This window comes from Gorilla gorilla, chromosome 16 (assembly GCF_029281585.2).
Source record: "Gorilla gorilla gorilla isolate KB3781 chromosome 16, NHGRI_mGorGor1-v2.1_pri, whole genome shotgun sequence".
Lineage (NCBI taxonomy): Eukaryota > Metazoa > Chordata > Mammalia > Primates > Hominidae > Gorilla > Gorilla gorilla.
Window position 1 is genome coordinate 34,082,909 of NC_073240.2, and position 1,134,019 is coordinate 35,216,927.

Genomic DNA, 1,134,019 nt, shown 5'->3' on the forward strand with positions numbered 1-1,134,019 from the left:
GGATGGGTTATGCTAATTAAAAATGGAAAGTTTGCACTCTGGATAGGGATAAATGAATTCACATATTTGTACTAGGTAGATTAAGGCAAATGTCTTTGTTCACTGGCCAAGAAAGAGTTTTCAGTTTGATCCAGTAGGGGTCTGGCATACTGGGATCTCTTAAAGGTCTTAGTCATTTGTCATCTTTGTAGAGTGAATTGCTCAAAGATGATAGTCTCCCTCTCTTTCTCTTTTAAACTTTTTATTTAGACATGTTTATAGGAAAACATAGCACCAAGGGGCCCCATGTACTCATTACACAGTTTTCCTCAAATACCTTTCATTTCCATAGTACAATATCAAAACCAGGAAACTGAGATTGGTGCAATGTGTGTAGATACCTCTATGACATTTTATCACAAGCGTAGATTGTGCAACCACCACTATGAAGATTCAGAACTCTTTCACCACCACAAAGATCATCCTCATACTACCTCCTTATAGACACATTCACTTTCTTCTCCTCCACTATCCTTAAACCCTAGCAGCCACTAATGTATTTCCCATATCTATAATTTTATTACTTATAGAATGTTCTATAAATGGAATCACATGGTGTGTGATCTTTTGAGATTGGCTTTTTGTTCCACTATTTTTATCCCTGAAATCCATCCAAGTTGTTTCATGTATCAATAGTTTATTCCTTTTTATTGCTGAGTAACATTCTATGGTATGGATATAACACAGTTTGTTTATTCACCTGTTGAAGGATATTTTGCTAGCTTCTAGGTTTGGCTATTACAAATAAACCCGCTGTGAATATTGTGTACAAGTTTTTGTGTGGATGTAAATTTTCACGTCTCTGGGATAAATGCCCAGGAGTGTGATTACTGGGTTGTATCATAAATATATGTTTAATTGTTTACAAAACTGCCAAACTACTTTCTGGAGTGGCTGTAGCATCTTACATACCCACAGATAAATGTACAAGGGATCCAATTTCTTTGCATCCTTACTAGCGTTTGGTTTCATCATTTTTTTATTTTAGCTATTCTAGTAGGTTTGCAGTAATAGCAGATCATGGTCTTAATTTGCATTTCCCTAAAATCTAATGAATTTAATCTTTTCATGTACTTATTTGCCATCTGTGTATCCTTTTTGGTGAAAGTTTCCTCATGTATCTTGCCCATTTTCTAATTGTATTGTTTGCTTTTATACTATTGAGTTTGGGGAATTATTTATGCATTCTATCTATGAATACTTTATCATGTGTACGACTTGTAAATATTTTCTTCCAGTCTGTAGCTTGTCTTTTCAGTGCCAAAGAGAGTTTTCACAAAGCAAATTTAAAAAATAATTCATGCCCAATTTATAGATTTTTTTTTCTTTTATGGATTTGGTGTCATATCTAGGTCTCTTCACAAAGCTCTGGGTCCCTAGGATTTTCTCCTATGTTTTATTCTAAAAGTTTTATAGTTTTCTGTTTCACATTTAAATCTATGATCCATTTTGAGTTCATTTTTCTGGAAGGTTTGAGGTTTATGTAGAGTTTTTTTTTTTTTTCCTGTGGTTGTCCAATTGCTGCAGGACCAGTTGTTGAAAAGGCTATCCTTCTTTCACTGAATTGGTTTGCACTTTTGTCAAAAGCCAGTTAGCCAAATGATTCTCTTTTAACAGTTTCAGCTGATTAGATCCAGTTGTGGTGATACAGCATTTTGTTTTCATATTCATAGGCAAATGCTGTCATAACTGGATTTTTTTCCTTTTCCATGGCATAGGCAGAATATAAATGTGTGATTAATTATACTTGAATTCCTAAGTAACTTTAGTAGCCCTCAAGCTAGGACAGATGCATGACTAGTTAGTAAACTCTGGATCTTTCTATGCCATATAACATATTTTGAAGCCTGGGTCTACATACATAAAAGCTTTTAAGAGTATGGACAATATGTCCTTTTTCCTTAGTTCATTTCTATACAGTATAAAATCCATGAATATGAACCACTTGCTGGTGAATACAAACACAGATGCTCACCTGCCTTCTTGATAAATAGTTTCATTCATGCCATCCTAGCAAATAGAAAGAATGGTATCGGCAGAGTGCGATGGCTCATGCCTGTAATCCCAGCAATTTGGGAGGCCGAGGTGGGCAGATCACCTGAGGTCAGGAGTTCAAGACAAGCTTGGCCAACATGGTGAAACCCTGTGTCTACTAAAATTAAAAAAAAAAAAATTAGCTGGGCTTCATAGTGCACACCTGTGATCCCAGCTACTCAGGAGACTGAGGCAGGATAATTGCTTGAACCTGGGAGGTGGAGGTTGCGGTGAACCAAGATCATACCACTGCACTCCAGCTTTGGTGACAGAGCAAGACTCTGTCTCAAAAAAAAAAAAAAAAAAGTAAACAACAACAAAAAAATTAGCCAGGCATGGTGGTGTGCTCCTGTAGTCCCAGCTACTTGGGAGGCTGAGGCAAGAGAATCACTTGAACCTGGGAGGCGGGTGTTGCAGTGAGCCAAGACAGTGCCACTGCACTCCAGCCTGGGCTACAAGAGTGAAACTCTGTCTCAAAAAAAAAAAAGAAGAAAAATATTATCTGTATCAAAGACCTTTTAGATGAGTCTAAAAATGATCAGACCAGCCAGGTGCAGTGGCTCACACCTGTAATCCCAGCCCTTTGGGAGGCTGAGGAGGGTGAATTGCCTGAGCTCAGGAGTTCCAGAACAGCCTGGCCAGCATGGTGAAACCCCCGTCTCTACTGAAAATACAAAAAATTAGCTGGGCATGGTGGCGGGTGCCTGTAATCCCAGCTACTCAGGAGGATGAGGCACAAGAATTGCTTGAACCCCAAAGGAGGAGGTTGCAGTGAGCCAAGATCATGCCACTGTACTCCAGCCTTGGCGACAGAGAGAGACTCTGTCTCCAAAAAAAAAAAAAAAAAAAAAAGGATAAAAAAAAAGAAAAAAAATCAATCAATAAATACATAAACAAATACATAAAAATAATCAGCCCTTTGGACTTCCTATAGCTTTTCCTTCACCTAGCAGTTTGTCTTTGTAATAATGCAGCAGGGAGCTGTAAGCTTCAGCAGCTTAAGAAACAGAATTGAAGACTCCTACTTACTGTTTCAAGTTCTTTTTTATTCTCAACAGCTTAATTTTATTGAGAACTGCTCCAGTTTTGTTCCAGTACCTGAGGCTGTAGTGAAGGTCTATGCTAATTTGTATAGCTGCAGAATGCAATTTTAACCTTTTTGTTTGAAATCCCACAAGTCAGAAGGGTTTTTGTTGTCATGCTATTCTAGTTCTCTGCAAATATCACATCTTGACAAGACAAGTTGTTGCAGTGTCAGGAATTAACTGTCTTCTGACTAAGGTGAATTAATTTTCAATCACTGGATTGCATACCTGGAAGAAGATAAAAATGTAGATTGAATATGTGTTTCAAAAGATCTTGCATTCCTTATTTTATATGCAAATATGTGAAAAATTAAATCTTTTGAGATTTAAAAGAGATCCAGTTATTTTGTATGTTGTATAACTTTTCACAACATTAAGACTAAGTTGTCAATCAAAACTAATGGAATAAAATTATATGATAATAAAATATCATTAAGAGAGCATTGTTCACAAGGTAATAGTTGAATTGTAAAATTTGTGATGAAAGATCAAAATATAATGAATGGTTTCATACCAAGAAAGAAAAATATCCTTCTAACCCATCATGACAAACAATTTTTCTCATGGTAGTCTTAATATCTGGGAGGGATCTATAAGAATTCTAGAATTATTATTAGGACTATGGGATCGTTTGAGATCAAAATAATGATAACACAGAATTTTTGAAAACTTTGAAATCTGATTTTTCCTCTGTAATGCTACCTATAATGGAGTGTGTTAATGAAAACTTAGCTGTGTCCTGCCTTTTATATCTGTTGGGCTCATTTGAAAAAATGAAAATTTCAGTGGACAATGTTAGGTCATAATTCCTGTGAAGCTACAGGAAATCTTAATACACTATCTATGGGATGTAAATTGGCATGATAACCAAGGAAAACGATTTGGAGAAAACAAGCACTTTGCAAAAGCACTTTTGTAAATTTGTAAATGGCAAAATAGAACTTGTACCTGTCCTACAAGACATCAATCTCTCTATACAAAGTACCCTGAAAATACTCTTGCACTTATACCCCAGAAGAGAGTGTACAATAATTTTTACTCTGCATTGTTAATAATAGCAAAACACGGGAAGCAACCCAAATGTCCATAAACAGTAGAATGGAGAAATAACAGATACACAATAGAAGAAATAATTTATAATCGTACTCAATAACATACAGGAATCTCTAATCATAATGTTGATCAAAAGAGGTAGATCACAGAAGAATCTACATATTCTAATTCAAGACATACAAAGTACAAAATAGAGTAAACAAAATGTTTTAGTGCAGTGGTCCCCAACCTTTTTGGCACCAGGGACCGGTTTCATGGAAGACAATTTTTCCATGGGGTGCAAGGGTGGGGGAATGGTTTCAGGATGAAACTGCTCTACCTCAGATCATCATGCATTAGATTCTAATAAGGAGGGTGCAACCTAGATCCCTCGCATGCGCAGTTCACAGTAGGGTTTGCACTCTTATGAGAATCTAATGCCACCGCTGATCTGACAGGAGCAGGAGCTCAAGCGGTAAAGCTCGCTTAAGCGGTAAAGCTCGCTCCAGCCGCTCACCTCCTGCTGTGCAGCCTGGTTCCTAACAGGCTATGGACCTGCACTGGTCTGCAGCCAGGGGCTAGGAACCCTTGTTTTAGGGTAGTTTTGTAGGTGATAAACTTACAAAAAAAAAAAAGAAAGGGCATAATTATCACAAAATTCATAATGGTTAGCATTCTGGAGAAGAGAGGGCTTTGTAGATTCTGTGAGTGGCACAAAATGTGGCCCTTTTGCTTCCAGTGTCCAGATACAAGGAGGCCTGGTTCTCTTGGAACTCATGCTTTAAGGAATCAAGAGTTGGGTCTGAAAAAGCATTCTGGCAATAGCCAGTACCAACTTCCCAGCTATGTGAGTGAGAAATCTTGAAGGTAGGTCCTCCAGTCTAAGAGCTCCAGCTAATACTTTATAAGCAAAATAGTAGTTGTTCCCACAAAGCCATCCCAAATTGTAGGTTTGTGGGGAGAAAAAGTTTGTACTTGGTTTAAGCCTCTAAGTTTTGTGTGTGGTTTGTTGTTATATAGCTTGCAGATAAGCAGCAGGCTGCCTAACCCTTGTCACATGAGGAAGAGGCAAGGAACCAGGAGCAAAGTGTTCACAATTCTTTCAGATTTTTTTTTCTTTTAAAAAGAGTTCCCAGGCTGGGTGTGGTGGCTCACGCCTGTAATCCTAGCACTTTGGGAGGCCAAGGTGGGCGGATCACAAAGTCAGGAGATCAAGACCATCCTGGCTAACATGGTGAAACCCCGTCTCTACTAAAAATACAAAAATTAGCCAGGCATGGTGGCGGGCGCCTGTAGTCCCAGCTGCTGGGGAGGCTGAGGCACGAGAATGGCATGAACCCGGGAGGCGGAGCTTGCAGTGAGCCGAGATGGCGCCACTGCACTCCAGCCTGGACGACAGAGCAAGACTCCGTCTCAAAAAAAAAAAGAGTTTCCAGTTTGAAGTTACTACAACTGTACAGTGAAGGAACCTGACCAGAATAAGTTAGACAGGACTCTTTACATCTCCTGGACCTCATAAGCAAGAAACAGCAGCCATGCCTAAAAGGTCCTATCTTAAAAAGCCTGACTGTCATCCCAGGCCCAAAGCACTGGCTAGAGAGCTTTGCTGGACAAGTCCTTCAACCTCCTGCCCTCCATGCTAGTCCTTCACACTGAAAGTGATATCTCGTCTTGGTCCTGCTTCTCTCACTTGTAGTGACAGTCTTCCAGCCCTGCTGTGCTCTCAACCTGAGTGCCTAACTCTAGCTAGTTGAAACTGGGGCTTGAAAATGCGAAACATTCAGCAGGAACTTCTCTGATACAGACCTAAAATCAACAAAAGCAGTCACAGCCATCATGCCCAAGATCAATCCAACTCCACAAGAGACAGTACACAAAAAACCTAAGTCCAGAAACTGTCCCAGGAAAATAAAAGCTACCATATGAGAAATTTCCCAAATGTAGGTTAGGGTTTTCTCCCATAGGTCCACAGTGGCCCCCTGACAGCCATAGAAAGAGCTGTCAATCTTTTCTAAAATTTATTAGCGACTCTTTCATTTTCTCAGGTACACCTCGGGAATAATTTGAAGAGTTAATTGAAACTGATATGTTGTAATTAGGGACCTATGGTTTCCCTAGAGTTTAGGGCCAATAGCTACAGAATCTTATTAGAGAATTTAATGAATGTATTTCCTCTACATTTCTACTGACTAGGAGGGAAACCAGAACAGTGATGAAAGACTTTTCATAAAAATAAAAGAAGTTTGGTAAACTACCATTTCTAAGCCTCAGTATAAAAGAAAAATACTCTTTTAATGCAATCTTGTTAACCTAAATAGGTTAAAATGCTTCTCTATGCTTTTTTTAAAAAAATTGCCATTTCTATTTTAAGATAAATTAAGACTCAAAAGGATATTCCAGCTTTTGGTGAAATTAGTTTGTCAAGGATTTGGGAAAAATATAATCTTGATTATAAGGGGCAAATGGAATGAAGACTATCTCAGCTAAGAGACAACTTGAGAAAAAACTACATTAGTGTGAGATTACTCAAAGAGGGCATAATATTTCACAAAGTTCTCTTCATTCTGTGATAATAAACATTAAAGTTAATGTGCCAAAATACATCCCCATCAATCTACAAAATGTCCCCAAATAGAGATGCATTAATTAGCAGTAAATACTTTTGCATTTAGGATCAACCTGTTGAAATATTAGTATTCATGGAAACAGTACTGTATCAGTTATTACAGTTTTATCTTGGATCTTTGGAAATACTACTTGGATCTTTTGAAATACTACTTATAACTACTTAAAGATAACTTCTGAATAAAATTTAATGACAGTTTATTCCTCCTTATCAAGATTTAGCGTATATCTCACCTCTTCTATGAAGACTTCCATGAACTCCCAGCCCCAAGCAATTAATTACTCCATCTTCTTTAATCTCACAGCATTTTAGGCTTGCCTCCATTATAAATTTATAACCACTCGCTAAGACATAAACTCCTAGAATTTTGATGGTGCCAAAACAAGTGAGCTTAAAGGTTAACGAGTCATAAAAGAATTGTGACACCTGTAAATTTTGTGCAATAGGAAAATTCTTTTTCAGTTCAGACGCAGCCCATATGTTATTCTTGCTACAGAGGCTTCAGGAACATTCAGAATAGAGACAGATAGAAAGCATTAGCAATATGTATATCAAGAAAATATTCCCAGTTAACGAGTATATGTTGGCAAGTATTTCACCGCACTTACTTAGCAATTCTTCTAAGAAATAAAGTTGATGGGGGCCCTGTTATATAACACCCGAATCTGTAAATTTGCAAAGGAAAAAAAAAACAGAATTCTCTGAATTCAGCAACAGGTGCCTTGTTACAAGAAAGTAGCTATTTAAGAACAGACCAGTATGGAGGAGGAGTAACAGGGAAGGCTTAGTAGAACCTGAGAGAGAATAAATGAGTCTAGAGCAGAAGAGAAACAATGCATGAATTAAGAGTAAGAAGGATTGGAAGTTAATCTCCAAACACCATGATATAGCATTTTTACTTATTCTACTTCCATCTACCTCTACCAATATATCATTTAGCTATACTTAAGTTAATTGAATGGTAAACTACTGTTATTGTTCTTGTTATCAGTGTGAGCCCAGGCATTCTCAATCCTTTAATTAACTTTACAAAATTTAGAAATAACCTCTCAAGTATTATCACAGACAGCTATCAGAATCAATTCAACCTGTCCAAAAATTGCAAATGCAATAAAAATTCTGGCGTTCAGAATGAGTCTACCAGGTAAGCATTTTTTTCTTACAGAATTTCTTACAGACATTTCTTACCGAATTTTCCCCAAACACAGCATATTTCTCTAAGTGCACTATATATTCCCCAAACATGCATTCTCCCTAATTTTGAGTTCTCAGTTATTTCTACAGTGACTGACACATAGTAGGCATTCAATAAATATTTGTGAAAAAAGGATGGTCAGAGTTCCCTTTAGCTAAACCTCTAAAGTAAAGTAATTGAGTGTTTTAATTGTGGGTACTTAATCTATCTTGCTGTTCATGATAAGTGTCATATAATAAGACTACTGGTATAACAATTTTTTTTGGTTGTATCTTCACATCATTATATAGATCAACTGATTTGAATGTGGCCTTTTAAAAAAATCAGTAACTGGGATTTCTATAATTTGAAAAATGTGTTCTTTCAGAGCAGTTATGTCTAAATAGGGTGAGGTAAAACTCTGAGATATTATTTCCTTATTTTCAGTTTAGCTTGGGATCCAGAAAATAGACAGTAATTAGGAGAAATGATGTGGGTTTTCAGTTCATGCAAAAGAACATTCTTCTCCAAGGGAATATCAGTGCAAGTCTGCATGCTGATATGGTTTGGATCTGAGTGTCTGCCCAAATCTCAGCTCAAATTATAATCCCTAATGTTGGAGGTGGAGCCTGGTGGGAGGTGACTGGATCATGGCAGTGGATTTCTCCCTTTGGTGCTGTTCTTGTGATGGAGTTCTCACGATATCTGGTTGTTTAAAGGTGTGTGGCACCTCCCCCCCTCTCTCTTGCTCTTGTTTCAGCTATGTAAGACGAGCCTGCTTCCCCTTTGCCTTCCGTCATGATTGTAAGTTTTCCTGAGGCCTTCCCAGAAGCTGAGCAGCTGCCAGCATCATGCTTCCTATACAGCCTGTGGAACCATGAACGAATTAAACCTCTAACCTCTTTTCTTTATCAATTACCCAGTCTCAGGTACTTCTTTACAGCATTGTGAGAATGGACTAATACACACGTCTTATTTATAAAACTTCTGATTTTGTATCTCTAGTCAAAAGTGAGACAGAAAAAGCTTTTCCAACCAAATTCAGATTGACTTGAGTCAACCTCTCAAAACTAGAATCGGAATAGGGCTCTTACTATCAATTTTTAATTAGGCTAAGCCATAAACTACCATCTTTCCTCATATATTCCTCTAAAAACAGAAAACTAGACATTTCCTTTTCTGATAGGGACTTATGCCAGAGTCATAATTGCTGATTGAAATGGGGAAGGTGGTGGAAAGATTATCTTAATAAATGCTTGGTGGCTGGGCACAGTGGCTCACACCTGTAATCCCAACACTTTGGGAGGCTGAGGTGGGTGGATTGCCTGAGGTCAGGAATTCGAGCCCAGCCTGAACAACATGGTGAAACCCTGTCTCTACTAAAAATACAAAAATTAGCTGGCCGTGGTGGCAGGCGCCTGTAATCCCAGCTACTCAGGAGGCTGAGGCAGGAGAATCACTTGAACCCGGGAGATGGAGGTTGCAGTGAGCTGAGATCGTGCCATTCCACTCCAGCCTGGGAAACAGAGCAAGACTCTGTCTCAAAAAGAAAAATAAATAAGTAAATAAGTAAATAAATAAATAAGTACATAAAATAAATACTTAGCAGATGTGCACTGTTATACATATTTTTGATTAAAGTATTTGGAACCAGACTGAATGTCAACACTAATTGTCACCATTTATATTAACACACTAAGGTAAAATGGTAATTCTGGCACCAAGGAAAATAATAAGTAGTAGCAATAAAGAAAATACTTTTATCAATTATCAAATTTAGTTATACATAGAAACCGTCTCCCAAATTAAGAGTCAGAAAAGTGGTTCATGCAAACCTGATCACTTTGAAGAACCAACAAGCTAAATATCCCAGTTTGCTTTACTTTGACTAAAATAGCCATTTTCATTCCTTAGGAAAGGTCTCAGTCTTTAAGAAATCATACTTGTCATTCTTATGCAACGTTTTTGTGCCATGATGCTAAGGAATACAACAGTTCTAGAGCTAGAACCAGAAGTATGTCAGCTTGTGGGAAATCTAACTGGATTCAGACCAAGAGGCAGACAGGCTCAGAAGTGATCTGTTAGTTGCAGATGGAACTCCTGCCTCTTGCCACCTCCTCTGAACAGCAGAGGAAGGGCTGGGCCAATTTTCAAATTTTATTTATGAGGCAGCATTAGTTAGACTCTTTTTATTACATAGGATGGAGATGCAGTCAACGAGTTAAGAAAAATAAAGCAAATTATAGGGATAAATAAGAGCCAGCTCTTGAAGGTCTTCAGGATTCGAGACAAGTCTATAGACCATGCAGTCTTTGCTTTCCCTCTTGGTTGATGGAACCTACCTCTCCCCAGGTCTTGCTTTACTAGGCATCCTTATTTCATCTGCTTGTTTCCTTGTTTGTACATTGGGAGAGTAGTTTCTACGGCACAGGGGTGTCATAAGGATTAGTGAATTAATTAGTGTAAAGCACTTAGAGCAAGGCTGGATTTCTTTACCCCATTCATCTTCCTTTCTCCTCCAAGTGCTTCTCTTTCTTTAAACCTCCCACCCCTCCTGCCCCATCCTCACTCTCAGATGATGATTTGCTTCATATTTCACTGAGAACACAAAGAGATTTCCACAAATTCCCACCACCACCTCAACTCAATGATGAGTGTCTGTGCCCGTGTACTCTGCTCCCCCTCCTGCCACCATGAATGTCCATGTGTCCGCCTAAGGCCCACCTCTCCACTCCTGCACTAGGCCCCTTACCCTTTCTTCTACATGAGCACCCCTCACCAGGAGTGTTTCTCTCTTTCCTGTTTCATCATTTTCCCCTTTCGAAAGGATCATTCCGATTAGCATATAAACTCCAATTCTTCCTATTAGGAAAAAATGAAAACAAAAATGCCCTCTCTTGACTCTCATTCCACCTCTGGCTACCACTCCATTTATCTCTTTCCCTTTAAGAGAATAACTTGCAGAAAGAATTGTCTGTTCTATTTCCAACTTCTCTTCTTCTTCCCTCACGATCTTGAAACCATTCCCATCAAGCTTTCATCCCCGTCACTCCACCAACACTGCCACTCTTGAGGCCATTAATAATTTCCATAATACCAAACGCATCTGCTCACCCTTGGCCTATCTGCAGCATTTGACACGGTTGACCATTCTCTTCTCCTTCACTTTGACTTCCCACTCCTAGTTTTCCTTTCACCTTACTGAGTTCTCATGTTCAGTTTCATATCCTGGCTTTTCTTCTTCTTTCATATCTCTAAATAATAGAGTGGCCCAGGGATAATCTTTAGATCTCTTTTCGTGTCTGCCTACTCTCTCCCTGGGTGATCTTCTTCCACTTCACATGCTGGCAATTTTCCTTCTTTCTTTTTTTTTTGAGACGGAGTCTCGCTCTGTCACCCAGGCTGGGGTGCAGTGGCGTGATCTCGGCTCACTGCAAGCTCCACCTCACGGGTTCACGCCATTCTCCTGCCTCAGCCTCCTGAGTAGCTGGAACTACAGGCGCCTGCCACCACGCCCGGCTAATTTTTTTGTATTTGTAGTAGAGACGGGGTTTCACTGTGTTAGCCAGGATGGTCTCGATCTCCTGACCTTGTGATCCACCCGCCTCGGACTCCCAAAGTGCTGGGATTACAGGCGTGAGCCACCGTGCCCACCTGCAATTTTCAAACACATGCCTGTCCAACAGTTATCTCCACTTTTCTATCAAACAGGCATCTCAAACTTATAATGTCCAAACTGGACACCTGATCTTCTTCCCATAACCTGCTTCTCCCTGAAGTTTTCCTCAACGTGGGAAATGGTAACTGTATCCTTTAGTTGTTTGGCCAGCCATGACGCCTCTCTTAACTGTGAACATCACTTCCAATCTGTTAGCAGTCCTGAGAGCTTTACTTTCAAAACAGATTCAAACTTGCCAGTCACTTCTCATGACTTCCATCACTACTGCCTTGGTTCAAGCCACCATCACGTTTCACCTGGAGTGTCACAAGAGGATTCCATCTACCTTAGGCCCCCAGTCTGCACTCAACCCGGTAGCCAGAGGGATCTTATTGAAAAGAAATAGGAATATGTCACGCTTCTACTTCCCACAGCCAGGGGTTTCCCATTTGACTTTAGAATAAAAGCTTAAGTTGTTTGAGTTGAGCTTGTTTATAAACCAGGACGGACACAAACTGGTCCTTCCCTTCACCCATTAACTTCTGACCTCATCTCCTCTATTCTCTTCCTTACTCATAGCCACACTCCAATCCAGCCATTCTGGCTGCTCAGAGCCTTGACACTGGCTGCTTTCTCTGCCCAGATTGCCCCTTTTCCAGATTGCCGTGTGGCTCATGCCCTGATTGCCTATGGTGCTTATTAAATGTCATTCAGTCCCATAAGGCCTTTCTAACCGTGGTGTTTAAAACCCTACTCTCTAGCTGGTTCCCCTTTCCTACCTCATATTCTCCATAGCATTTATCACCATCTAATAGACTATTAATTTTACGTGTTTAAAAACTGCCCCCACATGAGAATGGAAGTTTCATGAAATCGAGTATTTTTTAAAATTATTGTTATTTATATATTTATTTGTTCTTGCAGAGACACAGTTTCGCCATGTTGCAGAAGCTGGTCTCAAGCTCCTGGACTCAAGTGATGGATCCGCCCACCTCGGCATCCCAAAGTTCTGGGACTACAGGCGTGAGCCACCTTGTCTGGTCAGTGTTTTTTTGTTTTTTTTTTTTGTTTTTTTTAACCTCTATATCTTCTGTGTGTAGAAGAGTACTTGGAACAAAATAGGCACTATTGCAACAGTGATTGGCACAGGGTCAATGCTCTATAAGTACTAGCAATAATTTTTATCTTTCTCTCATCTGACTGGGGGCAATTCATGGGGAAATTTATTTCCTTTTAAAACCCACTTTATTGAGGTATGATTGACATACAAAAAGTTGTGCATATTTAATATATACAACTTGATAAATTTAGAGATGATAAATATACACTGTGAAATCATCACTGCAATCTATGCCATAAACATATCCATTATCTCCAAAAGTTTCCTCCCACCCTCTTTATTCATTGTTATGATGATCCTCATTGTATGTGTATGTGTGTTTGTGTGTGACAACAATACTTAGCATAAGATCTACTCTCTTAGTGAATTTTTAAGTGTACAACACAGGATTGTTATTTATGGTTACAATGCATGCAGTAGAACTATAGGACTTATTTCATCTTGCATAATTGAAACCTTGTACTCTTTGACTTATACCTTCCTATATTCCCTGCCCCCACAGCCGCTGGTAACCACCATTCTGTTCTCTGCTTCTATGATTCTCTGCTTCTATGAGTCTATTTTAGATTCCTCATAAAAATGGTTTTGTGTAGCATTTGTCCTTCTCTGTCTGGATTATTTTAATTAACATAATGTCCTCTAGGTATCCATGTTGTTGCAAACAGCAGAATTTCTTCATTTTTATAAGGCTGAATAATATTCCACTGTGGCCGGACGTGGTGGCTCAAGCCTGTAATCCCAGCACTTTGGGAGGCCGAGGAGGGCTGATCATCTGAGGTCAGGAGTTCGAGACCAGCCTGGCCAACACAGTGAAACCCCGTCTCTACTGAAAATACAAAAATTAGCTGGGTGTGGTGGTGCATGCCTGTAATCGCAGCTACTTGGGAGGCTGAAGCAAGAGAATCACTTGAACCCAGGGGGCGGAGGTTGCAGTGAGCTGAGATTGCACTACTGTACTCCAGCCTGGGTGACAGAGTGAGACTCCATCTCAAAAACAAAACAAAACAAAACAAAAACAAAAATCCCATTGTATGTTTATACCACATTTTCTTTATCCATTCATGTTGATTGACATTTAGGTTACTTCCAAGTCTTGGCTATTGTGAATAATGCTGAAGTGAACATAGGAGTGCAGGTATCTCTTCTAGATCTTGATTTTAATTCCTTTGGATATACAACCAGAAGTAGGATTGCAGGATCATATGGTAGTTCAATTTTTAATTTTTTGAGGAACCTCCATACTGTTTTTCATAGAGGCTGCACCAATTTATGTTCCTACCAACAGTGTACAAAGGTTTCTATTTCTCCACTTCCTCACCAGCATTTGTTATCTTTTATTTCTTTTGTTTTTGTTTTTATAATAGCTATCCTAACTAGGGTGAGATGATACCTCATTGTGGTTTTGTATTTTCTTGATGATTAGTGATTTTGAGCACCTTTCTGTATACCTATTAGCCACTGGTATGTCTTCTTTGGAGAAATTTCTATTCAGTTCCTTTGTCCATTTTTTAGTCATGTTGTTTTTTATTTTGTATTGTTTTTACTATTGAGTGGTAGCAGTTCCTTATCTATACTGTATATTAACCCTTTATCATATATATGGTTTGTAAATATTTTCTCCAATTCTTTTGGTTGCCTTTTTAGTTTGTTCATTGTTTTTAGTTTGATGCAATTCTATTGTCTGTTCTGGCTTTTGTTGTCTGTGCTTTTGGTATCATTTCCAAGAAATCATTGCCAAAGCCAATATCGTGGAGTTTTTCCCTGTGTTTTCTTCTAGGAGTTGTATGGTTTTAGGTCTAATGCTTAAGTCCTTAATGAATTTTGAATTAATTTTTCTGTAGAGTGTAAGATAAGGATCAAATTTCATTCTTTTTAATTTTTTAATTTTTAATTTTTGTAGGTACATAGTAAGTATATATATTTATGGGGTATATGAGATGTTTTGATACAGGCATGCAATGTGAAATAAGCACATCATGGAGATTGGGGTATGCATTTATCCTTTATGTTACAAAGAATTTATCCTCCCCTCAAGCATTTATCCTTTATGTTACAAAGAATCCAATTACATCCTTCAAGTTATTTTAAAATGTGCAATTAAGTTATTATTGGCTATAGTCACCCTATTGTGCTATGAAATGGTAGGTCTTATTCATTCTTTCTAACTATTTTTTTTTTGGTACCCATTAACCATCCCCACCTCCCTGCCAGGCCCGCACTACCATTCTTAGCCTCTTTTAACCATCCTTCTACTCTCTATGTCCATGAGTTCAATTGTTTTGATTTTTAGATCCCACAAATAAGTGAGAACACACGATGTTTGCCTTTCTGTGCCTGGCTTATTTCACTTAACATAATGATCTCCAGTTCCATCCATGTTGTTGCAAATGACTGGATCTCATTCTTTTATTTTTTTATTATTTTTTTTGAGACGGATTCTCACTCTGTTGCCCAGGCTGGAGTGCAATGGCGTGATCTCCGCTCACTACAAACCTCCTTCTCCCAGGCTCAAGCGATTCTCCTGCCTTAGCCTCCTGAATAACTGGGATTACAGGCACCCGCCACCACATCCAGCTAATTTTTGTATTTTTAGTAGAGACAGGGTTTCACCATGTTGGCCAGGCTGATCTTGGATTCCTGACCTCAGGTGATCCACCTGCCTCAGCCTTTCAAAGTGCTGGGATTACAGGCATGATCCACTGCACCCAGCAAGGATCTCGTTCTTTTTTATGGCTGTGTGTAAGTATCACATTTTATTTATTCATTTATCTGTTGATGGATACTTAGGCTGCTCCCAAATCTTAGCTATTGTATACAGTGTTGTAACAAACAGAAGTGCAGATATCTCTTCAATATACTGAGTCGCTTTCTTTTGGGGCTGTACCCAGCGGTGGGATTGCTGGATCATATGGTAGCTCAATTTTTAGTTTTTTGAGGAAACTCCAAACTGTTCTCCAAAGTGGTTGTACTAATAATTTATATTCCCAGCAACAATTTACAAGGGTTCCCTTTTCTCCACATCCTTGCCAGCATTTGTTATTGCCTGTGTTTTGGATATAAGCCATTTTAACTAGAGTGAGATGATATTCATTGTAGTTTTGATTTGCGTTTCTCTGATGATCAGTGATGTTGAGCACTTTTTCATACCCCTGTTTGCAATTCGTATATCTTTTTTTTTTTTTTTTTTTTTTTTTGAGATGGAGTTTTGCTCTGTCACCCAGGCTGGAGTGCAGTGTTGTGATCTCGGCTCACTGCAACCTCTGCCTCCCAGGTTCAAGCGATTCTCCTGCCTCAGCCTCCCAAGTAGCTGGGATTACAGGTGAGCGCCACCACACCCGGCTAATTTTTAGGTTTTTAGTGGAGACAGGGTTTCACCATGTTGGCCAGGCTGGTTTTGAACTACTGATCTCAAGTAATTTACCCACCCTGGCCTCCCAAAGTGTATATGTCTTCTTTTGAGAAATGTCTATTCAAATCTTTGCCCATCTTTTGATAGAATTATTAGATTTGTTTTCCTATAGAGTCGAGCTCCTTATGTATTCTGGTTATTAATCCCTTGTCGGATGGGTAGTTTGCAAATATTTTCTCCCATCCTGTGGGTTATCTCTTCACTTTGTTGATTATATCATTTGCTGTGCAGAAGCTTTTTAACTTGATGTGATTGCATTTGTCCATTTTTGCTTTGGTTGCCTGTGTTTGTGGGCTATTGGTCAATAAATGTTTGCCCAGATCAATGTCCTGGAGATTTTCCCAAAAGTTTTCTTGTAGTAGTTTCATAGTTTGAGGTCTTATATTTAAGTCATTAATCCATTTGATTTGATTCTATTTTTATATATAGAGAGAGATAGAGGTCTAGTTTCATTTTTCTGCATAGAGATATCCAGTTTTTCCAGCACCATTTATTGAAGAAATTGTCTTTTCCCCAGTGTATGTTCTTGGCACTTTTGTTGAAAATGAATTCATTGTAGGAATGTAGATTAGCTTCTGGGTTCTCTATGCTGTTCTTTTTTTTTTTTTTTTTTTTGATGGAATCTCGCTCTGTTCCCCGGGCTGGAGTACGGTGGTATGATCTCAGCTCACTGCAACCTCTGCCTCCCGGGTTCAAGTGATCCTCCTGCCCCAGCCTCCCAAGTAGCTGGGACTACAGGAATGTACCACCATGCCTGGCTAATTTTTTTATTTTTGGTAGAGATAGGGTTTTACCATGTTGGGCAGTCTGGTCTCGAACTACTAATCTCAAGTGATCTGCCCATCTCAGCTTCCCAAAGTGCTGGGATTACAGGCATGAGCCACTGTTCCCGGCTTCATTTCTGTTTTTACACTAATACAATGCTGTTTTGATAACTATAGCTCTTTAGTATCATTTGAAGTCAGGTAATGTGATTCCTCCAGTTTGTTCTTTTGACTTAGGATAGCTTTGGCTATTCTGAGTCTTTCGAGGTTCCATATAAATTTTAGGATTCTTTTTTTATTTCTGTGAAGAATGTTATTGGTATTTTGATAGGCATTGCATTGAATCTGTAGGTTGCTTTGGGTAGTATAGGCATTTTAACAACACTGATTCTTCCAATCCATGAATATGGAATATTTTTCCTTTTTTTTTTTGGTATTCTTTTCAGTATTTTATAGTTTTCTTTATAGAGATCTTTTACTAATTAACTTAATAATTCTTTGGTTAATTGCTAGGTATTTAGTTTTATGTGTGGCTACTGTAAATGGGATTACTTTTTAAACTTTTTTCACAGAAAAACTTTCTACTGTTGGCCTGTAGAAATGCTACTGATTTTTGTATGTTGATTTTATATCCTGGGACTTTACTGAATTTGTTTATCAGTTCTAATAGTTTTCTTGTGGAATCTTTAGGTTTTTCCAAATAAAAGATCATATCATCTTCAAACCAGGATAATTTGACTTCTTCCTTTCCAATTTGGATGCCCTTTATATCTTTCTTTTGTCTGATTGCTCTAGCTAGAACTTTCAGTATTATGTTGAATAATAGCGGTGACAGTGTGCATCCTTGGTGTGTACAAGATCTTAGAGGAATGGTTTTCCATTTTTCCCCATTCAGTATGATACTAGCTGTGGGTCTGTCATATTAAGCCATATATGACAGACCCACAGCTAGTATCATACTGAATGGGGGAATTTGTTCATTTCTTTTAGATTTTCCAATCTATAGATATATAATTTCCCATAATAGCCACATATGTCATATATGGCTTTTGAGGTATGTTTTTTCTATCTGCAGTTTTTTGAGGGGTTTTATCATGAAAAGATTTTGAATTTTATCAAATGCTTTTTCAGCATCAATTGAAATGATCATATGGTTTTTATCCTTCATTCTGTTGATATGATGTATCACACTGATTGATCTGTGTATGTTGACCATCCTTGCATCCTTGCATCCCAGGGATAAATCCCACTTCGTCATGATAAAATGATCTTTTTAATGTATTGTCGAATTCAGTTTGCTAGTAATTTTTTTGAGGATTTTTGTATCAATATTCATCAGAAATCTTGGCCTTTAGTTTTATTTATTTATTTTTAATGTGTCTTCGATTTTGGTATCAGGGTAACTCTGGTCTCACAGAATGAGTTTGGAAGTATTTCCCTCTCCTCTATTTTTTGAAACAGTTTGAATAGGATTGGTATTAGTTCTTCTTTAAATGCTTGGTAGGATTCAGCAGTGAAGCTGTCAGGTCCCAGGCTTTTCTTTACTGGGAGACTTTTTATTAAAGCCTCAATCTTGTTACTGTTATTGATCTCATTAGGCTTGAATTTCTTCCTGGTTAAATCTCGGTTAGGTTGTATGTATCTAGGAATTTGTTCATTTCTTTCAGATTTTCCAATTTATAGGCATATAGTTGCTCATAATAGCCACTAATAATCATTTGAATTTCTGCAATATCAGTGTAATGTCTCCTTTTTCATTTCTGATTTTATTTATTTGGATCTTCTCTCTTTTATTCTTAGTCTGGCTAAAGGTTTGTCAATTTTGTTTTTGTCAACTTTTCAAGAAACCAACTTTTTGTTTCATTGATTTTTGTATTGTTTTTTCATTTTAATTTCATTTACTTCTGCTCTGATCTTTATTATTTCTTTTCTTCTAACTCTGGGTTTAGTTTGCTCTTGATTTTCTTGTTCTTTAATATGCATTGTTAGGTTGTTTGTTTGAAGTTTTCTCTTTTTGGATGTAGGCACTTATAACGATAAAATTCCCTCTTAGAACTGCTGTATCCCGTAAGTTTTGGTATGTTGTGCTTCCATTATCATTTGTTTCATGAAATTTTTAAATTTCTTTCTTGATTTCTTTATTGACTGGTCATTTAGGAGCATATTGCTTAATTTCCATGTTTTTTTAAATAGTTCCCAAGATTCCTCTAGTCATTGATTTCTAGTTTTTCTAGAGAAGAAGCTTGATATTATTTCAATTTTTTGAATGTTTTAAGACTGTCTTGTGACCTCGCAAATGGTCTATACTTGAGAATGATCCATGTGTTGAGGAAAAAAATATGTATTCTGCAGCTCTTACACGAAATGCTCTGTAAATATCTACTAGATCCATTTAGTCTATAGTGCAGATTAAGTCTGATGTTTCTTTGTTGATTTTCTGTCTGGAAAATCCATCCAATGCTGAAAGGGGGGTGTTGAAGTATCCAGCTATTATTGTATTGACACCTGTCTCTCTTTTTGGCTCTGATAATAGTTCCTTTACATATCCAGGTGCTCCAGTATTGGGTGTGTGTGTGTATGTGTGTGTGTATATATATATATATTTTTTTTTTGAGTTGGAGTCTTGCTCTGTCACCTAGGCTAGAGTGCAGTGGTGCAATCTTGGCTCACTGCAACCTCCACCTCCTGGGTTCAAGTGATTCTCCTTTCTCAGCCTCCCAAGTAGCTGGGATTACAGGCACATGACACCACACCCAGCTAATTTTTGTATTTTTGGTAGAGAGCGGTTTTCATCATGTTGGCCAGGCTGGTCTCAATGTCCTGACCTCAGGTGATTTGCCCACCTCAGCCTCCCAAAGTATGTGCCTCACAAAGGTATGAGCCACTGTGCCTGGCTGGGAGCATATGTATTTAAAATTATTATACCCTCTTGCTGAATTGACTCCCTTATCATTATAGAGTGACTTTTGTCTTTTCTTGTTGTTTTTATCTTGAAATCTATTTTGTCTGATATAAGTATAGTGACTCCTGCTCTTTTTTGGTTGCCATTGGCATGGAATATCTTTTTCCATCCCTTTCTTTTCAGTCTATGTGTGTCTTCATAGGTGAAGTGTGTGTCTTGCAGGCAACAAATCAATGGGTCTTGTTTTTTCATCCATTCAGTTGGTCTACGTGTTTTGATTGGAGAGTTTGGTCCATTTGCATTCAATGTTATTATTGATAAGTAAGGACTTACTCCTGTCATTTTATTCTTTGTTTTCTAGTTGTTTTGTGGTCTTTTCTTCCTTTTTTCTTTCCCTCCTGTCTTCCTCTAGTGAAGGTGATTTTCTCTGGTGATGTGATTTAGTTTCTTGCTTTTTATTTTTTGTGCATCCCTTGTATGCTTTTTGCTTTGATGTTACCATGAGGCTTGCAAAGATTATCTTATAACCTATTGTCTTAATGTGATAACAACTTAGCATTATTTGCATAAGCACACAAACAAGCAAAAAGAAAACTAATAACTATATGCCTTAACTTCATCCTCCCACTTTTTAACTTTTGTTGTTTCTATTTACATCTTATTGTACTGATTATGTCTTGAAAAGTTGTTGTAGTCATTATTTTTGACTGGTTCATTATTTTTAGTCTTTCTACTTAGGGTAAGAATAGTTCATACACCACAGTTACAGTGTTATAATACTCTGTGTTTTTCTGTGTATTTACTATTGCCAGTGTGTTTTGTACCTTCCAGTGATTTTTTATTGCTCGGTAATGTCCTTTTCTTGCTGACTGAAGTATTCCCTTTAGCATTTCTTGTAGGACAGGTATGGTACTGATGAAATCCCTCAGCCTTTGTTCATTTGGGAAAGTCTTTATTCTCCTTCATGTTTGAAAGATATTTTCACTGAACATACTATTCTAGATTAAAAGTGTTTTTTCTCCTTCAGCATATTAAATATGTCATACCACTCTTTCCAGGCCCATAAGGTTTCCACTGAAAACTCTGCTGCCAGATGTATTGGAGCTCCATTGTATGCTATTTGTTTCTTTTCTCTTGCTACTTTTAGGCTCATTTCTTTATCTTTGACCTTTGGGAGTTTACTAATTAAATTCCTTGAAGTAGTCTTTTTTGGGTTAAATCTTCTTGGTTTAAGATGTGTTCCATAACCTTCCTGTACTTGGATATTGATATGTTTCTCTAGGTTTATCTAGGTATATTCTCTGTTATTTTCCCTTTGTTTTGTTTGTTTGTTTATTTGTTTTGATGGAGTCTTGCTCTGTTGCCCAGGCTGGAGTGCAGTGGTGCAATCTCAGCTCTCTGCAAGTTCCTCCTCCTGGGGTCAAGCGATTCTCATTCCTCACCCTCCCAAGTAGCTGGGATTACGGAAACACACCACCACGCTAAGCTAATTTTTGTATTTTTAGTAGAGATGGGGTTTCACCATGTTGGCCAGGCTGGTCTTGAACTCCTGACCTCAAGTGATCCAAATGCCTTGGCCTCCCAAAGTGCTAGGATTGCAGGCGTGAGCCACCATGCCTGGCCAGTTATTTTCCCTTTGAAGAAACTTTCTAATCCTACCTCTTTATCTACCTCCTCTTTAAGGCCAATAACTCTTAGATTTGCCTTTTGAGGCTATTTTCTAGATACTGTAGGTGTGATTCATGGTTTTTTATTCTTTCTTATGTCTCCTCTGACTGTATTTTCAAATAGGCTGCCTTCAAGCTCACTACTTCTTTCTTCTGCTTGATCAATTCTGCCACTAAAGGACTCTGATGCGTTCTTCAGTATGCCAATTGAGTTTTTCAGCTCCAGATTTTCCCCTTGATTCTTTTTAATTATTTTAATCTCCTTGTTAAATTTATCTTCTGAATTCCTTCTTTGTGTTATCTTGAATTTCTTTGAGTTTCCTCAATACAGCTATTTTGAATTATCTTTCTGAAAGATCACACATCTCTGTTTCTCCAGGATTGGTCCCTGGTGCCTTATTTAGTTCATTTGGTGAGGTCATGTTTTCCTGGATTGTGTTGATACTTGTAGATGTTCTTCAGCATCTGGACATTGAAGAATTAGTTATTTATTTTGGTCTTCACAGTCTGGGTGTTGTGCCCGTCCTTCTTGGAAAGGTCTTCCAGGTGTTTGAAGGGACTTGACTGTTGTGTTCTAAGCTGTAGCTGTTTTAGGGGGAACCCCAAGCTCACTAGTGTTGTGATTCTTCCAGACTCATAGAGGTACCACCTTGATGGTCTTGGACAAGATCCAGGAGAATTCTCTGGATTACCAGGCAGAGGCTCTTGCTCTCTTCCCTTACTTTCTTCCAAACAAAGTCTCCCTCTGTGTCCTGAGCCACCCGAAGCTAGGGATGAAGTGACACAAGCACCCCTGTGGCCACCACTACTCTGACTGTGCTGCATCATACTGGAAGGCAGCACAGCACTGGGTCTTGCCCAAGTCCTGCTGTAACCACTCCCTGGCTACTGCTTATGTTCATTCAAGGCCCTGGGGTTTTATGATCGACAGGTAGCAAAGCCAGCCAGACCCGTGTCTTTCCCTTCAGGGTGGTGAGTTCCCCTAGGCCCTGGGTAGGTCAGTAGATGCTGTCCAGCAGCCAGGGACTACAGTCAAAACCACTAGAAGTCCACCTGGTGTTCTACTGTACTGTGGCTGAGTTGGCACTCAAACCACAAGACACAATCCACTCTTTCTTCCACTTTCCAAATGTAGAGGAGCCTTACCCATGGCCACTGTCACCACAGGCCCACAGGAAATACTGTGAGATTACTGCTGATGTTCTCTTAAGGCCCAAGGACTTTTCAGTCAGCTTGTGGTGAATGCTGCCTGACCTGGGACTCACCCTTCCGAGCAGCAGGCTCCCCTCTGACTCAGGGCAGGTCCAAGAATGCTGTCCAAGAGCCAAGTCCTAGAATTGAGGATGCCAAGAGCCCATTTTGTGCTCTACATTCCTATGGCTGAGCTGGTACTTAAGATGCAAGACAAAGTCCCCTTTACTTTTCCCTCTGCTTTTCTCAAATGGAAGGAGCCTTGACCAAAGCCACCACATCTGGGAATGTGCTGAGTCTCACCTGAAGCCAGCAAGGCTCAGTATCTTGCCCAAGGTCCTTGACTTATTAGTTAGGTATTGCTGCTGGTTATACAGAACCTAAGAGCTCTTTGGTTAAAAGGTGATGAATGCCGTCAGGATGGGGTTCTTCCCTTCAAGGGAGCAGGTTCCCTTTTGGCCTAGGATGTGCCTAGAACAGTCCATGAACTAGGACTGAAAAGGGGGCCTTAAGCTTCTCACCCATGCCCTATCCTGCTGTGGCTGAACTGATATCTGAGATGCAAGACAAAGTCCTTTCCACTCTTCCTTCTCCTCTCCTCTCCCCAGGTGGATGGAAGGGTAGCAGTTACCCTCTGACTTAGGGTGTGTCTAGAAATGTCATCTGGAAGCTAGGGCCTGGAATGGGGGCCTCATGACTCTGGCCAGTGTTTTATTCTGCTGTAGTTAAGCTGGTATCCAAGATGCAAGACAAAGTCCTTGCCACTCTTCCCTCTCCTCTCTTCAAGTGGAAGAAGGAGGTCTCTTTTGGAGCCAGAAGCTGTGCAGCTTGGAGTTAAGGGAGGGATGATGCCAGCACACCCTTAGCCGCCCTGGCTGGTGTCTCAGTATGATACATGTCGCCTCCCAGGCCACTGTTTCTGTGCCTAGTTCAGCACTAGGATTCACCTAAGAGTTGCAGTCGTTATGGCTTAGACTGCGTTTCAAGTTCATTTAGCGATACAGAGCTCTGTAGCACACAGTGGCGAGGTTTGCAGGAACTCAAGTTCAGACTGCTGGGATTGGCGATTTCCCCTGGCTAGAGCTGGTGTAAATGCTCCTTTGGTGGGCAGGCATCAGCTGAGTTCGGTCCAGTTTTCCTTTCTGCTCTAACAGGACAGTACTGAGTTCAATGCCTCACAATTACTGTGTTCTCCCTCCCCCAGTGCCCAGACATTCTCTGTTCTTCACACCATTCTGCCACTGCAGGGGGTGGGGAGGAGTTTTGTTGCCAATTCAGGACTGTTTTTTTCTATCTTTTCAGTGCGTCTTTCAGCAATATGAAGTTAAAACCAGGTACTATGAGTGTTCACTGATTTTTCATTCTTATACAGGTGTTTTTTTTCTATATAGTTGTTAAATTGGTGTCCTTGAGGGGGCAATAATCGGTGGAACCTTCTATTCTGCCATCTTGCTCCACCTCTCTCTCAAATTTTGTTCTTTTGCTTTGGGATATCCAGTTTTCCAGTACCATTTATTGAAGAGACTATCCTTTACTCATTGGGTATTCTTAACACCCATGTCAAAGATTAGCTAACTACATATATGTGAGTTTATTTCTGGGCTTTCTATTCTGTTCCATTGGTCTATATGTCTGCTTTCACATCAGTACTATACTGTTTTGATTACTGTAGCTTTGTAAGATATTTTGAAATTAGGATGTGTGACACTTCTAGCTTTGCTTTTCTTGCTCATAATTGCATTGGTTTTGGTGTCTTTTGTGATTCTATACAAATTTTAGGGTTTCTTGTATTTTCTGAAAAATGTTGAAATTTTACTACAAATTGCATTGAATCTGTAGATCACCTTGGGTAGTATGGGCATTTTAACAATATTGATTCTTCTGTCCATGAATATGGGATGGAAATTTCATTTATGAGGGAACATGGGCAAAGCAAACTCCCAGGGTGTTTGTCGTGTTCTGGTGGAGCACTCTGCTGGCTGCTCAAACTGCTGCCATGGTCTTTAGCACATGTGAATTATACCTCTGAGAAGGTGCTGAACTGTGTGCTCTGAGTGCCTCCTCTACCCTTTCCCCAGGCCCTCACCCAGGGCTGGGACCCACACTTGACTGGGGATGGAGATTGGGATGACTGAGCGCAGAAAAAGTCAGAACGACAATTGATGAAAACAGAAGTCTGAAAGAATGTCCAGGATCTTAATAGTGGTTGTCTCTGGGAGAGTATTATTTATTTTGTTGTATTTTGCTTGTCTAAGTTTTCTAAAATAAACAAATAGGAGGAAAAGGTTGGAAATGTTTGTTTTAATGTATACAGGAAAGAAAAGTTAGATTCAGAGACTCTTATGACAGCAGTGTATCTCCAAAATGTCCAGGAGGGAAAGTAGCCCACCCCAGGGGTAGCTGTGTCCCTAGAGGGGCTGCAGTGGATCAACCCCAACGTCAATGTGCATTAGAATTTACCCAACTAGTTCTACTTGCTGTAATGCCATGCTCACCAAACAACATTCTGATAATAATTTAGTATCCCAGGAAAATTGTCTTCAGGGAGAAGCTGCACTCACTGAACACAAGCATCCATCCTCCTGTTAGTTACATTTTCTTCATTAAAAATTAATACATTCACTTTCTGTATTTGGTTTTTGAGATGATGGATTTTTTTTTCAGATCCCAGCTGAGAACAACAATCCTCTCTCTGTCTAGCTAATGTGTTTGCCCTGGTGTGTCCTGGGGCAGATGCAGGCTCTGCTTCTCCTCTGATAGTGGGAAGGGAATTTGAATTTCAGTGAACAACTGTAACCAATTATTGGAGTCATTGCAGAAGATCAGATATTTTATTGAAACGATGTCAGAGAATAGAAAGGTTTAATTAGACAGGGTTATGGACCCCTTTTCATTGAAATCATATTTATTCAAAGATTATCTGTAGCATTTTGAATTTAATTCCTTAGCATAACAGTGGAGAGAAATAGAAACCTGCAAAACCAATTATAACAGTTCATCAAAGCATTCAAGAAGGATATATAGCTGATCAAAAAGCTCATGTAACCTATATTTCCTATCCTGGCAATAGGGCTGCAGAGGAGAAGACAGAACAGGCACTGTACCCTGTCTAACTCGGTAGGTGGTGGGATAACTCCATGTGTCTCCATTCATTCCCCATCATTAATTATGACCATTGCTCTAACCCCATTTTTCTGTAGTGTGACTAATCAAATAGATTTTTATATATACATAAAATTGTATATTATATTGTTATATATATATATTAGATATAGATAGATGGAGTTGATTTGTTGTCACTTTTTCCTATAGTCTGATACTCAGTTTTATGTTCCTATGTTCCCATTAGCTCAAGGCTTGGGCTTCAGAAGGGAAGAAAATGAAGATCTTAGCTTCTAGAACTTACCTTTGGTTCTCTTGTCCTTTTCACAAACTTGACAGTGTTGAAAATGAGGTTCACTGTACCACACAAGAAAAAGGGAGTCCTGCCTTAAAAAGTCATTTAAATTTCTATTCTTAAGGGTTTTTACTTAACCAGTTTTGTAAGTTTAAAAGCTTTTAAAGGCAAACTTTATGGAGATAGAGGTGGTATTTCTAAATTCTAAAGCTCTTTTCTTTAACAGATTAATGCTTGATGGTACTGACCTTAGAGTCTTAGGAGGGAGGAGGCCTGTGAAAAAAGATGGGAAAATGAGAAGCCTAAAATTTTCAACACTTTCAAGTTTATGAAAAGGACAAGGGAACCAAAGGTAAGTTCTAGAGTCTAAGGTCTTCATTTTCTTCCCTTCTGAAGCCCAAGCCTTGAGCTAATGGGAACATAGGAACATAAAAGTGAGTCACCACTGAGTCATCCACAACCCTCAGGCTCAGGGCTGCTTTCCCAAGAGAAGCCGGAGGAGGCAGAAACCCCCTGGCGAGTGTGGCACTCTGCTTGGCTCCATGTCCAACATGGCATCAGAGTCATGGAGCAGGGGGAGCTGACAGGACAGGTGAGGCTAGGGCAGCGCTCCTGGCTCCCCCAAAGCCTCAGCCTGCCTGCAAGGATGCCTGTGTGCCCTGTTCAAGTGATGGGAAGTGCTGGGAGAGCCAGAGCACCAGCAGGATGAAGAGGCTCCCATGAGAGGGGTCTTTATAAAGGTGCAGGTAGCTGGGACCCAGACTCCAGAGATGAGTACCAGTGCAAGACCTGAGAAGGTTATAGGGGATGGGCCATAACACAGTGGTTACCAGTTAAGTGTATAGATCAGATAAGCCGTCCTATAGCAGCAAGCCCCCAAAGGATACCCACCGCAGGAACACTGTAAGGTGCCTGATCCATCTCTTAGGAAGGAGAAAGATAGTAAAGCAGCACTCTTGAAGGCTGAGGATTTACCCAGAGACTGTGTCATCCAAAATGTATGAATCATGCCAGGCCCCGTAGGAAATTGAACTTTGAATAATATGATTACTTAACCAAAAGGAGACTGTTTAAACCCTAAGAGACAGAAACTCTAATTAGCAAGTTACTTAGCAAGTACCTAGAGGGGGTGGAGGCTTATAGGAAATTAACTACAACTTCTTTGTACATATGAGTATATAGTCTGAGTTATTTGTAACCCTGCTACATTGGCTAAGTAAAACACATGAAACCCCAAGGAAAGTTTTTTCTCTTAGCTTTGCTTTGATTGCAAAGTGTGCTTGCTTAGTAAGGGAGACAAACGGCTGGGTGGACCCAGTCTACCTAACTTACCCTACCCCATGTCCATGACCTCCGTCACTGTCCACCCTTTTAGGTTGTGCCTGTGAACATTCCCCTCACCCCACAGTGAATCATTCCCCTAGACCTTTTCCTTTTCCCCAACTCACAGTGGCTAAAACAATCAGGAAATGTATTACCTTCCCTAACTGAAAGTCCAGAGGCTTCAGGCTAAATTGATTCAGTGGCTCAGCAATGCTACCAAGGCCCTGATTTTGTTCCATCTCTCGAGTCTGTTATTATTAGTGCTGTCTCAGCTCTCAGCCTGGTGGAAGTTGGCTGCAGCCGTTCTAAGAGTCGCATGCAGACACCGTCTTTTTTTAAAAAATTTTTTTTTATTATACTTTAAGTCCTAGGGTACATGTGCACAACATGCAGGTTGGTTACATATGTATGCATGTGCCATGTTGGTGTGCTGCACCCATTAACTCGTCATTTACACTAGGTATATCTCCTAATGCTATCCCTCCCCTCTCCCCCCACCCCACAACAGGCCCCGGTGTGTGATGTTCCCCTTCCTGTGTCCAAGTGTTCTCATTGTTTAATTCCCACCTATGAGTGATAACATGCAGTGGTTGGTTTTTTGTCCTTGTGATAGTTTGCTGAGAATGATGGTCTCCAGCTTCATCCATGTCCCTACAAACGACATGAACTCATCATTTTTTATGGCTGCATAGTAGTCCATGGTGTATATGTGCCACATTTTCTTAATCCAGTCTATCATTGATGGACATTTGGGTTGGTTCCAAGTCTTTGCTATTGTGAATAGTGCCGCAATAAACATACGTGTGCATGTGTCTTTATAGCAGCATGACTTATAATCCTTTGGGTATATACCCAGGAAAGGGATGGCTGGGTCAAATGGTATTTCTAGTTCTAGATCCCTGAGGAATTGCCACACTGTCTTCCACAATGGTTGAACTAGTTTACAGTCCCACCAACAGTGTAAAAGTGTTTCTATTTCTCCACATCCTCTCCAGCACCTGTTTCCTGACTTTTTAATGATTGTCATTCTCATTCTAACTGGTGTGAGATGGTATCTTATTGTGGTTTTGATTTGCATTTCTCTGATGGCCAGTGATGATGAGCATTTTTTCATGCAGACACTGTCTTAAGGAAGCTAGACCATTTCTCCTCTGTGTCCCCAAAGCTCTCATCAGACTTCTTCCGAGTCTCATCAGCAGAATTTTGTCACTAGCCTTTTCTAAGCCAAATGCCAGCAAGGGTAATAGGATTACAAAGATAAAATTAAACTATCTTCAATAAAACTGGTATTACGACATCAACAAGAAATATCCGTTGCCCCTTCCCCATATTCCTGCTCCAGTAATGGGTGATTAATTTATTCCTCCCCCTTGAAGTCTTGGGTTATTCTTGCGGCAGCAGGGGGCAGTGTGTGTGGCATGTTCTTCAACCTCTTTCAAAACCTTTGAGCTGTTAGCATCCTATTCATTCCCTGTGTTGAAGTGACCAGTGCTGAGTGGGGAAGATGGAGGCACTTTAGATACTGTTGAGGGTAGAGCCAGGTAAAAACTCATGAGTAGGTCTGAATTGCAGACTACTGTGAGAATATGTCTCACCATATTTCTCTTTTTCTCTTAATGTCACTTTTTAAAACTTTTTAATTTTTATTTATTTATTTGAGACAGGGTCTCGCTCTGTGGCCAAGGCTGGAGTGCAGTCGTGCACTCTTGGCTCACTTCAACTCTGTCCTCCTAGGTTCAAGTGATTCTCCCACCTCAGCCTCCTCGGTAGCTGGGACTACAGGGGCACGCCACCATGCCAGGCTAATTTTTGTATTTTTTTTTTTGTTAGAGGTGGGGTTTCACCATGTTGGCCAGGCTGGTCTTGAATGCCAGACCTCAAATGATCTGCCTGCCTTGGCCTCCCAAAGTGCTGGGATTGCAGTCGTGAGCCACCATGCCTGGCCTCCCTTTTTTATTTTTTAAGTGAAAAAAGAAACATCTCTCAGTGTAAGAGCTAATCTTTCACCTAGCTTTTGAAGCTTATTGTGCCAAAAAGTTATCTGCCTCCTTATCTGGATTGACAGTACCAAGTTGTCTCCTATGAGCTGCAGTTGCCCTTGCTCAATGTAGTTGTAGGTTTCAATTTTCCCTTACCAGCTTGACTGAAGCTGGCTGATGATAGAATGAAACTGTCCCACTACTTGTTAAATATTTACAGGAGTGAAAGATGCAAAGGCTGCAACAATGGGCAGGGAAAAGGCAGGATCTGTGTTTAAATGAGGACCGCAGAGATGAGCTCTCAGAAGGAGGAAGGAGAACAATCCCCTGGCAGCAGCTTGCGCAGTTTCATAGTGCCAGACTCAGTGGGGCTTGCCTCTAATTATCACTGGAAGCGGAACTCCAACAACTTGGAATAAAATAGGAAATGACTTGCACTTTATTTGCACGGAGTATAGCTCGTTTGATAGCCACCAAGTTTCAATATAGTCCTGAATGGTCAACTATCATTTTAATTCCAATTATGTAGGTATGAAATATTAGCCCTATTAGAATATATGTATATTCATTTAATGATCAGAAGAAAACATTAACAAGATTATTTTTCCAGTTAAAAATATAAAATCTGTACTTTACTAAAAACTTGTAAGAATAAAATAGTAGTAATTCCAACACCACCATTGTGAATAATTGCTTTGTCTTAGTGTGGTAATTTTTCCATATGTATGAAATGTGTCTATAACACATACACACACAAACATAGATATACTTTGATTGCAAAATGTGCTTAGTCAGGGAGGCAAAGGGCCTTCCATATGTTTATGTGCAATTGGTAATACATGGCATACAATTTGTAAATTGCTTTTTTTCATTTAAAAGTATATCATGAGCACTTTCTCATGCCCATGCATACTCAGAGCCTAGTTCCTGTCATTAAGTATTTCTCTATTGACATGTGTTTTAGTTTTTTTTCTTAACAACTCTTAATCATCCTTGTGAACATAGCATGTTGGAGGGATCTGGAAGGAGAGCTGGAGGGACGATTAGAGACCCTCTTACTCACCTCTCTTGCTTGCAGGTGAGAAAACAGCGACCCAGGCAGATTATATGACTTGTAGTCTGCCAAATAATTAGTGAAAAAACCAGACTAGAACCCAGATCTGTAGGCTCCTAGTTCCCAGTCTAACAGACAGTTATACCAGATACTTCTCATCTCAAATTTTCCGACCTTTTATATGAAATTGGAGCCACTGACCTGTCATTAACAATGGTTATAAGCTCAGTGGTTGTATAGAGCAATGGTTCATTTTGATTGCTCAAAAAATGTCTTTTGATCACAGTCTGAAAGAGAATTCCTCTTCACAAGGCTTTCTTTGAAGGAGCATTTTTTTTAATCCCTCTAGGGTTGTAAATTCTGTGGGCCCACAGACCCCTTTCTGCCCAGTCTCACCCTGTTGCCTCTAGCACTAGATGGGAAGCACAAGTATATGTGAAGAGTCCTCCTGTGACCAGTGACATGAGTGAGAAGGATGCCTTTGTTAAGCCTGCAGTGAAATCTGTGGCCTTGGAATAGAATAGAGCTGCACACTGGAATTTGGACAAAAACTTGAATTTCACCCTCAAAAGCTACCAACCCTCTGGCCTAGTGTAGCTCAGTGTTCCTTCTGTTAGAGTATTTTCTTCTTGCTGCCACAGTTGTAATGCAGATTCCCTCATGTGGAAAGCTACCTGGATGGGAACATTATCCACTTAACGAATGTATACTGGGAGTTGGCTAGTTACCAGGAACGAAGGGACCAATGATGCATTCAACTGACGTGCTACCTGCCTTTGGGGAGTTAGAGGGCAGTGAGGGTGCCCACCCCTGGACAGGTGAGTGTAGCAGGCCATGTGGTAGGCAGCAGAGAGAGGAAGAGGACACTGTGGCAGTACTAGGGGATACATAACTCCAGCTAGGAGGGGGAAGTCGTTGGGAAGAGCTTCCCAGAGGATGTGAATGGAAGGATGAGAAGCAGTTGGCCCGTGAAGACCGCAGGGTTTGGAGGTGTGAGGAGATTTATTACAAAAGAGGGAATGGCACATGGAAAGTCATGGAAGTTGGTAATAACCCAGGGTTTCTTTTTTCTTTCTTTCTTTTTTTTTTTTTTGAGACGGAGTTTCACTTTTTTGCCCAGGCTGGAGTGAAGCCGTGCGATTTCGGCTCACCGCAACCTCCACCCCCCGGGTTCAAGTGATTCTCCTAACTCATTCTCCCAAGTAGCTGGGAATATAGGCGCCCGCCACCACCACGCCCGGCTAATTTTTGTATTTTTAGTGGAGATGGGGTTTCACCATGTTGGCCAGGCTGGCCTCAAACTCCTGACCTCAAGTGATCTGCCTGCCTCCACCTCCTAAGGTGCTGGGATTACAGGCGTGAGCCACCGCGCCCGGCCCAGAGTTTCTTTTACTTAATGAAACCACAGAGTATTGCTTGTTTTTTTACAACTGTTTACAGAGGTACACTGCAGCCTATCCTGATCCCCACAACTGAAACCCACAAATAAAATATGTAGCATTTGTCACTTCGTGGGCATGCAATTAAACAGAATTTCATTTCTGATGTTACTAATAGCATTTCTAATAAGCTCAGCTGTACATCGACTTTTAGATATTACTAACTTGAGAGCTTTTCTACGCATAAGACAATTATATTCAAATTGCTAAGTGCTGATTTAAAAAGAAAGTCGCAGCAATTACTTTGATCTATTATACTACAGAGAGGTCCTATTGTATAGGGATATTTACCACTGGGCTTTTTGTTTTCATTGTGTGCCATTATAATAGACTTTTGTCTCCCCTCTTCCTGTCAGAAAGTCAGCTTTCCCATCTGACTGATATTGGTGTTCCTGACCATAGCACTCCATCTCTTCTCCTCCAATCAGATGTGGGCTTTGCAAACCATATTATCATGTGTGTTAGAAGTGCATATGATATAAAATCACATTGATTTTGAGTGAGGAGCTCTTCTCTGAGTAATACATTTCTGTTCATGGGCATCAACGTTGGGGGCCTTCATGATTTTCACTATTCTCAATCATTTCCCCTTCTTTCTTTTCAGTTGTGTTCTAAAGAGGAAAGCTTTCTGAATAACTGAATTTCATGTAGATGAGGACCTTTATGCTCTGAATACAGAACATAAAATCTCATGTCTATTTCCTGTTTTGCAGGCCTGTAAACGTTAGTGGGGATGTAAGCAGCAGGTTATACCCATGATGGGTCATAGTTGTAGGCAAGGTGGCCAGAAACCATATTATTCTCAGAATAAGAGTAGCTTACAAGGGAGGCCTTAGAGGCCAGAAAAGCCAAAGTTCAGTTCCAAAGAAGGCTTTATAAGCCTCAGACTCAAGGGGTGAATAAAAACCTGAAAACTAAAACCAAATAGGCAAGAGATTGGTGAACTGTCTTTTTTTTTTTTTTTTAGTTGTTATAATATTGTGTAACAAACCACTCCCACACTCAGTGGTTACAACAATAAACATTTATTTTGTCATCATATACCTATTAGGTCAGTTTTGGCTTGGCTTGGCTGAGATTGGCTGGGTTTGTCTAGACTGGCTCTAGGGGTTGGAGCCACATGGACCAGGCAGAAGGAACAGCCATCACCTAGGACATGTGGCTCTCCTGGCAGAGGACAGGAGGGACAATAGTGGAACAAGCAAGTGATGCCTCTGCTCAGAACTTGCACCTGCCATTTCCTCTACATGGCCCAGTCTATAGTCAATGGGGTGGGGAAGTATTGGTGAACAAGGGCAGGGAGGAAAAATTGTGAATAAATAATACATTCCACCCCAATAGTTGATAAGAGAATAGTTTGTTGGAAAAAGCAAAGAGGGTGGAAGGTTAACATTTCAGGATACCAGAATGCAAACAAGAGGGCACCAGAAAGCTCTGGTTGACAGAGACCTCTTTTATTGGGCCCAGGTCACATGAGTGGTCTGAGAAAGACAGAGCTGGGATGGACAGCAGGCTGTAATGAGAGGGGCTGTGTATCTGAGAGTGATGGTCAGTCAGGCCCAGCATCTGCACTCTTTGGAAGGCTTACCTTATAGTGATGTTTTTAATTTTAGATTCAGGGGGTACATGTGCTTGCTTGTTACATAGGTATTACATGCTCAGTGGTGGAAGTCGGGCTTCTAGTGTACCCATCACCTAAGTATTGAATATTGGGCTTGTTTGTTTCCTGTTTTTGTTTTTGTTTTTTTAATTTACCTTTTAGCATTCAGCACTCTTTTCCTCTTTTTTTTTTATTTTTATTTTTTTGAGACAGAGTCTCGCTGTGTCGCCCAGGCTGGAGTGTAATGGCACGATCTTGGCTCATGGCAAGCTCCGCCTCCCGGGTTCACGCCATTCTCCTGCCTCAGCCTTGTGAGTAGCTGGGACTACAGGCTCCCGCCACCACGCCCGGCTAATTTTTTGTATTTTTAGTAGAGACAAGGTTTCACCGTGTTAGCCAGGATTGTCTCGATCTCCTGACCTCATGATCCGCCCGCCTCAGCCTCCCAAAGTGCTGGGATTACAGGTGTGAGCCACCGTGGCCGGCCCTAGCACTGTTTTCATCTTATTGAAGATTGATGTAATTCTTTTCTGGCTGGCTGCACAAATAAAAATTTACCAGCTAGACCACAATTATGTTTAATTGAATAACAACAACAAAATATTCAACTTACCTTTTGAGTGTTCAGTAATTCTAGCCTTGGCCCGTGTTATTTTGTCACTCCTCTTTCCTAAAATTATAGTTTTTATTTTGAAATCTCATCAGGAATGCTTTAGCATGATCATTAAATAAATGTTCCCAGCTGTGAAGGTGATGCCATTCTCTTGGACACCTTGACTTAAAAACTCCAAGTCATCCAATTCCTGTATCATATCTTTTAAGTTGACAAGTATAGGTGGCTTTATTTGTGGAATGTCCCTCACTTCCTTCTCCTGTCTATTCCTCTGCCACAACCTGGCAGTAATTACCTCTCACCTGGATAATTGCATTAGCCTCTTGGGAGCCTCTTAATCAGTCACTACATCATGTTCAACCACCATATTATGTATTTTTTCTCTTAATTTTTATTTTGACATAATTTTAGATGTACAGAAGTTTTGAGAAAAGTATAAAGAATTCCAGAATACCCTACATCTAGATTCCCCATATATTAACACTTTATAACATTTGCTTTTTTCATTCTCTGTCTCTCACTTTTATACACATACATATATGTGTGTGTGTACATATATATATATATATATATATCTTTATTTCTGAACAATTTGATAGTTGCAGACATTATGTTTCTTTACCCATAAATGCTTCGGTGTACATTTCCCCAAAACAAGAACATAAGCTCAATACAGTTATCAAATCAGGAATTACACTGACACAATACTATTTTCTAATCTACAGACCATATTCAGATTTTGCTGATTATGCCAATAATACCCTTAGCTTGAAAAAAAAATTCCAACAACAGATGCTGGTGAGCTTGCGGAGAAATAGGAACGCTTTTACAATGTTGGTGGGAATTTAAATTAGTTTAATGATTGTGGAAGACAGTGTGATGATTTCTCAAAGATCTAGAACCAGAAATACCATTTAACCCAGCAATCCCATTACTGGGTATATACCCAAAGGAACAGAAATCATTCTATTACAAATACACATGTACGCATATGTTCATTGCAGCATGTTCACAATAGCAAGGACATAGAATCAACTCAAATGCCCATCAACAATAGACTGGATAAAGAAGATGTGGTACATATACACCATGGAATACTATGCAGTCATAAAAAAATAAAAATAAAAAAACGAGATCATGTCTTTTGCAGAGACATGGATGGAGCTGGAAATCATTATCCTCAGCAAACTAATGCAGGAACAGAAAACCAAACACTGCATGTTCTCACTTGTCAGTGGGAGCTGAACAATGGGAACATGTGAACACAGGGAGGGAAACAATACACTTTGAGGCCTGTTGGGGGTTCGAGTTGGGGGAGGAAGAACAATAGGAAAAGTAGCTAATGTATGCTGGGCTTATTATTTAGGGGGTGGATTCACAGGTTCAGCAAACCACCATGGCACACATCTACCAGTGTAACAAACCTGCACATCCTGCGCATGTATCCCAGAACTTAAAATAAAAATAAAAATTAAAAAAAACCCAGATGACACGTTGCATTCAGTTGTCATGTGTGTTGAGTTTACTTCGAAAGAATTTCTCAGTTTTTCTTTATCCTTCGCGGCACTGATAACTTTAAAGAGTACAAGCCAGTTGTTTTATAGAGTAGTGCTCATTTGGAGTTTGTATGATTTTTCTTTTTGCGCGATCTCAGCTTACTACAACCTCCGACTCCCTGGTTCAAACGATTCTCCTGCCTCGGCTTCCCGAGTAGCTGGGATTACAGGCACGTCCCACCACGTCCAGCTAATTTTTGTATTTTTAGTAGAGACGGGCTTTCACCATGTTGGCCAGAATGGTCACCATCTCCTGACCTCATGATCCTCCCGCCTCGGCCTCCCAAAGTGCTGGGATTACAAGCGTGAGCCACTGCGCTGGGCCTGTCTGATGGTTTTTTATGATAACATCACTTTTTTAAAAGTTCTACTCTGGCCAGAGAAATAGCTTCAGTTACTGCCTAATATATCCCCAGCAAAGTTCCTTTGTTCTGGCCTTAAGAATCTGACCTTACTACTCTTTCCAGCCTAAGTTTTTATACCCCAGCCAGACTGGACTACACAGTTGACAGTTATCTCTGACTGTTCTTAAGATGTGCCTTCACCCTGGATCATTTTCCTCATTCTCATTCCACCGATTGACCTCTACTCTTCGTCTTTTAAAGACAAATGCAAATGCCGCCTGATACGATTTGGCTGTGTCTCTACCCAGATCTCATCTTGATCTGTAGTTCCCATAATCCCCGTGTGTCATGGGAGGGACCCAGTGGGAGGTAACTGAATCATGGAGGCAGTTACCTTCATCCTGTTCTTGTGATAGTGAGTTCTCACGAGATTTGATGGTTTTTATAAAGGACTTTCCCCTGCTTTCCTATGCACTTCTCCTTGCTGCTGCCATGTGAAAAAAGGACTTGTTTGTTTCCCTTTCTGCCATGATTGTAAGTTTCCTGAGGTCTTCCCAGCCCTACAGAACTGTGAGTCAATTAAGCCTCTTTCCTTTATAAATTACCCAGTATTGAATATTTCTTCATAGCAGCGTGAGAATGGACTAATACCCCATCTGAAAATATCCATATTTTCTCCCCAGTCATGGAATCATCCTTTCACTTTACTGATCCTCTCTTGCCTTTATTTAGAGTTTTATATTGATCACCATCAGAATTAAAATGGAATTATGAAATATAGGCCTATGAGCACTTAAAAAAAGGAAGCAGTAATTGTTAGTAGCCAGCATCCTACAGTCAGGGCCAGGTACACCAGCATAATGTCATTTCCTTTTGTGATAAGATTGTGACACTGAAGGCTCAGGAAAAGAACAGAGGCATCTCCATCTGAGCAAGGCATGTCACCAAATCCTGAAGTGTGGACCAGGTACAGAAATGGTGAGCTGCACAGATTCCTAGCCCCTGGAACCCTCCTCTCCCAACATTGGGGCCCCCGATCCCCAACCTGAGGCTCAGCCTCGCCCCCGTCTCAAGGAAAGAGGCTATTAGGTGGTGTAGCCCAGGTCACAACAGTGGCCAGTCTAACTTAGAGTCTGTGTGGTATTTTTAGTCGGCTTTCTTGCTCCTGAAACCAAGTCCCCACTTGGTGTCCAAGTTCTAGTGACTACGTGTAGTTCTTATTTGTCTTCTATGCCTCAGTGTTCATCTGTTACCTCCAGCCCCATGTTTTGATCTTAATTATAGCTTCTCCTAGAAACTGAAGTCCTGCCCTTGACTCATAGCTGGGGCTTTAGATTCTAGATTGTTTTTCTGATGCTAAATGTTTCTTGGATTTCTAAATATCTGCCTCTGTAATCCCTATCACTCTGCTCCCTTCACTTTTTAGAATAAGCCCATTACGGTGTGGGATCCTCATTCTCTGCCTTGCCCAGTTGACTACTTGCTTGTTGTCTGTTCCCATAATTTCTAGATATTGCTGCTGCCTGTATCTAGAACTGAGTTCTCTTCAGCTCCAACATGTGGATTGGTCTTCTGACGCCTGACCTCTCCTTTGGCAGGTATCCTTTTATGTAGGATCCTTTCTAAGTTGTCCTAACCTGCCATTCCTGACCATAGGTAGCCAAACTGTCTCTCATTACTGCAGAGTGTCAGCTAATTAAACACCCATGTATGTGGGCAGTTGACTGTGGGGTCAATGTCAGTTTTGCAGAATATCTTTAGAGGATACTGAAGGGCTCTGGATTTGGTGCTGCTGTGCTGTTCAACTTTTTTGTTTCAAGGGCTAGAAGAAAGCTAGAGAAAGAATGTTCATCAGGTTTTCAGATGATCTGTAGCTCTTGGGAAGTAGTAAATATAATCCTTTAACACTTTGAGAATATTCTAAGACTACTATGAAAGGGCAAGACAAGTAATATACATATTAAAATCAATAAATGTAAAGACCTTTACTTAGTTTCTAAAGGTAACTTCTCAAGTACAGGAAAAGAAAAAATATATTACCATAGTGATCAACACTTGGCAATCCAGCAGCACTGAACTATAAGTAACTCCTTTTTACATCATGCTGCTTCTCATTCTCTGGCTTTGACTTGACTTTTCTCTTCCACGAAGAAATTCCTTCCCCACTGCTTTCATCTGCCTAACTCCTCCCCATGCTGTAAGACTCAGTCTCCTCTCCAGAGCCTAATTTGACAACCCAGCCTGTGCTATTTGCTTTTCTTCTGTAGCTCATTGTGTTCCTCCTCCTTGTAGTGAACACATTACGGAATAGGTATATGGCCTGTATCCGTCTCCCAGAGGAGGCTGTGAGATCTCTAACAACTGGGGCCAGTTCTTCATCTTTTATATCCAGTGCTTAGCCAGGCTGTGGCACATAGCGAATGTTGATTAAGTGTCTGAAGATGCTGGAACAGGCTTGGTCCTCCTCTAGGAGTGAGCCCATACAAGATCTAAAATTGCTTCAAGTTACTTTTCTGAATTCCACCTCTGAAACCTGCTTTTTTATCCTTGTCTGTCCCTTATTGAAGCCATTTCGCTTTGGCTGTTAATATTTATCTTGACTTGCTCCTCAGATAATAAGTTTTTAGTTCTCCGTTGCTTTTGGGCCTACCCTCAACTTGGAGTTCCTTCTTTATTTTCTCCTTAGCCTGGGCCCCCAAACCCAGGACAAGGACTGGCCTGTTTACTCCTCTGCCCACATGCCCAGCTTCTGTTCCTGAGACCCAGCAAGGACGAAAGGCATTTCTTCGACTAGCCCTGTCATGCCCCCTCTCTCCTCCCACCACACACCATGCTCTCTTTGGCTAGGATGATGGCTGCAGCAGCAGGGCCTGAGGCTTTAGTTGACTTCAAGTATAAGACAAGCTATCAGCGTGTTATAGCTGCAAGAAAAGCACATGCTTTTGCATAATTCACGAGTAGAGTATAATAAATATCATGAGAGGAAGCGACTCCATTATACTCTAAATAGATAGATCCAATTCAGGCATCACATTTAAGAATCATACAAATTTAGTTCCTCTACAGAAAGCAAACCAGAATGCAGAAAGATTTTCAGGCCCTCTTCTGGAAAATGGATAACCCAGGGGTACATGAGTTCAATATGGGAATACCTGTTATAGAAAAAAATGTTAGAAATAGCATAGCTTTCTAAGTAGAGATTAAATTAAGTAAAGATTTTTGCTTAGTATAAGAGAAATTTCCTCTCAATAAGAACTATTCAAATGCAAATGACTGTTTTTATAGACTATAGTCCATCATTTTATATGTATATTTAAAAAATATAATATGTAATTATATATAATTTATAATATATACTTTTATATTTATATCATACAGATTATATATATGCTATATTTTTTAAGAGTGTTAGGAACAATTCTTGGATACTAGATATTCTACAGAATATTTATGTACTCTTGAGATAAATTGGACTACATAATCTCTAAGATCCCTTTGGCTTCTGAAATTCCAATCCTGTTAATGTATAAAGCACCCATGTCAGCCTATTTTCTAAACTTATACATGTCTTATTGGTCCTACTATATTGCAAGCTCCTTGAATACAGGGATATTATATCTAATTCACCTTTGCTACCCTTGTAACAGTACATACATATTATACAGACTTGCTCAACAGGCATCTTATGAATAAATGTATGAATGTATGGATGGATGGATGAATGGATGGATGGATAGATGAATAGATGGATCAAACAAAAACCATGTGGACTTCTCTAAGAGATTTTATGTGATCTTGAGAAATCCCTCAATTTCTTTCTCCAATTAATGAAATGAACATTAACTAAGGATCCGACTACCTGCAGTGTTAGAGGAAATAGTAAATGTGTAATTTAAAGATGCTGGAAACGTACAAATGTTAGGCAAAAACAGTAAAACAGTATTTTGTTAATGATATTTGTTCCTGTCTCAAATCCTTCTATTAAAATTTAACTTTTTTTCAAATTATGGAATTTTATAGCTGACATCGAAGGCTCAGATGCATTTTTATCTGAGATTAATTTTTTTTACTATGCCATATTCTTTGTAAGAAATCTTTACAGAGCCATAAAATCTTTTTGTGGCATGGGTTAGAATACATTAACTCAATAATTTGGCTTTAGTTATACTGCCTAATTTCAACGTGAGAAAAAATACCAACTTCACTATTAATTATTAACAGTAGCAGAAGTAGCATAAACACATGTTTGTCAGGGCTTAAAGGAAGATACTATTCCTTTGTTCCCCCTAGGATTGATAGGAATTTGTCCTTGCAGTTCACATCTGTTGGGTTACGTGCTGCAGCCCCAAATCCCACCTGATTTATCCTATTCACAGCTACAGTAATAGCAGGGTGAGCTCCTGACCAAAGCCAGATCCATCACAGCCCTTTTCCTCAAAATCTGAGCTTGAGATTAAATATCAGCCTCTCTCCTCATAGCTGTGCCTATTACATGTTAAATCTGATGCTCACTTCTGCCATGTTTCCCAATGTATTCCGAATAATTGAGGAAGTCTTCCTGGATATTTGTTGTTTAAATTGTCTTTATAATGTATATGTATATATTATTGGGTCTCTACTGATTGTAGTCTTCTGGAGAGCATTTATTAATTGAGATTCTTTGGGTTACAAGTAACATTGTAGGTAGTTTAAGAAAAAATCGTAAATCTAGCTTAAGGCTATTGGTGCATCTAATGGAATCCAAGACCACAGAGCTAGATAGACGGTATCAGCACTAGCACCCTGTCTGCTGATTAAGCCTGTTGCTTGGACAATTTTCAAAATTCAATTATTCACTTATTAAAATTTTTTCTCACCTCCTGTATATTTGCAGTGATTATTGGCCCTTTTTATTTTTCAAGTCCATTTCAAGTAGGTTTATGAAGATTGTCCTGGCTGAGGTCATCTTTTTATAAGCCAGAGTGTTTTATTTGCCATTAACAGTGAAAGCGTATTTATCAAACATGCTATCAATCTCAGTAACACAGAATCCCTATTAATGACATATTTCTGATAGAACAGTACAGTGAATATTACTTAGGTTCTTCAAGATCCCAAATTGCTTCCTGAAGTCTTTACAAGAAATGAAACAGAAACTGTAATTAGGTCTTTAGTGTTTCTTCATTCCATTAAAAAGTATCAGTTTGTATTTGCTACATATGATAGCGCCAACAGAATATTTAATTAGCTTGAATCTAAGGCATTGCAGAGGATACACAGGCTTCATCAGAAGCTAGATTAGCTCTGTGCCACCAGAGGGCGACCTAACCTAATTATGTGGAAGTGTGAGACTCCGGAGGGGTTAAAATCTAGAGTGAGCCCTAAATGGTTGAGGGGCGGGAAAGGAATTACAAACAAGAACATATACAATGGAAAATTAGAATAAGCACACATAAGCCTACAATTTTCCAAGTCTTCCTAGTCATAGTTTCTTGCTTCCAAAAAACTTGTTTCATTCATTAAGGACACATATTAACTGTTTGCTACCTGATATTTTAATGGCTTGCCTTGGCTATTTTTAATCCTCGCTATTGCCTCATTGCAGGCAGTGGTCATCATTTAAATGTTTCTTTAGGTTAAATAATTATGTAGAAGGTAACGCACTGCAATATTTGCAACTCACTGCCTAAGATGGAAAGGAGGCCCTGAGCCACTCCAAACACACAGGGACCCTCATGAGGCATCGTCCCATTACCATCCCTGTTCGCTTCCCCACTGTTATTATAGCAACTGTGCTCTCATGGTCTAACCCAAATTCCTAGCAATATAGTACAAACCCACTTTCTCTTCTTTTGTCTTCAGTAGTGATGGGAGCAGCTTGTGACACATACAAAAAGTTTTATTACATACTTTCCTTGGACTTTTATTCTTCCACTGAAATAATGTGCGTTCTTTTTAGCTTATTTTCAGACATTATATGACATTGCTACTTTCTTTCCAATTTTCCTGTTATTTTGATGCTCTCTTTTAAAACAATAGAATTGCTTGTTTTAAAATCATTATAACTAATAACAAAAATAGTTATTCTGGCTGATTTCATTTTTAGTTTTCCTCTCGTGGTGTCAAGCAGGAGTCCATCTGTGTGCCATTGGTGAAATGGTGGTGTTTACTTTGGTTTTCATTCAAACACATATCAGAGCCAGCCATTCAGTCTGAGTTCATCCTGCCTTCTATTCCTTCAGCAGGAGGACATGAAAGCAGTCTCCACGCCCGTCTCCAGACAAACAGCCTATCGCTGCCTGAAATCTTTGCTTTGATTCTCAAATGCAGCTACTGGGCAACTCACAGTCCCCTGCGTACTGAAGGCAGTTTCCTAGGCAGACCACCGGCACAGCCCAGACTGCAGGGGCCTGTGAGAGGACGAACCTCTGAAGTTATGTGGCTGCTGTCCCGAGTGGTGTACACGTTTCTCACCGCATTCATCCCTAAGAATATCTCATGGAGACAATCTTTCCTGGGAGACAAGTCACGCAGCGGTTGCAATAGGTGTGACAAGCTTCCAAGCTATGTGTCGCACTGCAAATATGTGGGCATTAAGGAGTGTGTTTTCCTGGCTCCAGACCCGAAAACTAACTCTGCCCAAGATAACTAGCTGCCCCAGGACTCAGGGCAAACAAACAAACATGCTGCCCGGCCAATGCTGTGTCCTTTCTGCTCTAGCGAGAGAAGCTCCTGTTAAAACACAAACACAATCTTGTTGGATAGAAGGGGATTGTCGCAAACTCACACACAGCAGACGGTCAAAGTGGAGGCATATTTTCTTTAGTGAATGAGAGATTCTTTTCCTCCTTCTATTTTCATTCTTTGGGCTTTCGATGAGGATAAAAAAGAAGCAAGACATGATCTGCTTTTTCCATTCCCATTCTTAGCAAGGGCAGTGGCAAATAATTGGTCTCTCTAGAGCATAGCATATTAAATATTAACTACCAAATAAGAACAGAAAGTCTCTTTCCAGCCCTATGATTCTGCCTAACATAAAAAAGTAGTTAACATTTTTTCAGATCTTTTGCTGTGTCAGGCACCCATGCTAAATAAGTACTTGGTATATATTATATCATTTAATTTTCACCACAACCTTTTCAGGTAGTATTACTGTTATTCCCATTTTGCAGATAGGGAAGTTGAGGCCGGTCGAGTATAGGAAATTTGCTCAAGTTCTCACAGCTGGTAAGCTATAGAGATGAGCTTTGAATCAGCATTTGTAACCATACTCTAGTCAGGACTTGAACAGTGTACTAGAATAGAGCATGTACACAGATAGGACACATTGGGTTCTATTCACCAGTCATAAATCTTCACTGAAGAACTTATGCTGTAAGAATAGGTGTCATATCCTGCCAGTTTCTCTAACTGAAGGAAAATTCCAGAATTTGATGGGCTTTGTGGTTCTATGGACCAAAGAAAGGCACCAGGCTGCAGAGAACAGGTTCCAGCTTGAATGGTGCATGGACCTTTCTCCTGTCTCTATCCCTCACCCACTGAACTCACATGACAGCTGCAATGGCTGTGGGAGGGTGGGTATCCCAAACTGCTCAGGTTTTAGCCTTGAGCTGGACATTAATCTTCTTGAGCTGTAAGACAGATGCCCCCTTATTCTAAATTAATACATTTTATACAATTGAAGATTAATAGATATCAATCAATCCATACCTACAGAGTATGTATCCGGCATTCAAAGTCTTGCCGGATTCTGTAGAAGATAAAAAAATATATACACAACATGGCTTCTGGTGTGAATTTAGCCATTAGCAAGAAGGAGAGGACTCGAGGTTCCATGGCCACTCTAAGCTGTTCCCAATTCCTGGGCCAGTCACCCACAAAGGCACATTTTGCTTTGTGTTTCAGCAAGACCATAATCAATGGTATACAACAGTGGTTACTCAACACGCTTTTTGCTCTTAGGATTCCTTGGACTCTTAAAAATTGTTGAGAACCCAAAGAGCTTTTGTTTATGTGGATTATATCTAATAATATTTACCACATTAAAGATTAAAACAGGCCGGGCGCAGTGGCTCATGCCTGTAATCCCAACACTTTGGGAGGCCAAGGCGGGTGGATCATGAGGTCAGGAGATCGAGACCATCCTGGCCAACACGGTGAAACCCATCTGTACTAAAAATACGAAGAATTAGCCGGGCGTGGTGGCGGGCACCTGTAGTCCCAGCTACTTGGGAGGCTGAGGCAGAAGAATGGCATGAACCCAGGAGGTGGAGCTTGCAGTGAGCCGAGATCACACCACTGCACTCCAGCCTGGGTGACAGGGCGAGACTCCATCTCAAAAAAAAAAAAAAGATTAAAACAGATCACTTAAAATATTTACTTATAAGCTATTTTAAAATGATGATAATACATCCACATGTATTTTATGAAAAATGACTGCATTGTTCCCCCAGATTAGTGAGAAAAATGTCATTGTTTTAGATTTTTAAAAAATATTGTATTGAATGGCCTAATAAAAGACAGCACAACTCTATCTTCTTCAATTATAATCTGTTGTGACATGTTGTTTTGATTCAAGTATATAAAGAAAATATGCTTCGCCTGGGTATGTAGTTGGAAAAGGAGGATCTAGCCAACTTCCTGGAAGTGTCACAGAGACCCCTAGAGGTCCTCAGGCCACACTTTGAGACCAGTTATCATTATGTAGGGTGTGGGCACAGGCAGCTTGCATGGCTTAACATCAGCCTATGACCATGTATTGGTAAAAATATAGAGATGTGGTATGACTCTGGGTGTCCTACAAGGCAGCTACCTGAATGGCAGGATTTGAGAAGCATGATGAGGTCCTCCTGCCCCAAATTATCTCCCTTTCACTGGCTCCTCACGGTGCAAGAGCCTGATGATTAGTTTAATCTTTGGATGAAGACACTGAATGCTCCAATTTAAATTCAGATTTATCGATCATCCTTTAAATAAACTTGTATTAAGTGACATCAATGTGCAAGACTTGGAGCTAGGAACATAACTGTGAATAAGAGAGAATAATAGAACAATTGATTAGTCAGTAGTTTCCTGAGAGAATGGAAAATAGGATAAGCAAGTGTTGATTGTATGGAGTGGCAGAAAAAGTCTGAAGAGGATATTATCAAGGCCTAATTCAGGCCAAACTAGAGGTGGCCAGCATGGAATGACTTGAGGGATATCTGGAATTCTCATCTGGGGAAAAATAGTATCTTTGAAAACTCAAATGAGAAAATTCACTTCTTCTAGTTATTCAATTCTCTTAAAATGAAAATATGCCTCCCTCTCCCTATCAGTATAAAGACCACTATCAGAACTATTGGATATTCCTGCCTGCTGTGTCATTCAGGACTCATCAGAATACACACACACACACACACACGCACACCCCACACATACCGATTTACTGCAAGAAATTATGCAACAGGGAGGCTAGGCATGTACAAATCTGTAGGGCCAGCTAGCTGTCAAGAAGGGCAAGCTGGAAACTCCTGGGCAGGAGACGATGTTGCAGCCTTCAGGCAAAATATCCACTTCTGCAGAGAAACCTCAGTTTCAACTAATTAGATCAGGCCCACCCAGATTATCCAGGGTAATCTCCTTTACCTTAAATTGACTGATAGTAGATATTAATCACATCTACAAGATGCTTTCACGACATGCCTGGATTAGTGCTTGGTTGAATAACTGGGAATCATAGCTTAGCCAAGTTGAGACATAAAACTGACCAGTGCATTACTTTATTGTAAATTTGTCAACTTCTCCCTCCCTAAAAAGTTTTATAAATTAAAAAAATTCAACACCTAGGGACTAAAAAATGAAAAGAAAAATACAGAGCAGTAAGATAGAAAGAGAAAGCTGGCCAAGAGGTGGGGAATGGAAGGAAGAGAGACAAGGAAAGCCTGGAAACTGCCACAGAGAGACATGCAAAATTAGAGAGGGGTGAGGCCAAGGGACAGGAACAGAGAGGAAAGGGTGACTGTTCCGGAGTCTAACTGCTCTTATCACTAACTTTAAATTAGGAATTCGAGAAATAATCATTATTCATAACTCTTCATTTTCCTTATTCTTGGTGCTGAATGGAATCGCTGTCTGAGTTTGCCAGGTAGGAAAATATAACTCTTGGAGCTCAAGTGACTGGAAACTTACTAACTTTAAATCCTAGCTGGAGCTGGCCTCTGGGATACAGCTTCCCCATTCCTGCACTCTCTGTTGAGGCAGGTTTGGTTCTTGCAAGTTTGCCTAGGGAAAATGTGACCTGTCTCTTCTTTTGGTCAAGGTCTCGGGCTCTGTCGTCAGACCGTGCGGAAGGAATCCTTTAGGATGGTCCCAGTGAACTCCACCTCTTGATATTCATGCCCTTTGTGTTATCTCCTCACTGTTAGTGTGGGCTGAGGCTAATGATTTGCTTCTTATGAATACAACACGGCAGAGTGATGTGATATCACTTCTGCAATTAGGTTTGCATCTTGCTTTCACTCTCTGTCTGTCTGAATCTTCCCACGTACTTGTTTTAGTGAAGCAAGCTGCTATGTTGTAAGTCACCTTATGGAGAGGCCCATGTGATAAGGAACCAAGGATGGCAAATGACTTGAGTTCTGTGCCTCAGTTAACTCATTTGTAAAACGTGGACAGTAATAATCATACTGACGGCATAGGGCTATTGTTGGACTAAATGACTTAATACATGTAACCAGAATAGTGCCTGGCACACAGGAAATGTTAACTTAATACTACTACTACTACAGATACTGCTCTACTATTATCATTCAAAGTTCAGAGAAAGATCACCGTGTATATCCTTCTAGAGAAAAGCGCAATGTTACTGCTGGGCAATTAAGAATAAATGCTGCCTCTTAGGGATTTAGTCTTAAATTTTCAACATCAGCTTCCCAAGCTTCTACTAGCTTCATGCAATTCTAATCTTGGAATGGCAATGTTCTCGTACATAGATGGCCCCTGAGAGCCCAGTGCCTTGCTGAGCCCAGAATATTCAAAAAGATTTCCAAAGTATTTGGAAAATATCTTCCACAGATATCTTTTCCCATTTGTTCTTTTTATCACTTTGTGATTTTTACCCAAGGATTTTCAGTGCCTGGTCAGGGAGTTACCTACTAAAAAAAATAGACAGGACGTCTGGCCTCAGAGACTGGCGAGGAATCACTTAAATGGAATGCTGAGCAGAGACTGCACCTGCCCTGTCATTGATCTACTCCGGAATCTTGCAGTGCTTTTGCCTCAAGGGATTCTGACTGGGCTGCAGGGAGTGGAGGTGTCAGACCAAACTGAAGGGTCATTATTGGTCATGTCTCTTCCCTTAACTGTACATCAAGGCTAATATTTCACCCTCTCTACTTTTCTTTCCTTCTTTTTTTTTTTGAGACGGAGTCTCGCTCTGTCGCCCAGGCAGGAGTGCAGTGGCGCGATCTCGGCTCACTGCAAGCTCCGCCTCCGGGGTTCACGCCATTCTCCTGCCTCAGCATCCCGAGTAGCTGGGACTACAGGCGCCCGCCACCACACCTGGCTAATTTTTTGTATTTTTAGTAGAGACGGGGTTTCACCATGTTAGCCAGGATGGTCTCGATCTCTTGACCTCGTGATCCGCCCGCCTCTGCCTCCCAAAGTGCTGGGATTACAGGCGTGAGCCACCGCACCCGGCTTACCCTCTCTACTTTCTAAGCTGTCTTTTTAGGAATGAATGAATGAATGAATGCCTCAATGATATCTTTAACACATCTGTTATGGCGAAAGGAAGCTTCAGGTAATGAGTATATTTGATTTTTTAAAAACCTGCCAAAAGGTAACAGATGGAATGTTAAGTAATAGCTAAATAAGCCTTGCAATTTGGCAGAAATGGGCTGAACTCAGAGTTCAAGGAATTCTTCTACTTCTAGAGATCCAAGAATGCCATAAATGTACCGTCTGTTGACCAAGGCAGGGAAGCCGTCACTCAAGTGGATTTCAATCTATTCTCTTTTGTCCCTTCCCAAACTGCTCTCCATAAGCTTGCAGCAGTTGCTGTGTAGCCTTAGAAGTAGTATCTATAGCTGTGTTGATAATGAGGAAGAATAAACAACCTCTAAATACAAGTGCTTTGGATCAATCTGTAGGATCTAATTTGACTATCTCAAATCTAAAGTAATTAAAAGAGTGTTTTTTTTCTTCTCTGCTTGAACTGGAGGCATTAAAGCATAGTGATTTGGTTTGCCTTTAAAATTAGATAGACTAGGGTTTAAATCCCAGTTTAGCTGAGAACCCTTAGGGAGATTTCTTTTTTGTTTGTTTGTTTTTTGAGACGGAGTCTCACTCTGTTGCCCAGGCTGGAGTGCAGTGGTGCAACCTCGGCCCACTGCAAGCTCCGCCTCCTGGGTTCACACCATTCTCCTGCCTTAGCCTCCCAAGTAGCTGGGACTACAGGTGCCTGCCACCACGCCCGGCTAATTTTTTGTAGTTTTAGTAGAGATGGGGTTTCACCGTGTTAGCCAGGATGGTCTCGATCTCCTGACCTCGTGATCCACCCGCCTCAGCCTCCCAAAGTGCTGGGATTACAGGCGTGAGCCACCGTGCCTGGCTGAGAACCCTTAGGGAGATTTCTTAACCCTTACTCTCAGTCTCCTCATCTGTAAAATGGCAGTAAAAATGCCTACTTCACAGGGTTGTTGATAGCTATTATCATGACATGAGAGAGAATATTTAAGATGGAAGGGCAGGGCAGGGGTAGAGAGAGGCTGAAAGCTGGATCTACCTCTGGGAGTGATGATTTTTGAAGAATGGCATTGCCACTCAGTAAAGCACTTTGTCTAGTCCAGCATAACTGAGGGGTTGCATGAAGCAGCAGTCCGGGCCCCAGGCCTTCCACATGACAACCAGCATCTCACTCAGGGGAGCTCTTGGGCCCAATCATTGTATCTTTGCCTCTGTTCTGCGAGTCTAAAAAGAAATCATCCCATAGGGCTAAGCTTAATCTTGTTTACTCATGGGAGCTCCTTCTGACCACCCCAGCCAGTGGCAGTCTCCCTGGACACTCAACTTCTACTCCACTCCGTGGACACTAAACTTGCATTGCTGCTTACTTTACTGTACTACGTTCATATTTTGTCTTTGAAACTAAGCTGCAGTTCCTTGAGGGAGAGAGGTAGATTTTTATCTTATTTGAATCACTCCCAGTGATAGTATACTTATTACCTGAAGCTTCCTTTCCTTATAACAGGTGTGTTAAATACACCATTTTTATGTTCTTTGAATCACTCCCAGTATTCACAAATGCTAAGAACTGTGCTCCCCAAATTGGTCTGCAAATCCCTAAGGTTCTGTAGAGCTGACTCAGGTACCTCACCTACGATGAGATCACTGGGCACCCAGTGCCAAATCCTGGGACCCCCATCCACATCTCTCCCTGCAGCTTCAGCCGGAATAGCCTGTTTTCATAGGTTTTGCCTTTGGTTGTCAGTGGTGATGATGACGATGGCATATTTATTGAACATTGGGTTTCCTCCCATTGTTGGGTATTTGGCATCCCAATTTCCAACTGCCCAAGGGCTTTCTCTGGCAGCTGGAGCAGGCTGAAAGTGCCAGAGAATTAACACCCTGGGAGCAGCCTTCACCCAGGGACTGACCGGAGTTAGCATGTAAATACCCCAGCTTCCTTGTTTTTCTGAGGGTGACTCTGAAGTGCATGTTCCTCACTAGTTCCCAGAGTTCCCCAGTGAGACTGGGCTCCTCATGCATAGTGATAACCTGCTTGATAACTTGCTCCTTACTGGCTTCCTTCCCTTTCCTGTCTCACTTTCTCACTCTTACTGGTACTTTCTGGGATCATCTCCCAAATCAGGGTCTGCTTTTGGAGAAACCAGACAGTAAATCAGCATCTGCTCATTGCCAGTCACTGTTCTAAAAACTTTATAGATGGCCGAGTGTGGTGGCTCACGCCTGTAATCCCCGCACATTGTGAGGGTGAGGCCGACGGATCACGAGGTCAGGAGATAGAGACCATCCTGGCCAACATGGTGAAAGCCTGTCTCTACTAAAATACAAAAAATTAGCTGGGTGTGGTGGTGCATGTCTGTAGTCCCAGCTATTTGGGAGGCTGATGCAGGGGAGTCGCTTGAACCTGGGAGGCGGAGATTGCAGTGAGCTGAGATCACACCACTGCACTCCAGCCTGGCAACAGAGCGAGACTCCGTCAAAAAAAAAAAAAAAAAAAACAAACACACACAAAACCCAAAACTTTATAGAGATACTGACTTTTTAATTCTTCAATCACCCTCTTAAATTTGTTTTTAAATTTTACTTTCCTTTTTTAAATAAGAAAATTGAGACAAGGCAAGGTTAGGTATCTTACTCAGGTTCACAAAGCTAAACAGTGTTGGTGCCAGGATTCAAAGCAAAGGGTTCCAAATTGAAGAGACTCTGAAATGTGCTGATCCAGGTAGGTACTCTACCCATTGGATGAGAATCTTAGCTTCCTTGCAGAAGTCCTTGGCAAAGCTCAATTTCTCTCATTAACTCCTGAATCCTGTCTTTTGTGTTGAAGTGTTTTAGGTCTAGATAACCTTTGTCTGTTGTTTGAAGGCATCTCTTTATCAGAAGTGTTAGTTTTTTTGTTTTGTTTTGTTTTGTTTTTCACACACCAAACTCAGTTGTGGAAGCCAGTAGAGGGGCAATGCAGCAGGGAGAAGTGTGTGTCCTGATGTCTTGACTGAGTGACTCATTATTTCTGCTGGTTCCCTTGCCAGTGTCAGTCATTGTTCCTCCAAGGATGGTGGTAGCAATAATAGAGATAGAAAGGCTGGGAGGAAGGAGAAGCCAGTAGGTCTGGAAAAGGGGAGCTCATGGGGAGGGTACTTACTTACAGGATAAATTCTGTTTTAGTCATGTTGCATTTGAAGAAATGGTGATACACACAGTTGGAAGTCTCTAACGTACAATTAGAAAAGTAAATCTGTAACTTGGAAGACCTGGCAATAAAGATCTGAGCATAGAGACTGTGGTGGCTAAAGTCATGAAAGAGGATAAGATGAGTTTGCAGAAAATGAAGGAGGTTCAAATTTGGAATCTTAGGGAATGTCCATTTCTGATGTCAGGATGAGAAAGAGAGTTCATCAAATGAAATCAAGAAGGAAGGGTCAGAGAGGTAGAAGAGTCTGGATAGTGCTAGGACCTGGACCCCAAGGATGGGGAGTAGTTTCAATAAATAGTAATGAACCAACAGGGCCAAATACTGAAAGGGTTGAGAAGAACAAGAATCACAATTAAAGGGTGCTTAAGGTGTCTCAGCGTTTGAGGCCATAGACTATAATGTTGTGGTAGAAACTAAGAAGTGGAAGGATATGAAAAATGTGAAGTAATGTGTAAGTCATTGAAATGGTTTGGCTGCGTCCTCACCTAAATCTCATCTTGAATTGCAACTCCCACAATCCCCACGTGTCATGGGAGGAACCTGGTGGGAGAGGATTGAATTGTGGGGGCAGGTCTTTCCTGTGCTGTTCTCATGATAGTGAATGAGTCTCACGAGATCTGATGGTTTTAAAAACGAGAATTTCCCTGCACAACTCTCTCTCTTTGCCTGCTGCCATCCATGTAAGACGTGACTTGCTTCTCCTTGCCTTCTGTTATGATTGTGAGGCCTCCCCAGCCACCTGGAACTGTAAGTCCATTAAACCTTTTTTTTCCTTTTTTTTGTAAATTGCCCAGTCTCAGGTATGTCTTTATCAGCAGTGTGAAAATGGACTAGTACAGTCATGCAATTTAGTAAATTAATATTTTATGTTTGTAAAGGGCTATTCTAAAACCACCTCAACTTGAGATTCACCAATCCCAAAACCTCCTCAACACACTGCTTTTACGTGTAATAAGTACTTAAGTGAGTGAAGTGATTAAGCTCAACCTTAATTTTATTTTCCTTTTTGTTGTTGTTGTTGTCTGTTGCTATAGTTTTAAAGAATAGTCAATAATCCCTTAGGGAACAAGCACTCTAGGTGGTCACTAGCGAATTCTCACACTTGTTAGCCATTTTTAAAAGAATTAGACTACAGCAAATTCACTAAACATTATAACTTTATAGAGGACAATATTTGATGATTAAGAAGACACTCCAGGATCTTGCTCTACGTCTGGGTCATTACACTGAATTTAATTATGAAGAAAGCAGGGAAGATAAATACCAGACAAGGAGCCCAGAGATCTGGGCTTTGATCCCAGCTTTCATCAATTCAGTTCACAGTTCACCTTAGGGGGCCTTAGTTTCCTCATCTTAGAGTGAGGGGTTGACTCTATTTTGATTCCCAAATCCGTGCTGGTCTTGATGAGGTTTTCATCTCCTTTGCGGGAAAAGGAGAGAGAGTGAGTGATAAAGAGAGAGAGGCAGAGAAAGAAAGAGATTATGTAGTGAGTTATTCATAAAGTCAAATTTATTCTTAATTCTAAGATTTGTCCTTTTTACTGTCTTATGTTAAAAAGTCCTTTCTTTTATACAATGGTAATAGCCATTAATTAGCAGTTTGATTATCAATGTGCTTAATAGCAACATAAAAACATGGCAACCCCATGATACAGCTGAAAATTGTACATTTTTACTGGTCTATGCACTCATTGAACTTAGACTCTACATTCTCAATTCTAGATTGTATGATAAGGTACAAATGTGGTAGTTTAAGGTCTCTGACTTCTGTTTGGACCTCAGATGAGAGCAACGGGAGCCACCCAGCAGCACTGCAGGCCTCCTGAACTCTTAGAGTCCACAGCATTCTGCCATGCATGTTGGCGACAACAGCAACATTCTGACAATGAATTGCAAGGCAGAGCTAACATCCTAGGACACTGGAGCTCTGAATACTAAGAGAACTTGTGTGTCCCTTAGTGCAGAGAGAACAAGGATTTGCTTTGTTAGATTCCCTGAATTATTTTAAAGGAAATTTCACTAGCTCAAAGATACTGGAAATGAAATCTGCTCAGAACAGGCTGTAGGGACAAGTTGAACCTGGGAGTTGGCCATATAGTTACATATAGTTACCCTAGAACCAGCATAAAAGTCATTTACCTACATTTTTGCCTACTGAAATGTGGGTCTTACCCTGGCACCTGAAATAAATGACAAACAACTGTGTTCATCTCCTTTCCCACTGTGTGCCCACCTATTTCAGCAGGAACTATTAAAACTGCAGCGAATCAGAGCAAATTGTTGCTGGCAGCAGCTTCAATAAATCTGTGCCACTGAATTACAGGAAGAATTAAAATGCAGAAAGTAGAAGTCAAAGGCATTGAGTTTAGTGTGAGACTTATCTGATTAAGTATAGTTTCATAAGCCACTAGATCTCAATCTCATAAAGCCCAAGGGAAAACCTGAGGGGGGTGGAAGGTGACAATTCCACCTTCCAGAGGAAGTCACAAATTTCAATATGCCATAGCAACAGAATACATCTCTCATTAAAGATGCAAACACAATACAGCTCAGAACAAACTCCCTAGGAAACAAACACAGAAAAGCAGTGTTGGTGTTCACCATTAACTTGCAACACATGAGATCTGCCCGGAATGTTTTGCTTATTGGGGCAGGAAATAGTTTGCTGAAATCAGAAACATTGTGTCTTTTTTTGTGTGAGTAAAGGCCTCATAAAAGTCGAATAAGAATAGAACTTTAAGAGAGGCAAGAATACAAATAGACCGGAAAGGCAGGCGTTGGAAACCAACACAAAGGAGGACAGGGACTGATCTGCAAGGAATATCTAGGTGTTTTGTGCTGAGCAGTTTTACAAGACATTCTGCTAAACATTCTAATCACCCAGTCATTTAATCTTTAAAATACACACAAAAGTGGGTATTTTCATAAAATGAAAACAGGCTTTGAGAGTTTAAATTATTTGCTCAGAATCATACAAATGGTAGAGTTTTGCCCAGGACTCAAACTCTTGTGTTTCTAATGTCAAATGTCTAATTTCTAATGTCTAATACACAATGATTACAGTATAAATTTACTGTTAAAACAGAGGCTGACCTGCAGGGAAATGCAAATAAACTACTATAATGCTGGTGGCTTAATCTATTGCTTTAACAACCCTTTCCAACTGGAGACTCCTTGAAGATGAATCAGCTCAATGGACGGCACCTTGCAAAAGATCTGCCTCCTAGGCTTCTGCAGGTGTGCTCAGCTTGCCTCTATCTCTGCTGTGCCTCAGAGGCTGCCCCAGCCCCGCTGGGAGAAAGCCCCTTCTTTGGGTGATTTAGTTTCCGGAGCCTTTCACCAGAATGGCATATTAACTTTTGCCTTATAATGTAATCCTCCAATCTTAAAATATCAAAAAGAAAAAGAAGGAGAAGGTGAAAAAGAAGGAGTAGAGGAAGGAGAAAAAGAGGAAGAAGAAAGGAGGAAGAGGAAGAACAGGAAGAGGCGGAGAAGGAGGAGGTGGTGGCAACGACGACATTTCCATGTGTTCAGCTTCAGGAAGGTATCAGTAAGTGGATCCTTGCCTGTGTTAAGCAGTTGCGATGTCCGTGGCTTTTATAAACAAGATAATGCACATATCATCAGAAAAAGAAAGATTTCTTTTTGTACCTGTCCCCTGTCTATTTTAGAAAGGAATCTGAATCAAGGATTTTTGGTATGGCTTCCAAGTTTTAGGACAAAGGAATATTAGTATACCAATTTAGTAGCTTATTATAAAGATCTTGGAAACAATTGATAATTTTTTCTTAACATTAAAAAATGACTTTTGTAAAATGTGTATACCATCGTTCCTACTGACACCAAATTAAAAGCAGGTGTAGTCTCAGGAGCTCTTTCTGTTCACAGGCTTCCCTGATGACAATACCTTCTTGCCTTGGAACACCTGAACAAAAAGCAGAGAAAAGTGTTTTTTTTTCTTTTTGCTAATGAAAAACATAAATAAATCTTCAGTCAGTATATAATAGTACTTGTGTATATGGTGAGATATTTTAAAAGATGGTAGCTAGCAGAGTCAGCTCCCTCAACTCTACAGTTCTTTCCATCATTCCCTTTTATACGTTCCTTAGGCAAATCCTGAGTCAATGCAGACTGAAGCCATGAGTGCAATTAATGGAAGAAATGCATTTTCAGCAAATGGATGACTCCTATAGTTAGGAAGTGAGGCTGAAATGGATATTGGAGGAAGATTTAGTGTTGTGTAGAGTTTAATATATCGCTAATAACATGGGTGAAGGCTATCTTTATCAAGTGTGACCTCTTAGCTTCTGTGTCTCCAAGCGTGGGAAGTCCTAGCTTGTTAAAGCTTAAGCCTGCCTCCCCTATGGCTAAATGAACAAAGATTTATGAGACTTTTAACCAGAATGAAGGGGCCAGGGTCTTTGGACAGCAAATGGAGTGAAGCTAACTGGCCCTCCTAGAACTGAATCCATATCCTTGGCCTCATTGAGACCACTTGGGCAACTGGCTACCATGAATAATACAACATAGCAAATGAGATACTGACTTATATGAGTGTGGACATTTTCATTAGCATTTTAAAACTATAGCAATATTACTGTTAAAACACAAATAAGAGGCCCTCTTATGTGAGAAAATCCTCAGGACCAATACTTTGAGAACCTGCCAGAGGAGAAAATAAATACATGAATTTTATTTCAATAATCAATATTGAATAACAATATTTCAATGTCAGGCCTTTAAAATTGTATATGTAAAAGGTATAAAAGTGCTATAATGATAAAAATGAAAAATTTCTGATTTGGCCCCCACTACAGGCTCTCCACCTGCTGTTAATATTGGCTGCAGAGTGCCCCAACATTCAAATACAGCAGGCTTTGAGGTCTGACTTTGAACGATGCCAGTATCCCAAAGGCATTTCATTTCCCTGTCGTGTGCACCTAATTGAAGTCATAATAATGGCTGATAGCTTTCTCCAGAGGCTTAGAAACCTTGGAGGCTTTGGGTTTTTCTTTCAAAATGTAGTAGCTACAGTACCCTCTGAGACCTAAGGTCCAAGTCCTCTGGCTCTCTACTAAGAGTAACTGGTCTTGAGAGAGACTCAGTTTAAAATATAGGCTGTGTGGAAGCAAACCCAATGTGTATGGGGTATGGGGGCATGGAGGTGGTGTATGAACCTGAGGTTTTCCACTTTGCTGTTCTAGAAGCAAGGCAGTATAGTGGAGAAAGTACTGAAAAGTATTGAGATTGTTTTACTTCAAGTAAGAGGAGACTGTGTGACTCCTTTTACTAGATGTATGAATTTAGACAAGTAACTTACTATTAGTTTATTCTCTCCCGGTCTTAATGGGTGAACTAATAGCAAAACAAGTATCAAAGCACAGTGTCTGAACTACTATTTATCTATACCTGTATGACTACAGCATCATTATTGGTGCATCTTTGGGAAATCTTAGAGAATGGAAGAAGTACCAATAGATTTCAAATAGAAGTAAATGTCCACCTTCCCCAGTTTACAGTCTGAAACAACAGCCTGAGACTCTTTTATAAGCTGAGCTCCAGAACAATCTTAGATTTTGATAATTAAACAGCTTACTTTTGGGAACTCTAAAGGAACACAAAGACCATCAGGAATCCAAGTGGATGCACCAATGGTGTTACAGAACTCCATTCTTACTTCTTTTGTGGTAGGGTTATTTGACTGATGCGGGAGCTGGTGTCCCAGGTTACATATCTGTATTTCAGTAAAGTATGTAAGAAAGGCATTTATAGTAGCCCTATGAACAAGAAGAAATTTGGGCTGCAAAATAATATATTTATGTAGGTTATTTTTTAATTATAACTTTTATTTTAGGTTCAAGGGTACATATGTAGGTTTGTTACATAAGTAAACTGCATGTCATGGAGGTTTGGTGTACAGATTATTTTGTCACGCAGGTAATAAGCATAGTACTCAATAGGTATTATTTTTCTGACTTAGGTAAGTTCTTGATCATTAAATAAGCATAATCAAAAGTAGAAAGGTTAATCCAACAGGGCCTCTATTAGTATTCTGAAGGTATGCCATATCACAGGTTAGTAATAATTAGCACCTTGCCTGGCATACTCTAGCTTTAAAAATACCTTAAAGGTTCACATATAGAGACATCAATACATGATTGGGTATTACAATTGGAAGGAATACACACACACACACACACATATATTTTTGAGACAGAGTCTCGCTCTTGTTGCCCAGGCTGGAGTGCAATGGCACGATCTTGGCTCACGGCAATCTCCACCTCCCGGGTTCAAGCGATTCTCCTGCCTCAGCCTCCCAAGTAGCTGGGATTACAGGCATGCACCACCACGACCGGCTAATTTTGTATTTTTTTTTTTTTTTAAGTAGAAATGGGGTTTCTCCATGTTGGTCAGGCTGGTCTCGAACTCCCGACCTCAGGTGAGCCACCCGCCTCGGCCTCCCAAAGTGTTGAGATTATAGGCATGAGCCACCGTGCCCACAGGTACTCAAGCACTTGCATGTGATCAAGATGGAGAAGAGCTGACTTTTGCAGTTCACATGGGAGGAAAAAAGTAAATCTAGAAATTCTACTTAACTCCAAACACAGTGTCATTAGTGTTTCTCCAAAAGCCAATCCAATATTAGGCTGCACATAAAGACTGTCCAAAACAAGGACGGAGAGCACAACAATTCAGGAAGAAGACAACCTGGAATGCTTATATGGCCATCAAAGATGACATAGGCTCTGGAAACTATACTACAGGGAAAGTTGGGGCTAAGAAGAACCTTGAGCCAGGAGAAGAAAAGAGTGGATGGTGGGCCATAGAGGCAAGCATGGCAGATGCCTTCTAAGAGGTGAAGGGCCACAATGTACAGATGGTTTGACTTGTTCTAGGCGGGTTTCAGAAGAGGCACAAGACCCAAGCTGCAGCCTAGAAGGTAGCAGTTTGAGTACAATACAAGAAAAAAACATTTTTCTTTGCATTTCTGATGTTCATCAGAACATATGGGACGGAAGCTCAGGAAAGAGATCTTAAGGTAGCATCAAGAGATAGATGTCGTCCACAAGGAGGCGGTATATGAAGCTGTGAAATGGCTTGGGGTTTCCAGTGTCTTCCACCATCATCAGCCCAGAATTACCACCTTCCCAGTTGCACTTCCTCCTAAATCTACATCTCTGGTGCCTTTTGCCTTGAACAGCCTCTTGCCTTGGAGCTTCTCGGCCATCAAACAGAAGGGGGCACCCTGCACCGTCAGTCAAGGCAAGGACCAATCTGGCAATCCCCAACCATGGAAAAGGACCTACGGCTGGGTAGGATGTAGGAGCCTTCCAGGACCTGGAAGGGAACCTCCTGTAACTACTCTCTACTCCCTTTAGAGTCCACAGGGCTGGAACTCTAAATGCAGAATAAGGTTAGGGGTGGGCAGAGAGGAAGGGTTGTGATGTCACCTGACTTCCAAATTGAGGATGGCACAGGATCCCCCAGAAGCTCCCTGGGGTACAGAAGTCACAGCAACCCTGGACAATCCAGGGATTTGGTAAAGTGTACTTACCAATTTTGAAGAGGGGAAGGGGTTCTCTTAAGGTGTAGAAAGGACTATCCAGGGAGTTGCAAACTTTGTTGTAAGTGGACAATCACCCTCGCTCCTCACTGCACCGTCTTCTCCTTGTCCAACAAGGCACGCGGGTCCTAGCAAGGTATTCGAGTCCAGATCTCTCTCTCTCTCTGTCTCTGTCTCTCTCTCTTTCCTCTCTCTCTCTCACACACACACACACACACACACACACACACACACACACACACACACACACACACACACAGGCAAAGTGGGCAAAGCGGGGAAAGCGAGCAAAGCGAGAGGTCTGGTACCCAGTCTGGGCGCGCTGGAGCTAAGCAACTGGCCTTTGTTTGTGAATTGGAGCAGTTTAGGGGACATCCTCCGGTCGCCGCGGGGCGCGCGCCTCCGCTGAGTGTGCGGTGCGGTACCCAGCGGTGCGGGGGAGGCTCCACCGCGCCAGCCCAGGGCCCCCGCACCGCCCCCGCCAGCTCGACGCGCCCAGCGTTGCGCTCTCCACGGAGCGGGCGGCCGCAGCGCACTTGGCTGGGGCGAGAGGCGAGAGGGGTGGGCGGACTGCTTGGTTGGCGTTGGCGCTCTGCAGTGCAGTGGAGTGTTAGCCCAGCTCCCTATATGGTCGGGGATTAGCTTGGCGCTGCTGAGGCTGAGGCTGAGCCAGGAGCCGGAGGAGGAGGTGGAGGACGAGGACGAAAAGGAGGAGGAGGAGAAAGAGCGCAGCAGCAGTCAGCGCACGCCGAGCGGCTGCCGGGGGAAGCAGAGGCGCCGGAGGCTGGGGCACCGCCGACGCCTCGGGAGCCATGGCCGAAGGGGGAGAAGGAGGCGAGGACGAGATCCAGTTTCTGAGGACTGTGAGTCTCCGCGGTGGGGGCGAGGCCGTGGGCAGGTGGGGAGGAGCGCGGAGCGCGGCGAGGAGGGGCTGGTTGCGCTGCGCCGCGGTGCCGGGTGCCCGGTGCCGGGCGCTTTCTCCGCACCCGCGGGCTGCAGAGGCGGACCGGTCACCTACCCGCGGGGCCGCGAGGGGCTGCGTGGGAAGGGGCACCATCTCCTGCCTCTCCCTTGTTCCCCTACCGCCACCCCTGCCCCAGGCCCTCCACCTAGGACCGCTCGCTCTCCAGGCAACTTGCTACTTGGTCTGAAACCCTTGATGCCCAAACTTCAGCCGGGGTTTGTTCGCGGTTGTCCTGACCCGGAAGATCGGCGTTGGAAGCCCTCGCCCCGGGGTCGGCCCTCTGACACCTCCATACTCCACGCCAGCCCCATTCTTCTTCCAAGGCGCCCCCACACACAGGGGAACCTCCGGGAAGGAGTCAGCGGGGCAGGGGGGAGCATGGGGAGCCGGGTCGGAGAAGCGGGCGCAGGTGCTTGGTCCTAGCCCTGGGATCGCTCGGAGGGGAATTCACCCAGCGCTGCCCCTCTCGTGTTAAGCCCCACGTCGGCAACTGCTGCTGGAGCCTGAATTGACTGACTGCCTGTCGTGTGTTCGAGAGCTGTGGCTTCTGCTCCTGGCTCCCGCGAGCCCCGCAGGACAGGGAAACCCCAGTCAGTGGCTCCGCGTCACTCAGGTCCCCTCCTTGGCACCTGAGGGCGCTGCTCCGTCCCAGATTTGGGGGTGAGGGGGCGAAGTCTGTTGCAGCCACACCAGCCTTGCCCTGTAGGAGATAATACAAAGACTTTCAAGGTGGACGGCCACCCGGAGGGGTGGGGGCATTGGGGATGCATCCTAGCGCTGATTTCAGCCAAGTGACCTTGAGCAAGTCGCATAATCCGCCCTACTCAGCCTCAGTTTCCTCATGTGTAAAATAAAATGTAACCAGCGTTTCAGGGTGATAAGGATTAAATGACATAGTGAATGTCATAATGTTTTGTAAACGGCAAATTGCTCTGTAAATCTTAGGTAATTTTATATGCGCTGCCTTGCTCTCAGGAATTAGAATGAAATTCTTTCTTTCCCTCTCTCACTCCCCTTTAAGGGTGCCCCCTTCCCCACGACCTGGTCTTCGAAGATCACAACTTACCTCTTGTCCATCTTTTGAACCACTTTCCTCCTGTTGAAGTGCTTACTTCCAATTTACTTAAGTTTCTCTTCCAAACATGGTGCTTTTGTCAAAGCTGGGACTTGGGTCTTATTTGGGGGGTTATGGAAGTACCTATCGCCCTGCTGGTACTACTGAGAGGCTAGAGTATTCATCTCTTCATCCTTCGTCTGACCTGCAGACCCAGACTCCATTCTCATCTCTCACACTGCACACAAGATGGCCCCACAGTTGCAACTCATGACAACCCTATTGTTATAAAGCTGCCTGCTCCCCTCAAAGCTCCATCAAATCCTTTGGTTGTCCCTCTGACAGGTGTCTTTAGTAGTGGATGGGTGGCAGCTCAGGTTTTTTCTGCCTTGTGTCCCCCATGATCAGTCATTTCTTCTCCTTATTATTAATGATCTTCTAGGCGTTATTGCTTGAAAAAATTATCTTCAGACAGGGTCAGTGTTGAATAGATGTCCCAGGGAGTTGAGGCTTAGGAAGGTGGTAGTTTTTGTGAGATCCTTATGCTTTTCTCTTGGCTTCTGAGCCATCTTCCCTGACTTTTCCTCTCCATCTGGCATTGTTTTTTGTTTTTGTTTGTTTTTGGTACACCTGTAGCCAAGGTTTATTATAGTAGTGGTTCTTAAATTTTGTGTCCTGGGCTTCCTGCCCTAGAGATCAGAGCTGGTGGACCTCTTTTAAAGTACACCCATGACAGCCTGTGGGGTTCAAGGACCCAGGTTCAGAAACCCTGTTGCAGAGAACTGCATACCGGTTATGGCTTAGAGCGCGTGATGGTGGTAACCATGGGGGCGGTGACTCCGAATGTGGCATTATTGGTTCTTTTCCTTCTAGTTATCACCTTATGTATTTTTTAAGGTGTGTTCCTCATTTCTTCACCCTATGAGGCACCTTAACATCTTTGTTTTTAGCTCACTGGGAAGGAAATAGGTGATGACACTGAAGCACAGGAAATCGAGTGACTTGAACATAGCTGTTGACAAGTTATTGGTAATTTTCATTATACAATGTTAAATTACATTCCCGCTAGAGCCTGGCATTGAGCGTTACGCCAGATGTTATATATAGGCTTAAGAATATACTTAAGAACATAAGAGGAGTACTGCAGCTTTCTGAGCTTGGCATCCTCCTTCTTCATCTGTGAATTCGACAAAATGATTTTTTGGAATCCAATAGCCATAAGCTTTTGATCTCTGCACAAAATTTTGACTTTAGGGTAGTTGGGAACACCAGGCTTGTGCTAGCAGTGGGATTTTTCTCTCCTCTGGGTATGTCTGGGTTAGGGAAGCTATTTCACTTTGAACTCACTCAGTTACCTTTGCCTTAGGCTTTCTTTCTCCTCCCCAGACAACACCTTTAAAAGCATTTTGGCAGTGTATTAGTCATATATAATGCTTCCTCACATCGACATGGTCCTGGATGAGAAGGTGACTGATACTGGACCATGGAATAGAATCATATCTTTGTAACCATGAACTTTAAAGGATTGCCATCCCAGACAGCAGAAGCTTTTAACCTACTTACAGAAAAAGACCATACAATAGCATTATGCCAAGGCTCCTAATCAAATTGTTAGTGGTTGTAGTGTCAGGTTTGTTACAATAGTGCCAAAAATGAAAGCAGCTAGAACTATCGATAGCGTGAAATGAGCCAGAATTACTGCAGTAACCACTGTAGGTGTGTGTGGTGTGGCTTTAGACACTTATTTGTGGTAGTGTTTATTTTGGTTATGTCCTCTGATACATTTGGAAGCCCACCCTCTCCTAAGTAGGGAACAAGACCTAAACAAGGGTTTTGGAAGCTTGAACATGTGTTTAACTAAATGCTACTGTACCCCAAGCCTTAAGGAGGCAGTCTAAAACTATATACCCTCTTCTGGCCTTCTGAAATCACTGACAGTCATGTATGCCAGTTAGAATCAGGCAGATAGACAGAATCTTTAAGGCTAAAATTTTCCCTCCCACTGCTGTTGGCAGTGGCATCCTCCTCTCTTCCGATTGCTCTTGCTGACGTAGCCAGTGTCATTGACGTGGCTCTGAAGCTGCTCAGAAGCAGATAAACCTGCCAGCCGCTGATCTGAAAGCAAGAAGTTATGGTGAGAAGAGTGGCAATTACCCCATCTTCAGACAGTCGGTGGAGCAGCTGGCACCACATTCTGCTTTGAGAGTGCTAGGAGAAAACTTTTCTCTCCTACTTTTTCCTTTAGACTACAGTATCCATTTAAAAAACACAAAACGAAACAAAACTCTAATCCTTAGCTTATTGTTTTTAAAATATCACAGTCTTCTCCTTGCCAACTGCCTTTCCACCACAATGTTAATTGAAACAGAACTCGGAGCCAGGCGCAGTGGCTCACGCCTGTAATCCCAGCACTTTGGGAGGCCGAGGCGGGTGGATCATGAGGTCAGGAGATCGAGACCATCCTGGCTAACACGGTGAAACCCCGTCTCTACTAAAAATACAAAAAATTAGCCGGGCGTGGTGGTGGGCGCCTGTAGTCCCAGCTGCTCGGGAGGCTGAGGCGGGAGAACGGCGTGAGCCCGGGAGGCGGAGCTTGCAGTGAGCCAAGATCACACCACTGGACTCTAGCCTGGGCGGCAGAGCAAGACTCAGTCTCAAAGAAAACAAACAAAACAAAGCAAAGCAAAACAAAACAAAACAAAAAAAAAACAGAACTCAGAGTGAGATAGACATTTGTTTGCATTAGTTGCAATTAAAGGTTGGTCATAGACAGCCTAATTTAGCCCTCCCCATAGAAAGTTGTCCTCCTTCATCTAAATTTGCAGCTCTCGAGGGATGAGAAAAGGCACTTGGGCTGAAAATCAAGGATTGGTCCCTTGTCTTGGGTTCCTGCCTACAGGGTGCCCAGGACAAATTCCTGAATTTGAGCTGCAGCGCTCACGTGAGCTCATGTCTCTCGTCCCTCCCCAGAGCGCGCTGTCTTGGGTTGGAATGACAGTGAACTTGTACCTGGTGGTTTATGGATGCCTGCTTTCTTCTCTCTACGGCAGGGTCCATTTACATAACAGCTGCATGAAGCCTGTGTTTTGGTAGATTTTCTTTAAGGAGATAAGGGAAAGGAGGTGGACACCTTCCTCCAGGCTCTGGGTGCTAGTGAGTAGCAATGGAGGTAGTGCTAAAATTCAGACCTCAGATACCCAGACATGCAGTGTGAGTTGCTGCAGAGCTGAACTGTAAGCTCTCCTGCTGAGTTATGTTTGAGGATTAAAATGACAAAACTCGGAATATTCCCACACTCTGGGCCTCCCAAGGTCACTTCAGGGCTTCCCATCTTCTCAGTCTCTCCTTCCTTCGCTTCTCAGAGCTGATCTGATTAAAGACCCATATCAGCTGAGCTGGACACACAATATCCCCTCCTTTCCAGGGAAACGTTCCCGGTGAGGTGAGAAGGAGGCTGGATCCTTTTTTCCAAAGCGATTAACTTGAATCAGGCCGCATCAGCAGTAGGGGGGTAGTGGCACATACCTTCTCTGCCAAGGCAAGATTGCCATGTCCGGGGTTTGTCCTAAGGATTTTAAGCTGCTGAGCTCCTGGGAAGGAGGTGGTGATGACTGCAAACTTGGAAATATTTGGAATGCAATGTGGCCCACTGTATAAGGACTGAGGTCAAGGGATAGGTCTGCAGTTGAAGAATGTGTGTCTGACATCTGTGCATGTTTTTTTTCTTATGCTACTATGATTATTAAGCAAGGAATAATTATTAAATATGTTAAATAACATATTTCACAAGTGAAATTTTTGATTTCTAATATTGGTTTCTCCAGCTCCTTAGGGTTGATCTGAGGGCAAAAAAAAAAATGGTGAAAAAGAAAAGAGTGGGAGGAATTTATCTGGAGAGAAAAATACTCTGATAATTATTTTTGAAGGATTTGTATTTAAATAAGGCATAGCTATCTGTGCTTATTTGCCTCTTTGCTTTGTGTTATTTTTACACCTTCATAGAAAGGAATCTTTATTTTATAATTCGACTTTTTCTTTACCTTACCGCTTAAAGAATTTTTAACTTAGAAGCCATCAACTCCGTCATCTTCTAATTGACTTGGCATTATTCTGAATGATCTTTACCAATCTCAAGTGCAGACCCAGGCGGTCCTAGGTCTTAAGAACCCAATACTTTAGCTAATTTCCCACAAGTTCATATCAGTATAAACCTTTCTAAATTAGATATGTTCTTTAAGCTACCCTTAATACAAGATTTATCCAGTAGGAGTGGGATGCTGTAATAATAATAAAAAAAAATGAGCTTAGAGGCAAGAATTCCTATTTTTAGGTCTAGATCACTATCACCTTCAAGGAGTCACATAAGAAAATTGAGGTTTCATTTTTCCCACTGTATGGAGATAGAACCTGCATTAACAGAAGTGTTGAGAGAGGCAATAGTCATTCCAAATGAGAGACATATTATCCCAAATGAGTGAATAAGTTGTGTTTCATAGGATATTATCATTGTGTCTCTCCTGCACTAGGAAGTCGACCTTGCTTATCATCAGATCTTGTTGGAAAACCAGCCCAGTTGCCCCCATCTCTAACATGGTCTTTGTTGCGGGTCCTTCCCTCCATCCCAGAGCTGTTGGACAGCCTGCAGTGTTGGGCTCACCCCAGGATCTCTGGGCAATTACTTCACTAAAGCCAACTGCAACTATTCTTAAGCTATTTGATTAAAAGACTTGAGAAGTCAAGGCAGTGGGTGTGATAATCTTCAAAAGGCCAGGTAGGCTCCTCCCAGGATCCCAGCCACCAAACAGAACATTCAGAGTTATTTGTTGTCATCTCAGAAAATTGCCAAAGCTACCGTTTCCCATAGGACCGCCTTTTCTTATTGAATCCCGTAGCTCTTCCTTTCATAGCTATCCTTCCTATTCCGCTTCCTGTTTCTTTTATGAGCCCATTTTTTCTTTCGCTCAAAGCACTGGGGACCTGCTTTCCTGTAAAACCAGAGCGGCTTTTCCTCCCAGGGATTCTGCTGCTTTAGTCATGTCTGCTCAGGGTGTTGGGGCCTTTGAAGAGTTCCTTTTGGCTGCATCCGGATGAAGCAGATGCTTCTAGGGTGGAGAGCCCAGCCAGTGGTGAGGCTGTAGGGCCACAGTTCTCCTTGGGGAGCCACACTGGGTCCTCCAGGCCCCAGGCTGGTGTCCTCTCAGCCATCTTCTTGTTTGGAAGCCAGTGGGGGTGTTTTAGGGGCAAAGACGTTTCCAGTCACTGCAGTTTCCTTTGGTTCAGTGAATTTTGCCATCATAGCACCTCTTCAATTCAGAGAGAGGGAAGAAAAAGTGCTGGCACCTCAGCCCTGATCCTGCTACAGGGATGAGCCTCTTGAGATGCCAAGATTATTTTTTTTCTCTTTATGTCATTTCTGATTCCCGGTTGTTAGAAAACAAAGTTCAGATCATCTCTGAGACTGATGATGCAGTATTCCAGAATAAAAGAGCTATACCTCCTCTCCTCACACGCACTTTTCCCCTCCTCTGGCTTAGAGTACATTGCTGACTCTACAGTCATACGCTGGGCTATTGTCCTTTGAGGCGGGACATAGCTTTACAAGGAGGAGGCATGGAGACACCAGGGCCTTCTTTTTTCACCTTCCACCTCCCTATACAGTGGACTCCTCATTGATTTCAGGTCTCTCTGCTCCTGCGCAGGCTTGTCAATACTTGAGGAATCTTACTATTATTGGATTCAATGCCCAAGAAGAAGGAAAGCAAACACTCTATCCTAAAGTCAGATTACAAAGAGATTCAGAAATTACACTCAACATGAGCTCTTCCCTCTGGGGTGACAGCTGCTTGCTGCTGCTTATTTCAGAGTGCAAAGGAGGCAGAGAGAACTCTGGAGACAGAGCTGCTGCTGCCTGTGCAGAATTGTACAGGCCATCAACAGTTTTTCTACTGAGTTCAGTTTGTAAGTGGTTTTATGCTATAGGAACCAGCCAGTATTATGAGCAAGGCAGCACACCTGTTATAAAAGTGTAGCGATGAAAGTCTGGGTTGGTGTCAGTGTCACTGTGATCCTTGCAGATACCCAGAAGGATATCTTTCTCCTTAGTCTGTCTTTGGGATAAAGCACTGTCTCAAGAAATTCCCCCTATTAAAATGCTGAAATGCAAAGTTGTTAGCTCAGCAGGTACCATTAATGATTAACATCATTAACAGCTGAGCAGAGCCTATTCCTGAAGGAACAGGAATTGGATTGGAGAAAGGTGAGAGCACATGAGGGCGTTGCTGAGAGGGGCAAGCCTGAGTAGGGCACTGCATTGGTGCTTGGGGAACCTTGAGTAGGAAATATACATCAAAGCACAGGAATCTGGGTTCTGGAGATGGTGGTTCAGACTCCATCTTTATTTAGACCTTTGAGCAGAGGAGAAGAAGGCTTGAGTTACCTGGGAGAAAGTGGCCAACCTTCAGGCATTCAGAAGAGCATTATTCACCATCAGGACTGGTGCTAATACATACTTTGTTTTAAATAATTCATAATCAGAGAAAACAGTAAGATAAGGTGACTCTACATCAAAACGAGAACTAAGGTGCCTCCTTCCTGAAGTAGAAAAGTGTTTGAGAGACAAAACCTCATTATCAGTTATTGTATTCATTGACGCATCACTCATACTAATCCCAAGCAAATGCTCCAGAGCCCCTGAAACCATTTCAAAGCAATTCCTATAGCAAAAAAGGGAAAGTGCTAAGGGGAGCTGCTTATCCCCTAACAGAGCAAATAGAAAAAGCTCTTACTGGAAGGTACAGGCATTGCACCCGATCAGTGACAGGTACTGGCATCAACTCTGAAAATTTCACAGTTGAGTTCTCTAATGGGGCTAGGCAGAGAGAGCTAGTCAGCGGGACTACAGGAAGGAATGGAAAGTTCTCCATCAATGGCACATAAATGTCCACAGTGTGAGAAGTATTGATTTGAATCATGGTGCTCTATACCATGGACCAGATCCAGACTGTAAATAATACTAGGGCAGAAGGAGAGATCCCGTTGGCTACCACATCATATTGAACCAGAAGCCGAATCCAAGAGATCAGATCAAAATAGGGCAGCTGGTCTTGGAGTAGCATAAGCCCCTCCTAAGTCCCTTCTCAGTCACCCAGGACACTTGGCTATTGTTCCAATTTAGGACAGTGGTTCTCCTCCAAGTAATCCTCTCTTTTGTCCAGGCTGGCTAGAAGAGAACAGTTCAAGAATAAACTATAGTGAGGTCTTGAACAGATCTCATCTCTTTGCAAGAGGCATTTTAGGAGAAAAATATAGCAAAGAACATACTAGTCAAATGATGGGTAAAGTCAGAGGTAAAGCGTTTGCTATATTTGGCAGCATTTCTATTGCCAGATGCCTGTGAGATTGCCTGCCCTTCCCAGGTCCTAGTTCAACCATTTGTAAAGGCATGATAATAATTAATGATTACATCTCAGAGATGTCCTGAAGAAACTCCACATTTCCTCCAGGAGAACTAGATATGTAAATCTGGAGAGAGTAGCTTGAAATAATAGTTGCCCTATTCCCTGAAAATGTTTCCGTCAGCCTAAAGTATGAGCCATACATTATGAACTCCAGGAACACAGGGGTCTTAAATTTGGTTTACGCCAAGTTCTCAGGTACCTACAGATTGGAAAGTTCAAAAATCTAAATACTTTGGGGTCAAGCAGGTAGCTAAATGTGTAAATCAGGCTTTATTTGCAAATAGAGGCGGGCCTGATCTGTACGTTCAAATAAAAAAATTCTCAACACTGCCAGTCAAGCAAAACACATCTGCAGCAAGATTCTGAGCTGCCTACCAGTGTGCAGCTGCAAATGAGCACTCCGAATCTGTTTGAATGAAGGCACTCCCTAGAATGCATGAATATTTTCATGATAGGATCAGGCTCACAATACACATCATGGTCCTTGGATAAAAATGTCAACCTTAAAGACAGTGTATCATTTATCACAGGGTATAAAAGAGAGATTGGCAGGCAGACAGATTAATGGGCTTAATAAATGATAGGCTTTATCATCAACATGAATTCGGATCTTGCTAGTCTTTAAAACACCCTTTAAAATCGTCATATGGATGTAGACATCATGAAATTTAAAGAAAGCAGGGTGTGCATTCAACATGTATTGACCAATTACTCTCCGCCCAGCCTTAAACAAGTTACTGGAAGTTACATAGATGAAAAAGACATCTTAATGTTTGTTGTTTTTGACAGCTCAGGGTCAAGAGGGAGCTCAGACTTACTTTGAGGTAGCAAGGATATCAGTCACTTCAGATGACTTTATAACAATTAATTTAACTTTTCCATGTTTCTATGGTACAAAAATTTTCCTGTTGAAAGGTATGACCTTGGGGAAGTTTCCTTACTTCTGTTCTTGTTTTCTTATGTTAAATGAGGGTCATAATAGTGCCTATCTGAGAGGATTCTTGCAAGGATTAAATGAGTTGATCCATGTGAGGTACTTGGAACAGTGCTCAACATATAGTAAATCCTCAATAAATATTATTTATTATTGTCTCAACAAAACAGTGTAAACATTGACATTAGTCACACTAGCTATTCCAAATGTCATTGCACAGTCATTTTATTATTGGAAAGTACAAAGGGACAATCCCCTGGGATTATTCCATAGTCTTGATTCCTGGCATTCTGCTTCACTCTAAATATGAGCAGGCTTTGTGAATGGAAATGAGCCTGCAATGTTCATGGCCTTGGGAGTACAGATTGGCAGGTCAGTTCTCTGAGCGTCTACTTTGCAAAGCCTCTTGATGCAAATGCTGATTGACTTCTCTCTGGGCAATTTTAAATTCCTCACGTCAATAGATGGGCAACATGATTTGGAGAATCCTCAGCTACACAAAAATTCATCATCTTTGGTTTGGGGAGACATTTTTTACAACTTATGTCTTAAGTGTAGAAATTAACCTCTCTGGGAATTTACTGTATTTCTAATAACACAAGGTCATCCTGCTGTAAGGATCTGGCTTTTCATATCCGAGGATGCAAAGCATGGACCTAAAGTAAAGCTTGATCCTTGCTACATACTTCACTGCCCTCTCCCCTGAGAGGTCCTGCTGGGGCAGTTGTCCAAGCCTCTGATTCTTACTCCCTCCTCTCTATCAAACCTTATTCCCATCCTTTTTCCTTCTGCTTTCCATGGAATTAAACTGGATCATATTGGTTATTTAACCCTATTAAGAATTGTCCTTCCCTGGTTGAGAGTAGGTGTGTGTGAAGCTAAAATGCTCTGCTCCTTAAGTGACAGGTGTGTAGAAGGGCCCATGGACAGGCTGATGGCACCTTGTTTTTGATTAGTTTGGATCACCCTAATTGGTTCTTCATTTCACTCAGAAATCTGGTCCCAATGACTGAAAGCTTAATTGGACTTAATAGATGGGAAATTTAATAATAATACAAAAAACTAAAGCAAGATTTCTTCAAATAATAGAGAATGGGTGGGCTTTTGGTCTCCTTAAAGAAAGGAGAGTTCCAGTGCTGAATCTGAGTGTTTCACTAACTAGCAATACATTTAACATTTTAAGTTGTAAATAGAAAAGTGAACTCTATGGATGAATTATTTCATTAATGCCAGCCTCAGTTTCCTAATCTATAGAAAGGTGAAAATTATAACTAATTCACAGAGAAGTGGTCAGGGTGAAATGATCAGACCTGAGATTCTCCAGAGCAAGGCTCTATTTTATCACCATTTGCTGCTTCCTTCTCCCCAACGTTTAACTATGCCCAGCACTTGAGACTGCCCTCAGAAAGTACACTTTATAGAGTATAAAATGCTGTGAAGATGTCACATATGCATCTTAGAACTTGGACAACATTGGCATCTGATTACATTTTATGTTAGGCCATTCTTGGGTTGCCATAAAGAAAGCTATGTCTGAGACTGGGCAATTTATAAAGGAAAGGGTTTAATCGGCACATGGCTCTGCGGGCTGCCCAAGCATGACACTGGCATCTGCTCGGCTTCTGGGGAGGCCTCCAGGAGCTTTTCGGCGTAGTGAAAAGCAAAGCAAGAGCAAGCATGTCACATGGCCAGAGAAGGAGCAAGACAGGGAGCGGCAGGGGGAGGTGCCACACACTTTTAAACAACTAGATTTCATAAGAACCCCCTTTATCATGAGGACAGCACCAAGACATGAGAAATCCACACCCATGACCCAAACACCTCCCACAAGGGCCCACCTCCAACACTGGGGATTACAATTCAACAAGAGATTTGGTGGGGACATATAATCAAATTATGTCCCATATATAGAGAGCCCACTATTCTAATTAAATACATTTTAGATCAAAGTTGCTCTGACTTATTTATTTTTGTACATACATTTTATTATATTGGCTCATAATTAGGCATGATGGTACACAATTCACATAAATGACTACAATCTATGTAAGTTTTGTCTATCCAGAACAACTTTTTTTCCACTGAATGTCCTAGTTCTCTCTTATCATCGATCTTAAAGTCGATGGTTTCTCTGGAACCACATCATTTTCAGGTCACCATTGTCACTGTGTTTATTGCAGCTCTATAAACATAAATGACAAATTCAGAATTCACACTCTTGTCTACCTTACTGTAAGCTCTTAACCGCTCTGTTGTTGAACAATGTATCATCTGTTATCAGCACCACTATCAGGTACAGTCTCTGACAAGAGAGTGGTTAAGAGCTTACAGTAAGGTAGACAAGAGTGTGAATTCTGAATTTGTCATTTATGTTTGTAGAACTGCAATAAGCACAATGCCTGGCTTGTACCAGGCATATTTTCTCTTCTGTGCTATAATATATGATATGATATTTAATACATATATATTTTTTTCTTTGAGACAGAGTCTCACTCTGTCTCCCAGGCTAGAGTGCAGTGGCGCGATCTCTGCTCACTGCAAGCTCTGCCTCCCAGGTTCACGCCATCCTCCTGCCTCAGCCTCCCGAGTAGCTGGGACTACAGGCACCCGCCACCATGCCCGGCTTTTTTGTATTTTTAGTAGAGACGGGGTTTCACCATGTTGGCCAGGATGGTCTCGATCTCCTGACCTCATGATCCGCCTGCCCCGGCCTCCCAAAGTGCTGGGATTACAGGCGTGAGCCACCGCGCCTTGCCTTAATACATATTTTAATGGCAGAGCCTACTACCCAGTGGCTGAGGATTCTTTCTGCCAGAGCCCCAGCACCCATGCTCAGACTATACTTTGATGAGCCACCTGGGATCCTGAAGCAGCTGCTCTTCAATGATATGGGGAGGGGGTGGAAGATGTACTTAAACTGTTTATTTACTACAATTTCTAAGTCAATTAATTGAGAAAAAAAATCTAAATAGCTCTCCCACCTGCGCCCTGGAAGCCTTAGCCAAGTGAAAACCTGTGGGTGTGCATGCATTTGTACTTGATTTTCTAAATATGTGAAGGTTGCAGTCCAAGTCATGCTTTTAACTCAACCACAGCCTGTGCTTGACTCCCAGCCGTTTGGGAGGTGATAACTTTGACTGTCCCCTGGGCTTTGCTCTGGTCTCTGGCTGTGCTAAGTGCATGCCACTTGTTCATATCCTGGTGAGGCCTGTGGAATACACATAAGAGGGCAAATAACTCACAAAGCTGGAAGAGGCTCCCGGATCTAGTCTGAACTGCCCAATTAAATGCAGATTAAAAGGCAGGTTTATTGAGGTTTTGAAGTAAAGGAGAGTTAGGGTTAACCTTTTTCTAGCCCACAGGTTAGGTATAATATGTCACTGGGCAGGATATGACCCTTTGCTCAGACTTCTTTATCACCATATGACATGGTAGATGGAATCCTGACATTCAAGATACTCTTTTGGATTAAGGTTTTATCTCCAAGGCAAATATATTGTCTGGGGGTGGGAGGAGTGAATTTAGATGTTACTATACATCCTCTTGGATTATGACATAATCTATGGATGAAACTTTGGTCTGGTAATATGGCATTTGGGATATAAAGAATTACCACTAAGGCACTGGCAGATTCCACTCACAGTAGGTTACCCTGTATCTTCTGGGGAAATGGGGGAAGGAAGGGTACTCTAAAAAAGTGGCATCTTAAGGATAAGGAGTAGGAGCACAGAGTCCAAACATCACTAATGTCACCACTTTTATCCCAATCTTATTTTGTAGATGCTAGTATCTTAGATAAAACTCAGTGCTTTCTATCAATAGAGGAGGGGTTCTAATATTAAATGTTTCTTTCTTTACCACCTACCTTTCTTCATCCTTGGTGCTTGTCAACATCTAGCAAGCTATGTATGATACTGATTTATCCTGTTTGTCTCTCTCCTACTTTGCAAGCGTTCAGGGGCCAGAATTTTTGTTTTTTTCTTTGCTGTGTTCTTAGTACTAAGGATGGTCCTTAGCATATAGTAGGTCTCTGTAAAGAGTTGTTGAAAGAATTAGTAAATCCTCATCTGCTGCCCCTCCAGCCCAGGTGCTCACCTCACTCAACTCTCTGCTAAGTTCCCCTCTCTGTGCACTCATGGTTGGTGAGACTGAAGTATGTGTTGACACAAAGTTAAAAACCCAACCACATTTTGGAATGATCATTGGGGATCTGGAGACTAATGTCTCAGTTTCTGATCTCAGTGGCTTATAGGATGCCAGCTTGTGAAGACTGAGAAATCAGGATGGCATGGACATCACATATGCATTTGCCTGATTCTCAGGACTAAACACACATATGGAATATTTCTAGATTCTTCTAAAAATGGAAAATAGATATAGGACAATTCTATATTTATGGGACATACGTCTGCTCTACATATTATTGATACCAGTTTGATGACTGTTCATATTTTTGTATTTCTTTGTGCTTGCAAACTGATGCTTGTTTGAGAAACTGAAGGTTATTTGATGTCAGTGTACCTTGGACAACATTTCTGTGTGCTTTTAAATCCTACAGTCTGTACCAGATACAAACCAGTAACCACTCTATAGGACCCCTTTACTCCCATGAGATTCTTGAGCACCATCAACAGCAGATACCAGCCCCCTCCACTGGCATGTGTACTTGCCAATTAGGAGCATAAACCCAGCCATCACTCATATCTAAAGATGAAGGGAAGACATTTTATTGACAGTTGAAGTTATTGAATGGTCCAAGATTAATTTTTGTTTGGCTTTGAGATGTACTTTACTACTTTCGTGTTGCTTAGCTTGTTTCTACTTTTATATTATTCCTGTTTCCTTCTAGTCCTCATCTTCCTTTATAATCTACAGCTTCTTCTGAGCCTTCTGATATTTCTCCTTTAGGGTCCTGAATTCCCATAGAATTATGGGAATTATGGGTTTCTTTTCTTTTCCTTTCTTTTCTTTTTTCTTTTCTTTTCTTTTTTTTCTTTTCTTTTCCTTTCCTGCCCCTTTCCACCTTCCCCCTTCCCCCTTTCCCCCTCTGCCTTCCCCCTCCCCCTCTTCCTTCCTTCCTTCCTTCCTTCCTTCATTCCTTCCTTCTTTTGTTTTCTTTTCTCTTTTCTTTTCTTTTCTTCCTGTTGTTGAGACAGGGTCTCACTCTGTTACCCAGGCTGGAGTGCAGTGGCACAATCATGCCTCACTGCAGCCTCCATCTCTCGATCTCAAGCAATCCTCCCACCTCAGCCTCCCAAGTAGCTAGGACTACAGGCATGTGCCACCATGCCTCGCTAATTTTTGTAGTTTTTGTAGAGATGGGGTTTTGCCATTTTGCCCAAGCTGTTTTCTTGAACTCCTAAGCTCAAGCAACCTGCTCACCTCAGCCTCCCAAAGTGCTGGGATCACAGGTGTGAGCAACCATGCCCGGCCTATTTCTTTCTTACACGAGTCTGTTGAGGTTCTTTGTTTTTTGTTTTTTCCCCAGTGTCTACTGAACTAAATCAAAGCTACTATCTTCTAAAAGAACCATAGGGCATTATAGATAGGAAAAGACCCCTGGCAATCATCTGTTAACTATTGTGTTAGGGAACTGAGATGCTATCCCCTTATTCATCCGTCCATCCACCAAGCATTTGTGGAGTACTTACTATGTGAAAGGCATGTGCTAGGGATTGGAGAAGATTTAAAGGTGATCAAAACACATAATCCCATTTTCAAGGATCTTAAAGTGTGGTCAGAGAGTCAGATATCTAAGGAACTAACAAGAAAGCAGAACAAAAATGTGTTAAATAAAGGTAAAAGTTATACATCCTAGAAGGAATACTTTTGACTAGGGAGTCAGGGAAGATTTGAAAAGAGGGGGAACATTTGAACTGGGGGTTTCTATAGGTTGTTGATAGGTTGCAAATTGAGTGAAAGAGGCACTTGAGACAGAAGGATGATCATAAAGCAATACTCAGCAGTATAAAAGTATGTGACATGTTCAGGGAACTATAAAGACTGGAGCGTAGGGAGGTACATGGAAGACTGACTGCGTTGGGAGATAAGGCTGGAAAACTGGGGAGCAAATCAAGACAATCTGGCCTTAATTCTTTAGGTAATGGAGAACTAGCTAACATAAGTACAATTAAGTCTAAAAATTTTGAACATACTTATGATAATTTACTACAGCATGGTTTTGATAAGGTAGACTATATAGTCATAGATTATGAAGGGTGCTTTTTATATTAATTTCTTCAACTTATTGTTATATGTCTGATGCTAGATCATTTGTGCAATTGCAACTGTAAATACTGTACTTGATAAGCCTTAGGGTGTAGCTAAAAAAAAAAAAAACTCCACTGAGAGAGAACTGGCATTGCCCCTTGCATGGAAGTGAAAGACGAGACGCATGTTACATCTATAATTTTCTTCATGGAATGAGAGCTGTTACACAGCTATAGAAGATGATTCACCTTCTCAGGCCAAAGGATTAAAGGTGACAGAAAAAAAAGTAGGTACTTTGAGAACATGTAGAAAACAGAAGCTGATGAGCATTGGAGGGCTACAGTCTTATTAAAGGCATTGCTGAGGACTCTGGTTGTTGAAAGTTGAGTATCAGCAGCATCCCTCATACCTCACACTGTTAAGTGCGTATGGATCCTCCACTTCTGGCAGAAAGCCACGAATCCATGGGACACAGGGGCTGTCTTAAAGCCACTGGTGATAGTGTGGTACAACCATTGTTTGAATACACATTTATAGACCTTGCTACCCTCGCTCTGGCCCTTTGAACCTACCATTTGGTTACATCTAATAGTGAAGAAAAATTGGAGAATTCAAATCAACACAATCAGATGGTTTAAAATTTTGCTAAAGGTTTAGTAAGGACTATAACTGGAAAGTGATTGTTAATTACTGTTTTCTGAACTAAACAATCAGGTGCTTGATCATATTGTGCAAATTTTACTTCATGTTATGAAAATCTCCTTTTCTCCACTAGACTGAATAGCTCCCTGGAGGGGAAGTTGCCTGCCTGCCTGCCTGCCTGCCTGCCTGCCTGCCTTCCTTCCTTCCTTCCTTCCTTCCTTCCTTCCTTCCTTCCTTCCTTCCTTCCTTCTTTCCTTCCTCCCCATCTCTATCTCTCTCTCTTCCTTTCTTTTCCTTTATCAGTGCTTATATTTGGGTATACAGTGACTCAGTGATTACTCGAATGATTTTTCATTCATCATTTCTGCATGGTCTCATTGATTAGACTAGATATTCTGCAAGTATTACTTCAGATCCCCCCAAGTGGTGTTTTCTTACCTAGTTACTTATGAAAATCCACATTCAGAAATTGCAGGTTATATTCTGAGTTAGACAATGTGAACCTCTAATGGGAATGACTTGTTTTCAATAAAATTTTAAAAGGGGGTTGTGTCTGTGTGTGTGCCTGAGATTAAGTCCAAGACTGGGTTTTTGTTGCTGTGTTTTCTGATATAGCCCTAATGGCCAACACAGCATTTCACCTATAGCATGTGCCAAATAAACATATGCAGAACAACCTAATAAAATGAAATGGAGAAAATGGGAAGAAACATAAGTTTATTTGAAATCTGACATCTCATGTTCCAACTAAACTCTACATCCATCCTATTTCCACCTATGTAGTATCATGAGTTCCCTGTGTGGGCTGTTACGGCAGCTCTGCCCACACTGTCCTTATCTTTCTGGAGTGCTTCGTCTGTTCCTTTTCAAGCTTCCTATTGTTCCTTTTAAGTGTGCTTAACTAAGTGGGCCACCCATCATAGCTCCTTTCTTTCACCTAATCTTCAGTTATTCCTTCTCAGGTTCCTTTCTTCAGGTCTAATGTCCGTCCCCTGCTACATTTTCAGATGGGTTCCTTCTCTATCACTAATCTACATGGGGTCATTAAAGTGAGTGCCCCAGATAATATTCTCTTTGCTTCCATCAAGAGCTTCATTATGCTTTTGGGAACATTACATATAAGCAATTATAAGTGCATATATTTCCTGTGCTTTAGTTAAGACTGATTTGTAACCTTCCTTTCCAGATGTTACAGAGGTGTAATTGTTATCTTAGACTTTGGTTTGTAGATCTAATATGGTCATTTGAATGCCTGAATCATTTTGTAACCTTTTAATAAACCCAGACCTAGCATTTATTCAAATATGTCTAAACTTGTAAAAGTGCTTTCTCCTCTTCCTTCTTATGCTTATTGATTCTTACTTCCGTCATCCTTTGCTTACTTTTTCTAGCTTGTGGTTTTATTTTCCTCTTTCTCCCCCTTTTCCCTTGTTTTCAGATGTATCTCTCCTTCCTCATTTCTTGCTTTCCTTTTTCAGTCTTTCTCTGGAAATATCAGTAAGTACAAGTAAAGTTTAGCTATGGAATACTAATGTAGGCTGAAGTACTCCAGTTAAAGGAAATTTATGGTTAGAGTAACGGCAGTTACTCCCTGCTTAGTGAACTTCTGTAGTTGTCTATCAAGTCTGGTCTGCAAGCCGAGGGACAGTTTCCTGCTTCCTCTTCTTCTCCCATCCCCATTTCTTCCCCTGGCTTACAGAAGGTTTCTGGAGGATGCCTCAGGCACATGGGCTGGTGATTCTTTCTTCTCTATTTTACATATGGGTAAGAACTCGTATGTAATGCTAAGCTGAGTTTCTATGAGTGGTCAGCAGGAAATATTTAATTTTGTCATCTAAGATATGAAAATTTTCATGTCCCCAGAGAAGTCACTTACCAAGGAACATGAATACTGCTAATAAAAGTTACAAAAGATGAATATAAAAACTAGAACTCAGGCTTCAAATTTACCAGAATATACTTGGCTCAAACCGATGATCTATGTAGGGTTTTAAAGTTCATTAAGTTGTTTGATGAGTGTGGAACTGATGGAGACAAAAAGAAATTGATGTTCCTGAAAGGAGCATCAGGCTCACTCGTTTCAGTGTGTAGAGCGATTCCACTTTTGAGCATCTTTGTCGAAAGAACTGGAACACCATATGTACCGGAAGCTGGAGCTATGTTGGTAAAAATGCTCACTCACCAGTTCTCAATGTTCTCAATACTCCTTAACATCAAAATCTTTGGCCATCACAACATTATCTGTTCTTACAATTTGACAAAGGATAGTCTATTTTTCATTTGATGCTTGTACATAGGACTGGTCTATGCCCAAATAAGCAGCCTACAGGTAGTACCCAAATATAGGAGACTCCAGACTTTGTGCGAAGGGGAGATGGTTACTGTTGTATTTGTCTGTGGCAATGTAATGCCAAGGAGATAGTCATCAAAATACAGGAAATGGAGGCAAAAGTTGGGAGTCGGGAAGGAAATATTTGGTAAATCAAGAGGACAGTATGAATGGGTGAAAGGGAGTGGTCTTGTGTATAAGTGCACAAACCCTGAGGTCCTTCAGGGCAGTCTTCTTACCCAGGCCTAGGGCATTCTGGGCCAAGAACAGTCATAAGTCAGACTGGACAGTTTTTCCTTGGGTTACATTCTATGGAGGCACCATCCTAACCAATGAATCTCATGAGTAACTTAGCTCAAAGTGGCGGTGCTTGTTGGCTTCAATTTTAGCGTACATTTTCTTTGTCCCAAAATCATCAGGCTACACCTCTTTATGTGCTTCACTGTCTTCTATTCAGCAACCACCTGTATTCCTTCTTCATGTCTTCTGTTTATTCCCAGAACTTATACTAAGTAAAACAAACAGAGGAGTTTCTTTGTTTTCTCTGTCTTTGTATCCCCCTGTCTGAAGTAGTCTCTTCATTGGAGCAGTTGCCATCATGCCATTTTTTGCCTCCCAACTTTCCCCACCTGGAGCAGTTGCCATCATGCCATTTTTTGCCTCCCAACTTTCCCCACGTGGAGCAGTTGCCATCATGCCATTTTTTGCCTCCCAACTTTCCCCAATCAACCATAGCTTTCTACACATATGCCTGGAGGCACTGTCCACAGGCTGGTTAACCCAGGAGGCTCTCTCTCCTGTGCTCTAACCCTCCCTACTCTTCCTCTCCCCCAAAGTTTACCTGACTAGTGTTCCTTCATGTCGTGATTCTGTTTGGTATCTCTACTGCTTTTATGAGTTGATTTGAATTAGAGTATTAAAGATTGACTAATACTATGTTCCCAGATAGTTCTATTTTAAAATCAGTCTTCAATGTCCTAATTCATGTAAGTGAACAATAACTGGAATTCTAGGCATGCTGGGAGCAGGATGCCATAGGTTGTAGCTGCTACTCAGAGCTACTCTAGTCCCAGGGTTATCAATCCCCTTCATCAGTCTTATAGATAGAGTGTATAGCATTAAACTTAGAACTTAAAAGCTGTGAAATGTTAGTTTTCACAGGATTCTCTTAAGCCACCCATTTAGCATTTGTGTTTTAGTATTAGCTCTGCTACTAGCTCTGCAAACTTGATCTATTACTCATTCATCTCTAAAATGAATGCTCTGTAAATGCAGAGGACCTCCCCCTGTAGCTCCTTTCCCCAGGAGCAGTGTGCTCCAGTGACAGAACTTTGTTTGTTTGTTTGTTTGGTTGGTTGGTTGGTTTTTGTTGTGCAATTTTATGAACAGAGTTGAGAGAATATATTTTAAAGGCTGGTTTTCAGAACGGAGCCTCCTCATCCTACTATATATTTTTAAACATACTAAAGTTAACTTTTTTCTCGACAAATATACTTTGGACATTTTGAAAGACTAATCTTTTAAAACGAGTTCATTCTCTTCCAAATATTAATTCTATAATGTTCTTGATGTCTTAGTACTTTAGAGTGTAGTCACATAGTTAAGAAGGCAAAAAAATGTGTTCTTAAATCCATTCCACCTATTATCTTATAGCTGTTTAATTCACTAATGTTCTTATAAGGTAGATCACTAGCTAATTCCACATTTTATAAGGATGCACTGAAGCATAGTTTGGTTTAATTAAGTAATTTTTGGTAGCGAATTAATTGTTTTACTAGAAATAGACCCTTAGTTTTTCTTGCTTCACTTGGTAATGACAATGGCTCTTCTGTGATTAAAAAATGTATACATGAAATACATATTTATACATTAAGTGCTGAGAGAAAATAAGATATTCAGTGAAATTATCTTTCAAGAATAAAGACTTAAGACATTTTTCAGAAAAAAAACAAACCTAAGAAGGATTACCACAGACAGAACTTAGCTAAAGGATGTATTTCAGGAAGAATAAAAATGATCATAAAAAGAGGGTTTAAGAAGAAAGAAGAAATGGTAAGAAAAACAAAATTAAATTAAAATAAAGTGATAAATATGTCTACTGGAAACAGTAACAATATGTGTAAGTTGTGGGGTTAATAAAACCAGTATGTATCCAAAATTTTGGATAATAATTGCATGTAAATAGCATGAAAAGTGGAAGGTAATTGATGATAAAGAATTCTGGCCGGGCGCGGTGGCTCACGCCTGTAATCCCAGCACTTTGGGAGGCCGAGGCGGGCGGATCACGAGGTCAGGAGATCGAGACCATCCTGGCTAACACGGTGAAACCCCGTCTCTACTAAAAATACAAAAAATTAGCCGGGCGTGGTAGTGGGCGCCTGTAGTCCCAGCTACTCGGGAGGCTGAGGCAGGAGAATGGCGTGAACCCGGGAGGTGGAGCTTGCAGTGAGCCGAGATCGCGCCACTGCACTCCAGCCTGGGCGACAAAGCAAGACTCCGTCTCAAAAAAAAAAAAAAAAAAAAAAAAGTACTCTTAGATCCTTTTATCATTGTAGGAGGGTAAAGACAGTGATTTTAGACTCTAAGTATAATATGCAAATTAAAATTTCTAGACTATCCAGGAAGAAAGGAAGGAAGGAAATAGTACATAACTTTAAAGCAAGTACAGGAGTTAAAGTAAGGGAAATTTTAATCAATCTGAAAGAAAACAAAATTGGAAGTACAAAATCAATGAGTTAAATATCCAGATATAGCAATAATGACAACTTAATGGGCTTATCCTCCACTTAAAGCTAAAGATTCTCAGAATGGATACATAAACAAATTAATAAATATTAATTAGAAATGAATAGGGACAGTGCTTATCTTTGTAAGTAGTCCAGTTCATCAGGAAGTTATAAAATGTTTAATTGGCATGCATCTGAACATATAGAGCAAAAATGGTCAGTGCTGCAAGAAGAAATTGTTAAATCCACTGTTTAATGGGAAATGTTAACACTTATCTCAATAATTGATCTGTTAAGCAATCAACAAGGATATAAAAGAGCTGAAAGATACAATTAATAAGACACTGCATTCAACAGTTATAGAATACATACTATTTTTAAGCACACACACAAAAATTATAAAAAGTGATCATGTACCAGGCCAAGAATAACATTTCTAAAAATTTTAGGCAATCAGTATCATATAAATCTTATTCTCTCATTACAGAACAATTTAGATTAGAAATCAGTTACAACAAAGATACCTTGAAAAAAACCTGCGTTTGGAAATTTAAAAATTACACTTTCTAAATGACCCACATAACTTCCTTAAGTCAAATAAATTATACCTGATGGTAGAAATAACTAAGTTCAGAAGAGTTATGAAAATACCATATAGCAAAATATATGTGTTGTAGCTCAAGCAATACTTAGAAAAAAATCTGTATTCTTAAAGCAGGGTGGGCAAAATTTTCTGTAGCAGAACAGATAATAAATCTTACTATTTACTGTCAGAACTCTGTTGCAACTACTCAACTTTGTTTTTGTAGCATGAAATCAATCATATCCAATAAATATGAAAGTAAATGGGTCTGTCTGTGTTCTGTTAAAACTTTATTTAAGAAAACAGTCAGTGCCAATAACGATTTCTGAAACTGAGGCAATAATAAATAGCCTACCAACCAAAAAAAAAAAAAAAAAAAAAAAAAAGCCCAGGACAAGATGGATTCACAGCTGAATTCTGCCAGATGTACAAAGAAGAGATGGTACCATTCCTACTGAAACTATTCTGAAAAATGGAAAAGGAGGGACTCTTCCTTAACTCATTCTATGAGGCCAGCATCATCTTGATATCAAAACCTGGCAGAGATACAATAAAAAAGGAGAATTTCAGGCCAATATCCTTGATGAACATCAATGTAAAAATCCTCAACAGTATACTGGCAAACCAAATCTAGCAGCACATCAAAAATCAGGTAGGCGTCATCTCCAGAATACAAGGTTGGTTTAACAATGCAAATCAATAAATGTGATTCATCACATAAACAGCACTAAAGACAAAAACCACATGATTATCTCAATAGACGCAGAAAAGGCTTTCAGTAAAATTCAATATCCTTTCATGTTAAAAGCTCTCAATAAACTAGGTATTGAAGGAACATACCTCAAAATAATAAGAGCCACATATGACAAACCCACAGCCAACATCATACTGAATGGGCAAAAGCTCAAGCATATCCCTTGGAAACCAGCACAAGACAAGGATGCCCTCTCTCACCACTCCTATTCAGCGTAGTATTGGAAGTTCTGGCTGGGACAATCAGGCAAGAGAAAGAAATAAAGGCATTCACATAGGAAGAAAGGAAGTTAAACTATCCTTGTTTGCAGACAACTTGTTCCTATATCTAGAAAACCCCATAATTTCAGCCTAAAAGTTTCTTAAGCTGATAAGCAGCTTCAGTAAAGTCTCAGGATACAAAAATCAATGTGCAAAAATTGCTAATATTCTTCTACAATAACAACAGTCTAGCCAAAAGCCAAATCAATTCACAATTGCCACAAGAAGAATAAAATACCTAGGAATGTAGCTAACAAGGGAAGTGAAAGATCTCTGCAAGGAACACTACAACCACTGCTCAAGTAAATCAGAGATGTCACAAACAAATGGAAAAACATTCCATGCTCATGGATAGGAAGAATCAATGTTGTTAAAATGGCCATACTGCCCAAAGCAATTTATAGATTCAATGCTAGCCTCATTAAACTACCATTGACATTCTTCACGGAACTAGACAAAACTATTTTAAAATTCATATGGAGCCAAAAAAGAGCCTGAATAGCCAAGGCAATCCTAAGCAAAAGGAACAAAGCTGAAGGCATCATGCTGCTCAACTTCAAACTATACTAAAAGGCTGCAGTAACCAAAACAACATGATACTGGTACAAGAACAGACACATAGACCAATGGAACAGAATAGAGAACCCAGAAATAAGACCACACACCTACAACTATTGGATCTTCCACAAACCTGACAAAAATAAGCAATGGGGAAGGGATTCCCTATCCAATAAATGATGCTGGGATAACTAGCTAGTCATATGCAGAAAATTGAACCTGGACTCCTTCCTTACACCTTATACAAAAATTAACTCAAGATGGATTAAATACTTAAATGTAAAACCCAAAAACTATAAAAACCCAGAAGACAACCTAGGCAATACGATTCAGGAAATAGGCATAGGCAAAGATTTCATAATGAAGATGCCAAAAGCAATTGCAACAAAAGCAAAAATTGACAAATGGGATCTAATTAAACTAAAGAGCTTCTGCACAGCAAAAGAAAACTATCAACAGAGTAAACAGACAACCTACAGAATGGGAGAAAATTTTTGCAAAATATGCTTCTGACAAAGGTCTAATATCCAGCCTCTGTAAGGAACTTAAACAAATTGACAAGAAAAAAAACAACCCCATTAAACAGTGGGCAAAGCACATGAACAGACGCTTCTCCAAAAGAAGACATACATGCAGTCAACAAACATGAAAAAATGCTCAACATTACTGATCATTAGAGAAAAATGCAAATCAAAACCACAATGAGATACCATCTCACACCAGTCAGAATGGTTATTATTAAAAAGCCAAAAAATAACACATGTCAGTGAGGTTGTGAAGAAAAGGGAACAGTTTTACATTGCTGTTGGGAGTGTAAATTAGTTCAACCATTGTGGAAGACAGTGTGGCAATTCCTTAGAGACCTAAAGACAGAAATACCATTCAACTCAGCAATCCCATTACTGGGCATATACCCAAAGGAATATAAATCATTTTATTATAAAGACACATGTATGTGTATGCTCATTGCAGCACTATTCACAATAGCAAAGACATGGAATCAACCTAAATGCCCATCAATGATAGACTGGATAAAGAAAATGCAGTACATATACACCATGGAATACTATGCAGCCATAAAAAAGAATGAGCTCATGTTCTTTGCAGGGACATGGATGGAGCTGGAGGCCATTGTCCTTAGCAAACTAACACAGGAACAGAAAATCAAATACTGCATGTTCTCACTTATAAGTGGAAGCTATATGATGAGAACACATGGACACATAGAGGGGAACAACATACATTGGGGCCTATCAGAGAGTGGAGGGTGGGAAGAAGGAAAAATAACTAATGGATACTAGGCTTAATACCTAGGTGATGAAATCATCTGTACAGCATGAAATAATCTGTACTGCAAACCCCCATGACACATGTTACATATGTACCAAACTTGCACTTCCTGCACCTGTACACCTGAGCTTAAAATAAAAGTGAAAAAATAAAGAATAATTTAAAAAAAAAAGATCAGTGGATCAGTTTTGGCCCAAGCTTCTTGGTTTGCCAACCCCTACCTGCTATTTATTTATTTGTGTATTTATTTCATTTAATCATCCTTCATAGAACAAAACTCTTGCCTTTTAAAGGCTGGTACTAGAAGAAGAGAAAGGTTGGAATAAATTAACTAACCATCTAACATAAGATCTTAATTTAAAACCTAAAGAATAAACCTAAAGAAAGGAACAGAAAGGAAATAAATGATAAAGACAAGAACAGCAATAAATAAAAGAAAAGATTTCATAAAACAAAGCCAAATTCTGGTTATTTTAAAAGACTTTTTATCCTGGGTCCTCCAAAAAGTAGAAACTTAGGTACAGATTAAAGTTTCTAATACTTTTACTTAAGAGACACAAGTCCAAGTCTATGAAAGTGAGATAAAAGGATCAGCAAAAAGCACCATGAGCCTGTAGTCTCAGCACTTTGGGAGGTTGAGGCAGGCAGATCACTTGAGGTCAGGAGTTTGAGACCAGCCTGGCCAACATGGTGAAACCCTGTCTCTACTAAAAATACAAAAATTAGCCGCCCGTGGTGGCACATGCTTGTAATCCCAGTTACTCGGGAGGCTGAGGCAGGAGAATCACTTCAACCCGGGAGGCTGCAGTGAGCTGAGATGGTGCCACTGCACTCCAGCCTGGGCGCCAGAGCAAGACTCTGTCTCACAAAGAAAGAAAGAAAGAAAAAAGCACCATGAACTGTCAAGGGCACAACATGTTGCCCAGCAGGCACATTGGCTCAGCAGCATGATCTTTCATCCACGTTTGAAAGTAGAGGTATGATCCAGCACAGGTGAGCTCCGTGCAAAGGGAAAAGAAGAAGCTGTGCAGGGGAACCTAAGAATGCCTGTGAGGTTTGTGTTGCAATACAAAGACTATAAAGTTTCTAAAACTCTGGTCAGGCGTGGTGGCTCACGCCTGTAATCCCAGCACTTTGGGAGGCCGAGGCGGGCAGATCACGAGGTCAGGAGATCGAGACCATCCTGGCTAACACGATGAAACCCTGTCTCTGCTAAAAATACAAAAAAAATTAGCCCGGCGTGGTGGCGGGCGCCTGTAGTCCCAGCTACTCCGGAGGCTGAGGCAGGAGAATGGCGTGAACCCGGGAGGCGGAGCTTGCAGTGAGCCGAGATCGCGCCACTGCACTCCAGCCTGGGCTACAGAGCAGGACTCCGTCTCAAAAAAAAAAAAAAAAAAAAAAAAAAAAAAGTTTATAAAACTCTGAGGAGACTGATAAAAAAAGAGAAGGCATGAGTAATCAATATTAGGAACAAAAAGAGTACATTACTGATGCAGCAGAGATTTAAAAGATAAGAGAATATTTTGAACTACTTTATGCCAATAATTTTGAAAACTTAGATGTTAGGTCAGATTCCTAGAGGAATGTAAATTATCAAAACTGACTCACAAAGAAGAAGAAAATTAGAATGCTCCTATAAATTATTAAATAAAATGAAAAATATATTACCAAGAAAGTTTTCTCCAGAAACACAGAGCCTAGGTAATGTTACAGGCAAATTCTACAGCAACAACAAAAATCAAGCAACTGATAATTCCAATCTTGCAAAAACCTTCTAAAACAGTGGATATAGAAGAAACACTCCCAAATTAATGTATGAGGCCAGTACAAACTTTAAGCCAAAATCAAAGATTATTTCAGAAAGGAAAATTACAATCCAAGTGCCATTTTTTTTTGCATGTGTTCACTTTTGAACATAGATGCTAAAGTCCTAAACAAAATAACATCAGTTGGAATTTATGAATAGATGAAGAAAAACTATTTCATCATGACTGTCAACTGGTACAGTCACTTTGGAAAATAACCTGATAACATGGTGAAGTTGAATATACACATTTCCTGTGACCCAGCAATTCCTCCCAGTGGAGCCTCTAAACTCATGCACATGTGCATCAGGTATGTGTTCAAGTTATGTTCATAGTACTGAACAACTGGGAACAACACACATGCCCATCAGCAATAGAATGGAGAAGGTGTGTACATTATACATATGTCAATAGAGGAAAATGATGAGACAAGTCTCAATCATTTTAGGAGATTTTTTTTTTTTTTTTTTGAGACTGAGTCTCACTCTGTCGCCCAGGCTAGAGTGCAGTGGCACGATCTTGGCTCACCGAAAGCTCCGCCTCCTGGGTTCACGCCATTCTCTTGCCTCAGCCTCCTGAGTAGCTGGGACTGCAGGCGCCCGCCACCACGCCCGGCTAAGTTTTTTGTATTTTTAGTAGAGTCGGGGTTTCACTGTGTTAGCCGGGGTGGTCTCGATCTTCTGACCTTGTGATCTGCCCGTCTCGGCCTCCCAAAGTGCTGGGATTACAGGCGTGAGCCACCGCACTTGGCCCATTTTAGGAGATTTATTTAAGGATGCACCTGGGAGACAGGTCTATGGCTTTCCTCAAAGATGATTTTCAGGGCTCCAAATTTAAAGGGGAAACGGCGGGATATTGAGAAGTACATAGTTTTCATGTAAGTGAATCTGCAGTTTTACATAAGATGACATAAACAAAAGGGGCAGAGGAAAAATGCGGGGAATCTGCATTTTACATAAGAGAACACAGACAAAACGGGGTAGGGGAACAGTCAGATGTGCGTTTGTGTCTGGTGGGCTGGGGTGACTGCACCTGTAAAGACAAGTTATCAATTTCCATTGCCGTGGTGAAATTTTAACAGCTCACTAGGAATTTCCTTGTGGGCAAAATATGGGGGAGGCATGTAGCTTTTCATCTTGTAGCCATCTTATTTAGGAACCGAAAGGGGGAGGCCAGTTTTCGTGACCCAGTTCCCAGCTTGACTTTTCCCTTTGGCTAAATGCGTTTAGGGTCCCCAAATTTAATTTCCTTTCACATACATATATTCATATATATTTATAGAAGGAGCAGTGAAATGAAATAGCTAGTTACCTGCAACAATGTGGGCAAATTTCATGAACATAATGGTGAAAAAAAAAAAGTCCTTGAAAAATACAGACATTCGTTTCCTCTTAAAAACAAGCAAAACTAAACAATACGTTATTTATGTGTACATACACACTGTAAAACTATAAAGGAAAGCAAGAGACTGACAAAACTGCACATTAAGGATATCTGCAGCTTCTGGCAGATGGAAGGGAGGCAGGGAGTCGGCTTCCGAAGATTGGTCATATTCTCTTTCTTATATTGGTGGTTGGAACATGAGGGCTGTTAATATATCATGTATGACATTTCACACACAAAGGAAAAAGCGGGCATTTTTCCAGTAGACATTAGGACTACTGCACACTCGGACCCACAGGACCGAAGGCACTTACGTGCTGGGCCGTGGGACTGGAGAGGTGTGGCTGCTACTGCAGCCTGCTGAGGTGGCAGGGCTGTGGCCCCAGGTCAGACTGGAAGGGCTGATGGGCTCACGGAGAGCTCTTTCTGAGATTTACGTTTTAGAGGGAAGACTTCTGCCCATGTTTTGGAGAGGATGAAAGACTAAGGCCAGTGACCAGGGAACGAGTTACAAGACTTTAAGTTTAGTCCAGGCAAGAGATGACAGAAGTGTCTTCCAAGGTTATGGTAGCCAGGATGAAGAAGAGGGGAAGGATTTGAAAGATATTTCACATGAACGGGATTGGGTGTTGCCTAGTGGATATGGAAGATGAGGGAATCACAAAAAGTCAAAGATAGCCTCAGAAGGCAAGGATTTCAGCTGGCATAACTAGAAGGTTAAAATTGCCATACCGGCCGGGCGCGCTGGCTCACGCCTGTAATCCCAGCACTTTGGGAGGCCGAGGCGGGCGGATCATGAGGTCAGGAGATCCAGACCATCCTGGCTAACACGGTGAAACCCCGTCTCTACTAAAAACAAAAAAATTAGTCGGGTGTAGTGGCGGGCGCCTGTAGTCCCAGCTACTCGGGAGGCTGAGGCAAGAGAATGGCGTGAACCTGGGAGGCGGAGCTTGCAGTGAGCCGAGATAGCACCACTGCACTCCAGCCTAGGCGACAGAGCAAGACTCCGTCTCAGAAAAAAAAAAAAAAAGAAATTGCCATTACCTTAGTCGTGGAACACCAAAGGAGGAATGTTTTTGTGGCTTAAAAGAGAAGAAAGGAAGATGACAGATTGAGCTTGAGGTGTATATGAGACACTTTTGTCCAGGGGTGGCCTGTCCAAAGGGCGTTTGGCCACTGCCCTTCCTACAGACCCATCCTGATCCTACTGCCTGCTTCTCCTCCAAGGACAAACGCCATGTACTTTGTGTTATTCCATCTTCCTTAGCTTCTTCCAACTTAGTGGTTCCCTTTGAACGCTTTAAGGAAGGACCACAGCTCTCACATCACCATGACACAACCATTGCACACGTTGCAGGTTAGCAGAACTTACCTTTTGAGCAGTGCCAGACCTGTGCAGAGGGTCAGGGGCTCCAGGATGTGCTCTTCTTACTGTCTGTCATGCTGACAGTGCAGCCTTCCTAGAGTTGCATTTGTTTCTTTTGATGTTGGAGGCTTGATCCAGAATTCCAAAATCATTTAATTAAAATGTAAAGATTCCTATCCAGAGAATCAGAAGACATGGCGTGTTACTCTGCTAGGGATGCCATAGTAAAATACCATAGACTGGCTGGCTTAAACAGCAGAAATTTATTTTTCACAGTTCTGGAGACTGCGTGTCCAAGATCAAGGTGTCGGCAGGTTTAGTTTCTCCTGAGGCCTCTCTTTGGCTTGCGGATGGTCCCCTTCTCACTGTGTCCTCATGTGGCCTTTTCTCTTGCACACAGGTCCTTGGTGTCCCTTCCTCTTCTTACAAGGACACTAGTAAGTGTCCTTGGATTACGGCTCCACCCTTATGACTATGACCTTATTTAACCTTAATTATCTCTTTAAAGGCCCTATCTCCAAATAGAGTCACATTTTGGGTTAGGGCTTTATGAATTTTGTCAGGAGACACAATTCAGTCCGTAACACTTGGAATCTAATCGTGGCCCACCTATACCCTAGAGGTATAGTCTTGGGCAAGTGACTTTTCCTGTACTCCTGTGTTTCTCATCTGAAAATAAAGATCTAGAGACTAGAATGGTGGTTCTCAAATGTTAGAGTGCATTGGAATCACCTGTACCTGTAGGGCTTGTTGAACCACACACTGCCAAGCCCCATCCCCAGAGTTTCTGATTCAGTGGACTTTGTTTTGTTTTGTTTTGAGACAGAGTCTCACTCTGTCACTCAGGGTGGAGTGAAATGGTGTGATCTCAGCTCACTGCAACCTCCTCCTCCTGGGTTCAAGTGATTCTCCTGCCTCAGCCTCCCGAGTAGCTGGGACTACAGGTGCGCCCCACTGCACCCAGCTAATTTTTGTATTTTTAGTAGAGACAGGGCTTCACCATGTTAGCCAGGCTGATCTCGAACCTCTGACCTCAAGTGATCCGCCCGCCTCAGCCTCCCAAAGTGCTGGGATTACAGGCATGAGCCACTGCGCCCGGTCTGATTCAGTGGACTTTGCATTTGAACATGTTTTCAGATGCTGCTGCTGCTGCTGCTGCTCTGGAAACACCACACTTTGAGAACCACTGGAATAGAATGATCTATGTAGTTCTTTTAAGCCTTATCATTCTAATATTACATTTATTGGAAAGTAACATCTTGCATCCTTTCTCAACTGGAGTTCCTCATCTGAACCACAACCTGGAAATAGATCTGAGTGGCTGTTTTCTGAATTCTCCCAAAAATGGAGTATATATTGCACCATCTACCATCTAGAAGCAGGAGGGGAGGGGTTGTTCATTCATCATAGAGAGTGGGTGTTGTAGGGTGTTAAAGGCTAATTCTCTCATGGAACCCTTGTTGAAAAAGGCTGATATTAGAGGCTCAGTCAGGCTGAAAGGACTCCAGTTATGAACTTTACTTCCCTCAAGGTGATGTCCACAGCTTGCAGGAGAGCAGAACCCCTCTCTTAGATGTCCCTTCTTTCTGTCCAAAAAGGTAGAAAAAATTAAAAAAAAAAATTAGAGCTCAAAGAGATTGTAAGTCATTTATAGACCAGAAGTATAAACTTTCAGAGGAGGAAACTGAGGCTTGAGGGTGACCTATGCAAAGCCACACAGCAAATTAGTGTCAGGACCTGAACTGGAATTTAGGGTTAGTGATTCACCTGTCCAGACCAGTGCTTCATACCTACTTAGCGTGAGAAACGAATGATTCAGCAAGGGAAGTAAGAGAAGCAACATGGAAGTGGGTGGGCAGGATTTCTGCTTTCTACTAGGAGCGGTGAGTCCTGCCCCCACAGCTGTAGTGGGCGTATTACCTCGGCACTTGGGAAGGTGGCAGATGTCACATGAGCACTCCTGCTGGGATCCTTTGCTGACTTCTGGCCCCTGCCATCTGCAAATTTCCATAGTGTGGGGCTTAGAAAACTGAAAATTTGTTGCATTGGCTTAGTGCTCAATTTTTACAAATTAGGAATAAAATACAAGATGACAGAAGTTGTACTCATAAAAGAAATTTATGTCCATTGAAAGTTAAGCCATGTTCATTCTTCTCAGATGAATTGGGATTTAGCATTATGTTAGTTTCCTGATCACAGCCCTTGATGCCAGTTTTCCTGTATGTACCTGTTTGATGCATTGATATCTATTGACTAAGTATTGAAAATATATTAATAGGTAGGGTTTCCATAACCTGCAGTAGTTTTAAAAATCATTTTCAAGGCAAATGGGTCTCTAGTTTCACGTATATAATATTATCCAATAATCAATCTTGTGTGTTATAATTAAAGCCAATTTGTATTATTCAGTTTTCTACCTCAAAATCCTCCCTTCTCCTAAATTCAAAAACAGAAGCAAGATGCTTCTCTTCAAAATGGCATGAGTTCTGGGCCCCACTGCTCTTGCCGTTAGACTGTAAATTTCCCTGCTGTACTCAGAGAATCAATCTCAAAACCATTTCCAAAAGAAAAAGACATTTCTTATTAACTCACAGCCCAGAAGTTTTATTCGAACTGTGTCCCCTAGATCCTTCCCAGTGTTGGAGGACAAACAGCGACATATGACATATGAGGTATCTAGATACCATGGGGGTCTACAGGGCAGAAGTACAGAGCTTTGAAAAAACTCGATTGTTTTAAATGTTCTGTCTCATTGCAGTTAATTAAGACAGAAATGAACATCCTTAAAAATGCTATTTTTGATAGTGGAAATGAGAAAGTGGAATTAGGGAGTACCATTTTCATACCTTCTTACCTCCCCACCGTAAAAAAGGAAAAGCAACCGTTGAGCAAATGCACAGAGCTCTCTCTACTAGGAGTACAGTACTTTACAGCATCGTCATGGAATAAGTAAAAGAATCTGTTTCTGCCAGTCCTCTGGAAGTTCTGAGTTCTTTAAAAGCTGAGTGTAGCTCTTTGCCCTTACACAATCACCCACTTTCCCTAAGCGGGCCTTCATTGTCAAATGCAAAGTTAAAAAAATAAATAAATTAAAAAAAACCCCTTCATCTTCTATTCCCTATCTCTTTTACAGTCTAATGAACACCTCCCTTTGTGTTTTCCTCTGAACTGTCTTCTTTGTGGCACCTCCTGCTGAATCACACAAGAGAATCTATTTTGGGTTATTTTGTCACTATTTTATGCCTCCTCCCATCCCCCGCAGTTTGATTTCCCAGATGCTCTCACTTTACTGTCTTTTGAATTTTCCTGCGCTTTCCATCTTCAGAGTGATTTATGATCATCCTTGCCTATTTTTTACTGTGTCATGAAAAGAGATTGTTGTTATCAGTGGAAAAACACTTCTTTTCCTTCAGCATTATTTCTTGTCTACACATCTTGATCTTTTTCAAAATACTTTGCCAATTATTCTTATTTTCAGTTCCTATTGTTTGGTTCAATTTTTCTGATGAGTCAAGATCAAAGTGGGAGGTGTCCCATCCCAGGAACGGAAGCAGACTTTTGCTTATTTGGCCTATTTATTTGGCCCAGTTGCTGAGTTGCTGCTAGCTTGAGAAAGATGTCTTGGGCATTTGCATTTTTCCTATACAGTAGTAATTCTTGATGTCTTCTGGCTTTGGAGCAGTGATCAGTGGAATGGAGAAAGGTTAAGAAGATTTTGAAAGATGGCAGCTTCTAGCAATCTTATTTCAAGATTAAGAAAAAAATCTCTGCCAAAGAAATAGTCCCGAAATGCTGTCGCAAGCTTAAATTCAAAAACGTACATTCACTTGCTGGAATTGTTGTTGTTGCTTTTTACAAAGCAGTGTTAATGCAGAGTAATGAGATGCAATCTGTCTGTACTAGCCAAAGCAAATGAAAAGTCATTGCCCTGGTTGAAGGTGAGGTTTCAATTCATCCATGTAAACCTGCACCAACAATGGAAACTCTCTTGCTGACTTCATTAAAGAGCTTGCACCTTGTACTGAAATCTGCCTCATGGTTGAACAAATGTGTTTTGCTGACATTGGGTTGAGTCATGAAAACTAATTTCTTCCTAGACAATATTTGCTAGTACTGTCTATTTGACAATGTAAAACTAAATTTGGAAAATTAGACCCTGCCATGGGTATATATACACATTGACAAGTGGTTTTCTGATACAGTTTTCGGTTCCCCATTTGCTTGTTTTTGTACATTCATTTTTAGTGGACAATATATATATATTTTTCCAGAAGACGTTTTGGAATCATCTAGTTCATAGAGAAAAAATGTGTTAATTTTCCCAGGTGGAGTGTTTTTTTTCTGGGTGGTTCTTAAGACTACCATGTTCAAAACATCTCTCAAGTGTTTCCACTCGACTTTAATTTCAGAGGCTGGTTCTGGGCATAAAACCCCTGATGAGTATAATAACAGAACCATTGAGAGGATGGTTTCTTAAAACAAACAAGGCCTACTTTCTGGTCATGTAAAAATGAGTTATCACTGCTTCAGCCACTACAAAGCTCAAAGTAGGGGAGGTGACTTAACATAAAAATTAAGAGGCCAAGACAAAAAAGATTATATTTAATAAGTATAATTGAAAAGTCTTGAGCTTAAGCATGACAGAGGGTTAGCAGAAGTTCTGATGCTATAGCTGATGTTCGGAATTTTGTTGCTGAAATCCACTTTCCCAGTTCTCCCACATTTTGCAGGTAGGAAGGAGGCTTGCACAGATGTGAACTGACTTCCCCAAGTTTGCACAGCCGATAAATAACATAACCAGCATGAGAACTCAGGTTGTCTCGTTTCTAGTCCACTGCTTTTTTTCTTTTCTTTTCTTTTTCTTTTTTTTGCAAGTTCAGTATGAAGTAACTGAGATAGAGTTGCCAAAATCTATATTACAAACTCAGGAAAAAAGAATAGAACAGAGTATAAGCCTACCTACTCTTCAGCAATCAACTTATGCACTAAATAAATATTTATTGAGTAGCCACTATGTGCCAGGCGTGGAGCTCCTAGCTCACAGCATTACAAAGGACTATATAAGATATCATCGAGCAGCTATTTTGTAATTTTCAGCAGCTATTATTTTATTATTATTTTGAAACAGGTTCTCCCTTTGTCACTCTGGTTAGAGTGCAGTGGTGCAATCACAGCTCACTGCAGCCTTGACCTCCCAGGCTCTTAGGTGGCCTCTTAGGTTCCTTACCGCTCTAAAGGCCCATGGTTCCTGGAAAAGCTTCTATAAATGTTTTCACGATGGAGTTTTATATATAAATTCTGCACAGGAGTAACAGTGTTCATTCTAGACCAGCCATAAGACTAAGGAGAGGGTCTCAGACTTTGTACTCTGCCATGCATGGGTCCGGCCTGGGTCCCAGCAGAGCAGAAGGAGAAGAGTGTGACGCTCTCCACTGAATTGCCAGCACCTCATTGCATCAGGCTACACAGTGTTCAAGAGAAAATACGTAGTTTTTAATATGGAAAATTTTCCAAACTACAAAAAGAATATGCTCTGTTTACAAAAGTTTAACCATTACTGAAATCCCTACATGAAAGTGAAAATCCTTAATCATTCCATCCACCCAGTAAAGCGGTTTGGCATACATTTCTCTAAATGCTTTTTTGAATATTAACATGTGCCATTTCTTAATAAAAATCTAGTTATGTTCTATTTAGTAACTTTGTGTTTTTACTTAATTATCTTAGATATGCTAGATGTTACTGTATTTATTTGAAAAAGGCTTATACAGCATTTCATTGAATGGAAGTATCATTTTAAACCATCATTGTATATATTTTTTCCTATTTTTAAAAGAATAATACTATCCCAACTTCCAAAGGATATTGACCTTTGTGGTTGCAAAATGGAGGTGACAGGTGATTCTTGGAAATTAGAGAAATACAACACTAGATTTTTAGATAGCTGTGTGCGTGTCTGTGTTGGAGTGAGAAGGACATAACTGAGAGGGAGTTGGTCACAAAAATGTATTGAACGAAAATAGATTGTAATTTCTCTAAAGAGAACATTGTGACATTTTATTGTGTCTACATACTGACCTCAGTGGTTTCAAAACAGTGCTACTGAAATTAATGGAGGAAAATTCTCTTCTCCTTGTTATTTACCTGAATCCTCCAATACAATTTGCACCCAAAGTGTGGCAGTAACCCATGCAGCTGCAAGAGCAGGAACCCTGGAACCATTTGGAAGGAGAGCACAGTGGTTTATGTATGGCTTCATCTTTTATTCTGGGAATTATCCAGAGAAATAGTTCAAATATTGATATCCAAATGTAAGAACTGGTATTCTGTATCTACTGTTGGAGTTCAAAATTCTTCAAAATGCCCTGTTGTGCGGGGGGCACCTTGCAGTAATTAGAAATCCTCTTGATATCAGAAAACATGGTAGGCAAGGTTTTCCCCTGAACTTTGCTTTATAAGTAAGTACACCAGAAAAGGGGGCCTCCAGCATAATCGTGCTTGCTTTATTTGTAAAGGCCCTAAAAGCACGTTAGAATCCAAACCAGTGTTATTGATTTTTAAAATTACTAGGCTTTATTTTAGATTAAAATAAAAATTGAAGGCTTAGGTGGGAGGGTTGCTTGAGGCCAGGAGTTCGAGACCAGCCTGGGCAACATAGCAAGACCCTGTATCCACAAAAATTTTAAAAAAATAGCTGGGCATGGTGGTGGACAGACATGCATCTGGTGTTTTTCTCATGATTAGGCTGGGAGTATGTGTTTTGGGGAGGAAGATCACAGATGCAAAATGCCATTTTCATCATGTCATATGGGTCCATATTATCAATATGTTGACTGTTGGTGCTGACCTTGATCACCTGGCTGACATAGTACTTGTTGGCTTTCTCCACAGTAAAGTTACCCCCATAATGTCCCCTTCAGAGGGAAGTCACCATGCACAGCCTACACTTAAAGAGTGAAGAGGTATGTTCCACCTGTTTAAGGGCAGAGAATCCGCATAAATGATTTGGAAGTCTCCTGCATGGAGGATGTCTTTTCTCCTGTTCTATTAATTTATTCAATCGTTGATTTATATCGTGGATGTAAATAAATGGAATCATGGATATTTATTCTGTATCTTGAGTTATAGTCCAATATCACTTCATCTTGTTGCTCATGTTGTGTCAGATTTGGACATTGGGAGCTCTTTTTTTTTTTTTTTTTTTGAGACGGAGTCTTGCTCTGTCACCCAGGCTGGAGTGCAGTGGTGCTATCTCGGCTCACTGCAGGCTCCGCCTCCTGGGGTCGTGCCATTCTCCTGCCTCAGCCTCCTGAGTAGCTGGGACCACAGGCACCCGCCACCATGCCTGGCTAATTTTTTGTGTTTTTCAGTAGAGACGGGGTTTCACCGTGTTATCCAGGATGGTCTTGATCTCCTGACCTCGTGATCCACCCGCCTCAGCCTCCCAAAGTGTGGGAGCTCTTTCAATTGGCTCCTGTGCCCCTTTGTCATAGCCCGTCAATTAAAAAAATTTGCTTTTGGGGCTTCCTTATTTTCTGACACTAGAAGGTATTCCAGGCTCATCTCGTATATTTTCTGCCCCAGTCCTAGAATCAGCCATTTCTTCCAGGAACCCTAGTTCCTTTCACTGGAGAGTGATATCAGAAACCAACTTCCAGGTACTATGTACCCTTGTTGCTACTGGCATATTTTTTTTTTTTTGGCACTTTTAACTGACAGAGCAAAGAAAGATATGTATGTATATTAAGAGTAGTATATACGTACATCTATAAACATTCCTATATGTAACAATCTGTGTCTCTGGTAAGCTAAACGTGAGTGCTGATTGATATCTTCAACTCTATACATTATCACATGGATTATTCTGGCCTTCTCCCCTCGCTTATCTATAAATTCTACTCCCACAGTGAGAAACCTGTCTCACACCATCTGCCCTGCATTTACTTAGTTGTTCAGTTCTAGTATACATAGATAGCTATATCAAAATTGTTAGCCCATAGCCCCTGTGGGAAACAACTTCACTGCAGTAGAGTGTTTACATGCAGTTCCTATAGCCTGTAGTCTTACAGACTTCATTCATTTCCAGAGTTACTTAGGTTGGCATCTTTTCCTCTCTCACTTCAGTGAGGTTGTTTCGTACATGGTAATACAGTTAGATTCTCCTGTCATTGTCTTCATTCTTTCCTGAGGTCTCCTGACCTAAGTGATTTTATTTTATTTATTTATTTATTTTTGAGATGGAGTTTCACTCTTTTTGCCCAGGCTGGAGTGCAATGGCATGATCTTGGCTCACTGCAACCTTTGCCTCCCGGGTTCAAGCTATTCTCCTGCCTCAGCCTCCTGAGTAGCTGGGACTACAGGCGTGCGCCACCATGCCCGGGCTAATTTTGTATTTTTAGTAGAGACAAGGTTTCACCATGTTAGCCAGGCTGGTCTTGAACTCCTGACCAGAAATGATCTGCCCACCTTGGCCTCCCAAAGTGCTGGGAATACAGGCGTGAGCCACTGCGCCTGGCCTAATTTAAAAAAAAAAATTGCATGCATTAAGTTTCACTCTGTGCTGTGAAGTTTGGCGAGTTTTGCCAGATGTGTAGTGTCATGTATCCACTATTGCAGCATAATACAGAATAGTTTATCACCCTAAAAATCCCCTGTGTTTTATTTTTTTCTCCTCCCCCTGACACCCTGGCAGCCACTGATATTTTCATTGTCTCTATAGTTTGCCATTTCTGAAAGGTCATGTAATTGGAATCATACAGTAGGTAGCTTTTTCAGATGGGTTTCTTTTGCTTAGCAATATGCACTTAAGGTTCCTCTATATCTTTATGTGGCTTGATAGCTTGTGCCTTTTTTTTTTTTTGCTAGATAATATTCTACAGGGTGGATGTACCACAGTTTGTTTATCTGTTTACCTATAGAAGTACATTTTAATTGCTTCCAGTTTTGGGGAATTATGACTAAAGCTACTAGTAATGATTCACATACACGTTTTGTGTAGACGTAAGGTTTCAGCCTAATTGGGTAAATTCCTAGGAGCGTGAATGCTAGATGTATGGTAAGAGCAGGTTTAGTTTATAAGAAACTGCCAAACTGTCTTCCAAAGTGGCTGCACCATTTTGAGTTCCCACCAGCAATGAATGAGAGTTCCTGTTGCTTGCCATCCTTACCAGCATTTAATATGTCAGTTTTCTGAATTTATCTATTCTAATAGATGTTTAGTGGTATCTCATTGTTTTAATTTGCAATTCCCTGATGACGAATGACGCCAAGCATCTTTTCATATGCTTTTTTCCTCCCATTTGTGTACCTTCTTTTTTTTCTTCTTCAGATTTTTTTTATTATACTTTAAGTTTTAGGGTACATGTGCACATTGTGCAGGTTAGTTACATATGTATACATGTGCCATGCTGGTGCGCTGCACCCACTAACTCGTCATCTAGCATTAGGTATATCTCCCAATGCTATCCCTCCCCCCTCCCCCCACCCCACAACAGTCCCCAGAGTGTGATGTTCCCCTTCCTGTGTCCATGTGTTCTCATTGTTCAATTCCCACCTATGAGTGAGAATATGCGGTGTTTGGTTTTTTGTTCTTGCGATAGTTTACTGAGAATGATGATTTCCAATTTCATCCATGTCCCTACAAAGGACATGAACTTATCATTTTTTATGGCTGCATAGTATTCCATGGTGTATATGTGCCACATTTTCTTAATCCAGTCTATCATTGTTGGACATTTGGGTTGGTTCCAAGTCTTTGCTATTGTGAATAGTGCTGCAATAAACATACGTGTGCATGTGTCTTTATAGCGGCATGATTTATAGTCCTTTGGGTATATACCCAGTGATGGGATGGCTGGGTCAAATGGTATTTCTAGTTCTAGATCCCTGAGGAATCGCCACTACATAATGGTAAAGGGATCAATTCAACAAGAAGAGCTAACTATCCTAAATATATATGCACCCAATACAGGAGCACCCAGATTCATAAAGCAAGTCCTGAGTGACCTACAAAGAGACTTAGACTCCCACACATTAATAATGGGAGGCTTTAACACCCCACTGTCAACATTAGACAGATCAATGAGACAGAAAGTCAACAAGGATACCCAGGAATTGAACTCAGCTCTGCACCAAGTGGACCTAATAGACATCTGCAGAACTCTCCACCCCAAATCAACAGAATATACATTTTTTTCAGCACCACACCACACCTATTCCAAAATTGACCACATAGTTGGAAGTAAAGCTCTCCTCAGCAAATGTAAAAGAGCAGACATTATAACAAACTATCTCTCAGACCACAGTGCAATCAAACTAGAACTCAGGATTAAGAAACTCACTCAAAACCGCTCAACTACATGGAAACTGAACAACCTGCTCCTGAATGACTACTGGGTACATAACGAAATGAAGGCAGAAATAAAGATGTTCTTTGAAACCAACGAGAACAAAGACACAACATACCAGAGTCTCTGGGACACATTCAAAGCAGTGTGTAGAGGGAAATTTATAGCACTAAATGCCCACAAGAGAAAGCAGGAAAGATCCAAAATTGACACCCTAACATCACCATTAAAAGAACTAGAAAAGCAAGAGCAAACACATTCAAAAGCTAGCAGAAGGCAAGAAATAACTAAAATCAGAGCAGAACTGAAGGAAATAGAGACACAAAAAACCCTTCAAAAATTAATGAATCCAGGGGCTGGTTTTTTGAAAGGATCAACAAAATTGATAGACTGCTAGCAAGACTAATAAAGAAAAAAAGAGAAGAATCAAATAGACACAATAAAAAATAATAAAGGGGATATCACCACCGATCCCACAGAAATACAAACTACCATCAGAGAATACTACAAACACCTCTATGCAAATAAACTAGAAAATCTAGAAGAAATGGATAAATTCCTCGACGCATACACTCTCCCAAGACTAAACCAGGAAGAAGTTGAATCTCTGAATAGACCAATAACGGGAGCTGAAATTGTGGCAATAATCAATAGCTTACCAACCAAAAAGAGTCCAGGACCAGATGGATTCACAGCCGAATTCTACCAGAGGTACAAGGAGGAGCTGGTACCATTCCTTCTGAAACTATTCCAATCAATAGAAAAAGAGGGAATCCTCCCTAACTCATTTTATGAGGCCAGCATCATTCTGATACCAAAGCCAGGCAGAGACACAACCAAAAAAGAGAACTTTAGACCAATATCCTTGATGAACATTGATGCAAAAATCCTCAATAAAATACTGGCAAACGGAATCCAGCAGCACATCAAAAAGCTTATCCGCCATGATCAAGTGGGCTTCATCCCTGGGATGCAAGGCTGGTTCAATATACGCAAATCAATAAATGTAATCCATCATATTAAGAACCAAAGACAAAAACCACATGATTATCTCAATAGATGCAGAAAAGGCCTTTGACAAAATTCAACAACCCTTCATGCTAAAAACTCTCAATAAATTAGGTATTGATGGGATGTATCTCAAAATAATAACAGCTATCTGTGACAAACCCACAGCCAATATCATACTGAATGGGCAAAAACTGGAAGCATTCCCTTTGAAAACTGGCACAAGACAGGGATGCCCTCTCTCACCATTCCTATTCAACACAGTGTTGGAAGTTCTGGCCAGGGCAATTAGGCAGGAGAAGGAAATAAAGGGTATTCAATTAGGAAAAAGAAGTCAAATTGTCCCTGTTTGCAGACGACATGATTGTATATCTAGAAAACCCCATTGTCTCAGCCCAAAATCTCCTTAAGCTAATAAGCAACTTCAGCAAAGTCTCAGGATACAAAATCAATGCACAAAAATCACAAGCATTCTTGTGTACCTTCTTTAGTGAAGTGACTGTTCAGATCTTTTGCCCATTTTTAAATCAATTTTTTTAAATTGTTGAGTTTTAGGAGTTTTAAAAAAATATTTTCAGTCTTTATCAGATCCTTACATAGATGGGCCTTAGTTACAGTTCCTTTATCAGATATGTGTTTTGCAAATATTTTCCCCTTTCTGTGGCTTATCTTGTCATCCTCTTACCAGTGTCTTTCATGTGTTTTTAAATTTTATGGCCATTTTCTTTACTTTCAGAGAGTAGCTCTGAGAATTAGGGTTGAATTCTTCTGGTGCTAGGCAAGATCAATTATTTTGATACAGTCAGTGCTTTCTTCTTCCCCTTTCTATATTGATAACCACTTGTCTAGATTCCCACTGCTGAGCCAAGCCCACCACACTCTGGAGTCTGCCCTTGTTGACTTAACTAGATAGAAGCAATGAGGAGGTGCACAAAATCCTGGGAGACTTGGTGCTTCGTTTTGTCTCTGCTCATTATCAGCTGCGTGGCTTTAAAGAGACAGTGGTATTTCTCTGTGCTGCAGTTACTTTGGATCTGATACTCTTTAAGCTAGCAATGCATGGAATATTATTCACAAGCAAAAGTTTTACTGGGAAAGTATTTGATTACTCTTACTGAGTTTCAAGGTTGACTACTACAAATAGCTTTTAAAACAGATGCCTATGCCCACTTCTGTTTACTCATGGTGGTCATTTAGAGAGCTAAGGTTAAAGCTGTAACTGGATGATTTCTAGGAAATAGGTTCAAGCAGTTCCAAATATTTCACTTAACACACGAGGACGCTGGGGACCTGTTTGCTCTTCTTTTAATATATTATATTTACTATGCACTTGGAAATCTACCCCGGACCTAACATGAGCTCTCCTTTTGAAAGTGCCCCCCAAAATGGAGCACCTAGTCTATGAAACCTTCTTCTGACATTTATTAGATAAAGTAGAAAGGTTTAGAGCAGCAGTTCTAGTGTTGTTTCATCTTCTTCATTCCTCTTCTCTAAGGTATATGAGTGCATTTTTTATATTTAGCTTGAATTTAAATTAGAACAGCCTAAGTCAACTGTGGGGAAGATAGTAATATACAGCCAAGTCCGATTTTTGCCTTGGTAAGATATTTCTGTTATTCTATATGCCAAGGAAAGTAACTGAAGAATTTTAAGGAGAATACTGATGTGACTTGATAACTTTTTTGCTTTTTGTGGAGAGGTCACCCTTGAAGGTGCACATAAAAGGGATTTTAGTTGGGCAGGAGCAAAAGCAGAGAAACATGTTAGGGAGTGATCACAATAGGCAAAGCTACAAAATATCTTGGACCATCTGGTGGCAGTGGAGTTGGGGAGAAGGCATCAGATTTGAAGCTTATTTGGGAGGTAAAGCTAACCAGATTTGCTGTTAGATTGAATCTGAGTGGAAAATATGACAACTAACCATACTGGTTTGCCCAAGACTGTCTTGATTTTACCACTGAAAGTCCCACATCCTAGAAACCCCATCTGGAATGGATGGTTGCCCTAGTGGAGGAACACCTACACTTTAAAATCAGGGGTTGAATCCACAGATCATGAAGTTTCTTTTCCCTACCTCTAAAGTTCTTTGTTGCTGTGATTCTGTGAAATACTCCTGCAGAGCAGTTTTCCCTCAATTAACAGACAGTCTAATGGTGATTTTTTTTTCCGGTAGGTCTAGGGCAGATATTGCAGAAGAAGGCATCCTATATAAGAATAACACATCCCATCCTTTGTAACACCTATGTGAAAGAAAATTCTTTATGGTAGGAGAAATTTAGTTTCCATAAAAGAAATAATGTTTTAACTCTGGGGAATGGAAAACTGTGACTCCAGCCTTTTGAAAGATCCTTGAAGAGCAGATTGGACATTCATTTATCTGACGGCTGCCCAGGATCAAAGGAAAGCTTGACATGACCTCTTAGGGTCACTCTTTTGATTCTTTGACAAGTGGTTTGGGTTCTACAGCAAAAGAAGTTGGAAAGTGCAAAATTTAGTGAGTACTTATTGTTACTGCCCAACATAAATGTTTAACATCCCATTTTCTCAGATACAGGTGGCATCCATGAGAATTCCTTTGAGAGGCAGTCAACCTACAGCTGTTAAATTCAGCCTCTCTGCAGCATCTACCAAGAAACCACTGTTAAAGAACCATGTAGTAAGATGCCCATTTCTTAGTGTTCCTATCCACCCAGCTTTATTTCTCACATTGGAATCTGGTCTGCCCTCCCTCACTTCTGGTAGAGCATTGCCTCTTGTTTGCTTTCTTTCTGCAAACTGCACACACAAGTGCAAACATTTTGACTAATGTCACCTATGAAGCCTTGAACCTACCCATGGGGAAATGCTCAAAGTCATTTCAAAATCCTGTAAATGAGAGCATCTTTACAAAAAAGAAAAACTGCTAAGTGTCAAGTATCACTTCATAATGCAGCTCTTGACTTGTTATTATTCAAGAATGCCAAGCCTTTCATCGTCTTTGCAAGCCTGCCCTGGAATTGATTTAATCAGCTTTCTGTGCTTGGTGGGAAGTTGTGGTGTGGGAGTAGTTTCTCACTAACTCTCACATATACTCTTTATAAAATAAGTACATCTTTCTTTCAGGAGGTGGTTTATCAAGGTTGATCTGGAAGCTTACTATTTTCCGTGATGCTCAATTTCCTTAGCAATTCACAAGTAAAGTAGTTGGACTTTATTGGCCTGTCTCTGACAGGATCAGTTGAAAACCACCTTTCGGCAGCATTCATCATGTATTATTCCTACAACCAAAATCATGTATTAGTTGGGGCCGGGTGCAGTGGCCTCATGCCTGTAATGCTAGCCCTTTGGGAGGCCGAGGCGGGCAGATCACTTGAGGTCAGGAGATTGAGACCAGCCTGGCCAACATGGTGAAACCCTGTCTCTACTAAAAATACAAAAATTAGCCAGGCGTGGTGGTGCACGCCTATAATCCCTGCTACTCAGGAGGCTGAGACAGGAGAATCGCTTGAACCTGGGAGGCGGAGGTTGCAGTGAGCTGAGATCGTGCCATTGCACTCCAGCCTGGGGGAGAAGAGTGAAACTCCCTCAAAAAAAAAAAAAATCATGTATTAGTTGGCTTGGCCAGACTTGTCATCTTTATATTTTCCAAAACACAAAGCATGAGATCAGGCAAAATTATGATTTCACTATTTAAACGTGAAGGTTTCTAACTTGCAGTCATTATTTAATGGCCAGGAGAATAAGACTTGTGCTTATGGTAATTAATATTTATTTAGCATCATATGGTACCTATAGCATCACATAGCAGCCTTCCCAGCAACCCTATGAGATGTATGTTATTTTTCCTACTGTACATGTGAGGAAACTGAGGTTGAAAAACTTTAAGGTGTTTGTGAAAGCTGACATCGCTAATAAGCATCAGAGATAGGTTCGCAACTGCTGTGGAAGCCATAAGACAATCAAAGCCACGATTTTATCTTTAGGCTTCTCTTCTGCCATATTTTCTCAGGTAATTTTAAAGAGCCTTTAATCTAGTCATCAAGAGTGTCTAAAACCTTCCAGGCTGGTGTTGCTTCCATTGTAGCTGACTATATGGAGGCCCTTTGTCACTTGGGCCACCAGAAGAAGATGGCTGCTTCTCATCCCTGATCCCCTAGCTAGGTATAACTGGTGCCAGTGATATTCGTCTTGGGTGGAGAGGATGAGAACTTAGTATCTGTCTGGTCCCTATACTCCCTAGGTTCCCGCCACACAATTCAGCTCAGTTATTGGCTTCTTTCTTCTTTTTCCTTTGAAATATGTCATTTGTCTATTCAACACTTGTTAAGTGCCTGCTTCATATAGAACCCTGTAGTAGATACTGTGAGAGAAACAGAAGAGTAAGACCTTCAGCTGTAGGACATTCAGGTGGAGGTTTCCTGCAGATGGATGGCGGGGCGTTCTCAGTTTCAGAGATAGATAAGAACTGTGAGTATAGATTTGTGAATCATGCATACGATGAGGTTCCATGAATCTAAGTGAAGGAGCAGCATGGTTATTTGGAAAGGAATTTTGGAGTGAGAAGGTCCGTGTTAGTCTCGTGTCTGACTCTTACTAGATACCTCTGGCAATCTTTATAACCTCAACTGAACCTAAGATCCCTTTTCTCTTAAAGCAGAATAACTGTCATTTCTACCTCACAGCATTGTCACAAGGCTGCAATGAAGTATGCTGGTGTGCTTTGTGATATGCTGTGTCTAAATTTCAGTCGTTAGTGTTATTTTTGTTTCCATCATAAACAAGTGAGAAAAATAAGAGTAGGTGAGGGTGATCCACATGGAAGTGGCCCTCTGGTTACAGTCTGCCACTTTGCAGGTAGGCTTAGAAGTCTGAATTTGAATTTGTGGACTTTTCTCTATGGATATAGTGGCACAGATCTAAGAAATAATGATAATTAAGAACATATCAAAATAAACAAAATTATGTATAATCTCTCTGAATTTTACTTTCTCAGTAAAGTGAGAATGATTATAGACACGTAATATGTTTATTTTGAGGATTAAATGAGAGAGGTAAGTAGTAAGGAGTAAGTATAAGTAGATACTTGCGAATTATAAGTAGATACTCTCTGTTCCCTCATCTGTAGATTTTTTGTGTGTGTGTGCCATTTAGGAAGGTAAGATTGAGATTTGCTCTCTGAGAACTAATGTAGCATTTAACTCTCCTCTAACGTGGCATATAGTAAGAATCCAGTAAATCACAGGTAGTAATAGTTATAACATGGAGAAATAGGCCTTTGGGGGCCATAGTTGAGCAATACCATTTATTACTAGGTAATGTATCCTGGATGCTTCTTTGGAAAGGAGTGATTCCTTATGGCTGGTGACTCATGCTCTGTTCTCTTGGAAGGGTCTTTAGGAAGTGGAAGATGTCGTGTCCCATCCTTCACTTGTCTATCTCACCTGCTTTCCCTGCCTGTATGCCACCTCTGACTTTGCTTTCCTACCACATGGCCTGGTCCTGGACATATGTGGTGTTTGCAGCAAACAGAAGTCTAAAAATTTTGAAGGTGGGCCCAGCCCTACTTCTGCCACTTATCAGACCTGAATTATGTGGACACTGCTGGGTTTCTTTAAAATAACTTCAGGTCTGGTCTTGAATGGATCAAGAAAGATTTTCTTAATAAAACAAACAAAAACAGCAATCCTGTCCTTTATGAATTTACTTGTTTTGGAAAACTTAATTTCCACATTGGACAAGAGAAAAGGTGAGTCCCGGTAGGTGAGGGCACAACCTGGGTATCACTCTCCTCTCTAGTGACACAAGGGTCACCCTATGTCACCCTCATCTGTCAATACCCTTCTACATTTTAGAATTTTTCTGGCATTCAAAACCTTCAAATTTTAAAATCAGAACCCTGTTCTCCAGCTAACCCATCCAGATTTTCCAACTTCCTGCATTTTTGTCTTGCAGGTTATTTTATAGTGCCTGCTTAAAACAGGCAATAATCTATAGATATCATAGAAAATTTAGAGTTTGATTGCTCTGCCTATGGAGTAGCCATTCTTTATTCCTTTACTTTCTTAATAAACTTGCTTTCACTTAAAAAAAGAAAACTCCACCTTCATTTATAAGTATTTTAAGAAACAACCTGTTCCTTCATTAATTGGACATTATTGACTATTTTAAAACAAACATACAGGGTAATCTTCCCCCAACACCGCCCCCAGCAATCACCAGCGAGCCTAATCATGTTTTGGTTCTTTTACACAGAAGTATTTTATATGAATGGCAAACTTACGTTGGATAAGATGGAAAAACTTTACTAGAAGGAGGGCTGTGTCCAAACTCTTACAGCAGTATAGCCAGTAAGTGATCCTGTCCTTGCATTTGCCAGGGGCAAAAGCATACATCAGTGCCTTTTACCTGAGCAGCATGTGTCAGGGCACGCTCTTAACCCCTAATTACTTTCTTCTAAGCTGGTAGAGTAGAGTCATGGGAAGAGTATGGAGTCAGGTTGGGTCCAATCCTGGCTGAGTGACCACTGACAAGTTGTATATCTCCTCTGAGCCTTGCTTTCCTCCTTGGTAAAGTGAGGATAATAATGCCGACTTCATGGACTTATTGTCCAGGTTAAGAACAAGCTGCCAGGCCCCCAGAAAGTGCTTAGTGGGGTGCAGGGTCTGCCCCTTTGCTGGGTACTCTACCTACTGGGGCACTGCTGCCCATCTGGAACTCAGTCTATCAACAATAAGTGAAACTTGCCTTTCTCCCCTGACAAATTCTCTCAGCCTCTGTTTGGCTTACTTGGAACTTGTTTGACAGTATATCTGTCTGACCCATAAAGAGGGGAATTTAGACAGGGTTGAAATGCATCAAATTAAGTCCTGTCTCCACAAAGAAAACACTTTTGTACTTCTGTGAAAAGGCTGCAGAGACGTGGTGACTGGCCATGAGTCAGCCCAGGACTGTGATGCAGCTGTGGTCCTTAATCCCTGCCCCACAAAAGATTTGATTTAAATGCCTTGTCACACTTGTTGAAATCTGGAAAGTGGTATTGTGAAAAAAAAAAAAAAAAAAACAGGACTTGGTTTAAACTTAATTTTAATACTCTGTTAGATTTTGCTTCTTTTGCAGTACCTAGCGCCTTAGTGGTAGTTAAATTTATAAAAATGAGACTTACAATCTTTTGGCCAAAATAATGAGGCACTTTCTTCTCCTGAGGGACAATGAGTGCTCTTTTACCAAAGAAGAGTGGCAATCCTAGGTCACATGGCTGAGGGCTTAACTAGGTGCTAGGCACTATTCTAAGCTCATTTTCTTTCGAACATTCTAAGTACTTTTCTAAGCACTATTTCATGTGCTTTGAGTATTTTAAGTATTTTTCAGGTGCTTAGAGCATTCCAAATACTTTTCAGTGTTTCTTCAGAGCCGACCTATGAAGTAGGAACTCTACTCTCCAAATTTACCCTGAACACATTCTCCGCTGTTACACCCTAGCTCAGGTCCCTGTCACCTCTTGCTCCAATGCTGTGATAGTCTCATAACTATTGCTTCCATCTTTACCCACTTCCACCTCTTCTCTTCACAGCAACCAACATGATACTCTTAAAACACAGATAATATCAAAGCATTTTTCTTCTCTTTCAGAAAAAATACAACAATAACAACACAACAAACAAAGACCTCTACTCACTTTCCAGCATACTTAAATTCCAAATTCCTCACCTACAGTCTTCCTACAGTCTTTAAAGCCCCTGTGTGTCTTTATTTTCCCGACTCTTCACCTTCCTCCCTTGGCTTCAGCCTCAGCAGCTTCCCTGCTGTTTCTCAACTACACCAGACACCACTCTGCCCCAGGGCCTTTGCATGTCCTGTTGTCAGTACTTGGGATACTCTTTCCCCAGATAGCCCCATGGCTCACATCCTCTCTCAGCCTTTCACTTCACTGAGGTTTCTGCTCAAACACAGTCTTTTTAGAGAGGCCTTCCCTGACCCCTTATTTATTTATTTATTTATTTTTATTTTCAGACGGAGTCGCACTCTGTCACCCAGGCTGGAGTGCAGTGGCGCGATCTCGGCTCACTGCAAGCTCCGCCTCCTGGGTTCACGCCATTCTCCTGCCTCAGCCTCCGAAGTAGCTGGGACTACAGGCGCCCACCACCACGCCTGGCTAATTTTTTTTGTATTTTTTAGTGGAGATGGGGTTTCACTGTGTTAGCCAGGATGGTCTCGATCTCCTGACCTCGTGATCCGTCCGCCTCGGTCTCCCAAAGTGCTGGGATTATAGGCGTGAGCCACCGTGCCCGGCCCCCTGACCCCTTATTTAAATAGTGCCTATGATACTCTCCATACCCTTACCCTGCTTTATTTTTTTAATGGCATTTATCATTATGAATTGAATCTATTTTTATGCATTGATTATCTGTCTCTCCTCTTTAGACTGTAAGTTTCACAAGTTCCGGGATTTTGTTTGGTTCATATCATATTCCAGCACTTAGTACTTGACTCGTGGCAGTGCTCCATATAAATAAATTTTGAGATATCACTTGAATGCAAAAATAGTGCCCATTCAAATGAATCATTTGACAAGTAGACCGGTATAATCACTTTTACAGTCGTGAGATAGGACAGTTTCCCCCACCCCTCCACAGTCAGTCCCTGCCCATCTCCCACTCCCAGCCCCAGGCCGTCACTGACCTGCTTTCTATCACTATAGATTAGGTTTGTCTTTTCTAGAATTTTGTGTACATGGAATCCTACAGTATATGCTCTTTTGTGCCTGATTTCTTTTTCTCAGCGTAATGTTTTTGAGATTGATCTATGTTATGGTATGTACCAGAAGTTTATTCCTTTTCATTACTGAGTACCATGACTTTGTATGGATATATCACAGTTTACCAGTTCACCTGCTGATATGAATATTTGGGTTGATTCTGCTCTTTGGATGTGATAAATAAAGCTGTTCTGAATGTTTATACATAGGTCTTCCTGAAGACACACATTTTCATTTCTCTCTACTAAATACCTAGATATGGCTTAAAATATATTTTGAATGAATTTCGGAAGTGAAGAATTGGAGCCTTAGAGAGGGTCAGTGACATTCCCAAGAACACACAGCCAGTGTGTTGGAGTGGGGTTTGCACCTGGGTGGCTTAACTCCAAAGTGCCTGAGTTTTGCATCTTTCATTGAAGGTAAATTATTTTTTATAGCCCAAGGCAGCCAAGGAGTCTGGCCTATGCTTTAGTGTGGCCAGCCCTCTGCTCCTGGAGACAGGACAGTAGACAGACCTGAGCAGAGGTTGCACACCCACTTCCCCATTGATTCCCTTCTCTCTGCCCCAATCCCACTGCTATTCCCTAGCTTTCTCCTCTCAGCACAGAGCAGTAATGGCTGTATTGAGGGAAAAGCAGATGTTGCAGCTCCTATTCTGATTGGAGCACATGGTGTGTTCCCCTCTAGCTGGAGGCTTCTCAGCCTGCATACAGCTGGGGCCCACATTTCTCATGGCCTGGATCCAGGTCAGCAGCTGGTCTGGGGTAGGTTTTCTGTTGCAGCTTCCATGTAGATAGTGAGAAATGGATACTGGATCTCAGTTCTCCTCTTTGGTAAAGACACCCCTTTCTTTCACATCTGGGACTCTCCATTGGACACTTGCTAAACACATGATGCAGAATTATTACAAAGGATAGAATCCCTCAGCAGATTACAGCTTAATTGAAAGGATGGCAAGCAAATATACATGAATACAGTTTTTATAAAAGGTTGCAGAAATAAAACTACCTAACCATGCATGGGCCGTCTCCATTTAGCAATGTAGAAAGTGCATGGCAGCAGTAAATACTTTATACCAATAGGATAAAGGAAGAGAATGAGGAAGAGTGAATTTCAGGGGTGTTTAGCATTGCACCTTTCAAAGAGTAGTCAGAGCAGAATAAGGTAAAAGAGATTGCAAGGATTGCAGGTACCTGGGCCTCAGGCAGCATCACGAGTGTAAAATAGGGGCTAAATAAGCAGCAGAAAGGACTTCCTTCTCTGTGACTTCCTTTACAAGTTCCCCAGCCTTGAAGACACTCTATTTTATATTGTTCCCTTCTGCACTGGGAGCATCCTGGCTAACAAATGAGCCAGTGATACCCAAAACCTAGTGTGTGAGGAGTAGCTGGTGGTGTGTTGAAAACATAGATTCCCACAACCTACTCCCAGTGACTTGAAGCTAATTGATCCGGGATGGGGCTTAGGAATCTGCATTTTTAGCAATTCTTGGATGACTGTGATGCTTGTTGTCAGGAAACCATACTTAGGAGAAAGAGTGATCCAAGCCCAGCATCTTCCTCGGTGAGCAAGGTTCAGTGGGAGCCCAGGAAGGTAACTGACTGGAGGCCGGCTAAGTTGCCGCATTCCCAAGGCTGAGCCTCCTGACCAGTGGCCACTCACCCATTGCCAGGCCTGATCTTCATGGAATCCCACAAGAGGTGAATGCAAAAGATTAATATGTAAATAACACAGCACCCTTGCCCCCTGCAGTGTGTTGCCTCTTACTTTTTGTGCTGAATGCTCTATAGCACTTGTAAATAGAATTCCCCATTGGTTTGCGTTATTGCGTTATTTGCTTGGTATTTTTGCCTTCTATTGTCTTTTCCCTCCCTGTGATCCAAAATGAACAGCCTGATGTTAACCTGTCTTCTCTACATCATAGGGTTGTGGGGAGAATTAAATGAACTAATGTGTGTAAAGCATGTAGAATAGGGCCTGGCACACAGCAACCACTTGGTAAATGTCTGTCGTCGTCATCATCATCATCATCATCATCACCATCATCAGCATCAGCATCATCATCTCATCACCACCATTTCATGGGTATAAACCTGCACATTTGTATTAATATAAATCCACACATATGATTAAATCTTCTGTTCAAATGCTTTTATTGGTTCCCAGTGTCCTACTTAGGAGGACCCAACTCCTAGCCTGGAAGCCAAGGTTGGCCTCAGCCTTCCTTGTCAGTCTCAGCTTTTCCTTTCACCTATACAGTGTTTGAATCGAGCTGGATCGCTCTCTGTTCCCTCCCATGCTTTTCCACATATTTTCTTCTACTAGACTTCATGCTTGGAGAGCCCTTCCTTGAAATATCCTACACCATGACTGTCCTTCAGTACCAGAGCAAAACACAAGAGTCATCCTCTCCCTTAAGGTTTCTCCAACCCTCCCAGATAGTATTAACATCTTCTTTCTGTGAAATCTCAGGGGGTTACCTGTATCATTTATCTGCACTTCCCTTATAACACCTGACACGTTGTTCTACCATGTGATGGCAGCAGTTGAGCTTGGGTCTGTACTCTCCTATTAGAGAACAACAGGGCAGTGACTTTTGGACATGGCTGTGTGTTATATACTTCTTCATATCCTCACCCTGTCCTGACTGCTCCTTCCCCAACACAGCAACCTTCATCTGGCATCTCCATTGGTTGATGAATAAATAAAATATAATGAACACTGCAAGGGTGCCATGTGTACCAGTCAGTCTTGGGTAGAGGAGAGAAAGCAGAGAACTTATGTAGGTAGGGTGCTCTTTTTCTCTCTCTTTTCATCTTTTTGCAGAGGCTCACTTAGCTGGTGTAACCTGTGCTCCAAAATTTCCCTCTTAGCCTCTCCCTCCCTCACTCCAACTAAAACATCTTGGTTCTGCATGGAATTGTTGGCTTGCTAACATTTGTTAACTAATTTTTGTGAGTATGCTAAAGGTTGATAATGGCTTAAGAGCCTTCTCTTCTGTTTTAACCAGTACTGATTTCTCATGCTCAGTTTTGGGACACAGGGGATCCTTTGGCCAGCAGATTCTAACTAGTGGCATGGAAGCTCCTAGGATATGGCAGACGTTAATACAGTGGTCTTTCAAATCCACATATGTGGATATTTTTAAAAACCCTATTTTTAGATATTTGTATCTGTATTTTTTTCAAATATATGTAGATGCTGTAATGAGTATGCTGAAATTATTTAAAGGAATTACTGAGTACAAGCTTTTTGTCAATTTGCAGGTTGTCAATCATGAGATGTTAACATAGAATGACTATTATGTGTTGAGCTCAAGAAATTTTTGTTAACAGATGGGTTCTCACACTCAGAACTTTCTGTGTCTCTAGATTATGCTGTTCAGTGTGATAGCCACCAGCTGCATGTGGGTCCTGAGCATTTGAAATGTGGCTGATGCAATGGAGGAATGGAATTTAAAATTTTATTTAATTTTAATTAATTTAAATTTAAAAACTGATACTGGATCCAGTTACTGGAAAACTTTTTAAGTATGTTTGAAACTACTTGGATATATGAATCTACTTTTTCCACTGTAAATTTTATGAACTCTAAATACAGATCAAGTATTTCCAATGAAAATTTAGCTTCTGAATTGAGGTGTGCAGTGAGTGTGAAAGATAGACCAGGTTTCAAAAACTTATAATATCTCATTAGTAACTTTTTATATTGAATACATTGAAATGACAAATATCTTGGATATATTGTGCTAAGTAAAATGTTATTAAAATTTACCTCACCTGTTTCTTTTTTGTTTTTAAAATGTGGCTAATAGAAAATTTATATTACATAGGTGCCTCATTGTATTTCTGTTGGAACAGGCTGCACTAAACCATTTCTCTCAGTGGTTGACATTGCTTGCATCACAAACCTGTTCACTCTCCTTTTTCTCTGAGTTTCATATGGAACAAAAGGCTTCTATAGTTACTTTAAAATAAGTGATTATATTTTCCTGAGGCAGCATGCACACCTCATGAGAAGCCCTTTGCAGGGTCCTTCTGTTCCCCGTCTATCCCTTTCCTCTACATCTTCATTTTATCCAGATCATGGTATTTGCTAGCAGCTTGCAAAACCACAGGCACAAGGCAGGGAGAAATACAAGATAGAGTAATGGTGGGAGACTTCAAATATTTGGGCCTGTAGAGGCAGATGCATTCAATTAAAAAGCAGAGTACCAGACAATGCATTGTCAGGCCTTGCTGAAAAAGTCATCTCCTAAGATATAGAAGTGACAAGGTAGACAGAATTGTGTCCAACAAGGAAGACCCAGGTTGATGTGCTGGAGAAGAAAGAGATCTGAGAAGAAATGGATTCTATCTAACGTTCATCAAAGCAAAAGTAAAGATGACAAGGCAGAAGAACCTTAGATTTGGGCAAGGCAGGCTTCAGAAACTTTAGAAAAGAGCAGTAGATGTAATTCCACGGTATGCAATTCTAACAGGAAAGAGGGCTCATTAATGGAAGGAGGTCTCAAAAAGTAACTCTGCCACTTGCAAACGATCTCAGAAAGGAAGACAAGAAGGTATATAAGAACAGCTTTCTCAGGAGCTGAGAGGCAAAAAGGACACATACCGAAGATGGACAGAGGGACATGTAACTAACAGGAGTATGACAGGGTAGCAGCAGCATGTAGGAGCATTACCCAGAGGGCTGAGGGCTCAGATCAGCTGATGCCTGTGAAAAATAATGGCCACACTAAGAGCTATTTTAGTTCAGCTGGTGCAGAAAGAGTCACAGCATAGGACAGACTGGATAACCCTCCTCCTTGGGGGCCACAGTGTTTATCCAAGTCCTGAGATTGGGAGGATAAACATTTATTAATTATGTGGAATTGAGAGCTCATGACTCCTGGACTGGATGAATTCCATTCCATGGGACCAAAAGGCAGTCAGTGAAATCACTGAACTTTCTGATAGAATCTTTGAAAGAGTGGAAGGACAAGAAAGGTGCTCAGCACTGCGAGGGGCAGAGGGCGGGAGGAGAAGTCATTTCCAGATTTAAAAGTGAAGTCAGTGGATGGTAAAGACTCCAGGATAGTGAGTTGCACAATTCCAGACAAGATACTAGGATAGATCATGAAAAGTGTAGTTTGGGGACATTAGAAAAAACTCAAAAAAGCCATCAGTGATTGGCAGGACCCAGCTTAAGTTCAGCAAAAATAAGTCATTTCATCTACTATACAGCACAGCACCAATAGCTAACGATGCTGTATTGTACACTTAGAATTTTCTAAAAGGATAGAGCTCATGTTAAATGTTCTTACTATGCAAATAAATAAGTAGTAACAATAATAAAGGGGATAGGAGGAAACTTTGGGAGATGATGGATATGTCTGTGGCCTTGGTGGTGGTGATGGTTTCACTGATGTACACTTAGACCCAAGTCATTGAATTGCATTTATTATATATATACAGCCTTTTACATATCAGTCATGCCTCAGTAAAGTGGTTTTTAAAAAAGTTATCTCAGAGTAGTTTATTTTTCTTAATTTATTAGCTTATTGGACTAGAAGATTAGTGTTTCACATGTATATCACCAGTTCATAAGGCACCTAATAAGGTCTTTCCTAAAAGTGTTGTAAACCAAATTGAGAAATGTAAACTGAATGATATGAGAATTGTGCTTGGAAACTAATGCCCTAATTAAAGAACACTGATCATTTCTTACTAGAATGCAAATTCTGAGTGAGCAGTCTTGGTTCTGTTTTCTCCTGTTTCTGCAGCACCTGTTTGCTTCACATATAGTAGGTAATGGGCAAATGTGTTTTATGAATTAATTAACTTGAAAAATATGGGTTGATTATTTACTATTGATTGTCATAGATTATCCATTTTCTGGTCCTGTGTCATTTATTCTCTTCTTGGTCTTGTCTGTTCAACGGTTTCGTCAGTGAATTAGGTAAAGTTCAAAAAGACATGCTTATCAAGCTGCAGATGGCATAAAGCTTTCAACAGTAGTTAATATATTGAATGGCATAATAAAAAAAGATCTGGATAGTTAGAAATAATGGGGCTCATCTAAGAAGATAAATTTAAAGAAAAGTGTATGTGAGGCCCTGCACTTAATTTCAAAAAGCCAAGAGAACCAGCAGCAGTGGTACACCTGAACAAGAATTAAGAGTTTTAAATGGACAGTCTACTCAATCTGAGGCAACAGGGTGCTGTGCCTATTGAAGAACTAATGTGAATGAACTTGGGAAACATTGAGATGGACAAAGATAAATCAGAGGAGGGGTTTGCTAGGAAAATGATGGATGTTGAGGAGCGTCAGTGTGCTAGGAGGAACCACTGGGCCCATGGGAGCATGGAGCCTGGAGACACAGTAGATGGCTTTACTCAAAATGCAGGAGAATTCTACTACTTACAAGACACTTGTTATACATAGTCCAAATGGAGAACAATGAGACCGGTCAATAGAAAATTAGAGGGATGAATTTGAGCCCAACAAAAGGAAGGATTTTCTAACAGCTAAGATGGAATACCACACAGGAGGAAAAGAGCTACTCCATCTCTAGGGGAAAACAGGGATGTCTGGATGACATTGGGTGTATCTGATATTAGCGTGGCCAATTTAGCACTGGGATTGTAACATTTTGTTCATCCATTTATTTCAGTGCTGCTAAAGGCATTGCCAATGATTGAAGAACTATGAAAAACAAATTACAAAGCCTATTTTTATTACTATAAGTAAATTATTTTCAGTAGCCAGAGGCTGTGATACCTCCTAGTGGCTATGTCATCAAATCAGAAAACATGTAGTTTATTACCAGATGTTAAATTCTTTCGCATTGCATTTCTGAAAAAAAGTTCAGAAAGTATGAAGAAAATAAGTAACCAAGAAAAGACTATAGTGACCTCAATCTTTATTTCCTCTGAATTCTCCCTTTTGTCACTTTCTTCCTTTTTTTCCTTTCTGCCTCCCTGCTCTTGCCCATTTTCTCCTGGATAATCTTCGACTCTGCTGTAGTGTTCAGAGTTTTAAAAATACAGTTGGTTTAGTTTAGGCGATGGAGAAGTCAGACTGAATTAATGAAAACAGGTGAACAACGGGGCATTCTATCTAACCTTCACACAGTTTGTCCAGTCATAAGAATATAAGAGTGCCCTGTGGTGAGAAGAAAGAGAAAACAGGGCTCTAGAATCCTGCCCAGGCTTTGGCTAGATGAGAACCATTTCTGAGGAGCACAATTATTGGTTGTATACCAGATGTGCTGGTGAAGAAGTTCATTCTTAAGAAGTTACACTACGATTTCAAAACAAAGCAGCCAGACCCATTTTTATAGTACAGTGTGACTACAAATTTCTGAACTGTTCGCATATCCCTGAAACTAATCCTGGTAGCAGTGCTGGTTGATCTAGTGATAACATATGCCCCTAAATTCACAAGGATTGTCAAGAATCCCAAGAGATTTTCAGTCCAGCCTTACTATTTTGCAGATATGAAAATTAAGTTATTGCAGAGATAACTTACTTACATAAAGTTGTGGGGCTTCTCTGCAATGAATAATCCTTTATATTAATCTTCATCTTGCTTCTCTGATAAATATTTTCCATATCTGATGAAGTATTGTTAGCACTGTAGATGGGAAGGAAGGGGGGAAGCTGGAAGTGAACTCTAGTTTTATTCATATTTTGTTATCCTGTCAATAAATTGCAAAAGCTCTTTAACTTTCCTCACACAATTTAATCATTCCTTTTTGAAAAACCAGCCTAGTTTTCAATTCACAAAGGTAAATCACAAAAAGACGTAAGGACTCAGTATAAAGAACAACAACAACAAAAACATCCCCACTGAGTTTGACTTGCCTCAACTCATCCAAATATATAACATCGGAGTAGACTCTGGGTCATTGCCTAGTTTTGCAGCTTCAAAACAGGACTTTTGTTTCTTCATTGTAGCCTTCCTGTCTTTTTTTTACCATGGTGGCTCCTTATTACAAGGTCTGGATAACTAGTCTGCTTCTCTTCTCTTAGAGTCAGCAGGGCTTTGTGGCTTGGGGAGACACAGGGTTCAGCAGCCCCCACATTAGTCTGTGTGGCCCTCATCTGACATTGGCTTTGCCTTTGTGATCTTCCCAAGGCTGTTGAAGCTGAGATTTCTGGAAAGTGGTGACATGGATGGATGAGCCTCCTGGTCCTGTGTAAGTGGTGTTCAATTCAGTGATAATGTTCAATATAAAATGCTTGCACCTTTCCGGGTGAGGCAGCTGGCTCCCAGAAAAAGTGCTGTGAGCAGTGTCCTTCCCATGCACCTTGTTGGAGTGCCCCGGAACCTCCTCGCCTGCAGTCTCGGCAGCGTTCCACCCAGTCAGCAGGGAGGGTGATGGAGAAGGCCTCTTTCATCAGGTGGGCTCTAGTGTCTTGAGATTGGAGAAATAGCCTCCTAAACTTAGAGCAAGGTCCAGAAGAGAGGGTTTCAATCCGAAACGTGACAGTGTCCTGAAAACTTTACCTGCCTCAATCCACCTCAAAATAGTAGGGTTTTTTAGTCGTCATTAGGGATGTTTCCCAAGATTAGGGAGGGCCTCAGGGAGCTCTTGCTGTGCACCAGCACTGACAGACAGACTTTTCCTGGACCAGTTACTCTCTGCTCAATCGTGACATATATGACTATATGCCGGATACAGCTTAAACATTTGTATTTTATAACATCACTTTTTGAAACAACTCTGTAATCCCCAGTTTGCAGAGAAGGAAACTGAATCATCAAAAAGTGGTCATTTGCCAAAGGCCACACACCTAGAAAGTGGCAGAACCAGGCAGCCTGGCTCCAGGACCAAACCCTAGCCACTGCACTCTGTTGTCCTAACATAGACCTTGTTCTTCTCTTCTTCAAGCCCTCTCCCTATAGCCTACCCAAACCCAGCCATTCAGCTGTCCACAAATGCCATTGGCACTCCTCCACCAAAGTGCCTTTGTTCAGTCTCTGGTCCTTTGATGCCCTTGGTCCTCTCCCTTTTGTTAAAAGCCTACTCATCATCTATGGCCGAGCTCACATGCTGCCTCCTCCATGAAGGCTACGCTTCTCCTTCCATCTATAGTTTCTGTCTCTGTTTGAGGAGCTCCTTTACCATAGGATTCTCTCTGTTACCTTCATGGCAGGTGTCAGTTTGTAATTCCTTCATCTGTCTGTCTGTCTGTCTGTCTGTCTGTCTGTCTGTCCGTCTGTCTGTCCGTCCATCCATCCATCCATCCATCCATCTTCATCATTTATCTATCTAATTTATTATATATTGCTCAGATCCTTCTCTGCTCTAGACTTTAAAGGAAGATACCATGTCCATTTTTTTCTGAATATGAGACACCCAGCACCTATAACAGAACAAGGGCTGAAATATTTTCTGAGTGAATGAGGAAGTAAGTTAATAGATGTGTGTACCTTTCCTATAGTAGCTGTCACATTCTGCCTTATGTGTTGGTTCTCTTTGTGAAATGTCTCTCTTCCAGACTTGATTATAATCCCCATGGACTTTAAGGCTTAGATCATGGACAGTATCTTATTCATCCAAACATTCATCCGATACCTAATATAATGTGCTAATGCCTAGCACATGGAAAATGCTCATCAATGTATATTTGTTCACTTGAATTTAAGGGACACTTTCAGCCATCATACTACCGCTTATTTAAATGTTTCTGTGCTATTAACAAGTGTTTGAAAATGCATCTTTTTCCCCCTGTAGGAGTCTTGATACCATGGCAACCACATTGGTTTGACTTGGAAGTATGTCTTAGGAACTGAAGGCTTTTCCTTCTACCTGCTGCTATACAACCATGCACTGAGACGCTTTCCAAAAAAGGCTATTATTTCCATCTGAGGAGATTTGAGTAGGTAGAGCCCTTTCCTCTACGCACTCTGACACGGTTTCCACATGGTCTGCCCCACCTCTACCTCTCAACCTGTTACTGATGAGTTATTTTGAGGTCTGTAATCATCATGTCAGAAAATCAACAGCAGTCATTCCCTTGATAGTCTTACTGGCACGGAACACTAAAGTTCAGAGCTCTACAGCCAGATGTGCTAAGAAGAGCAGCTGGCAAGCTATGCTGCTTACAGATAGGACACAGCTGGCCATAAAGAATGCTGACTCCCAGTTCTTGGCTGTGATTCTTGTCTTTCATGTAGGTAATCACTTTTGTGGCCCAGATACAAAGTAAACGTATTGGACATATTATAGGTGCCCAGGTTTTCATTTTATAGCTAGGCATTTTAAGAAGATTGTCATGCCAAGATGTTGGCAGCTTTGGTGCAAGACAAGCAAGGCTGTGAGCCAGGATGGAGAAAGTCAAGTAAAGCATCCAGATGAACCAGGAAGAAACTGGAACCAGGGCAGGGCTCAAGGCAAAGTCAGCTTCAGAGCAATTTTAGGCAAGCAGGGAAGACAGACATAAGGAACTGGAAATAAAGATGACTCATATCTAGAGCAGTAGCATTTAGAGATGGGTGCTTCGCCATACTGTCTACTGCCTACCTCCTAAGGAGATATAGACACAAGAATGGAAATACCACAAAGTAGGGATTTCAGTCTGTTTTGTCCCTCACTTGATCCTTCGCTCCAAGAACAACAGTTTCTGGCACAAAGAAGATGCTCAGTAAACATTTAGTGACTGAATGAATGGGCCCAAGACAAATCATTATTTTTTATTTCATATTTATTTTGTAACATATTTAGCAAAAGCGTTCACACACAATCTCATGTAAACCTGGTAACAGCTCTTTGAGAGAGCATATTATCCTGTTTTATGAATGAGAGAACAGGTAAGGAGGTAAAGTGGCTGAGAAACAGAGGGTTGCTCAGCTGGAAACTGGCATCGCAGGGCTTCAGCCTCAAGTGTGGAGCTCCTGCTGCTATTTGGAGCAGGTAGAAGGGAAAGCCTTCAGCTCCAAAGCATACTTCCAAGTCAAACCAATGCGGTTGCCATGGTATCAAGGCTCCTGCAGGAGGGAAAAAGATGCATTTTCAAACACTTGTTAGTAGCACAGAAACATTTAAATAAGTGACAGTATGATGGCTGAAAGTGTCATGAGGCCCCTTAAATTCAAGTGAACAAACATACATTGATAAGCACTTTCTATGTGCTAGGCGCCAGCACATGATGCTAGGTATGGATGAATGTTTAGATAAATAAGATACTGTCCATGATCTAAGCTTTATTGTCCATGGGTTTATAATCAAGTCAGGCAGTAGACATTTTACTAGTCTACTCTCAGCAGACAAGACAGCAGAGAAAAGTTGGAGCTAGGGATAGACAGACACCTAGCGGGAGGATCATATTCATTTTCTGGGAACCAATGACTGATTCTCCAACTGGGGCAGCACAAGGCTGGAGATTCAGCAACTCCTGATGTCTTGCTGGCTACAACAAGCACATCCTGTATCCTAGATAGCTGCCTACAAGTCCAAGCCCAGGGCCTGCTGTCAGATGGGAGTTTGCAGAGGAGGGTGGGCTAAGGCAGCAGTGATGGCTGGTTCTGCGGGAACCCTTATGAGCACCAGCCAACTTGTTTATCTGGCATTTCAGCCAAGATGCTAAGACCTGAAAGGCCTCAACTGAAGATTACTCACTCCAGCCAAGTAGGCATTTGCCTTCATGAAACTGCTTTGCAAATAACAGCTTCCACTTGTTGATGCTCTGTGTGCTAGGTATTGTGCTGACTACTCTATATGAATTATTCCATTCAGTCTTCACAGCACTGCTGTGAAGGAGATAGGATTGCTATTCCCAATTTATAGATGAAGAAACAGGTTTTGATATTGTTACTGCCTGGCTCAGAAAGCATTTTGAGACAGGGCCTTGCTCTGTTGCCCAGGCTGGAGTGCAATGGCATGATCTCGGCTAACTGCAACCTCCGTCTCCCAGATTTAAGCAATTCTCCTGCCTCAGCCTTCTGAGTAGCTGGGACTCAAGATGCACTCTGCCATGCCCGGCTAATTTTTTTTTTTTTTTTTTTTTTTTTTTTTTGGAGATGGAGTCTCACTGTCTCCCAGGCTGGAGTGCAGTGATGCGATCTCGGCTCACTGCAAGCTCCACCTCCTGGGTTCACACCATTCTCCTGCCTCAGCCTCCCGAGTAGCTGGGACTACAGGCGCCTGCCACCACGCCCAGCTAATTTTTTTGTATTTTTAGTAGAGACGAGGATTCACTGTGTTAGCCAGGATGGTCTCGGGCTCCTGACCTCGTGATCCACCTACCTCGGCCTCCCAAAGTGCTGGGATTACAGGCGTGAGCCACCACGCCCGGCCCCAGCTAATTTTTTGTATTTTAGTGGAGATGGGGTTTCACCATGTTGCCCAGGCTGGTCTCGAACTCCCGAGCTCAGGCAATCCACCCACCTTGGCCTCCCAAAGTGCTAGGATTACAGGCATCAGCCATAGCGCCCTGCCCATAAAGCTTTGACTCTTTAGGGCTTCACTCAAGTTTCAGCTGCTCACCACCCTTCCTGACTATTTCAGTGTGTGTCAAATTTTGCTTTCTCCAAAGTCATAAGAATTGTAATATAGTGCCCAACAATAGATAACCTGGTAGATAGCCTGGCAGTGCTGATTGTCTTGGTGTTTAGATTGGCACCCAATTTAGATTATGCACCTTGGCAGGCAGGGACACCATCTCATACTTCTCACGTGTCTCTTGCCCATTTCTCCTATCAGTGAATTTGTTGAGTGATCAATTTACTTTGAGTTAGGTTTTCAGGAATGGTGGATTCATGCTGATCAAGTCTTCTCCTTCCTATTCTCGTTTGAATTTACCAACAAGCATCTGCCACTGGCTGACCCTGACCAGGGAATCCTAATTCATCAACTTCTATTTTAGGAATACATCTCCATATGGTGTTACAGTCCTTACATCTTTCCTCTTCCCTTTTCTACTATCTCTATATAAACGCCAGAAAAGATCCAGATGATGTGATGTATTTATTCCTAATTCACCTACCAGATGACAGACTTTCCACAAGTTACATAACTTATTTAAATCATATTTCTGTATCAGTAAAATGGGTTAATGCCAATTTCGTAAAGTTGTTACAAGGTCTAAATGAAATTATGTATGCAAAGGGTCTGGCACAGTAGGTGATCAACCTATGTTTAGAAAAAATAACTGTTGTTATTAGAATACACCACAGAGTGGAACCTCAGTATATATTTCTAGGCATTTTTCTGATATTGATACAATAGCTACTTCGTATTTTGGAGATTTTAAAAATTGTTTGTTTGTTTGTTTTGTCCAGGATACATTTCCAGGAGATAACTTGATTTTTATGTTCTGATGTGTTTTAAATTGTATGTAATCTTAGTAAAAGGCATCACAATGCTTAGTTCTGCTGCAGACGTACAACAATTAAATTATGCCTTCAAATAGCTCCAAAATGATTAAATGAGGGCTATTGGAAGTAACAGGTATGAATGAGAAAAAAGGCAGTCATTTTATAAAAGTATAGGATAGATAAAATGAAAGGTAAATACATTTTTTTAAATATGTTGTGGTAGGAATAGAGAAAAAGAGGCCAGGAGCTATAAAGAGTAATTGAAATGTACAGATAATTAAGAAAAAGAAATCTTATTTTAGGTGATGGTTTAAAATCCCTTCCTCACAGTGCCTGGAATCAGGGATGCTGTCAGAAAACAAAATTGGCTGGTTTTAATTTGGCATATTTTTATTTTCCCTGTTAAATCTCTAACAAAGCAGCTAAAAAGCAGTGAATTGCTAAAAAGATAGGCAATTAAGAGGGAGGAAGATGAATAACAAAACAATGTTTTTAAAGAAAAAAAAGCCAACTTCAGACTCTCCATCTTCAGCCTCTGAGTAATGGAGTATCAACTGTGCCTGCCTCCTCAGGTTGACTGAGATGCGACTGACTCTAAGCTCATCTCTCATTTAGCCTGTAGCCTCCATAGTATCCTTGTCTCCTTGCTCTGTGTGTCTCTGGCTTTCTTCCTGTACGAGTGTATGTGTGTGTGTGTGTGTGTATATATATATCTCCACCCCCACCCACACACACCCACACGCATAGATGTACACGTCAGCCAGATCTCATTTTTCCTCAATTATGGTCAGTGCCAACTATGCCTTCTTTGCTTTGAACAGTCTGTAGCAAAAGGAAGTGAAAAATATCCAGAGCTTAATTGCACCAAGAAAATTTCCTCAGCACACCAGATCACACTTGACCCTTTGGGACAGTTTGAAGTTGTATCTGGAAGCCTGAATTTAATCTCATTGGGGTTTAAAAAAATGACAACACATTTGTGCTCTGAATGGTAATGAAATGGTAATGTTATAATTGAGAGCAGATGAATTACATTGCACTAAACATTCAACGAACAGAAATGTAATTGTGAGAGCATGTGTTTGGAGCATTCTGGAAATCTTCTGGAGCCCTCCAGGACACTCAGCAGCTGTATTCAGCTGCTCCATGGCTGTGGCTCTGGCTGGGCTTTACCCAGGGCAAATCAGAGCTTGCAAATTGGTGCTCCTTGCTTCTAAATTTAAAAGTGCTGTTATTTACTTTAAAGAACTATCTTGAATATTTATTATAATCACTGCATTATTAATAGTATAGCTATTTTTAAATTCAAGCAAGCGATATTTTATTAAACATACATTGAAAGCAAATAGTGTCTAGTGGAGAGTATCCAGCCTTTGAGACCAGATGGAGTTCAGTTTGAATCCTGAGTTTTTAAATTATTGCTCTATAACTAAGGATAAATTGCAAAATTTCTGTGAATCTCTGTTTCTTTCTCTGTAAAATGAGAGTAGTAATACTTACCTTAAGGGTTTGCCCCACGTTTTTAAGTGAAATAATACAAAGCGCTTAGGACACTGTTTGATGCATGGTAAGCACTCAGAAATAGCAATTATTGTTATTGCTGTTGTTATTGTTAAGTCCCCAGTGGTCTGCTGCCAGAGAGATGTTGATTGTTTAGATGGCAAAATAGCGAGCCTAGTCCGCTGCTATCAGTGGATTGGATTGAGAGGGGGAGAGATATGGGGAGGAAGTTGTCACTTCCTTCAAAGATCTTTAAAGCTCCTAAAAGAAGGGTAATCCAGATAAAATAGAGAAGCTGAGTTCTGGATAAAGCCAGACAGGCATATTTCAAGGCTCCAGACTCAAACATGGGAGTTGTGTTATGAACCACTCTTAAAGTTCACTGCAGTGGGATTGACGGTGATAGAGATCTCTATCCACATGTAGGGGTGATCAGAGCAAGCCCAGATTCAAGGCAAACATTATTTTTTATTGAAGTATAATTTTTACACAGTAAAATGCACAGATCTCAAATCTACAATTTGCTGAATTTTGACAATTGCATACGTCTGTGTAACCACCAATGAAATTAAGATATAGAACATTTCTGGCCAGGCACGGTGGCTCACGCCTGTAATCCCAGCACTCTGGGAGGCCGAGGCGGGCGGATCATGAGGCCAGGAGATTGAGACCATCCTGGCTAACACGGTGAAACCCCGTCTCTACTAAAAATACAAAAAATTAGCTGGGCGTGGTGGCGGGCGCCGGTAGTCCCAGCTACTCGGGAGGCTGAGGCAGGAGAATGGCGTGAACCCGAGAGGCGGAGCTTACAGTGAGCCGAGATCGCGCCACTGCACTCCAGCCTGGGGGAGAGAGTGAGACTCCATCTCAAAAAACAAAAGATATAGAACATTTCTGTAAACCCAAGTTTCTTCTTGTCCCTTTTCAGGCAACGTTCTTCTCTCCGCCCCAGGACGACCACATTCTAATTTCTAGCACCATAGTTTTATTTGATCTGGCATTTCATATAGATGGATTAGTACCATATATAGTTTTTTGTGTCTGGCTTCTTTCCCTCAACCTAATGATTTTAAGATCACTCATGATATTGAGTGTATCAGTAGTTTGTTCCTTTTTATTGTTGAGTAATATTCCTTTGTATGAATATCCAACAACTTGCTTATCCATTCCCCTCTGATGGGCATTTGGATTTCCTGTTTATTGCTGTCATGACTAAGTCTACTCCAGACATTCAGAAATAAGTCCTTGTGGACATATGTTTCATTTCTCATGGGATAATTTTCAAATTTGTCTCAAATTGAGGCAAGGGAACAGGGCTATGTGTATACAGTTTGACTAGTCATTGGATGAGGGCTACCGCCTGGGTGAGGCAGATCCCTTTTGCTGAGGGAAATGTATGAAGAGACACAGTTGTGACCGTAACAGCCAGCACTTGCAGCGGCGGGAATGGGGTCTTGGTCTGAAGGGGGGAACCCGGGTAGTACTCCACAACATCCACTTCATCTGTCTAAGGTCACGTTTTTCCCTGTGTTCTCTTCTAGAAGTTTTATGGTCTGAACTTTCACATCCATGTCTGTGAGCCATTTCAAATTTATTTTCGTATATGGAATGAGTTAGGTGTTGAATTATTTTTGTTTTTGCATACAGATATCTAATTGTTCTAGCACCAGTTGTTGAAAATTTTTCCTATCTTTATTGAATTCCTTGGTGCCTTTATCAAAAATCAATTGACCACATATGTGTGGGCCTGTTTTTGGACTCTCTGTTCTGTTTCGTTGATCTATTGATCTATCCTTACATGAGGCAAAGTTTTGAAAGAAATCTGGTAGAAATGATGTAACCCTTTGTGTTCTGGAAGGTAATTTAGTAGCTTAGGGAAGCAAGGCAGGCAGCATGTACCACCATTTAGACAGATGTAGACAATGGGTCCTAACAAGTTAATACCTGAAGTCAATTGGGTATTATAGGCTCTGAATTGGCTAGGCTGTGCCATGGTTACAAACCAACCCTGAAATCTCAGTGTCTTAACCCAGTAAAAGTTTGTTTCTTGCTCACGTCACATGAGTTGGGTGGCTCTTCTGGGCAGCTCTTCTCTAAACAATGACGCAGACACCCTGGCTGCTTCCATCTGATATCTGTGCCATCTGGAACTTGTGCCTTCCAAGACCACATGGATGGGGAAGAGGACACTGAAGGATGTTTTAAGTGTCTGGCCTAGATATTCTCACATTATGACCACTCATATCTAACTGTCCAGTACTCAGTTATATGACTCACCCTAACAGCAAAGAAGGCTGGGAAATGTAGTCTTTGATAAGCATGAGCATTCTCCACAGGTGGGATTGGAGCAAGTTAGAGTCCGATAACTTTCATATGCAAGGGATTATAGCAGAAATGTTAAACGCATGAGCTCTAGAGCCTAATTTCTCCAGGTTCAAATCCATCTCTGCCACTTACTGAATACATAGGTGACCTTAAGCAAGTCACATACATCTTCTCATATCTCAGATTCCTCACCTGGAAAATGCAATGGTTAATAATAGTTATTTCAAGGTGTTGCCGTGAGAATTTTTTTAAAAACGTAAGTTCTAGAAATCTTTTCTTCCCCCCTTTGGATATAGGGTCTCGTTATATCACCCAGGCTGGAGTGCAGTGGTGCCGTCATGGCTCACTGCAGCCTTGACCTCCCAGGCCCAGGCAATCCTCCTGCCTCAGCCTCCCCAGTAGCTGGGACTACAGGTGCACACAACTAAACTCAGCTAATTTTTGTATTTTTTTTGTAGAGATGGGGTCTCACCATATGGCCCAGGCTGGTCTTGAACTCCTAGACTCAAGTGATCCTCCTGCCTTGGCCTCCCAAAGTGCTAGGATTACGGGTGCAAGCCACTGTGCCTGGCCTGCTGTAAGAATTTAAAGAATACAGTATATATATGGTCCTTAGCATAATGCTTGGCATAGAATAGCATTTAATAAATAGTAGTTATTATTACACCTATACAGGCCCATAGGCATTACTTTGAATTTGGATCTGGGGGAGCCAGTCCAGCCCACCTTCTTCCCATTCTATTCAGCACTTTCTTCCACAGATCTTGGGGACTCTTGATGAGACCAGAACATCCAAACTGAAACAGCTCCATGTCCCCTCTGCCTGTCCCAGCCTCCTATCATTTTAAACTTAACAGTGTTGCTTCCTGGGAGAAGTGTCAAGTGGTCAGAGACTGTACACAGCAGAAACTTAAAAGGGTTCCTCATCCCAGGCATCTGGCATTGTAGGTATTTTGAGGCTTCTTATTCATCTTTGTTGAGGCTAATGTGGTTGGTAATAAGCTGTTTGCAATGACGGCCAACGAAACCCAAGTTGTTTAAATAAGAAGCAAATAAGGAGAAGGGATCTAGTGTTTCTTTATGGAATAACCAGAAAAGTGTTTGTGCCTGAGTATTTGTTTCAGTCATCAGAAGTTATTATTAGGACAGAAAGCAGATTGAAAATATGTTTTAAGGCCATGTGCAGTGGCTCACGCCTGTAATCCCAACATTTTGGGAAGTCAAGGCAGGAGGCCTGCTTGAGGCCAGGAGTTCAAGACCAGCCTGGGCAATATAGCAAGAACCCCATCTCTATAAAAAAATAAGAAGATTAGCCAGGCATAGCGGTGTGTGCCTGTAGTCCTAGCTACTCAGGAGGCTGAGGCAGGAGGATTGCTTAAGCCCAGAAGTTCAACGTTAAAATGAGCTATGATTGTGCTACTGCTCTCCAGCCTGGGCAATAAAGTGAGACCTCATCTCAAAAAAAAAAGTATGTTTTAATATTACACTTAGTCCAGGTGAAAATCTTATCTATGTTACCACAAAGGTTCTCTTTTTCTCCTTCTAAGGAACTGTGGATAAACTACTTCCCCCTCTGAGTTTTGGTCTTTCCACACCCACATAAAATGGATAAAAGACAGAAAATTCTGATAGTCTTCTCATCAGGAAAAAAATGAGTACAAGCAGTTCTGGCTACTGGTTTGTAATCACATAAAACTGATTGCCTGTGATACTGTAACACACTATGGTTTTCAGGAATTTGAGAGATTGCTGATGTAATATTCATAAAAAAGAATAGAAGCAACACTTGACTATTAGTGACTGGTCATGTGGCTATTTCTCATTATGCTCTAGAGGGAGTGGAAGTGAAGGGCCATGCTGGGGATTGGAACAAAATGGACATTGGAACTGGGCATTTGGTTACAGTTTAATGCCTGTGAAAAAAATACTTTTTGTCATTGTTCTGTTTGCAAAGTTCAGCTGACTTTGACTTGAACTGTCCTGCTACCCTCGATTTCATTACTCTTCAGTGTGTCTGTTTTTCACTCAACTGGAAGCAAATAATGGAATTAATAAGTCAAGAAGAATGGAACTGAGATTGAATCTGTATTAGGGTTCTCCATAGGGACAGAACCAATGGGATATATTTATGTGTATGTGTGTGTGTGTGTGTGTGTGTGTCTATATATATATATATGAATTTGTTAGAGAGAATTGGCTCACACGATTACAAGGTTGTCCTACAATAGGCAGTCTGCAAAATGGGGAAGAGAGAAGCCAGTAGTGGCTCAGTCCATGTTCGAAAGCCTCAAAACCAGGGAAGCCGAAAGTGCAACCTTCAGTCTGTGAATGAAGGCCCCAGAGCCCCTGGCAAGCCCCCGGTGCAATTCCTGGAGTCCAAAGGCTGAAGAACCTGGAGTCTGATGTCCAAGGGCAGGAGGAGCTGAAGGAAGCAGCCAGCATTAGAGAAAGAAGGAAACCAGAAGACTCAGCAAGCAAGGTTATCCTACCTGCTTTGTTCTAGCCTCACTGGCAGCCGATTGGGTGATGCCCACCCACATTGAGAGTGGGTCTTCCTCTCCCAGTTCACTGACTCAAATGTCAGTCTCCTCTGGCAACATCCTCACAAACACACCCAGAAACACTATTTTACCAGCCATCTAGGCCTCCTTTAATCCAATCAAGTTGACACCTAATATTAACCATCACAGAATCCTTGAACTCTGTCCGATTTCTAAATTGGTAACTCTAAGGTCCTTTATAAAGGGGCTCCCAGTGCCTCAGGCTTAGCAAAGGGGACTGACCAGAGGTCTATTCTTGGAGGCAGGAGGTGGGACTGGGGATGGGGGATAGTTAGGTAAATGCCTATTACCCACTGCGAGGAAACCCTCACAGCATTCTATTTTAAGACATTTTCTGGCAGGGGACATTTATCTTTGAGTGACTTCTGAAGTTCTTTTAGCCATGGGAAGGCTGAACTAGAGATGGCTGAGCGATTAGCTACTAGGGTGATAAGCACTCTAGAATTTTCAAGGGAGAGGGCTAAATATAGCAAATTCCACATGCTGCACTTAGTATCAATGCCAAGGGAGACAACTCATGTTACTTGGGCTTCATGCATCTTCCAAAGTACAGCCAGTCGCATTTGCACACGGTGCTAAGCCATGCCCTGGGTAGTGCTTTTCAGCTGGTGTGGGCTGTATGGTATTCCTCTGACAGACAGGACATTCGTTCAGAGCCCACGAAGCAGCACACGTACGTACACTTCAGCCAAGCCCTACACGGAGACCCAGAAATGTCTTTAGCTTGCAAAGCTCTCCTCGGTTCTTCTGATTTTGGTCAGTATCATGGCAATCAAGCCTTTATAGCCAACTATTTAATAAAACAAATATTTTAAAGAAGGACCTTATTCTTGGTTTATCGCATCTGTGCTGTTCACTCATGATTTTGGTCTTAGGATGTATGTCCAAGCCTTCATCACCTCGAAGGATCAATAATCTCCTAAATTGTTTCTAATTTCCAGTCTTCTGTCTTCTATCTTTAGTCTATTAGATCAATTTTCCTAAACCTCTACTTTGAAAGCGTTCCCTGTTAACAGATCCACATAGGCTTGTTACTGCCGAGATGAAGGAGTCCAGGTTCCTCAGTTTGCTATCATCTGGTTCCGCCAATGTTTCCAGCGCCTTCCTGCTCATCTTAGAACATTGGAGAGAAAAGTGATCTTAGAAATGCCCGAGACCCGTATGTTACAGATAAAGAGGCAGATCCAGAGCAGTGAGGTGATTTGCCCGAAGTGACACCAGGAATTAGCAGCCGAACCCCTGGAAAGGAAGTGCTATGAGGTCAGGGATTTTTATTTTGCTTACTGCTGTGTCACCAGTGCCCCAAACAGCAGGTGCTCAATAAACATATATTGAATTAATTCATGAACCTTGAGCATCTCAGTTCAGCCTTCTTTCCATCTCCCTGCTGTCTGTCCTCCACTATCCTCTGCTGCCCCAGCCTGATGGCTCAGCATCCCTTCCTCCAGGTGTTTTTTCATAGCCTTCTTACTGCCCTGACCACTCTTCTCAGTTTAATTTTTCCTTCAGGGCTCAATTCAGTCCTACCACTCCTTGAAATCATTTCTGACAGCCCCAAATCTCAGCTTCCTCTCCTTTCATCGGCCTCTTATGGTTCTGCAAGACGCATGGCTGACTTGCCCTACGCTGCCTTGTATTGATGTTTTACTCCAGGAGCACAGTCTGTTGCTCACCCACTTCAGCCTCCTCTGTCCTGCAGGTGCTCTGTTCATTAGTATGAGCACAACAGTGCTATGGAGCATGATGTTGATTTTCGTTCAGACTCACCCCATCTTCTTTTCAGTCCTGTAAGTCTCTATTATTTCACTTAGTTATATGCCTCCATCTCCTGTCTTGAGTGCAGGGGCAGTGGTAGGTATAACAGTTATTTCCAGAGCCCATAGAGCATAGTGTAGCACAGGAATCAAGGGAGTTCAGAAGAGGGGTGTCAAAATTAGACTAGAATTTTAGTACTTTAAAAAGATGATAATTGGCCAAAGAAAGGCCAAAGAGGGCACTGCAAGCAGATGTAACCTAGAAGGATGGTGTTTTGGGGAACTGCAAGAAGCTTGGTGGGGCTGGAAGGAAAACTGGATATGGGGAAGTAAAGGAAAATGAAGCAAAGTGTGTAGGCAGCAGCCAGATCAGAAGGGACTCGTCTGCTGAATTTAGGTATTAAAACTTGGTTGTGCATTAGTATAGGTACCAACATAAATATCCACAGGAACTGCTAATTTTAAAAGTGGCTTTTTTTTTTTTTTTTGAGACAGAGTCTCGCTTTGTCGCCCAGGCTGAAGTACAGTGGCACAGTCTTGGCTCACTGCAACCTCCCCCTCCTGGGTTCAAGCAATTCTTCTGTCTCAGCCTCTTGAGTAGCTGGGACTTCAGGTGCAAGCCACCAGCCCGGCTAATTTTCGTATTTTTAGTAAAGACAGGGTTTCACCATATTGGTCAGGCTGCTCTCAAACTCCTGACCTTAGGTGATCCACACGCTTAGCCTCCTAAAGTGCTGGGATTACAGACATCAGCCACTGTGCCCACCCCAAAAAATGACATTTTATACTTTCAGTATTGTGCAAAAGAATGAAGTAGATCTGTGTGCATTCATATGACATAATCTTCAATATAAATTACATAAAATGCATTTGTGTAAAATGTTATATATGACATATCTGTTAATATAACACATATATATGCATAGAAAAATTTTGTGGTACTGTTAATAGTAGGAGCCCTGGGGGCATGGGGTGAGTGAACAACTTACATTTCATGAAAATGATCCTTACATTTTAATGACAAGAGTCGTTTCGTACCCTTTGGTAATATTTGAAATTTTAAACCCGTAGCTGTATTACCATGACTAAAAAAAAATTCTTCAGTTAAAAAATGAACAAATTCTTCATACCTAGAATGACTTAGCACCTCTGACAGATTTGAAATAAGAAAACAATGTAATCATATTTCAAAAAGACTGTTAGGCCATAGTGAGGAAACAGAGATTGAAGAAGTGCCTCATGGAGGCAGGGAGACTAGGTGAGTGTTGGAGACTGTTACAGGGATCCCAGACAGTAAGTGACGGGGGTAACAGTGAAGATCAAGACCAAGAGAGGATGGAAAAGTGAACGATGAGCATGTCAGAGCTCCAGGATATGCATGTGAGAAAGGAGGGAGGAGTGTGGCATGACTGCCAGCTTTGTATTGTTGTGGCAACTGGCTATCTAGTGTTGCCGTCATGAGAGAGGAAAAAATAGAAAAAGGCCAGAAAAATGAATGCAGTTTTGAGATATGCCACACTTCGGGGATATGTCACATTTGTTGTACCTCTGACTGGTGATCCCTCTTGGCATCTTCCGGAAATTGCCTTCTGGATTTCATAATAACATGAGTTAATGTCTGGCATTTTCATGGGGTCCACAATACCTGAGTTTTATCTTTCAAACTACGAGAGTCCACCTTAGTCTCTAATTGGTGTGACCATTTTGTTTTTAATTGGGTGTACATTTGCAGGGTTGTTGCATGGATATATTGCGTGACGCTGATGTTTGGCATACAGATGGTACCAACACCCAGGTGGTGAGCATAGTACCCAATAGGTAGTATTTTTGGCCCATGCCCCTCTTCCACCCTCCCCCATCTAGCAGTCCCCAGGGGCTACCATTTGACCCAGCAATCCCATTGCTAGGTATATACCCAAAGGAAAATTATTCATTCTGTCAAAGAGATACATACAGTCGTATGTTCACTGCAGCACTATTCAGTTGTAAACCCATGGAGTCAACTTAGGTGCCCATCAACAGTGGACTGGATAAAGAAAATTGGGTACATATATACCATGGAAGGCTATGCAGCCATAAAAAAGCACGAAATTATGTCCTTTGTAGCAACATGGGTGCAGATGGAGGCCATTATCTTATGTCAATTAACACAAGAACAGAAAACTAAATACCACATGTTGTCACTTGTAAGTGAGAGCTAAACAAAACAATGGCTTTTGTCCTGTGCACTCTGCCCCCCTTTGATAGGCAGGCAAGTCCTGTCTCCTAGGTTTAAAGCTAGGTCTCCCTTTGAGAATCTTGCCATTACAAATATGTAAGATACAGCTTTTGGACCCAGACCGAGGAAAGATGCCTTGACTGTTTATCTTTTTTAAGCTTTCAGAGAGGATAGCAGCCTAAATCTTCTGCCTTCCTCAAGGCACACCAAAAGGTAAAGTGGATGAAGAGTCTACTAAATAATGCAGGCCAGAGGCATCCGGGTTTTGTCTGAATTATCTGAAAAATTCCTTGGCTCCTCTGATTATAATTGAGTTTTGTCAACACAAATTGGGTACTTTGTACTTGTTTTTTTGGTCATTATTATTTTAATAATATAATTATAATATTATATTATAATATTATATTTTATATTATTACATTATATTATAATTATATTATATTATAATAATAATTATACTATTATTTTAATTGATAATATAATAATATTAATTTAATTAATATTATTTAAATTAATATATATTTATGGTGTACAACATTATATATACATATCTATATATGCACACACACACACGCACACATTGTGGAATAACTAAATAAATTTAATTAACCTATCCCTTACTTCACATGCTTACCATTTTTTTGTGATGAAAATATCTAAACTCTACTCTCTTAGCAATTTTCAATAATGCAATGTATTGTTAACTATAATCACCATATTGTATAATGGATCCCCTGAACTTATTCTCCTGTCTGCCTGAAATTTTGCATCCTTTGACCAACACCTCCTTAACATGCCCCCCACCTGAAATTGACTGCATTTGTTTTGACTAACGATTTTCTAAGGGTTGATTGGAGGTAGTGTGGAATTTCCAAGACTATAGCAGAAGCATTTAAAGGATAACTATGAAAGAAAAAGTAAAATATGACCATAATATTTAAGCCTTGATGTTTTTCCCCTCCACCCTTTGATGTGCCAGCAAGGTATACGAAAAAGAAAGCTAAACAGTTTCCTGCGAAATTTGACGTAAAATCAAATTTTTTATGTCACTTACCACAGCTTTTTCCTTATTCCTCTACTTTTTCATCTACATTAAAGCGTTATTTTCTGGATGTATACAACATTCACCATTTCACTCACAGAAACGAGATGCTGCGTGATTAGTTAGTAAGTGTTTATTGATTACTTCTGGGCCTCTTGGCAGAATTGAATTAGAGCCAGATACTATCCCCTTGTGCTTAATAGTACTTTTTTTTCCCCTTGTAGAGGGTGGAGAAATATGTTCTCTTTGCTAACAACAGTGAAAATGGAATTTATCTTTTTTATCCTTGAAAATGCCAGGATACTTCAGTTCGACTGATTATTTTTAGCTGAGTAATGGGCATTATGATTCAAGTCATTCTTAGTCCGTAGCTACTTCTACCACGTTATGAGACTCCAAAGTTAAAAAGTACTTACCTATTGTCCTACATTAAAAACAAACAAAAACCTCATAGTTTAAAATCTGAATGGTAAAGCTAAATACTCATCCTCTATGTTAATACTGACTTTGGACAGTAATGAGTTGGCTCTATATTGAGTATTTTCAAGAAATATGCTGACACTTCTGCCCCCTTTTTCTTTTCTTTTTTTTTCTTTTTCTTTTCTTTTTTTTTGAGACAGGGTCTCACTCTGTAGCCCAGGCTGGAGTGCAGTGGCATTATTATGGCTCACTGCAACCTCCAACTTCCGGGCTCAAGCAGTCCTCCCACCTCAGCCTCCCAAGTAGCTGGGATTACAGGTGTGCACCACCAAGCCTGGGTAATTTTTTTAAGTGTTGGTAGAAATGAGGTCTCACTGTGTTACCTAGGCTGGTCACAAACTCCTGTGTTCAAGTGATCCTCCCGCCCTGGCCTCCTGCCTTGACTGGGATAACAGATGTGAGCCACTGTGCCCAGCCTCTTTTCTTTTTTTTAAAACATGTTACTGTTATAAAATAAAAACAATCCTTCTTCAAGAAAATAGAATTTATGGATTTAAAAGGCTAAAAAGAAAATCTTTTAACTTTCTATATCAATTTGTCTTAAGGTGGTGGCATTTCATTTGATTCATACAGCCTGAAATTCTTTTCTTTCCAACACCACCCCTCTTGCTTGCTTTGTATATTCCTAGAAAATTTGTACTAAATATCAGAACTCCTGTGTTCTGAGCAGTTTCTTTAACTCATTGGCGTTTCATTCCTTGCTGTATCATAATTAAGACCATTTCCAAATACAGAACAACTCATAAGATGTCACTGAGCCCATATCTTGGAGAAGAGTGTTAATATAAAAATGTGTGTTGCTAATATTGATTACTTTCGCATCAAAAATTTAAAACATTGCCATGAGCTGGTGCACTCAAATCAAACTGGAGTCATGCCAGCATGAGCTGAAATTGTAATTGCTGAGAAGACAATGGATAATGCCCCAATACTTCTGCTACAGCTCCTTGTCCTCTTTTTAAAAAATCATCGTAACCATTTTCAGGTGTACAGTTCAGTATTGCTAAGTATATTCATATCATTGTGCAACCAATCTCCACAACTTTTTCATCTTGCAAATCTGAAACTCTCTATCCATTAAATAACAATTCCCATTCCCCCTTCCCTCAGCTTCTGGCAACCACCATTCAATTTTCTGTTTCTATGCATTTGATTACTCTCTAGATGTGTTATAGAAGCGGAATTGTACAGTGTTGGTGGCTTATTTCACTTAGTGCAATGCCTTAACATTCATGTTGTATCATGTGTCAGATTTTTTTTCCTTTTTTTTTATTTTTTAATTTTTTTGAGACAGAGTCTTGCTCTGTCGCCCGGGCTGGAGTGCAGTGGCACAATCTCAGCTCACTGCAAGCTCTGCCTCCCGGGTTCATGCCATTCTCCTACCTCAGCCTCCCGAGTAGCTGGGGCTATAGGCGCCCACCACCATGCCCGGCTAATTTTTTGTATTTTTAGTAGAGACGGGGTTTCACCACGTTAGCCAGGATGGTCTCGATCTCCTGACCTCGTGATCCACCTGCCTCGGCCTCCCAAAGTGCTGGGATTACAGTCGTGAGCCACCACGCCCAGCAATATTTTTTCCTTTTTAAGGCTGAGTAATACTCCCTTGTATGTATATACCATGTTTTGTTTATTCACTAATCCATTGATGGACAATTGGGTTGCTTCCACCTTTTGGTTATTGTGGATAGTGCTGCTGTGAACATAGGTGTACAAATATTTCTTAGAGACTCTGCTTTCAATTCTTTTGGGTAGATACCCAGAAGTGGACTTGCTGGATCATATAGCAATTCTATTTTTCATTTTTTTGAGAAAATGCCACTCTTCCATAGCAGCAGCATCATTTTACATTCCCAGCAACAGGGCACAGGGGTTCCAATTTCTGCACATCCTCACCAATACTTGTTATTTTCTATTTTTTTGAGAATAGCCATTTTGATGGGGATAAGGTACCTGTCAGTTTTTTGTTGCTTGATCCTTAAATATGTGCAACTAAGGATCACCAGATGTTTGAAGAAAATCTGAAAAATGAAGAAAAGAACACAAGATGAATAGGCAGGAAAAATGACCTCACAGAAAAAAACAGAAATAGAGAAGAGATTGGATTTTTTTTCTTATGATTCTCAGAAAAATGTAAGCAGACACTGCATCCATAGAACAAAATGCTCTAAAAAAGAGGAACAAAGAACAAAATGTTTAATGTATGATTGTATAATGTTTTTTAAAGTACGGAAAGGGTAGATGATTTTGAGGCAGGTATAATAGAGAAAAACAATGATGGAGAATGTGAGAGAAAAGATAAGTTATAGAGAATAAGTCTAGGTGGACTAGAAAGAAAGAACAGGGAAAAGAGTGAGGAGGAAATTATAAAAAAAAATTTAATTTCACAACACTAAAAAACAAGAATGAAGAGAGCCACTTAATGTCTAGCACAAATAAATAAAACATGATCTACAGAGAAAACAGTTTCTGAATGTTCTGAACACCTGGGACAAAGAGGAACATTTATGAGTTTTTTGAGGAAGAAAACAACAAAACAAAACAAGAAAACATAAAAACAGGCCACCTGCAAAAGATCAGGAACCATAGCAACAAAGGATGTGATAGCTGATAAAGTAAAACTTTAAGTTTTTGAGTGAAAATTATCTCAATTTAGATTTCTCTTCCCAGCAAAACTATCAGGCAAGTGTAAGAATAGAACACAGATCTTTCAGATATGTTCTAAGTGGGAGAAAAAAGTAAAAGGGAAGATGGAATAGTGGAAATTATAATTTCAACCCAATAGAGTAAGGAAGGAGAATCCCAGGTTGACAGCTGAATTTTACTGACAATTAGTTATGATGGGAGCAGGAGAAATGATTGCTTTGGGAGGAGGTATCAGAGAGTAGGGATTAGTGAGGAAAAGCGATTCTATAGGTACATTGCTACCTTTAATTTCCTAGATCATATAAGGAAGCAATACAAACATTGCAAGAATGAAGACAAGGACAAGTGTAAATCCCAGGATAAATAAAATGCTATACAATAAAGGAAATAGAGCTACGCTATACCATTGGCTTCCGAGAGTGAACAGTAGTTATGGAGTCATCATTATATAGACACTGTTCATTGATTTCAACTTTTAGAATTCACCTATAGACAAAGCATGGAAGACAGACATGGCTACAGAACAGCATGTAAGTATTATCAACCTCCATGCTATAAAAGTGTAAACATGAACAACAGAGAGCTTCAGAGTGAAGCTGGGGAGGAAACCTGAAGGGGAAGATGAGGGCACTCATCCCTCTTTATTCCTATAGAATGGAGAATTAAGAAAATTCTACCCATCATATGAGTTCATGTCGTTTGTAGGGACATGGATGAAGCTGGAAATCATCATTCTCAGCAAACTATCGCAAGGACAAAAAACCAAACACCGCATGTTCTCACTCATAGGTGGGAATTGAACAATGAGAACACTTGGACACAGGAAGGGGAACATCACACACCGGCACCTGTTGTGGGGTTGGGGGAGTGGGGAGGGATTGCATTAGGAGATATACCCAATATTAAATGACGAGTTAATGGGTGCAGCACACCAACATGGCACATGTATACATATGTAACAAACCTGCACGTTGTGCACATGTACACTAAAACTTAAAAGTATAATAAAAAAAATTCTACTCATCATAGATGGAATAAGAAATGAAGGGATAAGTAATTACAAAGGAAACCAATACAGAAACCAAAAGTAGCAATCAATAGATCATATCTAAAATCAATACATTAAGAAATAATAGTGTAAGTATGTTTTTTAGTGATATGGAGATGATCAGTAGAAAATTAAAAACAGGGACATTTAAATAAAAGTGGTTGCTACTGGGGAATAACAGCAGCTGGCATGTGATAAGGCAGGAGACTGTGACTTTTCATTTAAAATAATTTCTTGAGTATTTTGTAACAATGGGTATCGATGACTTGGATTAAAAATTAAGAATTTAATACACAAATTAAAAGTAAAACTGTCTCCTACTGCAGCAAGTAATGTAATGGAGTGATGATTATGACATCTATGGAAAAACATGAAAAATATTTGTCCTGTGTTTAAAATCTGAACCTTGATGCACAATGTGATCATAACCTTATAAAATATATATGATCTGGACAGAGTCTGAAAGGTAACAAGCAAAACAGGCATTATGTGTGAAATCATGAATAATTTTCTCTTTGCAAACTTTTATTTAATATCTTTTCACTGCTTTTTCAAGGATGCAGTTTAGTATTTATGGGTTATTATTACATGCAGCTATTTCACCTTTCAGTAATATTTATGAAAATGTAATGTGACAGTGAATTACATGAGAAAACAGCATCCTATAAATATGCTATCTTGCCACTAAGAAAGGTCACTTTGGCTATAAAAAGTTACAATGAAGAGGGCCATGTATTTAGGCTATGCTGATTAGTTTCCAATTTCTATCATTTCAGGTATGTAAATTATTGCTGAAAACATGGTTTATGTTTGTGGTAAATGAGATTTATGTCGCCGGATGAATTGGCTTCACTGCTGGAAATCTGTACTGTTATTCCAAGCAGAGTCTTGCTGCTGGGAGACAAGAAATGAAATCTCAGTTTTCAATATGCTTTTCAAATGAAGGCAATCATTAAATATAGCCCATTGGTATTGTATATTTAAAGCCAACAAAATAAGAGTTTTTTTTGTTTGTTTTTTTTGTTTAGTTTGTTCTTTTACCTGGGCCCACATGGGCCTCAGTACCAGTATACCTGGGGGTCTCTAAATTTCACCTGACCTATTGAACACTGATATTTCCAAACACTGATATTTCCAAACTGATATTTGCAGGACCAAGCCACTGCAAAAGAGAATTCCTATAAAACCTCCTGTGAAGTTGCTTCTCTTTATCTGTTGATCTTATGATGCTGAAAATAGGGGAAAGTTCGACGCATTTGTTTTCACGACTTCTTCTTCATGCGGTGATAGGTGTGGAGAGAAGAGTTAACAAAGCAGGCATGAGGTTGCTATGTTTAGAAGGGTCTGTCTGCAAGGGTGGGGGTCTTGGCTGACACCTGGGAACTTGGTACTTGTCCCATTCTCTAAGAAATCAGAGTGGTTCACTCTGCGTAGATTGTTTGCACAAACAATGTGATTTATGCCGAACACCTGCTTAGTTCTGGGAATCTAGAAGAGCGGTACTTGCTAGTCAGAGGGTGCTTCTGTGACCATACCCCAATAAAAACCTTGGATGCTGACTCCATAATGGGATCCCCGGGCAGAAACATTGCACACAGTACTGTACTTTTAGTTGCTGGAGAAAGGAACATGCTCAGTTGTGCCCCATCACAGGAGGGAATGGGTATAAGGAAGCCTGGCATTGATTTCTCTGCCTGTGTCTTTCCCTTATGATCCAGCTGTGTAGTCTTACTATGTGGCTATAATAAACTCCAGCTTTGAGTACAACTGTTTGCAGAGTCCCGTGAATCCCTCTAGCAAATCTCCGAAGGTGAGAGTAATCTTTGGGATCCCTGAAACAGTAAGAAATACGTTAGTCCTGCCTCTTTCCCCTCATCCCTCCAGCCCCACCACTCTGCTTATAGTCAAAGATTTGGGAGTAATTCTCAAACACAGACATGGTTTTCTAAGAAAGGCCTGAGATTCCAACCGTTTTGAACTGGTGTGCCTCCACTGAGGCTTCACTCTCATGCAGCCAAGTAATTTTACTTTTGAACAAGTGCAAGATTGCATGTTTTTAAATGGAGTTTAAAAGTAGTTAAAATTTGGGCCAGGTGCGGTGGCTCACACCTGTAATCCCAGCACTTTGGGAGGCCGAGGCGGGTGGATCACAAGGTCAGGAGATCGAGACCATCCTGGCTAACACGGTGAAACCCCATCTCTACTAAAATAAAAAAAAATTAGCCGGGTGTGGTGGCGGGCGCCTGTAGTCCCAGCTGTTCAGGAGGCTGAGGCAGGAGAATGACGTGAACCTGGGAGGCAGAACTTGCAGTGAGCCGAGATTGTGCCACTGCACTCCAGCCTGGGCGACAGAGCGAGACTCTGTCTCAAAAAAAATAAATAAATAAATAAATAAATAAATAAATAAAATTTGAAGGGCTGGACCAAATAGGCAGAATAAATAAATCATTAGATGAGTAAAGTAATAGTGTTGAGTTTTTGTTTTGACTCCCAAAAGAAATTGCAAAGTCCTTTCCATTTCTTTAGGGTTCTTTGCCCAATTTGATAATTTAGGAGGGACTGGAAGAGGGTGTAGGACTCTTCCACAATGCTTCAGCCATGCTTTTCTTCTCTCTGCAACACTGTATCCTTATGCCTCAGGGCTTTTAAACATGCTGTTTCCTCTGCCTGGGACAATATTCCACCCACTCTACTTGCTTAATCCTACCCATCCTTCAGCCTTTTACTAAAAGCTGCTTCTTAAGGGAAAGCTTTCCTGCAAATGTGGCTAGATATCCTTATTTTAGATTCTGCTTTTATTCTGCACTTTGTTTTCAGAGCACCCATCAATTAGATGCTTACTTGCTTGATGTCCGTTTCCCCCATTTGATCGTAAATTTGCTGAGAAAAGGGTAGTGTCCATCTTAATTGTTGCATCCCTAGAACCTAGCACAGAGCCAGGCACATGGTAAGCCCTCAAAAAAAAAATCGAAGTCAAATAAAGGAATGAAGAGACTCTGTCCGGGTCTCGTTGCATGCGTCAGTGTCTTAGGGTGAACCTTTCCAAATAAACGACTTGTGCTCCAATCTTATTTCAAGGAACCTATGATTATACCTTGAAATAAGGCTGGAGCACAAGTCGTTTATTTGGAAGGATTCCAGGAAGCACCGTAGGGAAGTGGGGAAGTGAGGAAGAGAAGGGAAGGAAGCCAACCTTGGGAGGGTGAGTGGCAGGTCACTCTGTGGGCAGCTGGGACTTGATCCTTCTTCAGGCCTCTGAGAGACAGTGGAGAACATGCCTCAGAGTTGTTCTAACTGAGGGGTGAGGAATTGGGTATTTATTCACTAAACCTCTTTTATTTTAGTTGAAGGCTACTCCCTGCATCGTTAACTCTCTGCCACTTCCAGCCTATGCCACTTGGAGGCCTAACAGGCTCCTGTGGGTAGAGAAGCCCCTTACACAGAGAGTAGAAAATGCTTGTAATAGCAGGAGATCAGACACTACTGGAATGGCATTGAGGGGTTATGAGTGGGTCATCCACAGTATCTACTATGGTCAGAAACCCAACTGGATGAAATCGAAGCAAGTAGAGTATAGTGTAATGCCAGTATAATTATATCACATGTTGAAAAGACAGGAAGAAAATAAAACCTATGCATATATGCAGTTGTAATTATTGTTCAAGTATGTTTTAGGAAGCCTACAAGGGCATGGGATTGCATAAGAAGCTAGCACACTACAGATACATAGCTGTGGCAGGAAGAAAGCTCATGTTGGCCATAGATTTGGAAATTCTGAAAACAGGCTCCTCTTAAGAGCCCTGAATGAATGGCTGCTACCACCTCATCTCTGTCACATGGAACCAGCTCTATCAAGAGACATACTGCCAACAGCATTTGTCTTTGACTCAGTTTTTGTGTAACTGCTTAAACATTTTTCAGGGAACAGTTCTGCAAGGCAGATGTGAACAGGTAGAATCTATATAACAGCTGACTTGAGTTAAATGAGGAACTGAAACTTCCCAGGACTGAAAGAAACCTGCTGTTTATTGTCACATAACCGGGATTTGCTTTCAGAACTTCAGCATAAAAATCAAGTGAACTTCTTCCATACCTATTGACCCTCCTCCCCTCAGTGTAGTGGTTATATTTCTATAGAAAGGTTGTTAGAAAGACCACAGGAACCATGCTGAGAACCTACATAACATGTATGAAAATGCAACATGCTTTAAGCCAATTCTGGGAAGAAAGGGAGAAAGACTCATATTAAAAAATAGGGGGAGGAAATAGGAAGAGCTTCTTATTTATAGGGAGGGAAGCAGGGTTCTGCAAACTTTGAGAATGAGCCCACTTGAGCCCATTGTGGTTGAGAAGGAGCAACTCAAGGAAAATTCGACAACAAAGGGTGATTGGTAGGACTCAGGACTGGGAACTCCACTGTGTATTTTAGGCTTTGCATGCTGCCAGTTTGGTAAATTCTCAGAGCCGCTATTGGATGCTGGCGCAGGATGACAAGCTTGAATTCTAAGCCAGGCAAATTCACAATCTTGGACCCTTGGACTGCAACATGGCATTTCCTGTTGGTTTTTCTGATCTACTTCAGGGACAGAAAACAAGCAGCTACTGAGCAAGGACTGTGTGCCAGATACAATGCGAGGCATTCTATGATACGATATCTCAATTAGTACATCTAGCAGCCCTATGAGATAGATGTTGACATCCCCTTTTCAAATGAGGACACAGAGACACAGAGACACAGGATCAAACAATTTTCCTATGGTCATCCACCTGCTAAATAACAGAGCCAGGCTCAGTTATGTCAGGCTCCAAAGTTTCTGTTCTCTGCACCATCTTGTGTGCCACAGGTTACCACTCCATTCTCTTGTGACCCTGGGAAGTTAGTTCAAGTGTTACTGTCCTCATTTTCCATGTTGGGAAATGTGGAAAGTAAGATATTCAACACTGCTTGGCAGTAACTCCCACGCGGAGTAAAATGGTCCTTTGTAGTGGCATGGTGCCAACCCTATGATGAGCTGAGACAGTAGGGAAGAAAGGAAGTTATTACAGGGTACACAAGCTTTTCGATAGAATTCAACATTGTTTAAAATATTTTCAGTACAGCCAAAAAGAGAGATGGGAGAATCAGAAAAATCAGAGTATGTAGTAATCTGAGTCCAGTGATCTGAAAGAGAGAGACAATTTACATGTTATGTTCCAGCTTTCCATGTGGTTTAGATTGGCCCAGACTGTCTACCTTTGGTGTTTAGGTGTGGGAGCAAGGGGTATGGAACACCCTCTTTTCCATCAGGTTGAGTCACAAGTTGTCACTTTGGCTGCTGAGCTGATTTTCTCCTTGGTATCTCTTTGAAGTGTTATCCTGTGAAAAGAACTGTAATTTCAGGGGAAGAATTCTTTCCTCCATTCTATGAGATTCTTGGCTGAAGCCACAAACTAATTTGATTCTGAAATGATGCTGTATAGGAGAGCTCATCTCTTAATCTCTGGGGCTTTCACCAACCAAACATGTGCTGATTCTGTTTTTCACAAGTCAAGCTAATTTCTAAATAATGTAGCAACCAGTTAGGACAATCACAGGAGGGAGAGAAATTGATTTTGAAAGCCAGTTCTGAGAGATGAATGGAAATAAATTTGGAATGTGAAAGGTAAGGAGAGCCAGATGGACATACAGTATAGTGCCAGACATGAGGAGTTTTAAAAAATGCTGATGCAAAAAAAACACATACTGATATCTGGGTCCCAATCTTAGAGGGTCTGACTTAACTGGTATGGTATGGGGTGCAATCTCGGCATTGAGGTTTTTATAAGCTCGTTGAAGTTTGAGAACCTCTGGGCTAGAAAATACCGTGTGTTATTCCAAGGACTGTGAACTTTAGAGGAAAATCAAGAAAATGTGCTCAGTTACACAAAGATGGTGTGCGATTTTAAAATTTGATTGTGAAAAACTAGTGCCCGTGCTTATAGCTGTGTACACATCAAGGTGTGACTTTTCATATCAGTCACAAACATGGGGACGTAGCTGGAGCCTTTTCCTTCAGCAGTAGCCTGATTATGGGAAGACATTTCTAATGCACAGATGATGCTTTATGTTTTATTCTTTCTAACCCACAGTCCCTGGAGCACTGCTATGTTTGTGATAGTTTCTTAAAAACTGAAACTTAAAATGGAACCACTTAGGGGTCTTTTATTTTTATCATCTGCTACATAACGCAAGGCACATACGTACTTCAACACTGGGCATTTCTGAAATGTCAGCCTGGGCTTTAGGATGACTGACAGGCAATCCAGAGAGACAGAGCCTAAAATTTGAGCTGGTAATGAATCTGGGCCAGACCCAGTGACTGACAGCCTTCCCGTGACACAGGCAGGCACTCTGCTAAGTAAGTCCTTCCACTGTGCCTGGAGCCCCATGTTTGTCAGCCATTCTAGAAATCATATCTGGGTGCTCTGTGCAATGATGAACATGGACGTGGTTCACTCTGGGGCTTCTCCCTGTTAAATCCTCTCTGATTAGCTGAGTGATTTATCTTAGGGACTGCTTGCCTTGAAAGTGACTTCACTTAGCCCTCTGTAGTTGCGGAGCATTGGTTCTAGGACCTCCCACAGATTCCAAGATCCATGGATGCTCAAGTCCTTTACATAAAATGGCATAGCATAGTTGACCCTCAGTATCCATGCGTTCTGCCTCTGCAGATTCAACCAACTGCAGATGGAAACCCACGCATACAGAGGGCCGACTGTTTTTATCTGTGCTGCTGTGCCTGCCCACTTTGGATATCTGGCCTGAGTGAGTGGGTGAGACTTCATCCACCTGTGCTGTCATTCAGGGACACAGACACTTTGGATTCATGCTGGTGACTTTTCCGTAGTGGCTGAAGAGAAGCAGGTGTTGTCTGAAGGATCTTACATTCAGGGGCCGGCCCACTTGAGTGATTATGAAAGCTGGACCTATTCTGGCCCAGAATAGTATACTTCATTGAGAGAGAGCCCTGCACAGGCCTTCTTGACAACTGCCAAATTTAGATTAAGAGCCACAAAATATATCCCGTCTGTGTGAGTGAAGTGAAGCACCTTCCAAACCCGTCAGTGTTTTGTGGTTGACACCCTGCATGTCATCTCCCACCTGTGCCCAACAGTGACAATTGTGGTTGTCACCTGAATGGTCTTCTGGCCTCTGCCTGCCCACCCGAGGGACACTTCCTCTGCTCTTGAGTGAAGTAATGAGACTTATCCCAAGTTCTCCAACTTCTAATCTTCTCAACTTTTCTGTCTTTAGATGAGAGATCTCAAGCCCTGGGGATCCCCTGGTCAGACAGATACTAGGTTGGTGCAAAGGTAACTGGGGTTTTGCCATTGCTTTCAATGGCAAAAACTGCAGCTGCCTGTGTACAAATCTAATGCATGAGTGAAACAGGCTGGCCTCGGAGATAGTGGGAGTGCTGAAGACTGTGACAAACTGGAGGGCTGGTGACCCATCTGCAGAGGATACCTGCCACTCAGCTCCAGCCAGTTGGTGGTTACCGTCAGTGAGATAACAAGAGACCCAGGTCTAGGGAGATTTTTACCTCTCACTCATAGATATCCTGGGCTACAGGAAAGGAGATTTAGAGAGGGCCTTTTCTCCTTCAACCCTCCTTTATAGACTGAAACCCAGAAGAGTAATGCTTACATGACCAAATAACACAAGCCAACCTCTTTATTTTTCTGGTAATGAAACAAAGCCAGTCATATTTTATTAATACTACTGTAATAAAGGCAAAAAATAACGTCTGCAGAAAAATTGGAGCTTCTGTATGCCAGAGAAGGCAACAATACATTTGATTTTTGTTATATATTGTTAACTGAAAAAATTACAATGTATAAATTTAGAAAAGGAGAAGAAAGAAAATTTATTTCTTATAAAGGGTTACAACCTGTAAGGTGCCCATCCCCCAGGCTGGGAAAACATACCTCCAGCCAAGACCAGAGACAGGAACTTTGAAGGAGGGGTAGGGATAGGACTTTATGCTGAACAGGTTGGCTAAATGTACATATTCAGCAGGTTACAAAAGGAGCTATGAATATTCATAAAGGTGATACTGACACAAGCATATTAAACAAACATGCATGTTAACATATGACCCACGTTCACTTTGGAGCGGAGCCTTAACATTTAAATATCTTACAACTAGGCCCTATGCATCAAAAGGTCTTTTCAGGACACAAAGACACACAGGTACAGAATCTCTCTACACTGGCCTAGACCAGTGCATGGTCAGTGGTCTCTTTTCAGGAGAAAGTTACTGAAAGCAGTCTCTTGTCCAATCAGAGCTGTAGTCATGGCTGGTGGAACAGGGGCATCGTCTGTGATTTAGGCAGCATCTGTGAGCTGGATGAGCTGTAATTGTTCTAATATTGCTTATCTGGAGAACAGTTCTTGTTTTGCTGCCAGAGAAAAAGAAAAACCTTTTGGCAGTGAGAATCATAGTTTATTCTTTAGGTGTGGGGGTGTGTGACTTAACCCTTGCCTGGCCTTAGGTCTTGTTTATAATTTGGTATCTTATTGCCACTGAGAGGCTATTCTGTCAGTCTTACGATCTCTATTTTAATATTAATTCTGGCCAGTTGTTGTGTCTAAACCACAGAAGAGGGGGGTGTAATGAGGCCTATTTGATCTCCCATCCCATCATGGCCAGAAATTCAGTTTTTTTCTGGGCTCCCTTTGTCCACAAGGGGGTCTGTGGCCCATCAGTTGTTTGGAGCTTAGGATTTTATTTTCAGTTTACAAATATCACAAGCCTGGTATGCCAAATATAAAATCTATGTAATAATATATTTCAGTTATTTTCTACAGTCCCAGCGAGATAAAATACTCAACTTGGGGCTTCTTTGAAGAATGATCTGATATAAATTTAAAGTAGCTTTAAATAAAATGGATGATGAACACACAACATTGACAGAAATGAACTATCTTTTTCCAAGGATTTTTTCAGAGTTGCAAAGATCATGTAAGGTCAATGGTCAAAGCAAAGTTGCTAAGTTTTTATTAGAAACCGTCAGGGTGGCCATCCATCCACAATGCTGTGTGTATCAGGCGCACCATTCTTAGTGTAGTAAGCAGTGCGAGGAACTCCTGACTTTGTCGCATCTTTACTCTAAAGAACATAAACAGTGAATTCTGAGTGGGGAAAGTGAATGGTGTTCGGCAACTTCACAGTCAGAAATAGGAGGTCTGAGACAGATGGGTTAAATGATTAGGTCACAGTGAATTTTGGCAGTATTAAAATGTGCTAGTCTGACAGAATGTCTTCAATTAGTCAGTGTATCTATACTTATTTTACTGTGTGTAAAACAAGAAATTTCTCCACGCATGGGATTTCAGGGAGTTTTGTTTTGGAGAGGAATTTTTCCCACTCTCTTCTCTCCCAGGCGGGTGGAGGGTGGAGCTTTTGTCTCCTCTTGTGAGTGGTGTCATGTGGTTAGGCACACAGCAAAGCAGCGGAGGTGGGAAGGGACCAGGAGGTTGGGGGGTGATGGGTGTTGCAGACCCACAGTGCAGAGCCGAGCTGCGTTCCTGGCTCTGAGGAGAGCGAGGCCCTGGCCTGGAGGGACTCATTCACATGGCGAGCTGAGCATGTCTCTGGCAGCCTGGGTACCTGGGTGCGGGGTGCACCTGCCAGCTGTCATCTCACAGGGCGTGCCGAGAATGGGCCTCTCAGATTGTGGGGGCATTGCCTGGTTCTCTAGGTTGAATGTTTTGTTTCCTCAAACTGTACCATTAGATGTTAATCCAGAATCCTGGATTTATACAAGGGCCAGGATTTAGATAGAGAACCAAGACTCCTAATAGCAGAGACACCATGGTAAAGAGCACAGGCTTAAGAATCCATCACACCTAGGGCCAAATCCTGGCATTACCTTTGACAAATGACCCTTTTTTTTTTTTTTAAGTCTCTGCCTCTTCATTTGTGAAATGGAGCTAAACCATTGTAAGACTCATATGACATCATTTGTATTTGCTTGCTAGCCAATTTAAAGGACAGCATTTATAGCGCTATTAAGTTCTGCATTGTTACATTTCAATAGACTCGCTGAGCCAGAACCAAGCTCTCTTCTCCTAAATTAAAAAAGTGAACCCTGAGGCCAGGCGCAGTGGCTTGTGCCTGTACAATCCCAGAACTTTGGGAGGCTGAGGTGGGAGGATCTCGAGGTCAGGAGTTCGAGACCAGCCTGGCCAAATGTGGTGAAAACCTGTCTCTATTAAAATACAAAAAATTAGCTGGATGTGGTGGCCGGCGCCTGTATTCCCAGCTACTCGCGAGGCTGAGGCAGGAGAATCACTTGAACCCGAGAAGCGGAGGTAGCAGTGAGCCGAGATAGCGCCACTGCACTCCAGCCTGGGCGACAGAGTGAGACTCCGTTTCAAAAATAAAAAAGGAACCCTGAAATTGCTGAAATTGTTCATGGGCGACAGCTGCTTTACCTGTACCTCCTCAACACCCCCAGGCAAGAACAATGACGTGGTAGCTAATACTAAAATAAGCCTGAAAGAAAGATAGATCTATATCTATAGTTATAGCTGTAGCTATAAATAAATATATGGAAATATGTGTGTATACATATATGTATATGTATATACATACAATCAAATCCTAAGTCTTCCTTTTTAATAACTTCTAAAATCTAGGTAAGACAGACATAGAAGTGTACATACCACAACAGAGCACCTCAATGAATTACCACACAGTCCAGACTCCACTCAGCTCAAGAAATGGAATGTTACTGCAATCACCAAGCCCTTCTCATGCCCCTCCCCTCTTCTTCTGACTCCTTTCTCGCAAGGAAAACACTAAGCTGACTTCTTATCTCATGGATAAATTTTGCATGTATTGAAATTTATTTAAGTGTAAAATCATGTATATATCCTTTTGTGTCTGGCTTCTTTCACTCAGCCTTATATTTGTCAGAGTCAAGCACATTAATGCATATCCTAACACCATGGTCACCATATGTAAACTGGAACCATCCCGGTTTATGCTACCGTTTTGGCATAATTACTAATAGCACACTTTTCACTGTTGAAAGTGTCCCGATTTGGGAAATAAATGGAATGATCAACCCTACCTACCACCAACGAAAAGAGATGGACTCCTTCCCCCCGCCACACACACACTATAGGCTGCTCTTTTGTAACTTTTCCTTTAAAGCCTGTTCCTGCTGATGAAGCTAATTGATGACATCTGAGTCTTTTTGCATTCACGTGCTGGGGGAAAAGCAGGTGAGCTCCTGGGTGATTTCCCTATTTAGAGGTCTGTGAAAGCTGCAGAGGGCTGAGTTCTATCACTGATTTGAACTTTCTTCGTGAAGACTTTCTTCCTTCGTGGAGACTTTCTTCCTTCGTGGTGAGTTGTATGGAACAAGATAAAGCAACACGGCAATTTTGTAAGGTAGTAGAGTAGGGGTGCTTGCTTTTTATAGAGTCTTAAAAAAAAAACTGGCTTCTGTAGCAAGATGTCTGAGTTGGCTTCCAGTGGGGAGTGGTATTATTAATGATATTATCATGCTTTCCCTTTCTTCCACCAACGCATAATCCAACACATTAAAACTATGACTTGAACAAGAAAAACACTCTGAACCTTCTTTTATAAGTATTGTAGTACCCTTTTCTTACCTCTGCTCTTTGAGCCACAGTTTGGGTCAATCATACTGACCTAAAGTCAAGACAGCATGGACGGGTAAATTTGCAATACAACAGCTTGCCTTAACCACGCACTGTGGTCTGGTCACCCTGAAATAACTGTTGGTTCTGTAACATATTTTCTGGTTACTGGAACATGTGAAAGGCATTAGTAGCCCAGAGCCAAATATGAGCGAATGCCTTTCTTTAGCTGCAGCATGGGAAGTGTCCCCCTTGAGAGTGTTATTTAGCGGTCTCTTCTGCTCGGCTATTATGAGGTCTTAAAAACAGTACTGCTTTGTTGGGGCTATCATCCTGAAGGGCAAGTGAGCTAAGAAATCCTTGAATGTATCATCTCCTGATGATAGGAGCACTGTTTACACTCATAGAGCACTTTTAACTTCTCACAGCTCATTTAAAAAATTATTTTATCCTTGCAATAGCCCTGGTCAGGCTGGGTGGTAACCTCTAAATAGGGAAATCACCCAGGAGCTCACCTGCTTTTCCCCCAGCACGTGAATGCAAAAAGACTCAGGTGTCATCAATTAGCCTTATCAGTAGGAACAGGCTTTAAAGGAAAAGTTACAAAAGAGCAGCCTATAGTGTGTGTGTGGCGGGGGGAAGGAGTCCATCTCTTTTCGTTGGTGGTAGGTAGGGTTGATCATTCCATTTATTTTCCAAATCGGGACACTTTCAACAGTGAAAAGGTGTGCTATCAGTAATTATGCCAAAACAGTAGGATAAACTGGGATGGTCCCAGGCGTTGTCTCAGGCGTCTGATTTCACAAGTACACTGTATAGTGCATGAATTTAAGTCACCTGGTAAAATCCTCGGACAAGTCTTCCAAATCTTAAATTCAGCATTCAGCACTATTCAGCGCCTATCACTGCCAGCTGAAAACTGTATAGCCATTAAGATGATGCTGTAGAAATTCGAGAATTTCTGGCCTGTAGAATAATTTTTTACATGGAAAAACATTTGTAAAATTTTGCTTGAGGAAACAGATTACAAAACAGTATGTGAACATGACAGTGTGATGTCATATGGAAAAAGGATATGTCACCTTTAAGACATGGACCACCATTTAACAGTTTTGAAATAAGGATACATCTCAAAATGTGAGTGCTCAACCCCTACAAATGTTGTTATATGGATGACAAATCCTATATTTGACAGCATCTTAGGATAAATACAATCTCTCTTTTTCTCAAATCTGTACCTATATAAGTAATTTAAAGAATGTCTACCAAAATGTTAACAGTGATTATCTCTGGGTGGGGGCAATGAGTGATTTTGTGTTTTCCAAATCTTTTGTGTTTTCCAAATTTGAGTACATATTAACTTCAACAATGGCTTTTTGAAAAGATAATATACAAGGCCAAGGACCACAAAGTAGTAGACTGAGAAAGATGAGGTTCTTCCCATGATTATTATAAAATAATAGATGGAGAAGCCAAACAGCTAAAATCTTCTGCAAGAATGGTTAAAAGCATCTACAGGTTGATTTGGGGGAAAGGAAATAGAAATTTTAATTTAAATGTTGCATTTCAACATTTAAATTGATCATAGATATTTTGTACAATTTTTGTACAAGACTATCCGGTAGGAAAGAAATGATAAGACACTAATACATTCATACCTGCATCTGTGGTTGATTCATTTACAAGAGTGTTCCTGATAGAATTGGGAGACTAACAATTTACAGGTTACAGATGAAGAAGAGCCATGAATAACACAGCTGAAGCGGCATGGTTAGTAAATGGCAATGGAATTTGAGTCTCCCAATTTGATTCTCTCCCCAAATACTTGAGGCACACAGGAGGCTTTCATAAACCAGTTGTATCAAATATGGGAAAAGCATGAACCAGGTGGTTGTTGTTTCTGTCACACTTCTCATGTAAATTCACAGTCTGCCTTGGATAAATATTCTTTATTCATCAGCTTAACCTGGAGCACTATTTAGAGCTGATTTATGATGAAAATGTAGACAGGCTGGTTTTGTTAATACTAGGCTGAACTTTACATATTAAACAGCTTGGCTAGATTTAAGCACCAGCTTTGAAGATGATCCGTTCAGCATAAATCCTGCACAGACTAAGAGCATGTCAGTGAGAACTGCCCTAGGCAGAGGGGCCCCGGGACGACGATGACTCAAGGACTCAGAAGACTCTGCTGGGATATCAAATTTGTGTTTTGTCACGTCTTAGCAGGACTTGGTGCTATTTGTTGTTATGAAATCAAATGCCTTATGGGGCCAGGACTAATTAGGTTGACCATGGTGTCAGCTGCAGGGATGCAGGCTGTTGGGAATCTGACCACAGCTGGATGTGGATGGGCAGTGCCTGCCTCACTGCGTCAGCCACAACCCTGCTATGAGCAACCAAGTCCACCATCAAATGGCTAGAGACAGAGTTATTTAAGTGAGCATTTAATGGACTTTACTTTGATATTTTATTTTAGTTTGTATCTTTAATATGAGGCAGTAGAGAAATGAATGGTCAAGAGAGCTGCTATTGGACATGAGGAATCTTAAAGACTTCATTTCTGAACCAGGACTCTATAAAGAGGTATGAAACTCAGTAACTGATGAAAGATCTCTTTTGCATGTTTTAATTATTTTCTTTTCAACCATGTATAGGTAGAAAATTAAGGCAATGTGCAATGATACTGTTATTCTTTTTAAACTCTGGGCCAATACCTTTAGTGAAATTAACAAAATAATTGGGCTTTGTGAAGCGGAGCAAATCTAGACTCCAAATGATAAGATACATGTTTAAAGCTATGAAACTAACTTCATAGTATACAGAGAAGTGCTGACTTTGTGTGTGGGTGTGGATGTCTGATGTTTTGAGTAATCGGAGATGAATTGAAATACTTTTGAAGTGTCAATAGTACATTTTTCCAGTAATGTGTATGCCCAATACAGACTAAATATAAATATCCTTAATAGGTAAATATATCAGAATCTAAAAATTATTTTCAAATTGTAAATTTCACTACAGAATAATAATTCTTTGACAACTTTTCAGTAAACATGTATGATTCATTAATCTAAATGTAATTTTAGAAAACATAAAATGAATCAGATTTTTTTCAGTGAAATAGTCATAATTTTGTCTCCCATTTGCTTCATAGCTAATAATTCAAGTATTTCTAAAAACACTGATCTTAAATGGTTAATAAGTAGACTCTGTGCATAATCACATACATTGGTTCCTCCAGTGCCTTTGAAATATCTTTCCTCTTAGTTGGGTTTGGCTGAGTTTATCCTTTAACTAAATCTTGGATGGTTTTCAAATGGAAGCCAAAAGAGAGATTCTTAGCCATTTTAGAGGAGTGGTAAAAAAAATGCAATAGCCAAAAAGCATATGGAATATCTTGTCAATTGAAAGATAAACAGTTGTTTTGTATGGGTACATCTTGCTTATAATAGCAAGCCACATGTTACTGTTCTTTCAGAAGTGTTTTTGCCTCTCCCTTTGAGGGATGAATTTGGTTGTAAAATAACAGTTAGCTTACATCTGGAGTGGTGCCTTTTATTAGCAGAAATGATGACAGGATGTAAAATCAAAATATTGCTTGTGCTGTTGCTTTTTAGCTTACCCTGATGACTATAAATGATGAAACATCTTGGTGATGTTTAGAGGGAGAAAAAATTCACTTTTATTGAACGTGTATGTGTTCATGTGCTCGTTTAATCTTAACAGTGATTCTAAACAATAAACATTCATCCCTTCTTACCAACTAAAAAATGGGCTTCAGAGCTGTTAAGTAACTTGGCCAACGTCACACAGACTGGGGTGGCTGTGACCGTGAGACCAAGCTTGTCTGCTCTCAAAGCTCAGGTTCTTCTATACGGTTCTCTTTAGCCAACCGGTTGTTTATGGCAGAACTACTATCATTGAAATAGCTAATCCAACTAGCATATCAATAAACTTAGGGACCTGTTTATAATTTTAAATGAGGAATTACTATTTACTACTGTGTTTTTTTTTTTTTTACTTTTAACTGTTGAAAACACTAGGCTTCAGTCAGTTTTCAAAGTATACAAGTCGAGAAGCTGAGAAGCATTAACCACGACAACAAAGTCTTAATACAAATGAGAATGGATAAAGTTCATAATAAAAGTATAAACTGGACTGAAATGATTTAATTTGTTTTTGAAGACTATAAGATAATTTTTCTTTCCAGACAGAATGTATTCCTTTCATTTGTATACATAACTTTTATTTTAAAAATTTGTCTTTTTGGTATCAGGTGTCAAGTATTTTAGGGGCTGTCTGCTGGAGAAACTTGGAAATATAATGAAAAGAGCATGTATCCTCCAGTCAGATGACCTGAGGTTAAGTCCTGGCTTTGCCACCAACTAGCTGTGTGACCTCGGGAAACTGGTAACCTTGGAAAGCCGTGATTGTCTCATTTGGTAAATTGAACTAATACTTACCTCCCAGGTGCTGTGAAATCCCCCATGAGATAATGTTTATGGAAACATTAGAAATACGTGAAGTATTATTTGAATCAAAGGTGATGGTAATTTTTGTCAAACATATAAAACTTGGGTTTTCTTGCAAGAGTATTTTTAATGCAGAAGTTGGCTTAGTGATCTGATCCAGCAACCATGAGTGGTTTTCATTCCTTGAGGCCATGGTTCTGGCATTGGAGACTGACGTTATAAACCACTCTCCTGATTCACTTCATTAAGAATGTGTCTTGGAGTTTAACTGGGGTGAGATGTGACCTTATAAAGTGTCCTGTGTCCCCTCTCTAGGGATTTTCCCTGTGCCTTTTCACTGAGTATACGGCCAAGATTCTAGGCTGCTAGCACCTGGGACTATGGGAGGTTTTGTCTTGCTTTGATAGTAGAAAGAAAGAGTTGAACAATTCTGGAGACCCATGAAACCTCCTTGGCATGCTGATGTATTTTTTTAACCCACCTGTAGTATCATGTTCAATAAATACTTTTTTAAAAATATAAAGCATCGTAGTTTAGTCACTTGACTAGCTGATGCTTCACTGATACTTACAAGCAAGTAAGGCACGTTGATAGTAATGATGTATATTAACCAAGGCTTATTCAGTTGCAAGTGTCAGAAACCCAACTCAAATGAGGTTGCAAAGGGGGAAACTTACTTGTTAATGTAACTGGGTAGTCCAACTGGTGGTGCTGGCTTCAGACCCAGTTAATCTAACGATTTAGACAATGTCATTAGGACTCTGCTCTGCTTCCCTTGCTTGGCTCTGCTGTCCTCTGCTTCATTCTCAGGCAGCTTCTCTCTGGGGGTGGGGCAAAGAGGCCCACAGTGGCTATAGGCCCATAGCATCCTCACAGGTGTATATCATGGAGAAAAGAATGTGTCACCCGCTTCTCTATAATCCATATTGATTCCTGAAAAGGACTCTCAGTGGCTCTGCTTAGTTTATGCGCCTACCTTTGAACCAAGCAGTGTACCCAGGAGGACATGTTATTCTGGAGATCCAGTCTGAGTTACCTGCTAACTGCTATGGCTGGAAAGAGTGTCTAATGGCAGTAGGGAGGTGGGAGGGAAGGGATATCACAGTAGTTCCATAGAATACCTTCTGTGCTTTGTCATGGATACATGGAAATAGGAATCCCATTGGATACCAAGGAAATGCCTTCTTTTTTTACCACCTTCTCTGATTAGACAGGTGATCAGGGGAGAAGAAGTCCCAAGGAGTGGATCTATTGATAACAGGTGGCTAGCTCCCTTGGACCAAATGTTTGACCCTCACAGTTTTCATTTCCCCTCTCAGGAATCTTTCAGCTATCTCTTCCACACCTCTGGCCTCACTCCACTTCCATAAAATGTCTGTGATCTATCCCCGTCAGCATGACAGTGAAAGTATTGACCCATGATATTTAGTTGCCTCTCAAGAACATTTACTCTGGAGAATATTTCAAAGATAACCTTTCAAGAGCTGAGGAATAAAGAATTGCCATGAAACAATGGTCTCTATTTGGGGGTCAGGTTGCCTGCCCTACAAATCCTCAAATAGTACAGCAGAGGAAGCCACTTAGTTGGTTTTGGGATACAGGCTGAAGCTTTGTGTTCTGTATGATCAGTTTGAACATAGCTGAAAGTTAACCGTCAGACAACGGCTTGTTAGTCGAAGAGGAAATAACTATCCCAGGCCATTTCATTGGTTCTTTTAACAAAAGTTTGTTGAATTCTAAATACATGCCAGATCCTAGTCTAGATTCTGAGGATAAAGCAAAGTTCCTACCTGAATTGTTTATTCAGATATATACAAGAAAGGGGATATCTTATTGAATTTGTGCTTCTATAACAAAATAACACAAACTATGCAATTTATAAACAATAGAAATTTATCTCTTATGGTTTTGGAGGCTGGCAAGTCCAGAATCAAGGCATTGGCAGGAATGGTATCTGGTGAAGATTGCTCTCTGCTTCCAAGATGACAGCTTGCTGTTGGATTCTTTGAAGGGGAGGAACACTGTGTCTACACGTGGTGGAAGGGACAGAAGGTCAAGAGGGGTCTAAGCTAGTTTCCCTCAGCCCTTTTATAAAGCACTAATCCATTCATGAGGGCTTTGCCCTCATGGCTTAATCACTATCTTAAAGGCCCCACCTCTTAATACCACCACCGTGGGGATCAAGTGTCAACATGAATTTGGAGAGGACATAATTGTTCCAACTATAGTAGAGGGTGACGAAGAAGAAAATACATAATGTGACAGAAGAGAAGTAAAACAGGGTAAGAAGGATAGGGTATAAATGGGGAGCAGAGTAGCCTTACTGGAAGAGACCCGATGGAGACGAGAGTAAACCATAGATCTGTGGACAGAGTTGCAGGCAGCAGGAACAGGAAGTCCATGTTCCTGTGGTGGGTCATGCTTGGTGTGACAGAACAGCAGATGAGGCCATGGGAGCTGCCAGATCACCTGGGGCCTTGGAAGTCACTGTGAGGATGTTGACTTGTACTCTAAGGGAGATGGAAGGGGACTGCAGGGGTGACATGCCATTTCATCCAGATACCAAAACCTGAGAGTTGGATAGCTTTGATTTTGTGTCATTGGATGGAGTTAATTGCGATTCATATAGCTTCAAAGTACTGCAGTAGAAACTTTGACCTATGGTAGTGGAAGAAAGTGAGTAAAGAGAAAATAGAGGCATCTCTAGAAAACAGGAGCATAAAATCTGGAGAAAGGCATTTATTCCCGGCATGGACAGTGGATTCCTGGCTAACCATAGGTTATTAAGGTTAGTTAACATGTGAGCATTTCCTGTGGCGTGTATATATTACTTGTTTCCCCTCTACTCTCATTCAAAAGAGTTAAACCTGATAGTGTTCCTTTGTACAGCATTGCTTGAGGGTAGGGTTGCCTTATTTGGAAAAGGAAAAAAAATGATATCCTAGTTAAACTTGAATTTTTTTTTCCAGTTTTCATTTTTAGATTCTGGGGGTATGTATGCTGGTTTGTTACCTGGTATATTGCATGATGCTGAGGTTGGGGCATGAATGATCCCATCATTCAGGTAATGAGCATAGTACCCAATAGATTTTAAGCTCTTCCCGCACCCCCTTTGCTGTCCCCAGTTGCTACTGTGGGCATCTTTATGTCCATGAGTACCTAATGCTTAGCTGACACTTATAAGTGAGAACATGTATTCAGTTTTCTCTTTCTGTGTTAATTTGCTTAGGATAATGGCCTCCAGATGGCATCCATGTTGTGGTAAAGGACACGGTTTTGTTCTTTATTATGGTTGTGTAGTAGTCCGTGATATGTGTGTTCCACGTCATCTTTATCCAGTCCACTATTGATGGGCACCTAGGTTGATTCCATGCCCTTGCTATTGTGAATAGTGCTGTGATAAATATGAGTGATTGTGTCTTTTTATTAGAACAATTTTCTTTTGGATATATACCCAGTAATGAGATTGCTGGGTCAAATGGTAGTTCTGTTTTAAGTTCTTTGAGAAATCGTTAAACTGCTTTCCACAGTGGCTGAACTAAGTTACTTTCTCACTAATGGTGTATAAGCATTCCCTTTTCTCCTCAGCCTCACTAGCATCGATTTTTTGACTTTTTAATAATAGCAATTCTGACTAGTGTGATATGGTATCTCATTGCGATTTTGATTCAGATACACAAATATTTTTAAAGTATAAATATGTCCCAAATATTGCATGCCATCCTGTATTTTATCTGGCAATCCTAGTAGGCAGCAGAGGACACAAAATTGTAATATTTTGGGTCTCAACTTCAGTTGCTTCTCCTATAGAATAGAAAAAAAATGGATCTTTAAGATTTATAGTCATCTACTTAGAGTGATCTATGACTAGAAAACTGCTCCTCACAAATCTGTCAGAGGGGAAGTAACATGAAATTCACTCTCTGTGTATGTGTATTCAGATGAGGAAAAACACCCTCCAAATCCTAAATACCACTTTCTCATAATGCATTAGGGGTTTGCTTTTTGATTGCTAATCAGTGGCCATTCTGCCAGAGAGTGCTGACAGGCAGAGGATTTCTATAAACTTTCACTATCTAGTTGGCTTGGCCAATGGCCTAGGTAATTACAACCTATGTACTCGGAGATAAGAAATAGGCCTTCTTTAAGTTTTAACGTACATGTGCACAATGTGCAGGTTAGTTACATATGTATACATGTGCCATGTTGGTGTGCTGCGTATAATAAAATAAATAAATAAGTAAAAAACAAATCACTGATCCAAATAAACTTGACTTTCAAAAAATCTAAAAAAAAAAAAAAGGCCTTCTTGTTCCCAGAGACACTACCTAGATTCCGCTCTCTCTGCAGCTCTCTACTCTGATACTCTTCCCGTGAACTCTGGCTGTCTTGGGCTCCCCAGGTGCTCAGCTCTATCTCTTCACCTCAGGCTCCACCTGGGTTTCTCCTCCCTGTGCCACAGCCTGGCTCTCACAGACAGGAAGTGGGACAGTGGTTGGGCCCACTGTTCTCCAGTTTCTGGTGTCCAGTGTCTTGAAAAACCATTGTTCCATATCCAGTATTTTGTCGTTTTAAAATTTTCCCTATTGTTTGGAGTGGGAGGGTCAATCTGATCCTTCTGTTTCATCTTGGCCAGAGGTGGGTGTACGAGAGAGAGTATCTTAGGAGTTGCCCACTTTTGGAGTTCTAGCTATGTCTGAAAAATAGCTGAATTAAAACTTATCTCTTAGAGGGAATCAAGAACTTGTCTTGTAGACTAAAAAGGCACAAGGTTGTCTAAGGAGTCAGAAAATGCTAGTTCCTGTTCTCTTTCTCCTTTAGACCTGGATTAAAGAAGGATTGTAATCTGAGAAACTCCTGAAAACACCAGGGCCTGTGATCCAGTGATCCTGGAATTTATTTCCCTTACTTCGAGCAGCTCAAAGCAGGCATAAACCCCAAAGAACATAGAAGTCAATTTGAAGGAGACTATTTATATTCCCTTATTGTTTTTTTCTGAACATAGAAAAACCATATATCCCACTGTGTAAACATGGTCTGGGGCTGTGTGCACAGTGATAAATGATAGTGGGAAGAACAGTATAACTGGCCCATCTAATGCCGCCGCCTGGGGAATCTATGCCACAGCACTGATTAAGCAAATCCTTGGGGCTGATCTGCTAGCTCATCACCCTCAGTGGCATTATTGCTCCTCATGTATTTTTAAATAACTGAACATGAGCCTTTGATTCTTGAGAACACTTGGTTTGACAGGCCCAAGGCTCCTTAATTTGGAATCATTTGAGTTGAATTGGAATGAACAGGCAGGTAGCCTCCATAGTGGAAACCAATTATTCACTACGTGTCAAGATGTTGAAAATGATTTGTTACAAGTTTAGACAAACTTTTTGTCACTAAAGGTTCATCCTCATTATTCAAACTCAGGACCAGCCATCCGTAATAGATTTGAGAAGAGAATTTGTCAGGTGAAGAAAGCCGATGTCTCAGAAAGCAATGAGAAGTCTGTGTGTACTTGATTGCCTTATTTTAATCTAATTGTTGGGGAGAGTTGGAATTGAGGCATAAATGTCTTTCAGAGGATTTTATTCCCCACTGTAAATTCTTTCAGTCTCCAAGTGATATGAGTGGCATGGGCCCCGCACAGCATGGCAGTGGGTGGAAGGCCACGAGAGGTACCATGGACACTGTATTAGTCTGTTCTCATGCTCCTAATAAAGACATACCCAAGATTGGGTAATTTATAAAGGAAAGAGGTTTAATGGACTCACAGTTCCACATGGCTGGGGAGGCCTCACAATCATGGCAGAAGGCAAAGGAGAAGCAAAGGCACATCTTACATGGCGGCAGGCAACAGAGCTTGTGCAAAGGAACTCACATTTATAAAACCAGAAGATCTCGTGAGGCTTATTCACTGCCATGAGAACAGTATAGAGGAAACTGCCCCATGATTCAATTATCTCCACCTGGCTTTCCTTTTGACACATGGGTATTATTACAATTCAAGGTGAGATTTGGGTGGGGACACAGACCAACCCTATCAGTCACCCTCCCTCCCTGGCTGAGAAGCTGGCTTCTTGCTGGTGCCTACTTCTAAGTGCCCCCTACCTGGATTTGTCTTGCTCTGGCTGTTTGAAAGTCTGCTTACCTAGGGCTGAAGTTGTCTTGCTGAGCCCCTGAGAAAAGTTAGGAGTATTCACACTAAATTTAAATAATGTATTTTCCTTGTCTCTACACAACCCTCAGCCATCACTGACATCTTTAGGGCATTAAGTAACACAGGCAGCTGTGCAGCCTGCCTTTAAGAAGTCTGATGACAGACATCTGTCACTGAAAATATTGAAGCAAACAAATCTATACGTTCTTTTCATATTTACATGGAGGAATTTCTGTGGCCACATGGATGTGAGACAGAATGAGATATGAGGATGGTTCAGATGAGATGCACACGGTGAAGAAATTGTGCCACCTGTTCCTTGGGCATGTGCTATCTTCCCAGTCAACCCACTGACTCTGCTGAAGATTATTATTTCTAGTTATTTACTAATTTGACAAAGCTGCCAAAATCTGAATCACAAACTTACCACCACTTCCACTTCCCCTTAGGAGTTCATTTTCCTGACTGCCCACACACAAAAATTTATGAGGGTATCTGAGGTTTGGAGCTTTCTGAGAGGCTGTGTCTTCATATGAAAATCATGGTCCTGTGCTGGTCTCCTCCCTCTGGTTGCACGGTAATGGCTTTTCACATACCACACTGATGACCATGCCTCAACTGCAAGCCTCAAGAAAATAGGGACAAGACTGTCAGACACTTGGCAAGGGTCTAGCCTATCTTTCCTGTGTTTTGGATGTTTTCTGTAGTAATAATCAGCTCCATGAAGACATTTTAGGACCAAGTTAACCCCCAAGAAAGAATTTGTCACAGTTGTCTGTCAAGAAATCTCATATTACTGTGAAGGTAATATCCAACTTAGGTTCCCAGTGTGTCAGCCACACCTGCTGCTGCCATTCAGTAGGCTACTTTGTGTATAGTTTCTTAGTTACTTAGAATAACTACTTAGGCGAGTAAGAGATTATAAATATTATCATTGAAATGAGGTAAGCTTATTTTCTTCTTGGATATAGTTGTGGGCTTGTGGATTCAGTCATTTCTGGTGAAGCCATGCAGCTTTTCAATTTAGTAACCCCTTTGGCTTGAGGCTGGGAAGGCCATGGGTTGTTCTTGGCACGGACTTGCCAGTGACCTCTTCCAAGTGCCAAAGGTATGTTCTCAAGCTGAATTTGGGCTTTAATGCCACTCTTCTCAGTGGGAGACAAACTGACTTCGGAAACCCTGGCTCTATTTAAGGCTTCTGGAGAGAGAGCAGGTGGTGATATGTGGATTTCCATCAAATAATTTGGTTGTCACCAGTAGGATCACTTTGAAGCCACCCTGGCCATGTGCGTTGGCAGAAGTCTCCCTGCCCTCTGGAGAAAGGAGAGGAGAGCCCCACGGTTTCTCTTCTGGGTCTAGGGTTTGTCACCAGGCCCAGAAATAGGGGACTCAGGCCTTTTTCTGCAGCAATGGAGACCAGGCCCAGTATTGGAGATGGGCTGGTTTGGTTGTAACTCTCTGAAGCTGAGTACTGTGGCTAAATCAAGCTCCCATTCCACTGCTGCATTTTCAGAACTGTCCTCCGGTTTGCCTGTTTCACACCCTCCCACTTCTACAGCTTCCTGTTTGCAAACAGATTTGCTTGTTAAATGGAGAAAACCAAGTTTGTATGCATTTGTGTCATGCAAAGGAGGAGGAAAACCAGTCTTCCTGGGGGAAGGCAGCTGGGGTTGAGTGTTGATGATGATAAAAAAATTCTGTTCAAGAAACTAGCCTATGTACTCCATCTTTCTCTTTCTGTGCTCTTTGAGAATGAAAAATGGTCTACCCATCTCTGAGTCTGAAAGACAACTGTACCATCCTGATAATTAGGATGATGTAATTCCAAGGATATTATTTCATGGATAAAATGGCTCTCTTCTTTTGAAGAAATAAAAATGAGATGTTCTTCCAACCTCTTGAATTCTGGCATGTATGCTTCTAGGAGACGCCTTGTTATGCCGTTTGAGAAAAGGGAGGGAGCTTGCATTTCCTAGAAAACCTAGTAAAAAACACATTTGTATTGGCCAGTAAGTCCTCTCACTGACTTGGATTCTCAAAAGATTTGTCTTGGGCAAGAGTTTGTCATATTTTAGAAGCTTCTCAAAGACTGAACATTAGAAAGATATGCTATAACAAGTGTGACTTCCAAAAAGGTGTGAAGAACTCTTAAACCAAAGCAAGAGAAAACAGTCCAATTCCTAGTGGAAGCATCATGTGATGAAAGGTGGGGAGAGCAAACAAGACAGTCCTGTCATTGCCACTGAGAGCTCTCTGTGTGCTTCCTCAGAGCTTTCTTAGCAGGTCAAGGAGATATCACTGTTCTGATTTAGGGACAGGAGTGTGACCAGCAGGGGCTGTCATCTTCATGAAAAGAGATATGTGGTCTGCAGACTGACTTCTGATCTAGGACTGGTCAAAATTGCAAAGTGGGTCAAATGTGTTTAAAGGGCCTCTGCATTGAGGCCCTTACCCAGTGCCTGGTGCCCCCATGCTGTGCAGCAGCCCTGTGGTCCTGTTCCCCACTCAGCTCTGCACTGTTTCTGGGCCCCTGAGTCATTCTTTGCCACCTTTCCCATCAAAGTTTACCGGTCTTGTTCCCCATGTATTTGGGATTCATTATCCTATTAGCTTTTTTTACCATGATTGGTAATAGTCTTAATAACTTAGAGTATTGTCATATTTATATTTGAAAAAGCTCTTAGTGGCTATTTTTGCAAAGTAAGGAGAGGGAATTCCAAGTACGATGGCAGGCCATCAAGGAAGTTTCTCAGGATTAATGTCATTTAAACATCTCTCAGATACATTTAGAATGAATGCTACTATACTAATAAAACATTAAAATGTATATCAAATTACCTAATGAATCTGTTTCTACTTGTTATATATTCATACCTTCAGGAGTCCCAGATTCTACTTCACCCCCTTGTTAAACAACAGAAATTAATTAGTCATACTATAAAATTATAAAAATTTCATTGACTTAAAGTATTACATGATAAAGTTACAAAAATATTAGAGAGAAGAGAATGTGATTAAAAAGAGGCAAACAACTAGAGACTTCCTGGAAAATAAGGACTTCGAGCTGAGATTTTTAAATGGTTTGGAGAATGGTATTGTAAGCTAGTGGTAGAAAGTTGTGTTGTGTGCTGGGTCTGTATAGCTAAAGTTCTGGAGACCAAAGAGAAAAAAAAGACTGTGCTGACCCACAGTATGTAAGATATGGAGGTCTCCATGGTTATCTTGCTTATAGTTCTAAATATGTAACAAAACAACTCTGGCTCCCAGACCAAGAAAGACAGCTTCCTCAACATTTTGGGTATGAGTGAAGCCAGACAATATTTGAATCTTGACTCAGAAGCAGTGACAGGATGTGTCATGTCTGAGAGGCACCTTGAAATTTGAATAAGTAATTTTTATTTTTTTTGGATGGAGTCTCGCTCTGTCGCCCAGGCTGGAGTGCAGTGGCGTGATCTCAGCTCACTGCAAGCTCCGCCTCCTGGGTTCACGCCATTCCCGTGCCTCAGCCTCCCAAGTAGCTGGGACTATAGGCACCCACTAATTTTTTTGTATTTTTAGTAGAGACAGGGTTTCACCGTGTTAGCCAGGATGGTCTTGATCTCCTGGCCTCGTGATCCACCCACCTAGGGCCTCCCAAAGTGCTGGGATTACAGGCGTGAGCCACCGCGCCGGCCTTAATAAGTACTTTGTGTGGTTTATCAATAACCTGCCAATCATCTTTGTGCCTGATAACTTCTGGGTTATATATAGGCACCCCCTCAAATATGTCAATGCATTTGGATTAATAAGACACTCTGTCCAGTATGGTAGCCACTGGCCACATGTGGCTGTTGAGCACCTGGAGTGTGGCCAGTCCAAACTGAGATGTGTTAAGTATAAGAGGCATGTTGTGGATTTCAGAGATTTAGTATGAAAAAAGAATGCAAAGTATCTCAAGAATGACAACTTTTTATTGATTATAACTTGAAATGATGGTATTTTAGATATATTGGGTTGAGTAAATACGATTGAACTACCAGTCCTTTTTACTTTTACGTGTCTAGCAGTGTATTTCTATAGGACAGCATGGGCATGGATATTCATGTGTGTATACAGCTGTAAAAATTTTTCAGATATTTCCATATTTTCCCTTTTCTCTTTCATTTAATAATTTGCATGACTGTAAGGGACCTGAATTACAAAGGTGAATAAAGATTCCATATGTTCCACATACTCAGCAGCTTACCATTTGGTGAAAGAGATACTCTTTTTTAAAAAAAAAAAATTACAGTACAGTATGTAAGGGCTGTAATAGAGAAGTGTACCAGTGCTATAGGAGAACAGAGGAGAAAGACCGTGAGACCACTGCAAGCAAAGACCATGAGACCACTGAGTGGGCAAAGGCTTCAGAGAGGAGTTCACATTTGAACTAGACTCAATTTTATTTAGTTTTTTACAAGACATAATTTATTTCCTTTTTTAAAAAAAATTTAGATTTGAGGGTACATGTGCAGCTTTGTTACTTGGGTATATTGTGTGATGCTGAGATTTGGGTCTCGAATGACCCCATCACCCACATAGTGAACATAGTGCCCAATAGGTAGTTTTTCAACCCTTCTCCCCACCTTCATTCCTCTCTCCCTCTTTTTGGATTCCCCAGTGTTCATTGTTCTCATCTTTGCGTGTAGCCAATGTTTAGCTCCTACTTGTAAGTGAGAACATCTGGGTTTCTGTCTCTGTGTTAATTCACTTAGGATAATGGCCTCCAGCTGCATCCATGTTGCTATAAAGGTCATGATTTCATTCTTTTTTATGGCTATGTAGCATTCCATAGTATATATATCCCACATTTTCTTTATCTAATCCACCATTGATGGGCGCCCAGGCTGACTTTATGTCTTTGCTCTTGTAAATAGTGCTGCAGTGAACATAATGAGTGCATGTGTCTTTTTGGTAGAACGATTTAATTTCCTTTGGATATATATCCAGCAATTGGATTGCTGGGTCAAATGGTAATTCTGTTTATAGTTATTTAAGAAATCTCCAAGCTGCTTTCCACAGGGGCTGAGCTAATTTGCATTGCTACCAATAGCGATAAGCATTCTCTTTTCTCTACAACCTTGCCAGTATCTGTTGTTTTTTGACTTTTTAATAGTAGCCATTCTGACTGGTGTGAGATGGTATCTCATTGTGGTTTTGATTTGCATTTCTCTAATAATTAGTAATTATTCATTTTTCATATATTTGGCTATTTGTATGTCTTTTGAGAAATGTCTGTCCTTTGCTTACTTTTTAATGGGTTATTTGTTTTCTTCTTCTGATTTTAAGCTCCTTTTAGATTCTGGATATTAGTCCTTTGTCAGATGCATAGTTTGCAAATATATTTTCTCCTATTCTGTAGGTTCGTTGTTTACTCTGTTGATAGTTTCTTTTGCTGGGCAGAAGCTCTTTAGCTTACTTAGGTCCCAATTGTCAATTTTTGTTTCTGTTACATTTGCTTTTGAGGACTTAGTCATAACTTTTTTGCCGAGGCCAATGTCTGGAACAGTATTTCCTACATCTTCTTGTAGGATTTTTATGGTGTGAGGTTGTACATTTAAGTCTTTAATCCATCTTGTGTTAATTTTCATATATGGTGAGAGGTAGGAATCCAGTTTCATTTTTCTGCATATGGTTAGACAGTTTTCCCAGCACCGTTTATTAAATAGAGTGTCCTTTCCCCATTGTTTATTTTTGTTGACTTTGTTGAAGATTGGTTGGTTTAAAGTGTGTGGCTTTATTTCAGTAGTCCCTATTCAGTTCTATTCATGTATGTGTCTATTTTTGTACCAGTACCATGCTATTTTGGTTACTGTCGCCTTGTAGTATAGTTTGAAGTCAGATAATGTGATGTCTTCAGCTTTTTTCTTTTTGCTTAGGCTTGCCTTGGCTATTTGGGGCTTTTTTGGTTTCATATGAATTTTAGGATAGTTTTTTCTAATTCTGTAAAAAATAATATTGGTAATTTGATAGGAATAGCATTGAATTTGTAGATTGCTCTGGAAGTATGGACATTTTAATGATATTGATTCTTCCTATTCATGAGTATGGAATGTCTTTCCATTTGTTTGTGTTGCTTTTGGTCCCTTTCAGCTGTGTTTTGTAGTTCTCCTGTAAAGATCTTTCACCTCCTTGATAAGATGTATTCCTAGGTATTTTATGTTTTTGTGGCCATCATAAGTGAGATTGTGTCATCTATTTGGTTTTCAGCTTGACCATTATTGGTGTGTAGAAATACTACTGATTTTTGTACATTGATTTTTGTATCCTGAGACTTTGCTAAAGTTATCAGGTCTAGGAGTCATTTGGTGGAATCTTTAGGATTTTCTAGGTATAGAATCATGTCCTCAGTGAAGAGAGATAATTTGACTTCCTCTTTTCCTATTCGTATGCCTTTTATTTATTTCTCTTGACTGATTGCTCTGGCTAGGACTTCCAGTACTATGTTGAATAAGAGCAGTGGGAATGGACATCCTTGTCTTGTTCCGGTTCACAGTGGGGTTGCTTTCAGTTTTTGCCCTTTCAGTATGATATTGGCTGTGAGTTCATCATAGATGGCTTTTATCATTTCGAGGTATGTTCCTTTGATGCCTAGTTTGTTGAGGGTTTTTATCATGATTTTGGATTTTATTGAACGTTTTTTCTTCATCTATTGAGATGATCATATGGTTTTTGTTTTTAATTCTACTTATGTGGTGAATCACATCAATTTGCGTACATTGAACCATCTTTGCATCACAGATATAATGCTCACTTGATCATGGTGAATTTTCAGTGTGCTGCTGGATTCAGTTTGCTAGTATTTTGTTAATGATTTTTGTGTCTACATTCATTGGGGATATTGGACTACATTCATTAGGGATAGTTTTGTTATTGTTTCTTTGCCAGATTTGGGTATCAGAATGACACTAGTTTTATAGAATGAGTTAGAGAGGAGTCCCTCTTCCTCGATTTTTTGGAATAGTTTCAGTAGGATTGGTACTAGCTCTTCTTTGTAAATCTGATAGAATTCGGCTGCAAATCCATCTGGTCCAGGGCTTTTTCTCGTTGGCTGGTTTTTTTTTTTGTTATTATTGATTCGTCTTTTATTACTGATTTACTCATTATTGGTCTTGAACTGGACTTTAAACGAGAGTAGAAATAGACCAGGTAGAGAAAATGGCAAGAGCATTTTTCAGGTAGAGAAAAAAGTACAAGGGAAGATGGTGAGAAATGGAAGAGCTGGACAGAGTGGGTTTCAGCAAGAGTTGAGGGTGGCCAGACAGGTAGCAAGAGGAGGAAAGATGACCCTGGAAGGGTTGTTGGAGAAACTGGACTTTATCTTATAGAATGAGGCTAACCTATAGTGATATGTCAGTAAGGTTTTTCAACAAGCAGTGACATCAAATTTGTGTTTTAAGACAACTACCCCCTGGAAACAGTGTAACTAAGGAACTGGGGAAGGCAAAGATAGACATCCCAGAAAAACCAAGCCCTAACTTTACACACTGGGAGTAGAGATAAAGCCAAGGGGACACATTCACAAAATACTTAGGTGGTATAGAAGACAGGATCTGGAAGTTGAATTGCTTTGGAGAATCAAGGCAATAAGCTAGCATGAGGACAGGAGAAACCAGAACACAATGAGTTAAGGAATTAGTGGAAGCAAAGAAGAGGTAATATAAGGATAGATGGCTTTATTTCCAGAAGCTCCAAGGTGCAGGCAAACACAGAAAGGTGAGCAGCTTTTGATGGGAGGACAAAGAGGTGTGGTATGGTGTACAGCCATCCTGCTTATGTGTTTTATATGTGCTTTATATGCATTTAAGCCTTTGGGCCGGGGAGCAGGACCAAGTAGAAAGAAAGAGATTAGAGATATAAAAGCAAGGGAGTAATGAATGGGAAAAGCTTCCTGAGGAAGCCTGGGCAGGCACTGAGAAGCAAGAATTATTAGGCAAAGGAGAATCAGGTAAATTTGAAAAAGCCACTGTGAGAAACTGAGATTGCTGAAATCCTCAGTTCTGCCTCTTTTAGTAATAGAGGCCAAGCACATTGAAATTCTTCAACCAAATCATTTTAGAGGTGTCAGTCCAGTTCCTACTTGCAGTTGACTTTCGGGAAGGGATGGGAAATCCATTTCAGGTGGAAAAGTTGGCTTTTGGAGGTGCATTGTGTGCCAGGAAGTAATCAGTCAGACGTTAGACTCTATTGCCTCTAATCATAAACTTTTGGCTCCTGTCGTTCCTTCCTTCCATCTATCATTCATTTATTTTTAATCTGTATGCTTTCATTTGGAACTCAGTTTGAAAAGATGTAAGGAAAGTACCTTTCTGCTGACAGGCTCTGTAAAACCTAAGGCACAAATAGTACCTTTATTAGACAGTGTGAGCACATAAAATTCTCACGTTTTAGGGGCTTCATTTTCTTTATCTCTAAAACTTTGCATTCGTTTGGATTATTGCTGAGGCTCCTTTTAATTTTAAAATTCCATGGTAGTATGGTACCAAGTTGAATTTGTGCCCACTTACAAGACGTGAAACAGAAGGAAAAAGTGATGCAGTGTGTACTCATCAGTGAGGGCGCTGGTGTTGATGTACTACATATGTATAAAATCCCCATGTAACTTTACCAGGCATCTGCAGTACAAGGACATTTTGCCTGCATAAGCAGCGTATGCTTCAGCTCAATATATGCCAAGCACACTTGAGAACTTTCGTATTTTGCAGCTGAAGTACAACACAGCTGGCCTCCTAAATGATTTAAAGTCTTCCTCTCCACCAGCAGAATTAAAAACTAAGACTGTTATGATGCCTCTAAGAGAACGGAGATGCAACCTATAATTATGAATTTATCAGACAATAGGTGACTTTCCACAGCAATTCTTAATGTGTTACCATAATCACACTTTCTCCTTTGGAGAATCAAGCCTTGTTTTAAGAATTTGCATTGCATAGAGAGTGGGAGAGGGGAAATGGATGTGTTGGGCATCCAGCAAAGCTTAAAAAGAAAATATAATTGGGTTCCTCCTTATCTGCAGCAAAGCAACCAACAGAAGAATCAGAATGTCAGGGGTTTGAGTGTTTAACAGGTGACCATGGGGTCTCAAGCCCAGGGCCTGTTTATAAGTCCCACAAAACATAATACGTTTGTTTGTGATGTTACTTGTAAGTTGATTAATATTTTTATATTGACATAGAAGAGCAAGGTGAATCTGCTGGATTTCTTGTAGACCATTCCATTCAGAGTGGAGGTACCTTCATGTCATGTCTTATTTGTTCTTGCAACATCCTGATGAGGTAGAAATCCATCCTTATTTTGCAGTCGAAGTTAAGGCACAAGAAGTCAGTTTCAGCAAAGCAAGTCAGGGACAGATGGAGCACTAGAATCAGATCTCTAAATTTGCAGCATGTTCTTTTCCTTCGATTTTTTTTAAAACAATCTCACAAATTTTAAAAACTGAGCTGCTGTTTATTTGTCTAGTTCTTTGCCTACCTTATAAGAAAGGAAGCTGTTGCTTCTGATAAGGCCCCTTGATGAAATATGCCGATATAGAAGTAGGAAAGCAAAAATAATCTAGATCAGAACCTACTGTTGGTAAAATGAAATCCCACCATGTCCATTACCTACCTGCTGTGATGGTAAGCAGTCATTCTGCAGGCATTTTTGAGTACCTGCCCTGTACCATGCAGTGTGCTGGAGACTGAGGAGGTGCGCCTAAATTTTTCTTGGGGGTCTTGCTTCTTTAGGGAAAATTACCTTACAAAGATGACTGAGTCCTGAATGGGTTATCCAGGCCAAAAAGGTCAATTTGGGGAGCCACGAGAGGAGGGATTTCACTTACTATTCATTCATTCTTTCTGTAGTAAAGGCCTGGAACTAAGAAAGATCCTGGTGAATTGGAGGAGAAACGGAATGAAGCTGAATTTTAGATTTAAAAGGGGTGCATAAGGAGACCAGAGAAAGAGGCAGAGGACAGATATTAGAAGATGTCATTGATTGTGTAAGGTATTTAGAAGAACCTCATGCAAGGGATTTATCTAATTAGAGCTGCTTTTGCAATCAGTCTGAGCCTAGAGGTAGGTTGAAAGGAGACAAGACTAAAGGCACAGAGACCAGTTTGGAGTTGTTGCATGAATCCAGGTGAAAAACCAAGGCCTGGACTAGGATAACGACATTGAAGATGGAAGTAATCTAATCTGTATGGTTTGGGAAAGGTTATAGGGGCTTGATCATAATTGGATGTGGATAATAAAAAGGTGAAGGAAGCCTCTAGGATGATGTCTAGGTTTCTGGTTCCCAAACAAAGGTAGATGGTGTGAAATAAGGAATGCTGGCAGAGGAGGGGGTTTTGAAAGATCAGTAGGAGACAATGAGCTTACTTTTAGACCTCTAACTTTATGAGAAATTCAAAGAAAGATGCCCAAGAGGCAGTGCCTGTTGAGAGATCTAGGCTGGAGATAAAGATCAGAGACTTCAGCAGAGGAATGAAAGCCTTTGGAGGGGAGAGATTACCAAGGCAAGAAGTAAAGAGTGGAATGAGCAGAGGACCTGGAAAAGAACCCTAAGGCATGTACCATATTATAAGGGAAGGATAGAGGAACAAAAGCATATGGAGAGGATTGGAAAAGAACTTCAACAGCCAGTCACTAAAGGACAAATATTGTGTGTTTCTTTTTATAAAATGGCCAGAATAGGCAAATCCATAGAGACAAAGTAGATTAGTGGTTGCCAGGGGCTGGTGGTAAGGAGGAATGGGGAATGACTGCTAATGCATATGGTGGTTCTTTTGGGAGTGGTGGTGTTTAAAAATCAGGTGGTAATGAAAGGTGCATAACTCTGAACATGTTGAAAACCCCTGACTTGTACTCTTTGAAAGAATGGCTTATACGAAATGTGAACTCTATCTCAGTCTATACTATAAGAAGAGATTCGACCGAGTGGGCTGGCTCACGCCTGTAATCCCAGCACTTTGGGAGGCCGAGGCGGATGGATCATGAGGTCAGGAGATCAAGACCATCCTGGCCAACATGGTGAAACCCCATCTCTACTAGAATACAAAAAATTAGCCATGCATGGTGGCATGCGCCTGTAGTCCCAGCTACTCGGGAGGCTGAGGCAGGGGAATCGCTTGAACCCGGGAGGTGGAGGTTGTAGTGAGCCAAGATCACGCCACTGCACTGCAGCCTGGAGACAAAGCAAGACTCAGTCTCTTAAAAAAAAAAAAAAAGATTCAATAATCAAATACCCTAATGGGGCAGGATGAGAGGCTAATGTGAAATGGGGGTGAGGGAGTGGCAGGGATGTTGTAGAGTGGCTTCAGCTTTCACCTGATTTTTCTCTAGGTCCTTCAGGAGTCAGGCTGGGCCATCCTTTCTCTCAGAGTTGCTAGTGCCTAGAGGTTTATGTTTACAATTCAACAAATTAAATTAAAAACAACAGACCAATATGAGAGGGACATCTCATTTCCAAGCCACAGGACTGTGAAAAGTGTTTTTCTTGGTACAATGAGCACAAAGCAGCCACAATGTAAAAGGACTCAGAGGCATCCAAGGCTTTGAATTACCATCATTTCTCACCACCCCTGAATGAACAGTGTTATCTTTTTTACTTTTTATTTAACTGCCAAATAAACAGAGCCTATTTTTGCAAAAATGGCAACTTAAAATCTTTTGACTTTAAGCCAAGAGTGTTTTTTTCCATTGTAGCTTCTGTGGGCTTGGCCTCAGCCCTCAATCTTTCTAGGACCCCGCTGAGCTGCTGCCTCTTTACCGCTTCAGTTCCCCAGAGCTTTCAGAGGGAGTTAAAATGGTTAAATTAAAATGGAAGACGCAAGGAGAAGCCAGCCCAGTCAGTAGAGAGAACAGGTATGTGGGCAGCATATTAGAGGGAGCCAGGCTCATGAATCAGTCTCAGTAATTAGTAGAGAACAAGTTTCTGTCCCTAATGCTTGTAATGATCAGTTCTTAGCAGTACTGTCTTTTGGCCAGCTTTTCAAACCTGCAGGATTTATATGTGATGCATTCATTAAAGCTGCGAACACAGAGACTCAAAGGGAATGAGTAACAATCCCAGGTTTGTGCATGGGGCTAAGTCAGGGAACAGGAGTTGAGATCCAGGCCTAGGCCCTGCTGCTCACCACTCTAGCTGTAGCATCAGCTGCAACATAGGTTCAGCCCTTGGGTATGAGAGATGAGGAGCATGAGTGAGGACTTACAAATTGGACTTGTTGAAGGGCATGTGTGAGCTTTCTCTGTCCCTGAACACTTAGGACGAGGCCAAGCCACGTCCTTCTGAAATGAGCATGTTAAAGCTTCTGTGAGGTTCTGATGACGTGTGTCGTGAACTTTAGGTAAATTACTTGGCTAGGCCATTGGGGACTGAATCACAGCAGAGTTCAGCTTGTTTCTTTTTGGAATGCCTTGAAGACCAGCAAGACGCCTGCTGTGGTGTCAGGTGGTACCTCCATGAGGTCAGATCCAGAACCTCCAGACGGTCATCTCCAAGTGTTGGGCAGGGCTCCAGCCTGCCACAGCAGAGCGATGGCTCAGGCTTCCCCTTGGTTTCTTGATAAGCTACCAAAAAGCAGAAGGATGGGGTATTGATATGTGTGTCTAATTCTGTAAGGATCCAGCATGCTGGTAAAAAAGGGTCTTGTTGGCAGTAGCACAGAAATTCAATGGACACATCATCAGGAGTGACTCCCGTCCAATCTGGCCAAAGGCAATACATAGACTCCAACTTAAAAGTGGTCAAAAAGTTTGTTTTCAAGCTGGCTGTTGGGGATGTGCAATGAGTTTTCCAAAAGAAACTATAGTATAAATGGGAGTTGTATATAATAAAAACGGAGTGGAGCTCAAAGTAGCTAATGATGAAAGGAGAAATCTAGGGAGTATAGCAGCCCTCCAGCCTGTTACAGGGGAGGAAGAAAGGTGACCAGGACAGTCTTGCTTCACGTAACCCTCATGTTAGCCACAAGGAAGAGCCGTAAGCCCTGAAAGACATCATTACACAGGATGTGATTCTCAGTGCCAAACGACCAAATGCCCTACTTTTAATTATGTTTGTGTCATGCTGATGAGGCCCTAATTCATAGTGACCAAACTCACAGGAGTTTATAAATCTGAGTATTAGTTTGTTAATTATTATTTAGAAGCATTTATTTCTGATGGCTGGAAAATCCCCTATTTATATCAGTTCCATCTGTTAGGTAGAACTTCAGAGTAACCCAATTGTCAGATGTAGAAGCAGAACAAAGAAAAATGGATGAATTTTAAAGGAGGTTTAATTTAGTCCCATACAATGTGGAAGACCTGCTTGGAAACAGACATATTTAGATAAGAATCATCAAATTACTCATTTGAGGTTGGTAGTATTGGGTGATTACTAACATTTTTACTCTTCACCTTAAGATTTTGCTTCCTTCACTGCAGTGCTACTTCAGTTCATTATTATAATTGAACACTTCTGTTTCACATGGAGCACATTTTCAATAAACTCCTTCCCACTCGCCCTCTCAGAACTTCCTCAGGTTCCAGTTTGTGTGGATAGTCTCACTGTGCGGGTGATCCTTTGAGGCTTTTCTGACTTTGATGGTTTTTTTGTTTTTGTTTTATTACTCGACACCTGGTATTCATACTTAAACTTGGTGTCCACTGAAGGACAATGAGGCAGCAGCAGTGAGTGACTTCGTCTTAGAATACAGGTGATCAGAATCTTTACTCCCCAGCTGAGTGCTGGGCTTAGTCTCTTGCTCATTTATTTAAAAACCATTTATGGAATACTAGTCCTTGTAGAGAAATATGGAATGGCATATTTCATGTTCTTAATAAAGTAACAGTGTAGTAGAATACAGACACGCAAATGAGGAATTGGAATATTATGATTGCCATTGCAGAGGGATAAATCAAGGTAATGGGCCATGGGTAAAGGAGCTTCAGAAGTGTGGGGGAGGCTTGATCATGGATTCATTAGGCTAGATGATAAGAGTTGGGGTAGGGGTGGTATGTGAACCCTTTCTAAGTACACAGAACTGCGTGGGCAAGCAGAGAGAGAGAGGAGAGAACCTGGCACATCCTGGGACTCTTCTGTATTGTGGGGCCATGAATTTATAGATAGCAGAGGTAGTATGGCAGATGAACTTGGGTTTGGACAGGTAAGTAGGAACCAGATCAGCAGAGGCCTTGTATCCCCTGTAAAATAGTTTAAATATTAGCCTGCAGAAAGCCATTGAATTGGTTTGAATAATATATTTTAAAGGCATCTAGTTCTAAGCATATTTGCATTTGACATAGACCTAAAGACAAGACAAGGTTGCATTTATTCCCTCTTGTAGTAGTTGAGACAACTTTGCATATTAGTGTTTTTATTTTGCTTCAAGGGAGTTTAAATTGTAACATATATATAACATTGAGTTTGCCATTTTAACAAGTTTTAATTTTAATGGTTAAAATTCAGTGGTAATAAGTACTTACACAATGTTTTACAACCATCAGCACTATTCCCAAAACATCTCCATTACCACAAATAGAGACTTTGCAACCATTAAGCAATAACTCTCCATCCCTGCCTCCAGCCCCTGGTAATCTCAAATCTACCTTCTGTGTCTATGGATTTGCCTATTCTAGAAATTTCATATAATTGAAATTATATAATATTTGTCTTTTTGTGTCTGACTTATTTCACTTAGCAAAATGTTTCCAGAGTTTATCCATGTTGTAGTATGTATCAGAACTTCATTCCTTTTTTATAGCTGAATAAAATTCAATTATATGTATAGGCTGTATTTTGTTTATCCATTTATCTGTTGACAGACACTTTGATTGTTTCCACCTTAGGTTATTGTGAATTGGCCTGTAAGCATCTGTTTGAGTCCCTGCTTTCAGTTCCTTTGGATATATACCTAGAAGTGGAGTTTCTGGGTCACAGGGTAATTCTACATTTAACTTTCTGAGGACCCACCAAACTGTTTTCCGCAGAGGCTGTACCATTTTACACTTCCACCAGCAATGTACGAGGATTCTGATTTCTCCACATCTTTATCAACATTTATTATTTTCCAGTTGTTTTTTTTTGTTTAATGTTGTCATAGCCATCCTAGTGGGTGTGAAGTAGAATCTCATTGTGCTCTTATGCACCCTGGATTTGGAATATGCAAAAATATTTTGTAGTGAGTAATAAGCTTTGAACACATTTTTGTTCATGAGGTTTCTTAAGTGTTCCTATTTTTGCCATAGAAAATAATTGATTATAAACTTTTATTTCCAAGTTAAGGCTTGTCAGTTGAAGCACTCTTCTAAAAATTTTAAAGTAAGAAAACCCGTTGCTCTGAACTATCCTCCAATGCACCCAGGATCAGTTTGCTAAACGGCAGCTCTTGGCCATGTCAGTATGCCTTGCTAGTACTCTTGCTGAACTCTCCTTGCCCTGGTTCAGATGTCCCTAGTCTCTGGGCTAGACTAGTACAGGGGCTTGCAAACTGTTCCCTCATTTCCTGATCTCCTCTTTTTCTCATTCCTCCTAAATACTGCGGGCAGTACAGCATAGTGCTTAAGCGCACAGGCATCAGAATGAGAACCTGGTCTGAGTCCCAGCTCTTCCACTACTAGCCATGACACTTCAGACAAGTCAGTTAATCTCAATGAACACCTGTTTCTTTACCTATAAAAGAGGACAACATTGCCTACCCAACAGGGCTATTGTGAAGACAAGACAGGTCAAGCCCTTAGTACATTGCTTGGCACATAGACAAATGGGGTTAGTTGGGGTGCTATTAATACTGCCTGCAGAGTTATTTTTCTAAAAACCTGATTATGGAACTTCTCTGCTTGAGCCACTTCAAATTTCTGTTTTCTCAAAACAAACTTCAAACTGTTTGGTACTTTGTAAGAGGCCCTTTGCAGCGCAGGTCGCTAGCCTTGTCTGCTGCCCTCCTAAGCCACTGGCCAGTGTAGACCAGATAAGCATGTGACTGATAGCTCAGTGCATGCTCTCCCATCTGCCTGATTGAGCCACATATAAGGAAATTATCCTTTCTCTGAAGCCTATAAAAAGATTCCTCTCTCTGAAGCCCCACCTGGCATATATTGGACTGGGTCTAGGCTCACCTATCTCTGTTAGAGTGATTATCTGTCATCACATGGGGGTTTTTGTGAACTCTTCTGTGTCTTATTTATCTTATTTATCATATCTTATTTATATGATGAGCACTATAGGGCCTCTGTCAAGATGCAAAGATGAGAAGCTGGGCATGGTGGTGTGTGCCTGTAGCCCCAGCTACTTGGAAGGCTAAGGCAAGAAAATCACTTGAGCCCATGAGTTTGAGTCCAGCCTGGCAACATTTTGAAAAACAAGAAGAAGAAAATGGGAATATGGGAATAACTTTACCTACAGCAATCAGCCCCGTTCCCTTGTTTTCTAACTTGGCATGGTTAGGATTGTGGGAAGAGTTTCCACATCTTAAAACTTACCTGTCCTTTCATGTGGCCATACAGTCAACAGACTCCTTAAAAGTGCACCATGGATGAATCCTGTGTGCTAGTGTTGATCTCGACCGCGTTTTATTTATTCAGCAACTCTGTTGAATACCCAGTTGGTGTAAGTCACTTTAATAGCCCCCTAAAGGAGATAAAGAATTGCATAAGATGTTTCTGTTAATGAGGCTTTTCAAGATAAATGTTCTTGCTTGTCCTGTGGCTTTGAGGAATGTAAAATCTAGTTGGAGCAATTGTAGTCTGTCTGTTTGCTGGAGAGGCTGTGGGAAATTCTGACTCCTCCTGTCGTCATTGTATTTCCAAAACAGTTCAGCCTTCTTGCTTGGCAGATGGGGCCACATGTAGTCCTGACTCAGCTTCTGAATTTCTGGTGAAATCTAAAACTACAGAGAGAAGAGAAATCCTGCTGTTTGCAAAGGATTCAAGAGGGAGACCACAATAGGTAGCAATTCAGAAGTAAACACCACCAAAATAACCCTGTGTTGTCTGCTATAGTCTACAGTCTGTTTTCTGACACCATTTGGTCTGAAGCTTCTACTAGGTTGAGACTCACAATTTTTTTTTTTTTTTTTTTTGAGATGGAGTCTCGCTCTGTGGCCCAGGCTGGAGTGAATTGGCGTGATCTTGGCTCACTGCAAGCTCCGCCTCCCGGGTTCATGCCATTCTCCTGCCTCAGCCTCCCGAGTAGCTGGGACTACAGGCGCCCGCCACCACACCTGGCTAATTTTTTTGTATTTTTAGTAGAGACTGGGTTTCACCGTGTTAGCCAGGATGGTCTCGATCTCCTGACCTCGTGATCCGCCCGCCTTGGCCTCCCAAAGTGCTGGGATTACAGGCATAAGCCAACGCGCCTGGACTGTTTTTTTATTCTTTAAATATTTAAAGAAAATATACTGATATGTTCCTACATTGTTTGTAACTGAGCTCCCTGACCCTCTGATGTTATGTAAAGATGAAAAATCTTAATTAAAGCTACAAATCAGTAGCATTATTTTGAAGAGGTATTTAATGTGAGAAGAAGGCAGTGTGAGTCAGGAGAAAAGTTACAGCAAAAGTATATGTTAAGCATTCTTTGTAAAGTAGACGTAAAACTTACGAGCTTCTTGACAGGTGATGCAAAATAGAAAAATATCAGGAATTGAATTAATACTTTAAAATACTTTGATTTCAATACTTTGAAATTACTGAGTTGAAAAATGTTAATTTTTTTTTTAAGAAAACGTGGCAAATGTGGGCATCCCCTGTGGTCCTTTGGTACTCTTCAGCCTGGCTTCCAGATTTCAGATGATGTTGGATCCAGGCTCAGAAGTGAGGATGGGCCTTTGTTGCTGAGTTCAGAAGATTGCAGGCTACAGGCACTATTCCATATTTTTTAGCCAGTTGTTAAAGAAAATGTTGCTCCTGGAAGTAGTACTTTCTTATCCTTTTAGTGGTAAGGGTGTAACTTTTTGTACTAAAGGCAGTTTAATTTAAAAAACTACACAAGATACATGGTTAAGTGATTTTATGTACATATAACCCTTTTGGATATTCTTATCATCTGGATTTAACAAAGATACAACTGAGGCTGGTAGTTAAGTATATTACCAGCTGATTAGTGGCAGAACCAGGATTGGAATCTTAGTCTTATTTACTGGCATCTTAGTTTATTCTGGCTGCTATAACAAAATATCACAGACTGGGTGGCTTATAAATAACAGAAATGTATATCTCTCAGTTCTGGAGTCTGGAAGTGTGGGATTGTGGTACCAGCATAATCAGGTTCTGGTGAGAGCCCTGTTCTGGGTTGCGGACTGCTGGCTTCTCTTGTATCCTCACATGATGGGATGAGAGAGCTCTAGTCTTTCTGTCTACTTATAAGGGCACAAATCCCATTTATAAAGGCCCCACCCTCAGAATCTATCTATCTCCCAAAAGCGCCTCCTCCAAATGCCATCACATGAAGGATTTAGACTTCAACTTACGAATTTCCGAGAAGAGAGAGATGCAAACGTTTAGTTCATAACAGCTGGGTTCTATAGTTACCAGCTGGAGAGGCCTCTGATGGTTACAGGGATCCAGGAGGATATGCAGAAAGGCACTGAACAGGGTATAGAAGTGTGTGGGTATGTGAGTCTGTGGGTATTCACTCTAAAAGTACAGTAGTATCAAAATTTAATGTTCCACTCTTTGTTGGATTTGGCCCCAATTTCATTTTACGAATGGATGTTAAGATATTTCTGACTACAGGCCAAAATGATTCAAAGCTGGGTGCAATAGTGTGCACCTATAGTCCCAGCTTCTTGGGAGGCTGAAGCAGGAAGATCACGTGAGCCCAGGAGTTTTAGGCAACATAGACCTCATCTCTAAAAAAACAAATGAAAAATATTCAAACTCTGATTGGTAGTAATAAAGAATGCTGCTCAACTACTTTTTTTGTGTATATGTTATGGGTATTCTCTTCAGTGCAGGTTTATGACTAGTATTCTCATTTTGAAAAATACTTTTTGGGATGACAATCTTTTTTCAAACTCTTGACTTTATTTTCTGGAACTAGATGTTGTATTACATCACTGGAAGTTTATTCATGGCTCTCTCTGAAATGAATATTTATGCACCTGTGCAAAGCTCCCCTCACATCTCCGAGCAGTCAATGGTATCACAATGAAAGCCAGATGTAGAAAGAGCAGGTTGAGATTGGTGAATATAAAACATGAAACTGGAGTCTATTAGTCAGACACTAAAGAGCCTCATGGCTGTATCTCCTTTCCCCCATTTCCGCTGGGCAGTCTTATTTCTGGGTAGAAGCTCTGATCCAAAGAGAATAGCAAAGGGCAGGCCTTAAGTAGACAGGAAATGCTCATGTGGGAACTACTATCTTGCTGAAGCCTTTCTGAAATCCTTGCTTCTCCCAGAAACGGAGATCTCTCTGACCTGACCTCTTCTCCCTTATCAATCCCTATCATCAGATATAACATGATGCCATGCATTGTCTGTTATCTTTGTATTGTAAGCTCCTTGAAGGTAAGGCTTGTGTCTTTGTCTTTGGTTTGTGGTAGTAGAAGGCCACCCCAATAGTGAATGATCTAGGATTTCCAGATAAGCTTATTGTTCATCATATAGATGGCGCACATTTCCTCCTTCTTCTACCTGTCCCTGTCTCTTGTATTGCATTCGAGTTAATGAGCTAATTCCATATCAAATGGCACAATGATCCTTAACGTGTATATTCAGTTATTGATTATAGGTGCTCTCTTGGGTTTAAAAAGCTCTGCTCAAAGAAAGGTTTTGCTTTCTCTCAATTTATGAAAAGTCATTGTGTGCAGGTAGATATTAAGTTTTGTACTTCGAAGATTTTAGTAATTTAATAATCCTCACCCAGATATCTCAGATAAACAAAATCCTCTTGTTGGACAGATAATAAAAACAAAAAATACCTTAGACCTACGTTTCTGGGTTTTCCTATATCCATTTAAGGCAGCATAAATACCCATGTGGAAACAAAACCTTAATCTTAGTTTATTCAGAGTTTTTTTCTGTCTCCTCCAAGAGGAAGATGAGCAAAAAAAAAAAAACAACTTTTCAGGTGTGTTTCAATCTAAGATTACTTGATTCCTTATTTTCTAGCATTCACATAGTCAGACCCAATTAAGTTAGAGGATTTTTTCCCGTGACTTCATTATTTTTAAAATGAGTAATAAACAGTTATAGTTCAGGGGATACATGTTAATAAAAAAAGTCAAAGTTGTTAGCATAATTGTATAGGGTACCACATTAAGTTTTTCACAGAACTTTTCAAATACCTGAGATAACACAATATACCAGGTACCCAAGTGTGACTTGAACATCCTATGACTTCTGTTTCCTGAAGCTACTGAGATTCTTTACTGTTAGAGCTTGGGAATTTCAGGAGCAGCACTTCTACAGGAACCTAGTTGTCAAGTTGCCCAGTGGCTGAGGCATCCTGGAGGAAAAACGACACTTTGTTTAGTGGGCGGGCACTGCAGGAGTTTGTTTTGCCTTTTCTCCTGCTCGCATCCTTCGTTTTCTCATACTCCCTTAGAATAATCGTGGAAACATGATACAGGAGGCCTGGGAGGGATCTTTCAACTGTGTCTGAGCAATTTTAAGAGCTGTTCCACCAGGGTCCCCAGAAGACTTACGATTTTGTCTCCACTCGGTTATGAGCTGGTAGGGAAATTTGGGAAGAAGCAAGGGAACATGTTTTCAGCCTGATGAGTACCCTACATTAGCCAAGTATAGGTGTCACTAAGGATTGTCACGTAGCTCAAAGAGATGTATGTTTTTTCTTATAGACTACCTTCCTTGTAGAAGTCAGCCTCTTCTGAGAAAGATTTTAAAATCTGAGATAACAGCAGGAACACAAAGCTGAAGGATTCCTCTTTCTTTCTCTGGGCTTCTGAAAGGCAGATGCTGATGATCGGATTTGCACTTTTAATGGTGCTCTAATTGACTGGTTAAACACGCCACTGCTGTCTCTAATGTTTTCATTGTGCTCTAATGAATCTCTTACAGGACACACAGCTCAGCACTCTGAGTGCATCCACACCAACGGTCCTCTTTATTATCCCCTCCCAAAACACTATTTTGAGGGGACTTCTTCCTTTATACATTTTACGTAAACATATTTATTGAGAACTGTTAAGCACGTATAAGAAAATCACAAAAATGGAATGAATAATTTAGGAAGCTCATCTAAGTGACTGGGTAGCACTGACAGTTGGTTTCTGGAAAGGCAGAGCTCTGTTAAATATTGTATGACATAAACAAGATTTCTTTTCAAAAGACGGTTTATTATTAGTGTTTCTTTGGGAAATAGGAATAGCAGCAGTGGGAAAAAAGACTTTGTTTTGGTTCTCTAGTGTACCTTCAGCCAGCCAGTCGTCTAGGGCCCACAGGGCCTTCTGGCTGGGTATGCTGATGGTTGGTCTAAGTTGAGAGGGGAAGGAGGGCACGTGAGTGGGTGCAATTTCCAGCCAACATCAGCAAAAAACACGAAGAGGAGGTGTACACTATTTGTTTTGAGATAGATGACTGTTAGTGTTATCCAACCAAATTGGGTCCACTCACCCAGTGCAGCAAAGCCAAACACTTATATCAGGATTGCAGTGAGCGAAAATGGGGCATTTATTGCACAATGCCAAGCAAGGAGAATCGGGCAGCTAATGCTTAGGACCCGAACTCCCTGATGTGTTACAGATAAGGGTTTTTAAAGGTGGGGAGGCAGAAGTCACAGGCAAAGTGATAAATCGGCACATTGAGGCTATACATTGGTTTGACTTAAAAAGGGAGGGCATCTCAAAGTGGGGACCCACAGATCCACAGACGAATTTGAAGATTTTCTGATTTGCAATTGGTTAAGGAGGGAGAGCTTTATCTAAAAATGTAGGGTCAGCAGAAAGAATGTTAGCACTGACTTAGGGACGTGACCTCCTCCAGGCCCCTTGGAAAGAAAGTTAGAACAAAGAACAGTGGTCAGAATTCTGTCCTCAGTTTCCCCCTTATCTGAGGTCTACGTGCCAGAGAATCCATTTGGTGGCGATGTGGGTTTCTGAAAAACAACTCGGGGACATGTGTTAAGATGTTGTCTTCAGTTTCTATAAGGAACAAAACATTCTTCTGACTCTACCTTCCTTGGCCATTGTTTTAAGCCAGTACTACCTTCTTGCTTATTACGTTGCTCATTTACTTCTCAAGGCTGGCTAGGTGCCAGGAATTTCCCTTGAAGAAATTCAAGATTTTCCTTTATTTCATTCTCTGGGGATGAGACATGTCTGGCAGGCCCCCAAGAGTGGGTCCCTGCTCTGTCTCAGTAAACTCTCCAACTGCCGGCAGCCTCAGAAGAGAGTGTACATTGCTTTCTTACCCTTTATTTTTTTAGGCCCATCTTAACTATTACTGCCTAGAGGAACAACTAGACTTAGGGGCTCAAAAAAGACTTGTCAAAGTGAATTGCTCTAAATGTTGTAATGTCAAGAATGGGTGAAAGTGTGGAGTAACTGACACATTGCTTGTGGGATTATAAATTATACCACCACTTTAAGAGGTGAGTTAGAAGTATCTATCCAACCCAGCACTTCTTCTTCAGTATAACTAGCAGGAGGTAAGCATAAGAATATCTACTGCCACATAACAAAAGCAAAAGTACTCCCATATCCATGGGAAACCACTTATGGAGCAGCTAAACAGAATGAGTTAGATCTGTATCCAGCTCAACACAGAGGGATCTCTAAGATGCACTGAGTGGGGAAAAAAAGTATCACATACCTTTTATGAGATACCAAATAGTTTCTGCAGCTACATTTATGTACAATCATACATATAAGTGTGTGTGTATGTATGTATAGATATGTCTGGAAGGAGATAAACCTAATTTCTACTTCTGAAAAGGAAGAGAAGGGCTGGGCACAGTGGCTCACACCTATAAACCCAACACTTTGGGAGGCTGAGGTGGGCAGATCGCTTGAGTCCAGGAGTTCGAGACCAGCTTGGGCAACATGGCAAGATTCCCTCTCTGCAAAAAAAAATATGAAAAATTTAACCAGGCATAGTGGTGTGCGTCTGTAGTCCCAGCCACTCAGGAGGCTGAGGTTGGAGGATCACTTGAGACAAGGAGGTTGAGGCTGCAGTGAGCCGAGCATGCACTACTGCACTCCAGCCTGAGAAAGAAATGAGGGCGACAACAGAGACAGAAGATGGAGGATAATCATAGAGGATTTAACCTTCTTTGAAATGCCAAAAAAGTATATGTTGATGTATTACTGATCTAATTTAAGCCTAAACCAAAAAGTAAAGCGTTGCCTCTTTTATGGTGAGACTGGGTAGTTTGTGGGGCCAGGAGACGTTTTTGCATCATCAAGTAATCTGTCAACATATTTCAGATAAGAAACAGCAAGACTTACTGGAGTAGATAGGAATTATTTCTACTAGTAAGTCACTGGGTTACCCTCACTCATTGCTTACCTTGCCTTCAGATTTGGCTACTCATAAAATGCTGGCTCTTGTTTGACTCATAGATGTCTTACAAATATTATGCAGTTTTGGATGAAAATAAATATGTGTTCCCCTCATGGCTGAATAGTTTTTTGGAGAAAGCCAAGATAAGCATCACAAGCAGGAGCTTGTGAGGATCATAAAAATCATAGGTGCTGATGTAAAAAGATGACTACTACAGGAGGGAAAAAACCAAGTGTCTGCATTTAGTTAAAAGGAAGAACAGTGTGGTATCTGGGGAACACAAAGGATGTCATTGAACTACATAAATGTAGTTTTCAAAACGGTACACCTATGTTAACCTGCCAGCCCTCACCCTGTAGCCTCATCTGTTTGGGGAAAATTTGCTGTTCCAAGACTTTTTCTTCTCTTAAGATGCTTACTCCTGAGTTTTGCAACACTGTTGCATTTAAATCCTGTTTCCAGGTGACTATGAAACGATTCTTGAGATAGTCAACTGTGTTTTCCGAATTTTTGACCACAGAGACCCACTTAAATTTCATTAGATGTGAAGGTTTTTCTTTTTTTTTTTTTTTGAGACGGAGTAGCTGGGATTACAGGTGCCCACCACCACGCCTAGCTAATTGTGTGTGTGTGTGTGTGTGTGTGTGTGTGTGTGTGTGTGTTTAAAGTAGAGATGGGGTTTCACTATGTTGGCTAGGCTAGTCTCAAACTCCTGACCTCGTGATCTGCCTGCCTCAGTCTCCCAAAGTGCTAGGATTACAGGCATGAGCCACCGCAACTGGCTGAGATGAGAAGATTTTTCTAGTCTCAATAATTCCATATCGAATTAGTTTTTCAACGTCTGGCTTATATGAAGTCAGGATAGAAAAATCAATACAATCCAACTCTTTGGCCTAAATTAATCTAGTCTTAGAACCGTGGAAATAATGTCCATTGTGTTGGCTGAATCAAATTAGTTTATTGATCAATTCTTCAACTGGTCTGTCCATTACCTGAGGCCTATATTGACCTTTTCCCTCATGGGTCTTTGACTCATGCAAACATTCTAGAGGAAGATAAAATGGGACTCTCCAAATCATTGTTATCTGCTGCATAGAGATGTATTTTATGCTGTATGTATTCAGGTATGTATTTTTGGTTAGTGTGTAGTAAGCATAAAAACTGCCACCTGGGGTTGGACTGAGGGGTCCCTATACTACTTCACTTGTCTCCCACAGGAAAGTCATTGTTATAGAGAGTATCTTTGTTTGATTTGGCTTTTTCAGGCATTAGTATCAAATGTTAGGCATGTCCCCCCAAATCCTTTATTTCATTAGCAGACCATTAATGCATGCTTGGATTTGCATCTAAAGCTATTTTGGTCATTCAACATTTTATATAATAAGTACATATTACGTTCACTAAACTTCTGGGGTATTGTGTGCTGGACATATAAGATGACATAGAAGTAATGATACACTCAAAGAAATTAAAGGACAATTAGGGAAGATAGATTAGTAAGTAAATAAATGCAGTCATAGGAGTATGAACAAGGGTAAGAAGTAAAAATATAGAAGTAGCTGATTTATATATTGACTGTGTAGCATCTTTCGAAGTAACAAGTTTCACATGATTAGCCTATACAAATTACTTTTAATATTAGAAAACTAAACTGGTGTGTGAGAAAGCACCTTACTGGGTAGCTAGTACATTTCAGGCTTTCAATGTATTTGCTTCCCCTTCCTTACCTCAAGCTTTGGGATGCCCCATTCCACAAGCAGCTGGTTACCTCATCCATACTTTTAAGTAAACTGATGCATTTTAGTGGTATTTCTTTTGAAGTCCCATTTTCCAGATTGGCAGACTCTCATATTTTAGTGTGACCTCATTGGACACAACTTTATCCACCTAATCATTATACTTAATCTTTTTGTGTCTCCTCCAGCTCCATTACATTTTTCTTCAAGTGCAACAATTTGAACTTCACACAGCATTCCAACTGTGGAAGCACCCTCATTCTCCAAAATCCTAGGATAATAGTTTGCACCTTTTCTGATGGTAGTTGACATTTTGTTGGGATGTTTTTGGAGGTAACAGCACACTGGGTCAATGTCTTCAAAAATAGTTGATGATATCATCAACGTCTCTTTCCTAAGTTGTGCCTGAGAGAGAGCCCATCAAACCAGTAAATGTAGATTGTATTTTCAGTAAAAATATTGTCTATTTGCCCACAGTGAAATTCATCAGTTGTTTGTTGGTTGTTTGCCAGTTACAGCGTCAGAAGTTTGCTCTGCAAATCACCTCCATTGTCTTGGTGGGTCCTGTGCTTATAGTTTGTATTAGCTGCAAGAGTTTTTGTCATTTGCACATTAAGAGATTTCAAAGTATATTTACTCCAGAATGTGTTAGAACTCAGTTGAATCCACTTATTCCTCTCCATGTTTCCACATGTCTAAAACTATCTTCTCTCTGTAATATAGAACAATATTAACCAATTTCATGGCAACTTTTTTGAAAGTAGAGTTTGAAGCCTTGGTAACTTTATGAAATATTTTATGCAAGTAAAAATATCTAGTACCCATATGTAAGGTACAAACAATAAAGATAAACTGAACACTCGCATACTTGCTATTCAGCTAAAGTAACAGGGTATTACCGATAACTGTGTGCTCCTCCCCAGTTGTATTTCTCTCTCTCCTCTTCAGAGATAACCTCTAACCAGAATGTGTCATTCTCTTCTCTTTAGTGTTTGCTGTAGGTATTTCTCCCAACACTAATAAAAATATTTTTTCTCATTTACATTTTTTGTTGTTGTTGTTTTGAGACAGAGTCTCGCTCTGTCTCCCAGGCTGGAGTGCAGTGGTGCGATCTTGGCTCACTGCAAGCTCCACCTCCCGGGTTCACGCCATTCTCCTGACTCAGCTGCCCGAGTAGCTGGGACTACAGGTGCCCACCACCATGCCTGGCTAATTTTTTTTTTGTATTTTTAGTAGAGATGGGGTTTCACTGTGTTAGCCAGGATGGTCTCAATCTCCTGACCTCGTGATCCGCCCGCTTCAGCCTCCCAAAGTGCTGGGATTACAGGCGTGAGCCACTGCGCCCAGCCATTTAAAGTTCAGGGGTACATGTGCAGGTTTGTTATCATAGGTAAACTTGTATCACTAGGGCTTGTTGTACAGATCATTTCATCACCCAGGTATTAAGCCTAGAACCACCCATTAGTTATTTTTCCTGATTCTCCAACCTCTGATAATTATAATTTTTATATAGATGTGTCATACTCTATGTATTTTTCTGAAACTACTTTTATTAATACTGTGAGTTTCACTTATACTGATATATATGGTTCTCATCAATTTTCAGCTACGCTGTGGTATTCCAGAGTATACATTTATCATTATGCTTTTTTCCAGTCAGTGGGTAGTTTGGGGCTTTAGATATGTGTATGTGTGTGTGTGCTATTTCACATCCTACTGTAATAAACATTCTTATACTTGTGTGAGAATTTCTTCAGGATTTATACTTAGAAATGAAATTGATGGGTCAAATGGGCTATATGCCTCTTCCTCCATATTGTGTCTCGCATTTATTCCTTCTCATGGGTTCTTGCTCTTGCTGACTTCAAGAATGAAGCCACCGGCCTCAAGCCTTACAGCTCTTAAAGGTAGCATGTCCGGAGTTGTCTGTTCCTCCCGGTTGGTTCGTGGTCTCACTGATTTCAGAGATGAAGCTGCAGACCCTCGCAGTGTTACAGCTCTTAAAGGTGGTGTGGACCCAAAGAGTGAGCAGCAGCAGCAAGATTTATTATGAAGAGCTAAAGAACAAATCTTCCACAGCGTGGCAGGGGGACCCCGGTGAGTTGCCGCTACTGGCTGGGGTGGCAGCTTTTATTCCCTTATTTGACCCTGCCCACGTCCTGCTGATTGGTCCGTTTTACAGAGTTCTGATTAGTCCATTTTACAGAGTTCTGATTGGTCCATTTTACAGAGTTCTGATTGGTCCATTTTACAGAGTTCTGATTGGTCCATTTTACAAAGTGCTGATTGGTGCATTTACAATCCTCTAGCTAGACAGAAAAGTTCTCTAAGTCCCCATCAACCCAGAAGCCCAGCTGGCTTCACCTCTCAATATCATATATAGCAAGTTATATTTCAAGATTGTGTTCATTTGAGTTGTCATTGCCACCATAAGTATATGAGCCCTCCTTGTGCAATATCTTTGCTATACTGATTTCCTTTTTTTTCAAATCTGATGGAGTGAAATAGTGTCACACTGTGTCTTTAATTTTACCATCAAGGTTGAGCATCTTTTTCATATATTTATTATATATTGGTGTTGGTTTTTTCTTTGAAATACCTGCTCATGGCTTTGGGTTACTATCTTTTCTAAATAATTCATACTAGTTCTTTGGACATTACAACTGTCAACCTGTTGGTTATGTTTTACAAAGATCTTCCAGTTTGTGGCTTATGTGTTACTTTATCTGCCTTTTCATGAAACCATATTCTTTTTTTTTTTTTTTTTTTGAGATGGAGTCTCGCTCTGTCACCCAGGCTGGAGTGCAGTGATGTGATCTTGGCTCACTGCAACCTCCGCCTCCCAGGTTCACACCATTCTCCTGCCTCAGGCTCCCAAGTAGCTGGGACTACAGGTGCCTGCCACCACGCCAGGCTAATTTTTTTTGTATTTTTAGTAGAGATGAGGTTTCACCATCTTGGCCAGGCTGGGCTTGAACTTCTGACCTTGTGATCCATCTACCTCAGCCTCCCAAAGTGCTGGTATTACAAGCATGAGCCACTGCTCCCAGCCAAAACCATATTGTTAATCTTAGTGCAATTTGATGTATTAGCCTTTAAGTTATTTATTTTTTGTTTTTTAAGTGGTCCTTATCTACCACAATATCAAAAATATTTTCTTCTAACATTTTCAGAGTTTTTCTTTTCACATTTAAATATCTAATCCACTGGAATTGGTGTGTGAGTTGTGAAGTGGGGATTCAGTTCTGTTTATGCATGTGCTAACTAGTTATCTTAGCATCACTTATTGTAATGGTTTATACTTTCAACTCTGTCAATATCAAGATTCCATGTGTTTGTGTGTGTGTGTGTGTGTGTGACAGAGAGAGAGAGAGTGTGTGTGTGTGTTTGTGTGTGTGTGTGTGTGTGTGTGTGTGTGAAAATTCAATTTGATTGCAAAAAATAGAAAAAAATAGTGGCCTATTAAGCCTGGAGTTTGTCTCATGCAATACGTGGTCTGTGGTCTGGAGCAAAGTCGTTGAGGCTGGCATAGCAGCTCAGCAGTGTCATCAAGGACCTAGGCTCCTTTTACATTACATGATTGCCATCCTTAACATTTTCCTCATGGTTACGGCATGGCTGCCTTACTCCCAGGTTTTATATTTGTGTTCAAGTCAGGAAGAAGAGGAGAAGTATAAAGGTCAAAGACCTGATCTTGTTACGATTTACCTTTTAGTTTTCAGGAAGGGAAAATCTTTTTTAAGACCTTATCCCTAAATTTTATTTTATAAAACTGTTATATATACTACTCTTAGCTGAAAGGAGGCTGGGAATTAAAATAGAGCATTGAGTTGAGTAGTTTCCACTGTGGAAGAAAACAAGGAAGAACGGAGTTGGGATAACTGTTGAGTGAGCCAACTTACAGTCTCTGCCACAGTGGCCTGTTTCTGGACTCTGCTTTTCCACTGGTCTGTATACTTACCTCTTCTCCAATACCACATTATCCTACTATAACTTTATTTTTTATTTTTGAGATAAGGTCTTTCTCAGTCTCCAAGGCTGGGGTGCAGTGGCACAGTCATGGCTCACTGCTGCCTCAATCACCCGGGCTCAAGCGTTCCTCCCACCTCAGCTTCCCAAGTAGCTGGGACTACAGACCCACCTGGCTATTTTTTAAAATTTTTGTAGAAACAGTGTCTTGCCATGTTGCCCAGGCTGGCCTTGAACTCCTGGCCTCAGCATTCCACCTGCTTCAGCCTCCCAAATATCTATATATTGACAAATGATAAATTGTATATATTTATTGTGTATTATTGTATTTCTCTCTCTCCTCTTCAGAGATAACCTCTAACTAGAATTTGTCTGGTTAGACAGAAACGATGTGATGTTTTTTGAACTAAGAAAATTTACATAGTCATTACCTCACATACTTTTTTTGTGGTGAGAACATTTAAAATCTCTCGGCAATTTTGAAGTAAATTATACATTATTATTAATTATAGTCACCATGATGTACGGTGGATCCCCAGAACTTATTCCCCTTGCCTGACACTGTGTACCTGTAACCAGCATCTCCCATTCCGTACTTCCCTCCCCATCCTCCACCCCCAGGCCCTGGTGACCACCATTCCACTCATTGCTTCTATGAGCTCCTTTTTAAAAAAATTCCACATATAAGTGAGATTATGCAGTATTTGTCCTGATGTGCCTGGTGCCTGGCCTGTCTCACTAAGCATAACTTTAAAAATGTCTTTTTGTGTGGTGTGGAAAGGCCCCCGAGTCCCAACCCCATTTCCTATTATTCTTTTTTCTTCAACTGTCTCAGCTATTCTTGCTCCTTTTGTCTCCCATATAATTTTTAGGATTAACTTATCAAGTTACACACACATGTGCATCAACACACAGGGTAGTTTCACCACATTGTATTGAATTTATAGATTAATTTGAGGATAACGGACATATTCACAATATCTTTTTTTTCCACCATATCTTTTTTATCTTTGAGCATGGTACATTTATTCAGGTCTTCGTCAATGTCTTTATATAATTTTCTCCTGAAACTGATAGAGTTACAAAACCTAATAACTAAAAGAATGGACTCTATTGCACATTATTATTTACATCACAAAAATACACCTGCACATAAAACAGTAATCTACACTTTACAAGAACTCATACAAACAAAAGGATACGTAACAAATACATTAGGATGTTTTTCTGTGGTCACTGTTGAATGGAAATAGGAATGAGAGAATGGGCCGATGCTGATAAATGACCCAAGAGTCGAGCAGTATTAGTAACTCGAAGTTCAACATGTTAAAAAATAATAATAAAAAGTTCTGTAATCTTTTAATATAGTTGTCTGGTTTCCTTTTTTGTTATTGCTAATTTTTTTTAAATTTTGTTTTATAATCCTTTACTGCTGAGATATAGAAATGCTTTTGCTTTTTAACATGTTGATCTTGGAACTAGCCATCTTGTAAAATTCTTAATATTTTATCTTTGGGTTTATTTGGCATTTCTATCAAAGAAATTGTATAGTCTTCATATGACAGTCTTTTTCCCATATTGCACAGTACAATGTTTAATAGAACCAACAACAGTAAATATACTTGATTTGTTTTAATTTTTAAAGGGGCTACATCAAGTGTTTTATCATTGTGCATGACTTGAGCAAGTTCCTGTAAATTCCTGTTTCTTGGTGAGTGGTTGTTCAAATGCTTTTTAAAAGTACTATATATCTTCTTCATAGTCTATTTGATTCAATTTGCCATCATTTTTTTAAAATTGATGCTCATAAATGAGAACAGTCTTTAATTGTCCTTTCCTATATTCTCCTATGTGGTTTTAATCTCATAAAATTAGTTAGGGAGTATTTCCTGTTTCTAATCTTTATTCAAAATGTTTGAAGACTAAATTGATTACAGCCGTAAAATAGTTGTGTGATCATGGACAAGTTATTTAATCCTCAATCTTCACTTTCCTTATGAATAAAATCAGAAGAATAATATGGATGCCATGGGGTTATTAAGAGAATGAGTTGAAATAATCCATATGAAGTACTTAGCTCATTGACTAACATATGGCAAATATACACAAAAAAATCATAGTTATGGTAATATTATCTATCATTAGTCCTTTTTCATTCATTAACATATGGGCTTGTTCTTATGGAAAAAAATGCCTTTTTATGTGTTGTAGGTATACAAGCATGGATAGCGACAGGTAGATAAAAACGAATTTGTTTTAAATTCTTTAGTTACAATTTTTCATTTTAAAATTGAGTCTAGGCTGGGCATGGTGGCTCATACCTGTAATCCCAGCACTTTGGGAGGCCAAGCTGGTAGGATCACTTGAGCCTAGGAGCTCAAGACCAGCCTGGGCAACATAGGGAGACCCTGCTTCTATTAAATTTTAAAAATTAATGGGGCATAGCAGCATGCACCTGTCGTCCCAGCTACTTGAGAGGCTGAGGTGGGAGGATCACTTGAGCCTGGGAAATCAAGGCTGCAGTGAGCTGTGATTGCACCACTGCACTCTAGCCTGGGCAACAGAGTGAGACCCTGTCTCAAAAAATCGAGTCCAACTTCATATGGACTGCTGACTCAAACCCATTTAAACAAGGAAGTACATAGGTAAGCACTTGAGAACCACATCTTTGAGGCAATCATCATAGCCTCTGTCCCATGCATGTTTTAGGATAGACTAGTTCAGTGGCTTCCAACCAGGTGTGATTATGCCCCCAGGGGACATTAGGTAGTGCCTGGAGATGTTTTTGGTTCCTACAGCTGGAGTGCTATTGGCGTCTAGTGGGTTGAGGCCAAGGATGCTGCTTAATATCATGCAATGCACAGAGCAGCCTTCATAACAAAGAATGATCTGATCCAAAATGTCAGTAGCGCTAACTTTAAAACCTACATTATCAAAGTGATTCTCCAATGTGGAATTTCTATATATGTTGGGAGTTCCTTATTCAAAATTCCACAATTCCAGCCTCTATCCCTAGAGGTTCTATTTCAACTTGGTAGAGCCGTAAAACCTGGCTCTTTAAATATGCAGAAGAGCTTGATATATGTCGTCCAGAAGGTTCATTATAAGACACAATGAAATAAGCAAATAGTGAAAACATGTTAATACATGCATTTTCCAAGTACATAGACGGCAACAAGGAAAAGAATGGTCAGACAGCAGCGAGAGTATTTGTGCTAAGAGCTGTGGATTTGGGAGCAGTAAGACTCTCACTGGCTCTTTCTTGTGGTGGTAACGATGATTTCTTGAGTCGCTTGGCGTTGTGTGACAGTAGTTTCTTACCCAGTTACGTACACAGCACAGCTGAATGGTTTCTGTCATTATCAAGCACATTGTGCCCAGCCAGCCACATTTTCAGGGTCACTTCAGTGGTGAGAATTTGCCATCATTCTAGGCAGGCTGAAAACAGGGCTGAGTGAAATTCATTTCTTGCAATTGTGGTTACAGTTAGGGTTAAGAATGCTTAGAGGAAATTGCACATCAAGCCTTATCCTTGGTTGCCAAATTGTTCAGTCTGATTTTCTGACCATCCTTTTCAGCCACAGTATTAACTAATGTCACTTTGATTAAAAAAAAACTTAGGATGAATATTTCTATAATGGGTGCTTTTTAGTCAATGCCTGTATAGCACATATAATTTTCCAGGAATTGTTCTGAGTTCTTTAAATATATTAGATGACTTAATTTTCGTGACAGCCTAATGACATAGGTTCTGTTACTATTCCCATTTTTTAGATGCGGGAAGATAGGCGGGGAGTTGGGGGAGGCAGATAGTAATTTTTTCATGGTCTTATAGCTGGTAGAAGTGGGGACTTAAACCCATTTATTCTTGTTTCAGGGTCTAGGCTCTCAGACACTTAAACACACTCTTTCAGGTGCTTTCTCAAAACTCTGTGATCATAACGTTAAGCTTACAAAATGTTCATTCCCTAGAAGTTCATTGTTTAAAAGACCTCGGCTTTTAAGTGAATGCCCTACTTTATACATTTGGATACTTTCTTCTACTTTATTTCTGCAAATGTCTTAAGACCTTACTGCTGTTGAATGTGAATTACCTGTCCCAGATCCTTACATGGTTGCTGTATTGGATTTCATGAGAGCCTCTTGATGGTGACTGAATTATTTCCTTGAGAGTAGGAAAGAGAAGACACAGGACAAGAAGAGAAAAAACATGTTCATTGTAATTTTTCAGACATATCATTGGAATGTCATTCAGCAAGTTATCACTTTTTGGATTATCCGTAGGAATTTCTGAGTTTCATTTTGTCTACTGCTCAGCTGGGTCATAGTCCGTTACCTATACAATGAAGCCAGAGAGACATCAAACCCAGAAACTGGTATTAGTGTCAGTGAGTGACTTCTGAGTGTGTGCCAAGCAAATAAAAACAATTTTCAAATTCTCAATTAGGTATTATGTATCCCTCACATTTCTATGTGAAAGTTGACTCCAATGATACATTAATTAATGTAATAAATTACCTTTTTTCTAAGAGAGGAAATATAGCTAAAAGATGGTTGTAAAAACAATATTTCAGTCAAGCAATTGAAATTTCCACCATGAATTAATTACATTGTTTTATGCTATCTCACTTTTATGTTCTCTGGGAACTACAATTTACCTCTGAGCATGTTTGCTTATTATTTTTATTTTGATTAATATTAGGTAGTTTAAAAATTTAAGTGTATTTAATGCCTCTTTGCTTCTAAAATTTGAAAAGAAACAACTTCAGAGAACTATTTGAGAATTTCAGTGTGTAACGGTTTTCTGCTTCTAGCAGAATTAAGTAGGGGAGTGAGTTTGCAAAGAAGTGTCATGTAATAATGGTGATGCTGATAACAAAGACAGTTAAAACCACAGATTATAGCCGCCTGACCATATCAGCAGGTTGCACATGGCCTGAAAATGTCACATGTTGTTTATATGCCTTCCTCAAGCCAAATAGGCTTTAGACAGAAATTTTAACCATAGCAATACTTCGTTTATCTGGAGGTCACTCATCCAGTATCAGTAAACATTTAAAACATAATAATAAGCAAAAGCCTCTGGACAGCCAAAATAGATGCTGCAAAGCCAAAACACTAAATCCATGTGTTTGTCCACCACAAGGGGCTATAACAAAGCATATTTGCTCTTACAGTAGAATACAGTTGTGCTAATTGTCCTGATAATGGTGATTTCCAGACACATTAGAAGGTAGGAGAAAGAAGGGAATTACAAACTTCATAAACAAGGCCAGGTGCAGTGGCTCACACCTGTAATCCCAGCACTTTGGGAGGCCGAGGCGGGCAGATCACTTAAGGTCAGGAGTTTGAGACCAGCCCGGCCAGCATGGTGAAACCCTTGTTTCTACTAAAAATACAAAATTAGCTGGGTGTTGTGGTGCACGTCTGTAATCCCAGCTACTCTGGAGGCTCAGGTGGGAGAATTGCTTGAACTAGGGAGGAGGAGGTTGCAGTGAGCTGAGATTGCACCACTGCACTCCAGCCTGGGTGAGATAGTGAGACTCCGCCTCAAAAAAAAAAAAAACCTGCATAAACAAAAGTGCAGCATTTCTAGTTGGCAGCTAAAAAATAAACTAAACCCTGGAAGTCAGAAAAATTGAAAGATCAGTGTGCCCTGGAACTGTTAAGATAGGCTACCAGCAACATTAAGAACACAACATAATTTGATTATGATGAGCCCAAGTTGTAAACAATGGCTAAATTTTATTTAATATAGGATGTTTAGTAAAGCAAAGTTTGCAATGCATTTAAAAAGAGGTTAACCACTCTTTCCACCCGAGAAATTAGAAAACAGCCCTTAATAACATGACAATATCCTATTGTGTGTTGCTTACCTAGGACAGTACAGACATCGCTCCTCTGACACTGTTCAGAGTAGTAATTATCAGGTTGTCAGGTCTTTTATTGTTTTACAAGACATGGGGCACCTGAGTCTGGAAATAATGGAACAGACACAAAATAAACGGGCCCACTTTGCTCACTCATCAGGAATTCACTGGCTGTGCCTTTGCCACATGCCCAGGAAGTGGGAAGCTCTTTATCACATTTTCCTTATAACTCTCCTCTTGTTTTCTGCCATCATCCTTAGCTCCTGTTATCATTTTTGGAGATTTCAGCGTCTGTGTTGACAGTTCATCTGGGGTTCCCTATATGACAGCTTGAAAATCTATTCCATTGCGACACATCATAGATATTGCAGGAGGCAGCCACCGTGTGAAATCTAGTTACTCACACCCCGTAGGTTACATTGGAGTGATAATTGCAAGATGCCCAGTGTGCCTGAAATGAATTTGAGGGCTTTGTGGTTAGCATTCTTTGGAAATGAAATTTTTAGTCAGGAAAACTAAATTGAGACCCATAGTAAAAATTTTTGGTGGGATTTTTTTTCTCCATTTCATGGGTTCCCTGTGGGGTTCGTGTACAAAGCCAGGGCCAAGAGGCTGTCACAGACCTGTTGTAGACAGGTGACACTAATTATTCTGCTCTGGGAGCAAAAAGCTTGTTAGAACAGGAAGTTTTCTAAGCAGCCCCCTCAAGTTCAGCCAATTTGCATTTTAATTTTCTTTCTGAAAAACCAAAGGTTTAAGAAATATTTATTTTGCTAATTTCATTTATTGTTTTCAGAGAAATAGGAAAATGTAAGTGCCTTTCCATGTGATATAACCATAGACCCTACTCCTTGGTTATGTTTGTTCAGTGGCTATCGACTGAGTACTAGCTATGCACATAGCTTAGTGCTAGACATATGGGGATGAAGGAGATGGAGCCTCCCTGCCCTCAAGGAGTTTACATACTAGTAGAGAAGAGACAAGTAAGCTCATGAGTAAGTAAGGATTGTGGCAGGTGCTCTGATATATATTAGCAATGGTGTGAGGAAGAATAAGGGCAAAGAGCTGTCTTAGTTAGGGCAATTACATTGGAGGCTTAGACCTGAGCGGTGGGTCAACCACCCACACAGCAAAGCTGGCAAAAGAGCATTGCAGGTGGAGAGCACAGTAAGTTCAGCAGCCCTGAAAAGGAAAGGCTTGCCACGTTCAAGGAGCTGAATAAAAGCAAGACGAGTTAATGGGTGCAGCACACCAACATGGCACATGTATACATATGTAACTAACCTGCACGTTGTGCACATGTACCCTAAAACTTAAAGTATTAAAAAAAAAAAAAAAAAAAGCTGGAGTGCGTGGGCCCTGTGCCCTGAAGGGAGAATGCTGATAGCTGAAGTGGAAATGAAGACAATGAGTAGCCTATGTAGGGCTTTAGAGAGCACTATAAGGTGTTTGGATTTATCCTAAAAGGACACTATCAAAGGATATTTAGCAGAAGAGTGGTATGATTTCATTTACATTTTGCAAAGATTCCATTCTTGGCCAAGGCAGCAGGCTGGAGGGACCAAGAATAGAAGCAGGAAGGTGAGTTGAGAAGCCACTGCAGTGGTCAGAGCAGAGGTGGTGAGAGCTTGGGCTAGAGACTTAGCAGTGAGGGTGATGTGAAGGGGGCACATGGGATATGTCTTGGAGTTGGCGGTGATAGGGAATGCTGATGGACTGGATATTGAGGAATAAGGATGAGGGAGGAACCAAGAAGGAATCTTAAGTTTGAGGTTTGAACAACTGGGCGAATGCTGGTATTTTCAGAGATGGAGGAGACAGGAGACAAAATGGCGAGATCTGTTTTTGACATACTCATGTTGAAATGCCTGTACGCAGCCAGCCCAGTAGAGACACATATCTGATTTTTCCTGATCTAGGTCCCCTCTAGGGAATGTAGCAGAGACATGGTGTAGACCTTAGATTTAGTAAATATCATTAAATTCTGGGGAACCTACACTTCCGTTTTCCAGTCTCCGATGATGAATATAAATTCCTTTCCCTCCTCATCTCATTTTCTTACAAGAATAAATACCACCCTTTCCCCAGCAACACACACACACACACACACACACACACACACACACACACACACACACACACACACACACGAAAGCCATTTGAGATTCCTGGAAGCAACACAAAGGAAGAATTCAATGGTTTATTTTTTTAATGAAAGTTAAAAGTCAAGTAAGTTCATCCTTATTAGGTACTGGATTTGTACATTTTACAGACAGAAGAAAATCGACGTGATTTTTGTACCGTTATAAAGAGCAAAAGAAGTGACTTTACATTATGTAACATTAAGATCCTGAATGTTCTGGGACCCTGAGACGCGTTAGTAGGAAATGCTGTAGACTTGCTTCCTTTAAACCTTTACATGAACTCTCAGGAGTGGCTTAAGTGTGATTGTCCAGATTTGATTAGAGTCCTGAGGATAATGGAGGCGATTTCTTCAAAGTTATTTCCACACTTGATATTTACTTTATCCATGGCGAGGTGCAGAATGAAAACTAGGGACTATTTCTGCCACCTGGAGAAAATTCGTTTAATTACCACTGACCTCACTAACTTCTGCTTTTCTGATTCTCTTGCTCAAATTAGTGTTCTCCTCACAAGGACCAGGCAAGAGATTGAGATCTTCTTTCGAAATCAAAGACTTAGGACAACTGAGCTCTTTCCTCTCAGATATGGAAGCTTTAGAATAAATACTAATATTTCTTTACATGGGTGAAAGTTGGGTATGAAAATAAGCTTAATGTGTTTGTATTTGTTTGCTAGAGCTGCCACAACAAAGTCCATAGATTAGGTGGCTTAACAGAAATCTATTTTCCCACAGTTACAGAGGCTGGAAGCCCGAGATCAAGGTGTCAACAGATTTGGTTTCTTCTGAGGCCTCTCTCCTTGGCTTGTAGATGATGACTGTCTTCTCCCTGTGTCTTCACGTGGTCGGCCCTCTGTGTGTGTCCGTGTCCTGATCTCTTCTTCTAAAGACACCAGTGAGATTGGATTAGGGCCCACCATATGACCTGATTTTACCTTAATTATTATTTATAAAACACTGTTTCCAAATACGGTAAATTCTGAGATACTCTGGGTTAGGACTTCAACATATGAATTTTGGAGAAGGACAGTTCAGCCCATAATAGTATCCCAATCTTAATTAGTTCTGCCAGAAAACTCACTCTAGTGCAGAAACTTACAACTTCCTTTTAGCACTTTAGTGTCATTAACAGTTGTTACTCTTCCTTCTCTTACATATATCGTAGAAGGCAGTTTCTCCAACGCCTTCACCACCTTGCTCTGTTGCCTTTTGCTCTCAGAAAACTTTTTTCCTGCTCTTTCCCCAACAAATGGAGTTGATGGCAGACTCTTCTATGCCATTGTAGAGTGCGTCTCACCCTGCGCCACAGTTCTTTACTTGCATTTGCAGCCCTGATTAGAATGAGAGAAATGAGGCCAAAGGCTGTTTTCAACTTTGCATTCTATTATTTAGCCTGGCGTAGTATAAGTGCTTAGTAAAAGAAAAGGTGGGATGTACATGTGTTAGTATTAGTTTGGAGACAGCTTCTATTTCATGTAGTGTCAATAAAGGTAACCTTTTGTTCATTGCTTAGAACTTGGTATTCATGATGATAAATTCCTGTACTCTAATTACCTTCACACAGAGAACCCCCGACTTCATTCAGCCAGTAGCCATTAGGGTGACCAGTTGAGAATGGGGATGACTGGGTATGAACTGGGCAGTCTTCAAAGCAACAGGAGAACTGGACATTCTGTTAATGGTAGGTCAGGAGCATTCTCTTTTCCTGAAAGGACTTCCTTCCCCACCCCATGCCCACTTACTTTCCTCCGAGCAGTATTGGGATTTTGGACTTCTTAGGAGGTTAAGGTTGTATTTTGCAGTACTCCGGTCAGAGCAGGCATTAGGTTGTGCTCCCTCTGGGAAGGACATGAGACGATGGGCTTTTTCACAGATAAGATCATCCTTGAAAGGACTGTCACAGATAAGATTGTCCAGGATGGAGGCCACTAGCTACATGTAGCTAGGCAAAGTTAAATTAAATAAAATAAAAATTCAGTTCCCCAGTGACATCTGACACATTTCAAGGGCTCAATAGCCACACATGACTAGTGGCCACAGAGTACGGACCATTTCCATCATCACTGAAAGTTCTTTTGTTCAGCATAATTCTAAAGCCCAGCTCATAACTTTTTGTTTACTTCAATAGATGATAATAGTAATAAGTACCATTTAGCATGCACTTACCATGGGTTAAACTCAAATCTCTTTTTGAGGCTCAGTGAATTAAGTAATTTGCCCAAGTTGGGTCCCCCAAATTAGAAAGTAGCAGAGACAGGATAATAATAAAAATATATTTTCTAAAATTACCAATGTAAGAGATAGACAATGGTCCTGTACTGTAATTTCAACTTACATGCCTTTTACAATGAGGTTAAATTAGAGCAAAGCAAATTATCTGAGGTTTTGTTTCAGACCAACCTGGCCTCAGTTTCTTCTCTCTTGTCTTGGTTCCAGTGACTTGAGGTGGCTGAGTCTTCCAGTGAGGGCCTCCGGGAGGATAAGCAGCCCCTCTCAGGAAAGCAGACGTCTGGCCAGCTGCTGGCCTCGAGAATATGAAGGCAGTTTGTGTTTCATGACTGCTTTTTGCTCCTCTCCCTTTTCCAGATCAGAGTCATGTTTCAGTGGGACTAAGAGCAGGATAATACCTTTTGCCCTGAGGCTGCCCAATCTACCGGTGAACAAGAATAGGACCCTGAAAGGGTGAAGGAGGCCAGTCATTTGTTCATGTTTCCCTGTGAGTTATAAAACACCCCCATCAGGGGAGACTATTGTAGACCTCTCAGAGAAACAGGCATTTCTGAAGAGAAAAACAAAGGCAAAGTCTTGAGAGTGAGATTTGAAGGTGGCTGAGCACTAACAAGGAAATGTACATAAAATTAAAAGTATGTACAAGAGTTTCCACAGATGGTGACAAAGTAATGATGCTTTTGCTGCTAGACCAAAGGCGAAGTTTATCCAGAAATAAACTTTAATCTGTATTTTCACTATTTCAGTGCATTTGGGCTCCTGGGGAGAAAACAATCAAAGAGTAAGAGATTTATGGTTTTGGGAAGCGGATTCTGGCCTCATTAGGTGAGGAGGCTGACAGGTGGCAGGACCTTTCTTGTGCAGTCAGCTCCTGAGGGTCAATGGCTCTGTCTCGGTTGCCCCTTGCAGCTGATTGGAAGTGGCTGCGGCTGCCTGGAGTGTGGGGAGAGAACGTGGTCACTGATTATCCTCGTCTTCCACAGGTTTAGAAAGGGAAGTGGTGCCACAAATGTCAGGTATTTGTGACGCAAGGGCCTGAGAAGTAGTCCCGGGAAGAGTTTCACTACTCAAAACTTGTGGCAGAGAGAGTAATTAGTTGTCTATTGCTGAGTGGCAAGTTATCCCCAAACTTAGCAACTTCAACAAATTTCTTACCCCAGTTCCTGTAGGCCTGGAATCTGGGTGTGGTTTGGCTGCATCCTCTGGCTGTGGTTCTCCCACAGGGCTGAATCAAGGTGTCAGTGTGGGCTGTGGTCACCTTAGTGCTCCGCTGGGGGAGGATCTACTTCCAAACTTACTCACCTAGCTGGGACAGACCTCTGGTCCTCATTGGCTGTTAACCAGAGACATCCATTCCTGACCACATGACCCCCTCCATAAGGCAGTGGATTCCACAGTGATCAAGCGAGACAGAAAGAGGGGTCGTACAATGTGAAACTCACAGTCTCCTTGTAACATAATCTTGGCGATGACATCATGAATCAAGGCACTAGGTCCAGCCCATACTCACCGGGCAGGGATTGCACAAGCGTGTGAGCTCCAGGAGGCAGGAATCACTGAAGGCTATTCAAGAGGTTTCTACATAACATAGTGTGAATGGGGGGCAGAATATTAAATATATTATAGAAATACATTTGTTTTATTAGTAACGCATTTTAAAACGTAACAGTGTCGTGTGTTGTCCGATGCTGAATATAAAAATAACACAAATGCCATAATGAAACCTGAAAGAATTCTGATGGTTCCTTTAAGTTTAATCAGATTGCTTTTTGCAATAACGTCAAGAGAACAGAAGTTTTGGCAAGGTGTATAGGGTAGGTCAGTCATTTTCGAGCATGGATCTCTTTGCTTCAAAGATGGTGTTCATGCTGGTGTGAAAGGAAGGTATTTAACCAGAGGGAAGCATAAAGATCCCCCAAATCCTGGGCGGGACTGGGAGGAGGGGGACAAAGGCAGCTGAGGAAGTAGAATAGGATCTGGATGAGGTGGAGAATACCCAAAAGGAAAGTTAAACCTAGTTTGAATTATTGCTTAGTGGCAGCCCTGCCCTTCCCTTCTAGAGGCAAAGTATCCATAAATTATCTGTTATCTCAATCCTGCTTTTTCCTGTCCTTACTGCGGCTAGAGCATTAATACCTAAAAAAAAAAAAAAAAGAAAAGAAAAAAAAAAAAGAGCCGACAACTGTGAGCATTAGCAGTTACAGTTCTCAAATGGGAGAATTCCAGGGGCATCCCTGCATGGCTTCACTCAGATACAGCTTAGTGGGCTCAGATGTCTGACCAAGAATCTGAGATTCTGTGGTGTCCTTAGAGATAAAAATCCTGCTAAATAATTAGTTCTTGAATCTAATGGCTGTACTTTATTTGGGAAAACAAGACTCTGATTGTGAGTTTATAACCATAATGGATTTCTAAGGCTAGAAGGCAGAGAGGGCAGGGACTGGATGCCACCAAGCCCCAGGCTATACACCCTGTAGCTTTGCAAGCAGCAAGACACTCCTGCCTCCCACCCTCATCTTAAGCTTCTCTAAGTCAAAGTTCTCCACACAGCAGTTTACAGAGCCCGAGGTGCTGAGACGAAACTGTTTGGAGCAGAGTGACGTTATCTATTCCTAGGCAGAGCTCCTTGAGCTCCTTGCACTTTCTGTTCTTGAATTTTTTGAGGGTTCTTTTTTTTTTTTAATACAATGTCAGCTTATGGGCTACGTATGTATCTTTTATTTACACTGCAGACTTTGCAGCATCCTTACCTTGCAGAGTACTGAGTCCTGGCTTCATGAATTTCATGTCAAGTAAATGGGTTTTAGTCATCCCTAGTTCACGTGCATGTGCCGAGAAAAAGGGGAGCTTCTAAAACATGTGCGCAAACCACAGGAAACAGTGCAATCCTGTGTGTCTCCTATTCCACTTACTCCTCAAGGCCCCAAGGTAGGACGCATGTTTGGTGGCTTTCTGGCTTACAAGTTCCAGTGCCCACTCCCATTCCCTCAGAGGTTTGCTGTGATCACTGAGGGAAGCAGAATGGAACATCCTGTGGTCCTTATTGGAGACTCCTTGCAGCACCTGAAACAACCCAATGTTGTTAGAGGCAAATCTGTGCTGGCAAACCTGGATCCTCATTTCATCTCTACCACTGTGTAGCTTTGGGTAAATGACAGATAGTCTGAACCTTGTTAGTTTTCTCACATGTAAAATGCAAATGAGATCATTGTCAGTGTTTAATAAAGTACTGTTTATAAAGTGCCTGGCACAGAGCTGGTACATAACAGGCACTCCATAAATGGTGGCTTCCTTCCACTTTCCCCCAGTAGATAGCAGTGACCTTCATTACCTCTATTCAAACGGGCACCCTGTTCTGCTCCTTTCTCTCTCTACCCCTTCGCCACTTATCTTTCAGGATATTAACAGTTCCCATTAGCTTAGCCTGATAGAGGCTGGACAGTATAAAATGAACGGATGAGAGTGACCACTGGCTGCATAGCTCTGTTATAAATTGTCGAGATTGTCTTGGAAAAGGAACCTAAATTTTGGGAAAAAAAAAAAAAACTGGGGAAAAATGTGCTCCACAATCATGTGAGTGAGGTGGACAAGCAGGTTATGTTAACTCCAGAATTATTAATGCATCAGTGAGGTCTGCAGCAGCATGCCAGAACTTGCCAGGATGGAAAAGAGGCTGGAAGACCTTCAGGTCACAGTCAAGTCCAGAGACAAGCCTAGTCCAGTCCAGACAGGAGTCAAATCCAGAGTGACATAGCAAGGAAGATGGAATCCCATGCAAATTGAGAGACTAAAAAAGTTGAAGCCTGAAAATTTGAGTTATTAATATTTCTGCTTTATAGTTTATAGGATGCATCTTCATGTATGATTGTTATTCTTCACAGTAGTCTTTGACTTGGTCATTATTAACTTCAGTTGATAAATAAAGCTCATAAAATTAAGGGATTTGCTCAAAGCCATGCAGCCAGTGAATAATCTAATCAGTACTCAAACCGGAGTCTTTGGAATTTCATTCTGGTGTCTTTTTAAAAATTAAATCACAATCACAGACTTAATCAAACTGTCTAAGGCACTGAAGTCTGGTTGAAGGCCAGGAAAGGGCCTCCATGCTCCAACAAACAGACATGATAGTGGGACAAGACTCTGGGGCCAGGCCATGTGTGTTTGCCTCTTTCAGAATTAAAATTGGTTCCAAAGCCTGTGATCCAGCCTTTCCTTTAGAGTAAGCTCAGTTATGGGATACAAATCAGGGCTGAAAGGGAATGTTTCTCATTGTTGGTTCAGCCCTGGTGATCACCCAGAGTGCTGCCAGTTCATTGCAGGACAGAAACAAGATATTTCTTTTTAACTTCCAACTTTCCAAAGCAGGACTGATACTGTGGCTTTGGATCGGTAATCTATCAAGGATAATTTATATTGCTTAGATTTAAAGCAGCATCTCAGTTGCCAGAAAAGCAACCAAAGAGAAAAAAAATCAGTCCCATTTCTTCTAAATCTTGGCTGCAACTTTAGAAATAATATGTCTATGAAAATCAGACTATTTATTTCTATTGTTATAAGGAGACATAGGCCATTGAGTATTGGTTATTCTTAAAGGGCTTCTTAAATATAATGATAGAATATTAACAAAATACCAATATCTATTGAGTACTTGTTAGATAGAAGTACTGTTTTGGAGGTTTTATATTTACTAACTCATCTAATCCTCAAACAGTGTGTGAATAAATTACTATTACTGTTTCCATTTCACAGCCAAAAAAATTGAGGTTTGAGAGGTTAAAAAAATTGCCAAAAGTTACATGGTGAGGTTCAGGGAGAAGATTCCAACCCAAACAGTCTGATTTCAGAGCCTGGTAGTTTTCACTACTCTGCTATAATGGATTTTATATGAAAATTAAAGTAGTGAAATTAATCAGTGAACAAGACAGACTTTAAAAACACCGTAATACTTTATTCCTAATTACAGAAAAACCTACAGCAATCTGTTAGGGTCAATGGAGGCTCAGTCTCTGAATGTTTGACCTGTCTGCAAGCAAATCTTCATACCAACATTTGCCAAAAGCCTCCTGGCTCCAGCCTTTCTCCTTCCTTTGAAGACTCCAGTGAGGTTCGATGCTCTTGAAACTAGGGTTTTTTTTCCTTAGGGGCAGCAGCCTGAACTGCAGGCCAAAGCTTCAAAATGGAATATAGTCAAGCAACAAGTTCTATCTCAAGGCTCAAGATAAACTGAGACCTTTATTAAATCATCCATTTGTTGGCCTAAGAACATTTGAAAGGTTAAGTGCTATATTAAAGTAAGATTTGTAGGAAAAAAATAAACCTTAATTACTATTCAGATGGCTTTTAGGCATTCTATGTCAATTTACCTCTGATTCTGGCCCAGATGTAGTTGATTTTACCAGCATTTTTCAGCTTTAAAAGTACTTTAGCTGCTTGGGGACTTTTGTATATTCTAGAGCAATCTCTGCATAATATTCCTACCATTGTATGTGGCTAAAGGAAACAACATTTGCTTCCATGATTGCCTGGGTGAGAAAGTCTTATATATTGATTGCTTGTCCATAAAAAAGCAGAAATATAAAATAAGACCTACAACAGTTCTGTAGGTTTGGTGCAAAAAGGAACAACTGCTGTAATATAGTGATGATTCTCCCAAAGAATGTATATCTGTATACAAATGTTAACTGTCTATTGTACCACAAAACCTGGTGTACTTGGAAAATATGCATGTGGAGTTGCATCGTCTTTGTGTTTCTGCAACAGTTGACACGCAGTTTCCTGATTTTTCTCTGAAAAGAAAAATAAGGATGTTTTTTCTAAAAGAAGTATTAGGGAAATAATACTAGTGTCTTCCTGTGTTTTCATATGGAGAAAAAAGTTAATTTACAATCAAGGAACCCAGACTGCACACAAATGATTAACCCTTTGACTCTGTTGGAGAGGAACAGTGAGTCAAACACAGCCTTTTCTTTTCACTGGGTCCTTTCCTAGGATCCAGCGAGTAAATGATTGACTTGTTTTGAATGAAGAATTGTTGAATTCTTGCTAGGTTGAGGCTTGGACAGTGGTACTGGGCCTGAAAATTGGCAATAGCTCAGAATCTAAGCAGACATAAGAATTCTGCGTGAGGCTGGAGGCTATCCCTCTGGTCTGTTCCTTCAGTGATTTGTGAGGTGGGAGGCTCACTTGACAAAAGTTTTGCGAAGATGCTGGAGTATTGGAAAACATGGCTTCTCTTGACATGGAGCATCCAGTAAAGAGAGAAATTGAAGACTAAGAAGGACTAATGGCACTCTGACTGAGAATCCCCAAACTAAAGTAACTGGCCAGAGGAAGCAGTTAAGGTGCTTGCTTGTAAAACTGTTTAAACCTGACTGTTATCCCACTGCAGGTAACACTGACCTTTTCTTTCTACCTACTTTCCCCATACAGTAGCCTGGACTAAAAAATAAAAACTAGAGGCTAACTTGTGAGTATATTGGTGGTAACATGCTGAGTTTAAACTTAAGACCCTGGCCAAGCTAAACTCCATCCATCATCCAGTCATTAAGCATTTACTGAACATATCCTCTCTGCTAGGCCTTATCCTCGGCATGGAGATGAGTCAGACACAGTTGCCATCTCCAAGGATGGAGGAGGCAGACAAGCGAAACAGCGGTTAAGGTAAAAGGTAATAAATGTAGTCCCAGAAGTATGCAGGGAGCACTATGGATGCACAATGATGGACCCTCCCAGATTAGATGATGTATATGATGCAAGCCTGAGAAAATGAGGAGTGTGATAGAGGCATGCATCCTAGGCCAAAAGAACAGCATATACAAGGGCTCAGAGATAAGAGTAAGTGTGGTACTGCAGCAATAGCTCCATAGCGCTGAAGTTGAGTATTTGGGTCAGGGTTGGTGAGGGTGGGTAGGAACTAAGGCTATAGAGAAGAGGGCAGGAACCAGATGAGGAGGAACTTGAACTTCAGCTATAAAACCTGAGCGTTACTGGCAAACTATGGAAGAGTTTTAAGCAATGTAGTGAGCTGCTGAGATTTGTCTTTTTGCATATCAATGTGTCTGGAGCAGAGAGGAGAGAAACAAGGCTGGGCTCAGTAAGGAAGCTATTGTAGAAATCCTAGGTGCCTAAACTAGGGAAACAGCAGTGGGAACGGAGAGAAGCAAAGGAAATTCTAATTGAATGTGTAACACAGAGCAGCTGTGGATGACTTCCAGGTCTCTCCATGGGTGTGTGGGTGAATGATGACACCTGTCACTGTGCAGGGAGGGCAGAAGAAACACCTGGTGGGAAGAAACAATTATGATGTGAGTTTTGGATGAACTGACTTGCAGTGTGTCGGGGCATCCAAAGGAAATGACCGGCAGCCTGTAATCTAACATAGGGTCTAGAGGTCAGATAAGATGTTTAGGAGTTATAAATAAAGAGATTTGAGTTAATCGTCAACTTGGATGGAGTCACTTAGTAAGTAGTGTGAGAAGAGCAGGGGCTGAAGACAGAGCCTGAGGAATTCTACCTCTAAAGGCACAAGAGACTGAATGAGAGGATGGGAAGCTTTTCAGGAGAGGAGTACGTGCCTTAAAGGCCAAAAGAAAAGATGGTTTCCAGAAAAATGAAGAGATTTACGGTGTCCCTTGTCACATAGGTCAAGTAAGACAAGGTCAGAAGATGTCCCTCATATAGGACAAATTGGAAGTTCCTGGCCATCTAAAGTGAAAGCAATTGGCTGCAGGAACAGACAATATCACACATTGTAGAACAAATGGATGCAGCTTTGTCATAGGAACAGAGCCCAAGAAACTTGGTCTCTGGATATTGGTCCTGGAAAAAAAAAGTATTAGATACAAATGTCTACCTTGTTAAAGAACAGGAAAAATATTTTATTTCCTATTTATTGCACATAATCCCACACTAAACAAAATGGAGGCAGGCTTAAGTGTATATGCAGCCACGAAGCTCAAGTCCATCAGTACACAAGCATCAAGACTCTAAAATTGGATAAATTGACCAAATATAACCTTTTGTTAATGACTGTTTTGTTAGATTGTGTTCTTACAGAATACTAATCACAAGACACTTTAAATATCCCAGAGAAGATAGTTCTGTATTCTGTGTGTGAATAACTGTAATCTAATCTTGAAAATTTATAGTAGTGTTTAACCCTCACTTTCAGTAAGTTCTTTCTCATATCTCATTTTGATCTCTTCTGCTATATTTTTAGGGCTAGTCTGTCTCATTCTCACTTCGCTGGATAATGGATGGTTACCATCTTCCATATATCAATCCTTCCCATACTTGCAGATGAATAATAAATTTCTTTTCTGCTTGGAATGCTCCAGGCTGAATAACTTCAACAGAGCCCAAATAATTAATCGTGCAGAATGCCAAGAGGATTAACTAGTTAATGGACACTGACTGTTTGTAGGCAGAGAGTGGGCAAGCACGTGATAGAGGAAGTTTTTAATCAGAAAAAGAAGTGTGCAAAATAGCATTACATCTTTTTTTATAAGCCCTGCTGTGTGATTGGTTGTCCAGGTTATCTTTTGGTGCTTTGCATGTGAATTTCTTCCCTTGCAAAGAGAGCAGTTTGAACTTCTGTCTTGAATTCCTGAGAGGTTTGGATTCAGTGGCTCCTGAGGTGCTTCACTCCTAAACACTGATTCCACTTCCACATAGACCATTTTTCCATCCCTTATCTTGGTTTGGAGGTTACATTTGCACAAAAGAACTTGATAATGACAAGCATGAGAAATGGGGCCATGAGCACCTTCTCAGGGTTTTGCTAGAGATGAGTGTTACTTTCACCTATTCCTGGTGAAATCTCTTGCTGTGTTGTTTCAGTGGCTCAATGCTGAATCAGAAATCATCAGAGCAACAATAGTTGCACTTGTATGATAAAATAGGGGCCATTCTATATCATTAATTTTCTTTATATAAAAGATGTGAATATTGGTGTTTAATTCTAAACTGACTTAGAGAATTAGAATCCAAAGTTATAAAGTCTCTCAATTCCTGGGATGATAAATACTGCATAATGACTAGAATTTTGTTTGTGTTCAACAAATAGGTAGCTACTTGTAGATGAACTATGGTTTTTTAAATGTTTGGAATACATGTAAATGTATTACTTGACATTGTATAATACTATTGTGTAACTATGTTTTCCCCAAATTTGGGGAAGAAGATTAAAATTTATTTCCCTATTTCAAATGGAAAAAAATGTGCCAAAAGAAAATTAAGATACATACATATTAGCTTTGAAACATTATTTAGGCATTCTGACTCCTGCCGCTGAGAAGGAAATGTGTTATTGTGGGGAAAGAGACCTTGATTCTTCTTGAAATCGGTATGTCGAAGAGATATCTGTACTCTTATGCAACACTATCTACAATAGCCAAGATATGGAATCAACTTGTGTCTGTCAGTGGATGAATAGATGAAGATAATGTAATGTATATACACAATGGAATACTATTCAGCCATAAAGTCCTGTCATTTGCAGCAGGATAGATGAGCCTGAAGGACATTATGTTAAGTGAAATAAGCCAGGCACAGAAAGACCAGTATCACACATATGTGAAATCTAAAGAAATTGATCTCACAGAAGTAGAGTATGGAATAGTGGTTACCAAAGACTGGTAAGAAGAAGGGGAAAGAGGATAAGAGATTGATCAATGGGTAAAAAGTTATAGTTAGGAGGAATAAGTTCTGTTCTATGGCACAGTAGGGTGACTACGATTCACAATATTGTATACTTTAAAATAGCTAGAAGAAAGGATTTTGAATGTTTTCATTGCCAAGAAGTGATACATGTGTGAGGTGGTGGATATGCTAAATACCCTGATTTCATCATCATACAACATATGTATTGAAACATCACACTCTACCCCACAAACTTGCAGTTATGTGTTCATTTCAAAAGTTAAAATAGTTTTACTTGCTGTCCTTTGAAGCTATCAGAAACTCATTCACACCTTGTCATGGAGCAGTTTGGGAGTGGATTGGGGAAAGGAAAATAAGGATCAGCACATTTCCTATCATCAGTAGTGCCAGGTACATTGAGAACATTCAATAAGTTCTTGCTGGTTGCTTGGCTAGTGTGATGGTTAATTTTATGGTGTCAACTTGACTGGGGTGAGGGATGCCCAGATAGCTGGTAATACATTATTTCTGGGTGTGTCTGTGAGTGTGTTTCTGGAAGAGATGAGCACTTAGTAAGCTGAGTAAAGTAAGAAGAGTGGTTGCCAGGGGCTGGGTAGGGTAGACAGTGGGATAGGAGGAGATCAATTACACTTTGTACTCACCCTCCCCAATGTGAGGGGGCATCATCCCATCTGAAGGCCTAGATAGAACAAAAAAGTGGAAGAAGGGCAAATTCTCCCACTCTCTGTGTCTTTGAGCTGGGACGTCTATTTTTGTCTGCCCTTGGACATTGGTGCTCCTGGTTCTTGGAACTTTGAACTCCAGGACTACTTATGTCACCAGCTTTCCTGGTTCTCAGCCTGCAGAGGCCATGTCGTGGGACTTCTCAGCTTCCATAGACACATGAGCCAGTTCTCATAATCTGTGTGTATATTTGTGTGTGTATATCTCCTATTGGTTCTGTTTCTCTGGAGAACCTTGACTAATACAGCTACTTTTCTTGTTTTAAACTTCTCAGTTCATTATAAGTTCATGATTCCCTAGTTCTGGAGAAGTCTGTAAGGTGTTTAGTTTCTCTTGATGATTCACTTAAAGCTGACCTATCATCTTCCTATCTAGTCCCTGTAGCCAGGGGAGAAGTCCTATGAGGCAGTATTATAAAGGCCTTGAGAAAAAAGAAACCAGGCTCTATTTTAGAGTAATGTACCAAATGAGGGACCTGCAAACAATAGCCTTTGGTGACTGGTGTTTTCTGGGGTCAACAATGGCCTAGCCTTTGGATTCTTGATTGAAAGGAAATGAAGACCCAATACCTGATGTTTCCCACCACTGTCTTCTTTTTGTCATATCCAGAACTCATTTATTTTCCCCTGTGATGTCGTGCCTGTATTAGTATATATCTACCAACCTTCTCTAACTTCCCCAGCTGTCACTTCTGACCTGAGTCAATGGAGGAGTCCTCCATCCTCACTGGTGTCTGTCACCTGGGAAGTGCTTCAATACCCGGCCCAGCATCCACCCTTCCCCAGAGATTCTCATTCATTTGGATTGGGCTAGGGCCCAGGCATCAGTATATTTTTACAGGTGCTCCAGATAAGTATGATGCTCACATATGGTTGAGCCCCACGGCTTCATAGCAGAGCTAAGTTTGTTCTTTTCCTGTAGACTCATCAAAAGGAGAACAATTCTGGTAAAAAAAAAATGCAGAATAAAAATGAGTTATATCCCTTCCTCACCTGGACAAGCAAGGATTTGTATCCTGGAGACCTGGGGTTCCCTTTTGCCCTGGGGTAGAGCTGAGACTTAATTCTCAAAGTCTCTTGGAGATAAAAATTCAAGTGATGTTAGTAAGATGTCCCTGAGGCTTGGACAAGTGGAGACCAAATAGTCAAACCCGGGAAAGCTGTGCTTTCTGGTTTAAGACTGGTGTAAGAGCACAGCAGGGCTTAATAGGTGGCAGAAACCTGCAACTCTGACCATTATTCTCTCCAGAAGACATAGGGTCTATGAGGACCAAGATGCTGGAGACCTGGGCACTGACCCTGAAGCCACCAAGACTTGGGGTATCACAGTCTGCGGCTGAAAATGGTGATGAGGTGGTAGACACCTGCCATCACATGGACCATGCAGGCTTGGACAATGGGTATCTTGACAGCAATCTTTAAGTGAAGACCAGCTGCTTTGCTCTAAATTTGTATACTATATAACTCTCCTGGGATTATTAAACAGTTCTAGGGAGGGGAAAGCTTCTCCAAACATGACTGAGGTTGAAATTATTGCAAGTGAGGATTCAAAGCCAGACATGATTATATTTAAAAGGAAAAAAGCAATATGATGAGGATATGGAACAAATTCTAGTCTCGGTTACAAAAGGAATCAAGCAGTCATGCTTAAATAAATTAACTGTATCTCATATGCTTCTAATTTTATTGGTTTTTAAACTAGATTTTGGTTTGGCTAAGCACTCTAAGAACTTTTACTGCAGTACAGGTGCATTTTCTGAGCCTGTTGTTAGAATATGCTCCAGAAATTTTAATGGCAGGGCATATGGTCAGCAGGTCAGCAGAGTGATTGGACATGGTAGGGGACAGAGAGAATGGCCCCTGGGCTTGAAGCTGTGTTTTCATTAGACTTAAGTTGGAGAAACAATTGGCTGTTCATATTTTATTTAAGAAAGGGAAGCTGCTCCTTTAACTAAAGCCTTCGGGCTGCAATGCCCACTGCTACACTATGAGTAAGAAGTTGAAAAACTAGTATCACTAAGTGGGAGTGGTGAGTGATGGACATATTGCAACTCTTACATTTGGTATGCAACTGACTGAAATGCTTCCTTCACAAAAGAGCCTTGTGTAAATTGGGAAGAACTTGAAGTTTGGAGTCACACAGAACTGGATTTACACCACTACTTACTAAATTTGAAGCTTTCTTGTATTCTGAGGACCTAGCGAGTCATACGGAACTGGATTTACAGCACTACTTACTAAATTTGAAGCTTTCTTGTATTCTGAGGGCCTAGCACTGCATGGTGTGTAATGGGCACTGAATAAATGCATGATACATTAAGGAATAATTAACAAAAGAAATCGCCGTCTTGCTCTGAGCGCTGACTTAATACGTCTGAGCCCAAGCTTAAGTGCCTTTACCTGTAAAATGGGCATAATGACAGCTATCTGGAACAGAATTTTTAGGAGTTTATGAACTATGAAGTACTCAAACCAGTGCCTGCAGGAGTCTTGGTAAATTTGTTTCCTGCTTGGCCCACCACTTCCCTAAGTGCTGTTTATTCCATGATTTGTGATAGGAACAGCCCCACTGTATCACAGCCTTCAAGTGTGGGAATTTGTGGCACATAATATCCACCTTTTTTTTTTTTTTTTTTTTTTTAAAGATGGAGTCTCGCTGTGTCGCCCAGGCTGGAGTGCAGTGGTGCGATCTCGGCTCACTGCAAGCTCCGCCTCCCAGGTTCACGCCATTCTCCTGCCTCAGCCTCCCGAGTAGCTGGAACTACAGGCACCCGCCACCACACCCAGCTAATTTTTTGTATTTTTAGTAGAGACGCGGTTTCACCGTGTTAGCCAGGATGGTCTTGATCTCCTGACCTTGTGATCCACCCATCTTGGCCTCCCAAAGTGCTGGGATTACAGGCATGAGCCACCGCGCCCGGCCTACTAATATCCAACTTTTAACCACAGACTAGACCCTGGGAACTAAACACTGAGTCCCACCACAGGAGAATGAGTTGAGGAGAATTCTGTCAGCAGAAATAGGCTTCACTCCAGTTTCACGGGTACTTTGTCTCTTCACGAGGCAATGTCTTATAACCCTGGACAGTGTCTGGTTTTGATTCTACTTTTAGATACTTTGGGTTCACAGCTTTTTCTTCTATTTGACCCACAATTCTAATCTGTTATTTCTCCTAACCATTATTTTAATTCAATGAGTACTTTCAACATGTTTTCCATATGATCGGTATTAGGGATACAAGATAAACAGATGGAGATGGCCAGGATATGATCCTCGCCTTCTAAGCGTAAACATTCTGGTGAGAGGGGAATTAAATAAGAAATATAAGACTTGCAACATAAAGGGATAAGTTTTCCAATGGAAACATTTACTTACAGCAGCTCAGCCTAGGGCAGAAAAGTTGTCAGGGAAGAGAAAGAAGTAGCCCAAATATCCGTGTGTTCTTTCTGCTGTCTTACTCAGATTCTTCTGGTCCTGAATTATGTCATCATCTCTGCAAACCAGTGCAACCCCAAGCCTGTCCGAGCTTAATGTATAAGCTGGGCTCTTTATCCACCTGGAATGTGACCTCCATGAAGGTGGATGCCATGCCTGCCTTGTTCACCACCATATCCAATAGCATAAAACAAATATTTCTTGAATGAATGCATGATTTAGTTCTGAATGGAGCTGGAAACAAAACAGAAGTTTTATGTTTTTTGGTTTGTTTGTTTAAGAAACTAGTCCTGGACAGGACAGTTCAGAGGGCTTATATGTTCCATTAAATTATGGAAACACTTATTTTGCCTGTAAGTGACCTGTTTTCAAAGATTTGACCTTCTAAAAGTCAGCCCATAAATTTCATTAACATCTACTAACTTTATAGAGCATCTTTTTTTGAAAAAGGTAGTGTTCCCTGGTTATTAGATTTTGTATGGAAATTGCTGGATGGTTTGTTCTGACAAATTTACTGACGTCTGTCAGTAAATTGCAGTGAGTGTGCACATAAAGGATATTCAAAGAGTATCCTACATGCCAAGTATTTTAGTTTTGTTTACTTTTTCTACAAACGTTAAAGGGGAAAATCCCAGAAAGCACCCTGTATGAGGCACTACAAGTAGAAAGAATCTCAATAAATTAGTTATTTCCCAAAAACAAAAGTGGATGTGCTGTGGCCTTCTCCCCTGAGGATAAGTATTGTTAGAAGATCTTGCTAAAAGTAGGTGGGTTGTCGTTGGTCAGTTGTATGGCCCAGGGAAGACATTATGTCTTAACACAGTAGCCAAGGATTCCAGAACCAACGATAAATAGGAAGATAAATTGACTTAAAAATAAATAATATATCTAATGACATACAAATGCAGATACCATAGATCTGATAACATACAAACACAGATACCATTGCACAATTTGTCAGGATCTCCCTGCTAGTGCCATGGTGGCCTCAGACTTAGATGCTCTTCTGTCTCTTTGGAGCCACAGTGCTTAGATTGCATCATATGATGGAGACACAGCCACAAACTCATTAACATTTATGATGGAAATATGAAAAGTTAAAGTGTCCTGGTCATATGTCCTTCTTCAAATAAGGTTCAGGTCAGGTGTAGTGGTTCACACACCTGTAATCCTAGCACTTTGGGAGGCTGATTGCTTGAGCCCAGAAGTTTGAGACCAGCCTGGGCAACATGGCAAAACCCCGTCTCTACAAAAAAACACAAAAATTAGCCAGGCGCACCTTGCCTGTAGTCCCAGCTACTCAGCAGGCGGTGGGAGGATTGCTTGAGCCCAGGAGGTCGAGGCTTCAGTGAACTGTCATCACACAACTGCACTCCAGCCTGGGTGACAGAGTGAGAACCTATCTCAAAAAAAAAAAAAAAAAAAATTTCAGAACAATGTTAGAACCAGAGACCAAAACTTTCCTGCCATAACTTTATTACTGACCGTTGCTACCTCTGAGGTTAGAGAGTAAAAATTATGATTTGCTGTAGTATTTGAGATTTCTTCCATTCATTCTTCTCCATGGCTGTTGTATCCAAAGAATAATGAAACCAAAGGAGTGTGTGCAAGCTTTTGGGTGTGGTCACTCACCTGCTGTGTTCTGATTGAGTGGGAGAGATGTATCCAGAATATCAGTGTTACCATTTTATAGAAAATCCTTCTGTGGGGCCTGAAATTCTCTGGGTAGCAACTAGATCATTATTTTTCCAACCTATGAAAAAAGAAAACTTAAACAAATGGATTATTATTTCTGGAGAAAAATGTCATAGGTAATAGGTCACTGCATTCTTCCATGTTACATAGCAGCATGTTCTGCCTGAGAGAGAATTAATTGCATATGTAAACCCTAATGCCTGCATGCCGCTACATCTCCCTAATTAACTCAGGGAAAGGCTTTCTCCTTTGCTCTCCCTTGCAAGTTTTATAAGAGATCAAGCCATGGGAGGCTGAGTAGCTTTTATGGTCAAGCTCCAACCTCTGCCTTCTTGGTAATGGGAAAAGTTGTAAAGAGGAATTACAACAGTCCTCCCTGTTGCTGGAGCCCAAAGGGTCCTGTAAGCTGTGGGTGCCTCTTTTGTCAGTCCCCATAAGCAAACAATTCCAGCTGAGACCAAAGACTGGACACTTTCAGCAAAAAGAATAAAAGAATGTAATGAATTCCCAGGTTTTTTGGGGGATTACTACTTAGTAAGAACTAAAATGACTAATATTTCATTCAGTGACTCTGTAAGTGCCTACCGTATGCCAGGCACTGTTTCAGGCATTGAGTATACAATGGTGAACAGAATCATATGCATGAAGGTTACGTTCTAATGAGGAGGAGAGAGATTAGAAATAAACCTGTATTGTTAGGAGGTAAATACTAGTTGGAAAAGAATATTAAGCAAGATTGGAAATGCAACATGAAAATGGAGCTATAATTTTATATGGTGTGATCAGGGAAGGCCTTTCTGACAAGGCAACATTTGAGCAGACACCTAAAGGAAGTGAGGGAGGGAGCCCTCCAGGTATGTGGGGGAAGAACATCCTGCATGAAGGGAACAGCAAGTACAAGGTTTTGAGGGAGGATAATGCTTCAAAAACTTGAGCTCTAAGGATAGGACCAGTATAGTTAAAACCAAGCAAGCAAAAGAGTTACAGAAGAGAGATTGATTGTAGGGAGGTGGAGATATATATATATATACATACACATATATGTACATTTATATGTATGTAAATATATACAAATATAGATAATATGTATTTAATATATAATGTATATAATGCATTTCCTATATAATATAAACAATATTTTTAATTGATATATTTTTATTTAAGGTATCAACTTGATGTTTTGATATACATTGTGCAGTGATCACCACAATCAAGCTAATGAATATTTCCATCACCTCACATACTTACCTTTGTGTGTGTGTGATAACACTGAAGCTCCATCCTCTTAGCAAATCTCAATTATAAGATAGAGTATTGTCAACTAGAGTCACCGTGCTGTACATTGGAGCTCCAGAACTTACTTACCTTGTATAACTGAAACTTTTTACCCTTTGACCAGCATCTTCCCACTGTCCCCACCCCCCTGTCTCTGACAACCACCATTCTACTCTGCATCTATGAATTTGACTATTTTAGATCCCACAAAAAGTGACATCATGCAGTACTTGTCTTTCTGCACATAGCTTATTTCAGCTAGCATAATGCCATCCAGGGTCCAATAACATCTGTGTTATTGCAAGTGACATGATGCCCTTCTTTTTAAGGCTGAATAATATTTCATTGTGTGTGTGTGCCACATTTTGTTCATCCGTTCATCTGTCAATGAACATTTAGGTTGTTTTTGTATCTTGGCTATCGCGAATCTGCTGCAGTAAACATGGGAGTTCGATATCTGTTTGAGATACTCATCACATTTTCTTTGGAGATATGTATATATACATATCTGTATATCTATATCTATCGATAGATATCTATATCTATATTCAGAAGCAGGATTGCTTCATCATATGGCAGTTATATATTTAATTTTTTGAAAACCCACCTTGCTGTTTTCCGTTAACTTCTGTACCAATTTCCAGTCCCACCCAGGGAATGGCTTTCAGTGTACATCCAGCACGCAAAGGTTCCCTTTTTTCCATATGCTCACCAACACTTCATAGCTTTTGCGTTTTTGGTAATAGCCAGTCTAACAGGTTTTGCTTTGCGTTTCAAGATGGGCATTTTTTAGGACCTTGTAGGCCATAGTAAGATAAGAATTCTGCCTTTTCCTTAAGTAAGATGGAAAGTGATTGGAAGCTTTCAAGTCGTGAAATGATGCGATCTCAGGTTTTTAAAAGACTCTGGCTACTGTGTGGAGGACAGCAGTGAGAAACAAGTTTGGAGGTGATTACAATAGTTGTGACAAGAGATGATGGCTGAGCTAGGTGGTGGTGGTGAAGAGGATGCAAGATGGTACAATCACATATATTTAGAAAGTAGAATGAGAAGAATTTGCTGATGGTGTGGATGTGAGGTAAGAGAAGGAAAGGAATCACATGACCTCAAGATTTTTCTCTCTTCCTCCCTTCCTTTCTTCATCTCTCCATCTCTTCCCTCCGTTCACTCAAGCAACCCCAGAGAATAGAGTTGCCAATGTTCTGAAATAAAGAAAACTACAAAAGGAACATATGTGGGGAGATACTCAGAAATCTGATTTTGGATATAGTAAGCTTGACATGCCTATTGGACATCCAAGTTGAGATGTTGAGTAGCATTTGGAAACACAAGTCGAGTTCAGAGAAGAGGTTTAATGTGATGGCACAAACTTGGGAGTCCTTAAAATACACTTGTTTTTTAAAGCCATGTAACCAAATGGAATCAAGAAGGGGAGAGTACAGGTAAAGAAGAGAACTCTGAGGACTGGTCCTGGAGCACCACTGTAGCAGTAGAGGGAAGAAAATGAGGAGAAGCAACCAAGGAGACTGAGTATGAGGTGCCAGTGAATAGAAAAAATAAAATAGTATCCTACAAGCCAAATGAAGAAAGTATTTTAAAAAGGAAAGATAAATAAGTCTGTCAGTTTGCCTCTTGGTATCCTGAAATTTCCATTTTATTTCATTTTTCAACAACAAGTAGTAAGAAACTGGAGATGGGTAGCTTTCACTAACTTTTGACACATTCTAGGACAATAAGAAGTACTAAAGGGATAATAAAACCAAAAACCAAAACAGTAAGTTGTAACAACAAAACTTCAAACATTGTTGCTGGAGATACAATGTCTGAGAGGTGGACACTGGATGAGTTATTCTCCTTCAATCTGTAACCTTTATTTTCATAATGTGTGCAAAATGAGATTAATAATATTTCTACGTCTCATGGGTCTATTGTAGAAGCAAACAGGGTATCATAGATTCCTTTAAGAAGGATCTTTATTTTGGAATTTTTATACATAAGCATATTTGTTAATATAAGTAGTCGTTTTCAGAACATACGATTCTTTCATTGAATTCACAAATATTTGTGCTTTTTCTATTCAGTTCCAGGTACTATTTTAGGCACTGAAGATTCATAGACAAAGGAGAGGCTCCTACCCCTAAAGATCTTAGAATTGAAGGAAGCAAATAATCCAAATGATTGCTATTTAGAACACACAAGTAAACGACCTTGTCATTCATTCTTGTGAAATAATCTGTGTGTAGTCTCATCATTCCAAAAAGCCCATTTATTTTTCATTTAAGAAAGGCTTTTGGGCAAAGTCTTAGAATAAGTGCACAGCCATATCTTTCATATATTTAGAAAGTAGCTTAACTTTATCAGTTCCCTAAGTGCCTGATGTTTAAGATGAGTAGGTAGGAAACATCTTCCCTTTTAAAGCAATACATCGTTATGGATTTTCCTCTGCAGTAATAATGTCTGCACTTAAACATGAAATCTGCTGGATGGCACTCTGTCCCACGTGCTCCTGGTCATGAGCTGCTCAGTACCAGTGATTTGCAGATCTAACTATAGGGCTGTCATCAGCTGCCTGGTGATCTACCTTAAATAGGGCTGTCAGCCATTTTGTTTTGTTCCAGAGAGTTCTTCACAGATGACCCGTAGAGAAGCGGGGAGAGCCAAGGTTCCCCAGCCATCAGCTCAGAGCCAGCAGAGATGGCTCTCTATTGTTCTGGCCCTCAGGCTGCGAGCCAAGGTATAAGAAAGAAAGCTGTAAGGATAAAATAGGCAAGATCCATTCATTTTCAAGTTCAAAGTTCTTTGGCCAGAGGACGGTAGAAAGAACTTGACTTTGTCAGAGATGACCTGTGACAATGTGAAATCTAAGCAAAGAGAGCCAAAGGCTGTATATATCCTTGTTCAGGGACAATCACTCAACACCACCACAAGCTGAATCTATGACAGGAATAGCTGGCGTGTGTGAACCACATAGCTTGGAGGGAGGCTGACATATGATATACCTTGGATTTTCATTTTTCTCCCTTTGCAGCAAGTTTTGGGCTGAGGTTTACCCCTTCTAGTGTTGCAATCATGGGGAATAGAGAAATCTTGTTGTATTTATTTATTTATTTTAGCACTCTGGCTGCTGTCTTTGGCCTTGTGCTCTGTGATGTGGTTATGTTTCAATGTGGTTTGATCATGTGACAGGGCTGGGAGCATCTATTTTTGTCCACACCATCACCATGGGCTTTAGAATCAGACAGACATGAATTCATACCTATTGCTAAGGTCAGTCTCTTAGAGTAAGAGAGCCTGTTTGGTGCCATGGTAGAGAACTGACTCCTCATTCAGACAGTCCTGGGCTTAAGGTCTGGCTCTATCACTTACAAGCTGTGTGGCACTGGGCAAGTGACTTAACCTTTCTGTGCCTCAACCACTTTATCAAATAGAGAGCATATTAGCACCTACCTGACAGGATGATTGAAAGGATTAAACTGAGATGCTATAACATGGTAGCACATGGTGACTGGCCATTAAATATTCACTGTTATTAAATGTACCTAACCCCTCTGAGTTTTGGTTTTCTCATTCTTAAAGTGATTGTGTTGTGAAGGTTAATTTAATCTAGGAGGAAATGTCAGCATAGTGTTTGGCACAGAAGTCCAGAATGAATAGTTGATATCATTATCAATAATAATAATTAAGAAATAGAAGCTATGGACTCCAAAGCCTCATTGTTTTATTTTAAATGCCAGCATCTGTTCCCTTTTTATTCAATTATTCAGTTCTGACTCATCAATGAAAATGACCCTGTTATGTGGGTGAAAGTAGGGAAATTTCTTGTAATCCGAGTCCATATCCCAGTTAATTAACACATTTTTACAAAACACATGATGTTTCCAGCTTGGATGGGAAAGCAGAAGTTTTCTGCTCTAATAGAGTTTATAATTAAATAGGGTTACAATGTAAAAACATACCCATTCTGTAAATTATAATTGGGTGCATAATAGACATTAGATACCACAGTGGTGAGTATCATGATAGGCAGAAATGTGAATCAGATGTGATCCTGCCTTTGAGGGGTACAAAGTCAGCTGGAAGTAGTGGTAGCAAGTGCATCAATATAGATTGCCTGGATTAGATACCAGGCTCTGCCCCCTGCCACCATGAGACCTGAGGCAAGTTACATAACTGCTCTATACAGGCTTTCATTTGCAAAATGGAGACAACAATAGTGCTTACATAGTGTTGATGTGAAGCTTAAATGGGTTCTTGTGCGTAAAGCATGGTGCCTGTCACGTAGGGATCAGTAAATGTTGACCATTTAAAAACATATAGTGGGGGAGAAGGCATGCATGTAAGTAACACTGCAAAAAGTATGGTGATACTGCTATGGAAATTCAGAGACCAGAGAGGTTACTTGGGCTTCATAAAGGAATGTGGCATTTAAACTAAGCTTAGAAGGATAGGTAATATATGGACATGGAAAACTAGGGCAAATTAGGGCAGCTTTTCAGAGATTTCATGATCAAAGGCATGGAAATAGGGAAACCCAACGCTACAGGGAAGAAGTTAGGTTGATAGTTTGGAAATGTGGAGGCCTCAGATACTAGTTCAGGAAGTTTATGTTTTTTGAGAGTGCCATTGAGGATTTTCAGCAAGAAAATAAGGCCAGAGCTATGCCTCTGGTAGCAGACTAAGGAATAATGCTTTGGGTCAAATAATAGCCTTGTCTTGGTCTCAAGACCTCCGGTCTCTCCTTCTGCTGGCCCATTTGCTGTGATACAGGAAAAGGGGAGGACTTGGAGATACGAGATAATGATGTGTAAGCTGAGGTTGCCCAGAGGTTGGATGTGCTCTTGACAAACTTGGGGAATATAAAAGGATAGGTAGACTGAAAAAGAAGCCTTTCAGGGACATGTTGATTTGAAGTGTTGGTAAGTCTGCAGGTAAAAATAGATGGAGGTTTGGAACCCTTGGGTACCACCAGGTTGGAGGTACAGACTGAGTAACAGCTCCTCAGAAGTAAAGCAGGAAGCCTGAAGAATGAATGAGATTGCCAAGGGAAAATGACAAAGACCAATCGTTGAGCAGTCCCTTATATTTAGGGATATCAGAAGAAAATAGAGATGGGAAGGATCCAACAGAAAGGTGGGAGCACTAGAAGAATACAGAGATGAATACGGGAATGGAGGAGTTTCAAGAGGGAGCATTTTAGGGAGCCTGGGCATGACTTATTTGGGAGACAGTAAGGCAATAGGAATGAAGGAGAGACAAAGCTAGAGGTGTCAGGTAGAACTCAACTGTGGGGCACCTGAAATCCAGGCAGAGACAGTTTGGCTTACTTGGTATAAAGCAGGAAACCTTTATGTGATCTTAATGATAGTATTTCCCGATGACTAAAGAGAATCATATTCTTATCCTAAAAGACAGAGGCTGGGTTTGAAAGGTCTTAGTGTCCCCCCAGCCCCCACCACCATTGCTTATTATTGCACCCTCTAACTTAGTACTTTCTTCTCTTTATTTTGTTTCTCTTTCTTTTAAAGATGGGAGATATGGTTATTTTATATTGACAGAGTTGCATCTGCTGTGAGGCCTACAAAAGGAAAATTTTGTGGTCTTGTTCCAGTGAGATAGAGTTGAAACAAGCTGAAAATAAGTTACCAGGAAATCATACATTTATAGTGGCATAAAACCCCAGAGTTGTGTTATTTTCTCTATCAAAAAAAAAAAAAAAATCAACGGTCCTCCTTGAAAAAGAGGAAATAATGGAGATGAGAGCACTTTCTAGGAACTGGAAGTCTTGATAAAATAGAGCAAATCTAGTAAAAGTAAGGAATGCGAAAGCAAGAGGGAAAATGGATCTGTAAAGGTGGATAGTCCAGTTCTGTATTTTAGAAGTGGGATCATTCTAGGTTATGACATGGAAGGTTCATGATAGTGTGCTACCAAAACAGGGTGGAAATCATTAGGTCCAACTGAAGAGTTTTTGCACGTGGGTAGAACAGTAAGGTCCAAATTTGGCATCGGGACATGTGAGAAGTAGGCAGACTTCTGGGAAAAGGAGATACAAAATGTGGAAGAATTTGCAGCCTTCGAGTAAGGGTGCTTCCTTGGAAATGACATCCTTCAGCAATGCCCAGATCTGATTTAAGCAAAATGAGAAAAAAGGAGGGAGGATAATTCTAGGGGAGAAAGTGCAAACCAGTACAGGGATGAAGAGAAAGGCTTGTGTTCTAATTGGAGAGCTTGTGTTCTGTATTTTACTCAGGAGCAAGAGGAGTAATCAGATGGGCTGAATTAACTCATCTCATAATCCCAAACAGAATTCAGTGCAAAGATTTCAGTGTCAGGCACTCAAAGGCTCCAGATGTCTGTCTATTGAAGGTTTATGGAAATAATTGCTGCTATATGAAGCAAAGGCAGGTGCAGGCTGCCACTCCAGGTGGTGTCTGCAGCCAGGTCAGCATGGTTGAGCAGAAGGTTCCAGATAGAATGTGGGAAAGAGTAGAAATCGTTTGGAGAAGCATCAATTTGGCCCAGAATCCCATACCCATCTGTGTGTCACCAGAGCCCCAACCTAGGAACACATGTGTGCAGGGCTGCTGTTCTGCAAATTGCTATTAATTAAATCATGGCAGGTTATTGCATTAGTTTCTTGGCAGCTTGGGATGTGACTTATAGGATGGGGAAATTTCAGAAGACAAATAGGGAGACCCCAAGGCAGCTACTGCAAGGTCAAAGCCTTGGTGGTTTGGGCGCCTGGGGAGTAGAAAGGGAAAGAGAATTGAGATCTTGAAAAGAGAACCTCAAAGGCACACATTGATGGGAAAACTGTCAACTTTCATGCCTTTGTAAAAAAAAAAATCCATAATTACACTTCTTTGATTTCTAAATGCCTGAGTTTTGTTGTTGTTGCTTTAGTGTTTTGGGGGGTTTTAAGTTTTGTTTCTTTTTACTGGTTAACTGTGGTGGGGGAGACACATAACTATTTCTCAATAGGGGGTATTCTTGATTTGGGTGTGAAAGTTAAGTTTTGAGTACTACCTCTTGCATTGCTGATGACTTAACTTCCATGGCCCCTGCTTTCCAACACAAGCAGCACATCTCAGTCATCTTGGCAACTAAGAGCCCCTCACCACCCGCCCCCGCCCACCAATGCCATTAGGAGGATCCTAACGCCCCTGGTTGATACAGGATCTAGGGGCACACTCCACCTGAGGAAAAATTTCACTCTCTTCAGAGATTTCACTAAACCCCCACTTTCAAAGCAGTGATATTCTGGAGTTTTCTTCAGTCTCAATTAAAATGAAGACCATGAATTCTGATTTTACTATAAGCAAAGACTCCTGAATTTGTTTCTGACTCAGTTAGATAATGAACAGTGACATTTCAGTGCTAGTAAAACTGTGGAGCTATGTTTTTCCACTCTTCGTTTCATACATCTACAACTTGTGGCTTCTCGCATTCCCCTGTAGCCCCTCACCTATCTCTGGGCACAAGCAGATATCTTTGTAGGGGTCTGTTAATCGTGAATTGCTTCGCACTGTCACCAGGTGGGACCATTTTATTTTTTTCATTTCATAGGCACATTCTAGACAAGTTTAAGAAAAATGATTTCTACTTAATCTGCCTTTCCAACACTCTGGTGACACTTTCCAACAAGACAGTCTCTGACACTGAAGGACATGGAGGTGAGATGGGGCGATGGATGGCCAGACGCTCAGAAGGAGGGAGGCTCCAGCTGGCTCCCCCAGGTCACTTCTGTAACTTAACCACACCTGGAAATCTGTTTGCTGCTTGAAATCCAAAGCTATGTGGTGGTGACTAGGGAGCATGGCCTGACAGATAGGAGGGGCAGGAATGGAAGGATTAGTAAGGAAACTGTTTTCCTCTCCACCTCAGGGAGGGTTGTGCAAGAAGTGAATGTTTTGGTGTAGATGGAGGGCTGCCTCTTTTCCAGGGCCTCTGAACTTTTAGGAGGGCTGCTTTTGGGATTGATATTTAGGAGGGAGGTCTACTCCTTGAGAATTCAGAGCAGTTCTTCTACTTGACCTTCAGTTCCTCCTCCTTTTACCTGATCTTCAAGGCATCTTTAATCTTCCTTTTCTGTGAGTCTAAAACCCATCTCCTTCACCCTCCATATCTTCCTCTACCATCTCTGGCAAATATGTGGCCCACGACATACACTGCCTTCCTCCAACAAAACATACTTTGCCTCTTCCACAACCTGAAACCCCAACACTTTCCCTCCACTCATCCCACCTTGCTCTGATCTTGTCTGTATTCTCTGTTCCCCTCAATCCTATCTTATTGTTTTATTCTATATTTGGAGAGATTGCATAAATTTGCTTTCATATTTGCCCAAGTGTTGAAATCATCAGCTCACCTAGACCATATGCTTTGCACAGCTCTCAGAAGTGAGGCCTTGGCTGTATGTGTACTTGCCCCCACTGACCTCACCCCAGGATTAAGTGGAGTTCTGACTCATGGTAGATGCTCCGTGATGTCCTGTGAATAAAAAATCTCCTTCCGTAATCAGGTTTAAAAATAAAAACAAAAAGCACGTGGCTGTCAGGGATTGGTGGCTTACCTGACTCAGGTACAGGAAGGTGACTCGGGGCCTGGCTCAGCAGTTCCCCTTACTCATGTTTGGGTCTCTCTTCTCCCGGCAGGAGGATGAAGTGGTACTCCAGTGCATCGCCACCATGCATAAGGAGCAGAGGAAGTTCTGCCTGGCAGCCGAGGGACTTGGGAATCGCCTGTGCTTCTTGGAACCCACTTCAGAAGCCAAGGTGAGATTGATTGTCCGCCCTGCACCTTCCTCCCCCTTGGCATCTGACAAAGTCATTTAGGGGAGATACTGCTGGGAGATGGTGATGAGGACGACATTTGAAAGGACACATTTATTTTTTAAATGGGAAGCAGATCTGGTTTAAACCATAACTTTCCACAAGCCTAGGAATCGTCGATGTAGGAACCCAGAGCACTATGAAGAACTAGAGGTGCTTTGCCTGTCAGTGTTGTCCAGGACTCTGGGGAGGCTTTGAGCTCACTGTCAGCGCTGACCGAGGAGGTCTTAATGCTCCCAGAATGCCTTTCTGTTGCTGTTAATTCCTAGAAATCTGAGTGCGTGTTCTTTACTCCCTGCTGTCGTTCTATTGCTACAGAGACTCACAGATGCCTGAGCCTATGTTTCACAGTGAGCACACCCCTTTCAGTTCTGACTGCGCTGAGATTGTTGTAACTGTCTGCCCACTGTGACACGAGGGCAGAGAGTAATGTTTGCACTGGTCTCTGCCTGCATGGTGGCAATAATGCTGTGTCTTTTCAGCAGAACTTTTCTTTCTCCATTTTCAGGCTGTTTCTGCTTTTCGTGATCTGTGTGTCAAGTGGATCTATGTGCTCAGCATTCTTGCAGTGCTTTTCAGTCCTGGGAAAACCTCTATATCCGTCAGGGTTCTCCAGAGAAACAAAGTCAACTGGATGCATGGATGGATGGTGGGCAGATGGGCAGATGGGTGGATGGGTGAGTGAGTGCGTGAGTGGGTAGGTAGGTAAGTATATAAGTGTATAGAGATTTCTTTTAAGAAATTAGTTCATGCAGTTGTAGGGGCTAGTGAGACTGAAATCTGTAGTTAATATCAGTAGGCTGGAAACTCAGGCAGGAGTTAATGCTGTCGTCTTGAGGTAGAGTTCCTTCTTTTCTAGGACATCTCAGTTGTTCTGAAGGCCTTCATCTGATCGGATGAGGCATACCAAAGTTATCAAGGCTAATAGCCTTTTCTTAAAGTTAACTGACTGCAGATGTTAATTACATCTACAAAATACCTTCACATCAAAACCTATAGTGTCGTTTGGCTGAATAACGGCGCTATGGCCTAGCCAAGTTGACGTAAAACCCACCATCACACCCTCTAAGCTCAGTTTTTCTCACAGAACCTTTTTTAAAAAAACCGAAAACAAAAATCAGAAATTGGTAACGTTTTCCAAAAGACCCACCTATTGGCATGCCATTTTCCACATAAACATACACAACACAGACATACACAGAGAGTTTGGCTAAAATCTGTAACACCAGATGTCCAGGGTGATGGCCACGTCCCCCAGAAGCCCCTCTTGTACTTCTCCCTCCCTTGTGGGTCACTGATCTGTGGATCCATAAGGATAGACATGAACCAGAGTGCCATTAAAATATATGGGACAGAAGAGAGACAAGGAAAATTTTTATCTTTTTAAAGATCTTTGACTTGATATTCCTAAGGCCTTTTCTCATTTGCTTTTGTTCTTAGCTAGGTTTTTTTGTTTTTTTGTTTTGTTTTTCATTCCCGGCAGTCTGGGATAATAGGGAGGTCATTAGATTAGAAGTCCAGAAGTTAATTCTCAACCATGAGCTACTCGTGTGACCATGGACAAGTCAGTCACTCATGTTTGCAATTTTCTCATCTGCCAAATGAGGTGCAGGACAATCCAATGGGAAGTGTGTTGACCTAAATTAGAAAACAAGTGGTATCCTTTTCTAGTCATCCATCGAGTAGGGTATAGGGCAGTGCTTTAGGGCAGCAGTTCCCAACCTTTTTGGCACCAGGATCCAGTTTTATGGAAGAGAGTTTTTCCACGGATGGTGGGAGACGGTTTCAGGATGAAACTGTTCCACCTCAGATCATCGGGCATTAGATTCTCATAAGGAGCGTGCAACCTAGATCCCTCCCTTGCACAGCTCACGTTAAGGTTCATGCTCCTGTGAGAATCTAATGCTGCCACTGATCTGACAGGAGGCAAAGCTCAGGCAGTAATCCTCACTCACCTCCTGCTGTGCAGCCTGGTTCCCAACAGGCCATGAACTGGGTCCATGGCCCCAGGGGTTGGGGACCATGCTTTAGGGCACAGGCTGTGAGCCAGACTGTCAAAGTTGGAATCCTGTCTCTACCACTTGCTGGCTAAACCAGGACCTTGGACAAGGTACCTCACTTTTCTGAGCTGAGTTTTCTCATCTGCTTAATGGGAATTTAATAGTAACTACCTTATAAGATTGCTGTCAGGATCAAATGGGTTCGTAAATTGCCACGTGCATTGTAAGCTTGATAAAACCACTGGTTATTATGATTTCATATTGTACAAGACATTTAAACTGGGACTTAGTTTCTTGTTCTTTAAAATAAGGAAAACTAATTACCTTTCAGGGGGACTGTGAAAATAAAGAGAAATAATATATATAAAGCACATAATACTGAACTAATACAGTACACTTAACAGCTAGAGTTGATAATAATACTAAGTATAAAGTTGTTATCCCTTTTGACTTACAAGGTCTGATTTTGTGTAAAAGACAGAAAGACCACGGATCAGCCCCTGAACTTACAAAATCTTGAGTTTAGAATGAAAGTCTTGGAATTACAAATTCATTTAACTATCAGATAATTCTATAAACATGTCTCTGTATTTATCGTTGTTTTACCCGAGCTAGATTAGAAACAACAGTGTGTTGTAATCTGAGAATGCTTTGTATCCCTCAGGCATAGAAACGATAAGTCATACACTCATAGATGAATTGGGGATGAGGAAATGTCTTTCCTAACGTCCACTTAACTAAGTGATTGTTCTTATTTTAATTTGTCATTCTAAATTTCAAGCAAGATAAGACTGAAGAATTTTAAAAAGAGATACATGTCATCCATAATTTTACCACTTTGTCACAACTATTTTCATTTGTTTTTCATTCTAGCCTTTGCCCACGTGTACCTGTCTGTTTTCAAAGTTGTACTCATACTGGTTATTCAGACATTCTCTGTTTTGGGTTTTTTCTTTACTATTTCAGCCAGTTCCATATTGCAAAATGGTCTTCATGAATGGTAAAAAAATAATATGCATATGGTTTTCTTGGTTTATTTTGGCTTTCGGGAGTAAATATCCAGGAGTAGAATTAATGGTGTCAGAAGCATGAACACTATTAAACTGCTTTCCCAAAATGATAGACAAATTGTTTACAGTTGACATACCCACCATCCTTTCATGAGTGCGCCCCTTTTATATGTAGCATGAGGGAAGTGCGCCATCAGGGTTCTTACAGAGAAACAGGGTCAAATTCACGGTAAGGATAGAGCAGATATTCAGAATTTCTTGTCACCATTCCTGGGAGCAGTCTGCTAGAGGAACTCGGGTTCCGAGAGCTTCATTCTTCCCTGCAGTCATTTGCAGCTATGCAACCCTCTCTTTTGGCTGGTTGTCTTCTCCCTTATTACTAAATAGTTGCCCTAATTCTCTACCATCAAATTTCTCAACGAGCTGTGCCATTCTTAGGTTCTTGGATCCTAATGGAAGTCATGCAGTGAGGTGAGGAGGTATGTTTCCAGGCTTGGCACTGGGCATGAGGCACAGACATCAAATGTCCTTCTTCTCAGCTGGCTACAGAGCCTACCGGTGACCTTGGGCATTTCTAGTCAAGGGTGTTTTAAGCTAGTTGAGACTCAGAGAAAAATTGAGATGAATTCTATGGAGAAGAAAGACCTCAGAGAAAAAAAGAGATAAAGTGCTCAAAAACTATTCTTGGTGCGTGACCCTGAGAAAAGGAGATCATATTGAAGCAAAGGAGTGAGAGGATAGAAGGATAAAGGGCATGAGTATAATAAGATCATTAACACTTGCTGTAGACATGAAGAGTATTTAGCACTTGGGAAGTCTCCCAGGACTTTGATTCCTGTATGCCATGGTCCACCCTTCCTTGAAGGTCTCCTGAAACTGCCATTAACTGATGGAAGCACTATTATTCAGCTCCCTTTAAAATAAGCAAAGGTTCAGGAATTTAAAGGTATCTTGTTTTGTTAAAAAAAAAAAAAAAAAAAAAAAAAAAAGGCTGGGCGCAGTGGCTCATGCCTGTAATCCCAGCACTTTAGGAGGCCGAGATGGGCAGATCACGAGGTCAGGAGATCGAGACCATCCTGGCTAACACGGTGAAACCTCATCTCTACTAAAAATACAAAAAATTAGCCGGGCATGGTGGTGGGCGCCTATAGTCCCAGCTACTCGGGAGGCTGAGGCAGGAGAATGGCATGAACCCGGGAGGCGGAGGTTACAGTGAGCTGAGATGGCGCCACTGCACTCCAGCCTGGGCGACAGAGCGAGACTCTGTCTCAAGAAAAAAAAAAAAAAGACTAGGGGCTATAACCAGAGACTCAGAAAAAAGAGAGAGGAAATGTTTCTTTTTCATTTTATCGATAGCAAATGTTTATTTACTTTCCTTTTTATTCAATAGAAAATGTGTTCCTAGGCACTAGGAATTTAATACTTTCCCTCTGGTCCTTCACATTATATCTCATCTATTCTGTATCTGCAGTGTCCACTTGAGGGGGTTGGCAGGGGGGGTTTTGGTTCAACTTTACATCCATACTCATAAGACTCTCATAGACCACTTGGCATCAGTCTTCTCAGAAGGACATAGGACGGAAACCATGGCTTGCCAGCTGGGGTGTGTCAAGTACTGCATTTCGGCAGAAACCCCTAAAGCAGTTCAGGGGCTGGCTTCTGGATTTCCAATCCCCAGATGACAGCTCAGGTACAAAGAGCTTGAGAGGGTCCACATCAGGCAGGTGTGAGAGTCACCATGGCTTAAAAGCCTCACGTACCATAGGAACCAATATATCTGTAACAATTCCATAGGCACAGCTTTTGAGGACTCCACAAAGGCAGCCCCAGCTACAAGAGTTGCTGCACTCCAAGAATATGCCCTTCTAAAATACGTATTGATAGTCTTCCCAGTCCACATGCAGGCTATCAATCAGGGATCATTTTCACCACAAGCAATGTACCCTGGTAACATGATTTACATACAGGTTGTATCAAGTGACCATGGGAACAAAACTGGAGAGTTAACTGAAGGTCAAATTCTCATGCAAAAGGATTTTTAAAAAGTCATAACACTTACCCCACAGTAATCTTCAATGATGACAATTATTTAACTAGTACGGCCTTGTTAGATATATCCGGAACCCCAATACCCTTCCAAATCCCAACTTCCACCTTTCTTAATAGTAGATCATCATCAAGAAATGGGAAGAATATGAGAACTATTTTTTGTTTAAAATAAGTTTCAACAGACCAAGGTTTGTTTCATTGATTTTAAGGAAGAAGAAACTAAGGTGGAGTAAAACAATTTACCTTAGTGCCCTTTAAAAAGCCAGTGGCATGTCTAAAGTCTTGAGGCTCTAGGTATCTAATAGTGAAGTCCCACTTCTTTTTTGAGGAATTCTTTCTTACTGATCATGGCTTCTTCAAACTGAAAAATACAGTTTTCAAATCCAATGGAAATTTTCATTTTATTGTTTTCATCTCCTGTTTGGAGAATGAGGGGGGGAATAGTGTGCTATTATTTGAGAGTTATGTAGGCTCTGAAGACCCAGGATTAAACATTAGCTATTGTGCAAACATCATTATGTAGATGACATAAATTAAGATTGCATCTTTGGCTAAAAATAACTTATTTTCTATTATTTTTAGATTCTTTAGCTGAGAAAGAGATTACTGTTTCCTCCTAAAAAATTAAGTCTGTGAAGATTTGCAGAGACAGATTCATCCTAAGGTTGTACACCCTTCTTTGAACTTCTGATGTATGTTAGTACATAGTATTCTCTATGGACCTGAGATCTTATGAAAGACCAGGCTATTATAAAACTTTTTTTAAAGAAAAACTCCCTTATCATGTAATATGAAGAGGCATATAAGCTGAGATTTTGACTTTTTTTTTTTTTTTTAACATTCATCAGGCATCATGCGCTATGTCCCAAGTAATGCTGTGGGTGCCTACTGCTTTCATTTACTCTTTATGACTCTATAAAGCAAACATTGTCCTCATTTACAGAGAAGAAAGGTGTAAGAATTTAAACTGAGTTAAGTGACTTCATGAAGATTGTTCATTCCAAACCTGAATCACTGTCTAATTTCTGTAATATTCAGAAATAAAGAGTATCGTGGATCTAGCTTACATAAGGGTAAAGAAGCCATATTACTCCACGTAATTAGACTTCAGAAATGCCTGGGCACATCTCCATACCCCTCCCACAACTTTTCTACATCTGTCCTATGACTGTCTGGCATTCCTAAGTTAGAAATATATATTTTGCTTAAACAGGTACTAGTAAAATGCAAATGCTCTGAGTGAGCCATAAAGCAGCATTAAATTTTTGTACAGCTAATATTTTACAGTATAAATGAGAGTATCATGTATTTTCTTCAAAGTAAGTTTCTAAAGGGATCTAAGGCAGATTACTATGTGCCTCTATATTGGGATAGAGGTACCCAGACATGGTAAGACTGGGGAGGAGGGGTGCAAAACATCTACTGCATTAATTTGTGACAGTTTATCTGACTTTTCTTCTGCCTTTCCACCAGTCTGTGAGCACTGACATCAAGGACTTTTGTATAGCTCTGTATAGCACAGTGCTTAATAAACTTGACCCTGGAGTCAGACTGCCTGGACTGGTAATTCTGGCTCCAACACTTAGCTGTGTGACCGTGGGCAAATGACTTTACCACTCTCTGCCTCAGTTTCTTCATCCTTCAAACTATACCCATCTCATAGGATTATTATGAAGAGTCAGTGACACAGGTTCAAAATTGTAATATGCTTTACAGCAGTTCCTAACACATCAGAAGTGCTATATTTAAGCAGTAGCATTTAGTATCAGCACAGGGTCATACACATGTTAGGTCCTTAGAAAATGTTGATTGGCTTAGTTAAGTTGCCCATGTGTACTGAATTAACTAATTCAGTTTTTGAAAGCCTGGATGTAAGAATCAGGAGGATATTTGTGACTTTTAAAAGTAAAATATTAAGGAGAGTCAGAGGGAGTTAGATAAAAAGTGTTAGAGAGGCCGGGCGTGGTGGCTCACGCCTGTAATCCCAGCACTTTGGGAGGCCGAGGCGGGCGGATCACGAGGTCAGGAGATCGAGACCATCCTGGCTAATACAGTGAAACCCCGTCTCTACTAAAAAATACAAAAAATTAGCCGGGCGTGGTGGCGGGCGCCTGTAGTCCCAGCTACGCGGGAGGCTGAGGCAGGAGAATGGCGTGAACCCGGGAGGCGGAGCTTGCAGTGAGCCGAGATCGCGCCACTGCACTCCAGCCTGGGCGACAGAGCGAGACTCCGTCTCAAAAAAAAAAAAAAAAGTGTTAGAGAGTGGATGTTTTAAACAATGAATCAGTGGGATATAAGTTTTAATTGTTACTAATTTTTATTTTAATTCTGATGGGCTCAGAAAACATTCTGTGTATCACTCCAATCTTTTTCAATTTATGGAGACTTATTTTATGGCCCAGAATATGGTCTATGTAGGTGAATGTTTCAGGTGTCTTGAAAATATGGTGTGTCCTGTAGTTGTTGGATGTAGGTTTTATGGATGTCAAGATGGTCAAAAGGGGTGTTCAAATCTTCTGTGTCCTTACTGAAATGTGTCTACTTGTTTTATCAATTATTGAGAGAAAGGTGTTAAAAACTGAGGATTTGTCTCTCTTTAGTTCTGTCACTTTTGTTTCATGTATTTTAAAGCTCTGTTATTAGGTGCATGTGTATTCAGAATTTTTGTTTTTCATGATGAATTGATCCTTTTGTCATTATCAAATTGTCCTATTTGTCCTTGGTCTTATAGTATGCTTTGACTCATACTAGTATAGCCATAAGCTTTCTTATGCTTACTGTTTATATGGTACATCTTTTTCATCAGTTTTTTACCTTATGTATGTATTTATATCTTTATATTTAAAATGTATCCCTTATAAACAACATATAGGTAAGTACTGTTTTCCTACCCCATTTTACAATCTCTGGTGTTTAATTGGAATGTTTTATTCATTTACATTTATTGTAATAATTAGATACTCAGGTTTTAGTCTACCTTCATGCTATTCTTTTGTCTCCTCTGGATTTTGTTCTTCTGTTTCTCCTTTTTTGCCTTTAAATAAAGTAAAGTTATGACATTTTATCTTCTCTGCTGGCTTTTTAGCTCTACCTCTTAGTATTATTTTTGAATACTTTTTTTTTGTTTTTTTTTTGTTTTTTTTTTTTTGAGACAGAGTCTTGGTCTGTCACCCAGGCTGGAGTGCAATGATGCAATCTCAGCTCACTGCAACCTCTGCCTCCTGGGTTCAAGCAGTTTTCCTGCCTCAGTCTCCCAAGTAGCTGGGATTACAGGCACCTGCCACCAGGCCCAGCTAATTTTTTGTATATTTAGTAGAGATGGGGTTTCACCATGTTGGCCAGGCTGGTCTCGAACTCCTGATCTCAGGTGATCCACCCGCCTCAGTCTCCCAAAGTGCTGGGATTACAGGAGTGAGCCACCAGGCCTGGCCTTGAATACTTTTTTTTTTTTTTTAGTAATTAAAATATAAATTGTTAACTTATCACAGTTTTCCTTGCATTCATATTTATACAAATTCCCTTATATCTTTTGTGCTATTATTGGTAGAAATAAAATCTCTGACCATTTAAAATGTGTAACACATTTTTATTTTTGTTTCAAAATGTCAATAGTCTTTTAAAGAAATAAAAGGGAAGAATAACCTTTTATAAAATTAATGTATTTGCCATTTTCAGTGCTCTTTTTTTCTCTCCTCTAGATCCAGATTTCTATCTGGTAGCATTTTCCTTCAGCCTGAAGGATATTCCTTAGTGTTTCTTATACTTCAGATCTGCTGGAGACAAACTCTCCAAGCTTCTTTTTCACTGAGAACGTCTTTATTTTGTCCCTGTTTTTGAAGGATTTTTCTCTGGATAAAAAATCATTATTTAGGTTTTTTTCTTCTTCTTGCAGCACTTTGAAGATGGCATCTTATTGCCCTTTTGCCTCCATTGTTTATGATGTAAAGTTAGCTCTCATTTTTATCATCATTCTTCTATATGTAACAAACCTTTTCCTCTGGAAAGTTTTAACATTTTTTTCTTTATCTTTGACTTCTAGCAATTTGGTTTTTGTTGTTGTTGTTGTTGTTGTTTGTTGTTGTTTGTTGTTGTTTGAGATGGAGTTTCACTCTTGTCACCCAGGCTGGAGGGCAACGGCGCAATCTCGGCTCCGTGCAACCTCCCTCTCCCAGGTTCAAGCAGTTCTCCTGCCTCAGTCTCCTGAGTAGCTGGGATTACAAGCGCAAGCCACCATGCCTGGCTAATTTTTGTATTTTTGAAGGGACAGGGTTTCACCATGTTGGCCAGGCTGGTCTCGAACTCCTGACCTTAGGTGCTCCTCCCACCTCAGCCTCCAAAAGTGCTGGGACTACAGGTGTGAGCCACCGTGCCCAGTCAGGTTTCTAGCAATCTGAATGATGTGTTTGAGGGTAGTTTTCTTTAAATTTATCTTGCCTGGATTTTGATGAGCTGAGCTTTATGGATCTTTTGGTTGTTGTTTTTCGTTAAGTATAGAATTTGGGGGACATTATTTCTTAAAATATTTTATGTGTCATATTTACTCTCTCCTGTGACTCCAACTACTTATATGTTAGATTGTTTTATATTGTTCCACAGGTCACTATGACTCTCTCCATTTTTTCAACTATTTTTTTATCTATGCATCTGCCTGAATACTTTCCATTGACCTATTTTATATTTATTTATTCCATTTTTTAATGTACATGTGCTATTAACCCCCTCTAATGAATTTATTTCAGGCTTTTATTTTTAAATTCTAAAGTTTGCAGTTGTTTATTTCTAAGGTTTCTGTTTATTTTCTAAGATTCTTCTTTCTCCTCCATTATTCTTTCTCCCCTTCCGTTATCTCTCTCTTCTCCCATTATTCCCATTTTTTTGGTAAATTCATTAATAAATTTATAATCATTATTTAAATCCTTGATTGCCAATTCAACATCTTGAATGTCTGTAGGTCTGCTTCTAATGACTGACTTTGCTCTTGTTTATAAGTCACGTTTTCCTATTTCCTTTAATATTTAGTATTTTTAAATTTTATACTGAACATTGTAGATGATATTTTATAGTTATTCTGGTTTCTGTTGTCTGCCCCCTGAGGAATATTGTATTTTGTTGTAGCGTAGCTGGCAGTTAAATTACTATTGTGTCTCCTTCATCTTGTGCCAGCTTGCTCCATTTTAATTTTGCCCTTAGTTCTAAGGTGCTGTTCCTGGTCTCCAGATGTAGTCTTTTGGGATTTTAATGAAAAGCCTGCAGTATTTTCTAAACCCCTCTAAATAGCCAGACTTGAAAACCAAATTTTGCCATTCCAGAAATAAGTAGCTGTTGAAACTTTTGCTTATTCTAAGCATTTTAGCTGTTGCTTTCTAGCAATGCTGTCTTATATAGCTTATGAGTTGGCAAACAAATTGGGGGGAATTTGTATACTGATCTTGGGTTTATTAATCTATGGTGGTTTCCTCATTCCTAACATTTCTCCTCTTCTATTTCCAAACATTCTGGTAGCCCCAGACTCAGGTCTCTTACTTCCTAGAAGCCTTTTTCTTGACATCTATTCCCCATGGATCCTATGAACAGGAAAGTACCCTTAGAAGAAAATTTAATTAAATGTTTATAGCACCTGATTGGCTTCTCATCTTTAAAAAGTAATATTCCTTTCAGTTCTAGATTGCTCCCTGGTGCCTTCAAATAGTTATTTATTTAAATATTTATCCAGAATGTATCATTGTTATTGGCAAGAGGATTATTTTGCTATAGGTAGTTCCACCATTACCTGAACCAGAACCTCATTAATGAGTATTCATTGCTCTTTAAAAGAAGTTGAGTGTTTAAATGAAGAAGAGAAAAAAAAAATGACGGTTGAAGTAGAATTGAAGTCTTATAAAGAAAAAGTTTTAAAGTTGTAAAGAAAAAGTTTTCATAAGAGACACAAGCATGTTTCTAGGAAGAGAGGAAAAGGGCCCTAGAAAAGGAAAGAGAAGGTTCCAAAAGATAGAACTATAGGCATATGCAAAAGATAGAACTTTCTTTTGCTTATGCCAAAGATTCACTCAATTTAATTTCCTCTCTAATAGATGGCACTACTAGAGAGGGAATTAAATTGAGTATGGTTTTGGCATATGCAAAAGAAAAGACAGGTGATGAGGGCACAGATTTTGAAGTAGCAAGGATGGGAGCTGAACATGTATAGGGACTTATTGCTGAAGGAAAACATAGACTTGTGATCATTGTATAGATTCCTCATGTGAATAGGAGATGAATAGGCTTGGATTACATTGAATTCAGGTATGGGTAACAGAATTCATGGAGTGGCAAAGGGATCAAGGTAGGAGGAGTGAAGTATGATGCTAGAGTTATAGGTTTTAGCTGCCTGTAACTGGCTGACATATCATTGAGTGAAATAGGGCGTATATTGGAGGAGGGATAAAGGAAGACAGAGGGAGGAGATGGAATTTATGAACTAAATTTTAGTCATGTGGAATTCAAAAAGCCTGTAAGACATCCAACAGAAAATTTTGGTAGGCATCTGTATATATGGCTTAAGAGTTCAAAAGAGAGGTTGGGATGGAAGTAATGTTCAGGAGTTACTGGCTTAAGTAACTCCTTAGTAAAGGAGTTGGTAAATCACACTATGAGAGTGAATACAGAAAATGTTTATTAAAAAGAGAGGAGGGCCTGGGAAATGTCAATAATTAAAAACGAATGGAGAAAGAAACGATAAGAAGGAACATCCTGAGAGATCAGAAAAGAAATAGGCATGTGTGTCACAGAAGTCACAGAAATCAAGAGAAGAATGTCAAGAAGGAATATAGTCATAGGGTAGAATACCACTTGGAGAAGATGGCATGTACATTAGATATAGTGACATGGAGGCCAGTGACAACCTTGGAGGGAGCTCTTTCAATGGCATGTGGTGAGGACAGAAGCCAATTTAGAGAACTTGAGCAATAAGAAGAAAGTAAGAAAATACAGACAACCAATGAGGCATCTCTGAAAGAGAATGATGGCAGGATAGGGTCTTAGAATGGAAGGATTTTTGTAATAGGAAAGACTTCAGAATGTTTAAATGCTGAGGGGAAGATATATGTGGAAAAGAGAAGAGAGGAGATACAGGAGAGGGAAGAGGTGGTCAGTGTGCAAAATTGCTAATACGGTGGAAAGGCCTGGCGTTAAGATCAGAGACAAGGAACTGACTTTCAAATAAATGAGGAACTCATATTTCATTGAATAGGAAGGAAAACGTCAAGGATGAGGGTGGATCTGTAGGTTTTTATGCAGAAAGTTTTGGAGAGGGAGCTGCCTAGAGAAGAATAATGGCATTTCCAAATAGTGTGAGAGCATAGGGTTGAAGACCACTTGAGGATGACGACCATGAATTTTTAGTGCTACGCATTTTCTAGATTATGTCACTCTCTGCAGCAGTCCCAGCACAGGCATGAAGAAAGTGGATTGTTAAATTCAGCCAGGATCAAAGTGTTGCCAGGCAAGTATGATAAACAACAAAGGGGCAAAAGAGTTGAGGAGATTGGACCATGGAATCTTGGAATTTAAGTTGAATGAGGAAAGAACAAAAGATAGGAGTGGAAATGTATAAAGGATATAAATAGTAGGGAGAGTAGTTTAATGAGTGAGCGAGCAAGCTGGAAGATGAGTACATGGTTAGACAGTGGCCTGTCTCAGTCAGAGGTCTCAGAGTAGAGGAGTTTCATAGAAACAACCCCTAGGTGTATGACCATGAGAGGGTGTGACTGACGTGGAGTGTGGAAGATCGTTGATAAAGAGGAAGCCAAATAACTGAGGAGTTGTAAGATGGAATATTCATTCATTAGTAGGGCTACTGTAACAAATTACCACAATCTAGATGGCTGAAAACAACAAATTATTTTCTTGCAGTTCTGGAGGCTAGAATTGGAAATCAAGGTATTATCAGGGCCATGCTCCTTCCAAAGTCTCTAGGGCAGGATACTTCCTTGCCCATTCCATTTTCTGGTAGCTTTAGGCATTCTTTGGTTTGTGGAAGCGCATAACCCCAGTCTCTGCCTCCATCTTTACATGGCTTTTTTCTCGTGCATGTCTTTGCCTGTACATAGCATTTTGTTGTTCGTATAAAGGACATCAATCACCTTGTAAGAGGGCCTCCATCTCAACTTGATTATATCTGATAAGGTCATATTCACAGGTACAGGGGGTTAGGAATTCAACATATCTTTTGGGGGGACACAAAACCATATATCAGTATGAATGTTCAAATCACTAGGAGCAGAAATGAAGAGAAGACAGATTTCAGTAAAGGAATAATAGGTCAAAGTACACAAACATCAAAGATGAGGGGAGTAGAGGGTGATGTTGCCAGGTTTGCAAATCTTAGAGTTAACAGTTCGTAGAAGAATAATGATCTAAAACCAGTGCTGAGCAGCAGAAGTGCATAGGCCCCACCTTGTGAGCCTGAGTTATTTGGTGAGAGAATGAGTATCCTGTGATTAGGAAGTCCCCAAGAGAAGCAGGGTCCTTTGGGAGGACCTGAGTTTCATTTGTCCAGGCTCAGAGTGAGAAGTGCTGCTCAGGGAGAACTTTGGGATGGATGGCTGGGCGCAGTGGGTCATGACTGTAATCCCAGGACTTTTGAGAGGCCGAGGCAGATGGATCACATGAGGCCAGGAGTTCAAGACCACCCTGGCCAACATGGCAAAAGCGCATACCTACTAAAAATACAAAAATTAGCCAGGTGTGGTGGTGGGCATCTGTAGTCCCAGCTACTTGGAAGGCCAAGGCATGAGAATGGCTTGAACCCAGGAGGCGGAGGTTGCAGTGAGCTGAGATCATGCCACTGCACTCCAGCCTGTGTGACAGAGCAAGACTCCATCTCAAAAAAAAAAAAAAAAAAAAAGTGTGGGGTGGATGATTGAGTATATTGATCCCGGAGCAGGCATTCCAGCAGGTTTGGAATGGGCAAAAGGCTGAGTCAGGTGAATGGAGGGTGAGAGAACGAAGAAAATGAAAATACAGAAGAGGAAAAATGATACAGCAGAGGATTTAGATAGTGGCAGTTGCTGAAAGAAAACAAAACAAGGGCATGAGACTTCTGGGTTTAATCCTGCTGTCTTCTGGAGCATGGTGGGCATGTAGTGGCATGTAGGAGATAGAGGCTGGATAGTCGTTTTGTTTGACCTAGACATTCATTTTATCTTAGCTACCAGAGTGCCTGTTTACAAGTACAAGCCTTGCTGCCCAACATTTTGGGTGAACAGAGTTCACTAAGAATGTTCAATCTTATGCACATATGGTGGGCTGGCCCTGTGGTGAGGTTCTATGGGGACCATGGTGGGCACTATGCATTGAGAAACTAGCCTACATCAGGCCGTTGTTCCTGTTGGGCCAGGGATTATTGCTGTCACATGCAGGCAGAACAAAAAGGGTCATTTCATATTCATCCATATGCAACTTCAAGGTGAAGGGTTGGGATGCAATCCTAACTATGTTCAGATTCTGAAAAACATGGCTCCACATTCCAGTTCTTCCCGATTGGCAGCTGAACTGTTTTCTTTCAGGAAATTATCTTCCTGTTTCTACATCCACATTGCTCCTCATGCTCTGCTATTTCTAACAGTCAAGGAATGGAGAAGGGAAATAGATATCTAAAGAAATAGCATAGAAGTCAAGTGCAACACATGTCAAGTTTATTAATGTATTTGTCATTTGTTGAACCTACAGTAAAAAAGAAAAAAACATCCGCCTTTTAACTCTGACATCTCTCCTCATCTATATTGTCCTCCTTCCTACTTGAGTTATTAATGCTGTCTTGATAACTTATCTGCTTGAGGCAATACGAAACCCCTCTTTTTATTTAAAGGCAATCTGTACCTTAGTGGTGGGAATCTTGACAAAGAATTTATTCAGTGTGTAAAGTAGCACCATAAGTCTGCTGTTCATTTGTCATTTACTTGCTCACAGCAGGCCAGTGGCCCCAGGTGAATTATGAATAGGTATTCATACATAGGCACCTCTGTCACGCTTAGTACTTTGCTCTTTAGACCTAATAGCTGCTATTTTGGTCTCGATTAGCAGTATTTTTTTTCTTCCTCCGCCGACTCCTGAACTTACTAATTAGATCACAGTCTTGCCTTTTTTTTTTTTTTTTCTGTGATTAGAACATCTCTTTTCTAGGTGTTGTTTTTACATGGAAGAAGAAATAAAATGGTATATTGTGTTTGTGTTAGAACTTGACTTTTAAGAACCCAAGTCATGGCCGGGCACGGTGGCTGATGCCTGTAATCCCAGCACTTGGGAGGACAAGGCGGGCAGATCACGAGGTCAGGAGATCGAGACCATCCTGGCTAACATGGTGAAACCCCGTCTCTACTAAAAATACAAAAAATTAGCCAGGCATGGTGACACGTGCCTATAGTTCCAGCTATTCGGGAGGCTGAGGCAGGTAATCGCTTGAACCCAGGAGGCGGGGGTTGCAGTGAGCTGAGACTGCACTACTGCACTCCAGTCTGAGCAACAGAGCGAGACTCTATCTCAAAAAACAAACAAACAAACAAAAACCCAAGTCATGTTACATCTGTCATCTTGATTCTTCATGGATATTTTTAAACCAGGAGGTAAAACCTAAGTCATGGTTATGACCTTTTGTGTTGTATTTTGAAGTTATGTGCATGCTCATAATTCACAAATCATACTACTGTTTTGGGTAGTGATTCAAGAGATCTGGCTTTGCTCTCCCTCTAACTTGCTGTAAAATGTTACACAAAATGACCTCTCAGGCCTGAATTTTGCTACCTGTCACATGAGGAAATATTTTATGAAGGAAATGCCTACAATTTTTTTTTAGAAATTAAGATTTTCAGACATTTACATCGACAGCTTTATGTTCCTTATTTTTTTAACTTTTAAGTTCAGGGGTACACTTGAAGGTTTGTTACATAGGTAAACTTGTGTCACAAGGGTTTGTTGTACAGAGTATTTCATCATCCAGGTATTAAGCCCAGTGCCCAGTAGTTATTTTTTTCTGCTTCTCTCCCTCCTCCCACCTTTTGCCCTCAAGTAGACCCATGTCTGTTGTTTCCTTCTTTGTGCTTTTAAGCTCTCATCATTTAGCTCCCACTTTTAAGTGAGAACATCATGTATTTGATTTTCTGTTCCTGCATTAGTTTACTGAGGATAATAGCCTCCAGCTCCATCCATGTTCCCACAAAAGACATAACATCACTCTTTTTTATGGCTGCATAGTATTCCATGGTGTATGTGTACCACATTTTCTTTATCCAATCTGCCATTTGGTGAGCATTTAGGTTGATTCCATATCTTTACTATTGTGAATAGTGCTACAATGAATATTCATGTGGAATAGAATATTCTAGAATGATTTCTATTCCTCTAGGTATGTACCCAGTAATGGGATTGCTGGGTCGACTGGTGGTTCTGCTTTTAGCTGAGACATCACCATGCTGCTTTCCACAACAGTTGAACTAATTTATACTACCACCAATGGTGTATAAGTATTCCTCTTTCTCTGCACCCTCACCAGCATCTGTTGTTTTTTAACTTTTTAATAATGGCCGTTCTGACTGAGATGGTGAGATGGAACCTCACTTGCCCATTCATTCCTTAAAGTTTCATTCTTTTTAAATAATGACCTGACCAAACTCTATGAACTGAAACATTTTGAACCATTTGCAAACAAAAAAACTTTTTTATTCTTAACTTCCTGGCATAGAGCAAATAGTTGATTTTTAAATAACTTATTAACAAAACACCCTTGGGAATTTGTTTTTCTTCATCTAAATTATTTCAGGGAATGATTACAAAGTGTTCCTAACTCAGTCATTCCAGGATTTTGCTGCTTTCTCTATAAGAATGTCTTCAAATCACTTTTCTTCCATTTAACTGAGCTTTATCCAAAGCTTTTAGAGGATGAGAACAATTGGTACAAGGAAGCTGTTTGTAAGCCTCTCTCAAACAGCTGCCTTTGGGCCACTGAGCAGTTGACAAAATTAAGAAACTGTTGACCTAATGATGTGTTTCTTCTTGGAGCATTTTCATGAAGGATCTTTGCTCTAAGCCCTACTTTAATACTTCACTGTACATCCCAAGATATTTCTACTTCAAAATAGAACAGAATATCATCTCTTTGGGGTGGTTCAGGTGCACTACTGCCTAATACTACTGAGGGTGGAATAATTGATCTCAGCCTCACCTCTTCAATTCCAAGAGTAGTCACTTCAGACTTGAAATTTGAATTATTACCCTAATAAGCCGTGGCATTTAGGTTCAAACAATTTAACTTCTTTTACCTAAAGATGAAGAGAGTTTTTAGAATTTAATACAAGCTGTGAAATGGAGTGAACAGAGGAAGACTTAATATTATCCTTCAGAAAATTTCAAGTAAACAGCTAAAGAGTATTACTCTTTTGTTAAAAAAAAAAAAAGAGTCAAGAAAGATGAGAACTTTTTGATGTTTATGAGAATTTTTACAACCTTCTCTGGTCAATTTTTGACTTGAAAAATGAGCCCTGTGGTTTTGCCCACTACTCAATTTCCTTGGCAAATTGTGTCAAGAATGCTTCTCCATAAAGATAAGCCTGGCCAGTATCCATGAGGCTTGGCACGGAGCTCTCTTTGAAGGGTGGTGGTTCTCAGTCTTGAATGAACATATCCATCAATTCTCATTTTTGTATTGGATGGGGCCAGGAACTAGCTTTTTTTAAAAAAATAAACTCCCAACAATTCTTATGCAGGTGGTCTACAGCCTGCACTTTGAGAAATTGTTGGTGGGGCTAAATTTGCAGTCATTGACCTTATACACCAGTTTCATCATTTGACTAATACCTTCAGTGACAAAGGAGCTAGCTAGTTAGCCAGGTTAGGAGTGCTGGTGTCATCACAAAATAAAGCAAAGCTATGATCTTGACTTCATTAGCATCACATTCAAACTTACCCACATTCTGTCCTAGGTTTCCGGTTGCTATAGTAATAGATAGACTTGCTTCCTTTCCAAAATATACAAGTTTAATAGGCAGCTAAACATGGCTTTCATCTGTGTCTAGTTCACTAAGAACATAAGGATGAATGCCACAGGAGAGCAAATGGCTAATCTGAAGCATTTATCTTCATGGGGTCTGACAGACCTTGCTTAGGTCGCTGTGAGCAAGGACTTTCCTTTTTGACGTGTGGCATTGCTCCATCAGTTTCTATCAATGCATTCATTCTGCCTAGTGCTGCCAAGTGAACTCAACCATTATGTATTGGAGATAACTCTTAGTTGTCCAGGAGGGAAAAAGAAAGGCCATAATTTGTCATGCAGCACCCCTTCCCTGTCTTCATTGTTGACGCAGAACCTCAGTAACCCTGGTTAATTACTTAGCAAAGCGGAGGAAGGGATCTCAAAATGAAAGCCCAGTCATGTGAACTTGGATGGTTGGACAGATGTAGCATTAGACGTGGTATTTCCTGGCCAGTCCCCCCAGATACTGAGTGATGGGTTGAATTCAAGTAGGAGGAGACTGAGTCTCCTAATGGTTTCCCTGTGTTTATCAGAGATAGCTCATGCCCTGGGTGAAAGATGTCAATGACTTCAACCAGGAAAGATTTGGGGAGAAGGAGATCCAATAGATCACCACAGTTCAATGAACAGTTTCATTTTACCCAACTCCATACTTACAGTTCTTCCTGGTAAGGATGACATGATTGAAGAAGATATGGCCTGAGGAGGGGATAGGTCTTTCTATTACCATTCTATTCAAAAACTGATAGGTGAACGTTTTAACTCCTGCAGGCTCTGACTGGCAGTGCTAAATCCATGCCCAGTGTATATATTTTTAAGTGTCTGTGATGAGTGTTACATGCTTTCTTGCAGTGGGGATGTATAGTACAAATCCTTGCAGATGTAAACATCTAGTGGTGGTAGTTGAGCTCAGATAGTATGAGACAGTTGGAGGGGATGGGCTCTAGTTCTCTGTGGAGAGATAAGAGAACTTTTTCCATTTTGGAGAAAAATATTTATAACATTTATTTCCACAAAGGTTTCTGAAAAGGTATTTTCCACAAACATTTTTGAATATCTGTCCATGTACTGCTGCTAATTATTTTTTAAATCTAGAATTTGGTTTCTAGAGATGTTATTTCTCTCAAAGCAAAAAAAAAAAAAAAAAATGCCATGTAGGAGCAAAAAATAAAAACTACATGTCCACATTGGAATTTGGATTCAGTTTGAGAGTAGGAAGAAGGCATTGGGGAAAAATCTCAAAAACATTTGGAAGCCGAGCTGTTGTCCTTGGCTTTCATTGCCCTGAGCTTTGTGTTCACTTCCCATCCTGGGTCCATGAACTGCATGCAGCTAATACTGCAGTCAAGGCAGGACCCAGTACACTAGAGGTGCTCCCAAAGTGATAAACGATGCCGATGCTGATTGCACCTACGGAGACAGCCCCACCTCTGGCTACTCTGTCTCTGTTCTGTCTGTCAGCCTTCAGTTCCAGTTTGGCATTTCCTCAGCTCTCGTGGGCGCTTAACAATGCTTTTCTCAGTCTTCCGCTTCCTGTCATGCAATGAAAAGGCCAAGAGACACAGATTCTCCCATCCTGCAGCTGCTGGATACCACTGCCTTGGTAATAGAGAAAAGCCTCTCCATGGTTTGTAAATTCTGTAGCAACTATATCATCATTCCAGAGGGAGGAGGGTGTAAGTGGAATGGGAAAGGAATACATGGGAGAGGCAAAGCTCATTTGTGTTCTTCCCACCAAAAGTACAGTGAAACAAAATTTGAGACAAAAACCTGAACATTAGCTCGAGACTTAGACCTTCCTTCTCCCCTCTCCCCTCAGTCTTCACCCCATCTCTCTGTGTTTCTGCCGATCCTACCTCATCTTAGCTGCACCATCACGTACCCTGCCTTCCTCCCCCCGCTGATGCTTACATCCCTAACTTATCGATGGGACACTGTGGTTGATTTTTATCTCCTGTTTGACATTCTGCCTTTTCTCTCTCCTGGCCTCTGCTATTTTTCTGATATGCAAGCTCTTTGGAATAACATCTTCATGGTTTCTCATCACAGCATCCATTGAAAGCTAGAATTCCAGGGATTGTACATGCCCATTAAGTTTCCACAGCTCATTGTAGTACCTGTGCTACTCATTAAGTGGTTGCTTATTTATGGCTGTATATTTTTATGACCATATAAAGAGTCAGTGTTTCAGGTATTTCTGTCCATCAACAGTAGGTATTAGTTGCTGCTCATCAACACAACTTGTTTTTCCAGGTGCAAGTGTTCCAACTTTTCACCTATTGGCACCTTAGCTCTGTAACATGCCGACCATGTGCTGCCAGGCAGAGGGAAAAACTGGAATATGAAATTTTGCCAGTCCTGCTCAGGAGTTTATTGGCTCACCCTATTTCTGCATTAATCCTTCCAGAGCAAGCTTATACATATCTGTTTTGGCTCTTGTGAGAAATCTCTGAGCACCACCAAAAGAATAATTAGCTGGGTGCTGTGGCACACACTAGTAGTCCCAGCTCTTTAAGAGGCTGAGGCGGGAGAGCCTCTTGAGCCTAGGAATAGGAGTTCAACTTAGGCAACAGAGAGAGACCTTGTCTCAAAATAATAATAATAATAATGATGATGATGATGATAATTGATGCAAGTGTTGTTCTCACTTGAGTTACTAAACCTTCCTCCAAGAGAGGCTAGACTTTAATGGATCTGTTGATAGCTATATATCTGGGCCTTTGAGGAGTAGGCAAAGAAACAGTGATTGTGGCTATTTTTTTTTTTTTTTAGCTCTTTATCACATTAGATTGGCATTTCTCAGCAAGTCTTTTGTCAAAGGATATTTGTCCTGCAATTTGGATTCTCTGCTTCTAGGCAGTGGTGATGCCTCCCTTACATAAGAAAAGCTTCAGCAAGCGTTTTTCTTAAGTAAATATTTAAGCTTTCTAGAATGAGCTTTTTATTCTATTCAATAAATAAATTTGATAACCTTCTCCAATTTCCTTGCACATGATCAACTTATTCCAACATTTTCCTTCTGAATATTCCTTGTGGTGTTGGAGTAAACCTCAGGCCAGCACAGTGCCTAGAAACAGCAATCATTCTGCTCATGGCTGCAAGTGCTTCTGCTTTAGAAGTCTCCTGGTGCTATGACAGTGTTTTTCCACCACTGTCAGTTCTCTTGGGGCAGCTCACTCATCCCTAGAATGAAGAAGCACCTAGAGAGAGAGAGTCTTTGTGCTGAAAGTATTGCATTTCTGTGGTTTATTCCTCAGACATCAGAAGGGGTTTTCTTTACTTCCTTCTTTTAAAAGATACTGACATCTTCCTCCCCACCTCCCCCAAAAAAAGAATATTTTCCAGCTATAAGTTTAAATTTTCTGCATCTTACTGTGTACATATAATTGCTTTTGTTAGCAGTGTCTAAACAACATTATAGCTCAAATGTTGTGAATAGCTTCTATAGTTTTCTTCAGAAGAACTTTCCATCTTTTACCATAGCAAAATATATTTTTAATTTAAGAAAGGTTTATGCATTTTAACTTTATTTTATAATAACAGCTCTTAACACAAACAGACAAGCTCTCTTTTCTCAAAATCTTTAAAATCTGAATATATACACATTTAAAATCACACATGTGGTCCATAATTGAAACTTGCACCATCATCCCCAGAGTTAAATTGCGTTTTGGAAGAAAAAGCTTATATGGTGAGTCAGTCTCAGATTTTTAGAACTGCATAAAATGAAAATAATCCCACCTGCCTAAGTTTATAAAATACAGATTTTATGAGCTCTTGAGTCCTGATAGTCCCAGTAACTTCAGTCCATAGTCTTTACATTCTCAAAGATTATTCCAAAATAGAGAATGCTTTCTGAGGTACACTCAATAACGGGGTATAAAGTCCTTAACTTTCATTTAAGGCATAAGAGTTGGGAGGTAGGTAGCCTAGTGGGATTAGAATGGTACAACCTTGGGATAGACATGGGAATGGGAACTCTATCTCCAGGGATATTGATGCAGTATGAGTCAGAAAGAGTTGGGTCTGAAGTTTAGGGTTTAAATGATCATCCCAGCGGTGCGATTGTGGGGAAGTGTTTCAGCCTTTCTGAGTCTTTCTCACCTGCAAAATGGCTTAAAACGTCTTCTCTAAAAGCACTGGTGTAAGGGATAGATGACATAGTATTTATAAAGCATCTTAGTGCAATGCCTGGTACAATTGTATAGATAGTTTCATGGATACATTTAAAATGTATATATGGATTCTATTCTTCTTTCTCTACTTGCCCATATAAGTTTTACCTAGTTCCTTTGTATTTCAATTGACTCACCTCTAATATGGTTGTACAGCCATTGATTATTTTTGTAGAAATCCAGAGAGTAGCCAACAGCATCAGATTTAAACATTCACCGTGTAACTTTCTCCATGATAAACTATCAACAACTTTCCAGAGGTCACAAAGGTAGGCTTAAAAAGCATTTAACTGCACAAATACATAAATAAAATCTGGTTAAGATGAGGTATAGATATAAATGACTGGCTTCACCTTTGAAGTATAACTACAATGCAAATAATTATGTGTTATTGATAATTGATTGGAAGTCTGTAAGTGAGCTCAGGTTTGCTGTAGGTTGATGAGATAATGTCTTTAAAGTGCTCAAAGGTCCTGAAATACAAACTACACACACCGTCTCCACCTATCCTGATGCTGTCCCATGAAAATGTGGTCTTATCCAGTTCCACTGTACCCCATGAGGCCTGGTTGACCTGGGACATTTTCTAGAGGCGATAGTGGTTTTCTGCCTAGGAGAGCTTGAGAAGTCTTCTCATCCATGTCTTTGAGTAGGACTATATAAAACCATCATAGGGAGATGGCAGTCAGCCCTGTTTGAGGTGATGTGGTGTCATGGAGTAAATGCAATGCATATAGAAGCCAGGCCACTGGGGACCGAGTTCATCTCCACCTTCTACCAGCAGACATAATGCCCCTGGAGAAGTAGACTCTGTGTCTACACAGTCTGAAATCTAGAGCCACGACAATGAACACCACCCATATTTATTCTTGAACGAGGCAGTCTCCGCATGAATAGAGCATAAAGGGGGAAATTGAAGGCCTGGTGCAGTGGTGTACTACTTTTTCTTTCCTTTGCTCACACGCATTCCTCATTCATGACATCCTGATATATGCGCTCTTTTTCTTTGAGGAGTTGAGAGAAAAAGCAAAGGGAGACAAGGACAGATTCTGTAAAGCCTGTAATTTTAGAATGCTGCTTCAATTAATGAAATTTTAAACAGAAGGGAAGAATGCACACACACAATACAAAAAATGGAAAGAATAACTCTCCCATTTGGATCATTCATTAAACAAAAATTTGAGATCTTACTATGTGCAGGAACTCCTTCTTGCCCATATATGAATAAATCCTCTTCACCCCTCAGGCCAAGCTCTTGCCTGGGTGTACCTGCCTAATCACATCATCCCTGGGAAAGTTCCTGCACAACTTTATAAGCCAAACCTCTCAATTTAGCATTGAATTTCCTTTTTTTGTATTGTTTTATAAAGTCTCGTGTACAGTAGATCTGTTTCTTCAAATAGGTAAAAAAAAAAAATTCCTTGAAGGACAGAAACCATGCCTTACTTTGTTTGTTTGTCCCCAGAGCAGCTGGTACAGGACTGAATGTACATTGTTTCCTTCTCTAAGGACTGACTACCTGCATGGCTAATACGGGAAAGGACAGTGAGGTTGATTGGGCTGACTCTGGTTGCCCAGCCTCCACTAATTCTCCTTTTGTGGAGAATACACATTAATTCCCCAGATTCCTCCTCTTCTCCCAGAGGAGCCTGCCTCTGCTGACATCTGCAGAGATACCCATACATCACCACAGAAATTTCTCCGCTTTCCTGTCACCTTTCTGTTGGCCCAAATGAGAGGTCCCAGTGGGCTATCTGCCAAGTTTAAATGCTGTCTACATGGTCTTTCTGACACTTGCCATGACTTGTTCTTGCTGATTCCTGTCCTTTTTGCTTTCTGTCCCATCCAGTAGAAACCTGCTCATCTCCCACTCTTGCTCCATCATCTCCCATATCCAGTTAGTCACCAGGCTTCATCTGTCCTAACTTCTCAAGATTTTAAAAATCCATTCCCTTATCTCTATTCCTGCTGCTGCTACTTTAATTTAGGCCATTGTCACCTCTTACCCAGTTGACTGCAAAACCTCCTAATTTATCTCTCTGCTTCAGCCTAGCCCTCTTTATCTCTCTTTTTAAAATTGGCACATAAGAATTGTACATATTTTATGGGGTACAGTGTGATGTTTTGATTGATATATACAATATGTAAGGATCAAATCAGGCTAATTAGCACATCTATAGCCTCAAACCTTTATCATTTCTTTGTGTTAGAAACATTCAAAATCTGCTCTTGTGGCTATTTTAAAATATACATTAAATTATTGTTAACCATAGTCACCCTAAGTGCTATAGAACACTAGAATTTATTATTCCTAGTTAGCTGCAATTTTACATCCATTAACCAGCCTCTCTCTCCTCACCCCTTCCCAGCCTCTAGTAACCACCATTCTACTCTCTACATCTATGAGATCAACTTCTTTTAATTCTACATGTGAGTGAGAATATGCGGTATTTTTCTTTTTGTGCCTAGCTTATTTCACTTAACATAATGTCCTCCAGACTCACCCATGTTGCCACGAATGACAGGATTTTAATCTTTTTTGTGGCTGAATAATACTCCATTGTGCATGTATGCCACATTTTCTTTATCCATTTATTTGTTGATGAACACAAATTGATTCCATATCTTTGCTATGTAATATGCAATAAGCATGGGAGTGCAGATATCTCTTCAATATACTGATTTCATTTTCTATTCAGTAGTGGGATTGCTGGATCATACGGTAGTTGTGTTTTAAGGACCCTCCATACTGTTTTGCATAATAGCTATACTAATTTACATTCCCACCAACAGTGTATAAGAGTTTACTCTTCTATGCATCCTCATCAGCATTTGTGATTTTTTGTCATCTTGATAGTAGGCATCTTAACTGGACTACTATCATTGTGGCTTTGATTTGCATTTCCCTGATTAGTGATATGAGCATTTTTCAAATACCTATTGCCCACTTCTATGTCTTCTTTTGAGAAATGTTTATTCAGACCATGTGCTCATTTTGTAGTTGAGTTTTTTTGGCGGGGTGGGGAGGGGGCTCTTTAGTTGTTTGAGTTCCTTGTATATTCTAGATATTAATTCCTTGTTGGATGAATAGTTTGCAAATATTTCCTCCCATCCTACAGGCCGTCTCTTTACTCTGTTGTTTCCTTTTCTGTGCACAAGCTTTTTTGATATAATCCTATTTATTTTTGTTTTGTTGCCTGTGTTTTTGAGATCTTTCTTATTCATAAAATATTTGTCCACACCAATGTCCTGAATCATTTTTAGATGTCTTCTTCCAACAGTTTTATAATTTCCAGTCTTGCATTTAAGTTTTTAATCCATTTTGAGTTGATTTTTGTATATGGCGTGTGTGGGGTATTGTTTCGTTCTTCAGCATATGCACATTCAGTTTTCTCAGCACCATTTGTTGAAGAGACTGTTCTTTCCCCAGGGTATGCTCTTAATGCCTTTGTCAAAAATCCGTTTATCCTTCTTAACACTGGACCTGCAATTCTTTCAAAGATGCAAATTTGATTATATCGTTTCCTACATAACTTGCTCTAATGGCACCCTGTTCTCTGAAAATGAAGCCCAAACTCCTCCTTGGCAAAAGTACCCAAGACCCAGTCTAATACCTACTTCTTCCTCAGCCTCACTTCTAACCTCCCCGTGCTTACTCCCCTCCCTCTCTCTCCCTCCCCTTCCTCTCCCTGCCTCTCCTCGTCTCTCCCATTTTCTACCCCTCTTTACCTCTTTTCGCTCCATTTCCCTCCCTGTCCTCCATCCTTTTCTCCCCATCTCTCCCTCCTCCCCCTCCTCCCTCCTGCCGCTCTTTCTTCCCCTCTGTCTCCTTCTCTCCTCTCCATTCCAGACATCCTCAACTCTGTGTGCTTCCTCACATGTTTTCTTACCTCTGGGCCTTTTGTCTCATACTTCAAAAATTATTCATTTGCTTCACTGACATTCCACTAAATCACACAATCCTGTAAGGCAGGGGTTTTGCCTTATTCTTATACAAATAAGAACTTCAAAAATATATTAGTGAACATATAAGTGAGTTACTGAGTTTTGATTTCATTGCTGTTTTTTGGATATGCTTGACATTTATTAAATATTTACTCTACACATCAGATCCTATTTTAAGCTGTTTAAGTAAAAAACCTTAGTTTATTTTGAGAAGTAGGTACTATTATATCTCCATTATACAGATAAGGAAACAAAGGCATGTGTAACAGAAACTAAGTTACCTGCATAATATCATTCAGCTAGTGAATAGTCGATCAGAGATTTGACTTCAGGTGGTCCTACACTATAGTGTTCACTCTTCACCAGTATCCCCTATAGTGCCTTCAGAGCCATTGACACACCTACAAGGTGTATCACTGAGGCATGACCGTGTATGAACCAGATGGATTAACAGAGAAGAGACAGGGGCTCGTGACCACTGGGAGAAGAAAGACGTGTTGAACAGGCAGGAGACTTGAGGAGTCATTGCAATCTGTCTACAGCCACAGCTATAATCAGCACCACACTCCTGGATGATAGTCCTGAAGGACACAAGATCTGTTCAAGAAGACTTGAGTTGGGTGCTTACTATTCTATGTACTTGGGATACCAACAGTAGAATAAGGCACAGATTCTTTCAAGGGACCCACAGTCTAGTGAAATAGACAAACCTCAATGCATCAAGAACGATATAAGCCAAAACAGACTGCAGTTAACAGTACAGTGGAGAGATGACGGTCTTCCTTTGTGTAGTTAACTCCCCACCTCATTTCCCTGAGGGCTTGGCTAGTGTATGCTAGCACAGTGCGAAGTGAATGTTGTGGATTGCCAGATAGAGAAATGCTAAATGACTACAAAACAGGGGCAGCAGATTCCTACTAGCCAGGATTCAATAAGCCCCAGAAAAATATGCCATTATATAGATTTATGGAGCATGGAGGATATATAGACCTTGCCTCCTACTGTTTTCCACATAGTGAGGCTAAGTGAATCCTAGTTCCTGGCTTATCCAGGGCCCTGGCCTCTCAAGGTTTCCTGTAGGACATTTGGAAATGTAGTGCTTCTCTAGGTTCAGGGCAGGGCTTGGGGAGACTGATGAGGAGCTATTTCAGAACAGATGTCAACAGAGCCCTTCTCTCCATGCTGAGAGTCATCAAACACTTGCCCCGTGCCTGCCAGGTAGAGTGACTGAGGCCACAGGTTCCACAGCACAGACACAATGAGCTGGCCTCCTAGGGGACTCTCATGGCTACAAACAAATTAGCTTTAATGGACGAGTGGCCTTTGGTCATTCATCAGGAGTGTGGAGGTGGGAGTTCAGGCCAGTTTGGAGTTTAATTAAGGATGGCAGCTGGCATAGCAGGTCAGATGGCTCTGTGCTCCATTCATGTCACAAGTTTTTCGTTGTTTTGTTTTTCTCCAGACATTCCAGTTGCTCTGTTCCCTCCCTTACCACTGCCCACACATTGTTTTGTGTGCTGTTGGAGTGGCATGCTCTTATTTCCAAGTACAGAGAGTCCAGGCAGGGACCACACACCAGAGGTACAGAAACTAAGCTGCCAGGAAACTGTAAACTAGTGGCAGGTACAGTGCTCCCATTTGAGAGGCTTCCTCTCCATGCACACTATTGTCCTGTTTAAATATACCCATTCAAACCAGTAATGAAATTGTGAGCACCTGGGGACTTTCAGTACCTGGATTGAAAGGACAGCTATAATCATAGCATGCCTAGTGTCCCTATTATCTGTTAGTGCTTCTCCTTCAAAATGGTTGATGGCAGAGACAAGGAGAGCTCCTGTCTCCTGTCTCAACAAACCAGACACAGGAAGGAAAGCAAGCTGACTTAGAATTACATGATGTCATGTAAGGGCAGAATCTTTAGCATTTGGAGCTATGAAGGTTTCTGTCTTAAAGAGAATAGACTGAATAGGTTATTGTAAAAGTGGGCATGAATGTTGTGACCATTTAATTTGCCAAATTAAACTTTAAAGCAGACTTTAAAGGGCCAACCATAACTGCAGACATTCTTCAATGGGAAATCTCCAAATCATTCATTCTGATGAATTGGAAGAGGAAGAAACAAGCAAACTATGGCTTTTATGCTTCCTGTTCTGGGAACATGAAATTCAGGTAGGCAGAGTGGTAGAAAAATCTCTATAAAATCTCCTGAGATGGCATCATATTTTGGAAGGCTAAGTTAGACAATATATGTTTATGGTATAAGGTCTTAAGGAAATGCTTTATCATATAATTGTATGCTATTTGTAATAATGCTGTATGTACTGTACAAACATTTCCTGGACATGAAGCTCTGCCCTGCATCACCAGCTGCCTGCTTGCTCAAGGCCCATACAAATGAGTTAATTACCTGCTTTGGGAACAGACTTTGAAAACAAAGGGAGCAACACAAAATAAAGGCAGTAATCCTCCTCTGTTACAATCTTTTCTTAGTTAATGGTTTTAATAAAAAAGGATTGGGCAAATTCCTGTATTGCCAGAATTCTAAGACTAGGTTTTTAGGATTTCTCAGCATAGAGACCTTGAGTAGAAAAGTATTTAAGTAGAAAAGTACTCACTCAGATCCTTAGTAGAAAAGTACTTGAAAATGTACATCACCCAGAGCCAGTAGCCTTTGGAATAGGATTGTCCACTACTGGCTTAAAACTTTAATAAAGGAAAATTGTAGGCAGGTCCAGCAGGCCGATTATCTTATTTTTGAGAATATTGCAGTTGGGAGGGGAGGAAGAATAAACAAACACTCGGAAATTAAAGGGAACTTAAAGATGGTCAATTCCATTATTTTTATTTTAAAACTAAATGCTGAAGTTAGAGAGGTTGTCGGAGCCTTAGTAGCAGACTTGGTTTAGCTTTTAAAGTGGAGCTCCATGGAAACAGCTTTACCTGTTTTGAAGTGTTAGGCATGGCTGTCGGTAGTTTCTGGCCCTCATTCCTCATTCCTGTTGTTCTCATGGTATTGATGTTCTGCCAATATCATGTAGGAAACAAAGGATTGGTACACAGGTGATCACAAGCTGTATTCTCAAGGAAAATGGTGTGTCATTGAAATGGGATTGTAAACTCCAGAAAGGCAGTGGTTTTGCTTTGTATTTCTTTGTATCTTTTCCAATATCAAGCACTACGTAAATGAAATACTTGAATATTTGCTGATCTAAAATGTTCTCACAGTGAAGGAAAACTTTAATATTTTTCTTAGTGGCAGGAACAGTGTAGGGTTAAGCACATGGACTTTGGAGACAGACTGTCTGGATTTGTATCTGACTCAGCCAAATGTAACCCTTGGGCAGGCGACCTAAACTCACTGTGCCTTCATTTCCTTGGCTAGAAACTGGACTATTAATAGTCCCTCTCTTATAGGATGGTTGTGAAGATTAAATGAGTTAACCTGTGCAAAGCCCTTAGAACAGTACCTGGCATAAAGTACTCAATAAATATTAGCTACTGTTAGTATGCAAAGAAGGCTATCTTTAACTGTTAAGAAATGTCCCAGAATAGGCATGAATGTCACGATGTGAACTGGTCACTGTTAACTGATTCTAATAAATTGGAATGATTGTTATAGGGATCATCAATTCTTAAAGTTCTGGACATTCCTTTGATTATGCTATATTTATATAGCTCTTAACCCCCTCTGTGGCCTCTTTTTATACTATATCTAGGTTTTCTTAACAAATAAATGGATTCTCTGTTAGGGTCACTATTGTCTAGAGCCACATTATGGTCTGTCCACTGCCCTTTTACAGATTATTGTGGATGAAATCCCAGTGGCTTGCTTTCTCTGGTCTCACCCAGACATGGCTGTAGATCAGCCTTCCCTTCCTCTCCCTTCTTTGGCAAGGCTATGTCTGTGTTCTTCGATATGAACCACCAGCCTTCCCTCAAGTCGATCCTGACATGTTGGAAACTATTCCCTTGATATATGGGGCTTTTCTTACCAATCTTTAGAAACCAGCTTAAAACCCATCTTGAACAGGAGAAAGCCACCTTTTTGCGTTCCTATTCATCCATCCAACTGTCATTTTGATTCATAGGCTCTTTGCCCTTGAGATGTTGTTGTGTGACTGATCTCTGACTGATATGAGTAGGTATCCTCATTCTGATTTTATTTCCACAGTACATTCCTCCAGATCTCTGCGTCTGCAATTTTGTGCTGGAACAGTCCCTATCTGTCAGAGCCCTGCAGGAAATGCTTGCCAACACAGGTGAAAATGGCGGCGAAGGGGTGAGTACCCGAATTGTGTCCTAGGTTGGGATTGGGGTGCACCACATCCCCAAAATACATTCTACATTTCATCCAACTTTGAACTGAAAAATTTTAAGACTGTTGAGATGATTCATATGGAGATAGTAAATCTTTCTCCCTGAGTTGAGTTGGTGTTATTCAGCAACCCTACTTCTGCTTCCTCTGAGTTAATCAGCTTCCACCAGAAAATGGACCACCACTAATGCTGCATGAGCAAGGCATAGGATGCTAAGCCTACTCCCCTCTCTTATCCCAGAATTCACCAGCGAATGTGGAGAGGCTGAGAGGGTCTTGAGATTGAGCATGGCTGTGAGGCAGTTTCTTTTTCCTTGGAAAAACCTCACTGGGGAGTTATGACTGCTCCAGTGGAGCACAACCAAGTTACAACAGTTCAAACATGATTTCCTACAGAATTATGAGTCTTTGACATGTGTCCAGAACTTGATCGTTTCACTGATGATGAGCAAGTACAGAATTGTCTTGAGTTTCCATTGTCCGTAAAATGATCCTTAAAACTAAGAGACAAGCTCCATATTGCCTATGTCGGAAGGCTTTTGGGCAAGACTTTGGCCAGATATTTCAAAATAATTTTTGACTCTTCCCTTTCCTAATGACTCACATTCATTTTTATATATTTGTCATCAAATACTTTAATTCTACTGCCTGACTATCTCAAATTCAACCATTTCTCTCCACCATCCTCACTCCCCCATACTCCATTAGATGACTGTCCTCTACCTTTTGGTTATGGCAACAGCCTATTAATTGCTTTGATTCCTCCTATACTTACCCCCTCCTCCCATTTTTCCACTCAGCAGTTCTTTCCAAAATGCAAATACAATTATTACAGTTGCCTGTTCTAAAATCCTTTGTCTTCCCATTATTTTGAGATAAATTCCAAATTCCTAAACATGGCTTAGGGCCCTTTAGGAGTTGGTGAGCCCTGTTCACCTTTCCTGCCCCATCTCTCACCACATCCCACCAAGTACTCAGTATCCCAGCGACATCGAATTCCTCTCTCTGCCTCAAACATGCCAGTTCTCTTTTGCCTCTGATCCTGCATATCACCTATTCCTTCCACATGGAAGAGCTTCCCTTCTCCTCTCTCACTTCCCTTATGTAATCCCTACGTATCCTTCAAGGAACTAGTTTAGTTATTAGATGAGTTGAGAAGCCTCTGCTGACCCCACAAGTCTGTTGCTGGGACAACATTAGGTACTTTTTCTGTCATAGCTCTTATCACTCTGTACTGTCATTGCAAGTCTTTTTTCTTCGCTACTGGAGAGTACACTGTCTGTGGGTAGAAACTGTTTGCAGTTACCTAGTAGCACAGTTTGTTCTCGCTTGAAGTTGTACATAATACAGACGTGTCTCATTTGTAGTAGAAGAGACAATTGACCATAGAATCAAGAGAATCGATGTTTACATTTCAGCCATCCTCCAGCCCTTAATGTGATCTTGGGTAGATGTAATCTCTTGGGGCCACAGTGTTCTGTGAATTAGATCTCTAAGCCCCTTAATACCAAATATTTGTGTTTTTTCACTCTTTTGATTTATAGCAGTATGCTTTAGTAAGATAACTGAGAATAGTTTGCTTTGTGCCTTAGATCATTAACACAGGTGAGATTTTTGTTCATTTTATGTTCGCCTCAGTCTGGGTTCATTTCCCCGTTCCTTGCATTGACCTCAGCATCTTATATCTTCCACATACTCTCAAACACTTCCAGTTTAGGGAAACTTTGTTGTTGTTGAGACGGAGTCTCGCTCTGTCGCCCAGGCTGGAGTGCAGTGGTAAGATCTCTGCTCACTGCAAGCTCCGCCTCCCAGGTTCACACCATTCTCCTGCCTCAGCCTCCTGAGTAGCTGGGACTACAGGCGCCCGCCACCATGCCCGGCTAATTTTTTTGTATTTTTAGTAGAGATGGGGTTTCACCATGTTAGCCAGGATGGTCTTGATCTCCTGACCTCGTGATCCGCCCACCTTGGCCTTCCAAAGTGCTGGGATTACAAGTGTGAGCCACCACGCCTGGCCGGGAAACTTTTTTTTAATTGATCACTCTTCTTTTTCCAAGATGTATCATATACAGAAATCTTTGCTGAGGGAGACCTAGTTGATTTTAAATATCACCACTTTCAGTATCAAACAAGATCTTCTAGACCCAGCCTACCATGGTCTCAGGACAGAAATTAAGAAGACAAAGAGATACTATGTTAATTGGAGAATTATTTCTTGGTTAATCTCTTATCCTGTTTTGTTTTAAAAGTATATTTCAAAGGACTTCTTTTTCTTTATCATTTAGCTTGAGTGGTTCAGAGTCCTATAGATGAGAAAGTAAATTCAAAAGTTCTGGTTCTTCCTTGTTGCAAAGAACTTAATAGTCTTAACTTGGTTTGTCTTAAGAGGAATAAGTAATCATTCATGTTCCAAGTAGAATGGAGAGACGCACTTTAATAAAATTGAGCTCTTCATTTTAGAATATATGAATAAGACCTACCTTAATTACCAGGCATGTTATAGCAGAAGTTTGTTTAATAGAATTATATATTTCAGAAGCCATTTATAAGTTACAACATGTAGAAACCAATACATTAAATCTTATTTGAATAATCTACTCTTCTTTAAAAACTCATGTTCAAAATAAATGATCCATGACATTTTTGTTAATATCTATAGAATCATCATCATCATCATGTTGAGTCAGACTCTGAAATTTTCCATATTGCCTTTTGTTCTATTTTTGCCAAAGAGAAGAGAGACCTAATAGTTATTTCCCACCTTGACACATTTATCACTATTATAAGGAGTAGTATTCACTGGAGATCTCAGAGAAAAGGGACTTGAGAAGAGAGATGGAACACAGATGGGAAGGTACTTTTTTCAAGTCATATTATTTTACGGTGCATTGATGACTCCACAAAATAGTTACCTGAACAGCAGCTTCAGGTACTAGAACCCTCTTGGAACTTTCTCACAATTCCGTCTGGGCTCTTAGTCTTTCATATGAAAAATGCAAGTTTTATATCATCTCTTGAGTCTGATTATTTTGCTTTTCTAAAGTAATTACTGTGCACATTTACTATTGGTATTTAATTTGATTTTAGAAGAAAATATTCAGCAGGGAAGAAAAAGAGGAAAAATAAAGAAAGAAGTGAGTTAACATGACAGAGCAGAATGATTCTCTGGAGAGCCTGGGGATGTTTGAGTGGGATGGAGCATTCTTTGCATGCCACTCCATTCTGTTTGGAAATAGCCATTTTCTGCTCTTAAATAGACATTGCTTTCATTAATGATCATGACTGCCACCAAATGGGAGGCTTTGAAGAGTATAATTTTTCCTTGTAGTCAAAAATTGGTCCTGGTGTACTGTGTCTGTTCACTGCTGTGTAGCAACTGGACATTTTTAAAAATGACTTCAGCTGTTTACTCACGTGTTGAGTGTACAGAAGTCTTTCTGCAAAGATTTACAATTCTGCAGCAATTTCTCTTGCTAACAAAGAAAACAAAATGCCCTAATTTAACAGCAAAGAGGTTTCTTTATTATTTAAATGTCATTAGCTGCAGCCAGTAGCACATGGAAGCCAGCTTCATATTGAGAAGGAGAATCAGTGATGAGGAGGACCTGGAGCAGAGAACATTTTGTACCTCTCAGAGTCTGCCCTATCTCAGCTCCTCCTTGGATCACTTTACCTCTGATCTAATCCTATGTAATTTTATTCTGGGGAAAATTACCAAGGGATAGATGCTTGGCACTGTGGCCAATTTTATGGCTACAGTTTGAAGTAAAATTCTTGCAATCAAATATTAGAGTATTTTCACATTTTCAATTGATTAGACCTACAGTGTCTACCAACCTTCAGCAGGACATGGAGCCGAAAGAGATGTCCCCAACTCCCTCTAAGCCCTCAATCCCCGTCATCCTACAGAAATGACTTTAAAGTGAGAGCAAACAGCATTTGTGATGAAAAAAATTGCTCAGTCTTCAGTGTCAGGCAGATGTGTTTTCAGTCCAGCCTATATTGGACCAGGTGACCTCTGGGGCAAGTTATTTCTCCTTTCTGTACCTTACTTTCCACATCTTCAAGATGCAATCTATCTCATAGGACTGGGTGAGAATTAAATGAGATCAGTGCCTACAACTACCTGTGAGTTTGAAAATAAAAGTATTGGTTCCTCTGTTCATCCCTGGTCCACTTCCTCCTGTTATACGGATCCTTCAGGAATATTCAAACTTCCTCAAAGGAAGGAGAGTCCTGTGCTACACAACTAGGTGCATGTTAAACTTAACTCCAAATGGGTTCTGACGTGAACTGGCGTAATGCTTCTAGGAATGAAAGGCCTTGGTTAACACAATTACCAGCTGCACTCCTTCCGATAAGGGCTCCGGTTTTCTCTAAAAGTTGACTTCATCAATGTCAGATCTTTACAACTACAAAGAGAGATGAAATATAAATATAAAATGAATTATATAAATGGTATTTATAAAAATATAAAACTAATTGTATAGTTGCCACATGAACATGACACTTTATCCATGTCCAGAACACGTAAGATTATGCCTGACTTTGAATGCTAAAATATCTGGTATGCTAATACACAAGCAGCCTTTTAACCTTGATTGGGCTGGGCGTGGTGGCTCACACCTGTAATCCCAGCACTTTGGGAGCCTGAGGCGGGCGGATCACAAGGTCAGGAGATCGAGACCATCCTGGCTAACACAGTGAAACCCCATCTCTACTAAAAATACAAAAAAATTAGCCGGGCATGGTGGCGGGCACCTGTAGTCCCAGCTACTCGGGAGGCTGAGGCAGGAGAATGGTGTGAACCCGGGAGGTGGAGCTTGCAGTGAGCTGAGATTGCACCACTGCACTCCAAACTGGGCGACAGAGCAAGTCTCCATCTCAAAACAAAACAAAACAAAACAAAACAAAAAACCTTGATTGGGAAATGTGACCTGGAAAGATATTATTTCTGCAAGAACCTTTATAACAGACGTCCTCACTGAGAAGTTCTTCATTTCCCTGTATTACTTGTGTGATTTGATAGTCCCGTTAACTCTGAAAGGAGCTTTTGGCTCCTTTGATTTATTCTTGTCTTTACAGTAGGGAATACCACACACAGCATGGTTGCTAGTGAAATGGTGTGGCACATTTGTCATATGTTACTGCTTCTTGAAGATGACATGCCTGTGACTGCTAGGGGTTGTCTCCTGGTATCATGTGACCTTGTAAACGGCCAGTGAAGCGTAAACATACATTATGCTATATTCATGTAAAGGTCCTTAGAGTGCATGTCATGAGATACATGAGATATTTACCTTGCAGCCAAGTTCAGGACATTCATTCATCTCATAAACTCACAAAAAATTTAGTGACAGGTGGCAACATCATTAAAAAAGAATTGGCTAACAATGCATCTGCTGTGACACTGCTAGCTGATAAATACATCAGAACAAACACTGATGAAGGGAATTATTAGAAGCCCCTTGTTTAAAGTCTGAACTGTGGCTGTGCCAAGATTTAGACATGTTGTGCAAACTCCTCTAGAATGAAGAGGGCTAATAGGATCCTTACTTCTTTCTTCCTGGGTTCCTGTGTGCCTGCCAACATTTTTATATCATAGAAGAAAAGGGGAACCACCACCATCCAGATTTAGCATCTCACTCTGAGGTTTTTATCTTCCCTTTATAAATGTTAGAAAAAAATTGGTAATAGAATTTATTTTGTATGTGTGTGAGGAGGAAACATGACTGATGGAGGAACTGCGTCCATAATTCTAAACCTCATCCCCATTTACATGTTTGAATATTACATTTTAAAAAATACATAATTTAATGAGTCAAATCTAACAAGCATTGATTACACTTTAGGAGAGTTCATAAGATTTCCTTTTTAAGTCGCTCATGCTTATATTGTGATGTAAGTCCTAGGTCTTGCCCATGTATGTGTCAAGTCCCTACAGCCAGAGTAGCCATGCTAGGTGTTAAAAGCCTGAATTTCCTTTGTACTTGTTGGTAAAAAGCCACTGCCTCAAGCTGTCCAAGAACATCCTTGGTGCCCTTGCTCAGGACCTCCCCACCCCAGTGCCGATGACTTTCAGGCTGCTAACCTTTGGGACACTCCTCCTCCCTACACCTGATTGGTAAGAACAGGATATCACATTATTAAATTTTTAACTTGCTTGACTTGACTCTGCTTTTTCCCTGGAGAGGGAGAAAAATAACATTCTGGTTTCAGATGCTGTTCTTTCCCTTTTTAAATCTATGGCTGACCATCCACACCTGCTGCAAAAATAATGTTTTTTTTTAATACTCGCAAAATAACAAATCAACTTGGCAAAATTGCTCTCATGTGCAAAAGCTTGTTGAAACCTACTCTTTAAAAGCTGCCCTGTGTTAGAGTTCATTTTACAGATGTACTCCTGGCAGGCAGCCTGTTTCGGTGACAAAGCTGGGTGTTTGGAGGTTTAGATTTGGTCTTAATAATGCCACCAACTGGAAATTTAACTTCAAGCAAATCTCTTACCAACTGAGCTTTAGGTTCCCTACCTCTATATGACATCACTTAGATGCAAAGTCCTTTCTCAGGTCTGTAATGGTTGCAGTGTACCAAGTCATCACGTCACTTCCTCTGGTGTGTCCTGTGGGCTATAGCCCATCACTGATGAGCTGGGGAAATGTTCCCCTTTTTGTATTAACCATTACTTGAGACCTTGGCTCCCATTTATTTAGGTAGAATGAATAAATGTATTTATTCTCTTTCTTCTTTGCTATGGACAAGGAGAATTTTACAAAATCCATCCAGGATAGCAACCCGAAAGCACTAAGCATTGAGTACATAATTTTAATTTTTTTTTTTTTTTGAGACAAGCTTCTCCTGTGAATCTTCCTGTGGAATTTTAGGGGACATATCGTGTATATTTGACAGGTTTTCTTTCCTCAAAGAGCTAGGAATCATTTTGATAAATTAAATATTATTATAAATGAGAGGCCTCCAAACTAAAGTTTCAATGTGTTTTTTTCCACAGACCAAATTGTCATTAAACATGTACATCCTCTTCCCCCTTTCCTTTCCCCTCCTTACTGTCCTTTGTCATGTTATGCTATGATTTTAGGATTTTATGCTGATATAATGGATTTTAATGTTTCCCTGATAAGCTGATATTTATGAAGATATGTGCAAATAACTCACATTTCATTTTTGGACTGGCCTTTTGATGACATGATTTTTAGTTAAAATATGCCATCTGGAAGACCTTACTTCATGGTAAGAAAGCACCTTTCTTGGTCTAAGCAAAATCTGATTGATTAATTGATTGCAATTCTATGAGAAATTCCAAATTGCCTGATGTAGGTATTGACCATTTTTCTTGGGTGGATTTTCTTATTTAAATGTTAGTTATAAAAAAGTGGTACAGCTGACTTAGGCGACAGCACATTGCTTGCTTATAGTTTGTTGATGACATCAGCACTGTACTAGAGAAAAACAGGAAAAACAAACTTTTACATTTAATGCTCTTGCAAACCTCTAAGATAACAAAATATTTACCAAGTAGGAAATCCACCCTCTTTTTTCTCTCTTTTTTTTTTTTTTAAAAAAAAAACTCTTTAGTAAGCATCAGTAGACTCCTCAAATAAGTTGAAAGCTTTCAGCAAAACCTGCACACGCTAAAATATCCATTTACTGTTTTGTTTTTGATTTTGCTAGCTCAGTGATCTCTCGGAATGGGTATGTTATTCACTCCTTCAATATACATGTACTTTGCATGGACAACTGACTTCAAGCTGTATTTGTCATGAACTGGGCCTTTCACTTGTGAGTGTTCAGGGCAGTTTCCATTCTTTGTGTCTCTGCAATTAAAAAAAAAAAAAACACTAGTGCACCTCACCCTTCAGTGTTGTGAAATTAGATGTGGCTGCACACATAGAAATTCATCGCCAGGCAGTTTGTTTTACCACTGCTCTCCAATTAGAATGACTTGCCTGTGGACTCATTTTTTATTTCTTCAAAACATTGCAAGTTGTTTTCTTTTTAATTTTTTATTTTTTTGAGATGGAGTCTCGCTCTGTCACCCAGGCTGCAGTGCAGTGGCGCGATCTCGGCTCACTGCAAGCCCTGCCTCCCGGGTTCACACCATTCTCCTGCCTTAGCCTCCTGAGTAGCTGGGACTACAGGCGCCTGCCACCACGCCCGGCTAATTTTTTGTATTTTTAGTAGAGACGGGGTTTCACCGTGTTAACCAGGATGGTCTTGATCTCCTGACCTCATGATCCGCCCGCCTCGGCCTCCCAGAGTGCTGGGATTACAGGCGTGAGCCACCGCGCCCGGCCACAAGTTGTTTTTAAAGCCTCTCTTGTTTGCTCTGAATATGGTCTAGACGGCCTGTGATCATAGGTTCAATCTGGTGAGATGACACAAGTGTGTAGTAGCTTTGCCTTCATCTCAGCTTCTCGATGCTTCAGACCTCTTCCAGTGCTATTATGCAACTCCAGCTCTGCTATTCCATGAGGCTGGAATTCATGATAAAAATGGAAAAAGCTAGTTTGATATTTTCTTTCTCCTGCCATATCTCCAAAGTGAACCAGCAGAAGAATTAAACGTGAACTTCAACAATTAAGAATAACCATTCAGGTTAACTAGCTTTTTACATTTCTTCACATGCTGAGTAGAAGCCTTTTCAAGTGAAAGAACCCACAGAATGGATTTTTAAAGCTCCAGACTCTCTCAAATCCCCCCATTTATTGAATATAGTGCTTCAGCTTTAGTGTGACTGTCTTTTCTTTGGTGAAATGGGCGTGTTGTGAAGTCGGCACCTCATGTTTAAGATCAATATGCCTGTCTGATCCTGGCGGTGTTTTTGCAAATGTGTTAACATTTAGCTTTGCTAATGTTACACAAACTAGAATTCTGTTCATCCTTGCTGTGGACATTGGAATGCTCTGTTGAAATAATCTTGTCATAATGGTATCTGTCATCTAGAAAGCCTGAGCTTCTTCTCCATGGCTGGACTAAATATATTTGTTGGTGGTGGTGGTTGTTTCTATATTTTAATTGCAAAAAAATTTAAACATCTTCATTAAAGTTTCTTAGAGGCATGAGGAGGGATTGGGGGTGTCTAAGCTTTCTCCAGGACACAATCTGTAGGTAAATAGTTTATTATTCAGGGAGATGTTTTGATAAGAGATTTTGCTGAGAGTTTTGAGAAAAATAACTGTTTCATGGGGGACAGGAGTAGAGATGGGTTGTAAAAATGAATTTCAGCTGCGTTTCTGGCAACATGTTTTAATCCTTAATTGTACAATATTTGAATTTTGGGGAAATCTTTTAAGAAACCTGCTTACTGTTTGAAAATAAAGCACATTTGCAATTTTTTAAATCCTAGGAGAATAGAAACTCTTCAGTTTATTTATTAGACTTTTCCTTTGATCATGTAATTCGCTTTTTAATAAATACCTGAGTTTAAATTACATATTTGTAGTGAGAATTGAATGAACTAGAGCAAACTCCAATTTATTTCCATTTCATTAAAGTTTAATAAGAGCACCAATCTGGATATTCTGGTAAAGAAAAGTTAACTTGGTGCTAGAGAAACCCTGATCTCAGCTGGCATTTTCATCCTTACTTGAGTGAAAACCTTGTGATCAACACTCCAGTCCTATGATTGCCACTATCTGGTTTTAGAATGGAAGGAGCTAAAATGATGATGTGGAATCGGTGGAAAGAAAGTGGGAATAAGACCAAATATATTTAGGCGAACCATGGTGTAAAAATCACTTCTGCTCTGCAGAGGGCTGAAATGGTTATCTGCAAAGTAAGACGAAAGCTGAAGGCAGAATGCTTCTGCTTCCACCTAGAGTTTCCTGCTGTGCATACTGCATGTACTTGGGCTTGTAGTGAGGTGGGAGATGGGGAAAGTGCTGAGCCTTGTTTCTGAGTTCCGTGATGTTGCTCTGGTGTGAGGGAGGAAAGTGCTGGACTAGGCAGGGGGTGGACATTCTAGCCTTGGTATTCCCACTCTCTGGTCCTTGCTGTCCCACCTGCAAAACATGGACTCTGAACTAAATGAGTGGCTCCTAAACGTCTATCCCAGGATCAATGACTACCCGTGATGAAGGATTCATACGTCATCAGGAAAATGGGAAAAACTGTTTTTTAGTACCCTTCCTATATTGATGATTAGTTTCATTCCTGTGGTTGAAATTGTACTTGTTCTTGAACTTGTTCTGTAAGGCCTATTCTTGCCTACAGCTCATGCGTTCCATGTACTAAGTAGTTTTGCCCAAATATCAGATAGGTGTTTTGGTTTAAAAAATGCCTTAAAAAATGTTCTTACTGAAACCTGGATAGTCAATTCCCTTGTTGGTTGTGGTTATTCACCTCTTTGTGGATAACTACCTCTGTGATTGAAGAGGAAAGGCACTTGATTTTAGAGTTTTTAGGCATCAGTTGCCCCTTCTTTTGTTTTTGTTCTTGTTCGAGAGAGAAACATGCATTGGCACTGGCACTGATAAGAATCACCTGGTGCCATCCTATTAAGGATGTGGAGCTGGAGGCTTGGTGCTCCAGACCCCGTTTCTCTGCTGCTCATCTGCCTTGAAAAGGTGGAGGGTGGTAGGCAGGAGAACTGGGATGTTGTTCTAGAAGAATGAATTGACAGCTGACCCAGTGTAAATGAGGCCCGCACCACCGAGGTTTCTTCTAAGGAACAGCCTTTGGGAGTTTGCTTTTAAAGGCCCTTCTCTCTGCTGACTCCTGAGTCCTGCTCTCTGGGTGGGGCCAGAGGTGGAAATTATTCATGGTGGAACCATTCCTTAAAATACTCATTTTCATGTCTTTGATGAGCTATTTGAAAGGTAAGTTGAATGCATTACTTTTTTTTTTTTTTTTACACCTTATATCTTCATAGTTTAGTTTCTAAAGTTATGACTTAGTTTTAGGAATTTTCAGAATCACTGCTAGGGTATAAAAATCTCCAGTTGTTGGCCCGGCACGGTGGCTCCACACCTGTAATCCTAGCACTTTGGGAGGCTGAGATAGGCAGATCACGAGGTCAGGAGATCGAGACCATCCTGGTTAACACGGTGAAACCCCATCTCTACTAAAAATACAAAAAAAAATTAGCCAGGCATGGTGGCGGGCGCCTGTAGTCCCAGCTACTTGGGAGGCTGAGACGGGAGAATGGTGTGAACTCGGGAGGCGGAGCTTGCAGTGAGCCGAGATCGCGCCACTGCACTCCAGCCTGGGCGGCAGAGCGAGACTCTGTCTCAAAAAAAAAAAATCTCCAGTTATTTTAAACAATTTTATAGTTGATACATAATGTACCTAGTTTCAGAATACATGTGATAATTTAATACATTCATGTAATTTATAAAGACCAAATCAGTGAAAATTTCCAGAATTTGTTTTTGATGGGTACAAATAACTGAGCTGTAATGACTGAGGCATTGTGAGTCGATGAAATAGAGCTTTGGAGCTGATTCTGTAAAACCTCACCTCCACAATGATACTGTCTAAACCATAGAAGCCACAATTAATTCTCTGACCTCAGGCAGCTGACCCAGGTCACCAGAAGAATGAGCAACTGCTGTTCCCAGGCAACCACTTTGATGGTGCAGGGCAGGTGGAGCAATAGGGATACACAAATCCATGCTTTATTAGCTATGCAGATTTCACTGAAAGTCAGTGGGAGAAACCGTAGGTCTGTCTGCAGCCTTCTCAAGCTTCTCAATAATATAGTCTCTACCTGTTGTATATGGAATTCCAATTCCTCTTCTCATAACTTCAGTCTTTCCTATGGCACAAATCCCTTCTGAACTTCTTACTATGTCTTTCCCCAAGTGGAGCTACCTAGGCCTCTGCTAATACTATTTATTGCATTTGCAGTTTCTTGTGAGATTTTATTAAAATGAGCTGTTCCCAGGGTAACCAGGAATGGTAAGTTCGCTGGGCTGAACCCTGGTCCAAACAGATCCAATTCAAACTGGTTTATTGTTTTGCCTTAGGTTTTTGGCTTGCAGGAATACAAAACATTCTTCAGTTCTGCCAGTCTCTTTCCCCATTTGTCTGTCTATAAAAATTCATCAATGTGCACTTATTTTCTAAATATGTTAACTTCATTTTAATGCTATTAACAAACCTTAGTATTTTGTCTATGTGTGTGTGTGCATAATAGATACCACTTCGCACTTCCTCACATTTACACTTGTCTTTCCAAACATATATCCCTGTATAAAAGGAATTTCTAGGGTGTCTATTTTGGACTTCATTTCTTTTTCCCACATGGTACGCCTTGTTACTAAGATAAAATTCTAACAAAAAAACCTTTATTATGATATTTGTATTAAACTATGTTTAAAAATTGGTTGCTTCAATCCCTTTTCCTGAAGAGTAATGTCCTAGTTGCTGTATCTTACAAAACATGCCAAAAATAATCAAGAGATTTCTGTATTCCAGCTTCCCCCATGTTTTATTCAATATAGGCTACTTTAATTTATCCTCAGGTTCTAGCATGAAACAGAGGCATGCCCCCCCCGAAATGATCCTGTTTTTAACATACATGTATATCCCTCTAAACCAAAAGACTCATATCTGTAAGATCTACTTTTTTTTTTTTTTTTTCCTCCCGAGACGGAATCTCACTCTGTCACCCTGGCTAGCGTGCAGTGGTGCAGTCTCTGCTCACTGCAACCTCTGCCTCCTGTATTCAAGTGATTCTCCTGCCTCAGCCCCCCAAGTAGCTGGGATTACAGATGCCCACCACCACGCCTGGCTAATTTTTGGTAGAGACAGTTTTTCACCATGTTGGCCAAGCTGGTCTTGAACTCCTGACCTCAAGTGATCCACCCACCCCAGCCTCCCAAAGTGTTGTGATTATAGGTGTGTGCCACCACCCCTGGCCTGTAAGATCTATTTTAAATGCACTCACTTGATCTAGGAAAAGAGTCTCAGGCCAAATCCAATTTTTTCTTACAAATCTCAGTGGGCTTCAGAGAAAGGGGAACGCTGAGTCAGCCAATATGCTATCCCTAATGTTCCCGAACCTCCCTGTAACTAGATCTTGCTGGCTCAGACCACCCAGTTTGTAACCCATGAGACCTTGCACAGCATTCTCTCCCAGATGGAGCTTCTGCAATTTTTCAGAATGGCTTAAAAAAAAATAAGGAACCAATAAAGAACAACCTGGGTTACCATGTTAACAGAATTGATGACAAGAGCCAAACATGTTACCCAGTGTTCTTCTACCTTTTATTTTATTATTATTATTATTTTTTGAGATGGACTCTCACTCTATTGCCCAGGCTGCTGGTGTGCAGTGGCACAATCTTGGCTCACTGCAACCTCCACTTCTCAGGTTCAAGCGATTCTCCTGCCTCAGCCTCCCAACCAGCTGGGATTACAGGCGCATGCCACCACATCCGACTAATTTTTGTATTTTTAGTAGAGATGAGGTTTCACCGTGTTGGCCAGGGTGGTCTTGAACTCCCGACCTCGTGATCCGCGCACCTTGGCCTCCCAGAATGCTGGGATTACAGGTGTGAGCCACTGTGCCCAGCCTCTTCTACCTTTTAAATAACCTTTCTGATTTTGTCTTTATAATCCAGTGATTGAAAAAGAAGCTTCAGTGTGGGGCTATTAGAATTTGAACTGAGAATTACTGCTGTAACACTACATTGGAAACTTGCTGTAATGTAACGTAAATGTACATTACAATGACCATTTCACACACCGTGTCAGCAATTCCTGTTTTAGTATCATCTTAAATTCACATCTCTTTAAAATACCCAACGTGTTCCAAAATACAGTCGTCGTTTTCTCTTGGATACTGAGATCCTCCTTGCTTGGTCCGAGGGAATGCATATTAACCTCTACAGCATCATGGCTGATATCTTTGCGCAAACCCCTGCTTTCTTGCAGCAACAAGGTGACCCAGGCTCATCTTAATTTTCCTACCCCAGGACATGACATTGTATAACTCTTTAATATCTCTGGTTCTGTTTCATAGAGAATATTAAAGATCAAACTCTGGCTCTAGGGATATATATTTATTACCCCCACTATGACCCATCACAGGCCAAGTCCAATTGGCCTGAGATTGGAGGAGATATTAGTATGATACCAGAAAAGAGGTTAAATCACCTTGATGACAGCATGATTTAATAATAGAATGAGACTTTATTATTTTTATGAGGAACATGGCACTTATGGAACACCTACTGTATGTCCATTCCGTTCTCTGGTTTCATGGCACAATTTTCTAGGGTTTCTAAATCTTCTTTTGATTCTTCAAGTTGTGTAAACAGCTGTGGATGCATATTGATGACTGGACAATGATAGGGTTTCCAGTGATTTATATAGCCTGCCTTGGCTCAAGTCAGTCAGTCAATCTGTCTGTTTCTCTGGCACTTCCTCTCACTGTGGGCCATCACAAACTGCGTCTCTTAGATAACATGCTTCCTTCTGTGGGCTTCTGAAGATCATTCCCAGTCAGCAGTGGTCTGTCTCAGTGGAAAGAGCAGCAATCAGCAGCAACATTCTTTTCGGTGCCAAGTTGTCACGTTATATTAATGGTAACCACCAAACTTGCTGCAAATGGATTGAATTATTTTTTTTTTCTTCACTGGAGGAGGCCAACATCAACACAACTGATACTAATTTTATTAATTTTGTGGAGTTGTTTTTTTTCAAATGGTGAACCATACTTGGTGTTTTTGAGCTGGCCGCTCCCCCTCCTCTCGCAGGAGCTCTGCAGGTGCTACTTTTAATACGCCTTCTTTCTTTGCTGCAAAGCCTGCCAAAGTGTCTTGCAGCTCAAGGGAAGTCAGGTTTTACTGTCAGCCTCAGTCGGTTATCCTCCCATTGTCAGTGTGATAAATTTGCTCCCCGCACAATGGGAGAAAATAGATCAGATGGTGCTCGCTCTGTCCGGGTCCCAGCTTCCATTCATAGATCAGCAAAGGAGTTTTTTTATTTAACTTTTATTTTTCCAGTTGTCAGAAGAGCTAGTGGATGAGAAGAATGCTTGGACCTAAGCCAGCCTCTGAAAGGTGGGCTTTGGAAAGCAGCCATGCGAAAAGCACTGTCCAAGCATTAGACAACTCAAAACAACTCCGAGACACACTAGTCCTGCAGATACAGAGAGAAATGTAGAATGCTATTCTAAGAATGCAGAATGAATGCTGAGGCGTACCCTTAAGTTCTGGGGGTCTGCAAAGCACAGAAACCAGAGTGAGAACATAAGATCAGAGCTGACTAATTCCAGAGGGAGGTGACCAAGTAGTAAGGGAAGCAATAGTGCAAGTCCCTTTCCCCAGCCTGCTTTGTGCTTTGCCATCAACTGCATCTTTTCCCAGGCCCTGCAGCATCCACACCAGTGGGGAGGGAGGTGTAGAATGCATGGGAGGCAGTTCAGGAAGTGTCCAGCTGACCTTTGATGTGGTGAAGACAGGTGGATCCAGGGTTGACAATGGTGGGCTGGAAACTCTTCTTCTGAGAAGCTTATCTAGAGTCTTCACCACACATAGATTTTGTAGTAGGGATTTGTGTCTTTCTATCTATCATATATATAGAAGCAAAGCTGAGACAGAAGCAGAGAGAGTCAAACATTAGTCCTAAGGTTAGCAAAGGCAAGCAATCATGTTTGTTGTTTGCTTCTTTGGAGTTCCGGGGAAATATTAAAAGGAAAGTCAATCACTGGTCCAAAAGGATGCTTCTGAGAACACAGAAGTGCTTGCCGACTGCATGCATCATGCATGAAGGGTTCTATGTGGCCAAGTCCTGGAGGGGTGACTGTCAAGCCTGACTGTGCATTTGAATTACCTGGGAGCTCAGACCTCGCCGTGGGCCCACCAAATTGGAATCTTATGAAAATGACCCAGCTTTTATGTTGTTTTTTTTTTCTTCTTTTGTATTCATTTTTAAATCTCCACTAGTTATTCCGGTCTATAGCTGGGATTGAGGGCCACTTTTCTAGAATGAAATCATGAGAGGTTCAGAAGAATGATGTCATTGCCTTCAGAACAGCCCCTGGTCCGTGGACAGGTACTAAGTATTAGGAGCATCCGTTCTGTCTACCCGCAGGCCCACATACACAGGACCCTGGAGAATCAGCCTCTCCACCCAAGGCTACTTCATATACTTCAATAAAAAAGCAAGATCGCTGTTTGTTTTGCTGGGTAATATAAACTTGGCCCCATGCTCATTATGTGGATATAGAGAGAACAAGATGAATCGATCTCCACCTAGCAAAATCATAGTTGAGACCAGTACAAAAAAGATAGAGAGATTTAAAAAAATAAAGGTTGGTTGTTACAGGACATCCAAGGGGGAAAAAAACCCCATGTAAGTTGAAGAACTGCAGGAAAGAGGGAGGAGGATCAGATAACAAAATAGAATCCAGTTGACCTTCTGCTTTATAGCTTGTGTGGGTAAAGGTGTTACACACAGTAGTAGTCAGCAGGGTTTTATGATAAAAAACTTACTCCTATTTTGTTATCTATAAATCCTCAGGATGAACAGTGAGGTTTTTATAGAGAAACAGTAGATTAGAAACAGTGTTCAAATTTTCATGTCAAGGTAATCGGACTTTTTGAATGTTAGACTCTTTGTTGGAAATACTCATTATGCTACATTTGGTGAATGGAAATAATTGGGCAGAGCTCTTAATATTGACCCTTTGTGGTCACTGGTCCACTGTTTCATCTGAAGCCTGATGAGGAGGAGGAGTATGAGTGGTTCAAATAGAAACCAGAGCAGTGACTAGAAAACAAATTTGGCTGACAGGCTCCTTTTATGCAAAGAATAAATTTGGCAACATCAGATTCTTAATCTATTAGCTACAGGAGAAGGTGGTGGGAATAATTTGGAAAAAAAAAATTGCCTCACCTCTTTCCAAAGCATACTTGTCATCAATCTAAATGTCATTAATACGCTGACAAATATCTGGCGATTTGCTCTTTTAAAAGACATCATAATAAGAAACATGTGTTAGGGCTGCCATTTTGGCTCACTGTTCTCTCCACAGCATCTGTGTTCAAAGAAAAGCACAGATGCATACAGGATGACCCTGCCCAATTTGGAGGCATCCCAGTGACCACCTTTTCCCCCTCAATGGAAAATGCTCATCTGTCTGTTTGAGAAGCAGTGTTTGAAAAGTATCAGGACTAGTGGGAAACTCAGTCATTTAATTTGTTCCCCAACCATTGTGGATTGGGACAAAAGGGGAGGAAAATGGTTGCAGAAATCTACATCGATTCTCACAGGGCAAAGGCTCTTATTTTTAAAGTCTTGGAAGGCAGGAGGTTCCCCAGTTGTCTTCAGTTGCACATTTGGAGTTTAAGTCTGCACCATCCAGGGGATCTTCCTACGGCTTTAGGTGCCCACAGGAAAGAATCAACTCTAGGTCACCATAGCACCTCGTTTGCAGTCTCCAACCCATCTGAGCCATCTCGCAGATTATACCTATTCCATGTGCTAAACTTGTGCAAAACAGAATCTAAGTTGGTGTTTTCCTGGAAGAGACTACTTTAGTGGGGTACAGGTTCTTGCTGCAAATGATGCCTGTGACTGAGAATTTACACCTTCTCAAATTAGGCTCTGGCTTTTCATCCTTTTGTTCTGAAATCCTTCCATGTGGCCATGAAACTAATGACATGAACAAAAATGAGATTGCGCCACCTTCTCATCCAGGAAAAATAATTCTAGGCACTTCCAAGAGAGAGGGCTAGCTGGATTCAGTAAATTATAAACCATGGGAATGGTAAATTTGACATTTAATAGTGGGCGGAGGAGGATGGATTGTTGGATTTTGCCTCTGTTTTCCTTGCTTAGTGGCAAAGTTTATGTATTTAAAAAATCAAAGGAGTGCCTTTCTGTGCACTGCTTTTCAAGTATTCTTCTCTTTTGTCCTGTGATATGAGGAGATAGGAAGAAGGCAGTACTGTGGGTGTCGAAGGTGGGGCTCCCTGGAGTCAAGGTCACTCTACAAGAGCACAGCAGCAGAGAGAGTGACTGCCATAGGTCCTTCTGCCACCAGATGCAGCCAACTTTCTTTTCTGGGGTAAGGGCTGTCCTGTTGTGCATTGTAGCCTTTGACATTTGGTCCTGTCTTTTTAGTAAGGCAACTGCTAGCTGACCAAGTAAGACTGCCATGATCACTGAATTTGGGGGAAGTAGTGCTTTCAGATACTGTGCCTTCCTCCTGTTTTCTGAACTTCATTAAGATTCTATTTGATGGCCAGATGCGGTGGCTCATGCCTGTAATCCCAGCACTTTGGGAGGCCGAGGCAGGCAGATCACCTGAGGTCATGAGTTCGAGACCAGCCTGGCCAATATGGCAAAACCCCATCTCTGCTTAAAAAAAATAAAACTAGCCAGGTGTGGTGGCGTAAGCCTGTATTCCTAGCTACCCAGGAGGCTGACACAGGAGAATTGCTGGAACCCGGGGGGCAGAGGCTGCAGTGAGCTGGGATTGCACCACTGCACTCCAGCCTGGGCAACACAGCAAGACTCCATCTCAAAAAAAAAAAATCTGTTTCACAGTTTCAGTTTTCACTTTTCTCTCAAGATGCCCATGAAAGATGCCAGGGGTGTCACCCCCTTTCGAGCATGTTTCTGTGAAGGACCTGTACTGCTCTGGCTGAGTTGGTCCAGGCCCACTTGGAAGATTTCTTAGGGGGGAAAAACCTCTTCACAAAGTTCCCTGAAGTCAATGGCTCAGGCACCTCTGACTCTCGGCTTTAGATTCGTATTAACTACCCCATTATGAGTTGAAAATCAAGGTGTCAAAAGAACGATACCTTACACTGTATAGTGCTTTATACTCCAAGGTTGAGAGCCACAGGAAGTAGAGAGAATCTTTGTTTAGCTCAGGAGAAGGAGGGTTTGGCAATTAGCCAGTTGAGGATTTAAGTATCTGATCCAAAAAAGGTGGTGAAGAAACAAGTTAAGTGTCCCACACTGGGCTCTTTGGGGTTTCACACCAGTTTCAGGGAGTTAGGATGGCTACCGGTACTTAGCGAGCTCCTGTTGCCTCATTCTCTGGCTGTGACTCCTCATCACAGGCCATACTCATCTGTGCATGTGCCCCTCCTACCCCTGGGCTGTACTTTCTAATTCCCAGTCTACTACCACAAAATCCTTCATTTCACTATTAATATCATTAAAGAAGAAAAAAATATCCCTGTTACCAGATGTTTACAATTCAAGGCCTGTTTGGAAAATGCCCCATCAGTTCCTTTGGTGTCATTTGAGCTGGAGAGGTGTGGTTTAGCCCTATTGAGAGGTGAAGCCAGCTGGGTTTCTGGGTGGGGTGGGGACTTGGAGAAATTTTATGTCTGTCTAAAGGATTGTAAATGCACCAATCAGCACTCTGTGTCTAGCTAAAGGATTGTAAACACACCAATCAGCACTCTGTAAAATGGACCAATCAGCACTCTGTAAAATGGACCTATCAGCAGGATGTGGGCAGGGCCAAATAAGGGAATAAAAGCTGGCCACCCGAGCCAGCCGCGGCAACCTGCTGGTGTCCCCTTCCACATGGTGGAAGCTTTGGTCTTTTGCTTTTCACGGTAAATCTTGCTGCTGCTCACTCTTTGGGTCCACACTACCTTCATGAGCTGTAACACTCACTGCGAGGGTCTGAAGCTTCATTCCTGAAGTCAGGGAGACCACCAACCCACCAGAAGGAGCAAACTCTGGACACCCCACCTTCAGGAGCTGTAGCACTCACCGCAAGGTCTGCGGCTTCATTCTTGAAGTCAGCGAGACCAAGAACCCACCAGAAGGAACCAATTCCGGACACACTATATGTCCACCCCTCCTGGAAGAGCAGTCTGCTTGAGTAGGATCTTTGGAGTTTGCCCAGAAGGGAGTGATCTGCTAGCCTATAGCAGTAGGGCAGGGTAGACCTAGAATCTAACAGCTGTGTGAGGCAGCCTTGAGAAGCAGGGAATGCACCAAGTCCCCAAAAACAAGAACGGGATTTAAAGTGAAGAGGGACAGTCAGAGGAGCCACTGGGTTTGGGACCCAACTGCAACGAATCCCTGCAGCAGGAGATGTTTACTTTGGAGTCTGGAGCTGAGCCTGAGGGAGCTCTGGGGAAGGGAGTCAGGTATCGTCAATAAAGGCTGCCTCTCTAGCGTTTCCATGTAACACCAAGGGTAAAGAAAGACTCTGGAGTCAGTGTCTTAAAAGCAATGATGCTAGATATGTGTCCCCATCTGCCTTTCAGGTAGGTAAAGTCGTTTCCTGAGGATCCTGGCAAAGTAATCGTACCCACAAGCAACTGAAGGTACAGGGAATAGGCAAAATACTTTTAAAATGCTCGATTTCATTAAACACACGTACCATGTTGTTGCACCACCCCCCCACACACACATACACACCCTATCCTTTTCCCCAAAATGCTGATATAGTAATAGTGTTAAAGAAAATTTAGAAAAGGAAAAATTCAGTGGTTCGGCAGCCAGCCAAATGGCTATTTCATTTTCATAGGTTTCCTTATTCTTGCCTATATGTAATACTTGAAGGTATTTTGTTTTCTGCTTTTCCCACGGTGGCATATCATAAATGTTTTTCTGTGTTTCCACATAACCTCTATAATTGCCTTCTTTAATAGGTAAAGCATAGAACAACCTCAAGAAGCCTCATAATTTACTAGGTAATATTTTTCTTTGGGATAGTTAGGTTCTTTCCAGGTTTTTTGTTTTGTTGCACCTATTATAATGCTCTTATCACAGCTGGATGCACACTTTTCTTTGCTTGTCTTGAATTGCTCCCAGAAGCAGAATCACTACAGAAAAGGTTATGGACTTCTTTATGGCCCTTTTCATATACTTCCATATTGCTTTGCAAAAGGGTTGTATTCCGTACCACCTTGCCTGGAATCTCATCAGCTAAATTGCAACTCTGACAGCATTAAGCTTTTTTTTCCCCACTTTTGCAAATTTTGCAGATGTAAAATGATATATCAAAGTTGCTTCAAGTGTCATTCCTTTCATTACTAGAAAAGATAGAATCTCTTCCATATGTTTGAATTTTCTTCTAATATGCGTCATTTATTCATATTCTTTGCCGACTTCTATGAGGCTTAGTTTTTTTCCCTACATTTCAACGAGATAGTAACCCTTTTGTCATAGTGTTACAAAGTCTTTCTGTAGTCTATTAAATGTTGGTGTTTCCATTGTTCTGAATTTCAGTAATTTTGGTACAATCATATCTGTCTTCCATTTCCTTTGAGTATATCTGATGCATCAAAGCATGGATAAGTATTAGGTCTGTGAAGAATGTAGACTCTTCCGTTGCATGCTAGTTGTTTTAGAATTTAATTTTAAAATGAAATATTTAATTATGTTATCCATCTGTAACTTATCTTTTTATGTTTCCTGTGGATCTTACTGAAAGCTTTTCTCATTTGCCATCCGCATCTCACGGAGACTTGTGCTTAATAACCCCGCCTTTCTCCTGTTGTACTGAAATCTGCTTTGTCATATGCTACACTTTCATATAGTCAGACCTGTTTATGGACTGTCTGTATTGTGCCACATTTTTCTCTTTGAATCAGAGTATCAGAGTGAATTAATGAACTTGGCTTCATAACATTTACTAAAACCTTGGTTCTTTTCAGAATAAAAAATCCTTACTGTTTATATTGCCAGATTAGTTTTGTAGCAATTTGTGAAATTGCAAAATATTGCATTGGAATTGTAATTAAAACCGTATTAAATCTGTAAGTTAAATTTAGGGGAATAAGCAGTTACAAATATTAATGTTCTCATCCTGTAACAAAGTACACCTTTCCATTTCATCAAATCAAATCTTATTTTATACAATGAGGTTTTGTAGTTTGATTTTAAAGGTTGCATTCACCTAAGCAGATTTCTAAAAATTTAACATTTTGTGGAAATCATGAGTAGAATCTTTCATTATGCTTTCTAACTGAATATACTGGGTGACTTGCTTTTGTTTATTTCTACTGTTAAGTATTATTGTTTTCTACTTATAAGGCATCATTACTATTTAGTTGTCACTTGTATCAAAGGAAATGCAAACCTCCCAGGCAATGTAAAAGGGCTCCAGCCTGTTCAGAAAATATTGTTCTGTGAGCTTCCAGAAACACTTCTTTCTTCTGTAGCCTAAAAGAGGGTAACTGAAGTGAGGTGTGAAAGGAAGAGAAAATTAAAGTGCACGTCCATGCTTGGAAAATGACTTCATCCCCTACAAGACCTCCTAGGAATATGACCTTCCAAACAAACTCAGCAAGGAGCCTTCCTGAGGCCTTGGAAGATTTCTTATTGCCTGGGACTCCCAAAGTGGAATTTAGGGTTCAAGATGTTAAAGGAAGTTGGTTTGGAGCTCTAACAGTATTGAAACATTTGTGTGTGGCTGGATAGAAGCATAGTCCCCTCCCCTCCTTAGTTGCCGTATCTGGTTTATCTGACTGGGAAGCAATATCCTCTGGGAACTACTAGAAGAAACGTCAGTAATGGAAATTAATTCTGAAATTATGGGCAAGAGGATTGAGTTAATGAGCTAGTGGAACATTTTTCCTCTGGACATGGCATCAGGGCCTTTTACCAGCATTTCCCGCAGGAGATGGAACCAAATATTTTCCTTCTGCCAATAGTAATAGCCAAGGTCACTCGTGGCAGGGACAGGACTGCCATCCTGATAAATCTTCCCAGTCTTGAGGTCTGGACCTCCTTCATGAGCAGACCCACACAATCTTCTATGTAGCATATCACACCTTTCCTGGAATGTTATTCCAGAATTAGTATCAAACAATGAAAAGAGTAGAATTTGTAGTTAGACCTAAGTTCAAATCCAAACACGTTGCTGACAAGCTCATCATGGGAATGTTTATTAAATTGTCTATGCCTTTTTTTTCCCCCATCTGTAAGATGAAACCAAAACACCACCTCCCCTAATTACTTACTCATTCAGGAAATATTTAATGCATGCCTCCTATGGTGCCGGGCACTGACGTGGGCACGGCAGAGAATACAACATGATCATGGAGCTTATATTCTAGGGGGAGAGAGTATAAATTCATATTAAAAATAATACCACAAGAGATAATAAAGCAGAAAATGTGATAGAGTAAGGATGATTGTTCTTTTAGAAGACTTGACCAGAGAAGACTTCTCTCATAAGATGTTTGAGCACAGAACTGAATAAAGGGTGGAAATTACACATGAGAATATTGGAAGAGCATTTTAGGCAGAGGGAAATGTGTGCAGAAGTTTTGTGGTGGGAGCATGCATGTCTGAAAAACAGGAAAACCAGTATGATTGGAGCAGAGGATGTGATGGAGAGCATGCTGCTGGCAGGTGAAGTTAGAGAGGTATGAGGGAACCAGGTCATACAGGGCAGTGATTTGCAAACTACAGCCAACAGGCCAAATCCAGACTATGGCCTGTTTGTTTACATACAACCCTGCTGATAGGGTTCACATCCTGCTGATAGGTCCTTACCCTTTAGGTAAGGGAGGTTTTTTAAAGGGCAAATTCTTTAAAAAATAAAATAAAATACATTAAGGCCGGGCATGGTGGCTCACTCCTGTAATCCCAACACTTTGGGAGGCTGAGGTAGGTGGATCACTTGAGGTCAGGAGTTTGAGACAGCCTGGCCAACATGGGAAAACCCCATCTCTGCCAAAACTACAAAAATTAGCTGGGTGTGGTAGTGCATACCAGTAATCTCAACTACACAGGAGGGAGGCTGAGGCAGGAGAATTGCTCGAACCTGGGAGGCAGAGGTTGCAGTGAGCCGAGATTGCACCACTGCACACCAGCCTGGGCAACAGAGGGACACAACTCTGTCTCAAACAAAAAAAAAAAGGCAGTGTCATATTTGGCCCACAAAGCCTAAAATATTTGCTATCTGCCCTTTTACAGAAAAAAAATTGCCTGATGCACGGCCTTAGAGGCCACAGTGAGGACTTTGTACTTGTATTTTAAGTATGGTGGGAAGCCATTGGAGGTTTTTGAGCAAGAAAGTAACATGATGTGATTGACAGTTTTTAAAGGATGTCTCTGGCTGCCGTGACTGAAAGGAGGAAGGGCAGAGCAGGGAGCACAGTTGGAAGGTCGGTGATTAGCAAAACCCTGGTGAGACTTGGTGGTAATAGAATGGACTAGACTGGCAGGCGCAAGGTGCTGAGTAGTGGGATACAGAGTATCTTTTGGAGGTGGCACCAAAAGATGCTTTGAACTAATGGGGGAGTATGAGAAGAAGAAAGGAGTGAAGGATGACACCAAGATTTCTGGTCTGCTCACCCCTCGTAATGCTTTCATGGAAATGGAATGAGACAATTATTTTTTTTCTACTTCTGTGGCTTGACCGTCCCGTTTCTTCCACCATTTTGCAGTCAGGGTTTCCTTTCTAAGGTACAACTTTGATTGTGACACTGTCCTTTCAAAAATCTACTCCAGTATCCTGTTAGCTGTGGAACAAAGTCCATCCACTGAGCCAGTCAGTCTGAGCCCTCCATAATCTGGCCACCCCTCACCTACATCCTGTGTCATGTCCTTTCACTCCTGTTCATCCACCCCACCACAAACCAGCGAATGGTCTGCAAGTCCCCATATGTGCTTTATTCTTACCACTTCCAGACCTTTGCCCACATGTGCTCCTCTCTCTTACTATGGAGGTGTGTCAACAGTCCTACCAGAATGTTGTGGTCTACTTTTATAATAAGGTTATTGCATGATACCTCTTTATCCTCCTAGTCTATTTCAATACTCTCTGCCTTCACCTATTTTAATAGGTGTTTCCATTTGTAACATCATTTTTATACACAAATCTCATCCCCCATCATCAAACTTCAGAAAAGGAGACAGTATAGCACATAGTTAAGTGCCCTCACTTTTGTTAAATCCTGACTGTGAACTTGGAACTTATATGACTTTGAGCAAGCTACTTAATCTCTGTAAACCTCAGTAGTGTGTGCCCAATGGTAGTAATCACCATGATGATAATTATCAAAAGCTCTGTAGGAAAACCACTTTTGCCATTCTAGCACTTGAGGCTTGCTTGTTCCCTGAAAGCAATGGTTCTCAAAACATGACACCCCCCTCCCCCAGCTTTTGGGGATCAGTGACTCTTAATTCTTCTTATGATTAGAGAGTTGGTAGGGACAAAGAAGAGTTGGAGGAAGGTAGGAAGTATAAGCTGGTCAGTGGATCCGTTTGAGATGTAGGACTGTTTTGGGAGGACACACCCACAGTGTAAGCCATCAGGAGCCATCCATTAACTTGTAATAATATAAGTGGATAAGATCAATTTTTGGTAGATTGGCAAGATGTGAAAATTATTTGGTATGTCTAATTCTAACATTAGCTGTTGACACATTTATAAATACAGAAACTAAAGTTAGTGCAAATGATTTCAAGAAATTTTAAAATATTGTGAAGAGCATTGTAATTCCACACAGTATTAAAGCCTGGAGAACACTTAAATAATCTCTGTAGCTGTGGGAAAAAGCGCAGCCGCATTTATATTTAGTTATCGGCTTTTTTGGAACATGATACCACGTTTATCTTTTTTCTCTTCTTTAGGCTCATTATGTGACATGAAAAATCATCTCTTTGACAGAGTGATTCTATTAATCCAAATAGAATTGAAATAAAATTACTCCAGGCTTTGTCCTCCACACTACCTGATTCCCTTTCCTCCGCATTGCTCATTGGTGTGGTTGCAGGTGGACACGGGAGAGGGGCAGAGCCTCAAACCAGTCCTTGGGCTGCCAGTCTGTAGCTCTGAATAAAATGGACTGCGTAAGAGGTGTCCTTGAAGAAAAATGCTAGAATTATCTTCATAATTAATTTTTATCTCAAGCTTTGGATTCTCTTTCTGTGCATGTTTGGGGAGGGGAGGGCTTATGCTCAAATATTTTCTCCAAAAAGGGTGTGTGATCAAAAACTTGATTGCTGGTTAGCATGATGAAGAGATACTTAGGTGAGAGGTTGGAAATGTTGATGCCAAAAAATCCTAGAATTTTCTGTAGATTTCCATTTTCCATGCGACCTCTTCACCTCTAACTATAATAAATTACAGTTTTGTCTCCTATCATGTACTATTCAGTTCAGCATGGTGACATGTGAATCAGATTCAGGGAAAGAATAAGAAACAGACACCAGTGGCTTTATGTCGGGCCATCTCTCCCTCTCATGCCTCCCTGTCCCACTGTTTGGGCAGCCACTGAGCAAATAGCCAAAGTGGAACTGCCTGGTGAGGCAGAGAAGATACCTAGATGGTCTCTCAACTGAAGGATCTATTTCTGCATAATGGTTACCCTTTTAAAGTCCTGGATTTCAGAGCCATCTCTCATTGGTGAGATCTGTGTATAAAGGACTCATTTAAGGGAGTGGGCAGAAGGCATAAGTGCCTTGAAGGGAAAAGACTGCATGGCACAGAATGTGACCATGTGCCGCCTGCCACGCTGCCTTTGTGTTGCTAGGCTATGGCTACATCACATTTGTTTCTCTCTCTCACTCTGAACGCTTCTGAGAAGTTTCAAAGGAAGGTAAGCAGTACCTATGTCATTTACATGCTTCTCTGGTAGAACAGCTCTGGGTTTCTGCTGATCCTGGGCAGAGGCCGTTTCTGGGAATAGATTTGGCCCCACACACCCTCTCCCAAGGATGTTGCATGGCTGTGGTCACACGTCTCTTTCTGCCCGTAGACCAGCCACTTGCTTCTGGAATGAATTCCTTAGGAGCTTTGCAATGGGTCTTTTCCTGGTAGTCTGTCTCCCAGAATTATTGTGTTGCTTGGCTCCCGGAGAAGCCACAACGGGCATGTGCTGACCTTATTCTTCCTCATTCCCACAGGCAGCACAAGGAGGTGGCCACAGGACCCTGTTATACGGCCATGCAGTTCTCCTGAGGCACTCTTTCAGCGGAATGGTAAGCAGCTCTGGTGCCCACTTTGATCATTCAAGGAGAAGGAAAAACTGAAGAGGGGGAAATACAAGAAGCCAGCAATAACAACGTAACAGCAGGAACAATTGGAACATAACTAATTTTAGCACGTTATCCTCTTGGCATTTCCTACATATGACCTACCTCAATTTGCAATAATTGCAATTATGTTTTTTGTTTCATCAATGTCTGATACCCCACCTCCAACTCCATGAGGAAGAGGGCCATGTTTCTTTCTTATTTTGCTAGACCTATAACCCCACCAAATACAGTGCTTTGATACACTAGATGCTCAATAAATATTTGTTGAATTGACAAATGATCAAATGGCTTATGGAGTAACAGATCGCTTTAGTATACAAGGATAACCAGCATAGAAGAAAAACCAATCAAATGGAAATTTTGTGACAGTTCTCCTCCTTTACCTAGCTAAGAGAAATAGAATGGTACTCACTGTTTTCAGTCCTGGAAGAACTTGCAGGTGTGATGCTAATCCAGAGACAGGAGGAAGACAAGAGGCAAGGTAGTCACAGAAAGCTGCATGGCTATTACTAATCAGGGATCTAGAACCAGAATTGACAGAAGGATGATGCCTCAATGTAACTTGAAAAAATTGCTACATTTTAAATACATATAATTTATTTATAATTTACAAAAAATTATAATTTTACAATATTTTAAAAGGCAGATATTGTAGTTTTGCAGGGAGTATTAAGGAGAATATTATTACTCAATCAACTATATGCCACTCCAGTAGTGTATCATCCTCACTTTCAGCATAAGGAAGGCTTGTCATTTTCCTCTAGCCCTAGTGGAAAACTGATACATTAATTCAAGACTATTTCCACACATTTATACCAGCAGCATGATGCAAAGTTCATCTCAAGGCTTGAACTATCAAACTGACAACAGGAGCAACAGCTGCCTGTTAAATAATTCATTTGCTGCAGCATATATTTTTTTTTTTCTGAGCACTGGTAAGAAGCTGACCTTTTCAGCCTGAACATTCGTCTGCTGTAGTCCTTCATGGCAAAAGACGAAAAACAAAAATGTCCAAACGGAAGTGTATCCAAGTAGGAGATGGAGACGTTTTTGAGAGTAGGGAAACTTTGAACCCTGATAATATCTGGAATTGAGAAGGTGATACTATCTTTCGGAATCTGGTGTTTATCTATAGGGTAAATAAAACTCCAACACTTGTCTTTACCTAAATGTAATAAACAGAACTTCAAAAGCATACTTCTTATGGCTTCAAAAACAAGCTAATATCCTGGTAGTGACACAGAGACTTGCATTATTTACATTAAGTTTACCCCTCCTAAAAAAAAGTTCTACTCACAGTGAACATATACTCTCTACTGGCTAGCTCCTTTTAAGTACAGCTCTGGAAATAAAGCCTATAAGATATGGCTTTCTACATTGCAATGATTTTCCATCTTCCTCTTGCAGAGAACTAGAACTGTGGCTTAGAAAGCACATCCCAAGAGCTTACCTGCCTCTCAGTCTAATCCTAAGATGAGCTGCTATGCCCATCAGTGAAGGAGGCCATGGGATGCTTTATTAAGTTAGTTTAACAGTCATTTGTAAGTTTTACCTGCCCATGTATCTTTATAATAAGAAAAAGAACCATTATTTTGAGAAGTCTTAAAGCTCATAGAAAATTTGAAAAACCAAAAACAAGTGGGAAGGTCATCCATGTCCCTCCACACTATCCAAAATCAACTTCTGTTTCATTTTTGTGTAATTCCTTTTAGTCTGGTTGCTACACATTTAAATTTTTGAGTACAGGTTAACTTATAATTGTACTATTTTATATATTACTTTTTAGCTTCATGTATTGTAAATAATGTTCCAGGCTCTTACACATTCTTGATAAATACTCAATAACATAATATTATATAAAATAGCAGTATCAAAGGTTATCTAGCTTTATTATTATTGTTGGTCATTTATGTTCCATTTGTATTGTTCCTAATTAAAAAGTTTCTCAACATCTTTAAGGCATCTTTAATATTTCTAACTAATTTCTATAACATATAGTTCTATACATTTAACCACTGAGTCATCAGATAAGAGCGTCTTTGAGATTTTAAGTGTATTGTAAAAGTATTTTCAGCTGGGCATAGGGTGGTTCACATGTGTAATCCCAACACTTTGGGAGGCCAGGGCAGGAGGATCACTTGAAGCCAGGAGTTCAAGACCAGCCTGGGAAACATAGATAGACCACATCTCCACAAAATTTATTTTAATTAGCTGGGCATGGTGGCACACACCTGTAGTCCTGGCTACTTGGGAGGCTGAGGTGGGAAGATTGCTTGAGCCCAGGAGTCTGAGGCTGCAGTGAGCTACGATTGTGCCACTGCACTCCAGCCTGGGCAACAGAATGAGACCCTGACTTTAAAAATAATAATAATAATTAAAAATGAAAGTATTATATTAAGGCATGTACCAATTAACTTTCCAATGAGCAAGATAAACAGAGCTGTCTTCACAGTAGCTCATTGTTGAACTTAACTAGAAGCTAACTAGTGGTAAGATACCAAGACCCAATGGAAGAGTGTGACTTCACTAGTATTTGCTCTTCTTTCACAGTATCTAACATGCTTGACTACATCAAGATCCCAGACAGACAAACTTGCCTTTGATGTAGGTCTACGGGAACATGCCACAGGTGAGTCAGCATTCCCAGATCTCTTGAGCTCAGCGGGAGTCTTGGGCTAAGGGCTTTTGAGAAGGACCCTGAATGTGTTACTCATTTGGGATTCCAAACCAACCTGGTTAAGAAATAGGTCTGAAAAAAAATTGCAGAATAATGGACTAGAGAAAGAATGTGTAATGGAAACACGGAAACTAAGAATGAAGAACATAATGTTTTTACCACAGTCAGCCAGAATCTCAAAGAAAAACAATTCTTTAACGTTGTTAGGTATTGAAAGTAAGTGAACAAATCATTCGTGATAAGAACCAATGATACTAAATGACTGCCAAAAAATAAAGGTATCGTAATAAAGGCTTAAATAATGAAATATAGTGTCTAGATCAAAGGAGTAGTCCTATTTTGTTCTGCAATGAACAAGCTATGTCTAAAGTAGTGTTTTCCAAATGTTATTGACATCTATAATCGTGATTTTGCCATTCCACTGTATCCTTTATAATATCATTTACTTTATGATTTTATTTAAATTTAATTACTTTTGTACTTAAAATTTTACAGACAAAACTTATTGCCATAAGTATAAACTGTTTTTGCTTGCCATAAAAGTAAAATAATGAAAACCACGTCATTAAGTAATTGAAGAGATGTTGACAAATATTATAACATGTTAATGATACGCTAGTTCCAAATGTAAAACTTTATTTGAAAGCATCAGAAGGCTTAAAAGGGTAGTAAAAATGGGCCAGGCACGGTGGCTCATGCCTGTAATCCCAGCACTTTGGGAGGCCGAGGCTGGCGGATGACCTGATGTAAGGAGTTTGAGACTAGCTTGGCTGACATGGTGAAACCCCGTCTCTATTAAAAGTACAAAAATTAGCTGGGTGTGGTGGCAGGCGCCTGTAATCCCAGCTACTCGGGAGGCTGAGGTGGGAGAATCGCTTGAACCCAGGAGGCGGGGGTTGCAGTGAGCCGAGATCGCACCATTGCACCCCAGCCTGGGGGAGAAGAGCAAGACTTCGTCTTGAAAGAAAAAAGTAGTAAAAATGAAAATAAATTTCTCACTGTATTTGTCAGTGTCATTTAATTGCCTCCCACCAATGATATACATCATATACTTTGGGAACCAATGGATTATTATTTTTTTTTTTTTAGTACAGTCAAAAATATTGACAGTTAAAAGGTGGGTACTGAAGATGCTGGCCAGGATGACACAGGTTCTCACTGGAAACCAAAAATAAAGAACTGAGGACTAAGATAATAATCTACAGATATTCAAAGTTGTAATATCAAACAAGATGCTGACTTGCTGGGGTTCTTCCAAAGACCAACAGAGCAGTGGGTAGGAGTTGAAAGGAGGCACATTTCACATCAATTTTGAAAACTACTTTGGAACATCTGCAGTTAATGAGCAGAAGAACAGCTGGCCTTGGGATATCGGGTGCTCCCTGTGGCTAAAAATATTCATGAACAATCTGACCATCCGTCAAGGGCATTACATGTGGAATTTCTGCTCCATGTAGAGGTTGGGCTAGGTACCAAACAGGATTCTTTGTTGCAAACAAGAGAACTTGATTCAGGTTAACTCAGTAAGAATAATAATTTACTAGAAGGATGTTTGATAGAGCCTTCACTAAATCTGAAGCCTCAGGCTTGAAAATTGGGTAGGAACAGAGACCAAGGAAGAGAAAACAGGTTAGGGCACACTGCAGGAAAAGTCTAATTTGAATACAGTCTATAATATGACATTCTCCCTTAAATAGGAAGAGGGTTCCAATGTTGGGTAGCCAAAGAAAGACAAGAGCCTATGTTGTTATTCTAAAGCTGGGTCAGTTCATAATGGAAGGATCCAGGTTGCCTAATTTTATAGATCTAGAAAAAAAAATCCAGCATCCAAACCATGTGTACTTGCTGTTTCCATGTCTTGCACAATGGTGACCTGAGAGTGCCTGAGGGAACCTCTTCCTCTTTTCTTCCTCTTCCTGTTTTTGTACCAAGCAAAAAAGTGGCCCTGCCTTTGCCCATTATGGCTTTTTTCCTAAAATAGTATTAGATTTGAATTTGATTTAAAGTTCCTTTGTTTTCAGCCAAAGTGTTAGTCTTAAAATATAATTTCCTCTAAGGTGTTGTCGACCTTGCTGGAAATTACAAAGTGAGTGAAGTGCCACACTCTGAATATACACTTCTTTCTAAATATAGACCAACTGTCAATCCTGAAGAATATGATCAGAAAAGTCAAATATGGTCACTGTATTTATATCAGTAAAATAACTTTATACTTTTTGAGATTGGAAAGAAATTGAGAAACACCACTTTCTAGTCAAGCGTTCAGAGAATTATTTTAATTGTTAGAGCCTTAAATAAAAATAAAGGGAAACAACAGCGGCAACATTACTCTTTTCATCAGTTTTTAAAAATTTCTAAAATCAGACTAGGTGTGAATTCTGTTGACAGACGAGGCAAACACATAGAACTAACCCAAATTCAAGCTGGCTGATGAGAAGCTACCTGTGGCGGAAGACAGGGAGAGAAGGCTTGACTAGGTCTTCATGAAAACCTAGAGCCTAAACTAACTTACGTTTGTTTTGCATCTCTCACCCAAACTCATGTGATATTCTCCTTGAAGAAAGCTAGCTGGCGTTTGTGAGGGACAAGGAGGATGCACCTCCAACTCAGATGAGGTTCAGCATCACCTGGAGATTCTCCTCACTGCAGGAGGAGGTTCACATGGAATCCAGCAGAAGGGTACCCTGTTCCTATCTGGCTAGTTCTCTGAATGCACTTCTGGCTCAGAAACCCCTTCAGAGTTGTAAACAAGTAAACTGCCCAGTAGTGGAGTTGAAACTATAGGAGAATATGAGGAGAAAGTTTGGGGGCAGTTTCTTGAACAATTCTAGCATTTTTCCCCAACACATTGAATTGTACATTCTCACACTTAACACAGAATTGATGATCATTTTATCCTTGATTTTGGGTAAAATTACTTGTTCTGGTCTCCTTTTAAAGTTGTTTAATTGTTTTGTTTTTAGGATTTAGATATAGCTTTAGAATTTAGACTTAGGAGGAAAGAAATGTTTAAAGCATACCCACACTAAAAGTGTTATTTTGTATTTTACGGCTTTGGACTGGCCCATCCCACTGCTTCAGGGACAGCTCCATCCCTGGCTCCAGAGTGTGGGAGAGGGCAGGGAAGCAAAATACTCTTTCTGTGTGTTCCTCTTCAGGACCCCCTTCATCGTGGACACCCTTCAGTGGTCCTCAGAGAACATTAAAGATGCATACAACATTTTCCCCTTCAAATGTAGAGCTCAACCTCTTTGTCATGTCATGTTTAGTTTAATTGAAGTAGTACTCACACATAGATTAAAGAGAGAAATAGTGCTCCTGAGCTTATTATAAACACCAGTCTCCTGCCCTCCCTCCTTTGGATGCTTGCCTCTCTGGGGCATCTACTTTCAGCTCTTTTAGTATTGTTTACCACTTGTTTATAATATACATATTAAAACAATGCTTTTTAAAATTCGTTCTAGATTATGCATTAACTGTGGATGTCCTGATAAAAATTTTGCTTTTATTTCACTCTTCTCTCTTTTCTTCCACTCTTCCCATCCTTCCAATAGATTTTCATCTATTTTATTTAACTATCAAATCAATATTAACTACTTTCACTGCTATAACTGTAACTTTTATTTGCAAATGAGCCACATAATATATTCTGACCAGGTAATTTATTGTATTACTTTAGAGTTTTCCAATAGTTAATAACTGCCTTATTTGTTTGCTTAATTTTTTGTGACCCAATCATGTATTCATTTTCAAACTTTCCTATAGAAGTGAAAATCTAGTTAGATTCGCTTGCATGATCTGTTCTCTCAGTTTCATCTTAGAAACATCAGCCATCATCTAGGGAATTTCTGTTGCCTTGCCCTAGATTCCATGTTTATTAAATCTTACACAGTTGGTTTTTGTTTTCTGGTTTTTTAGTTTGTTTGTTTGGTTTTTGCCTTCTTGGTTTACCACCTCACTGTGGTGGAACACATTATCTAGTAACTTTTACAGAAAAGATGCATGTGGATTAAATTTTTGTCTGAAAATTTCCTAATTACATCTTCACAAGTCACACACACTTTACTGTAATTCTATATTGGAAATATTTTCTTCCTCAGCTTCCTGAAAGCTTTCTACTAGCCAATGGTCTGACTGTTGAGAAGTCTACATTCTGATTTCTTATCCTTTGTGTGTGACTTGTTTTTATTTTCTGAAAGCAGCTAAGAGCGTCTCTTGTGCCTTGGTGTCTGAAATTCCACAGCGATGTGTCTTGGCGTGGCCTCTTTCTGTTCTGACATCTCACAGGAATGCACCTTTGAGTGGGTTTCTAATCTCTACTGTGTTAGGGACTCTGTAGGTTCTTTCAATCTGGAAATGCTCATTTTTCAGCTTTGAAAAAACTTTAATAGTATTTCTTTATTAATTTCCTCTCTCTCTTTTTTTCAGTTCTTGCTCTCTGGAATTCCTCTAGGTTAGTTTTTTGATAATTCTGTTTGTCTTCCTTCCTTCTGGAAGGATTTTTCAGCTTTATCCCACCACCTTTTTCTTTTCTTTTCTTTTCTTTTTTTTTTTTTCCAGGATCAGTGAGTATTTTTCTTTTCCTTGGAAGGGATCCTTCATAGATACTAATATAGCTGTTTCATGAATGTCCTCTGAGATTATTAATTATAAGATTTTTTAAGTTTTCATTTGTTCCCTATAATCTTTGTTTTCCCCAAGTCTCTTCTCTTTTCACTTTGTTTCTGTGGTTCCTGTCAGAGACCTTCCTCAGTTGTCAGGTGGTCCTTGGTCTTCATTCATGTTCTCATCAAGGCAGTAAAAGCTGACTAGAAGCTGGCTGAGGCTTGTTGTCTGTTAAGCCTCACTTTTAGGTCATCTGGCAGAGACCTGAGCATTTCACTGGTGACCTCAAACCACAGTATGTTTTGTCTTAGCTAGTTTGGCTTCCCTAAAGAGTGATCCTCAAATTTGGGTGGAGGGAGGGAGGGAAAGGAGCTGGGGTTTTACTAATCAGGGTATCAAGTTTGAATTCTGTTTTCAGCAAGACTCGACTTCTTTGTTTGACAATGTCTGGTATTTCCAAAACCAGACTCTTGGTAGTTGGCTTTTCCATGGATTAAACTTCTAATCTTCTATAGTGTGGAGGAGGAGAGGTCTTCTGGCTGTGCAGGGCAGGGAAAGGAATCAGGGATTTGAATGTCCTTTTCAATCTTTCCACCAGTCCCGTTTTCAACCCATTTTCTGCCTTCGCAGGTAGCTGGTGCTTCCAAGTCCAGGGACTTTCTTGAGATTCTGCAGCAGGAATTGGCTTTTTATTGATGTTTCTTCTTCTCCATTTTCTTACTGAATGACCTGGGTTTTCACTTTTTATTGGCTGAAAGCTTCCACCTGCTTTCCTTTTTCCAAAATGTCAATTTATCTTCTTTGCTATCAATTTCTCACTTATTGTCTGAGTCCTTGCAGATGTAAGCCTTTAAAAAAAATTCCCTTAGGACAGGGGGAGACAAAGATGAAAGTGTATAAGTGTGCAGTAGACCAATGACATAGATTCTTATTTATTTATTTATTCTTGGTGATCTTGATTGGAGTCAATTCTCAAAACAGAAATTTGAAAGACTATAAAAAGCATTTTTCCTATTTGCATTAAAAATACTCAAAGGCTGCTATAGTTTCCAGCCTCCAATACTCCTTTCCAAACACTGTTTTTCTGTCTCTAGGGAAAATGAAAATGACAGACATAGTCAAGAGCAGATGGGGGGCTGTCTGGAACGGTTAGAGACCAGCAGAAGTTGAGGTCTGGAATATGCACTTGTTGTGTGCACATGAAGGGTTGTCCTAGGAGGAAGGAGAACAAGGGGCAAAATTAGGGACACTGGCTTCTGTGAAGCAATGACTAACTCAAGGAGCCTTCGTGTAGGAGAAGCCTGTTGGTGGACTATACATCCTGCTTCCAAACAGAGGTCCGAAGGAGAGAAAGTTCGAATTGGCGATGACCTCATCCTCGTCAGCGTGTCCTCTGAAAGATACCTTGTAAGTACCTCATAATATAAGACTCTTTTGTTTTCAGAAATTTTTCCTTTAGGAATAGATGGCCATGAAGAACTGAGCCACAGCAGGTTGGATAGAATAAGATGCTTTTACATATATAGAGTTGACCCTTAAACAATGTAGGGGTTAGGGATGCTGACCCCCTGCACAATAAAAAATTAAAGTGTAACTTTCGACTCCTAAAAACTTAACTTTTGATAAGAAATAGCCTACTTTTGATGGGAAATAGCCTACTTTTGATGGGAAACCTTACTGATAATGTAAATAGCCTGTTAAAGCATATTTTATATGATATATGTATTATATATTGCATTCTTACCATAAAGTAAGACAGAAAAAATGTTAAGGAAATCATAAGGAAGAGAAAGTATATATACTGTCTATTAAGTAGAAGTAGATCATCCTAAAGATCTTCATCCTTGTCATCTTCACATTGAACAGGAGGAAGAGAAGGAAAAGGAGGGGGTTGATCTTGCTGTTTCAGGGGGAGTAGAGGTGGAAGAAAATCCATGTATAAGCGGACCTGTGCAGTTCAAACCCGTGTTGTTCAATAGTCAACTGTACTTGAGGGATGATTAAATACTCTCCGCTGCCACGTGATCATGGTGTCCGGAACTAACCTGTTATTCTTTTAGATTATGGTGCTGCATCCAGCAAACTGTTAAAATGCCCCAAGCACTATATGCACATTAACTCCCATTATTCTGAATTTATTACATTGTTTAGCTCTTGTTTAGGGAAGAACAAGAAAGGATGGAATATAGGAAAATAAGTTTATGTTGGAGAAAGAAAGAAGATGTACAATGTTTCAGGACATGGGGTATCGCAGAGAGTGGAAGTTGCCAGTGAGATTTTGCAGCTGGGGATGGGTAATAAAAAGCACCATTTGTGTCAGGCACTTGTCTGGGGGTGGGGATGCCTGAAGATGAGAGAAACGTCAGAGAAGCTTCTCACAGAGTCAACTGAAGTAAAATCTGTGGGCAGATTTTACTTTGCCTAGGCCAAGTGTTGGGTAATTTTTCCCATTTGTGAGTTATCCTACAAAGAATGGACATTTTATGAGTTGGTGTTGAATCAGCTCCAGCTGAGGGGATGAAGTCAACACATGTCTGCCATCTCTGTAGCTGAATAATTCCTCACCCCAGAATAAAGTGTCCCACTTTGAAGCTGCTTCTAGATCAGGTGGAGAAATCTCCCACAGGCTGTATAGAAAGAACCAGATGACAGTAAGGCTGTTGAATTTAATCCTTGAAGTTCTAGGTGAGCTGTTTCTGTCGGCACTGGACTGGTGATTTAAAAGATGTCTCATTTCTGTTTCTGCTGCAGCATCTCTCAGTATCAAATGGTAACATACAAGTGGATGCCTCCTTTATGCAAACACTCTGGAATGTACATCCTACGTGCTCAGGAAGTAGCATCGAAGAAGGTGTGCTTCTTTAAATGCATTTAGCCCTGAGCCTGCCTATCTCTCTTGAGCTGTATACATTGACATTTTCTGCTACTTCCCAGATCTCACCTGAATGTCTTGGTACACAGGTAGCCTGATTTTAGCTCACTTGAGTTCCTTTCTCTGAATTCAGTACAGATTATTTTCTATTCTAACTTCCAGTTACATGAGCATCCCTGAACTTTTTTTTTTTAACCCCTTGGAGCCCACTATTGTTTTAGCACTATGTGTATTGAGGACTTGGATATGCACCTTTGCTCTCTCCCTGAGTTTCCACATTTTTATTTTTGCTTACTAGTTGTAAGTATAAAGACCTCAGCATCTTCAGTTTTAAAAGAGATTATTTGCCAAGAAGGTGACATGGTTTATATTTCTTCTTATGCATCTCTCCATGCAGGCGAAGCACTTACTCTATTATAAAAGTGTTTGGTCATTTGTTTTTACTTGTATTTATGGAAGGCCATTTTGACATAAGAGGTGAAATTATTTTTCCCTTGGAAATAAAGTCATCTAACGTTGTTCAACGTATTTTATTTCATAGAATCAGGTAAAAATCAATACACCTTTCAAGTTGTGTAATAAATGTACTGGCCTTACCTCACTCATAGGTAATACCACAGCTGAGAAGAATAATCAAATGTCGGTGACCTATGGGCTATTGTGTTACATTTTGGCACATTATAGCAAGATCAGAATTTTTAAAAATACTCATCACAGGCTTTAGCCCTATTAAAGTCTAGTACTTTCAAACTGGGAATGGCGGTCTATTCTATCATGTTTGAAAAAAGAAGGAAAACAGAGTTGTCAAGGTGATACCCCAGTTTCAGAATGCATGATAGCTAAACTGAAGACTCAGGAAAAGACAAATTCTTAACTCTTTTGGCAACAAGTGGAAGGCTTTAAAAGGTAGGATGTGTTTAGCCCTCTTCCTTTGTGCCAAAATTAACCCACCCTCCTGGGTCTATTGTCAGTCAGTCCCTTTCTATTAAGAATCAAGAAGCTCTGGGTTTAAGTCTTTCTCAAGAAAGTTTTGGCTCAATCTTCTCCATGTTAAATTTTTTATTTTCACTGTAGGAATAAAATTATTTCCTGGTCCCAACAGAGGGCTTGTGGAAATTAATTAAGGAGTGTTTGCAAATCATGTCAAAAGGTCCTTATAGAAGTGTTGAGTGCCGTTGTAATATAGTCTGGATAACTCATCACTTGAGTCATCTTGCTCTGTAGAAAAATGTCCTTCCAGCATCCACTGGTGAGAAACCCACTTCAGCCCTTAAGAACGTAAGTGATCTTCATCATGATGCTGCCTTCCTGACTATGGCCCTGCTAGATTTCAGTTAAGAAAAGTCATGATGCACCAGCACTTGGCAGTGTTCTCTGTGTGAGTAGGATATTGATGGAAGGAGCCCCAAAACCATAAAGGATAAACTCCAAATAGGGCATGGCCTCTCCATCATGAGATGAACGAGAGCTTAATCAAGAGGTTGGTCATGGAAGGCTTTAATTTTCTAAATAAATTAGCGGTTAAGAATCCCCTATAATATATCATGAATCATTTTTAATGCAAAGGAGGTTATAACTCAGATTATCAGTACAAAAAGATACAGGAAAATTGGAAGGAGACTTCTGAATATTTGAGGGAATTTTAGAAATACTTGCCTTGTCTAGGTAAAAAAACTGAACTCATAACAGACTGTCACTATACAAAATTCACTAATAATACCCTTTTCTCCTCTGGCATGATTGCTCATTCTTACTGTTTTAATCCAGCACCCAAAATAGTTTTAAGACAGCCCCTAAAGTGATCTAATTATGTGATTTTTTTTCCTTTAAAAATTCTGACACAGACATTGGGTATATTAAGTTCATATGTCTCCTGAGAACAGACTAGCCTGGAGAATTTCTTAATTCAGAGGAATAACAAATCCCATTTCTTGGAGCAAGGTAAAGCTCGGACTGGAGCTCCTCTCCTGCTACTATGTTCTTTGAATTAAGGTTCAGCATTTATTTGAAGACAAATGGGTCATCATGTCTTTGAAGTTCATTGTTTCCTTTCCATCTCTGAACTCCATGACTATTGAGATTCTTTTCCTTATTCTGAAGGCTAACTGTTTGTTGATGAAAGCGTCTACACTTGTTCACTCAGGGATGCTGGAGAGTAGTTCTGCTTTCCCTTTGTGCTGTAGGAGTAGCAACCAGATTTGATCTGTTTGTTAAATGTATTTGAATGTTGCCTTCTCCTAAAGGGTCTTAAGAACGGTCTGCTACCCCCTTCTCAGCACCTTTCTTTCCCATGACTACAATCTGATTTGGATTTTTTTGCAAAGTGTACACAGTGTGATTGTGGATATTTATCCAGAAATTTGGTATTGGGTGTACTTACATCCTAAGCAACTGGACACTCCTAACATTAGCAACTTAATTTTCCTTTTGATTTTTAATGATACCAATTGGCACACTATTTTCACCTTACCTTTTGGTGTTGGACTTGCTCACCTCTGAAGCCGTATTTAACTTTCAACATTAGAATTGTTTTGACTTTCCTGTCTTTTCTGCCTGAGGCCTGCATCCATGGAATATGTAGTTATCAAAATGTGTCTCTCTCGGTATTTACCGTAACTGGCTCAGACCTGTGTGAATTTACCCTTTTTAAATATGCCATTCTCTTCATTAAACTTCCCATCATTCACAGTAGAATATAATTCTCTTACAGGATACCTGCTTGGTGGGCATGTAGTACGTCTTTTCCATGGTCATGATGAATGTTTGACGATACCATCTACAGACCAGAATGATTCCCAGCACAGGTAAGTCAGTAGCTTCATTCTTCCCCTAGCTGTTTCCAGTCTCAAATGACTCAAACTAAAGAGTTTACATTGTATTTAGCCATATATGAACTCTGTACATGTCAGTCCATTGACAAACCTTCCTCCAGCCATGGGTTCTGGTTTGTAAAACAGGAATGGCAGTTCAGCTTGCTTACAGGAGGAGCTCTGTACACATGCTGTTCTTAGGCAGTTCTGTAATGCTTCCAGATCCCTTCATTTTCTTTGGCTCTGCACTTAAACAAATTATTCACCAGGCTCTTCAAAGACAGATCATCTCTATTCCCATTTCATGTGCTAAGTAAATAAGGTGGACTTCATTGATTTGGTTTTATGACTAAATAGCATTAGAGAAACTGATGTCCAGCTGGAGCTGGATTTAGCAGGGGGTGGTGCCAAGGGTGCATTTAGAGGGTGCTGTGCCAAGGACGATGTGTTCTTGTCCTTATACTTGACCCCTTCATGAATGCTTTTCAAAATTTCAAAACCATGACATGGAGGATATGAATCCAAGTCTTAAACGCATACTAAAGAGTTTTTTTTGGTATTCTATCATCAAAGGAACAGAACATAAAAAGTTTGGCCTTGTAACTATAGAAATCTGATATTTAAAAAAAAGTCAAACCTCAGATCCAAACTAGATTGAATTTGGGACAGCAGTGAGTCTGATCCGGTGATCATGTTTTCTTTCCCTTTTGTGTAATGCCTACAGGAACCTTGTCAACTGCATTTCTTTTGCTTCATTAGAAACGTGGGCTCACAAGTCTTCACATCTTGGAGAATATGTAGGTCAGGCTCCTGCCACAGGTCACACACTGGCTGATTTCAGATGCAAGCCTAGAAGCCAGAGCTGCTGACTCTCCATCAGGGACCATTTCCTAATTGATGTACTTAAGGACCCCTGCAGAAACAATGTGCTTGAATGTATTACTATGCACCTTAGAAAGCACCCATTGGCAATGTGTATCCCTTATAGTTCTGAGTCTCTTCCTACTTGCTGTCTACTCTGAATACCCTTTCATAGGAACCAGATGTGACCCAGAAGGGTGTCTAGGACACATAAAGCACAGACCTATGTAAAGTGCTGTGCTTAGTTCACTTGTTGCCTCCCTGGCACTGGTCCGGCGGTTGATAGTTATCTCGATTGGGAAGTTAGGTCGACCTGATTTTCCTTAGAAGTAAGGATTCTCTACCCTGTCGTGTGATCCTGTTCACTTGTGATTTGCCTTTTATTCAATATTGAAACTATACAATAGCCCATTTACTGTCCCTTTGATATCATATTCTGCTGCATCAAGGGGAAGGTTTGCAGGTGGATGAATAACTAAGATTTTATGAGTTTTGCAGGGTTGTCTGTATCTAAGATGGAATACATCAGGGTTTTCCTAGTTCATTCTCTCTATTCCTGTTCTACTTTTAAGGATGGGAACTGGAAAAAATGAAGTATTTACCATGGGCATGCCCCCACCCACATGCACACACCTGTCATCAAAATTAGAGCCAAATTAGAAACAGCTGGACAGAAACTATGCTACTTAGGTTAGTCATTTGGTGGGCATTTCATTCAAGTGATTCAGCAAAATTCTGCTTACAAGGAAAGGCTCAGCAAGTGTTTGAAAGGAGGTGATGGGAAGAGTGAAGTAGATGGAGAGGGATTTTCACAATAGGCACATTGGAGCAGACATGCATGCCATCATTTAAATAAACATGAAGGTGGCCTTTCTTTAGCCCAGGATTTCATAGGCTCTAATTTGTGTTTTGGAAAAAAATCATCAAAAAAAATAAGAAGGCTTATTTTATAAGAAAGCATGAAGGGTTTGAGACTGGGGTAAGTGAGCAGCTATTCAGCACACTGGAACTTGAATCTTTGTGTCAACTAGTCTCAATCAAAACAGGATGCCTTGGTGTTATTTGATGTCTAGGTGAAGTGAGTGATAAGCCTTGTCTTTGTCTTCTATTGTCAGGTAAACCCTCAGAAATGGCCAGCATGGCCAGGAGCGCCAAAATCTGGGGAGCAGATAAAATAGGAAACAGCACACTAAAAGACTCCAGCAGCCACTAAGGCATGCAGGTGTTCCATTGCAATGGTGCTGACTCTCCAGGAGAAATCGTTTTCAGTCTCTGTAAATCCTGAGAGCAGCCAGGCTATGTGGAAAGACCATCTGACCCAGAGTGGAAACCCAAGATTAACAATCTAACATTTTGAGCTCTGATCCTTGGCTTTGCCTCTGGCTTGTCAAACACCCTGGGATAAGTTACTTAACCTATTGAAGCTAGGGCTAAGCTGTCAGCCAAGCTTTCAAAAGCACCTCAGCTTGCCGCCCACTATACTCCTCTCCCTGGAATTGTTTTAGAGAACAAGAACAAGTTGTTTCAACCTCAGTAACCTTGTGAGATTAAATGGAGCAAGCCGCCCAAATGTCACAGGTGGGAAGAACAAACCTTCACAAATCCTTCAGATGTCAGGGGTAGAGAATCTTCTAGTTCCAGCTCCAGCGCTGTTTCACCTGTGACCTGGGTGAGCCACTTCACCCTCTTCTCCTGAAGGGATCCTTTCAGCTTGCACTAGAGAAAGAGGAGCATAAATGAGAATCTTAGCAAATTTTCCTAAGTGGCTAGCAGGTTGATGCAGTATCATTTCAGTTCTAGGCCTGATACAGAGACACCTGGGGTGTAGGAACTCTAAAGCAACGTCGGATTTTCTTCCTAATATTTATTGGGCATTTCCCAATAACATGTACGTTAGAGAAAGATTGAGAAATAGCCTCTGTAATCCCACCTTCCAGAGGTAACCATTGTTGATGTAATGTTTCATTGATTGCTGTACGATTAATGTGTTCCTCTATGCATGTTTATAAACATTTATAAAAAAACTTTCTAAACATTTTTAAAAGTTCTTTAAATTTTCACAACATTGTTTTATAAGTACCCTTATTAGATAAGGAAACTGAGACACAGAGAGTTGAAGGGGCTTGCCCGAGATCACACAGCTACCAGATTCAAACCCAGGTCTGTCTTAACTTCCAAGCTCATATTTTGAATCGACTCATAATTATACTACTTCTCCAGAAAAAAAAATAAGTATACATTTTCTTTTCACCACTGTTGACTAACTCTTGTCTCTAACATCTAAATCAGGATTCCTCTTGGGTTTGACCACTTCAATTGTGATCCATACAAATTCTCTACGGTGGAGGTAGGATTTTAAGTTAGTGAATGTAAATGCAGTTAAATAATCAGTTTTGATCAAAGGTCACAAGATTCTCAGAAAGTGGCTGGATTCTGTATACCAGGTAATCTGGGGACCGCTGTTCTTGAGACATGCTCTTAAACTGTGAATTTTGTATAATGTGGAGCAACCTGCCCCGATCACAGGTTATACAGAATTTATTTAAAATAAAACTTTAAAAACTGAGGCTTTGTTAATCACTGGAAAAACATCAGACAAATCCAAGTTGAGACACATTTCACAAAATACCCAACCGGTACTCCACAAAACTGTCAAAGTCATGAGAAACAAGGCAAGACTGAGAAAGCATAGCAGATCAGAGGAAACGGGAGACATGGCAGCTGAACGCAGTGTGGTATCCTGGATTATATCCTGGAACTGGAAAAAAGTTTGCAGGAAAAATTAAGGTGAAATCCAAATTAAGTCTTGAGTTTAGCTAGTAATGACATACTCATGTTGGTTTCTCAGTTTTGACAAACGTACCCTGGTAATGTAGGATGATAACATTGGGAGAAGCTGAGTGAGATCATACAGGAACTCTCTGGACTATCTTTAGTAACTGTTTGATAAACCTAACATTTTTCTAAAATAAAAATTTTATTTCAAAACACATTAAAAGATGATTCTTAACACAGGAAAGGAAGCAACAGTACAGTAATAAAATTGTGAACAGTGTAACAACTGAGCATAAAGCTTTGTTCCAACTGCCCTAGAACGATGGAAATGAGTTCACACTATGTCGAATAGGTGTTTTTAAAGTACAAATACATTTTTTAAAGATATAAAACTACATCAGGGAGCTTGACCTGAAGGAACTGGAGCATTCTGTGTCTGCCGTCATTGTGTAACTGGGCTATCGTGACTCCTGATGTAGAAATGGAGATGTTCTTGTTCCTGCCTTTCCCTTGTATACCTGATGATGCATAAATGCCCATGATATGGATATGGTGAGCAGTTCCCTCCCCTCTAGCTGCTTTGACCCTTTCTGAGAGAGAAAGACTGGGAAACTGTCTTCCCTCTTATTCTGGCTTTGCATTCTGCTGACTCCAAAAGGGCTTAGACAAGCTCGGTACCTGAACAGCCTCTGCAGGGAGCTGTTCTTCACCTGGGTGCTGATCAGTGTCATGCAAGTAGGAGCTGATCTCCAACTCTGCTCACAGGAGGATATTCTACGAAGCTGGGGGAGCTGGGACTCGAGCCAGGTCTCTGTGGAGAGTGGAACCCCTTCGGATAAGGTAATGGAGGGCCTGGGAATGCCCTTTTCAAGATTACTTTCTTTTTCAGTACACGCTGTTCTCTTAAATATTTCATTCGTTCCACATCATCTGGCAAACTCCTTCAAGTCCTTTGTCTAGAGCTAAGTTCTGATATTTCTGTGACTTTGTTTTTAAAGAACACACACACACACACAATTTCCAAAGCCACTGTGTTGACTCTGAGGCTGGCAGGCTCTTCTGCCCTTGCAGTAGCTGACTATAAAAGGAAAGCTCAGACAAGGCCACTGAAAGCCATCCAAGTTCTCCCATTTGTTTTCTTAAACAGGTTCTCTGGAACCCAGATAAGTCTTCCGTCTCCTCTCAGTAGCTTTGTTGGCTCCAGTGGACAGTTAGCTTTAACTGGCACACAGACAGGTGGTCGCGATGGCATAAGATAAGGAAGATGTAAACTTCACTGGAAATGTAGGTGTGAAGAAAAAGGTACTTACTAGAACTTTTCAGAGACAGTTTTGTCCCTTGGTGGAAGGAACAGGAGGCTGAGACTTTCCAGCCACAAGCTTGAATAACCTCAGGTGGTCGGTTAACTTCAAACTACTGAAGGGGGATCACTTTCAATGCACGACCTTTACTGGGCTGAGAGGGTTTGCAAGTTAGGCTAGAGCTAAACTGCTTGGAATGAGAGAGGAGGGTTAAGCATCGCCCTCTGATTTTCCTTCTCTGCCTTTCCCTCTAGTTCTTTCTGCTCAGTCTCCCCCTGAAAATATGTTCAAAATAAGTCTCTCTCATGCAGGGTGTATGTCCCCCAAGGGCTCCTGAAGATAATCCATTGGCAATCAGAAGGGAATGTTAGGAATTCTCTTACACCATACATACATATGCACACTTTTTTTTTCTGAGAAATTGGCAGCTGATGGTTTAAGGAATACCGGTTTTAAGGAGCATGCACTTACTAACTGGCTTGAGTCATTTACATCCTCTTTCCAAACCCATTAAAAATCTGAGAGTAACATACTCTTGTTCTCTGGACATTAGGCCTTAGTTCTTGCTTAATGGACTTTTTAAGAGGTCAAAATAAGTATGTATGCGTACTTCTGGTTATGATTGCTTGCTCATTTCCCCAGAGACCTAAACATGAAGACTTCAAGCCTTTTATCAATGCGATTTGGATTTATTGATGCTTCAAAAAGTTGGACAAAGTGGAGAGTGGTTTCAAAATTTCACACATCTCTCTTAAACCTTATATTCTTAAGAGATAAGTATTTTGCATATGAGCAAATATTTTTAAAAGATAAATTTTGAGTTAGATTATTCAGTGGATAATTTCTCCCGTAACACTTACCATAACTTTTGCTGAGTGCTGATCTTTTGATGAAGGACCATGAAGAGGACGGTATTCAACATGAGTTCTCACTTGTCTTAATCCTTTTATCCTGCTTTACTTATTTTCCATAGAATTTATCCTTTTAACATAATTCATTGTTGACTTATTATGCTTGTTTGTTGTCTCTCTTTGTCTGGCAAGTGTAAGCTGTGCAGGTATTTTTACTATTTCCCTTGAAGATAGGACTCTTTGTGGTAGTAATACGTTTTAGTTCAGATGGCAGGTTTGGAAAGGCTTTCCCAGAAACAAGTTTCCATTCAAAGACAAGCTTCCCATTGATTTGTGATTATTTGCATCAAGACCTTTCAGTGGAGTAAAGGAAAAATTGGAAACCTGGGACTTCCAGTTGTATGAAGCCACTGACCTGCCTTCAAGATCATTCCTTGTTGATGTCATCAAGAAAGAGCACTATGCTGGGTTGTAGGCAGACATGAAATCCTACAGCAAGCCAGGAGCCTGGTGCGTTTTCCCTTAAGGATGGACACCAGAAGGGTTATAAGTCTGCTAGCATGTGTAAGAAAGCATAGGATAAATACTGAAAAGGACTTATTTTTGTATAAATGCAATTTCTTGTCTGTTTCATCTGCCCAGCTGGAGTGGCAGTAACATCAGATGGGGCCAGGCTTTCCGACTCCGGCATCTCACCACAGGCCACTACCTGGCCTTGACAGAAGACCAAGGCCTTATACTGCAAGACCGGGCAAAGTCAGACACCAAGTCCACAGCTTTCTCTTTCCGGGCATCAAAGGTAAGGTGTGATAAAGTGGACTTTGACCCTGTTCTAAAAGTGAAAACTCAGAAACCTCCAGGTAGAACTATAACTGGAAAAGAAAGTAGGCTGGAACAAAGTGAAATTGGAAATTTGCCCTAAGGTAGATAAACACTTTCTTCTTTTATCTTTTGAATTGAGTTCATGGAGGGATATGTACCTTGGATGAAGGTTGAAGTCTTGAGCAAAAGGAGAGTGTGGAAAGTCCTGGAAAGTGCAAGGAGCATAGGAATGGACAGTGTTGCTCAAAGGCTAATGGAAACTATTGTTGTTGTTTAATGCATTCTGAGTTGTCTTTGATAAATTCCAAGTTATATTCTTCACTCCTTTAAAGCAATAGTAACACGGAGGCATGAGTTTCAGAGCTACATTTGTTTGAATAAAAAGGTAATTAGTTAAATAAAAAAAGATGTAAATGTAAAAAGCATGAGTTTCAGTGCTATATTTGTTTAAATGTTTTTAATGATGCAGAGAAGACATTCTGGACATAACATTATCTTGCAGTTATTAATATCTATATGATAAAATTTACTAGTACCTTCCTCGTTCTTTTCCTTAACTATCCCTACTCCCCACATCTCTTAGTTTTCTCCTATCCATCCCAAACCTTCATTAAGAATGGATCCTCTGGTAGTTAGGTTCACCTCGAATTAATTGCTTTACCGTTTGATGTGTATGTAGACAACTATTCTTTTTTAGAAACCGCCACCTTTAATGTTCAGCCAAGCTTCTACTCTGTCTAACTCAGAGCTGGATCTAGCTGAACGGTCAGAATTGCATGCTGAGCTAACTTCTGACAGACAGTTGGATGGTCTGTCACTTTATGAGTGTTCTGGAAAGATCATCCAAGCATGAGAAGGGCTCTGCACAGATGCCTGCACAGTTAGCAGGAAGTCTGCACTTCCTAAGAGTATAGCTCAATATCTCCTTTGGGAGCGTCACCTTTAGTTTCATTCTTTGCTCTTTTCCAGAAATAAATCTTGATATGTGTTCTCACCATGATTTCACTCAAGGGTTGTTGAGGATTCTGTTCGTCTAGGACTAGGTGTGAGGCTGACAGCTGAATTTTCTGTGGGGTATCTCTGCTTCCTAATGCACCTGAAGAAGATAGTCAGCACTGTCCCCTTCTTTGGTGCAGGGGTTCGGAGTCTGTTTTCTCCCTCATTTTGTGCTCCTATGGTCTTTTTAGGCAGAGAAACTCTTTGGCATGTAGTTTTTTCTCTTTAATATTGCCCTATATCAGAATTGGGCTTTTTTCATATCTTTATTTCAAATATTAAAAGACATGAGCTTCCTGTTCACATCTTCCTAACCGTCTCTCAAATGTCATCTTCCATCTGCTTCTTTTCCAATGGCTATTGACTCTGATTTCATTCTGGTTTTCTGAGCATATCTTCCTCACTTTGCTATCATTTTTTTTTAGATTCCCAGCACAAGAGGGATTCTTTAAATTCAAATTTATATCTATTTAGTGAATATTTTTGCCTCCAGGAAGTGATTTAGAGCAGTGCAACTTTCTGAAAGATTCAGTGAAACAAAGCAACAGGAAAGTCGTAAGAACAGAGACTGGGACATGGAGTGGGAGCTGAAGGTGGGCGGCAGTAGAAGAGGGAGGTGGAAAATAAGAAATGACTCATCGTGGCTAATGACCAAGCAAGTGTTTTCCTAAGAATGCCAGTTTGGCCCTTTCCTTATTTGAGCCTTCTACCCCCTTTCTCCTTGACCCACTCGGGATATGCTGCCAGGGTTAGAACAATGACCTCGAGGTCTTTACCATTTCAAAAAGGGGCTTTTCTTCCAGCACAGGATCAGGCGGCCTTCCAGGCAGCTGGCAGGATCCTGTTCCAAGGGGACTCTTCCATTCTATTCCGTTCTTGGCTCAGCCTTGTGGAGCATAGCTCAGCACTGTGCTGTGGTCTCTGGGGGAAGCAAGGAAAGCTCAGAGCCCCATAGAGACCTTGTAACACTCCTTCCACTTGGCATCACTTCTGGCCTCTGAATACATTTCCCTTCAAAGGATCCGTTGCTTATCTCCCCAAGTTCCTCCATTTCCATGTATGGAGAAGCAAGCAGCGCATGGCTGGAAAGTCGTCATGGTACCACGGGGGCCATCGGCATAGCAGAGCTGGGGGCAGGTCACCCATGAGTCACATTGTCCTGTGCACTTGGCAATGTGGTTACATTTCACTGGAGTCACTATGCTAGAGATTTTAAATAAGTCTCCATGCGGTAGTATTCAACCTAGCTACCTTCATTTCAATTTGAAAGGAACGGAAATTAAAATGGCTTAGGCTCTGTGGCAGGCCAAGATATGGCTGTGTTCCCACTGGATGTCAGGGTTTCTTTGGGATGTTGTGTGGGCAGGGCTTTGGCACCTTAGACTGTGAAGCTGCACAATAAGGAAGAGCATGTGGAGAACACATAACTGTCATACACCATCCAAATAACTGTGGGGGAAGGGCGCTGGAGAGGCCCTGATTTTCCTGGGCTTCCATGTGCCTGCTTAGTAAGCATATTCTTGCCTTGCTTGGCATGGGCTTTCCTTAAATGCACTCTCTGTGCTTCCCCTCCCTGGGCGCTAGTGACAATACCCAGCAGAAAGGTTTGGGGCTCTGTTTCTCAACAATGTAAGGGCACTGAATCATCTCGCCAGCCCTTGCCTGTTGCAGGTGTTATGTGACAGAGCAGGTGGCAAATGGTAGCCTGAGATAGCGGTTCAGGATCTGTGTGGTGGCATAGGAGTTGGGAAGGCTGAGGGAGTGGTGGAGACAGTCATCTGTTTTCTATGGGACTGGGGCAGAGGGCGAGGAAGCAGGGTGTTCATCTGATCCTCTCCATATGTTGGTGAATCTGAAAAAGGAGAAAAAGAGACTCTTGGGAAGAGCACTGCTGGGGCTTTAGTCATGTGTTTTGGGAGGACACTGGGTGTGCTGGGCCGTGAGTCATTTGGTAATGACGAGCTTCCCAGTCCACATTTTCTGTCAGGTTGCATTAGCTTGTGACAGTTATGACTACTAAATTAGGGGCCACTGGACAGCTGCAGGTGCTTGCTAACATCCTTAGCAGCCTGCCATTAGCAGGAAGATGGAAGGTGCCCCAGTGCATCTTGTATGTGCATAAGATGGAGGTGTGATTGAGCCTTGCTGAAAGGTGACCAAGTCCAAGAACCAACCAGCTGCAGTTATTGGCCGGGGCCTGGCTCAAATGGAATCAGACCGAAGACTTTGAGCAGGCTATACAAATCACATAGAATAAGGAGCAGGATGTGATCTTGATCAAGGTCTTCCTTCCCCCAACTTCAGCAGATGATGCAACTCAAATTGGAGGGCTAGGATGTAGTATTACTTCCAAAATACAGCATCCCAGCCTTATCCCTTTGATCTGAGAGTGGTATTGTGTAAGACAAAGCCTGGCTTCAAAGTTAGCCTAGATCGGGCCTTGATTCTCATCTGCTCTCTGTGAGACCTGGAACACAATTCTTCATCAATTTGCACCTCATTTGAAGTCTGTCATAAAAGATCATTCAGACCTGACTGCTGCCTGCCCTTCCATTGTGTCTCTTGCCACTTGCCTGAGGTTGCCTTGAGCTCCGGCATACTGTTTATCAGTCTTGGAGCATATTTATTTTTTTCTAACCACCACCAAACTTGTGCCTGAACGCCTTTTGCCCCTCTGCACTCTACCACAGTGAGCGCCTTCTCATGCTTTCAGGCAAGTGTCAAGTGCTCTTTGTGAGAGGAAAACCTGCTCATGCATTCTTAAGGCCATCACTTCCTTGACTGGGAGGCCCTGGATGACAAGGACCACACATACCCCACCCTGCTTTATTTTTGCATCCCAGAATGTCTTGTGGTAAGTTTGAAAAATGCTTGCTGAAGGGTTACATCAGTGTGGTCATACCTTGAAATAGAGTGAAATCCATTTCATTCTAACCTCCATTATCTTTTCTTTTTTTTTTTTTTTTTTTTTTTTTTGGGGGGGATGGAGTCTCGTTCTGTCGCCCAGGCTGGAGGTACAGTGGCGCGATCTCAACTCACTGCAAGCTCCGCCTCCCGGCTTCACGCCATTCTCCTGCCTCAGCCTCCCGAGTAGCTGGGACTACAGGCACCCACCACCACACCCGGCTAATTTTTTTGTATTTTTAGTAGAGACGGGGTTTCACTGTGTTAGCCAGGATGGTCTCGATCTCCTGACCTCGTGATCCGCCTGCCTCGGCCTCCCAAAGTGCTGGGATTACAGGCGGGAGCCACTGCGCCCGGCCAACCTCCATTATCTTTATAGAAACATCCTGCCATCCTTGTGTAATCATTTTGCTACTGTAATCTCTTCCCAGTACACACCCAATGAGAGAGATTCATTTTATTTTGAACATCTAAGTCAAATTTCTATGAACTTGATTTCACATCATTTTTCCATGGTCTTGACATTGCAAGGCCATTCCCACAAGGATTTCAGATAATGTGATTTAATATTTACTCCTGCACGGCAATGTTGTCTGTTTAGATGTCATGACTCAATGTCAGTTTACAGCATTGAATTTTTTTCAGGGAAGGGTGAATTAATAATGTTAAAGCAGGCCTTATATGTAGCCGCTTTTTGTAAAGCCACTTTAAAAGTGCTTTAAATAGCCATTTTAAATGACTACACCATACATCTTGAATGATTGGGATAGATTCTCGAATGTTGCCTATTTCATAGTGTAAGGGTATAGAGCTATCACTGTTCCCAATTAGAGGAAATTTTTCCTCACTGTATAAAAACATTAAATTCAGTTTAGTAAACATTTGTGAAACATCTGTGTGCTAAGCATGGTGTTCTTGGCCAAATGTGACTTCCCTGCCTACGTTTCACATGCCCTTTAACCTTTGCAGCCACAGCACCCCTAACCGAGGTGACAGCTGTGCTCATGGTGCACCTGTCTCTGAAACTCTGGTGCAGAAACAGCGCTGTTTTTGCCAGTCCCCTTGCTTGCTCCGTTTTCTCACCAAGTTATCCACTGGGGAAAGGGAGGGTATGGAGCAAAGGAGGGAAGGGGAAAGAAGAAAATATGGATAGTAAGATTCAAATGCCTAAAGACAACATCACTTACTGCAGCTTCATTTTAAATAAAATCTACAAAGGATTTTTAAACTTTAAGTTGATGTGCTTTCTCTAGTGTTTATTGTTCAAAGTGGACCAAATAGAGAGTCAGTCAAGGAAAACCTTGGGCTTTGAAGTGGAAGAAGCCTGGGTTTGAACCCTGGCTCTGCCATATGCTGTTCATATGTTTTGTAAAAAATAGAGATTTAAAAAAAAGTGTGTCTTGAATGATAGCTGTGAAAATAAATGAGACCAGGAAGATGACCTGGTAGTTTTCTTATCCATAAAATGGAAGTAGTGCTGCTTATCTCAAGGTGGTGGTGCAAGGGTTAAATGAGAAATACAGAGAAAAGAGCCCAGTACAGTGACTTGTGCTCAAGAAATATGCCTTCCCCAATAAGGCAGATGAATCTGCTTCCCAGCATGTAGTAAACAGAGGAAGGCGTTCCTCCTCTTCCCACACAAAGCTTGAGGCCAGCTAGACTTTTATCAATGTCCTGTAGTGTGTGGTTTTTAAGGGCAATACGAAGATCTCAAATTCTAGATGAGAAAGTCTTAAGGGGGCTATATTGATATAGAAATAAACCCAAAGGTGATTCCTCAAGGTTTCTCCAGAGACACGTGGAAATAGTGGGCTAACCAGGAGTTTCTTGAAGGCTCACCCCAGCATCCATGAATGGGCTCCACCTTCCCATATCTACTTTTCCTCTGAAACATTTCAGGGTGCCTACAGTCCTGTATTGTAAAAGGTACTTTCTTGTCATCTGTAAACACAGGTGGCTTAATTGTATTAAATAACACATTTCACCCTAACTAATAAGCATCAATTAGAAGCTACTCCATTCCACATATCATCCTAGATACTAATGGCGTAACTTACAACTCATCCATCTCCAGCCATGTTTCTTTTCAGCCCATCATTCACATTGATGCCAGAATGGTTATTCTAAGATGGAACTCTGTGTTTCAGTGGCTTTCCATTACTTACACTAGCTTTTCCCAAGAAGCATTCCAAACAATGATAATAGTGGGAGGAAATAAACAAAATGCTGCATTAGAGTTCAAAAGGTCATTTTGATGTTTTCATTGATGCTGATGTTTTGTTTTTACCATAGGACTAACAAGAGCTTATACGATTATAATATTCCCTTTGACTCTTAGAAGAAGATTCAGTATTTGTCCACAGTCATATTTTTCCCACACGAAGTCTGTTAACAATATGAGCTTGAGAAACATGAACCTGTAGAATAGAGTTCAGAGTCCTTAATTTTTGCTCTCATCTCTTTCTGGATTCCAGCATTCTTCTTGCCGTGTGGTGCCCCTTTTACTAGAAAGCCAATCCCTTCCTCATTCCCCTTCACTCCTCTCTCCCCTGGCTGCACTCACATCAGGTAGAAATTCTTGTATAAAACCATCCCTAACTCCCCGGTAGAGCTGTTTTTTTTTTTCCCAAACTCCAATTGTACTCTGAATATAGACCATACCACCTTGCTGTGCTTGTTGATTTATATGTATAACTCAAAATTTGTATGAACCTAAAGCCATTTTCTAATAGTAGTATATGTTTTCAACTTTTTCTTCATATTAACCTTTAAGCAACTAAACTATTGGTATAATTAATTAGTTAACTGTGCTACTGGTAATGGTAACCATTCAGATATTCTGTTCAAATGAATTATACCTGGCTTTGGAATTGTACCTGATTTTGGATTATGTTCTATTACTTACAACTATGTGGCTTTGAGCAAGTTGCTCAAACTCTGCAAGCCTCGGTGTTATCAACTATAAAGTAGGATAACACAAGCCGTAGGGCCATTGAAAGATTTAGAGGAAATGTAAAGTGTCATGTGTGATACATACCACTTTGTGGGTCCCTGGTGAATTCGCGTGATGGCATTTTCATTGTAAAGTACTTAGCGCGATACCTAGTTTGAACCAGGCCTGGGCAACTATTGGTTCTAGTTTCTCTATTTTTTATTTTTTATTGATTTTTTGAGATGGAGTCTCGCTCAGTTGCCAGGCTGGAGTGCAGTGGCGCGATCTTGGCTCACTGCAACCTCCGACTCCCTGGTTCAAGCAATTCTTCTGCCTCGGCTTCCTGAGTAGCTGGGGTTATAGGCACGTACCAACACACCCAGCTAATTTTTGTATTTTTAGTAGAGATGGGGTTTCACCATGTTGGCCGGGATGGTCTTGATCTCCTGACCTCATGACCCACCCACCTTGGCCTCCCAAAGTGCTGGGATTACAGGCATGAGCCACCACGCCCGGCCGGATTCTAATTCCTTTCTTCATCCTTCCAGGAATATTAAACCAATCTTGGCAACTTGATCATCTCCAGCCAAACATTTAATATTCCAGGAATATTAAACCAGTCGTAGCAATTTGATCATCTCAGCCAAATACTAATATGACAATTATGACGTGGTCATGAGCATTTCCTTAATAAGCTGTCAGTGGAGGCAGAGGATAATGATTACTGCCCTTCAACACATATTAGGCCAGATAACCTCTTCCTTCTTAGAATGAGCTTATCATCTAACATAAACAAGGTTGATGCAGATAAACAGATACAGATTGAATGCCTGCAGAACAATAAAACAATAAATGATTTGCAACCAGTTTTAAGCATCGTATGAAACACAAAGAAATCCCAGTTTTTTTTGAGAACATTCTTTTTTAAATTTATTTATTTTTTATTATACTTTAAGTTCTAGGGTACATGTGCACAACGTGCAGGTTTGTTACATATGTATACACTTGCCATGTTGGTGTGCTGCACCCATTAGCTAGTCATTTACATTAGGTATATCTCCTAATGCTATCCCTCCCCCTCCCCCCACCCCACAACAGGCCCTGGTGTGTGATGTTCCCCTTCCTGTGTCCAAGTGTTCTCATTGTTCAATTCCCACCTATGAGTGAGAACATGCGGTGTTTGGTTTTTTGTCCTTGTGATAGTTTGCTGAGAATGATGGTTTCCAGCTTCATCCATGTCCCTGCAAAGGACATGAACTCATCATTTTTTATGGCTGCATAGTATTCCATGGTGTATATGTGCCACGTTTTCTTAATCCAGTCTATCATTGTTGGACATTTGGGTTGGTTCCAAGTCTTTGCTATTGTGAATAGTGCCACAGTAAACATACGTGTGGATGTGTCTTTATAGCACCATGATTTATATTCCTTTGGTATTGTGGAAGACAGTCTGGCGATTCCTCAGGGATCTAGAACTAGAAATACCATTTGACCCAGAAATCCCAGTTTTACACCTTTGGCATTTTCAATCTGGCAGGGGGCAGCTAGTATACCAACAACAATACATGTTTTTAAAATGTAGATCTTATTATTCAGGTATGATGAAGCCAATAAATCAGGAGACAATCAGCATTGAAAAAGAACACTTGTTACTCACAGTTCCCAAGAGGAATGGACACGCCATACCACACAGGGCCACATAGAGAAGTGCCATCCTCCAGGAGGCAAAGAGAGTGAGGGGAAGCTGGGGGAAAGCCTTTTCATGGTTTCCTTAGAAAGGGATGGGCTGGCTAGGCAGGATAAATAGGCATAGGGTTGGCTACTTTGAATAATTTCAGCAGGCTCTGGAGCATGGGAGTTGCTATAGTTGTCTGGTACCGGCCCTGGGGAGATTAGTCTAGGGGAATGGGGGTCCAGAGGGTAAAGGAGGAGGTTGGCTTTATGCGCTTTGAGTTGGTTTGCATATAAAAGGTGAGTCCTGGGTTTGCATACCCAGATGAGTCCTTTACCATTTTAGGAATTGGCTAGCCCTGGAAAGGACAGTCCGTTCAGGGCCCACAAAACCATGAGATCAGAGAATGTGTACAGGTATCCTCCAGCTTTGGCTAAGTAGAGAAGACTTGATGGATGAGATGTTGTGCTATGTTCCTTTATGTGATCATCAGTCAGGTGCAGCCATGTGAGGAGACACAGGAGAGGCTTAGGAAAACAAAGTTTATTACACTCACAGGTCCTAGCAACAGGAGACGTGCCACACCATGCAGGGTCACATAGGAAAGCACCAACTTTGGTCAGGAGGCAGACAAGGGGCAGAAGCAAGGTGACAGCCTACACTACCACTTTTGTTGGGGTTTCCATGGTTAAGGCAAGGCAGGGCTGGGTAAACGGTATGGGATTTGCTAGTTTGAGTAATTTCAGGGGGCTGTAAGCCATAGAGGTGGTCCTTATCTGCCTAGTACCTGGCCTTGGGAAGGCAGAGGAATATTGCCTCCTGGAAGGTATGAGCCAGCTAGAGGAGGTCTGGCTGTGAATTGATTAGATTGCATATCAGAGGCATGCAGCTGAGCCCTTTGCTACCTCTAACAAGAAGGGCAGTCTCTCTCCAGCTAGAAAGGTTTTAAAAATACTGAAATACCGTAATATACAGAAGATATGAAATATAAACAATACAGATGTAGAGATGCCAAGATGAGGCTGGGGAATTCCAAACAGAAAGTGTAATGTCAGTAAAGGCCCAGAGAAGGGGAATATTTAGTAAATAAATATAAGTACTCTTAGTCCAATTTTGTTAGAGCATTTGGGATATAAGAACTTTAGAGATAACAATTGTATTCCATAGGAACTTGGGAGTTATTGAAAGAGAATGATTGGATTAGCTCTATTTTTTAGAAAGTTTCCATTTCTAGCAGTAGGGTGACTGCAGCTGGGACCATATTCAAGTAAAAACAGAAGGGAGCATTAGTTCATACTCAAGTCAAAAGAAAATCACCAATGTGCTGTCAATAAAATCAAGCCTCTCCATCACTGAGCTCTTTAATTTCCTTTACTGATTTATCATTATTGTTTAGGGTTGCATTGGGTTTTTTTCATATGGATTTTGTCTCTAGATCTTTGTTTGTTGTTGCTGCTGTTCTATAAAATTAGAAGTGCCCACTGCAGTGACTACCATAGAATTTGGAAGCTGGTGCTGTTTTGTAAAAACAAAGACACAGAAACACTCCTTTCTGTACAGAATAGTGATTCATTTATTTCAGTAATTCCAGAAAAACAGATCTTTGTATTTTTTTTTTTGCAAAGCCATGTTTAAGTAAGTGAAAGGCAAGAAAGTAATGAAGTTACCTATTCATTGATAGTTGGATAATATGAATTATTTTAATCAGGAGCTATTAGAAATCAATGTAATTATTCATATTTAACAGTTGTGGTGTGCATAATTTTTAAAGACTGCATTGGCTATGGTTAGAGAGCAGATTAGAGATGAGAATTTTGGCATCTTTTCAGTCCTGTTACTGGCTTGAGTGTCTCTAGAGCTATGAATATTTCTGCAGTGAAAATCAAGTATCCATTGTTTTATAGAATAAATGCATTCTTGATGAATTGCCTATAAAGAAAATCTCATATATCAAATACTATTTTCCTATTAGCTAATGTTATAAAATCAGAAATATGTTTTTCTGGAAATAATCTTTTTAAAAAAGAAAAATTCGTACTTATCCTTGGATGTTATGTTGCTGCTTGAAAAAAATAAGTCATATTTAATAATCCAGCCAATGTTTCAACACACACATTTAAAAGAAAAAGAAATTTCTTGTAAAGTACTAATATTGCTCCAAGTGATCCTTTAAATGCTGTGCAAAATAATTTTGTTTTTATGAAAGCTTGAAGGAAAATAAGAGTTGAAATGAAAAATAAATGTGAAAGAAAAATTACTCAGCTCTATATATTCTCTCAATATATGTCCATTAAGTAATTGATAGGTGTTGAACTTCCTGTTATAAATCCAAAGTTAATTGAAATTTGGCCTGTGCCCTTGATTTTTTTCATAGCCTGACAAAAAGAAAATGTCGTATAGACAAACACATTTTACATTATGATGTACTAAGTGCCCAATAAAGCAATTAGACTGTGCTGGGGAAGAACAGCAGGAGAGACTAACTCTTCCTTTACAGAGGTAACCTCTGAGCAGGGTTTTGAAGGGTGAGTAGTAGTTTAGAGTAGGAGAAGAGTGCAGACTCTGGAGCTGGACTTCCTGGTGTAAATCCTGTCATTACTTCCTGAATGATCTTGGGCAAATTTACCTCCTTCATTTTCTCATCTGTAAAATTGGAATGGCATTTGTAGCTACATCAGAGGCTACTGTGGAGAGTTAATCCATGTAAAGAACTTAGAACATTGTATTGAGCATGGTAATGACTCAATACATATGCTGCTATTTGTTCCACTATTAAGAATGAGAAGAATGTGGAGGCCGAGGTGGGTGGATTGCTTGAGCCCAGCCCGGGAGTTCAAGATCAGCCTGGGCAACAGGCTGACAGGGGAAACCCTGTCTCTGCAAAACACAAAACAACAACAACAAAAATACAAAAGATTAGCCAGGTGCAGTGGCCTGCACCTGGAGTCCTAGCTACTCGGGAGGGTAAGGTGGGAGGATCACTTGAGCCTGGGGGCAGAGGTTGCAGTGAGCCAAGATTGTACCACTGCCCTCCAGCCTGGGTGACAGAGTGAGACCCTGGGCTCCAAAAGAAAAAAAAAAAAAAGAGAGAGAGAGAGAAATGTTTTTGCAAATTAGGTAACAGCCATTTTTTATTCTGTGAAAGTTCAAATTGCTGCCTCTGCTTAATGGCTTTTACAAATTAGCAATTTAATGCAAGATGTAGAAAATAAATGGAAATAGGGTATAACCATTCAGAATAGAACCACGGAGGCCCTGATTGATGAGGAGGGGAAGAAGTTACCATGCATCAGAGGTCTACCTCATGACATGCTATTGTGACAGGTACTTCAGATTGTCACTGAGTTGTTACCTGATGCACAGGAAGTCCCTTTTCCACACTGGAGAATAGGCAATGAAACAGTGACAACTGAAGAATGAAACCGCTTGACTACAACACACCACTGAGGAGGCCCAAAGAGTCTGATACACAAATTACTACATTAGCTTAAGCCGCGGTAGTAACCCCTGCGTATTCAAAGGGCCTCCTCTCTCTGCAGGTTTTTATAAGAAATTTTTACATGAAATCAATAGATACGATGAAAGCCTCTGAGTCAGTGCATTTGTGACAGATAACCATTACAATTATGGAAGATGTCACTCACTGGAAATAAGTTAATTGGCTAGTAACAGATTACTTATTAAGGTATATAAATCAGGATGAGGAAAGTAGAAAATATAGTGAAGAATTACACAAAATCAGAACAGAAGAGAGAGCTTACTAGGTGTCCCCTTTTCCCGTGGATTTAAATAATCACTGAAGTAACCAGAACTCGAAAGCCATTGATTTTACAATTAACAAGAGATAAGGGAAACAAGTCTTTCTGAAATCCTGGCTTGGACAGGCACATCATGATTATTTTGGTAACCAGTTGCCTGGCTTACAGGTTCTTCATAGGTGATTCGTTTTGTATATTGAGCTTCTAATTTAATCAGCTATGCCTATGTTTGTTTCTTTTTGTGTGTGAATTAGGAACTCAAGGAGAAATTAGACTCCAGTCACAAGCGAGACATAGAAGGCATGGGAGTTCCAGAAATCAAGTATGGAGATTCTGTCTGCTTTGTGCAGCATATAGCCAGTGGTCTGTGGGTGACCTACAAAGCACAAGACGCCAAAACTTCCCGCCTGGGACCTCTAAAAAGAAAGGTGAGAGTCAGAATATCTGTCTACAATTGTTTTACCCTGAGTTGGAAGCAACTAGGCAATACAAGTGATTCTGAGAACCAGGTGGACATGATTGTGATTTACTTCTTACTATTCAGAAGAGTTATTTTGTGATAGATTGTACACAGTTTCTCCAAAACTTCAGCCTAATTTGGATACTTTGACCCCATGTTCAATGGGGGAAAAAACAAATACACAGCAAATCTGTGAGGAGGAGGTGATGTGTTTAATGTACTCTAAAGCCTGATCTAAATGACTTTTGGTGATGTGCTGTCTTGGGATTATCCACATCATTGCTGCCTTCATTTCAGTGGATAATTGAGTTATTGTGCAGTTTTCGTAATAGACTAAATAGATCTCTACAGAGAAAATGCAGATTGCATAATAACAAGCCCACAGGAACCCACTGGCAGAAAGAAGGGATGTTGTGGAATGACACTGTATCCACAGATTGTATCTTGATTTGAGTGGTGCATCACAGCCTGCTCCAGTGAGAAAAACTAGCTTGGGTACATGCAGCATCTATTTACCAGAAAGTCAATTGCTGTAACAGTGTTTCTTTTGGTGGGAACCAAATAATGGATGTCAAGGATGTGATGCTTTTATTTCTGAAATACCCTTATAAAATATGGGTTTAAATAGTCAACTAGTCCCAGAATAAGGTGCTAGGAGGCACTGTGCTCTGTAGTTGAGGTATAGCAGCCTAAGGTAGTCATGATGAAAAGTTTTCCAGAATGCAGGTTATGATAAGAAAGGATGTTGAGAATGAACATAAGGTAATATCTTAATTTTGTGTAAGGCAACACAGACTAGGAAAATATCCAGAAAAGGAGAAATGAAATGATCAAGAGGGGATAGAAAATAGAATAAATAAGAGACCACATAATCTGGCTTGTATGAGACCAACCCTTCTTCTGAAAACAACCGCAAAGGCTGGATACAGTACCTTCAAAAAAAATGGAAGGTTTCAACAACCAAGCCACCCAAAACATAAGCACAAAATATTGCACATAGAACATAAGTGCACTAAGGTGAGCCCACCTTGATCTTTGTTTTCTCCTTCAGCACATTTGCTGATTTGCAGAACTAGGGCATGGGATCTTGCATTAGCTCAGTTGTGCTAAAGAGTCAGATTGGACAGAGGTTCAGCCAAGGCTTCTGGGACTCGAGGTGCCAAGAGTCCAGAGTAGAGAGAACTGCAAAAACATGAGCCTAAAATTCTACGTGCAGTTTCCTCTAGAATCCTAAGCTGACCATAGATGGGGTATGAAGCCAAAATAGTAACGCGAAACTGCTGTGATAATGAAGAGCAAAGCAGAGATGTTGACATTATGAGAGTACTAGGGATATACAAGTCAGGGTTCGGGGTATGACAAGTTGGAATTGCCCTGGAAAATACAGTAGGCTTTCCGTTGATCTTTAGAAGAGCTACACCCTGGGAATGAGGGCTGCACGCTGGGAATAAGAAGAAATCAAAAATAAATGCCAAAAACCCATCCTCTATTCTTACCAGCCTATCAGAAGAAACTTAAATACTCTGTAGAGTGCAGTAATACCATCTAGAGCCTCTACAGTTTTTCAAACCTACTAAGGCAATGGTAGCATTTAAAGAAAGTGGAATTTGTGGATCTTGGCTGTAACTCTGGGTGGGCAGGGACACACTCCAAGGACTCTGTAAATGTGGAGAGATCTCATTATGCATTGTTGACTTACTGTGCCTGGCCATGCCTTTCTCTTCTAGGACCATAGCCCGCAGATTCATTTAACTGTTAGAATGTATGTGTGAATTTGGGAGGTGCTTTTATAAACTCTCTCCAGCTGATGTGATGGTGCTCAGCCCTTGACAGGGCTACACTGCTTCATTTCCTAAGAAGCATGTTAAGTGCCCTCTCTAAAAATACAAAGGATGTCTAAATCTGTTGTGTTTTATGAAATGAACAAAACAGTAATCAAGAAAAACCAATCGAGCACAAACAGAATGAAACACCTGATGAGTACCCACTTTAAAGCACCCTCTTTCCTATTCCCATCTTAGGCTTCTTCTCCGTGCTCTTCAGTTGTAAGATTTCTCTGAGAGAAGGAAGGACCTTAGGAACTGGGCTGCTGAGATCAATAGGGTTCATAACAACATTCTAACAACTGCATTTCCCCCAGCCAGTTTTAAATGTGTTATCTGAACAAGCAAAACCTAAGAATTTCGGTCTTTAAGGACCAGAAATCTGGGACCCAAGCCAAAGTAAACATAGTGGCAATGTGTTGCTAAACCCAAATGCAACATTGCTAACCAGTTGCTCAGATGTTCGCACAAAGTAATATTTTCTAACAGTTAGTGATTCCAATGGTAACAGTATCCTTTGCTAATGCTTACACTGCAGTATATAGATGGGATGCAAAGTCTTGTTTCAAAAATGAACAAGCCGGTATTCTATTTCACCATATCAGGAAGTACCTTCAAAATAATAAAAAGGAAGAGATGTTTCACATGGAAAGGAAAGCAAGTTGTTTCTTTATGCTAAAAATGAGACAGACCAACAATCTTTATTCTATAGATATTTTCTAGAGCCACATGTTTTGTCTATGTTGACATGTAGACTTCCAGGATCTACGCTTTGTCTCTCTTTGCTTGCTTCCATCAAGAGGAAACCATACCAGTGAACTTGGATCAGGATTTGACCTTGACTTGAACCAGGATCAAACTACCTCACTTAACATCTTCACATACTTGATCATTTTAAGGGAAAAAGCCCGTGACCTCCACACAAAAAGCTGGTAGTCCCAAAAAAATTGTGTCATGATATCCTTAGTGACAAGTAGATACTCTTAGCTTCCAGATAACTGATCTAAGATCAGTACTATACGGCCTCTGATAACAAACACTCACTGAGCACCTATTAGATTCTAGGTGCCATGCCAATTCACTACATGTAAATCATTGAATCCTCCAACCCTCTAAGATAAGTCTGTTTGCAGATGGTGAAATCCAAAGCAAATGGGGTTAACTAACTTGCCCAAGGTCACACAGCTGGTAAGTGGCGTAGCAGGACTAGACAAAGGTCTGCTGATATCAGAGCCCATGCTTTCAAATTTACTCTCTAGCCTCCAAGAGAAGCCAGCTACCACCTTGAGCTGCTTTCTCCAGCCCTGCAGTTAACTAACTCAGTGTAGTTGGCCTTCAGTTGAGAAACCAAGCCTGATCCCAGTACAGAATTTTGCTTTAAATTGTCTGTCTTTTTCTTCAATTCATCTCTGGAGGAAAAGGCTTTGAACACAGTGACTTTTCCCATTTCCAAGGGTAAGATTCTATGTTCATTTTAAGAGAAAAATCAATTATGAGGTATGTTATCGCCCTTTCAAATCTAGGCCTGAGGAATATGTGGTAACTCATACCATGGTGGCACATAAAATTTCATTTTCATCAAAGTGTTGTGTCTAAGGAATGATTCACATGTCACTAATAGGGCGTATGGGTGCAATAACTTCGCTAATGTCCCATTCTCAAAATGGACCCAAGGGAGCTTATTTGGAGAAAGGAATAAGAGGGATGAGGGCAATACTGCGGGAAATGTTGACTGCCCATATGTGAAATAATTGTAACCTAGAGCTCCCGTCCCTTGCCCTGTGGGTAGGTCATACTCCATCAGGAAGGCCACATGGATGATGGATTAACACTGCAGAGATGCCAGCGTGAGGAGTCCCAGGCTGCTCGGATCATCCGGAACACTACAGCCTTATTTAGCCAGTTTGTCAGGTATGTTAGCTCCTTTCCTCCTCTACCTAATGAGTTTGACTCTGTGGCCTGCCAACACCACCACCCACCTCCTTTTGATACTGTGAATGTTTTCAGGAAATAATGATACACCAGCAGAGAGTTTTACCATCAAGAGCTTGAGACTGAAACATATTTCCTACATAGGCTAACTCCTACTAGCTTCACCCTTTGTTCAACAGATGCCCAAGCCCCATTAGTTACTCAGATTGGAGTGATGAATATCCAAGATCTTTGCATGAAAATTAAGTGAAAAGAGTTGGAGTGCATAGGTCCATTTTATGTTTGTGTGTAAAGAGAGAAAGAGCAAAGAGGAACTGATACACTCCCCCATGTGTTATGTAGAAAGGGTTTCTACAGTCGTTCAGAATTGCTGTTTGGATCAAACAGCAATTTGATCAAACTGTTTGGATCAAACAGCTACTTTGAATCAAAGTAGCTTTGCAATGGAAGCCTTGCGTTACCCAACTGTGGCTGTGGCTTAAATGGGAAAATTAACGGAACTGTCTGCTTGGATCATAATCCCTCCAGTCTAAATAATGCTTCCAAAACAGAACTCTGTGAATTGTTTTCACCAATTACCATGAGAAACTGATTCTGTTGTGAACTGTGCAGTGTTCCAAGACCATTCTTCTCTTGTAGGAAAATCTCTCTAAAGCCAAGGGGTATAAATTACATGTGTGAATTTGCATGAAATGGTAACTTTTTTTCAGATTTTGACTTCTCTTGCTGTTGAAGGACTGCAGTCCAAGGGATGTGTATTAGGAAATAGAATAGGCTGCTGTTGCAGTTCAGAGTAAACTTTTACTTCTTGTTTAAGTAATAATATAAAGTAGGTAGGTGGTTTAGGGAAAATAGGTGGCCTAGCTACTAGGGCTCAGGTTCCTTCCATCTTGCTGCTCTGACATCTCCCACAGATTCTTAAAGTTCATCCCTGGACCAGAGCATCAGCATCACTTGCAAACTTGTTAAAAATGCAGATTCTCAGGTTTTACCTCAAACCCACTGAATCAGATACCCTCAGAATAAGATCCAGCAACTCATATTGTTATAGGCCCTCCGGGTAATGCTGATGCATGCTAAAATTTAAACTTGACAATAGAGATCTTAACCTTGGCCACATGCTAGATTTATCTGGGGAGGTTTTAATACCCTGATGCCCAGGCTACATCTTAAACCAATTGCATCAGAATCTGCAGATGTTGGATTCAAATGCCAGTATTTTATTGAAGCTCCCTAGGTGATTGTAACATCAACCTCAGTTGAGAACTGCTATCCTGGGATGTTTTTTCATTCACATGGCCAAAATGTCCAGAATAGATCAATCTATAGAGGAAAAAAGTAGAGGCAGAAGTGGAAAGAGTTACCTAGGGCTGGGGTGTCTTAGGGGGAAAGGGAGAGTGACTGCTACTGTGTAAAGCTTTTTGGAGAGCTGATGAAAACATTCTGAAACTGATCATGACAAAGGTTGCACAACTCTGAATATTCCAAAAGCTAGTGAACCATTGAATTGTGCTCTTTAAATAGGTTACTGTATGATATGTGAACTGTATTTCAATAAAGTTGTTATTTTAAAAAGTCAGTGGGAGTTATGTGCCTGACAATGGGAAAATTATTTTTAAACATCTTTATTGAGGTAGAATTTACATATTACAAAATTCATCCTTTTAAATGTACAGTTCCGTGAGACTTTATTTTTTGTTTTTTTTTTGTTTGAGTTAGGGTCTCACTGCAGCCTTTCTGCCATCCAAGCTCAAGCAATCCTCCCACCTTAGCCTCTTGAGTAGCTGTGACCACACATAAATACCATTACACCTGGCTAATTTTTTAATTTTTTGTAGAGATGGGGTCTCACTGTGTTGCCCAGGCTGGTCTCAAATTGCTGGGCACAAGTGATCCTCTCACCTCAGCCTCCCAAAATGTTGGCATTATAGGCATGAGCCACCATCCCTGGCCAATTCAGTAAGTTTTAATATATTTATTTGCAGAGCCTTACAACCATCACTGCAGTTCAGTTTTAGAACATTTCCATCACTCCAAAAATATCTCCTATGCTCATTGCAGTTTATTCTAGTTGCCACCCACAGCCCTAGGCAACCACTAATCTGCTTTCTGTCTCAATTTAATACATTAAATTGATAAATCATAAAATACGTTGTCTTTTGAATCTGGCCTTTTCACTTAGCATTATATTTTTGAAGTGTATTCATTTGTTTCCTCACCTTTTTATTGGTGAAGAGTATTCTTGTGTGTGTGTGTGCATGTATATGTGTGTAGAGTGAAAGATCTATATAGATAGAGATGCACATATATCACATTTTACTCATTTAGTTGATGAATAGTTGATAGTTTCCATTTTGATTACTAAGAACAATGTTTCTATGGATATTAGTGTAAAAGTTTTCAGATATGGTTTCCATTTCTCTTGGGTAAATACTTAGGAGTGAAATTGCTGAGTCACATATAAATTTGTATAACTTTTTGTTGTATTTTTATTGTGGTAAAATATGTATCACATAAAACTTATCATTTTAGCCATTTTTAGGTTTAGTGTCATCACTACTATCCATCTCCACATGTTTTTATCACCCAAGCTGAAACTCTGTATTTATTAAACAAGAACTCCCTATTCTCCTGTCCCTCAGCCCCTTATAACTTCTACTTACTCTCTGCTTCTATGAGTTTATTCTCAGTACCTCATATAAGTGGAAGCACACAATATTTGTCCTTTTGTGTCTGGCTTATCTCACTTAGCAAAATATCTTCAAGGTTTGTCCATGTTGTAACATGTAACATTTCATTCCTTTTTGAGGTTGAATAATATTCCATTCTATATAAATACCATGTTTTGTTTATTCAATTGGGTATGTTTCACTTTTTAAGAAACTGAAAATCTGTTTTCCAAAGTGGATGTACCATTTTACATTTCTCTTAGAAATGTCTGAAGTTTCTGTTTTGTTACATCTTTTCCTACATTTGTTACTATCTGACTTTTTGATTGTAGCCATACTAGTAGATATGAAGTAGTATTATCATGGTGGTTTCAGTTTGAATTTCCAGAATGAATAATGATACTGGATATTTTATCATCTGCTTATTAGCCATTCATGTATCTTCTTTGGTAAAATGTAATTAAGTATTTTGCCTTTTTAAGTTGGGTCATTTGTCTTAAAATTTGAGAGTTCTTTGTATCTTCTGATTACAAATTTTTTGCCATATTTATGATTTGCAAATATTTTCTCTTGGTCTTTGGCTTTTCTCATTTTTTTTAAATGGTGTCTTTTGTGGCACAAACGTTTTAATTTTTGATTAAGTTCAGTTTAACATATTTATGGATTCTGCTTTTGGTGTCATATCTAAGAACTCTTTACCTTACTCAAAATCATCATGATTTTCTCCTCTGTGTTTTTCTAAAAGTTTCAAAATTTTAGCGTTTACATTTAGGTCCGTGATCTATTTTGAGTCTATTTCTGTGCATAGTATGAGGTAAAGGTTTAAATTAATATTTTTGCGTGTGGCCATATGGATATCAGATTTTCCCCTACACAGTTTTCTGGAAAGACAATATTTCCCCATCAAGTTACCTTGGCACCTTTGTCAAAAGCCAAGTAATCATAAATATAAGAGTTCTTTCTGGGCGCTTAGTTCTGTTCCATTGATCTATATGCCTGTCATTATTCCAAAATAACACTGTCTTAATTAATGTACCTTTATAGTAAGTATTGAAATCATGTACAGTGAATGCTCCAATTATTTACTTCTTTGCAAAATTATTTTGGTGCTTCTGGGTCCTTTGTATTCCCATGTAAATTTTTGAGTGCGTTTATTAATTTTTGTCCAAAAAAAATTCTGCTGGAATTTTGATGGGTATTAAATTGAATCTAGAGATCAGTTTTGGAGGACTGTTATCCTCATTAAGTCTTCCAATCTTCAAACATAAAATGTCTATTTATTCTTTTATTATTTTCGGGAAGATATTGTGGTTTTTATTATATAAGTCTTGCACTTTTATGAAATGTATTCCTACGTATTTGATTCTTTTTGGTGCTACTACAAATATAATTATTTTTTTGATTTCATTTCAGATTATTTTCTGGCATATAGAAATTAAGTTTTAAAAATATTGATCTTATGTCATTGACCTAATTGAAATTATTTATTAGTTCAGTGGGCTTTTTGGGGAGCAGGTGGATTCTTTAGAACTTTTTACATACAGGATTATGTCATCTGTGAATAAAAAGAGCTTTATTTTTTTCTTTCCAATAGGGATGCCCTTTATTTATTTTTCTTGCATTATTGCACTGGCTGGAACATCCACTACAATGTGGAATAAAAGTGATGTGAACAGACATTCTTGTCTTGTTCCTGATCTAAGGTGGGGGTGGGGACAGGGTGGGAAACACCAATTTTTCACCATTAAGTGCGATATTGACTGTAGGGTTTTTGTAGATACCGTTTATCAAGTCGAGGAAGTTCCCTTCTATTCCTAGTTTGTTGAGAGCTTTTATCTTGAATGAGCATTATATTTTTTCAAATGCTTTTTCTTGGTCTATCGATATGATCATATAGTTTTGTCCTTTGTTAATATGGTTTATTACATTAACTGGTGGAGAATCGGGTATTGATGTTTCTGTTACTGTTGAATTGTCATCTTCTACTTCAATTCCATCAGTTTTTGCTTCACATATTTTGGTTTCTGTTGTTAGGTGCTTATATGTTTATAATAGATATATATTTCTGATAAATTTGCCCTTTTGTAATTTTAAACTATTTTTCTGTTTTCTCTATGAACAGTTTTGTCTTAAGTCTACTTCATAGAGCCATTCCAGGTGTCTTCAATGTGCAGATTATGTTTTTTGTTTGTATGGCATATTGTCTTCAATCTTTGTACTTTTAACCTATTTGTGTCCTTGAATATAAAGTGTGTCCCTTGTAGACAACATATATTTGATTTTTCAAAATAGTCTGACAATCTCTCCCTTTCATTGGTATGCTTAATCCATTTATATCTAATGTAATTATTTAGATAACTAGATTTATGTCTGCCACTTTGCTATTTATTTCTCATGTTTCTTTTGTTATTTTTTGGTCCTCTGTTCCTCCCTTACTACCTTTTTTTGTGTTAAATAGATATTCTCTAGTGTAACATTTTCATTAATTTGGGTTTTTAAAAATACTTTTTTGAGGAGTTATTCTCTTAGTGGTTGCTCTAGGGAACTTAATATATATTTAACTTGAAATAATCCACTTCAAATTAATACTAACTTAACAAAGCAACTTTGCATTAACATTTTTCCATTCTTTGCCTACTCCTTTGTGATAATATTGCCACATATATTACATCTTCATAAGTTATAAGCTCAGCAACGCAGTTCTATAATAACTTTATGAAGTTGTTTTTTGAATCAATTACAGGAACATAAAAGAAAGATACATGTTTTTATATTGTTTCTGGTATTTACCTGCATAGTTACCTTTACCAGTGTTCTTTATTTCTTTGCATGGATTCTAGTTACTGTTTGGTGTCATTTTCTTTCAGCCTGAAGGACTTCCCTTAGTATTTCTTACAAGACAAGCCTGTGACTATTTGCTGATGGACCTGTGTGTGGGGGCTGAATGACAGTTCGAGGTCCAGGCAGTTTAGAGTTCTATCCTGGATTTTGTTTTCTGCTCGTGCGGGAATGAATAGATAGCTAGGGTCCTCTCCAGTTTTTCCCGAGCATGTGTGTGGCCTTGCCCACTGCCTACTCTGCCCTGTTAGAGCTGTTTTGCCATGAGGCGGTGGGGGGAGGGAGATGGAAGCATCAACAGGCTGAAACACCATAGACTCCAACTGTTCTTCCTAAGGCTCATTAAATTAAAAAAAAAAAAAACTATATATATATACAAACACACACACACACACACACACACACACACACACTCACACACTCACACATATATATACTGGGCTGGGCACAGTGGCTCACGCCTGTAATCCCAGCACTTTGGGAGGCTGAGGTGGGCGAATCACCTGAGGTCGGGGGTTCGAGACCAGCCTGACCAACATGGAGAAACCCCGTCTTTACTAAAAATACAAAAATATCCGGGCATAGTGGCGCATGCCTGTAATGCCAGCTACTCAGGAGGCTAAGTCATGAGAATCGCCTGAACCCAAGAGGTGGAGGTTGCAGTGAGCCAAGATCGTGCCGTTGCACTCCAACCTGGGCAACAACAGCAAAATTCCGTCTCAAAAAATAAAAAATAAAAAATAAAAATAAGATAAAATAAATACTTGATTTTTTGTATGCCTTTAGTCAATTTCCAGAGTCCAGAGATTGGTATTTTGAATGATTTTGCCCAATTTTATTATTATTTTGTGTGAGAAAAGATTTACTGAGCTCTTTATTCAGCTATTAAGTCCCACCCTCAAGAGGGAAATTCTTGATTCTTCCAGGCGCAGGATATTTTAGAAAAAAAAGGACTAATGAAAAAATATCAGTGCTGAGGGGGTGTGGGCTGTAAAAGTTATAGCATTTGGATTTTGTGATAGCTAGGAAGTGAAGGAGAAAAAAACATTTTGGAAGTAGATTCTTCTTTCCCATCTCTTTTGAGAAACCAACTTTGTATGCTGTGTGCACACGGAAAACGGGAGGAGGGGTGGCCTTCTGGGAGCACATTAAGGCTAACGGAATAGGGAAGGAACAAGAAAGAAAAATGACGAAAAGGTTAAAATTTCATCATGCTATCTCATCATCCTCTGTAGAGTTGCTGGGAACTGTCCAGTAGAATGAACAGTGTGATCGATTAAGGAGTCTGAAAAACTCTGCTGAGGAAAAGATACTGTCAGCTGTCCTCTAAGTTTAACCTTAGAAGAGAGACAACAAATAAATCATTATGTTATGATAAATATTCAGAATCACCTGGGACCTCACTTGAATTTAATAAAAGAATTCATTGGCAAAGGTCTAAGAATATAGTGGGACAGGCTATAGGGAGTTGAAGAAGGTGGGAAGGGATAGGTGCTAATTGTAGTTATTTCTGAGTTGAGGCTCTGACGTATCTCTATACATTGGGCTTTACTCTCTGAGGTTCTTCTAGAGTAGAATATGAATGCCATGATGCTTTCCAGAAGTAATGTCTGTTTTCACCATTGCTCCCCATGCCAAGCATGTGATAGGTCTTATTTTTTGAGGACAGAATGAATCTGCCTTAGTCTAGTGGAGGACTGTAATATTCATGTTTCTTCAAGGGGCAAGATGAAGTAGTCCAGCAGTGAGAACCCAACAGACAGAAAATTAGACCTGAAGTACCCTGGCAATCGAAGAGTGCACCTTTCCTATTTTCCAGGTGCTACATGGAAGCATAAGAGGCTTAGCAGCAACCCAAATATCACACTGATAATGGCAGTGGCAAGGCTGAGACCTGAGATTTCCAACTCCCTGTGTGGTGCATTTGCTGCCTCAGCGAGCTACAAAAATGTCTATAAACCTCTTGCTGTCATCTTTTCCTATCATGTAAAGAATTATTCTTGACCACTCTCAGTGTTTCTAGTAAAATGAAAGTGTTTTTAAAACAAAAAGCAAAAAGTAAGCCCTGGAACTGGACCAAAATATTGAGGAAAATGTATTCATTCCTTCACTGAATTCAGAAGTGGGAAGTTCTATCAAATTGAGTTTCATACTGCCAAGCCTTCATCTCATGTACTCATGGCATTCTCTTCCCCACTATTTTTGTGTGTAATAATATCCCAGGTAGTCATTTGCAAACACTAACTGAGAACTTACAATGTGCCAGGCACTGCTAGGAGTTGAATACACACTGATGTGCCTCCCTGCCTATAATAAGCTTACAGTCCCCCATTATTCCTTCCCCATTGCATGCACTTGGCATTTTTAATACAAAATTGGAATGATCACCTCACAGCTTGATTGCTTTCAGAACTTTTTGAGTCTTTCGGCCCAGATGAAAATCTTCCCTTAGCATGTATGCAGATTAATATTTAGCAGTTGGTGAATAAGCAAATATACTGTAAATGCCTAGGAGAGCTCATTAGAAATTGGCCATCAAGAAGAAGCCGTGCTAAATGCTCCAATTAAAAGACACAGAATGGCAAGCTGGGTCAGTAGTCAAGACCCATTCATGTGCTGTATTCAAGAGACCCATCTCACATGCAAAGACACGCATAAGCTTGAAATAAAGGCCCGAGGAAAATTTACCAAGCAAATGCAAAGTGGAAAAAAGCAGGGGTTACAATCTTAGTTTCTGACAAGACAGACTTTAAACGAACTAAGATCAAAAAAGACAAAGAAGGGCATTACATAATAATAAAGAGTTCAATTCAACAAGAAGAGCTAACTATCCTAAATATATGTGTACCTAATACAGGGGCACCCAGATTTATAAAACAAGTTCTTAGAGACCTGCAAAGAGACTTAGACTCCCACACAATAATAGTGGGAGACTTTAACTCCCCACTGTCAATATTAGATCATTGAGACAGAAAATTAACAAAGATATTCAGGACCTCAGTATCAGTTCTGGATCAAGTGGACCTGATAAATGTCTACCTAACTCTCCACGCAAAAACAACAGAATATACATTCTTCTCAGCGCCACATGACACTTACTCTAAAATCAATCACATAATTGCAAGTAAAACACTTCTCAGCAAATGCAAAAGAATTGAAATCATAACAGTCTCAGACCACAGCAAAATCAAATTAGAACTCAAGAAACTCGCTCAAAATCACGCAACTACATGGGAAGTGAACAACCTGCTCCTGAATGACTCCTGGGTAAATAATGAAATTAAGGCAGAAATCAAGAAGTTCTTTGAAACCAATAAGAACAAAGAGACAATGTACCAGAATCTCTGGGATGCAGCTAAAGTAGTATTAAGAGGGAAGTTTATAGCACTAAATGCCCACCTCAAAAAGCTAGAAAGATCTCAAATTGACATCCTAACATCACAACTAAAAGAACTGGAGAACCAAGAGCAAACAAACCCAAAAGCTAGCAAAAGACAAGAAATAACCAAGATCAGGGCAGAAGTAAAGGAGATAGAGACACAGAAAGCCCTTCAGAGCATCAACAAATAACAGGAGCTGGTTTTTAAAAAAATAATAATAAAATAGACTGCTAGCTAGACTAATGAAAAGAGAAGAATCAAATAGACACAATAAAAAATGATAAAGGGGATATTAGCATTGACCCCAGAGAAATTCAAACAACCATCAGAGAATATGATAAACACCTGTATGCAAATAAACTAGAAAATTGAGAAAGAATGGATAAATTCCTGGACATATACACCCTCCCAAGACTGAACCAGGAAGAAATTGAATTCCTGAATAGACCAATGATGAGTTCTGAAATTGAGGCAGTAATAAATAGCCTACCAACCAGAAAAGCCCAGGACAGGATGGACTTAACAGCTGAATTCTACCAGAATTCTACCAGATACAAAGAGGAGCTGGTACCATTTCTTCTGAAACTGTTTCAAACAATTGAAAAGGAGAGACTCCTCCCGAACTCATTTCATGAGGCTAGAATCATCCTGCTACCAAAACCTGGCAGAGATGAACAAAAAGAGAAAACTTCAGGCCAATATCCCTGATGAACATCAATGTGAAAATCTCTATAAAATATTGGCAAACCAAATCCAGCAGCACATCAAAAAGCTTATCCAGCATGATCAAGTTGGCTTCATCCCTGAGATGCAAGGCTGGTTCAACATATGCAAATCAATAAACACAATTCATCACATAAACAGAACTAAAGACAAAAATCACATGATTATCTTCATAGACAAAGAAAAGGTCTTTGATAAAATTCAACATTTCTTCACAGTTAAAACTCAATAAACTAGGTATTGATGGGACATACCTCAAAATAATAAAAGCCATTTATGACAAACCCACAGCCAATATCATACTGAATGAGCAAAAGCTGGAAGCATTCCCCCTTGAAAACCAGCACAAGACAAGGATGTCCTTTCTCACAGCTCCTGTTTAACATAGTGTTGGAAGTTCAGGCCAGGTCAATCAGGCAAGAGAAAGAAAGAAAGGGTATTCACACAGGAAGAGAGGAAGTCAAACTGTCTCTGTTTGCAGTTGACATGATCCTGTATCTAGAAAACCCATCATCTCAATCCAAAAGCTTCTTAAGCTGATAAGCAACTTCAGCAAAGTCTCAGGATACAAAATCAATGTGCAAAAATCATGAGCATTCCTAAACACCAACAGCGGCAAGCGGAGAGCCAAATCATGAATGAATTCCCATTAATACTTGCTACAAAGAGAATAAAATACCTAGGAATACAGCTAACAAGGGAAGTGAAGGACTTCTTCAAGGAGAACTAAAAAACACTCCTCAAAGAAATTAGAGATGACCGAAACAAATGGAAAACACTCCATGCTCATGGATAGGAAGAATCAATATCATGAAAATGGCCATGCTGCCCAAAGTAGTTAATAGATTCAATGCTATTCCCATTAAACTACCATTGACATTCTTCACAGAATTAGAAAAAACTACTTTAAAATTCATGTGGAACCAAAAAAGAACCCATATAACCAAGACAATCCTGAGCAAAAAGAATAAAGACAGAGGCATCACACTACCCAACTTCAAACTATGTTATAAGGCTACAGTAACCAAAACAGCATGATACTGATACAAAAACACATAGACCAATAGAAGAGAATAGAGAACTCAGAAATAAGACTGCACATCTACAACCATCTGATCTTTGACAAACCTGACAAAAACAAGCAATGGGGAAGTGATTCCCTATTTAATAAATGATGCTGGGAGAACTGGCTAGCCATATGCAGAAAATTGAAACTGGACCCCTTCCTTACACCTTATACAAAAATTAACTCAAGATGGATTAAAGACTTCAATGTAAGACCCAAAACTATAAAAACCCTAGAAGAAAATGTAGGCAATACCATTCAGGACATAGGCATAAGCAAAGATTTCATTATAAAAACGTCAAAAGCAAATGCAACAAATGCAAAAATTGACAAATGGGATCCAATTAAACTAAAGAGCTTCTGCACAGCCAAAGAAACTATCATCAGAGTGAACAGACAACCTACAGAATGGGAGAAAATTTTTGCAATCTCTCCATCTGACAAAAGTCTAATATCCATAATCTACAAGGAACTTAAATTTACAAGAAAAAAAAACTCATTAAAAAGTGAGCAAAGGGTATAAACAGACAATTCTCAAAAGAAGACATTTATGTGGCCAACAAACATAGGAAGAAAAGCTCAACATCACTGATCACTAGAGAAATGCAAGTCAAAACCACAATGACATACCATCTCATGCTAATCAGAGTGGCAAATATTAAAAAGTCAAACAACAGATGCTGGCGAGGCTGTGGAGAAATAGGAATGCTTTTAAACTATTGGTAGGAATGTAAATTAGTTCAACCATTATGGAATACAGTGTAGCAATTCCTCAAATACCTAGAGCCAGAAATACCGTTTGACCCAGCAATCCCATTACTAGGTATATACCCAAAGGAATATAAATCATTCTGTTATAAAGATACAGGTGCACATATGTTCACTGAAGCTCTAGGCACAATAGCAAAGACATAGAATCAACCCAAATGCCCATCAGTGATAGACCGGATCAAGAAAATGTGGAACATATACACCATGGAATACTATGCACCCGTAAAAAGGAATGAGATTGTGTCCTTAGCAGGGACATGGATGGAGCTGGAAGCGATTATCCTCAGCAAACTAATTCAGGAACAGAAAACAAAGCACCACATGTTCTCAGTTATAAGTGGGACCTGAACAATGAGAACACATGGACACAGGGAGGGGAACAACACACACTATGGCCTGTCGAGGGGTAGGGGGTAGGAGGAGGTAGAGCATCAGGAAAAATAGCTAATGCATGCCGGGCCTAATACTTGGGTCAGGGGTTGTTAGGTGCAGCAAACCACCATGGCACACGTCTGTGTAACAAACCTGCACATCCTGCACATGTATCCCAGAACTTAGAATAAAAAAAAAAAAAAAAAAAAAAACAACTCCTCGTGATGTTACTTGCACATTGAGCCAATTCTCAATCACTCAGGGCCTTATGATGCAAACCCACAAGAGATAGGTCCATTTCCCCTTCCTCTTCATAGCCTTTGCCCTCTGAGAGGCTCCCAGGTGTACTCCTCAAGGAGATGGGGAAATGAAGGGTCATTTTGTTATCTGTGGTGCTTTGTATTCTCTCTGTGTTGAAGGGGTTTAATTACAAAAAATAGGCAGAGATTAAAACAGAAAAAGAGACAGAGAAACTTGCGGAATAGGAGGAACACAACAGGGAGAGAGAGATGGAAGGGCAGGTAACATGGGGTTGGGGAACACCAAGAAACAAAGAGGGACAGACCTCAAGGCAGAGAAGAAGGATGTTTGAGAGATAGGGGACACTGAGAAAGGAGGGTGATATTCAGAGAGGGAACACAGGGAGAGGAAAGTCAGATGAAAGGACCACAGATACAGAAAGTAAAGGAACCATCAACAAATGGAGTGAAGGAAAGCAGGCATGTACACAGAGAAACGTGATGAGAAAAACACATGCAGAGATCTCAGAAGACACATAGAGACGTGGAGGGGGTGCAAGAGGAGAGACAAAACTAACATGGAGATAGAGGCAGAAACCCAGTGATAGAAATCCTTCCAGCCTTATGATTAATCAATGCCAAGAAGGTGTGATTGTTTAAAAGAATCATGGGTTAAGAAGTTTATTTTTTCTAAATGTTTTTATTTAAAAAAAAATGTGTGACAGACAACCAGGGGTAAATGGAAGGGGAAGCATCTGCTATAGATAGAAGAGTCACTGTCAAAATTACAGTTGAAATTACCTCTTTAGATTACAGGGAAATCATGGTTAGACATTCAGTGAATACCCATTGACACTATGTGCTGAAATATTACAATAATATTAACAGGATGAGTTATAAGTTGCTTGAAAATAAATGTGCTAAAAGGAGTCACTTCCCTTTGTTTATGAAAATAGCTTTAAACTTGAATGTGAATATTTCCTTCTGTTGCTCTGTTATCTGGGAAACTTCATTTTGTAGCTGCTGGTACAGTGGCCGCCCAAGGAAGCAAATCATGGTGCACCCTGGGGGGCTGTTAGGAGCAGGACCCAGTGGGTGTTCATCAGGGCCCTGCTGCTGGCTGGTGCCTAAACCATGTCAATCTCATGGTTTTTAGCGGAAACAATCGCACAGCTGCCCCCATCACCCTGCCTATAGAAGAAGTCCTGCAGACCCTACAGGACTTGATCGCCTACTTCCAGCCCCCAGAGGAGGAGATGCGACATGAAGACAAGCAGAACAAGCTCCGCTCACTCAAAAACAGACAAAATCTTTTCAAGGAAGAGGTAAGTCGAAAAATGAAAAGTTGAAATTCACTTAGTGTCCAGAGCTAGAATATCCCTGTGACTACAACTTAGCTTTGTCTTTCTGCGTGCACGTGTTTATGAGAGAGCCAGAGGACAAGAGAGATTTGGAAGCTGGGAAATTGGAAGCCAACCTTCCCTGTCCACCAAACCTGGTTACATTAGCAATGGCTGGCACGTTCAAACCAGATTACATTTTAAAGCTTCAGTGCCACATGTGTATCAAATATACATTTTCAGTAAATTTCAGCTGTGACAGCATGACATTGGCTGTGATTCCCAAGTTTTGGGAAACGTTAGAATTACCTGGGAAACCTGTTTGAAAAATACAGATGCCTGGATTCTACCACATTAAGAATACCTGAGAAGCTGGTTTAAAAGATACAGAAGATGCTGTCTTATGTCAGAATTGAGCATCTGAGTCACTGGGAGTGGGGCCTGGCCATGAGGAAAATATCAGCTAGGGGCTTAAGAGAGAGACCCAGGACCTCATTCTGGTTCCATCTCCAGCTGTGTGTGACCACAGACAAGCCACAAGCCTTTTCCAGACTCAGAGATGTGATGATTTAGTGCCAATAGGCCATGGTTGTACTTCTGGGCCTGCCATGCCTGGGCACAGGGCTTGTCCCTTGGGCGTTTCCAAAGTTAGTGGTGTGGGATGTAAACCATCCCAGCTCAGTCTTCTGATCTAACCAGACTTTGGCCTCAGGGGCATTCTCTATGACTTAAAGGCTACTGAAATTCCATTTACCATCTCCCTCCCATGCGCTAAGAACAGCTAGCACAGATTTTTACTGGGTGGCATAGTATTTCAAATTAGCTAGAAAAGTGGTGGAAGATCCTCTTGTAGTGTTATTGTCTCTAAATCCCCTTTTTTTGCGGGGGGCGGGGGGGGTGGGGAGGTAGGAAGCAAGCATGGCTGTTTTGTGCATCTGAATGGAACTTGAACTTACCTGATATTTAAGAGAAAAATAGGTACTATATCCAGAGCTGTTTCTGGGTGAGTCAGAACCACTTCACACCAGACTGAAAGCAGGTTTTTGTGAAACTCATTCACCCTCCCTCTTCCTAAGTATGTCCTTGGATTGAGTTAAGCACGTGGGGGCAACCCGTCAGAAGAGGCTGCTGACTCACTCTCCAAATGGATGCTATTTAGGTCTCTCAGGCATAAAAATACATATTTTGTTTTTAGGAGGGAAAAAAAACAAAACCCAACTGGCACCATGAAGGTCTATTTGCATATTGGCATTTTCAGCTTTAAAAGGTGAATGATACAGGAGGGGAAAGAGCAAAAGGGATTGTGCTTTCTTAATCAGAAATGTTTACATTTTCCTCCACTCTCCTTCTCAGGGAATGTTGGCCCTTGTCTTAAATTGCATTGACCGCTTAAATATCTACAATAGCGTAGCACACTTTGCAGGGATTGTAAGGGAAGAGAGTGGCATGGCCTGGAAAGAAATTCTGAACCTCCTCTACAAATTGCTGGGTAAGTACACATACAGTGCCTTCTCCTGGGATGATTTCCATGGGATTTCCACGTGCAATCCCAAGATTGTCTTTAACTTGCCATTAACCCTGTGATACTTGGACTGCCTCATTCCTTAGAAGTCTTTTGTTAACCATTCAATTTTAACCCAGCTGTTCATTCTGTTAACTAGTAGCAGCCAGTGGAAGCAGATGATGATCAGTTTCCCTGTAACTACCTGGGAAACTCTTTGACAGACACCTACACTCCCTCAACCTCTATTCCTTACCTTTCATGAGGAAACGAGACTAGAACACATTTATGATGTCTTCCAGTTTTAAACTTCTGCAAAGATACCACCTGCACTTTAAGAATTGTTATTCTTTTAAATCTGTGCCCTCTCACTTGTCCACCTGTTAGTCATGATTCTCACTGCTTTGGCCTGTAATTTATTTCATTTTGGTGAAAAGAAAAAGGTGGGAAGTAAGAATATTCCAGCAACAAGCTTATCTTCTCACAGTATGGAGTGTGTAGTGAAGTTCTGATGCCTGCTACAACAGGTTCCATCCAGTAGGCCTAGGCCACCCGCCTATGGGCAGGAGGCAGAGAGAAGACAGTATGAGCCTGTGCAAGAAGGCGGCCACCAGGAGTTGCTCAGACACTGTGATAAGCTAGTACTTTAGGGCTTTGCTCTGAAGTGTGTGTCCCACTGAGAGGAAATCTATCATAGAAAGTTCACTAGGCCAGAAGGGAGCCCAGAGAAATCAGTCCGGACCTATTCCCCAGCTTAGGGTTGAGGCTGATTGGATTACCACAGTACTGATCAATTGCCACTGTATGACCCCGTAAAGTGTCTTCAAACTCTAGTGTTTTGTATTGACCCAGTAGGCATGATTTTAACAATAATACCTAACAATTATTGGTCTCTTTGTGAGCGGTGAAATATCGCTTTTGAACTCCAGAGCAACACTTTAAGGGTCAGTTACTATTATTGTCATTTCACTGATGAAGAAACTGATGTACATAGATGCTCATAACCCAAGGTTACACATCTAGTAACTGATGGAGCTATGGCTTGAGACCCAGCAGTCTAACTCCAGGACTCTTACGCTTAACTTCCTTGCTGCAGCTGATCTGAAAAGGAGGTTAGGAGCTCAGACTTGAATTGTGTCCTTTACTGACTGAAGATACAAAGCTGAGGCCCTAGAGGAGGCCTTTCTTTATCCTAAATTTGCCGTGTATCAGCCTCAGTCAAATTCCAATTCAAACCTATCGTGTGAAGGGCAAGCTACTTGGGGGCGAATCAATTTACATGGACTTGCTCCAGATTTGCGTCTACTCTTTTTGCCCTGTGGAGAGAAGGTTATTTGGTGTAGATTGGTAAAACTCAAATGACAGCATATTTTCTCCCTCTCTCTGCAGTATCATCTGCCAGTGGCTTTCAAGTAGGAACAGACATCAGGATCAGCTGGAGAGCTGGTTACAATACAGATGCCGAGGCCCACCCCCAGAGTTTCTAAATCAGTAAAGCTGGATGAGGCCTGAGAATTTGCGTTTTTAACAAATTCTTAGGTGATGCTGATCCAGGGACCATGACTCAAGAACCACCGTCAAATAGGGATATATTTTAGATATTTTATAGTTACATGTTGCTATTATTCATCCATTAGTGTATAGCCAACCTTTCCAGCTATGTTCACTGGGATGCCTTCCTTTAGCGCTGAAGAATAATAAATCTGTAGCTAAATTTAAGAAAACATTGCAAGAAGTTGAGTTCTTAAGTCAGTGACCAAGCCAATATTCTTGCTTATCACTATCTGAAGTAATTTCATTACTCTATGCATTTATTGTCTCCATTGCCTACTTGATGAAGGCAGGGAATCTCCCTCCCTTTCTCATTGCTCTAGTCTGAACAACTGGGCAGGTGTTTGGTACATAGCAGACTCTCTGGAAATACTTGTAAAGTGAGTCAATACTAGATTTTTATTTTTCTAAGTATAGAAAGAGGTTGGGTGTGGTGGTTCACACCTGTAATTCCACCAGTTTGGGAGGCTGAGGTGAGGAGGTTCAATTGACGCCAAGAGTTCAAGACCAGCCTGGGCAACATAGTGAGACCCCATCTCAATAAAAAATATTTACGCCAGGCATGGTAGCTCGCTCCTGTAATCCCAGCACTTTGGGAGGCTGAGGCAGGTGGATCACTTGAGGTCAGGAGTTCGAGACCAGCCTGGCCAACATGGTGAAGCCCTGTCTCTACTAAAAATACAAAAATTAACTGGGTGTGGTGGTGCATGCCTGTAATCCCAGCTACTTGGGAGGCTGAGGCAGGAGAATCACTTGAACCCAGGAGGTGGAGGTTGCAGTGAGCCGAGATTGCACCACTGTACTCCAGCCTGGGCAACAAGAGTGAAAACTCCATCTCAAAAAACAAACAAACAAACAAACAAACAACTTAAAAATTAGCTAGGCATGGTGGTGCATGCCTGTAGTCTCAGCTACTCTGGAGGCTGAGGCAAGAGGATCACTTAAGCCCAGGAGTTTGAGGCTGCAATGAGCCACTACACTCCAGCCTGGGTGACTGGGTGAGACTGTCACTTAAAAAAAGAAAAAAAAGAAAGAATTGTGTCAAAGGGCTAGATAGGGTGAGATTGGCATTCAGTTCCTTTTACTCGCTAAGCAAGTGAAGTATTCGACAGCTTTCCAAGTTCTCATGCCCATCATTATATCCTTTAACCTCTATGATCAAATATCTCCTTGTTTGCAGCTGCTCTCATTCGCGGAAACAGAAACAATTGCGCTCAATTCTCCAATAACCTTGATTGGCTCATCAGTAAATTGGACAGACTAGAATCTTCCTCAGGTGAGAATTGACAGGAAACTATAACTAGAAAAGATGAAGGGTTTTTTTTTCTTTCTGTAAAAAAAGAAAACAAAGTTGAATCTTTTCCAATGGATTGCAAACAATCCTCAAATCATACTTCAAAATTAAAAAGAAATAGTCTTCAAGCTTCCTGGCACCTGTACGACTTTACTTAACAACTCTAACCCAGACTTCAACAATCCTTCCTTTTTAAATTTTTTACTCTGTGCCTTCATTGTTATTCCGTGCCTTCATTTTTAATCCTTGGGTCCATTAATCACCACCCCCCACCTCACCCACCCAGTGATCCTGGTCTCCTTCTAACTCCCATTATTATTTTTTTTTTTTTTTGATTACCACGGAATTTTTTTTAAATTATTATTATTATACTTTAAGTTTTAGGGTACATGTGCACATTGTGCAGGTTAGTTACATATGTATACATGTGCCATGCTGGTGCGCTGCACCCACTAACTCATTATCTAGCATTAGGTATATCTCCCAATGCTATCCCTCCCCCCTCCCTCCACCCCACAACAGTCCCTAGAGTGTGATATTCCCTGGTTTTTAAACCCTTTTCAATGTTGCCCAAACTATTTCTTACAGTCTAAAAGCGGGAGTGAAGAATGACAGGGATGAGAGGAAAAATGATCCCCACTCACCCTCTCTCCCCTGACTCACCCTTCACATCGTATCTGTAGTCCTCCCTCATGACTTACGGAGAATCTGAGCCAAGAGTGTGGTCATCATTGGGAAGTGACCATGCTGCAGGGCTTAGCAGGTTGCTTCCTCCGAGATGAGTAAACATGGCAGGTATAGGCCCCTCATGGGGAAGCTGAAGGGTTTTGATGCTTTTCTCACAGCATAGAAATGACAGGTGCTTTAACAGACCGGCCAAGAGAGGTTCCCCCAAGGATCATCCACCTACACACGTCTTCCTAAGCCTCTCTTTTCTTCAGTGCCCCGGTCTCATGGGCTAGATTACATTTCAGGCTAACTTATGAAAACATTGAGAAAAAAACAGAATCAAAAGAAATTTTCCTAATAAAACTAATTAAGCTATTAGCCAGCTACTTCCCTTGAATTTCAATCATGATATTACCGTGTATGTGCCAGGCTGCAGAGGCACTAGTTTTTCTTAAGCCTTCACTTATGTAACCTATCCAGTGTGCCAAAAAAAAAGGGGGAAAAGCCAAATAGACTTTATTGTGTGAGCTTACAATTTGTTTGATACATGAGTAGACCTAAAATAAAAATAATTTCTAGGGTAGTTCCTAGAAAAATTCTTATTTGGGAGAAACTCAGAATATTTTCCAAATTACTTGAATGACCTTTAGAATTTATAGTAAACTGGACGTCTTCTCTTATATCTATTTTTAAATGAAGTATTATGTGGTTTGATCAAATGAAAAATTTTATTTTATAGCTGCTTCTCTGTATTTTGACATACAAAGATCATGTCTTTGTCCAGGAAGTGGGAGATAGGGTTTGTGCTGAATTAAAATCACCAGTAAATTACAGACTGGTTGGCCCCCAGGGGGCTCTGAAGTCTACCGGAAATGATCCATTTTTTTTCTGGCTGGAAAGATTTGATAGATTCAAAGAATTGATGATATCCTGTCCCCTCAGGAAGGACTGTTCATACTCAGGTTTCTAAATTGTGGTCACTTCTGCAGGGCATTTAATGTCCAAATTTGATGTTTGTGGCATTCATGTAGGTATCTTGGAAGTTTTGCACTGCATCTTAACTGAAAGCCCAGAAGCCTTAAATCTGATAGCAGAGGGCCACATCAAGTCCATCATCTCCCTGTTGGATAAGCACGGGCGGAATCACAAGGTAGGTGTGGAAAGAACGGTGATTGACTTTGCCTGGTGTTTCCCTCCCCAATGTTCATGACCATTGTGTTTTACTGAGAGCATGTTGATTAGTCTTTCTTGACTTTGATAAAAATCTTGGGAAACTGGAAAAAGACTTTCCCTGCATACAAGCACTCTCCAAGCTGGGCAGCCACACTGGACTTTGGATGGTGCCGTGGGTTTCCAACAGCTCCCCAATCGCTGCTCATTATCATTAACCCTTAACACCAGCTCACTGTGGGACACTCAGTAGGCCCTGTCTGCACATGGCCAACCGTATGGGACTGGCTTCCACCCTAGGATCCAGGAACTTCGTAGTGAAACAGCTTATAACAAGCTGTATAGAAAAGGTATGAAGAAATCAGATTTAAAACAGTGTAGAAAGTCTTAGCAACGTGGTTTGTTATTAAACAAAATCAGATTTACTATGAGTGAAACCAAATGAAGTAAATGAATCTGTGCGTGTGCAAGCAGAACTGAAGCCACTGGCCCTTCCCTTTTATACAAAGCAGCTATATGAGTTGGGGCCTCAGTTATGTCATCTGTAAAATGGAGACAAGGGCATCTCACTAAGTGGAATGCTATATCATTTTTTTGAGATCTCTTATAGTTCTAACATCTCTGTTTTTATGAAGTTATATCTCTAAGACACAGTGATCTGTGGGGAAAGTCTACTAAAATATGGGGAGTTTTTTTCCTGACCCTTCAACATCTGCACACACGGGGAACTATCATGCTAATTAGTGGCCAGACGCGATATTCAACGGCTCAGGAGGTGTATTTCAGAGCAGATGGCATGATGGGACATGGGGGACTGCAGCTGTGCTTCTACAGAGTGGAGAGAAGTAGGCTTCGTCACTGGCAGTCTCTGCTTGTCATCATCTCGGGGGACTGCGTATTTGAGACAGCTCAGTGTGTCCGGGAGATTGAGACTCGGCAGCATAGACTGTATGACATGCATCAGCCTTGGGCAGCAGAAAGCCGTGGTCCTTAGCATGTGGGAAATTGTTTGACAAATAATAAAAAGAAATATGTGGGATCTAAAATCGCTTTTCCAAATGCAGTAAATCAAAGGCAAACATGAAGCTTCAGCTTCAGTCCAGATTCTCTGTGTTCTAACATGTTCCTTCCTGTCTGCGAAGTGTAATGAGAATAATAGGCACCTGAGCAACGTGTGCTAGGAGCCACCGGCTATGTGCAAATGTCAGAGAAGCCTTTTGACAGGAAAGCTGCTCTTGTTTCATTGCCCCAGAGGTTTCTTTATTATTAGAACACATAGTGTACTTAATAAATAACCAACTTTGTTGTGGCTTCTTTCAGCCAAAAGCCACAAAGCATTTGATGCATGTCACTTGGTGGCAAGTTGATTACTATTCTACCTATTCCACAGTTGAGAAAACTGAGGCCCACCAAGCTGAAGTATTTTGCTAGAAATCAATGCCTGATCTGATATGTTATCAGAGTAGCCTTTAATCTTCTAGAACCAAGACATTGTTAGAGAAATTCTGGTAATGTAAAAGTTGAAGCAATGTGATCTTGGTACATAAGAGTCTTTTCAAAGACGTTCCTTTTCCATCTTTGGATAGATTTTTGGGTAAAGGTTTATCATGAATTCAGATCCTTCCTTAGGTACTATTCCATTGGATAGCTTTCATTTTCAAAGAGAAAAAACAGGTTCAAACCATCACTAATGTATTTGTGGTCATTTTGCAAAGAATGTGCTGAGTGGAGGCCAGACTTCCATTGCAACACTTCATCTTTGCTTGGAAAATGCCAAGGTCATGTTTTTCTCTCCAGGCTGCATTGTTGTCTCCAGTCCTAGAATTTCAGGAGTCTCTGACTAATCCACTTAGTTTTCGGTGAAGACAATGACTCAAAATATGCAGAATTTTAAAGCCACAAGGGACCTCAGAAGTCTTCCCACAAGAGCAACAACAGTAATGATAACCAGCATTTATTTTGCACTTAACAAATGCCAGTTATTGCTGTCAGTGTTCATGTGTATCTTATTCAGGTCTCGTTATGACCTTCTGACATAGCATCATTATTATTTGTACATGACAGTGGCAGAAAGAAGGCCGGGGCCTGGGTCCTTAGACGTTAAGCAGTTTCCCAGGAGCCACACAGCTAATTAATGACAGACTAGGAGCAGAAGTTGAATATTCTTTCCAGTGTTTCTCAAGCTGCAGCCTGTGAACATATTCTTTAGAATCCAAATGTTCTGTGAGAATATATTTAATTTTGTGATTTTATTTTTATAATTATCTAAATACAAAACTTTTGCAGTGAAAAATTCACCCTAGAAAGCATTTCCTTTGCTTTTTTTATTTATAAAAAAAATAAGGGGTACAAGTGCAATTTTGTTACCTGGATATATTGTGTAGTGCTGATGTCTGGGTTTTTATTGTAACCCCAACCCAAATAATGTACATTGTACTCATTAAGCAATTTCTCATCATTTACCCCCTCCCACACTTCCAAGTTGCCAACACCCATCACTCCACTCTCTATGTCCACATCTCCACATTATTTAGCTCCCACTTATAAGTGAGAATATGCAGTATTTGACATTCTGTATTTGAATTATTTCACTTAAAATTATAGCTTCCAGTTCCATCTATGTTGCTGCAAAAATCTGATTTCATTCTTTTTTTATGACTGAACAGTATTCCGTTGTGTGTGTGTGTATATAAACCACATTTTCTAATCTTCCATTGATGGATATGTACGTTCTTTCCATGTCTTTGCTATTGTGAATAGGGCTGTGATAAACATACAAATGCAGATATCTTTTTGATATAGCAATTTATTTTCCTTTGGGTAGATACCCAGTAGTGGGATTGCTGGATCAAAAATGGTAGATCTACTTTTAGTTCTTTGAGAAATCTCCATACTGTTTTCCATAGGGGTTGTACTAATTTACATTCCTACCAACGTGTATAAGCGTTCCCTTTTCTCTGTATCCTCACCAACATTTATTATGTTTTAATCTTTTCAATAATGGCCATCCTGACTAGTGTTAAGATGACATCTCATAGTGGTTCTAGTTTGCACTTCGCTGATGATTAGTGACGCTGAGCATTTTTTCATATGCTTGTTGGCCATTTGTGTGTCTTCGTTTGAAAAATGTCCATGTCCTTTGCTCACTTTTTAATGGGATTATTTGTTTTTTGTTGTTGTTGAGTTGTTTGAGTTCCCTGTAAATTCTGGGTATTAGTCCTTTGTTGGATGCATAGTTGGCAGATATTTTCTCCTATTCTATAGGTTTTCTGTTCACTCTATTGATTATTTATTTTGCTTTGCAGAGCTTTTTAATTTAATTAAGTCCCATTTATCTATTTTTTGTTTTTGTTGCCTGTGCTTCTGACGTCTTAGTCATAAATTCTTTGCCTAGACCAATGTCCAGAAGAATTTTCCCTAGATTTACTTCTAGGATTTTCATAGTTTCAGGTCTTACACTTAGGTCTTTAATTATATCTTGAGTTGATTTTTGTATATAGTGAAAGAGAGGGATCCCATTTTCATTCTTCTGCATATGGCAATCCAAAGTTGCCAGCACTGTTTGTTGAAAAGGGTGTCCTTTCCATGGTGTATGTTCTTGTTGACTTTGTCAGAGATCAGTTGGCTATAGCTATGTGGCTTTATTTCTAAGTTCTCTATTCTGTTCCATTGATCCATGTGTCTATTTTTATACCAGTACCATGCTATTTTGCTTACTATAGCCTTGTAGTATAATTTGAGGTCAAGTAATTGTGTCATGTGTGTCCGTGTGAAGAGACCACCAAACAGGCTTTGTGTGAGCAACAAGGCTGTTGATTTCACCTGGGTGCAGGTAGGCTAAGTTCGAAAAGAGAGTCAGTGAAGAGAGATCGGGGTGGGGCCATTTTATAGGATTTGGGAAGGTAGTGGAAAATTACAGTCAAAGGGGGTTGTTCTCTTGTGGGCAGGGGCGGGGGTCACAAGGTGCTCCGTGGGGGTGAGCTAGGAGAAGGAATTTCACAAGGTTAATCTCTCAGTTAAGGTGGGGCAGGAACAAATCACAATGGTGGAATGTCATCAGTTAAGGCGGGAACCGGCCATTTTCACTTCTTTTGTGATTCTTCACTTGCTTCAGGCCATCTGGACATATACGTGCAGGTCTCAGGGGATACGTTGGCTTAGCTTGGGCTCAGAGGCCTGAAAGTAATGTGATGCCTCCAGCTTTGTTATTTTTGCTCAGGATTGTCTGGGCTACTCAGGTTCTTTTTTGGTTACATATGAATTTTAGGATTGTTTTTTCTAATTCTGTGAATGACACTGGTATTTTGATAGGGATTGTATTGAATCTATAGATTTCTTTGGGCAATATGGTCATTTCAAAGATATTCATTCTTCTGATCCATGAGCATGGGATGTTTTTCCATTTTGTGTCATCTGCAATTTCTTTCATCAGTGTTTCGTAATTTTTTTTAGAGGTCTTTCACCTCCTCGGTTAAATATTTTCATAGGGTTTTGTTTTTTTGGCAGCTGTTGTAAATGGGATTGCCTCGAAGGCATTTTCATATAATAAGTTAGTGTTTCGCAGACTGGAATTGGAGAGCTCCTATGGGTTCATGAAGGTAGCCTTCAGGATATGACATTTTTCCTTTAAATATAATTTTACATCTCATAGGTTTGAGATGTAAAAATTCTTTCTGTACCTTGCCACTTCCAATCATTTGCTTAGAATTGAGACTACATATAATGGTGGCAATTATTATACCTTTACTTCTTTGCTAAAATATTTAAGTTGTTAGCTTTGTCCCTTTCATGGAAATAACTGCCACTCATCAAAAGCATGATCAGATTTGAGGTCAAAAAGTTATAGGGGAAGAACACAGTCTTTGGAGTGAAAAAGACAGGTGTGTGTTGCAGTGCCCACTCCATATTTTCTGAATGCACTTTACCCTTTGACCTCTCAATGATTTCACTCTTGTGGATCCTTCAACAGCTCCTCACTTCCTACTTTTCCAGGACTCATCAAAATTCTTCTCTGGTCAATTAAAAAATCAATAAAAAATTCTTGTCTGCTCTTTAAAACTTCGTTCAAACGCCACTTCCTCCATGAATCTTTTTCTGATTCCAGTTGGAATTGGTCTCCTCTCTTCTTATGATTTGTTCTCTGCTGTAATAATTGTTCCAATCTGCCTTCTATTATAGTTATTTTTTCACATCTATTTCTCTTACATCTGTAAGTTCCTTTGTGGTAGGGACTGTCTTTGTAATCCTCATAGCGCCAAGCTAAGATGTTGTACATGGCAAGCATTCATACATGTTTGTTGAAGGTTTAATAAATGAATAAAAGGAACAAATGAGTGAGCCAGAATCTACTCCTGTCTCACCTTGAACTAATAACACACTATGTTAGTAGCACTGATTGTGTTATTTGGTAAAAAGAATAACTGATAAAAATTCTAACAGTCACTGTAGTTTTTCCAGAGTAAGATTCTGCTAATATAAATAAAGTGTGCATTTTCTACTTGCCCCTGAAGCTGCCTTACTCCAAACCTGCTCAAAGTTGCCATAGATAAATATTTTTTATTATCTTCTTTGTTTTGCAAGGATTTGGGTCTACCTTTGAGAAAAATATATGATAAAATAGTAATATCATTGATTCTCAGTATAAATCAGGAATCAGGGTTTAGCCTGGAGGGGCTGAATAGCAGCCATTTCTCAAATATAGGACTTGACATAAAAATCTCAGAAAAAATATAATTAGCATTTGTTTAATCAGACTGCTTTTACAGATGAAAGCTGTGACAAAAATGCAGCAGCCAAACAGTGTTTCCGTAGGTATTTATCTTCAAAGTATAATTCCCATATAAGCTTGTGTTTGGGATAGACAGTAATAGAGATAAAAAGCAAAATGAGAGGCTCTCTAATGAAATGTGGTATCAGTGATGAGAACGAAAACCAGAAACAAATGAACCCCACAAATGGGCCATTGATTAGGGAGGCCTAACTCCTATGACACACAACCCCGTATTGTCAGTGGCTTAGCGTAGTCCAAATTTATTTTTTCTCATATGACTCTCCAAGGCCAGTGGGAGGGCTTGACTGAGTGTGGTTATTGGCTTCACCATCCCCTAAGGGTAGAGCATCACAGACAATAAGGTGTTTACAAGTCTCCTGAGGATCATGTTAACATGAGGGCTCTGATTCAGTAATTTCGGAGTGGGACTGGGGCTAAGCATCTGTATTTCTAGAATGGTAGCACTATTGCTGATGAACTAGATGGTACCAGTGCTGCTCTTCTGGGGATCACACTTGAAATAGGGAGATCTTTGGGCTTTGGAATCCCTTGTTGGATATCTGTATCCAGTGGAAGGAAGGTAAGGATGGTGGGGCCCACTCCTGGGGGCCACCCACTTCCGACTGGCCAGAATTTAGTCCCCTATACCTGCAAGTGAAGGGTGGGAAATAAAGCCTTTGTATGTTCAGAAGGAGAAGAAAATGGAGTCTGGTGAATCCTCAGCAATACCTGCCTCTCCAGCCAGGTATTCCAGCGGTCACCAAGATACCCCCTGTCAGTCAGAAAGCACAGATGGCCTCTAGTTGCAATGTCTGCATGCCCCCCATGGTGGATTAGACTTATCTGCACTCCCTTTTCTTTTCAAAGAACCTGTGAACCCAGAAAATCTGAGACAGGTCTTAGTTAATTTAGAAAGTTTATTTTGCCAACGTTGAGGACGTGCCCGTGACAGAGCCTCAGGAAGTCCTGACGACATGTGCTGAAGGTGGTCCGGGCACAGCTTGGTTTTAGACATTTAGGGAGACATGAGACGTGAGACATCAATCAGTATATGGATGAAGTACAATGGTTCAGTCTGGAAAGGTGGGACAACTTGAAGCAAAGGCAGGAAGACGGGAAGCTGAGAGGGAGCTTCCAGGTCACAGATAGGTGATACACAAATGGTTACATTCTTCTGAGTTTGTGATTAGCGTCTCCAAAGGAGGCAATCAGATATGCATTTATCTCAGTGAGCGGAGGAGTGACTTTGACTAGAATGGGAGGCAGGTTTGCCCTAAGCAGTTCCCAGCTTGAGTTTTCCTTAGTGACTGTGAGGGCTAAAGACATTTTCCTTTCACATTTCCCCACTTTTCTGTTTTTTTAATCTTTTGGAGAAAGCGTTTTACAAGAGAAGAGTCTCTGGTCTCAGGTTTCATCTGATCTCTCATAGCTAGAAGGGTTTATTCCTAGATGGGTAGGTCCCAAAAGCTAATTTTTAGGAGGTTGTGAAGTCCCATATCCTGTGAACAGAAAACAGTGGGGAGGAAGGGAGAGAAAAAAACAATGAACAAAAGAACAATCCTGGAAAAATCCATATAGGCCACATTACTCTGAAGTCCATACATTAGTAGGCAGGTATGAAAGTGGCTTATGTACGTAAACAGGTTGCTGTTATTTTCTTCTGAAGTTTATTTAAGTTGTCTGGCTTCGGTACACAGGGTTTTAAGAAAGCACAACTTAGTTTTCAGTGACTCCAAATTAGGAAAAATGTAAAAAAGAAGGGAAAAAATTTGAAAACATTATTTCGAAGACTTTTAACTAGGAAAAATTAGAATTCAGTCCCAAACTGTAGAAAATAATAAAAATTGAAAAAGATACTAGGCAGACCAGAATCTAACAACAGGTCTACTTGAAACATAATTTTTCTCTCTGCAGTTTCCCATTTTCACTGAAGACAAATCATGGTAGGACTGGTTTGCTTTATTATACTTGGCCTAATTATTTGTATACAGTGCAGCAAGGGTAATTAGTTTTTACATAGGCTTTTAAATGGGCTTTGATGGAACTTTGTTCCATAGCAGGAATCTCAGATACAACTTCTTAAAGCTGAGCCCAGCCATGAATTTGTACCATCAAATACCTATGAGTTGGGTGAATTTCCTCTCCTCTGGAGGGTCCAAGATAAACCTGGGGCTTCTGCACGTGTCAGAAAGTGACATTCTTTACTTACCTCAGAAACCCTATACATGGACTGTGTACACAAAATATGAGGCCATTTGTTCCAAGGGCTTTATTGGCTCCATAAGTCAAGTTTGATTCCTTAAAGGAAAGCACACCATTCCAGTCAAAGCCTTGGTAAAATAACCAGTGTATCCAACTGTGCCCTATTACAAAAGAAAACTGATTCTTATTGTACTTATGCAAATAACTCTATTGCCATGAATTGAGACTACTCACAAATAGTTTCCAAATTCTGGAGAAGTTAGGTAGAGAGAAACAAATACGCTCCAAATTTTGTTCACAGGAGTGTTCTTTACTCAATTGTTAAAAGCCGTAAATAGCTTAAAGGTTTTCTTAACTCTGTAAAACAAAACAAAGTATCAGCAACATTTGAAGCAAAAAGTCAAAAAGATTACTTCAGTTTTTTGTTGCTTCAGTTAATTCAGTTAACTCCTGTTATGTTTGATAGCCATGAACATTTCAGCTCTGCATGAGAGTTCTGAAAGTTTTTTCCTTTATTCCAATGTCACAATTTCCAAAGTTATCAGAAAACCTGCATTTAAGTGCACCTGTTAGAGTCCTACAGCTGATTATAAACCCACCTTTTAGAGAAAGTTTCAAACAAGATAAAACAAGACAGCTTTTTGTGGATGAAAAAAGTTTTAAGGCAGCCAGAGTTAAAAGAAACAATTGACAAGGAAATTTGTTACCTCTGTGGCACGCAATAATTTTAAAATGACAATTATGATTATTACTGATAATGTACACTAAGGTACATCAGAATTACAGGAGTTTCCCATAATTTTGGAATACACACCAATAACACATTTATACAAATATATCCCAAAGAAACCAAATACCATTTCATATTTGACAATGCTTCCTGTATAATTTTTATACCAAATAAGCTAAGTTATGTCATTTTTGGACTTTAGGGAACCTAATGTCTTTAAAGATTAGGTTAGAAAAAGACATAATTTATAATTTGATTTTGGAAAGTCTGTCAAATATAAAAGGTTTAAAACACTTGATACTACAAAATAGGATTACAGGTCATTGTAAAGTCATTTATTTAAGTGATAATTCAAGCATTTCAAAAAGTGAAAACCTTCATTCTTTGAGAGAGAAGACTTAATTTTCTAAACAAGGAAGCCCTAATAGAAACAGCATGAAGTCAATTACGTTTGCTTTCAAACTTTTGTAAACAATTTATAAAATTTAATCTTGATTATAAAATATAACTTCCGTAAGCCTTTTATAACCTTTATAATCTTTATTAAGAAGTTGGTTAATGCTTCAAGAAAACCTTGTTAATCTGACACAGGGGTCCATATACTGGTTTTGCATCAGTTTGCCTTTGACATTAATAATTAGTTTATAGAGGAACTGCACTTATTTTATCTTTCAAAATTGGCCCACCTTACAATCTTATAATCTTACACACCCACCTGTTTGGAGACAGTCCCTGGGCCTTGAGGAGTTGAATAGCTTTAATTTCTTGCCGTGTGTCTCAGGAATGCAGTTTATTTTGATTGACATCTTCTATCGGGCCTGAAGATGAGCCTTTAATTGCTATCAGTGTTTAAGATTTAGCAGGACTTGGTGTCCTTTTTAGACCCAGGAGTTAGAGCCCTGTAACTCAGTGTTACAATAACTTTAAAAGCACATACAGGAAGATACATGGATGTAATAATGTAATAACCTTAATTTAAAAAAAAATTTATCTCAGTTTTTTTCCCTAAGCAAACCAAAACTTCATATGACAACTTGATTGTGTGAATTTTTTTTAAAGTGTAAATCCTCTTATTGTGACTTATACTGACTGCTCATGACAGGGTTGGACTTTGTGATTTATTCTGAACATCCCTCCTTTTTGAAAAATCAGTGATTTTATTTTAGGACTAAATTTACCATACAAGATTCTTTCTTATATAAAATTATTTCTCTTTAAGTTTTTCACCTCAAAAAAAAAAAAGCCTCTTTATTTTTATAACTTTCTTTATGTCTTTTTTATTCCTGGTTCCTTTCACCTTGTTGTATACATAACCTTTAAGTTTTGAATTAGACAAAACTTGTTCACTTTTTTTTAAGGACACACTTTTTTTTTCTTTAACAATAATGTTTTCCTACAATATGTATTTATTGGAAAATACCCAAATAGTGAAATATCTATTATTTGATTTAATATAGCTTTATATTCTAAATTATGACCAGTTTGTCTACAAATATTTGTGCCATTACATTTACCTAATTGTTTTGTTTACCTAGATTATTCACGAAAACTGTGACAGTCATTATTTAAAGTTATAAAACTGCCGTTGCAAAATTATAACTGAGACACTGAAAAGAGATTTGATCTGACCAACTCAATATTGCTCTTTTTTTTTTTCTTTTTTTTGGGGGGATTTCTGACTTCTTTTTATTTATTTATTTTAAGTAGATGAATAATACTTGTACATGTTCATGGGGTACATAGTGATGTTGTGATACATATAATACATGGTAATCAGATCAGGGTAATTAGCATGTCCACCATCTCAAACATTTATCATTTCTTTGTGTGGGGAATAGTCAATATCCTCCTATTTGAAACCATATAATATATTATTGTTAACTATTAGATTGGTGCAAAAGTAATTGCAGTTTGCCATTACTTTCAATGGTAAAAACCATAATCTCTTTGCTATAGAACACTAGAACTTATTCCTCCCATCTAGCTATAATTTTGTATCCTTAAACAAATCTCTCCCTATCCTTCTCTTCCCCCACCCTTCCCTCTTAACCTGCAAGCTGTCCTTGTTCATTCCTGGGCATAGGCCGAACTAACTTTGAGAGGAACATAGTCTGTAGTTTAGCTTTGAAATAGACAATAACAGTTCTTTCCCAAAACAAACCTCCTTATTGCCTGTGGACTGGACTGCCTAAAGCCACTGGATTAGACGTTACAGTAATCTTACTAAATTCAAGATACAACTATTTTCATTAAACCCTTATCAATGACTTATTTATTACAAATTACAAAAGCAAAGATTATTCTGTTTTGGGCTGGGCTTGTAGTTTTGTAACCCCTATGCCAAATTTTGACACCTTACAGTATTTTGGCAGGGATAAGTATGAAATTGCTTGATTAATAAATGCAAACAAAAATGTATGCTGGGCAATACTTAAGGCATTTATAATAGTAGTTTACTAGTAATTTTAAAGCTAGCTTATTTATTAAAGATTTCACTGGCCAGGCCCAGTAGCTCACGCCTGTAATCCCAGCACCTTGGGAGGCCAAGGTGGGCAGATTACGAGGTCAGGAGTTCGAAACCAGCCTGGTCAACATAGTGAAACCCAGTCTCTACTAAAAATACAAAAAATTAGCTGGGTTGTGGGTGCCTGTATTCCCAGCTACTCAGGAGGCTGAGGCAGGAGAACCACTTGAACCCGGGAGGCGGAGGTTGCAGTGAGCCAAGATTGCACCACTGTGCTCCAGCCTGGGCGACAGTGCAACAGTGTGAGACTCTGTCTCAAAAAAAAAAAAAAAAAGATTTTACTTAAGTTACAGGAACTTTAAAAAGTATTTTATTTAGTCTTTAAATAGGAACTTTAAAATAAGGACTAAACAGGAACTTTAAAAAGCATTTATTTAGTCTTATTTAGTATATAATTTAAGAGCTTTTATTTTTTAAGCCAATTATTTAGAGCTCTTTTATATATTGTTAGTAGTAAAACATTCTGTATGCAAAAAATAAATATATATAAAAACTTATGAGGCATGCCAATGAAAGTACATTTTATAGATTTATAAAGACTCCTCCCCCACTTTTTTTTTTTCCTGTCTTAGACTTTCAGATTCTTGATAACCTGTTTCACAACCCTAGGCAATTGTCAGCTAAATAGCCTTAAATTTGCACATTAAGGGAAACAACTCAAGTGAAAATCAAATAGCAAAATTTACATCATAAAGTACAGAGAGAAAAAGTCTGGTGGTGCTAGAGGGAGACAGTGTTATTTTTCTTGAACCAAATTAAACATAAAATTAAACTACACCTTCCTTAAAAACCCAAGAGTAGCCTCTGTTGCAATAACTATTTTAATTACAAAAAAAAAATCAGATGAAAACGGAATTCAGTTAACTGAGAAGAAAAAAAAATTGCTCAAAAAAAAAAAAAAAGACAAGGCCTTAGGAGAGAAAAACAAACAAAAAACCAAAAACATGAAGACCTTTCAAATACAAACACGCACACATGCACACATGCATCTTGGATGTTAGCCTTTTAATTAAGCTGACTTTTAACCATTGAGCTCCTTTAAAAAAATTTTTTTTAAATCTTATTACCGTATTTCTGCTAGGACAAAATGCTGCTAAACTAACAACGATCACACAAATTGTACGATTTCTGAGCACTCTAAGTGTAAGCAGAAATTAACACCAGCTGGCTGTTAAATGCTAACTTTAGTCGTTTAAAAGGAATTTGCAAGACAGAATCCCAAACCAGTTTCTTACCTAGTGATAGGTCTTAGGCTGTAGACTGCTGTCTGCCAGCCTAGAAGCAGGACAAAAAAAAAAAAACTCATCTTCCCTGTTGGAAGCAAGCTCAAACTCCATAAAGGAGTTACCTGCCTTCCATCATCATGGAAGCAAGAAAACTTGCCTTCCTGTTGGAAGCAAGTAAAACTAAAAAAAAAAAGGAGTTGGCTGGGCGCGGTGGCTCACGCCTGTAATCCCAGCACTTTGGGAGGCTGAGGCGGGTGGATCACGAGGTCAGGAGATTGAGACCATCCTGGCTAACACGGTGAAACCCCGTCTCTACTAAAAAATACAAAAAAATTAGCCAGGTGTGGTGGCGGGTGCCTGTAGTCCCAGCTACTTGGGAGGCTGAGGCAGGAGAATGGCGGGAACCCAGGAGACAGAGCTTGCAGTGAGCAGAGATCGAGCCACCGAACTCCAGCCTGGGAGACAGAGCGAGACTCCATCTCCAGAAAAAAAAGGAGTCGTACAGCAAAACAGACTTTAGATCTCAACCTGAAGTTTTGGGAGATTAGGGATTCTCTGGAGGGGTTACTCTCAAACCTCAGCAAATTATCCTATTGGTTTAAGCCATAAGGTTAGCTCATGCTGGTACCAAGCACCGATAGGAGATTCGTCAAAGGTCAGGGGCACCTCCACTCAGGATCCCCCCCATGGTTACCAAAATGTGAACCCAGAAAATCTGAGACAGGTCTTAGTTAATTTAGAAAGTTTATTTTGCCAAGGTTGAGGACACGCTCGTGACACAGCCTCATTAAATCCTGACGACACGTGCCTAAGGTGGTCCGAGCACAGCTTGGTTTTAGACATTTAGGGAGACATCACTCAATATATATAAGAAGTACACTGGTTCAGTCTGGAAAGGCAGGATAACTTGAAGCCAAAACAGGAAGACTGGAAGCAGACAGGGAACTTCCAGGTCACAGATAGGTGATATACAAATGGTTACATTCTTCTGAGTTTCTGATTAGCCTTTCCAAAGGAGGCAAATCAGATATGCATCTATCTCAGTGAGCGGAGGAGTGACTGAATAGAACGGGAGGCAGGTTTGTCCTAAGCAGTTTCCAGCTTGAGTTTTCCTTAGTGATTTTGGGGGCCCAAGGTATTTTCCTCTCACAAACCCATTTGAACTATTTTAGAAAAGGAAGTTTATCTCCATTCCCCAGTTTTACCTGAAGGAGTGTCTCCTAAAGCAAAACCTAAACAATGTCAACTCTGATTCTTTAAGTGGCATCATTTATTTATAGATGATGCACTGCTCTGTTAGGCTGTGTGCTTTTTACAGAGCCTTTTTCTCTTTGCTGTTCCTACTGTATGTGGATTAAGCCCTGCTTTCCCTCTGGCTGTGACAGCAAGTCTCCCACAGCCATCACTCCAAGGCAAAACAGATGAAATGTGTAATAGGCCGACTGAAAAGTATTTCATTTCCTGGCCATCTATGGCTCTTTTCTTAGGGTGAGAAATTAGTCTCTGGATTTCAAGTTTCCACAGTTGATGTCTTTCATAGAGTGCTAATGGTAAGAGTCCCCCATAAAACTGCATTTGGGATTCTTTTCTGCTTGTCCCGTAAATGTGCTTTGTATTTATCTGGAACAAAACTGACATTCAGGGAGTCAAGTAGAAAATTGGTTTGTGAGAATTATGGATACAAATGCCATGAACACCTTGAAGCTATGAAACCCCACTAAGCATTGAGTCTTTAGTGGCCACTCTGAGAGACTGAAATGAGGCTGCCTGCCTCTCTGTTGGTGCAACCTGCCATATCGTGGCTGTTATTTATCGACTGCTGTTTGCGCATTCCTCTCTGTGAAGGAGAGCAGGAGGAAGAGAGCCTGACTGGCCCAGCACAGTTCGCTTTGCCATGATAGGAACAAAGAAAATCTGAATGAAAGAGGATACAGTGCAAGGAGAGGACAGAGGAGAGGTGAGCGTGCAGGACAAGGCAAACAGAGACTGTTTTCCAGCTGCCTAGGAAGTGGGAACAGGGGGCACAAGCAGTTTAATGACTTAGATTCATGGGCCACCTGGGATCTTGAAAGTTTGTTCTCCTTCTAGATGGGAGAAGGAGAGCAGGTAAAATATTTAGAATACCAATTTCCAGAAATTAAAGGGTATCTTAATGAGTTTTGATGATACCACAGCAAAAGACCGAAGAACAGGAGTCTGCCCTACCATCACCCCACCTACAGGAGATTCCCAAGCTTGCTACATGCAAGACCTTAGCCAAATGGGAATCTTATGTGCCTTTTTATTAAGACCTGTAATAAGCCTCCACTATTACTCAGTGCCAAGCACCATCAGGGCTGGGTGAGAGTGTGCTGCTTGAGTTTGAAGTCCATAGAGGGCCTTTTATCCTTCTGCTCTGTGTTTTCAGAGCTCAGACAGTGAGCAGGGCCTGGATTTTGTGCCCTAGATGCCTCGCCACACCTTAGTCCTGGCCTAGCTAGGATATTGTCTTAGACAGTCTGTCTTCAGAGCACAGCCTCTTACTTACTGTAATAGAGCAATGGCCACTGATGGTATGCATAATTTGGAGGGAAGGGGCATAAGACTAGAACAGAGGGGCTAGAAAGAGGCCCAGACTCATTTTCCCAAGAAGCAGTAGGCTCTGAGGCATCACTTGCTCCTTCTGGGTAAGAGGCAAAGCTTCCTTGGCTCTGAGCTGGCTCTCCACCCGTCACCTAGCCCTCACCCTTTATGACTCCTTCCCTCATGCATTGTGGTGGTCCTGCCTGCTGTGCCTTCCTGGTGGTCCTAAGGTTTGGTGGGTGTGTCCTGCTGCAGGTTCTGGATATCCTGTGCTCCCTCTGTCTCTGCAATGGGGTTGCAGTGAGAGCCAACCAGAATCTGATCTGTGACAACTTGCTGCCCCGGAGAAACCTACTCCTGCAGACACGACTGATTAACGATGTAACCAGGTAAGACCACCACCATCATTCCAAATGCCAAGCATAGTTCTGCCTGTCTTGTCCTCACGCAGGAAAGGAGGGCTGATCTGAACTCCAAAGTTGCCCACCCATTGTTTCCATGGTGATACAAGTACATAAGACAAGACCAAGCAAATGTGCATTTCCTATGACTAGGGCCTCCAACACCTTTAGCAGAATTCCTCAAACTTTTCTGTTTAAGTAGCTGAGGATAGAGTATGTGTAGCATCTGAGTGCTAAAGAATTTGACCTGAGGTGGCCTACCATGTTTTCTTTTAAACAGTAATGCAACTCTTATAACTTCATAATATATTCATATTTATTTTTATATACCAACTTTTTTTCTATAATCTTCATAGAATGGATGTCCCAAGTGAGACTGTGGCTTCTTGCATCCTCTGGCTCATGGCCATGTATCTGACTGCTGTCTGTGAGGATCAGGGTGAAGAGCAGGGTCCCATGCAGGACCCCTAGCTTGCTAGTCCCTGCATGTGGCTGCACGTGAGTCATGTGAACTCACTGGACTAGGACTAGGCAGGTCTGCGGTTTTGTAGCCACTTTCTACCTAGGCCTACACACTACTCCACAATGGCAAGAATAGAATCTTCCCTCTGAAGTGCAGAGTGGCCCAAAGACCTGAGCTGTCACACAGACTTACTTTCTTCATGGTGCCAGCCTGGTTTTTCTTTGCCTACGCAAAATAGGGCATAGCTCCAGCCCAAGAACAGTTCGTCTCTAAAAGTATGATTCCTAACATAAAAACTCTAAGTGGTGTATCTTAAGCTTTTAACCACTTTGCTGGATACATTAAAACCTCTTTCCCTTAATGAGGTTGCCTAGTAATGACTTCTTAATGGTTTGAAGAGACCAGTGTTATTAATAATGCTTCGGTAACAAAGCTGCTATACTGAAAATAAGGGTGCTTATACCAATTGACCAAAAAATGGAATTCAAGTAAATTAACTTAAAAAACAAAGGTTTGTAATCGTACAAATCTGTATAACATTTCAGCATCGTTGCCCATGGTTGGCACTCAGTAAACGTTGGTTGCCTTGAATGGAATATTAAAAGAAACATCCTTTATGTTTTGTAATGAAAATGTTGTCCTCTTGCATCACACTAAGAACTTGATCAAGTGTTGAGGGTCCTAAGCTTTTTCTAGTCTTTTTTTTTTTTTGGAGACAAGGTCTGACTCTGCTGCCCAGGCTGGAGTGCGGTGGCATAATCATGGCTCACTGCAGCCTTGAACTGCTAGGCTCAAGCAGTTCTCCGACCTCACCCTCGCAAGTAGCTTGGACTGTAGGTGTGCACCACCATACCCAGCTAATTTTTGTAGAAACAGGGTCTCTCTTTGTTACCCAGGCTGATCCCAGACTCCTGGCTTTTAGAGATCCCTCCCATCTTTTGAGCAATATGAAATACACAGCATTGCTCTTGTCCTAGGTGTAAATGGGCCGTTGCCTCCTATGGTCTGGTTCAACTTGCTTTCTCAGCTTTTAAGGGTGTGTTGATGCCACTTGCCCATGTTTAATTTCAGTATCCGGCCAAACATCTTCCTGGGAGTCGCGGAGGGCTCAGCCCAGTACAAGAAGTGGTACTTCGAGCTGATTATCGACCAGGTGGACCCCTTCCTAACAGCAGAGCCCACACATCTGCGGGTGGGCTGGGCCTCTTCTTCAGGCTATGCCCCATACCCAGGAGGTGGAGAAGGATGGGGAGGCAATGGTGTTGGTGACGACCTGTACTCCTATGGCTTTGATGGACTTCACCTTTGGTCAGGTGCGTACCTTGCTAAAGCTTTGGCTCATAATCTCACTGGAAATGATGGAGGCTCAAATTATTCAAGCTGAAATGACCACCTCCATTTGAAATGATACAGACTCAAGAGTCTCAACTAATTAAACGGTTAGGTGGAAAAGAGTATCAGATTAAAATAAGACTCATTTATACCATTACTCAGACAGTTCCTAGCTACAAGGTCTAGTGCAGATCACTTCTCTCAAGCTCATTGTATCTGTATGAGCCTTATTGTACAGAATCGTTAGGATTATATGAACAGAGACTCAGCATTTATTCACTGAGCAGTGAGTTACATACTTTCTCGTTTTTCTCTTATTTTATCCTCACAGGGAGCCCTTAAGGTAGAAAATATTGACCTCATGTGACAAACGTGTAAACAGAAGCATAAAGATGGTTCAGTAATTTATTCAAAGTCACACTAGGAAGGATCCAGACCTGACTACAAGTCCATAATCTTGTCAACACAGCCTGTTGCTTCATAATACAATTTATAAAATGTCTGGATCCATGCCTAACACACAATAGGTGCTAACCTTTTTAAACGAATTCAGGGCTTCCTTTTTTTAGATAAATAATTGATGCTTTTCCCAAGCATGTCCATGGCCCGTGCCTGTGGAGGAATGTCTTGACTTCTGCCTGGGTGAAAAACGCGAGATTAACTCTCAGGCTTTCATCAAGAAGAAGAGCCCTACCTCTCCTGTCTGTTGTCCAAAGCGTGTATTTTCTGTATCTTTTGCAAAACTGCAATTGGAGACATCGCGTCCCTTATAGAAATCCCTTACATAAGCATTGTGCCGTGTGCCCGTTACATAAGTAACCATGACACACATTCTTCCTCAAATCCAGTACAAAGGAAAAGTTTACCTCTACAGGACAAACCTGTATATTTTCTTCTGTAACTGGTAGCTACATGACTCATCGCATTTTCTTCCTTCCCTTAGCTTTCTAGTTACAACCTAATTGCCTGATGCCAATGATGAAGTCAGCTCCGGTCCCAATGACATGCTTCTTTTAATCGGTCTTCATTTTCAGTTGGTCCATATGGATTTTGTTGTTGTTATTTTAGGAGCCATGTTGCATTCAGCTTCAACACTTTAAAACTTTTAGGAATGCTGTAAACATTTATTTGTATACTTATTTATCCTGGATCACTGCCATGGGGGAAGAATGAAAAAAAGCCTTCGTTCATGTTCTGTGTGTCCCAGAGGACAATGTGGTCCTGACATAAGTGGATTCAAAATGGCAGGATGATGGGGTCATGTGAAGGGAAAGTCTTATCTTGTGCTCTCATCCTCCCAACTTAACCTTCCCTAATTCTTCATGGAACGTGGAGCTTCCCTTTGTTCTCATAGTGTTATCATGGAGCCACTGAGTCTGTGGCTATGAAGTAGTGACCTTAAGCTTAGGTTATCATCAGATATCATAAGGTTCACAGGAAACTGTCTCTGAAGAAATGAACTGAGAAGAAAGAATCCTTATGCTCATGTACCTTTGCAGCTCCTGAGTGTGGTAGGATTAAGTCTGTGAAGGAATTAACAAGACTGACTTGTAAAAATTGTTTCACACTCCTGCTGACTGCTGCCTATCTCCCACCAACTCGCCACCATAGCCCAAGAATGTTCTCTGGAGCCCAGCTACACCTGAGAGGGCTCTGCATGAAGATTGGCTAAGGAAGTATGAAGCATACCTAGACCCTGGGGTGAAGCAAATTGGACCCTTCTCTCGAAGAGAAACTAATCATTCTCAAAGGAAAAAAATGTAGTCTTTTTCTGACTTTACAGCACTGCGTGGGGCACGTACTGTATTCCTGTATCCCTTTGAAGAAATTTGAGGAATGAATACATCAGTGAGTCAGGAGGCATGGAACCCATTCATGGTGCATCCATAGAGGGCTACTCTGTGCATTTCAGGACCTGAACATCCTGTCTAATTGTGTATCATTCCAGGAGTGTACAGTTCCCCATCCTCTCCCTCATCCCTCCTGTCTCGTCTGAAGGCAAGGAAGCTGGGTGCTCCAGGCTCATGCTGAACATCACTAGCAGTGGCTCCTGTGATTGGAGAAGTGGGAAGAAGGCTGGTGACTCAGCTTTTCAAAAACTGATTGTGGCTCTCTGAAATGGCCCGCACTTGGTGGTATATTGGCATGTAGGTGCACTCAAGGGATTTCATCCCTCAGTCTCCAGCATCTGATGAGACATGGAGAAACCAGTGTCTCCAAGTTTTATACGTTTCATTCTCACCAAAACCCAAAGCTTTCCTGGGTCTGGGCATCATTCTGACTTCTCCAACGAGCACACAGGGAACATATATCTTGCAGAAGGGATTGGAATATTTCTTCAGCTGAAGAAATAAAGTTTCTGTTGATGTCCCCCACCAGGACAGCCATGAATTTCAGACTATCTTATGAAAAGGTAATTGACAAAGAAATGAAACAGAAATAACACTCCAACTTACTACAGGAGAGAATGGTGGGTAGATAGGGGGATATATTAGAAAGTGGTCGTGATAAATTATTCTCCTTTTATTTGAGATTTAAATGCCCAGGTCATTACCTTTAAAGTTATTTGTTTGCATAAATTAAGCCACTGCCTTGAACATACTGAAGTATGTCTTTAACATACTTATTAAAGTACAATAGATTTTGCAGTAGTTGGAAAGAATTACAGTGCCTCTAACACTTTGTCAATGGAAAGTCAAGAACAAACAGCGTAGCTTTGGAGTTATGCCTGGGTTTGAATCCTAGCTCTGCCACTTAATGTTTCTTTTTTTTATATTGGACAAATTAACCTCTCAGAGACTCAGTTTTCCTCTGATAAAATGAGGATACTATAAGATTCTTATGAAATTTAAATAATAGATATGAAGTCCCTGACACACATTAGATACACAGTAAATATGAGCTACCTTCCCTCGTCATCTATGAATTGCACTGCAGTTATAAAGACCAAATCCAGAGTCCTTGGTACTTCACTCAAGACCATGAGAATAGCCCAGTTAGGGCTACCCCAGGAATATCTAAGGGAATAAAGAACCCCAGTTCCGTGCTGAATGAGAAAAGAATTCTCAAAGTGACATCCTGGAAGTATGAATGAGCTTTTTCTCTGTGTAGGGGAGAAGCAGTCTTAATAGGCCTTTTTAGCCATGGAAGCCTGGGAAGTCATTTTCAGGCATCAGCTGTGGGAACATCTGCCTCCTCAACTCTGTCTAACCCTCCCTACAGAGTCCAGGGTCAACTCAGACACTGTGATCTTCTCTTTGGAGGAATGGCTCTTTTTCATGATGGTCTCACTTTCCCTCTCTGGATGGAGACTCAATCGGGCTTTCAGGGTAGCAGTTGGGAGTGAATTCTGCTCAGAGCAGCCTACACAGTGTGTTACTGGCTGGGGGAAGTTTCATAGGAGGAATCATATCTCCCCTTCCCTTTAACCACTTTTTCCTCCTCAGAATTGAAATAAGCAAAAGAATTGACCATCCCAAGAGATGAGTAGTATGGAAGCGAATGAATGGAGTAAAATTGTGTTTCCTGATTTATTAAGACTACTGACTCCTCAAGATAATTTACCTCTGCAGTCAGATCTGCACAAGGGGACTTCACCTGTCTCCCAACTAAGATGAGTTCCAGGGTATTTGTTTATAAAACACAGCCCACTGTGACTCAGACCTTTCCAACCCCAGTCCTATGTGGACGAGATCCGAGGAGTAGCTGCAGAAGAGCAGCGCTTTTCTGTCTTTGGATCCCCTGTCATTCCAAATGGCTAAATATTTGTGCTTGTGTTATAATGCCAGACTCTGCAGTGCCTGGACCTGTGCAAGTGCTGAGCATCGCTGTTTCCAGTTGCCTCGTTACTCATCAGAAGGGACTAAATTCTGCAATAATACACCCTGAGGTTAACTGAAGATGTGCAGCATCTAATTAAGTGGCCTTTAAAAAAAATCATATTATCGGGTTTGGAATGGCCTTTCCAAGCTTCCTGGGCACTTCAGGTGGGCCTGAGCCTCCAAACCAGGGGACGGTTTTTCCTCTTGAGACTGGCAGAGATAAGAACCACTGGCCTCTTGCAGTGGATGGTCTCTAGAATTATTCAGAGTTCCTAATATCATAAAAAGCACTTGAGGCTGCTCTTAGAAAAGCTCTCTGAAAGAAGTTTGATTTTTCATTCCATAGTGTCACATTTCTGCTGGTTGTTCTAAAAGGGTCAAATAAATTAAACATACTTTAAAATGTGCATGTTTTTCAGTACTGTCTTTGAATAAAGAAAGTAGATTTTAAATCACTTTTTGGATTCAGCCCTCAATGCTATAATTTCCCATATTGTTATTTTTTTCTAATATTATAAAAGGTATAATATTCCTACAGTGTCCTGGCAAACTTTTCTACTGTTAGCCTAATAATGAAGGTTCCTGGAGTTGAAAAAAACACAAACAAATAGCACTTGCTGTGGGTTACAGTGTGCGAGGCACTCTTCTATCGCTCTATGTAGATTAATTGATTCAAAACTCATAGCAGTCTTATGAGGTAGACGTTATTCCTGTTTGACAGATTAGATAACTTGAGTCCACAAAGGTAAGTTATTTGCCCAAGGTCACACATTAAGTGACAGAGCCAGAACTAGAGCCCAGGCAGTCTGGTTCCAGAAACCCCTCGACCACTACGATAAACTGCCTCTTAAGTGGTACACAGGACATCATTTATTTACTTCATTAAAGTGAAAAGGATAATAATGGTACCTTACAAATAACTCTCTTTACAGCATCCCTGTGGGTACCACTGTGCCCATTTTACAGATGGGGAAGTTGAGCCTCTAGTAAAATCACAGGTCCTGGTTCATGCAGCAGGTAAGGGCTTGGGATTTGAACTCAGTCCTGTGTGACTCCAAGGCCCCTCCAACCTCCCTTTGCTATCTCACTGCAGCTCAGTTAAAAGGATTTGCATCTTGTCTAAATGTGGAATACAAGACCCTTCCTAAATGATTAGGAAGCCATGAAAGCCCTCACAGGGGTGGAGATTACTTTCTCTGCATGTGAGGAGATTTATAAAACACACTATGCAAAAGCAGTGCCACCATTCCATCATTTTCCAATTTCAAACTCTTCATACTACTCACATTTTAAAGTGAGGTGTACGTCATCAGATGACCTTTTACAGTGTGAATATGATATGAAATGGGCTCTCTTATCCAAATAGTCTTCCCATGACATTGCTCTAAGCACTTGCTAAGTATATCCTTCATATCCAGTGATTATCAACAGTTACCCTTTCATTTCTAGATAATATTAGTCCCAACTCTGTTCTCTACTGTACAAGCTTTAAAAATAGGCCCAGCCTATGGATTCCATTTGCTTATAACTTTTCTTAGCAAGTGTTCCAAAGGAAACTTCTACGTTGAGCCCAGTCTCTTAGAGAAAAGGTGGGAAAAGACAGTGTCTTTCACCACGAGGGCATAATTGCTCCTCCTGGTGGTTATTTTCAATGGAAAGAATAAGCCAGACGGGGGAAATTCTCCCAGCCATATTTCCTCTGGAGGGCATATGGCAGCTATGGCTAAATAAAGTTCAGAGCTCAGCTCCTGTTGGTATGAAAGCCCGGCTGCAGATGAAGAGCATGCCCCATGAAAGCTGCTCTTTGTCTTCAGTGGCCGAGCCTCAGGCCAGTATAGAAGCCAACAGTGAACCCTCAGAGGATGGGAGAGAGGACACTGGAGTCATGATTCAACTTTGGCAGTTTTGTCCCAGTTTGTATGATTCTTAGAACATTAAAGAACCTTGGAATTTGTATTTTTATCCAGCAAGGATCTGAATACTTTTAAAGACAATTGTCCAGTGTAGCATTTCAATTATTTCCTGGTCTTCCTCAGTTCACAAATATTTCTTGGAATTTGTTCAAGTAGGCTGGGTGTGGTAGCTCAAACCTGTAATCCCAGCACTTTGGGAGGCCGAGATGGGAGGATCAGTTGAGGCCAGGAGTTCAAGACCAGCCTAGCCAACGAGGTAAAAACCTGTAATCCCAGCACTTTGGGAGGCCGAGGTGGGAGGATCAGTTGAAGCCAGGAGTTCAAGACCAGCCTAGCCAACGGGGGGATATCCTATCTCTACTGAAAATACAAAAATTATCTGGGCAGTGGCGTGCGCCTGTAGTCCCAGCTACTTGCGGGGCTGCAGTGAAAGGATCACTTGAACCCAGGAGGCAGAGGTTGCAGTGAGCCGAGATCGTGCCATTGTACTCCAGCCTGGGTGACAGAGTAAAACTCTGTCTCAAAAAAAAAGTTGAAGTAACTACAGTGATATTTTCCAGAAGTTAAACTAATGAAAAAAATTGTTTTTAATGGTAAAATAAATCTTAAAAGTGAGACAATTACTGCAAGCTTTGCTGAATTTTAATATATAGATTTTTTTCATAACAAGGACTTGAACAGGAGGAAGAAAAGATCCTGGGACCTTGGGTATCTAAACTCCACACAATGAGCTAAGAGTACTCAGTGTCCTCAAATGGAGAAATGTGAAAGATGTCAAACCTACACACTCTTCAACTTTGGCTCAGTTTTGTTTTGTTTTTAAATAATTTTACCTATAGGTGCTTCAATGAGGAAGTTGTTCCTCTTTCTCAGTGGTGAAGCAAGGTATTAAAGTTATAAAAACAGAGTCTAAGGCCATTCCAGACTATTTGCCAATATGCATTGAGTACATTATGTGTAGCAGCACTCTTGCTGTGCAGGTGGTGGATGCTCCTGTCCGGCTTTATTGCCCCACCATATCTCCCTCATCCAGCCTTCATTAACCCTCACCTTCCAGCCTTACCAAACTCCAGCCATTCTGCAACTATGTTAGACACTCCTCTTGCTCTTTCCTTTCATTTCTCTAGAGACCTTTATATTTTCCAAGTCTCAACTTGTCCCATGCTCCCAGACAGATTTCCAGGCATCTTCCTCTCCCTCTAGAAGGCAACACATACGTACCTTCATTCAAATATTTATCGTATTATTTTGTATTTAAATGTCCATTTCCCACCAGACTATGGGCTTCCTAAGAGCATGAGTTGGGTCTTCTGTCTTTGATCCCCAGTCCCAGGTGTAGTATCTGGCACATAGGAGAGCCTCATTACTGCCTGTGGAAGAGTGGGAGGGAATGCAATATGGCTTTGTCAATTACCCAAATTAATTAGAGGGAGCTACCTAATCTTTTTTATTAACTAAAAAGAGCACAGCGATTTCACCATTTAAAAATTCACCACTTAGTTTAGAATCTGTTATAGGTTGAGTATCCCTTATTCGAAATTCTTAGGACCAAAAGTGTTTCAGGTTTTAGATTTTTTGGATTTGGGAATATTTGCATATGCATAATAAGATACCTTGGAAATGGGACTCAACTCTTAACACAAAATTCCTTTATGTTTCATAAATGCAAAGCCTGAAGGTAATTTTATACAAAATTTTTAATAATTTTGTGCATGAAACAAAATTTTGACTTTTTTGACGGTGACCCATCACATGAGGTTGAGTATGAAGTTCTCCACTTGTGCCATCATGTCAGTGCTCAAAATGTTTCAGATTCTAGAGCATTTCACATTTTGGATTTTTAGATTAAGGATGCTCAACCTGAACTAAACTAGCAGTAACCACAGAAAACATTAAATCGTTCTAAACTGGGATTATAAATATTATATAGCAAAGATACATGTACAAAATTTGTAAATATATCCATCAGGTGGGGATTTTTTTAAAATTACCTTTTCATAGCATATTATACAGCCATTAAAATTAAGTCTCTAATGAATATTGTATTATACAATAAAATGTTTGAGATATAATTAGTAGAACAAGCTACAAAAACCTACTATACCCCAGTTTGAATAAAAAGTGTGTGTGTGGGGCCAGGCGCGGTGGCTCTCGCCTGTAATCCCAGCACTTTGGGAGGCTGAGGCGGGCGGATCACGAGGTCAGGAGATCGAGACCATCCTGACTAACACGGTGAAACCCCATCTCTACTAAAAATACAAAAAGTTAGGCGGGCGTGGTGGCGGGCACCTGTAGTCCCAGCTACTTGGGAGGCTGAGGCAGCCTCCTGGCGTGAACCCAGGAGGTGGAGCTTGCATTGAGCCCAGATTGTGCCACTGCACTCCAGCCTGGTCGACAGAGTGAGACTCTGTCTCCAAAAAGAAAAAAAAATGTGTATGTGTATAACTCCATAAAATATATATAACTCCATCAAAATAGAGTGTGTACATATATATTTGGAAGAATTTTTATGGAGTTATATTTTTTCTTTTGTATTTATTTGAGACAGGGTCTCATTCTGTCGCCCAGGCTGGAGCGCAGTGGCATGATCTCAGCTCTCCTCAGCCTCCACCTCTTGGGTTCAAGCTATCTTTCCACCTCAGCCCCCTAAGTAGCTGGGACTACAGGTGCATGTCATCACGCCCAGCTAATTTTTGTATCTTTAGTAGAGACAGAGTTTCACCATGTTGGCCAGGCTGGTCTCAAACTCCTGAGCTCAAGCTATCTGCCTGCCTTGGCCCCCCAAAGTGCTGGGATTATAGGCATGAGCCCCCCAGCCTTTTTGTATACTTTCCTGTATAAATGGTGACCATTTATAATGAATACATATTATTTCTGTAATCAAGAAACAAGATATCTTTTTATCTTTTGCTGGAAACTCTATTTTAAAACCTAACTTCTCTTTTGTTGCTCTCTTTCTAATAGAAATGTAAACCCGAGAGGGGAGGGATAGGTGGTTATAATTATTAATATTTACTTTTAGAATTTCCAGAATAAGATGATATAGGAAAGCAGAGAGGTGATTTTCCTCACTACTGTAAGTCAGGAAATAATAAATCATCTAATGAAAGAGATGTGAAGAAGTTTTTTAATCAATTCAGAGTATAACTGGCAATGTGTTTTCCTGCTTATCCGAAATAATAAAGTTCTTTAAAACAAATAAGCAAACTATGTAGCATAGTTTTTTTGTTTGTTTGTTTTTTGAGATGGAGTTTCACTCTTGTTGCCCAGGCTGGAGTGCAATGGCACAGTCTTGGCTCTCCGCAACCTCTGCCTCCCGGATTCAAACGATTCTCCTGCCTCAGCCTCCCGAGTAGCTGGGATTACAGGCATGCGCCACCACACCCGGCTACTTTTGTATTTTTAGTAGAGACGGGGTTTCTCCATGTTGGTCAGGCTGGTCTCGAACTCCTGACCTCAGGTGATCCACCTGCCTCAGCCTCCGGAAGTGCTGGGATTACAGGCATGAGCCACTGTGCCCAGCCTATGTAGCATAGTTTAATGGCTAGATGGCCTTGCCATTCTTCTCTTTGATGGCTTCTCTATTCAACCCTACAGCAGTCTAATCTTTTTGAGGAAGTAGAAGACAGGAAGGTCTTTGGGCACTTACAACTAAACAGACACACACACCAGCTACTTCTGAAGAGCGAGCTACACCAGCAAAAGCAGTCTGTCTGTTACTTCAGACACCAGGCCACAGTCTGAACACACATTGAGCACGTTAAGTTTTTGTTATTTCTCATTCTTAGCAGCTTGAGCATTTCCCCTGAGACTCATCGCAAATCAGGCATGGTGTCTGCCCACTCGCCAGCTTAGGAATTCATTTCTCATTGCTCATCTCACACAAAAGGAAACAAAAGGAAAGTTGCATTTCATATGCAGTAGTACCTCCGGACCTCTTGAGTACCCATCACACCTTCCCACCTCCCGCAGAGGCCTCTGAGCCTTTCTCAGCCTAGCAGGTGCCTCCAGAGTTCCACAGCCTTCTTCCTGTTCTTTCCTCACCAGGCCGGATACCCAGAGCTGTGGCTTCCATCAACCAGCACCTCCTGAGATCAGATGACGTGGTAAGCTGCTGCCTGGACCTCGGGGTGCCCAGCATCTCATTCCGCATCAACGGGCAGCCCGTGCAGGGGATGTTTGAGAACTTCAACACAGACGGGCTCTTCTTCCCTGTGATGAGCTTTTCAGCAGGTGTCAAGTAAGTTATGGCTGTGATTTCATGGAGAGTAGCAGTTGCCCCACCTCCCTGCCACCAATGTGAGCTGCAAAGCCAGCAGTCTCCTTCAGGGCTTCAGTACTGTGAACTAAGTTCCCCAGGACAGTGATGGTGCAAGGGCAAGAGCCAACTAGAGTCATTTGCTCCATCTCTACTGGTAGAACCTCCCCCAGGGTTTCTATTATGTACTCAGATAAACAGTAAGATTAATAGGATAAATCCTGTGCAGAAAATTAATAATTATAAAAGTATTACATGCTCATTGTAAGAAAAACTTCAAAGACATATTTATGAACAACACAGTAAGAATCACCTATGATTCCAATGGTTCGCTATAATCTCTATTAATACTTTGGCATATTTTTCAAGTCTTTTCTTCTACAAATATACATCATTTTTAATTGATATTACACTGAATATGAAGTTTATGTCTTGATTATCTTTTATTCAACAATAGTGAGCCTTTTCCTGAGTCATTAAGCATCCTCAAAATGATTTTATAGCCATATAATAGCCCTTTATTTGGCTGTTTCATGATACAGCCATTACTCTGCTGTTCAAGTCTATGCCAATTTCATTTTTGGTCAAAATGCATGTGTGTTTTAAAGTCTAAATTTATAATTATGTGGCCAAATTGATTTTGAGATTCTCTAAACAGTTCAGAATTCCTTATCAATAACTTTAGAATCTAAAAAGCTCTGAAAACCATAAATTTGTTCATAACTCATTTTGTAATAAAATCTAACCTGAACTCATTTTGTGACAAAACGGTCATCAGCAGAAATGAGGCTGTTTTCAGTCTTTCATTTATTCTACTTCTTGTGAATATTTATATGTTTAACTGCAGAGATATTAATGTGTCTGATTATGATGTACTGCCCCTCACCTGGCTGCAGTTTCTGCTTAATGTACATAACGGGTAACTTTTAAAAAAATTCTACAGAATTCCAAAGTCTGAAGCACATCTCTAATGATTTCAGATAAAGGATTTGAGCTTGCAGTATCATTTAAAGCAACATATGGGAATGTCCAACTGATTGGATCCTTATTAATTTTTACTGTTATTTGTTATTTTAAATCTTTGCTGATTTGGAAAAATTGTACCTTAGAGTATTAATTTTTTATTTTTTATTACGAATGTGGTGAAACATTTTTTATGCTTATTTTTAATGTACTTTTTCCAACACAGTATTTTTGCTAACTTTGTGTTCTCAGCCTTTCTGATATTTATTTTTTGATAGATATCTTACATATTTTGGATATACTGACTTTATATAGTATATGTAATATATTTACATGTTTATGTATAATTATATTAAGGATGTTAAACTGTTTTTTATTGGTTTCAAATATTTCTCCCAGTTTCTGATTTATGCTTTAACACTTGGGTTTTTTCCTATTGTTTTTTGTTTTTCTTTTTCACAAAAGGAATGTAAATCAAAGAAAATACCAGGAACTTATAATAGTACCACCTAGAGATAATCATATTAGCTTTTTATATACACAGTTAAATATTGTTCGTTTAATTGGGCTTGTGCTATGCATGCTGCTTTCCTATATACTATTGCTATTTCTCTGCCTTTTTCCTTGTACCTACCAGTTGGATGCTATTTTTAATTATTTTAAGCACGTTATGCATTTTAATGTCTGTAAGGCAAAACCCCACAATAACCCTTCTTTCCCAAACTTTTCTCAGCCATTCTTCATCCCTGTATTTTAAAGAGATCACAATCAATTGAGCAGGAGACTGGAGTCAACATAGAATCATACTAGTGTCCATGGAAGCCCCTGGAAAGGGTCATGGCAGGAGGAGAGTTGTGGGAAGCAGGAGCTGAGATCTGGGATCACAAAGAAACCATTTCAGGGATCCAGGTCCAAGTGAGGGGATTTTCAGGGTGGAAACCACTCCAGCAGGCCTTAGCACCTCATGTGGATTGGTAAACCAAGATATGTTTATATGTTTTCCAAAGTAGGATTTTGGTTCTGTTTCAATTATATAAACTATTTAGAAATAAAGAATTGTCCTTTGCGAATGGTACTCAACCTTTGGAATTTGAGACAGATGTCTCAAATTTGAGACAGATACACAAGCATATTTGGATTTGAGACAGATACACAAGCATATTTACAAACATATTCATATAAATGGATATAATATATTGAAGTTATATATTGGCATTGTTTGAGGTTCTTGTAACAAATGGAGAACCAGTAGAGTAAAGCTTTACTGAGGCTGAAAATCTTCTCATCACATATTCAAGCCAGGGAATCTTAAACTATCTGCAGGCACTGTATTCTAAGAGTTGAAAGTTCTTCTGTGCTGAGGATATTTCATCCCAATTCTTCCTTTTTAAATATGTGAGGATACCACATAGAGCTATTCTCATTGACAGCCATCAGAAGCATGTGGAAAACGGGGACTGTTGTTGACAAGAGAGGCGCTGTAAGCACAGAAAAATCTGATTGGAGCAAAAGCCTTCTGGAAGAGGGAAAGGACCTTCTAGCCCTATTTTCCATCTTCCCCACTCCACTCCTTAGGAATAAAGAGAATGAGTACAAATATAAATACAACACAACAGTGTTGGGATCATACACCCTTTGACTCAGGAACTTCCCTGAAGAAACAAGGTTACTCTGAGTAGTCAGTTCCCAGGACTGCATTTGCATGTGTAGCCGGTGGCCTTGGTCACCCACCATTAACACTCCTCCCACTTTTACTTATTTTGCCCATGTCCACTCATTGTTTTTTACTTATTTTCAAAGGGAGTACACCTATTTCACAAGCAAGTCATCTGAAAAAACTACTTAGGCAAATTTAGATCTATGGAGAAGGGATCTTCTCCAGTCTACTAGCTAATGAACTTTTCCACATTTTGTGTTTAGAGAATGGTACATCTGCTCTCAAATGTTGCATAATGATTCTGAATCATTAGTTCATCCTTTCCGTCTCCCTCAGAACAATGAGATAGGATTTTTGTGTCTGTGATTTTTTAGAGGGTACTGGAGGGATTTTTTTGGAATCCTCTTGACAAGAACCACAGTTAGCAGGTGAAAAAATAGTTGACTGAAAGGTATCCACATGTAGAAGACATTTCTGGGATCTGGTGTCTAGATCAGCAGATCATGCAGCCTTCTGAGTGCGCAGATAAAGGAGAAGCAAAGTTGCAAGAGAAGAAGAATGAGATGACTAATCATTTAGGAGGCACAACTGCTGAGGAAATTTAAGAAACCGAAGGGTCCAGATGTGTTGACTTGAAGAACCAACAGCTTAGCTCTGAGAGCTTTTTGCTTGTAGCAGCTGAACAGGTAGAAGGCTAAAAAGCAGTGCCAGTGGGGTGTGCAGCGGGGCTTGAAGTCACTCAAGCTTCCTATCTCTCAGGAAACTATGAGCTCTGATATATTCCTGGCTTCGGGTCCCACAGCATGTTGTGATTTGAAGAGAGGTGGAATCACAGGGTCTGTGTAGTTGGGAAATACATTTTACTGAAATGCCTCTAGTGCATCACATGATGACCTTGGTCAGGGTCAGTGCAGGACCTGTACTGGGGGCTAGCCAGTTGCTTATAAATCAAAATAAACCGATTGGCTATTCTACAACCCAGGTGTTATTCTTATATCAACTGGTAAAGTATGATTTGGTGCTGAAACCCAGCAGTTCTTCTCTGTACTACTTTAGTTCAGTTGAACAAAGAGCTAGAAAGAGAAACCACAATATGAATTCCAAGTTAATTAAAGTATCTTATTGAAAAGAAATGTATTGGTCGGGCGTGGTGGCTCATGCCTGTAATCTCAGCACTTTGGGAGGCTGAGGCGGACGGATCATGAGGTCAGGAGACCGAGACCATCCTGGCTAACACGATGAAACCCCGTCTCTACTAAAAATACAAAAATTAGCTGGGCGTGGTGGCGGGCGCCTATAGTCCCAGCTACTTGGGAGGCTGAGGCAGGAGAATGGCGTGAACCTGGGAGGCGGAGCTTGCGGTGAGCAGAGATCACGCCACTGCACTCCAGCCTGGGCAACAGAGTGAGACTCTGACTCAGAAAAAAAAAATGTATTTTATAATGAAATTGAAAAGAAATTATTGTTTCACCCAATATTGTAGAACACTTGCCTGGTTTTATAGCATCTCTCCCAGCAAGATGCAAAGTGTTATGCTTGTCTAGAAAGAGATTCTTTTTCTCCCATCATAGAAATCTTCAGAGTTGTTTCTCATATTTATTTTTAACTTCTGTATGGCTTCTAAGTTAGATTTGAGTTCTCTTTCACAGTCCTGTTTCCTCCTGTTTGATGGTCTTTACTGAGATCCTTGTCTTGAATTTTTAAAATAATTTTTATACTTACAAACTATGTTGTTAATAATACCTGATTAGGATGTCCCTGCCAGCCGTCATCGAAGAGCAAAGCTACATGAAGAGCAAAAATCTTTTTCAATTAGATTTACCCACAGTGAAGTCAAAGTTAGCATGAGTAATTACTGACAAAACCCACAAATCAATGTCATAGCCTCTTTTCTCTTAATGAACATGCCTCCATAGTTTTCTTCTCAATGTGGTTTGTTTATAGACAGTATTACTAGGGCAGTAGGCCCCCAGTGTAACAACCGTATTCATTATAGAATAGAATTTGGGATGAGGTATACGTACCTTGTAGCCCACCGAAAAGGTTGAATTACTTAGATGCCAGGAAGCTCTTACTAAAAGTTGGTCTTATATACACCCCATGAGTGGCATGAATCAGACAGAGAGCATCATACAGAAAGCCATAGTATATAGTGAAATTTGGGTGCTAATTTTTTTTGCAGAAAATTAATGAGTTAGTCATCATAGAATATATTTTATGGCTAGAGTTAAACTCCCCATAAATCTATTTAATCATCTTATGTAACTCTTTTGCCAGCTCTAATTTATAAAAATAACCATATGCAAAGATGTTAGTATTTGTGGTTGCTGTTTGTTTTCTGTTGGTATTCTCCAGACTTGGCTAAAATTCAGGTAACCAACAGCTTAGCTATTTCCAGCTTGCTGTGGTCAATGCTGTGGAAATTATTGCTGAGATAAATATGCTTCTTCAGAGAACATGATGGGCACTGGCTGGATTGCCCTGAGCTTTCATCAAACACTAGCCAGAAAGAAATATGAATGTGGGAATGTCCATAACTCAGATTGTTCTCCAGTCTTAGCGATAGGGGCTAAAGATGCAATTATGAATCGTGACTTACGAGTCAAATTCAGGTCAGCAAAAGCTGGCTCATTCTTTCTCCTCTTAACCACAGCTTGTATCCTTTTCTTCTGTGAAACATTATCCCAGCTCTCTGGGAGGAATTCAATAGCAGATAACAGTAATGAGACATCTAGTAAGACTAAAATGATTTTACACGTTTGCTAGCAAGCTCTGAATAATAATATGATAGCCCAACGAAAGGAAAGTTACTCACCCCCTTTGAGCACAGCACAGCTTTGTCATGATTTTTACTATATTTTTTTCTTAATGGGTCAGTCTTTCAAATCTGGGAATTTGTAGTAGGTAGACCCATCTCTCCTGAAAATTAACAAGCAAAAATGCACTAATCTCAAAGACGAAGTTGAAAATGCTGGCAGAGATTTTTCAATATAATTTGTCCTGTGTTTTCAAAATTAGTCAAGTAAATAAAAATTTCCTCTACACATCCCAAAACTTCACTACTCCCAGGCAGCTCTTACTGAAGCTATTGCTCATCTATGAGGTGAAAGAATCTAAGGACAGAGTCGCTTACTGTAAACACTTTAGGAAGGAAAAAATCTTTGAGAGCTGATGAAATATCTGAGTTATAGGAAGAACCCCAGAAAATGATACAAGTGCTGTGGTGGAACGGATTAAATAGATTAATGAATTTGATTTTTTAAATCCATTAATGTAGAGAAAAATCTGAGGATAAAGAGGAACTAATTGTAATGAAATCAATTATTAAATTCTCTTTTTAATTTTAAATTTAACATTTTGGGGATGCTGGGTGATTCCATGGAACTCAAGGAGCCAGGGAGGAAAACATGTAGAGAGGGGAGATTTACATTCCAATTGGACATTTCTCGTTTGCGAATGAGGCAAAGGATTTAAAAGATAAACATGAAGTGCCAGGTAACAATTTACTGAGAGAAGTGGACTGGTAGGTTTAACTTTATTGTTTCTTCTTCTACTCCTGTAACTCCATGCTCTGGAGAAGTTCTCGGGTAGATCCTGTAGCTTTTATTACTACTTTTAGGAACAAGAACAATTTTGTCAGTAATTCGAAAGTTTTATCTATTTGAATATAAAATCGAAATTTGTATTCAGTTTACAGCTTGAGCCCTCCCCCAGCTTGGGCCTGCAGTATGAGGCAGCTGCTTCTCCACATTGGTCTGCCCCTCCCTGATTGGCCAGCTCCTATTGCAGACCCCTCTAGAGTTGAGCCCCAGGGAGAGATGACTGGAGAATAGGCATGTCTGATGGAGTCAGTGCTATTGTCAGGTAGCATTGAGTCTTTGTGTAGCAGTTGTACTGTTGCTGCCTCTTTCTTTTCTGGGACCCTTTTGTAGTTTTCTTAGCCTCAGGCTGGGGACTTCTGACCACAGTTCTTTTGACACAAACCTTACCACTTCTGTTGGCTGCTCCCTCTGGCTGACCCTAAACCTCCCTCCAGATCCCCTTTCCCACATCCCCCAGCCCCTGGGTTTCTGATCTCCACTCAGACGTTTCCCTTTCTGGGAAGTCCATTTTAAGATGGCAGATGGTGGGCTCATTCATGGAGCCCTTAAATAGCCTTCTAGGGAGGACAGTCCTTGGTGTCACCCTGAGCGAAAGGGCACCTCTTTTCCATGTAGCCCTTTCTCACGCTGTCAGCTCTGTCACCAGGAAAATGTGTCCCTCAGTAAACTCCAGAGGACACTTGTCAAGCTTCCACGTGGTTTCTTGAAACCCTTATCATTTGGCTTCTGAAAAGGGAGAACGCTTCTCCCTTTCTCCCTGAAAGTTCTCTCCAAAGGAATTCTTTCCTTTATCCGTCTAGAGGTGTGTGATAGGCTGTGGCTGATAGAACTGGTTTCACAGTTTTTTTGTATATACTACATAGTTGACTCAGCACTTCACTTTAGGATGTGAAAATATTTAGCATCCTGTGAATTATGGATTCATGCATCTAACTGTGGGACCTCAACCAAAACTCTGAGACAGAGGGGAGCCCACTTTCATATACTCAGATAATTAAAATGAGTTTCAAGTATTTTGTTACCTTCTTTCGGTCGTTCCCTTCAAACCTGAATTTTATCTCCCTAGTTATTACCTTTGATCTCATCAATCTGGATCTCATAGGGCAAATTACGAAGGGGGCCTTCAATATTTGTGGCGGTTTGTTGGATCGCTTCTCACAGACTCTGGGCAGTTTGTTCACAGGCAGTGAGGGGAGGAGCCACAGGTGGTGGGTGTGCCTTGGACCATTGTCTGTTCAATCTGCCTGCTGAGGGCACAGGGTCTGTCATCTGCAGGACTTCTGAAGCAATCCAGGACCTTTTCTTCTACCCAGTGAAGCACTGCACGATGATGTTTAAAGACCAAAGCTTCAGTATGCAGTAAACACTGATTCCTGCCTGTGTTAATTTATTTTACAGTTTATATGGCCATTAGAGAAGATAAGATTCCGATTTATAACCAAATGATCAGTCTCCTTTTAATAACTGAATATAAAAAGTAAGCATTGTTCTCATTAAATGCTACCTGAAAGTCTACTTTTCTTGATTTGTTATCTTATCCAGCAGATTTTTAAAACCTAAGAGAAATTTTGAAACTCAACAATTAGCAAGAGAGCTCATGAATAATTAAATTCCTCTAGAAATCCTCATAAGAGATCATTTACTTGTTCTTGGAATCCATATGCTAGTGAGTAATGGAATACACTTACTTGCTGTACAAGCTACTAGGCATTCAGCTGCTCACAGGAAAGATGCTCAATGAGAAGAGAGAGGCAGAAAATTTCCCACACTAATTCTTTGCCCAGAAAGATCCAATTTTATCCCATGGTTTCCATATGTCAGTACACAATCTGTTATGTTGCAGTTGAATTGGGAAGTTCTCAACAAATAATTTTAAGATTTAGTCATTATTTCCTGAGGTTCACTAAATTAGTAATACTGCAGGCTAATGACTCAGTTTTGTTTTAATTTCATTGTTCAAATTCTTAATACACATAGATTGTGTCCTATTACGTAACACTTAATGTAGGAGCATTCACAAGGGACAATTGTGATTCTAACTCTATATCATTATTATTGAGTACCTTAAAATAGGAAACTGGGAGGTTTCGTATGATTTCTATAATTAATTTTAAAACAGCATTTTATAAAATGCTTTTCAGATAAAGTGTCTGCTCTTATTGGGAAGGAAAAAAACCTTAGCACCTCTTTACTTAAAGAGGCTTTATTTTCCAGTTTCACGATTAGGATATTTCCACCATCACAATTATGCAGCCAACACTGAGAATATCTTGTAAGGCTGCCCTACCAGAACGTTCCAGTGAAAGGAAGTGAGGCCCACTGGAAAGTATCCTGTTGTGAAAGTTTTGCCAAATCATAACTTTTCTCCGTTTACCTCATCCCCCTCCACACATACACTCAGTCCATGAGCAATTCCGAACAAGCCTAATTCCAAAACAAAACTGGATGTGGCTGCTTGGATCACCTCCGTCCAACCCACCATTATCTCCCTCTGACTATTTCAAGAGTCTCCCAATTGGTCCCCAGATCTGTCTGCATAGGGCAACTAGGAGAATCTTATATTTCCTTACGTTAAAACCCATCAGCAGCTTTCCATTTGGAATAAAATCCTACCTCCTTGCCGGGGCTCATAGACCCTGCCTGATACAGCCCTACCACTCGGGCTCATGGTGTTCTCACCCACGCCACCCTCCTTTCTGTTAATCCGATCCACCCAAGGTCTTCTCCACCTCAGAGCCTTTGCACTTGTTCCTCTGCCTGAAATGCTGTTCCTCCAGATCTTGAGCTCACTGATTTCTCCTTACTCCTCAGAGTTAGCTCGCATGTCAGAGAGGCCTTCCTTGACACCATCTCTAGCAGCCAACCCCTTACCTGAGTGATTTCACATCTCCCTTTTTAAAACCCCATCAGATGTCTCCCAATCAGTAATTAACACCTATTTGTCTGCTAGAATACCTGCTCTGTGACACCAGGGATGCCATATACCTTGTTCATTGCTGAATCCCCAGTACAAAAGCAAGTGCTAATTGTATGGGCTCAGTAAAGATTTGTTAAATGGAGAAGGGCAGGGGAATGAATGTTGTACATAAACACTGCATATATATTGGCTTTTTTCCAGTGTTCAATTACTGTTGAACCTCCAGAGCTCCATATCTCGCCATGTTTTAATTATGGAAAACTGGTTGTATTTCCTCATCAATTTAATGTGGTTGCAGTTGACTTGTGAAAGCTCTATTTCTGATTATAAACCTGTGATCATATGAAGTATCATTTTGAAATAGCTTACTTTCACCTTCTTTTTGCATGGGGAACTTTAGGGTCCAGTCTAACTCTAACCTAACCCATATATGTGAGGCTGACTTTCAGCCAGAATGCTGAATTACAATATTGAAAGACTTCTGCGTGGTAGTAATCAGAGCCTGCCTGCTATTACTGTGAGACCTTTAGTGTCCTTCCCCACTTCGTTGGGAAGTCCCAGTGAGCACTGCAGGAGGTGGGCCAGGGTGTCAGGACTGGGTACTATCAGGAGGATGATACTAAGAAAGACACTGGGATCCCAGTGAGCAAACCCTTGATGCCTATCTGTGCCCATGCAGCCTTGGCTGCCTCCTCACAGTCGCCCCCATATGGCTGCTTCGGGGAAATGCGGTCTCCACAGTGTAACATTTTTAAGTAACCTCGCCAGCCATGTACCATTTGTGATTAATACTCTGATGTTACTTAGTCTTTTCCCCTGAATATTAAAATAAGATTTTAATACTTTGTCCGTATAGTTACGTCATGCTTTCTTTAACTGATGTGTGGATAATCTCCCTCAAGAAGAGTTGAAGTTATCACATTGTAATTTTTATATGATCTTTACAGAGAATAATCCCATTATCACTATTATGTTTTTCAATACTCTAATAATATCTATAGTAATTATTTGCCTATTAGAGTACAGATAAACTTGGTTCTAAAAACCTAGTGGTTCATGTATATAAATGTTTAGGAACTTAGCCGTGATGGGTCAGCTGAGGATCAGCCTTGATGCTCACTTACCCCTCTGCTGTTTTGTTACATACTGGATGATGTTTGCTGTGGTTAACCTGAAGTCATTCACTTCTCAACAAAATTATGTTGACGGTGGGAAGTAGGGATTGATCTTTAATTTTCACTTATTTGGGCTGCACTGTATTTTTTTAACCTCTGTATCTCTGCTATCTTCAAATGACAGAGTACGTTTCCTGATGGGTGGACGTCATGGAGAGTTTAAGTTCCTGCCTCCCTCTGGCTATGCCCCTTGCTATGAAGCCTTACTTCCAAAAGAGAAGATGAGATTGGAGCCTGTCAAAGAATATAAACGTGATGCTGATGGCATTAGAGATCTCTTGGGTACCACCCAGTTCCTCTCCCAAGCCTCTTTCATCCCATGCCCCGTAGACACCAGTCAGGTAGGTTCAAATTGCCCGCAGAAGGCAACCAATATAGATGAAGCAATAGAGTTAAATACTTCTTTCTTTCTTGTTTTTGAACCTTTCTTAATATACATGCTCCAGAATTGTTGTGTAATGTGAACAACTATTACTCCTCACATTTTCACCATGTGCGTCAGTTGGGTCTTTAAGGATTTCTCAATCAGTGAACATGTTGAGCACCTGCTACGTGTGTTATATTCTGTGAAGGATAGACAGAAATATTTATTGTCTGGGAATTCTCAACCAAGTTAAAGATGTAAGAAGCAAATGTATTATTTTTTTAAAAGGCCGAATGTAATAAATGCAAAATGGACAGTATGCACCAGTAAATACTAGAGAAATCCTTTAGGCTAGAATGTTTCTAGAAGTCTGTGTGGTAAGGGTGGAATTCAGTTAGAGCCTTTAAAAAGCTTAAATAGGGAGGGTCTCCAGGGGTGATATAAAAGAAATGGTATAAATAAGGGCCTAGAAGTAAAAACACAAAGTAGAAGTATAGACAGGTGGCAATGCATATTCTCATATGGCTGGGCTCTGGGAAGAGGGAGGAGCAAGTAGGAGAAGAGTTGGAAAATAAAAGGGAGAGAAATGGAATAGCGTGAAGGGCTTTGGAAATGCTGATAAATGGATATTTTTTTTCCCCTCCAGGGTCTGTAATTTGAGAGAGACACATTCACATGGTATTACAAGGGGCATGCAAGAGCTTTCAGCATTTTCTACATAGCAGGGCTATTTGAATCACTATTCTAGGTGTTATAGAAAATAAATGAAAAGAGACCATGCCTCTAAGGCACTCTTACTAACTTGGGGTTAATAATTTCCCCAATATAGCTCTTTTAGCCTAGAGACTTTCTCTAGCATGCATTTTTCCCATAATATTTGTATGACCCTATTACATTCATCCATGTGTATGTGTTCATGAATCTGCTTCTTACCTCCTGTGGCTAATGACTATGTATTAGTCCATTTTCATACTGCTGTAAAGAACTACCTGAGACTGGGTAATTTATAAAGAAAAGAGGTTTAGTTGACTCACAGTTCTGCATGGCTGGGGAGGCCTCAGGAAACTTACAATCATGGCGGAAGGTGAAGGAGAAGCAAGCACGTCTTCACAAGGCAGCAGGAGAGAGAGAGCGAATGGGAAGTGCCACACTTTTAAGCCATCAGATCTTATGAGAACTCTATTATGAGGACAGCAAGGGGGAAGGCTGCCCCTATGATCAAATCACTTCCCAACAGGCCCTTTCCCCGACATGTGGGAATTACAATTCGAGATGATATTTGGGTGGGGACACAGAGCCAAACTATATCACTTTTGATATCATTTCAGTATTTCTCTGCCTGCTTCACAGAGTACCTTAATGGGGAATGAGAATGTTGATAGGAAATTGAGAGGGGGTTGTGAGCTAGAGGTGATTCTAAGAATTAGATCATCTGGGTCCTGTGTATTCTATATGTCAGGGAGGAAAAACTTTTCTTCTACCCTCCTAGGTTCTGTTTTTGGGGTCCTTGAATTAAACTCATATGGACAGATTAGCAAGAGAAAAAAACATTTTAATCACCTGGTATGGAGTTCACAAAGAAATGTGGCTCAGGGAGGAAGTTAGAATTTGGAGCTTATATACCATCTTAATAGGGAAAGGAGAAGGGGAGAAGGGCACTTCTGGGAAAATAAGTGTCTTTGGTGAAAAATAAATGATTCCTAAGGAGAACAGATAGGAGATACGACAGTTCTGTGATAGAGCCTGTTTAGGTGTGATGCTGACCTTTCTCTGGTGGTAGAAGTCAATCTCCCCTGGGAAAAAAATTGTTGAATTCTTTTGGGGGGCTCTTTTTTTAGGCAGATAAGAGGAGTCCAGAAAAAGCCCCATCCTGTATCATTTGTTTTTCAAAGTCTTCAGCTCAAAATAATCCTTATACCACTGTGGCATTTTCTGGACTCCTTCATAGACAAGAAGCTTGAAGGCCAAGGCCTGAAGGAGCTTATCCATGGATGCAGGGCTGCTGGTGCCCAAGCAGGCAGAGAGTAGAAGCATGAGTGTGACTCCTGTCTGGGCTGCCTCTCCTGACTTAAGTAATCAGAAACATGTGTGTTAGATAGGGTTTTCTAGAAGATGCTGGCCTCAACAAGGGTTCCAAAGAATGAGGTAAAGTTTTGATTGGGAAGACTTGTTGAATGGCTTTGACCAAAATGCTGATAGTTATATAGACAATAAGGTCTAGTCTGAGGTGGCCTCAGATGGAGATAGAGGAACTTGTTGGGAACTGTAGTAAAGGTCGCTCCTTCTACGCAAAGAGACTGGCGGCATTTTGGAACTTTGAATTTGAAAGAAATGATTTAGGGTATCTGGGGGAAGAAATTTCTAAGCAGCAAAGCATTCAAGAGGAAGCAGAGCATAAAAGTTTGAAAAATTTGTAGCCTAACGATGCAATAGAAAAGAAAAACCCGTTTTCTGGGAGAAATTCAAGCCCACTGCAGAAATTTGCATATATAACAAGGAGCCGAATGTTAATCACCAAGGCAATGGGGAAAATGTCTCCAAGGCATGTCATTGACCTTTGCAGTAGCCCCTCCCAGAGGCCTAGAAGGAAAAAATGATTTTCTGGGCCAGGCCCAGGGCCCCCTTGCTTTGTGCAGCCTAGGAACTTGGTGCCCTGTGACCCAGCCACTTCACTCCAGCTATGGCTAAAAGGGGCCAAGGTACAGCTCAGGCCATGGCTTCAGAGGGTGCAAGCCCCAGGCCTTGGTAGATTCCACGTGGTGTTGAGCCTGTGAGTGCACAGAAGTCAAGAATTGAGGTTTGGGAACCTCTACCTAGATTTCAGAGGTTGTATGGAAACACCTGGATGTCCAAGCAGAAGTTTGCTGCAGGGATGGGGTCCTCATGGAGAACTTCTACTAGGGTGGTGTGGAAGGGAAATGTGGGATTGAAGCCCCCACACAGAGTCCCCACTGGAACACTGCCTAGTGGAGCTGTGAGAAGAGGGCCACCATCCTCCAGACTCTAGAATAGTAGATCCACCAGCAGCTTGCACCATGCACCTGGAAAAGCCATAGACACTCGAGCATGCAGGTCCTCCTGAAATGGATGGTTAGTTCTCAGCTCCAGCTGACAGACGCCAGGCAAAAGTGTGGGTCCCGTGTTAGCCATCTTCTAAGTTGTCAAAAGAAACGAGAAATCTAGAATTTTGTATGAAGTCTCCCATTTCTTAGGGATTGTCAACCAATAAACATGAAAATAATAATACTAAAAAATCTGAGAGGAAACAAAACTTAGGCTCCCAGTTTGTGACCTCTGTGATGAGATAGGAGCAAAACACCAGGAAAATACAGAGGAACTCTCCCTTTAGGTAATCAGGGGAGACTTCTCAAAGGTGATGACATTTGAACTAAATGCAGGAGGATAAACGTTGAAGGTATTTGCCAGGTGCTGAGGAAGGGGGGTGTGTGGTGGAGGGTGTGTGTGATGTGTATGGTGGGGAGTATTAATAAGGGTTAAGGTTGCATATGCAAGGGCACAGAACTGTGAAACAGTGTGGTCTTTTGGGAGAATTTCAAGAAGTTTGAAAAGGATGTGTTTATAGAGACTGTGATGAGAACTAAAGGAGAGCACTGTGTATGTGGTTAATACATCTAGTCTTAGTGTCAAGGAACACTTGGGTGACACTAGAGAGTGTTTTGACATGATTTTTTGTTGTAGACTTGTCCCACTGGTTGCAGTGTAGAGGATAGATCAGTGGAGAGCTGGGGAGGCCAGTTATAAGGCTCTTGGAATGGTCCAGGGAGAAAATAATGAGGTTGAGTAATGGAGAGAAGGGAATCCCTCAGAAGGACACTTAGGAAATGAACATGGTAGGTTTCATGACTGATTAGATGGGGGAGTAGTGCCAGGGGAAGGATAATAGGATGACTTCCAGGCTTAAAGAGGTAGTGGGGCCATGCAACAAAAAGCGAAAATAAAAACAGGAGGAGAAAAAAGATTTTGAAGGAAAAATAATGAATTCAGCTTTGGGTAACATATTGAGCTCACTTTAATGGAAAAATCCTGTAGGCAGCTGGAACCATGAGTGTAAACTTCAAAAGAGACCATGGTTAGAAGTGGCCTGACTTGGGAGTGATCATCTACTGGGTGAGAGAACATGTAGAGAGGAAATAGGGTGAGGCAAGTATTCACATGTGAAGAACATTCAACACATACACCTACAGAAAAGACTAAGAGGCAATGGTCAGAGAGACAGCAAGGAGCAGAGAGGAAGCCAAGAAAGGAAGAGGGAGGAGGGCTGGGGAGCATGTGGGTCAGGCAGAGTGAGGTCGGATACTGCAGCTCCTCCTGGGTGATGTGCCAATTCAAGTGGGGTGCCCAACTCCTATAGATTTTATGATAGGTTTCAAAACAATCGATTCTTTTCACTTGCTCCTTTTCCTTTAGGTTGTTTTGCCACCTCACCTAGAAAAGATCCGAGACAGACTAGCTGAAAACATCCATGAGCTTTGGGGAATGAATAAAATAGAACTTGGCTGGACTTTCGGCAAGGTATGTGTCTCAGGGCCAGGTTAGGGTGGAGAGTGGGATTGCCTTGTTGCCTGGAACCGTTCTTCCTGCTGCATGCCTAGTTTTCATTGCATTCACTAGTTAGGAACACTGAGGAGACCAGGTCTTCACAGACAGAACCAGAAGTGTCTCCCCTTTCTTAATCCCAAATACTGGTTTATTTTATTCGGGATATAGCATTGTTTCTCAGCACTTGCTTCAGAATACTCACATCTCTCGTTCAGAAAAAAAGCTGTCATCTCTGTATGGATAGTGAAAAGTGGCTGATTCATTGTTTTGAATCAGAACTTGTTTAATATGGTTTTCAGATGTGTCACTAAGATTAATGGACACTCAGAGGAGGATGGGGAATCTTTCACTAGAAATCATTTTTCAGAGAGAATGTAAATTGACTGTTCCATGATTTGTGTAAGGTCATGTCTGAAGGCAGAAGGATAGGTGAGTTCTGAAGCTTCCTATAACGCCGACTCTCTCAAATAACACACATTCTAGCTGAGTTACTGACAGGGTCTCTGCACTCCCACACTTGTGTATTTATATAGCTACCATAAAATATTCTCACATGAGGATGGCTTCACCATTGAACTCCTAATATCTAGCTCAGGGTCTGTCATGTAGTACAGGCATTCAACAAATGTTTGTTGAAAGAATGAATTACTTAATGTCTAGAAGTGTACTGTCTAATACAGAGGCCCGAGTCACATGTACTTGAAGTGTGACTAGTTTGGATTGAGATGTACTAAAAGTGTAAAATAGTCACCAGATTTTGAAGATTAGTGTGGGGAAAAAGTAAAATATCTCATAATTTCTTATATTGATTACTTGTTAAAATGATTATTTTGCATTTGTTAGGTTAAATAAAACACATTAATTTCAACTTTTCTTTTTGATTTTCTAATGTGGCTACTAGAAAATTTGAAATTACAAATGTGCTTCACGTTTGTGGCTGACTTTTGGTTCTATTGCACAACACTGGTCCAGATTCTGTAGCCTGTCCTATGCTGAAGAATGTTCCTCTTCAGAAATGTTATGGTTACATGAATTTTGGAGGAACAAGAGCATGGCTGCCACATGTAGCACTGCTTCTTTCGGAAAGTATGTTCGAAATGCAGATGCCTGTCTAGAAATAAATCCACGGAGCACAAACCACTGGCAACTTGGAGACTGTGTGTCTCATTTACTAGAGAGATCATCTGTTTGCCGATTAGCAAGTTGCTGTCTTTCTCTTGCCTGATATGGATTGCCTGGGCCATGTTTCAAAGTATGTTCTGTTCTGTTTTCCCATGCAGTGCCAGCTGTCAAAACTTAAATCACATTCTTTCTTATGTCACCACCTAGATACGAGATGACAATAAAAGACAACACCCTTGCCTTGTGGAGTTTTCAAAGCTCCCCGAAACTGAGAAGAATTATAACCTGCAAATGTCAACTGAAACCTTAAAGTGAGTATTTAATTGAGCTGAAGTTTTACAAACAATGAATAGATGATTTAATGCATTATAACTAAACTGCAAAGATATGTCTCTTGCCTGAAAACATGGCACATTCTGATAAATTAGAGGAGATGATGATGAATCATGTCACAAGAGGATTTAGCATAACCATCCACCATTATTATTGACTATATTTCTTAAACCATTTGCTATTTGCTAGGGACAGGGAAAAAAGTAAGAGGCAGAAAAGAAACTTAGAATCAAAGGACCAAGTACCTCCTGCAGTTCACATTAAATAAAGGAAAAAAAATGAAGCATTTCTAAAACCCATTGGGAAACCTGATCTGATACACTAAAATTCAATTTTAAAATAACTTTGGCTTCTCCGTGATGCTACCCATGGGCCTAATTTAGACTTTCACTTCTCTAGCCTAAATTGTTATCTCCCATTTTTGAATTCTTTGGGGACTTGTTACCTGTTCTCTTGTCTTTGTATTTCCCTGGTCTCTAGTTGTCACTGCAGAACATTTTAACTTTGTGGTTTTGTTGGCATAACGATGCTCCGTAAGGTCCCTTGTCCCACAGGCTTACATGGGATACCTTCAATTACACTGGCACCTCTTGAGGGTATGGCTTTGTACTTCATGGTTTTAAGCACAGCTCATGCCCTTACAGGCATCATGCAGTAAATATTTGCTGACCTGTGGGCTGGATATTAGAATTCTATCTGTTCCATGGAATTAGAAGAGGCATATAATTGTAATGCAAATTTATAAAATAGAAAAATGTCTCCAAGAGGGGCAATTAACACATTTCTCTTTTGTAATCTTATGCTTGCTATCATCTAAATCGGGAGTTGACAAATTATGGCCCATGGGACAATCAGACCAGCTACCTATTTTTGTAAATAGATTGTTATTGTAACAGAGTCAAGCTCATTGGTTTTCATATTGCCTATGGCTGGCTTTGCTCTGTAATCACAGAGTTGTAGCTGTGACAGAGACATATGGCTCACAAAGCCTAAGGCATTTACTCTGTGGCCCCTTACAGAAAAAGTCTACTGACCCCTGGGCTAAATGAATGGCTCTTGTCTGTTTTCAACTCGGATGTGAATTAGGGTTCCTGCTGTTCCTAACACTGCAGTTAACCTTAGTCTTCTCCTTCTGTTGTGTCACAGAACCCTCCTGGCCCTGGGGTGCCACATTGCTCATGTTAACCCAGCTGCTGAGGAGGATCTCAAGAAGGTCAAACTGCCCAAAAAGTAGGTGATTTTTTTAAATGGTTCAAGACTTTAATGCTTCAGCCTGGATTTTTAATCCAGTAGGGTGGTACCAAGACAGACAACAGCCCACATAGTTGCTAGCACCAGCTCAGAAGGGCTCCCCTGTTTCCTAGATGGCACTGAAGCCCTCACATAGAAGCCTGGTGAAGAAGTATTTCAGGGTTTTCCCTCTCTTTGCCCCTTCCACCTGGACCTCACACTAATATTGTTAGTTTTGAGCCAGGAGGTCAGATGGATGCACTGTCTTTGATCTATAAGAATAGCATTCAGCACAAAAGCTTAGAAGTGGTTCCCAGCCATGACAGAGTCACTCCTCTGGCACTGGACCAGCCTTGTAAGTCCTTTGTGGAAGGGGTATCTCTGTCACCATTCGTTTGACCCCCTATATCTGCCTGTGTCCTGCTCTGCCTCTCTCCCACTACATTCAGACACAGTTGCACATTTCTTGTCCTTGCACATTCAAATGCTTGCTCAGCGGCACATCCGCTGGCTCCCTTGCTTGTTTGCTCTCATGCATGCCAGCAGATATGCAGATGGATTCACACACAGGTGTCATCATTACTTAGGAGCCAAGCAGTGCCAGCTTTAATCAAACGTTTATCTTCCCCCTTCTTTCCACTCTCACACACGCAACTCCTAGTACCAAGAAAAGCACATCTGACAGGCTGCAGTGGAGGAACAGGCTGCTGGCCAGAGCTGCTGAGGTCAGGACACAATAGTCAGTGCATCCTGACTCTGCCCAAGGGCAGCATCCTGAAAAGGTGGATGCAGAACTTTATCTTATACCTACCTACAATAGACCCTGCATCTTATGCTGCTCAGAGGTCCTGGATGGATTGAGCCCTGGTCTGTGGTTCATCACTGTTGGATTCTGGCTCTGGCCTAGGCAGTCAATGGCCCTAGGGCCATAGATACCTTTAAACTCATATTCCCACATGGCTATGACAATCTGCTTTCCTAAGGTTTCACTCCGCAGTGTGCCCTAGTCTTCTGCATTTACACGATGTGTCTACGTAGAGCTCTTCCACTTCTTCCCGTTATCAGTCAACTTACAGACATTTGAGGCTGTGACTCTTGGACTGGACAGCTAACTGCTAAGATCACTTTAAGTTCAAAAATACTCTAACATCATTCTTTTTTTAATTCCAAAAGTAAAAGTTTAGCCTTTACTTTTTGACTGAGTGATTATTCTGTGCTGATTTATAAGGAGACATTTGACTCAAGGTCTTGTTCTTGCCAATCTGGTTTTGACTTTTTGTGCTTTTGTAGTGGGATGACAGGCTTCTGGTAATGTTGCAGCATGCTGAACGTGCCCGTTATTTCTAGAGAACAGAAGTAGTTTTTGTAGAAATAAAGATAGTTTGTATTGACCATCTGCTTTTTTCAAGTCTTCTTTGAAATATGTTACATATGTTGGGAAGAAGGATGGTAGATTGGGGGCTTCATCTATAGACTTGAAACAGAGCTGAGCTATTCGTTCAGCCAAAGAGTGGGACCTGTGACTGTAGCCTTATTTGTGTAGCGTTCTTACCATGTGCTCTTGGTCTAAAATCCGGAATGAGAAACTCATGGAGATCTGTTAAAAATGTATACTTTTACATTTACTTGTAGCTATATGATGTCCAATGGCTATAAGCCAGCCCCTTTGGATTTGTCTGATGTGAAGCTGTTACCTCCTCAAGAAATTTTAGTGGATAAGCTTGCAGAAAATGCACACAATGTTTGGGCAAAAGACAGAATAAAACAAGGATGGACCTATGGCATCCAACAGGTAAGAAATTCTGGGTCAGGCATGCTGGAAAACTTAGAAGATATGATCATCCACATGCCGTTTTGCTTTGGTGTCTGTTAGATCAGAAGGAAGAGGTTGCCTTTGCACTCTATCCCTCACACCTCAGTGTGTTCATTATTTATGGAATCGTGGGGCTGGACAGAATTTGTAATAGTCACTTCATAGCTCAGCAGTATTTCTGGGATAGTCCCACGTATCTACTGGTGAGGATGAAATGGAGGGGAAGCTAGCCCAGCACAGCAGCAAACCAGCCTGCCCAAAAGCTTTTGCCTCCTTACTTCAGTCCATTGGGCCAATGATTTCTGGGCAGAGGTCTTGGCCTGAGCAGGAGGCAGCTTGAAAGCCAGAGCACAGCTAGAAATTAGACAGAGTTTAGTCCCAAACCACCTGGCACACCTCTTTCCTTGAGATGGTTTCTCTCATCTTAGTAATCACCAATGGTAGGGTTAGTATCAGGGACGTTCAGGAGTGGCTATGTGCACATTAGTTAATTCATACCGGAGCCACACATCTGGAAGCCAGGAAGAACACAACTATGCAAACTATGGGGGGAGGAGGAGCAGCGGAGTAAAGAGGTTCAAAACAGCATGTTATACATATGAGTTTGGGTGACTTATCACTACAATTGTCCCTATTGTCTTCTTAGTCCCTCCTAAGGAACCGAGAGGGACATTACTACAAATGTGTGTCCTCTGCCATGAAATGAACACACTGTGGCTCTGCCACCTTTTCCGATGTTTCTCCATGAAGGCTGTTAAGCTGTCATGAGGAGGCTATAGCAACTTAAATCATGACATGATCTTCCATAGGGAAATCATTATACAAATCTCCAGCTGCTTTGCCTTGGGAATGGAGGTTTCTAACCAATTCTGTGATGCTTCATTTTATTCACAGACTGGTGTTATTTAAAGTGTTTTTTGTTTTGTTTTGTTTTTTTAATGAGGCAGACTCTCTCTCTGTCGCCCAGGCTGGAGTGCAGTGGCATGACCTCAGCTCACTGCAACCTTCCTCTCCCGGGTTCAAGTGATTCTCCTGCCTCAGCCTCCCGAGTAGCTGGGATTACAGGCATGTGCCACCACATCGAGCTAATTTTTGTATTTTTCATAGAGATGGGGTTTCACCATGTTGGCAGACTGGTCTCAACCTCCTGACCTCAAGTGATCCACCCACCTCGGCCTCCCAAAGTGCTGGGATTACAGGCATGAGTCACCACACCCGGCCAAAAGTGTTTTTTAATGCTAGCTTTGAGCATTAGTAAAATGTTTCCATTTATACTCATTTAATCTGGAGGAGAAGTGGCAAATATGTACATTGCTAAATGTGAAGGCACTGAGGGAAGAGCTAATAGACCTAGAGCAGCCAGAAAGCCAGGACTGTTGCTGGGAATATGTGAATAGGGTGAGCTGTGGTGAAGGTGAAATGTTTTCTTGGCACATTTTTTCTCTGGCTTCACATAGGATTTGAAGAACAAAAGAAATCCCCGTCTGGTGCCATATGCATTACTGGATGAGCGTACCAAGAAGTCAAACAGGGACAGCCTGCGGGAAGCTGTGCGCACTTTTGTTGGTTACGGGTATAACATTGAGCCATCAGACCAAGAACTAGGTAATGAGTTGAGAGTGTTTATTCTGGCCCCAGTTTACTAAACAGGTCCTCTTCTTGAGGCATCCTAACTTCAAATAGGTCTAACTTGTACTATTGGAAATAGTATTGGGGCTGAAGAGCACTAGACTAAATGGTGTGATTTTTTTTTATTATTATCGGGGAGACCATGTTTGATATAAACCATCATCCCATTGACAGATTTTCTGCAATGAACACTTCTATGACTTATTCCCACAACGAATAGGTTATCTTCTAGGGTGGCTGAGCTTTTCAGAATACCTGATCAAAAACCAAGTCACTGTTTTTTTATCTTACTTTCCAAATGTGTGAATATCAGCTTACTTTTAGATCAGGTAATCACATCTGCAAATTAAAAGCTTGTTCAGATTAAAATCTGAACAACAGCTTAAAATTGATGAGCCTGTGTTATTGTCATCCCATGCTGCAGGAGGCACAGTAGGCCACAGGGGCAGAATTGTAAGTCATTAAGGGGATGGTTTTGAAGTCCAATCTGGGTTTATACCTTTGCTCCTCTGTTCATGGGCTCTGTGATGTTGAATAAATGATTTTACCTCTTTGAGCCTGAATTTCTTCATCAGTAAAATGAGGACAATATTAGCTACCTCATAGGATTATTGTGAGGGAAAACTGAGAAGTGGTCTCTAAAGGATCTACTATGAAGCAATCCCTCAGTCGGTGGTAGCTTGTATGGTGATGATGATGACGATCATCATGAACAGAATGCCATATTGGATAGTAGTCGACCTATGGTCAGTCTTAGATGTTCTCATCAAATTCTTTTGAGTAGTGCTACCTAATTATTAAAGGTCTATGTTCTCTCTTTCCCTTCCACACCCTCTGTTCGCCTTCCTTCTCACGATAGCTGACTCGGCTGTGGAGAAGGTCAGCATAGACAAGATCCGATTTTTCCGGGTAGAGCGATCTTATGCAGTGAGATCTGGAAAGTGGTATTTTGAGTTTGAGGTGGTGACTGGAGGAGACATGCGAGTCGGCTGGGCCAGGCCAGGCTGTCGGCCTGATGTTGAGCTGGGGGCTGATGACCAAGCCTTTGTGTTTGAAGGCAACAGGGTGAGTTTATATATCTAGCAAACACCCATCCTCAGACCAAGTTTTCCTTCTCCAAACATTTTTCTGGAAGCTCAAATTACTGGATCTCTGGCTTCAAAGTGAGTGACCACCACCACTGGCTAATGTAGACATTGAATGAGCATCTCCTAATGACTGTTTCTTTGCTCTTCACTCTGTTGAAGGGGAGCACTGTACCCCAAATCCTTTCTACAATCACCTTCGTATCTGCTTTTGCACCCAAGCCCATTGACTCCACTCCAGAGGTGACACAAAGATCACTATGCAGCTAGTATGTCAGGAAATCTTACCAGTTTTCCCTAGAGAGAATCCTGATTATTGCCATAGCTGTGACTAGAAATCAAGAGACTTGGGCTACCTTGTGTGTCTTGGTTTCATTTATAACATAGACCACTCCTCCTTGTTGGTTATCCTTGAGTGTCCCCTAGAAATCATGTAACCACTACTAGTTAGGAGATATCGAAGATACGGTCATTTCTCCAGCTGCTGGGGCTTCTAGAAACTCCATTTCTCTAAGCCCTAGAGTCTTGTTTTCTAGGGCCAGCGTTGGCATCAAGGAAGTGGGTATTTTGGACGTACCTGGCAGCCAGGGGATGTGGTCGGATGTATGATTAACCTGGATGATGCTTCAATGATCTTCACACTGAATGGGGAGCTGCTGATCACCAACAAAGGCTCTGAACTTGCCTTCGCTGACTACGAGATTGAGAATGGTAAATCTAACACCCTCTGCCAACCCCACTCCATGAGGCTGGAGGAAAATATAGGGAGAGCTGAGGGAGCTGCTCTACTTCCTTATTCGGTCTACACTGTCCTTTGCATATTTGAAAACCCTAATGGTGAAGACGATCCCGTAGACTAGCAATTTCAAAGAATTAGGGGAGATAATAGTGATAGTTGGTGTGTGCAGCATACATACACATTCTGAATTCTCAGATAGGTTAACCAAGAAGCTAATTCCCTTGCCTGTGTCTTGGCATTTTAAGATTCTCCAGGTTTCGCAGTATTACAAAGAAAACGCTTATTGTATGTGACTAATGTCCTTGACAGGAGAGAAAAATCAGTGAATTAAATAATTATCCTTTTATTCTGATTTGAATTGTCAGTCTGCATGTTTGTGTAATTGAACTTGATGCTTTGAAGAGAACGATTGAAACACAAAAGTTAGATTTAGCTATTTCCTTGAATGAAATACAATTTATTTTGAAATTCAGACACACTGTGAAACCCAACCAGAGTTGCATTTTTTAATGTCCATGAATAGACCACAGTCAGGGGCACGCTTCCAGCTACACAAAGGAGGAAGTGGAGCTTATTATTTCTTGTCTATATAACTACATTATGTACACAAGACTGTTGGTATATAGGGGAAAGAGTGTATTGCAAGTCAGTAGACTTCTCCTAACAAGCTCATTGGCTCCCAAGGAGTATTTGTTTGACCTCTCTGAGCTTTACTTTCTTCATCTATATCAGAGAATAAAAGGATTGATGAAATAAAATCTAATGTTCTTCCCAGATATAAAATTCAATGGCAGTGACTTAACACCTGCTGTGTGAATGCCCTTATGCCTGGTGCTTTGCCACACTGTTTCCTCCTCACGGACGAGAAGGGCGCTGTGCTGGATCAGGAGACCTGGACGCTCACCTGCCTCTGCTTCTGCCTACCCAGGACATCTTAGTTGACTTTATTTATCCATTTAGGAACTCATTTTTATCTCTGTAGATGATGAGGGCTCCTTGTAGCCCTAAATTTCTGAGACTTTACAGAAAGAAACATTTCCTACCTAGAAAGCTAAAACAATACAACTGCATAGGCAAGAGAGCACAAATACATGAAATTGTGTGTATGTAATATACATGCTCTTTGCAGAGCGTTTTTAGCTTTATAAATGACTTTTGCACTTTTTTTTCAGACACCTATTATTTAAAGTATGCATATCCAACTGTACCTTTCAAGGTGTTTCTTTTTTTTATTATTATTATACTTTAAGTTTTAGGGTACATGTGCACAACGTGCAGGTTTGTTACATATGTATACATGTGCCATGTTGGTGTGCTGCACCCATTAACTCGTCATTTAACATTAGCTATATCTCGTAATGCTATCCCTCCCCCCTCCCCCCATCCCACAACAGGCCCCGGTGTGTGATGTTCCCCTTCCTGTGTTCATATGTTCTCATCCTTTCAAGGTTTTTCTAAGAGCCAAATATTTGGAGAAATAAAAAGCTTACAAGTCCGTTGTATTTTCCTAAAAAGACAAATGACTAAAGTCAAATGGAGTCATGTTTTAATGCCTTCCAAAGAGGTTTAAAATCAAAATTTTAAAGAAATAACTCTGTTCTTGGAGACAGGTGAGAATGATATTGCCAGAAGAAGGAATGGCCTGTGTGCTGGTTCAGAGGCAAAGGAGAGGATTTCTGTGGGTGGACATCAGGGCAGTGTACAAGGACCACCAGGTGCTTTCCAAACACCCACCTCATGCAGTGCCCTCCCTCTGAGGCCAGGAGGAAAACAGCCTAGGAGATTCAGGCACATCTCCAAAGAAAGTTGTTCTCTGGGGTAGAAAGAGTCCAAAAATCAGGGCCTTTTCCAGGCCCTGCTATTGTGTGAAGTGGAAGAGGTTACTTGTCTGTTGAACTCTGAGGAGGAGATGAGAATCTCATATGTTGTGCAGAGTTACAAGAACTTTGTAAAGTCCAAAGCCTTAATATTCAGAGTATGGTCTGCTTGTTAGCAATGAGGAATCTCAGCCCCACCCCAGACCAGAATCAGAATCTGCATTCTGACGAGACACTCTGGTGATTTGCATGCACACTGAAGTATGAGAGCAGTGGTCTAAAGCATATGCAAATGTGAGTAGTAGCAGTATTAAGGAGCTCATTTTTTAGTTGTAAAAAAGACGATAGTAATGCAGAGCAGTAAGTTATCAATGACAAGTGACTAATACAGAATGAAAAGTCTATATGAATGGGATTGAATTGCATGTTACCTAAAGAATACGAGATGTCTATGTGTAAGGAGAAGGCTAGTCCTGACAGGGGATGTAACAAGAGTAGTTCTGTGGCTCCAGGAAGCTATATGAAAGGGTAGAAGATTTGTGTGTGGAATATATGGATGATGAAGCTGGAAAGGTAGATAAGGTGCAGATTATAGGCTCAAATACTGAGACTCAGCCTTTTCGTTCAAGAAACTATTGTCTTCTCTGAGCCAAGCACCCTTGGACTTCACCCTCTAGGAAATGAGGGGCCATTATGGGGTTTGAGCAGAGGAATACTATAGAGGGGAGGGACATTTGAGCATAACCCGGCTTTGAGAGAGCATCTGTATTTAATGAAAGTGATGTCCCATAGGCCTGTTGTGTACAGGGATGTGATTTGACCTTCAGAATAACAAAGTATTATTAGGATGCTGTTTAATGATAGAATTGTACTGTAATGTGTTAGCACATTATACTGTCGTATCATATTGCCCTTTAATAACACAGAGACAAGATAATTGGAAAGCTCTTTCGGTTCTGCAATGCCTTGTGAGTTGGTGGAAGGGTAGTTATAAGGAAGTCGACATGCCATTCTTTGATAACAGTAGCCCCAAGGCCTGGAATAACCACATAGCATCTCTCTTCTCTCTGCGTCAAGTGGAAAGAGGTAGCAATTCTTGCCTTGAGTTGTTAAGAAAAGCATCTGTTGAAAATAAAACATTTTATGCATTGTAGCGCGTACCTCCCCCCACCCCGTAAAGCAAAATGCCCGATGTGCTTATGTTCTTCTGGTCACCAGCATGTCAGCTTTGATTTCAATCATTACCCCAGTGGGAGCTGGGCCATGGGAAGCCTTTTGCCCTTTTGGGGAAGCAGTGGGGACAGATATTGTAGTTCATGGCTGTTTTTACCTCTGGCTTACTTACAAGTTGTCATTTCCATCCTCTTATGCATCATAGATTATATGCCTTTATCTGCTTCATTAGAATTTTCTAATTAATGTTCCCTCCCCTGGTCCCTAGACTGGACCATCACAGCTCTCAGTGTTGTCACCTAGAAGTATCTGAGAGCTCAGAAGCCTCCAAGGCAAACCCTTTGCTATTAGCCTTCTCTTTTCCTCTGTTTAAAGGAAAGGAACATAAAATCCTGAACATCCTGCTAGACCTCAGAGTGCGACATCTGGAAAGGCTTTGGTGTGGTCTCCTGTGCTGCCTCTCTGCCAGGCACTCCCCTGAGGGACATGCTGTCTCTTGCTACAGCTTTGGTGTCTGCAGGGGCAGCCTCCCAGGCTGTTCCTGCCCATTGACCTGTCGGGTTTAACAGATCCCTCATTTCTGTTGGCAGCTTTTCAATAGGCAGAAAATGAAACTTATCTGCAGGAAGTGTCACTGCCATTGCAGGCACACACGCTGGTACCCAGGGTCCCCTGTCATTCTCTCTCCAGATGGATCTTGTGTTTCAGAAAGCGGCTGTGGCAGGGGAGCGTGGCGTGTCATTTCCTTTGTTTTCTACAAGGCTTGTGACCATCTCCCTGTCATCTCCTGTAACTCTGTCTTTGAAAGGCTTACCAGGAAATGGGAAGGAATGGGTATAGCATGTGCTGCTGGATTGAAACTCCCAGAAACACCCCAGGAATGGTCTGAGCGGTCATCTACCTCCCTCTCTCTCAGGTGTCAGCTTTTCCCTTGCTGGTAGCTATTCTCTTTTATGTCTTCCTTTAGTTTAAAATGGATTGAAAGTGGATCTGTCCTTTGGATTTTTGAGAGAGCTGATTTCTTTGCAGTCTCCTGGAATTATAAGATTACCCCCCTGCTCTCCCTCTTCCTAATCAGAAAACCAGTATGAGGCCTTATAATACCAAGTGTATCAGAGCTGGAGGTCCTCTACAAAATGTAAATGCATATATTCTTGCCATTTCTTTCCTGGGACAAGAACTTCTGTATACATCTTGGCTGAAGACTGTGCCTTTTGCACATTTTCTTCTCAAACCTCTTCAGAGTTGTCAGCATAATTATATCTATTAGGATGCATGTAGGGAGGTGGTATTCTTTTCCCTCTTATTATATTTTCTTCTTCTCCAATCTCATTTGAGGCTATGGGTTCATTAAGCTGTGTGCAAAATGGAAATCCTTCTTTATGACAGATGGTAATGCCACATGACCTTGCCCAGTAGGTCCTTTTATCCAGGTGAATTCTAGAGAGCCATGTGGTGAGCTGTGTACAGGTAGCCCTTTTCCTCTATGGGGCCTGGAGCGTGTTGTGGTCATGGGTCTCCATCTGTCTGATCTAGAGACAAACAGGTGAACTCCCTGACACGTTGGAAAATCATTTGAAAAGCAATGTAACTCAAAACAAGTTAGCTTAGACGACAATTAGAAAGCAGGCATCCTGGCTTCAGTCCCCGTTGCTTGCTGTGGACTCCTGCTCAGGCAGCTTTGTTCACATGCTGACTCTGCAGTTTACCAGGTAGCAGATGTTGAGCCCCAGTCCACTTTCTAGGTCTCAGTTTCCTCATCTGTAAAATTGGCGTAATAATGAGATGTATCTGTAGAGCACTAAGCCTGACATTTACAAGGTATTTGGTAAATATTTGCTATTGTGGTTTATCATGCCATGGTTGTTCCCCCTTATCTGTCTTTCATGAAGAGTTATAAAGTTACAAGATTTTTAAATGCCTCAAATAAAGAAGTTTTAGAAATGGAGATACTAGCTAGATCCTCTTAGCCAGGTGGAGGGAGTTGATTAAATGTATCTAGTTATCGAATCGTTTTCTCCAAGAGAAAGCGCTGGTGCTTTATGAGAATTAATCTTTCCTCTCTGTCCTTTCGGATTTTCTCTTTTCTGACTCAAGCCTTAGATTTAGCTTTTCTGCTGCTGTTTTCCAGAGCTGGCCCAGCTGCGTCCACTTAGCCTCCCGGAGGTCCCCAGTACTCTGTGCCTCCCATTGCTCTTGCATCCATGACTTTTGTTACCCTGTCTTTTCCCATGGAGTGTGCAACTCTCCCTATAGAGGGGGCTTCTGCCCCACAGGGACAACACTTTACTCTCTAGTGAATGCAGTCCTCTGTCCCTGGTCATAATTACTGTTTAAATCTGGGGCATTCATCCCCTGAAGACTCACTCCCTCTCACACACTGACTGGCAGCTGGCCTATGACTCGAGGATAAAGGATCTCATCCCATTTTTGTCGCTTGCCCTTCCCGTGACTGTGGTCAAGTCCATTAACTCCTCATGTTCTTAGTTTTAGCCTTATTAAAGTGCTGTCCTCTCTACTGGTGCTTAGGAATGAAGAGGAGCTCAACATCCTTAGAAAAAAAGAAGTCTTATGCAATTATTACCTTTTCCCCCTTACATCGTCAATGCGTCTGTGACTAGGACATTATTTTTATGTCCTGAGGTCATATCTTCATTGTTGCTGCTTCCCACTGAGGCTTTTACCCCTGCTGCTCGATTATTGCACCATCCAGGTTCATGGAGAGTGGAATAGAGAGGTTTTCTTAAGCTGTCCTACTCTGTGCTCACATCAAGGCTGGACTATTTCATGATCTTCATGTTCATGGCTCCAAGATAAACCTATACTGGTGGTTTTCTTGGTCTAGTTACCTCCCTTAGTAGAATAACTAAAATACTGTCTTGAGATTAGGTATGGTTTGCAGCAAACACATTCCCTCCTTTATATTCCATCCCTTGTCCCCATTTCTGTAAGCTCCATGGGATTGGGATAGTTTCTTCTTCCTTCACATCTTGTCGTGGCACGTAGCAAAACCGTCTTTCCCAATGCGGAGCCTAGGAATTTTACTGGCAAGCAATTCTTATTCTACACTGTAATCAGATTTCCAAAGGTTCTTTATTTATAAACATCTCTGTCTATAGAAAGGAGATGGTTTCATCCATCGCAGCCCCTATCACAAAAATACCAGAAGCATAGCAGTGCTCAGGATGTTACATGCACAGGTGCTTGTCCAAGGGACCAGTCCATTGACTGTCCTGAGAGGTAGGGGTCCTAGTCTGTCCTCAGTTGGCAGTGCTGCAAGGAGGCTTTTCCTACAAACATCGCTGCCATTTTGCTAGGACTGCATTGACATTCTCTTTTATTTAGACACGGTATTAAACACGTCTGTATCCTAAGTGAGTTTATAGTTTCTAAAAGCAACCACATAGCTTGCAAAAGATTTACGTTTCACTTATGTAACTTATTATTTACATAGAAACTTCGTGGCTTAGATAATAGTATATAAGCCTCCCATCTAGGAAGAGTGCATCTTGGCCTTGGTGTCTGTGAAAGAAAGTTTTTACTGTTAGATGTAAATGCTCCCAAAATTGGCTTTTAAATGTCCCCTGAAATGACCACTCTTATCCTAGGGAGTGACACCACTTTCTTCTGTAGGGAACTCCAGCCCCTGCCTCATCCAGCAGCCTCAGAACTTCTCTTACCCTTCCAGGCGCTCTCTGCAGCCTCCAGCGGTCCTCCAGCCACCTGCCTGCCTCTCACATCCTCCAAAATCCAACATAATTAGCGCTTTCCCTGTGTTGCTGATTTGTTGGTCCACAATTATGATTTATAAATAGCCCACAAACAAGAACACCAAACAATTTGAACTTCTGCTTTGGTCTGTTTTGAGTGGTAGTTTTTTAATATGATCAAGCTACAGATGTGAGCTTGGAGAGATGATAGCTGTGGGAAGGAAGAGAGGAGCTTTCTCTGGCTCCTGCTTGAAACTCTGCCTTCCTGAGTAGGCGAGGAGGAGAGTGGGCTAGGAAACTGGGTGTTTGTAAATTGCATTTTGTTAACAAGCACAATCATAGTGCTAGCATTTAAAACTTCTTAGAATCCTACTCTCGAAATGTGAAGGACCTCTCATGTCACTGGGGAAGATGCTGGGGTCCAGAAAAGTCGGGCAACTTGCACCAAGTCATCTTTTTTTTATTTTAAATAAATTTTATTTTGTATATTTAAGGTATACAACGTGATGTTATGAAATACATAGAGATAGTAAAAAGGCTACTACAGTGCAGTAAAATAACATATCCATCATCTCACATAGTTACCCATCTTTTTGTTTTTGTGGCAAAAAATCTCACCCAGTTATTCTTTAGGCTCACTGCATTGTTTTGGATAGTATTTAAATTTTCCCAGGGCCTAAGATCAATTTTAACTAAGGGACGGATAAAGAATTTCACTTTTTCTCTTACTGGTTTTGCCTTTCCAGTTGATATTTATTTATATCTTATGAATATTCTTAACTGGATCATTGTTTTTCCCAAGTCATTTTGAACCAAGCTCTCTTATCTTTCCTATGTACCATGGGCAGTGGTGGTCTCCATGTGGCCTCCTGTTGTTGATTTTATGTGCCAGGAAGAAAGAAAGAAAGAACGGGTTGTGTCCCATCTTTCCTACTGGGAGTCAAAGCCCTTAAGGAAGCAAAGATTCAGCTTCCTCAGAGTTTCCTGGGATGGTGCCTTCGGGCTAAAACAGGTCTCTCTAACTCTTCTGCAGGCTTCGTGCCCATCTGCTGTCTGGGGCTATCTCAGATCGGCCGCATGAATCTCGGGACAGATGCCAGTACCTTCAAGTTTTATACCATGTGCGGTCTCCAAGAGGGCTTTGAGCCTTTTGCTGTCAACATGAACAGAGATGTTGCTATGTGGTTCAGCAAGCGCCTCCCGACGTTTGTCAACGTGCCAAAAGATCATCCACACATAGAGGTAATGTTACACAATGTGTGTGGCCCTGGCAGGTCAGGTGGGCCAAGGCCCTAAGCTTGCCCTAAGTCTCCTGTCAACAGGCAGCTGCTTACCTAAGTCCATGCCCTGGCCACTTACCAGCCACCTCCCCGCTGGCCCTCAGAGCTGCAGTTGCAGGCATCTTAATTGGGGCAGCTCAGTGGCATCTTACGAGAGACATCAGCCTTGCACATAAAACCTTACAGATCAACTCTCAACATTTTGGGCCACTGAATTTGCTCTGGATGTTCCTATACTGTATTGTCATAGTAATATAGTATTCGGAGACCTTAAACTTTTCTGCTTTTTTTCTTTTTTTAAGTTCGGGCTGGGTGTGGTGGCTCACACGTGTAATCCCAGCTACTTGGGAGGCTGGGGTGGGAGGATCCCTTGAGCTCGGGAGTTCGAGGCTGCAGTGAGCTATGATCACATCACTGCACTGTAGCCTGGGTGACAGAGAGAGACCTCGTCTCTTGAAACAATTTTTTTTATTAAAAAAAAATTTAAAAGTTCCATACCTATATTCAAGATTGTATATACTGAACATGTATGTTGTTACCCACTCATGACTTGATGTCTTGTAGGACCTATTTAATTTTTTGATGGTGTTGCCAAGATTTTAAGCTGACGTCTGATCATTGATTAATCTATCCCCATCTTCTAGGGGGAGCAGAGAGGAACCAAAGATTGTAAGGAGCCTAACTTTAGTTCTGGCCCTACATCGACTAAGACTTGCCTCTGTTTTGGTTCACAGACCATGGTTTTTGCGTGGTGGATAGGGGGAGAGAGTTGATTAAAAAAAAATGCCAGACAAATCAGCCCCATTGCAGCTTTAGTCAAGGTAGATTCAGTGGTTTGCTGCAACCTCACTGTAAGTTCCTTAACTCATCCTCCCATCTGAATTCAGCAAGCATCAACCTTAATGCCCCACTTTCTTCCTCAGTTAAATAGTAGAGACTTTTCTCTCTCTGATTCCTCCCTAACCATTACTTTAGAAAAGTGACTCTTAAACTGTTGGAGGTCATGAACCCCTAGAGGCCCTCTACTTAGAAAAATAGAATTGAAGTATTCTTATAGGACCCAGGACAAGAACAGTTCCATAGAGAGCAAAGAAGAGGCTCAGATTATAAGAAAATTATTATTGTAAGCCTCAGTTCACTTCCGTTGTATCCCCCCATTTCCCTCTCCACACACAAATTGCAAAAATCAATTTCTGACCTTTTCTCCCCTAACTCTGCCCCCTGCAATGCTTGTGCCTAGGAAATGCTGATTTCCTAGTATTAGGAGGAGGCTCCAGGAGCCTCAGCCTTCAGACCATGACTGTGGCAGAGATGAGAGCTGGGCTGGGTGGGGAGGGTGCCCTCCTCAGGAGCTGGACATCCTTCCTGAGCTTTGGGATTACTTTTGCCCCTTCCCTTAGATGTTCTCAGGCCCAGTGACAAGCATAGTCCTTGGAAAGATTATCTTCTTTAGCCACTTGCCCCCTGACCTAAAAGGTTAGCCTCTGTGGACACTATGCTGTGTCTCCCAGATGCCACCCCCCTCTGGCATTTATTCTCCACCCTTGGCCTTACAGAGAACCCAGTGAGCATGTTTTTAAATCTCTAATTTCCCTAGCCAGGAGCAGATGTGTTTCTTCCTACAGGACAAGGCCAAAGTAATGATGAGAATCATAGTTTGGTTATCACTGGACACAACTTACTTCTATAGTTCACAGAATGCCTTGCCATGTGCGTGTCCACGAGGGAAAAAGGGAGTGGGTCAAGGTCAGGCCCTTTGGTATGTCAAGGTAAGGACTCGTCATGTTTCCAGGTCATGAGGATTGATGGCACCATGGACAGCCCTCCGTGTCTCAAGGTGACCCATAAGACATTTGGCACACAGAATAGCAATGCGGACATGATCTATTGCCGCTTGAGCATGCCTGTCGAGTGCCACTCCTCCTTCAGCCACAGCCCCTGTCTGGACAGTGAAGCTTTCCAGAAAAGGTGAGGGTGAGGCCTCCGGTTCTCAGAGGCACTCACTGTATCTCCTGTAAAGTGGGCTTTCTGCTTTTTACCCTAACTCAGCACAGGAACTCCACTGATAGGGTTCTCTCTGCTTTCAGTCAGGTAAAAAAGAAAATGAGAATGTATGTGCATGCATGTACATGCAAGTACACGTGTGTGTTTGTGCAGTGCATAGTTAAGGTACCAATCATGCTAAGCAGACACATCTGGTGGAAAAGTTTCTGCTCTTCTTGAACTCTGAGCCCCTACCTTCCTTGCTGCCCACAATTCCTGTGTTTTGTGAGTGCATAAGAGGGTGCAATTATTTTTGCTTTTGTGTGCAATTAGAAGTTTCTGGAGGCAGATACTGCCTTCTTTGCCTAACTATGGGCATTGTCCAACTCTGCAGCTGTGTAATTCATGGGCAATGTGACTTCTTTCTTCCTGATCAGGAACATATTCCTTGCTGTCTTTCTTTCCCCTGATGTCTATTTTTAATCATTGATGTATGTCTGCTGCCTGGAGCCGTCTTGTTGGGGTTTCCTCTAGAGTTTTGCTTTCTACCAAGCTTTTAAACAAGCACAGCTGCTTGTGAGAATAGGATAACCTACTCAGAGGTATCCCTACTTATATTATTGCAGTCTTCCATCCTCACTCTCAATTTACCATCTAACTTAGCATCTGGGCTGAGGGATAAGAGTTGGGAGTCACATCCCTGCCTTGTGTTAACAGCTTGCAAATGAATAAGTCCCAAGACTGGTTGCAATCACTTGTGTTTAGGGAGTAGCCAGTTTCCTAAACTTGCGTTGATCATTGAAGGTAGATCAAGTTGCCTGTCGGAACTGTGGGATTCTCAATACAGCTGAATAACTAAAACATGGATTATCTTTCCCCCAGGAAACAGATGCAAGAAATACTCTCTCATACAACAACAGTAAGTAAATGTGCTCAATTATGGTTTTAATTATTTGATTCTTTGTTGTGCCTGGTAATATGCCCCTTACAGCAAAGATCCGCCTAGAGATCCTCTTTAGCTGCCAATTACTCCGTCTTTTAATATCCATCTTGATGCTTCCAGAACACATCTGTGGCATTTCTCAAGTGGGGGAAAGACAGTTATTCAGTGCAAAGCAAAAGCTCTACCTGGAGCTCCTAACTGGGCATCATTGGGTACTTGTTGCCCATTTGCCATCAGGGATCCAACACTGCCTTTCTGATTGAAATGAGCATCAGTTGGAGGGCGCTCAATTAAATCTTTTGGTTTGCCTTTTTTGTGTAAACTTTTGTGAGTCAGCTCCCCCATGTCTCTGTGCAGTGCTAGGAGTGATGTTAAAAGCAATCAAATGAGAAGAAGAGCAAGAAGCCATCGCAGAAGATGGAAGCTACTTTTGGTCCCTAGACAGTAGTCAGAAAGCAACTCCTGATTTTTCTTTCTATCTCTCATTCTTCTTTAGCATCTGGCAAAAAAAAAAAAAAAGCCTATGGAAGAAATGTGTGTCAACCCTTCTGTAAAGTTATCCAACAATCCTGAATTTGTAGGTTAACTCTCATCAGGAGAGTTAAGATTCTTGCTGCAGTGAATCACTCACTTAGTGTGTGGGGGACACTGTGCTCGGCACATTGTTGCTTTCCCATTTAATCTCCATTTAAAATTAATCAGCAAGCCCTGAAATGGATAATATGATGCACAGTATTATGCACAGAGAGGACAAATGATTTGTCCAAAGTCACATGATGAATACCTGGCAGTGTCAAGATTCAAGCCCAGGTTTGTCTAGCCGACCCTTTTTTCTTCCGGTCAAGAAAATTTGACAGACTACAAATAAGAGCCACTTCATTAAGAATGAATCTGCTCAGTTTCATAAGGGAAATGATGAGCTAGTCACCTGCCTCAAAGCTGTAGCTATTGTTGTAATATAGTGATAACCCCATGAATTGTATGAGCCCTGCCAAAAACTGCTGTACTTCTCAATACTGACTGTAGTTGAGTGTGACAGCTACACAGAGCACATTTGGCCATGAGATGAACTCTTTCTTAAGCAACCTCTTTCAAGACTTTCCAGAAAAAAGCACTAGACTTCCCTTTAGAAGGAGAAAGTGTAACGGGGATGCTCTGACCCTTGACCACTCTTTCTCTGAGGGCAGGGACTGTGCCCACTCTCTCCTGCAGCTCAGATCTACCCTGGTGTCCAGGAGAGGGTTAGGGCTCTGTGCTGCCATTCTGAGCATCTGCCACTGCTTCCATCCACAGCATCTCCTGATTTCAGCACCAGTGTCTTCTGGGCAAAGGGTGGTAGATTAGCTTAAGCATTTGCTTTGCCAGATGCTACAGCAAAATAGAAAGGAAAAATTAGGAAGCCAGAATCCCTATTCAGCCTTCCTTCCAGATCTAGTGTCTAGCCTACCTCTACTAGTGTGCACTTTTCCAGAAAAAAAAGGGGGGGGCAAGTGAGCTGCTGTGTTATTTCTGCCTCTTGGGCCCCCTATCTTCAACTGGATGGGGGCTGGGGGCCATTGACTCCCCTCTGCGGTCTCTCCACAGCAGTGCTACTATGCCATCCGCATCTTTGCTGGACAGGATCCATCCTGTGTCTGGGTCGGATGGGTGACTCCAGACTATCACTTGTACAGTGAAAAGTTTGACCTGAATAAAAACTGCACAGTGACTGTCACCCTAGGGGATGAAAGAGGCCGGGTCCATGAAAGGTAAGGGGGCTCCCAAGTGGCAGGGTTAGCCATCGGACTTCTCAGTCCCTCCCCCCAGTCTTTTTCTTCCACCCCACACCCAAAGAAGGAAACATCTTGGCCTCTCTTAAAAGGAGAAAATGAAGCACAGACTTCAAAGAAACAAACCGGTACTATGACAGTGAGAAAAAGTGCTAGTGAAAATAGAGAAGAGTTTCATCATGTGTATAAATCGTGACCCAGAGATGGAAAATATAGACAGAGAATGGGGTACGTGATCTCTCTCAGAGTTTTTTTCCAGAACTTCTGGGCAAGTCCCAGTTTCTACAACATCAGAACAAGACAGAGAAAATCTCTGGGTGCTTGAGAGAAGTTGATTCAGAAGAAATAAAAAGATATACCACATCACACACTAACTGATATACTCAGAACTCCTCCTCCCAAGAGTTTATAATGGTTGAAAGCATAAGGAATAAAAGAGACATTGAAACTTCATGAATAATAACCACCAAATAGAAATTAGGAAACTTTAGGGCAAGTGCGTTCTAGGCATACCCATACCCTCCCACTGGTCTGCTGGCACTGCTGCCAGAGAAGGGATTGTTGGCCAGATGTGCTCCAGAGGTGACTGAAGAGACCATGGCTTGTGGTTTCCATCTTTTCCCCACCTACGTGAGGTACAGGAGCATCTTTTCCCTATACAGCCATATGTAGCGATGTCATAAGTTGTTTTTCAAGCTGGCCTTTGCTCTCTACGAAGACAGGAACTTTTTGCTTCTTGCAATCAGTGCCCTTTAGAGAATGTTGGCTCACCAAAGACTAGTAGCCAGAGGTGAGTCACAGTCACTGTGTCATGAGGGACCTGCAGCTGGTTAAGAGTGCTGCCTTAGGCTGGGCACGGTGGCTCACGCTTGTAATCACAGCACTTTGGGAGGCCAAGGCGGGCGGATCACGAGGTCAAGAGATTGAGACCATCCTGGCCAACATGGTGAAACCCCATCTCTACTAAAAATACAAAAATTAGCTGGGCGCGGTGGCGTGTGCCTGTAATCCCAGCTACTCGGGAGGCTGAGGCAGGAGAATCGCTTGAACCCAGAAGGTGAATGTTGCAATGAGCCGAGATGGCGCCACTGCACTCCATCCTGGCAACAGAGCAAGTCTCTGTCTCAAAAAAAATAAAAATAAAAAAATAAGTGCTGGCTTTAGAATAAACTGCCTGGGTTCTTAGGGGTATGACATTGGACCCATCACTTAACCTCCCTGGGCCTCAATTTCCTTATCTAAAGATGAGGATAATAGTTTCTATCACAGAGTATTGTGAAGATTAAATAAGTTAATTCATAGAAAAATGTTTAGGACAGTGCCTCAACTCAGGCACTCAGTAAATATCAGCTACAGTAATCCCTTGGTATATGAGCTAGATTGGCCCCAGCATCTTCCACCTATACCAAAATCTGCTCATACTCCATGACCTCAGTCAGCACTGAACCCCGGTATAGGAAAAGTCAGCCTTCCCTATACGTGAGTTTTGCACTCTGTGAACACTGTATTTTCAATCTATGTGTGGTTGAAAAAAATTCACCTATAAGTGGACCCACGTATAATGGACCTATGCAATTCAAACCCATGTTTTTCAAGGGTCAGCTGTATAATTATTATTCCCATTATTGAATGTCCATCATTGTGAGAGCCAAAATAGATGCTATAAGCAACATCTGGTTTAGATTGGAAAGGAAAGTATTCTAAAGTAATTGACCAATCCAGGCTTTGTTCTTCAGCCAGAAGAAAAGGCAGAAGTGTCCACCTCATTTGAGTTTATAATTCCAGTTTGCTGGCTCTACCATACGAGATTGATTACTTCATTTATCTGAGCCTCAGTGGCCATACTTACTGTGAACATTAATTGACATTTTAGCACCTAGGATAAGACATACTATATGGTACACATTCAATAATTCTTACTTCTTTGTCCTATGTAATAAGAAGTAAATACAAAATCCGTTTACAGATGCTTTAGGACATTTTGAATTTGGGCCCTTTAATGTATGACCAAAGCGAGCCACTTCACATTCCCACAGCTTTAATACATTATTAATTGAATTCTGTATTAGTCATCAGTATGGTTAGCACCTTAATCACTAAAAAGTAGTACTAACATGGCTGCAGTTATAGAACTCTAATAATGCTATAACTCTTTGAAAGAGGCTATTTGCACTGGCCCCTGCCTGAGAGCATTCACAGGAAATGAGCAGACCCATCATTGTCCCAAAGGAGAGGACAGGAGATTAATGCATGCTTACAAAGGGGGAAAGTGATAGACTTCTAGAGGCAGAAGGAACCTCGGAGAATCCTAATTGAACCCTTGGTTTTTCAAATGAGAACATCATCCTGAGAGGTGAAGCAACTCTCAGAGTTTACAGGATCTATTCCAGCATCTACCCACCCCACAGTGCCAAATGTACTAACCCTGCCCCTATGTGGCCTTGCCCTCCATGCTGAGGACCACAACAGGAAGCCAAGCTGAGTCACATCAGACTGACCCTAAGATGTTTAAAGGGGCTGATCTTGCATCAGGTATAGCATCATCCTTTTATTTAACTTGAGAAAAGTCATGTCATGTCACTTCAAGGGACCAGGTGCCTGAGCTGACATACACCAGTGTGGGCTTAGAAGAAGAAAGAATCGGCCATCTCTTGCCCACGGTGGGGGGCTCTGAGAATCACCTCTGCCACTGCACATCTCCACAGCTCACCTGGGATGTGAAATCCTACAATTAGGGAATCAGGCTTTGGGAGCCTTAAGGACTTTTTCATTATTATAGTTTGCTTTTAAGTGTAAATACCTGTCATGGAGTTTTGTATTCTGGGGTTTGGTAGACAGAAAGCTAAGCAAGGCACCTAAGTTGATGGTTAGCCAGTAGTGCGGGAGGCAGAACTCCAAGGCACGGGCAAGGACAGGGGCACATAAGTCAAGGTAGCAGCAAGGTGTCAGAGAAAAACTACTTTGTAGGGAGCCCAGGCCGGCCATCCTAAGGAATGTGGGCCCGAGTTTTCAAGTGTTTTACAGCCTTTTGCCCTGGTTACCAGACTGGGACTCTGAACCCAGACTTTTTTTCTGCCTCTTGTTCCAAATCCCCATATAAGTTTGCCGAAGGTGGTGATTCACTCCGTGCCTCAATTTCCCGTCTCTTTGGTGGGATACTGCCATTCCCATGATCTGTTTCACAAAGGTGTGTTGACATTGAGTCTGGAAATAGTTCTCTGAACATTGTGCTTTTTGGAAGGAGGTAGCCTGAATAGATTGCCACATCCTTACTCTGAGTGGTTTGTGTCTGAGTAAATTGGGTTGAAGCTAAAGAAACTCATTTAATGAAAAAAAAGTATTTGGGGCTGAACAGAAAGCTTCCTAGGAAAGTTTCTGTAGCCATTTTCATTTTTCATTTCATTCCTGAGTCTTGATTACGAACTGCCCCAGTCCAGATTCTGTGCCTTTTCCTGTCTTGGCTCCTAGTGTGAAACGCAGCAACTGCTACATGGTCTGGGGTGGGGACATTGTAGCCAGTTCCCAGAGATCAAATCGGAGCAACGTGGACCTGGAGATCGGCTGTCTCGTGGATCTGGCCATGGGCATGTTGTCCTTCTCAGCCAATGGAAAGGAACTGGGCACCTGCTACCAGGTAAGGGCGGCTTCTGGGGCCAAAACAGGGCTATCCCAGGCCTGGTGTTTATCACTTGTTCCTTGTTCTCCGTACTGAGCATTCCTGCCACAGTGTGTCAAGCTGATGGGCCCACGTGGGACATGGGCCACTTAGGACAACAAATAAACAACAACAAAGTTACTTCATTGTATGCAGAGAAAAAAAGGCTGGGCAATCATAGTTATTGGTTGATCCAATATGCTGGTTGTCTTTCTAGAGGATGAAAAGTATTTTCCTTGGTGTTGAGCTGTAAATGTTATTCATTTATTTCATAAATATTTCTTGTGCAGCCTTATCTATTACCTGCACTATACAAGATACAAGATGTAAAGGTAAACAAAAATACTTCTCACTTTAAGAAACTTCTGTACTCAAAATAGAAACCTATAAAAAGGATTAATTTGCCAGGAAATATCCCTTTTGCGAAAAGGTTATCCACATTCCCTATGACTACCTTATAAGATGCTTTAAAAATACATTTATAGGCCAGGCACGGTGGCTCATGCCTGTAATCCCAGCACTTTGGGAGGCCGAGGCGGGGGGATCATGAGGTCAGGAGATTGAGACCATCCTGGCTTACACAGTGAAACCCTGTCTCTACTAAAAATGCAACAAATTAGCCGAGCGTGGTGGCCCGTGCCTATAGTCCCAGCTACTCAGGAGGCTGAGGCAGGAGAATCGCTTGAACCTGGGAGGCAGAGGTTGCAGTGAGCTGAGATCACACCACTGCACCCCAGCCTGGGCAACAAAGCAAGACTCCATCTCAAAAAAAAAAAAAAATGTATATAAACAGTGTGTTTCCTCATTTCCTGGACTGTGAACTTCCATAGAGCTACTCAGGAAAACCATCTGTTATACACATGTAGGTTTACCTGTCATTAACCACAAGCAGCCTGATCTCTTCATCCTTGATGGCCAGGTAAGCTTGGGAAACTGCCACGTATCACATCCACCTCTTGAAATTTTGTAATGAAGGTTATTAGCACACTGAAATATTTGAGAAATACTTCAGAAAGAAACCTATCTAACCAAGCAATTCTCAAATTATTTGACAAAGAAAAGCACTTTTTTTAATTTTAAGAATCAATAATGTTCTATGAACCTAGAGTTCCACAGAGCAAACTATGGGAGATGGGAGGTTAAGTAATTAATGTCTACGTTAAACATTCTTGACTCTCCAAGGTAGAATGGAGAGTCACAAGTATTTGTAGACAGAGAACGCTATACGAGTTCAAAAAAGGAAGAGCTCACTCCATCACAAGCAGTCAGGAGAATGTTCATTAAGGAGAAATCTTGATTTATTTATTTTTTTAAGGAAAAAGCGTTTTTACGGGCCAGGCATGGAGGCTCACACCTGTAGTTCCAGTATCTTGGGGAGGCCGAGGCAGACAGATCATTTGAGCTCAGGAGTTCGAGACCAGCCTGGGCAACATGGTGGACCCTCAGCTTTACAAAAAATAGAAAAATTAGCTGGGTGTGGTGGCATACACCTGTGGTCCCAGCTGCTCAGGAGGCTAAGAGACTCACTTGAGTCTGGGGAGGTCAAGGCTGCAGTAAGCCATGATTGTTCCACTGTACTCTACTCTGAGTGACTGAGTGAGACCCTGTCTTAAAAAAAAAAAAAAGAAGAATGAATTTTCATGGGTAGAAAGAGAAGAGTGTTGAATACGTAGCTCAAGAAGTATTATGGAGATAGGGAAGCAGAAAGTGTGTTTGGGGATCTGTGGACAACATCGCATAGGGCTCTTATGGTTATTGGTAAGAAATTTGTTTGGAAAGCTAGGGAGATACAGATAGGAAATGGGGAGCCATTGAAGGTTTCTGAGCAGGAGAGTGGCATGCAGTACTTAGGGCATCCAACAGTTTTTCAGGGTCACCAGTTTACCTAACTATAGCAAATTAAAAACATCCTGCTATGATGTACATGGATAAAACCCCTGATTCTTAAATCTGCCTCAGGTTACAGCCTTCAGGCTGAAAAGCCTCTTGGCAGCCAGTTCTCTGGCCTGTGGTTGGAGAGAGTGGGTAAGGTAGACAGCAGACAGAGTAGCCACCTCCCATCTGAAATGTTCATTGACTAAGAACAGATGGACCAAACCCTTCCTGGGGGCGGGGAGCAGCCTGCTGGCACAGAGGCCGCCACCTTGTCTCTCCAGCACCTCCTGCAGTGCATGACCCTCTCTGCACCTCCTCCTCCTCCTGGGAGAAAGTGGAATCATCACCACTTGGCACGCTTGCTTCAGCAGCTGGGGCCCAACCAGCTATTTCCAGAAAGATGCACTCACAAAGCCAGGCTTTGAGGCAGAAAGTAAAGTATTCTTCTTCTAGTACTTTTTCATGATTCTATCTCCTCCACCCCCAAATCCCCTGAGAAATGTTTTATATACATTACTGCTGTCCTTCAAAATCCATTAGCTTTTTCCCATTAACTTTAGAAATGAGTTTAACTGAAGGGTCCTCCCTGAGCTGCAGAGGACGCTAAAGCATCTCATAACTTTTAAGACTAGCTGATCTTTGGAAGTTCAAAAAAAAAATTAATTTTTTTAAATGGCATTTGCAGCAGCAGTGACTTGCCTACTTCAGGAAAGAACCTGTGATGTTGAAGAGGAGGACACTGTGACAGCTTTAGCCCACCTTTCACCATCCTCCTGGGTGACATAGGCTGGTCAGTTGTCATCTTTTGGCTGGGTGCTGGTACCCTACCTCCTGGAGAGCCTTCCTCCACCCCGTGCATAGAAATCCTGATGACCCTGCTCAGCGATCCCAGTCCTGACTCTTGCCCTTAAGAATGCTGCCGCAAAGGAGACAGTATCAGGACTCTGTCCAGAAACCTGAGAGGTTCACACCCAGCCAGCCCCCTTCTCATTCCAGGCGAGACAGTAACGTGTCCTGCCATGCATCTGGTCCCTGACAGTGGGATCGTTGTTATTCCACAGCTGTAGCCATTTTCATTTTTCAATTATGTCAAGAAGAACAGTCCAGCAATATTTATACACTGGCTTTCAGATTCAGAAGGGACTAGAAACCAAAATAATGAGAGAAGGAGTCTCTCAGACAATGTTTCTAGACCTCCCCATTAAATAGTGATAAACAATTTGAACACATTTTTCTGTCCACTTAATATAATCAGTGGAGCATTTGAGAAATAAAATCTACATTCAAGAGATACTCCTCAGTGATTGCCACTCCAGGCACACCAGTCTGAGACAGAGGCAGCTATGAGGTTTGGATTTACAAGAGGGGTTAGCTTTCAATTCAGGCCCGTTCCTGTGCCATGACCTTCACACATGATTAGAAAAAGAATGTCCATTATTGCAAGGACAAAACAGATCAGCCAGTGATGAAAGGTGCCTCAAATACAAAAGGGAAAATGTCAGTGGCATACCACGGCAGTGCTAAATCTGGGCTGGTTGCGCAATCCATGGGCATGTAAGTTCCTCATTTAGAAGGTAAGCTCCTTGAGGGCAGAGGCCCTCTCCTGTGCTCACTGCCGCCTCCCCAAGCATGAAACAGTACCTGGCATCTAGTGAATGCTCACCGAGTATGTGTTGCCAGACTGACCCATGGCTGGGAAATCCCCTTGTAGGCATTTTTTTTTTATTGTTGCCTGACAAGTTACCACAAAATTTAGCAGCTTAAAACAACACACATTATTTCAGAGTTCCGCAGGCTTGACTGGGTACTCAGATTCTCACAAGGCCAAACACAAAGCGTGCCCTGGGCCTGAACCAGGCTCATCTGGAGGCTCTAAGGTGAATCCACTTCTGAGCTTATTCAAGGTATTGGCAGTTCTTTGAGATTATGGGTCTTAGGTCATAGATTCTGAGGCCCCTGTTTCCTTTCTGGCTATCAGCCAGGGCCACCCTCAGCTCCCAGAGGGCACCCACATTCCTTTACACGTGGCCCCCTCCATTTCAAAGCCAACAAGGGCACGTTCAGTTTTTCTCTCTGATTTTCCCTTCTTCCTCCAGCAGGAAAACTCCTGCTTTTAGAAGCCTCATGCAATTTGAAAAGGCCAACAAGGTCTCCCTATCTTGAGGCCAAATGGTTAGTACAACTGCATTACATCTGCAGAATGCCTTTTGCCGCGCAACATAGCATGATCATAAGAGTAACACCAGGGGTCCCAGAGGGCCTTCTAGAAGCCTGCTTACCACACCACCAATTGCCCATTTTTATCCTTATTACACCCTCATGAGCCCACACTTGTGTTTTTTTTCTTGTTTTAGTGATCAAAGAGACATTTCCTTTGTTTATCATGTGGGACTATACTCTGCGTGGTGGAAAATAAACTTATCCCAGGGCGTCCTAAATGCTCTCAAAGCACTTACTTTCTGCGGGGAGGGTTGAGGAGAGCCCTGGAGTTTGGGGAGTTTATGAAGTTTTCAGGAACCAGTCCTGAGGGACCTGAAAATAAAACTCCCTCTTCAAGCTATGGCTCCCTATACTGGTGTGATTTGACTGAATGCATTTCTCTCTCCCTGTTAGCAGAAACGCATGGGCTTCCTACCAGTCCAGATGAAGTTTCCTCAGCCACAGGAGCTCTGCTCCCTTCAGTTTGCAGTGACTTGAGGCCTACAAGTTGTTCTAGATGTCACATATTGGGCATTTGAGAAATCTGGGAGCCAGTCCAGGGACGACTCCTGCCTTATAGCTAAAGTCAGAACAACATCAAATCAGAATTTCCTATTCATGTCTCATCACCATGAACTCAGGGTCTGGCACAAAGCAAGTATATAAGAGGTACTACATCATTATCTGTTGAAAGTCATTTACAAAGCTTATTTCAGGCAGAGGCAGGCAGTACTAGCAGTCTACTCCAACATTTTGGTTTTACTGGCACTTATCTCTTCATATCGTCCATGGAACATCCAGTATAAATCAAATATTTTTACCTGAAATGTGAGGCCACTTTTGTGTACTAGAAGGACCATGTACTGGATGAAAGTCTGGGGTTTAACCAATCCAGCCTATTTCATCATGAACAAATGATAGCACTAAATCATGCAATCTTCTAAGTCACAGCCATAAAAAGGTGTGGTTTTGTGACTCCTATGTCTAAATACATTGAGGAAGTTCATTATTTAAAGAAAACCTGTGACAATTGCTTTGACAAAAAGAAAACTCACTGTACTCATTCTCTGTTGTCACATTACAAATTACAAATTTAGCGGCTTAAAATAACATATTTATTAGCCCATGATTTCTATGGATCAGGAGTCTGGCCACAGTGTAGCTGGGTCCTCAGTCCAGGGTCTCACAAGGATATTGTTAAGGTGTCAGCCAGGCTGCCTTCTTTTCTAGAGCTCAGTAGCTTCTTCCATGCTTACGTGCTTGTTGGCAGAATTCAATTGCTTGCATTTGTAGAACTGAGGTCCTGTTTCCATGCTGGCTGCAGCCAGGGGCCACTCTCCCCGCCTTCCACCCCCAAGAATTCCTTGTTCCGTGGCCCTCTCGTAAGCCTTCTAACAGTATAGCTGCTCACATCTCCAAGGTCATCTGGAGAAGCTTTCTCTCCAGTCCACCAAGATGAAGTTTTACATAAAATAATCTAGGAAGTGACAGGTCCTTCATCTTTGCCATTCTATTTGCTGAAAGCAAGACACAAGTTCTAGGGGAATGATTACCCATTGGGGTCACCTTAGGGTATGTCCAGCACACCTGCCATCCCCTCATTTGTAGATGGGGAAAGTTGCAAGAATTTCCTGATGTCTATATTTGCTTCAACCTAAAAGGTTTCAGTTGGTGGAATTAAAGTCCCAGTGTGTGAGCAGACTTTATGTAGTCTTCCATCATCCTCCAGTGACTCTCTTGAAAACACTTTAGTAATATGGAATTCAGAGGCTGCCCCTCCATCAAAGGGGGCAAGTGATACCTGGAGCTCCTGATGTGGTACACTGATAAATCTAATGTTTCATCTAAGTGGCAGCTGCAGCACAATCAGTAAATGCCAAACCCTTCAACAGAAGAACTGGAATGCTGAAGAGTGCAAAGGGGGTGGAGAGGATGGAGAGGAGTCCAGAGGAACCCGGGGAGAATGAGAGCTTTGAGAGGGAGACAGTGTCCTTTTGTTATTCCAGTGAGGGACCTCACAGTCTTTGCCTGTAGAGCAGTGTTTCTCAATCAGGGGTGCTTTTGCCCTTCACAGAACATTTGGCAATGTTGGGAACCATGTTGGTTGTCATGACTGTGGTGGGGGCAGAGAGTGCTGCTGATGTGCAGTGGGCAGAGGGCAGGGATGCCGCTCAACATCCTACAGTGCACGGGATGGCGCCCACCGCAAAAAGCTACCTGGCCTGAAATGTCGGCAGTGCCAAGGTTGAGAAACCCTACCATGGGATCTCCATGGGCTTGCTTGACTAATGTTGGTTTGCCTGAGTCACCACCCTATCCCAGTTATCATCTCCTACGGGCAGGTGTGGAGAATGATGGTGCTGCCATGTGCCACGTGTCTCTGGGCTCTGTGAAGAGCAAGCACATCACACTGTTCAGTGACCAACAGCAGGTATGCCTTTGGTGGGGAGTTAGCTTCACACCTACCTATCCTGTGCACTGGAGGAAGCTACTGGCTACAGGTATCTGAGAGAAAAAGTGAAAGGACCTGAGATTATTCAGCCGTGAGTGGAGACACTGTTTAAGGTGTGGAATTGTGACAATCTCCGCTGATAGATAACCGGTCTCTGCAAATTTCTGAGCAGTGGAGAATGACCAGACAGCTAGCAGTCATTGGAATGAGATTGTTGACCAAAACACCCAATGGCTGAGCCAGCTGTGATGTTTGTCCAGCTCTGGGCAAAGCTTTCGATTTGTTTTGATTTCCAGGTGGAGCCTAATACCAAAGTGTTTCCAGCAGTCTTCCTGCAGCCTACAAGTACTTCTTTGTTTCAGTTTGAACTTGGAAAGCTAAAGGTATTTATTTGTCCTCTCATCTAATGGCCATGACAAGAGAAAGCAGCACTAACCATTAGGGGGAAAATCCCAGGCCTCAGAAGATGGGAGAAGCCTGTTCACTTCCCATAAGCCCCCCACCCCCAGGCCCTGCCCTTTCCTGTGGCATTCAGGTGGTAGAATATGCATTCTTATCTTCCCCTTTTCCCACCTCTTTTGGGTGCTGAAAGAATCAATTAATGCTCATATAACCCATTATTTGAAATGCTAATTAATGCTGGTAAAACCCTTAGAGATCCCTGGATACATTTGTCCCTCTTTAATTTATACTGGCCATATTGGTTAAAATGTCTGGGTGCGTCATCCAGCAACTGTGTGTTTCTTTTCCAATGCCTTTCCCACGTGCCCCAGAACGCAATGCCTCTGTCAGCGGCCATATTCAAGAGTGAAGAGAAGAACCCAGTCCCACAGTGTCCACCTCGGCTGGACGTCCAAACCATCCAGCCTGTGCTCTGGAGCCGCATGCCCAACAGCTTCCTGAAGGTGGAGACCGAGCGTGTGAGCGAGCGCCACGGCTGGGTGGTGCAGTGCCTGGAGCCCCTGCAGATGATGGCGCTCCACATCCCCGAGGAGAACAGGTACCAGAGGGGCCCGCGAAGGAAGGGGCAGGCCTGAGGGGCAGGTGAGGCAGAGCCAAGCCAGCCCAGAAGGAAACCAGGAGCATCTGTGTTGGATCCTGCTCAGTCCCAGTATGACTTGATTTCCCCAGTGCCTCAGTTTCTATTCCTTCCCACTTTCATTACTCAGAAACAGCAGGAAACACACTACAAGTTGCCTGCCACAGGGCCTTTGTTGCAGCTCCTAGTGCCTGGTATTAAGGAACAGTGCCATGCCTTAAATTAAAAACCAGTTTACCTTGAAATATGCATCATTTATGACAGGAAGGGGAAGACTCTAGCTTGACTTAGAGAATCAGGAATCAGGTTCCTGGTCTCCCTTTGCTAAGAGGTGCTATTAATTATGGCTGGGGTTCAATCCCATTGCTCTCTCTTTCTGGCTTTGTGGCCTTGGGTACATTACTTATGTACTCTGAACATTGCTCTCTTCATCTACACAGTGAGAGAAATGCTCACCCAAAGGGTTTCTGGGAGGAAAATAATGAGATCGTATAGGTATAATCTGGTACAGTTTCTGTACATAGTAAGAAATAAATGTTACAGTTATTGCCATCCCTTGACCTCTTTGAATAAAAAAGCAGAGTAATAGGAAAGGGTGGAGGTATTTGACACCTGCATAGGTCCCATTTAGGTGTCCCATTGGGTCAAGAGCAGCAGGGCAGGCCATGGCAGGAAAGGGGCAGAAAAGACCAGGAGCCCAGCCAAGTAAGTCAATTCCGCAGGGTCCTCAAATCCATGAGGAGGCGTGAGACTAAATGGAAAATCTAGGCAGAGATTAGAGCCCAGGCCCTGGACCCACACAAACAAGGGAGCAACGTACAAACAAACCTCTAAGTCAAGAAAGAGAGAGCCAACTGGATAATGTTAACTGGTTTCAGGTCGGAAGGTGTTTCCTCTCTGGACAAGAGTGCAAAGTGTGTTTGTTTTCAGGTCGTTGGAGGAACACCCCATGGATAGTGGTAGATTGGACTTTATACAAGTGATACAGATCAGTGGTCCCCAGCCTTTTTGGCACCAGGGACTGATTTCATGGAAGACAGTTTTTCCACAGACAGTGGTGGGTGAGGCTAGGGGAGGGGGTAGAGGGGATGGTTTCAGGATGAAACTGTTGCACCTCAGATCATCAGGTGTTAGATTCTTATAAGGAGCATGCAGCCTAGATCCCTCGCATGCACGGTTCACAGTAGGGTTTACACTCCTATGAAAATCTATTGCTGGTCTCGGTCCATGGCCCTGGGATTGGGAACCCCTGATGTAGACGGTAGACTGACAGAAAGCATAATCTACATTTTCTGAGGAGATTTTACATTTCTGAGGGAAATGCAACATCTGCTTGATCCTACAAGTAAGACGACCAAGTCATCACTCTCATATACGTGAATGTTTTCTGTTTGGGAATTTCGGATTTTTTCCTAATAATGAGGACTTTCATATTTGGTAAACCAGTGTCTTGCAGGCTTTTGAGAGCCTTGTAGTTAAATACAGTGGAGTACTAGGAACTGGAATACGGACCAGAGCTGAGAGAGGCATGATAAGCCATAAGAGAAACTGTGGCAGAGACCCCTCCATCCTTCCACCCACCCTGCCTTTGTTGGGCTGGGTGAAATCGCTGGATTCTGGTGGGTTCTTCTCCCCCTGGTGTGGCTGATTGCTCATCCTGTCCTCAGGTGTGTGGATATCCTGGAGCTCTGTGAGCAGGAGGACCTGATGCGGTTCCATTACCACACGCTGAGGCTCTACAGCGCTGTGTGCGCCCTGGGAAACAGCCGCGTGGCCTACGCCCTGTGCAGTCACGTGGACCTCTCCCAGCTCTTCTATGCCATTGACAACAAGTACCTCCCCGGCCTCCTTCGATCTGGTTTCTATGACCTGCTCATCAGCATCCACCTGGCCAACGCCAAGGAGAGGAAGCTGATGATGAAGAACGAGTACATCATCCCCATTACCAGCACCACCAGGAATATCCGCCTCTTCCCGGACGAGTCCAAGAGGCATGGACTGCCTGGGGTGGGCCTGAGAACATGTCTCAAGCCCGGGTTCAGGTTCTCCACCCCTTGCTTTGTTGTGACTGGTGAGGATCACCAAAAGCAGAGCCCCGAGATTCCCTTGGAGAGTCTCAGGACGAAGGCTCTGAGTATGCTGACAGAGGCAGTGCAGTGCAGCGGGGCCCACATCCGAGACCCCGTAGGGGGGTCTGTGGAGTTCCAGTTTGTGCCTGTGCTGAAACTCATTGGAACCCTGCTGGTCATGGGTGTGTTTGATGATGATGATGTTCGGCAGATCCTCCTCCTGATTGATCCCTCTGTGTTTGGGGAGCATAGTGCGGGGACAGAGGAGGGAGCAGAAAAGGAGGAAGTGACCCAGGTGGAGGAGAAGGCTGTGGAGGCTGGGGAGAAGGCCGGCAAGGAGGCTCCTGTCAAAGGCTTGTTGCAGACTCGATTACCCGAATCCGTCAAGCTGCAGGTAAGCTGCAGATGGTTAAGTGGAGGCAGGTTAATAGATCTTCTGCTTTGATAAAAATATCAGGAACACACTGAGGATTAAAGGAGGTAAGGTATGTCAAGTGCTTGGCATAGTGACTGACCAAGAGTGCTTGATGATTATGGTGCTTGTTGTTGAATAAGTTCTAACAGTGATAAGATTGGTAATAACAATCCAAAACAACTCATCCCAGAAAAATAGTGCAAAAAACGATGAAAGATGGAGAGAAGGACAAACATCTCTATTTTCCATCCTCCAGGACTGGAACATTTCAGAAAGGGAGGCAGCACTCACATGCATGATCTGGAGCTGGTTTTTCTACTCAGCTTCCTGGGAAAATATTTTCTTAGAAATATCATTCTCTCTCTCCATAGGCAGATTTCTTCTGTCTTTAGTGAGCTGTTTTCTGTTATTGCCTTCGACTTAATGGTGAAGATTTGAGTAACAGCTCTATGGCTACTGTGTGGCAATTTACTTTGTCTAAGTCTCAGTGCTACTGTCTGTAAAATGGGGTTGCTAGCAGCCTCACCAAAGTACACAAAGTGTTATCTATATAATACTTTCATTGCAGATGTGTGAGCTCCTCAGCTATCTCTGCGACTGTGAGCTGCAGCACCGAGTGGAGGCCATTGTGGCATTTGGTGACATTTATGTCTCCAAGCTGCAGGCAAATCAGAAGTTCCGCTACAATGAGCTCATGCAGGCCCTGAACATGTCTGCGGCCCTGACTGCCCGGAAGACCAAGGAGTTCCGCTCACCCCCACAGGAGCAGGTGAGGGTCCTTCCTGAGCCTCCGTCCAGTTCCTATGGAAGAAGTTGAGACCTATGGAACAGGGCACATGAAACCTCTATGGTCTCTGGGGCAGCCTCAAGAGCTATGGAAGATGAAAAGACCCACTGCAATACCAGGAGACAGGCCTAGTTCTGAAAGCTAAGGAATATGTGCCAATTTTCTTGGGTAGGAAAATACCCCTTTCTAAACTGCACATGTGGCAGGGCTTCCTCCCTTCTTTAACCCTCTCCAATGCCTCCATTACTGATTCAAAGACCAGACCACTGTTGGGATTCAATTGTCTCCTCAGCAAGGATACACCACTCAGAAGTATTTCTGCCAACCCTTGCAGAAGTCACTACCTGTCTATCAGTTACCAACAGAATAGGGTCAACCTGCCCCTACTTATGAGAGTTGGCACACAGTCTTCTTCTTCTAATGTGTCTAAACCCCCTTGCCAGTGGCACGACTCTCTCACAAAGCCTCCCCAGCTCCATGGAGCCTGGAGAAGGGGACTCAGTGAGTGAGTCATCTTTGTGATTTGTTGTATTCATTCTTTACAGTATCCACCTTGGGGTTAGCCTTACCCCGATGGGAAGGGCTTCTTTAAGAAGAGTAGTGAGTCATCTTTGTGATTTGTTGTATTCATTCTTTACAGTACCCACCTTGGGGTTAGCCTTACCCCGATGGGAAGGGCTTCTTTAAGAAGAGTCAAGATCCTAGTGAGAAATTTCTAAATGAGGGAGACACATTCTGTAGAATAGGAGTTTCCATTTTCCCCGCTGCTCAGTGGCTCACTTAGACCTTGCAGATGGGTTGGCCACTGCTCCCTAAGTGTTCAAAAGAAAAGATAAATCTTTCCGCGAAGGAAGTAGTTTTTGTTTTGAAACCAGATCTTTGGATTATATTTATACACATATATATATAGATATATGCATGTGTGTGTATATATATATATATATATATATATATGTATGTATACATCTGGGAGGGAGATGCAAAATGTAGGTAATCTTTGCATCTCCTCCCCAGGGTTCTTGCAAGGATCACATGAGATAATTTGTTTGGATTGCTTAGCATGACACCTGTCATAGAGTAAGCATACATACATGTATATAAAACAAGCAGCCTGTCCATAAAGTGTTGTCAATATAGTTACCACCATTTTATGTTAATGGCAGAACTACAACTCCATCCAATTACTTTCCTAACCTATTTTAAAACGTAGATATCTATATTGGCTTAAAAATGAATGACATATCTTGGCTTTCAAAAGACTCTCTTGAATGATACCAGCCTGGCTAATGAGTGGGTAAAGCTTATCATCCCTTTGCAAAATGAGAAAGCCCTTTGGATTGACTGGAACAGATCATTTGCACCACACAAAATGCACAAGTGTGCTATTTTTCCAAGAATTACTCCTGAAGGCTTTACAAATGTTGTCAGGCTGCTTTTAGACTGGCAATAGATCTGCATATTCCCTATTTCACTGGGCATATTCTGGCTCTTTTGTATGTATTTGTGAATAACAGAAGACACAATGACATGGTGATGGTAACACATGTTGGCCTTGGGCTGTGGGTTCCCAAACTGGCTCCCCCATTGCTCGCTGTGTGGTCTTCCACATGACCTTTCTGTATCTGTTTCTTTAGCTGCAAAATGTGGATAATTTTGGCATCTCCCTCCCAGGGTTCCTGCAAGGATCCCATTTAGATTGCTTTGTGTGATGCCTATCACAGAGTAAGCATTCTGTAAGTACTAAGCGAGCTACTATCACTTTTATTGTTGGAGATATTTGCAATTGCTTCATGACAGGCTCTGTGACCTTCTATCAGTGACCCAATGAGTGGAGTTCACACATGTTTTCTGGCATCTCTTTCTCCCAGCCAAGACTGGGGTTGCCCACCCAACACTGTCCTCGTGGATATAGCTGCTCATGGTTCCAGATCTTGGGAAGGACAAGGTTTACTCACACACTTCCTTTCCCCATTCTGCCTCCATACCTTCTGCTGTCTCTTGGGCTACCATTTAGATCCACTGCCAGTCTAAAAGCAGCTTGACAACATTTGTAAAGCCTTCAAGAGTAATTCCTGACAAAACAGCATACCTGTGCATTTGGCACAGTGCAAATAATCTTTTCCAGGCAATCCAAAAGACTTTCTCATTTTACATCTAGCAAAGGGATGATGAGTATGTACCATCCTTTAGTATTCTAAGCAATCCTCTGATCAATCATTTCAGACTCATTTCAGACTCATTTCAGAAGTCAGTAACTCAAGAAATTCTTCACTAATGTATTAGACCAGTGATTCTTGAGCAAGCATCAGAATCATCTAAAGGGCTTAATAAAACACAGATTGCTTGGTTTCACCCCTAGGGTTTCTTTTTTGTGACAGAGTCTCACTCTGTCATGCAGGCTGGGATGCAGTGGCACGGTCTCAGCTTACTGCAACCTCTGCTTCCTGGGTTCAAGTGATTCTCATGCCTCAGCCTCCCAAGTAGCTGGGACTACAGGCATGCACCACCATGACCAGCTAATTTTTGTATTTTTAGTAGAGGGGCGGGTTTCCCCATATTGGGCAGGCTGGTCTCGAACTCCTGACCTCAAGCTCCACCTGCCTTAGCTTCCCAAAGTGCTGGGATTACAGGTGCGAGCCACTGTGCCCAGCCTCACTCCTAGGGTTTCTAATACGGTGTGTCTAGGGTGAGGCCTAAGCTTTTGCATTTTTAGCAAGTTTTCAGGTAATGCTGATACTGCTGGTCTGGGAATAAAAATGAAAGACGGGACACTTACCGCTATGAGATTCAGCTGTCCCCCTGCCATCCCTCTCAGAGTATTCACTTCTACAAGGCACCTACCCATAGAGTTATCAATATCAGGAAGATTTAATGTCATCAAAGGATATGGTGGATTTAGATCAATTTCAGAGAATAGCAATGCAAAATCACTTAGAAAATAGGATGCCTGAAATTTACAATTTTAAAACAGTGATGTCCTTCTACAACCTTTGAAGAGAAAACAGATTTTTAAGCCCTATGTCCAGAGAGTATTCAGGGAGATGGAAGAAAATGGGGGATATAACTAAGTACAAAAGAAGGTAAAACTGAGATTAGTCCAAGGGTTGCTGACAAGTTAGCCAAGCATAGCCAGCTGGCCTTTCACTTCCAAGAGGACGTTATTAAAGGGCATGACCTGCAGTGGAAAATTCAGCTCAACCTAGCTTTCTGTTGTATGTCCTACAAGCAGGGAAGCCCCTGCTTCCTAAATGTTCTGCCAAAGGAAAGATCTTTTAGTAAAGAAATTAGTTTTCTAACTCAGAAACCAGATCTTCAAATCTTATTTTTATTTAATCGACAAGAAATCAGCATATGTTGTTAATATAATTACTGTAATTTAACCTCACAGAAAAACCACAAACGTGACCTCACCTGTTTTGTGGATATTTTTTCTTACAAGCAATACCTGTACCTACTTGCAAAATATGGTTTGCAGTAAGAGCTTTGCGTAGAGTTCCTCCTAACAATGCTACATAAGGTTCATGATTTAATAAGAGATTGCAAATTTTTCCAACCTAGAAATCCTAAACAAAAGGAGTTTGGGTTATCCTGGCTGAGGCAGCAAAATGTTTACCTCTGGTTATTTCTTCTGTCACTCCAGGTGTTCAGTGACCTGGGGTCGTGGCCCTATGGGCAGAATTCAGAGATCCAGGAACCTGAGTGAAAAATGAATGACAGCTTTATTTTCACTGATCTCTGATAGCATTTCTTTTCTTATTTTAATATTGGCAGCAAAACAAGCACCTGACTTTGACACCAACCAAAATTGCACATTTTTTCATGTCATATGACAGTGGTTACGGTATCACGAAAGATCATTTTCATTCCTTACTACTTCAAGACCGCAGTGGATAGATATAAGACCTGCCACTAGATCATTTTCTCTAATGAGTTAATAAGTACATATGTTGCTACATCACAAATTTGATTTTTATAGTTTTGATACCTGTATTTCAATATAATTATTTCTCTTTGTAGTCCTATGTATTTTATTTTGTGCATTTAAAATATTAATCAGAGAAGCAATCCATGGGTTTCACCAGACTGTCAGAGGGGTCCATAGCACAAAAACTACTAAAAATCCCTGAGTCAGGCCTGGCGCTGTGGCTCATGCCTGTAACCCTAGCACTTTGGGAGGCCAAGGCAGGTGGATCACAAGGTCAGGAGTTCTAGATCAGCCTGGCCAACATGGTGAAACCCCATCTCTACTAAAAATACAAGAAATTAGCTGAGTGCGGTGGTGCGCACCTGTAATCCCAGCTACTCGGCACCCTGAGGCAGGAGAATCACTTTAACCCAGGTGGTGGAGGTTGCAGTGAGCCAAGATTGCACCATTGCATTCCAGCCTGGGCAACAAAGCAAGACTCAGTCTTGAAAAAAAAAAAAAATCCCTGAGACAAAAACTAAAAAGAATGATAGATTGGTGTGAAACCCCGTCTCTACTAAAAATACTGAAAATACAAAAAAAAAAAAAAAAAAAAAATCAGCCGGGCGTGTTGGTGGGCGCCTGTGGTCCCAGCTACTCAGGAGGCTGAGGCAGGAGAATGGCGTGAACCCGGGAGGCGGAGCTTGCAGTGAGCCGGGATTGTGCCACTGCACTCCAGCCTGGGCAACAGAGCGAGACTCCATCTCAAAAAAAAAAAAAAACTTGTAGACAAAATTAAAAGCTGACCAAAAACTGGGCAATACATTTAGAGTATAAAAGTATATAAAAAGTTAAAAATCTAGAGGTGTGCAAAGCACTCAAGGGCAAATTTTTTAAAGATAATTACCCAGTAGAAAAATAATGGAAAAACATGGATGGGAAATTTATAAAATACAAAATAAAATTAATCTTTATGTGTGAAAAAACAAATTTCAACCTCACCAATTAAGCATAAATTAAAGCAACAGGGATAGGGCATTTTTCACCCATTCAATTGAAAATATTTGAAAATGTATTAACTCTTATTACTGTAACGAAGATGGCATAGTAATACACACTTGTATAAACTTGTTAACAATGCAAATTGTAAGCTTTCTGAAGGGCAATTTGTAAATTCATATAAAAAAACATTAAAATATGCAAACCTGTTCCTCTAGTCATTTTGCTTCTGGGAGTTTATTCTAAGAAAATAATCAGAGACATGAAAAAAAATTATTTTAAAGGAAACTCAAACCAGCTTTATAAGGACAAATAATAGAAACAAATATGTCATAACAGAGTTAATTTTACATAAATTATAATTCTTCCATATAATTACAATGCACCTATTAAAAATTGGATTAAGAAAGTAAGAAAACGTTCAAGTAACATTAAGTGGAAAACTCTGGTTTTTAAAAGGTGTATCTGGAATGTGATCCCATTCTGTGCGTATACCTACATAATGTCAGGAAGACATTAGCTAAAATATTAACAGTAGTTATCTCGGGGTGGTGGAATCACAGTAAATTTTCTTATTTAGGTATTTTCCAAATGTTATACAATTAGTAAGTTACTTTTAGAATCAGGAAAAGGTGAAAGCTACTTTTAAATATTGGCCACTTTTACCAAAAAAAAAAAAAATCACTAAGCAAAATAAATTTGCAAAGAATGTAAGTGTCTGTCTAAGGCAGGATCTGAGTTCCCTTGGCCAACATTGAGAACCAACTAGCTATTCTTCTCTTGCCTCTCAAAGATCAACATGCTGCTTAACTTTCAACTGGGAGAGAACTGCCCCTGCCCAGAGGAGATTCGGGAGGAGCTGTATGATTTCCATGAGGACCTTCTCCTTCACTGTGGTAAGCTGCCCAGAGAAAGGCTTTGTCCAAGAAGAGTCTGTTTTTGATTCCTTCATTAGAAAGCTAGTGGGAGGTTGGGAAGTTATTTTTGTATTTAAAATTGTAATACTGTCTTTCAAGACGTGACTCTTTCCTAACTACTTGTGTCAGAAAAGATACAGGAAGTAACCCTGGCAGAATATATGACCAAAATTCCTTCTACCTAAAAGAGCCTGTGCTGAGATATAGAAAGGAAACAGGGTTTCTAGCAAAAGAATGAAGATAACTGATCCTTATATAAACCTCACCTAATTTGCTTAAAGTTAGTTGGGACTCTCAGCTTCTAGGTGAGACAAGATTCTGATCTCTTTGCTTTTTAGCTATTGGGGGTGTGTGTGTGTGTGTGTGTGTGTGTGTGTGTGTGTGTGTGTGTGTGTGTGTGTGTGTGTGTGTGTGTTTAGTAACTTCTGCCCTTAAGGCTTCTCAGCCAGCAATCTCTACTTGGATACGTACCTACTGGTTTTAAGCAGCACTCAGCATTTGTGTTGCTCGTACATGGGCAGGTTTAATAATATATGGGTAATTGATAAGCTTTTCATTTGAAATAACTCAATGTTAACTTCTTCTGCAGATTCTAGGGCCACGTCCCCCAAACATTCTTCCAGAGGTTTCAACACTATAAGAGTGTATGTAATCCCCCTTACACTCTTTCAGAGGTTTTGTGGGTACGGATTCAAAACACCTGTTTTAGGATTAAACTTACTTGATGTTCTGATAAACAGGAAATCAGTCTTTTTTTTTTCAAAAGGTATAAGATAGGTAACTATTCACGAGAGGTTGCCTGTAGTATCTTTAGAAACTTCCAGAAGGATGGGAAACAGTTTTTTAAATGTTCTTTTTGACACTATGATGGTTTCATGTACTGCTTTGGATTTTCACCCTGTTCTGTGGCTTGCTAGGGGTTCCTCTGGAAGAAGAAGAGGAGGAGGAGGAGGACACCTCCTGGACAGGAAAACTCTGTGCCTTGGTTTACAAAATCAAAGGCCCACCCAAGCCAGAGAAGGAGCAGCCGACGGAGGAGGAGGAGAGATGCCCCAGTAAGTGACATTGCCTTTAAATGACAGTGTGCTCTTCTAAGACTTAATTAAGGTAACTTTTTTTAAACAAATACTGTAAGATAGATAGGGGCTGCTTAACTTCAAAGAAAGCATCTGGGCAGTATGTTGTAATTGCTGGTGGTTCTGTTACGTATTTTGGGTTCTGCCTTTCTTCTGATTGAAGAAACTTACTTTCAGACTGTCCTGAAACCTGAGATGGGTTGCTTGGTGTCTGTTCTTGCTGTCGTGTTCTACTTAGAGGTGCCTGTAAATACATGTCTGTTCTTCTTTTAGGTTTCCATGGTCTTCCTCTTTTAACCATTATTGTTTCTTAACGATTATTGTTTCTGTCACTTCCCTTTGTGGTTCCTTAGCATTGAAAATTGCCCCAGAGAGAAAATAAAATAATAGTAAAAGAGAGTTTGTAAAGGATATAGGATATGAGTTTGGGGGGGTTGTTTTTGGATTTGGGGTATGATTTTTGAAAATGTAGCATCCTAGAAACTTTGACTTCCTATTTTTCAACAATGCCGAGCTTTGTCTAGATTTATCTCTCTAATCCTTATACTATAGATGACTCCTACCGTTTTCACCCATGATGAAACAAAATTATAACTTGTTCTGCAGGGCTGTTAGACTATCTCTAGGACGTGAAATTTCAAGAGGAAGATTGTCTTGTCTGAGTATTATATATAATCAGTCTGCTTCTTGGTACAGATTCAGCAAATTTATCATTTGTTTAAAGAAGAAGGAATTTCTCAGGTTTAATATCGTTGCTTTTTATCTTGTTTCCTATTCCTATCCATCTTGGAATACGCTTTCAAATCGTAGACTAGAGCAATTGACTGTCAAGATAGGATCAATTTGTCTGAAAACACTACTTTGGGGTTCATACATCTTACTGCCCTTTATATCGACCTTTCATCTTTGTCAGAATATCTCTGAAGGGAACAAATCTCACCATTCGTCATCGGAAGTATTGAAACCTCTGGAAGAGTGTATGGGGGACTTGGCAATGGCAACCCTTGTTAGGGTAGTTCCATCAGTCACTCTGGAAAGGGTGGGTCTTTTGTGAGGATGTGCCAGCAGCACTCTAAAGCCACAAAAACGTGAGTTTAGGCTCCCTTTGTGGTTACCGCCAAAGGAGAACTGAAAATAGGCTGAGTTACCCATATGTCTCCTATATCACCTGCTGAGAGTCTCTTTTGAAAGTGGTTGCTTCTTTCCCACCTTCTTTTTCTTTTTTTTTTTTTTTTTCCTGAGACAGGGTCTTGCTCTGTCACCCAGGCTGGAGTGCAGTGGTGTGATCTCCACTCACTGCAACCTCCACCTCATGGTTCAAGCGATTCTCCTGCCTCAGCCTCCCGAGTAGCTGGGATTACAGGCATGCGCCACCATGTCTGGCTAATTTTTGTATTTTTAGTAGAGACAGAGTTTCATCACGTTGGCCAGGTTGGTCTCGAAATTTTGACCTCAAGCAGTCTGCCCTCCTCAGCCTCCGAAAGTGCTGGGATTACAGGCATGAGCCACCACAGCTGGCCCTTTCCCACCTTCTTTTTAACAGAGAGTTTGTCATGGCTGGGGGGGGGGGGGGGTCCCACCAGGTGACCATTTCATGTGAGGTAAATGGAGTCAGTCAGATGAAGTCACTTGTCACCTGCCTCTGTGAAGCCTCCCCCTACATCTGTGAATGGTGTTCGGGCACCAAGGATTGCAGTCTGCAGCCCTGCTACCTCAGGTCTCAGGCACACAGACCACATTCTGTCTGTCTTGGCAAAACACGCACACCCGAGAGGCCAGCCCTGTATGAGACTGCGTGTCTTCACCTCATGCTTCTTCCCTTCCACAGGAGGAGTTCTGAGAGGTTCACGTTTCGTGTCATAAGTACTCTATCTTGGGATCCCAGAAATAGACGAAATGGTTGAGGTGATCAGGCATGTTTGGCTTCTCTGCTGAATGTTCCAGACATGATGAATCCCCTCACTCAAGCCTGGCATTTTAAAATAAATTCTAGAGAGTGGTTTAACAACCACCACCCCCATAAATTGTTTTTAATATGATCAGATGGAGACAAGGTTGCTGATTACAGAACCAGATGCATTAAAGGGTCAAAATCCTTTAAATTATTGGTAATTTTGTTCATGTTATTGCGTATCTGATTTCTATTACCCTTGCATTTGATGAAATAATAAAAGTGTAGATAGTGTTAGAAACGTTATACAATGAATTGGCAGTTTACCGAATACTTCCACACATATTCATTTACTGCTGTTAGTTTTCTACACTCCTCCATTGTATAGTTGGGGGAAGCAGGACTCAGAAGAATTAAGGGGTACTTGTTTATTCTTTCTACCCTTACCCGTTCCAGAAAAACATCCGGGTGTCTGATTGTCACCAACCCATGGTACGTAAAGTGAGTAAAGCTATGGCTTGAAGGCAGGTCTTCTGTCTCTTTGTATTGTACTGTGCTTCTCCACTGTACCCTTGCCAAAGAACTTACCAGCATACATACCATGAGCTACAAACACATATGGAATGGCTTTTTAAAATCACTCTTTTTTATCTTGCCTACTACATCTGTGAGATATCTCACTGTTGTAACTCAAAATCTGAACCCAACGGAATTCAATGTTTTCACATTTAAAGGTTCACCAAACCAAGGATCTGAATCATTTTCAGATAAGGTGGTGCTGGGCTCACCCCGCAGTCCCTCTGCTGTGAGCAGTTGATGTTGGCCAATGACCTGCAGAGAAGCCACAACTTTTCTAGGAAAGAGAGAGCAACAGTGTCCTGAAACTCACGTTCTGAAATCTGCTTGCTGGCTCAATGTTGAAGGGATTTGCCTAAATTAACTCCAAGCCATATTGTTAATGAAAGCTGTTACAATATTATCAAAGGATCAAATGATAATGAACAAGTGAAAAAATCTAACAATAGTAGCCACTGTACTAAGTCACTTTTTTTTTCGTATCTCCATCCAGAAAATTCCCTAGAAAATGTTTTGCTTGTTCCTTCTGGCCAGTACTTTTCCAGCGCTGCAGTTTAAGCAGCACTTCCTTGAATGTAAATATATAGGCACTGAATTATTCTTCCAGAAGAGGCTGACCAGCTATTTCTCCTAAATTCTAAAATTAACAAAATAAAAATCATCTGTCAAATTTTACAGATTAAAATTTGGTAAATTCTTGATCTCTGCCATTTGTTGAATGCTTTCCCCGTGGGAGAAGGAAGCTCCATGCTGGCATCTTATCTCTATGCTTAGAGGTCTTGAGATGACCCATTGCAATTCAGCTTTGGGTGGCATCGGTTAAGAACTGAGTTATAGGTGAGCATGGCTGAGTCTTTCTGAAGGAGGTGAACATCCCTCTTCTGTCTTTAGCCCTGTGCTGTTTGCCACAGAATGTTACCTCTCGCAGAGATTAGGTGGCACTCTTGGCCTTGAATAGCGCCTGCTCTCCCCTGCCACTCTTCTCCTAATGAAGACCAGAACTGGAGGTGACCTTGAACCTGTCAAGCCCCAAAGTCCTTACATATGTTACCTCTTGCCTATTCACTGAACAGCCTAGGAGCCCTAAACCAAAATTCTCTCCCAGCTAAATGCTGTAGCATGTTTAGTGCTGAGAAGAAGAAAACATCTATACGAAATAAGTCCTAGCCCCTCAACACAAATACGCACAGGCAAAGTGAGATAACTTAGTAGTAAGTACATCTGCAGAGCTCAGGCAGTATTTCTAAGCCTCTTCTCTAAATTCTCTCCAAAGAGCCTCTCCCTAAACACACACACACACAAACACCTCCTCTGTGAAGTCTTTCAAACTCATTCTCCTTCCCTCTACCCCTTCCATATTGTGGAATTTCTAGTAGTGTATGTATGACTTTCCACGTTATGTGAGGTATTTGTATATGTGTTTGTTTTCCTCACCAGGTCTTAATGCAGGGAACATGTCGTACTTGTTTCCACACTCAGCTCTATGGCACAAATCTTTTTGACCTCCAACTGAATATTGGTCACTTGAGGCTCATAAAAAAGAAGAAAAGAGGGACCTTTCAGAAAAAGGAGGAAATGGGTATGGCTAGGCAACTCAAAATAATCATGAGGTTGGATGTATTGTAATAAAAGTACAGACAAAATACAGTAGGTGGCCAGAGGAGGAGATTGGGAAATTGTCCGTGAAGAATGTAGATGGATGGATACAATAAGAAGGAAAAGGCATTTTTAATGAAAAAAAAAAAAAAGCTGCTTCAACAAAGGCCCATGTGCAGCAAAGTTCATGTCATATACAGGAGTGGCAACAAGTTGAGATTGGCTGAATTATAAAAAGAATAGAATGGGTCAGAATGGAAAAAAAAAAAGAGTGGTGTTAGAATATAGAACATCTTGAAAAATCCAGCGGCTATAGTCCCAGCTACTGGGGAGGCTGAAGCAAGAGAATGGGGTGAACCCAGGAGGTGGAGCTTGCAGTGAGCCGAGATAGTGCCACTGCAGTCCGGCCTGGGCGACAGAGCGAAAATTCTGTCTCAAAAATCCAGCAGCTAAACCGTATGCAGGCTTAGAGTGTTACTCTTTGTTATACCCATGTATTTTGTAATACTTGGTCTCCCGGTTGTGGGGAGGGAGGGGCTAACACTTACGTGGTACCCACTTTGTCCTGAGCATTGTCTTGAGCACTTCCATAAATATTACCTCGTTTAATTCTCATGAGAACAATCTGTAATACACAATTCTATTTCTATTTTACAATTGAAACTGAAGTAAAGACAGAGTAAGTAACTTTCCAGAATCACACAGAGGTGGCATAAAACTTCAAAACTTTGTCAACCTGAATTCAACGCCCATCCTTGTCACTTATGTAATAACATCCTGCCCCCTATAGGCAATGGCTGTGAAATGGCTTAAGGACTAAATCATTAATTTACTTAACAATACTGAGATAGTTATGAGCACAGGGCTCCGGAGTTAGGCTACCTAGTCTTAAATTATTAACTTCTCCCAAAATTCATGATATCCAGGAGACTGAGCATGAGACAGCTTCTCTGTGCCTCAGTTTTCTCATCTATAAAATGGACATGGCATATACATACTTACCTCATTGGGTTGATATAAGCATTACATTAGTCAATATGTGCAAATTGCTTAAATGTGTGTCTGGCATATAGTAAGTGCTTAATTTTAACTATTTTTTGGCTATCGTTTGTTGATTACTTGCCATATTAGGCACAAATCAAGCTGCTTTAGCAAGACAATAGTCTTTTAATTAATGATTTAGCCCTTACCAGCTTTGTGTAGCCCTCCCTGCAGCAGGGAGACATTGGGAACAGGAGCATTCATTAGGATTTCATCGCAGTGCTCTGGGTGAGAGGTTCTGAGGACTTGAATAAGGCTGGTATGGTAGCCAGGATAATTGCCCCCAAAGATGTTCACATCCCAATTCCTAGAACCTGTGGATATGTTAGGTTAAATGGTCAAAAAAAATGCAGATGGAATTAAGAGTGCTAATCAGGAAATCTCGATTATTGGAGTTGACCCAAAGTAATCCCAAGGGTTCTCAAGAGTGAGAGAGATTGACAGAAGAGAGCCAGAGATATGCAACATGAGAAGGGTGTGGCTTGAATTTCCTGAAGGAAGGGGTCATGAGCCAACAAATGTACGCTGCCTCTAGAAGGTAAAAAAAAGGCAAGAAAATGGATTGTCTCCCAGAGCCTTCAGAAAGGATTGCACCTTGTCACACCTTGATTTCAGTCTAGATCTGGGGCAGACTTCTCATCTATAGAATCATAGGACCGGAAATTTCTGTTGTTTTAAGCCACTAAGTTTGTGGTAATTTGTCACAGCAGCAGTAGAAAAGGTGGTGACAACAAAAAGTATTTTTGAGGTGTCAGACATGTTAGAGGTAGGGTTGCCATATCCTGGCACCCAGTTAGAAATGTGAAGAAGAATAAGGCATTAAAGAGAGCATTATAGTCACCTGAGAGATGGTCAAGTGCATAATGGACATGCAGATGGGGTCAGTGTGGGAACAAGGGCAGAACTTTACTTTTATTTAGCTCTATAGAGGTTGCAAGAAGATTTTCCACACAGTCTGATTTGCCTTGACACCCTGCATGGCAAACAAAACAGACATCATTAGTCCTAGCTTAGAGATGAGGAAACGGGGACTCCGAGGCGTTAAGCAACTTGCCTACCTCACAGCTGGCAAAGCAGGCATAAAAACTCATTGTATTGGGCTCCTGGAATAGTGCTTCACAGTAATCGATGCTTAAAAAGTATTCTGTGATCTGTTTAATCAATCAGTGTCAGGCCCTCTCTTTTGGTAGCCTGTGCTTTAGTGATGGGGAAGAGAGTTCGGTTCTCAGGAGAGAGAAAGTCGAACACTTAATTGAGTACCTCCTTTGTGCCCGGTACTGCGCTTGGCACTTCACCTTACCTCGTTTGATTTTATCCTCGCAACAAGCAACCAAGTATAGTGACCTCTAGGCTCCCATTTTATGCACTAGGCAACTAAGCCTGAGGGTAGAAAAATAATTCGGACAAAGTCTTGCAACAAGTAAGAAAAAGCCCAAGATCTGAATTGCATTCCGTATCCCGGACCCACACTCTTTCCAGAGCACCAAGCAGGGATGCCTGGAAAGGGGGCCATGGGGATGGAGAGAAGGGGATAGGCAAGCATGGATGTTTAGGGTACATGGCCAGTAGCTTGCCTCATAATCACTTATTCTCTATATTGAAACTAAAAAGCAATTCGATGACTTTCCCAGCTGAGTGAAGACAGAGGCCCCAGGTCCCTGAGTCCTTCACTGTGCCATCTCTGCCTCATCTTTATTTCAGAGGCATCCCTCCCTAACACATCAGCAGACGCCCTCTGTCCTCACTGTGCTGTTTTCCCCACCATCATCATCGGTCATTTAATCGCCTCCATGTATTGAAAAAGTGATTATGAGGCTGGTTGACAGATTTCAAAAACAGGCGAATTATCTTAGTCTGATGGATGAAACCCCTTGGGACTCTAGAGCAGGACTGGCAGAATCAGGCTGCAAACACAGTCTTACTGGCTTGCAGGGCTGCCTCTGTCAGATACGGGTATCTGTCTGGCTAGGGAAGCAGTTCTGGGAGTGAAGCATTTTGCTTCTACTCTTGTCTCCATCCTTAGAGATGTGGAGGCTCTGCTCAAGGTAGAAAACCACAGACGGAGGGAAATTTAGAAACAGATTTAGCAGAAATACACACCTGTCACGAGCCTATCTAGACACAGCCTGTCCTGAGAGCCAAGATCTGTGGGCCAGTATGACTGGGGCAGTTTTGTGGGATTCACAGCTAATCACGGATAGAGTCAGGAGGCTCCATATCCACTACGCCTTCTGGACACCACCTATTTATAGGAACTTAGATTTGTTTATTCAATTGAAGCATTACTTTGCCTAAAGAAACCATAAAGTGAGGGTTGGGTTAAGAAGGGCCATCATCGTTGGGGAAATTCCGTCCATGCCACACCTGTCTTGTCAGTTTTTACATGGTAATGGTGAGGATCGAATGATCATTCAGGCACAGAATTAAGAGTTGGACACAGGAAGCTCTTAGTAAATGTTGGCTATATTATTTGATATGGTTTGGCTCTGTGTCCCCACCCAAATCTCATGTCGAATTGTAATCCCCACGTGTTGAAGCAGGGGCCTGGTGGGAGATGACTGAATCATGGCGGGGGGACTTCCCCCATGCTGTTCTCACAATAGAGTTCCCACAAGATCTGGTTGTTTGAAAGTGTATAGTTCTTCCCCCTTCATACGTGCTCTCTCTCTCCTGCTCTGCCATGATGTGCTTGCTTCCCCTCTGCCTTCCACCACAATTGTAAGTTTTCTGAGGCCTCCCAGCCATGCTTCCTGTACAGCCTGCAGAATTGTGAGTCAATTAAACCTCTCTTCTTCATAAATTATGCAATCTCAGGTAGTTCTTTATAGCAGTGTGAGAATGGACTAATACATTATGATAATGAGAGGTAGGATGTTCTAGAAGGCAGTTTGAACTTTTATTCTTCAGCCAAGGAAGCCAATATAAAAAGATACAAGTGTACATACCCAAAAATTAAATACAGACCTGAGATGTGTCCTGCTGTTTCCTGTGGAGCCTGGGGCCAGCCCTATACCATCACGCGCCTCGAGGGGTCTGACAGCCAGTGCCTGTTTGTGTGCCCTGATAACATGCTGTAAACAGAGCAGTTCTTCTTACACCCAAGAACAATGCTCCGGGCTATCTTCACAGGTTTTTCCTTTGACTGCAGAGAGCCTTGTAACTTTATTCTGAGTAATCACAACATCCTTGTTCTAGCAAAATGAGGCCAAAATGATACCTACTGCACAACCTGGGCCAGAGAGGCCCTGGGGAAGCACAGAGAAATTTGCATGATGAATTCTTCAAAAATCCTCTTGAAGTCCATGGATTTAACTTTTTCCCTGACCTTCTCTGCTAATAAGTAGTAGATATTTGATGACTTTGTAATTCAGATCAGACTTTTGGCCTAGAGGATGCTCTAGGGCACAGACCACAGAGGGCATGAGTTCCTCGCCCCCCCCATAAATCTTCCCAACTAAATCTAGAGGGTGTTATTGCATCACCTGACCCCTGACACAGGAAGCTTCATTTCTCTGCCAGCAATCAGGACAGTCATCAAAAAGGCCATCAAGTTGCCACAGCTCATCTCCTCGCTGTAAATGATTAGTGATGTGCAGTGATGCTTTGATAATGGTCACTTACTCACCGTAGTGAGTAACCACTGGAATTTTGAGATTTTATTTCTTCATCCTCAGGTTTTACTGTTAGGAAAAGCAAGCTGGGTACCATCAAAATAGGGCATTAAAATGTGGTGGTAAAATTCTTGATGCTCATTAATTTAACCCAATGAAGCCAAAGGCTTTCATTTGCCATTTTAGTAAATTGACACAACCCTTTCAAGAGCTCCATGGGTCAGATAGAAATAGAACCATAGAATATTAAGCCACAAGTGACTTGACTTCATAGAAGGGCACAGAGACACAGAGGGGGAGGTGACTTGCCCAAGGTCACATAGCCAGAGCTAGAACAAAGGACTCTTATTCCCTGACCAGTACTCTTGTTCCCATACCACACTTATATTAATTTTCTTCAACATAAATTTTGTATTGCTAATTTCATTTTATTGGTGAAGAAATCAAGGCTCTGGGAAAATGAGTAATCTGCCCAGCTGAGAGTCAGAAAAATAACTAAAGCTTTATGATTTGGGAGATTTTATTTCTGAATCCATTTTATGGTTTATTAAAAGAGCATCATCTAGATAGTATAATATAAATTTAAAGCATTAATAAAGATAACTGTTTTTCTGAGTTTTATGGAGCTATTGAGAGTAAACAGCTCTCAGATGGTCAGGTAGATGTGCTTAGATTCCAGCAGCACGGGTTTGAATCCAAACTCTGACATTCACTAATTGATTGTAATATTAGGCAACTTCCTTAACCTCTGTATATTTCAGTTTCTCTATATGAAAAATGAGAATAATAATAGCTCCTATCCTGGTGAGTGGGGGCTAGGGAATATAAGGATTGAATAAAATAGTGCTCAGCTGGATGTCCTGGTACTTGGAAGTTTGTATACCTCAGCTTCTGAAATGAGTATACAAAGCATAAATCATAAGAAGTTCATCTCCACATTTATCTTTTCAGATGCGTTCAGCAAACAAGCAACAGGAAGCCCAACTCAGGTAGAATAGCCATTAACAGATTTCACTGGCTCACATCTGTGAGTTTAGCGATGGAGCCAGCCAAGGACTGAGTTCATCCAGTGGCTCTGCTCACTCTCCAGGCAGTCATCTTGCTTCTTGTTCCAGCTTTGCCCTCGAGCTGGCAGTAAGATGGTGGCTGCAGTTCTGGGCCTCATATCCGTGCACTACAGTGTCCAAGGGAAAAGTGAGAAAGTTTATCCTGCCCTGGTATTGCAAACAAGGATCCCGAGATCACTTTTGATTACAAAAACTTGGTCACAGGCCAATCCGTGTACCAGAGTGTGACCTAGAAAATGGAACATGCTAGTTGACTTAAGTCAACAGGGTCTATTTTTGAAATAAGTTTGGGTCATTTTACATTCCTGAGGAGCATAGGCTGTAAGTTGGAGAGGCAGAAACCTGTGCAAAAGCAGAGTTCTGTTAAGAAGGAAGAACAGACAAACAGGTGCTATGTATGTGGTCAGTAATATTCATTATGCATGATGGTTACATCTTCAGCGTCTTTAATTTATTCAGGTACATTATTTATAAATTAAATAAATTAATTTATTTAATTAATGTTGACATGCAGCCGGTTCTGGCTCGTGATTTTCAGAGGGAGAACAGGGCAAAAAGAAAAGCTGTGTTCTAGAAACTGGAGACTGTGCTGTCTGTAATCTACATACGTTATCTAATGGTGCACAGCAGTTCTGCAGTGGGTGCTTTCTGTGTTTAATGTCAGCTCTGGCTTCTCAAGAGCTCTGAGCCAGATTCAGGCAGACCTCAGTTACCTCAATAGCCCTGCAATTTACTCCAGCTGCCTCAACAATACATAGAAGACTGTATCTCTCTTGGGTCCCAGTTTCTGTGGGCACGTTTGTCATGGCTTTCTTACAGAGACTCTCCAGTCTGGTTTGTAGCTTCAGAAAAGAGTTAACCATCCTCAACCCAAGACTTTCTTAACAGCTGGAGTACATTAGTTTTCTACTGTTGCTATAGCAAATTATCACAAACTTAATGGTACTGCAAACAACACAAATTTACCTCTTATGGTTCTGGAGGTCACAAGTCAACAGTAGGCTAGTAGGGCTGCATTCCTTCTGGACTGTCTAGGGGAGAATATACATTTCATGCCTTTCCCAGCTTCTTCACATCTGAAAAGTCTCTTTTGTAAGGTAACATATTCATAGGTTCTGGTAATTAGGACATGGACATTTTGGGGAGTTGGAGGGACATTATTTAGTCTACTACTGGGAGAAAGAAAGTAGAGGTCAAAATACACTTGTTCTTTACACTTCGAAATTATCTACCACCTGTTCATGCCTCCAGAGCATTTACAGCATGCCACAAGCTGACTTTTCAATCACTTAGAATTTAGAAATAAGTGTACATCCTTTAGATACACATAATTATTTTTCTTTTCCCATTGTAATGTGAGCATTATAAATTGCTTTCTAAGTGTAACCTAAGTGTGGTGCAATTTTGTTTGTTCCCTCTTCTCAAAGTGATAGGATGACTTTTTCTTCCAAACTGACCCAGATCTAAGAGCACTCACAAAAATATAACACCAGCATAGGTTTGAGATCTGTAAGCTGCAGGGATTTGCTTTGCCAGTGGCCAACCTCTACTCTTCGATCATAATGTACTTCATTGCATGATGGCCACTTGGATTGTGATCTAAATTTGGAGGAAGAAATAAAAGATTATTTACGGACCCCTGCAGCCTAAACATTTAAACCTGCACCATGAAAATAAGTGACCTTTCCTTTATGGTAGCTGGCATTGCAAAGCTGGTAATTTTACCATTTAAAAAGGAGTTACACCAACTTTGGTAGGTGAATCTTTAGAGAATTTCTCATAAGGGTCACACATGGTGGGCTTGGTTTCTAAAGTCAGAGCAGAAAGTTACAAAACAACAAGTGGAGGGCAATAAACAACTTAACAATAAGTGACACCTGGACTCCAAACTGATGTACTAAGGCTAGCTCAAATTTGAAGACCCTCTAACTCTTTGTTATTATGTAAAAGGTCTGACTAGTCCAAAAATTAGGTAATGAGTAGGTTTTTTTTTTCCTTTTTGAAATATCCCTCAGGCATCAACTCTCCCTAAACAATACAGTGCCTTGGAAATATTTCCATTCTGAGTTAGCCTGAATAATCATTTAAAATGCAGCTTATAGATCATATATTTGATATCATTGCCTTAATGTGACTACCCCTAATTACACTAATTGCAAAAGTGAAGTGAATTAGAATGTTAATAATAATCTCATAAATGAAGCCATTTATAATTATCAAGGAAACCATCTGTACATGACTAGCTTCCCTAAGACATTCTGTTCAAGAGGATTTGCTTTATTTCTCATCAGAAAACATGTGCCTGGCAACATATTTTTCTTTCTTGTCGCTTTTTGAAAAGAACAGTATATTATAATCCCATGAACCAAACCATCGAGTGCACTTGGCAAGGCCTTCTTGAGATTCTGCTAAGTCAGTGCATAAAAATCCTAGAGATGCAACAAGGTCTGCTGAGGCGTCCTTATTATGTGTGGTGGTTCTGAGTGGGGTTAAGTGGTGTGCACCTGCATGTGTGTGTGTGTGAAAGAGTAAGACGGGCCATACCTTGTGGCAAATGGTAGATTTAACCTCTTCACCTCAATGTCATCTTGCTTCTGATGGCTGTCCCACTTTAAGAGTCATGTTTCCTTTTTTTTTTTGAGATGGAGTCTCGCCCTGTCACCCAGGCTGGAGTGCAGTGGTGCGATCTTGGCTCACTGCAAGGTCCGCCTCCCGGGCTCACGCCATTCTCCTTCCTCAGCCTCCCGAGTAGCTGGGACTACAGGCGCCCGCCACCACGCCCAGCTAATTTTTTGTATTTTTAGTAGAGATGGGGTTTCACTGCGTTCGCCAGGATGATCTCGATCTCCTGACCTTGTGATCCACCTGCCTCGGCCTCCCAAAGTGCTGGGATTACAGGTGTGAGCCACCGCGCCCAGCCGAGAGTCATGTTTCTTATGAATACTGAAGTATTTTATAGTCACTAAAGGGTGGCATTTCTAAAGATGAACTCAGTAAAGCAACAGAAATAAAATCAGTATTTAGTTGTAACTCTTCTTAACATCTCTATTGCTCTTTGTTTATGAAAGAGATTCATATATAGTCACAAGAAATAAGTCCCTCCTTTGCTGTTTGAAAATCCTACCAAAACTGGGGAGTCCATTCCAAGATGGCCGAATAGGAACAGCTCTGGTCTGCAGCTCCCAGCGTGACTGACACAGAAGATGGGTGATTTCTGCATTTCCAGCTGAGGTACCTGGTTCATCTCACTGGGACTGCTTGAACAGTGCGTGCAGCCCATGGAGGGTGAACCGAAGCAGGGTGGGGCGTCACCTCACCCAGGAAGCACAAGGGGTCGGGGGATTTCCCTTTCCTAGCCAAGGGAAGCCGTGACAGACTGTACCTGGAAAAAAGAGATACTTCTGCCCAAATACTGCACTTTTCCCAAGGTCTTAGCAACTGGCAGACAAGGAGATCCTCTCCTTTGCCTGCCTCAGCGGGTCCCAGGCCCACGGAGCCTTGCTCACTGCTGGAGCAGCAGTATGAGATCAAACTGCAAGGCGGCAGCCTGGCAGGAAGAGGGACGTCCGCCATTGCTGAGGCTTGAGTAGGTAAACAAAGCGGCCAGGAAGTTCGAACTGGGCAGAGCCCACCACAGCTCAGCAAGGCCTACTGCCTCTATACACTCCACCTCTGTGAGCAGGGCATAGCTGAACAAAAGGCAGCAGACAACTTCTGCAGACTTAAATGTCCCTGTCTGACAGCTCTGAAGAGAGCAGTGGTTCTCCCAGCACAGTGTTTGAGCTCTGAGAATGGACAGACTGCCTCCTCAAGTGGGTCCCTGACCCCCGTGTAGCCTAACTGGGAGACATCTCCCAGTAGGGGGCAACACACACCTCATATAGGCAGGTGCCCCTCTGGGACGAAGTTTCTAGAGGAAGGATAAGGCAGCAATATTTGCTGTTCTGCAGCCTCCACTGGTGATACCCAGGCAAACAGAGTCTGGAGTGAACCTCTAGCAAACTCCAACAGACCTGCAGCTGAGGGACCTGACTCTTAGAAGGAAAATTAACAAACAGAAAGGAATAGCATCAACATTAAAAAAAAAAAAGGACATCCACACCAAAACCCCATCTGTAGGTCACCAGCATCAAAGACCAAAGGTAGATAAAACCACAAAGATGATTATCCAGGAAAACTTCCCCAACGTAGCAAGGCAGGCCAACATTCAAATTCAGGAAATACAGAGAACACCACAAAGATACTCCTCGAGAAGAGCAACCCCAAGACACATAATCGTCAGACTGACCAAGGTTGAAATGAAGGAAAAAATATAAAGGGCAGCCAGAGAGAAAGGTTGCGTTACCCACAAAGGGAAGCCCATTAGACTTAACAGTGGATCTCTCAGCAGAAACCCTACAAGCCAGAAGAGAGTGGGGGCCAGTATTCAACATTCTTAAAGACTTTTCAACCCAGAATTTCATTCCAGCCATACTAAGCTTCATAACTGAAGGAGAAATAAAATCCTTTATAGACAAGGAAATGCTGAGAGATTTTGTCACTGCCAGGCCTGCCTTACAAGAGCTCCTGAAGGAAGCACTAAACATGGAAAGGAACAACCAGTACCAGCCACTGCAAAAGCATGCCAAATTGTAAAGACCATTGATGCTATGAAGAAACTGTATCAATTAACAGGCAAAATAACCAGCTAACATCATAATGACAGGATCAAATTCACACGTGACAATATTAACCTTAAATGTAAATGGGCTAAATGCCCCAATTAAAAGATCTAGGTTGGCAAATTGGATAAAGAGTCAAGACCCATCAGTGTGCTGTATTCAGGAGACCCATTTCACGTGCAGAGACACACATAGGCTCAAAACAAAGGGATGGAGGAAGATCTACCAAGCAAATGGAAAGCAATAAAAAGCAGGGGTTGCAATCCTAGTCTCTGATAAAACAGACTTTAAACCAACAAAGATCAAAAGAGACAAAGAAGGCCAATACATAATGGTAAAGGGATCAATTCAACAAGAAGAGCTAACTATCCTAAATATATATGCACCCAATACAGGAGCACCCAGATTCATAAAGCAAGTCCTTAGAGACCTACAAAGAGACTTAGACTCCCACACAATAATAATGGGAGACTTTAACACCCTACTGTCAATATTAGATCAACGAGACAGAAAGTTAACAAGGATATCCAGGAATTGAACTCAGCTTTGCACCAAGCGTACATAATAGACATCTACAGAACTCTCTACCCCAAATCAACAGAATATACATTCTTCTCAGCACCACATTGCACTTATTCCAAAATTGACCACATAATTGGAAATAAAGCACTCCTCGGCAAATGTAAAAGAACAGAAATCACAACAAACTGTCTCTAAGACCACAGTGCAATCAAATTAGAATTCAGGATTAGGAAACTCACTCAAAACTGCACAACTACATGGAAACTGAACAATCTGCTCCTCAATGACTACTGGGTAAATAACGAAATTAAAGCTAGAAATAACGATGTTCTTTGAAACCAATGAGAACAAAGACACAACATACCAGAATCTCTGGGACACATTTAAAGCAGTGTGCACAGGGAAATTTATAGCACTAAATGCCCACAAGAGAAAGCAGGAAAGATCTAAAATCAACACCCTAACATCGCAATTAGAAGAACTAGAGAAGCAAGAGCAAACACATTCAAAAGCTAGCAGAAAGCAAGAAATAACTAAGATCAGAGCAGAACTGAAGGAGATAGAGACACAAAAAACCCTTTAAAAAAATCAATCCAGGAGCTGGTTTTTTGAAAAGATAGACCGCTAGCAAGACTAATAAGAAAAGAGAGAAGAATCAAATAGACGCAATAAAAAATCATAAAGGGGATATCACCACCAATCCCACAGAAATACAAACCACCATCAGATAATACTATAAACACTTCTACGCAAATAAACTAGAAAATCTAGAAGAAATGGATTAATTCCTGGACACGTACACCCTCCCAAGACTACACCAGGAGAAGTTGAATCTCTGAATAGACCAATAACAGGCTCTGAAATTGAGGCAATAATTAATAGCCTACCAACCAAAAAAAGTCCAGGACCAGACGAATTCACAGCTGAATTCTACCAGAGGTACAAAGGGGAGCTGGCACCATTCCTTTGGAAACTATTCCAATGAATAGAAAAAGAGGGAATCCTCCCTTACTCATTTTATGAGGCCAGCATCATCCTGCTACCAAAGCCTGGCAGAGACACAACAAAAAAAGAGAACTTTAGATCAATATCCCTGATGAACATCGATGCCAGCATCCTCAATAAAATACTGGCAAACCGAATCCAGTAACACATCAAAAAGCTTATCCAATCAAGTTGGCTTCATCCCTGGGATGCAAGGCTGGTTCAACATACAGAAATCAATAAATGTAATCCATCACATAAACAGAACCAAAGACAAAAACCACATGATTATCTCAATAGATGCAGAAAAGCCTTCGACAAAATTCAACAGCGCTTCATGCTAAAAACTCTCAATAAACTAGGTGTTGATGGGACGTAGCTCAAAATAATAAAGCTGTATATGACAAACCCACAGCCAATATCATACTGAACGGGCAAAAACTGGAAGCATTCCCTTTGAAAATCGGCACAAGACAGGGATGCCCTCTCTCACCACTCCTATTCAACATAGTGTTAGAAGTTCTGGCCAGGCCAATCAGGCAAGAGAAAGAAATAAAGGGTATTCAATTAGGAAAAGAGGAAGTCAAATTGTCCCTGTTTGCCAATGACATGATTGTATATTTAGAAAACCCCATTGTCTCAGCCCAAAATCTCCTTAACCTGATAAGCAACTTCAGCAAAGTCTCAGGATACAAAATCAATGTGTAAAAATCACAAGCATTCCTATACACCAATAACAGACAGCCAGCCAAATCATGAGTGAACTCCCATTCGCAATTGCTACAAAGAGAATAAAATACCTAGGAATCCAACTTACAAGGGATGTGAAGGACCTCTTCAAGGAGAACTGCAAACCACTGCTCAATGAAATGAAAGAGGACACAAACAAATAGAAGAACATTCCATGCTCGTGAATAGGAAGAATCAGTATCATGAAAATGGCCATACTGCCCAAGGTAATTTGTAGATTCGATGCCATCCCTATCAAGCTACCAATGACTTTCTTCACAGAATTGGAAAAAACTACTTTAAAGTTAATATGGAACCAAAAAAGAGCCCACATTGCCAAGACAATCCTAAGGAAAAAGGACTAAGCTGGAGGCATCATGCTACTGATTTCAAACTATACTACAAGGCTGCAGTAACCAAAACAGCATGGTGCTGGTACCAAAACAGATATATAGACCAATGGAACAGAACAGAGGCCTCAGAAATAACACCACACATCTACAACCATCTGATCTTTGACAAACCTGACAAAAACAGGAAATGGGGAAAGGATTCCCTATTTAATAAATGGTGCTGGGAAAACTGGCTAGCCATATGTAGAAAGCTGAAACTGGATCCCTTCCTTACACCTTAGACAAAAATTAATTCAAGATGGATTAAAGACTTAAATGTTAGACCTAAAACCATAAAAACCCTAGAAGAAAACCTAGGCAATACCATTCAGGATGTAAGCATGGGTAAGGACTTCATGACTAAAACACCAAAAGCAATAGCCACAAAAGCCAAAATAGACAAATGGGATCTAATTAAACTAAAGAGCTTCTGCACAGCAAAAGAAACTACCATCAGAGTGAACAGGCAACCTACAGAATGGGAGAAAAATTTTGCAATCTACCCATCTGACAAAGGGCTAATATCCAGAATCTACAAAGAACTCAAACAGATTTACAAGAAAAAAACAACCCCATCAAAAAAATGGGCAAAGGATATGAACAGACACTTCTCAAAAGAAGACATTTATGGGGGCTGGGCACGGTGGCTCACGCCTGTAATCCCAGCACTTTGGGAGGCCGAGGCGGGGCAGATCACGAGACAGGAGATCGAGACCATCCTGGATAACATGGTGAAACCCCGTCTTTACTAAAAATACAAAAAATTAGTTGGGCGTGGTGGCGGGTGCCTGTAGTCCCAGCTACTTGGGAGGCTGAGGCAGGAGAATGGCGTGGACCTGGGAGGTGGAGCTTGCAGTGAGCCGAGATTGCGCCACTGCACTCCAGCCTGGGCGACAGAGCGAGACTCCATCTCAAAAAAAAAAAAAAAAAGACGTTTATGCAGCTAACAGACACATGGAAAAGTGTTCATCATCACTGGTCATCAGAGAAATGCAAATCAAAACCACAATGAAATATCATCTCATGCCAATTAGAATGGCGATCATTAAAAAGTCAGGAAACAACAGATGCTGGAGAGGATGTGGAGAAACAGGGATGCTTTTACACTGTTGGTGGAAGTGTAAATTAATTCAACCATTGTGGAAGACAGTGTGGCAATTCCTCAAGGATCTAGAACTAGAAATACCATTTGACCCGGCAATCCCATTACTGGGTATATACCCAAAGGATTATAAATCATGCTACTATAAAGACACATGCACACATATGTTTATTGCAGCACTATTCACAATAGCAAAGACTTGGAACCAACCCAAATGTCCATCAATGATAGACTAGATTAAGAAAATGTGGCACATATACACCATGAAATACTATGCAGCCATAAAAAAGGATGAGTTCATGTCCTTTGCAGAGACATGGATGAAGCTGGAAACCATTCCCAGCAAACTATCACAAGGACAGAAAACCAAACACTCCATGTTCTCACTCATAGGTAGGAATTGAACAATGAGAACACCTGGACTCAGGGTGGGGAACATCACACACCGGGGCCTGTCATGGGGTTGGGGGAGTGGGGAGGGATAGCATTAGGAGAAATACCTAATGTAAATGACGAGTTGATGGGTGCAGCACACCAACATGGCACATGTATACATACGTAACAAACCTGCACATTGTGCGCATGTACCCTAGAACTTAAAGTAAATTAAAAAAAAATCCTACCAAAATTGTCAGCATTCTCCCATGGATACTATATATATATATATGTGTACACACACATGCACACATACACACAGATGCACACACACATAAGGTACTATATGTATGAATCATCTCTCTAAGGAACATAGCATTCCAAAATAATCATAGCAAAGCATAATGTCTTTTTCATCAGGTCATTTCTGGTATCACTTGGAAGGCCCCTCTTTTAACTTCCTGATAGAGCTTTTTCTTCCCTGCTTCTTTAGTCTCCATGTAATGGAGGCTTATTCTAGAAATATAAAAAACTTCAGATAAAAAAAAAGCCATTGGAAGAAAGAGGGAGATCTTATTGTTTCTCTTCTCTAGTTTCTTTTGAATGTATGTGTTACTATAGGAGTTATACCTTCTTATGAATTGTCTTATTTCTTAATTGTCTGAGACAACACAGTTTACTCATTATTTTACATTTTATTTTTTATTAAATGCTTCACATGTATTAGTTTCTCCAGCTAGGCTGTAGTGGGTAATAATTGTGTCTTGAAATAGTTTCTTGTAGAGTACTTAACCTTGGGCATGTAACAGATACCCAGAAAATGCTGGTCAGTTAAAAGCTAACTTAGAGGTGGCACGGCTGGAGTTAACTCAGCTACTCACATGAAGATAGGCAGAAACTTGTGAATTGGTGTATGTCCTGAGTCCTGGACACATATCAACTTCAGGACAAAGCCTTCTATAGTTGACAGCTCTGGTTTCCAGTATTAATAAGAGCAAAGTCATTGCTGAAGGATCAGCTAATGTTGGGGACAAAGAGTTAAGTGCCTCCCTCTCCAGCCTGCAGCCCACCTTTGTGCGTGTGCAGAGCAGGCTGAAGAAAGCCATGCAGCCTCAGCATAATACAAGCCTGGCTCCCTCCTTGCTTAGAAGATGACTGTTCTTAAGCCCAAATTCAGGAGAAAAAAAGCATTAGGAGCCCTTCAGGCTAGCAGGTTGCCCTTTGGTGATGAATGAATAATAGCCAGGGCCCTTGACTGCCAGGATTCAATTTTCAAAATAATGATTCTTTAATCCTCACTTTATTTCTCAATGTGAGGTGTCTTACTCTTCTTATATGAGATACTCTTCTTACATGAGATATTCTTCTTACGTGAGATGCTCACATTTAATCTTGCACATACCCGCCTCCCATTCAGAAGTAAACATGGAAAGCTTCCTAATCTGTAGCTTTCTAGGTTCATGTCTCAGCTACTTGATCAGAATCATGCAGCCTAATAGAACAGGTTTGATCTTAGCTGGAGGGAAAGCTTTGGTTTCCAATCACAGCCTCACTTCAGCATAGGCCCTTTTATATAGATCAGTGGTTCTCAAACCCTTTGGTCTTGGGACCCCTTTACGCTATTGAAAATTACTGAGAACCCCAAAAGCTTTAGTTTATGTGGATTATATCTATCAGTGTTTACCAAATTTAAAATTAAAATTGACAAACATTTAAATATTTATTAATTTAAAAATAAAAACCTTATTACATGTTACATAAAAATACTTTTATGACAACTAAATTTTTCAAAACAAAGTGATATTTCTTTGCATGATTATAAATCTCTTTAATGTCTGACTTAATTGAAGGCAGCTGGATTCTTATATCTGGTTAAAGAATAGGAAGAAAAATGGCCTTAAATACATAATTGGAAGGGTAGTAGTATTTTTCATAGCCTTTTCCAATAATTATGGATATTCTTCTCTAATACTATATCTGAACAAGTAGTAGTTTCTGAAAAGTTAGTTGGCATGTGGAATCTGAAACCATATTAACTAGATGTCTACTTTGTTACGTAAAAATTCATTGGTCTATCTTGTACATTGAATGGATCTTTTACCTATGAATGTTTTTGTAACATCATTTATTGATCATTGAGAGATTATTGGTTCATTGAGTTAATAAGAACTTCAAAATCTTGACATATTTCATTATAAAATAGTTTAAAAATCACATTTGTTAGTACAGACAGCTTAATCAGAAAAGTCTTTGAGTACTGGGAAGCTGTCGAGCTTCCAGTGGCAGCTAAACATTTTTCAAAATTCTGATTTTCACTTGAAAGCTCAAATTTCATTATTGGCAACAAATACTATCATTTGAAGTGAAAGGCTTACTTTTTTCATTTTTTTCATTTCATTTTTTTCATTTTTTCAAGTTAACCATAGTTGGTTGTTCTTTAATTAAAAGTGGCATTCATGAAATAAGCAGCTAGTTTAGCTCACAACTCCATCACACAAGTACTTTTCCTCCAGAAAAAACACTGAACTTTAATACACAGCAGAAGTGCTTTACTTCTTTTCTTTCTCTGTACCATTCTATCACAGAGGATATTTTAAAGATGTAAACTCAATAGTTTATGATTAATAAAATTAATTTTTACTGCTTTATTCAGGACATCCTTCTGTGAAACTGGGCATTTTTCTGGAAGTGTGGCAATAAAAAATATAGTTGGGTGCTGCTAACTCAATTCAAGCTAAGGCACAAGCATTTGACCCACCGTTGCTTTTGCACCACCAGTGCAATTATCAGCACGATGAAAAAGGCCAACAATATCTTAGAATTTTTATGAAAACACATTTGGACTTAAAGGGTATCTAAAGGGACTTGGGCCCCCAGGGCTCTGCAGATCACATTTTTATAACTCTTCGTAGAGATGTCAGTAATAGTTCACCTTTATTAAACCTGCAGTATGTGCCATCCATGGTTATATGCATTAATTAGTTTACTCATCAGATATACAGGTATATGGAGAGCATAACACAGTCTAGAAAATGTATTCTTTTTAACTTCTGGACTCTGGTACGTTTTGGCTGCTCTGCTGCTGATGCACGGGAGCTAATTAAAATCTGAAGAATTTTTAGTAGCATTGCTTGCTAGGGGTATAAAGCTCCATTTTCTCCATCCCAAAAGTGTTTAGACCTTGAGAAGTTCATTGGTTGTGCCTGGGTTTGCTTGGTGGGTCCTGAGTCTCTAGTATATGTCAGATGACAAAATATGTTGTGCTTTTCATGGCTCCTGAAAATGTCCCCTTCTGCCCCTCTCCCCCTGAATTTTATTTCTTTTCATAGTTATTGTTTCTCTCACTTACTGCACCTTGGTCTCACAATTTGAAACATTTTCCAGTACATATGGCTTTAAATGTCAGGCCTTCCATGGAATTACATCTGCCTGTCAGCAACGCAGCGGTAAGTCTTGCCTCCTTTTCTGGCAGGACCTGGGGACTACTTTTTTTTTTTTTTTAACTGTACTTTAGCTTGGTCACACATAAATATTTATCCCGTTCTCTGACACTTACTTTGAAGGCTTGCCTGGACAAAGAATGGAGTGGCAGGTGTTTGCTGCTCCATGCTTTGAGGCTAAAAGGGTGTTTCCTTTCCCATTTACCCTCTAGTGAGGTGTTTTGCTTTACATGCTCTCTAGGCCATAAATATTTGTTTGGATTTTTGAGTCAGTGTGAGGCTAAGAGCTTACCCAAATCCTGAATTAATCTGAAAGCCAGGTTAAGGGAAACTAATATGTACTTGGTTTTATTATGATTCTGTAAAATTCTCTGTTGAAGAGAAGATGGTCCTTGAGCAGGTTAGTAATTCCACCAGATGTGATTATTGCTTTTCCAGTGTGGCAGGGACTGGGATAGCATGCATTATATCCGCAGAGAATTGTTTTGTTAGTCGTGAGAACTATAATTCTTTCAAGCCAAGGTATAGGTTTTAGAGGAAATTGTACTGACGGGACTAGAAAAACTTAAATTGGGTCCAAGAGTCTTTGTTTTTGTCTTGCTTTCATTCTTACTACATAAGTAATAACTAGGAGTGCATCCATACGTATTGGTGGTCGCCTCTGTGATGCTGCATGCCTGGTGCCCTGGGCTCCGCAGTTGCTGCCCTCCATGCTACCATGCCTGCCCCACCACTCCAGCAGCGCCCAGGTCCTGTGCCCGGCCCTTTGCGCTGCTCAGTGTGCATGTGTGTGGGGTCTGCATGGCAGCCTGGCCTCCTGGGGCTCCTAGGCCCTCCTAGGCCCTGTGCCTGGGGCTACAGCGGCTGTGCACTGCACACCAAAGGAGACAAAGCTTCTGTTGAATTCCTGAGTGATGAAATTAAGGAGGAAAGGGAAATCGAGAAGCATAAGAGGCATTCCCTCCCTTAGAGGTCTGGAAGTTGGGAGCTAGAATTTAAATGGAACAGAAGCTAAATTAGCGTGGCAAGTTGCCAGGGGAAAGATCTCTGTCACTTTCAACATTATCAACAGCATCCCACGCACATCTGGTGGTGAGGAGGAGCCCTCACAGGGCTGTAGGTTGCAGAATAGGATTCTGAATTGACATCAACTCCCAATTTCATAGTTGAAGTTATGAAGAACGATAGCAAGAAGGTCCTGGTGCTGACTGCCACTATCAGAGGATGAGTTTGGACAAGAGCAGGTGGAGAGTAACATTTTCTCCATCAAGGATGTGAGCTTTCAGTCCAATGGCAAGTCTGGATGTTAGGGCACTAGTACACACTCAACACAGAGTCCCCGGACTAGGCCCTGTATTATTTCTTTGAGGACAAAGGGGTGGAAACGCTTTTGTGGATGGGTTGGTGGAGCTCAGCACAGTTCCGGAGCACCAGGAGGACGTTACTTTTCTTGAAAATCTCAAAAGTTTTCTCAAGGACCAGCAGAGTAGACAGACACTGAAAGCCTTAGTTTTATGGCAGGCTTTGGCCAGCGAACAAATCCTACCTTGAAGCCAGGCACTATCATCCTAATATCATGGAAAAAAATAGCAAATTTAAATTATTTCTTTTGTGCTCTCATTTACTATTCATTTGCTTTTTTCTGTACAAATCTATTATTACTAGTTTTTTGTTTTTTTGTTTTTTTTTTTTTGAGACAGAGTCTCGCTCTGTCGCCCAGGCTGGAGTGCAGTGGTGCAATCTCAGCTCACTGCAAGCTCCGCCTCCCGGGTTCACGCCATTCTCCTGCCTCAGCCTCCCGAGTAGCTGGGACTACAGGCGCCCGCCACCACGCCCGGCTAATTTTTGTATTTTTAGTAGAGACAGGGTTTCACCGTGTTAGCCAGGATAGTCTCCTTCTCCTGACCTCGTGATCCGCCCACCTCGGCCTCCCAAAGTGCTGGGATTACAGGCGTGAGCCACCGCGCCTGGCCTAGACTTTTTTAAATAGTATGACAGACAATAAAATTAGGGTTTCTCCTCCAAAATATATACATGTGAATTAACTAGGAGATGCAGGAACTTTTATATTTGGACTCTGAGGAAACAGGTTTCTGACAAGGAGCGCAGCATAGCCCTTAAATGACTTTGCCCCTAGAGGATACAGATATTATTTAACCTAACAGGTATTAAGTCTGCAGTCCCTGCCTAGTGAGGTCTCTTGAGAACATCCTTTAACTGTGCTTCTCTCTGACTTGGGTGTCCTTTTTTAAGGTTTTCAGTTTATGTGTCCCATCTGAATCTAACACACCCACAGGGTTGATAGACACAGCAGTAAGTTAAATTAATCCGTTACATCTAGGTCTCTTTTAAAGCTTGGTAACTGAGTTCTATTTTTATATCCTTACGATGAGCCAAGACTGTATATAGAGCAGACATCTGCCATCTATAGTGATGTGGAGTAGAAACCTCGACTATTAGAGATGCCACGGGCTACCAGAAGCACTGATCTGTTTACTCCCCTTTCTTTCACTGATTGACTGAGTGACCTTCATTGTCCCCTTGGCACTGCCTGGCCTGAATTAAGGATCTTCCTGCCATCCATACCTTGTAGGACTGTGATATGCAGTGCCAGGGTAGGATGCATTTGTGATTTAACAGCAGCATGTCTCACCTCTGTCATCTTCTGGAAGTGGGGATGGTAAGGGAAGGGGTAAGCAGTGCCTTCCCGGTCATTCCAACAGGTCCCCTTCCTCCTTTACCTCCTATGCCAATGCCAATCAGCAATTTTCAGGGGCTTTTTAGTATAACCTCTGAAGGTTCCACAGCTGTTTTGAGTCCCAGTTCAGTGATCTTTCCTTTACTTGTATAGACAGTAAAATTTCTGTAAAACCAGTATGAGCCCCAATAAATTCTGAATTCAAAGTCACTGTGGTTTTTTTCTCTTGATGCTTATGAGAGGAGTCCAAGATGCAGTGTCAGCTGACTCTTGCCAAAGATCCAGTGCAAAAAAAGTCTGTTCAGACTTTAGGATGATGCTCAGATGTCCGGTTGTAAAGCCTTTAGATCTGTTCTGTCAGCCCAGTGTGGATGCAAATATTGTTTAATCAAAATAGAATAGTTAACACCCTCAACTCATAATTGGAATATTCTTTTATTGTTATATAGCCGGTTTATTTGTCTTTTGATGATATATTCTACTTCTGTGCATGTCATAACCCACCCTTAAAATACAAAAAAAAATTTTTTTTTTTTGAGACAGAGTTTCACTCTGTTGCCCAGGCTGCAGTGCGGTGATGCAGTGATGGCTTACTGCACCCTCAACCTCCAAGGCTCAAGCAGTCCTCCCACCTCAGCCTCCCAAGCAGCTGACTACAGGCGTGTGCAACCACACCCAGCCTTTTTTTTTTTTCTTTTTTTTTGTAACAACAGGGTCTCGCTTTGTGGCCCAGGCTGGTCTCAAACTGCTAGGCTCAAGAAATCCTTCAGCCTCAGCCTCCCAAATTGCTAGGATTATAGGCATGAGCCACTGCACATTGCCTGTAATAAGAATTTTGTAACCTCAACCAATGATGTGTCTTCTATTTGCATGAAGTGGCTGAAACACCCAGCTCTCCCTGAGCCATGACAGCCACAGTCCTGCTCCCTCCTGTTGTCCTTCCAGCAACATTGAAGGAACTCATCTCACAGACGATGATCTGCTGGGCCCAGGAGGACCAGATCCAGGATTCAGAGCTGGTCCGAATGATGTTCAACCTCCTCCGGAGGCAGTATGACAGCATCGGGGAGCTGCTGCAGGCGCTGCGGAAGACCTACACCATCAGCCACACCTCTGTAAGCGACACCATCAACCTGCTGGCTGCCCTGGGCCAAATCCGCTCCCTCCTCAGTGTCAGGATGGGCAAGGAAGAGGAGTTGCTCATGATCAATGGGCTGGGGTAGGTGATTCACGGTTACGTGGTGTTCTCTCTAGGAGCTTTAAGTGGGAAAACTGACTTACCTTGATATAGGGATATAGTGGAATCAAATCATATTAAATCTTTGTGTGAACTGATTCCAATTTCACTCCTCATGGAGTCATATCCTTTGTAACCTGAGAGACCCAACTACTCACAGTGAAAGGCATTGCTAAAAGTATGGAGGAGTCTTGGGGAAAAGCAGTTACTTGGTTTTAATCTTTTGAAAATAGCCCCAGGGAGCCCATGAAAACATCTGGAGGAAGGGACAGTGTGTTCAACCCAAGACAGAAATGATCTGAGCACCTGAGCTTTTGACTCGAAATCTTCTGAAACTTCCCTCTGAAAAATTGCCGCCTGATCTCTCCCTTTTCTCAGGACTAACCTAGAGTCATTTTTGTTAGTTCATTGAGATAACTTTCCCCTTAACAGTAGCTCATGGCTCTCCCTTAGAAGCCATGTAGTCAAAAAAAATTCATAGCATTTTAGACATCAAAAGGGTTTCCTATAATCATGTAGGGCAGCACTTCTATTTTGCAGATGAGAACACCAAGGCCCAAAAAGATTCACTAACCAGCCTACAGTTTTACTTTATTAGAATCAAGAACTAGACCTACAGACAACCTCCTACCTAACTTTTCATCCTACCACCCTTGAGCCAGCATACCAAAGGAGCATCACCAAGGTGCAGGAAAGGGACCTTCAGGATCCTTGGAGGGAAATGCACTCATTCGTCAAACTCATTTCCAAAGAGAAATCTTACATAAATGAAGAGACTTTTATGGGAAGAGAATACAGTTAGAGAATTATTCTCTCCCCAGCCTTCGTAGTAGGCATAGCAGAAGTAAAAACTGGCAATTGCAGGTGGTGTTTCCTGCAACCCTCAAGAGAAGGGGAATGGGCAGCCAGAAAGTAACCACCCAGCAAGGGAGTACACAGCAAATTACCAAGCTGTTTCTGTATTTTGATTTGCATGCAGCTTTACTCTGTGAATTTATATTGGATGACTTAAAGATGTAATTGTTCTTACATCTTAATGTCATGAGTTTTTAAAGACTGTTGTCCAAAAGCTTCATTGGTATCTAAAATTATTACAAGAAAAAATAAAACAAGGGATGTTTAATAGGTCATCAGAAAGAAATGTTTCAAAGAGAAAAAGCAAGTACTTAGAGGAGCACAGAATATTTCAGTCAGCTAAAATGGCCCTCCACATATATTCCAGCTGACCTAGTGCTTTCTTATTATCTTTTCAGCCTGTTACTTTCATATTATTTTGCCCTCTCGTGTGTTTGTGTGTTCTCATCCCTGAATTTTCATAGCATATAAATAAGCAGGTGCTGAAGACTCTCTCTGATCCTTATCCTAGAGACATAATGAACAACAAGGTGTTTTACCAGCATCCCAACCTCATGAGAGTCCTGGGCATGCACGAGACGGTGATGGAGGTGATGGTGAACGTGTTGGGTACAGAGAAATCTCAGGTAATGCTAAAAGGAGAACCTAGCCAGAACTTGTCCCTTGAGGCAGGAGCACATGAGGTGACTTATTCAGAGCCACGTGGCTGGTGTCCCTTGCCTCAGTTTCTCTTCCAGGGAGAGGAAGGGATAGGCACAGTGCCAAGAAGGAGCCAAGCGATGGGATAATGCTGCTGGACGGAATCCCATTGTGTAAGAGCTCTTGAAGCTTGGAGACTTTCTTCATTAATCCCACTGGGCTATTCCTTTGCTAAGTTTACTTCCCGTATTCGGCAGCCCTGCTCTTTCCAAGATGGAATCACTCACTTCCACTTAGGAGCCTGGTGTGTTTTGTGCTGAGTCAGGAGAAGGCTGTTCTAAAGGAGAACAAGATCTCAATAGTGATCCTGGCAGTGTTTCCCCAGAAGTGTTGATGTTTCCTCTGTCAACCGAACTCCTGAAGAAGCCAGGTTTCCTTGCCAGCTCCCTCATAAGAAGCCTGCATCAGGGGGAGCTCCTGTTGCCAAGGGGAGAGTTGTGGGGATAGGACACAACTGGACATTTATCCCAGCTGGGCTAGGGTCCTCCTCACGGTTAAACTGCTTCCACAGGCAGTAGATAGGGTATGGCTTCAAATGTTGGAAATTCCAGAGTGCCAGGTTCCTAGGAAGGGATGATTTCTGGTGCAGTTTCATCAGTGCTACTGGGGAGGGGGTGGGAGTGTAGAAGGAACAGAAGCCAGGGGTCACGTTCCTCATGGGCTTCCTTCTGATCTCTTGGGAAAGTGAAATCTCTCCAGAAGATCCCTGAGCACATGTCTGGATGCCTCAGCGAGCAGATAGACTATAAGTTTCTGAACCTTATTGCTTAGAGCATCCTCTGTGATATTAAAGGAGGAAATCAAGGTTGTCTTAGGATCCCGAGCAAGGTTAACACTGGCACCATTTATTGAGCACTGTAGGATCAAAACTAAGATTTAGCCCAACCTAGAGATGCTGGTAACTTTGTTAAGTAGAAAAGCCAAGTACAATCAACAGTAATGTAAGATGGCATCTTCATGCTAGACTGCATGAATCAAATTACAAGTGCTATGGAATCCCATAGAAGAGCAATTATCAATGACAAAAGTAGTCAGGGAAGACTCAGAGAGCGATGCCTTTCAGACTTGCGTAACTGTAGAGGCCAGCCTTGACCCAGGACACTTGGGCTTTGATGTACTGGTGGGCCTTATGTGTCTACGATCACCTCTGTCTGTCTGTCTGTCTGTCTGTCTGTCTGTCTCTCTCTCTCCCCCCCTTTCTCTCTCTCTCTCTCTCTCCTCACTCTCTCACTCTCTCCTCTTTCTCTCCTCACTTTTTCCTCACTTTGTCTCCTCACTTTCTCTCCTCTCTGTCTCTCCTCTCTCTCTCTCATCTCACTCTCTCTCTCTCCTCTCTCTCTCTCATCTCTCTCTGTCTCTGAATTCTGTCCACTCCCTTCCTACTTGGAAACAATAGCCTGGTAGAAGGTCATGCAATTTCACATGACTTCCGAGGATGATTGGGATTCTTGTTTGACATCTGTTTCTCTTGGAGGAAAGATATTTCAGGAACTATAACTCCTATGAATAAGTCTTGAGAAAAAAAATGGAAGGAGAAAGTTCATTTTTCCAAGTGTTCACACTTTTCCCACTGAAGACTCTGAGGTCAGAGTTTTCAGAAAGGCCTCATGATAGATTCTTTTGTCTGACACTTTCTACTTCTTCTTACAGATTGCATTTCCAAAGATGGTTGCTAGCTGCTGCCGTTTCCTTTGCTATTTCTGTCGAATTAGCCGGCAAAATCAGAAGGCCATGTTTGAGCATCTGAGTTATCTTCTGGAGAATAGCAGTGTTGGCCTAGGTGCGTAAGTCTTCTTGTAACTTCCACATCCAAACTCGAAGGTTACACTCCCCCTTTTGACCACTTAGGAAAATACAGGGAAAGAAGCCCCATGCACGCTGGGATATTTGTAAATACTAGAAGAGACTCTGCCCAATTTAAAACAATTGAAGTAACGATGCCACAAGAACGTTCTCCAACATAAGTAGAGATGTTGCTACCAGCCAAGATTGGTGACAGTTTAGTGTTGGCATAGTCGTACAGTTTTACCTCATCTCTCTCGGGACCAGTGGCCCATGGTTTACAAAATGCCCCTGGGATTGCAGATGTAGTCTGTGGGCACAGCTCTTCCCAGCCCACTCAACTGACCAGGGAGCAGTGCTGATGAGACCAAGGTCATGGATCGGATCTCGTCTTGGCAGGCTGGCTGCAGGCTGCATATCTGTCCATCAACCTCCCAGCAAGTGCTTTCGTTAGCGGGGAGGCAGACTTGCCAAGAACGATCGTGGATAAACAGTGTAAATCCACCACCACCACTAGAAAAGCAAGTCAATGCATATGCCTTACTCACTGTTCTGGATATAAACGAAATGAATGTGTGTAATACACAAATACTTGCACTTGAAAACTGAGGTTTCACGGGTTTTTATTTCTCAAATGCAACCTCAGGCTACTAACCTTTTTGTAAAATGCCACCTGAAGTTTTTCTTAATTCTAGCCTGAGAACCAAACAAACAAGTCAAAAACAACATTGGTGACCTGGTGAAACTATATGAGCTAATGCTGTTTGATGCTATTTTTAAACTCTAGGTGGTAGCCCCAGAAATATACAAGTTCCACTGGGCTTAGTTGGTCGAGTGGCATCTGATATGGGGGCCTCAAGAAGTTTTGTGTTAGAAAAGCACTTGGAAACACATGGTCCCGGCTGGTAGTGTGAACCGATTTTCTATTAATTTGTATTCATGGCAATGAATGTGGGGAGGAAGGATAGCTAATAGAGCTGTTCTTAATGCAAGCGGACTGTCCCGTTGGAGAATGGTCATGTAAACCAGGTTTCAATGTGTTTGCTGCCCTCTCCTGTCCGCTTATGTGCACTGCAGTCTCAGCTCAGCACTGAGTGTCTTCCTCTGTCCTTTTCTTGCTAATTCTCCCCTCCTCCCTCAGCCTCCCCGTCGATGAGGGGATCCACCCCGCTGGATGTGGCAGCTTCCTCTGTGATGGACAACAATGAGTTAGCACTGAGCTTAGAGGAACCAGACCTCGAGAAGGTAACCGGCCCTTGGGGAGGCAGTGTGGTGCTCTCTTCGGCCTGTAGCGCAGCTAAGCTAAGGATAAGCAGACCACGGATGGAGTCTCTGTCACTGTATCGTCATCTTGGTGGGCTTGTAGGGGAGGTGTGGAAGAATGTGAGTAACCGGTAGCAGCACAACGATTATGACCAAGGGATCTCCTGTGAACACAGGTAGCCAATTTCAGAGACATGTGGACATTTGTGTTCTTCGTGCGTGGAAGCCCAGCCTCGTTGGTCTACATGAAACATTACCAGATGCCCGTGGTTCCTAATAAAGTTCTGCGTAATTTACAAATTTATAAATCTACCTATGGAAGGAAGAAACATGGCAGAATACTGTATAATCAGTGTCCTTTCCATGTGTAACTGAGACAAACTGAGCTGCCCTCTGCTGGGAGTGTGGATGAAGCTCCTAGTGGTGGAGCTGGTTGAGGCGGCCTCACTACATCTTTTCCCCATCCCTTTCTTTAAATGATGTCCTTGACCGGAGGGCTGACAGGATTCACAGTGTGACCTTCTGAGTGGAGAAGAGCAACCTGGAGGGGGAGGGGGGTGGAGAGGAGGGACGTGGGCAAGTCAAAGACAAATCAAAAGTCATCATTATGTAGGGGGTTTGGGAGCATGCAGAAAAGGGCACCTGAGCCTGACTAGGGGATTGGGAAGGTCACTCAGAAACAGTCGTGACTTGAGGGATGAGTAGAAGCTGATCAGCCGCATTGTTGGGGAAGCATGCCAGGGATGTTTGCATGTCCGAGAGGAGAGTATGGCGTGCTGGGGAATAGGAGACTGGGTATGACTGAAGCACAGAGTACCTGGGGGATGTGGTGAGAATGCAGCAGAAGCAGTGAGGAATTGAACTTATGCTACCATTTCTATTACTAAAAGAAATTCATGCTCATACACTGTGCCAGGCTTTATTCTGAATGCTTCCCACAAATGAACTCACGTGACCCTCAGACCAAGCCCTTTCATTGTTGCCTGCCAGTTACGGGCAAGGAAGTGGAGGCATAAAGAGATTGGGTGGCATCCTCAGTGTCATGCGGTTAGTCAGTGGCACAGCCAGGCATCGACAGCGTTGGGCTGTGGAGGCAGTGCTCCTACCCATTTTATTACAGGAGGTCACCGTAGAGCCAAGAGTGGTGGAAACCACTGGAGAGTATTAGGCAAAGGGGCAACACGGTACGATTCATATTTTAGAAAACACCCCAGTTTCAGTAAGAAGAACTGAACAGAAACAAGTCTTGAGGCAAGGAGGAGAGTTTTGGTAGTAATCAAAGCCCAAGACTGTGCTGGCTTCAATTAATATTGATGCGGTGGGTGTGAGAAGCGTTTGAAGCCAGGGGACCGATCTATCAGAGGACAAATTGCAGCCATTAATTAGATATCAGTTCAGCCCATGTTTCCTCCAAGGAGTGCAGGAGGTAGAGCAGATCTGAGGAGGCCAGCGATGAGTTTGGGGCCTGTCAAGTTTAAGGGGCCCCAAGGCTCCCAAATGGCATTGTCAAGTAGGGAGTTGACAACCTGGCAGTAAATCTCAGGAGAGCTCTCTGAGCTGCAGATAGAGCACACGGAGGGTGGTTGAAGTGCTGGGGGTACATGAGGTGACTCCAGGGGCTGGTCTGGAGCAAGAAGAGAAGCATAGCCAGGCCAGAGCCCTGAGGACCACCAGCATATTTAAGTGAGTCGCTGAGGAAAAGGCACCAACAAAAAACAGGAGGAGGAGCAGCCAAGAGGATGAGAAAACCCAGAAAATCTAGTATCTGAGAAGCTGAGAGGGAAAATTGAGAAATAAATACACATTTTTTTCTTCGCGTCACATAGTGAACGTGGGGTGGCTCAAAGAAGACAGGGTGAGGAAAGAGAGAGAGGGGTTGTCTTGATTAAACGATTGTGGCAGCAGATGGCCTTCCTCTAGCTGAGGCAGCCACACAGACCACAGATTTACCACTCACGAAGATTCTGCTGTTTCAGGCCTTGGCAGAGAATCATTGGCCAAGCTGCAAAACCATGTCTGATCTATTAAGATGAGATGATAATTACCCACCAATAATTCGTTGACATTTTTCAGTTAGTAAATTCTATTTCAAATGCATTCAACTGATAATTACTGAGGGCCTATCATGAACCAGACAGACAAAACGCCCGTGTTTATGCAGCATATTTCTAATGGGAGGAACTTTCCTTGTAGTAAGAGAGGATATTACTTTGCTGGGGCTGCCATAACAAAGTACCACAGGTTGGGTGACATAAACATCGGAAATTTATTTTCTCACAGTTCTGGAAGCTGGAAGTCCAAGATCGAGGTGTGCGCAGGTTTGGTTTCTTCTGAGGCTTCACCTCCTGGCTTGCAGATGGCCACTGTTTTGCTGTGTCCTCACGTAGTCTTTTCTTTGTGTGCACGTATCCTTGGTATCTCTCTATGTGTCCAGATTTCCTCCTCTTGAAGGACATGACCCCAACAACTCAGTTTAACTTAATCACCTCTTTATAGCCCCTATATCCAAATACAGAAACATTCTGGGATACTGAGGGTTAGGGCTTCCACATATGAAATTTGCGGGAGACAATTTAGCCCATGACAGAGGGGTTTGTCTTTGAGTTGATCATTTTATTTTGTTCTTTAAAGTATTTTGAAATATCAGACATTTTTACAATAATATTTTGAGGTGACATTTAAGTGAAAGCATTTTTTTTATTTTGTCAGATTCAATCAATATTTCCAATGGACTTCATTGGGTCCCTTGTAAATCATTAAGTTAAAAGCAGGAATCAAGGAAAGAATCTATTTACTGGCCTTATCAAATATGATGTTTATCAAACAACCCAATACCATAATAGAAGAACCTTGCTTTTTAACATTCTGTTAAAAGAGGGCAGTCGTGGTGGCTCACGCCTGTAATCCCAGCACTTCGGGAGGCCGAGGCAGGTGAATCATTTGAGGTCAGGAGTTCAAGACTGGTCTGGCCAACATGGCAAAACCCCATCTCTACTAAAAAGAAATACAAAAGTTAGCCAGGCATGGTGGTGGGTGCCTATAGTCCCAGCTACTCAGGAGGCTGAGGCAGGAGAATTGTTTGATCCCAGGAGGTGGAGGTTGCAGTGAGCCGAGATCATGCCACTGCACTCCAGCGTGGGAGCCTGGGTGACAGAGCAAGACTCTGTCTCAAAAAAAAAAAAAAAAAAAAAAAATCTGCTGAAAGAAGTCCCAGTCAATATAACTTACGGTTAACTTTAATAAGCTCTCCCAGCTGCAAACGGAGTAAGTGAAAATGACCAGACCAGAGGGAAATGTTAGAAGTTGCTCCTCCAGGCTCTGTAGGCCTGTGTTGTGAAGGGTACCAGCCACCTCCTACATACACACAAGACTCAAGCACCATGCCACCTGTCGTGAGAGCTTCCATAAATGCTGTGTCTATTCATGGTCTCTGCATCTAGAGGGAGAGACCTCAGCCAAACTCTGTTATTCATACATTTAGATGACAATAAATAGCTCAGTGTTTTAGGTGGTGTGATGATAACCGATGCGTATGTGAAAAGCAGCTGAATGGGTCTTTTTGGACAAGGCAATGCCACAAGGTTTTGAACTCCATATCCTATTCTCAGCCTCAGTTCATCTTTTGAAACAATGTTGCTCAGCAAAGACATGGAGCCTCCATTGGAAGAAGTCAGATGTGATTAACGCAGGCCAGCAAGCTGGGAGAGGGAAGAAATGGGCACTTCGGGAAATCTGTAAAGGGGATGAGGTTTGCCACACCGTTTTCAAGTAGGTGGGGTGGCTTAGCACACTGCTATAGACTTTATTCAGCCCAATGTCAGGAAATTACCCAAGTTTGGTTCACAGGAAAGAACAGCAAAGGACTGGTATGCTGGAGTTTCTTCCTTCTATTGATCACGCCAGAAATTAGATCATTTAGGATTGAACAGTAGCCCTACCCCAACACATACACACACGCATATGCACACACACATGCACACACACACACTCTCTCTCTCTCTCTCATATGGGCAATTATAGCAGCCTGTGAAATGTCTGCACCTGAAATCTTGAAAACTCTGCCCAATTCTGGCCCTTATTGATGCTTCCCAGACATTTTAAAGACAAAATCAAATCTGAACTCTAAGCAGAATATTATCTTTACTGGTTTAAGAAGGAAAAAGTGTGGTGATAGATTCTTGCTGAGTTTGGCCTTATTTTTGTTATACTTGCAAAATAGAATATTTGACATCAGCAAGTAAGTGATTCATTGAACAAACATTTATTGAACAGCTACTATGTGCTAGGCCCTGGAGGTTAAAAAAATTCTTAAAAAACACCATCCCTGACTTTGAGGATTTTGGAGCACTGTGGATTCTCCTCTTCTCTGTGTATACACAAGATATCAAAGGTGAAATTAGAATAGCAGCTGCGTTTTAATCAAAGGTGTATTTGCCAGGCTTTTTGCCTGAAAGCTGCTGAAAAGTAGAACAGAATCTAAAATCGTCTATAAGGTCCTAGCACAGAGATCTTGTGATAAGTGTCTGGTAACCTGGAAGCAAAGAGACCACCACCAATCCCAGTCCTTAATGGATGGGGATCTCTTTTTCTGGCCATCCCAACCTTAACATCTTGGCTTTTGACTTTGGACAGCTGTTGTGGATGCAGAACGAGAGTAGACACCCCTGATTACTCAAGGGCCCACTCTGGGTCAGTCAGTGACTGAATATTGTAGCCTTGCAATACCATGGCCAAGTGAACATGGCCCGCCCCCAGTGGGCCCTTCTTTTCCTGCACTGTTGTCTCCCCAGATGTACGCTAGCTAGGCTTATTTTTAAATGACAGCTCCCTCTTGCCAGAACTGGAAAAACCAGGAACTGACAGTACATGGTGTGTTCCTACATAACAATGATAATCAATCTTGTTAATCACTTGGAAACAAAAAATGAATTGGAGGCTCTTTCTAGCCTCCAGGGAAATGGAAGCCTTTCAGTTCTTAGAATTTCACAGGCCTCACAGCTATCTTATAAGAAAATAAAATAAAAACTTGAGCAGTTCTCTCTTTGTTTGTTTCTTATATATGTGTAAGATTTATTTTTAAATTTTATTGTGTTAAAATACACAAAATATATAATTTACTATCTTGATCATTTTTAACTGTATATTTAACTGTATATGTACTATTCAATACTTTTGTAATGTTGCTGAACTGTCACCACCATCTATCTCCATAACTCTTTTCATCTTGTAAAACTGAAATTCTAGACCCACTTAACAATAACTTTCCATTCTTCCCTCCCCTCCCCCAAGTCCCTGGCAACAACCATTCTACTTTCTATCTTTATGGGTTTTACTACTCAAATTACCTCCTATGAATGGAACGATACGGTATTTGTCTTTTTGTGACTGGCTTATTTCACTTAGCGAATGTCCTCAATGTTCTTCACGTTGTAGCATGTATCAAAATTCTGTTCCTGTTTAAGGCTGAATATCCCGTTGTTCGTATATATCACGTTTTGCTTATTCATTCATTCATCCATCAGTGGCCACGTGGGTTGCTTCCACATTTTAGCTTTCAATTATTTGGGGGTATATACCCAGAAGTGAAATTGCTGGATCATATAGCAATTCTGTTTTTAATTTTCTGAGGATCTGTAGTACTGTTTTCCACAGTGGCTGTACCATTTTACATTCTCACCAGCAATGCACAAGAGTTCCAACTTCTCTACATCCTCAACCAACACTTGTTATTTTTTGAGGTGTGTTTTTTAATAGCCATCCTAATGCGTGTGAAAGAACACTTTTGTACTGTTTCTGGCAGGTGGTGACCTACTTGGCAGGCTGTGGCCTACAGAGCTGCCCCATGCTTCTGGCCAAAGGATACCCTGATGTCGGCTGGAACCCCATTGAAGGGGAACGCTACCTGTCCTTCCTGAGGTTTGCTGTCTTCGTGAACAGTGAGTCCCACATTTTTCCATACCTTTTATACCCAGAATAGCATGATCGTGGATACCTACAAGGAAAAGGATATCCTTTCCATTGCTTCTTATCTGAAAATAGGGGTTTGGTGGCTGGCAAGAGAAATCTTAGGGAGAATCACAGGTGTTTGGTGGCTGGCAAGAGAAATCTCAGAATCAGGCCAGACAAGGATAAAGAGTAGAGTCCAGTGAACAGAGCACTGAGCATTAGTCCCAGGTCCAGCAAGAAACTCACCACCTGAGGTTGGATGTGTCATCTCTCTGCACTGTAAAAGGGGGCCTTATGAATATCATCATTAATACCTCACCTGTTTCACAGAGCTAAATGCACATGTACATCTAGATCCCTGGACTGTTGGATGGATGGATGGATGGATGGATGGATGGATGGATGGATGGATGGATGGATGGATGGAATGATGGATGGATGGATACATGGATGGATGGATGGATGGATGGATGGATGGATGGATGGATGGATGAATGAATAAAATCAAGTATAACTGAGTAGCTGTAAAAGATAAGTAAACTCCCAGGAGAAAAAAATTGCTATAACAACCCTAAATATTATTTGTCATAATACAATCTACCTCCCATTTATAGTGAATTCCAACACAACCAGAATTCTTTAGTTGCTCTGGAATAATATGCTGAATATAGTGTAAATAAGTGGGGTACTTTCTTGAAAATGAGCCTTGTCTCCTAAGAATTTTTGTTATAATACTAATTCATTTGTATTGACATTATAGTTATAGTCCCTCTCTGTTGTCTCAGTTTGGGGTTCCAGGCTAACAAATTGCACTAAGCAGGTTAGGTGATCTCAAAGAGAGATTGCAGCTAACACACAATCATGCCAGTTGTTCTAAGTATAAGAATTTGTCTCAAAATATGTTGATATAATGTGATCATTATATTTCCGTGTGCTTTTCTTGTTGTCTCTCTACCCTCCCATTTCACCTGCTTACTTTTCTTCACCATGCTATACTATAGTCTTAATATTTAAATGGTTTCTTTTCTCCTTGTCCTGGTTAGATTGCAGGCCTTGAGGTGGTTGCTTGTTATCCCTGGAACCCACCCAGCCAACTTCCTAATCAACTCTCTCTGCTTCTCTCTGCGTATTCATCACTGCATCCTTCTTGTTTATCACCAGCTTTGCTAACCTCCATTTTCTTCTCTTGAGGGCAGTTTTAGGGTATTCTCTAATAGCCTGGTTCACTTTGTATCCAAATTATCACATGTCCAGAATTAACACAGAGTTACTGTAGGAGTAAAGCAAATTTGTGGGTGTATGAAATGGATATTAAGAATTTATACAGTTCGCCAAATTATGTAAATAGATTGTTTGCAGACAACTCTGATCAAGGCAGGACCAGTTTATTCATCTTGGTCACCTTCACAGTCAAGATCAAGAGCTTTTTGAGTCATTTTATGAGACCATCTACCTGGATCATGAAGGTAAAGGAATCGGCTGGCTCTTCTACCCAGATTGCTAAATTCTAACACTTGCTTTTGTGGGTTAGGTACAACAATATTGAACTAAACTCTAGACCAAAAGGTTTGGTCCACCCCTTTTGTTTTCAGGTTATTTTATATCTTTTCAATATATTTTCTGCACTACAATTTTATAATGCAACAAACTGGCAAACTGGCCCATCAATAGAAATATTTGTGGATTTCAGTTTAATGTTTGTCTCTATAATAGTGTTATATATATAACGTTTCGGTGCCACAAAAGAAATAGCACTTGAATATAAAATTTTCTTTTTAATTCTCAGCAAGGCAAGGTACTTCTTTAGAAGGGTGTGCCCTTACAGATGGAGCAATGGTGAGCACACACTTGGACAAAGGAGGGGAAGGGGTTCTTATTCCTGATGCACATAGCTCCTGCTGCTGTGTCGTTCCCCTATTGGCTACGGTTAGACCGCACAGGCTAAACTAATTCCCATTGGCCGATTTAAATAGAATGACGGGGTGAGTGCTTCAGCGGGAGTCAGGACAGAGCAGGTAGCAGGTAATCAGAATGAGTCAGGGTGGAGCAGGTGATCAGAATGAGTTAGGGTGGAGCAGGTGATCAGAATGAGTCAGGGTGGAGCAGGTAATTGAAAAAGTTTGCTTTACGAGGAAGTTAGGTTTAAAAGTAGAAGGCAAAGAATTGAACATAATGACATATTAATTCTTTGAAAAGAAATTTAGAGCTCATATCTAACAGTAGCAGTGTCTAGTTTTGGCAAAGGATGTCAGCTTCTCCTTTCAAAGAATTTTCAGTCTTTTAAGGGGAGCAGACATGGACAGAGATCACTACAATAAAAGTAAGTGGAGTAAGGCAGGGAGAGAGCACTGAAGGGGTTCAAGAGGGGAAACTTATATCTTATTGAGGAGATCAGAAAAGGCCTAATGGAGGAGGTGATGTTAGAGATAAGCTTTGAAAGGTCAAGTTTCCAAATACATAGATTCAGTTGAGAAGCAGCATGTACAGTAGCTCAAAGGCTAAAGCATGCTGTGCTCAGGAAACCTAGTGCTATTGTTTAAATGTGTCCCCTAAAAAGCATGTTTTAGAAACTTAATCCCGAGAGTTGGGAGATGGGGCCTAATTGGAGGTGTTAGGTCATGAGGACCCAACACCTCATGAAGGGGTTAATGCCCATTATAAAATGGCTGGAGGCCACGAGTTCAACATCTTGCTTTCTTGTGCACACTCTCTTGCCATGTGATGCCTTCTACCATGTTATGATGCAGTGAGAAGGCCCTTAACAGATGCACCCCCTTGATCTTGGACTTCTCAGCCTCCAGAACCATGAGCCAAATAAACCTCTATATTTTATAAATTGCCTAGTCTTTGATATTCTGTTATAGCAGCACAAAACAGACTAAGATACCTTAGTCTGGAGGGTAGATGCATGGATGGCACTGGTAAGACATGCGGTTTAAAAGGTAGGTGGTTATAATGGGGAAAACCTAAATGCCAAGTTGAAAAGTTTAGTATTGATTCAGTGTGTAGAGAACTGTGAAACTTTTTAACAGAAGAGAGACTGATGGGTTGATACCCACTCATGGGTTCTGTACTCAGGTTAGAATAATGAGTTTCTAAATTATTACGGTGTTGGTAAAATGGACTGGAAGAGATACATTTGAAAGAAATTACTGAGGTGGAATTCACAGGACCGTATTAGACCATTCTTGCATTGCTATAAAGAAATACCTGAGACTTGATAATTTATTAAGAAGAGAGGTTTAATTGGTTCACAGTACTGCAGGCTTTATAGGAAGCATGGTGCTGGTATCTACTAAACTTCTGGTGAAGCCTCAGGGAGCTTCCGATCATGGCAGAAGGCAAAGATGGACTAGGCATGTCACATGGCGAAAGCAGGAGGAAGAGAGAGAGAGTAGAGAGGCTGGAGGTGCCATACACTTTTTTTTTTTTTTTTTTGAGACAGGGTCTTGCTCTGTCACCCAGGCTGGAGTGCAGTGGTGCAATCTCAGCTGACTGCACCCTCGACCTCCCAGGCTTAAGTAATCCTCCCATCTCAGCCTTCCAAGCAGCTGGGACTATAGGCATGCCAGTGGCTCTACCATCCTGGGGTCTGGAGGGTGGTTGCCCCCTCCCCACAGCTCCACTAGGCAGTACCCCAGGAGGGACTCTGTGTGGAGCCTCCAACCCCACATTTCCCCTCTGTACTGCCCTAGTAGAGGTATTCTGTGAGGCTCCACACCTGCAGCAGGATTCTGCCTGGGGACCCAGGCTTTTCTATACATCCTCTGAAATCTAGGTGGAAGCTGACAAGTGTTCTCCACTGTTGCATTTTGTATACCTACAGGCTTAACACTTCATGGAAACTGCCAAGAGTTATGGCTTGCGTTCTCCAAAGTGGCAGCCCAAGCTTTAGCTGGGCCCATTTGAGCCACAGCTACAGTTGGAGCAGCCAGGATATATGGGGAGCAATGTCATGAGGCTGCCCTGGGCCTGGCCCACAAGTTAATTCTTCCCTCCTAAGCCTCTGGGACTATGATGGGAGGGGCTGCCATGAAGGTCTCTGAAATGCCTTTGAGGCCTTTTCCTCACTATCTTGGATATTAGCACTTGGCTCCCTTTTAGTCATGCAAATATCTCTAGTAAGTAGTTGCTCTACATCCTACTTGATTTCCTCTTCTGAAAAAGCCTCTTCTTTTTCTGCCACATGGCAAGGCTGCAAATTTTCCAAACTTTTACACTCTGTTCTTGTTTAAATAAATTTCCAACTTTAAGTCATTTATTCATTTTCACATCTGAACATAGGTTGTTAGAAGCAGCCATGCCACTTCTTTCTTTCTTTCTTTCTTTTTTTTTTTTTGAGACTGAGTCTCGTTCTGTCGCCCAGGCTGGAGTGCAGTGGCGTGATCTCGGCTCACCGCAAGCTCCGCCTCCCAGGTTCACGCCATTCTCCTGCCTCAGCCTCCCGAGTAGCTGGGACTATAGGCACCCACCACCATGCCTGGCTAACTTTTTGTATTTTTAGTAGAGATGGGGTTTCACCGTGTTAGCCAGGATGGTCTCGATCTCCTGACTTCATGATCCACCCGCCTCGGCCTCCCAAAGTGCTGGGATTATAGGCGTGAGCCACTGCACCCGGCTACCAGGCCACTTCTTAAACCCTTTGCTGCTTAGAAGTTTCTTCCACCAGGATACCCTAGGTCATCACTCTCAAGTTCAAACTTCCATCGATCCCTAAGGCACGAACAGAATGCAGCCAAGTTCTTTACTAATGTGTAATATGCATGACCTTTGCTCCAATTCCAAATAAGTTTCTCATTTCCACCTGAGACCTCAGCAGCTTGGACTTCACTGTCAGCATTTTGGTCACAACCATTTAACCGGTCTCCAAGAAGTTCCAAACTTTCTATCGCCTTCTTCTGAGCCCTACAAACACTTTCAATCTCTGCCACCTACCCAGTTCCAGAGCTGCTTCCACATTTTCAGGTATCTTTATAGCAATACCCCAATCTTTGGTACAAATGTTCAGTATTAGTCCATTCTTGCATTACTCTAAATAAATACCTGAAACTGGGTGATTTGTTAATAAAAGAAGTTTAATTGGCTTGTGGTTCTGCAGGCTTTACAGGAAGCATGGTGCTAGCATCTGCTTGGCTTCTGGTGAAGCCTCTGGGAGCTTTCAATTGTGGCAGAAGGTGAAGGGGGAATAGGCACATCATAGGGTGAAAGCAGGCATAAGGCAAGGGGGAGGTGCCACACACTTTTAAATGGCCAGATCTCTTAAGAACTCACTGTTGTGAAGACAGCATCAAGCCGTGAGGGATCTGTCCCCATGATTCAAACACCTCCCACCAGGCCCCACCTCCAGCATTGGGGATTACAATTCAACATGAGATTTGGGCAGGGACACATATACAAACTGTATCAAGGACTGAATGGTGATGATGATGGCTGAGCCTAGGTATGTTGAGAGAAAAGGAACAGAGGTCACATTGAAGCTTAGAGATTTGAGGGTAGAGAGAAAGTAATAAGGATGTCAGAAGAAGCAAAATGGTTTGAGATGGAAGGTAATAAGCTTGGCTTGGGTCACATCATATTGATTTTTCTGTGTACATTACCCATATAGAGATACCCCTAATTGAATTTGTAGGATAGAAATCAATCAATCAACAGATTAGAACTAAGTAGATTTGCAGTCCATTGGTAGCTCAAATGCTTCACAGTAGGTTGCCACAGGCAAAGGCATGAAAAAGCAAAATGTGGAGAGTATGAAAAAGAAAAATGAGAATATTTCTGAATACTTAGGAGGAGGAATAGTGGCTCAATCACAACAGAACGTTACAGAAGAGTTTGGAGTAGAGAATGGAGTAACTTGGGTTCAAATTTGGCTCTATCATTTACTAGTTGTGTGAATTTAAGCAAGTTAGTCAAAATACCTAACCTCAGTGCTTTTTTATGTGTAAAACAGAGATGATAATAATGTATGCCTCACAGAGTTGTGAGGCTTAAATGAAATAATCCATGGAAAACTTAGATCAGCCCAGTGCCACAAACCTTATAAACTTGTAGTTATGATAGTTGTTGTTCATGATCTTTACGAGAGTGGTAGGGCATTTGAAATGGGAAAACTGTAATAAACAGATTTCTTTGGGATCTCAAAGCCCTTTATAAGTCCTTATGTCTAAAAGGTGATTCAAAAGGACTTTCTGAATACCTTTGTGAACTCTGCTCAGCAATGTAAGATAAAAGTGATATAAGGAATCATGGCAGATGATGGAAGTATTCATGGTGGATGATGGTAGATGATGGTGGGTGGTGGTATATGATTATGGTGGGTGATGGGGTGTTCATGGTGGGTAATGGTGAGTGGTAGTGGGAGTTGTGATAGTGGGTGATGAATGGTGATGATGCTAGTGATAGTGGAATATGATAGTTGGTCAGTGGTTATAGTGAGTTGTAGGGTGATTGAGGTGGGTGGTGGTTAGTGAAGGTAGGCATGGTGATGGTGGTGGGTGATGATGATGGTGATGATGGGATATGATGGTTGGGTGGTGCATGGTCATATAGGGGGGTTATAAGGGTGAGTGTGGTGAATGATGGTGAGTGATGATGGGGGTGGTGAGGGTTGTGGTGAGGATGATAACAGCTAACACTTATTGAGCATTTACCATGTGCCAGGCACTGTTCAAAACATTTTTACATATATTAACTTAAATTATACGGCAATCCAATGAGGGAAGCATCTTAGTCTGTTCAGGCTGCCATAACAAAATACCATAGACAAGGTAGCTTATAAACAACGTAAATTTATCTCTTACACTTCTGAAAGCTGGGAAGTCCAGGATCAAGGTGCTGGCAGATTCAGTGTCTGGTGAGGTTTCCTGGTTCATAGATGGTGCCTTCTCACTTTGTTCTCACATGGTGGAAGAGGCAAGGCAGCTCTCTGGGGCCTCTTTTGTAATGGCACAAATCCCATTCATGAGGGCTCTGCCCTTATGACTTAATTACCCACCAAAAGCCCTACTGCCTAATATCGTCACCTGGACAGTTAGGATTTCAACATGAATTTTGGAGGGTGGGGGGGACACAAATATTCAGACCATAGCAAGTGGATACAGTTATCTTCATATTGTAGATGAAGACCCTGAAGCTTAGATTAAATACCTTGCCCAGAGTCTCGTAGGTAGTAGAAAGTAAAGCCAGAAATTGAATCAAGCAGTTTGACTCCAGAGGCCACAGTTTATGAACCATTGTGCACTGTTGTCTTCCTGTCTCCCTAATCAACAAGGAGAAACAACATTTTCTCCTTTGAGCTTGTCAAAAATTGTGGTATTATTTAATCACTGTTTGGTGCTAATTTTAAAAATTTTAAGCCATATCAAAAGCTTTTAATATATCAAAATAATGGAATTAGAAAACTCTAACATTAATTTACTGTTATTTCTTAATGTTTGTAGTAAATCTTCTTAAATATTTGTCTTTAAGAAAATGTTTTAAGGCATTTAATTTGCTTCACTTTATTTTTATTAGCTGTTGAGAAGCCTTGGGTTGTGTTTAACTCTGGAAGTAATGAAGTCGTTAAGCTTCTATTTTCCCGGCAGTTGCAGGCACTGTAGCCAGGCTAAGCACAGATGTGTTTGGGTGTCTGTGATTAATCCCTTCCTATTGTAGATTCTGAGAAGGAAAAGGTTTCCTATCAATCCACAAGAAAAAGGGAAAAGTTATTCTGTGTTTTCTTAGAGTCCTTGGAGAGTTACAGCGATATCTTCCCCAGACTACAAACTTAGTTTAAGGAACATAATATCTCCTAGCTTTGCTGAATCTGCTTTACTAGGTAGATTTATTATCAGTGGCCATAACTTGGACATCCATCATGTGACATGTGAAGAGTCTATGAGGGGCTGTGAAACGTGATGCTCTAGAAGTCCTGCCCAGAAGTCACTTCCTACAACTCAAAGCAGGAAACAGAGAAAACCCAAGTAGAGTGATCAGAAACATGTATGGAGTAATTACTAAAAACTTTGTAATCAACCACACCTACCTACATAGTGACACATGAGACATTGGCATGCCAAAATGATGGTGTTTATTGGAATCTGGTAGAATTAGTCAAGGAATGCATGAGGAAGAAGGCAAGTGTTGAATAACATCTTGAAATAAATGGATATAGTTTAACAAAGTCCTAAAGGGAGAGCATATGGATAGACTGTTGTGCTGGGAGACATACATCTTTTAGGGTTGAGAGTACAAAGTGTCATCTTAGCTTTGAAGGGCATATAAGGTGTAGACACTTAAGAATCATCTGGTTTATTTCTGCCCTTGTATTCATGTTTTTAGAGTCAGAAAGGGCATGTTAACCATTCTTCAGTGTGATTGGTACTAGACTAGGCATGGTTAGGACTAAATGTGTGACACATAGTTTTGTTCTCAAATTTATAAAACAGTTGAAAAGATTCAGCAAGCTCTTTAAAAATTAACCAATGGCAAAAGATTTAAATAACAGTTTAAGACAAATAGGAACAACATCGCAATGTTGTACTCAGGAGATACATCATGCTAGAGTGATGAGAAGGTAGAATATAAGGTACATTTGAGATATGGCTAGTTGCAGCTGGATTCTTAACATCTGTGTTACACCTTTGTACTAGCTGTAAGGTATCTTAGTCCATTTATACTGCAGCAACAAAATACCTGAGACTGGATAATTTATAAAGACAGAAATTTATTTCTCACAGCTCTGAAGACTGGGAAGTTCAAGAACAAGGCACCAGTAAGATTGATGTCTGGGAGGGCTGCTGTCTGCTTCCAAGATAGTACCATGTTGCTGCATCCTCTGGAGAGGAGGAACACTGTGTCCTCACATGGCAGAATCAATTGAAGGGCAAGAGAACATCCCTTCAATTTTAATCCCATTTATAAGGGTACTAATCCCACTCATGTGGGCAGAGATCCTTATAACTTAATCACCTCCCAAAGGCCACACTTCCTAATACTGTTTCATATGGTTTGGATGTTGTCTTCTCTGAATCTGATGTTGAATTCTCATCCCGAATGTTGGAGGTGGAGCCTGGTGGGACGTGTTTGGATCATAGGGGCAGATGCCTCTTGGCTTGGTGCTGTCCTCACACTAGTGAGTTCTCATAAGCTCTGGTTGCTTAAGTGTGTGGTACCTTCCTCCCACTCTTTCTTTCGTTCTCTGAGACACCTGCTCCCCCTTCACCTTCTGCTATGAATAAAAGTTTCCCAAGGCCTCACCAGAAACCAAGCAGTTGCTGGCACCCTGTTTCCTGTACAGCCTGCAGAACCAATGAGCCAATTAAACCTCTTTTCTTTATAAATTACTCAGCCTCAGGTATTTTTTTATGGCAATGCAAGAATGGCCTAACACACTGTTGCATTAGGGATTAAGTTTCAACATAAATTTCGGAGGAGGCACCATCATTCAAACCGTAGTATAAAGCGTGTACAGTCTTGCATACCCTACCTTCTTTGTTCTCCCACTGGACTCCCTGGAATCTTTGTACCTGAGAAAAGGAAAGGAAATCTATCAGATAGGTAAAGGGCTTCTAGTGACAGAAGCAAGCAAATGTGCCTCCATCTGTAAAAATTCAAAGTGAAACAGCATCAAAGTCCAGAAATAAGCAGACAGTCAAAACAGTACCAGTAATAGAAAACAAATTCCTCAAATAAAGAAGCCAATGGCAAACCTAGGCCCAGAGCACCAAAATGAGGAAAGCTGGCTGGGGTGAAAGGATGTCAGCTACATTCTTTTCACCCTAAGTGAATTTCTCAGCAGCTTGCCTCCAAGGCCCCTGTGGGATTCCAATGAATCCCACAGTTATCACTGAGTGTCTTGGCAGTGGACTCAAAAGTCCAGAACCTACTTAATACACGTATGTGGATTTCATCAACCATTTCATTGATAAGAGTAGTAAATGAAGCCTGATACTTCAATAAAACTAGAATTAAGCTGAATGAAACAAAAAAAAATCCACTTCATCAACATTATTCACACAAAATGGCAGTATTATGATCCTTGTGCTTATCAAAGGCTGATTTTCATCATCTTATTGAGAATGCCCATATTTTGTCAGAGCACACCTCAATTCTGACTTCAGGTTTCTATTGCATTCAAGTTTTATTTGGCATATTTCATGAGAAAGCTACATAGACCCAAACTCTAGACACATGGGCAAAATCTTAGCACAATTCTGTGATTAAATACTGGCCTTCAGAATATCTGGGCTACTACTGCACCATCCACCCTGCATGGTTTCATGGCTTTGAATTCCACGTGTACACTGATGATCCCCAGATGTACTTTGCCAGCTTTGTCCTCTTCCCTGAGCCCCAGACTTGTATATCTTGGTTATTTACCTGGTATTTCTACTTGGAGGTTTAATACGCATCTTAAATTTTGTACATCTTAAAGCTGAGTGTGTAATTACCACCCAAAACCTGTTCTTCCCCGAGGATTCTCCATCTCCTTAACTAGCTCCACCAACTTTTCAGATACTCAGACTAAGTCTAGACAGCATCCTTGAATCAACTTTTTTCCTTATTCCCACATCCAGTCCATCACCAAGTTCTGTTGATTCAGCATCTAAAAGATATCTGAAATCTATCTTCTCTCCATCTCCACTGGCCACTTTCTACTCCAAGTTGTTATTATCTTATACCTGGGCCACTCTAAGTTGTGTAGGAGGAACTGAATTCCCTCCTTCTACTCTCTTATATTGGCCTGCATCTGCTACATAATAACTTCGTAATCTCAAAGGCATAAAATAATAAGCATTTATTTCTTACATATCTGCAAGGTGGTGGGAAAGCTCTGCTGCAGGTCCACAGGTCTGCTGGGGTGGCTCTGTTCCACTAGTCTCATTCTGGAGTTCAGGCTTGACTGTCCTGGTTACTGCTTGTCTGCTGTCTCTAGATCAGTTACTAGCATGTAGTGTGGACTCAATGGATAGTTGAATTCATTAGTAAATGGGCAAACAATTCCTGGTTTGCTCTCTGTGCTATCACAGTGGCTCTTAGACACATCTCCAGTCCATCCCTTCCCAGGCTGGAAGGCCCTAAAAAGAAGATGGTATGTCCTTACTATTTGGAATCACTTAGTTCATACAAGTTGCCTGGCACCCTATCAAAGATGGCATTTAGCAAATAGAGGTGTTGGATCCTGGCCATTACCCTGTCCCTGTGATTCTCTAAATTAATTAAATGAGTGTCAGTACATTCATTCATGCTGGAGCCCCGTGTTCTCTCTTACTGAGGTGGGACTTGATTGGGAATATGTTTCTTTTCTTTAGGACTAATTGAAACCTGAGGTAGTAGATGATGCAGGCTCTTGTAAACAGAGGCTGATAATTGCCTGGGATAATGGAACAATGGGTAGCCACCTTTGGTTTTCCATCCAGTCATTCCAAGTCTCTGCCTTGAGTCTCAATGAAGTCTATTGACTTATTGAAGAAATATATTTTTTGAATGTTTGTGATATGCCAGATGTTAGCAAGACCCTTGAGCACACAGTGTTAGATAATTCAGACACAAGGCCCTGTTCTTATGGCATGTACAGTCTAATGGGGAAAGCAGGCACAAAGGAAGAGGACAGGGTGTTTGAGAGGAACAGGTCCTCTGGGGTTCCCATGTTTAAGCTCCTCCTGAAGGATGAAATGGAGTTACCTAAGTTGAGGGTTTACATCAAAAGAATGGGAAGAAAAACAGTCTTCCAGACAATGGAACTTTAAAACGGGAACTAGAGTTAGAACACAGAGAGTGAGAAAAGTGATGGGCTGAAGGTTAAATAATTATTTCCCTGCTAACTGTCCCTGTGGTGAGTATGACTGTTTTACCAGAGTAAAATGGGGAGAATCATTTCCATTTCCATCCAACTATTCAGGAACATCGAAAAGAAAACAGTAACATGAAGACAGTGTTGAAGCCTTTGAAGAAAGGCACTGTGAACATTCATGCTGTTATTAAGCTCATTATTCATATTAGAACTCAAGCAGAAAGCATTGTTGCAAGCCCTTGGGCAAAACTAGTTTACCTCAAGTCTCTCTCTCTCCCCCTTGAAAAATGCCCTCAAGGTCAATATCTAGCTTTACCACAATGGATTTGGTTAACAGTGAAGCTTGCTGAGCTACAGGTAATTAGGAAGAGACTGTCTCTCCCTCCTAATCATGCCATCCTCTTTGCCTTGGGAAGCCTTGGGAAATTCTTTTACTTGGTCCCCTGTCTAATTAGCAGCAATGGTTGCACTTCAGCTCCTTCGTCTTAGAGCGTGCTCTGCATTCTCCACAGATGTCCACAATTCGGTAATCAAGGGCCGGCTTCCTGGGTCACTTGCACGAGCCGACCCAATTAGTTCAGTTCTGAAGGCCTGAGACTCATAAAATAAGGTTAATTGGGCAAATGAATTTCAATCGCAAGCTCAACGTAGAACTCACAGTCTGATTTTTCAACTTCTGCATATTGTGGTTTTATATCCCACCAACTTCGTGATGCCAATCACTGTGGGAAAGGCTAAGTTGAATTCAACATGCTGGTAAAATCGGTGGCTGACCCACAAGCATTTCCACCAGGTAACTGAAAGAATTATAGTATTCAAATAAGCTTGATTAACAGAGTTGGGTTTTTTCCTCCTTTTTTTATATTTAAAATTTCAACGTTTTAGCTTTATTATTCTTGTAGTGAGAAATTACAACTGAGAGGGCTGATGTATGTGCTACCTGATAAGTACTGGAGGCCAAAACCATTCGAAAGTAGTGAACTGTGAGATACATCCATGTCTGAGACCACTGGCTTTTAAAAATGTAGATTCTCCTGGGGCTTTTCTGTAAGTATCCCTCCTGTGAGTAAACTATATTAGGTATAAATGGTAGGTTCAACTGATAGGAGAGCATGGGCATAGCACTTGACATCATACCCTTCTCTGGTCTTCTACAAACTGTACAATGTCTTTCAACCTCTCCTTGGTTTCTCTTTTTCCAGAATATGTTGATTCTTTCCACCATCCCATTATTATGATAATTTTACCCTTTTAGTATCTCCTGAGAATTTTCTTCACATGGATTCTGGTTTAATAAAAACTGATTGTCTTTTGGTGTGTGATACATTGGATAGAACTTGAAGACAAACTTCTTTACAAAAATTTTAGACTCTTGAAGGATTGAGCTATAAAACAATGAATGGAAGCTGATTAGCTGTTTAAATTCAGTCTAATAAATTTTTTTCTGGATTGAGCTACACAACTCTAAAACTTAGAGTGGTACATGCTTACAATCTTGGATTTTGCCCACAGTGCAAAAGCTTGAGTGATAAAAGAGGATGTCAGCAAGCCAAGCTCTAGGACTGGACTACACCTGTGGTCTGAGGTAGACTCTTCAGGGCTGTGAGACACATTCGGTATGTTCAAGATTGAGTTTGGTGTGAGAGGTGAGCCTGAGTTAATTACAAGCATTCGGACAGCAAGCTCAGCTGCCACCCCACCCCATCCCCATTCCTCTGAGCATCATGGGAGAAATCTCTGCATCTGAGTTAGACTAATAGAGTCACTCTAAAACTAGATGGAGCATGCATATCTGAAAAGGGGAAAGATCCGGTGAGATTGTGCAGTGTGTGTATTCACACAGTGATGAGCTAAAGAGCTGGAACAAGAAGATTTTCTGGGTTCTCATTCAGATGCTCTGCCAGGGTGTGGTGGCTCACGCCTGTAATCCCAGCACTTTGGGAGGCCAAGGCAGGAGGATTGCTTGAGTCCAGGAGTTTGAGGCCAGCCTGGGCAACATGGTGAAACCCTGTATTTACAAAAAAGTACAACAACAACAACAAAAATTAGCCAGTTGTGGTAGTATGTGCCTGTAGTCTCAGCTACTCAAGAGGCCAAGGTGGGAGGATCACTTGAACCCTAGAGGGTGAGGCTGCATTGAGCTGAGATCATGCCACTGTACTCCAGCCTGGGTGACAGAGCCAGACCCTGTCTCTTAAAAAAAAAAATGCTTTACTCGCAACACTTCTAAGTTGATTCATAAAATGTTGTATTAAATAGAACGTAAACTGCTAAAATTGTTTCAAAATATGTCTATAAATTCTTTGATGCTCCTCCCTCCAAAATACAGAGCCTAATTCTCTCTTTACATGTAAGCTGGACTTAGTGACTCACTTCTAATGAATAGGATATGACTAAGTAACAATAAGTGACCAGGTTATTAAAGGCAGCTTGGCTTCCGCTTTACTGTCCTTCTGGATAAGTTGTTCTGTGGGAAGCCAGCTGCCACATCATGAGAACACTCAAGCAGCCCTATGGGGAGGTCAACATGGTGAGAAACTGAGGCCTCCACCCAATATCCAGTATGCAACTGAGGCCTGTTGCCAACAGCTGTGTGAGTGAATGTGGAAACTGATGCTCCGGTCCCAGACAGGCCTTCGGAAGACGGCAGCTGCCACCTCATGGGAGATCCCAAGGCAGGACCACCTAGCTTAGCCACTTCAAAATCCCTGACCGATACAAATACTGTGAGATAACAAACATTTATTGTTCTAGCCTGCCAATATTTTGAGGGAATTTTTTGCACGAGAATAAATAATACAACAGCTTATCACATTGTAACCTCGATTATCTCTCAGTTCTCCAAGAAATACCTAGGGTATTTCTGTAGAAAAATTTTTCTTCAAACTTCCAGTACATAACATCAAAGTCTTGCCTTTGAGTACTGGGTTCAGGAATAAATTCTCAGACACAAATGAGGTACCTCTTATGATTTTGTAGAGTTTTTCTTTAGGCTTTAGCTAACACAACGTGAAAAAAAGTCTTGCCCTTGAGTCTTGGCTCAGAGATGAATTCTCAGATACAAATTAGGATTTCATCTGAGACAGGGTTTTTTTTTTTTATTAAGTTGTTCGAACAAGCTACCAACCCACTTTTGAATATATGTATTGGCTCTAAGAAAGAATGGCTATCCCTAAGTGTCCAGTTCTACCACTTAATCACTTTATCAGGAAATAAGACCCTATCTTCATTATCTATGGTTCATCCAAAAACAAATGCCACAGAATACAATTCTCTAACCTCTGCCTTCCCACAGAGCAAGTTTAGGAATAACCACTAAAACTTTACCAAGCAGATTCTTCATCTGGATACATGATTCCAGAAATGACCTGAAGTCCCTCCATACAAACCTGGCTGTCCTAGGTTAGGTATTAGACTCTGTGAGAGTATTAGGGTGACAGAGTCAGAAGCTGATATGTCACTTCCCCAAATGTTAATTGAAGCACACCAGCTCGAGTAACCATCTTCCTTCCTTTCAAGGAAGGAAGCAGATTTGCATGCCCTCATTGAGGTAATCAAGATGTAAAGTCCTTCTGTTCTCTAAGTCACTTGTGAATGAATCAGTATTCCATGGTAGACTCAGTAGTTTATTAACTGCCCTCTGAGGACCTAAATATATGGAAATAATCTCTACAGTACAAAATCCTGAGCCGAAGAGTAAAAACCTGCTGTGTAATGGTGGATCTTAATACTTTAAATAAACAGATCCTGACCCAATTTATGAAAGCTACCTTTTTCTCCATCAATGTCAACTCCTAATCTCAAGAGTAGATGAGGCTGGTTCAAGTGCAGTGAGTGGGGTTTATAACTAACTGACCACAATCAGTTACAGATGTCTTAGTTCCTTCTCCACTCCCACTGCCCACTTGACTGACCTAAACCAAAAACAGAGTAGGTGATAAGCTGAACAAAATACTTTTCTCCCAGCCTCATCAACTAGAAATAAATTCTGGGGTTGTCCTTTTCATTGAGAAGGAAACAGTGCCTGTCTTCCTTAGGTGAGAGTGTGGAAGAAAACGCCAGCGTTGTGGTCAAGCTGCTCATCAGACGCCCAGAGTGCTTCGGCCCGGCCCTGCGGGGTGAGGGGGGAAACGGGCTCTTGGCGGCCATGCAGGGTGCCATTAAGATCTCTGAGAACCCAGCGCTCGACCTCCCCTCTCAAGGATACAAAAGAGAAGTGTAAGTGAATGGAATTCCCTTCCGGCACAGATACAGTTGGTGAGCTCTCAGATATTATTGGTATACGGATGATTTAGGAGGTAATAGAGAAAGCACACGTTCTTAACAGTTACAGCTAAAACATTTACCCTTCATCAAGAACAGTGTTGTCTTAACTCTCCCAGTAAGGCTAGCGATCAGCATCACCTTCACCCCCTTCCATTTTCTCTACTCTGCTCAGCGCAGCTGGAAATCACAAAGTGGGCAAACTCTTGGCCTCCCTATAGTATCACCATGGGGTAGGAAGCTAAAGGTCTGGACCACGGTTGTACTCCTTGTCTAACTTCAGCATGTTTCCTTCAGTATTTTGTCCCACGGTGTCTCGTCCCATACCTCATTTGTAAAAACAGATAGTGCCTCCACTTCCTCTTCTGAAAGCATGAGGACTAATTAAGAAAGTGTTTTGATTTGACTTCTAAAAATAAATAAATAAAAAAACAAGCTGCAAACTGTGAAAAGTCACAGCACTGTAATGTTGTTATTTAAATGTTAAGGATACAGTTGGTAGATTATCTGATTGTCTTACTTTCCCTTTATCAAGTCTCATGATCATGTCCCTTTCTTTATCACAGCCTTTAGATTAGACCGTAGAATCTAGAGAGTGGGCATAACCCAGCAGCAGAAACTCTTTAGACAGTTGGCTTTTTTCTTTGTCATCAGACCTGGTAGAGCTGGAAAGGACCCTACACATACGCTTTCGCCACTTCCTCAAGCAACATGAGAAAAAAACTGAGGCCCAAGGTCATATAGCTTATTAGCAACAGAGCCAGGACAGGGACTGAGCCCTCCTGACTTCTGGTCCAATGTGCGTTCCATGTATCTTCCCCTCACAGAGAGGAAAAGGGAATGAATGGTTGGTAGGAGTTATGGTCTGATGATCAGCTCATGTCGGTACTCATGCCTTAAGATTCATGGAATCCTGTGAATGTCATGGACAAAAATTTGGGTTCCTTGAGCTTAATGAATGAAACCACTTTGTCAACTTCTAGAGGAAGATGAGGTTCCAAGGGAAAGGATGTATGACATGCAAGAAGAGCAGAGTGCTTCCATATCAAGCAGCTTATGTCTCGCAGCGTGGCAGTGCCTGCCAACCTTCCTCACACCTCCCCTCTGTTGGTTCTCTCAGCAGCACGGAAGACGATGAAGAGGAAGAAGAAATCGTGCATATGGGCAATGCAATCATGTCATTTTATTCGGCCCTTATAGATCTACTGGGCCGCTGTGCTCCTGAAATGCACGTAAGTGATAGAGCTTCCAGAGAACAGCTTTGAGAAACCTACGCCAAGAACACTATAGATTTCCTGAACCTCATTTCTTCCTCTGTCTCTGTCATTTGCTAACATGCCTTTTTCTAGGTCCCTTTTAGCTAGTTTCAAAAGTAGTTTCCACCTCTGATACATGACTCTGCTGCTTTCTAGGGAGGGACTGCCGGGCAGATACCTGTCTTGTGTGATTTCTCTGTGGCACTAGTTGAGCATGTCCTCTGCACAGTTTATTTCAAAAGCCTCCCATTTGACATGCCTCAATTTGGTCAAAATGGGAGCAACTTGATTCTGGAGCATGGCCATCAGGATGCTCCATGTAGAAGATCCCTTTCCTGATGACTGTGGCGTTAGGCCCCAGGAAGGCAGACTCTTCCTGTGGTTGGTGTTTGAATTTTTCCCCCAGAGGTAGAGTTTGCAAACATCACAAAAGGATGGTTCTGTTCTATGAGATGTCTTCTCAGACTTCTAGTTTTGAACTAGAAAGTATGTTCTTTTCTTTTTTCACCTCTACTGAGGGCTGAAAGAATAAGCCTTATTTCATATAAGGTGTGACATCATAAGAGAGGAAATAGCTGCTTTTCCTATGAAAAGCAACTCTAAATCTTGATAAGGGAGGCTGATCTGAATTCCTAGGATTCCAATTCCTACTATGATAAAGGACCCTTACCCACTTAGGCCTGTTTTTCCATTTCTGTGCCTTTAAGCAAATGCAGGAAACCTGGAAGGGAGCCCAGAAAACACTAGGGTGTTCTACAGTCTTGGCGGGGGTGGGGAGGGTCAGAGACCCCTGTGTGTTCACACTCTAGCTTTCCTGATCACCTCTCATCACATCAGAAAGCAGGTTATAGTTTGCTGCTTCTCAAGAAGGCGGCATGGGATAGCTCAGTCACCAGAGCCCCATCTGCAGTGCCCCATTCTTCCTTCCTTACTGCCTCTCTGCTCCAACACCTTACACACACACACACACACACACACACACATCCCTTCTTAGGACCCCTCCTGTGGGTCCTGCCCTATCAGTGGTGAGGGAAGGATGCCGTCATCACCAACCACCTCTTCTCTGCCCTTGGAGATGGAGGTGGCACCAGGGTGCGTGGGCGGGCCTTCTCCTTTCCCTGGTGGCACCAAGCATCGTATCTCAGCATACCATCCAGCCCACCTGGGGACAGTCTGACCCTATGACATTCAGTTCCCAGCTGAACGCCTGCTACACCCCGCCAGAGACTGCCTGTGCAGGGGGATATGCATGCACACCATTGTACGTGCTGGTTGGCCCATCAGTGTCAGGGTGGATCAGGCTACTCAAGCTGGGATAACTCCGCTGAGCCCCTCAAGTTCTCTCTGACATTCTCTACACCCTTTTTGCCCAGTCGTCATCCCCAGCATTAATCAAACTCTTAGAAATTGAAATTCATAAGCCATTTCTACGTTTAACAGAATTCTAGAGGCCAGGCATGGTGGTTTACGCCTGTGATCCCAGCACTTTGGGAGGCCGAGATGGGCAGATCACGAGGTCAGGAGATCGAGACCATCCTGGCTAACATGATGAAACCCCGTCTCTACTAAAAAAAAAAAAAAAAAAATACAAAAAATTAGCCGGGTGTGGTGGCGGGCGCCTGTAGTCCCAGCTACTCGGGAGGCTGAGGCAGGAGAATTGTGTGAACCTGGGAGGTGGAGCTTGCAGTGAGCCGAGATCACACCACTGCACTCCAGCCCGGGTGACTGAGCAAGACTCCATCCCAGAAAAAAAAAAAAAAACACAGAATTCTAGAGTCTGGCATTGTGGCCACACTGTCAACACTTCTGTCATGGCCACTGAGCGCTTCCGGCAGTACAGTCACATTGAGAAGCCACCAGCAGGCCGTGTACTTATTCCTGGGACCTGATACCACAACCTCATGGCCACTTTAATAACAGCAAAGGAATCAAGCAACGTCTTTAGTCAGTTATTTCATCAGTAGCACCTCTTCTGGAAAATCAAGAGGCCACTCTCCTCTTTCCCTGTGGCCACAAGTGTCTGTAGCAATTAGGGAAACGTAGAAAGGGACCCCTGCCCTTAAGCCGTTTTACTGCCAGAGGTTTGGAGGTGGGGTGGAGGGAGGTATGGGAACCTCACTTATCTAATGTCATTCTCGACCCTATCTTCCAGCTCATCCAGACAGGAAAGGGGGAAGCCATCCGCATCAGGTCCATCCTGCGCTCCCTGGTCCCCACAGAAGACCTGGTTGGGATCATCAGCATCCCCTTGAAACTGCCCTCCCTCAACAAAGGTAAGGGGAGTGACTGCAGGCTGCAGCAGCAGTCTCCCAGCAGCCACTGGCTCGGGGCAGGACTCTGTCCCCAGCACAGTGGCCCCCAGGCCCTGACTTGCAGGGCAGGCTGCACAGGGCAAGTGTCTCACTCTTTTTCCTGTGATGAGTTTTCTCCTCTAGGCTCTAGCCAGCTGCTCTCTTGTCTTCTCAAGAAGCAATCTCAAAACAATAAATCAACTCCTGATTCCTAGCATTTGCCCATTTCTGTGGTATAAACTTTCTCACCATGACCAATTTCAAGCCACCAATGTAATGTCACTGAACACAGAGTTGGGAAGAGAATGGACATGGCACACCATTAGATTGTATTCCCAACACACAAATACAACTGATGCAAAAAACCTCAAGAATATAGTTCATAGTGAAATAATTCGTAAGTAATGACTTCAATCTGCTCTCTTGTCTGTGTCAAGACAATTGTACCCTGTGTCCCACAGGTACAGACAGACCTTGCTGTCCTCCTATGAGCATGCCAACCCTCTGAAGGGAGGCTGATGGAATGGGACAAGCGAAAGCTCTCACCACGGCCTCCCTTCTCATTTTCCCCCGGGTCCCCCAGCTTGTGTAGGCAGTTGGGGCACAGACGGGCCCCCACACAGCCTGTCTTCAGCCACAGTCGCCTGCCTTATGGCTGAGGATCATAAAAGTGTTTTCCCCCAATGCTACCTGTGACATTTGACATCAGTCAGTGTTATCTTTGCAAAACTTTTACTCTCCTCGAAGTGTTGTTTCTCTGAGTCGCCTCACCCGTTATCCAGGCTAATGGAAGAATTGAAAACATATGATTCCAACCGTTGTCATGTTTCCCAAACTGATATTCCACAGAAGGTTTTTGTGGGAGATATTAATAGGTGTGCATATTAATAAGGGGCCCGGGGTCAAATAAGTTTAGGAAATGCTGTGGAATACATCACATTAGTATAAGCACAGTAAAATGATTACATCTCTGAGAAAGCTTAAGATAAAGCAAATAGATGTTGAACTCAGTGTTTCCCAAACACAAAACTAACTAATATCCCACCACACCAGGCACGCGTGAGAGAGAAAGTCAATTTCAGCCATTCAGGCTCAGCTCCTCCTGGTACACAGGGCAGGAGAGGCCGCAGCCTGCAGTCTGGAAGGCCCCTTCTCTCTGGCTCTGCTGGAACCTGACGCTGATTCCTGGGCAGGACGAGAGCCTGGGCTGGCTCGGACTTAATTTTTGTCCTCTCAGGGTTCCTTATGAAGTCCCACACTTTTCCAGTACAGTATTTAAATATGCTGTGGCTATAGCGTGCTCATTTGGGGGTCCTCTTTCCTAGTTTTTAGTGTTGACAAAACAGGAAGAGGAAATTGTTTTCTATCCTCACTCGAAATCCTGTCTTTATTCTCCAGCTCAAGCAGTTTTTATTTTCTTCATAGTATTTCCCCACTTCACCTTTGAACCTCTTGATTAAGATTAGAATTCTTGGATGACCTGATTTACATTTCACCTAAATCAGATGATTATTTCCAAATATTGCAACAGTATGTCCTCGAAGTTTATTCTATTTATGATGTAATAACTACAGACATGACATATTAAACTTCATCTGTCTTCATTCATGTTTTCTCCCTCACTTACTTATGTTTCATATCAACAAAGCAATAAATCGAGCCCTGATTCCTAGCATTTGCCCATTTGTGTAGTATAAACTTTCTCACCGTGGCCAATTTCAAGCCACCAATGTAATGTCACTGAACACAGAGTTGGGAAGAAAATGGACATGGCACACCATTAGATTGTATTCCTAACACACAAATACAATTGATGCAAAAAACCTCAAGAGTATATATAGTTCACAGTGAAATAATTAGGAAGTAATGAGCTCTAGTATTTGTTACCTTTTTAAAATATCTACTTAATTGTAAATTCTAATTTTTAATAATGAGCATGTTTAACAACTGGCTGGAATTTTAAACTGGCTTTTCAACAAAGTACAAGCTGCCTTCAGCACAGCACTGTACAGATTGAGTATTCCTTATCCTAAATGCTTGGGACTAGAAGCGTGTTGGATTTTTTTGGATTTTGCAGTATTTGCGCTATACTTACCAGTTGCATATCTCAAATCTGAAAATCCAAAATCCAAAATACTCTGATGAGCATTTCCATTGAGCATCATGTTGGTGCCCACAAAGTTTCAGATCTTGGTGCATTTCAGGTTTCAGATTTTTGGATTTGAGATGCTCAATCTGTATTTTTCCAAAATTCTGGTCCCTTATAGGGAGAATAAGCTATAGACAGACAAGCTCTGTGTTACCTTTTGAGACTTTGGAGATAGAAAAAGGGAAATCACATTTTCTATGTGTCTTTCAGATGGGTCGGTCAGTGAGCCAGATATGGCGGCCAACTTCTGCCCTGACCACAAGGCACCTATGGTGCTGTTCTTGGACCGCGTTTATGGCATTAAGGATCAAACTTTTCTGCTCCACTTGCTGGAGGTTGGATTTTTACCTGACCTAAGAGCTTCTGCCTCTCTAGATACAGTAAGTTGCAAAAATAACAAAAATTATTGTTCCCATCATTGTGAAATTAGTAATGTTGGACTTAGAAGCAAATATTTCCTGTTTACTCACCAGTTACATTTTAATAGCTTACTTTAATGGGTGAGAAAATAGAGGTATCATGAAATGGAAGATCTTAATTTATTGGGCCAGAGACTTAGATATAGGTAAATTTGACCCCAAATCCAACTCCCTCAATTGCAGAGTTTTTTTAACCTTGACAGTAAATGTTAAGGGGCTATCCTGTGCATTGTAGAACGTTTAGCAACATCCCTGGCCTCTACCCACTAGATATCAGTAGCACCCCAGTTCACCCTGAATCCCTGCCAAAATCAATTTCAGATATCACCAGATGTCCCCTGGGGGACAAAATCACCCTCTGGTGAGACCATGTCTCTATTGCCTTTGAAAAAGGCTGGCTGGCAACATTATAGGCTGACGTTACTCTTCACACTCTCACTTCTTAGTTTCATGTACTGACCACCAGGATGGATAGGTCTGAAGCCAGGGGCCTGACGAAGGTCAATACAAGAGGACAAAGGCAAATATAAGTTTGGAAATCAAGGGTGAGATAGATAAGGTAGTTCACCATCAACAAACATCAAGAGAGGAGGCCCCTAGAGTTACAAAGCTCAGATACGAGATGCCACAAGTCAGAACTAAGCAGAAAAAGGTACACCAGGAGTCATAGGTCCAAGGAGAAAAGACAAACTAGATCTGTGTAAGTCTAAAAAACATCTTTCCAGTTTAGTGTTGTTTTTAGTTATAACGTTTCTCAAAGGCTCCACCTGGTGTCCAACAGAGATAGAAATCTGAGCTCTGTGATGGGTTGTCAGCGGCAAATACCTTAACTTGGATGGATTCCACCTGCATGGGTTATCCAGAAATGGAAAGAAATATGAGCCCCAACCTGAGTGGGAGCTGCATTCCCATGTGTGGTATGGTGATGATAAATGGTATATATGACAGTATTAGGGTGTACGATCCCTAATACTGAATAACCCAGTCTAACCCAACATTTTGATATAATAAAACAATGAATAATTTTTTATTCATAATGAATAATTATGAATAATTATTTGTGAATAATTAAAACAATGCTTCTGCCACTGCTGTTGTTTTGAACTTTTCTATAAATTATTTGATTTTAAAAATAATTTTCTTAACTCATGGGATCTCCCCAAGCTTCCTGATCAAATAATTTAATGTTTTTATAAATCAAATAAACAGCAAATGCTGTTCTAGTATCTGGTGTTCAATCACATGTTTGTCCAAACACCATCTACAACAAAAAGGTGTCATATTCGGTTCATTAACACATAGACATTCATGCATTCTCTTTTGAAAACTTAAAATCTACTGAAATCAAAACTCTGTCCTTTCTCATTTTAAGTCTGTATATTAAAGTGATAAATGTGAAAGATTAGCTGTTTCTCCCAGCATGATTACTGAAGTTTCTAGGAGACAAACTTGATAATTTATAGGAACAATGAGACATGTATATAGTTCAAAGAAAATGGTTTTTCAAATCATAAGTTATACAAAGTATGTTACAGATAGAATGACTGCAGGAATCACAGGAAATGGCAATATTTCATCTCTGTGGATCTCAAGGTTTCTTTCGAAAGTTCTATAGTTTTCAAAGATGGTGGTAAAGCATGCTTTGGCTATACTTAATGTCACTAAATGGGTTTTCCTTGTATTCCATTCATCTGTCTAAATGTACATCAAAGAGCATTGTAAGCAAGAACTATGTTAGAGTTGTACAGAAGGTCCCAAGTTTCTGTTCCTTTTCCACATTGCCCATGCAGAGTTAGGTTCCCTTTAGTGGGGTCTACTCTAATGTCAGTATTGATTGTGAATTGCTCGAAGTGCTCACCAATTAACTGAAAGGAGTCAGAGTTCCACTTTCGCTTTCACAAGACTGGTGAATTTGAGAAACTGCTTGGCCTATAACCATTCACTAATCCTACAGTTGTAAAATTACAGTGTGTGAGTCCCTGGTAGGTGAGAAAAGAGAGCAAAAACCAGAATAGTAATGTAGTATCCTGGCAACTAGACTTTGCAAGCATCAAAATGTTGGGTTAGACTGGCCATCAGCTGATTTTAATGAGTTCAAAATTCTTTTGAAGGGAACAGATATTTATAGGATCATTTGGGAAGACTTAGAGCCAGCTAGCCTTTGTTATGATTTTTTTGTTTTTTTTTTTTGTTCTTTCTTTTAACTTGATTTCTTTTTCATTGAAAATGCAAAAAGAAAAATAGAACAGCCGATAAGGTAGAAAGTTGTTCACTGCCTTGCTATGCAACGTGGACATATATAAGCTCCCACAGCTTGCTACATGGGAACTCTGTGCAGAGCCAGCTTTGCTCTGTTCCTCAGGGCAATTAACCTGTGTCCCAATCTCCTTTCTCTAGGTTTCCCTAAGCACCACAGAGGCTGCGCTTGCACTAAATAGGTATATATGTTCTGCTGTGCTCCCGCTCCTCACAAGATGTGCCCCTCTCTTTGCCGGAACAGAACACTGCACCTCTCTGATTGATTCCACACTGCAGACAATATACAGGCTATCCAAGGGACGTTCCCTCACCAAAGCACAAAGGGACACTATAGAAGAATGTTTGCTTGCCATTTGCAAGTAAGTACATATCCTATGTTGTTACTTCTGTGTATGCATCCAGGTCAACTGCATTTTCCTATGTAATCTAAAAACTGGTGGTCTAGTCTAAGGAAGCTTCCAGGCCATTGTCATACACCAGCCCTTCCCCAGACATCTCATAGGATGTGCTCAGCTCCCCTATTTGCCACAGGCTCTTCCTTGAGGCTCGTCTTTCCCTTTGGGGAAGGGAGAGGGCACAGCTCAGGCTTTACCCATTACGGTTGATGGACCAGAAGACTATTTCAGGCCTAAAGTGTTCAGATTAAGGGCTGTCTTCATTCTCTTCATTCTCAAGATAGAGCCAGAAGCAGATGTGTCTGTCCTCTACATGAGCATATCTTACATAGAAGCCAGACTCTGAGTGTGAATAAAAGCAACCTACCGGCTGGGCACGGTGGCTCACACCTGTCATCCCAGCACTTTGGGAGGCCGAGGTGGGCAGATCACGAGGTCAGGAGATCGAGACCATCCTAGCTAACACGGTGAAACCCCATCTCTACTAAAAATACAAAAAAAAAAAAAAATAGCCGGGTGTGGTGGCAGACGCCTGTAGTCCCAGCTACTCGGGAGGCTGAGGCAGGAGAATGGCGTGAACCTGGGACGTGGAGCTTGCAGTGAGCCGAGATCATGCCACTGCACTCCAGCCTGGGCGACAGAGCAAGACTCCATCTCAAAAAAAAAAAAAAGCGACCTACCTCTAGGCCTCCCAAGACCAGCAACAAATGAAAGAAAAAACCTCCAGTCACAGTGGGGAATTAAAGGCAATAATTTTTATGACTGCAGATGGGCATCAGAGCCAGCTGAGGACAAAAGGTAAAGTCACCCCAAGAGCCTTGGGTCTTCAGGAATCTAAGTCAAGTCTGGTAGAATCCAAGGAAGACGACCCTTTCAACAGGTCTTAGCAGCACAGGCCAAGACTATGATCTGCTATTTTTCAGCCAGTGTTTTTCCTTCTCACCTGCATATCAGAAATGCCTGATGAGTTACGAAATAAATATGCCAGTGCCCAGGCCACATCCCAGCCCAAAAAGTCAAAACTGTTAGGGATGGGACCCAAGATTCTGGCTGTTGAAGCTTCCCAGGTGATTCCAATATGTAGTCCAGATTAGGAATCACTGCTGTAGGTCACTCCAGAGAGAGGATCAACAGCCTTCCCCCTTTAGGGGCCAGCTGAGTATGGTCTTGATTTCTTGTTGAATGAGTTCTTTTCTAATCACAGATGAAATTACTATGCATTGGGGAGCTAGGGCTACCTGGAAAAAAAACTCATCGGTCCTCACATCGATGTGAGTAGAACATCACACCAAAAGGTAATCTCAGCAATGAGATAGCACTACACATATATCAGAATGGCCAAAATGCAGAACACTGACAACACCAAATGCTGGCAAGGATGTGGAACAACAGGAACTCTCATTCATTGCTGGTGGGAGTGACAATGGTATAGTCACTTTGGAAAGTAGTTTGTCAGTTTCTTACAAAACTAAATATACTCTTAAACTATATGATTCAACTGTCTTACTCCTTGGTTTTTTTACCCAAATGAGTTGGAAACTTATGTCCATACAAAAACCTGTATGCAGATGCTTGTAGCAGCTTTATTCATAATTGCCAAAACTTGGGAGCAATCAAGATGTTTTTGAGTGGGCGAATGGATAAATAAATGTGGTACATCAGACCATGGAATTTATTCAGTGCTAAAAAGAAATGAGCTATCAAGCAATGAAAATACATAGAGGAACCTTAAACCCATATTAGTAAGTGCAAGAAGCCAATCTGAAAAGGCTACATGCTGTATGATTCCAACTATATGGCTTTCTGGAAAAGGCAAAGCTAAGGAAACAGTGAAAAGATCAGTGGTGTCAGGGGTTGGGGGAGGGAGAGATGAACAGGCTGAGCACAGAGAATTTTTAGGGCAGTGGAAACAGTATAATGATGGATGTATGTCATTAAATACTTGTCCAAACCGATAGAATGTACAACACCAAGAGTGAACCCTAATGTAAATTATGAAATTTGGGTGGTAACGATGTTTCAATATAGGTTTATCAGTTGTCACAAATGTGCCACTGGTGAGGGATAATGATAATGGGGAAAGCTGTGCCTGTATGGGGCCAGGGATATATGAGAACTCTCAGTACCCTTTGCTCAATTTTGCTGTGAACCGAAAACTGCTCTGAAAAATAAAGCCTGTTACAAAACAGTTTTAAAATGTTGTAAAAAGGATAATCTCATGCTTATATTTCAAATATAACAATGATCACTATGTTTAAAATGCTTTTTAAAATTAAGCTATATCTACTGTCTTTGTATTGTCTAAGGCCTACAGGCTTTAACTGCTTTATGGGACAAGCTGTGTCATTGCATAGTATTATTTTCTTGGGGTGGGGAGTAAAGGCTGGTTGATGGGAAGGAGGCCTCGACCCAGGCCCCAAAAAGGGTTTTCTCCCAGAGATCTCCTTCCCAAACCAGGCCTAATATTATGTTACTGCTTCATTCAACACAAGATTTTTATGATAACTGGCAGACAATTAAGCTAATTAGAATATTTTTGATCTTTCAAGAGAGGCAAATTTCAGTGGACACACCAATTAACCTCCAGGAATTAATAAGGTACCTAGGTTTTGAACTTTGCCACTTCAAAAGGAAGATTAATGCCCCATTATTTGTTTTTATGAGCCTCTATTAATGGTAGAAAATGGAGTAAATAATGAGTTTACACAAAAAGAAATCGTTTCCATCAGCTTTAATTTGTAATTGGTTGGTAATGCATCAATAACAGCTGCGATCGTGTTCTACCTTTTGCTGGAGCTGAACTCCAGGTGTATTTTAGAAACCACATCAACCAAGGACCCCTGCCTCCCAACATAAGCTGTTTCCTAATAACAAAGTCACATTGGTGAGACTGATTTGAGCTGCAAATATTTCTAAAGAATCAGACTTTGGAGAAATTAGATTTTTTTTTCTTTTTTTTTTTTTTTTGAGACAGAGTCTTGCTCTGTCGCCCAGGCTGGAGTGCAGTGGTGCCATCTCCGCTCTCTGCAAACTCCGCCTCCCGGGTTCACACAATTCTCCTGCCTCAGCCTCCTAAGTAGCTGGGACTATAGGCACCCGCCACCACGCCTGGCTAATTTTTTGTATTTTTAGTAGAAAAAGGGCTTCACCATGTTAGCCAGGCTGGTCTCGAACTCCTGACCTCAGGTGATCACCCCACCTTGATCTCTCGAAGTGCTGAGATTACAGGCATGAGCCACCGCGCCTGGCCAAGAAATTAGAATTTTACATCAAACAAAAAGTAGAGCTCACAGCCCTATTACTGTACTTTTAGAGCTTTTCTTCTTGATCACTTGAGCTCTAGATGTAGCAGGCAAACTGATACTTAACTAGGTTTTTTCATTGTTTATTTTAATAAGTCAGGAATTCACAGAATTACAGATTTATTGCACTCTTTGTATTCAAGTTAGTGAATCTTAGGTGACAATTGCTAATTAGCTGAATAATTGAAACATTGAGTGATTTTTGCATTCTAACTATTGGATTCTGAGACAAGGCTACTTACTTGCTGTGTATTTTCACCCCGGGGCTTTTTATCACAAGGCCAGCTCCAGAAACAGTTGTGAAACAGATGACTTTTGTTCTCCATCTGCATATACATCCTTCTTACTGTAGATGCTCCAAGGATTTCTTCCCTGGCATTCCAACATTTAACAAAGGGGTGTTAGCTTTACCTCCGTAGCTCCTTATGCAATAGTGGAAAAAATCCAGGGATTCATGGGCTGAACTTATATACCAAATTGTGTTTATGTGTGTACACCTTTCTCTGGAGAAAACCATAGGTTCCACTAGGTTTTTTTCAAAGTTTGGCAATGTAAAAAAAGCAAAATTCATGTTGCTTGTCTCTCCTTTCTCTACCTCAAAATTTATGTGTGCCATGAACTCTGTAATTTGATAGATTATTCTTTAAATAGTTACTGTGTTTGCCTATTAACGGAGTTGTTTTGAGAACAAAGCCTTACCCCAAACAAATGATTCCAGTAGTGAGAATCTCATGGCCCAGATCGTAAGGCAGAGGGCTTTAAAGTTCTCTTCAAATCGCACCAGTAGGTGGCCTCAGATTCCACCTGCGCAGCTGCTCAACGCCGGTTTCTCCCTCTGCAGAGTTCAGGGAACCTTAGAGATGACTAGAAAATGAACTGCACCTTCTTTCTGTTATATTCTTTGCACATAATCAGTGACTATATTTTGAGTATGCATATATCCTAGAACATTTTGTCACATAGCAGTTAGAATTCCACTTCGGGTATCCCAATTCATTAGCACTCTTTTTCTGAATTTTAACTGTACTCTTTTCAAGTGTTTTATCATCTACTCTTGTTTGTCTGAGATCTTGTGTATTAGGAGCTGTTTTGAGGCTTGGCTGTAATATGCTTATTGTTCAGTGTTTCTTTCATTCCTCCTTTATTATTTTTCTTATGTTTTCATTTTATTTTTCTATGTTTCTCATTTCATACTGCAGTCACTTGAGGCCTTCCATGTTACAGCAGCTCCTGCGACGCCTCGTTTTTGATGTGCCGCAACTCAATGAATACTGCAAAATGCCTCTCAAGGTAAACATCACTATTGCTACAGAAATACAGTCTATTGCACAGGAAACTTGCCTTGTAATATGTGATGTCCTCACAATTTAGAAGGAAAAATACATGCTAAATGGGTTTTACTCCCTTAAGTTGATGGTTAGCTAACAAGATACATCCCACAAAACCAAGTCCTTTCTTGAATGCTGAGGTTGAAGAAAATGGCTCCAGTTTTTTTTAACTGCTTTCCACTGACTGCTTGATATTTAGCTGCAGTTAATACCGGGACTTAGATTTTGTGCTTCCCCAATGTAATTAGGTTTTCAGAATGTGTTCATCTCAAAAAGCTTTGAAGGCCCTGTGGTTTTTCATTAAATTGATTAAAATGTCCCTTTTCTATTCCATACTGTTTTGTGCTTTTCTTCTTTGTAAGAAATCTTTTTTTTTGTTTGTTTTCTACTTTTTTTTTTTTTAATGAGATAGAGACTTGCTCTGTCACCCAGGCTGAAGTGCAGTGGTGAGATCTCAGCTCACTGCAACCTCTACCTCCCAGGTTCAAGCAATTCTCCTGCCTCAGCCTCCTGAGTAGCTGGGACTAGAGGCACATGCTACTATGCCCAGCTAATTTTTGTGTGTTTGTTTGTTTTTTAGTAGAGATGGGGTTTCACCATGTTGGCCAGGCTGGTCTCAAACTCCTGACCTCAAGTGATCTACCTGCCTCAGCCTCCCAAAGTGCTGGGATTACAGGTATGAGCCACTGCGCCTGGCTCTCTTTCTTAACAAAAAGACCACAGACCCCTCTCTTTTATTATTATTTTTTTGAGACAGAGTCTTGCTCTTGTACTCACACTTGAGTGCAGTGGCACAGCCACGGCTTACTGCAACCTTGAGCTCCCGAGTTCAAGCAACCCTCCCTCCTCAGTCTCCCAAAGTGCTGGGATTACAGAAGGTGTGAACCACCATGCCTGGCCTTCCCTTTTTTTATTGTCTTGTTTCTGGTTTTCTCATAAATTACAAATATTTTATCACTAGAGGCATCTGGGCCTGGTGGGAGGACACCAGAATCAGCCATCCACCCAAGCAGACAGTGTTTTTTACCTTTTATCTCTGAGGCACCTGCCATATTCCCATATGCAAAAGTGTTAGCAATGGCTAGCCACACCTGAAAATCCTACCTAATGATTTTAACAGCACTTTTCTTTATAGTCCAAGCAAGCATTTCAGGCAGCATTTTACGTGATAACCAGAATTCCCAGAGGGCTTTAGTTCAATCCCCTGTCTCCATGCCAGGCAGAAAACAGTTTGTATGTTCTTAGAGATTCCACAGTCCTCCAAGGGCTAATTCTTCTCTCTAGCAGCCCCAGTTTTCATCTCAAAAAAATACTGTAACTGAAAACCATAGTTAAAGTATTACCATCTTAATTTGGTATTGCTTCCTCTGCAAGCCTTTGCTGCCAGCTGGATACTGGCTTTGAAGAGGCATTATTGATATCACTCAATAAGCTCACTTTTACCTCTCAAATCTGTGGGATTTTTCTTGGAGGACATGGATCACACCTGCTGGGATGGAAACATTACCGGTAACTTCTGCCCTCTACTGGCAAGATGTGAGACTGCTGTAAAGTCACTGGGGTGTGAGAGAGGGGAGAGGGAGCGGGCACGGGGAGTGGGGGCAGGGAAACAACGGGTAGTAATTGATGAGAGAAAATCTTCAGACCCACGACTTGCAGCCCACCATCCTCTCCCCATATCAGCATCCCCCAAAGATCTTCCAGAATTACAAGCAAAGGTTCCAGAAGAAATTCTTTCCACCCCTGACTGGCTAGAACAGCACACAGTGGCTACTTTCAGAAGGTAGCACTTTCTGGTTTGAACTAGAAACGGCTCCTCTCCATTTTCTAGTAACTGCTAGGGGGCACATTAGGAGGCATAAGAATTAATCAGGCAGATCCGCTCAGGCTCAAGCTCATTAGGCAGAGAGCAGACTGTTCCCAGCGGTGTTTGAAGGGCCTCTTTGTAGACAGCCCAGCTGTTTCGCATGTTTCATTCTCATGATCTCTGCTTACTATTTGATTCTCTCCTGCATGTTTTTGATGCCTGTGGACTTTCTCTATGCCACCCCGCTGGTCTGTCCTGTTCTGCACCTCCCAGCTTCTGACGAATCACTATGAACAGTGTTGGAAGTATTACTGCCTGCCTTCAGGATGGGGGAGCTACGGGCTAGCTGTGGAAGAAGAGCTGCACCTAACGGAGAAGCTTTTCTGGGGGATTTTTGACTCGCTCTCCCATAAGGTAATGACAGTACTTTCTGAACAAAAAGAGAGCATCTCAGTGCTCCAGCATCTACAGATAATAACAGCCGTCATCTGTTTAGCATTCCATTTGCCAGGACCCGTGCTAAGTACTTCACAAGTGTATTACGTCAATCCTTGCCCATCTCTCTGAAATGGAAACTCTCAAAATCCTTATTTTACAGGTGAAGAAAAGCCTCAGAGTAGTGGAATAAATTTTCACATTCACAAAGCTGTACGAGGGAAAGTGACTACCAGAGTGAATTATACACAGATCATCTGATGTCAGTCTTTGATGTCTTACCTCCCCATTTGTTTCCCCCTGATTTGGTGTGGCTCCTGTCTGCCAACCTTCACTAGGCTCGAGCCAAGAGGAAAAGTCCTGACATCTGCTGTGATGGTGGGACAGGGGATTTCCAGAAGACCTTAAGCCATTCTGGGAGAGGTTCTTTGCAAGCACTCATTTGAGGAGGCTTCGAGTGAGAACTGAGAGCCTCTGAATCCCAGGCCTTACTGAACAGTGTGATTGAAGTGGAGCTCTGATTCTTAGACTTTGCTCCACTTCCCCTAACCCAATTTGTGAGGTCAGGAGCTTTAAAGGTAGAAAATGAGTAGGTCTGGTTTTCTTAGAGAAATCTAGAACATGCATATAGCTTGTTCACCAGCACTTAAACTTTCTTTACCCCTAGATTTCATTGGTCTAGTATAAGCAGATCAAAAGCTCTTCCCAACCCCATGCCATTTGACTGAAATTCATTTCTGGCTGGGTTCAAGAGAGAATGATGGATATTGAGCAGCCTGCTGATGATGTCAACATGTGACCCATATCAGCTACTGCAGAGCTTGGCACAGCTTACTGTGCCCTCTCCAGTTGTAAGTTGGGTCCGTTTCTGTGACCATCCTTAGCAGACAAGTTTATAGTCACTTCTGGCCTAGCGCCTAGTCACTTTAACCCTTAGGTAGTCTTGAAATTAACCATTTAGGAGATATTGATTTAAACCTGTTTAAGATTTTTCAACTTAAAGCAAATGGTGACTTGAGGATTTATAGTGTTATTTCATTTTCCAAGGATACCTGCATTTCCACCAGAAAATATTTAAGGGGTTACACATTTCCCGTTTTGGTTAACCTGGATAAATGCGCGTATTTTATTTCTGTTTTCAGCTAATTGGTGATTGGTTCTGTCTAAGGGCATGGTTCTGCTCTCTCTACTAACGTGGCCTTGTTTTTCCCTCACAGAAATATGACCCAGATCTTTTCCGAATGGCCCTGCCTTGTCTCAGTGCTATAGCTGGGGCCTTGCCGCCAGATTATTTAGATACCAGAATCACAGCCACATTGGAGAAACAGATCTCAGTGGATGCGGATGGCAACTTTGACCCAAAACCTATCAACACCATGAAGTGAGTCCAGAATCATCTCTAAGCTGGTCCTGTATTTTGTCCAGTAGCCAATGTTTTCTTCCAGAGGGTAGCAAGAAATGTGAGCTTTACCTCTTTCCCTCCTGCCAACACTGTTCGTCATTTCTCTTGATGTGCCAGGTCCCATCAGGCACAAGGTTTAATCCATACATATCTGTATTATTATATTCTGGGCTTTTGGTGGGGGAGGAAAGGGTTGGTTTATTTTTTACCAGAGATAGACGTTCCCACACATAAATGTCTCCTGAGGCACTGAGAGAACTACCCTGACAAATTATGCAATTAATTTATTAATGAGCTTTTTGACAATATCTTTGCTCTTGGTGAATTAGGCTCATATGGTTCTAATAGCATCATACATCACAACAGCTCCAAAAATAACACTCAGCTGTGTCCTGGCAAGGCTGGGGTGTGATGGCAGAACAGTGTGGGGTCCTCACTGGAAAAGCTGGACCTGCTCTTTGCCATGCCGAGGGATGCTGGAGCTTCAGAATAGCCCTATCATTGCACCTTTTACTTCCTCCCTGTAATTTTCCAGAATTTCTCACTGGTGTTGACTAGGCCATGGAGGTGTGCTTATCCCTTGGGCAAAATATTGCTAAGTTTTGGTTTGTGGTAGTTCTGCCCAGTTATGAATATGTGCTGTAGGGTATATAGTCAGCTCCAGGTGCATTTTAAATGAAGAGCTCTAAAACTGCTTCAGAGTGAGCAGGGAAAGTAAGCCTGAGCCTATATGAGCCCCTTGGACCTGTCCTTCATGGCAGTAGTTCTCAAATGAAAGCCTGAACCCTTCCCAGGGGGACTGTCTGCTTTGCTAATGTGTAACATTCGTCTTTGGGACAATTAAACACACATTCCGTTGGAAAGAGCTTTGAGCTGTGGGGATGGTGAGACAGAATTGAAACTGCTGTAAGTAAGAGGTAAGAAGCATGGTGAACCATCAAGCTTGGGCCAAAGAAGGCAGGTGCTGACTTGGGAGGGTTCTGCCTATAAAAAGGTAACAGTGCTAAAGAAAGACAAAGCAAATGGTGTAGTAACTTGGATGCTTTTGAAAACATTCTGAGAAAACATTATACTCTAGCAATTGTGTGTTAATGGCTCTGTGTTATTTTGAGAGTTCAGATTTATTCCAGTGTACCTGTGACATCAACATAGTTCCTTGAGGAATGTGAGGAAAGGAGACTAACCCTGGCTTAAGGAGAAAAGCACCTTATTGCAAGAATATGGGGTCATTATCAAGACCTAGTGAAAGGCCAACCTGGCCTTAGCACACATAGTCACCAGGGAAGGACTGCAATCAGGCACAGGGAGGAAATCAACAATCTTCAGGTGTCCCCATTGGGTGAATCACCTTGAAGAATTTACTGCCCTAGTTTCACCCAACTCAAGACTTAAATTCCGTGGAGAGAAAGTCTGATTTGCGCAGTCATATGCCCATCCTTGGTGACAGTTCACATAACACTGCATGCAATATAAGAAGACTGTGCAATGCAAAGGGAATGTAGGTGCTGATACCAACAGAAGGGACAGAGCTGTTTTCTGGGAAAACAGAAATAGCAGGTGTCTACTGTACTTCCAAAATTCTAGTTTTGTTTTGTTTTGTTTTGTTTTTTTGAGATGGAGTCTTGCTCTGTCACCCAGGCTGGAGTGCAGTGGTGCGATCTCAACTCACTGCAAGCTCCACCTCCTGGGTTCACACCATTCTCCTGCCTCAGCCTCCTGAGTAGCTGGGACCACAGGCACCAGCCACTACGCCCGGCTAATTTTTTTGTATTTTTAGTAGAGACAGGGTTTCACCGTGTTAGCCAGGATGGTCTCGATCTCCTGACCTCATGATCCATCCACCTCGGCCTCCCAAAGTGCTGGTATTACAGGCGTGAGCCACAGCGCCTGGCCCCAAAATTCTAGTATTTTACCATGAGCCACTGAGCCCCAAAAGGTAGAAAACCACTATTTCATAACATACGGCTCTCTGGCTACCCATTTCTACCATTTCCAGATTGTAGCCAGAGGATGACAGGCCATTTACCTTGGATTCTCGCTGTCTAACCAAGACAGGTCTGGCCCAGGAGCCAAGAGACCCCGGAGCACATGGCAGGAGGCCTTCCCAGCCAAGGCTCCTGCAGAGATGTTCCATGGTTAGACTTGGGTGCGTCCGTGACCTAACCCTGGCTATGCCACCCCTACTCAGGAATGTCACTGCGCCTGGAGTCCAGCTTTAGCTTTGGGATTGGCTGGCTGATCAAATCCACCTTCTGACAGCTGGTTGATTGGTAGTTCTGACTATCTTCTACTATGTCTGGCTGAAGTGCTTGGGGAGGTTGTAATTTTTTTTCCTCATTTCACAGTCTTTCCTTGCCTGAAAAATTGGAATACATCGTCACCAAGTATGCTGAGCATTCACATGATAAATGGGCCTGTGACAAGGTAGGGATTATCATCCAACTGACAATCGTCAGGAAGGAAAAACAGCCCAAGAACATTAAAGGGCCCAGTCCTGGAAATCTGCCTGATTTGTCTAAGTAACAGATTTTCCATGCCAAGAGCATTCATTATTTCTGAGCAGCAATTTCCCAGGGTTGGTGGAGGTCAAAGAAATAGGTGACAGCAGCTGCTGGTGTTGCTTTTGTATTTCTCAAGAAAATGATCAATTCTGGAAGTGTTAACTTCTTTCTTAACATTTACTTACTGGAGTTGTGCCCAAACACAGGCTTGTATGTGTTTGACGTAAATGCTTAATGGGAATGGGAAGGCTGCTATTTAATTTTTGTCTTTGAATGCAGATTGGAAAAAAAAAATGAAATTGAAAGCCTAACCCTTACATGTTTCTGGAAGGCTGGATTTTATTCTAGGGAAGACATGCAATCGTCTTCTTATGGTAGGCAGTGGTAGAACTCCCAGACACTCCCTTATTAATAAGGCTCTCCATCTGGTGTTTAAAATTCCTCACCACATGAGGTCAGGCTGCTTAATAAGTTTCATTGCTGTGTCAACCCTTTAACACTGGCAGGCAAAGTAGGAAGACTGTGCCAAGGATATCCAGGATTCCTGTGGGCAGCCAGTTAAGGATTGGGGCCATTCCTCAGCTGCAGCCTACAGTGTGTAACAGTGGACCCATGTCCACAGCAGAGCCACAGAAAACCACCTCCATACAATGTGCCCACAGAGAAGGGACACCTTGAACCACCAGCTCAGCCTCTGTGTGGATGTAGGCTCAGCTCATCCTTCCAGAAGTCTACTAGGGGCTGATGATAACAGCTATCATTGTAACTATAGAATGGGCTAATACCTCATGATTCTAAAACAGGAGTTGGCAAATCTGTTCTGTAAAGGCCTGAATGGTCAACACTTGAGGCTGCAAGGGCCAGACCATCCCCATTGCAACAACTCCACTTGGCCGTTGCGGCACAAAAGTAGCCATAGAGAAAACATAAACAAAAGTGGGTGCCTGTGTTCCAATCACATTTTATTAATTTAAAAAAGGTGGCCAGCTAGATTTGGCTTAGGGGGCATAGCCAGGTGGCCCTTGCTCTAGAGCATCTGCGTTTTCTAAGAACTCTTTGCTTATGGCCGTTTGGCCAGCCTGTGAATTAGGGAGAAGAGTCACCTCCAGGAGCCCACAGCATTAGCCAAGCCATCACTCAACCATGTGGATTTGAACTCCTGAGTCTCTCTTATATCTGTATATTTGTCTCTGTTCTTATGACTTCAGTCCAAGCTGCCATCGTCTTTCACCCAGATGACTGGGATAAGCTCCTTGCAGGTCTCCCCAAGTGCATTTGCCCAGTCTGTTCTTCATACTGCAAGCAAGTCAGACTTTCAGTACACAAACTGAATCATACATATTCTACCACTGCTTCTCCTACCCAGCCCCTCTCCTTGTTAAAATCCTTTCATAATTTCTAACTATTCTGAAGATAATGGTCAAAATCTTTGGTACGGCCTGGTAGGCACTGCCTGATCTGACCTCTGCTACCATCTGTAGCCTCATCTCCTCCTTTGTCCTCTGCCCTCCAGCCACCTCCCCTTATTTTAGACTCACTCTCTCTTTCATATGCACTACACATGCCAGAGACCCTCCTCTGCCTGAGCCTGCCAGATGCCCGCCTGTACTCACACACATTCTCACAGCGTTCACCAACTCATCCTGCAAATATCACTCCAAGCATGAATTCCTAGGATGGCATTTTTCAGATTTCTCAGCTCTGGGCCCTCTTAGCACCTTGTTCTTCTCTTTCATAGTACTTTCATAACATGCTTAGGTATTTGTATTTATAACAGTTAAACATCTACACATTTATTCTATTTATCAATTTTACATTTACTACTATGGTTATTTGATTGATATCTCTTTCTGCCACTAGATTGTAAGCTTCATGAGGGCATAGATACATTCTGCTCACCAGAACCAGGCGGCGCTGATTATCTCACAAGAAAAAGAGTATTTTCCTTGCCCTCAAAAGCCTATGATCTTGTGGGAGAAACAAAATGAACCAGCCATTGTGGGGCAGCTTGTTCAGGGCTATGGTGAGCATGAGCACAGGATTAGAACACATAGGAGTCCCTAATCCAGTACCGGGGGTCCAGGGACACCTCCCAGAGTTGGTGACATCTACAGCATGTGCTAAAGGATGAGTGGGAGCCATTTGTCACAAGGAGGTAAGCGCACTGCTGGCCTTGGGAACAGCAGGTGCAGACCCAGGGAGGAGACAGTTTGGCTTTAGGGAACCATGGTTCAGTATAGCTAGGACATGGAGTAGGATGGGACAGAGGGTGAGAGATAAGTCTGGAGAGGTCAACATGATCACCTTTTTAGGTTTACAGGTCATTTGAAAACATGTGGGTTTTACCAGGATGGCAGCTTGCTGTCGGAAACATTCGAAGTCAGTAGTGTGCCCACAAATCATTGTGATTTTTGACTATCCCCTGACAATAGTGTTGAAAATGAATCCATGGAGAGGCAGCAAGACTGGAGGCTGGGAGGCTGCTTAGGAAGCTCTTGCAGTAACCCCAGTGAGAGCTAATGGTGGCCTGAACTAACATACTAGCAGGGAAGTGGGTGAGAGAGACAGACAGACAGACAGACAAATGATGGGAGGGGTACAGGCAGTGGTGTCAAGGAGGACTCCCATGTCATTGGCTTGGAAAGTGAGTGTAAGCTGGGGCTGTTGACTCCACTTCATCCAGGGGACCCACGAGGAGACATGTAGAGAAGTAATTTGAGGGGTGCCTGTGGAACATCCAAGCAAAGCTTAAATAGGTTTGAAACTAGGAGGGCGTTTCTGCGCTGGAAGTACTGATTTGATACTAGCCTCTTCTCAGTGGTAACTGAAACCATGGGCCTAAATTAGATCACCCAGGAAGTATATGTCTTTTGAGAAGGGACAGAAACTTAGGAAATATACACATTTAACAAATGGGCAGGAGCAGAGATTGAGAAAGAGCAGCCAGGAGTCTTGGGGATGTGAAGTTACAGAAATCAGGGGCTCTTACTTATCTCTGTATCTACTGTGCCTAGGACAGAGTCTGGTGTGTACCATAGAAGACATTCACCCAATATTTGTTGAATAACCCTAAAAGTTCTTAAACTTCTGTGACTCTAGGAAGCACACATCACTACACTTTTGCTCTGGCACTGGCAGGCAAGGGTTGCAAGGCAAATGGCCCCTCTAGGCAGTGGCAATAGGTCCAGTCTTCCCAGGCCTTCCAGTCCTAGCCTCTGTTCTTCCTGCAAGGGGGGTACTCTAACCTGAGAAGCACCATTCCCAGGGCCTTTTGAAACATGCTGTTTTAAGTGGGCCTGAAATACAAGTGAGAAAGTGGAGAGGACAGCAACTGAAACAAGAAGGAATAAAAGAGCAGAGTTCAAGATTCAGGAGGCGGAGAGCCTGATGGCCTGAAAAGATCAATTAGGCATTTTTGAGGAGAATTTCTAAGCCCTGTCACTATCCATTATTCCACTTGCTCCATGAAAATAGAAGCAGGGATTTGGGTCACATAGCGGGGTTCTTTGCGTGCCAAGGATATTTGAACTGAGAACATCTCTACAGAGTCAGAGTGGATGGAAATATGGGATTTCCCTGGATGAAAATGTGAAGACCCACCCACTGATAAGGCCTTTCAAGACATTAACGGAGAAGGTAAGAAACAGGCCTCTGGTAACACTGTGTGACCATGCTGTTTCCTTCCTTGAGTGATTTTATCAGAGGAGTTCAGAGCACATTCATTCTCAAGTCCCTACAACATCATCATCTAGGACTCAGTAAACTGTTCACAAGCTTGCCAGTGGGCAGGTGCCTCAGGACCAGTTTCCAAGAGCCCAGCCTCACTTTCTGTTCTTTGGCTTTGAGAGGCCATTGGTGAAAGAAGCATTGTTCAGCACTTTGAGGCTGGGCTAAAATGCATTTGTAGTTCTGCAACTGAACTGAACCAGGAGGGGGTTTGGTTAGGGCAGGGCAGGGAGAAGGCACAGTGAAATTGCTGGAGAAAATTCAGACAAGGCCGGGTGTGGTGGCTCAATGCCTGTAATCCTAGCACTTTGGGAGACCAAGGTGGGAGGATTGCTTGAGGTCAGGGGTTCAAGACCAGCCTGGCCAACATGGCGAAACCCCATCTCTACTGAAAATACAAAAATTAGCCAGGCGGGAGAATTGCTTGAAACCGGGAGGCAGAGGTTGCAGTGAGCCAAGATCACGCCACTGCACTCCAGCCTGGTGACAGAGCGAGACTCCATCTCAAAGAAAAGAAAAAGAAAAAATTCAGACAAAAATAATTTCTTTCTTTCTTTCTTTCTTTTTTTTTTTTTTTTTTGAGGCAGGGTCTCGTTCTGTCACCCAGGCGAGAGTGTAATGGTGTGATCTTGGCTCACTGCAACCTCCACCTTCCGGGCTCAAGTGATCCTCCCACCTCAGCCTCCCAAGTAGCTGGGACTATAGGCATGCACCACCATGCCCAGCTAATGTTTGTAATTTTTTAGCAGAGACGGGGTTTCACCATGTTGGCCAGGCTGGTCTTGAACCCCTGACCTCAAGCAATCCTCCCACCTCGGCCTCCCAAACCGCTGGAATTACAGGTGTGAACTACCATGCCTAGCCAAAAATGATTTCTAATACATGGAAGATACAGGTAATAGAGAAGAGAATCCTCAAGAAAATATGGTTAAAAGAACGCATCTCTTGCTTAAAAAAATTAATTAATAAATTAACATATTTGGTTTAACTCAACTCTGAATTCTTATCTTGCAATCTGTAAGATTCTTAGTAAGCTTTAGGCCTAGGCCTAGTGTCACATGTAAAGGGTGGTGTATGTATCTTTGCATTCATGTTGACTACCTATTAAATTGTACATAGACCAAAAGAGAAATCTTTTTTTTTGAGACGGAGTTTCACTGTTGTCACCTATTTTTTTTTTTTTTTTTTTTTTTGAGACAGAGTTTCACTGTTGTCACCCGGGCTAGAGTGCTGTGATGCAATCTTGGCTCAGTGCAAGCTTCATCTCCTGGCTTCAAGCAGTTCTTTTGCCTTAGCCTCCCGAGTAGCTGGGACTACAGGCATGCGTCACTATGCACAGCTAATTTTTGAGTTTTTAGTGGAGATGGGGTTTCACCATGTTGTCCAGCCTGGTGTCGAATTTCTGACCTCAGGTGATCCACCCGCCTCGGCCTCCCAAAGTGCTGGGATTACAGGCGTGAGCCACTGTGCCCAGCCCACAAGAATTCTAAATCTAAGAAATTATCTTTCCCAAACTCACAGGAGAGCTTTATGCAGATGCATTTTGACAATCTTCAACAACTACTAGAACATGAGGAGTCACTCTCCCGTTCCTGTTCTTCGTCTACAGAATGTAGATAATGTCATTAATAATGTCTGGCACATTTCCTCCCAGGGCAGGAAAGACTGTAGGGTCTTATATCTAAAAACACCAGAAAGACTGTGTTTCGGGTAAGATGCCACAAAGGATGTTTTGACCTTGTGAGAGAAGGCTGGTGCTAACTAGCACCCCCACGCGCAGTGGGATGCACCTTCCATGCGGAGATGGGCCAGGGAGAATGCTGGGGTGTGTTCTGGAAAGTGCTTCTGCTCAAATTCTCTTCTAGGAGAAGGAAATTTATCGCTGGCCTGCCCGAGAGTCCCTGAAAACCATGCTGGCTGTGGGCTGGACTGTGGAGAGGACCAAAGAGGGAGAAGCTTTGGTTCAACAGCGGGAAAATGAGAAGCTTCGAAGTGTGTCCCAGGCCAACCAGGTATGACACCACACCCAGAGGCCCACGCTGGGCCGATGGAAGCCATGGAGAATCTGGGAATGTTCTGCCTGGGGCATCATAGGTGGGACCATCTAAGATGAACCCTGGGGATTTTTCAGGACACATTTTTGACAGCTGAAGTTGGGGATGCCTGATAAGAACAAGGAAAATAATGGCAACCCAGTGACTCTGCCTTTGCTTTCCTAGGGCAACAGCTACAGTCCTGCTCCCCTCGACCTCTCAAACGTTGTGCTCTCCAGAGAGCTCCAGGTCAGTGCCCCAGGTCCAGCATGACTTGCTTTCAAGTGCAGGACGCATTACCTTCCAAAGAGTTAAAGGGGGAAAAAAGGGAAAGAATGCCTAGAACGTATCGCCACTAAAATTCAAAACTGAAGATGGTCACCTTGTGCAGAGGCCACAGGGAAAGTCTCTGCAGAGTGAACCAATCCTCCAAGAAGGAGAGGCTTTGCACTTCTTCCAAGGACTTCATGATGGGTGCTGACTCAGTAGGAAGCACCACCAGTGCACTAGAGTCATTTCTCAGTATCCGTGAAAGCTTTACCCTAGGACTTCCCACAGATACCAAAACCCACGAACGCTCAAGTCCCTGATATAAAATGGCATAGTTTTACCTATAACCTACACACATCCCCCCATATACTTTAAATTATCTCTAGATTATTTATAATTCCTAATACAATGTGAATTCTATATAAATAGTTGTTATGCTGTATTGCTTAGAGAATAATGACAAGAAAAAAATCTGTACATGTTCAGTACAGACACATTTTTTTCCAAATATTTTCAAGCTACAATTGGTTGAATCCGCAGATGCAGAACGCATGGTTAAGGAAGGCTGACTATATTGTATCAAAACCCAAAATAAATGAGACAGCTAGGACAAAATCTGTGAAATTTAGCACCTCCATGGAGGTGCTTGCTGGTCATTGTAAGGCCCCCAAAACATAAGGACATCCCACACGTCCCACAGTGGGTTTGCTGGAGCTCCCTGTGATGGTGCAGGCAGGCAATCATTGCAGGATATAGGAATGTAAGACCAAGGGGTTGAAACTGAAAGCCCTAAGCTGCTTTCTCCCATTGCTCCCCTCCTGTACACATTGGTGGCTGTGGCCTGCCCTAGCCTGGAGCACTCACCCTCTGGAAGTCCATCAGACCAGCCCCTTGGACCTTAGAGAAAGTTTCTTTCCAAAGTACATCCTTCATTCCAAGTCACTGTTTTACAAGCCTTACAAAGATGGATTCTACTAGAGAAATCTTATTTACAGCACTTTCCTTTAAGACGTGATTATTTTTAGTTTGTTAAGCTATAGGCTTTCGGGGGTTCTAGACTTTTCTTGGCCCGTACTCCCAACTCCCCGTCTGAGGTCAGGCGTACAATACCAAGCTGCTGTGAAAAATGATGTGCTGCCAGCGTGCGGGTTCAAGTGGAAATGGATGTTTCTCATAAATGCATCAAACTGCCAGAATAATAAGTTACAAGGGAAGGACAGAGTTAGAAATTGTTTTCTATGTGTATGGGAAGATAGGAAACTAATGAGGTATATAAGCACAGACTAATTAATGATGGGAAGCCCTTGGCCGTCTGCTGTTAGTGTTCAGTGGTGTGCTTTTCCCGAGGCTGCCTGAAATGACCTAGCAGCTATGAAGCCAGCTTGCCTGCTTTCTTTCTGTTTGACTTGGCTCTTCTTGGTGGGACACAGGGAATGGTGGAGGTCGTGGCTGAGAACTATCACAATATCTGGGCCAAGAAGAAGAAGCTGGAGCTGGAGAGCAAAGGTGAGTGAGGTTCACAGCATCCCCTAAAGAAGCTGAACCGGGGCAGCTATGGTCTCCCAGAAGTGCAAAGGAAGAGCCAAATGTCATCTCTCACCTTACTGACCCCAGGTGGTGGCAGTCACCCTCTTCTGGTACCATATGACACCTTGACTGCCAAGGAAAAGTTCAAGGACCGGGAGAAGGCACAGGACCTGTTTAAGTTCCTCCAAGTGAATGGCGTCATAGTTTCCAGGTAAGTCACCTTCCATGTGATGCTAGTGGGACAGGGCTGTGCCTCCCTAGGTATTTAATTACCTGCCTACAAAACCCATCCAAGTAAGGAGAACAATTGAGTCTTTTAAAATGAGAACATTTTTATTTTAGAACATGAAGCCCTCTTTTTTTGATATAAGCAGAAATGTTAGGTATTAATTTCTAAAGATCAGTGACAACAAAGAATTATTACAAATTATACCTACATACCTTAAATATTTCATTGTAACTTAAAATATATAAACATGCATTCATTCACAAATCTTGTGCTATGGGCCAAGGCCCTTTCTTTGTATATTCTCTTTATTGGAGTTATAAACGACATCCATAATATAACCTCAAAGCTTTGGAATTTGGGCTTCTTTAAAGGATGGTGATAATTTGCAGCACATGATAACAGGGTAAATGCAGTACCCTAGATATTTTTTTATTATTATTTAAGTTCTGGAGTACATGTGCAGAATGTGCAGGTTTGTTACATAGGTATACACGTGCCATGGTGGTTTGCTGCACCCATTAACCTGTCATCTACATTTCGTATTTCTCCTAATGCTATCCCTCCCCTACCCCCACAACCCCCACAGGCCCTGGTGTGTGATGTTCCCCGCCCTGTGTCCATGTGTTCTCATTGTTCAACTCCCACTTACGAGTGAGAACCTGTTTGGTTTTGGTTTTCTGTTTGGTTTTCAGTTCTTGTGTTAATTTGCTGAGAATGATGGTTTCCAGCATTATCCATGTCCCTGCAAAGACATGAACTCATCCTTTTTTATGGCTGCATAGTATTCCATGGTGTATATGTGCCACATTTTCTTAATCCAGTCTATCATTAATGGGCATTTGCGTTGGTTCCAAGTCTTTGCTATTGTGAACAGTGCTGCAATAAACATACGTGTGCATGTGTCTTTATAGTAGAATAATTTATAATCCTTTGGGTATATACCCAGTAATGGGATTGCTGGGTTAAATGGTATTTCTAGTTCTAGATCCTTGAGGAATTGCCACACTGTCTTCCACAATGGTTGAACTAATTTACCCTCCCACCAACAGTGTCAAAGTGTTCCTATATCTCCACATCCTCTCCAGCATCTGTTGTTTCCTGACTTTTTAATGATCGCCATTCTAACTGGCATGAGATGGTATCTCATTGTGGTTTCGATTTGCATTTCTCTAATGACAGTGATGATGAGCTTTTTTTCATATGCTAGTTGGCTGCATAAATGTCTTCTTTTGAAAAGTGTCTGTTCAAAGCCTTCACCCAGTTTTTGATGAGGTGTTTTTTTTTTTCTTGTAAATTTAAGTTCCCTGTAGATTCTGGATATTAGCCCTTTGTTAGACAGATAGATTGCAAAAATTTTCTCCCATTCTGTAGGTTGCCTGTTCACTCTGATGGTAGTTTCTTTTGCTATGCAGAACCTCTTTGGTTTAATTAGACCCCATTTGTCAATTTTGGCTTTTGTTGCCATTGATTTTGGTGTTTTAGTCATGAAGTCTTTGCCCATTCCTATGTCCTGAATGATATTGCCTAGGTTTTCTTCTAGGGCTTTTATGGTTTTAGGTCTTATGTTTAAGTCTTTAATCCATCTTGAGTTAGTTTTTGTATAAGGTGTAGAGAAGGGATCCAGTTTCAGCTTTCTGCGTAGGGCTAGCCAGTTTTCCCAGCACCATTTATTAAATAGGGAATCCTTTCCCCATTGCTTGTTTTTGTCAGGTTTGTCAAAGATCAGATGGTTGTAGATGTGTGGCATTATTTCTGAGGTCTCTGTTCTATTCCATCAGTCTATATCTCTGTTTTGGTATCAGTACCATGCTGTTTTTGTTACTGTAGCCTTGTAGTATAGTTTGAAGTCAGGTAGCGTGATGGCTCCAGCTTTGTTCTTTTTGCTTAGGATTGTCTTGGCTATGTGGGCTCTTTTTTTGTTCCATATGAAATTTAAAGTAGTTGTTTCTAATGCTGTGAAGAAAGACAATGGTAGCTTGATGGGAATAGCATTGAATCTATAAATTACTTTGGGCAGTATGGCCATTTTCTCAATATTGATTCTTCCTATTCATGAGCATAGAATGTTTTTCCATTTGTTTGTGTCCTCTCTTATTTCGTTGAGCATTGATTTGTAGTTCTCCTTGAAGACATCCTTCACATCCCTTGTAAGTTGTATTCCTAGTTATTTTATTCTCTTTGTAGCAATTGTGAATGGGAGTTCACTCGTGATTTGGCTGTCTGTTTGTCTGTTATTGGTGTATAGGAATGCTTGTGATTTTTGCACATTGATTTTGTATCCTGAGACTTTGCTGAAGTTGATTATCAACTTAAGGAGATTTGGGGCTGAGTTGATGAGGTTTTCTAAATATACAATCATGTCATCTGCAAACAGAGACAATTTGACTTCCTCTTTTCCTAATTGAATACCCTTTATTTCTTTCTCTTGCCTGATTGCCCTGGCCAGAACATCCAATAATATGTTGAATAGGAGTGGTGAGAGATGGCATCCTTGTCTTGTGCCTGTTTTCAAAGGGAATGCTTCCCGTTTCTGCCCATTGGCTGTGGGTTTATCATAAATAGCTCTCATTTGATACCTTATTTGATATTGGCTGTGGGTTTGTCATAAATAGCTCTTATTATTTTGAGAGACGTTCCATCAATACCTAGTTTATTGAGAGTTTTTAGCATGAAGGATGTTAAATTTTATCGAAGGCCTTTTCTGCATCTATTGAGATAATCATGTGGTTTTTGTCATTGGTTCCGTTTATGTGATGGATTATGTAGTACCCTAGATGTTTTTCAAATTTCCTCCCTTATCTTTGACAGTTGTCTCACCCATACCTAATTCAAAAATTACATATTTGGAAGCCTGCAATTGCAGGTCTTTACAAAATATGCATCTTAGTTTTCATAGAATCAGCAGTTCTCTTCATACTTTTATTTTGTTGTTTTATATGACATCTTATTAAATTACATAGTAATAATAGCAAGCATAACTGACATAAGCAGTCTTGGAACAAAGGGAATTGATTATTATGAAGATACAACTCTACTGGAGAGATTGAATGCATCATGATGTCCTAAGATGTTTTATCTCAAACTTACATAAGTCAAAATCATCTAGATGAATGTTTTATATAGGATGGCATTGGCTGCTTAAATCTTAAAGTCAGGCTGTTTTCTCCCTGGTCAAATGGTGCTGGTGGGCTGTGCTATGTAGGATCATGCTTGCTGAGTTCTTTGTCAAATGAAAAGCCAGTGTTTTTATTCCGATATAGCCATTCTTCCTAAAAGAAACATTTACTGAGCAAGCTGCTGTTTCTTCTAGTTTCCTATAGATTTTTTGCCATTGAATGGCAAAAATAAAAATAAAAATCTGTACAAACATTTCTATTGTATCTCATATGAAAAAAATAGCAAGACTTATTTGCCATGTTGTCGAACAGGAAAGGTCAGACAGCAGGAGATAGCCTCCGGGGAAGCATTTGAGAAAGACTCCCGTTGTCATTTTAATCCTGTTCTTAACACCAAGATGAATCTGTGGTGTGATTTGCTGATAAATAACTTGCTCACAGAAATGAAAAATTCCCGTTTACTGTAATGATAAAGGAAGTCAAGGAAATAGGAGGAAATCAAGAAGAAAGATAATTGAATTCAGCAAACATATCTGAACCAGTTGTCTACCACGTGCGAGACCCTGTGGTAGGAATTTGGATGCACAGATGATCAAGCGAGGTCCCTGTAGCCAAGGAGAAATCCTGGCTTCCCCCGACTCCTGCTCAGACCTGTTCTGTCTTCAGCTTCCCCATCACTCGATGGCAAACCATTCTTCTACCTTCTCAAGCAAAAAACCTTGACTCCTCTTTTTCTCCCAATCTACATCCAATCCTTCAGGAAATCCTGGCAGTTTTACCTAAAATATACCCAGAGGCCAGGTGCGGTGGCTCACGTCTGTAATCCCAGTACTTTGGGAGGCCAAGGCGGATGGATCATGAGGTCAGGAGTTCAAGACCAGCCTGGCCAAGATGGTGAAACCCATCTCTACTAAAAATACAAAAAATTAGCCAGGAATGATGGTGCGTGCCTGTAATCCCAGCTACTCGGGAGGCTGAGGCAGAGAATTGCTTGAACCCAGAAGGCAGAGGTTGCAGTGAGCCGAGATCATGCCAATGCACTCCAGTCTGGGCGACAGAGTGAGACTCCATCTCAAAAATAAAAATACCCAGAATTTGACCACTTCTCACCCACTTCATGCTATCCTCATCCTCCTGCCTGTGCTCCCTGCTTCTACACTTGACTCACCACCATGGTCAATTTTAAACACAGCAACCAGTGATCCTGTTATGATGCAAGTCATGTCATGTCACTTCTCTATTGAAAACTTCTAATAGCTTCCCTTCTCACTCAGAGCAAAAGCAAAATCCTAAGGATGGCCTGTAGGGATGTACATGATTGTCCCCACTTCCTACCCCACACTGCTTTAACCTTCAACGCAACATGCATGCTCCTGCCTCAGGACCTTTGCACTGTCTCTTCACCCCACCTTAAGAACTATTTCCCCAGATGTCCATATGGCTCACCTCCTCATCTCCTTCAAGCCTTTGTTGCAGCATCAGTTTCCCAGTGAGACCAACCCTGACTACCCTATTTAACACTACAGTCTGCAAACCCTGGCAGTTTTACCTTTAAAATATACCCAGAGGCCGGGCCTGGTGGCCGGCCTTTCTGGACCAGTTCTGGACCAGTCTGGACCTTTTCATTCTGCTTTAATTTTTCTTTTATTCACAAAATGTGTTAACTTCTAAGATTCCATCTAATTTATATTTTGTTTTTGTCTTTTACAGCTAGCATGTAAATTCTTTCCATAAGAGCAGAGATTTTTGCTTTCCCCTCAGACATCTCCAGCTCAGTACTCATTGTATGAATGATAAAGGTCTTTCTGAAAAATCTGTGCTCACATAGGCAGGTTCCAAGTGAGAGGGGAAATCAGTCAAATGATGAGTCATGTCACTACACCAGAATAACCACTAACATTTGGAAATTAAATTCAACACTGGTAGGACTGGTGGTGCACCTGAGTGACATGGTTGTCTCTGTTACTTCCTGGGGTCTGTCCATGTCCAACGTAGGGGTATGAAGGATATGGAGCTGGATGCCTCCTCCATGGAGAAGAGGTTTGCCTATAAGTTCTTGAAGAAGATCCTGAAATACGTTGATTCTGCCCAAGAATTTATTGCCCATTTAGGTAAGTATCATCATGAAATATCCCAAAAGAATTCAATATTCTTTTATCAAGAAATAATCCTTTCAGACTGTAACTTTTTATGATTCATTTAGATACATGATTTTAGGGGGAAAACAGTGGCTGAGATTTTTTTCCCCCGACTTAAAAAAAAATCAATCCGGCAAGGCGCAGTGGCTCACACCTGTAATCCCAGCATTTTGGGAGGCCGAGGCGGGCGGATCACGAGGTCAAGAGATGGAGACCATCCTGGCCAACATGGTGAAATCCCGTCTCTGCTAAAAATACAAAAAAAATTAGCTGAGTGTGGTGGTGCATGCCTGTAGTCCCAGCTACTTGGGAGGCTGAGGCAGGAGAATCACTTGAACCCGGGAGGCAGAGGTTGCAGTGAGCTGAGATCGTGGCATTGCACTCCAGCCTGGGGACAGAGTAAGATTCTATCTCAAAACAAACAAACAAACAAACAAAAACTCCTTAGTTTTTTTAGTGGACTTGATTGAACCTTTTGTCATTTTTTCGCACAACTTATCCTATTTTAACTTTCCTGTTGTCTTGCTTTATGACTGTGGACATATGACTCAACCTCTCTGAAACTGCTTTCTTTCTTTTTTTTCTGAGATGGAGTTTTGCTCTTGTTGCCCAGGCTGGAGTGCAGTGGCACAGTCTCGGCTCACAGCAACCTCTGCCTCCCGGGTTCAAGCAATTCTCCTGCCTCAGCCTCCCAAGTAGCTGGGATTACAGGTGCCCACCACCATGCCTGCCCGGCTAATTTTTGTATTTTTAGTAGAGATGGGGTTTCACCATGTTGTTCAGGCTGGTGTCGAACTCCTGACCTCATGTGATCCACCTGCTTCAGCTTCCCAAAGTGTTGGGATTACAGGTGTGAGCCATCGTGCCCAGGCTTGAAGCTGCTTTCTGATTGTTAAAGTAGAAAAAAGGGTAGTGAAACAACTTAAAGAATTGACACAAGAAATAACTAACCAGGACAGTTGTAAAGTACTTTGTAAGATATATTTTGTGAAATCAGATAGCCTTTTTAAATAGCCTTTAGAAAAGCTGCTCTGTTTCTAAAATGTTGTGACTGATTTTTACTTCGTAACTCTGGCCAACTTTGTGTTACCTGTGTCTTTGTAGAAGCCATTGTCAGCAGTGGGAAAACTGAAAAGTCTCCCCATGACCAGGAGATCAAATTCTTTGCCAAAGTAAGTGGCCCTGCACTTAATCAAATTACTCTCTTCTTAGGATCTCTACTATTTAGGAAACAGGTTAAGTGGATCCAGTGAAGATATCTAAAACTCCAATGGCTTCACTGAGGTGCATGTATATTTCTCTGTTGTTTAACAGTCCCAAGGGAGGCTGGCAGTCCAAGGAGGGATGCAGTCTGCCTAGCCCCACACCATCACCTGGGAACCCAGGTTCTTCCTCTCTTGCTACTCCACCATCTCCGGAGGTGTGGCCTGTGTGCGTGGTTCAGACAGGCTCACCTGCACTGCATCTGTGGGAAAGGGAAAAGGAGAAGGGAAGGCAAGCTGTTGCTTTTTAAAAGTTCTATCCCAATGGCTAGAACTTGTCATCTTTCACCTTACTGACCCCAGGCAGTATGTCTGGGGTCAATAAGGTGAGAGATGACAGGTTTACCCTTATGGTACATATGGTACCCTCTTCTGGTACGATATGATACCTTGAATGCCAAGGAAAAGTTCAGGGACCAGGAGAAGGCACAGGACCTGTTTAAGTTCCATTTGAGCTTCATCCAGCTGCAAGGGAGACTGGGTGATACGTTTTCTGCCTGGGTGGCTCTCTACCCAGCTAAAACACAGTGGGATCCTGTTGCCAAAAGGAAGAAGGGGAGAATGAATTTGGGCTCAAGTTAGCAGTCTCTTCCATACAGCCCTGCTCAGAGGACTAAAGGCACAGAAGGGCTTGAGTCGCCTTGCTCTGAGAAGCAGACAGAATGCTTGAGGCTAGTGGCACTAAGCCATGCCTTGAGTGCCTCTTAGATGCAGTGCCCAAGAAGCCCTATCTGAGTGCAGCTGTCTCATAGGACTCCTCTGCAAATGCGCACACATTTCTCTGGGCCCTTAGTCCATGGCTGTCTCCTTTCACATGCCCTTAAGGACTCTGGTTTGAGGCATAGAAAAGGAAAATAAGATGGAAACTGGCACCAAAGGGGTAGAGTTTCCTGGAAATTACAGGAGCAGGGTTCAGAGGCTTTTTGCTCACTGGAAATAAACACTTTTAAATGAACCAAATGAAGAGTTTTGGATAGCTTCCTAGAAGTTGATTTGTGGTGCGTTTTCCAGGTTCTTCTCCCGCTGGTTGACCAGTACTTCACCAATCATTGCCTCTACTTCTTGTCATCCCCTCTGAAGCCCCTTAGCAGCAGCGGATATGCCTCCCATAAGGAGAAAGAAATGGTGGCCAGGTGAGTCTACAAGATAAAGAGAAGGTGATGGTGCTGATGCAATTTACTTAAAATGCCAGGTCCCTGTGGACTAAAAGGCGAGTCTTTTGGAGAAATGAAACTGGATGATGTTTTGGTTTGTCATCTGAGTTTCGAAAGAAACTATATTCATACATATCTGAATTATTTCAGCAACCATTTGAGGTATACTATGTGGGAGTACCCATGGGGCTTGGGAAAGATTTATATAATTAAATCAACATCAGGACAGAGATTAAGATGGCTGAATAGGAACAGCTCTGGTCTGTAGCTCCCAGCGAGACCAAGGCAGAAGGAGAGTGATGTCTGCATTTCCAACTGAGGTACCCAGTTCATCTCATTGGGGCTGGTTAGACAGTGGGTGCAGCCCAAGGAGGGCGAGCCAAAGCAGGGTGGGGTGTTGCCTCACCCAGGAAGTGCAGGGGTTGGGGAACTCCCTCCCCTAGCCAAGGGAAGTCATGAGGGACTGTGCTGTGAGGAACGGTGCATTCCGGCCCAGATACTATGCTTTTCCCATGGTCTTCACAACCTGCAGACCAGGAGATTCCCTCAGGTGCCTACCCCACCAGGGTCCTGGGTTTCAAGCACAAAACTGGGCGGCCGTTTGGGGAGACACTGAGCTAGCTGCAGAAGTTTTTTTTCCTACTCCAGTGACACCTGGAATACCAGCGAGACAGAACTGTTCACACCCCTGGAAAGGGGGCTGAAGCCAGGAAGCCAAGTAGACTTGCTCAACGGATCCCACACCCATGGAGCCCAACAAGTGAAGATCCACTGGCTGGAAATTCTTGCTGCCAGCCCAACAGTCTGAAGTCGACCTGGGACACTCGAGCTTGGTTGGGGGAGGGGTGTCCGCCATTACTGAGACTTGAGTAGGCCGTTTTCCCCTCACAGTATAAATAAAGCTGCCAGGAAGTTCGAACTGGGTGCGGAACGCACCGCAGCACGGCAAAGCTGCTGTAGCCAGACTGCCTTTCTAGATTCCTCCTCTCTGGGAAGGCCATCTCTGAAAGAAAGGAGGCAGCCGCAATCGGGATTGTAGATAAAACTCCCATATCCCTGGGACAGAGCACCTGGGGGAAGGGGCGGCTGTGGGCGCAGCTTTAGCAGACTTAAAAGTTCCTGCCTGCCGGCTCTGAACATAGCAGCGGATCTCCCAGCACAGCACTCAAGCTCTGCTAAGGGACAGACTGCCTCCTCAAGTGGGTCCCTGAGCCCCATGCCTCCTGATGGGGAGAAACCTCCCAGCAGGGGTCGACAGACACCTCATAGAGGAGAGCTCCAGCTGGCATCTGTCAGGTTCCCCTCTGAGACGAAGCTTCCAGAGGAAGGAGCAGGCAGCAATCTTTGCTGTTCTGCAGCCTCTGCTGGTGATACCCAGGCAAACAGGGTCTGGAGTGGACCTCCAGCAAACTCCAGCAGACCTGCAGCAGAGGGACCGGACTGTTAGAAGGAAAACTAACAAACAGAAAGCAATAGCATCAATATCAACAAAAACGACACCCATGCAAAAGCTCCATCTGAAGGTCACCAACATCAAAGATCAAAGGTAGATAAATCCACGAAGATGGGGAAAACAGCACAAAAAGGCTAAAAAATTCCAAAAACCAGAATGTCTCTTCTCCTCGAAAGGATCACAACCCCTCACCAGCAAGGGAACAAAACTGGACAGAGAATGAGTTTGACAAATTGACAGAAGTAGGCTTCAGAAGATGGGTAATAACAAACTCCTCTGACCTAAAGGAGCATGTTCTCACCCAATGCAAGGAATCTAAGAAACTTGATAAAAACTTAGAGGAATTGCTAACTAGAATAACCAGTTTAGAGAAGAACATAAATGACCCGATGGAGCTGAAAAACACAGCACGAGAACTTCATGAAGCATACACAAGTATCAATATCCAAATCAATCTAGCGGAAGAAAGGAAATCAGAGATTGAAGATCAACTAAATGAAATAAAGCATAAGGACAAGATTAGAGAAAAAAATGAAAAAGAACGAACAAAGCCTTCAAGAAATATGGGACTATGTGAAAAGACCAAACCTACGTTTGACTGGTGTACCTGAAAGTGACGGGGAGAATAGAACCAAGTTGGAAAACACTCTTCAGGATATTATCCAGCAGAACTCCCCTAACCTAACAAGACAGGCCAGCATTCAAATTCAGGAAATACAGAGAACACCATAAAGATACTCCTCGAGAAGAGCAACCCCAAGGAAATCATCAGATTCACCAAGGTTGAAATGAAGGAAAAAATGTTAAGGGCAGCCAGAGAGAAAGGTAGGGTTACCCACAAAGGGAAGCCCATCAGACTAACAGCAGATCTCTCAGCAGAAACCCTACAAGCCAGAAGAGGGTGGGGCCAATATTCAACATTCTTAAAAGAATTTTCAACCCAGAATTTCATATCCAGCCAAACTAAGCTTCATAACTGAAGAAGAAATAAAATCCTTTACAGACAAGCAAATGCTGAGGGATTTTGTCACCACCAAGCCTGCCTTACAAGAGCTCCTGAAGGAAGCAGTAAATATGGAAAGGAAAAACCAGTACCAGCCACTGCAAAAACATACCAAAATGTAAAGACGATCGACACTATGAAGAAACTGCATCAACTAATGGGCAAAATAACCAGCTAGCATCATGACAGGATCAAATTCACAGAGAACAATAGTAACCTTAAATGTAAATGGGCTAAATGCCCCAATTAAAAGACACAGACAGGCAAATTGGATAGTCAAGACCCATCTCACGTGCAAAGACACACATAGGCTCAAAATAAAGGGATGGAGAAATATTTACCAAGCAAATGGAAAGCAAAAAAAAGCAGGGATTACAATCCTAGCCTCTGATAAAACAGACTTTAAACCAACAAAGATCAAAAAAGACAAAGAAGGGCATTACATAATGGTAAAGGGATCAATTCAACAAGAAGAGCTAACTATCCTAAATATATATGCACTAAATACAGGAGCACCCAGACTCATAAAGCAAGTCCTTAGAGACCTACAAAGAGACTTAGACTCCCACACAATAATAGCAGGAGACTTTAAAACCCCACTGTCAATATTAGACCAATGAGACAGAAAATTAACAAGGATATGCAGGACATGAACTCAGCTCTGGATCAAGCAGACTTAATAGACATCTACAGAACTCTCCACCCCAAATCAACAGAATATACATTCTTCTCAGCACCACATGCACCTATTCTAAAATTGACCACATAATTGGAAGTAAAGCACTTCTCAGCAAATGTAAAAGAACAGAAATCACAACCAACTGTCTCTAAGACCACAGTGCAATCAAACTAGAACTCAGGATTAAGAAACTCACTCAAAACTGCACAAGAACATGGGAACCAAACAACCTACTCCTCAATGACTACTGGGTAAATAATGAAATTAAGGCAGAAATGAATAAGTTTTTTGAAACCAATGAGAACAAAGACACAATGTACCAGAATCTCTGGGACACCAGCCAAAGCAATGTTTAGAGGGAAATTTATAACACCAAATGCCCGCAGGAGAAAGCTGGAAAGATCTAAAATTGACACCCTAACATCACAACTAAAAGAACTACAGGAGAAGCAAGAGCACACAAATTCAAAAGCTAGCAGAAGACAAGAAATAACTAAGATCAGAGCAGAAATGAAGGAGATAGAGACACGAAAAACCCTTAAAAAAATCAATGAATCAAGGAGCTGTTTTTTTGAAAAGATTAACAAAATGGACCACTAGCCAGACTAATAAAGAAGAAAAGAGAGAAGAATCAAATAGACACAATAAAAAATGATAAAGGGGATATCACCACTGATCCCACAGAAATACAAACTACCATTAGAGAATACTATAAACACATCTATGCAAATAAGCTAGAAAAATCTAGAATAAATGGATAAATTTCTGGACACCACATACACCCTCCCAAGACTAAACCAGGAAGAAGTCGAATCCCTGAATAGACCAATAACAAGTTCTGAAATTGAGGCAGTAACTAATAGCCTACCAACCAAAAAAGGCCCAGAACCAGACAGATTTGCAGCCTAATTCTGCCAGAGGTACAAAGAGGAGCTGGTACCATTTCTTCTGAAACTATTCCAAACAACAGAAAAAGAGGGACTCCTCCCTAACTCATTTTATGAGGCCAGCATTATTCTGGTAGCAAAACCTGGCAGAGACACATACACACACAAAAGAAAATTTCAGGCCAATATTCCTGATGAACATCGATGCGAAAATCCTCAATAAAATACGGGCAAACCGAATCCAGCAGCACATCAAAAAGCTGATCCAACACAATCAAGTCGACTTTATCCCTGGGATCCAAGGCTGGTTCAACATACAGAAATCAATAAACACAATCCATCACATAAACAGAACCAATGACAAAAACCACATGATTATCTCAATAGACGCAGAAAAGGCCTTCGATAAAATTCAACACCCCTTCATGCTAAAAACACTCAATAAACTAGGTGTTGATGGAAAATATCTCAAAGTAATAGCTATTTATGACAAACCCACAGCCAATATCATACTGAATGGGCAAAAGCTGGAAGCATTCCCTTAGAAAACCGGCACTGTACAGGGATGCCCTCTCTCACCACTCCTATTCAACATAGTATTGGAAGTTCTGGCCAGGGCAATCAGGCAAGAGAAAGAAATAAAGCATATTCAAATTGGAAGAGAGGAAGGCAAATCGTCTCTGTTTGCAGATGACATGATCCTATACTTAAGAAATGCCATCGACTCAGCCCAAAAACCCCTTAAACTGATAAGCAACTTAAGCAAAGTCTCAGGATACAAAATCAATGTGAAAAAATTACAGGCATTCCTATACACCAATAATAAACAAAACAGAGAGCCAAATCCTGAGTGAACTCCCATTGGCAATTGCATTTATTCTCACAAAGAGCATAAAATACGTAGGAATACAACTTACAAGGGATATGAAGGACCTCTTCAAGGAGAACTATAAACCACTGCCCAAGAAAATAAGAGAGGACACAAACAAATGGAAAAGCATTCCATGCTCATGGATAGGAAGAATCAATATCCTGAAAATAGCCATACTGCCCAAAGTAATTTGTAGATTCAATTTTATTCCCATCAAGCTACCATTGTCTTTCTTCACAGAACTAGAAAAAAACTACTTTAAATTTCATATGGAACCAAAAAAGAGCCCGCATTGCCAAGACAATCCTAAGGAAAAAGAACTAAGCTGGAGGCATCACGCTACCTGACTTCAAACTATGCTACAAGGCTACAGTAACCAAAACAGCATGGTGCTGGTACCAAAACAGAGATATAGACCAATGGAACAGAACACAGGCCTCAGAAATAACACCACACATCTACCACCATCTGATCTTTGACAAACCTGACAAAAACAAGCAATGGGGAAAGGATTCTCTATTTAATAAATGGTGTTGAGAAAACTGGATATCCATATGCAGAAAACTAAAAGTGGACCCCTTCCTTACACCTTATACAGAAATTAGCTCAAGATGGATTAAAGACTTAAACATAAGACCTAAAACCATAAAAAGCCTAGAAGAAAACCTAGGCAATACCATTCAGGACATAGGCATGGGCAAAGACTTCATGACTAAAACATCAAAAGCAATGGCAACAAAAGCCATAATTGACAAATGGGGTCTAATTAAACCAAAGAGCTTCTGCACAGCAAAAGAAACTACCATCAGAGTGAACAGGCAACCTACAGAATGGGAGAAAATTTTTGCAATCTATCCATCTGACAAAGGGCTAATATCCAGAATCTACAAGGAACTTAAACAAATTTACAAGAAAAAAACAACCCCATCAAAAACGGGGGTGAAGGATATGAACAGACACTTTTCAAAAGAAGACATTTATGCGGCCAACAAACATATGAAAAAAGCTCATCATCACTGGTCATTAGAGAAATGCAAATCAAAGCCACAATGAGATACCATCTCACACCAGTTAGAATGGTGATGATTAAAAAGTCGGGAGGCCAGCCACGGTGGCTCATGCCTGTAAACCCAGCATTTTGGGGAGCCCAAGGCAGGCAGATCACGAGGTCAGGATTTTGAGACCAGCCTGGCCAACATGGTGAAACCCCGTCTCTACTAAAGATACAAAAAATTAGCCAGGCATGGTGGCACACACCTGTAATCCCAGCTTCTTGGGAGGCTGAAGCAGGACAATCGCTTGAATCCAGGAGGTGGAGGTTGCAGTGAGCCAAGATTGCACCATTGCACTCCAGCCTGAGTGACAGAGTGAGACTTCATCTCAAAAAAAAAAAAAAAAAAAAAAAAAAATCAGGAAACAACAGATGCTGGAGAGGATGTGGAGAAATAGGAATGCTTTTACACTGTTGGTGGGAGTGTAAATTAGTTCAACCATTGTGGAATACAGTGTGGCGATTCCTCAAGGATCTAGCACCAGAAATGCCATTTGACCCAGCAATCCCATTACTGGGTATATACCCAAAGGATTATAAATCATTCTAATATAAAGACATGCCCACGTATGTTTATTGCGGCACTGTTCACAATAGCAAAGACTTGGAACCGACCCAGATGCCCATCAGTGATAGACTGGATAAAGAAGATGTGGCACATATACACCATGGAATCCTATGCAGCCATAAAAAAGAATTGAGTTCATGTCCTTTGCAGAGACATGGATGAAGCTGAAAACATTCATTCTCAGCAAACTAACACAGGAACAGAAAACCAAGTACTACATGTTCCCACTCATAAGTGGGAGTTGAACAATGAGAACACATGGTCACAGAGAGGGGAACATCACACACCGGGGCCTGTCGGGAGGTGGGGGCCAAGGGGAGGGATAGCATTAGGAGAAATACCTAATGTAGATGACAGGTTGATGGGTGCAGCAAACTACCATGGCGCGTGTATACCTATGTAACAGAACTGCACGTTCTGCACATGTGTCCCAGAACTTAAACCATAATTAAAAAAAAAAAATCAGCATCTGTCCTGTGACAACATTGAGAAGAAGGCAAAGATCATTCTGAAGCTTGGGAAAAGTGAACACGTAACATTGTGAATAAACGGGTGGACACTGCTTTCCATCCCATGCTTATCAAACTCTATAAGATTAAAACTTATAAAAAGACTCAGATCGACTGGGCACGGTGGCTCATGCCTGTAATCCCAGCACTTTGGGAGGCCAGGGCAAGGCGGATCACAAGGTCAGGAGTTCGAGACTAGCCTGACTAACATGGTGAAACCCCATCTCTACTAAAAATACAAAAATTAGCTGGGCATGGAGCCACGTGCCTGTAATCCCAGCTACTCAGGAGGCTGAGGCAGGAGAATCGCTTGAACTTGGGAGGCAGAGGTTGCAGTGAGCCAAGATCATGGCACTGCACTCCAGCCTGGGCAACAGAGCGAGACTTCGTCTCAAAAAAAAAAAAAAAAAAAAAGACATCATACAAGTCCTGATGTGAGTGAGCTGAAATTTGTAGTCTAAAACAACATAATTCAATTTAAATTCCTAATAGGAAAAAAATTTTTCATCAAAAGCACCAGCCTTCCTACTCATTCCACTAGGTTAACATGTAGATACATTAACAGAAATAAGAAAAGAGGGGATATGTCATGATTGGGCTAAAAGATGGATTCTACTGTGCCTCAGGTTCTCTCTGTATTTTATTAAAGAAATACAGGAATGGACTAGACTTTTAAGTGCAAAAAGCTAAGACCCTAATGAAAATAGTTAGGAGGCCAGGCACGGTGGCTCACACCTGTAATCCCAGCACTTTGGGAGGCCAAGGCAGGCGGACCATCTGAGGTCAGGAGTTCGAGACCAGCCTGGCTAACATGATAAAACCCCGTCTCTACTAAAAATACAAAAATTAGCCGGGCATGGTAGCACACACCTGTAGTCCCAGCTACTCGGGAGGCTGAGGCAGGAGAATCACTTGAACCCAGGAGGCAGAGGTTGCAGTGAGCCAAGATGGCACCAGTGCACTCCAGCCTCACCAATAGAGTGAGACTCCGTCTCAAAAAGAAAAAAAAAAAAAGAAAATAGTCTAAAAACGCTTTCCCTAGCATCCAGTGAACAGTGTACATTATAGGGCCCAGCCATTAAATATTACCATCTTGGGGAGGATATTCAACTTTGAGATTTAGCTAACTTTTATGAAACACTTAGCATTAAGCACAGTTTTTTATATATAACAGTTATTGCCCATTTGTGTAAAAATCTCTGTGAAACATCATGATGTTTTAAATTCTGAGAACTGCCTGTGTAGTATGATCTCCATTTTCCAGATGAAGAAATTGAATTTCAATTGGGTTAACTCTACTACCCAAAGTGACTCTTCTAAGTTAGGACAAGAATAAAAATGCAGTCCTGGCCGAGTGCGGTGGCTCACGCTTATAATCCCAGCATTTGGGGAGGCTGAGGTGGGTGGATCACTTGAGGTCAGGAGTTTGAGACCAGCCTGGCCAACATGGCAAAACCCCGTCTCTACTAAAAACACAAAAAAATTAGCTGGGCGTGGTGGCACGCACCTGTAGTCCCAGCTACTCTGGAGGCTGAGGCAGGAGAATCGCTTGAGCCCAGGAGATGGAGGTTGCAGTGAGCCGAGATGGCACCACTATACTCCAGCCTGGACAAGACAGTGAGTCTCCATCTCAAAAATAAAAAAAAAAAAAGAAAAACCAGTCTTCTGTATCCACATGAAGTATGATTTATCCTGCACCCTAATTACTTACTCTAAGTTAAGACAGGAGAAGCCCCATGCTATCAAAATGAGATACTCTTAAAATCAGGTGCTGACCGAAGACCTCCTAAACATTTGCAGGATGCACCAGTGTGTTTTGTAAGAAGCTAGGGAAACTGAGTAAAGTGAGATATTCAGATAATCCAACAGAGGGCAGGTGTGTCTGTTTTCTTTATCTACTTTTCTTAGATTATTAATTCATGGAAATGTAACATTTGTTCAACCAGGCACCATTTGTCACGGCTGGAATACAACCTAGAGCTGATGAGCCTTGCAAATAGCTTTCAAATCCATCAGTGTGCTTGCTGCCCTCCCACAGAAGCAGTCGTGTTTGCACTGAATGTATCTGCATTGCCAGATTCCTCCTCTTTGCAGCCTTCGCCCTTGCCCCACCTCTTCTGCATCTGCAGCCCTTTGCCCGTGGGTCTCAGACTCTCCCTGAGATTCCTTTCATTTATTGTCTTCAAACTCTGAGGTGGAGGAGAGGCACTTGGGGACTCGGGGCCCTCATAACTCTGGGCTAAAGACGGTGCTTCCAGTTAAATCCCAGGCTCCATAGGGAACAAGCAGTAGCCTTTGGAAATTTCAGGTCCTGGCCTTGGCATGCCTGGGAAAGCACTTCTGACAATGAGATTAGCCATGTTAGTGTTAGGATCAAACAACCCAAATATCTGCCTTTGTTATAAAAACATTGTTTTGTGTTTACACAGAACATGTGTCCAACTTGAAGCATTTTCACCAGAAATACCTGAGTTTACCTGCCCCTAACTCTGAAACCCGAGTCCTATGATGACTCTCTATAGTGAGAAAGTTACCACACAGAGCAGTTAAGGGGCTTCCCCAAGACAGCCCAGCTAATCACAGAGGAACAGAGCCCACATTCCACAGGGTTAGCGCCTCGCTTCAGCTCCATGAGTTTGCATCAAATACCCATCTCTGAAAAAAAAACCATGGGAAGAAAAAAAGAGCAGCCGATATTTAATTTCACCCTAGATGGCTGCCACGTTTCTGGTAACTTATTGTGTGTTCTCTTAAGCTATAGGCCAGGGGGTCCCAACTCTTTTCCACTGCAAGACCAATTAACTAGCCATGGGAACTTTTGTTGTGATTTTCCAGTAGACAGTCCAAAAAGACTCAGGATATTTATTGAAAACCATTTAAAGGTGAGCAGGTTTTCATCCCCATCAACACTCAGGATGTATTCCTTCCCCATTTGAGTTGTCCTGTGGAAGACTTCTGCCCTGAATGGGGTAAGGAGCTCCGTGACGAGTTATGAATCAGAAACTGGGAATGTGTCACCAGGGGACCCCGTGGCCTATCCAGGTGGCTTTTTTCTCTCTTCTTTTTTCCCTCTTTCTATTCCACTGCTTTCTGAAGCAACTGCAAAGTTCTTGTCTAGCCATGCCAGTGTCAGTAATGTCAGTTCTGAGCAATCTCTTCCCAAGAGCTTCAGCAACACAGGTCAAATGATGGCCACAGTGCCCCTAGGTGAGGTCCATTAGCAGCATGTTCAGAAACAGCGATGGGCTCCTTTCTAACATCACAAGGCCCTCATTAGGCACTGTGGAAAGTCAAACAATGAGGCACAGCTGAACCTTCAGTGGTTCCACAGTGGAAAATATGGGTGAAAGCATAAAGGAGAGTCAAAAAGCACAAAAATATACAACATGGGCCTTTCCTAGTTTCCAAGGACCCAGTTAGAACAGTGACCTGATCAGGCTTGGAGACTAACTGGAGATGACAGAGAATACACAATTCTTAAAATGTTTTTGTTTAACACAATCTCACCTTGTACCTGAACCATTAACACTTTTCCAATCCCAACTTCTTGCCAACCTCCCAACTAAAACTTCATACCCTCACTGGAAGGCTACAAAATGGTTTGCAATCCATTGCAACAAGGGGAAAATCATGCTTTTTTCCGGAGTCTTCATTTATCCCTGAATGTCACACAAATGAACGTTTCAATACATGGTACTCTATAGCAAAGGATACTTTGCACTGGGTCACTGCAAAATACTATAACTGTTTCAGAGGGATTGTGTTTAATAAAGATGGAGCTGCCTGCAAGGTACCTTTCATGATTCTCCAAGGCAGTGTGAACCACACATGTTCCTGAGTGTGGACCAGAGGATTCTTTGCTAGGAACATAGTGCATCTTCCTAGAATGCCACTCTGTGCTCTCTGTTTCACAGTGTAAGGGACATTGGGGTGGGGGATACAAAGCGTGAGTCCTTTAATCTCTGTGACTTTCTGAATTGCTTTCTTTTCTGCTTCAGCCTGTTCTGCAAACTTGCCGCTCTTGTTAGACACAGAATTTCCCTCTTTGGTAAGTGAAGTGTTGCTCAAGGTACCGCTCCTCCCTGTAATTATCCTGAACTTGCACTTTGCCTTTATTTGTGTCTTCCTCAGACAACCTGGGCCTTGGGACTAAGGTGTCACCTAAATTTGCCGTAGAAAATTGATCTGAAGCATGATAAATGACCTCTTTACCCTTTTAACTGCTCAGATTTTCCACACCAATGAAAATTTTAAGCTCTACCTCTTGACATCCATCATAAAGCAAAGGCTGTGTCAGGCTAGAAATTAATGCATTGTCACTGAACACAGGCCCAGCACTTTATGTGTTGGTAGTTAATTATGCTGGGCTGTGGCTTGTGCATATGGAGAAGATTGCATTTGAAAGACAGGCTGAGTGGTTTGAGGGAATCATAGATGATTTTTTTTATTCCAGGTAGTGATTCTACTACAATGGTGAGCTGTCTTCACATCTTAGCTCAGACACTTGACACAAGGTAAGTCTGCCCAGTTTTTCCCAATAGTTTCTTATGACTTCCTCTCTGACCCTCTCATCTCACTAATTATACTGAAGAGAAGACAGATCGCTGCTGCCAGGCTTTGAGAAGAGAAGGGAGACAGGGCAAAGACGCAAGAAGTTAGCACTCTCTTTTTCTCAGTTCACATAACGAGAGCCACTGCCATGGCATAGACGGAATGCAAAGGCCTGATCAATTCTTATCTTTCCTTCCTAAGAAGTTTGTCTTTCAGAAGATAAAATATATAATGTGGCAAACCCCACTGGTGGGTGGTGAATCTACAAATGTTATGGGAAAGATGAACCACAGCGCTCTGAATTCAAAATGGCCAAGGAAGGAAATGCACAGAGATCTGGCTTCAAAAGAATCAGAGACAAAGACGTTGATGCCATGGCCTAGGAATTTGGGAAGAAGTCTTAAAAAATAATACATAAGTTCTGGTAATAACACAAATGATGAGACTGAAAAGAGAGACGCAGGCCAGGCACGGTGGCTCACGCCTATAATCCCAGCACTTTGGGAGGCCGAGGCAGGCAGATCACTTGAGCTCAACAGTTCAAGACCACCCTGGGCAACATGGTGAAACATCTTATCTACAGAAAATACAAAAACTAGCCAGGCATGGTGGTGCATGCCTGTAGTCCCAACTACTCGGGTGGCTGAGGTGGGAGGATGGCTTGAGCCCAGGAGGTGGAGGTTGCAGTGAGCTGAGATCACGCCACTACACTCCAGCCTGGATGACAGAGCCAGACCCTGTCTTAAAAAAAAAATAAAAATAAGAGAGAAGCAGTGGAAAGAACTGACAGGGACCTTTCTTTAACATGCCCATTAAGAAGGGTCCTTGTCAGAGCTGGGCACCATGATTTCTGCCTATAGTCGAAGCTACTCAGGAGTTCAAGACCAGCCTGAATAATGTAGAGAGACCTCATCTTTAAAAAAAAAAAAGAAAGAAACGTCTTTATCAAAATTGGGAGGAGGACACACCTCCTAAGACCCAAGGCAAAAGAGGTTACCAACCTAAAAGAGTGGGACACTGAAAGAGCGTCCCAAAGATGAAAATCCACAATGAACTGAGAATGGCTATAAAAAAGGAAGAGAGTAAGGACTATTAAAGGGATGAGAAATCTTTACTCCAAGAAACTTGGGAAAAGTCTTGAGAGAGTCCAGTTTTTTGTTTGTTTGTTTTATTTTGTTTTGTTTTGTTTTAAATGAAGGTCAGTTGCAGGTTTGTGTGTTTAGTAATTATTCCTGACAAAACCTGGGACTAGAAAGTTAGGAAGGGCCAGATGCAGTGGCTCACGCCTATAATCCCAGCACTTTGGGAGGCAGAGGTGGGTGGATTGCTTGAGGCCAGGAGTTCAAGACCAGTCTGGGCAACATAGACCCCCATCTCTACAAAAAATTTTAAAAATTATCCAGACATGATGGCACATGCCTGTGATCCCAGCTACTCGGGAGGCTGAGGTGAGAGGATTGCTGAGCATAGGAGGCTCTCATGAGAGGTCACTGCACTCCAGCCTATGCAACGGAGTGAGACCCCATCTCAAAAAAAAAAAAGTTAGAAAGATAGCTCATGAATACTTATAGGATAAGAACAAGCCTAACTGACTTTATTTCTTTGTTTGTGTTGTCTTGATGACTTGAATGATTATCAGGAAAATTATGTAGATAAAAAGCATCTGTCCTTGAACCAAGTCTTTCATAATCTTCTGAATAAGATACAGAAATACAAAACTTATAGATGACTTGTAAGCTTTGTTCCAATTCTAAGTTTTATGAAATACTGTAGTTTTGAGGGAAGGCTTCAAATGTCCATAGCTGATCTTCATCCCTGTAGATCACATTTCAATGTTTTGTTTTGTGTTTTCCAGAGGTCTGATTAAGCTGTCTACTTTAAAACGGCTAGTTGTCTCTTTTCTCTTTCCTCATCCAACCTAGGACGTTTCCTGCAAACTAACAGAAATCTAAGCTTCTGTTGACTTATTTCCTTGCTCTTTTTCTCTAAGAGGTCTTACGTCGGAAGAGTTTATGTTTCTAGCTAGCCTTTATAAAAGTTGTTTATCTAGGCTGAGCACGGTGGCGCACGCCTGTAATCCCAGCACTTTGGGAGGCCAAGGCGGGCGGATCACCAGGTCAAGAATTGGAGACCATCCTGGCCAACATGGTGAAACCCCGTCTCTACTAAAAATACAAAAATTAGCTGGGCGTGGTGGCGGGTGCCTGTAATCCCAGCTACTCGGGAGGCTGAGGCAGGAGAATTGCTGTAACCTGGGAGGCAGAGGTTGCAGTGAGCCAAGATCACACCATTGCACTCCAGCCTGGTGACAGGGTGAGACTCTGTCTCAAAAAAAAAAAAAAAAAAGTTGTTTATCCCACAACTTTTCTTAAAGCTCATTTCCCTGTTCTTTTAACTAGATCTTTACAGAGGACTTTAGCCAGTTGCAACTTACTGTAGATAATAGTGGGTGACCAATATTGGCTTCATTCTAAATTGTTCTCTGCATTTCCTGAAGAGGTGAGCAATGTTTTCCTCAGACTGTCCAGTGGCTAGCCCCCTCTGGGATTGTGTGATTCAGGTTTCTTCCTGGATGTTAACTGCTCTCTCCCTTTCTCCTGACACATTGTCATTGAGTGACAGGAGTGGCAAATATCTGCCCAGACGACACTGCCAGTTTCAAGAAGGGGATTGGCCAAAAGTTCAGATTATGCTTCTAGATTTGAACATTGTTTGCTTACAGGACTGTCATGAAGTCAGGCTCAGAGCTGGTGAAGGCTGGGTTACGAGCATTCTTTGAAAATGCTGCAGAAGATTTGGAGAAGACTTCAGAAAACCTGAAACTTGGGAAGTTCACCCATTCCCGAACGCAGATTAAAGGAGTTTCTCAGAATATTAACTACACTACAGTGGCTCTGCTCCCCATCCTGACGTCCATCTTTGAGCACGTCACTCAGCATCAGTTTGGAATGGATCTCCTCTGTGAGTTCTACTGGTATTTGTCGTGGATGTATGTGCACATGGCCCCAGATAGGAGGTGCAGGGCCCATTCGCTTACATTGACCTTGAGGGCAGAGCAGAGAGAGAATTATTCCATGCCTTTTCCTTCTTCGATTAAAAAAGAAGAAGAAGAAGAAGAAGAAGTAATGTACTCTTGGAATGGAAAGAAATTCCCTAATTTGAATATATAATATTTATCTTTTTCCACTTTTGTTCTGGACCAGAATTTCCCATCTGCTTGTCTAGCTCTCAGCTATTGTACTCTCGCTTAATTTGAAAGGTTATCTGAGTAATACAGTGGGAGATACAGAGTTGCTCCTGGGTTTTTGAGACATCATTTTTCTTATTAAGAAGACTTAATTTATTCATTGGATACCAGGAGCAAAGGAAAAATGCTAACATTTCATTATCTGAGCTTTCAGAAGACCAAAGTTGGTTGGTTTTATTTTAGTTTGCGTTAACACCATATTTCGTGCCACCACCTCCTCCAGCCCCCTGTGCAGATAGTCTGCCACCAGACTTCAGTTTTGCACTTTAAATATTGGGACATGATTTAATTTGACCAGTTGTTGATAGCTAAGACTATGTCTTTCATATCCTTCAACAACTGAAAATCAGTGATTTCTGTTGTGTGGGGGCTGGGAGAACATCCAAACTCATTATTTTGTGTCATAGAAACAATGCAGTTCCTTGGTCGGAAAAGAAAACATTAAATTAGTTCTGAAAGTAGTCCCGGCCTTGGTATGAGCTCCAGACATGGCTAGGGATGTGTAGCCGGCAGATTCACAAGCAAAACATGCCCTTCCCCTAGGAAACATGATAAAATCATACTATTGAATTGCCTTTTGCAGAACACCCAGCAGAGAACCTGGGATAGGCAGATGTGAGGGATTTTGCTCTATCTCTAAGGGAAGTCTAGCAGTTGGACGTATCTTCCTGGGAAATGAGCAAAAGGCTCATTCAAGCTTCAGATTTTCTGCATTCTTCCTTCCAAAGGAAGGAAATATTGCCCTGGATAAAACTGGGCTAAAATGTCTCTCTCTATTGGAAACAAACCAAATCGCATTATGGAAGGACCCATTGGTCATATGATTCCTTTCCCTGTGAAGCGATGTAATCTTCATGATAAGCCCCACAAAGGAACTGGGATTGCTCAGTGGAGGATTTTTCCTATCTTTTTTTTTTTTTCCCAGTCCAGCAATAAGCAAACTGGCATCTGGGTAGAAAAGGGATATGTTTGTTGAGAGAGAAAGGGAGAGATCTTTTACTCTTTACTGATGCTCATGCATTTTTTTTTTCCTCTTCATGGATCCTTTCTGTGTTCAGGATTGATGCAAATCAATGATATTTCTTCTTTGTTTCAGTGGGTGATGTGCAGATTTCATGCTACCACATACTGTGCAGCCTCTACTCCCTTGGGACGGGAAAGAACATTTATGTTGAAAGGTAATTAGTGAACGAAGAGGCTAACACTTTCAGGCGTAGTAAAATGTTACTTACAGCTTTTTAAACACTTAATGATATCATTTCAATCCAGCAAGACCAAAATGCTCACTGATACAGAATGGTGGTCTTGAGCCTTGTTTATGACATGCTTTTGGCAATGTAAAGAAGTGCAATGATGAGGCTATTGAGATTTATGACTCCCGTGGAGATAGCTGGCGAATGTATGTGGCTGGAGAAGCAATATAGCCAAGCTAAATCATGTGCTCATAACCAAAATGTGTTGGAGATATGTCTGTTTCTTCAGAATCACAGCTTCTAAATAGCTTCCAGAGTTTCTGAGGTTAAAGTTCGCTGAGAAGCTCAAGGGACATGAGGCAGTTGCTTTAGTGTTTAATGAGTTTCTGTGTGCTACAACCCTGGACCTTTACCAGTCTTGGCTGTCAGATTTGCCATAGTTTTCAACAAGTGCACACTTTGGTATTAGCAATGCTAGTCAATACTCTTGAGTTTGAGCAAGCTGACTGCAGAAGCGTGTGGGTTCCAGTTTTGCCTCTCTAATCTGCCTGTCGCAGCAGAGGCCCTCGGTGACCCCTTGCTTTTCAGCATCAAATGCCTTGTGTTCTGTTGTTGTTCTGTTTAATCCATGGGGAAGATTGGAAGGATAAACAGTATTAACAAAACTAGATCTTACTCTTATCCTTGGAAGATTTTTGTTTTCTTTCTTGCCTTTTCAAACAAGCAAACTGGAAAGAATTCGGTCTGTGCTTACAATTACTTAATCTAAAATCCTTCAGTATCTGCTTTCTATGTGCTGCCTCTATGTGTATAATGCTTTTATCAAACAAATTAGTAGCGAACCCTTGTCTCATGTCAGAACTTATATTTATTCAAATTGCAGTTTCTCAATATAGCCAAAGATGAAATAAAAGACTACAGCCCCTTCAAGAACTAAGGAACTACTGACTTGAAGTCATGTACTAGAAACCAAAAAATGTTGTAGAAATGTCTGTTTCTTCATAATCACGGCTTATAAATAGCTTCCAGAATACAAGAAATTGAGGAACTAATGGCTACGTTTGTTTTTATTATGATTTTAAGTCTTTAACAGTTGTCAGGCTTTCCTTACTGTTTTACATAAAATATAGATAAATCATTTGTAATTTAGGATAGGAACTGGGCAAAGTTTTATCCGTATTTTATACCAAATCACAGAAAAATCAACCAAAAATTTTTCTATTAATGCCAAATTTCACTTGAGGCAGATGTTTTTAGTTTATTTCTCCCACTGAGCATTTGTAAATACATCCTCAGTATCTTTCTCATTCTCTCGTTATATGTATATAAGTATACATTCACCCGTATGTCTGTATGTTTCTTGGTACAATTTTTTGTAAAGCTTATGCATTCTTCTCTTGAAAAAAAAAAAAAGTCAAAAAGTCAACTCTGAAGTGTCAGACCAGAAAAAGACTGCTCTTCATGTGACTTTCTATCCTTTATTCATGTATTCATTCCAGGTTGATTGTGTATCTGCAGCACCGTGAAAATTGTGCCTGTGCTTCGTACTCCATGTTGGTAGAAGTCAAGGCTTGGAGAAGCCCCTAGGTCAAGGCTGTCCCTATTGCTTTTTTCTGTTTTTTTTTTTCCTAAATATTTTTTCCCCTGAACTATGTTTCTCATCTGTGTGTTGGTTATTAGGTACATTGCTAGTTCTCGGGAGTGGAGAGGATGTGTGTGCTTGTGTGTTTTAAAATGGAGGAGAATGAACAGGAAGAAACAGCAGGCAGCTTCACATCTGAGAAGCTGGCTCAGGACTAACTCTTTCTCCCTAAATCAGCCGTGTGTTTAGCCCTAGCAATGTGCCAACGCTCAGCCTCTGATGTTCTCCCCCAGCTAAAGTAAGCAGCTGGCCCAGGTGAGAGGTTGGTGAAACTCAGTGCATCCTAGAGTCATAGGACTTGTGTTTAGTGATTTAATGTAACTGTATTGCCTACTTAGAGGACTCAAGTCAGTGGCCACAAAACGGGCTACTTCTTTCGCTTTGCCTGACCTCCAGGGTTTCTCTAGGCTAGGAGTCCAAGTTATGAGAATGGCAGATGGCATGTATACTTTTCCCTACTCTGTTCCCATCTGCTACTCTGTAATGGAACGTGGCCCCACACGCATGCTGCCCACCAGGTCTCCCGTGGCCTGCTCACACCCTTCATCCTCATTGTTTCAGGCAAAACCTTATCTTTTGGCCCCCTTAAAACCCCTATATTCACTTCCAGAGGCCAAAGTCCTCTTCCAGGTCTGGAAAGTATGTTTCCATTTCGGTGTCCTTACTTGATTTGGTTTTCATATTTTATGGGTTCAGAGTTACTGTACATTTTCCAATTTTAGCATAGATCAAGATGTCTTCCCAGTTTCTTTTCATTTCTTGTGGGTTTCACAGAGGAAAGTACGATGAACCCACCATTTCTCTACCACCTTTTGCTGACGTCTCCTTGACTGATGAACGTATGTAAGGGAATCACTACATACTTGCTTTCCAGCTACACCTGGAGTATGCTTTGTGGATAGAAATGATTCAAGACACCTTGGTGATAGGGTTGACTGTGAGGGGCAAAGTCACTGAAACAGAGTACAGACATTTCTTTTGGAATATTTTCTAATTGAGACAACAACACTGAGAATGTCATTGACAAGTGGAGTTTGCAGACACAAAATTTCAGAGAAGGGTAATGGTTTGTGCGTTTAATCATGCAGAATACCAAATTATTTAACTTGGAGATACTTTCATGAACTTAAAGAGCATTTGATGGGGGTTATTCAAGAAAGCAAAGCTTGAAACTTGATAACATTAAACACTGGGTCTCAGTTTTGTTTCAAATGAAGACTGAGTTTTCTACTTCATGCTTTAAAGCTACTTTGTTTCTTTCATCCTGTCTGGCTCCCTTTGACCAATTATTTCTGATCAGACATTGCACAATGTTCCCTAAACCTCTAAGGTCACCATCACTGCTGTCTAGACCCGTGTCCTGCCCTGTCCCCACTGTGCTTTCTGCTTCTCTGTTACATGTTATTTCCTCTCTTTAGTACCCTCTGGAATATAAATGAAGGAACTTTCAAAATTGCAAAGCACCATTTACGTGCAAGATATTATTATTATTACTTTGATGATTTTGTCTTTTCCTATCCCTAACAATCGATTTTGAGAGGCAAGATTCAGATACATGGAAATAAAACTGAGAGATTGAAAAGGAAAGTGCTACTTGTCAAATTAGGGTGTAACAAAAACTGAAATACAAACTGAACACTGTCCAGTCTGTCACCATTGACCAAGTATGTATTGTGTGAAAAATACTGTATGAGGCAGTGAGAACCGAGACCAGACGAGCCTGGGCAACCTGGCAAGACCCAGTGGCTACAAAAATTTTTTAAATCAGCCAGTCACGGTGGCACATGCCATAGTCCTAACTATTCAAGAGGCTGAGGTGGGAGGTTGTGTGAGCCCAGGCTTTCAAGGCTGCAGTAAGCTGTGATAGCACCACTGCACTCCAGCCTAGGCTACGAAATAAAAACTTGTCTCTAAATAAAGAGAGTTTCCATATCCAATGATAAACCCTTCCAATATATCCTCTGGTTATTATGGAGCTGTTTCTGTAGGCTTTTCTCTGCGGGAAGCTTGGCCCATACCAACACTCCCCGCTGGGGAGCACTAATGACCAGTGAGCCTTATATTAATAACAGCAAGTCTTTGCCTAGCTCAATCCCTCCTTGGGCTTTGGGACCAAAGTCATTCACACTGATATTTCATAGCCAGGAGGATTAATTGGCAGACTTCTGGGTTTTACTTTTACAGACTTCTCAGTTTTACTCTTTTTTTTCCCCTGGGTTTAACTTTTTAACAGCTAGGCCAAGAGAGCTGTTGTTTATTTCTTGGCAAGAAGCTAATTAGCACCAATGTGCGCCCCAGAGTAGAAAATGCCCTGTTGTGGAGCTTGTGGAGTGGTCAGGTTTGTTAGTAATTAATATGAGAGGGCAGGGCCAGTCCCCTGAGTCAACACAGCACCAGAGAACTGAGACTTAGCAACAGCCTTTTACCCCAAGGACTGCCTTCGTGTCTGACTAACCTTCTAGAAATCCACTTTCAGGAGATCATGGTTTTAATTTTGGTCAAAGAAAGAGGGGAAAAAAAAGAGAATAATAATGGATCTATCCAGTCCCAAGCCACCTCGGGACCCCTTGTCTCCTAGGTTCATCTCTGTGTAAAATTTGCTGTCAGGCAGGACGCGGTGGCTCACGCCTGTAATCCCAGCACTTTGGGAGGCAGAGGCGGGCGGATCACCTGAGGTCAGGAGTTCAAGGCCAGCCTGGCCAACATGGTGACACTTCGTCTCTACCAAAAATACAAAAATTAGTCGGGTGTGGTGGTGCGTGCCTGTGGTCCCAGCTACTCGGGAGGCTAAGGCAGGAGAGTCGCTTGAACCTAGGAGGCAGAGCTTGCAGTGAGCTGAGATCGCACCACTGTACTCCAGCCTGGGCGACAGATCAAGACTGTCTCAAAATAAATAAATAAATGAAGCTATCAGATTTGAAATCTTGCCCCTTGTTATTCCTGATTTTCATCCAGGTTTTCTTTCCCAATGCTCTCCCTGTGGCCTTTCTTGTCCTTTCACAATTTATCTCCTTATTTCTTCCTCCAATTCACAAAGCAAGACTGAAGAGAGAAAACACCATATTTCTCCTCATTGGCCACTATGGTAAAGATGGTAAAACTCTTAGCTGAAAAAAATTGCCTCCTGTGAATGCCTGTATTGGATATGTAGAAGTACTCACTATCCTCAGTTGTCACCGAGGGAATTGGCAACTCAGGTCTGAAGTTAAAATGATGCCCCTCTTCCCACGCCTGGCCACCACCTGGAGCTTAGTAAAGAAGAGAAATAATCCGGGAAGAGCAGGTGCTGAGGAGGAAAGGCAGGGGAATAGGCCTGGCCTGGGGCCTGCCCAGAAGTGAAGCTGCATTGTGAAAGCTTCGCCAATATCACCTGCGTCTCAGCAGTCTCCATCTCCGTCTCTGGGCAGCATTGATACACAGGGCACAATAGGACTGGTTTGTCCAAGGGCCTCCACTCTGCCTCTGGAGCAGTCCTGGGTGGGGAGGTTTTAGCAGTCAAACCTTTATCCAAAGGACAAGACTGAGCCATCAGCTAAGAAGAGATTGCCTGACTGAGGACCTGTCAATCCAGTGTTGCTGACTGGGGGCTGATTTTAAAGTTATCGGCTCAAATGCTTCATAGCCAAGTAGGCTATCAGCCAAGCCTAAGAAGAAGATAAAACATAAAACCACATACATTAACTTCCCCTTATAGTAATTTAAAAGATCACTTTTTAAAATATGTTTGGTAACTTGAATGAAGACTGGGTGGGTTTTCGAAGGAATGCACAGCTTTCTGCCAACTCACCCACCCTTCCCTCCTCCTTCTCTCTAGTTCAGCAGATTTATATCTCAAGGAGAGCACTTCTGTATACCCTAGATTTGCTGTCTGCAGATTCTATCATAGTCTTGTGCAGTCATTTTTTTTCAAGACCAGTTAAGATCACAATTTTTCTTTTCTTTTCTTTTTTTTGTTTTTTGAGATGGAGTCTTGCCCTGTCACCCAGGCTGGAGTGCAATGGTGTGATCTCAAGTCTTTTGTTTTTGTTTGTTTGCTTGCTTCACAGGAAGACTTAAGAACGAGACCTTAAGATATGGTGGACAGTCAACTATTTGTACAAAAGAGAGAAAGGAGTAACCGTTATTTGAGGTCTCTCCTGTAAATCAAGCAGTAGGTTTTAGGACCTATTGTTTCTGTTGTAAGGGCAGGTCTTTTAGTTTTGTGTCTCATTGGTGCTTTGGTGTGCTACCTACTGTTCCCACTAGCGGACACAGGCTCCATCCATAGCAGAGAATAGACACAGAGAAATTACACAGATTTCAAAGCATTTTTGAGAACAGGGAGGATCCATCTCAATTTGGATACCAGCAGAACTTGCTCTCACACATGCTGGGAGAGAGGGACAAAGCCGCACAGTGTGTTATATCATCTTAACCAGTTAAGAACTAGGATCTGGCCGGGCGTGGTGGCTCACGCCTGTAGTCCCAGCACTTTGGGAGGCCGAGGCGGGCAGATCACAAGGTCAGGAGATCGAGACCATCCTGGCCAACATGGTGAAACCCCGTCTCTACTAAAAAAAAAATAGAAAAAGAAATTAACCGGGCATGGTGGTGGGTGCATGTAGTGCCAGCTACTCGGGAGGCTGAGGCAGGAGAATGGCGTGAACCCGGGAGGCGGAGCTTGCAGTGAGCTGATATCGCGTCACTGCACTCCAGCCTGGGTGACAGAGCAAGACTCCATCTCAAAAAAAAGAACTAGGATCTAAGTAGTGAGAGCATTGGTTAGTGTCTAGAGAAAGAGGAGGGGAAGAAGTGCATGCAAGCTTGCTGAGCCTAGTGCCTAGGGATGTCCATGGATTAATCTATGGGGAAGGCCTGGTCTGCCAATGCATGGGGCCAGCATGTGGGGGGCCACACTTCTCAATGGACTTCTTTGTTTCCAGGCAACGCCCTGCCCTTGGAGAATGTCTGGCCTCGCTGGCAGCTGCCATACCAGTGGCATTCCTGGAGCCCACCCTTAATCGCTACAATCCACTCTCGGTCTTCAACACCAAAACCCCCAGGGAGAGGTCTAGTAAGTATCTCCCCTCAAAGGTCATCAACCCATTTCATGTGCTGAGAGGAGAGGAGCCACACAGGCAGGGAGCAGCAGCCCTGCAGCACTGTGGCTTTCTTGGTCTGAGAGGAGCCAGGAGGTGAGGTTAGGGACTAGGTTGCAGGTCTCCATCTTACTGGAGAAATAAGCATGGGCAAGGCTTTGTTATAATTAGGCTTTGGTTTCCTCTTCTGTAAAGTGAGGAGTCAGTGTTGCTGATTTTGAAATCCTTTCCATCCTAAGACCTCAGGGTCTCTTGTCTGCTCTGGGTTTCAATTCCCCTTCTGCACCTGGGGATGTGACTCCTTTTTTGCAGTCCCTCTCCAGAGTGGTATCAGAAGGTGCGCATCCACAGTAATAACCTAATTATACTCTTCAAGTCCATGGAGAGGCGTGCTTCTAAAGATCCTGATGACACATTTTTGTCTTCATGGAAGATAAGACAGAAAAGCACCAAAAGGAAGAGAAAGTATACAAGAAAGAATATTTCTTAGCAAACGTATTGACACGCTAGGTTCCACAACAGGGTGGCAAACTATGACCACAGGGCAAATTTGGCCCCCTGCCTATTTTTGTAAATAAAGTTTTATTTGAACACAACCACACCTACTTATGTACATTTGGTCTGTGGCTGCTTTAGCACGACAATGGCAGAGTTGAGTAGAGGCAGGAAAGTTTGGCCCACGAGGCCTAAAATATTTACTATCTGGCCCTCTACAGGAAACGTTTTCCACCCTCTTTTGTAGAATGATCCTGGAACTAAAATCCAAGGCAGGTTGTAAATCTGCTTCTGGAGGGTCCTTGTATCTGGGTTAATTGTGATCCTGCCTAAGGACAAGGAAATAGAATAGAGGAGCTTCAAGTAGGAGCCTTGAATCAAGCTTGGACTCCAACTAGAAAGAACTGCGATGATTCCATCTATTCTGAAGCAAAAATTACCAAACTGTAGGCTAATCAATATTAAGGGAAAACAAGCTACAGTAAATTATTTTCAACCAGAACTTTTTCTATTCAGAACCAATGTTTTCTTAAAATATTGCTATACACTACCAGTAGATGTCTGGACGTGGTAGCAATTCCATTTAGTTCAAGCCCCCTTTCTCAAACTGCCATGAGATTGAAGGAAGAAGCATTCTGAGCAAGAAAGGGCTCATGCCACACTTTTCTTTGCCACTGCTGTTTTTTTCATCTAAAAATGCGAAGTGCTAAGCCATGGCAGCTTTATTCCCACTCGCTTCTTGTTACTTCAGGTAAGAGGAGCACATTGCCCCCCAGAAATGATCACCAGGACAATTCAGATAAGGCCACTAATAAAAATCTTTCACTGAGCTAGAATACAGTGGAGACTAGTGTTCTCAGAGGTAGTCAAGAGAAACGTTGCCAAGATGCCTCAACTTTCCAAAGTCCCGTATGAAATCTGTAAGTTAACCTTTCCTCAACCGCTTCAGCCTCATCTCACCCTTTCTTCCCTTTGAAATTAGCAAAAAAAAAAAAAAAAAAGGGTGGGGGGGGGGGGATTTCCAACCTTTTTTTTTCTTCCCACTCCTGATTCCAAATGAGTCCTGGCTTTCCACCGAAGTGGAAGCTGAGCAACAGAGCAGACTTTGGTGAAGTTGAGAAGTGGCTGTGACATCTCCAGGCAAATGCCAGCCCAGGTGTTGCTCCCTGACTCCAAAGGGACATGGGGCCCAGTCATGACAGTTCTGGATATGTATACATTTATTCTGCTTCAACTGTCACTTGAGAAATAGTGTATCTCTGTCTGTATACCAGCACTGTGTAGAGCTTCACCTGGGGAAAGAGAGAAACTGCCTCTGCTCTTCAGTTCATAAAGGCACAGTAGCAGGGTGAAATGAGGATGTGACAAAGATAGAGGAAAGCCTAGGTTAGCTTTGGGAGGGAGGGGAATTAGTCTCTTGCATTGTGCTCCTTCCCAAGAGCTATTTGAAAAGTGTTCCTTTTCATTCTATATACCTTTGCATTGATTTGATAAGACATATTCATAAATAAAAAATGACTCCTCATCATTGCATACTCCAAAGGAAGAAAAGAGACAAGGTTGTAATTAGAGATGACACAGTCCTTTATCCATTAGTGACACACTATGGGACTCTATGTCCAGCTCCCCTGAGCCCATGTCTTCCATCACTGGCTTTAGCAAAGAGTGAATGCTGACCGTGTATATGGCTCTTAAAAAGTTTATCTAGAGCCAGAGAATGACTGTTGGCTTAATGAGCTGTAAGAAGGTAGACTTCATTCATTACAAAGTGGGTGGCCTGAGGGATAAAGGGCGGGGAGGAATGTATAAGGTGACAAGTGATGTGAGCCTGTGATTTAGAAATACAATATGAACTGATTTATCATGTCTTCAGTTAATTGGGCATCTCTATTAATTGACACTTGATGCTTTGCCAGCAGAATTACTCAGATTAGTATCTTTGATGCCCTGTAACATCCTGGTGCATTTTCTTCCTTATCCAAAAATTATTAAGATATACCTAGAAAAAGTTTAATACTGTTATGAGCCAGTTATTCAAAACTAGTTAAATCCTTAATTATGGGTGGCAGTGATCTATTAATCAGAACACTAGATGTCGGACCAAAGCATCCTATTACCAGTCAGTTTGCTTTTCTTCTGTACCCTATTGGAACTCTTTTCTCTTTGGTTGATTATTCCAACTCTAATGTAAGCCATCTGTCTGTGTTGCAAAGAGAAGAGGTGCTAAAATGAGGCACACAAGACTTTAGCATCTAATCCGGTGATTCTTGAATTCTAACGCGCATCAGAATCACCCGGGAGGCTTGTTCAAGACTGTTGAGCCCCACCCCTAGGGTTTCTAATGCAGTAAGTCAGTTTGGAGTGAGGCCCAGGAATTTGCATTTTCAGCCGGTCTCCAGGTGATGCTAGTGCTGCTGGTAGGAGGACCGCACTTTGAGAATTATTGATCTAGAAGATAAAAGGACAGTGATTCTTAAGATTCCCCCTAACAGTCTTGCGTCTGATTCTAAGAGGACACAGCTGAGGCTGTTTTTCTAGCAGCTAACTCGGAATTCATTCTGTGGGTTTATGCTGTGGCATTTGAAGTACAAAACACCCTGAATCACAAATGTTTGTTCCACTCAAGGACCAATTACGTATAAATAACTTTTAAAGGTCATTATAATGGCTCCAGTGCAGCAACCTCAAGCAACTCTGTTTTTCTTAGGCAGCGGGCAAAAAGTGTTCATGATGATGTATTGTCTATGTGACATTTAAACAAACGCACCTGAGCCTTATCGTTTATAATCCCATGGCAAATAGTTGTAAATTTCAGTTGCGTCTATGGCAGTGGCATTGTTCTGTGTGTAGAACCTCAAGGTAGAACGTTTGACTTCCCTGTGTTTACCTCTGTACTCTGAGAGTATGTGTATAAAATTATTTTGTTTGCAAGGGTCTCTCCAGACTCCCATGATCTTGTTACCCATGGCCATTGTTGTCCTGCTGCGAGATGCAGGACAGACTCATTCTCTGCAAATGACCATATCTGACCCATAATTTCCTTCTGCAAATCACAAGAGTTCAGGGTTCTTTGGCTTTCATGCTGTTAATCCTTTTCAATTGTCTGGGTTTTAAAAGATATTGGTCCACCCCTGACATCCAAGGAGGAGAGATTTTTAGCCTTCTATCCACCAGAAGGCTCTAGTGATAGCAACAAAAGTCATCACTAGGGAAAGGCTAATAGTGCTTCACTGGGCCTATTCCATAGCATAAAGACTGCTGGGATCCATTGCTTTGCAACTGCACATCCTGTCCAGGTAGCATCACTTGTCTCAGCTGCAGATTCATTCTCTCCAAGATAGCTGGGATTATTCTGTATCTCTGCTCCATGCACTATAACCATGAGAGAAATTGAGACAGTCCCTTTCAATTGACCAGTGTTCCTGAAGGCCAAGGAATTTGGTATGGCCTCTCCTATTTATTAATCCTTCAATTCCAATGGATATAAAATCTGAAAATCTAGAGAAGAAAGACCTCAAGCCAATGGTAATCCCAATGGCAAAGGGCCTGCAGGCATAACCCAATTCACTAAACATACATTTGTATTTGCAGTCTTCTGCTTTATCTTTGGAAACGTATGAGAACTTTGCATTTGATTCCAAATATCAAAAATAATTTCCTCAAATCTTCCAGTGAACTGATGTTCTGGGAAAGCACACCACATTTTTCCTGTGGCTTCCCAGACTGCCTAGCTCCTTCAGTGTCGGATGTTTTTGCCCCAGTTTGAGAAGTTTGGCCTGAGGAGGAAGTACACACATTCTGTAGGAAGCAGTTAGATCAATGGGTGCATATGCAAACCTTTGGGCTTGTGGCTCTTACTCAGAATTGTCCATGTCCCTCCACTCAGAGCCCTTGTTATCTTCTAACATGTCAGGAACTTCAGGATGCTTCCAGTCTTCCTCCCATCTTGCAGGAAAGAGTGTCCTTTACCTTAAGGGAAGCAGGACAGATAAGCCCTGGATTTTTCTGTTTACAGTTCTTGCATCTGACAGCCCTCCCTGGTTGAATATTGAACTCTGTCTGTTGATACTTTAGCCTGTGTGTCCTTGTCTAGAGCAGCACCCTCAATCATTCAGGGTGAGGAAAAGATAAGGCTCCCACGATTCCTTACCAATCAGTCCTTGGAAACAAAAAGGATTAAGTGATTGACAGGGAGTCAATCAGGCCACCTCAGGTCATCCATCATTTCTATTGTGAAGCCAGAAATCAGTCCACGTGCGATGCTTTTCCCCCCAGAATTCCAGCTGGATGGAAAGTTGTTGTTTCTGGTCCAGCTGAAGGACTATTAGATGAGTGGACTTTTATTTTTCCTTTTGTAAGCCGAGTATAGATGTGATCCAGGCAATGGCACCACAGCTTGGAACTAAACACTGATCAGTTGCTTTTCTCCTCTGGTTACTGATTTTCCTGCAGGGGACACACTAAGGCCCAGGCAGGCAAGCCAAGAGGGAGAAGCCAAGAGACTGGCTTCATCACAGGATAGTCTTAGGAACTAACTATCCCTCATCCTTGTGTCTGCTGTACTCCTTTAACCATGTGTTTGTTTTAACCTCACCTCAACATGACATCTAGGAAGATAATGCAGCCTCTGGAAGCTGCAGTCTGTTCACAGACAGCTGGAGGACAAAAGCCACTCCACATCCAAGCTCACTGCTGTGAAGCTCTAGAAATTTATTTCTAAAGACCAAAGGAAAGGAGGGGCAGAGAGAAAGAAGCTTGCACCCACTGTGCTTTTGAATTTCTGTCCCTTTATTCTTCCTCTCAATCAGTTCTGGGGATGCCAGACATGGTAGAAGACATGTGTCCTGACATCCCCCAGCTGGAAGGCCTGATGAAGGAAATCAACGACCTGGCCGAGTCAGGGGCCCGGTACACAGAGATGCCCCATGTCATCGAGGTGATCTTACCCATGCTCTGCAACTACCTGTCCTACTGGTGGGAGCGGGGGCCTGAGAACCTGCCCCCCAGCACAGGGCCATGCTGCACCAAGGTCACCTCTGAACACCTCAGTCTCATCCTGGGCAACATTCTGAAAATCATCAACAACAACCTGGGCATCGATGAGGCCTCCTGGATGAAGCGCATTGCAGGTACCGACCCCTTTCTCCCCAGTCCCCAGCCCAGGGGCCAGGATAACTGGATTCTTTTTTCATCTCTATTATTAACTCCAAGATGGTTTTGCACAAGCTCTATTCTACATTTAAACCTCCCCATGCACACCCCAGTTGCTTAACAGTAAAAAGAATTGACATATTCCCCTGAAGAGCTTCCTGGAGCCAATGCTCCCGGCCCACTCCCCTACTCATCCAGGCCCCTCAACTCTCCAGGAAGCCCTTCTTAATCAACTCCACTCAAATCCAATGAGCATTGCTTTATTTGATTTTGGTACTCAAGAATCCCAGTTGCTCTTACAGTAATAATTGTCCAGAATTTTCCTGGTAAGTAATCCTGTGTATTTTCCACTTGTATAAAACTCACTGCCATCTGACCTACACTATAAGTTCCTTACTGTCACTCTGCATTTGTATTTCACTCTGTGCTTTCTAAGACACTGTCTCATGCGGGCTCACGGTAGTGGCACTTTGTTTTTTTTTCTTTTGTATCCCTCCAAAGTTACTTGCACACAGCCAGCTCTCAATGAATGCTATTAGCCAATTTTCTCTTCCTGAAGCAACTTCAAAAAAAGGACAGGCTTGGAAAATCAATAACTATACTTTCCACAGTCAGGAAACCACAAATATTTTGTGTCGTCTGTGTCAAACTACAGTCCAAGGAGATAGAAGCTAAGGCAAAATTACTGCTTTTGATGGACCTATGATTTAGGTAGTGGAGTCCACCAGTAACATCTTTACCCATATAATCTCCTGGACATGAAAACAATGGCTAAGCTAAAGGGAACTATTAATCCAACACTGGTATTTACTTTCCTGGACAAAGGAATCAATGTCCTTCTGCAGGACCAAGGAAGAAAAGTTACTGCTTCTTCTGTCTCACAGATGAACTAAGATCAAAATTATAAATATCTTGGGTGCTAATTGGTGTTCCTCTATTACCCATTAGCCCTAAAATATTGTTAACCATAAGGTAATTTTTCCATGAGTTTTACTTGGTAAATCTGAATTAAGGGAAGGAAGGGTTTCAAAAAAATCTCCTCCCTTACCTCCCTAGAGGTGCGCAGAGGGAAAGTGTCACAACATGAGGGCCACTGATGGAAACTGAAGTTCGGCCTGTTATTCCACAGGTGAATCTAGACTTCATTCAGACAGGCTACTTACTTCTTGGTGACTAAACAAAGTCAATTTTAAGTAGTAACCCCAAATCACCCACATAAGGTGTAGCCATTCCGATTACATATCTAAAGCAGAGTTGCTCGTTGAAGAAGGCTAAGAAGTCACAACTTCTTGGTGAATGCAGAGAGTGCCATTAACCTTCTCTTTCTAAAAGTATCTTTTTTATAAAAGTAAAATATAAAGTGATATTTTGAAGAAAATTGCTGGAATGCAAGCTGTTTCCAGCTGAAATGCCTTAAGCTAAAGACACTTTGAAAACGTGAATGTAGATTGTCAGTGGTTCACAACTCTCACTCACTCATTTTTTTCTTACAATTACTCTGGTCTTTAAAAAAAAAAAAACAATGGAAAGGCATATTGCTCTTTCTCTGATTGCTTGTTTCTGCTTTTCAACTTCTAGTGATCACCCCAGCCTCTTTTTGTTCATTTATAATTGATACCAGACTTACATCCCTCCCTCAGAGCCCAGAGGAGTCTCCAGGCAGTAGGTTGGCAGGTTTCAAGTGTTGAGGCTGAGGATGGTAGTCGGGTTAATGTGCTTTTAACAACAGATTGTTCTGTAAAATAACCAGAAAGCATCTATTGAGTGCCCGCTCTTAGCACAGTACTTGTTGTTAATAAAAGGCTTCCTTCAGGAAGTTTACAATCTGCAAGTGAGCCGAAAGCAAAAAGAATGGACTATAAAATAATACAAAATAGTCTGTCATGAAGAGCTAAGGGGTGTGGCATAGGCCATGTGTGCATGAGAGGTTCGAGGGAGGCAGGGGCTCCTCATGGCTTGGAAGAGCAGAGCAGGAATATGGACCTTCTCCCATAGTGGCCTCGGTTCCCCATCCCCCAAGGTGACTCTATGAGAGGGAAGTATCAAGGGGAAGATTGAGGAAGGGAACAAGGGGCAGGTGCCATCCTGAGTCGATGGGATTCCACGGCCTCACCTTTCAGTCATGTCTTTCATCAATTGCCGTAATACGTGAAATGACGGGGAGGCTCTTTGTAAACGCAGTGTATGCACAGCCCATCATCAGCAAAGCCAGGCCCGACCTGCTGAGAAGCCACTTCATCCCAACTCTGGAGAAGCTGAAGAAAAAGGCTGTCAAGACGGTGCAGGAGGAGGAGCAGTTGAAAGCCGATGGCAAAGGGGACACCCAGGAGGCAGAACTCCTCATCCTGGACGAGTTCGCGGTCCTCTGCAGAGATCTCTATGCCTTCTACCCCATGCTGATCCGCTACGTGGACAACAACAGGTACAGTGGAGACCACTAGGAGCCTGTCTGCCCCTCTGTGGGGCTAGTTTAGGCAACAGAATAAAATGGAAAGATGGTGTTGGGTTGTTAACAGTGAGATAAAGGAGGCGATAGCCGCCCCCACCATTCTCCTTCCCAACACCAATGGTTCCTGCTGTAGGAGCTCTGGGCATTGCTTTCCTGGAGCACTGATTCTGTATGGTCTGTGACATGGCCATCTCCTCCATCCTTACGGGCTACCACAGGTCAGAGGAAGTTGGTCAAATAAAGGTAGCAGTGACCCACTTCTGCCCCTCTGCTGTTCACTAACGTATTCCTTCAACCAATACTGCCTGACTGTGTGTTAAGCGCTCTTCTAGGCTTTAAGCGATAGGAGTGAACAGAAAAGACAAGCTCTCTGGCCTAGGGAGATTTCTTTCTGGGGCCAGGAGAGGTGCGTACACAATAAACAACCCATATAAGTAAATTATATAGAGCAGGGTAAGGGGAATTAGGAGGGTCAGGGTGGAGTGGAGTTGTGTTTTTAGATAGAATGTTACTGAGAAATCAACATTTGAGCAAAGACCTGAAGTCAGTAAAGTTTGGAACCAGAAAGATCTGGGGCGAGGGTGTTGCAGGAAGAGGAAACGTCTGGTGCAGGCACCAAGAAAAAAGTGTGTTTGGGATGTTCAAGCGACCAAAAGGAGGCCAGTGTAGCTGAAGCAGAGGGAGGGGTGGGGAAGAGCAGTAGAAGATGTCAGAGAGGCAACATGGGGCCGAGAGTCCAGGCCTGGGACGCCACTGTGAGGACTCTGACTTTGACTCTGAGTCAGATAACAAGCCCCTGGAGATTTTGAGGGAGTCTGTAATGTGATCTGATTCACTCTTTGAGCACTGTAGCAAGAGGTGGAGGCAGTAGGGAAGGAAGAAGACGAGTAGGAGGTTCTCCATGATCCAGGCAAGAGTGGAATGTGATCCATAGAAATTGAAAGTGGATTAGCAGTGTCAGGGATGGGAGAGAGTGATGGGGAGGGACTGCTTTATGCTTTTTTTTAAGCACTGGGCTTTCCTTTTGGGGTGATGAAAACATCGTGGAACTGGATGATTGTAGTTTCACAACATTGTGAATGTGCTAAACATCACTGATTGCAAATTTTATGTTATATGCATTTTACCGGGTTTTATTATATATATATAATATATAATAATATATATATATATATATTTTTTTTTTTTTTTTTTTTGAGACGGAGTCTCACTTCGTCACCCAGGCTGGAGTGCAGTGGCGCAATCTCGGCTCACTGCAAGCTCCGCCTACTGGGCTCACGCGATTCTCCCACCTCAGCCTCCTGAGTAGCTGGGATTACAGGCGCACGCCACCATGCCTGGCTAATTTTTTGGTATTTTAGTAGAGATGGGGTTTTACCATGTTGCCCAGGGTAGTTTCAAACTCCTGAGCTCAAGCAATCCGCCTGCCTCGGCTTCCCCAAAGTGTTGGGATTACAGATTACAGGCGTGAGCCACCACGCCTGGCCTTCTTTTTTTTTTTTTTTTTTGAGACAGAGTCTCGCTCTGTCACCCAGGCTGGAGTGCAGTGGTGTGATCTCGGCTCACTACAAGCTCCGCCTCCCAGGTTCACGCCATTCTCCTCCCAGGTTCACGCCAGTCTCCTCCTCAACCTTCTGAGTAGCTGGGACTACAGGCGCATACCACCACACCCAGCTAATTTTTATTGTATTTTTTTAGTAGAGACAGGGTTTCACCATGTTAGCCAGGATGGTCTCAATCTCCTGACCTCGTGATCCACCCGCCTGGACCTCCCAAAGTGCTGGGATTACAGGCGTGAGCCACCATGCCCGGCCCTTTTGTTTGTTTGTTTGTTTGTTTTCTGTAAGTTGATGGTGGCTGAGGCCAAGATGGTAGCAGTGAAGGTTGCCAGAAGTTATCAGATTCTGGGTCTGTTTTGAAGGTAGAGCCCTTGGAATTTCCAAATTGGGAATGAGAGAAAAGAGAGGAGTCAAAAATGATTCCAGGAATTTTGCCTGAGTACATGGAAGATTGGCCTTTTTAGCAATTGAGGAAGACTGTGGATACATCAGATTTGGCCAAGGTTGGAGTGAGGTTGTTGAGGGGAAGATCAGGAGATCACTTTCAGACATGTTGAATTTAGTTGCCTATTCAATAGAAAAGTGAAAATGTTGAATGGGCAATTGCATATAAGATTCAGAGTTCAGGGGAGAGGTCTGGTGTAGACATATGAATTTGGGAGTAATTGACACATTTAAGGACTGTGAGACTAGATGAGATAAGTAAAGGATTGAGGAAGAGACAGAAGAGTTCCTCAGTACTAAGAGGTCAGGCAGAAGAAGAGGAACAGCAAATGAGACTGAGAGGGAGAAACCAACGAGACAGTAGGAAAGCCAACAGAATGTTGTATCCTGAGTGCCAACTTCACAAAGAGTTTCCAGAAGGAAAGAATGACCAACTGTTTCAAATGCTGCTGGTAAATAAGATGAGAACTGAGACTGGGCATTAGATTAAGCAGCTCATTAGTTACTGGTGACCTTGACAAGAGCAGTGTCTATGAAGTATTGAAGATAAAAAGCCTCTTTGGAATGGGTTAAAAGAATGAGAGAAAAGGACTTGGATCCGGCAATACAGGCAACTTGTTCAAGTTTTACTCTAAAGGAGAACAGAGAAATGGGACACTAGCTAGAAGCAGAAATGTGTTCAAGAGAGGAGTTGTTAACATAGGAAACTTGTCAGGTTGTTTCTTCACCAATGGGAAGGATCCAATAGAGATGGGGGCTATGATCATGTAAGAGAGAGACAATTTCTAAGGCAATGCCCTTGAGCAGGCGAAAGATCAGCCTCAGGAAATTCATCCACAGCAACAGACAGGAGGGCAGAGACTGTGTGTGACACACACACACACACACACACACACACACACCCCTACATTCGGAGAGAGAGAGAGGGAGAGAGAGAGGTCTTTTGGGGTCCTTTTCTGATTGCTTTTATTTTCTCAGTGAAGTAGGAAGCAAGATCATCAGTTGGGAATGAAGATGGGGAAAGGTGCCTAGAGGTTTGAAGAGTAAAGAGAAGGTACGAGGTGGTTCCCAGGGAGAGTGGAAGAACAGATGGACCAGGGAGATACAGGGTGATTACCGGGTAGCATTAAGAGATCTCTGGTCATGAATTTACAGTAAGACCCATCAGCACATTGTCTTTTTCTCCAGCCAAATTCAGCTGTCAGATATCAACCAAGAATAGGAAGTAAGTTGCATTTAATGAGAGGTGAGGTTTTGCAAAGTGAGTATAACAAAAACAGGCTAGGGAGTTAAGGGTATATGTAAGGAGGTAATTATAAAGATTTACCGTGGAATTTAAGCTGGATGAAGAGGAGGACAGAAAATAGAAAGCCTAATGTGCATGAACAGACAAGGGATCAAAGGATTGTTGGAGAGTGGGTACTAGATAGGAGGAAGGTAGTGGACAGAGAAGTGAAATGCATGGATTTAAGATTAGGGGATTAGGGGAGGTTGCAGTTACTAGTAATGACCATGGGATTGCATACTGAGGCAAGTGGAGGGCAAGACCCTTAGAGAAGAAATCAACAGACTGAAAGGCCATGGAGCTGGAAAATCATAAACACATATATTGAAGTCACTGAGAATGAAGACTGGTGACATGTTGAGAATACCAGTGAGATATGTGCTAAAAGCATGGATAAAGGAAGGGGAATGGCTCAGATTAGTGGACACCTTGGTATGAGATGAAATTCAAAACTGGAGACTTTCGGAGACACTTCATGGTGTGTGTCTCTGTTCTGATATCTGAGCACCATTTAGAGAGGAGAGGTGGAAAAGAGCACAATATAATGAACTTACCCAAACCTGCTGCTCCCTTCTCTCAAGGCCTCTCCCCTAACCTGAGTCCTTCAGGAGGGTCACCCAGAATCCTCATTCTTTCCCTATCCCTTGCCTTCAGCCCTTCACACTGACTCTGTGCACCTTCCCTTCTCTCCCATCAGTCAGTCCCCTGGGGTAGTGGCCATATGCTGTGCTGGACAGGCTGTGTGTCCCAGTTCACTGTCATCGCTTCTATTCTACAGAACTTCAAAGGTTGAAAGTCTCTAATGTCATAGTTAGGCAAATTAATTCATGTCATAGGAGAAATTTTTAATGTAATTCACTCTTTCCCCAATGTTCGTTTGGTGCACAAAATTTAGCTGAGTCAAAATAAATAAACAACAATTATATGAGAAATGTGAAGGCTTGTGGGAATATAAGTCTATAAAATCATAAAGCTATTGATAGGGTGAACACAGACATTTTCATTGTATGTTAGGGTATGACCCTTACCCTATTTGTGGGTTTTGTTGCATTTTTCCCTGTAACCAAATATGTGCCAGTTGTCCAAGTCCATTCTCCAGTTCTCCAACACCAATTGGGTATCCAACAATCCAATTTAATTCTGACAGTAACTATGCAGAGTTAGTGCAGATCCCACAGGTCAATGGCTCAGTTTTGCAAGACTGTTCCTGCCTCAGACACCAGCCACAAATGAGTTGCCCAGGCTGCTCACACTTCTGCCCAGCGAACTGCAAATTCCATGGTTCTCATGACCTGGCTTGATAATTCACTCAGATTTGATAATTCACTGGAATAGCTTATAGAACTCAGGAAAGCACATTAATAATTACAGGCTTATTAGAAAAGAATCAACTCAGGAACATTCAAATGGAAAAGACACATAGGGAAATGTATGGGTGTAGGGGAGTGCAGAACCTCTGTGTCCACCCTGGCACACACCACCCTGCCTGCCCATCAATGTGTTTACCAACCTGTAGGCTCCCTGCATCTCATACGAGCTTTTGTGTAAGTTTCATTGATAAATCACTGGCCATTGGTGATTTAGATTGAACTCAATCTTCAGCACCTCCTGTCTCCCCAGAGGTAGGGAGTGAGGCTGAAAGTTCCAACCCTCTTACCATGTGCTTGGTCTTTCTGGTAACCAGGGCCATCCTGAAGCTACCTAGCCCTTCCCCATTTAAGGGTCACTTCATTAGCATAAACCCAGGTATGGTCAAAGGGGCTCGTTATATATAATAAAAAAAAATTCCTATTACTCAGGAAATTCCACAAGTTCTAGTAGCTCTGTGCCTGGAAACAGGGGCAAAGACTAATACATATTTTTATTATACCATACCCTTCTAAAGTTTAAGGCCCTAAAATACAAATTTGAAAATGTTTAATTTTAAGGTACCCATTATAGATATTGAAGGGATGCAGGAATATTTGGGGGAACATTGGTAACTTTTTGAGTGGTAACCCATTCTGCCATGGGCAAGAAATGGGCCTAGATATACTCATTTTAGCATTATTTTATAAGGTAAATTGTACTTACTATTTAAAATAACCTAATTAAGATTACTTATATTTAGCATTCCAATAGAAACACTTTACACACAACACCTTACACACACACACACTCTCTCTCTATATATATACACATATATAAATATATATAAATATATATTATATTTATTTATGTAAATGTATATATAAATAAATATATAAATACATATAATATACATAAATATATATTATATATAAATATAACATACATAAATATATATTATATATAAATATAACATACATAAATATATATTATATATAAATATAACATACATAAATATATATTATATATAAATATAACATACATAAATATATATTTTATATAAATATAACATACATAAATATATATTTTATATAAATATAACATACATAAATATATATTTTATATAAATATAACATACATAAATATATATTTTATATAAATATAACATACATAAATATATATTTTATATAAATATAACATACATAAATATATATTTTATATAAATATAACATACATAAATATATATTTTATATAAATATAACATACATAAATATATATTTTATATAAATATAACATACATAAATATATATTTTATATATATATAACATACATAAATATATATTTTATATATATAACATACATAAATATATATTTTATATAAATATAACATACATAAATATATTATATATATTTTATATATATAACATACATAAATATATTATATATATAACATACATAAATATATTATATATATAACATACATAAATATATATTTATATATAACATACATAAATATATATTTATATATAACATACATAAATATATATTTATATATAACACATAAATATATATTTATATATAACATACATAAATATATATTTATATATAACATACATAAATATATATTTATATATAACATACATAAATATATATTTATATATAACATACATAAATATATATTTATATATAACATACATAAATATATATTTATATATAATATATAATATACACAAATATATAATATATATATAATATACACAAATATACATTATATATTTATACAAATATATATTATATGTAAATATATATATAATGTATAAATATATATATGTGAAAATGAGTACAATTTCCCATAGATAGGTAAGGAAAGAAAAGATTTTATATATTTATGTTTATATATATTTTTTTATATATATGCTTATATATAAAAAATATATATATATAAACATATATATACAAAAAATCTTTTCTTTCCTTACCTATCTATGGAAAATTGTACTCATTTTCACACACAAAAATCCCTGCTTTTTTGAGGGTCATCATTTTAGTCATTTCCCATTTCATAATAATGTTAGCTGTGTAGAGAAGGAAATCGCCAGAGTTTGAAGTGAGAAATAAAAGTAGAGTAAGGTTGTTCCTGGAATAGCTCTTTAATTGCATTTGTCACTATTGACCATCAAGACTCAAGACAGAGTATGTTGTACTTATGCAGTGTTTGACAGTTGCTAAAAATGGCAATGTCAGAGAGTCTTTGAGATCATCATTAATTCATTCATCCCCATTTTTCAATCTGTTCTTCCCAGAGCATCACGGTCATATGAGCCGTGCTGAGAAATACAGGCTTACAATGTGAGTGCCTTTAGTTTCTTCAGGTCCTCTCTTCATCCAAAAAATTAGCTGGCTTTGAATTATGGAATTGTGGCCTTGGCAGGGTTGTTAGAGGTCACCTCATCTTACCTCCCAGTGGATGGAGAAACACCCCTTCCTTTTTCCTATCGTGACTTTCTGCCTCTGGTTATTGGGAAAAGTGGAGAGCAAAAGACAACAGGGACAGCATTGCCATGCGTGCAATCCCATTCTGGTTTCAGACCATTCAAACCATTTGAGCTCAAAGGATAACTCCTACCTATCAGTTCTAATTTTACTCTCCAGAACCACACAAAATTACTCTAATCCCTCTTGCGGCAGCTCTTTAAATATGTAACAGAGCTATCTTGGGCTTTCCTCTTCCCTGCTTTTTCTCATCATATTAAACCTTTGTACTGTTTTCTGCCCTGCCACAGCAGTGTGTAAAGTTTCTTCTGTGTCTGGAATACTCTTCTGAAGAGCAGCTTCTGTTGGTCAGTGTCCAACCTGAAGTTGACCCAGAATAAGCAAGAACCAGCTGTGGTGTGCTCAGTGGGGGACACATAAGTGCTTCATTTCCGCATGCCAGGATATAAAAGTCAAGACGTATTAAACAAGTCTTTTTTTTTTTTTTTTTTTTTTTTTTTGAGACAGAGTCTCACTCTGTTGCCCAGCCAGCCAGGCTGGAGTGCAATGGCATGATCTTGGCTCACTGTAACCTCTGCCTCCTGGGTTCAAGCGATTCTCCTGCCTCAGCCTCCCAAGTAGCTGGGATTACACGCATGCGCCACTACGCCTGGCTAATTTTGTATTTTTAGTAGAGACAGGGTTTCGCCGTGTTGGTCAGGCTGGTCTTGAAGTCCTGACCTCAGGTGATCCACCCACCTTGGCCTCCCAAAGTGCTGAGATTACAGGTATGCACCACAACGCCTGGCTAATTTTTTTGTATTTTTAGTAGAGACAGGGTTTCACCATGTTGGCCAGGCTGGTCTCGAACTTGTGACCTCAGGTGATCTGCCTGCCTCTGCCTCCCAAAGTGCTGGGATTACAGGCATGAGCCACCGCACCCGACCTAAACAAGTCTCTCTTTCTAAAAGGCAATCGGCTTCTTAGCCTCCTTCCTAGGAGTCAGAAATATTTGGAACTTAGCATTGAACTTTAAATAGTGAGATTTTTGGTGAAAACCTATCTCTCAAACTGTTGAAGGGAGTTAGAGTAAATCCCATGCAGCAACTGCCTCAGGCTTGGTCCTCTAGGGGAGGCTTTGGAACAAAGCTGAAAAAAGCTCTTACCTCCAAAGTTGACACAGGAGCATGGCTTCATTTTCTTTCAAAACCTGATCATTTGTTGTGTTGTGTTTTGTTTTGTTTTGTTTTTGTTTTTGTTTTTAGGACAAAGTCTCGCTCTGTCGCCCAGGCTGGAGTGCAGTGGCGCGATCTCTGCTCACTGCAACCTACACCTCCTGGGTTCAAGTGATTCTCCTGCCTCAGCCTCCCGAGTAGCTGGGATTACAGGCATGCGCCACTACGCCCGGCTAATTTTGTATTTTTAGTAGAAACGGGGTTTCACCATGTTGGTCAAGCTGGTCTTGAAGTCCTGACATTAGGTGATTCATCCACCTTGGCCTCCCAAAGTGCTGGGATTACAGGCGTGAGCCACCGCGACCAGCCCCATTTGTCTTTTTGAAAATGGAAGTCTGAATCTCCTTCCTTCTGCCACCCCCCAGGATTCTGTCTTATGCTTCTTGTTTTTCCTGTGACTGTGCTCAGTTATTCCATCCACTTGGGTTGCTGCTGCTCTTTTGGTTACTGTTATAAATTTAAGGGTTACAAGTACAGTTTTGTTACATAGGTACATTGCTTAGTGGCAAAGTCTGGACTTTTAGCATGACCATCACCCAATACAACCTCTCTGGAAAACAGTATGGAAATTTCTCAAAGAACTAAAAATAGACCTACTATTCAATCCAGCAATCTCACTGCTAAGCATCTACCCAAAGGAAACGGAATTATTATATCAAGAAGATACTTGCACTCATATGTTTATTGCAGCACTATTCACAACAGCAAAGATATGCCATCAACCCAAGCATCTATCAATGGATGCCTGCATTTTAAAAAAGTGGGATACATATATACACACACAGTGGAATACTATTTACTGATTAAAAAGGACAAAATCATGTCTTTTATAGCAACGTGCATGGATTGGAGGCCATTATCTTAAATGAGACAACTCAGAAACAGAAACTCGAATACCACATGTTCTCACTTAGTGGGAGCTAAATAATGTGTCCACATGGACATAGACTGTAGAATAATAGACATTGGAGATTCGGAAGGGTTGGATGGAGCTGAGGGATGAGAAATTACTTAATGAGGACAATGTGCCTTATTTGAATGACATGCCATCTCCTCCATATGGCAGAATCTCTCATGGTTACCTCTAAACCCAACCTTCTTCTCTGCCTACAGCCTTGAGTTTTCCAACTGCCTTTTGGCAGCAAGCAGTGCAGATGATAAAAGAGACCCACAGATAGCTAGGTATCTACAAGAAAATCAAGCGACTAAATATTGACAGAGATGGTGAATCCCATAGGAGACTGGGAGCAAGCAGGAGAGGCACCTTGTTGCATTAATTGGGGGCAGAGAGGGTATGAGCGAATGTGAAAAGCTAGGTGAGGATCTTCCATTCTCCCACAAATACCTTCCTTGACTTGTGTGCCTAGGGGAAAACCTTTAATGAGATGTTTTTCATTGCACTTACCACTCTGAGCTTGAAGAAAGAACCTCACTAGAGATAAAGAGCAAATGTCTGCCTGTTAGAAGAGGGGTGGCCAAAGAAAAATATGTTCAGCTGAAACTGCATTCTCACACGAAGACAACAAGATGGAAATCCTCTTCCTTCTCCCACCAAGAAACGTTGCCCAAGATTTTGTTCCTGATGCTCTTGCTACTCACAGTCCCTGTGGCTGTGCTTTTCCTTGGCTAGATAGGATATGATCCTCATCTTTTCCCACTGAAGGCATCTAGAAAACCTATCAAGCTCATTTAAACCAAAACACTAAGGAATGAACAGCTGGTAGTTGTGATAAAATTTGACATTTGACCCTGAAAAATCAATAGGAAAGAAATCAGAAAGCATTGCCAACCTCAAGCCTCAAGTTTGAATTGCATTTGGCTGCTAGTAGTGGAGAATTGGCTATAGTGGCTTAAACAAATGAGAAATTTAATCTCACACGGAAAAGAAGTCCAAAGATAGTTGAGCTAGGGCCAGTATTGTTCCTCGTTAGAAAGCCTCATGCCTTTGTCTGTCTTTCTTTTATTTATTTATTTATTTTTTTTGAGACAGAGTCTTGCTCTGTGGCCCAGGCTGGAATGCAATGGCACAATCTCGGTGCTCACTGCAACCTCCGCCTCCCAGGCTCAAGTGGTTCTCCTGCCTCAGCCTCCCGAGTAGCTGGGATTACAGGTGCCCACCACCATGCAAAGCTAATTTTTGTATTTTTTTTAGTAGAGACAGGATTTCACCACATTGGCCAGGCTGGTCTCAAACTCCTGACCTCAAGTGATCCACCTGTCTCGGCTTCCCAAAGTGCTGGGATTACAGGTGTGAGCCACCATGCCCAGCCTCATTCGTTTGTCTTTATATTCTCAACATTGCCTTCCATCTTTGAAGTTACTTTATGATATAATAAGCCAATTAGAGTTCCAGCCATCATATTTTCATTCCAGACAGGAAGTAGGAAATCAACAGGAGAAAGGCAAAAAGACACCTTCAGCTATCTGATCCCTTCTTAGAGATTTATTTCCAGGAGGCCCATCCAACAACTTCTACATTCATCTTATTGATCAGAACTTAGTTACATAGCTATAGTTAAAGGGAAGCTGGGTAATGTGATCTTTAGCAGGGCATAGTTCCACCCTGAACAAAATGGGGTTTGTTACTATGGAAGAAGAGGAGAATGAATATTGAGTAGACAACCAGTAATGTCAGCTATATGAAGGAGAGGCTGCTTGAATCTGAAAACAAGAGAGATTAGATAAGAATGTCCCTGAGACTGGAACCAAGGGCAGTAAGGAATTCAGGAGATAAGAGAAGGATCCCAAAGTGATCTTGGCCTCATGAGTCTCTACATTTCTTAGCCTGGTGCTCCTCATGAATGGGTAGGAGGTACAGGCTACCCATAACAATTCATTCTGATGTCCTAGGGCTTAGGGAACTGGCTTTTGGTAGCTGTTACCCTACATGAGGCAAGAGGCATCAGGTTTTTTAGACCATTTTGAGACGCATTTTTTTTTAACTAAAGAAAGACAATAGTTTAACTTGTGTCACTGTGATATTTCGATATAATAAATATGTATTTGCTCTTCATCTCTGCTTCCTGGCACAGAGCTCCCAAAACTCATAGAATTTCCTGAGGGAAAGGGATGAAAGGAACATCTTCTGTTATTCATAATAAGCCCCTTTCAACCATACCTGAGTTTATTCTAATGAGGTGACTCTTGGAGAATGGAGACTGGTTGCCAGATGTACCAACTCTGCAATTAGAGGGTTGGGACTTTCAGCCCCACCACCATTTACCCTCCCCTAACCTCTGGGGAGAGGAGAGGGGCTGGATATTGAGTTTAATAACCAATGGCCAGTGGTTTCACCAATCATGCCTATATAATGGAGCCACCACAAAAAAACCCTAAGCTATGGGGTTTGGAGACGTCCGTGTTGCTGAACACACAAAGGTACTGGGAAGGTGGTGTGCCTGGAGAAGGCATGGAAGCTCCCTGCCTCTTCCCCCATACCTTGCCCTATGCATCTCTTTCATTTGGCTATTCCTTGGTTGTGTCCTTTATAATAAACTGGTAATAGTAAATCAAGTATTTTCCTGAGTTCTGTGAGCTGCTGTAGCAAATTATTGAACCCAGTGAAGGGGTTGGTTATAGCCAGTTGGTCAGAAGTACAGGTCACAACCTGGGACTTGAGACCGGCATCTGAAGTGAGGGGCAGGCTTGTGGGTCTGAGCCCTTAACCCGTGGGGACTGCACTAAATCCAGGTAGTTAGTGTCATATTTGAATTGTAGGACACTCAGTCAGTGTCTGAAGAGTTGAAGAATTGTTTTATGTGAGAAAAACCCCACATATTTGATATCAGAAGTGTTGAGCAGAGAAACAGTGGGGGTTTTTTGTTTTTTGTTTGTTTGTTTAGTTACTCTATGTAGACGTTTGAAAATGGCAACTCACTCAGCCCTTGGAAATATAATTTAATTTGAATATGTAAGCTACTTCACGGCAAGACAGCTTAGAGAAACGACTGAATTCCTGAAACTGCAGTTCAACCTTCTTGGTGCTACTGCAAAATTTCTTAACCAGTCTATTTTTTTTTTATGAGTAATGCTTATTTGTAGGGAATCTTCAAACCATTTTAGAGGGCATAGATGAAGATAATTGATCTCTGCTTATACACTTCAAATCACAGCGAAAAACATATTATCTTACAAATTTCATTGATAAAACTGGCTTTAAAGGAAAAGGGGTGGGACATGAACTGTTGAGAGTGCTCAGAATTTCAGAGGTTTGACAATGACAAGTGTCAAGGACCAGGTTAGATGTCTTAGTGACCAAGACTTGCCTACCTTTGCTAGCCTTATATATTAAAGGAAGCATGTCCCAAAACTTAGAGCTTAACCTTAATCAACTAATCAGTTTAAAGAAAAAACATAACCTACTTTTGACCATTTTGAAATGTTGATTTCTGACATCAGTTTGCTAAGGTAATTCTTGAATCCTTTGGCAAATGGAAATAATTACTGTAGATCTTTCAAGAAATCTACTCTAATTATGTACCTATATCTAAATGTTTAAGGAATATATTGCTATTTAGTCTCCCTGATTATTGCTTTCATATGAGAATGCAGTTTGATCTGGATAAATGTATGTCTCCAGTGTTGGTATAATTTTTAGGGTGTGAATATTTTAATCTCTACTGAATTTCAAATGCCTATTCGTTTACTTTTGGACCCAGATCTAACTGGCTGAAAAGTCCTGATGCTGATTCTGACCAGCTCTTCCGCATGGTGGCAGAAGTCTTCATCCTGTGGTGTAAATCTCATGTAAGAACACATTTGGGCCCTGGGTTTAGAATGGTTGTGAAAGCTGCAGACCGTGGAAAACTGTTGATGAAAAAAAGCCAAACGGTAAAATATTCGAAGAGATGTATTCTGAGCCAAATGTGAGGACCACGACCCATGACACTGCCTCAGGAGGTCCTGAGAACATGTGCCCAAGGTGGTTGGGTTACAGCTTGACTTTATACACTTCAGTGGGACAGAAGTTACTGACAGAGGCATAAATCAATACATGTAAAGTATACCTTGGTTTAGCCCAGAAAGGCAGGACATCTTACAGGGGTAGGTAGTGGGCGTCCAGGTCATAGGTGGATTCAAAGATTTTCTGACTGACAGTTGTCAATCAGAAAGAGTTATTATCTAAAAACCTGGAATCAATAGAAACGGTGTCTGAGTTAAAACAAAGGATTGTCAGACCAACATTCTTATTATGCAGATGAAGTCTCATAGGTGGCCACCCATAGAGACAACAGGTGACAAATGTTTCATATTTAGACATTTAAAAGGTGCTAGACTCTCATTTAATCTCTTCAAGATCAGGAAAAGACCAGGAAAGGGAAGGGGATTCTCTACAGAATGTGAATTTTCCCCACAGCAGAGACAGCTTTGCAGGGCCCTTTCAAAATATGTCAAATAAATATATTTTGGGGTCAAATATTTTTATTTCCTTCGAGGCCTGCTGTCTGTCATGTGATGCTATACTAGAGTCAGGTTGGAATTTGGTGTCTTATTCCTACCAAGAGTCTATTTTGTCTTAAGATTTCTATTTTAATGTTGATGCTGGTCATATGTGCCTAAACTCTAAAAGGGAGAGGGTATAATGAGACATGCCTGACCCCCTCTTCCCATCATGGAATGAATTAGTTTTTCAGGTGTCTTTGGAATCACCTCGGCTGAGAGGAGGGGTCTATTCAGTTACTTGGGGAGCTTAGAATCTTATTTTTGGTTTACAGAACTTTCTTGTAATGTTTGCTTTTTCAATTCTTTCCCGCTTAGAACTTCAAGAGGGAAGAGCAAAATTTTGTGATTCAGAATGAAATTAATAATTTGGCATTTTTAACTGGAGACAGCAAAAGCAAGATGTCAAAAGTAAGTCCTTAGAAATCAATTCCAAAAACTCTTCAACCTTAACCTCAGCCATGACTTGGATCTGTTTCATACTTTCTGGGGATTAACAGCGTACTGCATTTAGGTCAAACTACATGACCGACAGTCTCTGCTGCTGTTTCTTTGAGAATGAGCCAGAAGAAACTGCTCTCAAATAAGCATGGTCATCACATTTTATGAATAAATAGCTGCTTGTATGTCAAAAAGCTTAAGTTTCAAGGCTTGCCTAAGGCATTTGAGAGGTCTCCAAAACAAAAGCTGCTGTTAGTGGTTTTAAAATAGAACTACTTCCTGTGTAGTGAGGATACAGAAATACACATGCCTAGAACCACCTTTTGATAGCTAGGGAAAAATTACCTTGCTTTGTAGATTTTGACAGCACGTACTCTTACATCATGCTTGTTTTCCTCCTATCTGTAATATCCAATACCTGTTTTATTTCAGCTGTGTTGATCTCTTAATGCCCTCTGTTTCTTTTTCATGATAGTTGCACTCAGAAAGCCAAACATTTGTCCATTTGCTTTAGGAAATGTTTGAAAAAGGGCATATCAGACATCTGTCTGAAGAAAGAGTAACCTATAGAGAGGAGCATAGGAGGAATACAAGGGGCACAAGTTAGCCTCCCACCTCCTCTTGCGTCGGCTCTGCACGCTGAGGCTTCATTATTTTGATTTAAGAGACTTCTCAGACATACTCCTTCAAGTGTACATACAAAAGCAAAGCCTACTTAAATGTGATGTTTTGTTACCAGCTGTTATGACTTACCTTGACTCTGTACCCCCGAGAAATGTGCCTCAGTGAGGGTTGATTTTATATGTCAAGTATAAGTGACATTAATACCTGAGATGTGCATCTCTCTCTTTGCTGGTACAGTGCTGCCTTTGAGGAGCATCAAGGTGGAGTGTGCATGGGCACCCTCAGAAGTAAAAGTCAGCTCTGGAAAGATGAGAATCATGGGTTTGTAACAAAGCCCTTGGGCATCTTTCCAAATAACCATTTGGGATGGAGGTCTCATATATAAGCTGCAGACAAGGGGCTGGTATGACACCAAAAATGAAAACTTTAGCATCTGGAGCTCCACCAAGCATAGCTAGCTCTAGTCAGCTGTGATCATTCTGAGCTTTCTGTTGCTTTTATTTATGTTGACACATTTCTTCCAACATATAGAAATTGACTGTTAGAGTTTATAGTATACTCTAAGTATACACTTTTAGTATGCATTGCTTGATAAAGTTTGACAAACAAAATTACGTACATACAAAGTAGAGCAATCACATTCATGAGGAATCTTTGCTGCAAAGGTATCCTTTGTGCTTTAGTTTTATTTGATTTTTCAGAATTCATTTTGCATTTGTCTTTTGGTAAACACATCTACTGTCATATGATGTAGACGAGGTTGAGTTTTTTCAAATCCACCTTTCTGGGACAGCTAGCTTATCTTAAGTTGCCTCTGCAGGTCTTCTTACAGGTATCACAGCCTCTTCTTTGACTCATCTACCTACAGAAAGTCAATAAATCCCAGACAGATTCCATACTATCTTTTTTTTTTAATTTTTTGAGATGGAGTCTCACTTTGTTGCCCAGCTGGAGTGCAGTGGCATGATCTTGGCTCGCTGTGAGCTCTGCCTCCCAGATTCAAGCGATTCTCCTGCCTCAGCCTCCCAAATAGCTGGAGCTACAGGCGCACGCCACCACACCTGGCTAATTTTTGTATTTTTAGTAGAGATGGAGTTTCGCCATGTTGGCCAGGCTGGTCTCGAACTCCTGACCTCAAGTGATCCACCCACCTCATCCTCCCAGAGTGCAGGGATTACAGGCATGAGCCACAGCTCCTGGACTTATCTTCAAATTGGGGTAGATTGAATGGCTTAGGACTGAACCAGCTAGCATCCATTGGGATTGTCAGGGAACGGTCACAAAGCAATGGAAATGAATCTGATACCAGGACTTGGATCCTGGATGAGCAGAAATGGCAAAGACATCTCAAGCCTCTGGTAATGAATGAATGCTCAAGGTCCTTGGGTTTACATTTGGAAAAAGATGAGGTGGCAGAAAATGGCATTTAAAAACCCACCTAGTAACAAACTAACCTGACATTTTGTTCATTCACATCACTGAATGAGGAAAAGGGGGTGTTTGTTTCTTGACAAAGGATGGTCATTTTCAGAAAGTGGGCTTCTTCCTTGCTGGTCCGGTTAGTCTGTAGAAGCAAAGTCTTTTGTTTCATTTCTGTTGTTGTCATATGCCAAGTATTTCTGAGCCACATGGGATAGGGTCAAAATTACAACGTAACGAATGGATGAGAGGACACTCCCTAGATGTTGAATAATAGTTGCCATGGTCCTCAGGGTAACAAGTGTTCATATTGTTCTGTTGCCTGAGTGGAGACACTGTGTAGTGGTAAATAGACCAGAAGGCGAAAGGAAGCTAAGTCTTGCCCCTGGCCCAGCTGTTGGCTAGAGCTACACCTTGCATCATTCACTTAACTCCTCTGGGTCCCATTTACCAATATGCAGAACAGGATTGAGCTTACTACCTGACTTCTCCCAGCTCTACTAAGATGTTCTGGTTTAAGGTCAGTTTCAACAGTATCTCTAGGATAGAGTAATATTTGAGAATTGCAGTGCATTATTTCAGACAAAAAGATACCATGCCTCCGATAAGAAATATCTCCTAGCCATTTCTGGTATTTTTTGGATGTGGAACTACATACTGAGGGGTTAGGGCAGGAGTATTCTTCCTTATCAGTTGACTCCCTATTGCCTTTGCCTACCTGCAATTAGATGTTCTGTCTACTACCTGATCTGAACAGTGACCTGGACTTGCTTTTAGCTCCACTCCTAACTGAATTCTGGTGTTGTAAAAATGAAGTTAGCCTCAGTGCATATGGCAGGCTTTGTGGAGGTATGTGTATATGAATGCCCTATGCCACACACACCACATATGCCATTGCGAATGGAAAGGAAGTGAAGAAAATATACAGTGAGCCACGCTGTTACTACTTGATTAGTTGAAGGTCAGTTCAAAGATAACGTTATTTTTCTGGGGCAGTCAAAGCAGATTTTGCTTGTGAGAGATCATTGTATATTTTGTGTATATAACACCAGTTTGCAAATGTATGTTAAGCTAAATGTAACTAAGCTGAGCAAGTGTTTTTTGTTTTGTAACTTTTTTTGTTTCTGGAAAAATGACAGCAGCTTCCTCAGAAGGGAATGGTAAGTTAGAATGTGTTCAGCCCAAGAAATGCCAGTTCCTTGACCAAGGTTATAAACAATAAAATTAAAAAAGTGTCGTGATGCAGGAAATATTAGAGTGCCTCATTGTTCAAAGCCACTCCACCCCATGAAGCGTGATTTCAGTGGATCGAAAAAGGACAGGAAATATTTTTGAAGCTATCTTGGAGTTTTTCAAGGGCATTCACGCTTACACGTGTGAGTGAATTTTCTTGCTCATTCTCCCTCTTTCATTCCCTCCCCTACCACTTTTCTCTCTCTTTTTTTTTTTTTTTTTCTTCTTCTTTGAGACGGAGTCCCACTCTGTCGCCCAGGCTGGAGTACAGTGGTGCGATCTTGGCTCACTGCAAGCTCCGCCTCCTGAGTTCACACCATTCTCCTGCCTCAGCCTCCCAAGTAGCTGGGACTACAGGTGCCCGCCACCATGCCCGGCTAATTTTTTGTATTTTTAGTAGAGACAGGGTTTCACTGTGTTAGCCAGGATGGTCTCGATCTCCTGACCTCATGATCCGCCCACCTCAGCCTCCCAAAGTGCTGGGATTACAGGCGTGAGCCACCACACCCGGCCTTCTCTTTTGTTTTTATTCCCTTTGTTCTTGCACTTCTGCTGTGTACTCACAGGCATGTGTGCATACTCTGTCTCTCTCTCTCATAAACGTGCACACGGGAACGCACACTCATCCTCTTCTTCTCCCCGCCCCCTCCCCTTTCACCCTCCCCTTTTCTCCTCCCTTCCCCTCCCTTCTCTCCACCTCTGCCTCTCTCCACCATTTCTTCCTTCCCTCCTGCCCTCCTTCTCTCACTCTATCTCTTGCTTCGCATTCTCAGACCGACTTACAGAAAGTCCTATGTTTTTTCTCTGTCTAATGTTGGGTTGACTTGTCATTGCTTCCGTTACCTTCTCAGTGGGACAAGAGCTTCCCATGGCCCGGGCTTGCCTTTGTTCAGAAGCCTGACACCAGCCCTCCCTGTGCTGTCCCCTTGTGATGTGTCCTCAAAGTCACTCACCCCACAAAAGCCTGTGTCTGTCTTTTAAGTTCTACACACAAAATCAACTGTCTAATCATTATAAGATAACTACTGGTGATAGTTTATGATGTAAGCGTGGGGAGATGAAATGATTTTGAAGGTATAAGAATCTGTACATTTCAATTAAGAAAATAAAACATGGGCCAGTGTCATGCCTGTAATCCCAGTACTTTAGGAAGCTAAGGAGGGAGGATCACTTGAGGCCGAGAGTTCAATATGAGCCTGGGCAACATAGCGAAACCCTGTCTCTTAAGAAAAAAAAAAAGGAAGAAAATGAAAGAAAATAAAACGTTTCCACCACCAAATTTTTAAAAGCATTTCATTAGAAAATTGCAGTGAGTTAACTAATCTTAGCAATATGTGACAGAACAAATAAAATCAGAATCTGTAGCCCCAACCTAAGGCATGTTTAAAGGTTGTAGCACAAGAAGGGAAACGCTCCATCTTTTAGGTTTTTTGGTGATTCTGAATCACTTTGGATATTCCTAGAGTACTTTTTGTTAATAAATCTTCTTTTTTCCTTTTTTTTTTTTTTTTTTTTAAGTCAGGGTGTCCCTCTGTTGCCCAGTCTGGAGTGCAGTGGTGTGATCATAGCTCACTGCAGCCTTGAACTCTTGAGCTCAAGCGATCCTCCTGCCTCAGCATCCCTAGTAGCTGGGACTATAACACACAACCCCACACCCACTGAATTTTTTTTTTTTTTTTTGTAAAGACAGTGGCTATGTTGCTCAGGCTGGTCTCAAATTCCTAGCTTCAAGTGATCTTCCCACCTCGGCCTCCCAAAGTGCTGGGATGACAGGCATGAGCCGCTGTGGCCTACGCTACCTTCTTTTAACATAAGCACAAGCATTGCCCCTTAGGTCAGTTCTCCCCTCTCTGTAGCCACAGATGTTGCTAATGTGGTGGGTAGAAGGAAGAAAGAAAACTCTGCTCTTTGGTTATACAACAGATTGTCTATAGCCCACCCAGGTGAAAGGAGGGAGGTAGAAGGGGCAAAGACTTCAGTTCTGGCCACCCACAAGAACTCTCTAGATCTAAAGACCAGCCTGGGTCGGGTCTGAGTGCCACACACTCTGGAAGGCTGCTTCTGGGTTGACCTTACCCGAGAAGTAGATTGTTTGGTCTGGGTATAAGTCCTTTGACCAAATTAACCTCCATCCTAATCTCCCACTCACTCTTCATGCTATGCTCAACTGGCTTCCAGAACCATTGAGTTTCTGTTGTGTTGGCTGAGAAATGGGGGCTAAGAAGCTGTAACTAACATATAGTGCCTTTTGCCTTAGAGCCCTGCTTTTACTGACTGACTCTTCTCCTTGTTTCTTTTCTTTTGTCTTTCCACACAGGCCATGCAAGTAAAGGTACAGGTCAAATGCATGACGTGTCTTTTCTGTCCTAGTATTAGAGGTGCCAGGCTCTGGCCCCCTCTGCACTGTGATCACCATGGGGGTGGTACAGAATGGATTTTCCCGCCTGGAGGTCCCCCAGGCCTGCTCCAGGGAAGACAACTGCCTGTCAAAGAGTGAATGTAGGCCTACCCACCCTTGGAATGGGGAAGCCGGGGAAGCCAGCCAAGCCTCACCCTAACCGAGGTCTCCTTGCTATCTCTGCTCCCTTCTCCAGCTGCCCTCTCGGCAGCCACCACACTAACAGAGATAGGGATGACTGACAGGGCTTGAGAACCCAGGGGACTACTCCTCGTGGTGCTACCCAGGGTCAGAGTCCTATTTTTTATTAGTGGTCTCAGCCCTTTCACACTGTAGGTGTCCTGCATCCTGTATAAGGCTCCCATGATTCAAAGAGAGTCTTCCAAAGCCTACCCTGGGAGAATTTCCCAGTTACAGTTTCAGGTTATAACTGAACATTTTCTCTTCCTCTTAATTAATGTGTGTCGGCTGCCATTCTCCCAAACCTCCGCTCTACACTATGCAGTGAAGAAGGGGAGATGCGCAGGGACTAGGGCACACGCAGCTCTTATGGAGCCCAGGCGAGATAGACTTGCGTCTGGATAGCTCAGAGGCTTACTTGCTATGTGATCTTGGAAAAATTGCTTAGCTTCCCTGAGCAATCCCATTGTCATTTACAAAACTGACTGGTTTCAGGGGTTTTGGGAGGATCATAAATGTTTTATATAAGTAGCAGGCACATTGGAGTCATATTGCATATGCAGCATTTATGATTAGAAGGACATGAGATTGGCCCAATCAAATAGAGAGTGAGCAGGAAATAATTTAGATTGTGTAATCAAATCCCCGTAATTACACTTTTGAGCATATTTATTCGATTGCATACTGTGTATTACCATTTATATTTTACATGTATACATATGTGATATCACATAGTTTATATACATATAACCAGGTTCTATGTTTTATGGATGATTTGAAACATTTTCAAGGGTAATTTAGACTATAAATGAGTTTTGCCCTGAGTCGCAACCTTTAGAATTTTAAATCTGGTGGTAGAATGGTGAGGAGCCTAGCAAGCACTCAGCCAATGATAGTCGACACATGCTCAGTCTGTGTGTGAAGCAGCTTTCCCTTCCTGCTGTTTTCTGGAACATCAGGAACCTCCTTCTCTTAGCCCCATTTCTTTCCCTCTGTTTATATTTCTTACTGCCCCTCCCACTGCTGTCCAGGGGCTGACTGGTGTTTTGGAGCACTAGACACAAGATACCCCTGCAACCAATAGAATTTTCTGGCAATGTTTGGCCAGACTAGGGTTCTGCTGGCCAGGGATTTTGCTGTGGTTTCTGTGATACTGTGATACAACCACCTGAAATTGCAGCCACCACAAGTGCTGAAAGAAATTACACTGTTCTTAAGAGTGTCCATTAATAATTATGAAACTCTTTCGCCTTTTGGAAAGCAATTTAAAGAGATTAGTCCCAAGACACTGTTAATTCTGACCCTACTCTTCTCTTCCAAAAGCCTTTTCCCATAAAATGAATTCTGCCCAAGCCCAGGAGGACCAGGTCTTGCATGCCAGTTCCAGGGGAGGCATCTGGTGTGCTCCCAGAGCCCTGTATCTGTATGTCATGATAAACCACAGTGCTGTCCCCTCATTGCTGCAAACACTCATAGCGCAAAGCTTTGGTGAGCACCGCTTCTTTCCCAGAGTCCCTGACTTGCTTCTGGCTACCCAGCCCTCCCCACTTCCACCAAGTGCCCACTGAGGCCCAGTCCTGCAAGCACGTACCACGTGAGCAGCTCTGCATCTCTGGAACCTGGAGTCATGAAAACTGAGTCACCGCAGAGCCTTGTTTCCTGGAGCCCGCCTGGACCCACCAAGTGATTTCCCTGTGTGGTGGATGCTGAGGGTTCTCAGTGGGTTCCCTGGGGCTGCTATTGTGTCATAGCCCAGTGCATTGGATTGCTATCTCTCTCTCTCTTTTTTTTTTTTTAATGTTTTTGTTGTTGTTGTTGAGGCCGAGTCTTGCTCTGTCACCCACGCTGTAGTGCCATGGCATGATCTCGGCTCACTGCAACCTCTGTCTCATGGGTTCAAGCGATTCTCCTGCCTCAGCCTCCCAAGTAGCTGGGATTACAGGCGTGTGCCACCATGCCCAGCTAACTTTTGTATGTTTAGTGGACCCAGGCTGGTCTCAAACTCCTGACCTCAGGCGATCCACCCGCCTCAGCCTCCCAAAGTGCTGGGGTTACAGGTGTGAGCCACCGCACCTGGCCTGGATTCCTCTCTTAAACCTACAACTTCACTGAGTGAACTGTCTCTGAAAAGGATGAGAAGGCATAAGTCAAAGATGGGTATGAGCTTCCATGGACTGAGGAGTTCCTTTCTTTCATGTCTTCAGTTTTTCTCCTAACTTTCCTTCAGCTGGATTCCAAAGCAGCCCTACTTTAGATTTTCCTTTTCCTGTAAGAATTTGCACTGGCTCATGGTCGGGAGGCCATGGTGAGGTGCTCCAAAACACCAGCTTCAGCTTTGAAAACACAGAGCAATTATTCTGTGCTGGATACTCTTTCATATTTTTAGTGATCCCCCAGCATCAGAATTCTCAGAACTTTTCTGGGGTCATTTTTGTCAGTTAACAAATCATTCTTTCTGTAGAACACCAGTTTACTTGTTCAGTTCGGAACTGAGTGAGCAATAGGCGTCGGTGATGTGTGTTTAGTTACGTGGCTCTGTGTGCATGCGCAGAAGGAGAAGGCTCAGGGTTATGGCTGGTCTTTGATGGCTACCTAATTCGTCTTTGTTCAACACACTCTTTTCACTGTCCTTTGAAGTGTAGTAAGGCCCACCCTATACTGACAGGGCCACAAGGAGGCAGGCTGCCTCTGACAGGAGGCCGGTCCTTTGGGAGAATCACTGAACCCCTCTCTGTTTATTTCAACATCATCTCCTAGTCTGGAGGACAAGACCAGGAGCGGAAGAAGACAAAGCGGCGGGGGGACTTGTATTCCATCCAGACCTCCCTCATCGTGGCTGCACTCAAGAAAATGCTGCCCATTGGTTTGAATATGTGTACTCCAGGTGACCAGGAGCTGATCTCCCTCGCAAAATCACGATACAGCCACGTAAGCTGCCCGTCTGCCTGGGCTGAGTGTGTGATCCACATGGTGCAGTGATAAGCATTCAGCCCCTGAAGGGTTAGTCCTCCTCCCCTGGGGGTCGGGGAGCAGATGCGCAGAAACCAGTGTGTATGGAGGCAACACGCCCTCATCTTTAAAACTGGTTTGGAAGTCCGTGTGTGCCCTTTGGGACAAATCTCCGGAATATTTTTTCTTTTGTTCTTCTGATAAAGATCCCAGCGAAACTGTGCGTTGACTCTCCATACATCCCCATATGCTACTTGACAGTTCCATGGTGATCTCCGGGAATAAAATCTGACATCTCTTTCCACAGAGGGACACAGATGAAGAGGTCAGAGAACATCTGCGGAACAACTTGCACTTGCAGGAAAAGGTGATGACTCAGGACAGCAGTGAGAACTCACACGGGCTTTCCTTCTGGCTGCAGGGTTCCAGCTTTTCACTTCATTTACTCATGCTTCTTATATGTGTTCCAAAAACAGTTTGGGGGTATTTGTGTTTAATTGGTAGGACTAGCTCTCTCTTTTTTAAATTTTTTTTTTTTTAATTTACTGGTACATGGCCGGGCGCGGTGGCTCACACCTGTAATCCCAGCACTTTGGGAGGCTGAGGTGGGTGGATCACGAGGTCAGGAGATTGAGACCATCCTGGATAACACAGTGAAACCCCGTCTCTACTAAAAATACAAAAAGTTAGCCGGGCATGGTGGCGGGCGCCTGTAGTCCCAGCTACTTGGGAGGCTGAGGCAGGAGAATGGTGTGAACCTGGGAGGCGGAGGTTGTGGTGGGCCGAGATCAGGCCACTGCACTCCAGCCTGGGTAACAGAGCAAGACTCCGTCTCAAAAAAAAAAGCACTGGTATATAAACTGCCCTAAATGTATGTTTGTTTGTTTGTTTGTTTTTGTCCTTAATTTTTGTTCTTAGCTATTACAAAGAGGATTACAAAGAGGATACAAAGAGGATACCCAATAAAGCATCTATTCCCATTTCCCATTATGTGAACGTCAGGCCATAGCAGTGGCGTGTAGATTAGGTCTCAGAATTTACTGACTGTAAGCCTTGTTAAACAGTGCAGTGGACACCTGGGGGAAGTTTTAGCACCTCCTGCTCTAAAGAGACTTTGAAACAAAATAATTTTGTTTCTAGTTGGTACAATAAAAAAATATAATTTTCATGTTAAAGGCTATTTGAGATGTTTTAAAGCCTGTGAATCTGAACAACTCCTACCTCAGATACATTATGCCCTGAGATGGAGAACTAAGCCAAAACACAAAGTCTTTCATTTCCACCCCAAACATATAGGAATGGTGGATAAAATATACTAGAAAAAAAAGGCAATAAAAAGAAATCTCTAGGGCCAGAAAAAAAATCTTAGGGGCTTGGTTTTTTAATCATTGTAAAGGAAGAGGCGTGTGGGACCTAATTACTCACAGTATGCATAAATACAGAGCAAGAAACTTCCATAAAGTTAGCCTTGAACCAGTAAAACCCACAAATATTCCACAGAGAAACCCAAGTGGAATAACCACTTGGAGAGCCTCCACCTTCTAAAATACAAGCTGAGATACCAATACGTAAAATTCCTCCTGAAGACAAGCTCATATTTTTTTTTAATTACAAAGCACATCAGGAAATCTATTAGAGAGTCAGCATAGGAAACAAAGAGAAGAATTCAACCATAAGGAGCAATTGAAAGAGATGTAAATGTAAATAAAATTAAAACATTTAAAGAGATATAAAGGAATTAATCGAACCCATAAAGCAATAATTGGATGTTATATTTTTAAAAAGGAGAAGGGGAGATGGGTTTGAAAAAAGACTTCATAGTCATTATAAAAATAAAAAATAATCATTGAAATTAAAAACCTAATAAATGGGTTAAAAATAGGCTACACATAGCTGAAACAATAATTTATAAATTAGAAGAGTGCTTTAAGGAAATCATCCAAAATGCAACACAGAGAGATGACGAGATAGAAAATATGACAGAAGCATTAAGAGACATAGAAGTTAGAATGAGAAGTTCCTATACAGCATCTACAGTATTCCAGAAGATAATCGAGAAAATGAAAGTGAAGTGCTAATAGGAGAGTCTTGACTCCTACAGAACCATGGTAGGACCAAAAGGCTTCTTCAGTATGAGAGGTACAGGAAATTCCTCATCTTATGAGTATGCTTCAATTTTCAGTCTGATGACCCAGCTGTAAAATGGCAACTGAACCTCTACAAGGATGTTCTGAAGAGTGAAGAACCTTTCAATCCGGAAAAGACAGTCGAGCGTGTGCAGAGAATTTCAGCAGCTGTCTTCCACCTGGAACAGGTAAGGAGCATCTGCCCTGAGGAATGGGGAAGCAGAAACACCCTGGACAGTACGAAGCTCCCCTTCACACTCAGCATTCAGGTACAAGTGCCCTCATAAGACTGAGAAAACAAGGACCAAGGATCATCCCAGATCACCCCCACGTGCCATCTCGCTGCCCTGTGATAGGAGACCTCTCCATTATTTCCCCTGCCAGTGTTTTGTGCATTGTGCATTCTTGCCATTAGCTCAAATGCCCTATTTAAGTCCACTACTGTTAGTTAAGCTGCTGTTAGGGAATAAATGACTAAAAGCAACTGGGAGAAAGAGGAAAACCTAAGACTTTCACAACTGAAATCATCTGCTCCTGGGTGCATTTTGCTAACTACAGTTGAGAAGCCAAAATTCTTCCAGAATGAAGAAGTCTGGGCTACAGGTGACTAGCTTCTGCCACCAGAAGATCAGCCTAATGTGCACCAACCCATGTGATCTCTTCTCAGGTGGAACAGCCTTTGAGGTCCAAGAAGGCCGTCTGGCACAAACTGTTATCAAAGCAACGGAAACGGGCAGTGGTGGCCTGTTTCAGGATGGCCCCTCTCTACAACCTGCCCAGGCAAGTATTTTGTCTTTTTTCCTCGCATGTAAGCCAGCGATGGGAATGGAGGTATCCTCCCACTGCTGTGCTCTCTCACTCTTAATCCAAGGAATAGAAATCGGAATCCTTGGCCTATGGAGCTATTGCAGTCTGCATAGTATACGGGCCTGGCTAAGACAATCAAGGTAAGCATAAAAACTGAAACCAGATGAGATTCTCTAGAGCCCATTCCTGTCAGGCTCACCATTTGTACCCTAAAGTCAGCCAAGTAAGCATATGGAAGTACACTACTTTTGCTGAGGTGGGATTCTTGGTTAGCATGTAAAGACTTCTGGAAAAAAAGAAACTGTTTTCTGAAACATTTTACCCCAAATTCCATCAACAGTTCCAATAGTATTTCTCTGCTCAGGAACTTGACACTGAAATTACCATTTCCTCAGCAGGTACAGAAATGTAACTTGAAAATCTTTTAGCACAGTGTACTAGCTGTCAAAATATAGAAAGGCTGCAGATGCCTCAAGAGGCTTGCCAGAGGCACGATGCCTTCGGGTGTTTCAGCTTATACTTTGAAGTAAAATATATTTGAAGCTTTTGCTGAAAAGTGTGGGACATATCCTTGTCAACATAGGGAATAGTATCAGTGACAGACTGGCCCAGAGTTGACCACCCAGACCAATTCAGTGTCTTTGGTGATGTGGTGACATTCCTGTCCTCAGACTTATTGCAGAGCAGGTATGGTCAGGTCTTGGGTCAATAAACAAAGCTAGTAATTGAATATCAGCCTCTGCTTCATTGACTTATCAAATCAGTAGGAATATTCTCACTTGCTCAGGGAAATTAAACTGACTTAGACAAGTATACTCTGAAGCTTATGTAAATAAATGTTTCTTTGGAATATCACAGAAAGGACTATTCCTATGCTTGACATTTTGTTTTCATCAAATTGTGGATCTTGGCCATCATTTGTCCAGAGTAGCCTATAACCTCGTCCTGAGCCAACTGGCCACCTGGGCTTTCTTAAGGTCTTTGAAGATAGTTAAGAATGATGGTCTCCACCGGGTGCAGTGGCTCACTCCTGTAATCCTAGCACTTTGGGAGGCCGAGGCAGGCAGATCACATAAGGTCAGGAGATTGAGACCAGCCTGGCCAACATGGTGAAACCATCTCTATTAAAAATACAGAAAAAACTTAGCCAAGCATGGTGGCATGCGTCTGTAATCCCAGCTACTTGGGAGGCTGAGGCAAGAGAATTGCTTGAACCCAGGAGGCGGAGGTTACAGTGAGCTGAGATCACGCTACTGCACTCTAGCCTGGGCAACAGAACAAGACTCTGTCTCAAAAAAAAAAAAAAAAAAAAAATCAGCCAGGTGTGGTGGCAGGAGCCTATAATCCCAGCTATTTGGGAGGCTGAAGCAGGAGAATCACTTGAACCTGGGAGGTGGAGGTTGCAGTGAACCGAGATAACACCACTGCACTCCGGCCTGGGCGACAGAATGAGACTTTGTCTCAAAAAAAAAAAAAAAAAAAAAAAAAAAAAAAGGAATCACAGTCTCTGAGACACATACCTGCTCCAACAGATCTCTTTCAAGAAACAGATTACTGTCTTTGGAAGAGAATGAGGCACCACCAAATCAAGTAGAATTCATGAATGAAAAGATGAAAAGCTCAAGCAGTCATGGGCGTTAAAGCTGCTGAAGTCGTAACAGAAAAGTGAAATTCATAGCCCGTTAGAGAAAGCAAAAGTGCATAGAATTTGTCTTTGTTTTCTGGAAGTGTCGAAACATCAGAAAGTGTTTCCTTCCCTATCTGATTGAGATTTCTACCTGACATTGTGCTGAGGTGGCCTTCGAAAGAGCCTAGCTCGAAAGCACATGTCTCTGGGACCAGGACAGCTAGGCAGAAATTACATCTCTCAAAAACAAGCATTTTTTTCTAAATCCACTGAAGATGTTAGTACCATCCTTACATATCTGGGCTGCACCTTCAGTAGTTTTACTCTGTATGGGTAAGAGTAAGTCTAGGAATTCACTATGTCCTTCATGAAGCATGACCGTCCCTAACTGAGTTGTTTTAGAGGGGCTGCTATGGGTGATCTCTCTGGCATGGAGGACTGTAAGTAGATTTCATAACAACAGAGAAGCTGATGATGGAGACAACATCTCTTCTCCACCTTGTGATCATCTAACCGCATAGAATCTCCCAAACTAAAGGGCTAAAGGGATTTGTTTTATTATGGGAAACTGTCTCTGATGCTAGTTTTTAAAAGAAAACTTGTATGCTTCTCTCCAGACACAAAATTAATAATTTCTTCCTGAGCACCTTTCAACAAGTTTGGCTGGAAAAGGTTAATGAAAAAACTCAGTATGACAGGCTTATACCCATTTTAATGGTAATGTAACCTGTGGAGAGACCTGCTCATTCTCTGCACACTCCTCCTTTATTGACCATGATTTAACGTTACCATAAGAACACGAATTTGTACAATTTTTAGGAAGAATTCTGATTGGTCAGACTTGAAGAAAGATGGCAAGGGCTGTGTCCTACCGAAAACCATGACCGGAGTTTAATGACTCTGGTGTTGACTTTTATCTTCCTCCCCTCTTCTTCCCTCCTCACCACTGTCCTCACATTTTGTAAACACTTGGCTGCTTTTGCTTTGCAGTGGCTAATATTCCCAGCAGTCAATCCTGGCTTATCGGGAGTGGCTCGTGCCAGTTATTCAGTGCACCCACATACCAGGGACATAGCTAGAATCCATGCAGCACACAGAAAATATGCCAACGACGTAACATGCTTAAACCTTGTCGTGCTAAGTAAAAGCTGGAGCACCTTACCAGTGTGGTTACCTGGAGAATGAAAAGGAGCCACATTTTGGTATTTTGGTATCTCTAAGATGAAACCACTGATCATCGGTATGACTTAGATTGGATTACCTAGAAGGGTGATCAGCCTAAAGGAATACCTAAATTGCCATATGAAGCAAATACTTCAGGACTGTTACTTGGCCTAATGATTGATTTCTCATTGGAGAGGAAATGTGATAAAGAGCCTATGAGAACAGAGTAGGATTACAGATAACTGCCATGTCTTGCTAACCATTGTCATTTTCAGAAGGTGCTCTAATATTCAAGACTCGTCATGGTAGAGGGTTCTGGTTTCTTTGAAGTGAGTTCTGTGGTATGCTACTGGCTACCCTGACCAATCAGAAGACAAGAATTGTACAAAAGTCTGTCCTGCTTACTAACCATTAACTGCCCAAACTAAAAGAACAAGTTCCATGGATCCCTCTTGACCTCCCTCTCACCCCTTCTGCTCAGGCACCGCTCTATTAACCTCTTCCTCCATGGCTATCAGAGATTTTGGATAGAAACAGAGGAGTATTCCTTTGAAGAGAAACTAGTACAGGATTTGGCTGTAAGTACTGACTCCCCTGGGAGCAGATATGAGTGTGGATGAATTTGATTTTCGAATTCATGTGTGTGGTTGTAACAGTTAAACATTCACAAGGAACTGTGTGTATACATTTGAAAAGCACTAACTGTGTAAGTGCTCAGGGGAGGCCCTGCTAATGGTCATAGGAGCCAGAGGATGAATTTTCACTTGGAGGTGCTAATACTATCATCATCCTCCTCATTGTCGCTGTTAACAACTAATATTTCTTAAAATGCACAGCCATGTCATGGGGGGTTCATGCTAAGTGAAGTTTTGAGCACCATTGGTTGCAGGAGGCCACCCCAGCCAAAGCCCCATGTTCCTACTCTGTAGTTCTGCTTTGGGGAAGATGCATCTAGATACCCTTCCTGCATCTTACATTTCTATATTTGGCCTTTCAGAAAATTTGGCATGCCTTGTCTCTGACAGACTTCATGCTCTAAAGCCACTTAAAATGACACAAGAGGGGAAAACTTATTGCAGAGGTGCCACAGAGCCTCATTCTGGTTCAGAGAGAAAATAAACCCTCCTTCTCTTTGGCCAGCCTGTGGTTCTTTTTCTCCTTCTCCCACGAACCTTTTTCTGTTACCACTCACTCTCTCCGTTCATCTTGTCCTGTGTTTCTGATAGTCACTTTTTTCCACACGTCTTTCACTTTCTATCTTTCCCTGTCACCCTCTGTTTCTTTCCTTCTTTTTTAAAGCCTTTTCCTATTGTTTTCTTTCCCTTTGTCTTTATGTCTTTCATTCTTCTCATATATTCCTGTTGGTGAGAAAGACACTCTGTTGGTTTTCTCAGTTTCTTGATGAGTGTGAAGTTGACAATGAGCGTCACTTCAGCCCTCTACTTCTTCCGAACCATTCATACAACCCATGTAGTTCTCACCAATTTACCAAATACGGTCCACCCTGCTGGCTCTGCCACTGCTAGAAAAATTCACTTTTACCTCTGACATTAGTTGTTATTTCTCTTTCCGTGAAAAGCGGTAAAGAAAAGACCTGATAAAAGGAGAAGGGCAAGGCCTGCAGCTCCAGGATGGCAGCTCTCAGTAGCAAGAAGAATTTTAGAATCAAGAGTTAGGTCAGAAAAGAGAGATGTTTTGCTGGGTTGAATCTAGAATAGTATTAGACCCAAAATGGCCCCACTGCTTTGTAACTCTTGCCCCACCTCCATGTCGAGCCCAGCTCTTCAAAAGAAATGTCAGCTGTTGGCCTGAGAGAGCCAGTCTCTCAGGTGTCTCTGTGGGGTTTTCCTCCTGAACTCGGGTGCCCAGAGCTTGCATGAGAGGTCAGCTGATTGGGGTCTGTAGCTATTCCCTTTATGGGCAGCCTTTTGCTTTTTATTTTGTTTTAACCTGAAATTGGAATGTTTCTTTGATTGGCTGTAAAAATAAAAAATATACATACATATATACACATGTATCTCAAACCTCACACCTTTAGGGCTTCTGTCCTGAAATAAATACATGACGTAGTGGTTTTGTTTTGTGCTTTAGTCTGATGCACTCTGTGCCTTGCGCTTTACCTTCTCTTTGTTCGCATGCAGTCACGTGGCACGAGATTAAATTCATGCCTAAAACCTATCTGTGTTGGTTTGTGTAGAAATCTCCAAAGGTGGAAGAAGAGGAGGAGGAAGAGACAGAAAAACAACCTGACCCACTACATCAGATCATTCTCTATTTTAGCCGCAACGCTCTCACGGAGAGGAGGTCAGAACCACCAGCTCACCTACTTCTCCCAGGCACCAGGGATACTTGTGTCCACTCCTGACCACCTTCTCTCAGATGGCAGTGGGTGGAAAAGGGAAGCTAGATTTGAGCAGCCCTCCTTGCTGCCTTACATTTGGCCATCAAGATATGTCTAGGGAGCCAGGCGTGGTGGCTCATGCCTGTAATCCCAGCACTTTGGGAAGCCAAGGCGGGCAGACCATCTGAGGGCAGGAGTTCGAGGCCAGCCTGACCGACATGGTGAAACACTGTCTCTACTAAAACTACAAAATTAGCTGGGCATGGTGGTGCACGCATGTAATCCCAGCTACTCAGGAGGCTGAGGCGGGACAACCGCTTGAACCCGGGAGGCGGAGGTTGCAGTGAGCCGAGATTGTGCCATTGCACTCCAGCCTGAGCGACAAGAGCGAAACTCCGTCTCCAGAAAAAAAGATATGTCTAGGGAAACTACGTCAAGCCACAGCCTGCTCTTCATAATGTCAGACACTGAGCTGAAGATTAAACAGCCTAAAACTATAAACTTCATCTCTGAATTCCATGTTAAGCCCCTGCTGGTTCACATTTTCAGAGTGGTTTCTAAGAATCAGAGTGGGGGAAGGGATTTTCTAATTAATTCACTAGTACTTATAATTTGAGATTTATATGACTCTTAGTCTTTATTGTGGGGTCCAAAGAGTAGCCTGCTAAGGCTGGGCACGGTGGCTCATGCCTGTAATTCCAGCACTTTGGGAGGCCAAGGCGGGCAGATCACTTGAGGTCAGGAGTTTGAGACCAGCCTGGCCAATATGGTGAAACCCCATCTCTACTAAAAATATAAAAAAATTAGCTGGGCATGGTGGCAGGCACCTGTAATCCCAGCTACTGGGGAGGTTGAGGCAGGAGAATCACTTGAATCCAGGAGGCGGAGGTTGCAGTGAGCCGAGATCGCGTCATTGCACTCCAGCCTGGGGGACAAGAGAAAACTCTGTCTCAAAAATAAATAAATAAATAAATAAATAAGTAAATAGCCTGCTAAATATTTCCTCCATTCTTTCCAGCAAATTGGAAGATGACCCTTTGTACACCTCCTATTCCAGCATGATGGCCAAGGTACACCCAGGTTTTCTGCCCATTGTCTCTGTCTTTCTGTCTTCCCTTAGATTTCTTTAGGTGCATGAAAATTGTCATGTTGAATAGCAGGCCTGGGACTTTGTCATGACATAGGTTTCAGGCATTGCACAATTCATGTGCCACAGAGATGATATTAGTAAACCACTTCACCATCTTCCTAAGGAAACCTTGAAGCTTTGCAGAAACAATGGGTGCTGGTGGATAGGTTCACACTGACATTTCTAAAGCCAGCTAAATGGGGCTTAGGCATACAGAATACCCTTGTGTTTTCACTCAATGTTCAGGATACATCAGACAGTTCAAACACATCCACAGGTGAAGGTTAGAAACTAGAGAGAGCTCCCGGTGTTCTGGAAGAGGCAGTGTGACCAGAAATGTTCTTTGTCACCTAGAAAGATGGTGACCTCTGGAATGCTGAGCAAATAAGGGAAACTTTGATGTCAGGCAGAAAGGATGTGTTGGGATATAGGAGCACCTATTCCTTGATCTAGCTGTACCACAGGGCCCCAGTGGGAAGAGGCGCTTTAGGATTCACATCCTAGGTGATGTGTCTCCAATCTTAATGCCATGCCCTTGGGGCTGTATCTAGGAAGTGGCAGCTCCCTGCATTCCTGTCTCCCATTTACACCAGAACCTTACTAAGGTAGAAGAGTTCAAGTCTGTGGTTAAACCAGCTAGGTCACCATTGATGATGTGAGCTCCGTGTTCTCATTTCTCATTTCTGAACTCTATGGTAACTGCGAAGATGGCATTTACAGGAGAAATGTTGCCCAGCAGTGGCCAAAATGTTCCTGGTTTTACACAATGCTGAGGTCCTGAGGTGCCTGTGAATTACATCCTGTCCCCTGCCCTTGTAGAGTTGTGTTTAGTAGATTCACCTTTAATTTGATTGTCTGTCTTCTCCCTTCCCTGCTCCATGAAATCCAGAGTTGTCAAAGTGGTGAGGATGAAGAAGAAGATGAAGACAAGGAAAAAACATTCGAAGTAAGTTCTCATGAAGAATAAAAATAGAGCCACCCTCCAAGGCCAATAGGCCAGGCCTTCAGAGGTGGGTGCTGACATTAGCCTATGTGGCTCGCCCACCAGCAGTGTGTGAGTTGGCAAGTCTGCCTTAATAAAGCACACTCATTAGCGGTGGTTCTCTTGTCTCTCTGCCCATGAAAAGGTAGCAGGTAGTATGCCAGTCAGCAAACCACTAGCTTTGTTCTTGTGGGAAACTGTACTCAATTACTGTAATAACAGGGGCCATAGAAGGACAAACTGAAACATCTAAAATGAAAAAATCAGAAAAATGAAAATCAGGCCAAGCGTGGTGGCTCACACCTGTAATCCCAGCTCTTTGGGAGGCCGGGGGAGGGAAGATCACTTGAGCTTAGAAGTTCGAGACCAGTCTGGGCAACATAGGGAGACCTACCTCATCTATACAAAAAATAAAAAATTAGTTGGGTGTGGTGGTGTGCTCCTGTAGTCCCAGCTGCTCAGGAGGCTGAGGTAGGAGGATAGTTTGAGCCCAAGTATTTGAGGCTGCAGTGAGTTCTGATTGCACCACTGCACTCCAGGCTGGGCGACAGAGTAACATCCAGTGTCTCAAAAAAAAAAAAAAAAAAAAAAGATTAAAAAATCAGAGGAATGGAGACACTTGAATGGTTTTTGTGCTATTATTCTATAAATGCAAGTTGATAGTGATTTTTATTTTGAGGCAGTACAGGACCCTGCAATTCTCAAGATTAAACTATATTAGGTTACTTGTACTCTTTTGTAGACAAAGCACATGACAAAACACAAAAGAAGTAAATGACTATAATTACAGTCTGGAAAGCTTTGATATTCTCATAACCCATGTCTGATAGAAAGTGTGCAGTGGCACACGCCTGTAATCCCAGCACTTTGGGAGGCCAAGGCGGGTGGATCACCTGATGTCAGGAGTTCGAGACCAGCCTGGCCAACATGGCGAAACCCCATCTCTACTAAAAATACAAAAATTAGCTGGGTGTGGTGGCATACGCCTGTAATCCCAGCTACTGGGGAGGCTGAGGCAGCAGAATCGCTTGAACCCAGGAGGCGGATGTTGCAGGGAGCCGAGATCGCACCACTGTACTCGAGCCTAGGCGACAGAACAAGACTCCGTCTCAAAAAAAAATGCGTTAGCTGTGGTCTGAGCATTCCAGATAAGTGAGCATTTCCTGCATTCAGCCAGAAATACTCAAGTTGACCCCTCAGCAGGTTTCCCTGTGTAACAGAACATGGAAAACAAACACATTTTAATGTTGCGTTGCTTCCCACAATTATGGTATCCAAAAGGAATGGACTGTGTGTTCTATCAGTACAAAAAATGGAAAATGTACCATCAAAATAAGAGTGATGGGTAGACAGTTTTAGAAAGCTGGCTAGTGTCTGGAAATAAACTTCAGAAGTCTGCTTTATCCAAGTTGATGTGTGTTACCTTCCTTAGGTAACTGGAAAATTCTCTCTCACCTCACTATGGGTGAACTCCCTGGTGCTGGGTAGGAACCAATCTTTCCCTGTGATTTTTTTTCCCCCCAGGAAAAAGAGATGGAGAAGCAAAAAACCCTCTATCAGCAAGCTCGGCTGCATGAGCGTGGTGCTGCGGAGATGGTCCTTCAGATGATAAGTGCTAGCAAAGGTGATTTCCCTAGTTTCTGGATGGGCTTATGTAACTTCCACAAAGATATCATGCTGTGACATACAGCCATTATTAAAGAGCCCTGCTAAGGGCCAGGAGGCATGATTTACCATCTGTTTCCTTGGTGATTCAATCGAATCTTCACCATGGCAGGTGAGATGAGCCCCATGGTGGTTGAGACACTGAAGCTGGGGATCGCCATTCTGAACGGAGGCAATGCTGGTGTGCAACAGGTAATGGGAACTTGCAGCGGCTGGGCAGGCTCCCGGGGTATTCCCATTTGACACCTGTCATGCTTCAGGGAAGAGGAGTTGACTGCTACAGAGGGGAGCCACCCAGAATCACTTAGCTCGCGTTTGTCCTTAGTGGCCAGTTATATCAGAGTAGCTGGGAACACAACCATGGCTGGGAGTCTGCAGGCAAATATGTCTTTAATAAAGAGGTTTTACCCAGGATTAAAGATAAAAACATTTAGTTTTTCATCAGTAGATAACTTTCTGTATAAATATTCTCCAGAAAAATTTCCTAAGAGTTAGGTTTTTACTTTAGCCCTTTATTTTCACTTATTAGCTGCCTTTAGTATGAGCAAGGAGCCTCATCAGTTAACTGGAACTGATAAACTCACAAACCTGTTATTCGTTCGTTCATTCATTCATTCATTCATTCATTGAGCAACTGTTTACTGACTGATGACCATGCCAGGCTCTGCTGCAAGGGCTGAGGGTGTAGCAGTGAATAATACAAATAAAAACTCCTGCCATCGTGCAGCCTACACTCTAGTGAGCATTAAATGCGACAACACATAGAAGCATACAACCAAGTACCTGACACATGGTATTCCTTCAACAATCTGAATTGGAACAGGCTGCAGAAGACAGGAACATACCGGTGTTTCTCAGGCACTCCGGGTTCTGGTTAAAAGCATCTGTGCGTACAGGGAAGTGAAATTTCAAACAGACTCTTGGCATTCATAAGGGTTATATCCCAGGGCCTGTGAGAGTCTCCAGATTCACAACTACCATTACTGCATATAGCTTTTCCCAGCCTTTAACTCATCCCCCTAAAGTTTCTCCAATTTTTCATTAAAAACTGTCATTTTCTAAGTTATCCTTCACTTTCTGTTCCCTTCTACCACCTACCACGAGCTGTCAGTTGACTTTCTTACAGGGCCTTTTGTTTATTTATTTTTTAAAAAACAAAATTTTTATTATGTCAAACAAAGTTCCTACCTTCCAGTAAGAGAGAACACAGGAAACAAAGCCTCATTGTGGAAGAAATACTGAGCTTTCAGCTAGGCTCCTTACTGGCTAAACTCCTTGCTCCTCTGTGCCAAATTCATAGCATGAGCTATTCAGATTATAATTCAGCTTCGTGATACATTACTATATCACGGCCTTGGTGCTTGTTCCCAAATAGAAGGGACTTCAATCAGTAGGTCTATGAATGTCAATTCTGCCCTAGAAGAAATGCCAGTGGGCGTTTATAAAATAAACATGATCTACCCCAAGGGACTCTGATTCCATAAATAGAGGGTCCAACTCAGTGTGGCTGGGGATTTCTCCATCAGGATTAGGAGGGTCAGCTCTGTGGTATAGTTTTCATCGCTTTTCCCCTTACAACGTGTCTCCCTTGCAGAAAATGCTAGATTACCTAAAGGAGAAAAAGGATGCTGGATTCTTTCAAAGCCTTTCTGGTCTTATGCAGTCTTGCAGGTAAATGCGGGAAAACTACCATAGCATTTAAAAAACTCTTCCCTTTAAGCATAGGAGGCAGGGGAAGGGGAGCACAAAATATACTGGCCTACCATAGAATTCTTGAGAGAGGAAGCACCTACTTAGAAAGCTAAGAGAGTAGGTGTTGTTCCTCCAGCCTTCAGGATGACAACTCAGCTAGCATTCAGAGGGGAAAATGTGATTGCCATTAGCCACATACACACGCTCCCCCACTGCTGTTGTGTTTAATATCCCTTCCTTACCTCCATGTTTATGTTGCTTTCCCAGGAGGCTCAGTGTGCGCATTGAGTTTCTCATCAAACATGTATGTCCATAAAAGTCAAACCAGGAAAGAATGGAAAAGGGGGGATTCCTGACTATGATTCAGGGCTATGTTTTATTAAACCCACTAGGTACTTTGTTAATCTTTGTCCTTAACAATTCTTTGAGCTTGAATGTGTGTTAGGGTAGTATGTATTTTGACACATCCATTTTGACAGCGGTACATCCTGGCATGGGAACATTTTGACATAGCCTAAAAAACAAGGCTTTGAACTTTCCATTCATATTATTAAGCTGTTTAAGCCACCCCTCATGGCTGAATGGCTCTGACACATAAATAATGTATAATTCAGAGTCATAGGTCATGATACTTGCTGAATTCGGAGATGAGCCGGAATCTAAGAAAAGTGTCAGCTTATTGTCTAAGATTCATATGTATTTGGATAGTCTGCAGATAATTCTAAAAGAAATTAAACTTTTAATTACCTAGTTCATTTGCCTCCAATTATGCTTTCCATTTAAAAATGTGGAGGATGGACATCCTTTCTCTTGGTGGACTACATACTTTTGCTAACCATATTTCACTGGGTAAAATATCATACCCTCGGCAGTAGGGAGCGTATCTGAGCTGCAGTATAATTCTTTATTCTCAGCTCTGTGGGGCTTTTCCCCACCAACAATCTGTTCATTTATTATCTCTCTCAGGAAAACAAAAAGGAATATTTCCAGGCCTGACTCTCTGAGGCTAAAATAGTACATATGAACTCAGAGATGGCAAAAATCAAGGCAACTCAATTCCATATTGCTCATAAAGTTATCCATTTACTTTCTAACAGTTCTCTCAGTATCCTGTAATACTTCATATTGCTAAACTCATTTATAATGACAGCTTGGAGAGACAGGTGATATACGCTTAGATGCCAGCTGAGTTCTAACAGAAGTTTTAAGATGTCTTACTGCTGGGTTTTTTATGATTATAAGAACAATATATGTTTTTTAAAAATTTAAGCAGTAGGGAAGTTAAAACATTCAAAATGGGTATTTAGGAATGGAGTAAGGATCAGAAATGTGTGTTGCATAGATTCAGATTCAAAACTGCTGCTTCAGAGCAACTATGTCCAAATGTTCTTTCCCGTGTTTTCCTCCCCTGACGGCTAAACCAAAGTAGAAGGATAGTTTTGTGTTGATGAGCAAGCCCTTTTGCCAGCAGAATCTGGGAAAAACAAACAAATGGCAATAGAGATTTCACTGTTTACCTAAATCATTTTTACCTAAATGATGAAATTAGGTAAATGAAATTTACCTAAATCACAACACATGTGACTCCTTAAAAAGAAAACAGGAAGGCCAGATTTTTCTCCATGCCTTTGCCCCGTGGTAGAAGGAAAGCTAAGTTTTGCAGAGTCTTAATGGACTTAGCCATAAACTTTCCTAAGAGCTATGTTCTATGTTCTATGAAACCTTTCAGATTGGGGAATAAGATGGACTCCGTTAGTAAAATGGAATGAGCCCCACTTAGAAATAACATGATCATATAGTGGTCTCATCAGCAAGCTTTGTGGTTGCACTATGGCTTCCTAGCTAAGTAAAATTTGGCAGTGGCTGTGACTAGGAAGGTTGTGGGGAGTAGGGACAAAAATGAAGGCCAACTTGTCATAAATTCAGGAATACCTGGAGGCACCATTCCCTGTGGAAAGCGGAACCTCAGCTTCTATAGGCTTTTGCATGATGTAGAATCATAAAAGGGCGTGGCCCTTTGAAATCTGGAAGTTTGTAGCTCATCCTAAGCTCTGGAAACCACAATTCCATGTGATTCTCGGAGAAAGTAGGTAAAGGTGGGAGGCAAACATTAATCAGTGCAGTTTAAAGTAAACTTTCCCTCGAGAAATCTTAAAAACAGATTATTCCTTCTTTATTTGGAAAACCTTTCTAAACCTTCACATCAAAGTGAAGACCTTGAGTCTTCACCAAAAGACTCAAACTGGACAGACAATGAGAGTCACTGTAAGTGTTCATGACCCCTCTACCTGTATGTAACAAAGTCTGTGAGCTATAGGCACCTAAGACAACACTGCTCGGCACAAAACCAAGGAATCATTAGACTTTCAACCACCCTGGAATGTGTTAGTTTATTTATGATAACACAGGGGCAGGATATGCTTAGTCGATAGGTACATTAACGTTGGAAATCTGCTTTCCCAGTGTGCGTAGCCCTGAACCTTGTTTCTTTCTGTCTATTAAAAGTGTCCTTGATTTGAATGCATTTGAGAGGCAGAATAAAGCTGAAGGCCTGGGAATGGTGACTGAAGAAGGAACACGTAAGTAACTAATGAATGTGAAGGCCATTCTCTTCCTGATTAAAATCTTTTTTTTTTTTTTTTTTTTCCATACAGAGTTTCGCTCTTGTTGCTCAGGCTGGACTGCAGTGGCGCGATCTCACCTCACTGCAACCTCTGTCTCCTGGGTTCAAGCACTTCTCCTGCCTCATCCTCCCGAGTAGATGGGATTACAGGCTCCCACCACCACAGCCAGCTAATTTTTTGTATTTTTAGTAGAGGCAGCATTTCATCATGTTGGCCAGGCTGGTCTTGAACTCCTGACCTCAGGTGATCCACCCCACCTTGGCCTCCCATAGTGCTGGAATTACAGGCGTGAGCCACCGCACCTGGCCATTTAAAATCTTAATTACCTATTTCTGGTCAGAGATCATGTCTTTGCTTAGTATGCAAGGACTTGCTCTGTTTCAGTAAAATGCTTCTATCAGTAGCTTTAATAAAGCTATCATCTAGGATGGATGTGTTCACATAGCCAGTTTTAACTAAAGACAGTTTATCATGATGTTTACAGTTTTCTTACTTTCTATTCTTCTGTTTTTCTCTCATTACCAGTCATTGTTCGTGAACGTGGTAAGTTTCAGTTTCTGGCCTGAGTTCCTACCGTGTGTGAATCCTAGGAGATCTCATTTAATTGCCTCAGCACAGAAACATTTTAGACTTGGTGGTTGCATGTTGAGTTGAACTCAGCAGTTTGGTGCTTAATTAAAGAAGTGTCTTCCATCTGTAAAGCATGGGTTATGGACCGTGAGCCATTTACTCTCCTTATCCAGTTGTCTTCATTACAAATGCATTTATTGGGCATTGTGCCTTGCAGCCCAGCTCAGTTTAATTGGGCTTTTCACCATTGATCCAAAGTTCCTTTTCCAAACCATTCTGACACAACTCCTTTATCATCTGTGTAGTCATTTACATTAGAAAGTATTCTCTGGTGAGAAGCCAAACCAATGCTCATCAACGTTCTGTGTTTTCAAGGTGAAAAAGTACTCCAGAATGACGAGTTCACGCGTGATCTCTTTAGATTCCTACAGTTACTTTGTGAGGGACATAACAGTGGTGAGTGGAACAGATTGATCTGCCAAGGAAACACAGCACTCAGGGGCAAAACTAGAATTCCGTTCAGTATGCCCCACTTGATGCAACTACTTGTTAACTCAAGGACATCAGTTAATGTGTTCCTCAATAAGAAACTATGTAAATATCATGGCTAGTGATATTTAGTGCCACCAAGGCTAAGCTGCTTCTAGAATCTTCAGATGAGAAATCTAAATACCCAGCCCTTTCCATCTAGCCCCTTGGGGCTCGTTAAGTCCAGTTTCTGGTGTCCGCAGGTTGGGGGGTTGCTCAGAGCAGAGCTCTGCCCTGCAGGATCTGCCATAACCCAAACATGGTATTCTTGTAAGCCTTTTCACATAGAATGTCTTATCTGAGCTCAGCTGAGAGGGCATGCCTGACCCCCTCGGCATGGCAGGGACAAGCTCTGACCCAGCACTGGTGCTCTCAGACTTTCAGAACTTCCTGCGGACTCAGATGGGCAACACCACCACCGTGAATGTCATCATCAGCACTGTGGACTACCTTCTGCGTCTGCAGGTGAGTGGGAGGGCCTTGGACAATGGGACCTCTCATCTTTGCTTCCAGAAGATAAACACAGTTACACAGGGTTAGGGACAGCCCAGGATACAGTCAAGCCCCTATAAGGAAGGCGTTGTAACGTGTATCCACAGATGCATGGGAAGTCCAGTGCCCAAAGAGTACATTTGAAGACAGAAGTGGGAAACGTGGTTAAACACCAAATCGTCTGTTATAAAATGCTGGTTTACTTTAGTTTTGCCAGTGAAAACCAATCTGTGTTGCTATAAAACAACCAAGAGCTATAACACAACCAAGAGCTCTAAAATAACCTGTGAATGAGAACAGATTTCACTAGAAAAAAAGACTTACACGAGATGATAGGAATAGGATGAGTTTACAAGTTCATGTTGAGAAGTCAGATGGTTTGTTTCAAGGAAGCCCAAATTATATGGAGAAAATCTACACAAACCTATTAACAAAAAGGGATTTTTTTCCTCTTTGCTGATTCCTCATCCTGGTTCTGCCACTTACTGGTTTGTAACCTAGAGCAATCTGTTTAATGTGCCTGTGTTCCAGTTTTTTCATCAGTAAAAGGGGTAGGACCTATGCCATAGGGTGGTAGTAAAGATTGAGAGGTTGAATACAGGCATACCTCGTTTTATTGCCATTGGTATTATTGTGTTTCACAGATGCTGTGTGTTTTATAAATCGAAGGTTTGTGGTAACCCTGCATCAAGCAAGTCTATCTGTGCCGTTTTACCAACAGCATTTACTCACTTGGTGTCTCTGTCACATTTTGATGATTCTCACAATATTTCCAACTTTTCACTATTATATCTATTATGGTGATCTGTGATCAGTGATCTTCGATGTTACTATTGTAATTGTTTTGGGGTGCCATGAACTATGCCCTTGTAAGACAGCAAACTTAATGTTGCATGTGTTCTGACCACTCCACCAACTGTTCCTCCATCTCCCTCCTTCTCAGGCCTTCCTATTCCCTGAGACATAACAATATTGAAGTTAGGTCAGTTAATATCCCTACAGTGGCCTCCAAGTGTTCAAGTGAAAGGAAGAGTCACACATCTCCCACTTTAAATCAAAAGCTAGAAATGATTAAGCTTAGTAAGGAAGGCATGTTGAAAGCTAAGACAGGCCAAAGGCTAGGCCCCTTGCACTAAACAGCCAAGCTATGCAAAGAAAAAGTTATTAAAGGACATTAAAAGGGCTGCCTCAGTGAGCATATGAATGATAAGAAAGCAAAACACCCTCATTACTGAAATGGGGACAGTGCGAGTGGTCTGGATAAAAGGTCAAACCAGCCACAACATTCTCGTAAGCCACAATCTAATCTAGAGCAGGGCTCTAACTCTCTTCAATTCTATGAAGGCTGAGAGAGGTGAGGAAGCTGCCAAAGAACAGTTTGAAGCTAGCAGAGTTTGGTTCATGAGGTTTAGGGAAAGAAGTCATCTCCAAAACAAAAGTGTAAGGTAAAGCAGCAAGTGCAGATATAGAAGCTGCAGCAAGTTACCCAGAAGATCTATCTAGGATAATTGATGAAGGTGGTCACACTAAACAACAGATTTCCCGCGTACATGAAACAGCCTTCTCCTAGAAGAGGGATACCATCTAGGACTTTCATAGTTAGAGAGGACAAGCCAATACCTCACTTCAGAGCTTCAAAGGACAGGCTGACTTTCTTATTAGGGGCAGCCCAGCTGGTAGCTTTAAGTTGAAGCCACTGATCGTTTACCATTCCAAAAATCCTAGGGCCCTTAAGAATTATGGTAAATCTACTCTGCCCATGCTCTATGTATGGAAAAACAAAGCTTGGATTGTCATCTGTTTACTGCATGATTTACTACTTTAAGCCCACTGTTGACACCAACTGCTCAGAAAAAAAAAAAAAAAAAAGATTCCTTTCAAAATATTACTGTTGTTGACTATGCACCTGGTTCCAAGAGCTCTGATGGAGATATACAAGGAAATGAATCTTTTTTCATGCCTGCTAATACAGCATTTATTCTGCAGCCCATGGATCAAGGAGTAATTTTGACTTGCAAGTCTTATTTTTTAAGAAATGCATTTTGTAAGGCTACAGCTGCTACAGATAGTGATTCCTCTGATGGATCTGGGCACAGTAAGTTGAAAACCTTCTGGAAAGGATTCAACATTGTAGATGTCATTAAAAAACATTGTGGGCCAGGCCCAGTGGCTCGCATCTGTAATCCTAGGACTTTGGGAGGCCAAGGCAGGAGGATCACAAGGTCAGGAGATCGAGACCATCCTGGCTAACATGGTGAAACCCCATCTCTACAAAAATACAAAAAAAAATTAGCCGGGCATGGTGGCGGGTGCCTGTAGTCCCAGCTACTCGGGAGGCTGAGACAGGAGAATGGCGTGAACCCGGGAGGCAGAGCTTGCAGTGAGCCACATCGCGCCGCTGCACTCCAGCCTGGGCAACAGAGCAAGACTCTGTCTCAAAAAAAAAAAAAAATTGTGATTCATGGGAGAAGGTCAAATATCAACATTAACAGGACTTAAGGAAGTTGATTGCAACCCTTGTGGGTGATTTGGAGGGGTTCGAGACTTCAGTGGAGGAAATAAATGCAGACGTGTTGGAAATAGCAAGAGAACTAGAATTAGTAGTGGAGCCTGAAGAACATGAACCTGAATTGCTGCAATCTCGTGATCAAACTTTGACAACCGAAGAGTTGCCTCTCATGGATGAGCAAAGAAAGTGGTTTCTTGAGATGGAATCTTCCTGGTGAAGACGCTCTAAACATTGTTGAAATGCCAAAAAGGGATTTAAAATTGTAAACTTAGTTGATAAAGGAGTGGCAAAATTTGAGAAGATTGACTCCAATTTTGAAAGAAGTTCTGTGGGTAAAATGCTATCAAGCAGTACATGCGTCTTTCATGAAAGGAAGTCAGTTGATGCAGTTAACACTGTCTTATTTCAAGAAATTGCCACAGCCACCTCAATCTTCAGAAGCTGCCACCCTGTTTAGTCAGTAGCCATCAACATCAAGGCAAGACCTTTCACCAGCAAAAAGATGGTGGAACTTACAACTTGCTGAGCGCTCAGATGATTGTTAGCACTTTTTAGCAATAAAGTATTTTTTGATGATGGCACGTACATTGTTTTTTAAAGACATAATGCTATTGCACACTTAATAGACTACAGCATATTGTAAACATAACTTTGATGTACACTGATAAATCAACATTTTGTACGACTCACTTTATTGTAATGTTCACTTTACTGTAGTTTATCTGTAATCAAACTCGGATTATCTCTGAATCTCTGTATGCCTGTATATGTAATATACTCAGAACAAAGTCTGGCACTTACAATATTAGCTATTATATTGTTGCTGTTACTATGATTATTTGGATAATTACCATTATCTTCACATATTTCACATTGAGTAAATTATCCTATTTCATAGTCTCCAAGTTCCAGCTGAAGGCAGTCCTCACTCCTATCTATTCTTTCCTCTGCAGGGATATTTGTGCGTGAAAGATTCTAGAGACCTGGTATCTCTGCACTTCTTCACAGGGTCCCTGGCTCCTGTCAGAGCAAAGAGGTCATAGAGATGCAGGACTCTCATGTACCCTTCCCAAACACCAAGTTTAGCTTCACTGACTGAAGTCTGAGAAATACTAAGCTCTACTCATTTGTTTTTAGGAATCAATCAGTGATTTCTACTGGTATTATTCAGGGAAGGACATCATTGATGAATCTGGACAGCACAATTTTTCCAAAGCTCTGGCAGTCACCAAGCAGATTTTCAATTCTCTTACAGAATACATCCAGGTATGTGCTATAGAGTGCATGGTTGAAAACAAAGAGAACATTGTTGATATGCCTGTATTCTATATTCCCTACAGAATACTTGATTGTACACAGTGCGCTATCCATCCAGCCCTAATGCTGACAATTTTTATTTTCTCTAAATAGGAAGCAATAGTACCTGCATTCCACAAGCAGCTATAGTTTGGGGTCCCCCCACTGGACCTGTTTATAATGTTCACACTTTATTTGCATTTATGTGGTTACATTTTGCTTTCCCTCTTAAACTAAAAATTTTTCATGGAAAGAAAATGTCTTACTCAAAACTCTTTATATCTAGAAAAATGTCTGGCATATATCTGTTCAGTAAGCATGCGGAGTGGAGAAATGATTCATAGAATGAAGAAATTAAGGGATAAATGATGTTCTCTTGATAGAGATTAAAAACAGGATCCATGAGCTCCTACTGATTTGTCAGAAATTAACTCTGGAAGAAGTAACTTCAGAAGCGCACAAACTACATGCAGTGGCAGTCAAACCTGCAAGTGTATTTCATGTTAACTGTCTAGATCTTGCTGCAGTCTTTCTCTATTCATAGTATTTTCTATTCATTGTCTATGGTGGTCTAGCTACTTTAGAAAAGCAACAGAGGATATATTCAGGCATAATTTGCTATAAAATTAGTAGGCGTATCATTACTGTCTGTGATACAAGATTTTTTTTAAAGCAAAAGTAATACTTCATCTTCAGATTACCATAATCAGGAGACTCATGAATAGGGCTTTTATTCATTCATTCATCAAAACGCTCAGTTTGTACTCTGCACTGTGGTTCATGAGAAGCAGCACAGTCTATTGCCTCTACCCGTAAAGAGCTTACAATGCAATTGAGAAAATACATATGCACAAGGAAAATTATTTAATATAAGATGATCATACAGCCAGATGCGGTGGCTCACGCCTGTAATCCTGGCACTTTGGGAGGCTGAGGCGGGTGGATTGTCTGAGCTCAGGAACCAACCTGGGCAATATGGTGCAATGCCGTCTCTACTAAAATACAAAAAATTAGCCAGGCATGGTGTCGTGCGCATGTAGTACCCACTACTCGGGAGCCTGAGGCAGGAGAATCACTTGAACCCGAGAGGCAGAGGTTACTGTGAGCTGAGATCACGCCGCTGCACTCCAACCTTGGCGACTGAGCGAGACTCAGTCTCAAAAAAAAAAGAAAAAAGAAAAGAAAAAATCATACCTGATTTAAAATAATCATATATACTGTGCTTAATTAAGAACCACATATGTGGCCGGGCACGGTGGCTCACGCAAGTAATCCCAACTCTTTGGGAGGCCAAGGTGGACAGATCACCTGAGGTCAGGAGTTCAAGACTAGCCTGGCCAACATGGCGAAACCCCGTCTCTACTAAAAAATACAAAAATTAGCTGGGCGTGGTGGTGGGTGCCTGTAATCCCAGCTACTCAGGAGGCTGAGGCAGGGAGAATTGCTTGAACCTGGGAGGCAGAGGTTTCAGTGAGCCGAGATCGCGCCATTGCACTCCAGCATGGGTGACAGAGCGAGACTCTGTCTCAAAAAAAAAACAAAAACAAAAACAAAAACACCCACATATGTATGAGTTCAGAGGAGAGCAAGCCCCCTAAGAGCCAAAGGGGCCAGGTGCAGTGGCTCACTGGGGCCTGTAATCCCAGCACTTTGGGAGGTCAAGGTGGGTGGATCACCTGAGGTCAGAAGTTCAAGACCAGCCTGGCTAACATGGTGAAACCCCATCTCTACTAAAAATACAAATTAGCTGGGTATGGTAGCAGGTGCCTGTAATCCCGGCTACTCAAGAGGCTAAGGCAGGAGAATCGCTTGAACCCAGGAGGCAGAGGTTGCAGTGAGCTGAGATCGCACCTTTGCACTCCAGCCTGGGCGACAAAACTCTGTCTCAAAAAAAAAAAAAAAAAAAAAAAAGAGCCAAAGGGCTCTGAGTCTCCATAGGACCACGTACGCTATGGATAGATGAAGAGGAGGAAGTACATTCTGTGTCAGTGATTTGGAGAAGTTAGAGATAGGATTATGCGTGGCTTTATAAGAAATAATGTCGGCAATTATATCCATCTTGCTGAGACAGAAGACATAGGTGAGGAAAGAAGTGGAGAATGTTTTTTACCTTTTCCTGTACACCTTCATTTATTTCCCAAAGAACTTTTTATATTCCAAGAGTCCAAGAGTTTTTAGTGACTTTTTTTTGTTTTTACTGGTAATATGACTGAGCCAAAACTTGTTCTATGAAAAATATTAAATTCTCATCAAATAAAGATCCATGTGATGAGCCAACTGGCACAGTCAGATCATATTTGCTCATTAAAAGAAACACAAAACTAAGACTGTCAACTTGAAAGGGAGGATTTTGAGGGGAGATATATCCTTGTCACTCAAGCGTTATAAGGACATGAAGTGATAAACCTAAAAACAAGTTACTGATCTGAAGTTTCACAAAATGCAGTGTACCTAAGGAGATCATTGAATATATTTGATAAGCATCTGATTTGATCTCTGCAAAATCCATCCTTATCTTCAGAACTTCCCATGGAGCACGAACCCAAAAGTAAAGGAGAAGCTCATTTTTGGTGAATGTGTTTCTTTCAGAAACCAGCTTTGTTATAGAAAGAATCTAATGGTTTCTAGGGATCAGACACTGAATGTACATAAACAGTGATTTTTAACAAACTTACGTGATTTGGGAATGCAGGCAGTATTTCTCCTCACCTTTTAAACCTTGGGAATCCTGCCAAGACTTTTCTAGAAATTAGGGTAATATATGTGTTCCTTTTAGAACTTTCTTATTGAGTAATTTGGAGATTGGTTAAAGGGTAGAAAAAAATAGACTGTAAAGAAAAGATAAGAAATGTTGGCTCAATAATGATCTTTAAAAAGAGTGAGATTATTGACCGCGCACTGTGGCTCATGCCTGTACTCCCAGCACTTTGAGAGGCTAAGGTGGGTGGATCACTTGAGGCCAGGAGTTTGAGAACAACCTGGCCAACATGACAAAACCCTGTCTCTACTAAAAATATAAAAAAATCAGCCAGGCGTGGTGGCACATGCCCGTAATCTCAGCTACTTGGGAGGCTGAGTCACAAGAATCATTTGAACCCAGTGAGCAGAGGTTGCAGTAAGCCGAGATCATGCCACTGCACTCCAGCATGGGTGACAGAGCAAAACTCTGTCTTAAACACACACACACACACACACACACACACACACACACAGAGTGACATTATTAACATGGAAAATGCAAACTAAGTTATTCCTCTACATTTGGCTTTCAGAAAAGTTTGTCAGAGATGCTATTATATCTGAAGTTTAGGTTAATAAGAAAATCCTAGACGTGGTTGAATGCTAAGATTATTACACAGATTTCTTTTATTTATTTATTTATTTACTTACTTATTTACTTAATTAGATAGCTGCGTGGTTATCAGCATGTGTAACTTTGCCTGGAAACAATAGGTAGATGAGGGCCTGGTTTTCACACTGTGCTTCGCAGCACCCTTGATTTCCTCCAAAGGCCTCTGAGGCCAAGGTGAGGGTGGGGAGTGTGCCCTTCAGCCCTGTGTCAACCACAGCATTTCACTGTTTTAAATATTGTTCTCCAGTGTAAGCTTTTGTTTTAAGAACTCATTCTGAGGCTGAAAGAAAGTCTCTGAAAATCGCCGGACTGTGAAATCCCTAGTGGTTTTTCCTAGATATGGTATCCTATAATCAGGAAAAGAAAAAAGTAATAATCCTGGGAAAATACTGAGCTATGAAATATTTGACTTTTGGAAAGTCTATCTGCTCATATAAGTAGGTATCAGATGCCCTTACTAGACAGGTTTCAGAGCAACTTGTGATGTTTAAGTGACATAACAATGTCCTCTTCTCCGCAGGGCCCTTGCATTGGTAATCAACAGAGCCTGGCTCACAGCAGGCTGTGGGACGCAGTGGTTGGCTTCCTCCATGTCTTTGCTAATATGCAGATGAAACTCTCTCAGGTACTGTGGCCCATTCCCTGCACGTGTCATTGTTGTGAAATGCTAAGTCAGTCCTCACTCCTTGGTGTTCCCATTGTGATGTGGCTGCTTGATCAAAGGCTGGACAAGCCATGCATATTAGGTCTCAGTTTTTTAAACTGAAGGCCAAAATGGGAGACGGAAATGAATGCCTCCGGGGGAGGGGGGGGTCCCAGACAGGCTTTTGCATGAACGCAGCTTCCTTCTTTGTGTCTCACCAACCTACCCTTTTTATTATTGCCTCAACATTTGCTTTCTGTGGTGCTAATCCTTTCTGCTTCCTTGTCACCATTTTGTCACTTACAAACACTCTCTACCAGCCCCGTCTGATTTGTCCCATGTTGCATGTCTCCGTAATCCACATCCCTCTTCTCTCTCACCCCTGCTTCTTCCTCCCTCCCTCCCTGTCTCTGCCTCTCCTTCTCACTCCCCATCTCTCTGGCAAGATGAATCAGAACCGCTCAGAGCATTTATTATGAACAAATAAATGTAGCATATGTAGCAGTTTATTGCCTCTCTCCATGGCAACACATGAGGGAGACCTTCAGGAGGTATTTGAGGCTGATTAGAGTAACATTTGCAGCTTTAACTTAAATCATGTGTATCTAAAATTTTCAAGGCTGTCACATCTGCCTCCTCTCTTCTGGAATGTGCTATTTAACCTTTCATTTTTCCCCTTTTGACTCTGGCCTTATGGGAGGAGAGAGTTCCTGGGAGGGCTGCAGTTTGACAGTAAGATGTCCATTCTTATGTCAGCTGGGCAGTGTGGTGTAGAGTCTTGAGACGAGAGCCCTGGCCCTGCCACCTCCTCACCAGTGACTTTTGGAAAGCCACTTTCCCTTTCTGGTTTTGGTTTCATCATCTCTGAAATATCCAAAGTTAGAATAGGTGATCTCTGAGGTCTCTTCCCAGCTCTGATATCCTACACTTCTGTGATATTTTGTATATAGCTGTGATACACACCATAGGTGATGAAGATTCCTCTGAAAGTTGAAGGGCTAGGCAAAGAGCTATGGTTGGGTTTTTGGTTTCTTTTTTTTTTTTTTTTCCTTTTTTCTTTTCTTTTCTTTTGTTTTTTTTTTATTATTTCTTTTCTTTCCTTTTTTTTGTGAGGGGGGGTATGTAAAAGGTATGTGACTCGGAATACCTTTTTAATCGAATCCCCAGATTGCCCACCTCAGATCTTCCAAGAATTGTTTCCTGCTGTGACATAGGGTATAAAGCACGGAGGTAGCTTAGCAATGCTCTTCCTGCATTGCTGAAATTAAAACCAAACAGACTGGTATCAAAACCATCCAGAGGAATAGCCTCCATTTTATTCCATTTAAAGGGACAAGTGGCACCCAGATCACCACCAACTAGAATTAGGAGACTCTAAATTAATCCAGAAAGAAAGGAGAACCCACTTGGTGATTATAACCTTGATACCTTTACCAGATGTCCAGTGTTCCCATAAAGCTCACTGGTAATTCTCCGGTGTAGATAATGACAACGTAAACTACTAGAGATACCTGAAGGCTCTTTGGTGCATTGGGTTGTTCAGTCGTTTTGGACAACATCTGGTATATCTGCCACATTGTACTAATAAAAGGAAAAATGTAAAGGAGCTTTGTTGGATGAGTCCTGCTACAGTGAGTCTCCCGGTGCTGGAAACAGTGGACGATAAGGCATCCTCATTCAGAATGAGAAGGAAGCTCTTTCCCGACACTGATGCAGCCTGCACCTAACCTTTCCAGAGCAGGCTCTTCTCACTCACTGCCCTGTACTTTACTGAGGGATCAGATAGCTCAGGGGTATCTCCTGTTTCTGTTCTAGGATTCCAGTCAGATCGAGCTGCTGAAGGAACTCTTGGATCTCCTTCAGGACATGGTGGTGATGCTTCTGTCCCTCCTGGAAGGTTGGGCTGTTTGGTATAACTAGGCCTTCACACAACTGTAATTGGTCTGAGCACTAACCTTACTGATCATGCAGATTATCCTTCTGGCAGGTCACTGATGCCATATGACATTGGTCAGAAAGCCAAATTTTCAGAAACGAAAAATAAAATGAGGGGCACCTGGTCTGATGGACGAAGCCTGAAATCAATTGATTTTCTATCAATAGGAAAGCCAGAATGAACTGGGGAAAACCTCCAAGCTTTGCTCTTCCCTATCCTCTCCCTCTCCCCATTGCTTTTCAACACATCTGGCTGCCAGTGTGTATGCCAGCCATCTAGTTGGGCACCCTCCTAGGTCTAAGGGGATCAAAGGGACACCATGTATCCCTATGTGTCCCTGATAATCTAATAATGAAACCACTTCCCAGGCCCCAGGCCATGTTAAAGGCAGTGGTGTGGCCACCTCCTTCTTCCCTTTGTTTCTTTCCCCCTTGGCTCCTAGTGGTGTAGTCTTTATGGCTTGCTGCTCCCTCCTACATCATCACGGTCAGAGAAGAGCTGACTAATTTGGCACAAAAGTCTTCTAAAAATAGCTACCTGACAAGTGACATGATAGCTTGGGTTTATTTATATATTTGTATGTCTTTTTGAACCTGCCTCACAGGGAATGTGGTAAATGGCACCATTGGCAAGCAGATGGTTGACACACTGGTAGAATCATCTACCAATGTAGAAATGATCTTGAAATTCTTTGACATGTTCTTGAAACTTAAAGACTTAACCAGCTCAGACACCTTCAAAGAATATGACCCAGATGGTAAAGGAATTATCTCCAAAAAAGAATTCCAGAAGGCCATGGAAGGGCAAAAACAGTACACGCAGTCAGAGATTGACTTTCTCCTGTCGTGTGCAGAAGCTGATGAGAATGACATGTTTAATTACATTGATTTTGTAGACCGGTTCCATGAGCCAGCCAAGGACATAGGGTTTAATGTGGCTGTGTTATTGACAAATCTTTCTGAACACATGCCAAACGATTCCCGCCTGAAGTGTCTGTTGGACCCAGCAGAAAGTGTACTAAATTACTTTGAACCCTACCTAGGACGCATCGAGATCATGGGTGGGGCCAAGAAGATTGAGCGTGTTTATTTTGAGATCAGTGAATCCAGTCGCACTCAGTGGGAGAAGCCCCAGGTGAAGGAATCTAAGCGACAGTTCATTTTTGATGTTGTCAATGAAGGTGGGGAGCAGGAAAAGATGGAGCTGTTTGTGAACTTCTGTGAGGACACCATCTTTGAAATGCAGTTAGCATCTCAGATCTCTGAATCCGATTCAGCTGACAGGCCAGAAGAGGAGGAAGAAGATGAAGATTCTTCTTACGTGTTAGAAATTGCGGGTGAAGAGGAAGAAGACGGGTCTCTTGAGCCGGCCTCTGCATTTGCTATGGCCTGTGCCTCTGTGAAGAGGAATGTCACCGACTTCCTGAAGAGAGCAACCCTGAAGAACCTCAGGAAGCAGTACAGGAACGTGAAAAAGATGACTGCGAAGGAGCTGGTGAAGGTGCTCTTCTCCTTTTTCTGGATGCTGTTCGTGGGGCTATTCCAGTTGCTCTTCACCATCCTGGGAGGAATCTTTCAGATCCTCTGGAGCACAGTGTTTGGAGGGGGCCTGGTAGAAGGGGCAAAGAACATCAGAGTGACCAAGATCCTGGGTGACATGCCTGACCCAACCCAATTTGGTATCCATGATGACACTATGGAGGCTGAGAGGGCAGAGGTGATGGAGCCAGGTATCACCACTGAACTAGTACACTTCATAAAGGGGGAGAAGGGAGATACAGATATCATGTCAGACCTCTTTGGACTCCACCCAAAGAAAGAGGGCAGCTTAAAGCATGGGCCTGAAGTGGGTTTGGGTGACCTCTCAGAAATTATTGGCAAGGATGAACCCCCTACATTAGAGAGTACTGTACAGAAGAAGAGGAAAGCTCAGGTAAGTGTCATTTGTTTCTTTCATCTTCCTTTATCCCCAGAATAAGACTTGCCACCATATCTTGTAATCAGTACTGACACCATTTCCCTAGGAGCCAACACTCTATGTTAGACAGTGGCTCTGGTGTGATTACTCTGATCTTATAATTCCACCTCTGACATGTCTGCAGAAATCAAGACTTAGATGGTTATCTCAGTGTCTAGTCATTGGTTGGTCTTCTAGTTTATATTGTAGAATTCAAACATGATGGCCTGTGACACTTTGCCTCAGACTTTTATTAGAAGGTTAGTTCTCATGCTGTGCAGATGCATTCAGTGAACTGAAAGCACAGGAAACGAAGAATAACATAAAAGGAGACCTTCCTTCTGAGTCCGTGCTTTCTCAGTGTCATAAAAGGTCAAAATGATCCTTATGATTTGGCCTCTCTATGAGTTTGATCATGCTTGGGACATTTTTATCCTTGTGATACACTCACTGTTCAGTTAGTACTTCATGTCAGTCAACAAGATTAAGTGAACAAGATAGCAGGAATTCAGAGCCCCTTGACCATGGAAGGTTCTGGGTGTTCCCCTCTCTTGTAGTATCCGATTCACAGTGTCATTCTAGCATCAAAGAGAGCAGAGAAGTGTGAAAAGATCCAAGCCCAAAAACATTCATTCATTCATTCCATTATTATTTATTGAAAAGTTAATGTGCTTTGTCACTGTTTTAGGCTCTGGGAATATGGTGCTGAATAAGAAACACACTGTCCCTACAGCTTAGTGGAGAATAAAGGCATTGGACAAGTCAAGACAAGTATAAAGAATGCTAGGAAGGAGAAATGTCAGGTACCATAGTTCTCTGTAGGCGAGAACACTGGTTTGAAGATTCAGGGAAGAAAACATCAGAATCAGCATTCCCACAATATTCTGTTTTGCTCCCTGATGTAGCCCCAAAACCTAGAATACAGTTTGATACATAATAGGATCCCATTCCAGGACTGCTATGTGCCAGCCTGTGTTCTAGGATACAGGAATACATAGGTTCAAAGCAGAAAACAACATTTTTGCTTTCATGGATCTTAACTTCTAGTGGGAGAAGACAACAAATAAGATAATTATCATTTGTGCTGCGTGTTAGAACACATGAACATGCAGTGAGTTACAGAGTGAATGTAGGCCCAACAGAAATAGGTAGAGGAGGCTTCTGAAAAGGTGTCATCTGAGTTAAGTCCTGACGAGCAGCAGGCACGTGAAAAGCTGGGGCAGGCATACTCCAGGCAGAGGATATGGCTAAGTATCCTTTGGAATTACGCCTGGAACGATCGGGAATGTTCAAGGAAGTCTGCGTGTTTGGGTGTGGGACACGAGTCAAATGGTACAAGATGGGGATGAAGAGAAACACCAGGATCATGCAAGAGTCATAGGCTATGTTGAGGAGCTTGAATTTTACTCTAACTGCAGTGGTCCTCAGCCAGAGGGATTGGGATACTGGCAAGAGGATTAAAGACAAGGCAAGAAGAAGCCTGTCAGATGGAGGCAGGCTGATCAAACTTGGTTTGATCTGTGTCCCATCTCTTTCTGACCCTGTGGAGCAGTAGAACCACTGCCTTGAGGCTCTTACAATGTCCTAACACAAGTTTCCTCTTTGAATTGAGTAAGTTATAGAAGGGAGGTTGAGTTTTCAAGTTTCAAATCTTTGTCTTGGCATCTCTTCAGAGTCACTTGATATATATAGCAGGACACTTATGTTCAGTGATCCTGAGAGAAGCAGAAACATGAAAAGCCATTGAAATTTGTGACCAAGAAGCAAATGGCCAAGAAAATATCTCATCATCATGACCTCACTTCTTTGAGGAAAGCTTGACTAATTGTTATTTTTGTCTAGGCAGCAGAGATGAAAGCAGCAAATGAAGCAGAAGGAAAAGTAGAATCCGAGAAGGCAGAGTAAGTTCTTGGTAGCATCAACTACTCTCATTGCTATGGTAGATAGTTCTTAGGCCAGGCAGAGTGGCTCGCACCTGTAATCCCAGCACTTTGAGAGGCTGAGGTTGGAGGATCACCTGAACCCAGGACTTCGAGACCATCCTGGGCAACATAATGAGACCCCATCTCTACAAAAAATACAAAAATTGCTGGGCATGGTGGTGTGCACCTGTAGTCACAGCTACTTGGGAGGCTGAGGTGGTAGGATTGCTTGAGCCCAGGAGGTCGAGGCTGCAGTGAGCCAAGATCACACCACTGCACTCCAAGCTGGGCAGCAGAGCAAGACCCTGTCTCAAAAACAAAAAAGAAAAAAAAGAAAATAAAGATAGTTATTGATAGCATCTGATATTCTGTTGCTATAGTAAATAGAAAACTTGATTTCTGTCAATGCAAGCAATTATTCTGCAAGCCCTGGGTATATTTCCTTTTACCTTAGCTATATAATAAATACCTTATATTTATCATGCTAAGTTTATAATCCCACTAGCAGATCAGAGTTTCACTATCTGGCCAGATGACTTTGCAACTTCATATATTGATGACAGTGATATCTAATATTAAATACCTATTATGTGTCAGGCCTGTGCTCAGGTCTTTTATACAATATCTTATTAAATCTTGCCAGAAGTGTGGAAGAGTAGGTACTATTGCTTAGAAAATAAAGGGTAACTTCAGAAGGGGAAAAAATTGTTAAGTCTAATTTCAGAAGAAGAGTACAAACTTGTATATAGCTGATGTTCACCAAGATCATGGCTCATCCTCATTGAATATAAATTTAATGTCCAGCCACTGTGGATTGATAAAGACCTGAAGTTTCCACCTTCAAGGAATGATTCTACCTCCCGGCCCTCTCAATCCAGATTTCTCTTTAATCTAGTCTCCCTTTTTGGGCCAGACCGCCCTCCCTTCTGCCCTGCTGAGTGGGTTTCCCATTTCTGCAGCATGGAAGATGGAGAGAAGGAAGACAAAGACAAAGAAGAGGAGCAAGCTGAGTACCTGTGGACAGAAGTGACAAAAAAGAAGAAGCGGCGGTGTGGTCAGAAGGTTGAGAAGCCGGAAGCTTTCACAGCCAATTTCTTTAAAGGGCTGGAAATCTATCAGACCAAGTTACTGGTAAGCGTTCCAACCTTGGCCCTGTTCATGGTGCAGGGATTGGCCCAGGCAGATGGCAGAGAGGTGCCGCTGATTTGTTTCACTGTTTGGTCAGTTAAACTTCCTCCCCTTTCTCATTCCTAAACTTTCTTCTTCCCATGTGTCTACCTGTTCCTTTTCTGTTGGAGGAAAAGAAAAGGGGGAGAGCCTGGAAAGAACCACAGTCCTCCAGCAGCTCTGCTATCAGCAGGGTGTCCTCTCTCACCTGTTTCCTTACCAGGAGAGCAGGAACACCTCTTTCTACCCAGTCCTTTATGTGTACTATGTGGGGACTTAGCCAATCCTGGTCCAAAAGTTCAGAAGTGTTTTGATCACGTGGGAATCAGAAAGAATGTTCCTCTTATGTTAGCTTCCCACACTAGTCCTCCAAACCTTGATTGTTCTATATGCAATCAAAGCTTAGAACAGCTTGTCATATTCTTTCTCTGATACATTGCCCTCTGAGGTACAGTGGCTTAAGGCCAGGACCACACCTTCCCTAGCACCATTAGTGAGGGCTCCCCACAGAGAGATTGAGAACGTTACCCAGGCAGCTTCCACTCCAGTCTGTGGATGCTGATTTTTCTGGGGAAGATGGCAGCAAGAATGGGAATGCTGTTCCCAACAAGGGAGAAGAAGAGGCTCCTGGAACTGTAACTTGGAAAGGAATGAGGACTGAGGCCACAGAATGGCTACATCCAGGTTGGGAGTTGCCAGGGTCTTCTGCGAGCCTAGGCCACTTACAGTTTCCTAATAGACTGCTTGCTGCATGGAGTGATCACGAAAATGCAGTCACATAGCACTTCAAGGCAAGGCTCGAGTCCTCTGCTGGTGGCGTGTTTAGGCCTTTGGCTCCCTGAGCAATAAGCCAGAGCAGGATTCTTTATACCAATTCTAAGCAATTTTTTTTTAAATCAACATTTTGGTTCCATGTTCATGACATGACACAGTCATGCCATGGCTGTGTTAAGAATGCCAGGGTTGGCCAGGCACGGTGGCTCACGCCTGTAATCCCAGCATTTTGGGAGGCCGAGATGGGTGGATCACGAGGTCAGGAGATTGAGACCATCCTGGCTAACACAGTGAAACCCCGTCTCTAGTAAAAATACAAAAAAATTAGCCGGGTGTGTTGGCAGGCGCCTGTAGTCCCAGCTACTCGGGAGGCTGAGACAGGAGAATGGCGTGAACCCGGGAGGTGGAGCTTGCAGTGAGCCGAGATTGCACCACTGCACTCCAGCCTGGGGGACAGAGCGAGACTCCATCTCAAAAAAAAAAAGAAAGAAAAGAATGCCAGGGTTGCCCTAGAAGAGTGGTCATCAAAGAGTAGGACGAGTCAAGTGTGAACTTCTAACCAGAACTGACCTTCTGTGTGAAAGTAGGAAGTTCTCTTTTCCTTCCAAAGCTCTTCTACTTCTGCCTGTCCTTTTCTTTGCAGCATTACCTGGCCAGGAATTTCTACAACCTGAGGTTCCTTGCTCTGTTTGTAGCCTTCGCTATCAACTTCATCCTGCTTTTTTATAAGGTGATACTTCATTCAGGGGTTATTTGCTAAATATGCTGTATACTAAGTATACTATGTGTAGAAAAAGAATCATGACAGAATTTGTGCTCTTAATTGTAGCAAACATTCTAATAGGTAGCAAATTTCTAAGACATTGGCTTCTAAAAGGAATACAATTTCTAGCAGCGGAGAGACTGCTGACAAGGGAGCCAGTGAGGGGACTATTTCAATAGTTCATGCTTATTTTAGTCGTTACTTAATTTAGTCTTCACATACTTGCTGAGCATCTACCATGACCTAGACCCTATATTAGGAACCACAAGGTATTTCAAAATGAGTAATAAATAAAATTCTTTCTTCAAGGAATAAGGTAACCAAGAGCCATTAGAGCTGGCCTATTTGTTAGCAGCATTATAAAGGAAAAATTAACAGGATTTGGAAAGAGAGGGGACTGCTCAAATTAAATGAAGGTTTTGAACATTGGCAAGTGGGTCTTGCATGCTGTAGGCATGTAATAATTGTTAGTGCAGTGAATTAATGAAGGGTCCTGAATTCTCGACATAGTCTTTAACTGGTTTTTCTATCTCTTGCCTATCTCCCTTTCTACTTAAAACCACCAATCTAATTTATATGAAACATTGTTTTATCCACCTCAACTTTCCACTCGACAAACTAACGACCTTCTGTTGCCCATAAAAGAAAAATGGAAGTCTATAGCCAAGAGAGGCAAAGCTTGGTTTTAAACACATTGAGGTTGAGGTGACTTCAGACAGCCATCCAAGAAGAGAAAGCCAGCAAGCAGTTGGAGCTACAGGACAAAGCCTCAAAGTTGTAGATTTGAGAGTCATCTGTGTAAGAATAGCGGCTGAAGCCATGAATGTAAATGGCATCTCAGAAAGAATGGAAAATACTGAGTCTCTGGCTGGGTGGCAGTGGTGGGTGGGGGAGCGGGCACACACATCCTTCATGCTTGTGTGTGTGTCTTTGCCTCCTCTCAGGCCACAGCATGATCAGAGATTCCCTTCTGTGGCATAAGGATTATAAACATATGTAGTAAAAGTTGCCTAATTTTAGTTTTTTTGCTTTCTTTTTAAGAGATAGGTTTTGTCTCCTTTTTAAAAGTTTGTTTGCAATTATTAGAGATACTGGGTGATTCCTAGTAATAAGTCACCTAAAAACCTCATTCATTCAGCAAGAAATGTTGAGTCACTACTATTTGTACAGCATATGCTAACAATATAAAATACGTAGGGAGAGCCCAATGGCTGAGGTTCTTTTTGATGTTTAATAAGCGAGTGTGTATTTTGAGCCAGGTCACTGAAGAACCTTTAGAAGAAGAGACAGAGGATGTTGCAAACCTATGGAATTCCTTTAATGACGAGGAAGAGGAAGAAGCGATGGTATTCTTTGTCCTTCAGGAGAGCACCGGGTATATGGCACCAACGCTGCGGGCCCTGGCCATCATCCACACCATCATCTCTCTAGTCTGTGTGGTGGGCTACTACTGCCTGAAGGTGAGCTGTTTGCCACTCTGGATCTAATCTCGCTCCTTGAGGAAGAAGTGTCCTTTTTGAGCCCAGCCAGCCCTTTGCTCTAAGACTTTGCTATCCGTAAAGGTCTTTGTAAGGTCCATAGAGCAGCAGCAGCACATCACTTGGGAGCTGCCTAGACCTGCAGAGTCTCAGGCCTCACCGTAGGTTTTCTTTTGTTGTTGTTGTTGTTGTTGTTTTTGAGATGGGTTTCGCTCTTGTCTCGCAGGCTGGAGTGCAGTGGTGCAAGCTCGGCTCACTGCAACCTCCGCCTCCCAGGTTCAAGCAATTGTCCTGTCTCAGCCTCCCGAGTAGCTGGGATTACAGGTGCCTGCCACCATGCCCAGCTAATTTTTGTATTTTTTAGTAGAGACAGGGTTTCACTATGTTGGCCAGGCTGGTCCTGAACTCCTGACCTCAGGTAATCCATCTGCCTCGGCCTCCCAAAGTGCTGGGATTACAAGCATGAGCCACTGCGCCTGGCCCCTGAGTCCTTTAACTCAGAATCTACCACTTAGCATGATCACTGGGCAATCTGTACGCACTTTCAAGTTTGAGAAGCCTTGAGCTAGGAGTCCCATTTCAGGTACCTCTTGTTGAATTTCATAGAACTAGAGTCATCAGGCTAAAGTCACATGGAGAGCTAGTCATGAGAGAATCTTCTGATCTTTGAATTGATGTCAAAATTTTTATAAAAATACCTTTTCATTAGGTGGTAACCACTCAAGATCTCAGAAGAAAGCTTACTGATGTGTTAGTTTTCAGTTATCCATTGCTGCATAACAAACCACTCTAAAACTCAGTGGTCTAAAATGACAACTATTTATCTCTGTGATTCTGTGAGATGACTGGCACATTTGGGCAGTTCCTCTGTTCTATGTAAAGGCGCTACATTTGCAGCCATCTGCGAGCTCAGCTGGGCTGGAATGGCCAAGATGGCACATTCCCATGCCTGGCAGCTCCACAGGGGGACAACTGGAAGGATGGGCTCAGCTGGGGTAGCTGGGCCTCTCTCTGTCTCCCTCTTTCTCTCCAGGGAGATTCAGAGCATCTCCTTCTCCATGTGGCCTTTCCACATGATCTGTCCGGTAGGGTAGCTAGACTTCTTGCATGATGGCTTGGGTTTCCAAAAAGAGCATGGAGGTGGAAGCTGCTAAGCCTTCCTAGGTCTTAGGCCCAGAACTGGTACAGTGTCATTTCCATTGCATTCTGTTGTTTAAGGCAAGTGACATGGCCATCCCAGATGCACTGCTCCATGGTAGAGGGGAGAGGCACTACACAAAGGCATGAATTCCAGGAGGCGTTGTTCCTTGGGGCCATATTCACAACCACTACAGTTATGTCAGTCTTCTGTCATTCAATTTTTGGTGTCCCAAGTCCAGATCTAGTTCTGCTACATCATAATTGTGTTTTTCTCACTGCTTTTCTCATTACATTTTTTTCTTCCTTCTCTTGAGTAAGAAGTCTCCTTAAGTACAGCAAGCCATCTTCTTCCTGGGAAGAGTCCAGGAAATACTTTCCTATATTGTGGTCCTTTCTTCCCTCAGTGAACTATTGTGTCATGTAGGAAGTCCAGCTACTGTGCTGAAGAGACCTTATGCCCTGGGCTACACTAAGGACTCTATTGCAACTATGGAAGTGCAAATTCTGGAGCCAAGCTGCCTGGGTTGAACTCACAGCTCTGCCACTTAAACTCCCAGTCCTCTATCTTCTCATACGTAAAAATGAGTCCTGTTGCTAAAGTTGCTGGGGGGATTAAATGTAGAGATACGTGGAAATGTACTCAGAACACATAGTAAACCCTCAAGCATGTTCGCTGCTGCTCCTTAGTTTGAGATCCTAGAGTTCAGCTTAGTAGATGGAGTACAGATTATACTGTGACCAGGAGAAACAAAAAAGAAACACTATTTAGCAAGTAAAGAATGTGGAAGTTCTGTTTACGGGAGTATACAAACTTCTAGGAGATTGAAGGGGAATGCTTGGAATCCCAGAGATGAGCACCGCTCTACAACTTGATATTACTACTGTTCTCTAGAGTCATCCAAAACACAGCAGGCATTAGTCGCTGAGCTTTGCCTCACCTCCCACATCATCTGTGTACTAACAGTCATCATCAGTTCTTCACAGTGTGCAGTGGCTACTAGCCTTTGCCACCTTCCTATCCTGAGTTTTTCATTTTATCAGTGTTATTTCATTGTTTTAAAGAAAAACAGGGCAAGAGGTAACTCTTAACAAATCACTTTCTGAATTTTGTTCTTTTGTTTTGGACAAAAGCGACGTGGGATACATGCATATCATGGGTTTGGAGACAAAGGTCTCAAGGATGTTGCCAAGTAGCCAGTGGCATCTCAGCTGGAGAGGAGATGAGACGCCCTAGCTCTGTCTGAATTAAGCTTTTCTGGCTAGAGGAGCTGCGTCAATTGTGACTTCTCATTTCCTGGGATTTCAGCAGTATCCTCAGGCCTCATTAACTGTCCCATGTTTGGAGTGTGTGTGCACTTAGTGATGGTTGGGGCAAGTGGATTATTTTCCAGTCCCTTTCTGTGTTCCCCTTTGGCAGTAGGTCCTTAGAGCCATACCACTATATCTAGTCTAAAATAAAAGTTCCAATTATAAAAGAATAGAGAGTGATAGTAGGAAACAAGTATGCCACTACCTGGAAGGAGCTCTTTACGGACAGAATCTCAGGAAGAAAACTTCATACAGAAAGACTGAATCCTCTCATTCTAACTATGAGACCATGTTTCATTAACTGACCTTCAACGCCATGAGATAAATATGGCCCTGTACATTGAAGGGAGTTGGAACATTTCATCATATTCCTGTGGCTGGCCGATCTATTCTAGAATGGTTTATTGTCCTTTCTAAATCTTGGTTCAACTCCAGCCAAGGAGTCTTAGGAGTCCTAACTCATTCAACCCTGGGGCTCATCTAGGCGTGGCCTGCACACTAGCATGGGTCAAGGAGTCTAGTTTGTATTAATATTAGCCATCTAACTGAAAACTTAAAGGGTGACCCAAATCAGATCAGCTTTAAAGAGGTAGGTATTTAGCCAAAGAGATTCATTTGGCTTTGATCCCACAACTAGGCACTCTAAGAATTCCACTATAAGGAGATTGCTGCTCTGAAGTTGGAAGGTTAATTTGTGACAAATACCTGGGAGCAGGTGCTTTAATCACAAAGCCTGCTCTGAGTAACCATCGTCTTCCCACTCCTAGGTGCCTTTGGTGGTTTTCAAAAGGGAAAAAGAAATCGCCAGGAAGCTGGAGTTTGATGGCCTGTATATCACCGAACAGCCATCTGAAGATGACATCAAGGGGCAGTGGGACCGCTTGGTGATTAACACACCGTGAGTGTCCCTCTACCCCAACCTAAAAAGGAGATGGAGTCTCTACTGTAAATAGAGTAACTCTTTCCTCCTGGCCTTAAAACTGGTTAATATAAACTGTCTTTTGATTTCTGGGACTTTTCTCCCTTGCCTCTTCAATAAAGCCACTTACTGCCCATCAAATACTTGTATAGACTTCTATTAGTTTAATGGGGACAGAAGATATTATCGGAAAGTACTGGGTATATTTGATTTAGACCAGACAGTCCAGTACAATATTGCTTAAACTAGTTTTCCATGTTCGAGTCACACGGTGTTTCCAGGGCTTAAGTGGCCAAGGCGTCTAGAGATCAAGTTGATCAGCTTCAGCTTTTCCATAGCCTTCCATGGCACAGCACTGCTATAACTGCCATCTCTGAAGTCTTCTTCTTCTTTTTTTTTTTTTTTTTTTTTGAGACAGAGTCTCCCTTTGTTGCCCTGGCTGGAGTGCAGTGGCGCGATCTCAGCTCACTGCAAGCTCTGCCTCCCAGGTTCACGCCATTCTCCTGCCTTAGCCTCCCGAATAGCTGGGACTATAGGCGCCTGCCACCATGCCTGGCTAATTTTTTTGTATTTTCAGTAGAGACGGGGTTTCACCGTGTTAGCCAGGATGGTCTCGATCTCCTGATCTGGTGATCCACCCACCTCGGCCTCCCAAAGTGCTGGGATTACAGGCATGAGCCACCGCGCCCGGCCTGAAGTCCTCTTCTTAACCAAACAGCCTGCTTGGTAAGAGACCTCGTCTTAACGTAAGATTGAGAGGCACTTACATGGGCAGGTAAATAGAGCCGTCTGGTAGGGATATGAAGACCTGTGGAGGCAAGCCTGCCTTCCTGTAGGCATGTGGCGCTGTGGTGGGAAGAAGGAAGAGCACTGATTGACAGGCAGGTGACACCAAGGCTCTGATGCTTACTGGTCTGTGAACTTGCACAAGGTAATCAAGCCTTCTCAGCCTTAGTTTCCTCATCAGTAATAGAAGGATGAGAATATCATCCTGCAGAGGATTAATGAATGTATGTGTCAAATGCTTGGCAAATGCCTGGCACGTGGTAGGCATTAAGCTGTTACTCATTCTCTTTCCCCTAACGATCCAAAAAGTGGCCATCACCATTAGCAAATGTCACACTCTAATGACAGTTGATTCACAAGTAAGTGACAGTTTCAAGATAAATTAATGTGGTAAAAGAAAAGAAATAGGGCCAAATAGTAAACAAAGGTGACTGTGTTGAAACTCTTAGGTGTGCCAATTAAGATAGGCATGTTAAGAAACAGCAACCCTGACTCCAGGGGAAGAAAACTATGTCCTATCCAAAGATGATCAGGCAAACTGAGAAGCAGCTCTGCAAAGGTACAACTAAGCATATTTCTTTACATGCTCCAGAAAAGGAAGCCTCTTCCCTTAGAAGGGGGTAAATGTGAACAGGCACATCCTCACATCCTAAGTCTGTCCCTGCCTGCGGGTCCCCTGCCAATCTTCTCACACAAGGAAAAGCACTGTTTCTGATGCTTTGTCATTACATTACAGAAGTCTTAGACACTACTGAATAGTTTAATCCTTTGGTAAGCTTTGTGCAATCATCAGTAATGTTTGCGTCTTGTTATACAAGGGCATGTGGCCTAAAAGTCCCAGTAAGAAGGCAGTTCAATTTCGGCCAGGCACAATGGTTCATGCCTGTAATCCCAGCGCTTTGGGAGGCCGAGGCGGGTGGTTCATGAGGTCAGGAGTTCGAGACTACTAAAAATACAAAAAAATTAGCTGAGCGTGGTGGTGGGCGCCTGTAATCCCAGCTACTTGGGAGTCTGAGGCAAGGAGAATCACTTGAACCTGGGAGGCGGAGGTTGCAGTGAGCTGAGATCGCACCACTGCGCTCCAGCCTGGGCGACAGAGCGAGACTTCATCTCAAAAAAAAAAGAAGGCAGTTCAATTTCTAGCAATGTATCCTAAGGAGATAATGAGAGACAAGTACACTAAAATGTCCTAACAGAGGTATTTCCCAATATTTTTTACTTAGAGTGGCTTAAACGTCCATGAGTAGGAAATGCACAAATAAATAGCTATTTTTTTAAATTTTAGATAGACCAATGTTTAATTTTTTTTCACAATGGCATCATAGTAGATGTTCATGTTTTGTAACTTGCTTTTTTTCAGTTAACTGTATGTCATGGGAGCTTTCTTTTTAAACATTTTACTTTTATATTGTTAAGCACACCTAAGAACATATAAAATGTATATGTACATTTCACAGTATAATTATAAACCAAAAAGGTTAAAAAATAGAACATTACTGAGAGCTTAAAAATCCCCTGTATTATCCTCCCTGATTATATCTTCCCAACCCACAGCTATCTACATTTTTGATGTTCATTAGTGGTTAGTAATATTAATTCTTAAATAATTAGCAATCAGTGATATTAGTGATATTCATTCTCCTGCCTTATAGTTTTCCCACTTAGGTATTTGTCCCTAAATATATTTTGACTATTTTGACTATTTGGAACTTAATATCAGTGGAATTATACTATATACATTATACTGTCACTTGAATTTTTTTTAACATTATGTTTGGGAACTCACCTATGTTGATGTATATAGCTATAGTTTGTTCATTTTCAAAGCTGTAGCATTTTCCATTATGTATATTATCACATTGATCAATTTTCCTGATAGTAGATATTTCAACTTGTTTTCTAAAGTTTCTGGCTTTTATAAACAGTGCTACAGTGAACATTCTTATACCTGATACACAAGTCGAAGGATTTCTCTAGAGTATAGACCCAGGAGAGAAATTTGCTGAATGGTAGGATATGCAAAATGTTTGTCCCAATTTATGCTCCAAACAGTTCTATATTCGAGTTTCTTCTTCTCTGCTTATTTGCTGGCACTTATTGCTGGCAGATAATTTTGCTGATCTAGTAGGTGTATAGTGGCACCTCATTGTATATTTCCCTGATTACTAAATGGGTTAAGCATCTTGTACTTTTTCCCTGAACATTCATGTACAGATGTACTCTTTATTTATGCACTTTCCTTCTGAAGGTCTGTTCTCTATGCCACACTTTAAGGACTCGTAACAAGTAAAAAATCTGTTTTCTACCTTCAAGGAGTTTGCATACCTAGTCAGGGGACAAGAAATTCAGAATGCTCAGATGAAGGTAAGACCGTATCTATGAAGGGGTCATGCCCAGAGCCTGTGGTCCTTGGCCCTTCAGCATCACTCGTGGAATCTTCTGCTTAGGAGAAAATGCGACCAGGCTGAGTTGTATGTTACTATTTGCATAAATGATGTAAGAGAAAGGAGGTATCAGTGTGGCAGAGAGAGCATGGCTTGATTTTTATTTCTTTTATTTTCAATTTAAATGCAGTGCATAAAAAAATCAAGGAGCAATGTACAAGGAAGAAAGTCAAAATAATTGTTATTTTCATCCCCCAGAGATAAAATATTAGCAGTTTACTCTGTAACACCAGCATTTGTTTTTGCTTTCAAGTGGCATTTAAATGTTTAAGACAAAGAAACTGCTTTAACAAACCAAAAAAAACCATTTTTTTTTTTTTAAAATACTGCCACCCTGTTGGGGGAGAGGCGGCATTTGCTGAGGTTATTCCTCTGAGAGGTCAGTGAATAGTAGGAGGTCTCCATTTCCTTATCACCAACTTGGGTGGTCTCTGGAGAATAGGGAACTGTTGTGTTCTAGAACCAAAAAGAATGAATCAAATAAAGGAAAACAAAAGTAAGAATGCAGGCACCAAAGGCCAGAGACTCCTAGGCTGCAATCCAGTCTTACAAGGAACCCCCACAGGAAGGATTCAGTAATTCTGGATAGGAACAACATATTTTCAATGGTTTTTGCCAGCATTCCTGAAGATGACAGTTCTTTCTTAACTTTTAACAGTAAGAAATGTTTGCAGTGGAGCTGGTACAAGCTACAGAGAGAAGAAAGATCATCTCTCTGGGGATGTTAGGGGATGGTACAGAACCATCTCCAAAAAAGAAAGGGATCCAACTCCCGGAGGAAAGCAGGCCCTGTGGCATTACGTGGGAATAGAAAATAGAGTGGAAAAGCACTCAGCTTAAAACATCCAATGTAAATAAACTAAAGGTGATTCCCAGACTGGAAACTCCATATAGTTGGGGACTTTATCTACACTTTCCACCACACCCCACATCCCGCATCCCCATTATCTACCCCAGTAGCTGACATAATGTAGTGACTCATTGAATGGAATGCCTGTGTTTTCTGTAGCATTTTGTTTCTGGTTATACTGGGATTAGGGAAAGGATTTAGAAACATACATCTGTCTCTGTCTAATCCGTCATCACAATTCTTGGCTCCAAATCATAATTCCGAGGCAGAAACTGCCCAGTGGCCTTCTGAGTGTTTCAGAAGCCAATACAAAGTAATGAAGCCATACATGACTCAGTAGACCTGTGATGACTCTGAACTTCAATCAGATCTTAAATTCTTTGGTGAGCAGGACACAACCCAAAAAGATCCCAGATCCAGGCACTCAAACTGAAACGTTTGTTGATGTGTTTTCCTTGATGTTAAGAATGAAGAACCAACCTTTTTCATTTTGTTTTTCAGATCTTTTCCTAATAACTACTGGGACAAGTTTGTAAAGAGAAAGGTATGCCTTGTTAGTGGGGGTGAGTTCCGTGATCACAAAAAAATGTGGTGTATGGTTTTTAAGTTCTCCACATACAAACATGAGTAAATGTGATGCTACTTTTATGATAATATCTCAAGAAGAGTAAGTCACAGAAGGGGTTGGATATGAACATATGTAGGTTTTTGGCTTCATTCATATACTCATCTGCCTTAAAGAAGTTAACACAGTCCTCACTGTTTTCTGCATAGTAGAAGATGTTTTCTCCCCTGCAAATGAAGATATCAGTATCAGCTTAAAAAACAGTTATCATTTAATTGTCTTCATTGCTTTTTTCTCTGGGTTTTCTCTTTTTTCTGCATTTTGAACTATGTCTTAATCTACCCCTTGGAAGATTGCCCATAGGGCAGCAAAGCTCTGAAGACCCCAGAGCTAGAAAATATTTGGTGGTGGCGTGTGGCCTGAGCTCACCCTGTCATCCTTTGCTTCAGGTGATCAACAAGTATGGAGATCTCTACGGAGCAGAACGCATTGCTGAACTTCTGGGTTTGGACAAAAATGCTCTTGACTTTAGCCCAGTAGAAGAGACCAAAGCAGAAGCGGCTTCTCTGGTGTCATGGTACAAAAAGCTTAGGAGTTCAAATCCAAAGCAGCTAAAATAGATCTTTGCTTTTCCATAGGAAAAAATCACAACCGTGTCTTTGGTCTCTCAGGCTCTGGTTTGGCTTAGGTGTTTCTTCTAGGTTCTAACACTGGGAGAGCACTGCCTTAAAAATTTGAAGACTAATACATTTTTATGCCCTATAGAGCTGAAAGATAAAGACTTCATTAAAATTTCAGGTTGGGCTGGGCGCAGTGGCTCATACCTGTAATCCCAGCACTTTGGGAGGCTAAGGTGGGCAGATCATGAGGTCAGGAGTTCGATACCAGCCTGGCCAACATAGTGAAACCCCGTCTCTACTAATAATATTTTTAAAAAGTAGCTAGGCGTGGTGGTGGGCACCTGTAGTCCCAGCTGCTTGGGAGGCTGAGGCAGGAGAACCGCTTGAACCTGGGAGGTGGAGGTTGCAGTGAGCCAAGATCGCGCCACTACACTCCAGCGTGGGTGATAGAGCGAGACTCTGTTTCAAAAAAAAAAAAAAAATTTCAGGCTATGTGATTCAACTGTTCTCTTGTCTCATGGGGAACACATACAACTTGATAAAGCTGAGAGCCATATTTAGATTATTAAACCTGAGAGAAAAAACTTACTTTTTCCCCCTTATTAAGCACTTAACTACCTCTTGACATTTGTAAGTTTTAAAATCACTTGTTCTTCTCTAGGCTAAGTTCCATAGACATGAAGTACCATATCTGGAAGCTTGGAGTTGTTTTTACTGACAACGTAAGTACTGCACCTGGAAAAACAAAATTCTGTACCCCAGTTCAGGGATGCCACAGAGAAGCAAGCTACGCAGGATGCTCAGAAGGGTTCAGGGATTGCTTATCAAAGACCAAGAGCCTTATACGTGCTGGGGGAACACTTATACAATGGTATAAGGTAGATGGGGCTCACTTAGCAGATCTTGGGCCAGCTCACAGCACCTCAGCACCTAAACCCCCTCTATCCTCAGTGTGTCCCCCAAAATAAGAAAAAATGGTTTAATGAGCACATTATGAGGCAAAAATGCTTAAAAGTCTGCTTTCTTCCATTCCCAGTCCTTTCTCTACCTTGCCTGGTATACAACCATGTCAGTCCTGGGCCACTACAATAACTTCTTCTTTGCTGCTCACCTATTGGACATCGCAATGGGCTTCAAGACACTGAGGACCATTCTGTCATCTGTAACTCACAATGGCAAACAGGTATGGTTTCTACTGATGCAGAACAGAATGGACCTGTATATGCATAGGAAAAAAAAAACAGCAGGTAGTATACAGTATATGACAGGAAGGAATATGTCTTGGTATATAATGTACTTTTCTTGGCCAAACACTTCAACTAATGGTGATTGTTTTTGCAAAATTGTAGCCAATTAAAAATGTAACTGCAACCATCATGTAAAAAGGATAAGACCTTGATTCAGTGACCCCTGACATTTAGATCAACCAGGAGAGGGAGGGAGGTGATGGACATGTCAGAATGACCTTGGAGATCTTTTTTTTTTTTTTTTTTTTTTTTGTGACGGTGTCTCGCTCTGTAGCCCAGGCTGGAGTGCAGCGGTGGGATCTTGGCTCACTGCAACCTCCGACTCCCAGGTCCCAGTTCAAGCAATTCTCCTGCCTCAGCCTCCCGAGTAGCTGGGATTACAGGCACATGCCACCATGCCTGGCTAATTTTTGTATTTTTAGTAGAGACGGGGTTTCACTATGTTGGCCAGGCTGGTCTCAAACGCCTGATCTCAGGTGATCCACCCGCCTTGGCCTCCCAAAGTGCTGGGATTACAGGTGTGAGCCATCGTGCCCGGCTGGAGATCTTTTTAAGGTCTACCCCTTCCTCCATGAATCTGATATATTCCCTGGGGGTTAGCAAGTAGACATACTGTACACAGAAAACTCCCCAGGTATTTCTGATATCTGCATCCAATTAAGAGCCAATGATTTCAGATACACACACACATATGTATATGGTTGTTATACACATAGTACACATTTTATGTGTGTATATATATTATATAGTTAATACATATTATATAGTTAATATATAATCAAGAAATTGACTCTGACAATATATGGAAGACTGGATATTGATGAGACTGGATATAGCAATGGTTATAACCATATTAAAATCTTCTAATGGCTTCTCCTTGTATACAGATTCAAACTGTTTAGCATTTCATTCCTCATTAAGTACAAGTCTGTGTATGACAGACATGCTTCCTCACATGTCCAAACCTTTGTACGGGAGAGGGAGAAAAGACGGAAGTTACAGTGTGCCAAGCTCATGCCGTGTCCCAGTTACTGTGACAGCCTCACAACTACCTGGTAAGGCAGACGTTAGGCTCACTTCACAGATGAGAGAACTGAGGCTCAGAGCGGCTAAATGTCTCACCCAAGACCACACAGCTGCTAAGTGGCAGAGCTTAGATTCAACCCCTTCTCTTCCCTGATGCAAAGTCCAAGTTCTTTCTCTTTTTTTTCCTAAACCACCTGCTTTCTGTGAGGTCTGTTCTCCAAGGTTTGAGTGACTATTCTTCCCTCAAGTCTGCTGAATACATTTCCTCTGGTGCTGATCTTCACACTTAGCCCACTCCCTTTTGTGTGGCTCCTTGAAGGCAAAGCTCTGATCCTGTTGATCTTCCTATCTCCCAGCTCAATGCCTAGTCCTTGAGAGAGGTCAGATGTGCAGGTCCTGTGTACTCCTCATTTAAGCCAGTGAACTCTCACTCCTAAAGCCTGGAAGTAAGCGTGCCCTAGGACACTGCAAAGGGCCTGGGCAGAATTCTCTAATAAAAAGTGTGACTCAGCTCCACCATCATAATTCTTAGAGTAACTTCAAAGTGGTGACAATTATCCAGTACATGATTATTTATGAAATAGTATAAGGTAGGGATATCCACCAGTCCAAAGAACCTGTGGGTTTTTTTTTGTTGTTTTTTGTTTTTTTGAGACGGAGTCTCGCTCTGCCACCAGGCTGAAGTGCAGTGGCGCGATCTCAGCTTACTGCAACCTCCGATTCCCGGGTTCAAGCGATTCTCCTGCCTCAGCCTCCCAAGTAGCTGGGATTACAGGCACACACCACCACGCCGAGCTGATTTTTGTATTTTTAGTAGAGACAGGGTTTCACCATGTTGGCCAGGATGATCTCGATCTCCTGACCTCGTGATCCGCCCGCCTCGGCCTCCTAAAGTGCTGGGATTACAGGCGTGAGCCACCCCATGCCCGGCCTGGGGTTTTTTAAGCAGCAGCATTAGAGTAGAAGCTGCATTGTGAAGCCTCAGGTAACAGCTAGCTCTGTATGAACAATAACAAAACACAATATATCCCTCCTCACAGCACCTGCACTATTCAATACTTAAGTTCCTTTATATTTTACTTACGCCCAATCTAATGCCCTACACATTAGTCTGCTTGGGCTGCCAGAACGAAGTACTACAGACTGGTATTTTGTTAAGCAACAGAAATGTCTTTTCGACAGTTCTGGAGGCGGTAAGTCCAGTATCATGGTGCCGGCAGCGTTGGTCTCCTCAGGGGCCTCTCTGTGGCTGTAGACAGCACCCTCTCGCTGCCGCTTCCCCTGACCGTCCCTTCACGTGTGCCTGTGTCTAGCCTCTCTCTCTGTCTCCAACTCCTTTTCTTCTGAGGATGCCGGTGAGATTGGTTGCGGGCCCATCTTAACAACCTCAGTTTAACTTACTCACCTCTTTGAAGGCTGTATCTCCATCTCCAAATACAGTCACATTCTGAGGTACTGGAGGCCAGGACTTCAGCATATGAATTTGGGGGGACACAATTCAGCCCCCAACACCCCATCATTACTCTTTTCTGCCAGTAAGCCCACTTCTCTTTACCTGTGGTCCCATCTTTCCTCCTCTGCTCATGGCGTGATAGCTTTCTTAGCCGCCCTCCACCCCTTCCCCATTTCCTCTCCTTGCCAGTCCTCACTCTTCCTCCTCGTTTTCTTAGAGTCTCCTGTGAACCTTTCAAGGTAGAGAAGACCCCACTCCTTTTCCTTTCTCTGTCCTCTCATTCCCAGTTGGTTCTGACTGTCGGTCTCCTGGCCGTGGTGGTTTATCTCTATACTGTGGTGGCTTTCAACTTCTTCCGCAAGTTCTACAACAAAAGCGAAGACGATGACGAGCCCGATATGAAGTGCGACGACATGATGACGGTGAGAGCCCACCCACTGCGGGGCCACCCCGCCCCACCACCTCACTGGGAAGAAGGGCTGTGTGGGGGTGCTCTGGAGAACTAAGTGAGAACTGTAGAGTTAGTTACAGAGCACAGCAGAGATTAAAGTAGAAGACAGATGTCTCCTCCGAACAGGAGAGTGTCCTGCGAAGACAGAAGTGATGGAGGTAGGTTTCATTACCACACATCTAAGCCCCGTGGAAAGGGAAGCACCCTGCACAGTGGCATCATCATTCATCTATTTCCGGGGTAAAGATGAGACATTATTTTATTTTTTTGAGATGGAGTTTTGCTTTTGTCGCCCAGGCTGGAGTGCAATGGCGTCACCTCAGCTCATTGCAACCTCCGCCTCTCAGGTTCAAGCGATTCTTCTGCCTCAGCCTCCCTAGTAGCTGAGATTACAGGCATGCGCCACCACACCTGGCCAATTTTGTATTTTTTTAGTAGTGATGGGGTTTCTCTATGTTGGTCAGGTTGGTCTCAAACTCCCGACCTCAGGTGATCTGCCCACCTCTGCCTCCCAAGTGCTGGGATTACAGGCGTGAGCCACTGCACCTGGCCAAGATGAGACATTATTATGAATGAAACCTGTGTCTAAATTTCATGGAAGTTGAGCTTTGATCGTTGTCTCTCAGAACAGACAGCAAAGTCCCATGGACCAGGATTAAGCACTTGATTTATTTCAGCAAGCCAGTCGGGGGTTCTTTGCGGACAGCCAGCAGCAGGATCAGGTTGGAGGTGGGGAGGGGGAGTCCCGTCAGGCCAGATCTTCGTGAGAAAAAAGGCACTGCCCAGAGTAAGCCAGCTTGGCTGCAGCAACATCGCCAGTTTATTTTGACCAAATTTCAGAAAAAGAATCTGTGTCTCAGGGACAGGGGACAGTGAAATGCCCAGTCTGTGAGCATCTCTATAAAAGAGGTAACACTTCTTGACGAAAAACTCTCCATGTGCTTTCTCGGGCCAAGCATCGTCATGAGACAGCAACACTAGCCCCTAGAGTACTAGCATGACCAGCGTGTCTTCAGGCTGCCCCTGGCTTTTGATTTTCCCAGGTGTAAGACGGTCCTTTTTCTGTGAGTCTAACCAACCCATCAGGTGGAGAGACAGAGGGTGCCCTGCTCAGTGAGCCCGTGCCTAGATTGGCTCAAACCTGCAGAACAGGAGCAGAAAAGTCCATTATTATCTTTGACCTTCCTGCTGCAGGAATCCCTGCCCTACCAGGTGTAAGGGGAATGTGGATGAAGAAGAGAGGGAGCCTTTTTGCAGTTTATAGCACAGCCTGAAGACCAGGCTAACACTCTTAAAATTAAATGAGGAAAAATTATTATATGGCATAGGCCATACTCATCAAGGCTTAAAGATCTTTTAACTTATATACACCTTTAATGGGCCTAAAAATACCTTTTAAAAGCCTAAATGTAACAACAGTCTTTCCATCTTTGTAGATATCAAACTGTCCAGAGGGTGCAGTGGACAGCAGCTAGCAGCATGAATACTGGCACCTCTGAAGAGTTCCCCTCTCCTGGCTCAGGGCTGCCACAATCTGACCGAATCATATGAATGATCTGAGCATCTTGCTAAAAACAGAACTGTGACTTTTGCCTAAATCCCCCTTATTTTTCTTCTCTAGTGTTACCTTTTCCACATGTACGTGGGAGTGAGAGCAGGAGGTGGCATTGGTGATGAAATTGAAGACCCTGCTGGTGATCCTTATGAAATGTATCGCATTGTCTTTGACATTACCTTTTTCTTCTTTGTCATTGTCATCTTGCTGGCCATCATTCAAGGTATGATTGCCAATTGTGTTGAGTATGAACAGGGTTTAATCTAGTTCTTTTTGCTTTCTTGCATCTATGACTGAATTGGTTTATGAAGAAGCGTGTGAATTCATTTACTTGTTTATTTAGCAAGAACTAATTTAGCATCTACTATACCTGAGGCTTTGGCTATATATAAAGCCAAATACACACCCAGGCACAGTTATAAGAAGCTTCATCCATACAGAGGAACCCCTTCCTTCTGTTCCTCTACTCTGAATTATTTCCTCCTCACTTCTGCTTCTGAGCTCTCTCCTGTGGCTAGTCTTGTCCTCTTCATTTTCTTCCCAGAGAGGGAGGTAGGGTAGGAGCAGAGGAGCTGGACAGTGCAGGGGAGGGGAGGGAAAGAATGATATTTTAGTCAATAGCTTATCAAGATTGGAGAAAGACAATGAATTTAGCTTGAGTCATGCTGAGTGGAGAAACCTGTAAGTGTTGAGGTGCAGGTGTTGAGGGCTAAGAAGTGAAGTAACTGAGGAGGAACCCTGATCCACCTCAGTGTCAGAGGTGCTAGGAGAAGAGGGAGAGCCTATTACACAGACTGAACACAGATAGCTAAGCAAAAGAGGAGACCATCCAGGGAAAAGTAGAGAGGAAAGAGTTTCAGGGAGGAGCAAGTAGTTAACAGCACTGCATGGTGTAGAAAGGTAGAGTTAGGAGGAACAATGAGAAATTGTTAGCCAGGATGTAACACAGAGAAACACGAGTATTATTTTTCTAATTTTGCTTTGATAATTCACTTTTTTTTTAACAGAACAAAGTAGCTTCTTCCTTTATCATTCCTCTACCCCTGAACCACTACACAGATTGCTTTGTCTTTGTATTTAACACTCCAGGTCTTATTATTGATGCTTTCGGAGAGCTAAGAGACCAGCAGGAACAAGTGCGAGAAGATATGGAGGTAATGTTCCTCTAACTACTAATCCCAGCTCTATTTTAATATCCCCAGAAGCAAATAGATTTTTTAAACAATAGGTTTTACTATTAGTTAGGGCCAGTACTAAGCAAGAACCCAGTTTGTTTTCCATGCCCTGTGCTCTGCACCCTGCCATACCCCTGCCAGGCCTGCCACTCTGCTGCCTCCTCCACTGTCCCACAATCGGAGGGAGCAGTATCCTCAGCTAATCAGGAGCTAAGTGTGTGGCACTACTGAGTGAATGACTAATAGCCAAAAGCATTAGAAAGAAAGTTTTCATTGTCCTTCAATTCGATAGAATCATGACAGTTTTCTCTCCTGCCTATATTATGCCAACAAATGCCTTTTCTGCCTGTTATTTTTCTTAGACTAAATGTTTCATCTGTGGGATTGGCAATGACTACTTTGACACGACCCCTCATGGTTTTGAAACACATACATTACAAGAGCACAACTTAGCCAACTACTTGTGAGTATTCTTGGTTAACAAAAGTAATGGCAGCTGTAGCGTAAATAAAGCCAATTATGTCATATAGTTCAGTCTCTGCTGGAACGAGAGTAACCAGCAAGGAACTTCCAGGAGTCCCCATGAGGAGTCCCCATGAGCCTGTACCTTTGTCCATAGACTCTGTCTCTCCCATGTGTGATAGACGTGTGTTGTGGACAATTCCTGCTCCTAGCAAAAGGCCAGCCCCTCAACCTGTGATTGGATTCCATCCGGGACACATACCCCCAGCAATTTTTCTCTTTCTCTGCTGGACTTCTTCTATCACCATATACATATGCTTTTTTTTTTTTAATCCTAAACAAAGAAAAATCTGTGGCCCCACTTTTACTTCCAACTATTGCCCTACTTCTTTTTCCCTTTCAGCACAATTGAAAGCTGTCCATGCTCACTCACTGTCTTCAATTTTTCTCTTTTCATTCTCCTGCGAACCTCCTACTGGCAGCCTTTCCTCCCCACTACATCATAATATTGGGTCTTGTCAAAGGGGCCTGTAACCTGCATGTTGCTAAATTCTGTGTAGGCCTCATCATGTCTGTCTTTTCTCATTAATAGCTAAGCCCCATGACCTGGGATATTTTCGGGCATGTCTGTTTTCATACTGCCTTTTTTTGTTGTTGTTGGCCAGGCTGGTCTTGAACTCCTGACCTCAGGTGATCTGCCTGCCTCGGCCTCTCAGTGCTAGGATTACAGGTGTGAGCCACTGTGCCCAGCCTCATACTGCTTTATCCCAGTACCTAGAACAATGCCTGGCACCCAGTAGGCAACTAATAAGTGTTTCACTTATTCTACGGTAAAGCATTCACTGAATAACAAGTTACTTGAACCTATTAGGTGCTACTTGAACCTACTGGGTGCTAGGGACTTCCTATAAAACTTAAAAACTTACACAATTTATAGAGTGTATAGATTTTATTACCTGATAACTCAGACCCTGTAACTGTTCATTTACAAGAAAAAAAATAAAATGCTGGGCTCTGCTCCCCAGCCTAGCTCTTCCCCCTTCTCTCTATATTTTGTAGCTTAGAGAGTCCTCATCTTTCTTTCTCTATCTTTCGAGATAGGGTCTCACCCCATTGCCCAGGCTCGAGTGCAGTGGTATGATCTTGGCTGACTGCAACCTCCACCTCCCAGGCTCAAGACATCCTCCTGCCTCAGCCTCCTGAGTAGCTGGGACAGGTGTACCACTAATTTAGCACCAGCTAATTTTTTTTTTTGGTAGAGAAGGGGCTTTGCCGTATTGCCCAGGCTGATCTCGAACTCCTGAGCTCAAGCTATCCACCCACCTTGGCCTCCCAGAGTGCTGGGATTACGGGCGTGAGCCACTGGGCTGAGCCCTCATCTTTCTTTAGGATAGAGCAGGCTCAGCCTTTGGAGAAGGCATTGTCAGAAGTGGCAAAGATACATGTTTTTGCTGGGGGATGAGTTTAAGTAAAAAACATGAGTTTTGTTTTTTTATTTATTGAGACAGTCTCTGTCACCCAGGCTGAAGTGCAGTGGCGCCATCTTGGCTCACTGTAGCCTCCACCTCCTGGATTCAAGTGATTCTCCTGCCTCAGCCTCCTGAGTAGCTGGGACTACAGGCACCTGCCACCATCCTGGGCTAATTTTTGTATTTTTAGTAGAGACAGGGTTTCACCGTGTTGGCCAAGCTGGTCTCAAACTCCTGACCTGAAGTGATCCACCTGTCTTGGCCTCAGGCTCCCAAAGTGCTGGAATTACAGGCGTGAGCCATCACATCCGGCCTCAAAAACTTGAGTTTTAAAAAGATAACTTTAATGCGCCCTTCCTCATGAGTATTTATCATCAATTCCCATTAAGAGAATATACATCTTAATGGAGGTGAATGAGCCCATGGCCACGTGTCAGTACCCATGGGTTATAGACCAGTGGAAGGATGCTGTCCTTTGGGTTGGAACCCCTTCTGTGCCTTCCCATGGCACTGTTACACTGGTCTCTTTCATGTCTCTATCCCCTCTAGGAGCAAGCTTGAGGGGAAAGAACCCAACTTTATTTGTGTTTGAGCCTCCCACCCAAAATGGTGCTTTGTTAAATAAATGTGCTGGACAAGGAATGATGTCCTAAGCCCCTAAGTATCAAACAGGATAAAGAGATTAACCCTACTGTCTTTCTCAGTAAACGAGAAGGGGAAAGGCAGTGAACATACTTAGAGCTGCTACTGTGGGCCAGGACCTGAAGCTCTAAACACAGTACCACCCTGACAGAACTCAAGATCTGGGGCTCAGACTCTCCACCCTCAGAAGGACATAATTTCTACTTTCTCATTTCACCAACCTCACAATCCTTTTCCTGAAGGGCACGAGCCTGGGTCCTTTGGAAACTGTCTCTGAGATCATATAATGTGAGCTGAGAGTTCAGCCCCTGCCCCCTGGGATACTTATGTGTCACAGACAAACTCAAACCTAAGACATGGATCACAGAGCAAGTGAAACTACACTGGCATTCCTGCAGCTATTTACGATAAAAAGAAAACTATACTTCTGGAAGAATCTGCATGAGATTAAATACTTTCTAACTTTTCCATGACAGATATTCTTGAGACACACACATAATTGCAATTCAATTCTACATTTTTATGAGATGATAAATGGCCTGTTAAATATAGGGATGGCAAAAAGCATCTCTCCTCACAAAGTGGCTAATTTTGAGATTCATGTGTGCTATTAGAAAATGATGGTTTGTGTCCTTATGCCATACTTCCCTGATCATTTAAGTCACTGTAGATAGCGTGGGACCAACTAGCCTTTCTGAGCCCTGATCACAGTTAATCCATGCGAATAAAGTTGGGTCTTGACCAGAGTATCTAATACTATCTTTTCCTCGTTCCAGGTTCTTTCTGATGTATTTGATTAACAAAGATGAAACAGAGCACACGGGTCAGGTGAGAAATAAAATGCCTTCAATTAAGCATCTTATACCCGTGTTAGATCTCCCTTTCCTAAATCTTGAGACTTAGTAGGGCATAGGTTATCTGAAATAGACAGATGGCCCCATTAATCCCGTGTATGCATTTTTCCATCGCCTTTTTGTGACTCAATAAGAAGCCAAAGTCCTCCTGTTTATCCTTCCCAACAAACACTGACATTTTCTAAATGCTTATAGCTACTGCTTCAGACTAGAAGAGCTGGAGGTGGGGAGAACATTACAGAGAAAAAGACAGACAGTAAGAGATGGAGTGGGTGGCTGTAACAAAGAGCAGAAAAATTAGAGTACAACGGAGTGAGAGACAGGCTAAGAAAGATAACGACCTCATGTGTGGGTGACACAGGAGCCTGGAGGTGTGCATGTGAGAGGATGAGTGAAAGGATGTGTCAAATTTTCTGACTAAATGTGAAAAACAAATGGAAAGGTAGAGAACAAGGGAGGAAAAAGTTATCAAATATTCAAACATCATTGGCTTTGTAGGAAAACTTTACAGCTCACTCATTCAATGGGAGAGGTACCTGGTTTCCAGCTCTGGATTCAGCAGGCAATAAACGTTCCCTCAAGCATTCCTCCGTCTTCCACCAGCGGCATGGAATCAGCTTATTGCTAAATCTTTAAGTATGTTTAGTGGCAAACATTGATTGGTTTCAGTTTTGTTTGTTTGGGACAGAGGGGGATTTTTCTCCTTCCCTGCCAGCATGTGTCAGAGAGACATGGCTTCTTGCTCCCCAAACAAACAGCCTGTGCTGGGAATAGAGCAAGAATGAATGTGCAGGTTTGGCCTCATATATAAATTCACATCAGTCTTCCTAAAGGGAGCCACAAAGAACAAAAACAAACTGGGTTTTAGCTTTCACTGTGGTTTAAAAATAAGCACCCGTTGTTCACATTATTTCAGGAATCTTATGTCTGGAAGATGTACCAAGAAAGGTGTTGGGATTTCTTCCCAGCCGGTGACTGCTTTCGTAAACAATATGAAGATCAGCTTGGATAAATCTGAATGAAAGAAGCGCCACAATTCTGGACAGTCAACTTCCCATGAAATAAAGTCCTCCTTTTACAGTTCTGCAACATATCTGAAATGTGACATTTTCTAAATGCCTCCCTTAAAAACTGTTTGCTGAAAATCTCTGCTATTTTGAAATTGATTTGGCTTTTTGTGCCTAATGGACATACACTGTGGGAGAGAACCTGTCAAAATGTTGAAGAAGGAAGGCGAAGAATCAAGTAATCTCTAGGCAAATGCCTTCAAGTTTTCCAGTTCTGAGGTAACAACTGGTTTGTTGGGATGGAAGCCTGAAGGAAAGGGCTAGAGAAGTATGAAATCCCGAATGTGTAATACCTGAAAATTTAAACACTAGAATGTCATCATGGTATCCAACTTGTGACTCATAGGGTCTGAACTCCAAAAGATAATAACTGCAGTCTAATTTTTCCCATGGTACTTGCTAGTGACTGTATCCAGAAAAGCTTTAAGCAGTTAAAGAAACAGAAAAAAACCGACACTTTGTCGACACTGAAATATCGATTAAGTGCCTTAAAACCTCTTTAGATATAGCTATGCAAGTTTTTTATGTTTGTGTTCCAGAAGGACAGTTCCATTCATTAGTTGTGATCTTCCGTCTTACTTTATGAAACTGCACTTGAAGGTTATTCATACAAGTTTTTTTAGTAACAGCTGTCAGTCAACTGCTGTTATTAGAAGAAAAGTACTGTACTGAAAATTCAGAAAAAATCTCAACCTTATGCCAAAATGGAGTAATGCTTTATGGTCCCTTGTAAGTAGTGGAGCTGCTCTGTTTAGGTGAATCTCCTCAAATACAATGAAGTGCCCACTGCAATAAAGTAATACGTACCAATACCTCCATGGTCTGGACTCTTGGAATGTACCACTTCTGGTTGATTCCACAACCACTCTGTGACTGCTGGGAAAGGGGACATGAGACGAATTGCCCGGGGCCCCACACAAGAAAGGAAAGGAAAACTGGACAGACCAGCATTTATTTTGGCCAAATGCATGCCTTGTTTGCATCTATTCTCTTAATCAGCAGCAGCATCTGCTATGGTGTAAACACTGGCTATGTTGTAAACACTGCAAGGAAGGAGGCTAGAAACTAGAAACAAGGGCCAGAGCCTATCTCCTGCCCTTAAGGAAATCTATTAGATTACTAAGCCAGAAAAACAAATGCAACAAGCTGCTTCAATGTATTCTTTCAGATGTCAAACACAGAGGTAGGCATTTACTGCTGTGAGCATAATGGAGCACACTAGCTTGAGACATGCTTGTAAACTGGCTGGTCCTGAAGGACAGCCTTATGCCCACCTGCCCTTAGAAGGCAACCAAGATTTGCTTCAGGCACTTTTTTTCCCCTTTTTAGGAAATCATGCTGTCCAACCAGTCTTCCAGCTCTTCTTCGGTAACAATTTTCGAGGTACTTGGTTGCTCAGGTTCCATGTTCTTTTCTTCAGTCACAGATGGTTTTGCACAAACTGGGGAAAGAAAAACAATGTTAACACCCTCAGATGAGTCCTAAAATTGAAGATATAATTCAGCCCAATTTATTACTTTCCTTACAACAAGGGGAAACATTCTCATTATTGTTACTCCCTAAGATGATACAGTAATATCTAAACAAATAAAGCTGGGTAGAGGATTTGCTCTTTATTCTGAAGTTGAACTTCACACCTCACTAGTTGGTTTTTTTTCAAAGACCAACAGCTCAGTTTCCTTTTTACTATTATTATTGCAGCAGTCCTAGAAAATTAATTAAAGGATCTCAAATGTAATATATGCATGTGGCAATCACCTTGGGCCCCTCTACATCAGATGGGCCACCATCTCACAGGACATGCAGAAATCAGAATGTGGTGTTCTTTTGTCAAAATATAAGATTGAAATAGCAAGAAAAAGGTATGAAGAGGTGGCCTGTCAGTCGATTAAAAGGGCCATTGCCAAAAAGCTGAAGGCTACAGGTATCCTAATGCCTTCTGATTGCAGCCCCAGGTTTCTACTGCAGTCAGGCAGGTAGCAGCTTTGGAAGCTTGGTGTGTCGCGTGAGAGGAAGGTTGTCAGAAAGGTCAGCTCAGGGGGAAGCAAAGACGTGAGCACAGAAATAGATGTCAGTGGACAACACTGGATCGATGTCAGACACCCAGAGGGATGTGTGCGGATGTGACGCGGGCGGGGCTGTTCTTGAAAAAACACCAGAATCAAGATTCACAGGGAATAAAATGATAAGCCATACCTTCTTCCTCTTGGACCACCTCCCCATCTTCCTTGGATTTCAGGTCCTGAGACGTCTGATCTGGTAAGATGTTATCTCCCTCTTTTATAGGTGCATCTAAATTAAGCAACAGATCTAGTTCTTCTTCCAAATGGTCTCCTGCTGACTGCAGTGGGGAAGTGGGTTTCTGAGAATCCCTTGAAGGACCCGGGCTTGGGTTGTCTTTGCTCAGCAACACAGGGCAGCCAGCAGCCACAGATTTCAGCTCAAAGATGGGCCCCCTTCCTCCAGGCCCCAAGGGCCCCTTTAACTGCATCCCTAATCCCTTGCCATCATCAGTTCTCTTTGGTTTCACCTGAGGAAGCTCTAAAGGAACTGTAGCCTGAAAGAGAAGTATAAAAACTGAGTTAAAAATGTGAGTCTTGCCATATTGGCTTAAGTAAATACATAGGAGGCTAAAGGACGCCATCAAACTTTGTGACAGAGGAAACTCAATTCAGATAGTTCACAAAGGGGCTCCTTTCCAGGCCCTGGTGGGGGCACCCTTCCTGACATCTGGGGTAAATGTGGGAGACCTCACTGAAACATGCCAGCACTGTGCCTCCCACTCTCCCTACCTTGACCATGTGCTAACTAGCTCAGATTTGGAATGAAAAGATCCATGTCTTCCTAGCCCTGGCCTGAAAACTGCCAGTACCATAGGTCTATTTGGCTTTACACTTAAATCTGTAATAAGACATGAACATCTATAAAAAGTCACCAAGAAGTGGCTGGGCGCAGTGGCTCATGCCTGTAATCCCAGCACTTTGGGAGGCCAAGGAGGGTGGATCATGAGGTCAGGAGATCGAGACCATCCTGGCTAACATGGTGAAACCCTGTCTCTACTAAAAAAAAAAAAAAAAAAAAAAAATACAAATAAATTAGCCAGGAGTGGTGGAGAGTGTCTGTAGTCCCAGCTACTCGGGAGGCTGAGGCAGGAGAATGGCGTGAACCTGGGAGGCGGAGCTTGCAGTAAGCCGAGATTGTGCCACTGCACTCGAGCCTGGGCAACAGAGTGAGACTCCATCTCAAAAAAAAAAAAAAAAGTCACCAAGAAGAAATTAGCAAATCAGATCTGTTCATTGTATTTAAGTGCACTAATATAAAGGTGCAGTAACAAATTCACCAAGAAGAGTCTCTTACCAACATCGAGTAAAAAATGCCAGACACAAAAGAAAATACACTATTTGATGATTATATTTGTAAAAAGTTCAAAAGCTACAGTATTAGAAGTTAGGTGAGCGAGTGCCTTTTGGGGAGAGAGTGACGTGGAGTGTGTATGAATGGTGGCTTCTGAGGTGCTGACAATATTCTAAGTCTTTATCTGGATGCTCATTCCATGTATACTTACATGTGCACTTTTCTGAATCGATGTTATACTTTAATAAAAGTTACAAACTCCCCCGGTGATTGTAATACAAGGTTATAATCTAAGGCTGAGAATCACTGCTCTCGAGGGAAGGCTCCAGGGACTAGCAAGGCCTCACAGTGGGCAGGTTCAGAAGTTCAACCTCTACTGGAGGTCCTGACCCCTTATTTTTACATAAACATCCTGAGCAGACGTGTAAGACGGTATGGCTTTATATACAAACAGGAATAAATACCCAGCAGAGTCAGTCAGTTGTACAGGGCAAAGCTGGGACATGGTCCTCTATTCTAGTCTTAGAGTCATTTAATTGGTCGGGGGTGGGTGTCTGGCCTTGTTTTTGTTTGTTTTTAACTCCCCAGGTGATTCTAATGTGCAAACAAGGTAGAGAATACTGCTCTACAGCATGGGTGGGGGAGAAATGTTTCTAAGTGATTTAGCCAGGATTTCAATGTCACATAATTATTGTATACCTTTACTCTAATGCCTGCCACTGACATTACAACCTTCACTTCAAACACTCACAACCACTTCCTCTCTGTCCTGAGTCCTTTATCTCAGCATTTCCCTGGTGAGTTCTGCTAAACATTCCTCATCATATGAGATCAAGCCAAGCACTTCAGAACTTTGAACATCACTGGACATCAGCAGAAGAGCCACTAGTGCTCTCCCAAACACCCCCAAATGTTTCCAAAGAACCCCCAGGGCAATCCCCCATCAGAGGCAAATGTAATTCTTTCTAGTTCTCTACCCTGTCCCTAACTGTCCTCCATCCCTGAACTCTGCCTGCTGTCCCAAATTTTAGACTAGTAAATGCTATACAGCAAATGAATGGGTAACCAATTCATTGCTATGCTCAAGCTTAGCATCACATTCACCCACAGAAGGAAGTTGATAATTTCAGTTGCTAGGATTCTACTTAAAATCAGTACGTCCCAAGGTTTCACTTTTTTTTTTTTGATCGTGCCAGAATTTTGAAGTTCTTCATGGCATAATCTTTGGGCCTCCCCCTCTCTTAGTTCATCAATTATCACTTCATCCTGTTATCTCCTGAATTTGTATTTCTAGCCCTTGATGTAGAACTATAAAGTTCAGCATTCCGTTGACTGTTATTTCCACTTGGTTATCTCAGAGGCACAAACTCATAAAGTCCAAAACTCACCCTTCCTGATCCTACCTACCACTGAGTTGCACAATCTACAAAGTCTTGAATTTTTTCTTGACCACTCTCTCCCAATTTCCAATATACCGTCAAATCCTGTTAATTGTACCTTTGAAGTACCTCAGTACAGCCCTGTTCTCTGCCATCTCCACCATCATTACTGTAGTCCAAGCCACAGTACTACTCACCTGCACCTGTACAACAGCCTCCCCATGTGCCTCCCTCACCTGCTCTGTGCATGTGTATGTGCACATGCAGACTTACCCCCACACATGCACTCCAATCCCACAGTCTTCTCTACTTGGCAGCCCCATCGTTTTTATTAACGCAAAGCTGACTGGGTCTTTCTCGTTTAAATGCCAGCTCAAATGTCCTTATGCTTTAGACCTCAGCTCATCTATCACTGCTTCAGAAAGCCATTCCTAACCACACCACACCAGAAATGATTTACTCTAAGAGCACACTGTACTTCACAGGATGTATTACAATTTGTATATGTTTGTGTGACTATTTGATTAATATTCATCCTTCCCAATAGATTAAGTTCCAGAAAGGCAGGAACGACATCTGTCTGTTCACCACTGTGTCCCTAGTGCCGAACGTAGCGCGTGATGCATAAATATTTTGAGTAAAATAGCCAGACTTTATATTTTACATTTCACTCAATTCCACTACATTTGATCCTTTAAAATGTTTCAAATATAAAATATAAAAAAGTAACTTCAAAAAATTTTTGGATTCTCCTTTAAACTTTACGAAATGCTACCTTGATATGAAACGCTCACTTTTATAAAGGGAAGCTGACACTGAGACATCCTGCTGAGGGAAGTGTTCCCCTCTTTTTCTCCTCCTGCCCTAATCCACCCGCTTCAAGAGGGCTTTCGGACTTTTACCTGGACCAGTTCAGCAGCAACGTTGAGTCGGAGGGAGAGAGGCAGCTCTTGAAGGGCTCGAACCAATAACTCACTATCCACATAAAATGCTGAATTCTATATATATATATATATAAAAGAAAATAAAATATCAGATGATGATTATGACCTTTTGGAAATAAAAGAAGAAACTGTAAATAAATAATCCACTGGAGTTACATTTGGCTAGGAATAAGTCACACCATACATCACACTTATGTGTTAGAGTTTCTGCATCTCCACATTATGATCAGTAAAACCAAAGCTACCTTCTTGAGCCACAGCTCACACTGTCAGAGCAACAACAGGGCAATGATCATCCTCCCACCAAGACTGTCCAGGCTGGGCGCAGTGGCTCATGCCCGTAATCCCAGCACTTCAGGAGGCCAAGGCGGGTGGATCACCTGAGGTTAGGAGTTTGAGACCATCCTAGCCAACATGGTGAAACCCTGTTTCTACTGAAAATACAAAAAATTAACTGGGCATGGTGGCTGATGCCTGTAATCCCAGCTACTCGGGAGGCTGAGGCAGGAGATTCGCTTGAACCTGGGAGGCGGAGGCTGCAGTGAGCCGACATCGCGCCACTGCACAACAGCCTGAGCAACAAGAGTGAAACTCCATCTCAAAAAAAAAAAAGACTGTCCAGTAACCTGGAAACGGTGGAGGCTTTTGCAATGACTGACAAGCTGAAAGAAAAGCAAGCATTTAATGAAATCTAACCTGATCTCTTCCCTAAATTCAGACTGCTGGCCTCAGAAGAGGAAAGGGCTATTTAGGCAGTGAGAAGGGACTGACAGGTGTTGCGAAGGTTTCAAACGAGCTGGTCTCCTCAAAAAAAAAAAAAAAAAAAGCCACTTTGTAAGAAGGCTTTCTTTTTTGGTCACCAGTTTGCCCCATAAAGGGCTAAAGCTGAAGAAGGCCTTAGATATAAAGTTAGCTGCAGTGAATTGCTTTTAATACTAAACTGTGAATTTTTAAAATAGGTTTAATTGGAATAATAATAAATCAGCATTTTCTACATGTTTTAAAGTATTCGGTGCATTATTTTTGCCTGGGTAACCCAGCTCCCATGTCAGCCTGGTCAACCCTGGCAGCCACTTGGCAGTTGAAGTAGAGGGCCTGGCCTACGACATCTGGCTGCAGACAGGAGCAGACAACACCCACTAAGGATGCTATGGCGGGGGGTGTAAAGAGAAAGGAGACAGGCCAGTGCTGGGGAGAGGGGAGCCAGTCCTGACTGTAGGACAAAGCCTTTCTGTCCCACTTCTCTGCCATCAGTGTGCACTGGACCTTGTCTGTGTGCTGAGAATCTGCAAGCCTGAAGCTTCCTCTCTGGCCAGGAATCTTAAGACTCTGAGTCTCCAGTATCTGTATAAAGGCACACTCTTTAGTAAGAAAAGAACCCGCTATATACTTCACTTTGCAGCTAAAAAACATACCCTTCAATCAGACCATTACATCCTCCTGAGAATCTACAGCAATTACTGTCCATATGAGCCTGAGGCCCAGAGACCATGTGTACATGGTATGGTGGAGTAATAAGCTGGGCAGCTTTTTAAGATACAGGTTCACAGGCCTCACCCACAGAACTGAACTCTCTGGGTGGCGTGGGGGGAGCCGGGAATCTGTGCCTTTAAAAGCCAGGCCCTCAGGAACGGCCGCATATCACTCAGCAGCCAGCAGTTTGCTCAGCAGCCAGCAGTTTGCTCAGCAGCCAGTATATTGCTCAAGGAAGTCCTACTGGATAAGTCACCATGTCAACAGAAATTTAATGTGGAATTTTAAAAACTTAGGTGATTTAAAAAATAATAAATCTGTTTGTTCACCCAGGGAAATTACCTTCCCACTCATCGTCTCTTTACATGGTACCCACCCTGTCCAAAGGAAAGGTGTGAGAATCCCACTTGTGGATCTAAGAGACCGACACCCCTGTGGTCATGGAGGCCAACATAGCTAGATCAGAGCACCCTGACCACCGACCTGTGTCCCTTCACCCTGCGTATCAACCACAGAGCAACGAACGTCAAGTCCAAGCCATGACGCCCAGTCCCTCTCCTGCCAGGATTCCCTTGAGGATTTTGGACATGTCTCCCTATCAAACTCCCACTCCCTTTAACTGCAAAGACAAAACATATTTCTACTTTTCCTTTTTTTTTTTTTTTGAGATGGAGTCTCTCTGTTGCCCAGGCTGGAGTGCAATGGCACGATCTCGGCTCACTGCAACCTCCGCCCTCTTGGTTCAAGTGATTCTCCTGCCTCAGCCTCCCAAGTAGCTGGGATTACAGACGTGCACCACCACGCCCAGCTAATTTTTGTATTTTCAGTAGAGGCAGGGTTTCACCATGTTGGCCAGGCTGGTCTCGAACTCCTGACCTCAGGTAATCCGCCCACCTCGCCCTCCCAAAGTGCTGGGATTATAGGCGTGAGCCACTGCACCTGCCCCCTCTCTACTGTCTTGCGTCACTGGTCACACTGAGGACATGGGATGGTATAAGGAACAACAAATTACATATATGTGGGTGTGTACATATATATAATATATAATATATATATATACACTCAACATATATATTATATATGCACTCAATAATAATATACGTATTATATATTAATATAATTATATGTAATATATATTATATGTTACATATAATTATATGTAATACGTATTATATATTATATATATCCAGTTTTTTCTCTTACATCAACAAGGAAGAAAATTTAGTGAGGAGTTAAGTCAGACAGGAAATCGTTTTGATGGTGAAATGAATTCAGTTTCAGCCATATCCTACCAACACCTCCAACTCGAACTGTTCAAAATCAAACTTAACTTCTTTCTGCTCTTATTTTTTTCCATTCATGGCATCACCACTCACCTAGTTACTTAAGCTAGAAAGCATAGTGCCATTGCAAATCTTTCTTGTCCTTGTGTCTCACATCTGGCCAGTGAGCAGTTGACCCCATCCTCCACTCAAGTCTTGTCTATGAGTAACCCCTGTCCCACGCTCACTGCCTGCACCCTCTCAGGCTCTCGTTCTTTCCCATTCATCCAACATCACATCCTCCTAATCGGTTTCCCTGCCTCTAACCTCTCATCTCATCCGTTCAATCCCTCCCCATCCTTCCCAATACTGCTGAAGTTAGATCTAACCATTTCCATGTTCTTGCTAAACAAAACTTTGTTAACAGATAATATTAGTAATAAAAGAGCTCATTTTGAGTGTTTCATATGCATCAGGAACTGCACTCAAGGGCTTTTTATTTATTATCTAATTTAGTCCTTCTTATAACTCTGAGTTATATTTTGTTATTACCTCCATTTTACAGGTGAAGCAATAGAGAAGGAAAAAGTTTGCCCAAGTCTCAGATCTAGAATTCACACTCAGGTCTGAAACTGCTGGTACTAACTAGCCCACACCTGCCCCTGAGGCCCCCTCCTCTGGGAATACTACACTCTGGCCACACCCTTCTCTGAGCATAACCTCGTTTTCCTGATCTTACCATTTTCATGTTGTTTCCTCAGACAGGACCTACCAGAGTCACACTTGTCCACCAAGAACCGTTCAAATGATCTTTTCCCCATGGTACCAATTCTAATCATTCCAGTGCAAAGTAGCTATCTCTCTCAGTATTGTTAATTCATTTATCACACCCCTTATTTTAGGTTGTATTCTTTTTCATGTATTAGGTAAATATCTACTGAGCATCTACCATACTACAGACTACAGGTCAGCGAGTGTGCCCAGGTAAGGGGCTTAGAGCAATGAACAGGCATGGTCTGTCTCATTCACTTTGAATAAGCTCCATTTAATAAAAACATTTAGTAAACAAGTGCTCTATGTTTTGATGAATGACGAAGCTTAGAATTATTTGAAACTCTGAAGCTACTTGAAATATTCTTTGGTAATCAGTATGGTTCAAAAGGAGATGAAATGTAAATTGTTCGGCTTCTACCATATTCCTCAACAATCTATCTTCGATGTGTCCTAGAATACTAAATAGTACCTCAGGCGTAGGCCCAGACTTAAGCAAAGACAAATGTTTGTAATTCTCACCTTTTTCTATGGCATATATAACACGCTCTTTGTAAAGTGCCAGGCAGTCATTTTCTAAGAGACTCCCCTCCTCGTAATCTGTATGAGTCAAAGGCCATCCCAAACAATTGAGCCTAAAACCAGCCCACAGACCAAACGAGCCACCCACAGCACATATGCTGATGTGGGAGCAGAACAGGGAGGACAGTGCCTACGGGCTTCGGGTCTGCAGCTTCAGCCACCTCTCTGAAGCTGGGGGCAGATGGTAATCAGTTTATCAGACAGTATGCTCTAGGCCTGGATTTGGGGAGCATATCACAAGTCACCACTATGTCCCTATGTGCATCCTAAAAGGGGGAGAATATCTGTCATCTCTTATATGAAAAGAATTAGAGGAAGCCTGCTTGGAAAATAATCAGAACTCCTTGGGAAGAAAATATTACATACACACAAAGAAAATAAGGCATTTGGGGTTTAGAGACTTGCTGAAAGACTTCTATAATATTTGCCCTTATTTTATACTTCTATTCTCCTAATTGTAGGAGAAGTGTTATTTAAAGCTGCAAGGTTAAGGGTTTTCTCAACCTAACACCAAAAACAGTGAGAGACAGAAAACTAATTTTCAACTCTAAAGGGAATTGTCAAAGAGTGGCAAAGGAGGAAGACCAAATGGCAAAGTAATCCACTCTGTCAAAATCACGGCTATCAAGTTTCTACCTCGAGACCCAGTCCATGTGGGCTGCATAATTCACACAGATGGCCAGGTAGAAGGGTGAACTCTAGCTTCAAGGACCTGTGGAATTTCAGCCCCCTGAAAATTTTCTGAAAAGTTTAGCTGAGGGTACACTGTGTAAGAATTACTACTCTTTTCTACATGAAGACTCTATCTCAAGAATGTAAAAGGTGTTAGCCTTCAGCCTTGAAGAAGAGCCAGTCCACACTTAAGACAACTCTTATCTTACCTGTTTTGGACAAGAAGCTGCACTATCCCATTCTTTCTCCTCAGCAAACCGGAACTGTGAGAATGAGTCCCCTAGGAATAGGAAAAAAAAAAAAAATTATGCAAAAGCCAAAGGAAACTCAGTTCTCTAAATTTCTCTGCTAGAGCAAAAGTGCCATTTCTGAACTGCTCAAACTCAAAGGGAGAGGCAAGGATAAAACTGGAACATACCTCCAACTCCATTTCCAAAATTACAAAACACACAGATGACAATGTTAACATTTGATAAGATTAAGGCAAAAGGACCAAGAAAAAAAGGATAAAATCACTACTCTTCGTCATTGGTAAATAAATTTGATCCCTCAAAAAGTTATGACATAGGCCAGGCACAGTGGCTCACACCTGTAATCCCAGCACTTTGGGAGGCTGAGGCGGGTGGATTACTTGAGGTTAGGAGTACAAGACCAGCCTGGACAACATAGTGAAACCGTGTCTCTACTAAAAATACAAAAATTAGCTGGCCGTGGTGGCGCGTGCCTATAATCCCAGCTACTTGGGAGGCTGAGGCAGGAGAATCGCTTGAACCCGGGAGGCGGAGGTTGCAGTGAGCCAAGATCATGCCACTGCACTCCAGCCTGGGTGACAGAGTGAGACCCCATCTCAAAAAAAAAATTATTACATAAAGGCTCTGAATAAGATAATTAATAAGACCTTGTATTTGTGGATATACATGTGTATATGTGCATACCATAACAGACTTAAACTTTCTCTTTGAGAAGAGGTTATCAGCCTCTACTGTCACTCCAAAAATCACCTGGTCAGAATGTCAAACATATTTTGATAGGTGTGTGTACTTACTTTATAAATATCAATGTAACACTAATTTTTAAAAAGGACTGTATAATAAGACCATGAAAAAATTAATTCTAAAATGTAGCAGCTATGCAAATCATATTCACTGATGTAAGCAAGCAGAAATTAACCACAAAAGTAAAAGCTCCCCACATTTTTATAAATTTAAACTCCTTCCCACATGACTTTTTGATCAGAAAAAAACAGAACTAAAACTGTAGAATTAGAATACAGAAAAGAGTAATCAATTAATGTAAACCAATCCATAAGAAATAAGTTGTTGTTCTCAGAGAAAACGTTAAAGTCAAATACTTTCATTACTAAGCAAAGAAAGAACTTTAAGAAGAAATAAAGCAGTTTTATAAAGTTTCCTAACTTCCTAAAAAGCCAAACAGAGAAGCTGATGAAAAGAACCAACAGAGTTGTGGGTTGTTTTTTCTTTTTTTTAAATTAAAGAAACAAACACACCAATCTTCTCATCTAAATAACTGAAAGCCAGGATTATACCTAAAAATATAAACTAACACCATGGTCATCTAACATTTTTTTAAAAAGAGCAACCAATGCAATTAGAAAAGAGGATGAATTAAAAGGCATCAACACTGAAAAGCAGGGGACAACAGCATGATAATCTGAAGAAACAATGCTGTGTGTCTGGAAAACCAAAAGAATGAGTGAAAGGGATTCAGAAAGGTGGCCCGGTTATAAAACTTTTTTTAAAAAATGGCTCTCTCATATACAAACAAAATCCAGTGAGGAAACAAAATGGGGCCAGGCGCGGTGGCTCACGCCTATAATCCCAGCACTTTGGGAAGCCGAGGAGGGTGGATCACTTGAGGTCAGGAGTTCAAGACCAGCCTGACCAACATGGTGAAACCTCATCTCTACTAGAAATACAAAAGTTAGACTGGTCACGGTGTCTCATGCCTGTAATCCCGGCACTGTGGGAGGCTGAGGCAGGCGGATCATGAGGTCAGGAGTTCTAGAACAGCCTGGCCAACATGCTAAAACCCTGTCTCTACTAAAAATACAAAAAATAGCCGAGCATGGTGGCACACGCCTATAATCCCAGCTACTCAGGAGGCTGAGGCAGGAGAATTGCTTAAACCCGGGAGGCGGAGGTTGCAGTGAGCCAAAATCGCACCACTGCACTCCAGCCTGGGCATCAGAGCAAGACTCTGTCTCAAATAAATAAATAATAAATAAATAAAACAAAATGGAAGAAAATATCTCATTCATAATAGCAATAACATACAAAAAATTCCTGGGAATGAATCAGGAATAAACATTTATTAAAAGAAACTTTAAAAAATAAAACTTAAAAAGGAAGACAAAAAACTCAACACTTATCAAGATACCAATTTCACCTAATGAAGTCTATAAATTCACTATTCAATCCCAAAAAGATTTTTGAATTTGTCCAAATTACTCAAATTCATTTTTTAAAATATATGAAACGAAGATATGCTTTTTTTTAAATGGTAAAGAAGTTGTCTTATTGATTATAAAAATGTATTCAAAAGTCTCAATAAATAAAATGGATAGCCACTGGTGAAAAACATAAGAACAGAAGAGTGTCTAGAAACAGCCCCAGGTATATGGAAACTTAGATATCGTAAGAGCGGCAGATGATATCTGTGCAGAAATCACTTTAACAGTCTTAAAGCAACTGACCAGCCATGTGAGAAACTAGGCTAGTTACCAATATCTCATTTCTCAGATGTAAAACATATTTTGTATGAATCAGATATTTAAGTGTTTAGAAAAAAAGGAAATCATAACACTATTACAAGAAAGCAGGGAGGGCAAATTTTGGCTACTGAAAAAATTTTAATACATAAAAAAAATTTTTTTGAATTACAGAAATTATCAACAAACTCAAAAGATGACAGGCTGAGAAGTAACGTTTGTAGCACATATTATTGGCAAAGAATACGTATTAATCTAATAATATATTAGATCTTTGTGTATTAGATACAAAGAACATCCACAAATCCATTAGAATAAAGCAATCCAGTAGGAAAATAGGAAAAGAGGAGAATATATGAAATATGATTGCTAATATATATGAAGTAAATGACAGATGTATGAATTTAAAATCTGATAGATTTTTTAAAACTGTCCAAATTGCTGAATGCCTTATTCAGTGTTGTTTTTGACATTCCTGAACTTCTATATGAGAAATGCTCATACGATTTCACAGATTAATATATAATTGGTATAAGATTCAGTAATGTAAAAAAGGCATGCTATATATACTTATTTTTAATATCTGAATGTTCACTTAAAAATATGGGTAAAATATAAATCATGCTGCTATAAAGACACATGCACACGTATGTTTATTGTGACACTATTCACAATAGCAAAGACTTGGAACCAACCCAAATGTCCAACAATGATAGACTGGATTAAGAAAATGTGGCACATATACACCATGGAATACTATGCAGCCATAAAAAATGATGAGTTCATGTCCTTTGTAGGGACATGGATGAAATTGGAAATCATCATTCTCAGTAAACTATCACAAGAACAAAAAACCAAACACCGCATATTCTCACTCATAGGTGGGAACTGAACAATGAGAACACATGGACACAGGAAGGGGAACATCACACTCTGGGGACTGTTGTGGGGTGGGGGTAGGGGGGAGGGATAGCTTTAGGAGATATACCTAATGCTAAATGACGAGTTAATGGGTGCAGCACACCAGCATGGCACATGTATACATATGTAACTAACCTGCACATTGTGCACATGTACCCTAAAACTTAAGGTATAATAATAAAATTAAAAAAAAGAAGATAGTGAAGCAATGTCTCGAAAATAATAACATGCAAAATCCAACAACCTTGAATTCTTTATCCACCAGAAACATCTTTCAAAACTGGAGGCAAAATAAGACTTTTTCAGACATGTGAAATCCTATGGAATTGATCACCATTAGACTCTCGCTATTAGAAATGATAAAGGACACCCCTAAACGAAAGAAAATGATCCCACATTGAAATGTGGTTTGACAAAAAGAAATGAAAAATCAGATACAGTAGCTACCTGGATCAATTAGGAACCTCTGTATTATGTAATGTCTATAAAGAGAACAGTAATGTCTATAAAGAGAACTATTCAGAGAAAAATTAATAAGAATACATTATGATTTGTAATAAAAATAAAAGCAAACTATATGACAAAGCAGAAAAGCGAAGGTGGGTGAAGAACATGTAATAATGGTTTTGTACTATATGTGAATATATAATAGCACCTGAAGGTAGATTTTGGTAAGTTATGTATTTACTGTATACCCTAAAACAACCATTAAAATAAAACACTCTTAACAACAACAACAAAAAAAAAATGGGTAAAATCCAACAATGACTATCCTATTCCCCCAGTCTTGCTGAGAACGAGGAACCAGGTGCCCCTACCCAAAAAGACCCGAAGTCTCATCTGAAGACATCAGAGTTACCAAGGCAGTGAGGACTTGGATGAAATTCCTGGAGAGAAGAGAAGCAAACAAGGAGGTCAGGGTAACATTTAGGGCTGCTTATCCCCCTAAGGCATTTATCAATTTTCAAAAGGTGGTATTGAGAGGCTAAAAAACAACCCAGGAGGTCGTAAAGCTGAAGAAAGCTCTGCTAGTCTTACAGCACTGGGAGGACAAAAACTGGAGTTCAGGGCCAATGGATGAGGAAGAGTCTTGGAAAACCAAGGCTTTCAGGCGGGACCCCCTGATGACTGCATCCTGTAAGTTAGGAGTAAAGTAGGAATTGACCAGCCCTCACCAAGTCTGAGGTCTAGCTGTGAGTGAGCTCAATCTCTGATTCTGCCTACAAGCAAAAGTAAATCATTTTTGGAGGAAAATGACACTATCAATAGCCTCCAATGATCTCTATAATTTTTAATTTACAATGTCCAAAATTCATTAAAAACGATCAGGCCTACCAAAAGATGAGACCAAAATAGTAGAAAACAAAGAGAAAAGAAAAAAGAAACAAGAGTTAACTGAAAAAGATCCACAGAGATTAAGATATTGGGGACATGAGACGTGGATTTTGTAATTTTGCCATGTCAAAATTTCAAGAACAGGAAAAACTATAACATCATAAACAATGACATCCATGAAGTCATCTTTGATGCACACAAAATAAAATATACATAAAGAATATAAAGAAGAAAATGTTAGAGAAAAATGAGTTACCTAAATACCACAAAAGTTACCACATTTTGTTTTCAGGAATAAAACTTCAAAATATAACACAATTTAAAGAAGGCTTTTAAAAATCCTTACAGATAAAGAATATAGAGGCTAATTTTATTTTATTTTTTTATTTTAGTAGAGATTGGGTCTCACTCTGTCACCCTGGCTGGAGTGCAGTGGCACAATCAGAGCTCACTGCAGCCTCAAACTCCTAGACTCAAGTGATCTCCCCCATCTCAGCCTCCCAAGTTTCTGGGACTACAGGTGCACACCACCATGCCCAGCAAATTTATTTTTTGTAGAGATAGGGTATTGCTATATTGCCCAGACTGGTCTCAAACTCCTGGCCTCAAACAATCCACCACCTCAACCTCCCAAAGAGCTAGGATTACAGGTATGAGACACTGCATGTGGCCTAGAGGCTAATTTTATTATTATGTTTTAGATAAGGTCTCATTCTGTCACCCAGACTGGAGTGCAGTGGCACAATCATAGCTCACTGCAGCCATGACCTCTGAGGCTCAACTGATCTTCCTGGCTAATTTTAAGTAGTAAACTTGGTAAAATGACTACTATAGAATACCAACCACTCTGATTCTCGCATTGAAGATGAAAGTGTACAAACCTGAAACTATGAATCCTAGAACTAAAAGTCTTTCTGGAAAACATATTACCAAAATTCTTCTGCATTGTGTTGTTACATACACACAAAGTATGGTGATTCACCAAATGTGCTACTTTTATATCTTATATAGCAGACATTTGGACATGCATGGACAATTAGAAACTACTTTAAGTAAGATAGCATGGGGTATTCACAGCACATTCCATTCCACGCCAGCTTTATTTGTTTGCCAGAAGAGTTCCTGGTCTCTCACATACTAAAGACATGGTGAATCTGACTAAGAGGTATAGAAGAAAACCAGAAAAGAACAGTGACAGCCAACTGTAGTTGACAAGGGAACAAACATGGAGAAGTGTGTCTTAGGAGTCATAAGATTCAACAGCTGTGTGTCCTGAATTAATTGGGGCATAGTGAAAGGAATAGAACTAGAAAGAACTAGGAAGCTCAAAGGGAGTATACCACTGTCTTCCCTCTTCTCCAAGTAAAGACTAACTGTCTGACTTACAGAAGATTGTAGAACAGCCTTGTTGTGTACTTATATAATATCCTCAAACAAGATGGAAGAGCAGCTAGTGCCTATTACATAGCCTGCTTAAAAAACAATAAAAATTCCATAATATTCTACTTTATAGATAAGAATACCAAAATATTAGGCCTACAAAATCCAATGACTGCTTATTATGAAGGCATTTACTGGAATCTGTTTAAAAGGGGGAAGGGGGTAGCAAAACTGATGTACATGAAGAGTTCACATTTTCCTTACATGATAAAAAGCCTCATCTCATCCTATTCCAGCAACAATGCTGAAGTTGGCATGCATGCAATCAAAGCTGAGACACAGGAGATATTGAGACAATTTTGTTGTATTTTGAAAGTCAACTACATTGCTCTATTGCCACATTTCTAGAGCCAAAATTAATAAGAGATTTTTAAATCAAATAATTGTGTGAAGAAGCAAAAATGTTAAAAAATATATATATATAAATAAGGCTGGGTGTACAGTGGCTTACGCCTGTAATCTCAGCACTTCGGGAGGCTGAGGTGGAAGGATCAGTTGAGGCCAGGAATTCAAGACAAGCCTGGGCAACAAAATGAGAACTCATCTCTATTTAAAAAAAATAAAATAAAATTACCCAGGTACAGTGGCCCGCGCCTATAGTCTCAGCTACGCAGGAGGCTGAGGTGGGAGATTGCTTGAGCCCAGGAGTTTGAGGCTGCAGTGGAGCTGACATCATGCCACTGCACTCCAGCCTGGGTGACGGAACAAGACCCAAGACCCTGTCTCAAACAAACAAAAAAAAACAAAAAGGGAAGAAAATTAGAAATAAATATAAGAGATAGCAGCAATCTTACACATGCTTCTGAAAATATTCAAAAAGAATGTTTCAAGCAGTATACAATGCTTCAGTTTCTAGGATCGCTTCATTAAACTCATGACCATCAAACAAATCTCCAAGGGTAGGGGCTGATAAGGAGATCAAGTTCTTACCTAGTCAGTTACTATTTGAGAAGACAAGCGTAGTTGCTGAGGAACAACATTACCATCATCAGTACTCTATTCTGGCAGAGCCAGCCAAACAACATCTTGTTCCTCTAGACACCTCAGTTAAAAGGTAGCAACTTTAGTATTGCAAATGTGTAGTGTAGTGTATGGTGACTACAGGAATAACCAAATAGCTGACGGTGGTCAGAAATCAGTATGCCCATTTGTCTAAATCTGGCTACTAAAATTTTAATATAGTCTTTGAGTTTTTTTCTTGTATCCCAGTAGTCCATTTTACAACAATGATATTTAGCTTTAACTTCAGCTAAATATTGATCATTTGGCCAAAATGTGTTTTAGTGAACCACAATATTCAATCAGTGGCACTCCATTTGGTAGGTCTGTATGTACTGACAGAGAAAGATACCCATTATCTCAACTGCTACATGAGAAAAGCATGCTTCAGTATAGTATGAATGATACATATATAAAGATATATAAGTATGTATATCACAAAAAATACTAATTTATGCATAGAAATTAGTCAAAATAATTAATACCTATTTTTAAAATGATTATCTCTCAGGATGTGGGATTGAAGGAAATTTTTCCTTTTGACACAATACATTTTCCAGTTGAATCATCCTTTGTAAACAACAAGGATTTTTCCTTTTGGAACTAAACAAAATGGAAGAAAATCTAGAGAAAAAGCTCAATTTTCTTGAGGGCAGGGACCTTCTCAGAATGTATTTGAGACAAAATATTCAGAGACTTCAAAAGTTGGAACTGCAGACATCATTCATTCTAACCCTCACTTTATAGAGCTATGAAGAACCTTAGCTCTAGAAAGTTCAATGTTCTAACCAAGACCACACAGCCATTTAATGGCTAGACAACTAGACTCTTGGCTCACAGCATTTGTTATTTTTTAACTTTGCTTCTCCAAAAGACAACCTGGCATCGATTTTTCTCAAACTCCTGGGCTCAAGGGATCCTCCCACCTCAGCCTCTCCTCCCAAGTAGCTAGAAATAGAGATGCATGCCACCATGCCCAGAGAGCATTTACAATAATAAATTATTAAGTAATAAAGCCCTTTTTTCCACTGTTTCTGCTAGGCCTCTTGGCTATCTTGAGTTCCCCAGAACAAAAGCAAATGCTCAGGAAATATTTTATGATACTTGACATACTAATATTTGATTTGTTGACATGTTTGAAGATATGGAAGTCCAAACTAAGAAATAAAGAATTCCTCTTTTTAGGAAATCACCTCAGGAATTTCCTAAAATTATGCCTATAGTACTTTTAAAAATAGTCTGTCTTACAGAACTCTAAGTATTCTAATAATGATAGTATTAGTGAAATAAAGGTGTCATACCAATTCCATCACTGTGTTTATAATATCCAGGATTTTCACTCTGCCTAACTTCCCAAACTGGCCTAACACATGTCTTATGGTCAGTGGCAAAGTGGACATTAAACTTGCTAGAATTCCGCAGTACTAATATGCTTTCAAAAAGCTTACCATCTAGTCATAGATAATACAGCTGCCAATTTTAAGCTTACCCTTTCAGCCCTATCAACAAAAAAAGAGCTTTCAGTCAAGCAAAAGTACTTAACAAAGCTATCCAATGAGAATTCAGAGATTACAAGGAACAATCTTTACTCAGGCAGAAGGAAACCTGCAAAGACTTTCAGAATGAACAATACAGATCAGGCATATGTGAAGAGTGAATGTGAAAGATGGAAAATCTTCCCAAGCCTACCACCCAATTCTGATCATTTGATAGTAGCAATTCCCATAACTCATTCATCCTGGCTATTTGGATCTTTTAAATCATATAATTGACCTGAATCTTTGTGGTGTCTCCTTTAGGAAACCAACTCTAGAAAGCAGAGGAATGTGTCACCAATTCTGGATAAGTACTTCATTTGAAGCTCCATTTTCCTGGCTCCTCTTCATCATGATCATCTTCCTTTATCTATCCCACAGCCCCTGCAGAACATGTCCTCAACCAGGACACCAAGTTACTGAAAAATCACAAATGAACTTTATAGGCCGACAAAGGCTGAGAAGACCCCAATCTTCACAGAGGAGGAGAGAATGTCCAATAGTCACCGCAATGGCTGCTACCAAAAATAAAATGTCCTCTTTCATTTCTCTGAACTTCTCTAATCTCATCTATGGAGGGTCAAGGTGGATCCTAAGTCTCCACGCTGACACAGATCAATCCAGGGAAAATCCACAGCTCAGCCCACAGGACATAAAAATTCTTCACCACTTCCAATTTCTAGCTTCCATGATTCAGCCTTTGTAGATGCAGAGATGTGATGTCCTTCACCTCAATATTTACCCTAAAACAAGCGACACCTAACACTTTGTCTTTGTGAGGAAGACTATGCAAGCCACTACGGTGATTATTTTAAAAGTTAGGCTGAGCTAAATGAACAAGAGAATAATAATAAAAATCTCTCCTCCTGCTCAACAGTGACTTATAATTAGCTTTCTCACCAAGTGTAGGGCCCAAAAAGCCCCTGAGCATCGAACATCCACACTGAGCACTACATAATAGGATGTGCCTATCTTCCCAATGCCATCTAAAAGCTGCTTCCCCATCTGCATGGATTATGTTGAAGGAAATGCCAAATACACTAAGGTACCTTAAAGGGATTCTAGGCTTTATGAGAAAAGGATGAAGACATTCTGGAATTTAGAACCCAGCTGTTTTCCCCAAAACAGTTGTTGACTATTCTGTTAACCCTGTACCACTGTATATGACCTAGTAAAAATTGTCAGATCAATCATCTTCAGAACAAGGCCAGCATCAAACCCTGGCACAGAACTCCAAGATGAGAGTAGATGACTTGACAAAGCTGAATAAATAAGGGAATACAAAGATCAGTCTTTGGATGGGCAATGAAGTCATAAGATCTTAGAACTGATCTGTAGTATAGTGTGTCAGGATAAGGTCTGGCTGCATGTAACAAAGACCTGTACCTGTATATCACGGCCCAAACAAGATAAAAAGATTCTATCTCTGTTGATATGGTTTGGCTCTGTCCCCACCCAAATCTCATCTTGAATTGTAGTTCCCATAATCCCCACGAGTCATGAAAGGGACCCAGTGGGAGATAACTGAATCATGGGGGGGCGGTCTCCCCATGCTATTCGCATGATAGTAAGTTCTGACAAGATTTGATGGTTTTTTGTTTTGAGATGGAGTCTCACTCTGTCGCCCAGGCTGGAGTGTACTGGCACGATCTCAGCTCACTGCAACTTCCGCCTCCCAGGTTCAAGTGAGTCTCCTGCCTCACCCTCCCAAATAGCTGGGACTACAGGCATCTGCCACCACACTCGGCTAATTTTTTTGTATTTTTAGTAGAGATGGGGTTTCACCATGTTAGCCAGGATGGTCTCGATCTCCTAACCTCGTGATCCGCCCACCTCAGCCTCCCAAAGGAGAGTTGATGATTTTATAAGGGGCTTCCCCCTTCACTCAGCTCTCATTCTTCTCTCTCCTGCCACCTTGTGAAGAACATGTCTACTCCCCCTTCCACCAGATTGTAAGTTTCCTGAGGCTTCCGCAGCTCTGCAGAACTGTGAGTCAATTAAACCTCCTTCCTTTATAAATTATCCAGTCTTGGGTATGTCCTTACAGCAGTGTGAGAACTGACTAATACATTTGTCAACTAAATGAAGTACAGAGTCCAGCAGTCAAAGGCTGGTATGGTGGCCCAGGCTCCCCCTATTACTCTGCCATGCCTGGGGAGGCCCTTCTTGCCACAGTCCAATATGAGAACCAGAGCTCCTGCTATCACATCAAAATTCCAGGCAGCGAGATGGAAAAATAGTTGAAGAAAAAGGGGCAGAAGGCATGCAGCATCTATCAATTAAGGTTTTCTAGAAACTACAATATAACATTTGCACTCATTTCTCTTTTGGACAGAGCTATATTGTAACTATAAGAAATACATCATAGTTCTATCAAACCACAAAGTATGTAAGATAATTTTTTTCGGGTGGCCATGAGTCCAGATAAGAATCAGAGGTTCTATTACCACAGAGAAAAAGGGAGAATGACTATGGGGTTAGGAAGCAAATACTCTCTGTGACAAGTTATGGGACCAAACTACTTGAGAAATAGCTAGTTAATAAGGGTCAGCTTCTAGGGGAGGGACTGTGCTCACTAAACCATGAGTTGTCTCCCAACCATTTTGAAAACTACTTGTAATATTCAGACTTCTCAAACTGGAATTTTAGACAATGTGCCTTTCAACACTTTTTTCAATTCTAACATAGGGTAATTATGGGGTAAAATTCTAGTTTCCAGCAGAATGTAACATCTTTTACCAAAATAAATATTGTTTACTACCTTTCTAGGGGAAAATGGGAATGACTTCAGGAGTGATGATTCTCCCGTTTATTAATTTTCATTTTTCATACATTTTAGCACAACTATGTGCCAAACACTATTGTATGTTAATAACATAAATATAGAAGACACACTCCTGCTCTCCTTATTCTCAGACAGACTCTGAGTTGAACAAGACAAGAGAAGACTACATGAAACAGAAAAAAAGAAATTTAAAGGAAATCTGAATTCTTTCCTCAAGGACTTAGAGGGGGTCACATTCTCTCCCTTTATTATTTTATACACACAATGATATGCTCGTGATGCTAATTTATTTAGAAAAGATTTGGTCAACCAAGAAGCTTATGTGTCTTACTAATAACTTGTCTGACACCTAAAATGTTGAGTATTAGTTAACTTGGTTGGTGAAAACCACCATACAAATAATCAAAGTTTCCAGGTCCAATGCCTGGAGTTGAAAGCCCAACACCACCACCAGCAATCTTGCAACCACACCTAGTTCACCCTCAGGGAGAGCAGATGAGAAAGAACTTTCCCACATACTACCAATATAAACAAGTAGATAACTTTAAGGAGAAAAAAGTAACCCCTCCGTGACAGCAACAAAACCTTAAGAATGGGTGAGACCTATATGAAAAAAAATATAAAGCTACACAGAAAGATCCTTGATTATTCATTTAACAAAAATGTGTTAAGAGCCAGATACTGTATTAAGTGCTGAAAATATAAAATTAAATAGATTAGTGCCATACCCTAATGAGTTAAGGATCACATAAATAAGCAGTTACAGAACATACAATGACAGACACAAAGTCTTATGGGAGCATTGTGTGTGTGTGTGGCAGGGGGAAGGGGGGCATAGTGAATCCAGGTTGGGGCAGAGTCAGTGAGGCTTCCTAGGAGAAGTGACACCTGATCCGAAGGAAAACAAAGAGCTGCCCAGGCAAAAAGCCAGAAGGAGATGGTAACTAAAAGAAGGGCCAAAATCAGAAAGGAGAAAATGCAGGTACTGTGGGATGTGCAAGCAATTTGCTGTTACTAGAGCATAAAATTGGAGCAAGGTAAAGATAAGGACAGAGGTATAAATGGAAAAGTGGAACATTCCTGGATGAAACTTTACAACTGTAAAGATGTCAATATTAATGTTTATAGTCGATGTAATTCCAATCAAATTATTGTTAATGTTTTATAGTCAATATATTTAATATTTATTTATATCCAATGTGATTAATATTAATTTTAAATTGCCTGTGGACAATACTTTTGGAATTCTTTTTTTTTTTTTTTTTTTTGTGAGATGGAGTCTCACTCTGTCACCAGACTGGAGTGCAGTGGCGCGATCTTGGCTCACTACAACCTCCTGGTTCAAGCGATCCTCCTGCCTTAGCCTCCCCAAGTAGCTAGGACTACAGGCGCATGCCACCACGCCCAGCTAATTTTTGTATTTTTAGTAGAGATGGGGTTTCACCATGTTGGCCAGGATGGTCTCAATTTCTTGACCTCGTGATCCACCTGCCTCAGCCTCCCAAAGTGCTGGGATTACAGGCATGAATTCCACGCCCAGCCTGGAATTCTTTTTTGCTATTTTCATATAACTCAGGTGAGATGTACGTCTTACAGATATTTTAAAAGTATTATTTTAATTTGTATATACTTGAAAATATCTTTCAGAAAATTATCATTTAATATTTTGAACATCTTCCAGATTTCTAAATACAAACATGAAAAATCTATTAACAAAATCATAAAAATGGGCATCTTTTTTGACTGCTGTACTACAAAGACTTTAAATGACATATAAATTAAATTCAAAAACTCTGAAACCACATTATTCAAATAATGCTAGTCTTTTAATCTCTGTCAGTATAACAAAACCTTTTCCCACCAATGCCAAGATCATTTCTGTAAGTATCCAGCAGATTTCTTGCTTTTATTGCTGTCTCCACTGTTGGCTTGTGAGTCTGTTCTGTTTGTTTTTGTGCACACTATGAGCTTAGCTGAAAACTCTAAAATAATATTAGACTAATTAGGACGTCCATAAGGCCCTTGAATACACCTGTCTGACACTACAATGTAAATCTTAAATTATCTGTTTCTCTGCCTCTTCCCCCTCCTATTCAACCCAATGGACATGAAATATGTTTCTGCACAAAAAAAATACGCATCCAACTTGCCTTCTCATCTCATTAGGTTTTCTTTTATTTTTAGTTTTGAAAAACAGTATTCTACAGAGCTGTGATTTAAATGGGCAAATGACATACAGAGTAATTTGAATTTTTAAATTTTTTGTTTAGCCTTCCTGTCAAAAATTAGAGCAAATATGTGCAATCTGTGATTTTTATTCTTTTTCAGGTCATGTCCTTTGAGACTAACGGAGCAGCTGTGGCTTCTTGTCACAGCATACATTTATAGAAAATCGGGCATACAATTAGAGGGGAGACTCGAAGCTTGGTCCTGAAAATGATGTGCAAACAAATGTGCTCTCCACCAATGGGGTCAAGGTACGGCAAGGTAGATGCAAACCCTACATTCTACTGTTTCCAAACTTCACAGAAAACCAAGTGGCCACAAGGTGTCAAGGCGAGTTCCCTCTCCAACGTGCCAAACTGATCTTCTCTGGAGATGTTTGTGCATCACTGATAGTGTCTAGGTTTTTGTTCATTGATGCAAAACATTTTTTGGTTTTCTGGGTTTTTTTACTTCCTCAAGGGATAATACACATTATATGTTCAGTAGTCTGAGGTATATAGTGATCTTATCTTAGTTGGGGCTCGATGCTGCCTAGCTCCACACAAAGCCAACATGATTTCTGCAATGTACACATCTTCAGTAAAGCACTGTTAACTGTCAGAGCCCAGTTTTTATTACTACTCCTGTGACTGGTGCGGTGCCTGGCACACAGTAGGCAGTTAGTAAATGTGCATTTAGGAAGGAGGGAAATAATAATGCATAAATATATGCATGCAAGAATAAATGAGCAAATGAACAAGAATACAAGGCTAAACAAAATCAACAAATGAACATCAGTAGTCTATGTGCCATAAAGGGGATAAGGGAACAGAGAAATAAGGGGGGAAATCATGTTACTTTCATGAAGCTTGCCAAAAATATAGGGCAAAAATGTAAAATACAGAATTCTGTTTGCAACCAGAAATTTCTAGTAAATCAAATAACTCAAATAAGAACAAGTGGGAAGGAGAAAAAAATGGCAGAGATCTTCAATTAGAATTTTCTTAAACCACTCTCAAAAAGGGAGAAAGATGAAAAGAAACTAAGGATGGATCTCAAAATATAATATTCCAGCAATTACCACTATCCAAGACAAGTGAATAGTGCAAACTTACTAGCTGATGAGCTATGAACATGACCATTACAAAGGTAAAACTGGCCAAGCATGGTGGCTCACAGCTGTAATCCCAGCACTTTGGGAGGCTGAAGAGGATCATGAGAGCCCTGAAATTTGAGGCCAGCCTGGGCAACATAGTGAGAACTCATCACTACAAAAAATTTAAAGAATTAGCGGAGCGTGGTGGTGCACATGTGTAGTCCCAGCTACTTGAGAGGCTGAGATGAGAGGATTGCTTGAGGCCAGGGGGCGAAGGTTGCAATGAGCCGAGATCACACCACTGCACTCCAGCAACAGAGTGAGACTCTGTCTGGAAAAAAAAATAAATCCTAAAAGATATACTAAAATGTCTGGCTTTTAAACATTTCCCTTGTTGGTAATAAGCAAGCTTTAGAAACTTATCCCCACAGAAATTTTGTTTTATATTGTATTAACTATTTTTTAATGGTTTGTTTTTATTATACTTTAAGTTCTAGGGCACATGTGCACAACGTGCAGGTTTGATACATAGGTATACATGTGCCATGTTGGTTTGTTGCACCCATCAACTCGTCATTTACATTAGGTATTTCTCCTAATGCTATCCCTCCCCCAGTCCCCCACCCCCGAACAGGCCCTGGTGTATGATGTTCCCCTCCCTGTCTGTGTCCAAGTGTTCTCATTGTTCAGTTCCCACCTATGAATAAGAACATGTGGTGTTTGGTTTTCTGTGATAGTTTGCTCAGAATGATGGTTTCCAGCTTCATTCATGTCCCTGCAAAAGACATGAACTGATCCTTTTTATGGCTGCATAGTATTCCATGGTGTATATGTGCCACATTTTCTTAATCCAGTCTATCAATGATGGACATTTGGGTTGGTTCTAAGTCTCTGCTATTGTGAACAGTGCCACAATAAAAATAGGTGTGCATGTGTCTTTATAGTAGAATGATTTATAATCCTTTGGGTATATACCCAGTAATGGGATGGCTGGGTCAAATGGTATTTCTGGTTCTAGATCCTTGAGGAATCACCACACTGTCTTCCACAATGGTTGAACCAATTTACACTCCCACCAACAAAGTAAAAGCATTCCTATTTTTCCACATCTTCTCCAGCATCTGTTGTTTCCTGACTTCTTAATGATTGCCATTCTAACTGGCGTGAGATGGTATCTCATTGTGGTTTTGATTTGCATTTCTCTGATGACCAGTGATGATGAGCATTTTTTCACCTGTCTGTTGGCTGCATAAATGTCTTCTTGCAAGAAGTGTCTGTTCATATCCTTTGTCCACTTTTTGATGGGGTTGTTTTTTTCTTGTAAATTTGTTTGAGTTATTTGTAGATTCTGGATATTAGCCCTTTGTCAGATGGGTAGATTGCAAAAATTTTCTCCCATTCTGTAGGTTGCCTGTTCACTCTGATGGTAGTTTCTTTTGCTGTGCAGAAGCTCTTTGGTTTAATTAGATCCCATTCATCTATTTTGGCTTTTGTTGCCATTGCTTTTGGCATTTTGGCCATGAAGTCCTTGCCCATGCCTATGTCCTGAATGGTATTGCCTAGGTTTTCTTCTAGGGTTTTTATGGTTTTAGGTCTAACATTTAAGTCTTTAATCCATCTTGAATTAATTTCTGTATAAAGTGTAAGGAAGGGATCCAGTTTCAGCTTTCTACATGTGGCTAGCCAGTTTTCCCAGCACCATTTATTAAATAGGGAATCCTTTCCCCATTGCTTGTTTTCGTCAGGTTTGTCAAACATCAGATGGTTGTAGATGTGTGGTGTTATTTCTGAGGGCTTTGTTCTGTTCCATTGGTCTGTATCTCTGTTTTGGTACCAGCACCATGCTGTTTGGTAGCCTTGTAGTATAGTTTGAAGTCAGGTAGCATGATGCCTCCAGCTTTGTTCTTTTTACTTAGAATTGTCTTGGCAATGTGGGCTCTTTTTGGGTTCCATATGAACTTTAAAGTAGTTTTTTTTAATTCTGTGAAGAAAGTCATTGGTAGCTTGATGGGGATGGCACTGGATCTATAAATTACCTTGGGCAGTATAGCCATTTTCACAATACTGATTCTTCCTACCCATGAGCATGGAACGTTCCTCCATTTGTTTGTGTCCTCTTTTAGTTTGTTGAGCAGTGGTTTGTAGTTCTCCTTGAAGACGTCCTTCACATCCCTTGTAATTTGGATTCCTAGGTATTTTATTCTCTTTGTAGCAATTGTGAATGGGAGTTCACTCATGATTTGGCTCTCTGTTTGTCTGTTATTGGTGTATAGGAATGCCTGTGATTTCTGCACATTGATTTTGTGTCCTGAGACTTTGCTGAAGTTGCTCATCAGCTTAAGGAGATTTTGGGCTGAGACAATGGGATTTTCTAAATATACAATCATGTCATCTGCAAACAGGGACAATTTGACTTCCTCTTTTCCTAACTGAATACCTTTATTTCTTTCTCCTGCCCGATTACACCAGCCAGAACTTCCAACACTATGTTGAGTAGGAGTGGTGAGAGAGGGCATCCTTGTCTTGTGCCAGTTTTCAAAGGGAATGCTTCCAGTTTTTGCCCATTCAGTATGATATTGGATGTATCTCCACAGAAATTTTAACATGTAGGAAGAAATTCATACAAACACCAGCCTTGCTTATATCAGAAAGTAGTATTTGCAGGGCGTGGTGGCTCACACCTGTAATCCCTGCTACCTGTGAAGATAGCTTGAGCCCAGGAGTTGGGGGTTACAGTGAGGTATGAGCACACCCCAGTACTCCAGCTTGGGTGGAAAAAAAGAAACAAAGAAAGTAGTATTTTCCTGAATATTCTGTTTTTAAACTATTGTTTGCAATGCATAATGTGAATTCTTTAGAAATTTACTTTTGTTCTTTTTGGGCTTTCTTTCCTGAATAAAAACTGGCATCACCACTACTAGCAAAGTGAACTCTACCTGAAGCATCTTAAAGCTGGTGATAGGAAAAGCAGAAAGGGGTGTGCACTCTCTGGGTTCCCTGCTGTGCTTATGCAGCCCCTCTGATTAGCTACTTCTGGCTCAGACCAAATGTGCAATAAATCAAAGAAGCAGTTGGAATAGAGTGTGGTCACGGTGTTCCGTCAATTCATCAGTGACACCCAAGTTCCAACTCAAGGCTTTTCAAACAGAAAAGAATGAGAAGGAGGAGCAACCTTGATGCCAAGATTTTATTTTATTTTTTTTTTTTTTGAGACAGAGTCTAGCTCTGTTGCCCAGGCTGGAGTGCAATGGCGTGATCTCGGCTCACTGCAACCTCCACCTCCCGGGCTCAAGTGATTCTCCTGCCTCAGCCTCCCCAGTAGCTGGGACTACAAGTCAGCACAACCACACCCGGCTACTTTTTGTATTTTTAGTAGAGATGGGGTTTCACTATGTTGGCCAGGCTGATCTCAAACTCTTTACCTTAGGTGATCTGCCCACTTCGGACTCCCAAAGTTCTGGGATTAAAGGTGTGAGCTACTGCGCCTGACTGATGCCAAGAATTTTAAATAGCACTACCAGCACCAAAAGTGCAGAACCAGGAAGGAGCCACTGAACTCTGCCCAATCTCCAGAAAGAACACGCACTGGATAGCGCAGCTACAGAACAGGAAGGCACTGACAGGCCTTCATTAGGATCTCACTCCTCTTTTCTGGTAAATGAAACTGAAACCACTGACAGCTAATACTAAAAATGTAACTAAAAGTTTAACAAAGTAGAAGAACACATGCAGTTGGGGTGGATAGGGTTTTTCTCTTAAAAAAAAAAAAAATCATCGGCCGGGCACGGTGGCTCACTAGCACTTTGGGAGGCCGAGGCAGGCGGACTGCCTGAGCTCAGGAATTCAAGACCAACCTGGGCAACACGGTAAAACCCCATCTCTACAAAAATACAAAAAATTAGCTGGGCGTGGCAGCGTGTACCTGTAGTCCCAGCTACTCAGCAGGCTGAGGCAGGAGAATTGCTTGAACCTGGGAGGCAGAGGTTGCAGTCAGCTGAGATTGCGACACTGCACTCCAGTCCGGGTGACAGAGTGAGACTCTGTCTCCAAAAAAAAAAAAAAAAAAAAAAAAACATCAAGTCTGTCAAATGCAGTTTTCCCCTATGGGTGGCTCTTCAAGATTCACACTTTAACGTAATGCTAAGGTTTGGGTATATTTTATTCTTGACATATATTCCTAAAATTGGAATTACTGGGTACAAGAATAAAATTTAGTTTGAAACTATTTGTTATGTTACTCTATTGATCTGCTGAAACATAGATCCAACGTGCAAATTCCATTCATAACATTCTCATCCACTTTTACACAAATGTGTGTTAAATGCCTACTATGTGTCAGATTAGAAGCTAGTGATACAGAATGTTATCCAAAGTCCCTGCTCTCATGGAATTACTACTACTTAAATGTCTACTAAAGGGAGAAGAAAATTTAAATGAATCACCTAGTTCCTGAAAGCCCTATCAATAACTTTTGTATTTACATACACAATTGTATTAAAAGTGTTATTATTTATTAAGTATATTAAGAAGTACAAGCCCTTCTACTTATTAAAATAATAGAATGTGGCCGGGCTTGGTGGCTCACACGTGTAATCCCAGCACTTTGGGAGCCTGAGGCGGGCGGATCACAAGGTCAGGAGATCGAGACCATCCTGGCTAACACGATGAAACCCCGTCTCTACTAAAAATACAAAAAATTAGCCGGGTGCGGTGGCGGGTGCCTGTAGTCCCAGCTACTTGGGAGGCTGAGGCAGTAGAATGGCGTGAACCTGGGAGACAGAGCTTGCAGTGAGCGGAGGTCATGTCACTGCACTCCAGCCTGGGCAACAGAGTGAGACACCATCTCAAAAAAATAATAATAATAATAATGATAGAATGCTGTTTTAATTGCTTTTAAAGCTCTGTTTCCACACAACTTTTTCCTAACTTGTATATCCTTAGATGCCAATTGCTGGATGTTATCTATGTGATTAAAAGGTGCCATCTGGAAATTAAACTTTGCGCTACCTTTTGGATACCGATTCTACAGCATAGCAAGATCCCAGAATGTTCTTTTATTGAAAGCATGTTTCCATCTTCAACTTTCCTCTAGTGCTTAGTGTCATAGCTCTTCCATACCCATCTGTAGGTGTTTGGATTCTACCACTGGTGGGCACCCTTCTGAATTCAAACGAACTTACTCTCTAGTATGACAATGTATTTTTTAAATCAGATTTGGGCTGATTTTTTGATCTTTGAAGCTTAACCTACTATTTTTTTCATTGTTCTTCTGCAACGGTTTATATTTTCTACTTCAGAGATACTTTTTGAACAACTCAGACACTGTTTTCAATGCAACTATATTTCTTTTTTTTTTTTTTTTTAAGAGACAGGGCCCCACTCCATTACCCAGTATGGAGTGCAGTGGTGCAATCATAGCTCGCTGCAGCCTCAATCTCCCAGGCTCAAGTAATCCTGCCACCTCAGCCCTTGAATAGCTGGGACTACAGGTATTCACCACCATGCCCAGCTAACTTTTTTATTTTTTGAAGAGATGAGGTCACCCTATGTTGCCCAGAGTGGTCTCGAATTCCTGGCTCAAGTGATCTTCCCACCTCAGCCTCCCAAAGTGCTGGAATTACAGGCATGAGCCACCACACCCAGCCCAGTCATAACTACTTCTTAACTGAATCGCTGCAGTTGTATTCTAACTGGTTTACCTACCTCCAATATAGTATTCTGAAGGCCCCACCAACTCCACCAGATAAATAGAACAAGCCATTATCTGTATTATATTCAAAATGATCTTTTAAAAATACAAATCTGATCCTGCCAGACTCTTAGTTAAACCTCTCTGTAACTGCCCTCCACTAATTTTAGATAAGGTATAATAACTTTTATATCCAGCCATGATGGAGGCTAGGGATCAAATGTACCCTCCTACCTGAAACAGTCACAAAGTCTGCCTCCTAATTCATGCCTCCTAACGCATAAGGCAGTGGGTAGAGAATTCCTGAGGCATTGGGTAGAGAATTCAAAAGGGTCTTGCTGTAGTAGAGAATAATTAACGCCACACAAAACATTGCTCTGGTCTCACATAACAAATATTAAAAGCAAGACCTAAAGAGATTAAACTGTTTCCAAGTAACTTAATTGTACCCCAGAATAAAAACTACATGGTATTTATAGGAATACAAAATTATGATTGCACTCAACAAGGTAAAAGCAATTTCTGATATGCCATCAAAAATTACATGGCATGCACAGAAGCAGGAAAATAATGGCCCCCTAAAGAGGAGAATGATCAGTCAATCAAAATAATGCCAGAACTGACACAGATATGAAATTAGCAGAAAAGGACATTACGGCTTGTTAGCATAGCTTACATCACCCAATACAATCTGGTACCCATCGAATTCTCCAGGCCTCAGTTCTCTCCCTTACACTCTATACTTCAACTGTACTGAATTTTAGTTCTTCAAAAATGCCATGTTCTTTCTTGCATTCATGTTAATTATCTCTCCTGGTTATAATACTTATCCATCCAGTGGTGTGCAGAACTGTTTAGGGGCTGGGAGAGAGTCCTCATTTGATGTGTTTAACAATATCCATGGTGTAAGCACACCCACCACGGCCAATTTCAATCTATCAAAAATTTAGCCACTAACTTGCAGAGTTCCTGAATTTTTAACAATCAACTCTGAAGCTGGTATAAGCCTGCATCCATCCCTCTCATCATCTGCCTGGAGCCTAATCATTCATCCTTGAGTCTCAAGTTAAACATCAGTTCCTCTAGGAAGCCTTTTAAGATCCTTCAAATCTCAGGCGATCTGCCTGCCTCAGCTTCCCAAAGTGCTAGGATTACAGGCATAAGCCACTGCACCCGGCCATGAATTTATTTTTTAAACAACAGCTGCCAGGCCTGGTGGCTCATGCCTATAATCCCAGCACTTTGGGAGGCTGAGGCAGGAGGATTGCTTGAGGCCAAAAGTTCAAGACCAGTCTGGGCAACATAAGACGACCTTATCTCTACTAAAAATTAAAAATATATGTATGCAGCCATGATGGTGTGCACCTATAGTCTTAGCTACTTGAGAGGCTGAGGTAGGAGGGTGGCTTGAGCCAAGGAGCTTTAGGTTAAAGCAAGTTATGATTGTGCCACTGCACTCCAGCCTGGGTGACAAAGACTCTATCTAAAAAAGCAAAACAAAAAATAGCTGAATGGGCCGGGCGTGGTGGCTCACGCCTGTAATCCCAGCACTTTAGGAGGTCGAAGGGGGCGGATCACAAGGTCAGGAGATCGAGACCATCCTGGCTAACACGGTGAAACCCCATTTCTACTAAAAATACAAAAAATTAGCTGGGCGTGGTGGTGGGCACCTGTAGTCCCAGCTACTCGGGAGGCTGAGGCAGGAGAATGGCGTGAACCAGGGAGGCAAAGCTTGCAGTGAGCCGAGATCGCACCACTGCACTCCAGCCTGGGCAACAGTGCGAGACTCCGTCTCAAAACAAAACAAAACAAGACAGCTGAATGACTCAGTCACTGCTAAGGAGATAATGATGAGTAAAAAACAGCCCAAGCTCTTTACCAACTTATAATACATTGTCTGGGGAGGACTAGAGATTAGATCAACACACTATATGCGTTTCCTAGGGCAGCCTTAGTACAGGACCACAAAGTGAGTGGCTTAAAACAATAGAAACTTATTCTCCCAGTTCTGGAGGTTAGAAGTCTGAAATCAACGTGCTGGCAAGGCCATGCTGTCTCTGAAGGCTCTAGGGGAGGAGCTTCCTCGCATCTTCCTAGCATCCGGCCTTGCCAGCAACCCCTCACATTCCAGTTTGTAGTTGCATCACTCCAATCTCTGCTTCTGTGGTCCCATGGCCTTCTTCCCTCTTTGTCTCTGTCCAAATTTCTCTCTCCTTTTGACACTAGTCATTGAATTAGGACACACCCTAATCTTGTGTGACCTCATCTTCACTTCATCACATTTGCCAAGACCATATTTACAAATAATGTCACATTCACAAGGACTGAAGTTTAAGACTTGAACATATCTTTTAGGAGGGCACAATTCAACCCACAACACACAAAAATAGCTATGAAACAAGACAAAAACATGACAAATACCACAAAAAGACATATAAAGTGCTATGGTTCAGAAGTCCCAGGGGGATTAACAGAGGACTTCATGGTATTCAAAAATAGTATTTGAAATGGTCCTGAAGAGAGTATAATTTGGGTTAAGAGATATAAAGGAGAAGAGTAGGACATTCCGAGTAAAGGGGGAAATGTTATAGCGTTGTAAGACAGAGGTAGGAAAGGGTGATGATACCAGGAAGGAGTCCAATTTGATAAAAGCATTAGCTCTAAGTGTGATATACTGGAAAGGTAGGTGGGGACCAAATAGCAGGTGGTCACATGCCTAAATAAGGATTCTGTACTTCATTCAGCAGACTTTTGGGGACCACTGAGGGAGTTAACTGTGGTAAAAACAGCCCCCTTTTCTCACCTCTGCCCCTATGACACGGTGAAGAGGCTCATACACTGTTGACAGGACACTTTCAAGTACAGTTCTTTGAACTTGTTCACATCACCCAGGTAGCAATTACTGATGCTCAAACTGAATTTTCTTCATTGATCCAGCTACCATATGGTAGTAGAACTAGAAATAGCTGGAGGGTCCTCAAAGATTTTGCTATTGTGTTTAATCTATTTTGTTCATCTGCTGAAATAGTTTTCTCTTGAAAATGCAACATTGATTCAAAGTGTTTACATTTATTTGCTTCAGGGAAAACCTTTTTTTTTTTTTTTGAGACAGAGTGTTGCTCTGTCATCCAGGCTGGAGTGCAGTGGCGCCATCTCAGCTCACCGCAACCTCCGCCTCCCGGGTTCATGCCATTCTCCTGCCTCAGCCTCCCGAGTAGCTGGAACTATAGGCGCCCGCCACCAAGCCCAGCTGATTTTTGTATTTTTAGTAGAGACAGGGTTTCACCATGTTGGCCAGGATGGTCTCAATCTCTTGACCTCGTGATCCACCTGCCTTGGCCTCCCAAAGTGCTGGGATGACAGGCATGAGCCACCGCACCCGGCCAGGGAAAGCCTTTTCTATCCTTAACTTGCAAGCTAGCATACAAAACTTAGATTTCTGACTAGCAGAAAAACCATTCTCTTAGGTAATTCTTCCTTCCAGAAGTATGTTCCAGAGGTCGTACCAACTCATTCTTTTAGATTAAAAGCTAAGGATCCTCAAATCACAGTTCAGTTTTTGTTTTTTTTTCACACACAAGTATAAAGTCATGTGCAAATAAGTAAACAGAACAGAGAATCTAACTTACAGCAATTCAATGGAAATTCACAGTAAGAATGCCAAGGTCACAATTATCGCATGTATTATTGTCCTAGTGTCTACATCTGTATTTACAAATCACCTTTTTTTCTTTCTTCTTCTTCTCTCTAAGCCCTTTTCTAGGATACTGCAATTATAGTTGTTCTATTGGAAATGAGTCCTTGAAACCCTTCAGAATCTAGAAGGTCACCTCTCCCACAAAGCCACATTATGTCTAAATGTTCTCAACTGTGTGAGATTACAGTCACTCTACTTAGTGCGGGAAAGTGGATAGAGTTTTGGGAGAACAATTTTTTTTTTTTTTTGAGACAAAGTTATTTTCTGGCACCCAGGCTGGAGTGCAGTGGCATGATCACAGCTTACTGCAGCCTCAACCTCCCAGGCTCAAGCGGTCCTTCCACCTCAGCCTCCCAAACAGCTGGGACTACAGGCATGAGCCACCACGCCCAGTTGATTTTGGTAGTTTTTGTAGAGACATGGTTTTGCCATGTTGCCCAGGCTGGTTCAAACTCCTGGGCTCAAGAGCTCTGCCCACCTCAGCCTCTCAAAGTGCTTGGATTATAGGTGTGAGCCACCATGCCTGGCCAATTTAGTAATTTTCAAATACAAAAAAAAAAACTGATCACATAGCAAAATAGGTCAAGTAAAATATCATTGGTGCTGTATTTATTTTCAACCATACAATAATTACCTTAAGGTCTAAAACTTGACATTTATCTATAGGTGACAAGTTTAAATCAAATTTAATTTAAAGTCTTAATTATTCTATTTCATAAATAGCAATACCCAGACAACTATTAACTGCCACCGAACAGTTTTTCATGTTTTCTTCAGTAGTAACCTTGAGACGTATCTTCTACCTTTCCTTCAAAGATTCCTTGGGCTGGGGCTAGAAAGAAGGAAATGTCTATAGAGCACCCTTGATGTAAGTAACTCCATCTTAGAAAAAGACTCTACCTTATGCTGGCCAGGCACGGTGGCTCATGCCTGTAATCCCAGCACTTTGGGAGGCCAAGGCAGGCACATCACGAGGTCAGGAGATTGAGACCATCCTGGCTAACATGGTGAAACCCCATGTCTACTAAAAACACAAAAAACTTGGCTGGGTGTGGTGGCAGGCGCCTGTAGTCGCAGCTACTTGGGAGGCTGAGGCAGGAGAATGGTGTGAACCTGGGAGGCGGAGCTTGCAGTGAGCGGAGATCACACCACTGAACTCCAGCCTGGGCGACAGAGCGAGACTCCCTCTCAAAAAAGAAAAGAAAAAGACTCTACCTTACCTTTCAAAAGGCATCATGCCAACAAGGACTAGATATTCACACACTAGAAGTCCACACACAATGAAATACCGACACGTACATGCACACACGTTTTATCTATTTGCCCACAGATGGACACTCACATTGTCTCCATATCTTCGCTCTTGTGAATAATACTGAAATGAACATAGAGTACAGATATGTTTACAAGATGGCAATTTCAATTTCATGTCCTTTGGGTATATATCCAGAAGAAAGATTACTAGGTCATATGGCAGTTCTATTTTCAGTTTATTTAGGAACCACCATACTGTTTTCCATAATGGCTATACCAATCCACATTCCCACCAACAGTGTGCCAGGGTTCCCTTTTCTCAACGCCTCACCAACATTTACATCTTGTCTTTTTTATAACAGCCATCCTAATGAACATGAGGTGGTATCTCATGGTAGTTTTAATTTGTGTTTCCCCAATGATTAGTAATGTTGAACACCTTTTCATATATCTGTTGACCATTTTTATGTCTTTTTTGGAGAAATGTCTATTCAGGTCCTTTGTCTACTTTTTAAACAGATTGTTTTTCTGCCACTGAGTTGTAACAGTTCTTAAAATTTTTAAGAACTTAAAAATGTAACCTCTTATCAGATATATAGTCTGTGAATACTTTTTCCTAGCCCATAGGTTGCCTTTCCATTTTGTTGACTGGTTTTTTGTTTTGTTTGTTTTGCTGTGCAGAAGCCTAATTTGATATAGTTCATGTATTTATTTATCTTTGCTTTTGTAGCTTGAACTTTAGGTGTGATCCAAAAAGTCACTGCCAAGGCCATCTATGAGCACAGGGTATTTTCCATTTATTTGCATCTTCTTTATTTCAACAATGTTTTATTGTTTTTAGTGTACAAATGTTTTACCTACTTCAAATTTATTCCTAAGTGTTTTATTTTTGTTGATGACATCACCAACAAGTGAGATTTATTCCTGGTATGCGTGTCTCGTTTAACACACACAAAATCAATGTGATACGCCACATTAACAGAATGAAAGATTTTAAAACCCCATGATCATCTTAATGGATGCAGACAAAGCCTTTGACAAAGTTAAATATCCTTTCTCAGTAAAAACTCTTCACAGTTTAAGCATACAAGGAAAGTTCCTCAACATAATAAAGGTCACTCATGAAAAACATACAACTAACATCATAATCAACAGGAAACAAATGAAAACTATTCCACTAAGATCCAGTACAAGGCAGGGATGCCCATTTCCATTCAACATAGTACTAGAAATACTAGCAAAGACAATCAAACAAGAAAGAAAAGGCATCCAAATCAGAAAGGAAGAAGTACAATGATCTCTATCTGGAGATGACATGATTTTATACGTAGAAAACCCCAAAGATTCCACACAGTAACAACCTGTTAGAATAAATGAACTCAGTAAAGTTGCAATATACAAAATCAACACACAAAAATCAGTGCATTCCTATGCACAAATAAAACAGCCTAGTTGAAAAAGAAATCAAGACAACAATCCCATTTTTGATATCATAAAAAATTCTTAGGAATAAATTCTGTAGCTTAATTAAACTAATTAATTTATCCATTAATCCTATGTGTTTATCTTTAGCAGTCTCTCCTACAGTTTGATGATCAATTTACCCTCCACCCTTCACAACTGCTAAAGCAAATGCCATCTAATGGAGCCACTTGTCATTCTTTTGGCCACCAGGATCTGAATCCCCTTCCTAATCCTTAGCATCCCTCACCTTATAAAACAGAGCCCCTCTCCTACTATCAAAGCAGAAAATTCTAGATACTTCTTTTCCAGCATCTCTTGCTCTAGACATTGGCATGTAAATGAGGCCACGTTGATCATAAATACTCACCTGCAGTATTTGAATCAAAAACTAGGGATGAGAATGAGGGATTATGCAGAATCCATTCTTAGTATTATGTGGTGGCAACTACAAACAGTTTATAAAAGGACAGAGGCAGTAGCAGTGTCCACTGCCCAGTGACAGTAACACTGACATGGATGGCACAAATTGCAGTGCTCATGTGTGCAGCAACAGCAGGTCTTCAGTCAGCTCTGCAATGTGAGGCCCTATACTAGCCTTTCTTCTAGTTTTTGAACACCGTCCCTGGGCACTCCCAGAGAGGTTGTAAGCTGCCCAAAATACTTTCAATAAATTCCTTCTCTGCTTAAATTTGCCTAAGTCAGTTTCTGCAGCTTGCAACTAAGACCCTGATTGATACAGCATCTTGGTCTCCTTAGACTAATTTTACATGTTTTGGCATCACATAATCTCATTAACTACAAGTTTCCTCAAAGCACACATGGGATCCTAGTAAGGAGATGTGTTTAGGAAAAATATAACAATATTAACACTTTGCATTGTATAGATCTTAACTGACTCTGAAAAGAATGAAAAATGGAAAACATGGTATATATAAAAGAACATACTTGTTTATATGTGAATATATATTGTATATGTGTATATACAGTCATGCATCACATAACAATAGGGATACATTTTGAGAAATGCATCATTAGGTGATTTGTCATTGTGCAAACATCAGAGAATGTACTAACAAACCGAGATGGCATGGCCTACCTAGGCTACATGGTGTAGCCTTTTGTTTCTAGGCTACAAGCCTGTTCAGCATGTTACTGTACTGAATACTGCAGGCAACTGTAATACAATGGTAAGTATTTGTGTTTCTGAACATATATAACATAGAATAGGTATGGTAAAAGTATGGTATTACAATTTTATGGGACCACTGTCGTATATGTGGTCCATGATTGACCAAAACATCATTATGCAGTGCGTGACTGTATATGCATATATAGTAACACATATTTGTAGGCCAGGTGCAGTAGCTCACACCTGTAATCCCAGCATTTTGGGAGGCCAAGACAGGAGTATTGCTGGAAGCCAGGAATTTGAGACCTACCTGGGCAATGTAGTGATACCCTGTCTCTACAAAATATTTAAAAATTAGCCACGCATGATGGTACACACCTATAGTCCCAACTACTTGGGAGACTGAGGCAGGAGAACCACTTGAGCCCAGGAGTTCGAAACTGCAGTGAGCTATGATCGTGCCACTGCACTGAAGCCTAGGCAACAGAGTAAGACTGTGTTTTGTTTTGTTTGAGACAGAGTTTTACTCTTGTTGCCCAGGCTGGAGTACAGTGGTATGATCTCAGGTCACTGCAACCTCTGCCTCCCGGGTTCAAACGATTCTCCTGCCTCAGCCTCCCGAGTAGCTGGGATTACAGGTGCCCGCCACCACGCCTGGCTAATTTTTTGTATTTTTAGTAGAGACGGAGTTTCACCATGTTGGCCAGGCTGGTCTCAAACTCCTGACCTCAGGTAATCCACCTGCCTTGGCCGAGACTGTTTCTTTAAAAATACACACACACACACACACACACACACACACACACACACACACACACACACATATATGTATATCTGTTGTTCTTTATGATGAAGTTTGGTTATATTTAATTATATTTTAAAAATCTGTTAAAAGATAACTACTTTTGGTTGGGCGTGGTGGCTCACGCCTGTAATCCCAGTACTTTGGGAGGCTGAGGCGGGTGGATCACCTCAGGTCAGGAGACTGAGATCAGCCTGGCCAACACGGTGAAACCTCGTCTCTACTAAAAATACAAAAATTAGCCGGGTGTGGTGGCACACGTCTGTAATCCCAGCTACTCAGGAGGCTGAGGCAGGAGAATCATTTGAACCTGGGAGGTGGAGGTTGCAGTGAGCTGAGATTGCGCCATTGCACTCCAGCCTGGGCGACAGAGCAAGACTCCGTCTCAAAAAAAATAAAAATAAAATAACTACTTTTGTTTCCCAACTAATTAGGTGTTTAAATTAATTAGGTGTCAAAACAAAACAAACAAACAAAAAAAACCCACAGGCTTTGGGGTCAGAAAAAACTGAGTTTAAACTGCTGTTCACTACTTACTTGCTGTGAAACCTTGGAGAAGTTTCTTGAATTATCTAAGCCTCAATTCTCTCATTGGAAAAATAAGGATAATAACACCCATTCTATAAGGCTATCTGTAGGGTGAGAGATAATATACAATGAGAGATAATATACATAAAAGAGCTTGCCCAGTATCTGACATGTATTAGATGCTCAATAAACTTTGAGAGTCCAGCCCTCACAATCTGCCTATCCCTCAATGCCAAACCAAACTAATCTTCTCCAGGGATTATTTTCTTCCAAAGGAAGATAAAATTGGCTGGACGCCAGGGTTCACACCTGGAATCCCAGCATTTTGGGAGGCCGAGGCGGGCCTGTTGCTTGAGCTCAGGAGTTTATATCAGCCTGGGAAACATGGTGAAACCCCTTCTCTACAAAAAATACAAAAAATTAGCCAGGAGTGCTGGCATGCACCTGTGGTCACAGAGGGAGGCTGAAGTGGGAGGTTTGCTTGAGCTCCAGAGGTGGAAGTTGCAGTAAGCCAAGACTGTGCCATTGCACTCCAGCCTGTATGACAAATTGAGACCTTGTTTCGGGAAAGAAAAAAAAAAAAGGGTAAAATTCACTCCCAGACACCCACCCAATTCAACCAAATGCACTGAAACACCATGCATCTTATGTTTAGCATACCTGTTACCTACTGTCTTCCCTATATTTCTAGGACACTGTCTTTCTTCTATTTCTAGATTTTCTCACTACCTCCTATACATGAATTGCTGTCCATATAGCCATGAAGGCATGCAATAAGTTGTTAAACTGCATTTTATTAACATCATTGCCCTACTAAAAAAAGGTCAAGCTTAAAGCTACTTGGTTACCTAAGAACAGGTCTACGTTTCTCCCAACTTACTGAACAGAGCTGGAGTGAATTGTGTGTACTTGAGCTTCTGTGTATGTGGAATGGGTGCAGGGAGGGAGGGGTAGGGAAGGCAAACAACAAAGAGGAAATGAAACATGCACCAATAGGACTCACAAGCCCTCCATACCAGTGTATTACACAAAATACTAGAGGGGCTTCAGAGATTAACTGGTTCAACCACCTAGTTTTAGAGATATAAAACATGAGAAGCACCTTTTAAAATACTGAATGATATGCCACTGTACGTAGATGCCACAAGTTGTTCATCCATTTATTTCTCTATGGACACTTGAGTTTGCTTTCACCTTTTGGCAATTGTGAATAATGCTCTGCTATAAAGTTGGATGTACAAATATCTGTTCCAGTCCCTGCTTTCAATTCTTTGGGCTATATAATAAGTGGAATTCTCGAAATACATAATTCTATTTTTAATTTTTATTGAACCTTGAAGACATTATGCTAAGTGAATAAACCAGTCACAAAAACAGACAAATGCTATATGATTCTGCTTATATGAGTTACCTAGAGTAGTCAGACTCATAGAGACAGAAAGTAACATGGTGGTTGCCAGGGGTGGTGAAGAGAAGACAATGGCAAGTTATTGTTTAATGGGTATAGAATTTCAGTTTAGGAAAATGAAAAAAACTCTGGATATGGATGATGATGATGATGATTGCATAGCAGTGTGAATACACATAATACCACTCAACTGTACACTTAAACATGATTAAAGTGGTAAATCTTATGTATATTTTAACACAATTTTAAAAATGTATTCATCTTGTTTTTAAAAAGGGGTGTGGGGGGGAAGGGGGTGTACACAAATTGGTTAACAGGCTTTCCAATGTCAAACAATGAGTGGTAGAACAAGGATTCCAACCAAGTTCTTCTACCTGATGGCCCACAGCTTTTTCTACCAAACCACGAATGAAAAGAAAAATAATTATAGACTTGGAATGCCTCCTCATACTAGCATCTGGACCACATCTTGTCCAATATGATAATATCTCAAATATCAGCAGGATAGACCCTGCTCGCCCAACTCCAGTTGTTTTCTGACACCTACTAGGCACCAAGTTAACTGGGCCTCTCCTTACAGCCGAAACCTCAAATGATGGGACACAGACGCTGTCCCTTTTCCTCCCTCTCAGGCAATGTTATGTCTCAATGGCAGGAACCTGAGGTCAGCTATGTTTTGCTCTGGGAATTTCAAGGAGTATCTCAGAGAAAAGGCTGGGGTATCAGCATCAGTCATTTTGCTTCCACATGGGATTATGCTTTTTGAATGAGACATTGTTTCTAAGGGACATTGCCAGCCTTCTGTTCCATGTTTTTCACTGGTTTAAAAGATTTTTGTTGCTAAGTCAGCTCATCAGGAAGGAAGGAAATGTAGCCATATTTCAGGCCAGACTGTTGCAAAGTATTCATAATGTATCACAGCCTTGGAAGCTAGATTTCATGTTGCTATCTGCCTTTCATTCCCCTCACCTCTCCATTCTGACAACTGTAGACAAGTTAAAATTCAGCAGTATGTAAGAATCAGAGAACAGAGGTTGTTTCTCTAAAGTCCTAATAAACCTTGAAAACAATAAAGCACTAGAAATACCCCTGCTGTCCTAATCCACAAAATTCCCAGCACAAAAAAAAAAAAAAAAAAAAAACTATATGGAGTAAAGATTTAAACATAAAAAAGTTAAAAGTGCTAGAAGAAAAAAAATGGCTGAAATGTATTATCTTTTATAATCTTGGAGTGAAGAAGACCTTTATAAACACAATACAAAATGCACCTAACTACAGAAAAATGTAAAGCATCTCTATGTCCAAAAATTTAGGAAAGTCAAAAGACAAATGACAATGCAGGAGAAATACTTGCAACACATCAGATAAAAGGCTATTTTTCATTTACATTATATATTTTACAAATCACTTATTAAAAAATTTGTATTGTGATAAGATATACATAAAATTTACCATTTTAGTCACTTTTAAGTATACAGTCTGGTGGCATTAAGTACATTCACATTATTGTGTAACTATCACCACTATCTGTCCCCAGAACTCATTTATCATCCCAAACTAAAACTCCTTACCCATTACACATAACTCCCCATTCTCTCTCACCCTGAACCCTGGCAACTACCATTCTATTTTCTGTCTCTGTGAATCTGACCATTCTGGGTGACTCATATAAGTAGAATCATACAGTATTTTTCTTTTTTTTTCTGACTGGCTTATTTGTCTCAGCAAGGTTCATCCTTGTTGTCACATGTTTCCGAATTTCCTTTCTGAAGTCTGAATAATAATCCACTGCATCACATTTATTCATTTATCCATCAATAAACACTTAGGTTGTTTTTACTTCTTTGCTATTGTGTATAAATCAATATTTTAAAAAGACAAATAATTCAGTTAATGGAGAAACTACAAGAGGGCTGGGGCTTGATTCATGCAGAAGTCTGCAGGAGAAAAGACAAACCAGCAAAGACAGGAGCAGTCACCTGGGGTGGTCTAGAGCGACAAAGCTGGAGACCTGAGATCTGGGCAGTTTCCTTCACGTGATTTTTGCTGAATTCTGAAGCTGCTTCAGAGATGCACTGAAGTGTTTCTGTACATTTTTAATATCCCCTGTAATGGTTTTCTACCACTCTGAGCTGCCTGCCTGGGCTGTCCCTCAAACATCTCCCCAAGTACAAGTTGGTTTTTGTTTTGTTTTGGTGCTTGAGTTTGTTAGTGTTCTGGTTACAAAGTGGCATAAACTCTTAATGGCCAGCTTCTACCCTTGTTTTTCCCTTAAGCCCTGTTATTTTAACGTGCAATTTTTTAGAACCCAGGTTTCTCAGGAAAGCAAAAGCACCTTTACTTCCAATACCCAAGTGTGGCACAGGCTGGCAATTCAGAGAAAGAGACAAAAGTAAAATGTGCAGGGAGAAAAAACAAAAAGAAAAAAAACCTAAGAGGTCTCATGGGAATAACCTATTTGCCCATTTGCAATTATAGAGTGATTTTATACTCTATAAATGTACCAACAGTGACATGGGTTAATACTCATAACCAGCTCAAGATGTGAACAAAAAAGCAGGAATCTTTTATTCCAGGTAACAATAATGCTTGTAGTAAGGAAGAAAACTGTCATAACACAAAGGTGATGGCTTCTTAATTGCAGGCACTGTCAACACAATGTTCTTTGGAATTAGCAATTCAGCTTTCGAAGTAAAAGAATCCTGGTTAGATGCTAAAGGTGTCAGCTCCATTCCTACCCCTACACCAAGCTACCAGTTAAAAAACCACCTAAGTATTTCACTTTTCAAATGTTTAAAATCAAAACAATTTTGAAATGACTACAATTATTGTAATTTTACAAGGTATAAATTTTATCAGGTATATAAAATTATAACTGCCACAACTTTGCATTTATGTAGCACCTTTTTTACGCATTAAAAGCATTTGCTGGCCGGGCGCGGTGGCTCATGTCTGTAATCCCAACACTTTGGGAGGCCGAGGCGGGTGGATCACCTGAGGTCAGGAGTTTGAGACAGGCCTGGCCAAATACAAAAAATTACACAAAATACAAATACAAAAAATTAGCTGGGCTTGGTGGTGGACACCTGTAATCTTAGCTACTCAGGAGGCTGAGGCAGAAGAATCACTTGAACCCGGGAGGCGGAGGTTGCAGTGAGCTGAGATCGCGCCACTGCACTCCAGCCCTAGCCTGGGTGACAGAGCGAGACTCCATCTCAAAAAAAAAAAAAAATTGCTTAGTAAGCAAGGTAGTACTTGTTAAAAATGAGTCTCCTTGGCTTCCCTATAAGACATATATTCCTTTCATTTCTCTGAGATCTTTCAATGAGGAGCTAAAAGAAGTGTGAAAAAACAAGAGGGGAAGGTGTGAGGTGGCTGTGAATTTTGCTGGACAACTAGTAAGATGTCTGTTCAGAAATCACTAACAGGAAAGAAAAAAGGGAAACAAAAATAATACAAAGCAAACACATTTACCACATACTCAATACCTGCACAGCATTGTGCCTGGTGCTGTAAGAACTCAGGCCACAAAGGCAAAAGTGTGTGGAAGAAATTGGGACGTGAAGATAGTTGCGCCAGTATCTGTCATGTAATTATCCTATAGCCAAAGTGATGCTATACAAGGTCTTCCTCTCTCACAAAGTACTAGTGGGAATTTGTGCTCTAGGATCTTAAAAAGTGACAGGGAGAGAGAATGCACCTCATAAAATGCCCAACTCACCCAACGGGCATTACTTATGATGCTAGAAGGAGATCTGTCTAATGGGACACATTGGTGAGGCTGGAATAACAGGAACATTCTGCAGATGGGCCAACGGACACTCTGGTAGGGACTGATCTGAAAAGAAATGGGAGTTTCCTGAGTCTAGCCAACAGTCATCATGGCAGCTCCCAACGAAGAGTTAAGAGGCATCCCAGTTCTACTGCCACTGCTGACTAGTTATCACTCAACTCTCCATTCATACATTTTCCCATATACAAAATGGACAAAATATCTTAGGAGACGTCAAGATCATAAATATTCTCTATTCAAGTGCTTTGGAAGAAAAACAGTTTTAAACCGATGAATCATTGTGACTCAACATTGGGTTGGGAGAGAAGCTAAAACAGTGAGGACAGTTCTAAAAAACTAAACTGCATAGAAGCCAACCCATTAAAATATCCTCTCAAAAATGTTCATCAAAGCAGAATAAATGTTCCTTATTCCTCTCAAGACCAACTCCGGCACCACCACCTCTTCTCATCACTCACAGTATCAAAACCACCGCTGCCAATACCATATTAAGTAGGAGTCAAGCAAAACACATGGTTGAAACTTGTTCTACTGACCAGATACCACTGTGAAGGCAGCAGATCAAAGCTGGTGCCAGACACCCCTTGAGGAACAAAGGAGAAAGATATCCAGAGCATGCACAACAAAATCAAGGGCATCACTAGCTATTCTCATCTGTGTTTAGCTTTGTTCCCTGCCCCCCTCCTTTTTTGCTGACATACCTTTGAAGGATAAAATACTTTACATACCCTGTTCACACGGCATTATATAACTTTCTTTCACAGTAACTTAGAAATAATGCAATGCCCGGAAAAAGAGGTATACATCTTATTTAATACAGCAAATTGGGAAATAACTCTTCGTTAAAAGCACAAATTACATTTGATATGCTGGGCTCTCCCAGGGTCATGATATTTAAATAAGAATTTCTGAGCCACGAACTGAGACTGTTAAAAAGCAAAATACAATGGTTAATAATACAGAGCTCTAAACATAAAAGCATATATTATTTAAGCATTAAAAAGTCATTGTGCATATTTGTCTAACTGGCAACATAAAAAAACACAAAAATCTGATTTGTTATAAACTACACAGAAAATTGAAGTAGCAATTACAGGCTAGCAACTAGCTAATGACTTACACCGTTCCTTTGCTTCTGATAGAGAGGTGTTAGCATACAGAAGAACTTCCAGAGAGAGAAAGAAGAAGGTATGAACTGCAAGTCAGTTCACTATTTTTTTTTTTTTTTTTTTTTTTTGAGACGGAGTCTCGCTCTGTTGCCCAGGCTGGAGTGCAGTGGCGCGATCTCAGCTCACTGCAAGCTCCGCCTCCTGGGTTCACGCCATTCTCCTGCCTCAGCCTCCCGAGTAGCTGGGACTACAGGCGCCCGCCACCACGCCCAGCTAATTTTTAGTATTTTTAGTAGAGACGGGGTTTCACCGTGTTAGCCAGGATGGTCTCGATCTCCTGACCTCGTGATCCACCCGCCTCGGCCTCCCAAAGTGCTGGGATTACAGGCGTGAGCCACCGCGCCCGGCCCAGTTCACTATTTTTATGTTGGATCTCCCAATAACAGTATTTGAATAAGCAAGGAGAGAGGGAACCCCAGGCTTCAAGGAAGATTTGTGTCATCTATATATTCCCTGCATTATGTAAATTATCTATGGATCTTTGGAAACAGCATGAGGTAATAGAAATCAAAGAGATACGTTTAACTCAGCTTCACAACTTATTAACTCTGTGACCTTAGTAAAGTCAATTAATCTCAACTTTCTCATCTGTAAAATAAGATGTAACACTATCTACTTCATAGAACTGTTAAGTTTAAGGGAAAGAACAAACGTATGTTCTTTAGAAGACGCATAAATATTAGTGCTCCCCACACGCTGGCTGCCTATTGACTATTTGCAATCATGACAGACCACAGTTGGAAGGCATCCTATGCAATACGGAGTGTCTGCTTAATATTAAAAAATTATCAGTTATGGAACATTTAAACATGGAGACATGTTCTAAGAGGAAAGAGTATGAAATAACCTCAACTATGTAAAATATTTATAGAAAATCTAATTAATTATGGGCATCTAAATGAGGTTCCTCATAAAGTTACTACCTATAATGTTAAGGACAATTCTTGGTCAAAGGGCAAAAGTACAATACAAAACATCACCAAGCATGGATTTCCATCAATGTGTAACTTAATCCCTCTCAAAGAGGATACTTCAGTTGAGGTTCTGCCCAACTGAAATGCTGAGCTGTTCTAATCTTAGCTCTGTATGTTCTCTTTTTAGGGATGAGCTTGTCTTTAACTGCTAATTGAACAAATCAATTGTCACAACAAGACTGGTGACATGTGACACTCATGCCCATTACACTCCCACTGGTGGCAAAAGGAAAAAACTGAGTCCCTATAAGCCAGTAACTAAAATCCACATTTGGCTAGAATTTTCATTAGTAAATCTAATCCAACACTTATAAACTGGCTATGTTGTTTAAAGATCATCATAAAAGGCATAATTTTTTTTTTTTTTTTTTTTGAGACAGAGTTTCGCTCTTGTTGCCTAGGCTGGAGTGCAATGGTGCGATCTCGGCTCACCACAACCTCCGCCTCCTGGGTTCGAGTGATTCTCCTGCCTCAACCTCCCAAGTAGCTGGGATTACAGGCATGCACCACCACACCCAGCTAATTTTGTATTTTTAGTAGAGATGGGGTTTCTCCATGTTGGTCAGGCTGGTCTCGAACTCCCAACCTCAGGTGATTCACCCGCCTCGGCCTCCCAAAGTGTAGGGATTACAGGCATGTGTCACCGTGCCCAGCTGGCATAATTTTTTAAAAAAAGAATGCAGAGGAATCGTATTCAATTAAGAGGCTTTAACTCAAACCCCGTGGCCATGCCTACGTTCAAACAAGGGCTGAAACCAAATGTTAAACTTTTAAACTAATTGGTATTAAAAGGAGTAGATATATACATACAGGTCCAAATAATACAAATTCTCAACATTAAAATTCCTCTATTAATGAGGAAGATAATAGAGACAACCAAAACATCATTAATTTGGGACTGGGGAGCTCATTACAGAACATAAGGGGCTTTGAGCAAATTTACATTCCTAATTATGTTTTGCTTCATCTAATATTAAAATTACCTTGCAGTATTTCCTAAGACCCATGGTGAGGGTGACTAGCATCCGGCTGAGTGTAGCAAGTACAGTGAGCCTAGGATGAGATCTAATGCCAGTAACTCATACAAATTACCTTAAGTCATTGAAGTTCGTACATTTCCTGTAAAACTGAAAACCAGCCCTCTGAGTCATAATCAAATGATAAAGAATATAACTGGTCTTAGGATATTGAATATTTTTCCCATAAAGTCAAGAGAAAGGTAAGAATGTCCTCTCCCACCACTTCTCATTATGCGAGAATACAAAAGTAGCCTTGAACCGATGAAAAGACCATTCCTTATTCTTGGTTAAGGATATCTCAACAATATCAATGGATATAACCAGGCGGAAACTCAGATCTATAGAAATCAATGAAAAGGGCTGAAAATGGGAAATATGTGGATATAAAATATCATTGTTCTTCCATAATTTCTTTAAAAGACAACTGATCATGTAAGCAAAAATAACAACATTGTAAAGTGAGGTTCACAGCATACGTAGAAGTTAACAATAGCACAAAGAGCAGGGAGGAGCAGATGAATAGAATTATACCCATAGAAGGTGCTTACATTTGAGGAATGGGAGGAGTGGAATGTCAGTTCTAAGTTAATGTATAAATTTAATATAACCCCCCCAATAGCTATAAGCTCTTTTACAGTGGTTTTATAGTTTTTCTTTATAAAGTTTGAATGTAAAAATAAACATACAATAGCAGCTAGGAACACACTGAAAAGGAAGAGCCATGAGAAATACTAAAACACATTAAAAGCCTGTGATTAAAACAGTGTGTAGCACATATATGCACAGATGCCAAAGGAGTAAGTCCAGAAATAGACCTGTACCTAACCTATGATAAAAGTACATCTCAAATCACAAAGATGACCTTTTTAATACACAGGACTGGTACAACCGTATAGCAATTTGGAGAAAGATAAAATTGGACCCATTCCTCACACCATACAGAGGAATAAACTCCAAATGCCTCCAGGATCTAAATATAAAATATGAAACTCAAGTACTAGAAGAAAATATAAATTCCTTTTTAACAGGCATATAGGGAAACCATACTAGATGAGTTATAGGATTGAACACACACTTGAATGCATTGATACTGCTGAGTGACAAGGTTCTCATCATGAAAGGGATATACAAACATGGAGCAGGAGAAGGCAAGAAAGATCCCTGTGGGGATGGACGAGAACTAGAAATACTGGTACGAACTCATGATTTTTTTTTAAAAGTGTATGTAGAGATACATGTATGCATGCATGTAGTTCATATCAGTATATGTACATATATGTACACATAAATGTATTCCTTAGCTCTCACCATCTAGCAAAGGCACCTCATGTGCAATGCTCACACCTAGAACCTGTATCTTGGCCTTTAAAACCACTTGCACTAAAAGGAACCAGGATTCCTGAGAGAAATGACTGATTTCAGGGTTGGGAAACAGCAGTGACAAGATGCATACCAGAAAGAAAGTACCCTCAAAAAATGATGGGGAACATGTCACAAATATACAGCAGTAGTTAAAAAGGGCTTCCAACTGGCCAAGTCTGGGGCAATTTGATATGTGTTTTAAGTATAAAATACTTAAGAGGAGAGTTGGGGGAAAATGGTAGATAGGAGGCAGGACTAACTTGCAGCTCCCACTCAGAGCAGCATGTGGAGACTCACATCGTGAACTTTTGCTCCAAGAACTACTGCAGGAACATGTAAGGAAAACCAAGATAATCCACAGACTCTTTGAAGGAAGCAAGCGCATTGCTCCTGCAGGCCACAGGAGACAACCAAAAAACTGTTGAGTGCCCAGAGTGTGAAAGTGTGAAAGGGGGATCGTCCACCCCCAAGCACACACCCTCACTGGGGAACATGAAGGTCCAGATCACAAGAGAAGAATATGACTTACCTGGAGCTGAGACAAATTTAGAGAGTCAAGTGAAATACAGGAGTAGAAGAAGCAGCGGGAAGAGCCCTGTGGGCTCTTGGTCCCCAGGAAAGCCATTTCTGACTGTCTCACAGAGGTCCTTGGGGAGGGCTACCAGAGGAACCGGGAAAAGACCACAAGGAGAAGGGAACTTCCAGCTGAGCTTTGTAACAATTTCGATAGAACTCAAAGTTTTCCTGGACAGAACTCGGGAGAGGGGATGAATCAGGAGTGCAGACATAGCACAGAAGCCACAGCAGGTGGGGAGGCCTGTAACCTGAAAGCCCTGTTTGGTTTCTCCGCCAAGAGGCTGGTAGCCTGGGGTAGGTTCTCAGCCCTGCTCACCCGCGGCCTGGAAATAAACTCCGTGCTGTTGGAGAAGCATGGTGGGAATGAGACTGGCCTTTTGGGCAGCGTGGGAGCTGGGTAAGGGCTTGCTTTACCCCACCTTCCTGGTGACCTGCATGACACAGCTGAAGCAGCCATAATTCTCCTGGAAACATAACTCCACTGGCCTGAGAGCCACACCTCCATCCCCACAGCAGCCGCAGCAAGCCCCACCCACAGAGAGTCTGAGCTCAGACACACCCAACCCTGCTCCCATCTGATGGTTTTTCTCTACCTGCCCTGGTAGCCGAAGACAAAGGACATAATCTCCTGGGAGCTCCAGGGCCCCACCCACCACCTGATCCTCCCTATACTACCACAGCTGATGCCCTCTTGAAAGCACCACCTCCTGGCAAGAGGCCAACCAACACAAAACTTGTGCAATAAACAAAACTACAACTAAGGACCCTCATAGAGTCCATTTCACTCCTCTGCCACCTCTACTGGAGCAAGTGCTGGTATCTACAGCTAAGAGACCTGAAGACAGATCACATAACAGGACTCTGTGCAGACACCCCCCAGTACCAGCCCAGAGCCCAGAAACTCCGCTGGGTGGCTACAGTGGGGAAAATCTTCGCAATCTATGCATCTGACAAAAGGACTAATAACTGGAATTTACAAGAAACTTAAATCAGCAGGAAAAAAACAAACAATCCCATCAAAAAGTGGGCTAAGGACATAAATAGACAATTTTCAAAAGAAGATATACAAATGGCCAAAACACATATGAAAAAATGCTCAACATCACTAATGATCAGGGAAATGCAAACCAAAACCACAATGCAATACTACATTACTCCTGCAAGAACGGCCATAATAAAAAAATAATAATAATAAATGTTGGCATGGATGTGGTGAAAAGGGAACACTTTTACACTGCTGGTGTGAATGTAAACTAGTACAACCATCGTTATTAGTCTGTTCTCATGCTGCTATAAAAAACTGGTGAGACTGGGTAATTTAGAAAAAAAAAAGAGGTTTAATTGACTCACAGTTCCATAGGGTTGGGGAGGGCTCAGGAAACTTACAAACATGGTGGAAGGGGAAGCAAACACACCCTTCTTCACATCACAGCAGCAAGCAGTGCCCAACAAAAAGGGGAAAAGCCCCTTACAAAACCATCAGATCTCATGAGAACTCACTGTCATGAGAACAGCATGTGGGTAACTGCCCCCATGATTAGATTAGCTCCCACTGGGTCTCTCCCACAACCCACAACACATGGGGCTTATGGGAACTACAATTCAAGATGAGATTTGGGTGGGGACACAGTCAAACCATATCAACCACTATGGAAAACAGTGTGGAGATTCCTTAAAGAACTCAAAGCAGAACTACCATTTGATCCAGCAATCCCACTCCTGGGTATCTACCCAGAGGAAAAGTAATCATACAAAAAAGATACTTGCACATACGTTTATAGCAGCACAATTTGCAATGCAAAAATATGGAACCAGCCTAAATGCCCATCAATTAATGAATGGATAAAGAAAATGTGGTGTGTGGGTGTGTGTGTATATATATATATACACATATATATATATATACACACACACACACACACCATGGAATACTACTATATATATACACACACTATATATATACACACATATATACACACACACATATATATACACATACATCATGGGATACTACATATATATATACACATATATGTACACACACGGAATAATTCACACACACGTGTATATGTATATATATCACACATATGTATACACACACACACAATGGAATACTATATATATATACACACATGGAATATACATATACATACACACACACACCATGGAATACTACTCAGCCATAAAAAGGAATGAAATAATGGCATTCACAGCAACCTGGATGGAATTGGAGATTACTATTCTAAGTGAAGTAACTCAGGAATGGAAAACTAAACATCATATGTTCTCACTCATAAGTGGGAGCTAAGCTATGAGGATGCAAAGGCAGACTCAGGGGTAAGTGTGGGAGGGGGGGTAAGGGATAAGACTACACACTGGGTACAGTGTACACTACTCAGGTGATGCGTGCACCAAAAACTCAGAAATCACCACTGAAGAACTTATTCATGTAACCAAACACCACCTGTTCCCTAAAAATTTATTGAAATACGAAAAATATATGATTCTTCAAAGATTTAGTACAAAATAAAAGTAATTTTTCTATTAATTACAGGTTGAAATAATATTTTGGATATATCCAGTTCAATAAAATACATTAGCACCATTAATTTCACTTTTTTCTACTTTTTATTTTGTTTTATAATGAAATATGCAACAAAGACAAAAATAAGTTGTTTCATTCTAAGCTTTCTGATATAAAAGCAGATTCTCATATGTATCTAAGAAAAGCAAAGCAAGTGCTATTGGCAGGACTGGAAAAAATTAATCAACATTTTAAAACTGCCTGAAGATTCTTTTAAATAACCATAAATTTTAAGCTCATTTAGCTCCTACTATGTACTTTTAAAATCAAACTAATAATAGGAACCTAGCCATAGTTTTCTAAATCTTGCTTATTAATTTAGTTGAACATAGCTATAATTTGTCAAAGAAAAGCATTTTATAAAATGTGATGATGTTGTGTCTTCCCAGTCTTAAATTACAGCTTTTTTTTTTTTTTTTTTGTGAGACAGTCTTGCTCTGTCACCCAGGTTGAAGTGCAGTGGCGTGATCTCAGCTCACTGCATGCAGCCTCTGCCTCCCAGGTTCAAGCAATTCTCCTGTCTCAGCCTCCTGCGCACACCACCAAGCCTGGCTAATTTTTTGTATTTTTAGCAGAGATGGGGGTTTCTCCATGTTGGCCAGGCCGGTCTTGAACTTCTGACTTCAGGTGATCCGCCCGCCTCAGCCTCCCAAAGTGCTGGGATTATAGGCGAGAGCCACCACACCCAACCTACAGCATCCTTTTTATAATTAAACTTTTTCTTCTAAATGATGTTGTCTTAATTGACTAAACAGAATTTCCTCAATGTGAAGGAAATTAATCTACCTTTTTAAGGAGAGGTTAATGCTACTGCCATCTCGTCATCAAACACATGAAATAGCCCATGCCTCTGCTTTTCTGTTTTTTTTTTTTTTTTTTTTTTTTTTTTTTTTTGAGATGGAGTCTCACACTGTCCCCCAGGCTGGAGTGCAGTGGTGTGATCTCAGCTCACTGCAACCTCCACCTCCCAGGTTCAAGCAATTCTCCTGCCTCAGCCTCCCGAGTAGCTGGGATTACAGGCACCTGCTCACCACGCCCGGCTAATTTTTTGTATTTTTAGTAGGCACAGGGTTTCACTCTGTTGGCCAGGCTGGTCTCAAATGCCTGACCTCGTGATCCACCCACCTCGGCCTCCCAAAGTGCTGAGATTACAGGTGCTTTTGTGTTTTTAAGAAAAAAATCCATACTAATATCTTGCTTACATAAATATTCTTAGCAGAAGAAAAATAAATCCCAGAATTTATTTTTCAATACTCCAAATTTCAATAACGTCTAAAAACATTAGGTAACAGTGATGTTATACAGCAAAGGGAAATCTAGCAAGGCAATTCTAACTTTAGAAAGACAAATTGGTATCTCTCAAACAGCAGTCATGCAACTTTGGTGTATATCAGAATCATCTGAAGGGCTTATTAAAAGTAGAAATGCCCAGGTTCTACCCAAAAGCAATGAAATCAGAATCTACAAGGGTGAAGTCAATATCTATAACTTTATCCCAAATCTCAGTGGAATATCAATCCCCCTTAGACAACAAGAAGGGTATAGGAATGAACCACATGAATTCTGTCCACTACTCAGCAAACACCTCAGAAATGTGTGGCTTAGAATAAGAGCACAGAGGGAAAAGAAGAGCAAGCCAAAGGCATTTTCTGTAGGGGATGCTACTTCCAGATATGTGACAATACACACGCATTATTTAACTGATAATTTCACTGAGCACATTCCAGGTATTTGGCCTCATTCCCTAAATTAACACAAAGTACAAAAAAATTTGAACCAACCATTAAGAAGCTTCCCATCCAACAGATTTCCATTCATAATGAATGTAGATAAGTATCACTTCCACAGAATACACACAAGCCTCTGTTTCCTAGTCTGATTACAATCTCCTATGTCTTTGGCATTTTCCCAGTATGCCTACTCTTTAAGACCTCTTCCTAACCTCTTATTCCTTCCCTATCCATCTCCTCCATCAGAACTAACTACTCACGTGAACCTACCCTCAATAGTACCCCTTGTTACCTTATTCTACACTGGCCCAGCAAAACCCTAACCCTGGATTAATGAGATTTCTTCTTCTATATGCAACAGGGTGCTAGAGTCAACCATGCAATGCAGATTTGTCCTACAATCTTAATTGTGGTAAAAATACACATAACATAAAATGTGCCATCATAAACATTTTTAAGTGGAAACAGTTCAGTAGCATTAAGTATATGCATATTGTCCTACAACCAATCTCCAGGACTTTTTCACCTTGCAAAGCTGAAACTACACTCATTAAACAACTCATTTCCCCATCTCCCCAACCCCTAGCAACCACCATTCTACTGCTTCTATCAATTTGACTTCTTCAGTACTTCATATACACGGAATCATACAGTATTTGTCTTTTTGAGGCTGGCTTATTTCACTCAATCCCACTACTTGTTGTCAATATCACGGTATTCCTTTTGATAGCAGTCTCATTCCTAAATCTGACTTATACCTTAACCCCAGTACACTTTTATCTTTCAACTAAAAGAACATGCTCCTTTTCTGATAACAAAAGTAATCTATGTTCAAAGCAAAACACTTTAAAAACACGAAGAAAAAATGTATGTGTCTTGCCATGAGACTGTGCTCTTAAGGACAAGGGCCACACCTGATTCATCTCTGGATCTCTGGCACAGTGGCAAGTACATAAAAGACACTTACATGTTTGATGATTACTTTTCCAAATATACTTCCTTTTTTTTTTTTTTTTTTTTTTTTTTAAGATGAAGTCTTGCTCTGTTGCCCAGGCTGGAGTGCAGTGGTGCAATCTCGCAATCTCGGCTGACTGCAGCTTCTGCCTCCTGGGTTTTCAAGCGATCCTCCTGCCTCAGCCCCCCAAGTAGCTGGGACCACAGGCACACACCACCACACCCAGCTAATTTGTGTATTTTTGGTAGAGACGGGTTTCCACCATGTTGCCCAGGCTAGTTTGGAACACCTGAGCTCAAGTAATCCACCCACCTCAGCCTCCCAAAGTGCTGGGATTACTGGCGTGAGCTACCGCACCTGGCCCTTCCTCGTGTTTCAATAGGTAAATTTATGTGTGCCCTTGATAACTGTTTAATGCTTTTCCACAAAGCAAAATTTCCATTCTCATCACTATTATTAGTTAGTAGTAGCAGTATTCAAGTATTTTAACAACACATAGCTCAAGCTCCTAGTAGATAAAGATTAATCTTCTCAGTACTGCACCTAAGCACCTAAGATAATGCCCACCCCAAAGGAGCTCACGATCTAATTAAGAAGAAAGGCAAGTTCCAGGTGACAGACACAGGCAGTAACTACTAATTCCAAAAAGAGTCTGCTGCAAACTGAGTTTTTCAGAACAGGTGAGATTTAATCTCGAATTGAGAGAACAGGGAGGAGAGTGAGAGAGAGAGTGCATTCCTGGTAGAAGGAACTTACGAAAAGTCAAAGAAATAAGGAAGGCACACTTGAGGTAGAGGCAGCAATATATCGTTGGCAAAGAGGATTCTTCAAGAAAATGGAAGCCAAGAAAGTTGGAAAGGTAAGTTGGGAGCAGCCTGTGCATTGCCTTGAGATGGTGGGATAAGATATTTAAACTACATTCCACAGAGTGGCAACAAGAATATTTAGAAAACAATGACATCATGAGGGTTTGAGCGTCAGAAAGGCTCATTTGGACACTTCCTTTCCTATTCTGAAGAGACAAGAATCATACTCAAAATGTAAGCACATCCACAAATCTCAAACTTTAACAAAAGAGAACAGAAGAAAACTCAGCACACATGCTAACTGACCTGGCTATATTATTATTGTCTTGTCTCTGCTCAGGCTGGAGAGAGAGATTGGGAAAAAATGGTTAGCAGCAAGCCCACAGTTCATTTCTCCTTAAGAGCAGGGAGCGGAGGGTGGGGAGAGGTCTATGGAAACACTCCTAGTAAATAAAGGAGGTAGTTAATCTGGTCAATTCTCCTTGTAAACATACTAGTGTCAGATCTCTTGACAAACAATCCAATGGTGTTTATTAGTAAGAAAGTCCCTATCGATGGATTTTAGCAGGACGTATCTAATCTGTCTAGGATTACTTCTGGTTAACAAATTTGGAATCTTTCGATATATGGAGTATATAGCCCCTTGGAAAATATGTCACATAAGTTATGCAACCACTGGAGTACAAAGCGAAAATGATTCCTAATGGAAACAGCTTCCTAACATACCACAGGCATTGCTTCTAAGCCCTTGTACCTTAAATCTGGGCCCACAGCATCCTAGTGCAGCTAGAGAGGACCTGGAGAGTAGGGATGGATGGCTATCCTGTACCTGAGGACTACTTGTATTCCTGAACATTATTAGTAAACCTTGATGTAAGCTAAGGGCTGATTCTTGTGAATGTGATTTGACACTTTTTCTTATCTTTTATTTTTGAGACAGGGTCTCACTCTGTTGCCCAAGTTGGAATGCAATGGCATGATCACATTCACTGCAGCCTCAACCCCTGGGCTCAAGAGATGCTCCTGCCTCAGCCTCCTGAGCAGCTGGGACTACTGGCATGTACCACCATACCCAGCTAATTTTTATTTTTTGTAGAGATGGGGTCTCGCTATGTTGCCCAGGCTGGTCTGGACTCCTGGCTTCAGGAGATCCTCCCACCTCAGCCTCCTGTAATCACAAGTGCTGTGATTACAGGTGTGAGCCACTGGTACCCAGTTCCTGATTTGACAACCTAATTCTCTATATTATCTCAGAGGCCTTCTCTTCTTACAGCTTATTTCATGAAATATGCTTTCTGCTTTACTTCTTATGCTCTTTCTTGGGTGAGGAAGGGTGTCTGTGACTCAATCCTTAGGACATCCACAATTCCCTGTAAAAAGTTCAAAGTTTTATCAGGAATGAATGAATGAAAATGTTGAATTTACATCTGTTTTATAGCTATTCTAATCAGTTTCTCATGTATATGTGTATATATACACTTAATGAATATCAACTTTAAATAATACTTTATGAGTTAACCTGATTTAGAACACATATTTTAAGAATGCAAATTCATACTATAATTAGAAAGTTTTCACAAGATTAAGGCAAACTACATTAAAATAGGATAAGCTAAGAGAGAGAAAGATAAGCTTGGTAATTACCATGCTTTTGTTCCATTTCAATGAAACAACCTTATTAGGTAGAAAAAAGAACTAGTAATGTAAGATTTAGCCAAACATTGTTTTACAAATTATAAAAAGGAGTAATTGTGTATTCTATCCTTGAAACATATGTTTAACTCCTATAATTTTAATAATCATATGTAACCTTACAATAGTCAAGCAGATGCATTAATGAAGAGTAATAAGTTAATTCCTCAAAGCATATTACTTGATTTATTCTGTGACTTCCAAATTACAAGACGTGGAATTGTGAGAACCTGCAGTTACACACGTAGAGCTGACATGGGCAAACTTTCAGTAAATAGTTAAACAGTAATTACTTTAACTTTGTGGGTCACACAGTCTCTGTTGTAACTACTCAACTAGCTGCTATAGTGCAAAGGCAATCAGTCAATAAGTAAATAAATGGGTGTAGCTGTGTTCTAATAAAACTTTATTTATAAAAGTTGGCAATGAGCCATATTTGGCCCTCAAGTGGTAGTTTGCCCACCAAGATGTACAGCATGGGTTCCCAACCCCTAGGGGTTAGGAACCAGGCCACACAGCAGGAGGTGAGTGGCAAGGCAGGGGAGAGTGAGCAAAGCTTCATCTGTATTTACAGCCACTCCCCATCCCCATTCTCATAAGAGCACAAACTATTGTGAACTGCACCTAAGAGGGATCCAGGTTGCTACTCCTTATGAGAATCTAATGCCTGATGATCTGTCACTATCTCCCATCGCCCCCAGGTGTGACTACCTAGTTGCAGGAAAACAAGCTCAGGGCTCCCACTGATTCTACATTATGATGAGTTGTAAAATTATTTCATCATATATTACAATGTAATAATAATAGAAATAAAGTGCACAATAAATGTAATGAGCTTGAATCATCCCTAAACTATCCCCCCCTTTCCTGGCCCACAGAAAAACTGTCTTCCATGAAACCAGTCTCTGGTGCCAAAAAGGTTGGAGACCACTAATGCATAGTATTTCTGTCTTCACTATTTGTTGAGTGCCTAAAGCAATCAAGGCACTCAGAGGACTAGGGGTACAGTAGTCCTCTGCAGAGAAATGCCTGTAGTCCCACCTACTCGGGAGGCTGAGGCACAAGAATCACTTGAACCCCGGAGGTGGAGGTTGCAGTGAGCCGAGATCATGCCACTGCACTCCAGCCTAGGCGACAGAGCGAGACTGTCTCAAAAAAAAAAAAAAATTATTATTTTTTTCCTGGCACGACGCAGTCTTGACCTCCCAGGTTCAGGTGATGTTTCCACCTCAGCCTCTGAACTATAGGCGTGTGCCACCAAACCCAGCTAAATTTCCTGATTTTTTTGTAGAGACAGGGTTTTGCCATGTTGCCCAGACTGGTCTTCAACACCTGGGCTCAAGCCATCCACCTGCCACAGCCTCTCAAAGTGCTGCGATTATAGGCGTGAGCCGCCACACCTGGCCAGCACATCATTTTAAAATGCTTCATTATGATTGTCTTATACTATTTTATCAAATACGTTCATGGAGTTTTTCAAAGCATTTTGAAGTATTAAATTATTTGAAGCATTAATTTATAGAGATGTAAGCTTTCAGAGTACCTTCTTGCTTCAACTGTAGAATATTTCATTATTATCAAGGACCCATAATTGCTGGCATTATTTGAAGAAAGACATAGGTAATAAATATTTGAGAAAATTTGGAACCTACTCTGAATTAAATAGATAATATATGTAATTCATTATATACATATATTTTAAACTATGAATTATGTTTGCAACTGTGATTGATAAATGCAACTGACTGGTTAAATGTATTTTTAGAACTCCTTTTGCCTTACCTACAAACAACCTTATGTTACCAAATTTCGCTTTAGGAAATATTTAATTATTCATATCAAAATTAGAATTTAAACTCATTCTTTATTAAACTCTGTGTTAATTCTTTATTAAACACCAATATAGATGTTTAATTGGTGTTTACACATCTTCTGGCTTTTATTATAAAACAACTTGATAATGGCTTCACACAAGCCCCTGCACCTTCCTCCCTATGATTCCCTAAAGCAATTACAAGAAAAAGTACCACTTTGTCTCAACCTAACATCATTTTTTGCAAAGCCCTAGGGATAAATGATTAATGTTAGCATTAGATGGGGAGACATCTACCCCAACCTCCCTCTGATACCTTCCTTTCTATAAGATAAAACCAGGACTGTTCATATGATACCCACAGAATTAAGATAAAATTGGTGGTCAAAGAAGGAAGTCTGGCTAAAGACTTTAGTGAAGACACTTTGGTTGAAGAAATGGGACAAATAGGGCCATTCCATGCCAATGCCAATAGTTTCCCTGGTGCTCCAGTCACTGTGGTGACAGCACTGCAATGGTATTAGGACCCTCAGAACCATAGGCAGTGCTTTTAAGACAGGTGTGCCGGTTAATGGCTGTTAATTGCATAAGACACTTAAAAGTAATTCCTGCCCATCAGCACGGGTGAGAGCTGATACTACTAACTAGTAAGACTGTAGTGAATGAGGTGCATTATAAAGATTTTTATCCAACAAGGTACCACAGTAAGGTTAATTTATATGCTGATACTCTCTTTAGTGGGAGAAAGAATTTCAAATCATGGCTAGAAGTCAACTCTGAACCTACTTGAGATGGAAAGTTTTTAGAATTATATTTTATTTACCTTTAAAGACTGAAATCCTATGCTTCCCTTTTTGGAGCACTGTTCTAACATGATAATTAAGAAAACATTCCTTATGTTTCATCAGACTCTTCCTGTATTATTTAAGCTATTTTCTCTTAATTATGCCTTCTCCGCAAATGAAGGTATTGGGCGATATCCTTGAAGCAACCCTGTATGTGCTGTTTTTCCAAGACGCCATTTTCATTTGTGCTAACGGTTTCAACATAGTTTTTCAGATGGCAGGGGAACATTACCACATCACCTCTATATATCCATAAAGCATATATGGACTAAAAAATCAAAAATGTGAAAAGAAGTATTTCCCAGAGTCTGGAAAACACAGTGCAATTAAGCAGCTATTCAATAACCTGCCCTCTCACTGGCTAACCTGTCTCAATTTTTGTGTTTTCTCCAGAACCCTATTTATGGCTCCTTTCATTCTAGCTTCTCTTCTACAAATCTTTTTCCTCTTCATAACTCTCCTAAAGTAGGGAAAACAAAATACATCCCTACTAAGCATACTGGAAAGGTCACTTTCTGGCCTTGTGAGGATTGGGATCATGGCAGCTCTATTAGGATTTGAGAGGCAGTGCAGGGGCGGTCAGGAAGTGAACCGTGGAGCCTGAGCTTTGACCCCAGTGCTACTATTTATTGACAGGTTATTTAGAATCTCCGTGCCTCAGATTTCTCCTCTTTAAAATGAAAGTAAGATTAGGCACAGTGGCTCATGCCTATAATCCCAGCATTTGGGGAGGCTGAGACAGGAGGATTGCTTGAGGGCAGGAGCTCAAAACCAGCCTAGACAACATAACAAGACCCTGTCTCTACAAAAAAAATTTAGAAATTATTATTATTATTTTGAGATGGAGTCTCACTCTGTCACCCAGGCTGGAGTGCACAATCTCAGCTCACTGAAACCTCCACTGCCTGGGTTCAAGCGATTCTCCCACCTCAGCCTCCCGAGTAGCTGGGATTACAGGCATGTGCCAACACACCCAGCTAATTTTTGAATTTTTAGTAAAGAGAGGGTTCTGCCATGTTGGCAAGGCTGGTTTCAAACTCCTGACCTCAGGTGGTCTGCCTGCCTCAGCCTCCCAAATTGCTAGGATTACAGGAGTGAGCCACCACACCCAGCTAGAAATAAAATAAAAATAATTTTGAAAAGAAAATAATAGCCTGTAATCCCAGCACTTTGGGAGGCCGAGACAGGCGGATCACAGGGTCAGGAGATTGAGACCATCCTGGCTAACACGGTGAAACCCCATCTCTACTAAAAATACAAAAAAATTAGCCAGGTGTGGTGGCGGGTGCCTGTAGTCCCAGCTACTCGGGAGGCTGAGGCAGGAAAATGGCTTGAACCCGAGAGGTGGAGCTTGCAGTGAGCCAAGATCATGCCACTGCACTCCAGCCTGGGTGACAGAGCGAGACTCCATCTCAATAATAATAATAATAATAATAATAATTGAACTTCCTAAGACTTAAGTGAGATGATATGTTAAGTGCTCCTAACAGTGCCCAGTAAATGGAAAGTGTCTGCATTGAATCATTGAAATGAATTAATTACCAATAATAATAATAGTTAATAATTATCAATAATAATGATAGTTAATTCATCTCAATGATTCTCCAGTGCCAACTATATGTATAAAACACTCTAAAAAGCACTGCTTCTAACCATACTTTGCTATGATGTTCTCATATTTCTCTACTGGAAGATACAGACTGATTGGAGGCAATTTACAACAAGGCTAACAGAACAAGCTTCAGGGCTCCTCACTTGCACAGGCCCCTTCCAAGGCCTTGGGAGGCCCAAGGCACATATTCACATGGTCACATGTTTCTGTAGAATTTGGAGGCCCTAGCAATGTATTACATGGTCGTATATTTTTGTAGAATGTGCAAAAGAAAGATATTTTAACTGCAATCTGTTAAGAACACTTTCTTTCCATTCAAACTTCACACTTTTCCTCGTGTAGGGTGGCTTTGGTGTGGCCCTGGAATCTTGGGGGGTCTAGATAAGGGGAAATTTAAGTTGGGGACATATTTAATGTGGTTTCTGTAGTGCTGGCCCTCTTGGTATAGGAATAACTTTCTGGAATATTCCCACTGCCCACTGTGCCAACTCAGCATCAGGACACAACAGTACAGGCTGGAGAGCTTACTGTGTGTCCTACTATGCCTGGTGATGAAGTAGGTGGGTAGTGGAGAAGAAACAGGTTTGGAATGTATAAAGAAGCTAATCCATGCAAAACTTTTCCAACCACCACATGGGTAAAACTGTAGGCTAAAGATTCAGCTCTTTTCAACACCTTGTCAAAATGGAAGTCTCTCTGTTGAGTAAGGCAGTAAAATACTACTATTAAAGAATGTTACATAAAACTCATAATGAGCCACTACAACAAAGACACAAACAAACTGGTTACTGACTGTTGTAAATTGAAAGATTAGTCCCTGCACAAGAAAACTTGAAAGCTCTGAAATCTTACAGTTCATATTATGAAAGAAACTTGAGAAAGGGATTCCTAAATTTGACAACAGAAACCTGGCCAGCAAGCTAAAAGAAAGCAAGGGATCAATCTCTGGCAGAGAGGGCTATAGAGTTACTGGAAAGGTGGCCCTGGAAGTATCAGAGGTAAGGAGATACTGTGGACAGCAGACGTAAGGCTGAAGAATGCCTTATGAGGACTAATTAATAGTACAAGAGGTTGAGGCTGAGGTTGAGAAACAGTAAACAAGTAGAGTGCTCTCCAAGACGATACTGAATGGGGGAGGCAGAGGAGGAAATAGAGCTCTATGCATCCAAGGGTGGGCAAGGATGTATGGAGTAAGCCATCCTGACTTGATTGCCACATGAACCCAGAAGCTGACACAGAAAGGGAGCTCAGCCATCCTTCCCAGAGAGACTGCACAAGTACCAAGGGTCACAGAGAAACTAATGCGGAGGTGCTCCCAGGCAGGAAGGGCCTTTAACGCAGTAGCCCTGGGTCTAAAATCAGTCCAGATGTGTCTTCAAAAGGCACCTGCCTCATGGACAAGAATCGACATAATAACAAATAAAGCAGAATTTCTTCCTCCCCTTCCCTGATATGGTATTAAATAATACTGTGGAATACTACCTAAGATGTTCCTACTCTAGAGATGAGAACCTCCAGCAAGGTAGTACCCATCTAATCATAACGGCCTCAAGAAACTCAAAGTGACAGTCATGTGGAACAGAATAAAAATTCTTACTAAGTTCCATAATAGTTGTATCTCTTGCTTCCTGCTTATAGAAAATTTATTCTTGGTGGGGCCTTAGAACCATGGAGTTGGAGAATGGGGTGCCTGACCTAGAATACCAAACTATGTTCAATATAAAATGTACGTGTTTTATCACCTTAGCACCTGAATATCAGCAGTTCTTTGAGGCATTCTGCTTCCCACACACATTTGATTCCCTCCATGGTAAGTATGCTGACTGTTATCCGCTGAGGCATATAAATGTTAACCCTGTCACCCAGGAAGGCTAAAGTCATACTTCCTCAAGTCCTGACTTCGTATTTTGAGTAACGATTTCAAGTGAGTTGCCCACACTGCATAGCTGTAGACAGTCTTTCAACTGATAGGACTAGGGCCAGCCTCTGGGCCGAGGGAAAAAGAGTAAACCACTTTGTAGGACTGATGCTGGTGCCAGCCTTGTGAGCTACCCAAGTAAAGGAGGCTAGTTTACAAGGCTGCTAAATTACAAATGCTTCAAGGATTCATCGGACTTTCAACTGTTTAAACCACAAAACTAAAGCAAGAATTCTCTACCACCATTAAAAAATTAGAATATTTCACCAAGCAACCTAAATTTGCACACAAAATGGGGGGAAAAATTACTGTGACTAATTATTCTTTACTACCCTTTCCAAAGATAGATCAAAACATCTTTTAACAAATGTCAATTTAATTTTACTGCTAAAGAGAAGCAGCAGGTGATAAATGGGAAACACAGTGTCCCTAAATACGCATTGAAGCAGATCAGCTTAATCTTCACATATTTAAGAAATGAAATTAATTCAGAACAAACAGAAGCATAAGGCATTAAACTACTAGGGAACTGAATAAAAAGTCTATGATAACCAGCTGATGAAATAGAAGTATGCTCAATCATAACTGGTATAATCGCTGCTTAAAAAAATATTCCTCCAGTCCTTTCTTCATAAGTGCTACAAATCATTCATCCAGTGGAGAAATACCAAAGGGGCCCTATAAAAGCACCAGTGTCTTGACGAACAGATTAGGAAACTGTTCTAGCATGCCATGGTAAGTCTCCAAAGCACTAGAAAAAAATTAACAAATACCTTCCATCACTTTACACATCTTCTTCTGCCATCTTTCTCCATCCTTCTGGTCTATTGTTTCCTACTCTAAGAGTTAGCAGAACCATGTCCCAAGGAGATTTTATTATGGACCTGATTTGGGATGACATCTTGACATCTAGTCACCCAAGATAAGAAGTAAAGCATTACTCTAGTATTATTTTGAGTCTATCTAGGACAAAAAAAAAATGTAATCCTTAAAGAAAGTTTATTAACTAACTACTAATTTTAGGTTCAGTTTAAGCCAAGTAAACATCAGGTCCTAGACATAAAGCAACATGATACAAAAGAATGTGAACATGTATAAAATACTCATAAATTGTAATCCATAACTATTTTCTCAAAGACGTGGAGCTAAATAATCTCTCTTCTTTTCACATAAAACAGCCTACATATACTTTCTTACGAAATCTAAAATGCTATGGGAATAGTCTGTATCCAAAATTAAGATTATCATGTTCAATATGAAATTCAGAATGAAAAGTAATCTGTTACAACTTAAGAACTGGCCGGGCGCGGTGGCTCACGCCTGTAATCCCAGCACTTTGGGAGGCCGAGGCAGGAGGATCACGAGGTCAGGAGATTGAAACCATCCTGGCTAACATGGTGAAACCCCATCTCTACTAAAAATACAAAAAATTAGCCGGATGTGGTGGCAGGCGCTTGTAGTCCCAGCTATTTGGGAGGCTGAGGCAGGAGAATGGCATGAACCCGGGAGGCGGAGCTTGCAGTGAGCCAAGATCGCACCACTGTACTTCAGCCTGGGCAACACAGTGAGACTCTGTCTCAAAAAAAAAAAACAAAAAACTTAAGGATTACTAAGGGGTGTGACTGCAGGGTAACAATGATTTCATGATTTCTAAACATTCTCTGGGCAGATCCCATATTTTTACACACCCCTTAGAATAATTAGACGTTAGTACTTTTCTTTTGTCTTTTAGAATGACTACCAACGATGGATATGGAACAAACAATGAGGAAATTATCTATAGTCTAAATTAGAAACCATGCTCCCTTGTTAAGAAAGACAGCTTTCAATAACAAATTTAAATATTTAATTCTATTTATAGGATCATTTGTATGGACTTGTTTTGCACTTATTTCAGTCAACACATAACCATCAAATTAAGGGACCTTTTAAATGTATTTATTTGCCAAAAAGAAACTATGCTTAATATTTTCTTTTTTTTTTTTTTTTTTTTTTTTTTGAGACGGAGTCTTGCTCTGTCACCCGGGCTGGAGTGCAGTGGCGCGATCTCGGCTCACTGCAAGCTCCGCCTCCCGGGTTCACGCCATTCTCCTGCCTCAGCCTCCCGAGTTGCTGGGACTACAGGCACCCGCCACCACACCCAGCTAATTTTTTGTATTTTTAGTAGAGGCGGGGTTTCACTGTGTTAGCCAGGATGGTCTCGATCTCCTGACCTCGTGATCTGCCCGCCTCGGCCTCCCAAAGTGCTGGGATTACAGGCGTGAGCCACCGCGCCCGGCCTGAATATTTTCACTAAACTTATTAAAGTGTTGCAACAAAATCAAGTAATTAATTTAAACTCTCTTATTTTACTTTTTTTAAAAAAATAAAGAGCTTGGTCATTAGAATTCACATAGTAAGCAGAAGGCAAGACCCAATTGATTAGAAAGATCCCTTTCTCACAGCTAGAAGTATAGTTGATTTGCAATTGGGAAAAATAGCTCATCAGTCAAAACCATCCCCCTGATGGAAGAGAGACAGAGATCAGAGAAAGAATAAAGCATCCAGAATCCTCACATTCATGTGGAAAGGCTTGATTCTAAGATGAGCTTGATCTCCAGGGAAGTAAATCACAATAAGCAGTATTATCCAGCATTCTATAAGGCTGGTTTGAACAGACTTCCAGCATGTAAAAGTCAGAAAATTTAGAGCATCTTATGAGGTGAAGATTGCAGACCACTAAGAGCAGCATCAGAAACTACAATCAAACTACAATGCTAAAAGAAATGAGCAGAACCTTGAAGAATAAACACACATTCTGAAAACCTTTGGTCTTTTTTTGTAACATATACTAAATAACATATACCCAATTTGGCAAGTTCAGAACTACCATTTCCAAATCAACAAAACAGCAAGAGTCTCCATGTCCACCAGTGATTCACATGTTAACAAGTCATACAGTGATCTTGCCAGTTCTAAGTGTGTACTCCGTGGACAGTGCCATGAAGACAGACGTAGTTCCCAGGACAACTCTATGTACACTGACATTACTAAGTACACGTTTTTGCAAGATTAACTCTATGAGGAAGTTAAACTGTAACAAGAATAATACACAGTTATGAAGAAGAATAAGAAATGGTCTCCTTAAGCCAGCGTTACTTTTAAATTGTAGGCCTGGGCCGGGCGCGGTGGCTCACGCCTGTAAATCCCAGCACTTTGGAAGGCTGAGGTCGGGGGATCATGAGGTCAGGAGTTCAAGACCAGCCTAGCCAACATGATGAAACCCTGTCTCTACTAAAAATACAAAAATTAGCCAGGTGTGATGGCGGGTGCCTGTAATCCCAGCTACTCAGGAGGCTGAGGCAGGAGAATTGCCTGAACCCTAGAGATGGAGGTTGCAGTGAGCCGAGATCGTGCCATTGCACTCCAGCCTGGGTGACAAGAGCAAGACTCCATCACAAAATAAATAAATAAATAAATAAATAAATAAATAAATAAATAAATAAAAATTGTAGGTCTTGACACATCAGTGGTTTGTTAAATCAATATAGTGGGTGTCAGCATTTTTAGATGAAATAAATAATAGAACGCAACAAACACTGCATGCAGTAAATGCAAGATTTATTTCATGAATCTTTTGTTTCTGGTATATGTGGGAGAAGGGGTAGCAAAACAAACTGTATTTCCTATTTGGATCCCATTCAAAAATGTTTGAAAGCTACTGGCTCAAGCATTGCCTTTACAAACAGAATATACTAATCAGAGATGAAGATGAAGGGACACCTGAAAGAATGTCCCTCCTCACACGCTGGCAGCTCCAGTATCACAAAGGTTATTATTATAGGTAGGTTACGACAACTCTGTGTCGTTAGATAAGAGTGGAATATATTCAAAAGACAGCAGCCCTTGTCTCTCTCTGTTCTACACAAAGCTGGAGTATAATGGTCTTTCCAAAGCAGTAACAAGGTTGTAAAGCTCTCAGGGAACTTGGTTAGACCTGAGTGATCTGTTCAGCTCCGTATGGAGATGGAGAGAAATGAATGTGGATGCTAAACTGGACTAGATGGTATCTCCCCCTCTCTATGGAAACACTCCAATTGAATTAGGCTCAGGAAGTAAGCCAGGCCTGGCCTCCAACAATCACACACACACACACACACACACACACACACACACACAGAGAGAGAGAGAGAGAGAGAGAGAGAGAGAGAGAGAGAGAGAGAGAGAGAGAGAGAGAACTGAGGCATCCTCCATTGGAACTCCAGTCTTTTTCTCTCATACCCACGCACCATGCTAGGGCCTGTACAAACTGAGTTAGAAAAATAGTCTCAGCCGGGTGCAGTGGCACATGCCTATAATCCCAGCACTTTGGGAGGATGAGGCAGGCAGATCACCTGAGGCCAGGAGTTCAAGACCAGCCTGGCCAACATGGCAAAACCCTGTCTCTACTAAAAATACAAAAATTAGCCAGGAGTGGTGACACACACCTGTAATCCCAGCTACTCAGGTGGCTGAGGCACAAGAATTGCTTGAACTGGGGAGGCAGAGGTTGCAGTGAGCCAAGATCGCACCACTGCACTCTGGTTTGGGTGATGCAATGAGACTCTGTCTCACACACAGACACACACAAAAAAGACTGGTTTGAAACAGGAATTTTCTTTGCTCAAGAAATCCCTCCGTTCTCATTGCTGAGGCTCAGTCTATTACATACTCAAATTAAGATACTATGATTAAAAAGATCTTCAGGACCAGGTGTGGTGGCTCATGCCTGTAATTCTAGCATTTGGGAAGTCAAGGCAGGAGGATAGCTTGAAGCCAGGAGTTCAAGACCAGCCTAGGCAACATAGCAAGACCCCATCTCTACAAAAAAAAAAAAAAAATTAGCCATACCCATAGTCCCAGCTACTCAGGAGGCTGAGGTGGGGGACTCCTTGAGCCCAGGGGTTTGAGGCTGCAGTAAGCTATGAATATGCCACTGTACTCCAATCTGAGTGACACAGTGAAACCTAGTCTCAAAAAACAAAATCTTCAGCAACTAGAGACCAAGCAAGTCTTCCAGCAACCAAAAGAGAAAAGAATTTGCAAGGGAGGAGGGGAAATATCACACAAAGTGTTATCTATTTCCAAGTTATTTTCTCATTTGTTTTGTGTTTTTATTCTGATCTATCTCACCTTGAACAGCTATCCTGAGCCACACAAACATCAGGGCTGGTTTCCTCCACTGCAAACTCTGTGAAGTGGAGTCTCTGCAGCACTCTAATGTCCTTGCTAGGAAGGATGACTAAGTGGTAGATGAGGACTATGTTTAACTCTTCACATCGTGAAATCAAAGCATTACAGAAACAATCTGAGTATCACGTATTTACCTGGTATCCTGGTTACGGTCTCTCAGAATGGAAGTAACTTAGTGAAAAGTATATGGGCTACAGAATCAGGTAGATATGTCTCCAAACCTGAGCTCTATCACTTTCCAATTGTGTGACCTTGAGGAAGTTGTCTGCCTAAATTCTAACCTGTTTCCTCAGCTGTGAAGGGTAAATGAGAATTCCTACTTCAAGAATTAAATGAAACGATGTAAGTAAAGCAGACAGCACACTGCCTGGCATATTATAAGTCTCAAGTATTATTTACTTTGAAAATCTTCCAGATTTTCAGCTTATTCATCTATGAAAAGAAGGATCCAAACAGATGATCATTAAGGGTCTTTCCCGGGGTGGAAGGATCCATCCAAGTGCTATGAGTCCATGGGACTGATGTGTAGACATGACTAATGTATTCTGATGGCTCCACTTTCTCCTATTTTGAACCACAATATACAAACTGAAAATCCTGAGACACTTAATTGAAAACACCTCTTTCCACAGGTTGTCATAAAAATGATTTTCAAGACGTGGAAAATTCGAGGCATCTCAGGCCTTTTTCTAGGACTCTATCACACAAAAATACTAGCTAGCACAAGTAGTTGAAGATGTATATACATGTGTATTCACAATTATTGCAATAGTCCCAAACTGGAGAATGTTTGTAATATGGTTTGTAATTCACATAAATATCTAAGTAGCATTTTTTTAAACTCAGAAAATGTCAATTAAATATTGTTGCATTAGAAAAGCTGCTATATATATTTGTGTATATATGTGTATATATGTGTATATTTGTGTATATATATATGTATATATGTGTGTGAGTATATATATGTGTGTGTGTATATATATATGGCATGATCCCACTTGGAGATTTCTATAAAGGCTATATATGTGTATAGATAAATTTTTCATTAGTCTACTTTCTTTTTGTATGCTGACTACATGGAAAGTGCAAGAGAAAAAAGGTAGTAGCAATATGCATGAATTGCTTAAGTGATAACCTAGTGGAAAGTAGACATTGAGGCAGCCTATCTCTATACTTCATAAGGTATCAACAGAAGAAAACATTTTAAATAGAGTGATTATGACTAATTTTTACTTCTTTTAATGTGCTTTGAGTATTTTACAAATTTTCTATACTGGATTATAAATGTTTAAGACTGAGAGGACTCCTTTATTATTTTAATTTTTTAAAGTTACCCTCAGTTACATATAGGTTCATTCATTTAGTTTTGTAATAGTGTACTTAAGGCAAGAAATATACCAAAGAATAACCTTTTAATTTCCAGAAAACAATCATAAAATGAATTGATTTCAAGATTTAAAAAAGCAAAAATACGAATGGAAGGGAACTTTCTTAAACTGGTAACAGCTATAAAAACCAACAGCAAACATTACATATCATGGTGAGATTTTAGAGGCATTCCCACTAAAGAAAAAAAAACAACAACAAGGATGGCCTCTATCACTGCCTCTATTCAGCATCATGCAAAATCGATGAGAAAAAGATCAGTAGTAGAAAGGGAGAAACAAAACTAACTCTGCATACAGACAACACAGCAGACTACATGGGAAAATGCAAAAGCATCTGCAGAGAAACTGCAAGGATTAATATGACAGTTCACTAAGGTTACTGGATCAGATGTGTTCCTCTGATGACTAGAAAGCATAATTGATAAGCAATCCTATGCATTATACCAAAAAAACTATAAAGTACCTGAGAATATAATAAAATATGTCAAAGACTCATGGAAACAATAACAACATATTATTCTACAATATAAAAGAACAGAATAAATAAATGGGGAAATTTGCCATGATCATGGCTGAGAAAACACAATATTGTAAAAAAGTCAGTTCTCCCCAAATCATTCATAACAATGTAAATACAAACAAAATCTATACATTTGGGGACTTTGGTCTTGTTTTGTGTGTGTCTGTGGTGTGTGTATGAGTGATTTAATCAACTTCTCCTAAAATTCACATGAGAGAAGAAAGGGCCACTAATACCCAAGACAATTTTGAAGAATAACAAATTAGGAGTTTTACCATCTCAGATATTAAGATTTATTGTATAACTTTAATAATTAAGACCGTACTATTGGTAGAATTAAAGACAAAGCAGTGATCAAAATTAAGACCAAAAACTGGGCCAGGCGCAGTGGCTCACGCCTGTAATCCCAACACTTCAGGAGGCCGAGGAGGGCGGATCACGAGGTCAGGAGATCGAGACCATCCTGGCTAACACAGTGAAACCCCATCTCTACTAAAAATGCAAAAAATTAGCCGGGCGTGGTGGCGGGCGCCTGTAGTCCCAGCCACTCGGGAGGCTGAGGCAGGAGAATGGCGTGAACCCGGGAGGTGGTGCTTGCAGTGAGCCGAGATCGCGCCACTGCCCTCCAGCCTGGGCGACAGAGCGAGATTCCAACTCAAAAAAAAAAAAAAGACCAAAAACAGACACTCTATCATTGTAAATCAGTGGGAAAAAGACAGCTGATTCAATTAGATGCTGGGGCAACTGTTAGCAACATTTTAAAAATTAAATCAGGGCCGGGCACGGTGGCTCACGCCTGTAATCCCAGCACTTTGGGAGGCCGAGGCGGGCGGATCATGAGGTCAGGAGATTGAGACCATCCTGGCTAACACGGTGAAACCCCATCTCTACTAAAAATACAAAAAATTAGCCGGGCGTGGTGGCGGGCACCTGTAGTCCCAGCTACTCGGGAGGCTGAGGCAGGAGAATGGCATGAACCTGGGAGGCGGAGCTTGCAGTGAGCCGAGATCGCGCCACTGCACTCCAACCTGGGTGACAGAGCGAGACTCCAACTCAAAAAAAAAAATAAATCCTTCTACGGACTTAATGGTATCCCCCCAAAATTTATATGTTGAAGCCCTAACCCCCCAATGTGATAATATTTAGACACGGGGCCTTTGGTAGGTAATCAGATTTAGACCAAGTCATGAGGACAGGGCCTTCACGATGGGATTAATGGCCTTATAAGAAAAGACACCAGAGAGTTTCCTCACTATTTCTGCCCTGTGAGCACAGGGAGAATGTAAGCTGTCTGCAAACCAAATAAGAGAGCTCTCACCAGACAACAACCCTGCTGGTACCTTGATCATAGACTTCCAGTCTCCAGAACTGTGAGAAAATAAATTTCTGTTGTTTAAGTCATCCAGTATATGGTATTTACAGCAGCCTGAACTAATACAAATCCCTACTTGACCAAAAAAAAAAAAAAAGAAAGAAAGAGAAAAAGAATTCCAATTAAAGTACTAAATATGAAAATTCAACCATTTAAAATAAAGGAATAATAATCATAACAAAATCATAAACTATTTAAAATAAAGGAATCATAATCATAATATCTTAGGGGGAAAGAAGGATTTCTTGAAGTAACAGGTCTGAAATAATAAAGGGAAATGTGGACAAATATGATTACTATAAAATTTAAAACCTGGCCAGTCGCGGTGGCTCACGCCTGTAATCCCAGTACTTTGGGAGGCCGAGGTGGGCAGATCACGAGGTCAGGAGATCGAGACCATCCTAGCTAACACGGTGAAACCCCAACTCTACTAAAAATACAAAAAATTAGCCGGGCGTGGTGGTGGGCACCTGTAGTACCAGCTACTAGGGAGGCTGAGGCAGGAGAATGGTGTGAACCCAGGAGGCAGAGCTTGCAGTGAGCCGAGATCGCGCCACTGCACTCCAGCCTGGGTGACAAAGCAAGACTCCGTCTCGAAAAAAATAAAAATAAAAATAAAAAATAAAATTTAAAACCTATGTTCAACAACAGACACCACAGACAAAGTAAACAACAGGCCACTGACTGGGAGAAAAATATTTGCATACATGTAACCAACCAAAAATTAACAACTCATTCTAGAATACACAAAGAACTACAAATCTAAACTACTTGCTGGACATTCATACCTAACCTCTTAGCAGCACCTTATTCATCAAAATGCCGAACTGGTCAAATTTTTTAAATAGAGAATGCATTAGTTATGTAACCAGAATAAATGATAAAGTTATAAATTTAAAAACTCCAGATGTCTAACCACAAACATCATGCTCCCTACCAAACCGACAGGATCAGATACACCTATTTCTTTCTTCCTTTTTTTTTGTGGGGGATTGGCGGGGGGGCAGAGTTTCACTCTTGTTGCCGAGGCTGGAATGCAATGGCGCAATCTCGGCTCACTGCAACCTCTGCCTTCTGAGTTCAAGCAATTCTCCTGTCTCAGCCTCCCGAGAAGCTGGGATTACAGGTGCCCACCATTATGCCTGGGTAATTTTTTGTATTTTTAGTAGAGACGGGGTTTCACCATGTTGGCCAGGCTGGTCTCGAACTCCTGACCTCGTGATTTGCCCGCTTCAGCCTCCCAAAGTGCTGGGATTACAGGCGTGAGCCACCACGCCCAGCCACACCTATTTCTTTCAACGGCACTGCCATTCTACCAGTCACTAAAGCCTTGAAACCGCAGGGAGGGAGGAAGAACCTCAGTCTTCCCTCTTCTTCACTTCTATACAAATTGTCACTGAATTTACAATGTGTTCAATAGTATTTAAACAAATTTCATTAATTAATTACAATTCATAAATTGCCAGAGTATCAAATGGAACCATTTTAGGAGACAGGAGCATAGGCTAGAAATCAGTATCGCTTGTTACTTACGGAGTAACACGTACAACTGAAGAAAATATGCTAAAGGCAAAATCCCCTACAGAGGTAAACTCTAAAGAAACAATAAAATATATTTAGAGAGATAGATAATGAGCAACAGAGAGAGACAACTCACTGCCACAATAGAGGGTTGCAAAGTGCAGTGGAAATTGTCAAACTACGAACCAGGAGATCTGGATTCTAATCTAAACCCTGCTTTCAAAATAGCTGTGAATTAAAGCAAGTTACATATTATCCCTCGTGTTTAGCTTTCTCATCTTAAAAATAGGATGATTGCTAAAAGTTGCTACAGCTCTAAAATTCTATAAGCCTTCTGTTATAGACTGAATTCTTGTGTCCCCCCAAAACTCATTTGTTGAAACACTACCCCCTAATGTAATGGTCTTAGGAGATGGGGCCATTGGGAAGTAGTTAGGATTAGAAGAAGTCATGAGGGAGAAGCCCTCAGGAATGAAATCAGTATCCCTCTTTTCACTTTTTCTATTGTGGTAGAAAATGTACAACGTTAAATTTACCATCTCAACCATTTTTAAGTTTACAGTTCAGTAGTGTTAAGTATATTTACATTCCTTCTACGAGTCCTGAGAGAGCTTGCTTCCTTTCTCTACCAGGTAAAGACAGAGCAAAAAGATACTCTCGAGGAACCATGAAGCAGGCCCTCACCAGGAGGAATCTGCCGGTGCCTTCATCTTGAACCTCCCAGCCTGCAGAATTATGAGAAATAAATTTTGTCATTTAAGCCACCCAGTTTAAGTATTTTGTTATAGCAGCCTAAGCTATGACGCATTTTTTGTTAAACAGATGGGGAAAGTGTAATTTGGACTGAACAAGTAATGTAAGTCTGCAGCTCAGTTTCCTTCTAACAATCTTAAAAAATCATTAAGGCAGCTATTAACTTTCCAAAATAGAGTAATGCCAAATATTTCGATAAAACAAATTTGCTTTTTCCTCTTCTCAACCTTTCAGCTCTTCCCTAAGTTGTGAAGTGCAAATACAATATTATGAATTACTAGTTAGCAGGCCAGCTCATCCCCAGTACTGTGTCGCCAAGTACCTATAAAAGTATGCCGGTCATACCTATAAAACTGGGAAGCAGTTTGCACACATAAAGTCTAGTTGAAATGTCTTTGCAAGATGTGAAATTCCTTTTTTTTTGAGACAGAGTCTCGCTCTGTCGCCCAGGCTGGAGTGCAATGACACGATCTCAGCTCACTGCAACCTCCGCCTCTCGGGTTCAAGCGATTCTCCTGCCTCAGCCTCCCGAGTAGCTGGGACGACAGGCACCTGCCACCACGCCCAGATAATTTTTGTATTTTTAGTAGAGACGGGGTTTCACCATGTTGGCCAGGCTGGTCTCAAACTCTTGACCACGTGATCCACCCACTTTGGCCTCCCAAAGTGCTGGGATTACAGATGTGAGCCACCACACCCAGCCACGATATGAAATTCTTATTGCTTAGGCTGAATAGGGATTCAACCTCATCTGAACCATACATACCTCCTGTAACCTCCAACAAACCTCTTGCTCTAAATGCTTCCTAATCCATTGTTCCACGGTTTCTTTACAGAGTATTAGTTCTACAAGATGCTCGAAGAAAAAAGAATTCTACAAATGTTTCAGAAACACTACAGGTTATCCCTCATTCCTAATCAATTCACAATGAACATTCAAACGTTAAAGGCTTTGAGAAGCCCCAGAGTTAAGAAATCTGATTTCTACTGTTTAATCTGGGGTTTCTCAACCCATGTGACTGTTAACACCCTTTCTTCACAGAATGTTTACTAATACCCTATAAAACTGGTATTCCAAGGAACTCACTTTGGAAGGTACTTGAGTAAAATCTTTTGCTGAAAATTTGTTATTAGATTAAATTCACATAGCTAAACTGAAACTGATTTTTTTTTGTTTTGCTTCTGACACTGTACCATTCAAAGAATCATTTATCTATTTCTAAATATTAATTTTCCAACATCCAACTATTTAAGGTTAAACGAACAGTAAGACTTTCCTCCTGACACAAGCAACTGAAACCTGCCCATCAAAGAATATGGTCACATGTGACAGAAACTACCACCAGCTGTCTGGTCCAAGTATGTAAACTGCTATTATCCTGTCACAGTATAACTTATATCTTGTCTGGTTGTTCTAGTTTCAGTTTGGGAACTGCACAGTTTACATTAAAAACAAAAATAAACTTTTAAGCAAAAGGTAATTAAAATACAAACTGAGAATAATTTAAATTACCAGCAAAATAAGGGAAATAAAAACTAAAGATGGACAAGCCTTAAGATATATCCTATGAAAGAAGAAAATCTATTAAAAACAAAAAAAAATAGAACTTATGGGACAATAGTCTTACACTCCGCATTCATATGGAAAACGTCATTGCTTGAAGGTTGACTTAGATTTGCAGAGGATAGGCAATACTTGTACAAGTAGAACACGTTGTTAGCTATTTACACACTTTAGCTTTCCAGTGTTTGCTTTCTTGATAGTAAGTGTTCTTTTGTACATGTAGCCATGTCAACAACAAAGAAAATAAAGGGACAGCCTGCCCTAAATTACAAACAACAAAAACACTCAGTCCTAGGAGGTTAGATAACAAAATGGTGTTTATCAAGTAAGCTTTGAATCCTTTCTAGGGATTGTGTGACACAAATCGTTACAGCACTTGAAGACTTATTGTCAAATCTCAATGAAAATCACAAAAAAATTAATCTGTCCTCATTAAATAAACTCAGTTACTATTTCCAATTACAGCTATTACTAAATAGAGAAGAAAAAGCATTGAATCTTAGCTCCTGTTGTCAAATTCTATGTTTGTATAATTTTAAGATCACATTTTTTTATGTATTAATGCCCACTCCTCTTGCTGTCAATTCACACCATCTCCCTTCAAGCTCCCATTCAAAATGTATCACTTTCAGAAAGTCTTACATTATTGACATAATTCAAGACGTCTGTCTACTCAACAACCATGGTACTAAGTATTTAAATGAAGTTGTACTTGGTGACATGCCACTTTGAGAGGAAGTTTTTTATCTTTTTTTTTTTTTCTTTTCTTTTGAGGGAGTCTCGCTCTGTTGCCCAGGCTGGAGTGCAGTGGTGTGATCTCCGCTCACTGCAAGCTCCGTCCCCCGGATTCACGCCATTCTCCTGCCTCAGCCTCCCAAGTAGCTGGGACTACAGGCACCCGCCACCATGCCCGGCTAATATTTTTGTATTTTTAATAGAGACGGGGTTTCACAGTGTTAGCCAGGATGGTCTCGATCTCCTGACTTCGTGATCCGCCCACCTCAGCCTCCCAAAGTGCTGGGATTACAGGCGTGAGCCACCGCGCCCAGCCAAAGTTTTTTTATCTTTATATATGTGCATGAATTCTTCTCAATTACAATATCCTGAGGATTTCTTTTATCATTCAGGACTTATCAAAAGTTCTATATTCCTTTCATTAGAGGATCTGCCACAAAAATCATGATTTATTTGAAGCCTTCTGTTTTACCTTTAACATTCATACAGAATGTAGATTCAACACCGTAACACATTTTTTAACAGAAAAATAAAAGTGAATGTTGGCAAGAACATAGAGAAAGTGTACTGTCACTGGGGCTGTAAAATGGTGCAACTGCTATAGAAAACAGTATGGAAGTTCCTCAAAAAATCCAAAATAGAGCTACCATATGATCCAGCAATCCTGCTTCTGGGTATTTATCCAAAAGAGTTGGAAGCAGGATCTTGAAGAGGTATTTGGCTACTCATGTTCATAGGAGCACAATTCACAACAGCCAAGAGGTAGAGGCAACCCAAGTGTCTGTTGAATGGATAAACAAAATGTGGTATATATACACTATGGAACATTATTCAGCCTTCAAAAGGAAGGAAATCCTGTCACATGCTACAACATGGATGAACCTTGAAGACATTATTACTAAGTGAAATAAGCCAGTCGCTAAAAGACAAATACTATATTATTCCATTTATATGAAGCATCTAAAGTAGTCAAATTCATAAAAATAGAAAGTACAATGAAGGCTGTCAGGGGCTGGGAGGGAGGGCAAACAAGGGAGATATTGTATAACACAGAGTTTCTGATATGCAAGATGAACAAATTCTAGACTTAACCCTATGGAACTGTACAATTAAAAATTGTTACAATAGGCTGGGCACACGCCTGTAATCCCAGCACTTTGGAAGGCCAAGGCGGGTGGATCACTTGAGGTTAGGAGTTTGAGACTAGCCTGGCCAACATGGTGAAACTAAAATACAAAAAATTAGCTAGGTGTGGTGGCGCACGCCTATAATCCCAGCTACTTGGGAAGCTGCGGCAGAAGAGTCACTTGAACTCAGGAGGCAGAGATTGCTGTGACTTAAGACTACTACTGCACTCCAGCCTGGGTGACAGAGCAAGACTCCGTCTTTTAAAAAAAAAAAAAAAAAAAGTTGTTACCATGGTAAATTCTATGTTTTTCTTTAATCACAATTTATTTTATATACTTTTTTATTTTTAGAAACAGGGTCTTACTATGTTGCCCTGTCTGGTCTCGGACTCCTGGGCTCAAGTGATTCTTTCTCCTCAGCCTCACAAAGCGCCAGGATTACAGGCATGAGCCACCACACCTGGCCTAGTCACAGTTTTTTAAAATGTTTTTGATTAATTCATTTGTCTCAAATCTTCAAGTAAGACTGATAGTACTATATTTTCCCAACATCCAACAGGAACCTACTGAATAAAGTTGCCTAAAGACCCACACGAGTCTGAATGTGGTCACTGAACAATGCCTTTACTTCTCTCACATCCCCTGCTCAATTCAACAAACATTTATGAAACAAGCAACTATACTGTGGTAACTGAAGAAGAATATAGAAATTAATTAGGCCATGATCCCTGTCCCTGAGCAGATCAGAGAAACCCACAAGACCTAGTTCAGTGCTGGCAACTATAATGTGTCCAGTGAATTGATCAATTTCACAGTTCTCCTTAATTACCTGCTAAATTATAGGAGGAAAGTGGACTTCTCCACACAAGTTTCTCTGGACAAAGTTTCCATAATGTTAAGCACAAAGAACAATACCTGAGTGTGGGATGGAAATCAACATAAATTTTTTTAAAAACACTCAACCAGGCCAGGCACGGTGGCTCACGCCTGTAATCCCAGCACTTTGGGAGGCCAAGGTGGGTGATCACGAGGTCAGGAGATCGAGACCATCCTGGCTAACATGGTGAAACCCCATCTCTACTAAAAATACAAAAAATTAGCCAGGCGTGGTGGCAGGCGCCTGTAGTCCCAGCTACTCGGGAGGCTGAGGCAGGAGAATGGCATGAACTCGGGAGGCGGAACTTGCAGTGAGCCGAGATCGCGCTCCTGCACTCCAGCCTGGGCGACAGAGTGAGACTCAGTCTCGAAAAAAAAAAAACCCACCAAAAGTTCTTTTGTAAAAAGAGAAAACCTTGAAGTAAAAATGATAGAAATGCCTTTCCATTAAAGCAGATATATAGAAAGTCCTTAAGGTACATGTTAGCTTGGCATACCAGGCACGGACTCTCCACAGCAATGAGCACAGGCTATCCAATGAAATAGAAAATTTATGGGTGAGATAACTACAAAAAATTTATTAGTACAGATTCCAGCATTGCATCCACCAGACCAGATGAATTCAGTTCTGAGCAATGTCTGTAATCACACAGAGCTGTTCCCTGAATGGCAATAACCCAAGCTACTTTCTAGTGGGTCTCTTTATTTATTGCAATGTCAATCTTGTCATAGATCCTACTACTTTGTCTCTGGGTACAACCACAAGAGACATTTCGCTTATAAGAACAAGCCCGCTTCCCTTAATAATGGCTGGTTATGTCACCACAGAAACAGCTTTACCTCCAAGGGAATCTGGTAAAATGGGCATTATGGGAAAAGCTGCTTTTCTCCACCATAAGTGTCTCATCTGAGGCCTTCATCATTTCTGGATTATTGAAAAGCCTCCTACCTGGTATGCCTTCCTCCAGTCTTGATGCCCTGAACCCATCCTAGTTTCTACTCAGAGTTAATTTTTCTCAATTCCAAAATTTATAGTACTCCCCTGCTTAAAACCTTTAATGGTTCACAGAGCCTTCAGGATCTCTGGCATGGCACAGGAGCTCTTCATGATTTTGTGGGTCTGCTTGGTGCACTCTTAGAAAATGTTTTGTTTTGGTATTTTTTTGAAACGGAGTCTCGCTCTGTCACCAGGCTGGAGTGCAGTCGCGCAATCTCAGCTCACTGCAACCTCCACCTCCCGAGTTCAAGTGATTCCCCTGCCTCAGCCTCCTGAGTAGCTGGGACTACAGGTGCACACCACCACGCCCGGCTAATTTTTTTGTATTTTCGTAGAGACGGGGTTTCGCTATGTTGGCCAGGATAGTCTCGATCTCCTGACCTCATGATCCGCCCACCTTGGCCTCCCAAAGTGCTGGGATTACAAGCGTGAGCCACCTCCCCTGGCCCGAAAATGTTTATTTTTAAATAATTTCAAACTTACAGAAATATTGCAAGAATAATAAAAAGAACTCCTGATTCTTTTCATCCAAATTCACCGTTTACTAACCTCAGTGAGAGCAGGAACTGTATATTTTATTCTTAGTGTCTGGCACATAGTCAGTATTCAATAAATTCATGGAAGAAATTAATCTGTGTGTGAACTGAGGAGGAAGTAATGAAGGGCCCAGCTTCTGGTTAAACAGAGTGGAGGGAATACACATGTTACCTTTACTTCCTCCCAAATACTCAAATAAGTATTAAAGATATATATATATCTGGAAGCATAAATCTGTAAGGACAAAGAGAAGATATGACAGTGGCCAAAATGGACTTGGCAGCCCTAGTAATGTGAACCTTAGAAAAACAGCCCAAAATAAAGGCTCAGGCAAAGGAGGCATAGGTAGGGCTGAAAAATCTCAGAAAGAGCAGTTAGTCACTCCCCCTCATCTCCTGTCCAACACAATAAATCACATAACCAACACTCCTTCCAACACCAGCAGAAAATCTCTAGAGAAATGCATTCGACTGATAATCGGGCAAGCAATTCCCGGATGCCAGGCTCAGTTCTAGATGCCCAGAAATCTCCAAGGGAACAAAGCTTAGTCCTGCCCTCACGGAACTTACATTCTATTGGGGAACCACAAGCAAGAGGATCTGTGTTAGCTCAGATGTCATGACTGCTATGGTGCAAGAGGAAGCAGGCCGGCGGGTAGGAAGCGTGGGGCAGTTTTTGCTACAGAGCAGAGACCTAAAAGGAAGGAGAAGTGAGTGATGCACAGGACAAGGGAAACAGCCCTCCAGACAGAGATCAGCAGGTGCACATACCTCAGGATGGACGCATAATTAAAGAGGGTACAGCAAAGTAGCTGTGGTTGCGGAGAGCGGTTAGGCAAGAGTAAAAGGGCAGCAGAGAAGTCACAGATGTAGTGCGGGCTCGGTCACAGGAGGAGCAATCTGAGCAATGATTCCTCTGCTCAGCTGCATATTGGACTCACCTGGAGAGCTTTAAAACACTCAAGAGTCCCACCAGAGTTTCTGATTTGAAGTTTGATTGGTATGAGGTGTGGCTGGTTGTCAGCAGTTTCACAATTTCCCCAGGTGGTTCTCATCTGTAGACAGGTTAGGGCCATGTAATTAGAGGAACTCTGGATGCAGGGACCCCAAGCATAACTGGTGGAAGAGGTGGAGGGGGCTCCACTGGAAACAGGAAGATAAAGTAGAGGGTGTCCAAAGTCAAGTGCAAGACTCCAGCCTCTCCAAGACTCCAGCCTCTCCAAGACTCCTTTCCCATCTAACTCTGGGACACCACAGACAGAAAATGCTGGCTTCCAGACAGACTCATATGCCTCTGTTGCAGATTGGTGTGGGCAAAAACCAAACAACGAATGCTCCCAGCATGAGGAAGAGAAAAGCCAAACGGGGTGCTCCTAGTGTTTTAATTCCTTGAAAACTGAGAGGTAAACCCCAACCAATGAACAGGAAAAGTGAAAAACCATCATGAGAGATTGAAAGAAAAAGATAAGCAAACAGAAACATCTGTAATAAGTAGATGCGTTTGGGGACCACATCCAGTCATCCCACCATATAGGAGGCAGGGGGCCAGGGAGGGAGAGGTTGGTTCCAGAACCCCTGAGGATACCAAAATCTGTGGATGCTCAAGTCCCTGATACAAAATGGTGAAGTATTTGGATATAACATACAACATCCTCCTGTACACTTCAAATCACCTCTAGATTACTTATAATAATTAATACAACATAAACGCTATGTAAATAGTTTTACTATTTTTTTATATTATTTTTATCTTTTGAGTTTTTAAAAATATTTTTAATCTGCTGTTGGCTGAATCTGTGGATGCAGAACCTTCAGATACAGAGGGTCAACTGTAATTAAATAAGCAATTTAACGGAGTGGTATCATCCCTCAGACTCCCTTTGAAAGTCATTTGAAACAAAAATTATGGCTATGCCATGTCTGTAATGGATGGAAAATATTACAGCAATAGATTTCTGCTAGGTAGAAAATACATGAACAATTCTGCTTTAAAGGTTTTTAAGAATGGCATTAAAAATCTTTTCAAACTGTAAGTGTAAACACACTCAAGTATATATACAATTAGATCTTCATCTGAGACCACATACTATCTCTGAAAACATCCAACATATTTATGAGAGTATCAAACAATGTATATTTTTTTTTCTTTTTTTTTTTTTTTTGAGATGGAGTCTCGCTCTGTCTCCCAGGCTGGAGTGCAGTGGCATGATCTCGGCTCACTGCAACCTCCGCCTCCCAGGTTCAAGCAATTCTCTGCCTCAGCCTCCTGAGTAGCTGGAATAACAGGCACCCGCCACCACGCCCGGCTGATTTTTGTATTTTTAGTAGAGACGGGGTTTCACTATCTTGGCCAGGCTGGTCTTGAACTCCTGACCTTGTGATCCACCCGCCTCAGCCTCCCAAAGTGCTGGGATTACAGGCGTGAGCCACCGCGCCCAGCCTATTTTTTATATTTTAAAAGTAAAATTTAAATATCTAAGTGCCTAAAGAGCATCAGTATTTTAAAGATGCAAGGAAGCATAAAAATAAAGTAACAATACTTTTTAATAAGTGTTAGTATCTTTTAATAAATATCTAAATATTTAGATACCTAAATAAAGATACTAAAAATGTAAGACAAAGAAGTCATCACTGTGTCACTCACGAACACTACAGCAGGAGTTTGAGAACCCAAGGATGCGTAGGATAAAGGATAAAATAAGGTATGGTTTTTGAAGGTGTTTGTTTGTTTATTTGTTTTTAAGACAGAGTCTCACTCTGTCGCCCAGGCTGGAGTGCAGTGGCACAATCTCAGCTCACTGCAACCTCTACCTCCTGGGTTCAAGCAATTCTCCTGTCTCAGTCTCCCAAGTAGCTGTGATTACAGGTGCCCATCACCACGTCTGGCTAACTTTTGTATTTTTAGTCGAGACAGGGGATTCATCATGATGGCCAGGCTGGTCTCAAACTCCTGACCTCAAGGGATCCGCCCACCTTGGCCTCCCAAAGTGCTGGGATTACAGGCGTGAGCCACCGTGCCTGGCTGACTTTTGAAGGTTTTTAAATATGACAATTCAATTCAACTCATTTCAACAAACAGTTCTTCTTTTTTTGAGACGGAGTTTTGCCCTTGTTGCCCAGGCTAGAGTGCAATGGCGCAATCTTGGCTCACTGCAACCTCCGCTTCCCAGGTTCAAGCGATTCTCCTGCCTCAGCCTCCCGAGTAGTTGGGACTACGGCTGCCTGCCACTATGCCTTTTTTTTTTTTTTTTTTTTTTTTTTTTTTTTAGTAGAGATGGGGTTTCACCATCTTGGCCAGGCTGGTCTTGAACTTCTGGGATCCACTTGCCTCGGTCTCTCAATGCACTCAGCCTGCACTCCCAGGCTGGAGTGCAGTGGCGCAATCTTGGCTCAATGCAAGCTCCGCCTCCCAGGTTCACGCCATTCTCCTGCCTCAGCCTTCCGAGTAGCTGGGACTACAGGCACCCGCCACCACGCCCGGCTAATTTTTTGCATTTTTTTTTAGTAGAGACAGGGTTTCACCGTGTTAGCCAGGATGGTCTCGATCTCCTGACCTCATGATCTGCCCGCCTCAGCCTCGGCTGGGATTACAGGCGTGAGCCACCGCGCCCAGCCAAATAAGTCTAATGTTCAACAGCACAGTAGGGGGTCTATAGTTATCGTTAATTTACGCTATATTTCAAAATATCTATAAGATTTGGGATGTTCTCTATACAAAGAAATTCTTAATGTTTGAGGTGATGGATATCCTAATTACCCTGATTTGATCATTATTCATTGTATGCATCAAAATATCAAGTATATTCCATAAATATGTATTATTATTATGCATAAATTTTTTAAGTGGATTAGTGGTTGCCTGAGGCTGGGTGTGGGAAGGGGAAGTGACTGCAAATGGACACGAGGTTTACTTTTCTGGGTGATGGAAACATTGTAAAATTAGACTGGGGAGATGTTGCAAGATTTTCTGAATTTACGAAGAAATCACTGAATTATACTCTTAAAATGAGTAAATTTAATGATACGTAAATTATATCTCAATAAAGCTGTTTTTAAAAATAAGCCAAAAGATAATTGGTACAGCTATTATGGGAAACAGATGGAGGTTCCTCAAAATATTAAAACGGGAACTACCATATGATCCAGCAATCCCACTTCTGGGTATACGGCCAAAATGAAATCAGTATCTCGAAAAGATACCTGCACTCCCATGTTCACTGCAGCACTATTCACGATAGCCAAGATACGGAATCAACCTAAGTGTCTATCAAGGGATGAACAAATAAAAAAAATGTGATATATATATACCATGGAATATTATTTAGCCATAAAAAAGAAGGAAAGCCTGCTATTTGCAACAATGTGGATGAACCTGGAGGACATTATACTAAGTGAAATAAGCCACGCACAGCAAGACAAATATTGTATGATCTCACTTATATGTGGACTAAGAGTCAAATCCACAGAGGCAGAGAGTAGAACAGTGGTTGCCAGAGGCTGGAGTGTGAGGGAAATAGGGAGATGCTGGTCAAAGGGTACAAACTTTCAGTTATGAGTAAGTTCTGGAGATCTAATAAACAGCATAGTGACTATAGTTAATATTACTCTATTACAATTTTCTAAGAGTTGATCTTAGTATTCTCACCACACACATACAGGGCAACCATATGTAGTGAAAGGTGTGTTAATTTGATTGGTGATCATTACACTGTGTATACAAACATCAAATCATTACATTGTACACCTTAAATAGATACAATTTTTATATGTCAACTATACCTCAATAAGCTGAGAGGAAAAAAAGAAAGACATCAAGGAAAAAACCCACAAGGGTGAACTTGTGAGAGGTGGAAGGAAACTAAAGCCAAAGCAAGATCTTGAAGAGCCTGTGTGGCATTCCTACCTACAGCACCAAAGGCTTTATAAAGGCCTGCATGTGGGAGGGAGGTAAATAATTTTTAGTCTCCTTGGCTCCACTTGCTCCAAAACATTCTTCAGAGTATTTCTAAAGTAATTTCTGGCTGGGCTCAGTGGCTCACACCTGTAATCTCAGCACTTTGGGAGGCCAAGGCAGGAGAACAGCTTGAAGCCAGCAGTTCAAAGCCAGCCTGGGCAACATAATGAGACCCTGCCTCTACAGAAAATAATAATAGTTAGCAAGGCAGGGTGGCTGATGCTTATAGTCCCAGCTACTCGCAAGGCTGAGGCAGGAGGATCACTTGAGCCCAGGAGCTCTGAGGCTGCAGTGAGCTATGATTGCACCACTGCACTGCAGCCTGGGCAATAGAGTGATACCCTGTCAAGAAAGAAAATAAAGAGGAAGGAAAGGAAGGGAGAGAGGGTGGGAGGAAGGGGAGAGGAGGGAAGAGGCGAGTCGGGGGAGGAAGAAAACAAACCCACAAGGGTGAACTTGTGAGAGGTGGCAGGAGACTTCAGCCAAGGCCAGATGTTAAAAAGCCTGTGTAGCATTCCTATGCGCAGCACCAAAACGTTTATAAAGGCCTGTGCATGGGAGGGAAGTTAAGTATTTTTTAGTCTCTCAGGTACACTTCCTTCAAAACATTCCTCACAGTATTTCTAAAGTAATTTATTAACAATTAATAGTTTGACCACGTCAATTTAATACTTCTAGACATTATTCCCAGAACCAAAAAGTCTAAACCAGCCTTCAAAAATTCCTTCATTTCATACACCGGGGCCTGTCAAGGGGTTGGGGAGGGAGGAGGGATAGCATTAGGAGAAATACCTAATGTAAATGACGAGTTAATGGGTGCAGCAAACCAACACAGCACATGTATACATATGTAACAAACCTGCACGTTGTGCACATGTACCCTAGAACTTAAAGTATAATTTAAAAAAAGATGCAATTTATTTGCCATCTAAAAAAAAAAAATTCCTTCTTTCATTCCCCTTTCCCTCCTCTAACAAATCTCATTATACCTTAGCCCACACTCTTCCATTTTCGTCAGACCTGTCTCCTTGAAGGCAAATAAGGTAGAAGATGGAGGTAAAGGCTACTTTATAAGTTACAGAACCATGTCTATTAACACAATATCATACATATAATGAATATAAAATAATGATAAGACGAAATTGTTTAGGAAAGACCATACTAGCACAGAGGAAAGTTTGATAAATAGACTCAAAGTAAAAATGTATCTTTACTGAGAAGATGCTTCTATTTCTCAGAGAAATCACTCTCAACTCCATCTGGAAAGCTGGATAAGACCAAGGCCAAACATTAATTTCCTAAATACTTACTATACACAATGTACCATCCACACCCAAGTAAGCAGAGCTCTAGAGCTCAAAAATCCATTTGATTTCAATAGCAAGATGTATAGATTATTCAGGGTTTATGTGGCTGCAGTAACAAAAGATATATTTTAGAACAAAATTCTGTCTGGTCTAGCTTTAGAAATAAATCTGCGCCAAGGTGGATATATAGATAACAGCAGCTCACAAACAGGTGGAAATGATATTATCTTCAATAGCAAGATGTCAGCCTGTCTTCCACATCAAAAAGGGGAAAAAAAATCACTCCAGGTTCAAAGGTATAGATAGAGGGAGCTGGAGGAGGCAAAGCATTAGCAGAGAGAGCAATATACCTTGCAACCTATTCCCCAAACTATTAGAAGATGACTCCTAAATCTATCCAACTTTATCTGTCTAGATAGATGCTTATCCATAATTGGTACATCTGTAGTAACTTGGTTGCAGGAAATGAGAAATTAAGTCTCATCCACTGTAATTTCAGTATTTCTTCCCTTTCTGAGGCAGATACCAACATACTCAATGGCAATAAAATTACAATGATTCTCCAAAAAGATAGGAAACCGCATAAATAATGAAAGAGTATTATGTCTTTTTTAAAAACTGGCTCCCAAAACAGCATAAATGAAAAAATAGATATTAAATATGCATTTTTTGTAATAACTACACAACTTTACCTAATCTTCTGAGATTGTTGAACTAGATGTGGAACTGAAACTATCCAACTGAGGAAAACAGCGTGGACAAGAATTTACCAATCAACCAATAAGTATGTCTGAATGCCTAACAGGGCACTATACGAAGACATCTACATATGCCCAAAACACCAAGTTGGACAGGTCACACACCCTTGTCCATAAGAGGCTAAAGAGAAAAAAAAAAAAAACACTTCATTTCAACAACACATAGATCCCTAAGCATCCCAACATTTATATTAGAAAATAAGACTTTTCGTCTCAGGATACAAAATCAATGAGCAAAAATCACAAGCATTCTTATACACCAATAACAGACAAGAGAGCCAAATCATGAGTGAACTCCCATTCACAAATGCTACAAAGAGAATAAAATACCTAGAAATACAACTTACAAGGGATGTGAAGGACCTCTTCAAGGAGAACTACAAACCACTGCTCTACGAAATAAAGAGGACACAAACAAGTGGAAGAACATTCCATGCTCATGGATAGGAAGAATCAATATCATGAAAATGACCATACTGCCCAAGGTAATTTATAGATTCAATGCCATCCCCATCAAGCTACCAATGACTTTGTTCACAGAATTAAAAAAAAAACTAAAGTTCATATGGAACCAAAAAAGAGGCCACATTGCCAAGACAATTCTATGCAAAAAGAACAAAGCTGGAGGCATCACGCTACCTGACTTCAAACTATACTACAAGGCTACAGTAACCAAAACAGCATGGTACTGGTACCAAAACAGAGATATAGACCAATGGAACAGAACAAAGGCCTCAGAAATAACACCACACATCCACAACCATCTGATCTTTGACAAACCTGACAAAAACAAGCAACGGGGAAAGGATTCCCTGTTTAATAAATGGTGCTGGGAAAACTGGCTAGCCATATGTAGAAAGCTGAAACTGGATCCCTTCCTTATACTTTATACAAAAATTATTTCAAGATGGATTAAAGACTTAAATGTTAGATCTAAAACCATAAAAACCCTAAAAGAAAACCTAGGCAATACCATTCAGGACATAAGCATAGGCAAGGACTTCATGACTAAAACACCAATAGCAATGGCAACAAAAGCCAAAACAGACAAATGGGATCTAATTAAACAAAACGGCTTCTGCACAGCAAAAGAAACTACCATCAGAGTGAACAGGCAACCTATACAATGGAAGAAAATTTTTGCAATTTACCCATCTGGCAAAGGGCTAATATCCAGAATCTACAAAGAACTTAAACTTTCGAGAACTTAAATTTTCAAGAAAAAATCAAACAACCCCATCAAAAAGTGGGCAAAGGATATGAACAGACACTTCTCAAAAAAAGACATTTATGCAGCCAACAGACACATGAAAAATGCTCATCAACACTGGTAATCAGAGAAATGCAAATCAAAACCACAGTGAGATACCATCTCACGCCAGTTAGAATGGCGATCATTAAAAAGTCAGGAAACAACAGATGCTGGAGAGGATGTGGAGAAATAGGAACACTTTTACACTGTTGGTAGGAGTGTAAACAAGTTCAACCATTGTGGAAGACAGTGTGGCTATTCCTCAAGGATCCAGAACTAGAAATACCATTTGACCCAGCGATCCCATTACTGGGTATATACCCAAAGGATTATAAATCATGCTACTATAAAGACACATGCACACGTATGTTTATTGTGGCACTATTCACAATAGCAAAGACTTGGAACCAACCCAAATGTCCATCAATGATAGACTGGATTAAGAAAATGTGGCACATATACATCATGGAATACTATGCAGCCAGAAAAAAGGATGAGTTCATGTCCTTTGCAGGGACATGGATGAAGCCGGAAACCATCATTCTGAGCAAACTATCACAAGGACAGAAAACCAAACACCATATGTTCTCACTCATAGGAGGGAACTGAACAATGAGAACACTTGGACACAGGGTGGGGAACATCACACCCCAGGGCCTGTCATGGGGTGGGGGGAGGGGGGAGGGAATAGCATTAGGAGATATACCTAATGTAAATGACGAGTTAATGGGTGCAGCACACCAACATGGCACATGTATACATATGTAACAAACCTGTACGTTGTGCACATGTACCCTAGAACTTAAAGTATAATAAAGACTTTTCAATCTGCATCTAGTCCCACAAACTCAACTCTTCTTAACTAAGATAAATAATATCTGAGTTATCAATATCAACATTTTCTCAATCATTAGATTTTCTACCCAGAAAAGTCCCTGAAAGGGCCACTGGAAGGTACCAAATGGTTATCTTTCTACAGCTTTGCAGTGGAGTGAGTACAGGACATTTTGGATAATGCCCATCTGTACAAGAATTCAATATAAAATAAGCTTGCTTTTCAGATACCATAAAGAATACTATCTATCTGACACCACAGTATTGTCTTTTTTGTTTTAATTTTTTTAAAATGTAATCTATAACCTTAACTGTCAGAAAATACTATACAATCTTTGCTGGTCAATATTCAAAGTATTCTATTAGGTGTACTTTTTTCCCTTAATCTTTTGCCTCAGTGACTCAAGGAACTATTGAAATATATTTGGGCATAGGGTTGAATTTAAAAAAAAAAAATCTAGATAGCAACCAAATTGTGAGTGAGAAGGAAAATGTAAATCAAGTTAACTTGTTGGTTTGAACATGTAATTACATTCTTTTTTAGGAATGTTAAGCAATCAAGAATATCATTAAATATTTGGTGCTCTATTTGCCCCTAATATGTATAAATCTGCAGGCATAATCCACAACGTACAACGCTTAAAACTATAATGTACCACACAGAATTATAACATCCTAGACCAAAAGGTATCTCAAGCAGTTATCTATTTACCTCCAATACTAAACTAGTCAGGAAAAATGATAGTTTCATTTTAAAGAGCATTATGAATTTTAGAATTCTGAAAATAAAATGAGTGATGAGGCAGAAGTCATAGGAAGATAAGAAATGTTGGGGGGATGGGAATTAAAAAGAAAAGCACCATTCTGTTAAATTACATGCATTACTTGCTTTTCCAAAATTAAACACTAATAGTTAATCTCTCTCCTAATCAGTTACTTATGCTACCTTTGCAACCAAAGGGAGACACAAGCATGACTGCACATTTTTGTCCTAAGCATTCAGTGATGTAATGTAATTCACCACAAGAAAAGCTACAAACAGCAATAAGCAGCTAAACCAGTAGAGATGTGTTTCATGTATTCAGCATCTTCATATATATTCTCCAAAAATTAAATTTAAGACAACTGAAGAATATATCTTTAAATTATAATTTGTTAAGAGTGTTAAATTTTCATTCCATTAAAAATTCTATTTTAATGCTTTCTTAAATGGAAAATGCTGGGAATAATGTAACCTTTTGGGGTAAGTGACTCCCTTGGGCTGTTATCTGTAGGGCCGTCTGCCTCCGCGGTGACCAGCATTTGTAGTTATTGCGTGTAGCTATCTAGTTTCCCTGCTTCTCCCATGACACTAGAGCGCCAGCTGTCGCTCCTTGCTAAAGTCAACACGCCTGCCCCTACATTAGCTCACCTGTCCTGCTCTAATGTGCTGGCCCTACCTTTCCCATTTCCATCTCCCCGCTCCTCCAATTCCCCTCAACTTGAAATGCCCTTCTTCTCCAACACTGCGCATCCTCACTCTTGCCAGTGCAAAGTCTAATCAAACTTTCTGATCTGTCAATCTGATAACTGAAAATATGTATTTCAGTTTAATTAATTTGCATCTCTCCTACGAGTGTGTTGAGCATCTTTTCACATGTTTAAGAGCCATTTGCATTTCATTTTCTGTGAACAGTCTGCTCATAGCCTTTGCCCAGTTTTAATAGGGTTGTTAAAACACATTATATATATTGGAAACTAGTTCTCTGTAATGAGTCACCATCCTATCTCCCCTACCCACACACACATAATCATTTATCTTTTGGCCTTGGTTATGGTGGGTTTTGCCGTGCAGAAATTCGTCACTTTTAGATAATCAGATTTAACAGCCTTGTATTTCTGGATTTTGTCCAATATTTTAAAACACCTTCCCTATTCTGACATTAGAAAAGAGTATGTCTATAATTTGTTCTAATATTTTTATTACATTAAGTTTTTGTTTTGCATTAAACTCTTTGGCACATGTTGACATCATCCTGATACAAGGTTTGAATACCAATTTTTTTCCCAGATGGTGAACTCCACTTGGACCAACACCATTTTCCTGACAAATCCATCTTTTTCCCCAGTGATGTGAAATGTTCTGGAGTTTTTTTGGGCTTTTTGGTTTATGTCCTCATTGTCTGATATTTAGAATTTCTGGAAAAATAACATTCAGATAAAGTAGGAGTAAGATAGTTTAGATTTAAGGCACTGCCTTGCACCTTCTTAAAGTTTAATAATTTGTTTTACCTGTGAGCTCCTCAAGAACAGTACTGGGAGCCATGTGCCCTTCTATGGCTAATATATGGTAAGTGCTTATTAACTGTTCTTTGAATGAATAATGAACTACATTTTTTAAATCTAAACATAGATTTCAATTCTCTTAGGATTTGGAAGAGTTCCACGGTCACTGTTATTTAGCCACATGTATATCCCAAAGGGTAACACTGCCAAGCTTCCTTGTCCATTAGAGACCTTTCTTCTTTGACAAGAAGTCCTTCAGTCTAGTCAATGTCTAGGATCTTCACTAGAGTCAATAAAAATTTAATCACAATTTGACTACATTACAACCACTATGGAAAACTATTTTGGCAGTTTCTTATAAAATTAAGCATAAATTTACCCTAGGACCCAACAATCCTACTCCTAAGTATTTACCCAAGAGAAATGAAAACATATAACCACAAAAAGACTTGTATATTAATGTTCACGGAAGTTTTATTTATAATATCCCAAAATTGAAACTAAATCAAATGTCTGTCAACAGGAGAACTGATAAACAAATCGTGATCTAGTCACATGATGGAATGCTAGTCAGCGGGTAAAAAGGAATAAACCCCATGCAACAACATAGGGGAATCTCAAAATCATTATATTGTATGAAAAAAAAAAAACCAGACATAAGCGAATACTGAATAATTCCATTTGTGCAGTCCAGGAATAGGCAAACTAATCACAGTGCTAGAAATCAGAACTGTGATTGCCTGGGGAGAGAGGCAAAAAGGGTGAAGAGGGCCTTTCTGGAGTGACAGTGGTATTTTATATCAGCAGTTTCCAAAGTGTGGTCCCTGAACCCAGTGGCACTTGGGAATTGTTAGAAAGTTGAATTCTCAGTCCTCACCCCAGATCTACTAAATCTGAAACTCTGAGTGGGAGTAGCAACTTACAGTCCGTCAAGCCATCCAGGTGTTTCTAATGCACACTAAATATTAAGAACCACTATTCTATAACTTGTTTGTAGAAGTGGTTACACAGGTGTACATAAATTGTCAAAGCTTATCAAACTGTTAAGATTTGAGCATTTTATATGTAAATTATACCCCAAATTTTAAAATGTGGATGAACTTTTCAAAATATTATCTTTAACCAAATCTGTCTTCTCCTCCTGTTTTCCTTACCTTGATAAATTGCAAAATAATTCACCTAGACGCTTGAATAATAAGAAAACTTCTTCTCGCCGTGCACTGTGGCTCACGCCTGCAGTCCCAGCTCTTTGGGAGGCAGAGGTGGGTGGATCGCTTAAGGCCAGGAGTTCAAGACTGGCCTGGCCAACATGGCAAAACCCCATCTCTACTAAAAATACAACAACAACAAAAAAATCAGCCAGGCATGGTAGCACACATCTGTAATCCCAGCTACTCAGGTGACTGAGGGAGGAGAATCACTTGAACTCAGGAGGCAGAGATTACAGTGAGCCCAGATCATGCCACTGCACTCCAGCCTGGGCAAGACAGCAAGACCCTATCTCAAAAAAAAAAAAGGAAAAGAAAAGAAATAAAACTTCTTTATATACTTTTCCCCATACAGCCAATCATATCTGCTAAATTAACCTTTGAAACATGCCTCTTCTTCATTCCTAATCCTCTATTTATACTCTTTCTAGTTCAACAGGCACCTTTGTTTATTTTACCTGGTCTGGTAGAATAGCATCCAGCTCTCATTTTCCAATTCATCCTCTAAACTGCTAGGGGTATTTCTCTATGCCATAGGTGTGCTCGTGTCTTTTAGCTGCTTTTTTAAAGCTCACAGCTCCCCTCTATCTAGAGCATAAAATCTTCACTCCATAGTGGGGCACCAAAAACCTTTCGTGACCTGCTTTCAGCCCATCCTATCCAGTCTCCTCTCAAGCCATTGGTCTCCTCAGACCTGGCACCACATCAACATCAGTAGGGTCAAGATTTTCCCAATATGCCAAGCATATGCTTGCCTCTGATTCTTCACTCAAGCTGCTTCTCACGTCTAAAATTCCATCTTCCCAACTTCCCTGCATGGTGCAATCCTAGCTACCCTTTAATATCCAGTTGAAACATCACCTCATTTGTGAAAGCTTCCTGTCATCAAACCCAAGGCAGAATTAATTACTCTCTTCTCTGACCTTACATTTTCCTACTAGATAGAATGATTACCTGTTTATGCCATACTTTTTTAAATACGAATTTCAGTCTTCAAGGACCTGAATGTGCAGCAGTTTTAGGTAATCTCTTCATATCACTTTCCTGCTTATGACCTTTCAATAGGTCCCTCTTGTCTACTAAACAAAGTTCAGATTCCTCAGCAGGAAGTCCAATCCAAGTCTACCTTCAGGCCCTTTAATGCCTCTTTAACCTCTCTCACTACTCCCTACACTTCAGTCGTAGCCACAGCCCTCCAAGCACCACACTCTTGAACCCCCAGACTCTACCTAGGGGCAGAGGGAGGCCCCCTCCTCTCTCCACACCAGTGCCCACTCCCCAACCCCTCTAAAGACAGGTCATTAGGTTCAAGCACTAAGAATAAGCAACAAGGAAGGTCAGACACCAGGTGAACTGGAATGAGAATGAGGAAGAAGAGGAGGCAGAGCTGGTCCTTCTCAGCAAATGCTGGAGACATTATAAGGAGTAAAGCATGGTGTCTACCCTGGAGAAACGTTTAGTGGAGATCAGAAAGACATATAAACCAATTTCTACAACACAGAATGTGACAACAGAATGAATCCTATTATAGCAGAAAGGATATATATCAAATACACAAAGAGACACATATGCAAAAAAATCAAAGGCATGTCATGGTGAGATTTAACCAAAAATCAAAAACATCACTAAGCAGAAGATGCCACTGAACTCCAACATCTGTGCAGTAGTGTATAACTACTGGATTCGTGTCGGATGACTTGCCTAAGGGTGAAAAGGCAAGGCAAGGGCCTTGTCGGATGACCCTTCAGAGCCTCAACTTCCTCTTTATAAAATAAGGGACCGTGATCAGATATGGAGGTTTCTTTTAGAAATAAAATACAAATTAACAAAAGCAGAATCCTACAAACCAGATACACGAACCTCTTTCAACACAGGGGGAGAGAAGAATGCCTTTTGGAGATTTAAGCATGAGGCAAAATCAAATTAATAAATAGAATTTTATATGTCACGTCTGTGAATGTGACATTGAATTTTAGGATCCTGAAAATTGCAGCTTATAATGGAACTGCTGACACAACCTCAACCACAGCAGCAAATGCACTACCACAATCAGGTTGTTATGGCAACTAGAATACTTAGGTTAAAATGAGGAAGAGAGTCTGTGTCTCGTGTGTGTGTGTGTGTGTGTGTGAGAGAGAGAGAGAGAGAGAGAGAGAGATTTTGTTGCCACTTCCACTAGAAATATTTTAAAAATGTTTTATATTTAATCTCAGAACTACATTCATCACTTAGCACATAAGTATCTTATTAATGCTTTGGGATTAAAAAAAAGAACTTCTTAAAAAATAAAAATAAAATGAACTCTTTTGAAGGGGTTCAAAGAGCACCTAACCAATGTCTACAGCTGACACAGCTTAACATACCTCCCTGACATCTCCAGATTAAACTAGCTATTTCCTCCTTCATGTGAGCCCCATTTTATCTTCTGCTGTATAGCGACTTGAGTATAACATAAAGATAACATTATTCCTTGATATGCTTGTCTTCCGCGGTCCATTCAGCTGTTTGGGAGCAGAGTTTATCCCTTAGTCATGCTCATATATCCAGTGTCTAGAACAATGCACATGTTTTAGGTGCTAAACTGTTCAACTGAGGACTGAAGTACCAATCTTATCAAATTTTAAATATGAAGTCTTTACAGAAATAATGTAACTATTTTTACCTTATCAAATGTATTTCTGGTAAAAATATTTCTTTTTCTTTTTTCTTTTGAGACAGGGTCTTGCTCTGTTGTCCAGGCTAGAGTGCAGTGGTGAGAACTTGGCTCACCGAAGCCTCGACCTCCTGGGTTCAAGCAATCCTCCTGCCTCAGCCTCCCGAGTAGCTGGGATTACAGGTACACACCACCATGCCTGGCCAATTTTTTGATATTTTACAGAGACAGAGTCTCACTATGTTGCCCAGGCTGGTCTCGAACTCCTGGGCTCAAGCAATTCTCCTGCCTCGGCCTCCTAAATCTCACACCTGCTGGGATTACAGGCGTGAGCCACCATGCCCAGCCATAAAATATATTTCATTTCTCATTATGCATAAGAATTTCTCTTATTAAAGAAACTGATAAGTAAATGGTATGTCTCATAGGAGGAATTATTGGCTAGAATTTTGATTCTTAGGGTTCTACTGTTCTAACGTATCGACTTTTAACTAGTTACACGATCTGCATCCTTGGGTGAATGCCAACCTCTGAGATGCTCAGCATTCTCATCTAGAAAATGAAGTGTCTGCACTGGGCGTGGTGGCTCACGCCTGTAATCCCAGCACTTTGGGAGGCCGAGGCGGGCGAATCACGAGGTCAGGAGATCGAGACCATCCTGGCTAACACGGTGAAACCCTGTCTCTACTAAAAATACAAAAAATTAGCCGGGCGTGGTGGTGGGCGCCTGTAGTCCCAGCTACTCGGGAGGCTGAGGCAGGAGAATGGCGTGAACCCGGGAGGCGGAGCTTGCAGTGAGCTGAGATCGCGTCACTGCACTCCAGCCTGGGCGACAGAGTGAGACTCTGTCTCAAAAAAAAAAAAAGAAAAGAAAAGAAAACGAAGTACCTGATCATCTGAGGAGAGTGTGTTCCTATGAACCAGTATAACCAAGAAATCTTTTTAGAAAATTAAAGAAATGTTCCATATCAAAAATCATTCATAGATGATTTTAAAGAAATTATTTTCAACCAGGTTTGGGGGGCAGAGTACAGCATATTTATTCCTAGAGTGGCTATTTCCAACCACACCCCACACAGAAAGACTGATTCATTAATTCCTTTCCTATCTCACTGAAATACTTGCACGGAGAGAAGTTCTGATTGGTGTTACATGTAAGTGGCAGAGACAGGAAAAAACAAAGTAAGGTTAAAAACCATCATGAAAAACAAAGGAATGGGGGAAAAAAGGACCTATTTACAAAAATAACATGTAACAGTGTACTGCTTCTCACATATGTCAATTGTAAAGTATTCCTTCACATGCCTCAAGTATTTCAGAAGGTAAGAATTACCAGATCCACAGCCCATCTTGTTCAATATTCTCTCTTGATTTCCCTTTCACAAACCTGTTCCTCATCCAGCTTCCCCAATTTCAGCATATTGCATCTCCAGCCACAGTTACTCAAGCCAGAGTTCTCAGGGTCATTCTCAACACTTCTCTCCCCATCATACCTAGATACCTAATTCATCAGCAAACTATCATTTATACCTCTGTATATTCCTGTAATCTGTCCCCTCCTTTCCATCTATTATTACCTTAGTCTAAGGAATCATCATATTTTCCCTGGATCATCATCATAACCTCCTGCTAATTCCTAAATTTTTTAACATGCCACATCAGACTCAAATCCTTTAAAAACATAAAAAATCACTAAATTTCCCTGCATAATATCTGTCTATAATTCCCCCCTTCTGCATAGCATACAATTATGATCAAGATCATTTTCATTTATTCATGTTCCCACTAAAATGTGTATGTAGCCAGGCAAGAAGGCACATACATGTAGTCCCAGCTACTTGGGAGGCCGAGGCAGGAGAATGGTGTGAACCCAGGAGGCGGAGCTTGCAGTGAGCCGAGATCGCGCCACTCCACTCCAGCCTGGGCGACAGAGCGAAACTCGTTCTCAAAAAAAAAAAAAAAAAAAATTCTCATACAGAAGTATAATCATTAAGTAGATAATGACTAAATCAAAATTGTGGCCTTCCTAACACGGGATAAGTGAAGAGAACAACTCCTAACAGTTAGATGCCTGTATGAGAAGGAAAAAGAGCACTAAAATTTATTGTGTAAAATGGGTGGCAGGACTAAATTATCTCTACAGTCCCTTCCAGCAGTAAAATTAAATTAAATTCCATAATAATTATGACAACTCTTGACATCTACTAAGCATCTGCCCTCTCTGTGCCAGGCACTGTGCTAGGTGCTTTGCATGGGTTACTCAGAATACGTCCCTAAGACTGTTTCTATGAGATACCTGTTTATTTAAACAGCCCTAACAGACAAGAGATCCAAGAGGAAGATAGATCCTTTGTTTAAAATTTATCTGATATAAAGCAAAATGGAAATGGAAGGTCTAAAATCTCTGTGGGATCTGCCTTATTCACTGAGACAGGCAGTGGCTGGCTTTTGTATGAAGTGCTTCCCTAAAGATCAGATGCCAGAGCTGCTGAGAAGGGTATCAGAAAGTAAAAAACCAGAACCCAGCCAGGCGCGGTGGCTCATGCCTATAATCCTAGCACTTTGGGAGGCCAAGGCAGGTGGATCACTTGAGGTCAGGAGTTTGAGACCAGTCTGGCTAACATGGTGAAACCCCATCTCTACTAAAAGTACAAAAATTAGACAGGCATGATGGCGGGCGCCTATAATCCCAGCTACTCAGGAGGCTGAAGCAGGAGAATTGCTTGAACCTGGGAGGCAGAGGTTGCAGTGAGCCGAGATCGCACCACTGCATTCCAGCCTGGGCGACAGAGCGAGACTCTGTCTCAAAAAAAAAAAAAGAAAAGAAAAGAAAACGAACAAACAAAAAAACCCCAAAGCCCATCCAAATAATCCTATTTGCCCCCAGAGAATGGCTCCTTGCCAGATTGATGCAGTATCAGGGCTCATCAAGAAAGCAGGAATGATCTCGCTACAGAGAGTATTAGTGGGGCATTCACAAACTTAGAAATCTAAAGGACTCCAGTCATTAGGATCTAAAAGGATGTGATGTGGGTGTGCCTAACATGACATCTTGTGACCACACGTTCAAATGTTAGTGTCCCCACTAGCCTACAGGGTTCTTAGGGTCTAAGTCCTTACTTAAAAAAAAAAAAAAGTCTACCGCCAGGACATAGCGTAGTTCTAGAACCTGGAATATAAGAAGCATTTCACAAATACTTAATGAGGAATATTAGTACCCAATCTCCCCCAGAACATATCTGTTCCACTTACTAGGGTATGGTTGTAAAATCAGAGCTTTCTAAAATGTGGTCTGGAGACATCTAGTGGTTGTCTGCAGTTCAGTATAAGGTCAAAATCTTAAGGATGACAAATTAGGAAAGAGCCAAATAATAGGTCACAGGTTAAGGCCTGAGATGAGTGAAAAAAGTGGGTGCTATGGTAGAGGAATAAACTAAAGAAGTTTAAAAATGAAAGATTCATTTAAAGTGTCTAAATTAGAAGATAAAAATGCAATCTTTTTTTCTCCAACAAACTGATGCCAAAAGAAAAAAAAATGGGCCGGGTGCGGTGGCTCACGTCTGTAATCCCAGCACTTTGGGAGGCCGAGGCGGGTGGATCACGAGGTCAGGAGATCGAGACCATCCTGGCTAACATGGTGAAACCCCGTCTCTACTAAAAAAAAAATACAAAAAATTAACCCGGCGTAGTGGCGGGCGCCTGTAGTCCCAGCTACTCGGGAGGCTGAGGCAGGAGAATGGCGTGAACCTGGGAGGCGGAGCTTGCAGTGAGCTGAGATTGCGCCACTGCACTCCAGCCTGGGCGACAGAGCCAGACTCCGTCTCAAAAAAAAAAAAAAAAAGAAAAAAATGCAATCATTTTACCCGAATGTAATACATATGAAGACAGCAACTGTTTCCTAATAATCAACTGTATTGCAAAGTACAACCAATCTAGTTCATATCCCCCCTCATACCACTACTTAGTTTTTTAAAAAAATTTAATAGAACATAAATGACTAGTATTTTAAAACACATTGCTATTTGAGAGGCCATAATACAATTTTGGAAAGAAAAAAAAATCACCCTTTATAAATTCAAGACATAGAAAACAAGAAGAACACATTCCCTATATATTAAAGACAGTCAACTCTCCAGGTTATCTAAGATCTCCAAGAAACTGCAGATTTCATTTTTGTAGAATGTTAGTTATGCTGGAGAGACGCCACTCTTTCAACATTATACTGGGAGTCTCACGCTTAAGTGGAATGATCGTTATTCTCAGTAGGCAATCTTACTGGACTTTAAAACCACCTAGGCTGGGTTCATACCGCAGTTCAACATCTTAATAACAGGGTAAACTTGAACAAGTTACTTAACCTTTGTGTACCTCAGTTTCCTTCTTTATAGAAGATGAATGATAACAGTCTGCCTCAGAGCTGTTAAAAATTATGCATTATAAATCCAAAGAACCAAGTGCACTGGTCTTGTACCAAGTAAGGAGTCAATAAATGTTTATTATTACAATTAATGTGCTAAAAATGGCATGGCATGACTCACGTAAGTCAACAAAGATTTGATTTCTTCAACAAGAATTTAAAAGCATATTTATTTTAGAAACAGCTTCCATAAGTCCACAATACTCTCTTAAAATGCAACTTTTTCTCTTCATTTATTAACTGAAAAATAATCACACTCAATTGAGATCATAAATATTGAAATGCCCTAAAAGTAAGCCGTTGCCATGGAAGAAATCATTAACCACAAATCCTACTCATCTAAAAACTGAAGAGCATAAAGGAGAGACTTTTTTTCTTTATAAAAGTATTTATAATTTTGTAAACAGCTATGAGCATAACTCTAGGTATGGACCAAATGTTCTAGCAAAAAAGGACCTTGTAAAAGAAAAAATCATTTATCTTATACATAAATTCATTTGAAAGTCTGTGATGCTTCTGAAGTTGTTTAGCCAACTTTACAGTGGGCAATGGGAGAGTTCAGTTTAAATATGAGAATACATAGAGTTGTAAAAAGGGAGATGAGAGTTGAAACATCTGAACAAAAGAAAAATGTGCTTTATTATATGTATCAAAGAAAACATAAAAGTCCATATCCCTAATACTTTCCTCCTCCTCCTCATATTTAGGGTGGAAAAACAAGCCATCCACCCAACTAGCTACTCAACCTATTAGATCTCTGAACAATACAATTCATGTAGACAACTCCTTGCTTCAAAGCAGGAAGTTCATCCTGTAGAAAGTAAAAATAAATACAGCTTTTTATTAAAAAAAAGAACAACATCAGGAATACCAAGAGCAAAGTCTTGGAGAAAATTACTTTCCACAATGGCTGAAGTATAATTTGGAACTGTACAGGTCAGTACTTAAGTCAATGTTTTTCTATTAATTCAGTTTATAGCTAAAGTACTGAGAGATAATGATATGAAATATTTGCACCCAAAATACACTCATAATCTATTATTCCAGTTCCCTCTATAACCACTTTTTCACCCACCCTACAAATTTCTCCAGCATAACCTGCATATTTGCAAAGTGTTCTCCTATGTTGACATTGTATTATAAATGACTGAGAAAAATTTCAGAGACAACTTGGAAAGAGAACAGAAGCATTTTTGCTCACCTTTTCCCATTCAGCTTATCTATATTAAATGGTGATAATCAGTAACTATTCACTAAGCTTTCAAAAAGTGATTGGCACATATAGTCCTTATTCAGCAAGATTTAAAGGACAAGGCATAATTTGAGAACATAAAGTGTAACACAAAGCTCCCAAATGTTCATGCCATAACATGACGTATGACAAGAGATACTCAAGAGTGAGCACCTTGGGAGAGAGGTATTCTATTGCCCTCCATAAAAAATGGCAGCACGGTCCTCAGCAGTGGCTTTGAGCTTAGATGGAAACAGAAAATTATAATTTCCATCTACACCCCTTTAATGGCTCCCCATATTCACCACCCCCATTCTCTTTCGTCCAGCCAATTTGAAAGATGAGATGAGATAAGAGTAAGAAGAGACAGAGAACCTGAATGAGAATGAATTTCGACAGGTGAGGGTGTGGCACACAAGTTATTTTCAGGACCTCATGCTATTGTATTCTTGGAAAAGTTAAGTGGACAGCCAAATGTTATGCTTTACCAGAAAGGAGCTGGGAGTTCAAACTTCATAGAAAAATTAAAATCCATTGGGAAAAAACCTTGACATTAATTAAAAACATATATAATATTATAGTCATCGATCCTCATAAACACAATGGCCCCATTTGATAGATTTTTACTTCTCTCATTTTGGATCTCCACTGAACTCTAAGTCACATTCAATCATTGAAATGGCTTAATAATCAGTGGCTTAAAACTTGGGGTATTTATTATAGAAGTGACCAGTATATAATGACCAATCATTACCATATGAAATTATAATCCTTTTCAGTATCATGCAATGTTAAGTGGGAAAAGTTCAAGAAAATATTCTAAAGATATGTTCTCTTGCATAAATATTCCTATTACAAATGTGTGTCAAAGACCACTATAAAACTAAAATTCACTTCTTTCTCATAGATGTTCATCTGTCAGTGTTTAAAATTCTATTGGCTAACAATTAAAAGTGTATACTTTGTCTGGATTCTCACTCAGAAAAAACCTACATAAAGACATAGTTTCTGAGACACAAGGAATTTAAAATGAACTGGATATTATATGACTCCAGAGGATTATAGCCAATGTGTTAGGTGTGATAATGGCACAGGGTCATGTGAAAAAGTGTCCATACTTTAAAAATATACATACTAAAGTACAAATAGGTAAAATGAGATTTGCTTTAAAATATTTTAGCAAAGAATTGAATCTGACAATTGTTGAATCTGGATAATGAGTTTCTGGAGGTTCGTGTATTATTTTTGTATTATTTTTCAGAGTTTTGTGTAAGTTTGAAATGTTCCATAATAATTTTTTAAAGATTTAAAAACATTATATTGTCTAGATACACTCACAAAGAACTCAGGCAGGGAAAAAACGTTTAAATTTAAAATTTAAATTTTAAACTGAAGTGCAGTTTTTAAAATTTGAATTTTAAATTTAAAAACTGAAGTGCAAAAATTATGAAATTGACATTTAAAAATCTATTCTTTTATACAGCTAATCTGGATTTCATCTAACTTAAGGAAAAGCTTTAATGAAGACCCTGTTAAAAGTTTGTATCAAATGAAGACTTATAATGCTTTACTCCAAAGCAACAAAACGCATATGCCCAAAAGATGTATAAAAACAGGCATACATTTAGAAAAAAAAAAAAAGAGGCAGCATTTTCTCTGCTACAAATGTTTAAAACTCACAGTATACTCTTTCTATCTCAAAGACTTTTAAAAATTATTTTCCATCTTTAGGGAAAACCATATGAGAAAATAACTCAGCAACATGTCTGTGAATAATGCCTAGCAAAGCTTAAAAAAAAAAAAAAAAAACTTCTAGCCAAAAAGACTAACAGGAAAAAATGAACATTTTCAAAAGCATTTTGGAAGCTTATTCCAGCTACCTCCATGCTAAGCCCTCTTTTTCCTCCCAAAATACGTCACTTAACTGTCTGTCAAATAACTCTTGCCCATTCTACCTGATCACACTCTGAAGCTGCAGCTTTTCCTGGATTCGCTTCTCAATGACAAGCTGCTCAAACAGAGAACACCTATCAAAACGAATATCATCATCTGCTCCTTTCTTTCTTCCTTTCAGGATATACTGCTGTCCAGCAGGGGAAGTAATTAATGAGGTTTTTATGTATGGCAGCGTCATCCCATCAGTTTGCTGTCTGGTTTGAATAGCTCCTATCAGCTCTTCATTCATGCCAAGTACGCTCACCGTCCAGAGACATGATAAAGCCGTACTTCCTTCTGGATTTTTACCTCACTATTCAAAAAACAGTGTACCAGAAGCATGGGTTACAAAAGCATGAGGAGGACAGAAGAAATGCCTTCATCTTCTACAGAAAGGAAGCTGATGGACTGAAAAGTTGGTATGGAGAAAGGAAAGCAAGAGAGTGCAAGAACATCCATGCTTCTAGTCCAGATAATGTTTTTTAAAGCAGCTTGATTTGGAAGCGTGTGTAATTCTGAAATACGAACAAGCAGAACTTTTCCAGGGGGTCAAATGCATATAGGAACAACCAGGATTTCTCATTGCTGAAGCATTCAGTGAATCTTTAATAAGTTCTCAACACTCAGATTGTTTGTGATCAGATCAACTGCTGTTATCAGATAAAGGCAAAACTCACCCTTCTGGTTCTATAATCCTATCCAAATGGAGTCTTCGTCTACCGCATACTATCCTAACTAATGCTACAGGATTATCAGGAATACAGATATAAAGACACTGCAAGAAATAAAACACTGGCAAAATAAAACATGAAAGGAAAGTAGAGAAGGCATTTCGGGTCTCGAAGCTTACTATTTCCAGCCAGAGTTCAAATTACTGAGCTTCAAACAAACCACTGCCAGGTAAGATTTAATTTTATAACCTTAATTTATATCTTGTCTACTGAAATTAAATCTGCTCGTGCTGTGAATGAGATACTGGATTTGAATTTCTTGCAACCCTTCCTTAAGCTTTTGCAGATTTAAGCTGAGGTAAACGCTTGTTTTTACTTATGCTGCATAAACAAGTCACTCAGAACTAGATAATAAAGCATCCAAAACTCCCATTCATTTTTCATTGAATTTGTCTCATCTTTGTCTTTATTTTTATCCCAATTTTGTTTTATTTAATAGCTTGAAAAAAATGCATGAAGAGAGCCCTGAATGGTGCATAAGAGCCATTCACAGATAATGTTTACCAACAATATTCAAATGCACTTAGTTTCCCAGAGTACTTGATAAAACAAAGAAAAATTAATAAGCATTTTAAATATTTTTATTCATATAAAGGAACAAAAGCTCAATGACTGATTTCTATTGTTACTAAGGAAAAAAAGCTGTGATGTCATTTCATCCATACTAAAGAAAAATAATCTCTACTAAATCGAGGTATAACACTCTTGCAGGATAGGGCTAATTTATCCTAAAGATACTAGACATTTTTATAACAGACTAAATGAAGACATTTTTCTGATTCAACAAAAGGATAAAAAGATGAAAGATGTCTGGTACCTTAAAACCTCAAAAGCTTTGACTCAGGTCAGTGGTCCAAACTGTAAAATGCAAAGCACTAGTGAAGCCATCAAAGAATTTTAAACGATACAGTGCCTTTAAGAAATTCCCTAGAAATCACTGCATAATGAGACTTCTAGAGTGACAATCTTATGTAAAAACAACAAAACGTTATCATTTAGCAGAAATCCCAACCACATTGGTTTTCATATGAGTTTCATTGGAAAACTTAGGTCCAAAGCACCTTATCATAAAGAAGTCCTACAACAAATAATATTTCTATTATCTTAGAAGAGAGGAGACAGGGAAACAAGAGCATATCACACCTAACTACGGAGATCTTGTGGTAATATACATAAAGTTATCAGAAGTTAAGTATTCAATACTTGTCTAAAAGTAGTCAAATTAGAAATTCTCTTCCATTTCACTGAATTCTTTCCTTTTTTCAAATTTTAGTTAAGGGAGTAAATTATATGATCCCTTCAGGCTTTTCAAGACAGTCTATAAATAACCTTAAATATCATAAGTCTTTTGCATCTGAAGTCATTACAGAAACTTACCTGTCATTTTCCAGTATCAAAGGAAAGCAGCAATTTAATACAAGTAGTGATTATCTAATACACCAATTTGTTTCAGAGAAAAAAATGTTTATTTAGAAATCTCAAAATACTTCTTATGCATACCAGACATAACTAAAAGTTAAGGGTGGTATTGTTGTTGTTTACCTACACTGAGAAATAGCTGAACACTTAAGGGTTCTTTTCATCTGTTCCCTCCTTATTATGGTATTACAGTTTGTAAACAGACATGATTCAAAAATATGTAGATATTTTAAATGAAGAATATTAATCAATATTTTAAATTATAATTAAAGATTTTTTAATTAACTTGGACAAAAGTATGAAATTTCTACTATGCTCAATTTGCTTCCAATAAATAGAATTAAAGGGGGCAGATAACAATATTCCTTAAGTGTTCTGGATTTTATTTACTCATTGTAATGTAAACAGACTCATATCCCACTAATTTGGGGGCTTTGTTTCTATAACTCACCTTCTAAAGACAATGGCTGGGCAAATGAATACTACCTTGCTCCACCCCAATTTGGTCCTTGTCAGCATCAATCCCAGTGAATTTTCACTCTCTTTCCTTTCCAAATCAAGGCTTTGCTCTATAATAACCCATTCAGAAAAGTGATTATTGAAGTTTCGGTAACAGCTTTCAAAAAAATACCCTACAGCAATTTGGAATAATCTGTATTTTCTTCATGTAGGGTGAAAAAAAAATTGAAAACTGCTTCAAGTTTACATCTCATGGGTACAAATGGATGAGGGATTTTATGCTAGTACCTGAAGATTTGGTTTATTTATAAGAACTTTTCCCTGTTATTGATAGATTTAACAATTAAAGAGATTCTGAACAGTCTTGGGATGTAGTCAATGACCTGCCTACTTGTTTCGGCAATTTAGAATGTATTTCATTCACACATATTATATAAAAGTATTATATTGTAAAAGTAATGTGATTGTGTATCATTAGTTCCTTTCATAGAAATGGAGCAAATATTTTGGCTGCCATATCCTTATAATAATACCTATTGCTATATCCTTAAATTCTGGTCATTTTAAATTATCCAAAAGCTATAAGCTTTTTATTTAAACTATGATAAAATAAAAATGGGCATCTAGGTCAAAATGAACACATCCATTTCGTGTTATGTTGACATAACAATCTTAAAAAGTAATTTTTGTCTGAAATACCAAGCAACATAATTTTGTATATAAAACTAGAAACATACCTAAAATTCATTTTTCTGTGTTAGCATTTAACTTAAAGGGACATTGCATATTTTTAAATGCATTAAATATATATTTACTTATATCTTCATTATTATAACTTTAAGTTTTCATAAGGAATTTTTTTCATTCCATTATAATGGCACAGTGTTTCAAGCTTAATTCAACTGGGCATTTCAACTAGCCAATATATTTGTTCCTTATTATGGTTAATTTTCCTTATGAAGTGACCAAATTTAAATAAGGATGTGGTTCACCATGAAGATCATCTCCTCTCCAGCTTCTTCCTGCTGAGAGGGAACAATCTTTGGTTTGTGACATCACAATCTGTGACTGGGAAGTGGCTCTGATATCAAACAGATGATTATATGCTTTCAGTGTGAACTAGCTAAAAGAGAGATGTAAGCACTATTATTTCAAGTCATATCACCAAGACACTAAAGAGATGCATGACAGGAACTGAATTAGAGAAAGATGCTTTTATTGCACTTGTCACTTTTTCAGCATCAACTATTAAAGATAAAAGTACCATCTCACAGTTTTCTCATTAATAATTCAAAAGCGGGAGTAAACATCATGTTGGTTAAATTCACAGACCATGATAAAACGGGAGTAAGGAAAATACCAGTAAGCAAGCAGACCGTCATGAAAGAGGCCCCTAGAAAACTGAGGAATAGATGCAAAATTTCACCTTGGTTCAAGCAGAAATACTGATGCTACTCAGAAAATTGAAAAATTACCAAAACACCCAAAATGAGAAAGACAGTGTCTCTGAATGAGAAAGAGATCCCTAAATATAGATTATAAAGTGATCCCATGACATAGATTAATTAGTATCTGACACATGGACTAGTATGAGGGCAGGGAGGGGGCTGGTTAACACCTTTCTAAAACAGCATGGATTTGTTAAAAAACAAAAACAAAAACAACAGAAAACAAAAACAAAAACAAAAAAACAAAGGACTGTCTTTAATTAGCAAAACTTCTGTGTTCTCTGAAAGTCTTCAACAAATATTTGCAAAAAATAAATAAAAATAAATCAGGAGTTAGGGTTCAATTAAGGAAACAAAAATGAAAGCTCCTTTTACAAACACATAGGCATATACAGACCTCTTTTTGTAATCTTTGTTTGCAACAGTAGCCAAAGGACAAAGCAGACCAACTAATCCTTCCACACTGAACACATGTGCAGTCTGTCCTTTGATTAGTGGCAATACCCTGATTCAGAGTATCAGTCATTTGTGACTGACCCTCCTAGACTCAGAGCCTATACAAAGATGATGTGTAAAAAATACAGTAACAACTCCACGCATAATTACAAGTCAAGCTGAAGTCTCATTATCTACAGTTACACAGATTGCTTGATCCAGTGGTGTGTAGAGAATTCTTAAAGCATTTATTCAGTCCTATGTACTGGTTCATTACAACCAATGGGTTATTCAGCAGTTGTTTAAAGATCTGACATTCTCCATTTTTCGTATTGAAATTATTAGTGAAATAACTCAAGAATCTGGACCAATCAGAAAACATTACCACTTTTATAGACACAGTTTGACGTCACACTGTTGTCATCATCAGACTACGTGGGACTTCTTATTTCCTGATTATCACTATAGAAATGTAGCACTGAATAATGTGTTCTTTAAGAAGCAAAAGCCAGAGATGATTTCCAGTTCAGTTATCAACTAAAAATCCTTAGCTATTTATAGAATTTTTTGGTACAGTAACCTAGAAAGCTGTTGGTGTAAATCTATCAGGCTCAGTATATAACATGGTACAACTCTTAATATTTCATCAACTGTATACCTTCCCTTCATTCGTGTTGCAAAGACAGTCCTCTACATGCAGTAACTTCTGGGTAACTTCTGGTAATACCTACAGAAGAGCTTCTCATGCCTAGGAACTTGCCCAACACTTTGAGGATATTTCTTTCATAACACCTTGTTAGATTCCATTGAAAACCTATTTATGGCCAAGCGCAACCGGTAATCCCAGCACTCTGGGAGGCCAGAGCTGGAGGATCGCTTGAGGCCAGGAGTTCGAGACCCACCTAGGCAACACAGCAAGACTCCATCTCTATAAAAAATCTAAAAGTTGAAAAAATAAGAAAATCTATTTATACAGTTGTCTGACATACGAAATTGCATTTTTCATGGTTGAGGGCCTTAAGAGTGAAGACCACATCTAATTTATCTGTCTATTCCCAAGGTAAGCTCAGGACTAGTTAATCAGCAGATGTGTTAAATGAATGTGAAAATGTATCTTAATGCATTCTCAGGTACAATCTCAGACAGGCAGAAGAATAGTGATCCTAAAATATACCTCAGCTGCATTTCACTGATAATAGGCAAGTAGGTAACTGCAGAAAAGTCTAATGAAGGAGTCTTTTAGAGTAGTTTATACTGAAATAATAGCTATAAGGAGATAATATCTGTTAGGGATAGTATATGATATTATGAGGTATGCAAATACAGGATAGCAAATTTATCCCTTATGCTTTTGCTCTATTTGACATATGGAAATCACGTTTGCTATACTACTAGATCTAGAATTTCATCGATAATCCAAAAGGATCTAAATTGGTCTTGCTATTAAAAAGTGACTTCAGGGGAATTTGAATAAGTACTTTGCAAGTGAAATTGAAGAGATACTAAATCATCTTTCTATTCAAAGATGAGTGGAGAAAGTGACACACTTAAAATCTTACATTTATTCTGTTGGATGCTCTCCCTGCCCCCTCTCCCTCTTTCACTCTCTGTGAGGAATGAATCTTTGCAAGTTACCTATGTTATATCTCCCCAAGTCATCTCTTCTCCTTATGCCAACATACAATATACCAACAGTGGTGATTTCTTTAAAAGCAGGGACAAAGGCTAAAAGACTATGCTGTGCCTCAACCCCTATGATAGAAATTAAAGTAGCAGAGTGTTGAAGTAGGCCAGCATCACTCTAGAATTCATCAACATGTGTGTTGGGGTGGGGGCAGCTATAGTCTGAAGATGCTCAGGGTACATGAATAATGCATGTGTACGTCCTCACAGAAATCTGTGATTTGATGTTGGCGTGCACAACTTAAGATTTTGAGCTTTGGGCCGGGCACAGTGGCTCACGCCTGTAATCCCAGCACTTTGGGAGGCCGAGGCAGGTGGATCACCTGAGGTCAGGGGTTTGAGACCAGCCTGGCCAACATGTTGAAACCCCGTTTCTAATAAAAATACAAAAATTAGCCGGGTGTGGTGGTGCATGCCTGTAACCCCAGCTACTTGGAGGCTGGGGCCGGAGAATCGCTTGAACCCAGGAGGTGGAGCTTGCAGTGAGCCAAGATTGCACCATTACGCTCCAGCCTGAGCAACAAGGGCGAAACTCTGTCCTGAAGGAAAAAAAAACAACAGATTTTGAGTTTTGACATCCTATCATGTTTTTAGCCATGTTCCTTCTTTCAAACACCATCTTAGATAAAATATCAAGATATAAGACATATAAGAGCAGATCTGCCCTGGTTGGGTTGAGACAGAAATCTTAGAGCCCGCAGGTCCCCTTCTCACCCCATCTCTTCTACACTCTCTCCCCACACGCTTCTTGGACACCTTCTAAGATATATTTGTTGTAATTGTTCTGCCATCTAGAGGATTCACAAAGATATTCTTCTCCATTTTAATGCAAGTTTTTGATTCCATATAGACACTGCCAAATACTCTAACCTAAAACTCCTGGTATATGTCAAGCAATAGTATTTTCTAGAGCAAGAGGGCACAGGTTGCAAAACAGTGCTACTTAGCTAGGCGGAATGCTACTCAATTATTCTGCTGCCTAAACACTGATCAAGCAACTAAGACCTAGGATTCAAATAAATTATAAGTTGATTTTAAAAAGGACTAAACATCTATAATTTGGGTTGGAATATTCCAGAAGTAACTAAAATTAACAAAATCTCAAAAAATTATCATTTGCAATCAAGAAAGCATAGAAACAAAAAGTGAGAATTTGTCATAATAGAACTCAGAATTCAGTGTGAGAAAACAACAGAATTTGTTAGAAATACCAGGTCCCAGCTGGGCACGGTGGCTCACGCCTGTAATCCCAGGACTTTGGGAGGCCGAGGCAGGTGAATCATGAGGTCAGGAGTTCAAGACCAGCCTGACCAACATGGTGAAATCCCATCTCTACTGAAAATACAAAAATTAGCCGGGCGTGGTGGCACATGCCTGTAGTCCCAGCTACTCGGGAGGCTGAGGCAGAAGAATCCCTTGAACCCGGGCAGCGGAGGTTACAGTGAGCCTAGATTGCGCCACTCCAGTCCAGCCTGGGTGACAGAGTGACTATGTCTCAAAAAAAGAAAAGAAAGAAATACCAGGTCCCTTGCATAATATTCTAGTATTATTTCACCTAACAACATTATGCCAAACACTGGAGTTGTCTTGAGTTGTTTCCAGGTTTGTGAACTCTGCAATTTACTTGCTTTTGCAAGTGAGATGGGGCTCAAGTATTTAAGTTTGAACCTCCATATATAACTAAATATTATAACCATCAGGATATATTGGATAAAATCAACTTTTAAAAGAGGAAATATGATCTTCCATCTAAAAAAGCCATGTTTCAATTATTATGACATACTATTTATATTACAATGTATTCATTTGCATTCAGTGATCATCTCCAGCACTGTCATGTTCACTAAGGAATTCTCATAACTATTCATCCAAAATCTCAAATGATTCCTGCTTTGAAGCCAATCTCCTAAGTGAGTAATGTCGCTTTTTTCTCTAAAATACTTTAAAATATTTTCAAATATATTCTTGAGATTCAATTTTAAGTAGAGTTATTTTAAACCAACAACCAATACCCATGGACTTATTACACAGCTTTAACAAATATAAATTTCTGCCATGCCCGCATCAGATTTTTTATGGCCTCTCCATAAATGGATCTGGGAAGAAAAACTCCAGTAGACAACACACTTTTATTCTGTAAGTGTATTAGCAACTGGTTACAATTTATATATCTTTATTTAGGCTTTTTAAGTATCAGGAATAGAACCTTCTGCAGGCATAATGGTATATCTCCATTTAAAATATTTTAAATAAATGTAAACAGCAAGACAGAAACAAAAAAAAATTTAACATAAATGTATTGTACCTCTCCTGACTCAGATGACCAGCTGAAATTTTTAACATAAATTTATTGTACCTTTCCTGTCTCAGATCCCCAGCTGAACTTTTGAAACAAACATCCTAGGCATAGAAACATAAGCTACTTTATTTTTCTATGCCTTTTCTTCCCACCCCTGAGTCAGCCAGCCTCCTGTGGTATAGTGACATCCTGGATGGAAGTAAAATAATCAAAATTACAGGGTCCCTTGGGAAGGAAACCAATTCCCAGCAGTGATTCCTTATATAGAAAAGAGATAGCTAAACTCATGGTCACAATGGCATGAATTAGTTATGGCAAGGTTAATATCTTGTATAGAAAAAAATAATTTTTGGCTTAAATTGGTACCAAGGAGATAGGAAGGTTGAAAGGCTGTCTCCTCACTAACAAAATCCGCACTACCTTTTTTAGCAACAAAATGAACAAAAAACACAAAATATACATTTAAAGGGAACACAAAAAGCTGGAGTTCTTACATGAGACAGGGAAGCTTGCCTTCAGGATAACAAGAACAAGCTCCAATACTCTTACTCTAAGACACTGTTTCTCATATATTGGTAGGATAGAAAGATCATCTGATTAGCACTTCAACAAAGCAGAAGATGAGACAGATTCAAACAAATCCTCCCCTTATCATCTCCTCCTATACTCCCTTAATTTTATTTACAAGTACATAAAATACTGCATATTATAATGAATTCCGGTTTCAAACCTTGACATTCTCTTTTGTTAGGAGGCTATGACAGCGTGCTTTGATTCAGGCTGTTGTATCCCAGCCTCGTGGCCTCACTGAGCACCATTCTTATGCTTGCTCTCCTCCAAGGACACTTTGGAAGAAAGGATGGTACATACATATTTTCCTTCTCATTACAGCCCTATGTCTATGTCCGTGAAATTTTGAACCTTGAAATTCTGACTATTTCTACAAGTGAAGAATCAAACGTTCTCTATTACACTCTAAGTTTCCAATAATATGGTCTCAGAGCAAGTAAGTCCTCCCTGGCAAAACAGCCAGGTTTGAATTAGAAAGGACTATTTCAGGCCAGGTGTGGTAGTTCACCCCTGTAATTCTAACACTTTGGAGGCCAACGCAGGAGGATTGCTTGAGCCCAGGAGGTCAAAGCCGCAGCAAGCTGTGAACACGTCACTGCACTCCAGCCTAGGTGACAGAACAAGCCCTGTCAAAACAGAGAAAAAAGAAAAGAAAAAGAGAAAGAGAAAAGGAAAAAGAAAGGAAGAAAAGGAAGAGAGGAAGGGAGGGAGGGAGGCAGGGATGGAAGGATGGAGAAGGAAGGGAGAGAGGTAGGGAGGGAGGAAGGACCATTTCAAAAGTCACTATGTCTATATAAAACTATTTTTTAAACATAGAAATTCAACCAGAAAACCTTAGCAATCCAAGTACATGAAGAAAGAGGAAATTTCTCTCTAGGCAGAACCAATGCAGACTGGCCGTTCTGAACAAAGTGACACTTACGTATTACTAATATTTCCTGAGCATCCTCTGAACATGTGTGGTACTAGACTACAGCAAACCCACTGTAGACACAGGAAGTCTCTTGAGTGAGAAAAACAGAGTGGGGGAGTACATTTAATAATTGGAAATAAAACATCAAATGAAAATTAAAGCATACAGGCCGGGCACGGTGGCTCACGCCTGTAATCCCAGCACTTTAGGAGCCCGAGGTGGGAGGATCACCTGAGGTCAGGAGTTCAAAACCAGCCTGATCAACATGGTGAAACCCTGTCTCTACTAAAAATACAAAAATTAGCCAGCATGGTGGCAGGCACCTGTAATCCCAGCTACTTGGGAGGCTAAGACAGGAGAATGGCTTGAACCTGGGAGGCGGAGGTTGCAATTAGCCAAGATTATGCCACTGCATGCCAGCCTAGGTGACAGAGTGAGACTCTGTTTCAAAATAAATAAATAAATAAATAAATAAATAAATAAATAAATAAATAAAATTAAGGTGTACAAATTCGTCCCCAGGAGTTTGAGAAAAACAGAATTCGGCCTTACTTTTTCCCTTTCCCCTGGTTCCTACACCCAAGAAATATTAGAAGGATATATTAATAAACCACAAACTTAGAAGAAACCAGAGACTAATGTTCACTTTCACCCTGAAGTCCCAAGTCTAACAAGAACAAACATGTGAAAAATGGACAGAGGAAAGAGATGTATGTCCATGCCAGGCAAAAGTAAGGAGTAGGGGTAGCAGAACAAGACAAATAAAAAAACAGACAATAAATGGGACCTACTGGCTCATATAATGTTCCAGGTTTCTTTTTCATCCTGTTTAGAAAGGTTGACATACTTGAGAATATTCCACATTTTAAGTCAACTCTAATAAAGAACGGTTTACTTCCTCTCTGCATATCAATTTGATTATAGCTTACTCCAAAGGACACAACCACAGAAAAGTCACCTCGTAAACCCCTCTTCAAAATAAAAATTGGAATTTAAATGAGTATCTAGGCTATTATTTAAAGACTGCACGGTTGGCCGGGCATGGTGTCCCATGCCTGCAATCCCAGCACTTTGGGAGGCCAAGGAGGAAGGATTGCTTGAGCCCAAGAGTTTGAGACCAGCCTGGGCAATATGGCAAAACCATATACAAAAATTAGCCGGGCATGCTAGGGTGTGGCTGTAATCCCAGCTACGCAGGAGGCTGAGGTGGAAGGATCACATGAGCCCAGGAGGTTGAGGCTGCACTCCAGCCTGGGCAACAAAGCAAGACCCTGTCTCAAAAACAAGCAAGCAAATAAAACTGCACTATTTATGAACCTACAGAACACACTCTTATCTGAGCAATTCATCTCCAACAAATACTTGTATGGTCTTAAGTTAAACCTCAACCTTTATGAGCCTCGGTTTCTTCCTTTAAAAAATGAAAGATTTGGACCAAATGTTATCTGTTTTCAGAATGAACATTCTATAATGTTCCTGAAGAGTGAGAAAAAAGACACCAATGGTTCATAACATGTCAGCTTTACTAAACTAAGAGAAGTTCGTTAGGCATCCTCAGGAATCGTAAAGGACACATGTAGAGAAACACTAAGGAGCTCCAGTGGTCAAGAAAAATGCAATGCATATATGCTTATATATTTTTCTTTTATCAACTGCTGGTTAATTAGAATAGCATGAGCAATCCAAGAGATTCAAGATTGGTATTAGAGAAAACCATTCAGGTGAACACTAACTTGTTCTAGCTATGAATTTGTTAAATCTCTGTTTTCTGGGTTTTAAAAAATAATCAGCTCACTTTTTCACTATGATTTTAAAGGAAAAAAAAGAATGAGAATAACAAGGGAGAAGATTTAAGACATCCTGGTTGGATCCATGATATTGTTTAACATTATCTCATAGTAAACTAGTATGACTCAGAGCAACTAGGCACAGTAGAAATAGGTACAAGGAACCCAAACATGTAGAGCTGAAGACACATTAAAGTATGTAAGTATGTCAGGAGCAGCAAGTTCTTATTTAGGAATTATACTGTATAGCTGACAGACATGCACACTCCCACACAGACTAGATTTAATAACATCTTTTTGTTAGCAGCACACCTTTCAAGAATCATTGCACTGGTAATGTCTTAACTTGACAAGACCTCAGTGCAACAGCCTGCACTAAAATGATTCCACCTTACCTGTTGCATTACTTACGCAAGGCTGTTATAGTACCGTCCCACACATGAACACTCCAAATGTGCTGCCTCCCAGGCAACACTTCCTCTGATTTCTCTTGTTGTGGGCTGATGGCCATATATGACATGAGCACAAACTACGAATATTAAATATACATGTATGGGTATCCTGGGAGATCAGGCAAAAGGCATCAATGAGTATATTAAAGCCTTGGGCATTACAATAGGTAGTCATGCACCCACATAAGAAAGAAAAGGGAGTGACACACAGAAAAGAGAGGCAAGGTCTAAAGTGAAACCTGCCCCACAACTTGGCCCATTTATCATTATCTGTACACAGAGAACCCCAAATTACTTCTTGCTGTAAGCAGAGTGTAGGCAAGGACCTTAACTAGTTCCCAAATCCCATGTGTACCATATGCAAAACATTATCAACAAGAGAATGAAAATCACTAACTTGCAATACCATTCCGACTTCAAAATATAATGGAAAAAATACAGCTAAATGTAGCCTGCCCTAAAAATCGTATCACTAGAGCCTCCAATCAGAACTTAAAAAAGATTAACATAGGATTCAGAAACACTCTGCAAGTACAAACTTTCTCACTTTAAAATAGAGATCATCAAATTGAAAAAATGCTGTGACTTGCTGAGGTCACACTGAGTTTTTATATAAACATACAATCACAACTTGGTTCCAAGACTCCTCCAATTTTGGGCAGCAACCCCTCTTAATTTTCTCTCAAAATTGTGGAGAGAAAATATCTGAATTAAGAAATCCAAAAGGTAATGTGAAAAATATTAACAGTGATGCCTTATCAATTTTCCTAAAAAATATGAAGCAGATGAATTTCATTTCACTTTCAGCATGCACAGTTTATAACACATAATTATCTTTTTGCTTGAGTTAATTATTAGCAGTCAAGAAAAACTCATTTGCAAGTTAGCACTCCTGCGTACTAATATATTTTTTCCGGACTTTTCAGTTTAAATGAAACAAGTAGCAAGCATAACAGTATTGCTCCCATTGTCATGACCAGATCAAAAGGCACCAAACTAAACAACATAACCAAGTTTTTTTAAGTAGCCAAAAGCTTTCTTCTTTTAACAGATACTAAAAATGGGGGGAAGGGGAGGAAACACAAGTTTCCCAAACAATGAAATGGCTCATTTTCTATACAATACACCAAAAGGGCCTACTGCTGCATAGCCAACTGTATGCATACCACAGAGGGCGAGAGTGCAATATAAAGAATAGTCATGGGTTTTGGAATCAGATTGAAAGGAATTCACACTGCAGTTCCATTACACACTAGTTATGTGATCCTTGTTACCTAACTTCTTTGAGCTTAATTTATCTCATCTATAAAATTGTCTAATACTAACATTGAAGCGCTATTTTGAATTTAAATAAAATGTATACAAAATACCAAATATCTAGCCAGGTACTCTATAAACAAGAGTTTTGTTTTTTTGTTTTTGAAACAGAGTCTCACTCTGTTGCCCAGGCTGGAGTGCAGTGGCGCGATCTTGGCTCACTCCAACCTCAGCTCACTGCAACCTCCATCTCCCAAGTTCAAGCAATCCTCCTGCCTCAGCCTCCCTAGTAGCTGGGACTACAGGTGCATGCCACCATGCCCTGCTAATTTTTGTATTTTTTCTTTTTTTTTTGATTAGTAGAGACGAGGTTTCACCATACTGGCCAGGCTGGTCTTGAACTCCTGACCTCAGATGATCCGCCCGCCTCGGCCTCCCAAAGTGCTGGGATTACAGGTGTGAACCACCACACCCAGCACTAAATAAGAGTTATTTTAACACATTTGTTAACACCTACATCTCTGCAGATGTAGAGCTGCATCTGCAGCTCTGCCCCCAACAAATTAAGCCAATCTAATTCAGAGGTTGGCTCTGATGCATTTTTCAGCAGTGCTGCCTTCTCAATTTCAAATTCCTATAAGATCACACCCTCTCCCATCCCAATCCAAACCCTAGTAATGACCCCAAGAATTACCAAATGCTATGCTCTGCCAAAAATAAAAATTAAAAAAGGAAAAAAATAAATGGAAGTATTTCTGATAATACTACTAAAATATTTTCTGCAGCAAAGCAATAACATATGGTTAAGAGGCCAAATCTCAGTCCCAATGGTCAAATTCAATTTGATTGACTGCTATTAACTCAGCACTGCCAAATCTTGATCCTTTTTTAAGATTTTGCAATTTTTTTTAAATGCTACAAATGTTTACCCATATCTAGCACTGCACTGACTCAAAATTTTTTAATTTAGTAATGGAAACAAGAATTTGTTTAGGTTATGGCATTTCCAAGAACAGCAGTAAAGAATGTAGTTATGTTGTACATCCAAATACCATGATGTTTTCCCCATGATGTTTTCCCCTTACAAATCGAAAAACACATTAACCACATTCTCTCTCTCTCTGGACCAGCCCATCTGGACAACACCCCTAAAGCAACAAAGGCTACCTTAGAATTATCCCAACTTCTGAGGGAGATCAGTCAAATGGTTAGCATGTCCTGGGATGACTGTTGGATCACTGGGACACGCCTCCTTCCTACCCATCAACTCCTGTTGGGATAATTTTTGAAAGACTGCACCTCTTAACTGCATGGACCATGACTCTCTCTTGCACAAGAAGCACAACATTAAGGCAGGTTTTTCTGAGCAATGGATTTTAGACGTGGATATATAAATCACTTGGGATATAGCTAACCATATACATATATGTCCATACTCTGTGTGTGTGTGTGTGTGTGTGTGTGTGTATATGTGTGTGTGTGTATATATATACACGTGTATGTGTGTGTGTATATATATATACATATACACACATACACACACACACACACATATATATGGCGTCTTACTTGGTAACCAACAAATGACAAAAGATAAAATAAGCTTTTTGTAACTGATTAATGAGGAAGAAATTAAAATCAATTATTGATGTTTCACCTTGTTTTACAAATGTACCCTCATTAACCCCATTCAGTTAACATAAACGCTTCCATTCTTCAAAGAAATTGACAGAAGGGTCAATGACACAAGAATAGCACCATTTATAATACAGATAGATCTGCAGTAAAGCATAAATAAAAAGGGCAAGTATTTAGTCATTATAACTTGACCTCTTGTCCAAGGCAATTCTTGGCTTCAGAGAGAACTAGTTCCCCTGAACTTTTAAGGAAAAACAGTATCTTTGCATAGCCTCAAAACATTATTTACTGTCATTGTTTTTAACACATGCCCAGAAATTCCTCCTTCCATGGATGAAGCTTACTCCCATCGTCTTGAGTGTGAGCAGGACTTAGTGACTCGCTGCTAGTGAACAATAAATGGAAAGGGAAAAACAGGGAGTTTACAGGGAGAAACCTGAAGGAGGTTTCTAAGTGGTAACTAAGAGTAACTAAGCGATCAGAGTTAACATCATCAGCAGTAAGTCCTATAAATATTTTGTGTCCACTGACATGATCCAACAAGAAAGGTACATCATCTTAGGGTATTCTCCCCCAGAATCCATAATCTTAGCCTCATCATGAAAAAAAAAAAAAAATCAGAAAAACCCAAATTAAGGGACGTTCTACAATATGGTCTACTCTTCAAAAGTGTCAAGTTCAGAAAACACTGAGAAACTGTCACAAATAAGAAGAGACTAAGGAAATACAAAGAATAAATGCAATGTGGTATCCTGAGTTAGAAGAGAAAAAGGACATCAGTGGAAAAAATTGGAGAAATGCAAATAAAGTCTGTGGTATACCAATGTTAATTTCTTAGTTTTGATAAAGATACCATGGTTATAAAAAATAATAATATTAAGGGAAGCTGGGTAGAAAGTACACGGAAATTCACTGTATTATCTTTGTAACTCTTCTGAAAAATCTAAAAAGTATTAGAAAATAAAAAGTTTACAAAATAAGTAATTGGACCTTAATGTCATTTTATTAAGTTAATCTACATACAAGATATTCTGCAAACTCAATCACTTTCCTCACCTATTAGAATAGATTCATGGTAGGTTTTTTTTTTTTTGAGACAGAGTTTCACTCTTGTTGCTCAGGCTGGAGTGCAATGGCATGATCTCGGCTCACCGCAACCTCCACCTCCCTGGTTCAAGCAATTCTCCTGCCTCAGCCTCCCGCGTAGCTCGGATTACAGGCATGCTCCATCACACCCGGCTAATTTTGTATTTTCAGTAGAGACAGGGTTTCTCCATGTTGGTCAAGCTGGTCTCGAACTCCTGACCTCAGGTGATCCACCCGTCTTGGCCTCCCAAAGTGCTCGGATTACAGGTGTGAGCCACTGCGCCCAGCCTATTCACAGTAGGTTTCTATATGAGTTGCCTTTCATTGAAGAACAAATATCTTCCCAGGACTGCGGTCTTTAAAAATGAGACAAACTTTAGTAGCAAACATAGGGACCTTTGATGCAGTAAATCACACCCAATAACCACAAATAACAGTTCATTCACTCATTCAGCAAGGTCTGTCATCATGAACCATGTGCCATGTCCTGTGTCATACACTAACAATGAAAAGATCTACCCTCAAGAGATGAATCAACCAATATTTTCACTTCAAGAGCAGTGGAATCAGAAAAGCCTCCTTGACCTTGACCAGGTGAACCTTTCCTGGGTTATTCCACAGCATTCTGTATCCCACAGCACTCTGTACCTGCCACACTGAACTGTATTTGTTGGTTTCCTGACATCTATATCACCTCACAAGAGATATTTGCCAATAACTATGCAGGGTCTGAGATTCCACCTTATCTGTAAGCTAACAGGTTAGCCTGTTACTGTTTCATGGGTGCTAGCAGAAGACATGAGACACCTGGGCCAGAGACAAAGGTGTCTCTGGCAAAAGGAGTAGTCAAACTTCATGTTAATTTTTGTTGGTTCCTCATTGCCCCCGTCTCAGAGTGGTAATTCAAAGAGTCCTGTACATGCTGTGGGCTTTGTCACAGGGAAGGAACACTGAGCTGAGTGTTCCTTTGTTACCAGAAAGGAACACTGAGCTGAGTGCATGCCCTCAGCTCAGTGTTCCTTTTTCAGTAAGAGTAAGTTCCTTGAGTAAGTGGAAGCAACCCTGGGGGAGATATTACCTCATCCCTCAGGGTTGCTTGCTGGAAACACAACTATGAGAAATTCAGACAAAGAGCAGTCAGAGCCTTGCATTCTTGACATACCCATCAAGAGCAGTCTGGGCCACTGCAGTTCAGCTCTCCCAACAATATTCTGAAAGGCAGGCACTGTGTTGTAGGCATTTCTGTACCCTCAGCACCTGACATGATGCATGATACACCTGACTCCTTAGTGTTTGGTAAATAAGTACCTATAAGCTAGAAATCTTGAGTTTGAAGCCAAAGACTACTGTTTCCAATTCTGTGGCCATGTACACAGTCACTTAATCTTTTTAAGCTTCATTCTATTAATTTCTAGGAAATGTTCAAAAATAGAAGTTCAAGAAATGTTCAGTGAAAAAACTATCTCTAAGGATTCTTCTCTAATACTGAAAGGTTCATGATTCTCTCAAGGGCAGAATGCCAGAAAGCCCAGGTGCCTGATATCTCTCTGACAGATCTAACTCACATAGCATTCCCCCATGGAGGCAGAAATTCATGATGGCATAACAAATTTAGGATTCTATTAAGTTGATTTTTGTTTCTCAGGGTTATTTGTGAAAACCCCACATATCACTGTAAATTTTTTCTTTTTTTTTGAGATGGACTCTCGCTCTGTCGCCCAGGTTGGAGTGCAGTGGCGCCACCTCGGCTCACTGCAAACTCTGCCTCCCAGATTCACGCCATTCTCCTGCCTTAGCCTCCCGAGTAGCTGGGACTACAGGCACCTGCCACCACGCCTGGCTAATTTATTTTTGTATTTTTAGTAGAAACGGGGTTTCACCATGTTAGCCAGGATGGTCTCGATCTCCTGACCTCGTGATCCACCCACCTCGGCCTCCCAAAGTGCTGGGATTACCGCGCCCGGCCCACTGTAAATTTTTATAAACTCTGTATAAACACAAGGCAGAAGACTCTACAACTACAGAACTTTAAAGGTAAATATAAAACCACATTAATTATCTACTTAGCTAGAAAGTAAGAGGTAAAGAAAGCAAGCTTTCTGAAACTTAATGATTTTTTAAAAACCAGCAGTAATATTATTAAAGACAATATTTTCCTTCATGTGCAATACACAGGATATAATAGATTATGACCATAAGGCTCTATATAAGGTTTTTGGTTTTTTTGAGACGGAGTCTCACTCTGTCACCTAGGCTGGAATGCAGTGGCGCAATCTTGGCTCACTGCAACCTCCGCCTCCCAGGTTCAAGCGATTCTCCTGCCTCAGCCGCCCGAGTAGCTGGGACTACAGGCACATGCCACCATGCCCAGCTAGTTGTTTTGTATTTTTAGTAGAGATGGGGTTTCACCATGTTAGCCAGGATGGTCTCGATCTCCTGACCTCGTGATCCGCCCACCTCGGCCTCCCAAAGTGCTGGGATTACAGGCATGAGCCACCGCGCCCAGCCCAGGTTCTTTTCAAGTGCTAAATAAACAGATAAAATATAGATTTACTTTTCCAAGAGGAATTCTCACCACAGGTTATGAAAAGCTGTATGTTGACATCCTCACCACTCAATGCCACTAAATTAAACAGTATATATTCATAATTCATTAGCATTAATTCCATCCTCAGGTCACTGAAAATTCTGAGACCAGTGCAGTATTCTCACAACAAATTATGTGAGGATATTCTTTCCATCCCACTCCACATATGACAGTGACTAAGAATGTACAATGCAGTATCCCATATGTGCTTTATTCTTTTGCATATGTCACCTTTCTCTTGGAAAAGGTACATTTGAAGGTTTTTTCATTTGATAAACTAAGATCAAATTCATTTATTATGCTAGCTTGCTTTTTATTTAACAAAAGGGGAAGGGAAAGGGAAAGGCGAGGAAAGGAAAAGAGAAAAACAATGGACAGCCACCAGACAGTCTCTTGCCTCCACAGTGTTAGGATGGAATAAACCCACAGACTCAAGGTCTTCCCTACTCCAGCCTCAGATTACGCTCCACTCTCCTCCCCAGCTGCAGCCTCTGGGACCATCTCTTTGCCCATCCCCTTCTTCTCAGGCCGGCTAACAATGGTTTTTTTCTCCAACCATGAGCTCCCAAATCTACCAGAATTATTCCACTGAGATCAAGGCTGCTGCCAGCTGCTTGGTCCACCTGCATCTGCAGGCCTCCTCTATTTATCTCTCTCTTTCTCTCTTTGGGCTTTTGTTTCAACTGCAACAGTGTGGCCCCAGAAGGCAGGAACCACTTCTGCTACAAGTTGGCAAACAAGCATGCCTAGAAGATTCATAATCAGCGCTGCATGCAGAAGCTGCCCCAAGATGAGTGGGATCACACCCTGGATGCCTAGGAAGCTTTCTGGCCCCATGGAAAACCCTAACCAGGTCCTGCTGGGTCTGCATGCCTGGGTTATGGCCACACAGACCCACATTCTCTGTGACTGTCTACACAAGGAGGTGAAATGCATCAAGAAGGAAAACCACCTGACCAACTTCCATAGGCCAAAAGACTCACCCTCCAACACAACTGGGAGCCTCACAGTGCAGTGCTCTGAGGCCTGGCTACAGCTCCCAAGCCTTGGGGCTTCTGTCCAGGTGCCTGCCTCCAGCCCAAAGGCAGCTTCTTAACCAACCACAAACCTTCTCTGAAGCTGCAGACCAAGTGTAAACAACACAGCTTCTTTTTTTGCAGAAACAAAAAATGTGTATCTTAGACAGTGATATACAATAAACATAGATTTTTTTTAGTTTCAGATAATCAACAATATATTTCGATTTTAATGAACAGTATCAAGTGCAAAAAATTCCAACCTTGAAGCCAGGCATACTTAAGTTTGAATCCTGATTCTGCTACCTAAGAGATATGAGAATTTTGTACAAATTGTTGAACTTTATTTCTAAGGCTTAGTTTCTACATGTATAGAATAGAGATAATGAAACCTACCCTATTAAATTAAAGTTAGGATTTAATGAAATAGAGAATGTGCCCGCGTAACACATCTCACACACAGCCTGCACCTGGTAGGTTTCAGGAAATGACAGCACTGATGACCGCCATCAGCTTGTTAGCTTAAGGTCACCTGTGGTTGCAGGGTCACTAGTGGCCACAGGGCTCATTTACACACACACGCCTTGCCTATTTATTAAGCCTAACCCTTCTGAGGACACTGGGTGTGCTCACTTAACACACAAGTAAAACACTGTAGAATTATCGCAAAATTAAAAGACGAGAACAGAATTACAGGGTTGAAAAAACTCCTTGATAAATGACCTTGCTCTATCCCATGCAGCAAGAAGGACCATTGTTGAACCCATTTCCATTAAATGAAACCAAATCCATTTTGAAAGATTTTCAGTAAAGGTGATTTCCCAACTCTCCCTTGGATGCCCAGTTAACACTCATAACACAAATGGCTAATCTAAATCCCCTGTATTTTAGTTTAAGCACATTTGATTTTTTTTTCCTTTGTCTTTACAGCTTGGAAAACACAAATTATTAAACCATTTCTCAGGCTTGTTTTGCTTAGCATCCTAAACCTTTCATCATAAATCCTGTTTTTCTTATTTTTAATCATCTTTCAAGTTCCCTGTATCACCTCTACAGTTGCAGAAGTTAAAATAGTTCAACAAATCACAAACACACAAAAAAAGCTAAATAAAAGAGAAAATGAGTTAATGATCATTTATTTTTCTAATTACATATATATGTTAGTACCATGCTTGGATATTTTCATGACAGCCCCATGTTAATGACCTAATTTCAAATATGACCCACAGTATATTCTAACCCAACAGTTTGTTTCTCTTCACCTAAAAAGTAATTCTTAGCTTTTGTATAGAACTTTATAATTTGTAAAATAATTCCACATGATCGTCACAACTACCCCTAGATTAAATCAAGGAGGTATTATTTCTAACAGCTGGTTTTGTTTGTCGTTTAAAAAAAAAAAAAAAGGTTCTAAGACAACCAAAACCAAAACTAAGATCCCCTGACGCCCACCAAGTGTTCCTTCTATTCCACTATCTAAACACATATACTACACTTCAGGCACACTACTGAAAAGATGCCTTTCCTACCACAATACTAACGCTAGAGCCGCCCCTTTTCATAGTCTCTGAATTCATGTTTCATGTGTTTTATTTTAGAAGAGCTTCTACCCTGATTTTCTTTAAGGACTTTATCAAAAATAACCTTTTATTATCTTTCCAGATCAAGTAAAGAGAATTTATCAACTTCCAATTAAATATGACATTGATCAGAAGCATTTATTTGCTCTCCTTCCCAAAATCCACCTAAAATTATCTTAATTTTTGTAAGGAGAGGTATGAGTCTAAAAGATAATCATACAAAGAAGAGACAATAGCAATTGAGACGGATACACTAGATGCTATTAGAACGTGGTACCCAGATGAGGCCGGGTTCAGTGGCTCACCTCTAATCCCAGCACTCTGGGAGGCCAAAGCAGGAGGATCACTTGAGGTCAGGAGTTGAGACCAGCCTGGCCAACACGGTGAAACCCTGTCTCTACTAAAAATACACAAAATTAGCCGGGCATGGTGGTGGGCGCCTATAATCCCAGCTACTCAGGAGGCTGAGGCAGGAGAATCGCTTGAACCTGGGAGGCAGAGGTTGCAGTGAGCCGAGATTGCATCGTTGCAATCGAGACTGGGCAACAGGGTGAGACTCCATCTCAAAACAAAACAAAACAAAACAAAACAAAAAAAACTTAGCCAGGCGTTGTGGTGCGTGCCTATAGTCCCAGCTACTCAGGAGGCTAAGGCAGGAGAATTGCTTGAACCTGGGAGGCAGAGGCTGCAGTGAGCCGAGATCACGCCACTGCCCTCCAGCATGGGCGACAGAGTGAGACCCTGTCCGAAAAAAAAAAAAAAAGAAAAGAATGTAGTATCCAGATGATTTGATGATGCAGCCAGTTGTCTAACTGAAGAGTAACTGGAATATAAGTCATTTGATAACCAGAAGAGTATCTGGAATACAAGTTAAACTCAGAAAAGATTCACTAACGTTCTCTCATTAAGCCATGTCCAGTATAACTAGTTTAAATTATCTAATAATAAACATTTAAAAATAAACAGTCCTTCATGCGAACTTGAAAGTACAGTCTCTGCTAGCGATCCTATGGCTCGGCTCTGGGGGCCTGGGACCGGAAAGATAACCACAGCAGCCAAAAATGGTGATAGTGAAAACAATGGCTGCTCTGGGGACCGAAACCTACCACCATCAAATCAAGTATCATTTTGATGACTTTAATTTGCCGTAAGACAAATTTTTAAAAGGAACAGACTAAATTGGATGAAAGCTGGATACCTCTGGAAATAACAAAATTCAACAGGTTAAATTACCTAACAACAGATTTTAATATAATAGAAGCACTGAACAAATCAAAGGCAGAACTAATGAAAATACAGATAAAACTAAAATCAGAAGATTTTTCCAAACAAACCTCCCTCTGATTAGTACAAAATGTCCCTCTGGCAACTGATGAGTAGAAAAAAATGATGTAAAACCAGATCCATTCATATGAAAGGCTTCCCAATGGATGCAACTCCTGATGACATAATTATTTTATGTCTAATCTTTTAAAGATTAGAAGATAAAGGTCAAGCACTAAATATTCAAATGAGAAAAACATTACACAAAGCATTTAAGCAATCAACATGTGCAGTGTTTGACATTATTAAATCCAATAAAAAGTTTATAGAGACCCTGGCCCTGAACCCTGGTATAAAAATACAGACCTTCTAACACTTTTCAAGGAGGATTATTTTGCAAAACAAGAATGAAGCAAAACAAAGTATAAACTAAATTCAGAGCTAAGCAAGAGCAAGAAGAAAAATGGAAGTGCTGCAAAAGATAAATGCTTGAGAGGATGGATACCCAATTTTCCATGATGTGATTATTACGCATGGCATACCTGTACCAAAATATCTCATATACCCAGTAAATATATGTATCTACTACGGACCCACAAAAATAAACTTTAAAAAAAAAAAAAAACAGAAGTGCTGAGGATGCTCAAATGAAATGTCTAGATTGGATGTTTGCTGAAATTTGGGGATGACTTAGATAATGTGACCTGTAGAAAGCACCCACATATCCTTTTCTCAAATCATGGGGAAATAAAATGGATACACTTTATCAGTAGAGCAAAAGAGAGATTAATTCTATTTAAGAAAAAAGCTAAAGAAACACTAAATAAAGCAGAAGCAGCCAGCAATTTTAATCTATGACTAAGAAACAAGGAAGAGATGTGGAAATTACTAGACAGAAAGGTAGAAAAAGAAACACTGAAAAAAACTCATGCAAAATTATCAAGAATCTCTAAACAAATGAGAATCAAAAGGTCATAGATTTAAAGGAAAAAGAAAGGGAAATAAAGCTGCCTAGGCTGTATCTGCTAAAGGAAATGTACAACTTCAGGGCAGGAAAATGATAGTTCAGGATGATGAAAATGATGCAGCTGGACCAGCAAAAACAAAGAATTGCTTCAAAACAACAGAAAACACAAAATGGCGCTGGAGACTAGCAGTTTAGCACACAAATTCTGCTCTTATCTTTTGAAGGTTTTTAAAAAGAAAATCAGGCCGGGCGCGGTGGTTCACGCCTGTAATCCCAGCACTCTGGCAGGCCAAGGCAGGGGGATCACGAAGTCAGAAGATTTGAGACCATCCTGGCTAACACGGTGAAACCCCGTCTCTACTAAAAAAATACAAAACAGTTAGCCAGGCGTGGTGGCGGGCACCTGTAGTCCCAGCTACTCAGGAGGCTGAGGGAGGAGAATGGCGTCAGCCCGGGGGGCGGAGCTTGCAGTGAGCCGAGATTGCGCCACTGCACTCCAGCCTGTGTGACAGATCAGGACTCTGTCTCAAAAAAAAAAGAAAAAAGAAAATCAAATTAGGCCCAGTATTCAATATTCAGCTACAAGGAAAAGTTTTTTTGTTATCGGAGTTTTCCTTTTTTTAATTTTTTTGGTTATCCAATTGAAAATTTTTTTAGCCCTGTTAGCCAGAACAAATTTTTTAATTTATAGTTCTGTTTGTGTTATTTCAGATGTTTTAAATATCAAAGGGAAGAATCTTCTTCTACTATATTGCCTTTGTAATATGAGACTATATTAGTACAAACTATATACCATACAAGAAGAGGGAAAAAATGAGCTGAATCAATGAGGACAAATAAAACTGTCTTGTTGCCTCATGGAAAGAAAAGGTTCGAGATTTAAAAGTACAGGCTGCTAGAGTAATATCCTTTCTTTTCCCTTCAGTCTAATTGTTGGCACAAGGAACAGAGGAGGGAAGAAATTCAAATGTCATTACAATTAAAATTTCCTACCCAAAATAGCTTTTCATAAAATTAAATTGAAGAAAATATATAATAGTTTTCAGCAAAAATATGCACAGACAACAACTATACTGACCAAACTGCAGTCTGGTTATTTCGTTTTTATTTGTATCTCTAAAAATAGTGTTTACAGACTTGCACATAATATTTTCCCCACGTTTTCTTCAATATTGATCCAGTGCATTCTGCTCACACTGTTAAACATTTTTCTAACTCTGGCTATCTGTGACATCTTGAAAGGAATAGACAACGCATATGGCATGAATTCAATGATTTGACTTTTGGGGAAAAAAATGAAGGGCAGAAGAAATTTCTCATAGATCTTACTTTTTACGTTTGAAGGTAAGAGGGGGTGCCATTTTCAAAGCTCTTGAAACGTAACTTAGAACTGCCAAGAATACTGTTCAAAAAGAAAAGCCAAAGGCATGATTATCTCTTTCAGAGACTTACAGAAAGAGTTCTACAAAGACACCTAAAGACTCACAATCTTACCAGAAAAAGTATGACTTTGAACAACCATCCCCTTTCCCATATCCATCACTAATAAAAATGAGAGTGTCACTGTCAGTGGTCAGAAACAAACAGAGCAGGCAATGCCCGTGTGGCACAAGTGGAAGGAGGCAGGCTGGAAAGGGCTGCCTCTCCAAAAATGGTTCCCACCTCTATGGTGGTAACAGAAATTTTACCATTAGAAATCCACTTTTAAAGAGTTTTATTCCTTTTATAAAGAGATCTGTAAAATAAAAAATTGATAATACATATGAGCTTATAGAATAATTATTAAAGCAACATAAATAACAATCATCCAGGCCAGGAAATAGAATACTGCCAACACCACACCTGCTACCTGGCCCTCCTCAATCATTACACCTCATCTCCCCACTAGAGGTGACCGCAATCATGATATCTGGAATAATCATTTCCTTGATTGTCACTTTAGTATTTAAATATACATCCTTAAAAAATAGGGTTTTTTTTCCTGTGTTTCAACTTTATATAATAGAATCATACTAACGAATTCTGTGGGCATGTTTCTTTTACTTCATGCTATGTTGAAAAGATTCATCCACTTATTTAAGTATTCATTCCACTATTAATGAATATTTGTGTTGCTTCCATCTGAGGCTCTTCTGAACATACAGCTGTGAACATTTGGGCACACACGTGCTGGAGTTTCTCTAGAACAGGGGGTCCCCCACCCCCAGACCATGGATCAGTACCAGTCTGTGGCTTGTTAGGAACCGGGCTGCATAGCAGGAGGTGAGTGGTGGGCAAGTGAGCAGATTCTTCTCTATTTACAGCCACTCCCTACTGCTTGCATTAGTGCCTGAGCGCCACCTCCTGTCAGATCAGCAGCAGCATTCGATTCTCATAGGAGCCAAACCCTATTGTGAACTGCACATGCAAGGGATCCAGGTTGCACGCTCCTTATGAGAATCTAATGCCTGATGATCTGTCACTGTCTCCCATCATTCCCAGATGGGACCATCCAGTTGCAAGAAAACAAGTTTAGGACTCCCATTGAGTCTACATTATGGTGAGTTGTATAATTATTTCACTACATATCACAATGTAATAATAATAGAAATAAAGCACACAATAAATATAACATGCTTGAATCATCCTGAAACCATCATCCTCACCCCGGTCTGTGGAAAAATTGTCTTCCACAAAACCGGTCCCTGGTGCCAAAAAGGTTGGGGACCTCTGCTCTAGAGTATCCTTTAAGGGTGAAAGTGCTAGATCTTCAGTTTTATCAGAAAATGGCAAACTATCTTCCAAAGTGAGCATCGACATATACATACAGTATGTGTGAAATAGAAATTCACTTTTTAATTACAAGTCTTCAAAAATTCACTGTTACAATGGAAATCTACTTAGAGAATATATGTTAAGCTATATTCTCTACTCTTGAAGTTCTATATTCTCTACTCTTAGATAAAGGTGTACTCTTAGATAAAGGTCTATCTTCCAAATAACATTTGAGAATTCGACCAGAGGTCCAGCTAATTTGGGAAGAAAAAAATAACATACAGGCAACCATCCACATTGGTAGATTTAACCAACCATAGATCAAAAATATTTTTTAAAAATAAAAAATAATAATACTGGCCAGGCACAGTGGCTCACACCTGTAATCTCAGCACTTTGGGAGGCCAAAGAGAGAGGATCACTTGAGACCAGGAATTCAAGACCAGCCTGGGCAACACAGCAAGGTCCTGTCTCTACAAAAAAATGAAGAAATCAGCCAGGTGTGGGTGGCACACCTCTATAGTCCCACCTACTCAGGAGGCTGGGGCAGGAGGATTGCTTGAGCCCAGGAGGTCAAGGCTGCAGTGAGCTATGATCATGCCACTGCACTCCAGCCTGGGTGACAGAGGAAGACCCTGTCTCTCTAAAAATAAATGAATAAAGAAAATTATTTTAAAATAACAATACAACAATAAAAATACAAATAAAAAATAATACAGTATAACTTTACATAGCACTTACATTGCATTAGATATTATAAGTGATTTAAAGATGATTAAAGTATATAAAGGAAGGTATCTATACTTTTTGCATAGGTTATATGCAAATATTGTGCCATTTTATATCAGAGACTTAGCATTCCTAGATTTTGGTATCCACAGGCATCCTGAAACCATCCCTCTTGGATACCAAGGGAAAACTTTTGAGTCCTTAAGTCCTCAAAAGCAATTGCAACAAAACCAAAAATTGACAGGTGGGATCTAATTAAACTAAAGAGTTTCTGCTCAGACATTTTTCGAAGTTACTGAAATGACTAAATGAATCAGATGCTTCAGACCACACCAAACTGCAGGTCATAAGCCATTAGTGGGTCATTACATCATTTGGGTTTTTAAAATGCTGCTGCAGCTCCCAGCGTGATCAATGCAGAAGACAGTAATTTCTGCATTTCCAACTGAGGTACCTGGTTCATCTCATTGGGACTGGTTGGACAGTGGGTGCAGGCCATGGAGGGCGAGCTGAAGCAGGGCGGGGCACTGCCTCACCCCGGAAGCACAAGGGGTCAGGGGATTTCCCTTTCCTAGCCAAGGGAAGCCATGACAGACTGTACCTGGAAAATCTGGACACTTACGCCCAAATACTGCGCTTTTCCAACAGTCTTAGCAAATGGCACACCAGGAGATTATATCCCACACATGGCTAGGTGGGTCCCACACCCACACAGCCTTGCTCACTGCTAGCGCAGCAGTCTGAGATAGACCTGTGAGGCAGCAGCCTGGCAGGGGGAGGGGCGTCCGCCATTGCTGAGACTTGAGACTCGAGTAGGTAAACACTGTGGCTGGGGACGCTTGAATTGGACAGAGCCCACTGCAGCTTAGCAAGGCCTGCTGCCTCTGTAGACCCCACCCTTGGGGGCAGGGCATAGCTGGACAAACGGCAGCAGAAACTTCTGCAGACTTAAACGTCCCTGTCTGACAGCTCTGAAGAGAGGTGTGGTTCTCCCAGCACGGTGTTTGAGTTCTGAGAACCGACAGACTGCCTCCTCAAGTGGGTCCCTGAACCCCATGTAGCCTAACTGGGAGACAACTCCCAGTAGGGGCCGACTGACACCTCATACAGGCGGGTGCCCCTCTGGGACGAAGCTTCCAGAGGAAGGATCAGGCAGCAATATTTGCTGTCCTGCAATATTTGCTGTTCTGCAGCCTCCGCTGGTGATACCCAGGCAAACAGGGCCTGGAGTGGACCTCCCACAAACTCCAACGGACCTGCAGCTGAGGGACCTGACTGTTAGAAGGAAAACTAACAAACAGAAAGGAATAGCATCAACATCAACAAAAAGGACATCCACACTAAAACCCCATCTGTAGGTCACCAGCATCAAAGACCAAAGGTAGATAAAACCACAAAGATGGGGAGAAACCAGAGCAGAAAAGCTGAAAATTCTAAAAACCAGAGCACCTCTTATCCTCCAAAGGAACACAGCTCCTCGCCAGCAGCAGAACAAAGCTGGATGGAGAATGACTTTGATGAGCTGACAGAAGTAGGCTTCGGAAGGCTGGTAATAACAAACTTCTCTGAGCTAAAGGAGGCTGTTCGAACCCATCGCAAGGAAGCTAAAAAGCTTGAAAAAAGATTAGATGAATGGCTAACTAGAATAAACAGCGTAGAGAAGACCTTAAATTACCCGATGGGGCTGAAAACCGTGGCACAAGAATGTAGCAAACAATAAAATGTAACATTCTTCAGGAAAAAAAGCAAAATTAGAACTTCTAGAAAATATAGGAGAACATCTTTAACCTTGGGGGAAGATGGATTTCTAAAGGCATAAAACAGCATAAACAGTAGGATAGAAAATTGATAAATTCAACTAAAATTTAAAACAATGCACTGAAAGACACACTATAGAAGTGAATCTCATATCAGGAGATACCTGCAAACACAAATATCAAAAGATAAGTATCAAGACTACATTTTTTTAACCCACAAATCAATAAGAAACAAAATAGCCAAATGGTCAAAGAATGTGAGCAGCAGTTCACAAAGAGAGCAAGCACCACAAATACAAAGATGTTCAACCTCAGTAATAACTAAGGAAATGTAAACTAAAAACTCCAAAGACGAGGTCTCCACACCACCTCACAGCCAGGCACACCCGTATTTTTATATAAGACTATATCATTACCGTCATCTGCAACCCCCTGCCCCACCAAATCTCAACGTCAAACATTCTAATCTACAGCCACCACTTCCCACCTCTCCAACTCACACTTTCTCAAGAAGGTCAATAATCCTTCTGCCCTGAAAAAATCTGTAGTCCTGTGATCCCAATATCTTTTTACTGCCCCTCATCTTCTCTCATATCTTCACTTATTTCCTTATCCCACTTAAATTCATGTCAATCATTCTAATCATCTCCTTTTCCCTCTCTCATTTCATTGCATTTGCTCTGCTAAACTGTAATCATGATTAAGTCCTACCCTTCCGTCCGGTCTTTCTGGGCCTGCACCCATACAGCACAATATAATTCAGGGAAAAGTATACCTGTTCTCACCTTAAATTTATGAATACCAACTTCATGTGGGCCCCTATTGTCACCCAACATCTATACCACATTTTCCTATTTGGAAAATAGGAAACTATACTTTCCCACTTCCTCGACAACTATTTCTTACCTTCTGCTCTCTCCTTCCACTTCCAGTACCTCCTCCACAACACTTATCCATGGTTTTCTTAGACCACTTCCCCAAGCCTCCATGACATCTACCCATATCTATGCCCATATATTCTGCCTTTCCTCCAATTACAGTTGGAAAACTGCCCAAGCCCCAGCAATGGGCCATCCCTCCACCTGCACAATAGATCCTATCAAGCTCATATCTACTAAAGAACACAGATCCAGGAATTCTCACCCCTCCCCTTATGATTTTTGTCCCCTTTTCTGGATCTATCAACAAGTAAACATGTAGTTATTTCTCCCACCTTTAAAAAATGTCTTAACTGGCCAAGCATAGTGGCTGACATCTGTAATCCCAGGACTTTGGGAAGCCAAGGAAGGATTGTTTGAGCCCAGGAATTCGAGACCAGCCTAAGCAACATAACAAGACCCTGTCGCTACAAAAGAAATGCCAAAAAAAGAAAAAATTAAAAAGTCTTGACCCACTTCTCCCACTAGCCCATTATTCTCCTTTCCTTTATAACAAAACTCCTTAAAATTAAGTCATTTATACCTGCTGTCTCAAACATCTCCTCCCACATTCTTTTTAAATTCAAGAAAAAATTTATGCCACCACTCCAACAAAACTGCACTTGTGAAGATCACCAATAACCTTCCTGTTAAATTTAACAGTCAATTCTTCGTTGTCATCAACTGCATTTGATACAGATCTCTCCTCCTGCTTCGAAACACTTAAAGACACTACACTCTCTGGTTCTTTCTTCTACCGCTCATGCTCAGTCTCCTTTGCTGGTCTCTTCTCTTTCCCCTAAACTCTAGACACTGTGGTGCCTGGGAATCAGTACTTCTCTAGGTAATAACTCCCCTTGTCATCTCATACATTCTCACGACTTTAAATATCATCTATAGGCTGGCATCACCCAAATGTATTATTGCCAGCCCAGGCCTGGATCCTGAACCCCACATTCCTCTATCCAGCAGCCTGCTCCATGTCGCCTATTAGATGTTGTGCTGGGTCTCTTCCATGTGCCAATGCAGATTTATCCTCCACCCTTCTCCAACCTGTTCTACCCTAGAAGGTTGACCAATATGGATTACAACTTCCCTTGTCTTCTGGCTTCCAGTAGGTTAGACTTATGGAAGCCTTGGCAGAGACAGGAAGAGAATGTTTATTCCTCTGACTCTCTCAGAGTGGGGTCATCTTCACTGGCTGAGTCCCCTCACTGAAGGTGATTCATTCTCCCAAGGCCAACTCTCTATGACTCTCTTCAAATTTCCAGTAACTAGGGTGGTAACATCTCTGCTGCTACTTGCCCTCTCAACACAGCACTACCTCAGTGCTTTCATTATATTCTACACATACCTTTGTAAATGATTCCTTTGTCAAAATGTTCAATTATATTGAGTGTGCCAGCCATTTCTTAAGGAATTCTGACTGCAACAGGTATCAAAGTGACATCTCAATTTTAATACATGCAACACTGGTACCTCCTATAACTTACACACCTCAGTTAAGGGCAACTCCCTTCTTCTCACTGTTCAGACCCAAAACCTAGTGTCATCCTTACATATCTTTTTATCTCATACCCAGCATTTGCAAGTGCTCTCTGCTCTTCTCTCTACGTAGATCTAGAACCCAACCACTTTTCACCACCTCCACTGCTCTCCTCTGGACCCAGCAACCACCACCACTGCTTACCTGGATTATTATTAGTGGCTTCCTAACTAGTCTACCTGCTACTAGTAGTAGCAGTGGCTTCCTAACTAGTCTACCTGCTCCCCTCTTGCCAGTCTTCAGTTCCTTCCAACACAGCAGAGTGATCCTGTTAACACAGGAGTGTTATATCACTCTTCTCTTCAAACCCTCCACTGGTTTTTCATCTCACTCAGAATAAAAGAAAACATCTTTACAATGGTCTACAATACTACGCGATCTGGCTGGATAATGCCTTTCTGACCCCATCGCATATTCGCTCACGTTGCTTCTGCCACACTGGCCTTCCTTGCGATTCCCTATCCTCCCATCTCAAAGCCTTTGAGCTTGCTATTCCCTTTGCCTGGGACACTTTTCCCATAAATATCCTCACTTGCTCCCTCACCCTCCTCAGATCTTTGCTCAAATGTTATCTTCTCAGTAAGACCCCTGGCTACTTCTAAAACTGGTTAACAGCCCTTCCTCATTTTATTTCTATTCTAAGCAATTATAGCATTTAACATTTTATATACTCTTCTTGTCTGTCTCTACCCTCTAGAAAGTCAACTCTGTGAGACAGGTGTCTATATCTGTTCTGTTCACCACTCTATGTCCAGCCTCTAAGCCAATAGCTGGAACAATGGGTACTTAAATATCTGTTGAATTAACTACACTAGACACCATTCAATCAACTGGTCACAATTTAAAAGTCCAACAGTACTAGGTATTTGCAGAGATGACGAACACCAGGAACTCTCTCATCTTTACCGTGGAAAGCAATTTGGCAATGTCTAGAAAAGTTTATGATTGCACACCTAAGGTACCAACAATATTTTTTCTCAGTTGTCTATTTATTTATACAAACAAGGATAGTACACTAGAAAGCAGAATTGTTTCAAGGAGTATGGTCAGCTTACCTAGAAAACACTGCATACTCTAGAATTTTTATTATCAGAGAATGAAGTTGACCTCTCGGAAGTAAACCAATATAACACCAAAACACTGAGTATGAAGAAAGCATGGAAGCTCTTCTCAGTCTTATGCTATCGTGAGAAGAAACTGATAAATCAGCAACAGAGTGGGAAAGAAATGTAAGCACATATCAAAAGACAGGACAGCTGCAATTACCAAAAAAACCAAAACCAATCACAGATAAACAAGCCACTTCAGAAGAAATCAGTAAGCAAAGAGACTACAAGAAAAATACATGAGAGACTCAATCCATGCCAGGTTTTTAATTATAAATAAAATGCTAAAATAAATAACCAAAATCATAAACCAGAGGACAGGCCTGCTAGGTTGGACTAGAATTTTTTTCTTTTTTTTTTTTTTTTTTTCTGAGACAGAGTTTTGCTCTTGTTGCCCAGGCTGGAGTGCAGTGGTACGATCTCAGCTTACTACAACCTCCACCTCCCAGGTTGAAGCAATTCTCCTGCCTCAGCCTCCCTAGTAGCTGGGATTACAGGTGCCCGCCACCACGCCCAGCTAATTTTTTGTATTTTTAGGAGAGATGGGGTTTCACTATGTTGGCCAGGATGGTCTCGAACTCCTGACCTCAGGCAATCTACCCGCCTCGGCCTCCCAAAGTGCTGGGATTACAGGCGTGAGCCACCATGCCCAGCCTGGCATAGAATTTTTAACTGCCTTCCAACATTTATGAAGTATCTTTTTTTTGACAGATACTAGTAACTGACTACACAACTGATTGAATTAAATCTACTTTAGTCCACAAGTTAATTTCATTGTATTACTTCCATTTTTCCCCCTAGATCTTCTGGCAGAACAGCTGTTGAGAATTAAAACTAACCAGCTCATATTTTACCTTCATTCCCCTTCTCCCACCTTGAAGAAAAGTGCTTATAAACCCATAATTGGCCAAAATATAGGTACCAAGAGGGAAGCACTCATTTGACGGGAAAAATTATTTAGTGTTACCAATTCTTGAACAGTCAATGAGTTGAGAGCAATCCACAAACCTAAAGAAGTTATGCTATTTGAATCATCTACGGTAATGACAAGCTGAATCCTGTGCTCCTGACTCACAATTTTATGATCTACTTCTTTCCTGCTCGGAAAAGCACATTCTATTCAGTTAGAAGAGAATGCATCACTTTATTGTTCTTAGTCTGGTGCCAGCATTCAAAAATACAGGCAGATAAAGAAGAAAGGTAGAACTAAACAGCAACATCAAAGTCATGAGGAAGAAAAAATTCAAAGCAGTCCCAAAGTATTATTTTTGTTTTACTTCCCTGCTTCTCACATCTGCATCCTTTATATCTTTTTAACCTGGCAATAATTATTTAGCGAGGTAATTGCCGATTCACACACAGTTGTAAAGAAATAATACAGAGAGATCTCTTGTACACATTGCCCAGTTTCCCCCAATGATAACATTTTGCAAAACCGTAATATCACAACCAGAAGACTGACACTGAAACTGATACAATCTGCCAATCTTATTCAAATTTATTCATACTCATTTGTGCACATGTGTGTATATTAAGTTCTAGACAATTTTATCACCTGCGTAGGTTCGTGTACCTGCCACCGCAGTCAAGATACTAAACAGTGTCAGCATCCCAGGGATCTGTCACACTGCCCCTTTATAACCACATCCGCCTCCCACCCTCCCATCCCCAACACCTGGAAATCACTAATCTATCTTCCACTTATTCTTTAAACTCTTACGCCACACCTTAGTAGGGACCCTGCAGCCATCTGTACACCCAGCACTCCTCCGTTCTTCCCTGTTACTGCTCTCCAGCATCACATCACTCAAGGTGCAATCAATCTTAGATTACAGCTGATCACGGAAAGGCTGGGTTTTTCACTGTATTGACAGAGAAGACTATCCAAAAGCAAAAACAAAAACTTGGTGTTCAAGTGCATATGGCTCCAATATGTGCATATCCACTACTATGTATATACCTGGCTACTTAAAAAAAAGGAAAAAAAAGAGAACATATATTCTAGAAACTTTATAATGCTTCCTACAAATATAAGGAATGTTTCCTCCAATATCAAAGAAAACATTTCTGTTTCTCAGACTATCAAATTTACAGCAGCATGGCTCAGCTTTTTCCACTTATAGAAAGCCTTTTATCTATTGCAAAGACTTTAGTCATTCTACATCAGTACATGGAAACCCTTACTTCCATTTAAACTCTTTTTTTTCCCTTACAAGCCATTAGAAACACTGTCCTTTACTTGAATTAAAAATCCAAAGAACAAAGGATACATTGCTAGTTATAAAAGTAGAATTTAAAAACATATATAAAATGTCTGTGCAACTTTCAGAGCACTAAACAGTATGCATGCAACTGGAATTCATACCTGCAGAGCTAAGGAGGACACTGAAATCTGTTCCCCTCTGTGACTCTCCACTTTCATTATTGACCTCTTTTTCAATATCTTGATATCGATCCCAGTTAGAGACAATCTTTCTTTTAGAATAATTTCCCTGTTCATCATTCTCTTCTCCATAGGTCTCTGCATCGCTGTCATCTTCAACCTGCAATCATTAGAGACAAATCAATAAGTAAGCAGTGGAAATCCTGACCTTAGTAGACTTCCCAGTAAAATAAAACAAAAAAGTACATGGACATAACAATAAAAAGCAATAGACCAAGCTGTCTGAAGATATTAAATATTATTTTAAGAGAATCACACTATACCAGAGTGTTCTTTTAGGGTGAACTTTCCAGTAATCATTGAAAAGGAAATCTAGCAAGCAGCTGCCTAAACATTTGTGTAGCTGATCTCTAAAATCTCTCCCTATGTATCCTATTTCAATAGTTGCTTCATCCAGTTGAAACAATCAAGGCTGTAAGCATCTTAAACTCAAAGGACTTCAGGATGGAAATCCACTCTCCCTTTCAATTTATGGATATGGATTTCACAAACACATTCCATAAACATGTTTAAAAGCTTTATTTAATTTTTTAGAGCAATGAAAGTATGACATTATTTAAAACTATTTAACTTAAACATATATTACTAGGAAAACACTATTACATATAGTGAGGGACAATGACTTGTGAAATGGAGTGTGAATTTACATGGTACTACATTTATACATATGATTCCATACTCTAGAATAATGAAAACCATTCCACATCTAAATTTGTTTTAGTACTTCTTATTAACAACTTGAGTTTGAAATAAATACATGTTATGACCAGAACCATCCAGATAGGTGATTAATGAACATTCTGATGTTATATATTGACACAAATCTATTTTTAAATATTGAGAGGAGACAAATTACTGACAAAGTCAAGGCCACTTCATTTGCCCTTGATAGCCTTCTGTGAGTGCCCTCTCAGGTACCCTCTTAGCACTCTCCAGGCTCAATTTCTACAACTTGCCTGTGTGATTGTTCAGGTAGCGTCTGTGTGAGCAACTAGTTGTATACATGTGGACACACACACATACACAATGCTCCTAGAAAAAAGCTGGCACAAAATCTTAATAGAAAAGCTTGGGTATAAAAAAGTTCCCTCTATTACAACTGACTATGTTGTATAGATTTTTAAATAGGAACCCTGCTCAGATGCATGCTAGAGAACAGTTTCCAGTCTTGGGCACTGAAAGGTTAAGAGAGCATGCAGAAAGATGCACAATGTGAACAATTCTAGAAGATAAGGAGCCCAGTTTCTTCAATAAATAAACTGAAAGAGAAAAAAATGGTGGGAGAGGATGGAGAAACCTATAAACCAAAAGAGCTTAAGGCATAATCAGTTGTAACGTAGGGAACTTATTTGTACTGATTTGAACAATCTAGAGAAAATAATGACTATGAGACAACTGGGAAAAAGTAAATAATGACTGGATATTTGATTATATTAAGGAAATACCACTAATTTATTGTTTGTTATAATACTGGTATTGCAATTTTTTAAAGTGTTGTTAACTTTTAGATATAAACACTGAACTCTTTATGGATGAAAAGATAGGACATGTGAGGTTTGCTCCAAAATAGTGGGTGGAGAGGAATGGTGGATAGACATGAAATATACTATACTTAATTGGTAATTGCTGAAGCTGGATGATGGGTACATGGAAAATCATTATATTATTATTCTATCTACTTTTGCATGTATTTAAATTTTTTCATAATAGAATATTAAATTTTTAAAACAGAGATGCACATAGAATCTAAAGACATGGTTCAAAGATGTGTCCCAAACATTACAAAATCCTTATCAAGAAAAAAATGAGTAAAATTATTAAAACAACTCATCTGTATAGGATGGGTTAGTGTGGACTTAAAAAAATAACAAGCTTTAATTAACGCAGAAGCAAGACATATGCACTGGAGAAAATTAGGAGGAAAAGACAAGCAAAACTAAAATATATAAAAACCCCAAATTCCCTCACCCACAGAGTACCACTAACCCCTCAGTACAGATACTTCCAGATCTTTTTCTATGTATATATTTATATATACTTCTTTTTGGTCACTAGATTTTTAAAAAATATTCTTCATCTCTCCACTTAATAAATTTCATTTCATATAACACCCAGGCTAGTTCCAAATTTCCCTAACCCAAAAAATGTCCTATACAGCTGGTTTCTCCAAGACAGTATCCAATCCAGGACCAGGAATTGTATCTAATTGTTTATTCCTTAAGTCTCTTTGAATCTAGCACAGTCCCTATTTTTACGACCCTGACTTATTGACAAGGCCAGGCCAGGTCTGTTTGCTTCCTCATGGTATTATTTACAGATTTTTTTTATCTCCAATATTATCTATAAACTAATCTTAAAAATGTAAGTGCTCAATGGAGTCCAGCTAAATATTTTTGGCTAAAATACAGATGCTGCTTTGAACCCTTTGTTACAGCACATAAGATGGCTGAACAAACATAAGCACTATATATAATAACTAAGATGGACCACAGGGTTTGGATAATGAAGTCTGATCCACTCACCCACTGTACAGATATGTCTTCCTTCTTTCATCGAGGAAATTGTTTGTGCAGTGTTATTTGATCCACTGTAAATTTCTAGTTCCCCAACCATTCACTTAACAAATTTAACACTAGTCAATAATCCTCACCTGAATCAACTTTCATACACTTTCATGAAATAGACTAATTGGCCTTTCAAGATCACTTTCAGCCCACAAATATCATCATAAGCCTCCCTGTCAAAACAAAAAGATGGCATTCTACATTATGATCTAGGGACTGCAAAGACTGCCTGAAAACTAGAGTATTCCTGCAAGTTTCTCAGAACCAAAAGATGCTGGCAGATTAAAGAGATATAATAGAATCTGCTATGTAAATAACAAATACCAGGAACATTCTACAGAAAATAGCCTTAGCCAGGCACGGTGGCTCACACCTGTAATCCCAACACTCTGGGAGGCCGAGGAGGGCAGATCACGAGGTCAGGAGATCGAGACCATCCTGGCTAATATGGTGAAACCCCGTCTCTACTAAAAATACAAAAAATTAGCTGGGCATGGTGGCGGGCACCTGTAGTCCCAGCTACTCAGGAGGCTGGGGCAGGAGAATGGCGTGAATCCAGGAGGCAGAGTTTGCAGTGAGTCAAGATCACGCCATTGCAATCCAGCCCGGGCAACAGAGCGAGACTCCGTCTCAAAAAAAAAAAAAATAGCCTTGTAACTGATGAGAATTTGCAGGACAGAACTAGAGCTGAAAACACCAGCAGGGTTTTGTCTGGGAAAATTCAATATTCTTTTGTTGGCCCATTGGGTGAACAGAGTTCAGAGAGACTTCTCCAGTCAGTATAAAACCTATAAAACCTCTGAACACAGCTGTAACACACGGCAAAAATGTAAATCTGGGCAAAATAATTACCTTGATCTAAAAGAGGATTATGATCTAAAACACCTAAGGAACTATTAATGCAGTGAAACAAGCACTGAAATGGAAAGTGGGAGACCTAAACCAAATTAATGGTCCTGCCAAGTGTTTATAATAGGCTGATCCTTATGCATATGAATAACTCACCAGTCCCCAAATCAGAAGAACCACTGAACAAGGATCTCATTACCCCTACACAAATGCAGAGACAGAGTTGTCATTAGCCTTCATTCACAAGAGAGTAGTAAGAAGTAATATAATAATAAAAAAGTTTAGAAGACATTTGATGTAACTGAAAGATGTATTTTAAAAACTAGAGATTTTATAGGTTCATTGTGCAAAGATGTGAGACAAAATAAAAATATGCAAAGCCTCAATATGGAGAAAAAGAACAGAGCAAATAAAATACTGATCAGAAAACAAGGTGAAAACTATAAAGATAAAGGCATCATTTTCATATAAATATTGTTACAAAATTAGTCTGGTGGTTTTCACTGTAATAGTTCATACCTGGACATCGGTCACTGGTTGCATTGTTCAGAGATTAACAGGAATCCATTTAGATTAATAAGCTGAAGACCTATTATATAATCAAACTACTGCCGAGCTATTATCTTGTCCAATGACACACACACACAAATCCATTTAAAACAAATTGAGATTTCCAACTAGTAAGAGTAGCTTAATGTTTTGCAGCTTTTCCAATAGGCAAGGGTCGTTTTTGACCTCACCTGCTCTGCAGAATGAAAATGAAAAAATGAAATAAAAAAATGAATCAACTTTCTAATAATAAGAATTGTCATGATAACTCCATGTCATTGTCCAAACAGAAGAGCCGACGGCCCCTTACATATTCATATTAGAACTGTACAGAACATAATTCAGCCAAATTCTCTGCCGCTTTCAAACCAGGCATGCTTTTCCTCTAGTGTCCATTAACATGTTCCTCATTTCCATCTGAGACCTACCCAGAGTCGCCTTTAATGTCCATATTTCTACCAACAGTATCTTCAAGACAACGTAGGCTGCTTCTATCATGCACCTTAAAATTCTTCCAGCTTCTACTCAATACACAATTCCAAAGCCACTTCCACACTTTCAGGTATTGGTTAGAGCAACACCCCATTTCCTGGTACTGTATTACTTTCCTACAGCTGCCATAACAAAGTATCACAAATTAGATGGCTTAAAACCACAGAAATGTTTTTCTCTCTCAGTTCTGGAGGCTAGAAATCTGAAATCTGGGTATTGGTAGGGTTGGCTCTTTCTGGAAGTTCTGAGGGAGAATCTATTCCATGACGTTCTCCAGCTTCTAGTGGTTGCTGGCAACCTTAGCATTCCTTCCTTTGCCATTTTCACATGGCATTTTCTCCTCTATGGGTGTGCATCTTCTCCATTCTTATGAGGACATGAGTTATACTGGATTAGGGCCTACCTTAATCAAGTAAGACCTTACTTTATCTTTGATTACACCTGCAACCAACCTATTTCCAAATAAGATCACACTCAGAGGTACTGCAGATTAGAATTTAAACATATCAAAATTCTTGGAAGACAAAAATCACCTATCACAGGAGAAAAAAATAGTCGAAAATAATGGGTGGGCCTGGCACCATGGCTCACTTCTGTAATCCCAGCACTTTGGGAAGCCAAGGCAGAAGGATTGCTTGAGGCCAGGAGTTCAAGACCAGCCTAGGCAACATAGCAAGACCCTATCTCCACGAAAAAGATAAAAATTAGCCAGGTATGGTGGTGTACCTCTGTTGTCCCAGCTACTCAGGAGGCTGAGGTGATAGGATCAGCTGACCCGGGAGTTTGAGGCTGCAGTGAGCTGTGATTGTGCCACTGCACTGAAGCCTGGGGGACGGAGCAAGACCGTGTCTCTTAAAAAGAAAACAAAAAAAGAAGAAAAATAATGCCTGAAAACTTCCCAAAGTTGATGAAAAACCTTTTTTTTTTTTTTTGAGACAGAGTCTTGCTCTGTCACCCAGGCTGGAGAGCAGTGGCGCAATCTCGGCTCACTGCAACCTCCGCCTCCCGGTTCAAGTCATTCTTCTGCCTCAGCTTCCCAAGTAGCTGGGACCACAGGCGTGTGCCACCATGCCAGGCTAATTTTTTGTATTTATAGTAGAGACAGGGTTTCACCGTGTTAGCCAGGATAGTCTCAATCTCCTGACCTCGTGATCTGCCCGCTTCAGCCTCCCAAAGTGATGGGATTACAGGCGTGAGCCACCGTGCCTAGCCGATGAAAAACCTTTATACATCCAAGAAGCTCAATGAACTTCTAGTGTATATGCAAAGAGATTCATAGATATATAATAAAAAAGCTAAAAGCCAAAAACAATGATTCTGCAGACCCACTCCATTTTGTTAAGATAAAATTAAAACACACACTCACACGCACACACACACACACACACACCATGGAGAAAACACTGAAAATCAAGAAAAAGGAAAAACCAACTCATCACAAGGCAACCCAAAGAAAATTAACGGCTAACTTCTCATCAGAATCAACGGAAGCCAGAAGGCAATAATATACCATATTCAAAGTGTTGCTAGGAAAAAAAATAAACTGTCAGCCAAGAATCCTACATACAAAAAAGCTGTCTTTCAAAAGTGAGGGTGAAAAAAAGACATTCCCAGATAAACAAAACGTAAGAAAATTTGCTCTAACAGGCCCACCTTACAAGATACACTAACAAAGTTCTTCAAACTAAAAACAAGTGGTCCTAAACAGCAATTCAAATCCACATGAAAAAAACAAATCCACATGAAAAAAACCAGTAATTATGTTAACTATAAAATATCACATAAATGCATATTTCTTCTCTTGTCTTCCCTTTACTGATTTTAAAAGCAATTCTATAAAACAATATGTGTATAATTGTATTGCTGGGCCTATAACATAGATTTTTTAAAAAAATCAATATCCAACTATAGCCGTCTACAGGAGATTCACTTTAGATTCAAAGATACAAGTAGCAGTAAAATAAAGAAAAAGCATTAAAAAATTCCATGCAAACAGTAAAGAGCTAGCATGACTACATAAATATCAGACAAAATAGACTTTAAAACAAAAATCGTTATAAAGACCAAGAAGGCTGTTACATAATAATAAAAAGGTCAATCAAAAAGATACAACAATAGGGCCGGGCACAGTGGTTCATGCCTGTAATCCCAATGCTTTGGGAGGCCGAGGTAGGGAGGGTCGCTTGAGGCCAGGAGTTTGAGATCAGCCTGGGCAACATAGAGAGCATCGCTACAAAAATAAAAATAAAAAATTAGCTGAGCATGGTGGCATGAACCTGTAGTCCTAGCACTTGAGCCCAAGAGTTTGAAGTTACAGTGAGCTATGATCATGACACTGTACTCCAGCCTGGGCAATGGAGTGAAACCCTGTCTCTTAAAAGAAAAAAAAGAAACGTAACAATTATGAACATACAAACATATGCTCCTAGGAACACAGCTTCACAATATATGAAGCAAAAACTGACAGAATAGAAGGGAGAATAGAAAGTTTAACATTAATAGTTAGAAACTTCAAGCCCCTACCTTTAATAATGGATTAGACCGACTAGACAAAAGGAACCATATGCTTAACAGAACCAATAAAAAGATTTACTTACTGAAGCTGCCATCCTATTTAACTTACAATAAATAAACAATAATTTACATTAATTTATAATCTGCTTAATTTAACTGGCCCACCTATGAACAGTATATTTGGACAACCTTATTCATTAAATATCCTCCTACCTTTTCTTTCCAAAATAAATAAATAAAAGAAGTTGCCAAGAGAATACTTAAAGATTATCTCTATCACCAAGAGCCTTCAGATAAGCCAGTAAAATTTCAGAAGTTATTAATACTAATAACATATAACAACCAGACAACAGATCCTATTTAAAGCCTTTTATGTTTAAGAACCTAGTTTTTGCAGGTCCCTGGTTCTACTTTCTTCTGGAGCAAAAAGGTATAGAAAAGTCTTTCCTGTTTTGAAGCTAGTAAAGAGTTCAAAAACATTCACACATTTTTCACCCACCTCCTATGTTCCTCACAAAAGGTAAATTATATCAGAGAGGCGAATAGGTAGAATAGAAAGAAATGAGAAAGAACACATTTAAGGAAACCCTCCAACAAAAAGTCACCAAAAACTAATCACAGTGATTACTAATGTCAAATATTCTCAATTAAAATTTTACAATGTGTATAACTGAAAAATAATACTAATTCAGCCCATTTCAAAATGTTTAATGTTACTGAGCTTTAAAATATATAACTGATTAATAGTTAATTGCCAACTTTTATATTTGTAACCCTATTAAGGTCATTTTTATCTTATATAATCATTTGGATCATAAGCAACAACTTACACTACTTTTTTCACTATTAAAAAACATTATCTTTTTAACAACAGAAAAACTCATAAACCGTCATAATTAAAGAATTCAATGACAGTTTTCGATATTTGAAAAGTGTGCTAGGGCCGGGCATGGTGGCTCATTCCTATAATACCCGCACTTTGGGAGGCCTAGGCAAGAGGATTACTTGAGCCCAAGAGCTCAAGGCTGCAGTAAGCTATGATCATGCCACTGCACTCCAGCCTGGGTGACAGAGCAAGACTCTGTCTCAAAAAAAACTTTATTTACTAGGCCTATACGAAAAAGGAAAAAAAGGCAGGGGGAACTACGCTAGCAAAAACAATTCTTTCAAGAAGTGAAATTTCAATAAAAGATTGAATAAAAAAGGATATGGATATACAAAAAAGGGCGTTTCCATTTGTCTTTGTGTATTAAATAAAATATACGTTGTATATTAAATAAGATATGCATGATCATATTTGAAAAAATTAATAAATGCAGTATATGGCATATATGTGAATTCTCTCTTGATCCCAGAACAATGTACATAATAATAAATAATTGGGCTCCAAAATACTGTGGCCATTAAGAATGGGAATAAAATGATCCACATGATAGTCAAATTCAACTGTTTCTCTAGCAAAAGTAGTATATACAGCTGTCCTTCCTTGTGGTCAGTATATGGAAAAAGCAGAGGGGAAGGGAGGAGAGACGCATCCCACAACCAAGAAAATGGGAACTCAACCCTCAGTGCAGCTGTTCAACCACTCATCTCACAGGCCTCTCATTCCATCTCTCTCTTTCCCTAAGTCCTTATATCTTTCTCATGTGTGTCATTTTGCTTCCAAGGTGGCTAAAACTGGAAGGCACAGGAAGGTAATCTGCATCTGTAGGCAGCCCACACCAGGAACAGACTATGGGATTTCTTAAAGTCAAGACCTTGCGAGTTCTATGCTTCAATGACTTAAGGATAATTTGGGAAATTAGACTGGAGTAACTTTTATTGGACTAATTAGTGATTTTAAACTACACTTTGTGGAGGTCCTTTTAGGGAGTCCTTGTAGAAAGGAAGGGGGAAATGGCAATAGAATCAGTTTCATTTTATCTGCTTTAAAAAATGAGCTTCTTATAAGAATTTGGGACTTCTGAAGCTTTTTAACAAGGTTTGGAAATTACCAAATTAAGCCATTTTGCAAGTTCCAACTCCCAGGTAAAGTCTAGGAGCTAGATTACCATCAACAACTTTTCTAGTAAAGAAGCCATTAAATGGTCCTATATAAAGACAATTTGCTTCTTGATGTGGTTATGATCTGAGAGAAAAGATACCGTTTTGCTTTGCCAATCTATTTAATCCACAGACACACACAATAAGTAGTGACACAACTAGAAGGCCTATAAGTAAAACATTTCCTTTGTTAAATCATATGATTAAAGGTCATCTGTATAAAAAATATCTTTATATAAATACCCTGAGCATTTCTGGGTGATCTTGGTGTGCAAAATATATTTACCTGAACCATTGCCACTGACCATTTACTGTTTTTCTGAAGGCGGAAAGGGATGCTTCAGGTACATCTGCCTCTCTGTTCCATTTTTGCTGGGATTTCACTGCATATGCTTAATGCTGCAAATGGCCAGATTTTCTTTTGTCTCTGTCTCAGTTAAATTTTCAACTCTCTTATCTACCAGCGTAAGTCTGGTTTCCTTAGTTACTCAGGTTTTAATGTCATCACATTCCACTTTCCAGAAAAATCAGACCATTAAATAGCTGTCTTCTGGCCCACTTGAAGATACTTTCCAAACCCTCAAGTCGCCAGAGGAAGAGAACTTTAACAAGTAAAGCATTACTGAACTAGAAGGAACCTAGATAGGTCAAGCCTCTGCCCTCAAGCAAGAACATGCAGAAATCACACTGCACCAGTCTGTCCTACGGCTAGGTTCTGGAGTTATGTTTACTCTTCACCTGAGTTAACCATTATTTTTTCCTTTATAAGCACAAATTTCCAATTTCTTAATCATTGTCATGGTCTGTTTTAAATTTCCTAAATTCCCCACCAGCTTTTTCAATGGTTATAATCAAAATGAATGTAGCATACTAAGGACTTGACCAGTGTCTCCTCCTATCACCATTTTTTTTTTTTTTTTTTTTTTTTGAGACAGAGTCTCACTCTGTCGCCCCGCCTGGAGTGCAATGGCACAATCTTGGCTCACTGCAACCTCTGCCTCCTGGGTTCAAGCGATTCTCATGTCTCAGCCTCCTGAGTAGCTGGGATTACAGGCGCGCGCCACCACGCCCAGCTAATATTTGTATTTTTAGCAGAGGTGGGGTTTCACCATGTTGGCCAGGCTGGTCTCAAACTCCTGATCTCAAGTAATCCGTCTGCCTTGGCCTCCCAAAGTGCTAGGATTACAAGTGTGAGCCACTGGGCCTGGCCAAATGTTTTAAATAAAATGAAAATAAAAAGAGTCACCTTGATAGTTCCTTCCCAGGATAAACTTATTTCTTTAAGTACAACTCTAAGTGGCACTTATTGTTACATTTGTCTGTCCTGCAATATGTCCACAGAGAGCTACTTTTGCTCCTTGCACCACTAACTTGCCAACATTCATTTAACGTGTTTGCTGAGTAGTTACTGAGTTCCAGCACTGGATCAGGCATTGGGAATACAAAGACCAATAAGCCAAGGGCCCAGGCCTCAAGAACTCACAGTGCTGTGGGAAACACAGAGAAGTAAACATACATAGTGTGATATCAGCTACTATAAAACATTCACAAGATGTTACAGAAGCACAGAAAAAACATCACCAATGGGGGAGAAGGGGGAATGGGGGACATCTTCAGGACCAGGCTTGTGAGCCAGTGGGAAGCAGGAGGATGACATCACAGGCTGAGGGAAGAGTATGTACGAGGACCCATGAGCGAGAAACAGTTCTGCTCTAGATGTAGACTCACGGCCTGAGACGAGCCTACTGAAGGAACGGCTGCTATCTTCCGCCTGCTGACTCTTTCCAGCCTCAAGAACAGAGGGAACTCACATTATCCCCTGCCTTGGTATTAGCAAAGAACGTGCTTCTAACCAAGAGATAACAGCTGTTCAAAACAAAACCCGGGGAGATCAACAATGGGAAATTTTGAAAAAAGAAAAACACATTTAGCTGGGCACGGTGGCTCACGCCTGCAATCCCAGCACTTTGGGAGGCCAACACGGGTAGATCACCTGAGGTCAGGAATTTGAGACCAGCCTGGCCAACATGGAAAAACCCCATCTCTACTAAAAATATGAAAAATTAGCCAGGCGTGGTGGCACGCACCTGTAACCCCAGCTACTTGGGAGGCTGAGGCAGGAGGATTGCTTGAACCCAGGAGGCAGAGATTACAGTGAGCCAAGATCGTGCCATTGCACTCCAGCTTAAGCAACAAGAGCGAAACTCCATCTCATTAAAAAAAAAAAAAAAAACACACGTTTGAGGATTCTGGGAAGATGGCAGCAGCAGCAGTATGGTTTTCCCAGGTCCCCTGATAAAAAATACAAAGACCAACTAGGGCAACAAAATCAAAAATCCATGGGAAACAGCCACAAAAGCCTAGGTGACAAAGTATCTCCACAAAGTCCCAAATATGAGCAGGTACAAATCACCAATAGTCACAAGACCTGCAAGGTAGGTACCAGTGTCTGTGAGAGGAAGCAGAGATGGGATCAATGCAGCATCTGACAGACCTGGGCATCCCAAAACAAACAACAGGCACTCAAATGGAAAGTTCAGCGGGCCCATCTGGGAACAGCGGCTAAATATGTTGGGTCTACTCCAACAGCTGGTGAGTTCAAGGAATTTGCAGCTAAGGCTGAAGGAGCTGAGAATGTGGCCCCTTGACCTCTCAAAACTAACTGGCCAAAGCTCTTTTGCCAGACAAAACTCCACTCTGAAGAAAAACTCCTGGGGGCAGAATTCAAATTGAGCAGAAGAGGAATAATAAAAGATGAAGGGTCAGATACAGGGGGTGAGGGGTGCCGGATTTGAGAAGCAGGGACCATCTTTTTAATCACTTCAAGACAACAGAAGACTTCTGGTACTCTAGAGTCCTGAAGCCTGAAAAGCTGTCCTTAACAGTGTGTCTCCCTTCTAAAAGCTGGGAAAACTGGCTTTCCATGAAGATGAGCAACAACAAAGGATCACAGTCAAATCCCATTCAAAGCTGTTATCATAAGGAAAAAGATAACGAAGGAGCACTTTTTTAAAAATTCCACAAAATAGGCCGGGCGCAGTGGCTGACGCCTGTAATCCCAGCACTTTGGGAGGCCAAGGCAGGCGGGTCACGAGGTCAGGAGATCGAGACCATCCTGGCTAACACAGTGAAACCCCACCTCTACTAAAAATACAAAAAACTAGCCAGGTGTGGTGGCGGGCACCTGTAGTCCAGCTACTCGGGAGGCTGAGGCAGGAGAATAGCGTGAACCCAGGAGGCGGAGCTTGCAGTGAGCCGAGATCGCGCCACTGCACTCCAGCCTGGGTGACAGAGCGAGACTCCATCTCAAAAAATAAAAATAAATTAAAAAATTCCACAAAATATCCAAAAATGTTTTATTATAATACAATCTCACTGTTTTAGGATAATTTGGGAAATTAAACTAACTAAAAATTCCACCCTCGGTCTTTAGGAGCTAAGAATAAAAAAGTAACAGTTGTCAACTCTCAGTCTTGCTCAGAAACAGCAACACATGAGGGAAAAAAAAGTGGATAGAGAGACTCTAACAGACAAAAAGGTAAACCAACCCACAAAGCTAATGTTCAATGACACGTCTCACAGGGATCTTCACTCCATCCCTTTCCTTCTCCAAGTCCTTATATCTTTCTCATAGGTGTTATTTTATTTCAGAGATAAAATGATAAAAATCAGAGGCATGAAAGAGTAATTACTATTCGTTAGCAGAATCAACAATTGGAGACAGTACATTCCTGGCTCCTCAGATGCACTCTAACTTTCCTTCAAATAATACACTCTCAGATCTGAACAGTAACCATTACGTGACATAAAACTGGAAAGCGGCTGGGCGCGGTGGCTCATGCCTGTAATCCCAGCACTTTGGGAGGCCAAGGTGGGCGGATCGCCTGAGGTCAGGAGTTCGAGACCAGCCTGACCAACATGGAGAAACCCTGTCTCTACTAAAAATACAAAATTAGCTGGGCATGGTGGTGCACGCCTGTAATTCCAGCTACTCGGTTACAGTGAGCCAAGATCGTGCCATTGCACTCCAGCCTGGGCAACAAGAGCAAAACTCCGTCTCAAAATACAAAAACAAAAACGAAACCGGAAAGCAACTTATCTCTCCTAGGTTCTGCATTAGAATGAAGTGCACAGTACTATCAGATCAACAAAACAACAGACTTAAAAATCTTATTATGTAGTAAACTTACAATACTAATAGACACTGAGTTGGGCTCGCATGGGTACTGACCTCTACATCTCACCTGGTCAATTATCTGCTTCCTGGTACTTGATTCTCTGCACGTGGCCACATGACTCTTTTTTCTTACAAATTTCCCCCTTTCCCTTCATACCACACTTCAGTCAAAACTATCTCAGCAATATTTATCTCCTGGGCTACAAAATGTAACCTGAATCTTTAAAATATATTACCAACAGGAGTTTTTGATCCAGTCAACAAACTTTTCTCCACTAACTAAACCCAAGTGTCTCTGCCTGCTTGTATGCTATGGAGTATGTAATCAGAAACAAATTAAATACTCAGAGAATTCCCTTCTCTGGTGAGTGGTCCATTTTAAACCAGCGTAACCGTTTGGTCAAAAACAAAAGGTTTGTTTCTTCTTCACATTCAGAGTTCTAGACCATTACCTTCTAAATAACTCAGGTTCACCAAAATATCACTTGCCAACACCCACGTATGGTGGCGCACGCCTGTAATTGCAGCACTTTGGGAGGCCAAGGTGGGTGGATTACTAGAGCCCAGGAATTCAAGATCAGCCCGGACAACATGGCAAAACCCCATCTCTACAAAAAAGTACCAAAAATTAGCCAGGCATGGTGGCACATCCCTGTAGTCCAAGCTACCCAAGAGGCTGAGGTGGGAGGATCACCTCAGCCTGGGGAGGTCAAGGCTGTAATGAGCTGTGATTATGCCACTGCATTCCTGGATGACAGAATGAGACTCTGTCTCAAGGGGGAAAAAAAAAAAGGTATCATTTGACAAAGCTTCTCACCTACAATGAACCCAACCACCCATCTCAAATCCACCCACTCTGTTCACCTATTAACAGTTCATCCAAAAGCCTAGAACTGAGCTCTCATACAAAACGAAACAAAGCAAAGCAACCACCACCACCCCATTTTAAACAGCATGGAGATCTCATCCCTGTTCCATAAAGTTAAGCAGATTCCCCAAAGAATGACATTTCAAAAGAGAAAATATCAATCACCTAAGATTTTTCAGGTAATGTCCCTATCCCCACATAATTATCCATTCTCATAAGATGCCAATTAACCAAGATAAGTGATTTCGGTATGGTGTTTTTTTTTGTTTGTTTGTTTTTGAGACAGGGTCTTGCTATGTCATTCAGGCTGGAGTGCAGTAGTGCGATCAGCTTATTGCAACCTCCATCTCCCAGTTCAAGCAATTCTCCTGCCTGAGTCTCTCAAGTAGCTGAGACTACAGGTGCATGCCACCACACCCAGCTAATTTTTGTATTTTTAGTAGAGACAGGGTTTCACCATGTTGGCCAGGCAGGTCTCGAACTCCTGACCTCAAGTGATCCACCCACCTCAGCCTCCCAAAGTGCTGGGATTACAGGATTGAGCCACTGAGCCTGGCCAGGAAGCCTAAGGTTCTAAAATTATTAAAAAGTCCATTGTCTAGCAACTAAGTAATGCACCACATACCATTTTGGTCAACAATGGACCATATTTACAACAGTGGTCCCATAAGGTTATAATGAAGCTGAAAATAATGTCATAGTGCACAGCATTATTCACAGGTCTGTGGCAATACTGATGTAAACAAACCTACTACATTACCAGTCATATAAAAGTCCAGCACATACAATTATGTACACTACATAATACTGACAATGATACTAAATGGTTTATGTATTTACTATATTATACTTTTTACCATTATTTTAGAGTATAGTCATTCTACTTACTTTTTAAAAAGCTAACTGTAAGCCTCAAGCAGGTCCTTCAGGAGATATTCCAAAAGAAGGCATTGTTACACAGGAGATGACAGCTCCACGCATTTTGCTGCCCCTAAAGACCTTCCAGTGGTACAAGATGTGGAGGTGGAAGACAGTGATATTGTGTCCGGAATTTATTCCTTCTTGTGGGTTCTCGGTCTCACTAACTTCAAGAATGAAGCCGCAGACCGTCGCGGTGTGTTACAGTTCTTAAAGACGGTGTGTCCAGAGTTTGTTCCTTCAGATGTTCAGATGTGTCGAGTTTCTTCCTTCCGGTGGGTTCGTGGTCTCCCTGACTTCACAAGTGAAGCCGCATACCTTCGCAGTGAGTGTTACAGTTTTTAAAGGTAGTGCGTCCAGAGTTGTTTGTTTCTCCCGGTGGGTTCGTGGTCTCGCTGACTTCAGGAATGAAGCCGCAGACCCTCATGGTGAGTGTTACAGCTCATAAAGGTAGTGCAGACCCAAAGAGTGTGCAGCAGCAAGACTTATTGTGAAGAGTGAAAGAACAAAGCTTCCACAGAATGGAAGGAGACCCAAGTCGGTTGCTGCTGCTGGCTGGGGTGACCAGCTTTTATTCCCTTATTTGGCCCTGCCCACGTCCTACTGATTGGTCCATTTTACAGAGTGCTAATTGGTCCATTTACAGAGTGCTGATTGGTGCACTTACAATCATTTAGCTAGACACAGACCACTGATTGGTGCATTTTTACAGAGTGCTGATCGGTGCATTTATAATCCTTTAGCTAAACACAGAGTGCTGATTGGTGCATTTTTAGAGTGCTGATTGGTGTTTTTTACAATCCTTCAGCTAGACACAGAGTGCTGATTGGTGTGTTTTTACAGAGTGCTCATTGGTGCATCTACAATCTAACTAGACACAGAGCACTGATTGGTGTGTTTTTTACAGAGTGCTGATTGGTGCATTTTCAATCCTTTAGCTAGACACAGAGTGCTGATTGGTGCATTTACAATCCTCTAGCTAGACAGAAAAGTTCTCCAAGTCCCCACTCAACCCAGTAAGTCCAGCTGGCTTCACCTCTCACTATTGATGATCCTGACCCTGTGTAGGCCTAGGCTAATGGATGTAATTGTTTGTGTCTTCATTTTTAAGAAAAATCTTTTAAAAGTAGAAAAGTATTTTTAAAATAGAAAACAAAAGCTTATAAAGATATATTTTTGTACAGCTGTACAATGTGTTTGTTTTAAGCTAAGTGTTATTACAAGAGTCAAAAAGGTAAAAATATTTAAAAGTTTATAAAGTAAGAAAATTACAGTAAACTAGGGCTAATTATTAAAAAACAGCATAAGTTTAGTGTAGCCTAAGTGTACAGTGTTTATAAAGTCTATAGTAGTGTACAGTAATGTCCTAGGCCTTCCTATTCACTCACCACTCACTCACTGACTCACTCAGAGCAACTTTCAGTCCTGCAAGCTCCATTCATGGAAAGCACCCCATACAGGTTTACCATTTCTCATCCTATACACAGTAATTTTACTGTACCTTTTTTATGTTTAGACACACAAATACTTACCACTGTGTTATAACTGTCTACAGTATCCAGTACCGTAACATGCTGTACAGGTTTGTAGCCTAGGAGCAATATGTTATACCATACCACCTGGGTGTACAGTAGGCTACACCATCTAGGTTTATGTAAGTACCCTCTATGGTATTGCACAATGACAAATCACCTAACGACATGTTTCTCAGACTATATCCCCATTAAGCAATACATGACTATTTATTGTAGCAAAACTTAGAAAAATAGAATTGCAAAGTCTTAAGCAGTTCTTTTGTATGCAATTACATTTTAATGCATACAACAAGTTCAAAAGAGTCTTGATTTTTTAAACACCTTTTCCATGCCTCAAAATAGAGGTTTTAGGCTGGGCGCAGTGGTTCACACCTGTAACCCCAGCATTTTGGGAGGCCAAGGTGGGTGGATCACGAGGTCAGGAGATCGAGACCATCTTGGCTAACACGGTGAAACCCCGTCTCTACTAAAAATATAAAAAATTAGCCAGGCGTGGTGGTGGGTGCCTGTAGTCCCAGCTACTCGGGAGGCTGAAGCAGGAGAATGGAGTGAACCAGGGAGGCGGAGCTTGCAGTGAGCCAAGATCGCACCACTGCACTCTAGCCTGGGTGACCGAGCGAGACTCCATCTCAAAAAAAAGAAAAAAAAATAGAGGTTTTAAAAGGATAGTGTTCTTTTCTGCTTTTAGAACTTTCTTACTGATGCCTTTACAAGTTGGTTGCACAATATAAATCCAAGGAGGCAAATTAGAAATTTGGTTGAAACAATACTATTTCTCTTAAAGCATGTAGATCATCTGGTTTAAGCCTCTAAGCACCTATCCTTGTTAACTAAAGGGTTAATGCCATCATCTGGCAGAACATCCACTCTTCTCACACCACCTCACAACTCTGAAATGGATTTCAATTCTCACTGCACTTTCATTAGTACTTGCTCTGACTTACAGACGGGCAGCTGTAACTTCATAAAGCTATGTATGCCTTCATAAAAGCTCCTCATATCACATCATTCAAGCCCCTTGACTGAATTACGACCTTACTCTCCTTGTCATGAAAAGCTGTAAACGAAATTAGGCCAAATTTCATAAGACACAAGATATAATCTCCACATAACTTTTTACTTGTTTTTATAAGAAAAGGGCCAAACTCCAGCCCTAACCAGTAAAAGCTGTTTGATTTGCCATTTTGTATTAAAAAACAAATGGACCTACCAAAATTCTCTTCCTTTTAAGCACCTACCTTATATGGAGACAGTCTATATGCACACACTGACCAAATGGTGAGGAATGAATCACTGGGCCATTCATCTGAAAAGTCTTTTTCTGCATATACACTTTACCTGACAGAAAATGATTTCATGTATGCTTCTCTAGCTTTCCAGCATCTGAAGCTCCTCTTTTGAATTTATTCTCCTTTTCAGTTCTTCCCCGATGAAGAGTCTATAAAATGCCTATCTTTTCTCATTTGTGGCCTGGGTGAATTTTTCTATGAAAAAATTGCATCTTTTTCTTTTTCTTTTTTTGGAGATGGAGTTTTGCTCTGTCGCCTCCCAAGTAGCTTAGGCTACAGGCACACACCACCATGCTCGGCTAAAAAATATTTTCTGTATCTTTTTTTTTTTTTTGAGACGGAGTTTCACTCTTGTTGCCCAGACTGGAGTACAATGGCGCCATCTTGGCTCACCACAACCTCTGCCTCCCAGGTTCAAGTGATTCTCCTGCCTCAGCCTCCTGAGTAGCTGGGATTTCAGGCACGCACCACCATGCCCAGCTAATTTTGTATTTTTAATATATACGGGGTTTCTCCGTGTTGGTCAGGCTGGTCTGGAACTCCCGACCTCAGGTGAGCCACCACGCCTGGCTTATTTTCTGTATCTTTAAGAGCACTTACACATGGCCGTGTAAGATGGCTCATGCCTGTAATCCCAGCACTTTGGGAGGCCAAGGTGGGCAGATCATTTGAGGTCAGGAGTTCGAGACCAGCCTGGCTAAAATGGTGAAACCCCGTCTCTACTAAAAATACAAAAATTAACTGGACATGGTGGCAGGTGCCTGTAATCCCAGCTACTGGGGAGTCTGAGGCAGGAGAATCACTTGAACCTAGGAGGTGGAGGTTGCAGTGAGCCGAGGTTGCGCCACTGCACTCTAGCCTGGGTGGACAGCGCAAGACTCCATCTCAAAAATAAAAATAAAATAAAATAAGAGCACTTCCACATGACAACATTAACATGAAAAAGAAGTGAGCACCCACAGCACTTGTGCAAGCAGCATTCTTAAAGTCCATAGAAAGCAAATGACAACTACTGCAAAATTTGTACTTAGAGAATTCAAATGCAAATATTTTGTAGATGGAATAAGACGGCATTGTTTGCAATAAAGACAAGTGCATGCATTATACTTAAAACCTACTCCTGCCACACAATGCATGACATTTGAAAGGTGTTTGGCTGGCATGCCCTTCTTTTCTAGCTGAACTGCTTTCTATTGCTCCTCAGCCATCAAATGAATGGCATCATGGCCACATGTTAGCAAAAATTCCTTCTTTCCAATCCCGACAATTTTAACCAGAATGGAGAAATAAGAAAACATTTTTCAGAGGCAGAACGATTCACAAGACAATTTCCCCCATGACAAGACAGAATACTACTATAATCTGCATCTCCCTTCTGCAGCTCTTTTCAATTGTGACCTTTAGGAAGCTCTCCCAACATTAGGGAGGAAAAAATATTTAATTAAAAGAAAGGGCAGCAAAGGCGCCTACAGAAGGGAGAAAGCTTTTACCTTGTATTAGAGAAAGGTGGATTTTCTCAAAGCTCCCCATCCATCAGAACAAAATGCAAATCCCAGGATCAGGATTATGCAGCAGGAAGGGTACACAAACTCTGAGGCTGGACCACAGCCTGACATGCAAGCCTGAACATCTGCATGCTGGTAAAATTCCCTTGGAGTTAGAATACTAACATTATGGGTGCCTTACACCTTTTGCATAAGTATGAGATTATCTCTCTGCTTCACAGAATTTTAAAGACTCCAAGGATTCTGCCCACTGTGATTAAAAAAGGAAGGCATTCCCCCAACACACACACACTCTCCAGCTTACATTTTCCTGACCTTCTGGCCGGAAGGATGAGATTTCTCTCGGATTTTTGCTACCTCTGTACCACCACTGCAGCTCTGCTGAAAGCTTGCCTTTGGCTCAAAGCCAGATAGAAAAGAACAATGAGGCCGGACGCGGTGGCTCACGCCTGTAATCCCAGCACTTTGGGAGGCCGAGGCGGGCGGATCACAAGGTCAGGAGTTCAAGACTAGCCTGGCCAACATGGTGAAACCCCCGTCTCTACTAAAAACACAAAAATTAGCCTGGCGTGGTGGTGTGCGCCTGTAGTCCCAGCTACTCAGGAGGCTGAGGCAGAACTGCTTGAACCCAGGCGGAGGAGGCTGCAGTGAACTGAGATCACGCCACTGCGCTCCAGCCTGGCAACAGAGCGAGACTCGGTCTCAGAAAAAAAAAAAGGAAAAGAACAATGAGAAACTTACCCCTCTCATCCCCCACTCAGGTTGCTACTCCAGGCTTTCACTTCACGATCTGCCAGCTTTTCTTTACTTTTCTGAGTCCTCAGGTAATCTGCCCACTGAGTTTGGTTGCCATCAGCAAAAGAAATAGGCTGTGGTGGGCTAACCTCATCTTGGCCGAGTCCTCCCTAGTAATCTTAGTAACAGTTGTTGCAGTAGCATCTCTCTTGGCCACATCACATAATGATAGCCGATACACACCAGAGCTCATGCGCAGCCCACCTCTCACCTTCCTCTTGATGATGCTGTCAGGGTAGAGAAAGCCTGGTCATTCATTCTCGCAAAACCTGAGATTCAGTGCACAATTTCTTAACCTCCTCTTAGGTGTCACCATTTATTTCAGACTCTAACAAAAGATGGAAGAAAACAAAAAAACTCTCTGACCTCTGGAACACTGTCCTATTCTTGCCCCTACTCTGTAAGCCTCTGTTGCTTGCCATCCCTTCAATCACGCCAGGCTTAAAAGGCCAGGTGAGCAGTTAAATATTAAAAGTAAACAGCTGCTTATTGTGTCCTGCTAGCAACTAAAAAGACCTAATCTATACACCTTCAGGCAGTGAAGGGCATCAAAGAAAGAAAACATGTGTTAGAAATTCTGACAGGTGCCACGTTTTTGGCCAGGGAAATTTAAACTCATTCTGGCTCTTTTTATTGACGGCAAAATAGAGGACTCTATCCAGAGAGGAGCCCAGAGAGCGGATTTGATTTCAGATGTAAGCTAAACCTCTTCTCCCTTCACTGGTTTTAATCGTAGCAGAAAAAGCATAAAACCTGCTACCAGAAAATAAATGTGAATGTTTCCAGAATATTGCAAGTAATCCCTTGCTTAAACACAAAATCCTTTATTCAATTACACAACAAATATCTACTGAGAGCTGATACTATGCCAGGCATTAGTCAATGTGCTTGGATTATAGCAGTGAACAAGACCAATTCCATGCACCCATGAAGTTTGCATTCCACCAGAGGAGTCAAACAACAAAAAAGGAATACTTTATAATGCTATTATAAATACATAAGACACCATCACTTCAGGTAGTGATAAATGGTATCAAAATAAAGTAGGTATGAGATGAAGAGTGATGGGCGGCAATCTCTGTGAAGAAACCTCTGAAGTCCGGGCGTGGTGGCTTACACCTATAATCCCAGCATTGTGGGAGGCCAAGGCCAAGACTGCACCACTGCCCTCCAGCCTGGGCAACAGAATGAGACCCTGTCTCAAAAAAAAAAAAAAAAAAAAAGAAGCACTTTGCTCACAGAATATTCATTAAGGAAAACTATCAAATTAAAACTACAAATTACTATAAATAAAAAGGAAGGCCAGGCACAGTGGCTCACATCTGTAATCCCAGCACTTTGGGAGGCCGAGGCGGGCGGATCATGAGGTCGGGAGTTCCAGACCAGTCTGACCAACATGGTGAAACCCCGTCTCTACTAAAAAAAAAAAAATACAAAAATTAGCCAGGCATGGTGGCACACGCCTGTAATCCCAGCTACTCAGGAGGCTGAGGCAGGAGAATCGCTTGAACCCAAGAGGCAGAGGTTGCAGTGAGCCGAGATCGTGCCATTGCACTCCAGCCTGGGCGACAAAGCAAGACTCCGTCTCAAGAAAAAAGGAAAAAATAAAAAGAAAGAAAGGTGGCGAGGCCGGGCATGGTGGCTCACACCTGTAATCCTAGCACTTTGGGAGGCCGAGGCAGGTGGATTACCTGAGGTCTGGATTTTGAGACCAGTCTGGCCAAAGTGGTGAAACCCCGTCTCTACTAAAAATACAAAAATTAGCTGGGCATGGTGGTAGGAGCCTGTAATCCAGCTACTTGGGAGGCTGAGGCAGGAGAATCGTTTGAGCCCGGGAGGCAGAGGATGCAATAAGCAGAGATCGCACCACTGCACTCCACCCTGGGCGATGGAGTGAGACTCCATCTCAAAAAAAGGGTGGCATTTGAGGTGAGCATGTGAAAATGAATAAGATTCTGAAGTATGAAGTGTGGGAGGGAAATGTAATTTACTAGAGTTTTGGTTGCAAACTATAGAAACCAACTCTGGCTAATTTAGGTAGAAAAGGAATTTACTAAAAGAATTTCTAGTAGCTTATAAAATCGACAAGAAGTTTAGAGAAACAAGCTGAATAAAAAACGAGCAGGAAACAGGCAGCTGAGAACCCAGCCACAGGAACAATCAGAGAAGTAGACTAGAGTGGTTAGGATGCCATGGTAACCGCCATAGTGAAGACTCTCTTAAGTGTCCCTTCATCCATACATCATTGCTCAAGACTCGAAGCCTAATAAAGGACGTTATTGGGTCATCTGGTGAAACCTCTGTAATGTTAAATAGAATTGTAGCAATGTTAATGTCCTGATTTTGATAATTGTGCAATGGTTATAAAAGATTTCCTTGCTTTTAGGAAATACACATTGAAGTGTTTAGGGGTAAAGGAGCATCATATCCACCGCTCAAAGGTTCAGAAGAAAAAAAAAATTGTGTGTGTGTGTTTTTGTTTTGGTTTGGTTTTGCGTGTGTGTGTTTGTGTGTGTGTGTGCGTGTGTAAAGCGGAGGAAGGAGAAAAAGACAGGCACTGGACCTGTCCAAACTCAAGTGATCATCTTGCCCCACAAAGCCCGTGTTTACACTTACCACACACAATACCACATAATCTCACCACCCAGAGATAATCCTTACGGTTTTTATGTGCATTGTCTTGCCTACCTGTCTTCCCTATTTTTATAATCACAATATATTTGTAGAATCGTCTTTTCAAACTGGAATATATCTATGTTTCTGATAATACACAACAGTAAAAAATATGAATAAAGGAAAGACAAAGTTCTACATAATCCCTATATTTTCTCTACTCCAAACACAGATTAAGTTTGATATTCTTCTACCCTTTTCAGAGTTTTAAATGCATACATATACCTTATAATTTCCACATATTGTCATTTTTTTTTTACTTAAAAGTCTTATGACATCTTCCCAGTTTTATGAGAAGAGAATCTACATCAAATGTTAACAGTGGTTATTTCTGGATGATGATATTAAAGGGCACTTTTATTTTCTTCTTGGTATTTTTCCTATTATGTGACAGCAAAATAGATGAAGCTTTTAACCTCAGGGTGTAACTTTTAACCTTAGGATATAACTTTTAACCTTTTATATTAAAGGGGAGGAAAGGAAACACAGATTAATTTTGATGACAAGGGGAGATATGTTGAGAAAGGTCATACTTGAGATGAGTTTGGAATTGAAGAAATCATGTAAGGAAATCAGGAGGTAATGTGTGTCAATCACATATAAGCTGACGTCACCCAGGATGTAGTAAAAAATATAAACTATAAATCAGGTACTCAAATTTTCCAAGGAATGATGAAAACAGGCCCATGAAAAGATAGACAATCAGAACAAGGATCACTGAGGACAAGAGGAAAAAAAATGATAGACTATCACATTTCACTAAGTAACTAAATCACTAGTTTTTGCCTTCTTAATACACTGATATGGATATGTGATCAATTCCAAATTGACAGTTTCAGAAAAAGTAAGTCTCTCACATTAAATATTAAAAACTTCCCCTGCGGTCTTTTGTTCAACCTTAAGAGAGTTCTGTGCTTTGGCTGAGCCAAAAACTCTGTTGTTCCAAAGACTAGAACTGTGGCCTACGTATAATAGAATTAAAGAGTGACATGATGTGTTTTGTCCCAAAGGAAGAAGTTTCTAACAATTAGAGATGCCCAAGAGTGGCAATGGCTGCTTCAAAAAATAGAATAGAAGTACTTCCAGAATGATAAAGACCTCTGCAAACCCACTCTACTACAAAAGCAACAAGAACACTGACAAAAATTGTCAACATATACTCTTTCAAAACTCTGCAAAGTAGCCAAAGACTCACAAAAGTCCAAGGAGTGTTTATTTAAAACAGCTAAATCTCAGTATGAACAGTAACTTGCCCCATTCCCATTCCACTCTACTCTGGTCTGCAGTCGCTTTGAAAATGAACAGCCTCGGCTCATACCTGTAATCCTAGCACTTTGGGAGGCTGAGGCAGGCTGATCACCTGAGGTCAGGAGTTCAAAACCAGCCTGGCCAACATGGCGAAACTCTGTCTCTACTAAAAATACAAAAAATAAAAATAAAAAAATAGCCAGGCGTGTTGGTGGGCACCTGTAATCCCAGCTACACAGGAGGCTGAGGCAGGAGAATCGCTTGAACCCGGAAGGCAGAGGTTGCAGTGAGCTGAGATTGTACCACTGCACTCCAGCCTGGATGACAAAGAGAGACTCTGTCTCAAAAAAAAAAAAAAAAAAAAAGAAAGAAAACGAACAGCCTCACAACTATGGTAACTGTGAAAACCAGCATCCTTGGATCCACTAAAAGGGGCAGAAAAGTTTGCCAAAAGCCCCATTCCCAGGAGGCTGACACCATTTGACCTCCCTGACAGCTCTGTGAAAAACTCCATTCTCAGGCCTTGAATTTATCCACCAGACTCAATTCACTCTGTGCAAACAGTCCTATTACCAGAGAGTTTGTCAAAAACAATCAGCAACAAGGGTTTAAAATCACAGCTACCTGAGGCAAGGATCAGGTGAGGCTAAAAAAAAAAAAAAAAAAAAAAAAAAAAACTGACAAAAACCTTAAAGGAAAAAACTGAGGAACAAGATGTTCAAGAGGGCATTGTAGAACGTTGACATTACTGGGAATCTGGAAGATATACACATGTCCAAGGCTGTGGTCATGCCCAGAAAAGATCTGAGAAGGCCCTAATATCTCACCTCTGGCTGCCCTTAAGGCTCTGCACAGGCAGGAAGTAAACACTAAGGCAGAGGTGTAAATTTCCTAGCAGAGCACTGAAAACGTAAGCATACCCCACACACAGAGAGACCCCCCCCTCAGCAAAAGCTGGGAGACTTCATGCTTCAAGCCATTTAAAAATTTTTTTAATGAAGAAAGATAATACATATTCCATAAATAATGATTCTAAATATTCTATACACATATGTTCATGTGTATGTATGAATGAGTATATAGTTTGCATCTGACCTACACACTGTAACAAGAGAAGGCCAGGTGCAGTGGCTCACACCTGTAGTCCCAGCACTTTGGGAAGCCAAGGCAGGTGGTTCACTTGAGCCCAGGAGTTCAAGACCAGCCTGTGCAACCTGGCAAAATCCTGTCTCTATAAAAATAAAAAAATTAGCCAAGCATGGTGGCACACATCTATTCGGTCCCCGTATTCAGAAGGCTGAGGTGGGAAGGATCACTTAAGCCAAGGAGGTCAAGGCTTTGGTGAGCTATGATCATGCCATGGGCACTCCAGCGTGGGTAACAAAGTGAGATCTTGTCTTAAAACAAACAACAACAACAACAACAAAGAAGAAGACCCTGAATGAGAGAGGACAGCAAAGTGGCAAAGTGACTATAAATATAGTAAATATATTGTGTTCATCTAATGTCAGTCCTTACAACAGCTGTGTAAGGTAGATATCCTTAATCACCTTTCACAGGCGAGGAAACTGAGGCTCAGGAAGTTTCAGTAACTTTCCTGACATTTTACAACTAGCACATGGGGGGTGAGAAGGTAGGATTCTAACCAGTCTGTTAGACTGCAAAACACACCACCATCATCGGCCACCACATTGTACCTTCACCTGAAAGAAAGAGGAAAAACACACAGATGCCACAAAAAAAAAAAAAAAATTGGGAGAGAAAGTAAGGCAAAAAGCAGAACACTTACTTGGTTTTGAGAGGTTATATCTTAGTTATTCATTTGTCTATAAATTTATTTACTACCTTGAAATAACAATTACTATTTGTCCACAACTCTTCACCTCTAATCCTCAAGTTTTCAGAGATTCCCCTCTGCAGAGGTTCATGCTACCCACCAGAGTAGACATTCATTCTCAGGCTTCCACAGCACCTTCCCTTCTCCATCCAGGGACAGAAAACAGCTGAGGCTCAAACCTGAACCCTCCATCACCCCCACCACCGCCACTGCCAACTCTAAAAAACCCTCTACTTTAAGTTTACTTCCACATTGTAAAAATGAAAAACAATTCAACATGTATGTTTAATTTTTCTTTCCAAGGTATGTAAAATACGTGCTCATAAAATAACACCTGGCCACATCTTAATTCAATAATTCCCTTGGCTGACTACTAGAATAAGAGGGGAAAAAAAAAGTTTTAGGAACCGGGCAAGGTGGCTCATGCCTGTAATCCCAGCACTTTGGTAAGCCGAGGCAGGGGGATCACTTGAGTCCAGGAGTTCAAGACCAGCCTGGGCAATATAGGTAGACCCTGTTTCTACAAAAAAAAAAAAAAAAAAATGAAAAGGAAATGGTTTTAAAACTTTAGGAGTTGTTTACATATTCATAGTACTACTGACTTTAAAAAGAAAAGAAGCAGCAAAACAAAACACAACACTTGGGAATGGAGTGAAGGACACTAAGGGAAAATAGGAAGCCAAGCTTTGTCTTCAGAATAATACTCATTTTTTCATCAAGGTTTGCTCCCAGAAAAATCATAACTTCCTTGGAAGGATTTGAAGTGTAATGTATCTGTAACAGGGATTAAGACTTCTTCAATAATATAAGACTAATCTTCAATTAGCCCAAATATTGAACAGAGACACTCTATTTTATTATCAGCCTTGTAGCAAAAGGAAAAAATGATGTTGAAACATTCTAGTCCTCAATATCATGAATCCAGCTCACTAGAATGTGAACTCTAGATTCACGATAGAACTATAAATTCCAAGCCGAGCATGGTGACTCACACTTGTAATCCCAGCACTTTGGGAGGCCGAGGCAGGCAGATCACTTGAGGTCAGGAGTTCGAGCCCAGCCTGGCCAACATGGTGCAACCCCATCTCTACTAAAAATACAAAAATTAGCCAGGCATGGTGGCACATGTCTGTAATCCCAGCTACTCGGGAGGCTGAGGCAGGAGAATCTCTTGAACCCAGGAGGCAGAGGTTGCAGGGAGCTGAGATCACACCACTGCATTCCAGCCTGGGTGACAGAGTGAGTGAGACTTCATCTCAAAAAAAGAACTATGAATTCCAAATCCACTATGTAAATAAAATTCACATTGCATGAAACTTTTTGAGAATACTAGGTTTTGGGGGGTTTTTTGTTTTGTTTTGTTCGAGATGGAGTCTCGCTCTGTTGCCCAGGCTGGAGTGCAGTGGCACGATCTCGCTTCACTGCAAGCTCCGCCTCCCGGGTTCACGCCATTCTCCTGCCTCAGCCTCTCAAGTAGCTGGGACTACAGGTGCCTGCCACCTCGCCCGGCTAATTTTTTTGTATTTTTAGTAGAGACAGGGTTTCATTGTGTTAGGCTGACCTTGTGATCCGCCCGCCTCAGCCTCCCAAAATGCTGGGATTACAGGTGTGAGCCACCACGCCCAGCCTGGTTTGGGGGGTTTTGTTGAGACAGAGTCTCGGTCTGTCATCCAGGCTGGAGTGATCATAGCTCACTGCAACCTCCAACTCCTGGGTTAAAAATCTTCCTGCCTCAGCCTCCTGAGTAGGTGGGAATACAGGCGTGCACCACCGTGCCTGGCTAAATTTTTTGTTGTTGTTGTTGACAGGGATCTTGCTTTGTTGCCCGGGCTGGTCTTGAACTCCTGGCCTTAAGCAGTCCTTCCACCTCACCCTCCCAAAGTGCTGGGATTACAGGTATGAGCCACTACACCTGGCCTAAATATTTTTTAATTTTCCCCAAATGTAACTGTGAATGGTCCTTTCAAGCCAGAAATTACAGAAATCCAAAATAGATGACTATGTTTGTTTCACAGAATATACATCTATTAACAAACTCTCGGTGTCAGTAACTTGACACAGTTAAATATAGAAATAGAGGAATCACAACACTGATAATGATAAGCCAAAAGAATACATATGAGTTTTTTTGTAACAGCCTATTATCCCAATTATGCTTTGCTTAGGTTAATTTTTTTTTTTTTTTTTTTGAGACAGTTTCGCTCTTGTTGCCCAGGCCGGAATGCAATGGCGCAATCTCAGCTCACTGCAACCTCCGCCTCCCGGGTTCAAGCGATTCTCCTGTCTCAGCCTCCCGAGTAGCTGGGATTACAGGCGCATGCCACCATGCCCGGCTAATTTTTATATTTCTAATAGCGACAGGGTTTCATCATATTGGTCAGGCTGGTCTCGAACTCCTGACCTCAGGTGATCTGCCTGCCTCGGCCTCCCAAAGTGCTGGGATTACGGGCATGAGCCACCATGCCCAGCCTGCTTAGGTTAATATTAAAATGTTTGCTATCCCTCAATGTAAGTTTGACTTGCTACTAAAGAAATATGGATCAGACAGATTCGTATCAGTCCTTAATGGCAAGAGGACTCAAAGGTAGAATTAAGTTTTTACAACAGGGAATGCATTCCATTAATCTCCTATATATTTTTTTGATTGTTGTGCTGTTTGCACACACACCAATGATGTGATATGGGCGGTAGGAAACAGCATCCTTGGCAGTGTTGTTCTTCACAGGAATTGCCTTTTAAGCAATTTAAGACTTACAAAATCAGGTTGGTCAGATTATAACAGCAGCATCCTAGCAGCATCAAGATAAAACACACACATCAGTTTGTATTTCTTTTCAGCATCCTTTGACAAAACCCACTTAAAAGTGAAATATTCTCCATAACCATTATCCATGCACTGCCCCATGACACCTTTGTAGAAAATTTTCAGACTAACAAAGCTGTTAATTATTTCCATCCAAGAGAAAAAGTGTTAAAGTATTTATTTCTGGCACCTCAACACACACATACGCGCGCACACGCACACAGACACACACACAGGGCTTCTAACAAAAGAAAAAAAATCAAAGAGAACTAATCCAGTGCCGTAATAAGTTAGTCAGTAGCTTCTATCAAATAGAAATTATTATGTGTCACTATAGTCTTTATTGCTCCCTTTAATACTTCAAAGTGCATCAGGAAATAGTGACATCTGAATAGAAAACACCTTTGCAACCACTTAATTTCTAGAAAAAAGCTAGTTAAGTCATGCTATGGTGTGGTTAGAATCAAATGACCTACGTAACCTCTCTAGAGGTCACTTGCCCAGTGCTGTAAAAAGTAATCACTACTTTTTCTGGAAAAAAAATAAGAAAACCAACAATGACTTAGTACCTACTCTTCCAGAAAACACATACCAGTGGTATCGATTTATGAGCGAGCTATTTTCCATCCTAGCAGCAGTTTAAAACAAAGACAGTAACACTATTAAAAATGACAAAACCTGGAAACCATATTCTGCAAATGACGGATAGCCAGAAAACAAAAAAGCTCTGAATGAATTCATGCAATGAACCATCTTACTAAGAAACAAAGGTGCTATGATCTTAGCTGTCCTCAAAACGGAGTGTGCACATACCTAGGGGTTCAGAAAGATTTTCCAAGGAGTATATGAGCAGTATGTTTTTCAGGGAATCAACTTCCAGATATTCAAGATCCACGGTCTTTCCCAAAAGCAGTCTACCCTAGAAGGCACCTGAAGACAGCACAACTGCTTTTCAGCCATTCTCAATCTGGCTGTATTCCCCAAGCCTCAACAATAGGACAATTTTAAATATAGATGTTGAGGATGTGTAACTCTAAAGAACATGTAATATGTCCTTTTGCAAATCAGGTAGTTCCAATTATTTGCTTTCAATCAAAGTGATGGAGAACCTAATACAGTCATCACTTGACAGATTCTTAAAATACTTTAAAAATAACTTTTTGGCATACAAGTAGAGATATTTAATGAACTGAGTGACATTGATATGGCAAAACTCCAACATTCCCATCTACCTATTTATGTGAACAATGTTTCTCAATCCTTACATCTATAAAATCAAAAATTAGGAAAAGAATTGACACTGAATCCTATCTCGTGCAGGCAATAAGTAATGTTCATCCATGGATACTCAAACTCATTAGGGAAAATGAGACTCATTTACAATGAAGTTTTACCTTTATGTTTAATAACTGCAAGGCTGGGCGCGGTGGCTCATGCCTGTAATCCTAGCACGTCAGGAGGCAGAGGCGGGCGGACTGCCTGACCTCAGGAGTTCAAAACCAGCCTGAGCAACACGGTGAAACCCCGTCTCTACTAAAATACAAAAAATTGGCCGGGTGTGGCGGTGTGCACCTGTAGTCCCAGCTACTCAGGAGGCTGAGGCAGGAGAATTGCTTGAACCCAGGAGGCGGAGATTGCAGTGAGCCGAGATCGTGCCACTGCACTCCAGCCTGGGTGACAGAGCAAGACTCCATCTCAAAAAAAAAAAAAATTGCAAATCAAAATAACTGTATATATTAATCAATGTAATCTTAATTCAATCTAAAAGAAAAAGTAGCACCCAAGCCTGTAGAGTTACATAACATTTTTAAGTCAACATTTATTACAGGAAGACATGAAATGGTAACCACTAAAAAATTTTCAAGTATGAAATATATTCTGTTGAATAAGGTTCTGTGGGAGATGGGGAATTAAAATACAAGTAAAAAAGAATAAGAAACAATGGAAATCTTCACACTACTAAAGAGTTGGTTTTTGTTTTTTGTTTTTTGTTTTGAGATGGAGTCTCATTCTGTCTCCAGGGTAGAGAGCAGTGGCGCAATTTCGGCTCACTGCAACCTCCGCCTCCCAAGTTTAAGCGATTCTCCCGCCTCCGCCTCCCAAGTAGCTGGGATTACAGGCGCGCGCCACCATGCCCAGCTAACTTTTGTATCTTTAGTAGAGAGGGGTTTCACCATATTGGCCAGGATGGTCTCGATCTCTTGACCTTGTGATCCGCCCACCGCAGCCTCCCAAAGTGCTGGGATTACAGGCATGAGCCACCGCGCCCAGCCTAAATAATTTATTAATGTGATTTTTAAATGGCTAAAGGCAAATATCAAATCACTCTAGTATTTAAAACCCATCCAGAGCCAAGTGTGGTGACTCACATCTGTAACCCCAGTACTTTGGGTGGCTGAGGCAGGAGGACTGCTTGAGCCCAGGAGTTTGAGACCAGCCTGGGCAAGACAGTGAGACCATGTCTACAAAATATAAAAATATTAGCTGGGTATGGTGGTTCACGCCTGTACTCCCACCTACTCAGGAGGCTGAGGTGGGAGGATCCCTTGAGTACAGCAGTTGAAGGCAGCAGTGAGCTTTGCTCACACTACTGCACTCCAGCGTAAGCAACAAAGTGAGACCCAGTTTCTTTTTTTAAAAAAAAAGAAAAGAAAAAGAAAAAAATCAATTTATAAAAATTGTGTTTTTATTTAAAAAGTCAATATATACAATATGTTAGAAATTTTATATTTTGAAATTCTCTGATCCATTGATAAAAATGTGTTAGATATAAACTTTAAGGTACATTGTACATGGTTTCCCAAAATTTTTTTAGGCAGAATACAAGCAAAAAAGTTCAGTTGTCTGTGTTGATATTGAAAATATGTAAGTGAAATAGTGGTCAGTGAGAAAAGCAACTTAAAAACAGAATATGTTAACAAGGATAAGGATGCCAAAATAATTACAGTGTGTGTGCAATGGTTTGCAGCAGGAGGAGAGGTCAACTTCATGGATTACCAAGAACTAATCTTAAAGCAATCTTCTGTTGGGACACTTAAGCACATTCAGTTTCTAACCAAATTTGCTTCAGGCTTTCTGGAAAAAAAGGAAAATAAAGTCTAGAGGCTGTCATTTCAGTTTGAGCTTTTAACAGGCTCTCAGTCTCTAGCTGGCTGAAATGCTGCTGGTGGCTACTTTGAGCAACAATGAAGGAGCAAGTCCTTAGACACCTGCCTGTAACTGATCTGACACCATTTCTTCCCTCCAGGTTCACACTAAACTTGAATAGAAAATTAGAGATTTCCTTTTTACTAAGTGAAATGAAAATGTCAAAGCCATCGGGTATTAATTACTACTCAGGCTTTATTTACAAAGCAAAAGTTTGATCAGAATTAAATGCCTCCAGATTCTACTTTTTAGTACAACTATAAACAGCTGTCTCATCTTTTATTGAATATAAATCATTTTAAAAGGAATATGAAAAGCTGCAATATAAACATGGAGCATGAAAGCAAAGCTCTGCTAACACCCAACAATAACTGAAGATGGTACCAATGTTACCTTAAAACCTTATAACCATACTAACATATCAGTTAAAAAAATAATCAGGCATGTGAAAGAATCACTCAACAGTCCTCCACACACCCCTTTTTCAAATCTCAAAGTCATTCCAGGAGCAGTTTAGAGCAGCAGTCGAAAGAACAGGCTCTGGAGTGAAAATGCTGGGGTGGAATCCAGGCCCAGCAATTTTCTGGTTGAGTGATATTAAAAAGTTATTTCACCTCTCCTAACTGTGAGTTATTTAACGGTGCCTCAGCTGTCTCATCTTATATTAAGTACTCGACAAATGTGAATTACCGTTATTACTAGAGGAAGGAAAAAAGAAAAAAAATTCCAAAGACTGCCAACAGGCCTTGTCTTCCTCTCTGCTAACAGCCCATCACAAAGATAAATACTAAACAATCCTAGTATTGGGGGGAGTGATAGGGGGATTATTTATTCATTTAGTTAGTAAGTTAGTTATTTGAGACAGAGTCTCACTCTATTGCCCAGGCTGGAGTGCAGTGGCAGGATCACAGCTCACTGCAGCCTCCACCTCCGGGGCTCAAAACAATCCGGCTGCTTCAGCCTCCCTTGTAGCAGGGACTACAGATGCACCCCGCCATGCTCAGCAGTTTCGTATTTTTTTTATAGAGAAGGGGGGGGTCTCGTTATGTTGCCCAGTCTGGTCTCGAACTCCCAGACTCAAGTGACCCACCCACCTCAGCCTCCCAAAGTGCTGGGATTACAAGCGTGAGCCACCACACCCAGCCAGTTTTGTTTTTTTTTTTTAAAGTTAATGATTGTATCTAGTACAATAATGTTTCTAGTGAGTATTCCGTGAAGATAATTATGCTCACCCATAATCAGTAAGCTTAGAGCTCAGACCATTTACAGAAGGAATGATTTAAGAGCAAGAGACTAAGAGATGTACTCAACTTGGTACTCAACTAAGTTACCTTGGAGTATTACATAGCTATCTAGAAGTTGGTTAGTTTGATTTTGTTTTCCATTTGTAGGCAGTGGTCCAAAATAGAAAGCAAAGGTGTACACAAAATTGGTTTCTGAAGGTGGACAACTGGTCTTTACATAGCTAGGAGTCTATTATGATTTTTTTTTCCTTTGATCATTTCAGTTACTCTCTCCTTGGGGCACAAATGCACCATGGGATATGAGAACAAGAAGGCTTCAGGAAAGTCAATCAATCTTGTCTCATGTAATGGTTAAGCACCAAAAATGGTGTCCTAGCAAGACTAAATACAAACAGTACTTCAGAATCTGAGAAACGGAAGGAACTTAGAGATGACCAATCCAAACCAAAATTAAGGAACAATCTGCCCAACATCCCTTCCTCCAGCTTTGGCTGAAAACGTGATGATGAAGGGATAAGACCAACTCGACAAAAGAAAAAGCCTAAAATTTTAACAGAATGTGTTACTATCTTAAATTTTTTAAAGTCTTGTATTATTCTTTCTTTTAATGATATACTATCATGACCAGGCGCAGTGGGTCACACCTGTAATCCCAGCACCTTGGGAGGCCGAGGCAGGTGGTTCACCTGAGGTCAGGAGTTTGAGACCAGCCTGACCAACATGGTGAAACCCCATCTCTATTAAAAATACAAAATTAGCCGGGCAAGGTGGCTCATGCCTGTAATCCCAGCTACTTGGGAGGCTGAGGCAGGAGAATCGCTTGAACCCGGGAGGCGGAGGTTGCAGTGAGCCAAGATCATGCCATTGCACTCCAGCCTGGGCAACAAGAGCAAAACTCCGTCTCAAAAAAAAAAAAAAAAAAAGATATACCATCATTTCACCCAATTTAATTCAACAGAGATTAACAAAACAGAAGCACCTTCACTCACTCAATTCAACTTAAAGACGCTTATTAGTAAAGTCCTGTGCGCCAGACACCATAGTTAACACCAAAGGTACCATTACTACAATTACACTTAAAGCACCATCTCTGCAGCCAAGGAATATCTACTTTGTTCTCAGTAAAGTGGTGATTGGTTCACGAAAAAGTAAGAGATAAAATACTGTTGACTCAAGGGCAGCTTGATATAAATCCCAGCTCTGCCACTAGCTGTGAAAGCTTAGGCAAGTCAGTTAACCTGTAAAAATAAAGATTACTCTCTATATATGTATATATAAATAATATATAATATTGTAGTTAATATATAATTACATACTATTATATTACATAATTCTACGTTACATATATATTACATATATATAATAGAGTTATAAGAACAAAATGTGATATATAGTGGGCACTAGGTTGGTCTTAGTTTCTGTCATTTACCTTAGTTTCTGTCAGTTTACACCAGGTAAACTGACCCTAAAAATGTCTTTATATCGCATTCAAGTTTTGCCTATTACCTATCTTAATCCTAACAAGATTTAAGTTTGTTACATTTAAATTTAAGTTTTATACTTTTTTTTCCAGCTCTGTATTGCTGTATACAACTACTCTCTTTAGGGATATCTTATCTGCTATGCCCTCAAGATATTGTAAATACTTCAGTAAGAGCAAATTTTGCCTCATGCAAAAAAGAATTTTTTAAATCTGTGTGCATAAGAATGCAGAATATAAAGATGGTCTTGCCCTACAGATGTTAAGGTAACAGAACAGCTCATAAAAAGACAGTCCTCTAACTCCTTTAGCTGAGATATGATTAGGTTTGCCCCCATATATATCATCCCCTGCTCCAATCTCCGAAAACTTCCTTCTATGAATGTGACAATAAGACCGATGATATTGCTATTAAAACTCAGAACTTGACTGCTCATTTATAAATTGAAAATTCAAAACGACAAAGGCCAGTGCTCCCTGATTTCTACACATACAGGCATAATAAAAGAGAACTACGCTATTACAAAGAACTATGCATCTGGTCCCGCCCCCAAATGCCAGAGTCCAGTCGTAGGGGTCATTCTTTCACTCAACAAACTTTTTATTATGCGCCTACTGTGTACTAGGCATTGCACAGACAGTTAACAAAACAAACCAAAAAATCCTTTCCCTCCTAATAACAGGAGCGTGCCCGTAAAGGCTGCCGAGGGACCACGTCGTGGCCGCGCCTCCGTCCCATAGTGGTACACGTACAGACAGCCCAGCCGGCCCACGGGCCGCCGAGACTTGCAGCCCTGACACACGGCCTTGGCCTCTGGGTTCCTAACCCGGACCCTGGGGCAGGCTGGGAAGCCCTCCTACCCCCACTGTCTCGCGCCAGCCCGGCCAGGAGGCCACGACCCGAGCTAAGCGCATACCCATGCGCGCCCCCGCCACCATCCGCCCGTCCCGCGCAGGCGCCGCCGCCGCACCGCCGCCGCCCGTCAGGCGCGCGCCTGGCACGCTCTCTTGAGCGCCGCCGCCCGTCTGGCGCGCCTAGCTCTTGACTGGCGGCCTCGGCCCCACTTGCCCCAGTTACACGCGGTCCCAGCCCCACCAGCCGTCGCCTCTTACCGGCGCGCTGGCCCCTGCGCCCCAGCCTCCCGGCTCCCGGCGGCTGCCTCGCGGGGCGCCTCCTCCTCCTCGGCCTCCGCGAGCGCCGCGGAAGCCCCGGCCACGGCCCCGGCCCCGGCCCCGGCGTCCGCCTCCGTCCCCGCCGCCGCCGCCTCTGGCTACCGCCGCTGCGGCTCCGGGCCGCTCGCTGTGGCGATCTCCGCCAGGCCGGCCGCGGCCTGGCCGCCGCCCACGGCCTCCCCGAGCTCCTCGCTCCGCCTGCATCTGGCCGCCGCTGGCGGTGCTGAGCGCGCGGGAGCCGAGCTGCGGCGGAGACGCCCTGGCCCCACCGGAAGCGGGCCGCACGGAGGAGCCGCGAGCGAAAGGCGCCCGGTAGCAGCGAGGCGCGGGGTGCGGGGCTAGGGATCCAGGCCGGCCGCGGCGGGGCGGGGCGGCCGGCGTCCCGCAGGTGGGGCCGGAACCGGGACCGCGGGAAGGCCGGACCGCTGGGAGCTGGAAGTGGTGGAGGTCTGCAGCGGGGCGGGGGGATTCTCAAGGCATCAGAGATAGGTTAGGGGAGGGACCGTGCTAAGTGCAAGGACGAGTCATAAAATAAAATTTGTATGATGTGAACTCTCGGGGAAAAAAAAGTTTAAACGTATGTATTTGCATAAGAAAAAGTCTAAACAAATACATACTAAAATGTTAGTGGTTAACTGCTGAGATTTGAAGTGAGTTAATTTTTTTTCCTCCGTTTAATCTAATTTTCAGCAACGAATGTGTATCATTTTAAAACTGTACCGAAGTCACGGTTCAGGAGGTGTGGATGTAAAGACAAGAGTTTGTGTCTGGTGAGAGGTGGACTGCAGCACGTGGGAGAGAGAACAGTGCGAAACTGGGAGATGGCTAGAAAGGGCGTCAAAGTCCTCAGCAGAATTTCTGTAGAAATGACTACTACAGCTGACATTTATTGAGCACATGAGTATTTCATTCTCATAACAGCTCTGTGAGGTAGGGATGACTGTTATCCTTATTCTGCAGTGAGGTAACAGCCTTGGAAAGGTTAAAAAAAAACTTGCCTAAAGTGAACAACTAGGTAGTGGTGGAACTGACATTCTAAGGCGGTCTCACTCCAGTCCCTTCTTTCAACCAAGGAGAAAACAGGAAAGGGAACAGTTGGTTACACAGATGCATGAAAGCAGTTTTTAACTTGGGACTGAAACCACCTGAAAATAATGAAAGCAAGGGCTAAAATGTCAGCCTAGCAGAATAAGTGTTTTCTTCCCTCTCAGTACTTTCTGGTTCTTTCCTATATCCATACATAGTTAATACTTTTCATTGCTTCTAATTGCCTACTCTGCATCAGGCACAGTGCCATGTCCTGAAATTAAAAACAAAAACAAAAAAAAACCTTGCCCATGCCCTCAAGTAGCTCACTGCCCACAAGGAAGATAATCTAGTCCTGTGAATAGATGATTACAGTACCGTGTTGCTGAGTGCAGTGAGAGATTCAAGGTCAAGGCCCAAAGAAGAAAAGTTTAATTATGTTTAAACGGGTTACCCAAGGCTTCATGAGAAATAGACCCCTGAGCTAAAGCCTAATGGTTGAGTAGGAGTTTGCCTGGTTGGTAAATGGGAGTAGGGGCGCCTTCCAGACAGGGGGAACTATTGAAGGATTGTCAACTCCAGAGAAACAGTCTTAAAAATAGTAACACTTGTAGGGCACTTGTATGCACCAAACACTATTCTACATACTTCTCATATCACTTCATTTGAGACTAATAGCTGGCCTACGAGGTAAGCTAGTGTTGTCTCCATTTTACAGATCAGGGATCTAAAACAGATGTTAAGTAACTTCCAAGATTACACAGTTACAGGCCAGGTGTGTGGCTCGTGCCTGTAATCCCAGCATTTTGGGAGGCCGTGGTGGGTGGATTGCCTGAGACATGAGTTCAAGACCAGCCTGGGCAACATGGTAAAACCCCATTTCTACAAAAATTAGCTGGGCATGGTGGTATATGCCTATAGTCCCACTACTTGGGAGGCTAAGATAGAGAATCATTTGAGCCCAGGAGGTTGAGGCTGTAGTGAGCTGTGATCGTACATGGGCAACAGGAGACTGTCTAAAAAAAAAAAAAGATTTCAACCTATGAATTTTGAGGGAGATGAACATTTAGACCATAGCAGTGGGGAAGGGGCATGGAAGAATGTGGTTAAATATCTACCAGCATATCACTGGTCTGGCCTCTCACCAAGTTGAAGATCCACACATTAATCTCAAACTAGACATTTGCACAAATCGGAGTTTCTCAATGTTGGCAAATTTAGGGCTGGATAAAATTTTGTGGCGGTAGCTTATCCTGTGCATTGTACAATATTTAATAGCATCCCTGGCCTCTACCCACTAGATGCCAGAATCAACCCCTCTCCCCCTCATTAAGACAACCAAAAACATCTCCAGACATTGCCAAATGTTCCCTGAGAGGCAATCACCCTGGATGAGAACCACTAGCACAGATAGATTGGTGCAAAAGGTACATTTTAGTATCTAAGGAGCTACCAATGTAATTTATCCAAAAATTTATCCAGCCCTAAATTTGCCAACATTGAGAAACCCTGATTTGGGCAAATGTCTGGTATGAGATTAATATGTACATCTCCAATGTAGTGAGAGACGAGACCAGTGGGAAATAGGGCTTTAAGGAACTATATAACTATCCCTCGAGAAGCCTCCAAAATTACGAGGTTGAAAAGATCAGTGGCTTGCAGATTAAGCCAGTGTTATTAGGGCACATTCACTATGCTTGATACTTTCAACTAGTCAGTGTAAGACTCAGTAACACTTTTGAAAGGTATGCCATTTTAGAGAGAGATTGGTTTGTGGATGATGCTAAGTTTTTTTAACATTTATTTTGCACCTGATACTATTCTAAGCACTTTCCACATACTAACTGATTAAATCTTCAAAATATCCCTATGAAATAAACACTATTATTATTCCTATTTTACAGATAAGAGAACTGAGTTGCAAAATAGTTAAATAATTTGCTCAAGCTAATAAGTAACAGAACTGGGATTTATACCAGTACAGTCTAGTTCCAGAATCCATGCCTGTAAGTCTATTCTGCAGATACCCTCAGAAGTCCGGGGGCTATGTTACTCTCCATCTGTTCATTCAAGGCTTATCTTGTTTTTCTCAATTCAACCAAGAGTGTTTAGGATATGGAAAATTCTGAGGTCCCCCTTCTAGCACTTCCTAATTAGTGGACACAACTAGCCGAAGTTCTTTCAACAAGGATATGGTATATGCTGTCCTCGTGTGATTCTGGTCCAAAAATGTGTTATTAAGGTTTAAAAATACCACACAAGTACCTCCTGCATTTTGAGCAACCAGAGACCTTTGGATTGCATAAATAACAAAGGGAAGGAATCTTTTCTGGTATTGCTTTTGCTTGATAGTCCTGATTTTAAACATATGCCATTACATGAATAAAAAATTCAGTTTTCCCTTAGGTAGGACTCATGAGAATTCATGAGTATCAAAACCAAAGTGCTGAATTATATAGGTAGCTCCTTAGAAACGAAACTGTACTTTTTGCATATTTTTAATACATACATGACCTAAGTTTTTGTTTTTGTTTTTGTTTTTGAGACGGAGTTTCGCACTTGTTGCTCAGGCTGGAGTACAATGGCGCAATCTCAGCTCACCACAACCTCTGCCTCCCGGGTTCAAGCGATTCTCCTGCCTCAGCTTCCCGAGTAGCTGGGATTACAGGCATGTGCCACCACGCCCGGCTAATTTTTTTGTATTTTTAGTAGAGACGGGGTTTCTCCATGTTGGTCAGGCTGGTCTCAAACTCCCAACCTCAGGTAATCCACCCGCCTCAGCCTCCCAAAGTGCTAGGATTACAGGCGACAGCCACCGTGCCCGGCAACCTAAGTTATTTTTTAAATAAAATGGTAGCCAATTCCTTAAGGTAGTTGTTCTCAAAATGTGGGCCAGAAAAATAGCATCACCTGGGAACTTGTTAGAAATGCAAATTCAGAATTAAAATTCTGGGGATGAGGCCCAGCAATCTGTGTCTTAATAAACCTGCCAGTTGATTCTGATGCATCCTCAACTACTGTGTCAAGGTAGCATCTGAGCCTTCAAACATCACAAGAAACCCAGTAATTCCTAGTCTAAGACTATGGATTGGCCAGGCGCGGTGGCTCACGCCTGTAATCCCAGCACTTTGGGAGGCCGAGGTGGGTGGATCACGAGGTCAGGAGATTGAGACCATCCTGGCTAACACGGTGAAACCCCGTCTCTACTGAAAATACAAAAAATTAGCCAGGCATGGTGACGGGCGCCTGTACTCCCAGCTACTCGGGAGGCTGAGGCAGGAGAATGGTGTGAACCTGGGAGGCAGAGCTTGCAGTGAGCCGAGATCACACCACTGCACTCCAGCCTGGGCGACTGAGCAAGAATCCGTCTCAAAAAAAAAAAAAAAAAAAAAGACTATGGATCTTGTAGGCTTTCACTGTTCGATGAAAAGTAGATGTTATGATAGGACTTAGAAAAAAATGCACTGTCCTCTTGCAAATATAAAGTTTGTGGGAAAAGTACCTCTTCCTGATTCTTCTCTTCATAGGCAAGCAGATTTTCTATAGTTTAGCTAGTTTCTCGCGCTTAATATATGAACAATGCAAACTGGAAAACACATAAGTTTCTCAGAAAGATGTCTTTATTTACTATGTTGTTTTGAACAGCTCCATCTAGTACTGAGGGTGCTCACCAGCTACAGGGGGAGGGACTCTGGCATGAGCTATTCTTTCAGCCTGGAATCCACAGCCTGTACTCTGGTGGAGAAAAGGGAAAGTGAAGAGCTTACCAGGTCATAAGGGTACTTTGACTTGAAGGGCTGGAGTCATGATTAGAGAACTCCTGAAAATGCATGGAGCAAGCTCCCAAAATACAGAACACATGACAATATCTTCTCCTCTCTCCTTCCACCCCCACTCTCAGCTGCTGACTTTGCTTTCTATTTCATGAAGAAATGAAAGCAACCAGAAAAGAATTTCCAGTGTTGCCATTACCACAACTCCCAGCCTACTTGTATCTGTACCTATATTGTCTGCCTTCCTTCCTGTTAGTATAGAGGGGTCTCTGTCCCAGTCCAAGGCCAAGGCCTGTATTACTGCACTAGATCTTATCTGTGATCACCTACTTGGGGACATCTTTCCAGCAAATGCTCCCACTCTCCCCTGCACATCAGTTGGTACCTTCTAATGAATCATTCACATTAGCATACAAGCATGCTGTATTTTCGCCCTTTAAAAAAAATGAAAAAAAAAAACTTCTTGGCTTTACACCCTAATCCATCTTCTGCATCATTTCTCTACTCCTTTTTATAGCAAAGTTCCTCAGAAGAGTCATCTATAGCACTGTCTCCAATTCTCCTTCTCCCATTCGCTATTTCATCCACTCCTCAAGCCTTTTGTGCCCACCACTTCACCAAAACAACTTAGCAAGTTTCTCTGTGATCTCCATGTAACTAAATCCAATGGTCAGGTCACTGGCCTAATCTTACTTGGTTTATCAGTCTCATTTGATACAGTTGATTACTCCTTCCTCCTTGAAACATTTCATTGTTGTTGTTTCCAGAACAATACACTACCCTTAGGAATTTAAAGATATATATAATCCTTGCCCTAGGTTTGTGGGGAAGACTTGGGCAACAGTCAAGGGCTTCTGTACCTCCAGATTCTCACATAACTTTGTTTATGACAGTACTTCCCAGACTTCTTCATGTCTTGGCACACATAGAAAATGGTAATATTCGCCCAGTACTCTGGAATAACAAGACAATACTGCTCCCAACAGAAGGGGACCCACCTAGCCAACCCCATAGCCTGTGGCAGGAGTCGACAGTGTATGCGTTAAATGGGTCCAGTTTATGCCTTCATGTGAAGCAGTTTCACCTATTTTCCTGTCCTATAGCAATACAGTAATTTGGCCGGGCGCGGTGGCTCATGCCTGTAATCCCAGCACTTTGGGAGGCCGAGGCGGGCGGATCATGAGGTCAGGAGATGGAGACCATCCTGGCTAATAGGGTGAAACCCCGTCTCTACTAAAAATACAAAAAATTAGCTGGGCATGGTGGTGGGTGCCTGTAGTCCCAGCTACTCAGGAGGCTGAGGCAGGAGAATGGCGTGAACCTGGGAGGCGGAGCTTGCAGTGAGCCGAGATCGTGCCACTGCACTCCAGCCTGGGAGACAGAGCGAGACTCCGTCTCAAAAATTAGTAATAATAATAAAAAATAAACTAATTTAATGACCTCAGTAACAGACCCCTCTGTCACCTGAATTTGGTCTAAAAACTCAACTTTATTCTTACATTCCCTTTTTCTTAGAGCTATAAAGATGAACTCTTTCAGTTCAAGGACTATCATATATCTCTTTTATATGCCCCACAGCAGCTGGCACACTAGTGAACACAAAGTATGTTCTAAAGAACATGTCACATTGAAATCCTGCTCTGGATATTATTGCTTCAGAGGTATTAAGAAGTCATTTCTTAATCACCACCTTATCTTCAGTCAGCAATTTGATTCTACCAGTCAAAAGGAGTTAGATATATCTTACTTTAAAATAGTCACCAAAAAAATGCAAGTCCAGAACCTCCCTTATTCATTCACACGCTCTTTCACTGCAAGTCCTTCCTCATATCTAACACAGTGGTACCCCATGTGCTTTAAGCCTACTTTGTCTGATTTGTCCTTGAAAAGGAAGGAGAGAGTCACTCATCAATATTCTACATAACAATATGAGCTGGTTATCATGATGTCCCAATATCACTGGGTTGTAGATGCCATTAAAGTTTTCCACTGTAGTTGCTATAGAAACAATGAAGAGTAGCAAGGACAGGTTCAGGCATAAAGCTTCTCATAAAAAAAAAAAAAAAAAAAAGGTGTTTCAGAAAACGAAGGCCTAACCTCACCTTAGGAAAAGCCTCAAAAGTTGGCAAGTCCACTCGACAAGAAAAGGAATTCATTTGGTACACAGGGTTACCTTCTTTGATTTTTATGTTGCTTTGCTTCATTTGTAATGTATTGACAGCAAAGAACAAGAAACAATCGGCCAAGGTTGGAAACACAGAGGCTTTTATTACTGTGGGAGTCTTTGTCTTATGTAGTGGTAGAAAATAAACCTGAGATGATTACTGCTCTCTCTTAATGCTGGTATCCTAAAAATAAACATACTCTAGATGGTGGGATGAAAAATGGGAACTGTTAAAGTTTGAGTAATCAGGGAAGAGCTCAAAAGGATCCACACTCCCAGATAACCACTTATATTTCATTTGCCTCTGCAACTTTCCTCAAAAATAAGTTGCCCTTTCAAAAACATAATCAATGACTTAAGAAGTTTATTGTGGAAAACATTCAGGCTGGAAACTCAGTTTACATACTCAACTATCATCCAAAAAAATAAATCAATCCATCAGCCGTGGAACCTACCTTATGTTCCAAATCTTTTTGTGGAAAGATCTGTCCAGCAGCCTAGGAATCAGGAAAAGTTATTCTCCCAAAAAGTGAGGCAGGAAAAAAAAAAAAAAAAAAAAAACGGGAAAAAGAGAAGGCAGAAAATCTCTAAAGGCTAATTATATTAATTTCGAACAGGAGAAAAAAATTTTTTTAACTCAAGTGATTTTGGAAGGCAGAGGGGGATTCAAATGCTACTGCATATTGCAGTTGGAAAATTCCAATTTAACAGCCCCTTTGTGAACAATCATTCCCCTTTTCTAGGAACCTAGGAAATCATTCTCAGCCTTGCAACTTAAAATATGGTACATGGATCAGTAGCATCAAGAATACTCAGGAGCTTTTCAGAAATGTGCAATTGTGAAATATGGCCAAGATGGCAGATTAGAAGCAGCAGCAGCCCGCAGCTCTCATGCAAAGGAATGAAAGGTGTGAGTGAATACAGCACCTTCAACTGAAATATCCAGGTTCTCGCTTTGGGACTAATTGGGCAAACAACTTGACCCACAGAAAACAAAGAAAAGCAGGGTGGGGTGACGGCCCACCTGGGAGCAGCACAGAGCCAAAGGAACCCCCACCTCCAGCCAAGGGAAGCGGTGAGTGATTGTGCGACCCCACCGGGGAAACCACATTTCTTCCACAGGTCTTTGCAACCCATGGAACAGGAGATCTCCTTGTGAGCCCATGCCAGCAGAGCCTTAGGTCCAACACACAGAGCTGTGCGGAGTTTCAGCAGAGCAGCCGCTCAGGCACAAACAGAGACCTAGCAGGGCTTTTTTGTTTTGGTTTTTTTGTTGGTTTTTTTTTTTTTTTTTTTTTTTTTTGAGACGGAGTCTCATTCTGTCGCCCAGGCTGGAGTGCAGTGACACGATCTCGGCTCACTGCAAGCTCCGCCTCCCGGTTCAGGCCATTCTCCTGCCTCAGCCTCCCAAGTAGCTGGGACTACAGGCGCCCGCCACCATGCCCCACTAACTTTTTGTATTTTTAGTAGAGACGGGGTTTCACCGTGTTAGCCAGAATGGTCTGGATCTCCTGACCTCATGATCCGCCCGTGTCAGCCTCCCAAAGTGCTGGGATTACAGGCGTGAGCCACCACGCCCAGCGGAGACCTAGCAGTTTTACATACTCCAACCCTGGGATCCCTGGCAAGGCGGGAGGTCCATCTGCACATACCCCTAGGAAGAGGGCTGAAACCAGGGAGCCAAGCAGCATCTTTCTGCAGGCCCCACTTCCGTGGCACCTCACGAGATAAGACCCACTGACTTGGAATTCCAGCCAGCCAACAGTACAAGCCAGAGTCTGCCTGAGAGAGAACTGAGCTCCCAGCGGGAGGATGACTGTTATCTCTGTGGTTCAGTTGACTCAGCCATTCTAGCTTGCGGCTTTGGAGAGTCGAAACAGTCCAGACAAGGAAAGGTCCCTCCCAACACAAGCACAGCTGCTTTGTCAGTTGGTGGCCAGACTGCTTGTTTTGTCTTTGTTTTGTTTTGTTTTTGGAGATAGAGTCTCACTTTGTCACCCAGGCTGGAGTGCAATGGCGCAATCTCGGCTCACTGCAACCTCTGCCTCCTAAGCTCAAGTAATCCTCCCACCTCAGCCTCCCGCACCCTGTTTCCCAGGATGAGGGGCTCTCCACACCAGATCCCAGAAATAAGAAATCAAAGGGTGCGTGGGAGAAGGGATGGGGTCAAACAATAGGACCAAGTGAGTGGAGTAGCTGGGACTACAGGCACACATCACCACGCCCAGCTCGTGTGTGTGTGTGTTTGTGTGTGTGTGTGTTTGGTAGATACGGGGGTTTCACCCTGTTGCCCAGACTGGTCTGAAACTCCTGAACTCAAGCAATCCACTTGCCTCGCTTTCCAAAGTGCTGGGATTATAGGCGTAAGCCACCACACCCGGCCAGACTGCTTCTTTAAGCGGGACCCGGATCCATTCCTCCTCACTGGGTGGGATCTCCCTGTGGGAGCTTCAACCACTCCAGCCAGGGTTATATGGATAGAGCTCTGATCTTTCCCTGGGATGGAGCTCCCAGAGGGAGGGGCAGCCGCCATCTCTGTGGTTTGGTTGACTCAGCTGTTCCAGCCTGCTGGCTTTGGAGAGTCCAAATGGTCCTGACAAGGAAGGGACCCCCACAACGAGCACAGCTGCTTTGCCAGATCATGGCCAGGCTGCTTCTTTAAGTGGGACCTGGATCCATTCCTCCTCACTGGGCAGGACCTCCATGCGGGTGTTTCAGCCACTCTAGCCAGGGTTATACAGACAGAGCTCTGATTTCTCCCTGGGATGGAGCTCCCAGGAGGAGGGGCAGCCGCCATCTCTACAGTTTGGTTGACTCAGCCATTCCAGCCTGCTGGCTTTGGAGAGTCCAAACAGTCTGGACAAGGAACAGTGCCCCCACAATGCAGCACACCTGCTCTACCAAAAAGCAGCCAGACTGCTTCTTTAAGCGGGTCCCTGATCCCATTCCTTCTGACTGACACCTCCCAAAAGGAGTCTGTGGCCTAGGTGTGTCTGGGCCAGCAACACGTCAGTATCCTCCTGGGATGGAGCCTCCAAAGGAAGGAGCAGGCTGCCACCTTTGCTGTTTAGCATACCACCAGGTATGAGAAAAACCGAGGTGACTAGGGTCTGGAGTGGACCCACGGCAAACTGCAGCAGCCCTATGGAAGAGTTGTCTGACTGTTAAAAGAAAAACAAACAAACAGAAAACAACAACAACATCAACAGAAAAGACCGCACAAAAACCTATTTCAAGGTCAGCAACCTCAAAGATCAAAGGTAGATAGGCCCACAAAGATGAGACAGATTCAACACAAAAATGCTGAAAACTCAAAAAGACAGAGTGCGTCTCTGCCTCCAAATGACTGCACACCTCTCCAGCAAGGGCACAGAACTGGGCTGAGGCTGAGATGGCTGAATTGACAGAACTAGGCTTCTGAAAGTGGGTAATAACAAACTTCACTAAGCTAAAGGACAATGTTGTAACCCAATGCAAGGGAGCTATGAATCATGAAAAAACAATGCAGGAGCTGACAGCCAGAGTAGCCAGTTTAGAGAGGAACATAACAGACCTGATGCAGCTGAAAAACACACTATGAGAACTTTACAATGCAATCACAAGTATCAAGAGCAGAATAGACCACTGGAGAAAAGAATTGCAGAGTTTGAAGACTATTTTTCTGAAATAAGACAGGCATACAAGAATGGAGAAAAAAAGAATGAAAAGGATCACGGGATTATGTAAAGCAAAACCCATGACTGATTGGGGTACCTGAAAGAGACAGGGAGAATGGAACCGAGTTGGAAAACGTACTTCAGGATATCATTCAGGAGAATTTCCCCAACGTAGCAAGTCAGGCCAACGTTCAAATTGAAAAAATGCAGAGAACCCCAGTAAGATACTCCACAAGAAGATCAACCCCAAGACACACAATCATCAAATTCTCCAACGCTGAAATGAAAGAAAAAATGTTAAGGGCAGCCAGAGAGAAGGGCCAGGTCACCTAGAAAAGGAAGCCCATGAGACTAACAGCAGGCCTGTTGGTGGAAATCCTACAAGCCAGAAGAGACTGGGGCCAATAATCAACATCAATTTTTTTTTTTTTTTGAGACAGAGTCTCACTCCATCACCTAGGCTGGAGTGCAGTGGCACAATCTCGGCTCATTGCAACCTCTGCCTCCTGGATTCAAGCCATTCTCTCATCTCAGCCTCCCGAGTAGCTGGGACTACAGGCACCTGCCACCACGCCCGGCTAATTTTTGTATTTTTAGTAGAGATGGGGTTTCACCTTGTTGGTCAGGCTGGTCTTGAACTCCTGACCTCAGATGATCCACCCACCTCGGCCTCCCAAAGTGCTGGGATTACAGGCATGAGCCCCCATGCCTGGCCTCAACATTCTAAAAGAAAAGAAAGTCCACACCAGAATTTCAGATCCAGCCCAACTAAGCTTTATAAGTAAAGGAGAAATAAGATCCTTTGCAGACAAGCAAATGCTGAGGGAATTTGTCACCACTGGGCCTGCCTTGCAAGAGCTCCTGAAGCTTCCATATTAAGCACTAAATATGGAAAGGAAAACCCGTTACCGGACACTACAAAAACACACTGAAGTACACAGACCAGTGACATTATGAAGCAACCACATAAAAATGTCTGCAAAATAACCAGCTAGCATCATGCTGACAGGATCAAATTCACACATAACCATACTAACCTTAAACGTAAATAGGCTAAATGCCCCAATTAAAAGACACAGAATGACAAGCTGGATAAAGTGCCAAGACCCATCAGTATGCTGTCTTCAAGAGACTCATCTCATGTGTGAAGAGACACATAGGCTCAAAATAAAGGGATGGAGAAAAATTTACCAAACAAATGGAAAACAGAAAAAAGTAGGGGTTGCCATCCTAGTTTCTGACAAAACAGACTTTAAACCAATAAGATCAAAAAAGAGAAAGAAGGGCATTACATAATGGTAAAGGGTTCAATTCAACAAGAAGAGCTAACTATCCTAAATGTATATGCACCCAATACAGGAGCACCCAGATTCATAAAACAAGTTCTTAGAGACCTACAAAGAGACTTAGACTCCCAAACAATAATAGTGGGAGACTTTAACACCCCACCGACTATATTAGACAGATCACTGAGAGAGAAAATTAACAATGATATTCAGGACCTGAACTCAGTTCTGAATCAAGTGGACCTGATAGATATTTATAGAACTCTCCACCCCAAAACAACAGAATAAACATTCTTCTCATCACCCACAGAACTTACTCTAAAACTGATTACATAATCAGAAGTAAAACACTCCTTAGCAAATACAAAAGAACTGAAATAATAATAGTCTCTCAGACCACAGCGCAATCAAATTAGAACTCAAGATTAAGAAATTCACTCACAACCACACAACTACATGGAAACTGAACAACCTACTCCTGAATGACTCCTGGGCAAATAATGAAATTAAGACAGAAATCAAGAAGTTCTTTGAAACTGAAACAAACAGACAAAGTACCAAAATTTCTGGGATGCAGCTAAAGCAGTGTTAAGAGGGAAATTTATAGCACTAAATGCTTATATCAAAAAGCTAGAAAGATCTCAAGTTAAAAACCTAACATCACAACAAAAAGAACTAGAGAATCAAGAGCAAACAAATTCCAAAGCTAGAAGATGACAAGAAATAACTAAGATCAGAGTTGAACTGAAGGAGATAGAGACAAGAAAAACACTTTCAAAAATCAACAAATCTAGGAGCTGGTTTTTTGAAAATAGGTAAAATAGATAAACCACTAATTAGACTAATAAAGAAGAAAAGAGAGAAGAATCAAATAAACACAATCATAAATGATAAGGGAGAAATCACCATTGAGCCCACAGAAATCCAAACAAATATCAGAGAATACTATAAACACTTCTATGCATGTAAACTAGAAAATCTAGAAGAAATGGATAAATCCTGAACACATACACCCTCCCAAGACTGAACCAAGAAGAAACTGAATCCCTTAATAGACCAGTAATGAGTTCTGAAATTGAGGCACTAATAAATAGCCTACCAACCAAAAAAAGAAAAAAAAAACCCAGGACCAGACAGATTTACAGCAGAATTCTACCAGAGGTACAAAGAGCTGGTACCACTCCTACTGAAACTATCTGAAAAAATTGAAAAGGAGGGACTCCTCCCTGACTCATTCTATGAAGCCAGCATCATCCTGATACCAAAGCCTGGCAGAGATACAACAAAAAAAAGAAAACTTCAGGCCAACATCTTTGATGAACACTGATGCAAAAATCCTCAATGAAATACTGGCAAATGAAATCCAGCAGCACATCAAAAAGTTTATCCACCACAATCAAGTTGGCTTCATCCCTGGGATGCAAGGTTGGTTCAACATATGCAAATCAATAAATGCACTTCATCACATAAACAGAACTAAAGAAAAAAACCACATGATTATCTCCATAGATGCAGAAAAGGCTTTGAAAAAATTTAAATCCCTTCATATTAAAAACACTGAATAAGCTAGGTATTGAAAAAACATACCACAAAATAATAAAAGCCATCTGTGACAGACTCACAGCCAATGTCATACCAAATGGACAAAAGCTGGAAGCATTCCCCATGAAAACCAGCACAAGACAAGGATACTCTCTCTTACCACTCCTATTCAACGTAGTATTCAAAGTTCTGGCCAGGGAAATCAGGCAAGAGAAAGAAATGAAGGGTATTCAAATAGGAAGACAGGATGTCAAATTATCTTTGTTTGCGGATAATATAATTCTATGTCCAGAAAGCCCCATCATTTCAGCCTAAAAGCTTCTTAAGCTGATAAGCAATTTCAGCAGTCTCAGGATGCAAAATCAATGTGCAAAAATTGCTAGCATTCCTATACATCAACAACAGGAAAGCACAGAGCCAAATCATGAATGAATTCCCATTCACAATTGCTACAAAGAGAATAAAATACCTAGGAATACAGCTAGCAAGGGAAGTGAAGAACCTCTTCAAGGAGAACTGCAAACCAATGCTCAATGAAATCAGAGAGGACACAAACAAATGGAAAAACATCCCATGCTCATGGATAGGAAGAATCAATATCATGAAAATAGTCATACTGCCCAAAGTAGTTTATAGATTCAATGCTAATCTCATTAAACTACCATTGATATTCTTCACAAAATTAGAAAAAAACTACTTAAAAATTCATATGGAACCAGGCCAGGTGCAGTGGCTCAAACCTGTAATACCAGCACTTTGGGAGGCCAAGGCAGGCAGATCACTTGAGATCAGGAATTTGAGACCAGCCTAGCCAATATGGTGAAACCCCATCTCTACTAAAATTACAAAAATTATCCAGGCATGGTGGTGGGTGCCTACAATCCCAGCTACTCAGGAGGCTGAGGCAGGAGAATTGCTTGAACCCAGGAGGCAGAGGTTGCAGTGAGCCAAGATCATGCCACTGCACTCCAGCCTGGGTGACAGAGTGAAACTCCATCTCAAAAAAAAAAAAAAAAAAAAAAAAAAAAAATATATATATATATATATATATATATATATATACGGAACTGAAAAGAACCCATATAGCCAAGATAATCTGAAGGAAAAAGAACAAAGCTGGAGGTGTCGTACCTACTTCCAAACTGTACTACAAGGCTACAGTAATCAAAACAGCATGGTAATGGTACAAAAATAGACACGTAAGCCAATGGAACAGAATAGAGAATTCAGAAATAAAACCACACATCTACAAACATCTGATCTTTGACAAACCTAACAAAAACAAGCAGTGGGGAAAGGATTCCCTATTTAATAAATGGTGCTGGGAGAACTGGCTAGCTATATGCAGAAAATTGAAACTGGACTCTTTCCTTATACCTTATACAAAAATTAACTCAAGATGAATTAAAGATTTAAACGTAAAACCCAAAACTATAAAAACTCTAGAAGAAAAGCTAGGCAATACCATTCAGGACATAGGCAAAGGCAAAGATTTCATGATGAAAACATTAAAAGCAATTGCAACAAAGCAAAAATTGACAAATAGAATCTAATTAAACTAAAGAGCCTCTGCACAGCAAAAGAAACTATCATCAGAGTGAATAGACAGCCTACAGAATGGGAGAAAAATTTTGCAATCTATCCATCTGACAAAGGGCTAATATCCAGAATCTACAAGGAACATAAACAAATTTATGAGAAAAAAACAACCCCATCAAAAAGTGGGCAAAGAACCTGTATGAACAAACACTTCTCAAAAGAAGACATACATGCGGCCAAAAAACATGTGAAAAAAACCTCAACATCACTGATCATTAGAGAAATGCAAATCAAAAACACAATGAGATCCCATCTCATGCCAGTGAGAATGACTATTATTAAAACTCGAGAAAACAACAGATGCTGGCAAGGCTGTGGAGAAAAAGGAACACTTCTACACTGCTGGTGGGAGTGTAAATTAGTTCAACCATTGTGGAATACTGTGTGGCAATTCCTCAAAGACCTAGAGGCAGACATACCATTTGACCTAGTAATCTCATTACTGAGTATATACCCAAGGGAATATAAATCATTCTATCATAAAGATACATGCATGTGTATGTTCATTGCAGCACTATCCACAATAGCAAAGACATAGAATCAATCTAAATGCCCATCAACAATAGACTGGATAAAAAATGTGGTACAGATACACCATGGAATACTATGCAGCCATAAAAAGGAACAAGATTATGTTCTTTGCAGGGACATAGATGGAGTTGGAAGCTATTACCCTGAGCAGACTAACACAGGAACAGAAAACGAAAACTAAACATCGCATGTTCTCACTTATAAGTAAGAGCTGAATGATGAGAGAACACAAGGGCACATCCAGGGAAACGACACACGCTGGAGCCTGTGGGGGTGAGGGTAGGAGGAGGGAGAACATCAAGAAGAATAGGTAATAGATGTTGGGCTTAATACCTAGGTAATGGGATGATCTGTGCAGCAAACCACCCTGGCACACGTTTGCCTATGTAACAAACCTGCACCTCCTGCACATGTATCCCTGAACTTAAGATAAATGTTGGGGAAAAAAGGAACAAATGGTTGCTTGAAAACAATTTTAAAACATCTTAAAAGTAAATAAGCTGGGCACAGTGGCTCACACCTGTAATCCCAGCACTTTGGGAGGCCAAGGCGGGCGGATCACCTGAAGTCAGGAGTTCGAGACCAGCCTGACCAACATGGAGAAACCCCATCTCTACTAAAAATACAAAATTAGCTGGGCATGGTGGCACATGCCTGTAATCCCAGCTACTCAGGAGGCTGAGGCAGGAGAATCACTTGAACCCGGGAGGCGGCGATTGCGGTGAGCCGAGATCACACCATTGCACTCCAGCCTGGGCAGAAAGAGTGAAACTCCATCTCAAAAAAAAAAAGTAAATAAACAAGGCCAGGCCCGGTAGCTCGCACCTGTAATCCCAGCATTTGGGAGGCCAAGGTGGGTGGATCTCTTGAGGCCAGGAGTTTGAGACCAGCCTGGCCAACATGATTAAACCCCATCTCTACTAAAAATACAAAAAATTATAATTATCTGTGTGTGGTGGTGTGCACCTGTAGTCCCAGCTACTCAGGAGGCTGAGGCAGGAGAATCTCCTGGATCCAGGAGGAAGAGGTTACAGTGAGCTGTGATCACGCCACTGCATTCCAGCCTGGGCAACAGAGTGAAACACTCTCTCAAAAAAATAAATATAGGCTGGGCGCAGTGGCTCATGCCTGTAATCCCAGCACTTTGGGAGGCTGAGGTGGGCGGATCATGAGGTCAGGAGACCAAGACCATCCTGGCTAACATGGTGAAACCCTGTCTGTCTCTACTAAAAATACAAAAAATTAGCCAGGCATGGTGGCGGGTGCCTGTAGCCCCAGCTTCTCAGGAGGCTGAGGCAGGAGAATGGCGTGAACCCGGGAGGTGGAGCTTGCAGTGAGCCGAGATCACACCACTGCACTGCAGCCTGGGCGATGGAGCAAGACTCTGTCACAAAAAATAAATAAATAAATAAATAAAGATAAACAAATAAATAAAATGTGGAAATGCAAGTCCCACCCTTCTACAATTTAACAAGATTATCCAGGTAATTCATATGCATATTAAGTTTTGAGACACACTGATTACAAAATCCTGGTGACCTCAGGTGATCTGCCTACTTCAGCCTCCCAAAGTGCTGGGATTACATGTGTGAGCCACCACACCCAGCCTGAGCAGGTATTGTTATACGTGTTTAACAGATGAGAAAGCCAGGAACTCAAAATATGTTGAGGGCTGTTTTCACTACACTAACTTCCAAAGCAGCTAAGTAACTGCCATTTCCCTAGTTAAGAATAGAAGAAAGTTGAGGGCTAAAATTAATAGTTTCCAGTGTTTTCTACTGTGAGCCTATAAGAAGAGCCTGAAAGCATTTTAAAGGATAAACCATTAATTCCAGTCTCTTAATTCCATATATGGAGAAACTGGGGCCCAGAGAGAATACATGGCTTGTCTCAAATCACAAGATTTTAGCCGAAATTAGAACTCCTACTCCATACTCCTAGTTCATTGTTTTTTACTAAAATGCATTTCCCAAATGTGATTCATGGATTCCACAGGATATTAACAGACATTCCTCTGAGAAAGGCTAGATAAGCTAAGCCACCTCTGTGTTAAGCCAAATTAAGTAATGTTCTCTACTGCAGAACCTCCCAGCTTTCACTAGGCTAATGTGTCTTCTGAATCTTTGAGAGCTCTACATACTACATGGTATTTTCTCAATTTATCAGATCATGAAACCTTTTCAATCATGCATTTGAAGTAGTCCTAGTCTATGAGCAGACTCTGAGGAAGACTGTGTTAGCCTCGGCTCTCCTCAAGGTTGTTCTGCTTGAATGATTGGGAGCAGTTTGTTATGTTCCTAGAGGTAGAGCACCCACCAAAAAAACTAAAGAGGAAGGGCCAGGTGTGATGTAATCCCATCATTTTGGGAGGTCGAGGCAGGCAGATCACTTGAGGCCAGGAGTTCGAGGCCAGGAGTTCAAGGCCAGCCTGAGCAACACAGCGAGACCCTATCTCAAAGCAAAATGAAACCAGAAAAAAATTAGCTAGGGATTGTGGCACATGCCTGTAGTCCCAGCCACTCAGGAGGTTAAGGTGGGAGGATCCCTTGAGCCCAAGAGGTTGAGGTTGCAGTGAACTATGATCACACCACTGCAATCCAGTGTTAGCACCACGAAGCATCTAAAAGAGCCAGTTTGTGGTCATGAAAATATTGCCTTATTATTTTACCCTGTCCCTTAATAACCATGCCTCAGGCTCATTCCTACCAGGAGAAGAGTCTTTTTTTTTTTTTTTTTTTTTTTTTTTTAGGTGGAGTCTTGCTGTGTCACCAGGCTGGAGTGCAGTCGCATGATCTTGGCTCACTGCAGCAACCTCAGCTTCCCAGGTTCAAGCGATTCTCCTGCCTCAGCATCCCGAGTAGCTGAGAATATAGGCACATGCCACCACGCCCAGCTAATTTTTTTTTTGTGTGTGTATTTTCAGTAGAGACGGGGTTTCACCATGTTAGCCAGGATGGTCTTGATCTCTTGACCTCATGATCCACCCACCTTGGCTCCCCAAAGTGCTGGGATTACAGGCATGAGCCACTGTGCCCAGCCAGAATAGTCATTTTGATGCTCTTGTTGCTGGATTGCTACTTTGTAGTGAACATTCCCTTGTGTCAGGCACTGGCTGAATACAACATGGGTTATCTCATTTAATACTTAAAACAATCCTATGAGGTAAGGACTGTTTTTATCCCCACCTCAAAGTTTAAAATCTGAGATTCAGGTTAAGTAATGTGTCCAAAGTCATACAGTAAGTTGGAGCCATATGTTGTGGCCCACACCTGTAGTCCCAGCTACGTGGGAGGCTGAGGCAGGAGGATCGCTTGAGGCCATGGGTTCCAGCTTCAGTGAGCTATGATGGTGACACTGTTCTCCAGCCTGAGTGACAGAACAAGACCTTGTTTCTAATCAATTAATTAATGTCATACAGCAAGTAATGGAACTAGGTTTTTAATCTGAAGCTGACCAATGCCAAATTGTGATATGATTGTGAGGTGATGTTACCACTGTAAATTATTTTCTTTTCCCTTTTAGCAAAGAGCTTATTCCATTTATCAGAGAGAGAGAGATTTATTTTTATTTTAAAGGACTGGGTCACATGATTGTAGGGGCTAGCAAGTCTGAAATCTGCAGGCAAGCTGGAAAATCCAGCAGGAATCAATGTTGCTGTCTTGAATTCTAAGGCAGTTTGGTGACAGAATTCCTTGCTCTTTTCATTCGGCACCTCAGTCTTCCCTTAACACCTTCAAATGATCGAATGAGGCCTACCCACATTATGGTGGGTAATCTTCTTTACTTAAATTCTACTGATTTCAGTATTAATCATATCTGAAAATACCTTCACAGCAATATCTAGACTGGTGTTTGACAAAACAACTGGGTACTGTAGCCTAGCCAAGTGGACACATAAAATCAACCATCACACTATTGATAAATAAAAAATTACAGGAGGTCATTGTTTTGGACTAAGCTCTTGAAATAGGCTCCAACAAACCAGAATAAAAATCAAAATGGAGCCACCCATACTAAAGTTCCAAGTCACCAAACCTAAACTAAGTTGTTATTTGACCTGAGAAATCAGGAGAGAGAGAGAGCCAATTTCCCAAACAGGCCACTATAAATCTTCAATCAGCATAATAAGGAAGTTCTCTCTGCTTTAATTCTAACACACACACACACACACACACACACACACAGCCTGAAGTAACCTGATGTTAACTAACCAGTTATTTTCTGTTGTTCTGTCTAGAAGTAACTAATACACCCTTGTTCTTTGCTTCTGCTTTCTTCAGGCCTTCTCTGCCTATAAAGCCAAATTCTTCTGGTCAGCTCATCAGAACATTTATTTCACAAAATGAAGAATTGCCTGATTCTAGAATCACAAATAAAGCCAAATGAGATCTTTACATTTGTTTTAATTTTGTTTTTTGACATAATATAATATACAAAGTCATAGAAATGTAGGTATGTTAGTTCCCATAGTCCAATTTCCTTTTTTTCTTAACTTTCTTCTTTTGAAACAGAGTCTCACTCTGTCGCCCAGGCTGGAATGTAGTGGCAAGATCTTGGCTCACTGCAACCTCCACCTCCCGAGTTCAAGCAATTCTCCTGCCTCAACCTCCCAAGTAGCTAAGATTACAGGCACACACCACCATGCCCAGCTAACTTTTGCATTTTTAGTAGAGACAGGGTTTCATCATGTTGGCCAGACTGGTCTCGAATTCCTGACCTCAGGCTATCCACCCGCCTCGGCCTCCCAAAGTGCTGGGATTACAGGCATGAGCCACCACACCTGGCCTCCTTATTTTTTCTAATGAGGAAACAGATGAAAAAGAAGTACCCAGGCTATACATGTGTCCAAAGGAGTACGTGCACATCCAAATTCCCAGAAACTTCCATAAATTGCTTATGACCTGATAATAAAATTAAGTGGAAAAATTAAATCCTTCCAAAACACCATGTATTCCTATTTTGAAGAATTGATTAGAAAAAATTCAGCAAGCGGTCAGATCATTTTACTACTTCTCTCCGGACTAATGCTCCCCAACACCTGGATGTTGGGACTACCTTCAGAGTAGATGGGGAGTCTGGAAATAGCTGACACAGCTCTCCCATAAAGCTGACTTTTCTCTCAGGTCCTCTCCTGCCCCTCCTTCTCCTGCCAGCCTCTCCAGTTTCACCTTTCACTTCTCAGCTTTCTTTGGCTCTAGCTACCTTGTTTCTTTCCATTCCTCCTCTTTTGCCTCTGGGCTTACAAACAAGCTCTTCCCTTCCCTGTCTGAAACATTCTGGCACTACCATCCCCAGCCTCCACCCACCTTTTGCCTAGCTATTGGTGATTTCATTCTTCAAGTCTCGACTCTTAGGTCTCTTCCTCAGGAAGTGCTTCCCATGTCCACTCAACGAGGCTGGAGGTCCTTCACAGGTGCCCCTATGGCATGCTGCACCCCTGCTATTTCTATCTGCTAATTTATTTACATTCCCAACTAGTGTCTAAAGAGCAGAGACATTGGCCTATTCCATGGTATCGCCAGCATTAGAGTCTGTTCCATAATAAACATTCAAATATTTAAGAGGGGCAGGAGAGGAAGGAAGAAAAGAAAGAATAAAGGAGAAAGGGATTTCCACAGGCCCTTTTTTGCACTGTGTGGCTTAGATCTGACCATTGGAAGATAATCTGTGATGGCATTTGCCTAGAGGTTTGTAGAGTGTAGAGTAACTGGTCTTTTCAGATGCTGGGGAATCTCTACCTAATGACCTGGCAACCTTAGAATTTGCTTCAACAACTTGAAGAATGTTGATAACACCGAGGTATTATAGGTATAAGCTGACAGTTGGTAGCAGCAGGAATGGAGAGGGACCAAAAAGAGGAGTCGTCGTGGGTCAGTTAGACTGCATGTGTTTGGGAGGTGAAGAAGCATGCAAGATTGGGAAGATGGGAGAATCTGGTTTCCGGTGCAAGACAATATCATCAACTCGACTCCATATTGAATTTGAGGTGTTATGAAAACACCCAAAATTACAGCTGAAAATATAAAGCAAAGCCAAGAAAACTGTAGCCCTTCGCAAATTTGTCACCTTTCTGTCAGTTACTGTTATCAAAAAAGTGTCAAGACTGGCCATAGGTAGAGCGGAAATACCCCATTAAATAAAATTGCCCACATGGGGTATTTTAAGGGTCATCAAAAAGATTTTCACCGGGCACGGTGGCTTTCGCCTGTAATCCCAGAACTTTGGGAGGCTGAGGTGGGTGGATCACCTGAGGTCAGGAGTTCGAGACAAATCTGGCCAACATGGTGAAACCTCATCTCTACTAAAAAGTACAAAAATTAGCCAGGCATGGTGGCTGTAATCCCAGCTACTCAGGAGGCTGAGGCAGGAGAATTGCTTGAACCCAAGGGGTGGAGGTTGCAGTGAGCCGAGATGGTGCCACTACACTTCAGCCTGGGTGACAAGGGCAAGACTCTGTTAGCCAGGCGTGGTAGCAGGCGCCTGTAGTCCCAGCTACTGGGGAGGCTGAGGCAGGAGAATGGCGTGAACCCAGGAGGCGGAGCTTGCAGTGAGCCGAGATAGCGCCACTGTACTCCAGCTTGGGCAACAGAGCGAGACTCCGTCTCAAAAAAAAAAAAGATTTTTTTTTCCCCTTTACCGCCCATTATCATGTCAAGGTGGTGTTTGTTATATATCATCAAATTTATGTTGTATGCATATATATCTCTAGAAGGAAAAATAAATGGTAGCAGTGGTTACCTCTGAAAATGGGGAGCTTGCAAGCTTGGAGGTCAGAGGTGGGAGGGAGACCTAATTTCTACAATTTACCCTTTGGTACACACTGAAATCTTTATCATGTACATAGATTTTTTGATCTACAAAGGGAAAATTTCCTTTTAGTTTTGAAAGTTAAAATTTGTCAACAGAGGGTTAATTAAATACAGTACATCCATTAAGTGGAATAATGTACAGTCATTACAATGAAAATGATAGCTCCAGATGTACTGATACAAAAGCTGTCTGTGATAATTCATTTGTTAAGTAAAAAACAAAATTCAAATTGTATATGGTAAAAGGCACCCATTTAAAATATTTATTAGTATATGCATAGGGGAAATTGTATTTAAATATTTATTTATTAGTATATGCATATGGGAAAATGCCAAAATATACACTAAACTGTTAGCATTGATTACCTCTGCAAGGTGGAATTAGAGGAGAGTTTTGCTTTCTAAGATTTACATTTTGACACTGTTTGAACTTTTATAAGGAATGTATTACTCTATAACCAGAAAAAAGATAACCTAAAACAATTCTATGATATTGCAAATAGTTCAGGAACAGAGAGAAGGTCCTTATCTTCAGCAGCTGGGGCAAATGTAAAACCCCCTAGATGAAAACCAGATATGCACTTGGAGTTTGTGCATTAGGGCAAGGAGAGACGGTATAATATGGTCTTGGCTCACAACAGCACCTCAGTAATGTTTAATAATCAAGACTGGGACTATAGAATAGATACCACTTTTTCCCCAGTGCATGACGATTTAGGTATTTATCACCAGGATCTTAAAAATATAGGGTTTCTGCCCTTACGATCATTGCAATCTAAACTGATTTAACATCCCTGCTTTCCTCTCTTTACTGCTTCTCAACAATCCATTTTTTTTCCTTTCGCTTCACCCTCCTCGTCTTCCCAGCCCTTTTTAAAATTGCCACAAGAGGGCAGCAGCCTCATGCATAAGAAGGGCACTCAGCCATAGGTAACAACAAAAAGCAAAAGGATGCCATTAAAAATAGGTGATCAAACTTTAGATTTCAGCATCTTGCTCTGAATATGTGTGCAGCCACGTTTAATATTCCATTAGAAACTATAAACAATCGGCCGGGCGCGGTGGCTCACGCCTGTAATCCCAGCACTTTGGGAGGCCGAGGCGGGTGGATCACGAAGTCAGGAGATCGAGACCATCCCGGCTAACACAGTGAAACCCCGTCTCTACTAAAAATACAAAAAAATAGCTGGGCGTGGTGGTGGGCGCCTGTAATCCCAGCTACTCGGGAGGCTGAGGCAGGAGAATGGCCTGAACCCGGGAGGCGGAGCTTGTAGAGAGCTGAGATCGCACCACTGCACTCCAGCCTGGGTGACAGAGCGAGATTCTGTCTCAAAAAAAAAAAAAAAGAAGAAGAAACTATAAACAATGGATGGACAAGAAAGTCATGCTGGTGTGCGAAGCTAATGTGTTTCCCTCTCTTCCAGATGCTGGCCAAGAAGAGCTGAAATAGAAAACAGCCTAGAACCTAACACTATTTACTGTAAAATTTTTGCACCAGGATGGAAGGGGATTCTTACCACAATGCAACCACCGTCAATGGCACCCCAGTAAATCACCAGCCTTTGGAACGCCACAGGTTGTGGGAAGTCATCACCATTGCAGCTGTGACTGCTGTGGTAAGCCTGATCACCATTGTGGGCAATGTCTTGGTCATGATCTCCTTCAAAGTCAACAGCCAGCTCAAGACAGTTAACAACTATTACCTGCTCAGCTTAGCCTGTGCAGATCTCATCATTGGAATCTTCTCCATGAACCTCTACACCACCTACATCCTCATGGGACGCTGGGCTCTCGGGAGTCTGGCTTGTGACCTTTGGCTTGCACTGGACTACGTGGCCAGCAACGCTTCTGTCATGAACCTTCTGGTGATCAGTTTTGACCGTTACTTTTCCATCACAAGACCCTTGACATATCGGGCCAAGCGTACTCCGAGAAGGGCTGGCATCATGATTGGCTTGGCCTGGCTGATCTCCTTCATCCTCTGGGCCCCAGCAATCCTCTGCTGGCAGTACTTGGTTGGGAAGCGGACAGTTCCACTGGATGAGTGCCAGATCCAGTTTCTCTCTGAGCCCACCATCACTTTTGGCACTGCCATTGCTGCCTTCTACATCCCTGTTTCTGTCATGACCATCCTCTACTGTCGAATCTACCGGGAAACAGAGAAGCGAACCAAGGACCTGGCTGACCTCCAGGGTTCTGACTCTGTGACCGAAGCTGAGAAGAGAAAGCCAGCTCATAGGGCTCTGTTCAGATCCTGCTTGCGCTGTCCTCGACCCACCCTGGCCCAGCGGGAAAGGAACCAGGCCTCCTGGTCATCCTCCCGCAGGAGCACCTCCACCACTGGGAAGCCATCCCAAGCCACTGGCCCAAGCGCCAGTTGGGCCAAAGCTGAGCAGCTCACCACCTGTAGCAGCTACCCCTCCTCAGAGGATGAGGACAAGCCCACCACTGACCGTGTCCTCCAAGTGGTCTACAAGAGTCAGGGTAAGGAAAGCCCAGGGGAAGAATTCAGTGCTGAAGAGACTGAGGAAACTTTTGTGAAAGCTGAAACTGAAAAAAGTGACTATGACACCCCAAACTACCTTCTGTCTCCAGCAGCTGCTCATAGACCCAAGAGTCAGAAATGTGTGGCCTATAAGTTCCGATTGGTGGTAAAAGCTGACGGGAACCAGGAGACCAACAATGGCTGTCACAAGGTGAAAATCATGCCCTGCCCCTTCCCAGTGGCCAAGGAACCTTCAACGAAAGGCCTCAATCCCAACCCCAGCCATCAAATGACCAAACGAAAGAGAATGGTCCTAGTCAAAGAGAGGAAAGCAGCCCAGACACTGAGTGCCATTCTCCTGGCCTTCATCATCACATGGACCCCGTATAACATCATGGTCCTGGTTTCTACCTTCTGTGACAAGTGTGTCCCAGTCACCCTGTGGCACTTGGGCTATTGGTTGTGCTATGTCAATAGCACTGTCAACCCCATCTGCTATGCCCTCTGCAACAGAACCTTCAGGAAGACCTTTAAGATGCTGCTTCTCTGCCGATGGAAAAAGAAAAAAGTGGAAGAGAAGTTGTACTGGCAGGGGAACAGCAAGCTACCCTGAAAAGTCAACAACTCCTCTCGAAAGAACAATGACCACAGTCAACATCCTCTGAGGATGAGCAAGCTGATTCTGGTTTGTACATTTTCAAAAAGAAGACATCTCATTTTGAGTCCTTGAAGATTTTTGTAAAGGCTCAAGTTTGGTTGCCAAATGGAAGGGGCCACAGCTGCAGCAATTGCTGACATATTAAATGACTCTTGCCTATGATCAAGGCCATTTGATGCCAGGGGAGTTTGCCAATGAAGTAAAGGGATAGGCTCATGGCCCTTCACAAGAGGAAGCACACTGGGTAACAATGAACAGTGACTCAGGGAACTTATGCCCCTTCTGTAGGAAACAGCAGAGACCAGGTGGAAACCTTTTCCTGTGGAAACCTGTCATAGAATTTTGTGCAATATGTATGTGTCTATGAAGCTGTCTTGTGCCAGTGAGAACCAGCAGGAGAATGTACAACAGTGTCACTTGTTAACAAGACTGATATTCAACCGGCTTCTAAGAATATGTATCTTCATAAACTGCTCACTGTCTATTATGCAGCTATTATGTGGTCTATACTATACTGTGGTTTGTTTTCCTGTCCCCACATCTGAGTGAAGGTCTTGCTCTTCTCTTTCATATCCAATGTCAATTCCTTGTACTCACTGAACCCATGCTGATCTCCAGGGAACCATCCTTCCTCTCAGAATCCAGAGTCTGGAAGGACTGAAACCTGGTCATACCCAGTCCTTTCAAGGGGCCTCTATTCTACTAATAAAGATGGATCAAGTCTCCACAGTCAGTTATTTTAGTTTTTGCCAGTGGAAATTTTTTCTTTTATCTAAACAGATATTGTGCATTCTATTTTGTGCCCATTTGAACCCATTTATTTATGCTCTGTTCTTAGGAAGACTAATTGTGTAAGAGCCCTTCACTGGCTGAAGATTTTCTCCAGGCTATTGAATTAAGGTTCTTATATTGTTTTCAGAGATCTTGCTTTCTAATCTCTTCACAGGGCAAACCTGAGCAAAATGTGGAAAACAGATTTGCTTTTGAACTTCTTCTAGAGCCCTTTTGCAGCCTCCAATTTCCCTTGTTCAGATCCCCAGTTCACACCAAGACACAAGCAGGTCAGCTGTGCTGCCTCCAAGCAGGGGATTGTGGGGTGGGGTGGGGGTGGAAAGTCTTTTTTTATAGGTCCTTCAAATCAGGGCCTTAAAATGACTTCTTCATTCCTCTCCAAATTCGGTCAAAAATGAGAAGGCCAGAAAAGCACACTTGAGGGTGTGATGAAGCTGAAAATGATCTGAAAGCTTCATTTTTAAAAACAAAGTGTAGGTCATAGTAATACATAAAAATAAAACAGTGAACATGCATGAGAGCATGAGGATTATTCAAAACCACATTTAATTGAAATCTCTAAGTGTGTATAAACAAACGGAATCAAAGGACCTTTGTGGACAAAAGTCCACAAAGAAGCAGTAGTGTGGTACACAGCAAGGATATTAAAGATGAAGCACTCCTGTCAGACATTATTTAACTCGTTGGTTACATCTGCAGCTGGACTTAAAAATCGCCAGACTTCATGCGTCTTAGTGTAGGCCGGGTCCTTTTCAGTCTCATTTGCTAAGAGGATGGAAAAATAGCTGGTTTAGTTGTCCTGGGAATTAGATATGTACCTGAGTATGGGAGAGCTTCAGCCTACCCCTGAAGAGCATCATCAGCCTCTCACAGGATGCCCCACGGAGGCTTCAGGGTAGTAGAATCTCAGGCAGGACGGGACTGGTCCCTTATAAAGACTTCACGTTGACATGAAACATCTTGTAAGCAGTGCATCTGCTGAGCCTTTGTAAAGGGCAGGTTGACACCTGCAAGGAATTCGGTGGGAACAGTAATTGGCTCAGTTCTCCAGCACAGAGGCTCTCGGGCCTCTGTGATGCCAGCTGGGTGTGACTTCATGAGCAAACCTGCTCTACCAGCTCCAGATAAACAGTTGAGTCTTCGTTTAAGGCTTTGATTCCTGACAAAGATGAAAACCCCTTCATGAGAATAGGCTTTTAAGCCCATGTTGGGCATTCACCATTCGCAGTTGAGAGTGAAACAAGCTAATTTAAACAAAAGAACACAAATCGGGAAAGGATGCCATGGAGGGCACTCCTCGCACACTCCGCACTTGCTTAGGACTTGGCCTTTTTTGTTCATCTTTTGTGAAATTGATTAAGAAGTGTATTGCTGGGTGTGGTGGCTGACACCTGTAATCCCAGCACTTTGGGAGGCTGAGGCAAGAGGACTGCTTGACCCTAGGGGCTCAAGACCAGCCTGGCAACATAGGGAGACCCTGTCTCTACAAAAAAATTTTAAATACCTGGGCATTAGCAAGGCATAGTAGTGTGTGCCTGTAGACCCAGCTACTTTAGAGGTTGAAGCAGGAGGATCGCATGAGCCCAGGAGTTAGAGGTTGCAGTGAGCTATGATCACACCACTGCATTCCAGTCTAAGTGACAGAGCAAGACCCTGCCTCAAAAAAAAAAAAAGAGAGAGAGAGGTCGATGCTTCTTTCTTTATCATTGGCTTTGGAAAGCAGCCAGTTTTGCAGACTACCTATGCCTCTTGACATAGACAAAAAATATCCCAAACTATTAGGGACAACTAGACTTCTATAGAATAGGGGCTTTAGTGGGGTCCTCAGAATGAATAGACCTAATTGTAAACTACAGGGACCTGATGGGTGGGTGGGAGGCGCATGGCCTGACTTGAGATCTTAGGCCTTCTATGCCCCCAGTCTTCCAGGCTTTGTCTATAGTAAACCATGTACGACTTTGGCTAGTTACCTACTGGATGCTGTTACTTTGCTATCATTGTAATTTGTTTCCCCTTGGCTGTGAATTTGATGACTTGTCAGTGAATCTGTTTTCCATTCAATTTTTGGTTGAACAAAGCATTTTGTCAATATTCTCAGCTTTTGCTTCGCTCCTTTGGTGAATGTCCTTTGAAGACAATACTGATGCCAGCTCTTTGTAATTGTGAAATCTGTACCCAAACCTCTGGATTAGAATCTCTAGTTGTCTACTGTAAATACTGGAATTACAGCAAAGGATATGGGGACTGGGCTGCTTTTCTGTATTGTACAAGCACTATTCTAGATATTAAAGAAATTTAACCGCACAGTGGTCCAATGCAGAGCATTTAAATAAGAAAATTTTTCAGAGTAGCTTATTAGATCCATCTATATTGGGTTTTCCACACACCTTTGCATGACCTGGCCTTTCAAGAAAGTTGGGATTGATACACAGTATGGATACACATCCTTCTTGCTACCTTTTGTGATTCTCCTTCCCTCTAAGTTACCAATGACCAAGCTAAGATTAAATAATGATGACAAGAGATCTGTGAGTAAAACGCTTTCCCTTCCCTCTGGGACAAGGGAGGTGGGGCAGACCTGAAACCATAGTCCTTTACCAAGTGGAGACTGCACGAAAAGGGGCAGCAGCATTTCCTCGTCAACTATTTAAAGAGTCGGTGCCCCACTCCATTCCCATTGTAAGTGATACTAATTTCCATCTTCCCCACATCATTTTACTGGTAAAGTTCAAGATTATGTAAACTCTTGCCCAATAAGGACCCCAGATCGAGAGTGAGCGGAAGAAGGGAAAAAAGTTTAATTGTCAAAGAAGAAGCTGGAAGCAATTAAAAACAAAACAAAACTTTTTTGAAATCATTTAAAATTTACAGAAAAGTTGCAAAAGTAATAAGAAGAACTCCTAATGTCCTTCACCCACATTCCACACTTAACGTTTTGCCACATCTGTGCCTGCTCTCTGTGTGTGTGTGTGTGTGCACATTTTTTTCTCAACCATTTGAGAGTAAGTTGCAGACCTCTTGCCAATTTACCACTAAATACTTCTTGAGTGTGTATTCCTTTTTTCATTCTTTTTTTTTTTCCGAGACAGGGTCTCACTCTGTCATCCAGGCTGGAGTGGCAGCTTCGACCTCCCAGACTCCAGCGATCCCACCTCAGCCTCCCAAGTAGCTGGGATTACAGACGCACGCCACCACGCCAGGTTAATTTTTTCTACTTTTTGTAGAGACAGGGTTTCACCATGGTGCTCAAGCTAGTCTTGAACTCCTGGGCTCAGGCAATCCACCCGATTTGGCCTGGCAAAGTGCTGGGATTGCAGGCAGGAACCACCGCATCTGACCTTAGAGTGTGTATTTCTTAAGAAGGAGGAGATTATTTTACATAACCTCAATACAAATATAAAAATCAGGAAATTTGACATTGTTACAATGTTATGTAATCTACAGTCCACACTCAAATTTTACTAGTTTTTCTATTTGGAAAACTAATACATGTTCATTATAAAAATTTATTTTCCAGTTCAATATCTAATCCAGGATCACACATTGCATTTAGTTGTCATGTCATGGTTAGACTTATTTAATCTGTCTACAGCTTTTCTGTCTTTCATGATATAGTCATCTTTTAAGAGCACCTACAATCCAATTTTTTTTTTTTTTTTTTGAGATGGAGTCTCGCTCCTTTGCCCAGGCTGGAGTGCAGTGACGCAATCTTGGCTCACTGCAAGGTCCGCCTCCCGGGTTCACGCCATTCTCCTGCCTCAGCCTCCCCAGTAGCTGGGACTACAGGCGCCTGCCACCACGCCCGGCTAATTTTTTGTATTTTTAGTAGAGACAGGTTTCACCGTGTTAGCCAGGATGGTCTCGATCTCCTGACTTCATGATCCACCCGCCTCGGCCTCCCAAAGTGCTGGGATTACAGGAGTGAGCCACCGCGCCAAGCCCCTACAGTCCAATTTTTAAAAATAATTTCGGCTGGGCGCGGTGGCTCATGCCTGTAATCCCAACACTTTGGGAGACTGAGGAGGCTGAATCACAATGTCAGGAGTTTGAGACCAGCCTGACCAACATGGTGAAACCCTGTCTCTACTAAAAATACAAAAATTAGCCAGGCATGGTGGTGCGTGCCTGTAATCCCAGCTACTTGGGAGGCTGAGGCAGGAGAATTGCTTGAACCTGGGAGGCTGAGGCAGGAGAATTGCTTGAACCTGGGAGGCGGAGGTTGAAGTGAGCTGAGATCGTGCCACGGCACTCCAGCCTGAAAACAGAGAAAGACTTCATCTCTAAAAATAAATAAGTAAAACTAATTTCATCAGTTTGAGGCTATCTGATATTTCCTCATTAGATTCCATTTAATTGTTTTTGGGGGGCCAAGAATATCACAGTGCGTTACTATGTTCTCAATGCATCACATCAGGAGGCATATGATGTTCTATCTCATTATTGGTGATGTTAATATTGATCGATGTTTTAAGTACACTAACCTTTTAAGTAAAGTTCCAAGATTTGTTTATAATTTTTTTATCTTCAGATTGAAGGGATATACTCAAATTACTATGCTCAATAATTGCTTTTGTTAATTTTTTTGATTCAGTGTGGTTATATTGTTCATTTGAAATCAGTTGGGTTTGCTCCTATTTATATTGAATTTCAGAGTTTTCTCCCATAACTGTTTATTTAATTTCATTTTATTGAATAAGTAAACTATTAATATGGTTGAACATCAAAACGATATGAGAAGGTACACTCAGAGAAGTGTCACTCTATCCTTGATCCCTTCCATCCCATTCCCACCTGTATTAGTCTGTTCTTACACTGCTATGAAGAAATACCCATGACTGGGTAATTTATAAAGAAAAGAGGTTTCATTGACTCACAGAGTTCTGCATGGCTGGGGAGGCCTCAGGAAACTTACAATCATGGCTGAAGTCACCTCTTCACAGGGCAGCAGGAAAGAAAATGAGTGCCAGCAGGGAAAATGCCAGATGCTTATAAAACCATCAGATCTCGTGAGAACTTACTATCACGAGAACCACACGGGGGAAACCGCCTCCAGGATTCAACTACCTCCCACTGGGTCCGTCCCACAAGACATGGGGGTTATGGGATTACAATTCAAGATGAGATTTGGATGGGAACACAAAGCCAAATCACCCTGTCCTGTAGATAACAAATTTTCTTCAGTCTCTGGTTTATCCCTTCTTTGTTTCTTTTTTTTTTAATCGAACTCTTTTAGCCATTTTTGTATCCATATTTTAAAATATCCATATAGTTTTATTTTAATGTTTTTAGTTTAAGAAAATATCTACTGACTTTCTACCGAGAAAAATAAAGGTTTGATTCTTACATAGTGATAACTGCTTCCCAAACAGCCACTCCTCTGGCCCTCAGTCTACAAAGCTATGCATAAATGGGTACCTTTATGAAGTGATCACTTGGATACAGGGTTGCTAGAGCTCTCCATCGAGCTAAGGATGTGGGTCCTAGAAAAGAAGACACAGTCTAAGTCTTGGAGCATCTACTGATATTGAGAGCTATGAATACACCAAGTAGAACAAGTTGAACAACTCTGGAGACACTAAGTAATAACAGGCAAAAGACTGACACTGTTAAATATTCACATTAAACTCAAAGAGGGCACAGCCAGTATTATTCTGCAATAAATTTCACTGTCCCCCATCTCCCCTGATGAATTAATGTGCATGAGGTGAGATGGACGGGAGTTAAAACCTTAAATTTCTCTGTGATCTGTGATTAGGCAAAGAAAGCCAAGGTCTAACTCTGCTCACTGGGCTTGACCACCACCCTGTGTTAGTGTGCTTCATGTCAATGCATCTGTCCAAAAAGTCCTAACTTTTAATTTTATATGGCTCTTGAACAAACCTCATCCCACCCACCAGATGCCTCCAGTGATGCCTTCATGCTCCTGCTAAGAGTAGTTCTCCAGAGGGTGTTACTTTCCCAGTTCTTGGCAATGATTTTCTGACAAGGGTTATCTTGCATGAATGGATCTTTAGTGGTGTCCTAGTAAAGGAATGGGCACCCTTACCTTCAACAAAGAATGGCTCATCCTCAACTCACTTACCCCAATATTACTAGCTAGGGAGTTGCTGCTTATTTTTAATTTTAATTTTATTTTGAGACAGGGTCTCGCTCTGTCACCCAGGGTGGAGTGCAATGGCATGGTAGCCTCCATCTCCCAGGCTCAAGTGAGACTTCCGCCTCGGCCTCCCAAGTAGCTGGGACTACAGGTGCATGCCACTATATCAAGCTAATTTTTTTTATTTTTAGTAGAGATGTGGTCTCTCTATGTTGCCCAGGATGGTCTCGAACTCCTGAGCTCAAGTGATCTTCCTACCTCAGCCTCCCAAAGTGCTGGGATTCCAGGTGTGAGGCACCGTGTCCAGCCAGGTGCTTATTTTTAGTAGTTCTATGTGTATCCAAAGACAGGTTTATAGTCCAGCCACTTTCAATCAAAATCCATAAAGCTATTGATCATGATGTACTAACTACAGCTCAGTCCCCCTAGTATACCATATAGTGCACTGCAGTGGAAAACATCAGGCTGGAAAACAGCAAAGAAGAACAAGTGATACAAATTTAAAGTGGTATTTGGAGGACTACTCTTTCTCCCTAAGAAACTAGATTTCCATGAATAAAAAATCCTTTGATAGGTCCTTTCATACCCAAAAGATAGGACTTATCAATAAGAGTCAGAAACAAAATGAAGTCTTTAACTCAGAAAACTAGACTAGGTTATCTTTTATATTCACTATATGTAATAATATAGTCATTAATATATTAATACATATTTTCTGGCCAGGCACAGGGGCTCATGCCTGTAATTCCAGCACTTTGGGAGGCTGAGGCAGGAGGATCACTTGAGGCCAGGAGTCTGAGATCAGCCTGGGCAACATAGCAAGACCTTATCTCTACCAAAAAAAAGTTTTTAATTAGCTAGGCATGGTGACACCCACCTGTAGTCCTAGCTGCTCAAGAGGCTGAGGCGGGAGGAACTTTTGAGCCCAGGAGTTCAAGGTTACAGTGACCTATGATGGCACCATCTCTCTCCAGCCTGGGCGACAGAGTGAGACCCTGTCTTTAAAAAAATAATAATAATACATATATTCTAAGAAAACAAATAGGCAAATAAAAAATTACCTGGGCCGGGCACGGTGGCTCAAGCCTGTAATCCCAGCACTTTGGGAGGCCGAGGTGGGGAGATCGCGAGGTCAGGAGTTCGAGACCAAACTAACCAACATGGTGAAACCCCGTCTCTACTAAAAATACAAAAAAATTAGCTGGGTGTGGTGGTGTGCTGTAATCCCAGCTACTCAGGAGGCTGAGGCAGGAGAATCATTTGAACCCAGGAGGTGGAGGTTGCAGTGAGTCAAGATCGCACCACTGCGCTCCAGCCTGGGCAACAGAGATTCTGTATCCAAAAAAAAAAAAAATTACCTGTAATTTTATTTTATTTTACTTTTTATTATTATTATTATTTTGAGATGGAGTCTTGCTCTGTTGCCCAGGCTCTGGAGTGCAGTGGCCAGATCTTGGCTCACTGCAAGCTCCGCCTCCCGGGTTCAACACGCCATTCTCCTGCCTCAGCCTCCCGAGTAGCTGAGATTACAGCACACCACCACACTCAGCTAATTTTTTTGCATTTTTAGTAGAGATGGGGTTTCACCCTGTTAGCCACGATGGTCTCGATCTCCTGACCTTTTGATCCGCTTGCCTTGGCCTCCCAAAGTGCTGGGATTACACGCGTGAGCCACCGCACCCAGCCTACCTGTAATTTTAATACCCAGAAATAATCTCTGCCAAATATCTTACCATCTATCCTTCTAGTCTTTTTTCTATGTACAGACACTTTTTTTTTCTTTTTCTTTTTTTTGAGACGGAGTCTCGCTCTGTCGCCCAGGCTGGAGTGCAGTGGCACGATCTCGACTCACTGCAAGCTCCACCTCCCGGGTTCACGCCATTCTCCTGCCTCAGCCTCCTGAGTAGCTGGGACTACAGGCGCCCGCCACCACGCCCGGCTAATTTTTTTTTTTTTTTTTTTTTGTATTTTTAGTAGAGACGGGGTTTCCTTGTGTTCGCCAGGATGGTCTCGATCTCCTGACCTCGTGATCCTCCCTCCTCGGCCTCCCAAAGTGCTGGGATTACAGGCGTGAGCCACCGGGCCCAGCCTGTACAGACACTTTTTTAAACACACAGAGCTGTTAAATACTGTTTAGCAATCCTCATGCTCATATCTTGCAGAAAATATCTGGTCATTCAAACTCTTCAAAAACAAAAAATCATAAGGCTTCGAGTAACATAGGGAGCTCTTTTTTCTTTTCTTTTCTTTTCTTTCTTTCTTTTTTTTTTTTTTTTTTTGAGACGGAGTTTCGCTCTTGTTGCCCAGGCTGGAGTGCAACGGCATGATCTCGGCTCACCACAACTTCCGCCTCCCGGGTTCAAGCAATTCTCCTGCCTTAGCCTCCCGAGTAGCTGGGATAACAGGTGCACACCACCACACTTTTTGTATTTTTAGTAGAGATGGGGTCTCGCCATGTTGGCCAGGCTGGTCTTGAACTCTGACCTTGGGTGATCCACCTGCCTCGGCCTCCCAAAGTGTTGGGATTACAGGCGTGAGTCACTGCACCTAGCCAGGGAGCTCTTATCCATAACTAAACGTAGATTAGAAAGAGATTACTTCTGTCCTTTTCCATGTCTGTTACATGCACCCAGTACAGCTTAGTCTACAGGAACTATTTCCATTGGAATTCTTGAGAAAAAAACAATTACTGTTTGGAGGAACTTTCTTTTTTTCTTCTTCTTCTTCTTTTTCTTTTTTTTTTGAGACACAGTCCTGCTCTGTCATCCAGGCTGGAGTGCAGTGTCACAATTTCAGCTCACTGCAGTCTCTGCCTCCCAGGTTCAAGCAATTCTCATGCCTCAGCCTTCTGAGTAGCTGGGACCAAAGGTGCACGCCACCACACCCAGCTAATTTTTGTATTTTTAGTAGAGATGGGGTTTGACTATGTTGGCCAGGCTGATCTCGAACTCCTGACCTCAAGTGATCCACCCGCCTCAGCCTCCCAAAGTGCTGGGATTACAGACGTGAGCCACTGTACCTGGCCCATGGAGGAACTTAAAAAACAAAAACAAAAAACAACCCAAAAAAAGTATATTTAAATTTTAGAATAACTGTGTTAGTTTCCTAGGGCTCCAGCAACACAGTTCCACAAACTGGGTGGTTTAGAACAACAAAAATTTACCGTTTCATAGTTCTGGAGGCCAGAAGTCTGAAATCAAGGTGTCAGCAGGGCCATGATCCCTCTGAAGGAACTGAGGAAGGATCTGTTTCAGGCCTCTCTCCTAGCTTCTGGTAGTCTTGTGTTCCTCAGCTGTTAAATGTCCATCTTCTCCCTGTGTCTCCTCATATCATCTTCTCTCTTTGGTGTCGGTCTCTGTGTCTCAATTTCTCCCTTTGGGGGATATCAGTTATATTGGATTAGGGTCCACCGTAATGACTTCATCTTACCTTTATTACCTCCTAAAGACCCTATTTCCAAATACAGTTACATTCTGAAGTACTGGGAGTTAGGACTCCAACGTATCTGTTTGTTGGGGGGACACAATTCAATCCATAATAATAACCAAGCAAGAAAAACACTTTCCTTTTTTATAGTTGAACGAACTGTAGACCAATGATGGGTAGTATTGAATGGAAAGGATTGACCGGGTGCGGTGGCTCACGCCTGTAATCCCAGCACTTTGGGAGGCCGAGGAGGGCGGATCATGAGGTCAGGAGATCGAGACCATCCTGGCTAACACGGTGAAACCTTGTCTCTACTAAAAATACAAAAAGTAGCTGGGCGTGGTGGCACACGCCTGTAGTCCCAGTTACTCAGGAGGCTGAGGCAGGAGAATCAGTTGAACCCGGGAGGTGGAGGTTGCAGTGGGCCAAGCCAAGATCATGCCACTGCCCTCCAGCCTGGGCAAAAGAGTGAGACTCTGTCTCAAAAAAAAAAAAAAAAAGAACTACCTGAAACTGGGTAATTTATAAAGGAAAGAAGTTTAATTTACTCACAGTTCCGTATGGCTTGGGAGGCCTCAGGAAACTTACAATCGCGGCGGAAGGGGAAGTAAACATGTCCTTCTTCACGTGACAGCAGGAGAGAGAAGTGCAGAGTGAAGAGGGGGAAAACCCCTTACAAAACTGTCAGATTTCATGAGAACTCACTATCACAAGAACAGCATGGCGAGGAGTGCCTCCATGATCAAATCACCTCCCACGAGGTCCCTCCGTCAACACATAGGGATTACAATTTGGATTACTATTCAAAATGAGATTTGGGTGGGGACACAGAGCCAGACCATATCATTCACCATCTTTTTATATCCAAGAATCACCAGCTAGGCAATCTAATTACTCCTTTGTTTGGTTACTTATTTGTTCAGCAAATAGTTATTGATCTATTTGGAAAGCTTGGGGATGTGGAAGGGAATAAGACACTGTCTCTGCCCTCTAGGAACATAGACTAACAGAATGATGGATGGAACAACTACAGTAACTACAAAGAAAATTGTCCCAGTGGTGGCTGAAGGACATGCTCCTCCCCAAGAACAAGCGTTTTCCTTCTCCAGGCCTCTTATTCCCTGCTCTTTGGCACAGAAGGAAAATTAGCACTGAAGCCTAAACATATGGGCTTGAAGAGGAAGGATGACTGAGGAATGACAAGATGAATGCGGATAACATCCAACATTCCACTCACAGGATCTCACAAGCACAGGCCTCTGATCTTTTTTTTTTTTTCAGTTTGGTTCCCAGTTCCTGGACTACATGCCAAGGTACTGTGTTTTTCAGAAAGAAGACTTGCCCTGTCTAGATATACCCTAAATTTCTTATTCCATAATCCAACTTCTTCTCAAGGGAGGAGCAGAGATCAGGTAGAAATACAAAGAAATTAGAGTTTTCCATAGAATTCTCCAAATCTTCAAAATCAAATGCATACAATCACACACATTAGAGCACAACTTAAAGCAGTGAGTACAGAGTCTAAAGGTGGGAGCAGCTGGTTCACAGTAGGAGTGCTGAGGGTCTACCAGGAATGAGGAGACCTCTCAGAGGCTTTGAAAAAGACCAGAAACCTTCCTTCCAACCAATTCCCACCAGCTCCAAAGAGGATGAAGGGAGAGAAACTGTCTTTATGTCACTGGCCTCTGCTGGGCCACATCATTTAAAGATTTGAGGTTGGGCCAGAGGTAGGCAGAGAACAAGGCAGGAGGGAAGACAATGCTTATTTTTCCTCCAACCAACATATTCTCTCAAAGTTTCTGGGACTCTGAGATTTCTACTAAAGATTCTAGGCTTTCTTGGCAATGATTTTCATATACCACAGTTTGCTCAGAGACCTGTTATCAGTACATCATGGCCAGGTGATCACAGCCAGTCACAGCCAGCTTCAGGTCTCCATAAGAGGGAGTCCCTCCAGAATTGTGTGATTTGCCTGTGGCAATCACATCTATTTTAGGTGCATTAGGGGGAACTATGTAAAGGACGCTTCTAGTGAATCCTTTAGTAAAGTGAATAATTACTTCTAGGCTTCAACTAGAAGTGATTGGAAGTGATAGAAGTCATTGGAAGGAGCCTTATGACTTCACCACTTTACTTATTATTAATGGTCATTAGCCACAGTCACCACCATGTTACTCACAAGATTCAAACCCAAGCTGGCCTGGCTCCCCATCTGTGTTCAGTTCTACCTCATTGTCTCAAGCACACTGAACACCATACACAGGGCTTTCCCTTATCATTTTTGCAGAGAGAATCAGGATATTGTCCTCCAGAAGATAAGGCGAGTTCAGGCCTGCAATGCAACCAGGCGATGTCTGCCTACCTTTTTCGCCTCTCTTCTCTCCAGCTGTACTGTTCTTTCAGTTCCTTCAAGAGCCAAGCTCCAGGCCCACCCCTCCTTCAGCTCAGACTAGGAAGCACCTCATTCTTATCCCCCTCTTCTCAGCCTCAGCCTGGTTAATTCCTAGTCTTTCAATCTTACCTATGAGTCACTTTTTAATGGAAGTGCTCTTGCATTTGCCCTCTACCCACCCATTCGGGTTCCCCATTTATGAGCTTATAAATGACTTTTTCTTGGTAGCATCTACCAAAGTTTTCATTAGATATCTGTGTGTGTTTGGTTGATTCAGTGTCTGTGTCTCCCTCTAAATGCTCAGGTCTGAAGCCAGAGTTCATGCTTATTGTGCTCATGATCATATCCCCTCACCTAATAGCCCTTGGCACATACGTGGCATAGGTACTTCACAATGTATTCTGTACTAAATAAGTATGTGCTTACCTGAGATAGGAGATGGTTACAAGGCAAGGTTCCTGGTTTTTGTTTTTTCCTGTATTCTTAGTATCTTTATGATTCCCTGAAAAGTACAAACTTAATTCACCATGGGTCTCTGATCTCTATCCTTGTCTAATGATTTGAGTTAGGATCCCAACAATATGATAGAGCTGTATGTATGGCAGCCATCCCAGAACTATTTTAGAGGAGAGATTAATATTCTTCCTACCCTTCCTTGAGGACAGGACTGTTGTACTACTAGTGCTTTATAGTCCAAGGAGCTTAGGGTCCAGGTAGGGAAGTCAGAGAAGTAGACAAGTAATCTCAGAAAATGAAGTGCTATATATATAATAGGATAAGCCAGGCATGAAGGGGGACAAGGAGGCTCTTATCTGATCCTCATGAGCATCTGGAAGATTTCTGTAGAAAGTCCTAAAAAAGATGTTACAGGTTGATAAGGGAAAAAAATAGGCATGGGGTGGAGAGCTGAGATGAAGAGATACTCAAAAAGGCTCAGAGGTGCGAGAGCATGGAGTTTTCAGAGGGGAATTGTGAATAATTTGAGATATATAGGGAAGTGGCAAGAAGTGAGTCTGAAGGAACTGTGTTCAGGGGCCAAAGATGTTTGTCTTGAAGTCCATGAGAGTCAACACAGGGTTTAACTGATGAGTGATCCCATCAGATTTGCCTTTTAGAAACATCTTTAAGATTAGTGTCTAAAGCTCCAGTTACCAGAAACTAGGACTACAACTACTTTCTCTTAGAAGTCAATTTCTCTTGACTACACCACTGCTTTCTCTCTAAGGAGAGTTTGGAAGGAGAGAGGCAAGTCCCTAGATCATGCCAATAGAGGTTGGAGGAGGGTGGACAGGTTGGAAGAGATGTATACCATGTGTTGACTATGGGTATATTAATGTTTTTCAGTTTAGCATGTGAGAGCAGTACTACAGAAAGTAGTTAACAGTTTTCTCTAGATTAAGACCACTTACCCACTGATGAGTTTGGGAAATTGTTTAACCTGTTTCCTCATCTGAAAAGTAAGAATATTAATAATTATAAACTCATGGAGAACTTATATGCCTTATCTCACTTATGTGTGGAATCTAAAAAAGCCAAACTTGTGGAAGCAGAGAATGAAATGGTGGGTTGAGGGGTAGGAGAAATGGGAAGATACTGGCCAAAGGGTACAAACTCTCAATTATAAGATGAACAAGTTTCAGGGATCTTAACTACATCATGAGTGATGATGGGTGTGTTAATTAATTTGATCGTGGTAGTCATAATACAATGTATATCAAATAATCACATTTTATACTCTGAATATAGTCAATCTTTATAAATTATTTTTAAATATTTTAAAAAGGGAATGAAAAATTTACATTCATATATATGAAAAATTTGATTTCAAAATTATCTAAAAGAGGTACAAATATGAATCAATAGATTATTAAATTTCAGTGGAATTAAATGCCTTGGCAACAGTTTTCTGTTGGAAATGCTGCGTATAGCTAGTTTTTACAGTTCCACTCATTCCTCCAGTTTAATGTTTGACCTTAATTTACTCCTTCCTCTTCTCAGGGTTGCTTGCCTGGCTGTCTCAGTCCTACCAGACAGAAGCCATTGTGGAAAGCTTCAGTTCCCCTAGTGCTCATAATAAGATCATTTTACCATAAACTAAAGAGATAAGCTAATATTTGGAGCTATTTTGGGGGCATTTTAAAATTTTCAATACTTCATCTTTTACCAAGAGTATAAAAACAATATCCACAATTTATAGACACCATTTGAATTTTACCAAAGCTACTTTCAAGTTCTCCTGAATAATATAAACATTTAAACCAAATGGATGTTCTCACCAGCCATATAAATTTTTTTAAGACTCTAAATAATGAAAATAATCACACCTAAAATGCGGAAGAGCTCAGTACAATTGGTCCCGTCTCAACATACTCTTTGAGCTGAATTAAAAGACTCAGTCACTAGCTTCTATCGGGTTACCTGAAATTGGTGCTTAGCAGAATTTTTGCTGGGTTTAAATACAAAATGTACATACATGATTGTAACCATGCAAATGTATGTCTATATGTGACCTGAAAGGCAATAAGCAAAAATGAAAATAGTGGTTTAAAATATTTAATAAAAATATTTTCAGTAACAGTTTTTAAACAAAAGGTACTCTAGTTGAGCACTTAAAAAAAAAAAAAGAAACAAGCCAGGTGTGGTGGCTCACACCTGTAATCCCAGCACTTCAGGAGGCTGAAGTGGGTGGATCACGAGGTCAGGAGATTGAGACCATCCTGGCTAACACAGTGAAACCCCATCTCTACTAAAAATACAAACAATTAGCCAGGCATAGTGGCGGGCACCTGTAGTCCCAGCTACTTGGGAGGCTGAGGCAGGAAAATGGCATGAACCCGGGAGGTGGATGTTGCAGTGAGCTGAGATCACACCACTGTACTCCAGCCTGGGCAACAGAGTGAGACTGTCTCAAAAAAAAGAAACAAAAAACACTCAAAACTTCCTGAAAGTCTGAGTGACTAGTTAAATGAAAAGCTCTCCCTTATCTTTATGGACATTGCTTATCAGGCCCTTCAAACCCTTCCAACTACTGAGAAGTATACTGTGTGATAGTATCTGCCTTCCTGTCAGGGAGGGCATAAGGAAAAAATGATAAGATGGTTTTCTACTCAGGGCAGTTTAGGTAAAATCCTGTATCTTTTCAAAATGTTAACCAGATCTAGGGTAAATCCTGAGGTTTTGGCTCCCAAAAAACTGTTTGAAACTTGGGAGCAATAGAGATGTCCTGGAGAAATCATCCTGGACACTCAGGACTTTTTGGCAAGAATGGACAGCATAATTTGTTTTGCACAAAGTCACTATTCAGATTTCATTCAGTAGATGTGAAAAATTATAAAACACAAAATTTACATTTAAAAGAAGATACATAGTGACCGGCTCATGCCTGTAATACCAGCACTTTGGGAGGCCAAGGCAGGTGGATCACTTGAGGTCAGGAGTTTGGAGCCAGCCTGGCCAACATGGTGAAACCCAATCTCTACTAAAAATACACAAAATTAGCCAGGGGTGGTGGCACTCGCCTGTTATCCCAGCTACTCGGGAGGCTGAGGCAGAAGAATCGCTTGAACCTGAGAGACAGAGGCTGCAGTGAACCAAGATGGTGCCACTGCACTCCAGCCTGGGTGACAGAGGGAAACTCCGTCTCAAAGAAAAAGAAATAATATATATATAAAATAAAATTTTAAAAATAAATAAAAAGAGATACATATAAACCAAATCTAACAAAGGCTCTAAAGAAGAGCAAAACAATACTTTGTTTCAAATGGGAAATAGCAGAAAGAATCCAAGGAAGTAAAATAAGAAAGCCAGCACTGATCATATGGTTCTTAAGGGTAGGAAATACTAGGACTGGGTTAAAAGTATAACAAAATTTGAGATTTCAAATTTGAAATTTCAAAAAGAAATTTACAGGTCTAATCCAAATCCTTCCATTTATAGATGAAGAAACTTAAGGTCCATTTATTATTCATCCAACAAACTTGTATTAGTGTGCCTACATGCTAGATGCTAGAGATAGTACAAAGACCAAGACAAGACATGGTCCAGGAAAGTGACTTGCTCAAAGTCACAAAGCAAGTTAGCAGCTAACCAGGGGCTCTTTGCACTAAACCCCATATTGTCTAATAATATATAGTCATTTCTGTGCCTATAAGCACCTTAAGCATTTGATGATGGTTCTGTGAAAATATAAGATTTTCATACACAACTGATACATTTCATAAGGGGTATATATTATATTTAGAGGTAATATGATAAGGGGTATATATAATATATAAGGGGTATAGATTATATTCAGATGCTGTTAGAATCCATGTAAAATAACCAGTTTCTTATGTAGCATATGAAACGGTAATTTCCTTGGAAGTGCTTCCTAATTTCTCAGTCATTAGGTGTTCCATGTGCAAATGTTGACAATCTAAATTATAAAATTTTTATTTATTTTTTAAGTTTGGGGGTACACGTGAAGGTCTGTTACACAGATAAACACATGTCACATGGTAAATTATGAAATTTTAAAACATGGTTTCTGGTCATACGACTCTTACTATGTCTCCTTTGAATTACAAAGGAGAATGTCATTTTTTTTAACTTAATGTTTAAGTGAAAATTAGAACACTAATTTTTTTTTTTTGAGACAGAGTCTCACTCTGTCATTACGCTGGAGTTCAGTGGCGCGACCTTGGCTCACTGCAACCTCCACCTCCCGGGTTCAAGCAATTCTCCTGCCTCCGCCTCCCAAGTAGCTGGGACTACAGGCACATGCCACCATGCCCAACTAATTTTTGTATTTTTAGTAGAGACGGGATTTCACCGTCTTGGCTAGGATGGTCTTGATCTCTTGACCTCATGATCTGCCTGCCTGGGCCTCCCAAATTACTGGGATTACAGGCATGAGCCACCGTGCCCGGCCTAAAACACTAATTTTAAGTGAAAATTAGAATACTAGTTGAATGAACGACACTTAGCTAGTGTTCTAACACTTTATTTTCCTAAATGACTCGATTTTAAAAGACCTACTTCTATCATTAACCTGTTGACCCATCTAATCATTCATAGCTTAACCAGTTTGGTAACAGTGTATGTAATACAAATAGAGACAGTTAATAAAATGTTCTGCATCAGAACTTTTTTTTTTTTTTTTTTGAGACAGAGTCTCACTCTTGTCACCCAGGCTGGAGTGCAGTGGCGTGATGGCTCACTGCAACCTCCACCTCCCCCAGGTTCAAGCAATTCTCCTGCCTCAGCCTCCCCAGCAGCTGGGATTACAGGCGCCTGCCACCAAGCCCGGCTCATTTTTTGTATTTTTAGGAGAGACACGGTTTCACCATGTTGGTAAGGCTGGTCTCAAACTCCTGACCTCAGGTGATCCTCCCACCTCGGCCTCCCAAAGTACTGGGATTACAGGCGTGAGCCACAGCGCCCGGCCCAGAACGTATTTAAGAGAAAACACGTACCTCATTTTTAAATGAACAATAGCACCTAATACAAAAGAGAAAATTGAGTTTGGAAGCTACTCTGTTTTTTTCACTGATTTAATAACTTTAAGAAAGCAATACAGGAGTTATTTAATATGGGAAAGAATAGGAGCCCTCTACTAGAAGCAGTACTGTGGCCTGAGAGTTCTTTAATTAAAATAACCCAAAAGGAAAAGGTGTGAAAATGTTGTAACTTATTGAAATACAAAACTTTTGAGATACTCCCGATTGGAAAGTAGTTATTTGCCCAGGCGCAGTGGCTCACAGCTGTAATCCCAGCACTTTGGGAAACCGAGGCAGGCAGATCACCTGAGGTCAGGAGTTGGAGACCAGCCTGGCCAACGTGGTGAAACCCCATCTCTACTAAAAATACAAAATTAGCTGGGCGTGGTGGCACATGCCTGTAATCCCAGCTACTTGGGAGGCTGAGGCAGAAGAATCGCTTGAACCCAGGAGGCAGAGGTTGCAGTGAGCCGAGATCATGCCCTTGCACTCCAGCTTGGGCAACAAGAGTGAAACTCTGTTTCAAAAAAAAAAAGAGACCAGGCGTGGTGGCTCACGCCTGTAATCCCAGCACTTTGGGAGGCTGAGGCGGGCAGACCATCTGAGGTCAGGAGTTCGAGACCAGCCTGGCCAACATGGTGAAACCCTGTCTCTGCTAAAAAATACAAAAATTAGCTGGCTGTGGTGGCCAGTGCCTTAATCCCAGCTACTTGGGAGGCAGAGGCAGGAGAATTGTTTGAACCCGGGAGGCGGAGTTTGCAGTGAGTCGAGATAAAGCCATTGCACTCAAACCTGGGATACAAGAGCGAGACTTCTCTCAAAAATAAGAAAGTAGTAATTTATCTTCTAACACCTCTGAGAATCTATGATGAGAAAGATGAGGGGACTGAAAAGCTACCTGTGTTATATATCTCTATTACAATATGGAGGTCTAAGGTTGACTCCCCATCCTCAGGCTCTAGAAGGCTCTCCTACTGTTGTACTTCTTTCCCCTAGCCATTCATTCCCTGCTATTATTTGTCCTCCCTCCCGACATAATAAGTTCTATCAAGGAGAAGCACTTGGATATTATCCATCTCTGTATTCTACCTTGCATCACAGCACAAAGCTGGTACTCAATAATTGTAAAACGAATACCATAGATGGTAACCAGAATAAAATAGTTGATAAGATCTATTGTGATTCATATATCCATACTCTGAAACTAACTGTAATAATAAAAAATTGAAACTACATCAGCAACATATGGCTCAGATTATCAGAGAATTAAATGGCACAGAACTGAAAATTTTGAAAGGTGTGGCCACATAAAAAAACAATGTGCATGTTGTCTAAAAATAACAACCACTCCCTTTTAAAGAGGAGAGGTCAATTTCAAGCCTCAGATAATTGAAGAAAATTGTCAGAAAAAAAGAAACATTAAGTAAAAAAAAGAAAGATGATTTGATTTCTGGATTAAGATGTTTTAATTAATATACATAATGTATAGTAGTTCATATAATTTATTAATGGCATTTTCTATAGGACACTGTAATTAATTCAGTGACATCAATATTGACCTCATACAGACAAAAGATGAAAGCTGGGTTTTCTCGTGTACCAAGTACAAAACATGTGCTAAAAAGTTAACATACACAGTTGTAAGAGATCAACGTCGGGATGACTCAAGTTTACAGTAGTTGCTTCACACGGTTTTCCAAGACTTGGATGCCACCCAGTGTTGCCGTGTTTGTGCAAATGCCAGCTCTGGACGGCCTGACTACCTCCTTTTGCCAGCCCCACTTTTGCCTGTTTTACTGCTGCCGCTGCTAGATTTGCCAGATGATTTTGAAGAGAAGAGTCTTGTCATGAACTCAGAAACATCAGGCAACTCATGGTTGGAATTCAGCATATTCATTGACTGCTCCATTTCCTGCAAGAAGACAAGGCACAATGATATGTAGGATCCTTCGAGTCTTTTAACTCCTAACACTTCCTATTAAGGAAAAAGTAAAGGAGTAGAACAAGTGAAAGGTACTGGCTCTGAGCAATGATGTAGCATCATACTCAGTAGTACTTCACCTATATATCATTAGTAACTATTTTCCATATCTCCTTTATACCACTAGACAGTTTGACTCTTAGTAAATGTCCAATAAATGATTGCCTAGGGTTTGATTCTGCTTGTCTTTTTTTTATTATTATTATAAGTTTTAGGGTACATGTGCACAACGTGCAGGTTTGTTACATATGTACACATGTGCCATGTTGGTGTGCTGCACCCATTAACTCGTCATTTAACATTAGGTATATCTTCTAATGCTATCTCTCCCACCTCCCCCCACCCCACAACAGGCCCCCTGTGTGATGTTCCCTTTCGTGTGATTCTGCTTGTCTTAATAAAGAACATTTTTTTCTGATACTGAATATATTTGATCATATTCCTCTCTTATTTTATGTTTTCTGATTAAAGTGATTTCTTATTGTTTTAATGAGTACATTTTTAAGTTCATGCTTCCTTTTGATGCATATAACCAGAATATTAATTTTTAACTATATATCAAGGTATCAGTAAAGTTTGGAAAATGAGTGCAATATTTCTAAGAATTCATTTATAAGCCTCAGTAGTAAATCTATGAATGCCGTATGGCTTGCATGACTTCAATTAGACTCTAAAGCAAGCAACACACTGTTACAAAGAAGTCATTGGCAAAACAGGATAGGACTTGGCACTTTTGAGTATTTGTCCTCCCCTTTAATTGAGCCAAAAATCTATAAAGTACTGTTTGATAGTTATATAATATTAATGTAACATCTGCTTCATTTAAATTTTAAGTGACATTCTCAAAGTGAACTTAAAATTGACTTTAGTCCATTCATACATGAAAAAGATAGCAAATACTATATTATCTATCATTTCTTTCATTCTTTTCTTTTTTTTTTTTTTTTTTTAGGAGACAGTGCTCAGGTGATCCTCCTGCCTCAGCTTCCTGGGCAGCTGGGACTATAGGCACACAGCACAGCACTAGGCTTCCATTTCAAATTGAACACTGTTGGGATATTAGCTTGAGCTTTTCCCACAAAGGTAGAATTGATTCCTAAGTTTTAAAGGAGAAGTTGCTTTTACAAATAAGGCTAGCGAAAGAAATATTGTAAACATAAATCAAGTATGTTAACATGCCCCAATAATTAAGAAACAAATGTATATGGTAACAGCTCTTGAGTCCCTGCAAACATATATCAACTCTATTTTTGAATCTGTTCAATTCTGAAGCTCCCTTTTTTTTTTTCTTCAGTTTTTGTGGTTTTATTTAAACACAAATAAAACATGCATGAGAGCCGTTGATTCCTTTTCCTCACTGTGGAGCCTGGCATTGGGACTAGTGACTGTGATGGCCAGCTGGGCTGCTCTTTCCAGATGGTTTTGTGGTTCTTGGAGGAAACACTGTGAGTAATCTCAGCACGGTAACATTTGTTGCAGATCAGCAGTACTTCCAGCTCCTTGATGTTGTAGATCAGGAACTTCCAGAAGCCACTGGGTAGTAAGTACTTTGTTTCTTTGCTGCTCCCATAACCAATGCTGGGGATCAAGATCTGGCCCTTGAATCTTCTATGAACACTGTTGTCAACACCTCTAGGTTTCTGCCAGTTAAGCTAAATTTTGACATATTGGTCTGACTGGTGCCAGATAAACCTCTTAGTTGTCTTTTTGATGATCTTGGGCTTCACAAAGGATCTGAGGGCAGCCATGATGCCAAGTAGGAGATGGTGCCACCTCTGCAGGCAGTGCCAAGGAAGAGAGCTTCTGAAGCTCTTGAATCAACTTTTTAAGATGCTTACTATGTGCAAAGCACTTCACAAGGAATGAACTTTTTTTTTTTTTTTTAAACGGAGTTTTGCTCTTATTGCCCAGGCTGGAGTGCAATGGCACGATCTCGGCTCACTGCAACCTCTGCCTCCCAGGTTCAAGCGATTCTCCTGTCTCAGCCTCCCAAGTAGCTCAGATTACAGGCATGCGCCACCATGCCCGGCTAATTTTTTTGTGTTTATTAGAGACGGGGTTTCACCATGTTAGTCAGGCTGGTCCTGAACTCCTGACCTCAGGTGATCCACCTGCCTTGGCCTCCCAAAGTGCTGGGATTACAGGCCTGCGCCACTGCACCCGGCCGGAATGAACTTTTAATCAAATGTGACTTCTGATGTTTCCTTCTACTGATGCCACAGTTAATTGGCTTAACATATACAAGGAATGCACAGGATGTATTACTTTCAGTCTAACACTGAAGCAAAAATGCAAACATTTACCAATAAAACATTTTGAAATATCAAAAACCTTTCTTTTCCTATGAATCTTTTTCTGCCATTCCTGCTTTGAATATACCCCTTATTACCTTCCACAGAACGTAATCACCTACTACCTTAGCAAACATTTTTATTTACTTTATTTCTTTAAGAAATAAGACAAATTTCTACTAAGAAAAAAGAAAAGAAAAAGTCACAAAATCCCCGGATAGCAAGAAGACTATTTGATAAATCCATTCTATTTTCTACATTTAACTGGGACTGAGCCTACTGATGACAGGTATGGCCTATAATTCATTTCTGTATCTCCAGTATCTAGACCCTAGAAATTGATAAATGTTTACTCAGGAATGAATAAAATGTCACCACATCTATATACTAAATAAAATGGGGAACCTTGAAACTCAGAAGATACTTGTTGATGGTTGAACAGAAAAACGCATGATGGTTTTTTGAAAAAATGAAGAGTTCAAATAGAAGCCAATATTCAAAGAGAAAATGTGGTGGCACTAAATTGGAAGCATCCTACTTAGCAAATCCTCTCCCTCTGCAGAACCAGTATGGTTTTGTGGAACAGAATTCAAAGGTCACTCTTCTACTTATCCATCCCCCTTGGTCTATCTGTGTGTCTGAACACATAAACTGAGTATGTACTCTGAAGAGAGTTTTGTAAAGTAAAGGCAGATCATAGGAATAATCACTTTGTAAAATATTTAGATTAAGTATACCAGAAGTATTGTACATTTCAGCTATTTAAAAAGTAAGGCACACAAAGAGGCTAGGATGCAGTAAGATGTTTTAGCTACATAAAGAGATCCAGGCCTTTATCAGGCAGAACTAACAATTTATCTAGTCTAATGGAAGCAACTAATTAAAAGCCATAAACATGATACTATGTTAATACAATCTCTAGATTAATTTGGCTTGGGAACTAGAATAAAATTGAGAAAAACTAAGCTACCCAGCTACGATGGGACAGAGCAAACATCACAATACGGTTCAAAAACCCACAGATGGGGCCAGGCATGGTGCCTCAGACCTATAATCCCAGTGCTTTGGGAGGCTGAGGCAGGTGGATAGCTTGAGCCCGGGAGTTTGAGGCCACTCAAACTCACTGTGCCACTGCATTCCAGCTTGAGCAACAGAGGCTCTATCTCTTAAAAAAAAAAAAAAAATCTATAGCTGGACCATCATCTTACCCGTCTCATGTCAGGATCACTTGTGTTGACCACTTTAGGCAGAAGCACAAATATCAATAAAGGAAGAACCATCATCATAACCTGCAGAAAAAAAAAAATCCAGAAAATGTTTTTCCCCCACTTTACAGTTAATAGAACAAAAACTGCACTTAACAACCAATGGTAAAATTAAAGATTTAAATGTTGTCTATACAATAACACTAGTAGCAACCACCTCAATTCTACTGAGCCAGTTCTGATGATAGCAAGGGGCTGTCTGTCTGACTATGGTGGACTATTATAGAATATTAAAGTTTTCTGTATGTATGTTTGGACTTTATAGACACCTCACTTCATAGTTGTGCCACCCACCTATCTTTTTGCAGAGTTACAGTGTTATTTAACACAAATCGTTTGCAAATGGAACTATCTATTCCCTTTTTTTTTTTTTTTTTAATCTATAGTCTGGCAATGGGATTGGTGATCTGATGGCAAGCTAACTGCTCTTTTCAGGTGACTGTGGTTCTTGGAAAACTGACCTACTTTAGCAGACCAGTTTTGAAAAATGACCTAGAAGCATCAAGCACTGGAGCACTAGATACACTTCCACGGAATTTCAGAAATGAGAACATGGAAGGTGAATAAGCTCTGGAGTTTCACTGCTGACTTCTTCCATCCAGTCTCCCCCCGCCTCTTTATCTCTGATAACAGATTCTAGGTACTAATTTATTCCTCCCTAGGGGATATACAGCCTCTGAAAATAGATCATGTGTGATCTAAATAGCTATCAGCAAGGATTATGACCAAAACTTAGATAAATTCTTTTATTTTTATTTTTTGAGACACGATCTCGCTCTGTTCCCCGGGCTGAAGTGTGGTGGTGCAATCTTGGCTCACTGCAACCTCCACCCCCTCTGGTTCAAGCAGTTCTCCTGCCTCAGCCTCCCGAGTAGCTGGGATTACAGGTCCCCGCCACCACACCCAGCTAACTTTTTATATTTTTGATAGAGACGAGGTTTCACCATGTTGGCCAGGCTGGTCTCGAACTCCTGACCTTGTGATCCGCCCACCTCAGCCTCCCAAAGTGCTGGGATTATAGGCATGAGCCACCACGCCTGGCCTACTTAGATAAATTCTAAGACAGCAATTCAATTTTTAAAAACAGCAAAAGAAAAGGTTCATTTGTTTCTAAAAACTGTTTTCTTGACGATAGTCAACAATAATTTATTGTATATTTTAAAATAACAACCAAAGAGTGGAACTGGTATGTTCCTAACATTTATAAAAACATGATAAATGCTTAAGGTGAGGGATATCCCAATTACCCTGATGTGATTAATACACATCGTATGCCTATATCAAAACATCACATGTACTTCATAAATGTACATCTATTAGGCACCTATAATAATTAAAAATAAAAACAAATTTTTAAAGAATGCATGCTATTAGTGTTTTATTATTAGTGAGTATCATAACATCGGTTCATAATGCCAACTACTTAAATTACCATAGAATAACTTTTCTCTTCACTACACATGTTAAAAAAAGAGGAAGAAATCCTTACTTGTGCTATCAATAGGGGCTGGTTAATAAATGATGGCACATTCATCAATGGACTAATAATATGCAGGCAGTATGGCTGGGTGCGGTGGCTCACGCCTATAATCCCAGCACTTTAGGAGGCCGAGGCGGGCAGATCATCTGAGGTCAGGAGTTCAAGACCAGCCTGGCCAAGATGGAGAAACTCTGTCTCTACTAAAAATACAAAATTAGCCGGGCGTGGTGGAGCATGCCTGTAATCCCAGCTACTTGGGAGGCTGAGGCAGGAGAATCGCTTGAACCTGGGAGGCAGAGGTTGTGGTGAGCCGAGATCGCGCCATTGCACTCCAGCCTGGCCAGCAAGAGTGAAACCCCGTCTAAAAAAAGCCAGAACAAAACACAAACAAAAAATACGCAGGTAGTATGAAGAATGAGACAGCTCCAGGTATGACTGACTTACTGAGTATTCTCATTCTATTTGAAATGTAAAACATGCTATAAATATTTATCCAATTTCTATTACACATTTCAATAATCAAATCTACAGTGCAATTCTCATTATATTCTCTTCATTACGTATTCCCAAAGCCACTATTCTTCTGAAATCTGCAAATTATTCACAATTATCCTTTCATCCACCAATCTGACCTCAGCTTTCTATCTCACAGAGGTTTGAAGTTTCCACTGCCTAGAAGCAAATTAGGTATTAGTAAAGTGCTTTATTTTAGCCTGATACATACCATTGGGTTCATTAGAAAGTCTGTCCAGCCCCACGATTCCCTTTTAATAAAGTAAGAAGGTGGACCTGAAGATTTCATTTGGAGAGGATAGGGCAGTCTGACAACCTCTGATGTTTTGATGTAATTCACATATCTTGCTCTGATAAAGCAACATGGGGAAAGCAACAGTAATTCCATTAAAAACATTACTGGTTAAAAGAACTGCTTATATTATATTAGCAATGCCTTATACACACTTTCAGCTTTTTCCAAAATGCTTTAAAACCTAAACTTTTGATCTTGAAAATCTGACCAAAATAGCTTTATCTACATGTCTAAAATATGCAACAAAACACAGAGAAAAAAACGCTAGACTTGGAATCTTCTAGCTGCAGCTCTGTCATTACCTAGACCTGTGGGATTAAATCAGTTCCCTAACTTCTATTTACGTCAAAAGTTCTTTTAGAATCCTTCTGGTGCCAAAGTTATTTCATTATATCTAGTAATGAATTTACTTCATTATACCATACAAAAATACTGGATTTTATTTTTTTGATGGTCTAAGAAATGCATTATTGGATGTAACCAATTTTTAAGGCTATATTGCCAGAAAATTTTATAATGCAAGAAAGCACTGCAGCAGTGCTATAGGTAACGCTACATTTTTCACCAAAGATGCACTAATTTTAATCAAAATTCTCATCCATGTTTACATAGGATCCATTTTACTTTTTGAAAACTGCCTCTCCTATTTCACTGTCATTGCTGTGTTGGGAAATTTTTTTTCTGATCTATCTCCCACTTCATCAAACTTCTGCTCAGTTTCTTAATACATCCATTTAGTTGTACATTTCAATGCCTATATTCATTGTAGAGATTCTATTCTATTCTTTTTTCAAATATCTATAGCCTATTTTGGTATATCATTTCTATGGCAGTCTTTTATTTCCTTAAGTACTTTAAATATACATTAAATTATTTTACAGTCTATATCTAATAATTCTACTATTTAAAGTTCTTAGAGGTCTGATTTATTTGCTGACTCAATGTAGACTGTTTTCTTGGGTTCTTTCTAAGTTTAGTAGACTTTATTTACCTTTATTTAAGTAAAGAGATACAAAGGGTATCTCCTTCCAGAGAGATTATGCATTTGTTACAGCCAGGAATTTGGGAATTATAAACAGAAACTATTGTGTTCGTTGCTTAGCTTGGAAGTTCCTGGATTATGCAGAAAGTAATAAATTCATACCCCAAATTGTAATGAGTATAGGAGCATAACTATCAGTTTTCAGGGGAGACTTTTTCCCCCAAAGGCCAGCATCAGACTTTTCCCTCCGAAAATCCAGGGCCTTCTGCATTTTAGTACCAAAGGTCAAAGGGAGGACCAAATTTTAGATCTAATTCTGACTCCAAGCAAGCCCATGGCTTGCCTCCTCCCTGCACATTGCTAATTAAATCTGAGCCTTCTGGGTTAGAGAATATCAAAATCTCCAGGTGGGGAAGTGGTTTATAGTTTATCCCCTAGGGATTTCCTTTGTTTTGGGGGGAGCTATGCATTTATTAATAAAAGAAAATGTTCGTCATATTTTTATCCAGCATTTCTCTGCCAAAATGTCAGAACTGAAAATCCCACATATATTCAAAACTAATTTTTCATGCATGCTGCATGCTTATCAAATATTGGTCAAGGCTGGGCACAGTGGCTAATGCCTGTAATCTCAGCACTTTGGGAGGCCAAGGTGGGTGGATCATTTGAGGTCAGGAGTTTGAGACCAGCCTGGCCAACACGGTAAAACCTGTCTCCACTAAAAATACAAAAATTAGCCAGGCATGGTGGCACGTGCCTGTAATCCCAGCTACTTGGGAGGCTGAGGCAGGAGAATCACTCGAACCCAGGAAGTGGAGATTGTAGTGAGCTGAGGGTGCACCACTGCAATCCAGCCTGGGTGACAGAGTGAGACTCCGTCACACACACACACACACACACACACACACAAAAAGAATTAGGATCTTATATGAATCCCACTTTGTTCTCTACTCTGTCACACCCCCAATTATTTTTTATTTTTTATTTTTTTGAGACGAAATATCGCTCTGAAGCCCAGGCTGGAGTGTAGTGGTGCAATCTTGGCTCACTGCAACCTTTGCCTCCTGGGTTCAAGTGATTCTCCTGCCTCAGCCTCCTGAGTAGCTGGAATCACAGGCGCACGCCACCATGCCCGGCTAATTTTTGTATTTTTAGTAGAGATGGGGTTCATCATGTTGGTCAGGCTGGTCTTGAACTCCTGACCTCGTGATTCGCCTGCCTCGGCCTCCCAAAGTGCTGGGATTACAGGTGTGAGCCACCGCGCCCAGCCCCATCCCTAATTATTAAAATAATTTTTAAATAATTTTTTCTTTTTTTTAATTTAACCTATGCTTCAGACATCCAATCATCAGGAATGTATCTGAGAACATGAATCCCACTGCTGCAACCAGTTCATAAGTGCTAAAGCAGGAAGTACTCTTTACTCAAGGTAAAAAGGCAATGAAAACTTTATACAGTTGCTCCTCAATTTACATTCCGATAAGCCCATTATAGATTGAAAAATACTGTAAGTCAAAAATGCATTTAATACAGCTAACTCACAGAACAACATAGCCTAGCTTAGCCTACCTTAAAAGTGCTCAGAATACTTACATTAGCCAACAGTGGCAAAATCACCTAATACAAAGCCCACTTTATAATAAGAAACTTATTTAATTCATGTAACTTACTAAATTCTGTACTAAGCATAAAAAAAAGAATGGTTGTTATGGGTACTTAAAGTATGGTTTCTACTGTGTATCGCTTTCGCACCATGGTAAAGTCAAAAAATTCTAAGTTGAGGGCTGGCACAGTGGCTCACACCTGTAATCCCAGTACTTTGGGAGGCCGAGGCAGGCGGATCATGATGTCAAGAGATCGAAACCATCCTGGCCAACATGGTGAGACCCTGCCTCTATTAAAAATGCAAAATTAGTTGGGAGTGGTGGCGCACGCCTGTAGTCCCAGCTACTCAGGAGGCTGAGGCAGGGGAATCGCTTGAACCCGGGAGGTGGAGGTTGCAGTGAGCCGAGATCACGCCACTGCACTCCAGCCTGGTGACAGAGCGAGACTGTCTCAAATTAAAAAAAAAAAAAATTATAAGTTGAACCATTGTAAGCTGGGGACCGTCTATATTTAAAACAATATTCCTATTTGCTAAGACTATTTTATTCAAAATTTAACCAGAGTAAAAAGGATTAAAAAAAAAATACAAGTATTCCCTTTTGTGTAACAGCTCTCATTCCGTCCAATATTGTGTTTTCAATATAAAAAAAATGTTTAAAGCAGTATGTATAACATATACTGTGATCCACGTACCCCTCCATTTCCAAGCTTACAATTCTAAAATATACAAAAAGTCATGAATAAGTCCTTTAAGGCACAGATTTAATATAAAAGAACTTTACATATACACATATATGTATACACACACACACACACACACACACACACACACACATATATATATATTTTTTTTTTTTTTGAGACAGGATCTTGCTTTGTTGCCCAGGCTGGAGTGCAGTGGTACAGTCATGCCTATAATCCCAGCTACTTAGGAGGCTGAGGTGGGAAGATCACTAAAGGTCAATTTGAGGCTGTAGTGGGCTATGATTGCACCTGAGAAAAACCACTACACTCCAGCCTAGGCAACATAGCAAGATTTTGTCTCTCTACAAAGTAGGGGGGAAAAGTAATTTGTTTTTAAGAATATATTAGTGGCATTAGAGTATTACTTTCCTGATAATATCAAGAATATTCTCTTGGACAGGTGCAGTGGCTCACATCTGTAATCCCAGCACTTTGGGAGGCCAAAGTGGGCAGATCACTTGAGGTCAGGAGTTTGAGACCAGCCTGGCCAACATGGCGAAACCCCATCTCTACAAAAAATAAAAAAATCAGGCCAGGTGCCGTGGCTCACGCCTGTAATCCCAGGACTTTGGGAGGCAGGCAGATCACAAGGTCAGGAGTTCGAGACCCGCCTGGCCAATATGGTGAAATCCTGTCTCTACTAAAAATACAAAAATTAGCCGGGCGTTGGTGGTAGGTGCCTGTAGTCCCAGCTACTTAGGAGGCTGAGGCAGAAGAACTGCTTGAACCCAGGAGGCAGAGGTTGCAGTGAGCCGAAATCACACCACTGCATTCCAGCCTGGGTGACAGAGCGAGACTCCATCTCAAACAAACAAACAAAAAAATCAGACAGGCATGGTGGCGTGCAGCTGTAATCCCAACTACTTGGGAGGCTGAGGTACGAGAATCCCTTGAACCTGGGAGGCAGAGGATTCAATGAGCCAAGATTGCGCCACTGCACTCTAGCTTGGGCAACAGAGCAAGACTTTGTCTCAAAAAAAAAAAAAGAATATTCTCTTGATAACTGTCTCTGTTTAGTATACATGCTAAAAGAAGAGAAAGAAATCACTGCTTGTCTATCAATAGGAGCCGGTTATATAAATGATGGCAAATCCACCAATGGACTAACACGCAGCTAAGATAAAGGATGGGACAACTCCATGTGTGACTCATTCTATTTGAATTATGGCATATTTACATATTACATTTTTAAAACTTTCAATGTCAAAGAAAGCAAAGAAAGAAGAAACAAATTTGAGGAGTAAACACTAACTCAAATGTAAATAGTATGGTACTAACTGAACATGTGTCAGCTCAATTTTGAGTCTCTACAAGTCAGTCTAAATATGCTGCGCAGACACCAAAAAGATCAGTAGTAAAATTATTTATTAGTCCTCCACCTCCAGAAATTGTTTTTGCCTTTGCATGACCTGTGCTTTATTACTGCAACATAGTCATATTTGATAGCTTAAAGAAGAGACATTACCACTTAGGAGTTGCTTCATATATTTCCTGGTCAGATTTGACCAAAGAGGATGCTATTGCCATGAGACAACAAAATAAATAAATAAATGTGTTCTATTATAATGGGAAGCTGACTCTGAAGACTATAGATATCTACACAAATGTTTCAACTTCAAATAGGTTTTGCTATTCCACACTCACAGTCTAAATTAGACTATAGTTCTTTTCACCTCAATTGTTTTCCCTAGAAATACTATATTTCCATTGAACATAAAAGATTCCATAAAGAAAGGACCACAGAAATTTCTAGATCAATGAAGTATCAAATAGGTAATAAGAGGTATTATCAAAATATCCCAGTGAAAAACAGGTGATGAATAGTATTTCTAATTTAGAAAAGTTAAATTATTTCCAACTTAATAATCATATTTCAATTATAACTTTCATAGCACTTTAGCTCCTATAGTAAGTAATCTTACCTTTTCTTTATGTAATCATATTAGGAGCTTTAAAATAAATTTTAAGCCAGAGCAAGAAGCTTAACTTTACAATTTTTTCAATGTTCAGATTAAATAAACGAGGATATTTTAAGTGTTTTAAGGAATAGCTGTAGTTTAAATAAAAATAATTTTCCATCTAAACTATTAATTCTAAAAGGAATATATACTAAGGTATTCGGTAGCCTAGCTTTTGGCAAAAATTAAATCAGGTGCCCTCACCTCATTTTTCCTTTCGAAGTGATATCCACTCGAACGGGATCAAATCTGTAAGCTGGAGATACAACTTCCACTACATAAGATCCAGAAGGTATATCATGAACCACAAAACTCCCATCTGTCCTGGAAAAATGAAAATCATGTTTAGCTACTACTGATCAACAGCTTAGTCTTTTCTTATTTGCTAATTCCCAAATCAACTCTCCTGAAAAATGACATTAAAAGCAACGGGCAAACAAACAAACAAAACCTTGGCGAAAGTTGTCCTATGCTTCAGTTTCTTTTCTTTTTTCTTTTGAGACGGAGTCTCACTGCGACGCTCAGGGTGGAGTGCAATAGCACGATCTCAGCTCTCTGCAACTTCCGCCTCCCGGGTTCGAGCGATTCTCCTGCCTCAGCCTCCAGAGTAGCTGGGATTACAGGCGTGCCCCATCATGCCCAGCTAATTTTTGTATTTTTAGTAGAGACGGGGTTTCACCATGTTGGCCAGGCTGGTCTCGAACTCCTGACCTCGGGTGATCCACCCGTCTCAGCCTCCCAAAGTGCTGGGATTACAGGCATGAGCCACTGTGCCGGCCTTCAGTGTCTATAATTACACTGGATAGGTTCTGAAAATACCCAAGACCACTCCAGGGTAGCAGAGAAGCCTGACAGAGAAAGTAATTATTTTCCTTCTATGGGTAGAGATGACAGGTGACAGAAACACAATTCCCATTCTAAAGCCACGTCTTCATTGAATATACATTATTATTAAAATATTAGGGTTCCAATTTTGCCATTCACCCCCAACAACTTCTTACTGTTAAAAATGGCAGGCCAGGCGTGGTGGCTGCCGCCTGTAATCCCAGCACTTTGGGAGGCCGAGGCAGACAGATCACCTGAGGTTGGGAGTTAGAGACCAGCCTGACCAACATGGAGAAACCCCATCTCTACTAAAAATACAAAATTAGCCAGGCGTGGTGGCGCATGCCTGTAATCCCAGCTACTCCGGAGACTGAGATAGGAGAATTGCTTTAACCCGGGAGGCAGAGGTTGCAGTAAGCTGTCCAGCCTGGGCAACCAGAGCAAAAACTCCATCTCCAAAAAAAAAAAAAAAAAAAAAAAAAAAAAAAGCATTTTGTTCTAGTTTTAACCTGCAATTTTTGGTTTTCTGTTCTTCTTTTTTTTTTTTTTTGAGACGGAGTCTCACTCTGTCGCCCAGGCTGGAGTGCAGTGGCTCTATCTCGGCTCACTGCAAGCTCCGCCTCCTGCGTTCACGCCATTCTCCTTCCTCAGCCTCCCGAGTAGCTGGGACTACAGGCCCCCTCCATCACGCCCGGTTAATTTTTTGTATTTTTAGTAGAGACGGGGTTTCACCGTGTTAGCCAGAATGGTCTCAATCTCCTGACCTCGTGATCCGCCCGCCTCGGCCTCCCAAAAGTGCTGGGATTACAGGCGTGAGCCACTGCGCCTGGCCGGTTTTCTGTTCTTTTTAACAAATAATAAAAGGTATTTAAGTACCATTTGTTCTATTTGCTATAAATAATTCCCATTTACTTTGGTTACTAGAAGCTTAAAATGTTGATGTAGTTAAAAACATCCATCTTTTCCTTACTGATTTCTTCTCAACTTCCTAGATTTAGAAAACCATCCTATCAAGAGCTGATAATTTCATTTCACAGATCAAAATTAATTTGTTCGAAAAATGAGAAACTACTATTCTGAGGGGGGAAAAAAGTTTATGTTTCAGGAAAATAAATGGTTCTAAAATGACCAACTGTATCAGAGAATTCCCGATATCATAATAATATATTAAAATAATGCTTCTTAAATCCTCATAGGCTCTTTCATAGTTAAAGGAATAACTGATACTGATGATATCCACAACAGTTACTAAAAAGCAAGATGACGAGACCATCCTGACTAATACGGTGAAACCCTGTCTCTACTAAAAATACAAAAATTAGTTGGGTGTGGTGGCATGCGCCTGTAGTCCCAGCTACTCAGGAGGCTGGGGCAGGAGAATCACTCGAACCTGGGAGGCGGAAGTTTCAATGAGCCGAGATTGTGCCATTGCACTCCAGCTTGGGTGACAGATCGAGACTCCGTCTCAAAAAAAAAAAAAAGTAAGATGAAAAAGTGTCACTCCAGAGCACACTAAGCCAGAATTGAAATGTAAAAAAGTTAACTTATGCCTGGCCTGGACATGTTCCATTTGCCCTCTAGATCCACTCTCTACCTTTCTCCTCTTTGCAGACTGGAGGAAGGAAAGAAAATGAGCTTAGTCTATTTTCCCCCCAGATCTCTCACTGACAGGCCACCTCTGACTGGCTGTGTTAAGGGACTGGTTTGTGTCTTTCAATGCAGGCCTTTCTTCCCTTCAAGGTTCCAGTAACCTCTACTCTCCTCTTCCTTCAGGATTAGAGGTGGTGATAATAACCTTGAGGTTGTAAGCTCCAGGGTACTGCACAATCTGGCTGTTTCCCAACACCATGACTACACTGTTTGATGCCTTCATTAAATTATCCTTGAATTACTCTAATTTGAGTGCATCTTCTACTTCTTAATGGGACCCTGACTGAACCAATTTCTTTCTTTTTTTTTTTTGAGACAGAGTCTTGCTCTGTCACCCAGGATGGAGTGCAGTGGGGTGATCTCTGCTCACTGCAACCTCCACCTCCTGGGTTTAAGTGATTCTCCTGCCTCAGCCTCCCTAGTAGCTGGGATTACAGACTACCGCCAGTATGCCTGGCTGATTTTTTTTTTTGTATTTTTAGTAGAGACGGGGTTTTTCCATGTTTGCCAGGCTGGTCTCGAACTCCTGACCTCTGGTGATCTGCCTGCCTCGGCCTCCCAAAGTGCTAGGATTACAGGTATGAGCCACCGTACCCAGCCCTGACTGAACCAATTTCAAAACATTTTTTCAGATCCAGAAAAAAACAAACTGATGACAGTGGAACACAAATAATATCAGAAATAATTAAAGAAAAAGCAAATATATTTATCATCCTAAGGTTAATATTTTACTTGAGAAAAATAACATAAAGTTTGCAATACAAAATTTAAAATTCGTCCTTAAAAATGTACTCTACAAAATGTAGGCCTTATGGATCCTGATTTGAAAGAACAATTATATAAAAAATATTTTTGAGATAACTGAGGAAACATAAAAATGGGACTGTTAGATGATATTAAGGCATGATTCTTTTGTTGAATCAATAATGGTAATGTGGTTTTTGTTTAAGTCCTTATTTTTTGGAGATACATAATAATGCTTTTACAAGTAAAATCCTATTATGCTTAGAACCATTTAAAAATATTTCAGAAAAAAATTAATGAGGTACACAAAAGACATGAAACAAAACAGTGGAATGCCATTCTATGCATGTTTGAAAATTTCTATAATAAAAAGTGCAAAAAAGTATAGAATATAATATTACTATGTAAAAAAACAAACAAAAACACATGAAAACCACCTGTCCAAAAATAGAGGACTGGTTAAATAAATTATGGCTTATATACATTGTGATGATAGCAAGAAATGGCATGAGGAGTCTTCAGGCCCAATTCCCTTTATCTCCATTAACCAAGTCCTAAGCCACCTCCAATAAGCACAAATGTAAGTCAAAACTGTGTGCTAGTCATGCAAAACAGCTACAATACAAATTACCTACCCCTTTTCCAATAAGATTATCACCATAAACTCCTCATATTAATTCTCCATCAATCTTTCTTTTTTTCCTGAGAGACAGGGTTTTGCTCTGTAGCCCAGGCTGGAACGCAATGGCATGATCACAGCTCACTACAGCCTCAACCGCCTCGGCTCAAGTGATCCTCCCACCTCAGCCTCCTGAGTAGCTTGGACTACAGGTGCACACCACCACTCCTGGCTAATTATTTATTTTTTGTAGAGATGGGGTCCCGCTATGTTGCCCCAGCTGGTCTGAAACTCCTGGGCTCAAGCGATCCTTCCACCTCAGCCTCCCAAAGTGCTAAGATTACAGGTATGAGCCACCGCGCCTGGAAATTCTCCATCAACCTTTCTACATACAAATAAAGAACATGAAATGGTATCAAAAGCTGTTCAAAAATATTAAGTGAAAAAGGCAGGATACAATCTACTACATGTCGTATTTTACTAGTAAAAACCTAAGTCATATGATTCCAAAAGAAGCTGGAAAAATGGCAGGCACCATGGCTCACGCCTATAATCCCAAAAATGTGACAGGCTGAGGGAGAAATATCACTTGAGGCCAGGAGTTTGAGACCACACTGGGCAACATAGCAAGACTCTGTCTCTACAAAAAATTAAAAAATTAGCTGGACATGGTGGCGTCCGCCTGTAGTCCTACCTACTCAGGAGGCTGAGACAGGAGGATCACTTGAGTACAGAAGTTTGAAGCTGCCATGAACTATGATCTCGCCACTGCACTCCAGGCTGAGTAACAGAAAAAGACCTTGTCTCAAAAAAATAAAAAGAAAGATACAATGAAACATTAAGGGTTGTTTTCCTACTTTGTTTCTAATATACTATTTTTAAACAGAAATTAAATGCTTTTTAAAAGAACTGTATACAGAAGAGTGGCCAAATGGTCAATTAAGGTTTATTCCTAAAGCTTAATGAGAACTTTATCATTAAAACATCATTAATTAGGGTAAACTCTAAAGAATGCCCTAATGCCAGATTCTTAATGACAGACAGCAGTAAAATACTGGTTGTAAATTTGTCACTATTTATTAATCTGAGGTTGGAATTACCCCTCAAGGGCACTTAGATGATCTGAACAAATATGTAAATCAGATTTGGATTTAAATGTCCACATTTAAGTTGTCTGATTTTCAGATACCATTTGCTGGTGTACAAACCCACCAAAGGAAATACTTCCTAATTATTTGCTTTCAGTTTACAGTTTCACCTTCCAAGTAAGGGTGGAAAGATTTAAAACAACATACGCGTGCCTAGACATTTCAAAAGCAGGCTGCTGCAAAACTAATGCTAACAAATTCATCCTGTCTTTTAATATAGACAGAAAACCCACTTCCACTAATAGCATGAAAGGACAGAAGCAAGAAAGAAATGTCGAGGAACCCTAGTCTCACATAAATGACAAGTGCGATATAGCAAATCTCTCGATGAATTCAAGTGTAAAAAAGAACAACGATCCCACCCCCAAGCAAAAAAAAAAAAAAAAGTGCTTTGATTAGGAATTTCAGAGCCTATTAATTTTAGAAGCAGTAACATTAGCCTCCCAGTCTATGTCGTCACTAGAAGCCCTTTGGGTTTTGAGAATTCCCACTTGTGTCGCATCTTTCCACATAATAACAAGCTACCAAAAGACTGAAGTGAATGCAAAAAACGACTAGGTTCTAGGGAAACCAGATAAGATATAAAAGAATCCAACAAGAGACTAATAAGGGTCCACCTGTCCCCAGGGCCCAGGAATGATCGTCCCCACATGGGGCCAAAATAAGGTTGGAAGTAACTGACTCCATGCTCTGACCATGGCAGGGGGTGAGCGCCTGCCATGCTCATTCCAGAGGTACAGGACCAGGAAAGGGAAAGCATCCGACTGCCTCCCAAGGTCTCCCGGCATAGACCGTTAGCGGCACCCTCCCCTTCAGTCTGAGACAGCGACGTTGTCCCGTCCTGACACTTAACTCTCCTGGTGGGGTCCCTGTCCGGCCTCCATCCCAGCGTTTTTCCCGCTGCCCTCAGGATGCTCACTTAAGGAAACCGACGTGCTCTTCTCCGTCTACCAGCACTCGGGCCGCCGAGATCCAGTCCTGAGGCTTCACCCCTGGAACAACTGCACGCCCCTCAATCTTGAAGCGATCTCCTATGCCGACCCCACTCCCTCCCGATCCCTCAGCAGCAGCCCCGGGCACCTCCGAGCTCTGGACATCCCCCGATAGCAGCAGCAGCAGCAGGACGGGAAAGAAGCCCCACAGAGCGGCCGCCATGACAGCAGCTCTGCACTCAGACCGGCAGCGCCGGAAGCCCTCCCAGTCTCCCGGCCGCCACCGCCGCCGCTGGCGACTTGATGTTGTCATCACTGCGCGCCCGTTTCTGTCATAAGCTGTGGGATCCAACCAGAGGGAAGAGATCATGGCCGATCGACTAGCGAGGCGGAAGTAAGGCGGAAGTACTGCCCTTAACTCCCGGCACTCTGGATTGGAAGACGGCGCACAGAGCATGTGTCAAGTGCCTATGAAGGGGACTGCCCATGAAGTGAAAGTCAAGTGTGTGTTGCTGCGGCAGCCACAGAGGCCAAGGACCTCACGGGAGTAAAAGATGACGAGACTGGCTTCGGGAGAAACACCATCCAGAAGAGACCTTTCAAAAAACTTCTAGAGACTCCCCAAGACGTATGAGATGAAAGGCTTCTTCTGTCTGTGTGCGTTTAACCCATTTCTCCTTAGCCCCGAGATTACGCGCTGCTGTGCCTGCGACTGCAGCGTTTACGCCGAGATAACTCGTGGATTACAGTGCCAACCTTACTCCCAAAGTTTGCCACGAAATATCTCGCTTCTGTTATTTTCGCATGGTTCTGGTATATTGACTTTTGAAACAAAAGACATCATTCTGTTTATAGCATTCTGTTTTTAGTAGTAGTATTTCCATCTACAAAATACAGTAATTCTCGATCGCTGAAATGTCAAATCCTAGAAAACGTAGCATTCCTATGCGTGATGGTAATACCGGTCTCGAACAGTTGTTGGCTGAAGATTCATTTGATGAATCTGATTTTTCGGAAATAGATGATTCTGATAATTTTTCGGATAGTGCTTTAGAAGACGATAAGATCAGGCCTCTGTCCCATTTAGAATCTGATGGAAAGAGCCCTACATCAAGTGACTCAGGGCGCTCTATGAAATGGTCAGCTCGTGCTATGATTCCACGTCAAAGGTATGACTTTACCGGCACACCTGGCAGAAAAGTCGATGTCAGTGATATCACTGACCCATTGCAGTATTTTGAACTGTTCTTTACTGAGGAATTAGTTTCAAAAATTACTAGAGAAACAAATGCCCAAGCTGCCTTGTTGGCTTCAAAGCCACCGGGTCCGAAAGGATTTTCACGAATGGATAAATGGAAAGACACTGACAATGACGAGCTCAAAGTCTTTTTTGCAGTAATGTTACTGCAAGGTATTGTGCAGAAACCTGAGCTGGAGATGTTTTGGTCAACAAGGCCTCTTTTGGATACACCTTATCTCAGGCAAATTATGACTGGTGAAAGATTTTTACTTTTGTTTCGGTGCCTGCATTTTGTCAACAATTCTTCTATATCTGCTGGTCAATCAAAAGCCCAGATTTCATTGCAGAAGATCAAACCTGTGTTCGACTTTCTTGTAAATAAATTTTCAACTGTATATACTCCAAACAGAAACATTGCAGTTGATGAATCACTGATGCTGTTCAAGGGGCCATTAGCTATGAAGCAGTACCTCCCGACAAAACGAGTACGATTTGGTCTGAAGCTATATGTACTTTGTGAAAGTCAGTCTGGTTATGTGTGGAATGCGCTTGTTCACACAGGGCCCGGCATGAATTTGAAAGATTCAGCCGATGGCCTGAAATCATCACGCATTGTTCTTACCTTGGTCAATGACCTTCTTGGCCAAGGGTATTGTGTCTTCCTCGATAACTTTAATATATCTCCCATGCTTTTCAGAGAATTACATCAAAATAGGACTGATGCAGTTGGGACAGCTCGTTTGAACAGAAAACAGATTCCAAATGATCTGAAAAAAAGGATTGCAAAGGGGACGACTGTAGCCAGATTCTGTGGTGAACTTATGGCACTGAAATGGTGTGACGGGAAGGAGGTGACAATGTTGTCAACATTCCACAATGATACTGTGATTGAAGTAAACAATAGAAATGGAAAGAAAACTAAAAGGCCACGTGTCATTGTGGATTATAACGAGAATATGGGAGCAGTGGACTCGGCTGATCAAATGCTTACTTCTTATCCATCTGAGCGCAAAAGACACAAGGTTTGGTATAAGAAATTCTTTCACCATCTTCTACACATTACAGTGCTGAACTCCTACATCCTGTTCAAGAAGGATAATCCTGAGCACACGATGAGCCATATAAACTTCAGACTGGCATTGATTGAAAGAATGCTGGAAAAGCATCACAAGCCAGGGCAGCAACATCTTCGAGGTCGTCCGTGCTCTGATGATGTCACACCTCTTCGTCTGTCTGGAAGACATTTCCCCAAGAGCATACCAGCAACGTCCGGGAAACAGAATCCAACTGGTCGCTGCAAAATTTGCTGCTCCCAATACGACAAGGATGGCAAGAAGATCCGGAAAGAAACACGCTATTTTTGTGCCGAATGTGATGTTCCGCTTTGTGTTGTTCCGTGCTTTGAAATTTACCACACGAAAAAAAATTATTAAATACCGATCATCATACACATCTGTTCCATTAGGATTAGAGACAAGTTCTGTTTAGAAATAACTCCAAGACTGGGAGGCCGACCTGGGTGGATCACCTGAGATCAGGAATTCAAGACCAGCCTGGCCAACATGGTGAAACCCTGTCTCTACTACAAATACAAAAATTAGCTGGGTGTGGTGGCACATGCCTGTAATCCAAGCTACTTGGGAGGCTGAGGCAGGAGAATTGCTTGAACCCATGAGGCGGAGGTTGCAGTGAGCTGAGATCACACCACTGCACTCCAGCCTGGGTGACATAGCGAGACTCCATCTCAAAAAAAAGAAATAACTCCAAGAACAGTTTTGTTGTTTTTGTTTTGTTTTGTTTTGTTTTGAGACGGAGTTTCACTCTTGTTACCCAGGCTGGAGTGCAATGGCATGATCTTGGCTCACTGTAACCTCCACCTCCCAGGTTCAAGCAATTCTCCTGCCTCAGCCTCCCTAGTAGCTGGGATTACAGGCATGCGCCACCACACCCACTTGATTTTGCATTTTTAATAGAGACTGGGTTTATCCATGTTGGTCAGGCTAATCTTGACCTCCCGACCTCAGGTGATCCGCCCATCTGGGCCTCACAAAGTCCTGGGATTATAGGCGTGAGCCACTGCGCCTAGCACCAAGAACAGTTTTTATATTTTATTTTCACATTGAAAATCAGTCAGATTTGCTTCAGCCTCAAAGAGGGTGTTTATGTAAAACTAAATGAGTGCAGGCAGCGAGCTACACTTTTTTTTTTTCCTAAATGGAAAATGGGAAGGAGATACTGTCTCTGAACAAAAATAGCTGGAAAAACACATAACTGTTAACTAAGGGTTGCCTCTAGTGAAAAGGATTGGAAGACAATTTATCTGATGCTACACTATTCCTCCTGTTGTGATTGTTTTACTGTGAACATAACAAGGTTGTATTGGGGAGGAGGGCAGGGGTTGATTGCTGTCAATGTTGATTGCTGGGGCCTTAGCCAAGATTTCAGGCATCATTTGCTCCAGTCCTTTCATTTTCTTTATGGTGGAAAGTGAAGTGACTTGCCCAAGATCTTTGTTGGCCCTAAACATCGCTGTCTCTGCTACAGATTCCTATTGAGAGCAATGCATGTTTTAGCCTTGTGCACTCTTAGAGTCAGCATCATGGGAAAGAGTAACAGCAATTGAAAAAAGAGATTCAAGAGCCAAGTACTCAGCCCTGGCAGGGGATGGGGACATGATGCCCAGAGCCACCCCTATACTCCAGTCTCCCTGGCATCAGCTACTGCAGTACTGGGGTACTTGCCCTCATCTTTTTTCTGAAGATAGTTACTTCTTCATATTTGATCGTCGGAAGGAGCAGCATTGCTCAGAAACACACACACACACACACACACACACACACACACACACACACACACACATTTGACTTTCTTGTCTGCCAAATAAATTTCTTATTTGCTAGGGAACTGGTAATCTAGGCTCAAGAAGTGTGTGGAGAAGGTTTATTTTCATTCTTTTTACTTTAAAATATGCCTTAGTTTTTGAATAGATAAGACGTTCAAGTGCCAGAAAGTAAAAGTCAGTTCAGGACCGAGAAAGGAAAGATCAGTGCTGATTTTAATCAGACTGTAATGTACCAACTAGATACAGACAGGGCCAGTGGCAAGGCCATCAGAAAACTTCTTCCCAAGGCCACACCACACCTGCAAAATGCCTAACAACCTTCTTCTTTTCAGTGATTACCACTTTCTTACCAATGACTTCGCTTTGTTCCTCATGCCTCTGAACAGACTGCTGATATACCCAATCCAGAGCCAATCCTTGCTTCCCTAGACTCTCCTCAATCATTCAACAGAAGCCCAAATCTTGTAAAAGTTCCTTTCTGGGCTGGGCACAGTGGCTCACGCCTGTAATCCCAGCACTTCGGGAGGCCGAGACGGGTGAATCACGAGGTCAGGAGTTTGAGACTAGCCTGGCCAACACGGTGAAACCCTGTCTCTACTAAAAATACAAAAAAAAATTAGGTGGGCATAGTGGTGGGTGCCTGTAATCCCAGCTACTTGGGAGGCTGAGACAGGAGAATCACTTGAACCCAGGAGGCAGAGGTTGCAGTGAGCCAAGATCGCACCACTGCACTCCAGCCCTGGCGACAGAGTGAGACTCCATCTCAAAAAATAAAAAAGTTTCCTTCTGTTCCCTCTTACTGTTATATCCTTGGTTTCTCTGGTGTAGGGTCTTCCTTACAGCAGCAAGCTCATAAACTTAACTTGACTGCAGGTGTGTTCCTTGGTGGTCTTTATCTGTTGACTTTGTCACATGGTACAATATTCAAAAGGTATGAGTATACAAAAAAAATCTCCCACCTACTTCTCTCCCTAGTCACCCAATTCTCAAGAGGCAATCAGTGTTGCCATCTTCCTGAGTATTCTTCCACAGATAGTCAACAATCTACAGAAAAATATACACATTAAAAATAAGGCCAGGCACAGTGGCATGCCTGTAGTCCCAGCTACTCAGGAGGTTGAAGCAGGAGGATCACTTGAGGCCAGGAGGGCCAGGAATTTGAAGCTGTAGTGTGCTATGATAGCAGGCCTGTGAATAGCCATTGCACTCCATCCTGGGCAACATAGCCAGACCCTGTCTCTAAAAAAAAAAAAAAAGACAGAAAAACAAATCCATATATACATATATATGTATATATATAGTATGCTACCAGTTGCGTGAAAAAAGGGGCAAAATATATATTTATTTAACTTATATACAAATAACATTCTAGAAATAAATTGTTTAATATAAAATACACTAATATATAATAATGTATTACCTAACATATGATTATATATAACTATAATGTGTACTGTTTTACATATATATTTCCACAGTATACTATAAATGCACTTCCGCACTTTGCTCTTTTTACTAAATATATCTTGGAAATCATCCTTTATTCATACATAAAAAGCTTCATATTTCCTTTTTATGGCTGCAAAATGTTCCAGCTTATGGATGGACTGATTCTCTATCGAGCAACATTAAGATTGTGTCCTATTTTACTATTCCTAATTTTGCTGAAGTGAATTTCTTTTGCCATGTGATTTCCACAGGTGTATATATGTAGCATAATTAGTACTAGTAGAAAGTAGAATTGCTAGATCAAAGAGTATGTGCCTTTGTAATTTTGATGATATTGTGAAATCTTCTTCCACAGTTGTTGTTGCAACTTTCACTCTCACCAGCAATGTGTAAGATAACTTGCTTCTTCATACCCTCACCAACAATGAGCTATCAAATGTTATTTTTGCCAAGCAAATAAATTAAAAGTGATATCTCAGTTTTTGTTTGTTTGTTTGTTTTTTGAGACAGAGTTTCACTCTTTGTTGCCCAGGCTGGAGTGCAGTGGCGTGATCTCGGCTCACTGTAACCTCTGCCTCCCAGGTTCAAGCGATTCTCCTGTCTCACCCTCCCGAGTAGCTGGGATTACAGGCACCTGCCACCACACCCAGTTAATTTTTGTATTTTTAGTAGAGACAGGGTTTCACCATGTTGGCCAGGCTGATCTCAAACTCCTAACCTCAGGTGATCCACCTGCCTCGGCCTCCCAAAGTGCTGGAATTACAGGCGTGAGCCACCATGCCTGGCTCTTCTTGCTTGTTTGTTTTGAGACAGTCTTGCTCTGTCAGCCAGGCTGGAGTGCAGTGGCACGATCTTGGCTCACTGCAACCTCTGTCTCCCGGGCTCAAGCAATTCTCCTGCCTCAGCCTCCTGAGTAGCTAGGATTACAGATGTGTGCCACCATGCCTGGCTAATTTTTGTATTTTTAGTAGAGACGGGGTTTCACCATGTTGGCCAGGCTGGTCTCAAACTCCTGACCTAAGGTAATCCGCCTGCCTTGGCCTCCCAAAGTGCTGGGATTACAGGCATGAGCCACCACGCTGGGCCTCTTCTTGGTTTTTTAATCCATCTTCTGCCATATGGTGAATTAAATCTAAGTTGTATTGTAGGATTAATGGAGAGCAGCTAAAGAGGAATAAAGCCATGTGTTCAGCCAAGGATAGTTATCATGAAGGATAAAAGCCTCAAAATCCTGATTTTGAAATACAAAGTGCTGATTTTAAAATCAGTACATGTTGAGCTGAGCCCTGAGGCCTTTGTTTCAGTCCCAACCAGAGCAGAAGTAAGCATTTTTGAAACCGTAGTAAAAAGATTATTTGAGAAATAATGGAATGGGACAAAGGATTATAATGTGCTACAGCCCTCTGACCATTACACTTTCTAAACTATTAATAAAATTTTACTTTTCAAAAATGATTTCAAAAATTGCAAAATTTAGAAATATGCTGAAATAAAAACAGCTTCATCCCAAGTTTCCTGATTTTTTTTTTCTGTATATGTTTGGTGACCCTTCTTTGCTGGTGGTATCTTAGACACTTGTTCAGTTTTTTTTTTTTTTTTTGAGGCAGAGTCTCACTCTGTCACCCAGGTGGGAGTGCAATGGCGTGATCTTAGCTCACTGCAACGGCGTGATCTCAGGTCACTGCAACCTCCACCTCCCGGTTCAAGCAATTCTCTTGCCTCAGCCTCCCGAGTAGCTGGGACTACAGACGCGCACCACCATGCCTGGCTTCTTTTTGTGTTTTTAGTAGAGACAGGGTTTCGCCACATTGGCCAGGCTAATCTCGAACTCCTGACCTCTGGTGATTCGCCCACCTTGGACTCCCAAAGTGCTGGGATTACAAGCATGAGCCACCATGCCCGGCCTTGACACTTGTTCAGTTTGACTAACAAGTAATCAGTGCTCGTCATATTTCCCCAGGTAGGAGCTGGGAAGTTTACTTTGCAGTGGGACAAAAGGTGGATGAGGACCAGCAGTGAACAGTAACTGAAGTCTCTGTGTCCCCATTTCTGCCTTCCTTTCTTCCCTTCCCTTGTTGTCACTCACACTAAACTATCCAATGCTTCAAACCCCTCACATGCCAGGCTTATACCTCTATAGGCATTACATGGAGAAGAAAAGCCTGAGTAACGTTTTCAGATAGTGCAAAATTCTGTTATCTCTGCTATTTTCCAGGTAGGCCAGAGGAATTGTATAGAGATTCAACTCCAAATTATGTGTTTTCCCATAATGTAGCCCTTGGACTCATGCTTTATAAAAGAAACTATAATTATAATAAAATATTTTAGAAAGATTTTGTGCTGGACTGGCTCAGTTTGTCCAGCCAGATCACTTTTTTTTTTTTTTTAGACGGAGTCTCACTCTGTTGTCAGTCTCACTCTGTTGCAGTGGTGTGATCTCAGCTTACTACAACCTCCGCCTCCCGGGTTCAAGCAATTCTCCTGCCTCAGCCTCCCAAGTAGTTGGGACTACAGGTGCGTGCCACCATGCCCAGCTAATTTTTGTATTTTTAGTAGAGACGGGATTTCACCATGTTGGCCAGGATGGTCTCAATCTCTTGACCTTGGGATCCACCCACCTCAACCTCCCAAAGCGCTGGGATTACAGGTGTGAGCCACTGCACCCGGCCCAGCCAGATCACTTTCTACTCTTACCCTGCTTTGTGACCTGGAAGGGTGGACCTTTAAGGGCTGCAAAAATTCAGTTCCATTTCCTTCTGGCTTCCTGTTGGGTTCGGCCAATGGGAGCTATCAGTAACACACCCCTTGCAGTTTCTCTTAACTGCATAGTTAACTGAAGCAGCTCCCCATACTTCAAAAATTTTAATGAAGGGATAGTTTACAATCGCCCCTTTTGAGTGTTCCCTTTCTTTCCTGCTAAGACTCTGACCCATATGTATTTCAAGTAGAACTATGTTCTACATATGTTAATTATTGCAAATAGTGTTAAAGTGAGAAGTGATCAGTTTACTATCCAAGCTGTTCACTTTTCTCCCTCTTCTTTTTTTGCTGCCTAGCTCTTGACTTCATATCATGGCCACAAGGGGGTGAACAAAGATAGACACAGAAACAAATCTCAAAACCCATGCTTTAGGAATTTTTATAAATGTTCGATTATACCAACGAAAGTTAACTCTGGGGTTTACAGGTAATACTTCTTTTTTATCCAGTATTCTTTTTTAAGTTTCTGTTTTTGGCAACATTTTTATAGTCAGGAAAGTATAAAGCTATTTTTCAAAATAAAGGGGGAAGTAAACTTGCTAAAAATATATAATAGAATTTACTTTGAACTCTTAAAATTGGAATCTGTCAAAAAACAGTTATCATCTCTATCTGGGCTTTTCATGATCATTTAAAGCAACATCTTTGGGGATAGTTTCGGCCTTTCCCCGCTCTCTTTCAGTATTCTGCTTGTCAGCACTGATATAGTGGTGCTTTTTAAACTATTCTTCACACATTGGCTATCTATTTACAAGTAAGAGGTAGTCAGTTATAAGGTATGACTATAAAGTAACGAGGATTATACCTTTAGCCACTTCTCTTTTATATTTAAGTCAATGGGTTTGTGGTATTTTTTAAAATAGAGTAACACTAGCAGAATGCTTGGGAAACTTCAGCCGCTCTAATCTCCAAATACCTCATTTACTTTAAGTGATTTTTGAGCTTTAAGTTTTCAAATCTCATTTACTTCAAGTAGACTAGCTAATCTTTTTCACTCCAGTAAACTGGAGCCAATTCCCATAATATTTTTAAATGCTTGTCATCCACTAGGACTGTGGATTTGGCTTTCTGAAGTTCCCTATGAAGTCCTCTGAAATCGGATGGGTCATCCGTCATTCTCAGAGGGAGTTCAAGATGAATCCTAACTTGCCTCAGTGTCCTGCAAAAATAAATTATAATGGAAAGATTTCACTTTCCTCGTTTTACTCTAAATTCTTATCCCTTCCACCAAATTCTGTGGAAAACATAAGTAAAATAAATTGTGAAAGTGTGAAGACATGCTAAATAACTTATAAACATGAAGAGGAGGCAATCATTTTTGATATTAAGAAATGTTATACAATTGCAAACATCCGGAGATATTCTAAAGTGCTCTGTAAATGCTAAACTGTAAATATTGTTAGTTACTATAATTGAACAATACTGACTAAGAAGTGAAAACGTTAGGGGGAAGGAGTTATGTTGCACTGACTATGCTTTGTGCTTTTAGGCTCTGCTCGCCTGGTGAACCCTGCTTCTCAAATGGCCTGTGGTACAGGTATAGGGATGTTCAATGCACTACGGGGGACCTAGGCTAAAGGGCTGGCCCTAAGACCAGTCACAGAACTTAAGCACAGTAGTTAAACTCCAGCTCCACACACGACATCCTAAGCCCTCCTTGTATAGTCTCTGTGTTGCTGCCTCACATGCCAGCCCTTATAAAGCATTAGTGCTCTATTTACGTCTCTACATAATAAATGCAAAAGCTGGATCTCCTTCATGCCTCGATTAGGGTTTTACTTAGAACAAACAAACAAACAAAAAAAAAAAACTGTGGGCTGAGCACAGTGACTCACGCCTGCAATCCCAGTACTTTGGGAGGCCGAGGCGGGTGGATTGCCTGAGCTCAGGAGTTCGAGACTAGCCTGGCCAACATGGTGAAACCCTGTCTCCACTGAAAGTACAAAAATTAGCTGGGCATGGTGGCACACCCCTGTAATCCCAGCTACTTTCAAGGCTGAGGCAGGAGAATCACTTGAACCCAGAAGGTAGAGATTATAGTGACCTGAGGGTGCACCACTGCACTCCAGCTGGGCAACAGAGCGAGACCTTGTCTCAAAAAAAATAAATAAAAATTTACTATCATCAATGTGCAAATGGGTAGATGATAAAATTTTACCATCTCAACTATTTTTTATTTTATTTTTTTGGTGGGGGAGATGGTATCTCACTCTGTTGCCAGGCTGGAGTGCAGTGGCGTGATCTTAGCTCACTGCAACCTCCGCCTCCCAGGTTCAAGCAATTCTCCTGCCTCAGCCTCCCGAGTAGCTAGGATTACAGGCACCTGCCACCACGCCCAGCTACTTTTTGTATTTTTAGTAGAGACGGAGTTTCACTATGTTGGCCAGGATGGTCTCAATCTCCTGACCTCTTGATCCCCCCACCTTGGCCTCCCAAAGTGCTGGGATTACAGGCGTGAGCTACCATGCCCGGCCTACCATCTCAACTATTTTTAAGTGTACATTTCAGTAGTGTTAAGTATGTCACGGTTGTATTAAGTTATCGTTGTTGTAAAACTAATCTCCAGAACTTTTTTATCTTGCAAAACTGAAACTATACCCATTAAACTCCCCATTTCCCCGCAGCCTCTGGTAACCACCATTCTTTCTGCTTCTGTAAATTTGACTGCTCTTTTTTTTTTTGAGATGGAGTCTTTCTCTGTCACTTAGGTTGGAGTGCAGTGGCATGATCTCAGCTCCCTGCAACCTCTGCCTCCCAGGTTCAAGGAATTCTTCTACGTCAGCCTCCTGAGTAGCTGGGACTGCAGGTGAACGCCACCACTCCTGGCTAATTTTTATATTTTTAGTAGAGATGGGGTTTCACCATATTGGCCAGGCTGGTCTTGAACTCCTGACCTCGTGATCTACCTGCCTTGGCCTCCAAAGTGCTGGGATTACAGGTGTGAGCCACCACATCCAGTGAATTTGACTACTTTAAATAACTCATACAAGTGGAATCATACAGCATGTGTCTTTTTGTGAATAGCTTATTTCACTCAGGATAATGACCTCAATGTTCATTCATGTTCTAGCATGTGTCCGAATTTTTTTCTTTTTAAAGACTGAATAAATTACGTTGAATGTATGTACTATATTTTGTTTATCCATTCATCTGTCGATGGACACTTGGGTTGCTTCCACCTTTTGGCCATTGTGAATGATGCTGCTAAGAACATAGGTATACAAATATCTGTTCAAGTGCTTTCCTTCACTTCTTTTGGGTATATACCTAGAAGTGGAATTGCTGCATAATATAGTAATTCTATTTTCAGTTTTTGTTAAAACTGTCATACTGTCTTCCATAGTGGCTGCCCCCTTTGACACTCCCACCAACAGTACACAAGTTTCTCCACATCCTCGCTAACACTATTTTCTGTTGTGTTTCTTTTTCTTTTTGAGACAGGGTCTTGCTCACTTTCCCAGGCTGGAGTGCAGTGGCATAATCATGGCTCACTATAGCCTCAATCTCCTGGGCTCAAGCAATCCACCCACCTCGTCCTCCCAAGTAGCTGGGACTACAGGCATGTACCACCACACCTGGCTAATTGTTTATTTTCTGTGGAGACAGGAAAAAAAATGTTGCCCAGGCTGGTCTCAAATTCTGAGCTCAAGCAGTCCTCCTGCCTCAGCCTGCCAAACTAACTGGTGGAATTACAGGTGTGAGCTACCATGTCTAGCCGTTAGCCTATTTTTAAATAGGATTTTTTGTTGTTGAATTGTAGGAGTATTGTATATTTTTTGAATATTAACTTCATATCAAATGTATGATTTGCAAATATTTTTTCCATTCTGTAGGTTGTTTTTTCACTCTGTTGATTGTGCCCTTTAATGCACAGAAATTTCTAATTTTGATGTAGTTCATTTTATTTGTTTTTATTTTATTTTGGTTATCTGTGCTCTTCTTGATGTGTCATGTCTAAGAAATAATTTCTTTTTGTTGTTGTTGTTGTTGTTGTTGTTGTTGTTGAGATGGAGTCTCGCTCTGTCACCCAGGCTGGAGTGCAGTGGTACAATCTCAGCTCACTGCAACCTCCACCTCCCAGGTTCAAGCTATTCTCCTGCCTCAGCCTTTGAGTAGCTAGGATTACAGTCACGGGCCACAATGCCTGGCTAAATTTTATATTTTTAGTAGAGACGGGGCTTCATCATGTTGGCCAGGCTGGTCTTGAACTCCTGAGCTCAAGTGATCTGCCTGCCTCGGCCTCCCAAAGTGCTGAGATTACAGGTATGAGCCATCACACCTGGCATGAAATCATTTCTAAATCCATTCTCATGAAGCTTTCCCCATATGTTTTCTTCTAAGAATTTTGTAGTTTTCTTATTGTCTTTTTATGACTACCTTTTCTGCATTTGTTGGGAGATTTCTCTGCTTCTTGTGGGATCTGGACTACTCATGTCCTGTGGGTAGAGTTGTTGGTCAAGGATTTGTCTGTTTACTCAATCATATTGATAGAGGCAGGAGGCAGATAAACTCTGGGCAGACAGGGGCGGGTCCCTGGCACAACCCCATTTTTGAGCCAAAAAGCCTGAAACCCATGGCCCAAAGTGAGAACTTCCATCCCTGTGTGCCCGCTGTCTCTCAATTGGTTCTTTCTGAATAATGTATTTTTACTAATCTAATGTTGCCTTTTCCAAAACCACCTACTGCCCGCCCCACCCGCCATACTGTGCCTATAAAGGCCCCAGACTCAGCCAGTAGAGAAGAGAAGAAGCTGATGTCGGGGAGAGGTAACTTGACTTCAAAGATGATGGCTGGATGTTGGAAAGAGGCAACTTGACTTCAGAAGAGAGAGGTAGAGAGGCGACTTGGTTTTAGGGGAGAGCAACCTGCCCTTCTCAACCCTTTCCAGCTCTCCTCTCTGCTGAGAGCTGCTTTTGTTGCTCAATAAAATTCTCTGCATTCACCATCCTTCAATTTTTCTGTGTGACCTTATTCCCCTGGGCACTGGACAGGAATTCAGTATGCACCAAGTGCAGGTAGCTGAAAAGGCTGTCACACTGGCCCTTTGCCCTCGCCGGTGGAGGGCAGCCACCCCACTCAATGAGGCAAAATGCCCACTGAGCTGATAACACACTGCTGTTTGTGGATGGCAGAGCTAAGTGAGCATTGTAACATGCCCTCTAAGGCCTTGGGGTCACAGGCACTCCCACCTGGACACTGCCTTGGGGCCTGCACAGAATTCACTTCTGCTGGCGCTAAAGCAGTGGGCTGGTTACTGCACTCAGTCACCTATGCACTCCCTCCAGCAAGGGGTGGAACATGGTTGCAAACCCTAGTGAACAGAGTTTGCTCCCACTGGCGCTGAAGTGACCGGCTGGTTCCCACACTCCTTTGCTCATGTGCTCCATCCAGCAAGGGCTTGAGCAGAGTGGGCTGAGTAAATGGGGCACCCCTGTCATGAGTCCTACAAAGGGGTCAAGAAAATATATTGTATCGATACTGCTTTTGGAGCAGTCCTCTCCTTTATTTAATTTAATTTTATTTTTATTTTTTGAGATGGAGTCTTCTTGCTCTTTCTCCCAGGCTGGAGTGCAGTGGTGTGATCTTGGCTCACTGCAACCTCTGCCTCCCGGGTTCAAGTGATTCTCCTGCCTCAGCCTCCCTAGAAGCTGGGATTACAGGCACACATCACCATGCCCTGCTAGTTTTTGTGTTTTTAGTAGAGACAGAGTTTCACCATGTTGGCCAGGCTGGTCTTGTACTCCTGACCTCAGGTGATCCACCTGCCTTGGCCTCCCGAAGTGTTGGGATTATAGACGTAAGCCACTGCGCCTGGCCAGTCCTCTCCTTTAGAATGGAGAATATTTTCCTAGGTATAGATTCTTCTAAAACTGACAGCACCTCTCAATTTTCACATACATACATATCACCTGCAAAATGTTGTAAAAAATGTACACTTTAATTAGGAAGGCCTGGATAGGGCCTGAGGTTCTGCATTTCTTTCTTTTTTTTTTCTTTTTTTTTTTTTTTAGACGGAGTTTCACTCTTGTCACCCAGGCTGGAGTGCAATGGTGTGATCTCAGCTCACTGCAACTTCTGCCTCCTGGGTTCAAGCTATTATCCTGCCTCAGCCTCCCTAGTAGCTGGGATTACAGGCATGTTCCACTATACCTGGCTAATTTTTGTATTTTTAGTAGAGACAGGGTTTCACCACGTTGGCCAGGTTGGTCTCGAACTCCTGACCTCAGGTGATCTGCCCTTCTTGGCCTCCCAAAGTGCTGGGATTATAGGCATGAGCCACCGCACCTGGCCCAAACAGGTTCTGCATTTCTAAGAAGCTCTTTCACGCTACTAGCGGATGGAGCCACTTTAAGTAGGAAAGGAGGAGACCTGAGATTATGTATGGCCTTTTGTTTCTGGGTGGGCTTTGAGGATCCTCCAGTCCAGATGCTAAAATATAAATTCTTTTTCAGTTTTTATCGTATGACAAACAGCTTCATAAAGTTTCACATAGCACTACAGGATCTCATTCTTTTTATTCTCGCTCACAACAATGCTATATCTTATGAGTTATTAAGGATGTAAATTTGGTATTCATGAGCTAAATTAGCAGAGTATGAGAGTTTACCACAGGGCTATGTCACAATTTTGGGGGGGTCCTAAGCACTTTTGCCTTTGTAGATCACTCTCCTGCATAAAAAAATTAAAAATTATATTTTATTGCTGCACTGAGATAAGGATAAATATACTACAGGCAGATTCATTATTGTATATTCACTATTGTTTGTTTCTTATTTTAAAAGGAATTAAGACATTTTTGTGGAGCCCTGAAAGTATCATTGGCGCTAGGCCCTGTATTTACTGTGCCTAATGGGAATGCTGGCCTTGGTTTGTTGAAGACTCTAATTCAGAATTCTATGGGTAAGACTGGCAGCCATACAATAGTTGGCAGATTGCTGAGCTCCCACAATTAATGGGCAGAGGCAGATGGTTGGAATTCCTGTGATTTTCAGACAGGATGCTATCTGAAACTGGATCAGCAGTGTTGTTGTTAGTTGGTCATAATTTTCCATTGCTGCTTTTCTTGTTTGTTTTGTTTGTTGTTGTTGTTTTTTGAAACAGAGTTTTGCTCCATTGCCCAGGCTGGAGTGCAGTGTCACGATCTCGGCTCACTGCAACCTCTGCCCCAAGGTTCAAGCGATTCTCCTGCCTCAGCCTCCAGAGTAGCTGGGATTACAAGCACACGCCACCACGCCTGGCTAATTTTTTATATTTTCAGTAGAGATGTGGTTTTGTCATGTTGGCCAGGCTGGTCTCGAACTCCTGACCTCAAGTGATCCGCCTGCTTCGGCCTCCCAAACTGCTGGGATTACAGGTGGGAGCCACCACACCCTGCCTCTTCTTGTTCTTTAATTATAAAAACCGTGTACTCTGTTAATTTGTATGGTGTTAACCCTAGAAAGTTTAATGATACAAATGGATACATTTTTACCTATAATTTTCCCAAGGTTAGACTTTAACACAGGTACTATTGCAGTTTAAATATCAATCATTCAGTCCCTTGTTGCTAAAGCAGATGTATACATATATAATTTCCCACAGGGGTACTTTTTTTAGTTGTCAGCACATGTCTATAAATTCACAGTCTTCTCTTGTAAATACAAGTGATTCATATGTATGTTTCTTTTCTGTACTTTGTTTTAAACCTGAAGAATTAACTTGAATCTAGATGTCATCAATGAGGGTAGAAGACTAGGTAAAACCAGATGCTAAAGAAAGGGTGGCAAAATATCTTGGATAGATGGACTGAGAGTAACAAAAAGAGATCACTACAGTTTCAGAAAAGAAGATTCATGACAGGATCAAATCTGGAAGCCTCAAGGGAAACAGAGGAAAATGCTGGCCTGTCATTCTACCTCAAGAAAAAGGATATTGGAGAAGGGACTGTCTCCTGGGTGCATACCTCATAACTTTCATCATAAGTTATAATCAGACTGCAAATTCTCTTTATGCTAGTATATCATGTCATTTTCATCCGTGATTAGGGTTTTCAGTGCTCAACCTGGCTGGTCTATCTGAATGGTCATAGTAGGGTCTGGCTTTTCCTCTAATATTCAGACTTATACCCAAATATACCTACAGCAAGGAAGGCCTACCAGGAAAATGCCCCTTCCCAATACTCCCCTGACTTGTTATCTTAGTTACTGCCTGCATTTGACTCTAATTGAATGCAGAGCTTTGAAGGTTAAATGGCAATCATTTGGGCAGCTGGTTAGCAATGCATTCACTCTTCTTTTCTTAGGCTCTAAGTCAAGTTCTGGTCTGTGGAAAAGGGTGGTGAAAAAAGCGTACATACCTTGAGGAAGGAGCATTAGGAGTTCTCGGGTAGTGAGGACCCAAATGTTCTTTTTCTTTTCTTTTCTTTTCTTTTTTGGAGATGGAGTCTCTCCCTGTCGTCCAGGCTGGAGTGCAGTGGTGCGATCTCAGCTCACTGCAACCTCCACCTCCTGGGTTCAAGCGATTCTCCTGCCTCAGCCTCCTGAGTAGCTGGGACTACAGGCGCACACCGCCACGCTTGGCCAATTTTTTAGTACAGATAGGATTTCACGGTGTTGCCCAGGCTGGTCTCGAACTCCTGAGCTCAGGCAATCAGCCCGCCTTGGCCTCCCAAGGCATGAGCCACTGTGCTCGGCCCAAATGTTCTTTTTCTTTCTAGCTTCAAAGGAGCAAGTGAATCACAGGAACCAGATGTACCATATATTTTTCATTTAGAAGATACCTATTAACAACCACAGGGTTTTTAGAAAGTTCTGAACAACTCATAAACAAAGCAAACGACTTCTTAAACTTTAAATCTGGTTGCTACATGCTAATTATAATATAAATGGAACACTTAGAATGCTTTGACAGAATATAAGATCACATTCCTTTTTCTGTCATTTGAGCCTCTATATTTCAACACCCAAGGAAAAATGTCTCTATAAAGAATTACTAAAATTTATAAAGAAACAATATGAATCATGAATTTAGTTTAAGTGCCATAATTTTTATTTTTTGAGATGGAGTCTGGCTCTGTCACCCAGGCCGGAGTGCAGTGGCATGATCTTGTCTCACTGCAACCTCTGCCTCCGTGTTCAAGCGATTTTCCTGCCTCAGCCTGCCAAGTAGCTGGGACTACAGGTGTGCGCCCCCATGCCTGGCTACTTTTTGTATTTTTAGTAGAGACAGGTTTTCACCATGTTGGCCAGGCTGGTCTTGAACCCCTGACCTCAAGTGATCTGCCTGCCTCAGCCTCCCAAAGTGCTGGGATTATAGGCGTGAGCTACCATGCCCAGCCCAAATCCTATAATTACATGTGCAACTGCACAGAAAATAGCCTGACAGATGACCTGGCCATGGAATAAACATAGCTTACATCAGATAGTGAGGGCATCCTGTGAACTTCCAGAAAACTGCAATCGAGTCACCTTCTTGAGTAAAGGTTTTGGCTGATTTGATAAGAAGCTCTGATAAGAAGGTTTAAAAAAGGACTAATGTATGGCAGCTCTAGAGAAATAGATTAAATCTTATTATAAGGAAGAGCTTTCTAAGTCAGACAGAATAGATCATTCCCAGGCATGGTCAGGAATTCCTGGCAGGAATAAGCCACTTAGCCACTTGGTGGAGATGCTGTAAAAGAGAATTCAAGTAACATATGGCTGTGCATGATCACTTTAATCTTGGGATTTTGCGGTTCTTTATTTGGAGTCTGAACAGTTGTTGTTTTAAACTGAGAGTTTATTAATAGTGGTTACGGAAAAACAACCATCATTTCTCACATGCGAAGTGAAAAAGATGAAACACATACAAAACAGAGTGCTAGCTGTTATCATTAATACACAATCTTTAAAAATTTTTATTTTAATTTTTGTGGGTACATAGTAGGTATATATATTTAAGGGTTATGTGAGATATTTTGATCCAGGCATGCAATGCATAATAATCACATCATGAAAAATGGGGTATCCATTCCTTTAAGCATTACCTTTGTGTTACAAACATTCCAATTATACTCTTTGTTTTGTTTTTTGTTTTGTTTTGTTTTTGAGACGGAGTCTCGCTCTGTTGCCCAGGCTGGAGTGCAGGGGTTATCTCAGCTCACTGCAACCTTGGCCTCCTGGATTCAAGCGATTCTCCTGCCTCAGCCTCCTGAGTAGCTGGGATTACAAGGCGCCCACCATCACACCTGGCTAATTTTTTTGTATTTTTAGTAGAGATGGGGTTTCACCATGTTGGCCAGGCTGGTCTCGAACTCCTGACCTCATGTGATCCACCCACCTCAGCCTCCCAAAGTGCTGGGATTATAGGCGTGAGCCACCGTGCCCGGCCACTCTGTTATTTTTAAATGTACAACTGAATTATTGATTATAGTCTCCATTTCGTGCTATCAAATACTATGTCTTATTCATTATTTCTATTTCTCTTTTGGTACCCATTAAACATTCCCATCACCCCCACAGTCCCTCGTTGCCCTTCTCAGTCTCTAGTAACCATCCTTCTTTTCTCCATGTCCATCAGTTCAATCGTGTTGAATTTTAGATCCCACAAGTAAGTGAGAACATGTGATGTTTGTCTTTCTGTGCCTGGCTTACTTCACTTAACATAATGACCTCCAGTTACATCCATGTTGTTGCAAATGACAGGATTCTTTTTATGGCTGAATAGTACTCCATTGTGTGTAAGTACCACATTTTCTTTATCCATTCATCTGTTGCTGGACACTTAAGTTGCTTCCAAATCTTGGTTATGATGAATAGAGCTGCAATAAACATGGGAGTGCAGATATCTCTTCAATATACTGATTTCCTTTATTTGGGGTATATACCCAGTGGTGGGATTGCTGGGTCGTATGGTAGCTCTATTTTTAATTTTTTGAGGAACCTGCAAACTGTCCTCCATAGTGGTTGTATTAATTTACATTCCCACCAACAGTTAGAAGAGTTCCTTTTTTTCTACATACACGTCAGCATTTGTTATTGCCTTTTGGATAAAAGCCATTTTAACTGGGGTGAGATTATTTCTCATTGTAGTTTTGATTTGCATTTCAGTCATCATCAGTGATGTTGAGCACTTTTTCACATGCCTGTTTGCCATTTGTATGTCTTCTTTTGAGAAATGTCTATTAAAATCTTTTGCCCAATCAGATTATTAAATTTTTTTCCCCATAGAGTTGTTTGAGCCCCTTTTATATTCTGGTTATTAATCCCTTTTCAGATGGGTAATTTGAAAATATTTTCTCCCAATCTCTAGGTTGTTCACTTTATTGATTGCTTCCTTTGCTGTGCAGAAGCTTTTTAACTTGATGTGATCCCATTTGTCCATTCCATTTTTGCTTTGGTTGCCGGTCCTTGCGGGGTATTACTAAAGAAATTTTTGCCCAGACCAATATCCGAAAGAGTTTCCCCAGTGTATTTTTTTCTTTTTTTTTTTTTTTTTTTTTAGACAGGGTCTCACTCTGTCACCCAGGTTGGATCGCAGTGGTTTGATCTCGGCTCACTGCAACCTCCACCTCCTGGACTCAAGCGATCCTCCCACCTCAGCCTCCTGAGTAGCTGGGACTACAGGGGCAAGCCACCACACCCAGTTAATTTTTTGAATTTTTTTTAGAGACAGGGTTTCGCCATGTTTGCTCAGGCTGGTCTTGAACTTCTGAGCTCAAGAGATCTGCCCACCTTGACCTCCCAAAGTGCTAAGTTTGCAGGCGTGAGCCACTGCACCTGGCCTCCCCAGTGTTTTCTTGTGGTAGTTTCATAGTTTGAAGTCTTAGGTTTAAGTATTTAATCCATTTTGATTTGATTTTTGTATACGGTTGAGAGAAGAGAGACAGACCCTCTCATATTGTTTTATACTCAGAAAAGGAAAGAGAAGCAAAACTAAACGCAGGTAGCCTGGTGCCTAGGAACCAGACCCGAAACCAAGGAACCAGACCCGAAACCAGGCCTAGGCCTGCCTGACCTAAGCCTGGTAGTTAAAATTCGACCCCTGACCTAGCAACTGATGTTATCTATAGATTACAGGAAGACATTGTAAAACTTCCCGGTCTGTTGTTTCACTCTGACCACTGGTGCAGGCAGCCCCTGTCACGTACCCGCTGCTTGCTCAATAGATCACCACCTTCTCACGTGGACCCCCTTAGAGTTGTGAGCCCTTAAAAAGGACAGGAATTGCTCACTCAGGGAGCTCAGCTCTTGAGACAGGAGTCCTGCCAATGCTCCCGACCAAATAAACCTCTTCCTTCTTTAACTCGGTGTCTGAGGAGTTTTGTCTGCGGCTTGTCCTGCTACACAGTGAGAGATATGGGTCTAGTTTCATTCTTCTGCATATGGATATCCAGTTTTCCCAGCACCATTTATTGAAGAGACTCTTTTCCCAGTGTATGTTATTGGCCCCTTTGTTGAAAATGAGTTCACTGTAGGTATGTGTATTTGTTTCTGAGTTCTCTATTCTGTTCCATTGGTCTATGAGTCTGTTTTTATGCCAGTACCATGCTCTTTTGATTACTACAGCTCTGTAGTATAATTTGAAGTCAGATAATGTGATTCCTCCAGTTTTGTTCTTTTTGCTTAGTATAACTTTGGCTATTTGGGGTCTTCTGTGATTCCATGTACATTTTAGGATTTTTTTTTCATTTCTGTGGATACAGAATCTTTCGATGAGAAAAAATAAAAATTCAATGAGTTCCATTATAATAGGTCATACTGCAGATGTTGCCAATTGACAATTATACTATAAAATTAGACAAGACGATTTATAATTTGTTAGTTATAATTTTGCTATTCCCAAACTTCCTGTGAGGCCCTGACTAAACTGACAAACCTGAACATTATAATTCCTAAAACAATAACAAAACCCTACCACTCACAGACCTCAATGATTCTCAAACTTATGTGTGTGTGAGAATCACCCGGGGAGTGTAATAAACATCAGATGCCTGGGCCCCACCCCTGGAGATTCTAACTCGGTTGGTCTGGAATGGGGCCCTGGGCAGTTCCATGTTTACAAGCTTGTGATGTCATTCCGACCTGCCGCAAGTTTGAGAGCTGCTGGGCTATCTCAGGGGAATAGCATTTGCATTAAATAAGTAGTCTAGTAAAGCTCTTAGAAAACAAAGCATGCTTCCTTTGTGGCTATTAGTCATTAGCGACTTTCCAGAAGCAGAAATGGTATGTCCATTTATCACGTTACTAACAAATTTCTGTCTAGCTTTGACTCAACAGTTAAAACAGTGCAGGGGTTAAGAACACACACACAGGATATGGGGTCAAACCAGGGTTTGAATCCCGGCTGTGTCAATTACTAGCAGTGAGACCTTGTCCAAGTGGCTTCATGTTGAGCCTTAGTTTCTGCATGTGGAAAAAGGAACTAGAGTACTTATTTATCTCCCAGGGTTGTATGAGGATTAAATGAGAGAATGTAAATAAGGCACCTACCACAGCTATAGGCAAGTGAAAAGCAATCAATAAATGGAACTATGGGCCAGGCGTGGTGGCTCACAACTGTAATCCCAGCACTTTGGGAGGCCGAGGCGGGTGGATTACCTGAGGTCAGGAGTTCGAGACCAGCCTGGCCAACATGGTGAAACCCCATCTCTACTAAAAATACAAAAATTAGCCAGGCGTGGTGGCAGGTGCCTATAATCCCAGCTACTTGGGAGGCTTAGGCAGGAGAATCACTTGAACCCGGGAAGTGGAGGTTGAAGTAAGCTGAGATCGCACCATTATCCAGCCTGGGCAACAAGAGTGAAACCCTGTCTCAAAAAAAAAAAAAAAAAAAAAAAAAAAAAAAAAAAAAAAAGGAACTATTATTATTATGTTGACTAATTACTAGAAGATTTCAGTGTGACCTTGCTGTGATTAATGCAGGATTAGAAACAGGATCAACTTAATATGATCATATTAAGCTTTCTGTGACCATATATTTGTTCTGGAAAGGGTGAAACATACAAGTGTGTATATTATACACACTACAAACAAACGTTTTATCTATTTTAAAGTAAGTAATTATATTTAGTCTCTTCCATTCTTAATGTGTTTATATCACTTACAAAAATACTTCCATATCATATAGGGAGATCATTTTACAGAAGAAAATGAATGGCATGAGATGGCCACCTGTTTCATATTCTAGGCAACACAGCAGTCACAAGCTATGGAAATCCAAGATTTAGGAGACTGGTTTTATATCCTAAGCCAAAGTTATCCCTCAAAACCAGAATGCTTTTTAAAAATAAAAATAAATTAGTCTCATGGTGATGAAGGCATATGTCTATAATACCAGACCGAAAAGTGATAATAGTAATCAGCAAGCAGAATTAACCATAGTTTTTTTAGTTATAGTGCTCTGGCCTATTACATTAAAACGAACAATTTTTCAGATAAAGAATCTTCAACTACATTTCCAGTGGAGAAATTCAATTGCCCTATCCTAGACTTATGGAACTCTGGTTCTCAAAGGTCCCTAATTTTTATCTATAAGAACAACTTTTTATTTCCTAGATACTTTATGATTCCAAATGGGTAGGGGTAGGGGTGAGGCGAGGGCAGAAACTGTCCCAGAAGTCAGCAGTGAAGTCCCTGAACAGAGATGGACAGTGCTGATGATAGAGTCGGTCAGCTCCCTACTTTTGCCCTTCTCTTGGAGCTGGTCAGAGGCATAACCAATATGGTGAGAAAAATGGCTTTCATGCAAGATCTACTGGCAGAGATCCTGATGGGCTGCTGGAGGTCCCCTGGGTTTATAATTATCAGCACACATCTATGGAACAATGCAACTGTAAAGCGTACTGTGCTGGGTACCCATACAGCATAAGTACCTTACATTAATTCTGCGACAAAATATGCAGTCTTATAATTAATGATCCATGTGTGAGGGAGTGAATCCTAATGGCAGTAACAGAGGGTTTGCAGATATGCTCATTGACAGCATGGCAGGGTCCTGTTACAGGAGTTCTATTACGGAATGAATCTTCTCTTGATAGAAAAACAGGTGCTGGTTGATGGCTACAGCCAAGAAGGATGAATGACTGATAGGAACAGGCACCTGGGTCTCGTCTGAATATTCTAGTTTATTTTAAACACCCAGTAGCTCTTTGTTCCTTTATTCATTTATTCAACAAATTTTTATTGAACATTTCTTATTATATTTAGGTTGCACAGAGCAGGGAGCTGGAGTTACAATGGTGAGTTAGACAAACATTGATCCTACCTAAGAGGCTACTGACAGGTAAATAAGTAAAATTTAGTATAGCCAATTATACTTATGTACCATGATGGGGGAAGAACAGGATACACTCAGAGCACAAAGAAGGGGCACCCAACACAAAAATTTGAAGAGAAGAACAAGCTAAGACTTGAAGATTCAAGAAAGAGTTATTTTCAGAGAAGGTGGGAGGATGGATGAAGGGAAAAAGGCAGAGACAGGAGTGAGTGTTCTCCGCAGAGAAAAACAGTAAGTTTGAAGGCCTGGACTGAAATTGCAGGGTGTGTCCAACCAAATGGCCCAAGAGTACCCTGGCACACAGTGGAGTATGTATGTGTGTGATGTTGAGATGAGATGAGGGTAGAAAGCAAAGCCAGGAACAACAAGAAGCTAGTGGCCAGGCACAGTGGCTCACAATGGTAATCTCAGCACTTTGGGAGGCCAAGGCGGGAAGACTGCTTGAGTCCAGGAGCTCGAGACGAGCCTGGGCAATGTAACGAGACCCTGTCTCTACAAAACAAAAGAAATATTAGCTGGGCAGTCCCTGCTACTCAGGAGGCTGAGGCTGAAGGATCCCTTGAGCCCAGGAGTTCGAGCTGCAGTGAGCTATGAGCTATGATTACACCAGGGCACTCCAGCCTGGGTGACAGAGAGACCCTGCCTCTTAAAAAAAAAAAAGTAACATACAGTAATTTCTGAAATTACTAAAACCATATAAGGTGCCAGGAAGTTCCAGTTAGGTCACTAGCAGCAGTAAGTTGACATCATTAAATCTGAGCAGATTCTGTGTAAAGTTGAGTGACGGGCACTTCGGTTTCTATGCTAGCTATTGATGCTTCCTCCCTGTATCCTGTTAAAGCCTATCTATTCCCAACTAACTGTAAAATATAAGGAACACAGCTGTTTCGTCAATGTAAGAAAACTATTCAATTAGTAGACAACAATAAAGGAATTGTGTCCACAGAAAGCCTATAAAGTATTTGAACAAATTTGGTATTTGATATATATTGCCTGAACTACTAGCCTAAGTGCAAAGATCATGTTTTCCCAGATTCCTCCAGACTGAAGTAATCAACCCTTAACCAGCTGCAGCCAGCAAAAAGAATAACATAAACAAAAACAACAAACACAAGCATACTCCTTCCACTCACATGCTTTATACTACTTTTTACTTAAAAAAAAAAAATGTGTATCTTCCAATAGAGTCCACAAAGCCTCATGCAGCAGGAACATGTAATGGGGTCTGTTTTGTCTGTTTTCTATGAAGGCATGATTTTACATGCCTTTTCTATGCTAGCTATTGATGCTTCCTCCCTGTATCCTGTTAAATGTTAAATGTTAATGTTAATGTTAAATGTTATGCAGCATTTATGTGCATAACAATCTGTCGGCAACAATACACCTGAAAATTTGGAGTTTGTAGTTTCCCAAACTTTTGTGTTGATAACAGACAGAAAAAGTGAAGTAGTAGGAGATTCTAAACAGCTCAACCCAAAGAATTTCATCCTCAATATGAATAAAAGAGAGTTGCCAGAGGGCCCCTAATTATGCTTATTTCAGGTGCCTCTCCCCTTCCAAAAACATGTCATTTAAAGTATTTCAAATTATAATTACTCTTCTTGAAGAGTAAATGACAGATCCCTGGGCTTTTCATGGTGCTGTGACACTCCTGACCTAGACTACCATCCTTCACTCCTCTGCTGGCGTAGGTCACATGGTGATGGGAACCTGGGAATCCTCAGGAAACAGGCTGGGAGAGGGCTGCCTGACTGCAGCAGGAGAATGTTCTTGTCTCCATTTTCATTCTGCCATCTCAGGGAGAGAAGCACCCTAACAGCTTAATCCTTATGTTAAAACCTCAGCAAAACAAAAAAACAAAACTAAGCACAAAAAGATTGCAGCCCCTTCTTTAGAGAGAATTCTGATGCCATTCTATTTTTTTTCTTTGTTCCTTGCTCTAATACTCAAACCAGGAAACACTAATTTGTAGCACTTTTCTGTCTCAGTGGTGCACATACACCCACCAAAAGCAATTATAACTCAAACTGCAGGCTCAAACTCCTGGGCTCAAGCGATCATTCACCTCAGCCTCCCAAGTAGCTAGGGGTACAGGTGCTCACCACCAGGCCCAGCTAATTTTAATTTTTTTTGAAGGGACAGGGTCTTGCTATGCTGCCCAGGCTGGCCTTGAACTCCTAGGCTCAAGTTACCCCAAAGTGTTGGGATTATAGGCATGAACCACCATGCCCAGTCTGCCATTAAGTTTTTCTTTCAAATAGCTTTACTGAGATATAATTCACATACCATAAAATTCACTTATCTAAAGTATACAATTCAATGGCTTTTAATATATTCAGTTGTGTATCCATCACAATTTTAGAACACGTTCATTACCCCCCAATTCTATCCCCCCTTAGCTGTCACTCCACAATTTTCCCATCCGTATATCCTTAGGCAACCACTAATCTGCTGTTTTTGTCTGTACAGGTTTGCCTATTTTGGACATTTCATATAAATGAAATCATACAATGTGGTCCCTTGTGACTGGCTTCTTTCACTTAGTATAGTGTTTTAAAGGTTCACCATGTTGTAGCATGTATAGTATTTCATTCTTTTCATTGACAAATAATATTCCATTGAATGAATACACATTTTATCTTTCCATTAATCACTTACGGGCATTTGGGTGTTTTTCACCTTTTGGCCATCATAAATAATTCTGGTTTGGACATTCATACACAAGCTTTTGGGTGAACAGATTTTGATTTCTCTTGGTATTCTCTTAGGTGAGTATCTAGAAGTGAAATTGCTAAATCATATGGTAACCTTGTTTAACCATTTGAGGAACTACTAGACTATGTTCTAAAGACTACACTATTTTACATTCCCACCAGCAATGTATGAGGATTCCAATTTCTCCACATCCTTGCCAACACTTGTTATAATCTGTCTTTTTGTTGATAGTCATCCTAGTGGGTGTGAAGTGGTATCTCACTGTGGTTTTGGTTTGCACTTCCCTGATGGCAAATGATGTTGAGCACCTTTTCATGTGCTTATTGGTCCTGTATATCTTCTTTGGAGAACTGCCTATTCAGAGTCTTTGTCCATAATTGTGTTGTCTTTTTATTATTGAGTAGCTCTTTATATACATGTAGTATAAATAGCTCTTTATACAGATGTAGTAGCTCTTTATATATATTCTAGATACAAGTCCTTTAGCAGACATATGATTTACAAATGTTTTCTATCATTCTATGAGTATTTTCACTTTTTTGATAGCACAAACCTTAAGGCACAAAAGCTTTTAATTTTGAGAAAGTCCAATTTATCTTTTTTTCTTTTGAGATGGAGTGTCGCTCTGTCGCCCAGGCTAAAGTGCAGTGGTGTGGTCTTGGCCCTTTACAATTTCCAACTCCCTGGTTCAAGGGATTCTTCTGCCTCCGCCTCCTGAGTAGCTGGGATTACAGGCGTGCGCTACAATGTCTGGCCAATTTTTTGTATTTTCAATAGAGACGGGGTTCACCATGTTGGCCAGGCTGATCTTGAACTCCTGACCTCAAGTGATCCACCCACCTTGGCCTCCCAAAGTGCTGGGATTACAGGCGTGAGCCACCGTGCCCGGCCCCATTTATCTTTCTTGTGTTGCTTCTGCTTCTGCTTCTGCTGTCATATCTAAGAAACCATTGACTAATTCAAGGTCACAAATATTTAAACCTATGTTTTTTTCTAAGAGTTTTATAGTTTTTGCACTTACACTTGGATCTCTGATTCATTTTAATTTTTGTGTACATGTGAGGGGTCTAAATTCATTCTTTTGCATGTAGATGTTTGATTGTTCCAGCAATATCATCTCTGAAAAGACAATTCTTTCCCCATTTGTTGTGACACCATTGAGGAAAATCAACTGACCATAAATATGAGGGCTTTTTTGACTCTCAATTCTGTTCTATTGATATATATGTCTGTTCTTATACCACCATCACCGTCTTGATTACTATAGCTTTGTGGTAAGTCTTGAAACCAGGAGTGTGAGTCCTCCAATTTGTTTTTTCTCAATTGTTTTGGCTATCCTGGTTCCCTTGCATTTCCATATGAGTTTTATGACCAGTTTGTTGATTTCTGCAAAGTCAGCTGTAATTCTGATAGGGATTGCATGTAATCTGTAGGTCAATTTTGGGAGTACTACCAGGTTAATATTCAGTGTTCCAAGCCATTAACATGGGATGTTTTTCCATTTATCTAAGTCTTCTTTATTTTCTTTCAACTATGTTTTGTAGTTTCCAAAGTATAAGTTTTGCACTGCTTTTGTTCAATTTATTCCTATTTCTTTTTGGTGTTATTATAAATGGAATCACTTCCTTAATTTCATTTTCAGTCTGCTCATTGCTTCTGCACAGAAATACAATAAATTTTTCTATGTTGTCCTTGTCTTCTGCAATCTTGCATATATGCCAATGTTTTAGGGCATAGATAGATAGATAACTGGAACACCAATCATTGACTTACTCCACAATGTCCACCTTAACCTCTTTCCTATCTATTCCACTGCCTCTGCTTTAGTTCAGGGCCTCACACCTACTGGCCAGGACTTATCCTCATAGACTTCTAACAGAGCTTTCTGCTTCCATTGAATCCCCTGCAATTCCTTTTCTACACTACTGCCAGAATGAGCTGTCTGAAAGACAAGACTTTCACGCAATTTACTTGTTTTGAATAATCAAATATTGATTCAAATATAAGAACTTGGAATAATATAATCAAAGCTCACAAAACGTTTACTAACTGGCCCAATGTATACTCCTGTCACCTTCCAATGTAACTTTTGTAAGCCTTCAGACACACTGATTACTTTATTGGGGCTACCTTTCCCCCAACTAGCTAGCTCATACTCATCTTCATTTAACTTGGGATACCTCTGTGAATCTTTTCTTTCTAGTCTCTTTTTCCACAGTCTGTTTATTTCTTCCTCTGGGAGCTCAGAAAGTCCTACATTCCCCTCCACTGCTGAGCCTAATACATTACACTGAAGTTGGAAACTGCTTAAGGGCAGAGGACAACTCCAAATAGCATCCAAATAAAAGAGGAGAGGGTAAGAAAATGAGTCTTGAAATGTAACTTCAAAGTACAGTCTCTAGGCTCACTTTTGGAAGATGAGCTGGAAAATGGAAACGTTGTTAATTGCTTCTTCATCCTGAAGCTTCCCATGATCAAAGGAGATAGTCTTTTGTGAAATTCTAGACCCCACTCATGAAACATGTATCCTTGGCAATATGTTTCCCAGGAAATTAACCTCCTGTTCATTTTAATAACACTATTGGTGGTGGTGGTGGGGCAGGGAGAAAAGTATAAGCCTTCAAATTTAAGAAATTAAGGTTAGGAAGGAAGCCAGTATCATTTCTTAATTTACCTTCAGATTAGGAGTCTTATTTTCATTTTGTTATTCTTACTTTAGGGTCCCCTATTTACAAACATAATGAGGAAAGAGCTTTCCATATTACTCTTTTACAGATTTTCTGCTTTATGGTTACATTAGAATAATGAATACCTTCCACATATACAAAGGATGTACAATATGACAAATTAGTAAACTCTAGTAAAAATAAACTACTTTAAATACAAAAGCAATATATTGTTTCTTTTGTCTACCTTAAAACACAGGCTTATTTGGGTTATTTTAACATCAATTTTCTTAAATGGTTTTGCTTACCTTTATTACGGTATCGAAAGATTATTATAAGCCTCAGATTAGATTTCTGCCATTTTGATGCACAGGAGTTTGGTATATACTAAAACCTCTGCAGTAAGAAAAAATATAAGCAGGAAACACCTTTGATTTCTTGTTAAATTTAGCAAAATACATTTTAAATGAAACTTTTTCCTGCTCCACTTACAGTTCAAAAGGCACACCATAGGAATGAATTGGTATGGTGCTTTAGTAGCCAAGATACACAGTTAAAAGTACTAATAAAACAGGAATGAACACGTTAAGATGTATTTTAAATACTATAGAGAAATTATTCCTATCAAGAACATCTGAGATGTGGTAGAAACAGATGAAAACATTCATATAAGGTTTAACATATATCATACAAAAGAAACAAATATTAGACACATATCCTGAGAGAAAATATTATTTGAAGAAATATAAAATTTACATATGTCAAGGGTGACAGTAATGCCTACTTAGTGAAGTGACATATTCAAAGGTCAAATACTGGCCGGGAGCTATGGCTCACACCTGTATCCCAGCACTAGGGCAGGCCGAGGAGGGTGGATCACGTGCGGTCAGGAGTTTGGGATCAGCCTGGCCAACATGGTGAAACCCTGTCTCTATTAAAAATACAAAAATTAGCTGGGCATGGGGGCGGGCGCTACTTGGGAGGCTGAGGTAGGAGAATCGCTTGAACCCAGAAGCCGACATTGTGCCACTGCTCTCCAGCCTGGGTGACAGAGTGAGACTCCATTTCAAAAACAAATAAAAAACAAAGGTCAAATATTGTGGCCAGGCATGGTGGCTCACGCCTGTAATCCCAGTACTTTGGGAGGCTGAGGCATTGCGGATCACCTGAGGTTGGGAGTTCAAGACCAGTCTGACCAACATGGAGAAACCCCGTCTCTACTAAAAATACAAAATTAGCCAGGCGTGGTGGCGAATGCCTGTAACGCTTGAACCCGGGAGGCGGAGGTTGCGGTGAGCCGAGATCGTGCCATTGCACTCCAGCCTGGGCAACAAGAGTGAAACTCCATCTCAAACAAACAAACAAAAAACAAATATTGCTAAGACTGCTCCACCTCCACCCTTCTTTATTTTCTCCTAGAACATAACTGAATGGTTAAGAGCATAAACTCTGGAGTTAGGCTGTCTGCTTTAACAGTTATTAACTGTATAGACTTGGGCAAACCAGTTAAATTCTCTGAACTTTCATTTCTTAAGGACACCTATAATACCTACCATACGGTTGTTGTGAGGACAAAAGGAGTGAATACGAGTGCTCAGATCACTACCTGGCAGTATTCGTTAAGTGTTAGCTATTATTATAAATCTCCAGAAAAACTTTTTCTCCTCAATTACAGCAAGGGCTTCTTTCTAGAAAGGGTGAAATGTTGTGTTCTTTAGCATTATCTTTGATTGCAGAAAAAACACATATATGTACAATATCAAGAAGTCAAATAATCATTAAAATGTTTATTGATGTAAAGCTGTAATCAAACACTAACTCTTGGGAGAAAAATAAAGGGTGAGGACAAAAAAATCACCTGATTATTGTAAAGCTCTGACTTAGGCAAGTTGTTTTGAGTAAACAGGTATAAAATGCTGAAAGAGCTCATGAGTAGGAATCAAGATTTGAATGTAGGAGTAAAAAATGTGCTTATGGGACACAATTACAGCTGTGCTGATGCTTCACACACATAATGTTTAAGTTCTATGAAAGTGTTGAATGGATCACAAACTAGATCAAGTGATTCAGCAAATCCCTTTAGAAGGCAACGCATTCATTGAATGCTGTTCCAAATAAAGTGTTGTAATGTTTCTATAAATACAGAAATTCAAAACTTATAATTAACTAGCTGTTGTATGTTTACTGAGATCTTTAATATCTTAAGTATACAAAAAGGGGCAGGTCAGGCTATAGTGAAGGAGCTTAAGTTTGTTAAGGATTAAGGATTTAGCTCGGCTTCTAGGCCAGCCTTCAGGAATATAAAAAAGGCTTCAGATGACATAAAATCTAAGTGTCTCCCAATTTGGCATAGTTTTAAGATAATTTTGCACTGTGGTGTCAAAGCAGAAGTTGTACAGTATATTGAGGACTTTATTATCGTGGAGCAGAGCCTATTAGTATTTTGGGATGTTAAGCTGAAGTCAGACTCATTTCTCATAATCCAAGTACATAAAACCTACTTCACCTGATAATCTGAGCCTCAATTTTAAGTGTTTAAAACTCAGAGTCCCCTAATCCTATACCAGTATCTTTTCCCCTGTGTTACAGTATTTATGACTCTGCATGTGCTAAGGAACAGCTTCCTTCTGATTCCTTAAAAGGAAAAACTCAAATATCCAGGACATACGCAACTTTGGAGTTAAAAGTTCAGTAATTTCACTGGAGACAGTTCAGGGAATGTATTTCTTCTAGGCTAACCACACACCCACAAAAAAGGGAGTGCTTTTCACACATGGTTTCATCTTGTGCATTAGGAATACAATCCAGTCACTGCATAACCACTGTACAATGTCAATTTCACCAGGTAATAGTATTTTATAACACAGAGAAGTGGAGGTGAGGAATGGGCATATTTAAAGGCTATGATTTTACATAATTTACATAAAAAGTTCTTTCTATAAAAGATGATGGTGGTTGGGTGCAGTGGCTCATGTCTGTAGTCTCAACACTTTGGTGGGCTGACGTGGGAGGATATCTTGAGGCCAGGAGTTCAAGACAGCCTGGGAAATATAGGAAGACCCTGTCTTTATTAAAACAAACAGAAAAAACAAACACAAAACCCCCCAAAACAAAAGGTGATGCCTTCACAAGCCCAAATGAGCTCTGTCTATAGTTTTGATTTTGTATATCATTTATAATTAAAATGTCACTTTTTCCTGAAGAGCCAAAAGTAGTAATTTAGATAGAATGTTGCTGCAACAATTCAGGAAGAAAAAAATTTAAAACCAATACTTAGAATTTACCAAGCAGCTATTTACTCAGTATGACTCAGGACACAAGCACTGAAGGGTGTATAGTCTAGCGGACTTAGAATCTAAATTAAATAGGAACAAGGATGTACACAGCATGTAGAAGAAAAAAAAAAGCAAATTATCAAAAAGAAGTAGAAATACTTTTTTTTCTTTTTTTAGCAAATGTTTAAATTTGAATTATATTAGTTTCTCCAGTGGGACATCTCTGGCTTCAAAGGTATTAATGGCTAAACAAGATAGTCATCATTTCAGTGAAAATAATAATGGTGTGATGTCAAAGAACATTAAGATGTTTAACAATTTTTGAAATTTATAGCCAAGACAAAGGATGATTTGGAAATGATGTAATCAGAATTTTTCCACGTCAAGTTCTTGTAGGGAAAACTTCCCATCAGCTACCCATTCTACAAGTCAAAATGTGTAGGGAAGGAAGAAAGAACCTAAGACAAAATGCCCTTGAAAGTTGTACCTTAGTCCACTGGATGCTACGTCCTCAAAAGACATCACAGTATGGATAATGAACTAATATATAAGTATGAATATCATATATCTAACTGAGAAATAAACAGGGATGGCCATGGTATACAAAACTCTCTATTAAGCCTAATTATTACTTGAGTTTTGATTATAAAGTTCTGAGGGTCCTATTGACAGCAGTGCAAATAGCTTCCTTCTGTAGCCAGTCATGGAGAAAAAAATAACATACTACATATAAAGAAAAAATGGGTTTTACAACACGCAATACTATATTTTACATTTGAGTTTGAAATTGCTTAGATCTGGATCTTCCTAAAAGTATAAGTTAGAACTAAAGCTTTCAAAGTCTTTTCCAAAACAGTATGCTTTTAGAAACACAATACATTTAGTATTTCGGAACAACTTTTTGAGGGTAGGGACTGTACCTTACCTTTGCACTTAACACTAACGGGCATATAGCAAGTAATCTGTTTATTATGGAGAGCCTCACTACCTCAACCAGTTGACATTTTATTACACACTAAGTACCTGGCAGCTCAATGCCTGTGTTTATCATCTAGAAACAAGGACGTGCAATAAATAGAGAAATTTAGACATACTCTTAATCATACCTATTAACATTAGTTGGGACATAAAACTATTAATTTTCCAATAAAAGTTTTGGGAAACCTGAAATAAGACTTTAGAGAGCTGTATAATCAGAATGACTAACAAGAAAAGAGATATATATTAGTCTAACTTGAAGAAAAAAATTCCAGAGATTGAACTTTAATTTTGAGGTTCTTTTTTTTTCCCGTGCCCCCTGAGGCTCTGTTCTTTATATACAACTTTAATATACAATTAAGTTGCAGTTGTTACTTACAACCTACTTGTTGAATGTTGACCCAAATATGTTTCTTTGGTATCTTTAACACTTGGCTTATAATGGCTGTGTTACAACTTACTCAGATAACTGCTAATAAACATTACTGGAATGTACTGGAGGAAGCTTTTCCCACTATATAGTCAGCTGTTGCTTTTTTCTTAAAAGATGAAGCAAAAGACTAATTAACAGACAAACATAACAGGCCAGGCGTGGTGGCTCCCACCTGTAATCCCAGCACTTTGGAGGCCGAGGTGGGTGGACTGCCTGAGGTCAGGAGTTTGAGGCCAGCCTGGCTAACATTCTGAAACCCATCTCTACTAAAAATAGAAAAAGTAGCTGGGAGTGGTGGCGCATGCCTATAGTCCTAGCTACTCAGGAGGCTGAGGCAGGAGAATCGCTTGAACCTGGGAAGCAGAGGTTGCAGTGAGCCGAGATCGTGCCATTGCACTCCAGCCTGGGCGACAGAGCAAGACTCTGTCTCCACGCACACACACAAAAAGTAACAGACTTGAAATTCATGCCACATGTGTTATGACAAATGTGGATGTGCCAGCTGCTACAAGGAGCTCATGGAAGCTGTGTATATTTTATAAATATATTTTAAAGTATTTGATTTCAAAGATATAATGCAGTTTCTCAAATATCACACTACTCAACAGTTGCATTAACATTTCTAAAGAAGCCTAAGTTTCATGTCATTTAAACACAAAACTTAGGAGTCCTTCCATATCAACTTATATTTTCAAAAAACTGTTAGATCCCACTACCTAATAAAGATACAGAAAAAGAAAGTCATACTGTATTCACTTATTTCAAATTATAAAAGTCTATCATGTGTCTAAGCAAATCTTAAGATACATGACGTAATACTATTCTAAAACATTAGCTACTCCCTTTAAGACTACACCAAGCACATGTCAATCATTATAATTACTGTAGCTTTTATTAATTCTAAACTTGTCAATATTTAAATAATTGATGAAATTTAAGGAAAACTGTAGTTTAAATAGTTTGTCAAAGTATAATTTCTACATAGAAGTCTTCAGAAACTTTCAAAGCTATCTTTTGCTATTTCGTATCTTGGAGATTTGTAGAATGTAGTCATACTTATTAACTACAAAATGGAGCCTGACACAGCAGAAATGGCTGATTATCAGACTATGCCAATAATAACATGGCCCTAAATCAATACTATTGGATATTCTTAAATGCCTAACATTTTAGGTTTATTTTCATTGCTATACTTTTTTTTTTTTTTTTTTTTTTGAGATAGGGTCTTACTCTGTCGCACATACTGGAGCGTGGTGGCACAATCTTGGCTCACTGAAACCTCCACCTCCCTGGTTCAAGCGATTCTCCTGCCTCAGCCTCTGGAGTAGCTGGGACTACAGGTGCCGCCACCACGCCCGGCTAATTTTTGTATTTTTAGTAGAGTTGGGGTTTCACCATGTTGGCCAGGCTGCTCTCGAACTCTTGACCTCAAGTGATCCGTCTGCCTCAGCCTCCCAAAGTGCCGGGATTACAGGTGTGAGCTGCCCCGCCCGGCCTAATTGCTAAACTTATGTGCAGTTGTCTTTAAAAAACTAATTTTATCATCACTTTAAAAAGCTCCTAATGACAAAACCACACAATCACAAAATATTTTAATTAAAAAAATTAGAAAGAGTATTAATGACTTTCTGTTGATTTGCTTTGCTGCTTATTAACTTAGTAAGTTAAAAAAATGGAAACTAGCCAGGTGTGGGGGCTCACGCCTGTAATCCCAGCACTTTAGGAGGCCAAGGGGGGCGGATCACGAGGTCAGATCGAGGCCATCCTGGCTAACATGGTGAAACCCCGTCTCTACTAAAAAAATACAAAAAAATTACCAGGGCGTGGTGGCGGGCGCCTGTAGTCCCAGCTACTCTGGCGGCTGAGGCAGGAGAATGGCGTGAACCCGGGAGGTGAAGCTTGCAGTGAGCCGAGATTGCGCCACCGCACTCCAGCCTGGGCGACAGAGCCAGACTCCACCTCAAAAAAAGGAAAAAAAAAAAAAAAAAAAGGAAACTATGCCAGACTAAAATCACCAATAACTTTACGATTAATGTAGATAATAATTTTTTTGTTTTGAAACGGAGTCTCGCTCTGTCGTCCAGGCTGGACTGCAGTCTCGGCTCACTGCAACCTCAGCCTCCTGCCTCAGCTTCCCGGGTAGCTGGGACTACAGGCACGTGCCATCATGCCCGGCTAATCTGTATTTTTAGTAGAGACAGGGTTTCACCATCTTAGCCAGGATGGTCTCAATCTCCCGACCTCGAGATCTGCCCACATCAGCCTCCCAAAGTGCCGGGATTACAGGCGTGAGCCACTGCACCCGACAGCTAACTCTACTCTTGACTCCTGGAAGATGAGGTCCAATTCAAATCCAGTCTCCACATTGCAGGTTTTGTGGATAAATGCAATAGAATAATTCTGGAAGCAAGTAATTCTGGTGATTCAGTGTATTCCAGGACTCCCATAACAACTCTTTCTTACCCTAGAAAATGCTTTGCATTAACTCTTTGTACCTTTGGTGTAAATCCAGTGTCACAACTGTCCTGGCCAGGTCCAGGACATTTTTTAAACAAATCCCGGTTTAAATCTAAATGAAAATACAGAATATACTGTAAAGCTTAATAATCAACACTAATTCAAGTGTATCTGGGGAGTGAATCCTTATCTGGACTCCAGGCATCTCCCATCTGAAAACTTCTTAGTGCAGAGAGTAATAATTCTGTATATAAAAGAAATTGTAACAAGCTTTGCTATGAAAAATGTATTGTCAGCTATGAGGCTGCCCTTTCATGAATTTTTTTTTTTTTTGAGACAGAGTCTCGCTCCCATCACCAGGCTGGAGTGCAGTGGCGTGATCTCAGCTCAATGCAACCTCCACCTCTTGGGTTCAGGCGATTCTCCTGCCTCACCCTCTGAAGTAGCTGGGACTACAGGCATGCGCTACCACACCCTGCTAATTTTTGTATTTAGTAGAGATGGGGTTTCATCACGTTGGCCAGGATGGTCTTGCTCTCTTGACCTCATGATCCGCCTGCCTCAGCCTCCCAAAGTGCTGGGATTACAGGCGTGAGCCACCGCGCCTTGGCCCCTTTCATGAAATTACCAGTACACAGCAGCTATGTCTTTTTGTGTTTTATGACCAATTACAGTCTATAAAATACTATGGTATACATATTTTTTGTAGTTGTACTGAGATTTTATTGAAGTTTGATTTTAGGAGGTACTATTAAGTCAATGATTTGGCCCAGAGAAAATTACAGTATCTACATGTTTTAAATATAGCATTGAAAAATGGACTGAGTATACTGGATATATGATATGCAGTACTTACTTTGTTATAGTTGGTGCTATTACTGAATCAATCAAGTAGATGAAAAATTAGAAGCATACGGTGTTCAGGGAGGGATAATTCTTTTTTTTGAGTAGGAATTTTGCTCTTGTTGCCCAGGCTGGAGTGCAATGGCGCTATCTCAGCTCACTGCAACCTCTGCCTCCTGGGTTCAAGCGATTCACCTGCCTCAGCCTCCCGAGTAGCTGGGATTACAGGCATGTGCCACTACGCCTGGCTAATTTTGTATTTTTAGTAGAGACAAGGTTTCTCCATGTTGGTCAGGCTGGTCTTGAACTCCCAACCTCAGGTGATTCACCTGCCTCGGCCTCCCAAAATGCTGGGATTACAGGTGTGAGCCACTGTGCCTGGCCTGAATTTTTATTCTATAATTCTGTTATAGAATAAAAAAGGGGGGAGGTATAGTGTGTTGCAAAGTTTTATGACAATTTTTGTAGCTAGAAGTATACGAAATTAAAGGAAAAAGAAAAACACAGAAGTAAATACCTACCAACATATGTCCAGTAATACTATTTCCATTTATGGTAATCCAGAAATAAAAGTCTATATTGAAAGATAAGAAGTAGTGTGTCCAAATATATCACTGTAGTTGAGTCATTTCATCCTGATTTAATTTTTTCTATTTAAATAAACAAAGGCAACTGCATTACCATCTTGTTCTTAAATAAGAAGATAACTGGGAATGACTGATGACACTGTTAACTTAAACCTTATTTTTTCAGAGTCCTTGACTAACTTAAGTAACTAAACATTTAAATATGACTTCTATTATCAGCATTCAGTAGCTAATAATCATTACTCCAATTAGTTATCCATTAACATTAATTGTGTGAACAACTTGGCAAAATATAGAAATGTTCTAAGTTTGAGAAAACTACTGTTTCAAAGGTCAGAAACCTAGCTTTGAACCCACACAACCATGGTTAAGGTTAGGACATGATGTGTACCGAGTAAATTTAGAGGCATTAGGATTTAATTCCTCAGTAGCCCTTAGAGTTCAATGCTGGTATTTGTGATTCCCCCAAATGGACAGAGATACTTACATCCCAATTCTCACATCTCAAGATTCATGTAAATAGTGCCAATTGCCTTTGAAATCACTGCCAAATATTAATTTTAAAAACCATCTAATGATACTTACTTCCTAACTTTTAGCCATTATTTTCATCACGATCACTCATTACAAAACTCATCCACTTTGTCCCAAGTAGAAGCAAATTATCTGATAACCCTCTATCACCTCAATAAACTACCTGCCCCTATACTTGCAAAGTTAGCAAAGTCAAGTATAGAAAACCTAAGATAGAAGGACTAAGAAGGCATAGACACCTTGGGTAGTCCGTCAGTTCTGTATACTCCTTAGCAGCACAGCAACAAATTAGCAATGACAGACAGTAATTGTCCTAATCTAGGTCAATACAACAGCCAAAACTTTGTAAACACTCTCTTTGGCTCTTCCTGGAGATCAACACTGTTCTAATTAAAATGCTGTAGCATGAAAGGGCTTAATATCAACAGAAGTGTTCAAAAATACTTATTTATCTAATATCATTTATCCAAGAATCTTAAAAATCACTTAATACTAATCAATTCAATAACTGAGAGAGGTAGGTACTAAGGAAACTGCAAAGGCCAAGAACAGAAATTAGGAGTATATGCTACTCAATAATCTTTGTCAGCTAAAAACTCTGCTGACTTATATAGCTCTGAGTATGTAAGATAAAGTATTATCTACATGCCTTCAAAAAACCTAAATTTAGGTATAAATGTTACCAAGATAATACCTGTTCTTACTATATGTCATTTGTACTTAATTTTTCTGAAGTCTGATTTATTGAAGTTTGATTTTTGAAGATACTGTTTAGTCAATGATCTGACCCAGAGAAAAATGTGAAAAATATCTGATGTAATATTACTTAATACTTTGAAACTAAACATTACACAGTATTTTAGATATCTTATTTTGAATCTATTATTTTAAATGTTAGATTAAAAGTCTACAGTATCACATATACCTATTGAGTAATCTTTCCATTTGAGGCGAAAGGTTTATGCTAAGCTATACATACCATCTTCCTGAATTTCTGAGATGGATACCTGACGGAAGGTGCAATCGACAGCTATAAAAACATTTTGTGTGTATGTAAAGTTAATGAACCTACAAAAGCATCAAACTCCTGTCCACGGCCTCTTTAGCACCATACTCCAACCAAGTTAACTGGTTCAAACTGCTACATAAGACAGTGATAACTACAGGAATAAGCACAAAGAAAGGTTATATTTTATCATGTTAAAAGTTTCACAGAGATAACAGGTTTACAATTCAAATTCCCATGTCCTGAAAACTGGCCTCTTAAATAACTCACCTCTCAAATCACAGAAGTGCAATAATCTGAAATTATTATAATCTAAAGACTTAAGGAAATAACCAATTATTACAATTCATGTTCACTGTGAGGAATATCTAGCTATATAAAATATAGCTACACAAAACCAGAACTCAGTGAAACATAACTTTTAAGAGCAAGAAATCTGCTTGAGATTCGTATCAGTAGTCATTAAACGAATAAATGCTAAAGGTTTACATTCAAGTGCTTGAAGGACTACTGCAGAGAAATTCAATTACTAAAAACCTTTGCTCAGATGCCTGTCAGGCATATTAAGGATGGGATGATGTGTGAACCACCAGCAGTGGCATTAAACCCCAATCATTTTCAAGACAAGTAAGATTTAGAGCTGTTAAGACATTCCAGAATTTGGTTCACTGACACTAAAAGTGGTATTTTAAAAAAAGACCTCATACAGTCTGCTAGCATATCATACTAACCATTAGAGGAGGTAGTGACACAAAGTGTTGGAATTTAAAATACAAGATCAGCATTAACTGTAAACCATTCTAAATCACTGTATGTAACTCTTTCAAACATATGTAGTGAAAAAGAATTAGAATTCATATAAAATCAGAATTTAAAAAAGCAAAAAATAGAAATATTTAGTGAATTTACTCAAATGAAGGAAGTTTAAATGATACAGGAATGAAAAATATTAGAAATCTATGTACAATAAAAAGTAAATATAAATTAGCCAAGTCCATGGACATTTCCAGTTAAACATTCATACAAAAACATATTCACCTTTTTCCTTAGATAGGGATAACACATTCATACATGACATGATGATTCTGGCAAAAAATATCAGAGATACTAAAACTATTCTCAAGTTTTAAAAATGGTGCAGAGAGTGTTTCAAGAACATTCTACAAGAATGTAAACCCCTGATTTAATTCCATGATTTTATCATGCCAGAAGCATGGTTGGTTTTAGTTTTTTAAAACAGATATTGGTATCACAACACATTGGCTTATTAATAATTAAGGCATTTTACATACGCAGTATCTCAGTGTGAACAAAAAATGTTTAATATTGATATTTTTCATGTTTTAAACTTTCAGTCTTTTCAACATAAGAAAATAGCTGCAAACATTTAAGTGTTTTTTTTTTTAATAAAACACAATCTTAAAAAAGTTAATGATGATTGGTCTTGGTGGTTCCTAGTGGTAAGTCCTGTCTTATTTTTTCACATAGTATAAATTATATTTTTATGCAGGATTGCATTAAAATCCAGTAGTTCTTAATGTTACCAAATAACCATATAACTCCCAAATGCAGCAAAGGTGAACAATCTTCATAGTGCACTTTCACCTCAATGAAATTGAAGCTGCTCCTTTTGGATATTTTTCCACTTCAATGTGAAGCAGATTGCTGGGATTTCATTAGTGGTTTCATTATGTGGCTTTTTAAAAGAAAAAATAGTTTTGATTTCTTCCACAGTTCACAGTTCTCAGACGAGACTTTTTTTTTGTAAATTATACAGTTCAGGGATGTTTTGAAAAACCAAATGCTCTTTAGTAGATGAAATCTCTCAATGTAACTGTAATAAATAAGCATCTACATCCTTAGAAGATAAAACAAAAACATTTCATTAGACAGTACAGTAAATACAAACATAATCCATTTTTTTGTTGTTGTTGCTTAATTTGCCTTAGTTTCCTTTTGTGACCTTTTGAGGGTAAAAGACGTGCCTTGTTCAGTGCTTTTATCTGCATTTGTTCAGCACAGGGCCTGGCACATAGTATGTGCTCAATACATATTTGCTAAGTGCTAAATGAATGTGTTGGTTCCTATGCTCAAACAACTCTGCTTTCATAGCTAACATTCACAGAAATTCTATCGGTGCTGTTTACTATCAGTGCTATATTCACTTGAGCCCAGCTTGACAATAGCCTCTTTCAATTTCTTTCTCTTTTTTTTGAGACAGAGTCTTGCTCTGTCACCAGGCTGAAGTGCAGTGGTGTGATCTTGGCTCTCTGCAACCTCCACCTCCAGGGTTCAAGTGATTCTCCAGCCTCAGCCTCCCAAGTAGCTGGGACTACAGGTGCGCACCACCACGCCCGGCTAATTTTTTGTATTTTAGTAGAGATGGGGTTTCACCATGTTGGCCGGGATGGTCTCGATCTCCTGAGCTCGTGATCTGCCCACCTTGGCCTCCCAAAGTACTGGGATTACAGGCATGAGCTACCTTGCCCCGCCCTCTTCTTTCAATTTCTATACTCAAAAAATTACAAATTAACTGATGGTTTAATTTTGTAAGAAAGTCTCATCATAAGGAACTTCGCATTGAACTTTTAATCACTCAATATTGTCCCCAATAATAAATGGTACCTTAAAGTCATATTCACAATAAAGCTTTTCCCTTTGTAAAAAACTGATTGTGGCCAGGTGTGGTGGCTCCTGCCTGTAATCCCATTACTTTGGGAGGGGGAGGTGGGCGGGTCACTTGAGGTCAGGAGTTGGAAACCAGCCTGGCCAACGTGGTGAAATCCCGTCTCCACTAAAAATACAAAAATTAGCCAGGCATGTGTGTAATCCCAGCTACTCGGGAGGCTGAGGCAGGAGAATCACTTGAACCCAGGAGGCAGAGGTTGCAGTGAGCCGGCTTTTTTGCACTCCAGCCTGGACGACAGAGCAAGATTCAGTCTCAAAACAAAAACAAAAAAAAAAATTCTGATTGAAAGCAAATTTCAGTCATAAGGAACAATCATTTTTTAGTTCTTCTATACAGAATGCAACAACCCTTTAGAGCAAGGTAATACGTCATGTATGCTCTAAAAACCTAAAACAACAACAAAAACTTCCTAGGAGATTGATTTGTTCATAAGATTTTCATCATTAAGAATTCTATAGGCCAGGCGCGGTGGCTCACGCCTGTAATCCCAGCACTTTGGGAGGCCAAGGCAGGTGGATCATGAGGTCAAGAGATCAAGACCATCCTGGCTAACATGGTGAAACCCTGTCTCTACTAAAAATACAAAAAAAAAAAAAAAAAAATAGCCAGGCATGGTGGTGGGCGCCTGTAGTCCCAGCTACTCGGGAGGCTGAGGCAGGAGAATGGCGTGAACCTGGGAGGTGGAGCTTGTAGTGAGCCGAGATTGCGCCACCACACTCTAGCCTGGGTGACAGAGCGAGACTCCATCTCAAAAAAAAAAAAAAAAAAAAAAAAAGAATTCTATCGAGTAAAATCCCACACAGTGGTAACAAACTTGGTTGATATATCATTTTGCTTCTTTTTTTTGAAGGTATCTGAGAAATTTTTTTTTTTTGGGAGAGGGGCCATGGTCTTCCATAGCAATGGCCAGAGCTCCTCTGTGGCTGTCACTTTGACAGGAGATAAGCTTCTGGTTGGTCACTGTTGGTATCACTCCCATTTGCTTTTCTTCCCTCAGCTACATTAATTCCCTGAAAGCTTCTGTCTCCTGTAAGATCTGAACTTATGATCTTGGAGTAGAAGCCAGATTATCCCTCAAGGCTACCTAGGTTTGCCCAAGCCTCTGTTTCCCTTAGCATTGTATTTTTTTCCCCCTGAATTCTAAGAAGTTGTTTTGTCTCTGAGAAAAATGTTATAACTAAGTCCATGACATAAATCCTCTTATTTAGAAATACATATATATATATATATTTAAAACCAAAGAATGCTTTTTATATTCCTAGCTAATGCCCATTTATGATAGCAGTATGCCCAGTAATAAAGTAAAAGTATTTCTTAATGACAATTTTTTCTTCAATTAATTTTTAACTACCAATGTTTTTTCTTTCTTTTTTTTTTTTGAGACGGAGTTTCACTCTGTTGCCCAAACTGGAGTGCAATGGCACGATCTCAGCTCACCACAACCTCCGCCTCCCAGGTTCAAGTGATTCTCCTGCCTCAGCCTCCCGAGTAGCTGGGATTACAGGCACGCGCCATCACACCCAGGTAATTTTTTGTATTTTTAGTAGAAACGGGGTTTCACCAACCAGGCTGGTCTCAAACTCCTGACCTCAGGTGATCTGCTTGCCTTGGCCTCCCTAAGTGCTAGGATTACAGGCGTAAGCCACTGTGCCCGGCCTAACTACCAATGTTTTCTGGAGTTTAAATATTAAAATTCAAACTAGCAATTTTTACTTTTTCCTTTACGAGACAAATCAATAAAGACCAAAGTCAAATTCACTGTGATTTAAATAGTTTACCTTCTCAAAAAGCATAACATTAGCAAAAGTAAAACTTAATCTCCAAAACCATTTAATTATGTTTCTTATCCCTTGTTTCCTGAGTTCCTCGTCTTGTTTTCTGATGCTGTCCTTATTGGATTCTCAAAATTTTTTCAAATACTTTTCTCTGATTAAAACCCTCTGTAAATATCCTCTAGCATAGCATTTCAGGGGCTGTACATGAAACATGTTCAATGGCCAATTCCTGTGCTTGCTGCCAAGGTCACAGTTACATGCAGAGGACCTGAAGCATTTGAAAATATGAAACTGACTTTAGACATTAGAACAGTACCATATTATTTTGCCTAGAGACTTGAAAATTAATTTATAAATGTAAAATATTATTTCTAATTTTTAATGTTTAATTTATAAGCTTAAATATAGATTACCTTAGCTATATTACCAGTATATCCTGGAACCAAAGTAAGATGGCTTTCCTGTTCCCATAATCCACTTAATTGTTGTTTTAAAATTTGAATATTTCTAAAAGAAAAAAAGGAAGAAAAATGAGAAAGCAAATATATTAAGATACAAACTTTCATCATAAATATGCATAATAAAAACTGTTCTAAAATTTTTCAGGTATTTTTCAGGAGAAAATGATGCTATTTGAAGTAAAACATTCGGGAACGTGGAGAAATTAAAAAAAAGTCAAATAACTTTTAGAATAATACATGTCAGTCATGAAAATTAAAGTTTTATCCACATAATACCGCCAAACGCCTCCTATTTAATTAATTCTTGGAAACAACAAAAGATGTTTTTTCAATTCCAAAATTAATAAAATTTCTTACTTGATTTCAATTAAAAAAAAAAAGAAAATTGTTATTTAGTTGTCAAAGCAGGTAAGAAAATGACCAGGCGTTTGGAACATTTGGACATTCCTTGGTGTGAAGTAGAAAATTTTGAGAGCCTACAAAGGAAATTGTGGTTTTTTTTTTTTTTTTTTGAGACAAGGGCTGGCTCTATTGCCCAGGCTGGAGTGCGGTGGTGCCATCTCGGCTTACTGCAACCTCCACCTCCTGGGCTCAAGCGATCCTCCTGCCTCAGCCTGAGTAGCTGGGACTACAGGCGTACACCACCATGCCTGGCTAATTTTTGTATTTTTTGTAGAGACGGGATGTCATCATGTTGCCCAGGCTGTCTCAAACTTGTGAGCTCAAGTGATTTGCCCTTCTTGGCCTCCCAAAGTGCTGGGATTACAGACAGGCATCAGCCACCGTGCCTGGCCCAAAATTATGGACTTTAAGGAAACTGTTGGGAGATATTTTTCTGTGGTTTCATGATAATCTGGCTATACTCTGGTAGAATACCCACGAATTTTCACATCAAGGCAGTAATAATACAGTTTTTAGAACTGTAAACATCAACACCAGACTCTCAGGTTAATGTCTAGGCTAAAGGACCCTGCAGGGTGCCTCCATTCCTTATTCTACTGTGGGCATCTCTTTTTCCTCCCTTACTCATATAATGAATATGAGAATTAAACCACTATTGTGTTTTTCTTCTAAAATGAAGGGTAGGGTTGTGCCAGAAGAAGAGATACAGGAGGTTAGTAGGCTCTGGAATTCAATTTCCAGGTGTGGTTTTCACAAATGAACAGTATCTTAAGTTAGTATCTCTCTGAATATAAAAAGAATAAATACCATACACTGATGATAATGGGATAAAATTATTACCTAGTTTAATCAAGCTGCTTTCCTGAAGAAAATTTCAGCATGAGTTTATCTTTAAAGGTATACTCACCCATCATTTATAATTTCTGTTTTGGATGACAGTTCTGACCACCACCTTTTAATGACTGCTTGAAGCCAGTTTAAACCAACTATAACATATCTGAAATGACATTTTGTTACAAAATTCAAGTGTTTTCATCTAAGAACCCTTCTTATAAGAGATGATACTTTCCCTCCCAAAAAACACACACACACATTGGTCTCTTCCCTTTTAAAAATTTGTTACCTCCATGATCTATTACACAAAAGTATATTTCATGTAATTTGTTTAGAGATGCTTTTATAATTGTCCTTTGGTCATTTCATATTCTTTTCCTAATTGTACTATTAGCTTCTTGAAAACAGAAACCTTGTATGTCTCATGGAGCCCAGTCTACTACGTACTCACAAAGCACAAAATCAAGGATGTTGAAAAAGAAAAATGAATCACGATTCAGATTAGCACTTACTCTTCAAATTTGCTTTTAAGTAGTGACTTTACTAGAGGCAACAAGTCAACACAGCAGCCAAGTGAGATATATTGTTTTTCTTCCTGTAAACTAAAATAAATACCAAGTTATAAAAATATGGATGGGCCATAATTTGACCTCCTTTAATCTTATTTTTTTTCTGAAAAATATTGTTTTTACCAATTGGTGAGCACAGGAAGGCAATCTACCACAACGCCAAGATCTTCTATCCTGAGAGTATAAAAAGAATAGCATTGCCTTAGAGAGCTGATTTCCTTATTTACTTTCATATTATGATTATTCACACTGCTTTTGAGAAATTCATTCATTTAACAATGTCAGTATCTACAATGAGTCATGTCTGTGGATACAGCAATGAACAAAGACACAGGGCTTGTATTCCAGTGTGTGAGCAAGTGTGGGGGTTGGGGGATGGGACAAAGACAGGCAATAAACAAATAACAAGACATAAGACATATAGAGCAGGTTGATGTAAGTGCTATGGAGAAAAATAAAACAGGAAAGTGAGATAGGGAGTGGAGAAATAGGTATTTTAAAATAAGTTGGTCAAAGAAGGCTTCCCTAAGGTAACATCTGAGAGACTTGAATACAATGAGGAAAGTAATGCTTCAAATTCCCACTCAAAAGGGATGTTTACTTTTTATTTTTAGTAATTTTTTTTTTTTTAAGAAACGGGTCTCATTCTGTTGCCCAGGCTGGAATGTAGTTGCATAACCACAGCTTACTGCAACCTCCAACTCCTGGGTTCAAGTGATCCTCCCAAGTACCTGGGACCACAAGCATGTACCACTGTGCCTGGCTTATTATTTTTATTTTTTGTAGAGATGGAGTCTTGCTATATTGCTCAGTCTCTCACTCCTGGGCTCAAGGGACACTCTCACCTCAACCTTCCCAAATGCTGGGATTACAGGCAAGAACTGCCACACCTGGCCTCAAAAGGGATTTTTAGAAGGTTAGTTTTCCCATATCGTTATCTCTTAGTTTTATAGGTAAGAATGACAGTCAGGAAAGGTAACAGCTTTGTTCAATCTGATAAAACATTGTTTTCTGTATTTTGGTTACTCTTAGATGGGTGATGAATGTAATTTAAGCCATACTGTCTCTACTGAAGCTACATATAGGCAGTTTAGAACAATGAAGAAGGTTCACCTGAGCTCAGGAGTTCCGAGACCAGCCCGGGAAACATAAGACCTCATGTCTTCCAAAAAATTTTTTAAAAAATTAGCCAGGTGTGGTGATGTGCACCTGTACTCTCAGCTACTCAGGAGGCTGAGGTGGGAGGGCTGCTTGAACTCAGCAGGTTGAGGCTGCAGTGAGCCATGATTGTGCCACTGTACTCCAACTTGGATGACAAAGCAAGAACTTGTCTCAGAAAAAAAGTGATTGAACAAAGAGGATAAAAGGTCACACTTACCTCAACAAATAAGCTACAAGTTCACTTATACTTCTCTTTCTCCAGAAAGTTAAAGCTACATTCAATCTCATATTCCTGCTGAACAAAACTTGGGCCATTGTTTCATGGTCCTGAGAAACCTGAAAGGCAATAATCTGATTTGTTAAAAAGCACACCGAAACAGGGTATGAAACTATTTTTTTATTAAATCGTTCTGGTAGACATAGTTAAAAATCATGCAAAAGTAACTCCTTTTACTAGCCCACAAAAAGGAATACTGCAGTTGACCATAGTAAACAAATGATCTGAACAAATTTAAGACCCGTTTATACTTTTCACTAGCTACCATTTTTCTTTTAAAACCTAATAATTTATAAAATTATTTTTAGCTGACCTATAAACTAGGACTTAATTTATAACATGGATAAAAGAAAAATGTAAACATATAGGCTAGTCATTACCAACTGAATGGCAGGAGAATCACAAAAACTCAGTTTTTGACAAGTGTTGTAGTATCATTTAAATTTATCTATTTATTGTTAAGTAATGAAGTGTCATTTTCCTGTTCTAATGTGTTTAACACAGAACTATGTAAGATAAAAAGTAAAAACTCTCTGCCTGCCCACAAAAACATCCAATATCACTCCGCAGAAATAATCACAGTTAACAGACTGATATGTATCTTTCCAGACCATTTTCTAGACAAAGACAAATTAAGTACACATATAAACACTCTGAAAAATTAATTACCTATATTGTTCAAAACCTTGCTTTTTTACCTATATGAACATTTTTCAATGTCAAAACACAGATCAAGCTTTTTTTTTTTTGGAGACAGGGTCTTGCTCTGTGGCCCAGGCTGGAGTGCAGTGGCGCAATCTCAGCTCACTGCAACCTCCGCCTCCCAAGCTCAAGTAATTCTCCTGCCTCACCCTCCCCGAGTAGCTGGGATTACAGGCACCCAACACAACACCCAACTAATTTTCCTATTTTTAGTAGAGATGGGGTTTTGCCATGTTGGCCAAGCTGGTCTCCAACTCCTGACCTCACATGATCCGCCTGCCTTGGCCTCCCAAGTGCTGGGATTACAGGCATGAGCTGCCACACCAAGCCCAACTTTACTTTTAAAGAACAACAGCATAGCCTGGCACAGTGCTGTGTGCCTATAGTCCCAGCTACTTGGGAACCTGAGGTGGGAGAACCACTTGAGCTCAGGAGTTTGAGTCCAGCCTAGGAAAGACAGTGAGACAGTGAGACCTCATCTCTTAAAAACAACAACAAAAAACAATAGCATATTCTCTAGTCTTTACATACCATAATTTATTTAGATTCTGGTTTTTACCTATCAAAACTATGCATCAGTGGACATCCTGATATATGTAAATATGTGCACTTGTACAGACACTTTTGTTAAAATTAATTTTACAATTGGAACAGCTAGGTCAATGGTTATATGTATTTTAACTTGGCTAAGATGCTATGGTATCACTTTCAGATTTAGGTTTTTAGAGCAGGTACTGGTCAATCAAGAAAACAGGTATGAAACGAGAATAATCATTAAACCTATTAGTTAAATGTAAGGTTTAGTGAAAAGTAGTGAAAATGAGAATGTAAAGTAAAAAGAGGTTCTTGAGAAAGATGTCTCACTGGGGTAGTTTTTAAAATGCACAACTGAAACTTTTTAAAAAGAACTTTTATTCTGGCCAGGCACAGTGGCTCACACCTGTAATCCCAGCACTTTGGGCTGGGGCTGAGGCAGGTTGATCGCTTCAGCTCAGTAGTTCGAGACCAACCTGGGGAGCATGGCAAAACCCTGTCGCTATAGGAAATACAAAAATCAGCTGGGTGTGGTGGCACATGCCTGTAGTCCCAGTTACTCTGGAGACTGAGGTGGGAGGATTGCTTGAACCTGGGAGGTGAAGGTTGCAGTGAGCCAAGATTGCACCACTGCACCCCAGCCTGGGTGATAGAGCGAGAGACCCTGTTTCAAAACACAAAACAAAACAAACTTATTTTATGTTCAGGGGCACATGTGCAGGTTTGTTATATAGGTAGTTTGCACGTTGTGGGGGTTTGGTGTACAGATTATTTCATCACACAGGTAACAAGCATGGTAACTGATAGGTAGTTTTTTGATCCTCACTCTCTTCTCACCCTCTACCCTAAGGTAGGCCTCATGTCTGTTGTTCCCATCTTTGTGTCCATATGCACTAGCACAGTGTTTAGCTCCCACTCCAACTGAGAACATAAAGTATTTGGTTTTCTGTTCCTGTATTAGTTCGCTTAGGATAATGGCCTCCAGGTTCACTCGTGATTGCAAACAACACGATCTTGTTCATTTTATGGCTGCATATAGTATTCCATGGTGTATATGCACCATATTTTCTTTATCCAGTTTACCATTGATGGGCATTTCGACTGATTCCTTGTCTTTGCTATTGTGAACAGTGCTGTGATGAACATACGCATACATGTGTCTTTATGGTAGAATGTTTTATATTCCTTTGGGTATATATCCAATAATAAGATTGTTTTAAGTTCTTTGAAAAATTGTCGCACTGCTTTCACAACGGCTGAAACTAAATTACGTTGTCACCAGCATTGTATAAGTGTTCTTTTTTCCACAACCTTGCCAGAATCTATTATTTTTTGACTTTTTAATAACAGCCATTCTAACTGGTATGAGATGATATCCTGTTGTGGTTTTGATTTGCATTTCTCTAATGATTAGTGATTTTAGGTTTAGCATTTAGGCTGAGCATTTTTTCATATGCTTGTCAGCTACATGTATGTCTTCTTTTGAAAAGTCTCTATTGTGTCCTTTGCCCACTTTTTTTTTTTTTTTTTTTTTTTTTTGAGACAGAATCTCACTCTGTAACCCAGGCTGGAGTGCAGTGACAAGATCTTGGCTCACTGCAACCTTTGCCTCCCAGGTTCAAGCAATTCTTGAGTGTCAGCCTCCCAAGTAGCTGGCATTACAGGCGTGCACCACCACGCCTGGGTAATTTTTGTATTTTTGGTAAAGATGGGGTTTTGCCATGTTGGCCAGGCGAGTCTTGAACTCCTGACCACCTGCCTTGGCCTCCCAAAGTGTGCCACCATGCCTAGCTAATTTTTATATTTCTAGTAGAGATGAGGTTTCGCCATGTTGGCCAGGCCCAGTTTTAGAATATTTCTATCACTCTCAAAAACGCTTTAGAGTCTGTTAACCAGTTTTGCTTGAGCCAGAAGAGCAGCAAACCACAGCAGGTTTGCCTGAACTATGCTTTAACCAGGCAATATTGAGAGCCCGGCAAAATGTGTCTGGATAACTGGCTTCGGTGGTCCACTTTTTTTTTTTTTTTTTTTTGAGATGGAGTCTTGCTCTCTTGCCCAGGCTGGAGTGCAATGGAATGATCACGGCTCACTGCAACCTCTGCCTCCCAGGTTCAAGTGATTCTTCTGCCTCAGCCTCCCAAGCAGCTGGGATTACAGGCACCCACCATCATGCCCGGCTCATTTTTGTACTTTTGTAGAGACAGGGTGTTTCACCATGTTGGCCAGGCTGGCCTCGAACTCCTGACCTCAGATGATCTGCCTGCAGATGTTGTCCTTTTTATTTTTATTTTTTTGAGACGGAGTCGCTCTGTTGCCCAGGCTGGAGTGCAATGGTGCGATCTCAACTCACTGCAACTTCTGCCTCCCGGGTTCAAGTGATTCTCCTGTCTCAGCCTCCTTCTGAGTAGCTGGGATTACAGGCGCCCGCCACCATGCCCGGCTAATTTTTGTATTTTTAGTAGAGGCAGGGTTTCACCATGTTGGCCAGGCTGGTCTCAAACACCTAACCTCGTGATCCACCCACCTCGGGCTCCAGGCGTGAGCCACTGTGTCCGGCCTAGTGCTCCACTTTTTTAGGCAAGATTTCTCCTTTTCCCTTCCTTTAAATCTCTACTGGCTAACTTGTCATTCTGGATAGTTTTAGCAGCCTGCTAAGCATTTCATCCCATCTTAGAGAAATGGAATAAATTATTAATTCAAATTTGGTTAATCTAGAAAATTGTCTCAGGGAGTTACTATGACTCAAATAAGTCTACATTCAATAGGTGACAAATTATTCTGCTAGTGGAATATGGCAAAGAAAAAAATCAACATTATAACAGGACCAAAGTTAAACTAGATATGAGTTAGAGAAAAGACTTACCTCAGAAAAAAACCCACTATATTTTGATGATGGGCTTTCTGTCTGTGAAGAACCAGAATCACTGGAGTTAACCAAATATGTTCGACTATCATGGTGTAATTTTTCAGGCAGGTGGCCTGCACAAGCCAGTTCATTTTCTTTATTTGCCATGTCACAGCCCCCACTTCCAGGGGACTGTTTTTTTCTGTAACAAGGATTTGGAAAGGGATGATGAACTTTCTTTCTGCGATAGATCACTTTACGAAGTTTATCTGGGCTTTTCACAGTTTGTCCAACTGTTCTGTAAAAAGAATTTATTTTCTTAAATGAAAAAGAACCATATGAAACCCTTTAAAAGTTTTTAAACAGAGAATTAATAGGCTATATTTTGTGATTGTAATCCACTAAAATTAGAAATAAATAGAATTTAAAAAATCTTAATTCTGAGTTGAAGAGAAAAGTAAAAGGGAAATTACAAATTATCTGGAAGACAATGTAAAGGATGACATTTTATGCCAAATAAAAGTGAAGACAGACATAATAACCAGAATGCTTTTAAAAATGAAATATTAAAGGCCATTCTGGGAGTAAGAAGATCACAACATTTTCTAGAAACCTGATCTTTTTCTAACAAAGTGGCAAATAAGACTGCAAGTGTGAATATTTTAAAATTTAATTAAGCTGAAGTATATTAATTTATTTGAGTAAGAACACGACAGAGCAAGCCTCATGGTTTAATACAGTGGTTCTCAAACGTTTTAGTGTCATGATGCTTTGCTCTCTTAAAAATAATTAATGACTCAAAATTTTTTTTTTTTGAGACGGAGTCTCTCTCTGTTGCCAGGCCAGTGTGCAGTGGCACAATCTCAGCTCACTGCAACCTCCACCTCCCAGGTTCAAGTGATTCTCTTGCCTCAGCCTCCTGAGTAGCTGGGACTACAGTCGCGTGCCACCATGCTGAACTAACTTTTGTATTTTTAGTAGAGACAGGGTTTCACCCTGTTGGCAAGGATGATCTTGATCTCTTGACCTCATGATCCACCCACCTTGGCCTCCTAAAGTGCTGGGAATACAGGTGTGAGCCATGGCCAAAATAATTTTTATGTGAATAGTATCTATTGATATTTACTGTGTAAAAACTAAAACAAAATTTAAATCATTTGTTAATTCATTCAAAAAAAGACTAATTACATATTAACATGGAATATCTTACCCAAAACCCATATTTTCTAAAATAATTTTTTAAAAAGTGAGAAGAATGGTACTGTTTTACATTTTTATATATCTCTAATATCTGGTTTAACAAAAGACAGCTGGGTTCTCATTTCTGCTTCTCCATTCAATCTACTGTGATATCAAATGGCATATAGCTTCTTGAAAAATTATATTGTACCCTCAAACAAGAGAATGAAAATGAAGACAGTCAATGTCTTAGTATTGCCATGGAAGTAATTCTGACTTCACAAATTCCATGAATGGTCTTTAGGGACCCGCAGGTCCTCAAATCACACTTTGAAAACCAGTCGTTTTGTAGAAAGTGCCTTTAGAAGTTAGGCAGATCTGAGAATGAATGTCATTCTTACCGTTTTCTAGCTATATGATTCTGAACAAATCACTTAACTTATCTGATCTTAAGTTTTCTCAACAACTGTTAGGGTTAATGTTATCTATAGAGTAGGCTATAGAGTAGGACTGTTGTAAGGAGCAGAGACAATATTGATGTGTTTATTAGTGCAGATACTGGCATAAAGAAGCTGTTTGACAATAAGTTAATTATTATTATGATAAAAGAATGCTTATTTTTCCCTTATTGTCATCCTTACCCAGCTTTCATATTTGTTGTTCCCCACAAACTTTAAAGAAACTCTTACCTATTTATGTAAGCAGCCAACTGTTTTGGAGATTTCTTAACCTGAAAAATGAAAGTAGATAGTTGATGTTAGAAACAAATGCTTGGTGCCGCAAAGAAGAATCAGCACTCCGGCAAAAAGCTTTCTCAGCAAGGCAATTTACTTCTGCAGAAGGGTGCCAATCGTGCCTGGAGTGGTCGCAAGAGCATACCGGACATGGGAGGAGAAGGGGTTCTTATCCCTAATGCAGCTAGTCCCTACTGCTGTGTCATTCCCCTATTGGCTAGGGTTGGACCGCACAGTCTAAACTAATTCCGATAGGCTATCGGGTATGAGCCAGAGTGGCGGGGTGAGCAGTTTCTGCGGGAAGGATGGTTACAGTGCAGGTGACTAAGGATGACTAAGGACAGAGCAGGTGACTAAGGATGACTAAGGACTCTAAATATGTGAGTATAAAGGCTAGAAGGGGGTTGTTTACTGAAACTAGGGCAAGGAGGTGTAAAGAACGAGGAAGTTAAACTTTAAAATGGAGAACAAAGTATAAGAAAGCTGAACATACTGACATGCTGGTTCCCAGAGGAACTCAGAACTCACTGTACTTAACAATTTCCCCCTTTTGAATTTTACAGGTCTTCCTCTTCAAATTTCTTTAACATGTCTTGGCATAGCTGTTCTGCTTGGTTTTCTGAAAGAAAGAGCTTGTCAGAATATGGTGGAGGGGAACTGAGAGAAGTTTTAGTAAGGGCTGTTTCTGTATGTCTTTGGACTAGCCCGCGGATGTGAGGTATGATGCAGCATCCAACAAGGATAAGTACTACTGCTACAATTGGAAGAGAAGTAAGGATGGTGGCTGTGATCCCTTTCCATTTACCAAACCATTTTTCTAGCCACCCTGTGAAGGTGTCATTTACTCCTGAGTTTTTTGCTAACTCATTGGACAGAGCAGTTAGACCTTGCAACGCCTTTGTTATACTTTCATCAGGGGCGGTATTGTTTGGGATGAAGGTACAACATTGAGTTTTAATCATGATGCAAACTTCCCCTTTTTCTGCTAATATCATGTCTAAGGCCATTCTATTTTCCCAAGCCATCTGGCTAGTAAGCCCTAATTGCTCAGCTATTCCTTTAACAGCATCTCTAGTATAGTTAATAAACTGCTGTTGGTTGTAATAGGTGGAATTTATCTAATCTACGTTTTTATTAATTGTCACCCACCAAAATATTGACTCAAATCCAGCAGCTATTTGATCTCAGGTCTTAAATTTATTTGGTACTCCTCTTGGGACTCTAATTGCATCTAAATAAATGTGGGAGTCAAAAGACCCATAAGGGGTTTCCCTTGCTTTACGACATTGTTTTTTTTTCTTTCTCTGGTTGATGAAATGCCAGGGTGAAAGGGATAGCCAACTGCACTAGGGCGCGAGTGACACTCCAGTTACTTGGCAGACTGTCCAGCAAAGGTCTACCACAATATCACCATACATCTGCTCGGGGGTGTATAAGGGCTGACGGGTTGGTGAGCTCTTGGAAAGTCTTAAGCTCACCGCATCCTTTTAGGTCTCTAAGGGATGCTAAGTTTCCTTTGTCGTGAGAGACACAAAATGAACTCAGTGTCGGGAGACAGAAGCTGGATGGCCCTCGGGGGCTAACCTGTGGGGTGTTGAACTTCGGGATATAGCAGAGAAAGAGCTTGGCACGACTTGTTACCCCAGGCTGTGGAATCCTGGAAGAGAGCTACCATACAGCCCATGCCTGGTTGACTGGAGGACCATCATAGTGGAAAGGGGACAATCTGGGCCTCTGGCCTGCCATGCGCACGAGCATAACAATTGCTTTTGTTTAAAGTGCAGATGAAATATTTGATCTATTCTAACCAGGCATTGGCATTTTGATATCCTGTCTCAATTGCTAAAGTTTGTTTCAGGTCTTTGACTTCTACAATAGCTACCTTCGTCTTGTCATTAGATGGAGGAAGAACAACAGTTTTGTTGTGGGAGGTTCTGGAAGAAGGCTTAGGGGAAGGTGTAGGCAGTGGGGGAGCAATGAAGAATATTTCAAAGGATCTGATAGGGTCTGCTCCTGAAACCTCAGCCCCCATATTATAAAACTGGCTTAAAGAAGGAAATTGGCTTAGAGAAGGGGAAGAACTTAGAGGGTTTGAGATAATAGCCTGTGCTGGATTGCACTGGTTTAGCTAACAGTTAGGGGAAGCTGTTCCTTTAGTAAAATGAATGTATAGCTTTAGGAAATTACAACTACTGCTTGGGGCAATCTATTCTTGCTCTTTAGTGGTCCACAGAATGTTGGACCAACTACGGCATAAAAGCTTTGTATTGGGAGGGCAAGACTCTCAGTTTATACTGGAATCTCCATCAAACTCTTCCCAAGCTAACTTATCCCAGTTAACAGAATTCCAGTCTGAGAAGAGCTAGGAAGGACAAAGATACTTTTCTGAAGTGGAGAGTTGCCTCTGGCTTGGCACATCTCCACAGGGCATCACAAGGGAAGCATCAAAGGTAATAGTTTGGGGTGAACTCGACCTAGTTACATTAATAACAAGAGGACTAGCAATAGATGGGGAAAAGAAAGAGATGCAACATAAGAGGATCAAACCCGTTTTAGCTTTAGCTTGGTTAGAGTAAGCCCTAGAATAGCTGCCCATGATTCTGGAGGAGGTGGTGCTCTTTTGACCTGGGTGTGATGAGTCCATCCTATTTCTGCTGTTTGAATTGTGGTCTCAATGGTTAGAAGCCCTAGGCAGGGTCCTTCCTAAGCTGGTTCAAGTTTTCCTTCCCTCCAACTTTTGACAAGGATGTGGTCCCTAGGCTGATGTTGGTGTACTGGAAACTCTAGGGGTGGTGCCTGTGCTAAAAGACCTTTAGTTCTGAGGCAAGAGAAAGTGGAAGATAAACTTAAGTATATAATTTCTGAGAAACTGATCTTTTGTTTCGAACATGGGAATGTCAGCAGCGGAGTGCAAATAGAGCAACTTACACAACATTTCATAAGGGGATAAGCCGACATCTCTCTGAGGAGCAGTTCGGATTCTCAACAGGGCAATGGGAAGGCATCTAGTCCATGGCAACCGAGTCTCTAAGACTAATTTGCTTAAGTGGCTTTTTAGAGTTTGGTTCATTTTTTTCCCCACTCTTCCTGATGAAGGTGGGTGCCAGGGAGTATGATTTCCCATGTTATATCCAGTACCTGGGCTAATTTCTTAATGACATGTGCAATGAAATGAGTTCCATTATCTGAATCAATGTTTCCTATTAATCCAAACCTGGGTGTAATGTTTTCAACTAATGTTTTGACTACATTATTAGCAGTTGCACTTGAAAGGAAATAGCTTCTACCCAATGAGTAAGGTGATCTACTATTACTAATAAATATTTTAGACAACCAATTGGGGGCATCTTGGCGTAATCAACTTGGATACTTTGGAACAGTCTTAATTCCAGATACCTTCCCCTAAGAGGTGGTTTTCTGAGGGTCTGCTTTATTAGTCATCCTAAATACTAGGCAACTATCTGTAACCTGTCATGTCAAAGTGTAAATTCCTACACATCCATAAACCCAAAGGACTGCATCACACATAGCCTGAGGTCCCCAATGAGTCTCTTGATGCAGATGAGAGAGGTCTCTCGTGAGGGAATTGGATAACATTTTTCTTTGGTCTGGTAACACCCATTTCTCTTCTGAATTTTCTTTGGCCCCTATTTTTATTAATTTCTCTTTTTCAGTGGGAAAGAAGATGGGAACTGCAGTTGGGGGAAGAAGGCAAGGGGTTAAGTGAAAAACAGGCATTTCAGAGGAAATGGCAGCTTGTTTGGCTATTTGATCTGCAAGGTTGTTCCCCCAGCTTTCAAAAGAGGTATCTCTTTGATGTCCTGGGACATGGACAACAGCTATTTCTTCTGGCAACTGGAGGTTATCTAATACTTGAGTGATTAATTCTTGTGGACCAGGTCTTGGCCTTTGAAGACCTTGTTCGCTCCAATTTTTTTTTTTTTCAAAGGTGTGAGCTACCCAGAAGGCATGTTTGAAATCAATATAAATAGTCCTTTCTTGGCTCTGCAGATGCTTTAAAGGCTTGATTTAATGCAAACAATTTACATGTTTGGGCAGACCAATTACTGAGTAGTATTCCTGACTCTACTTCTGCAAGGAGTTCCCCATTGACTACTGAGTACCCATTACGTCTTTTTCCTTCAATTACCCAGGAAGAGCCATCTATAAATAAGTGCTGCCCCATTTGAAAGGGGTCTTTCTTAAATCAGGTCTGACTTTAGTATGACAATCAATTAAATCTGAATACTCATGCTCAGGTCTCTTTAAATTTGGATTCTCAGTCAGGAAACCTGCTGGGTTAAGCGAATCATCAGTGGTTAGTGTTAAATCAACGCTCTCTAACAGGATAGCTTCGTATTTTAAAATTATTGATTCAATAAGCCACCTTTCTGCCTTCTGATTAAGGATAGTTTTGACTTGGTGAGGTGTACTGACAATGAAGTTCCTTCTAAAAGTTAATTTTCTTTTTCTTTTTTTTCTGTTAATAGGGCTGTTGCTGCTACAGATTGAATACATTTAGGCCACCCTCAGATTACAGGGTCAAGAATTTTTGACAAAAAGGCTATGGGCTGCCGGTGGCCCCTGTGTTTTTGAGTGAGTACTCCTAAGGCTACTGTTTTGTTTACATTGACAAAGAGATGAAAAGGCAGTTCTAGGGGAAGGTAAAGCTAGGATGGGGACAGTTACTAGTAACAACAGGGTGGGTGGTTTGGACTATCTGATTAATAGCTCTAAGGTCTTACACTAACTGGTATGACCTGTCTGGCTTCTTTACAGGCAGTATTGGGGTGTTATAGGGAGACATACAGGGTTCAAGAAGCTCATCATGGAGAAGACCTTCAATTATAGGTTTTAAATTTACCTTGGCTTTTAAAGGAATAGGGTGTTGCTTTCTCTTTACATTTCCCTAGGGTTTTTTAAATTTAACATGAATTGGAGGAATCTGTAACCTTCCTTGATTCCCATCTTTTGACCATACCTTGGGATGAATGTGTTCTTTGTCTGCGGTGGCGAGCAAGTTTAGGAAGGGGAGGAATTTTCCATGATTGATTTGGAGGCCTAAGCCTAATTTTAGAATTAATTCTCTTAATAGATTTGTCCCTGCATCCGGAATTAATAAATTTGATACTAGCTGATCAGTTTTTATATTTCACTTCTGTCTCCTCTAAGAGTTTTGCTCTAAACCCTTCTCCTTTTACCCTTGAGATAAAAAGTTCTTCTTGTGAACAAGTTACACTAGATGGAAAGTAACAAACTGAGGAGTGAGCTGCTCCTGAGTTGATTAAAAAGGTAATAAGCTCAAATTTAGGTCCCACTTGTAAATTTATCAAGGGCTGTTGGTGGGACTCAAGATAAAAAAAGATACAGCCCCTGACTTCCCTAGTCTTCCTCAAAAGCTCTAAGTGGCATGACTTTTTCTTCCTTTTCTCATTCGGGACATTTTCTTTTAAAGTGACCTAATTTTCCACATTTGAAACATTCGTTCTGTCCTTTTTTCTTTTCTACCTTTGAGCCTCCTGGCTTTACTCTTTTGTACCCTTCATATTGCCTGGAGAGCGGGGGTCTAGCTTCCTTACAGGTTCTGGCCCCATGGATACTTTGTTGTATGGTGGACAGCAGAATTTTTGCCTTCTGCTTTTTTCGTCATCTCTTCTTACATACACTTTTTGGGCTTCTCTTAGAAGCTCTTCTATAGATCTGCCTTCCCAGTTCTCTATCTTTTGTAATTTCTTGTTAATATCTGGCCAACTACTAGTTACAAAATGAAGCTTTAACATCCTTCATCTGGGCGGTCTTCTAATTCTAGACCTGCATATTTTCTCATTTGCTCTTTGAGTCTTTTTAGGAATTTTACAGGTCTTTCATCTTTTCCTTGTTATTGAAAGCTTTTGTAATGTTTTGGATGCGGGGTTTGGACTCTCGAATTCTTTTTATTATCATTTCTCTAAAGTCTTTTCATTATTCTTCTAACATTTCAACATTAGGCCTAGGGGACTATCAGGGGGATTATTATTGTTGCTAGCTTTATACTTTTTATCCCTTACCTTACTTGGGGTATTTCCCATCTTGATGGTTTTGGGGTAAGGCTCAATCTCCCCTACTGGAGATTTCTCGACTTTTGGGGTGAGGCTCAATTTCCCCTACTGGAAATTTTTTGCCTTCCCCACTACTGGAGGTTTGTGTGAGGCTCAATCCCCCCTACTGGAGATTTCATGCCTTCCTTTCCTAGAGGCTCAACACCCCCTGCTGGAGGCTTCTCACATTCTTCTACTTTCGCTTTATCCTTCTCTGGCTGCTTCCCTAATGGGAACGTCAGATCCCTCTTGGGATTGGCGGGTTGGTATAAACCCCCAACCCGGACTCCTTTACATGAGGGCTGCCCTAAGCTGTATGAGGTGACTACAAAACCACAAATCCGGACTCAACACTCGCTTTGCACTCAGTTGTGCATCTCATTCACACACTTTCAACCTGCAAGATACCCCGACCACCAAGGAAATACTTTGTCACTCTTGTGATGTTTCTTACCTTGGTCTATGCACAGGGTTACCTGGTATGTGATTATTTTTTTTCCCCCAAGTTGTTGGTCTGTTTCTTCCTGCGTTGCTGAGAGTCCAGGTTTATTCATCACACTGGGTGGGCCTCGATTCCTTACACAAGGCCGCCGCAATGAGGCTGCAGGGCGTGCCTCCTCATGGGAGAGGACCAGGGACCCTTGCCCAGAGGAGAATGGGAATCCCGGACTGGCCCCCAAATTTGTTAGAAACAAATGCTCAATGCCGCAAAGAAGAATCAGCACTCTGGCAAAAAGCTTTCTCAGCAAGGCAATTTACTTCTGCAGAAGGGTGCCAATCACGCCTGGAGTGGTTGCAAAAGCACACTGGACAAGGGGGAGGAAGGGGTTCTTATCCCTAACGCAGCTAGTCCCTACTGCTATGTTGTTCCCCTATTGGCTAGGGTTGGACCGCACAGTCTAAGCTAATTCTGATAGGCTATTTTAAAGAGAGCAGGGGTATGAGCTGGAGTGGCGGGAGAGCAGTTTCAGCGGGAAGGATGGTTACAGAGCAGGTGACTAAGATGACTGAGGACAGAGCAGGTGACTAAGGATGACTAAGAACTCTAAATATGTGAGTATAAAGGCTAGAAGGGGGTTGTTTACTGAAACTAGGGGCAAGGAGGCATAAAGAATGAGGAAGTTAAACTTTAAAATGGGGAATAAAATATAAGGAAGCTGAACATACTGACATACTGGTTCTTTGAAGAGGAACTCAGAACTCAATGTACTTAATAATTGAGGCATATTTAAGTTCATTAATAGTTATGTAAATTTTGTGATTGATATCAACAAATCTAAAATTCAATAGATAAGTTTTTCAGATTACTATGTTTTCTCTTCTAATTCTGTAGTCTTAATCAACATACAACAACATCATATGTAGTTATTTTTGGTAAAGCAACATATCTGATATGGTTTCGCTGTGTCCCCACCCAAATCTCATCTTGAATTGTAGCTCCCATAATTACCAAGTGTTGTGGGAGGGACTCAGTGGGAGATAATTGCATCATGGGGGCGGTTTCCCCAATACTGTTTTTGTGGTAGTGAATAAGTCTCACGAGATCTGATGGTTTTATAAGGGGAAACCCCTTTCACTTGGTTCTCATTCTCTCGTCTGCTGCCATGTATGTAAAATGTGCTTTTTGCCTTCTGACATGATTGTGAGGCCTTTCTAGCCACGTGGAACTGTGAGTCCATTAAATCTCTTTTTCTTTAGAGATTACCCAGTCTCAGGTATGTCTTTATCAGCAGCATGAAAACGGAATAATACAACATCCAGCTCCCTATTTTCCACACTTCTAGTTGCAAATTATATTGTAACTTATAGGATGCTTAACAAGTGAGTTAAATTTTAATCTCTTTTCTTGTTGCTGTTGTTGTTTTAGAGATAGGATCTCGCACTGTCACCCAGGCTGAAGTGCAGTGGTATGAACACAGCTCACTGTAGCCTTAACGCCCTGGGCTCAAGTGATCCTCCTACCTCAGCCTCCCCAGTAGCTAGGACCACAGGTGCATGCCACCATGCCTGGCTAGTTGAAAAAAGTTTTTTTGGTAGAGATGGAGTCTCACTATGTTGTCCAGGCTGGGCTTGAACTCCTGGGTTCAAGCAATCCTCCTGCCTCAGCCTCCGAAAGTGGTGGGATTATAGGCATGAGCCACCACGCCTGGCCTAAATGTGGTTTAAAAGAAAGTATACCAGTGCTAATGAACCTTACAATAGTGAACACAAAGCACCTCTGGAATTCCTCTTTAACTAAAATATTTAAATTATATCATATTGAAACAGTATACTGACTAAAAACTTTTTTTTTTTTGATATGGAGTTTTGCTCTTGTCACCCAGGCTAGAATGCAATGGCGCGATCTCAGCTCACTGCAACCTCCACCGCCCGGGTTCAAGTGATTCTCCTCCCTCAGCCTCCCAAGTGGCTGGGATTACAGGCACCCACCACTATGCCCGGCTAATTTTTGTATTTTTAGTAGACACAGGGTTTCACCATGTTGGCCAGGCTGGTCTTGAACTCCTGACCTCAGGTGATCCACCCACCTCGGCCTCCCAAAGTGCTGGAATTACAGGCATAAGCCACCATGCCCAGCCCGATTAAAAACCTTTTAGAGCTTATAGAAATAAAATGGTTAAGACCTAACAAAGAAAAAAAAAAGAAATACATAGGTTATATTTCACCAATTCAACTTAATTCTGGGAGATTAAGCAGAATTATTATCCTCCCATTGTTTAAACAATTCAACCAGAGATATCTAGAGACCTAACCGTTTAAATTGTCTTATCTGTTTTCTAGAAACCATAGACTTACCTCCTTCATGTTCTTATTAGTGAAATTAGAGATCTTTTTTCTAGGAAGATCAATGAAATGATCCTCAATCTTATTACAAAAGTTCCGTTTTTTAACATTGTGGGTTTCCGATGCCATAATCTCTTAAGTACCTAGACAATAAAATAAAATAGAAAATTAAAAAAGCAAAAAGAGTCTGATCATTTTTAACACACACACAAACATACAACAGTAGCACAACGCTATATAAAAAAGGCAGAGGACATCATTTTAATTTACACATTTTTAAAAACCTTAAACATAGAGGAAGCACAAGGCAAGGCATTCCAGGAAATTAAGGATCTTTCTGTCCTCATTCTTTTTTTTTTTTGAGATGGAGTTTTGCTCCGTTGCCCAGGCTGGAATGCAATGGCACGATCTTGGCTCATTGCAACCTCTGCCTCCTGGGTTGAAGCAATTCTCCTGCCTCAGTCTCCCAAGTAGCTGGGATTATAGGCTTGTGCCACCATGCCCGACTAATTTTATATTTTTTCATTAGAGACGGGGTTTCACCATGTTGTTCAGGCTGATCTCATACTCCTGACCTCAGGTGAGCCATCCGCCTCGGCCTCCCTAAATGCTGGGATTACAGGCATGGGCCACTGTGCCCAGCCTGTCCTCATTCTTTAGTTGGAACCAGTGACAATAATATTGTATGTATTTTTTTTTGCCAAAGCAACACATCAATCTCCCCATTTTCCATGTCACTAGCCATTTATTAAACACACAGGTTATGAAATAAGGTGTATAAGGTGGTGGTATCTATGACATCCAAATGTACAGAAACCTAAAACTGTGCAACTAAATCACTGGGTCAAAACAACCCTAAGCAATGAGAGGAACCAAAACTGGACTACATACAACTGACTTGTCCTATGCCTAATCCTTAAATTCTTCTTTCATTTTTGCAGACAGCTCTCCAAAGCTCTCCTCTACCTTTGAAAAAAAAAAAATCAATGCCCTCCTATTTTACTAATTATATCTAAAGAGGGTCTAAAGAGGGCATGTTGATGGAAACAAATGCTATGACTTAATTTACATAACAGAAGAAATTTGTGATTTTCTCACTTGCACTCTGGTTTCACATTGGAAATTTATTTTAGGTCATGCCCTGAATGTAAGTTCCTCCCTTATTCTTTCTTTAAACATCTACTAAGCATTCACTATAAGCCAGGCCCTGGCGTTAACGTAGATGATGCTCAGAGATCCTGTTTTAAAGAACCATTTAGGAAACTTTTTGAAAATGGATTTTTGTGGGCCCTAACTTAAGAGACTGTAACTCAGTATAATACTGTCTCTCTCTGCAGTGGAGCCCAAAGCAATTATATTTTTAAAAAGCTCCACAAGTATTTTTGAGGCATATTCTCAATTCTCCAAAAATATGAACATACACATGAAATTTTACAAATAATTTCAGCAAAAGATTTCTTACAGCTAATTAATGGACGACCCTTCCACCTGTATCCCAGGTTAAGAAACCTCTAGAGTGAGATTTTTTGAAAAGTAAATAAATAACTGCAATAATACAGTAAGTACTCTGACAGAAGGTTACTCAGACAAATCAGCACACTGACAAACTAGCATGTGCAGAACTGAAAGGCATGAAGCAACACGGTTTGTTTGGCAATCTCTTAAGTAGACACTTGTGGCTGGAGCTTACGTTGGGGGCGACTTAAATGAGGCTAGAGATAGAAGTTAGATCACAAAGGGTCTTGTCCACAATGCTATAATGTGAGATTTTTTTTTTCAAAAAAGGGGACTTTTAGTTTAAAAGAATGGATTGAACACATGCAATTACCTCTACCCTTCCTTGAAACCTGATTAAATGACAATAAAAGGTTTGTAAAGACATAAAACCCATGAGGACAAAGACAGGAGAAGTTCAGGTGATGGCAATAACGTTTTGGAAAATGCAAAGCTAAAAGTGGTAACTTGATCAGGTGTGGTGGCTCATGCCTGTAATCCCAGCAAGTTTGGAGGCTGAGGCAGGCGGATCACCTGAGGTCAGGAGTTCAAGACTAGCCTGTCAAACATGGTGAAACCCTGTCTCTACAAAAATACAAACATTAGCAGGGCGTGGTGGTGGGACCTGTAATCCCAGCTACCTGGGAGGTGAGGCAGGAGAATCGCTTGAACCCGGGAGGCTGAGGTTGCAGTGAGCCAAGATCATGCCACTGCACTCCAGCCTGGGTGACAGAGCAAGACTCTGTCTCGAAAAAATAATAATTAGTAATAAATAAATAAATAAAAGTGGTAACTGACTCAGCAGATGTGAGAAAGCCAGATCCTAAATTGGCAATGAGGAAAGCAAAATGCAGAATCCCCTAAACGTTCAGGAACTGGCAATACCAAGGACATCAAGAAGTAGAGATGGCAAGTCCATTCCAACAGGAACAGCTCTGGTCTGCAGCTCCCAGGGTGATCAACGCAGAAGACAGGTGATTTCTGCATTTCCAACTGAGGTACCTGGTTAATCTCACTGGGACTGGTTGGACAGTGGATGCAGCCCACAGAGGGTGAGCTGAAGCAGGGCAGGGTGTCACCTCACCCGGGAGGCGCTAGGGGTCAGGAGATTTCCCTTTCCTAGCCAAGGGAACACGTGACAGACTGTACCTGGAAAAACGGGACACTCTAGCCCAAATACTGCACTTTTCCAATGGTTTTAGCAAATGGCAGACCAGGAGATTCTATCCCATGCCTGGCTCGGCAGGTCCCACGCCCACGGAGCCTTGCTTACTGCCAGCGCAGCAGTCTGAGATAGACCTGCGAAGCAGCAGCCTGGCAGGGGGAGGGGCATCCGCCACTGCTGAGGCTTGAGTAGGTAAACAAAGTGGCTGGGGGAAGCCTGAACTGGGCAGAGCCCACTGCAGCTCTGCAAGGCTTGCTGCCTCTAACACTCCACCTCTGGGGTCAGGGCATAGCTGAACAAAAGGCAGCAGAAACTTCTGCAGACTTAAACTTCCCAGTCTGATAGCTCTGAAGAGAGCAGTGGTTCTCCCAACACGAAGTTTGAGCTCTGAGAATGGACAGACTGCCCCCTCAAGTGGGTCCTTGACCCCTGTGTAGCCTAACTTGGAGACACCTCCTAGTAGAGGCCGACTGACACCTCATACAGGTGGGTTCCCCTCTGGAACGAAGCTTCCAGAGGAAGGATCAGGCAGCAATATTTTCTGTTCTGCAGCCTCTGCTGGTGATACCCAGGCAAACAGGGTGTGGAGTGGACCTCCAGTAAACTCCAACAGACCTGCAGCTGAGGGGCCTGTTAGAAGGAAAACTAACAAACAGAAAGGAATAGCATCAACATTAACAAAAAGGACATCCACACCACAACCCGATCCGTAAGTCACCAACATCAAACACCAAAGGTAGATAAAACCACAAAGATGGGGAGAAACCAGAGCAGAAAGGCTGAAAATTCAAAAAATCAGAACGCCTCTTCTCCACCAAAGGAACACAACTCCTCACCAGCAAGGGAACAAAACTGGATGGAGAATGAGTTTGACAGGTTGACAGAATTAGGCTTCAGAAGGTCGGTAATAACAAACTTCCCCAAGCTAAAGGAGCATGTTCTCACCTGTTGCAAGGAAGCCAAAAACCTTGAAAAAAGGTTAGACAAATGGTTAACTAGAATAACCAGTGTAGAGAAGAGCTTAAATGACATGATGGAGCTGAAAATCACAGTACGAGAACTTCATAAAGCATACACAAGCTTTAATAGCTGATTTGATCAAGTGGAAGAAAGGATATAAGTGAATGAAGATCAAATCAATGAAATAAAGCAAGAAGACAAGATTAGAGAAAAAAGAGTGAAAAGAAACGAACAAAGCCTCCAAGAAACATGGGACTATGTGAAAAGACCAAATCTATTTTTGATTGGTGTACCTGAAAGTGACGGGGAGAATGAAACCAGTCAGAAAACACTCTTCAGGGTATTATTCAGTAGAACTTTCCCAACCTAGCAAGGCAGGCCAACATTCAAATTCAGGAAATACAGAGAACACCACAAAGATACTCCTCAAGAAGAGCAACCCCAAGACACTTAATTGTCAGACTCACCAAGGTTGAAATGAAGGGAAAAATGTTAAGGGCAGCCAGAGAGAAAGGTCAGGTTACCCACAAAGGGAAGCCCATCAGACTAACAGCGCATTTCTCGGCAGAAACCCTACAAGCCAGAAGAGAGTGGGGCCAATATTCAACATTCTGAAAGAAAAGAATTTTCAACCCAGAATTTCATATCCAGCCAAACTAAGCTTCATAAGTGAAGGAGAAATAAAATCCTTTACAGACAAGCAAATGCCAAGAGATTTTGTCACCACCAAGCCTGCCTTACAAGAGCTCCTGAAGGAAGCACTAAACATGGATACGAACGACCGGTACCAGCCACTGCAAAAATATGCCAAATTGTAAAGACCATCGATGCTATGAAGAAACTGCATCAATTAACAGGTGAAATAACTAGCTAGCATCATAATGACAGGATCAAATTCATACATAACAGCATTAACCTTAAATGTAATGGGCTAAATGCCCCAATTAAAAGATACAGACTGGCAAATTGGATAAACAGTCAAGACCTATCGGTGTGCTGTATTCAGGAGACCCATCTCACATGCAAAGATACACATAGGTTCAAAATAAAGGGATGGAGGAAGATCTTCCAAGTAAATGGAAAGCAAAAAAAAAGCAGGGTTTGCAATCCTGGTCTCTTATAAACAGACTTTAAGCCAACAAAGATCAAAAGAGACAAAGAAGACCATTATATAATGGTAAAGGAATCAATTCAACAAGAAGAGCTAACTATCCTAAATATATATGCACCCAATACAGGAGCACCCAGATTCATAAAGCAAGTCCTTGGAGACCTACAAAGAGACTTAGACTCCCACACAATAACAATGGGAAACTTCAACACTCCACTGTCAACAGTAGACAGATCAGTGAGACAGAAGGTTAACAAGGATGCCCAGGATTTGAACTCAGCTCTGCACCAAGCTGACCTAACAGACATCTACAGAACTCTTCACCCCAAATCAACAGAATATACATTCTTCTCAGCACCACATTGCACTTATTCCAAAATTGACCACATAGTTGGAAGTAAAGCGCTCCTCAGGAAATGTAAAAGAACAGAAATCACAGCAAACTGCCTCTCAGACCACAGTGCAATCAAATTAGAACTCAGGATTAAGAAACTCACTCAAAACCATACAACTACATGGAAACTGAACAACCTGCTCCTGAATGACTACTGGGTAAATAATGAAAGAAGGCAGAAATAAAGATGTTTTTTGAAACCAATGAGAACAAAGACACAACGTACCAGAATCTCTGGGACACATTTAAAGCAGTGTGTAGCCGGAAATTTATGGCATTAAATGCCCTCAAGAGAAAGCAGGAAAGATCTACAATCGACATGCTAAAATCACAATCAAAAGAACTAGAGAAGCAAGAGCAAACAAATTCCAAAGCTAGCAGAAGGCAAGAAATAACTAAGATCAGACCAGAACTGAAGGAGATAGAGACAAAAAAACCCTTCAAAAAAAATCAAGGAATCCAGGAGCTGGTTTTTTGAAAAGATCAGCAAAATTAATAGACCGCTAGCAAGACTAATAAAGAAGAAAACAGAGAAGAATCAAATAGATGCAATAAAAATTGATAAAGGGGATATCACCACTGATGCCCCAGAAATACAAACTGCCATCAGAGAATACTATAAACACCTCTATGTAAATAAACTAGAAAATCTAGAAGAAATGGATAAATTCCTGGATACGTACACCCTCCCAAGACTAAACCAGGAAGAAGTTCAATTGCTGAATAGACCAATAACAGGCTCTGAAATTGAGGCAATAATTAATAGCCTACCAACCAAAAAAAGTCCAGGACCAAACGGATTCACAGCCGAATTCTACCAGAAGCACAAAGAAGAGCTGGTACCATTCCTTCTGAAACTATTCCATCAATAGAAAAAGAGGGAATCCTCCCTAACTCATTTTATGAGGCCAGCATCATCCTGATACCAAAGCCTGGCAGAGACACAACAAAAAAAAATAATTTTAGACCAATATCCCTGATGAACACTGATGCGAAAATCTTCAATAAAATACTGGCAAACCGAATCCAGCAGCACATCAAAAGCTTATCCACCACGATCAAGTTGGCTTCATCCCTGGGATGCAAGGCTGGTTCAACAGATGCAAATCAGTAAACGTAATCCATTGCATAAACAGAACCAATGACAAAAACCACATGATTATCTCAACAGATGCAGAAAAGGCCTTTGACAAAATTCAACAGCCCTTCATGCTAAAAACTCTCAATAAACTAGGTATTGATGAATCATATCTCAAAATAATAAGAGCTATTTATGACAATCCCACAGCCAATCTCATACTGAATGGGCAAAAACTGGAAGCATTCCCTTTGAAAACTGGCACAAGACACGGATGCCCTCTCTCACCACTCCTATTCAACACAGTGTTGGAAGTTCCGGCCAGGACAATCAGGCAAGAGAAAGAAATAAAGGGTATTCAATTAGGAAAAGAGGAAGTCAAATTGTCCCTGTTTGCAGATGACATGATTGTATATTTAGAAAACCCCATCATCTCAGCCCAAAACCTCCTTAAGCTGATAGGCAACTTCAGCAAAGTCTCAGGACACAAAATCAATGTGCAAAAATCAAAACCATTCCTATATACCAATAACAGACAAACAGAGCCAAATCATGAGTGAACTCCCATTCACAATTGCTACAAAGAGAATAAAATACCTAGGAATCCAACTTACAAGAGATGTGAAGGACCTCTTCAAGGAGAACTACAAACCACTGCTCAATGAAATGAAAGAGGACACAAACAAATGGAAGAACATTTCATGCTCATGGATAGGAAGAATCAATGTCGTGAAAATGGCCATACTGCCCAAGGTAATTTATAGATTCAATGTCATCCCCATCAAGCTACCAATGACTTTCTTCGAAGAATTGGAAAAAACTACTTTAAAGTTCATACGGAACCCAAAAAGAGCCTGCATTGCCAAGACAATCCTAAGCAAAAAGAACAAAGCTGGAGGGATCATGCTACCTGACTTCAAACTATACTACAAGGCTACAGTAACCAAAACAGCATGGTACTGGTACCAAAACAGATATATAGACCAATGGAACAGAACAGAGACCTCAGAAATAACACCACACATCTACAACCATCTGATCTTTGACAAACCTGACAACAAGCAATGGGGAAAGGATTCCCTATTTCATAAACGGTGCTGGGAAAACTGGCTAGCCATATGTAGAAAGCTGAAACTGGATCCCTTCTTTACACCTTATACAAAAATTAATTCAAGATGGATTAAAGACTTAAATCTTAGATGCAAAATCATAAAAACCCTAGAAGAAAACCTAGACAATACCATTCAGGACACAGGCATCGGCAAGGACTTCATGACTAAAACACCAAAAGCAATGGCAACAAAAGCCAAAATAGACAAATGGGATCTAATTAAACTAAAGAGCTTCTGCACAGCAAAAGAAACTACCATCAGAGTGAACAGGCAGCCTATAGAATGGGAGAAAATTTTTGCAATCTACCCATCTGACAAAGGGGTAATATCCAAAATCTACAAAGAACTTAAACAAATTGTCAAGAAAAAAACAAACAACCCAATCAAAATGTGGGCAAAGGATATGAACAGACACGTCTCAAAAGAAGACATTTATACAGCCAACAGACATATGAAAAAATGCTCATCATCACTGGTCATCAGAGAAATGCAAATCAAAACCACAATGAGATACCATCTCATGCCAGTTAGAATGGTGATCATTAAAAAGTCAGGCAACAACAGATGCTGGAGAGGATGTGGAGAAACAAGAACACTTTTACACTGTTGGTGGGAATGTAAATTGGTTCAACCATTGTGGAAGACAGTGTGGTGATTCCTCAAGGATCTAGAACTAGAAATACCATTTGGCCCAGTGATCCCATTACTGGGTATATACCCAAAGGATTATAAATCATGCTACTATAAAGACACATGAACATGTATGTTTATTGCAGCACTATTCACAATAGCAAAGACTTGGAACCAACGCAAATGTCCATCAATGATAAACTGGATTAAGAAAATGTGGCACATATATATCATGGAATACTACGCAGCCATAAAAAAGGATGAGTTCACGTCCTTTACAGGGATATGAATGAAGCTGGAAACCATCATTCTCAGCAAACTATCACAAGGGCAGAAAACCAAACACCATATGTTCTCACTCACAGGTGGGAACTGAACAATGAGAACACTTGGACACAGGGTGGGGAAACATCACACACCAGGGCCTGTCATGGGGTGGGGGGTGGGAGAGGGACAGCATTAGAAATACCTAATGTAAATGACAAGCTGACAGGTGCAGCAAACCAACATGGCACATGTATACCTATGTAACAAACCTGCACGTTGTGCACATGTACCCTGGCACTTAAATAATAAAAAATAAATAAAGAAATAAGAGAAGTGGAGATAAAGGTAACCCTAAGAACAAGTAGATAGACTGAATATCCATTTAAGACACAGTTGGCTCACTAGATCCTCTTTCTCATTCCAGTAAAAAAACGAGTTTTATTCTCTAGAAAACGTAAAACAGAGTTCTTGGGAGGAACATTTTTTTTTTTTTTTTTTTGAGATGGAGTCTCACTTATTGCCCAGGCTGAAGTCCAGTGGCACGATCTCGGCTCACTGCAACCTCTGCCTCCCAGGCTCAAGTGATTCTCCTGCCTCAGCCTCCTGAGTACCTGGGATTACGGGCTCCCGTCACCATGCCTGGCTAATTTCTGTATTTTTAGTAGAGATGGGGTTTCACCATATTGGCCAGGCTGGTCTCAAACTCCTGACCTCAAGTGATCCACCCACCTTGGCCTATCCAAGTGTTGGGATTACAGGTGTAAGCCACTGCACCCAGCCTAGGAACATATTCTAAAAAGGGGGATGATCAAGTGAAAGTTTACATACTCAATGTTGAGACCGCTAACCTTTCTACTTCTTGACTCACAGAGGCTTGCAACCAGGCTTATACACTCCAGGGAAGAGTGCGGAGGATACTTTCTTAGGAATTCTGACTAATCTTATAACACACAGACACACAGACGCACAGACACACACACACACACACACACACACACACTTCTCTCTAAAATACTAACATCAATGGTGGTCTGTTTCCAAAGAACTGTATGTCAACTAAGGTGGTAGTTACCTAATTATCAAAACTAATAAAGCTATACACTAAAAAGGGTGAATTTTTATTGTATGTAAATTGTACTTTGATAAACCTACTTCTAAAAAATATTTTAAAGAATTGCATCTATAAAACAAAAATGGGACAAAAACCCCAACAAAAATACTCTTAAAAATTAAAAATAGGACATAATAAAGATAGTAAAAAACTCAACAGAAGTTGGAAGAGAAACCTGAAGCTATCTCCCAGAACATAGGAAGAAAAAAAAAATCAGAAGACTGGTTTAGAGGGACCAACATCCAAATAAAGAGAATTTTAGAAAGAGTACAAGACAGTAAAAGAGAAATCAAACAAAGAGATAATTTAAGAAAACTGTACAAGGTTGAAGGACATAAATTTCTAGATGGAAAGTGTATCATAATGGATGAAAACAGACCTACAAGGTACATCATTGCTACATTTCAGAGTAGTAGGGAAGCTAGAGAAGGTGAAAATATATAAACAAATAAAAAATAAATCCTAAAATCCAAACTTGGTCATGTAAAAATGACAGATACAGAGTAAAGCCTCCAAAATTCTCAGGCAACCTAAAATTTTATATCCAGCCAAATTATCAAGTGTGAGGGTAAGAGAAACGTATCTTCAGATACGCAGAGTTCCCAAAAATTTCTTCACAGTAAGCAATAAGAGAAGGATAAACCAAAAAAAAGAAAGATAAGAAATGGAAATCCAATAGGATATATGGAAGGTATTTCCCAGGATAATTATGAAAGAAGGTCCCAAGATGAAGGCTGTGCACCAGAAGTAGAGGAAAACTGGTATACATCAGAGCACATAAGGAAAGAAGTATCCACAAAAATGAAATTAATTTATAATAAATACTTGGTGTTCATTAGAGAGGAGATGGAGACAACTGGGGAATAGTTAGAAGGAATGGCACATTTTTCAAGTGCTATAAGAAAAGAAGTGTCAACCCAGAATCCTATGTTCAGTAAAAATATCCTTCAGGAATGAAAAGAAAACTGACAATCTCAGATGAAAGAAAATTAAGAGAATTTGTTACCAGCAGATCTACCCTAAAAGAATGACTACAGGAAGTTCTCTTTAGCCAAACAAAACAAATGAACAAACAAACAAACAAATGATGAAAGAAGGCATCTAGGAACACCAGGGAGACAGAAAATGGTGAGCAAAAATATAAGAAAATGCAATAGACTTTCATTCTTGAGTTTTCCAAATTATGTTTAATTGTTGAAGTAAAAATTATAACACTATCTGATGTTCAAAATACAGGTAAAGAAACTAATTAAGACTTTTATAGGATAAGTGGTGGAGGTTAAAGGGACATAAAAAGAGGTAAGATTTCTACATTTCACTCAAACTGGTAAAATGACCACATAAGTAGACTGTGATATGTACAATGTAATAACTAGAGCTATCACTGAATTATCAAGAATTATACTCAAAAACACTATAGGGAAATCAAAATGGAATGAGAAACGTGTTTACGTAACCTGGAGAAAGGCAAACAAAACAAAATAACAAACCAACAAATAAAACCAGGGAAACCAAAGAACACAGAGAACAGAAAACAAAAAATAAAATGACAGACTTAAGCTCTGACATACCGATAACTGTATTACATGTAAATGGTCTAAAAGTCATTTAGTTAATTAAAAGCCAGAGATTGATGGAGTAAATTCAGAAACATGACCTAATTATATGTTGTCCACAAGAAACTCACTTCAAAAATAATGATGTAGGCATGCAGAAAGTAAAAGGAAGGGGGGAAAAAAGTATCATGCAAATACTAACTTTTTTTTTTTTCTTAATTCGCTTTGTCACCCAGGTTGGAGTGCAGTGGTGCAATCTCGGCTAACTGCAACCTCCGCCTCTCGCATTCAAGCGATTCTCCTGCCTGGATGGGACTATAGGTGCCTGCCATCACACCCAGCTAATTTTTCTATTTTTAGTCGAGATGGGGTTTCGCCATGTTAGCTAGGCTGGTCTTGAACTCCTGACCCCAAGTGATCCACCCACCTTGGCCTCCCAAAGTGCCGGGATTACAGGTATGAGCCACTGCGACTGGCCACAAATATTAACTTTTAAAAAGCAGGCCAGAGTGGTGGTTCATGCCTGTAATCCCAGCACTGTGGTAGGCTGACGAGGCAGGAGGATTGCCTGAGTGCAGGAGTTCAAGACCAGCCAGGGCAACATACTAAGATTCCATTACAATAAAAATAATATAATACAAATGTAAAATAAGCAACACACACACACACACACACGCATATATAATATATATGTACATACAGGTTGAGTATCCCTTACCTGAAATCCTGAAATGCTTGGAACCAGAAGTGTTTTGGATCTTTTATTTTTTCAGATTTTGAAATATGTCCATTATATACTTACTGGTTACACACCCCAAATCCCAAATCCCAAATGCTTCAATAAGCATTCCGTTTGAGTGCTCAAAAAATTTCAGTGCTCAAAAAGCCTTGGATTTTGGACCATTTCAGATTTGGATTTTTAGATTTGGAATACTCAACCTGTATGTGTTTTTAAAGAATCTATAAAATCATTTTTTTCTCTAGATGATAATGTACATAGTCTGCACCCTTTCATATGGGAGACATGTTTACTTCTTCACAGGCTAAAATAGTTTTCTAAAACGTTTTAAGAATGAAGGACTTGACACCATTAGTCATTATAAAATGCAAGTCAAAACTACTTGCAAACCTGTTGCACAAGCAATGAAATAATACTTTGTAACCATTAGAATGGCTATACTAAAAAAGACAGACAATAATAATGTTGAGAAAGATGTGGAAGAACTGGATCCCTCACACATTACTATGGGAATATAAAAATACATTCAAACTTTGGAAAATGTATTTTCCAAATATTACTTGAACCCGGGAGGCGGAGGTTGCAGTGAGCCCAGATCACGCCATTGCACTCCAGCCTGGGTGAGAAAATGGCAGTTTCTTAAAATATTAAATACAGATTTATCATATGATCCAGCAACTCTACTCCTACATAAAAATGCAAAAGAAACAAAAACGTATGTCCTGACAAAGATATGTATGCAAATGTTATAACCTTATTCACAATAGCCAAAAAAGCAAAAAACAACCCAAATGTCCATCAACTGCTGAATGAATAAACGAAATGTGTTGTATCTGTATGGAATTTTATTCAGCAACAAAAAGGAATGAAGTGGCCAGGCGTGGTGGCTCACGCCTGTAATGCCAACCTTTGGGAGGCGGAGGTAGGCAGCTCACCTGAGGTCAGGAGTTCGAAACCAGCCTGGCCAACATGGTGAAACCCTGTCTCAACTAAAAACAGAAAAAAAATAAGCTGGGCGTGGTGGCAGGCGCCTGTAATCCTAGCTACTTGGGAGGCTGAGGCAGGATAATTACTTGAACCCGGGAGGCGGAGTTTGCAGTGAGCCCAGATCACGCCATTGCACTCCAGCCTGGGTAAGAAGAGTGAAACTTTGTCTCAAAAAAAAAAAAAAAAAAAAAGTAGTACCAATACATATACAACATGTTTGAATACTATGTTAAGTGAAAGAAGCCAAACATGAAAGACCACATATTATATGATTCAATTTAAATGAAAATGTCTATAAAAATAAAATTTATAGAGATAGAAAGCAGACTCGTGGTTGTCTTAGGCTAGGATGGGAGTGGGAATAATTGTATATATAGGCACAAGGTTTCTTTTTGGGATGATGGGAATGTTCTATAATTATACTGGGGTTGACAACTGCACAATTCTGTGTACACTTACAATATACTTACAATCAGTAAATTGTACATTTTGGTATGTACATTTAAGACAGGTGAATTTTATGGTATATAAATTATACTTCAATAAAGCTTTAAAGGGACTGAAGGAAATCATAATTGTAATGGTAAAGTCTCATTGCAAAGGATTTATACACTACAAATTCCATTTTGTTTCATGTCTCATATATTTGACAGCACCTTTGTTGGGGCAACAATACAGGATTATCCCTTTTCCACCAAGAGCATTTGACAATGTAACTAAAACTACTTTAAAGCAATGGTCAGGCCTCTATGCGCTTTTGAAGTGCTATTTGATAATACACAAAAAAGTGAAGAATCTGAAACGGTATTAAGGGTTGAAGACAGTGATTATAGAAACTGGCAATGATAGCCTTTTAATGAAAAAAAAGGAACAAAAGAAATAAGGTCTTAAGAGAATAAAAGATTGAGAAGGGGCCAATACACTAACTGTATATAACTATCCTGAACATTGGATATAGTGCATATTTTCTTAAAGACAATACAGTGTTTGCTAATACCCTTAGGGTATTGTCCTAAGAAGGTAGAAAAACAGAAGCATGTAGAAGGAATTGGAGGGATAAATTCTCTTTACATAGTAGCTGTCACCTACCAGAAAAATGAAAAGGGATCTTTCTATATAATCTACTACAATGGCTGCGAAATCAAAGGATTAAACAGCTCTAGGCTGGGAGCGGTGGCTCACACATGTAATCCCAGCACTTTGGGCAGCCAAGGTGGGTGGATCATTTGAGGTCTGGAGTTTGAGACCAGCCTGACCAACACGGTGAAATCCCCTCTCTACTAAAAATATAAAACTAGCTAAGCATGGTGGTGCAAGCCTGTAATCCCAGCTACTTGGGAGGCTGAGGCAGGAGAATCACTTGAGCCCGCGAGGCAGAGGTTGCAGCGAGCCACTGTACTCCAGCCTGGGTGACAAGAGCGAAACTCTGTCTCAAAAACAAAAAACAAACAAAAAAAAAAGGATTAAACAGCTCGAAGTGTTCACATACTCCACATCTACTTAAAATAATGAGAAAAACTCATCATACAGGAATGGAACACATCTAGACTTTTGTTTGTAACACCTTAAGTTACAGCTCAAGATCAAGTTAAGCTTTCTTTTTCCATTAATATACTACAATATATTTATCACTTACATTGTATTTAACTCTGTAATTTTACGAGGCAATTTCATTCCTCCTCTTGAAAATCAAAGCATAGTTGTGTACAAAGAAACTTTCTCCTCCAGTTACTACTACACAGTCATTCCCACCATGGCAAAGGGTATGTGTAGTTATCTCTCAAGAATCTTGAAGTTGAAAACAGTTTATAACCACTATAATACAATACATAAATAAGAAATAAAAGGGTTTTAGAACGTAAAAGCTTTAGCCTATTTTTTTTTAACCCAGAGATGTCAAGTAACTAACCCAAAGACAGTTAATAGCAGATCACAGGACGTAGAATACATGCCATTCAACCACATTTCTATTTTCGTTAATTGAATTCAATTTGTTCTCAACTGGAATAAACATTTTCAATCCGAATAACCAACTTTAAACAGCGTATTGAAGCCAAATAAGATGACAGTACTAATTTTTCTGAGGAGATAACAACAGGTGGACAGGTGAATATAAGCTATAAGCTATCTACCATCCTTCCTTCATCTAACATGGGTAACCTTTTCCTCTCTTTTCTAAGGCCCACCAGGAGATTCATGGGGCCTTATCACAAGTTTTCCCATGAGGCAGCTACCATGTAAAAAATGAAAGGGAAGGGTGAACATGAACTTTTTTCTTCAAGAATTTCAGTGGGCCGGGCGCGGTGGCTCACACCTGTAATCTCAGCACTTTGGGAGGCCAAGGAGGGCGGATCACGAGGTCAGGAGATTGAGACCATCCTGGCTAACATGGTGAAACCCCGTCTCTACTAAAAATACAAAAATTAGCCAGGCGTGGTGGTGGGCACTTGTAGTCCCAGCTATTTGGGAGGCTGAGGCAGGAGAATGGCGTGAACCCAGGAGGTGGAGCTTGCAGTGAGCTGAGATCACGCCACTGCACTCCAGCCTGGGTGACAGAGCAAGACTCTGTCTCCAAAAAAAAAAAAAGGATTTCACTGAAGGAGAGAAGAAGAGAAGGTAAACATGAGATTTTTCTGGGATAATCTTTAGGGCCTGTACGTACTGATTCCTTCCTCCTTTCCTCCTAAATTCAGTTGCCAGACTCTCAATATGTGCAGTATTTCAATAACCACAGTATTATCTGTAGTTATGTTTCAAAATGCAATACAGATCAGGTTAAAAAAAGAAGGTGATAAGAATGGATCTAAGAAAGCCAAGGCTGATCTCAATGGGACTGGTGCTTACAATGGAATATTAAAAAGACTATTTTCAAAGGCTGTTTTGTGAAGTGGAGCCAAGTCCAAAAATAATGGTTGTCTTAGCTCGTTTTGTGCTACTACAACAGAATAGCTGAGACTGGGTAATTTATAAAGAACAGAGGTTTATTTTGTATAGTTCTAGAGGCTTGGAAGTCCAAGACTGAGGGGCCCATATCTAGCAAGGGCCTTTTTGCTTCCTTATCCCATGGTGGAAGGTAGAAGGGTAACTGGGCAAAACAGAAAGCAAAAGGGCCAAAGTTACTTTTATAACAAACCCACTTTAACAATAATGAACCTGCTCCTATGATAAAAATATTAATCCATTCATGACAGAGCCCTCATGACCTAATCACCTCTTAACAGTCCCACCTCTCAACACTGTCACATAGGGGATTAAGTTTCCAACACGTGAACTCTGGAGCGCACATTGAAACCATAGCAATGGTATTTTTGTTTGTTTGTTTTTTAAGAGATAAAGTCTCATACGTTGCCCAGGCTGGCCTCAAACTCCCGGACTCAAGAGATTCTCCCACTTCAGCCTCCAGAATAGCCAAGACTATAGGCACACAACATCCCACCTGGCAAGCAACAGTATTTTAAAAAGCAGAATAGAAAACTAAATGCATAGTAAGATCCAGGTTTTTCAAAAGAGATATAGGTAAGATCTATCCAATCAAAAAAGGTCTATCAAAACATTAACAGAAATTATTTATTGTTGGTGGGATTATGGGTGCTCCCCCCCACCATCACTTAACATGTTTTTCTATTTTCTACAACAAACATGAATTATTTTTATAATCTGAAGAAATAAATATTTTAACTTAATGAGATCACTATCTTATAAAACATGGCTTAATCGTATAACTCCCTTATAGTAAACAAGCAAAAAAGGTGGAAATGCCAATACATGGAGGTAATATTTCATAAGAAGAATCTATTTTAACTTTTCCAAAATTAGGACAGCTTCATCTGATTTTCTCAATTCTTGCTTTCTCACCTCAATTTGGACTTTGCTCCCACAAACCCTTTTTAAAAATCTTTGATTTCTCCCTTTGAACTTATTCCTCCCTTCTGCTTTCAAACATGATCAGATTTCCGTGATCAACTCCTATACTCTTTCTCTGCTTCCCTTTCCTGCCAAATTTCTACAATGAGTGCTTTTTAGCTTCCATTTTCTCTTTAACTCTTTGTAATCTTGCTTTTATTTTGCTCTCTCATCTGAAAAAAAAAATGTGTCTTGAATTAAACCTATATAGGAGCCTTTATAGCACGGATGATGCTCATCAAAGTCAGCCAAGCCAACTCTAAAGACATTGCTCATTCTTCATCACCATTTAGCTCTTTCGTCACTTCAGGGCCCTTCCCTGACTCTTTCTGTTCATCCGACACAGTTGTCCTGACTCTCCTTGTTCCCTTACCATTTTTCTGGTTCCTTTTCCTCCAGCAGCTCCTCTCTCTACTAAAATTGAAGAAATATGCTTTCATGGCTTCAGTTATTTCTCTCGACCCAGGTCTTCCTTAATTTCTTTGTATTTGGCTCCTCGGTCAGCCACTGCTAGGTCCAAGTCAACACATCTAAATCTCTTCAATGTCAAACCAACTTGCTGCCCTTCCTAGCTATCACATTTGAAATGACTGGCAAAATTCTCTCAGACTGGAAACATGGGAGTTATTTTGACTCCTTTCTCCTTCCTTCCTTCTCAAATCTTCCTTCAGGCAGGGCACAGTGGCTCACACCTGTAATCCCAGCACTTCGGGAGGCTGAGGCGGGAGGGTCACTTGAGCCCAGGAGTTCGATACCAGCCTAGGCAACATAGTGAGACCCGTCTCCAAAAAAAACCAAACCAAAGCAAAACAAACAAAAAACCTTCCTTCAAAATATTCCACAGATCCATTCAGATCTTCCTTCTTCCACTGTCAGAACTATAGCCCCATAACTTCAAGCCTAAATCACCATAACAATTATTTGATTTTCCTGCCACCAGTCTTCTCCTGGTCCTTGCAAATCATCCTATACAATCATTACCTATAGTGTTCATGGTAAAATACTACTACAGAATTTCCAAAGTAGTGCTGTAGATTTTAATGGATGCTTTATCGTGTTCAAGTACATTTGGATATGCTGCACGTTAAACTATTTCCTGGAATTTAAATATATTAAAAAGGCCCTAAGAAGTTGGCACAATTTTACTCCGTGATTCCCAGACTTAGCCATCATCCTATCTTATTTTTATTTTAGCAGATACATAAAAAATTTGAAAAATGTAGATTTCCAAGAAACAGTTTTTGGAACTGATTTGCTACATCAAGACTAAACTATTTATCTAAATATCGAAGACATACTCTCGTTTCTCTTCAGATCGTATTAATCTTTCACCTCTTAAATACTGAAGGTCTTCATAATTAGAGACATTACTATTAAAAATTAATAATTTTTTAAATTAGAAGGGAGAAAACACAAAACATTCCAGCATACACATATATATGTCCATATATATATCCATATACACACATATATATGTCCATATATATACACACATATATATGTCCATATATATATCCATATATACACATATATATGTCCATATATATATCCATATATATACACATATATATGCCCATATATATGTCCATATATATGTCCATATATATACACATATATATGTCCATATATATGTCCATATATATATGTCCATATATATGTCCATATATATATGTCCATATATATGTCCATATATATATGTCCATATATATGTCCATATATATATGTCCATATATATGTCCATATATATATGTCCATATATATATGTCCATATATATGTCCATATATATATGTCCATATATATGTCCATATATATATGTCCATATATATGTCCATATATATATGTCCATATATATGTCCATATATATATGTCCATATATATGTCCATATATATATGTCCATATATATGTCCATATATATATGTCCATATATATACCCATATATATGTCCATATATATACCCATATATATATGTCCATATATATACCCATATATATATGTCCATATATATACCCATATATATATGTCCATATATATACCCATATATATATGTCCATATATATACCCATATATATATGTCCATATATATACCCATATATATATGTCCATATATATACCCATATATATATGTCCATATATATACCCATATATATATGTCCATATATATACCCATATATATGTCCATATATATACCCATATATATGTCCATATATATATACCCATATATATGCCCATATATATATGTCCATATATATACCCATATATATATGGATGGGGAGGAGAAAGGGTTTTGCTGGGGAAAGATTCCACTACGATAGTGTTAACAGTATCATTAAAAATAACAGATAGACTTTATCAAAAATTTACCATATGCCAGGTGTAGGCACTGAAGACATATTATCCTCTTTCTATAGGTAAGAAAATAAAGGCATAAAAAGATTAAATAATTTGCCCGAGATTAAACAACGAAAACAAGTAAGAGTCTGCACTGGAACCCAGGTGTTCTGTCTCCATTGCCTATATTCTTAACGAATACACTGTAATGCCTCCCAATTAATATGAGAGATCAAGGGCTGAATCTATAAACAGATGATGCAGTTTTTATCACTTTCTAGCTCATGATTTTTGGCAGGTCATTTATTCTATTCTAAATCTGTTTTCTCAAATGCAAAATGAGAATATTGTGAAAATCAAAATGAGATTACACGTAAGTTATTACTGCTATTATCACCAATAATACTTATAAGAAATATAAACATATACAATTACGGTGTTCTGGAAGGCAAATTTGACAGCACTGTAAAGCAAATGAAATATAATCACATCTCGGTATGCCCTCATTTAGAGAGACCATAGAATTTATCATCCAAACTAGGACACTTTTGAGAGTGAAAGGAGTTACTATTAAAAATTATGCTGGGACAATAGGCATAAATCAGATCAGTCCCAGGAATATTGGGATATATGTTCACCCCACCTGAGGTAAATGTTTACCATCCTAGACTGATTTATTCATGATTTTTTTCTATACAAATGACTAACTACTCAGCAATAAAAAAGAATGAACTACTAATAAACATGACAACCTGGATAAGTCTCAAATGCATTATACTAAGTGAAAGAAGCCAGATTCGAAAGGCTACATATTACATAACTTCATTTTCATGACATTCTAGAAAATAAATATGGATAAGAAAAATATCAGTGATTGCCAGAGACAGGGAAGGAAGCCGACTACAAAAGGATAAGAGGAAACATTTTGAAGAGAGGGACATGTTCTGTATTTTGATTGTGGTGGTAGTTACACAACTGCCAAAACTCATGGAAAGGATACCTCAATAATCTGACTTAAAAATAAATTGGGGCACACAGCTATCCATGGCTTTTCACTAGACTCCTTGGATACTTGGCATTTGCTTGACAGAGCTGAGAAATATGGCGCCCCTTGGCCCACATCCATTCTTTTGTCTCCAGGAAACTGGTTACTCTTCAATCCTGGAGGTGCCAGAAACATTCCTCAAAGTATCTGGAATTTTCGTTTTGACTGGCGACTACCAAGGCCAGCTCTACCGGTTTTGTTTGCTCCTCTCAGCTGTGTGGGCTGGGTCTGACCCTGCAGACTGGGGATGCCCTCTGTACCCTTTGTATGCAATGATGTGGGGTAAGTGCTGTCAGGCTGATGGGAGTTAAAACTTAATTTGCAAAGGCCTCCAGGCTCCTCCTGCCCCTCCCAGCTCTCTGGAAAGCTTTCTACTTACTATGCAGGTAGGTATCACAACTTACAATCTGGGTAAAAAATTAAAGACTCATCCGAATTTTTAAAGGCTGGTGCAGCTAAAAAGATTAGGTCAAACAGATCCATGTTCAAATTCCCAGCTTTCCCACTTAACTAGCTCTATAACCTTGGAAACAGCTGAGTCTCACTTTTTTAAATCTATTAAAGACATTTATGTATTTACCTTGCCTCACTCCAAAAGAAAGAAAAACCTGCAGACAATAAAATACGATTATTTTTTAATAAAGGAGGAAACTAGAATAAAGAGAAAGGGGAAAAAATAAGTTAATTACCAAATTCTTAAAACCTGAGAGAATATTTTGATGTTCAAAGTGATTTCAAAGTGGTAGGCAAAGTTTGGCAGAGTACTAACATTAGAATGCCATGCAGAGATCAAGTGATTCCATTTATGAGAAGAGGGCAAAAACTTAAGAAACTACCACATTAAATCTTTTACAGGAAGCAGAGGGGAAAAGGTAGAAACTCCTAAACTCGGCTGGGTGCGGTGGCTCATGCCTTAATTTCAGCACTCTAGGAGGCCGAGGCGGGTGGATCAGCTGAGGTCAGGAGTTGAAGACTAGCCTGGCCAACATGGTGAAACCCCATCTCTACTAAAAACACAAAAAACTGCCGGGCGCAGTGGCTCACGCCTGTAATCCCAGCACTTTGGGAGGCCAAGGCGGGTGGATCACGAGGTCAGGAGATCGAGACCATCCTGGCTAACCCGGTGAAACCCCGTCTCTACTGAAAAAATACAAAAGAATTAGCCAGGCGTGGTGGCGGGCGCCTGTAGTCCCAGCTACTCGGGAGGCTGAGGCAGGAGAATGGCGTGAACCCGGGAGGCTGAGCTTGCAGTGAGCCGAGATCGCGCCACTGCAGTCCAGCCTGGACGACAGAGCGAGACTCTGCCTCAAAAAAAAAAAAAAAATTAGCTGGGCGTGGTGGTGCGCACCTGTAGTCCCAGCCACTCGGGAAACTCAGACAGCAGAATCACTTGAACCTGGGAGGCCAATGCTACAGTGAGCTGAGATCGCTACAGTGAACCGAGATTGCGCCACTGCACTCCAGCCTGGGCAACAGAGTGAGATTCCATCTCAAAAAAAAAAAAAAAAACAAAAAAACTCCTAAACTCATTGTAAGTATCCTTAAACATAGCTTTTGGCATTAATACTTCCTGTCTCTCCTAATGTTTCTTTTTTTTTTTTTTTTTTTTTTTTTTTTTGAGACAGAGTCTCGCTCTGTCACCCAGGCTGGAGAGTGCAGTGGCGATCTCGGCTCACTGCAAGCTCCGCCTCCTGGGTTCACGCCATTCTCCTGCCTCAGCCTCCCGAGTAGCTGGGACTACAGGTGCCCGCCACCACGCCCGGCTAATTTTTTCTACTTTTAGTAGAGATGGGGTTTCACCTTGTTAGCCAGGATGGTCTAGATCTCCTGACCTCGTGATTCGCCCACCTCAGCCTCCCAAAGTGCTGGGATTACAGGCATGAGCCACCACGACTGGCCATGTTTCATTTTTATTAAAACAAAATGTTTCTTCTAAAACTTCTCCTTCCTTCCTTTCTACTTCATCATAGCCTCTCTTGATGACTTGAGTTCAAATCTTCCTCTCTGAAACACTTCTTTGAGACAGGGTCTCGCTCTGTCCCTAGGCTGGAGTGCCATGGTATGATCACAGCTCACTGCAGCCTGGACTTCCCAAGCTCAAGTGATCCTGCCACCTCACCCTCCCAAGTAGCTGGGACTACAGGTGCCTGCCACCATGCCCAGCTAATTTTTGTAATTTTTGTAGAGACGGGGTTTCACCATGTTGCCCAGACTGGTCTCAAACTCCTGGGCTGAAGAGATCTGCCTGCCTTGGCCTCCCAAAGTGCTGGGATTACAGGCATGCACCACTGTGCCGGCCTCTGAAGGACTCTAGATCCTTGTCTTCGTTGATTTCTTCCTTCACTATCTCTTTTTGTACTTAGTGAATACTGCACAGTTTAAGACTTAACAATCTACAAATAATTGAAGGCCTAAAGGTAAGATATGACTGGGCACTAACTAATCCAGGTGTGTCTCCTCTTGCCAAACAGACTGCAAAACTTCTCTTGGGCAGCAACTGCATTTCATATATTTACGTATGCAATGTAAATTGTAAATCAATGATTATTAGATTAGTTAATATAAATGTATACCTATAGATATATAACCTCCAGTGAACAATGAATACCATCACACTCAAAATACTGTTACCAGAACAGCAGGGGTTTGGTCTAGGTTCTGATGCTTGGCACACAGAAAGCCAATCACTGAGACAATGCAGGGAAGAAGGCTTTAATCAGGTGCTGCAGCTCAGGAAATGGAAGATTGGCCTCAAATCCATCTCCCTGACCAACTAAAATCAGGGGTTTATATAGCAGGGAAGAATTGTAACTACATGCAGGAAAACAGGAATTAGGGAGGGGTAAGAAAGGAGAGTTGGTCAACAGGAAGCAGGTGGCCACTTGGGCAATCATGACAGATAAGGGGTCTGGTGTCTCATTGTCCAGATGCTATGATCTGGTACGTTTTAGTTCCATGATACTGTCTGAGAGTCCTGCTGGTTGGTTTCCTGAGAAAGGAATTCATATAAGACAAGAGTTACTTTCTCAAAGTTTTAAGACCGGGAGGGTCAATTTCTATGTTTATTCAAAGAAACCATAAACATCACTTCTATGGGACAATTGGGCCATTTCAGTACCCTCCTTTCTATTTATTAGTCCCTCGATCATGGGGAGTCTGGTCATTGATCTTTCTGGCTGCTTCATGCTGAGGAGGGGCATTGTGGGCAACTAGATACCATGAGTGACCACACTGATGACAGTGGCTGCCACCATCATGCCAGTTGCAGCAGGGAAGACCAGTTGGGTCTGCACATTCCATGAAGCCAGTGGGAGCCCCGCCCCTTCTGAGTTGGGACAGGAGGTCCCCATGCCGCTGCAGTTGTAGACCCAGGTCTCCTGCTTTACTGAGCAAGCAGGAGCCCTGCCCAGGTGGGCTACAGCCACCCAAACTGCAGCTGTGGATCCCAGCCTCCCTGTGCTCTTTGGGGAGCCAGGAACAGGCAGGATCTGCCTTCCAGGGTGCAGCTGCAGCCACCGCACCTATGGCTGCAGACCTGGGCCTCCTTCTCCAGGAAGCAGGCAGGAGGTGGGGACAGGTGGGAGCCCTGCCTCTTCCAAATTGGTGGGGTGGGAGCTCCCCTGTGCAGCTGTGGCTGCCCTCCCAGGCACAGGACCAGGGCGTCTCTGCAGTCTACACCCTTGGGCGCCCCAGGAAGGATCCCCCTCCCCACTGTCCCTGCAGGCTCAGGGGTGTCTGCTCCCACTGCCTGGCCTCTCTCTGCTCCCAGCACCTGCTCTGATCTGAGAGCAGGGTTGGGGCCAAGCCCCAGGGCCATGAATGGCAGCGGGAGACAGACAAGAGTCCTGGATGGAAGGGGGCAGGGTCCCCAGTAAGGCCCCACCCTCAGGCCAGGGAGGACCTGAAGGAAGGGGGCTGGGCTGCCAGTCCCAAGGACAAGAATGGGGACTCGTGGTGCCTCTTCTGGGCCCACCCATGACAGCCCATGGATCAACTGGCATGCACTTCCTCCCTTCTGAGGTCCACAAAAGCCCTGGGCTCAGCCACAGCAGGGCGGAGGATGCCAGAGGACAAAGACAGCAGAGAGATGACAGAAGAGGACGATCAGCTGCAGAGTGGAGTATCCTCTCTGCTGATAGTTGGAGAAGATGGGACCACCAGCTGCAGAGAGGAGTACCCGCTCCGCTGAATGCTGCAGACGACCAGGCGGAAGAGAGAAGCTGCCCTATCTGCTGAGCGCTTCAGAGACCTGCAGAGATATCAGAATGACTTAACTGCAGAGAGGAGCCACTCTCTCCAGGGCCTCTTCTCTGCTAAGAGCTGAACACTCAACTGGACGACCTGCCTACAGAGAGGAGCTACCCACTCCTCTGAGCTGTTCTAACACTAAATAAAATTCTTCTTCACCCTTCACTTGTCTGTGTACCTCATTCTTCCTGGACACAGGACAAGAACTTGGGCAAAGGCACTGCAGCCACAGAGGTTCTGGCCAGAAAAATCGACACCCCAGAGATCCCATAACAACATGGCCACCCAGGAATCAAAGGTTAATCTAATACTATAGTTTTCATCTGAAATACAATATTTCTCTCTCCAGTCCCCCACTTCCACCGAAGATAAATCACAGCAGGACCAAGCCACCTGTAAAATAAGCTTCAGTCCAACTATACTTGGCCTGATTACCCATACAAAGTACAGCAAAAATCATTGTCCACATAGGCTCTCCTAAAATGGTTTTGTTGGAACCTATCATAAGGCCATTTCAGTCAAAGTCCTGGAAAAATAATCAGTTCCTCCATCGCTGTCCCATTATAAAAGAAAACAGATTCTTACTGAACTTATGCAAACAACCACATTGCCACAAATTAAGAATATTCACAAATAGGCCAGGCATGGTGGCTCACACTTGTAATCCTAGCACTTTGGGAGGCCAAGGTAGGTGGATCACTTGAAGTCAGGAGTCTGAGACCAGCCTGGCCAACATGGTGAAACCCCGTATCTACTAAAAATACAAAAATCAGCCAGGTGTGGTAGCAAGTGCCTGTAATCCCAGCTGCTCGATAGGTTGGGGCAAGAGAATCGCTTGAACCTGGGAAGTGGAGGTTGCAGTGACCCAAGATCATGCCACTGCCTTCCAGCCTGGGTGACAGAGGAAGACGCCATCTTAAAAAAAAAAGAAAGAAAGAAAATTCACAAATAATTTATGAATTCTGAAGCAACTGGGCAGAGAGAAATACACCTCAAATTTTGTATACTCTACTCAGCTGTTAAAGGCTATAAATAGCTCAAATGAGCTGGGTGCGGTGGCTCACATCTGTAATACCAGCACTTTGGGAGGTTGAGGCGGACAGATCAGTTGAGGCCAGGAGTTCGAGATCAGCCTGGCCAACATGGTGAAAACCCATCTGTACTAAAAATATAAAAATTAGCCAGGCATAATGGCACATGCCTGTAATCCCAGCTACTTGGGAGGCTGAGGCTTGAGAATTGCTTGAACCTGGGAGGTGGAGGTTGCAGTGAGTCAAGATTGTGCCACTGTACTCCAGGTTGGGCAACAGAGCGAGATTCTGTCTCAAAAAGAGGGAAGAAAAAAAGTTTTCCAGACTCTGAAAAACAAAACAAAAAAGTAGCAGTGTTTCAAACAAAAAGCCGTACAAAATTATTTCAGTTCTCCATTAGTTCTGTCCATGCAATCAGCTCCTGCTCTGCTTCATATTGGGTTAGTAATTTTTATGAACGCATCAGCCTTTTGGTTAGTCCTGGAAGTTTTCTCTCTAGTCTCCTGGCACAATTTCCAAAGTTACCAGAGGCCTGCATTCAAGAGTCCTTTTCATGAACTCCCCAAAGAAGTAAGCCCAGCATTATAACTGACTGTCAACTGCTTTTTGGAAAGAATCAAAGCAAAACAATTAATGACAAAAATCTCAGGACAGACACAATTGACAAGGACATTTGGTTACTTTTGTGGCATACAAAAATGTAACACAGACGTCATTACTGACATATTAATAATAATCAAGACATCAGAATTTTAGGAATTTCATACAACCTGGAACACATTTTTTTTTTGAGACAGAGTCTCGCTCTGTCGCCAGGCTGGAGTGCAGTGGTGTGATCTCGGCTCACCACAACCTCTGCCTCCCGGGTTCAAGTGATTTTCCTGCCTCTGCCTCTGGTGGGATTACAGGCATGCACCACCACGCCCAGCTAATTTTGTATTTTTAGTAGAGATGGGGTTTTGCCATGCTGGCCAGGCTGGTCTCGAAGTCCCAACCTCAGGTGATCCGCCCGCCTCGGCCTCCCAAAGTGCTGGGATTACAGGCGTAAGCCACTGCACCCGGCCCTGGAACACATATTAATACCACATCTATGTAAGTATAATCCAAAGAAAGTTAAACACCACCTCGCATTTGATAATGCCTCCTTGTATAAATCTAACATCAAATAAGCCTAATAAGTCTCTCTTGGACTTCAGGGAACCCAATATCCAAAAAAGTTTGAGGCAAAAAGACTGAACTTAGAACTTGCAATTTTGCTTTCAGAAAGTTTATCAAATATCAAAGGTTTAAAAAACTTGATATCACAAAATATGATCATAGGTCACGATAAAATAGTCATTTAACCAAAATGAAAAAACAAAAATGTTTACTCTTTGATAGAGAGGAGACAGTTTCCTAAACAAAAATACTTAATAAAGACGGCACAAAGCTAACTAAATCTGTCTCTTCCCTCTCCTTTGTTCCCTGCAGTTTACTCAAAAAGTAAACAAAAATATTTTATTATCTCTTATTAATATCACACACAAATTCTGTTCAAAAGAGAAAATCAAATGTTACCTTTGTATGTTTCAGTACTGCTATTTTAGGGTTCATTTCTTAAACAATTAAAAGGAAGTTTATGTATTCAATCCAGCATGTACTGATTCAGCACTACTATGTGTCAAGAGATGAATAAGAAGTATATTCTTTTTTTTTTTTTTTTTTTTTTTTGAGACAGAGTCTTGCTCTGTCTCCCAGGCTGGAGTGCAGTGGCACGATCTTGGCTCACTGCAAGCTCCACCTCCCGGGTTCATGCCATTCTTCTGCCTCAGCCTCCTGAGTAGCTGGGACTACAGGCGCCCGCCACCACACCTGGCTAATTTTTTGTATTTTTAGTAGAGACAGGGTTTCACCCTGTTAGCCAGGATGGTCTCAATCTCCTGACCTCGTGATCCCCCAGCCTCGGCCTCCCAAAGTGCTGGGATTACAGGCGTGAGCCACCGCGCCCGGCCTGGAAGTACATTCTTATTTCTAAGAAGCTTACAATCTAGTGGTGATGAATAACAAGGAAGCCAATGAATATGAATAATGAGTGCTATAAAAGAGGAATAGATTACTGAACAGGTTACTAAAAACGCAGAAGCAGTTCATCTAATTTAAGAGGCAATGAAGCATCCCAGAATACATCTTGGGTCACAGAAGACACAGTGGTCCCGAAGACAAACAGGAAATTGTAAACATGAAATAAAGGAAAGCTGTCTAGTTAAGCAACCACAGTAAAACTCTTGTATACTCAAAATTCAGAATCCAGAGCTTTCCACATTTCCAAATTTCCAGTTCTTCTCCAGATATGGTTCCTCAATCTGAGCATCAATAGAAAGCAAAAACAGTGAAAGAAGGTAATGGGAAACTTTACAATGGATAAATCAGGTTGACAACATCTAAGACACTAATCAATTTTAGCATCAAAAAAAGAGACAACCAGACATTATATGAATCCTGATATGATACAACAGGAAATATTAACAACACTACTAATAAATATTCTTGCCAAAAAAATCAAACCTGAACATAATCAACTTCAACTGCCTGTTACCAACTACCAGTTTAATGGAAATACAGAAGACACAGGAACCTGTTAATGTGACCATGAGGATGCAATTAGAAAAATCCAGAAAACTTTCTTTGGGATAGATGACTCAGTGTTCTCAACAAACGCTTCGCAAGAAAATAAAATAAGAGGATGAGGCTACATATTAAAAGACACTTCAGGACTATATCAACTAAATGCAATGTTTGGATGATGCTTAGATCCTAGTTTAAAAAAAACAAAACTTAAAATATATATCCTCCCCAACCACTTGAATGTATTTCTGTCACTATAGTTTGCCTTTTCAAGAATTTCATATAAATCATAGACCATATATATATATATATATATTTGGTAGGGCTTCTTTCACTTAGCATAACTAGTTTGAGAATCATCCATGCTGTTGCATGCATGTATCAATGGTCTATTCCTTTTTATTGTTAACAGACTGTTAACATAACAGTCTATTAGGTGGCTTACCACAATTTGTTTATTCACCTACTGATGGACATTTGGGTTGTTTCCATTTTTCACTATTATTAGTAAAATTACTGTTAAGTCATGTACACTTGTATGAACATATGCTTTCATTTCTCATGGGTAAATACCCAGAAGTGAAATGGCTGGGTTTTATGGTAGGTGTATGTTAAACTTTTAAAGAAAATTGCCCAACTGCTTTTACAGTGATTATACTATTTTACATTCTGATCAGCCATGTATGAGATAGAATTATTATTAATCATTGTTAATTATTTTTAGTTGAATGGTAGTGTGGTTATGTGTTTTTTTATTGTTGTTGTTGAGAGTCTTTTAGAAATCCATCCTGGCTGGGGGCAGTGGCTCACGCCTGTAATCCTAACACTTTGGGAGGCCGAGTGGGCGGATCACGAGGTCAGGAGATCAAGACCATCCTGGCTAACACGGTGAAACCCCATTTCTATTAAAAACACAAAAAATTAGCTGGGCGTGGTGGCGGGCGCCTGTAGTCCCAGCTACTTGAGAGGCTGAGGCAGGAGAATGGAGTGAACCTGGGAGGCAGAGCTTGCAGTGAGCCGAGATTGCACCACTGCACTCCAGCCTGGGCCACAGAGCACACAGTGAGACTCCATCTCAAAAAAAAAAAAAAAAAAAAAAAAATCCATCCTACAGATAAAATGAGATTACATTTAGGATTTGCACAGAATAGGGAGTACCAATGAAGTAAGATATGCTGATAATTGCTGAAGCTGGGTAATTGTAAAGTTTATTATACTATCCTCTCTGCTTTTTTATATGATTAAAAATTCAGTCAGGCGCAGTGGCTCAAGCCTGTAATCCCAGCACTTTTGGAGGCCAAGGCAGGTGGATCACCAGGTCAGGAGATCGAGACCATCCCAGCTAACACGGTGAAACCCTGTCTCTACTAAAAGTACAAAAAATTAGACAGGTGTGGTGGCACGTGCCTGTAATCCCTGCTACTCTGGAGGCTGAAGCAGGAGAATTGCTTGAACCCAGGAGGCAGAGGTTGCAGTGAGCAGAGATGGCGCCACTGCACTCAAGCCTGGGCGACAGAGTGAGACTCCATCTCAAAAAAAAAAAAAAAACAAAAACAATTCCTGTAAGTTACAAGAAATAGGATACCTGACTATTTCAGTGAACAAAGCCAATTCATGGGAGACATACACATTTAAGGCAATGTTCTGCAATGATACAGAGAAAATGGCATGTCTCTTGCTTTTAGGCCTAGAGGGTGGTGTTCTCTTCAATGACTGTATATGAAATCGACTTTGTTTCAGTAAGTAATGTGAAAGCCCGGGGAGGGAGAAGAGACAGAAACAAAAACAGACGTGTGTAGAAAGACTACATGCTGTCCCTCCTTCCCACTCCATACTCCTGGATTTGGGTATAGGGAGCAGGATGCATAGAAGAAGAAAAAATCAGGAATAAATATGGAAAAAATAATCTCTCTCCTTTTAGAATATCCCCCAGCAATCACTGAATGCTTCCACAAAGGTGAACCTGGGAGCTGGGGATTAACAGTATTAAACGTTTTTACTTTATGTCCTCTTTATACCAAATTTTGCATCTCATAAGTATTACTTTAAAAATAACTTAAGGCTTGCCGGGCGTGGTGGCTCACGCCTGTAATCCCAGCACTTTGGGAGGCAGAGGCGGGCGGATCATGAGGTCAGGAGATCGAGACCATCCTGGCTAACACAGTGAAACCCCGCCTCTACTAAAAATACAAAAAATTAGCCGGGCGTGGTGGCCGGCGCCTGTAGTCCCAGCTACTCCGGAGGCTGAGGCAGGAGAATGGCGTGAACCCGGGAGGCGGAGCTTGCAGTGAACCGAGATCGCGCCACTGCACTCCAGCCTGGGCGACAGAGCGAGACTCCGTCTCAAAAAACAAACAAACAAACAAACAAAAACAACTTAAGGCCAGATGCAGTGGATCATGCCTGTAATCCCAGCACTTTGGGAGGCTGAGGCAGGCATATCACTTGAGGCCAGGAGTTTGAAACCAGCCTGGCCGATATGGCAAAATCCCATCTCTACTAAAAATTAAAACTATAAAAATTAGGCAGGCGTGTAATCTCAGCTACTCAGGAGGCTGAGACACAAGAATCACCTGAACCTGGGATGCAGAGGTTGCAGTGAACAGAGATGGCGCCACTGCACTCCAGCCTGGGAAACAGAGCAAGACTCTTGTCTCAAAAAATAAATTAATTAATTAAAATATCACCAGTAGGCTGGGCATGATAACTCATTCCTGTAATCCTAGCAATTTGGGAGACAAAGGCAGTTGGGTCGCTTGAGCCCAGGAGTTTGAGACCTGCCTGGGCAACGTGGTGAAACCCTGTCTCTACAAAACATACAAAAATTAGCCGGGCATAGTGGTGCACACCTGTAGTCCCAGCTACTCAGGACGCTGAGGCAGGAAGGTCACTTGAGCCCAGGAGGTTGAGGCTGCAGTGAGCCAAAATTGCACCACTGTATTCCAGCGTGGGTGACAGAGAAAGGCCCTGTCTCAAAAAAAAAAAAAAAAAAAAAAAAAAAAATCACCAGTAATTCAACCACTTTTCCTCCCATGCAGTTTAGTTTTTCTTTGTTGTTTTTTATTTTTTTGAGATGGAGTCTTGCTCTGTTGCCCAGACTGGAATGCAGTGGCACGATCTCGGCTCACCACAACGTCCGCCTCCTGGCTTCAAGCGATTCTTCTGCCTTGGCCTCCCGAGTAGCTGGGACTACAGGTGCACGCCACCATGCCTGGCTTATTTTTGTATTTTTAGTAGAGACGGGGTTTCTCCATATTGGCCAGGCTGGTCTCAAACTCCTGACCTCATGATCCACCTGCCTTGGGCTCACAAAGTGGTGGGATTACAGGCGTGAGCCACTGCACCCAGCCTGCACTTTAGTTTTATATGCTGCATTTTGTCATTAATATTATATTTTCCTACATATTAAAATATTTTTTTTGAAAATATGATTTAGGGCCAGGTGCAGTGGGTCATACCTGTAATTCTAGCACTTTGAAAGGCCAAGGCGGGAGTAGCACTTGAGCCCAGGAGTTTGAGGCCAGCCTGGGCAACATACTGAGACCCTGTCTCTATAAAAAATAAAAGAAAAAAACTTTAAAAATTATGTGAGCATGGTGGCACGCGCCTGTAGTTCCAGCTACTTGGGAGGCTGAGGTGGGAGGACAGCTTGAGCCTGGGAGGTGGAGGCTGCAGTTAAGCTGAGATTGTGCCACTGCACTCCAGCCTAGACAACAGAGCAGGACCGTGTGGAGGCGGGGTTGGGAAGGGAAAGCCTCTGCATAACCAAAGAATCAACAAAGTGAACAGACAGTATCTACAAACTATATATCTGACAGTGGACCGATATCCAGAATTTATAAGGATCTCAGACAATCAGACAACTGAACAAAAACCCCCAAATAATCCCATTAAAAAACAGGGTAAGAACACAAATAGACATTCTTCAAAAGAAGACAAATGGCCAAGAAGCATGTGAACAAATGTTCAATATCACTAATCACAGAAATGCAAATTACAACTACAATGAAATATCATCTTACACCAATCAGAATGGCTATTATTAAAAAGACAAAAAGTAACAGATAACAAGGATGTGGAGAAAACGAACTCATATACTATTTGTGGGAATGTAAATTAGTACAACCTCTATGGAAAACAGCACAGAGATTTCTCAAAGAACTAAAAACGGAACCACTATATGATCCAGCAATCCCACTACTGGGTATCTACCCAAAGGAAAATAAATCATTATATCCAAAAGACACCTGCACTCATATGTTTATTGCAGCACAATTTATGGTAGGAAAGATATGGAATCAACCCGTGTCTTATCAACAGAGGACTGGATAAAGAAAATGTGGTACATATACAATATGGAATACTATTCAGCCTTAAAAAAGAATGAAATAATGTATTTTGTAGCAACATAGATGGAACTGGAGGCCATTATCTCAAGTAAAACAACTCAGACACAAAGACAAATACTGCATGTCCTCACTTATAGTAATGTGTACATACGAAAGCAGTGTGGAATAACAGAGAATGGAGACTCGGAGAGGTAGGGGTGGGAGAAAGGTGGATGATGAAAGCTTGCTTGATGGGTAAAATGCGTGTTGCTCTAATGATCCATGTACTGAACCTCCTGACTTCACCACATGCAATACATCAATGTAGCAAAATTGCACTTGTATCCTATAATCCCAGCTACTCAGGACGCTGAGGCAGGAGAACTGCTTGAACCTGGGAGGCGGAGGTTGCAGTGAGCCGAGATCCCATGACTGCACTCCAGCCTGGGCGACAGAGAGAGACGCCATCTCAAAAAAAAAAAAAAACCCAAAAAACAAACAAACAAAAAACCCACAAATAATTTTTTTAATTGTAACTGTCAAATGACTATGTATTGGGAATTCTGCAAACCACACTGCATTCCTCAAAAGCAATTCTATTTTGTGGAATATACAAAATAGTTATGGCGACATGGAAATTGATAATAAATGCAAATAAATTTAGGGTCTAAAAGTAACTTTGTGATTTATGAACATTTGATTTATAAATCTTTACCTTACTTGCTATATGAGAAATCAATGTGTATCTGATTTTTTAAACTACGTGTGCATGCTTATCTAAAATGTGTCTCAAAATAATAAAAACTGGAAAGGGGTAAGCACATTCTGGCTTCAGAGAAAAAATAAAATAAAAAGATTCATTAAAAAAAGATGTTACACATGTATCTTAAACATTTCAATTTAAAATCTAAAAATCAGCCAGGCGTGGTGGCTCACACCTGTAATCCCAGCACTCTGGGAGGCCAAGTGGGATGGATTACCTGAGGTCAGGAATTCAAGACCAGCCTGGCCAACATGGTGAAACCCCGTCTCTACTAAAAATACAAAAATTAGCCACACATGGTGGCGCCTGCCTGTAATCCCAGCTGCTTGGGAGGCTGAGGCAGGAGAATCGCGTGAACCCGGGAGGTGGAGGCTGCAGTGAGTTGAGACTGCGTGACTGCACTCCAGCCTGGGCAACAGAGCGAGACTTTGTCTCAAAAATAAAATAAAATAATTTAAAAATGACTGGGCACGGTGCCTCATGCCTGTCAATCCCAGCACTTTAGGAGGCCAAGGTGGGTGGATCACTTGAGGTCAGGAGTTCAAGACCAACCTGGCCAACATGGAGAAACCCAGTCTCTATTAAAAATACAAAAACCTGCCAGGCGTGGCGGCAGGCACCTGTAATCCCAGCTCCTCGGGAGGCTGATGCAGGAGAATCACTTGAACCCAGCAGGCAGAGGCTGCAGTGAGCTGAGATTGCACCACTGCACTCCACCCTGCGTAACAGAACCAGACTCCGTCTCAAAAAGAAAGAAAGAAAGAAATCTAAACATAATGTATGATGCATCATCTATAATTTATAGTTTGGGCTTATTTAAAGTGGCTCAAGAACTTGATACATTATCTGTACAAAATCCTAAACTGTTACAGTTTTACTTCATTTATGTTTAGCTTTCTAACCTACACTTTGATATACAGTTTTTCAGGCATTTGCCTTTGTCCAGACTACCCAAAGCATTACAATTAATTTCATGGAAACAATATATTTTAAGTTCCTATTTCCAATTGCTGTCTTCACTAAATTGGGAACTAAGAAGCTTGGCAAATGTGGCAGAGATAGACTGCTGCTCTCTACAAAGGTTTTTCCAACTTAGACTCCTGCTACTAGAGGTGGAGAACAACCACTATTTGCATCCATGATAACACAAGATTCTGTCTCATCAACGTTTTTACCTTTGAAAATCTGACAAATGATGAACAATGTCATGTTTTAGTTTGCTTTTGAAAAATTTAATGTGAAGTTGTATTTTTCTTACGTTTAAACTGAAAAGACTAGGCAATATGGTGTGACAGAGAAATATAAGTCCTAGAGTCAGACTACCTGGGTTTTAGTCCTGTTTTAACCATTTATTAGTTATGTACCATCTTATGCAAGTTACCTAATCTCCTATTTTCAGAATAATGCTGTGAGGATTAAATAATCCACTTACCACAATGTCTGTAAATCACTCTGTAAATGTTAGTTATTATCAAGTTATACACAAACATCACCTACGAGGCAAGTTGCCTTTGGTGTAAGAAACATGATTCGTGGTATTAGCAAACTTTAATATCAGTTCCTAAATTTGTTGTATGTTTCTATATGTGCATATGTAGCACAGAGAAAAGAATGAAAGGAAAGGGTTATTTCTAAATAGTGGTATTACATTCCTTTTTTCTGTTATTTTTCTATAAGATTAAGATTGAATCGTTGTCTTTGGCTTATTTTTATCAATTTTTACCAGTAAAAAATATTACATTTTAAATAAAAGAATGAGGTTTATTTTATTATCATTATTTTTTGAGACGGAGTCTTGCTCTGTTGCCCAGGCTGGAGTGCAGTGGCATGATCTCAGCTTACTGCAACCTCTGCCTCCCAGGTTCAAGAGATTCTCCTGCCTCAGCCTCCCTAGTAGCTGGGATTACAGGCACACGCCACCACACCCACCTAATTTTTTTATTTTTAGTAGAGACAGGGTTTCACCATGTTAGCCAGGCTGGTCTCAAACTCCTGACCTCAGGTAATCCATTCGCTGCCTCAGCCTCCCACACAAAGTGCTGGGATTATAAGTGTGAGCCACCGCACCCAGCCGAGTTTCTTTTCTTGACACAAAAAGAGAACGATACGCTAATAGGAACTGATAAATTAAAGCTTCTTAAGCCTTGCAACATACAAATTCTTAACTTATGTAAAGGAATATGAAATAATTTTAAAATTATGAAATTCAGTGACCTAAACCATTCTAAGGTAGAATTTTTGGTGGTATATACAGCTACATCATAGCATGTAATACTTTCCTACCTAACTCCTGTTCAGATCCTTAAACTTCCCAATCTTTCCTGCTGTGAAATTCTCACCATCATCCCACAGTTTCTAGTGGGAGAAATAGACAAACAAGCAATTATAATACAATATGTCAAGCACTGAGATATCCCTGAGGATTTATCTAACAGCTTAGGGAAAACAAACAAAAACTGCTCTTGGAGTTAAACTATGAAATAATAGATAGTGGTTTAAAGCAAAGATACTTAGAGTCATTTTACAGAAAGTAACAGCTTCTAGTCCAGCAGGACTTGCTGAGTAGTCTCAATGAGTGTTTCTCTACATTTTAATCAATGTGTAAAATTTATTTCCATAACTAATACAAAAGTGTTCCAAAAAAATACTTTGCGCTAAACAGATCATGTGACCCAGTGTATAGCAGGTGGAACTTATCACAAAGAACAACAACAACAACAAAAAACCCATAGTTTAATGTTAAACCAGATTCAAAGAAAGATTACACAGTTCCATAAATGTGACATTCCTTTTTTAGGTATATTTGGTCAAGAATTGGGAAGAGGGACTGGCAAGGGAAGCAAAGACTTGTAGTCAAAAAGTAACAAGGTAAATGGAATGTTAAACTGTACTTTTTATAAAATATGAGAAACTATTATATAGGTACAGCAATGATACATTCTGTTGACCTTGCTAGTTTTGTTTTGCACTCATTTAATCCCATTTAATCTGATTGAAGGTTACCATTTTGAAAGAATGTGGCAATTAAACGGGGCGCGGGGCATGGATTCTGGGGAGGAGGTGAACACTGGAAGAAGAACAAAGAGAAATAGAGACAAATACAGGCAGTGCTACCTTTTGTCCAGCAAAAGGGTACCCCATCAGGTTACCTGTATTGTCTACTATACTTGTTAGGTTTATTCCTATTAAGAAAACAGATTTACCGGCCAGGCGCGGTGGCTCAGGCCTGTAATCCCAGCACTTTGGGAGGCTGACGCGGGCGGATCACGAGGTCAGGGGTTTGAGACCAGTCTGGCCAACATGGCAAAACCCCGTCTCTACTAAAAATACAAAAATTAGCCTGGTGTGGTGGCATGAGCCTCGAGTCCCAGCTACTCTGAAGGCTAAGGCAGGAGAATCTCTTGAACCCGGGAGGTGGAGGTTGCAATAAGCCTAGACTGCGCCACTGCACTCCAGCCTAGATGACAGGGCAAGACTCCCATCTCAGAAAATGACAGACTATAGATTTACCAAATTACAGAGCCTGACATTATTAAATACTCAAATCATAAAACTAAGTCCCCTCATCCTGATTCCACATGTGTCCCGAGTTGGCTCCTTCCGGTGAGTTCTTGGTCTTGCTGACCTCAAGAATGAAGCCGTGGACCTTCGCGCTGTTACAGCTCTCAAAAATGGTGTGTCCAGAGTTTCTTCCCTCTGGTGGGTTCGTGGTCCAGAGTTTGCTCCTTCCGATGTGTCCGGAGTTTCTTCCTTCCGGTGGGTTCGTAGTCTGGCCGAATTCAAGAATGAAGCCGGAGGACCTTCGTGGCAAGTGTTCCAGCTCTTAAAGGTGATGCGGACCCAAACAGTGAGCAGCAGCAAGATTTATTGTGAAGACGGAAAGAACAAAGTTTCCACGGTGTGGAAGATGACCCGAGCGGGTTGCCACTAGGGCTAGGTGGCCAGCTTTTATTCCCTTATTTGACCCCGCCCATGTGCTGCTGATTGGCCCATTTTACAGAGTGCTGATTGGTCCATTTTACAGAGTGCTGATTGGTCTATTTTTACAGAATCCTGATCGGTGCTTTTACAATCCTCTAGCTAGACACAGAGCACTGATAGGTGCATTTACAATCCTCTGGCTAAACAGAAAAGTTCTCCAAGTCCCTACCCGACCCAGAAACCCAGCTGGCTTCACCTCTCACCTACTCAGAACAATTCAAAGTTGATATCTCAAGGGTTTAATATTTCCTGAATGATGATTCATCACACCACTTTCTCTCTCTCTCTCCTTTTTTTTTGAGATGAAGTCTTCCTCTGTCTCCCAGGCTGGAGTGCAGTGGTGCCATCTTGGCTCACTGCAACCTTCGCCTCTCGTGTTCAAGAGATTCTCCTGCCTCAGCCTCCTGAGTAGCTGGGATTACAGGCGCATGACACCACGCCCAGCTAATTGGTTTTTTTTGTATTTTTAGTAGAGATGGGGTTTCACCATATTGGCCAGGCTGGTCTCGAACGCCTGACCTCTTGATCCACCTGCCTCAGCCTCCCAAAGTGCTGGGATTACAGGCGTGAGCCACCACGCCCCGCCCACCACTTTCTCTTAATTCAGTTTTCCACCGTAAGCTGATTTGAGAAATAACGTCAAACTCGGGAAAGCAGATCAAGCATGAAAATAAAGACAGATGTCTGGAGATTCAGTGGGTACAATACTATATCATTTCAATTAATTTGGATCAAACTGAATTCCAACTCTCTTATGACTGAGATACCCCGAAATAAAAATTACAAAAGAGATGCCAAGTGGGAATTAGCTTTCCTACTACCTCTTCCTCAGTGTTTTTGTTTGGTTTTGTTTTGTTTTATTTTGTTTTTTGAGACAGCGTCTTGCTCTGTCGCCAGGCTGGAGTGCAGTGGCACCATCTCAGCTCACTGCAACCTCTGCCTCCCAGGTTCAAGCGATTCCCCTGCCTCAGCCTCCCAAGTAGCTGGGATTACAGGTGCACACCACCACGCCTGGCTAATTTTTTGTATTTTAGTAAAGACAGGGTTTCACCATGTTGGCCAGAATGGTCTCGATCTCTTGACCTCGTGATCTGCCCTCCTCGGCCTCCCACAGTGCTGGGATTACAGGCTTGAGCCACGACGCCCGGCCTCTTCCTCAGTTTTAATCAAGTCCACTTAGATTACTACATTAGGGAACTGGGACTAATAATGGGAAAATAAAATTAAAGAACTAGGTAGATGTTTATCACCATCCATAGTTGTGGACCTAGAGGCTTTTCAAAAAACATAACTATGCCTTATACTGGAAAGTAGGGAGAAAAAAGTAAGGTAGCAAAACACTATGTTACCACTTAGGTTAAAAAGTGTGTGTCTGTGAGGGACTACTTGTATATTCACTAAATATCTTTCAAAGGATATGAGAGAAACTGGGGACAAAGGTCACTTCTAGTGAGAGGATATGTGTGGCTAGGGGGTGAAGGGAGAAGACTTTTCACTTTTGGGCCTTTTGAATTTTGTATAATGTGCAAGTATGTTTTAACTTAATTATAATGTATTAGAGTATTATATACATATTTTCTTAAATGGCTATATAAACACCTGAATCTTTGGGAAGACTTAGGACTTCTTACGCCTAGAAGTAGATGGTTATGATTATTCTAGCATGTTTTGGTGAATTCGCCAAATTCCAATTTACTTTCCCTGTTAGAATAACCCAGTATTTTCTGGAAATATTCAACAGGGAGGAAAAAATACTTGATTCTGTTTTAATTGTCTTCTTGGACTCAGAAATGGAAAATATATATACAACTGGCCCTCTGTATCTGTGGGTTCAGCATCTGTGGATTCAATCAATTCCCAATCAAAACTATTTAGAAAAAAAATACATCTCTACTGAATATGTAGACTTATTTTTCTCATCACTATTCCCCCCATAATACAGTATAACAACTATTTACATAGCATTTACATTGTACTAGATATTACAAATAATTTAGAAATTATTTAAGGTGTATGGGAGGATGTGCAAAGGTTATGTGGAAATACTACACCACTTTATATCAGGGATTTGAGCATCCTTGGATTGTGATATCATTGGGAGGTCCTGGAACCAATCGCCCATAGATAATGAGGGATCAATGTATACATACATAAAACATTGTCACTTTAAGGATCATTTTTGACCCTTGTTTGCCTACTAAAGGTATTTCTGATACTTTCAAAACCAATAGACTCTCTACATATGAGAGGATATACCAATAAAGTAGTATTCAACTCTCAAAACGATGAGCTAATATAAATTAATTCGAAAACTCTATCTTCATTATTTGGACTAATGTCACCACCCTACGACACTTGTGCCTAATTTCTACAGTACCAGAAGTCAACAGGGTTAAGTATACCCTAAGCCTTGGAAAAAAGGGTAGATCATCCTTTAAGAATTAACAAAAATGATGCTAGAGACATTCAAAATCTTTTTATAACAACGGTTCTTAAACCTTTCTTATGTTCCAAAACTTGTGAGGATTATATTACATCCCCAACAGTTACAGTGGTTGGGCACCACCATATCTCCTAGGCTGAAATCAGAACGTATATTAAGGTTTGAAAATGCCTCCTCTCTCAGGGAACACTTTCTTCTCCAACAGAAGAATCACTTGCAGGCTCAAGAAAATATGACTCCTGTGTCCAAGTCTTAACTATAACAAAAATTAACATATTAACTTTCATTTAAGAATAAAATCTCGGCCAGGCAGAGTGGTTCACGCCTGTAATCTCAGCGCTTTGGGAGGCCTAGGTGGGCGGATCGCCTGAGGTCCGGAGTTCGAGACCAGCCTGGCTAACATGGTGAAAACCCATCTCTACTAAAAATACAAAAATTAGCTGGGCATGGTAGCAGGCACCTGTAATCCCAGCCACTGGGGAGGTTGAGGCAGAAGAATTGCTTGAGCCCGGGAGGCAGAGGTTGCAGTAAGCCAAGATCGCGCCATTGCACTCCAGCCTGGGCGACAGCAAGACTCTGTCTCAAAAAAAATAAAAATAAATAAATAAAATCTCTCATCATACTGTTTCACCTAAACTCTGGATTCAAATCTCCAACTGCCTACTAGCCAACTCCACATGGATATCCAATAGTCATCTATTCTTGAACTTAACATATTAAAAATAGAACCCTTAATATCCCCCTCTCAAATCTGCTCCTCCCAACAGTCCCTAACTCAGTAAACGGAACCATCCTCCTTCCAATTTCTCAAGCCTGAAATAAAGGATTCATCCTTGATTTCTTTTTTCCTTAATAACCTACATCCAATTTGTTGACTTTGCCTTTATAATATATTCCCAAGCTGTCCGTTTCTTTCCATTTCCATTACCACCATTCTAGACCAAACCACCAACTCCTTTAGACTATAATAGCTTCCTAAATGCTTCAGCCACACTGGCCTTCTGTCCTTCAACATTTCAAACTTATTTCCATTTTGTGGCTGAGCCATTCTTTCTGCTTAAAATATTCCTCCCACACACTCACCACCCAATCAAGAATAACCCCACCCTCACAATCATTCTCTATAGCAGTACCCTGTATTTTTCCCCCACCACATTTATCACCATCTGGAAATTAGCTTATGCACTTATTGCCCATGACCTCTCACTAGACTGTGAGCTCCATGAGAGCAGGAACCATGTTCATTGTACCTAGAATAGATACACCTATTCTGGTATCTATTTTTTCTTTTTTTGAGATGGAGTCTTGCTCTGTCTCCAGGCTGGAGTGCAGTAGCACGATCTCAGCTCACTGCAACTAACTCAAGGACAGAAAACCAAACACTGCATGTTCTCACTCATAAGTGGGAGTTGAACAATGAGAACACATGGATACAGGGAGGGGAACATCACACACCGGGCCCTGTTGGGGGGTGGGGGGCTAGGGGAGGGATAGCATTAGGAGAAACACCTAAAGTAGATGACGGGTTAATGGGTACAGCAAACCACCATGGTATGTGTATACCTATGTAACAAAGAGCACATTCTGCACACGTACCTCAGAACTTAATTAAAAAAAAAAAAAAAAAGAGCCAGTGTGTGTGATTCACTCCCATTACCTTACCTCTAACCATCAACAGGTAACCAATAACAGGCCAGAAAGTTAAGACTCCCCTGTCCACATTGCTAAGCAAGGAAAACTAGGAGCACAGGCCCAGACAGCTCATGTGTAACATGAACTGAGGAAAAATAAACCTCTGAAATAAGCCACTGAGATGTGGGTGCTGTTTGTTACTACAAAATCACCCAGTCCATCCAGACTGATGAACTGTTCAAGCAATGCTGTGGGCACAGAATGATTCAGTCAGTCCCACTAAGTGGTTACTTGCAATGTAAACTGATGTCACTAGATATACATATTTAATTCCTTTCTTATTACAGTTGTCCCTCAGTATCTGAGTACGACTGGTTCCAGGACCACCTCAGATACCAAAATTCGTGGATACTCATGTCCCCTAGTCAGCCTTCCATATTCATGGCTTCCATACAGAGAACCCATGGATGCTGAGGGTAGACTGTATTACCTAGTTTCCAACAGGTCTGTCAACAAGGATCGAAAAAACTGTTTACATGGAGTTTTAAGGAATTCTTGTCTCTAATGCTATTTTTCATTAAATGGATAATTCACTCAAACAATGAATGCCACCCATACAGGCTTCTTGAAAAACCATCTGCCAGACTTTCTTCAACTGGAAACATACTTTGCAGGCAAGAATAACTGCTTTTTGTTTCCTTATTTTCTATACCAACTATTCAATAATTAAGTAATTATTGAGTACAGGCCACTGTAAGGGAAAAGAATAAAAAGGTAGGTTGCCTAAAATGCAGAAGTCCCTGAATGCTAGGTCAGGAATTTGGACTTTATCTTGTAGACAAAATTGACTTACTGAGAAACTTTGTATACGAATTATATGTGAAAAAACTATTCTTGACGATTATTTATATGGCAGTTGTGGAACAGGAAGGCGAAGAGGGACAGTTTTTTTTTTTTCCTTTAAGATGGAGTCTCGCTCTGTTGCCAGGCCGGAGTGCAGTGGTGCAATATCGGCTCACTGCAACCTCCGCCTCCCGGGTTCAAGTGATTCCCCTGCCTCAGCCTCCTGAGTAGCTGGGGCTACAGGTGTGCACCACCACACCCAACTAATTTTTTGTATTTTAGTAAAGACGGGGTTTCACTATGTTGACCAGGATGGTCTCGATCTCTCGACCTTGTGAACTGCCCACATAGGCCTCCCAAAGTGCTGGGATTACAGGCATGAGCCACTGTGCCTGAAGAGTGCCAGTTTTTAAATGCTATGCCATGAATCCTCCATGGATGAAAGGCCAAATTTTAATCAATACATATAATTCATTTTTGCTACAACAGTAAATGTCCTGTTACTGATTATATTAAGTGTAGCACAGGGAATGGCTAGGACATAGGTTTTTGAAAGTAAGAGTAAAATGCATACTGAAATGTCAAGCTGGCACTTAAGTATGTGGTGATGGTCAAAATCTTACTCTGTGAGTAAGAGGGGCAGCCAGGGCAGTAATCGCTTAATAGTTCTGAAAGGCAATTAAGTGAACAATAGACGCTTTGCTACTGCTGGGAGGTATTTTTACATTGTAGGAATGATGGGTTGTACTCCGGTTGGTTTGCATTTTGAATTCCTTCAAGATACTCAGAGCATCTGCGCAGTACTCCAACAAATTTTATCTTTCCCCAGCAACCCATTCCTTCATTTCTTCACTTGTTCAACAAATATTAAGTACATGTTACAGACTAATTACTATTCTACGCACTAGGGAAACATCAGTGGACCAAACAAAAATCCCTGCTGTACTGAAGCTTATATTCTACTGGCCTTTAAATTCCATCCTAAGATTTCTTCCTCAACCCTATCATATAAGTAGCTTTTAAAAATGCCTTTAGAAGAAATAATCTATGATTAATCACACTAAGATGTAAAAGATATCCAGAGGCCTCTTCCCCACAGGTCTCCCTCCTCCCCAAAGAACTCCCCTCAATAAGTAACTATTTTATAGATTCTCGACCTTGGAGATAATTTCAGATGAGATTAAATCACTTGCCCAAGAACCCTTAGTTACTAACAGGCTTAGCGTTGTGACTTACAGTAATAGTGCCTTTCCCACTGTAACACCAAGCTGTGCATCTTAAGAGTATGCCAGTGAGCAGAGGAGATGCTAGAATGAGCATCTCATGACTCATACATAGGTGGTAGGTTTCTGGGTGACTTGCTCAAGGCAAAAAGAATTTCAGACAGTATACAAAACTGAAGGAGAGAGAGGTAGTTACAGGAAGCAAAAAAGGGAGTCCTTTCAAAATACCTTTTCTCTCATTTCTACCCTCATCATGCCCCAAGAACAAGAATGGTAAATATAATGCAGAAGTCTCCAAAGTTAAGGGGTATTAAGCTGGTAGTGAAAAAATACTTAGATGAGCAAGAAATAGTAAACACGGCATTTGAACCTGGCAAAGAAAAGTCAAATTACGCCGGGCATGGTGGCTCACGCCTGTAATCCCAGCACTTTGGGAGGCCGAGGTGGGCGGATCACCTGGGTCAGGAGTTCAAGACCAGCCTGGCCGACATGGCGAAACCGCGTCTCAACTAAAAATACAAAAATTACCCGGGCGTGGTGGTGGGTGCTTGTAATCCCAGCTACTCAGGAGGCTGAGGCAGGAGAATAGCTTGAAGCCGGGAGGCGGAGGTTGTGGTGAGTCAAGATCTTGCCACTGTACTCCAGCCTGGGAGACAAGAGCAAGACTCCGTCTCAAAAAAAAAAAAAAGAAAAGAAAAGTCAAATTACACCCTTCCAATTTAAAAAGTGTATGCTCCCAGTAAAAGTACCATTTGTATTAGGTTTAAGGTGTTTAATTAAAAAACATTATATTCCTAAATACATTTTCCAGAAAGCACCAAATTAACTAACATAGATCAACAAATATAATGATCGATAAAACATCAACATAATACTGACTAGTGTAATGTTATGATGCATCTTGTTACTAGACAATACTTTTTTTTTTTTTCCCCCTGAGACAGGGTCTTGCTTTGTCACCCAGGCTGGAGTGCAGTGATATGATCATGGCTCACTGCAGCCTCCAACTTCTGGACTCAAGGAATCCTCTCACCTCAGCCTCCCAAGGAGCTGTGACTACAGGCGCATGCCACTACACCTGCCTAATTTTATTTTATTTTATTTTTGAGATGGAGTCTCACTCTGTCGCCCAGGCTGGAAGGCAGTGGTGCGATCTCGGCTCACTGCAACCTCTGCCTCCTGGGTTCAACCGATTCTCCTGCCTCAGCCTCCCAAGTAGCTGGAACTACAGGCATGTGCCACCACGCCCAGCTAATTTTTTGTATTTTAAGTAGAGACAGGGTGTCATCGTGTTAGCCAGGATGGTCTCGATCTCCTGACCTTGTGATCCACCTGCCTCAGCCTCCCAAAGTGCTAGGATTACAGGCATGACCCACTGGCCCTAATTTTAAAATGTTTTGTAGAGATGGAGGTTTGGTATGTTGCCCAGGCTGGTCTCAAACTTCTGGGCTCAAGCTTTCCTCCTACCGTTGGCCTCCCAAAGTGCTGGGATTACAGGTGTGAGCCACACCGGTCTGTGGCTGCACTGAAGTGCAGTGGCACAATCTCGGCTCACTGTAGCCTTGACCTCTTGGGCTTAAGCGATCTTCCCACCCCAGCCTCCCAAGTAGCTGGGACTACAGAAGCATGCCACCATGCCTGGCAAAATATTTTAAATTTTTTGTAGAGATATGGTCTCGCTATGTTGCCTAGGCTGCTCTCGAACTCCTGGCTTCCAGAGATCCTCCTGTCTTGGCCTCCCAAAGTGTTGGGATTACCAACCCTGCCTAGCCCCACCATCCACCCTTCTATTCAGTGCCCTACATAAATCCTGCAATTGTTAGTTTTTTGCAGAAGCTTTACCCAGTTCAGTTCTGCATTCATCCACTGTACTAATGAAGAGTGTCATATATATTTTTTGTTGTTAATCTCATAACCCAAACTAGATTAATCTCCCTAAGGTTGGTTGTCCTGGCACATTTTTTATTTTATTTTTATTATTTTTTATTTCAATAGGTTTTTGGGGAACAAGTGGTGTTTGGTTACATGAATCAGTTCTTCAGGGGTGATTTCCAAGATTCTGGTGCACCCATTACCTGAGCAGTGAACACTGTATCCAATGTGTAATCTTCTATCCTTCATCCCCTCCCACTCTCTTTCTACCAAGTCCCCAAAGTCCATAGTGTCATTCTTGCGGCACATTTCTTTTGTATAGCCAATTGGGTCTACCACCCTGTTGGGCATACAGGCAATCGAAAGCTTTGTAACTGATGAATGACATTTAAAAGCTCTGCTATAGATAAGTATAAACTGCTGATTTCTTACTAAGTGATTTTGCTTTTGAAATTTATTCCTTGTCAAGGAGGTATTAGTTTAAGTATAACCATTTCAAGTACAGAATAACCACTCAATAAGTTTTAGGGATGAAAACATTTAACATGTAATTTTTTATTTTACAGTAATACATAAGTTGCTAAGACTAACACTTTCAAAACTTTCAGGAAAGGATATAAAGGAATTCAAAACATAAATGATAACACACATAAAGCTTATGAACTCCATTTATCTTAAAATAGTCAATGGATTTTTTGCTCAGGCACAAACCTTAAGTATAATCATCAAGAGCAGAAAACTTGAATGAATGGTGTGTGAATGAATGTATGTGTACACAAAAGCACACTCAGGTCTCCGAAGCTGAAGTAAATGAAATGAAAGGGCTTTGTAAACTAAAAAGAGCCACAGATAAAGGAGGTAGTAGAGCAGCAGAGTTAAAAGCGTGGAGCCAGCCTGCTTGGGTGTTAATTATATTAGCTGTGTAACCCTGTATGGTACAAAAGTTACAATACTAAAATTTCCTGTGCCTTAGTTTCTTCCCTGTCAAAATGGGGACAACAGTATATATCCCAAAGTAAAGCTCTTAATACGCCCAGCGCATAGAAAGCACAAAATAAATATTGCCCATCATTATGATCACACTGGCTAATATTATTATTGGCTAATATTAGTTATTAGCCAAGTAAAAGCCTCAATGGATGACGTTTCAATTCAAGTCTGAAGCTGGCTATCCAAAGAAACTCCAAAAAACCAGCAGATTTAAGCTATTAGGTGGACTAGTTTCTCATATTTCTCCCAAGTGCTGAACTGATGATTATTACACACCTAATTTCTCTTACAATTTTTTTTTTTTTTTTTTTTTTTTTTTTTTTTTGAGACGGAGTCTCGCTGTCGCCCAGGTTGGAGTGCAGTGGCGCGATCTCGGCTCACTGCAGGCTCCGCCCCCCGGGGTTCACGCTATTCTCCTGCCTCAGCCTCCCGAGTAGCTGGGACTACAGGCGCCCGCCACCTCGCCCGGCTAATTTTTTGTATTTTTAGTAGAGACGGGGTTTCACCGTGTTAGCCAGGATGGTCTCGATCTCCTGACCTCGTGATCCACCCGCCTCGGCCTCCCAAAGTGCTGGGATTACAGGCGTGAGCCACCGCGCCCGGCCTACAATTTTTTTTTAATCAGCAAAGAAACTGACATAGGTACCTCTGTTTTCAAGGAACTTTATAAGCCACAAGAAAACAAACCAACTCTTTGTTATCTCCATATTTAAGCAATTTAAGAGCGTAGTAAAAGCCTAGATACTTTACAGAACAACTTTTCAGAAAATACAGTAAGGTTTTTAAAGTTGCAATCGACAATTCTTATGCAATTATGTCAAGTTTTTGTCCTGCGAAACAAAAGCTCATCCGTCAGGAATCCGAGGACCCGTCGGAAAATAAGGAAATGCCTGGGCCGGGCCTAGGCGCTCTGCGGAAAACCTGTCCTCAAAACAGCTCGCCCCACACTCGTTCTGTCCTTCCCCTTCCCCAGGTGCAGCTGTCGACTCCACCCGAAGATAAATAAGTGACAACAGGTTCGGTCCACGCCTCTCCCGGTCCAGTCCCCTGGAGCCCCCCAGCGCCCGCCGCCCGACCCTCCCCGCAGGGGCCGGCAGAGGGGCTCCGCCCCGGCCTTGCCGCCCCGCCCCGGGACCCGACAGCGCTGCCGCGAGCCCGGCCGAGCCGAGGCCGCCGCGGGGCCTGCAGGTGGGCCCAGGGCGCGGCCAAGCCCGGCTGGAGTAGCCCTGCCAGGACAGGGCAGCTGCGGGCGCGGGGCTCGCACCGGCTCGGCAGTCACTTACCGGCGCCTCATGGTACCGCGGCGCCTCAGCCCAGCCTCGGCGCTGACGACCAGCGCCCGGCAGCCTAGAGAGTCCCTCGGCTTCTGGGCCGAGTCCCACTCAGGGCCATTCAAACGCGGCCGCGCGCGCGGCCCGCCGGGATAGCTGGCGCTGTGGGCGTCTCGCGGGCTCCGCCCAACGTTGGCTCCGCCCCTCTGGGGGTCGCTAAGCGCCGGAGGGGAAAAGGACCTGTGGCCACAGTGCCCCCTGGTGGCCAGAGCTTCGCATGGTAGCCTTGCTGTGGCGCGAGAAGTGATACTGCGATAGGAACTGAGGGTGGGTAAAGGTCAACGAATGACCGACCGTGCGCTAGGAACAACCTAGTGTGGGAGACCGTGCCTTAGTGGTGTACCAGGAGGTGCAAACAATTTCCTATAAAGTTGTGGTTCCGGGAGAGATTTATTCATTCACACCTATTTAAATACACTAAGGGTCTGAGCACAGTGGCTCACACCTGTAATCCCAGCACTTTGGGAGGCCGAAGCAGGAGGTTCACCTAAGCCCAGGAATTCAAGACCAGCCTGGACGACGTGGGAACAACTACCCCCCACCCCCCACCTCCGCCCCCGTCTCTATAAAAATAAAAATGATACTAATAAACGCTCTAAGGCATAGTTTCTAAGAGCATGGATTGTGGAACTATGTGACCTTGAGCAAGTCACATAAACTCCTAGGTGCTTTGCTTTCCCCTTCTGTAAAATGGGGACAATAACAATAGTATCTGTCTCTTAGTGTTGTGAGGATTAAATGAATTAATACATATAAAATGCTTAGAGGAGTGCCCGGCATATGGTAAGTCCTTTGTGTTTGTTAGTCATCATTTTTTTAGTTCCTATTATGTGCCAAACTTTGTGCTAGACTCTTAAGAACACAAGAAATGTACATGATGCAGAACCTGTCCTCAGGAAGCTGGTTCGGTCTTGTTGGGATGGGGAACACTAAATTAGATTATGAGGTTAGGGTTGGGTCTGTAGATGATGAACTTTTAATTACTGAGGGCAGTTCTCTCTATTAGAACCAGGCTGCTCACCTTCATAGATAAGCCACCGGTCAAGGTTAGCCAAGCTGTGACAGGAGCAAGTTTGTCTATGGTGGTTCTCTCGCCCCTTGCAGAAACCAACCAAGCAGTGCCTTTGATGGAAATACTTCCTCACCACAAGACTACATCCCTTGGCTTGCTTTTTCAGGCACTCATTTCGGAACTCAAGGCTTGCCTAGGGAGCAGGCTGCTTAAGTTTGGTTTAACAATCTTTTTGAAGGCCCGCCATGTGCCAGGCAAATTGTGCCTGGTGCTGAAAATCGCCTGAAGCAGCTCTCAGTGGCTTGAAAAACAGGAAAAGAGATCATTCCAATATACTGCAGTGATAAAAGGTATCTCCTAAATGCCGTGGGAGTTCCGAGCAATGGGAGGCCTGTCAGATAAACTGATCAGAACTAAGATGTCATCAGGTTGTTATAACTTTATGTATTTTTCCTCCCTAGTAACAGAGTCCTTACTTAATCAAAAAAAAAAAAAAAAAGTAATGTTGAAAATTGAGGCAAGACCTTAGGGCAGTGGGAAAATAGTTTTAGGATATTTGGCATAAGCAACACCTTTGAGAGCTTCTCGATTGTACCAAGCATAAGCAAGGCACATACATGCCTATGTGTGGGGCCACATCTGTTAACAGGTGGTACTGTTGAGAGTGTCCAGCTAGGTGAGTAAAGGAAGCTGGAGCCCTAGGTTCCATGTATGTACAATAAAGAATATTTCCTGAATATGACTTCCACTAAGTAGATGTGTTGTTTTAAAGAAAATAAAAATTCAACACACATGGATGAAGTCACTTTCTCTCAAGTCATTTCTTCATCATCATGAACAGGAATTTCTTGATGACCCACTACGCAAAAGGCACTGTGCTGGCCTCTCATCAGAAGAATAGAGTAAAAAGAGTGTACTATATGATCGTTATCCTCAAGGGAGGCTAAAGAGTTAAGACAAGTAATGGAGTCCTGGAACTCAGGGAATCTGCTGTGTTAACACAGATGAATCTCAGCTAATACAAGGCCTCCAGTTGCTGGAGGCCAGAGAAGAACCTTGATATTCTCATTTCTGGAGCTTGTTAGGGCACAGGATCTCAGGCAGGTTAATCTCCAGAGCCAAGTTATAAAGTTTGTATCAGTGATGGGCAGCCCAGGCCCCCACATCTCATAATTTCACATAAAAATAAGGAAAACTGCCTTTGCATTGCTACTTTTGGAATATATACAAATACTGTCATTTTAGTGATGAAAATGCAAGGCAACTTTCTTCACTGATACTTTTCCTATCAATAAAGTTGAATTTTTCCCCCTTGGGGCTCAATAAAATTTGAATTCTTACAAAAAAAGGTACAGCCCATACATTAAAAAAATCCCTACATCAGTGCTTGTGTACAAAAAGGTGGTTTACTGATAGCCTTCGTGGTGGGCAGTCTCCAAGGGCATCTACTCCTCTGGCCATTCCTTCATTCCTTCCTTCTGAAAGAACGGGCAGCTAAGTTAGCCTTCCTGCCTCACATCCCCCTCTCTACGGGGTGCAGAAGCATTCAAGGACACAGTGTAGAGTGACCCACATGAGAAAAGAGCTGCCATGCAGTCCTGTGTACACTGCTTGATGGCAAGCAGGGGAGGGATGGTGGAGCTGGGCCTGATGAACCGGAGAGGACAGACAGGGTGTTCCTGACAGAGAGGGGGAAATGCAAAGTAAGTTCTAGTACTGCAGTCTATTCTGATTTGAGTGGAGGGAGAAGTGCTTGCAAGAGTCACAGGAGTGAAGACTGAAAAGGTACGTAAGGCACCTGATAGGTTGCGAAGACCTGGAATTATCAAGCAAAGTGTTTGAGGTGCAAGGAGACAGCAAAGACAATTGAGCAGGGGAATGACTAAGTCAGTTCTTTAGAAGGATTGATCTGTTTGGGAGGCCAAGGTGAAAGGATCGCTTAAGGCCAGGAGTTTGAGACCAGGCTGGGCAACATTTCAACACCTCAACTCTACAAAAAATTTAAAAAATAGTCGGGCGCATACCTGTAGTCCTAGCTACTCGGGAGGCTGAGGTGGGAGGATCACTTGAGCCAAGGAGCTCAAGATTATAGTAAGCTATGATTATGGCACTGTAGTCCAGCAAGAGAGCAAGACCCTGTCTCTTAAAAACAAACAAACCAAAAAAAAAAAACAAGAAAAAGAAGAAGAAGAGTTGATTTGTTAGCAGGATGCTGGATGGCCAGGGGTAGGGAGGAAAGACTGATGACAATAACATTAGGTATAAAAGTGTAGTTCCGTCTAGGGTCCTAGGAGCCGTATCATTTACTGCATTGTATGTCATTCTCATTGAGACCAATGCCGATTCTGACAAAGAACAATGCCTGAAGGGACCTAAAAGACAGCAACAGCTCACCCATTCCACACTGCTCAGCCTCAGCACCTTTGGAAAATTCTAGGCAGTTGACTTTAGCAGTCAAAGTGAGAAGTCAATCCCTTTTTTCTGCTCCTCCCTTCCCTACCTTCCTTTGCAGGCTGTGGAAGGAAGTAATGGCAGAAGCAGTAAGCAAAAAAAAAAAAAAAAAAAAAAACCCAAAAAACAAAACAAAACCCCTGGTAGTGTTTTTTGCGGGGTGAAGGGTGGGTGGTAGGGAGGTGTTGAGTGATGGGGGATCCTATTTTTAAGATAGCTTGTTTCTGCTACATCTACAGCCCTCTATTGTAAATCTACAACTGAGATCAGGTGACCCAAAAACATTTATGACTATGATAATATTTGGTATTTATAGACTTTCACATCTGAATCTCAAGAAACCATCTCTCTCATCCTGCAAGTACATTTCCTGCAATTAGACTATACTGTCACCAGGTGGAACGTGGTGGGGGCAGCATGTTAGACTAGCCTTGGAGCAAGGCTCATCTCTATTTAAAACCTAGATTGCTACCTTTGGGCCCTTTCTACACCGGTTTTTACCTTAATGTGCAATGGGGATAACACTCTCCTCTCAGGGGCTGTTGGGAAATGCGATAACCTATATAAAACATATACAACAATGCCTAGAGCAGTGATTGTGTCTCTCTCTGAAAAACTGAGTTTAGTGATTTTTCCAAGATAGAGAAGAATACAATATGGTTGACTGCTGCCTTGGAAAAGGGAAGTCCTGGAATTAGACTACCTGGGGGTCAGGGTGCAGGAGAGGGTGAAGTGTCAACGTTGGGGGTGGGGTCAGGAGGCACGGAACAGACTCACTGTGATGCTGATGGCCTGGTAACCAGAACAGGGTACCTGAAAAGTCCTATCATATGCAAAACAAATCCAATTATGTATGCAGTTGCTGGTGGAGGTGGTGGGGGGAGGGGAGATGTTCAGTACAACTGGGACCCCATAACAGGTGAAGTACAGAGGAGTTCCTGGCGAGCAGGCAAGCAGGAAATAAAATGCGCTAGCAGTTAGCAGGGCAACAATCATCAGAAGCAGAAAGTCCTTGGGAAGAGGACTTAAAAGAGCAAAGCAGGTCCCTAGCCTCAAGAGACAGGAGCAGTAGAAAGATTACTAAGACACTTCTTGGAGCCGGACACAAAGGCAGAACCGCTCTTGCAGTAACACAATTGAGCCTGAACCTAAACTGGCTTGAGTTACTTCCCCAACTTAGCTCTGTGTTCTTCAGAACATCAGTTCTAAGAGATGTTGATAGGTTCAAAAAAGAAGAGAAAAAGAAGAAAGTGTTTTCCTTGGCCACAGAAGTTTGGTAACTGCTGAAGTAAACAAATATTTCTTTACTGTTGCACTTCTCGGTCTTTAAAAACCTAACAAACATTTTTTGTCAATTTTTAAAGAAAGATACATGCAGTGTTTCCTAAACTTATCTGAACGCTTAATCCTTTAAATGGGAGAACACAAATACTATTAAGAATTATTCTTATCTAAGAAGAGTATCAGGACTAGTCCAGGTCCTGGAGAATAGGGTATGGCTCCAGCAGTAGGCTGGGAGGAGAGGACTGTGGAAGCTGGATTAGGCATGGTGCCTCATGATCAGGGCTGGATGAAAGCAACAGGCCTGAAAATCTGGCAGAGCTATAAGAAACATTTTAAAAAACCGAAATAAAAATGTACTCATTCTTTTTCCTGTGCCTTTTCTAAAAAGTAAAAATACCGCTCTTCATGAAATAGCATGTTATAAAACAGTATACAGTATTAAATAAGTCTAAATATTAATTTTTAAAGTCTGGAAACATCTAAATCAAAATGCTCATGAAAGGTTTTTTCTTTGGCATGATAGGATTTGTTGGTTATCATCTTTTTTGCCTATTTGTATTTCTCATTTATATAATAAATGTATTGCTTTTAAATTAAAGTTACTTTTAAAAACCATTTTATTAAAGAAACCAATCATAGCAATTGGGAAATTAAGTAAAACTTTTTGTGGGCCTAGTGTGGTGGCTCACGCCTGTAATCCCAGCACTTTGGGAGGCCGAGGCGGGCGGATCACGAGGTCAGGAGATCGAGACCATCCTGGCTAACACAGTGAAACCCCGTCTCTACTGAAAATACAAAAAATTAGCTGGGCGTGGTGGCGGGTGCCTGTAGTCCCAGCTACTTGGGAGGCTGAGGCAGGAGAATGGCATGAACCCGGGAGGCGGAGGTTGCAGTGAGCTGAGATCATGCCGCTGCACTCCAGCCTGGGCGACAGAGTGAGACTCTGTCTCAGGAAAAAAAACAAAAAAAAAAACACTTTTCATGTAAATGTTTTAAAGTTTAGGATTTAATTCTGTAACTATGGCAATATTATTTTACCTGTTATTATTTTATTGTTATCATTTCTCCTTAAGCTAACCCTTAATACATCTGAATGGACTCTCTTTTAGTAAGAGACGTATTTGTTTCTTAGGGTCGCTGTGACAAAGTACCACAAACTGAATAGCTTAAACCAACAGAAGTATATTATCTCACAGTTCCGGAGGCTAGAAGTCCAAAATCCAGCCTCCAGAACAGGACCATGCGCCCTCTGAAGGCCTAGGGAATAATCCTTTGCCTCCTCTTCCTAGCTTCCTCGGCTTGTAGCTGCATCATTCCAATCTGTCTCCATTCATCACATGGCCTTCTTCCCTATGTGTCTGTGTGACCTCTTCATATAAGGATGCTATAGTCATCAGATTTAGGCCTCACTGTAATCCAGTATGACCTCATCTTAACCAATGTATCAGCCCAGACCTTAATTGCAAAGATCTGATGTGAGACTCTGGGTGGATACGAATTTGGGGGTGGGGAGGAAATTATTCAATTCACTGAAAGACTCTAGCAATGATTTAATCAATAAACCCTTAGAACTGTAAATCAGTACATTTTAGAGAGCCTATTATTTGAACCCATCAACATTTTAACTGTATAAAACTGTGGGAAGAAATCCTAATTTTATCACTTTCCTACAGAAATGTGTTGACAGGTACCCAACGATGTCCACAGCAACATTTTTTTGTAATAGCAAAAAATGGGAACAAGCTGAATGTCTATCAATTTGGGACTAATTAAATTATCTCACATCTACATTCTGCAGCCTTGAAAAAGAATAAGGTAGATCTGCATGATAGACATGGAAGATATCCAAAATAGATTAAGTAAAAAAAGCAAGTCAATAGACAGTGTTTAGTACATTCCTATTTACATAATGAGCAAATTAAACAACTCTACATTTATGTACATGTTTTAAGGAATGGCTTTATTTATCTTTCAAACACTAAAAGATACCTATTGTTCTCCAACTCTTCTGAATTTCATTTCATCCTTGTATTATTCTGCTTGGGTTGCCATAACAAAATACTGGGTGCTTTAAACCAGTGGTCCCGAACATTTTTGGCACCAAGGACCAATTTTATGGAAGACAATTTTTCCACAAATGTGAGCTGGGCAGGGAGGGTGGTTTCAGGATGAAACTGTTTCATCTCAGATCATCAGGCATTAAGACATAAGGAATACACAACCTAGATCCCTCACATGCACAGTTCATAACAGGGTTTGAGCTCCTAAGGAATCTAATGCCCCCTCCTTGATCTCATGGGAGGCAGAGCTCAGGCAGTAATGCTCCCTGGCCTTGGCAGAGAGCTCTTGGGTGTCTTATAAGGGCAATGCTATCATGAGACATCCACCCTCATTACCTCATTTAACTCTAATTACTTCCCAAAGGCTCTATCTCTAAATACCATCCCATAGAGCATTAGGATCATCCCATATGATTTCTGGGAGGACACAAACAATCAGTCCATAACAATCCTCCTTTAAAAGACTCAGGTTATGGCCAGGTGTGGTGGCTCACACCTGTAATCCCAGCACTTTGCGAGGCCGAGGTGGGTGGATCACCTGAGGTCAGGATTAGGCATGGTGCCTCATGATCAGGGCTGGATGAAAGCAGCCCTGGATGAGGTCAGGAGTTCAAGACCAGCCTGGCTAACATGGTGAAACCTTGTCTCTACTAAAAATACAAAAAATTAGCCAGGCGTGTGGCAATGCCTGTAATCCCAGCTACTCAGGAGGCTGAGGCAGGAGAATGGCTTGAACCTGGGAGGCGGAGGTTTCAGTGAGTCAAGATGGTGCCATTGCACTCCAGCCTGGGCAACCAGAGCAAAACTCCATCTCAGAAAAACAAAACAAAACAAACTCAGGTTATAAAACAATGCTTTATATCGAAACTGATTGAAGCCTTTTAAAATTAGCACATAGGAAAAAATGCCCGAAAGGACCTTTATTGGTGGTTTAGTTACTTGATATACAGACAGTATAGCCCACTTTCAGGATAGTTGAAATTAATCACCAAAAAGAATCCAGAGTAACTGATCTTGGAGAGACCTGTTACGCCACTAGTAATGTATCATTATGACTCATGCTATGGTTGTCATTCTTATCCATTAATGAGATCTGTGGGAATGGCAACCCTTCCAACTTCCTAACCAAGTGCTGGAGGGAAGCTGCTATAATGAGAACTTGTTAAAATGTGAATTGGACAATAGGCCTCCTGAAATGAAGGAAAGGTAACTGCTAAGGAAGAATGGTATTACCAATATCTTCTCCCAGCACCATACTACTGGTTCATGTCGCTGCTGACAAGGGCATTTCATGACACTGCAGAGCCATGAAATAGAAATTGAAAAAGAATGTAATCTGTATAGAAATGATGTGGTACCTCAACAGTAACTAGCAAGGTAAGATCTTACACAAAATGTTTTTTCACTAAAGGGGTTTGAAATGCAAACAGTCAAAATGGATTAAAAAAAAAAAAAAGTTTCTTCTTTAGACCGCACAACTGATGCAGAGTAAATTGTGTCATGAATGAAATAGTTTTAAGTTGGGCTTTTTTAGAAGGTAATGATAGTAGAGTTAAACTAAGACAAATAACTGGGATTTGCAACAGAAGCCAAGTTTTTTTGAAGCTGCAAAGAATCTTAGGAGCTTTTAGAGCACACTAGGCAAACTGGTTGTCCCAGGAAGGATGACAAAATAGAATTATTATATAGACATTGTGAAATGGTATAGGCCAAAAACTTAAGACATATCTATAAAAGCCCCATCACCCTCCTCCCCCACTCAGAGGGATCCATTCTTGCAAACCTGTTTGTTTGAATAGAAAATTTTCTTGTTAAGTTTCAATCCAAATACAACTGTTCAGAGAAGAATGGCATGAAATAGCTTCTTTGGGTCTTAGGAAGAGGTAAAGGATGAAACACAAAAACACAACAACTGTGCAGGTGGCACAAATTATACAAAGTCAAACAAGGTAACTCATATAAGTTATAGAATTGTGGTTTGCCTTTTTATACTTTCTTTAATTAAAATCATATTTGCTCAAAGGCACAAAGTAAGGAAAATTTTAATATTTATTTTATTATTTTTATTTATTTTTTTTGAGACTCTCGCTCTGTCGCCCAGGCTGGAGTGCAGTGGCACGATCTCAGCTCACTGCAAACTCCGCCTCCTGCGTTCACGCCATTCTCCTGCCTCAGCCGCCCGAGTAGCTGGGACTACAGGCACCTGCCACGACGCCTGGCTAATTTTTTTTTTTTTTTTTTTAGTAGAGATGGGGTTTCACCGTATTAGCCAGGATGGTCTCGATCTCGTGACCTCATGATTCGCCCACCTTGGCCTCCCAAAGTGCTGGGATTACAGGTGTAAGCCACCGCACCCGGCAATACTTATTTCATGACTTCAATATTCCGTCATTTTCCAGTTCAAGTTTAGTCCAGTGGGATGCATACAAGAAGTTTCTTTTTCTTTTTTTTTTTTTTTTTTTTTGAGACGGAGTCTCGCTCTGTCGCCCAGGCTGGAGTGCAGTGGTGCAATCTCGGCTCACTGCAAGCTCCGCCTCCCGGGTTCACGCCATTCTCCTGCCTCAGCCTCCCGAGTAGCTGGGACTACAGGCGCCCGCCACTGCGCCCGGCTAATTTTTTGTATTTTTAGTAGAGATGGGGTTTCACCGTGGTCTCGATCTCCTGACCTCGTGATCCGCCCACCTCGGCCTCCCAAAGTGCTGGGATTACAGGCGTGAGCCACCGCGCCCGGCCAAGAAGTTTCTTAAAATCTGATTGTCTGCTTAGATTATGTTGTGTAAATTCAAACCTTGTTATTTTAGAGCAACAAAATGCTTTAAATCAGCTGTTCTCAATCCTCACTGCACAGCAGAATCACCTTGAGAGCCATAAGAAATACTGATGCCCAGGCCTCACCCAAAGCAAATGAATCAGAATCACTAAAGGTGTCATCCAGGCATATATATATATATACACACAGAGAGAGAGAGACATAGAGAGAGAGACAGAGAGAGACGGAGTTTTGCTCTTGCTCTTGTTGCCCAGGCTGGAGTGCAATGGCAAGATCTCGTCTCACTGCAACCTCTGCCTCCCGGGTTCAAGCGGTTCTTCTCCCTCAGCCTCCCGAGAAGCTGGGATTACAGGCATGCGCCACCACGCCTGGCTAATTTTGTACTTTTAGTAGAGACAGGGTTTCTCCTTGTTGGTCAGGCCGGTCTCGAACTCCTGACCTCAGGTGATCCGCCTGCCTCGGCCTCCCAAAGTGCTGGAATTACAGGCGTGAGCCACCGTGCCCGGCAAGCATCAATATTTTTAAGAGCTCTCAAGTTGATTCTCATGTGTATTCATAACAGAGAACCATTACATTTCTGTTTGGAATTTTGTCATGTTATAATTAATAATATTTATGTTTTTCTAACTACAAAAGTAGTACCTGCACAATGCAGAGACCTAGGAAAACTGTAGGAAGGCAAGATTTTAAAAAATTATCTGAAATCCCATTACTCTTTTGAGTGTCTATTACTGAGTGTTTTTTTTCGGGTGTATATGCATGGAAAGAATAGTATACTTTATATGTTTTTTTTAAAAACGAGTATGATATATTTTAGAACTAGAAGGCACCCTCAGAAATCATCTAGTATAAATCTCTTATTTTATAGATGAAGAAATTAAAGTCAAGAGAGTCCCTAATTCAAAGTGAATCATGTAGTTCATTTGGAGTCAGGATTAAAATCCAGGTTTCTCAGGCTAGAGTGCAGTGGCACGATCTCGGCTCACTGCAGCCTTGACCTCCTGGGCTCCAGTGATCCTCCCACCTAAGCCTCCTAAGTAGCTGGGACTACAGACACAGGCCACTTTGCCGGCCTGATTTTTTATTTTTTGTAGAGACAGGGTTTCACCATATTGCCCAGGCTGGTCTCAAACTCCTGGCCTCAAGCGATCTGCCCACCTTAGCCTTCCAAAGCACAAGGATTACAAGGGTGAACCACCACACCAGGCCTGGAAAATCTTACACTAGTTTTCTTTTCCTTGCAAAACAAAATTTGTGCAAAAACTTTAAAACTTTAATTTCAACTTGAAGCTCCATTTCCATAAATAACCTATTATTTCTAATGATCTTCTAATATTTTAAAAATAACAAGCAAAGCTTTATAGGGAAGACCTTCATCTTTCTCCTGAAGAATTCTAGCATGCATATAGAGCAGCTGCCCTCACTGTATTCTGTGGAACACTGATTCTATTGGATGTTAACGAATGTATTAAGGAAAAAAAAAAACAAAAAACTAGTTCCTTACTCAAGTAGACTGGGAAACAAAATTAAAGGAGATTCTTTACCAAACCATTTCTTGTTGTTTTCATATGTTATACTAACGGCACTAAGACTCTCTTGGGTGTGTGTGCAGAATATAATATGTAGAATTTCTCAAATTTATCTAACCTTGGAACCATCCTCAGCCTAGTCCTGATGTATTCATTTTTTGGAACGGAGTTTCACAAATAATACTATGAGGATTCCTAGGATAAAGAAATAAATAATCCAGAGTACCCCCACTGAGGCCAAAGCAACTTTTTATTTTTTGTTTATTTATTTATTTTTGCGACAGAGCCTTGCTCTGTCGCCCAGGCTGGAGTACAGTGGCACAATCTTGGCTCACTGCAGCCTCCACCTCCTGTGTTCAAGAAATTCTCTGCCTCAGCCTCCTGAGTAGCGGGATTACAGATGACTGCCATCACGCCCAGCTAATTTTTTGTACTTTTAGTAGGGACGGGGTTTCACCATCTTGGCCAGGCTGGTCTTGAACTCCTGACCTCGTGATCCACCCGCCTTGGCCTCCCAAAGTGCTGGGATTACAGGCGTGAGCCACAGCACCCAGCCCAAAGCAACTTTAATTTAGGTTATAGTTTACACATTTTTATAGCAAGTAGGGGAGTATTTAAGTAGAAAGAATATATGATTCCAATGACTAACTTAATGTTTTCAAAAGTGTTCATTTAAAACTTATTAAAGCAGGGCCAGGTGTGGGCTCATGCCTGTAATCCCAGCACTTTGGGAGGCCAAGGCGGGAGGACTGCTTAAGCTCAGGAGTTCGAGACAAGCCTGGGCAACACAGTGAGACCCTGTCTCAAAAAAATAGTAAGTAAAAAAAAATTATTAAAATGTGGCTAGGAGCAGTGGCTCACGTTTGTAATCCCAGCACTTTGGGAGGCTGAGGCAGGCAGATCACGAGGTCAGGAGTTCGAGATCAGCCTGGCCAATGTGGTGACACCCTGTCTCCACTGAAAATACAAAAATTAGCCAGGCGTGGTGGCACACATCTGTAGTCCCAGCTACTTGGGAGGCTGAGGCAGAAGAATTGCTTGAACCTGGGAGGCGGAGGTTGCAGTGAGCCGAGATTGCGCCACTGCACTCCAGCCTGGCAACAGAGCAAGACTCCATCTCACAAAAAAAAAAAAAAAAAAGTATTAAAATGTAATAAGAAGGCCGGGTGTAGTGGCTTATGCCTGTAATCATCACTTTGCGTGGGCGAGGTGGGTGGATCACCTGAGGTCAGGAGTTTGAGACTAGCCTGGCCAACACGGTGAAACCCCATTTCTACTAAAAATACAAAAATGAACAGGGCGTGGTGGCGGGCACCTGTAATCCCAGCTACTCAGGAGGCTGAGACAGGAAAATTGCTTGAACCTGGGAGGCAGAGGATGCAGTGAGCCAAGATCGTGCCACTGCACTTCAGCCTCGGTGACAGAGTGAGACTCTGTCTCAAAAAAAAAAAAAAAAAAAAAAAAGAAAAGTGTAATAAGATTATCTTGAAAATTAGACAAAATTGCGTGAAAATCATTGCCCCAATAGAATGTATATCCATTTTTATGTTTTATTTTGCACAAGCGTAGTTATAGTACATTCACATCTTGGTGTTTGTTTACTTTCAATTTAATTTACTCACATTCGCTAAACATTTATTCAGTACTTTCTATGTTCTAGGCAACAGGCTCAAAGATAATATATAGCTTCTGACCTGGGGGGATTTAGGGTTGCCTATAGAGGGGTAGAAATAAGTGCTCAGGGGACTTTAGCAAACAAAATGCAATGTGGTAAGTGCTATTATGCAAAAATGCTATAATGCAACAAAGAAGAATGCCCAATAGGGTCAGAAGCTTGAGATAAATATAAGGTTCATCAGAGAGAACGTGGTAAAGACAAAAAGTAGAAAGGAGCAGAAACACAATCTATAGTTAGGTCTTCCCACAATCAGATAGATACACATTTTAGGATGGATTGGAGAGGCAAAAGACTTCCATTTCTGCCTTGTTTAAGTAGTCTGCTATGAACACATATTTTTAAAATCAGAAAATAAAGTGGAGGTGGCGATCTTCAGCCTCTACATCATCATCATCTTCAAGAGTCCCAACTTTTTTGTTGGCCAAGGAAGCCTTTTTCAACCTTACCTCCCACAGCATCTCCTTCCCCCTAACTCCAGCCATATCGAATAACTTGGAGTCAAAGAAATACAAATTAAAAAATAATACAGTACCATTTCAAACTATTTAAAAAAATTATAGACTGTGAAATGTAAATGGTGCCATTTTTCCTACTGGACATTTTAATTTTTTTTGTTGTTGTTTGCAGAGGCAAGGTCTCACTATGTTGCCTAGGCTGGTCTTGAACTCCTGAGCTAAAGCAATCCTCCTGCCTCAGCCTCCCAAAGTTCTGGGATGACAGGTGTGAGCCACCACGCCTGGCTCTTGTGGGCATTTAAAATGAAAATTCTTTAAAAATGTGCATACTCTTTGATCCAGCAACTCCAATTTCACTTCTAGGACTATAACTTTAGGAAATAAAAAAAGACATACAGATATATTCACAGCAACACTGGTTATAAAAGGAAGGAAAACAGGAAACAATTTAAATGTCCAATAATAGGCTATATTATGAAAAAGGTATACAATACAAAACCCAATCACTTTAAAGAATGACATACATTATTCAATGACACGTCATTAAAAACACATCAATGGTGTTATTTGGTAATGATGTGATACATCATTAAAAACACCACATAACCTAGCACTTTGGGAGGCCGAGGCAGGCAGATCACCTGAGGTCGGGAGTTCGAAACCAGCCTGACCAACACGGTGAAATCCCATCTCTACTAAAAATACAAAATTAGCCGGACGTGGTGGCGTGCGCCTGTAATCCCAGGTACTCGGGAGGCTGAGGCAGGAGAATTGCTTGAACTCGGGAGACGGAGGTTGCAGTGAGCCGAGATAGTGCCATTGCACTCCAGCCTGGGCAACAAAAGCAAAACTCCGTCTCGAACAAAAAAACAAACAAACCAAACACCAGATATGTGGTGGGCACTAATCTCACAAGCCTTGAAAGTAGGTAGATTATCCAACTTCTACATGAAGAGGCTGAAACAAATTCAACTTGCCCAAGGTCATACAATTATTAAGTGGTGAAACCAGGATTCAAAAGGAGGCCATCTGCTGGGTGCAGTGGCCCATGCCTTTGTAATCTCAACATTTTGGGAGGCCAAGGCAGGAGAATCACTTGAACCCAAGAGTTTGAGAGCAGCCTGGGCAACATAGCGAAACCCTATCAAAACAAAACAAAACAAGACTGGGCGTGGTGGCGCGCCCTGTGATCCTAGCTCCTCGGAACGCTCAGGTGGGAAGGAACGCTCAGGTGGGAAGATTGCTTGAGCCGGGGAAGTCGAGGCTGCAGTGAGCCGTGATAGCGCCACTGCACTACAGCCTCGGCAACGGAGTGAAACCCTGTCTCAAAAAACAAACCCAAAACAAACAACAACAACAAACGCAGGCTAACTGAATACCAAGCCCATGTCCCCTTCCATGCCCACAATGTTGCCTTGCCTTTGTGCAGAATGTGGTTAGAACTGTTTACCTCGCAAGGTTACTGTGCAAGTGAAATGAAATAAACACATGACACAGTGGACATTCAATACTCAGAAACTACTAAGTAACTCGCTCAAGGTCAAGCTAGGATTTAAACCCAGGATTTGAATCTTTTGTCCCAGGGAGCGCGTGGGAGGTTAAGAAGCTTTTCTTGGCTTCCTTTTTTTTTTTTGAGACAGAGTTTCGCTCTTGCTGCCCAGGCTGGCGTGCAATCGCTCGGTCTCAGTTCACTGCAACCTCCGGCTCCCGGATCCAAGCGATTCTCCTGCCTCAGCCTTCTAAGTAGCTGGGATTACAGGCTCCCGCCACTAAGCCCGGCTAATATTTTGTATTTTTAGTAGAGACGGGGTTTCACCATGTTAGCCAGGCTGGTCTGGAACTCCTGACTTCAGGTGATCCGCCCACCAATTCTTAACGCTGAGTCAGTATGGGCTTTCCTTCAGCCCCATAAAGTGCACCTCAGAGGTCAGGGAACACATAACAAGGACATTCAAAAGGGGAGCGCGCGGAAGTGGCTTTAGGAAGCACTAAGTCTTGCCTGGTTTTTCTTCCCCCCTGCTTTTCTAAATCCAAACCCGGACTCCTCAACCCACAGCACCACCAATTTCCAGGGCGGAAATGACATCGTATTCACGCGCCGGAAGTGCATTTGCATAGTGAGACAAAGCGGAGAACGCTGGTGGGCCTGTTGCGGAGTACGCTTTGGACTGAGAAGCATCGAGGCTATAGGACGCAGCTGTTGCCATGACGGCCCAGGGGGGCCTGGTGGCTAACCGAGGCCGGCGCTTCAAGTGGGCCATTGAGCTAAGCGGGCCTGGAGGAGGCAGCAGGTGAGGCACCTGGGCAAGCTGTACATCACTGTTCATCCCAGAACTGCACCAGAGTAATGACACCTGAGCCCTCAGGCATAACTCTGAAAAAGATGGGTGGCACACAGACATCACCTGGGGAGGTAGCGGCTTTTCTGCCGTGGAGGTTTCTCTGCTCAAACAATGCTTACATCAGTCCTCCTGATAAAAGGACTGAGGAACATACGAGGGGGCTTGGTCTAATCTGAGTAGGTGCATCTGAAGATCTTTATTCCTATGATTGGTAGATCAGGAAATGTGGGATAAGAAGTATCGGAGGTTGCAGCTTTAGTTTCTCGGTTTGGTTTTTTAGGGGTAGAAGTGACCGGGGCAGTGGCCAGGGAGACTCGCTCTACCCAGTCGGTTACTTGGACAAGCAAGTGCCTGATACCAGCGTGCAAGAGACAGACCGGATCCTGGTGGAGAAGGTACAGAGGTATAGATGTTACCGTAGCCCATGGGCCAGTCCTGAGTTATACACTCATCCTCTTCTCCTAGGTGGAGTTAACGTAGATAGCTCTTATCCTGAATATTTGGAAACTAAACTGCTTGAGGCTGGTATTTCGGTATTTTATATATCAGCTATAAAAGTGCTTAATAGTTTGAAAAATAGAAGATGTTTGGAACATAAGGTATAAGAAAGTAGGTTGAAAACTATCTTTTGGTGGCAACAACTTCCAGTTGAAGTGATCCTTTTTCTACTCTGGTTCCCTTACACCACATATCCAACTGTCAGGATACTCTGTTGGCTTTACCTACTACTTTTTCCTGTGTTCACCTCTCATCCCAATCCAAGCCACCATCCTTCATCTAGATTTCTGCAGTAGCCCGGCTAATTTTTGTATTTTTAGTACAGACAGGGTATCACCATGTTTGCCAGGCGGGTCTTGAACTCCTGACCTCAGGTGATCCATCCGCCTTGGCCTTCCAAAGTGCTGGGATTACAGGCATGAGCCACCGCGCTCGGCCCGGGGCTATTTATATTTCTAATTTCTCCTGTCATTTTGTTACATTTTTTCTAGGAACTTATCCATTTCCTAAAATTTCAAATGTATTGATATAAAGTTGTTCATAATATGATCACTTCCATATATGCAAGATCTGTGATGTTCATTTTTTCATTCCTGATATTGAATATTTGTCTCCTCTCCTTTTTTCATCAGGCTCACCAGTATTGATTTTTTAAAAATTAGTTTCATTTATTTTTACAGGTCACTGTACCCATCACCAGTATTGATTTTATTAATCTTTTCAAAAATTCTTGGGTTTTTTCCTAGTTTCTTGAAATGGATGCTTGGTTTATTTTTAGACTGCCATTACTTTTTTTCTTTTCTTTTGAGACAGTCTTGCTGTTGTCGCCCAGGCTAGAATGCAATAGCACGACCTTGGCTCACTGCAACCTCTGCCTCCCAGGGTCAAGCAATTCTCCTGCCTCAGCCTCCCGAGTAGCTGGGATTATAGGCACCCGCCACCACGTCCAGCTAATTTTTTTGTATTTTTAGTAGAGACGGGGTTTCACCACGTTGGCCAGGCTGGTCTGAAACTCCTGACCTCAGGTGATCCACCAACCTCGGCCTCCCAAAGTGCTGGGATTACAGGTGTGAGGCACCGCGCCCAGCCAGATTGCCATTACTTTTAATGGCAACAACCACAGTTACTTTTGCAGCAACCTGGTAGTATGTATTTAAGGTTATAAATTTCTCAGAACTCTAGCTGTGTCCCATGAGTTTTAAAATGTGGTACTTTTGCTATCATATAAATCTATTTTCCATTATAATTTCTTCATGTATCATTGTTAATTCCCAAACATAAGAGATTTTCTAGTTACTATAAAATTATTTCTAGTTTAATATCATTGTAGTCAAAGAATATGTTTTGTACAATTTGCATTCTTTGAGATTGACATTTTCTTCATGGCTCAGCAAGTGGTCAGTTTTTGTGAATATCTTGTTTGAAAAGAATGTGAATTCTGCAATTGTTGAGTGCAGTGTTACATGTCAGTTGGGTTAAGTTTGTTAATGTCATTCAAATCTTCTATGTCTTGATTTGCCTGCTAATTCTATTATTTCTGGAACTAAATTAGTTCGATGGTTCTATTAGTTATTGACTGAGGTGTGCTAATCTCCCATTATGTGGATTTATCTATTTCTTCAGTTGTAGATAGGACATTGATAGATATATAAGTACCAGGACAAAAGCAGGGAGATCTTTTTTCCAAAATCAGGAGAAAAAATGACATCTGGAAAACCTATAGGGAAAGGCATAACAGATGGTAAGGATACTTTATCTTTAGTAGGAGAGCCTTCCTGTGGCAACGTGGAGAAGGGAAGAGGTCGTAGAATTGAGGAGTCAGCTCAGTTAGAAGCAGGGAGTTGGGAATTCCGTTCATGTGATTTAGCATCAGTGATATGGCAAATGTGGGACTAAGGGTGGTGATCAGAGGGTTAAAATTGTGTGTTTGTTTTAGCGCTGCTGGGACATCGCCTTGGGTCCCCTCAAACAGATTCCCATGAATCTCTTCATCATGTACATGGCAGGCAATACTATCTCCATCTTCCCTACTATGATGGTGTGTATGATGGCCTGGCGACCCATTCAGGCACTTATGGCCATTTCAGCCAGTAAGTATTCTTGAAACAATAACCCTTCCATAAGTTTGAAGAATTAAAGGCAGGCCGGGCATGGTGGCTCACGCCTGTAATCCCAGCACTTTGGGAGGCGCCAAGGCGGGTGGATCGTCTGAGGACAGGAGTTCGAGACCAGCCTGGCCAACATGGTGAAACCTTGTCTCTACTAAAAATGCAAAAATTAGCTGGGCGTGGTGGCACACGCCTGTAATCCCAGCTGCTTGGGAGGCTGAGACAGGAGAATCACTTGAACCTGGGAGGCAGAGGTTGCAGTGAGCCGAGATCGTGCCACTGCACTCCAGCCTGGGTGACAGAACGAGACTCCATCTCAAAAAAAAGAAAGAATTAAAGGTAAATTCTTAGGGACAGTTTTTGGCTAACAGGTATATAGGGGAGTGGGGTAATGGTGGTGGCATGGAGGGGAATATAGTGCTTACCATGGTTTTCTGTTTGCCTTTAATGGTCCTATTTGCTGTCTTACTATGGGTCTGTCTATATGAATTTAATATACAGTTGGCTTGATTCATATTGGGAGAAAGAGTTCTTTTGGTTTGACAACTTCTGTTACCGCAACAGCTTTCAAGATGTTAGAAAGTTCAAGCCAGAAGTTTCTTCAGGGTTTGGTGTATCTCATTGGGAACCTGATGGGTTTGGCATTGGCTGTTTACAAGTGCCAGTCCATGGGACTGTTACCTACACATGCATCGGATTGGTTAGCCTTCATTGAGCCCCCTGAGGTAAGGCAAAAGAAAAGCTGAATTTTGGGTAGTTGTAGTATACAGTGAATAGCTGACCTACTTGATGGTAGGGAATTGGAGTTGGTATTTGAGTTTTTCTTTCTTTTTTTTTTTTTGAGACGGAGTATTGCTCTGTCACCCAGGCTGGAGTGCAGTGGCATGATCTCGGCAACCTCCGCCTCCTGGGTTCAAGCAATTATTCTGCCTCAGCCTTCCAAGTAGCTGGGATTACAGGCACCTGCCACCATGCCCAGCTAATTTTTTTGTATCTTTTAGTAGAGATGGGGTTTCACCATGTTGGCCAGGCTGGTTTTGAACTCCTGACCTCAAATGACCTGCCCACCTCTGCCTCCCAAAGTGCTAGGATTACAGGCGTGAGCCACTGCGCCTGGCCTAGGGTTTCTTAAAAAATAAGAACCATTTAGGAGTTTTTATTATTTTTAATTTACTTATTTATTTATTTTGAGACAGAGTCTCACTCTGTCGCCCAGGCTGGAGTACAGTGGTGTGATCTTGGCTCACTGCAACCTCCGCCCCCCAGGTTCAAGCGATTCTCGTGCCTGAGCCTCCCTAGTAGCTGGAATTACAGGCACCTGCCACTGCACCTGGCTAATTTTTGTATTTTTAGTAGAGACAGGGTTTCACCATGTTGGCCAGGCTGGTCTTTAGCTCCTGACCTCAGGTGATCTACCCACCTCGGCCTCCCAAAGTGCTGGGATTACAGGTGTGAGCCACCATGCCTGGCCAAGTTATTATTTTTGAAACAGGGTCTTGCTCTGTCACCCAGGCTGGAGTGCAGTCGTGTGATCATGCCTCACTGCAGCCTCGACCTCCGGGCTCAGGCACTCAGCCTCTCAAGTAGCTGGGACTACAGGTGTGCACCTCCATGGCTCGCTAATTTTTGTATTTTTTGTAGAGACAGGGTTTTGCCATGTTGCCCAGGCTGGTCTTGAACTCCTGGGCTCAAGCGATCTGCCTGCCTTGGCCTCCCAAAGTGTTTAGCTAAGATTAGCTACTGTGCCTGGCCTGGAAGTTCTTTTTTAAGGATAGGCAAAATAGAGCTTGTGGTTAAAGTATTAAGTAATTGATTCAGGAAGTTATTTTAACACTCATTTGCCACTCACCTATTTATTCTTTCTTCTTTCAGAGAATGGAGTTCAGTGGTGGAGGACTGCTTTTGTGAACATGAGAAAGCAGCGCCTGGTCCCTGTGTATTTGGGTCTTATTTACATCCTTCTTTAAGCCCAGTGGCTCCTCAGCATACTCTTAAACTAATCACTTATGTTGAAAAGAACCAAAAGACTCTTTTCTCCATGGTGGGGTAACAGGTCCTAGAAGGACAATGTGCATATTACGACAAACACAAAGAAACTATACCATAACCCAAGGCTGAAAATAATGTAGAAAACTTTATTTATGTTTCCAGTACAGAGCAAAACAACAACAAAAAAACATAACTATGTAAACAAGAGAATAACTGCTGCTAAATCAAGAACTGTTGCAGCATCTCCTTTCAATAAATTAAATGGTTGAGAACAATGCATAAAAAAAGTTGCACAAGTTCCCTTATATTTATTTTCCTTAATATTTCACTTCTATTTAATACAAGCTGGGACATAAAAATTCTGTTGGGGATACCTGGGGGAAGATGTGAGAAACTAATGCTGAATTCAGCTTATACATGATGAAAAGAAAAATAAACCAGACAAAAGGAGCACATAAATATGCATACAGTGTAACTGTTATTTTAATACCCACAATAAGGGATTTTTGTTAGCATGTTTAGGGGGAACGAGGATTGGTGGGATCCTTGGGCCACAGGAATCTGAGGCAACGGAAGATATATAGAGTGATCGTCCCCCTGCCGAAGGAACCTGGCACCTGTCAAGCAGATGCTGCAGTTCAAACTTCAGCTTTTAAGATAAATAGCTATTGAAGGCAGAGGGTCAGCAGGAGGATGTGTATTTCTAATCTACCCTGGTAAAGTCATAGGTAAGACTCAAAAGCGGGATCTTATTCAAAAGGCAGGTATTTCCTTTGTTTTCTGTCTTGAAACAGCCCCTTCCCCTAAGGTGCATTCTCTCAAGTTTCAGTATTGCTTTATTTGCAGTGATTAAAAGAGATGAGAGACTTTGGAGACAACATAAGCAACACATACACACATGAAATACTCTAGACAGAGATGAATATAAATCTGGCCTAATAACCAGTTTTCCATGTAACAGTGATTTTGTGTGTCAGGGGCTGAAGTAGTGGTTATATTAAAAGCCACTAATTCCCTTATCCCTTTAAAAGATTTTTACAATTCTCCAACCACAAACAGCACTTCTAAAACTAACTTTACTTTCTGCCCATAATTTGTTCTACATGGAAAAAAAAAAATTACTTTGGCCAGGGGTGTGTGTAAATGTGGCAGAATTCCTAGGCAGGCTGACGTTTACAGTATGGGCCTTTAAGATACTGGATCCTGGTCGGGCACAGTGGCTCACGCCTGTAATCCCAGCACTTTGGGAGGCCAAGGTGGGCGGATCACCTGAGGTTGGGAGTTCGAGACCAGCCTGACCAACATCAGTTTCAGTAGAGAAACCCCGTCTCTACTGAAAATACAAAATTAGCCGGGTGTGGTGGCACATGCTTGTAATCCCAGCTACTCAGGAGGCTAAGGCAGGAGAATCGCTTGAACCCAGGAGGCAGAGGTTGCGGTGAGCCAAGATCGTGCCATTTCACTCCAGCCTGGGCAACAAGAGCGAAACTACGTCTCGGAAAAAAAAAAAAAAAAAAAAAAAGATACTGGATCCTGCAGGACATGACTCACTATTGTTAAACTCAACTAAGCAATGGAGTGTTGCAGTGGGAGTTGTAAATAATGCTTCTACCATCTGTAGGAAGTAACAGAAAAAAAGACTTAAGATCCTATCCGCTTTGCCATCCTCAGTGGGCCTGGAGGTTGAAGAAAGCAAAGGGAACAAATCAAAATTACTCAATTTTTTTTTTTTTTTTGAGATGGAGTCTCCCTCTGTCGCCCAGGCTGGAGTGCAGTGGTGCAATCTCGGCCCACTGCAAGTTCCGCCTCCTGGGTTCACGCTATTCTCCCGCCTCAGCCTCCCGAGTAGCTGGGACTACAGGCGCCCGCCACCATGCCCGACTAATTTTTTTTGTATTTTTGTAGAGACGGGGTTTCACCGTGTTAGCCAGGATGGTCTCAAATCTCCTGACCTCGTGATCCGCCTGCCTCGGCCTCCCAAAGTGCTGGGATTACAGGCGTGAGTCACTGCACCTGGCCCAAAATTACTCAATTTCTTAATCTATATTGAAGGGTTTTCTCTGTCCTTACAGGTCAAATGAATACTTTGTGACACCTAGGTCAGCTTGCTCCATGTCCTATTTAGTAATCAAAGAAGAGTGGCACTACTTATGACTAATAAATTGAAATTCAAAAACAGCCATGAATACAGGCAAGAAAAGTTTCTCTAAATAACTATTCTGTAAAAGAAATGAAGATTTCACATACTTGAAATTACTGCTCAGCCAGCCACATAAGTAGTTTCCCTATGCTTGTAAGCCAGATGTTTGATCAGTATATTAGTAAATAAAAAGCTGAGCTTACACAAGTATTTCCTTGGCACACTGAACTTTCTTTTTGAAATATATCACTCTGTTACCCAGGCTGGAGTGCAGAGGTGCAATCCTGGCTCACTGCAACCTCCGCCTCCTGGGTTCAAACGATTCTCCTGCCTTAGCCTTCCGTGTTGCTGGGATCACAGGCATGCGCCACCATGCCCGGCTAATTTTTGTATTTTTAGTAGAGACAGGTTTTCACCATGTTGGCCAGGATGGTCTCGAACTCCTGACCTCAAGTGGTTCACCTGCCTTGGCCTCCCAAAGTGCTGGGATTACAGGTGTGAGCCACGGCACCCGGCCTGAAGTTTCTGAAAACAAATTAGAAGACTGTTGGCTTGGCTAATCTCGTAGTTCAGGGCCGTTTCTGTAGTCAGAATGAAGAATAAAATTGAAAGAAAAAGGGGGAAATGCTTATACTTGGCATTAAGTTGAATGCCTCAAGTCTTAACTATGGCTTTGTAGATGAGGCAAAAGATTTCTTAGTGGTAAAATTTCTTCAACAGGTCAATGCCCATCTGTATGCCATTTTAGTAAAGTAGGTAAGGAGAGTAGCCGCTCAGTAACTTTGGCACTAAAGAAAGAGTGTGGCTCTAGAACTTCCAATTCCATTGCTGGATGTGCCCTTTAAAAGATGGTCCAGTGCTTTCAGGGAAGGATGTTTAGCCAGTTTTCCTAGTATTTGTTCCTTAAGATTTTTTGACCTGTGCTTAATAAGAGGGCATAAAAAAAGGCACGGGGGTGGGGGCAGGGGGGAGAAGAACCTGTTGATGAATGTGCACCATGACCTGCATTTCTTAGACAACAGCTTGTATGTTTTGTCCATGTTGCATAGAGAACCACAGACTATTTCATTAATGTTAATAGCTTCCTTTTGGAGTTCTCTTAGTTCGGCCATTTGAAAGGAACCTGAAATAAATAATTTTTACCTTACCAAAAACAATTTCCATGGTAACATTGCCTGTGTTACAATGACAGAATGGGTTTTGAGTTAAGAGAAACAAAACAGTTGAAGTATACACTGACACAGTATTTGGATATTTAAATCTGGTATTTTGGGGGAATGTTTTTGAAGAAGTAGAGGCTGCAGCCATGTTTCAAGTTAGTATCCTAATATAAAATTAGAGCAGTGGGTATACTAAAGAAATATAGCTAAAAAATGTTTGCATCTTGGCTTGCCGAGGATAATAGGTCCAAATATGCTTGACCATAAATTCTTTAGTAAGATGAAGCTGTCTCTAGTTGTTATCCCCACAGTGTCAACATTGAACCATGACTTCTGAGATTCATCTTTAATGCTGAATATGTACTTGACTTGCTTTTTTTCTTCAGTTGAATTTCTAGCATCCCTTTTACCAATTCATTTATTGGCTCAGCTTGTTAATTCTAATTTGCCTTTGACTGCTCAGACGTGGCTTGAAAGACTTGAGCATTGTTCTGATGTTGAGGGAATATTTGCTTTTTCTGTAATGACTGCAGATCAGATGGGAGCTCTTTTACACAGGTACTTGAGGCTCAGCTCATCAAGAGTTCAGTATGATGCGTACAGAACACAGGCTTCTAGTTGAGTGGGAGTGGTAGTAATGAGCTGGCACTTCCATGGAGAACGTAGGCCTTTTAAGAAAACAGGCCAAGCACGGTCATTCAGAGTAGGTTATGAATAAATGGTGATCACTTCACTGCCACCACCCCGGACAAGTAGGACTCGCTCTAGTCCCTCGGTAAGCACCTCTAGGAACTCCATGTCTTCAAAACTTGTCAAGGAGACAGGCAAAAGAAGAGCACAAACTTAAAACCTGGCATCATCATAATCTGAGGTTATCTGATCATAGAACTACAAAATTAGCTGCTTAATTATTATATATTCAGAAAAGTCTGAACTTTGGATTGAATTTAACCCTGTGAAGTAACCAGAGATCCAGTCCTTTTGCATACATAATACCAGACTCCCATTTGTGTATTTAAAAAATGGGAAAACCTACAAGTGTTACTCTAAATAAGATAAAAATGATGAAAGAAGAAGAAAAGCCACAATAGGGCAGCTAACAAGATTCCTAGAGAGAACCCAAGTAATTTCTAAGTGAAGCTGCTCAAGTCAGATTTTTCTGCCAGTTCGATTTGTCTTTTTCTTTTTAAAACTTTTTCTTTTTCTTTTCTTTCTTTTTTTTATTTTTGAGACAGAATTTCCTCTTGTTGCCCAGGCTGGAGTGCAATGGTGCGATCTTGGCTCACTGCAACCTCCACCTCCTGGTTCAAGTGATTCTCCTGCCTCAGCCTCCCGAGTAGCTGGGATTACAGGCACCTGCTACCACACCCAGCTAACTTTTGTATTTTTAGTGGAGACGGGGTTTCACCATGTTGGCCAGGCTGGCCTCGAACTCCTGACCTCAGGTGATCCACCTGCCTCAGCCTCCCAAAGTGCTGGGATTACAGGCATGAGCCACCACACCTGGCCTAAACCTCTTCTTTCTTAATGGTACTGGTGGGAATAAGCTAATTTATGTGTCAATGCTGAAGGGTTTCCCGTATCCCAGGAGTCCTGGGATGAAGGTATGAGGAAGAATCCCTATCTCTTTTTTTCCCTCAGTTAAAGGAAGTTCTATCTCAGCTTCTCCCCTAACTCTATCCAAAAGAAAAAGGCTTTGCAAAGCGGGTAGAACCTAAAAAGGAGAAAGGATGTGGGTATGCTGTCTGTAGGATTGTCAGGAAGGGTTTTATACACTGAATATTAGATGTCATGTTGCAAATACACCACCTAAAACGTCTTTTAGAACTGAATTATATTTGCCCCAACTCCCCTAAAAGAGTTTAATCTTATAACTTTGTAAAAATCCTTGCCTAGGACTTTTAAGTCTCCCTTCCTTAAAGAGGGAAAGTGGGGCATAGACAATGACTTTTATTGTTACCTAGTTATCTCAGAAAGAGGTTAAGGAGATTTTCCCTACTGGAAGCCCCACTCTTGGAAAGGATACAGTTTTCATCACCCTCAGGGTTTCGGGGTGGCCCTGGCATATTCAGTAAAACCAGCTTTGCTTCATGGGACTTGTTAACTATAACCTCGTTGAGTTTCACTGCTGTATGCATCCGCCTCACATTGGACTGGTCCCTGAGTGGGGAAGAAATAAAGGTTGTTAAGGTAAAAAGAAAACTAGCCATATAGTCAACGTTAAAAACTTGAGATCCTGAGCTTTTTCACTTGACTATGGATAATCTGATAAAATGATTTCTTTTTTTTTTTTTTTTTGAGAGGGAGTTTCGCTCATGTCACCCAGGCTGGAGTGCAATGGTACAATCTCAGCTCACAGCAACCTCCGCCTCCCAGGTTCAAGTGATTCTCCTGCCTCAGCCTCCCGAGTAGCTGGGATTACAGGCCCCCATCACCATACCCGGCTAATTTTTTTTGTATTTTTAGTAAAAACAGGGTTTCACCATGTTGGGCAGGCTGGTCTCGAACTCCTGACCTCAGGTGATCCACCCGCCTCTGCCTCCCAAAGTGCTGGGATTACAGGCGTGAGCCACTGTGCCCAGGCTAAAATGGTTTCTTTATGATATTAATATCTGGGTTTTCTCATTCTCTGTTGGCTTATTTTATAGTAAGAACACAGTATGGAGGTGAACTCTGTGGATAGAGGGGATGGTTAGCTTGTGTACAGTGTTCATTGGGAGCCAGTATGAACAGGCAAACAATAATGAGGTGGCTAGATTCAGGGTGAAATGAACAGACTCCATCCTGTGTGTCCAGGCAAAGTCACATTTGTGCCACTGATCAGGTAATTTTATGATAAACTTGGGAGTGGGAAAACTTACGGACGCATGTTAAGCAGGTCCTGGAATCCTTCCATTGACTTTGCTTTTTGTCCCCGGGATGCCATGTACTTGTCTTTTGTCCAAGTCATGTGCACCTTCTCCTGATAGGTTTCTGTCTCTTCGTCCTCATCAGAGCCAATGCTGGTCAATCGTAGCATTGAGTTTCGGTCTTTCACCAATTGTGCCTGAGGAAGAAGGTCCAACACAAGTTATTCTACCAAATTTTCTCTTATGCTTCATCTCTGGTTATTGTGAAGCAATAATGGGTTATAGTGGAATAACTGACAGAGTGAGAAGGAATTTGTCATCCTGTGAAAACAATATAGTATCATCCCTTTTTTTTTTTGGTTTGAGACAGAGTCTTCCTCTGTCACGCAGGCTGGAGTGCAGTGGCGTGATCTTGGCTCACTGCAACCTCCGCCTCCTGGGTTTAAGCAATTCTCTGCCTCAGCCTCCTGAGTAGCTGGGATTACAGGCATGTGCCACCACGCCCGGCTAATTTTTGTACTTTAGTAGAGAAGGGGTTTCACCATCTTGGGAGGCTGGTCTTGAACTCCTGACCTCTTGATCCACCCGCCTCGGCCTCCAAAAGTGGTGGGATTACAGGCGTGAGCCACCATGCCCAGCCCAGTATCATCCCTTTCAGTGACAGACTTTAGAGAGCACGGATTGGATTGATGCAGTAATGTCTCACCTCTCTGTCTCGCTCTGTTTTGGATAGCCGCATGTGCCGGAGCATCTGGGACCTTTGTTCCATCATCAAAGTGCGCTCGTAAGTATATGCTGATATATCACTGTCATGCTGCCATAGACATCACATAAAAGGGGCAAAAAGCACAAAGGAGAAAGAAGGATGAACCATACATTTTTATTTCCAGTCACTCAATTAAACCAGGGAAAGCATCACTATATTAACCTAAGCTTCACCCCTACTTTGTTTAGTCATTGAGCTACATAAATGTTTTTGTGACTGTAGATAAAATTCAGAGGCCCTGAGAGTCTTTTCCATAATCTAACCAAGACATGTGTTGCCTTGAAACACAAAATACAAACTCCAGTCTCTCTTTTTTATACTGTTAGGTTTTTTTTAAAAGCCATGTGTGATTTTAAGCTGAATATATGAATAAAAATTTCATAAAACTATATTAAGCAGATGAGAATCTGGCAGAAATATAAGGGCTGTGTAATAAACAAGAAAGCAAAACCAAAAAGTAACATCAAACATGCATCACATATACATTCTACCTAGGGCAACAAATTAGGGTTTTTTTTTTGTTTTTTTTTTTGGCACTAGGGGATTAATCCACATTTAAATCTGAAAAATTTCCCAAACCAGAAAAGATTCAAGGAAGACAGGGAGAGGAATGGGGGAATGAACCTCTTGTATCTCAAACTCAGCTTTCTCACCATCTCCACCACTTCTACCTCCGCCTCAATGCGTAAGTGATATAGGAAGGTGGCTAGGTCCTTCTTCATTTGGATACTGTTGTCTTCTAATTGGGCTACTGTGAAGATCCGTATGCTGCACTTTCGCCACACCTGAGAGAGTGACATACACATGTGGAAAATTAGAGCAAGGAGGCAAAAAAGGTTATTTCCTAAGACATTAGACATTGTGGTCTACAAGAACCTTGCTATATGTAGTATAAGGCTATTTGTTCCTAGCTTTCTACTTGCTATGTTATTGTATTAGGGCAAAAAGATTGACTAAACACCACATTTAATACAGTTTTAAGGAGTCCTTAATTTCATAACAAGAAAACACTGGCAAAAGAAAAGATGGTTCACGATACGTTGAGGGTACTTTATTCAGACAGTGTATCAGTGACAACATGCAGACTATATATTTACTATTTTAAATCTCATTTAATTAGTCTTACCACGGAATGAGCGCATATATGCATGCAATACTCACATATACATATACCTTAAGTTTTCAGTATTTTTTAAAAAAAGATGTGTTCACTTGTTGTTTTCCCCTAGGGCTCATATGGAACTTTATTAATGGGCTGAATTTCACTTGGAGATAAGTAGGTATCAAATACAAAGACAATGATTTCTCTTGTTTGAAAGTGGGATCATGGGAAAGCCTAGAATAACTTCCAACTCTTCTGATTCTCAACCCCAACACTATTATAATCAGAGGAAGAATCTGTCTGTCCTGTGAACCAGGACAGAAGGGAGAAAGACTTTTGTAAAAAAAAGTTGTCTAAAATACCTTGTGCTGTTTCAGTAGGAATGGTAGTAGCATAAGCATCCCCCCATCATGCACAATCCACCACACATCAATGTTGCCCTCAGAAAATTGCTCCACATTGCTGGGAAAGAAGGAGATGTTTTTAGCCACCAGCAGTGCAAGATGGGCAGCAGTTGTCACTCGAACTGTGCCTAGGGAGAAAAAAGAATAAGCAGAGAAGAATCCTTAGGCTTGCCTTGCTTCCTAGCATGTCAGGAAAGCAAGGAAATGCTCTTTTCACACTTCGTTGAGCAAGGGGTCCTATTTACTTAGTAGGTTATTTCTCATTATGTAACAAAAATCATTGTGAAAAATCTGAATAGCTAACAGACTGAGAACCACAGTTTATGTTACTAGGTATATTCCGATTACTACATTTCTAAGGGGGGATATGTGAATTTGAGAGATTATGATGCTGAAGAACAATTCTTGCAATTCCTGTGAGAACATCAATACGGAAAATCACAAATGAAAACATGGCAATTTTGGAGATAATTCCTAGCACAAGACTTGACAGAAATAATTCATGAACATAATGTGAAGCTGAAGGGGGTAGGTAGAATCTGGGTATTACTACCAATAGTTTTTCAGGTTGCCTTATAAGACTATGCTTCAGCAATGGCATAGTCTCTACTTTAGGAGGCTGGGGGTGACAGAGATTTAACTATATACCCTCGACTTGGGCCTTTAGGTTTGTATGAGAAATGGTTAGTACCAATAAAAGTCTTCCAAGCGCGGGCATCTTCGCTTTGACGCCAGCCATTAGGCCAGCCCATCACCACTGTGTTGTGCTTCATGCCCCCAAGGCCACATGACTGGATGAGGTGGGAAATGCCCTCTCTCAGCTTGGCGGCCACCACCAGCTGGCAGAATCCTTTTACCTTCTCTGCTTCCATTAGGTGCTTTATGGTCTGAAAGAGACACAGGACCGCAACACTGAACTGGTTCACACTGGACATTTTAACCCATTGTTCCTTCTCCATATTATATCCCCCACCTTTTTCCAAAGTCTTCATAATACTATATCGTCTACAGAAAAGTCCAAAAAGTTAAAATTATCCCAAAGGAATTTCATGATCTTTTGTCTTTTTCACTTTCTAAGTGCTTACTACATATTTTTGCCTCTGTAGCTGGTTGTCTACATGTAGTTTCTCTGCTTTTTCCTGTTCTGCTTTTGTTCCTTTGCACCATACCAAAAAACTGGGAACAGGGATCTCTACAAAGTGAATATTCAACATTCTTTCTCAGTTGACCAGAGTGATTCACTATTGTGAACACGATCTCCTTCCTGCCTCAGCCCCAGTCATGCCCTGACTCATCTTACCAGAAACTCAGTATGATGATTCAGTTTCACTTTAGAATTTTCTCAGGTATGTTTTCTTTTTCGCTTCTCCCATTCCCATATGCTTTTTGACATTTTAATGGTGATTATTCATGACACTTGTATTTGCATTACTCTTCCTTTATTTAGTCAAACCAATTTGGAGATATCATCTCATTTACTCTTACTCCACCCTCTTGGTGGGAAAAGGAAGGGAATAATGGTATGGAAAATGGAATGATTTTTGCAAAGGCACAGATTAAATCAGTGATGCGGCTAAGAACTAGGCTCTCCTGATTTTCAATCCTGTGTACCTTTTATTAATTTTTACCATCATTCTGGAGTAATGTTCCTTCAGCATTTCTAGTGTTTAGGATTTCAAAGGATTCCAAAATGAAATCCAGTAAATCTTTTTTTTTTTTAATACTTTTAAGTTTTAGGGTACATGTGCACAACGTGCAGGTTTGTTACATATGTATACATGTGCCATGTTGGTGTGCTGCACCCATTAACTCATCATTTACATTAGGTATATCTCCTAATGCTATCCTTCCCCCCTCCCCCCACAGTAAAACTTTTGAAATGCCATTGAACACAATGGCATTTCAAAAACAATAGGATTAGTTCTATCATATATAATAAGTATTAGAGTGAAAACAACTTCCTTGTTAAAGTAGAACTTTAATGTTCAATACAGCTAACCAGAAGTGGCAAAGGAATCTTGCTCATGATACCACGTAGATTAGTAAAGACGAAGAAAATTTGGTCATTACTCCTTGTTGTCACAAGATTGAGAGGAACCCTCTCCATAGTTCAAGGGATCAATTTATTTACATGACTTTTCTCAGTGCTTAGATTAATGTTTGGAGTATATTTGAACATAAGGTTTAGACTTAATAATCTTATAATTTAGTAATGCTTTAAACAGGAAGAAATAATAAATAACTATTTTCTGGCTCATCTTATTATTTGGGAGAAAGTGTCTGTTCAAAGGTCAGCACTAAGTGAGAAACCTCCTAGATCACTCAGGAACAAGATTCAAGTAGAAGTTTGAGGTCTTACTACTTAGCATCACAAAGCTATAAACTGAGTTCCAATACATCAAAAGCCTGACTCTTACCTGCTCAGCAGCTAAAGCTTCACCGTAGTTCTCCAGGAAGTTCCCCACGATGACAGAGCCCACAATAGTGAGACCTTTTCCTGCTTTGAGCTGTGAGGCAAAGGTGAGGAGGCGAGGATGCTTGACATGTAAGTCTTCATCTAGTTTCAGTAATACAAGCAACTGAGGCCTGTGAAGAGGTTGGTGGGGGTTGGAGGGGAGGAGAAAACATTTTGGGTTTGGGGAACAGAATGACAGACTCCACCCTTTAATTCAGGAGATCTGTATGAAACAGGTAATTTGACAGAAGGAAGAGATCACAGGAGATGACAGGATGAGGGCATTATTTTGAATGCTCCCAGTACTATCTCAAGTTGATCAGTCTTCAAGGAAGAATAATAAATTGTAGAAATCTTGATCATAAACGACATGAAGAAAAGGGAATAAAAAAATTAAGGATTTAGAATAGTTCAAAACGGGTCCATTATACCAATTCCCTGAGCCACATATGGTTTCCTTATCCTAAAATCAACAAAACACATATTTTTGTGTGTTAACTATGTGCCAAATACTGCTAGTGTTGATTTCTTTACCTCCAGTTTTTAGTGTGTGGAGGTCCTTCCTCCAATCGAAGCAAAGCAAACCGGGCTGCACTGAGGGACAGCCCACGGATACCATCACCCCATTCTTTCTCAGCTCTGTGAGAAAAAGAAAAGAGCAGAGACAAATTTAAACTATAGTAAGTATAATTTTAAAAAATAAAGTTTTTTTTCTGAATCTAAAAATCACACATGTGCAAGGTAGAAGATTAAAGCTCAGATTAATGATTTACATAATGTTCTTTACTAACATAATGAACCCGATGTAGGTAGATCAACAGCACCAACAGACTACACTGCACAAACAGTTCAGAATAAAGCCTGAAGGGGTCACTCATTCAGTCCTTCTATGTAATTGTTCAAAACAATAATGTAAAAGAGCAATTTAGATTAGAAAATTATAACAGACCTGGAGTTTAAGTTACTTTGAAAATCATGCAGAGAAAGTAAAGTTCAATGTGATCTTCTGAATAAGAATGTTATTTCGTCCTCATTTTTGAAAGCTGTAAGTCTTAGTAGTTACTAAGTTGTTCAGAACTAATTTCTTTTTCATTTCAGAGACAACCCCTTGACTGAAGAGATAAGCAAAAATATTTACATTTGTGTTGTACTTTGTTTAGTACTAATTATTATTATTTGGAAATGTCCTTTGTTATTTTCCATTGATCCATTCATACTTTCTCAATGGATCTCCCTTGTGATGAAAAGCTTGCATCATTAAGATGGTTAAAGAATTAGGGGTACAAAATATAGTTATGAAAATGAAGTTACCTGAGTCCTTAAGATATTTTCACTGAGCTGGCTCTAACCAAACTAGCTAGTCTTGCTACTTTTAGCAGTGATCAAGATTAAATCCACACTCACCCTTGGTATTCAATGTACTTGTAGATCATACCAGCTATTACCATGGCTACAATGGCATAATACCAGGAGGAAATGAACATCAGAGCCAGACAGATACTCATTCCCATGAAAGAAAGGGCCCTAGAAAATTAAAAACAAAAAAGTATCTTTTAAAGTAGCTGAAAAAGAAGCCTATGTTAAAGGTGCTTCTCAAACTATCTGTGGTGAGGGATTATTTTTTAAAAACTTTGGAACTATTATAAATAGAACTTTTGTAAAATGCAATAAAAATGAATTATTCGAAAAATTATTACATGCCTGGATGCTGTAGCAATGTCAAACTGCCACAAAAGTTTCTAAATGATTATTCTCAATTCTATAGTTGTCTTATCATGAAACAGTCGGTAGATGTGCACTAAACCTCAAACTGTCCTTTGCAACAGAAGATGTTTCCAACTGCTGGAAAACCATATAAATAACGGAACACTATCAGTCATCTGCAGTTATGAGGACAATTAATACTTACTTGGCAAAGCCAGGATGGGACACGCAGCCAGAAATGTTAATAACTCTAGGATCTTTTAAAAAAATTTCATATAAATATTTCTAAAAATTTTATAAATACTTATTAGCATAACTGCAGAACTCACTGAGAAAAATTATTTTTGGGCCGGACGCGGTGGCTCATGGCTGTAATCCCAGCACTTTGGGAGGCTGAGGCGGGTGGAACACAAGGTCAGGAGACTGAGACCATCCTGGCTAACACGGTGAAACCCTGTCTCTACTAAAAATACAAAAAATTAGCCGGGTGAGGTGGCGGGTGCCTGTAGTCCCAGCTACTCGGGAGGCTGAGGCAGGAGAATGGTGTGAACCTGGGATCTCAGCTCACTGCAACCTCTGACTCCCGGGTTCAAGCGATTCTTCTACCTCAGCCTCCTGAGTAGCTGGGATTACAGGCATGTGCCACCATGCCCGGCTACTTTTGTATTTTTAGTAGAGATGGGGTTTCCCCATGTTGGTCAGGCTGGTCTCAAACTCCTGACCTAGGTGATCCGCCCGCCTTGGCCTCCCAAAGTGCTGGGATTACAGGCATGAGCCACCACGCCCGGCCTCATAAAGAACTTCTAACTAACATTAAAGCTACAAAGAGGATTTGAGGCATTAAAAATCAGTTGAAGATTTTAATTTTTGCCCAGTAAACGTTACATCACTGCCCACCATTGGTAAGTGAAAACAGAAAGGGAACAAGGAGAAAGTTAGCAAAGAAGAATGTAGCAACGGGTACATACAGGACATAATTAATGAGCTCTGAGCTATAAGAGGAAAGAGATGGGATGGTAGCCAAAAATCTTTCATGATGACCCCTTCAGGACTGGGGAGACTTAACTACAACAGCAGCAGCAGCAACAGTTCATTGAGAGCTGAGCTTTACTATGTACCAGGCACTACGATAAGCACTTTAGATTTATTAGTCCCATTTTACAAATGAATAAAATTAAATTTTACATGGTTATGTGCTTTGCTGAAGGTTACAAAGCTAGGAAATAGTAGAGCTGAGATTGGAATTTAGAACCTCTGACTCTGTAGCCCTAAGAGACAAACAGGAAAATAAACATGCAAGAGAAGGTTGTTTTAACCTGAAAATTATAGAAGGCTGGATATCTCTATTTAGTGCTTTTGCTCTATTCGTATTGGGTGTTATAAGTTATTATAAAGTGATATAGGAAAATAGGATAGGAGGATGAGGATTCAGATAAGAATTGAAAGTTGAAACAGTATGAAATGGCTGACCAAGAAAAAAATTTTATCGAGAACCCAGACTCTCCTAGTTTTCTAGTTCAAAGATGGGTTCTCTCCAAACGAGTAAAAAGAATAAAAGAAGCAGACTTACCAATGGTAGTAGCGGAATCGGGGTCTCCAGTTGGGTGTTCGAAGTAATGTTTGCAAGGCACATGCCAAGTTTACAAAGAGGTAACACATGAGAAAAAACCTGAAGAATAAAGAGTAAGAGGAATGATTATTACTGGAAGATGATTCTTTGAAGGTTAAGTAACTGAATACCTTTGCTGTATTGAAGCCTGTTTCTAGACAACTAACCCCTGATTAAGTAGGAAGTAGGGAAACTTAAACCTCTCCCCACAAAGCTGTTCATCCTTCTCTGTTCTCTCAGTCAATGACACAACCACTCTTTACCCAGTTGTTCTTAGGATAATCCAGGTTTCCTCTTCCTTACCCTTGTTCCAAATTCACTTACCAAGTCCTATGGATTCTATTTAAAAATCTCTAAGCTGCTTCTCTTCCTTTTCATCTCTACTACTAATCACCTTAGTTCAGGCTCTCATTTCTTCTTTCCAATTAACATTCCCAGCTCAATTCTAGCCTCCTTCTAATCCATCTTTTATACAAGATTGATCATCCTAAAGCATTATCATTTTGTGCTCAAGGATTACCCACTACTTCCAGGTAAAAGTTCCAGGCCCTTTGTGATCTGGGTCTACCTACTTCTCTATTCTGTTATTCCCTCAACATGTACCCTCCACTCTAGCCAAGCCAAACTACTTCCAGTTTTCTGGATGTGCTACCTTATGCCATCCCTCAATTCCTTTATATGCATTCTCTGCCTGGAATGTTCTTCACCCCTTATTTTCTTAGCAAATAACCAGTTATTCTTCAAGATACAAGTATCACTTCCTCCGGAAAATCTTTCTTGAGTTTCCATCTGTTTAGATGCCTTGCTCTGGTGTTCCTAGGGCACTCAGTGTTCACCTTTACCATGGCACTCATCACGCTATATGGGAATCATTGGTTTCCTTATCCATTATCAGTTCCATAAGACTGTGTCTTATCCATCTTTGTATTCCCAGAATACCACATTACACAGTGCCAGGTAAGTAGAAAGCATCAATAAGTCATAGGTGAATAAATAAATAAAAACTAACAGTGGTGGTAAAAGCTACAACCAATTGACAATGAATTAGAAATGAAGCCAAAGAACTTTTGAAGTTAAATAGGTAGGAAAAAACCTAATAACTTACAAAAGTTAGCCTTACTTGGAAGTTCTCAGGAATGATTTTTATTTAAATGAAGTTACATCTGTATTTAGCCCACTCTGTTATCACTACTGTTACATGACTGATGGAAATAAACATGTATTATTTATCATTTAAGCAAGAATAACTGAAGAGAATCACTGGCTCTTACATGGAAAGAATTGGGGCCACAAGATCCAGGGAGGCAATGAGTATTCCAAGCTCTGCAATGGCAGCAGTTAGAAGTAAAGCCCAGGTAGGTTCCCCATTGGCTTTGCTGTGGCCAAAAACCTGTACACAGAAGGGAAATATCAGGCACAGGAGTACTGAGTCATTGCTCTCTGATTTCTCTAGCCTACAGTTTCAGACATCTGGAAGACAACAGTGTTACAACTGTGATACCTTTTAAATACCTTTACAGCACTCACAGGTAAACTCATGCTTGGGATTTAGAGGGTCTTGTACTAAAAACCCACGTCTCCACATTTATGATCTAGTAATTTCTAAGCCCATGAAGACCACACTGTTTCTCATTAAAGCTGGGAAAAAAAGAAGAGGGCATAATAAAAGGTCACTCACCCTCAGAAACGGTATGATGTTATCCTTGGCAATAGCTTGTAGCAGCCTCGGTGCACCTGTGAGGCTCTGAAGTCCAGCCCCACATGTTGAAAAGAAGGAGCCAATAACAATCACCCATGGGGATGGCCAAGATAAGGTGCCCACCACCAAATTACCTTTCACAGCATCACCGAACCTGGGAAAGAAATAGGAGTGGGAAATTTAATCTGGAAATAACTTTAGACTGAAAGACTAGAGACATTCACCCAATTTTTTTTTTTCTTTTTTTTTTTGAGACAGAATCTCACTCTGTCACCCAGGCTAGAGTGCAGTGGTGTGATCTTGGCTCACTCCAAACTCCGCCCCCTAAGTTCAAGCAATTCTCTTGCCTCGGCTTCCCGAGCATCTGAGATTACAGGTGTGCACCAACACACCTGGCTAATTTTTGTATTTTGAGTAAAGATGGGGTTTCACCATGTTGCCCAGGCTGGTCTCGAACTCTTGGCCTCAAGTGATTCACCTGCCTCAGCCTCCAAAAGTGCTGGGATTACAGGCGTGAACCACTGCGTCCAGCCCACCCAGTTTTTTTTTTCTAAGTTTTAGAGAATCAAAAGTGAGACAAATAATATTACGAAATATAAGATAGCCAGATTTGATCAAAAGGCACTACTGACCTATATTAGGAAAAAAATACATATGGGGCTAGAAAATAAGCTAAGCTTCAGTTGTAACTTTCCCCTTCAGGGTATCAAAATATCTGCTTTTTAGAAAAATTGCGATCTCACTGCACTATAATTCTGTATTCTTGAAACGTAAGCATTTTTCTATGTCATAAAAAGCTATGAATAAAAATTTGTAGTGATTTGAATAATACTGCATCACAATTTCTTATCCATTCTTCTAGTGTTGATTTTCTATTATATAAAATATTATAATTAACATCTTTATGCACATATCTACATTCACAGTTCAGGTTTTTTTCAAGGCAGGTTTTTTTTTTTTTTTTTTGAGACAGGTCTCACTCTGTTGCCAAGGCTGGAGTACAGTGACGCTATCTCAGCTCACTGCAGCCTTGACCTCTCTGGCTCAGGCGATGCTCCTGCCTCATCCTCCCAAGTGACTGGGACCACAAGTGCGTGCTACCATGTCTGACTAATCTTTTACAAAAGTTTTTGTAGAGACAGGATCTCGCCTTGTTGCCCAGGCTTGTCATGAACTCCTGGGCTCGTGTGATCTTCCCCTCTTGGCCTCCCAGTATGCTGGAATTACAGGCATGAGCCATTGTGCCCAGCTAAGTTATGGCAGATTCTTAAGAGGGAATAACTAACCAAAGGGATCAATATCTTAAAACATTTCAAAATCACTACTAAACTGCTGTCCAGAAAGTTTGTACTAAATTTTACTCCCACTGAAAATATAAGAAGATTCAAGTCTTGTGGCACATGCACACTCCACACCAGTCTTGTGTATTAAAAAAAATTAAGGTCACTTCTAATTTGATGGGTGAAACACGGCATCAGTTTAATTACTCATTTTAACAATTTTTATTAAGTATCACACACAAAAAGTAATGTGCAAGGCTGGGTGCGGTGGCTCACGGCTGTAATCCCAGCACTTTGGGAGGCCGAGGCGGGCGGATCACGAGGTCAGGAGATCGAGACCATCCTGGCTAACACAGTGAAACCCCATCTCTACTGAAAATACAAAAAATTAGCTGGGTGTGGTGGCGGGTGCCTGTAGTCCCAACTACTCGGGAGGCTGAGGCAGGAGAATGGCGTGAACCCGGGAGGCGGAGGTTGCAGTAAGCCAAGACTGCGCCACTGCACTCCAGCCTGGGCGACAGAGCGAGACTCCGTCTAGGGGGAAAAAAAAAAAAGCAAAAAACAACAAATGCACATCTGAAGATTTCTACAAAGCAAACACCCATGCTGTAGGTGTTGACCTACTACCATGCAGGTCAAGAAACAGAACGCTGCCAGTACCCAAAATTCTCTCTTATGCCCATCCCCACTCATTAGTCCTTTCTTCCTCTCCACTATCCTGACTTTTTTTTTTTTTTTTGAGACAGGGTCTTGCTTTGTCACCCAGGCTGGACTGTAATGCTGTGATCATGACTGACTGTAGCCTCAACCTCCTGGGTTCAAGTGATCTTTCTGCCTCAGCCTTCCCAGTAGCTAGCACTACAGGCATACGCCACCATGCTCAGCTAATTTTTTACTTTCTGTAGTGACAAAGTCTTGCTATGTTGCCTAGGCTGGTCTGGGAACTCCTGACCTCAAACAATCTTCTAGCCTCAGCCTCCCAAAGTGTTGGGATTACAGGCATGAGCCACCATACCCAGCCCTCTGACTTTGAATACTATAGAGTTTTGCCGTTTTAAAACTTTATATAAATGATACACAGTACATACTTTTGTGTTTGGTTTTCTTCACTTAGCATTGCTTGTGAATTTTTTTGGGGGGAGGTGTATATTGCTATGACTTACTTTGCTGTATGGCTTCCTATTACATGAATATATAATTTAATCATTCTACTAGCGATGGACATTTGGATTATTTCCAGGTTTTGACTATTAAGAATACTTATGAAGGGAAAATGAAGCAGGCAAAAATAAATAAATAAATAAAAAAGAATAACACTACTGTGAAAATTCTTGTGAATTAGTCTTGATGCACACGTGCAAGCATTTCTGTTAGATTTACCTAGAAGTGGAAATGCTGAGTCATAGGTAAGCACATGTTCAACTTTAGGAGATAATAACCAATAATTTTCCAAAATGATACTCTAATTTACACTCTCAATAATAATTTTTATATCATGGTGTAACTTACCAAAGCTCCATGAATTTCCTACTACAATGGTATACTAATATACTATACTATATACATACATATATACACCCACCCACCCACACACACATACACACACACACACATATACTGTGTTATATACATATATATATTGTGCTTTTTATTTTTGTCAACAATATTTATATTGCATCTGTTAGGCTTCGAGTCCTCAAAGAGCTCAACGTGTAGGGGAGAGTAATATGAAGACAAGTAGCTGCAATATAGCATCATAAATGCTGTAATACAGTATATTCAAATAGAGTGGCTGAACACAAGGTGGAATGTTTACCTCTGTTTGGGTGAGTATGGGAAAGCTTTACAGGAGAGAAGACCCTTAGCCTAGTCTCTAAGAGGATGAATATGAGTTGGCCAGGTGGGAGTAACCTATTCTAAGCAAAGGAAATAACACAGACAAATGCGTTTATACGTGGAGACATAATAAGACATATTAAACTCTAAGTTAGGGAGCTTATGAGGGAATGGCAGGAGATAAGAGTAAAAAGAGGTAGAGAGGGCCAGATCACAGCGATGGATTTTAACAGGCTTTGGCAGGCTCTGAAGCAGGGAGGTTTGTATGTTCAAATTTTGTGTTTTAGAAAAGTCATTCTGGTGGCAGTGTGGAAGAAGGATTAGAGGCTAGAACTAAAAGGGAGATTATTACAATAACATAGGCAAAAATCCTGAAGGCCTGTACAAAGTGAGTGATGTGGATAAAGAATAGAGGATACATCTGTGTAGTATGGGAAATTTTAATAAAATAATAGCGGAAAGGGCTGGGTGTGGTGGCTCATGCCTATAAGCCTAGCACTTTGAGAGGCTAAGGTGGGAGGATTGCTTGATCCCAGGAGCTTCAGACCATCCTGGACAACATAGTAAGGCCCCATCTTTACAAAAAAAATTTAAAAAAAACCACTAGCTGGGTGTGGTGGTATGCACCTGTGGTCCCAGCTACTTGGGAAGCTGAGGCGGGAGGATTACTTGAGCCCAGGAGGTTGAGGCTGTAGGGAGCCGTCACTGCACCACTGCACTGTAGTCTGGGCAACAGAGCAAGACCTTGTCTCTAAATAAATAAGTAGAAAAGAAAAGAGAAGAGAAAAGAACAGAATATGAAGAAAGTAAATTTCAGGCTTTTATTTAGAATGCCAAACACAATTAGATACTTATCTCTCATAAAGGAGATGCTAGAGACACTTGAAATTTTTTTTACTTGCCCTTCTTGACTTTTGGTCTCGTTTCTGAACAGTTCTTGATGGACAGGGAAGTCCTCATTATTCAGACACATTCACTGCTTTTTTTGAAGGACTGTATTTAACTGTCTCACATATTCACTAGAAAATACTGGCCCCTTTGGGAACTACATTCATATATTTTCTTATTGTTAGTCATGATTGATAACTCAGGTTGGGTTATTTTTTTGAGAAAGGGTCTCACTTTGTCACCCAGGCTGGAGTACGGTGGCACGATCATGGCTCACTACAGCTTTGACTTCCCAGGCTTAAGTGATCCTCCCACCTCGGTCCCCCAAGTAGCCAGGACTGTAGGTGGACACCACCACACCTGGCTAATTTTTGTGCTTTTTGTAGAGACAGGGTTTTGCCATGTTGCACAGGCTGGTCTTGAACTCCTGAGCTCATGCAATACCACCTGCCTTGGCTTCCCAAAGTGCTGGGATTACAGGCATGAGCCACGGTGCCTGGCTGTGTTGAGTCTGTAACTGTCTTGGAGCTATGTGGAATGATCAGAAGTCATGGCAGACAGACACATAATTGTTACAAAGAAATTCATTACTCACTTGTCTCTGAGAACAACCCCTTCAATACATGCACCAAAAAGGACAACATTGCTTAAATCTACCATATTGAGAGTCAAGGAAACTGTGGTTTACCCTCTAACATGAGATAGAAAGTAGACACTCAGTAGACACTTTCTTCTGTCAGTAAAATGAGCTGCTAAATACTCCTATAAATTCTTTTTTGAATTTTCTATATGAGGTAGGCAGATAACCTGGCAAGAAGTGAAGTGATAGAAAGCAGGTATCTTTGTTACCAGGATAAAAATACTGATCATCTAGTTCTACTGGATGCTCCTATGACTAAGACTCAGACTGGATCCATAAAAAGGATACAAACAAAGGAGGTGGTCAGGATGGCAAGGATAGTACCAATGGGAATAGACTTCTGAGCATCTTTCAGATCTCCAGATCTGTTTGATCCAGCCATGATACCTTTAGAGATAAGGGGGAAAAAACCAAGTTAACTTCTTGGACACTTTGATATTGATACAGATAGCAAAGAGTAGAAGCAAATCTAGGAACCCTGAGAATTCTACCTCCTGAGAAAGATCACTCCGTGGGTCTGACAGCTTCTAAAATATACAACAGCCTATGTGTTTACCTGTAACAGAGGGAAAGAAGATTCCCACCAGAAGCGTGAAGGAGGTGGTGATGTCAACAAGAACATATTCATGGTTTAAGCTGCCTAAGACATCAGAAGATTTGGCTGAAGGCTTTTCGATGATCTCTCCCTTGGGTAGGTAATTACTCCAAAGATTCTCTGCAGTGGGAAAAATGGGAATTTAAGCAGCAGCAGTATGAAAAAAAGATAATTAATTTTCTACCCAAACATTCAAAATCAGGCTCCTCATTTATAGTTTCTAAAGGTGTGTTTGCTTCTACATGAGCACATGTATACACACACATTGCACAATAAAACACACATAAATAAAAACATAGTTTTTTTTTGTTTTTTTTTTTTTTGAGACAAGAGTTTCACTCTGTCACCAGGCCAGAGTGCAGTGGCACAATCTTGGCTCACTGCAACCTCTGCCTCCCAGGTTCACGCCATTCTCCTGCCTCAGCATCCTGAGTAGCTGGGACTACAGGCGCCTGCCACCATGCCCAGCTAATTTTTTATATTTTTAGTAGAGATGAGGTTTCACCATGTTAGCCAGGATGGTCTCGATCTCCTGACCTCATGATCCTCCCACCTAGGCCTCCCAAAGTGCTAGGATTACAGGCATAACCCACTGCGCCCGGCTAAACATAATGTTCTTTCTTATCTAATTTAAATATAATTTGACAAAGTGATTTGGTACATGCAAATATAGTTTAACTTTACTAATGCAAATTAGTAAAAGTTAAACAGACTAAAACTAAATGCCCCACAAATCATTAGTCATCAGTGCTGTTTCTAACACCTTAATGTAAACTTACTTATGTGCAAAGAAATTTATAGACCAAACATTTATAATAGAAGCCACTTAAGGAATGTTTCAGGAATTTAGCTAAGTTAGGAAGATACATGTGGATGTGGACATTAAAACAGGTCTATTCTGTCAGTGCAGGAAGAACATTGGCAATTTTACAAGAATACATGGAATATTTTACCCTAAGGTTAGAAAGTGATTTGCTCAACTCTGCTCTGAAATGGAGGTGAATTTTAGCAGACATCACTCTGTAAAGGAGTACTGAATAAGGACAGCTTTACTAATGGAAAAGCAGAAATATGGTGAATTAAGAGCTGTGTGGTGTGCTTAAGTAGGGAATTAGCACCATGGCAGTGAATCTTTATGGACAGTAGAAGAATCTTAGATGACAAGGCCTATTTTCCCCAGAAAATAGGAAAAAACTTGTCCAATAACTCCCTAACTTACCTGTAATTATACCACTAGCCAATCCAGGAATGCCCTGGATTGAAGTGACGTTATTGTGAACAAAGTATTCATCACAGGTAGCATTGAAAAATTGACTCGAGTTACAGAAGAATCCCCATAACTTTGATGGGACTGTCATGTTGTTAATTTCCTTGGTCTTAGAGCAAACATCAATGTGTCTTGATGAAAGGGTGCGGTTACCCAGCATGCAGACCCTAAGTGAAAAGAAATAGGGAGAAATATCAAGTAAGGAAAAAAAGTACATTAAAAAAAAAAAGGAAACAGGTTAGTAAAGGAAACAAGAACCCCATCTTTAAGAGCTTCTACTATTATGGGTGGGAAAGGAACTAATGTTTATTTATTTATAATTTATTTTAGCACTGTGAATGGTGACTTACATTTTCTGCCAATTTAATACTTACAGCAACCTCACAATGTATTAGAATTTCTATGTTGTGGATGGAGGCACTGAAGTTTAGGAAGTCAGGGAGTTAATTGAAGGTTAGGGAAATACAGTTATCTGTCCAAGGTCATAGGTGGTGGCAGTGAAGGAAGTCAAATTGAAGAACTGTCTGAAGACATTATGCTGACTCATCTTCCAAAATTTTTGGCTAAAATTGTTAGGTCTAAAAGAATACTGAAGTCCTTTTGTTGATCTTATAAAGTAAAAAGCACTCCTCTTTTTTTGGCCTAGAAAAGCCTAACATTCATAACAAACACCTTGAAAATGTTATGCTAAAGGTTGAATCTTCCGGCTACTGTTGCAAGGAAAACAGCTTGGTCAGAATTAAAAGGCAGATCCCTTTATGGCCTAAGAGAAAACTGTTTTTGAATTTAAGCCTAGACTCAGTGGGAGTGACGGTAAGGATAACATAAATATTAACCTGCTGGTTTTACTTTTTTCTTTAACCCAGAGACAGAAATATAAACAAAGGAATAATACATCCATAGTTAAAATACCTCTCAGGTCCAACAAAGGGACTTCTAAAATTTGCAAAATGATTGAATACATTATTATGAACCATGTACCTATTACTCAGCTTCAACAACTCTCAACATTTCCCAGTCTTGTTTCATGTATTATTCTAGATTTTTTGTCTTGTTTTGCCGGAATATCTCAAAGAAAATACCATGCATTATGACCGTGTACTAATCAAAAAAGAGAAGCCCCAAAAGTGAACCTGAGACAAAATGGAATTTCCCAAATTGAGATATAACCAGAATGTCACCTTTAGAAATTTTATGCCCCTAAAAAGGACCTTCGGCGGTATTACAGTCCCTAGATAAGCAGATTAAAAATTTAAGATGGAATCTACTTCTGCCATCATGCAGCATGGCATAGAAGAAATACTGAATGGGGAGTCAGGAAATCACAGTTCATCTTCTTGCTCTGCCATTAATTAACTTTGAGGTAAGTCATTAAACCTACTGGAACTGTCTTTTTGTCTTGAAAAATCTTTTTTTCTGTAATCTGGTTAAATCAACATAGAACCAATGAGTTTGATCCTCAGATAATCCAGATGACTTTTCAAGATAATTCTGTAACAAGACTACAAATAACACTGAGTGCCAGCTAGTCCCTATGCCACTAGTCAAAGGGAAAAGTGAGCCTGTGAGTCACAGATCTGCACAAATCCATTACTACTTCAAAAAACATACTTTAAAGTATTTGCACTAGGGAGTTGAAGGAGGTGGTGAATGATGAGAGAGTACTTAATGGGTACAAAGTACATTATTTGGGTAATGGATAAAAGCCCTGACCTAGGCTGGGCGCAGTGGCTCACGCCTGTAATCCCAGCACTTCGGGAGGCCAAGGTGGGCCTTATAAAGGTTGCTGGCAGTAACTACACTGTCTGCAAAGCCCTTTATGAATAGTTCAAAATGTGTATAATAAAAAAAGATTATGTACAATTATCAGGGAGAAAAAAATCTAATATCTGAACCTAAATGATGGTTACAGCTACTAGTTCTATGCTTGGGACATAAGAAAGAGGATGAACGGGACATAGTTTGCTGGGAGGCTTCCTGCCTAGATGAGGAAGGAAGTCTAACTGGGCTTATCCGAGAGGGAAAATCTCAGAGAGACTCTATGAAATTCTGACTTAAAATTATCACACCACCAGATATTTTCAATTACTACCCAATAAGGATGGCTAGGCAGAGAGACAGACACGTACGGGAAGTGTGGAGGAGCAAAAGAAGACTTGATGGCTCCAGCATAGATGGCCAAGATGGACACAATGACACAGGCCAGGAAAAGTGAGGCAAACTTGTTCACATAGCGTACGCCGATAAATACCACTAATACCATAAGGACCAAGAAAGCTGTGCCATAGACACGCATGTTATTTAGCATGGCTGCTGATTCCTTGAGTGCGTCATCACTGTGAAAGATGGCAGCTCGGGGGACGATATAGACCTGTTAGGTAAAAATAAAGGAGAAAATTAGGTTATTTCAAAAGAATTAAGTAAAAAGGCTGTATTCGTTTGCATTTACTTTCACAAAAGAAAGCAAAGCTGAGAGAGAAAATGACTGGGGAATTAGCCTAGTTTCTAATAGGATCTGAAATGCCTTCAGAAATGGGATGTCATGGATTTTTTTTTTTTTTTGGTCTACATGCTGTTCTGAATAACTACATTTCCAAATGGAAAGAAAGGAAAGGAACAAATTATTAATTTTATTCATAGGGTTATATAAAGTAATTATAATGATGATCTTTAACCCTGACTCTATCACTACTTTAAATAGTAAATATGTCTCAGTGAAGAGAGATATGAGAAGCATTTTATTTCATAGGGATGAAGATATCAAAAAAGATAAACTTTATTTTACTTTTTCCCCATTGGACTTGAACCTCTTGGATGAGGTGGCAGAGTGGTGGCAATCAGGTAGAAAGGAAGGGACAGGCAGGCAAACAGAATTTCAACCTTTCCACCTCATATTCACGTAAGAGGCCAACTGACGTTGGCAGTCAATCACCTGATTTATTCCCACAGCTGATCTCTTAGAAGCTTTCATAGCAAAGAATAAACCTAAATCAATATTTCTTCTATATTATAGACCACAATGAAGTCATTACTTACCAGAAAGATTTCAATGGCACCAAGGATGTACATGGCTGCTGCAAATGTGGTACCAAGATAAAAGCAGAGGCCAACAGCCCCACCAAACTCTGGGCCCAGTGCCCGGGAAATCATAAAGTATGAGCCCCCAGCTAAAAGACAAAACAGAAGGTGAATAGAAGAAAGAGTGTGTATTAGTAAGAGGAATATGAATAAAACAGAAATAAGAAAAAATATATACATAAAGGTTAAATGTTTCAGGCTTCTGCAAACCATCAATGTGATAAAAAGATATGCTAGTGGGAAGTAAAAGGTGAAAGTGTTATTGTAGGATATACTGCACAACTAATGTTATGAGCCATATGAAGCAATAGTTTGCCAGCATTTACTTAGAAAAAAATTAGAGAATATTTACTATGACATGAGACAGCCCAGTAAAATATATTCTGGCTGGGTGTGGAGGTTCACGCCTCTAATGGTAGCACTTTGGGAGGATGAGGCGAGAGGACTGCTTGAGGCCAGGAGTTTGAGACCAAACTGAGTAACATAGTAAAATGTCACCTCTGCAAAAAAAAAAATAGCCAGGCATAGTGGTGTATACCTCTAGTTCCAGCTACTCAGGAGGCTGAAGTGGGAAAGCAGCTTGAGCCTAGGAGTTGGAGGCTGTGTGAGCTATGATCGTGTCACTGCACTCCAGCCTGGGTGACAGAGTGAGACTCTGTCTATAGAAAAATATATATTGTAACTAATAAAAGCTAAGAATGTGACTGAAATTAATGCATTCTAGTTTAAAAAATAAAGAGATTTTAAAGACGGCATCTTAAAGTCAAGTAGTATTATGTCTGCGTCCTATAGACCATTACTCTGTTGTAGCACAGAACAGACCAAATAGTATTCTATTCTTCAGAAGTTTGCACCTCTAGCTTTATAGCATAAACACAGAGTCAACACTGATAAATCCTGAAATACAACCTTGACCTACTAACCTGGCACCACTCCATTAGTGGCAATGGCACTCATGGAGATAGCAGTCAACATTGTCTGCAGAGAAAAGGAAAGGAGAGGATTGTTACTGTGTAAAGATGACATTTCTATACTACTTCTCCATCTGTGTTCCAAGAGCACTTGGCAAACATTTAACTCTACCTACTTTTATGGACAGTCATACCTAATGGTATGGAAATAAGATGATATGGTCCAATTCATTGCACTAGTCATACCACTAATATCTGGAGGATTCTGTCAAAATGCTCCCACATCAGTAGGTCAGGTGCTATTAAGAACTGCTAATCTCACTCTGGATTTCCTAGTTACACAGGAAATAGAGCATAGTATACTCAAAAGGAAGAACTAGAGAAATAACTCAGAAAATAGGTTAGAACCTGACTAAAGACTAAATACAATATCAAGAACAATGTTCAGTAAGAAAGGGAATCACTGAAGGCTTCTGAGCACATAGGAACTGCATTTTAAAAATATTACCCGGTAGCATAGTATAGAATGGACTGCAGATAGGAGTAGCTGGAGGCCGAGTGATTGGTTAGCAGGCTACCATAGTAGTTCAGTGAGAGGTAAAAACTATAGTGGTGGTAGTGTGAATAAAAAGGGCTGAGTGTAAAAGATTTCAGAGAATAGATTAGCGTTGGTAGCAGATTAGATGTGAAAAGCAATTAAGAAGCCAAACACAGCCTTGAGGTTTTAAGCCTGAGACTAAAAAAAGGTGGTACCATGAACATTTTAAGTTATTAAAAATATGAACTGTGCCTGCTTAACCTGTTTTGCTCATCAGCTGGGGATAATATACAGGTAGGGTATAAAGGTCATAGTGATAAAAAAGGACAGTAGAAAACTATAAAATTCATAGGTGTGTCTGGGATACATAATGAGGAGAAGTTTAAATTAAAGGAAGATAAAAATGTTCTCAGTAGAGAGAAGACCTGGAAAGAACATCTAAATTTCTAAGGAAGGGATAAGGGAAGAAACTTCAAAACCAAATAAAAAAACCAAATACCCCTCACATCCGCCATAACCTGTCTTGTTTCTCAATATATACTGGAGTGATACATCACATTTTCTAACACAAATTTTCTGTCACAACTTTGGTGCTATCAAGCTCAAATAGTTTGGATTCTGAATTCTTTGAAGACAGGAACTTTATCTTCCATTTTCAGTTGAAGTCTTGCTTTGTAATTTCTAGTACATCATATAATAGATAGCAAGCAGTGACTAACAGGCACTGAATAACTGAAAATCCTTTAGATTTTAATATCAGAATAATTTCTTCTGTTGAGATCATGAGTCCTTCCCTAAGTATTCTTTGTTTTATTCCCAAAGAGGTCATGTGCATCTGCTCTTCAGAACTTGCAATGTTCAGGTGATCTCTAGGAGCCAGTGCAGTACTTACACAGCAGCAGCAGATAAGGACAATTGCAAAAGCCTGAAGAACTCCAGCTGTGCCCACCACCCATGTAAGGCGTAAAAAAAGGATCACTCCAAAAATATTTTGTAGACATGGGAGGTAGACACCCATGAAGGTACCCATTTGGGGGGTCTAGAAAGAAAGACATTGATAAAAAATTACACAGTTATCCTAAAGAGAGGTTTTTATTCTTTTATGTAATAACTTGCTCCCTAACTACCATATTAACCTCCAAGCAGAGATCATAAGTTTAATCAATATCTTCAAAAGGGCACATATAAAATCTCCATCTTTCAAGTGTTTATCACCATACTTTTATTATTCCTAAAGCTATATATTTTAACTTTACAAAGGTTCCCGCATGTGTTTATTATACATAGGCATTTGGCCACAAATAAACTTTTATGTGCACCCACAACAATTTAAAATTTTGTTTTTCAAAGCTGTTGGCTTTTTTCATTTAAAAACAATAAGGACTTGATGGAATTTCTTCAGAATTTGGCATAAATTCTTCACAGTAGTTAGTAAATAAATTAGATGGCAAAATGAAGATCTGAGGGCCGTTTTATCCCTTTTGGAAAGAGCTGAACAACCAGAATGGTAAACTGAATGTCTTATATTTTCATTTTGAGACAAACTGATGTTTGGTGTTTAAAAAACCCAACAACTTCACAACAGACAGATGGCATCAGCAGATGGGTATGGACACTCTTCTCTTGAAAAGCTATTCCCTCTCCCTGAATGCTCTTTTCCCACATAGCTCACTCCCTCCCATCAGCTAGATCTCCTCAAATATCGCCTTGTCAGAAAGGCTTTCCCTGTCCAACCTATGTAAGTAGCAACACCCTCCACTCTGGCTCCCTTGCCAATTTCAGTCTCTTTACTCTGCTTAATTTTTTGCTAGGGAATTTATCAACGCTTAATATGTTATATATTTTGGCAGTTAAAACAGCTTAAGGACTGTATCCCCACATTAGAATTTAGACTGCATCATATGTTTTCTTTGTGCTATGACCCTGGTGCCCAGAACAGTTCCAGGCACCTCTCAAGCATTTAATAAATAGCTGCTGAACACAGAATGGTGCCTTAGGTATTTCCTTCTTTCTTATATATAGGGCTCTTTTTATGTATTCCTTGTTATTCTGAGGCCTCACCTTGGTGGGCTTCTTTTTCCCTTCAGTGATGTTTTCTGCCTCTTCATGTTCCTTTGCTCCTTGAGTCAGATTAGTGTAATTGGCCATGCGGTTGAGGAGGGAAGACACCTTCGGTCTGGTGTCCATTTCTTCCTATAAAGCCAGTGACATGGAATAAATGAGCTACAAAGAACACTGAACATAAGTATCAAAATAATCTTGCTACCAGAAAACTTCAAATTAAATGAAAAAATATTTCACAGGTAGGCCGGGTGCAGTGGCTCACACCTGTAATCCCAGCACTTTGGGAGGCCAAGGTGGCTGGATCACCTGAGGCTGGGAGTTTGAGACCAGCCTGGCCAAGATGGTGAAACCCCATCTCTACTAAAAATACAAAAATCAGCTGGGTGTGGTGGCACGCGCCTGTAATCCCAGCTACACGGGAGGCTGAGGCGGGAGAATCAGCCTGAACCCAGGAGGCAGAGGTTGCAGTCAGCCGAGATCGCGCCACTGCGCTCCAGCCTGGGCAACACAGCGAGACTCCATCTCAAAAAAAAAAAAAAAAAAGGTACATTGAGTTGGGCATGGTGGCTCACACCTGCTAACCCAATGCTATGGGAGGGCAAGGCAGAAGGATCGCTTGAGCCCAGGCATTCAAGACCAGCCTGGGCAACAGAGTGAGACCCTGTCTCTGCAAAAAATTTAAAAATCAGCCAGGTGTGGTGACACATGCCTGTAGTCCCAGCTACTAGGGAGGCTGAGGTAGGAGGGTCCTTTGAGCCCAGGAGGTCAAGCTGTGATCGTGCCACTGCACTCCAGCCTGGGTGACAGAGCAAGACCCTGTCTCAAAAACAAACTAAAAATGGTACATTGAGAGAAGTGGCACTTGCATCATTGTCAAAGGCCAGAAAAAGGTAGTGCTGAAATAAACCAGGCTCCTTTCAACAACCTGGCCACAGCTTATGGGGCCTGGCCACAGAGTCCATGTTGTCTTATTCAGATAAGATATAGAAGTCCTCTTCATTACGTTAAGTGAAATAAGCCATGCACAGAAAGATAAATAGCACACGATCTCACTTACATGTGGGATCTAAAAAGTAGAACTCGTAGTAATAGAATGGTGGTTACCAGAAGCTTGGAATGTATGTAGGGGAAGGGGGAGAGGTTAGTCACAGGATACAAAGTTTCAGTTAGGCAGGAGAAATAAGTTTTTGAGATCTATTGCACAGCATAGCAACTATAGTTAACATATTGTATATTTCAAAATTGCTAAGAAAGTCAAATTCAAATATTTTCACCACAAAAATGATAAGTATACAAGGTGATATATATGCTAATTAGCTTGATTTAATCATTCCACAATGCATACAAATATCAAAATATCACATTGTAATCCATAAATATATACAGTTATTATTTGACAATTAAAAAAAAGGACATGAAGGTCCTGCTAATCTGGAAGCCTGCTTCCTAGAGTGATTTTCGGAGACGGAGTCTTGCTCTGTCGCCCAGGCTGGAGTGCAGTGGCACAATCTTGGCTCACTGCAAGCTCTGCCTCCTGGGTTCATGCCATTCTCCTGCCTCAGCCTCCCGAGTAGCTGGGACCACAGGTGCCCGCCACCATGCCCGGCTAATTTTTTGTAGTTTTAGTAGAGACGGGGTTTCACCATGTCAGCCAGGATGGTCTCGATCTCCTGACCTTGTGATCCACCCGCCTCGGCCTCCCAAAGTGCTGGGATTACAGGCGTGAGCCACCGCGCCAGGCCTTGTTTAGTTAGTTCTAAGGCAAATGATAGTCTTTCCAAACAAAGGGTGGAGAAATACACTGATTTATAGTTAGAAGAAAGATTATTCTAATAAAAACAATTAAATCACAACTGAATTAGATTGCAAGGTAATCTATATGTCCAAGAAGTCAAACTCCTCTTCCTTACTACATAACAATTTGATTTAATACTCACTATAATTAGATTACACAGACAAAATTTACTATAATAACAAGTTACAACATTTTCTTTTAACATTAAATTATCCAGCTTGTAAAATTCTAAAACCAAATGGGGTGAAATATGGCTATCATGAGATCTCTGTTCCTAAAGTCTCAGTCCATAGTTTTCTCCAAAATATTACCTCAAAGAGTGCCAAATTTTTATCAAAATATTCATCTCCTTCTTCATAATTGGAATTATTGAGGTAAGCATTTCGAGCTTTCTTATGTCCATCGTCTGGAAAAAAAAAAAGTAGACCAAGTTAGTTTCTCACTGGTTTCTGACGAAGAAACATCAGCACCAGATAAGTGCAGGTTGCTTCGGTATTAATATAACCCATTTTCATATTCAAATTTAATCTTAGAACTCAATCAGCACTGCTTGGAGAATATGGAACAAAATAAAACTCTCCAGCAGGAATAAAAATAAAACTCTGAGAAGTAAACATGGGTCATTCCTTTCCTTAACAATAATAAAGACCCCTAGAGACGCTATTCTTTTGGAATTCCAGTCCATGAAGACTCTTTTTTTTTTGAGATGGAGCTGCTACGTCGCCCAGGCTGGAGTGCAGTGGCGCAATCTCAGCTCACTGCAACCTCCGCCTCCCTGGTTCAAGCGATTCTCCTGTCTCAGCCCTGAAGTAGCTGGGAGTACAGGCACGCACCACCATGCCCAGCTAATTTGTTTGTATTTTTAATAGAGATAGGGGTTCACCACGTTGGCCAGGCTGGTCTCAAACTCCTGGCCTCAAGTTATCCGCCCACCTCAGCCTCCCAAAGTGCTGGGATTACAGGCGTGAGCCACTTGCACCCAGCCGAGACTCTACTCTTAAAGTCACCTAAGTTTAGGAGGAAAAAAAGATATTGAGTATATACTCAGGGTATAATACTGTGTTAGATGTAGTCTCCTTTACACACTATTGCTGCTGATAATGACAGTAAAAGCTCTCTGCCTCCACAGCTGTCTGACCTTTTATAAATTATATGAAGTTTTGATTTGCATTTCTCTGATGATTTCAGTGATGAGCATTTCACACCAGTCAGAATGGCAATTATTAAAAAGTCAAAAATAACAGATGTTGGCGAGGCTGTGGAGAAAAAGAAATGCTTATACACTGCTGGTGGGAATGTAAATTAGTTCAGCCACTGTGGAAAGCAATTTGGAGATTCCTCAAAGAACTTAGAACTACCATTCCACCCGGCAATCCCAATACTGGGTATATACCCAAAGGAAAATAAATCATTCTACCAAAAAGACACATGCACTTGTATATTCATTACATACAATTGAAACCCAACCTTCAAGCCAAAGACAGTTTAAAGCCTAGCTACAAGTCCTGGATAAATCCATGGACTGAATTGAGAACCTCTCTTCCCGTTTGGCATACTTTCCTCTAATTGATTCTCCACTCTTTACCTATTTTACATATATCTACCCTTCCCTAATTGGTTTTTTACACTGTGTGCCTTTGTTTTAGCCTTTTTTTGCATACTCACAAACCAATGAGCATACACTCCCCTATTCTGAGCCCATAAAGGCCCCAGCCCCAGCCCCAATGAGAGAGACCACCCTCGCATGCCCTCTCCACTGAGAATTGTTTCTCATCATTCAATAAAATTATTCTCCGCCCTCCTCACCCTTTGATATCAGCACAACCTCATTCTTCTTGGATGTGGAACAAGAACTCAGGACCCACCAAACACAGGTACAAAGAAGGCTGTAATACTGTGGCCCTCCACGCTCTGCCAGTGGAGGGCAGCTACCCCACGCGACGGGAAGCAGCAGCGGGCGGGAGCAGGGGTGACAGGACAGACAGAGCTGTTAACATGCCGCTATCCATGGGGCTGCAGATGGTGGGACTAAAAGAGCTATTAGCACACGGTAACACCCCCTCTGAGGCTTCAGGGTTGCAGACACCCGTTTGGGCGCCACCATGTTCCCCTCAGTGTGATATGCCTGGTCCAGCAGCAATCCCTACATACAACCTGCTTCTGTCTCACTCCTTGGAGCAGCCAGCTGGACACTGCACTCGCTCACTCACTCACCCCCTCCCACCAGTGCGCAATTGCAACGGCTGCAGGATCTGCGTTGGAGCGCAAGCCAGGCATAGCCCAGCAGGATGAATAGACAGGGCATCTCTTCTGGTGAGCTAGGGCCTGAGCAAAGCCTGGGCATGGATGTTGCTGGCTGGAGGTCTCTGGCTGGCAAAGTGGCCAAGAAAAATCCTGTGTCACTATGCTTCCTACTTGGGTGAAAGGATTACCCATACCCCAATCCTCAGCATCATGCAATATACACATGTAACAAACCTGTACATGTACCCTCTAAATCCAAAATAAAAGTTGAAAAAAAATAGGGCAGGCCTGGTGGCTCATGCCTGTAATCCTAGAACTTTGGGAGGCCCAGGTGGGAGACTGCTAGAGTCCAGGAGTTCTGGACCAGCCTGGGCAACATTGAGACCCTGCCTCAACAAAAAAAAAATTAAAAAATTAGCAGGGCATGGTGGTGCATGCTTATAGTTCTAGCTATTCAGGCAGGAGGACTCCTTGAGCCCAGGAGTTCAAGACTGCAAGTGAGCTGTGACTGATCCACTGCACTCCAGCCTGGGCAACAGGGTGAGACCCTGTCTCGGGGCAGGTTTGGGGGGGAGTTGAAAAAAGAAAAAAATTATGTCATTTAACTATTACTTTTGTACAAACCCTTCCACATTTTTTTTTAATGTTAAAAGAGGCATCTGACAAAAATTCGGTGAAAGAGCTATGAGGAAAAAAAGGAGACCAGGCCCATAAGACAGCAAACTTTGTTTTATTTGAGCACTTCCTTAACTTTGTTTCATTATTATGTTTCATTATTATAATTACAGAGTCTGGAAGGAGAGAAGAGAAAAAAAAACATAAATGCTATTAAAAGCTAAGATTTTCAATACTGGGGAAATAAATACCAATATAAAAATTAAAGAATTAAAAACCCTATAAGCTTAAATGTATAAGGATGGGCTTGAGAAACAGTCAATAAACTACCAAAATTACTGGGTCACATCAAAGGGCACAGAGCCAAACTGAAGGGGTTCCCAATGCCCCAAAATGGAATAATACAAACATTAAAAATAAATAATGTGATGGATTGAAATGCAAATTTATGAAATACTCAAAATGATATTCTGAAAAATTAGTCACCTTTGCGGGGTTAAGGAAACAACACATGACTCTGAAAAATGACATTAATAAATAGAAAAAAATAAATGGAAAGAAGTAAGCAATCATCTTGCCTTTCTTGTGCCAACTGTATTTCAGGGTAACCAATAATTAAAAGAAAATTTTTTCCTTAAAGAAGCATTCCAGCTAATTAATGATACATGGAATGACAGAAAAAATCACTAATGAAATAACAGATTTAGGCAACGATAATCAATGGTTGTTAAAACCATCAGGTGAAAGGCTGAGGCAAAACTTTACAATGGATGGATCAGGCTGATCTGGAGCCTGCTTATCAGCTTTAACATCTCTGAAGGTATGACAACACAATCTCCTGTAATACAATGAAAAATACACTGTACAAGCTATGATGTATTCTTTCCAAAAGAATGGAAATTGAATCTAATCAAGCCTCGAAATCTAACTATCAGTTCAAAGAAAACACAAAGGAGGAACATGTTAAACATTAGAAGGATCTAATCACCAAATTCAGAATGTGAGAAATTTTACAAGATGATCTGACTTCTTCAGCAAATAAATGGCATAAACTTAAAAGGTGAACTTTTATAGATAAAAGAGACTTAAAAGACATATCAACTAATTGCAAATGAACATTGTTAGGATCCTGACTCAACACATCAAAGGTAAAAAGGCATTTTTAAAACAAAAAATGAGAAAATATATCGCTTTTTTTTTTAAAAAGGGCAAGTAAAATCATATGATGTCTGGAATTTTCTTTAAAACAGTTTAGGGAAAAATTAGGTAGGGTCTTGAAAACAGATTTGTAACACTGATGAAGCTGGGTGATGCATTCATAAAAGTTCATTATGCTATTCTACTTTTCTGTACCTTTGATATTTTCAGTAACAAAAAGTTATAAAAAGAAAAATGTAATTCTTTTCCTCTTCTTAATGGCTCCAGAAAATTCTAAAGAGTATAGCTTAGGCTGGGTGCAGTGGCTCATGCCTGTAATCTCAACACTTTAGGAGGCCGAGGCGGGCGAATCACGAGGTCGGGAGATCGAGACCATCCTGGTTAACACGGTGAAACCCTGTCTCTACTAAAAAATACAAAAAATTAGCCGGGTGTGGTGGCGGCCGCCTGTAGTCCCAGCTACTTGGGAGGCTGAGGCAGGAGAATGGCATGAACCCAGGAGGCGGAGCTTGCAGTGAGCCGAGACGGTGCCACTGCACTCCAGCCTGGGCGACAGAGCGAGACTCCGTCTCAAAAAAAAAAAAAAAAGAGTATAGCTTAAAATTATCACCACTTCTGAGTAATTCATTTATTCAACTAATATTTATTAAATTCCTAGGATGTACTGGATACTGTTCTGGGTCCTAGGGGTATAGCAGTGGACATGGCAGTTAAAGACCCTGCCTTCACTGTGCATATACTGAAGTTACAGAAGACAGAAAGTAAGTAAAAACAACAACAGCAATTAAAAAAAAAAAAAAAAGACAAAATAAAAACAAAAAAACCTAAAAAGAATTTCAAGAAGTGATAAGTTCAAGGAAGAAAATCAAATAGGTACTGGGAGAGACTGTGACTAGGGAGGGGAATGACGACTTCATGTAAGATCACTGGTGTGCTGATAACAGCCTCTAAAGAATTAAAACAAACCCGACTTACAGTACTTGACAATTTCTGTGGTATAAATACTCACACATGGCCATTTTCAAACTACTAATGTGAAGACAATGAACCTGGTTTTGGGAAGAGATTTGCATTAACTGGCTCTTGTGAGCTGGTATAAGCTGGCTGCAGCACACTCCTGTTATAGGATAGTAAGTAAAAGCCTACATTTCAGGCAGAGGGAATATAGCAATTTTAAAAGATCCTAAAGCAGAACCAATTCTAGTGAATTCATAAAGCAGAAAGGACAATATAGCTGAAGGACAGTGAGGAAAGGAGAGCATATTTAGAAAGACAGAAAGGAGCCAGACCATGTAAGTTAGTTAATGGATAGATTTTCCAAAGGAGAGAGTAATGTGAGAGTGTGCTAATAGTTCATTTGGGAAGCAGGGGTAATACAGATAGCTTTTTTTTTTTTTAAGAAGAGATTATAAAGAAGCAGAAAAAGTGGGACAAATAATTTAGGATGGCACAATGGTCCAAGCATATCAATAATACCAGTAATGTAAATAGACTAAGACAAAGATTGACAGACTGGTTTAAACAATAAAATCTAGACATATACTATTTATAAGAGATATAAGGACATACAAAAGCTGAACATTAAGAAAACATTAAGGAAAGAGATATATCAGGCAAATACTAACCAAAAGAAAGCTGATATAATTTTATTAGTATCAGATAAATTTATGAGAAACATTTTATTAGGAATTAGAAGGTAACCACATAATAACAAAAGGTTTAATCCACCAAGAAGGCATGACAATTTTATTTATCATTATTATTATTTTTTGAGACAGGGTCTCACTCTTACGCCCAGGCTGGAGTACAGTGGTGCGATCACGGCTCACTGCAGCCTCAGTCTCCTGGGCCCAAGAGATCCTCCCACCTCAGCCTCCCAAGTAGCTAGGACTACAGGCTTATGCCACCACGAAGAGCTAATTTTTGGATTTTTTGTAGAGATGAGGTTTTGCCATGTTGCCTCGTATTCCTAGACTCAAGCCATCAGCCTGCCTCAACCTCCCAAAGTGCTGGGATTACAGGTGTGAGCCACCGGGCCTGGCTGGCACAACAATTTTAGACATACATCTATTGTTTAGTTATTATTATTATTTTGCTCAACAAATTACCTCCAAATGTATTGGCATTTTAAACAACACAAGTTTATCATTTGTTTGGGTTGGATTTTTAAAAGTCTGACAATCTCTGTCTTTTCAACTGCCAAGTTTAGTCCATCAACCTTAGTGATTAATATATTTAGACAGGGTTCTAACATCTTTTTATTTGTTTTTTCTCTATGACTCATTCTCATCCTCTGTCTCTATCTCTCCCACTCTTTGGATTTTCTGGTTTGTTTTTCCTTAATGACATCTTCCCCTCTAGTTTCCATCCTCTATTTCTGTTCTTGCAGCAATTACCCTTGAAATTTTATTATATATCTTACTTAAATTGTTAAAAACAATTGCTTGACATCCTCCTGAACAACACAAAGACTTTCTAATACTTCAATTCCAACTTTCTCCTCCTGACTTACCTAATATTGTTGTCCAACGTTCCCAGTAGTCTCTTTTAAAAAAAAAAAAAACTCCATAAATAAGATATTAGAGTTGTTTTATTGAGACAACACTGATTTGAGTCGATGTACAAGTTTACTAGTTCATTTATTCACTACTCTTTCTTACATTTCAGACTACTAGTCTTCTAGGATCATTTTATTCTTTCTTGAGATATATTCCTTAGAATTCCTTTAGGTTTCTCAAACTCAGCACTATGGAATTTTGGAGCAAATAATTATTGTGAGGGACTGTCCTGTGTACTGTAGAATACTGAAGAGCATCCCTGGCCTCTACTCATTAGATGCCAGTAGCACCTCCAGTAGTGACTGTCAGAGATGTCTCCAGGCTGGGCGCAGCAGCCCTCTCCTGTACAATCCCAGCACTTTGGGAGGCCACGGCAGGAGGACTGCTTGAGGGCAGGAGTTTGAGACTAGCATGAGCAACATTGTGAGACCTTGTCTCTACAAAATTTTTGTGTACACTTATTTGTGTTTTCTGGCTTGTGTTTGTAACTGTGTTTTGGTACTGAGAATTCTTCTGTCATTCTGTTGTTCCTTTGATGAACTGTCCTTTCTCTCTGGCTGCTTTCAAGATCTTTTCTTAGATTTTCTGCAGTTTCATTAAGATGTATCTAGGTGTAGTTCTTTTTGTTTACGCTGTTTACCTACTACTAAGCTACTGTTTAATTTCTTTTTTATATCATTATATATTTTTTTTCTTTTCTAGAATTTCCATTTATTTTCCTTCTCTTTAAACAGTCTTTTATTCCTGAGGAGTTTGCTCATCTTCCTAACTGCATCCTCTACTGATTTAAACATTTAATAGAATTTTGTATCCCAGACTCAGGACCATGTCATTTCTCTTGAGGGTTATGGAAGTAAGAGTTCAACATACTACCTCTCTGCTATTCAATAACCTTACAATGATGCTGTTACAAAAATCTGGCATGAGATAATCCTGTCCCATTCTGCTACCTGCTGTCCAAGCCACCTCCTAGCAGCTCTGGCTCCCCTTGTCTTCTTATCATCAGACAGTCTGGATCCTGGCTGTTTCTGGCCCACCTTCCATTTGCTTGCTTACTTTTTTTAGAAAGGTAGAATAATATCCCTGGAGATTTTTGTCTACATTTTATGAGACCAATGATGCCTCCAACCAATAATGTCCTACTCATGGTCTACTTGTGGTAGTGTTGTGCAATGGGAGGCTCCCAAAGAGTTCCTGGTCAATCATGGCTTGTGGACAGTCATGAAAGGTCAAAGCTTTCCAAGGCAAGAAATGAAGCATTCATCAAGTGTGGTTATACCAAAAGGCATGAAATTAGAAGTGATTATATTGAAAGGCAAGGATTAATTTTTGGCTTGAATATCTTGGTGGGAAACCATGCTGCTTTAGAGTTCAGCCTTCAAAAGTTTAGGTCACTGTTGTGACCCCAAGAAACACCAGATGGAATGGAACTTCTAGTTTCTGAGTAGCAAATAATCTTTACTCTGCAGGAACTAAGAACCAAATCCATATTCCAGGGCTCTTTTAGGATTATTCAGAATCCTAAAATGACTCCTTTGAAGGATCCCCACTGAGACTGGCCTCAGTAATGGTTTGCATTACATCACCTGTCAGATTACTATTATGTTTCTTTTTTTTTTTTTTTTTTGAGACGGAGTCTTGCTCTGTCGCCCAGTCTGCAGTGCAGTGGCACAATCTCAGCACACTGCGACCTCCGCCTCCAGGGTTCAAGCAATTCTCCTACCTCAGCCTCCTGAGTAGCTGGAATTATAGGCACCTGCCACCATGCCTGGCTAATTTTTTGTATTTTTAGTAGACACGGGGTTTTGCCATGTTGGCCAGGCTGGTCTTGAACTCCTGACCTCAGGTGATCCACCCACCTCAGCCTCCCAAACCGCTGGGATTACAGGTGTGAGCCACCGCGCCCAGACACTATTATGTTTCTTTTTTCTCATTTTACTATCTAAATAATGCTGACATTTTTGGGAAACTTACTGGTGTTTCACTGCATAATTCAAATGAAAACTGATAGGATAATTCTACTTAATATTTCAGATTTCTGTTTTTCATGGCATACTTTTTTTTTTGTAAACAGAAAAAAGGTATACCAAAGGTCTTACTCTTTATATAAACACTTTATTGTTGTGATGTTATTACTTCTATAATGTTGCATTTGTCAATTACCACTTATACTATAATTTGGGCCCTAGATAAATCTCAAGTTACTCCTTTAGCTTCCTGATCCTGTCAAATGGCCTTTGCTAGTCTGAGTTAGGCAAGAGAGCAGTAAGTGTACCTAATTTCCCTTGGCACAGGTTTGGGTTTGTACTATGTGACTATGTGAATCTGAAAGGTTATCCCAAATGCTATATGTTTTTGATTTTATACTTTGTTTTGCCATTGATGTGTTAAGGAAACCATGTCATTTGTCCTGGAGAGTTTCTGATGGTCTGGGTTTTGATGATGGCATCCATGTGATGCTGTTTAACATGTTCTTTTTTTTGTAATTCCTATAAATTGGTAGTTGAATCTAAAAGCTTAATCACATTCAGTACTTCTAGGAGGGTAGGAAAACCACTTCACAGTGGTATTATGAACTTCCAGGAGGTACATGTCATTGTCATCTGGTTGTCTTTCCTTTTGAGATATTAGCAATTGTTGATGAGTAATGCCTAGCTCCATTAATTTATGAGAGGTCGCCAAATGGTAATATTCTCATTCTATTATTGTTCCTTCATTTATTAGCTGGAATACCTCTATAAAAAGAGACATTTCCTTTAATCTACTATTTGATTACCAAGTGGTTCAGTTAAAAACAGGACGAATAATTCTTTCCCTTTACTGACCAGTTCTCAGAATAATTGGTTCACTAAATACTCCAATGGTGACCAGTTAGTTGTGGGTTTTGTTTTGTTTTAGAGACAGGGTATCACTCTGTTGCAGAGTACAGTGGCACCATCACAGCTTACTGTAGCCTCCAGAGTAGCTAGGACTACAGGTGTGTGCCACCATGCCAGGCTAATTATTTTTTGCTTTTTTGTAGAGATGGGTTCTTGCAATGTTGCCCAGTCTGATCTTGAACCCCTGGCCTCAAGTAATCCTCCTACCTCCCTCCTCAGCCTCCTAAAGTGCTGGGACTACAGGCGTGTGCCATTGTGCCTGGCTCGTTTTTTAAATTATCATTATGAACTCATAAACTTAAATATTGGGTTTTTACTGTATTAGCCCTTCCTCATGCTGCTAGGAAGAAATACCCGAGACTGGGTAATTTATAAAGAAAAGAGGTTTGGCTGAGCACAATGGCTCACACTTCTAATCCCAGCACTTTGGGAGGACGAGACAGGTGGATCACTTGAGGCTCGGAGTTTGAGACTAGACTGGCCAACATGGTGAAACCCCGTCTCCACTGAAAATACAAAAATTAGCCAGGTGTGATGGTGGGTGCCTGTAATCCCAGCCACTTGGGAGGCTGAGGAAGGAGAATCACTTGAACCTGGGAGACGGAGGTTGCAGTAAGCCAAGATCATGCCACTGTACTCCAGCCTGGGTGACAGAGCAAGATTCTATCTCAAAAAACAAAACAAAACAAAACAAAAAACAAAAAACAAAAACAAAAACAAAGAGAGAGAGAAAAGAGGTTTAATTGACTCCAAGTTCAGCACGGCTAGGGAAGCCTCAGGAAACTTATAATCATGGTGGAAGGCCCCTCTTCACAGGGCAGCAGGAGAGAGAATGAGTGCAAGGAGGGGAAATGCGGGATGCTTATAAAACCATCAGATCTCATGAGACTCACTCACAATCATAAGAACATAGAGGAAACCGCCCCCATGATTCAGTTACCTCCCACAAAACATGAGGATTATGGGAATTACAAGTCAAGATGAGTGGGGGGAGACACAGCCAAACCATATCAGGTATGTTTCAAATCAAATGCTTTTTCAACCTCTATTAAGATTATTATACAGTATTTTTCTTTTAATTTGTTAACATAGTGAATTATATAAATTAACTTTCAGTATTAAACCAACCATGGATTTCTAGCAGAAACTCAACTTGATGATGGGGATAATTTAAAAAAATATGTTGCCCGATTCAGATTGCAAATATTTCGTTCAGGATTGTAGATATGTTCCTAAGTAAGGTTGGCCTATACTTTTTTTTTTTTTTAATCTCATATTGCCATTCTTAAGTTTTGGTTATCAAGGTTGCAAAAGCCTCAAAACTGAGGTAGTGGTTACTTGGTTTTCTATTCCTTATGAGAGACTGACTGCAGAAGACTCGAATTATTTTTCCTTGGATGCCTGATAAAACTTTTAATAATGCCAGGACCCATGGCTTGTTTGCTTGCTAGCTTTCTAAAAATTTTTTAAGTGGAAAGCTACACACACACACACACACACACACACACACACGGAAAAGTTCATAAATCACAGGTGTACAGCTTGATTATTACAACAGCAGTTTCACCCTCCCGTATATCTCCTCAGCCTGACCCTGAGTTTTGCAAGAGACCTGATGAGTCAGTGGGAACAGTAGATACATTAAAATAACTGTGCCCTGTTGACAGTAAAAACATTTAGAAGGACTCGAAAGGGCTTTTATATATCCAATTCAACAGCAAAGGTCTGAAAGATGTTATTACAAATTCAATTAAGCAGGCAAGGCAATTGAACCAGTTTTTCACCTACCAGGCCAAATTATCCTAAACAAGGTTTTTAGGGAGAGCTGGGAAGATTTTTTTTCTTTCTTTTTCTTTTTTTTTTTTTTGAGACAGAGTCTCACTCTGCTGCCCAGGCTAGAATGCAGTGGTGCGATCTCGGCTCACTGCAACCTCCACCTCCTGGTTCAAGTGATTCTCCTGCCTCAGCCTCCCAAGTAGCTGGGACTACAGGCACCCGCCACCATGCCCAGCCAATTTTTTTTAAGTAGACATGGGGTTTCACCATCTTGGCTAGGCTGGTCTCGAACTCCTGACCTTGCGATCCACTTGCTTTGGCCTCCCAAAGTGCTGGAATTACAGGCGTGGTGAACCACCGCGCCTGGTCGGAAGATTTTCATTCAACCTTATAATGCCTTTTCTGAGTAACTTATCAGATGGTTAGAAAATACAACAAAAAAAATCTTTCAGTCTTTTGCAAACTCATGAATTTCTTTTAATTAAACCAGACTTTTAAAGGTTTTGAGGCTACAGCTAAAACAAAGATACTTAAGACAGAAGACAGAAGAGGATAGTTCTTCAGAGCATGAGAAAAAAGGAAAATATGATCTGACTCCATGAATCTAGGAGAGAGAACTCAGGCTGGCAGGATGGACATACCTGACAATCTGGCCAGAAGACTGGATGAATCCTCAGGTTGGCTAAAAATTGAATGCAACTGTAGGCTGCCAAATGAGATTAATGTTTGAAGCGGTCTCTTTGCAAATACTATTAGAATTTTTTGGCTAATAATGACGAAGATAACTCTTCCTTCATAATCAAAGTTACTTATTTTTGCCTACAGTTCCCCAGGTATCCTTTACTGCAGGTGGTTAGCTGGGAACAAAATCCAGCTTAGTAATACTGGAACTGTATCAACTTTTGACTGTCCATTTCACTAGCTAAGCTGCCTCCATTGTACATGTGTTCCTGATAATGAACTATTCTCAAACATCTCTGCCTGTCATGTATGTATCAGGGACAGAAACACTTTCATAGTTTAGAGGAAAGATGTTCTTTTCACGGTCTGGCAAAATTTTTCAATGAAAGTTTAATCGTTCCTGATCCAAATATAAAATTTTTATATACAGAAGACTAATTTTGAGCAATGTATAGAAACTATCCAATATAAAAGTATAAAAAAGTGGCCGGGAGTGGTGGCTCATGCCTGTAATCCCAGCACTTTGAGAGGCCACAGTGGGTGGATCACCTGAGGTCAGGAGTTCAAGACCAGCCTGACCAATAGGGTGAAACCTTGACTCTACTAAAAATACAAAAATTAGCCAGGCGCTGTGGCGTGCGCCTGTAGTCCCAGCTACTCAGGAGGCTGAGGCCAGAGAACTGCTTGAATCTGAGAGGTGGAGGTTGCAGTGAGCCAAGATCGTGCCACTGCACTCCAGCCTGGGCGACAGATCAAGACTCTGTCTCAAAAAAACCAAAAACCAAAAAAACAAAAAACCTCTAACATCACACGGTCAGGACCTTGGTGATCAGATTTGTATATTTATGTCAAACCATTTACTTAACAAATATATACTGAGTGCCTAGGATGTCAAGTACTGTTTCAGCATATAAACTCACTAAAGAAATGAGGGCTATGGTCTCATAAACTCTTCTCATTAACCCAAGGACTATTCTAAGTCTTTAATATAGAAAGAACGAAAAAGGAGTATCCCAGTTTCTTCAACTAATCCTCTGAAGTTTTTACTTTCCCTACTTTAGACTTTTTGATAAATTATTTTTCCATAGCTGCTTTACACATATTTAAACAGCTAAAAGCTCAGCAGGGATCAAAATAAGCCTCAAATCAAAGCATACATAGACACACAAGTGTTAAATACCAAATAATATACTAAAAGTTACTTAAACTCACTTACACTGAAGGAAGTATAAATAAAAAACTAGAGATGCCATTTTCACCTATTCTGTAAAGAAACTATTTTAAGATTAATAATACCTGTTTTTTTTTTTTATTATAGAGAGTCAAGCATTACTCCATACTGGTGAGAGTTTAAGCTGATGTATCTTTTTAAACATGTACATATCTTTTGAGTAAGGAATTCCACTGTTAGGAATTTACCCTACAAATATACTGGCATTAAGACTGATATATCTATCTTATATACTGGATATAAGTATAAGATATTCATTGCAACACAACTTACAACAGTAACACACTTGGAAATAAATGCTCATGAGTAGGAAACTGGCTGAATAAAATTATAGTGCAGGAGCACAGTGAAATACTCTTCCTTCACAAACAAAGGAATGAAGCAGAACTTTACGTACTAAGATGTCCAAGGTAAAATGTTAAGTAAAAAGAAGCAGTCTGTATAATAGAACAGTCCATTTACTATAACACCATTGATATAAAAAGGAAAAGATAGTCATATATAATACAAAAATTTATAATTAAAAATTTCTAGAAGAATTCCCAAGAAACTGTCAACAGCAAGTACTTTTAAGAGGTGGAAGTGAGGTGGTAAGAAGAAGAGATACTTTTACTTTCTTTATATATGCCTTTTGTTTGAGCTGAATGCCTCATCAGAGTATGTTTCTTTTTACACTTTGAAAATTTATCAGTCCTGAGGTCTTGTGAAATTCCTGTCAAGGCTGGGCGCAGTGGCTCACACCTGTAATCCCAGCATTTTGGGAGGCCAAGGTGGGCAGATCACGAGGTCAGGAGATGGAGACCATCCTGGCCAACATGGTGAAACCCTGTCTGTACTAAAAATACAAAAATTAGCCGGGTGTGGTGGTGGGCGCCTGTAGTCCCAGCTACTTGGGAGGCTGAGGCAGGAGAATGGCGTGAACCTGGGAGGCGGAGCTTGCAGTGAGTGGAGATCGCACCACTGCACTCCAGCCTGGTGACAGAGCGAGACACTGTCTCAAAAAAAAAAAAAAAGAGAAATTCTTGTCAAATTATGCACTTACTTTAAAGAAGTGGTACCCAGAGGAAGTGAATTCATTTCCATAATTTGTTTCATAGATAAGGAACTGGAACACCAAATTCTAGGGACTGCTTAAGGACATACTGTTTATGAAGTACTTTCAATAATTAAAAAGGTGATCAAAAGGCCAAGAAAAGTAATAAAAAGGGAAAATTACCTGCAAAGTCAGATATTATAAAGCTATCATAATATCTTCTTTTCCAAATTATCTTTAAAAAATTATAGTTCTTAGATTTTTTTTTAACTATAGACCATGCAAAATTACTTTTTAATTTAACTGAGTCTTAGTAATCAATTATAAAAGTAGTTTCCTAAAACTTGGCAAGTTGGGAATAGAAACAGCAGGAAAAAAGTTGTTGGGTGGGAAGTAGAAAAGGAGGGGATAGAAAATAGAATCAGAGAAGGGAGTAATGTCTGTTAGGATAAATGAGTTAAGGGTGACTTTGGATAAAGTCAATCCCCACAGTAATACTATACCTAACAGTTGGCTGTGTTCCCCTGTGATGGAGTTCTGACTCAGGTCTGAAAAACAAACAATTGAAAAGAAAAGAAAAAAATGAATGATCAAAACAAATAATTTCTTTAAAATCAGCAACAAAAGTCAACCAAGGAAATAAGCAAAAAAATTTAAAAACTTATGAAATATTAATGTGAAGATAATAAAAAATAGAATGAACTAGTGTAAAGAATGATCACATTGCTCAAAAAGTTAAACATAATCACCATCAGCAATTCTACTCCTAATTATACTTCCAAAATAATTGAAAACAGGGACTCAAACAGATACTTTACCACAAAGTTTATGGCAAAATAATTCACAATAGCCAAAAGGTTACCAGGTATACTTCTACAGATGAATGAATCAACAAAATGTAATGTATACATACAATGGAAAATTATTCAGCTATAAAAATCAATGGAATTCTGATACACGTGACAACATGGATGAACCTTGAAAACATTATGCTAAGGAAAACAAACCAGACACAAAAAGATAAATATTATATGACTCAATTTATATAAAATGTTGAGAAAGGGCAAATTTATGGAGATGGAAAGTAGATTAGAGGTTACCAGGGGCTGGGTGGAGTAGGGTATGGAATGTTATTGCTTAAAGAGTACAGCGTTTCTGTTTGGGGTGATGAGAAATTCTGGAAACAGACAGTGGTAATGGGTGTACAACACTGTAAATGTAATTAATGCCACTGAGTTGTACACTTAAACATGGTTAAAATGGTAACTTCTGTATTGTATATATTTTGCCACAATAAAAAGTAAATTAAAAAAATAATAATCACACAAATCTGACCAAGCAGTAGTTTCATAAAGTAGAAGGATGATTCAGGATTGTGATATGAATTATATTTTTAATGACGAAGGAACATTTTAATGACAAAAAATACTTATGGCTATAGCAGCTCAAAGTCAAGACATAAATAAAGCACTTATTACTATTAGCAGATATATTCTAGTAGTTTGACTTTAAGATACACTGACTAAATTGGCTTTCATAAATATCAATTTCTTTAGTAATCTGAAATAAAATTCGTGGCAATAAGCCAAGTTCCTAATGCAAGAGATATTGACAATCATCATTTAACAGTCAACCACTTGCTTATTTTAAAGGTTTGAAAAGCACTAAGAGCTAAAAACAGAAAAGACTAAGCTCCACTTTCCTCAAAGACTAAATCTCTTGAGACGCTGATGATTCTGGCTTCCTTGAATGTGCCTGGGGTAATAAAAATAATTTTAGACCAGGGTTTATGTGAACAATGGGAAAAAAAGTCACATCTTTATTTTCACTAACCTCTAACTGAAGTTAAGGATTTTCTACAGCTATGATGTATGCAACAGATTACATAAAAGTACCTGTGATTTTGTCTAACAATAAATCTCAGATATTTTTATATCACATTATTGTTTTAGACAAAATCCAAATGTCTTCCATAGTCCACGTTTTACATATCATTTAATTAACACTTTAAGCATCCCAGACAGAAAGAAACAATCAGAATACTTAACAAATTCCAGTTTCTGATGTATATTGGAGTATACACTATATATTTTAATTAAGGAAGTAAGGTAGAAATCTGATTTCTACCACAGAAGTTTTAAATGCTATTTGAACATTTAACAATTTATTTTCAGGGGATTTTTTTCCTTAATTTGCTTTGAAAAAGGGAAATTTGAAATGTTCCTATTCTAGAATATTTTCCCCAAACATACCAGCAAGTGAATTCCCAGTTTTTACTTTAAACTTATCTTACTTCCCATCTAAATAAAGGATACTGGGCTGGGTGCAGTGGCTCCTGCCTGTTATCTCAGTATTTTGGGGAGCTGAGGCGGGAGGATCACAAGGCCAGGAGTTTGAAACCAGCCTGAGCAACATAGTGAGACCGCATCTCTACGAAACATTTAAAAAATCAGGTAGGCATAGTGGCGTGTGCACCTGTAGTCCCAGCTACTCAGGAGGCTTAGGCAAGAGGTTCCCTTGAACCCAAGAGTTAGAGGCCCCAGTGAGCTATGATGATGCCACTGCACTCCAGCCGGGGTGACAGTGAGACCTTATCTCTCCCCCAACCCCCCACTATATATATATATTCTTGCACATAAGACAAAGTAGGAATAACAGTTCTGTAGTCACTCTCTCTCTTAGGGAAAATTGGGCCCTATCATTATGGAGAAACAAGCATGTAGGTGGCATGAAAAGAAGAGTAGAGAAAGCGTAACAGAATTTTAGAACTAGAAGAACCTTGGTCATCATCTAAACCTACTCCAGTGACTCTAGAGGAAAAGCTGAGGAAGGGTTATCACATCATTTATTTTTCTCTTTAAATCATACCAACACCTCTCCTTCGAGATTCTGATTCCCAGCCATAGTCACTAATACGAATACCTTGTATCTCTCAGGTGTGCAGGAACAGAAAAGTTGAGAACCTCATATTTTAATGTTTATAGTTCTAAAAAACTAATGCCTGGGTTAATCAGTGGCTAAAGACACATCATACTACTGCCCAAAGAAAAAGGTTATAGTCTTGATGCTTTGAGAACTTATGTTCTTGCTTCTCAATATTCTGTAATTCTAACTTTCTTGTTCTAAAACAAGGTATGATAGGCTAAAACAAGTTATTTGAAATTGCCAGGAAATACAACCTATGAAGAGAAATAGGAAAACATCTCAGATAACTCTGACAGACTAGGTATGGTTTTAGAGAGGAAAATATAAATGACTTTTCCTTTAAAAAGAATTAGCTCAGCTGGGCGCAGCGGCTCACGCCTGTAATTGCAGCACTTTGGGAGGCCGAGGCGGGTGGATCACCTGAGGTCAGGAGTTCGGGACCAGCCTGACCAACATAGTGAAATGCCATCTCCACTAAAAATAAAAAAATCAGCTGGGCGTGGTGGCGTGCACCTGTAATCTCAGCTACTCTGGAGGCTGAGACAGGAAGATGGCTTGAACCCAGGAGGTGGAGGTTGCAGTGAGCCAAGACCACACCACTGCACTCCAGCCTGGGCAACAAGAGTGAAACTCCATCTCAAAAAAAAAAGAAAAAAATTAACTCCTCTATTGTGTAATATACTTTCTTGCCTTCTAAGCTGTGCATACATGACGTATGTATACTCTCTAGACAAGCCAGGAGTCTTCCTTTGAACACCCTCCTATACTTCAGATGAGTAGAAACAAGTCTTTTTATTTTTTTTTTGAGATGGAGTCTTCTCTGTTGCCCAGGCTGGAGTGCAGTGGCGCGATCTTGGCTCACTGCAACCTCCACCTTCCAGGTTCAAGCAATTTTCTGCCTCATCCTCCAGAGCAGCTGGGATTATAGGTGCCCACCACCACGCCCGGCTAATTTTTGTATTTTTAGTACAGTTGGGGTTTCACCATGTTGGCCAGACTGGTCTTGAACTCCTGACCTCGTGATCCACCTGCCTCAGCCTCCCAAAGTGCTGGGATTACAGGCATGGGCCACTGAGTCCAGCCAGAAACAAGTCTTTTGTGTAGTTCCCTACAAGTTCAACTTAGATTTTTATTTTTCATTTATTATAATTGAAAAATTATGGGCAATCCTTGATACTTATTTAGTAATCTGAAGACTAACCTCCAAGAACCTGAAAATCTTTTATTAATATATATAAAAGCTAAAGCAAGGCTAGGAGCGGTGGCTCACACCTGTAATCCCAGCACTTTGGGAAGCTGAGGCGGGTGGATCATGAGGTCAGGCGTTCAGGACCAGCCTGGCTAACGTGGTGAAACCCCATCTCTATTAAAAATACAAAAATTAGCTGGGCGTGGTGATGCGCCCCTGTAATCCCAGATACTCAGGAGGCTGAGGCAGAGAATTGCTTGAACCTGGGAGGCGGAGGTTGCAGTGAGTGGATATCAGGCCACTGCACTCCAGCCTGGGCGACAGAGCAAGACTCCGTCTCAAAAAAAAAACAAACAAAAAACAAAACAAAACAAAACAAAAAAAACAAAGAACTAAAACAAAGGTCAATCTGGGAGTATATAGGCCCATGAACCCACTAGAATGAAACTAGTTTTGCCTGTAAAAATTACAATTGTTCAGTGGATTTAACTTGAAGGGCGTTTCTGGGTTTGCAATCCAAATTGTGCAGTCATCATGCTAACACTGCTGAGATATGTCTGAGCACCCTTCAATTGTTCTGTGTCTAAACTCCCCCATTTACCACTTTTCCTGACTATGTCATTGGTGAGGGCACACCCAAGTTTGCCTAAGACTGGGAGTTGTCCTAAAGATTACTCAAAATGACATTTATTTTAAACCAGATTATTTTCTCTAATAGGAAATATGTGCCAATAATGTCACTAGTTTTACCCTATGATGGTCTTCATAAATAAAGCTACTCTTAGGACAAAATCCAATCAGGTTATAATCAAAAGCCAGAGACACTCTATAAGTCAAAATGATAGATCAAATAAAAAATAGAAACAAACTATATACCTATTAAAAACAGATAGATGTAATCAGAAAAATGAACTGAAAATATTTCCTTGTAACAGTAATGATATGGTAGTTTTACAAATAAGCACTTGCTCAATATATTTAACTTATCTTGGGTAAATAGTAAGAATGAAGATTTTAGTTTCCTGCCATGCACCTGGGAGAATGGAGACAGAGTGAAATGATTGTGGGTGGTACTCACTTGCAAAACTGCCTCTGTCAAGTTTTTCTGAAGAGCTTTATTACTTTCCTTAGTTTGCCAATAGCAATAGTCTTTGAGACTATTTTGAACAAAATTTCCTTTGAGAATCACTTTGTTTACCATCATTGGTAGACAATTTGAAGCAAATAAAGGCTAGCTGGTATCTTGTAGCTAAAACACAGGGTTAGAAGGTTTTAGTCTTTATTAAATCTAGAATTAGTAATATAATTAAATAACACACCAACAGCAGAAATTGTTGCCCAATTCTTTAGATAAAGAAGTAGGCATGACCAAGTGCATATACATCAGAATTAAGACTATTATGCTACTGGCTGTATTATCTAGACATATCACAAAAGTTGTTTCAGGAAAACAACTGAAATGACTAGTCTTAACACGTAAGGCATTTCTAACCTTCTTAACTCCCAGTTTTTAAAAAAACCAAAGCGTCATCATCATCAAAAGAAACGATTCCAACTCAGAATTAAACTAAGATAGTTAAAGATGGAACCGAATTTGGGGATGTAAACTAGTATAGCCACTAAGGAGAAGAATATGGAGAGTACTCAAGAAAAGTACAACTAGAACTACCATATGATCCAGCAATCCCACCACTGAGCATTTATACAAAGCAAAGGAAATTAGTAAAATTAGTATATCAAAGAGACACCTGCACTGCATGTTTATTGCAGCACTATTCACAGTAGCCAAGATATGGACTCAACCTGGGTGTCCAAAAACAGATGAATGGATAAAGAAAATGTGGTATGTATATACAATGGAATACTATTCAGCTCTTAAAAAGAATAAAATCCTATCATTCATAGCAACGTAGATGGAACTGAAGGACATTATGTTAAGTGAAATAAGCCAGGAACAGAAAGCTAAACACCACATGTTCTCATTCATATGTGAGAGAAAAAAAAAGTTGATCTCATAGATGTAAAAATTAGAACAGACGATACTTGAGGGTGACAAGGGCATGGGTATGGGCGGAGGGCAGGGGGATAGGAAGAGATTTGTTAAAGGATACAAAAGTATAGCTAGATAAAAAAAGAGTAAGTCTAGTATTCTACACTATTGAAGGTTGACTATGGTTAACAATAATATATTAGCCTCAAATAGCTAGGAGGAGGATATTGAATGTTTCTAATACAAAGTAATGATAAATGATTGAGACAATGGATATACTAATTACACTGATCTGATCACTATACTTTAATAGGTATTGAAAAAAAGATGGAACCAAAGACAATTACTCTAACATTCACATTTATTAGATTCTGCCTCTCTATATGGGTAGGATCTCATCTTGGTGGGAAAACAAGTTGAACTAAGTCAAAATCTGAAAAGCCCATCCTCTTTACATAATATATTCTAAATTTATAGCAATGAACTAGATAGACCTAGAAAAACTAACATGAGATTAATGAGGTTTAAATAAATGAGTAAGCCGGGTGCAGTGGCTCACGCCTGTAATCCTGGCGCTTTGGAAGGCCGAGGCGAGTGGATCACGAGGTCAGGAGATTGAGACCATCCTGGCCAACATGGTGAAACCCCATCTCTACTAAAATACAAAAAATTAGCTGGGCATGATGGCGCATGCCTGTAGTCCCAGCTACTTGGGAGGATGAGGCAGGAGAATAGCTTGAATTCAGGAGGCGGAGGTTGCAGTGAGCCAAGATCGCGCCACTGCACTCCAGCCTGGTGACAGAGCAAGATTCTGTCTCAAAAATAAATAAATAAATAAGTAAAAAATAGTAGGCAATTTTAGGCAAAGTAATTAAGCAATAAGATGGCAATGTAAACCAGTGCATACAAAAAGTTAATTATGTTTCTACACTACCTCATAAAGGACAAAAATCCTTATTTTAATTTTTAATGTAATAAAAATATAGTTTAAAAAAGATATATAGAGCCTAAATATGCCAAAAAAAAAAATAGCTAAAGATCATTAAGCTAAAATGTGTACTTTAGTCCACACCATCTGCTACATAGTGGCTTGTGTAGACAGTTAACCATGAACAGAATAAGCTGCGATAGTAGCAAGGAACTACATACTCTACTTCATGTACAGTGTATAGTCCTTAGTGCATAAGTACACATTCCTTAGTATATTAATAGGGATTTGGTAAGAAATGGTTTGGGGCAGGGATTGTAAGTAGACTTGTCAAATCTATTTAATAGATAAGTAGACTGCTCTAAAGTGTAATTTCTCATACCCTTCAAAATGCTAATGACTGCTTAGCTAATCTCCAAAAGAAGAATATAATATTCAGCATTCCTAAACACATAGGAAAAGATCATTCATTTTGTATCAAATACCTTGTATAATTAGTGTCCTATGATATACACTTTGGGAAACGTTGAACTAATTCCTATCAATATACTAAGGTTAAAAGATAACTCCCTGGCTGGGCACAGTGCTTCATGTCTGTAATTCTAGCTACTCAGGAGGCTGAAGCTGGAGGACTACCTGAGGCCAGCCTGGGCAACATAGCAAGACCCCATCTCTTAAAAAAGAAATAAAATTAGCTGGGTGTGGTGGTGTGTGCCTGTCATCTCAGCTACTCAGGAGGCTGAAGTGAGAGGATACTAGAGCCCAGAAGTTCAAGGTTGCAATGAGCTATGATCACTCACTCACTCATTCATTCACTCAGCACTATTTCCATTAAGTCAGTATTTTCAAAATTTGCCTGGTTACAACAGTCATGGGGTATTTGTTAAACTACAAATTTCTGGGTCACATAACTAACCCTAATGACTCAATTTTATGGGAGGAGGCTGAGATTCTGTAGTTTTACCAAGTGCCTCAGATGGGTACTATAAAACTTCATTTGTTCCACCATTCTTGTGTTTAAATATCTGAGCGACTAATAGGTCCCAGTCATTTTTCCATGTGCTAGGGATAGAAGGTAAATAAGAAAAAGTTCCTTTTGTCATGCAGATATGGGAACATCAGTAAGAAAAGAAAATTAATAGCCGGGCACTGTGGCTCACGCCTGTAATCCCAGCACTTTGGGAGGCCAAGGAAGGTGGATCACCTGAGGTCAGGAGTTCAAGACCAGCCTGGCCAACATGGTGAAACCCCATCTCAACTAAAAATACAAAAATCAGCCAGGCATGGTGGCAGGCACCTGTAATCCCAGCTGCTTGGGAGGCTGAGGCTAGAGAATCACTTGAACCTAGGAGGCAGAGGTTGCAGTGACCGGAGATTGCACCATTGCACTCCAACCTGGGTGACAAGAGCGAAACTCTGTCTCAAAAAAAATAAAAATAGAAAAGATAATTAATAATCAAGATAATTTCAGCTTATGGTGTTATAAAGAAAATAAAGAAGGGTGATTAGAGAGACTATTTTTTATTGGGTGGACTGTCAGGACCTTTCTGAGGAGGTAACCCTTAAGGTGAGACTTGCATGAAAAGGAGCCAGACATATGAGGATCCTGAAAAGACTGATTAGGGCAGAGGAACAGCTGTGAAAAGACCCTAAGATGGGAATCAGCTTGGTATATTTAGGAAATATTAATGTAGCTAAAGCATAGTGAGTAACAAAGTGTTTTTTTTTTAAAAGAGGGTAAATTAGGTAGGCACTACATCTTGTAGTGTAGCACACTATAATAAGGAGTGTGAATTTTACTCTGAAAATGACGTAAAACGACTGAAAGGTTAGCATTTTTTTTTGAAACAGGGTCTTGCGCTGACATCAAGCTGGAGTGCAGTGGTGCAATCATGGCTCACTACAGCCTCAACCTCCCAGGCTCAAGTGATCTTCCCGCCTCAGCCTCCTAGTAGCTGGGATCACAGTCATGTGCCACTACACCCAGCCAGTTTTTTGATTTTTTTATGGAGACAGGATGTTGCTTATGCTCGTCTTGGTCTCAAACTCCGGGGCTCAGGTGATTCTCCTGCCTCAGCCTCCGAGGATTACAGGTGTGAGCCACCACACCTGGCCAGCATAATTTTTTAAAAATGCAGGCTGCTAGTTTGAGAATGGATTGTAGGGTAGACCAAGAACAGAAATGGGGAAACCAGTTAGAAGTTTACTGAAGAAACCACAGAAAGAAATGATAATGGCTGTAGTGAAGCTGATGGAGGGAGGCAGGTTGATGATATCTTACGGAAAGAGAGCTTACGGGCTAGTCTTCAAAGGTAATGTCCATATTACTTTCTTTGTTTTTTTTCTTTTTTTTTTTTTTTTTTGAGACGGAGTCCTGCTCTGTTGCCTAGGCGGGTGCCATCTCGGCTCACTGCAACCTCTGCCTCCCAGGTTCAAGCAATTCTCCTGCCTCAGCCTCCCGAGTACCTGGGATTACAGGCACCCGCCCACCACGCCCAGCTAATTTTTGTATTTTTAGTAGAGACAGGGTTTCACCATGTTGGCCAGGCTGGTCTTGAACTCCTGACCTTGTGATCCACCTGCCTCGGCCTCCCAAAGTGCTGAAATTACAGGCATGAGCCACTGCGCCTGGCCCATGTTACTTTGAGATCTGTAGCTCTTTCATTCATGTATTCAGTAAATATTTTCTGAGAAACTTCTACATGTGAAACACTATTCTAGTTACTAGAAATGTAGTAACAAAATCCCTGCCATCAAGGAGCTTAAATTTTAGTGGAGAAAAGACCAACCAGTAACCTATGTCAAGAACAGCAAGCTACAAAACAAACAAAAAAGCTCAGTAAAAGAATACAGAGGACTAGTGGGAGAGTGGTTTGTGTGCACACTTAGATACTCAGTCTGAAAGGCCTCTCAGATAATGTGACATCTGAGCAGAAAATTGAAGATATCTAACCATACAAATATCTGCAGGAAGAACAGTTAGTGTTAAGCGAAGCAGGTATGTATTGACATGTTTGATGAATGGCAGCAAGGAGACCGGATTATCAGACAGAATAAGCAAGTTGAAAGTGACAGAGTATGGAATAAGAGATGGATATAGATGTTGGAGGAGGAATCACAGATCATGTGCGGCCTTGTAGGATATAGTCAGGATTTTTGTTTTTACTGTGAGATAAGAAGCCATTGAAAGGTTTTGATTTCTGTTTTAACATGAAGCTATAGTCTGGAATGAGCAGATAGCAGGGACCAAGCAAATAAACAGAAAAAAGTTAGAAGGCTTTTACAGTGGTCCAAGAAAAGATAATGGTAGTATGGATCAGATCAGAAGTACTAGAGGTAATGAGAAGTGGTCAGATGCTGGATATGTTGACTAGCCTAGGTATGTTTCAAAGGAGGGACTGACAAGATTGGCATGCTGATGATTGGCTACAGGGTGGGAGAGAAAGAAAAGAGTCAAAGATATTTCCACAGCAATTAGATGAACAGAGATGCCATTTACCCTTTACTGAGTTGGAGACTGACAGAGAGCTAGCAATCTAATTAAAGGCACAGTGCTTATGATGTTTTTCTTTTTTTTCCAAGCCAGCTTAGTAGGGAATCCTGTGTAGTGGAAAACCAGTGGGATGGGTTTTTAAATTAGGTGTGAGGTCTCCATGTACCCACCAAATGGCAGTAAGAAAGAATTCATTTAAAAAGGTGGAAGCAATCCAAATGCCCACTGATGGATGAATAAACAAAATGTGCTATATATGTGCGTGTGTGTGTATACACACACACACACACACACACATACATAAAATGGAATATTATTCAACCTTTAAAAAGGAAGGAAATTCAGACACATGCTACAACATGGATGAATCTTGACAGCAATACACTAAATCAAATAAGCTAGTCATACAAAGGCAAATACCATATGATTCCACTTATATTAGTTATCTAAAGGAGTCAAATTAATAGAAACAGAAAACAGAATGGTGGTTAACAGTGGGTGGTAGGGAGTGGAAAATGGAGAGTTGTTCATTGGGTATAGAAGTTCAGTTTTGCAAAATGAAAAAGTTCTGGAGATCTGCACAACAATGGAAATACTCAACACTACTGAACTATACACTAAAAAATTATTAAGATGCTAAGTTTTATTGCTCTTTTTTTCTTTTTCTTTTTACACAGTCTTGCTCTGACACCCAGGCTGGAGTGTGGTAGCACAATCTAAGTTCCCTGCAACCGCCGCCTCCTGGGTTCAATCAATTCTCCTGCCTCAGCCTCCCGAGTAGCTGTGATTACAGGCACGTGCCACCATGCTCAACTAATTTTTTTGTATTTTTAGTAGAGATGGGGTTTCACCATATTGTCCAGGCTGGCCTCAAACTCCTCACTTCCAGTGATCTGCCCACCTCAGCCTCCCAAAGTCTTGGGATTACAGGCGTGAGCCACCATGCCCGGCCTTATGCTATTTTTTTAAGCCACAATTTAAAAAATTGTATTTGACTCCGTAGTCTTTTGGCAAATACATTGTGGTCTTCATTAATAGCATTCATAAGTCTAAAAGGAGAGCTCCATTTTCCATTTTTAAAATTTCCCTGCCCGGGCACAGTGGCTCACGCCTGTAATCCCAGCACTTTGGGAGGGTGAGGTGGGTGGATCACTTGAGGTCAGGAGTTTGAGACCAGACTGGCCAGCATGGTGAAACCCCGTCTCTACTAAAAATACAAAAAATTAGCTGGGTGTGGTGACAGGTGCCTGTAACCCCAGCTGCTTGGGAGGCTGAGGCAGGAGAATCGCTTGAACCTGGCAGGCGGAGGTTGCAGTGAGCCAAGATTGCGCCACTGCATTCTAGACAACGTGAGACTCTGTCTCAAAAATAAAAAATTTCCCTATGTGCATTAATTATGCAGCAACCTTATCTCCTAATTCACAAGATATGTGCTCATACTATGCTTCAAAAGAGGACAAATAATAAAGCTTAAATATGATGACACCTAGTGCAGCTACAGAAATTACTTATAACAATTTGCTTGAAAAAAGCCAATGAGGAAGCAAAGCAAAGCAAATGCCAAAGCAAGTACTTTTTTTTTTTTTTAAATACTTTAAGTTCTGGGTTACATGTGCAGAATGTGCAGTTTTGTTATACAGGTATACACCTGCCATGGTGGTTTGCTGCACCCATCAACCCGTCATCTACATTAGGTATTTCTCCTAATGTTATCCCTTCCCTACCCCCCAGGCTCTGGTGTGTGATGTTCCCCTCCTGTGTCCATGTGTTCTCATTGTTCAACTCCCACTTATGAGTGAGAACATGTGGTGTTTGGTTTTCTGATCTTGTGACAGTTTGCTGAGAATGATGTTTCCAGCTTCATCCATGTCCCTGCAAAGGACATGAACTCATCCTTTTTTATGGCTGCATAGTATTCCATGGTGTATATGTGCCAAATTTGCTTTATCCAGTCTATCACTGATGGACGTTTGGGTTGGTTCCAAGTCTTTCCTATTGTGAATAGTGCCGCAATAAACATGCGCATGTGTCTTTATCATAAAATGATTTATAATCCTTTGGGTATATGCCCAGTAATGGGATTGCTGGGTCAAATGGTATTTCTAGTTCTAGATCCTTGAGGAATCACCACACTCTATTCCACAATGATTGAACTAATTTACACTCCCACCAACAGTGTAAAAGCATTCCTATTTTCCCACAACCTCTCCAGCATATGTTGTTTCCTGACTTTTTAATGATTGCCATTCTAACTGGTGTGAGATGGTATCTCACTGTGGTTTTGATTTGCATTTCTCTGATGACCAGTGATGATGAGCATTTTTTCATATGTCTGTTGGCTGCATAAATGTCTTCTTTTGAGAAGTGTCTGTTAATATCCTTTGCCCATTTTTTGATGGGGTTGTTTGCTTTTTTCTGGTAAATTTGTTCAAGTTCTTTGTAGATTTTGGATATTAGCCCTTTGTCAGATGGATAGATAGCAAAAATTTTCTCCTGTTCTGTAGGTTGCCTGTTCACTCTGATAATAGTTTCTTTTGCTGTGCAGAAGTTCTTTAGTTTAATTAGATCCCATTTGTCAATGTTGGCTTTTGTTGCCATTGCTTTGGTGTTTTAGACATGAAGTCTTTGCCTGTGGCTGTGTCCTGAATGGTATTGCCCAGGTTTTCTTCTAGGATTTTTATGGTCCTAGGTCTTATGTTTAAGTCTTTGATCCATCTTGAGTTGATTTTTGTATAAGGTGTAAGGGGGTCCAGTGTCAGTTTTCTGCATATGGATAGCCAGCTTTCCCAACACCATGTATTAAATAGGGAATCCTTTCCCCATTGCTTGTTTTTGTCAGGTTTGTCAAAGATCAGATGGTGGTAGATGTGTGGTGTTATTTCTGAGGCCTCCGTTCTGTTCCATTGGTCTATATATCTGTTTTGGTACCAGTTCCATGCTGTTTTGGGTACTGTAGCCTCGTAGCAAAGTTTGAAGTCGGGTAGCTTGATGTCTCCAGCTTTGTTCTTCTTGCACAGGATTGCCTTGGCAATGCGGGCTCTTTTTTGGTTCCATATGAACTTTAAAGTAGTTTTTTCCCAATTCTGTGAAGAAAGTCAGTGTTAGCTTGATGGGGATAGCATTAAATCTATAAATTACTTTGGGCAGTAAGGCCATTTTCACTATATTGATTCTTCCTACCCATGAGCATAGAATGTTTTTCCATTTGATTGTGTCCCCTCTTATTTCCTTGGGCAGTGGTTTGTAGTTCTCCTTGAAGAGGTCCTTCACATCCCTTGTAAGTTGGATTCCTAGGTATTTTATTCTCTTAGTAGTAATTGTGAATGGAGTTCACTCATGATTTGGCTCTCTGTTTGTCTGTTACTGGTGTATATGAATGCCTGTGATTTCTGCACATTGATTTTGTATCCTGAGACTGCTGAAGTTGCTTATCAGCTTAAGGAGGTTTTGAGCTGAGACGATGGGGTTTTCTAAATACACAATCATGTCATCTGCAAACAGAGACAATTTGACTTCCTCTCTTCCTATGTGAATATCCCTTATTGCTTTCTCTTGCCTGATTGCCCTGGCCAGAACTTTCAACACTATGTTGAATAGGAGTGGTCAGAGAGGGCATCCTTGTCTTGTCCCAGTTTTCAAAGGGAATGCTTCCAGTTTTTGCCCATTCAGTATGATACTGGCTGTGGGTATGACATGAATAGCTCTTATTATTTTGAGATATGTTCCATCAATAGCTAGTTTATTCAGAGTTTTTACCATGAAAGGCTGTTGAATTTTGTTGAAGGCCTTTTCTGCATCTGTTGAGATAATCATGTGGTTTTTGTCATTGGTTCTGTTTATATGTTGGATTACGTTTATTGATTTGCTATGTTGAACCAGCCTTGCATCCCAGGGACGAAGCCCACTTGATCATGGTGGATAAGCTTTTTGATGTGCTGCTGGATTCGGTTTGCCAGTATTTTATTGAGGATTTTTGCAACAATGTTCATCAGGGATATTGGTCTAAAATTCTCTTTTTTTGTTGTGTCTGTCAGACTTTGGTATCAGGATGATGCTGGCCTCATAAAATGAGTTATGGAGGATTCCCTCTTTTTCTATTAATCGGAATAGTTTCAGAAGGAATGGTTATCAGCTCTTCTTTGTACCTCTGGTAGAATCTGTCTGTGAATCCTTCTGGTCCTGGACTTTTTTTGGTTGGTAGGCTATTAATTATTGCCTCAATTTCAGAACCTGTTATTGGTCTATTCAAAGATTCAACTTTTTCCTTGTTTAGTCTTGGGAGGGTGTATGTATCCAGGAATTTATCCATTTCTTCTAGATTTTCTAGTTTATTTACATAGAGGTGTTTATAGTATTCTCTGATGGTAGTCTGTATTTCTTTGGGATAGGTGGTGATATCCCCTTTATCATTTTTTATTGTGCCTATTTGATTCTTCTCTCTTTTCTTCATTAGTCTTGCTAGCAGTCTATTTTGTTGATCTTTTCAAAAAACCAGCTCCTGGATTCATTGATTTTTTTAAGGGATTTTGTCTCTATCTCCTTCAGTTCTGTTCTGATCTTAGTTATTTCTCGCCTTCTGCTAGCTTTTGAATTTGTCTGCTCTTGCTTCTCCAGTTCTTTCAATTGTGATGTTAGGGTGTTGATTTTAGATCTCTCCTGCTTTCTCTTGCGGGCATTTAGTGCTACAAGTTTCCCTTTACACACTGCTTTAAATGTGTCCCAGAGATTCTGGTACGTTATGTCTTTGTTCTCACTGGTTTCAAAGAACATCTTTATTTCTGCCTTCATTTCGTTATTTACCCAGTAGTCATTCAGGAGCAGGTTGTTCATTTTCCATGTAGTTGCTTGGTTTTGAGTGAGTTTATTAATCCTGAGTTCTAATTTGACTGCACTGTGGTCTGAGAGACAGTTTGTTGTGATTTCTGTTTCTTTTACATTTGCTGAGGAGTGCTTTACTTTCAATTACATGGTCAATTTTAGAATAAGTGCTATATGGTGCTCAGAAGAATGTATATTCTGTTGATTTGGGGTGGAGAGTTCTGTAGATATCTATTAGGTTCACTTGGTGCAGAGCTGAGTTCAGTTCCTGGATATCCTTGTTAATTTTCTGTCTCGTCGATCTAATATTGACAGTGGGCTGTTAAAGTCTCCCATTGTTACTGTGTGGGAGTCTAAGTCTCTTTGTAGGTCTCTAAGAACTTGCTTTATGAATCTGGGTGCTCCTGTATTGGGTGCATATATATTTAGGATAGTTAGCTCTTCTTGTTGAATTGATTCCTTTACCATTATGTAAATGTCTCTTTTGATCTTTGTTGGTTTAAAGTCTGTTTTATCAAACAGACCAGGATTGCAAGCCCTGCTTTATTTATTTATTTATTTTTGTTTTTCATTTCCTTGGTAGATCTTCCTCCATCCCTTTATTTTGAGCCTATGTGTGTCTTTGCATGTGAGATGGGTCTCCTGAATACAGCACACTGATAGGTCTTGACTCTTTACCCAATTTGCCAGTCTGTGTCTTTTAATTGGGGCACTTACCCTATTTACATTTAAGGTTAATAATTGTTATGTGTGAATTTGATCCTGTCATTATGATGCTAGCTTGTTATTTCATCTGTTAATTGATGTAGTTTCTTCATAGCATTGATGGTCTTTACAATTTGGTATGTTGTTGCAGTGGCTGGTACCAGTTGTTCGTATCCATGTTTAGTGCTTCCTTCAGGAGCTCTTGTAAGGCAGGCTTGGTGGTGACAAAATCTCTCAGCATTTGCTTGTCTGTAAAGGATTTTATTTCTCCTTCACTTATGAAGCTTAGTTTGGCTGGATATGAAATTCTGGGTTGAAAATTCTTTTCTTTCAGAATGTTGAATGTTGGCTCCCACTCTCTTCTGGCTTGTAGGGTTTCTGCTGAGAGATGTGCTGTTAGTCTGATGGGTTTCCCTTTGTGGGTAACCTGACCTTTCTCTCTGGCTGCCCTTAACATTTTTCCCTTCATTTCAACCTTGGTGGATCTGACAATTAAGTGTCTTGGGGTTGCTCTTTTTGAGGAGCATCTTTGTGGTGTTCTCTGTATTTACTGAATTTGAATGTTGGCCTGCCTTGCTAGGTTGGGGAAGTTCTCCTGAATAATATCCTGAAGAGTGTTTTCTAACTTGGTTTCATTCTCCCTGTCACTTTCAGGTACACCAATCAAACGTAGATTTGGTCTTTTCACACAGTCCCATATTTCTTGGAGGCTCTGTTCATTTCTTTTCACTTTTTTTCCTCTAATCTTGTCTTCTCACTTTATTTCATTAATTTGATCTTCGATCACTGATATCCTTTCTTCTGCTTGATTGAATCGGCTACTGAAGCTTGTGTATGCTTCACTAAGTTCCTGTACTGTGGTTTTCAGATCCATCGTGTCATTTAAGCTCTTCTCTACACTGCTTATTCTAGTTAACCATTTGTCCTACCTTTTTTCAAAGATTTTAGCTTCCTTGCAATGGGTGAGAACATGCTCCTTTAGCTCGGAGAAGTTTGTTATTACCGACCTTCTGAAGCCTGCTTCTGTCAACCTGTCAAACTCATTCTCCGTGCAGTTTTGTTCCCTTGCTGGTGAGGAGTTGTGTTTCTTTGGAGAAGAAGAGGCATTCTGGTTTTTGGAATTTTTTAGCCTTTCTGCTCTGGTTTCTCCCCATCTTTGTGGTTTTATCTACCTTTAGTCTTTGATGTTGGTGACTTACAGGTGGGGTTTTGGTGTGGATGTCCTTTTTGTTGATGTTGATGCTATTCCTTTCTGTTTGCTAGTTTTCCTTCTAACAGACAGGCCCCTCAGCTGCAGGTCTGTTGGAGTTTACTGGAGGTCCACTCCACACCCTGTTTGCCTGGGTATCACCAGCAGAGGCTGCAGAACAGCAAATATTGCTGCCTGATCCTTCCTCTGGAAGCTTCGTCTCAGAGGGGAACCTGCTTGTATGAGGTGTCTGTCGGCCCCTACTGGGAGATGTCTCCTAGTCAGGCTACACAGGGGTCAGGGAACCACTTGAGGAGGCAGTGTGTCCATTCTTAGAGCTCAAACATCATGCTGGGAGAACCACTGCTCTCTTCAGAGCTGTCCAGGAGGGACGTTTAAGTCTGGAGAAGCTGTCTGCTGCCTTTTGTTCAGATATGCCCTGCCCCCAGAGGTGGAATCTAGAGAAGCAGTAGGCCTTGCTGAGCTGTGGTGTGCTCTGCCCAGTTCGAGGTTCCCTGCCACTTTGTTTACTCCAAGTGAGCACAGAACTGCCTACTCAAGCCTCACCAATGGCAGACGCCCCTTACCCCACCAAGCTCCCACGTCCCAGGTCAATCTCAGACTGCTGTGCTAGCAGCTAGCAAGGCTCCGTGGGTGTGGGACCTGCTGAGCCAGGCATGGGAAGGGATCTCCTGGTCTGATGGTTGTGAAGACTGTGGGAAAAGTGCAGTATTTGGGGAGGAGTGTACCGCTCCTCCAAGCACAGTCACTCACGGCTTCCCTTGGCTAGGAAAGGGAAATCCCCCGACCCCTTGTGCTTCCTGGGTGAAGCAATGCCCCACCCTGCTTTGGCTCACCCTCCGTGGGCTGCACCCACTGTCCAACCAGTCCCAATGAGATGAACCAGGTACCTCAGTTGGAAATGCAGAAATCACCCATCTTCTGTGTCAATCTTGCTGGGAGCTGTAGACCAGAGCTGTTCCTATTCAGCCATCTTGGAAGCGACTCCTTAAGATACGTGTTTTTTAAAAAATCTTAATTGAGTTCTGATATGGCTTTAAGGATACAGCAATTAGGTAAAACAGGGAAATTAGTAAAATGTAGTAAAAGTAATTCTATCTATTGCTGTCAGGACTGATAGGTTTGTATTTTATTTTATTAATTAATTTATTTTTGAGACAGAGTCTCATTCTGTTGCCCAGGCTGGAGTGCAGTGGTGCAATCTCAGATCTCTGCAACCTCCACCTCCTGGGTTCAAGCAATTCTCCTGCCTCATCTCCCGAGTAGCTGAGATTACAGGTGCCCACTGCCACATCCAGCTAATTTTTGTATTTTTAGTAGAGACGGGGTTTTGCCATGTTGGCTAGGCTGGTCTCGAAATCCTGACCTCAGATGACCTGTCTGCCTTGGCCTCCCAAAGTGCTGGGATTACAGGCATGAGCCATCGCGCCTAGCCTATTTTATTTTTTTGAGACAAAGTCTCGCTCTGAGGCCTAGGCAGGAGTACAATGGCACAATCTCAGTTCACTGCAGCCTAAACCTCCCAGGCCCAAGTAATCCTCTGGCCTAAGCCTTCCCAGTAGCTGGGACTACAGGCATGTGCTGTCACACCTTGCTAATTAAAAAAATGTTTTTTTGTAGAGACAAGGTCTCCCTATGTTTCCCAGGCTGGCCACAAACTCCTGTTCTCAAGTGATCCTCCTGTCTCAGCCTCCAAAGTGTTGGGATTAGAGGTGTGAACCACCACGCCCAGCCAGGGCTGATAGGTAATTTTAAAAGCTGGTTGAAATAGAGAATCACACACACAAAAAAATGGCTCATACATTAATATTTCAACATAAAAGTATATAAACTTGCAAATGTATATTAATTCACCAATCATTTTGTAAAAGCAATACAACTATGCAGATTGAATTTATTCATTTTCTTTCTTGTGTAAATTACACCCATAAGGCATAAGTCTGTGATTTCCAACTTTGGTTTAAAGATACTTATGAAGCAATATCTATATTCTTTTCAAAGCTTTGTCATTGCCCCACTCCCAACTCTTTTACAGGTCTCTTGTCCACTGCTAATTTAAATACTTCCCTCCACCCCCACCTTGAGACGGAGTCTTGCTCTGTCACCCAGGCTGGAGTGCAGTGGTGTGATCACGGCTCACTGCAACCTCCACCTCCCTGGTTCAAGCAATTCTCCTGCCTCAGCCTCCTGAGTAGGTGGGATCACAGGCACTCACCACCATGCCAGGCTAATTTTTGTATTCTTAGTAGAGAGGGGGTTTCACCATGTTGGCCAGGCTGATCTTGAACTCTTGACCGTGTGATCCACCCACCTTGGCCTCCCAAAGTAATGGGATTACAGTTGTGAGCCACCACACCTGGCCCTAAATACCTTTTTTTAATTTTATTTTTAAGAGACAGGGTCTTGTTCTGTTGCTCATGATTGAGTTCAATGACATAATCTTAGGTTACTGTAATCTTCAACTCCTGGGCTCAATCAATCCTCCCACCTCAGTCTCCTGAGTAGCTAGGATTACTGGTGTGCACCACTATATCTGGCTAATTTATTTGGTAGAGACAAAATATATCGCCCAGGCTGGTCTCTAACTTGTGGCCTCAAGAGATCCTTTTGCTTCCCCTCCCAAAGTGCTAGGATTACAGGCATGAGCCACCACACCCAGCCTTAAATAAGTGTTTAATGACCTGCTAAATAATCCATGTTAGCTTTTATAGACACAACTCTACTTTCCCTATTCATATTACTCTACTTTCCCTATTCATATTACATCAATTTGTGTAATATTTGGTTAAATTATGGATTTATAATAAATACAAGTGTCATGAATAATTTTGGGACCAATAAAAGTCTCGTAGTAGACATAACAACAATAGAAAGAATTATCAACAGTTAGCACTTATTAGGGTATGTATGTGATAGACACCTAAATGTTTTACCTGTATTATCTCATTTACAGCAATCTCATCCTATGCTGTAAGTACTATCATGATTGTTCCATTTTACAGGAAAGGCAAAGGGAACCTCCAGGATGATGCTGAAGAAGACAGAGCCCACTATGACAGCTGTGCAACTATCCCAGAGAGCAGACATGAGGCAGAGTGAAAAGATAACACAGAATTGGGAAGCAGGTAAAGCTCAGGTGAGATACTAGCTCTACCACATGTTATTAGTGTAACCTTGGGAAAATGAGTCAATACTTCTTAGCTTTAATTTACCATCTATGCAATAGGAATAATACTATATCACAGAAAATTGAGATAAGCCACAGAATGATCCTCAACAGACATAATAACAATTATATGCTACAAAGAGTCATGGTGACAAATTAGAATTTAGGTAGCTGGGCATATTTCTTGGAATTCTAAACATTTTGTAGTACAATAGTACTGTGGAAAATATCAAAGTAATGTGGTTGAATTCTTAGCACTGATATACACATTGATTTATAACGGTACAGTCATGTGATAATAATAGTTTGAGTCACTATTCTTGTATCAAAAAATTTGATACATTTATAGTATGGACAAAATACACATTAACATACAGTTTGGAGGCTGGGTGCGGTGGCTCACGCCTGTAATCCCAACACTTTGGGAGGCCAAGGTAGGCGGATCACCTGATGTTGGGAGTTCAAGACTAGCCTGACCAACATGGAGAAACCGTATCTCTACTAAAAATACAAAAAATTAGCCAGGCATGGTGGCACATGCGTGTAAGCCCAGCTACTCGGGAGGCTGAGGCAGGAGAATTGCTTGAACCCAGGAGAAGGAGGTTGCAATGAGCCGAGATCACGCCATTGTACTCCAGCCTGGGTGACAAGAGCGAAACTCCATCTCAAAAACAAACAAACACACAGTTTGGAATGTTGTGATACAATTAATTATAATAGTAATTGTTAAGGACTGTCCGTACTACATTTCCCAGTACAATTTTATTAATGACTCCAATTCAAATAAACAATGATAATTTAATTCCATAAGTTTTAAACATGCCTAAAGCTGTGTTGGATGCTGTGGGGAACAAGAGTGAGCATAAGACATTTCCTGACATTAAGCAGCTCATAATCTAGTTGAAAAGTCAACTTCAACTTAAGAAACTAAGAAAGAATGATGGTAATAATAGTAACTTACACATAGTAACATTTTACAGTTTTTAAAATATTTTCACATATTTCTTTTGGTTCTCATGACAACCCTGTGATACAGATAGGAAATATTAAAAAGCTAAAGCAAGATTAGGCTCAATGGTTCGTCCAAGGCAAACTGAGTGTAAATTTCAAAGAAAGACTCGCTTGAACTTGGATTCTGATTTGTCTACTATATCATACTGGTTGTTCCTAAAATTTAGGTACAAGAATGAATAATGGTAATATACATAACTTTTAATTACCCAGGGAAGATAATTATCTAAGGCACAAGATCACAACAAGGCATGTATGAAATAATTACAAATAGTCAGAGTAGGTATCTGGTGCATGGAACTACACAGTGACCACAGATGGCCATATCGATGCGTTGCTAATGCAGCAGACTTCACAAACATTGCCGACCTAGGTAAGACTGCCCCATCCCTTTTTGCCAAGAGCATGGCAGAACACAGAGAAGGTAAAGGAAAGCTCATGTGGTTATGGAATCCAACACAGAGTCAGGACTGAAGGTAGAGAAATTAAGAAGAGATAAAGAACATCCACATAGAAAAGTAGATATGCTTCTACTTTGATATTTGAAAAAAAATTTTAGTAACCAAACTGTTTTACTTGTGTTATTTGTATACTTCTGATTACTCCATAAGAATCAAATTTTTGAAAATTTAACTACAAATGTTTATTAAGTTCATTTTCTACTAAACATCTTGATAAGTTTTAACTGATTCTACCTTCTCCCCTCATCCTGCCATTAACCCAGCTAACTGAAAGTTGGAAGCACTTTGCCAAATACCATTTTTAAAAATGTTTGTGCTAGAATATCTTTAAAATCTCTTCAAATGTTGCTAATCTCTTTTTTAACAGGCTTAGTCAGAGCCTAAGCTTGGCAACAGTATCTAACAAGATTAGCTGCTTTATTCTATCTATTTTTAATTTATACTCTATTTATGGCAAGCATGCTGGTATTTCATTTAGTGACAACGTTCCTTTTTAAAAGGAAACCATAAAAGCAGTGACTCAATTTAAGAAAAAAATTAAATAAACGCAAAGATGATGTATAAAAATAGAAAGATTACAAAGGTCGTCTCTAAAAGACTGAATTTAGGGAAAATTTCCTACTATCATCACATAAAAACTGCACAGCAACCATGTGAGGAAGAATTATTCCTATATTCATAAAGAAACTAGCTCAGAGAAAGCTGAAATGATTTGCCCAAGGTGGTGTAGCCAATAAAGCCAATGGAACCACGGCAAAGCCAGGCCTCAGCTGTGGTCTTGGATCATCTCACTAGCAGGAAGCAGTGTGAGGGTCCACAGGGAGACGTGCAACATTGATCAAGGCAGTGTGAACTTGAAGGAGGATTTTTGAAAACCTTAAAAATCATGGAGGGCTCAAAATCACAGAGGAGGAATAAATACAGCACATGTCTGGAAAGATTTGCTTGGGAAGATTGGGTCATATTAGGAAAATCTTGGAAGGCAAATAGGGGAGTCTAAAGGAGATGGAAAACAACTGAAATTCTCTATGTAGAAGTCTAAAAACGAAAGCAGTATTTTAGGCAAGGAAACATGAGTACAAAAATGCAAAAAGAAATAAATGCTAGATATATTAGAGACAGGCAGGCAGACTCATTAATAGACCACTGCGGTCTGTCCATGGGCAAACATCTCTAAGACTAACTGTCTAGGACAGCAGTAATAGTTATTATTATTAATTCAACCAAGACTCTGAATGCCTACTATATGTCAGGTACATGCTAGACACTATGGATATCAAAAACAGTGACCATTTGCTCTCAAGAAGTTCAGAGGGGAAAAATACACAATTATGAAACAATAAAATTATTACAGTTTAAGTACAAATACTGTGGGACTCAAGAAGGAAAGAACAAATATAGGCCGCTCACACCTGTAATCCCAGCACTTTGGGAGGCCGAGGCGGGTGGATCACAAGGTCAGGAGTTTGAGACCAGCCTGGCCAAGATGGTGAAACCCCGTTTCTACTAAAAATACAAAAATTAGCTAGGCATGGTGGCGGGCATCTGCAATCCTGGCTACTCAGGAGGCAGAGGCAGGAGAACTGCTTGAACCCGGGAGGCGGAGGTTGCAGTGAGCTGAGATGGTGCTTCTGCACTCCAGCCTAGGCGACAGAGTGAGACTCTGTCTCTAAATAAATAAATAAATAAATAAAATAAAATAAAAATAAAGCAATGGTAAGAGATGTTGTCAAGGGGATAACTGAGCTAAATCTTGAAGGATAATTAGTTCATGAAAAAGTAGAAAAATGGGTGGGGGGAAATGGAGGAGAGACATTCCAGAGATAAAATAGCAGGATTTAATATACCTAACATAAAAAAGAAGAAAAGAATCCTGTCATTCACAGAGAAAGTGGGTACACAGAAGCAGTGAGCACATGTTCTTCCAACCTGATTCTTCCCCCTTCCTCCCTCAGTCTCAATATTTAGTCATCAAATACAGTTAACTGTGCCTTCAGTATGCTTCCACACCAATCTATTCCATTGCACTGCCATCATTTAGATTCTCATCCTTTTCAGCTTAGACCATTAAAACAGTTCAATTGCCACCAATTCTCCCATCTTCAAACAATCCTACATTTTCCTCCATACAATAATCCTAAAATTCTGCCTTTATCAGTTTGCTTAAACAACAAAATAAATACTTTGAAAGCTTTCCAAGTGACACTGCCAGGAGACCCCAACCATTTTGTGAAGATCATTTTCACTTGTTTATTTGTAATCTACATCATGTGTGGGGTGCTAATCTGAGTCCCTCAAAGCAAAGGGGAAGGGCTGCCTTTGTAAGCTCTACCTTTGTTCCTACTTTGAAATCTCAGGCTCGGGGATGATGGTGGGGATGATGGTGGTAGCGGAGGCTACTGGTGTAGACATTTATAAATAGATTGTGGTTTACTTATTTGGACCCATTGGCTTATAGGATGAACTCGAAAAACTTCAGCTTGGCATTTAAGACCCTTTATATTTTAGTTTAACCTTTTCTCAACTGTTGGGTATAAGCTGCCTTGTATTATCTTTTAATTAATCAACATATTAATTCAACAAATATTTACTAAGCATCTATAAATGTCAGATTATGTGCTAGGCACTGGAGATGCATAAAGATGAATAGAGCACAGCAGCTACCCCTAAGGGGCTTACAGCACATAAGGGTAAGACAAGTGATTGCAGTGGGTGACTAAAGTACTATATTGGAGGTGTAGACATAGAGTATGGTAGCATGTACATTACATTACATTTCCTGGAGTGATCACGGGGACCATTAAGGAAGAAGTGGTATTTCAGCTCAGTCTTAACATGAAGATTGTTTGCTAGGTAACTGAAGAACACTCCAAGAGGATGGAACAAATGTGTTAAGGCAATAGAGACATTCAAGAACATTCATTATATCTGGTGTGCACTATGTACAAAAGAGTAATAAACAAGGAAGCTATTAAGCTGGGATGTTCTAGATCGTGTAGGTATATGTATGACCTGCTAAGCAGTACAGACTTTGTCAGCATGGGGAGACATTAGGGGGTTTTAAATGAGTGTGTAATAGGATGAGATTTACATATGAGAAAAATTCCTCTGGTAATTACTGTAATGGATGGCTTTAGGAGGTTAGACAAAAAATAACAATGGACTAGGATAGTAGCAGTGAAGATGGAGAGAACGGGACAAATTTGAGAATTATTTGGAAGACTAAATGAGCAAAAATCGGCGAGAAAGACAAGGAAAGAGTGACAGAGAGATTGAATATTGTAATATGTCAAGGGGGAAGGAGTCAATAAAAAAATTAGAGATCACAAGAGTTAGGAAGCAAGAAAGGTTCTAGAGCACAGGTGTATGGATCAATATTGAACGACAACAAGGAAGGTGGTAAAGGATAGGTGTCAACACAGATGCTGGTAAGAACTTATGAAGAAGAATATTAGAAATAAAGAAATACAGTTTACTCTGTGAAGTAGAAGGTTTAGCTATATGAGAATGGAGGATTGAGGTCTTAAGCATTTTAACTCTGTAAGGATTGAGAAGGCAAGCTAACTAGAATCACACAGAATGTCTAAATAGTGTTGACAGTACAACATTGTTGGAAATGATGAATTTACGGTGGTATCAATTTTCACGGCTGTGAGATTCCCCTACTCCCCTACCCCTAGCCATAACACAGCTGCCAGGATTAAGAATGAAAGGAGGTGGCTAGGCGCAGTGGCTCATGTCTGTAATCCCAGCACTTTGGGAGGCTGCGGCAAGAGGATCACTTGAGCCCAGACCAGGCTGGAAAACATAGAAGACTCTGTCTCCACACACACCCAAAAGTTTTTAATTAGCCAGTCATGGTGGTGTGTGCCTGTAGTCCCAGCTACTTGGGAGGCTGAGGCACGAGGACTGCCTGAACCTGGGAGACAGACATTGCAGTGAGTGAGCTGAGACGCACCACTGCACTCTGGCCTGGGAGACAGAGTGACTCCGTCTCAAAAAAAAAAAAAAAAAAAAGAATGAGAGGAGCAGGTTTGGGGGCATGAGGGGCAGGGGTCCTATCTGCCCATTATAAGCATTTTGAGACAAGAATTTTGTTTTAACGTTGCTGTGACAATTACAACTTCATGTAATACAGAGCTTCATGTAACATTTATAAAATGTTCAACATTTTTGTTTTTTTGAGATGGAGTTTCACTCTTGTTGTCCAGGCTGGAGTGCAATGGCGCGATCTCGGCTTCCTGCAACCTCCACCTCCCAGGTTCAAGCGATTCTCCTGTCTCAGCCTCCTGAGTAGCTGGGATTAGAGGCATGCACCACCACACCTGGCTAATTTTGTCTTTTTAGTAGAGACAGGGTTTCACCATATTGGTCAGGCTGGTCTTGAACTCCTGACCTCAGGTGAGGTCAGGGATTACAGGTGTGAGCCACCAGGCCCGGCCTCAACATGTTTGTTAACTGACTCATGTTGAAGTGATTTCAAAGACAAATACCAAGAGACGAAAATTCAGGATTAGTTTTAATAAAGGCTGATGATGGAAACAAAGAAACAAAGTCCTCATCAAAATATAAGAGCTGAAGACAGAAGGATGAACTTTCCTAAAAGCCAATGGAAAGAGAAAGCACCTGAGACCAAGGGCTCAGAATGCTAGAGAAGGAAACAGAGGGAAAAAAATTATTGACACTATGACTGTAATGCTGTCATTCCAATTTTCCCCAACAAGTCTAGATAATAGAAGGAAGAAAATGGTAATTAAGGTAGAAAGTAGTGAAAATGTAGAGCCAAACATGCCTATGGAGCAGAACACACAACACATGAATCCTGAAGATATTGTATGTGAATTTACTTAGCAATCGTCTCTTTGATCCATCTGACTTGTTTTAAAGAAAAGATAGCCAGACAAGGCTGGGCGTGGTGGCTCACGCCTGTAATCCCAGCGCTTTGGGAGGCCAAGGTGGGTGGATCACCTGAGGTCAGGAGTTCGAGACCAGCCTGCAGATCTGCCACTAATACTGGGTACTCATCAACAATGTCCTTCAAAATCCAGTACATATGCTAAGAATAAGTATTAGATTAACAGAGGCCCTTGAGCAAACCAGTGCTATTTAGTGGAGTGTCCCAAGCAAGAGAAATGTTAAGACCACTTTTTGTTTGAGCTCCGATTTGTATAAAGAAAATGCAAATGAGGTAAACTGTGTTCTGAATTCATTAGATTAAGTTGTGTTGAAATTCTTCCAAATATGTGGAGATAAATCCACTAGAAGTTGAAGAACTCAGCAGTGATGAAGATAGTTATACTTCTAATTCACAGGCTATAACTTATACAACCTATAGTTGTAATTTTCTTCTCAGCCTACAACACTGAGAAGATAGTGAGCGTAATACCAGACAGTAGATTTAATAAAGCCCAAAGTATAATATAAAGAGAGTTTATTGGGCCAAATCCACAAACTGGTCAGTCAAGAAAAGTATAAATGATACAAGAGGACTGTACCTACACAGTTAAAAAAGAAGAAAAAAAACTTACTAAGAAATAACAAAGGAGGATGGATCTTGAGGCTGTTGCAAATATTACTGAAGAAAATTATGTATAAAGAAGATTATGGGCTAGCCAGGTGTGGTGGCTCATGCCTGCAATCCTGACACTTTGGGAGGCTGAGGCGGGTGGATCACTTGAGGTCAGGAGTTTGAGACCAGCCTGTCCAACATGGTGAAACCCCATTTCTACCAAAAATACAAAAATTAGCCAGGTGTGGTGGCGGAAGCCTGTAATCCCAGCTACTCGGGAGGCTGAGGTAAAAGACTTGCTTGAACCCAGGAGGCGGAGGTTGCAGTAAGCTGAGATTGTGCCACTGCACTCCAGCCTGGGTGACACAGTGGCTCATGCCTATAATCTTGGCACTTCCGGAGGTGGAGGTGGGATGATTGCTTGGGCCTAGGAGTTCAAGACCAGCCTGGGCAACACAGGGAGATTCGTCTCTACAAAAAAATTAAAAATTAGCCTGGCGTAGTAGTGGATGTCTATAGTCCCAGCTACTTGGGAGGCTGAGGTGAGAGGATTGCTTGAGCCCAGGAGGCTGAGGCTGCAATGAGCCATAATCATGACACTGCACTTCAGCCTGGGTGACAGAGGGGAGAAGGGAGACCCTGTCTCAAAAAAAAAAAAAAAAGATTATGTCATTCTTTGGTTTTGTGGATGATCCAAATTATTTTTCATGCACTGTGGAAACATATTTCACATTTTCATTTTAAAGATGGTTTTGGAAAAATAAACATGACCATAAGAGACTATCTTCTTAACAAGAAGGGAAGAAAATTGGCCTAAACAACAAATTAGGAACTAAGGAGTTAAAAGGGGAATTAGGGGGACTAAGAGACTACTGTGACCATTTCCAATATTTTAAGAGCCTATATTGATTTCATGTTACAGTCAAAGGTTAACTGCTTAATGTAGGCTGAATATAACACTTCCTAAAGTTTTAAACCCAGACATTAAACTAGAAACTATTATTATACATACTGTATTCTGGAATTTTTTAAAAACATTGTTTTTAGTGTGTATACTTTGAATAGTAAATGTGTCATGATCTTCAATAATTTAGAAAATATAAATGGAATCATATAATATATAAACTTTTGAGACTGCCTTTTTTTATTGAGCCTAATGCCTTACAGATTCATGCAAGCTGCTGTGTATTATCAACACTAGTTCCTTTTTAAAAAAATACATTTTGAAACGTAAACTACAGACCTGCCATGGTTTGAATATATCCTCCCAAAAAGCATCTGTTGGAAACTTAATCCCCAATGCAACATCACTGGGAGGTGGGGGACTAATTAGAGGTAATTAGGCCATTAGGTAATTAAGCCACCCTCAACAATGGATTAATGTCATTATCAAGAGAGTTTGTAACAAAATAGGGAGTTTGGTCCCCTTCTCTCTCACTCCCTCTTACCCTCTCTGCCCTCTGCCATGGGAAGATGCAGCAAGAAGGCCCTCAGCAGATGCTGGAACCTTGGTCTTGGACTTTCCAGCCTCCAGAACCACGAGTCAATAAATTTCAATTCATTATAAATTACCCAGTCTGTGGTATTCTGTTATAGCAGCATGAAACATACTAAGACAACACCATACAATTCACTCACTTAAAGTGTTCAGTGTTTCTTAATATAGTCACACAGTTGTGTAGCTGTCACCACAATCTAATTTTACATTTTTGTCTCCCCACTAAAAGAAACCCTCTACCCATCAGCAGGCTAATCCCCATCTCACTCTCCCCCACCCTATCCAGACTAAACGACCATTAATCTAACTTCTGTCTCTATAAATTTACCTATTCTGGACATTTCCTACGAATGGAATCATACAGTATGTGTTTGGGTTTTTTTGCAACTAGATTCCTTAACTTGCATTTTCAAGCTTCATACATGTTATAGCAGGAATCAGTACTTTGTTTTTATTGCCAAATAATATTCCATTATATGGCTATATCACATTTTATCTATTCATTTGTCAGCTGGAGGACATTTGGGCTGTTACTTCTTTATTAGCTATTATGTATAATGCTGCTATAAACATTCCTGTACAAGTTTTTGTATGGAAATACACTTAATTACTGGGACATATGGTAATTCTATGTTTAACTTTTTAAGAAACTGTCAAATTGTTTTCCAAAGTAGTTGTACTATTTTACATTGTCACTAGTAGCGGATGAGAGTTTCAATACTTCACATCCTTTCCAACACTTGATATCTGTCTTTTTGTTTATAGCCATCCCAGTGAGTGTGAAAAAACTGTATCTCATTTTGGTTTTGATGTGCATTTCTTTAATGACTAATGATGTTGAGCATCTTTTCATGTGCATATTGGTGCTTTTTCCTCTCCTCACCTTAACTGGAAAGCTGTTACTTCCTTTTGTTCCCACAGTTTTGAGGTTCTGCCCTGACTTACTTATCACATTGTAAATATTATTGTTCTCTGAACTATGCATCCTTTGGTTAAAAACCTTACTTAGCATTTACATAATACATTCCCAAAGAGTCTGTCATTTTCCATTATTTCTATCCCTTTCATCATGTGATCTCTGTTCTAGGTCACTTGTTATTTGGCTAAAACCACTTCTTGAATTTTCTCAGAGGAGTTAAGTGGGTATTATATTCTTGAAATTTTTGTATAGTTGTAACATGTTTCCCCTCATAGGGGAGAAATATCTTCAAGGGAAATAGGGATTTGGGATTGTGAAATCCCAAATCTGTAAATACTCTTCTACCATCTCCTAGTTTCCAGTGTTGTGAATTAGAATTCTGATTCCAGTCTGATACTTGATAGATGCAACCTGTTCTATCTGGAAGCCTCCAAGGTGAATCCTTGGAGCTCAAAAATTTTACAAGGATATCCCTATGTATGTGTTTTTCATCACTCATCTCCCGCAGAACTTCATTCTGCACACTGAAGTCTTTAGCTCAGGAAATAATTTTATGTTGTTTAATTATTCCTTCTCCATTTGTTCCTTTTTCTTCTTCTGGAACTTGTATTAGCCATGTTAGGTGTCCTGAATCGATCCAATAGCTCTCTTTTTTAGAAGTTTTTTTTTGTTGTTTTTTTTTTTTTTTTGGCTCCATGCTTTGAAATATTTCTTTTACTTGATCTTCCAGGTTAATAATTGTTCATACTCATTCATTCCTTTATTCAATAATTATGTTTCGGGCGCCTACTATGTGTAAGACAGTGTTCTAGGTATTAGAGTAGACAATAGATTAGCAGTGAATACAAGACAAAAAAGTTCCTGTTCTCCTGGTGCTTACACTCTAGTAGAGATAGTTTTAAAAAAAATAAGTGTGTGAGGATAAATGGAGTCAGGTGATAATAATTATTTAGGTGGAAAAATCACATTTTTTGTTCCATAAAGTCTTAAATGTGGCCCATTATTATTTTCATGTTCAAGTTTCTCTCTCCTCCAGCATTTTTTTTTTTTTTTTTAAAGATGGAGTCTCGCTCTGTCACCCAGGCTAAAGAGAGTGGCGCGATCTCGGCTCACTGCAACCTCTGCCTCCTGGGTTCAAGTGATTCTCCTGCTTCAGCCTCCTGAGTAACTGGGACTACAGGCGCCCACCACCGCGCCCGGCTAATTTTTTGTATTTTTTTTAGTAGAGATGGGGTTTCCCCATGTTAGCCAGGATGGTCTCGATCTCCTGACCTCATGATCTGCCCGCCTCGGCCTACCAAAGTGCTGGGATTACAGGTGTGAGCCACCGTGCCCGGCCTCCTCCAGCATTTCTATTTAGCTAACTCAATATATTGTTTATTCTAAGTGGTTTTTCTCTTTCAGGTTGCCTGGCTTCCCCAGATGGGTTGTTTATCTTTGTCACCTCATGGGGGATTAGATTTAGTTGTTGGAGGACCACAAGTGATAGCAGTCTCAAGAAAATGGAAAGGCAAAGCAGTCTCTACCCCTGTGGGTAGGCAGTGCTGCAGCAGGCAAGCCACCAGCCCTTGTGGAGGCCCAGGAGGAAGCCTCCCTGCTCTCAGGTCTCCTTACATATGCCAGCCACAGGGATGGGAAGATCTCAGACCCATGGCTCTTTCCTTTTCTCGTTCCCTCCAGGAATTCATGGATATCTACCAAACCAAGTTCTTTCCTGGATTTGCCATTCTTATGCTTATCCTGAGATTTTCCAGGCTCTTGTCTAGAGGAAAAGTCCTGTACCAACTCTCCCTGACAGAGTTCTCACACAGCCCATGGCCTCAATTGCACCAACTGTTCATCAGATCCAGGAGCCACTTCACTCAAGACTGACAGATACAGGCTGGAAGCAGGAATGGAGGGATAGTGAGATATTCAAGTAGCCACCTTCCCAGAACTCACTCTGAAAAGTCAGTCCTGTTTACAGTCTAATCCTAAAAGCATTAAAATCTTGGCATGTAAGTCAAAAATTTAAAGTGCCACTGTAAAGTCCAAACATCTGTGGACTGCATTGTTTTCAACTACTGCCCTAAGTTTTGAAGAAAAAATTTAAGATATAAGGAAGATCTTAATGGAAGTCAAAATTAAAGGAAACTGATTAGATGGACTCTGAAAATAATTGTTATATAAAAGCAGTCAGACCAAAAAGAGTACATACTGTATGATTACATTTATATAAAATTCTAGGAAATGCAAACTAATTTAGTGACAGAAAAAGAGAACAGTGGTTGCCTAGGGACCAAGGAATTAGGTGAGTGGGGCATAAAGGGCACAAAGAAACTTCTGGGGGTGACGAAAATGTTCACTGTCTTCATTATAATTATTTCATGGGCATATAAATGTCAAAATTCATCAACAAAATATACACCTTAAAGATGTACAGTTAACTTTATGTCAACTGCACCTCGATAAAAAAATACTGATGGGGAAAAACATTTGGAATTTATTTCCCAAAGGGATTGACATCTCTAAATATAAAGCATATCTAAAAAATAAAGAAGAATACCTACAGGTAACAGACATGAACAGGAAGTTCACTAAACTTTTCTGAATTTGAAATTTCCACAATCAAAAATAAAATATGTAATTTTCAGAAAAATATTAAAACACTATGCCTCACCCTCAATACAGGTGAAGAGATAAAAATATAATTACAGTGTTACTGCAAGAATATTTGACTGCTGATAAATACCAATTATTTTTCTTTGTTTTTTACATTTTTCTTTTATTTTTAAAATTGAAGATGAGGTCTCACTATGTTCTCAGGCTGGTCTCAAACTCCTGGTCTACAGCCTCCATCTCCCAAAGTGCTGGGATTATAGGCATGAGTCACCATGTCCAGCCATTAATACCAACTAATGATATAATCAAAGTTGGAGTAGAAGATTAGGAAAGTCATCTTGGAGGAAATAAGTATGAACTTGGTCTTGAAGTAATGAAACTGAATGTGGGTGTATGTAATTTTTTTTTTACCGTAGGCAGGAAACAGCAGAAGAGAAGAAAGTTGAGATGAAGAAAAAAATATGAACGAAGGCAATGAAGTAAGGGGAAGATGGAGACAACTTTTAGGGCTTTTACTATAGGTTCACTGTTTCTAATATAACCATCAGAATCTTCTGTCACAAAAGGTTACATGTTGATGGAAAGAATACAGGAAAATAAGTGAGATCTAATTTACCATATGAGGCTTTAGAATTTATTAAAATCATTTGTTATTTATGTACCATATTTAATCTTTACCATGTCTATATTCTACTACCTATATTAGTATTTTTCTCTAGAAAGAATTGTTTTTACTCAGCTTCATTTCCATGAAAATGAAATATAATTTTTCTTAATATATTAAAAATATCTTACCTACCTTCAGTGATATTAAAATTCAATTATTTCACTTGCTCCATATGCCCATTTTTTTCCATCACTAACCCTTAGTCTTTAAGCATGCGGATCTAAATTTCCATTAGTTAGACTGGTACAAGTCTCCTGCTAATTGTTAAGTCTCTTATTTCTATCTCGCTGATAATTGCATCTTCCTAGAAATGTGAGGAGTGGAGAGCTACTAAAGACTGTTGGATTAAGGGTTGGGCACGGTGGCTCATGCCTGTAATCCCAGCACTTTGGGAGACTGAGGTGGGTGGATCACTTGAGGTCAGGAGTTTAAGACCAGCCTGGCCAACATGGTGAAACCCTGTCTCTACTAAGAATATGAAAATTAGTCGGGCATGGTGGTGCATGTCTGTAATCCCAGCTACTCTGGAGTCTGAGACAGGAGAATTGCCTGAACCTGGGAGGCGGAGGTTGCAGTGAGCCAAGACCACTCCACTGCACTTCAGCCTGAGCAAAGAAGCCAGACACTGTCCCCCCGACCAAAAAAAAACAAAAACAAAAAAGAAAAAACCAGATTGTTGGATTAAGTCAAGTTCAGATTTCTCAATTTTTAGTGCCATATGAAAGAATATTCTACATTTGTAAATACTCTATGCGAAATAAAAAAGGAATCCAAAACAAAACGGTAGAAGCAGTTAACTTTCAATTAATTTTGTTAAATCCATGAAGATAATAGAGCTTAAGAAGAACTAGTAACTACTGAAAAAACAGAGCAGCCTAGTTCAGAAAACACAAATAATTACATATATGTTTAAAGTAGAAACAGCGTGGTGTGGTGAAAAATAATGGCTTTAGAGCTACACAGCCCTTATTTTGAATTCCAAATCTGTCACTTAAATAATCTGCCTAATTTTTTGGCACCTCACTTTCCTCATTTTTAACATGGTGATAATGGTTACCTGTCCTGATTGTTGTGAGGATTAAATAAGCCACAAACCAGTGCCTGGTTTGAACACTGGCTCTGCTACTCACCATGCTCAACAATGGTAGTTGGTATTTTTACTGAAATGTTGATGACATTTTCTGGGTAAAATTGTTTCCTCTTTCAGCCTGGCCAAAGCAAGAAATTCTCGATTCTTTAAATTTACCAGCTTATAATCAATTTGTTAACCTATGCCATATGTCTAAATTCAGCCTGAAATTTAAAAATCTTTTGAATATTTTATAATACACTAAAATTACACTTAATATATTTTTATATTCCTAAATATTGCTTTGACTATAGAATTTAAAAATTAAGTAATATGCATATTTTATAGCAATTTTTATCTTTATAGAATTAAATCAGTTGAAATCTGGTGTATCTCTTGTGGGGCAAAAGTAGCAGACAGTTGACAGAAGGTTGGTATACTAAGCTAGAAAAATTTTGGAAGTGAGAGATTCTAAAAAGCCGATGATAACAGTGCTCAAATAAGAAATCAAAGTGTCTGAGATTGTAATATGAGAAAGAAGGGTCACAATCTAAACAAAGTTTTAAAATGTAAAAATCTGAAAGGAATCAAATTTGTATTCTTATATTAAGATCTTAGATATAGTAAACAGAATTGGGAAGATATTTCAGAGAGGTATTAGTCTTTCTGACAATGGCTGGATACTGCGGGTTGGGGAAGGAGGCAGGAAAACATGCCTTACGGAGCCAACTTAAAAAAAGGATAAAGTTTTGATCCTGAGATTTTAAAGCGTGCAGATCTAAATTTCCGTTAGGCTGGTAAAAGCCTCCCATGAATTGTTAAAAGGACTAGAAAATAAAAGGCTTTTCAATCACTATAGAAAAGATTTTTATTGACACAGAGAAGCTCTTTAGTTGTCTATTTCAATCTATTTTAATGTTAGTGAATAAAGAGATAATCTTTTTTTTTTTTTTTTTTTTTTTTTTGAGACAGGGTCTCACTTTCTCACTTTGTTGCCCAGGATAGAGTGCAGTGGCATGATAACGGATTACTGCAGCCTCCACCTCCTGGGTTCAAGCAATCCTCCCACCTCAGCCTTCCGAGTAGCTGGGACTACAGGCACACAACACCACGCCCAGCTAGTGTGTGTGTGTGTGTGTGTGTGTGTCCCTGTGTCCAGGCTGGTGTTGAACTCCTGGGCTCAAGTGTGTGTGTGTGTGTGTGTGTGTGTCCCCATGTCCAGGCTGGTGTTGAACTCCTGGGCTCAAGTGTGTGTGTGTGTGTGTGTGTGTGTGTGTGTGTGTCCCCGTGTCCAGGCTGGTGTTGAACTCCTGGGCTCAAGTGTGTGTGTGTGTGTGTGTGTGTGTGTATGTGTGTGTGTGTCCCCGTGTCCAGGCTGGTGTTGAACTCCTGGGCTCAAGTGTGTGTGTGTGTGTGTGTGTCCCCGTGTCCAGGCTGGTGTTGAACTCCTGGGCTCAAGAGTGTGTGTGTGTGTGTGTGTGTGTGTGTGTGTGTCCCCGTGTCCAGGCTGGTGTTGAACTCCTGGGCTCAAGTGATCTACCCACCTTGGCCACCCACAGTGCTGGCATTACAGGTATGAGCCACCGAGCCCAGCCAAATCACCTTTTTTAGAACATAAGCTTTCATGGGTAACAATTATTTAGTTAATAGTCTAACATCCTGTGGATTCTCAATAAAATTTAAACCCCACTTAAAAGAAATTTGTTTCATAGTTTGCTCTCCTACCATTTGTATTACTTGTGAGTTACTGTTTGGAGATGCTCTTCAATACCAGTACAGGTTCCTCTCTCTATTGTGCTATAGATCCATTTCTAAAAATTTCCTTAGAACCTTATTTTAAAGGAGAGAAAATCTTCTCAACGGCAATCTGTGTCCAGTGAAGGCAAGTTTATCAATTCAAATCTGCCTAATCCATAGGCAATATAAGATTTGAGGAGCAGGGGAGAAAATCTCGAACAATTATTTCACAAAAATACTAACCATAATATTTATTTTTATTTTTTAATACATATATTTTTAGGCTAGCCAAGTGAAGCAGTGGAAATAAATATTTAAATAAATGAATGAATGGAAATTCATATCTGATTAAGTAAATGCAATAATCAGTAAAACTTTGTTATATTGGTCCTATTTTTAAAAATCACAGTTTTGATAATGCTCACATCAAAATCTGTGGCTCAGGCACATTAAGATATAAAGTAATCTCTTCTTATTAGTAAAAAGCTAGGATTTGGCATCACGGTATAGTGGAGAGCACAAAAAATTGAGAAGTTGAACATTGGCTCTGCTACTCACCATGTGGCCTGAGGCAAGTCACTTATTCACCAGCCTCAGATTATCACTAAAAAGGCAATAACCACCCACTATCCCACAGAGTGGAGAAAGGATGAAATTAATAACACTTCCATAAATGGCCTCAATCTACCTCTCTCCCTCATCTCTTATCTCTTTACCACATGCCCAATGTGCTAACTGCCCCAAACTTTTATTTCCCATGTGCTATACCCTGCTCTCATTCCTTTGTATTGTTCTTTTTGTTTATCATTGCCTCTAAACCTTCCTGCAAGAATTGTGTCCCTTCCTCTGACATACCTGTCCAGGGTCCCGTCCAGTTAATATTATTATTCTGTCTATCATCCGTTATCCAAATCTGTTTCTTTTTCTTATTAGACCACTAAAGGTAGTTCTTATTTTTGAGTGCTGTCACATATGTATTAAGTGCTTTATAGATGGTATATAATCCCATGTAATCCTCACAACCACCCTGTAAAGCAGGTGCTGTTATTCTCTGTTTTATCAGTGAAGGAAAGTAGTCCTTGAGAAGTTAAACAGCTTGGCAAAAGTCACTCAAGTAATAATTAATAACAAATTATCACTACTAATAATTAGTAATAATTAGTAGGACTGGGATTTAAAGTGAAGTCTCTGACTCTCATTCTGCTGCCTTTGGTGGGGATCCTCCCGTACATCTTATACTTCTGTAGCCTTAGGAAAAAAGTAAGTACAATACCTGACATATTTATACTGAACATGTGTTTGGTGAATAAAAAAGGCAGGGAGCATGTCTTACTCACTGAGTTGCTTATTATGTGCCATATTTTTACCTTAGGACCTGGAGATACGAAAATGATCTGACGAAGTCCTCAAGGAGTTTATAATCAGTGTACCAGGGGAGAGAATCAAGTAAACAGATTATTATAATACAGTGTGTGGTTAAGTACTGTTTCTGAGCACAGGCTGCTGAGAAAACAGAATGGGTAGGAAGAAAACAGCCAAAAAAGATGTAAGGAAAGTCCGAGTTTCTGCTTTTCCCTTCGAAACCCAGGGTTTCAAAATTAAGCAGGGTTCTAATATACAGGCATACCTTGTTTTATTGTGCTGTGCTTTATGGTGCTTCACAGATACTTTGGGGTTTTTTGTTTGTTTACAAATTGAAAGTCTGTGGCAACCCTATGTCAAGCAAGTCTTTTTAGTGCTGTTTTTCCAATAGCATGTGCTCACTTCATGTCTGTCACATTTTGGTAATTCTTACAATATTTCTAACTTTTTCATTATAACTATGCTTGTTTATGATGATCTGTGATATTGAAATTGCTGTTACTATTGAAATTGTTTTGGGGCACCATGAACTGTGCCCACAGAAGACTTAATCCATAAATGTTGTGTGTGTTCTGACCACTCCATCAACCAGCTGCTTCCTTTTCTCTCTCCCTCTCCTCTGGCCTCCCTATTCACTGAGACACAACAATACTGAAATTAGGCCAGTTAATAAACCCACATTGGCCTCTAAGTTTTCAAGTGAAAAGATGTTGGACATCTCTCACTTTCAATCAAAAGCTTGAAATGATTAAGCTCAGTGAGAAAGGCATGTTAAAAGCCGCCAGGCCAAAAGCTATGTCTCTTGCACTAAACAGCAAGTTGTGAATGCAAAGGAACAGTTCTTGAAGGAAATTAAAAGTGCTATTCCAGTGAACACATAAATGTTAAGAAAGCTAAACAACCTTATTGCTGATATGAAGAAGGTTTTAGTGATCTGGATAGAAGATCAAACCAGCCACAACATTCCAATAAGCAAAAACCTAATCCAGAACAAGACCCTAACTCTCTTCAATTCTATGAAGGCCAAGAGAGTTGATGAGGGTGCAAAATAAAAGTTTGAAGCTAACAGAAGTTGGTTCATGAGGTTTAAGGAAAGAAGACATCTCCAAAACATAAAAATGCAAGGTAAAGCAGCAAGTGCTTTTACAGAAGCTATAGCAAGTTATCCAGAAGATTGAGCTACGATCAATGATGAAGGTGGCTTCACTAAACAACACACTTTCACTGGAGAGGAAGCAGTCTTATGTTGGAAGAAGATGCCATCTAGGACTTTCATAGCTAGAAAGGACAAGACAATGCCTCGCTTCAAAGGGCAGGTTGCCTCTCTTGTTAGGGGCTAATGCAGCTGGTGACTTTAAGTTAAAGTCAATGCTCGTTTACTGTTCTGAAAATCCTAAGACCCTTAAGGACTATACAACAAGCCAGGTGTAATGGTGCACATCTGCAGTCTCAGCTACTAGGAGGCTGAGATAGGACAATCACTTGAGCACAAGAGTTCAAGGCTGGCTGGGCAACATAGTGAGACTCCTGTCTCTTAAAAACGAAAAAAAAAAAGGTTTATGCTAAATCTACTCTGCCTATGCTCAGCGGAACAACAAAGCCTGAATAGCAGCTGATCTGTTTACAGCATGGTTTACTGATTTTTTTTTTTTTTTTTTGAGACGTAGTCTTGCTCTGTTGCTTAGGCTGGAGTGCAGTGGCCCGATCTCGGCTCACTGCAACCTCCGCCTCCTGGGTTCAAGCGATCCTCCTGTCTCAGCCTCACAAGTAGTGGGATTTACAGGCATATGCCACCACGCCCAGTTAATTTTTGCATTTTTAGTAGAGACCGGGTGTCGTTATGTTGGCCAAGCTGGTCTCGAACTCCTGACCTCAGGTGATCCACCCACCTCGGCCTCCCAAAGTGCTGGGATTACAGGTGTGAGCCACTGCGCCCAGCCAGTTTACCGAGTATTTTAAGCCCACTGCTGAAACCTACTGCCCAGGAAAAAAAGATTTCTTTCAAAATATTACTGCTCTTCAACAATGCAGTGGTCACTCAAGAGCTCCGATGGAGATGTACAAAGAGATCAATGTTGTTTTCATGCCTGCCAGCATAACATCAACAACAGCATCTTTGATCCATCTGCAGCTTATGGATCAAGGAATTATTTCAACTTCCAAGTCTTATTACTTATGAACTACATTTTCTAAGGCTGTAGCTGCCATAGATAGTGATTCCTCTGATGGATCTAAGCAAAGTACAGTGAAAATGATTCACCATTCTAGACGGCATTAAGAACATTTGTGATTCATGGGAAAAAGTAAAAATATCAACATTAGGCTGGTGAGTGCAATGGTATTTACAACTAACTGATCATAACCAGTTACAGATTTCTTTGTTCCTTCTCTCACTCCTACTCCTTCACTTGACCAGCCTTAAAAAAAAAAAAAAAAAATCAACATTAACATTGGGAAGAAGTAGATCCTAGCCCTCATGGATGACTTTCAGGGGTTCAAGACTTGAGTGGAGGAAATAATGCAGATATGGTGGAAATAGCAAGAGTACGAGAATTAGAAGCAGAGCCTGAAAATGTGACTGAATTGCTGCAATTTCACGATAAAACCTGAATAGATAAGGAGTTGCTTCTTATGGTTGAGCAAAGAAAGTAGTTTCTTGACATGAAATCTGCTGATGAAGATGCTGTGAACACTGGTGAAATGGCAACAAAGGATTTTAGAATATTCCATAAACTAAGCAGCAAGGTTTGAGATGACTGACTCCAATTTTGAAAGAAGTTCTGTGGGTAATATGCTATCAAACAACGTTGCATGCTACAGAGAAATCTTTCATAAAAGAGTCAATTCATGCAGTAAACTTCATTGTTGTTCTATTTTAAGAAATTGCCACAGTTACCACAACCTTCAGCAGCCCACCCTGCAGCAGCCATCAACATTGAGCCAACACTCTCCACCTCCACCAGCAAAAAGATTATTACTCACTGAAGGCTCAGATGATCATTAGCATTTTTTGGTAATAAAGTATTTTTTAGAGCCAGGAATGGTAGTACATGCCTGTAGTCCAAGCTACTTAGGAAGCTGAGGCAGGAGGGGAGGATCGCTTGAGCCCAAGAGTTTGAGTCCAGCCTGAGTAACATAGCAAAATCCTTTTAAAAAAAATAAAAATAAAAATAATTTTTAAATTAAGGTATGTACACTGTTTTTTAAAGACATAATGCTATTGCACACTTAACAGACTACAGTATAGTATAAATAAATATCATTTGTATATGCAGTGGGAAGTCAAAAATTCATGTGACGGCCAGGCGCAGTGGCTCACACCTGTAATCCCAGCACTTTTGGAGACTGAGGCGGGCAGATCACGAAGTCAGGAGACCATCCTGGCTAACACGGTGAAACCCCATCTCTACTAAAAATACAAAAAATTAGCCAGGTGTGGTGGCATGTGCCTGTAGTCCCAGGAGGTGGAGGTTGCAGCGAGCAGAGATCACGCCACTGCACTCTAGCCTGGTGACAGAGCGAGACACCATCTCAAAAAAAAAAAAAACAACAACAACAACAATTCATGTGACTCATTTTATTGCAGTGGTCTGGAACTGAGCCCACAATATTTCCAAAGTATACCTGTACCTTTTCAAAAGATTAGATTATCTACATTCACACTTCTATTTTATCTCAAATTCCTCATCTGTCCCGTTCAAATAAATCTCATATTTAAAAAACACATTTTAAAGGATGATTTACATTCTAAATATGTTCAATTTATACGACACTACATATTTTTCTCTCCATATAAATTCAGAAGAAAAAACAATGAAAAAGGCTACTGGTTATATAACTGGCCAATGTTGGAAGTGCTTGCAAAAAAACCATGATCAATTTAAGATTTTTTTTTTTTTAACTTAGGAGAACAAGGGGATAAAACTCATTGCATGAAAAGCAACTGCTCCAAAAAATCATGTTATCTTCAAAAACATTTTACTCCTAGGTTTAAAAAAACAAATAACTTTTAGATTGTTCTCACATACATTTCCCTCCTTCCTACCCTTGAATTTAACCTTATAATAAAGGCAAGTGCAATTTAGATAATATACTACCAGCAGTTGTTCACTTGCTAAGCAATAGTTTATTCAAGTAGGTATTTTCTGGGCTGTTATGGAAAATGCCAAAGTAAAAATGCTTATTAAATTCAATTTAGATTATATCTGTCACTTCTTCCTTGTTAAAAGCAATTACTATGGAAGAAAATAAATTACGCCTAATAATGTCCACTCATTACAAAGTTGGGTACTATCAAATTTTTATGGCTTTTACAGGTAGTTGCTAACAGATTGAATGATTTTAACACTCTCTTATAATCTGAAGAAAGCAAATTTCTGCAAACATAATGGGACTAGTAAAGATGAAATAATAAAAAACAGTAGAGGTGGTGGAGAAAGCAAATTTAAAAAACAAATGAAATGAGGTACAGATGGACTTCGTTTGCAGCTTATGAAATTAACGAAGACAACAGCAAAGACAAAAGCCTAAAGGGATTAAACTGTAAGGGTGGCAAACATAAGCAAAGAAAGTGCAGCTTCAAATACACATAAGCCTTACTATCACATTTGGGATTAAGTAAAAAATAAGTAAATAAATAAATACGCACAGGCCTGAGACAGAACCTAATTGAGCTGAAGTTGAGTTGTAGAGAATCATATTCAAGTTCAAAGCAGATTAAACTTGCTTTCCACTTTCCCTCATCCTATTCAGCAAAATGAAAATAACCTTGCAGACAAAGAGTTTACATAAAATCTTTTTTCTGATATTCCCCTAATAAATTATCTCACTAGAAGGAAAAAACAAAAGGAACATTTTCCTTAAAAGTTTGCATCTTCAAACAAGATTCATAAAAATTCTCGAGTGGTTTTAAGAAAAAGATAACCAACCGCTGTTGACACCAAGGAATTGCAACGTGTTACATGCTATAAAGGAAAGTGAGAATCACAGAATCACAGAATTAAAAGTAACTTTGAGGCCGGACACAGCGGTTCACACCTGTAATCCCAGCACTTTGGGAGGCAGAAGCGGGGGATCGCTTGAGGTCAGGAGTTTGAGATCAGCCTGGCCAAAAAGGCGAAACCTTGTCTCTACTAAAAATACAAAAATTAGCCGGGCGTGGTGGCAGGCATCTGTAATCCCAGCTACTCGGGAGGCTGAGGCAAAAGAATTGCTTGAACCCGAGAGGCGGAGGTTGCAGTAAGCCGAGATCACCCCACTGCATTCTAGCCTGGGTGACAGAGAAAGACTCCATCTCCAAAAACATAAATAAAATAAAATAAAAGTAATTTTGAGAGCTTATTCCCCTGTTCTTAATTCATATAACTAAAGAAGCTGCTCACAATTTACAGACTTGAAAAATAAGGGGCTTCAAATTACAACTATATTTAATACTATAATATTAACAAAGATTTAATTGCTTGTTTAAAAATTCAAAACCACAATTCCTCTAGCAAGTGTGAACTGTCACCATTTAAAGAAAATAATAGGGATAATCACATTCATCAAATACTTTTTTTTAACCTGATGCTATGCTAGTCACCACAATGACCATCTCTTGTACTTTTGTTCTGCCATTAAAAAATTCTTAGACCATTCACTATTGAATTACAGTTTAAGCTGGTAAACTGAGGTAAAATACTGAATAACCTGAGAAATCACAAGTACAGTCAAAGTCCATGGTACAAAACCACTGAACCATGCTCCCTCTTTATATAATATTATGTAAACTGCTAAGTTTAAATGTCATCCACTCGTTGGGTTTAAAGTCTTTTCCAGATATAATCTAAACTGTGAGGAAAAAGTGAATTCTAAATTCCACATAAATTGACTTCTGTGCCTTTCTTTTTGCTTGAAAACTCTTCAAACATTGCCACTGATTCAGTTTCACCTGTTGCTAATGAACACAGAACTCATTGTGGGGAAAAACAAACCAGTGTGTGAGAAAAGTAAGAGAAGTTATCAGATACACAGGGGAGTGAAATAAGTAACTGAAAAACACCTCAACCACAACACTTTTCTCTGTCCTAAAGAAGGCATTTTGAATTTTGATATCCTAGTTACCTCTTTCATGAAACATTTTAAGGTTCCAAAAGCTCCCAAGTTGCGTACTCACCTGGTTCATCTGAATCCTGAATCCGGGCTTTTATGTCTGCTAAACTAGGCTCTTGAGAGATCGAAGCCGCTGCCCCCTCCTCTGGGTCCTCTACCTTAGTCACAGTAAAATGTGGCATTGTTATAGTTAGATAATACTTTGCTCTTTCTGTATTTAAACTTCCTTCCAGTTAGTTTTCCCTGCCTACCTCTTCCTTGCTGTCCTTTCAGACTGTGATCCCTGCCTACAAGAGACAGTGGCTGGGATTCGGGAAGTACTTTAAGCTCACGTGACCTACAGCCCTGAGGGAGTGGGGCGCTTGAAGACACGCCTTCCACAGTGTTTATCATTCACTTAAAAGGATTAAGCACTCCACCCTTGCTTATTGTTATTAACCTGAAGAATCCCAAGAGCAGTTTAGCCTGCTTTCCCAAAGCTGCTGAAACCTGGAGACTGGACAGAATTCACAGTGAACTACTGTCTACCGCTTGCTCCTCTATTTCCTTCACTGAAGTTGTCATTCTTATCTGCATGTCATGATCTCAACCTCTGCCCTCATATTTCACACAAGAAAGATTAGAGAACAGTTAACTTTTTTTTTTTTTTGAGACAGGGTCTTGCCCTGTTGTCCAGCCTCGAGTGCAGTGGTGCGATCTCAGCTCACTGCAACCTCCGCCTCCCAGGTTCAAGCGATTCTCCTGCCTCAGCCTCATGAGTAGCTGGGACTACAGACATGTACCACCATGCCCAGCTAATTTTTTTTTTTTTGTATTTTTAGTAGAGACGGGGTCTCACCATGTTGGTCAGGCTGGTCTCAAACTCCTGACCTCAGATGATTTGCCCACCTCGGCCTCCCACAGTACTGGGATTAACAGGCGTGAGCCACCGTGCCCAGCCGGGAATGGTTCATTTTTATACGGTCCTCTTTAAAGACTGACTGGCACTATATCAACTTAAAACATGAAAGATACGGCTGTGCGCCATTGCTCACACCTGTAATCCTAACACTTTGGGAGGCCAAGGTGGGCGGGTCACCTGAGGTCAGGAGTTCAAGACCAGCCTGGCCAACATGGGGAAACCCTACCTCTACTAAAAATACAAAAATTAGCCAGGCGTGGTGGTTCATGTCTGCAGTCCCAGCTGCTCAGGAAGCTGAGACAGGAGAATCCCTTGAATCCAGGAGGTGGAGATTGCAGTGAGCCGAGATTGCGCCACTGCACTCCAGCCTGAGCGACAGAGCGAGACTCTGTCTAAAAAAAAAAAGAAAGAAAAAGAAAAATATATATATGTTTAAAGAGTTCAGAACTTTTGTATTGTACAGAGTGGTTGTTTCAAAGGAAAAAAAAAGTCCCAGAAAATCCCTTTAAGTGGTGTACAGTTCCTTTAGCATACCCTTAAAATAACATACTTAATTCTTGATATAATTTATCAGACAACTGTATCAATTTCTCAGTTGACGACTTTAGAGTATGAGGTTCTACCTCTGTACTTAGCAGGTGAGTTCAGTAAATTGAGCCCTGTGTAATGTCCATATTGATGATGTAGTATAAGGCCTCTGTTATTGGGAATGCCTTCCGTCTGACAAGCAAGGTTGTGCTAAATTTAACTGAAGCAATGATGCTTTGAATTCTTATTCATTCAGTTATATACCACTTCTTGCAGCACTATTCACAACAGCCAAAATATGGAATCAACTTAAGTGCCCATTAACACATGAGTATATAAAGAAAATGTGGAATATATATACAACGGAATACGATTCAGCCGTAAAAATGAAATCATGTCATTTGCGGCAACACGGATGGAACTGGAGGTCATTATGTTAAGTGAAATAAGCCAAGCATAGAGAGACAAATATCACATTTTCATTCATACGTAGGAGCTAAAAATGTGGATCTCATGAATATAGAAAGTAGAATGGTTGTTACCAGAGGCCAGGAAGGGTAGGGGGGAAGGAGGATTAAAGAGAAAAAAAAGAAGGTAAATATAAAAGCACAATCACGTTGATAATTGATTTATGCTAGCAAGAATACTGGCCTTGTTTTGGAATAAACAATTTTTTTTTTTTTTAAAGAAAAAGCTAGGCTGGGTGAGGTGGCTCATGCCTGTAATCCCAGCACTTTGGGAGGCCGAGGCGGGTGGATCAAGAGGTCAGGAGATCGAGACCAACCTGGCTAACACAGTGAAACCCTGTCTCTACTAAAAATACAAAAATCTTAGCCAGGCGTGGTGGCGGGCGCCTGTAGTTCCAGCTATTGAGGAGGCTGAGACAGGAGAATGGCATGAACCTGGAAGGTGGAGCTTGCAGTGAGCCAAGATCACGTCACTGTACTCCAGCCTGGGCGACAGAGCAAGACTCGTCTCAAAAAATAAATAAATAAAATAAAATAAAATAAAGGAAAAGAAAACCCTACAAATATATACCACTTCTAAAAGAGAAGGAAAGCAATAAAGACCTACTTTGTACTCTGCATTGCACTAGAAACTTTACATCACAATCTCATTTAATCAGCACGAAAACAGAAACATTAGACTAAGAAACTTGCCCAAAGTCACCATAAGTGGTGAAACTCAACTTTAAAACCTCTAATGCCCTGAGGTAGGCAACATAGAGTATGTTTCAAAGAAAGAAAACTCATATACACTCACCTAAATTTTATTTCATTGGTTCTTAATAGCACTGGTTTGGCTGCACAGGTTCTCTCCTACGGTGAACTATATATAAAAGTGCAGGGGCATAGAAAATTGAAGGCAAAGTTAAAGTAGTACAGAAAAAGCTGAGAGAAAACTAGTAAAGCTGAGGTGTGTTATGTGCATGGAGAGTGATTAAAGAAGGTGGGATGTGAGAAATAGCTATTTAAAGTACAATACACTATCACAATGAGGTTATCACTACACTCACCAAGATGGCTAAAATTCATAAGACCAAAAACACCAAATTTGGCAAGACTGTGGAACAAAAAGAACTTTCATACACTGTTGTTGGGGGTATAAATTAGTACAACCACTATGGAAAAGGGTCTCACACTTTCCCCTATAATCTGGCAATTCCATTCATAGGTATTTACCCTTAAAAATGAAAATATATTCCCACAAAAGGACTTGCACAAAAATGTTCACAACAGTTTATTCATAATATCCAAAAACCGGAAACATCTTAGGTATACATTCACAAGAGAATGGATAAAGTGTGATATAGTCATACAAAGGATTACTATTCAGCAATAAAAAGGAATAAACCATTGATATGTTCAATAACATGGATGAATCTCAAAAACATTATGGCTAGGTGAAAGATGCTTTAAACAGAAGAGTACATAATATGTGAATCCACTTTTATAAGGTTTTAGAACAGACAAAACTAACCTATGATGCAGAAAAAGCAGGACAATGGCTGGATCTGGAAGAATGGAAATACAGATTAACTGGGACTGGGCCTGAAAGAACTTCCTAGAGTGATGGTAATATTCTACATCTTGATGGGGTTTAGGATTCCACAGGTGCATGCATTTGTCAAAACTCTGCCAATGTTCACTTAAAACTCATGCCTTTGCCGGGCGTGGTGGCTCACACCTATAATCCCAGCACTTTGGGAAGCTGAGGTGGACGGATCACCTGAGGTCAGTTCGAGACCAGCCTGACCAACATGGAGAAACGCTGTCTCTACTAAAAATATAAATTAGATGGGCGTGGTGACACATGCCTGTAATCCCAGCCACTGGGGAGGCTAAGGCAGGAGAATCACTTGAACCCAGGAGGCAGAGGTTGCGGTGAGCCGGGATCATTCCACTCCAGCCTGGGCAACAAGAGTGAAACTCAATCTCGAAAAAAAAACAAAAACAAAAACTCGTGCCTTCACTGTACGAAAAGTTTACCTCAAAAGAAAAAAAGCTGCAGTTACTGAATTCTAATTCATAATTATATGAATTCTAATTTATAATTCATAATAATGCATTGTGAAGTATTTGTGGGAGGTGAACTGATTCTGCAATTTACCTTAAAATGCATACAATAGGATAGATGGACACATATGTAAAAAGACAAGTATAATAAAATGTTAAAGATAGTATCTAGATGGTTGGTGTATGGGTGTTCACGATGAAAGTTTTTCAACTTCCTGTATGCTTGAAAATTTTCATAATAGGCTGGGCATGGTGGCTTACACCTGTAATCCCAGCACTTTGGGAGGCCAAGGTGGGCGGATCACTTGAGGTCAGGAGTTTGAGACCAGCCCGGCCAACATTGTGAAACCCCGTCTCCACTAAAAACACAAAAATTAGCCAGTCGTGATGGTGAGCGCCTGTAACCCCAGCTACTCGGGAGGCTGAGGCAGGAGAATCGCTTGAACCCAGGCGGGTGGAAGTTGCAGTGAGCTGAGATTGCACCACTGCACTCCAGCCTGGGCGACAGAGTGAAACTCTGTCTCAAAAAAAAAAAAAAAAAAAGGAAAGAAAGAAAAAAATAAAATTTTCATAATCAAATGTTGAAAAAATACAATGGACACCATTATGAAAATGAATAGGCAAGTCACAGACTGGGAGAAAATATTCACAAAACATATACTTGACAAAGGAGATCTGTATCTAGAAGACATAAAAATTCCCTACGCCTCAATAATATGAAGACAAATAAAATGGGCAAAAGATTTAAACAACTGACAAAGGAAGATATGCAAACCACTAAAAACCGCTGAAACAGTGCTCATCCCTGGCCATCAGGGAAATGCAAATTAAAATCACAATTTAAAACAATGGTCCCCAACCCCTGGGCCATGGACTGGTACTGGTCCCTGGCCTGTTAGGAACGGGCCCGCACAGCAGGAGGTGAGAGGCAGGCAAGCATTACCGCCTGAGCGCCGCCTCCTGTCGGATCAGCGGCAGCATTAGATTCTCATAGGAGCGCCAGCCCTATTGTGAACAGTAATTCCGAGGGATCTAAACTATGTGCTCCTTATGAGAATCTAATGCCTGATGATCTGAGGTGGAACAGATTCATGCCAAAACCATGCCTGTCCCCGACCTTAGTCTGTGGAAAAACTGTCTTCCATGAAACCAGCCTCTGGTGCCAAAAAGGTTGGAGACTGCTGATTTAAAAGACTGTTGGCATCCAGGCATGGTGGCTCAGGCCTGTAATCCCAGCACTTTTGGGGGCCAAAGTGGAAGGACTGCTTGAGCTCAGGAGTTTGAGACTAGCCTGGGCAACATAGCGAAACCCTTTCTCTACCAAAATTCAGAAAAATTTAGCCAGGTTTGCTACTGAACACCTGTAGTCCCAGCTGAGGCAGGAGGATTGCTTGAGCCTGGGAGGCTGAGGCTGCAGTGAGCCCTAATTGTGCCACTGCACGCCAGCCTAGGTGACAGAGTGAGATCTTGTCTCAAAAAAAAAAAAAAAAAAAAAAAAGACTTTTGGTAAAGATGTAGCACAAACATTGGTGGGGAGTGTAAAATGGCACAGTCATTTTGGAAAAAGTTCCAGTAGTTTTTTTATAAATCAAAAACATATGCTTATCCTAAGACCCAGCAATTCTTGTTCTCAGTATTTTTACCCAAGAGAAATAAAAGCGTAAGTCCACAAAAATTCAAACAAATATGTATATAACAGCTTTATTCATAACAACCCAAGCAGGAAACAGCCCAGATATCCATCAATAAAATAATCAACCTGCAGTATATGGCATACGATGAATTATTATTCAATGATAAACAGGAATCATACAGGTATGAAATATTTACATTTGTATACTTTAAAAAAATTATGGTATTTTTAAGTAATAAGATATAAAGGTCAGGCCAGGGCAAAAGGGGCATTTATAATGGCATTACTCCCACAGTGCTTTATATATTAGGCCAAATCTTATACATATGGTTATTTATGTTATTAATTAGTTTCAGTAAAACACATTATTTGTGACTATATTATACCTACTAAAAATAGTTAGCATGCCCATTCTTCAGAGGAATGGGTCTATTTTGGGGTAGTATTTTGATACTGCAACTTAATATGTTACACTAGCATAGCTCAGAACTCATAATAACCAGTGTTTTGTTTTATTAAACCCATTTATTAAAAAAAATTTTTAAGTTAGATTTAGTGAAAAGATTGAACCAATTAAGGGAAAGTCAGTGGGAAATTATTTTCAATATAAGGATTCTCTATCAGAGGGCTACCGGTAGGGAAACAGCACTCTATATCCCATACTCTGCACCCTCTCGAGTGTGGTATCATTTAGAAGGTTAGGGGAACACGAAAGGATGTGACCCACTGTTTTAGAACACTGCTTTGCAAATTATCTCTGGTAAAGAACTTTTTTTTCTTTGAATTTCCAATTCATTATGGGCCAATAATTTTGTTAAAAAATAGTAAAAATGAATTACTAGAAAAATAAAATAAATATATATCAAATATAAGCCCCAATTTGTTATTATTCGATTTGACAGACATAAATTTGTTCTATCAAACTGCTATGCAAGTTTCTAAAAATTCAATTTCTGAACTTATCTCCTCACAAATAATAAACAGCTCATGGGCCAGCACTGTCTCGTACTACACTCTGAATAGTTCTGTGTTAGAAAATGCTATAAACATCTTACAGGAGAATGAGCTGTTCACCACTTACATTTAGGGCTACTACTATAGCTGGAGCCTGAAAGGTACAGTCTCATTCTTAAGTAGAAGATGTATACACATTTTCCTTCTTTATCATATTCAGCAAACCCTCTTATCCCTCTGCAACTGAGACAGGAAATATTAGTGAAAAATATAAAAAAGATCACAAATTCTAAATTTTGCCTTACTATGTATAAAATTATTAAAAGAATTGAATGAATCAATCACTTTGGTAAAGACCAACTATCATGGGATGGTAAGGACTTACAGCTTAAGTCTTTTAAATCTTGACTTGAAACTGTCTATGAAAATGGATTTTTATGAAATGTTATCAGTGGTGAATATATAATGAATTTGGAGGCTAAAACTAAAAATAGAAGAATTAAATGTCATACATCAGAAATGAAACCCTGAGTAACTGAATGTCTGTGTTCACAGCTGCCAGTGCTACCTCTTTGGTTGGTGATTTATATATTTATAAATATATAAAAGACATTATTTTCTGGTGGATTCATCATATTGTAGAGTAAGAAAGGCAAAGAGTTCTCCAAGTTAAAGCCTCAGGAAAATCTCATGCTTTAACTGAGGCTGAAAGGATCATGCATTCACTCAATAATATTTGAGTGCCCACTAAGTGCCAAGAAATAGGAATGAAATGGAGAGCAAGACACTGTTCCTGCCCAAGGAGCTCACAGTCTTATTATCCAAATTAACTATAGACTCAAAGGCAATACAAAACTAGGATTATACGTCCAATGCACTATAATTAGAGAATGAACCTTGAGAACACAACACACCACCACCTGCCCAGCTACTTTTTCAACTTTCTAAAAGTTGTGTCTTCACTAGAGGAAAGAATAGAGTAGAATAGTTGATGGCTAGCTAATTTGATAGCTACTTCAGCCATTTCGGCCGCTGATCCAAATACTAAAGCAGGCATTATCAAATGCCTCTGAGTCCTCAGTTGCCACTGTTGCCTCTTTCAGCATATCACAACTCTTTATAAAAGGTTGCCACCTTTTTCCTTAGTCTAATGTCAATATAGCCCAGGTATGATAGATAGGACCTGAGAATCCCAACCAAAGAGGGTAGCACTGGCAGCTATGAAGACAGACATTCAGTCACTCAGGGTTTCATTTCTGATCTAAGATATTTCATTCTTCCATTATGAAATGCTTGCTAGATTAAAAACGGGCTCCTAGTCAACACAAAAAAAGTGTATAGAAAATAAACCTGACATTAAGCAACATATTGTTAAAACTAAGGACATATTTCTAAAAATGTGAGGAAAGGAAAATGAAAACACAATCCAAAACAAAATTTTTTAGATCTACTGAGACTTGGGTCAAAATCTTCATTAGCTTTAGGACAGAATGATTAATGTAACTAAATCTATAACTGTTGATGTAACTCAGCACTACTACACTGCTCTAGGCACATAATTTGTGTAAAAGAAAATGAAATACCTATTCTTATGCCAGATTTCTTTTTACGAACATAGAATCTAAGTTATTCAGAGAATATGTCATTTTATTACTTTTTTTTTTTTTGATACAGGGTCTTGCTCTGTCACCCAGGCTGGAGTGCAGTGGCATGATCATGGCTCACTATAGCCTTGACCTCTTGGACTCAAGCAATCCTTCCATCTCAGCCTCCCAAGTAGCTGGGACTACAGGTGCACACCACCACAACTGGCTGCTTTTTTTTTTTTTTTTTTTTTTTGTACAGACGAGGTTTCACTATGTTGCCCAGGCTAGCAATTATGTCTTAATAAATGTTTCAATAGGGCCAACTATTATTAGCATACCAGAGAAAATGCAGTGTAATGACAAAAATTCTGGTCTTGGAATTACATGTGCCTAGGTTCAATCATTATTCTTCAATTTATTATTTGTATGACCTTGGGCAAGTTACTTAACCTTATCAACCTCAGGTTTCTCCTGGATAAGAAAAATGTCATCTTAGTACAGAATAAAATGACTTTTTAAAAAATGAAAAAATACCAAAACTGATCATTTTTCAAAAGGGGAAAGAACTGACCTCATCTAACAGGGAAGAATATTTTTCTATTCCTATCAATTCTTAAAATTTCATTTGAAATGTAGCATGCTGCTGAACCAGAAAAAAATAAATAAACCAAACATAATCTTTTGTTTGCATCTTAGGATGTAAATTAGCCAGCTGTAAAAAAGGCTGTTAAAACAAACAAACAAACAAACAACTTTAGCCAGGCACAGTGGCTCACGCCTGTAATCCCAGCACTTTGGGAGGCCGAGGCAGACAGATCATGAGGTCAAGAGTTCGAGACCTAAACATGATAAAACCCCGTCTCTACTAAAAATACAAAAATCAACCGGGCGTGGTGGCATGCGCCTGTAATCCCAGCTACACAGGAGGCTGAGGGAGGAGAACTGCTTGAACCTGGGAGGCGGAGGCTGCAGTGAGCCGAGACTGCATCACTGCACTACAGCCTGGGCAACACAGCAAGTCTCTATCTCAAAAAAAAAAAAAAAATTAAATATGGTAAATGCAAATGCTCTCAAAATAGAATAAAAGTAAATTTTGGTTAGATTCAATTTCTCATAGCTCCTCAAAGTGAAAACGTGGATGTGTACATAAGAGTTTTTAACTTATTAGTGTTCTCTCTTCTCTCTTTTTTTAAACTAGCAATATGAAAAATAAATAGCTTTACCCCAAAGTAAATGTAGACCTGTCTGTTAAAATGAGAGAAATTCAGGTGCTACTTTGCCAAAAATTAAAGTTATTTACCAAATGGTTATGACTATAAACAGGTGAATGTCATCAATTGAGTTTTTTGCTCAAGGCCAGGACAAATATAACGAGGATTAGCAATGCCGTAATAAAACTACAAACAAAAAGCTGCCATTGGTTAAATTAGCTAGAAAACTGGAGACTGAAACCCAGCTCTGAGCTAAGATAACAGGAAATTTTAAAAAGAAAAAAAAAAGACTAAAATTAGAATTAAGACCTGTCATTTCCTAACAATGTGGCTTTTGTTTTCTATTTCTACAGTTTTCAACTACAAAAACTGAAATTTTAAGAAGAAAAAAACTTCAGCCCTTACATTTTTTTCAGTTAAGACATCCAAAGGTAACTTAAAAATTTCAGGTTTCGCAAAGCCCCTCAGACTGACTTATTTACAATACTGACTTGATTCTGAAATCTTGTTAAGTATAAATTCCACTTTAACAGTAGCTTAAAATTCTTCAAAAGTAAAACGCACCTGAATATCAGAAATGTTAAAATATGGTAATGTACACACCTTAGAGCTGAGCAAATATGGTGATAGTGTTTCCTACTAATCAGGTATTGAACTTCTACCATTAAGGCAAGGTGCTGTATGCATGTGTATATGTTGTATGTTCTGCAGTTTTGTGCTTGTACCTTCAAATGTAATTGTTGAGATTCTTAAAAGTATACCAGGGCCAGGTGCGGTGGATCACACCTGTAATCCTAGCACTTTGGGAGGCAGAGGTGGGCAGATCGCTTGAGCCCAGGAGTTCGAGACCAACCTGAGCAAAGTGGCAAAACCCCATCTCTACCAAAAGCCAATACAAAAGTTAGCTAGGCATGGTGGTGCATGCCTGTAGTCCCAGCTACTCGGGAGGCTGAGGTGGGAAGATCGCTTGAGCCCAGGAGTTCAAGACTGCAGTGTACTACAATTGTGCCTCTGAATAGCCACTGCCTACCCAAGTCCAGCCTGGGTAACAGAGCTAGACCCTGTCTCAAAAAATAAAAACATATATACACTGAAGCACTAATTACAGGGTTTTAACAGAGAATAGCTTCTTGTTTTTCCATATACTTGTATAACTTATAAAACTTCATTAAAAGAATACATTGTTTTAACATTCACAAAATTGAAATGCTCACATAATTCCTACACTATAGCTCTCCAAACTTTCATACCTACTCCTCAGAAACACGCATCACCAAAAACTTAAACTCATGTAACTTCATTATTCTGAAACAACAAGCTCACCAGCTACAGCTGTGTAGACAGTGCACGAGGGCATTAAGCCAGAAGGGCAAGGGGAAGGGGGTTGAAATCCAGCTTGCCCTTCTCCAGTGAAGCCATGATGGCTCAGGGCACAAAGGAGTGCCTTTTTAGAATTTGCACAAAGTTCTTAGTAGTCCAGAAGTATATGTTAGACACGAAGGGCAAAAGAAGCAGCAGCCATAACTCAAAAGCTTACAGCATTATAAGTTGCCTTAAACGTCAGCATTAGAAACATTCCCCTTCTTCTAACAGCTTTAAAATGGGAAAGCATAACTTTCATAAGGTTCCCAGGTTTGCAGGAGTACCTTCTTTCATTTCCTTCCATTCCAGTAAAGGTAATATCAAAATTTATGAGAATCTGGAATCTAGAAACATGCCACTGAGAAGAAAAGAATTTGGGCTCATGATGGAAAGACTTAGTGAGGACACAGAAGAGACCACCGAAGATCAAAGACAAGAAGTTGAGGTAATCACTGTATTGATCACTGATATTTAATCAAATATCTACAGCATTCTAGGACACACTCAAAATCCTTTCATTGTAATTTAACCTTTTTAAAAATTGGCCAGGCATGGTGGCTCATGCCTGTAATCCTAGCACTTTGAGAGACCCAAGTGAGAGGATCACTTGAGCTCAGGAGTTCCCAGACATCTTCAAAGATAAAAGCTAAGAAATAGTAAAATGTACCTTTTACTCTACTTCAACAAATTATAAACATTTGCTAATCTTGTTTTGTCTATCTCTCCCCAACTTTTTTGGGGAGGAGTGGGGAGGAAGGAGCTGGAGTACATTTCATTTAACCTGTAAATACTTCAATATATATCTTTATAGATAACAGCTTTACGTTATCACAATGTCATAAACATCTATAAGAAAATTAACAATTCCTTAATATTAATATCATGTACATGTTCAAATTTCCCCCACTTGTCTCAAAAGTATCTTTTTTCAATTGTTTTATGCACATCAGAATCCAAACCAAGTTCACACACTGCTTTGGCTGATATGGCTCTTTATCTGTAACAGCTTTCCCTCTCTTCCCATCACTCCTCCTCCACCCCATCCCAATTATTTGTTGAAAAATCTAGTTATCCAATAAAACTTCCCATATTCTGGATTTGGCTGATTGCTTCTTGTGGTATAAAGCAGTATATTATAAAGTTTAATCTGGCTACAGAGTATAGAGAAGAGAGGAAAAACAGTTAAGGTGTATAACCAGCTGGGCGCGGTGGCTCACGCCTGTAATCCTAGCACTTTGGGAGGCTGAGGTGGGCTAACTGCTTGAATGCAGGAGTTCGAGACCAGCCTGGGCAACATGGTAAAACCTTGTCTCTACAAAAAAAAAATTAGCTGGTCATAGTGGTGTGCACCTGTGTTCCCATCTACTCAAGAGGCTGAGGTGGGGGACTGCTTGAGCTCAGAAAGTTGAGGCTGCAGTGAGCCGTGATCACACCACTGTATCCAGCCTGGTTGACAGAATGAGACCCTGTCTCAAAAAAAAAAACAAAACTATCAAGAGGATGCTTCTTTCAGACAAGCTAAGAAGGTACCAAATCAACGTATTTTAGCTATTAGAATGCTGAGGTAAAACATGGATAGTATTCAATAATTATATAATATAGAAGATATATTTAAGAGAAAGGTAATAGTCCATCCTGGCCAACATAGTGAAACCCTGTCTCCACTAAAAATACAAAAATTAGCTGGGTGTAGTGGCACGTGCCTGTAGTCCCAGCTACTGGGGAGGCTGAGGCAGAAGAATCGCTTGAATCCAGGAGGCGGAGGTTGCAATGAGTGGAGACTGCACCATTGCACTCCAGCCTGGGCGACAGAGAGAGACTCTGTCTCAAAAAATAATAATAACAATAATAATAATAAGTAATAGTCACCTATGATTAGCAATACAATATAATTCACTTATTTTGGTGTGTGGCTAAAAATGATAATTTTGTTTTTTGTTAGGTTTTGTTTGTCAGGGTAGAGGTATTTATTTATTTGAGACAGAGTCTCGCTCTGTCATCCAGGCTGCAGTGCAACTTCCGCCTCCTAGGTTCTCATGCCTCAGCCATCTGAGTAGCTGAGATTATAAGCATGCACCGCAACACCTGGCTAAGTTTTCATATTTTTAGTAGAGACGGGGTTTCACCATGTTGGCCAGGCTGGTCTCGAACGCCTGGCCTCAAGTGATCCGCCCGCCTTGGCCTCCCAAAGTGCTGAGATTACAGGCGTGAGCCACCGCGCCCAGCCTAGAGGCATTTTTTGAAAAGCTCTCTAGATCATTCATTATGCAGCCAGATGAAGTAGCACTACTCTAGTACATACATTAATATGCCTTTATCAGAGTATGTTTTTAATTTGTCTCTTGTTTTTAAGTCTACAAGATCTTCAACTCAATGTATATTTATGGTGTACAAGTTATATGGGATATCACATATTACACTAGGTGTAAATGATTTTGTATCCTTGTCCTCAAGAACCCTACAGCATAGTTGAGAAAGATAATATGTAAATAAAAACAAAACACAGTGATATAGGTATTATAGCAATATAGGGACAAAAAGAGCCTGGTTTATTATATCTGGATATGGGGTTCAATCAGAAAAGGTTTCAGAGAGGACATGACTCCTTAAAGAAAGGACTTATCTAAATTACTTTTATGTCTCTAACATCTCTCACAAAAACTTGGTTAACAGCCAGTCTCAAAGTTGTTACACTTAGACCTCAACTCTCCACTTCAGAAACCCACTCCAAGGCTACACACTAGATCACATTACATGAGAAATGCTCTACCTCTGAAATTGCTCACTCCAACAACATTCAACCGTCTGACCACAGTCTTTAATCTTTCTACACTTTTCACCACACTTTACCTTATCAAGTCCTCCAGTCTCTTAAGTGTCTCTATTTTATCTTAGTTGATCATTTTCCTTTGCCGTATTTTTGCATATTTCTATTGTTGGACTTATACAGCATTATAATTTATATACAAATGTGTTTGCTTTCTCTATTAGATCATAACTTTCCTTAGAACAGATTAACGGATTCTTTTTCTCTGTCTTTAACACCGAACATCTTTAACAGCCAGCCAGTGCCTTATCCTTAATTAATTGCTCAGAGTAACAAATATTTGGTGAAGGAATAAGTAAAGTGCTCTAGTCATTTTCACCACTATACCATGAGATCTGCAAAGGTAGAAACTATATGTTACCTGTATATTTCCTACAATTAATACCAGACTGCCTCATACATACCAGCGTCTCAGGGAGTATCTGTTGACTTATAAAAGGTTGAAATGTATTAGGGACTGCAGGCAGGGTGTATGGTTCACACCTGTAATCCCTGAGCTTTAGGAGGCCGAGGCAGGAGGATCATTTGAGGTCAGGAGTTTGAGACCAGCCTGGCCAACATGGTGAAACCCCATCTCTCCTAAAACACAAAATTTAGCCGGGTGTGGTTGCAGATGCCTGTAATCCCAGCTACTTGGGAGGCTGAGGCTGGAGAATCACTTGGACCAGGGAGGTGGAGGTTGCAGTGAGCCGAGATAGCGCCACTGCACTCCAGCCTGGGCGACAGTGCGAGACTTTGCCTCAAAAAAAAAAAAAAAAAAAGAAAAAAGAAAAAAAAGTATTAGGTACTGCAAATGACATATAAAAATATGTTTTATAGCCACATGGTTATAAAGCACAGGTAAAAAATGTTCATCATAGCAGAGGCAAAATGATGCAAGAAAGAGCACTAGATAAAAGTCAGGAGGCCTGAACTTCAGTCTTGGCTTTGCCACTATGTGATCTACAAATAACCATCTCTACAAGCCTTAGTTTCCTCATTTATTTTGTTATTTTTTTAGTCTAATCTATTGGGGTTTTAAGTCTCCTCACTTATTAAAATGTGGTTTGATCAGAATGAGATTCTAGATCATTAGCTCTAACGTGGTGCTTTTCAAAAAAATTACTATAAAAGTGATACACTATAAATATTTAAAAATTGTATATGCCCTTGTATTGGTAAAAGAAAATTCCACTCTATTTTTTTTCTTTTTCTTTTTTTTTTTTTTTTTTTTTTGAGACAGAGTCTCGCTCTGTCACCCAGGCTGGAGTGCAGTGGCGTGATCTCAGCTCACTGCAACCTCCGCCTCCTGGATTCAAGCAATTCTCCTGTCAAGGCCTCCCGAGCAGCTGGGATTACAGGTGCACGCCGTCACGCCTGGCTAATGTTTTGTATTTTTAGTAGAGACAGGGTTTCACCGTGTTCCCCAGGCTGGTCTCGGACTCCTGAGCTCAGGGAATCCACCCGCCTCGGCCTCCCAAAGTGTTAGGATTACAGGCGTGAGCCACCGTGCCCGGCTCCACTCTATTTTTGTAACTCACTTTCCAGAGGCATCCACTCTCAACAGTTTCTTTTGTATCTTTAAGGCGTTCGTCATACATAAGCTAATACACTGCTAAGATTCTTGATTTTACCAACTGGACAGTCCTATAAATTCAAACGGAGCCTTGCCAAAATGAAAGAAAAATTACTTTGATAGCAGAAAGAAAACTACTCAGAAAGCCAACAGCAGAAAAAATTAAAATATACTGAAATAAGTATTTAAAACTTCATGTAGGGCTGGGCGCTGTGGCTCACACCTGTAATCCCAGCACTTTGGGAGGCCAAGGTGGGTGTATCACCTGAGGTCAGGAGTTTGAGACCAGGTTGACCAACATGATGAAACCCCATCTCTACTAAATACAAAAAATTAGCCAGGTGTGGTAGCGCATGCCTGTAATCTCAGCTACTTGGGAGGCTGAGGCAAAAGAATCACTGGAACCCGGGAGACAGAGGTTGCAGTGAGTGGAGATTGCGCCCTTGCACCCCAGCCTGGGCAACAAGTGTGAAACTCCATCTCAAAAAAAAAAAAAAAAAACAACAAAACTTCATGTGTCACCTCCTGTTTGTGTGATGTAATGTGAGTAGAAGACATATGACAAGAAACTTCGGGTGGGAAGTTTCTCTACAGGAAGAAACGTGGGAGGCATGGGGGAAAGGAGAATCATACTAATGTCACAACCACAGAAGGATGTACAAAGGGTGAAAAAATTCAGAGAACTGTAAATACTAAAATAGCAAACTAATTGTGAAATGCACTATGAGCTTAAGGAGAGTCAACTGTAGAAAGGATGAAGTTGTTATCTATATTAAAGCCAGCCTAGAGGGAAGTGTATATTAACATTAGGCCCTTTTCTTCACAACAGCACCCTTTGAAGATCTACATCTAAATCTAACAGGGGCTTTCACATACTGAGAAGCCAAGGGTGAAATAATTGTGTTTCTAAGCGGTTTCTTCTAATGGTGGGGAAAATTTATCACATGATGACAGTCATCATAAGAATTTTTTTAAATATAGAAAGAAAAAAAAAGAGAAAAGGTAGGTCACTGAGAAAGTAGAAAGTTCCACGAGAATAGGGCAAAGTCCTCTCTAATGGCCAGACTATTAATTTCCCTTTCATCTGGGTACCGGAGAATATTTAAACATTAAGTAAGGAATGTGTTATATAGAGAACCAAGCTTTTAATATCTGTAACCATGTAAACAAACATAAATTTCACTTAGATATGTCCCCATTTTTACCCCTGTAGTCCCATTTTTACCCCTATAGTGTAAAAGGATACCACTCTAGACTGTAAAGAATGCTTAAGGGTAACGTAAGAACCGCAGACTGGACAAGGATCCAGTTCTGCTGGTCTAACACATTACTAAGTCCACTTTTCCAAAGAATAAAAATACAATTCCGTAACATGTAAGTCACAAGTCTAACAAACTAAACTATAAATTACCTAATGATAATTACAATATTAAGAAATTAACACTGGTATAGTCTTTACCTGGAATTTTTACAACCTAAATACAGCATGATGGATAAAAACTAAAATCACAATTTGGAATTAATTTGGAGGAAGAGGAAATGATAAATTTGTATTCCATACTGTAATTTTAATCCAGTGTATGACACACTGTAAAATTTGTCAAAAAGTTGAAAACAGTAAAGTCTGAGAACCAACTTATGTCTCCATAAAAGAAAAAATGATTAGTCAAGGATGAGTGAATTCTAGGACTGTAAACTTTACCAAATCTACCTTGTCTCCAGATACTAAAAACACAAACAGAATTAGGGAACTAAAATCATTCTGGTTTCCTGAACCCTTTAGGTTAAAAGGAACAATATTTCCTGACACCGGAAAATGGTGAGTAAGCCTTGCTTTCACAAGTCAGTGGGTGAGGCTATGGTTTTCAAACTTGGGTGGAATATTATTTTAAGAGTCTTTAAGGGAAATTTTTATCATTAAAAGATTATATTAGTTACAACACAGCATAAAACTAAATATATAAAGCAGTACAGGTCTCAAACTTTTAAATTTCAGAGTCCAAAAAATGTTATGATCTCCCCATTTTCTCTCTTCTCTCTCTTCCATCACCTCTTCCCACTACATCAAATAAAACCAAGCCAGCTGACACACACAAACTGGTTTAGGAAGCTAAAGGTCTGTAGCAGTCAACATGAGCCAGGAGTGGCTTGTGTGCTACCTGCTAACTCTAATCATCAGACTTTCCATCTAAAGCTCAGAGAGAATAAATTACATGGGAATCAGGCCCTAAAAGCCTTTTCAGAAGTCTTCCATTTGACAGAATAGCACATTAGGTCTACCCACCATCACCCTGAGTGGGCTTAGCTACTTGTGTCAAGGTCTCCATAAAAATACAGATTTCAAAAAAGAATTTTGCAATACACATTCGAAGTCTTGGAGAAAAGCTGCTAAGATACGACCAATAACTACTCCATGTAACCAGTCTTAAAGCAGACTGAAATAGCCAATGATGGCTACAGAACACATATCCAACTCAGTAAATTTTAAAATTTAGGATTCTGTGTGCTGAAAACGATTACATTCTTTGATATTCACCTTTAACCAAAATACCCATTTCATTTCTAAGAAGACAAAAATGAGGAAGTTAAAATATACATTTGCCTTCCTTCTTGTCATACACCTTCCCACATACCAAATTACTACTGCAAAGAGCCACTATGCTATTATTCCAAAGAGTTCCTAAGCATCTCACAAAGAGATGCCTTGGTTCCTGATGACTATTATAATCATAATTATATGATTATGATCTTCCAGATCCATAGATGGTCATCTTGGATAAAGAAGCCAGTAATGAAAGTATGCTGCGGTCTGTGTTTCTACTTACCCTCGATGACATCCTGGGGGTGAGAAGTCCGGTCACTCGGTGGATCCAGTGCCACAGTTGCCAGCGAAGTGGTGGCCCCAGACATCTCACTCATAGGCTCACTCCGGCTTGTTTCAGGCACGCTTTCCCGGGAGCTAAATCTTACTCGGGAACTAGATCGAGAGCTGAGGTCCGGACTGGTGTCTGACAAACCTGGAATGTCATCGATCTTTGTCGGTGTCACCATGAACCGAACTGAAGCCATCTTGGTGGTGGTTTCTGGAGGATGCATTTTGTTCTTTTTAAGAACAAAAAAAGTGGGGGGAACCTCGCAAAATCTTCCTCTTACGCTAGCTACTTTTGACTGCAATACAAAAGATAACTTGAAAAATAACACATTTCAATAACCTTGATTCACACCACACAAAAAGCCCCAACTAAGAATACTTCTACTCAGAATTCAAGCCGACTGCCCTAGAAAGTGCATCACCAATAGGTGAATATATTTTTTAAGAGAGAGAAAAAAAAAACAAAAAGACAAAACAATGCCAATCTTGTGCGACTTCTTTTCTTCAGAATGAAGAGCTACCTAGCTAACCCCTCTGGTCCGGGGCTGAAGGCTCAGTGCCATGGTCTCAGGGCAGCAGATGAAGCCTCCCTCCCCTCAGCCCCCAGTTTCCTGTCGAGGTAGTCCTTTATCTGGTGAGTGTCCCACGGTTCTAGTTGGGCGAAGTGCGTGCAGGCAAACCTTTATCAGGCGACTATAGCGTGGATCAGATTGCAAAAAGGTGTACACCCCGCCACCTGTTGTGTATCAGGTGAATACCCCACAGGTCTGGCTGGGGGGAGGTGTATGCAAAGCCAGCCGGTGTTTTTGATGTCGACAATCCACTTGGGTCTGGTGGGAAAGGTGCACATGCATAACGGGAAAAATAACCCACACCACTGAGAGAAGGGTGAGCAGAGGAGGATGCAGGGGCAGAGCGGATTCCTGTCTCCGAGAGGTCGGTGGGGGTGGCGCGCCCGCTCTTCTCCTAGCAGAAAGGTCCTCGGGGTCTGGGAGGAGGTTAGCGGATCAAGACACCTAGGACTGCAGCTCAGAGTCGTGCCAAGTCGTAGCTAGTCCACTGAGCCACGGTCCGCTCGCTAGGTTTCTCCTGCGTGTGACAGGACGAGCCACCCCCTTTGCCGGAGGCGCGTTCTCCCCTACCCCCGCCCCGGCGCAGGTCACCCCCTCGTCGTTCTTCCTCAGGGTCCCAGTAGAGGAGGAGACGGCCACGCAGGCTGGCCTGACTGGGCAGCAGGGTGAGGGAGGAGGTCGCAGGTGCAGTATCCCGGCGCCAGCTGATGCGGGTGCGCGCGCAGCTGTTGTTTACTAGCCGGTAACTGTTTCAGAGCCGCGGCGCGCGCAGCCGGGGCTGGCGCCCCCTCCCCGGCCCGACGCCAGAGCAGCAGTTACGTGACCTGGCCTCCCCCAGCCCCAGGCCCGACGGGGTGCGCCCGCGCCGCCGCAGCCCTTCCCTTCCCTCCCCGCTTGTTCCTCATTCGAGGTGAACCTTGCGAAGAGAAGCCCGGGGGTGCAGTGAGAGGGCGGAACCGTCCCGCGGGCGCCCGAAAGCCCCGCCCAGCCGCCGCTGCCCGCGGTGACCGAGTGCAGCGCGCCTGCGCTCGCCGCGGGACACGGCAGGCGGGGCGGGGCCGAATACGAGTGGCCAGGGGCACGACGGGAGCTGTAGTCCAGGGCACGGCCCGACCCGCGTGAAGAGGGGAATGATCCTTTTCCTTGGTCCGGCTGTGCTGCACACTCACTCTGGAAGCATCCTAGAGGGCGGGCGCTGCTCCTCACCCTCAGAACCCGGGGAGCCATTTCTCTTTCATGAGTGTCTCTGAAAACATCATTCATGATTTCTTTAACCAGAAACACCGCTCCTATACCTGGGAATAACCCTCATTGTAATTTTTATGTAGAGGTCTACATACAAATAAACCACTTTTATGTAAAAAAAAAAAAAAATTAATTAAAACTATAAAGTAGGCCTGGCGCGGTGGTTCACGACTGTAATCCTAGCACTTTGGGAAGCTGAGGCGGGCGTGATCACCTGAGCTCAGGAGTTCCAGACCAGCCTGGCCAGCATAGCGAAACCCCGTCTCTACCAAAAATTCAAAAATTAGCCGGGCGTGGTGGCGTGTGCCTGTAATCCCAGCTATTCCTTAGACTGAGGCAGGAGAATCGCTTGAACTCGGGAGGCGGAGGTTGCAGTGAGCCGAGAACGCACCATTGCACTCCAGCCTGGGGGGTCAAGAGCAAAACTCCGTCTCAAAGAAATAAATAAATAAAAATAAAACTGTAAAGTACCTTAAACACATTTGTCCTACTTTAATTTTTTGTTGTTGTTCTTGTCCTTTTAATAAATGCTATGTCCACTTTCTAGTCAGACTGAAAGTTCCACTAAATAATACATTTTTTGTACCTGGAGAAGACATTGATGTATTTTCTCAAATCCATTCCATGTTTTCACCACTACGTTTGTCGCTAGAATATTTTTTCTTAGTGTTTATTTAATGTATAAATGGAGGTGTTCGATAAATTCTGACTCACCAATGTTTTGTTTGAAAAGCTATTTCCTATAGCTGCGATCAAGACCTCTAAATTTAACAATCACCTGGGCCCAGAAACTGGCCCCTGGTTTTGCCTGGGGTCTTGGCTCCTCACAAGTGGTTATGTTTAAGCAGCACTCCTAGCAATGGTAACTGTATTCCCGGAAGTTCTCTTTTATCAAATGACACACAAAGTCCAAATCCTTTCAAGGATTAAAGGATCAAAAAGGTTAAAAAAGATCCTGGTAACAAAATGAGAAATCCTAATGTAAAGTGTAAACCTCCTAAAGTTTCACTCTTTATAAAGTCTGGGTTTCTTGATTCAGGCCCACAGCTTTCATCCATCCTCAGCAGGATCAATTTTTTGCTCAGGCAGGCCTGCCATTCATTCAAACTTCAGACTTTCCTTTATAAAGAAACACAGAATTTTTATGAAACCCAATTTCCTACCAGTGTATCTGCATTTACTTATATATACCACCTAATTCCAATATACTATCCCTGTTAAGACTTTTCTTGTTTCTGAGCACTAACCAAGCCCTATAAATGTATGTCTCAGACGTTAATACCCCAGGGATCTCTTTATTTTCTCAGGGAGACACAGTCTCTGGTGCAAAATGAAGCCTCATTCCTCAGGGGATCTCTTATGGAAAAAGTCCTTGGTATATTCATGCCAGTTTGCTTTCTCTCCTCTATATTCATTAGGAATATTTCCAGGCTAAAGCTTTTAAGTCTACACAGGTGGTAGCATGGAGCAATGCTAATTCTTTTTTTTTTTTCTTTTTTGTAAGATAAAGGCAGAACTGCAGCCAACGTTAAAAAACTGGTAGCAAAATTCACTTACTGACTTTGGAGCTTAAGAAACACGTCTCCAATCATTATCCCCTTAATTGGATAAGATAACTTTTAAAAATCTTTCAGATCCAATGTTATATCCAATCCTGTAAGTGAACAAGCTAAGAAATAAAATTGCTTGACAGGAAACAAATATCCCATTTCACAATTTCTCTAAGTTAACTCTTTAAAATCCTTCAGATCCAATGTTAAGTACCCTGCAAGTAAGTGAACAGGCTAAGAAATAAAATTCCTTGACAGGAAACAAGTATCTCATTTCACCATTCCTATATGTTTCAGTAATGTATTTCAAAATCATCTGTCTTCTATTAATTATGACTCCAGTTGAGAGATTTTTTTTTTCTTTTCAGCAACCCACAACTATCCTGAACTTTTCTGCTGGGATGGTCAAATAGCAAGATCCAAGAAAAGCAAAGTCTGGACGGGCACTGTGGCTCACGCCCGTAATCCCAACACTTTGGGAGGCCAAGGCAGGAGGACAGCTTGAGCCCAGGAGTGCAACACCAGCTTGGGCAACATAGTGAGACCTCGTTTCTATAAAAAATTAAAAAATGGGGTGGAGCGCTTGAGACAGGGAGGTAGAGGCTGCAAGGAGTTGTGATCACATCACTGCACTCCTGCCTGGACCACAGGAGTGAGACCTGACTCAAAAAAAAAAAAAAAAAAGTATTTCCAGGGCATGTCTTCATAAATCACATCTGTGCTAATTTAAGTTATATCTGCTTCTGGAATCTAGAATTTTTATCATAGAAAATAAAGACTGCAGAATTAAAATACAGACTCCACAAAGCAATTTTAAAATCCGCAGCACTAGGCCGGCCAAGGTGGCTCATGCCTGTAATCCCAGCACTTTGGGAGGCTGAGGTGGGCGGATTACTTGAGGTCAGGAGTTTGAGATCAGCCTGACCAACAAGGTGAAACCTTGTTTCTACTAAAAATACAAAAATTAGCCAGGTGTGGTGGTGTGCACCTGTAATCCCAGTTACTTGGGAAGCTGAGGCAGGCGAATTGCTTGAACCTGGGAGACGGAGGTTGTAGTCAGCCAAGGCTGCACCCCTGCACTCCAGCCTGGACAACAGATCTAGACTCTGTCTCAAAAAAAAAAAAAAAAAAAAAAAAAAAAAAAAGGCCCACCACTAAATCAATTTGAGTTCAAAGATAAGTTAATCAGTCAGGAGAAAAATCAGACTAAACAGGTTAAGTAACTTTCTCAAAGTTATACAAAAAGCAAATACTGGTCTTCTGACTTTCAATTCACTGACTTCTGTCTATAATATGCCTATTACTTTTACAAGTACTCTTCCATTTTTAATCAAAATGTTATTTCAAGGGACAAGAAATTATGTAAGTGACAACAGGGGTATTTTTCAGTGAATGCTGACAGCTGTGAAAGTCTTAATCTTTCTTCCCCAATACCCTCCTATCATGAACAGCACATGACCACTCTTGCAACAGCAGGACTGAAGTTTTTCTTCCAAGTGGTATTGTTGCAACTCTCTGGGGTACTCTATCATCTCCCTCCCTTTAAAAAAATACTGCCAATCCTTTCCTCCAACAACTCACAAAATAAGTTTTTCAAATCATTTTATCTTTAATAATCTTGTAGTAATTTAAAATATGAGAAAAAAAAGTCAAATGCGTTCCCTTTATGGGTGATGCCACCATGATTGCCTCACACAAGCATGACCAATCGCCACGAGAGACTGGATGCCAAAGAGTATGGCTGGCAAAAAGGCATCAGGGCTCACAGTCCGAAGAGTTTGGTTACGGAGTCTCCGAGGGGTAACAGGCGGCAGAAAAGACATCAGTTTAAGGGACCTTCAGAGGACAGGGCGCGGTTGCTGGGTCATGAGCACCTTGAAGCGTTTCTTGATGGTGATTCGGTGTCGAGAGTATTTGTCATCTGGGGAGAACCGAGCAGGATGGGCTGAGCAGGTCTGTTGTCCCATCGGGTCAAATTTCTGCTCCAGGAACAGAGAATGTATGTCAGTACAGGAGTGATGAAATGGGGTGGGGCCAGCGCGAAAAAGGGCAAACGTGAAAATAGAAGATGCAATGGTCAACTCAAAAAGTTGTACAAATAAATAGAGAAATATAAAATTTAAAAACGCCGAGCGCGGTGGCTCACGCCTGTAATCCTGGCACTTTGGGAGGTCGAGGCGGGAGGATGGCTTGAGGTCAGAAGTTTGAGACCAGCCTGGGCAATATGGCGAAACCTCGTCTCTACAACAAACAAACAAACAAAACCAACCAACCAAACAAAAAACCCCAAAACCAAAAATTAGCCGGGTGTGGTGGCGCACGCCTGTAGTCCCAACTACTCGGGAGGCTGAGGCAGAAGGATTGTTTGAGCCCAGGAGGCGGAGGTTGCAGTGAGCCGAGACCGCGCCACTGCACTACAGCCTAGGCAACAAAGCGAGTCCCTGTCTTTTAAAAAAAAAGAAAAAAAAAAAGGAAAAGTGAGTGCAATGGCGCTATCCCGGCTCACTGCAACCTCTGCCTCCCGGGTTTAAGCGATTCTCCTCTCTCAGCCTCCCGAGTAGCTGGGATAACAGGCGCACACCGCCATGCCCGGCTAATTTTTTGTATTTTAGTAGAAACGGAGTTTCACCGTGTTCCCCAGAATGGTCGCGAACTCCTGAGCTAAGGCAATCCACCCGCCTCGGCCTCCCAAAGTGCTAGGATTACAGGCGTGAGCCACTGCGCCCCGCCAGAATTTTTTCTTTTAATTAAAAAATGAGTCGCGCGGTCCGGGTTCTTCCCCACCTCGGTTCTGGACTTTCTGGTTCCCCGCACCCAGCTAGGTAACTCCACGTATGACCTCACCCACTCCTCCCATCTACATTTCTCGCCATGCCTATTTACACCGTGTTTTCTCTCCTCACCTTCAGCGTATAGACTCGATCTCCCTGCTCGTTGAGGTAATACTGGAGAAACATGATCGCTCATAAGCCAGCAGTCCCAATTCGGTCCACCTCTCAGTCTGCAGTGGTCCGCCCGACCGCGTCACGTGTTCGTCAATTTCCTTCCTGCATAACCGGAAGTCTCTCTCTCATGGCACTCCGGAAAATGTAGTCAATTTTTGCCTTGTTTTCAGCTAGCCAGAAGGGGGCGCACGAGAGCAGGGCTTGGCTTGGGGCCCCACTTGCAACTTTGCAGGCTAAAACACGTGGAGTGTGCCTACTGTGTGCTAGGTACACGGCGTTAGAGGGGGGTAGGGATGGATGTGGATAGAATATTGACGTATAGAAGCCTGTCTTTGTCTCAAGATACACACCCATTTCAGGAGCAGTGAGTTTTCAATGCCTGAAGAAACGAGGGCTCCAGGATTCAGAGCCCCTTTACCCTAGGGAAGAAAGAAGAGGTTTTCTTCCCTCCCCTCTTTTACATCCAGTTCCCCTGCTCCATTTCAAAGCGTTGGCGGTAAAGAATGCATGTTGAGTATCAATATTCCGTAAAGCGAAAGAGCGTAAAGTTATTTTATGAAACTGGTGAAGCATGTTTCAGCGGTCGAACCAAGATTCAAACTTAGGTCCCTACCGCAAATTCAGCGCTCTTTCTTATGGTGGTGAGTAGCTAATAATAACGTAATAAAGTGCACCTTCTAGGAGTTTTTACAATTTTTAAAAGAATATAGAAGTTCTCCTTATAAGACTCTCGTTTAAAGAAATGAAAATGAGAACCAAAATATCATTACAAAGATCATCGTTACGCCATTATTTATAATGACAAAAGCATTGGAATATATATTAATTGTGTAACCAGAAAAACCTGCACTTTTTTTTTTTTTTTTTTTTTTAAGAATATGGTTTGGCGGGGCGCGGTGGCTCACGCCTGTAATCCCAACACTGGGAGGCTGAGGCAGGCAGATCACAGGTCAAGGGTTCGAGACCAGCCTGGCCAATCTGGCGAAACCCCGTCTCTACTAAAAATACAGAAAAATTAGCCGGGCGTGGTGGTGGGCGCCTGTAGTCCCAGCTACTTTAGAGGCTGAGGCAGGAGAATCACTTGAAGCGGGGAGGCAGAGGTTGCAGCGAGCTGAGATAGTACCACTGCACTCCAGCCTGGGTCCGTCTCAAAGAAAAAAAAATATGGTTTGTGGCTGGGTGCGGTGGCTCACGCCTGTAATCCCAGCACTTTGGGAGGCTGAGACGGGTAGATCACAAGGTCAGGAGTTCGAGACCAGCCTGGCCAATATGGTGAAACCCCCAAAAATACAAAAATTAGCGGGGCGTGGTGGCGGGCACCTGTAGTCCCAGCTACTCGGGAGGCCGAGGCAGGAGAATCGCTTGAACCCAGGAGGCGGAGGTTGCAGTGAGCCAAGATCACGCCACTGCACTCCAGCCTGGGCGACAGAGCGAGATCCTGTCTCAAAAAAAAAAAAGAATATGGTTTGTATTTACTTGTAGTTGCATAAAAAATCTCTGCAAGTATTCACAAGAAACAGATGATACTGGTTTCCTCTGGGATAGAGAACTTAGTTGCAGGAGAAAGGGGTAAGGGGTGGGAGGCAGACTTATTGCTATGTATTTTATTATGCAGTTTGATTTTTGAACCTTGCTAATGTATTACCTGTTAAAAATTTTTTAAAGGCCGGGCACGGTGGCTCACACCTAGTAATCCCAGCACTTTGGGAGGCTGAGGCGGGCGGATCATGAGGTCAGGAGATCGAGACTATCCTGGCTAATACAGTGAAACCCCGTCTCTACTAAAAATACAAAAAATTAGCCGGGCGTGGTGGTGGGTGCCTGTAGTCCCAGCTACTCAGGAGGGTGAGGCAGGACAATGGCATGAACCCGGAAGGCGGAGCGTGCAGTGAGCAGAGATCACGCCACTGCACTACAGCCTGGGTGACAGAGCGAGACTCTGTTTAAAAAAAAAAAAATTTAAATCTAAGTAGTTAATTTTGTTAGAAAGGAAAATGATGATTTCAGCCTTCAGGTCCTATTAATGAAATACTCTTTAGAAAAGAGAAAAGATATCTCAGAGGAAGCAAGAAAGATGCCATGAACCCCAGGGAAGGCCTTTTGGGGGAAATCCACGTTTGGATGAAGCTGTGGCTGTAGAGGATGCTCTGGGACTTACTGGCCTGAAATAGTCGCCAGGAGCCTTAGCAGATAAATTTTATTTTTAAAATTTAAACCAAAATAATTTAACAAAAAGAAGGACTTTCTACTCTTGAAATTTTAAACTGCATGGCAGCTTTTTTATTTAGTGAGGCTTTTCAGCAAAGGGTAAGGCATCTGTGGAGTACAGAGCCTATGTTAGTAGATTGGACAGCTTTCCAAGGAAATGATGTGCACACAGCAATCGAGCACCTTGGATCATCTGACAATTCTAATTTTAAACTTTAGTTCCCTTGATCCTTAAGTGTATAGACCAATGTACTCTGAATTTAGTTCAGAAAATATAGCCATCATTGAATTAAGTCAGGGGTCTACCGTCAACCTGCTGTTAATAGGAAGTCAGTTACAGAACTGGCTGGGATGGAAGGACACAAAATGAGATATGTTGGTGAAGAATCGAAGTGTAGTGAACCGAACGGTAAAACTGTAATGTGTTGGGAATCTGAGAAAGAGTTTACAAATAGCCCTAAAGAGGCAAACATCAATTGTGCTGCCGAACTGTAGTTTGAAGGGAATTCCTGGTTTTTTCATACTTACTAGAACCCTTCATGGAATATCTGTCCCCACCCTCACCCCACTTTTCCCTCTCCCCTCCCCCACAGCAGAATGCCTTGAGTTCCGTATTCTAGTTCTGTGTGATCTGATCTTTACCTTCCCTTCCTTGGATCCCTGTGCACCTACTGGAGCCAGGTTACTCTGGGTCCTGGACCTGACTGCCTCATTCTGGAGGCTTCCAGACAGCCACGGTTAGTGCCCAAACCTGAGAGGATGGCTTCAGATGGAGGTAAGTCTGCAGGTGGTGAGGAGGATTTCTGGTACCTGCTCATATCCTTTGAGACAAGCTCTCTGGGCTGACCTAAAGGAATGTGAGGTGCTACACCCCGTCAAAGGTATCACACTTGGGGAGGCTAGGGAAGGAGATTGTACCTTTAAGACTAGGGGCTGGGGAAGGAAGAGGACTTCCTTAAGGACAGATTAAGGTGTCTCTGAGGACACATGCTGAGTATAGAGAAAGGATGGCAATTAGCAACTTGATTCTCTTGAACAGGGGACACTTCCGCATGTGTTTTTGTGGTGGGAGAGAGGATCAGAGTTATGTGTCTTAGGACTGGCACAGAGAGGTTTCAAGGGGGAAGGCCCAAGTTCATCTGTCTTTTTTAGGCAACTGGAGCCTGTTCTAGGATTTTGCCATGCTTGAGCTTATGAGGGGAAGGGGATGTGGAGGATGGAGGATGGGAGGGTAAGGTGGGAAGGACCTTAGTGGGAAAAGATAATCTGTAGTTATCTGTTGCAGAGAAATGCCTTCCTGAAAACTAGGCTGGAATGTATTATAAACTGCCTCTTCTCGGGCCGGGCGCGGTGGCTCATGCCTGTAATCCCAGCACTTTGGAAGGCTGAGGCGGGTGGATCACCATGTTGGCCAGGCTGGTCTCGAACTCCTGACCTCAAGTGATCCACCTCCCTCGGCCTCCCAAAGTGCTGAGATTACAGGCGCTTGAGGTCGGGAGTTCGAGACCAGCCTGACCAACGCATGGAGAAACCCTATCTCTACTAAAAATACAAAAAAAAAATTAGCCGGGCATGGTGGCACATGCCTGTAATCTTAGCTACTCGGGAGGCTGAGGCAGGAGAATCACTTGAATCTGGGAGGCGGAGGTTGTGGTGAGCCAAGATCGCGTCATCGCACTCCAACCTGGGCAACAACAGCAAAACTCAGTCTCAAAAAAAACAAAAAACAAAACACAAAAAACAACTGCCTCTGCTCAGAGCCCCACGGCTCCTTCCAGCCCTAGAGGTGGCTTTGCTCTGAGTTCAGGAAGCAGTTTTTCCTGATTCATCTGGGCCAGGGAGGTGGGTCATGACAGCCAGGATGAGAGCTGGAGCTTCACTGAGATGCTCTTAGTTTTTCTTCCTTTTATGGATCTCAGGCCTTCAGGCCCCTTTCATTGTGTTCTGTACTCAGTGGCATACCCTCAGCCCTCTGCTCTGTGGCTGAAATGAGTTTGAATCTGAGTTTGCTCATGTCCCGTGGTCAGAATGCAGAAGTTGAGTGTTGTTAGTTTGCCAGTGGAATATTTTTTGTAAGGGGGAGGAGATTTAAGCAGGTTATATTCTACCTTTTTTTTTTTTTTTTTTGAGATGGAGTCTCACTGCTTACGCTGGAGTGCAGTGGTGTGATGTTAGCTCACTGCAACCTCTGCCTCCAGGGTTCAAGCGATTCTCTTTCCTCAGCCTCCTGAGCAGCTGGGATACAGGCGCCCACCACCACACCCAGCTAATTTTTGTATTTTTAGTAGAGACGGGGTTTCACCATGTTGGCCAGGCTGGTCTCCAACTCCTGACCTCAAGCGCCTGTAATCTCAGCACTTTGGGAGGCCGAGGGAGGTGGATCACTTGAGGTCAGGAGTTCGAGACCAGCCTGGCCAACATGGTGAAACCCCGTCTCTACTAAAAATACAAAAATTAACTGGGCATGGTGGTGCCCGCCTGTAATCCCAGCTACTTGGGAGGCTGAGGCGGGAGAATCGCTTGAACCCCGGAGGCTGCAGAGATTGCAGTGAGCTAAAATTGTGCCACTGCGCTCCAGCCTAGGTGACAGAGACTCTGCCTCGGAAAAGAGAAAAAAAAAAGTCCTAGGAGACACAGGTTCTCATCAATTAAGTACACATTTGTATACTTATCCTTGGTCTTTTTGACTAGAGTCCACATAGCCCCTCCTCAGCTGGAACTGTGACAATGAAGGACTTCATTGTCCTTTCCTTAGCACCTAGCTCAGTGCCTTGTTCCTAGTGAGCCCTAAATTTCTGATATTAGGAGCTCCAAGTAGAAGGACCACAGATAGTCTGCATCGCCAAACATGTCCAGAAGTTACTTAAAGATCTGGAAACTTCTCTCCCCACACTGCCCTCCCCTCACTCATTTCCTTGTCCTTATCTAATCCTCTCTAATTATTCCTGGCTGTTATACAACAACATTTCTGGGAACCAAACATCCAATCCCCGTATCCTCTCCTGGGAACAGTACTTCTGTGAGTGGTGGCAGAGGCCACAGAGCAGCTGGGAGAAAGCAGGGTTCAGGTGGTTTGAATCTTTTGTTTGGAATAGGTGAGCATAGGAGATGTACATGTAATGCTGGGTGGAATGTGTTATGGAATATCTGAGCTTCGTGGATCCTAGAGTCACTGCTCCTGCTTATAGATTGAATCTTTCTTCTGTTGTTTTAGGTTAAGAGAGATTTATAAGAAGCAACAGGAAAAGGAAAAGGAGGAGGGAATAAGCCAATAATATTTTTGAAAGTGCCTCCTTCTCAAAGGCCTTGTGGATGCCTCGAGATGGGCTGGAACTTATCGTGGACTAGTTCCCTTACTGCACTGAGCCTGCTGTGGGCTGTTTTCTCTGCAGATCAGGTGTCAACCCAATTCTGTATCTTAGTAAACAGCCTATGGAGAGGCTGGAGAGGTCTGCCAGGAATTTTCTTAGAGAAGCACTTAGGGGACCGGGCGCAGTGGCTCATGCCTGTAATCCCAACACTTTAGGAGGTCGAGGCGGGTGGATTACCTGAGGTCAGGTTTTTGAGACCAGCCTGGCCAACATGGCGTAAACCCCGTATGTCCTAAAAATACAAAAATTAGCTGGATGTGGTGGTTCGTGCGTGTAATCCCAGCTACTTGGGGGGCTGAGGCAGGAGAATCACTTGAACCCAGGAGGCAGAGGTTGCAGTGAGCTAAGATCGTGCTGCTGCACTCCAGAATGGGCCACAGAGCAAGACTCCATCTAAAAAAAAAAAAAAAAAAGCAGCACTTAGAGGCAGTGATGGCTTGGGCTTGTCTCTTCTTGGCAGATAGGGGTCTGTGTGTCTTGTTGAAAAAGAAGCAACTTCTTTAATGCAGTCATTCTCAACGAGAAGTAAGATCAAAATCACTTGGGGGACATTTGCAAACTATGCAAGTTCCCCATCCATATCCCCTCTTTCACCTGTTGAGAATCAGTGCTTTGAGTCTTCAGGTCTAAAGAAGAACTCAGATGGGGTGTGGTGGCTCACACCTGTTATCTCTGCACTTTGGAAGGCTGAGGCAGGAGGATCACTTGAGGCCAGGAGTCTGAGCCTAGCCTAGGCAACATAGCGAGACGCCATCTCTACAATTTTTCTTTTTCTTTTTTTTTTTTTGAGACAGAGTTTTCCTTTGTCACCGAGGCTGGAGCGCAGAGGCGCAATCTCAGCTCACTGCAGCCTCAACTTCTTGGGCTCAAGCGATCCTCCCACCCCAGCCCCCCAAGTAGTTGGGACTACAGGTGCATGCCACCGCACCTGGCTTATTTTTGTATTTTTAATAGAGACAGGGTTTTGCTGTGTTGCCCAGGCTGGTCTCAAACTCCTGGAGTCAAGCAGTCGTCCTTCCACTTTGGCCTCCCACAGTGCTGGGATTACAGATATGAGCCACTGTGCCCGGCCTCTACAAAAAAAATTTAAAAATAAAGGAGGAATTCACCTGTAATCCCAGCACTTTGGGAGGCCAAGGCAGGCGGATCACGAGGTCAGGAGATCGAGACCATCCTGGCTAACACGGTGAAACCCCGTCTCTATTAAAAATACAAAAAATTAGCCGGGCGTGGTGGTGGGCGTCTGTAGTCCCAGCTACTCAGGAGGCTGAGGCAGGAGAATGGCATGAACCTGGGAGGCGGAGATTGCAGTGAGCCGAGATTGTGCCACTGCACTCCAGCCTGGGCGACAGAGCGAGACTCCATCTCAAAAAATAAAAATAAAAATAAAAATAAAAAAATGGGGAATTCAGATGGCTAACTCTGGTCTTCTTTTCTCCTACTCCATTTCTTCTTTTTCTTTGTCTCAACAGCATCTGCATTGCCAGGACCGGATATGAGCATGAAACCTAGTGCCGCCCCGTCTCCATCCCCTGCACTTCCCTTTCTCCCACCAACTTCTGGCCCACTAGACCACCCACCCGGGGAGCCACCTCCACAGCCCATCATGCCTTCAGTATTCTCTCCAGACAACCCTCTGATGCTCTCTGCTTTCCCCAGCTCACTGTTGGTGACAGGGGACGGGGGCCCTTGCCTCAGTGGGGCTGGGGCTGGCAAGGTCATTGTCAAAGTCAAGACAGAAGGGGGGTCAGCTGAGCCCTCTCAAACTCAGAACTTTATCCTTACTCAGACTGCCCTCAATTCGACTGCCCCGGGCACTCCCTGTGGGGGCCTTGAGGGTCCTGCACCTCCATTTGTGACAGCATCTAATGTGAAGACCTTTCTGCCCTCTAAGGCTGTTGGTGTCAGCCAGGAGGGCCCTCCAGGCCTTCCGCCTCAGGCTCCACCACCAGTTGCTCAACTGGTCCCCATTGTGCCCCTGGAAAAAGCTTGGCCAGGGCCACATGGGACAACCGGGGAAGGAGGTCCTGCGGCCATTCTATCCGAGCCTTCACTAGGTGACCGCTCCAAAATTTCCAAGGACGTTTATGAGAACTTCCGTCAATGGCAGCGTTACAAAGCCTTGGCCCGGAGGCACCTATCCCAGAGTCCTGACACAGAAGCTCTTTCCTGTTTTCTTATGTAAGTGGGGAGACCGGAGATTAATTATTCTAGGGCTTTTAAATAAGGAGGACTTTGGGGTGAACATAGTAGTTTAGGCTATTTAGGACTACTTGAGGGAAGGTCATGAGGGCAAGGGAGATGCTCTGAGAATGAAAAACATATTAATAATAATAATCAGTCTCTTAACCCACTTCCTAGTTTATAACAACCTTTCAGGTGTCTTATCTTAAGTGATCCTCACCACACTGTGAGTTCAGGCAAGCCTTCCTCTGGTAATCTTCATTTACAGATAAGAAGACTGAAACCAAGGACCAGTGATTGGAACTTAGGTCTCTCACTCTAAGTGCCAGGGTCCTCCCCCCGTTCTATTTTACTACCTTTTGACATTGAGTCAGAACTATCCAAACTAGCCAGGATGAGTGCTGGACCCTGACTCAGGGCCCTGGGTGGCAGGGGGAACCGTGTGGGGCCAGGCAAAGGACTTTGTGTGTGCTGCTCCCTCTGCTCCCTCCACTCATTTTATTCAGGAGAATTCACTTTGAAATAGGGTGGTGGGTAGAGCTTGCTTAGTGGTCAAGGGCATGGCTCTACCACTCACTAGATTTGTGATCCTGGGCAGGACATTTAACATCTTTGCCCTCAGTTTTCTCAGTTAAAAAGGGGGATAACTATACCTGATTCACAGAGTTGCTGAGGAGATTAAATGGGTTAATATATGTGAAGTCCTTGGCGCAGAGAATGTTTCATTAAATGTCAACTGTTTTATTATTATCATAAAAAGGCAATCTAGAAGAGGAAAAGAACTCGCAGAAGGTCAAAACGTCCTTGCTTAAGAGCGAGTGTGTGTTTAGTCAAGGAGCCCAGGGTCCTAGGCTGTTTTGTTTACAAAACAGTCATTCCTCAGCTGGGGAGTAATCTTCCCTTCCCACCCAGACCCACTGTCTCTCTCAACTGCCCTGTGCCCTCAGCATTTTGTGTAAGCCGCTATATAACACATACCACATTTTATTGCTTTAAACAAATGTACATGGTGCTCTTCCAGTGGCTGAACTCCTAAAGGAATCCCTCTACCCCGAACTTGGAGCAAATGAATCAAGATGTTCCCCCAAAGTCCTAGATGTACAGCATCTTCAGGCTCCCTGCTTTCTCAAGGCAGATCTGAGTTCGCTCTTGGAGCCTAGCAGGCTACATTTCAAAATCTTGAACCAGTGTGGGCTCTCAAGGTTTGCATGGGATCCATTTGCTTTGGGTCCTGGCCTGCTTGTGCTTCACACTCAGGGGCTCTGGGCAGGGTCTTCCACAAAAGGCAGTCCAGACCACTGCAACATGGGAAGCTCCTAAAATGCTCAGTTGTGGGATCCTGGGGAGCTGCAATTTGATTATAACGAGCTTCCCCAAGCGATTCTGATGCCCAATAATGTCTGAGGACTCCAAGGGAGTCAGAGAGACAAAAATGAAGCCCTTGCTTTAGGCTGGGCTCTTGATTTCTTCTGGATTAGGAAGGGCTCAAGAGCCCTCTAGAAGTGGGGGTCTAGTATTGGCATTTAACTGTCTGTGGGGAATATCTGGAAACAAAGACTGAAAAAGCAATAAATAAAAACACCACGTGACCTTTAATTAGAGATTCCTTTGGGTTAGCAAATGCCTTTAAAGAAAAAATGCAAGAGCCTTTGGACAAGGTTAAACATACTTTATAGCAAATCCCATTCATTTAATAACGCGAGTCCTCCCTTTCTAATAATTAATTGAGGATGGCACTGTGAGAATTAGGGGTGGTAGTTGCCATTGATTTTAAAAGGTGGGGAGAAGAATTGTCTGTTTGATTTTATATTAGTTGTAAAGTTCAACAGGAAGAGGGGCGAGTATGGTGAATGAATGGATGGGAGGTTGAGCGTCTGTAAGTCTAATCAGAAGTGGGACATGACAGGCCCTAAGGGGCACAATAGATTTGATGAGGGGCAGGGGATGTGTTATTGATGTAGGTGTCAGGGCAGGTGGATGGGAGCACACTTTTAGAATGTGACTGACTCAATGGGGGTTTTAGCCCAGTGCTTCGTTCCCTGGCCCGGCTGAAGCCCACTATGACCCTGGAGGAGGGACTGCCATTGGCTGTGCAGGAGTGGGAGCACACCAGCAACTTTGACCGGATGATCTTTTATGAGATGGCAGAAAGGTGAGTTCGATGAACCTTCATTCTCCTGAGGGAGGCTGTGTGGCTGAGAGCAGTAAGGGCCGCAGAGAGGCTTGTGTGGGGGTGATTATCAAAAGCCATGTTAGGATGGGGCGCAGTGGCTCACGCCTGTAATCCCACCACTTTGGGAGGCCAAGGCCGGTGGATCACCTGAGGTCAGGAGTTCGAGAACAGCCTGGCCAACATGGCGAAACCCTGTCTCTACTAAAAAAAAAAAATACAAAAATTAGCCGGGCATGGTGGCACGTGCCTGTAGTCCCAGCTACTCAGGAGGCTGAGGCAGGAGAACCGTTTGAACCTGGGAGGTGGAGGTTGCTGTGAGCCGAGATCATGCCTCTGCACTCCAGCATGGGTGACAGAGCAAGACTCCATCGCAAAAAAAGAAAAAAAAAAAAAAAAAAAAAAAGGGATGTTAGGCTGGGTGTGTGCTTGTAGTCCCAGCTACTCTAGAGGCTAAGGTGGGAGGATGGTTTGGGTTCAGTAGTTCAAGACCAGCCTGGACAACATAGCAAGACCTCATCACAGAAAAAAAAAAAAAGAAAAGAAAAGAAAAAAAGGGACGGGAGGAGGGGTGTAGACTAGGATGGCGGTTTCCTGGATCCTTGCTTCTTCTTCCACCACCTTGACTCTTGGGTTTTTCTATCCTGTTTCCTCTTGAAAGCTCCCCCCTCACCAGATCCTGAATCTGTATAGGAGCCTTGATATTGTAGGTCTTAGGATGGGATTGGAGATTGGACCCCGATAGATATAGAAATTTCATGCTGAAGGGACCTAGCAATGAGGAGGTATGCTCTACCAGGCAGGTTCTTTTCTCTTCTCATTGACTTGGTAGCAAGTGGCTATTGATACAGAACTTCAGGACCACTCCTCCATTGGAAATAGTGGCACAGAAAATCCCTTTCCGCCTTTATCCCAGGGAGGGGGCTGGTTCCGGAAGAGCCGGGGAAAGCCAGTGTCCTGGACGCCCAAAGTTGTCTCCTGGCTCTTCTTCTATTTCTCTATAATATCTTTGATTAAAAAAAAAAAAAAAAAAGGCTGGGCGTGGTGGCTCCGCCTGTAATCCCAGCACTTTGGGAGGCCGAGGCAGGCGGATCACCTGAGGTCGGGAGTTCGAGACCAGCCTGACTAACATGGAGAAACCCCATCTCTACTAAAAATACAAAATTAGCCAGGCATGGTGGCGCATGCCTGTAATCCCAGCTATCAGGAGGCTGAGGCAGGAGAATCGCTTGAACCCAGGAGGCAGAGGTTGCGGTGAGCCGAGATTGTGCCATTGCACTCCAGCCTCGGCAACAAGAGCGAAACTCTGTCTCAAAAAAAGAAAGAAAGAAAGAAAAAACTCAGAAAAATGAACAAATTTTTCCAAGCTTAGCTTCCACTTACTCCCTCCCAAAACCTTTTGGACCCATGCTTCCTAGACTTACCTTTCCAAGAATCCCATCCCAGTCTCAGGACTCTGGGATCTCACATTGTTTCCTGGTAGGAACTGCCTTGAATTCTTTGTGGTTGTAGGCAGGGGCAAATGAGGTCTTGAGGAGGATCCCACTGTGAGATCCCACCAGGCTGTTGCATAGGCCTGATTAAATTAAACAAGCCTATATTGAGTGCTGCTGTGTACAATCCATGAAGCTGGGTGAGATAGGTAAGGAAAACAAGTGAGGCCGGGCACATTGGCTCACACCTGTAATCCCAGCATTTTGGGAGGGTGAGGCGGGTGGATCATGAAGTCAGGAGATTGAGACCATTCTGGCTAACACGGTGAAACCCCGTCTCTACTAAAAATACAGAAAAAAAAAAAAAAAAGCCAGGCATGGTGGCACGCACCTGTAGTCCCAGCTACTCAGGAGACTGAGGCAGGAGAATCACTTGAACCTGGGAGGCAGAGGTTGCAGTGAGCCGAGATTGGGCCACTGCACTTCATCCTGGGCGACAGAGTGAGACTCTGTCTCAAAAACAAAAACAAGTACTGAAAGCCCTGGCTCTGTCCAAGAGAAGTTTACAAGCTCTAGATCATTCTTAACTTACTTTCTTTTTTTTTTTTTTTTTGAGACAAAGTCTCACACTGTTGCCTGGGCTGGAGTGCAATGGCATGATCTCGGCTCACTGCAACCTCTGCCTCCTGGGTTCAAGTGATTCTCCTGCCTAAGCCTCCCGAGTAGCTGGGATTACAGGCACCCACCACCATATCAGGCTAATTTTGTGTATTTTTAGCAGAGATGGGGTTTCACTATGTTGGCCAGGCTGGTCTCAAACTCCTGACCTCATGATCCGCCCGCCTCAGCCTCCCAAAGTGCTGGGGTTACAGGCGTGAGCCACTGCGCCTGGCCTCATTCTTTACTTTTTAAAAATTTTCTTGAGGCAGGATCTCACTCTGTTGCCCAGGCTGGAGTGCAGTGGCACTGTCATGGCTCACTGCAGCCTTCACCTCTTGAGCTCAAGCGATCCTCCCACCTCAGCCCCACAATAGCTGTGACTAGATGCGCGTCACCACTCTTGGCTAATTTTTTTGGTATCTTTTGTAGAGATGGGTTTTTGCCATGTTACCCAGGTTGGTCTCAAACTCTTGGGCTCAAGCAATCTGCCCACCTCAGCCTCCCAAAGGGTTGGGTTTATAGGCATGAGCCACCCCACCTGGCCATTCATTTTCTTAAGCTTCCTAAGTTATGACTATAGGGGAAGGAACTATGTGCTGAGCTCCTGAAGTTTCCCTGGAAATATGATTAAGCCACCTGTGACCACCCTCCTGGGTGACATGACTTAGGCAGACTTTGCCCACTGGAGAGCACTTTCTTTCTTAGCCATGCTTGGCTGTCGTCTGGATTTCTGATGGGTCTGGTCTCCTTCTCAGCATTGCCTATGCCTTTCTCACCCTCTGCAGGTTCATGGAGTTTGAGGCTGAGGAGATGCAGATTCAGAACACACAGCTGATGAATGGGTCTCAGGGCCTGTCTCCTGCAACCCCTTTGAAACTTGATCCTCTAGGGCACCTGGCCTCTGAGGTTTGCCAGCAGCCAGGTAAGGCTACCCAATTTTGACAGGAGCTGTGGGCCAAAGGCTCAAAGGGATGCGTACAGAAGCCAGTCACAGATTAGAGAAGGCATGGCCCAGGCTCTGCCACTTTCCCTCTGGAGAGTGGCATTTGATATTCCAAACAGACCACCCCATAGGAAGCTGGGTTCTCAGGTTCCTTTTGCCCTGAACTAGGTATTGATCTTGGTGAAGTAAACTGACTACTCTCACCGAGACTCTAAATTCAGCACATAATACCTCATCTGCCTAAGAAATGTGGGGTGGATTAGGGGGTTTCTTGGAATTTCAGGGATTCCAAAATTCCTCATACAGTGATTCTTAGACCCTCTAGGTCCTAACTCTCCCATGGCTAGTGCTTTTTCAGGTTGGCCCAATCCAGCCTGGAACCATTTCAATGTACCCAGATTGCTGAGCTTATAGAGCTGGGAGGCAGAAGCTGTGGTTTCTGTGCTACTTCCCATTCTCCTGTCCATCTCTTCCCTTAGTGTACATTCCGAAGAAGGCAGCCTGCAAGACACGGGCCCCCCGCCGGCGTCAGCGTAAAGCCCAGAGACCTCCTGCTCCTGAGGCACCCAAGGAGATCCCACCAGAAGCTGTGAAGGAGTATATTGACATCATGGAATGGCTGGTGGGGACTCACTTGGCCACTGGGGAGTCAGATGGAAAACAAGAGGAAGAAGGGCAGCAGCAGGAGGAGGAAGGGATGTATCCAGATCCAGGTCTCCTGAGCTACATCAATGAGCTGTGTTCTCAGAAGGTCTTTGTCTCCAAGGTGAGCTGGGCCTGCACATCTTGTTTCTAGCAGATCCTTGGGGTGGGTACTCCCGGGAACTAATGATCTGGGGTTTGTCCAATGTAGTAGGACTTAGGTTTTATCCTATAACTGAGTAATGTGTGTGCATGCATCATCATGAGAACGTGTGTAGCCGGTGGTGGTCAGTTTACAATACCGGAGGGGTAAGAGGGGAGAGTTGGGGAGCTCTTAGTTTCTTCTGTAAAGCCCCTTGTTTCGCAGGTTACCTGCTTACAGACTTACATCGCTTTTCCTTCTGTTATCCAGGTGGAGGCTGTCATTCACCCTCAATTTCTGGCAGATCTGCTGTCCCCAGAAGAACAGAGAGATCCCTTGGCCTTAATTGAGGAGCTAGAGCAAGAAGAAGGACTCACTCTTGCCCAGGTAAAACTGGGGTATAGGAAATATGAGAACGAGAAGCTTGCAAGATTTTATCTAACCCTACACTATCGTGGGTGATATGGCTCTAGAGATGAACAGCTTCAGGATTGGGCTTCAGGTGCAGAACGAGTAGGTAGAGGGCTATGGAAACACAGGAAATGAGAATGTAAGGGCTCAAAGCATGGGAATAAGGCACAAGAAGGTGGGAAAGAGCTGCAGTATCTGTCTTTGCTACCATCGCTTAAACTACTTGCTTGCCTTCCTTGCCCTGCCCAAATACCGTCTTGTGCCACCCACTCAGCCACCTCTTTCACAACCACGTATAGAACTATTTGTTCATTTCTTTCAGCTGGTCCAGAAGCGACTCCTGGCCTTGGAAGAGGAGGAAGATGCAGAGGCGCCTCCAAGTTTCAGTGGAGCTCAGCTGGACTCAAGTCCTTCTGTTTCTGTTGAGGATGAAGATGGGGATGGGCGGCTTCGGCCCTCACCTGGGCTTCAGGGGGCTGGGGGCGCCGTTTGCCTTGGAAAGGTTTCTTCTTCAGGAAAACGGGCAAGAGAAGTGCATGGTGGGCAGGAGCAAGCCCTAGATAGCCCCAGAGGGATGCACAGGGATGGGAACACTCTGCCATCCCCCAGCAGCTGGGACCTGCAGCCAGAACTTGCAGCTCCACAGGGAACTCCGGGACCCTTGGGTGTGGAGAGGAGAGGGTCTGGGAAGGTTATAAACCAGGTATCTCTACATCAGGATGGCCATCTAGGAGGCACTGGGCCTCCTGGGCACTGCCTGGTGGCTGATAGGACTTCAGAGGCTCTGCCCCTTTGTTGGCAGGAAGGCTTCCAGCCTGAGAGCACTCCCAGTTTGGATGCTGGACTTGCAGAGCTGGCTCCTCTGCAAGGACAAGGGTTAGAAAAGCAAGCCCTGGGATTTCAGAAAGGACAACAAACAGGGGGTCGTGGAGTGCTTCCTCAAGGGAAGGAGCCTTTAGCAGTGCCCTGGGAAGGCTCTTCAGGAGCCATGTGGGGAGATGACAGAGGTACCCCCATGGCTCAGAGTTATGATCAGAATCCTTCCCCTAGAGCAGCTGGGGAGAGGGACGATGTCTGTCTCAGCCCAGGACTTTGGCTGAGCAGTGAGATGGATGCTTTAGGCTTGGAGCTGCCTGTACAAATAGAGGAGGTCATAGAGAGCTTCCAAGTTGAGAAGTGTGTAACTGAGTATCAGGAAGGCTGCCAGGGACTGGGCTCCAGGGGCAACATTTCCCTGGGTCCTGGAGAAACCCTAGTACCTGGGGATACAGAGAGCAGTGTGATTCCCTGTGGAGGCACAGTTGCGGCAGCTGCCCTAGAAAAGAGAAACTATTGCAGCTTGCCAGGACCTTTGAGGGCCAACAGCCCACCCTTGAGGTCCAAAGAAAATCAAGAACAGAGCTGTGAAACCGTAGGGCATCCCAGTGATCTGTGGGCAGAAGGTTGCTTCCCATTGCTGGAAAGTGGTGATTCCACACTGGGGTCTTCCAGAGAAACCCTTCCACCCACATGCCAAGGCAATCTCCTTATCGTGGGGACTGAGGATGCCTCCTCCTTGCCTGAAGCCAGTCAAGAGGCAGGGAGCAGAGGCAATTCCTTTTCTCCTCTGTTGGAAACCATAGAACTGGTCAACATACTAGATGTTAAAGATGACTGTGGCCTCCAACTAAGGGTCAGCGAGGACACCTGCCCACTGAATGTTCATTCTTATGACCCCCAAGGAGAAGGCAGGGTGGATCCTGATCTGTCCAAGCCTAAAAACCTTGCTCCTTTACAAGAGAGTCAGGAGTCTTACACAACTGGGACTCCCAAAGCAACATCTTCTCACCAGGGCCTTGGAAGCACTTTGCCTAGAAGGGGAACCAGGGATGCCATAGTTCCGAGAGAAACTTCTGTTAGTAAGACACACAGGTCAGCAGACAGGGCCAAAGGAAAGGAGAAAAAGAAAAAGGAAGCAGAGGAAGAGGATGAGGAACTCTCCAACTTTGCTTACCTCTTGGCGTCTAAACTTAGCCTCTCACCAAGGGAGCATCCCCTCAGTCCTCACCATGCCTCAGGAGGTCAGGGCAGCCAGAGAGCATCCCACCTGCTCCCTGCTGGAGCAAAAGGCCCCAGCAAACTTCCATATCCTGTTGCCAAGTCTGGGAAGCGAGCTCTAGCTGGAGGTCCAGCCCCTACTGAAAAGAGACCCCACTCAGGAGCTCAACTTGGGGTCCCCAGGGAGAAACCCCTAGCTCTGGGAGTAGTTCGACCCTCACAGCCTCGTAAAAGGCGGTGTGACAGTTTTGTCACGGGCAGAAGGAAGAAACGACGTCGAAGCCAGTAGGGAGCAGCGGGACCATCTGACCCCACTTGCCAGTCCCTAAAGGTGGGTGCCCCAGAGTAGATTCCACCCCTGCTGCCCACCAGTGGAGAATCCCAATGTTGAATCTCATCCCAATGTTGTTTTGTTGTTCTGCAAAAGTGGCAAGCATGGAGAGAGAGGTCAGACTGGCTAGGCTGCAGGGGGAATTACCTTTGGAAGGAGCTATATAGAAAAAAAATGAATAAAGTGTTTTTGTTGGAAAATGCTCTCAGAGTGCCCTTTTTCTGTACTTGTGTCTTTGCTGCTAGATAGGGTTAAGATGCTATGAAGAAAGGCTGTAGGGGTAGTCTTAGATTCTACAAATCCATAAATCTTGTCTCCAGCCTTATCTTGGCTCCCTGCAGCCTCCTCCTGGCAACAGACTGGCTCTCAGGCTGTGGTAAGTCTCCAAACTGAGGAATCTCCAATGATCACATTATACATCCCCTCTTCACAAGCCTGGACTTGGTGTCAGGAAGGCTTATCTGGGCATCTTATAATTATCTGCCTCCCTTGAAGTCTATAGATAGAAAGATGCTTTTCTACCTGTTAGATCTCTGAGATAGAGATCTAATTTTCTTTCTTCTTTTTTTGAGACAGGGTCTCGTTCTGTAGCCTAAGCTACAGAGTGCAGTGGCATAACGATGGCTCATTGCAGCCTCAACCTCCTGGGCTTAGACAATCCTCCCAGCTTAGCCTCCCAAGTAGCTGGGACTACAGGTGTGCACCAGCATGTCCAGCTAATTTTTCTATTTTTTTTTTTTTTTTTTTTTTTTTTGTAGAGATGGGGTTTCACCACAGCATCCAGGCTGGTCTTGAACTCCTGGCCTCAAGCCATCTGCCTGACCCAACCTCCCCAAGTGCTGGGATTACAGGCATGAGCTACCATGCCCAGCCTAATTTTCTAATTGTCCATAATTGTGTCTCTAGGGGGCCTTGTTTTCTTCCTTGAAAAGAGGCTGAACAGAAAGGACTTCAGTGTCCTTACTCATCTTGTGTCAGAGAAACCCTCCTGTGTGGCTGGTCTGACCTGCAGGGAGGAGGCCGGTTCCTTACTGACACAGCTCCTTGCTTAAACTAGGGGCGATGGAATCAAGTCTCAGTAGGATTATTAAATATGGAATGGTAGCAAGCTATTTTTTAATCTTTAATGAGGACAGAGCAAGAGGGAATGGGCTGAAAAGAGGTTCACGAGGAAGTCTGTTAAAATGTACATATAGGAGACGACAGCAGGAGGGAGGATATGGAACCTCAGTATGATTTCTGTGCAGGAAAGAGCCCTGTCCAAAGAGGAAGATTCATCCAGCTATGGCCAAGAGGACGAACCTTGGAAACATTTGGGATTTTCCAACGGGTGTCCTACAACCATTCATCCCTTTCCTTCCCAAGTAATGGTAACATCAATATGACTGGACTTCATTTTTTTAATAGATATAGATATAGATTTATATTTATATATAAAATAGTTTTTTACAAAAAAATCAACCAAACAAAAAATTAAAATCAACTTAAAAAAAAAAAAACAACCAAACAACAATAACAAAATTCAAACAGGAGCAGAGATGGGGCTGAGGCATAGGGGAGGCCCCTAGCGCCGCCCTGAGGAGGAGGGGGTGAGAGGCTGAGGCACTCAGTCTCCCTTCTGCTTGGGTGCTTGCACAGTCCCATTGGCCAGAGCAGTGGGGTTGCCTGGGGATGAGGCATTTGGTGTCTGGGAGGTGCCTCGAGAGGTGTGTGGGGGGCGCAGGTAGGTGCTGAAGAGTTTCCCATAGAGTGGGTCATGGAGGGAGAAGTTCTGGAACTGACCTGGACAAATAAGAGATGGGGAAAAGTGAAAAGATCTAAGAACGAGAAGAGAATCTCCCTGCTTTTTTCTCAGAACTAAAACATCTTGTGCCTCTACTCTGTTTAACTTCTCAAATCCAGGTTTAGGTCCTCTCTTCCTTTCTGGCCTGTTCCTCCCAGCCTCACTTCTCATAGGTTCTGATCTCCAGCACTGGCCACTAACCCTTGTTCCCTCCCAGCCCAGTGCTTTCCTGGATGCTGATGGTGCCCCAAGTGCCCGCGTGGGGCTGAGAAGGTAGTGACTCACAGAGGGAGAGGCCTTGGCTGGATCCTGCCTGGCACAGCTCAGCATGCAAAGCTGTGGCAGCAGGGCGGGGTGAACCCAGCAGCAGGTGCAGGATGGTGCTGAAGCCGTCTTTGTACAGCAGGTGGTTGGGCCCCTCTGCTTGCTCTTCAGCAAAGAGCTTGGGAGAGAAAGGGATAACAGTCAAGTTCTCTCCTCATGCCATGGCCTCACCCTGCCCCACAGACTGGCCTGACAGGCTCCTCCTCTTCCAAAACGGTGGTGCACAAGCCTTCCCTGACCCTCCAGTGCCCTTTCTGCAGAACTGTAGACTTTATAGCTTTTTCCTTCTTCTTCCTTCTTCTTGTGCCCAGCTAGGTCTCAACATAGAGGCCGGGGGTCTGCAGTTTTAGGCACTGTGGCACTAGGTTGGATACCAAATGCCTAATATCTAGAAGCTACTGGAAACAGCATACCAAAATAGGCCTCCTGGAGTGGGGTGAGCATAGCCACTAAGCACCGCCCCCCACCGCCACCCCCCATTACCTCAAAGGCCAGACGAGTCAGCTCTTCCAGGCTCCTGCCCCCATCCAGAGCTGCTAGTGCAAGGGCCACATCTCGGAAGTCCACCAAACCCTTGGTATCCTGGTGTGAAAAAGAAACCAGGGCAATGCGGGGACCCTGCGCCTCCCTTCCTGCTCTTTGGATTTTGACTCCTCCCTCTTCTCAGCAAATAATGGGGGTGATCCCTGTGACTGCTCCCCTCAGAACTGTGAGCCCCAAACTCTTTAGGATCCCTGGAATTTCTCTCAGGTCATAGGCTTTCTCAAGCTATACCAGGTCGCCTGGTGACAAAGCCCTCCCATAAAGGGATCTCCTAGGAATGTAAGGGAATCCCTCAGGAATGCTGAAGCTACTATGAAGTCTCTGACATGCCAGCGGAGGGCAGTCCTGGTCCCCAGGCTAGACAAACTGGTTCTCTCTGACTCAGCCTATGTAGAAGAACTGGTCCAACAGATTGAAAGGGGGACACAGGCATAATTTCTTATGAAAAACACAAGGAGGATGCCTGCTGTACCAGCTCCATGGGAGACCATGGCATTTGAATTTTTGTTTCTGCTCTGCTACAGGCCAAGTGGGGGAAGCTCTTTTCAGGGACAGTCTGCCTCAATCTAAGGAATCTAGATACCTGGTCACTCTGTCCCTTCAGAGGATGTTGAGGGTCACATTCTCCATCTCAGATCAAAAAGCTCCTTGGGACCACTGTTGGTTGTTCATAAGCATTAAGAATCTTTTAGGACTTTTGTAAGTTGACCAGGGAACTTGGTTAAATCTTGAGAAATACATGGCTTGCTAAGAATCTTGAGAAAATTCCTCTAGAGAAGCTATAGGATATTTAAAATAATCTGCCCAAGTCCTACAGATATATCTGGGTCTCAAGCTCTCAACCATCTAACTGTCCGGTGTTGTTTCTTCTACATGTCATCTTCTCACATAACCTTCATGACTCTCCTTCAAAGACCCTCACCCAGCACCCAAAAAGGTCTTATGATTCCCCACCTTTGCCACTCTCTAAAGTGGTTTCAGAAATTTATAGTCCTCACTGATTATTTCTCCCTTGTTCCTCCTCATGATGATAACATTGCTCTTCAATGCACCGGATGCTTGATTAAAAAATGAATCTTCAGTGGATCTCAGGGGATGGCCGTCTAACAACAGCTGTGAGAACATCCACTGAGGACTCCAAACTGTGAGTGACTGATACGGCCACTAGGAACATGTCAGCCTGGAGGGAAGCCTGGGTTCTGCTCTGCTCTTTGTTCCAGCTCCTTTACCTGCTGGAAGTAGCCAAAGGCACCAGCCACCGTCTGAGGATCAGAGAGCTGTAGCTGCCTGGCAAACTCTTCCTGGCTGATCATTCGACTCCGGCCTGGCTCTGCCCCAGCGTCCACATAGCCAGGGGACAGCCTACAATGGAATTGTTGAAGGCAGAGAGCTGTCTCAGTTTCCTTCTGGACACACCATCAGCATGACTTCAGCCCCAGTACCAAGAGTTCTATCAGTACAGGTTTAGCTGCTGTTTTTCTAAGATGTACTGACTCACAGTCCCTTGAGAGCACTTCTTACTTTTTTCTTTTCTTTTCTTTTCTTTTTTTTTTTTTGACGGAGTCTTGCTCTGTCACCCAGGCTGGAGTGCAGTGGCACGATCTTGGCTCACTGCAACCTCCACCTCCCAAGTTCAAGCAATTCTCCTGCCTCAGCCTCCCAAGTAGCTGGGATTACAGGCATGCGCCACCAAACCCGGCAAATTTTGTATTTTTAGCAGAGATGGGGTTTTGCCATGTTGGTCAGGCTGGTCTTGAACTCCTGACCTCAGGTGATCCACCCGCCTTGGCCTCCCAAAGTGCTGGGATTACAGGTGTGAGCCACCGCGCCCGGCCCCTTCTTACTTTATTCACCTGCATTATTACATATCCTTCCATTTATTCCCCACTTCCTTTTATTTACTCCATTATATTTCTTCCCAGTTTTTTTCATTTTTAAGATTTTCCTTCTTCCTTCTCATTTCTCCCCTTCTTATTCTCTCTCTCTCTCTCTCTCTGTGACACTGCTCACACCCTCATTTTCAAGACCACTTACCCAGCCTTCCGAAGCACTTTTCCCAGTTCCCAGAGCTGTGGCTCCAACGCCACCTTCAGCCGGCCCACCACAATCACAGGTAAGCTCCCTACAAACTCACATTCGGTGGCTGGAATGCCCAGAGCCCTACAGGATGAAGAGGGATGGGATGGAAGGTAAGGAAGCAGAAGAAACTTCTGAGGGTTGGTTCCTGACCCTGGCCCGCTGACTGGAGTAGATCAGGCCCCTTTAAATCTCCCCATCTCTGTCTCAGCTGTTCAAGAGCCCTTCCCACTGCCTGCTCCTCGATCTTTGCCTGAAAACCTCGCCCCCTCCACGCCCCTGTGGTTCCTTTGCCCTGTGCAACTGCTCCAGGAAATAGTTTGTGGGGCACTCACTGTGCCATGACCCTCTGAACATTGTTGGCATAGAGGGTGGGGTCCCTGCTCTCCTCAGGGCTGGGGTGATACACAGGAAGGAACTGAAACACAGACACACACAATTCTTATCAGAACCTCAAAGTGAGGTATGACCACTCCCACCCTCTTTTCCCAAGGTTTCAGGAGTCTGAGATGTACTTCTCCCACCGCCCCCACGGGAGCCATACCTCCACATCCACAATGCTGCAGGGCTGAGAGGCTGTGAGCCAGAGGACTTTGAGTCTAAGAGAAGAGAGATTTCGATACTCACCAATCTCTAACTATGGGCTCCTTCCCCGGCTCCCACACCCCACTCCCCTTCCCCAACCCAGGTGGGGAGTGGGAAAAGTTCTGCCCATTGATATAGGGACAGACTCCTAGCCATACAGTCAGGTGGGTGAATATGCAGTTGGGAGACACAAGGAACGGCCGGAAACGCGGTAGGGAAAGAGAGCAGAGCTGCATGGATATGCCAGAGGAAGAACTGTAGGCAAGAGGAGGTTTGAGTAATGGAAGAAAAAGGCAAGAGGCATGCCTGATGGTGATGGTTCTCAGGAAGGGATAATTGAGGGAGAAAATCACAGAAACATGGGAAGATAAATGCATAGCAGCCATAATCACAGCAGGAACAGTTTAGGTGGGATAGCTAATCTAAGCACAGCCAGATTATATGGGGACATCAGGGGGAAAGTGGTGTCTCCTCTAGAGTTCTCTCAGTCCTCAGATGAAGAAGGGCCATTCACCTTGTCGGGAGATTGGAAGATGGGCCAGGAAATCTCTGATGCACCCTGCTCCCCACCCTCACCCCCAGGAATACCAGAACTCACACTCCAGGACCCCTCCATGCCCAGCTGGTGGTGTCCTATGGGAGAAACACAGGTGAGGGCAGAAGAGCATTACTTTTTCCCCCTGGAACTAGCCAATCACCTTTGAACAGAGGGCCTGATCCCACCTCTGGTCACACCCCCCAATGCACATCCCATTAAAGCACCAACAGTTTTCACTTATTTCCATTTGGGGTGGATTTGTGCTCCCCCTTTCCACTCTTTCTTGGACTAAGACTCACCAGACTGTTGGGGTAGCGGATGAGGACAGGCTGCACAGGTACCCCTGCGATGAAGGCTCCTAAATCCCATTTCCACCCCCACCCCCACGAGGCAGAGGTTAGTACACAGAAGTAGCTAGAGGGCATGAGGTATGGCAGTCTGGGACAGTTCTCAAATGAGATATGGTTTTGTTCCACTCATTGATAATTTTCTCTCTGACTCCTCGACATGTCAGCATTAGCTAGGAGGTTCCTGGTCTCCCTTCCTCTCCCATCCCTCCCCCTCTTCTACTTCTTGGGTTATTTCAGAGTCCCTCCCCAAATCTGGAACTTCTTTTTCCTACAGCCCACCACCCACTATCATTTTATTCACCTGGTTTGAACTTAAGCAAAGCCTTCTTGTTGGAACAGGTGCCCTCAGGAAAGAATAGCACCTGGGGTAAAAAAGAGCAGAATGAGGTGAAGAAGGCTGTGGAGAGAGGAAAGGGAAGCCTCTTCAGGAGCACATGGAAAGTGAGAAGATGGTCTTGAGACCCTTACCCACCTGCGGCCACTTGCCTCCTGAGGTGGCCCGCCTTCGGACCTCCTCCACCACTCTGCGTCGAGAAGCCGGGTCATGCCGGGATACCAGGATGGCTTGGTTGAATCGAAGAAGGGCTGGGGTTGGGAAGGATACAAAGAGGAATCACTTCATTCCTACCCAGGGGCAGTAACATCTGCAGCCTCCACTTCCTCAACAGCATGAGAAGTTTCTGTTATCTCTTTTTTTTTTTTTCTGTTGTTGTTGTTTGAGACAGAGTTTCGCTTTTGTTGCCCAGGCTGGAGTGCAATGGCTTGATCTCAGCTCACCGCAAACTCCATCTCCTGGGTTCAAGTGATTCTCCTGCCTCAGCCTCCCGAGTAGCTGGGATTACAAGCATGGGCCACCACGCCCGGCTAATTTGTTTTTTTTTTTTTTTTTTACGCCCGGCTAATTTTTTTGTATTTTTAGTAGAGACAGGGTTTCTCCATGTTGGTCAGGCTGGTCTCGAACTCCCGACCTCAGGTGATCCGCCCGCCTTGGCCTCCCAACGTGCTGGGATTATAGGCGTGAGCCACCGTGCCTGGCCTGTTATCTCTTTGCCCTGGGACAATCCCTTTATAGTAGTTGTCCTTTTAGAGAACTGACCAGAACTCCCTCCAACACCTTCTCTCTGTCCCAGCCCTCAGAATCTAAGACTGGTTGACTAATGGTGTTAATTTATATTTCACTTGCCAACAGTCCCTCCCCACTTTGAGGCCAGTTCTTCACTCCAGTGTCTCCATTCCTGACTTTTTTTGCTCAGAGTTGTCACCCTGCCCTTCACCCCCTTTGAACTCTCTCACCTCCAATGACAGGAACGGAAAGGTTCTCAGCTCGGGACACAACTTTGGGCAGGTCACAGGGAAGCAGAACAATGGGGTCAAAGAAAGTGGAGTGTGGGGCAGCAACAAGGACAGGGGCTTGAAGGCGAGAGGCTCGCTGGCCACGAACGCGAATCCGGAGGAAGCCCAGCAGGAAAAACAGCAGGCGGCTCAGGCCTAGCACCCCGTTGTGGCACACAGTCCTGCCAGGGCAAGGCTGGGTATCAGCGGAAGCAGTGGTTCTAACCCTCACCCGCCCCCAGGTTCAGACACCGGGAAAGTAGGGCACCCCTCTTTTACCCTTAAATAGGATGTGACCAAGGGGCCAAGGTCTCTGGCCACTTTGGGACCTATCAGGGCACATTACTTAGAGGTGAGGTCTGGGAACCACGTCTGAGCTTGGCTGACTCATCTCATCTACCCAAGCTAGACAGAATAGTTTCAGAATGCTCTCTTTTCTTCTTCTCAAAGAGGGAGCCGAATAGACAGCAGGGAAGAGAAGTAGGGTCTCTGGGGGCTGATCCCTCACTTACTTCCTCCATCCTGTAATTGGCTCCTGAAGCTGCTCCTCACTAAGACCGGCCACTTGAAGCCACGCAAAGGGCCAGAGGAGAAAGAGGACGATAAAGGCCAGAAGCACTCGGATGGGGGCCAGCAATGCCCCCAGGAGGCAGAACTGCAAAGGGTGGGAGAGAATGCCACTTTAGAGCTTGGATATGCTCCCTCCACAGCATCCCTCTCCCACAAAGCATAGACCCAGGAGCAGACAGCCATCATCCCTTGCATGTGACAGGTGGTGTGGGAACAGGAGAGGGGACTGGGACCCAAGGTGGGATGAAGATACCAATGAGGGCAAGAGGATAAAAGATTAATGGCATCAAGGGCCTTATTTTCCTGTCTTTCAGTTGGTCCCTACCCCATTTATAAAACCGAAAGTCATAAAAAGCATCTAGCACTTAGAGGATTTAATAAGAATGCATGCGAAAGTGCAGGGCGCTGTGCTTGATGTACAGTAGGTTAGAGATAGGTCCTCCTCCCCCACATCTTATTCCATAAATAGCTCCTATGCCCAACAGAAACCAGGTGCACAGATCTTTCCACTTTGGGCCTAGGAGGCAGAGGGTTGTAAACAGCCAGAGGTCCAGTTTTCAGACCCGAGGTCATTTTCTGACACTGCTGAACAGCAATCTTATAGTACTGGGGGATATGGGAGACAAGAGCTCGGCCCCACTCTGCAAAGGAGAGAGGCTGCCAGGAGCCAGGATGACTCCATAGGCTGCCTTGGGGAAGAAGCAGGTAAGCAAACCTAGCCCCTGGAGCCTGCCTCCGGGGAGGTGATGACAGTAGAAACCTTGGACACTCCCTCCCCACACCACCTCCCAGCTCCCCTAGGCTGGCGCGGCCCTCCACTTCCTGTAGCCAACCTCCCTCTCAGCCTCCCTGCCCCCACCGGGAGGTGCTGCAGTGCGGGGTGGAGGGGGGTTGGAGGGAGTGGGAAGAGGGAGTGTAGGAAGGGCACAGGGTCGCAGGCTCCCGGCCCAGAAACGTCTTCCCTCTAAGTCATGCCTCGGAGGAATACTCGGCACGCCCCCGCCCCCACCCCCACCCCCGGCTTCCCGTAGACTCTAACTCCATCCTAGCCATCAGGCTCTGCAGAATGTAATCCGCATTCCCCAGCGTCCTTCATCTCTCCAACCCCAGGGTCCCCTGCAGCCCTCCATCCCCACCTACTCAGTTTTTCCAAATCTTCGAGCTTGTCTATCGCCCAAGCCCGCAGCGTCCTCTCCAGGACTCCTTGCCCAACCGCGGCCGCCCCCACGTGCGCACCCCCGGACTCCCGCTCCGCAAGCCTCTCAGCCATCTCCTTCTCATGGATCCCCAAGCCCACCTTTGCCAGGGCTCAAATGGCCCCATTTTCCTATCCTCACGGGTCCTTCCGACGCCCGCTCCCCACACATTACCTTAACCCTCTGGAGGCGAGAGAGATGTAACTCATGCACGAAAGGGTTGGGGGATGCTGGGGGTCCGGGGGTGGGATCGAGGGGGGCCCAGTCCCCCGGACTTCCCTGGCTCATGGCGGGAGAAGGTGGGAGGGAGGGCACCCCGGCCCCGGCCCCGGCCACCACTCTGCAGAGCAGCTGCTGCTGCAGCAGCGGCGGCGGCGGCGCTCTGGCCCGGGCCCCGCCCGGTGCAGGCGGCCGAGGGGCGGGGAGCAGGCGGTGCAGCCCAGCCCGCCCGCGTTGTCAGGGCGCCGGCCGAGGGGCGGGGCTTCCAGCGCCCTGGCGCCCCTGCTACTCCGCGCCCGCCGCGGCGCCCGCAGCCGCTCGGGCTTGTTCCGCGGCTGCCAGGGCTGGAGCGGGCTGCCCCTGGGCTTCTGCGCCTCCGTCGTTCCTCTCTGAAGACCTGGCCTCCGCCTCGGAGCGGGAGTGGGTCTGGGAGCTGAGCGCAGAGCTCAGAGCGCCCTCGGTCCCCGCCCGGGCGTCGAGGTCACCCAGCAAGCGCAGATCGGGGTGAGGCTCTTGGGTTGGTAGGCAGGGAGGGACAGGTGGGCCGGATGCAGAGGCCGGCAGCTCGCGGGAGAGGCGGCGCCCCGCTCTTCCTATGGGCTCCTTGGCCCGGTCCGCGCCTCCTCGCAGGCGGACCACCTTTCCTTCCCGGTCCGTGGGGCGCCATCGCGCGGGAACTTGAGGCACTTGCGTCCTCTGGCGGCTGCATGGCGCCCCGCAACTCTCCACCTCCGCGTCCTGCCTGTGCTAGGCAGGGCCGCCTTTACTGGTGTGAGGGTTGCTTGAACCCTTGAGGCGCCAGGAATCCCTAGTACACTGACGGATTTGCTTCCCATGAGCCCGACAAGGTCTGGCAGGGGAGAGGCAGTGGTTCCTGATCTCTGTCACTCTCTGGGTGAACGCAGAGGACACAGTAGTAATTCCCCTCACCCACAAGCTCCAAGCTACCCTAGAAAACAAATTGTTTAGCCTCAGGCCATCGTTTGAGATCAGGGACCAGGGAATTAAGTGGACTCTGAGATCCTTTGCCATGACAAAAGGGGTAAGAGTCTCATTGCTTGAGGAAAGAATACGCCATAAGTTCACTTTATGTCTTCTGCCCATTGCATGGCAGTTAGGGGAGCTGAAGGAAGAAAGTGAAAGAAAAAGAGACCTCTCATAACCAAGAGTGTTTGCCGCCACTGGCTTCTCCTTTAAACCAAACTCCACATTAATCTGCTCCAGGAAATTTTCTGAGCCCAGGCTGAGAGGGTTGAAGGCTCATGCATCCTACTGAGACCAAGGAGCTGCACTGGGATATTTTTGTATATAACACAGAGGTCCCAACACAAATACATCATTTCCACATTTTATTTTTGTATAGATAGGGTCTCGCTATATTGCCCAGGCTGGTCCCGAACTCCTAGCCTCAAGTGATCCTTCCACCTCGGCCTTCCAAACTGTTGGGACTACAGGTAGTGAGCCACCATGTACAACCCAAACCTTTTTTTTTAAGCAGATGATTTCAGCTTTCTCACCAGAACCGAGAAAGTACAACTGCATGTATTAGTCTCCCTTGCCTTGCCTTTGGGGAGGAGGGGTGTGTGTGTGTGTGTGTGTGTGTGTGTGTGTTTGTCTTTTGTTGTTGTTGTTTTGGGACGGAGTCGCGCTCTTGCTCTGTTGCCCAGGCTGGAGTGCAATGGCGTGATCTCAGCTCGCTGCAACCTCCGTCTCCCGGCTCCAAGCAATTCTCCTGCCTCAGCCTCCTGAGTAGCTGGGATTATAGGCGGGCACCACCACACCCGGCTAATTTTTGTATTTTTAGTAGAGACGGGGTTTCATCATATTGGTTAGGCTGGTCTCGAACTCCTGACCTCATGATCCACTTGCCTCAGCCTCCCAAAGTGCTGGGATTACAGGCGTGAGCCACTGCACCTGGCGGTTTTTTTTTTTTTTTTTTTTTTTTTGAGATGGAGTTTCACTTTTGTTGCCCAGGCTGGAGTGCAATGGCACAATCTCGGTTCACTGTATCCTCCGCCTCCCGGGTCAAGCGATTCTCCTGCCTCAGCCACCTGAGCAGCTGGGATTACAGATGCCTGCCACCATGCCCGGCTAAATTTTTTTTTTTTTTTTTTTTTTTTTGTATTTTTAGTAGAGATGGGGTTTCACCATGTTGGCCAGGCTGGTTTCGAACTCATGACCTCAGGTGATCCACTTGCCTCTGCCAAAGTGCTGGGATTACAGGCGTGAGCCACCACGCCCAGCCTAGAAGGAGGTTTAAGGACTAAGATAATGTTCATAAGGTGGGAGACAGGGAAAGATGAGAGTGTAGGGAAGTTTAAATTTTTCCCTTGAATGTTTGATAATTTGAGTCTATAAAACAGACTGATTACATAGATTAAAGGGAAAAGAGGCCTATGCTTTTTTTTTTTTTTTTTTTTTTTTTTTTTTTTTTTTGAGACGGAGTCTCGCTCTGTTGCTCAGGCTGGAGTGCAGTGGCACGATCTCAGCTCACTGCAACCTCCACTTCCCGGGTCACGCGATTCTCCTGCCTCAGCCTCCTGAGTAGCTGGGACTGCAGGTGTACGTCGCCATGCCTGGCTAATTTTTTTTTTTTTTGGTATTTCTAGTAGAGACGGAGTTTCGCCATGTTAGGCAGGCTGGTCTTGCACTCCTGACCTCAGGTGATCCGCCCGCCTTGGCCTCCCAAAGTGCTGGGATTACAGGTGTGAGCCACTGGGTCCGGTCTCCTACAAATTTTATTTGATCCACGCATGTGTGTGGGAGTCATACAAAATATAAAAACTCAAAGAAATGCCCAAATGGTTTCTTTTATACCACCTTGAGGTTACAGAAAGAATGAGAGCTTGCATCTGGGCAAAACAGGTTATGGTGGCAAGACAGGTTATGGGAGGGGGAGAAGAACAGGCCTGGCCAGCAAAGACAGTCTTGGTGAACAAATGAAATCTCACAGAGAGTAGCCTTTAGAAGGAATAGATGGTAAAGGTTTCTGTTAGACCTTTTAAGATGTCAGACTCTCAGTTAATCTTTCCTAAATCTGGACAAGGGAGAGCACCAGAGAAAGCCTTTCTGCATCGATGCAGATTCTCTGCAGATGCAGATCTCCCCCACAAAAGACAGCTTTGCAGGCTTTCTGAACAGTCATCTCAAAATACATCAAATTCGGAATGAAAATTTTTGGTGCTCTTCAAGAGCAATAAATACTATGAAAACCCAACTACAGGGGTAGTGTTTTGATAATCAAATATTTGCCGGTGTCAGTCATCCAGGATGAGCTAAAAAGTTCATTTCTATGAATGAGTCATGAAAGCATCCACATTTCCCCTTTCTCTAGCCCCTCACCAAACTATTATGATGGCCTTTCTGCAGACAATCTGAGAAGGGGCAACCCAGTTGTAAAGAATAACGTTGAGAAATTGATCATCTCTGGTAGCATCTGTCACTCCCTTGAAAATATCCACCAGGCTACACAGGTTTCTCCTCCACCTGACCCCTGTATCTGTATCAGTCACCATTACCTGGGAGTACTGGAGACAATGATATATCAATGGAATTCTGGATTATTGGACACCATTAATCTTCTGTTGGAAGGGGGAACCAGACAGAAGCCAGAAGTTACTCCTGTCTAGACTCCCTCCCAACCTCCCATGTTTTATAGCCTCAAAGAAGGCAGTCAGCATTCTCAGCATTCTTTTCTTCTTTTTCTTCTTCTTCTCTTCCTCTTTCACCTCCTCCTCCCCTTCTTCCTCCTCCTTTCCCTTCTCCTCCTCCCCTTCCCCCTCCCTCTTCTTCCTTCTTCCTTTTCTTCTCCTCCTCCTCTTCATCCCCTCCCTCCTCCTTTCCCCCCTCCTCCTTTTCCTCTTCTCCTCATCCTCCCTCTCCTCCCCTCCTCTCCTTCCTCACTTCCCTTCTCCTCCTCCCCCTCCCCCTCCCTCTTCTTCCTTCTTCCGTCTTTTCTTCTTCTCCTCCTCCTCTCCGTCCCCTCTCTCCTTTCTCTCCTTCTCCTTTTCCTCCTCTTCTCCTCCTCATCCTCCCTCTCCTCCCGTCCTCCTCTTCCTCTTCTCCCCTTCCCTTCCTCCCCCTTCTCTTCCCCCACTTCCTACCTCTCCTACTCCTCTTCCCCCATCTCCTCCTCTTCCTTCTCCTTCTCCCCCACTCCTCCCCCTCCCACCTCCTTCTCCTCCCCCCACCTCCTTCTCCTCCTCCTTCTTTTAAATAGAGGCAGGGTCTTGCTTTGTTCGTCTTAAACTCCTGGGCTCAAGCAATTATTCTGCCTCAGCCTCCCAAAGTGCTGGGATTACAGGTGTGAGCCACTACTGGTGGCCCGTCCTTTTTAAATTTTTAATTTTATTAATCTTATTTTCATTTCTTTTTAATAGAGATAGGGTCTCACTATGTTGACCAGACTGGTCTGGAACTCCTGGTCTCAAGCAATCCTCCTGCCTCAGCCTCCCAAAGTGCTAGGATTACAGGTGTGAGCCACCACACTAGGACAAGATTTATTTCTGTTATGAACTGAATGTTTGTGTCTCTCTTCCCCCAGTTCATATGTTGAAGCCCTAGACCCCAATGTGATGGCTATTTGAAGGTGGAGTCTTTGGGAGATAATTGGGTCTAGATTAGATCATGAGGGTAGGACCCTTATGATGGGATTAGTGCCCTTAAAAGAAGAGAGAGAGGGAGAGGGAGAGAGGGAGAGAGGGAGAGAGGGAGGGAGAGAGAGAGAGAGAGAGAGAGAAAGAAAGAGAGAGATCTTTCTTTCCATGAGTACATATGGAGGAAACGACATGTGAGCACACAGTGAGAAGACAGCTGTCTGCATATCAGAAAGTTGGCTCTCACCAGACAACGAATCTGCAGGCGTCTTGATCTTGGACTTCCCAGCCCCTAGAACTGTGATAAATAAATTTCTGTTGTTTAAGCCACCCAGCTGATGGCATCTTATTACAGCAGCCTGAGAAGATTAAGACAATTTCTTAAAGGTTCTTAGAGACGATTCCATAGCTTTCTTTTATCTCTTATTTAAAGGAGGGCAGGTTTCTGTACATCTTGTGTTTTCCAAGATAGTTCCAATAATTTTATAATTTCATTTTTTTCAATTAAGGCAACTCATACATGCATAGTTACACATAATTTTACTTTTATGACTTTAATATTGTATTTTTTTTAATGTGCACTTTTATTGAACTGGTCTCAAGTCAGTGTACAGGTAACCCCTTGCTACTTTCACACCTCCATCCAATCCCAGGGAGACCAAAAGCCTTCATACACCTCAAGTTTAGGGACAAAAAGTGTGGCCACAATGGCTCATTCAAAATAAAACAAAATAGGCCAGACGCAGTGGCTCATGCCTGTAATCCCAGCACTTTGGGAGGCCAAGGCAGGCTGATCACTTCAGCTCAGGAATTTGAGACCAGCATAGGCAATATGGTGAAAACCCGTCTTTACCAAAAATACAAAAAATTAGCCAAGCAGGGTGGTGCGCTTCTGTGGTCTCAGCTACTCGGGAGGCTAAGGTGGGAGGATTACTTGAGCTGGGGAGCTGGAGGTTGCAGTGAGCTGAGATCGCCTCACTGCATTCCAGCCTGGGTGACAGAGTGAGACCCTGTCTCAAAAAAGAATAAAAACAAAACAAAAACAAAATACAAAGTTATTAAGGCTAAGATTTAAAACATTTTGCATTACGTAATTTGCATGAAAGCAATGCTATCATCTCCCCTCTGTGGACTTAGGAGAGGACTGGGCCATTTTCCTTAGATAGAAGTGGAGTGGCTTTTGGGAGGGCAAAGGAACTTCCTGTAACAATACATTTCATGATATTTGCAGTGACTATTAAAAAAAAAGAACAGGCCTGGTGTCGTGGCTCATGCCTGTAATCCTAGCATTTTGTAAGGCTGAGGCAGACACATCACCTGAGCCCAGGAGTTTCAGACCAGCCTGGGCAACATAGTGAGACCCCTTTTCTACAAAAGATAGAAAAATTAGCAAGGCACGGTGGTATGCACTGTAGTCCCAGTTATTTGGGAAGCTGAGGTGGGAGGATCACCTGAGCCCTGGAGGTTGAGGTTGCAGCGAGCTGTGATTGGGCCACTGCACTACGGCCTTGGTGACAGAGTGAGACCCTCAGAGTGAGGCCCTCTCTCAAAATAAATAAATAAAATAAAAATTAAAAATAACTATGTACAATCCAAGTTCTCGGCCACATTGTAGAACTTTGGGGGATGCTCACTCCAACAGACTGTTGTCACTTTCACTGTTCCAGTTTGTAAATCCTGAATCATCAAGCCAAAAAAAAAAAAAAAAAAAAAAAACCAAAAAAAAAGAAACCCAAAACCAAAACAGAACCCAAAACCAATCAAACAAACAAACACTCCCCAAAAACCAAATAAAGCCATGCCAATGTCATCTTGTTTTCTATGCAAGTTAGGTTTTTGTTAAGAAAGGGTATAACACAACTAAGTAACAGTCTGCTTAGAAGCATTTGCAGTAGAAGATGGGGGCGAGAGAAGTGGGACTCGTATTCCTGCCTGCCGATCCACATCTGCTGGAAGGTGGACAGCGAGGCCAGGATGGAGCCAATGATACACATGGAGTATTTGCACTCAGCAGGAGCAATAATCTTGATCTTCATCATGCTGGGAGCCAGGGCAGTGATCTCCTTTTGCATCCTGTTCGGCGATGCCAGGGTACGTGGTGGTGCTGCTGCACAGCACTGCATTGGCATACAGGCCTTTATGGATGTCCACGTCACACTTCATGATGGGGTTGAAGGTAGTTTCATGGATGTCACGGGTTCCATGTCCAGGAAGGAAGGCTGGAGGAGAGGCCAGGGCAGTGGAACTACTTGTTGCAGATGGTGATGACCTGGCTCTGGAGCAGCTTGTAGCTCTTCTCCAGGGAGAAGCTGGAGGACATGGTGGCCATCTCCTACTTGAAGTCCAGGGCAGTGTAGCACAGCTTCTTCTTGATGTCACACATGATTTCCTGCTGGGCCGTGGTGGTGAAGCTGTAGCCACGCTTGGTGAGGATCTTCGTGAAGTAGTCAGTCAGGTCCCAGCCAGCCAGGTCCAGACATAGGATGGCACTGGGGAGGGTGTACCCCTTGTAGTTTGGTAGAGTGGGTGACCCCATCACTGGAATCCATCACAATGCCAGTGGTACAACCAGAGGCATGCAGCAATAGCACAGCATGGATGGCACATATATGGCAGGGGTGTTGAAGGTCTCAAACACGATCTGGGTCATCTTCTCGCGGTTGGCCTTGGGGTTCAGAAGAGCCTCAGTCAGCAGCATGGGATGTTCCTCAGGAGCCGTGTGCAGCTTGTTGTAGAAGGTGTGGTTCCAGATCTCCATGTCGTCCTAGTTGGTGATGATGCTGTGCTGGATGTGGTATTTCAGGATCAGGATGCCTTTCTTGCTCTGGGCCTTGTCACCCACATAGGAGTCCTTCTGAGCCATGCCTGCTGTCATATACTGGTTCCGTGGGCACCCCATGATGGAAGGCAAGATACCCTGGGGGGCATTGTCACTGCAAGTGTGAAGATATCATCATTCATGGGGAGCTGGCACCAGGTTTGGACTGGTGGAGGAGTGTCGAGCGTGAGGGTCTGTGCTTGGGGCAGATACAGTCTTGGTCTAATATTTTAACATAAATTAACCATATCAGAAAGAGTTATTAAACTTAGGACTCAAACGTATGGAGTAATAATTTAATACTATAATTAAATTAAACACAATCACATACAACTAACCCTCAACGATATACAGAGAAAGTTTTGATACTAATTTTCAATTCTTTATCTCTATGAAGCTGATGAAAAATTCTTAGGCAGTGTGCCTGGTGTGGGATTTTGTAAACCAAAAATAATATTCTAGGCTTCCCAATCAACTGAATAGACCCATCCTCTCAGCCAAGGGCATTCCAAAATTAACCTGAAAAACTAGTTCAGACCATGATGAGATGCAGGAGATGGGGCATGACTTATTTACACTCTCCTGTCTTTGGAATGCAGGCATGGGTGACCAGCATTAACATTAAAATAGAGATCTTAAGAATAAAACAGACTTCCTGTAGCAATAAGACACCAAATTCCAGCCTGACTAAAATAAATCAAATATATATATATACATATATGTAAAACACTTTGATTTCTTACATATATATTATTATTATATATATTTTGTTATTTTTTTGAGATGAAGTCTCACTCTGTTGCCAGTTTGGAGTGCAGTGGCGCGATCTCAGCTCACTGCAACCTCTGACTCCATGGTTCAAGCTATTTTCCTGCCTCAGCCGACCAAGTAGCTGGGATTACAAGCACACACCACCACGCCCAGCTAATTTTTGTATTTTTAGTAGAGATGGGGTTTCACCATGTTGGCCAGGATGGCCTTGATCTCCTGACCTCATGATCTGCCCACTTTGGCCTCCCAAAGTGCTGGGATTACAGGCATGAGCCACCGTGCCCAGCCCCAAAATATATTTCTTTCAGATATATATATATAAAATATATATATTATATAATATGTGTGTGTGTGTGTGTGTGTGTGTGTGTGTGTGTGTGTGTGTATATATTTTTTGATACAGAGTCTGTTACCCAGGCTGGAGTGCAGTGATGTGATCTTGGCTCATTGCCACCTCTGCCTCCTGAGTTCAAGCAATTCTAGTACTTTAGCTTCCCAAGTAGCTGGGATTACAGGCGTGTATTATCATGCCCAACTAATTTTTGTATTTTTAGTAGAGATGAGGTTTTGCCCTGTTTGCGAGGCTGGTCTTGAACTCCTGGCCTCAAGTGATCCACCCACCTTGGCCTCCCAAAATGCTGGGATTACAGGCAAGAGTTACCATGCCCAGCCTTCTTTGATATATTTTGAAATGGTCCTGCAAAGCTTTCTCTCATTGGGAAAATGTATATTCTATAGAGAATCCTTGATTCTTTCCTGATCCAGGAAGGAATTAACTGAGTCTGACACCTTTTTGGGTCTGATAAGTGTCAGGCCTGTGAGCCCAAGCTAAGCCATCATATCCCCAGTGACCTGCATGTATACATCCAGATGGCCTGAAGCAACTGAAGATCCACGAAAGAAGTGAAAATAGCCTTAACAGATGACATTCCACCATTGTGACTTGTTTCTGCCCCACCCTAACTGATCAATGTACTTTGTAATCTCCCCCACCCTTAAGAAGGTTCTTTGTAATTCTCCCCACCTTTGAGAATGTACTTTGTGAGATCCACCCCCTGCCCGCAAAACATTGCTCCTAACTCCACTGCCTATCCCAAAACCTATAAGAACTAATGATAATCCACCACCCTTTGCTGACTCCTTTTTCAGACTCAGCCCACCTGCACCCAGGTGAAATAAATAGCCTTGTTGCTCACACAAAGCCTGTTTGGTGGTCTCTTCACATGAACATGTGAGACATTTGGTGCCGAAGACCCAGGTCAGCGGGACTCCTTCGGGAGACCTGTCCCCTGTCCTCACCCTCACTCCATGAAGAGATCCACCTACGACCTCGGGTCCTCAGACCAACCAGCCCAAGGAACATC

At 41.2% G+C, this 1,134,019-nt stretch overlaps 11 protein-coding genes, 1 long non-coding RNA gene and 2 pseudogenes across 28 annotated transcripts; 6 read left to right on the plus strand and 8 right to left on the minus strand.

Annotated features, from left to right (window-relative positions):
* Positions 1-12,569: 12,569 nt before the first annotated feature.
* Positions 12,570-29,755, plus strand: LOC134757312 (uncharacterized). The gene is made up of 3 exons (XR_010131167.1): positions 12,570-12,688; positions 26,325-26,450; positions 29,621-29,755. It is a non-coding gene; the product is annotated as an uncharacterized lncRNA (long non-coding RNA).
* Positions 29,756-58,995: 29,240 nt separating this feature from the next.
* On the plus strand, positions 58,996-639,365 carry RYR3 (ryanodine receptor 3). 2 transcript variants are annotated; one of them, XM_055363234.2, is made up of 103 exons: positions 58,996-59,332; positions 224,840-224,959; positions 255,370-255,477; positions 282,325-282,399; positions 285,007-285,085; positions 291,033-291,145; positions 292,490-292,589; positions 295,321-295,414; positions 299,822-299,896; positions 301,851-302,007; positions 314,547-314,720; positions 318,365-318,486; positions 331,722-331,890; positions 333,259-333,394; positions 336,138-336,233; positions 337,952-338,070; positions 353,360-353,493; positions 355,040-355,281; positions 365,082-365,274; positions 375,731-375,947; positions 380,399-380,503; positions 381,860-381,963; positions 383,132-383,215; positions 384,848-385,007; positions 386,486-386,633; positions 387,517-387,722; positions 388,279-388,453; positions 396,215-396,423; positions 398,254-398,429; positions 399,327-399,363; positions 400,972-401,135; positions 404,625-404,790; positions 411,634-411,720; positions 412,111-412,337; positions 414,044-414,839; positions 415,429-415,629; positions 421,344-421,446; positions 422,385-422,522; positions 448,174-448,447; positions 449,832-449,946; positions 451,670-451,799; positions 452,943-453,046; positions 458,865-459,000; positions 474,818-474,998; positions 476,164-476,275; positions 478,452-478,572; positions 480,950-481,119; positions 483,556-483,776; positions 488,314-488,404; positions 490,523-490,663; positions 491,902-492,065; positions 494,432-494,510; positions 498,134-498,223; positions 500,179-500,325; positions 500,533-500,595; positions 502,047-502,122; positions 502,231-502,354; positions 507,484-507,599; positions 508,731-508,798; positions 509,900-510,021; positions 521,062-521,111; positions 521,517-521,577; positions 524,337-524,575; positions 525,958-526,039; positions 532,619-532,749; positions 538,078-538,398; positions 540,602-540,842; positions 553,870-553,957; positions 554,969-555,061; positions 563,703-563,873; positions 564,202-564,261; positions 566,077-566,208; positions 566,688-566,800; positions 570,100-570,196; positions 571,816-571,922; positions 572,978-573,029; positions 573,978-574,034; positions 575,595-575,694; positions 575,848-575,927; positions 577,330-577,406; positions 579,933-580,006; positions 580,577-580,594; positions 580,997-581,077; positions 581,526-581,614; positions 585,288-585,416; positions 589,319-589,423; positions 591,257-591,338; positions 591,982-593,309; positions 595,176-595,234; positions 596,215-596,386; positions 597,840-597,926; positions 599,219-599,419; positions 602,653-602,783; positions 607,386-607,428; positions 607,899-608,026; positions 608,731-608,791; positions 609,106-609,252; positions 612,083-612,217; positions 613,868-614,024; positions 614,891-614,955; positions 615,339-615,439; positions 618,326-618,377; positions 639,130-639,365. In XM_055363234.2, exons 1-103 carry the CDS (start codon positions 59,282-59,284, stop codon positions 639,187-639,189), a joined length of 14,562 nt encoding a protein of 4,853 aa, XP_055219209.2. In that variant the 5' UTR covers positions 58,996-59,281; the 3' UTR covers positions 639,190-639,365. The 2 variants fall into 2 exon arrangements, with proteins under 2 accessions (XP_055219209.2, XP_055219208.2); XM_055363233.2 differs by lacking the exon at positions 639,130-639,365 and adding an exon at positions 619,320-620,282 and having other exon boundaries at positions 58,998-59,332.
* On the minus strand, positions 620,407-794,100 carry AVEN (apoptosis and caspase activation inhibitor). Its single transcript, XM_004055907.5, has 6 exons — positions 793,670-794,100; positions 757,949-758,126; positions 630,117-630,187; positions 625,106-625,201; positions 621,667-622,027; positions 620,407-620,911 (listed from the first exon to the last, which is right to left on the minus strand). Exons 1-6 carry the CDS (start codon positions 793,931-793,933, stop codon positions 620,796-620,798), a joined length of 1,086 nt encoding a protein of 361 aa, XP_004055955.5. The 5' UTR covers positions 793,934-794,100; the 3' UTR covers positions 620,407-620,795.
* On the plus strand, positions 794,032-819,745 carry CHRM5 (cholinergic receptor muscarinic 5). Of its 2 annotated transcripts, none has more exons than XM_063698935.1 (4): positions 794,032-794,117; positions 794,420-794,659; positions 801,436-801,767; positions 817,540-819,745. In XM_063698935.1, the coding sequence occupies exon 4, from the start codon at positions 817,615-817,617 to the stop codon at positions 819,211-819,213; it is 1,599 nt and encodes a 532-aa protein (XP_063555005.1). In that variant the 5' UTR covers positions 794,032-794,117; positions 794,420-794,659; positions 801,436-801,767; positions 817,540-817,614; the 3' UTR covers positions 819,214-819,745. The 2 variants fall into 2 exon arrangements, with proteins under 2 accessions (XP_063555005.1, XP_063555006.1); XM_063698936.1 differs by having other exon boundaries at positions 794,420-794,499.
* Positions 819,746-838,884: 19,139 nt separating this feature from the next.
* EMC7 (ER membrane protein complex subunit 7) lies at positions 838,885-856,777 on the minus strand. Its single transcript, XM_004055930.3, has 5 exons — positions 856,462-856,777; positions 850,761-850,880; positions 845,184-845,322; positions 842,923-843,003; positions 838,885-839,354 (listed from the first exon to the last, which is right to left on the minus strand). Exons 1-5 carry the CDS (start codon positions 856,695-856,697, stop codon positions 839,202-839,204), a joined length of 729 nt encoding a protein of 242 aa, XP_004055978.3. The 5' UTR covers positions 856,698-856,777; the 3' UTR covers positions 838,885-839,201.
* On the minus strand, positions 839,361-842,909 carry LOC129527030 (large ribosomal subunit protein eL32-like; annotated as a pseudogene).
* PGBD4 (piggyBac transposable element derived 4) lies at positions 856,730-859,316 on the plus strand. Its single transcript, XM_004055915.4, has one exon. It carries the CDS (start codon positions 857,390-857,392, stop codon positions 859,145-859,147), a length of 1,758 nt encoding a protein of 585 aa, XP_004055963.1. The 5' UTR covers positions 856,730-857,389; the 3' UTR covers positions 859,148-859,316.
* Positions 859,317-895,656: 36,340 nt separating this feature from the next.
* KATNBL1 (katanin regulatory subunit B1 like 1) lies at positions 895,657-965,835 on the minus strand. Of its 7 annotated transcripts, none has more exons than XM_055363238.2 (11): positions 965,640-965,815; positions 932,757-932,935; positions 918,529-918,659; positions 909,611-909,651; positions 907,761-908,040; positions 903,602-903,720; positions 902,347-902,397; positions 902,167-902,256; positions 901,728-901,817; positions 900,371-900,464; positions 895,657-897,351 (listed from the first exon to the last, which is right to left on the minus strand). In XM_055363238.2, the coding sequence occupies exons 3-11, from the start codon at positions 918,643-918,645 to the stop codon at positions 897,319-897,321; spliced, it is 915 nt and encodes a 304-aa protein (XP_055219213.2). In that variant the 5' UTR covers positions 918,646-918,659; positions 932,757-932,935; positions 965,640-965,815; the 3' UTR covers positions 895,657-897,318. The 7 variants fall into 7 exon arrangements, with proteins under 7 accessions (XP_055219213.2, XP_063554520.1, XP_018866847.2 ...); XM_063698450.1 differs by having other exon boundaries at positions 907,761-907,944; positions 965,640-965,772; XM_019011302.3 differs by lacking the exon at positions 932,757-932,935 and having other exon boundaries at positions 965,640-965,835.
* Positions 965,836-980,564: 14,729 nt separating this feature from the next.
* Positions 980,565-986,150, plus strand: EMC4 (ER membrane protein complex subunit 4). Of its 3 annotated transcripts, XM_004055920.5 has the most exons (5): positions 980,565-981,217; positions 981,549-981,663; positions 983,703-983,856; positions 984,439-984,599; positions 985,747-986,150. In XM_004055920.5, the coding sequence occupies exons 1-5, from the start codon at positions 981,132-981,134 to the stop codon at positions 985,780-985,782; spliced, it is 552 nt and encodes a 183-aa protein (XP_004055968.1). In that variant the 5' UTR covers positions 980,565-981,131; the 3' UTR covers positions 985,783-986,150. The 3 variants fall into 3 exon arrangements, with proteins under 3 accessions (XP_004055968.1, XP_004055969.1, XP_030858023.1); XM_004055921.5 differs by lacking the exon at positions 984,439-984,599 and having other exon boundaries at positions 981,014-981,217; XM_031002163.3 differs by lacking the exon at positions 980,565-981,217 and having other exon boundaries at positions 981,549-981,671.
* Positions 985,990-1,093,457, minus strand: SLC12A6 (solute carrier family 12 member 6). Of its 4 annotated transcripts, none has more exons than XM_019010914.4 (25): positions 1,092,065-1,093,457; positions 1,031,322-1,031,366; positions 1,016,955-1,017,049; positions 1,014,846-1,014,977; positions 1,013,677-1,013,823; positions 1,012,259-1,012,313; positions 1,011,294-1,011,424; positions 1,010,387-1,010,628; positions 1,008,210-1,008,424; positions 1,006,952-1,007,110; positions 1,006,684-1,006,782; positions 1,006,351-1,006,408; positions 1,001,731-1,001,905; positions 1,001,324-1,001,442; positions 1,000,014-1,000,112; positions 998,144-998,263; positions 997,274-997,378; positions 996,702-996,870; positions 994,976-995,171; positions 994,243-994,412; positions 993,432-993,563; positions 992,719-992,826; positions 992,025-992,209; positions 991,190-991,323; positions 985,990-989,963 (listed from the first exon to the last, which is right to left on the minus strand). In XM_019010914.4, exons 1-25 carry the CDS (start codon positions 1,092,333-1,092,335, stop codon positions 989,872-989,874), a joined length of 3,453 nt encoding a protein of 1,150 aa, XP_018866459.1. In that variant the 5' UTR covers positions 1,092,336-1,093,457; the 3' UTR covers positions 985,990-989,871. The 4 variants fall into 4 exon arrangements, with proteins under 4 accessions (XP_018866459.1, XP_004055967.3, XP_018866461.1 ...); XM_004055919.5 differs by lacking the exon at positions 1,092,065-1,093,457 and adding an exon at positions 1,074,231-1,074,499; XM_019010916.4 differs by lacking the exon at positions 1,031,322-1,031,366.
* A 19-nt stretch (positions 1,093,458-1,093,476) lies between these two features.
* On the plus strand, positions 1,093,477-1,115,155 carry NUTM1 (NUT midline carcinoma family member 1). Of its 4 annotated transcripts, none has more exons than XM_055363241.2 (8): positions 1,093,477-1,093,593; positions 1,095,847-1,096,016; positions 1,105,475-1,106,183; positions 1,108,210-1,108,338; positions 1,111,235-1,111,371; positions 1,111,872-1,112,158; positions 1,112,447-1,112,563; positions 1,112,910-1,115,155. In XM_055363241.2, exons 3-8 carry the CDS (start codon positions 1,105,498-1,105,500, stop codon positions 1,114,911-1,114,913), a joined length of 3,360 nt encoding a protein of 1,119 aa, XP_055219216.2. In that variant the 5' UTR covers positions 1,093,477-1,093,593; positions 1,095,847-1,096,016; positions 1,105,475-1,105,497; the 3' UTR covers positions 1,114,914-1,115,155. The 4 variants fall into 4 exon arrangements, with proteins under 4 accessions (XP_055219216.2, XP_055219217.2, XP_004055971.4 ...); XM_004055923.5 differs by lacking the exons at positions 1,093,477-1,093,593; positions 1,095,847-1,096,016 and adding exons at positions 1,098,388-1,099,064; positions 1,101,313-1,101,406; XM_055363242.2 differs by lacking the exon at positions 1,093,477-1,093,593 and having other exon boundaries at positions 1,095,720-1,096,016.
* On the minus strand, positions 1,097,064-1,098,517 carry NOP10 (NOP10 ribonucleoprotein). Its single transcript, XM_004055925.5, has 2 exons — positions 1,098,382-1,098,517; positions 1,097,064-1,097,457 (listed from the first exon to the last, which is right to left on the minus strand). The coding sequence occupies exons 1-2, from the start codon at positions 1,098,433-1,098,435 to the stop codon at positions 1,097,317-1,097,319; spliced, it is 195 nt and encodes a 64-aa protein (XP_004055973.1). The 5' UTR covers positions 1,098,436-1,098,517; the 3' UTR covers positions 1,097,064-1,097,316.
* A 1,182-nt stretch (positions 1,115,156-1,116,337) lies between the features above and the next one.
* On the minus strand, positions 1,116,338-1,125,123 carry LPCAT4 (lysophosphatidylcholine acyltransferase 4). Its single transcript, XM_004055926.5, has 14 exons — positions 1,124,427-1,125,123; positions 1,122,999-1,123,141; positions 1,122,448-1,122,668; positions 1,121,627-1,121,739; positions 1,121,456-1,121,516; positions 1,121,104-1,121,162; positions 1,120,865-1,120,899; positions 1,120,226-1,120,280; positions 1,120,017-1,120,099; positions 1,119,640-1,119,765; positions 1,118,835-1,118,967; positions 1,117,546-1,117,644; positions 1,117,024-1,117,180; positions 1,116,338-1,116,737 (listed from the first exon to the last, which is right to left on the minus strand). Exons 1-14 carry the CDS (start codon positions 1,124,538-1,124,540, stop codon positions 1,116,562-1,116,564), a joined length of 1,575 nt encoding a protein of 524 aa, XP_004055974.3. The 5' UTR covers positions 1,124,541-1,125,123; the 3' UTR covers positions 1,116,338-1,116,561.
* Positions 1,125,124-1,130,768: 5,645 nt separating this feature from the next.
* On the minus strand, positions 1,130,769-1,132,177 carry LOC129527032 (actin, cytoplasmic 3-like; annotated as a pseudogene).
* Between the last annotated feature and the right edge of the window lie 1,842 nt (positions 1,132,178-1,134,019).

What these genes read in the sequence shown, in the direction of transcription:
- RYR3 (XM_055363233.2), top strand. Translation starts at nt 59,282, where the DNA reads ATGGCCGAAGGGGGAGAAGGAGGCGAGGACGAGATCCAGTTTCTGAGG. An exon ending in CGCTACGTGGACAACAACAG is followed by an intron (nt 540,843 to 553,869) that starts GTACAGTGGAGA and finishes TTTTGGACCCAG; the next exon opens with ATCTAACTGGCTGAAAAGTC. An exon ending in ACTTGCACTTGCAGGAAAAG is followed by an intron (nt 564,262 to 566,076) that starts GTGATGACTCAG and finishes TTCAATTTTCAG; the next exon opens with TCTGATGACCCAGCTGTAAA.
- AVEN (XM_004055907.5), bottom strand. Translation starts at nt 793,933, where the DNA reads ATGCAGGCGGAGCGAGGAGCTCGGGGAGGCCGTGGGCGGCGGCCAGGC. An exon ending in GCGCAGGGGCCAGCGCGCCG is followed by an intron (nt 758,127 to 793,669) that starts GTAAGAGGCGAC and finishes TAATGATTGCAG; the next exon opens with GTTGAAGATGACAGCGATGC. An exon ending in TGTCCTCCTTAGCTCTGCAG is followed by an intron (nt 630,188 to 757,948) that starts GTATGAATTCCA and finishes TCCTATTCCTAG; the next exon opens with GGGACTCATTCTCACAGTTC.
- CHRM5 (XM_063698935.1), top strand. Translation starts at nt 817,615, where the DNA reads ATGGAAGGGGATTCTTACCACAATGCAACCACCGTCAATGGCACCCCA.
- EMC7 (XM_004055930.3), bottom strand. Translation starts at nt 856,697, where the DNA reads ATGGCGGCCGCTCTGTGGGGCTTCTTTCCCGTCCTGCTGCTGCTGCTG. An exon ending in GAGCACGTCGGTTTCCTTAA is followed by an intron (nt 850,881 to 856,461) that starts GTGAGCATCCTG and finishes TCATTTTTCCAG; the next exon opens with GACAGATGGGAGTTTTGTGG. An exon ending in ACTTCGAAAGGAAAAATGAG is followed by an intron (nt 845,323 to 850,760) that starts GTGAGGGCACCT and finishes TTGCTTTATCAG; the next exon opens with AGCAAGATATGTGAATTACA.
- PGBD4 (XM_004055915.4), top strand. Translation starts at nt 857,390, where the DNA reads ATGTCAAATCCTAGAAAACGTAGCATTCCTATGCGTGATGGTAATACC.
- KATNBL1 (XM_019011302.3), bottom strand. Translation starts at nt 918,645, where the DNA reads ATGGCATCGGAAACCCACAATGTTAAAAAACGGAACTTTTGTAATAAG. An exon ending in CTAATAAGAACATGAAGGAG is followed by an intron (nt 909,652 to 918,528) that starts GTAAGTCTATGG and finishes TTCATTTTTCAG; the next exon opens with GTTAAGAAATCTCCAAAACA. An exon ending in CTTCCTGTGCTCACCAATTG is followed by an intron (nt 902,257 to 902,346) that starts GTAAAAACAATA and finishes TATTTATTTTAG; the next exon opens with TTTACAGGAAGAAAAACAAT.
- EMC4 (XM_004055920.5), top strand. Translation starts at nt 981,132, where the DNA reads ATGACGGCCCAGGGGGGCCTGGTGGCTAACCGAGGCCGGCGCTTCAAG. An exon ending in GGGCCTGGAGGAGGCAGCAG is followed by an intron (nt 981,218 to 981,548) that starts GTGAGGCACCTG and finishes TTGGTTTTTTAG; the next exon opens with GGGTAGAAGTGACCGGGGCA. An exon ending in CCTTCATTGAGCCCCCTGAG is followed by an intron (nt 984,600 to 985,746) that starts GTAAGGCAAAAG and finishes TTCTTCTTTCAG; the next exon opens with AGAATGGAGTTCAGTGGTGG.
- SLC12A6 (XM_019010914.4), bottom strand. Translation starts at nt 1,092,335, where the DNA reads ATGCATCCTCCAGAAACCACCACCAAGATGGCTTCAGTTCGGTTCATG. An exon ending in GGCTAGTGGTATAATTACAG is followed by an intron (nt 1,007,111 to 1,008,209) that starts GTAAGTTAGGGA and finishes TTCCCACTGCAG; the next exon opens with AGAATCTTTGGAGTAATTAC. An exon ending in GTGGCCCCAATTCTTTCCAT is followed by an intron (nt 1,000,113 to 1,001,323) that starts GTAAGAGCCAGT and finishes TTTATTCTTCAG; the next exon opens with GTTTTTTCTCATGTGTTACC.
- NOP10 (XM_004055925.5), bottom strand. Translation starts at nt 1,098,435, where the DNA reads ATGTTTCTCCAGTATTACCTCAACGAGCAGGGAGATCGAGTCTATACG. An exon ending in ATCGAGTCTATACGCTGAAG is followed by an intron (nt 1,097,458 to 1,098,381) that starts GTGAGGAGAGAA and finishes TTCCTGGAGCAG; the next exon opens with AAATTTGACCCGATGGGACA.
- NUTM1 (XM_004055923.5), top strand. An exon ending in GCTCTTTCCTGTTTTCTTAT is followed by an intron (nt 1,106,184 to 1,108,209) that starts GTAAGTGGGGAG and finishes TGGGGGTTTTAG; the next exon opens with CCCAGTGCTTCGTTCCCTGG. An exon ending in AAGGACTCACTCTTGCCCAG is followed by an intron (nt 1,112,564 to 1,112,909) that starts GTAAAACTGGGG and finishes CATTTCTTTCAG; the next exon opens with CTGGTCCAGAAGCGACTCCT.
- LPCAT4 (XM_004055926.5), bottom strand. Translation starts at nt 1,124,540, where the DNA reads ATGAGCCAGGGAAGTCCGGGGGACTGGGCCCCCCTCGATCCCACCCCC. An exon ending in TTCCGTTCCTGTCATTGGAG is followed by an intron (nt 1,121,740 to 1,122,447) that starts GTGAGAGAGTTC and finishes TCCCAACCCCAG; the next exon opens with CCCTTCTTCGATTCAACCAA. An exon ending in TGACTCGTCTGGCCTTTGAG is followed by an intron (nt 1,117,181 to 1,117,545) that starts GTAATGGGGGGT and finishes TTCTCTCCCAAG; the next exon opens with CTCTTTGCTGAAGAGCAAGC.